General features: G+C 32.7%; 8 protein-coding genes and 1 long non-coding RNA gene across 15 annotated transcripts; 5 read left to right on the top strand and 4 right to left on the bottom strand.

The window, feature by feature from the left end:
* The first annotated feature begins 12,970 nt into the window (after window positions 1-12,970).
* LOC129960609 (neural-cadherin-like) lies at window positions 12,971-739,833 on the top strand. Of its 7 annotated transcripts, none has more exons than XM_056074153.1 (36): window positions 12,971-13,227; window positions 25,425-26,763; window positions 198,365-198,556; window positions 199,592-199,838; window positions 201,642-201,858; window positions 203,908-204,019; window positions 206,501-206,893; window positions 211,308-211,546; window positions 214,789-214,914; window positions 215,839-216,177; window positions 230,178-230,368; window positions 234,431-234,620; window positions 253,341-253,523; window positions 266,260-266,446; window positions 561,664-561,807; window positions 601,865-601,980; window positions 615,796-615,960; window positions 640,214-640,538; window positions 647,608-647,856; window positions 655,620-655,879; window positions 659,420-659,679; window positions 670,236-670,369; window positions 674,651-674,899; window positions 677,133-677,342; window positions 683,465-683,755; window positions 684,569-684,816; window positions 686,521-686,798; window positions 688,103-688,451; window positions 691,025-691,270; window positions 701,905-702,085; window positions 706,048-706,214; window positions 713,593-713,896; window positions 716,668-716,848; window positions 719,080-719,321; window positions 726,054-726,299; window positions 736,649-739,833. In XM_056074153.1, the coding sequence occupies exons 2-36, from the start codon at window positions 25,494-25,496 to the stop codon at window positions 736,906-736,908; spliced, it is 8,991 nt and encodes a 2,996-aa protein (XP_055930128.1). In that variant the 5' UTR covers window positions 12,971-13,227; window positions 25,425-25,493; the 3' UTR covers window positions 736,909-739,833. The 7 variants fall into 7 exon arrangements, with proteins under 7 accessions (XP_055930128.1, XP_055930111.1, XP_055930136.1 ...); XM_056074136.1 differs by lacking the exon at window positions 719,080-719,321 and adding an exon at window positions 719,698-719,978; XM_056074161.1 differs by having other exon boundaries at window positions 647,608-647,838.
* LOC129960644 (phosphatidylinositol N-acetylglucosaminyltransferase subunit C-like) lies at window positions 243,723-244,767 on the bottom strand. The gene has a single exon (XM_056074194.1). The coding sequence runs from the start codon at window positions 244,683-244,685 to the stop codon at window positions 243,834-243,836; it is 852 nt and encodes a 283-aa protein (XP_055930169.1). The 5' UTR covers window positions 244,686-244,767; the 3' UTR covers window positions 243,723-243,833.
* A 5,681-nt stretch (window positions 739,834-745,514) lies between the features above and the next one.
* On the bottom strand, window positions 745,515-769,598 carry LOC129960653 (uncharacterized). The gene is made up of 3 exons (XR_008783651.1): window positions 769,477-769,598; window positions 750,205-750,240; window positions 745,515-747,925 (listed from the first exon to the last, which is right to left on the bottom strand). It is a non-coding gene; the product is annotated as an uncharacterized LOC129960653 (long non-coding RNA).
* Window positions 769,599-789,231: 19,633 nt separating this feature from the next.
* LOC129955601 (ras GTPase-activating protein-binding protein 2-like) lies at window positions 789,232-826,811 on the top strand. Its single transcript, XM_056068237.1, has 11 exons — window positions 789,232-789,662; window positions 792,121-792,224; window positions 800,225-800,306; window positions 804,272-804,373; window positions 804,555-804,723; window positions 806,527-806,617; window positions 812,951-813,165; window positions 816,760-816,938; window positions 817,701-817,988; window positions 819,650-819,709; window positions 821,228-826,811. The coding sequence occupies exons 2-11, from the start codon at window positions 792,130-792,132 to the stop codon at window positions 821,447-821,449; spliced, it is 1,503 nt and encodes a 500-aa protein (XP_055924212.1). The 5' UTR covers window positions 789,232-789,662; window positions 792,121-792,129; the 3' UTR covers window positions 821,450-826,811.
* Window positions 826,812-852,346: 25,535 nt separating this feature from the next.
* LOC129958490 (uncharacterized) lies at window positions 852,347-853,010 on the bottom strand. Its single transcript, XM_056071002.1, has 2 exons — window positions 852,847-853,010; window positions 852,347-852,761 (listed from the first exon to the last, which is right to left on the bottom strand). The coding sequence occupies exons 1-2, from the start codon at window positions 853,008-853,010 to the stop codon at window positions 852,347-852,349; spliced, it is 579 nt and encodes a 192-aa protein (XP_055926977.1).
* Window positions 853,011-853,689: 679 nt separating this feature from the next.
* On the bottom strand, window positions 853,690-855,420 carry LOC129958499 (uncharacterized). The gene has a single exon (XM_056071021.1). It carries the CDS (start codon window positions 855,418-855,420, stop codon window positions 853,690-853,692), a length of 1,731 nt encoding a protein of 576 aa, XP_055926996.1.
* A 3,198-nt stretch (window positions 855,421-858,618) lies between these two features.
* Window positions 858,619-861,590, top strand: LOC129962119 (glycosylphosphatidylinositol anchor attachment 1 protein-like). The gene has a single exon (XM_056075853.1). The coding sequence runs from the start codon at window positions 858,756-858,758 to the stop codon at window positions 860,646-860,648; it is 1,893 nt and encodes a 630-aa protein (XP_055931828.1). The 5' UTR covers window positions 858,619-858,755; the 3' UTR covers window positions 860,649-861,590.
* Window positions 861,591-1,034,900: 173,310 nt separating this feature from the next.
* Window positions 1,034,901-1,035,452, top strand: LOC129958506 (uncharacterized). The gene has a single exon (XM_056071032.1). The coding sequence runs from the start codon at window positions 1,034,901-1,034,903 to the stop codon at window positions 1,035,450-1,035,452; it is 552 nt and encodes a 183-aa protein (XP_055927007.1).
* Window positions 1,035,453-1,035,615: 163 nt separating this feature from the next.
* Window positions 1,035,616-1,044,952, top strand: LOC129958514 (uncharacterized). The gene is made up of 4 exons (XM_056071044.1): window positions 1,035,616-1,035,918; window positions 1,037,603-1,037,668; window positions 1,041,827-1,042,270; window positions 1,044,614-1,044,952. Exons 1-4 carry the CDS (start codon window positions 1,035,616-1,035,618, stop codon window positions 1,044,950-1,044,952), a joined length of 1,152 nt encoding a protein of 383 aa, XP_055927019.1.
* The last annotated feature ends 108,481 nt before the right edge of the window (window positions 1,044,953-1,153,433 follow it).

Here is a 1,153,433-nt window from a genome sequence, read left to right on the forward strand (position 1 = left end):
TAATTAATAAAGCATTTTTTATATAGTGTGATTTTAGACCATATGTTTAGCGCAACGTGGCCAGATATGGTCCTTGAGCCAAAAAAAAAAATTCAAAACAACAATCGAAACACGGTGGGAATCTGGTCTAAAAGCATCATGCTAAGAATACTAATGTAGTCTGCGCATGTGCTTGATTTTGACACTTAAAATTTCAATTAAATACAGAAATAATTTGACGTAAAATTTTTATTTTGTAGTATATTATTTGGAATAATTCATAATAACTATATGATCAATATGGGGAATGATATATATATATATATATATATGTTGATTGAAGACCTACAAAAATCAGTGAAACAAACTGCCGATCTAGCCACCAAGCCACGTATCCGACAGCGGCTGAGAGGTGTAAGATTCATTATACGACAACCCAATTCAAGTTTAAAACACGGTGGGATTCTGCCCTAAAAGCATAATTCTAAGAATAGGAACGAGTTCTGCGCATATTCATGATCTTGGTACTTAACATTTCACTGAAATATAGAAATATTTTGGCTTAACATTTTATTTTTGAAGTATACGATTTGGAGTAATTCATAGTAACTATAGGAATAGCATGGGGAATAACACCCGAAATAAATAATTTCGTGATCATTTGGCGTCAGAAAAAACAGATAATACTGGAAACTTCCGGAATTTTAGCGATTGGGCCAATATTAACCGATATATGTTTGAATGTTCCAGTACCTTCTCTGCCCGCCTCCGGGAACTATAAGAGACATGCAGTCTAAGCTGAAGGTAGTCGTGTATTGAATCGTGGAAAGAGTCAACGGCGAGTAGTTGGATCAGCCCAGCGAAGAGCAGATGTTTTGTGAAGTTCAAGCGATTGCTAAATTCAGTTGTGTGTCGAGTTCTGGTGTTTATTCATCAAGGAAACATCATCGAGTCGTGTGAGGAGTAGCCAGTCGTTCAGAAGTGAATCGGCATTTGGATGCAGCTAAAACTTGAAGACAGTGCAGAATTGCAGGCTTTTGGAGAAACCGTAGATAGTAGCCACGAAGAATCCCTTCCGATGCTGAATCGTGTCTGGCCTCTTTGTGTGCTGTTGTTTTTATTATTACTTGTGAGGTACTGCTGTGTGTTGCCTGTATTCGTCTCAGCTGTGTATTTGTTGTCTTTGTATTCGTGTTAATAAAAGTCGTCGTCCTTTACTAAAGGACTGTTTCTTCATCGATCAACAAATCGCAAAGAAGCACGGAATTTCCGTAACAATATTGATGACATCCTTGCTTTTAGAGATTTTAGTGTCTAGGAAATTCAAATTATGATGTCCCTTTTTAAATAATTGGTCAGTTTAGTCTACATATTAACATATCTTTAGCTTACTGAACATGTTAATGATATTATATATTTTGTAATTCATGGAATTTATATTTTTTTACTAACTTATGTATGTGGCAATTGGATAAAAAATATATTTCTATTTATCGGATCCCTCCAGCAAACCTGGACAGATAGCTGATTAGCCGAATTCAAATTCAAAAATGAGCGTCACATGCACAAATCTTTCGGAGATTTCCGTTCATCCAGTTGATGCCGATATATTAATGGTCCAGCTAAAAAATATTACACTCATTAGCTAATACAGGGCAAATATTAAAATGATGTGAAAGACAATGATTTCAATTACTTTTATGAAAATTTATTCTGTGTGAAAATTTTCATTTGAGCTTCAACTGCTGAGCTTCAATCGCTGTTGAATTTAACAAGCTTGTCTCAAAAAGTTTCTGATTCGGAACTTTTTTCTTCATTATTTCAGGCCTATCGTAGAGGTTCCAACGAGTGTTGAAGTAAATCAATGCAGACCTGACATCTGTTGACATACCTCCTGCCCCGAAAAGGAGATAAAACCATTTGTAATCTCTTAATACCTGCCTAATCATACTTGTATTCCAGAATCAACCGATCAGTCATTTTCGTCAATGACTTCCATTGAACGAAGCAAATTTCTCTGTAAAACTCAAACCAAATTCCGTAACTCATCCTTGGAAAAAAATGTGCACACAACAATAAATTATCACTGCATTTAATTATCTGCATGCTAGATGCAGAGCATTGGGCGTGTTACTGATAAACCTAGCATGGCAGCAAATCGAACATTTTGGAGCAGTTCCAGCTAACTAGACAGCATTAGGAAAAGTGTGGATGTGGAATATCTACATGGGCATATTAAATTCGTGTAGTAACCATAAGGAAGATTTCGAATGCCTGAAAACCCATTTTCAAATTGGTATCCCTAATTCGTTAACACTTCCTTATAAACATAGCAATATTGTTATAGAATAAAATAGAACTTGAAATAGTGTCGCAAAATGCACGATCTTCCACCAAAATTCTTGATAAAACTAGCTAAAAATGAAGAATATGATTACATTCTCTGGTATTTACAAGTTATGGAAAAAATTGTCATTTGAGTAAATTTCTTTAAATGCTTTCATAGCAGACCTACCTTTTTTTTTTCCCTCTCAAAAACTTTTTTTATATTTATGTCCCAATGAGCTTAATGAAGCTGAATCAGAATTCTCTAATTATTCTCTAATTCTCTAATTAATACGAATTATAGAGGAAATATTGCACTCCTCAAAAAATTCTAGCTTTTTTCAGACTACCTTGAATCAGAAAAACACATTCTTGGCATTATATTTGTCTGTCTGTTTAATGATAACTCAAAGACACTTTGAGCTAGACAAATGAAATTGGGTATATGGAATTGCAAGCAAATTTGTAGAGTTCTGTCAAATTTTGCACGAAATGCGTTCAGAGGAAGTTTGAGCACAAGTGAACTCGATAACCACAAAATGCAAAGAGTTAGGCATATAAAATTTAGAACACAGGTTTAACATGTAAAGTAAAGAGATTTGTCAAATTTTGAACAAAATCGATCAAACGATGGCCCGTCTGTAGGTCTGTACTTTCACATGCATGTTGTAAACGCACTTATTCATTCATGAAAGGATTCAATCAAAAAAAAAATCAGTATATTATTTTGTGATTGCAGCTATAGTTTTTGCCAAATTTTGGTGTCAATCAGCTGGAAAAACGGCGTCCAAAAATATATTCTAGCGATAGATTCAGTAAAAATGTTAGATTAAAATCAAAGATTTCTTAACTATCGTTCGCCAATTTCATGCAAAGTATTCGCGGCCTTACTCAAAGTATCCAGTTTTATGCAGAGAAATAATGATAGGATCTTTATTGGTTTAGTTTAGTTGTATTAATGTCCCGTGTTAAAGCAATGCTAAGGCTGTTTGGGGACGGACCTCGTCCTTTTGAACCGCGACCAGGTAACAAGAACAACATCTGAGCTGAACCCCCTCTGCATACTTCCGCACCACACCACACCAGCGGGGGGACTTTTGGCCCAGACGGATTTAGTGTACACCAGACCTACATACACGACGGCTCTGAGGTAGGATCGAATCTTGAACCTGCAGCCCTCTGGTTCCGAAGTCGAGATCTTATCACCAGGCCCTACGATCTTCATTGGAGAGTAAGCAAGAAATTTTCCACTCCCACTGATTTATGGTATGTGACGCAAATCTGGACGCTTTCGGTCGTTAGTATGATATAAGACTGCCTTTCACTCAGAAGGAAACCAATCTCAATTTAATGTTTTCCACAAATATAGTCTATATTTCTTTGTCGTTCGATCACTTAATTTCCATTTCCGGATCTTTGAGAACTTCACCAGTTGTTCGATTTCTTAAAGTAATTTGGTGCAAAACTCTATTATGCTATAGTATTAGTTATCTAGAGAATCATCTGAGCTAATCAATGAATATCAGATAGAATCAATGGATATTTCACATACGACAATTCTGGCTGGATAAAGAATAGGACTGCCATAGGATCAATAACAAAATGGCCATCCTCCTAAAGAAGGTGAGTCCCGCCACCAGAAGGCCTGCACAACAGCAGCACGTTATTGAACTTTCCAGGAATCACTCACTGAGCCGGTGGATCGGCGGTCTTTGCTGTGGGTTGAAGTGCACACCGGCGGAACAGGAGAGACTTCCTACTCTCCGGTTTATTCCAAAATTTGATGGGCATCCGTGCTTTTTTGTGTCAAGACCATATACCAAATTTCATTCGTCTAACTGATTGCGTTTTTGAGCTGACTTTCACAGGCGAACAAACATAATCCGAAAAATATGTTTTTCCTAAAAGTTTAAAAAGTAAAGTTTTACGAAAGTCTCGTGGCCGAAACTCGCGATGATTGCGGTGGTTCCACTTTGAATATGAGAGAGCAAAATCTAAAATTTCATTTTTGCGCTCATTTAAACCGCGAGTGGATTTCTGCTGGGATCGCCGCCCCACTGTGACTGCTCTCCTTTCTACCTGCCTATCGAGTTGTCCCTCTCCTCCCTCGCTCTGCGTGACGTCACGAGGCTTTTTCCCTCTGAATAATGCAGAACCCCGCAGATGGCGGCGGGGGAGTGAAACGTGTTGCATTGCGCATGCGTGGGAATCAGCCGGTGCCTTTCTCTCCTCAATACTAGAAGATATTGTTCGTCGGTGCTCAAGTTGAAAATATATTTTTCATTTATAAAATATTTTTAATGTAAAAAACAATTTTACATTGTTTTTTAAATATTATTTTATTAGTTTTTGAATTTTTAAATAATATTATACTACACAAAATACAGCGGTCTTTAGTCCACCGACCGATATCAGATTGCCGGAGGTTAGTTTAAAAAATGTTCTAAACATCTAAATCTTGCATAAAATAATGTAAACTATGAAAAATAATGTACTGTATGTGGAAAAAATTTTTACGGCCACCTATCTTCTTCCAAATGAAGGGCGAAACAATGAAAGAATTTTTCATTTCTTCTCTCTGCATCCATTCCACAATAAACTGCCCTAGACCATTGGTATATGGCCAACTCTTCCTATCCTTGAGGCTGATGTCGTGTCTCCGTGTGGGACATACATGCTTTACTCAAAAACATGTGGTCTTTGGTGAAAGGGTGCCATTGTGCCAAATGTGTCTTGGTGATCTTAGCGTTAAACATATTTTACTCGAATGTCCTCCTTATCACTCCCATCGTGTCCGTTTCTTTCATACATCGCCTTTAAATCTACCCGATCTGATGGGCCGCTGTGACCTGGTGGGTAAGGTCACTGCTGTGGAACCGGAGGGTGACAGGCTCGGGATCCAATTCCATCGAAGAACTGTCTTGTAAGCGGATCTGGTATACGCTAAATCCGTCGAGGAGAAACGTCCTGCCGCTGGTGTGGCGTGAAAGTTTGGAGAGGGGATGCCAGCTCAGGTGTCGCCCTCATCATCTGACTGTGGTTCAAAAGTGTAAGATCCGTTCCAAAATAGCCTTAAAATGTGAAAATATAACTATAACAAATGTAAACTAAACCACTCTACCTGATGGATGAGAAATACCAACCAGATATTTATAATTTTTTTAAAACTATTCACTTCTTATTTGCATCTAGTTATTTTTTAATCTTTTTAATGGTTCTTTGTGGTGTTGTAGCATCCGTCTCGCAGTTTGTTTCAAAATGATTGTTTTCCTTGTGTGAACCTGAAATTTTAAAATTTTATCAATTGATTTTTACATTTTTATCTCAGTTAATAATGATTTGTAATTCATTGAACGGATTCGTATTAATACATTATTTACCGAATTATTTTACTATCAATTTTATTTTTGAATCGGTCATTGAGATTCCTTGCAGAATAATCCCAGGGAATCCAAGGAAATTTTTTATTATTCGAAATATCTTCATTAACTTAATGAATAATGAAATATTTTTAATTTCGACTTTTAGCTTTTATGCTATTTGGGTTACATTCTCCGTGTTCTTTTGAATACCATCAGAAAAAATTGTCATATTACGAAGATATAAGCCAGATTTAAATGGTATTTTTAAGTACTCTCAGTCAATAAAGGGTTGATGTGACTAAATCTTATGCTCGGCGCTGTGTGGCCTTACGTTGCGGTTGTGCCAATAGGCCCTACTTATCTACCTATCTGTAACAGATTTTTTCCTTCTAGCTCAAAGCATTTTTCAATTATTTTTGTTATAAAAAAAACAGATTTTTTCCGAAATGTGTAGCTCGAACTCGGGGAGGCCTAAAAGATGGAGATTCAACAAAATCTCTAGTTTGAATTTTTGTGTGAATTACAATTCTTTCTCTGTTCTTCGTTTGCGAGAAAGTAAACACTTTTATTTCGGAAAATGGCGCATCCAGTCATTCCGCAGTTTCAAATAACTTATAAAGTGGAAATAGGAATTGATTATGGTATACAGAAATTTATGAAGTATATTTATATAAATGAAACAAAATAAAGTACCCCAGATCTTATAGAAAATTTCAAACAAGTTGAAAATCTGAAGTTTTATGTGCACAACACAATATTCGGTTTTTTGATTGTAATTTCTCAAAAAAAAAAAAAAAAAAAAATGACTCAATACAAATTTATCTGATCCATTATTCATTTAAGTTTTTAATTTTACTTTCATAAGGATTTAAATGAAAGTAAATAATAATAATTTTTCTTTCAGTCAACAAATATACATTTGAAAAAAAAAAAAAATGGTGACATTTTTGAAAAAAAAAATTATGTAAGCATAACGTGCTCTTTCAGGTTAAATCTTACTTTTATCTTGTTTGAAGTATATTGCTGGAAAGTCTGAAAGCAGCGTTCAAACGAGGCCAACTATTGAGAGCAAGGGAAAGCCACGCCTACCTCAGGAACATCACGTGACCCCAATGGGACAGTGGCAAATGATTGCCTTGATGAGACATCCATTTGCCACTGTCCCATTGGGGTCACGTGATGCTCCTGAGGTAGGCGTGGCTTTCCCTTGCGCTCAATAGTTGGCCTCGTGTGAACGCTGCTTAAGAAATGTTACTTCCTTGGGCTTCACTTGTCGCTTCTGGTGTATAAAAAAATCCTATCTAGCATCAAGGCAGATACCGAGATAAGGAATTTCCTTAGCTGGTAATCTTGGTGTGTGGTGCCATCGATATCCAAATATTAATCTCCCTTCCATGGGTAAAAAAAAAAAAAATGAAAAAAAAATGTACGATTTACTTAACAAAAGGAAATTTCGAATCAGAATTTGTCTTCAAAAAACACAATGGATGAAATTGTCAACACTCTATGCTTCTTGATTCGTTCTGTGCCTAATAATGGATCATTAAAAAAATCTCCTTCGGCCATTTGAAAGGGTTTCCATAAAATTATTAAGAATTTGAAGTCTGTAAAAATGTTTTCCGTCTGGCGATTTGTTTCTTGAAACGGATTCCACTCTGCAAAGTAAATGTTTTCTTCGAATCAAAACCTTTTTCCCTCTACCAAGGACCCTCACTTTTCATAAGACTCTTAAGTTGTGTCGCAATGTTGTTTCTGATAATAAACGTCATCGGATGAAGAAATTCTGCAAGTTCTTTTCTCTTAGGGAATTGTTAGTGCTAGGAGAATTAATATTAAAAAATGAAACAACCACTATTCTTACTCAACGTGTTGTTCGGCCATTTTTCTTCTGTCCTCCATCCAATATGAAAGATTTAGGCGGAGGGCTCTCTTTCTTTTGGTGTGACGTGTTTCACGATCACAAGGCACCCTAATATCTGACCTTCTTTCAGTTTACTCTCCTCTACGGCTTCTGCTATTGGCTTTTGTTTTTCCTTTTCCCGAGAACAGGTGAGAGAGCTTTCCATGAGAAGCTGTCAACGCTCTGTTTCCTACTCATGGAAAGCAAATACCCCCCACGTGTTGTCCAAACTTGGTGACCCATGAGACGCATGATGCATTTTGGTTCCCGGTGCATCAATCGGCTGTTATACCAAATATGTGGATGCTTTGCTGGGATCAAGTAAACGCGTCACTTCTTGGGCTTGCCGTTAAGGGTGGCCACTGTCCCTGAGAGTGAGTGACTCTTAGCATATAGGTTCCGGTTAACACCATGGTGAAATACAAGGCTAGGAATACCAAGACCCGGTGACTGCCTTCCCTTGTTGGGCTCAGAAATGGGCGGTGCTGTCGGACCGGAATTATCTTTTTTTTATAAGACTTTTTTCTCAAATCGTTTCCGACAAGTCAATTGTCATTGCACAAATTGAGCTTACAAAATTTCTTCCAAAGCTTTTAATTATATATGGTAAAATGATAAACGTAAACATATATCGCTTTTTCTGACACAAAAGTATATTCAAAGTACTGCTTGGAACGTCACATTTGGAAAGAAACTTAGATCTGGAGATCTGTTTGCAGAGTCGCCGACTATGAAGCAGTCTGACCAGTCTCTTCTTCCTCAGAGGCATACATTTTATCGGTATGACGAGCTTCACGATCCCGAGGTGTCCCAGTGATCTGGTCTGCATTCCACATCGCCCCCAATCTGCTGCTTTCCCTTGTCTTTCTTCCTTCCCTTGATGGCAAGGGGGAAGGCTATCCATGAGAAGTTGTCGTCGCTCTGTTTGCTTCTTGCTTTTCATGGACAGCTAAGAATCCCTTGGATTGGCAGCGCGTGGCGAACCATCAGACGGTGGTCCTCAGTGTATCAATCGCTACTGAGTATAATCACCTTATTCTACTTGTGATTGCATTGCACAATTCATTGCAGTAATTCCCAGTGTTATATTTTGTGCTGGATTGTTCAAGACAAATATTTAGCATGAAACTATTGTTTCATATAAAGCAGGAATGGGCAGACTTTTCCAGGGTACAGGCTACTTCTAATTTTTCAAGGTGCTGCCATCCATCCAGTGGCGTAGGTGTGATGAGCTAGAAAAAAAGGTCGATAATGTTTATTACAATTTAATAATCAACAGGGAATATGCATTTACCTACGTAACTACAAACGTAATAAAAATAGCAAGATACAAACATAATAATAATAGCCAAAAATATAATATCATCAAATGAGCATTTAATTTCAAACAATTCAAAATACATTAAAAAATAAATCATTTTCATCTAAAGTTAGCTCTTGTAGTTATAGTTTGTAGAAGACTTAAGCACCACTCTTGAATATCTCTGTATATAATTACTAACTGCTAAACCTGCACTGGATTCTAAGAGCTTGTCTGTGAGACGTAAACGATATGTTGTCTTAATTATTTTCATCGTTGAAAATGCAGATTCACACAAATAGGTGGAGTCAGAGTAAGATGTTAAATGATATGCATTTTTTAAAAGTTAGGACACTTCACTTAGTCTATTAGATTCCAAAAGTTATTCGTAGGTGCTGAACTACGTGCTTTTAAAATTATGCCATTTTAAAGGAGAAGAATTTCGTTTTCCGCAAGAAATAAAAATAGACTGTAATTTATATTTTCAATTATTTCTTCTAAATCAACATTGCCAAATGGGTAAAGCATGAATGTAACAATTGGTTTCTTTTAGTATGCGCATCTTAGTAAAGGCGGTCAGCCCAAAATAGGGTTGATGTATGTACCGGTTGACTTAATACCCAACCTTGATATAAAGCATAGAGTTCAGTGTTGTCTGTCTTCATGCCCACCGCTGCTATTTACTGTGGGTTGCATTTTCCTTTGTTTCTTGGACTTCTGGCTATATGAAGTGAACGATGCACAAAAATATTATTAAACAAAGACTCGGCATGAAAATGTGAGCTCAGAAAGGAAGTACTTTGCACTCGGTATTGACAGAGAATCAACAGGAATCGACAAACAGCGCTATAAATTATTAAAAAAAAAAAAAAAAATGTAAAACCCTTGGCCTTTTCATGGAAGGGCAAAAAGGAGAAGGCACATTTTTGGCGACAGAAGTAGAGATGCCAATTTATCCCATGAAACTGTTTTCTTCGTTTGGTAAAATAAATGCAGAAATTTGTTAGAGGCTTCAGCAAATTATAAAATGTAGCGGAAAAGTTTGTCTGTCTAATCCCGGACAACACTGAATGCAATCTAGACTGCTGTCGAGCAGAACTTCCAGTTTGAACAAATTCGAATATAGGCTTTCATAACTACCACAGGCAACGAAAATGAATGAGTACCCATTTGGATTATTGCGAAATTCAAGTTTCTCTCCCAATATCACAATGATGCTCCAAATATTCCTCACAACTGACTTAAGTAATTAGTTAAGGGCAAATGTTTTATTTATAATTCAATTAATTTTTAACTAAAATATATGATATCGGTGGCGGTCTAGTTCTAACTGAAAGTTGATTTGTGCATTATATTCTATTCACTGTTATCTGTTACATACACTTTGGAGTATTCGGTTCGCTACTATCCGACCTAGTTTTCCTTTATTGTAATTGAATGAAAAAGACAAGGCGTTGATCGGCAACATTGCCAAGGCGTTAGAAGCGGGCATCTGCTACGATCCTCCTACGTGTCGTCTGCAAAATACAAGTTGTGACAGGAAAAAAGTAGCTATCTGCTCATTCTTCATCGTTTCGTCAGTGTGCAACAGACCTGAATGGATGCCTCTGTTCCTGATTATAACTGCATTGTACTTACAGGATTCGTAAATTGTTCTTGGGATATACTTAAATTTTTTTAAATCTACCACACGGAAGATTACAGAACTGATTTTAAAATGTAAACATTTTATATTCTTGAACTTACTTTTTCTTTAATAAACTCTTGAAACGTGCAATGCAGTATATAAATATATATAAACTACCAGTGCAGAGCCTTCTATTTTAACTCAACATGTTGCCAGCAACTGCTTCTATGATTCTCTGAGCAGCGTTCACATTCTACGTGGCTTGAGATAAATGAAGGGCTTGGTACTCAATAACAAGTGAGAAAATACGTATTATAACAACGAGTTATTACATAAAAACTGGTATTGGTGGGAAAAGAAATGAGTTCACAGAACTCCGGGCCTATAAGGCTTTTTTTGTTATCCGGCCTGTCCTCTCGCCACATTAGGCCGGATACTCGGGAGTGTACTGTATTCCTAACTTTATATAATAATAACTTATAGGTGCATATCATAAATACTGCGTATTTATTAGTATGTGGGATGTATGTAAGAAGTTTAACGATTTTTTTTAATCATATCAAATACACATACATGTCTTCTTTATGCGTACAGTCTACAATAATAAATTTATTCTTACCAAAATGTTCTATAGAATTTCTGTACAGTTGGACTTTTTAAATTTAAATATTTATATAAAGGTACGGAGAATTTGACTTAAGCCTCGGGCGGCTGAAACCCATCATTCGCCACTGTATGCTTCACAAAGGAGAATAAATGTCTGTCTGCGAGCTCCGCACTTAAATGCCCCACGGGTTTCGAAATTCTTTCCTTTTCTTTGCAGTATTTTCAAAATCGTATAACTCCTCCCGTTGGTGTGGTGTGGAAGTTTGGAGAGGGGTTGCCGGCTCAGGTGTCGTCTTCTCATCTGACCGTGGTTCAAAATGACGAGGTCCGTCCCAAAATAGCCCTAGTACTGCTTTAAAAATGGGACGTTGACATAATTAAACTAAAGTAAATATATCGTACAATATTGTTCTTCCACTTCATTTAAAAGAGCTGTAAGTTCGAATTTATCCAAAATTAAACCAAGAATCGTTTGAATTTCAATTTTTTTTTATTTTTTCAAATTTATTCAGATGAGTTAGTTCCTTTTTACCTTTTCGTATATAAATTACAGAAAAGGATTGTAATCGTCAAAAAATTCGACTTGAAATTTTTATGAATCTCCACTCTTTTAAGCCTCCCTAAGTTTGATAAACACATTTTTGGAAAATGTCTGTTTGTGAAAAAATAACTCAAAAAGGCCTTGAGCTAGACTTATGATTTCTATCAAATTTCGGATGACACCAATTGAGAGGAAATTTGTCTGTTCGGCTATTCGTATATTAATTAACAAGATAACTACAAGCGAAAGATGCTAGATGGATAACATTCGGTACACAGATTGAATATCTTTAGTGTGCTTATCCTATCCTATTTTGAGCCGAAGCCGACAAGAGATTGGATGTCTGTCGGTCTGTACTTTCAGAAGCATGCGAACACGAAAACTCAAAAACGCAATGATTCAAATACATCAATGACTGCAATTGTAGGTTTGGAACAAAGTTTGGGTTCAGTCGGTCAGGAACAAAAAACAAATTCACCTTCTTGAAAGAGTATGCGAGAAAGTTTGGGGGGAAATTACTTACGGTGTTTTTTTCTTCTTGTAGCTGATTGATTGATTCACAAGTCAACTGGCCTGCAAAGTTTGCATGAGAGCAATTAGATTGCTATAAAAACATCACCCATTTTTCTTTTTAGCATTTTGCTTAAAACTGCCTTTTCGTTCACTTTTTTAAAATCATGCTCCCTGAAGGTTATACAAAATTATGGCATCCTGCTGCTACTTACAAAATCTACAATATTCATAGCTTTAAATCTCATTGCGAAGTTTATTATAGTTTATTTTTCTAAAAACATTTCAGAAAATATGATTTAATGTCTTGGAAGATTCAATCATTTCCTCGTGCCGGCCAAAATCACTCGTTATTCAGTTTAACTGTCGGAAAAGTTTTTAACATCCAAATATAATCCTAGTTTTTTAAATTAATTTATTCTAGTTTATTTTTTATTCGCATTCTTTAATAAAGTTATTCCAGTTTACTTTAATAAATATTCTGGAGATCTTGCAGTTTTCTATTCTTTTAATTTTTTGAATACACGGATATTACTGCTATTTAATGCTCATTTGTTCTGTGATGTGCTCATATTTTTGTGTCATTCATCGTCATTAATTTTATATTCCGAGCACTTCATCTTACTCTGGTTGTAAACCAGTGTATTCACTCAAGTTGAAATAACGCGCATGAGCAGTGACACATTAAAAACTCCTCTTAGGCTATCACAGCATGCTGTTCCAACAGCTTTCCGTCACCCCCTTTCATTACACGAATGAGAAATCCACCTTCGACAATCGAGTTTTTTTATTCTGCCCTTCGTTCGCGGAGTGGAGTGCACACCGGCGGAGGTGCTACGATTTTCCGCGCAAAATTCAGTCGCACTGTCCGGAAGTCGATCGCGATCAGCTTCCGGTCGATCTTCGATCCGGCGAAATCATCATTTGCTCCCTCTGGTGGTGGGTGCATGCGAAATTGTGCCGAAAAGGTGTCGCGAGGAGGTGTCTTTTGTGTGTTCCTTTTCATTACAAAAATCGTTTGGATATGTTTTTAGGCCTACCTCAGTTTTCTGCCAGAAGGATTATCGTTTGATACAAGTGAGTCTGATTTTCATCCGTTTCTTCTCTATTCGCTCTTCTTTAAGGATCTTTTTTTTTTTTTTCTTCATTTCACTCTTTCTCTTCGGCATCCTTTTTCCCGGTTACGGTTTTCGCAGGCGTGGGGGTGCTCCAGAGAGATGCAGAAAGGGATGGACCCTGTGAAAAGGTCGCCGATCAGGTGTTCCATTTCATATCAAAATATTTGCTTCTTTTCTTAAAAACAGGAATCATTTTAATCAGCTTTTTCATATATGAGTGCATTTCATTTCTTACAATTTAATTAAATTAAATTTCATATCTGTTTATTTGCTATGTTTCCTAGAACTAGAATCCCTTTCAGTTTACATTTCCAGTACAGTTTATCCATAGAATGGATCTTGCGCTAGAATAATACTCACTCACTTATTTTCATAACTGCATGTTATGAAAATAAGTGTTGCTAAAAATAATTTTAATTCGTCATACCTTCAAGTGTGAATTCACGGAAGATTTATTTCGGAATCCCTAAAGTATTCACCGTAACATTTATTTTTCGGATTCGAATGAAAATACACCGAAGGAGAGAAATTGAGAAAACTCCCTCTGAGGAAATTCGATTCACATATCAAAAATATTTTTTTCCTCTTTCTAAAAATGCATTTTAAACTATTTTGTTAATATTTCATAAATGTTTTGTGAGAAATGACAATCGCCGCTTTAGAAAACATTTTATTGCACACGTTCATTTCTTTTATCACAGTGCGATTTATGAATTATTATTAATTCTGTAACATTCTGGAGGAATAAATTTTGATGCCTAGAATTATATGTGGCAAATAATATTCATCCAAGGTTTGTAAAGAAGTTATTAGGTACACGCAAAAAAAAAAAAAAAAAAAAAAAAAAACTTTGAATTTTGTTCATTGCAATTGCATTAGATTTTTCAAGCATTCTTGAAGTTGTGATTCATTTTTAATGAACTCATCTTCTTTGTTTCAAAACTGTTCATCGATAGTTTTTACATTTATGTTTTTATTGTTTTAGATTTTATGTTTCGCGAAAGACTTTAAAAAATAAGGCACTTTTTTTGGTTGAAAAATTAAAAATTAAATTAAAATTTATTCATGAAATCCAGTTAAAGACATTTGTATTTTGTTTATTTATTTTACAATAAAATCTACAAGACCAAAGTTATTTTATATCAATGAAATTGAAAGAACCATTTGCTTTCCCTTAAACAAAACAATAATCCTGTAATAGTTGAAATAAATATTATGAGATATAAAATAATTCGTAAGCACTTCATTAGTTAAAAAATATTGGCATAGATTGGCGAAAGGGTGTAGAAGTATATATTCTGAAGTTTAAATTTAAGAAATTTCTACAGGCCACTTCCAGATAATTCAAACAAAATAATCATTCGAAACATTAAAATGAGTTTCTTTTTTGTAAATACTTTTGTAAAGTGAATAATAAAACTCTTGTGCAAACAAAACGGATTATTTAGGAATGCAAGTTAATCTTCAGTTTGCTCTCTCAGATCCGAACAATAACACAATATCGAAAGGACGCCATTTTACATTCATTTAAATCTTTTGTGTGAAAATAGAGCAAAATTCCATATTATGGTATGTCTATTTAACAGTGCATGTGCTATTTTTTTTTGTCGGATTTATATAATTCGATTAAACATATGTGATTTTTATAAAAATATGTATGCGATTATTATAAAAATGAATGCACGTTGTTGGAAGCTGAGTCTTGATTGAGATGTCTGAAGAAATTATTTTACGAATTGGAGAAATTTTTATTATTTTACGATTAAATTTATATCTGTAATGAATAAATATTGTTGCTTTCTTTTAAGATTTTTACATATGTATAATCCAAAACTGATGCAATACTAATCAAAGCAATAATACTAATAAAGCAATAATAATAATCTTAACTAACTTTTTTTCTCAAGCTCACTATTTTGGAATGATCACCAACTCAATCACACTCTTACTATTATTATTTTTAATATTTTAATACACCCGAAATGTTTAATGCTGCATCCTATTTGTAAATGGAGTCGTGTATGCATCCAATAGGGTTCAAGAGGGTGAACCTGTAGACTGAGCGTAACCTAGTAGTAACCAAATGTGGCATGTGATTACTCCTTGCGTAGAAGATGCTCATTAAAAAAAGTGTTTCAAAATTTGTTATTAGATTTTTAATTAACAATGAATCAAAATTTTTGGGTTTTTTCCCCTCAATAACTTCGTGTTGTATTATTTCATGAAAAACATTTTTTACATGAAATTAAAATTCAAAATAAGGTTTTGGGTAATGCCAATTTTAAGGTTTTGGATAATACAAATTTTATTCTAGTGCGATTTTTTCAATAATTTTGATAAATTTTACTGATGTTTTGAGTATATTTTACTATAATTTTAATAATTTTTGAAACAAATTCTTATTGCGACGATATTAAATGCATTTTATCATACAATTAAGAATTTTTTAAATATTATAAATGTAATGAAATGCATTTTTATCATAAGAACTTATTATCATATATTTTTATCATAAGATTAAACATTATAAGTATAATCTAAAAATATTACCATGCTATGATATTTTGAACTAAAATTTCGAATCTCGCTACTTTTTTTTCTTCCTATTATTTTTTATATGATTTTAAAGTATTAAATTATCTGTCTTAAAATTTATGAAATTTAAGAACTAAATCATCCGGTATCAAATCCAAACATTTGTATTTAAAGTGATTCTATTATTTTTAAGATAATTATTAATACCTAATATTATTGGATTTAGATGCATTATTCAAATACATCAAGGCTAATAATGTGGAATAACTCCAAGCATAGTTTAGCGTGAGGTAAAACGAAAACTGATTTTCCTCTTTTGAAACCGTAAAGAAAGTCATAAAATATATAGCGTTTCATTTTTCAGCTAAGTATCATAAAGTAGATGGAAAATAAGTTAAAAGTTTTTATTTTTATTTTACATAACATCGTTGAAATAGAAAAAAATTTATAAATCGAGATATATAACTTCATATATTGATGATAAGCATGATTTTTTTTTTCACTTTCAGGTATGATAGTTTAAAACAATAAATTATTTTTTTTAATTCACTTGCATACGATGATACAGCGCCTGATTTTTATTCTTAAAATATTTTTTGTTTAATCGAATGTTTTTGAATTCAGAAGGATGACGTTTCAAAACTCCGATTACGTTAAACCTAAAAATCTGGAATGGCCTCGAACCCAGTTTATTGTTATTTAAAAATGAATATTGGTATTTCCGTTTTGGAAACACGAAAGAAATTCCCAGAATAGTATGTAATTTATTATTTATTTTCGTTTAATAATTCAATTATTTTTTAACCAATATACTTTTTATATACAATAAGAATGAAATATATTTTAAAAAAATATATATTGTTTCTTAAAAATCATTTTTCTGTCACTTCTGAATAGCACATATGTATGGTTAATTCCTCATTTTTTTCAGTCTTATTATTGTAAATTGAATTGTGTTGATCTGCCTCATCACTCAAAGAAATGCCGGGTCAATAAATGTTGAACAAAATCTTTGTCTCGGACGCATAAAATGTTTGGTTTCGTTTCCGCACTGTTTTCTGTTTTGGAAGCGATCCTGTTCACGTGGCTCTTCATTTTGCAAAATTGTATTAAAGATAACCTTTTACCTAACAAAAAAAGTCCTGTGATTTCCCTTCATCGTTTAACAGCCTGAATTTCATGTATGTAAGGAGATTAGAGTGTTTTTAAATTAATTCTTTTAAATTTCAAATAATAATTCATAAAGTGAACATTAAAGTCTTGTATTTTATGAAAAAAGTTATTTTTTTTTTTTGTCGAACTTCCCCTTTATAAAATTGACAGTTTTTAACCTGCTTCAGAAATGTGTAATACTTATAAGTTTGAAATGTCGAAGGATTATAAATTAACTTTATACTAGTTTCTTTTGTCTACAGGTAATTTTATTATTTTTTTTGAATCTTTAAAGTAAATTTTTTTAAATGCAAGCGCAGATATATTAAATAACTTTCACTGTAGAAATAGGAAAAAAATATATTTAAGAAACTATTTATAGTTTTAAATGTCATGCATTTTACAAATTATACAATATTCAATATTTAGAAGAAATTATTTTGAGAAGAGTAAGATGGAAATAACTTCGCAGCAAATAAATTAAATTTCCTTACATATATAAATTTTTGAGCGATTTTGATTTTCTGAGCGAAACGATTTGTTTTTATTTATCAGTAGATTATCGCATTGCAGTGTATTTTCGCTTTGATACTAAACAAATATTTGCATTTTTTAAATAATTCTGTATTTTACTTTATAATGAAAACTTCACATTCATCCTTTATTATACTTATAGGGTGTTTCTAAAAGCGTGAGACAAACTTTAAGCGTAAATCAAGAAAACGGATCATTTTTGAAATGGCGTCTCAAAAGTGAAAAGGAAACTAAGATGCGGAGTTTTTTTTTCTGAGAATTAAGAAAAACGAAAAGGATATATCAGATGAAATTTACCACACAAGTTTATAAGTATATTTGCCATGTTGCGGACAATTTTATTATTCGTGCAGCTAGGTAGCTGTTGTGAATTCGTATTCCATTGCACCAATGATGTACACTCTTTGATAGGTGCATCCTTTACATTCCTTTAATCCACTGACAAAGAGAGCTCTTGGATATGACGCAAAAATTATTCATATCCTTCATTCAAAAGTTATTCATTCCCATAAATCTGAGAAATTTTTATTAAGTAATCCTTTGAGATGTGGTATAAATGATAAGAAATATTCCATAATAGGAGAGAATGCGAAACCTTTGCTAGATTTTCAGTATTCATTTTTTATTGACTTCGTATGCAAGTTCACAATTCTGTTACGAATGCTGAACTTAACTCTGCATTTATGACATGTCTTAAAATATCGAAATTTTCAATTTTCACTTAAAAAGATTCTTTAAGGAAAGAAACCCTTCCACGGTGAACAAAGATACTTTGACCTATTCTTTTTATGAAAACAAAGGTCTATGAGAGAAGGAATTTTCTTCTCATAAAATGATCAGATAGTTAATTTAATAATCTATCGATAAACTATCATACTTAAAAACAAGTTTTTTACATTTCGTCATTTTATAAAGTTTGTTCTTTTTAAAATAAATTTATTATGTTACTATTTAATGAATGAGGAACGCCTTTGCAGAATTTTATGATTTGAAAAAACGATTTTCATTATTTTCGGAATTTTTTTTCCCATTAACCATTTTTCTTGAATCGGCAAAATTATTTTGAGTCCTTTTTGTATTGCTTTCATTTGTGGGGCATTTTTCGTTGCCTGTAGGGCTACTTTTTCATGACTGTCTGTGATAAACTCTGATCTACCTCTACTTGTTCCTATTCGTCGGAGAGCTTCAGGGAAAGACTTCACATTTTCAGAACATGTTACATGGCATGTTTAGATTGATTGGACATGGGATCAGAATCTGTGTTGACGAAACAGCAGTGGCTGAATCATGCACGAGTTCCGGATGAATAATCAGCCTACCAGTGTTAGATGACAGAAACTCCTCCTCAACAAAAATATTCTTATAAAATGGAACAAATACTGTCACTTTAAACACTTCCATGATAAACATTAGTAAGCCAATTTATTAAATTATATATGGTAATAGGTTTACCACTATTGTCATGTATAATGTGCTAAACATACCAAATATAGTGTACTTTCAATATTACCATATATAATATTTTTAATATTGGTGTTAATATCAAGTTGTTTGTTCATTGTTTAGTTATAATTAGTTTTGAATCCATTAAATGCCCGAGTCGAATGTATGCATCCGATGATTATTGTGAGAATGAAAATATATGATATTTACACAAGGTTTTTTTTTTATTACTATTTCAGTAGCAGGAATAGGTGCGTGAGTTTCGTGCTTTTTAAGGAGTTCAACACCAGTGTAATTATTTCAAGACTTGGTCGGATATGATTGGCAGAGTACGATAAAAAAAAAGTAAAATTATAAAGTTATATAAAGCTCGAAAAGTGAAATAAAAATCGAAAAGTGCTCTCATAAAAAAAAACGGAAATTCAAAGTAATTTAAATATCGAAAAATGATTTGAAAGTCGAAAAATATTTTCGTCATAAAAAAGAAAAAAAAAAAAAATCGAAAAACCAAGAATAATCTAAGCCTTAAACCACCTAGAATGAAGATTGTGCAATATTGTATATCAAATCATACTAGAAGTACGCTTAAAACGAAATATTTTAATTTATGTCAAAACTTCTAATTTACAGAGAAATGAAAAACGAACATTTACATTAGGTTTCCCAACATTTTAATTTTCTAACATTATGATGGATTTGAAGATTGGAATGGAAATCGCTTGTGATCGGTCATGAGACCATGGGTCAAATCGCGATGGCAAACACAAATCATTTTCCTCATAATCTGAGAAAATGATCTTCGATCCGTCGTTTCCGATTCCTCTAAATAAGAGGGCCACGGTGGCCTGGTATTAAGGACTCTGCCTGGTATTAAGGTATTAAGGACGGAACCGGAATGTTGCAAGTTCGAGACCAGATTCCACCGAAGAAATGCCGTAAAAGTGGGTCTGGTGTACGCCAAATCCATCGGGGCGAAATGTCCTCCTGCTGTTGTGGTGTGGAAAAAGGTATTCAGGTGCCATCCTCGTCATCTGATCATGGTTCAAAGTTACGAGGTCCGTCCCAAACAATCCTTAGTGTTGCTTTAAAACGGGAATTATATAATTAAACTAATCATCTAAATAAGAATTTTTGTATCTTTGATCTGATCGAAGAAACAACACATCCTGTTAGTTTAAGGTACAAAAGGATATCGTTCCATATTTAAAAGTCTATAATTGACTTTTGGTTGAAAATATAAAAATTTGCAGGAAATTTTAATATTATAAAATCATTATTTTATTTAATATTTTTCTTAGTTGTATAAAAAATGCTGTGAGACAAAAGGTTTGGATTATAATACTTACTTTTTAGTAGTGAAAACAAATATTTTTATTCATCAAATGATGTTCATCCATTCATGTTTTTTTTAAATAGTAATCAGCAACATTAGGTAAGAAACTATCAACCAATAAAAGCAATCATTATGAAATTCAATTTAAAAAAAAATATTTCCTCTATCCAAATAAATAAAAGATACATTGCATTTAGAGAGCGCTAATGCTGCTGCATCTAAAACACAAATGGACTTCACCAAATTAGAAATAAATCTTAAGTGCAACAATGGAACCAAAAAGAATGAAATGATGAATCCTGCCCGAAGTCTTTTACAAGGGTCACCCTCAGGCAAGGACTCAAACCAGGAATTTTTTCTGTGAGGGGTCTGAATTTCTTCCAAAATATGGATCCCTAGTGACCCAAAAGTCTCAAGAAATGGAGGTTTTGGAGATAAGAATGAGTATCATAAAATCAAAGAAATAAATGACATAATAATAAGAATAATATTATTTCAAAAATTTTAAATCTAAGCAAGACCACAATAAAATTAAATTAAACCAAAATACAAAAAGACCATTTAATAATGAAACTAAAAACCATCAATAAAATATAAAAGCAAATAACATACCAGTTGAAAGTAAAAATGCATAAAACTTTCTGAAGAAAATGAACCTATCAATGCAGACCCACAATGTTAAACTAAAATCAATTTTCCCGCGTTTAAAGTTGCATACGGCTACAACGCTTGGACAGTGTCTCGTGATCATAAGAAATATATTGAGCTGTGTAAGTGTCATCTATTGAGTTAAAAAAAAAAACCAAAGTGAATAAATTAAACAGCACATCTTTACTTGTGAAAAAATAGAATATGTTAGAAAATAGATATACCTTCTCTTATTAAAACTTCTATTTTGCAAAAGTTTTTGAAAAAATCATTAGAAGTTAAGTTTTTAGTGAGTTTGTTTGTTGCTTCAATATAAGAAATTTTGTTATTACAAATTTTTTTTAATCCTGTTAAATTGTGTGAAAATCAATTCTTTGAAAACTTTAGAGTTTAAATTAAAATGGGTTAGAATTTAATTACGAAGTTTAATTACTTTATGTTTTATTACTCCCCTGGGATAGCCTGGTTGGTAGGGTGTTGGATTCGCATCCCTTGGATTGTGAGTTCGAAACCCGCCGCCCCCCACCAGCCGAAGACTCTCTGTGTGTGTGGTGGCTGCTGCACATATAAATATGTCGTGGGCACAAAGTCCTCCAAGTTGAGGCAGTACCACTGAGGTACTAGATCAGAGGTGATCAATCTCTGATTCAGATCTAAATTACGATTTGTGGAGGAGTGAATGAAATACATGAATGAAGTCCGCCCCGTAAGAAGGGTTTTGACACATGAGTAGCTAAGACGTACTCTTGGTCCTAGATGGTGCTACTGAAAAACAAGAGACGCTCTCTAGGCTTAAAAGGGATGACTTCGCCAGCGGGCTTGTCTGTGACAAGTGCCATTAGAAACAATAACATTACTTTGAAGTTAACATTACTTTTATCGTAACTATAACTATAATCTTCTAAAGTTTTTCCATGAGAAATTTCTATTTTTAAATCCAGATAGGTAGCTTTGTGTTTAATTTCGTTTTTTTCAAATAAACTTAAACCTTTTGAATAATAATCAATTACAACATAAGAATTATCTATGTTAAACGAAAGTAAGTCATGAATATATCTCCAAATCTTTTGGATAACAATCAATAACAACATGGCATTATCTATGTTTAACAAAAGTAAGTCATCAATATATTTCTAACCGTTTATTAAATCATGTTTAATTATTTTTTTTTCATAGTAATGTAGAAAAATACTGGCCAAAGCAGCTGGAAAAAGCTGTTGGAATTCCCTTTACTTGTTTATAAATATTAATTCCATTAAAAACGTAATTTTCGGAAATATTAAATTGAATTAATTCAAACCAGTTACTTTTTGTAATAATATCTCTATATAAATATTCGTCATATATATAAAAATACAAACATCTTTTAATTTTTCATGAAGTAGATTGTACAAATTTTCAAAATCATAAGTATTAAGTTTATTAATATTGTTATCTTTTAGGTCCAGAACTTTTTTGTTATTGTTGATTATAAAGTTATCCTCGCCTGTAATTTTATTTAGAATAATTTTTAATTATTTAAATATTCAGAATAATTTTTAAATATTAAGTATTTTCCCCATGTAATAATTATAACTGCCAGGGCTACAAGTTACAAATCTAAAATTTAATGTTTTTTTAAAGAAATTTTACTGTAGGGAACAAATAATGATAGCTTAAAGAGCAAATCTTAGTTTTTTTTGTTAACGAAAGCCAACTTTCTTTTATCCAATTCCTTTTTCCGGTACTATTTAACATGTATGCCGAATAAGAGTTATATTCATTAATTAAAAGTTCTTTATAGTAATATATACAAATTAAACAGAAATTAATTACTGATTTATCTACTACAGTAATAATTAATCTCTCTTTTTAAATTTTTAAATTTTTTTTAAATGATTTGTTAAAATAAATTCCTTGTTCTTTGGATCTGCCACTATCCGAATTAATTTTAGTCTTAATTTCCTCTAAAATTCTCGCTTTCTTTCCTCTGAAACCCTCCGAAGGCCAATGGTATTTCCTAGATAATTTAGAAATAAAAATATCAAAATCTTACCATTAAAATTTGTTTAATGTTTACTTTTTCTCTCAGCCTAAATTTTGTTCCCTTTTCCATTAATTCTTTTAAAGAGCTGAAATCAATAATTTTTAAAATTTCCTGTTATGACATGGCCTTTATCAGCATCTATATAATCTTTATAAATTTCTTTGTTACAATTGCAGTCTGTTTAGTTTGTTATCTAAATTTTTGCTATGGCAATTATAATCACAAACTCGTTTCCTTAAAGTTGTCGAATAACTAAATGCCATTGAAACAGTTGCATTATACTTTATAGAAAAAAAAAAATGTTTCTTTTTTTCATTTTATGATTAAATGGTCTTTTTTGTAATTTGGTTTGATCCAATTTTATTGTGGTCTTGCTTAGATTTAAAATTTTTGAAATAATATTTTCATTACTATTGTGTTATTTGATTTTATGACAATAATTCTTATTGATTGGTATCATTGATTGCTTTGATTCTTATCATCGAAACCTTTATTTCTTGGAATTTTCTTATGTGTCTTGGTCATTACTTATTCTTCTTGGGTTATTACTTTGGACGAAAATCAGACCCGTCACAGAAAAAATCCCTGGTTTCAATCCCTACCTGAGGGTTACCCTGGAAAAATTCTTCAAGCCGGATTCATCGTTTCCTTCTTTTTGGTTCCATTTTGCATTTAAACTTAATATTTATTTCTAATGTAGCTAAATTCAGTAACTAATAGTAAATATTTGTACTAAACACTAATATATGTACTACAATTGAGCTTGTTAATATTTTTCAGTTTGACATAAGTCATAAATAAGTGATCAAAAGTACAACACTATCTTCTACGCAAAAGACTTTACTGCTGGATCGTTTTCTTTTCTGTACTCATTCTTATAAAAAAAAAAGTTTGGTTTCAGCAAAAACGTTTTTGTAATGCAGTGAATAGTGTAAGGCTTGTATAATGGTATGAGTTATATGACTATCAAGATTTGAAGGTTAAAAGTATTTTGCTAATGCAGCCATTAAGACCAAATTTCATGAAATATTTCATTGAAAACCTGAGTGATCAATTGGCTAGTCGCCAGAGATGGCTAGTAATAAATATTATAAAAAATATACTACAGAGCAATGTTTTATTCACGCCAAAGTTATAGATAGCCACATGGAGTAACTTGTTTGCCCTTTAATACTTCCTACTCTCTCTTCTGAAAACTGTGAGAAGGGGGGGGGGATGACTTGGAGTCTATTGTGCTTAAGAAATTCTTATGCGGTGAGTTTTATTCACTTTTAGCTTTGAACTGAAACAACTCAGCATGATCACATTAGAAATCACTGTGAATGGTTGCAGTGAAGGAAGAGATAAAAGGAATATTTTCCTCGTCACTTCACGTTCTCATTATGTTTTCTTAACCATCTTATTCAACCAAAAATCCTATTTTTATAGTTAAAAGTTGATTTATTTGGCAAAAATACAGCACTATTTCTGCAGAGATTGTATTCAAAATTAAAAATTCCAAAGGAGCTGACTTTTTTTTTTCGGGAGGGGTCTTTGCATACTCTCACTAGGAAAACAATCTCTCTCTCATGCTCTCACTTGGAAAAAAAGATTGTGGAAATTATGTCAGTTCAGAGTTAACTGTAAATGTCATCATATATAACTATTTTGTATGCGGAATATAACAAATTGAAAACTGAAAGATTGAAATAAATTGCAAAAACTGGAAATCTGTGCGAAAATATATTTGGATAGGAAGAGATGGCATAAACTTAATGGAACGGTCATGGCCTGTTCTAGGCTGTAGCACTATAGAAGAAGAAATAAATTGCAAACTGCTACCATTTAAACCAAAACATTAAAAGTATTAAAAAGTTGTAAGATTAAATCTGCGAATTCCTATTAGTATTAAGTAATAATTTGATGTCCACTCTATAAAAGTAATTCTAGAAATTTTCACCAAGTGCAAATAAAATTTTTCAACTTGCTTGTAGAATTATATTTTTCTCAGGTTTAAAATTCTGTAGAAATTTTTATTTTATATTATTTTTCTTTAATTACAAGATGATTCCCCTTAAATACTGGACTATATTCGTTTGGTCGTGCCAATTAGAACTTTTAGGAGCATAAGCCTATTTTAGATTGTTTTATTAAAATTAGTTTTCTTTAGTGATTTTTCTTATTACAAATTCTTTAAGTTCTTAGTAAATAGTCTGAAGATTTTGATATTTTTTGCGACTTTAAATGTCTTCAACCTTTAAACTCATTTTTCACAATCCTCCTCTGTTATCTGATGCTTATATTGTTCTGTTATGCAAAGGCTTTTGTGTACATTTTGTTTTGTATTGTGTGTCTTATGTTTAATCTCTAATAGGAATTTGTTTTATTGCGAGGTTCACATTCAAAAACAATAAATAAGATTTATCGTGTATTGAATATTCTTATTCAAATAAAAAGAGATAACTTTATTCAAAAATTCACTGATACAATGTTTTTTCTCTCCTAGGTGGACACATGTAAATACCCGAACATTACTTCCCATCTTCCTTTGCCAAGAGAGAGTGCAGGTGGAATCATGAAGACCCTGCCTCTCCTTCTGCTCCTCTTCGTCTGTCCTCTCACTCTGGGATCGGACCTGGCTTTCAAAGGGCACGGCTCGGACATCCCCGTTTTGCGTGTCTCCGTTCCCCACGACGCATATCCGGGCTACTCTATAACCAGGCTGAACTATCGAGGGCAAGCGTTCTCATTGTTGGAAAACGAATTCTCCTGTCTGTTCGCCATACTATCTGATGGTTTGCTTATGCCAACTGGAGACATCAGCCACCTTGCTGATTCACCACCTTTGACCTTGGTAGTCAAGGAGGATTCCGTGAATGGAACGAAGGAGCAGATGGTGGTGGTGCACGTTGTGGATAGAAACAGGTTGGTGAGATTCACTCAAGATGCTTACAGCGGCAGTGTGTACGAGAACGAGCCGGTGGGAACGGTGATTGAAGGTTTGGACCGACTCTTCGCCACCTCAGACCCCCATCATCCAATGGTATATACCTTTGTATCTGGCAATGAGGGGGATGCCTTCAGCATTGTGCAGCCAGTGACGAACTTGTCAACCCCTATCCTTGTTCGTACAAATAAAATTCTCGATAGGGAAGAGCAAGAAGTTTACGACTTGGTTATCCGCGCAACAGACGTCGAGGAAGCCAATTCTGCTGACGCTACTTTAACTATAACTGTGGACAATCTTAATGATAATGCCCCAGTGCCTGATAGGACAGTCTATGAATTCAGAATACCCGAAGATTTGGAATTGTATTCCATTGTGGGTAACGTAAGTGCGTTTGATGCTGATGGGGACAAACCAGTGTATCATCTGGTGTCTCGCCATCCGGTTTTTGCAATCATCCCCAAAACTGGTCAGATCTTGCTCATAGCTACACCCGAGCTCAAGACCTACAAACTGAGCGTCCGGACTCAGGACACGGCCAAACCTCCGCGAGTGAGTGCGCCGTTTTCTGTGTACGTGGAGGTCTACAGCGAGGAGTTACTGCCGGAGGAAGAGGCGGACCTGTCCAACGAGATAGTGCCTGTTCGACAGAAAAGAAGTGTTCGGCCGACCAAGAGTTACGAGTACAAGGAAACCGACGGCTCGAAGCCCGGGAAAGTGATGTTCCAGTTGGATAAGAAGCACCCACAAGAATCTTACAAAATGGAAGGCCCCGTTAAGTGGGTGGAAGTGGATTCGTCCGGAGACGTCAAAGTGAAAGAGCCTTGGGACTACGAACAGTTGGGCAAGGAAAAAACCATCGATTTCTGGGTATTTGTGACCGGACCTAACATTAACGGTAAGTTACAGTTTTAGCATTTTTTCAATTCTGCCCCACCCCCAATCTTTCTCAATCTCTTGAAAGTTTCGTTATCTGTTTTATTATTACTTGACACCTTCAGACAAGTAACAATTGATTCACAATTTTGGATTTTTTTTTGCAAATTTAAGGATATGGCTTTTAGACTCTTAACCACTTTTGATATAGTTTATCTGTGGAATGAGATATTGTTCACATACTTACTTACTTAGTGGGAACTGCCAGAACGATTGGGTGTTCATCTCATTTGTTCATTAATGCTCCGCTCATTAGAATAAATATTAGATTGCAAAAAATGGTTAACTATAAATGTAAATGTGTTATTGTTTCATAATGAATTTCCATGAAAAAAAATGCATGTTAATGAATTCCTTCTCTTTTTCGACACTGTTAAAAATGTTTCAATGGTTTAAAAACAGTGAATTTTTCACATAAAATTTGTTTATTTTCTATTATATTTAATTGTGTATATGAATATGCGGAGGCATATTGGTATGGGATACTGTGTTTGCTTAGAAAGTCAAGGTAACCTGGCACAAAATTACATTAATGTTTAAAAGCATTGTATTTATTAATTAAATAAAATAATATCTATCGGTCCATTTTTATCAAATAATTTTATATTCGAGGAAATTAGATCTGTATGATGAGTTTCTGTTGAACCCATGAAGTACATTGTTCAGTGTTATATCACAACTTATTCCTTCTTTGAAATAAAGCTGATTGCAAGGCACCATTCTGTTGTTGCTTAATCTCATAATGAAACGCCAGTCACCAATTGTTGGCAGAAGACAGACGAGGTGTCATGTCTAACATTGACCCGGATCCTTCAACCGGAGCAAATAATGTCTCTAGCTCAATGTATTTTTTTAAAAAACAGTTTATTGTGGAACTCAACAAAGATATATCAAGTTATGATTTGATTAATACTAATTAAATAATTAAAATGCATTATAAAATTGCAATATTAGATCACACCCTCGCTTAATAGGAGGTAAATGTGAACAAGAGAATTTCGTCTCCTGTTTTCAGTAGAGGAGCTCTGGGTGCAGCTCGCGCGAGAACCGAGTCTGGACTGAGGAGTTCCCACTTTCGCCACCCCAGGGGGGAATGGGGGCTGCAAATGAGCTTAAACACCGGTAATTCTTTCCATTAAAGTTAAAAATTAAAATCCAATTTTTATAGCATATCCGAACCGATTCAGGAATCTTCTAAACTGACAAAAAAAAAAAAAAATCTACATTTTTCTGATTGAAAGTTGGAGAATAGGAATAAAATCACAGTCTCTTTTACTGTTACTGGTTCGTATTAATTAAAATTGTCATTCATTTTGAGGACTGGATTGATTTTAATGCTGGTCTACTTTTAATATTTATTAATGATCATCTGAGTACCGAACCATCGCAATCTGTGCAAAAAAGATTCGCCCGTACATTTTTATTCAATTTGCGGAAGTAATTTTTTGGCTTAGTCTCTACTTTTCCTCTTTATTCATAACCGTGATTTGACAGTATCTGTTTTGAACGTTTTTATATAATTTTTAAATAATTTTTTCACGTCATTTCGTAGTATTTTCACTTGTTCATTCCAAAAACTAAAAATCTCCCATAATTTTTTAATATTTTTTTTTCCTTTAGTATTTTTAAAAATCGTTTAACGAACGCAAGTCATATCTTTAAAAATTTTGTTTTATTTATTAGTACAGATAATTCTTCAAGTAAATTCGGTGATTTATTCAGGGTGGTCAGCCCGGGAATTCCGAATGGTCTAGAAAAATCAAGTAAATTTATTATAAAACTGGAAATTTTTTTTTTATAAATCGGTAATTTTTATCGAACATGATAATTCGCCAGCATTTTTTCCTAAGTAGAATGAAACATCGGTGGCAACTAATGAAAATCAAACTCTTGCTGATAGTCTGTAAAGGAGAAAGATTAACCACCATCTAATCTATTGATATATGTATAAATATATAATGTCTTTTTTTTCCTAACGACAAGTTATCGACATAATTAGCGAAAATGTTTTTGCGTACTTTGGGAAAAGGCAGCCAAACTAAAGCCCAGCTTCTTTTACTGTTATGATTTTTATCTTTAATGGGTCTGTTTTATTTCAAAAGATATATATGGAGTTGTCTCTTTTCCTCCTTCGAACGCCAAATCGATTATATTGCGTTTTACGAGAGCGAAAGTATGCATTTTAGGTATTAATATTCAAAGCTGGTAAAATATTGATCCATTATTATAATTCAAAAATAGTTTATTTTAATTAAAAAGTATTTTACAATAATAATTTTTTTTCTCACGTCTCGGAGACCTTTTTGTTGAATTATGAAGCATCGGACATTATTGCTATTACTTCGTAAAACAATTTTTTTTGTTTATTTTTTAAACATTATGAACACGGATAAATAAATTCTTTATGTGAATGGATACTGTGAACGATATGAAATGGACGTTACTGCTAATATTTTCTTTTAACATTTTTTTTTTATTTAGCGTTTGTTTAAAAATTTCCCATACATTCAACAAAATGCTCTATAATTTAAAAATAATATTAAACACGAGAAATTTATTTGTTTCATACATTATAGATACAAATGCCTCTTGTAATTTTTTCAAAAAAAAATTTTTAAAGAGAAGGGCAGCATTTTTTTATGCGGTTTGATAGATATGAAACTGCTTGCCACAAAAATTTACAAAATTCATTCATACTATCTTTTTTTTTTATTTTTTTTTACTTTGTTCCTCTAAAACATTTTTCTTTTTATATAATTAAGAAAAAAATTGGTAAGGACTCATTTTCCACTTTTTTTTTCTATTTTATGAGTTAAGCATTAAGGTAACGTGCAAGCGATTTTTTTTTTATTATAGTTGGTGAGCTAAAAGTCAATGCCATTTTGATTTCAGAATTTTTTCTTATTTTGATGTAGAAATTTCATTTTGTATTCGTAAATGAATTTTTTTCTGTTAGTGAAATTACTATTCGGTTTTGATTGGTAAACAGTGTTATAGGGGGAGACCTCACCGGAAGGAAAAAAATCATTTCAATCTTAAGCATTCCGCCAATGTGCATTTGTTTTTGTACTTCATTTTTCGTGAGTAAATTTGACAAACAGTTCTGAGATATGACTGGTTAGCTAAATGTCGGTCAAGATGAGCATGTATCTTTTTTAGTGTGGGTTAATATATTTGCAAAAAAAAGGGAAGGGTTTTATTTAATTGACGCTTTTCTGAAATTCAATAAGTGAAAATGTTTTTTTCTCTTAATAATTAAATTTTACTTTACATTGATTTTAATTAAAAGAATAGAATAATTTTTTAAATAAAGTTAAGAACATATTGTTCAACAATTAAAGAGAATAAAATAAAGCGACATCGTTCTGTAGATATTAGAAACTTCCGAAAATTTATTAAAAAACCTGGAAAAGTCACTGAAATTCAAACAGCAGAAAGGCTGCCCACCCTGTTTAAAATTTTATCTGAATTTTTTAAAAATATATTATTGATTGAAATACGTATTTCCCACCGATTCTGAAGAAAAAAATTATTTTATTTTATATTATAAAAGATATATTTTCAAAAATTTCAAAATAATTTCTTGGTTATATCTTTATTAATTTGTATGAATTCTAATTGCATTCTAATAAGATTCTAATTCTTCCGTGTTTTTAAAAGAAAACAGTTGTTTTAATTTACTCTATTACAGAACGTTTTAAAAAGTTTTCAAACAAAATATCCGATTCTGTTCTTTTTTTTCAGGCTAAATTATAATTTATTTCCTAATAAAATTGCACTCATAGTTAAAGTACTAGAGACGTCTGAGACTAAAAAAAAAAAAAAAAAACATTAAGTCCTAATATGTTAGTGAGAGTTCTGCCATTATCCAAGATAGTAATTTTGCTTTTTTTCTTCGTTGAACGAAAAAAGAATTTAAAAAAAAAGGGAGGAAATATTTCGGTAACCATGCCAACGAAAGCAATGTTTGACCTTTTATCCAACAGCAATTTTCTTAATAATTTATCTCAGACATTACTTATTCGAAACCAACGGAAGTATGGCTTCCATACATAAAAACTGGAATGAGCGAATATATTTGTGTATAGACTTATGATATTTATCTTTCTTTCTCCAGACAGTAAAAAGTAAAAGGCTGGTGGGCGTTAACGTTTATTAACTACTACCGGATTTTAATACCCAACTTTGTCCGGTATTAAAACCCTTCCATGGGTAATTCTTTTAACGTAAACACGATTATTCTAATCCTTTTGTCATTTGCAGTTGCATCTTTTTGGGTCTCTAAAGAAATGAAATTCTTTTATTATTTGATATATTTGAATTAAAATAAAATTATTCCTTCGAAGTTTCTGTTGGGAAATACAAGAAATATGTTAATTTCTCACAAGCTGAAGCGATTGCACTTAGTGTTTCATGTGCTAACAAGAGTTTTACTTTTCTCGCTTCCGTTGAGTGATGCCTGTTTTCAGGTAATGATTACATTAATGGAAGGCTCGTACAAAGAGAGATATTAAAATAAAACACAAAATAAAGAATAGTAGTAAATTAGTTCAAGTTAACATTCATTTTAATGTTTTAAAACTTTAAAAAAATTTATAATCATTTGAAAGAAATATTGTTCAAACCAGAAATGATTTTACTGAAGTGGCAAATTTTAGGAGGATGTTCAAATATTTCATTTAAGACCATTTGATCTGAAGTGAGTGTAGAACAGGGGTGGGTAGACTTTTACAGGGTACGGGCTACTTCTAATTAATTCAAGGTATTGCGGTCCACCAAGTGGCGTAGGTGTAGTGAGCTAGAAAAAAAAGTCTACAATATTTATTACAACTTAATAATAAATACGGAATATGTACTGATCTACATAATTAGTAATATAATAATAATAGCCACAAATATAATAATATCAAATGATGTATTTAATATCAAATCATTCAAAATACATCAAAAAATAAATTTTCATCTATAGTTGGTTCTCGTAGTTGTAATTAGTTGAAGATGTAGTCTGCACACTGTCCGGCCAATCTTGAACATTTCGGTATAGAATTACTAACTGCTCATCTTGCCTTGCATTCTAAGTGGTCGACTGTGAGACGGGAACGATATGTTGACTTAATTATATTCATCGTTGAAAATGCAGATTCACACGGGTAGGTAGATGCAAAGAACAATTTTAAATGATATGCAACTTTTTAAAATTAAGATACATTACTTCGTCCATTAGATTCCAAAAGTTATTCTTTTCTGAACTAAATGCTTTTTAAATAATGTCATTTTGAAGCACAGAAACTTCCTTTCCCTCAGTTTTGGAATTTTCATTATTTCTTCCACATCAACATTGCTAAATGGGTAACGCATGAATGTAACATTTGGTTTCTTTTAGTATGCGCGTCTTAGGTCTTAGTAAAGGCGGTTTCTCTAAAAAGTCTTGGTGGTCCACCGGTCGATCGCGATCGACTTAATGCCCATCCCTGGAGTAGGAAAGAGCAAAATTTCTGCTAATTAACTCTTTCTAATTAATTGAAAATTTGTTTCAATTTTAAACAATTGAGAAATTGACAGTATTTTTTTTTGTCTTAAATAATGAATGTGCAATGCTTGGTTGAAATTTCTATTAGAAGGGAATGTGAAACATACACAGCTACAATGACTTTCATTTATAGTACTGCATTGCAGCGAAGGACGCGGAGAATGACCAAGAAACAAATGCATTCGAATTTTTTGTTCTAGATTGTCATTGTGATCAGATATTCAAACACACCGTCATTTGGTCATTTTCAACATCATGCAACTTTTAAGTCGACTCCAGCTTATTTTTATTTTGTCATGCATTATAATGTCAAACCACTGGATTGGGACCACTGGTTAATTGGAAACCACTGGTGCACGTGTCAGACGCCCGTTTATATGAAGAAAATCATTTTGGAACTGTGGCTATGTCTGTTCGTGAATACGATGGATATGCAGTGGTCAGGACGAATGAAATCATATATGATCTTCGTGCCAAATTTATAGATTTTTATCACATTTTGAGCATAAATTCGGTAACGGGAAATTTATTTGTTGATTCGTGTTCATATGAACGTGGCAATTCAAAAATGCAATGATCTGGTTGGATAATATTTATCTTATAAATTTTATCGTCAAAATTATAAATGTGCGTCAAATTTTGGGTGAAATTTATCAGATGTTTGGATTCCCTTGAATTCAAAATCGAGCGAACTTAAGTGAATTTGGTATGTGATTGTCTCCTAATCTTTCTCATATTCCGGCACCATTTGGGATGTCTCGTGATTCGTTGTTTATTTTTAAAAAAATCCAGTGTGCCTTTTAGGCATCTTGTTTTGACAGATTCGGTCCACAGTTTGATACAGATTTATATGTTTGGTCAAAACACTGCAAACCAAATTTCATTTATCTGTTCTTTTTTCATTTATTGCTCTCTCGTACTCGCTAATATACAGAACGATGGCCAACCTTCGACCGTATTGGCTCTATAATTTAATGTGCATTTTCATTCATATTTTTAATGTGATTTATATTAAATGTATTATCAAATCAAACGAATTTAATTGCATGAATTTTATTTCCTTTTTTTTTAAAAAAATTAATATTTCTTCCTCTCCAACGATATAAAATTAGATTGCAGGGTAGATTGATTGTTGGAAGATTTGACTCATGTTTGCTCTTTACCGGCAGTTATCGTTTGCAAGTAAATCAAACAGAGATCCAAAAAATTCCATATCATTTCTTACAATTCCGTAAATGAATTAGCATTAAAATAAGGAAATTAATTAGCTCCTATTATTTATATGCTCAATAACTTAATGTTGAACATTCATTCATACTTTTTAAAAAAATTCGGTGGAAGATATTTTCAAAATATCCGCAAAATGATTCCCTCAGAGTACGGAAGTATTCTCTTTTGTAAACTCAATTACATTATAAAGATAAAAGTGCTAAATTTCAACCATCTTTCACTTTCCATTTTTGAAGGATAGTATTCATATTCATTCTGACAAACAGACAGACAGACTTGCCATAGATGAATTTTCCTCAATATTTAACCCAAATCTATAGTTTTGGAGAAAAGATTATCAAATTGGATCCGTTTAGCTCATTCGTTTTTGAGACTAACAGAACGGATGTAATTCGAAAATGTCTTTTTCGAACTCATGGATGCCTAAAGCTTCGAAATTTATCTGATTCATGAGGTGGAGATTTTTATACACTTCGCATAATCATAGACTGACTACTCCGACACAGAAAACTTGAATGACCGGACCGCCGCGACAGAAACATTGGCAAGAACTATGGCTAAGTTCTAAGGGCCATCATCAATCACAGTATAACCCTTCCCGTCATCGATGGAAGGTAGCCAACCCCCACCTTTTCGTATACCCACAAGGGTGGCGAGAACCAACCACCACGGTGGAATTTTCTCATCCCCAATTACGTTGTGCAGTGAGACAAACGCAATAATAAAAGAAAAAGTTGGAATTTTTTTGATATTATCGAATACATTTTAATATTATTTAATTATATGATTACAAATTTAAAAAATTGTAATGCTCCATATCTTTTGCAAACGATATTTATTTTGGAAATTATATTTTTCAAGATTTTTTTTTGTTCGAGTTCAATGCACATGGAACCCAAATGAAAGCACACGAGAGTGAATTACCCTGAAAACACCAAAGGAAAAAGAGATATCTGATAAATTCCCACCCGCCAAATTAACAAATAATCTTTTTTTAAAAGGATTCGAGTTTGATAATCCGATACTGTGCAATTGCTTCAATTACGAGGTGCCCCCCCCCCCCATTTGGCATAACACTTCACATAAGAGAAAATGAAGAATCGATTTTTTTTAATCAAATACTTTTAGTTTTGTTTTAGTTTTAGTTAGTTTAGTTTTTATTGTTGATTTGATTGAGATTTTCAGTTTCTCAACAGATATGTTCTCTGGAGAGATAATTCCTCCACTAGAATGTGTCACCGGAGAAAAATCTGGACAATGATGCATTAGTTTTCGAGCTGTTGTTATTTGGCCGGCATTCCATCTCGGTAAACAAGCAGCGAATGAATGCTCCGCATGGAGAGCGGTGCATTTTTGCATAAGCTGGCCTTACTTGCTCTAATGCGATTCATATATTGTTTCCCCGAACGAAGGTCCTGTTGGCGAGGAAATTTCTGGTATTCTCCCGTTCGTTTGATGACGTAGACATTTGAAGCCAGTCAGAAGAAGTTCACGTAAAATTCATTTAGCAAGATGAATTTTAAAGCCTGGATACAAATTGGGATGTCAGACCAGAGGTGTTCGGTATGAGAAAGTTTCGAAATATCTAATATTTTTATGTGGAACTTACAACAATGCTTTACATTGTTTTCATGAATGCGTTTCTTTTTATGAGTTTTAATAAAAGAAAGGTTTTAAAAAACAATATAAAGAATGAAAAATCTAAAAAATTCTTAAACGTTAACTTTCTCATGCTACGATGTTCCGTGCTCACTACACGTATATGTCTGTCAATCTGGCTCAAATTCCAGCTTCTAATCAGAAACATTGATAATGATTAGTTCACTTTGTCAAAGGATTTTTATCTGCCTGCGAAAACGATGAAATTGTAAGGTGAAATCCGTCTCAAGCTTTTAACCTCAGTGTTACTTTATTGAATATTTCTGTACAGCCGTAAGCACATCTCTGAAGCGTTTTTATTGATTATTACAACTTCACAAATTTGGTGTCAATGAAAAGGGCTTAAAAGGACAGGTTTGTTGAGAGTGATAAACTATTTAACCAAGTTAATTAGCACAGTTAATTAACTACTATCTCGAAATTATTCTATAAATTATATATATTCAAAGAAAAAAAAAAACTGTTCCAAGGTTTACATTCCCACCTTTCCAATAACAACTGTACCAAATTTGGTAGCTATAGGCTTTGCTTATAGAGCACTAATGGACACTTATATACATCTATCTCCTTTATTATTTGTTGAAATGGAAGTTAAAAAAAAAAACAGCATTTCGTGATTAACAATAACGGATGGTAAACAAATAAGATAATTAGTCGCAAACAGATAATTGTATTTTGAAACGAATTTGAATTAATTTCGTGGCATCAATACTTGTGCCTCATCTGCGTTGTAAAACACATAAGTTTCTTTAAATCGACGCGATTCGGTCAAGACATTTTGTAATAAAAACTGTGCCACCCTCGCAACGTATCTCAATCACACTGAATTCCTGCAGAAAGCGATAAAAAAATAAATAAAAGGAGGCCGAATCGTCACAGGGCCAGATTTTCGCCATTATTCAGAACACATTCCCGCCAGAGTGGAAAAAATGTAGAAAATGCGCCTCTAGAAGTTACAACAAAGGCAACGGCAGGGGTGCTTTATTGTCTTCGAGGGAGAAGAAAAGCCGGAAAAGCCATTTTTTATTGTGTTCGGAGGAAGATATTTGTCCGACTGCAGACCCAGCGACCCGTGACGGTGAGCGGTCAAACCGTTTAACGGACTCGATCCTGTTTGGTGCCTTATTTGGATTGGCGCTTCTTTGACGCTCACACTTTGGCGACGGATCTTTAAATATAAAAACTCATTAAAATTAATTCTGTGCACAAAGAAAATAAGACACTTTGCATTATAGTAAACGACGTCCTGTAAAACGACATACAGTAACGGATTTAGGCATTTTATGGTTTTAGACAGTTCGTGTCCTTAGGGCCTCTTTTAATAAATTGGACAGTTTAATTTCATTTTTCAATATATTTTTAACTCAATCACTAGTTAAATCTTCGGTTATTTTTTACTATAGTAACTTTGTGAAAATATATGTTTTATCAAAGGGGTTGATATATTGCGTATCAGGGGAAAAATTACTGAAGCAATAGCTATAAATACCAGACATATTTCTTTAGATAAAAATAATTGCTTTTAATTTTTAAAAATGGGTGAGATGATGATAATAAGCTTTAAAAAATATGATATTAAAAATTAATATTTTTTGAACTCTGTCAGCTGAAATGTGGCCATAATTTAAATGTCTTTCACTAACTAAAGTAGCCATAACTTAACTGTCTTAAAATTTTTCACATTAATTTTCGGAATTATAGTAAACCTACAACTATTTCTGAGCATCCAAAGGAAGCCTTGCATACATACATATACTAATGCATCTCGTCTTTTTTCGGAATGATAAGGGTTAATAGGACTTGGAATAAAAAAATATCTGAACTGAATAAAATATCGAATTTTGTCAAATATAAGTACAGGGAAGTAAAATAATTATAATTAATTGAACAAAGAATAGATAAATGTATACAATAAATATACAAAAATACTTGACATAATGAAATACTGTAGAATCATTATATGAAAAAAAATTAATAAATCTCAAGAAAAATAAAATTAGATTCTGAATTTTTTAAAAGATACATTTTATGTTAATCATTTAAGAACCTAAACTAATCCAATTTTTGGTTTATTGAATTATTAGTTGTTAATCATTTAACAAACAATAATCTGGGCGAGCGTGCTGTTCGACAAAGGCGGCTAGTAATATAAAAGTAGAGCAGGTATAGTGAACTGTTTTTAATTTCTGTTTATAAACGTAATATAGATTGCTCTTACTTAAACATTGTTGACTGGATACATCACTTCACCATCATGTACTTAATGCAATGCAACAATTCCCAAGGTGTATAAAACTTATCCTTTTTATTGATCAACTTCACGAAACTTCTTTTGAACTCATTTTTTTAATTGGTTTAGTGTCACCATATGCGGTTTTGCACCATAGTGTCACACCTGGGTTTAGTGCCACTATATTGTTCTTACTCCATAGTGTCACATCTTTATCAGCATTTGCATGCTTTAGAAAAGAAAATGCAACTCCAATTTTTTAATAGTGTTGCCGCTACCACGTTTTACTTCTGATAAATTTAAATCTTTTTGGAGATTCTCCAAACCGCAATAGTTCCATGCATTAGAACAACAGATGGTTCGAATAAAATCCGAAATCATGACTGGCACTTTCCCATATTCCAATACAGAGACTAGAGCAGCAAATTATGTCCACTGCAGCTCATTTTCAATACAATAATTTCGAAATTTCGGTTGTTTCTTTCGCTCCGTGAAGTGGTTAAGTGTTTGATACAAATTGATGTAGACTCCCTTTCCTTCTTCATTCCGCATTTAGTTAATGAAAATGGAAGTTTTCAAAACTCTATTAATCATAATTATGGAACGTGTTTCCAAAATTCAGAAAACACCACCGAAAAAACTACGTTCTTTTTTCTTTTATTCCCCCTCATTCCTAGCCAAATCCGGATCATAATACGTGGATATTGATCAGCTGCATGTGGTTGCTATGACGATGGTTCAATTTCCGACAAGTCCAATCTCTGAACAGTAGGAGGAAGGTGAGATGAGCCTTTAAGGAGGGGGAAATGACCTCTTGTTTATTTACTATACTGCTGTATGCTGCAACTTGGCCAGTGTTTTTCTGGGTATCTAGTTGCAGCTCGTACATTTTTTTTTCTCTATAAAGATTTACATGTTATCCTGTATTTGTTACAGAGGGAATTGATGGAGAAATGGTTTCCGTCTTATTTTAAACGTTCATTTCTTGTTTCTTCTCCGAAAATTTTGATTCTGAAAATATTTCTAATGAAGAGGCTAAAATCTTAACCAGTAAGCTATTATTGCATAGCAGCCTCGTTCGAGAGATTTATTTATTAGAAAACGCCTGTTTAGAAAGTCCGTTTACATAGTTGCGCCGTTATAAAATTAAGAACAATGAATCCCCAAAAAATATTTGCACATCACAGAACAGTGTAATCAAATAACTGATTTTAAAAGCTGTAAGCATGCGCATTAAAAGACACGTTGAGATTATCCAGATCTGTAGAATATTTCTAAAGAGTTTATAAAATGTAAGTGTTGAAAATGTGTCAGTGAAATTATTAAATTGTATAAAAACATTTTGATATAGTTTTCTGCTTCGAAACTTTTTTTCAGTACAACAAAATGAATGGCAATCGAATATTTCGCGGGAAAATATTGATGTTGTTAATGATTTTATAGAAAAATAGCATACTATTAATGTATATCGGAGCTTTCAAACAACAACCATTTGAAAAAATAAATTAAGCACACCTCAACACTTAAGACTGTGGCTCAAAAGTATGAGATCATCTTGTGTAGCTTCAAAACAAATGTGAATTCTTTTCCTGTGTTCCTTAAAATGTGGGCATCGTTGATTCTCGTGTGCACTTGAATATGCACCTTAAAAATAAATTTAAGAAGTGAAACTCTCGAATCATTTTGTTCATTTTTGTTGGATGCTTTATTTCAACCGGCTCTAATTCATTTTATAAGCATGACTTTGATTTTCTTATTTATGATAAAATTTTATTCAGAAAAAAAAAGAGTTTGACAGTTAGAGCACTGAGAGCTATATCTGAATCTGATATGCCTTTGTTTTTATTTTTATTTATCGTATTTGAAGAGTCATCAAAATATTTGACTCCAAAATTCTTCATGCCCCGTGATTAAAAGAAAATGTCATTCGGTTTTTAAACACAATAATTCAAAAACGTAACGACTTGAAATTTGTCAACTCAATGTAACATGGCTAACATTTTCACGAAATATGAAGAGTTCTTTCAAGTATTAGACGAAATCTCTTTTCAATGTTATCGCCAATCTCTCTTCAGCTATCCGTCCATGAGCAAAATAATTCCAGAACGCAAATAACTAGATCTGTGAAATGAAGCATGTTGAATTATTATTAGAATTGTAGCATTATATTAAATGTTTTGACAATTTGTGTAAAGGTTAGTCTATATATGTGTATATAAGTGAGCACAATATCTTGAAAATGTTTCGACTTAGACAAATTAATTTGCGATGTATCAGCAATGAGGCTGTAGCGATTTTCGATTTATCGAAAAAAAATGGGTTTTACTATGTTACTTTTCGAAAAATATTGATCCATCGAAATCCTGATCAGTAATAATAGTTCACGAAAAATCGCGATACAATAAATCGGTATTCTTAATTAATTTATGTTTTCTATATTGTTTTGGTTACCGGTTAGTGTTTATTTTTGTTGCTCTTCATTCTTATTGTCCACCATACGGAATTTTTGTTAATATTTCACTGTTATATTCTAATTTATATAAAAATACTTGTTTAAAACTCAATTTTATAATTCTGGCATTGACATTATAACATTGGCATTCATGTTTGGCATTGACACACTTTATTGAACGGGTTTCAACCAAATTATTTTCTAACTATTTTTATTCAAAAGAAGAAAAAATATTTTTTTTTATATCAATTGAAGCATCCTTTCATTTGGAGTCGTTCTGATCAGTCAACATGTTAAAGAGATGCTATTTATAACGAGCAACAGCTATAAATAAATAATGATATCACGATATATCGAAAAATATCTATATGTGTTGGACGATATATCGAGATGATGAAGTTCCGTCATCGCCCAGCTCTAGTCGGCAACATTGTGGATTTACTTAAAAATGTGGATCCATCTTGTAGAAAAAAAAATAATAAAAACCAAAATTCGTCATCTATATTTTCACTTCACTATTGAGTCCATCTATTTGTATGTAGACGGTGAGTGCACTCGACTTGAAAATGGAATATCCTCGCCGATTCATTACTGCGCTGCTGGATCGGCGGTGTGCAAATGTTTGAATTCATAGATTTCTTCTTTCACCGCTTGTGGGCCGCAGAGTTCATAAAAGTGACAGTTGTGACATCGAGACGCTCCTCCGTCTATTTCTGTACCTTTCTATCTTTAGACTGCGGCGCAAACGGAAAGCGTGTGCCCTCTGTCATCTTGCTCAGGGTGTACATTTCGATTAGAAAGAAGATTCAAATCCTTTATCTGGATAATATTGTTCGCATTTTTTTGTGTTTTTGTCCTATCCCTGATCACAGCAGCAGTCAAATATATGCGTTACGGTCAGTGTGAATAAGCGGCTATTATTAACACTAACCCGTCATTATTAATAAGAGCAGCTTCTTTTGGCCAAAGCGAGAAACCACGCAAATTATTCACTTGAACCGGTTATCATTAATAATTCCCAGTGAAGTTTGATCTTTGTGGCTAAACGGTTTATATAGGATTGGGACATAGATGTGCCTCTTTGTATACGTTTTTTAAACTTGTTAGAAAAAATATCATGGAAAAACTTCTTTATTTCATAATTCTCTTGCAAATAATTCATGGTGTTTCCCTTGTTTTGAATTGAGGATGTCTAAAGGGTTGTTGAAACGTGAGTTCATAACTTCTAAATCGTCATCCATTTTGTCGTAGTAAAGTTTATTAATATAACTATCTTAACTTGTGAAAAACATTATTATAAACGCCAAAAACTGACAACAAAAGAATCGGGAGTCTAACGTAAAATAAACAATCAACTGATATCGTTTAGCTGTTGCCAACACATAAAAAACACTGGAAAAACCGACATTGACCTTACTTTATTGTTTATTATTGATAAGAATCTGTTAATGTAATAAATGCTCATAAATTATTAACTATAAACAGCTTATTTGATTATTATTAAAATAACGTCCGGTTAGTATTAATAATAACCGATATGAACACATTGTATCCCATGAACCGTTCATATATATTAACATTATGCATTAACCATAACATATATATTTAACATCGTCATGCGCAGTAACGAATATAATGAAAAACATTGTTATGGCAGAAAAGTTTTTAAAAATATATTATAAATAGAAAACGTACAAGTTGCATGGAAATAAAACTAGAATAATTGAAAAGCTAATTTTATAAATTTTGAAGTGATGTGAAAACTGCTTTGGCGCGATAATATACTCCGAAACTACTGTGGAAAAACATTGACTTTATGGTTCCATTTTAATTGAAAATATAAATAGAATTTTGAAAAATCCTTTTTAGTGAGCACGTAGTACTTAGGAAATAACTGCACGCTTTCTGAAACTATGAACTCTCTATCAGATAACCAGCCGTGTAGATCTCCTTCAAGGAATGCATGTCACACTACATTAGCGCAATTTTCAGATATCATGCAGTCTATATCGCATTATCCATTCAAGCTTAAAATAGTTGGAGTCTTGTAAGATAATTTAATATTAGGTTTGCGAGTTCCATCAATATGGCAAATTTTATGAGCAAATTTACAAAACTCTTTGAGCCAATCATTCATGACCACTTCACGCCAGTCCATTTAGTCCGGTTGGTCACGACCACTAAACAGTCCGGTTTGGTTCTCATTTATCTGGCCCTGTTTTGGTTTCAGATTTTAATAAAATTTTGGAAAAAGAGCTGATTTTCTTTATACAATGGATTTTAAAATGTCATTAGTCGATTTAAATGTCAAAATTAGTGACACGAACGGATTCCATGGACTTGAATGTTTTAAAAATGTCGCTGAAAATGAGTTGAGGATTTTCTCATCATAAAGCAGTAGGGATTCTTTTGAAAGCAACGCCATCGATTAATTATCGAGGAAATACGAAAGGAGTGCCAAAAATGAGTTGCATGAACGAACCTCGCTCGCAGTTGATTTCTAAAGTTTAAACACGTGTTTAATACTTGCCGGTTTATTTTTATAATTTCTGATTGGAGAACTCTCTTTTAAGAAAGGAATACAATAATTTAATATTGTCTCTAATATCCTCTGACTCTTCGATGCGATTTACGATTCCAGCCAGCTCAGATAAATGAAGGTTGCCAGAGCATCCAAAGAATACTTCTATACGTAAACAGAATGTGCCGGCAAAACGTATTCTATACGAAGCATAGCGGTTTAATTGTTTCGAGGCATCTTTAAAAAAAAGAGGGGCGATATGCAGCCATTGCAATCTAGTTTATTGCTGTCTTGATAAGTAATTAAAAATGGACAGAAGCTTAAATTTAAGTTATCCTTCTCAAGACCATTTCCGATGAGACGCAGCGCGCATGTCTCTGTTGAAGTGTTCAGAGCAGAAAGGGACAACATGGTTGAGGCTTCTATCAGCTCTAATATATGTTCCGTTTGTTAGGAAAGTGAAACTAAAGAGTTTGCTAGATCTGCAATTTTTTGGACGGGACTGAAAACCTAACTAAGTCGATTAAAGTTACAGCTAAGAGAATTTGAGAAATATGGATAAACGCAATTTATTTTAAATGCGAAATTAAATTGAAATGAAAATTATGCTCTTCGGATTATAGTAAAGGGAACTGTTACTTTTGTCATTAATTGCATGCCATTGGAGAACAATAGTTACAAATAGGGATTGCAATACCGGTATACCGAGATACCAAATACCGGTATTTTGAGCTATTTGTACAATTTTGTAATACCGGTAGTCACAAGTTTAAATACCGGTTTTTCGGTATTTACTAGAAATTTTTAAAATTATCTCCACTGTATGTTCAGGGATTGCCAGCATAGCAAAATTGTATTCGTTTTTGTTTTTATGTCTCCCTAACGGGTGAAATTAATTAGCTAATTAATGTTTAATTAATTTCTCAAATCTAAATTAGCAAAACATGGATTATCCCTGAAAGATATTGTATCCATAACGACTGATGGAGCAACAGTTATGAAAAAAGGTGGAAAGTTGATTGGTGCAACTCAGCAATTGTGCTATGTTCATGGAATTGAATTAGGAGTAATAGATAAATTATGCCAAAAAAAAAAAAAAAAAAAGAAAAAAAGAACATAAGAATCTAAATACTGTGGATATAGAAACTTTGGATTCCGACTTTGAAAAGAGTGAGAGTGATATTGACAATGAAGATAATGACAATGTAATTCTTGAAGACGATATTGCTAATGAGGATGAAATATTAACCCATCAAGAATTGCTTCCTATAATTTATAAAGTTCGAAAAATCGTTAAGATATTTAAACGTTCCTCTACAAAAATTGCCATATTACAAAAATATATACCAACTGAAAATAAAACAGAATATCTGTTAATATTAGATTCTAAAACACGTTGGAACAGTTTATTCTTAATGATGGAACGATTTTTGAAACTGAGAAATCCAATCCAAAAAGCAATAGTTCGACTTAAACCTGTAAATTAATTTTTCAGATAGTGAATTCGACTTAATACCCAGAACTGTATCAGCTCTACTTCCAATAAAACTGACTATTGAGGCATTATGTCGGAGAGATTCTAATTTATTAACAGTTAATGCAAAAATAAATTTCATGTTGCAGTCATTGAAAGAACAGCACACATCACTATCTGAAGAATTATATATTACATTGAAAAATCGCACAGAAGAAAGGCATACCGAAATAGAAAATGTCTTATGGTATTTACATAATTATAATGATTTTAACAATGAAAATGAAAAAGAAGAAAAGAAAATAACCAATTCAAATATGATTAAGTTTATAGTAAATTTTCTTAAAATTTTTTACCCCAAACCTATCTACATTCAGAAGAATTCAGTTCAGTTATCGAAGATTATGATGATACTAATGTCGATAGTGAAAAGGAATTGTCTTTTGAACAAAAATTAGAATTCGCGATAAATAAAAAAATTTCAACGAAACAGAATACAATACAGGAATCAGCTATATCCAAAACCATCCGACGAGAAATCGATTTATTTGAAGATGAGGGATTTAGAGGTAAATACTTGGAAAAAGTATATCGCGTATTGCTAACAGTACCACCAACTAGTGTTAATGCCGAAAGAGCGTTTTCGACAGCAGGTAATTTTTGCATAAATTACTTTTCAGGCTTAATGACAGTACAATTGATGCATTATGTTTTTTAAGATCACTTTTCAAAAATTTGTAATAGTACCACAGACTGAATAATGATATTTACACTTTTTTGTGATTTAAATAAATAAGATGTCCCTTTACTTTTTTATGATTCTTTATATACTGTTATAATTTATAGGTTACAAATTATTTTTTTTGTGATATTTACACTCTCTATTAAAACTGGCAAATAAAACAAAGAAACAACTGTGTTTTCTTTCTTTTTCTAAAATTTCTAATACCGGTATTAAAACCGGTATCGCGGTATTAAGATCTAAAAAATACCGAATACCGGTATTGAACTTTTGGTCCGATATTGCAATCCCTAGTTACAAATGATAGATCTCTTTTCATTAATCCAGCGGTTTTACTGAACAGACAACTTTTAATGATTGTTTTTCGATTAATGGCTGCCATGCAATTAATACTCACACATCGAATATATATTTAGGACGACTTTTTTTCCGATCCATTGAAACCGAAATTTGACGCAGGATTGCAATTATAGTTACAAGATAACATACCGAATTTCATTTATTTAAATCATTCGTTTCTGAATATCACATTTACATACGCATCTCGTAAGATCAGTCTTTATGCAGTGTTTTAAATAAGAATTGCTTGCATGCTGGCGTCAAGAAGAGTTGTCTACAAACTTTTGCTTAATGTAACAAAAATTGGTTATTTTCACAATAAAGCGCAAAAGATCATAAACGCTGAGGCAGACGATTGCTACAGAGAGACTCTTTGCAGTAAAAGAAAAAGGACCCACCAGTACGAAGCCGATTCGCAGTGACGCAAGAATTCCATTTGCGTGAGAAACAGTATCACACTTCGAATCAGCATGATAGGTACAATACCTATCAGGATACTGTGTGAACAAGAATCTTTCTGTTACTTCATGTGTTTTCAAAGCACTTTCCTTTCGAAGCGATACACGCTTTGTATATTCTCATTCGCAGAATTTTATTTTAGAGTAATTCCTTTATCTTCGGGATGTATGCACACTCGGATCAAAAGAATAAAAAACCCCGATCGATATTAAAGAAATGAGGGAGGAGGGGCTATGAAAAGGTGTGCAGTCGTAACGGAGTCATTCATCATCAGTGGTTCGGAGAAGTAAATCAAATGATCTCTTTATTCCGCAGTAGCGAGTGCCGTGCGCGGGTTTTTATTTCCTGTGGAATTTTTACCTCATTTATCAGACTTCGTTCTCTGCCTAATGGCCCATCGCCGTCTGCTTTCAATCAATGCAAAAAAAAAATTTTAATGGAATTCTACAACCGCCAGAGATGTAAATAGTTTCCAGAATTTACACCTGACGTGCATTAAATTACAAAGATGGGATTTTCTTTTATTGGGAAGGCTTAATGCACCCCGTGATTATTTTTTGAACCAAAGTTTTTAAAAGGAATATTTATTCATAGATGTATTTTATTTTTCAAGAGGAACATATTTTCCCCTAACAACGCGTTTATCTTCATGTGGGTTATTGTTCGGAGATGTTTTGCACAGGCCTGTTTCTCTCTTTTCATATATTTTTGTATTTAAATTGCTATTCTAGTTGCCTTTGACAACCAGCTGGTATGCATGTTTCTATTATTTCCGGTTAAATCTGTAATGCTCGATATTCCTATAAGAAAATAATTTTAAACGAAAAAACGTGACAGAATCAAACCCGACTAATTATTCCTTTCAATTTATACTGACCGACTTTGGAGACCAGCTTTATCACCGAGATAAAAAGTTGCTAAAATGTTCAATTAATAATTAATTCATTTGCTATAATGAGTTCACACACGTCATGATGGCTGGTATTAAAATGAATTTTGATAAGAAATTAGAATTATTTCTGTAAAAGAAAGTAATTATACTCTATACATAATAAAAATTGAAAGAGAGAAAACAATGCAGAATAAAAGTTTCTGAGTTTATGTAAACAATGAACTATTTGTAATGAACTAATTGTATATTGTTATTTAAAAGTGAAAGAAAAAGGGCAATTGGGATTTTTATGCAAAATGATATCGAAAATTGGAGGCTCTGCGTTTGACCACCAGAACTGTAAAATTTGCATGGCTTTTTTTCATATTAGATATTTTATTTTCATTCTTAATGATGCAAATTATCTGATCTAAGTATGAATTTATAATTAATTACATTGGGTAAGAAATTTTCCACTGTTCAAGCAGGAAGACTCAACAAATAACAAAAATATCGCCAACAACATTTACTTGACCCCTTCGCGACGGGCATGTCATATATGCATCACGTAGGAACATCTCTCACAAGCGGGCTTCCCATCCGTGCATTTCTGGAAATAGAACTCTTGGGACGGTGATGCATATATGCATTCAAAACTGGAACCAATTTAAACGGCAATAGATGGCTCCCTGTGCCATTAATTTTGAAATGAATATAGTTTTAGTATCCTGATGTAAAATTTGTTCATATACAGCCTGACTTTGGTATTTTACTCATCAGTTGTTGCTTGGAGGAGGGTAAAAGTAATTTAAATAAGCAGAGCTGGGTTGTGTAACTTTCCAATTGATATAATCATTCGCTTTTCTGGCCTCCCTCCGAATTCTTTTCTTGTTTTGTTATTAAGGTGTAACTGTAACTAGTCTTTTGGGGTTTTACCCACAGTTTTGTTGCATCTTGCGTAGCTTTCGGATAAATTTCGGGCATTTCCCATTTTATTACGGAAAGCTTTGGTTTCGGTTTATTATGGCAAGAACACGCTATTTGCCAGAGGAAGAATTTGCTCGTATTATGAATGAACTAATAATCTAAAAAGGTAACAAAAACAACAAAGTTAGAGTTTAAGAGCAGATGTGAAATTCCAGTCTAGGAATTCAGACCATTCTATCCAGATCTTAAAAGAAGTCGGCTGCTTCGAGAACGAAGTTTGTGCCGACAGAGGGCAATAGAATCTCATAAAAGGATTGTGTTCTGCTCAATCTTAATGTCGATGGAAAATTCGCTTTGCATTTGTGTAATTTGCGTGCATTGCTTGTTGTTGAGAAACGATAAGTTTCGATGAGTCATAACGAAGGTTTCTGAATCTGACGTCGATGAAGCGAGTTAGAAAGGGGAGAAATTCTTAATTAATTTAATCTATTATTTAGTAACACTGTCCGAATTGTGGAAGGGTTTATCTTTACATCTCCTATCTTCGAATTCAGAATGGGCCTCGACTTCATTCTTTGAAGTATGGTGGAAAGTAAAGTTTGCAGATATGAAATGTTCAAAAATCGTAGTCTAACCATGAACTGATGAATAATTTTAGGATTAAACGTTAGTTTACTGATATTTTCGCTCGATTTATTTATTAAAGTTTATGACATCTACATACGTTGTTTGAAAATGAAATCCTGATTGATGTGTTTTAAGACGAAACGTATAAACCATTTTCTCTCAAACCAATCCTTGCCGCGGTGGCCTGATAGTAAAGTCTGGAATTCGGAACCGGAGGTTTCTGGTTGGAGACCCGATTCTACCGAAGAACCGTCGTATAACGGGTCTGCTGCATATTCAATCCGTCGGGGCCAAACGTCCTACCGCTGGTGTGGCGTGGATGCTTGAAGAGGGGAGTGTCAGCTCAAATGTCATCCTCGTCATCTGATCGCGGTTCAAAATTGCGAGATCCGTCCTCAAATAGTCCTAGTGTTGCTTTAAAATGGGATGTTAATAAAACTTTAAAAAAAATCCTCACACCTATTCTTTGGAACAGCAACTGCTTAGAGTCTTTGGACTGAAGACATGCCGTCAAAAAAATATTACTGGTTTTGATGCCAAATCAATAAATTTGTTTTAAAATTTAAAATGTTTGCGTTTACATTTAGTTATTAATTATTTTTATAAATGAAATTGAAAATAATTATATATATTACATATTGAACTAATAATTATTCATTTCACCTCTTATGTTATATTCCACCTGACAAATGATTTAAAATAATAATTTTTTACGTTGTATTTGTGTGAATATTAATTTTCTTCTGTTTATCATAATGATTTAATGCTTTTATTTGTAAGAATTTTGTTCCAGAATTTTATTACTTTTGTCATTTCTTCTCATGATATTTCTAAATAAATTCTGTTTACCAGCTTTTAGAAGAGAACTTCACAAGGCGCGCTACTTGAGAATACCAAAATACACCCGTCCTATACGAAACGCCTGAATCCACTCTTGTCTGGCAGTCAGTTAACTATTCGTTGTAGTTACAAGTTAAATCGAAAGAATCCAGCCATTCTATTTCGCCATCAATAGAAGAAAAAACAGTGAAAAACAAACGGAAGAATTTTAAAAAAATTCTCATTTCTTAAAGATTTTTTTTCTCTTTAGAACTTCACATTCAAAAAAATTCAAACTTGATTCCATTTCTTTTCCATTTTGATGAAATTCCGAAAAGAAAGCCCTTGATTTAATTTCAAATATTCATTTTAAAATCTCGAATGTGCAGATCTTGCTTCTTTATTTCCTTTTTCAAAAGTGACTGGGGGAAGGATATCGTTATAACATCGAGAAACAACTTTCTTCAAAGTTTTACACATCAGTCACGAAAAACAGTTTCTTAATTAGCATGCTTCGTTTTAATTTTTCAGTTTCTTCTTTTTCTAATTTTGATACACGAGTATTTTCGTCCTTTTCTTCTAATGAATAAGTTTATTTTTTTAATTCATTTTCAATTTCACAGTTCATCGTGTCGAGTGGTTTCGATCCTTCCCAGCGGCATCGTTTTTTTTCTGCCTCCACCCCTTCTGTTGATATTTTTTGTCCACCCTTCTCTCCTTCCAATTTAAAGGCCACTTGGAAAAAAAATTCAGTTCATTTTCCACCCTCCTAGCTCATTAACAGTGAATTTTTATTTCATAAAAGTCATTTTTTTTTGTTGAAAACTGAGTTTCAACTTTTCATTTCAAAGTCATTCAACAGAAAACGCATCTCTTCTGTTGACTAACTTGATTGAGCAATAGCTACGTGCCTTACAAATTCATATATCGATAATGCTGTGACTCGATTTCGCCGAATTTTGAGGCATAACCAAACGCAAATATCTTTAGACAACTTTATTTTTTTTTGAAAAAAAGCGTGCATTATAATTAATAAATTACGTTATTATTAATTTATTTGTGTGTGTATATTTCTTTTTCGGAATGGAACGGCTCAATTTTACAAGAAATCCTTTGGAGAAAATTGTGTCGCTGAAAGGAATGTTTCGCATGACGAGTTAAATTCGAGAACGAATGATGCTCTTTAAGAGAGATTTCGCTGTAGCATTCTTAGTAAGAAATCACGCCACTTTTCACATTCTTTTTCGATTCGTAGTTTGGCATCACTTAGATTTAAATTTCTATTCATTTCTTTTCATAGTGTGAAATAGTTAAGTTTTTTTTTTTTTTTTTTTTTTTTAATTTTCACGAAGGAAAATTTATTTGAGAGCTTTCCATTTGCTAAATCTACTCCGATGCTCTCATGTTGATTTGCTGTCTGTCTTGGGAAACAGACGATAACAAAAACAATTTGCGGAATTTTGTGAGCGGAATATATGAGTGATGTTGCTTCCCAGCACGGTTGGTTCAATCACTTGAAAGACCGTTTTACGGTCAGCTCTATCAGATGCTGATGCGTTGCCGGAACAGTAACCCCCGGGCTTGGCGACAATCTTGGCAACCATTTGGCGACGCATTTGGTGATAAATAGATAATATTGAAATCTTCAAGAATTTTGACGATAGAAGCAACAGGAGCCGAGATATGCTTGAAAGTTCCAGAGCTTCTCTGCCCTGCTCCGAAAACTATAGAAGGTTGGCAGTCTAAACCAAAGATCGTCGTGGAAAGAGTCGTCGTGAGGTTTAGAATTGCACAGCGAGTCAACGGCGAATGAGTTGGATCAGTCCAGGGAAGCGTAAGCATTGAGTGGAGCTCAAACGATCGCTGAATTGAACTGTGTGCCGAATCTTGGAATTTTTTATGATTGTTGTTAGCTACCGATTACTACTTGTAGGCTACTGTTTGTTGTAGTGTGCTGTTGCGTATTGCGTGTTTACGTCTCGGCTGTGTTTTTGCTGTCTGTGCATTCGTTTCTTCGTGTTAATAAAAGTCGTCGTGAGGCCTGTTGATTGTATTACACCATACACTCACTACAAGCAAACCCGCTGACTTAACGGACTTAGTGGAGGAAGTTATATGACAATACTAATCACGAAAAAGCAATTCCTTCATCGCAGCCGTTTCCTAATCTTCTTTTAAACCAATATCAGCTCACTGACTGAACATTAGTTGGTAAGAAATGCCTCCATTACTTTTTAAATAATTGGAACCGTTTTACTATTTGGAACCAGAAATGATTGTTTTTCCAGAATCTGCATCAAATTTAAGAAGCCCCATGACACACTCCTTGGCAGTTTCTGACAATGCAAGAAAGACTTCTTTCTATTTTGTAAAATCCGTTTTCTCATCTTTCAACAAATATTTTTTTATAGTTATTTTCCCCATATTTATGCAGATCTCCGATTTAAAATTATCTTCATCCTAATGTTGTGTTATAGTTTCAAATGCGATACCTTCCTTACTTTGTGCTTCATTCTTATATTGATGCAAAATTGTGGTGTTAGGGACTGCATAAAATCGGGTGAACTACTCTTTCCTGGTTTTGAAAGAAAGTTTTCATGAATATACTGATTTTTTAAAGATTCTTTCGCCTCTCTTTTACGTCCTTTTGGATTTTTTTTTCCATGGCAGGATGTTTTATAAATATTAACTAAAATAAAATAAAAAAATAGAATTGCCGAAGCAAAAACGCGATGAACGCGTTAAACAATTGGATTATCGTTGCAAGTTTCTAATAGAATTACAAAAATGAAATTTTATAAATATATTAAAGGTAACGTAGAAAATTTAAAAGTAAAGAAATTTATGAATGAGTAAAAATATCGAAATAATTCCTTCACATATATCGAATGACTCCGTTTTAAGTCTGCAATTAAATGAAAATATAACGTAATTTAAAATGCAAAAATCTTATTAGGAAGTTAAATAAATTCGTAGGTCAAGTAGTTAATGACCGGTTATTTATCTATACCTTTTGAAATCGTAGCATAGAATTTTATTTCTTATAATTTTTATAATAGGTCCTTTTTTTTAATGGAAGTTATTTCTGGATATCCCCATTCAAAGCATCAATCCTCTAAATCCTTTAGCTTGGTTTGGTTATATTAACATCTCGTTTTAAAGCAACACTACTACTATTTTGGGAAGGACTTCGTCATTTTGAATCGCGGTCAAATGACGAGGGTGACACCTGAGCAGGCACCCGTCTTTCCAAACATCCACACCACACCAATCTAAATCTTCTAAACGAGTCGTTCAGATTCGTGTTGGATTTTTCTTGCTGACTAACACGAATGTTAATGAATGAAAATAAATGACGTGATGTTTCGAGTATATTTACATGCAGCCTGGCGCCACGGTTTTCACCTTTCATATGTTGACATTCCAAAAAACAAAAGCTGAACAATTTAGTTTCATTATGAGTGTTTTTCTGTTCATTATATCATCGTGAGGTATATGTCCGCTTATCAAAACTATTCTTTCTAACACTCTAAACTTTCTGATTCAATTTTTAGGAATTAGTCTCGCATGACATCAGCCACTTATCATATTTTTCATGAAATAATTTGAAATTGATACAATATTTAGCTATCGTCGAATATTCGTTATTCTCATCAGTATCTAAAATAAATCTTTTTTTCCCCAGAAAAATTCGAAAGATTATAGATTATTCGAAAGATCTCTACCTTTTGCTTTTCACGCAAGAAAGACTATTTTATATGAGTTTTGTAATAATGTTCTTCGTTTAACGCGTAAAATAATCAATTAGGGAAGATTTTGCTATTACAAGCCTTTAATTTACCCTCATTTTGTCGAAACTGTACTAATCTTTAAATATCAGGGAATGAGAACTTGTTAGAAACCTGCTTTTCTTTTAGATACAACGAATTAATTTTTTTTTTTAAATTTTGCTATTTTTTTAAAAAAAATTTCTAATGACTGCGACCAGGGTACATGCCTAAACCACGTAAGTTACACTACTTCTGCAGTAGAAACAATTGAGTCATGTATTGTGCTAAAGTAATGGACTTGCGGTAAACCACAAGATTGAATCCGCCGACTCAGTGTGACTGGTTTTATGCTATATTGTATTTGTACGTCGGCTCTTTCGGTGCTTCCCGTAACAATAAAGAAAACTGCCTTTCAACCGAAAATGGGTTAATTCCTTTCGATCAAAATTCTGGTTTCTCGAAAAAAATATTTCATCTTCAAACAGTAAGAAAATAATGAGGAAAAATAGCTTTCATGTTTGAGCTGCTAAAAAAAAAACGTTTATCAGTAAAATAAAGAAGTAGAGATGGAAATTAGCTAGATGTTATTAGAAGAAAAGGACTAAAAATAATTTTGGGTGCCTCTAATTTTTGTTTGCGAAAGTAAAGTATATGTTTGCAGTACATAACTTAAATTTTTTTTATTTGATGAAGAAAGTGGCGTTCCTCTTGGTGTTCAAACACTTTTCTGTTTGGCTGTAAGACCGAATACCCAGAATTTAAAAAGGTGACTGTATGTGGCTTTTCTAAATTAGCAAACCCCTCTTTCCTCCCTCTCTTTTTACTTGCTTCAAAACCACAATTTAAAATATCACAAAAGAAGGAAGTGAAAAGCAGAGAGGACAAAGAAGCTTTTTTCACAAATTTTCTCCTGAAAAAAAAAAAAAAAAAAAAGGAAAGGATTCGAAACGACACGATGGTTCGACAACACCTCGAACAAATTCAAGAAAAGAAAAGAAATTAACAGGAGTAAAAGAAGAATTGGGAATAAGAGAGAGGAGGAAAAACAGCCAAAAATAAGACATCCAAATAAAATTCTCCTGAAAAGAAAAGGACAAAAAAGAAGAAAAAGATTCTTCATATCGATTCTTCGCGAAGCAGCTCGCTGCTTACTAACAGAGTTTGAAGATTCGAAAAATAAATACTGGAAAAAAGATGGAATAAAATAAAAACCTGGCGCTTTGCCAAATGAAAACACAATGACCTTTATTTCCAGGGAATGTGTCTGTTGGAGGGAGGGGATCACTCACTGCTCCGTTCCCAAACGGGAGAGAGACAACGCGCTTTTTTTTTGTTTTAGGTACATCCTCGGAGATTCGGGCATTAGCGCATTGCTCGAAGTTAGATGCTTACGGATTCTTTGTTAAATAGGCTTGTGTTAATATTTTTAAACAGATTATATTTAATCAAAAAAATCAATAAATCCGAAAAGAGTGGTTGTGGTGGGAGTGAGGATCCAAATCTTTAGTTTGGAATATCATAGTGTGATTATATTTTAGGCTTGCTTTTCTGTGTTTATTCTTGGCACGATGGGGAGGGCCTCGGTGGCCTAGTGGTAAGGTCTAGACTTCGGTATTCAAGTTCGATTCCCGATTTTACCGAAGAACTGTCGTGTGAGCGAGTCTGTTGCGCATTAAATCTGTCGGGGCCAAACGTCCTCCCGCCAGTGTGGTGTGGAAGTTTGGAGAAGGGAAGGCAGCTCAAGTGTCCTCCTCGTCATCTGAAAGCGGTTCAGAATGACGAGGTTTGTCTCAAAAAAGCCCTAGTGTTGCTTTAAAATGGGACGTTAATATAACTAACTCTTGACATGATGGGAGAGGGAATATTTTGTCTCCCTTCCCGAAAGGAATTAAAATCCCAGTTTCTGAGAGAGGGGAACTCTCCCCTTTTTTTCTCATTGTGCTACCTCCATTGTGGCGCTGTATGCCGTCCCTAGTTTGCTAGATAATTTTCAAAACACTATGAGAGAAATTGACAGAGGAGGCGGTTTTGCCTCTGCCCTCCGCTTCATCTTTGGTGGCATTTCTCGTAGAATTACAAAATGTGCTGATTCTATCGTTTAGCACAATTGCATAGTGTGCGAAATAGAAACTTTTAATTCTCTCTTTTGAAGAAAAAAGTGGAAAAAGAAAATCTAACATTTTGATAAGATCCTTTTTAAGACTTTTACATTTAGATATCTTTACATTAAGATTTTTACTTTATATCGGAACTTTTACCATTGTTGTCGATTACTTCGATCCGTTTTTGAACGTCGAGGAACGCTACCCTAGTGATTCATTTTCGCCACATTAATGCCAGTTTTTAACCATTCATACAGGATTTTTGACTGAATACGACGGTTTGAAAATCATTTGGAAAAAAAGCTGAAAAATAATTCCCTTTCATTATTCTCTCAATTCAAATTTTTATTTTAAATTAGTTTCTCGTTGCTTAAATACGAGCGGATTCGTCCGATTCACGGCCTGTGAAATTTCTTATGAGCACGTGACTTTTTAGCAGAATTCTTAAAAAGTCGGCATATTTTGTTTCACTGTTTATTCTTTCCTTTTTATTCTCACAAACTCTAGAATTTGTGGCATCCTTGGCACAGTATGATTTTTTCGCCCCTTTTCAGTAATTTACGGGCCGCTCCGATTTTCGATTTATCGAGAAAAAAATCGATTTTTCGATGCCCGTTTTCGAAGAACATGGATTTATAGAAATCATGATCATGAGTAATAGTTCACAATAAATGGATAGCCACAGTTAATTTGCGTTTTCGATTCTGTTTTGGTTACCGGTTAGTATTTATTTTGTTGCTCTTCATGCATAATTTTTTTAATATTTCTAGAAATATTGCTGTGTTCTAATATATAAAATGACTTGTTTTAATCATGTCATTTTGGAATAAACTGTTTTCTGTTCTCTAACTGAATGATACCATTATGGAAAAATGATTGCGCTTATCAGAAGATTGTAGGCTGTCCTTTGTTTAATCGCTAAATATTCATCTTCAGGAATAAAAGCGAAAAGGATTCATTCAGATAAAATTCACAATTTTATTCGCAGCTCGCATTTTCACACACTCGTATAAAAAGAGAAATTCCGTTATACTTCCGATTTTGCCTAGCGGCTCACGATAAATCGCGATACAATAAATCGATATTCACAATTAAATTATGTTTTCGATTTTGGTTTGGTTACCGGTTGTCGTTTATTTTTGTTGCTCTTCATTTTTATTGTCTTTCATACAAACATTTTGTTAATATTTCTATAAATACTTTCATATTCTAATATTTAAAAATACTTGTTTTAAACGCAGCGTTATAAATTGTAACATGCAGACATTGCTTTGGCATTGGCACACTTTATAAAGGATTTTTAACAAAATTTAACTATTTTTACTATATAAATTAAATTTCCTTTTATTTGGAGTCATTCTGATCAATCAATATGTTAAGAGATGTTATTTGTAACTTATAATAGCTATAAATAGATAATGATATCACGATACATTGAAAAATATCGATATGTGTTGGACGATATATCGCGATGATGAAGCTCGGTCATCGCCCAGCCCTAGTCATAAATGGCGTAGAAAGTGAAAATGGCGCTGTAGGCCATGTCCACGCCCTTTCGTCATCAATTTCTTAGGAAGCCATCGTGTCATCAGTGACTTTCATCCCCATCCGTCATCAGTGGTTTAAGAAGCGTCAATAATACTAGGAGAATGGAATTATTTAATCGTCCCCACACGTCATTAATGGATGAGTGACTGTAAATGCAGTCTTGGGAATTGTTCAGTTTTTCCGTATCACATTTACTTTTAAAAGCGACTTGCACGCCGTTTTGTCTCCATGGAGAGACGGATACCCTGGGCATTTGGACCCTTCTCAGCATTGAGCTTTGCAGAAGCCATGAAGCAATGTGGACTTCAGCATTCTCTTCGTTCCTTCCAAACACAATATGTTTCTAATTCATTTTTTTAAAAGCACCAATTCTTTCGAAGAATTGAAATACTCAAATATTTAACTCTAGGCAATCTTCTAGCAGAATGGATTATCGTTTAGCTTTCAGAAAATTTATATTTTAATTAATATTGATTATAATGTAAATGAATAATAACAAACAATTTACAAACTTTCTAATGCATTTCAAATGCTCAGTATTTATCCAAAATATTTGGGGTACGAATCAATCAGCTAATTGTAAAACGAATTGAACCAGAGCTGCAGAAGAAGTTGAAGACATAAAAACAGAATGTTTTATAAACGAGGCGTCATTTTCATTTCAATATGTCCATGCATACTGCCACTGCAAATCAAATAAAAGTGCAATATTAGATTACTTTGCCTCAAAAAACATCGAGGCCCCAATGTTGCAGGGGCCATAAATATTTTCCTATTGAGCCTATTTGATAATCTGGCCCTGAATATGCCTGTATTGCTCCCCACTCCCTTGCCACCGCTTGTCATCGCCGTCTGGAATGATTTTAAAAGAACGAGTTCATTCATTGAGAATGCGAAGTCATCTGAAGCACGTGGGATGTTTGTTTGGAAGCGTTCCCAAGGTCGGCCTTTGAAGACACGCCGATAACATTGCAACACAAACAATACTGTTTTAACGGAGTTTCGTTTTCAACTGAACTCCGTAAATGCTTTGGTTATTGTTGTTGTTTTTTCGTATTCGAAGTATACATATATAGTATTGTAAGCGGCAAAAAATTCGAACTCGAGATTTCGACATATTTCTAGGTTTTAGATCTCTCTGACTTCAAAAAGCATATTTTTTTAAATAAAAAATGTCCTTCCGTTCGTTTGTCTGTTTGTAATAAAGATGATTCAAAATGGATTTGATCTAGACGGATGAAATTTAGTATATTGTATTTACACCACGATTTTTATAATACAGCAAAATAACAACATAATTCAACATAAATGACTTAATGAACTGAATTATCTACAAATATGAACTTAATAAACTTAATTTCTAAAAACTGTAAATTTTTAACCATAAATTAGAATCAAATTACTCTTAGAAAATCATCTTCCCGTCTTCATGTGTGTCATGTAGTTTTATCTTCACCATAACAGAGGCAAGGCACTCAGCATTTTTTGAAATTCCTTTATTCTTTGTAAATGGCACTTTATTGAATGAACTATATTGACAAACAAATTATCATCTGGTGGTATATGGCGGCAGCAGGAATCGGTAATTTAGTATTTGTCGCATCTACAATGAACAAAATGAACTAACTAAATAATTTCAAAAGACCCCAGTGTTGGGCATTTGGGATTGTCACAAAACTGGAAAAGCTGGAAAATCAAATTGGATTATCAAAAGCTAGAAAAGTCCCAAAAATACACATCAAAGATTGTGAAAGAATGATGACTCTTTCGACTTTTCGAAGACTTTGTACCATTCTCCACAGTCACCAGATCTAAACTCCGTTGAAAATTTATGGGAATTATTTGAAATTATTTGAATAATTTATTTGAAATGAAACCTTTTCTGTATCAATCGTGGGTGTTTACTTTCTTTTGAATCTAACTGTATATATAGATAGAAAACACACAACAAAGCACAACGACAGTACGTTTTTAAGAAATGACGGAAATACAGTCCTGGCAATACGAATTGAAACTACAGTATACTCCTGAATACTCGGCCTAATGTGGCGGAAAGGCAGGCCAGATAACAAAAAAGCTGGATGGACCGGAATTCTACGAACTCATTTCTTTGCCAACCACTACCAGAAGACAAAGTTTTTACACCAAAATTCATTGTTATGATAAGTATTTTCACACTTCTTACTGAGTAGTAAGCCCTCCATTTATCTCAAGCTGAGCGTGGCCCTGTGAATCATAGAAGCAGTTGCCGGTTTTTGTTGGTTACACCAGAGTTTAGTCGCTGTATAGTGCGTAATTTCTTTTCCATAGTTACTATGCTACATTTTTCCGGTTATCACCCATTTTGAAATCTTCACTTGGTGCACTTAAAAAAATATTAAGCATACACCAAGAACAATTTACGAATACTATACGTACTGTGAAGTTGTACTCAGAAAGAGTGGTAACAACTGTGGGCCATTATACAATGACGAAACAAAGAACAACGAGCAGAATGCTGCTCTTTTTCTGTCGCAACTTTTATTTTGCATACGACACGTAGAAGGATCGCTGTTGATGTCCGCTTCTTCAATGCCTTGACAATGTTGCCTATGTAACGCGTTGCCTTCCTCTATTAATTACGACAAAAGAAAACTAGGCCGGATAGTACGGAAGCCGGATAGTCGCGCACCGGTACTCGGGAGTGTACTGTATCAGGAGTGTACAGAGTGCGCGGCGTTGCGAACTAATGATATTACCAGATTTTCTTCCATATATGAAATAGGGTAGGGAATGGGATTATGCGGAACGGCGAGATGAGTCGATAACTACTGCTTTGTTGACCACATGTGCCCACGCATTCAGTGGACACTGGACTAAAGGAAAAGCGGATCAGAAAGCAAGAAAGGGCCATTTCGTGCGTGACGACTGAAATTGTCGGATTTCATTATTTGCCAGAGATTCGAATCGCGCCGTTGATTTGCGGGCGGATGGATTCCTTATTTAGATAAAATCTGCAATTAGATTTGCGTGTAGAGATGGGGATTTTCAAAAATAAGGAGCGCCGAATTAAAAATAAATAAATATTTGTAAGCAATTTTATTTTTAAAAAGTGGTTATATTTTCTTTTCTTTCCTTTTTTTTTTCTTTTTTTCTTTTTGAAGTTATAGCAGATTTTATTGGATTTGTTATTAAGTTCACATTTTCGTTAACTTGTTTGCCTGCGGTACCAGATCCAAGGCTTGAAATTATCATACAATAAATAAAATATCTAGATGAGAACCATTATAGGATGATGAGGCTGGATTGTGTCAGCCGTTACATTCTGTGCCTACCGTATCGCGCATTATACTGGGAGAAAACTAGTCTAACAAACATTATAATGTTCATAAAAGCGAAAGTGAAATTCTGCTTTTAAATGAATGTCTGAAAAAATCATTTTTTAAAATTCTAACTTTAACATTAGCTAAAGTGCCCGAATTTAATTTGAATTTATCAACATCGATAAAAAAAAAAAAAAAAAAAAAAAAAAAAAAAACGTTGTTACAAATCCTTTAGAAACAATTTTTAAAAATTTTAAATCACATGGAAAAAGTATTAATGTCACTAAAAGGTAACATTTTCTTTATCTTGAATTAGAATTAAAATGGCTTTTGTACGATACGATAATATACTTTAACATTACCGAGATAAAAATTTCGATAAAATTTTAATTGATTGAAATTTTGGAAAGCCCTCTCTTAATGAGTGCCTACTACCAAAGCTACGAGGCAGCTTTGGTTACTCTAGGCCTGTCTTGTACAGCTTCGCGTGACGCACCCAATTGCATCTCACCGTTTAAAGTCTGACTTGCGTTAACGCATATTTTTTAAAAAACTTTTTCATCTTCTACATTGAATACAAAAAAAACCCATAATAGCATACTTTTTTTTAATGCTATTCCGAACGCTCCGCGACACTGAAATACACACATGAAACATGATTTTTCTGGCCAGTGAGCTGTTAAAATTTTTCTATATTATCTTCTCAAATCTTTCATTTTCTTCGGATTCAAACTAAAAATTCTTTATTAATATTGCGTTTATATGTGTTTGAAAATACAGACTGACAGATGGACAACCCTTCGTTGGATTAGACTCAACATTTGATAGATGTCTACATTGTAGATGCGAAATCTGTATGCCAAATTTTATCCATCTAGCTGTCTTCGTTTTGTAATGATCGTGTTAATTTATATACGAATAGCCGAAGAGACAGGTCTACACATTGGGTGATAAAACCGTTCACCCATGAAGCTCAAAGAATGAAGAGGTTTTTGAATTATCTTTGTCCTATGACCTTTTTTTAAGTGTGCTTTTTGAACTCAAGTAAGTTAATAAAACGTAGAAATGCGTCAAAATCTCGAGCTCTGACGGTTGCAATACTTTCTCTATACTTCGTATCCGAGAAAGATCAACTGGCGAAGGGAAGTATTATCCTTGATTATTCTACTCGGAGTAAGTTTGTTATTTCAAAAATATATTGTTTTCCGAAATGCTTTTGTAATATTTTTTAGGATAGTAGGATATTAGGTTAATGAAGGATACAACTACAATTTTTAAATATTCAAAAAGACGCTGGTATTTGCATTTTCAGTTCATTTTGTTTTATTTAATGACATGTTCCGACTGAATGATATAAACAATCTACTTTTACGTTAAAGCCACTTGAAGTGAAGAAAATGATTATTAGCTAAAAAAATTCCGTATATTCTATGTTTGATATCGGATTGAAATATCAATCCGATAATAATGAATTTTATCCTATAATAATCCTATAAAAGGAATTTTCTTACTAAAGTTTAAAAAATAAATATTTTTACATTTATATCTTATTACGTTAAAGAATATAAGAATGATTTATTATAACAAAGATATACAATATATTCAAAGATAAGAAACGACCCTTTGAAAAGAAGCGCTCAAAAGATAAACATCACGATGGAACGCAAGCAGTTTGGAAATGGGCGCGAAAGAGCCTGAGGTACACATATGTGTACCTTAGTTAAATCTGTATTTTCACTGATTCTATTATGGATAATAAGATGTACTTTGGTAATGACTTTAACCAGACACTTAGTTTCGCAAGTGTTTATTTTAATAATAAATATTAAAAATGTACTTATATTTGCTGTATTTTCTATTCGACGCTATTTTCTTGATGTCTCTCATGAATAGCGATGGATATGAAAAAAATATCGAACTGCGGTGATATTTATGGATGCAAAATGGAAGCTACATTCATAAATATTGAAATGCATACATTATTTCGACACAATTTTACTTTACCGGAAATGAAAAAAAAAAAAAAGGAAATATATATATATAGAGATAGATACAGGATGTACCTACATTTACCTCATTACCTCAGGATTGAAAAGGTTATAAACTTATTATGAAATGATCTGAGAGGTCCCGGAGACATTTTTATATAAAACAAAAGCTGAAAGACATCGAAACAAAGTGCCTTTTTCTTAGTTATAATAGACCTGCCTACGACGGTGGCTTCGAGCGATACTTGATCTCGCGCATTTCTGAGCAACACTGCTTTGAATCTTACAAGTTGGATTTTTTTTAGAACAAACTTCCTCGTATTTCCTCTTGAACATAAGCCGAGGAAAGATTGAATTTCCTCATACTATCATATAATGAATGCCATCTATTGAAATCCTGTGAAAAACAATCTTGTAAAATCTTTTTATGTACTCATTTATATTATTAAATGCACTTCCATATTTTAAAATACATGAATTGTTGTGCCACTTTTTCGAAACAGCAGCTATGTCCGAAGGTGAAGAACCAAATGATATTTACTCTTTGAACCAAATGGACAAGAGATAACTCCTTGACCTACGGATTTACTTAAATTTTAATGAGTTGACACATCTTATTTGGGAAATTTATTATTATTTTAATTCCTATCATAATGTAGGAGTATTTGAGATATTGAAGCATTTTAAGCAATTTTTGAATTTTAAATAATTTAATACTTTAGCTTAATGACAGATTTAAAATTCAGAGTGCGAGTCAGATTCATTATTATATGCGCATCGAAAAAAAGCCACAGTTCCTGTTTGTTTTACGCATAGTTTCACGACGAAACCAACACTTCTGGTGCAGCCTGTATTTATCTATCTGCATATAACGTTACTCTCTGGAGTTTCTAATAGACATGTTTTTTTTGTCCCTGAATGAGTATCGTTTGCATACGTTTTTACTTGGTTGCTGTTAGGGTTTGAAACCCGTGGCATGAAACAGTCGATTCATTTAGTTATCTTTTTGCTTTTGCGTCTTTCGCATCCATTTAGTAAGCTCAATGAATGTTTCTCGAGTTCTTCCTATTCATTCTGTGAAACAATTTTCCGAAAGAGAATCTAGTCGGAAAGAATGTCATTCCGTTCGGAATCGTCTTACGGACGTAACACGATAGAACTTTGCTCGTCAAATTTCCATTGATGTACTTCTTAGTGGTTTTCTATCAAAGTTCTCAAGAATCGGATTTCATTTTTTTGTGTTCTGCTCTGCTGAATCAGCGAGATGGAGGAGTGGAGAGGGGGGGGGGGGGGAGAAATATTATACTGGGTTTAAAAAAAAAAGAGCCTATTTATTTTGGAATTATTTCTGAGCTTCTCTGAGTCCCCTCCCAACGCATTGGCCTTTTCTATTGCCTTTGAAAGACCAAATTTAGGAAATTTGGACTTTATTCGAATTAATTATAACTTCACTTTTGGTGTTATATATGCTCTATTTTTAGTCAAAGCTTTTAGAACTTGCCACGTTAGGCGACCCACTTGTTCGCTCAGAATACTGAGTTTTCTGGTTATTTAACTATTAACTAAGCTCCCTGCTCGTTGCCGGTCGCCAGCCCCCTATAATTATTACCCAATTACCCTTTTGCTTTTTGAAAGCACATTGCAGTGGTTGAATGAATTTCCGCTGTATACATAGTGTATACATACAAGGAAATAAAGAAATGCGTGGTGAATGAACATCTTATGTTAAGTAAGCAAGATGAGGTAAAATGGATTGTAGGACATTTACCGAAGCACATTTGGCAGACATGGTCTTTCTCAATTAATAGGTTGTCGGACGCTCCTTGTAAAGTGCCTAATCCCCCCCCCCATTAATTTTCAAATATAAAGCATTAAAATAATTTATGAACAAATGCATTTGAATTATTAAACATAAATTACTATAAATTAATACGTTACATAATATTATAAACTATTTTGATCTTTGCATAAATTTGAAAAACAAAAAAAAAAAAAATTAGCTTCTATACTGAATAATAATGAAAGCATATCTAATAATAATGAAAAGCACATTTTCAACAGTGATGCGTTTCATACTTCCTAATCACAGTAAAAATACCAAATTTTTTTTCAATTAGAGGAAGACTAAAATGTAGATTCGAAAAAAAAATTATTAAAACTGAATGAATTCAAATTTGGCACCCAAATTTTAACATTAGTAAAGAATTTTTCCTTACTGAATAGGAATTAAAAAAAAGCAAAATATATTAAAAATGAAGGAAATGCTATAATTCTTTTTTAAAATAATGAATAACAAATCTTCCCTGTGTACTTATGAAATATCCTTATATATTATACTTTTTACTGATATTTTTTCAATTTCGTTTCATGCACCAACGATTTATACTTTGATGCTCTGTTTAGATAAGCATTTTGAAAGTGCAACATAAAGTTGACCATGCCAAGAAATTGGTTTAGTTTCATCTATATAAAGACCCATTTTGTATATACATATATATAATATAAATAATATAACTTTTTTAATGTAAGTTTTGAAAATTTCAGTTAACTTTTATCCTTCACATTCGCGAATTCAAAATCTAACATCATGAAAAATCTGAATGGATTTTTCATGATATTAGAATAAACTGTTTATGAATAACAAAAAAAAATTATTTAAAAAGAATTGGTGGCAAATTTGGTTTAAATATGCTGTTAAAATATATAGATAAAATGATCGTAACTAAAAAAAACCTGAATAAAATAGTAATACCGAAATGTGTATGAATATTAAGTATTATGGAGAGTACCCTCATTTTAATAAGCTAAAGGTTTGAGAAAACTCTTTCCTTCTAAAAAAAATAAGAATATATGGGTATATGAAAGAAAAATACTCCCTTACACAACATCCTTAATATGCAAACAAAACGCTTATGGGATTATTAATTCCATTTTCGGTTATTAGATAAATTATGAAAAACAAATTGTGAAATTGAAAATTAGAATATCAAGAAATAAGGCAATAAATTGAAAAACCGCCGTTAAAAATAAACATTATGATAAAGATAAAATGAAATATTTCAACGAAAAATATTTTAATAATTTAAATGGGTGATATTTTTAGACACTTAAAATGATTGATTATTTGAAAAGAAGAATAAATATTTTTAATTTGTGAATGAGTGTAAAACAAAGAGCTCAGCGTCATCGAAAGCCCTTAAAAACAGCATATATTTAATGGTCCTTATATAAGGGCCTTAAAAGTGCTTTTTTTTGTTCAAATGTTTATTTTTTTTCTTAGAAAAAATAAAATTTCACCACACCACATAATCATGCCAAATTTAACCCATTGTATGATTGTCTGATTTTTTATTTCTGAAAGGCTCTCAATAAATCCAGAAGTTTGTGACAAAGTGTTTGAAAATACTAATAGTAAGGAGAAAAAAAATATTTTTCGTTTATTTACTTAACTTTCATTTCGTTTTGCTTTTTTAGATAGGGAAAGAATTCGTTTCTTTTTAGGGATAATTTTATAGATTCAAACTTGGATATGGATCTGCACTTAAGATGTTAAAACTGTGGACGAAATTTCGTTTACCTAAGTTGTTACTTTTTCGAATTATCGCTGTTGCATTCATGCAAAGGTTCAGACCGACAGACTTTACTCAACAGACAGACAGACCGTCCCCTTACCGGATTTAGAACCAAATTTGGTCTGGATTTACATTTCAGAAATGAAATCTACTTACCAAATTGTTTCTGCATAACTCCTTACGTTTCATATTTCTGATCTCACTTATGTTCAGTGAGCGGAGTAACAGGATTTCGTTCAAAATTTAACAGTTATCTACAAATTCGGTGTAAATACCGTACATCAAGTTTAATACATCTAGCTCCACGCGTCTCTTCGTGTACGAGAAATCAATTCGCATGTACATCTGCAAGTAAAGTTGGCAACTTTACCCTATGCGTATAAAGTTGGGAAAGTTACCCTACGCATATTCTACCTCCATTGAAGGTGAGCAAATATCTCAATGTATGCTCTAAAATGAATAATTGCTGTGAAACCACCTGTGAATGAAGAAGATATTGCATTATGCTATACATTTCAGATTGGGGTAACTTCAAGTTACTATGGGCGAGTTTGAGATGGGCCAGCAAATTTCCAGCGCATGAGGTTAAAGTAGTTAATAAGGATTGCGATTTCGCAACATTACAAAACTTATTCAGAAATCGTAGATTTTTAACTAGCTGTAGTTTGTTTCTTTCACAATACAATACACTCCCAAGTATCCGGCCTAATGTGGCGAGAGGACAGGCCGGATAAGCCAGAGTTCTGTGAACTCATTTCTTTTACGCACCAATACCAGAAGGCACACATTTTTAGGCCAAAACCCACTGTTATAATACGCATTTTCTCACTTCTTAATGAGGGTTAAACCTTCCATTTATCTCAAGCCACGTAGAATGGGAATGCGGCTGCGGCCCGGTGAATCATAGAAGCAGTTGCAGGTAACATGTCTACTTAAAATAGGAGACTCTGTACTGGTAGTTTATATATGTTTTATATATACTGCACTGCAAGAATGTATTAGAGCAAAAGTAAGTTTAAGTATATCAACTGTTCACATTTTAGGATGAATTCTGTACACTTCACTGTGGTATACTTAAAAAAAAACATTAAGCATATCCCAAGAACAATTTGCAAATCCTGTATGTACAGTGCAGTTATAATCAGGAACAGAAACATCCATTCAGATCTGTTGCACACTGATGAAACAATGAACAAAACAAATAAAACTAGGCCGGATAGTACGAAAGCCGGATACTCGGGAGTGTACTGAATTCAAATATGTCAAAATGTTTAATCGATATGTCAAAATAATCAATCGATTATACTGTTTAAGCTGTTTTGTAAAACTTTTAGAAATGAAAAACTTTTTTTTTGTGTAAAAATTAATTTATAGATATGTAGTCCAGTATCCCCTTTCTTCCAGACAGGTGACAATTCCCTCCCTTAAATTTAGCTAAAGATTTTTTTTTTAATTGTGTATTGAGTGATCTTTTGTTATTTAACACTGTTTAAGTCCTGGTTCGAAGCATAAACATACAAAAGTTATTTTTTTATTGTATTTGAAAGTAAAATATCGCTTTTTATATCTGTTGATTGAAAACGTTTCAGATAAACTGAATTAGCTCGTTATAGTTTGACTCATAATTGATTTCTTTTTCTGTTATTTCTTGTGCTCTTTCATAGTTATTAGCGTAGTTATACGAGGCTATCCTGCCTGAAATGTGTTTTCACTGGGGGCCAGTGAATACTTATTGATTCAAGACTATTATTATTCGAACATTTGTCTTCACTTGAGCCTGACTAGCCGAATTTATTCACAAAGGGATCTTGGGGTGTCGGGGGCATGGTGGTAAGGTCTCGGCTTCAGAACCGGATAGTTTCAGGTTCGAGACCCGATTACACCGAAGAACCGTTGTGTAAACGGGGTTGGTGCTTGCTAAATCCGTCGGGGGCAAACATTCTCCCACTACTGTAACGTGGAAGCTTGGAGAGGGGAGAGCCAGCTCAGGTGTTGTCCTCGTTCATCTGACCGCGGTTCAAAATTACGAGCTCCGTACCTATATAACCCTAGCGTTGCTTTAAGAAAACGGCACGGCAACTAAACCTAACTGGATCACGCATCTAAAGGGCCAGAATCGATCTCTGCTGTTAGTGGCGTAATTAAGGATAAATACTCAAACCACATACTATGGCGCGACTGCGAGAGAGTGCGAAATTGAGTTTCAAAATTTGAGAAAGTCACTTTTTGCTTTCTCGCATTCATAGTGTAAAAGCAGATTGTATTATTATCATGAAAAACATTCCATTTCCATATTTTGATAAATTTCCGTCATTTAGACCTTTCAAATTTTGGGAATTATGTGAATTTATGAGAATCATAACTAAAGAAACTGCTCGCGTTCGACCAGTCTTCCCATCCAAATCTTCATTTCATCAATCTTTATCTTCATTTGGGTGCTGTCTATGTATAATTTTTTTATCTAATAAATATAAAATCTTATTCACCTTATTATGATTTTTTTTATTGCAAAATTTACTATGCAACTATTTGTGTTGCATTGCGTTTTCGGCAGACTTTAAAAAAAGAGGACTTGGTAAGACTTTCAACATGAAATCCCGCAGATAGCTGGTCAGCACTTTAATGATTGCACACCTACGTAGTCGAACGTTGTTAAGGGTCGGCAATATTTGAAGAACTAATTAAAAAAATTATTTATGTTCATCAGTCACTATACAAAAATTATATTACTGGCCTACTGCTGTATCATCACATGTATGTGGAGGGTGATGGCCAATCAATAACAAGTTCAAGTTAGTTGATATTTGAGAATTTAATGAGTGACAATATGGTTACGTTAATTATGATACACAAATGGAAAATATCGAATTTACTGGATGAGACTACGATAATTAAGTTTAGAGCTAACTTAAAATTTGTCGTTTAAACAACACGCCGTAATAGTTCGTCTTCACATCGCCTCGTCTTGGCGTCAACTGACAGCAACTCTCGTTCACACCGTCAGAGGCGGGAATTGAGATACCTGGTACCACACCTATTGTGTGAGCGGACACTAAGAGTTGGTCCAGTTGTCGCATTTTGAGTGACCAGTAGAGTGTTAACTTACGGTTTTTCTATTAGAACTGTAAATATGTAAACAGTCTGTATATGATCCATCGAAGAGTTGTCTGTCACTCGATTTCTTTATTCTTGAGTATAGGAAGTTGAGTTTGAAAAAAACAATAGGCTAGATGAATAAATTTGGTATGGAACATCGTCATTTAATTGAAGATCTTTGCACACATTTTGGTTCCATTTGGAAAAAAAGGAAGCATCGAAACTGCACAGTCAATTTTCTTCGTTGTTGTTGCTTATGGCACTTGTCATAGATTATTTTAAGCGGAGCTTTACCGTCTTTGTTTCAGTAGCGGGCCAAGAATGTGTCTTAGCTACTCATGTGTCACAGCACTTTACACGGAGGGGGGGGGGCAAATTTCATTCACAGATCGTAATTTAGACCTGAATAAGAACGATCACCTCTGATTCAATGCCCCCAGTGGTATTGTATCGATTTGGATGACTTTGTAACTACGACATATTTATGCGTGCACTAGTCACCATGTAAACGGAGAGTCTCCAGCTGGCGGGGTTCGATCTTACAACCCAAGGGATGCGAATCCAACGCCCTACCAACCAGGCTATCACAGCCGCCAATTTTCTTTGTTATACTAAGAAGAATGTCGAAGCTATTCCCAAAATTTGCAAATTTTTATATCTGTCTATATATTTCCACCGATCTGTCTCTTTGTTTGTCCTTCTCCATATTATCCCGACATCTCAAAACCGCAAGTAACTAAATGGATTATATTTAGTGTGTAAGTTTATCATTAGAATCTTAAATTTGAATTGAGTTTCGGGTCCAATCAGTCAAATTATTCCCTGTATATTTACGGAGATGTAAAGGGGCCGCGGTGGTCTGGTGGTAATGTCCTGCTTCCGGAACCGGAGGTTTCAGGTTCGAGAGCTGATTCCGTCGAAGAAGCTTCCGTCGTGTAAGCGAGGCTAGCGCTAGTATGGTGTGGAAGTATGGAGAGGGGGTACCAGCTCAGGTGTTATCCTCGTCATCTGACAGCGGTTCAAAATTATGAGGCCCGTCCCAAAATAACCCTAGTGTCGCTCTAAATTGGGACGTTAATATAAATAAACTAAACATGCGAAGATGTGTATGCTAAAACGCAACAACTTAAATAAATGAAATTTAGTATGGGTTTTGATTTCACAAATTGTTGAACTGAGTCAAAGGTTGGCTATAACTGCGAGAAAGGAAGACCTTGAAAAACCCATACGTGTTTTTTTCCATTATGCTGTGAAGCATGCAAGGCCCGTTTTAGTTACGCGAGTGCTGTTAGTTGCGTGATATTATCCTCAAAAGCGCGTGCATATGAGAATGTTTGGGGGAAAACATTCCAGTTTTTTTTTGTGAAAATTTTTAGATTTTTTAAAAATTAGGAACATATAATAATGAGGAACAAACTTGTTTTCATAGTGGGTCTCTCACCTTCTCCAAACCTACTTTTCATTCATAATACATTATTTTATTTATACAAAAACTCCTTTTTGTCCACTGAACTGTTTTTTTTAGTGTGTGTGTGCTTTTATTCTTCCTTTTATGAGAATTGAAACATTTCTAAAACCTCACTTTTTTTCCTCGTAATTCTGGGATTTCTCCTTTGTTATCTTCGCATTGTGCCAGGAATACAAAAGACTTAAAATTTGTCAGATCTCTTGTTTTATTCCTTTTGACGATTCTATTGAATGGAAAAAAAGTCGCCTTCAATGATGGCATCGTGATAAATTATTAGAGCAGAACGGAACATAAATATGTAATTAATTTCCTTATTTTCTTTCAGATAGCAAATATCTGCTCCGGTTCTGAGGGAAATAAGTGTTTACATAGACATGAAAAAAGATATGTAGGGGGACTTCATTTCAAAGGCATTGCGCGGGATTAAATCTTGCGAGGACCTCTTCGCTGATTTCTGACAAAAGAATCTTAGGGATTTTAGCAATCCTTAAGTTTAGTAATTAAGAATCTTAGGGAAAATCTATATTAACAGTTTTGGAATAAAAAAATATTACGTCAAACAAAATATTTAATTTGTGGACTATCTTCAAAAGAGTATATTTGAATACCTTGCATTAAAAAATTAAATTTATAAGTATTTTAAAACAAATGAAGGAACGAAATTTTAAATATTATTTTAATATTTTAACACAAAGACTGCAGGATCATTGACATGTGAATCAGTTAGCCAACAAGTTAAATCGGGCATTGCTGAAATCCTTAATAATATTTGGAAATTTAAACGTTATTTGAATTCAATTCGAACGAGTTCGAGTATTTGTGAATCGAATGAGGACACAGAATTAGTTATCTTAAAAACAATTCAAAAGAAATACATATAACGAGGCTTCAGGGAGCCCCCCCCCCCCAACACTTGCGGAGCCTCTAAACGATTGCCTACTTTGTTTATTTGATGATTCGCTCCTCTAAGTGTACAAAAACAAAAGACATACAAAATGTCAGTTTTATAAAAGAAACAGGTACAGAAGTAGCCACTGCAGGGGATTTTTGCAAAGATTGAAGTGAAAGAGAAAAAGGTGCTCCAGATAAAGCGTACAACTTAAGTTCCGCTGAACACAGATTCACAACTGTAAAACCACTCAGTAGGTTGAAACAATGCATAGCTTCGGTTGATAAATCCTTTGTGTAATTTGTAGCTTTACTGTCGATGATGCTCCTAACTCGGGGCTTTTCCATAAACTCATTAATTTCTTATAATTCAATACAAAGATAGGCGAGAGAGTAATTTAGTTTCAGTTTGCCTAATGTTATAGCCATTTGAAAGCGGATTCAGCAAGAAAACATATTGGTATTTTAATTAAATTTTGATGCTTATACATAAGAAAAATGCGCTTAAAATTTTGCATTTTATTCCTTTCCAAATACAATTTTTAAAAAATGCACCAGAATTAAGAATGAATCAGTTAAACGGACATGAATGATACAAAATTTTTAAATGTTAAAGGTACAAAATGGTATACAGTGTTAATGGTACAAAATTGTTTAAAAAATGCATCAGCATTAAAAATGTATGAATCAATAAAATGAGCCAGAAAGATCTAAATGCATGATAGCAAGTTGGTATTCTGTAAATTAGTGTTTTGAAGCTGATATGTCAAGTCATCTCAGGAAATATACTACTTACTTGGGACTTCCTTTGATTATTCATTGCATTTCACTTGCAATTACTTTCTTCTTGCAGGTAAGTCGTTTCAACATCACGCATCACACATAATCATTCTGCAAGTTCTAGAAACAATTTTTTTTCCCCAATAACCATAATAAAATATTAAAAAAAATTGTATTCTTAATTACTGTATTAAACAAATGAGTTAAAAAGAAATATAGTAAAAACTGATGAAACCACATGATATTTGTCGATTAGTGAAAATCGTTATATCTCAAAAAAGTAACGAATTGATAGTTCAAATGCTGTTGATTCAAAATATAGAAAAAAAAATGTTTTGCCTTAGGTACATTATTTATGCGATAGCAAATGTCATTTATCTTTGATTTTCCTGTAATATGTGTGCCAAAAATAATGCTTGTAGATATTATTTAAAATGTTGCAATATCTTCCAGAACTGCTTCCTATCAATTTCTCAGCCGGTAGTCAAATGACCGTTGAATGATGGCTTTAGATCCTTTATGCAACAGTCACACAATCATGCTTTCTAGATGCAATTATATCTGTCATCGTATGTACGATTTATAACGATCGAACAGCGTAGTTATGCCTTTCGATATATATATGGATTTTGATATAAATATGGCTTTTTCCTCCATATTCCAAATTCGTATTCCATTAAACCTTGTTAGACATTTTCATCCCTTTAATCGCTGGTAAAAAATTCCTGAAACACCCTCTGCGTTTGGAATTCTTTCCATTCTTGCTCTCTTTCTTTCTTTCTTTTTTTTGTAAAAATATTTTACTTCTGGAGATCTGACGTATCTTTCGGGGCCGCGGTGGCCTGATGGTAAGGTCTTGGGCTTGGAGTCGGAGGGTCTCAGTTCGAGACCCGATTCCATCGAAGAACCGTCGTGTAAGTAGGTCTGGTGCAAGTTAAACCCGTCGGGGCTGAATATGATCCACCTGGCGTGGTGTGGAACTTTGGAGAGAGGGTGCCAGCTCAGGCACCGTCCCCGTCATCTGACAGCTGTTCAAATCTACGATGTCCATCCCAAAATAGCCCTGATGTTGCTTTAAAACGGGACGTTAATATAACGAAACTAAGAAATCTCTTCCAAAACTGCTTCCTATCATTTACTCAGCCGGTAATCAAATGGCCATTGAATGAGGGCTTTAGATCCTTTACGCAAACAGTCACACAATCCTGCTTTCTAGTTGCTATTATATCTGTCATCGTGCACATGATTTATAACCATGGAACGGTACCGTTATGGCTCTTTGTATTCCATTAAACCTTGTCACATACTTTCATCCCTTTAGTCATTGGCAAAGAATTCCTGAAACAATCGACCTCTCCGTTGGAATTCTTTCTTTTCTTGTTTTTTTTTTTTTTTTTTTTTTTGTAAAAATATTTTGTTTCTGGAAATCAGACGCAGCTTTAAAGCATGGCTAAGGCATTTTGAAACATTTCATAAGTTCTACTCAGTTAAACCGGCTCGTTTTGCATTAGCTGTTTTCTTTCTCTTTCTTCTTTTGACATAATTATGCTAATAGACTGGCTTAAATTGCATGTCTGAAAATCATATGACGAATGGAAATATACAAATGCTTTAGTGCAAGACAAATCGTTGGCCTTTGAGCTACCAAAATTAGTGTGTAGTTACTTCTTGAGTCAACGTTGCTCACTAAAAAAGAATTTTAAAATTTAAATAAGATTTTTCATTAAAAATTAATTTTCATTTAATATTTTTACGTTATAATTTAACATTTTCCCTTAATGAGCTTCGAAGCCTGGTACTGTTCACAACTCATTTTAAAAATTCAAAAAATAGCATTTTCAATAAAACTAATGCTATATCCGTGCATTTTGATCTCTAATTTTAAAATATTTTAAATTATATTTTGCATTTTTTCATTATTTTAAGGAAGAAGAATCACACGTGTTGTAATGTTATTAAATGTTCTTATCTGTTTAATTCCTACTATAATCAAAAGTAAACTTTTGAAATCATATTCAGAAGGATGAATCTAACCTAAAGTGTTTTCTTGCTCCAATGCCTTGGATTAGAGTTCGAATCTCCCTTAAGTTCTATTTATTTACTTATTATACTAATATTCAGATAATGAGAAACAGTATTTCAAAATGAAACCGAAATGAATACATTTTTTTAAACTATTTTCTATTGTTTTTTTCTGTCAACTGATAATGTGTTTTTTAATTGTGTGGCAATTATATCGATGCATTTCACAACTAAGGTAAAACTGTGTTGCATTGTTTAAAAATATCATAAATACTTTGTATCACCAAAAAGGTTTTCCAGATTTAATGTGCATTTGCCATAATTGTGCTAAAAACAAGTGAAATACGAGATTCACATTAGATGTCGCAGCAATATGGCTATATTCAACACTTTTTTCAGCAGATTTCACGCTTCGAAAAATACACAAACTTCAGAGCGGAATAAAAATTTTAGTCTGAAAAATCTGCAGAATTTTTGCACTATTTGATGAAGTAGTTCCATCGCAGCAAGAGATACTAACACACTGGGGTCATGTCATAGGAATCACCGGTGCCCGGCTCTGAGTTTGCTTCTAGCGCCACGGGAAGCAAAGATTATTAAAAATAAAAAATTCGAGTAAATATTTAATGTTTTCAAATATTATCATCATTACTGAAGCGGTGTGAAGAAATGAATACCATGTGGAACAGACGAAAATAATTGTGTTTATATAACCTGGCATTTCAGCGCCGTAGAGTTCGCCGGTGACCTCAGTAAAATAATGCATTAAGAATAATTACATAATTTAACTTGTCTATTGTAATGAATGCTTCACTAAAATTTTCAACACATAATGAGAAATTCATGTTGGCCAGACGGGTAAGCCATGTGAAATGAGCGTGGCTAGGGACGGCGTACAGGAACTTGTGACCTATCTGAAAAGCAGACTTCTGTTCTTCTGCTCTTTGTATTCTGGCGAGTGTTCGATATTCCTATTACAGGATTTCAGCACCTGGCCTCACGGACCTGGAAAGGGGGAAGTTCTGGTTGATCAATCATGCGCCTCGAGAGATTGGACATCAATGGGCAGAATGAAACTTTCTTTCAAGTTATTGAAATGTGTAGATGGGTTAGTAAAGAAGCTAGAGAGGACATTATACAGCGGAAGTAGTCCCTCCTAAATTTTCTCGCTTACTCTCTAATAGGTGAAGGTGTTGCCCTCTACAGCCTTCTCAAAAAGTTGTGGACTTTGGGTAAGGCAGAGAATGCCTTACATGGCACCGCCATACAATAGTTACGAAATATTAACCTTTGGCTTGAATTTAGCATTTCTACTTAATGGATCGTGGAATCCTTGGCAAAGTTTTTGGCGATTAATCCCTGGCATGCGGTTAATAGTGTCAGAAAATCGAATTTGTGTTTTAGATGCTTTTTTTCCCAACCTGTTTGAAACTAAAATTTAACACAGAACTGCTATTGTAGTCACAAAATCGCATCGAAATTTTATATATTTGAATCATTGTGTTTTTGAATTATATCCTTTACTTGCTTATGAAAATACTGACCGACAGACGTTCTGCAACTTCTTGTTAGATTTAGCTCAAAATTTGATAGGTCTAGAACATAGATGTTAAATCTGTGCACCGAATTTTATCCATTTAACTCTTTTCGTTTTATATTTATAATGTTAACATATTCGAATAGCCGAATCGAGAGATGGTCTTTCAATTGATTTTACTCAGAATTTGATATAAATCTACATATTTGATTTAAGGCCGTATACCAAATTTAATCCGTCTCGCTCAAAATGTTTTTGAGTTAGCTTTGTCACATACAGATAGACAGACGGACTAACATAACGCCAAAAATGTGTTTTTCAATATTAGGGTGGTCTAAAACATGGCGATTCGTGAAAATCACAAGTTCGAATTGTTTGATGGTTACAATATTTTCTTCAAACTTAGTATACGGCAAAGTGATAAGTGGTGTCTTTTCTAGCGCGACAGAAAAAATAATATATAGCTTGCAATCACTTGTAAAGTATTTTAATTAATGGCAAATTTAACTCCTTGCTCATGCATAATTTTAAAATATTGTGCAGAAATATGCTTTTTTCCCGCTCAATTATTATTATTGCCATAGAAATCGTTACTCGTCTGCTCATGTTTAATGTTAAGACAGAAAGTCCGCAATCGTCAGTTTTATTGTAAAATAATTATGTGCACACTCTCGTAGTAGTGTTGAAAACACAACTTTCCGCCGAATCATAAAACAAATTTAGAGAATAAATAGCCGAATCTAACAGAAATTCCCTTTACAGTTGATTGATGCATGAAGAATGAATAGCTTCCGATTCATTAATGAAGGAGGTGTGTTTTTATGTTTTCAAGACACGAAAAAGCATACAATAATCACTCGTATTATCTAGAAACTCACTGTAGAATTAACAAATGAATGCATTGATGATAATATTTCTTTTGTTATGAATGAAAGCATGGAGGGCGATTGTAGTTGTCATTTGGCTGCATATCGCCAAATGACAACTACATTCGCCCTTACCCTTACCCTTACCCTACCCCAATTGTTTACTTAAAACACTTCGTCATGAGGGTTTGGTTATGGTTACTATTGGTATTGTTTAAATGGATTTTCAAAATGACACTTTCGTAAGTGCACTAAAGGATGCAATTTTTTGTTTTATTTCTACACTTTAATCATTAATATGTAGTTCGTTATTACAAATTAGAGAATCTAAGAGTTATTTTTTTTTTCTTCTTTTATTTCCGATTGGCGCTGCTGATATATATCATCCAGAGCACACTGCAGGCTTCAGGTGGTGAGTGATTACAAAACTGTGTTTATACAAGCAAGAAACCATGCGAATAAAATTGTTTACTTAAAAATATTTTATTTTATGAAACAAATGTAATTAACTCATTAAACAAATAAAGGTAATCACTTACTTCTAATGCTTAAAAATGTCAATAGCAAGCTTCTGACAGAGGAAAGGAAATCTGATTCGAGTGGGTGGTTATCGGGGTGCTTGGACTTTTCAACTCCACTGCTGAAAAGAATAAGATAACAATTGTAGTTACATGACTGATTGAATTTTACAGAGAAAAATTTACAAAAGTAAATTCAAAGAACAGGGATGATAAAAAATTACGAAACAGTTGGGGAAAGGAGGTTCAGAAGAAAAAGAAAAAAGATATGCCTCGAGTAAGCCATGGATTTACGCTAATGAAAGAAATGCAAGAATCGCCAGGATATTTATTGAGTACAGGGATATTTAGTTATAGAGAGCCCTACTCAAGAAAAGGATTCTCCCACTGCAAGCGCAGTATTGAAGAATGTAGCTGATTGCCATTTGAACATTTTTATCTTTCTTAAGTTCGTCTTTACGAAAGAAATGAACTGAGAAATCAAATGTATGCTATTGACCCTTTGCACTCAGATGTCTCCTCTCAGACGGTGCATCATTCTGGCGATTTATTTATTTTTAAAAAATAATTTTTGTAATAAATAATATTTTCAGTGTGGTAAGAAAATGTAAACTAATTTTTATGGGTTTGTTTAGTTTAGTTATATTAACTTCCCGTTTTAAAACAACACTAGGGCTGTTTTGTGACTACCTTCGTATTCAACCGCGGTCGGATGGCGAGGCCGACACTCGAGCTGGCGTTCCACACTCCGGGCTTCCACACCACACCAATGGGATGACGTTTGGCTCCGATGGATTTAACATGCACCAGTTCCACTTATATGACGGTTCTTTGGTGAAATCGGGTCCCGAACCTGTAACCTCTGGCTTCGCAGCCGTGACCTTACCATCAGGCCACCGCGGCCCATCAGATCGGATAGATTTAAAGGCGATGTATGAAAGAAACGTACACGATGGGAGTGATAAGGAGGACATTCGATTAAAATATGCTTAACGCTAAGATCAACAAGACACCTTTCGCCAAAGATCACATGTTTGTGAGTAAAGCATGTATGTCCCACACGGAGACATGACATCAGCCACAAGCATAGGAAGAGTTGGCCCTATACCAATGGTCTAGTGCAGTTTATTGTGGAATGGATGCAGAAAGAAGAAATGAAAAATCCTTTCATTTTAAGCCCCGATGGATTTAACCTGAATTAGGTGAATAATTATGCATCGAATTATTTTTCCGACTGCAAGGTTTGTACTTGTGATCAGCCTAGATATTTTTCTTTTTTCTCTTGAGGTTGATATGCCTAGATTTCATGGAAATCATGCTTGTCTTTTGAAGTGTAGGGATTCATTTGAAATCTTTTCATTCGACTTACTTTCCATTGTGATTTTCATACAATTCTTTTTTTATAAATTTGATTTTTTTTAATTAGCGATTTATTGGTACAATTATTTCAATTTAAAATCCTTTTGTGGTTGGTTTCAATTCAAAGTTATTATTTCAATTAAATGAACTCCCTTCACTTAGAATAAAATGGACATAGCTCACTTGGAGTATTAATTATTTTAAGCACAGTGCGAAGGTTTTTTTACATTATCTTAGACTGAATCATTATTTCATTTTTACCTATGAATTTATTTAACGTCCTAAAATAACTTCCGAACTGTTAGGAGCACTTATTATTACTTTAATTTCTGTAATTATACGAAGGAGTCTGAGATATTGAAGCGTCTCTGTATTGGACAATATATGTGAAAGGGTTAAGAAACGAACTTACTGGCATCCCAAGAATCATTAAAATTGTTTTTAGACCTCTATATAGCTTCCGCAAACATTTTAATTTCTTTGTCTATTAATGTATCTTGTCTTGTTAATGTATTTTCATTTTTAATTATAAATTTTGATTTTTTCAGTATACATCATTAATGTGACGTAAATAACGTGCAGAATCATTACTGCTTTATCTAGATTTCATTGATATGTCTTTATTTTATGTTTATATATATAATTGAACCTAATATGCAAACTTGGTCGTTCTATAATGTATCATTTCATTTTCGATTAACTTTACATTCATTAGAAAAGAGGAAAATTGTAATAATGTAAAATCTATTATGCGTTATACGATCGAAGATCTTGCAAAAGTAATGAGAGAAGAGATAGTTGAAAAGAAATGTCTAATAGTGGTTTTCATTCCGCTTGTATCATCATGTCATGATTGGTTAGTAAACGAAATGAAGATTTTAAACAATATTTTGTTAGTTTGTAAATCGGGAAATATTTTTTTTTATTCGAAAACCTCTAGTAACAATAGTACTTCTAGTAACAATATAAATACAATATAATCCTGAATCAATATAAAAAAAGAAATGCTTGTGATTCCAGTGGAAGTTAAAATTTATAATAAACTAACTGTCTTTGGCGACCAGCTAATCCGTCGGGAATGCTGGCTGTTTGCTTTCAATTAAATCTCTTGTGTATTTCTCAATGTTCATGGTTTTTCCAAGGAAAAATTTTTGAGTATTCAATTGTGGTAGAGGGTGAAAACGTGTTGTTTTAATAATCTTACATTTGCTTGATTAATTTTGTATATAACTATCCTAATAAAGCTCCGTGGGAGTTATGAAAAGTGTAACTTTCATGATAATCTTCTTACTTAAACGGTTTTGTAATTTTAATTTTATTCGTTTTGTAAACCACAAAAAAATTAAACAAAATCCTTGCTTCATTTTCAACATTAGAAGACAATCTTGTGATTAATATCTGTTGAAACAATGAATGAATTTATATTCAACAGTGAAATTGTTATTAAAAATTAAGCAAAAAAAAAAAAAAAATCGAAAATTAGTAAAATTTAGAAGGGGGGAAAAAAAGCAGTATTAAAACGTAGCATTAAAAAAACAATTTTTTTGAATTGTAAAAAGAGTAAAAATCAGTTTGTGAGGTAGTATTTTTGAGAATTACCGATTAAAAATGGTAAAATTTCGTTTAATTTTTAGTTAATTAAAACTTTAAAAAAATATTTCGATGTGTACATATCTACGCATTCCTAAAGTATATCTGTAAAATTTTTAATAAATCTAGATCTAACGGTCTGTCCTATTGAGCGGTAGGACAGACCTACATATAGAAACACACATTTATCTTTATTATTAGTAGAGATATGGCAAATAAAATGGAGAAAAAACCGCATACACACACAAAACCTCGCATCAGAAAAAACAAAGAGCAAAAAATGTCGGAATTAATTTATAAAAAGTAATCAATTTTTTGAGGCAAAAAACAAAACAAAAAAAACCTGCAAAATTTTACAAATGCATGCGCAGTAAGAAAAAAATACAATACAGCGGCATGTTGTTGTCCCTTCGGGAGAATTACTTGCCACGGACAGAACAGCATTTTTCAGCCTTTCTATGTATGCGCTGCCTACTGGTCGAGTGTAAACCCGGCAATATAAATGGAGGATGAAGTTAATTTTACAAGAAATCTCTTTGAATCTGCCGTGGCATATAGTCAAAAATGAAAGAAACTAAATGAATGGGGAAAAGACAACGAGTTGCAAGTCTGTCGGTCTATGCATTCACGGTCGTGTGGAATAGTAGCGTGAAAATGACATAATATAATTTAGTAGTGTGATCTTGTTACTATGAACATTATGTGGACTTCTGTCAAATCTGAGACACTAAGGGAAGAGGATGGGACGTTGTCCAAAAACTAGGCTTTGCTTCACAGAAAAACTAAGCTTCAATAATATATATTTTGTTAGTTTATAAACAAGTCAGAAAGTAAACACTCCCACCCGTTTTTTTTTTTTTTTTTTTGGAATGCCCCCCAACTTCCCTAATGAGGAAAAAAGCATTTTCAAAATGCAGTTTCCTGTTTCCCGTATACCTCCCCTTATTGCGTGAAAGAAGTTCCCTCCACCCTGGTCGTCGCGTGATGATTGTTGTATCGATCAACCGGCGTGACGTCATCCCATCGTTCTGGTACTCACCCCCCGGCCCCTCCACAGCTGTTGGCAAAACAAGGGGCATCTGTTTGACTTTTTTTTTCTGTGTGTCTGTTGGAAAAAACTTTCTTTTTTTTAGCTAGTTGAACTTTTATTAGTTTTGGTTTCACAGTCAATTGTGGATTTTTAATTAGCACTGAATGGAGTTTTCAGTACCAGTTTTGATTATTAACCAAATCACTTAATAATAAAACTCTTTCATTCAAATATACGAAATTCAGGATTTCTTTTTCTTTTCGATGAAAGTAACAAACAAACAAAAAGCTTTACTTTTTTGGGAATACGTTCACGTGCAAAATTTTCTATAGTTATTTCTAAAGTGCCGCCTAATAAAAGATTTTTCAAAATTCTATTTTAAATTTTAATTAATCCAAGTTTTTCCTAAATAATTTCAGAGTGCCAGCTGAGGTGTCGTTCTCGTTATCTGACCGTGGTTCAAAAGAACGACGTCCGTCCCAAAATAGCCTTAGTGGTGCTTTAAAAACGAGATGTTAATATAATATAACTAAACTAAGCTTATAATATAACTAACCTTTTCTGCATTCTTTCTACTTTTTATGAAACTGGAGGAGGAAAGGACCGCACAGCTTTTAACAAACAGAATCTGTCTTCCCTTCTGACTGGAGTTTTTTGTTGGGAGGGGGGGGGTGGATTTTTGATATAAACACAGTCAGATTTAGAATTCTTAAGCAAATTATATTCTTATTATATTTTCTTCTATAGCGCGTCTTTTACTTATCTGCGCAAGACAAAATTTTCGGGGACAAAATACTCATTCAAATTCAGTACTTTTTGCTAAATTTAATTACTCTGAGTATTTAACAATTATTAAGTTTTATAAAGCTAAATATCTACAATTTATAATTGAGTAATGCTTTCTTCTTTCTTTTTAATTTTTTAGCTTTGTTGAAAGGCACTGCAAAAAATTATATCACGATTAAATTATGCCTTCTCATTGTTACGTCATCAAAATGGCCGCTTTCATCGGACCTAACCTATCTTTAGTCTTAAAAGCGGCCCTTAATATAATAGAAGCTCATTAAAAATTCTAGATTATAAAAACATCTTAGTACAGAAATGGTTTATAAAATTTATCTTTGATAAAATTTTGCACAAAGTTGAGTCTTATATACATGCTATAACAACAATTGCGTGTTTAAGATTAAAAAATTTTGGCCATTAAATTTGGCACATATGTGTATCTATGTTGATTTGGTAAAGGTCTTTTAATATATTTCTGGCATAAGGCATAGTTTACTTTCGTAATAAAGCATAATTTACTTTCGTAATAAAGCATAATTTACTTTCGTGGCTTCTTTTTCTTATTGTGTACAGCCGACCACCCTGCCACCACTGAACGAGGCAGCATCGACAGGATGTGTTGTGGCCGACTGCTATCTTTAACATAATCCATTCATATTGCTGACAAATTTTCAGAACTGGTATCCTCTTCTAGGCGGTTGGCCCAAAGCCACAGGTGGTCAATCTATGATCTTCCTCCTCATCTTCCCCTACATTTGTCAACCTGTTTTACGAGTAGCAGCTCAACATTTTGAGAAAACCTTATCAAAATCTCTGTATTTCTCCAAATGTGCGTCCCACAACAGAAGAAAGGCAAACATTTTTAAGCTTTAAATTTTTGGCAAAAAACTCTCAATTTTCAACATCATGTCTTTCAGTATTTTAAGATTATCTGGCATCATTAGTACTGAACTTAAGTCATCATTTTCAACTTTCAGATTCTTCCTTCATTCCGAGATTTCTATGCATTCCTTTCAATAATCTTAATCAGTACCGATTCCTCCACAGATGTATTTATTTTCCTACGTTTTTCAAAATCTTTGGAAATATGAGAGAAATTTCCTGATATAATTTGGATTACCAGTGGATAGTATCTGGTTATTTTTATTCCTGGATTAGGAATGAAGTCGTAAGTGACTCTTCCGTGTTTTGGACATATACCATCTGTCAAATCGTTGTAGCTTTATTTCTTCTCTTCCCATTTTTAGACATTATTTGATTTGAGGGACAATTATATCAACACTCTCTTTCTGTGCCGCCAACTTTGCACATTGACCCGTCTTTTCATTACCATATATTCCAACATGGGAGTTAACTCAATTCGACTCTATCCATTTGTTAATTTTTACATTTTTTATCTTTTCTTTTATCGTCCATATTTCCCTATTACAGTTGTGAGATGATTATATGGCTTGTACGACTGACAGAGAATCCGAAAAAAATGAATCATTTCTGTCCGTCCTCCATCCTTTCATAATATTCAATGGCCATCTTTAAAGCTTGCACTTCTGCCTGGATATAAGACGTGGCTATTGGAAATCGCAGTGTGGAAAATGCATCAGCGCAGGAACTCCACCATAAATAAATTTGCTGCTATTTCCTATAATAAGTATTCATAGAGGCACGTCTCGTTTTAACTACTGCAATTTTTAGTTCAAACATAATACGTAAGGATGCCAAAACATGTCTTATACGCCACCCATCTTTCATGCTGTCCTGGCCCAGGGGTAGGTCTGGACGTCCCGGGTTCGAGTCCTGGTTCGGGCAGGGTGGTTCTTCACCCTTTGTTCTATCTGTGAGGTGCATGAAAGAGCAGCCCTCTCTGCAAAAAGGAGTTGTGCAAGCGAGTGTGTGAATGTCATCTTCATATGAGCTAGAAGTCAGACTTCGGGTGCTCAGGGGCTTTTACCCTCAGAAGCTACTGCACAAATTCGGCTTGTCCATGGCAAGTACAAGTATGTCTAACAAAACAACCACTTTTACGACAACTTAACAAGTGAGTGGGGGTGAAAAGATTATCTTCTATTACGCATCGGAAACAATCACTGGTTAGAAAATGAAATGTTTGAGCGGCTGCGTTGTTTAGAAGAAAACAAAACAAAACAGAAACCTGAAGCTTTAGAAATGACAAAACGACGATTAGGAAAATACTAAATAATACGGATATGAAAAATCGTCATTTTTCATTTTCTGCTTGTTTTATTAAGTGCTTGCATGTATTTTGTTTATTTTTTTTCACTGTAAAAAGGCATTTATTGATAAAATGGGTACAATATACATCCATCAAAATATTCTCCATCATGTTCTGCCATTTTTTTCCCATTTTCGTCCAATAAGTCTTGCAATGGATGGTCTTCGAATTTTTTCGTACCCCAGGTCCTTCTTTATTCATTTCAATCGAAATCATCACACTTAAATCATTTAAATCCAAACCGACTTCAGGGATATGACGGAGTAGCATCAGCATAAGTTTCTAAAAGTGTCTGATGGGCTTCGGCCAGCAGATTTCTTCAAAAAAAATAAAAAAAAGCAATGAATATCGAAAACGCAATTTAGAGCGTTGGTCTTTATACACTGAATAACTTGATAATATTAAATGGGAAACTTTCAAAATGATAACAATAAAGTAATCGTAAATCGGTAAAACCCCCAAACCATTGTCGTTTCTATAGACAATGTTTACCAATAGATGTTGCTGATTAAAATGCATGCAAGCGCCTAATATTTCGCAATCTGTGTTTGTGTTTTTTTTTAATGACTATTCCAAAAGTAACGGTAAAATGGATTGAAATAACTTGTTTCCGAAACATTTTGCGTGTACCCACTATAAAATGCATTTTTAATCACTCCCGTTTATTTCGAAACACACTATTAGTCATCAGTTTATCGTTTCGGAATACTTTTAAATGCTGTTTAATAAGTTATTTTTCACACATGTTTTTCTAGCAATTTCTAATATAAATATTTTTTTAAATCCCTTTATTTGACTTGACTTGTTTCATGTGTGTCAAATTTATCTTGTTTGGTAAATACGAATTCTCAGTAACAGTCTCTCTTCTCTCTCTTGATGATAGGAGAAATTTTTGGTAATCTTACTTTTTTCCTTAACATCAGCCAGAATGTTCTCCCCTCAACTTCTTTGCTCGCCGACACATTGTGTTTCGTAATATGGGAAGACGGTATGGAATTCCTTTCCACCCACTGAGTCCAAAATTTGATGCAAATTTACATATTTCGCATTGTTGGGATATCTCATTCACATACAAACAAAATGGGCACATGGCCGATCTGTTACCTGAATGGCCTAAAATTTGATAAATGTCTTCGATTCTGAGGATGAAACGATTATCTCTTAATGACGCATCTAACTCGTTGCTTTCTTCAGTTATTATATTATTTGTACATGCTGTATATTTCTATTTGTATATGCTTCAAGCCGTTTTTGTTTTCTTACAAACAAACAGGGAACGACTCGTACATGTTTTATGACCAACAGTTCATAGAAATATGCCATTTTGAAGTTAAAATCGCAATCGCAAATTTTCTCCGCCCAGCTCATTATACTTTTGGCCATAGATGGATGGTCGTGATTCTAAATGCATTTCTTTTCGCTCCTTGAAGATATGAGGCAAATTTTTTCCCGATGATTTTAACGTTCACAGAAAGTAATAAAACATTTGGTGATATGAGCCGAGGCCACCTGAAATGTCACAGAAACATCCCAAATCACTCATGTTCCAGGAAGATGCAGAGAAGCATCTTCTTCCCCCTGGATGACATCCGGGCACTTCGGGCGTAGTAGTAAGAATAGTAGTAGCTGTAGTAGAAGCACCGACCGAATCCAGTCGGAGGGGTCGTCCAGAAAGTACAAGATATTAAATTTAGTTCTTTCCACTAAGGATTAAAGGAAAGAACAAAAAAAGAATTTTTGTTATGATGTACAAGTCGACGGAGTAACAGAAATTATTTTTCTTATAATATTATAGCCATTCTGTTTTCCTGCTGTCTTCGACATAGTATCTACGAAAAGAGTATTTTAATTCTCAAAAAAAAAAAAAAAAAAAAAGGCAAGATTTAGAAGAATCCCCACGTCTTAGATGTACATGAATTTGTCAAACACAGTTCTGGAATCATGTCTGTTTATCTGACTTTGTCTCTTTACCACAATTTCTATTTGGCCCATACCTCAAAAATGGTGAAAGCTAGTATCACTTTTACACCAAAATTGTACGCATGCATAAAAATGTGGAAATAAATGACATCTCTCTCTGCTTAGATGCATAATGATGTTGAACAGCGGAGTCCTGTCCTCTGCAGGCAGTGGAACCGGCTCAGTTTCTCTTTCCTCTCATCTCTCATTTTCGCATCCCTTGATTGTGTGAATCTCCTGTATGAACCCTTAAAGTTGTACCGTGGTCACATTTGGTAAACCAATTCAAAGTACTGATGCGATGAGGGAATTTCGAGACCACATGCTAGGTAATTGGTACCATGTGGCTTACAAGAAATGGTATTGCATGAATCTGATTTATTATGAAGCGCATCGTTTTCGAGTTGTTTTGTACTGAAAAATTCTGCTTACTCAGCAGCTGAAATTTATCTTTCCGGTGGCAGGAAACTTAAGTTTATCAACAATGGAGTCTAACGAAAGCGATTTAAGCAACAAAATGAATTATTTTCAATTTCACCTCTCTAATCACTGACTTAATGACTCATTTTTGAGATTTATATTTATATTTACTCTATTAACTCTCATATTTCGCCATCGTTCAAAAGGATCCATCTGAATGACCGATGTGATGGTCCGAATGACTGAGCAAGAGGAGGAAAGAAAGCAAGACAGACAGAAATACATAAAAACAGCATTTTACTCATTTTCATGAATGTACATTGAAGTTTTTATGTTTATTTCTATTACTAGTCTTTAATTCATAATTGATTACTATTTATATTATAGAACACTAAAATGAATTTTACTTAAATTCATTTTCAGATGGCGTCATGATTGCAGAACCATAATTTCATTATTTGATTTAATGACTATTAATTTCTGAAAATATTGAAATAATATATTATCATTGAGAATGCACAAGTATTCAAATTTTCAGAATTCCAACTTGAAGCAAGCAGAAATTCAATTAAAAGAATTCTATCTTAATGAACATGACACAAACCAAGTTAAATAAAAAGTGCTTCTTAAAAGGAGAATGAAAAGTGTTTCAAAATTTAATAAAAACTATTTTTAAAATCACATTTTTATTTTCTTACTAAAAAGCAGAGTTCTTACCTTTGAATTACTTTGTATTTCTTAGTCTTTCATTTATCCATATTTGCATGATAAATCTTAATCTGGAATCTTATTATGGAATTTCGAAGCTATTTTTTTTCACTTCAAATTTACTGTCTGCAGATGTCAGTGATATGCAAACAAAATTTATTTATATCAATAGAATAAATGATAAGTAAGCTTTGAAAACATTGAAAATAGTACAGTGTTTCATCAAGAATACACAATAGTATGAATCAATAAACGAGAACACAAGTCCATTTCAAAATTTTTTTTTCCTTTCCGAACAAGAATTTAAATTAGCCTTAGTGCTTAAAAAAAGATAACAAAAGAAAGTATAATAACGCAGATGGTTTTATTTTTGAAATAAATAAAATAAAAAAATATTTAGGAAAAGGTCACACCAGTCGCATAAAATTTTTCAAAAATACCATTTTCAACATGATGCTGTATATAAATCGTATGCTCCCAGTAAATTGTGGATGCGTCATTTGTTTAAAACGTTTTGCTCGGAAAATAGTGGGACATGAGGTAACAAATTTAGCTCATAGGTAGTTGATAATTAAGTTTTTTTTTTTTTCAAAATTTTAACTAGATTTTTAAGGAAAAATAAACTGAAAAGTTAACTTTTTTCTTCAATAACGTCGGAGCATATTATTGCTCAAAAATATTCTTGCACCATTTTGGCATATAAAAAACTTAAATCTTTAATAAATTCAAATTTGATTCCGTACAATTTTTGTTTCTAATTTCAAAATTATTTTTAAAAGGTTTCAAAATATATTCGATAATATTTAGTTAAAAAAATTTTAGCATTAAGTTGTTACTTTGTGTGTGTGTGTGTGTACGTCATCATTGTTATAATTAAACATATATTTAAAATATACAAAGGTACACGAATCGGGTGTAAAATATCATAATTCGGCTTTTTAGAGTAGGAATTCGAATCTCCTTTTTAAATATCTACGTTTCTTTTCTACACGTCATTTTGATTTTCTTCATAAATTCCAAGTAAACATTCTCCGTAGAAAATTTTGATTATTTAACTATGCATCTATAGAAATTCGCTTTTAAAGATCGTTTTACTAAATTTTTTCGCACAATAATTGATTTTCAATGAAAGTTACTCCTAAAAAACGAGGTCTTCTCCCTTCAGCAACTTTCCTTCAGGTGGATCAGATCAAATCCCTCCCTCAGTCTGTTCCGTTCTTGGCGCCGTGCCAACTCTTCCTCCCCCCACCACCGAGAACAGTGACCCTCGTGGGTTGAATCCGGAGGAAGGTAACTAATTGCTTCGTCCAGCGCTTTCATTTTAATCTATTAGCCGAGATGAACATCCACTAGATAGGAATATCTTCTTACTTTTGATATTTGATAAATACTAGCCGTCTTTGGGGACCAGTTTGTTTGCTCAAATGAATCACCTTTTTTAGACAATTTAAGAAATGCATTGAAAAAAAAAAAAAAAAAAGCTTTCACCTTGTTACCTGACATAACTGAAAAACATGAATTCAGTTCATTCGGATTACTGCAAATTACAAAGTGTATACATTTAAAGTGGAAGTTAAAATTCTAATACTGAATTCATGATTAGCATTAACATGTGATGGAATGTTTTGATAGGTGAGTTAAAAGTTCACCAAAATATTTAAAAACATTATTACATATGGTGGATCAAACTAAATTAAAACTGTTATTAAAATTAAGGGAAAATGATTCAAAAATGAAATTGATGTCATTAAAGAAGTAATTTTTTGAACCTACAGATAACAAAAAAAAAAAAAAAAGAATAAAGATGCATGATAATTATTTTAGATGAATAGCAGTTTTCAATGGCAAGTCATCCCCATCACCCCTCTGGAAACGGCTAAGCTTTATTAAATTTTTTGATTGCAGCCACTTTTTTATTTCTTTTTCCAGATGGAATGTTTTTCACCATGTAAACGGAGAGTCTCCAGCTGGCGGGGTTCGATCTTACAACCCAAGGGATGCGAATCCAACGCCCTACCAACCAGGCTATCACAGCCGCCAATTTTCTTTGTTATACTAAGAAGAATGTCGAAGCTATTCCCAAAATTTGCAAATTTTTATATCTGTCTATATATTTCCACCGATCTGTCTCTTTGTTTGTCCTTCTCCATATTATCCCGACATCTCAAAACCGCAAGTAACTAAATGGATTATATTTAGTGTGTAAGTTTATCATTAGAATCTTAAATTTGAATTGAGTTTCGGGTCCAATCAGTCAAATTATTCCCTGTATATTTACGGAGATGTAAAGGGGCCGCGGTGGTCTGGTGGTAATGTCCTGCTTCCGGAACCGGAGGTTTCAGGTTCGAGAGCTGATTCCGTCGAAGAAGCTTCCGTCGTGTAAGCGAGGCTAGCGCTAGTATGGTGTGGAAGTATGGAGAGGGGGTACCAGCTCAGGTGTTATCCTCGTCATCTGACAGCGGTTCAAAATTATGAGGCCCGTCCCAAAATAACCCTAGTGTCGCTCTAAATTGGGACGTTAATATAAATAAACTAAACATGCGAAGATGTGTATGCTAAAACGCAACAACTTAAATAAATGAAATTTAGTATGGGTTTTGATTTCACAAATTGTTGAACTGAGTCAAAGGTTGGCTATAACTGCGAGAAAGGAAGACCTTGAAAAACCCATACGTGTTTTTTTCCATTATGCTGTGAAGCATGCAAGGCCCGTTTTAGTTACGCGAGTGCTGTTAGTTGCGTGATATTATCCTCAAAAGCGCGTGCATATGAGAATGTTTGGGGGAAAACATTCCAGTTTTTTTTTGTGAAAATTTTTAGATTTTTTAAAAATTAGGAACATATAATAATGAGGAACAAACTTGTTTTCATAGTGGGTCTCTCACCTTCTCCAAACCTACTTTTCATTCATAATACATTATTTTATTTATACAAAAACTCCTTTTTGTCCACTGAACTGTTTTTTTTAGTGTGTGTGTGCTTTTATTCTTCCTTTTATGAGAATTGAAACATTTCTAAAACCTCACTTTTTTTCCTCGTAATTCTGGGATTTCTCCTTTGTTATCTTCGCATTGTGCCAGGAATACAAAAGACTTAAAATTTGTCAGATCTCTTGTTTTATTCCTTTTGACGATTCTATTGAATGGAAAAAAAGTCGCCTTCAATGATGGCATCGTGATAAATTATTAGAGCAGAACGGAACATAAATATGTAATTAATTTCCTTATTTTCTTTCAGATAGCAAATATCTGCTCCGGTTCTGAGGGAAATAAGTGTTTACATAGACATGAAAAAAGATATGTAGGGGGACTTCATTTCAAAGGCATTGCGCGGGATTAAATCTTGCGAGGACCTCTTCGCTGATTTCTGACAAAAGAATCTTAGGGATTTTAGCAATCCTTAAGTTTAGTAATTAAGAATCTTAGGGAAAATCTATATTAACAGTTTTGGAATAAAAAAATATTACGTCAAACAAAATATTTAATTTGTGGACTATCTTCAAAAGAGTATATTTGAATACCTTGCATTAAAAAATTAAATTTATAAGTATTTTAAAACAAATGAAGGAACGAAATTTTAAATATTATTTTAATATTTTAACACAAAGACTGCAGGATCATTGACATGTGAATCAGTTAGCCAACAAGTTAAATCGGGCATTGCTGAAATCCTTAATAATATTTGGAAATTTAAACGTTATTTGAATTCAATTCGAACGAGTTCGAGTATTTGTGAATCGAATGAGGACACAGAATTAGTTATCTTAAAAACAATTCAAAAGAAATACATATAACGAGGCTTCAGGGAGCCCCCCCCCCAACACTTGCGGAGCCTCTAAACGATTGCCTACTTTGTTTATTTGATGATTCGCTCCTCTAAGTGTACAAAAACAAAAGACATACAAAATGTCAGTTTTATAAAAGAAACAGGTACAGAAGTAGCCACTGCAGGGGATTTTTGCAAAGATTGAAGTGAAAGAGAAAAAGGTGCTCCAGATAAAGCGTACAACTTAAGTTCCGCTGAACACAGATTCACAACTGTAAAACCACTCAGTAGGTTGAAACAATGCATAGCTTCGGTTGATAAATCCTTTGTGTAATTTGTAGCTTTACTGTCGATGATGCTCCTAACTCGGGGCTTTTCCATAAACTCATTAATTTCTTATAATTCAATACAAAGATAGGCGAGAGAGTAATTTAGTTTCAGTTTGCCTAATGTTATAGCCATTTGAAAGCGGATTCAGCAAGAAAACATATTGGTATTTTAATTAAATTTTGATGCTTATACATAAGAAAAATGCGCTTAAAATTTTGCATTTTATTCCTTTCCAAATACAATTTTTAAAAAATGCACCAGAATTAAGAATGAATCAGTTAAACGGACATGAATGATACAAAATTTTTAAATGTTAAAGGTACAAAATGGTATACAGTGTTAATGGTACAAAATTGTTTAAAAAATGCATCAGCATTAAAAATGTATGAATCAATAAAATGAGCCAGAAAGATCTAAATGCATGATAGCAAGTTGGTATTCTGTAAATTAGTGTTTTGAAGCTGATATGTCAAGTCATCTCAGGAAATATACTACTTACTTGGGACTTCCTTTGATTATTCATTGCATTTCACTTGCAATTACTTTCTTCTTGCAGGTAAGTCGTTTCAACATCACGCATCACACATAATCATTCTGCAAGTTCTAGAAACAATTTTTTTTCCCCAATAACCATAATAAAATATTAAAAAAAATTGTATTCTTAATTACTGTATTAAACAAATGAGTTAAAAAGAAATATAGTAAAAACTGATGAAACCACATGATATTTGTCGATTAGTGAAAATCGTTATATCTCAAAAAAGTAACGAATTGATAGTTCAAATGCTGTTGATTCAAAATATAGAAAAAAAAATGTTTTGCCTTAGGTACATTATTTATGCGATAGCAAATGTCATTTATCTTTGATTTTCCTGTAATATGTGTGCCAAAAATAATGCTTGTAGATATTATTTAAAATGTTGCAATATCTTCCAGAACTGCTTCCTATCAATTCCTCAGCCGGTAGTCAAATGACCGTTGAATGATGGCTTTAGATCCTTTATGCAACAGTCACACAATCATGCTTTCTAGATGCAATTATATCTGTCATCGTATGTACGATTTATAACGATCGAACAGCGTAGTTATGCCTTTCGATATATATATGGATTTTGATATAAATATGGCTTTTTCCTCCATATTCCAAATTCGTATTCCATTAAACCTTGTTAGACATTTTCATCCCTTTAATCGCTGGTAAAAAATTCCTGAAACACCCTCTGCGTTTGGAATTCTTTCCATTCTTGCTCTCTTTCTTTCTTTCTTTTTTTTGTAAAAATATTTTACTTCTGGAGATCTGACGTATCTTTCGGGGCCGCGGTGGCCTGATGGTAAGGTCTTGGGCTTGGAGTCGGAGGGTCTCAGTTCGAGACCCGATTCCATCGAAGAACCGTCGTGTAAGTAGGTCTGGTGCAAGTTAAACCCGTCGGGGCTGAATATGATCCACCTGGCGTGGTGTGGAACTTTGGAGAGAGGGTGCCAGCTCAGGCACCGTCCCCGTCATCTGACAGCTGTTCAAATCTACGATGTCCATCCCAAAATAGCCCTGATGTTGCTTTAAAACGGGACGTTAATATAACGAAACTAAGAAATCTCTTCCAAAACTGCTTCCTATCATTTACTCAGCCGGTAATCAAATGGCCATTGAATGAGGGCTTTAGATCCTTTACGCAAACAGTCACACAATCCTGCTTTCTAGTTGCTATTATATCTGTCATCGTGCACATGATTTATAACCATGGAACGGTACCGTTATGGCTCTTTGTATTCCATTAAACCTTGTCACATACTTTCATCCCTTTAGTCATTGGCAAAGAATTCCTGAAACAATCGACCTCTCCGTTGGAATTCTTTCTTTTCTTGTTTTTTTTTTTTTTTTTTTTTTTGTAAAAATATTTTGTTTCTGGAAATCAGACGCAGCTTTAAAGCATGGCTAAGGCATTTTGAAACATTTCATAAGTTCTACTCAGTTAAACCGGCTCGTTTTGCATTAGCTGTTTTCTTTCTCTTTCTTCTTTTGACATAATTATGCTAATAGACTGGCTTAAATTGCATGTCTGAAAATCATATGACGAATGGAAATATACAAATGCTTTAGTGCAAGACAAATCGTTGGCCTTTGAGCTACCAAAATTAGTGTGTAGTTACTTCTTGAGTCAACGTTGCTCACTAAAAAAGAATTTTAAAATTTAAATAAGATTTTTCATTAAAAATTAATTTTCATTTAATATTTTTACGTTATAATTTAACATTTTCCCTTAATGAGCTTCGAAGCCTGGTACTGTTCACAACTCATTTTAAAAATTCAAAAAATAGCATTTTCAATAAAACTAATGCTATATCCGTGCATTTTGATCTCTAATTTTAAAATATTTTAAATTATATTTTGCATTTTTTCATTATTTTAAGGAAGAAGAATCACACGTGTTGTAATGTTATTAAATGTTCTTATCTGTTTAATTCCTACTATAATCAAAAGTAAACTTTTGAAATCATATTCAGAAGGATGAATCTAACCTAAAGTGTTTTCTTGCTCCAATGCCTTGGATTAGAGTTCGAATCTCCCTTAAGTTCTATTTATTTACTTATTATACTAATATTCAGATAATGAGAAACAGTATTTCAAAATGAAACCGAAATGAATACATTTTTTTAAACTATTTTCTATTGTTTTTTTCTGTCAACTGATAATGTGTTTTTTAATTGTGTGGCAATTATATCGATGCATTTCACAACTAAGGTAAAACTGTGTTGCATTGTTTAAAAATATCATAAATACTTTGTATCACCAAAAAGGTTTTCCAGATTTAATGTGCATTTGCCATAATTGTGCTAAAAACAAGTGAAATACGAGATTCACATTAGATGTCGCAGCAATATGGCTATATTCAACACTTTTTTCAGCAGATTTCACGCTTCGAAAAATACACAAACTTCAGAGCGGAATAAAAATTTTAGTCTGAAAAATCTGCAGAATTTTTGCACTATTTGATGAAGTAGTTCCATCGCAGCAAGAGATACTAACACACTGGGGTCATGTCATAGGAATCACCGGTGCCCGGCTCTGAGTTTGCTTCTAGCGCCACGGGAAGCAAAGATTATTAAAAATAAAAAATTCGAGTAAATATTTAATGTTTTCAAATATTATCATCATTACTGAAGCGGTGTGAAGAAATGAATACCATGTGGAACAGACGAAAATAATTGTGTTTATATAACCTGGCATTTCAGCGCCGTAGAGTTCGCCGGTGACCTCAGTAAAATAATGCATTAAGAATAATTACATAATTTAACTTGTCTATTGTAATGAATGCTTCACTAAAATTTTCAACACATAATGAGAAATTCATGTTGGCCAGACGGGTAAGCCATGTGAAATGAGCGTGGCTAGGGACGGCGTACAGGAACTTGTGACCTATCTGAAAAGCAGACTTCTGTTCTTCTGCTCTTTGTATTCTGGCGAGTGTTCGATATTCCTATTACAGGATTTCAGCACCTGGCCTCACGGACCTGGAAAGGGGGAAGTTCTGGTTGATCAATCATGCGCCTCGAGAGATTGGACATCAATGGGCAGAATGAAACTTTCTTTCAAGTTATTGAAATGTGTAGATGGGTTAGTAAAGAAGCTAGAGAGGACATTATACAGCGGAAGTAGTCCCTCCTAAATTTTCTCGCTTACTCTCTAATAGGTGAAGGTGTTGCCCTCTACAGCCTTCTCAAAAAGTTGTGGACTTTGGGTAAGGCAGAGAATGCCTTACATGGCACCGCCATACAATAGTTACGAAATATTAACCTTTGGCTTGAATTTAGCATTTCTACTTAATGGATCGTGGAATCCTTGGCAAAGTTTTTGGCGATTAATCCCTGGCATGCGGTTAATAGTGTCAGAAAATCGAATTTGTGTTTTAGATGCTTTTTTTCCCAACCTGTTTGAAACTAAAATTTAACACAGAACTGCTATTGTAGTCACAAAATCGCATCGAAATTTTATATATTTGAATCATTGTGTTTTTGAATTATATCCTTTACTTGCTTATGAAAATACTGACCGACAGACGTTCTGCAACTTCTTGTTAGATTTAGCTCAAAATTTGATAGGTCTAGAACATAGATGTTAAATCTGTGCACCGAATTTTATCCATTTAACTCTTTTCGTTTTATATTTATAATGTTAACATATTCGAATAGCCGAATCGAGAGATGGTCTTTCAATTGATTTTACTCAGAATTTGATATAAATCTACATATTTGATTTAAGGCCGTATACCAAATTTAATCCGTCTCGCTCAAAATGTTTTTGAGTTAGCTTTGTCACATACAGATAGACAGACGGACTAACATAACGCCAAAAATGTGTTTTTCAATATTAGGGTGGTCTAAAACATGGCGATTCGTGAAAATCACAAGTTCGAATTGTTTGATGGTTACAATATTTTCTTCAAACTTAGTATACGGCAAAGTGATAAGTGGTGTCTTTTCTAGCGCGACAGAAAAAATAATATATAGCTTGCAATCACTTGTAAAGTATTTTAATTAATGGCAAATTTAACTCCTTGCTCATGCATAATTTTAAAATATTGTGCAGAAATATGCTTTTTTCCCGCTCAATTATTATTATTGCCATAGAAATCGTTACTCGTCTGCTCATGTTTAATGTTAAGACAGAAAGTCCGCAATCGTCAGTTTTATTGTAAAATAATTATGTGCACACTCTCGTAGTAGTGTTGAAAACACAACTTTCCGCCGAATCATAAAACAAATTTAGAGAATAAATAGCCGAATCTAACAGAAATTCCCTTTACAGTTGATTGATGCATGAAGAATGAATAGCTTCCGATTCATTAATGAAGGAGGTGTGTTTTTATGTTTTCAAGACACGAAAAAGCATACAATAATCACTCGTATTATCTAGAAACTCACTGTAGAATTAACAAATGAATGCATTGATGATAATATTTCTTTTGTTATGAATGAAAGCATGGAGGGCGATTGTAGTTGTCATTTGGCTGCATATCGCCAAATGACAACTACATTCGCCCTTACCCTTACCCTTACCCTACCCCAATTGTTTACTTAAAACACTTCGTCATGAGGGTTTGGTTATGGTTACTATTGGTATTGTTTAAATGGATTTTCAAAATGACACTTTCGTAAGTGCACTAAAGGATGCAATTTTTTGTTTTATTTCTACACTTTAATCATTAATATGTAGTTCGTTATTACAAATTAGAGAATCTAAGAGTTATTTTTTTTTTCTTCTTTTATTTCCGATTGGCGCTGCTGATATATATCATCCAGAGCACACTGCAGGCTTCAGGTGGTGAGTGATTACAAAACTGTGTTTATACAAGCAAGAAACCATGCGAATAAAATTGTTTACTTAAAAATATTTTATTTTATGAAACAAATGTAATTAACTCATTAAACAAATAAAGGTAATCACTTACTTCTAATGCTTAAAAATGTCAATAGCAAGCTTCTGACAGAGGAAAGGAAATCTGATTCGAGTGGGTGGTTATCGGGGTGCTTGGACTTTTCAACTCCACTGCTGAAAAGAATAAGATAACAATTGTAGTTACATGACTGATTGAATTTTACAGAGAAAAATTTACAAAAGTAAATTCAAAGAACAGGGATGATAAAAAATTACGAAACAGTTGGGGAAAGGAGGTTCAGAAGAAAAAGAAAAAAGATATGCCTCGAGTAAGCCATGGATTTACGCTAATGAAAGAAATGCAAGAATCGCCAGGATATTTATTGAGTACAGGGATATTTAGTTATAGAGAGCCCTACTCAAGAAAAGGATTCTCCCACTGCAAGCGCAGTATTGAAGAATGTAGCTGATTGCCATTTGAACATTTTTATCTTTCTTAAGTTCGTCTTTACGAAAGAAATGAACTGAGAAATCAAATGTATGCTATTGACCCTTTGCACTCAGATGTCTCCTCTCAGACGGTGCATCATTCTGGCGATTTATTTATTTTTAAAAAATAATTTTTGTAATAAATAATATTTTCAGTGTGGTAAGAAAATGTAAACTAATTTTTATGGGTTTGTTTAGTTTAGTTATATTAACTTCCCGTTTTAAAACAACACTAGGGCTGTTTTGTGACTACCTTCGTATTCAACCGCGGTCGGATGGCGAGGCCGACACTCGAGCTGGCGTTCCACACTCCGGGCTTCCACACCACACCAATGGGATGACGTTTGGCTCCGATGGATTTAACATGCACCAGTTCCACTTATATGACGGTTCTTTGGTGAAATCGGGTCCCGAACCTGTAACCTCTGGCTTCGCAGCCGTGACCTTACCATCAGGCCACCGCGGCCCATCAGATCGGATAGATTTAAAGGCGATGTATGAAAGAAACGTACACGATGGGAGTGATAAGGAGGACATTCGATTAAAATATGCTTAACGCTAAGATCAACAAGACACCTTTCGCCAAAGATCACATGTTTGTGAGTAAAGCATGTATGTCCCACACGGAGACATGACATCAGCCACAAGCATAGGAAGAGTTGGCCCTATACCAATGGTCTAGTGCAGTTTATTGTGGAATGGATGCAGAAAGAAGAAATGAAAAATCCTTTCATTTTAAGCCCCGATGGATTTAACCTGAATTAGGTGAATAATTATGCATCGAATTATTTTTCCGACTGCAAGGTTTGTACTTGTGATCAGCCTGGATATTTTTCTTTTTTCTCTTGAGGTTGATATGCCTAGATTTCATGGAAATCATGCTTGTCTTTTGAAGTGTAGGGATTCATTTGAAATCTTTTCATTCGACTTACTTTCCATTGTGATTTTCATACAATTCTTTTTTTATAAATTTGATTTTTTTTAATTAGCGATTTATTGGTACAATTATTTCAATTTAAAATCCTTTTGTGGTTGGTTTCAATTCAAAGTTATTATTTCAATTAAATGAACTCCCTTCACTTAGAATAAAATGGACATAGCTCACTTGGAGTATTAATTATTTTAAGCACAGTGCGAAGGTTTTTTTACATTATCTTAGACTGAATCATTATTTCATTTTTACCTATGAATTTATTTAACGTCCTAAAATAACTTCCGAACTGTTAGGAGCACTTATTATTACTTTAATTTCTGTAATTATACGAAGGAGTCTGAGATATTGAAGCGTCTCTGTATTGGACAATATATGTGAAAGGGTTAAGAAACGAACTTACTGGCATCCCAAGAATCATTAAAATTGTTTTTAGACCTCTATATAGCTTCCGCAAACATTTTAATTTCTTTGTCTATTAATGTATCTTGTCTTGTTAATGTATTTTCATTTTTAATTATAAATTTTGATTTTTTCAGTATACATCATTAATGTGACGTAAATAACGTGCAGAATCATTACTGCTTTATCTAGATTTCATTGATATGTCTTTATTTTATGTTTATATATATAATTGAACCTAATATGCAAACTTGGTCGTTCTATAATGTATCATTTCATTTTCGATTAACTTTACATTCATTAGAAAAGAGGAAAATTGTAATAATGTAAAATCTATTATGCGTTATACGATCGAAGATCTTGCAAAAGTAATGAGAGAAGAGATAGTTGAAAAGAAATGTCTAATAGTGGTTTTCATTCCGCTTGTATCATCATGTCATGATTGGTTAGTAAACGAAATGAAGATTTTAAACAATATTTTGTTAGTTTGTAAATCGGGAAATATTTTTTTTTATTCGAAAACCTCTAGTAACAATAGTACTTCTAGTAACAATATAAATACAATATAATCCTGAATCAATATAAAAAAAGAAATGCTTGTGATTCCAGTGGAAGTTAAAATTTATAATAAACTAACTGTCTTTGGCGACCAGCTAATCCGTCGGGAATGCTGGCTGTTTGCTTTCAATTAAATCTCTTGTGTATTTCTCAATGTTCATGGTTTTTCCAAGGAAAAATTTTTGAGTATTCAATTGTGGTAGAGGGTGAAAACGTGTTGTTTTAATAATCTTACATTTGCTTGATTAATTTTGTATATAACTATCCTAATAAAGCTCCGTGGGAGTTATGAAAAGTGTAACTTTCATGATAATCTTCTTACTTAAACGGTTTTGTAATTTTAATTTTATTCGTTTTGTAAACCACAAAAAAATTAAACAAAATCCTTGCTTCATTTTCAACATTAGAAGACAATCTTGTGATTAATATCTGTTGAAACAATGAATGAATTTATATTCAACAGTGAAATTGTTATTAAAAATTAAGCAAAAAAAAAAAAAAAAATCGAAAATTAGTAAAATTTAGAAGGGGGGAAAAAAAGCAGTATTAAAACGTAGCATTAAAAAAACAATTTTTTTGAATTGTAAAAAGAGTAAAAATCAGTTTGTGAGGTAGTATTTTTGAGAATTACCGATTAAAAATGGTAAAATTTCGTTTAATTTTTAGTTAATTAAAACTTTAAAAAAATATTTCGATGTGTACATATCTACGCATTCCTAAAGTATATCTGTAAAATTTTTAATAAATCTAGATCTAACGGTCTGTCCTATTGAGCGGTAGGACAGACCTACATATAGAAACACACATTTATCTTTATTATTAGTAGAGATATGGCAAATAAAATGGAGAAAAAACCGCATACACACACAAAACCTCGCATCAGAAAAAACAAAGAGCAAAAAATGTCGGAATTAATTTATAAAAAGTAATCAATTTTTTGAGGCAAAAAACAAAACAAAAAAAACCTGCAAAATTTTACAAATGCATGCGCAGTAAGAAAAAAATACAATACAGCGGCATGTTGTTGTCCCTTCGGGAGAATTACTTGCCACGGACAGAACAGCATTTTTCAGCCTTTCTATGTATGCGCTGCCTACTGGTCGAGTGTAAACCCGGCAATATAAATGGAGGATGAAGTTAATTTTACAAGAAATCTCTTTGAATCTGCCGTGGCATATAGTCAAAAATGAAAGAAACTAAATGAATGGGGAAAAGACAACGAGTTGCAAGTCTGTCGGTCTATGCATTCACGGTCGTGTGGAATAGTAGCGTGAAAATGACATAATATAATTTAGTAGTGTGATCTTGTTACTATGAACATTATGTGGACTTCTGTCAAATCTGAGACACTAAGGGAAGAGGATGGGACGTTGTCCAAAAACTAGGCTTTGCTTCACAGAAAAACTAAGCTTCAATAATATATATTTTGTTAGTTTATAAACAAGTCAGAAAGTAAACACTCCCACCCGTTTTTTTTTTTTTTTTTTTGGAATGCCCCCCAACTTCCCTAATGAGGAAAAAAGCATTTTCAAAATGCAGTTTCCTGTTTCCCGTATACCTCCCCTTATTGCGTGAAAGAAGTTCCCTCCACCCTGGTCGTCGCGTGATGATTGTTGTATCGATCAACCGGCGTGACGTCATCCCATCGTTCTGGTACTCACCCCCCGGCCCCTCCACAGCTGTTGGCAAAACAAGGGGCATCTGTTTGACTTTTTTTTTCTGTGTGTCTGTTGGAAAAAACTTTCTTTTTTTTAGCTAGTTGAACTTTTATTAGTTTTGGTTTCACAGTCAATTGTGGATTTTTAATTAGCACTGAATGGAGTTTTCAGTACCAGTTTTGATTATTAACCAAATCACTTAATAATAAAACTCTTTCATTCAAATATACGAAATTCAGGATTTCTTTTTCTTTTCGATGAAAGTAACAAACAAACAAAAAGCTTTACTTTTTTGGGAATACGTTCACGTGCAAAATTTTCTATAGTTATTTCTAAAGTGCCGCCTAATAAAAGATTTTTCAAAATTCTATTTTAAATTTTAATTAATCCAAGTTTTTCCTAAATAATTTCAGAGTGCCAGCTGAGGTGTCGTTCTCGTTATCTGACCGTGGTTCAAAAGAACGACGTCCGTCCCAAAATAGCCTTAGTGGTGCTTTAAAAACGAGATGTTAATATAATATAACTAAACTAAGCTTATAATATAACTAACCTTTTCTGCATTCTTTCTACTTTTTATGAAACTGGAGGAGGAAAGGACCGCACAGCTTTTAACAAACAGAATCTGTCTTCCCTTCTGACTGGAGTTTTTTGTTGGGAGGGGGGGGGGTGGATTTTTGATATAAACACAGTCAGATTTAGAATTCTTAAGCAAATTATATTCTTATTATATTTTCTTCTATAGCGCGTCTTTTACTTATCTGCGCAAGACAAAATTTTCGGGGACAAAATACTCATTCAAATTCAGTACTTTTTGCTAAATTTAATTACTCTGAGTATTTAACAATTATTAAGTTTTATAAAGCTAAATATCTACAATTTATAATTGAGTAATGCTTTCTTCTTTCTTTTTAATTTTTTAGCTTTGTTGAAAGGCACTGCAAAAAATTATATCACGATTAAATTATGCCTTCTCATTGTTACGTCATCAAAATGGCCGCTTTCATCGGACCTAACCTATCTTTAGTCTTAAAAGCGGCCCTTAATATAATAGAAGCTCATTAAAAATTCTAGATTATAAAAACATCTTAGTACAGAAATGGTTTATAAAATTTATCTTTGATAAAATTTTGCACAAAGTTGAGTCTTATATACATGCTATAACAACAATTGCGTGTTTAAGATTAAAAAATTTTGGCCATTAAATTTGGCACATATGTGTATCTATGTTGATTTGGTAAAGGTCTTTTAATATATTTCTGGCATAAGGCATAGTTTACTTTCGTAATAAAGCATAATTTACTTTCGTAATAAAGCATAATTTACTTTCGTGGCTTCTTTTTCTTATTGTGTACAGCCGACCACCCTGCCACCACTGAACGAGGCAGCATCGACAGGATGTGTTGTGGCCGACTGCTATCTTTAACATAATCCATTCATATTGCTGACAAATTTTCAGAACTGGTATCCTCTTCTAGGCGGTTGGCCCAAAGCCACAGGTGGTCAATCTATGATCTTCCTCCTCATCTTCCCCTACATTTGTCAACCTGTTTTACGAGTAGCAGCTCAACATTTTGAGAAAACCTTATCAAAATCTCTGTATTTCTCCAAATGTGCGTCCCACAACAGAAGAAAGGCAAACATTTTTAAGCTTTAAATTTTTGGCAAAAAACTCTCAATTTTCAACATCATGTCTTTCAGTATTTTAAGATTATCTGGCATCATTAGTACTGAACTTAAGTCATCATTTTCAACTTTCAGATTCTTCCTTCATTCCGAGATTTCTATGCATTCCTTTCAATAATCTTAATCAGTACCGATTCCTCCACAGATGTATTTATTTTCCTACGTTTTTCAAAATCTTTGGAAATATGAGAGAAATTTCCTGATATAATTTGGATTACCAGTGGATAGTATCTGGTTATTTTTATTCCTGGATTAGGAATGAAGTCGTAAGTGACTCTTCCGTGTTTTGGACATATACCATCTGTCAAATCGTTGTAGCTTTATTTCTTCTCTTCCCATTTTTAGACATTATTTGATTTGAGGGACAATTATATCAACACTCTCTTTCTGTGCCGCCAACTTTGCACATTGACCCGTCTTTTCATTACCATATATTCCAACATGGGAGTTAACTCAATTCGACTCTATCCATTTGTTAATTTTTACATTTTTTATCTTTTCTTTTATCGTCCATATTTCCCTATTACAGTTGTGAGATGATTATATGGCTTGTACGACTGACAGAGAATCCGAAAAAAATGAATCATTTCTGTCCGTCCTCCATCCTTTCATAATATTCAATGGCCATCTTTAAAGCTTGCACTTCTGCCTGGATATAAGACGTGGCTATTGGAAATCGCAGTGTGGAAAATGCATCAGCGCAGGAACTCCACCATAAATAAATTTGCTGCTATTTCCTATAATAAGTATTCATAGAGGCACGTCTCGTTTTAACTACTGCAATTTTTAGTTCAAACATAATACGTAAGGATGCCAAAACATGTCTTATACGCCACCCATCTTTCATGCTGTCCTGGCCCAGGGGTAGGTCTGGACGTCCCGGGTTCGAGTCCTGGTTCGGGCAGGGTGGTTCTTCACCCTTTGTTCTATCTGTGAGGTGCATGAAAGAGCAGCCCTCTCTGCAAAAAGGAGTTGTGCAAGCGAGTGTGTGAATGTCATCTTCATATGAGCTAGAAGTCAGACTTCGGGTGCTCAGGGGCTTTTACCCTCAGAAGCTACTGCACAAATTCGGCTTGTCCATGGCAAGTACAAGTATGTCTAACAAAACAACCACTTTTACGACAACTTAACAAGTGAGTGGGGGTGAAAAGATTATCTTCTATTACGCATCGGAAACAATCACTGGTTAGAAAATGAAATGTTTGAGCGGCTGCGTTGTTTAGAAGAAAACAAAACAAAACAGAAACCTGAAGCTTTAGAAATGACAAAACGACGATTAGGAAAATACTAAATAATACGGATATGAAAAATCGTCATTTTTCATTTTCTGCTTGTTTTATTAAGTGCTTGCATGTATTTTGTTTATTTTTTTTCACTGTAAAAAGGCATTTATTGATAAAATGGGTACAATATACATCCATCAAAATATTCTCCATCATGTTCTGCCATTTTTTTCCCATTTTCGTCCAATAAGTCTTGCAATGGATGGTCTTCGAATTTTTTCGTACCCCAGGTCCTTCTTTATTCATTTCAATCGAAATCATCACACTTAAATCATTTAAATCCAAACCGACTTCAGGGATATGACGGAGTAGCATCAGCATAAGTTTCTAAAAGTGTCTGATGGGCTTCGGCCAGCAGATTTCTTCAAAAAAAATAAAAAAAAGCAATGAATATCGAAAACGCAATTTAGAGCGTTGGTCTTTATACACTGAATAACTTGATAATATTAAATGGGAAACTTTCAAAATGATAACAATAAAGTAATCGTAAATCGGTAAAACCCCCAAACCATTGTCGTTTCTATAGACAATGTTTACCAATAGATGTTGCTGATTAAAATGCATGCAAGCGCCTAATATTTCGCAATCTGTGTTTGTGTTTTTTTTTAATGACTATTCCAAAAGTAACGGTAAAATGGATTGAAATAACTTGTTTCCGAAACATTTTGCGTGTACCCACTATAAAATGCATTTTTAATCACTCCCGTTTATTTCGAAACACACTATTAGTCATCAGTTTATCGTTTCGGAATACTTTTAAATGCTGTTTAATAAGTTATTTTTCACACATGTTTTTCTAGCAATTTCTAATATAAATATTTTTTTAAATCCCTTTATTTGACTTGACTCGTTTCATGTGTGTCAAATTTATCTTGTTTGGTAAATACGAATTCTCAGTAACAGTCTCTCTTCTCTCTCTTGATGATAGGAGAAATTTTTGGTAATCTTACTTTTTTCCTTAACATCAGCCAGAATGTTCTCCCCTCAACTTCTTTGCTCGCCGACACATTGTGTTTCGTAATATGGGAAGACGGTATGGAATTCCTTTCCACCCACTGAGTCCAAAATTTGATGCAAATTTACATATTTCGCATTGTTGGGATATCTCATTCACATACAAACAAAATGGGCACATGGCCGATCTGTTACCTGAATGGCCTAAAATTTGATAAATGTCTTCGATTCTGAGGATGAAACGATTATCTCTTAATGACGCATCTAACTCGTTGCTTTCTTCAGTTATTATATTATTTGTACATGCTGTATATTTCTATTTGTATATGCTTCAAGCCGTTTTTGTTTTCTTACAAACAAACAGGGAACGACTCGTACATGTTTTATGACCAACAGTTCATAGAAATATGCCATTTTGAAGTTAAAATCGCAATCGCAAATTTTCTCCGCCCAGCTCATTATACTTTTGGCCATAGATGGATGGTCGTGATTCTAAATGCATTTCTTTTCGCTCCTTGAAGATATGAGGCAAATTTTTTCCCGATGATTTTAACGTTCACAGAAAGTAATAAAACATTTGGTGATATGAGCCGAGGCCACCTGAAATGTCACAGAAACATCCCAAATCACTCATGTTCCAGGAAGATGCAGAGAAGCATCTTCTTCCCCCTGGATGACATCCGGGCACTTCGGGCGTAGTAGTAAGAATAGTAGTAGCTGTAGTAGAAGCACCGACCGAATCCAGTCGGAGGGGTCGTCCAGAAAGTACAAGATATTAAATTTAGTTCTTTCCACTAAGGATTAAAGGAAAGAACAAAAAAAAGAATTTTTGTTATGATGTACAAGTCGACGGAGTAACAGAAATTATTTTTCTTATAATATTATAGCCATTCTGTTTTCCTGCTGTCTTCGACATAGTATCTACGAAAAGAGTATTTTAATTCTCAAAAAAAAAAAAAAAAAAAAGGCAAGATTTAGAAGAATCCCCACGTCTTAGATGTACATGAATTTGTCAAACACAGTTCTGGAATCATGTCTGTTTATCTGACTTTGTCTCTTTACCACAATTTCTATTTGGCCCATACCTCAAAAATGGTGAAAGCTAGTATCACTTTTACACCAAAATTGTACGCATGCATAAAAATGTGGAAATAAATGACATCTCTCTCTGCTTAGATGCATAATGATGTTGAACAGCGGAGTCCTGTCCTCTGCAGGCAGTGGAACCGGCTCAGTTTCTCTTTCCTCTCATCTCTCATTTTCGCATCCCTTGATTGTGTGAATCTCCTGTATGAACCCTTAAAGTTGTACCGTGGTCACATTTGGTAAACCAATTCAAAGTACTGATGCGATGAGGGAATTTCGAGACCACATGCTAGGTAATTGGTACCATGTGGCTTACAAGAAATGGTATTGCATGAATCTGATTTATTATGAAGCGCATCGTTTTCGAGTTGTTTTGTACTGAAAAATTCTGCTTACTCAGCAGCTGAAATTTATCTTTCCGGTGGCAGGAAACTTAAGTTTATCAACAATGGAGTCTAACGAAAGCGATTTAAGCAACAAAATGAATTATTTTCAATTTCACCTCTCTAATCACTGACTTAATGACTCATTTTTGAGATTTATATTTATATTTACTCTATTAACTCTCATATTTCGCCATCGTTCAAAAGGATCCATCTGAATGACCGATGTGATGGTCCGAATGACTGAGCAAGAGGAGGAAAGAAAGCAAGACAGACAGAAATACATAAAAACAGCATTTTACTCATTTTCATGAATGTACATTGAAGTTTTTATGTTTATTTCTATTACTAGTCTTTAATTCATAATTGATTACTATTTATATTATAGAACACTAAAATGAATTTTACTTAAATTCATTTTCAGATGGCGTCATGATTGCAGAACCATAATTTCATTATTTGATTTAATGACTATTAATTTCTGAAAATATTGAAATAATATATTATCATTGAGAATGCACAAGTATTCAAATTTTCAGAATTCCAACTTGAAGCAAGCAGAAATTCAATTAAAAGAATTCTATCTTAATGAACATGACACAAACCAAGTTAAATAAAAAGTGCTTCTTAAAAGGAGAATGAAAAGTGTTTCAAAATTTAATAAAAACTATTTTTAAAATCACATTTTTATTTTCTTACTAAAAAGCAGAGTTCTTACCTTTGAATTACTTTGTATTTCTTAGTCTTTCATTTATCCATATTTGCATGATAAATCTTAATCTGGAATCTTATTATGGAATTTCGAAGCTATTTTTTTTCACTTCAAATTTACTGTCTGCAGATGTCAGTGATATGCAAACAAAATTTATTTATATCAATAGAATAAATGATAAGTAAGCTTTGAAAACATTGAAAATAGTACAGTGTTTCATCAAGAATACACAATAGTATGAATCAATAAACGAGAACACAAGTCCATTTCAAAATTTTTTTTTCCTTTCCGAACAAGAATTTAAATTAGCCTTAGTGCTTAAAAAAAGATAACAAAAGAAAGTATAATAACGCAGATGGTTTTATTTTTGAAATAAATAAAATAAAAAAATATTTAGGAAAAGGTCACACCAGTCGCATAAAATTTTTCAAAAATACCATTTTCAACATGATGCTGTATATAAATCGTATGCTCCCAGTAAATTGTGGATGCGTCATTTGTTTAAAACGTTTTGCTCGGAAAATAGTGGGACATGAGGTAACAAATTTAGCTCATAGGTAGTTGATAATTAAGTTTTTTTTTTTTTCAAAATTTTAACTAGATTTTTAAGGAAAAATAAACTGAAAAGTTAACTTTTTTCTTCAATAACGTCGGAGCATATTATTGCTCAAAAATATTCTTGCACCATTTTGGCATATAAAAAACTTAAATCTTTAATAAATTCAAATTTGATTCCGTACAATTTTTGTTTCTAATTTCAAAATTATTTTTAAAAGGTTTCAAAATATATTCGATAATATTTAGTTAAAAAAATTTTAGCATTAAGTTGTTACTTTGTGTGTGTGTGTGTGTACGTCATCATTGTTATAATTAAACATATATTTAAAATATACAAAGGTACACGAATCGGGTGTAAAATATCATAATTCGGCTTTTTAGAGTAGGAATTCGAATCTCCTTTTTAAATATCTACGTTTCTTTTCTACACGTCATTTTGATTTTCTTCATAAATTCCAAGTAAACATTCTCCGTAGAAAATTTTGATTATTTAACTATGCATCTATAGAAATTCGCTTTTAAAGATCGTTTTACTAAATTTTTTCGCACAATAATTGATTTTCAATGAAAGTTACTCCTAAAAAACGAGGTCTTCTCCCTTCAGCAACTTTCCTTCAGGTGGATCAGATCAAATCCCTCCCTCAGTCTGTTCCGTTCTTGGCGCCGTGCCAACTCTTCCTCCCCCCACCACCGAGAACAGTGACCCTCGTGGGTTGAATCCGGAGGAAGGTAACTAATTGCTTCGTCCAGCGCTTTCATTTTAATCTATTAGCCGAGATGAACATCCACTAGATAGGAATATCTTCTTACTTTTGATATTTGATAAATACTAGCCGTCTTTGGGGACCAGTTTGTTTGCTCAAATGAATCACCTTTTTTAGACAATTTAAGAAATGCATTGAAAAAAAAAAAAAAAAAAGCTTTCACCTTGTTACCTGACATAACTGAAAAACATGAATTCAGTTCATTCGGATTACTGCAAATTACAAAGTGTATACATTTAAAGTGGAAGTTAAAATTCTAATACTGAATTCATGATTAGCATTAACATGTGATGGAATGTTTTGATAGGTGAGTTAAAAGTTCACCAAAATATTTAAAAACATTATTACATATGGTGGATCAAACTAAATTAAAACTGTTATTAAAATTAAGGGAAAATGATTCAAAAATGAAATTGATGTCATTAAAGAAGTAATTTTTTGAACCTACAGATAACAAAAAAAAAAAAAAAAGAATAAAGATGCATGATAATTATTTTAGATGAATAGCAGTTTTCAATGGCAAGTCATCCCCATCACCCCTCTGGAAACGGCTAAGCTTTATTAAATTTTTTGATTGCAGCCACTTTTTTATTTCTTTTTCCAGATGGAATGTTTTTTGTGACACGGTGAACCCTCTTCGGAACATTTCTAATAATATTTTGCATTTCCATTAATTAGCTACGGGAAGCGTTGAATTCAATGCAGCTGCGAAACCTTTCAATTTAGTAGTTTGAAATTCGTATGTTTGTTTACATTTCACTCTAGCCATTCGACCATAATTAAAGAGAGTGATTTCTGTGCGACGTGAGTTAGTGCTTTTTATATACAGATATTTAATGAGGTCTGTTTTTAAAAACACGGTTTTATTGACAGTCAAAAAGTAGAAATTTTCTCATTTTAATTATTTTTTACTCTTTGTTTCTAATTTATAAATAATCATTATAAGGATGGATTTTTTTAGTAATCGTTTTCTTAAATTCACTACTATTTGGCGCCAGTCACATGGAAAGGAAATTCAATTTAATTAAGGTTTTACTGATAACTAAGCTATGAAAACTTTAAAAGTCTAAGCTCAATAAGAAGGCACAAGAGTACAAATTTCGAGTCTAGCACAGCACGAAATGCTTGAAAAATTAACTGCAAAGGTATTTCAATAGACCTTTGATGTCTGATTGATATTTTATCTTCTTTGAGATGAAGAAGCAATTCTATATAAACCTTCGAATGCACTGCATGATTAGTTTTCAATTCCCTCTTCTAAATATTGCTGCTTCATTCAGCACATTGCAGGCAATGCAGATTACAGTGTTTCACAAATGATGGTTTGAGTGCATTTCATTCATGGGGAATAATCAGAATGGTTGCTCCTCATGAGAAGATTATTCATTCCCAAAATAATATGTCAAGACTGAAAGAGATATCAAGTACATCAGAACCAAACAAAAACATACAGATATTGATTAAAATTTACAACTGTCTTATTCAAGGATTGAAAAGGATAATTTTGTTACGACTTGATTGCAATCCAACACTTACCTCCGGTCTGCGGAATTCGGATTTCTAATGAATTTGCAACGAATATAAGAAAGTTCCCGTAATTCCTGAATGAAGTGGAAACGTGGAGCTACTTATGCAATCTGAAGAACATTACATACCAAGTACCCTGTACTTTCGTTCTTCCGAGGAGGCACCTCAGATAAGGGGATAGGAAGCTTCCGGTATAATGGTTGGTTTTGGCCTCTTGGTGGGTACAGAAAAGGTGTGGGATCAGCTATACCCTTAAAGACAGAAACGTACCTCCTACGGGAGGGATTGTACCGTAACAGGTCATGACCCTTAGGACTCAACCTTAATGCCCGCTTATGATATAGGAGCATCCGCACACTCAGATTTATGCATGTGCTTTCGGGGAGGGGGAGGGGTCGAGTAGCTGTTTGTGGTATCATATACTTCCATTTCATATAGAGTCCTGCAAGTGATTACAATACCATAAATGTTCGCCTAGTTTTGTTTCCCCAAATGACATATATACATTTAAAATTCTATATTTTTATTTAGTTTTTTTATTTAGGTAGTTTGTTTGACTTTATGCGCTGTTTTCCAGAACAAAGATTTCTTTTGAAAATTGAATAAAAAAATTACTTCTGTAGATTCTTGAAGAACAAGAATACAAACAAAAAACTGTTGTCGGAAATCATTAGCAGAATTTCGAAATAAAACTAAAAGAAAAATTAGATGTAGATGGTTAATAATTCATATTAAAAATAATTATTTATTTAGTTTATATTCAGGCTTTTTATGACAGAAAAAATATTTATTTACTTAATTATCTCAAAACTTTCATTAAAACATTTCTTTATTCTTCAGTATTTGTAAACAAATTCTGAAAACATAAATATTGATAACCAATGTCGAAAGTTAGCTGTTTGATCATAAAAAATAACTTGGTTCTATTAATATTCACATTTTTGTTCAAAATGATTTGGGCTGTTAAAGGATTTTGTACGTTATAATATTTTATTCAAAAATAGATTTAGATTAAAAGTATTCGACGTGCCCATCAAACGACGGATATATGGACTGATCTATATAATTAAAATTGAACTATTATTCCCTCTCCTTTACAGAAATCAAATTACTTCGCAAATTTTCGTCAGATTTTGAAGTCAATTCATTAAATGGTTAATTTCTTATTCATTGAAAACAGTTTGCATTGCTCTTGCTCAAAGTTGAGCTCATTAATTTCAAGACTAAACTAATTTCTTTACTAAACACACTCCGAGATTTGTTTAGCAAATTTACTTGAAAATAATGAAAACTCCGGTAAAAGAAATATCTCAATAATATTTATTTTGTTTCATTGTTATAAAAAGAATGCTTTTTTGATATTCTATTACTTAAAAAGTTATTCGAACCTTAATTGTTTGCTTTTATTAATATGTAAGGAAGGTTCCGTGTTGTTGAAAAGGGATGGAGGATGAATTATAATGTTTATTAATATTCAGCAAACATCAAGATTGATATTATATTCGATTCTTACTGAAATTTTCTTTTTGCATAAATTTCGAGAAAAGGTAATTGCCAGAAGACATTTCTTCCAACTAATGGAATGCAAGCAAACTGTTTTTGTAGCCAATAAGGCTGCAAAGGCTACAATAATATTAACTAGCAACACAGAGTATCTCTCCTCCCCTCAGTGACCACAGGAACGATGCAGTATGCAATATTCAATACGGAAAAAAAATCACTCTGTAGTTAAACAATGATCAGGCACTACAAAGTACATAAAATGCAATAATACATATAAATGTATATTGGGTATATGTACGTAATGATGTCTCTTCATTTCATTTAAATCCCAAATAATTTCTTAATTTTTATCTTAAATTAGCTCATTTGAAAATTTTTTTTTACTTCTTCATCCAAGTCCTATTTTTTTATTTAATTATTTCTGTAAGAAGTTTTAGTAAAAAATTGCTGAGTCGGGAAAAAAAAAATCATAAATTTTTTAAAAAATTAATTTTGAATCCTCATAAATTTTCATTTTGAATCAGTTCCTCATTGTTGAAATTCTGTCTTACCCTTGTGAGTTTTGTGCACGGAAGATGCAGGAAGTGCAACAAGCGTGCAATGTTTTTATTTCGATATTGATGAATGCCCAAAGTTTATTAATTTATTTTAAAATGATGTTTTCTTTCTTTTTAGGTAAGTGTCCCTTGTTCATCTTCGAACTATTCTACGTTCTTTTAAGGTAAGCAAAGGCAAATAATTCCCGCTGTGTATCTAAATAAATATAAATGTACTAGCTGACCCGGCAAACATTGTTCTGCCATATAAATTATTTCTAGTGAATATTTTGGTTGTTAATTAAAAAAATAGCGAATGTATTGTAAGTGTGTCTATGACAGAATGGGATGGATCTGTGACAGAAAGAGGAATGGAGCTCTGTAGACGATGATCACCAATAAAAACAAACAAAAAAAACACCAACCATTCATTTTCTCAATACAATGTATTTCATTAACGTAACGAACATATATATTGTTTGATCTCTTAAAAGTTAAACGTAAAGTGAAAAAAGTAATATATTTTTTTATCCTAAAATATAAAAATGAAATAAAGAAAACCAATATTCATTTCGAAGAGCAGTTGAGTGTACGATACTTTTTGTCAGTCCGTCTTTTGCCAACACAAATAAGCTCGATGGTTTGCCCACGCGAGAACATGCCATGTATAATTGTCCTTGTGAAAAACATGGTGTGCCCAAATCTAAGTCGCGAACAGACATCGTTTGGCCTTGCGACTTATTGATTGTCATTGCGAATGCCAATCTAATAGGAGCTTGAACGCGTTTGAATTCGATTGCACGTCTGTGAGAATCATTGGAATTCATGGCACTAAAACATTTTCGGCCCGGAATTTGCCATTCAAAATGGTTGCTTCGGTAACGTTTTTCATCAATTTTTTAATGACCAATCGCGTGCCTTTGCACAGCTGTGGTGGGTTCTAATTCCGAAGTAAAATAACCGGAGATCCAACTTTCAGACGTAAAATGTGTGGTGACATGTCTGGGAAAATCCAGTGAGTTCAAAAACTCTGTTGGATAATTTACAGCTTCGTTAGCATCGCAAACTTTATCGATCGATTTGTAGGATACCAATTCACATGGAAGCGACTGCTGCATCTTGAAGTTTAAATCGTCGACGTCCACATTTTTTTGCACCCAAAATGGCTCTTTCTGCCAGCCACGCATAATTTATGCATTGTGTGCGTATATCGGGAAATATGCGGTCAATGACAGCATTTTGAGAATCAATGATAGTGCAGAAATGAGTGGACAATTTTATGCATCCAGTATTTTCATAGACAGCAACCCTTTCATCGCCGATATCTAACAATTGGTCCGGGAATGTGTCAGCAGATCGATCTTGTAGCATTTGGACGCAATGAGTGCCACCAAATAAGTTTTTTTTTTTTTTTTTTTAATTCTTTGAGTGTTCTGTTCAGCGCCTCAAGAGAATGTTTGTGTGCCATAGCGCATTCATCCCAGATTATAATTTTGCATTCTTTCATTACCGTGGCCTTGAACGATTGTTTTTTTTATGTTGCACACTGCGTCTGGGTTATTTTGAATATTCAGTGGCAACTTCAATGCTGAATGAGCTGTTCTGCCTCCATCCAATAAAGTTGCTGCAATGTCAGATGGTGCAACGGCCAATGCGATGCTATTATTAGATCGTATTTCGGCGAGAATTAGCGAAATGAGAAATGTTTTGCCAGTTCCACCTGGTGCATAAATAAAAAATCCACCTTGTCCCGCCGAAATTGCCAGCATAATGCGGTCGTAAATGATTTTTTGTTCATGCCTCAGTAGTGGGACATTGCGAGTAACAATCGCTGTCATTTCTGCAGTATCATACTGACCTTGATAGCAATTAATGTTTCATTGTACATAGTGTCGCTGAATGTGATCGTTAGATCGTTGCACCCTGTACGAATTCGATGCAATATATCGTCAGTCATTGAATCTTTGAGCTTATCCCACAACGTGTCTGCTCGTCCCGAGAAACATGTAGTCAACACTACAGCGAATACGAATACAGTATACGAATTTGTGTTGCTGTACAGCCTAATGCTGCTTCAGCAAGCATATCGTCGCAGTGATTGTCGTTTTCGAGCAAACCGAGTGCAAGGCATGCATCTTTATATGTTGGATACTGTTGTCCAATCACTTTGCGAAAAAAATTCTGGATAGGGGCACCCTAATAACCTAGCGTTATGAAATATACTTTGCAACCTATTCTCATACCTACCAAATACCCATAAAAAATTTCATAAAAATCGGTCGAGCCGTTTCGGAGGAGTACGAACACAAACACCGTGACACAAGATTTTTATATATTAGATTACATAATAGTTTGTATGCAATACAAATTTCTGAATATACTTGTATCAAATTTTTCTCTCAAATACTTTGAGGCATTAAAAGTGTTTTAGAAAATATTTCGTAACAGATGATTAAATAGGAAATTTTATCTGGATTAACTGCTTCGGGAGATGAAGTCACCGACCATTAGCTCTTAACTACGGCAAATGTAAACCAAATTTAGAATTATTAGAATAATTTAGAAAACTTTGGTCATTGCATCCTATTTTGAAGTCTGATTGAAAATTGTTTAATCGTCACTGTCCTCCTTCGTATTGGATGAGAAGAGTAGAGATGTTGCCATTCACAATGTTTAATTAAATTCTGTATCATTCTTTAAACATTGTTAATAACTTACCGTAAAAGAATAAGTTCGAAAGATAAACGTTTTGCGGACAGTACTTTTTTCGAAGTTTAAAAAGGGTCATTCATGAGAAGGATAATTTATAAACGTTAATGAGACTTTATTTTTTTTAAAATTAAGTTGTCAACAATAAGAGTGTTTTATGTGTTAGATTTTATTTATATTAAGATAGTTTAACGTTTGTAATATATATGCATTTATTTGCCTTCTCATTGGTATGTCATCAAGTGCTAATGTAAAAAATATATTTTTAAAATTTCTCGTGGTGTCGAAGTGTCGTTCATACTGTATAGTAATCTGCATCTGACGTAATATGAGTCAATTACAACGTCATTGTTTTTAGGGACTAAAAAAATCAGATTTTGCTCACGAATAGTCTAGTTGTGAGATTTATTCGCGCTGTGACCGAGATACTGAATGACAGGTTCGCCGCGAATAACATCGATACTGTTGTCGTAAAGTAACAAATTAGTTCATGCATCCAATCTTTCCTGTGGGAAAACGTCGGAGAGGCCACCGATATATATTCCTGGGAAAACCGTAAATAGCTGCTACAGCCTGCCTCAAGGCATACGGAAATATTTAATGATGGGAATGCCAAGATAATAGATGATGTCAACTATGTTTGAGTCTTGAGAGCCATCACCAGCCACAGTACAACCTTCCCTGAAGATGGCACGTCCCGTCGTCAGTAGGGGATAGCTGACTCCACACCATTTCTGTACTCACCAGATAGCGAAAATGAATCATCATACCGAAAACTTCGCCATCCCCATATTACGCAGAAAAAATTAGTACTAAAAGTTGCCAATAGAAGAAATATTGGCACTGCTGTCACGTACGAATGAAGAAATTTGCATATCGTTACGTAAAATTCCTTGAGTATCATTATGTAAAATTCCTTGTGCGTGCGTGACAACAGCGCCATGCATTCCTTATAAAAAGGGAAGAGCAAAATATCTGTTAGCAGTTTGTTCTTGACTATTGATGTGTTCTTGACTGTTGTTTATGATTGACTGTTGATGTGTTCTTAGTATGGACCCTACCCTACCCCAGCGTGCTTTACTGTAAAACCGTTTTACACTAGACAGTGTAATGACGTGGCTGCTCTAAAACAAACCTGCATGTCTTATGTGCAGAACATAAGATGGGCTTTTATAAACCTTCGAAATCGACTGTTAACACGCAGCAGTGGAGAACATCATACACCGTATGCAATATGTTGTACACAGGGAAGGTTAGCCTATTGAAAATGTTGCGCGGAGTCCATGGAGCCCTAATATGGATGCATAAAAGATTATTCTCTGTGAGTTTCATGAATCCATTTATAACTGTACTCCCACAACAGCAGTATTTACCCTATCGGCAACTTTTGTTACAAATTTTTTATCTTGCGGAATTCATTTTCTCATGTCTTCCACAGTCTGAATATGAAATGTGGTTTCATTTCGTTCATTCGTTTCAGCTGCAGATGCCACCAAACTGGAAAAGTTATTTTATGGCCACCCTGTATATACTTCCGTGTTGCTGTTGCGTTCAGGGTGACGCGGCCGTCTCAAATCAGGTTCTGTAATGGATGAATATAGGTCTTTATTACGAGTGGCACCCTGCAGACAAGTCGCAAACGATGTGCTCACTGACTACGCACCAACAGTGCTAGTGTATTCTCCAGGGAAGCTAGAAATCGTTCATTTGTATATATTTATTTGTATGTATTCAATTTCTGAATCTCATAGTTGAAATACCCCTGGAAGGCTAAAATTATTGTAGCATATGGGAGATTTTATTGAAACTTTCGTGACTTTAACTAGTTATTTTTCTCACATATGTAGTTTATTAACAGATTTTATTGTAATCGTGAGAAAATTCAACCCTGATATTTGGGATGATCTTCTCATTTTAATTCTCCCTAATTTCCTCAAAATGCATTTCTTCTTTTCAAGGAATGCCTAATGTGCAACACCATCGCAACCAAAGAAAACAGTGAACATCACCTTGATTTTTAAGTAAATTTGGTGTAGTGTTTTCAGTTTTGCTTCCATTTTCCAACGCCATTATCTTTACCTTTGAGTTTTTCCGTATCAAAAGTATATATCCGAACTTCATCACCTATAATAACGCGTCCTTGAGAGGAATCATTTTGATAAAGCATCTCTCGAGTCACTTGAGCACATTGTTGCTTCTGAAACATTGGCGTGTCACAACTCTAAATGATCTTTTAAAATTAATTGGCACTAGCTCCATATATTGGAATGTTGAAAAATTTCGATTTTTTTTTTCTTTTTTGAGATAAGAGAATGAGGGCTTAGTGAGAGAGAGTTACAGACGAATCCGAAATGACGAATTCTAAATGTTTTGTTAACAGATTATTGGAGAGATTTTAATTTGTGATACATGCAATAGAAATAAATTAATAATTTTCTCTAAAAATGTTTGAACTGTTGAATGTGTAATTTTTCTCATTAATTGTAGCAGAAACCAAATGATATAAGAACTTGTTCACTAAAGTTTCATATAAATGTTACGGATCTCCTTCATAAAAGTCCGTAAAGTCAACGGGTTCGCTTGTAGTGGGTGTATGGTGTAACACAATCAATAGGCCTCAGTAACAAATGACAGCTTTTATTAAACAAGAAGAAAGGAATACATAGACAACAAATTCGCAGCCGAGACGTACACAAACCATACATAGCAGCATACTACAACAAATAGTAGTCCACAAATAGTAACCGGTAGCTAATAACAAACAGCTACCGATACATAACAAAAAGCGGTCAGACAGAATTTAGCAGCAGGAGGGAATCTACGTAGTTATTCTCTACGGATCTCTCCAAACGCCTGCAATTCCCCATTGTTTTCTCACTTTGGTTGCATCCAACTGCCGACTCACTACCACACGACTGGCTACCCCTCACACGGCTCGATGCTGCCTCTATAATAAATTCCAGAATTCGGCATACAGCTCATTTCAGAAATCGCTTGAGCTCCACTTAACACCTGCGCTTCGCTGGACTGATCCAACTTATTCGCTGTTGGCTCGCTATGCAACTCTAAACCTCTCAACGACTCTTTCCACGACTGTCTTCAGCTTGGACTACCGGTCTTTTATAGTTCCCGGAGCAGGGCAGAGAAGGTAATGGAACAGCATATCTCAACTTCTATTGGTTCTATTGCCGAGATTCTTGAAGATTCTAGTATTGTCTATTTTGTCGTCAGTCGCCAAATTCGTCGTTAACCCAAGTCCTGGGATTATTGATTCGTCATCCGAAATGCATCCGACAGAGCTGATCGTAAAACGGTTTTTCCAGTGATTGAACTAACCGTGCTAGGAAGCAACATTACAGATTTGTAACAATATTGTCAAGCCATGATCATCGAGCTCCAATTGATTCTCTGACCTAATCGAAATGGATGGTCCATCAGATCGTGGATCATGTACGACAAATGCTCTGCCATCTTTAAACTTTTTACACTTCTCAAATACTATTGCTTGTGATAAATAGTGTTTTTTAAACGATTTTTTCAACATTTCAAATGCTTTTGCAGCAGAAATTTCATTTTGAAAACAACATTTAATGCATGTTCTTTGCTCAATAGCATTCACCATTTCAGAAAGTCGTCGGAGCGATAGCTTTTTGTCACATTAAAGTAAATTTTAATCGCAATCAGAAAATGAGATAAGTTCCTTGCAGTTGCCAGATGTTTGTAGAAGTCGCGAAAATGTTTGATAAAAGTTTGTATACTATAGATGTATTTTGAATGTAGCATTCCGGGTACATTTTGATCACAGTAAAATATCAAATTTTGTATATCATCTATTTCGAGAATTTCAATTTTGATTTGAATATTCTATAGTTAAATTAAACATTCCACATCTTGAATAAATAAATTTTACTATGCTTCTTGTGACCAAAGAGGTAAATAGATTTTTTATCAAATGTTGTTCCTAATCAATCGAAATGCGTGTTTTATTTCCTGCATTGCTTTACGAAGCACCCTGTTTTGTTAGTAATCAAAAGGAGGACATTTCCGCTGGTTTTATGAATAAAAGGCAAGAAACTATTCTAATCCTGAGCATCACTCGGTGTATCTGTTACAGTGAAAACCCGAAATCAGTCAAAACACGAATTAACTTGTCTAATTGAAAACGCTAGTGAGAACCGGTTTTCTGTGGTTATTACCGGTTTTGTCCAGTTAAAACCGTATAAATCTAGATTTGTTGCTTGTGAAATAATAAAAACAAATAAATATAATAAAGTGTTAATAAAGAACAAATTAAAAAGTAAAATTAAGAAGTAAGTAAACTATAATTAAAAAATAAATAATTAAGTATTTTCTTTCTTCAATGATAGGTTGTTTTCTCAAAAAATATTTTATTAAGCATAATTTAATACAATAATTTTGGATAGATTCAAATAATATTGTCTAACAAATCAGTCAAAACACGATTAAAACAGATTCTCCCTAGCGCTGCCCGTTAGAACGCGTTTTCCCTGGTTAATTCGGGTTCTCCCTAGCGCTATTAGTTAAAACACGTTTTACCTAGTTAATTCGAGCATTGACTGATTTCGGATTTACACTTTAAAATATCAACTCATATTCATACAAATTTATCACTGTGTGTATATTGTGCATATCGTTTAAATGTAAGATGCATAGAAATATGCAATATTTGCTGATTTCAGCGAGGATTGTATTCCTATAGAGGGAAGGGGCACAGAAAACTTATCAACTAATAATTGCAAATTCGTTTCTTCTATCGCAGAGGAATACGCAGGTGATAAATCTTGGTCAGTGTGGCCTGACGACATAATTAGAACACTCGCACTTCTGCCACCGTTATCATCTGTCCAATCCCCGAGGAGCGAACGATACGGTGGGAGCTTTTCTTCGGGCGAACATGCCCCTTAATTGTGTGTAATGGAAAAATCAATAGTCTGCTACTGGATTTAATCTTCAGGGCCGTTTAAGGTCACGGACGATCGTCGGGCATTTGTGTGGCCTGAATTATCGAGGGAGATTCTTGAGAATTGTTTAGAAGTTGGCCAGAGCCATTTTCGGCGACCCGTTTATTCGCCCAGATGACTGGTTTGTTAGATTTTAAGACTGATAAATAATTTATGGATTGTGTTGCCACTCCTAATAAGTTTTATATTTCCGGTTTCTTTTGCATCTTATTCCAACATGGAATCCAGCAACCCGGTTTTGATATAACTAGAATATGTGTGTTTGCTTTAAGTATGGAATTTATACGTTACATTATTTCATCTCTTTGATGTACGGATCGTTTGATCAATTTAAGTCTACTTCATCTGTAAATACGCTCATCAGTTTCTGTCATCATTGTCTAAATAGCCTCACGAAATTCTCTGTTTTGTGTTGTGCAAAAATAAACTTATTCGAAACCGAAAGTAGAGTTCCGAGTCATAGCAACCTGGCGTCCGTGACAGGACATTGTACTCTGCAATACGTAATGAAGCAGAAATCGTCACATTTATGATCCGGATATTATTTTGTTCAAGATAAACCAGTTAATGAATGATTTTTGATTTTTGACTGATTCTGCTTTATTTATATACGAAATTCCGTTTTCGTGTAGAGTGTTTATGTTCAATTGATTTACGTTTATTATTAAGTAAAATGACTCTGGATTCTCAACAAGCAAAGACTGAGGCTAAATTAAATTACGGAACGAAAGAACTAATCTAAACAGTCTTTTTACTATATCGGCAAATACATTCGATGAAATTCATCGTAAGGTCGATAATGAAAAAGATATTCATATTCAATATTACAAAGTTATCGAGAATGCGGAGCGTTTATTTAAAGTTGATGAAGAAATTAAAGAGTTGATTAATTATATTGATGAAAATTATGATGTGATAGAATCTTATAGAGACAGATTTACAGAAATAAGAGTAGTATACGAAAAACATTATAGTCAACATGCTATAAGTAACTCTGTGGTTACAAATAAATGTTCCCCTGTTAATTTGAAACTACCGAAATTACGTTTGAAGGAATATGATTTCATTCCCACATCATGGGTTGCTTTTTGGGGACAGTTTTGTATGATTCGTGAAGATGACAGCATAAGGGAAGAAGACAAGTTTCAATATTTGTTATCATCCCTAAAGCCAAAAACAGAAGCACGCGAAATTGTTGAAAGCTACCCACCATCCAAAGATAATTATTCAAAAGTTATCGACCCTTTAAAATCCCGATTCGGTAGAAAAGATTTATTGATTGAAATTTATATGCGGGATCTTTTAGCATTAGTAAACAACAAATAAAACATCAAGCTAACTGATTTATATGATAAACTTGGTTCGTGTTTAAGAGCCTTAGAAACATTAGGTTTGACAACGTCCAATTATGCAGCGATGCTGCTTCCTGTTGTGTAATCATGTCTTCCAGCAGAGATCCTGAAGGCTTGGGATAGCCATAGACTCAATAGAGAAGTTCAAGAAGAGGATCCTGTTCTCACAAAGGAGAAGGTTTTGGAAAATCTAATGTCCTTCTTACGTCATGAAGTAGAAAGCGAAGAACATCGCGTTTTAGCAGAATCTTCATTTGGAAGTGGGATAAAACGAAAGGATTCTCATAAATCAGTTCAGAGAGATGAACCTTCGGCATTTATTGCAAATGTTACCTCAGGAAAAAGGTGTTGTGTTTTCTGTGGCCGTTCTCATCCAAGTCAGGACTGTCAGAAAATATCGAATATGAATTATGAGGATAGAAAATTGCATGTAATGCACAAAAGTTGCTGCCTAGTTTGCCTGAAGCCTGGTCATATAGCGAAAAAATGCCACAGTTGTGTAAAATGTTTGATTTGTAAAAGGAGGCATTATGCGTTGCTTTGTCCAGATTTACACAAAAGTGATAATGGTTCATCAAAGAACAAAGCATCAGATGAAGAGCAAAATTCGACAGAAGTCTTGTTAACAAATCTTCCCTCAGAGCGTGAAATATACCTAAAAACAATAAAAGTCAGACTTCGGCACAAGGGTAACGAAATTTGTGTCAGAGCATTAATGGATGATGGATCTCGTCGTTCGTATATTGAGAAGAGTTGAGTCTTTCTCCCTCTGGAAAGGAAGTATTATCTCAAGGACTATTTGGAGGTGGCATTTCTCCTGCAACAGAGCACGGTAGATTTACAGTAACTGTTGAAAGTTGTGATCGTAAATATTTTACTTCAGTAACTCTCCTTGATAAACCGAAAATTTGCTCAACTTTACCTAGGATTCGTGATGAAAATTTACTGACTGATTTTGCTTCTCGAGGTATTAATGTTGGAAAGGATAAGCCACCCATACGAGTTCTTCTAGGAGCTGACGTATTAGGCATCATTTTGACCAGAAGGATTGAAGTGTTTACGTCTGGAGTGTCAGACGTAGAGACTTTATTTGGTTGGGTAATTTTAGGACTAGGGAGTGAAAGGCAAGCAGTTAACATGGGCACGTTAACCTTACAAAACATCGAGTTACCAAAGATTTCGGATTTAGAAGTTTTGAATAGAAAAGATCCAACTGAAAGGAAAAACAAGACTATTCTTGAAGAAGAAACTATGACCCATTTCCGGGAAACCTTAAAGATCCGTGAAGATGGGAGATATGAAGTAGCTTTACCTTGGTTGTCTGGACATCCACCTGTTTATGATAAACACGATGTTGCTGAATCTAGACTACGTCCAGTAACAAGACGCTTACTGAAAGAAAATATCTACAAGATCTACGATGATGTCTTGAGACGATGGCAAAGGGAAGGTATTATAGAAACTATACCAGATGGTGAAATTTCGAAGCCAGGTCATTATTTTCCTCACAGGCCCGTCCTCAAATTCTCTAGTGCAACAACTATAGTTCGACCTGTTTTTGATGCCTCTTTCAAACGACCTGGATATGCTTCTCTAAATGAATGTTTAAGTGTTGAACCTTAAGTGTCATAGGAGTGATTGCAGATATTAAGCAAGCCTTTTTACAGTTGAGCGTCAGACCTGAGGATCGTGATTTTTTGATATTCTTGTGGTAGAATACCAAAGACCAATCGAAATTAGGATTTTTTAGACATTGCCGAGTCATCTTCGGAGTGACTTCAAGTCCATTTCTCTTGAATTCTAATATACGTCATCATCTTAATTCGATAGAATTTCAAACTCAATTTCTTCAACCGACTGTGGAAAAACTTAAGAAATGATTCTATGTAGACAATCTAACAACCAGCGTTGAAAGTCTAGAAGAACTAAAATAGTTTAAGATCCAAACAATGAAGATAATGAATGCTGCTTCATTTGAATTAAGATGTCGGGCCCACAGTGGGATTGAAAATAAAGAAAGTCAAAATGTAATTGGCCTTAAGTGTGATAAAAAGAGCGATGAGTTTTATTGTGTTAATCCCAAAATTGATAAGGAACTTAATGAAACTGTTACTAAGAGAAAATTACTCCCTATTGTTAACAGTATATACGATCCATTGGGTTTCACATGACCTGCAACACTATTGAAAAAATTGCTACTGCAAGAAGCTTGGCGTAATAAGTTGGATTGGGATGAAGAGCTGCCAGCCGACATGCAATTACATTATCATCGATGGGCGAAACATCTAGATCTTGTAGAAAATTGTAGAATTCCTCATAAGATATTGCATGGAACTATTGAGATGCTTCAGCTCATGCGTATGCCTGTTGCGTCTTTCTATGGTGTGAAGAAGACGAAGATATGAAAATCTCATTTGTTTCAGCAAAGGCTAGAGAGGCTCCTTTGCAAAGACCAACAATTCCGCGACTAGAGCTTTTAGGAGGTGCCATTGGAGCTAGAATTGCTTCTTTTATACTAGACAGTTTGAATTTGCTTTTAAAGATATATTTTTGGGCAGATTCCATGATAGTTTTGGGATGGATTACTAACACAGAGCCCTGGAATACATTTGTTGGTAACTGAGTTAAAGAAATACGAGAACTGACAAACGTAGAAGATTGGAGATTTGTTCCTGGACATGCCAATCCAGCAGATCTACCTTCCCGCTTCTGTGACTGGTCTGAATTTTTACGGAGTCAATGGTGGGAGGGACCAAAATGGCTTTACGAACGTCCAGAATTATGGCCGTATACTGAAATAATCCTTCCTGAAAAGGCAATGCTTGAACGACGTAAGTCTGTGGCTGTTGACTTAAATATCGAAACCAAAGAATCATTTGGAAAAAAATTTTTATACTTTTCCAGTTATCCAAGGATTATCCGCTTGATAGCTTGGGTAATAAGATTTTATCAGAACATCAGAGTGAATTCACCAAAATTGAAAAACAGTTATCATTTCAAGAACTTCAACGAGCCGAGGAAGCTCTGATACGAATAATACAATCAGAATGGTCAGTGGAAATAGGGGAGAAGTACTCTCAAACAATACAATTTTACGAAGAAAATAAAAATTCCTAGGGCTATACCCAGAGGAATTTGTATGATCCACAGTTTTGCCAGATCACCCCATTGTCAGAAGAATGATAGATCATGCTCATAAGACACTTTACCTTGCTGGTGTGCAAACTACCCTGTCTCACCTGCGTGAACGATTTTGGATACCTAGGGGCCGGAGGATTGTTAGAGACGGTTCTTCAAAAGTGTGTAACATGTAAAAGGTATACATCCAAGTCCGTACTACCAGTTGGTCCATTTAAAATAAAATATTTCACCTTATTGTTTTATGCGTCTGAAAGATATAAATTCAATTAAATTAGCTTACAGTATAGGAAAAGATGCTTTTATTACGAAATAAAAAGCAATCGTGAAACTCCTGCCACGGAGTAACTGATTCGCAGAAACACGCAATGGAATGGTTTGGTGGATGAATTTGAATTCCATCATAGCAATTAAAGACATTATTACGCATGATGTACGACATTGAATTAAAAATATTAAAAGAAAAGAAAAAAAATTGTACGGAAATTAAATTTATCTCATTAAAAAGGTAATTTTGTGAGTCTTAAGATTATATAAAAATTATTTTTGTAAGATATGATCATCCATTTCCGAAAGAAAGTCATCCCCACCATCATGTTTAAAAATATTAAACTGAAATTTAAAATTCCCATACATTCATTAAAATGCTCTATAATTTAGAAATAAAATTAATCTTGAGAAATTAATTTGCTTGATACATTATAAGTACATATGCCTCTTAAAATTTATTTATTTTTAATTTATTAAAAAGAAGGTATTGATGTATATGAAACTGCCACAAAAATTTTCAAAATTCACTCATACTATCTTTTTTGAAATATGTACCTTTAACACATTTTTTTTTTTGCAATAAAGGGAAAAAAATGTTCAGAACCAATTTTCCACTTTTTTCATTATTTTACAGATTAAGCATTGAGCTAGCGTGCAAGCTTTTTTTTTTTTATCGCAGTTGGTGAGCTAAAAGTTCATGCAATTTTGATAACATTGAAGAATTATTCTTATTTTGGTGCAGAGATTTTATTTTGTATTGGTATATGATTTTTTTCCGTTAGTAAAATTTTTGTTCAGTTCTGATTGGCGTGTTGTCAAACAGTATGGATAGGGGAGACCCCATTTTGTACTGCATTTTTCTTCAGTAAATTTGACAAACAATTCTGACATATGATTGGTTGGTTAAAAGTTGGGTCTAGACGGATATGGATCTTCCAGTGTTGGTTAATATAATATATTTGCAAAAAAAAAAAAAAAAAAAAGAGATAAGGGTTTTACATAATTGGAGTTTATTTGAAATTAAAAAAGTAAAAATGCTTTTTTTTAGAATTATTTTATTTTACATTGATTTTAGTTAAAAGAATAGAACAATTTTCCAATTACAGCTAGGAACATATTGTGCAAAAATTAAAAAGATTGAAATAAAGCGACATCGTTCTAAAGATATTAAAATCATCCGAAAAATGCCAAGGAAATCTCTTGGAAAAAAGCCTGGAAATGTCAGGGAAATTTAAATAGCAGAAATGCTGAACACCCTGCTTATTTTATTTTATGATAATATTTTGTAAAGAAAAACCTAACATCGATTATATGCAATTCGAAATGAAATTCATAAAACAATATGTGGTTTTTGAAAGCTGGGGAGGGGAAAGGAGGCTCGGAATTTCGCGTTCTTTAACACCTCTCTTCCTCCAACAGACGTTATTTCGGCTGAGCAAAAATACATGGTGGCCAACAAATAACGTGTGATGTTTGGAATATCATTGTAAAAAAGTTACTCAACCAAATGATACAAAATATGGTCTGCATACTATCCCAGGCACGGAATTTTGTTTTATGCAAAATGCTCTTGCACCTAAACCGAGGGAATAACATTACAAGAAATCACAATTTTCTTCATGGATTTTATTTTGCCTCATCCATTTAAGTTTTCGGGTATTTCCAACAATGACTTTCGTCTGAATAACGTATTTAACAGTTCAACGTTGATTTATTCGACTTTGTGTTCTTTCAATGTGGCTAAATTTCCACCCTTCTGTTTATAAACCTCACTCTCAGATGACCCCAGTATCAAAAATCAGAGGGAGTGAGATCAGGGGAAATCGGTGACACTACCATGAAGTTTAGTTTTGTTATAAAAGTTTTGAAGTTGAAGTTGAAGTTTAGTTTTGTTATCGATTTTAAAAGCAACATAAGGGTTATTTTGGGACGGGCCTCGTAACTTTGAATCGTGGTCAAATGACGAGGACGACACCTGAGCTGGCAACCCGTCTCCAAATTTCCACATCACACCAGCGGGAGGGCGTTTCTTCCAGACGGATTTAGAGCACACCAAGCCCACTTACACGATGGTTCTTCAGTAGGATCGGATCTCGAACCTGAAGTTCTCCGGTTCCGAAGCCGAGACCTAGCCTCCAGACCACCGCCGTCTCTATAAAAATATTATGGTCAACACTATTAAGGAACAAAAATTTAATTAAAGCTAATTAAATTATAACTGAATTAAGTTATGTTTGAAAATATGAACTTAATGTACTGACATCGTGTCAACACATGTGTGCAGAATTTGAAAACTAGCCCATCGGGAAATGAATAAAAAATCGTTTTAATGAGTGCAAACATGAAAATAATTGAGTAAAATGAAAGTATGTAATGAAGCAATCATGCCTGAACGTAAACGAATGAAGCACTCCTTCTGAATCGGAAGCGGAGACATCAAACACAGTAATAATCCCTCTGAGCTCGGGCACGAAGAATGTTTTCTGTCTGTAGTGCTCTGTTCCCATCTCACCGAATTCGGACGCTTCCATTTCCGCTAATAAATAACATTCCAAATTGGAATCGCTCGGAAATGAAGCCCTTTGTCGGCATTTCTTTGTGTTGGCGGTGGCCGGCCGAAACTGAAAGTCAGTTTATATGGGATAGAATTCCCCCCAAATATCTCTTAACATTTATTTCAAGATAATTTCGTCAGATGACTAAAATATAAAATGACAGTTTATTCCCCGGCTATGCTCGGAATCGAGTCAAACTCATTCATTACTTACTACTTGGAGGACAATTGATTCGCCAGCGGTAGTTATCAGTTAAATTCATGCGTCTTTTAAGAACGCAAATTGATATAAATATTTAAGACACTGTCGTTGTCACCTGCCCCTTTTTTATTTATTGTGTACACTGATGTCATCAATTCATGTTGTTGTCATTTAAATGCACATTTGCACTGATTCGACCTCTACAAGCAGATAACGGTTTGTTTGTTTGTTGTTTTATGGCGCAAGAACCATATTTGGTTATACCAAGCAGATAACGGAAAAAAGAATTTACGTAGATTTTTGTCTCAGAATATGAAAACAAATACACATATTCTTTATCTCTTGGTTCTAAAACATGGAAGAGAAACACGCAGTTCAAGTTTTGTATTAGTAATAAAAGTGACTTGAATTTTATTGCAACAATGAAAAGCATTGTTGTAAATTACGTATAAAAGTGTTGTTTTAAATATCTTAAAATTAGAAAAAAACTGGAAAAACTAATTAAAAATGGTTGAAAAGATAATTTATATGTGTGTGTGTAAAAAATATATTTTGTGCAGCTTCGTGGCCGAAGAGAGAGAGAAGGCACTTTAAATTTTTAAACTTCGCTTTTGTTCCATTCCGAGAGGCACAATTTATGTACAAGCAAGAAGCGACGAGATGCTTCAATCTACAGCACAACACAAATAATATTTTCCATGATGATTATATACCGATAGGGATTTCTTTACACGTGTCGATTTAGAAAAGGGAAAAATAGATATATTTTAAAAGAATTTGCTTAACTTGACATATTTTTTATCCTTTCATTCGAAGCGTGAGAACCGTTGATTTAAGCATTTTTACAGAGTTTCTGTAGCATTAATTTAATAAAAAAAAAGGTGGAATTGGATCAGGAAATAAGAGAACATTTTAGAATGAAGTGAATATGAGCTAAATTAAGATAAAAATTGGGAAATTAATTAGGATTTAATTTAAATTTTGAGATATCATTACACACACACACACACATATATATATGATCATATTATTTAGTAGTTGCATGGCCAAATAGAAGAAATTTTCGAAAATTTAAAACTTTGATTTATTTCACTTCAGTAGGTACATTATGCACAACAAAAAAAGCGACGAGATACGTCAGTCTACATCGAGACACAACAGAAGAAGAGCAAAAATGACCTAAATTTTCCCTTCAGTGGTTTTTGCAATGAGATTTTGATGTACATTTCTTTAACACATGTATATTTAGGAAAAAGAAATTTAGGTATCTTTAAAAGAATGGTGCAAACATTAAGGATTTTTAGCCCTTCACTCGGAGCCTGAGAAATTTCTCTCAGGCTGAGAAAGAGCCTGAAAAAATAAAAAAATTTTGTTTGCTAATGTTTTTTGAAAATGACGAGTAATTGCTGCCTTTTTGCTTCGATTTTAAGTAATTAAAATTTTTAAAAATCGTTTCGAGGTTTGTAATCCGGCTCTCCAAAATAAGTATTTGTATATCCCTTGTCTATCATAAAGATAAACTTAATTAAGTAGAATAATTACTTGGGTAGTTTATTTCTAAAAGAGCATATAAGGCACTTTCTCTTCAAACTGAGTCGAATGCATTCCCTCTGTCTAAAGAAATGATAGTTGTCTTTATCTTACTTTTTATCGTTGTGCTGATTTTTCTTTATAATAAATTGTGCGCTGTTTCACACGAGTACATGAGCATGAAAACCGTATTGATTTGTGGCATATACTTGGTTTATCTTTACAAAAGCCAGCCGCCCGGCCTAGAAGTGGCGCGTCTTCCCCGGGATTTGGGCGTCCCAGGTTCGAGTTCTGGTTCAGGCATGGTTTCTCTCCCCCCCCCCCTCGTGTTCTATCTGTGAGGTATGTGAAACAGTCCCCTGTAAAAAGGAGTTGTGCAAGCGAGTATGTGAGTGTTATCTTCATATGAGCTAGAAGTCAGGCTTCTGCCCTCGGGTGCTCAGGGGTCCTTACCCTCAGAAGCTACTGCATCCCGCTTTCCGTGGTAACGCGGACAAGACATCCTCTTTACAAGATGTTGCATCCTTTGTGTAATAAATTTATCCAAAATCTTAGTTGCATTGGAAATGAGACAGATTGATCTATAAGACGGTGGATTTTCTGGATCCCTACTTCATTTGGGGATAAGAATTATTTTTTAGATTTTCCATGAGTTTGGAAATGATTCTAATTCCAGACACTTGATGGAAAGCTACGAAAGAGTGTTCGGAATTTTGTGGTTTATTTTACCTAATAAACCCATAGTTATATTATCTAGTCCTGGAGCTTTCCTTTCCGTCATCTTTTTTATTGTTGCTCTTATCTCATTTTTCGTGAATGATTTGTCCTTCTGTGTCCTTTCACATTCTTCGATTTGGTTTCTTAGCAGTTTTTGCATTCTGTTTTCATTATTAATATCACCATATTGGAATAATCTACTTATTATCATTTTTTTTTAAAAAAATTATGATTTATTTCCTGCTTTGTGCATTAAATTTTGGTTCAATCGATCAGAAGGCTCCTACGTTGTTTCCTACTTTATACCGCGAAGTTCACACGTAACGCGCCGTTGTGTGTTCCCGCGATGAATCGGAAATCAGCGCAGCCCCGTTGAATGCAGTGACAGATTTAAAACTGTGCGGATCTCAGATCTCTTCGAGCCCCATCCAGTCACTGTCCCCGATCCTTCTCAATCCAATTTATTTCTCGTAATTGGGAGTGGGGGAGCGACGAAGTTGTCGATTGGGATTAAATTGCTTTTTAATGCGGTTACCATCTCACTCTGTGGTGGTTCATGGAAGAGTTGGCTCGTCATGGCTGAATCTTCCGAGTGTGGGGCCCAAAAGGAAACAATTTTCGCTAACATGCTTCATTTTTAAGAATCGCAGAATGTAAAGTGAGAAAGAAAAAAGAAACGAAAAAAAGAACGTTCTTGTGTACTAAATGACATGTTTTGCATTTTATTTTGATGCTGTCTTTTGATATGAACTGAAATTTGATATCGATTTACAGTTTTGATGCTAACATCAAAAGTCTAATTTTGTTAGTGCAGCTTTTTTTTGTTTAAAAATAAAAGACACCTGATTTTTTAAAATCCTTTTACAATGATTTCATGTTTCTAAGAACCAGTGAGTTGTATCATTTGAAAATGTGAAGAACTCGATAAATAAAATGTGTTACATAGGTTTAATTTACAAAATCTTATATCTATGCTTGGTATCTATCTTATCAAATTTTGAATAAAATATGATAAAGGATGGAATATATGTCGATATGTACTTTCGTATGTACATAAAAGGAATAATTGAAATCAATGAAATTTGATAGACAATAAAATTCTGCAAAAATCGATGGGTTCGCCGTAGTGGGTGACCCAGTCAACATACCTTAATAATAAATAAGGACATCTCTAACGCGTCCACAGACGACGACAAAACACAGTCGAGACGTACAAATGCGATACACAGCAATACTTAGAATAAGCAGCAGCCCACAAGTAGTAATCGGAAGTAAACAACCTCCACAACCCACAAAGCAGCCAGACAGAACTCAGTGTCCACGTGTCTTTTCACAGAGGTCTCTCCAAACGCCTGTTATTTTCCACTCTCTCTTCGCTTTAGCTTTATCCAACTACTCAGCGCTCGACTCGATGCTATTTCAATACTAAACTCCAAGACTCGACGCATGGCTCAATTCTCCATCCACTCATTGGTTCACTCCACTCAACGGTTGCGCTACGCTGAATGGATCCAACTCACTCTTCGCTGACTAAATATACAATTAACTCCGACATGGTTTTCCACTTCAATACTAATTTTATGGAATCCTTTGCAGGACGCATAAGGTTCTCGAAAAATCAATATAATTCGTCTATTGGTCCTATCACCAAAATTCCTGAAAATTCCAGTATCGTCTATTTTGTCGCCACATTCATCACCCACTGGTCACTAAATTTGTCACCAAGCCAGGGTATCATTGATACAGCATCCAATAAAACTGTCCGTAAAACTATCTATCCTGTGATGGAATTAATTGTACCGAGAAGCAACATTACAGATACCTAACAGTATTAACCAATGTACAAAATTTTGGTTTCATTTCGTCGGAAAAAAGGCACCCAAAATATACATCCACACGGTAGATTCAGTAAAAAGGCTAGATTCACTTCAAAGATCATGTAAGACATTCCCCATCTTACCCAAGGTCCACGATTTCATCGGGGGAGAAAATAAACTTTTTATTGAAGAGTATGCAAGAAAATTCCGGGAAGATTATTTCAGCTCCTTATGATGTTGTGAACAAGCTTATTACTTTTCCGATCAATTTATAGAATCACAATTCTGCATATATGCCGTCATTTTCGAATTTTAGAATTTACGCAATACCCACCATTACAGCATTACTTTCGCTCACCTATCATTGCTCCACTTTGTTTACCATAACACAAACTGCTGGTGTTTCACTGAATCTCAATAAACTTCTTTATTGGATCTATCCATCTTGAACCATTTCTCTTTTTTACCCAATCAAAATAATACTATATAAAGGAAATAAAAAAAAAAAGAGTGAGGGGGGAGGAATTGGCACAGAATCGCTGGGCGGTCTCAAGCTCCTATACAAATCGCTGCTCCGCGTGTAACTATGGCAACAGTCGGTCGAGAAGAATGCGCGCCAAAAATCGATGACGTAGGTCAAACACGTGACGCCGTGTTGTTTACTACGCAGTATTAGATGGGATGGATGGTTCTTTTTGCGATGCGCCCATTGGCTAAGAGATTTCTCACTTCTCTTCGGATGGAACCTGAAATCTAATTTGGATGATCAAAATGAACCGGCTCGGCTGTGTTTTCATTTTTGTCAAGAAGGTAATTTTAAAAAAAAGTTGTCCTTTCGACCATCGGTCAGGAAAAGTGCTTAAGGTCACTAAATAAATGATGGAATTTATTTGTACTTGAATTATCTTCATTTTAATGAAAACAAATTGCTCTCATCATTAAAAGTTGCACGGAGAAAGAAATATTCCGATATAATTAAAATTTATTCAGTACGGGAAAATTTGTTTTTTCGGACAGGGGGGGGGGTCTGAAATGGCAAATTTCTACATCTCTAGATTGATTTTTTTTCTTTCTTATGATTTTCTTTTTCTTTTAAATTTTATTTTTATTGTTACAAATTTTCTCCTTCGTGTACGAGAGAAAAAAAAAATGTGATGGACGCAAGAAAAAGATTTATTTCCTCTAAAATAAAGAGAACTTCCAACTTTGTATGCATTTTTGCATCTGTTTTGTGTGGGCATTTTCATCTTGTTCAGGTAATTATCTGATGGAATTTGTGACTGAGTGAATGTGTTTAAGTGATTTAAAAAGTTATGACTCATAGAAAACAGGACTTTTTCAAAGACTTTCTTAGGATTTAAATTATATAAGATGCGCTATTTTGCAATTACAGTTCTATTAAACAAATATAACATTTAAATTAAAATGAAGTATAGCTATTTATTTCCCTTAAAATAATAATGTATATACAGTGGTGGCCAAAATTCTGGACACTTTTGAAAATCATTATGTTTTCTAAATTTGTTTGCTTATAGAAAATATTAGATGTAACAAAATTCAAACTCTTACATATCATTTTAAAGAGCATTTAATGCTGATTTCAATACAAAAAGCAAAATTCAAATATTTTCAATGCAAAAAAAGTTATTCTTACTTTAATCTGAATAACAAACACAATGATGAAATTGATTGTAATTTCTAACTTTCCTGACCAATCACTGTTCTTGTTCTGGGAACCAATAAAATGTTAATAACTGCCAGAAGAAGATGACATCATGTTTAAAGTTGGAACAGGTCATTATTGTGCTTTTTTTTAATAGAAGGAAGACTGTTTTTTATGTAATCAAATCACAAGTAAGAAATTTGTTAAGCTTTTTAATATTTAGTAGGAATTGTTGTAAATATTTCCAATATTTAGTCATGAATATATTAGACGCTTAGAAAGAGAACTAAGATTATTGTTTTACATGAATGTAGTCTTTCCAATGCTGAAATTGCAAAACAGGTGGGTGATTCAGTAATTACATATGGCGTCCGAAAATTTTGTTTGAAATACCAGGAGACAAATTCAATAAAAATCAAAGCAGGAAATGGCTGAAAAAGGTACACCACATCTGTTCATGAGAGAAGAATTAAAAGAATATATCTCCATGATGGAAGAATGTTATCAGCGGCCACCGGAAGTGAATTGAATGATACTGGCATTTATATCAGCTCAAGAACTATCAGAAGACTATTAAATGTTAGACTAAGAGGTGGAATTCAACGAAAAAATTTACAGCAATGTATAAAAAGATTACATTGGGCAAAAGAACACATTAATTGGCCCGATGATCAGTGGTTACAAGTTATACGGAGTGCTGAAATAAAGATATTGTTATTTGATAGCGATGACGAAAATAGGTAAGATATAGAATAGGCGAAGAGCTACATCCTGACTGCATTCAGGTAGATATGAAGAACTCAGTTAGTGTAATGATTTGGTCATGCATGTCAGTAGACGGTGTTGGTCTCTTTCATGTTATCGATGGGACATTAAATGCAAGAAAATACACTGACACTATTCTAGAGCCAAAACTTACACCTTCCATCAGTGATCGCTTTCCCAACAATGCATCATTTATTTTTCAGCAGGATTCAGCTCCTTGCCATACAGCAAAAATATCGAAAGTGTGATTTAGTACAAAGAACATTGAATTGTTATCATGGCCAGGAAACATTCCTAAATTCAAAATTATTGAGAACTTATGGGATCGTTTGAAAACTCTTATATATATGAAGCGTTCATCAAATAAAAGAAGATTGATTGAGTCTATAATTGTTTCCTGGCATCAAGCAATAACGAAGGAAAAGCTTAAAACTGTCGCCAGCTCAATGAAACATCAGTGTGAAGCTGTAATAAAAAATAACGGCTACCTTACTAAGCACTGATAACTCACTGCAGTCATCAGCATCTAATGTATCTCGATAATTATTGCCTCTTAACTTTTTTTCTATTGCAAATATTTGAATTTTGCTTTTGGTATTGAAATCAGCATTAAATTTCCTTTAAAATGATATGTAAGTGTTTCCATTTTATGAAACGTTACATTTTCAATAAGCATACAAAGTTAGAAAACATTAAAATTTTCAAAAGTGTCCACAATTTTGACCACCACAGCATATGAAAGTCGCAATTTGTCTACTGGTACCCGAGGGAAATTAAAAAATTTCTGTTGCTCGTCTTTCTTTTTCAGTTTTACATGCCTTTACACAATTCATTTCTAAAAACAGTGATTTGGATTCGATTTTTCGGCTCACTTCCGGTTATAAGTGAGCTAAAATTTTGCACATTTGTGTGTTTTTGAGGGCATTAAATAATCTGAATATTTTCAGAGTTTAATTGGTAGTTTACCGATTAATATTTATTAGATTTTGAATTCATATTTTAATTCCATGCCAGAGTTGCCGTCTGAACAGAGCCGGTCTTCTCTATGAAGGGGCCTGGGTGAAAACACCATTTGGGGTCATAAATTGTTTCACAACAAAAGAACAAAAGGAAAAAAAATACAAATACAAAAACATATTATTATTGCATGTTTATTTAATGTGTGATTTTGTTTTTGCTATTAATTACTTCAGGAAAATCGCAACTTTTTGCAGTTTCTTTTTCGATGCTTAGTATAGCAAGAGCATTTAAGCGTTATGCATACATACTTGATCGGAGCTAATTCTTTATTAAGTTTAAATTACTAAAAGAGCTCTCAGAATTTATTATAGTAAATGGCAATGTAAATAAGTAGTAGGAAGTAGCACACAGTTAAATCATAATAATTACTAATTAGTGTATATTGAAATATGTGTTGAGCGTTATTTACATCTCTTTTTATTCATAAATCAATTTCCGTAGCAAAACAGTTATTTTTATTAGGTTTTCATCTACATCGTTATTATAAAACGTTTCAAAATTTTTGGAACATTTTTCTAATTCATGTTTTTTTAAAGTTTTCATATGAGTGACTAATTTGAAATAATTTAAATCTATATTCTATCTGTACAATAACAGTATCAGTTACCGAGTTAAAAAATAACACCTAGATTCCTCAACTGGGTTTTCATTAATTTCATCTTCTGCTGTTTCGAAATATAATTTTTCTCTTTTTCAAATTCGTTTTTCAGGAAAATGTTCTGATAGATTCAAATTACGTGCTGTCGCTTTTGCTTCATCTAAAAATAAGTTAAATTTTGTTATTAAATTTTGTATTTCAGTTTTAATATTGTTGACTAAATTAAAGGATGAATTGTTTTTACTTGAAATAGTTTGTTGATAATGTTGATTTTGGACAATATTGTAAACCATACTATTAAACATAAAATAAATGTCACTTCTTATATGGAATGCAATAAACTTTTAGCTTAAGATACCACTCTGTTATTTTTATTTCCATCCATAAATTCTTCTAGAGATTTACAAGTTAGTTCAAACTGCATATGCACTGCTTTAACTATATCTATTTATCTATTTTGGCTTCCCAAAGAGTATCGCATAATGGTTTAAGAGTAATGTTTAAATGTCTTTGTAGAAAATAAGCAATATAAACGTTACAATATCCAAAAAAAAAAAAAAAAAATGCAATACATATTGCTGAAAGCGACATCACAAATTAATAAATTAAAAGAGTGTCATTGGCAAGGCACATAAATTGCATGAGGGTTTAGAGCAATTATTCTAGATTGTATATACCTTTATATTTACCTTTCATGCTGCTGTCGTTGTCGCATGCCTGTCCACAACAATCCATAATATCTAAATCAAGCTTGCTTAGTATTTTCAATAGAGATTTTGCTAGTCCCTCTCCAGTCACAATAGTTACTTCAAAAACCCTTTAAATGACTGATTTATATTTAATCTTTTCTATTCAAAATTTATATACCTAATAAAGATTGAAATTTTTTTATGGGAATTATCAGTAGTAGAATCCATTTGGACACTGTAATCTTCTTTCATTTTGTTAAGGGCTTCCTTTCCTAACGCAGGAATAATTTGTTCTAGTGATGTATGTACTAAATCATGCAGAATTCTATTTTGGGAATTTTTTTATTCTGTTTATAGGGTCCATAAGCACAGGGTTGTATTTGCTTAATAATCCAATTCAACTCAAAAAATTTCCCTCATTAGGCGTTCCTATTATTTTATGGTTTCCTCGAAGTGGAAGATTGTTACACACTAAAAATAGAATCACGTATACAATTCTTTGAATGAGGGATTTTAAGTCGTTCCGTTTCCTTATTTTTATTAACTTGATTTGTTTCATCAATAGTCGAGCACAAATTGAGTTGTTTCAGTCATTCTTTCCAAGCATTAAATGAATGAAGTGACAAATAGAACGGCCATGATCTTGGATTATAGTTGATAACTTTCTCTAGTTATTATAGACACCTATAAATCGTGTAGATTTTTCATTTCCTCTGAAAAATAATGAACAGCAAAACCTAAATACCGAGTCTTCCTTTTTTGAATGAATCCACCAGCTGCGAAGTCGCATTTCACCATTTGACACTTTTTTTAAAGTAACAAATAGTGGAAAATGATCTGCCTTCAGCTTTCCTCGCAAAAGCTCCTTTGTGAGTTTACAGGTCTGCTTTTAACACAAAACATTTTAAACTTAACAGTTATAATGGTTGGTCACAAACCTGAATCACTTATATGCACTCGATTACATTCGTTATTGTCATTTTCATCGTTATTTTCCGATTCAATTACATTTGTATAAACATGTGGTTCTTCAAATATTTTCACAGTTTCTACTCTTTCATTGCAAGAGTGTGTAGTTTGTGCTGAACTTTCTTCGCCAGTTGAAACTTGAATGGTAACTTCTGAAGTCGAAGCCATTTCATTGCCAAAATGACCTCGTAGACAAGAAAAAAAAATATACTTGTGACTTTCTGAAATTTAGCTTTTCTTCTTTTTTCTTTTCTGCTCATTTTCTTTTTTGAAACCAAGTCTTGACCAGAGGGATACTTCCTTAGCATGGACATGATTAGATCTAACACTATTGAACATTTTATAGTATGAATGATCAAAGTAATATACGCAATTGAACCTAATAGGTGAGGTAAATGACCGTACTTTATAATATGTTGCACACTTACACTTAACTGTATATTTCAAAAATCCTTGATTGTTCCACTTAAATTTCTTCTTCTCTTCTTTCCATCCCGGCCTTACAGTCCAGAACATTATTTTAGTTCTTGATTATGTTGGGGGTCCCTCAATCGCGGAGCCCCGTTGCATAGCATCCGCCGCACCCCCCAGTTGGCCGGCCCTGCGTCATTACAAAATTCAACAAACAATAAGATCCCATTCTATTTATAAAAATAAATTTTAAGTACTCTATTATTGACATTAATCCAAAATACATACGTAATTAGATGACCATTACCAGACTCTCCTTTAAATATAATTAGGACGGGGCTATTTAATTAGATAGGTGTGAATCAAATTGCTTTAGCGGTAAAAAAAATGAAGAATAAAAATTAGAAATCATAAAAAAATGAAAATGTTATAAAAATAATGACATAAAGGACAATAATTTTGGGGTTCAAACAAATGTTAAAACGAACCATGAAAGCATGAGATTCTGTAAGCATTTTCGTATCCCCCCCCAAAATGAAACTCCTGGGCATTCGTTAAAAGTATTTCACTGTGCTAATTTACTTTAAATGCATCCATCAGGCATTAAATGCAATCATTCAAGATTTTGATTTGATTTCCATATTTTTAATTAAAAATTTTTATTTTAAAATACGAAAGGTGTGCTTTCTTTCTTTTCTCTATTTTAATTATAGAAATGTGAATGAATCAGTGGAGGGAGTGTAATATAAAGTTCTAAGACAGAAATCTTGAAAATGTGACAAATATATATGGTACAAACAAATATGCATTTCTTTATTTTAACAATTCGTTAAAGTATCATGTTCAGTATTGTACCTTTTAAATTTATAACTGAAATAGAAAGTAGAAAACGGAAAACTTAATAAGAACAATTCAGCATCTGCTAGATCAGGACTTTCCAGACTCAATTCATTAACACTTTTATTTGAGCATATTTCTCGAACAATCTTTCACCGTAGCTTACGAGTCCCATTATTTTTTTACTTTCTCGTGGACCCCGGTGGCCTGGTGGAAAGGTCTTGGCTTCGAAACAGGTTCGAGACCCACTTCCGTCGAAAAATTGTCGTGTAAGCTGATCTGGTGCACGTTAAATCCGTCGAGGCCAAATGCTCTCCCACCGGTGTGTTGTGGAAGTTTGGAGAGGGGGTGCCAGCTCGAGTGGCGTCCTCGTCATCTGAAAGCTATTCAGAATTGCGAGGTCCGTTCCAAAATAGCTCTAGTGCTGCTTTCAAACGGGACGTTAATATTACTAAACTAATCTAATCTGTTGGTATGCATGCAAAAGTCGACTGGGAAAAACCTGTTCAAATAACGTATTCGCACGATAGATTAGATACTCGCCAAACATTCATACGTTGTAATTCCTTTTCGCCAGCGTTATGCAAGATGTTCGAAACTGTACCCAAGGACCATCATTTTATGCGATGGGGGGTGGGATCAAATTTTTTTGGGGTGAATATTCGGGAAAGCTTCGAGGAGAGCCCTCCTGTTTATTTCCATTTTAGTGTCTGTAAAGGCTTCAAGGAACTCCAGATTCGAAACCCGGTTTCATTCAATATTTGTCGTGTTTGTGGGCCTGCTCTACGTTAAAGTCGACGGTGAAAGCCAACTCTCCTCCTGCTGGTGTGGCGCAGAAGCTTGGAAAGGAACTGCCAGCTCAGGTACCATCCTCGTTATCTCAACAGAGCTTAAAATAGCAAAGTCTGTTCCAAAATAGCTCTCATGTTGCTTCGAAATGGGGCGTTAAACTGAAGTAGGCAACGTTCCGCGTTGTAACCTGCTCGATGTTGAGGCTCTGACATTTGCAGCGATGGCAGCATTATCTACTGGCTGTCAGGTGGTGTACAAATTCCTAATATGTTTTTGTTTTCAATGAGTAAGATTTAATTTTTCCAATTTTTACTCTTAATTTGTGAAAAAACGCTCTAATGCCCCCCCCCCTCTAAGGCGTCTCTTAAACTGCCGCCTAGAATGTCTATACCTCCTTGTCCCATCCCCCATCCACATTGTCAGACCTGTTCTTAATACAAAACCAAACACCTTTCTGCGACTTGTCCATAACATATCGGATATTTTTGTTTAATTGAAAAATAATCAAATCATTCTTTTTTTTTTTTTATCGTTACATGTTCATTTAAAAATATTTCTTAATTTTAGTGAGCAACATATCTCAAAGTATGTCCAACGTATCTCTTGAATTCGTAATTAGCGAAGCACAATTCTTTTGGAATATAGACATATACATGTTTTTTTGTTTTTTTCAAAACTCATGCGATCCTGAAAGATGTGGGTGGGGTCAACTTCGCAATATAAAGGCTACATGTGTCTTCCTCACTGCTTTCATGAAGACGATAGTGTATAAATCCCTCATCATCCTCGTACAAATCATTTTTATGGCGCTTTTAGACGGCAACTGTCGTTGTGCGAGGCAGGGAGAAGGTTATTCCTAGAAGGCACTTCCCTGTGACCCCCACAAAGCATTATAGGAGCTGTGACAGCCTCGTTTGTCACACACTTAACGCCAGCGAGCGCGATCTGTCTTCCTATAACATTTTACAACTGGCGACATTTGAACGTCTTGGGAAATGCGGGTTTTTCTGCGTCGCCCCCAAAGACTTTTGGGAGACAAATAGATGAATCGTGTCCTTAAAGAAGAGTTCCGTGAAAAATTTCAGGGCTTTTGATGTAGAAGAAAGGATTGGGGGAAAAAAAAAAAACATAGCTCTGAGAAAAAAAAATTTGCACATCTGATTTTTTTTTCTCTTTAAAAAAATACAGGGTGGTTATAAAATAAATTTCCCTGTTAGGAGACTTCTACATCTAAAACGAATGAACGAAATGAAACCACATTTCATATACAGACTGTGGAAGGCATGGGAAGATGAATTCCACAGAAAAAAAAATTAGTACTAAAAAGTTGCCGATAGGAAAATTTGACGCTATTGTCACTTAAGAATGAAGAAAATTGCATAATCGAGATGGATTATGTAAAATTCCTTGTGCGTGCGTGAGAGCAGCACCCAGAATTCCTTGTAAAAAAGGGAAGAGCAAACGACTTGTTAGCAGATCGTTCTTGACTATTGAAGCGTTCTTAATATGAGCCCTACCTTGCCTCAGCGTGCTTTACAGATAAAACTGTTCTACACTGGACAGCCGTCGCTGCTCTTAAGCAAACCTGCATGTCTTATGTACAGAACATAAGACGAGCTTTTATGAACTTTCGAAACCGACAGTTGACACGCAGCAGTGGAGAACGTCATACACTGTACGCAATATGTTGTACACAGGGAAGGTTAGCCTATTGAAAATGTTGCGCGGTGTCCATGGAGTCCTAATGTGGATGCATAAAAGATTATTTTCAGTGAGTTTCAAGAATTAATTTATAACTACTCCTACCGCGCCAGTATTTCCCCTATCGACTACTTTTGGCACCAAGTTTAGTTTTTTGTGCGGAATACTTTTTTCCCATGCCTTCCACAGTCTGTATATGAAATGTGGTTTCATTTCGTTCATTCGTTATAGCTGCAGATGCCGTCAAACGGGGAAAGTTATTTTATGGTCACCCTGTATCCAAGTACAGGAAATCGGGCGACCTTAAAGGATCAGGACCCAACTGGAAGCGATTTCGTTCAGTAGTAGTTGAGTTTCTTTTCATTCTCACAACTTTTAAGATTTTTAGGTTTGAAAATTAAGATAAAAGAAGGAGGGGGGAGGGGAGGGAATAGCGAGAGTGTTTTTTCGTCGACAGACGGAATTTTGCAAGTTTTAAGCTTCATAATACGTTGGAAAAAATAGTACAGCGCATCCTTTTTGAACATGTTCTTTTCGTCCCAATAAAACAAGCCTAGTAATAATAATCTTGCATCATTATTGATAATTTGAGTGACTGCTTTACCAAATTTCACTCATTTTGCATGGCGCATTTATGATTTATAATGTTCCTATACAGTCCAATAGCCACACCGATACATTCAATCTTTAGATTGGTTTGATATTCAAATTTAATACTGAATTACAATTTTTGATGGTGAAATGTTATATTCAATTTACGCTTAAAATTAAATATTAGGCTATCTCTGCGATTTTTGAATATCGTGTTGTCGTGTATATTGGTGGGAAGTTAATTTTTCGTTGGTAGAATTTTTGCCAAATTTGATTGAAATTTACAATTTTAATGTTGTGACAATATGAACCAAACTTCATATTTTATTACTCAAGCGTATGGTATTTGCAAACAGATTGACTTAATTCAAACAATTTTTTTTTTCTCCGTTTAGATGTGTAAAACATATAAACGGCAAAAAGTGGATGTGGAAACTAATTCTTAGTTTTTAACGATTGTCAAATGTTGTACATTTCCTGTATTAGGAATATATATATATATATATATAAAATAGCTGTCTTAAATTCTTAAACTTAATTTTACAATCGAGAATAATGGCAACCAGAGCTGGTGTCAAGTCTGATATACTCTAGATATGCCACTTTAGTGAGAGGATGGAGAGTAGGTAAGATTGTGGCGTTGGTCTCAGTTGGGAATAATTTGTCCAAATGATTGAAGATTGATTCTGTTGTAGGTGAAGTTTAGTTTGGATTAGTTATATTAATGTCCCGTTTTAAAGCAACATGGGGACTATCTTGGGACGGACTTCGTCACTTTGAACCGCGGTGAGATGACGAGGACAATAGCTGAGCTGGCAGTCTCTCTTCAAACTTCCATCCCACACCAGCGGAATGAACTATTGTTTAGCGCCGGTAGGACTCCTGTTTCTGGCGGTTTATTGCGGTTTTCGGATGATCATGAATTGTGATTTGTAATAATGAATTCAAATAAAATAAAAAAATCCTAAAATAAATAAATAAAATTTGCTGGAACCAACATGGTGTCGCTGGAGAGTATAGCGTTAAGTATATATTTACGTGAATAGAAAGCTGCAGGCGCACTTGGTGTCGAACGCGCTTTAAGTGATGTGCGAGAAATTGGGTCATCGCTGTGTGTTCAATGGCAAATGAGAAGAAGTCAAACGCATTTATTGAACGTGCCATGTTTCCTATTTATGAAGATGTACTATTCTATTTGATTACTTATTTACTTCATGGTTAGACAACATTCCGTAGACTTGATGACATTGCACTAACTCAGTATTTTAGAATTTAATTATCAATTGACTAATTTAATTAATTTTTACTTGTGGACTAACTGTGCTATTTTTTAAAAAAGATTTACGATTTAAATTGAATTAACTATTTAATTTATAAGACTATTGACAGTCATTTGGAAAATTTCACTATGATTGCCATTGTGCATGCCTTTGTTCTTAGGAATGACTTGATATTTACTACTAACTTGCTATTTTTCGTAAAATTCTAGGATGTTTAACAAGTACGGTTTGTTGTAGTTTAAGAGAATTTTTTTTTGTTTTTCTTTATTTGTTTTGTTTAAAACAAATTATTAGTCATCGGCTATTATAATTTTACTTGAACCAGTGGTCTTTTTATTGTTCTGAAAACAACTAAATTTTAGGTTAGAAACTGTTCATTGAGAATTTGGGGTTTCTACAAAATACTTAAACAATTTTTTTTTCTCTTTTAAAGCTGTTTTAAGCATCAGCAAATTTAGTCAAATTGAAATAACAGAATATTTCATTTCAATCACTTTCAAGATAGCTAATTTTTGATAGATAATAAATGAAGGCAAAAAATCAAATTAAATTAAACTCAATAATAATCCTAGACTCTCTACTCCTCCCCATCCGAAGGCACTCGGAAAAATTTGAATGACAGGGCCACCGCGACAACAACACTGGCGGAAACTGTGGTTGAGTCCTAAGAGCCATCACCGGTCACGGCACAACCCTTCCCTAAGGAAGTACGTTCCGCCATCGATGGGAGGTAGCCAATCCCCAAATTTTCATATGCCCACAAAGGGGACGAGAACCAACCACCATGCCGAAAGCTTCTCATCCTCAATAACAAGGGCCCTCCAGTGAGACAAATGTAATAATAAAAGAAAAAGAAAGGATTTTTTTTAATACCATCGAATATATTTTAATACTACTTACTTATATGATTAGACATTTAAAAAAATGCAATGATCCATATCTTTTGCAAACGATATTTAATTTGGAAATGATATTTTCTTTTAATTTTTATTTGTTCGAGTTCATTGCACAGGCAACTCAAATGAAAGCAGGCGAGAGTGAGTTACCCTGAAAACACCAAATGAAAAAGAAATAACTGCTAAATTCCCACCCGCCAAATAAATAAATAATCTTTTTTGAAAGGATTCGAGTCTGATAATCCAGTTCTGTGCATCAGTGTCAAGTGGATTACAACGAACTGAGGGTCACAACCACATGTTCGTTTGTTCACCGAAAAAAATGACTGATGCTGGCCCACCGCACAGTGTGGGTTTCTTTCTCATTCGAGAGAACTAGCAGTATCCAATTGCACCTGCGAACGCGTAACTGCACCATCCCCCTTCGAGGAGCAAGGCCGCGAAAGTGACAGTCACTCATTCATTAGGCGCGTCTTCATTCAGTCGCTTGTTCTTGGAGGATCGGAGTGTGACGTCCGTGTTTTGGTGCTGATCGTTCACCCTCGAGCGATGGAGATTTTGTTTCGGAGTTTACTTTGTTGAAGTTTGTTCGGTTTCCCGGAGAAAGTTTTCCCAAAAATTTTTGATTCCGGATTATTTCTTCTCATCGAGTCGCTTTGTCCCTGTAAAATAACTACAACTGAAAAATGGTGCTGATGCTTGTTTACTTCTACAGTTATTCGTCGGAAACTGTGCTGTCAAAAAAATCATCGGACATTTCCTCTCAAAAATTATTCAAAGCGATATCTACATCTGAATATTGTCGAATTTAGACTCTCAGACTATCAGAAAAGTTGTTTAGGACTTTTTTTATGTTGTATGTATTCATTTTTATGTACTTCCCAAAATTTATTTTTTATATAATTATATTCTTCGAAACATTATTATAAAAAGCAGTTGAAGTGGATGAACCAGCTGAGTCAAGTAGCTGAAAATTTACCAAAGTTTGATCTGTTATTTTCAAGCACTGTATAGCTGATTACTGTTAATATCCACTTGCTTTGCGCATATAATTTTTTCTTTATGCTGAAAGGATTTTGAGGCAAATGATTAGCTTTAATCCATCTTTGCCTTTAATTAGTTTCTGTTCAAATGCAAATTAATATGGAATATCATTATGTTTGCTTGCGGTATAGTTTTAGATTGTAAATTTTATTGATAAAATTACCAACAATCTAACTAAACTCTCGCTCTTCAAATATCTCACTGCAATGTTTTCTGTTCCTGTGGTGAAATTCTAATTAATTGCGGAATAAGAATGACTGTAGAAATTCCATATTTGGAATATATCTGGTGATTACATTGGAATTCCTCTTGTTTCAGCTTCGGAATTCTACACAAACAAAGAGATCCTTTAAAAATATCCGTGCTTTGGCTGAATTATATCTGATGAACCAGAGCAGCCTTTCCCCCTCTTTCTTTTTCGATCTGAATCGAACAAAGTTTTGTGATGCTGGGATTTGAATAATGCATCGTTTCTTTCGGGATGAACAGACCGAGTGAGAAATTCGGAAAGAAAGCCTGATCCGCTTTGCATTTTACAGATTCGATGTTCCGCGAAAATCTTTCGCTTCTTTTGTTTGGCGCAATGTTTTCAAGAACTTTTTGCTTTATAGATCCAATGCCTGACTCTTTAATCTTCCAGTCTTTCGACGAAACGTTAGAATAAAAAAAGAAGTCTTTAGACTATCAGCTTGTGGAATTAATCAATATTCAGGTCAAAGTACTGGATTAAATACTAAATGTTCTTTTCTAGTTTTTTGCTTGAAAGATTTTTCTAGTTTTCTAGTTTTTTGCTAGATACCATTTAGTTTTTGATTGAAGATTTTGTCAAATGTTTTTCATAAAATTCAATGTAAATGACGAGTTGTAACAGCTTTCTTTGTTGAAAGATCATTGCTGTTTTCAATTTCGAACATCCATTTATAATCCAAACTTTTTTTATATACAAGAATTATATAAAAATATTTAATTACAGCTCCATTAAGTATTCTCTCTCTGATTTCGGGGAGCTTTATTATTGATAAAGATTACCATCAGTTATACTTTAACCCATGTTCATTTGCTTCATATCCGAAAGAAGAATAGGAAACATTAACAGTTTACGTTTCATTAACAAATATAAAAAAGATAAGCTCTTTCTATCCGATTTGATAATCTACTTATATCTGAAGAAAGCGTTCGAATTTTGTTCACGAATGAGGAATAGAAACTCGGAAGTATTTTGTTCTTTAATATTCATCTCATTCAGAATTTTATGAAGAGGTTTTATAAATGTGTGCAATAAGTGTGTCATTTGAAAAGAAATTGGTGCACACGACAAAAAAAGAAGAAGAAAAAACTGTTTTTTCATACTGGTCGGTGCACACAGTTATATTATAATTGCAGTTTCTACAGATTGGTGCACTCGAATAAAGCACAGTGAGGAACGCTGTTTTTATATGTTGATGCACACAAGGAAAAGTCTGGTACCGATCATTGCATTTCTGGGAGAAAATTCTGCACCTTTATTCTGCCGTTTTATTGTGAGGGAAAAAACTGTCATCAATTCTTTCAATATGGCGAAAACACTCTTCAGCATCCTCGCGATGCTCTGTTTCCTGGGGTGGGCGGAATCCGCCCAGGAGCCCTTTTTGTGTCCTGAATCTGATTGTGAAACGGAAGAGTGCAGGCACATGGAGAGGTCCGGTCTCTGCGACGAAGTAGCGAAAGGGGCGTTGGAATTGACCGTGCAAAACTGTGGCTGCTGCTTCCTGTGCTCGGACAGAAGAATCGGTGAGTGATCTTTGCCTCAAATATTTCTCAGTTGCCAATCAAATGAACTAAGTGTTTCTTCTGTCGACGTCCTCTTGTTAATCAGAAACGTATTAGGTAAGCGAGACGAACTCATTAAATCTCCAAATATTTTTACAGTAAATGTTCAACATGATTTTCATATGATTTTTTAAAAAAAAATATTATTTATTGACGAACTGATGACTAAAATTTATCTAACAAAAGAAATTTTTAGATATTTTCTTTATTCATTTGCTCAGTTGGAGTATTATTGATATTATATAATGGAAGAGTTTATTATATTTTCATAATTTTCTCAATATTTAATTTTTTTTCTCCCCATCTTAAATGCACATCCTATTCTTAGCTATAAGCCTCAAAATTCCCTCCTATATTGCTAAAAGCTTATATTCGTAGAATTTAGCATAAATGCATCATTTACAAAATTATTATCCTCATTCAAAAAACTACTTTTAATGTTTTGGAAAATTTTTAGAAAAAATTGAGTTAATTTTATTTTGAAATGGCCGAGCTAAAGGCACAAAATATTGTGTAGAACTAAAATATTTATTTGAAAAGTTTTTAGAATATATTTTAATGCGCATGAAGGAATTTAAAATTTTATAATATTTTAATGCATTTCCTTTATTTATTACTGAAATGTCGCTCATTACTGATGAGTTTTGTAGAGAAACAATTTTCACCATAACAGTGATTTAAAAACATTTCATGAAAATTTCTTAACATTTACTTTTAAGTTATAAAACTGTTTTAAGCGTGGTTTGTACTTTAATGTAATGGACAGTAACCACGCGTAAAGGCTGATTTTTAAATTCTAAATGAAGACTAGATAATATAAAGATTACATTGTAGTAATTTCTCAATTTCCTATTTCCAGGAATGAACTATTTAATAGACAGCGTAGACAACGTATCATAGGAGAATTTTAGATATTTTTAGGGTAACCTTATTTTGTGCTTTCAGTTGATTACCCATTGCTAGACAATCGCTCTTTGGGAGTATAAAATCAAGTACAGATCTAATTTTAAATATTTACATTTTATTGCTACAAATTTATGAAAATGGAGAACGAAATGGCTGTAAAAATTTCTTTCCCTTGTATCTCTTGGCAACGGAAATCTACTTTCACCTTGCGACTTATGGATAGGAGGTTTGATTCTTCTCTAATTTTGTGATTAGTAATCACACTTCTATTAAATTCAAATCAAATTTCCTTGCTGTTTTATTTCAAGACGAAGTTAATACATTGTTACATTAATTAACTGCTTACCATTTGCAGGTTCTATTGACAATTCTGTTCATAGAAGCTATGATGTGTAAGATTTACTCTTTATTTTTTGGGAAAGGTCCTACTGGCTGTTAAAACAAACTATTAGCTGCGCACTATATTATTTGTTTGCATTCTAAATCGGAATGTTTAAAAAAATATCGAGTGCATACACATTCTAATTTTAATGCATTTGCATTTCTGTAATGAATCTTTATTTATAATTTAATGAATGCTTTTTCTAATATATAAATCTTGCAAAATTTAAAGTTTTTTGTACCATACATTTGTAAAACTTGAATTCCTTCCCGTTCTATTTCTGCCTCCTCTTCCTCCTTTACTTTCTGACCTTTACTTCACTATCCGAATTTTCACATATTCGATTTCAATAACTGACGTTCTTCGATACGTCTGAATATAATCGCTGTCGCTGTTAAAATTCTTTTCAGACAGCGAGAGAGGAAGACAGAAAAAAGAAATAAATCGTCTCTCCTTTACTGTTGCGAAGACAAAGAAAACAACCTCCAATCCGTAATTGCTCATTGGGCGCGAAAGGAAACGGTTAAAGGGAACTTTTATTTCTGCTACATTTTTTTTTTCAAGTTTCATTTAGGTCAGAATGAATCTAAACTGTTTTTTTTTATTTTAATTTATTCCATCGTGTCGTACTTTTCAGAATTTTGATATAGGTTCTTTTTCAATTTTTATTTTGCAGACTGTATATTGTGTATATTGTGGAGATTTTGGATTTCATTCTCTCTTTTTTTCTACACTTTAAGGAAAGGAAAGAGCGCAAAAAAAGAAAAAAAAATTTTAAAAAATGGAAACTCCAGTTGTTATTGAATATCGAAAGAATATCTTCCTAGTAATATATTTATCGAGTTGCATCTGTGACGCACCAAACCACTTTCTCCAATCTCACTCATGCGTCCTAAATCTCTGTATTCTTTTAAAAAGTCTCCATATGAAGTTAAGTACTTGGGATCTCTTATTCGCCTATTCCACAATGAATTCAACCTACGCAATCGCAATCTCTCACGTTCATTTTCTCATAATGTTCCTAATTTGTCACATTTCTCTCTAGACCTCAGAATTTCAACTCATTGAAGTCGCTTTCCTTAACTAAATCACATAAGCATTTGGAGTCGATGCTATATTTCGACGCTACTACTAGTGGCAAATTCGAAAACAGCATTGTGCAGAATTAAATTAGAATACTGTTCCAAAAACTCGTAAAATATCTCCACGCCCAACGAAATAGCCATTTCACCTGGCGCATTAAATGCATTTCTGTTAATTGAATCTTTTTTGAACTTCAAAGATGGACCCCTCCTAGATCCTCTATTTTGATCCCTTCTAGATTGTGTAAAATCAAGTTATTTTTTCTATCACTAAAAATGTGAATTCCCTTTCAAAACTTTTCCCGTTGTCTGTAGCTCAACAAAAAAGTAGGGGGCTGTAGCTTTTTAAAGAGCTCATTGTGAAACTCAACAAAGACATGCTAATTAAATTATTAAATAATTAAAATATTGTAACATTGGATCGCACCCTCGCTCAGTAGGAGGTAAATGTGAACAACAGTAAATCAGAGAATTCCGTCCCCTGCTTAGTAGATGTGCATCTATCTCCGGGTCCAGCTTGCACGAGAACTGAGTCTGAACGGAGGGGTTTTCCTCTTTCGCCATCCCAGGAGGGACTGGCGCTGCAAGTGCGCTTGAACACCCGTTATTTGCTATACACGTTTTTACACTTCATCTAATGGGCGTCGACGAATCGTTTAATCAAGAAATTGCTGTTTCTTACCGTATACATTACAGCTGAACTCAGCTATGCAAGTAGGATAGGCAGTTGAAGCATAAATTACGAGTTTTAACAAACTCTACTCGTTCAGTCACTGATTTATTTTTATTAGCTTGCCGCTTGTAAAAAGGGTGCTCTTTATTAAACACTTATAAGGATTACAATTAGGAACACTTTTGACGCGTTTTCTTATAGCTATTGAGAGTGTTCGCATGATAATTGCTTTCGATTAACAGCTCGGCACATGACGTAAAGTGTAAGGCGCATTATTTCGCTAGCTCAAGAAGCGCGTATCCCCCCCCCCTCGCCTTGTTGAATACTTACATGTGCCGTTATCTATTTATGTAGTGTTTAAAATATTTTATCTGAAGCAATTAATTGTTCTAAAATTTCGAAATCAGCAACCGTTCTTAGTATAAATTAGTGCTCAAAATTTTTAGTTTCTCGAGAAACGAATTGTACACGCGATTCGTGGATGTGCTGCGGTGTGCTTTCGAACTAAGTTGAGCAGTCGGCTCAAATTCTCTTATCACTACTGATTTTACTATTTCATAGCTATTAAAATATTCATCTTTAATGCATATTCATTGATGTTAGATGACTTTCCAATTAATAAATTTCGAAGGATATCCGTCTTCAACTTTTCGAGTGTACTTTTTCTTTAAGAATGATCTTTTCAGGGTTGAAAAAGAGAGTCACCGTACTTCCGGTTTTCTAGGAATATTAATGTCACAGTTCTTATACTTTTTTTCATCTAAGAATCTAAGGTAGAAACCTGACTACGGGTTTCGGTTTCAGCGGAACTTTTGTTTTTATTTGAATTTGATTGAGATTTTGTTTTTTCTAACTCAAGTTTTAATCGTTCTATTTTAATATCTTATATCTCAACTATTCTATTACTTACTTCTTTGCGAGACTTTTTTTTCATTAAACGATTTAAAGATTTTAATAAAATATTCAGTGACACTCACCTTGGCTTGTGGTGGTACATCAACACAAAATTCCTCAGCCTAAGGTTTTCTTTGAGGCAGTTTTTGAACATTTCCTTCACTATAACGCATAAACTACACAACAACGAAAGACAAACTACCCACAATTGTAATCATAATCCTATAAAATGCTTTAATGGTTGGTAATTTCTCCCTCTGCGGACGGACACATGATGCTGATAGCTCAGCTGAAAAACTACATGTTTTCTTTTAATATTTTGATTTTCACTATTCATAGACGTACGAGCTCCCTCACAAAATGCTACTTAGCACTTGAGAACTCACTGCACAGAGTAAATATCTATTCGAATTGGTGATTGAATTGTGAATGATGAGAATTCACCATAGTTCTAATTCGTAAAATTGTGATCGTTAATGTTTATCGAATTTTTTTTTTTTTTTGTAATTGAGAAATTGTTTTTAATTTAATTTACAGAAAATTTATGTCCATAAATATTTATTTTTGAATCTATACAGGTTTAAAATTGGATTTTGAAAAAATTTATTTTAATAAATGCGGTATTAATAAAATTGATAATTTAATAGGTTGCTATTATAAAATTCAATTGTTCAGTGGTCATATTTTCTTTCTATGTTCACTATGTGGCGCATTAAAATACATTTATATATATAAAGTTAATAGTTGTGAGTACATATTGTTTAGTTTAAAGATCAATGTAATTTTTTCCTCACTTTCCTACTTTTTAATATTTAGTTTATTTAATTTTGTGGTATTCAATTTTCTTATATTTCACTCTGCGTTTGATATTGGAAGTAGAATTTGTTTTTGTGTTTCGTATTGGTTTTCTCTCTCGCTGATAGATTATTTGTTTCAGCAGTTTTGCAGATTCCGCTCAACCCCTTCTCAGAATTGATTAAAGAAATGTTTAAAAATTCAATTAGAATAATTATTAAAAAAGTGTTTTAAGACATTAAAAAATTTATTTTTGTTAAAATGTATATTATTAACTTGTTAGTACAGGGATTAACTGTTTTATTACGGCCTATTTATATATAGTCCCCCCTACTATAATATTATTATAAATACTATTAAAAAGAATTTTGCGTTAATTTTTATTCTCTTCCGGCCAGTTTCCAGACTATCCCCACCACCCGATTCCACAGATACAGTCGCTCCAAGCCAAACCTAGAAAGATACTAATACAATCAGAATTTTTTAACCAAAATTGATAAGAAGCAAATGAATTTTCAATAGCATATTTATTTCAATTATAAAATCAAATAACAAAAATTATAAATGAATTCATTTTAACGAGAAATTATATCAAAATACAAAACAAAACAAAAAGTAATGTACAGCTCAAACTCGGACAGATAATAATATTTTGAAAACTAATTAATATTTCCAATGAATTAATATTTTGTATGTAAACCCTTGTTTTTTATAACGATTTTAAGACATTTAGGATAGATTGCATTCATTTTTCACAAAAGTTGGGTTTAATATTTCCCTATTCCTGCAACAATACTCTTTTCAATTTACTGGAAACGGCGTGTTCTCCGACTTTTTTCTTAAAGTATCCCCATGACTTTTCGATGGGATTTATCTTGGAACTTTGGGATGGAGTGTCCATGAGATGAGGGCAATTATTTAAGAGCCAGGAACGCGCCCAATAAGCTTCATGTTTCGGATCATATCCTAATAAAATTGCCAGTCTTTGCCAAGGGCAAGTTTCTGCACACATTACGGCAATTTTTTTCTTTAAAATGTCGAGGTAAAGACTTTGATCCATTCTTATATTAATAAAATGCAGGATTCATGGGCCAGTAGTTGAAAACGAGTCCCCAGACTATAACTAATCAGCCGCCATTTTTCAAAGTTGTTTCCAGATTTTTTGTGCGCAATTCCTTGTTCGATTTTCTACAGATATAAGGCTTGTCATCGGATTCAAAAATGTCGAAATTGCTCTCAGTTGTGAATAACAACATTTTTCCAATAAGAAAAGTCCATTTTTTTTTCGTTCATTGCGTATTTGTCCCTGTTTCGAGAATTTAAATCTTAGATCTGATTTCGCTTATTTATGAAAGGCTTTTGTCTGGTTTTTCTTCCATTGAGATCTGCCTTACGGAACACATTTCTTATTATTGATAGGCTGACTTTTTTTTCTAATTCCTTTCCAACAATAATAACTAACTTTGGTGCATTAAGGAATGTATTGGCTTTCATTTTTCTTATCAAATATTGCAGATCTGCTTCAGTGAAAGTCTTATTTTGGGCTTTCTCAGGCTTATTTTCCACATAATTATTGGTTTTGAAGCGTTTTATGTTGTCACGAACCCTTGAATGGCTTTTTTCGAGAAGCTCTGATATTTTTGATACAGACATTCCATCTTCAGCATGCTTAATAACCAGTTTTCTTAATTCAATGCTTGTGTGGCTCCTTTGCCTTAATTAAATTAATGTTTATTTTCACAATAAATGAAAATAACACAATTGGGAAGTCTCCTTGAACAATTAGAATGTTAACCATAAAATTGTCAGTAATTTTCACCAGAGTTGCAATTATTACGCACTGAATTGTGAGATGTCCTAGTTTGCTTACGGGTTCTTTTTCACAAATTTTACTTTTATGTCTAAATTATTAATTATAATTTATGAATTGGCGCTAATTTTTAGCTGTACAATAAATTCACTGTTAAAAAAATCTTTTAACGTTTTCCTAATTCATTTTAATTAAAATATTTTAACAGTACAAGTTTTTCCCCTATGATGTCCGAGTTTGGCTTGTAGCAACTCTATTTGGTGTTATATAGCAATTACAAAAACGCGTTTCTCAGACTCTGGGAGCAACGGCGACCTGTGGGCAAGGATGATATAGTCGTCGGGTGCCAATCGCAGGGACGTTATGGAGGGAAAACTTTGGTGCTTTGTGTAACAATTTTTTTTTTTTTCCATTTCTTCTGGGAGCATAGAAAAAACGTTATTGCCATATAATTCCATATCACTTCATCAATATTTGGAGGTGTAATTTTTCAATGATTTTGGCATTTAATACGTGAGATAGTAATGATGATAGTACTCATGAAAAGAAGAACATCCCAGATCTGATAATTCGATTAAGACCACAGCAACCGCCGAGTCCAAGGCCAGCTGCACTTCTAATCTTCTTATTGTTTATTTCCCCCCTTTGAGTCATCGTCAACATGTGCCTGTCTCTGAAAGAGAGTGCATTGTTCGGGAAAGGCGGGAAAGCGGCAGGAAGCAGCGCGCTGGAAAATGAGTGCGTCAATAACGAACGCATCGTCTCGCCCTGCTGCTTGCTCTCTCCTAATTACTTCTTCTGTCATTTGAAACACAAACATTTTTTCTCATCGTTTTGGATTGCTGATGCGCTTTGCTATGTTTGGAATGAAATTATTTAAATATTCTATTTCAATGGAATATTAACTATTTGATTATTTATCCCGAAATATTAATGGAACGGTAATCTTTTAGAGTCAACCATTTATTGCAGAATGCGTTTGTCATATTTAATTAAAAAGCATGTCCCAAAATGAACGCAAGATTTGAATTTGTCACCATTCGTGCTGTAAAGTGTTTGCAACCCTATTAAGAAACCATTTGACAGCTGATAGTTTAGGGTTAATAAAAATGGAGCTTTACACGATCGAACAACGTGTTTTCATTGCTGAACAGTATTTCAAAAATACTGAAAGTATGGCGACCACATTTCAAAAATTTGAGAATTGGCCTCTTAAATCGTGAGATTTATCACCATTGGATTTCTTTTTATGGTATTATTTGAAATGAAAGGTCTATACCAACAAGCATGCGTGCATTGAGTGAGGAAATGCAACGCTACATCAACGAAATTCAGCCTCATTTATGCAAAATGGTTATGGAAAATTTCGGCAAAAGCGCCAGAAAAGCCATGGTGGCCATTTGCCCTATGCGTTATTCCATACATAACCCTATCCTGTGTACTTTACGATTGTATAATAATATAACAATTTAAGAAAAAAAACTGTGTTTCTTAATTCAAATCTTGCTCTAACAAGTTGTTTTATCGTGCAATTCTCTATTTTTACAGACATTAAACTATCAGCTGTCAAATGGTTTTATAATAGGGTTGCTAACACTTTACTGCACGAATGATGGCAAACTGGAATCTTGCGTTCATTTTGACTGGTTTTGGTAGCTAGCTTGTTCGCCAACATTGTTGAATTTTTAAATTATTTGTGTGGAATTGTTATGATTTCATAGCAATTATCTGGCAACGATTAAGCCTATTTTAGCACTTGTTAAATTTTTAGTTTGGTGCCTATATCTTTTACATCTTATTTCTTCTGATGCATTGAAATGCCAGCCCTCTGTAGAGCATTTCTGTAACATTTGGAGTCTCCGTTAATTAGCAAAAGATTGAATTAAGTGCAGTAATGAAAACATTCTCTGGAACAGCCTAAAAAATTGGTGTAGCGATTTGTCTGCATTTCGTTGTTTCCATTCAGAAATAAGTAATAAGTACGGCTTCAACGTCATGTATGTCAGCATTTTAGATATAAAGGTAGTTGATGTGATTTTTTCAATTAATTAATTATTCAATTTTAAATTGCAAACTATTTAAAATTGAAATTCTACGGTATGTAGACGTGCACATAAATAAAATCATTTTTAAAAAATTATGTATAACATTTTTTAATGAGAAATAATTTTATATAAAATATCTCAATTCTTCTTTACGATGGTTTTGTATTTTTAATTAAAACGAGATTATCAACTACGTGAAACAAAATTTTGATCTCGCACGCTAATAGATTGCTTCAAACTATTTTTAAAAATGGCCGAAAACTATTTTTTTCTTTATTTATCAATTATTCATAGAAAGCTATAAAAATGAATTAAATACTGATATTAACCATTTAGAACCAAATAAATAAATACGTATATTAATATATATTATATTTATAATATGTATATTTATAAAGATTTAAAATTATTACTCCATTTATAATTTATGTGCAAAATTTTAAAAAAAAATCCATTGCACAATTTGGATTTCTGAAGCTACAAATTCTGTTTGAATTTCTATTTTATTATTTAGACATTTTTTGTTTACTGTGACGGGAACTCCATTTTTCCCCCATAAGCACGTTTTTAGGTTTTAAGCAGATAAGCGGATACCGTAACAGAAGAATAAATTATTTTTGACATAATTTTTGTCATAGATTTCGTGTGAAATGATTAAAGAGACAGATTTCTGAGAGCGCATTAAAAGTTTGCATTCATTAATTATTTTATACTCTTTATATTAAAGAGGAGGAAGTTCTTTGACTTCAAGTAAGGCAATCAAAGATTTAAAATTAAATATTTGATTGAAAAGACCTCTAATCAGAAACATCGCAACGTAATAAGGTTTTAGGCTTGATTGCTTCAACCTTTGCATTCTGTGCCTAGCGGTTTTCTTATAGCGCAGTCTATACACATAAAATGTTAACACACGTGGTACAGAAATCGAACTCATTACTTGTTGCCAAATGGCAACAATCAATTGTAAACTAACAATCATACAAATTTCTGACTACTTCATCGGACGTTTCTACAGCTACAATGAATTGAGCGCTTCGCTTATCTAATTAGCGAAGCTGCAAAATATGGCTAGAAAAGTTCTAGAGAGAGTTCGCCGTGTCTCCAAAAGTCTATTCAGTCAGAAGGAACCACATAAAAGAAATCAAGAAATAGACATCTACTTCTTGATTTCTGTAGAGAGTTTTTAGTGCGCAAAAAGAGACTTTGCCATCGTCAGATGAGTAACCGCTATGACTTACCAATGTAATTTGCTGTTCACATCTTCCAAAACAGTTATTTTAGAAAAATGATCTTCGTCTTACCTTAAAACTGAAAATATTACTTTATTAATGATATCAATTCCATCTTCGTACACTTCTCCCCTTTAGTAATGATTTTTTAATTGTTATTCAATTTTTTATTCAGTTTAAAAAATGTCTTTAAATGTTAAGCTAGAGTTCAAACCCGTCCTCGATACTTTCATTCGTGCACTTTTAAAGACATAAAAGGATTTTCGCTTCCTTTTCATTTTTTGATATATCCCCCCTCCCCTTTTTTTTCCAGTGACCTGATTTAATGGAATTCATGTTTTTCATTCGCAACACATAGTAAAATAAAATAAAAAATGTTTTTCTTTTTTTTATTTCATATTTATTATTTAACTGTGTAAAAAAATCATTAATATTGGTGACCGATCTGGTCGCTGAAGGGGCGAATTTACAAAACAAGATCTAAAGCATTGCTGCGTTGATGCGATAAAATATGTTAAAGCATTAATTAATAATAAACTGATGAAACTTTAGTTTTGCTCAGCCATACCTAGAGCTATTCAAATATTTTCATTGATTATTCTTACTCTTGTTATGAACGAATATATAAAGGAAATACATTGTTACAAAATTGTGTATGAAACTCATTTTGAAAACATGTTTAAATTTAAAAGAGAAAAATTCCATGAAGAAAGCATATATTAATAAAAAGTAATACATTTTTTTAAAGTAATATCAACTTTTTAAAGCATCTTATCGATCATTTGAAATAAATTTTTCTATCCCGTGACACAATTCATGAATGATGCGCCTGTAGAAATGAAAAGAGACAGAAAGATAGAATCACATTTTGTAACTGAGAGAAAAAAAAAAAATGACTCAATTGAAGAATCTATGCTTCAAGCATGCGTCGTGAATCTCCCGTCATTGTTTAATTGAACTGAAAATAATTTATTGCGTCCAATTAAAGTCGATAAAGAAAGTTTTAGATCTCCGGTCATTTGAAATGCAGCGAATCACTTTACCCTTCTAACGCGGTCGTTTTAATCTTAATGCAATCGATTGTAATGCTGTAGGCGCATACTTCATGTGCAATGATTTGTTTTTCAATTTCTTTTCGTTTGTGCTCTTTTACTGATGCTTACGTTGAATTCCCGTGCAAGAAATTTCTCAGCAGCTGTCTGAAGCTTCGGGTGCTGTAAGTCGAGGTGTTACTAAAAAGAAGCAATTACCGGATTCGTCGAGATGGGCTGCAAAATGCTGTTTTTGCTCGTGTCTTAATAATAAGAAATAATGGCGTCTCCGGAATGCAAAAGGGAATTACGTTTGAACGGAGACATAAAGAACATACATTTTTCATCCCATCTGTCCTCTCATTTCATAAAGGCCAAATAAATAAATAATAAAAAGGGCAAAGGTCATAACGGTCAAGGTTTCGAAAGGCGGAAGGCAACTAATGTGAGCTTTCAAGGGAGGTGTCGCATCCTTAAACTTTAACTGGGGACGTTGCGGTTTACGAGACCGCATTTTCTTTACACCCAAATTAAATTTTCTAATGAAAGTATAAGTGTGAAAATCAGCCAATATATTCTGAAGATATTTTTCTCGATATATAAATATGTTTTAGAAATTTTTCAAAATGTATTATCATTGGAAAAAAATAACTGCGTTTAAACATATATTTTCTTCTCAAATTTCATGTTACAATAACTAATATTCTTCTTCAAAAAAATTGCTTTTTACTTTTTAACATAAATTTATTTTTTAGTATACAAAGGTATATAGAAAAAAAATATAATAGAAAATTCAACAATTATATGAAAAATAAAAAATTAACAATGGGTACAATTGAACCTATTTTTTTATCGACATCATTTCTACGTAGAAACTTGTGAACGTTCGTGGCATGATATTCGCTGACGTTTTAAACATATTGGTTAAATACGAGTATAAAAATCGGCCTGTAAATTCTACAGATATTTCTCTTAGTATATTAATATATTTTATAAATTTTTCAAAACACATTATCGCTAAAAAAATGAATTATATTTGAACATACATATCAAAATCATTCGAATTCTAACCTTCAACGAAAAATTCTTCCGTACTATGAGCTTCATCACTTTCTGCTTCATTTAAAAATCTTTGGAAATCTGCTTCATAACCGGGATCTGTAGACTGGATAATATTTCGGGAACCAAGATTTAGAGCCGTCTGCTAAGCCTTGTATAATACTAGAACACTGAAGGGCGGTGTAGTCTCACAGACGCTGGGCAAAGAAATAGCTAAAATATTTTTAAAAGCGTACGCTGAAACCGGTTAAAAAAGTGCAAGTGGAATGAACTTTACGAAACAAGAAGCTACAATACCAATCCATTCGATCGAGCTAAATATAGAATAAGGGTGACCGAAAGTCCAACTTAAGCGGTCTGAGATACCATACCCCCCCCCCCCCCCCAGTTAAGGGTTAATCAAAAAACAGTCCAAGTCAAGGGTAGGAAATCACTTTTCAGTCAGTCTGTTTAGCATTTGCAGCTTTCAAGAAATTTCCTTCTGAAAAATTGCTCGTTATGTTGAACCGATTATTCGTCTGATTTGAATTATCACTCTATCTTCAACCAGAGGGGCACAAGGGGAAATAAAAATTTCAAACCCCTTTGAATGTGGATAGCTTTTCTACGATCTCGGCCGCGATTATTCTCTTTCCAACAACACTGGTTCAAATCAATGAAAACTGTTCCGTTTGAAAAGGTTTTGGGTTCTAAAGGCCACGATTGGAAAAACGAATTAAAATTTTACAGAAATGATGTCATGAAAACCATTTTATTATGCAGCCTTCTCATAAGGAATCTTCTGAAATGTATCGTGTATAAACATTCAAATATTTAATTACATTATAAATTAAACTGACAAATTCACGTATGTTTGATAATCAATAAGGTTATAAATATGCGTGAGTTTGGGAATGAACAAGAGGCTACATTTGCAACCTCAGATCCTTTTTATAATCTTATTAAAATCAAATGAACTTGTTACTGCAATTTTTATTCTTCGAAGGAATTTTATATTTATCTTTTTTTTAAGCAAGTTCCATAGATGTTCTGTTAATCACGGAATTTATTTCTATTTTTTTTAAATTTTGTTTTTATAAATAGTTAGTGAATAGTTTTATAAATAGTGAGGCGAATGGATTGCACTATCTATCAGGTTGGGGGGGGGTTATAATTCTTAGGAATAACACATTTAGAAAGGATCGCAATTAAGATAAGATTTTCTTTTGGTGGGCATTTCTTAAAATAATGTTCTTTTATTTTAAAGCAACTTTTAAAAATATGCATTTCTTATTTTCAATTTTGTTTCATTTTGACGAATTACAAGTAAATATTTTGGAAATGCACAAAACCTTCCATAAATCTAAAATGGGGGGAAAAAAGAAAAAGAAAATCGAAAACTTTGAAAGAAAAATAAGCATTTGATTTCATTTTAATCTCTTCGCCGTCCGTGACGCGTCTAGCGCGTTCAATTGAAACTTCTGTAGGGCGGCAGTAACGAGCTTCAAGCGTTCTTCTTCATTTTAAAACTTTGAAACGTTTAAAACGCTTTGTAAATGTTTACTTGTTTGAGTTTTTATTTTTGTTTGTTCTAATGCGGCGAAAAAAAGAGGACCACTGGTGCGAACATTTCGCAGACTGGAGAGGACGGTGAAAGGGTTAAAGTATATTTACTTATGGTTTCAATTCTGGAAAGGAGGAAGGGAGGAGAGAGAGAGACAGAGAGAGAGAGAGAGAGAGTAATTACCACTTTTGTTAGCTAATGTAATAAGGAATTATTTTCTCTCAATTGATTACTTTTCACCAAGAATATCTGAATGATCGTGTGCTTCCTTTTCATACAAATAGTGATAAAGATAGACCCTTCTCAAGTGCAGTATTATTTATGCTTATATTCAACCATTATTCAATGTTTGATGGAAGAATCTTTATTCGAATCATCTAACCATTTTTATTAACGAACAATGAACTCCCTCCCGCTGGTGTGGTTTGGAAACTTGGAGATGGAGGTGTCATCCTCGTCATCTGTCCGTGGTTCAAAATTAGTGGTCGGTCTCAAGGAGGTAAAGGGCCGTTTATCTATCTAAACTAACCTAAAAACTATGACACAGAAGTTATTTAATTAAAACGTGTTATTTCTTTATTATCACATTCATGTAATGAACTTTATAAGAAATGATAATTTTTTTATTTAGTATTGTCATAAATCCGGTTAAAGTAACCAGTTTAATAAATCGGATTATTCTTTTCTTTACGGACAATTAAAGCAGAGTCACTTTTTAGTTTTCAATTTCATACCAATACACAATATATGAAACCGTGTATGATAGTTTATGAACTATATGAATTTTTTTAGCATATGAAATTTTAACCTACCATTTGGTTTTTGCTTTCTTTTCTACGACTTGTTCTTATCCTAAATTAGAAAGATTATTATTTATTATAATTACTTTTTAAATATTTCCGATGTTAATGGCTACTGTAAAGAATTTTTATTTGAAATAATATATATATAAAAAAAACAATGGAAGTCGTCTATATACATAATACTCTCTCATATTCTCTAATAAAGATGAATTTGTGTTTGAAATGCACTTTTTCAGAACCAATTGAAATCAACATTTAACATTTTACCATTGCAATCCTATATCATATTAGATATATTGAAGTCATTGCGTTGTTTACATGCTTGTGAGAGTACAGACCGACAAACGTTCAACCCCGTGTTATATTTAGCTGAAAATTGGATTGGTGTCCACGCTATAGAATCTACGTTCCGAATTGAATCCGTTTATCTCTCTTCTTTTTGCAGTTATCTTGTTAAATTATATTCGAACACACGGGCAGAGAAATTTCATCTGAACAGACTTTTCTCAAAATTTGTCAAAATACAAATTTGGTATAAAGACGATATACGAAATTTCATCGGCCGTGTCCCCAAGCATTTTTGAGTTATTTAAACTCATATAGACATAACGACAAAAACGTATTTTTCGCACCTCAAAGAGGGCTAAAATGTAGAGATTCTTTCAAATCTCGAATTCGAATTTTTGGACGATTGTAATAATTTCTCTATACTTCAAATACAAGGAAATTTAAATGAAAAAGAAAAAACAGACATCATTTAAGAAACCTTTCATCTTTCAAACTGTTTCAGCAAATTGCAATCAAGCAAATATCCTTCCTGACCATGTATTGACGACATGAATTTGCTAATCATTTTAACATTTTTTTTCTGTGTGAAAGTAGTCTATTCTGAATACAAGCATTCGTTCTCTGAATACAGCCCCGCTGCTCCATTTTCAAAAATGATCTCACAACTCACATTTACATCATTAATGTATCAGTTGTTCATTTTACCGCCCAATATTCATAGTTAATATAAGTTTTTCATAGTCACATTTTTGTAAACTGTACAGTACACTCCCGAGTATCAGGCGAATGTGGCGAAAGAGCAGGCTGGATAATAAAAAAGGCGGATAGGCCGGATTTCTATAAACTCATTTCCTTGCCTACCCATACCAGAAGACAAATTTTTTATACAAAAATACCCTGTGTTCATAGGTATTTTCATACTGATTGAGTACCAAGCCCTCCATTTATATCAAGTTACATAGCGTTTGAGTGGGTTTTCTTACTTTTATTCTGCTTCCACTAGCTTGTGCAACACCCCACTTTTCAATTCCTATGCAATTTTTTACCAGTTCACCATTGCGCTTTTTACAACTCCTAACTCCAAGTCATATATTTTGCTGTTACACCAGAATCTAGTCACTGTTTGGTGCGTAATTTCTCCTCCATATTCACTACAACTTCTTTTCGTTTGTCACTCATATCGAAATCTTCCCTGTGATACATTTAAAGAAGATTAAGCATACCCCAAGAACAATTTACGAATACTGAACGTATCGTGATAATCAGGAACAGCAGCAATAATTGAGGTCAGTTACACTCTCACGAAGAAAGGAACAGCGAGCAGAACGCTGCTCTTTTTCCTGTTACAACTTGTATTTTGCACACATCATGTACGAGGATTGTAGCAGATGACTGCTTTCAATGCCTGGAAATGTTACCAATGCAACACCTTGCTTTCCTCACTTAATGATGCTAAAAGAAAACTAGGTCGGATAGTACGGGAGCCAGATAGTCTCGAACCGAATTGGGAGTGCACTGTATTGCCAATCTTCAAAGTTATTTGCGATGAGCCGTTTTGCTTTGTCAGTGAATCAGTCATTATTTTGTCACCTGTGAAACTAAACTGTGCTATTCAGCATGTAGAAACAGTCCCACACTCATTTGTAAGAATGTTAGCTTGGAGATATTTCGACAGGGGAATTTAATTGTGAAAATAGTCATGAGAAAATGAAGGAATGCTAAATCTGAACAATGTGAATACAGTGAGAAGAATTACGAATTCTTCTCACTGTACTTGAAAAGAAGAGCCGCGTTCTTTGCTGCGAAGAATAGTTCCAATTCGCACCTCATCATGATGAGTTCTTCCTTTCATTTCATTTGTATAATATTATTGAATTCTTTCCACGGAATTTTCACAAAGTACAGATTTTTAAATCATGCCCAACAATTTTCACATAATTCTCTTGATTTGGACAAAACTCGAATTTTTTTTGGCGTCCTATTTTATAAAATGTATCGTCAAAAAACGAACATTTGTGTAGTGGCTCTAAAAATTATTCCACAAAAACCTTTTAAGCTGAAATACTCTCTTGCTCTGTCCCTTTGATCGCAACTTGGGACATTTCTGAATTATTTTTCACTTTAACTATTCAAAAGGGTGAAACGTTTTCATTTGCGACTAGCAAGATACATTTAAAATTCCGAGAACACTGACAGTAAAAGTGCTCCAACAGCGAGTCCATTCTGCCTTGTGTTTGGAAATCGAATCTTCTGCGTCTGGCGCTCGGATTCTCGGAATCTTGTAGGGAGGTCGCAATGTCAAAATAAACGGAACAGATGCGCTTCAGGAATTGATATGTTTGCTCATTTGCATAAGAAAACCGTCTCATCTGGCGACAGATGGCATTTTTTTCACCTTAGACGACTCGATATTTAAAAGTAGAAAAAATCTCTGGGAATATTGCTCTTCCTTGTTCGTCCCCCAATCTGTTGTTGGGACTCCGTGGCCAACCAGTAAGGATTAAGAAGAAATAATGCTGGCAATAACAGCAGAAAACATGAAAATAAAATACCGTGGCTCAGTTTCTTTGCTTTCTTGTGAGATCTTACTTGCGGAATATAGATGCAGAAAAGCTGTTTTTAAATCCATTCATAGAAAAGTTTCTTTCTCTCTTTCTCAATAAGCCGAAAAATGATCTGTCAGGATAACAGTGAAATATAAACCATCTTGAATCGTTCTCCCCCAAACTTTCTCGGTGGAAAAAGGTATAGATCTTAGGTCAGTCCGGGCATCCATCTTAGGTGTCGTTATGGAGACAAAGCATTATTGTATTTATATCACTTTTTATATAATTTCTCAGGTTGTGCTATGTTTTGTGAATGGAAATAATAATAATAATAATAAAAAGATAATGAATGCCTCTGACACTCGTTGCGCCAGTCGTGGTGTGTTGCGTTGATGTGCGAGAAAGTGGAAGCCAGGCGACTCCCGTTTGTTTACAAAAATTTCAAGACATCTGTGGAAATCAGTTTTCGGGAAATAATATTTTTTTTCAGCTTAAACAAAGTTATCAGAAAATTGATCTAATCCATCCACCTTGTCTCCTTCGGAATCGAATGCTTCCCCATCTCTAGTACGGGGTTGTTAAGGGAGGAGAAAAGAATCGGATTTATAATAAGATGGACGCGAAGAGCACGCTTATGGTTATCTCTAGCCTAATAAGAACGGATGGGCCGATGGCTGCTGCTATTGGTTTCTCTATCTCTGCCTACTCGTCTCTTTCTTTTTTGGGGAGGAAGCGGAAGAAGATGATGAGCTTCTGTTGAATATATTTCCGGAGCCACTGATAGAGTCCGAGTCGGATTTTCGGATCGATGGGGTTGTAACTCTGGCTTTTCCAGTAAATATTTTTCAAAGGGAATAAATACCTAATTGTCTCATCTTCGGAATATTTCAATGAATTCTTTAAAGTACCCTGGGGTGTAGCTTAGAGAAAAGAAGGGACCATAAATGTCCATTATCAAAATCGATTTGGAAGGGGGGGGGAACTTTGGAAAGAAATTTTAGTACCTCTGGCCTTTTTCTGCGTAAGTGCAATAATGATTAGGCAGGGAATCAAAGCTATCAGTGATAACACATTTATTAAATGATGGATGTCAATGACGTCGATAAAAATCATAATATGCGAATTATTCAAAATGACCTATTTGCGTTCTTCCACTACACATAAAATTGCATACGTGTGAAATATGGCATACTTGGGAATAATGCCTATTTAACGCTACTCGACTTGTATGAATTCAAAATCACGCAGTTTCAGACTTTTTCCTATTCCATTTAATATTTTTCATTAAAAAAGGTAAAATTCTGAAATAAAAGGGGCAATTGAAATATGCAATTGAAAGAAGGGAGGGGAGGGGCTGTTGTAACTTATCATCTTTGAATATGAAAGACACTTTGAATTCTGTTTTAGTATTGTGAGTGTAAAAACACCTGTTAGCGCCGTATTTCTTTAGTGTGAGTGGTTGAGACAGAGATCACTTCAATATTTAGTTCCAAATTTTTTTTCTCATTACCATACGAAACACAGCACAAAATTGAAACGAAAAAACACAGACACTGTAACATATCTCCATTCTCGTCTGAGGTTCCAGACGATCTCACTGTCATTTATTATTGCTTTCAAAATTGTAGTAATTTATTATAAATTAACTCATCATTGATATCATTATATAATGTATGTGAAATATAAATTTTGGGAAATGAGAAGAAAGAAATTATCTATAAATGACAGCTTTATTAAACTATTAAAATTATGATCTAAATTGATTATTATTAGATTCTCTATCGAAGCTACTTAGTCTTCAATTTATATCATCCTTTTATCTCTAATGCTTCAGACATTCGAGCTGCTCAGAATGAGTTATGAAATGGAAAGAAAAAGCTACTGATTGACACATTCCATTGGAATTCCGCGACAGCAAGGACATTTTGGATATCTTGGGAAACTGATTACTGATTTCTAACGCGTTTCTGAAAAAAACAACGTTATTGCCGAAAATAGGCGAGTTGCATATTCAATCACTTCTCGATTATGCAGCCTAAAACAGAGGAAATAGTGAAAGAATTTTTTTAAAAAAAATATGTTTGTTTAGAAAATTCGCTTTAAAATTCGAAAACGTTTCTGCAATCAATAATATCCTTATACAATCATTGGAAAAACGCTTTTCAGTTTTTCAAATTCCGCACTACCCAAATTGACAAAAGTCCATATTTTCGCCAAGTATGCATTTGCACTCCTGTACAATCGCAACGTCAGTAAACGTTCTGCTAAATCCTTCACTGTGCTCTGAAAAATTTCCCTGCAGCTTAACTGTCGTAAGACGATGAAGTCAGAAGCCGTTTCAACAGCTGATATTCGAGCGGCCAAGAACAACTAAAGCGTTTCGATTTCAAATTTAGTGAAATCTTTCGTCAGTCGTTATTAATGTTTAATTAGTTTAGTAAAACAAACGTCCCATTTTAAAGCAACACTAGGACTAATTTGGGACGGACCTCGTCATTTCGAACAGCGGTCAGACGACGAGGGCGACACCTGAAATGGAACCCCCTCTCCAAACAGAAGCCAGCGGAAGGGCTTTTGGCCCAAACGGATTTAACGTACACCAGACCTTCTTACAAGACAGTTTTTCGGTGGAACGGATCTCGAATCTGATACCCTCCGGTTTCGAAGCCAACACCATACCACCAGGCCAACGCTGCTTTTGTTAATGTTTGAAGCACAGCTTTTGTCACTCATTTAATTTCATTGCTGAATAGGACACAAAAGAAAGAAAAAAAGAGAGAGAGAGAGAGAACCTAGTTGATATCTACCAAACAATTGAAAATATAAAACTCTGGCACACTAAAAGCAAGTAAGTGGGCCATGAAAATGAAAGTTGGACAAAATCACTTCCTATAGCATTACTTGGATTACGAGAGATCCGCCTGTAACTTCTTCAGTCTATTTCAAAAATATTTCTCAAAGGTGAAAAATTCGTTTACTGTGCGTTAATATATGATTTCAACTTCGATCAAATCAGATGTCGTCCTCGTCATCTGACAGCGGTTCAAAATGACGAAGTCCGTCCTAAAGTAGCTCTACTGTTGCTTTAAAACGGGACGTTAATATAACTAAACTAAACAAATTTGATCAAAATGTGTCCAAAACTTTTAAATAGATGTCCAGGCAATTAACTAAATCCTATTTTATATATCTGCAAAAAAAAAAAAAAAAAAAATCCAAATATTTTGAAAGAGCTTTAAGGATGCTCATTTGCGTTTGGCGGAATTTCTCATTTTGGGTTATGAAGTGATCTGAGTAAATTTCTGTTTCTAATAAACAATTAAAATATTATTTTTATAGATAGATTCAAAGTGTGTTTTTTCGATATTTCATCAGAAACGGCATTAAAAAAATTGAGGGAGGATGACTTTACACCATTTTCTGTTGCTCCCTCAAGCAGATTGATCTGAAGAAAATGTGGAAGTCGTTAACCAGATTATTTTATCAGTGAAAGATAGCGTTACAAATCTGTAATGTTGCTTCCCAGCACAGTTAGTTCAATCACTGGAAAGAGACCGTTTTGCGATCAGCTCAGTTGGATGCTGATTGGATTCCGGATCAGTGATCCCCGGACTTGGCGACCCTTTGGTGACAAAATAGATAATACTGAAATCTTCAAGACTTTTGGCGATAGAAAACATGAATTTAATTGAATAAGTCAGATCAGATTGTAACGAAAGCTGAAATGTGAATGTAACGAAATGAAAGCGGAAATGAAAAGCCTATTTTGGAAATCATATTCAAAGAAAGCATTTTTTTTTAAAGGTGATGAATCTTTGTTTCAATGCCTGGAAAAGTACGCGATTGAATGTTTTGAAGGAGGAATTTGAATTTAAATATGACATTGAAAACTGAAGCTTATCTATTGACATTTTCGGATGATACAAGAACTATTTTTGTGAAGTAATAGTTTTTGAAAACGTTGTTAAGACATAGCGATTATTCTTGTGTCAATGGTTAAGAGTGTTTTCGCGGGTGATTAAACTTTGTTTGGCGCCCATTCCTTGCTTTCGTTTATATCTTCTTTCCTTGAGTGAAATGATCTTTTAGTGAGACTTGTCCAGAACATTTCTAATAAAATTTTTCAGTATAGTTAATTAGCGAAACGTTAAATTAAGTGCTGCTGTAAAAAACATTCAATGAAGAGTTTGAATACTTCTAATAGTCCGATTTGTGTAGATTTGACTGTTTCCATTGGGGACTTCGTAATAAGAGCGATTTCTGAGCCACGCATGTTCGTGTTCTCTGTCTCTGCCTCTCTAACACACACACATTTAATGGATTGTTTGATCTCCAAAAGGGTGTATTTATTTCATTACCAAATGCAAGCTTCATGCTGACTATTGTGTATGTATATTGATCTAGGATCTAGGCAATATGCAAAGTGTTTTTAGCATTATTAATAGAAGGGAAAAGTATTATTTAAAGCTATCCTGCAGTAATCGATATTCTGTAATTATATTTAATTACATGGTACTTGTACCATCTATAGAACGTAGTTTAGTCCGTATCGTACAGATGCATATCTACAGTTCTGATCACAAACTTCTTGTGGGCAGATGTCATCTAAAATTTGAATTTTTCTTTTTAAGTTTTGTTTTCGCTTAGTTTGGTTATATTGACGTCCCGATTTAAAGCAACATCAAGTCTATTTCGGTACGGAACTCATCATTTTGAACCGCGGACAGATGAGGAGAACATCACCTGAGCTGATACCCCCTTCTCCAAACTTCCACACCAAACCATCGGAAGGACATTTGGCCCCTTCGTACACCAGATGCACTTACAGGGCTGTTTTCGGGTGGAGACCTTACTACCAGGCCACAACGGTATTATCATCTTTTTAAGATGTGTATTTCGTTGTTTATTTGTAGTTTCTTAATCAATGTGATTATTTTTTTTACTTTTGAATCTGCAATTGCTTTTCGTAATTTTCAGAATTTTACAATTTGATAGGAAATAAAAATGCCAAATTTCATCCGTATAGCTCGTTGCGTTTTTGATTCATAGTCAAAAAATAGCCCTAAAAATGTTTCTCGTTCTCTTAAATTAGAGATGCACAGAGATTCTTAAAATCTCGCAGTGGCATTTTTTGACTCCCTTTGTTTACGATGAAATAAAAAATGTGAATAGCGCTCATTTGAAAATTCATTTTTTCGATGTTTTTCTACATGTGAGAGAACATTTCCTATTAGAATTTTCCTGAGATGTTTTTCACAAAATTCCATTGATATCTGTGTTGCGATTGCTATCGTCTGTGAAATTTCATGGATGATAGCGTTTGAATCTTTGGTTCTCGAGCAAACGTTTCAAATCATTCACTCTTCACGTTTGCTGTCTGACTTTTAAAACCTCACGTGTTTCGAGAACAGCTCTTTTCATCAGACAGATTTCGTTATTTATTTATAGTTATTTCGTGAACCTGTTTCCTTTCCTCCCTTCCGCTGATGGAATTGCTTCCCGGAATGTATGACCGCAACGCAACCAGCTCAGTCCTACACTTCGGCGAGGTTTCTCAGGTTTTAAGAATATACAGAATATCCCAAAACGTCGTTCAGAAAACTTTAAGAACAGGTCAGACATATAAAAGTCTTTTTTACAGAATGTGATGTTGTGAACGCAAAGGGTGACTCTGGAATGGAATAAAATAAGGGGAAGGGATTTACTAGAAGAGGTATCCAACACAGACTTAATGGAATATAAATTTACAATAATGCATGTAATGATATCTCTTAATTTAATTTAAATCTTAATTAATTTTCAATTTTTGTGTCTTAAATTTGTCCGTGTTACTTTATTTTACAATTTTCTCTTGCTTCCTGATACGAATCTCGCTCTTTTATTAAATTATTTCCAACAAGAGCTATAAAAAGTTGATGGCCACTGAATTTTTCCGCTCCAAGCGAAGGGATAAGATTCAATACCGACCACGCATTCCTTCCAAAAATTTCTAAGATCCCCTTTTCTAAATCGACACATGTCATAGAAACCCCTGTAAAAGTCTCTTAGTAAAAACTCTATAATGAAAAACTGTCTGTTACTTTGCTCTTTTCTTCTCGTACTAATGAAAAAAATTCTCTCCCTTTGATATCAATACGGCGGTGGACTGGTAGTAAGGTCTCGGCTTCGGAACCAAAGGGTTTCAGGTTCGAGACCCGATTCCATCGAAGAACCGTCGAGCAACCGAGTCTGGTAATGTGAAATCCGTCGGAGTCAAACGTCCTCCCACTGGCGAAGGGTGGAAATGCGGAGAGGGGGGTGCCAGCCTAGGTGTTATCCTCGTCATCTGACAGCGGTTCAAAATGAAGAGGTCCGTCCCAAAATAGCCATAGTGTTGCTGTAAATGGAGCGTTAATGTAGCTTAACTATTCTGAAGGCACACGCATTGCTTTGATTTTGACTATTTGATTTGCTTTTATAATGTCCGATTTCTGTTAAGGTAACGATTACATTTTTTTCTGCCGTATTTTATTGTCAATTTTCCAGCGAATTTTAAAATTAAAAGAATTAAAAAAACGTACATATTTTAGACATTTATACCTATACATACTTTTTCTCAGAGTTACTTTTTTTTACAATTCTTTTAAAAATCAGCTCTGGAATCCTCTGAAAATATTTATTTCTTAAAATTATCTACATCAATCAAAATTTTTCACCTTTTCTTTCAATTCCACAAATATAAGTTTAAGAAAAAAGTTTCTTAGCAACGCATACTGAATTATTTCATTCTGATTTTAAACATTTTCACAGTTGCTTCACATTTTCAAAGTTGCTTCTCAAGAGCGCTTTACGGATACACCTTCAAGATCCAAATCATATAATAATTTTCTTTTTTATGTTTAATTTAGTTTAATTACATTAACGTTCCCTTTTAAAGTAAATCTATGGCTGTTTTGGAACGGACCTCGTCATTTTGAACCACGGTCAAATGACGAGGACGATACATGAGCTGGCACTCCCCCCTCTCTTCAAACTTCCACACCACACTAGCAGAAGGATGCTTGGCCCCGATGGATATAATGTGCACCAGACTCACTTGAAATAAGATTCAGGTTCTTCTTTGAAATCAGATCTCGAACCTGAAACCCTCCATGTTCCGAAGCTGAGACCTAACTACCAGGCAACAGCGGCCTTTCCTTTTTTAAGGATAAATTCATATGATTGAAAACCTTATCCTGCCATTTACTTTTAAAAGATTGTTATTAGGAAAAGTTTCGTTAAAAACTCTCTCTATAAATCGAATTGTCATTTATTTGGTGAAAATTATGATAATTTTAGTTGGTTGTAAAAAAAAAGATTTAATAGTATTTCTATAGTATGTGATATAAGAAGTGTTCTTGAAGTAAGTTGATTTTTTTAAATATCTTGAGAGGAATTAGCCTCTAAATCTCTATATGTTGATGGCCTAATATATTTAAATATTGGGAGAAAATATTCCTGTCAAACTTCACTAAAATTTCATAACTCCTTTTTTCTTCATCATTATCTTCTTAATTTAGTAACATTTTCTCGATTAAAATTTTTTTAATTGATTAGTTTCGATGAACTTTCTGAAAGCTTTCTCTTTACAGAACAATTTAAAAATTTGTTATAAAAAAAGTAAGTATATCCAACCGAATATTATGAGACTTCACGGGAGACAGCGGAAGTTTTATTTCCTGTAAAGTATGCAAATTTAAAGACTGTTATTTTTCACTCCGACGCTATTATTTCCACTCGCTGGTGTGGTGTGGAAGTTTGGAGAGGGGGTGGAGTGCCAGCTGAGGTGTCCACGTCATCTGACCGTGTTTAAAATGACGAGGTCCGTCCCAAATTAGCCCTCGTGTTACTTTAAAACGAAACGTAATATAACTTAACTAAACTAAGCTATGATTTTCATCTTGCTGGAAAGCGCGACTGAATCAACGAATATCATCAGTGGGGATGAAATTCTGTGGGACAGGTCTTCTTCAAACAAAAATCAGAAAGAATGATGTGAACGGCTGCGTTGCTTGATCGCTCTCAAAAGCCACTCTTAGCTATTCGCCATAAATATCAGGGACTCGGGGATGGAATTCTATACATTCCCCCTTCCTAATGATTTTTTCCCTCTGTGAGAACGCGCTTGATATGAATGGACTTGACTGACAAGCTTTTTTTTTCTTGTATCACCCCGTTTTGTGCCAAACAATTTTCTCTACAAATCCTAAATCAGGATGCACTCTGCTATAGTGCTGGGAGAGGGATTGATAAAAATGGAAACGTGCCTGGCACGCGCTCTATAATTACGCTTGGAACTTTTTCGGGGGTAGTCTTGAAATTGCTTGACAGTTTCATTCGAACGGTTGCGCGGCTTATCTCCTGCGGGTATGCGAGTGTTGTATTGGTTGTGACACAAAATACGAAACAAAAGCGAATAAAATCAAATAAATTTGTGAAAAATTAATGTCCGAAAGTCAATTTTGTAGAACTGAAAGAAGAATACCAACGTTAAAACAAGGAAATACGTTATTTTTGTAACGAACTCAAAACGTGGGGAAAGAACATACCCGTTTTATGCGCATGTGTATAGCAGATATTGTTGTAACATCGACGAAGCCCTAGCCACGAGATCCTCGAACTTAAATTTATAAAACCTTTATCAAAGAACCTCAGGTATCGAATTGAAGTTGTCTTCCATTTGAGTAGTTGATGATCACGATGATGGATGGTCAGTTTTCATCATAAGTCGATGCGAAATCATTTCAGTATTGTTAGAACGTGGAATCGGTATCATTATAAGTAATTCGAATAAAATATGAAGTCAAGAAAAAAACCTATAATGTTATTGAGCTGATTCTAGCCATTTGTCTCGTAAGATAGTCCAAGAACTTCTGACTTTTGAGCGGAAAAAAGGATCAACAGAGGAGGGCGAGCAGATTAGACGTTTGGGAGTTCCCAAAATGAAACGAGGCGACGTGAAGACGAACTATTACGACGTGTTGTTTAAAAGACGAACTTTTATGTTAGCTCTGAACCTGATCATTGAAGTCTCATCCTGTAAATTTGTCATCTTCAATTAGTTCATCCTATTTTGTGCATCACCATTAACGTAACTATATTGTCACTCATTAAATTCTCAAACATCAACTAACTCGAACTTGTTATTGCTTGGCCATCACCCCCCCCCCCACCCATATATATATATATATAATATACATTCATGACTGCATTGCATTTAATGATACCTGTGATCTGAGAAATCATATCTTATTAATGGTTTTCATTCTCATTTATGCCTGAAAATTTCGTCGACTTTCTCCCAGAGCAGTGACGTCATCTCGCATCTTTCTCACATTCCCTGGAATTCGCAGATGGGCCGATGATGATAATTTTCTTCCAAGAAAATCAGTTGAATGCGGATTGCTTTAGAGAGTAAGAGTCGTTTTGATGGATTTCGTATCTGTGACGAAACTCATGCTGGAACAGGGTGATTCGTCAATCCTCGCGAAATAACCATAACTTCTAATGTCCACAACTGCATGACACCAACTGTAATGCTATTTATATTGAAACAGAATGTCGTTGACCGGACATCCGTATTTAACTCTGACGAGCATGCGCAGTTTTAATACAATTTGTCATTATTTTACACATTTCTTAAACACTCTCGAGAAACACGCTTATTGCAAACTGGTTATTAAGAATATTTCAGCGCTCATTTTGTTCTTATCTGGTTCATGTGTCTTTTATTCTGAAATTATGTTCTTATGCTCTTTAATGATTGTTTGCCCTACACTCTCCTCCTCTATTTGTGTTATAAGTTATATTAGTCCGTTTGGACTAATATAACTTATAGCACACCTAGAGGAGGGGTTAACACACATAACCACAACTAGGGGTTAACTTCGAGTAAATTTAATATCTTAAAGAACCATGGAATGATTTTGATTTCACTGAATGAAATACTATCAAAAGGTAAAAATTCGTTTCAACATTCGCAATGAATTTGGCAATATGAATAGACTGTTCTTTCTTTGACCCTTAACAATGGAAGAAAAACACACTTTTAAATGTTGGATGGAACAGTGAAAAGAATGACTGCACATGATGATACACATAAAAATAGGATGTTTGCGAAAAGTTTTTAAAGTAATTAAGTCAAAATTCTAATTCAGATTTTTTAAAAATCGCTCCTTGATGTGCCCGACTTACCTATTCAAGAAATTACATTTTTACCTAATTTGTTAGCTGTAGGTCGAATGGTCTGTCCTATAAATGGCTGCCACTCATTTTCCTACTTTATTATAAATGGAAATGATAATATTATTAGAATTTATATATTATAATTTTTAATTTTATCTTATATAGTACATTATTACTTTATCTTATATATTATCTTTATATCTTAAATAGAATTATCTTTATTATTATAAATATTTGTGTTTGAAAACATCTAAGAAAAGAATTGAAATTTTTAAAATTTTGGAAATAAATAATGGAATTCATTAATTATATTTTCTAAGTATCGTTTTGTGAAATTTCGTATACTCATTTTTCAAGTATATTTTTAAACCTGATGTATAATGATGATGGAGAAGAAAAATGAAATAACAATGGCTTTGAATTTGTACACGGAAAAAAATGATGAATCAAATCTACGGATAATTTTGAAAAATGACTTCTGATTGACGTCAGATGCCTGAAGTTTTTATTGTATTCCTTGCGGAACTGCGGAAACTCTTTAACTGAAAATTTGAAATCTCGCGCATCTGAGTCGGATCGGAACTTATCTGACCGGATTCAATGATTATTAGAAACAGCAGTAGAAGGGTAGCAACATCTGGTGTAAAATTTAATCATTATATTCCATTTTTTCTGAATTTAATGTACTCACAGATTAATTTAAAACATAGATTTCAGTAAATTAAAAATAATTATTATCGAATTCCTTGCATTACACAAAAAATGAATGGATGAATTTAAAATTCTGACTAATCATGATATACTCCAGTTGAAAATAATGAAGTTCAGAAATACATGATATGAGGGGGAAAAAGGCAATGAGAAAGTGGAATACACTGTTAATAATTTAACCCCATTTGATATTTTATTTTAAAAAAGGACGTTAGTACACTAATGTATTATCTTCCTTGTGCCCTTAAGATTAATTTCTGTCCCTTCCCCCTCTCCATGGTCTCTATGTTGTTGCGCGCAAATATTCGCTCATTCTTCCGAGACATTTTGAACGCTCTAAATCAAAAACGCAGCAAACCAAATGGATAAAATGTTGCGTGAATGATCCGTATTTCGCAAAAGTATGGGGAAAACTCTCACTGCGTTTCCTTCGAATCATCTGTTTCATGGAAATGCATCTTTCATCGATCCTCTTCGAATAATCGGGAATCGTGTCCTTGTTTAGTGATGCATTTCGAGATTTCTTTATTAGTTTTTAAAATTGACTCTGTTCTCCAAATTTCCCTACCAAAATGGCACGATATACCACAGCTAGAGGAAATGCTGGCCACTACGTAATTAACAGTTCTGCCAATTCTAGCGCCATAAGATTCTGTCATAACGAAATGAACGGTTATTTTATGTTTTAATATTACGCTCGACAATCTTTCAAATCACCTAATAATGCCTTCAAACTGGCGTACTATCTTTAAACTGCGTGATGCAAAAATGGTCAAACTCAAAATGCAATGCTTCGCTGGACTGAGAACCATCTAACGTAGAAGTACTTGCATCTCGCATAGCAGGTGTTCACCAAGACAGGACACTTTCTTTTATTATAATTAAATATTAATTAAAATGATCTGAAATTGAATTGGAAAAAAATTCCACACTTTAAATGATTAGTTTTTAATGGCAACAATTTTTTTTCATATAATTTTAATAAATTCTTTAATTTAATAATTCATATAATTTTAATAAATTGTCATTTTAAATACAATTTTTCAAAGTTTTTGTTGTCGTTGAACTTAAATTGAAATTAGTTTTTTTACTATTCTGTTCATTCACCGTTTTAATTCGGGGGGGGACATTTAACCAGGCATACTTTTGAAGAATTTTTTTTTTGATTTTATTAACACAATATATTTTTTTTTAAGTAATGTTCTTTTTATAAACTGCGCGATTCCTGACTCAATTGACAGGCGAATCAAGCTTAGAACCTTAATCTGTTACGATGTTTTAGAATTGAGGTTTGAAATTCATTTTGTCTACTAAGTCGTTATCTTTAATATCTTGAAAAGGAATTCGGTTTAAAATCGCTGATGAGCTTGCTATTGATTCTTTCATTTTATTCCTATTCTAAGAATAGAAATGATTCCTCCTAAAAATAAAAACGGTTACTGTGTGGACAACCCCTCCTCTTGATCCCTCCCACTTCCATAATAGAGTAAAACGTGGAAATAACGGAAAGTGTTATGCATATGAATACGACTCTATCAATCATACGGGCTGCCCTCCACCCCCTGCGTTGTTACTTCTGCATGAGCACTGCTGCCCCGAGAGGCGGGGTATCGATTTCATTTGGATGCTTTGTTTTAAGAAAGGCAATCGTTATTATAGACCGAGTCTTTTGTTGGGTTGAAGATGATATCACCCCAAGACATCCTTGAAGGTAACCATAGCAACGCGTCATTTCCAGTACGAAGCAGGCCCCTGTTTTTGCCACGATACATTTTATACAAGGCAGAGCAATTTTGTCGATATTCTCAGTGGCGGATTTAGACATTTTGTAGCCCTGGGAAGTGTACATCAGGAGGACCCTTCCCTTCTTTAATAAACCGTTCAATTTAATATTTTCAATGTTTGAACACATTTTTAACTTAATCTACAATTAAATTTTAGGATTTTTTTTCTTATTGTAAATCTGCAAAATCTGTCTAACGGCTAAAGACAGAATAAGATTCTGCATTTCTGCATAATCCCGTTAATTAAATAAAATCATAATACTGCCTTGCTTCGAATATTTACATAAGAATTTAAGAACATATTCCATAAAGACTCACCTAGCCCCCAGAACTGCATATGCAGTTGCCTACATAACGTATTTCATAATCCGGACCTGTCGGTCCTGCCAACCAGCGGACTGTCAGATATTGTGTACATCCATCTAGAGATAAATACGTCTTAATTTTATGTCTTGAAAGGCTCTGAATTAAGATATTACGTTCGCGTACAGTAGAACTTATAGTATTTACGGCGTGGTAATAAAATTGGATTTTTTCTCTTGGCAACAGAGTTGATTGGATGGGATTTTTCCCTGAAGGTTTTAGAATGGGAGTGGGGACATGCTTTTCGGAGAAGAATCCCCAGAATCATGTGATGTTTCAATTTTCCTTTCAGATTACTCACCTTACTAAGCTCAGATGAAGGTTTGGAAGGGCCACTCATCGCTTTAATGGTTCTAAATGGGAAGGAAGGCGGGATGGCCGAGGATATGATCCACTGCAGCAGGATAATGGATCGATCCAATCATCCTCTCTCGATAGGGAGAAAAAAATCCACCATCCTACCCATTAATGCAAGCCTGATTCTATCACTCAGCCACCACAATTTTGCCGCGTAATCACACGAAATTTCTATTTCTTTTCTGATTTTCGCCAACCAATGAGTCTAAAGAGTGTAATTTAAAAAATAAATATAAATATATATTTAGCTCTGAAAATAGGCCCTAAATATCTGTTTTGTTAAATTAGGTGGTTCACTAACTTAACAACAAAACAGATTTTCAGAGCCTGTTTTCAGAGTTAAATTTCATTAAGTGAGCTTTTATAAACGACATAACAGACTGTCTCTAAATTCTTAACTAACTGTATTCTGAACTGAGAATCCTGTTGTTGCTGAAAATATAATACAGAAAATCGAATGTTTTGACTCATTGCCAAGATGGGTATCGTTATGTCAGATAATGAATCATGTGATATGTATTTATGGGTTAAAAAAATTATATCCAAAGGTAGATATATAAATGAACTCAAAAGATCACTTTGAGATTCACCACTCAAAAAAATCAGAAGCGGGTAAAAAAAAAAAAGAAATATTAGCATTTTGATAGAGAAAATGGGTTATTAAGATTTATGGTAAATTAAATTGAACGAAAAGAATTAGGAATACAGTTAAACCTCGCTCAGCACACATAACGAGTGATTCGTATAATGAACAAAACAAAATGCATAAAAGTGGCTGGCTTAGCGAGCGATGTTTCGCGGAACGATTGGTGAGGAGTCATGGTGACTCATATGCTGGATTAGCATGTATTACTTTGCGTTGAGGGCTTATTTGAAGATATCTACATGGAAAAATTCTTAGTTGGGTAGCGTTGTCGAACGTGACTCCGAGGGCTTTCAGCAAGTTTTGTGGAGTGTTAATCAACGAGATTGTGTCTGTAGTCAAGATTTTAGGGCTAGAATTAAGAAAGTAACGACACTGATGTGCTGATGCAAAAACTAGTATGGTAGCCAGAACTACCGAAGAGCTTATAGAACTGTATTCTGTGCCAAAACAAAAAAGCTGCAGAGGAGATCTGGGCCGAAGGGGAAGGAAAAAGAGTCGTTACAGAACAATTTCCGATCGAAATACGGGAGATGCTGAAAACATGAGAAATGATTGCTCCATATGCTGAGAAGCATCCTTCTGATAAGACAGTAGTTATGCGCATTAAGATTTCATTTAACGATAATGCTATATCTCATTCACACCAATTTTGAAGTATTGCAGCTGATAAATGTCTTTACACATTTTTTTAAATAAAAAAACATACATTATAAATGATGAATTCTGTTATTTTAAATCTGTTTCAGTATTTTTTTCCGAGTGGATCGCATTGTCTTATTTAGCAAGAACGCCTACGGAAAAAATCGCTTCTCTTAAAGAGCAGAATGGGGAACGAATGACACCCGTTAAGCACTGCATTTTCATTCAACCAAATGCGTAAAGGGTAACTACATTAGTTGTTTTGACTAAGCAAACTGATCATTTGCGGTTAAGACTTCGGTTCATTAAACTGAATGAAGAGACTTGAGTATATTTTTCTTTAAAAGTAGAATTGTTGGATGTGGAGATATGAAATGCTAAATTAAGATCGTTCGCTTCACAGTGAAAAAGTAGCTTTAGCAGATTTGGTTTGATTTCAATAAATTTGATTTCATTTTGGAAAAAAAAATTTAGTTAGTAACCCGAGTTTTCCTTAGTATTTCATGTTCCAACGTATTATTTCAAAGAATAATTTATTTATAGTTGTACAAGTTCCCTGAAACTCAGAAAGAAAACACAATCGTTTAAGTTTTATAAGAATACAAATGCGTTTGATGTACTGAAGTCTTCTAATGATCCAATGAAGTATAGCATTCTAATTTCAAGTTAAGCTGGAGTGCAATATAGCGTCCATTCAAATTTGTAGTAAAAATTAGCTTTACTACAATCTCTTTCATGGAAAGGAATCATGCATTCGAAAGAATCATTTCTAGAATGAAAAAAATAAAATTGAAATAAATGAGAGAAAAAAATATGGGATATAAAAGTAATATCACCGAAAAGTACATTTTCAGAATCATTTCAAAGTTGTGTATAAATGGGTTTTGTGTAGTCATAGTGCTGTGAAGGATGTTAAATTTTTGATGATTTCTGAATGCAAATATAAATAATTTTTTTTAAACTCTCACTCAGCCAGTACCTATTAGCTGAGGTGCCAGATTTGGGAGCTCTTCATCCAACGGTTTTGAGTGAATGGAGCGTTTTGTACGATTCTTTTGTCTTGCATGTTGCGTCTCTCAATTGACAAACAGCCTGTAAGGGCAATCATTTTAACTATGCAGTTATGTAAAATCATTACTCTGTTCAAGAGAAAAAAAGGTTTAGTAAATTTAGAAGGGGGAAAAACCCGATCCATTATAATTTTGTAAGCGTTTCCGAGCCGAATTTTCGGGCTGCCATTTTTGTGGATTTTTCTATTTTGGATCGCTTTCTGCCGAGAGCTTTGTGAAGATATTCTCGACGTCTCCCTTCCATTTCTAAATAGAACACTCCCCCTCTCTCCTCCAGGGAAATGCGTGGAAAGTTCAGCACTTCTCACACCCACTTCATCTTCCGAAATCGTGCTCTATCTCCGGGATTGAGAGATTTGGAGCGGAGGGTGTTTGTTGAAAGAACTTATTCTCTGTGAAAAATCGGAAGTGTGGTATATTTTTCCAACTACACTTGCTGCATAAACCTCGAGACGTGTGATATGTAGAATTATTAATGCTTTTTTTTAGAAGTTGATTTTCAATAAGGGGAAAGAGACGCTCTGCACCTTTTACTTTAAAACGCTTTTAGTTCTGATGAAGTTTTTGTATCCTTCTTCAATTAAAAAAGCATAATGAAATCTGCTGTCACAAATTTCAAGTTCTTATGTGAGAACATTATTTTTTAAAGCCACCTGGTATCAATCCGACAGAAAAACATCATGTTCTCACATGACTCATATTTCGCTATTAGCAACATTTAGAAAAACGGTGGTTTTTGAACATCTCAAAATGAATTGAGTTCTAAAATTTTTTTTCCCGAGGCTATAATTCCCCCTCCCCTGAAAAACCAGTTTAAACTGGTTTTAAACTATCGCTTGACTATCAGATGACGCATGCGTCGATCCCCTCAGGGGCTCACCTACTATAGGTGAGTACGGGTGTCCCAATCCCGAGGTACCCAGGGATCTATACTCCCTTTATATTTCCACTCCCCTACGCCTTCTGCTTTCGGCTGTGTCTTTCCTTCCCTCGACGGCAAGCGAGGGAGCTCTCCATGAGAAGCTGTCGCCGCTCTGTTTGCTTCCTGCTTCTCATGGACAGCCAAAATCCCACGTGTTGGCCGTGCGTGGCAACCCACTAGAAAGACGGGTGGTGCACTGTGGTCCCCGGTGTATCAATCGGCTGGTACCTAGTCACCTGAGTGGCTAGTCTGCTAGGGATCAAGCAAAGGGGTTACTCCTTGGGCTTGGCGTTAAGGGTGGTCACTGTCCCCGGGGGTAACTCCGAGCGTATAGGTTCCGGCTAGCACCAAGGTAAGCGCCGAGGCTGGGAATGGCCAGAGCCGGTGGCTGCCTTCCCTTGTTGGGCTCCGTGGTGGGCGGTGCCGTCGGGCCTGAATTTCTCTCAATATCACATGGGCTCTTCCAAAAAGTCTCCCTTCAGTGGGCATAATAAGAATCAAAAATTTGTCAACTTACAATCTACCAACTTTCATCATTTTGACTCCTTTTTTATAATGAAACGCGTGTCTGAAAATAATGAAACATTTAATAATATCTCCCCTTTTCTAGTACAAAAAGCTATTACAGCAACTGTTGGAGACGTGTCTTCCATTCGAAAAATGCGTTCAGGTGATTTGCTGGTGGAAGTCGGTTCTAAAAAACAAGCACAGCAAATCATTAAAATAAAAGCTTTGACTACATATCCAGTGACAGTTACACCTCATAATTCCTTAAACTATACTAAGGGAGTAATTACGTGCGGGGAATTGTTCAATGTCCCTCTTGAGGAAATAACAAAAGAGCTTAAACCTCAAGGAGTTACGCACGTACGTCAAATCAATATTAGACGGGATGGTCAAATTCAACCAACAAAACATTACATTCTAACGTTCCATAGTACCAAATTACCAGAATTTATATATGCAGGATACATAAAATTACCGGTTAGACAGTACATACCAAATCCGTTGAGATGCTTTCAATGCCAGCGTTTTGGGCATTCCAAAATTAATTGCCGCGGGACCCTAACTTGCGCCCGCTGTGCAGGAAAAGGCCATGAAAGCCAACAATGTAACGCAGAAGAAAAATGCGTGAATTGTGGCGAAAATCATACATCTTATTCTCGGACCTGTGAACGCTGGAAACTGGAAAAACAAATTACAACAATTAAAATAAAAGAGAATATATCGTATCCCGAAGCGAGACGGAAAATTGTAGCATTAACACCCAAACCTGGTTTAAGTTATGCATCCGCTGTTCAAAACTCCTATTGTAAAAACTGCTCTTGCACAAACTGTACAAAAAAAGGCATCAAAACAGAAACACAGGTAAAATTGTCTGATTCTGATACTGAAACTTCCCTGAATAGTACTCCTGATAATAGTAAACCAAATGTCACATTTAAACCAAAGCAGAAATCAAATAAATCCCTCAAGCTAAAGCTCTCCAAACGTGGACTGGCTACTAAAGATCTTGCCAGTAAACTTAAAAAAACAACTTTAAGCAGTTCTGTTGCTCTGGGACTTGCGAACAAAGGTGTTGCTCATAAGGACTTAACGTCCATTTTTGGTGGCACATCAAAAAGTCCCGAAATCATCTCGCTCCATCCATCTGAGGAGGAGGATGAATTTGAAATGAGGTGCGATGTCACGCAACCTCCGAACACTGTTCCCACACCTTCCCTTGCAAAAAGACTTTCATAATGGGTACCTTCCTCTCTTGGAATTGTCGCGGCATTCGGTCCAAACTTCATGACATCAAGACCATTATTAACAACTTTCATCCAGTTTGCCTTGGTGTTCAAGAAACATTTTTGACACCAAACATTCCTATAAAACTGCGCGGTTATACCTGTATTCGAAAAGATGCAGACACTGGATCTCACAATTCTGGAGGTGTCTGTATCTTCACGTCAAATCTCCATCCGAGCTCACAACTAAATTTACATACTTCTCTACAGGCAGTGGCTGTGCAAGTTCACGTACGAACATTAGTCACAGTCTGCTGTATTTACTTACCGCCTCATGATGTCATCTGTCAACAAGACCTTGATAACCTAGTGGACCAGCTTCCTTCGCCTTTTATTTTACTCGGCGACTTCAACGCACATAGTACCTTATGGGGTTCGGAGAGTACAAATTCTCGTGGGAGACAGATTGAGCAGTTTATTGCCAATAACTGTCTCAGTTTACTAAACAACGAAGAAAAAACATACTTTCACGAACCCACACGTAGCTTCCATACAATTGATCTGGCCATATGTTCTCCTGAACTTCTGCCATTGCTGACCTTTGCAGTGAGCAGATATCTTTATAATAGTGATCATTTCCCTGTTATTGTCTCCCATGCTGATAGAAGTGGTGTGACTCATTGTCCTCCACGTTTCCTATTCCAGCGGGCAGACTGGGATGCTTTCATGCGATTGGCAAATGTCACAGAAACTATGGTCAATATTTGCGACATCACGGAAGCAGTGCAACATGTCGTTGATAACATAATAAGTGCCGCAAATGCCACCATCCCGAAGACTTCCCCACGTCTAAGAAAACTTCGTAGACCGTGGTGGAACGAAGCTTGTCGCGACAGTCATAAGAACCAAAAACGACTTTGGAATATTTTTAGAAGGTACCCTACAACAGAAAATCTAGTTGCTTTTAAGCGTGCCAGAGCCCTTGCTCGTCGAATACGCCGACGTAGTCAGAGGGAATCTTGGATTAAATTCGTGTCATCCATCACATCCACCACTTCCAGTAAACATTTGTGGAAGAAAGTAAAGGCTGCTAATGGGATATACAGTGAAACCCACATTCCTGTTTTAAATACAGGGAATATGGCGCATTCCGCCCCGTTAGATATTGCCAATATTCTCGGTCAAGCATTCGCACAAGTATCCGCAATAGATTCTTACAGCCCTGAATTTCTGGCATCTAAGAATCGCGCGGAACGGTTGCCTTTGCACTTTAAAGCCCAAAATACCAGTCAATATAACTGTGAATTCAGGATGTCTGAACTGGAAACGGCTTTATCTAAAGCCCATGATACTAGCCCTGGACCAGATGGGATGACGTATAATATGCTCCGCCATTTGAACGCAACTTCACTTTCAAATCTGTTATTATTATTTAACAGAATATGGATTGAACAGAAGTACCCTTCACAATGGCGAGAAGCAATTGTGATCCCAATATTAAAACCTGGCAAGGACGCATCTAACCCTCTGAACTACCGACCAATTGCTTTGACGAACTGCCTCTGCAAAACCTTTGAAAGAATGGTCAATGCACGTCTTATTCACGAATTGGAGAAACAAGGATGTATTCCCCCGTTGCAAAGTGGTTTCCGAAGAGGTAGATCTACTTATGATAACCTCGTACTACTGGAAACCGAAATTCGCAACACATTTGTTAGAAGGAACCACCTCGTCTCCATATTTTTTGACATTGAGAAGGCGTATGACCGGACATGGCGCTATGGAGTACTTTCTACACTTTTTAAATTTGGTTTTAGAGGAAACTTGCCCATCTTTTTACAAAATTTTTTATCATATCGGACTTTTAGAGTTCGTGTAGGCAACTTTTATTCTGATTCTTTTATTCAATCTGAGGGAGTTCCGCAAGGAAGTGTCCTCAGTGTTACACTTTTTATTATTCACATTAGTCAAGTTTTATCTGTTTTACCTTCATCTATTCAAGCATCACTTTATGTTGATGACCTGCAGATTTCATGCCAGGGCAGCAATATGAATTTAATAGAGCGACAGTTGCAAAATGCCGTTAACAAAGTAGTAGCTTGGTGCGATAAAAACGGGCATACTATCTCTTCAGAGAAGAGCCGATGCGTTCATTTCTGCCGGAAACGAAATATCCATCTAGATCCTGTCATTAAAATACGAAATGCGCCTATCGCTGTTGTAGATGAGGTACGATTTCTGGGAGTAATTTTTGATAGAAAACTCTCCTTTCTTCCTCATATTTTAAACTTGCGGAAGAAATGTGAGGTAGCACTAAACATTTTAAAGGTACTCTCTAAAACATCTTGGGGTGCAGATCGGACATCTCTGCTCCATATTTACGAAGCAGTCATCCTCTCTCGCATGGATTATGGGTGCATAGTGTATGGTTCCGCTCGTGCTTCTTTCCTGCGACGATTGGATACCATTCACCATTCTGCCTTAAGGATTTGTTCCGGAGCGTTTCGTACCTCTCCCGTAGATAGCCTCTACTCTATTTGCAACCAGCTACCTCTTGACTTAAGACGCAAAAATTTGTCTGCTTGTTATTATTTCCGTGCAAAATCTTTTTCTTATCACCCCATCTCTAATATAAAGTTACCACTTAATCTTCGCAGACTATATGATGCTCGTTCCTCTCACATTCTTCCATTTAGTGAGAGAATGAAAGTACTTTTGCACGACTCAGGCCTTTCAAATGTTATCATTAAGACTGTAGATTTATTGTGTTTTCCCCCCTGGGATATCCCAAAATTTTCCTACATGAATCCCTTTATAGGCTTTGATAAATCTTCAAATGATCCAGCTATATTTAAACATCTGTTTTTGCATCATCGCTATCAATATTCTTCCTTTGTACCAATTTTTACGGATGGCTCAAAATCAGATGGGCATGTCGGTTGTGGCATAATTCTTCCGTCTGATACGTTGAGCTATCGTTTACATAATTGTTGTTCAGTATTCACTGCTGAGTTGATGGCAATTTTCTGGGCCCTTCAGAAAATTTCGCCTTTCCCTGAACGTAACTTTATTATTTATACCGATAGTATGAGTGCATTAGAGACACTTTCGCACTACAGCAATCGGATGCATCCGATTGCGATAAGAATCCTGTTTACTTGGCGTCTCCTTCAAAATGAAGGTTTTCATATCCTTTTTAGTTGGATCCCGAGTCACGTAGGCATTTCTGGGAATGAAGAAGCTGATTCCGTGGCAAAATCTGCAGACTCTTTTTTGTCCCATAAACTTCCATATTGTGACATTAAGAGATTTTTCATAAAACATATTCATTCAACATGGCAATTAACATGGGATTTGAAAACCGAGAATAAGCTTCATTCCGTCAAGCCTACAATTGGTTTATGGCCTGTTCACCCTATACGAGAGGTTGATGTAAAATTGACTCGCCTCCGTATAGGACACACCCGCTTTACTCATCGTCATCTCATCTTGGGTGAAAGGGTGCCAATTTGCCCTACTTGTCATATTGCTTTTAGTGTTAAACACATTTTAATTGAATGTCCTGATTTTAATGCTCATCGTCATAATTTTTTCAACTCGTCTTCTCTTAACTTGCAAGACCTGGTGGGTGAGAAATACCATCCAAATATTTTTAAATTTTTAAGAGCTATACGCTTCATCAACTGCATTTAACACTTTTTTCGTCTGGTTTTCATTTTATGTAAAATAAGTCTTCATTGCATGATTATTTTGCATTTACATTAATCATTGTCTTTCGTTAAAATAGTTTTATAATATTTGTATCGACATTTTTATGGAGTCTTACTTACACTAACTTTTAAAATCGTTTTGGTTTAAATGTCTGTCTTGATTTTACCGTAAGCTTGGCGCAGTATAGCCAAAAATGGCTCTTGCGCCAATAAACCATACTACAACAACAACAGCATGCGTCGATATTTAAAAAAACAGTAGTCCCCCCCCTCAAAATTGTTTGTTTCAGATGATCACGTGACTATTGCATGGCGCAATCGTCAACTTTTAGAAAAGCAATTCTTTTCCCCCTTCATCTCAAAATCGTTTGAGCTCCAAAACATCTTTTGACAGCTAGAAAACTTCAGATTTATATGTTCGAAAGTTTTTTCATGGGATAAGACAGATTTGAAATGAATAGTTGGAATCAAATCAAACTTTCTATGTGCCGAAAGTATCTAATGGGGTATTTAACAAAGTTGATTTTTTATCAAATTAGAAGTAATAAAAATGATTTGTCTATCTTGTGATTTTAAATAGTTTGATGAAGTTATTGCGACATGTTACTGCATGGAAATAAAAATGGTTAAAGTGGAAGAAATCAAAAATTATTTCATCGATCTTTGCATCTTACATGAAGCATGCAAAGCTAAAGTATCGTCGAAAAATCCGCCATCTCGATTTTAATGATCCTCTGCTTATCATTCTGCGATGCATCATCTGGAGTTTTAGAATTCCACTGCATTTGAATGATCATAAAATAACGGGCGGTGTTTGAAATCCTATTGTAAAAATTATTTTTTTCAAATACAAACCAAATTTGATTCATTTGTGTACAGTTTCAATTGAATTTCGTTTCATGAGGATTCAATTTTTATCAGCAATTGAAGTGTCGCTGCTTAGGATTGCCGAACCAATTTCGCGAAAGAATGACAGAAATCACAATTTCAATAACAAACTTCGTTTTGGCATCGCTGATTCGATCAATGGGGAGTGGTCTCCCCAAAACTTTCTCGCGCACTCTCGAATAAAAGTGAATTTGAGTTTTTTCCTCTACAGATTGAATACAAATTTTGACTCAGAACTGCAATTGCAGTAAAAAAAAAAAAAAAAAAAAAAAAAACGATTTACAATACATACAAATTTAACAAAGATCTGCACTGATTGCATATGAAAATTCATTACTCTAACTTTTAGTAGTCAAACGTCGCCAGGGACCGGCAATATTTTGGAAGAATTAATTTTAGAAAAGTATGCAAATTCACGAAATAATTCAACTTGTGCGAACATACACCTAAAACAAATCAGTAGGAGAGGTCTTCACAAAACTTTCTCTCATACTCTCTAATAAAGGTGAATTTGTGCTTCAGACGCATTTTTCTAAGCAAATGAAATTAAAATTTGACTCATAACTATAATTGCAATCATAAAATCACACATCGAATTTGATATATTTAAGTCATTACATTTTTGAGTTGTCGCCTTCAAATGCTACAGAAAGTACAGATCAACGGACGGACCACCCCGAGTTGGATGAGCGCAAAATTTGATAGATGTCTATAGTATAGATGAATCTTAGTACCGAATTTTATTTTTCTAGTTCTCTTCTTTTTGCAATTCTCATTTAATATATATTTGAAGAGCCGGGCAGCCAGACTTCCTCTGTATAAGTTTTGCTCAAAATTTGATGTAACGAGCATATTCCAAATTTTATACGTTTAGCTCAACGAGTTTTTGAATTATCTTTGTCACATACAGATGGATGAACAGACAGACATTTTCTAAAAATGCATTTTTCGAACTCAGCGCGGTCTAAAACGTGGAGATTCGTCAAAATCTCGAGTGTGTGTGTGTGTGTCGTCCTCGTTAATATGCTTTCATTTTTAATTTCAGTATGCCGTCGAAGTACTTGCTGGTCACGAAATCCAGTGCTGTGTTCTATCACGTATGGATAAGATAGAAACATTTTCTAGAAATTTGCAGTGTAAAATCGATGAACCACTTGTCTTAACGATTGCGTAATATAAGATAAAAAGAAAGTAACTTCCTGTATGCATCAAAATCCCATGGTCTTAACAAAATATGGATCAAGTTCGGTTATACTTGGTTAAACGGTTTCCCTATCGTTGAATTCAAAACATCTCATCTTATTTTATTTTGTTTCTGATATTACTTTGCTAAGTATTAAAAGCCAAATAATTTCGTAAATGTAATTTGTAACATCGTAGCTGATAATATTATAGACTTCATTCGTCTACCTTGTTTCCGTCTGACCTTTTGCGTTACGGGTTACATTCGAAGTGTAACAATATTGTGAATTGTTGACATAACCATACTTTAAGAAAGATTCATTTAAAGAGTTAAGTGATTTCTGAACGAAATTTAAACCATGGTTAATTCCTTAACTGTTTTTTCTTCGCTGTGTAACTTGATGATGTTTTTTTTTTTGTTGCGCTCTTCATTGAACTCGGAATCCATGAACACTTGAGATGTTGATAGATTGTGTATAATTTTTTGTATCGAATTATAAAGTCTTTGACTATTTAATTTTGTGTTATAATTTTGAGAAACGGATATTCAATGCACGCATGCTGCTCGTGCACGACGATTAGAGGGTGAAGCGACACCATCTGCTGTCATTTGCCCAAGCGACGCACCTACCGTAAAACAGCATCTGCCTAAAATCGAATGTAAGCGCGATTAATTACGAGTCAAGTAGCTTCGACTCGCGCCTGGCACGCTTTTCCAAAAAAACTTGTTCTGATGCTTAGGCGACCCCTTGGACCAGTTTTGGAGAAGGTCAGACATTTGACAGCAGTCTTCATTGCACATATCAGCAGACCCCCCCCCCCCTTCCTCACACACACAGTCATACATAACGTCTTCGCTACCGTTTGAGGCAGCTGCACGCGCCGGAGGATCGCCTCCTCGTTTGTTGTCATCAGTTATTTCAATCACGATTAATATGTATTTTATTCGAATGAGGCGCGTATCTGTCGCAGCTCTCGTGACCTTGAACTGTCAAATGGCTACTCCCCACCCTAGCAACTTTTTGCGACCAGCAATATGTTCTTTTTTTCTCTATTTAAGGCATTATTTTTATGTTATGATCGAATTGACGCGCCATCTCATCTGCGATGCCTTATTTTGGTATCACTTCATACATTTGTTTCGAAATAAGCACTGCAGGAAATCCCTTTCATTTCATGAGATAAAAATGATAAATCTCATAACAAAAACAATAAATAAAACAACAAATATCTTATGACAAAAATGTTTGCACCTCACTAATCTTTTATGATTTGTGGATGTTCAATTTTAAAAACATTCAAGGGTATATGGAAAACAATTAAAATTTTCAGAATATTTATTATAAAATTTATAGAATTTGTATATGGAACTTGTGGGAGAGACCTTCCCTAATCATTTTCTATAATAAACTCTATAATAAAGGCAAACTTGAGTTTTACACGCGTTCTTTCCAATTAAATATACAGGGTGATTCAGTTTCAGTTTCAATGAACTATAAGTCAAGGAACGACGCTGGGTATTATATGCTACCTGCAACAGAATTGTATAGGATTATTTTAAGTTTTGTTTGAGACAGTCACAGGTGTTCTATGCGTAACACTTTAGTCACACCATAGACGTCGAGCTGGTAATCTATTTCTGCCCAAACGCGTGTTAGGGCATCTGAATCAAGCCCATCGATACTGCTTGAGATATGCTGTCAGCTCCGCTAGATCAACAGGAAGGGGAGGGAGGAATACCTTGTTTTTTACGTACCCTCACAGGAAGAAATCGCAAGGTGTTATGTCAGGACTTATGTGCTCCCATTGTTAAGTGGTATGTCCAATCCATTGGTGAAGGAGATATTTATTGAGGTAATTTCGCACACAGTGTGGTGGTGCTCCCTCCAATTGGAGAATGAAGTTGTCAATTTCTCCTGCAGATGTGGCATCAACCAAACAGTTACTGTATACAAAAAAGTGGCTCAGTTTGCCATTGAAAAAGAAAAAAAAAGTTGCCATACCTTTTCTTTCTGGACATGGTATAGAATACATTTAGCTTAAAGGAGTCCGGCACATATTGCACTGTGAAACTGAGATTCCCTGTTCCTCAAAAGCGAACATTGTGCTTGTGTACCTTCCCACTGACATAAAATGTTGCTTCATCAGTGAAAACTAAGCAATCGGCAAAATCATCATTTTCAAAACGAAACTGAATATCGGCACAAAATTCGAAGCAATTTTATTTGTCAAAGTCACTCAGATTTTGCAATTTCTGCACTTTATATGGAATCCATTTCAGCTTCTTTCTCCAAATTCCTCTTATATTGCACTGAGAATTCTGCACTTCACCACTCAATCTCCTCGCTGATTTTTCTGGGTTTCGTTGAATGGTGGTGTAAACTCTATCGAAGATTTATTGCGATACAGATGGAATTTTTACCTTTGCACAAACAGCCCGTAGTTTTAAATTCTTCATGTCATTGACAGATAGATTTTCTAATTGGGACTTCTTTTTCGAAGCGTGAGGGCCACGTTAGCCTGGTGGTAAAGTATCGGCTGCGGAGCAAAAGGATTTGAGGTTCGAAACCCGAACAACCGTCTTGTAAGTGGGTCTGGTGCACTTTAAATCCGTCGGGACCAAACGTCCACCCGCTGGTATGGTGTGGAAGTTTTGAGAGGGGGTTTCCAACTCAGGTGTCGTCCTCGTCATCTGATCACGCTTCAAATTTACGAGGTCCGTCCCAAAATAGTCCTAGTATTGCTTTGAAAACGAGACGTTAATACAACTAAGCTAAACCCTCAATCTTCAAAATTGATTTATTTTCTCTTCGCTTTTCTTGCCCTTATCTGAAGGAATTTTTGGAATGCATCATCAAATCTTATCTGAGTGGCACTAATAAATTTTTAAAAGCAAATTGCGATGTTAAACGAGAGGTACACTGTTTTTTACAGTCTTTATTTTGTTTCATTTTTCAAAGAACGCAATTTTATAACGGAATGTGTATTCATTTCTAGATATTGAAATTTGATTCACTTTTTCATTCTCAATGGCAGTACGCTGTTTAAAGCTCGGTTTATTCTGGGTATTATTTACTTATCTCTGAAAAAATGGTCCCTTACTTAATTATTCAGTAAGTTGCATTAAGCAGCGTAGTATCATGTTTACCCGAAATGTATTATTTTTTTCCAAAAAATGCGTCAGGGTTTATTTTTTGGGAATGTTTTTTTCCACGAAAATTTTACTTCCATTCTTATAAAAGATCTTATCTCCATTTATTTTCTATGCAAATGCATGCGTTTACATTTATTGAAATTCAATCAAATCTGCTTTAAGAGCACAGAGCAAATCCAAGATTTTTTCTTCTTAGTAAATTTCTGTTCCGAATGACAAAAATTCCATTTTCCCAAAATGACACAAATCAAGTTAAATGAAAATATTTAAAAAAAATTAAATTTGCTCTAAAAATTAGGAAAAATTTCATGACAAAATAAGAAAAAATAGAGAAAGGGAAAAATAGGGAACAATTTTAGGGAAAAATAAGAAAAATTTTGGACGAAAAATAGAAACATTTTAGGGAAAAATAATGAAAAATTTTAGGGAAAAATTGTGAAAATTTTAGGGAAAAAAGGCAAAAAAAGCGAAAATTTTTAAAGAAAAATAGGGAAAATTTACGGAAAAAAAAGGAAATCTTAGGGGGGAAAAAAGAAAAAATAGGGATAATTTTAAGGAAAAATTTTAGTGAAAAAAAAAAGTAAAAATAGGGATAATTTTAAGAAAAAAGTTTAGGGAAAAAATATGAAATTTTTTTGGAAAAATAGGGAATTTTAGTGAAAAGTGAAAAATTTTAAGAAAAATAAAGACAAATTTTAAGGAAAAAAATAGGAAAATTTCAGGGGAAAATAGAGAAAAATAGGTAAAATTTTAGGGAAAAATTGTAAAAAATTTTAAGAAAAATAAGGAAAATTTTAGGAAAAAATAAAGAAAATTTTTAAGAAATGGAGGGGAAAATAGGGAGCGTACCATAGCATAGTTAAACATGTCCATTTCTTTCTTCCTATAATATTTTTAATATTTCGGGTCATGAAAATTTGTGTATTGTCACATTTAAAGTGAGCTTAGCAATTTTATTGAGTTCCTGATATTTCTTAGTATTTTTTGAAATTTAACATAACGCATTAAAACGCAGAGCAGATTTTTCAAAAAAAAAAAAAAAAAAAATTAAAAAAACTTTTCTACAAACTAAGAGGTGATTTTCTTTTTCTTTTTTTATTTTGGATTAAAAGGGTTTATGCCGACTTTAAGTGATAAAGCTTTGATTAGTTACGCATATATATTTAACTTAACTTATTTCAGCTTTGTGAAGTTGGAATTTTTTCTTTCATTTTCACATTCATTTCCTGATGAAATAAATTTGAAATGTTCAACCTTTCTTTTCCTTTAATGACAGGACTCTATTTTACTATTCCAGAACTTAATAATGATTTAATCGATAAAAATTTAATCAAAAATAACACAGAAATTACATATTTCAAAATTTCATTCATACGTGTGCATAACTTGACAATGAACATGATTTTAATTCCACAATAATTTATAATAAAAAATAAGACTAAAAATTGAAAAATAATTGAATCGCTTATTTCAGATGTTTCGCATGTATTAAATTACAAATTTTGAGATATTTATTAAAGAAATTATAAAATTATAATTGATTGTAACGCAACCTTTTAGCCCTGTAGAATTTGCCAGATAAAGAGGCGGACTGGCTATTCACTATTTTGTATTTCTACCGTGAGCGCGTATTTAGGCGTCTCATTTTTTGTGTTGTTTTTTATATTGCATGCTGTTTTCTTCTTAAGAAGTTACTTATAAAGGAAAATTTTAAAAAGAAAATTCTGGAAAACTTTCAGAATATGAAATAGCAATTGTAAAAACGAAAAAAACAAAACAAATAAAAATAGAATATTTGCGCTAGTTGCTCCCTTCATTGAGTAAAACTGGAACTCGTCCAAAATGAGAAGCAGAGATCCCGCCATCTGACGATCGATGAAGACACTATGTGGAAGCAACGACCCGAAGCGGTCACTTGTTTTATTTTTCTTTTACAGCTGAGTAGTATCTTTTTACCGCCGCTATTACTATAAGGCGCGCCCCGATCACTATCGACTCCAGTTTCTGGGACGTAGTAAGAGAAACTTAATGGCTTGTTGTACACTTTCGTCCGGCGCGGTCGTCTGTCTCATGCTGGGAAAATGTGTGTTCTTCATTTGGAATTCAGAACCATTTAATTCATTTCATTTTTTAAATTTTCATATGACAGCCATATTGTTAATTAGGCATCTCACTAAGATATTGCAACTTTTAAGAGTTTCCGTTTTGTTTCTTTTCACGATATATTTTGAGCGATTTCAGTTTGTGCTTTCATTTCATTTACAAAACAGAGCTTTTAAATTTACTAAAACTAAGTATCGTTTAAATTAAGAACATAATTCTGATGGCAATTTTAACCGAGCATCTTATTAGAAATACGAATTCTTAATTAAACATTTTATGCTGAGTGGTTAAAAAATATGATTGGCGAACTAGCAGGCCATGGTGATAGATTAAAAAAAAATACGTTGTTTTATAATTAAAAACATATTGTCTCCTATAATTAAATAACTCTCAGATTGTACTTAAAATGTGTTATCATTTTTATAGCATTTTTTTTTTCAAAAGTTACTTTTAGAAAACTAAAATTTAATAGTGAGATGCTGAAACTAATTTTCTTGAAAGTGACTAGAAATTAAATGTTGTTATATCATTTTGTCGAAAATCATAATATATTATTTCATTTTGTCAAAAACCGTAATCTATTGTCTATATATAAAACTGATCTTACATTTATGGAAATTAAATCATTAAAAAAACAATACCAAATTTTGGGAGAGGAAATGTGGAGCCTCGCGTCATGCGTTGCTTAACAATTCTTATAGGACTCTGTCCGGCACCATGGCCTGCTAGTTCGCCAATCATATTTTTTAATTTACATCTGAATCATTCTGAAATGTGCAGTTTATTTTGTTTCATAAACATAATAAAAGGCATACGATATGTAGTATTCTACATTTCTGTTATTGTTACGAATCTTTATCATAATTTTCCTGTAAATCTGGCATCATCGCTGAAAAGAGTGATTTACAGATAATGGATACCATGTCATTATTTAGGGCATCACTCGGCTACAAATTTGGCGAATTTTGCCAGAAAAATGGGAGTTCTGGAAAATACAAGAATTATGGCGACTCCTAAAATCCTTATTCGTATCTATCATGAGATATAATATGAATCTCCTATTAATAGTTACTGCTCTTATTACTGTTCCGCTGCTCTAATTCAAGTAATTGTCAACTTGTGTGTTGTTTAATTCTACTGGCACTTTTACTTGTACTATTACTTGTACTTCAGATTTGGTTGTGGAATAAAGCACTGTTTCCCATTATCCAACATATTGGACCTTATGCCGTAATTTTATTTCCATAACAATATTTAGATGAAATGATTTAGCATTTTTGTGTAAGTGCATGGAAAAAAAGGGGGAGGGGCCAATTAATTTCACAAAACTCAAAAAAATAAGTGCATTTGATTATGATATTATGGGAGGCAACTGCAGTTTTACGCAACATTATTGAAACAGACTTTTATTTCTATAAATATTCTAATATCTAAGAGAACGTAATGAAATTAATATGAATCGACCAATATTAACACTTGGGGAACTGCTAATGTTATCCTAATATTTTTTCATTTAGAGAATTTGTGTTTTTTACAAACTTATTTATTTAGAAATATAAAAATAAAGTTTTTAATGTTGGTTTTATTCTCTCAGCCTACGGATCCGCAGCAGCTGCCTAATCTGCTTGATTGAAAAATAGCTACTTTCTAAATTCAAGACTCGTATTAAGTGAAGTCTATTATTTCATTAGTAATAATAATTCATTTTTTTTTCTCTCTAAAGATTCCTTAAGATTTTTCAGTAAAAATAAAATAAAAAGTAAGAGACCTTTGAAGTCCTACCTCCGTAGACCTTTGAAGTGGAAAGCTCCAACTTCAATAAGCTTTTTAAGTAATTCAGACTGTTGCTATGACAACAGACACTCTTGCAGCGTCTTGAGGAGCATAGTAGACGATAAAAGTCAAGATTTTTGAGAGGTCGAGGAATAAAGACGAGTTTTTGCTCTCTTCTTTTATTTATTTATTTTTCCTTGCATTTTCAATTAAAAAGTCCAATAGTAAAATAGAAGTCTTAAAATTTAACTTCTTGTTAGTTTTTAAAAGACTGATGGTGGTATTTTAAATAATTCAAATTCATTTTAAAAAACATTATTAAATATAAAATGTTTAATAGTAATGCTTTAACGTAAAAATTAAAATCAAAAAAATTATTTATGTAAATGCTGGACAAAAATATGGTTACGTCAGTTGGAAAGAAGAAACAATTCAATATATGATTTATATAATAAATACTTTCAAATTTTCATCACTCAGTCAGTTTTAATTGCAATAGAGTAGAACTTTATTATTTAAAATATTGGTGTCCCAATAATAGTTTATTAAATATGATTCCCAGAATAGAGAATCTATATAAAAATTGAAAATTCGCAATTCATCAGAACAATTATTGATTCAAACTACATAAAATATAGTTATTTATTTCATTTAGACCCTTTTTTATTAGATATATACGCCAAGTAATATAGTTTTAGAAATTAGCTGTTGGGCCCTGTTAGAGTGGATATTCTTTATACACTCTCTACCAATAAGTAATTGGACACCTGTGATAAAAGAGATAAACACAATTTTCATATTCAATAGAGGGTAGAGCCTCCACCTGAGGCAGTTACAGCCCTGATACTCCAGAGCATACATTACACAAGTGCTTGGATCATGGGCAGTTGTATTTTCTTCCACTCGGTTTGGAGAAGGCATGTGAGTTCTTTCACCGATTTTGAACGGTTGGTGCACCCCTTAATTCGGCAATCCAACTCGCCCCTCCTCATTTTTTTATAGGACTCACGTCTGGAATCTGGGAAGGCCAGTCACGGTCGGTTCATCCCAACGTCATCATACCAATCCATGGTAGACCTAGCAAAATGACAAGTGGCATTGTCATCTTGAAAATAACAATGATTTTACCCTTAAAATATCCACACGCAGGAAGCACATCCTTGTCTAAAATAGTGGAGTGGGGTCGGCGTTGAGCTTCCCATGAATTGAGATTAAGGATCCCAGACCATAATTCCACCTCCGTCAAATTTTACTGTAGGCACAGTGCAGTCTGGCCAAAGGCATTCTCCACTCCAAATCCAGATGGCTTACTCCATGACATGCATACTCCAAATCCAGACTCTGCCATCCGACTGGTAGAGATTGAGTCTTGGTTCATCACTCCAGAGAACCTGTTTTCCCTCATCTACGGTCCAATTTTGATGAGCCGTGCATCACTTCAACCGAACAGCATGGTTGAACTTTGCAATCAAAGGCTTATGAACTGCAGATCACGGCTTCGGTACTGGAAGGTTTCAAGCTCGGGACCCAATTATATCGAAGAACCAAGGTGCAAGCGGGTCTAGTGCACGTTAAATCCGTCGGGACCAAACGTCCTTCCGCTAATGTGGTGCGGAAGTTTGTAGGGGGTGTTGCCAGCTCAAGTGTCGCCCTCGTCATCTGATCGCGTTTCAAAATTACGAGATCCGTCTCAAAAAAGTCCTAGTGTTGCTTTAAAACGGGACTAAACTCTGGCAGAATACTCTCCCTGGCTTATTGAGGGCAGTGAGCGGCTTGTTTGCAAAACAAAGCTGGCAATTTAAGACTTTGGGAATTCAAATTCATTCTGATACGAACAACCTTTCCTCATTTAAAAAAAACAACCATGAAGAACTCATCGAATATTAGTAAGAAATATTGTGAACATGTTCACAATATTTTTTATTAATATTCGATGAATTTTCGAAGAAATGCTTCAAAGGAGATTAATTGCAAATGCAGATAACGCTTCATTGTACCAAAGATCATCAAAATTGTTTCGGTGAAAGAAAGAGAAAACCGTGTTAATCGAAAATTTTTTGAACATAACTATGGCGATGAACAATTGAAGTGCAGAATTTTCCTTTTAAAAACAAGATAATTAAGGATTTTTGTTTAGTGAAAGAATTCTGATTTTCTCGCTTTTCATATTTTCTTTTAAACTTGTTTAGTTTGGTACAGTGAGGAGGAATTCGTTCTTTTACAAAATGCGGGAGGAATTCAGAAATCGATTTTCCTGTGCTTCGATGCTCACTTCCGTTGATTTAGGCTATTTATAATCGAAAAATTGAATATGGAAACAAAACTGCGCAGAATGAAGAGGTATGATTGGAATGTTGCTTTTAAAATTCATTATTTGAAATTTTTTTTATTATTTTTTGTTTGCAAATTCTGGTATTCGGAGAGAAGCGGGGAAAATTCTGCCTCGGAAAGTGGACGCATAATCCACCTGCCAGATCTTACTGAGGTGGATTGTTCGTTTCAGTATTCTGAGACTACCATTTTTCGACAATTCTATCTCATTTGGGAGTGAGAAGCGGAAGGATGAGAAAATTTGAGGAATTCTTCGTCGTTGTTTTTACCTTGATTTCCTCCCTATTAGATAATTTTCCGTTCATGTTTTTCCCACGTGTGTGTCGTTTCTGACCGCATTATTTTATTTAAATTCAAAATTGTGTATTGATTGTTTATATGGCTAATTCAAATGTTGGTTCAAATTCTGCTTATTATTTCATGTAATATATTCAAAATAATAATATTTTAAAAGCAAGAAAATCGATATGAATGATATTTTTTAAAAATAATATTTATAATATTCTTAAGACGTTCCATATTTACAGCAACTCCTTAAATGAAAAAAAAATTAAATAGAGTGAACTCTCGAGTATCTCAAAATATTGTCAAAAAATTCAATAACATATAAAAAATGAAGCATTTTAAAATTTAAAAAATCATTATTATTTTCTGAAAAAGTAAGTCACCAAATTTTAACATAATCTTATGATGAAATAATGTTTATGTCCCTTACAATAATTAAAAAGTGCTCTAAAATATTTTACTGTGAATTAGTATTTTTTTCCGACGTTGTTGCGAATTATCTGCAATGTTTACGCCTCATAAGTTCTCAAGTAATCCTAGTTCACTTAATGCAAAACATCTTCTCCTAATTAAATGCAAACATCTTCTCCTTTCATTTTTCCTCTCATACTTATTTTGATGAATTAAACCCATCCTAACACCTGCGTAAAAGAGCGGAATGTTTTAGAATCCTTTGCAAACAATAGACCTGTGAACAGGATACCAGCGAATTACCATCATCTTAGAGCTATTAGGCTGAGGATGATGGCTTGTAAATAAATTTAAATAAATGCTATTCCACTAGTACTCAAATATATGTGAATTAGAAAAAAAACATATAAATTCTTTGAATTATGAACTATATTATATGTTTATATTAAATTATGAAAATTAACGAAGAATTAATCAGTTATTTATAATCTCTTGGAATAATTATTAATTTTTTCTGGTTATGTTATAGATGTTTTTTTTTATTAATTTTTTAAATTGTACCATAATAATTAAACATCTGCTGGTATTTGCAAATAAGGAAATTACTAAATAATAATTATGATAAATTTTTTTAAAAAAATATTTAGTTATTTTTTTATTATAAAATATTAAAAACCAAATCAATAGAATCATATATTTTCAGAAGGTTACTTATATAAAACTAGTTTAAATTACTGACATTTTGATCTCAGATAACATTGCGTCGAAATGTCGAATTAAATTGATAAATTATTTGACGAGTAGTCTCATAGTGTTCATTACAAAACGCCTAAGAACCGTTAACCCAGAATTATAGATTTTTATCAAGTGTTGGACAACATTTTTTTCGGGAAGTCTGTCTGCCCATCTGTGTACATATTATTCAAAAAAATAATAACATGATAGTTAAAAATAATAGTAGCTAACTATTTGGAACTTGGTATAGGTTTAATTATCAGGATTGGTGATGCATATCAAATTATGAATCAGTTTCGACAAAAGATTAACAATCTGTCTGTCTGTGGACGCACGTAAATGTAATAACTCCAGTTTGCATAAATTCCGATGGAAGAAATTGGGTATAAGTCTTCGTGAGTGTGCTTCAAGTATTGCATCCTCTCTGTGTAACGGAAGATAACCAAAATGCATATTCCATACACGTGGCGAATAATTAATATAAATTAATGAATATAAATTATTAGTAATATATTTTGATATTTTCATATTACATAAAAATAGAACATTGTTAGCGATTTTTTTTTCACTTTCGGTTTTTTACTTTTTTGCACTTGTATATTATTGATGCTAATATGGTACTATAATATTTTCAAAAAATTATCAATTCTTGGATTAATTCTTTCATTTTGATCTTAGAATGAGTGCCTTGTGATAGTGTGTTTAAAAAAAATGATTTTCATAGTTTAAGATTGGAAATTGCAAAAATTATTAACATATTGAGAAACTTGTATAATTAGAAACTGGAGCGACCAAACTAAGAATTCGAAATATACAAAAACTGGAATTCAACAATACGGGGCGAAGTTAATATTATGTTAATTCTTTGAACTGTGAATTTATTTAAATTAATAAGATTATATGTCTTATATTGAATATTTATTATGACTTTTTCCCATATAAGAATCAAAAATACATCTGAGAATAGTTAAGATTTTTTTTTTATTTTGAATTAATTATTATTTTGAATTGTAGTATTAAAATTACTGACTGTAGTGTAAAAAAATTCAGTAATTCGATGCTCGAATGTGAAATTTCATATCAGTGTTAATCATGTAGTTAAACAGAAAATTCAAAGTGATTCGAATGGATTGGAATTCGCAAAGATTACACTGGATAATAATAAAATAGTTTTTATTAAGTATTAAAAGTGTGTTTTTGAAAACGGTTTTTTATCAACTCCTCCTCAGATCCTGAGCGGCAGCGCGTCATCATCCACCTGAAGGACGTGAACGACGAGCCGCCCTACTTCATCAACCGGCCACTGCCCATGCAGGCGGTGGTGCAGCTGAACGCTCCGCCCGGGACGCCTGTCTTCAAGCTGCAAGCCAGGGACCCGGACACAGACCACAACATACATTACTTCCTCGTCAGGGACAGAAGTGAGTGGCTTCACTGCATATGGGCTTCTTTATCTGTAGATAAGAAAGTCACTAAATAGAGTGACATACTCTATTTACCCATGAAAATAATATAATGACATATACTCTATTTACCCATGAAAATAATATAGTGACATACTCTATTTATACTTTCATTACTTCCTCGTCAGGGACAGAAGTAAGTGGCTTCACTGGATACGTGATTATTTGTTTTAAGATGATAAAAGTCACTAAATATAGTGACATACTCTATTTACCCTTGAAAAATTCCGAAATTATTTGTTTGAAAAGAATATCATAATTAGCTTTACAGCATGCAGTTTTATTCTCACTGATACACGCCTTTCCTTATTCTATAGAGACATCAGTACAGAAGAATAAAAAATTAGGAAAAAAGTACAAAAAATTGTATTTATTGTGGTTTGTTTTGTTTTGCTGTGGTTTAGTGGCGTGAAAGCAATTCTTTGACAATACTGCGCCTTGTAAAGGCTTACAGATAGGTTTCATCCCCCTTCGCTTAAAAATGCTCGAACCGTCATAACAAGATGGCGGATTTAGATATTTTGTGGCTTTGGCTGGGCCCCTCGTTTAATTCATATTTATTTTTAATAGCTAATGATTATTTTAAATTAATTTATTTGGTAATTTGGTGAGTATGTATTTGCATTTCGTCTTATGTTATGACTCCAGTTTGGCAGCAGCCACGTTTATACATTACTATAGCAGGTGCTCGGTTTCTTAAATATTTTAATAACTAAGTGGACCTCATGAAAGAACTAAGAGCCTAACCAGTTATACTTGGCTAATATTAGTGATATTGTTAATATTAGAATACTTAAACTGGAATAATATTAGGCTAATATTTAATCATTCATAGAATTTAGCGTCATAGAAACACATTTGGTAAACTAAGAAATCTCGGCCAAAAGCAGATGTTCATTCTGCATGTCGCTGGTTTTAGAGGAAAATAAAATGAATTGCATAAAATTCAAAGTGGAATTCTGCGAAATGATGATGCTTTTTCTTTCCATGCAGCCGGTGGGAGATTCGAAGTGGACGAGCGGTCAGGGGAGGTGCGAACACTGGGCAGCGACCCCTTTATGCTGGACAAGGAATATGTGCTGTACGTTAAAGCCGAGGACCACAACGGCATGACCGAGGATCGCCAACATCAGTCCACTGGCGAGGAGCGACTGTCCATCATGGGCGGGAAGAGGCCCCCGCAATTCTATATGCAGAAGTATGAGGCCACCATTCCCGAAAACCAGAGGAAGGATTCCGAGTGAGTATTTCATTCCCCGTGAATTAAATACTAAATTTCATGACGTTAGAGCTTTATTGCGCTCTTCCAAACTAGTTCAATTAAATTTAACTTTTCCCTAAACTAACAAATTAAAGTATCTATTCCAAATTATGATGTGGAGGTGCTCGTGACCACTTTGTCACATCGCGGAACTCCGAAACATCACGACGTTGCCGTTGCCGTCATTCCCCGCACGCATCTTTGGACGGAATCGGGGGGTTACAATTTTTTTTTTTATCTCTCTATCTTATCATGCTTGCTTCAAAATTTAAGACAGTTTACATTATTGCCAAAAATAAGGAATATTTCAAACATTAAACATGAATGCTTCGCTGAGTGTGTGGTCAAACAAAACTTTCAGGGACAAGGGCAGAATCGAACTATCGAGCAGCAGTTCTTGCAAGATTCTCTGCTTTTTTCTTTTTTTAATTTTTATTCAGGGCGTCTTCTAAATCAAAAAGTATAGAGGGAGCCTTTGGACTATTTTCCAGACTTCTTTTTTGGTCGCCACATTATGGAATAATTTCCTTTAATTTAAGGTTTTCTTTTTTAGGCTTCTTGCATTATTAAAAAGTATTTTTTTTTAAATTTGACAAGATGTAAAAAGGTCTATGTCGCAAGATCCAATTTACAAATGGTGTCCAACGTGTGAACATTATCATGCCGTTGACATGCTAATATTAAAATGCAGATTCTTAAACTAATAATTTGAGAATTTTTATGAGAAAATTTATTGATAAATATGTTTTCAATTTTGATAACTTCACAAATTTCATAAATTGCAGTACTGTTATTAATTAAATTGTATAGTTTTCCTTAAAATTATTTAATAATTTCTTTTAATACAAACTTTCTTGTAATGATACATTCAACAACGTAATTAATGGTTGCTGTTTTCAGCATTTTTAATAAATACAAAGAAGGGTCTTCAAATTTAAAAATGATTAAGGTAATAAATAAAAACAGTCCCATGGGTTTTGTTACCTTGTTAGAAAGTTTACAATAAATGTGTTAGTAGTCAGCCGTATTTTATTCACCTGTAGTTTGGCTTGTTTTTCACTTCAATTAAATCCCTTGTGTATAATTTGATGTACAAAGAATCTTTAAGTTTCACTTGTGGTAGGCATTAAATCCGTGTTATTTAAATAGCCTTGCACTTGTTATATTAATTGTTTATGAACTTTCTCAAAAGAGTCAAATCCCATAACATCACAGAACCTTTAAAAACGTAACTGTCCACAGTATCTATCTTCTATTCGTATTTTTGTAGTTAGCAGTACTTTAAATTCTTTCTTTTTTTTATTTCTCATGTAAAGAAAGCTAATAATGAACAGAATATATCTACTTAACATTTCTTCACATAAGAAGAAAATCTCTCGATTAAATGTTTAATAAAGCAGTGAAACTGTTTGAATCTCATCGCAACAATGGAAAGCATTGTTAAAGATTATGCATATATATATATAAACAAAAAGTGTGAAAATTCTGAAAACACTTGCGGAATTATTAAATTGATATCATTTAATGTTTTATAACATAAAAAATTATTTTGTGAAAATATTTCCAAAAATATATCGTCCAGAAACTTCAAAAGTTTGCTAAGATTTTAATTCATTACAATTTTAATTCTAATTTCAAAATAACATTCTTTGATGCGTATGTGTCAAATTCGGGTCATTTCATACATTCATTTTATTATAGATAATGATTTAAAAATATTTTTATTGATAACTTTGTTGCTATTCATTGCATTCGATTGTTTCACATTATGTGCCATTGCAGCATCATAGAGGTCAAGGCGAAGTCGTTTGCTGACCGAGAGATCCGCTACACTCTCCGTGCCCAGGGCAAGGGAGCGGGCACTTTCAACATCGGCCCCACTACGGGCGTCGTGAAACTCGCCAAGGACCTGGACTACGAGGACCTGAGACAGCCGAAGTCCTATTCGCTCATCGTCACCGCCACAGAAGACTCGGGAGGATTCTCCACTTCAGTAGAGGTAACGTGACTTTCTTCTTTTCCCTAGTCAACTGGAATTCTGATTGGAGCTCAGGGCTTAGCTTTATTTATTTATCTTCTTTATTCTTGTGATGTGTGTGTGATTTTTTTTTCTAACAATGCACCATGCAGCGATTAATAAGCATCGGAGAACTGGAATTTCGATATAACATGATCGAGTTAGGTTGAAATTCATCATTTTTTACAAATTTAAATTACAAGAAAAATGTATACATGTTAAAAATATTCTAATATCACAGATGCTGCAGCTTCCTACACCCCCCCCTCCCCCTCATTTCATAAGACTATATAAATTGTGTAATTTCACTTCGGACAGCTAATAAAACAGAGAGAGATCATAATATAAGGTAATTATCAAAATAATGAAAACATTTAAATAAATGGCATTTAAGAATGGGTTTCGTTTGCATTAAAATATAATTCTACAGATTTTTTTTAAATACAAAAGGTCTATGTCATGACAGTATGAGTAAGATTTAATATATATGTCTTGATTTTTGTCAAAAGTGTTAAGCTCGCAGACTTTCGTAGAGGCCAAATTGTAGGAGCGCAGCGCGTCTATCTGGAGCAACTGTGACTGAAACATCCCAGCTTTTAGGCATTTAAAAAATATTGTATCTAAAATCATGACAGCGTACTCACTGCGCTGCAAGACACACTTAGCAACGCAAAATAGTGGAGGAAGGAAAGCGGAGTGAAAGAGATCGACGGGTATTGAACTGGATTGTAACGTCTAAAAAGAAGACAACGGCAGCCAAAGTGACAGCAGAGCTGAATCAGCATCTGGATTCTCCAGTGTCAATAACATTTACGGCAGAGCAGCAATTCCCATCCTTTGCCTCAAACGCTAATACCAAGCGTCGCCTACAGTGGTTTTATAACCCCAAAACCTGGACGATTAATAAGTGGAAGGCAGTTATATGGTCAGACGAATCATCTTTCAAACTTTTCCTGACAACAGGACGTTTACACGACATCTAGGCAGCCTTTTGATAGTGATTATCCTCTTCTAATTGTCAGGCATGGAGATGCATCTGTCATAGCATAGGCAGCCGTGTTGTGTTTTTTATGCTGCCCCAATCGTAAGCCTGAAAGGAAGGATCACTGTGGAGAAGTGTAGAGATCAGGTCCAGCCTATGAGACAAATTTTGTTTCGTGCCGGAGACAGAATTTTCCAGGATGATAATGCGTCTATTCATGCAACAGGGCTTGTCCAATGGTGGGTTGAAAACGTGGAGGTAGTGAAACATAAATCAAATAATCGAACCCATTATGGTCTACTTTAGAGCGTTCAATCCGGAATCGATATCCTCCACCGGCACCTCTGTCGGAACTTTCACAATCTCTCCATGAAGAATGGTACAATATTCCTCTGAACATTATTCAGCACTTGTATGAGGATTTCCAAGCGAATCCAAGGGGAATTCAAAGGTGGCCTATGCCTTATGAACCCTTTGCACTCGGATGGTGCCTCTCACTCACCATTCAAGACGGTGCATCATTTTAACGTTTTATTTGTTGTTTTTTTAAAGTTTTGGTTTATAAAAAATACCTAAAGAATGGTAAGAAGATGTAGATTAATGTTTCGGTAAAATTCAATTTAAAGCTATAATAAGTATATTTTTTTTATTGTAATAAGCAAGCCATTGTGTTAGTTGAATAATTTTGCATCGAATCCGAGTGCAAAGGGTTAATAAAGATTCTTGTATCATCTTGTGGTGTTCCCATTATTTTGATAAGCACCTGTATATTCATATCAATAAACTGACTCTCTTATTTTATGTAAACACTTCCTTCAACAGTTTACGAAGTTCTTGTCAATTTTTAGGAATGGGGAAGGTCATTGAGCGAATATTTAGCACGAGTTCTCTGTGAAAGGAATGCTATCATTATTTTATAATAATAAGTTATAAATTGAAAACTAAAAAGTAAAAAAACTATCTAAATGAAGCCTTTCATTTTTACGTATACGAAAAAGAAAACGTGTTTTTAAAATTTTATTCACTTTGAGCTCTTCTTTGTTTTGCAGCTGACGATTAAAGTGACGGATGTCAATGACAATGCTCCCAGATTTGAACTGCCAGATTACCAAGCACATAATGTGGACGAAGACGTTGCAGTCGGAACATCAATATTACAAGGTAGGCGCTTCTTTAGACAACAACTTGACATATAAAGCATGGCACCTCAAAATTATCTTGAAAATTCACTAAGAAATCAGTTTTAGTCATTTTCTTAAAAATAAAAATATAAACTAAGCACATCTGTTCTAGAACCCAGCAAAGTTCCTGTCGGTTTGAATATGCTACAGAGAAAAAAATATCTTTCGTTTTTGAATTTTTAGTTTTAAAACTTTTAACTAATGTCTGAATGACTCCCTCTATTTATTAAGAGTACTCATGTTAAATTATTTTTGAGTGGTTTGGATATATAAAAATTTACTTGAGACAGATAATATTATGTTCCAATTACAAAAATGATGACATATTTCTGAAATTATTAAAATGTAATTGAATTCTAATCTCAAAATTACTATGAAATCTGATTTGGAATATAAAGAAATGATGCATCTTGCTCTAAACGTCATCGCCATTTCATATTGTAATGTGTTAAATGTATTCCTATGTTTGGAAAATTATTTTGCAAAAAGATTCATGTTTCAGATAGAGCTTATTTAACTGTTGCAAATGACAATCCGCAGATAGTCCAAGAGGCTTACCTCTATAGAAAAAAGTGAACAAATTGTAGTTTATTCAATTTTACAAAAGGGTCGATTTACAATAATTAATTCAAAATCAGGCGATTGTTGGTGAGTAGCGTCCTTTTTCGTTCTAGTTCTGCGTTTTTCTCTTGCAGTACTTGCTTAGTTAAAATCCTTATGATTCTTTTTTAAATTGGGAATTAATAAATACTTTTCGAGACTTGTCAGCACTCTCCGAATTCAGTCGAGGAAATAAAAAAATTAATTTCTTCCATTTCATTTCGCACATTCCCAAATGTTGTCTTCGTTACCCAATACCAGTTTGGCCGATCCAGCTGAATCGTTTTTGAACACTTTCTGAAAGGAAATGGGAGCTGTTTTCTTTATCGTCGAACCACCCCGTAAACATAAAAATCAAGGAACATTCATAAGCTGCTGTGTTTAAAAACAATCAGCTTAAGAATGCGATTTCTAAAGTTACATCTATATTAACAATGAGCATGAAGTAGTTAGAAATCAATACAATACAAGGTATTTCACATAAGAGTGTAATGTAAGTGTAACAACATTAGGAAACGAAAAAATACTACAATTCAATACAATAAAAGTCATTTTCTTATTAAAGTAAAAGTTTAATGATGCATTTTTAAATCATATGATGATAATGTATATTTATGTGCATTATTCTTTGTTGTATTGATGAAAAATAATGTGTATTTGTATTAAAAAGAATGAAATAAAATATTTTTATAACCATTCTTAAGCAACATGATGCCAGAGAGCAAATAAAAAGAATCAGCTTTAAATAACGTTCACACGAGGCCAACTATTACACGCAATGATAAGTTGCGCCTACCTCAGGAACATCACGTGACTCCATGGGACAATGGCAAATGGTTGTCTCATCGGGACTCAACTATTTGCCATTTTCTCATTGCCGTCACGTGATCTTCCTGAGGTAGGCATGACCTTCTAATGCACGCAATTGTTGGCCTCGTGTGAACGCTGCTTCATGTGGGGGAAAAATGGAATTTTTAATTTCTAAATTTAACGGAATGAGAAGCTTTCAATAGGGATAAACAGACGAACCATTTGTCATTGAAAGTTTTTCTTCAGTTTTAACAGCGGAATCTGGTTTGTAATTCGGAATCCTATCCATAAAATCTGAATTAACGAAAAGCTGTCTGTGTCATTTTCCTATAACCCCAAATATTACGAAAGTAGAGTTTAGTTTAAAAAATAGTATTAAAAAATTATGATTTTAAACAAAGTGGAGAAAAAGAAAGCATTTAAAAAAAGGATCCAGCGTTTAACCCAGTTCTTCAATCTCTTAAAAGCATCACCATTTCTTACAAGAAATTCAGTAATTTTAATATTGGACACAAGACTTCTCGCTGGGTGGTTAAAATCAAAATTATTTATGTCAGCATTATACTACTGGGTGTACACTCAGTCAGTTAGTTATAAGATGGCCAGTTAATTACTTATAAGTAGGTAGCCATGCTTAGAGAGGAACTAACTTATGTTTGCCACAATTTCAGAAGACAGATTCAGGCATTCCATGCTTGGCTATAAATTGCCGTTTAGGCAGCGCCCCTGAATTTTTCTTTCTCACTACGTATGGTAATAAAATTATGGATATTTACAAAAAAGCACCATGGGAAAAAAAAATGTCAACACACCTAAATTTGAAAAACTATAGAAACTATTGAAAAACTATAGAAAACTATTACTAATAGAGCAAAGGGCCCATAGCAAGTAGTTTATTTATCAAAAAATTGTGATGACACGAAAACTTTAAAAAAAAAATTAGATAAAATTATATTGTTAGATGCTGACATGATATTAATATATATCTGCTTGATTTACTTTTATGTTATTTTTACTAAATTGCGGACTTTTTTTCTTTCTCGTCCTGCAGTCTCAGCTAGTGACATGGACCAAGGCAAGAACGCAGAGATTGAATACTCGCTGGACAAGGACGACTTCACAATCGACAACAAGGGCATCATCTATTCTAATAAGAGGCTGGACGCAGACATCAACAATACGTACGTCCTCACCGTTCGTGCAACTGACAGGGGTGACCCTCCTCTGACTGGGACGGCAACCGTCCGCATTTATACGGAGAACAAGAACGACGAACCCCCGAAATTCAGCCAGGACGTATACACCCCGAATGTGGATGAAAATGCGGGGCCTAACACTTTGGTTACAACTGTTGTGGCCAGTGACAAAGATGGAGATAATATTTACTTTGGATTTGTCGGAGGAGGGACTGTTTCTGGAATGTTTCAGATAGAGGAACGGACGGGTAAGCCGACTTATTTATTAGTCACCTTCGGTGATCAGGTGGTTCACCGATGGAATATCAATTGCCTATAATTTCAATGAAATTGCTTTATAATAAGATGATTTCTTCATAAAGAACGTACCAAATTGTGATAAAAATATATGAACCGTGTTATTTTCATGATGTTACTCCTGTCCTGTTTATTGTGTACATGAACCTTACTAATGGCGTAGAGTTCTGTGATGTCACTGTATTCTGACTGAAAGCTATATTCGGAGTGAAAAATGTGCAGATAATAAGGAGAATCATTCTTTCCCTTGCTTTCAACACGGAAAAAAATGAATGCAATTTAATATCCACAGCTCATTTTCCTTTGCAACAAGAAAGGTGCTGTTGGAAATTGTACAAAAAAAAATCATTTGAAAGTGTCATCAGATTTATAAAATAATTGCACGTCAATTAAATTGATATCATATCTTAATATATATAAATTACGTGTCACGTTGTTTGTCCGCGATGGACTCCTAAACTACTTAACCGATTTTAATCAAATTTGCACACCGTCTGCAGTTTGATCTAACTTAAAAGATAGGATAGCCCTTTTTTGAATTTTTAATTAGAATTTTAATTATTAATTAAAAACTAACTTTCCCGCCAAAAAATCTTTTCATTTTCTCCACCGCCAAATGAGTACGGCTTTAGTTTTTTTTCCCCAACAGTCATGAGGCTAGGCTTAAGATTTTTCGGCTGATTATTTGAAACGATTCTATTTATTCTCTTAATGTTTGATGCATTTAAAATTAAACATTGTTAATGAATCGATCTTTCAGATTCATTCTTAAGTACTTTTGAATTAAAATAAAACAGAATAAAGGAAATTAAAAATTTCTGATCTGCATAGCGTTATCCCAACTGGCGTAGAAAAACTCACGCATTTGCGTTACCGTAACAGGCGTTGAAAATTCACGCATGCGCATTGTGTTCTGATTGTTGACATGACAACCATATCAACGGATGATTTAAATTATTTTTAGGTTAGTTGCATGTTTTTGTAATTAAATTGTATTTATGTTAGTTATATATTTTTTGTATACGCTTATAGTTTTAAGTACATCGTTTTTTTAGTTTTTTTTAACCTGTTTTCAACCGATTATTTTAAACGATTCGTTTTATTTTCTTAGTGTTTGATGCATTTAAAATTAAACATTGTTAATTAATTGTTCTGGTCATAATGAATATGAGAATATTTTGTTGACAAATTCTTGAAATATTACATAAATTAGGAAAGATATTCTTTAGTGCCCATAAAGTTTAAACGCTCACTGTTTTCAGTAATCATATTAAAAAAAAAATACTTTGTTTCAGTAAAAAAATATTATTATATTAATTGCAGATTAAACCTTTCCACTTTAATTTATAGTATAAATTCTACTGGAACTAACATAAAATTAGAGAGATACATATTAAGTTATGACTGAAGGCGTTTATAATATTATGAGAGAATTATATGACAATCAAAATTTGAAGTTTTAAAATATTTTGATGAAGAAGCTATTAAAGTAGGAATTGCATAAAATATTTAATTATTAAAATTTTAAAGAACATTAAGATTGGCGAACGGACTGGTCGCCAAAGGCGGCTAGTAATAATATATATATTGTCACATAGATCAAATTAGCTTAAGAAACTTGTAAGCTAAATTAAAATGAAAACGTAGATCTTGTGCTATAACTCGAGACTTTATATTATGTAGAATTCAATCATACAACTGATTATAAACAGTAGAAGAAACTTACAGAACTTTTTAGAGATGGAATATAGTTACAATTAAGGCCAATAATTATAGTTAATAATAATAACAATCTGAATGAATAATTTGGAAGAAAGAAAGAAACAATAACATAAAAATAAATATTTACATATTTTGATTTCAGCAAGATTTGAATTGCCAATTGCCTACAATTTTTGATGTAAAAATAAGTTTCGCTACAATTTTTTTTTAATTTCATGTAAAAAAAATTTTTTTGAGAATATATTGCGGATCAAAAACGCAAAACTTTTGTTTCACTTTTAATTAAAATTATAAAAAAAGCTGTATATTGTTATCTTCTAAAGTACGCCTATGATATATTTGATAAATTTAGGTCCCAAAGTCTGTCTTGCAAAGCGTCAAAGAACACTCACTCGCATTGAGACATGTCCGCTTTCACCATAAAGTAGAAATACGATGGTGTATACGGAAGGAAATCTAACTGCAGTGTAAACAGAACAAACGTAGAAGACAGTTACTCACCGAAGGACAATATAATCATTGAATATGATAATAGCAACCATACAATTGGAGCCAATATAATATGGGCACTATCTTGAATGTTTGTAGCCGTTCCATCAACATCATTTTTTTATGTTGGGTCCCCGCACATGTAGGAATTCCTAGAAATGAAGAGGCTGATAGGGTAGCCAAATTGGGTACTACTTTCTTGCCACCACAGATTCTTTTTTCTGATTATAAGGAATATATACTGTCACATTTTGCATTCCAAATGGCAAACTGAATGGGACGCACAGATTCGTAATAAGCTTCATACAATTAAGCCTACAGTAGATCTCCGGCCCACTTTACACAACAGAAAACTGGACATCATTTTTAATTAGGTTGAGGATTGGGCACACTCGATTCACCCACCGACTTTTGTTGATGGGGGACTCAATGCCATTTTGCTAAATTGTAACAGTCCTGTGTCTGCGTTACACATTTATGTAAAATGTTCACAGTTTCCTTTACAGCGTCTGACAGTTTTTTTTTCTTCAGAAATATTACCTTGATTTGGGCGAGTTGCTTTCCAAAACTCCGCATGTTAACCTTTTTAGTGTTTAAAAAAAATATTCATTTTTATAATCATATATAAACATTGGCCACTGTTGTTACTGCAGTATCATACCTTGCACCATTATTGCGCTTTTTCATATCTAAAAGCGTAAAAAAGCGAGTCATTTAGATGTTGTAGACATTCCATGTTTTGGTTTTATTATAAATTGATACACATATTTTGATTTTATGAATGTGGTGCAGCTTAGCCAAAGATGGCTTTTGTGCCATAAAAAACAAACTGAGACTTTCCATCAACTTTCTATACAGCTTGCATTCAGTGATGTGGATATCATGAAATATTTGAATCAGTGTCAGTTCTGTCGTTGGTTCAGTTTATAGCTTCTGTGACATCTCATGTAAATATGAATACTTTCCTGCGCAATGACACCTTGAGCACACTCTAAAAATGTACGAGAAAAGATAAAACGTTTTGTTTTTCTGTCCTTATTCGCCTTTCCTTTATTGTAAGTGTCCGTTAATTTACCCATCGTTAATTTGTAGGTATCCACATATACACTCGGAATGGGTCACTTTTCTGTGCGTGTGTGTTAGTTCAGATATCGCAGGTACTATTACAGATATATTTGCTTTTGTTTATGTTATTGGGAAAATTACTTTCCGATAAAAAAAATGCAACCGTAACTATGAAAAATATCTTGTTCTTCAGCTTATATCTTAAAATGGGGGTGGGCCCACTTTTTCAAGGTACGGGCTACTTCTAATTTTTTTAAGGTGTTGCGGCCTACCCAGTGGCAAAGGTGTGGTGAGTTAAAAGAAAGGGTTTACAATATATATGTATTATAACTTAATAATAAATATGGAATATGTACTTACCTACATAACTACAAACATAAGAATTCCCACAAGTATAATAATATCAAATGATGCATTTAATATCAAACAATTCAAAGTACGTACATTAAAAACTAAATCATTTACATCTAAAGTTATTTCTCGTAGTTATAGTTAGTACAGACTTAGTCTGCATACGGTCCGCCAATCTTGAATATCTCGATATAGAATTACTAACTGATAATGTTGCACTGGATTCTAAGGGGTCGTCTGTGAGACGGGAACGATAGGTTGTCTTAATTATATTCATAGTTGAAAATGCAGATTCACACCGGTAGGGAGAACCAAAGAAATAAAAGAAAAAGAGAATACAGTGTTCCATAAATATGTTTCTTTTAGTATGCGCGTCCCATGTCTTAATAAAGGCGGTCACCCCAAAATGTCTAGGTGGTCCACTGGTCAATCGGATCGACTTAATGCCCACCCCTGTCTTAAAATATACTGATCCAAAACTGCATTCCTTTTCCTCGAACGGTATGATTGCCATAGACTTGGTGAAAAGTTCTTTTACAATCCCCGTGTCACTCGCAGGCAACAAGTCTTCTGCAGCAGTTCACGTTCTGTTATAAAAGTGGAACGATTCTGTAAGCCTGCCTATCTTTAAATTTTGTCTTTAATTTCAAAAGTACTATTTATTTTTTACTTTTTGTGATACTAATAAAAACTTTATTAGTAATTTTAAAATGAAAATGTTGGATCATCTCCCAACAGGCGTGATTCGGCTGATCAGTGGTCACATCCAGCTAGACAAGGACAAGTACGAGTTGAATGTGACGGCGCGGGACGATGGGGCGTGCTGCAAAAATGGCGCCCTCACCACCCATACCAGCACCGCCCTGGTAGTGGTCTTCATCACGGATGTGAATGACAACAAACCGCTCTTCGAAGAGTGCGCTACTTACGCGCCCCAAGTAGAGGAAGGGGCGCCCAGTGGAACAATGGTCATCAAGGTGAGACTTTTTAAAACCGTATCGGTGCTTTTGGAAATCATGTTGCAATTTAATGCCGCGGGCTCACGGAGAGAAAGTCATTAACCAATTAAACCCTAAAATTTAGAGGATTCTCCCACATTCCAGACATCCTCGACTTCAAAAATCTACAGTTTCGGAATTTTGTCTTTCTGTCTGTGAACAGGATCATTCAAACACGCAAAGAGTTAGATGAATGGAATTTAGTATATGGTTTTATCATCAGAATCTATATCAAATTCTGGACCAAATTCTTCATAAGGCCTGTTGCCTTATCCTTTCAACTAGATTGCTGCCTTCGACTTGCCTGATAGGGAGTCGAAAGCTAATCAAATGAAGAACTTTTATTTCCTTAGTTATTATATAAATAGTTTTTTTTAAAAAATTGAAATCTATGATTGGTAATTTATAATAATAATATTAATATTTAATGAGGTATAATTAGTCAAGTTTCAAAATGTATCTTTCGCTTACTTAATTATATTAAATTTATCTTTCGCTCAATTAATATATATATATATATATATATATATATATATATATATATATATATATATATATATCCGAACACTTGCTTTAACAATATTGTGTACAAATGTAAATATTGGGCAGTCTGGAATCATAATAGACGAAAACAAGTACCCTCAAACAAAGTTAATAAGGTAAAGAAGAAGAAGATTAACCAGTTTTTCATTAGCTTGTGGAAATGCGAAACTAAATTGATCAACTTGTTAAAATAGAGGTTTCTTAATGTGCACTTACTCGGGCCACAAAATATTTAAATCTGTCACTGCACAGGACTGAAGAAATTCCGGTTCATCCGTTAATGAATGCGCGATCGCAATATTCCAAACCAGCTCGAGTGTTCTCCCCAGTACTTTCTCTCGCACTCTCAGATAAAGCTGAATTTTAGTTTCAGACGCGTTTTTTCCCAACCGACTGAATTCAAAATCAAAATCTGTATTTAAATCATTGTGTTTATGAATTACCATGCTTGCATGCTTCGTTGTCACTCCCTCATCGACATGCATTGAGTTAATGTACAAGAGACTAATTGACAGGTGTTTAACATTCCATGAGAGAAATCATTTTGAATTTAAATACTTCACGAGATGCGCGCAATGTGACTGCTTCACGTCACATTTACTTTTTTCCATTGTGTATTCCAAACCATTCTGTTCCACCTAAGACCGTGTTTTTATTATTAAAAATTGGTGTTTATTCGGAGGAAACGTAAAACTGTTCCTAAAGAAGTGACTTTCAACGTTAAAAAGACGGACCCGAATTTTCAAGGATAGTGAGGGATGTTTAAACCATGACCCGTGGAACCACATATTTAAAACTGATTGTATAATAATGGTTCGGTAATTGAATGGATCAGTAAATCCCGGTTCAAACCAGATTATAAAGAATTTTTTTAAAATGAATTCACAGTTTCATTCATCGTCTTAGCATTAAAGAATTTGAAAATAATTTTTGGGGGATCTTAAGGTATTTGACTAATTTGAAAAATAATGTTGTTTCCAGAAAATTTTGAAATTTTTTTTTTATCATCTGAAAATGAAGGCCAAACTTCGTAGTTTCTAAAACAGACTTAATATATGTAGGATAGAACTGTATACACAGTACTTTCAATAATATACAATGAATAAAAATGAGATGAGAAACGGTGGTCGTATTAACCTAAAATGAGCGATTTATTTTATTATTACCGCAAAATTCTCCAAATTAATACATGATATATTTATATTATATCTCTACCTACTCAGTCATACTTTATTTATTTTTGACATTTCAGTTAAAAAAAGCGTGAAAACTACATTTGTTTCCAGCGCATTTGGATGAACTAATTTACGTGTACAATATCTAAGCGCTGGATATATGTGGAATGAATGTTTCACTGTGATTGATTCATGGAAGATATGGTATCTGAAAATCAATAAAATGTCATGAGATTTAATATGCATGTATCCAATACCTTTGCGGGTGTAATAGGCCGCGGATTTTAAGGTAGCTTCATTTAGACATGTTTTATTGACACTTTAAGTTCAAAACGTAGAAATGTAGACAAATTTTGACAAAAAAAACCATTAATGGCAACTTCAAATGCTCATAAAAGTTTTACTTATTAAAATAATTATCTTTTCGTCTGTTACATTTTATGTAGTTTAAACTATATATAGGTGAAATAAAAATTAAATATTTTCTTTATTTTTTAACTTACTCTGTTTTTCCTAACATTGGAAATTTGTTAAATAAGTAAAAAAAAATGTTAATGTTAAAAAAAAAGTTAAAGAAACAAAAGGCAATGAGTGTTTTTTTCCCCTTCTAATAGTGACTTTTCAAGTATGTTTTAGCTATTTGGTACAGAAAAAAATATGTTTATGTATCATTTTTTTAAAAATTTGTCTCCGAACCTATTCGGATACCTTAATAGATTTTAGAAAAAATAGTGTGTGCTTTTACCAGTCCCCACCCCCCTTGCGTGCCTAAAAATTTGAACCTCCTTATTTTAGAGCAGAGGTGAAAGATTTGATTTTTTTTTAAAAAAGTTTTGGGTATGTTCCAGATGATTTCAAGGAAAGGAACTTATTTGACTCGGATGCTTTATTGTGTTATCTCTAAAGTTACCATCTTGAAAACGACTTTCATTAAATTCCTTTAACTTAATTTTTTTTTACTTTTTGGTACAAGAATTTAGAGAAAGTATTGTAATCAATCATTTGAGAGATGCAAAATTCTAACTCGAAGTTTTTAACGAATCTCCTAGTTTTAGACATCTCTGAGTTCGAAAAATACATTTTTGTGTATTATATCTCTCTGTGCGTCCGTCTGTCTATTTGTGATAAAGATAACTCATAAATGTTTTGTGATAGTCGAATTACATTCCGTATATAGTGTTTGCAACAAATTTGTTCATTTCTATCAAAGTTTCAGCAAAATCCATTCAGAAGAAGTCTGCCTGTCCGCTGTTCGAATATAAGTTAACATGAAAACTACAAATAGCTAAACGGATTCAGTTCAGTACACAGATTCGACATCTATAGTGTGGCCACCTATCAAGTTTTTAGCCAAATCCAGATAAGGGTTCTCTCTTTCGGCCTGTATTTTTTAGAAGCGCGATAACTCAAAAATGCAGTGACTTTAAGATATCAAAGTTCTCTTTCTTAGAAGGGGAAGGGGAAAATAAAAGGTCCCTTGAATGAACCTGTCTGCTTTTCTAGGTGAAAGCGGTGGACAACGATAAAGGTCACAATGGTCAGGTGAGATACTCCATCGTACAACAACCCAATCAAAAAGGGACGAAATTCATCGTGGATGAAATCACGGGAGATATTCGCACCAATAAGGCAAGAACTGTTTTTCATTTTTTCCCCTTCAGTTATATATTTAACATTTTTGTGTTATAAAACTCTTGCTTTCTATACATGCCTTGAAATAAAAAATGTGCAACCAGACTAGCATATTCGGAACTTTGGGAGGATTTTGGGCGATAATTTTTATTCAACTTCTTTTATTGCATTTTCAAGTTGAAGAAAAGTAACGGTGTAGGGAAAAGATGTAATAAATTGAAAGTATGCAAGATATAAGAGGCATAAGGTATAATTAATAATAATTAAAAAAGAACTTTAAGAAATCGGCTATAAAGAAGGCCGTATTGCAATAAAAATGCGGTTCCAGTTTGCAAGTTATTTGCATTAGTCGGCTGAGAAGATAAACATGAAATTTCTAATCTTTGCAACTGTTTCCTTATGACTTACTTTTGTCATTATGATAAAGTTCTGACTGTAAAATTTATTTCCGTATCACCACTTCTTAGTAAAGTAAGCCACAGAAATTATTTAATTGATTTTATTGATTAATTATTTGATTACCAATAAACTTAATTGATTTGCTTTATATTTTCCCGGTGATAACACACTGCTTTAATATTTTTTATTTAATTAGAATTTATGCGCTTCTTTTAATTACATTATGATTTCATACCACTTGGTGCACTTTGTTGTGAATTTCAGAAAAATTGATTTCAGGAGTGCATGCTATTTGAGGGAGTTATAAATTACGTTAAATAGACATTAAAATAGAAAATAATAATAATAAAAACACCTTTCTCTTTTTAGTATTAAATTAACAATTTAAAATGTATTTTTTTAAATATTTAATTTATTTGCTGTCGCCTCTCAGTTTTTGTTTATCCTCTACACTCTCGCTAAAATTGATTTTATAAAACGTCGAAAAGATTCTGTTCAATGCTGACTCTGATTTCCCTGCAGGTGTTCGATCGTGAAGGGGACGACGGCCGCTTCGTGAGCGTGACAGTGAAGGCCACGGATCGTGGCAATCCTCCCCTGGAAGGCGTTTGCTCCTTCAAAGTAGAGATCACGGACATCAACGACAATCCTCCTCTGTTCGACCGGCAGGAGTACCGGGAGAACGTGAAGCAGGACACTCCCAAAGGGACCAATATTCTGAGGGTTTCGGCCTCGGACGAGGATGCGGACAACAACGGCGCCATTGTCTATAACCTGACTGCGCCTTATGACCCGACGGACCTCGACTACTTCGAGATCAATCCTGACTCGGGATGGATCAGTCTGAAGAAAGCTCTGGACGTGAGTGGCATCGGAAGAGTTCATTTTATTTTGATTGTTAATTACCTTAACCCTCTAAGGGTTCCACACGTATTTCGACGTAGCCCCATAGATGTCTTTAAAGTGCACCTCACGGATTTTAACGTAGGGTAACGAACGATGCAGATTCGTTTTACACTGAAAATCACGTAGGGGTGTTACTGCACCGCAGATGGTGTCGACGTATTTTAACGTATTTCTTTCCCCCTACCAGTTTCGACATCTTGATGAATTGGAGGGGAGACAACACAATGAAGTTTTACGGCCATTTAAGGAAGTCACAGGATCTGAGAGCCCGAAGATTCCTTTAGGCATAGGGCATTGTGATGGTGCCGGCGTTATGGAGGAATGAGGGGTGAAAAAGGAAAGGGCTCGCCCAAGAAAAGAGGAACAGGAATTTTTCCCCAATTGTGTCTCCCATAATGGCTCTATGTGAACTTAAATTTAAATTGCATTTTGTCTCAATAGTTTTTGTTTGATATCGATAGGGATAGGATTTCTTTGATCTAAGCGTTGCCTCAAAGTTCCATTGAGTTATTTTTTTCTTAATGCAGTTTTATGCTTACTTGTGATTAAACATCACATTGAAGTACTAGCAACTCGAAAGGGATATATTTGAAAAATTGCCATCAATATATAGTTAAAATATTAAATATATTTTTCATTCTTAGTTCAACTGTTATTATGATTCAAATTTATATTTTTATGCTAATCTATACCTCCAATTATTTTTCACGAAGTAAACAGATGCAAATGAATTTTGCGTTTTTAAGCAGTCTAAATTTCACAGAATATAATAAAATATATTATTATATTGTTTCTCTTATCTTGTAAAAATTTGGAATAATGTTTCATTTTTTATAATGCGACTCCTTTTCAAAGTTTTTTTTAAAGAACTGAATAGAATAATTTCATTCAAATTCATAAAAGAAACAAAAACATTTTTTTAAGAATTATGTCTATTCAGAAAATTATTAATATTTAGTCTTAATATACCTTGATGTAGATGAAAGCAAATAGTAAAATAAATTTAATTCAGGGTTTGATTTATTTTGTTAGGAATATTAAGAAACGAATCGCATTGTAAAAGTCTTAACATTGTAAACTATCTGAAGATATTTTTTCAACAGTTTATCAAAGAAGATATATTTCTTAGATAAAATTATAGATCTCTAAAACACTTCTAAAAAAATAAGTAGGTAGTTCAAAAATTCTGTTCTTATTTTACAAGTCTTTGAAGCAGTTTTTTTTTTTTTTTTTTGTAGATAAGTTAATGAGCATTCTTCAATATAGAATAAAATCTGAGTGGATAAATGAGATAACTTTTGGTGAATCTTGTGCTAAGTACAGAATGAGTTTTAACTATACGTTTTTAAGGATGTTCTAATACAAAATGGTGCAGATAAATTCCTGAATGGTGCATGAATAATAAATTATTTTTGAATATTCAAAAGCTTAGCATTCATAGTTATGCCTTGAAATCACAACATGCTATTTTCTCCTATCAAATAAATGACTTTGCATTACTTTATTCAGATTTTGTTACTGATGCTGGTGTTACTTATGGAAGAAAACTTCATAAACTGCACACTAATGCAGGATCGACCTTAAAGGTTGTTGGGCCCAAACAGGAAAACAATTATTATTATTAAAAGCAATCCAAGGTTTACAATCAAGGTAAAGATCAATGGTAGCATCAGCATTCTTACTTTTTCCTATTCATCTGCTTATGCAGTGTAGCGCTATCCATATTTCTTAGCACATTTTGAATAGAATCAAGTATGAATTTGGTGCGTCTTCCTATCCTTTCAGATTGGAGCAAAAATTCGACACATTCGCAATAACGATATCAAACCAACTCACCAAACTTCATTTATCTATATTGTATGTGTGCGTGTGATTTCAAATAATTATTTAAACACTCATGTGTAATAAATCCTTTGTCAGAATACATTTAAAAAAATTAATACAAATCTACATTTTGATAAAATTGCATGATACATTTAATTTATCTCGATGCTTCCGTTTTGGGATATCATGTACATGCATACATGACTTTTACATACAGATTTCTCATTAGTCAGTTTATCTAATATTTGAAGATAAAATTACATATAAATTAATTACAATTAATTATAGAAAGGTTGCTATATGTTGATTTACGATAAAGAAAGAAATCGTTTCTCAAATTCTTTGACTGGAATGATTCCTAGTGAATGCTCAGCCTTTTTAACCTAAGCTATTGAATGGGGAGGTTAAAAAAAAGTTAATAAAGGGTTTTAAAGGGTTGAAAAAAGGGATTAAGCCATATCCAGTATGCTATATTAAACTGAAATTTGAGAAATAATTGTTTATTTTTTAAACCAATTATATAAATAATATTGTCAATCATATATTAATTTTCCTTTTATATGAGGGTTAATGACTATTGATATATCATCAATGATCACCTATCATATATATATATATATATATATATATATATATATATATATATATATATAATATATTTATAATATCTTCTCAGTATATTCAGTTGATACGTCTATGGCGGAATTACTTCCAAAACCTTTTGGTATTCTACTTGCCCCAGTCATTCGACCAAATCTGTCAATTTATATTTCATAATAAAACCATTGGCCATTAGATATATCATCAATGATCGTCTGCTCTATATAATTTTTCAATTTCGAAAGAAGAAAAAAACGCCTTTTTTAATGTATTTTCATTTTGAAATAAATAAATTCTTTCTTTCCACTATTTGGCTGCATGATTCATCAACAATTCAATCAAGTTTATTAATTTTTTCTACCGCTTGGAGATATATTTGATAAATTATAAAAATAAAGTATCAAGCGTTGTGGATGGGTACAATTTGTTTCAAACATTTTTTTTTTTTTTGTAACCATGTTTCTCTGCGCGCTGGGGAACGTGAATACAGAATTTCTGCGAAACATGCGAATAACTTTGTATAATAAATTTTACGAAAATCAGTTCTGTGATACTTGAAGTTTATAAATATTTTACTGAAGCAGATATGTATTGTAATGCTTAAAACTAGTTAAATGAATATTATAATTCGGTATAACTATACTGCATAATATTTTAATTATTCTAATAATTTATATATTAAAAATTTTCTGTTCTTTATATAATATATATTATAAAGTGACAAAAGAAAGCGACAGGAATTTGAGATTGAGTTTTGAGGTTGAAATGGATTTCTCTTCATGATTCCTCTATGAGCTTATACTGCGGCCATGAATTTATACTTTTGTTTCTTTTGCTTGGCTCCTTTTTAGTATTGGTTTCTATATATGTATTTCCTCTTTAAAAAATTAAAATTAATGAATTTGTGTATTTTAGTAATGCGTTTATTATTCTTGTTGTCAAGTGAAGTATTTCCTTTTAAAATATTTTCATTCTATTACTTTTTTTAATGGATTTTGCTGTTGAATTCTGTTCATAATTGTCCTTATTGTGAGGATATAGAAACAACGCAAGAATAAGCAACACATTGAAAATATTTAAAAAGTATATCAACTTTTTTTTATTGAAATGGCTGTTATTTAATTATATAAAGTTTTTATAAAGTAAAATGCGTTTTCCTGTATTAAATCCAACATCCTACACAACTGTGAAAAAGATTTCAATTTTTGGTTAGTTCTTTTGGAAGTTATCAAGAAGTACAGTAAGTAAAATGTTCTGTTGAGTAAAATGTTGAGTTGAGTAAAATGTTCGATCTGTAGAAAAACGGCGGCCCAAACTCATAGCGACACGGGTGGCATTTGTATCCGTATAGTGTGAGACGAGCCTTAGGGCCACACGGATGGTTAATCGCGAGATGGTCTTTCTGATTTAAAGGGGGGGGGCGATCCATAAATCAATGGAATAGCTTACAAATTAGAAAGTAACTGCTTTATAAAGGCTTTTTTTTTTATCAAGATTTAATTTGATAAGTTTGTGAAATTAAGTCAGTAGATGTAATTGTTTAAACACTATTATTAATTTTCGACAAAAAATATGATTAAAAACTAAAATCAACTTTTGATAATAATATGACTTGATGTTCTAAGACTGGGCATATTTTGTAAGTATCAAATTTCGAGAATCTGTGAATTATTCTTTTCAATAACGAAATACAAAGAGTGATTATTTAGTTATGGTAAAAGATAGCTTCATACTTAATGAACTAAGGTATGCGATTAATATATTCCTTCTAATATTGAATGTGTTTATTTACTAAATGCGATCTTCAGATTTATTTTGAATTGCTCTGAATAATCATATCATAAATCACCATAGCACTCATGACATAAATCATCATAAAACAGATTTCAAAACAAACATCATAATATTGATTTATTTAGAGGAAATAACAGGAGATGTAAATGTTATTTATGATTTCCAGGTATGTTAATTGTTGTAATATAATTTAGAATACGGTTTATTAAGTTATAATCAAAATAAGAAGTGTTTACGTCCTACGCGTAACTACTAAACCTTTTTTTACTAATTAAAAAAAAAGAAAGAAAAAAAAACTTTATTTTTGTGTATTTCAAAACCGATTCAAGGCTAATGTCAATGATTCTGGATACAAGGCTACTTTCATAAATGAAAGTAATTGCTTACACCGGTAATTACTTCTAAATAAGGAACCAGTTACCTCTTATGCTGGTTTTCGAGAGTTTTCACACTATGCTGTCAAATATTTGTAAAATTTATACATCCCAATTTCACTGAAATACGAATATCACTATTTCTTCACTAAATCCATTTACTTATATAGTTTGATATTTTTACAATGTCTATGGAGGTAATCAACAAAAGTAAAAACTTTTCTAGTAAGCAATTAAAACTTCCAAACTTTGTTTATAATACAGTTCTAAGACATAAAATTTCTTAATTCAATTGTGGAATTGTTGCGGTTCCTACCAAAGCAAGACGCTTATTCTTTTATTGAATCCATCGTCATGAATTATTGTTAAAAAAAATGTTTTCGGTGATTGTTACCTTCACTCCTAGCGATCATTAGAAAGAGAAAGAAAATGGAATGTTGCAAAGATACGTTAATGCAACATATGCTTTACAAGTTTAATTTTACATATTTAAATCATCAATTACTTTTCCACAGTAAATTTTATAAAAATATGTAAGCACAATTGAAACTTTTGTCATTAAAATTTTTTTTTGATAAAACTAGCAGAAATAGCAATGAATAAATAGTGTTTTCTTTTTTAGAATGCACGAAAATTAGAAAATTATTACGTCCATTGTATTTTTTTAAAGAACATCATAAATGTATCGAAATTTACGAGGAATGAAATACTCCTGTATAATATTTTAAAAGAATCATTTGTTTGTTCTTTTGAATATTTTTGAAGATAGCAATTTCTTTGAATATGCACACAAAATAGTGAAAAAGGTGGGAAAAAAATAGCAAAAAAAAGTCGATAATTTTAATAAATTTCTAAAACATTTTAAAATTAATAGAACAGTCTATAATTTCAAAAATAAATTTTAAATAAGGTCATTTAATCTGCATTTACCCTGATATATTTGATGAGGTTTTAATTGAAATTTTCATTATTTTGAAACATTTAAAAGCGAATATGCCATTATTTTTCAATAAAAAAATGTTTAAAAAAAGTATTGAACTTTAAAAAAATTGTTGTGATATATTTTAGAGCCTGGGTCATTAATACATAAATAGCAAATCATATGGCTCTAGATTTGTATATTTTTTAAGCTACTCAATCAATTTGCTGATTTGCATATTTTATTATAATATAAGATAATGCTATTTTAATGATAAATCGGTTTTATATTATTATTTATACACATCTGATTGACATAACTATTTGTGATTAGTCCTAATTTTAGACAAATGCTATTCAAATATTGATTACTCAGTAAAAAATATTACAATGATTTATTTGAAAGAATAATAAAGGAATATGAATGGAATTTGAATCCTCATTAATTACTTATTATATATATATATATATATATATATATATATATATATATATATATATTTATATATATATTATATATATAGTGAGACCGATGAGAGTTTCTGTGCTTAAAATACCTAGCAAAAATTAAGAGAAAACCCTTCTGTTTATATTTGCTCTGTACAACTTTTTACAGAGCGATATTATCTACTATCGGGGTTAAAAAGCAACAAAACTGGATCCCCATACACTATTCCTAGAAACCATCTGACTATTCTAGCCATAAACGAAAGCTATAAGATCTGACATGAATGAGCGGTAATTTGCGCATACCCCAGGGTTTGTAGACCACCCGTGAAGAAGAAGAGGGGAAAGAAAAAAGTGCTCGCGCTTGCTGTACATTTCTTTAGGAAAACCGAAACGATTGTGAGAGAGAATACTAGTCAAGTTTAGTACCCTTTTTAGAGGTTTCAGACGTAGAATGAAAACGCTCAGAGGGTTAAATCCCTTCGATACAGCAGATGCAAATCTTCTGAACATTGGGTCGAGTAACTAAAATTTAATTTTTATTTGTAGTGATGGATACAAATCCGCTGCTCGAACCTCCCTGTATTGTAACTTTACAATAGCAAGCCAAAGTCTTGTTGCATCCTTACACCATTTTAATACTACAACAGAGACAAATAAGATCCGATGCCGTTTATATTGTTATGAATTCGAGTTTTTTTCGATTTGTTAGTCGATGAAAAAACAGTCTTATAATAACGAACGACGACTTTATTAACAAGAAAAAACAAATACTCAGACGAACACACGCAATACACAGCAGCATACTTCAACCAACAGTACCCCACAAGTAGTAATCGGTAGTAAAAAGCAAGCACGCACACAAAGAGGACAGACAGAATTTAGCAGGAGGAGGGAATCTACGTAGTTACTCTCTACGGATTTTCCCAATGACTGCAATTCTTCATCGCCTCCTCGCTTTAGCTGTATCCAACTGCCGATTCACTACTACATGATTGGCAACGCGATGCTGCTTCTATAATAAACACCAAGGATTCGGCACACAGCTCAATTCAACAAACGCTTGAGCTCTTCACTGGACTGATACAACTATTTACCGTTGACTCGCTATGCGATTCTAAATCTTTCGGCGACTCTTTCCACGACTGTCTTCAGCTTATACTGCCGCCCTTTTATAATTCCCGCAGACGGGCAGAGAAGGTTTTGGAATAATCATTCATATCTCGGTTCCTATCGGCTCTATCACCAATATTCTGGAAGATTCCAGTATTATCTATTTTGTCGCCAAAGGGTCGCCAAGTTTTTCCCAAAGCCCCGAGATCATTGATTCGGCATCTGATCAGCATCCAATAGAGCTAATCGCAAAACGGTCTTTCCGGTGAAAGAACTAATCGTGCTGTGAAGCAACATTACAGATTTGTAACAATATTTAAAAGCAAAATTTAGGATTCCCGAATTGAACAGATATTTGTCTTGCATGGTTTAGAAACATTCGAAATTATTTTCTCCTTATGAAAGGAAATACGTTTCCTGGTCGCTGTATGTATTGTGTTGCGGTGGTTGAAATGAACAAACAAGTAGTATCAAGTAATTCGATCATAAACTGACTGGAATATTCACGAAACTGTTGTACGTTTGGTAAAATTCAATGAACATAATGTAATTTGAATTTAAAATCATTTTCTAATATTTACAGCATATTTACATTTTTTTTTTTTTGAAAAACACTTACAGTTTATAAGAATGCGATTAAAGTCCTAAAAGTGCAGTTATAAAGCATACAAAAAGTCATTAAAGAAAAAAATAATGTTGCGTGTTACAAGAATGCCATAATTTAAACCTAAAAAAGTTCAAAAACACCAAATGATATTCTCGCATTCTTACGAGATTAATGCATTAAAAGTAAGAAACAAAACGAAAAATTAATTACGTTTTCTGAAAGTCTTAATTAAAAATAGGAAACCAAACGACATATTAATAGCTTCATTTGCGGGTGAATGTCATTGAAACTTCGAACACTGGTCATTATTAATATTAATGTTCTGAAACCCAAAGATTCAGCTGGTGGAATGGTTGATATTGAATCCAGAATTGCTGTGACATTCACCTGAAAAAAATTCGAAATTAATCATTGCAGACAAGATATCCCTAGATGTAGGAAATATTTTAGGACAGAAGAAATGAGCCTTAAGCACAAAACAGTGACTTAACATTGTCTTCGTTCTTTTTTTATTATTTTTATTTCTAAATAAAACTATAGGTTTCTATGAAAATTTTAAAATTCTAAGTGTATGTGGACTGTGAAAACCGTATGTCACATAAAATCGAGTCTCGTTTTTCTGCCCCATGATAATTAATATTGGATTTTGCCCTCGGTGATTCGTGATGATTTTGCAAAAGCATTCATCAAATTTTTGTTCATACACTTTTTATGTGCCCTCAAATTTATTCTGGGATTAAGTATTAAAATGCAGAGCTATTTCCCGCATAAGAGCTACTTACGGACAGAAAGTCCGTGTTAGGTAGCACGAAATTCCCACCTCATGTTTTAATGCAGCTAAAAAAATATGGAAACATCGGATCATTTTGCATTAGCTTAGCCTATTCAAAATGTCGGTTGTTTCTGTGAAAGAGAGACCTGGAAGATTATATTTTACTGGTTAAAACGGATGTTTCAATGAGATTCCATAGTGATCGAAGAACTACGTATTTCACAACCACGTATTTGCTGTATCATTTATGTCTCAATCTGTGTACATTTCCTGTTGCGTATAAAATTCCACCAAAATAACATACTCCAGTCTCCGGAAGAAAGTATTAAATTATACTATAACAGACATTAAAAAGGTCCTTTTCAAAACTGTATACAAAAGTGTAAAACTCGCCGGAATGAGCTGCTCATGAAATGCAAGTCAATAATTAGACCAGGGGTTGGTAGACTTTTTCTGGGTAAAAGCTACTTCCAATTTTTTCAAGGTGTGGCAGTCCACCCAGTGGCGTAGATGTGGTGAGCTAAAAAATGTCTACAATATTTATTAAACTTAATAATAAATACGAAATATGTATTTACCTACATAACTACAAACATAATAATAATACAAAGATACAAACATAATAATAATAGCCACAAATATAATAATATCAAACCTTTCAAAATACATTAGAAAATAAATCATTTGAATCTAAAATTAGTTCTTGTAGTTATAGTTAGTAGAAGACTTAGTACACATATTATCCACCAGTCCTGAATATCTCGGTATATAGTTACTAACTTCTAATCTTGCACTGGATTCTAAGGGGTCGTCTGTGAAACGGGAACGATATGTTGCCTTAACTCTTTAACATCCAAGCACTTTTCAAGTGGCACTCCCTTTAACATCCAGACTTTTTCAGCGTGGCTCTGAAAGACATGGACTCTTCCTAGCTGAGGGGCAGTTACCCCCTCGCTACTCTGAAGTAATAAAACTGTCGACGCTCTACCTTGAATAATTGCCTTGCGGTTTTCGACAACGATATTCATTTTCCATCAGCTTAAGAGTTTTATTCTAATGTATTGATATTTTTTAGTGTGAAGTGTTTCGCTCATCATCTTTGTGGGGTATTTTTTTTACAAAAAATTTGAAATTTATTCTATAATTTAGAAAATAGGTTGTTTTTTTTTGTAAGTTTTATGTTAGGCTTACAAACCATTTAAATAAAAACTTGCTTTACTAGCAATTTCAAAAACATTTTTATGTTTCATTTGATTCTCAATAGACTTTTACATTTTTTTGTTGCCAAAATTAAATAATATGTCATATATTACCATGTAAATTTTTTTTGCATAGTAATGTAAAACATACATTGTGCACATATCAATGCAATTAGTTCATTTTTTAACATAGTATAGATGTGAATGCTTTTCAGTGATAAACAAGATAATGTATTAAATCTTCATTTAATACCAAAATAAAAACAATCGTTGGATAAAAAAATGTTATTGCTCTTTTTGAAAGATGTTTCGAAAATAATATGTTCTTTCAACACTCAGCTAAGATTTTTTTATATTGTCTTTAGCATTTTTTTTTCAATATAAACGATTATCTTTATTGAATTTTTAAATATAAAATATTATTTTGCATTTACGATAGTGATACTAAGAGAAAAGTTTTAGAAAAATTTTTTAAGAAGTTTTCACATTTTTTTCCCCAAAACCTTACGCATTCTTGCTTTTACATTAAATAATCGAAAAAGAATGTAGGGTAAATATAAATTCCAAAAATATCTTTATTTTGCCACTCATTTTTACTAATCTTTTAAAATATAACTATTAAAATTTTTTTCTAACCAAGGGAATGTATTACGTCAAATCTTATATATCTCATCTATCGAATTGTTTCGATAGATGAGTTAACATATTTTTAAAACTTCATTTAATAATGAAATACAAACATTTACGAAATAAAATTCGGGGGGAAAATTACTCAGCGAAATATATTTCGAAAATACATTCCTTCAGTTTTCAGCCTGAACATTTTACTAAAACATTACATTCTTCATAAACTAAATATGAAGATTTAACACATTTAAAATTACATTAATCATAAATATTACTTTTTTAGTATGAACTGTCATGTTGAATTTTTCAAGCTGAATTTCTGATTTTAAAATGTTATGTGAAGTTTTCTATAGTATTGTTAAGACAAGATAAATTTTTGAACGAAAGCTTCATGTTAAATTTCCACAAATTTACACACGAGGGAATCATTTGCAAATTTTTGATAATATGTACATTATATAACATTTTTTGACTCCTCATCTCTCTCTCGTTCATCTGACCGACGTTAGTTTCATCTCCTGCTTCTTTGCTTAGAATAAACGAGAGATCAGCTAAAGTATCATTTTTTGGCCAACCATCATCTGATAGATCACTGTCACTTTCATCAGAATCAAGTAAAATTGCTTTAATTTCCTCTTCAGTATGTTCACGATTTCTTTTACTCATAATGAAGAAATAATAAGCGTTTCAATAGAAAAATTACTCTGATAATCCAAACACCCGATTCACAGTACATAAAATAAAGAGTAGCAATTCACAACTGAAGAGAAATTTTCAGAATGGCATTCTAAAAAGGAACTCAGTATTTATATAACTTATCTCATTCTTTAAAGAGGGCGATAAAGAATACTCCCAATCTTTTTTTTGTGTCTTTTTTTTTTTGTCTTTTAATTCTATTTTAAAATCGGTAGTTTGTACACGGCCTCAGAATTTCCGACAGTCCTTTGATGAAAGAATAAGATGCTTGGAGTGTAAAACGACTTCCTTCCATAGTAACAACTGTCGCTACCCATTTTGTGAGAAAACTGCGATGTGAATAGGCATCAGTGTCAATGCAATGGTTTGTCTTTATATCATTACAATAGTCTTACTACTGAAAAGGGCTTTTGATGCTTGTCCGAAAAATAAACGAAGTGTCGGTATCCTTATATATCATTCATCGTTACCAGAGAACTTCAGTGGAAAATTTCTTTTATAAATGGCCATAAAATCTTTCCAATTTTGAGCTAACAACACGTGAAAATAGAAACTAAAACTCTTTCAAAATACAAAATGTACGCCAACAACCTATTTACTGAATTCCTCCTCAACCCCTACCGCCCTAAGGCACAGGGGAAACTACTGTGAAAAAGCCGCGATTGTCGAAGATAACGAGGACCTCCTGGAGTGTTCAGTAGAGGAGCCTCTTTTAATACCCATCTCCCCTAAAACGGCTAACAGCCGCCCCAAACCGACCCACGTGGATATTATAGGGTAAATTCTCAAACCGCCCCAAACCGCCCCGCTGGAATCGAGAGGGTTAATTATATTCATCGTTGAAAATGTAGATTCACACAGGTAGGTAGAACCAAAGAACAATTTTAAATGTTATGCAAATTTTTAAAATTACGATACATTACTTCGTCCATTAGATTCCAAAAGTTATTCTTTTCTGAACTAGATGCTTTTAAAAGAATGTCATTTTGAAGGAAAGAAACTTCATTTCCCACAGTTTTGGAATTTTCATTATTTCTTCCACACCAACATTGCTAAATGGGTAACGCATGAATGTAGCAATTGGTTTCTTTTAGTATGCGAGTCTTAGGTCTTAGTTAAAGGCGGTTTCTCTAAAAAGTTTTAGTCCTCCACCGGTCGATCGCGATCGACTTAATGCACTCCCCTAGAGTAGGAAAGGACCAAAATTTCTGCTAATTAACTCTTTCTAATGAATTGAAAATTTGTTTAATTTTTATGCTTGTAGAAATTGACAGTATTTTTTGTAGGAAGAGCCAAAGAAGTTAAATGATCAGCAACTTTTTTAAAAATTAGGATACTTTACTTCGTCCATTAGATTCCAAAAGTTATTCGTAGGTGCTGAACTACGTGCTTTTAAAATTAAGTTTTCCGTAAGTGAGAAAGAGATAATTTTCTGTTATTTCTTCCACATCAACATTGCCAAACGGGTAACACAAGAATGTTACAACTGGTTCTAATATAGTACATTCTTGAAAACATCGCTCGAATTCGGAGTGAAATTTTATTATTTCATTGTAATATTTTTCTTTGTTTAATGTACCTCCGTTAATAAATAACACGTGAGAAATATTTTTGAATTTTTTCGTCGAGTGTTCCACAAATATGTTTCTTTTAGTATGCGCGTCTTAGTAAATGCGGTCACCCAAATATGTCTTGGCGGTCCATCGGTTGATCGCGATCGACTTAACGCTCACCCCTGAATTAGACTATTAATGATATACGGTGCTTCTATCTGGGATTTCACAACAAAGCTAATATTGGTGTTAATTAAGCTAATATTAATCGAGAAGTTGCGTTTCATTAGAAATAATTATTTCTAGTAATAAATACTGCCAGATATGGAACACGAAAAGTTGTTCAACAAATGGAACCTCTTTCGAAGTTTTCTAAAAAGATATACAATGAGCCGCTGCCATTAAGGAAAATGTGGAAACTTAGTATGATAACTTCCCGCTGAGGAAGAAGCAGGGTCATCACAATTGATGCCAATTTGGAAAGTTAAAATTCTTTAAATTCTGCTGTTTAGGACTTAGATAGTTATCGTATGCTCACTTGTGTGCACATTTGATAATTATACCAAAATTTTTCTTTCTAATCGGTACTCAACAGAAAGGCTCTAGTAACTATATAATCACATTTTTTCTTACTTCCATTATTTTAAATTTTATTATGAGACACGAATTTAAGGAGTACAGATTTTACCCGCCTAAAATTGAAGCAACTATTTTTCTCTCTTACTTAAATTAAGTCCTCTTAATCGAAATTATAAAGCGGAGGTACTTTGATGTCTTCCGCTATTGATTAAAATGACTTGTCTATTTAAGTATCTTGTAACAGAAAAAGAGCTGAACCTAGTCTCCCGGTAGCACTATATTGTGTGATATTAAACAATATTCCACAATATTTCGAATATTGATCAATGTCATACAATAATGCACAATATTTGTGTGCTACTAGTGTTAGGTAAAGCTCTCCTCCTCCCCATCCTTTTTCATGATGTATTACTTATTTTAATATTATGGCTACTTTTAAAAGTATGAGTATAATGAATTAAAACCCAATAGTTATTTTGTATCAGACCACAACAAATCCTGCTTGTCGATATTGCTTTATTCAGTGGTTGCTGAGTGGTAGTTATACTCAAGCCCAGGTAGCACAGCCTGTTGCACAATAATGTACAATTATAGAATGAAATAACAATGGAATTACAAATTATTATTTAGTATTAAACAATATTATACAATATTGCGAATATTGTTTTATATCATAAAATATTGTACAATATACGTAATAATACAATATAAGTAATATGTAATATTGTGCTTCTAGGGAGAAGAATTTATTTTGTAATTACCCTGCACAGAATAATGTTAAATGTAATAAGAAAGATCATTTACAAAATATATGAAAGAAAGCATTTTAACGTTTTTACTTTCTCCTTCCAGAGGGACCAGTATCACCTGCGTGCCATAGCGTTGGACAAAGGTTTGCCTCAACACAGAGCCACTGTGGAAGTCATTATAGATGTCGTAGATAGAGCCAATAATCCTCCCATTTGGGACCAGCCGGTTTATGGTCCCATCTTCATCAAGGAAAATTATATGGTTGGTCAGGTGGTGGCTTCTATCAAAGCCCGGTCAGTATAGCTTTGGGTTTAATTGTCAATATTTTAGTGTTATTAATTTTTATGCAGGATGTTTTTAAAATAAACTAAATTGAAGAATAGGTTAGGTGCATAGAAACAAGTAATTTTAATTGTAGAAAATGGGTTCATAAACACAAAGGAGAGGAAGGGTCCCTTGTCAGTGAATTCAGTAAAAGAAAAGAATACGTCATATAAAGTGTACAGTGTAAGTACACTTGATTGAATATAAATTTGTGATTGAATATAAATTTACAATAGTACAGCAATGCAGCTGTTTGCAAAGCAATTTGTGGAACATGATTCCTTTGCACATTTATTGTAAAGCATTTCTAAGTATTGTTGTTTGTATTATTGCATGTTTGCCATTATAGTATCTGCCATACTATATATGATTTTTAGTTGAGTTTTATTAGGGCCACTAACCTAGAGAGTAAGGCGACGACAATGCATAATTTGAAATGACCCCAAGATCATTAAGAGATAACACTCATTTTCCATGTACATTTCCGAAAAAAGAAAATTATATTACATGCTTCGATAAAATGACTCTGTCAAAAGTTTCTTGGTAAGCTTAAAATAGAAATTCTATTACGGTAAGGGAGTCCTACTCTAAAGAGAGATACAACTCCGAAAATATCAGAAGCAGTTATCTCTTTTCCAAATCGAAACATAGAACCAAACTGAAGATAATGCTATTGTTAGGGAATGTTACGAAATTATAGTCTCACAGCCCCAATAAATGGCCAATCTTGGAGACCGGTTTCGGTGATAAATAGCAGTCTTCTATGTCTCTTTCTTTATACACTCTGTATGAATTATTAATATACTGTGAGTGTGGAGAATTTTATTTAGAGGGCCATTGAGGGGGGGGGGCAGGTATGAAAACAGATTTCCTTCCATTGAGATCCAGTACTGAGCACTTTTAGATGAAATAGTATTTCAAACTTTCTTAAATACGATGCTACACACCATAAGTATTTAAGCATCTCTTTGGCATTAACCCCGCTCTTTCAAAGCATCCTGAGCATTGAAAAACTATCATTTGATAGCAAGTGGTAGTAAACAAAAATTGTCATCAATTTACTTTAATAGTATAGTTTACAGTATTCTCAAAAATCTGTGGTATCAATAAACTTTGGCAATCAAAAGTAATTATTCTTGCATCTGTTTTTAATTTAGTAATTTAAAGCCTAAGAGCAAGCTTTGAAGCATTTTTAATCAAAATATAAAAGATGGCATAAATCTTAGATATTTCAAAAGACTTTCTTGAAACAAAAATTCGAAGAATGTAAGGTTATATTCCAAACTAGAATAAGATGAACTTCTACAAAACCTAATAGAAGAATTTAGATGCCAATTTTTTATGTTGTTCTTGATATTACAATTAATAGTATAAATAAGCAAAAGATTTAAAAATATGCTAAATATCATTTCCAATTTTAAATTAATCACAGATACAAAGGCAAAAGAAAAAAAAATGCACTGGCAGCCTATCAAAAACTTTATAATTATACTGTAAATAAAGGTTTTAATCCAGGAGATGGATTTGTTAAGAGGAAAAAGATTTAAATAACACCTAAAACATTTTGTAATATATGTTAAATAATAATTAGCAATTTTTTCCAAATGTTAATGTTTTTTAGCTTATTATTTACCACAGAAATTAAAAAACACAATTTCAGTAAATGCAAGTGAACTGTGATCATGCCTTTTTAGCGAAATTAAGCAAAAAATTGCATTTTTCAATGCAATAAATGTACTAGCAAATAAAAAATTGCATCTTTGAACAGATTTTTCAACAAATAAGCTTATTTTGAACACTGTTATTTATTTTTGAAAGAAATATTTGAAGGCCTCTAAAGAGTTTTTGCTCTGCAATCCCTTTTATAGATTGCAAGCATTAGTTGTTAGGCTATAGTAAATTTTCATTCTACATTTTATCCTTTTCTGTCGCTTAGTTCCCTGACAAAGAGCCCAAGTACTGCTCTAAACTGTCTTATGCTCAGTTAGATTACAAGTTTCTGTGTCCGTCACCCTTCCTTAATATATGCTACATTATTTTAAGAGCATCTGGCATATTAAAATATTATTATTTAATTACCTATTGAATTTTATAAATAAAATTAATTTAATACAAATGTTTGCTTAACATAATTACTACATTCGTTTAACTATCCTACAATCTTAAACCAAATAACTTCTCAGTGCCATACTAAATATCATTTTGAATACTTGGAATAAAATGATGTCAATTTGAATACTTGAATGCCACACGCACACACGAAAACTTTTTGTTATCATCACAACCCCTTTTTCAAAACTCCTGCAAAAAAAAAAAAAAAAAAAAAAAGAGGGGGGGGGGAGAGAGAGGATATTTATTTATTAAAAAAATATTTATGTGAGGGAAATGGTCTGTAACATTCGAAATACAACATAAACCAACCAGTTTGGTATGTTTTTTTACCAAATCATTATCTTACTGCATTATATTGGACACTTTATTCATCAGACCTTAATCCATGTGATTAGGATCTGATGACAGATTGGATTTAGAGGAAACCAAAAAAACTTGATTAGCCTCAATAAATGCCTTACCTGACTCATTTTTAAACATGAAAAAAGATACATTTCAATTTCTATCAGATAAGTTTTAGGCTTCTTTGTTTATAAGATTCGAACATTAAAAATTTTATTTATTAAATTCCTTTCCCACATTCCTTTCAATAAAAAAAAGGTCTGTTGTTCTGTTTGTAATGACTTTAAAGTTTATTTGAAAGATTTAATTAAAGAGTTAATTCATGCATATTGCATTTTATTTTGTATATTGTTAAGAACAAGAATTTGTATATGTGACTACTATGTTCTTATTAATAATTAGAATTCCACACAATCAATTGGAAATGTGCTCATTTTCTTCAAATTGAAAAGGAAACTAGCCACTGATCCTTATATATACTTATGAATTCATTTCTTTCAATACATAATTCAATTTATCATTTTCACGCCTTGCGTTATTCTAAAGAAATCACATCAAAACTCTAAGATATAATAACATTTCTTTCATACATTAATAATACATTCATTTTCTCTGTAAAGAAAAAAGAAATAAATAAATCCAAATTTCATAAAATTTTACTTAAAAACATAAAAATTCTTAAAACATATAAATACAAAACAACACTGAATGTAGATTCAATGCAATTTGATTTTTGAATTAAACTGGTAATTAATTTTATAATTCATTTTTATTGATAAAAAATTATGCTCCTATGTATGAATAAGAATATCTTATCTTCGATATTGTTAATCCTAATATAACAAAACATAAGGGATATCTTTAATGAAATTTTGATGACATATCAATGATAGCAGCTGATAACAAATTGGGAAAAATATAATAATGGAATTATGAGTTATTATAAATCCAGAATAACAAATTGTAAATTTGCAATGCAATATAATTAAATTTGGATGTTTTATTTTGAGCTTATTAATTCAATTGTTTTTATCATAAATTTAACATTTCTAATAATTACACACAACACTAATCTGTATTTCAAATTAAAATGATTCTATAGGATGATATATTGGAAGAATTTTTATGTTAGGAGATATAAAATATTAAAATTGAAAATTAAATCACTTAAAATTAACCTACAATTTTTAATTGAATTAATTGCTGATTGTTGTACTAACTTTCTAGGAATGAATTCTTAATCAGTTAAAAGCAAAGACCCTTAATATCATTTTCAGCATAATTTAAATTTTCAGATTTTCTTATCATTGTGCTAGAAAATTTAAGATCCATTACACAAATATAATACAGTATTTCCACACCCTGCTCCCCAAATTTTATTTTTAATTGATAAGAATGTGATTTTTTTTGTTGAATAGGATAGCTAGGAAGATAATAATAATAAAAGATTGAATCACTTTGTTTTATAGCCTCTATTTTATTAATTCATAAGAGAGCTCTGAGATTTTGAAGAATCAAAAGTTGTTGATTCATAAAAGTAAAGGGGGTAATGAAGTAATGATGTTATTTTTGCACAGCTCTGGCATCCCTGACAACCCTACTGTTTTCTACACCTTGATGAAGGGGAGCACTGAGCAAACCAACAAGAAGGATACCTTCTATTTGGACCAGAGGAATATGAATGGAGACACCTGGGCTGACATCCAGGTCAACTACCCTCTTGACTACGAAAGAATCCAGCAGTACAATCTCACTGTCAGGGTAGAGGTGAGTGAGCCTTAATTCTCAGCAAGATACATGAGATGAGGGGGAAAAAATACTGTGCTGTTTTATAGATTTTATTAAAGAAACTGATACTGAAATTCTGATGAAATAAGAATTTGGCAAAACAAAACAATATATGCGATATGAAATAAGAATTTGGCAAAACAAAACAATATAGGCGATATTTCCATAAATTAATTTTTCTTTAAATATAAAGGTTTGGTTATCAAATTCTTGGAATTCTATTTTACTTAAGAGATATTCTTAAATAGTTTTGTTTACAGATTGTAAAAACAAACAGTGCAATTGAATATATTCATAGAATGATTTAAATATATATATACACACAAATCAGTTCTAGATATTTAAAATTAGATTTTCTATATAATTTCTTTCTCTTGCATGAATATTTCCATTAAACAAAACATGTTTAAAGTTTAAAAGAATTTCTATATAGTTTCTATTTATTATGTTGAATGTTTGTAAAAAATTGATGATTTTAGAATTTTATTACTGAATTCTTACTCTTTACCTGTCATATTACAGTTTTTAAATTTATTACACATGTATTCTTAATAACAAAAAAACATTTTAAATTTTTTCAGAAATTTAACTATTAGTTATCAATTACTTCAATTAAATTTTCTTTGCATTCAGTTTGTAAGACCTATTAATGAATTCATGAAAAAAATATTTTCTAAAAGTTCTTAATATTCATAATGACAAATAACAAAATAATAATAATAATAAAAATAGAAATAATTAACTTTAAAAAATTATTTTTCTTATATATTAAAAAAATTCTTCAAATCATTTTAATACATTAATTTTGATTTTTAAAAAATTTAATGTATTGAAACTGCTTTTCAGTTACATTCAAAAGAACATGAGTGATGATCATTTGGATAAAATATTATAAAGAAATGGTCCCAATTAAAGCTTTATAGGATAAAGACACAGATCAATACTATATTAAAAATATTATATTAATCAATTTTATATTAAAAACTCCCTATATAATCTTTTATTATTTATAAAAATAAATTTGATAGTTGATCTATTCTTTGCATTCATTTTTATTCATGAAATTTGTTTTATTTCTTCATTATTAATTTTTCTAGATAATTTACAAACATTTCATTTATCTTTTTGCTCTTTATTTTCTGCGGTCTCAGATCTTATATCATGTAGTAATAAATCACATAATGAATACAACCTTTCACTTTTAAATTGATAATAACAAAAATATTATATTTTATAATACAAGCATTTTTGTGTATTAAACACAATATTTTTTTAATCTGACAAAATTTATAATAAGGTCAGAATTTTTGTATTCTCCCCTTTAAAAAAGTGTTCTTGTATATATGAAACAAACATATCAAAACGTTTCTGTTAGATTCAAAAAGTTCTGTAATTTATATATTTTTTCACTCACAGAATGAGAATACAGATAGAATCTGCCCATTTTCTATTTATTTGGAGCAATTATTCTACACAAATAACCATTTTTACCATCATTCATATAAAGATTTCAATGCAGATTACACTCTTCCTTCTGCAACTTCCCTTTTAGCACCTCTGTTTTTATACCTCTTCAGTATTTGATGATTGTTGACTCTATAGCAAATTCATTGTCTGAGAAAAATGTCATGTAAAGTAAGATCAGTGGGAAACTGGTCGATACTGGTTATTGAAATATCAAAATGTGATGATTTGACACCCAGAGAAATCATACTGGATAAGTGTACCCACAATTTTTAGCTTCCTGCAAAGAGAAGTATTGAATACTTATAATTATGAGTTACACACGTGTCATGTATCCTTTAACTGGATGAACCTAGCTGGTCATTTGTTTGTTTTGGGAAAAATATCATAATTCATTTACATTTGGGAAGTTAAGGAAACTGTAGAATATAGTCATTATACAAAGTAGAATAATCAACTATATAGAATAAAAAAAATATTAATTAGTCAGCCTATTAAATTTAAGTCTATAAACTGGTTTCCTATTTTGCAAAGACTATGTATAAACTAAAATGATCTAGGGAACTCTTCCATCACCTTTAGTTTATGTAAGCCATATAGAAAGTAAAGATTTTAAAAAATACGCAGATTTTGTATTGATAAATAAAGTGAAGGAGAAAATTAAATACTTTGAATATTTTTCTAGAATTCAAAATTTTTTAATTTGTTTCACATAAATAAGAAACAAAAATATAGGTAAGACTATAAAAGCATTACTGATCAAAATCAAAATAACCTAAGAGAAGTGCTTACTAACCAAAAAAAGAAAGAAAGAAACATTTAAATTTTATATTATTCAATTAAGTTTATGAAGAAAATTTGTAGAAACTTGAAGAAATATTACATTAACGAATATTATACTATAGAAATATTAACAATATATAATAGCAAATATTATAATCAATCATGCATAAGAATTGATACATTAAATAAACCTGTTTTTATGTTCAATATATCAGGCTTTATTTTCTCATATTTTAAGCGCAAGTTAGGTTTTAATTGCAATTGTGTTTTATATTTATTTTTCATAATAATATGGCTGAAAAACTATTTTTTTAGTACAATTTTATCCATTAATTAAATTTCTATATAAGCATTTTTTTAAAGTAATAAATGGTTTATTTCAGTTTCTCAAAATAATTAATTGCATGAACCTTTAGAAAAATTGTTTTGATATAACATGTAATAAATAAATAAATTTTAAATGATATAATAAAACAATTACTAATTTTTTTTTTTTTTTTAAATTTTAAGCTTAATACTCAAATACAAAATTTACTAGAATCTTATTATATTGCTTACTGATAATTGAATCATCAAACTGTAATACAAATTTTCTAATCCAATTCGAAAATATGAGGAGAAAAAAATTCTCAATATAACAGCCCGAAATTTAATGACTCTTTTGAGTTGAATAATCTTTGTGAATGAAATAGAAGTATAAAATCAAATAATATGTAAATAATATGTAAAAGTAATAAATCAATAAATAGAAATAATATGATTAAAAGAATCAATCCTCTGGGCTCCTCAGTTAATTTTTCAACCAGGTCTACTTTGCCTATTTGATTATCTTGTCTTAATATGATGATTTCTCAGTTTTGTAGTAACATATTTTAGGTTACTTCAGTTGTCAATAATTTCTGTGCTAAATTAAGACTCTAATTTATCAAACAAATTGTTTTGATATTAGATGGTTTTATTTTTTGTCAAATTTACCTGCTTAAGTTTTTAAAAAGCACATTAAACCAATAAATACATATTTTTTTTCAATAAACTGCATGCAAAAATCGGTGTGGATTTAACTCTTCTAGCTTTGCATATTTTGCAATTCATTAATTTTAACCAATTTTTGTTGATAATATAGGTATAAATATAGATGTATTTATATAATTAAAATGCAAATAAAAAAAGCGGGTTATTTAAATTCAAATCTTAATATTATGAAATGTTTTTGCTTAAAAATGTTTCTGTGATTGCATATCTGTTAAACTTGAATTATAAATAAAATTTAATTTTAATAAATTAATTTGACCAGAATCTTATTCATGGTGGAAAAATAAATTGCATCTTTATGCCTCCATTATCCACAATGGTAGAAAAATCCATGACAAAATTTTGTATTAGCAATGAAGATCACTTGAGTCTCTTTACAACAGTGAAATATATTCTTATAAAATTAAACTTAAAAATATGTTTAAAAATAGAAAGAAAAAAAAATTACAGTAACTAAATTGGCACCATTGAAAATATTACTTTTTAAATTTTAAGAGGTATGAAATTAATATTTGTCTTTTAATATTTTCCGCAATTATGATTGGAAAAACTGTAAAAATTTTACTTAATTAATTAATATTTCAAAAATATGACTTTGAGCTGCACATACTCTCTCCAAAGTGCATCTGTAGCAAATTTAGTAGCTTGTCTTTCTTAAAAAACACCAACACACACATTTTTCTTTATCGTTAATGGAGATTATGTGATGCATGAATCTTTACTTTTTTTTATTTCATTTTTATAACAGAATTATAATAAGGAGGTTATTTGAAAAAACTGAATAATGCATAATAGTTACCATTAAAATAGTTACGTAATTACTCTTTACAAATTTGAAGCATTTATTCAATGAATACATTTCTAAAATTAATAGAAAATGATTGCATAATACATTTTATTATTCACCATGGTTTTTAAAATATTTCATTTGACAATATTTTTGGAAATTTAAACCAATTTTTAATTTTATTTTGATGTTATAGTGCCTGTTTTCCAAATTCTTTCATGTTAATATGTGTAATAAGGGAGACATTTGGCAACTTTCCTAACTTGTTTAATGACTTTTCTTCCTTGTTGTTGAATTTGATCATGCATTAACATAAACAAGTTTGTATTCAAATATTTTTGATATGAAAGCATGCTTAAAAATAGGTAAATCACTTTTTCATAAAAGTAAATATTCATTTAGTTTGTGGTTTTATGAAGTTATAAAAAGGCAATTTTAAATAGTTATGCATTCTGTATTAATAGTTAGTTTAATGTAGAGGATAGCCAATAAGCTGGTTATCAAAGATAATCAATATGAATATTAACATGTTACTAAACAAGTTGCTGCATTACATTGTATATAATAATATATTTACAATATAATACAACTACTTGTATAGTAAAATATAAATACTATATTATAAAATTCTAAGATGTATAGATATTTAACCAGATTTTTTCTAAGCTATTTATTTTTAATTACACTGTAAAAAATTAGTGATTAGCTGCAATTTGAGCCAATTCTGAACTTTGTAAAATTCCGCTAAACTAATAACTGTAGTTTACTGATTAATTTAAAGCCTGATGTGTGAAAATTAAGGAGAAACATGAACTTGTGCAATAAATCTTCCAATTTTAAGAACTTGCTTAGTAAGGATAATGTTTCAGCAAAAGAAATAGATCATGAATTATTCAATTATTTACTTTTATTTTTAATAAATCTTTTATTTTAAGTTCAGACAGATATGAAATTATGTTTGTACAATAAACTTGCTTAATTTCTTTAATATATATATATATATATATATATATAAAGAGCATCTAGGTATTATGATTAAATTAGTTTACATACCACAATGAAACCTGGAAATGATAATTATGATTAAGTTAAAAACATATGCCTTGAACATGATATTTTGCAAATATAATATTCATACAAAAGGTATTTTAACTTTCAATTAGTGTGTAATTTATTGCTGTAACTTTGTGACAATGGATTTAGTCGTTTCCACCACTAAACATGAAAAATGAACAGCACCTTACCCATTATCTTCAAACTATTGAAAAAACTGCTCCAGCAATAAATGACAGCTCTGAAGAAGATGCAAAACAATTAATCGAGTTTTAAGAAATATAATTGAAGGCAAAAGGAAACATAGAACTGTAAATGCTGCACATACTTCCTTTTAATTACTGCTAAAGCTCATGTGACATGTTATGCATGAGTAGAATTAAAAAAAAAAAAAATCATATATTATAGAAAAGTTTTTTAATGCTACCTGTGATAGAAAGGTAAAAACTTGAATATATTATTGCTAGCTTAAAAGAAATTAGAAAGTATCTAAGACATTTAAGGAAAATAATCCATCCAGATGTTCATCACTACAGTTGATTATTTTATTAGTCCCTGAAAATCTGTAAACATTGATAATCAAATTATTAATGAATTTATAATTATTATTGATAGAAGAACAGATTGAAAATGAAAGAAAATTAGTGAAGGGAAGAAAGAAAATGCTTTCACAAGTAAGAAGTTCACAAAAAATGACTTTATCAGCAAACCATGTGCAAACAATATCTGTCATAAAAATGGACACTATGGAACTGCTATTTGAAGAATTTTGATTTGAAGTTATGTTTTAACTGTGGGAAGCCAAATGAAAGATTATCACCATAAGTTCTTAACACCAAAGTTCAAATGCTGTTACCAATGAACAACGAATGAATTAACCAAAAGGAAGGAAATCAGATTCACCTTTCACCTGTGCTCCTTAACTGTTGGATAATAAAAGTAAAAGGGGTAGTACTTAAGATTCTGGAGCAAGTCACTATATGACATACCAAAAGGCATGGATTCATAATTATAAAGAACTTCAAAATCCTATAAAAATAAAAATTGCCAATAAGAATTGAATAGATACTTTTGGCAAAAGTTTCTCACATTCTGGTAAGTTGAAGAATGTTTTATATGTTCCTAATTTAAAATATAATATTGTTTCTGTTAGCTCAGTAACAGAAAAAACTGCATAGTCAAATTAGATAGAAATGTTTATAGAAGCATGAATAACAAGGAAACTAATATTCTTGGAAAGAGAGAGGGGGGGAATAGAATTTAACAAGGCATCAGAAATCAAGCACATATGCTCCTCAACAAAAGATTTACAAAAATATTTTCGTAAAATATAAAGCCATATTAGTTAGATAATTAATTCACTTAGCATAAGAAACTTACACCGCTTACTTACCTTACAAATTGTGCTCAAGTAAAATATCTCTTTAAAAGCTAAGGAATAAAATATAAAGATTCTGAAGAATTCCTTCATGAAGTATGTATTTTAAGGAAACAACATATTTTTACCATTTGAAAGAAGTTAAAATATTGATAAATATTTTTACCATTTGAATGAAGTTAAAATATTGATATCCAATGGAAGAACTGTAAATTGAACTTGCACATTATAAAGATTATTACAGCCATCAAAGGAACATTTTATTAAAAAAATAAGTCAGAATTAAAATTTAAAATAAAAGATTTTTTAAAGGAAGGAAAAAGTGTTATGGGTAACAAAATCAAAATTTTGAGAACTGATTAAGGTTGGGAGGAAGCCAACAAAGTTGTAGAATATTTGAAATAAAAGGGAATAAGGCATCAGAAATCAAGCACATATGCTCCTCAACAAAATAAAAGAACTGAAAAAAAAAAAAAAAAAAAAAAAAACTTTATACTATGAATGTGAAAAAAGAATTTTTGGCTGAAGCTGTCAACATTGCTGAATTTGTTTTAAGCCAAAGTAAAACTGGCTCTGTCAAAAGAAATTTAATACATGAATTGCAATGTAGTGAAACAGCTGGCATCAAGAAATTTCAAATATTTAGAAATATGTTAGTCGCAAAGTCATGCAGAAGAAAAAGGATATTTTTCAGTTATGAGGAGAACACTAAAATATATAATATCCATTTTCAATCTCAAAGGAAGATTGAAATCTCAAGAAATGTAATAATCAAACTTAACAATAAAATACTAAGTCAACAAATCACAAAAACTTCTATAAATGACCATTCAAATTATTTTATTGAAAATTCAAATCAATGGGAAATTTGTGAAGAAGGTTTCAGCAATGAAGAAGAAATTTCAAAACAGAATCTCTCTATTGATGAAGAGACGGAAAACAGAATTGTGAATGAGAGGAGGTTATCAATCTTCTTCAGAATTTGATTGGTGAAGTTTGTGACCCAATGATGAAAAATCTAATACGTTGACAGAGAGACCAATTAAGATTCAAGAAAAATGTAATGATTTTGAACTGTATAAAGCATATGATTTTACTGTAGGAAAAGACGATCCTTCTGCTTTCAACATGCTGCTATGCCGAATCAAGAATGGATAGAAACATTAAGATAAGAACTTAATTCGTTAAGCTGGAAAGTTGATTCTTGAAAAAAATGAAGCAATCATTGAAACAAAATAGGTATTTAGCAGTAAGAATGATGCAACAACAACAAAAACATGTCTAGTTCCAAGAGGTTTTCGAGAGGAAACATCATTAGAATACACCGATAATCTACTTTTAGAATGTTAATATTTCTTGTTTTACAAAATGAGTAGTCTATTAAGCAGTTGGGTTCTTATTAATAAACAGTGAAAAAGCCAAAACTTACAAGATGTAACACAAAAATGTTTCAACCTATGAGGACGATTCTAAATTACGACAACATCTGTTTATACAAAGTTTACAGGAAGAAAATTGTACTTCCGCCAACCCTTCACCACTAATTAATAAATACCAGCAGTTGAATATTCTATCTGCGCTTTTTAAATAAAGATCTAGGATATGATGTCTATATAAAGACCCTGAGGGTGTAATGAGTTAATATTTTTGCAATGACAAATGGTTTCAAGAGATCAAAGAATGTGTTTACTTTAAAGAAAATTTAATTATGCTACTACATGTTGATCAATGGAAAAAAAAAAAAAAAAGGGAAAATCAGGTTATTGCAATTACAGTATGTAGTTTAGAGAATGTAACCTTTTATATATTGCAACATTTTATTCATGTTAAATGTTTTTATAAGTTAGCTACCTTGCTCTTAAAATTGTTGTATGTTTTTATAAGAATTCATATATCTATGGATTCTATATTCCATTCCAATTCATATGGAACTCCTAATAGTTCCAGCTGTTATTTGAAATTGCATATATTTTTCTATGTGTGATTTTTGGTACAACAGTAATGCCAGATGCAGCTATTTGAAAATCTTTAGAACATTATCCAATTCAAATTATAGGTTAAATAGGTTAAGAAATGACCCCCCCCCCCCCGTGCTTAGTTATTATTTACAATTTAATATTGAAATTTGATTTTTTTTTAAACCTACACTTTGCAAAAGTGATCAAATTTCTCAACCCAGAATCTGTAAGTGTAAGAATAGTGATGGTGTACAAAATTATAACAATGAAAGTGAAAAAGGTTAATTACTAAAGAAATATACAGAATAAAATAAAATAAAACTATTAGATACAATTTATAATAGTTTGTGTTAGCTTGACTTAATAGCTAAAAAGTATTTGTTGAAATAAATTAAAATGAATATATTTTTATAATCAATAATAGCCAAATGCATTTCATCAGATAATTTCTGCAATAAATAATTTGAAACAAAATAAATAAAAACTATTCATTAAATATATTTTTATCAATCTCATTAAACTTAATTAAAATATTTGAACATATGAGAAAAATTTGGACTCAAAAAGAATTAAAGTAAGATTGCAAAATCTTAGTGATTTAATTTTTTCATGGTCCAAACTATATTAAGTATATTTCTGAAAATATTTCTTACAAAACATTGAAATAAATTTTGAAATCAACAACAACAAATATAAATTTTGGAATCAACAACAACAAACAAAACTAATAAAGCAAATCACTGAAATTTTACAACTGCTTCATCCCAAGGTCCAAATATATTTTCTTTGTACTTCTGACAATAAATAAAAAGAGCAATAAAAAAAAGGTTAATGCAAAAACATAACAACATGAATAGAATAGCATATACTACAGAAATGAAAATCAGAAAAATGGATACGATGCCCATGAAAAGTCCCGTCATCGACAGAAGACAATAAATATTGTCTTTAATTTTCTTTCTGATAAGAGGAAGCAAAACAAAAAATATCACTGCGAGTACCACCAAAGCAAAAGTGTGTTCAACTGTTGGCAGTCTGGAAGCTAGACAAACAGCGGCGAACAATGCGGAATTGAGAGAAACACTACTGCTAACGATTGCAGCACGAGTACCGTAATCTTGGCATAAAACATGTAATAACAACATGAGAACTACCATGGCATAAACGGTATCAGTACTTACACTTTGTGTTAGAGTTTTGAGTATGGGTGAAAACATGTATCCGAATGTTAAAAATATGATGCAGCTTTTAACATGCTCATAAACGTTAGCCTTTTTAAACAACCACCATTCATTTTTCAACCACTGTTGCAAAAAAGCACAGAATATCAGTAATACTGCAATACCAGATACAACTGTTCTAATAGAAAACATGTTCTCCTTCATGCATATGTACGTTATAACAAATAATACAGTTGAACTGATTTCATGTGTTACAACAGAAATTCCAGTGAAAGCTTCCCAAAAAGTATATTTGTGAAGATTCACATTTTTTCTCAAGTCCGATAAAAATGAAGCATCGACATAATTATCCGGAAAGTTCTGTTTTTTGTAGAGAACTTTTTCCCACTTTTCCGCCATTGCTATCATCTCGGCGATGAGTGATTCGCTACATTTAACTTTTAGAATACAGAATCAAACGAATTTCAGCAGTTGTTTCCTTACTTTTCGATAAAGAAAAAAAGAAGGTAAATAATTTTTAGAGCTGTGTAAGTTTTCTTCTACATTCTTTCTGTAAGCACAATCAATATCAGCATCAAATCATCAACAAATATTCACTGATGTATTAAAGCGCCATCTATCAACAGCAATTTGAAACCGAAGTTTTTAAAAAATGAACCAATAATCTTATATCGTGCTGCCATCTACTGCGCAAAATATTCAAGACATTTCCTATCTGTAAAATTAGAAGATGGAAAAAATTAAGAACAAATGCTATTGAAAATGCTGAAATTAAGAACAAATGTTGAGTTATTTATCGATAATGAATGGGAGTTCATTAACTTATAATGATTTTTTTAAATAAATTTTAGCAAATTATTCTATTATTTATATAGCTAATAGATTCGAAATGCTGTTGACTTCTGATGTCAAAATAATTGTACTAAAGATTTGTTATCAATCCAAATTATAAATATATGGGAAATTTTATCGATTGGACCATTTATTATTTTACCAGCAAGATTTTAAATAACCATATAAATGTCTGAAGCTTGTACAAATGCATAATCAGCGAATTTTTTAAAACCTACAAATAATTTAAATTATAGAGAATGTTTGACCAATAATTCTCAAAAAAAAAAAAAAAAAAACTTCCAAAATGCATAGTAAACCTAATTATTCATTAAATTCAACAAATTAATTTATTGTATATAATTAGATTCACTGAGCATTTTGGAAGTTTTAAGTGGATAAAAAAATATTAAGATAAGAGTGACTGATTTATCTAAGCATACAATTTATATTTTAACTTTTACCAGCTTATGATTTATATTCCATTATTTAAGCTTCAAACAGTGAAGAAAGTAAGCTTTTATTTAATAACCACATTAGAAAATTTTGAAGAGGGAAAATTATATTTTGAGTTTGTAAATGCTTAAATCATTTTATTAATTTTAAAACAACATTTTCGCATATTTTAAAATTTAAAAAATTATGTAAGAACTATAAGAAAAATACATTTCATTTAATGAAAAACACTTGCATGTGAATTTCAAAGAAATTTTTAAAAATGATTTGAAATTTAAAGAATTAAAAAAAATACACTAAGCAGTAAACGATGGTCGAAATCGTTATTGATATTTTTCGCAGTTAAATGATTTTATGAATTGTTTGGGTATCCAGAAGATCTTTAAGAATCCCCAACCAAACAGTAAGTCCAAAAAGATTATAAAGTCTTAAATCTTAATATATATATATATATATATATATATATATATATATATATATATATATATATATATATATATATATATATATTTAAAAAGGGCGAAGGCTTAAATATATATATATATATATTTAAAAAGGGCGAAGATTAGTTTTAAAAGCAAAAGAAAGATTAAAAAGAAGTAATAGTAAATAAGCTTATAAGAGCTCACAAATGCAATTTGCTTTTGACTAGATCCACTAAAGCTCCGATCACAGAGGAAAATTCAATATATTTTTATGACTCAATTACATTTTTCCGTCATGAGAGTTGTCTAAAGTGGATATTGATTTGCGATTCTTATGTGGGCGAGTGGTTGATCTACATTTATTTATTATCTTTTCATTCTTGTTGGTATTAGATTGTGTGCGTCTATTGAGTGTTATTATTTGCATTTAATAAATATAACTTTAAAGTTAAAAAATATAACTTAATAAGATAAACTTCATAAAGTTAAAAAATATATCTTTAACATGCACTATAATCCGGTTTAATTTCAAGAATTTAATTTTTCAGAAAAAAAAATGTTTAGTTTTTTGAAAAATGTAATCATTTTTGCTTTAACCTTTAGAAATATTTTCTCAATATAATTTCAAGAGATCATATGCTATTTTGATTTTATTTTTACATCACTTCTAAACTTTAAACAATTAATCAGGATTCATTTTTTTTATTGATATGATACATGATAAATTATTATTTTTTCAACTTTTATTTAAATTTGATTCATGCTTGTAAAGGTGGAATTTTGAAATGATGTTTTCACTTATTTCTGATATGCAAAATTTTTAAAATGCTGCAAAATTGTATGCCCTCTGATTAAATGATTAAAATATATTATTTTAATATCTTCAAACATTCGTTATATGTTAGTCGATTAAATTAAGTTTTGTTTCTTTGCAAATCGTGTCATCTGATAGTTGAACAAATATGAATGTTTTTTTTTTTTATTCATAAAAAAATGTGCTATGATTGTAAAATTCGTTTCATTATTAACATTTCTTTGAAAAAAAACCCTGCTGTTTTATGTTTTTACCTCCCCCTTTTTTAAATTAACTTGAGGATTTTCAAATTTTGTACATATGCATGCTCTTACGAGAATATATCATTTTAATATTTCCAAATCTTAATTATGAGTTAACTGATTAATTTAATTAAATTGTGTTTGTATACGAGTTGCCATGAGGAACTGCCTTTGTTAGTTAGTTATTAATTCAAAACTATTTAGAAAATTCCATAATATTTTTAATATGTATTAATTGTAAGCAGAAATTAAGTAATTAATCTAACTAAGAATCTAAATAATTAAGAAAGTAGAATTTTTTTTAAAGAACTTCAGTCAGGAATTTAATATTTTATTTAAAGAGCTTTTTAATATTTTTTTAAAAATAAATGTATTTATTTTCACGTTATGAACTAGCTACAAATATGAAATATGATGTGCGACCCTTTCATCAAATTTTGGACAAAATTAGTTTCTGTGAAAATTCATTCCATTTTAATACGATAGTTAAAAAATGCAAATTTATAAATTCAATAGCCAGATAAAAATCAAGCCTATAAAATCGTCAGTAGAATTATAAAAGTGTATAACATTTTGAACTGTCAAAACGATGACTGTCTCCGGTCTGTCTATTTGCATGTGGATATGAAACTGGAAAACACAGTTGCGTTGGTTAACTTTTAGTTAATTGAGGAAAATTAACTTCTTAAAAATGAAACCTTCCTTAAACTTTGAAATTGAAATATTACTTTAAATAGATTATTTGGATTTGTATTATAGTTTAAATATGCAATTCAAAACATATTCAACGAAATACAATATAAATCTTGAATAACTGTAAGGATAATAATATTATTTATGAATCCACTTATATTTTTTCATTTGTTGAGTCCGAAGCCTATACTGGTAAGAACTTTTTTTTTTGGGGGGGGGGGGGGAGTTTTGAAGAGTTTTTGAAATTCTTGAGAACTTTAATCACTTGTTGATGAACCAAAATCATTAAACGTACAATTGTTAACAAGATTAAATGTACAATTGTTAGTCAATCATTCTCGAAAGGCGATTATGACAATAACCATTGGCAAGACTTCCATTTTCACCTTGATATAAGCATATAATTTCAGAATTAAGTTTCGCATGCATTTTAATTTTATGTTATTGTAGAGACCGATGATGGTTCCAAAAATGCCAATGAAGATAAAGTAACAATTGCGTGTAGCTAAAAAATGATGAATACGATGCTTCTTAAAAGCGGTTTTTGAACTATGAGAAGAGGCGTGGAGTCGCCCCACTACCAACGGCATAGCATCGCGTTCGGTCTTCAATTCTAGTTTGACCCGCGCAGTTACAAAAAAGGAGCAACTCTAGATTGCGAGGTCGTCAATTTGGCGCATTGATAGCAAAGTACAATTATAATAATTATATTAACAATTATAATTCGCTTAAATGTGTACTTCATAGTTATTTAAATGATATAATAATTTAAATTAAATTCACAATTGACCAAAATGCTAAATAAACTTAATTGAATCTAATATTCTTTAAATGTCATTTTTCTTAACCTTTTTTTTTAAATAATTAAATGCATGAGTTTAAATCATGAATTTGAACAGCTGGGAAACATCCATTATATTTTCATTTAGTTTATGTATCAAAATAATGCTAGAAAATTTTTTTATTCAATAAGTTTTTTTTTTTTTTTTTGTGCCTTGGTTTTCCGATTCATTTCTAGGCTGTTCGTAACAAATAATCCTTTAAACGCATCAAAAATTAAATAGATTTTCAATAGCTGAATTGAGATTGGATGACATTACGAAATGAATGCAACAAATTGAAAGATGAAGCAGCTGGTCACCGAAGGAGTTTGGATCACATTAGCTCAAAAATATTTCAAATATCAGTAATAGCAGATCCAGCACGAGGTTGTGAATGCGAATGTCAGTGAGACAATATATATCTACAATAACATAAAACAAAAAAATACGAAACAAAAATAAAATATTACTGATTTTACACAATTTTTTCCCTGCTGAAATGCTATCGTGCATGGATGAAAATCAACTCAAAATAACGGAAAATTAAAACATAAAAAAATCATGGAATTAAAATGTTTATCGCAGTTCTGTTATTAGAATTTAAAATGGGCAAAAATAAAAATAATTTTCATGATTCTTGGAACAGCCGGCTGGTACAGCATTTAAAATGGTGTAATAATTCTATTTCGGATGATGAAATAAAATTCCATTTGCTGTTTAAAGTAATTTTTTTTTTTTTTTGAATTAGTGACAGCTAACGAAATTATTGCTGTTTGAAATGAATGTAACATAAAATCGTTATTAAAAATAAACTTTATAATAAAGGTTCGTATAAACCGGTAAAAAAATGTCTTTTGTAAGCTAAAATGTAGAGATTTCTTAAATTCAACAAGAATGACTTCTGTATGTCAAATTAAATTTTAATGGAAAAGAAAATCAGAATGAAATTTTAGTTGATTTTCAATATATACTTCAAAAGCCTAAGTCAAAAAAAATTTCTGGGAAAATTCTAATATTCAAAATGAATCCGGAGAAAAAAAGGCGTGACGATTTCAGATTTATCAATTTAAAATTATTAAATTATGAATTATATTATTAAATCATTTAACTGAGATATATTATATTATTTAAATGATTTTCAGTTGCCGTTTGTCAGCTTTTAATGAAAATGCACATAAAAAAATATGATTTCCGGAATAGAATTCAGTTACATTCAGAGGTACTTTTAGTGAAAATAGTTTTAATTAACTTAATAACTATTAATCGTAATAACTTAATAACTATTAATCGTAATAACTTAATAACTCTCTTAATAATAACTCTTCCCCTACATGCATCGTGGGTTCTGTTACGGAAGATATCGCCACTTTCATTATATTTAGAGAAAAACTTGGCGAGTTACAGAACAGAACGCCGTCTCATAACCCCATATCCATAATCATTCTGGTCACTGAATGGTTTGATTGGCATGTTACAGGAATTTTATTAAATACAAAAATATTTGCAGTCGAAAAAATAAAAATAACTATGTAGAGAATTTACAAGCATATGAGAATGATAATAAAATGAAACCGCTTACAAAGATCTTCTTTGAAAAATTATTTGGAATAATAATTCGCAGAAGGATATATTATGTATTTAAAAAAAAAAAAAAAAAAAAAAAAAACATAAATTTTGTGTTCATTTGTTATCGTGACAAAGTAGATGAGGATGCAGTTATTAAAAACAAATAAAAAATAATTTGCTTAATGGTTATAAAGTAGATCACTTTGAAAGATATTATTGAATGCTAATGTATGTGAAAAAACTGTGGTGCGTTTTTTCCTCCTTAGTTCTTGTGAGTATAACACTTAATGTTGAGAGCTAGGGAGGCAAGAATATATCTCTATTTTCGCTGATGAATTTAATTATCCTATGGATTCTTTGCCCGGAGAGGAAGTTGCTGGCGGCTCTTTTCAGTCATTCTTGTTCATGGCTTGGCGATGGTTTTTTCATATGCCAAGAGAATGTGAGGATGCATTCCGTAGCATAATGGAGTGCGGTGCCAATCCCACCACAACTGCACTGGTCACTCTCAGACAGATTGATCCTTGAATCTTTTGCTTGGCGAGTTGTAATATTTCTTGTATTATTACCCTCTGAAACGTAAATTCTCGGTTTACTCAGTTTACCTTATCTGTAGTCCCCCCTTCCCCCCCCCCCATCCTCACTACCAGGAAGAACAACATCTTCTCACCTTGTCAATTCTGAAAGAGTATTTCCCTTCGTTCTGCGCGTACTTATGCACACACATGTCCGTTTCCTTTTATAAATATAGATGTAGCAATTTGCGGCTGTATTTTAATCTTGCGTTAAAAGTTCGTGGGGAAAAGATTATGCGGACTTCAAATGGGGGTTGGGAGGGTAGAATGTTAGATAAAGAGGCCCGATTGTTTTTAAATACATCTTTAAGCATAACTTTTCATAAGGGTATCAGGCCTTATGAATGCGGATCAGTTGAACAACATTATTCAGTTATAGTAACGTTCCGTTTAGTAAAGCAACACTGGGGTTATTTTGGGATGGACCTCGTAATTTTCAAAAGCGGTCAGATGACGAGGACGGCATCTCATCTGACACCCCTCTCTCCAAACGTTCATACCAGTGGGAAGATATTTGGCCCCGACGGATTTAACATGCACCAGACTCCCTTGCACGACTGTTCTTCGGTAGAATCGAATCTCGAACCTGAACCCCCCCCCCCCCCGTTTCAGAAGAGCATCAGGCCAGCGCTGCTCACTGGACCACATAATCGCTGATGTTCATTGTAAAATTTAATAAAATAAATTTCTAAAAAATCTTAAATCTTTTTATGAAAAAAAAAAAGTCGCTTTAAGGTCAAATTACAGCAAGTGAATAGGAAATAAAAATTTTGGAATTGCTTTGGGAAAAAAATAAATAAATAAAAATAAAAAATAAAAGAAGAAGAAAAAGGGAGGGGTGAAAAAAGACATGATTTCCCACATTTAGCCTTAAAATGGCCAAAACGGCAATTGAGTATTTTCGATACAGACGAAAGAATATTTCAAAGCTTCATTCTCTTTGACAACACAACACATTCCTCCAACAAAATAAACGCAGCGTAATCTCGACAGCAGAGAAAGAAGCGACGAGAAAGAAACTGTGGCCCATTCTCGCGGAGAAATGGCGCGGGAAAAATACCTTCGAGTTGACAGATAATTTGAAAGTGAATAAATTGGCAGCAAAATGTCCAATCCAAAATATAAACCTCCCGGCTCATTATTTATTGAGCGCAAAAATAAGATTGCTCGCGAATTCGCTTTCCCCGGGAAAAAAAAGAAAAAGTTTCATTAGATTGCGTTGCTATGACAACGGCCAAACGATTCTAAGGAAAATTAAGTCTGAATGACAACCGAAACCTGGCAACCGCTGGCGGTATCTCATTAGAACCGAACATAAAAATCTGATCATTTTGTTGGTGGATCGGGAGTAATTATAAAATAGTTCGAGATTTAAATTGAAAATGTTTACTCCCCTTGTCAATTTTATGTGAAATTTTGCCCAAATGTCTGACAGTAATGAGGAGCTCGAGAAAATTTCTGCAGTGGGAAATTTTATTTGGAATTAAAATATATAAAATCGCTTCTCTGGAAGACTTTTTAAAAATCTGTAGCTTCTAACTACAAATCGATATTTACTGCCATAACTGAACCATTTTCAACACGATCATTTAAACACTGTCCACGCAGTCATTTTAAATCGCAATGAGCTAGAGAGATGAGGTTTGGTATGCGGTTTTGTCATTAAAATTGCAGATTATGGGCCAAATCCGTCTGCAGGTAGTCAGCTTGAACGCGATAGTTATTCGTAGATCCATTCTTCAAAGAAATGGCCTCGTCTGTAAATTCGAGTGTATGTCATTACAATGACTGAAAAGAGCCAAATTTCATTCAGCTGTTTATGTAAATGAAAATTGGTGTATTATGGTCTTAAAGTGATCTGATCGATAGAAAGAAAGGGAGTTTTGTTTTTATTTTTTGTTTTTCCAAAACAAAAAACAATTTATTCCTTCCTTTTTATTTCTCGTGCGAAGTATAGAGAAATTAGTGTAATCAAAAGAAAGAAATTCGAATTGGAGATTTTGACGAATCTCCACAGTTTAAGTATTTCTTCTTATTTTATCTTTTATTAAAGTACGTTTTATTTTATCTCTTTAGTATTATCTCTTAGGTTTTTCTCTTTATTATTTTTGGCATTATATCTTTCTGTTTAATAAAGCTTTCTTTTATTTCGTTTCATTTTTTACAAATCATTTGATTGTAAACAGAAGCAAGGCTAATATGCCGACCGCGCGTGTACTGGTCGTGTTTCCATTCGATGCTTTTAAACACTTTTATATTACTTGATTTGTTTTTCTTAATTGCATAGATAGGATTTTAGAATCATACACTTCCTCATGCAGTAGTTTTGAAATCTGAACATTTCTATGCTTTCATTGGCATTAGATCAATTTAATATTTTTAGAATATAATTTTTTATTCAATCGATTCATTTACTTAAATTTTGGTTCCCTGCGAGTGGCATCGTCTGTTGGTAAATTTGGGAGGGGGGGGGAACTGATTTCTCATTTCATAATATTTATATGAATGATAGACTAAAAAGTAAAAAAAGAATTAAAATAAGAAAAAATCTGATTTTCGGTAAAAGTGCGTTAATTAATTAATTATACGCGAATGAATTATTGCTTAGTTATACAAGAATTGCTTTTTTCTTTTCCACAGAATAATGGCATCCAACAGTTGGCTTCGGAGGCTACCGTGTACATCGTTCTGGAAGACGTGAACGACGAGATCCCTCTCTTCATCGAGAGGGAGCAAGAGACAGTATTGGAAGGAATGCCACCCAACACGAAGGTCACGCAGGTGCAGGCTGTGGACAAAGACGGCACCTATCCCAACAACAAGGTAGGCCATCCTTCTTGCTCGTTGATTGGCTGTTCACTGAAGCGGGCCAACTATTGGGCGAAAAAGAAGGCCACGCATACGCCAGGAAGATCATGTGACCGCAACGGGGCAATGGCAGTTGTTCTGAACCATTTGCTATTCTTCCAGTAGGATCACGTGATATTCCTGAAATAGGCGTGGCTTCCCATTGCGCTCAATTGTTAGCCTTGTGTGAAAGCTGTTGTAGGCTATATTTTCTACTGCTTCCTTGTGGGATTTAGTCCTTTCTTTGCTTTGCCAGGCATGACACCTTTCTCGGACTGATTTTTTCGAAATTCTATTACGTTACATTTTTAACCTTTTTCTCTCCACCCTTTTTATATTCTGTTATTCTCCGCGCATCTGCAAAAAACTTCATTGTGTCATGTATTTGAAGTTTTTATTTTCTTCTGATATCAATATTTTTCTTATGTAATTGCATCTAATTGGTAATTTTCTCTCAACATTGATAGTTCCGGAGGTCAAGAACTTCGAGTTCATGTACTCCGCGATCCATCCCTCAAGTCGGAATCGCTACTTAGTTATCATCCTCTCATTTCAGACCATCGCGAGTCCGAAATAACCATTTTTGGAATTCGAAAAGGCAACAATTTACAAATATGAAATTTCATGCCACGATTGCTAAATCATTGCACGAAGTACTTCAACAAAAGTGAGACCATCCATGAGAATTCGATTACCTGAAAACGCAAACAAGTCGGTGAAGGAAATCCAGCCAGTAGTTTCAGAATCCGAATCTCTGATCTGCAAGAAATCTTAGAATGAATTCGCTAAAACGTTTTTGTGGTAAACGTTGGTGTGGATTTAAAAATTTGCTGTCGATTGACATCGGATTTAGGATTCAATTGAGGAAAAGAATGAAACACGCAATCTATACTCGGTTTTCTTTATTATGATATAAACGACAAAACGCACTAAATTATATTAATATTCAAAAATTTAAAAGGACAATTCTTTGCTGGTTTATTTATTACTAGCAGCTTTTGGCGAACAGCCGGTTCGCCAATCTTAAGACTTCGTCAAAATTTTAATAATTAAATATGTTATGTAGTTTCTACTTTAATAGCTTCTTCATCAAAATATTTTAAAACTTCAAACTTTGATAGTTATATAATTCACTCATAATATTATAAGCCTTCTGTCATAACGTAATATGTATCTCTCTAATTTTCTGTTAGTTCTCATAGAATTTATGCATTAAATTAAAGTGGAACGAATTAATCTGCAATTAATATAATAATATTTTTTACTGAAACAAAGCACTTTTTTTATAATATGATTACTGATAACAGAGTCACTGAGCGTTTAAACTTTATGGGCACTAAAGAACATCTTTCTTAATTTATGTTATATCTCAAGAATTTGTCAACACAATTTTCTACAGATTCATCATGAACAGATCGATTCATTAACAATGTTTAATTTTAAATGCATCAAACACTAAGAAAATAAAATGAATCGTTTAAAAAAATCGGTCGAAAACAGGTTAAAAAAACGACTTAAAAACCGATGTGCTTAAAACTATAAGCATATGCAAAAAATATATATAACTAACATAAATACTATTTAATTACAATAGCACACAACTAACCTAAAAATAATTTAATTCAAGTCAACATCCATTGAAATTTTTTGTCAACAATCAGAACACAATGCGCATGCGTGAATTTTCAACGCCAGTTACGGTAACGCAACTGCGTGAATTTTTCTACGTCAGTTGGAGTAACGCTATGCAGATTAGAAATTTTTAATTTCCTTTATTCGGTTTTATTTTAATTCAAAAGTACTTCAGAATGAATCTAAAAGTTCGATTAATTAACAATGTTTAATTTTAAATGCATCAAACATTAAGAAAATAAACAGAATCGTTTGAAATAATCGGCCGAAAAATCTTAAGCCTAGCCTGATTAGTGTGGGAAAAGAAACTGAAGCCTTATTCATTTGGCGGTGAGCAAAATGAAAAAAAAAAAATGTTTTGGCAGGAAAGTTATTTTTTTAATTAATAATTAAAATTCCAATTAAAAATTCAAAAAAAGGGACCCCAGGTGCACATTACCGACCTCCAAGGTATACATGTACCAAATTTGATAGCTGTAGATCAAACGATCTGGCCTGTAGAACGCCAACACACACACACACACACACACACACGCACACACACTGAGCTTTATATAAGTATAGATATTTTCGGATGTGCAGTTGCAGCTTATATGCGTATTTGTATGTCCCTACGTCAGCTGAGTATGGAATGATTTCGTGTTAATATCAAATATAATGAAATGCAGTTTAAAGTTATAAATACCAAAACAAACAAACAAAAACAGAAAAAAAATATTAGTCAGTTTGTCGATATAAACAAATCTATCTCCTCAAGTCATTTCCAACGATACTGATTTTATGACTATGTCATAGCAAATAACGAAATCAGAGAGGCATACCATTCTGTTTGTTGATTGCTGTAACAGTATTAAAATTTGGGATACAAAAAAAAAATAAAATATTCTGCTCTGAAAATCGCCAGTTTATTCTTATATTCTTCAAATCCCACAATATTAATGTCATTAGCCAAATTCGTAAATATATCATGAATTTCTGCGTCTAGAATCGTCAATTTGTCAAAAGAAAAGTCAGATGAATACTGACTGAACCATATATTATCATTCAAATCTTTATTATTCCATTCTAACTATAAATCAGCAAATCTGGAAACATAAGTTTATACCATGCTTCGTTTCCTTTTCAATAATTTAACCTGATTGGATGTGATGAATTATTAAACTGGATATGATGAATTATTTCAACGCGAAACGAATTGAATAAATGGCGAACGATGTTAATTACTTGATAACAGGTTGATCTTCACTTCTACAATTGTTTTGAGCGGGAAGTTGAACATCATTTATGTCTGAAAACGGGGTTTGGACACCTTTATACAGGGTGTCCCAGGATTATTGGACAAATTTTAAGTGGAGGTAGGATACATCACAAGGATTTAGATTTGCATAGCAACCTATGGTCGGAAATGTCTTCCTTTGGCGCTAGAAGGCGTTGTTCAGAAAAGTATTGGGGGAAACAAACCTGCATTGCCGCAGTGGTCTGAGCTGTCATCACCTGCAGAGAAGCCTTACTTGTAGCCATCTAACATCTGCAGATTATCTCATCTTTTTGCAAGAAATGCTATCAAGTTTACTTGACCTTGTCGCACAACATGTCAGGCACCATATGCGGTTTCAATATGATGGATCGCATACCTATCATGGCAGATGTGTTCATGAAGTCTTGAATCGTGTTTAGTCACCGATGAATTTGGCATAGTGGACTGATTCCTTGGCCACCAAGCTCTCCGGATTTAAGCAGAATGGAATTCTTTCTTTGAAATGCACTGATAAGTGCTGTGTACGCAACACCTGAGGACTCCGAAATGGATCTGGTTGCAAGAATCGTCTGTTCTGCTGTGGATATCCAACAAAAGCCAAGTGTATTTGAGCGAATCCACCAATCCATGGTCCGACGGTGTAGCGCATGCATCGCTAGCAATGGTCAAAACTTTTGTGACGTTTTCACGTATCAACTACCACATCAGATGTAATATCTTGACCAATAACTATATCAGATGAACTCAATCTTGTGTCTCTTCGTTTCTTGTACCTGTCATACTCCTTTCCTAAGACGTTTCCAGCCATGGGTTGCTATGCAAATCTGAATCCTTGTAATGTTCTCTATCTCCACTTAAAGTTTATCTCAATAATCCTGGGACGTCCTTTATATAACATCAAACCTGTTTATGTCTCCTTGTAATTCAAAACATTCTATAAAATAAGCGAAAGAAAGAAATAGGGGTTTCTTCACAAGAAGAAAGTTAACAAAAGTCAGAATACTCTTATAGCATAGGAAGCGCGTGGCCGTAGGCAACTGTATTCTGCCATTTCGTCGTGAAAGTTTGTTGAATCTTATTTCTCCACTATTCGTATACATATCAAAAATATTTGCACTGTGCCGGAATTTTTCAAATGCGGTGATAATGTTATTTCACTGCATTTAAGAAATGCTTCATTAAATATTTATTTCTAAGAACTTGAGAAATATAACTACCATTTGATTCATTCATTTTTAAAAGTCCAAGAAAAGCTATTTTGCCATTTCTGAATTGTGAAACTACTTATTTAAAAATTACAAAATATATTGATAAACGGTTTGACCAAAAATGGCGATCTAATTGTTTATGAATGAGTTAAATACAGATAAATTAAATGATAATAATTAGTTGGCAATCAAATTAACCGTTGATTAACTGTTATTCATTTCAGATTGTATTGTACCAACACTTAATGAATATTTTGTGTTGGCTTTTAATATTTATTAAGTGACATTAAATATTAATTATTAAATATTTGGCAATAACTTAATGAAATTAAGGTTTTTTTTTTATTTAACAAAAATCTAGATATTAATTTCTAAATCGCATATCATAATGGAATATTTTGATTTTTAGAATTAATTATTAATTTATTAAATTAGCTTTATATAAAATGAATTGAATTTTCTTTCATAAATCAATCTGAACACAAAAATATGTTAATATACAATTATCATTTGCTTTAAAATTTGCATTTTAAATGGTGAAAAATGTGATATCCAAAGTTCGTTAAAGATTGTGAAGTGTATAAAATTGTTCTAACAATCATGAATGATAATAAAACTAGAAAAGCAAAGCAAAATTTTGCTACAGCGAGTGATGCGAAGAAAGACCAAATCTGGTCTAACCCTGGCTTTGGCTGCCCTGTACACGTCCTCTGGTTGATCGAAAATGACCTTTCTTCCCTTACAAGGCATTCATTAGCGTCTCCAATGATATGAGTAAAAAAAAAAAAAAGAAAAAAAAGAATGGATCTGAGTACGTCTTCCCTTCGATCAAATCGTGCTAAATCGTAACGAGCTCGGTAAACGTCGGATAACATCGTTAGTGGGAATTAATGCAATCTCTTGCCTTAATCGACCACGCTAATTGGCCCTAATGCTTTAGGTGCTAATTTATCTCTCTTTGCACCGGTAATTAAAAAAAACAACATAGATCCGTAAATGTAGAAGAGGATCGTGCACCTCTGCGCTTTTAATTATTGAATGTGCCGCAGAAGAAGACGGTGACTTCGAATGCTAAAGTGCAATAAAGTAAAATGACCAACAATCTTGTAAACCGTAATGCAGTTGAAAGGCCGCTTAATGTTTAAATAGGTGACTATGTTGAAAAGAAGATTTTTTGGAAAAGTATGAAATTTAATATTCTTAACGTTTTCTTTATAAAATCTTTGAATTTGGTCCATTTTTGGGGCAGTTACACTCATTTTTATGTTTGCATTTATATATCTTTTAATGTTATTTGACATTTTCAAATGCTATTTTCTCCAATTCTAATTTTTGGCAACATTTTCTTACAAAAAACCTCATAAATTAAAGAATAACAAAGAAAGAGAATATTTTTTATTCAAATTTGGTATAATAATTTCTCAATATGTTCTGTAGTTCCTGAAGTAAAGAATAAGTAATCTATTCATTTAGATATATTCTGCAGTTACTATAATGCTTCAAAATGCGAAAAAAAAAAATGAACATTTCATGTTATTTGTCAATAGAACTCTAATATTTAAAGAGTGGATTGAAATGCAATTATTTTTTAGCTCAGGAAGTAAATAATGTATTTCTTAAACTCTCTGCAAAAGCTTAAGCTAAACCTTTACTCTAAAGGATTTTTGCTATATAGCTCTTTTTCACCGATTGATTCACGGAAAAGGCCGCTTCTTTTGCACAGAAAAGGATTAAACTGCCCAGTGGTGATATAGAAAGGGATTTAAAATGTATTGAAGAAATCGTTTGGCATACATATTTTTAAGATCCCTCTTGCGATTTAAGACAGAAAAGTTGGAAAAATCTGAACCGTTTCGATACCCTTAGAAGCTTTTTATAATGTAGGACCTAACCAAATTTAAATTAAACTCTGAATGACACTGACTATCTTTGCCAAGATTGGCGCTCATTTTGACTGTGAATTTTCAATGTAAATGAATATAATTTTTAATTATTTTTTTTATCAGTGTTTAAATAATTAACTGTATTTTACAAAAATGATGGTTACAATGTAGTTTGGAATTTAATAGAAGACAGTTTAATTAATTGAAGAAGTAATATGACAATGCTTAAAATGTTTAAAACGATGCAGGGAAAAACCGATAATTCTATGGCATTGGATTTCTGTCTCTAAGGAATTCTTCAAAACAGGTTGGGAATAACCATTTTAAAATTTTAGTCATTTTTAATGTTGTTTGATTTAGCCATTGAAGTAGTATTCGTTGCAATGCCCAATTGATTCTTCTAACACTTTGAAAATGGATGCACATTTCTTTGTATTTTGCCGCTTTGCAGGCATAATACACGGACTAAAAGACAATTGTACGATTAAAATATTTCGATAACAGCGAAATATTTTTGATCTTACTTTAAATTTGATTTTAAAATACTGTCTTCAGTACTCCCTTTCGCTCCGTTAGATAAACAAAGCAAGAAATAACAATTTAATTTGTTTGAAACTGGAAATTATTGTTCAGTTTATTAGATTAAAGTTGTAGAAAAGTGTTAGATTAAAGAAATGCAAAAATGTACAATTTTAGTCACTCCAATTTGGCTAAATTATAGAGATTTTTTTTTTTGGATGCAAAATTTTCTCTTTTTGTCATTTTCAACTTATTTAACATTCCAGATAACTTTTATTGATTAAATTTAATTCTGTTGATTAATCATCTTTAGAATTGAATTTAAATCAGTGATTTTTTTTTAAAAAATAAACCGATTAGTAATGGAAAGTAATTTAATTGAAATCAAATTATCCATAATAACAAAAAATTGAAGATTCTGAAAATTCTGAAGATTTTAAAAATTGAAGATCTTCCTTCCATACAAGATCTTTTTTCTGAAACGTCATATGAGTCAATCGCTCGGAAGCCCCGACAGGGAAGCTTCGTACCATTATTTAATCCACGAATTGTCGCTCTGATTATCGTGATGTCGTAGTTTTTCAATGTAACAAATCATTTACGGTATTGCAATCCTCACAATGTTTTAGCTCAAATAATCAATCTTAATGGGCAAAAGTGACTGATCGCATCTGCCACTCTTCTGAGGCTCTCTCCCTCTCTTTTCCCCTTCCACATGATGAGTAAGAGCTCTCTGCAGCCGACCAGCTCATATTGGATTCGAGATTTGTCTGATTTTCTCTTATGGTCGGCCCTGGTTTCATTTTCAGTATCTTGGTGTTTAAAAATACAGTTCGGCCATAAAATAATGTGAGATGTTAAAAACTATTATGCTAAATGTAACTGAATTGATCTTTGAGATGCGGAAGAAGGGCTAGGGTAGTCTGGTGGTAAGGTCTGAGCTTTGAACCGGAGGGTTTCAAGTTCGAGCCCCGTTTACACTGAAGAATCGTTGTATAAAATGGTCTGGTGCACATTAAATCCATCCAAACCTTCCTCCCACTGGTGTGGTGTGGAAGTGTGGAGGGGGGGGGGCAGCTCAAGTGTCGTCCTCATCAACTGACCGCTGTTCAAAATTATAAGGTCCATCCCAAAATAGCCTAAGTGTTGCTTTCAAACGGGAAGTTAATATAATTAAACTAAAACCTCCGATAGAAAAAATAGTTTCAGTTTGTACACTGAGTTGAATTAATCAGTTAATAGAAAAAGATTAAAGAAATCAATATTATTGATTTTATTTGGCTATCAAATTTGGTACGTCCTCTTTCTTTTAATTTTGCATTGCTTTGTTGATTGTAAGATTCGAAAAAAGGAATTTTTCTTTCCAATTCTTTTGAAAATAGTATTTTTAGTTTTTTTTATTTTATCAACGAGTGGTTATATTACAAATGTTCTTTGTACAAAGAAAATATTCACAAACTTTCCGCTTTTCGAAGCGAATGCTGAAAAATTCCGTCCCAACTCCGCTGTCAACTCTGGTCCTCGAGGGAAATCCTTTCTTCTCCTCGGCCATAATTAAACCGTGAAGAATGAAGGAAAAAGTGAACTCTTAAAGTAGCAGGTGAGTTGGAAGTAATTTTCTGGCAGCCAATCCGACACCTCGAGGGGGTGAGGTGCGGACCAATCAAGCGGCCAATCCATCAACTTCCCCGGACAGGATGTCCTGCATAATGAATATCCTGGAGGACAACACCCCTTATTGGAAGTGTCGGTTGTCGAGGAGGGTATTACTGCGACTGCTGCATTCCCTTGAGCTATGAGCCCGATAAAAAGGAGGATTTTTATTGGCGCGTCTTTCTTCGCAAATTTGGAAAATTTTAAATGGAAGTTGAGTTATCAGAGCAAATGGGATCGTTGATAAGAGGTTGGATTCTTTTGCCCCGTTCAAAGAGAAAAGAAAAAAAAAAAAAAAGCATGTAAAATATCTATTAGAATTAGCGTAGTTTCTATCAATAGAAAAATTATTTTAGAAATCAATGCGCAAAAACAGTTTTAAGAGGACAGTTGACTCTATGAGACACTTTTGGGAGTTATTCATTCAGGGTTATGAAATTTTTTATTATGTATTAAAATATAAATACATCAAATTTCTTAAAAAACATTTTAGAACAAAATATACTATTTAAAAAAGTTTAAAAGATATATAATTTTTAAAAATTTCAAAATATTCTAGGCGTCTTAGTTTTTAACTTTTTCTATTATTTTTTTTTCTTACTACCCAATGTCAATTTAGTTGGAACAAAATTGTGTATGATATTTCAATTCAAATTAATTGCTGATTTTTTAGAAATATTTTTATGCACACGTACTGGATTTTCATTGGAATTTTATGTTTTTCTGAACTAATATTGACTTTTGACTAGCTAAAAAAAAGCAAAATATGAAATGCATGCCCCATTTTGTTTTAATGCTTAATGTTTTAATGTTTTATTATCAATTTCCTTTAATTTCTTCAAAAATGAAGACACCTGGAACATTTCAATGATATTTAAATCTAATTACAATATCATTATGGGGAAAATCATTCAGATGTATATTTTTTTCCTCTTAACGCTTAAAATATTTATTTTATTGAACAGTGCATCTTATAACACTGTTTTAATTTAAAATAAACATATATTTTAATGATGAAACGATTAAAATAAAATTGCTCGTTTTCGTTTATTTTTTCTTTTTCAAAATCCACTGCCCTCTTAACCATGAGAAATATTTATAACTGAGCGATATTTTAATTATTCTGCAGATTCATTTCTGAGAGCTTCACTAGATGTCGCCATAAATGCATTTAATGAGAGAAAACGTAAAATGAAAATTGCCCCCCCCCCTCCTCACAGCAGTTTGAAGTTTATCTGAAATTTTAAGTAATATATAAAACTTATGTGAATAAATTATGCATATAAGTGGATGATAAATTACACGCTTCATCAAAATGCACAAGAAATGTAAATAGCACGATATCCAAGTTTTTTTTTAATTAGTTCTTAGCCGCTTTTGACTACCAAATGATTACCTAATTGCTAACATTCTCAATTAAAAATTTTGTGTTATCTTGAAATGTCTTCTTCAGCAAAATAATTTTGATTTAGTTAAATTTTAATACTCATACAACTAACTAGTAGTATTTTAGAAGCTTTACACCGTTCTGCTCATTTTACTATGCATTTCCCTAGTTTTCCAATATTTCCCCCGAAATCTGAAATAATTTGAAACTAAGGTAATTGAATTTTAAACAATATAGCTTCTTTTTGTTGAAATTAAACTTTTTTTTATAAATATGAGTATAGAAAATAGAACCGTACATTATTGAAGTCTTAAGAGTAATTTTCTTATAATTTAGGCAATCAAATATCACAAAAGATTATCCAAAAAAAGTTTTTTTTTTTTAATTTTCATTATAAACTTTGGTTTTACTTTCAAAAAGATTTAAATGAATTAAATAATAGCAATTTATTTTGTTTCAGTCAATAAATGAATTTTTGAAAAAAATGATGAAGTCTAAATTTATAAAATTTAGACTTTATAATCTTAAGAGTCCTTCGGTCATACGAATCATATTCAGTAAAATATTCTTAACATTCTTAATTTTTAAATCCGAAATTTTCCAATCTGACCGATGTGTGAAGTTCTGCATATCAGCGTTCTGGGACGATCAACAATTTTGGTATTTTAGGCCTTCCAGACTTTGGCGCCGGTTGGCGACCTTCTGCAAAATCATGCGAATGATATTCAAGTTTTCATCGCGAATGAGTGGATGTTTCTTCTTATTTAAATTTTTAGTTTCTGAAAAGTATGCTATTAAATATGAGTCACAGAGCAGTGAATTAGTATAAAAGTTTAGAATTTGCATTTCATGAGCATTTATTGATTAAAACTATAAAATATAATTATTTACTTCATTCAAAACATTTTCCGTCTTAGATATCTAATACTAATCTATGTATGTGCATCTTAATACTAACGATTTAGAAATTAACCTTCGGGGATCACGAATAGAATGGATACTTTTTTGATATAAATCATACAGAACTATTGAATTAATAATATAGATATTTTATAAGTTCACAGAAAACTTTTTCTTTCATTTATTTTATTAGAAAATATCATATTTCATTTCATACAAACGTGAGCTTAAAATTATAGTTTTCCAGGTTTAATGAGTGGAGAAAGTTTACCTTTTAATTGGAGTTTTTGTCATCGTGATGGTAATACACTGGGAAAAAAATTCTTTCTCGCCTTTACATAACGTGTTCGTGCAAATAAAATTTTATTTTCACTTTATGTGAAATATAATGTTGGAAAATACCTTAAAATATTTTTTGAGAATAAATTAAAAATAGAAATTTTAACGGCAAAAAGTTGATATCATTGAAATTATAATTTTTTTGAATTTTAAAATGACATTAAAATTAATTTTGTGCTTTAATATTTTTGGTAGTTGCTGCAAAGTGCTAACAATTAGCTTAAGTTTTAATTAATTAAAATTTTAATCAAATTTAAAAAAAAATCTCCACCGTTCCTATTTCCTCCCTTGTATATACTATGTGCTACGTTTGGCACCTTTATGCCAAATGGTTTTCCCTTGTAGAGTGCCGAGAAACACACATAGACACACTCACTCGTTCATCTTTAGTATAAGTAGCGATTGGCAAATAATTTAATACTGACAATGCGGGTCATTCTTTTAAGATCATCTTTAATTTTCCTGTTAAAGCAATTCAGCGTGAAGTTTTAAAGAGCTGAGTTGAAACATCACTAGTGTGCTGTAGTTTTGCTAATTTCATTTAGTCAATGCACACTTTCTCAACACACCACAACGAGAAGAGAATCAAGCGTGTGAGAAAAATGGGATCACTTAATCCTCACGTAATAATTTATTATTAAATAACCGATGCGCAATGTTTCTGCGCAATAGATTGGAGAAATTTATTTTTTCATTCATTCTGAACTCTTAGTTTAGAAATATTAATTTCTACTTTATTTTTATCAGTAAAAGCATTTTTTTTTTCGTTTAAGGTTTATTTAATCTAAATTATATTTATGTTTTAGGAAATGATAGTAAATATTTCCTAAAATAATTATTAAATTCCCTTTTTAAAAATCAGCATGTTTTGATTTATTAATTCTTTATTTATAAATATATAATTAAATATTACACGAAATGACGTAAGCAGTCCACAATTTGATTCTAAACAACAAGCCACAACAGTAAAAAGAGCAGACCACACTACAAACCTTCACTCCATTCATTCTGAGCAAGCAGAATTGCTTATTTTAAACTCCGATGTAAGAAACTTCATGGCTAGAACGGGAGTTAAGTCAGTTGAGAACGTTAAGGAGTTAAAATCCTGAACGTCCTGCGGTTCCTGAGCTTGACCCCGCTTCTCTTCGGATCTCGGTTCAGGCTGATCAGAATCTTGTTGAAGCAAGCAAGCGAAGAAGGAAGGTGAGGGCGGAGGGAGACTCTTTCAGAGTGGGTTCGAGGCTTTCGGTTCGAAGAGGTAATTTTGCGGGATCTGGCAATAGACTGTTGAACGCATTTTGACAACACCCAACTGAAGCTCAGGCTAGGATATGCAATGGCAAACCAGTGATGTTTTTTTTATAAATATATTTTGTAAGCAACGTTAGGACTGTTGTTTTATCGAAATTTCTTAGCAGATGCATCACGTGGTTCTTCAAGGAAGTTCACTGTAAGTTTTTATTGTACTTACTCTGTGTAAATTTCTGCATGAAAAAAAAAAAAAAAAAAGATGGCCGTGGTCTCTCGATTGATTGATTATATTCGACTTTATTTTAGTCTAGGAGAGAGCATCTCACTATCCATTAGTCATTGGTTCGGTGTAGCAATCTTGCCATAAAGTTCGCGAAATGCTTGCCAACTGTTGGAAGTTCTGGTCTAGATGATGCCACATCAGATATCTGTTTAAAACAAAATTCTGCTTGGAAGATATTCAATTTTCGCTCCAAAGGGTTGTAGTCGAAATGTCACAGATTTGGCTGGTTATTTCTTGAAAAAAAAAATTAATTTGGCAATTGTATCATAGTCCTATCTAGTAAATATTGCGACTGTCGAAGAGTTTAAACGGTGAAGATAAAAATGAAGAATTTCCGGACCAGTTAAGGATGATATTTCTATGCTTATATTTAACTTATGTTATTTTCTTTCCCTTTAGGTCTATTACGCCATCGAGTCGAAAGACCACGGCGACAAGTTCTTCTCAATTGATAGGGAAACTGGCGAAATCTACACCCGGGTGGAATTTGACAGGGAGGAAAAGCAGGCCTATGCCATCCTAGTCAGAGCGGAGGACGGCGCGGCCTCTGACAGGCCCAACATGAAGCCCGGGGAACCCAATTCAGGTGAGTAAAAGTCAGCTCAACAAGTGAAGCTTTGGTATATATGAATGGATACTTAACACTCATATTTCTTGGTTGATATTACATTTATAATTTTCTTTCAATAAGTTGCCAGTTCATATTATATTCTTCTGCTTCTGCCAGTGCAGTTGGAACAGCTACTGAAATCGAATTTAATAATGCTAATTGAAATCGCTATCTGTGAAACCGAACTAGAACAGAAATAAGATAATTAGATAATGAAAAACTAGATATCTCGTTGAACTTCGTGAGGAAATAGAAATTCTCCAGTGTGCCGAGATGCACATTTTAAGTACTACTGTACTGCACTAAACCAATACTAAATTATCTTCTCTTATAAAATTTCAATGTCTTGAATGTTGTGAACGAACTCATAGTATGCGAGCCTCTAGAGGCAAGCGGGAGTGCTCTGTTCGTCGATCCACCCTTGTGAGAAACAATGGCCATATCTCGACAAACTCCCTTCTCAATTTGCTTATCAATACACTTCGCATTCATCGGGATTCTTCATGAAGTTCCCATTTATTGGCATGAAATTTGCATGCCAACAGGCACGCCCATTATGGATTCGGTTGCGCTCGGAATAATTCGCCAAGAAAGGGAGTGGAGGATTGTGACGTATTCATTGTGCCTTTGCTTTGAATAAGCGATCGGTAGAAATGGATTCACAGTAACGCCACTTCAGTCGTCTTCTTTTCCATATCAGAATAGTAGTTTCAAGAAAAGGTTTCATCAATGAATTTGAATCATAGCCATTTTAATCCATTAATGCAGAAGAATTCACGAAATGACACCACTTTAAGAACTGGATGCGTTAATAATAAGTGTATTATGCAATCAATTGAAGAAAATGAGCCATTGTTTCGATAAGCAATTTCTTTTCATGTACGTGCATTTCTGAAAGCTTATGTCGTAAAAAAAAAAAAAAAAAAAAAAAAAAAATCATGAAGGACGATTACGCTTTTTCTGTGAAAGGACTCAAGGGGTGAAATGGATGTGGATCTTGTTACGAATCCTTTCAATTTTATATTTCCGACTCCCCAGTTTGTCAGAGGTGGGATTTTAAAATCGCGTATTTAAAAGAACCGTGGTAGTGTGAAATATTTTCTCCAGCGATCGCAACAGACACCACAACCTCCATATTCCAGTCATTGGTTGCCCTTACAAAGAGGTGTTTACCTCGATAGGGTCGCGGTGGCCTGGTGGTAAGGCTTCGGAATCGTCGTGTAAATCGGGTTTGGTGCACGCTCATTCCGTCGGGGCCAAATGTCCTCCCGCAGGTGTGGTTTGGAGAGGGGACGTCAACTCTGTTATCGTCCTCGTCATCTGATCGCGGTTCAAAATGACGAGTTCCGTCCCAAATTAGCCCTTGTTGCTTTAAAACGGGACGTTAATATAACTAAAGCGGCAGTTACCTCGACTCTTTGAAATACTGTTATTTTAAGATACTTGTCCCAATTACAATTTATTAATTAATAAATTTAAAAGAAAATTAAAACAATCTAGTTTTGACAATTCCATGCCTTACCGACTTTTTCTGATTTAATGTTCTTTATTTATCTTTAAAATCCGTATGCATATGTTTTTGTTTAAAATGTTAATGCGATAGACAATTGCAGCTGAGTCGGCTTTTTTCACTGCGAACTTATTATATTAACCACAAATAAACTACCCTCAAACTGCCTTGGCATTCTGGGCAGTCCGGATAACCGTTCGGCGGGACAGCGGAAAACAAGAAATTCTGATTAATGTTTTCTAATTATATTCAGGTACAATATCACAATTTCAAGCTGAAATACAAATTTATACATCAAGAACTATGCATAATATATTATATATATTGCAAAATTCATTACTAATATTTATCGATTTTGGTGATTCAATGATTCATATTCTACATGGACCGTGGTGGCCTGGTGATAAGATCTTGGCTGCGGACCCGGAGGGTTCCAGTTTCGTGACCCGATTCCACCGAATAACCCCCATGTTAACGGTTCTGGTGTACTGATAATCCAGTCTGGGCCAAACGTCCTCCCGCTGGTGTGGTGTGGTAGTTTGAAGAGGGTGGTGGTGGCTCAGGTGTCGTTCTCGTCATCTGATCGCGGTTCAAAATTAAGAGGTTCCTCAAAGGTTTTCGCCAGTTTCAAAATACATTGAAACAATGCACTGAATTTCGTAGAATAATAAAAACATTTTACTCCACTTATTAATAATGAAAATATCTTTAACAATGTCACAATAAGAAACATCGCATTTATTAAATGTGAAAATATTTAAGTAATACATTTTTAATAAAGCAAAATAATTCCGAAACAAACATTTACCGTAACAGGACCCGATCAAGTTAAAAACCCTCAAATTATAACACTTATAGGAAAATTTTCCACCGAAGAACAGCCGTAGACATTTTCAAATCTATGATGGTACTTCTTGGAACCCTGTATATTTTTTGTTAGAATCACACATATATTTTTTTTAAATGAGGTGAATTTCTAATTTAAAGCAATCTGCAGGAAATGTTATATGGTCAAAAGATGTTCCTTCACCGTTATGATTAAAACAAGTTCCTTTCGTACTTTGCATAGACCCGGATCCTCTTCTTTTTATGCAAACATTCCAAGATGAAGGCATCTCGGGAAACAGAACTTGCCTCTTTTCTTGACCCTCACCACCACCTTTTCTACGACCACGTGCGCATTCCCACTGCTCCCCCTCCCGCACCCCCTTTCCTCATTTTGTTCTTCCCGTTCTGATTTATCGAATCTCTCCTCATTACCTAAGAAGGGGGAATGAGGGAAGGGTGCCCGGAACAGATTTCGCATTCAGTTCGCGTTCTCTCAATAGTTCCGGTTCTCTGTTTGTTTTGCACGTGTGGAAAGATTTCGTGCAATCAGGTGATGAGAAGGGTGCCTCTTTCTTTTCCTTTCTCCATCTCCATCCCTTTTTTCCTTTTTTTTTTTTTTTATTATTCCCTTTCTTTTTCCTTCCAGTAACTACTGGCTTCGGTCGCTCTGCGGCTTCCGGGGCGATGATGGATTTTGTCGAGGCTCTTCGGTTAAACCCTTCGTTGTGGTTTTGTCTTTTGGGGAGATGTTTGCAACGGTAAATCTTGTCGAAGTGATTATTATTGCAGAAACGCAATTTAGCTGCCACTGAACTAATACACTGGACTCCCGTATTATGCGCTGCTGTTTCGAATGAATCCGTATTGCGCGACGATAATATAGGCTGGTTCTCGTGCAACGCGATAAATAATCATGTATTTCGCGTTAGAGGAATGTAATTCTTTCTCATAATTTTCGCTTTGTCTTTCTTTTATTCATTAATTTTGAAAAGCAAATGTAACCTGTTTAAAAAAAAACTATTACTACACTTATCAGCAATATCCAGATTTACAAATCACTGAGCTGGAAATCAAATGTGGCCGTTTCTTCCAGACTGCTCTGGCTAGACTAAAAACTGACCACCTTAAGTTTTTTCCTTTGAAAATGGTAGAAAAATCCATCCCATTTGTAAAAAATGCTGTGACCATCCAGCTTCTGAATTGCATCGGACTTTCTAAGGGACATCTTAACATCCGATCCCCTTATTATTATAGATTTTTTTGGCGGTCAACAACCTGCTGGAGCAGATATGATATATGTCAAATCTTTTGAGGATAAACAACAGCACACATCACAGAAATGTTTGAACGTACATAAATTTGTTTAGCTTTTGCCGTGCTATGCTATTTTTTATTATGTGGAAGGCCGTGAACCGCATTTTATGAGGGTCTACTGCGCAATAAATGGCCGATGTTCCTCAAAATTGGAATGAGCGGAAAAACCAGATAAGTTTCTAAATGATGAAAAAGTGGCTGAACGCGACACTGAAATGCTGGGGGAAATTCCTGCACATCAGTTATTACTCAATAAACAGTAGACCTGTACGTGCAAGTTGTTGGTTTACTCCAAACACGTACACAAAATTGTTTATTTTTTAAATAAAAAATATCTTTATTATTATTGAAATTTTTCTCCAGCCCTTAGGAATTAATAGCGAGAATAATCCACAGTTTACAGCACAGTTAAATAGTCTGTTTTGAAACGATTGGACCAACTACTAACAACTGTGCCACGCTCTGGTGCGATATCTGTTGTACACCGAGTTCAGTAATGTTTCAAGCACGACGCAGGAAGGCACATGCCTGGACACAAGAATCAAAAGGTGCAAAATTGAGCTTGAGGATTTAGGGACTATAGGCAAGTTGTTAGTGCCAGAAACGAAAATAGGAGCTGTGATTTACCCTATGATGGGTCCAAAAGATCTGTCTGCACACGATCCTTCTCGTGGCTTAAGAGAATATGCTATCAGATTTTGTCCAACATTTTGAAGAACATTCGTGATATCACACGAGTGCATATTTGTCGTACATCATCTTTCAATTCGCCAGTGATGTTTCAACCTTTCGAAGACTTGAACTAAGGAATCGTCATAAACTACCTGCTCTCCATTTGCCTAGCCTTTCTAAAGACCGAATCTCATTATTTGCTATAATTCACAGTAGATATTCATTAAAAAAAACTTTTCCATTACTGGAGGAGAACACCACGACATTATTAAGAGATCAATTATGTATTAGAGTTGATGGGAAATATTTAGAGAATACTTTCTGAATTGCGTTTTTTCAGTAATATTTCAAGTATTTTTATAAAAATATGCCCCGTTCTATATCAGTGTCACTCTCACTAAAAAATTTTTTTATTACATTCAAAATTTAGTATAGAAGTGAACTTGAGAATCACGCTGCCGTATTTGTAGTCATTCATTGTAGAAATAAAAAAGCTTTCGACGTTGAACAGAGTTTGTCGATTGCAAAATGGATCTTCCCATCTAATTGTTTTTTAAAAATCTGGAACGAGGATGTTTTCAGTTTATTTATTCGAGTCGAATTTTTTTAATACAACTTTACGGCTTTCATAACATTACGAAAGCTGATAATATAGTCGGAACTCGCCGAAGTTTATACGCGATTTACAGGCAGCATGTGATTTTTGGTATTCTAACCGGAACCATTCGTCTCTGTCACTTGAAACCACCTGTCTCGCTATGATGAACGACGCAGAAAACTCGAGCCGACATAAATAATGCATTGCGAGTGTTGTAAATGTAGTAAGTGGAGAGGCGGGAAAAAGAAAAAAATTGTAGTGCACATTGCGCGCCGAATAAATAGAAAGAAACCAGGAAAAGTCTTAATATAACTACGTATCTAAAAAAAATAAACAAAAAAAAAATAAAGTTTTGTAATTTTACTTCGGTCTCGGGCTTGTAAGTGTATACATTTATATCGTAATTCCTCAAAAATAATATTCGCAATGTAAGCTCTACTCCTAAAATAAAATCATCCGTCAAACATACTTGTTGTCCTAACGCTTGAACCGATCACAGATACAAAGCAAATAATATTTTGATCCTCAAATAAAATTACTTCAAAAAGAAAGCTATTCCACCGAGTACAAGATACGTTCTCGGAATAAGAATCTTTCTGCAAAGAGAAGATGATGTGAGAGTTCCAAAACAAATATCCAACATTCTTAAATCAATGTTGGTGCACAAATGCTGCTTGTTTTTGTGCAATGTCAGCACATTTCTAAAGGAACAAGCAGCACTGCCTACAAGTAAATGGATTTGAAGATGACTTGCCGTAGAACTGATTTATATATATAAAAAAACACCAATTATTTTATAACGTTAGATGTGTTTGGCAGAAAAATATACAATAATGCAAGTTTCTTTGTTTTCAGTGTGCAATCAAATTCTCCCAGGGCTAGGTCTCGGATGAAATGAACCAATAGTTATTAATCGTCTTATCATCCGATAAACAAATGTGAATGAAATTCAGACACATTCGGATATCACCGTCCAAATTTCTAAGAAATTGCACATTAAATCTGTCCAGAGTCGTATGTCTCCCACTGATGTAGTGCGAAAGTTTGGATTAGGACTGCCAGTCCTGGCTTTTCTCTCGTCATCTGGCCATGGTTCAGATTTAGAGTATTTATTACCCAAAGTAGCTCACTGTATATTACAGAATGGAGCACAAACATAAGTAAACTAACTCAACATAAGATGCAATAGCATAACTGAAATTTCTAATTGAAATATTTCAAGGTGAAGCTCAGAGGAAGAGAGCAGAATAAGTCATTAATGTGATGGAAATGCTGAATTAAAATTTATAAAGGGAAAACGGTCGCTATTATAGTTTTTGCAAGAGCTCGGGACTCGGACAATTAAGGTATCCGACTCATTTCGGAGATGAATTTTTGTTAAAAAAAAGGATACATAAACATTTTTATTGCACCAGATAACTAAAACATACTTCAAAGATCACTATTAGAAGAAAAAATACACTTAATGTTTTATTTTATGAAAATTGTTTTGAAAAAACTGCTTATTTAACAAATTTAGCAAAATTTTCAAGTTAGGAGAAATAGAGTAAGTTAAAAAATAATGGAAATATTTAAGTTTCATTTCACCTATATAGATCTCAAACTATATACAATGTAACAGACCACAAGATAAAAATGATTTTAATGAATAAAAATTTCATGAATACTTGAAGTTGGCGTTAATAATTTTTTTGTCAAAATTTGTCTGTTTTGAACTTAAAGTGTATGCAAAACATGTCTAAATAAGCTACCTCAAAATCCGCGATCTTTCACAACCTCAAAGGTTTTGTATACATGCATTTCAAATTTCATGAAATGTTATTGAATTGATTTTGAGATATCATGTTTTCCGTGAATCAATCACAGTGACATATTCATTCCTCAGAAAATACGTTTAGATATTATACTTGTAAATTAGTTCATCCAAAGGTGCTGGAAACATATGTATTTTTCACGCCTTTTTAACTGAAATGCCAAAAATAAATAAACTATGGCTGAGTAGGCGGAGATATAATATAAACATATCTAATATTACTTTGGAGAATTTAACGGTAAAAGTAAAATAAATCACTCATTTTAGGTTAAAAATATGGCTGTTTCTGATTTCATTTTTGTTTGTTGTGTATCATTGAAACTACTGCATCTACAGTTCTATCTCACACATATTGTTTGTTTTAGAATCTACGAGGTTTGGACTTTATTTCCGAATCATAATCAAATATTTTTGGGGAAAAAAGCATTTTTACAATCTTGTCGGATACCGTAAAAAAAACTTCGTGGATGTTGACACGTTTATGTATTATACGTAGATCTTTAACTGCATAGTTGGAATCTACGGCATAATTCCAAATTGTGTGCAGACGAAACACGTCCTTCAACAAAGAACACGCGTTCAGTTGTCGATAGTTAATAAATAACCCAGGGCTGTCCGAAAAGAAGCCCTCTCCGGCGAGTGGCTTTTACCTTTCGACATCCAGCGTAATACGAGCGCTGCTGTTCCGTAAATGAAATTGGACTGGAAAACTAAAGACGCATCCTCTCTCTGTCTAAACGAATCCCGGAATCGATACGCGAATTCAATTTCTGCAGAAGAGATGAGGGCTGTTCGAATATTTATTCCTCCGCCAAATCCTCTGACACGAGTGTGTTCTGCGGAGAAAGCGGCTTTCTATATTAATGAAGCAGGAAATGCGGAAAGCCAACGTTTCTCTGCTCCCGACTTTCTGTTTCTCTTCGCACCTCCCTCTCCCTTTTCTGAAATTGAAAAGTATCCGTTCGTTTAAGAAGAAAGAATGCTCGCTTTCAAAATCTCCTTCGCGCGAGCTTTGATTTTAATCTGGATTAAAATCCTGCGACGTGATTGGCTGCAGACGAATTGCTCTGGTGAACGATTATATAAAATATTTACCTAACGGGAAAAAAAAATCATTTATCAGTCATGAACGGCAGTTTTATTTGTTTTTTTTTCAGAAGCCATTGTTCTGTGTTCTTTCTTAATTGAAACTTTCCGAAATCGTGTTCTTTGAACTTATAAATTCGAAAACAGAAAACACAATGTAGAGACAATGGTTGTGTCCTGATCCTCCCGTATACAGATACAAGTTGGCTCGTTTTATGTTTTTTAATACCTGACTCTCTATTTATATAAAATACTAACATACGTGATGCAGAAAGCGTTATTATTGTTTACTGTCGCATAGCAAAAGTTAATTTCAAACAAACCATCGTACGAATTTCAAACTGTTTCTTTGAATGATTTTACAGCTACATTGAATTCAATGCTTCGATGGCCTGATGAATAGAGCTGTAAAATAAGGGAATTAATATTCTGAAAAGGATGCGTCGTATCAGAAAAAAAAATCACGAAACAGTCTTCAAACAGACGGTGTCATTGAGCGCGAACATAGGATTCAATTGTCATCAGATGGGGAATCGCTATGATTTGCCTAAGAGTAAACTGCTGTTCATATCTTTCAAAAAGTTTGTGCTCGAAAAAATGAACCATTTAAAAATAATTTTTTACTTCGATTCGACGCATAACAATAGAACTGAGTTGTATTCATAATGATTGGTAAGAAATGTTAATATTTCCTATTGTGTCTTATCTACTATTCACTACGATATGCATTATATTCAGATCGTATTATATTAATTTGATTTATGACTATGATTTTTAAAATGCAATTTTCTTTGATTATTAACATTCCATTTAGGATGAGGTGATTTTTGATCGAAAGATGCTTTTATTTTATTAACATGGTTTTGATTCTTACTATTGTGGTACGAAATTGAAAAACTTTTGATCCAGCACAGTAGAGAAATATAGGGTTATTGATATACTAAAATTTAAACATCATTTAAAAAAATAATTATTCCATAAGTAACAGAAATTTAAACATCATTTGAAAAATAATCATGACATAATTAACGGGTGAATCTTCCATGTATTGAAAGAGGGCACTCTAAATCGTTTCAGGAAAGTTATAAATTAAGGAATTTTTAAATAAAATAAAATCAAGGGAAGAAACTTGAATTTAATTGAAAACTACATCTTTTAGAAGATTATTAATATTAATAGTGATTTTAGAGCACATTCAAAAGATTTTTAATGTGTACTTAGATGAAAAACTTACTTTTATCTTTCGCAATTGCTGTTTTCTAAACGGATTATTTTCTTTCATTTCTTCTCAGAATTTTTCTAAGATGCTAGAAGTATTTTTTATTTTTGAGTTGTATCTTTTTTTTCGCTTTACAAATTTCTTCGTTCAATTGAAGTTTATACCGTTAGCGCCAAAAAACAGCGAAAAGCAAAGCTGCACAGTCAGAAGAATTTCGACTTTCAAATACAGATGTATTTATGAAAATGCAATAGAATATTTTCAACGATAAAAAGAAAAAAAAAGAAGAAATTTACTATTTTGTTACAAGCTTCTAAAAGATGGTTTTTGAAAGGAAAATTGAAATCTCATTATTTTATTTTTTTAATAATGTACATTGTACAGTTATTGTTCGACTCGATTTATGTTTAAAAAAATCCTTCAAGAAAACTGTTTACTACTAAGATCAAATGCAGATGTCCTACATGGAAGAATTTTCTATGAAATATGAAAGTAAATAAACTGTTAAATAAAATCCTGATTCGCGTTACCTGCTCATTGAATATTTCAAATAGAAAAAAAAAAATGTTTTTCAAAAGAGTTTTCAATTATGATAAAAATTCTGGGAATCCTGAAGATGACTCAAGAAAAAAGTCATGCGATAAATTTGTAAAAGGATTTCAATTTTTAAATTTTCAAACTAATGCAAAGATTTCGTTCTTCAAATTCTTTCCTTTTTTTCTTTATATTCATTTGGAGGATAAAAAAAATAACTTTTTTTTCGAATTCTGTATTTATATTTTTAGTGAAAGCAGCAAAAACATTTTTTTTTTGGCGCTTGTGAATATTGCATTCCCGGGATTTGCCGGGAATATTGCATTCCCGGGTTTTCTTAGCACAGGTGTGGGTAAACAAGGTTTTTATGACTTAAGTCAGGCTGAGGCAAGCATATGAGAGATCTACAGAATCTCGGTGACATAAATAAGAAATGGCACTTAAGATTATAAAATAGTAGCCTTTTAATAGGATTGATGGAAATGAATTGATTTAAATCCTATTTTGGCCATACTGAACCAATTATATGATGGAAAATTTAACCATATTAACCCTTTCTAGAGCCGTGGGAAGTGTGGTTCCCACCAAATTTCTCAATCTTTGTATGAAATTATGTAGGTTGGCATAAATTCTGACAAATTTTTTAGTAAGTCAGAAACAGATGCTTCAGTTCTTTATCTCAGACAAAATGATGTGTCTTGATTTGTTTCTTAATTATTAATTAACCAAATTAATTAATGAATCAAATTGAATTTATCTAATAAGCTAAATGAATCCCTTTTCTTATTCTAATGTCAAGTATAAAAATATTTTAACATAATATGACTAGAAAAAAATGGCCCTTTAAAGGGTTAAGCAATCAATTCAATATCAATCCAATAACCATATTAAACAAAGAAACGATACAATTAATCAAATGACAGAAATGTTCAGCTGAAATGCATATAAATTAAAAATGAAAAGCAAAAAACGCAATAAAATGCAAAAATTCATTAGAAATAATAATGATAATAATAATAACTATTTTATATATATTCGTGAATTTCAATAGAATAAATTTTATTAAAAAGGTTGCTTAAACTACAACAACAAAAATATTGATAAAATTCGAAAAATTGATTAAAGATGGCGAAGCTCAGTCAACAAACAAACCTGGACTTGATGCATGTCCCGTTTCATTTGAAAGAGAAAAGTAACTTGTAATTTTTTAACGTCGTGTTTTTTAAATACTTGTTTCTGTTGTAAAACATTTTAAAATCTGCTCACCGAATTGAGCTCTGTTTAAGAGTTGACGGCTAGGAGTGATAGGAAGCTGTTGATGTTGATTAATCAGTGGCATCTCTTCTCGTTTGCATTACAGTCTGTTGCTTGTTTGGGTCCAACCAAGTGATAGCAAATCTCCAAAAGATGAAAGAATATTTCGGTTCTGGCATGAATGAGGAATGGCAAATAAGGAATTACTAGCCGCCTTTGGCAACCAGCTTGGTAGCTCTGAATGCTGACTTATCAGGCTGTTCATCTAAAAATACAAAATATATTTATTAAAATGTCAATTTTATTTAATAAGATTGAAACATATGAAACAATTGGAATTACTTTTTTTGCAAATTAAAATGGGTTCGGACATAAGATTAATGTACCGTTGCAAAAGTTGAATTTTTTTAGGGCGATTTCTCATCAAATGTAATTGTGGCAATTTTTTATTGAAACCCTAAACGTCATTTGTTGCTATTTTTTTCCAGTAGCCAATCAAAATGGTGGAGATATTGTCATTTGTTTGTACTATTTTGATGTACTTGTTTGGCAAGAAACCGTGCATTAATTTTTATGTGCATTTGTTACTGTTAAAGTGTATGATTCTTATTTTTTCCCTAAAATTAACTGGTCATGATTTATCAGTTATTTTGTAGAATTTTTAGTTATTTCATGAAATACTTTTAAATACTTGAATCATTAATTCTTTTTGGTAATTTTCATTTTCATCTTCGCCTTTTTTCTTTGTAAAATTTGGTTCAATGGAAGCGAATTTTAGTTTTTTTTCGTAATTTTTATGTTTTAATGGTTATTCTGTTTTTTCTCTTTATTCATGTAAAATACATTCAAGAAAAAATATAAAACATATATTCAAGTTATAACAAAAAGTCGTTTATTGGGTAGATCTCAGACATAAGGGAAGGGTTCGCATTCCATTTCATGATATATAGAAATTCGAATGAGCAGATTTCGAACTAAATAATGGCTCTGCATTTAACAGTTGAAGTAATGGATGAGAACTAATTAATAGAACTCCGCTATCGCATTCCAGCGTGCGCCCCTCAGGGTTGCGTCCAGACGGCCAACAATGGTCGACAGACATCAAAGGATCCATTAGGCTGTCTTCGATTTGGGCAGTTTCATTTCTTTTCAAATGAAATTGTTCCAGGAAGGTGGAAATGGAATTCAGAATGATATAAGGCATGCTCAATGAATGTCTGTAATTATCAGTAAGCATTCATATAACAAATCGGTGTTATATTGTTTATATTGTTTTAAAAATGAATTTTCATGGAAACTAAATTTTAGCCAGAAAACATATCTTTTGTTAGTAAATGGAAATCAGAAACAATTCTTGTCGAAATTATTTTTCTTATTCCAATTCTCATACACTGATGATCCAATTCTTTCGTAAATTGATACGAGCATCTGATATTGATACTAGTTTCATTCACTTCTTTATCTGCTAGGAATTTGAAATTTTATACACTTGCTTGATGGCAATACGCTATTTTAATATTGCCAGAATTTAATTATTAGTTTATTTGTAATTTTAATTAAATTTTGATTCCATATAAGGGATACTACTTGGTAGTCAATTCAAAAATGAATGCCAAGATTCCCTGTGGCTTTTGTAATAGCGGAATTTGAATAAAAAATAACATGAAATAAAAAGTAATTAAAATAAAAATGTTTTTTATAAATTTATTTTATAAGTAATATTCGATGGAACTCATTTATAAATGACTTTCATCTTGAATGAATCATTACAAATAATGGTGAATTTTTTTAATTGTCCTATTCGAATGACTGAGTAATTTTTTTGCGAATGAGTATTTCTTCCCTCTTTTTTCCCTTTTGAGAAGTTCAGAACAATTTAGAAAAATGATTATAACTACTCATTTTTTCATTTTATAAGAAATAAGTAAAAGCACATTTCTTTTCTTAGTGATATTCTTGATGGAGTTTATAACTTTACAATATACTGCAAATATACCTCCTTAACCAAAAGAATTTTTTTCTCTTCTTCAGATTTCATTTTCTTCTTGAAAATTCTTAAATTAGTTTTTCTGCCTTTAATTTTTTTCTATCATTCTGAATATTCCATCATTCGATAATATAATGACAGTCGACGATAATGCAGTTGAATCACGAAAATATGAAAAGATTAAAATGAAATTCGAGAATAGGTCTTTTTTTTAAACTTTTTGTTTGCCATTGCAAACTATTGCAATACCATCCATTTTCCTTATTTTTCATTTCACTTTCAAAGATAATAATATTAAATTAACTGAATTAGATTTTAAAAATCAGTTGTAAATAATTCTTAAAAATAAATCTATGTAAACATTAAATTAATTTAGAATTTTTTTCGATTCAGACATTATTTTACCAAAGATTGAAAGTTTTGTTTGTTTAAGCATATTTTTTTTTAGTTTTAAGGAACAAGCTAATGATAAAGTTCATAGCAGATGTTCGACTGGGTTACCGCTTTCTTGGAAAAATACAATATCAATTTTAATGTATTTGAAAAATAAAATAGTTGCCGGCGAGTTCATTTCACATTCTTGGTATTTTATTGATTTCTGATTTGAGTATTGATTCTATCACATTTTATCCCACTTTTACATTCCCGTCTTTGATGTTTACATATGGACTTTTATTCTTCACTATTTTTGTCACTGTCATTACCTACGGAGCGTGGTGAGCCAGACCCTCCCCCTTTGCTTTACAATGACTGTGTTAACCTGTATTCGAACAGTCAGACAAACAGACTTCTGAATAGAATTTGCTCAACATTTGTTAGAAATCTGCAGACTTAGTGTATAAACCGAAGATCAAATTTCATTTGTTTAGCCCAAAGTGTTTTTGAGTTATCTTTGCAGTAGACAAAAAATAATTTTAAAAAATGTGTTTTTCGAACTCGAAAAGGCTTAAAACGTGAAGATTCGTCAAAAGACCCGGGTTCAAATTTCTTGACGATTATAATAGTTTTTCTATAATACTTGGTATACGGGAAAGTAAAATTGGAAGCGTATTTTTAAGTTCCAGATATTTCACTTTCTTCGACGCTAACAAGGCCCTATGTATCAAACTTCCTTTAAATATCCTCTTGTAGGTTTTATTTCCAGTATTCATTAACTCACGAAGTAAGATCAACTAGCACTCATTACCTGATGGTGTGGGTCTGAAGTTCAATGATTTACTATTCCGATGATAAATTTGATGGATGTTGCTCTTATAGAGCCCACCCACTCATAGAAAGTGAAATTGTATGGGCACTGTGATGTGCGAGAAATAACGGTCCGGGCACAAATAAACAACTTGCGTTATTAGCAGTGAAGCCGTCATCCTGGCAGTATCACCTTGCTATATCTCCAAGGGCAGTGAAAAAATACTTACTATATTGTGAAAATTCTGATTCCCATGTATGCGATACATCCTCTCCTCCCCTTTACTAGGATGCCCGGATATTCACTTATGAAGACTCATTTAAAAATGCTGACATCAGAATCGAAAACGGAAGCTGGAGGGTTGCGAAGGCGCAGTCGCACAGGCTGACTTTTACAGGGAGACTCTTTTCCAAAGAAAAAGGAGTATGAGTGTACCATACTCAGCGTTCAACACGGATTTGATGAAAAATAAAATTTACAACAGCATAAATAATAGCATGCAAGGCATGGGTTGTTAATTTCTTTGAATAAATTAAGTTCACCAAAGGGTTTTCTTTTTTTCAAAATCCTACAACTCATTGCGATGCGTCAATTATGCAATTCAGTTATGCGGCGCTGCTGTAAATTTTGTGTCCCAATGAACCCGCGTTATATTCTTTCCTTTCATTGTCAAAAATTTGCTCTTTAGTGTTTCCGCTCTTATGCTATGTTGCAAAAATGAATTCGTTCCACTCTCTTGACCTTTATATAGAGTTTCTTTCATGATTTTTGACTCGTAATGTATTCTTTTCTGTTACTTGATTCACTGGCAAGGACTCTCCTGAAGCGCTCTTATCGCCATTTTGATACTACAGACTCTTGATTCAATATTATGCATTGAAATCTCACTGCGGAAACTTTTCCCTCACTGAACAGAAGAATTTAAGAATTTGAAGCAAATGTAAGCCCCGAGGCTTCAGCTCCACCTCTGTTTTTCGAATTATTCAGTCTTATTTTATTCTACATGGTTAGAAAAGAAATCGTTGGATATTTTTGCGCTTATATTCATTTATATCTTAGTCATTTTATTTTTACTTTCTTTTTGATAAATATCGACCATGCATTTGGAGTTTCGTGGTCTTCTCTTTCCCAACCTTTACTTCTGCTTTTACTCTACTTAAAAAAGACAAGAAAATCTCCTGCGAATTTTGCGCTTATTAAGCCTCTATCCAATAGCCTGTCATCAAGACACGGAGAGGATGAGGAGAGAGAACTTTCGAACAAATCATCCTTTCGCCCTTTTATTATTCGTTTATTCTTTTGCCTCTTTGCTCCTTTTCACTTCTGCAGATTTTTCATGTTTATCTGTGATCGTATTTCGGAAAATTTATTTTTTCCAGTTAATTTCCTGGAAAAGCTGTAATTCATAGAACAATTTCGACTGAGATGAAGAAACCCCCGGCACGCTGGGGCTCGTTCCAAGAGATTCTTTGTTCTTTATAAAGACATCCGAAGTGGTATAAAGAGTGACTGTTCGATTCTCTATACCAGGTTAAAAGAAAAAATGCAATATAAATCTTTATTCGAGAATGAGTCTTTTTTAGCAGCATACAGGAAGAGCAAAAATTTAGACGCGTTGTGGATGTGATGTAGGATGCTTGTTGATAAAACTATGAAGCTTTCTAAGAGACATTTTAGGTAGATTCCTTAACCCCTTTGCTGGACACAGGGGTTAAGTCTCAGCTTCGGAATCGGGCTTCATTTTCGAGACACGATTCCATCGAAGAACCATCGTGTAAGTGGGTTTGATGCATGTTAAATCCGTCAAGGCCAAATGTCCTCTCGCTGATGCGGTGTGGAAATTTGGAGAGAAGGTACCAGCTCAGGTGTTGTCCTCGTCATCTGATAGCGGTTCAGAATGACGAGGTCTGTCCCAAAATAGCCCAAGTTGCTTTGAAACGGAATGTTAGTATAACTAAACTAAATTCTGATTAAAATGAGGAAACCGAGAAAGAATCTAAGATATTGCAGACGAGACCACGTATTCAATTTTTCGACATGCAATTAATTGAGTTTTTGAACACATGATCATAAAACTAATACCCTAGCGAGGGTTGGTGTAAAATGTTATTTTCCTCCGTCATTTCCACAAGCAGAACCCCCACCATCTTATCTTTTTTTTTATGAATTGTGGTGCTCACATAGTCATGGGCAAATTAAAAGACAGACTTGGAATTTGTCCAAGATTTGATAAGAATCTGCAAATTTGGCGTAGTGGGATATACACGAAATTTCATGCTTGTAAAGATTGTTGGATTCGAATTATTTTGTCCTCAGAATAACAGACATGTTTGAAATTTTTTTTTAATATTTTCGTACTCGAGTAAGTTTTAAACGTTTCATTAGTAAAATATTTCGACGATATCTAAACTTTTCTTTTTATGTTTCCTATACGAGAGAAAAAATTGTTATATTTATAAGCAAATACTCTTGGGCGAAAAAGGAGGCTGTATTTGAAAACAGAATAAATATGGAGTGGAAAAAAGCGCCCTCGCCGATCGCCTAACTGCGTTGAATGCTGGGAGCAAAAATGGGAGCGAACAAAATCGGTAAACGCTATTAACGTTCGGATGGGAAGCTACCGCCATAAAAATACAGAGATTAGGAGGCAGCATCTATCAAAAATGCTCCAGAGCAGCTTGCCGAGGAACAAAACGCAGGCGAAGCGGTTCTGGAGAACAGTGGCACAGCGGTTTTGAGTACTTGTAGCGGAAGAAAGAGTAGCAATTAAAAACAAGCATACATTTTAAATTGCTTACACATTCTCAGTCAAACTAGGCGCTTCTGATGACCAGCTTGTTCGTTTAGATTAGTAACTTTTTAAGTTTAAATGATTCATATAAAATGCAATATTATATTATATTGTTACGCAATAATATATTGTTACGGAACTTCTTTTAGCTAGCCCGTAAAGTTAACGGATTTGCTTGTAGTGGGTGTATGGAGACGTACAATCAACAGGCCTCGGTGAAAAACGAGGACTTTATTAGCACGAAGTCACGGTTACACAGACAACAAATACACAACCGAAACGCACACAAGCAACACATAGCAGCACTTCTAGCAAGCAGCACAACAGAGCATAGCAATGATTAGAAGCTCGAAGCACTCAGGAAGAAAGCTCGTTCAGCTATTAACCTGAGTTGAACTCAAAACTCCTCCAACTCGGTTGCATGGCCATTTACAATTCCAGAGACATAGCAGAAAAAATCCTCGAACAGTCAAGCATATCTCGGTTCTTAGTGGCTCTATCGCCAAAATTCTTGAAGATTCCAGTATTATCTATTTTGTCACCAAATTCATTGTCGAAGTCGCCAAGTTTGTTGCCAAGCCCTGGGATCTCTGATTCGGCATCCTATCAACGTCCAACAGAGCTGAAAACTAAGAAGTGTATATATTACGAAATAAAAGTGGAAGTGACAATAATACTGCAGAGTTTATAATTGGCGAAATCATGCAAATGAATATTGGTGGATAAGATTTAATTCCAACATAATATTAAAAACATTCTATCAAAATCATTTGCTTATCAAACTGAATTAGAAATATTATTAAATCAAGGAAAAGAATATACGGACATGAGATTGATATCATAAGGATAATTTTTGGTATCAAAGACCCTTTATATAAAATTGTTTTGGAAGATATGAACATTAGTTTCCGTAGGCAAGTAATGGCGATTATCCATCTGTCGATGGTAAGCCTATATTTCATTCGATTGTGCTTTCTGTTTCGAGATTATTTCTTGATTTCTTTTACTTTTTATTTCCTCTGACTGAGTGGAATTTTTGGTGACACGGCTAACACTCTCTAGAACATTTCTAGTATTTTGCATTGTCATTGATTAGCTAAAGGAAACGTTGATCGCTTTCTGTGTCACGTGCATTAGCGTTATATATAATATGCGAGGGAACTGCGTGAATTATCAGGATATTCGGGTAAGAGGTAAGCACGACTAAAACTGCATATGGATTAATGGTACAAGACTCAACGTCTGTACAACAATATCAGTGCAGTTCAGCAAGCATACTAGTTAGGTACAAAAAGTTTGATACAAATTTCACGAATTTTTTGAGTTTCTAATTCTGTATAGTTGTTAATAAGAAACCTTTTTCTGAACGGGATTTCATCCAAAATTGAAGCTCAGAAATCGTTTGTATTGAAATGTGAAATCTTAACAGTTTAGTTTAGTTATATTAACGTCCTGTTTTAAAGCAACACTGGGACTATTTTTGGGACGGACCTCGTAATATTGAACAACGGTCAGATGATGAGGACGACACCTGAGCTGGCACCCCCCTCTCCATACCACACCACAAGAGCGGCAGGACGTTTGGTCCGGACGAATTTAACGTGCACCAGATCTAGACGATTCTTCGATGGGATCGGGTCACGAACCTGAAACTGTCCGGTTCCGAAACCGCTACATTACCACAGGTCACCGCAGACTTGTGAAATCTTTTCAAGACATCCGTTTCGGTATATTGTTGGGGGTGTTGACGATTTGGTCAGCAAATTAAGTGATCAATAAAAGGGAAAAAAATTTGAAACCTTAGAAAAAAGTTAAAAAAAAGGTTTAAAGATTTTAAATCCTTTGTAGAAACATTTCCTTTGTTTTTCATCATAGATTTAGATCAAATATCAAATCTTATACAAATAATTCGAACATCCATCAAAATTCGCTGAGGTTCAGATGTTTGAATTTTCCAAAATTTTTCCAATCGGGTTTCGAATCATTGTAAAATTTGCTTATGAAATCGTCTCATGTTGGAAGTGTTTATCGGAAAGATAGATTCTTTCCATTTATCTAAATACTCTGCTCAATCAATCTTGAGTACCCAACATCTGCCCCAGATCAATTTTGAAATTTATCACTGCGCTTAAGATAACATTCGGAAAGGGGGAAAATAGCAGCAGAGAAGAGATATAAGTGTTAGGAAGAAAATAAAGAGAATAAACATTCTTTTTTAACTTAATTTTCGAGATAAATAAGTTTTTATAATTTTGGGCTCCCTGATACTTTTCAATTTGGTATGTTTGGCCCATGCTAACATTTGAGTTTGATATCATTTATGCAAAGCATTAGGCTCTCATTGAAAAGGCTCGGTTTTTAGCTATTTTTTTTAATTCTTGATACTATCATACTGTGCGATGCCCCGACCCAGCCAGAGGCCATGCGGGAAACTTGATGGGCACCGAAGAGCAACCCCACCTTGCACTAAAGAACAAATTACACTGGATGATACTGGACCCTTGCAGACAATGGAGAATCCTCTAGAAAAAACGCATGTTGGTACAGACAAAGAATAAATATAAGAAAAAAAACATTAAATATTAAATTACATCTTGCTAATATCATATGACTTCTGCTTCCTTTACTATTCGATTGCCTCAGAAATCTGGCTTTTGAGCCTAAAAACTTAAACCGACCATCAAGATGCATGGCAGTATGAACTTCCTCGTAATTTGTTTAAAGTAATGCTTCATACTTTCTGCAGAAATGCTCGTTTCCCAAGAATGTATGAAAGAAAGCGAGTTTGTGTTTACACCACTTTTACCGCAGAATGCGAGCTCCCCTCCCCTGAAAAATGGGCATTATTCCATCAAGAGAGGATTGTCGTCCCATTTTTTTGTGTTCTGGAAGTCATTTATCTTGTGATCCAGCCGTCGAGATAATAGCAGACATGTGTAACAAAGTTCACCAAAAACCATCCTACAACAGCAGGTCTCTTTTTTCCTGCTCCTCTCAGATACTTATGTTTATTTTATCAGTATAAGAAAATGACGAGTGCGTAGACAGCAGGAACAGAATGTGCACATTCCTCATGTGGAGCATGTTTTATTGAGCATATATCAGGTTTGGCTGTGGATCAAACTTTGCCTATGTCTTTAAGGTAGTTGATTACATTGAAAGATCGAACGTTTTTGCGAAAATGAGTTTTTTATTTAATGTTCTTAATGTTTGAAACGTTTTGTTTTAATTTTATTTCCAAGTTCATTTTTCGGTAAGGTTGCACTGATTTTTATATTTACATTTATATGCGTTTTCATGCTTTTGTTCAGTGGTGGAAAAAAAAAAGGTGCCACTCAGTTTTATTTTGCTATCGATGATCCTAGGTGAAAATTAAAGTTACCATTTCAAAGGTAGCGAGGAATACTAAAAGATACTTCACCTAAAGTTTTCATAGCTGATTGCTTACATATTTAAACTTGTACAAATTTTGAAATTTTCAATGGCAACATCCTTTTTTTTTAATGGAGTTTGGTCCCAACTCCATTAAAAAGGTTGTACCTAACTCAAGGTATTCGACTCAATTCTTGTATTCTCTAACCAATGCATACAACTTTAATAATACACGTAAAATAAGCACCGATACAGCCAACTTTATATGTTTGGATCCAAAATTTGCTATATATATATCTGGAATTCTGACGATTAAAAGATATGCAGTTTTTCATCCGTCCACCGTTACCAGTTATCTTGTACACAGTGACGAATAAATAGGCAAACATGCCGTCAAAATTTTTAGTTATTGTTGTTTCTTATGGCACTTGCCACGGACAAGACCGCTGTTACTAAGACAGCGATTTTAAGCCGGTGGGGAAGCGTCTCTTGTTTTTATAGTAGCGCCAACTAGGGCCAAGAGTACGACTTTGCTACTCGCGCATCACTCATTCGCTTGCACAGCCCCTTTTTACAGGAGGGCACATTCACACATTTCACAGATAAAACAACGGAAGAACAACCATGCCCAAACCGGGACTGGAACCCGGGACGACCAGATCACGGGGAAGGCGCGCTACCCCTATGCTAGGACGCCGGCAAAAAATTCAATAGAAATTTACAGTTTTTGTGTGAATGTTGTATATAGAATTTCGTACGACCAGTTCGCATTTTCAGATAATTTTGTTCATGGAAAGAGATATTAAAATTGGAGACCTAAAACAAGAAGTTGAAATATTCATCTCGAAATTATCAGCTGCCCCCTCCCAGTATTCTTCGTATTTTGTTTCTTACTCCCGTTTTACTTTTGTACATGAAAGGTATTTTCATATCAGTAGGGCGTACACAATCCTATTTGTTTTCGGGGACTCTCTAATCGAGCCATTTCGTCAGTGCATACCAAGAAAAAACTTCCGCCAATTAAACGCCGGAGCAAGTGCTTACTTTAACGAATGCGTTCAATAAGCGGAGCTAAGACAGACGTGCTGCCCGGAAATGCAACCACTTAGACGCCTTTCTGTTTGTGTTGCTGCTTCTTTTCTTTCCTTTCCTCTCCGACTTCTCTTTCATGCACATTCTTTTCTAATGATTGTCAGGAAACTATGGTGAAAAGAAAAGATTGATAATTGTTTGTTATGAACATCGATACATTTAATTCACTGAAGAGAAAGCACTGTTATTGTCGAAAAATACTTTGTGGAATCTCCACGTTTTAGACATCTTCGAATACGGGAAATAAAAACTGTCCGCCTTATGTTGGTCAATATTTGTGAACCTCGAAAACGCAACGAATTAAAACTTGGTTTGTGCTCATAACTCCAAAATTGATGATTTTCGTCATTTTTTTTTTGTGAATTCTATTCACTGTAAATTTAACTGCTTGTACGTGTAGGTGTTGACAATATAATTTAAAAATACAAGGTATGTTAATGAAATTTGTTACGTGGTCTTATCATCAGTGTTAAGGATATATCATAGCTCTGATCAGTAAATCTGTTCAATATGAATGCTTTGTTTTCCACTTGATACTACGAAGCATAAAATGTGCCATAGGGAGTGAGAGAGTGGATGTTGCTGCAAAATCGGCAAACGAATCCTACAACACAGGCTATTTCTTATGCTGATTCCATTCGTAAATGGCAGAACCAATGGAATCTGGTGAGCGAAAACAAACTGCACACTTCCAAACCTTTCAATGAACTTTGGTGTTCCTTCCTAAATCGCTGGAGCGATGTTATTCTGACATGACTACGGATTAGGCATTCTCGAATAACTCAAACATATCTTTTTAAGCAGCCACCACCAATTTGTAGCCGCTGTGGTGATAGTTTAACTATCCAATATATTTTGATTGAATGTTAGTCACTGAACTCATTGCGACTCAAATATTTTGACTCAGTTGTTCTTGGTCTTCAATTTTTAATTGGGCATAAACCACATTTTAACATTTTTCTTTATTTAAAGGAAACAGGTTTTATTAAAGAAATTTGAAATGTTGATTTCTTCTTATCGTCGATCTTAATTTATTATTGCCTTTTTAACATCTGATTATAAGTTTTTATACAACTAAACTATTTTAAATAGGCTGCTAAAAACTATTCGAAATTGGTTACCACACCTTCTAAAGTTAATCCTGCTTAGAAAATGGATGTAACATATGGCTTCATTTTTAAATACAGGGTGATCAAGAAATAGCAGGAGGTGTTCGGAGCCCTGTAGCGTGTTATATACTGGACGAAATATAACAAAATTTGGCCACCATACACATTAAAGTATGCGGTTTTGATTTATCAAGAAAAAAAAATTAATACCAAAAACGCCGATAGGGGAAATCCTGACGCTGCAAGCGCATAATATGTGAAAAGAGAATACATAATGCCAGTGGAAACAGTAAATAGCAATACACCAAACAGTAAATAGCCAGTGGAAACAGTAAATAGAAACACCAATAGCAATACAACAGTAAATAGCAATAGCAATACAACAGTTATAGCAATACACATAATGAAAAACGTTTATTATAGCAATTTACAAGTTTGGCTCAAGGTAACCACCACTTGATGTTCCAATAATTGCATGCGGTACACGAGGTTTTCGACCGTGGCTCGCAGCATATCGGCATTTATTCGTCTGACATGTAATGTTATTTGATCTTTTAAAGTAGTAATGTCAGGAACATGTCCTTGATACACGACGCCTTTGAAGCGAACCAGAATTGCCTCACAACCAGAAATTGCCAAGATTCAGATCAGTGTCATCAGTTAATGGGTGTTATACTGATAAAATTTCAGGTTCTTACGCAATATCTTCTGCATCGTCGAGAACGGGGTATCTGTTTGTCGTGGTATTGAACATGCACTGCTGATAACCTGCTTATTAGGTATCACCTGATCCATAATGGCTGTTACAACTTCTTCAACTTGTTCCTGCTTGATAACCTTACGTACTCGGCCTGGTTGCACATCAAGAATTCCTGTTGTTTCAAATCTTTCAACCATTCTTCGTAAGTTAGTTATGGTCATCGGTCCTCTACGTACCTGTTTTTACCGCCTGTATTCACGAAGAGCAGCATTGGCACTTTCATCTCGCGGATAAAACAGCTTGACCAATAAGGCGCGTTTACGTAGTGACAACGCAATCGACGAGCGAATTCTTACAGAATGCTATAAATTCCTGCAAAGCCCCTTCCCCCCCTTTTTTTTTACCTTCGATGTCATGTCACAAAATACCCGTATAAGCAAATTACATAAGTTTTCGATCGCAGCGCCAGGATTTCCCCTATCGGCGTTTTTTGGTACTAATTTTTTCCCTTGATAAATCGAAACCGCACCGCATACTTTAATGTGTATGTTGACCAAATTTTGTTATATTTCGTCCAGTATATAACACATTGTAAGGCTCCGAACACCTCCTGTTATTTCTTGATCACCCTGTATGTCTGTTCCGCCTGATGTTTTGAATGTGTTTATAGGCTCAAAACAGCAATGATTCGAATTCTTTTTTTCTCTAGTTACATTTTGTGCTTCCTCTGTCATATAATTTTATAATCAAAAGGAAAATAGTCGTATCACGTGACTTCATTCCGAACTGCGTTTATTTCCGTCGATCACTTATTTAAAACAAGGGCTCGCAGACCATTCATCAAAATTCTCGGTTGTCTCGAACAATGTCCGAATTATTCCTAATGCCGCAGTCAGATTCATAATGGACATGCCTTGCTGAGATGCAAATTTTACGCTGGTGTGTGGGTCTCCTAATGAATGCGAAGTGTATTGATAAGCAAGTGGGGGTTTGCTGTTGTTTTCCCCAAGGCCGACAAGCCGCTTAGGGAGAACTTGGAGATCTTTCGCAAAATTAAACTTAAAATTTCGATAAAATCGCCATAGTTAAATTATTATCGAGCAATAACTCGACGAATTATGGCAAACAAGCAAATTTCAAAAGGAAATCCTTCAATGTAAATCCTGGATGGCATTTGCTTGGCGGCTATCTTCATGTTTTGAGTCACGAGATTGTACCTAAATGTCAAAAAAAAAAAAAAAAAAAAAAAAAAAAAAAAACTTTGTATCCTTCTTCTATAACTCAGCAATCATAAGCACTACTGAATTGGAATTTCATCAATAGAAGCATTTGTCCTTTGGTTTGATTTCGTCTCTGCCATCAATGCATGAATCTCATGAGTTCCGTCCGTTACACCGTTTTCATACGCATTCTGAGATCTCCTTTTCATTGGGAAACTCTTTCCTGCCGACAGATTGCCTGTTTGCAAATTATGACTCCAATATTTGAGCTCTTAATGCATACCGCTTAATGTTGGACTGACGTTTGCAACTTGATGCCCTTTGTTTGTGACTTCAATCTGTTTTGCCATAAGAGTCGCTTCTGCTTACCCAGACGTGCAGATTCGAGACAATCAATAGAAATCGCCAATTTTTTTCATTACGATTGCATAACTTGGCGAATACTTGTATTCAAGAATTTCTTAGAGGAATTCGATTTTTGCATACGTGTATTACTCATTCATGTTGGTCTTCCAGCAATATCCAGGGAAGTATCAGATATAGCAATAAAGTTTCTTCCATAAAATTTCATTTCCCGATTGCATAAAATTTCCGAGGTAAATGGTGCATTGCATTTTGACTGACATATGTAAAACATCATATAACATTGGCGTAGCGTTATTATTGAGTCGTTTATAACCTTGTATTTGAACCTTATTGGACAACTAGGATGTCACCTTGAACATCACGCCTTCCTCTCTGAACTTCTATTTTCTCATAGTTTCTAGACCAGACTTTTTCATATCACGGACTACTAACATTTTTTTGAAGGTGTTGTGGTCCACTCAGTGGTGTAGGTCTACAATATTTATTACAATTTAATAATAAATACGGAATATGTACTTATCTTCATAACTACAAACATAATAATAGCCACAAATATAATATCAAATGATGCATTTAATATCCAGAAATTTCCAGATTTTCCACTTCCATAATTGTGATAGTATTTTAATAAGCTGGGAGTCTTGCCTCGCATTTAGCAGTATTGTGTATCTGAATAAGTTCATCTAGCAGCAACCAATAAATCTCTTGACTCACGAATGTTTTTAATTTCTAAATCACAAGACATATCCTACCTGGAGAATTTATTATTTTAATTCGTATAATAATATAAGGAACATTTGAGATATTGAACAGTAGAGAATAGAGGTATATGCCAGGCAGAACTCAGTTATTTTACTCTGTGTATGTCCCTAAAAAGCTGAAAGCTCAATTTTTTACTCCCCGCAAAACCACAATGAGAGCGTGGTTCTTAAGGGATTGATATATAAAAGAGGTCCTCACATAACTGATAGCTATGTATTCTGAGACATCTTTTGAATATTCTTTAAAAAGTACCCTACTTCCCCTTCCCCTAAACTCATCTTAAAGAGCATCTCAAATGAACAAAACAATCGCAAAATTCAATCAATCATACTTAAACGAAAAGGGGAGGAATCGAATAGTGATATCTAGGCGACTCGGGCGGCTTTCTTATCTTCATTGAACGGGCGTTTGGGGTTTTTCCATATTGATAGAGTTAAGCTTTATAAAATGTTACTATCCTTTTTAAAGTTTCAAAATTACAACGGTCTTATTATTTTTACAACAGTATTTTTTGTCACCATTCTTAAGATTATTTGTTACAATATTTTTTTGGGTAATTTACTTAAGCTGCCACCAATATCACTTGCTCTTTGTTCTTGCTGGTCACCTTAGTGTTCTCTTCCTGGAAGGTAATGCTCTGAAATCAAAGCAGTGAACTGACTCTTCTGGGAAGAAAAACTCTGAATTGACCAGACCGATGCTCTGAAAATTGTAACCGCTCTGAAGTAATCTTCTTCGTTTTCAAAAGCGGGGTCTTCTTTTCACATTCGAGGATGAATGGCACTTGCTCTTCTTTTCGCGGAAGCTCTCTTCTTTCTCTAATGAAAAGCGCATCGTTCGTAATGGGTGTCTGCGGACAGGAAAGGAACCTGACTCAGGAATTGCCACCTCCTCCTCCCTCCTTTTCTGCTTCTTTTTCCCTTTTGTTCTCTGGAATTTAACAAGTCATTAGGAATCACTCGTCGCTTTTGAAATGCACCGATTGTTCTGTACTTGAAAGAGAGGACGCGCCATAAATTCATTAAAAACTTTTTAAATGACCAAGACACAGATGACTTTTTAAAAAAGATTTGAATTTTTAAGTTCGAAACATTATAGCTTAATATTTTAGGTTTGATTTATCTATTATATACACAATGATTATTTGCAATTTTTCTGTTTCATTGTACGAGTATATTTAAAGAAATGGCATTTTTAAAATCAATTTTGGGAATTCTGAAGATAATTACATGAATATCAAGAAATTTCAAAGACTGAAATATCTTAAAGTAATGCAAAAAAAAATTGCATAATAATATACGCCGAAGTTATTGAGAAAAAAATATTTGAATTAATATTTAATGAATTGAAAATCAAATTCGAATTAAATTTTGAAAGTTCCTTTCTTAATAAAAATTTGCTGCCTGAGCCAGGCTTGAGAACCCAAGGTCCAATTGTCTAAAGCATTTTGAATGTATTTTGCATCATGCTATATTACATGACGCGTCACTTAATTTATAGATAATAAATGGCTTATAATTGCGGTCATGTTAAAACTGAGGTTTGCATGAATAGGATAGAAGGATGAGGAATTTTTTTTTTGATGGGGGGGGGGAAGACAACAACAAAGTTTTTGAATGCATTTGAATTCAGCATATTCCCGTTTCTAGATCAAGCTTGGCGATTAAATTCTTTCAGATGAACGGTTTCCTTCATGGTTACCAGATTTCACTCCGTTAGATCTGTGGATATGAGATCATTTAAAGTCATTTGTGTGTCGGTTCCCAGTCACGTTGGTAGATATGACAGATAGAATTTGAAGGTCATTGGTGAAAGACATGATGTACTCGGATGTCACAGGTGACTTGTCTGATTTTAACCTACATAATGGATGCAATGCTGAAAGTTTATTCTTAAAATAACCATCTGTTATTGCTTTGCAACATTTTCTTTTGATAACTTATGGAGATACAATTATTTTTGTAATGTAAATAAAATCACCGTTCTTGTTTAAAATAAGCATTTCCCCCTTTTTAACGAATTTCTTAAATTGTAACGAAATTAGGACGACGTGAAGCGAAGGTGCAGGTATTTCGACGAATTTTTCGGGTCTATAATTATTTCTGTAAAACCTACAGCTTGAAACGCTATGAACTCTTGTCAAAATCTACTTGAATTTGCACTCAATTGCTTTCGATTTATTTTATATTTTTAATTTGTTTAGAATGGGAAGTAAAATGATTTATTTTGTTGTTAGCCGTTCATCACGGTGTTATACAGGGCAATTTTAGAATCACGTAGCAAACTAAGGGTAGGCCAGGCCTTACAGGAGCAGGCAATTCTTACAATGAAACACGTGGCAGCAAACGCAAAGTAGGGAAGCTACAAGAGGCTTTTCTCAATGAGTGAAATAGATCAACACTAGGAATTGAAAATCATAGGGCAAATTCTAAGAGGTGACACAGTTCACCATGACTTTTGTGTGGCAATACACAGACCGATGTGGCATGCTGAAGTACAGACTTAACATCAGACTTGAAACGAAGAAAAGCATAGTTTAGTGATAATATCCTCTCAAAATGCTTTTTTGGACCAATTTTCTAATCCATTATTTGCCAAGTGTAAAATGAAAATGCTTAGCAAAAGCATTGTTCTTTACTTGAAGAGCGTTTGTTCGGATGATCCAAGTTCAGTTCTGACAAATTCGAGCGATTGCAGAAATTCTAATATCTTAACCTAACTGTCCGGTTTCAATGACAAGTTCTTCCAAATGTTTCACCATAACCAAAACGAAAACGAGTTGCGTAAAAGAGACTAGCACTTTTTAGTACCCTTTACAATAAAACCAGCGGTCATATATTAAATCTCTCCTTGCTTTTTTAAGAATAGCCGAAATCTGCTCCTATTGAAACATATTTGAGAAAAAAAACTATTTATAGCCCTGCGAACTGCATTCACAAAATGGCCTTTGAAGAAAAGGGCAGATACAATAAACCATGATATTGAAAAACTCTCGCCTTCGCCTCAAAAAATGAGTCCATGGATCCGACACGCACACAAAAAAGGAAGAATTTTCCCCTTTTGTGTCTGTTATTGCCGGCCACGCAAGCTGTTGCCAAACGGTCGGTGTCAAATATTTACCCAGAAAAGTTGGAGACGCGCAGTCGAGAAGAGATGTTCGTCGTTTTCATTTCTCTTATTTCTTTTCACGCCGCATGGCAACAGTGAGATGAAGTCGGCGGAACATATTTGGGAGAAATATATATGGTTCGCAACTGTGAAAATGGAAAGTTTCTTTTTTCGTATTTGTAACGATTTTTTTTATCGTCTTTCTATTTTTATGACAATATTGATATTTTTGACATCCGTAGGTTCTTCGGAATGGAATATAGCTACGGAATAATTTTCTTTCTGTTTGTATTTATTCAAATGTTAGATTTACGTGCATTTAAAATTAATTGAAACAATTTCATTTACATCCTAAAAAGTTATTTTTTTACTGTAGTTGTTTTTTCCCCCTTTGGAGTCATTATACTTTCATTAAGGCGAGCACAATGGATTGTCTGCCGTATCTGGTCGGTAGATGGATACTGAGATGGACTGATGCCTTTCGTCTCTGAAAGGTACAAAAAGTGTCTTGGCGCTATTCTTTTTTCCTAGTAATGAGAGATTTGGGGGGGGGGATTCTGAAATGTTCTACCAAATGTCTTTACTGTTATAGAACCCCATTTAATTAAATAAATCAATTTATTGTCGATTCTGAAAATGTAAGAGCATTATATTGTCATTGTGAATAAAATTTTCGAACGCAGGAATTGCAAGAAAAATGGATTGCAATTTTCTGTCTTTCTAAACATGAAGCAAGAGAAGTTAAATAAAATTGTGAGAAAAAAATAGAAGCGCAGTGGGTGAAATTTCTATATATCGAGGGCCATATTTTTCATTTTAACCAGTTTTTCGACACAGATTCAGGGACTCGCGTCAAGAAAAAGGAAGGAAGCCGATTTTCCTGGTCATGCAAGCAGATAAAAGATGAAAAATGAATATCTTTTGAAAATGTTTTGCTTTGATAAATCGGGTTTATCCTCTATAGAAGTCATTGTAAGTATGAACCATCCCTAGTGAATATTTTTAAGCATTTTTACTTAGATCTTCTTAAATCAGGAAAAATCCTTTTTTTTTCTTTCTTTTATTTATGCTTGTTTGGTGGTCTAAATGTTAACCCTTTGTCCTCGGAAAAGTAATTCGATGCATAATTATTCACCTAATACAAAAACTTGTTTATTGCATCAAAAAATAAATATAAATAATTGTTTTAAGTTGAATTCTCCCGCTTAATTCATTTGCATGTTCTTGCTACTCTGCAGGTATTTAAAACAATCGGAATTAAATAAATAAATAAAACGTCAAAATGATGCGCCGTCTTGAATGGTGAGTGAGTGTCACCATCCGAGTTCAGAGGGTTAACATTATCATTTAAATAACAAAAATCAAGCGGATAAAATCTGGCATGCCTTTTCTACAAAATTGCAGATTTTTATGAATATTTGAACGAAATCAGTCGAAATGATGTCTTTTCTGTCTGTTAATGATGTAGCTCCTTATTGAATAATGCAGATGTAGATGATTAAAATCGTGTATTGTAAATTCGTGTTAAAGTTCGTCTACGGGTTGTCACTTTGGATATGCGTGTGAATGCCGAGGCTCGAATGCGCCTACATGAATGAAATAAGATTTCTTCTTGCCAGAGTCTGGCTCTGCTGTGAATTTCTGTTCCAATTCACTAAGAAACACAAAATGCACAGTATTGTATTGGCTTGCGAAAGGCAGTTCCCGAGATAATTACCGTGGGTTTTTTTATTTGCTACAAAACTCGAGATTCACAACAACTTAAAAGAAAACGTTACTTCCAATTGGAAACGTATTCCTTAAAACCAGCCCTATCTACGTGGGAAAGAAACAAAACCGAAGAACTCTTCAAAGCGTAATCGAAATTAAATTTAAGAGACATGAAGGGTGCAGACATTTCGAATTTTTTGCTTCGCGTATTCCAAATAGAGTTCCAATTTTTAAGGGCTAAAAGTTACGATCTTTTAAAATTCATCTAAACGCATTTCACGAAGAGCGCTTTTTCGATCTTTGCCCCCGGGCGCCACTTTATTATACATTGAGATTCCTCGGGAGGTGGGTTGCGCCCCCTGGGACTGCCGGGGAAGAGCAATATCGGGCGAAAGTTTTTGAAGCTTTCGAGGAATTTCCTAACAGATGGAGTGGCTTCAAAATTAGATTTCTGGAGTGTCTTCCGCAGAGAAATGTTTTTTCGGGATCGACGTGTCAGACTTGTTTACGATTATTTGCCGGCTTTAAAACAACAAAAACGAAAGAACTTACTGATCAACATAAAAAGTCTTTTTTTTCCCCCAATGAAGACCTTGGTAGGATTGATCTTTGAACCATCTGGGGAACCAACAGTTTAGAAATGTGCAAACTGAAAGAAGAAGCCGTAATTCATTTCGTTTATGTTGGTCTTCGTTTTTTAAATTATGATTTACACATGCACATGAATGCACAGACCGACTGATGGTCAACCCGTTGACGGATTTGTCTAGATTTGGACAGAATTTGCAACATCAATGATAAAATCATGTGCTAAATTTCATTCATATAGCTCTGCATTTTTGAGTTAATGATCACAGACGGACGGACAGATTTATTCCCGGTTTACGGATTGCGGTCAAAATATGGGAGAATATTAATACAGTTTTATTACAAAGACCACTTAAACCAAATTTCATATGTCTATTGTATTGCGTTTTTAAGTTATCGTATTTACAGGCAGATAAAACACCAAAGCGCGTTTTTCTGACTCGAGAACGCATACAACACGGGGATTCATTGAAATATTGAGATCGAATGCTTTGACGCTTTGTTTGGGAAATGAAGGATTATAATGGTGGAATGCCTTTCTGATTATAAAATAACTTTCTATATTATTTTGGTCACAGACACAATGAGTTCTAAAAGGAATTTTTCAGATTCAGAATTTGAAGCGTGAATCACACCATTCTAGACCCAGTTTTTTGCAACTGGGATAGTTTCTCTTGACATGTTTCGTGTGTGTGTGATATATTTCTAGAGTTTTTTACATATATATTTGAGGAGCACAACATGTTGATTGATGTGAGAGATTAAAACCAAAAATCAAATTGTAATGTTCTATTTCTCTAAGTTTTCTTGAAAAATAAAATTTATTCTTAATCTCACAAGTGTTCTGAGTAGCAATAATTAATGGTAAACCAAGAAATTCGTGTTAAAAATATTCATTACATTTCACAGACGCAGAACATGCGGCAAAGACCTACTCATCTTAAACGTATATTAATAACAAATATTACAGTGTGCTTGACACTTCTTCAGATACGGAATTACATCTGCTTTCATTTAAGTCTGATTTTTCAAAACTAGGTCTCATGATGCAAACACAAAGATTGCATTGATATTGCTTTCCATGCGACTAATGGGCCGCAATGGCCTGGTGGTAAGGTCTCTGTTTCAGAACCGGAGGGTTTCTAGTTCGAGACCCGATTCCACTGAAGAACCGTCGTGTAAGTGGATATGGTGCACGCTAAATCCGTAGGGGCGAAATGTTCTCCCTCTGGTGTGATGTAGAAACTTGAAGAGGGGATGCCAGCTTAGGTGTCGTCCTCGTCATCTGACCATAGTTCAAAATGACGATGTCCAAAAATAGCCCTAGTATTGCTTTAAAACGTGATGTTAATATAACTAAACTCAACAAGAAGCAGATGAAAAAATAAAAGTTTGAAACTGCTGATGTGAAATTCAGGTGCACACTTTTTTCAAAATACGAAAGGCTTAACATTATCGTACGGATATTACGCTCGATATTGTTAATCGTTTTACTGTTGCATTATTCGATTTTTAACGTATTAAAGTATGAATTTTTTTTGAAAACCTTTTTTATATTCCCATTCGGATTAATCAATAAAATTATGTCAAAAGCGGGTGCACATAAGATGGATTTATGAGATAAATTACAATCATTTGAGAATGAAGATGATTGGGACTAACTAAAGATTAAATCCACTATCTTATCATCAATAATAGCTACACACTGTATTTATACCACATCATTTTTCTAATTTATAATCTTCGTTAAACTTTTTGAAGTATATTTTCGATATTAATATAAGAAAAATCTTGGTTTTGACCTTCAAATAGGACTTTCCTCTTTGCCTCGGCCTTTTCCTTTTAATAGTTGCAGGATGAAAATTTAATTCCCTGTTTTTTCTCACCAACAGCAGTATTTGATGAACTAGGGATTTGCGTGATATTACAATCTAGGAGGGGCTCTGTCTTCTTAAATTCCGTCAGCTACTCATTCCTTCTACGATAATCCAGCTGCTCCACGCTGTTTGACAAACGAGCGCCGCTGGAATTTTCTTCTCCCTTGTCCCAGACAGATGGGAGAAGTTATATTGATGTTTTAATCGGTGACTTAATTTCGAACGTCAGAAGTGTCAGATGATTTAAAAAGCAAAATCGCTGGAGGGGGGGGGGAGAATTTTAACGTGCACATCTAAATTTGCGTTTATTTAAATTTTTTTTCCTCTTTTGTTGTTTCGTGTTGGGGAGGGAAATGGAAGGAATTTATAGAGGGGGAGGAAATCCCATCTAAATCGCAATAAAAATGACAAAAGAAGCCTTTTATTGTGAGGTATGTTAGATTTATGGATGCTTTAAATCAGTGACTTAATTTAGGACGTCAGAATCAGCAAACCGTTTAAAAACTCAAGCAGTCTGGGAAAGGTTTCAGCCGCAGATTTATTCAGATGCCAGTACTGATGTTTTAATTGGTAACTTAATTTTAAATTTATAATTTTTATTTCGATTTAATAATTTAAAATTATACAAATTAACGATTATATTAATGCACTCAAAAAAGTTGTATTTGCTGTCTTTTCGTCATATCTTCTCCTTCTCCAACCCGGGATAGTGCCGTTGAAACAGAAGAATCTAAAGTTGGCGTGATTGTTCTGTCTTTTCAATGAGAAGCATCGAAGGATTTATAAACGGAAAGAGAGCACAGAGAACTCTGCCTGAGAGACGGCCGAGACAAAGGGAAAGCCATTTTCGAGAATCGTCTGTTTTTATTTTCAAAGGAACCGTCTTAATCTCTCCTTTTTGAAAGTCCCTGGAGGAGAGACTAAAAAAAAGGAGTGGGGGGGGAGAGAAGGAGAGCTGCCGTGACAGAGTGATTCGGGAGGTAAATCATGTTGATTTAGCGGCCTCTTTGGAAACAATTCCTCTCAGATACAGAAAAAAAAAAGTGGCGTGCATTTATACTCCGAAATAAAAAAATCTCTTCCTTTTTTGGGGGGAGGGGGGAAGGGAGAGAAACTAACTCTGTTGCAAACTACGCCATTGGACGAAAGATCGGCAGGTGACTCAGCCCTAAAGATTTAGCGTTTTTAATTTATTGAAATTTATAGGAATGTCATCATATAAGCCTCTCAAGTTGCTGGATTTGAAAATATTTTGTAGTTTTAAATGGTGGTGAGTGGTTGAAAACATTGAACTTTCGAATGAATTGCAATATTAGACAGGCATTGCCTGCTTGATACAGAGATTGCTTGTTTTATACTAGCGGTGACGGGGAAACATTTGAGACTCAATAGACTCCCTCCTACGCAGTTGACTAAGATTAGTGGACTGAGAAAGGAGAATGCAGGTAGTTTGATTAAATGTTATTCATTTCCAAATAAATTACTTTAAAAATGAATGTACAATTTATTATATAATATTAGAACTGCAATTTGTGATTATGCGTACTTATTAATTATCATTAATAAAGGAACTTCAAAATTATGAAACGATTATAGGAAGAGGTAATAATTATTTATGCATTATGATATTTATTAGGTCTTTCAATTCATTCAATTAGGTATGCTATATTCTGCTTGTCAAGTCATTAAGATAGTAATTTTCGATATCATTTATATTTGTTATTAATTATTTATCATTTCAATTATATTTGTTTGAAGTTTATTTCAAGTATTTTGTTTCTTTAGTATATATTGAACAAGCAAACAAATAAATGAAAATATACGTAAAAATATATGAAAACAATACACAAAATTACTAAAATCAAAAATTGAATTAAAATAATCAACTTATTGGTTTAAGTATGTTAAGTCTAAACTTACTGAAATGTGAAGCAAGTTTGGCCAGATATTAAAAGAGGAGCCTCTCATATTCTCTGTCTTGGGCCGCAAAGCGCCTCATTCGTCACTCGTAAAATTCCCGGGATCCAAGCCGAGTTTAATTTTTGATTCATTATTCTGATGCTCAAAACACTGGAAATCCGCCGTCATCATTGGCTCATGTTTCGGAGAGCAAGTTCTCACACTTAGTGCAAGAAAAATGTAACGAAATAAAGGTCTGCATTATATTTATATAACAGAATGAGTTTGATTATAACCTTCAATTCTATCTCACAATATTTCTTTGCTTTATATTTGAATCTACGTGGCCCCCTGATATTACCCCTTATTTGGGCGACTGCTGCAAAGACCCATTTCACTCCAAAAAATGTGAAGTCCGTTTTTCTGTGTTCCACAGAAAGATTATAAAATGTGACGGTTCTGCAAGTTTGTAAGAATGTCATCCGTAAAGATCCCCACTTTTAAACATTGCGAGAATTCCACAAAGGCAAGTTTGAAATACGCTAGGTCGCGAAATACTTGAGATGTAATTTTCAAATTATACTGCTTTCTGCCTGTAATGAGAAAGTGGAAATGGTTGTTCATTTTTGCCAAGCAATCTTTTTAAAATTTATTTTTCCTACTCCGTTTGACTGTGTTTCCTGATCCACTAGGAGCACGCTTGGGAGCTATTATGGTCTTCTTCCTGTTCTTTTGGTTTCCACACATCACGACAAGATAATATCTGAATACCGAATGAGACCGACGATCGTTTTCGTGTGTATTCCTTCACGATCACGAAATTAGTACAGAAGTGTCCGAAATGTGCTAATAAATGAGATTTTGAAATAGTGCCTTTAGTGCTGTAGCTCTGTGCGGGATTGGTAGACGAGAATTGTTTACTACTTGCAGCCATCACGGCCTCCTTATTCATTCTTTGAAAACTGTTCTACAAGATTCTCTTACAACAAAAATTTCGTCGTTTTGCTCTCCTACTCTTAAATTTTAAATTCGGTCGAAACAGTTCGTATGCTTCCGAACAGCGCTTTCTTTCGATATGGCCCTCCAGGGGCAGACACATAACTCATCCTCCGGAATGCACAAAAATGGGAACTAATTATTCCGGGGGTAGAAAAAGGGAGTGAGCGTTCCATAAACCGAATTAATGGAAGAGAATTAAGGAAGCTGCTCTCACCCATAAACAGGAACAAATGGAATTTTACGAGTCCGGTTGGAAATATCCGGCAGGACAGATATTAGAACCATTGATTAAGTTTACGGGTCCGGCCCCCACGGGACGTGAAATGGGATTTTCAAGAGCGCTACGAATGTCACTGCTTCGCAAACAAACCGGAGGAAGAGCCAAATAACGATTGTCCAGTGGCGGATTTTCGCAATGCGAGGCTACAGGCCCAGAAATATTTTAAGGCTCCTCTTGGAAAAATCATACTGATGACAAGAAAGTGACAAAGAACTTAATTTATTTGACTTTATCTTCCTGTTTTCTTTCTAATATTGTTTTATAGTATAACGGAAATTCCTGCAAGCTTTTTAACGCATCTACATCTTTTGTTTCTCCTCATTCATGCAGAAAATATACTTTTTATTGACACTATATACACGCGTGTAAAAGATGATTTTATGAACAACATTTGATTTGAAACACGAGTCGTGGAGTTCCTTAGCGATTTTTATTCTTATCATTTCAAGGAAGTAAAACAATTTTTATTTCTCTATCAAGGTCCTTTGCCCATGCTCTGATGAGTATGCTTAGCACAAGAATGGGCTGGCAGAAAGTAGGACAGAAAGGCTGAGAAATAGTTTGAACTTATATGGTTTTAGAAAAGAATTTGCCAGCGCAGTGTTTTTAGAATCAATGCATTCCGTGAGAAAAATATGATGAAATAAAAATTAAAGAGATACTCAAAATCCGATAATATTTTTAATAAATACAAGTTTTAAAAACACTTTACTAGTGTTCTGTTTAGAAATTTTGAGTTTATTTTCTAAGATTTTTTGAATTTAAATTTAATTTTTATAAATAGTATGAAATGTTTAAAAATCAATTTTTATTAAATTGAATATCTGTTGATACTAGTAGTAAGAAATTCAAATTTAATTATATTAATCATTTAATTGGTAAGCAAATTCATGAAGTTTTTGCATAATGCTATCGTTGAAAACTCAGAAATGAGCGAAATTTGAAATGCGGGACACCAGAAAGCGAATGAAAATCCGATCCCAAAATTCCACCTTAAAAAAAATCTAATTAAATAAAGAAATGTGAAACATAGCTTTTAAATTTATTTTGAAATTTCTCTCATTCAAATAACTGAGAGCTGTCGTAAATGTAATCCTGTATCAATATCAATAAGACTTTGTATTTGTTAGATAGCAGAATGCTTCTGATGAAATCTTGACCCACATAAACTAGGGATAACATGTAGCAAGAATATCACGACATGACCGGTAAAATGAAAAAAGAGGAGAAAAAATCGAAAGGCTTTGTTTTCAACCTTTTTTTTTTCCTTTTATTTCTTACTTTTTTTCCCCTTCCTTTCGTCGATGAAAGAGATCCCTCCCCCGGTGGGCAATTGCAGTTTTGTCAGCACGGAAAGTTTTCTCCCTACTCTCAGGTTTTTGTTTCCCGGGAAAAAGTGAGCCAAGGATCGTATTTGTTTTGGTGGAGTTAAATAACAGCGCACGCTCCCTCTTGACATTGAATAATCTGCGCGATTCCTCTGTGTCTGAAAGCGACCTCTATTGGAAAAGACAAAGAATCATTTGGATTCTCGAAACTATTGTTTGTTTAATATAAAGCATTCAAGCGTATATTTTACAAAGACTGTTAAAAAAGTTTATTTTGAAATACTGAAACTAACAATTCAAGAAAATAAACAAAACCACTGTGGAAAAAAAAAAAAAGATAAATCCATTTATTTTTATTAAATAAAAAAAGATAAATCCATTTATTTTTTTAAAATGCTTGTATTTAACATGGCTTGCGCCCTGTATATAAAGACTGAATGTTGAGAACGTTTTGTCATTCTCTCACTGATTACTAGAGATTCAAAAACTTTAGCTCTTTGGCACACTAGTTATGGCACACTATTTTAGCATATTCGGAGCTTCCTTATCAACTGATCGATTATTTGAATTTTAATTCATACACACGGCGCCGTTATGTAAAAATAACGGATCATAAATCAAATTAAAAAATAAAAAAACAATAGAAATAAAAAAGATTCCACATTTCATTATATTGAACTTTTAAAAATTATAAATTTATTCATTCATTTTTCATTTAGCTCTTTTAACAGCTTTTAATTTATCTCTTTTAAGCTTCCTCCTTTAATAAGACTACAAGAAAAAAATTATACAAATCTACTGATGCATCTATATAGCAGTTTACGTTTAGCCATTATGGTGTCTCCATGTGCACATAGTCTCTATTTATGGATTACATCTAAAAATGGATGGAAATATACAATGTTGGTGTTCAGCCAAACACCAAACTTTATCTGTCCGATGGATGTAATTTTATGCGTGGTCTTTGCACCGAGTTTCTAGATTTTGATCAAATTTTGACCGAAATCCGTTCAGAAAAACCTGTCTGGCCGGCTGTTCGAATAAAAATCAACACAATAACTATAAAAAGAAGGGAGCTAAGATGAATAATATTCAATATGCATTTAATTTAACATCTGTAGTGTGGACACCTATCATTTCAACAATGGGTTGCCAAATTCAACAATTGGCTGAAAGTCTGTTGATCTCTTTTTTCAAAATATAAACGCGATAACTCAAAAGCGCAGTGACTTAATATATCAAATTTGGTATGCGATTTTGTCATCACAATTGAACCTCTGAGTCAAATTTTAGCTTCCCTCGGTTGGGGAAACTCAAAAACGCACCTAGAAAAAGAAATTTGATTTTCGGATAGCTTTAATTGCATGCCAAATAACTCGCCAAGGATCGCATGATAGATTCAGTGAATATGCTACATTCACTCCAAAGGGTAATATTTTGTAAATATTGTACGCCAATGCCATGAGTAAGGCACAGAATACCTTACCAAGTCCAGAATTTTTCGCGGAGGATGGGGTATAACGCCATTCTTAGGGAGTATGCGAGAAAGTTTTAGGGGAGACAGTTTCCCTTAATTGAGTTACCGTCTTTTCGTACCATCTTCCGTTTAATTCCAGAAATGGTTGTAGAATCGGAAACGAAGACATTCATCTACATCTTGGGATTGAACGATAACTCTTTGTATACTTAGTGTATGGAAAGTAAAGTGTTAAGGTGATTCTTTGTGTATTTAGTGCATGGGAAAATAAATTGTTAACTTCCTAAAAACGTTTATCTGGCAGCCTCTGGCAATGGCTTCCCGGTCATATCTTTGTTTCTTCCAATCTAGTGACGTCATTGAACTGAGCATTTTTAGCGCAGGATCCTTTGGACGCGGATCGCTGTTGGACCCAACAGATTGATTTTCTTCAAAATTTATATTTATCTACGAGTTATAATGGGAGCCGAAAGAAGAGGAAACGCCGCTTCCCAAAATAGGCGTTCGGCATCGGCACCTGTGCAAAAAGAAGGAAAATTGAGTTACGAGATTTCTGCGCGAAAGCGCTGAGCTTGTTTGGGGATAACGAGCTCTCCGTCGGTTACGTGACGAGAGTTTCGAAACAGGTGGCCTTTAACGCAAATGCTTTTCGGGAAGAATGTAAAGCTCTGATTCGGTGTTCATCTTTCAACTTCTTTGCATGTTAGAACGAGCCATTTTTTTTAAAGAATTATTTATTGAGAGCTTGATGTGTTGGAAATGATTTTAATTCAAAGGAATTAGTTTCGTGGAGCAGCTTTCTAATTCCAATTCCATTTGCAAGCAAACTGTTTTTTGTTTTTTATTTATAAAAATAGTTTATAGTGGTCTGAAGATAGGAAGTACAGATTCATTCAAATCTCGAGGCAATTTTTGTTCTCTCGCATACGAAGTATAGAGAAAGTATTGAAATCTTCAAGAAATTCGAAATCGAAATGTCGACAAATCCTGACACTTCAGATCTCACCGAGTTCGAAATTCAATTTTTGGAAAAGGCTTGTCTGGGAACAATGATAGCTCAAAAACGCTTTGACCTATACGGATGAAATTTGACGTTTGGATTTTACACGTAATTTATAAATCTCAACCAATTTTTTCAGTTAAATCCATTAAGCGGAAGTCTGGCTTCAAGTACGAGGCATTTTTATCCCTTCACTCGGTGAGTGAGAAAGTGCATCTCGATACTGAACTCGCTCACTAGAAATTGTAACGAGCTCGATAGATAGAAATTCTGTGCACTGATTGAAATGCAAATTCATATCACATTTTGGACTGAGGCCATCTGCACTTTCGCATGCGTATTATCGCGCCAACTGAGGATCGCAACGATTTGGATATATAAAATTTTGATATGTAGTCTTATGAAAGTTGTAATGGGTGTCACATTTTAGTTTCATTAAATAAAAAAGACTCCCAACAGTCATACTCTGTTTTCTCCTTTATATTTCGAAACGTATAGCTTTTATATGCGAGATTCAGAAGAGGAAATGATGTTCTCGTAGCATTCACAATTTTGCGTGTACATGTTTGTATTTAATGGATAAACGTAATGATTTTGATCAACGAATTTCTGTTTGTGATTACAATTGTAGTTCCGTGTCCAATTTTGGTTTCAATCCATCTGTAAAAACATTCAAAATATGTATTTGAACGATACTTTCGGTAAAAATGCTAGATTTACACCAAAGATTTATTTCGTACAACAAGGCCATTCGCCACTTTATCCAAGGTCCACAATTTTATGCAGGGGGGGGGGGTTAAGTCTTTTATTAAAGAGGTATGCAATTAAATTTCGGGGAGACTATAACGCTTGTTTTTCTCCACTATTCTCGCGCTTCCCATACAGCAAAGTTTTTAAATCTAAAGCGCATTAATGGAACGTAGCATTATTTTGGTTGGCACAATTTTTTCATGTACAATTTAAATCTGTGTTTGAAATGAACGCTGTTCATGCGATTACCCATCTGGCCAAAATGAAGCCTATTTTCATGCCCAGTTAAATTTTGAATTCTGTTTCTTGATTTCTTTTACACTTCTTTTTCTCCGAGGTAGTAGAGTTTTTGAGTGAGCATTTCTAATAACATTTTACAGCTTCTTTAATTAGTGGAGCGTTGAAGTCATTGCAGCTATAAAAAGGCCCATTGAAATGTGTGATGTATTTGATGTGATTATAGTGATTTGTTTATATTTGATTATTGCTTTTCGACAATAAGTAAATCTAATTTAATACAAATTAATGCTTTATTCTTGAACGATGCATTTATGAGCAAGTTCTACAGGAATATTGGTTACATTTGTTTTCAATTAAATCGTTTAGATGTCCACGTCCAATTAAATCATCTAGATGTTTTCATGTCAATGATTCCACCAAATTGTTTGACGTTAAAGCCATTTTCTTCTATAATTTTACTTAAATTGTCTTATTCTGTATATTGCTTACTTGAAGCTTTCTAATGGACATAGCCCCATAATGTCATAGTGCTGTTAAAAACTTAAATAACTAATTCATCTATCTCCAATTTTTCGAGATAATTGTCATTTCACTTTTTTTTTTTTGTCTCGTAAACTGCACAGATATTATACAGAATTCTTCGCCCTTAATTTTCAACGATGGAGTAAAACTACACTATAAATTATTGAATGAGAGCAATTTCAATTTCAGAGACGATTTGAAATAAAAGAAAAACTATTTTTAAAACATTGCCAAAATTCAGAAAAAATGTGCACAATTAAATGTGCAATTATTAAATTGATGTCATGAGAAAGGATATATTTTTAAAATTTAAAAAAGTGAAAAATTTATTTCTGTGCGTTAATATTTTCCGATGTTATCGTGCGAAAATGCCAAATTTCGACTTAATTTTTAGGTAAAACATTCACCAAGATGTCATAAATATCGCGCGTAGGTATACATGCTAACCCTTCATGGTATACATTTTCCCAATTTGGTAGCTATAGGCCTAACTATCTGGTCTGTAGAGCGCCAACCTATATATATATATATATATATATATATATATATATATATATATATATATATATATATAATATGCATTCATCTTTAATATTGGCATAGCTTCATTTAGTATGCGATGATTTTTAAGCGGGGATTTCTTTTAAATGTTACGCATATTGTCATGCTTTTTTATATGGTATGGTATTTAAAAAATGTAGAATTTATTTAGGTAATCCTGATCTCAAATTATTAAGAGATTCGCTTTTTTGCGAATGAAAAGTTACGCTCCAACAAAAGAAGATCCCTCGCTGCAATTGCCTGTTATTTTCGGTACAATGGATTCGCGACGGCTCGAAAAACTCCAAATTGTCCGGGAACTGCCGGATCTGATGGTGACGGATGAAGGCGTTCATTGATGAAGGATGAAACTTTTCCTTCATCACGAACGAATATTAATTCGGGGAGAGAGTTCGAGCTCCCTCTCCCGGAGAAAGGGGATCTGCCGTTTATCTCGGTGATCTGTCTTCCGAAGAAACTGCTTCAGATCAGCATCAGAATGAGTTCGCCATGAACCGATGCACATCGACCTCAAGATACTGAACCGTTCCATTTATTTTGCATCAATTACTGAACACTTTTATCTGTAGAATATTTGGTTCATGCCTACCTTATTCAATGCAATTGAACAAATAAGGATATTGTTTAAACAGGCCTAAAAGAAATGTCCAATTTTTTCATTTTGTCTTGCCATGCAACAATTGTCAATCATGTAATCGAACATCAACAAATCGTCATGAAAAGGATTATGCGCTTTTTTCTTTACTTAATGTATAACTTATTATTCTAAATATTCTAGAATCTCGAAATCAATTTTTTTCTCATATTCAATATTAGGTAGAGCCACTTGTATAAAATCAAATCAAATTAATGATTAGTTGATTGTTAAGTTCTAAAAATGCTAAAATAATTTGTTACCAAGATTTGCGCATTCTACAAAGTTTCTAGCGCATCAGTAAAATATTGATTATAGAACTCCATCATAACAAATATGAAACAGATGAACTGGAAAAGAAATGCTTTAAAAAATCTTTTCAATGCATTGGGGAAAAAAAAAGTGTTTGTTATATATCAATTTTTGTTGAGCGCTTCCCTCCCCTCTTCAACTTGCACGCACCTTAAACACGCATGCTTGCAAGCAAACTGGTTTTTTTTCCCCGTCAAAAAGCACTTAGAAACAGAAGGCTTTCTTTTGTGTACATTCCCCTTCAAATTTCAGATGAAATCTATTTCCCATGACTTGTTGAAACTTGTGTCACAAATCCATAAAACTTCACTAGCAGATCCAACTCCTTCAAACTGATACGTACACCCCTACAAAGGAATTCCCCCTTTTTCTTCCCGGTCCGGATCGGATTTGTTGTCACTTCCAGTTCATCCGGCTCTCAATTAACGTCAAGGAGAATTGGCCGAGTAGTTCTTTTCCGCAAATAAAGTAAAAGTATGAATTCTTTTCCTTTTGTTGATACTCTGCACTTTTTATGACAAGTGGTTGACAGTTGCAAGTTCAAATCGGATCGAAATCAAAAGACGTTGCAGAATGTGACCTTTTCTTTAACTTACCTTGAAAATAAGGCATATCGAACCGCATTTCATTAGTTCTTTCTGCGTAAATTTAATTTTCTTATGTAGGAAGCAATCGAAGAGAATGCTTTAAAATTTTTGAACTCGTAATTTTATTATGTTTGCACATTTTAGATCTCCATGAGTCCGAAAAAGACCTTTTCGGAATTATGTATGTCCTTGAGCACTAAACTCGAAATCCGAGCAAGCTAAACGGATCAAATTTGGTATGGGGTCTTGAAATTAAAATGGTTGATTCCTGTCGAAATTTAGACAAAATTCATTCATAGAAACAATATGATTGACAAACGCAGCGAGCTGGACAAAGGAAATTTTGCTTATGTTTTACCAAAAATGTAGATCTATTTAAAATTTTCGATCAAATCCATCAAAGGATTACCGTTTGCCGGTATATCTATTGATGAATATTTGAGTACTGTAATTCAAAACAAACTTCATAAAGGAAAATTCGAATCACTAAATCTGTAGATATATCATATTATATTGAAATTGAGTAGATATATTATATAAACTGAAAATATTGGATCACTGACATAGAAGACATGCAACAATTGTCAATCATGTAATCGAACATCAACAAATCGTCATGAAAAGGATTATGCGCTTTTTTCTTTACTTAATGTATAACTTATTATTCTAAATATTCTAGAATCTCGAAATCAATTTTTTTCTCATATTCAATATTAGGTAGAGCCACTTGTATAAAATCAAATCAAATTAATGATTAGTTGATTGTTAAGTTCTAAAAATGCTAAAATAATTTGTTACCAAGATTTGCGCATTCTACAAAGTTTCTAGCGCATCAGTAAAATATTGATTATAGAACTCCATCATAACAAATATGAAACAGATGAACTGGAAAAGAAATGCTTTAAAAAATCTTTTCAATGCATTGGGGAAAAAAAAAGTGTTTGTTATATATCAATTTTTGTTGAGCGCTTCCCTCCCCTCTTCAACTTGCACGCACCTTAAACACGCATGCTTGCAAGCAAACTGGTTTTTTTTCCCCGTCAAAAAGCACTTAGAAACAGAAGGCTTTCTTTTGTGTACATTCCCCTTCAAATTTCAGATGAAATCTATTTCCCATGACTTGTTGAAACTTGTGTCACAAATCCATAAAACTTCACTAGCAGATCCAACTCCTTCAAACTGATACGTACACCCCTACAAAGGAATTCCCCCTTTTTCTTCCCGGTCCGGATCGGATTTGTTGTCACTTCCAGTTCATCCGGCTCTCAATTAACGTCAAGGAGAATTGGCCGAGTAGTTCTTTTCCGCAAATAAAGTAAAAGTATGAATTCTTTTCCTTTTGTTGATACTCTGCACTTTTTATGACAAGTGGTTGACAGTTGCAAGTTCAAATCGGATCGAAATCAAAAGACGTTGCAGAATGTGACCTTTTCTTTAACTTACCTTGAAAATAAGGCATATCGAACCGCATTTCATTAGTTCTTTCTGCGTAAATTTAATTTTCTTATGTAGGAAGCAATCGAAGAGAATGCTTTAAAATTTTTGAACTCGTAATTTTATTATGTTTGCACATTTTAGATCTCCATGAGTCCGAAAAAGACCTTTTCGGAATTATGTATGTCCTTGAGCACTAAACTCGAAATCCGAGCAAGCTAAACGGATCAAATTTGGTATGGGGTCTTGAAATTAAAATGGTTGATTCCTGTCGAAATTTAGACAAAATTCATTCATAGAAACAATATGATTGACAAACGCAGCGAGCTGGACAAAGGAAATTTTGCTTATGTTTTACCAAAAATGTAGATCTATTTAAAATTTTCGATCAAATCCATCAAAGGATTACCGTTTGCCGGTATATCTATTGATGAATATTTGAGTACTGTAATTCAAAACAAACTTCATAAAGGAAAATTCGAATCACTAAATCTGTAGATATATCATATTATATTGAAATTGAGTAGATATATTATATAAACTGAAAATATTGGATCACTGACATAGAAGACTTGTTGTAGTTTTTGTGAACGATTTTTTCCCCTTAAGTTGTATTTCCACCCTTAAAGTCATTTCTAGTACTATGGAATTCAACGTTCATGTTTCTTGAGTATTATTACCGAATAAATTGAATGATATCATTATGCATCTTTTTGAAAATACTTATTCCGAAGTCCTAAAGTTCTCATGACTGTGCAGAAACAATTGTTTATAATAATAATAATAAATAAAATATATATTAAATTACATTTAATATTAAATTAAAGATATTATATTGCAATAGGTGCTTGCATGTATTTTGATCATTTTTTCCCTTTAAAAAGGCATTTATTGAGAAAATTTGGTGTAATATATATGAATCAAAATATTTTCCATCATTTTCCACAACTTTTTCCCATTTTCCTCCATAAGTCTTGGAATTGTCCTCGAATTCTTTTCGTCCTACAGGCCGTTCTATGTCATTGACATCGGAAGCGCCACGCTTAAACCGTTGAAACCAAAACCGACAGGTGGGTTATGACGGAGCAGCCTCACCATAAGTTTCTAAAAGTGTCTGATGGGCTTCGGCAGCATATTTCTTCAAATCAAAAAACAAAAAAAGCAATGAATGTTGAAAAAGCAATTTGGAGAGTTCCATGTTTGGGGTCTTTATACACTGAAAACTCAATAATACTGAATGGAAAACTTTCAAAATGATAACAGTAAAATAATACTAAATTGGTGAAACACAAAACCTTTCTCGTTTAGCTAGATACTTCGCATGCTTACCAATAGATGTCGCTGATTGAAATACACGCAAGCACCTACTATATTTATCAGCTGTAGTTCAAAACTGTTGGGATGAAGTGGGCGAACTTTTTTTTCTATATCTTTGTGCAGATGAATATCTGTGAGATTGACTCCCTTCTTCCCTCATGCCAATCACTTACCCCCACCCCCTGCGAAACCTTAAATGTGTAGTCATACCTGAAAAGGCTATGTGATCATTTTATTCTTCTTTCCTGTATTCGTGCATGTGTAATAAATCTCCTGTCTTAAGAAAAGAAAAGAAAAGAAACATATCAGGATCTTATTGAAAAGCGGCAACTAAACAACTAAAACGAATAATCTCTAATTATTCACCACTAGGCCGTGGTTCCCTGGTAGTGTGGTTTCGGTTTCGGAACCGGAGGGTTTCAGGTTCGAGACTCGATTCCCCCGAAGAACCATCGTGTAAGCGGGTATGGTGCACGTAAAATCCGTCTGTGTCAAACATCCTCCAGCTGGTGTGGAAGTTTGGAGAGGGGATGCCAGTTCAGGTGTCCCCCTAAGCTGGCACAAGACATGATCATGACAAGATCTTATTGAAAAACAAAAACGAATAATCCATAATTTTCTAGTGATGAACGCGTCAAATTTTGTAAGTATTCGAAAGAGCAGAAAAAAGAACTCTCGTTGTCTTCTTTTTCTCTCTTTTCCTGAAAAAAGAAGATTGAGAGTGGAAATATTTCAGTCCTGGTGTAGTTGTGTCACCTATGAGACTCTTTTGTTTCAGTTGGCATACAGTAAAGGATTCATTACAAATTTAAATACTCGACATGAATACGATTCGTAAAAGCACTTCTCGAGTTTCTTTAAAAACTTCTAATGAAAAGAGCTTTTCGATAAAATAAAAGTTAAAAAAATCCCTTTATAACTAGCGTCCATAGTATTGTTAAGGTAACGCACCCAATAACTTATTCCATATTTTCTCGCTCTAAGATTTTTAAAAAAATACATTCATCTTTTTCCCTTCTTTAAACAACTTCCATCAAAAAAGAAAGACGAATGCATGAAGCAGCCACAAATGCCCATTTGCGCTGAAACAAAAGCTCTTTTGTACCCGAATCATCCATAATCGCATTTTTTCATTATTGAGAAGGTTTCCAGGCTCATTCAGAGAAATGAGACTTCTGTTCCCGGGGGAAAAGAGACTTGATGGAGAGGGGAAAAAATGTTTCCAGAAAATCCAGCTATTTAACTTCTTTTTTAAGTAATTTCAATCCTTACGGCATTTTACGTGAAGGTAATTTTTTAGAATTAAATTAAAACACTCGAAGCATTTTTCTTCGGTGTTCTAGAAGACCACGAGAGGATCTGTTCCCGTAGAATTGCTATTTAATTCCGATGATATTTTTTCCCCTTTTAAAGAACATCGGTTTAAAATGTAAATAGTAGGATTAAAGTCCTGTCTATTGGAAAATCATTTTCAGAATATCCCCAGAGCGATTTCTTCTTAGGAATAAAAGTTTCACCAAGTTCAGAAAAAAAAAATCTATTAAATTATGAAAACACTGCATCGCATTTAAAGGAGGGATGGGGCAGTGAATGTTCAAAGGGTGATTTCTGATTTGGTACCGTTATTCATTTTCAATATGGCAATTATACTCGGAAATTTTTAATCCTAAAGGATTCAACTCAATTTTATGTGCGGGTCATTTCACGCAGAATGTAATTGTGACAAAATAACGATCCTGAATAAGCGTAAGGGAATCATTTTTTAAGAAAATATTATCTTCAGTATTTTAATGGATATTTTTTCAACAAGATTATATATATAATATATTTCTTAATCTATTTTAATCATTAATTGATTTCTTAATTTTTTTAGCTTAAATTTGCCCATATTACTTTATTCTAAAATTTTCTCTTATTTCCTGATCTTAAATCATTTTTTTGTTTTAATTATTTTTAACACACAGTATAAAAAATCGCTGAAATTTCGTAGGCTCCGAGCAAAGTGATGGAAATTCCTAATACTCACATATTCCTTTCAAAGACACCTCAAATTCCCTTTCCTAAATCCACATGTATCAACGAAATCCCTAAAAGAATCTCCAAATAAAATTGTTTAAGTCAAAAATTATTTTCCTTTGCTCTTTTGATCATGCTTCCCGTTTCAAAATATGCTTCACTTAGTAAAATAAATGGAATTTTATACCAAAAACTTTTTTTTCCGGCCACGAGTCAGCAAAATTATGTTATACATATAAATTAAATACGTTCCACCTCCCCGCTACAAAAAGACAATTTTGTCTTTTGTTGAAATGAAATAATATTCCGCCAAATGTATGCACCTTTCAACAGAAATAATATATAGGGCTTGAGTCTAACGTATATACCACGTTGATTACATCACGTTTTACTCGAGCTTTCAATCAAATCGACTGAAGTGTCTTTAAACTCAAGTTTTAAATAAATACTATGTTTTAATATTAAGTATCCTATTTCAGAATTCAGTGAAAACTCCTGTGCATTTTATTCATCGCTTAAGGCTTTGCTTTCGGCTAGAAAAATGGCCTATTGACAATAGAAATAAGATCTAGGTCGTTGACTTACATTAGTATATTATGTCTCTTATAATATTTTCGGAAGTTACAACGAAAAAACGCTGAAATTCCGCTTAATATTTAATTAAATAAAATTCTAATTAAAAATTTGTAATTAAAAATTTACCGACCTTCAGTGCATACATGTATTAAATTTTGTGGCTGTAGGACAAACGGTCTGGCCTGTAGTGCAACAATACACATACGCCCGCAAGCACAATCAGCTTTAAGTATAGATGATATGATTGATTTTGTCATCTTACTTGCTTTCATTTTACTGTGAGGAACAAAAGATAGTTTCAAATGTGTTTATCACATTTTTTTAAATTGATAATTTGTCTTCGTGTAAATTTTATAAAATCTTTAATGATTTTCTTTTAAAGATTGTGATGTCTTTTAAGATGATTGATATGCCCTTCAATATAGTATTACAATTTTAGCGTTTACAACTTTGGAATTAGACTTTTAATGCTCTAATGATTCAGCGCTTGTAACTTCTATACCTTGTCTGAAGGATGTCCATTTTTTACCTGTAATTAAAGTTTCTTTTAAATATCATAAAAAAACATATATTGTCGTATGCTGCACAGGTTTTGTGAAAATACAAATTTGAAACTTTTATTCGCTGTTGATCTATCAAATATTTACTCGGCCTTTTTTTTCCTGCTTTTAAAAAATAATCTAAATGGAAATTTAAAACCTATGTAAAAGTGAACTATCCCACCTTTTCTTCATGGCTCATTTTTTTTCTCCAGATCCTGTGATTTTTTTTTCTCTCTCCTCTCATATCGAAAGTTTGTAATGTTAGGAAGTGGTGTGTGTGTGTGGGGGGGGGAGACCTCCTTCATCCTATCTCTTAAAATTCGAAGGTATTTTTAAAAGTAGGTTCACTTATTGCTTCGCAATCGATTTCTTATGTTGTTTTTTTGCTCGAATCTAAAATGGATTAAAAACGAAAGAAAAGAGGAGTTCATTTTTTTTTAGGAAAAAAGACGCGGGGGAACCAGAAAAAGCTTTTTAGTCAATCCATCAGTAAAGAAATAAACGGTAGCTGCTGCGTTCAACCTAAAGCTGAATTTGCTAAAAAGAACAAACAATTTTTTTTTCGCCACTTCATATATCTGCTTTGGAAATAGCTTTTAAGTCAATTTTAAATGCTAAACTATTCCCATCAATTTTGTAGATACCAAAAGTTTACATATTTAGCTTTATGCGCTTTGTACCTGCCCACGCTACCTTGTGAAAAAAATATTCCGATCGGTTTATGGAGGGAGTTACGTTAAACGAGGTGAAAGTCTCTGCTGAGTTCTTAACTCGAAGAAAAGAAGAATGACATTTTCATTTCCTTGTAACTCTCTCAATGTCGGAACCAAGAAACATTCTTCAAATTTAATGAATAGCCGCGCTATCACAATGAACAACTTTTGCACAAGAAATTTATCACTAGTTGCCATACTTTATAAGCTGAGACCAGCAGGTACTAATATCGCAATATTCGTTTAAAATGTGTTGATTTTAGCTCGCCGGAGGTACAATGGTACACTTTCAACTGCGAGAGAGACGCATTCCAGATTGGATCTCACGGAAAATCCGTCTGAACTAGATAGAAAGGAATCCGTCATTTTACATCTTTCCGATAAATATTTTTTATATTATATTATATTATATTATATTATATATATATATATATATATATATATATATATATATATATATAATATATATATATATATATATATATATATATATATATATATATCTCCCGTGCTTCAAACTGACCTCATTATTAACGAAGATTCGCAGAATTCTTTAAATTGCAATGGAAGGAGTTGAATCGGGTTATAAAAGCTATTGATTTCATAACCACAAAAGTTTGAGCTTTAGTATCAAAAGGTCTCTAGTGCGATTCGTTTTCTCTTTACACTTTTTCTGAAGTATCGAAGCATAGAATAAGTTTTAAATAGCTCTCAGATTCGAATATTAAATAACTGTTCGGTAAAAAGCGTGAAAAGATAATGGAAATGTATCCTCTTTCTGTTGAAATTTTATTAAACATAGCAATTTTCACACTCGATTATAAAATTTTTTAACATTTACCTAATAGGTTTAGATTGTGTTTGAATGATGGAGATGACTTCCATAAAGAGTAATGTTATATTTGCAATTCTTCGATTGGGTTGAATATGAAAGTTTTTGAAATATTGAAAAGGTATAAATGATGCCAAATGATTTTCTTTGAGGCCTTCTCTCATTGTTTTTATGCAAACTGATATCCAGTGAGTGTCTCTGAAGTTATTTAGATTCCAAGTTTTAAATGAATCGAAACTTTCACTGAATATTATTATGCATTAACATTTGTCGTTTCGAATTATTTGCTTTATGTAGGCCTCTTTCTTTAGGATTTCTCCTTTTCTTTCTTTCTTTTTTAAAGATTGACTATTCCTGAATTATGATATGTAGACTATGTATTTCCAACTACCTGTTTATGTATCTTATAGGACAATATAGTCACTTGAATTCCTTTTTTTGCTGTTAAATCCATTATTAAATCATAATGGTTCCATTGTTTTTAACACCCCACTCACCCATCCCTCTCTTTGAAAGCCCAGAGCGAACACAAACTTTCCAATTGGCACTCTCCTAATGATAGGGATGGAGGAGAGGAAAAGGAGTCCTTTCCCTTATCTGACTGCAAACGATTCGGAGCATCTCTACAGACGATAATGGACTTCCCTCAAACGATAATCGCGCCACCTTCTAATTACTTCCAATTAACTCTGACTCTTTAATTGAATCATTTTACACTTCGCCGTCCCCCGACCCATCTTCCACCACGCATTTGGAACGATTTTGGGGATGGTGAAAAGGGTTGGGCTTTGAAGTGAAGTGGCTGCCCCTGCGGCACATTATATTTGCATTCCGGAATGAAGAGTGTTTAGTTTGTTGGATATGATCTCAACGACCTAACTTAGCCTATCCTACAAACGCGTGTGTAGGATATATGGCGTTTATACTGTAATGCACAGTTTTGTATGTACTGCGTTTTCTACTGTAGCGTATTTCATTTATCAATATAGAACTTTACCTACCACTAAAAGTTAAGAAATGTACTTTGAAAACATTCTTTTCGAAATTCAATTCGACTAAGTGCGCAAAAATTACCCCTCGATGCCTGTAATTTTCTGAAATTTTAGACAGATTTCTTTTAGGAATCTAACCTCTTGTAGTGACTCTCGTGGCACAGCTTCGGGGAAATCTCCGAGGATCTTCATTGATGATGAAGAACGAAATATGGTTTTTAAAAGATATGTGCATATCGGTACAGTCATCAATAAAACAACAACGAAACAAACTAAAATCAAAACAAAAAACGAACACCCTTGTAACTTTGTTATTTATCATCGCATTGTCATAAATTGGGTGTGAATGGAAATGACCTGAGGGGACAGATTTATTGAGATAAACAATATGATTAACCAAGTTAATTAACATGGTTAATTAACTGCTATCTCAATAGTTTTTCATTACCACTATCATTTTTGTTACTGAATTTGTTTTTTCCGTAATGAAATTAATGTCACGATAAAATTTTATCTAATTCTTAAGATAATTTTGAGAGTTATAAGGTTTTGAAAAATGACTTTCCCAATGTTAAATGAATCTTATAAACCTTCGGCATTATCTAGGAAAGTATTACATATTTCTTCAAAAAAAATTTCACTCGCCTAAAGTAAATTATCATATTTCATAAAGGCATGAAATAAATTCATAAATAACATAAATGTAATATTTTTTTATGAATTTTTTAAGTTGAATGTGGAAGAAAAGTGAATTGTAGCATAGTACAATTTTTACATGGAAAAAGAGCTGCTATCTAAAACGGCAGAAAAAAAAATGTGCTCATACCCCAAATAATTTCGAGATAATCACTGAAATTGCAAAATTTCCACAGTCGATTTGAGGCTCCTACTTTTTGAGGGATCGTATATTAAATTTATTTGTATTTATAGATTTTATTTTTATGATGTACGAGCTTTAACGCCCATTATAATATCTCAGCTAATTAAATATTAAATTTACTTTCTGATCAGACGATTTTAATTTAATACGAATTTTACTTTCGTTTACAAGAAATGAATGTTTTTCTTTTCACTCAGACGATATAAAGTTAGATTGCAGGACAAATTGAATTTTGGATTGTTAATTACTTTTTGCTCTTTTCTGGCAGTCATCGTTTGCATGTAAATGAAATAGAGAGCTAAGAAAATCCGTACCATTTCTTACCATTCAGTAAATTAATTAACGCTAAAAGAAGGGAGTTCATTCGCACTTACTATTTATATATTTAATGGCCCAAATTCAACACTCATTCATAAATTTCTTTCATTAGATGAAGAATATTTAAAAAAATATCCTTAAAATTATTCCCTCAGAGTTATAAAATCATCTTCTCTTTGCAATTGCATTAATGTAAAAATATAGTTTTCAAACCTCTAGTTCGATACATTGTAGCATGATAATGTTCTTAGCTCAATTCGTTTCTATTTCTCTTGATTATATCAGCCATTGCATAACAGAAATAATGGCAATCACTCAGTCATTCTTAAAATAGCTGAACAAATCTTAGCTTAATAACTAAAATAATTCCTTAATAAACTTAATAAATCTTCTATCCGATTAGCAATTGTTTCCGCCTGAAAATAAAAGTTCGTCTTTTTAATAAACACCGATCATTTCATCGGCTTAAAATGTCGTCATGGTATTCTCATTTCCCTAATGAACGACTTTTTAAGAAAAAAGGTTTAAATATCTTAATTTATTCGTTTAAAAAATTAAGACGCTCGTTAATTCTTAGAGTAGAATCAATTGGAAAAGATTAATTAATGAATTGATTTTAAAATGGATGGAAGTTCTTCAATATTCAAGTAAAAATATATTAATGTTTTGAAAAATCATACTCATATTAAGGATAAATTCGAGTCGTGTTGTTTGTTCCGCCAGAATTCCTGTGATAAATATGCGAAAAAAAAGTGTTATTTTTCTATTAACAAGCTGAGACTTACTTAAAATACAATCCCCGGTGGATTTTCTCTTTTTGGGCGAGTCTTCAACAAGCAAAATTATGTATATCTGAAGAGCTGCTTTGAATTTCAATTTGATACATACACATAAAAAGACCTTCATCGAATTACTAAAAAAAAAAAATCTCGATTTTTGTAATGAAAAAAATTTGAGTTAGTAGTTAACTATGATAATTGACTCAGTTACTCAGTTTATCTATCTCAACAAACCTGCTCCTTTAATTCATTTGTTTCGACAGCAATTTTGTGAATATGCGATAATCAATAAAGAAAAAACGCTTCAGAAATTTTTATTGAGGACTGTGCATAAAAACGTATAATGCTTTGCCCATGTTACTTTGGGAACATGATAGTGGGATAATTTCAAGTGGATTTCAACCAGTGAGGGGTGGTTCGTAGAAGGACTATTCAGCTCAGTGGGGGTGGAGATGGTGAATGATGGAGGAATCCCTTATTCTTTTATCAACAAAAGAAAGAAAAACTAGAAAATAACTTCATCCATAAGAAACATTGAACGACTTTTAGAATATGAGAAAATTTCATATAATAAAAGCACAAGACAAAATTCAAAACGACAGTACTTTGATGTTAAAGAGTGGTACATTCCAGTTAAAAATTGCTTTGAAGTATGAAAATATAAATTGACTTTGCTAGGAAATATTTTTTTTTAAAGAAACTGGTTTAGTCACTGAAGTGAAATAAAATTGTTCTGCAAAAATGACATTGCGAGGCAACACATTTTTTTATTTTAATATTCATGCATATTATAAATTCAGTTAATCAGCGTTTAAAAAAAAAATATTTTCTTTCAAGTTAAATTCAAACTTGAAAATTAACCTTGAAAATTAAATCACGATTTTAACTTCCGAATTGGGTGGTTTCCATTCGTCTTTCGGATTTAAAAGATGTAAATTTGACTGTTTTAAATCCTCTTTTTGTACGATACATTTATTGGCTGGCAAAATTTCGTTATATTTCTTTCCAGTAGTCTCACTAACAATGACATCTCAGAACTATAATTAATAATAATCTTTCTTGAAATTGCGATAGAATTCTTGTCTTTCGTATCTGTATTCCCATCACTATTTTATTAGGCGCCTGCATGTATTTTAATCAGCGACATCTGTTGGTAAGCATGCGATGTATCTAGATAAACGAGAAAGGTTTTGTGTTTCACCAATTTTGTATTATTTTACTGTTATCATTTTGAAAGTTTTCCATTCAGTATTATTGAGTTTTCAGTGTATAAAGACCCCAAACATGGAACGTTCCAAATTGCTTTTTCAACATCCATTGCTTTTTTTTTTTTTTTTTTTTTTTTATTGATTTTAAGAAATCTGCTGCCGAAGCCCATCAGACACTTTTAGAAACTTATGGTGAGGCTGCTCCGGCATATCCCACCTGTCGGTTTTGGTTTCAACGATTTAAGAATAATAATTTCGGTGTCAATGATAAAGAATGGCCTGGAGGATGAAAAAAAAACGAAGACAAATAATTCAAGACTTATTGGATGAAAATGGGAAAAGTAGAAAATGATGGAAATTATTTTGATTGATGTATATTGTACAATTTTCCTCAAAAATGTTCTTTTAAAGTGAAAAATGATAAAAATACATGCAAGCACCTATTGCAATATAATATCTTTAATTTAATATTAAATTTAATTTAACATATATTTCATTTATTATTATTATAAACAATTGTTTCTGCACAGTCATGAGAACTTTAGGACTTCGGAATAAGTATTTTCAAAAAGATGCATAATGATATCATTCAATTTATTCGGTAATAATACTCAAGAAACATGAACGTTGAATTCCATAGTACTAGAGATGATTTTAAGGGTGGAAATACAATTTAAGGGGAAAAAATCGTTCACAAAAACTGCAACAAGTCTTCTATGTCAGTAATCCTTCATCGGCGATCGCAGGAGAGGGGGGGGGGCGCAACAACAATAAACCCCGAATAGTTCATTCGCTTTATGAGATTTTCTGGCAAATATTTTTTTACTGAGAAAACTCAACGAAGTCGGAATTTTAAAGCGTAGCTCCTCGTTCATCAATCATTCTGTTCTAAGCGAAGCCCTAAATTGAAATTTGCACTGAAAATAAGGCGCATCTCTGCAGTTTTCTCGGTTGTTTTGAGTCCGATCTTTCTCGAACCGCCTGGGATGGTGTATATCAAAGTAACTGTAAAGCAGCCAACCGCAGGGTTACCAGCAAGGATTGTCGTTGAGCCACTGGTTTATTGGATCTTAATAAGAATGTATTTAATAAGTTCTTATTGAAACGCTTTTATCAGAAAACTAAAAAGCGATTTCTTTATTATAATTATATTTTTATTAATTTATAACTCATCATTATAAGTACACGAGTTCTCTATTAACCTTGATTATTTTTAGGGATAATTAATTCAACAAACAAAATAAATAATAATGAAATAATATTGTAAAATAATCAATTATCTTCAAACAATGACATTTTCATACCGTATCATCTATACGTAAACGAAATAAATTCAATTTGTTGCTTATATATGCACAAAACCTTTTTATTCAAGCAACTTTGTTTTTAATTCTCGTCAAATTAATACCTTATAAGCAATTATTTTTTCGGTTTTTCTTCATCAAAAATCCAGATAAATATTCGTTTAATTGGGTCAGATCTGGTTCCATTTAATCCAGATAATTAGACTTATATTTATTTATTCTTGAAACTATTTTTTTCTCTATTTCTCTACCAGGTTACGTTATCCACATGGAATAAAAAAAAATTACTGAATCAATAACCGATTTAATCAGTTAAATCAATTAACTAATTAATAGTAATGGATTCAACTTTACGGAAAAATTTGATACAGACTCCAGTTAACTGTACTGATTTATGACCTTGAGAATCACTGTCATATGACCTAGACATAATTTTTTTTAATTTTTCATCATTAGGAAAAGTTTTTTAAAAAGATTCTTGCTTTACTCTCCTTAAAGGGCAAAGTGAGCATATACAGGAGACCTCTATTAACATTTCCAATATATCTAAGCTGATGTGGTTCTTTTCCTTAGATTTTCACTCTTGTGTTGTGTTAACATTTCTTGTGTATCCTCGTTCGTCACCAATGAAAAATATTTCGTTTGTTCAGGAAAGATTTTCTTTCCTAGTCGGTGTTTGTATTCGAGTGGAGTACTTTAGTTGTCTTCTTCCAACTGTCGATAAATCACTATCTTAAAACATTCAACAAATATGTAATAAAATAAAAGAGAAAAAAAGATAATGGTGGAGTCGTTCAAAGTAATTCAATCCTTCCCAGAATTGGAGTATCTACTAATTACCTTATTTCAAAAACATCTGCATTATATTTTTTAAAGATTTTATAACAAATGAAAGAAAAATTGTTCGAAAAACATCCTCCGAAGTTTCGGTTTATAAAAAGAAAAGTGTCAACTGATTTCTCATAGCTTGAAACAGCTGTTGTCGTTGTACATCTGTTTCATTTGATCACAAAGGGCTTTATTTTTCGTCGTTATATTGATGGATCAGCGCTTGCTTTTAGCGATGTTAAATCCCTACTTTGAAACCAATGAAACCCTAAAATAAAATAGAAATTTAAGAAATGTAGTAGAATATTTCTAAGTTAGCATTTATTATAATGCGTTTGAGTTTTTTTTAAATATAACAATAGAAAGAAGTGTTGTGCCAAAATGAAATCATCATTAAAATGACAAAATTTTGAATTTTATGAGGGTATTAATCTATACTTATAATAAAGCTCAATGTGTGTGTGTGTGTGTGTATGTGTGTATGTGTGTGTGTTGGCGCTCTACAGGCCAGACCATTCAACCTACAGCTACCAAATTTGGCACGTTTATACCTTGGAGGTCGGGAATGTGCACCTGGGGGTTATTTTTTCAAGTTTTTAATTAGAATTTTATTTATTTAAAAATTAAGCGAAATTTTGGCGTGTTTCTGCTATAACTTCTGAAAATATTACCGCACAAAAAAGATTTTTACATGAAGTTAAAGATCAAAAATTTATCTTTTAAATGATACCAATGTTTTAACCTTAAAATTAATTTTCTATTTTTAATGAATTTTTAAATAAATATTTTAACTATATTTTTCAACAATTTTTTTCGTACAAAATAAAAATAAAATTTAAGCTGCACGAGCACGTTTCGCATTTACGGGAAAAAATTAGCTTTTTTCAAAGTGTTGCCATCACATTGATTAAAGCTCCAACTAAAAATAAATTAAATCTTTTTCGAAATGAAATCTGCAAAAATATAATTTTCGGCACGTGTCTGTAGGAAATGAAACAAATATGAAATATTATTTTTTTAAAAAAAAATAAATTCAAGGAAAATTATTTTATGATCTTTTACACTATCTGTATTATTAATCCAATAAATCAGTTTTATTTTAAGGCAAGTTTTGTTTAATATGAACAGGATATTCATTCAAATCAGGGCCACACAGCTAATTTGTAAACCTTTAGTAAGACACAGATCTGCTAAAATGGTCTCAATGGAAAATGATTATATTTTATGCAACTTGATTCAATAAATGCTCTAATAAATAACGAATTTTTGATTTTACATAAAACTTCTGCTGTGGAAATCACGAATAACAAAATGTTCTTGAAACACTAATATTTTAAATAAAAAGAGTTAATTTCCAATCAACTAAATCAATCACTTAAACTGACTGATTTATGAAAAATTATATATCACTATTCAGTAAAAAAAGGATAATTTGATTTTCCATCGATCGTTTCAGAGAAAATAGGCCAATCAGCGCGCAGGTTTCTAAAGATTAATTGGCCTAAGATTATGAAAATGTTGAATTTTTCTAAATTTTTAACATTCAAAACTTTATAAATAAGTCTTAGTTGATCGTGGAAAATAGAAACATTCATCCATTTATTTAAAATTTGGTGTGTCCAGAATATTTCTCAGAATATGATACCTTACTGCATTAAATTTAGACTTCATAATTTTTTAATATATTTATAGGCCGGAACAAAATATTATTATTGATTTCATTTCAATCCTTTTGAAATCAAAACTAAGAACTGAATTTTATGCTGAATCTGAGAAATTTTTGTTGAATTATTGTTTGAGATATTACACAAGTTATGAAAAATATTTTGTAGTTCACATAAGACTTAAATACCGAGCGATTCTGTTTGCAATACTCATATTCGATAATAATAATGATAAATAAAATAAAACGCTTGGTTTTATTAAAAAATATATTTATATTAATTGCAATTTCATCATTTCCACTTTAAATTAAAGTTGAAGTTTTACCGGAAATGACAACAAATTAGGAAAATATATATAGTAAATTGAACGAAACGATCTAAACAGCAGTATAAGTTTGGTATGACTATCAAAATTTGAAGATTAAAAATGTTTTGTTTGAGAATCTATTAAGAGACCAGTTACTTAAAATGTTTAATTGAAAATTGTAGCGAGCGGTAATACTGGCGAACCGTCTGGTCGCCAAAGGCGGCTAGTATGTAATATTTTTTGATACGAATTTACTGCAAAAAAACCTGTACAATTTTTAATGATTTCGAATTAATTGAATATTTAACTAAATTTTGCCCTTCGAGAAGTTTTGTCTTAAAGTATTAATGCTTAAAGTTTAATTGAATTCGGTCCAATCATTTTGGTGATGTGGCATATACACACATACTTAACTACCATAGCCTTTATTTATATTAAGATGTTTCATGCACTCGAATAGAGAATTCGTCACAGAGGCATTTGCTTTTCTATCACGACAAAAAAAAAATTTCCTTGTGTAGCTGTGTGGTCTTTCTATTTTGAAAAATCCACGATTTTGCAATGATGACGTATCAATTAAAAGACTGCAAAGAATAAAATTGCTAAATTAAAAAAAAACATTTCTATTATTTAGTGGACTAAAAATGTTTGTTTAAATTTTTTTTCTTTCAAAATTTTGAAATGTTATGCATTAAAAATGTTTGAAACCACAAAAAGAGTCTCTTTTCTATTGCAAAGAACAGAAGTGGAAATAAAATTCAGGAGAGAAGAGGAATCCCTGGTTCAACATATTCTCTTCTTATTCACTTGCACACAAGTTTTGCGATCCATTGCGAACGTTTTTACTTTCCCTCCTTTTTCCAAATAAGTACGGAGCGGAAGGGGAGGGGAGTCATTGATGATTTTCGGGAAATATGATCTGATAAAAGAAACAAAAATATAGCGTCATCATATCGATGAATCTTTATTTTCTTTCTTGTTTTAACCAAAAAATTGTGGCTCCGTTTATTTTAAAGTGATAACTATAATAAATTAAAATATAATTATAAATATATGGCAAATATTCTCTCCCATTTAGAATATCAAATGGGATGATTGTGTTGAACTGAAGTTGAAATTTGTTCATGAAATAAAAGGCTGAATTTCCTGCCTTCATTTCAAAACATGTTGTTCCTACTCGTTATTGCCAGCAATCGCCCAATATTGTCAGTAATGGTTGAGAATATAGTCCAAACTTCGTAGATTCTAAAACCGACTAAGTTTTCAATATATTGTTACGAAATTTCCGGGTTCGTTTGGATAGTGGATGTTATATGGTGTGGAGAACGCTCAATTAGCAGGCGGCAGTAGAAAATAAAACAATGAGGTTTATTTACACGAAGACACACAGGGCAGCACAAGGACGACAACTATATACAGCATAGAGAAGACAATTATCTTCAGCCGAGACGTGCACACAAGACTCTACTGCAGACAGTAGCACACAGCTTAGTCCAGCACTAGCTTGACTCCGTCGCTGCTCTGCTAATCTCTGGAAGATTCGTTCTTCACCGTCGATTCCGACTACTCCGGCAGCTACAGACTGCCTCCTTTTATAGGTCTCAGGAGGCGGGGCTAGAAGCCTCTCAACCAATCAGGAACTTTCGAGGCGTATCTCGGTTCCTAATGGACGAATCGGGAAAATTCTCGATGTTTCGGGTATAATCTATTTTTCGCCATGTCGCCAAATAGTCACTAAGTTTGTCGCCAAGCTCTAGGACCTCCGACGAGACACCCGGACTCCGTCCAATACAAATGACTGTAAAACAGTCTTTCTGATGATGGAACCGACTATCCTGGGAAGCAGCATCACAGATTCGTAACAATATGTAAGATAGAACGATAGATACAGTAGTTTCAGTAATACCAAAAATTAAATATGAAACCGGAAACAGTGGCATTTTTAACCGAAAATGAGATTTATTTTATTTTTAACTCAAAATTCTCCAAAATAATATTTGATATGTTTATATCTACCTACACAACCTCAGTCAATTTATTTTTGGTATTTCTGTTAAAACAGTGTGAAAACTACATTTATTTCCATCCCATTTGATGAACTAATTTACAAGTACACTATATAAACGCATTTTCCGAAGAATGAATATTTCACTGTGATTGATTCACGGAAAACAGGATATATCAAAATAAATTCAATAAAATTTCTGGAAATTTGGTATTCGTGTATCTAAAATTTGGAGGGTGTGATAGACCACGGATTTTGAAATAACTTCATTTAGACATGTTTTACAGGCACTTTAAGTTTAAAACAGACACATTTTGACAAAAAAATCATTAACGGCAACTTCAAATGCTCATAAAATTTGTTATTTACTCTTAAATTTTATAGGATATACTGATATATAGCTCTATTAAACAGTAAATATATAGGTGAAATAAGTATTTCCTTTATTTTTTAACTTACACTGTTTTTTCTATCATTGAAAATTTTTTTACATTTTCGTTAAATAAGCAGCTTTTTTTCAAAAACTAAAGGCAATGTGCGCATTTTTTTCTTTTTATAATGACGTTTCAAATATGTTTTAGCTACCTGCTACAGTAAAAATAGTTTGTGTCGTTTTTTCAAAAATTCGTTTATGAAACTATTCGGATACCTTCATTTCACCTCTGTGCAAGTTTAAATGATCAGGTTTGTAGTTAACCTAAAGGATGGCTCTCTGTTCATATTGCCAACAATAATTTTAAATAATGCTTTCTTTTACCAAGATGAAATGCAATTCATCAAAGATGGCTGACATGATCAAATTGATGCTTCTTGATTAGTGGACGAAAACCTAGTCGTTGACGGCGGCTAGTTTATTTTTGAAATATTGATCGAGAATAAATGAATTCCAATACCATATATTATTTGTTGACGGTCCCTTTCTGGTGTAGTCTCGGAGTACTGTGCTCGCTTGAAATCGAGTCGGATGGAAAATGTCGGAATCCGATACTTCGTAAAAAATTTCTTTCGTACCTTCTAGACATTTGGATTGTGACTCGGATGTCGAGTAACCGATTTTCACCTCACCTTCTCTGATGATACGAAAACCGTCATCACTAGAAGCAGTAATAGAAAGCAGATACCTTTTGGAATCGAGCCCAGGACCTTTGAATCACGCTCGATTGTTCATATTCGAATATTAGTGATATGACATTATAAATTGAATTAAAATCAGATTTTAAATATGAATTTTTAGTAATATATTCTTTACTTTAATTATTTTCTTTTTATCTTGGGATTTGTTTCTGAAACTCAATAAAGGGTCTCGGTGACCTAGTGGTAAGGTTTCGGATTCCGAACTGGAAGGCTTCAGGCTCGAGACCCGTCGAAAAACCGTCGTGTAAGCGGGTCTGGTGCACTCTAAGTTCATTGGGGCCTAACGCCCTCCCGCTGGTGTGCTGTGGAAGCTTGGGGAAGGTGTTACCAGCTCAGGTGTCGTCCTCGTTATCTGACTGTGGTTCAGAATTACGAGGTCCATTCCAAAATAGAGCTAGTGTTACTTTAAAAAACTGGATGTTTATATAGCTAAAGTAAAAACCAAACCCATCCTCCCGGCATTGCATGTGAAGTGCTTCTATTGAACCAGTATTTAGAATCACGATTATAGTTTGAGAACCTTACTTAATTGCATTACTTAAGAACCATAGATAAGACAATTCGTCGAATATATTTGAAAAAAAAAACTTTAAATTTTTGTCAAACTCAATAATATTTAATATTACTTTGATATAAGAACTATACGACAAAAAAAAAAAAACCGGGTGGGAAAAACGCGCCTGCAACAAATCAACTAACTTATGTTAATATGTATGATTTTTTCTGTTGCATAGGGGCATTTTAAAGCAACAAAGAGACATTTTCTCTGGATTTGGCCACTTTCAGCTGTATACTAGCAATAGGGTGATATATTATCTTCTCTAGTTTATTTCGACATAATTTAGCTGGGAGCATCATTCCGGACTTGCTTTCGAGCGCTATTGAGGCAGACGATTTCATCTGAACAAAAGACTTCTGCGGTCCAATTCTCCTCGCCTTAACTCAAACTGGAGGGGCGCAAGACGGCCCCTAATCTCTTAAGGACCGATCCTGCATTCGAAGTTGCAAAATTGTGCCGATTCCCAATATTCAAAGTTTCTCGCGCAAATGTCAATAGGGCGCTTCTCCTGCGTCAATATTTGGACTATTGCCATTCGCTGTTTCGAAATTCGAGGAGCTGGAGTCGAGTTGAGCTGTTATTCGATGCTTAAATTAGATTCGAGGGATTGATTGGCAGTCGATGTGGTCCTTTTAAGCCCATTCGAAATATTCTCCAATAAGTCCTTCGAAGCGGCGGAAGAGGGCTTAGGGAGGTGCGCTTCGCTGACAAATATTGCTCTGTGTGGAGGCGTAAATTTCAGCATTCGCTTCTCTCTGCATACAAAGGATCAAGCAGTGACTCAAAAATAGAGATGCGTTAGCCGCAGATTTACGAGTGAAGAAAATGTTTGCTATTAAATTCCCAGAGAACTGTTATTTCAATCGTTTGACTAAGAATTAAGTATATTTAATCATCAGTTAACTGAATATTTCAATTACGGGAGCCATCCTTCTGTAATTATTGTCGCAGTTTCGAAGAATTTGGGCGATACGCAGATTCAAAAGATTCTGTCATTCAAAGGAGGCAAATGGAGTAAAGTAAATGTAGTGGCATAGTCATAGAAGCAAGCGCAATGTTTACACGAAGAAACTATCTAATTTTTTTTATTAATAAAGCATCATTAGAAAAGTGCGAAAACAAAACACTAAGAGCACTGAGAATTCACCAATTATGAGAAGAACAAGAATGAAAAGAGAGGACAGGAAAGTCTATCCTCTCTCCAGTAAGGGTTTCCTTTTCTTCAATCGCCAAAAACAAGTCACGTATTCTTCTCTTGCACCTATCATGTGACTTTTGGGAGCATGTACATTTGCATGCAGAGGATAATATTTATGGATGATTACACATCAGCCAGCGCAATACGCTGTACTGGTATAAAATTTGAATTTGTGTGCTTAATATCATTCTTTGCTTAATACGCGTGGTAAAAATTCATTTGCTTCAATGGGTTTTGGAACCAAATCACGACGCTCTTCTGGCATAACCTTTCATCGTTAGAATACGATGTTTGTTTAAATTAAAGTCGAAGTCCTTTCAGGGCGTCATCATTTTCCTTAACATTTCTGAAACACAGCAGCCAGCAGGGGGGATCCGGATGCCGCTTTTAACTGAAGAATACAATGTTTAATTAAATCAGGAGTGAATGTTTCCATTTATTCGAATACTTATCTGTTGCATCAGTTGACAATTCCTCCGATTTTAGAACTTTGGCGAGTTTTCTTCGGACAAACTCTGCATTCACAAGAGATGAAAAGCGCTTTAGAAATACATCTTGCAGAGTTCATTTAATATTCACACCATCCCACGAAAGATTCCCTGATTTGAAAATCAAATATTTCGTCAGTGGAGATCGACGGAAGTGCAGAATGAGTCAATTGTTCAGTTATCTTACACGGAAATTCCAAAACTAGTTAGAAATGTTGCCATTTGAATTTCATCATTTTTACTAACATGGGCGCAGAAGATAGCAGAAATGAAAGCTTTGATCAGCAACGCGCTGATTTCATTTGCCATTGAATATAATCTCATCCATCTCTTTTGAAACAATCTCTTCTCCTGGCATCGGAGTTGCACTCATTTGACATTTGGTGCTTCTATAGAAGGCCCGGAAAGCGGGAAAAATTTGCAAATTAATTAATTACGTAATTAACAAATTAAGCACGCAACCTTTGTGATAAAAAAATTAATAAAATACCATTTGTAATCTTTTTATTTCTTAATGTGCCAGGGTTTTGAATTTTTTTTTCTCGTGGGCGCAAAAGTTTCTTAATTTTTTTATAATTTTTTTTAATAAAGCTTCTTAATTGTCAATGAATCGATTCACTGAATTCATTTTGATTCCTCAGTAATGAAATTCAAAGATAATTATTTCAAGAATCCATAAAATGCAGGAGGAATAATAATTAAAAGGGCGAAAATAATGAAAGCGAACAATTTCTTTTTAGTACTCTTACAAGAGTTCAATTTGGGTTAAATCTACCTCCATTTTATTATATGCTGTTCTAGGGGGAAGTTATTCTTTATCACCGTACAGCGTGATGACTAGCTTATAATCTCAGGAAGACCCATTGCGAAGAAATAACGGACTAGCGATAAATACAGTTGTGTTGTACTCTTGCACCATATTTCTCTGCATCGCATTATTGATATATCTTCGATCGCGTCTTCTGAAGCAGCAGATGCAGCGAGATTAAGCAAGCTTTGATTCGCGTCCCTCTCCTCATTTATCAAAACAGACTCGCCTGATATGAGTTTCTTAAGCTATTCCGCTAACTGGCCGAAGCCTTGCCGTGCATGTATATATACATATATATTCACATTTCAGAACCGGATTTCGATTTAAAGAGCAGTGTTATTTGTATCCACAACCAAATGTTTCTATTATACCTATGTCTTTTGAGATGTTCTTTCCAAATTCTGCATAAATATAATTATGCTTTCTGTTTGAATAACTTTTTTCCCCTTTTTTCCTTCCAGGTATGTCACCTTTTTGTTGCATTTTGGATGAGGCCGAAGCGAGTGGAGTGAGTGATTCTTGAGTAAATATTTTCTTTAAATCTGTCGGAAGGAAAGCATTGATTTATCTTATTTCATTTCTTCAGAATATGTGCTCGGATGGAAGGCGGGTTTTTTTTTCTTTTCTGATATCTTTCCGGGATGGGGGGGGGGGAGGGGAGAATGGAAATTGGTTACAGCATGGGATAGATTAAATTGGAATGCATAACAAATAAGAAAGTTGTGTTGCTAGGGAATTTCTTCGTTAACCGTGCAGCTGGGTTCCAATTTGATAGAAGTTTGCCAAATCGAGGCTAACAGAGCAGAATTTATCATACTACAGCCCATGATGCATTAGAACATTTTTTTTTGGTGGTCCCATTGATGGCAGCGTTTTTCGCAATTCGCAATAAAGCCAAAGACCCATTCTCGCAGTACCAACTACTGTTTCAATTTCACCAATTTTTATTTTATATGAAAGCGTATGACTAAGATATGTCATTATGGCTTAGCTCTTCCAACTTCCATTTTTGAGAGATATTGAAAATAAAACTTTTACAGAGTCGTCCAGTCACAACAACTGGACGTGACAATAAAAACGAAATCAATGAATTCATGTGTAAGAAGTACACAGGTTTTAGACTGCTTGGCAGTCTAAGAATGCGTTTCAGAATATCAAAATTCGCTCACTGCCCTTTCGCGCACACTTTCGAGTGGACGTCACAATTCAGAACAGAAAGAGTATTTTTTGATGGCCCTCAAAATGCTGGCACTCTGAAATATTTCGGACATTGTTGGAACTCAACATCAAAAAAACTCAGCACCAGAGCTATATTAAACCTTTTGAACCATATGTTATCCCCCTCCTTCTTAATTACCAAAATTAAATTATATCTATTTTGGCGATTTTTAAATAGCAGGTATAATGCCACTATGAAGTAAGAAAACAATTACTTACAAGTTATCTTTGAGAAATGGATGTCAGCATCTTGTAAACAAACAAAAAAAGTAGAAACAATATTTTATAAAATTTCGAGAATTTTTAAATCAATATAATAAATTCAATTTCTCATATTTATTGGCTGTCATTTAACTAGCCAACTGCAAATGAACGGATCGCTACTGATCTGGAAACAAATTTCAAAAATTAAGAATAATCCTGAATTTAAATGATACTTGAATTTAAATGATACTTGAATTTAATTCAAGTAATTAGTTAACTTTGCATAGGAAATGGAGACTGAAAATTAAATTATTCTGAAAAATATCTCAAAACATATCCATAACCACTTCTGTATTTCAATATCTTAGAAATTAAATAGTTTATCCCCAAAAAATAACCGACGATTATTTGGGCGGCTGAAAACCTCAGTGACGTATTGTCATTGACACACAACACAGCGAGAAAAAGAAAGAAATGACTCAGTTCATTCCTCTAAACTCAGCACATAAAAAAAGAAAAGAATAACTTTAGCACGAAACCATTCTTCGGTTCTCTTAAATCATTCCTGTCCGGCGTCCGCAAACACGGTGGCAGATCACATATGTCTCCAGTTTTTCATCGTGGTTATTAGGGGGGGGGGAGGGAAGACCCATCCTATTAAACAGCTTGCTGTTTCCCCTCTCCATTGTGTATGACGCGCTGTGGACTGGACAGGCTCTCTGTATTCATTAGAAGACAGGACCAATCTGTCGCCCGTCCCCATTCTTCAATGGCCGACCCCTCTCCCATCTCGGACACGTCGTTCCATCATCACAGGAGATGGCTTCTGCTGTTTCCTATACGTCTGACAAGAAGGGTTTGTGGTGGAGGAGTAAGGGGCCATCGATTCGGATTATTTTCCGTTGGAGTAGCTGGGATTGGATTTGGTTCTGGCGCAGGAGAAGCCGAATGATGGCCATTCAAGTAGTTATTTTTTTCGTATATAACATGCACAAATAAAAATAATTGTGATTGTCAAATGATTCTGCCTCGATGTTTGAATAAATATCCAAATGGCAGTCCAAAAACATGTTATGAATTATGTTTATGAATACAAAAGCTCAAAAATGCGAAAAACTACACCCGTGAAATTTTTTGTGACCTTTTTCATTAAAAACTGCAGATTTCTGTTAACGAAATTTTCATTCAGGAAGTATATCCGTTCATTGACCATGTTCATATGAAATAGTTTGAATCAAAGCAAAAATAGTTGGATGAATATGAATTAGGCATACGGATTCATCTTTAGATTTGTAAATCTCTGCCACATTTGGGCCCAACTAAAGAAATATTTTTTTTGTCGGTCTATAAAAGTTAGTCACTTGAAAGTACGTCAAATCCATACATCGAAAAGGTAGTTATTTGAATGAATGTAATTTGGTGTACAGTCTTGGGGGAAAAAAAAGCATGTAAACATGTTTCATATTTTGACGCAATCGACGTCCAAAGTACTCAATCGGTTTACTTCATTACAGTACAAAGTGAAGTAACTACTGTATTATTTTAATATACTAGGCAATTCTTGATTGAATCTCACTGATGAATTTGTGGCACTAAGGAAACGTTCGATTTTTTTCTTCAGGATGGAATTGTTCAGTAATGAACCGTGAACCGTTAAATAAAATGGGAGGACATCTTGAATGTATCCGTTTCAATCCTCTTGCTGGACACTCGCCAGATCTTGTTTGTAAAGCAACGAAACAAGTCTTTTATTCGGTCCCCTTTCCTTTCATGTTAAAAAAAATTGCGATTGGGAAAACACAACTGAAATATTCTCCTATATTTTTTCCCTCCTGGAAAAAGGAAGATAGATAAAAAAAGAAAAAGAAAGAAAGAAAGAAATGAATCGATTCTTTGGGTGTTGAAATGGAGTCGCGCCTTGTCAACTATTTTGGGTGGATCGAATGCAAAATCAAGTATTTCGATGTATTAAGAGAGTGAAAATTTTTCGAAAGAAGGCAGCATAAATTTTGCCGCTATAAAGTACACAAGCCCTCTGCATTGTTGGTGCGAAAAATTTCGTTTGCTTTCGGTACCTTCTTTTGCTAAATGACTTTCGCATTCTCAGAAGAGCTCTCTCTGAACTCTTCTCGCAGATTGTGAGGGAAAAAGAGGGAATCAAAATGAATGTCTGTTTTGTCGCATGCTATCGGTTGTGATACTGTTCGTGTATATTAAAAATATCGTATCGTAGTCACAGTTTTGATATGAGGAACGCCGTATTTTTAATAAGTAGTCTGCATCTTTTTCTTTTCTTAATATGCATCTATTTTCAGAGGGAGCTTATTCAAGGCCTTTATTTAATTTGTTTCATCTTTGGAGTTCTATGGCAGATTTACCATTTATTTTATGAAATAAATTCCTGAAATTTTGAATTGTTTTGTATTTCCGATGACAATACATATTACAACCCCGATTTTAAATCTTTCAGAACATCGAAAAGAAATGAATGCTAGATCCAGAAAAATGCTAGATCCGGGTTGACAAAAACAAAACGTAGACCATGAAATATAAACAAAAACAGAGGCTACATATTTTCATTTCTTCCTTCACAATGTTCTGAATATCAGTTCATTAAATTATTTTTTTAAAGAAATCTATTATTTTATTTTTATCAGCTACATCTTATTTTTAAATACTTACGAGTGTTTGCAACTTTTTCTTTTGGACTTCATTATTTGAAAAGAAGGCTTTCATTATTTTCATTAGCATATTGATAATCGCTCGAACTATCCAACTCTGTGTTTATAAAATCTTTATTATAACAATGTTTATATCGTCAGTCACAAAATTTTCTGAGTCATCTGAAATGGAAGAAAAAAGAAAACTAATTAGGAATTTCATTTTGAAATTCATTACCTTTGACCTTTCACGAAAGAACTTGAAGACTCATATGAAGTGCTTCTTGCGCGTTTAGCGACCGTTTCTTGCCTCCAAATTCTATACTTAAAGATATGTTTTTCAGAACTTGGTTCTAATAGTGCATTTTAAACGATCGGGTTATCCCCAAATTACAAGGTTGAGCTTTGCTTTTGCAATTCGCTGGAAAAATTTCCACTCGTACTTTTTGTGACCTTAAATCTACAATATCGACTGTCCATTGATCACTAAATAAACGAATCTGGCCTTTCTGTGAGGACATTTACTTGTCCAATTTGCGAAAGTAGTTTTCGAAAAATTGTTTTTGTTGTTCAAGATTTTTTTTGTTTGAAAACGTTTTAAGAATGTAAGGCATTTCCCATCTTCACATTCTTGAAACACCCCAATTTTTTTGAATTTTGGCATTCTATCATGGTTTACTGGAATATTGTTGTATCAAAGGCTCCACACACTCTTGCACTGTCTCGGAATCGACTGCAGAAGACTGGCCAGAAATTTGTAGAATAAATCGTGCCTCTTCTTAAAACGTTCTATCCATGAAGCCGAGGATCATTCAGTTCACTGTTTAGAAGATATTGCTATTGTTTTCTTTTCAAAACAAGCCCATTTATAAGAACAGTCACTGTATGAACTTCTTAAAAACCTTGAAACAAGAAATTTTATTAATCCTGAAAGGATGATAAATTCAAAGTTTCTCTCTTTTGGCCAGAACAACTTCCACAGCTAACGAAAAGTCCCGACAGAATTTGCAAGATTTCCGCTAAGTACATAGTATTTACAAATTTTTATTTTCCAGCATTTAGCAGCTATTTTGATAGATTTTTTTAAAAACAATAAGATGTTTTAAAGATGAAGGTACTAATAAACTTATCAACTTCCGATTCATTTATGATTTCCTTAGTGTATAGTAAAACATTAGAAAGGAAGAAAGTCAATACAAAATAAAACTTTTATCGATATAAAACTTTTATCGAATATTTTCAATATATGTTCTATCCACTCCTACAGATTTCGAATCAATCTTTGGGATTGTGACACATATTCTGAAGTATTTCTGGAGTGATCTTTTGAGCAGCTAATTGAGGGCATTCTTTAGATTGAAATAAACAAATAAGCGAGTGACCTTCTGTATTTGGATAGATTTTTAATTTAATTTATATTCGACTTCGAGAAAAAATTGATTTAGAACCAACCTACCTATACAAAAATAAATTTTTCTTATTTTAGGACATTTTAATGAGATAGCCAGTAATAGATTTGAGTTTCTTTAAAAAGTGTTCGATTGCATGAATATAGCTACTTACTTTGGGTACTCTGCGTATTACAGGCAGTATAATCTGCAGAAGCAGGATTCGTATTTGGCGAATCGGTTATGTGTCCCTTTTCTTAATTTTATAAAACGACGAGGTAGGAAAAAAAATGAATTTGATGCAAGATGAATGCGACGTTGATGGCACACAATTTCACATCACTTCGCTAATGGAAAATACCGGAGATAAACGAGTTTAACAGCGCCTAATTACAAGCCGAGGAACCCTCGTTACATGAAAAAGAGGGTGAAGTGAGTGGGTTCCTTTTTTCAGAGATTGAAAAGATCTTCTGAAGTTTTGATGGAGTCCTCATTAACATTTATCTTCTCCTGCCCCCCTCCGGAAAAGGAAAAGGGGTATTTTTCTAAATTAGATCAGAACGACTTCACTCAATTTTGTTTTGAAGAGGAACTCGTTCTTTGTCTCTATTATAGTAACCGAATTACAGAAAATTAGCTTTTAGTTTTCCTTCGCCATTTTGTACCCTCCTTCATTTCTCTCTTTTTGAGGGTTTTTGGCACCCATTAAAATCTTTTGAGAAGACTTTTCTACTATTATCCGTGGGATTTCACCTCAGATTGCATAAAAATTGAAAAACTGTAATAACAGATTTTTATTATAAGCACGCTTTTATTAATATGTTATTAAACTGACTTATAAATTTGAAAATGTTTAAAACAAAAATTATATATTTTTCCCAAACATTATGGAAATATGAAATCGAGATTTCTCAAAGTTGTGCTGCTAATAAGAAATATTTAAGTTTAATGAAATCCGCCGAGTGATCGATGAAGAAATTCTGAAAATAATTTGCTGTCATCAAGAAATATTGTGTCTAAAAAATTTCAAAACTCTATCCTGTCAGGAGTGGGAAAAAAAAGTATATTTATAAGCAAGAAAGACGGAAAACAATTGCTGTCACTGGAATAATTCGCTTGAATCCTACTTTATAAGCTTTAAAATTATAAAATTTAATAATTGCTACTACCTAGAACAGGACAATTAAATATATTTTGTTTTATTCGACCAAAATTTGAACCCTTCTTATTCGATATGACGCCTAACTTAACTGACGATTTTCTGCTACAATAAAACCAACTGGAAAATATTAGTAGATAGGGAAAGAGCCAGATTTCGAGAGACTGCTTCAATAAAACTAACTGGAAAAGTATTAACAGATAGGGAGAGAACCATATTCGAGAGACTGCTTCAATGAAACTAACTGGAAAAGTATTAATAGATAGGAAAAGAACCATATTTCGAGAGACTGCTTTGATGCATTTAAATCAAAAAACACCTCGAGCTAGACATTTTAAATTTTATTTGTAGCCTTGTCACTTAAACTGTAGATTTGTATCCATTTGTTTTTTCTGTTTGGAAGAAACGGAAGTTTTTGATTTCTTCATATTCTAATTCTTGAAGAACCTGTAAGAGCTTTTTTAACGAAAAATTCTGAAAACAGAACTCAACTTTGCATCATATACAGAAAACGACCAAGAATGCGAGCATTTTTTGGATGAGATATTTAATGACTGCAACATTATTATTGCTATTGCAATTCAATTTTTACTCTCTTGTACACGACGCACAGAAAAAGTATTGTAACCATCAAAAAATTCAAACTCGGTATTCTGACGAATCGCCACGTTTTATACCTGTGTGAGTTAAAAAAAAAAAAAAAAAAAAAAACCTTTTTTAGGATTATATCTGACAGTTTGTCTTTGTCAAAGACAAGTGAAAAATAGCTTGAGCTAGATAAATTAAATTTGGTAACAGTCTTTACACTTAATTTATAGATGTTTATCAAATTTTGCGCTACATCTGTTCGGAGAAAATCTATATGCCCAGCTATTCAATTATAAATTAACATTATAATCATAAAATGAAGAGAACTGGATAAATGAAATTCAGTACACAGACTTAACATCTGTAGAGTAGATACTGATCCAATTTTGAACCAAATCCCCCGTCTCCCTTCTTTTATCTAAATTTTCAGATTCTGAAAAATTTAGATTGTTGACCACAAATAATTTGTGAAAAGTAAATAATTCGTTCCCGCGTACCCTAAGACCACCTATCGTAAATGATGCGGAAACAACAACTCTGCCTTCGAGCAGCGGGTCTGTGAAGTCCGTTTGGCAGGCGCATGAAAATGACGTGTTTCAAGCATCTCTCAGCAACGTCGAAATGGATAGCTTCTCATCTATATGCTAATACGGATACCGACGTCCTCCCAAGACGCGTCATTCACGGAGAGAATTGAAAAGATCGCGGCTTCCGTTCCAGAAGATCCCGTTCAGATGACGCATTCAGTGAGCTAACACTGATTTTAAATTGCACCTTATGGAAGGAGCTCACTTATAGCGTGCTATCTGATGATAAAGAATATTCCATATTTACCTTTGTAACTGAATTCTGCCCCCACTCTTATAAGACAATACTTAAATATTATTAATAATAATTACGTACAATTTTGCGATTGCCTTGTATTTTTTAGTATACTATTGAAAAATTTACTAAAGTGTATCTAAAAATTGAAAATTCAACAATTCAGTTAGCGATATCTGCGCCGACAAAATCGCTAACTGTTACATAATTCTACATTTCTCAACCTCCCAAGTTAAATTTAATTTAGTTGGAAGTTATTTTTAACTCTCAAAGGTTCGTGCTCGAGTAGGTTTAGAAATAGAAAAAAATTCGACATTGAATGCACGAAATACGAATAAGAGATATGTTTAACAAGATTTTCTTTTAATTCACTTTGTATATCGCGTTAAAAAGTAGAGATTTTTGTTTAGTTTGGTTTGGTTATATTAACGTCCCGTTTTTAAAGCGACACTAGGGTTATTTTATCGTCACTTTGAACCGCGGTCAGATCACGAGGACGACATCTGAACTGGTACCCCTCTCCAAACTTCTACACCACACCAACAGGAGGACGTTTGGTACTGATAGATTTAAAGTGCACCAGACCCGCTTACACGATGGTTCTTCGGGGGAATCGTGTCTCGAACCTGAAACTCTGCGATTCCGAAGCCGAGGCCTTACTACCTGGCTACCACGGCCCTCTCTCTCTCTCTCTCCCAAAGACACCATGTGAAAATAGGATCGGAGCTCGAATCAATATGAAACTCCTGAAACGAGCGTCTGCTCTCGATTTTCTTACATTCTAACACAATGTGTTGCATTTTGTTCGGGGCACCGATTGCTCCACCTGCGTTCATTCTATACAACTAAAGGCAGAATACATAACATGTTATTATTTCTTACAGTTTTTGAATTCTTACATTCAAACCCACAAATTGTTTTAGATTCTTCAAAACTTGAAATCCCATCGCTGTACGACAATTTAAAAAAAAGTTATCTAAATTTGAGAAATTATTCGAAATCCGAAATGAAATTTATGCCTCTGAAGAGTTCATTTTTTACATTTAAAAATGGTGTAAAAATAATTTTTTGCATACTAATTTTTAAAGTTATTACGTCATTCTATTCCGATTTCAACCACTTGAAGTAACGGTGAAATTTTTTATAAAAGCGCAGTTAATGCTTTAGGCTTTAAACAGCACGTGCACCAACTTACGTTTGCTTTCTTTTTATTGATAACAAATTGTATAAAATTGGAAGAAAGAAACGAACGGACAATTAATTACTTATCACAATACCTGTATATAAATCGAAAAAAAAAAAAAAAACTGAGTGTGCATTTCGGTTATTTTTCTTTATATCTTATAACTTCAAGGTTGGATAAAAATAAATATATATCAAACGCTAACGTAACTTGGCCCAAAAATCACTTTTATTACGTACTGTGGAATGGCAACAGTCAAATGTAAGTAAATCATCCTACAAATCTGACGATTCTTTAATGCACGTTTTTACAGTTGCATTGAATTGAGCGCTTGTTTCTCTAATGGATGGAATTACAACATGTTACTAGGTTAGAAATGTTTTAGAAATGGTTCGCCGCGTCATCCAAAAATATATTCATTAAAAGAAAAGAATATATATACATATAAAAAAAAGAAATAGGCTTTAAATAGAAAACTTATTTGACCTACAAAATAAGACTTTACCGCCGCCAAATGCAATAGTCCACGAAAATGTATGTCCATTATCTTCCAAAATAATCTTTGTTTTATTTAAAAAAATTACCTTTAAATGATGCCAATTTCATTTCCGCAGAATTCCCCCTCCCTAATTTTAATAATATTTATAATTTAGTTTTCGACAATGTACGCAACAATCTTTTTAAATACTGTGATGGAATTCAAACTCGTCCATCAAGACATTCAATGACGTGCTTCTGCTCATGTTTCATTTTGTAGTATTAGTTTCACTTCCGTTTTTGTTTGGCAATAATTTCGCCTTTTCATTTGCAGTAAGCTGATTCAATCAAATTCTGGTTTTTCACTTTTATTAAATACCAAAGTGACATTTTTTTGCTAAGAAGTGCATTCTATAAACCATTTGACAGTCTAAAAAGTCAATAACCTGGGCGAACAAATTCATCTCCTAGTATACAACGATTTCGGTCAAATTTCATTTGCGGTTTTCAGTTTTGTATTTACATACACACGAGCAGACCGACAGACCGTCCATCTCTTTAAGGTCTGGTGTTCCAGATCTGATGATAAAACTGCATGCTGAATTTTATCCATCCCATCCCTTACGTTATTGAGTTGTCATGTTTACATGGACATAGACGAATAATGCAAGGGGGCTTCCTATTAACAGAAATTGCCGAATTTCATGAATAGTTCGCATATCAAATTCCTTCACTGAAGTCCATTGTGCTTTTTATTCCTGTGTTTGGAATGGACAAACGAGTTTTTCTGATTCAAGGAAATCTAAAATGAGGGTGTATGTGTGTGTGGAAATCTCAATATGGAAGTTTTTGACGATGGCAACACTTTGATTACTTGATGTAAAGGAAAGTAACATGTCCTGAAATTCTTATCTGGCAATAAACTGACCCTCATTATAATAACTAAACTACGATAATTGATGGAGTTAATCTATGAATATAATGTCAAGAAATTCAACTCGGAAATTTTATTTTTCGTTTGAAAGTCACATAAGCATTTTCACCTAATTTGACTCATTTCATGTTTTTACAAATGAAGTTTTTGTAACTGATTTATCGCTCCCTCTATCGGTAGTTAGAATTTTCAGAATTCAGTCTTCTCGATGGTAATACATCATTTTAATAATTCCTTATGAGGTGATTAATGAATGTCATTTTGATTCCATCCAAATTCTAATTTGAAGATAAAAATTGAAATTGATTTCATAGTATTTCCAACAATACGCAATGGAATTTAAAAAAAATTAAAATTTTTTTTTAGTTCATTAATAAAAGTGTATTTTTAAAAACCGTTTATTGTAGTTAAAGTCTATGTTTAAATAATTTAAAAAATGAACTAAATGAACCTCTTCCTCTAAAGCAAATCTTTTAATGAATTTAAAGCAACAACCTGTATATAAATTCAATGAAGAGTAACGTTTTGGTATTTGCTTTAATTCATCCGTTTTTATCGCTAATGGAGACCATTTTCTTTTCATGCTTTCTCAGTTCATTTATTTTATAATTAATTTATAATTATAATAAAAAGGATTCTTAAAAATTGAAGAATTAATCTTCGTACAATGATATGAAGAAGAAAAAAATTCAGATTATTGTCGAATTCCCTTTTATATTTCTAAAAACCCGTTATAAAAATTCCCATAAAAAGTAAGTTATCTCGAAAGCTGAAAGATTACGCTAACATTATAGAGCAGGCACTAAAATATTTTTCTTGTCCGTCTTAAGCCAATTTAATTTGCATAATAATAAAATAAGGAAATGATTTAAAAAATAATAATAGTCGCAATAATAATAAAAATCGGTTCTCCTGTTTGGTAAATTGCTTTTTAATAAAAGTTCCCCTTTACGAGCTTTATTAAAAGGGGTCATCTTACATTTAGAGCTGCATTTCAGAACGTATAAAAGACGGAGTATTTTAAAAGCAACGAGAAAGAACTTTCACGAGCGGAATCCTCCTCTCAACTTTATCTGCACTGACGTTATAAATGCAGGATGCGTTCATTTGCTTCGTTGAATGGCTAAGAAAAATCGAGTGCAATTTTCTGTCTTCCATTCCATTGACGAAACTGCTCTTCAACTTCTCTCACAAGACTGTGCATGAAAGATTGCATGGGTGTGGAGGCATGGAAGATGATCAATGAATGATCGTATTCAAGAGTATCTGATGATAACTAATAGATTCAGCACCATCGCAATCTAAGTGTAAAATATTTAATATCCATGTTCATAACAGGATTTTAATTATTAAAGATTAGGTGTCGGAAATTGTGAACAGCTGAGATTGGGCGCTCCGTCCAAACTCCCGTTATTGCGAAATCCCACGAATTTGAGTCATCTATGTCATTGCTTATATCAATTATAAAGCGCTGACGTATTCTAAAGTGAAAATAAATGTTAAGTAATGCATATTTATTTTTATAATTTAGTGTGGGAGTGGGATTGTTTTTGTGTTTTGGGTGCACCAGAATGAGAAATGCATCAAATTTTATTCTTGTTGATCCCCTTTTTAGTTTCTCGTATACGAAATATAGAGAATATACTATAATCGTCAAAAAAATTCAAATTTGACATACTGATGAATTTCTATGTTTCATACCTATACGAGTTCAATCTGAAATAGAGCAAACGATTGTAGATGGTACACCTTCAAAACCGGTATCTTAAACCATGAAAGTCTGAACAATCAAGAGCTGAATTTCATCAACATGACTAAGAAAAAAAAATCAAATGAACTATGCAATTTTGTTTAAAAAAAGCATTATATATGGATTTAACATCTCGCATTGATAAAAAAGCTATTTTTCAAAAAGCACATCACTTGTTCTTGGTGCAAGTGAAATTTTGTTTCGTATGAAAATCATAGAACAGGTTCTGGAACTTTCTAAGAATACGCTTAAAAAGAACAATCCTGCAGATGCGAAATGATGATGATAAAATATCATTTATTTCATCCACTTTCTCTTTGCATTTTTGAATCAGCATATGCATAGGAGTGTTGGCGGATGGGCAGACATATTTCCAGATGGACAGACAGACAAGTCCTGTAAAATCTAACAGAAATCTGCGGCTTAGGCACATTATTTCTCTCGCCTGATGCATTGTCTGTTCCGATTGAGGCTGGATTTTTTTCCCATCCCTGGATTTTGGAAAGTCTAAATCGTCCAATCTTGAAAGTCGAACTGTTCTATGGTTTTCTCTTTGAATAATGCGTGTACGAATTCTGTATGCCTTGTATGCAAATTTATAAACATGTAAACTCCTCTTTCAATAGAATTGGATCTTTTGGGACCGTTTTAATAAACTAATTTATAATACAATTATTTATTTTTCAAAAGCACACTTCACTCGGTGTACTAAACAATATGAATTTCAAATTTTATTTCTTTTCTATTTTTCTACTTTTGAGAAATTTTAATGTCAACTGACAATTTAGCTCTCTGGGAATATTAAAATAGTGTGTTTTTATCCAGAACATTTTCATTTACACATTTTTAATTATATAGTGGAAAAATTGCATCTTTAAAACAAGAGATTAGTTAAGTTAAATGGAAAAAAAAGTGTTTGAAAACACCTAGACGTAATATCGCATTTACTATTTACTTACAAGTATTTATGGAGTTCCTGTTCACTCAAAATACTGACATTTATCTGAATTAAAGTGATGGAATATTCATTAATAATCCCCTCTTTTTATTGCTATGATAGTGAGAAATATCTTTAGTTTTTTTTTAAACTGCCATCTTATTCTTTCATTAAATTTTTTTAAATCTAGTTCATCTTTTTTTATGCTCAGTTTCAAATATAAAATATAAAGAAAAGCGATACATTTTTTTAAATCAGAACGGCGCGCTTGGTTTGCAAGATAACCGTATGTGCTGCTATCTCGGTGTTTTCCTCCGGGACATGTTTTGTAAGTTGATGAAGATAAACGATTTTTCGTGGAACTTAAAAAGGAAAAAAAAAATGTACTAAATTGTCTAGCAATTTTTAATACTTTTTTCTTCCGAGCGTGCAAAATAAATTTATTGACAAAACAGTTTGATAAACATTTCGCATTCGTTTTGAGATCATGGTGAAATGATTCAAACTTTAACTTTATGCAAATGCAAAAAAGCTTACTTTATACTAAGCATAGTATAAGAAGCACTTTTATATTTAAAAGAAAAAATGTTTCATTTTGATCGCAATTGGGTCACACAAAAACCTTTCCTCTGATTATCCGGATTTTATTCATAAAAATTATGAAACTTTTTGACAAGTATTCAAAAAATTTCCGCAGATTTGTTTGAAAATTCTCATCCCTGGAAGATTCGTTTACTTGCAAAATAAAAGATATATACAAAATACCCAAACGTATATTTACAAAAAATGATGAAAAAAGATTCCCAAAATAAAGGCAGAAGAATATTCATCAAAGGAAATGAAGAAAAAAACTTCAATAAAAAAACGTGTATAAATGAAAGGACGAGCAGAAGGGTATAAAAGAGTATAAATTGAATTTTAAAAGTTGAATGCATTTAATGCATTATTGGAATGCATTTTTTAAATAGTAAGATTCCTATAAAACATATAGAATTTAAAAATGTTCATTTAAAACGTTGATATTCTTTTTTATTTATACAGACTTTATGATGTCATTAAATCGAATAAAAACATTCTGAAATGTTCTCAAAATTCCGGCAGCACTGTAAAAGGAATGCAATTGAAGAAGCTTTTCTGTATAAGAAAAAAAGAACTGTCTGGTTAATTATGGTTTAATGTTGAACTAAAATCAATATTTAATTTTAATTTCGATTTGATGGTAGAAATTCGTGCTAGATTTTGAATTATATGCATGGGTGAGTGGAACTCAGTCACCATTTTAAATCGAAACCTAACCAAAACAAAAATAACAGGATTTATTCGTCACATTTTCTCTCAATGGTGGCATTTCTCTTGCAACGTAAATGACGTTTTCTTGGAACTTAACCAATTTCTTTCCGCGGAATAAGTTGCAGGCGTGCTCGTATAAGTGATGCGTGCTCGTATTTATTATTTACTGGTGATAAAGTCTAAGAATGTTCATAGTTTGCTCGAAATTTAGCAGTGTAGCGGCTAATTGCTTTATTTGCTCGCTTTACTATTGCCTAAAGAAGAGACACGGAAGCAACTTTTGTTCTTCCTTGCCGTGATGGGTTTAGAACAATATTTGGGGATCTATATCACGGCTGGGAACGAAAAGGATTCTAAAATCTGTTTGCTTTATTCTGCATCAGCTATTAATCTGACTTTTTTTTTTCTTTAACTGCGAAATAAAGGAACCGCGATTAATGCGATCATGAGACTTGGCACATAATTCTTAGTAACTTAAAGAGATGTAATAAAGTATGAGAAGTGCACCTTCCCTCAAGGTTATTCATTACGAAGAAGATATGAGAAAACGACTTTCACATTTATTGTAATTTTTTTATACTAGAGATGGGATCTTAAATACAGTAACCCGCCTTCTTCCTCTGTTTGGATCATCTTTTATAATAAGCCACCACTATTCTGGTGGTGGTCATCACTTATAAATATGGACGATAAAAGAAAAGATAAAAAAATGTAAAAATGAAGAAGTGGATAGAGTTGAATTGGGTTAAGGCCCATATTGAAATGTATGGTGATGAAAAAGCGGATCAATATGCAAAGTTGGCAGCAACAGAAAGATATTGTTTCATATAATTGTCCAAAAATCAAATGGTGTCTTAAAATAGGAATTAAAAAAAGAAATAAAGCTACGATGGTTTGACGGATGGTATATGTCCAAAAAAATGGAAGAGTCACTTACGACTTGATTCCTAACCCAGAAATTAAAATAAGAAGATATCATCCACTGGTAATCCAAATTGCAACAGGACATGGGAGACTTTCCGCATATTTCCAAAGATTTGGAAGAGTGCAGGAAAATAAATGCATCTGTGGAGGAATCGGTACTGTTTACCATTATTGAAAGGAATGCAAAGAAATCTCGGAATTAAAAAAAGAAACTGAAAGTTGAAAATAACGACTTAAGTTCAGTACTAATGATGCCAGAAAATCTTAAAATACTGAAAGACATGATGTTGAAAATTGACAGTTTTTTACCAACTGTTTGAAAGCGTTTGGATTTCTGTTGTTGTGAAACTAGAATTTGGAGAGATACTGAGAATTTCAAGGAGAAGTGATGGCCTGTCAACAGGAAGATAGGTGGACGGGAAAATGAGGGGGAATATCAGTATCGACCTCTTTGTGGCTAGGAGTCAATTGCCTCGAAGAGGATGTCAGTTTGGGTGAATCGGTCAGTGTTGTGGACGGACTATTTTAAATATAACAGTAGGCCTCAACAAATCCTGTTGATATTGCTACGTTCAGTTCGTGGTGGAGTGGTCGACTGTACACAAGGAGAAGGTGGTCATTACTTGGATTGCCGCTTATATAAATAAATAACCTTCACCTTACTTATCTATTTTATCTCTCCGTATACAAACGCAGTCCCCCTCCCTCCTCCCGATACAGCGATGTTTTTATGAAGTGTCGCTTAGTAAGTAATTCCATTTTTCAAAAATTTTTTAAAGGAATATTCAATTTTTCACCAGTAATGAATATTTTTCAATTTCTTTAACATCATATCTGAACATGCCGACTCTTATTCATACCAGATGCCAACAGGATGGGTCTCGCCGAAATTTTGTCGCATGCTCTACAATTCGTGTCTTATTCTCTTCCTTCCACATACGTTTATAGACACTGCGCAAGGCCGAAAATGCTATCATTTATTTATAATGCATGACATGAACGAACAAGAATTACGGAATGTAGATGTTTGGGGTGACTCCAATATTTTTATTGAATTTATCGTGCGAATGTGTATTTTGAACGCCTTTTTTAACCGAACGAAACCAAAGTCCAACATGGAGCTGTAGTTGCAGCCACAAGATATCATAGCCGAATTTCATTGATTTAAGTCATTATGTTTATGTACCATCGCTTTTAGATACATGAAGAAAGTCCTGACTGACAGATTTGATTCAAAATTTGATAATGATTTGTTTTTTAGGAGCTAAACGTGAGCCAAATTTTATCTGCTAGAGGTATTCGTGTTTTGTAGCTATCGGGTTCACTTGCAATAGAACAGCGAGTCGATTTCATGCGAATGGATTTTGTTCAACATTGGATGAAATTTTCCAAATCTATAAATTGGGTCGTAAATCCGTTTACCAAATTTCATCCGTCCAACTAAAAGCATTTTTGTCACAGATGGAAAGACATAATGCAAAAAATATTTTTTCTAACGAAGGGAAATCTGAAATGTGCAGATTCATTAACATGTCGAGATTGAATTTTTTTAACGATTACATTGTTTCCTCCTCATACTTCCATACGAGAAAGTTAAAAGGCAAGAACTCTATTTTATTGATTATAAAATATTTTTTCCAGTTGTTAAATTTGGAAAATTCAAATATATAGTATTGCTTATTAAGTGACAATATGTGAAATGTTATGATAACCGTTGCAACGGTGGTAAAAGCTAATTTTGTTATTATCGAAGGTTTTTGGCTTTATAAAAAAATTCGATATAAATTTTTTTCCCCCTAAGATTCACTTTCAGCTTCTTCGTTCTGAATTTAAATAAAGCATTAATTAATTACGATTCATTAAAAATATTTATTATACGTCTTTATGGATAATCATGTCAAGAAAGTAGTATAAACATGTGCGCATCTCCATAATTATTCAGAATCATCAAGCGGATATGTCAGGGCGAAACTGGAGCATTTAGCGGTCACATCGCTCCCGCTCCATTACCTCGAATCCCCTCTCCACCTGTTGTTTTTGAGCCTCCCCGTCAGCTTAATTGGCTGATCCCCGCTGACGCACCGTCCCATTGGCGCAGTGGGTAATTGGGTCTCCGGCATGCACTGGCAACTCCACTAATTAATCATAGTCAGCTTCCCTTCAAACAGGTAAACGCTCTGTTACCTCAATTATCTGCAACTGCAATATCTGCGATTAGATACCCTCGATTTTGCTGGGGGCAAAACACTGCTGAAAAGGGGAGGGGGATAGATGGCATCAAAATGACCCTTCCGAAAGTTAAGGGGAAAATTCAAAATAAATCCTCCAATATTTACCATCTTCCAACTACGTTCAACCGAGAATTATTTAATTTGGCTACATTTATGAATAGCTGTATGGTTAGATTAAGACTATTTTGATACTGTCTTCATTATTTTGAAGCTTATACAAAATGACTGAGACGCTCCTTGAGCTGTCCCCACTTCCTCATGCCTGCATGTAAAATTAGCCTGATGTCGTTCTTACTACTTGAACTGGGTTTAAAAATTCACCAAACCCATAAACATAATGTCTCTTGGATAGTAGCGGCTACCTGAAACTCTTAAGACTTCACAACACTGTCTGTGAAACTGTTAATATGACAACAACTATGCTGATGAATAAAGAAAATCATTTAGAAGTCAAACGATAAGAAAGATGCAAAAAGTCCGCAGTCAAACAATGGAATGAAAAAATTTCTCAAACTGGGGGTCTCCGCCCACTGCTCGCTTATGCTCGCCAACCCCCAACCTGCTAATGCAGTTTCTCTCAAGCTCACTTCACTTGCTCGCCCTCCACTACACCACTTTAGCCTATTCAGATTCAATTTATTCCAAAATATGATAAAACAATGAAAGAAATAAAAATGTAAAGCAAAAAGTACATTCATAGAAATCATCTGCATCAAAATTCTTTGTAAACACAAATAACCTTTCACTTAAATAACTACATACATCCACCAAAGAAACAAATTTAAAAAATTGGGCTTTTCTCATAATTTTTCAAATTTGGGAACTATACCATAGAAACGGAATAAAAAATTGATATTTACAAAAAAAAAAAAAAAAAAAAAAAAAAAAAAAATTAAAAAAAATTGTGATTTTCTCACAGCAAGTCTTTCAGTATTTCCGGTGGATTCAACAGATGTTCCAAAATAATTTTTTTTTTTACCATGACAACATTTTATGTATTTGCCACTTGAATTTACTTCTTTTTGCCAGCATTGAATTTCTTTTTTAACGTGCCTGGCAAAAAGAATAGAGTCCTGACATAGTCCCACAACTATGCCCCGGTAGTCCGGAAACTTCGCTCCGGACACATAAACGTTTAACCTTATTTCGTTCATTACGGCTAGATATTCTTATGAACGGTTTTTGAGCACTTTCATTCGACCTGTCTTCTCTATTTCGACGATTTCGTTTTAAAATCAATTTGGTACAACTTAAAATCATCGTTAAAAAATTTTGTCCGTTTTTTTTTTACCATTATTTTTGTTAAAAAAATTTTGAAACTCATGCAAGAATAACGTTCGCTTGAAATATTATCAAACCACGTGTTGATGTTCCCGGGCGAAGTCAAAGTATGTTGCCAAAAGGCGATTAACAAATCCGGCCTGATTTTGCGACCACATCCACCTTATAGATTGATAGTTGAGTAAAAAAACTTTTCGTCTTTAAAAGTATTTTTGACCAAGCTGAAAAGATTTAAGCATAGTTAATGAATTTTTGCTTTAGTCATCATCTTATTTGCGAGACAGTGACTCTGCTACATAAAGTATTTGAAAACAATGGATCTTCTCAAAACTTTCTCGCATAATATCTAATTAAGATGAATTTATGCTGTGCGCACATTTTTACCCAACCGATTGAAATCAAAATTTGTCACAAAACTACAATTGCAATCACAAAATCGCATAAAATCAGTAAATTTACTATATTTAACTCATTGCGTTTTCGTATTACTACGTTTACATACTTCTGAAATTAGAGACCGGGAAAAATTCAAATCCTTTTTGAATTTAGCTCAAAATGTGATAACTATGAATGCTAAATCAGTGCACTGAATTTTATCCGCCTTACCCTTTTCGTTTAGCAATTAACTTATATTCGAACAACTGGACAGGCAGACTTCTTTTGAAGAGAATTTGGCCAAAATTTGGTAGAAATCTATAAATTCGTTTTAAAGACCATATAACCGAATTTCATATGTCTAGCTCAGAGGTTTTTGAGTTACCTTTGGATAGACAGACACATTTTCGAAGATGCATTCTTCGAACTCGGGGTTCAGTTTAGTTTTATTAACGTTCCGTTTTTTAAACCGCACTAGGAATATTTTGAGACCCATTTCGTAATTTTTTACAGTGGTCAGATGGCGAGGACAACACCCGAGCCTATACTTCCTCTCCAAGCTTCCACACTACACCAGCGGGAAGTCGTTTGGATTTAGCGTGCATCAGACCCGCTTACACGACGGTTCTTCAGTGCAATAGGTTCTATTAGTGGAGCTCGACGCTATATGAAATGATCGTCTACTCTCGATTTTCTTGCATTCTAAACACAATGTAGTGCATTTTGTTCAGAACACTAACCGCCGTAACCTATTGCTTCTCCTGCGTTCATTTTATACAACAGAAAGGCAGAATATTTATAGTCAAGACCTTGGTCACTGCGGCCCCTTCGAACTCAGGGAAATCTAAAACGTGAAGTTTCTAGTTCGAATTTTTTGACATTTACAATATTTTATTTATTATTCATATACAAGAAAATAAAAACTACCCTTGAAGTAGAATAGATACACAAAGGAATATTCTCGCACCATTAAAAACTTTAAACGGCCTCTCAAAAGCGTAAATGCGATTTCTTATGTTCGAGAAATCCGTTTCTGAATCCTTGTCTGAAGTGAAAAGCACATGCCATCAGGGAAGATCCTTACGAGGCGTCGATATTTTTTTTTCTTTTTTTTTTGAAATGTGATCTTATTTCTGCAGCAAAGTTTTGTCCCCCGAATGCCCCCGCAGATGTCGTCCATCCCGCCGATCCCCTCCACTATTTATCAACATCTCGACGGCCATTTATATTTTCCACTCTAGATCCGTCTTAACATTTCCAACAACCCGCCATCCTCCCAGGAATGAAATCCGCCGGAAAAAATCTGGGAAAATGCGGGAAGAGAAACAAAAATATTCACTTTTATCTTCACGCTTCTCTCCTCCCTTCGATTGTCGCGGTTGTTCGGGAAAATCGGCTGAGAAATTTCACAGAGGGTCGGCCGAGGGATTCGAATAGATCCAGAAAGTGACGCTAGACGTAAAGCCGGGATTTCGGAAAGGGGCCGTGTTTAAAGAGTTGTGTCTTTCGGCTGAGAGGAATCCGGAGAAATCCAGATTTTTTTTGTTAGAATTTGGCATTTGTTTTGTTGTTGTTGCTGTATCGCAATATTTCTTGCTCTCGAGGAGAAAAAGAACGAGTGGGCGAGTGATTTCGTAACGTGCAGAAAGCAGCGATGGGATTTTTGAGAGAGAAGTCGTCGAGTATTATTTTTATGACACGAATTTGTTATGCGGGGCTAAATCCCGACTTCCAGGCAGGAAGATGCAATCCATGGCAGTCTCGTTATAACCACAATCATTCGTTTCTATAACTGACCTAAATAAAAATAAAGGTTGAATTCAGTTTTGTTAAAAATTTATTTCACTGATTCCTCAAGCCGCAGTTGCCTAGGGGTAAGATGTCGATCTTGGAACCTGAGATTTTCAGGTTCGAGACCCGATTCCACTGAAGAACCGTCGTGCAGGCGCGTGTGGTTCACGTTGAATCTATTGGGGACAAACGTCCTCCGCTGGTGTGGTGTGAGGTTTGAGAGGGTGGTGCCACATCAGGTGTCGTTCTCGTCATCTGATCGCGGTTCAAAATCACGGGTTCCGTTCCAAAATAGCCCTAGTATTACTTTAAAAAAGGGACATTAATAGAAGTAAACTAACCTAAATTTCACTAATTCCTCTTGACAGAAACTGCGTCCGAATAATGTTTATGAGCCGAAATAACAAAGTAGTTTTTTAAATTTATATGTCAGTGATTAGATGATAAATCGTTCATTATTAATAATAACCGACACAAAGCTTGTATTTTACTTATTATTATCTGGTCCCCGGTGCGTTGCTACCACAGAAGAAATAATTTCGGAAATATCGTTTGAAATCTGAAATAGCTATCTTGTTTAATTAGGAATGATAGAAAGAATGGCATTTATTTTCTTGTCGACAATGAATACATTCACTGAAATGGAAAGATAAATAAACGAGAAATCTAAACAAAACATTCTATTTTTTTGGCTTTATTATTCAAGTATTTTTTAAGTTAGAAAAAAATTTCTGTTTTTCCTTCTTCAACAAAAATAAATAAGTTTCTTGGCTGTCTGACTCGTGAGCATCCAACATACAACTGACCATATCAGAAACAGGGATTTTCTAGGTTCAAAGCAATAAACTGACAAAGTTTTATCGTCATCGATAAGGCAGTGCATAAAATACGAAAAAACAAAAATTCTTTTTTATAAATTAGATATAGTAATTGCAGCGTGCCTATAACTTTCGCGCAAGTACAAGCGATAAGTTTTGTCGCAATCGAATGAATGGTACGGCAGTGCATAAAATACGAATAAACAAACATTTATTTTTGTATCTTAGATTAATTAATAATACAAAACAAAGAGATTTAAATTCTTTGATTTATTCAGTTTGATCTATAATTATTAATTGTTTTCAACTACAAACGTTAAATGTGAAATGTTTAACATATTTCTACTTGAAAATAATAAAACATGATGCACGAAGAAAGATAAGAACATGAAAACGATATGAACAAAATTGTATGATGAGATAATTGTATGATCAAGTAAAAAATATTAACTTAAATATAATAATATACTCAAAAGCAGATCGTATCAATGACTGTGATTTCTGTGCTGTTTTTTTTTTCTTCAGGTGATTGCCTTACACTATATTATTAGCTCCTTATCTTTTAATAATTATTAATTTCAAATGCCGAAAGTGAATATTTTACAGTATTTGACTGAAAAGAACTGTTGTTATGAATACTGATGAGATCTATTTAGCCTTCTTCCTCTGCGGTCGCTCTTGGATAGCGTTTGGAATCCAACCAGAGGTGGCGCTTCTTCGGCACGTGTACTTTCGTATTCTCGAGTGAACACTTCTCATCAACGCTCAGGGGTGTGGTGCGGGGGACAAATGACGACTTGCAAAACAAATATTATTTTTCACATTAGATGCCATAAAGATATCATTTTCTACTGACTTCATTTTAAATTGAAGATGTATCATATATGATCAAAACTGAGACAGCAGAAAAACGAAAGTCTCTTAAAAAGCATTTTTAAAGATAGAAAAATTAAATTAAAATTCACGAATGTTCATAAACAAAAAGTTTCTATCACGACACAATTTATTTTTGTGAATAATAATACATATTAGGGCTTTTCCCTTTAATGTAAATTTTGTTTATGCCTTTAATTTGTGGGACGTTACGCGAGACTTTATTTACTACATCAGAAATGCCCAAACTTTCGTAATGACTTTAAAGAAAAAGGTAACGGTATTCAATGCAAGTATTTATCACTCCTTTGAACGCGAATGAAAACGAACTTCATAACACAAAATTATCTTTCGCGTGATCTTGAAGTTAAAAAGTAATACTAAAATGATACGAATAATTTTGTAGTTGAAGGTAAAACGTTTTGTAGTTTAAATGCTGCAATTGAAATGCCTCCCAAAAGTAAGTATTTTTTTACTGAATTAGAAGCATTATAAATCCAACATGTTAACAATCTTATTCTTTTGAAAATATTTCTATATGAGATTCTAACATCCTTTTTTTTCTTTTTTTTAAATACGTTTAACAATTATTTATTTTTGTTGGAAATTGCAAAAACATTTTGAGAGGCCTCAAACACGAAACATAAGATTTCGAATTAATTTGCTCAAATCATAGTAATAGTTATTCTATTACTATTTGGATGATACATTTATATATGTATTTTATTTTAATGCATTCAGTGTATAGAGGAAGTTAACTTTTCTGTGAGTATCGTTATGCATAATATTTCCATAGAGCATTAAAAGTTCACATCTTTTTCTCGAATACCTCAACACTTAAAAGCAATCGTGCAATGACATGAGTAACGCTTTTCTGCGATCCACATCGTAACTATTTTTAAAAAAATGATTATTTTTTGAAAAAAAAGTAGAATTAATTATTCTGCTAATAAAAAAAAAATACGATCCTGTTTAAAAAAAAAGAGCTTATAAAACGGTAGAGAAATTAAATTCAAAGAGATAAGGGCAAATGTCGTGTTTTTAGATGATAACATTTATTGATATGCAGTATCATTAGAAAATTTATTACCACTTTGTACAAGAGACGTCTGATAATTTAAAATTTGTAGCATTATGTGAAAAACTCGAATGCGGAGAAGTTCCTTTTGAATAATTTTTTTTGTGTTTCTAGTTTCCATAGAAAAAAGAACAAAATTAAACTTTGAATATTTGGGGCTAAAAGTCATGTCTGCAAATTTCAATTAAGTTTACATGATGCATTTAGTATAAATAATTTAAAATTCAGTTTCGAAATATATCCGCCAAAAAGATTTCTTATTAATATACTGAGAATGTAAATAAAGTTTCAAACTATAACAGAAACAAGACAAATAGGAATTAAAACAGGTTTCATGCCAACGATTTTCTTCTTCTTTTTTTGTATGTTATCAATATTATATTCGAAAAGATTTCGCAATTGTACTTGTTGAAAACTTAGAGTTTAGTCATGATAATCTAATATATAAAAATGAATTTTTTTGTTCTTATTTTATGCGCTGCCGTACCGTTTCTGCGATTGCGATAAGATTTTACTAACTTATTGCTTGCACTTGCGCATAGGAACAGTACATTCATTAGCATTTCTTTTGAACACAATAAAATTTACAAACAAATTGTTTCATACTTTTCTAGGATTCAACATTATTTTTAAATTGGCAAAAGGCAAACAGTAAACGGCAAACAGCACATGTCATTCGGAGTGAATCGCACGCATATCAAACAAAATAAAATTACTATCATCAGTGCCAATCAATGTGAATGAAATGAAATCGAAAATATTTAGTGCAAGCGCTCATTTTCTTTCTTTTCGTTAATGAATAGTCATTTACATTAGATATTGTCATTCAGCGTGCACAATATTTTGGCTGCGATGAACCGCACATATTATTCAGCGTTTATCTCACACATACAAAATAGAATTATTGTTAACGATGCTTATCAAGGTAACTTATATATAATGGAAATTTTCCAGTGCAAGCCTTCATTTTTCTATTTATTCGGTGAATTGACAAACACTATTTAGGTTATACCGCATATTGTATTAATCGCTTCTTTAAAAAATATTTATCATTCTTTCAATTATTCCTAATGAAACAAGAGAGCTATTTTAAATTTCAAACGATATTTCCAAAATTAATTCTTCTGCGGCAGCAATGCCTCAGGTTCAACTAGTATAATAATAAATAATGATAATGTCATACTCATAATTAATGTGAATATGACAAATTATTGAAGATATAATAGATTATTTGTATGAGTCATTATTTCATAATTCTACTCCATAATTAATCATTTAAAATGGCAAAATTTCAAAAAAGAAAAAAAAAACTGCGATTTTAACACTATACTGTTATCTTTCGTATGAACCAAGGCTTGATGCTGGAGCTTTTTGCGGGAAATTTCCAACTACTTCTGGCATAGAAGGATAACAGTCTGCTGGGGCGTTCCCACTTGGGGCGGGTTTATAGCCAGATTCTCCTTGGCATGGAAAAGGGGCTTTTCACTCATCATAAAACACATATGTAATGCAATTAAATATCCCAACATTCTAAAATCATTTGTTGATCGTTTTAAATCAAATCTTTTTAAAAAAGTATTACTTTTAACTTCTGAAGTGCGCACATTTGGGTATTTCATACTTCTCAAGATCTGACATTTGTATTTTTAACTCTCCAATATTAAGCTGCAGATTTATATGAAAATCATGCGTCTAAAATAAATGCTTCCTCAGCTTAATGTTGGTAAAAATACCCTTCTCGGACTCTATAATCTCTAAGTATGTTCCCATGGAGACCCCCCCCCACACACCTTTTATCTCTTGATCAGCGATGATGGTTCTTTGCCAAGTTTACACAAAACAAAATAAAACTAAAAAACCCTTTACTTTTAAAACACGAAATTGTGATTTAAAAACATTTCTTTCCTACTTATTTAATAATGTAAAATATGTCATATATATACATACTTGAAATGCTCTTTTGATAAATACTTTGTATATTGTAGCGCTCAACACTATCTATCTTGTATTTACAATAGGGAGAATTATTTCTTTTCGGCTTAAATCAAAGTGAGCACGTTGCCTGTTGTAGGGATGGTGTTTATTTCGAACGAGTTCGTAGATACGTCATCTAGCTCGAGAAATGTGAGTAGATGGCGATTTTCATTTGCCCAAAACTCCCACTGGAGTGGAAGTAGCGAGTTTCTTGAAACGAGGTGTACGATTCCCGCATTATAAATAGTAAGTTTTGTGTTGAAAATGTTTCCATAGAGCAAATTTTTAAAAGTTTTGGGCTAAAATTTATTTCCGAGCCATCCTATCGGCTGCTTTCTTTTATTAGCTCATGGATTTCATTTAAAAACTGTCATCGGATTCTTCTTTTCCACAATCTTTCATGTTCATAATTTCGGCACTTGTTAAATTAGAAAATGGTAAAAGAGGATGGAAAAATGTCCTCTTCTGAGCAAAAAGGAATCGCCTTCGCCTTCCGGCTGGCCCACTGGAATGACCTTTAAACGCAATTTCAACCAATATTTCGTCACGAAGCTCAAGAAATGCAGTATTTTCTTATCGCCCAGAGTAACTTTGATTTTTATGTTATTTCGTTTTATTCTCTTTGTTTTAGAAACTAAAAATGCACTTCCACCTAAATTTTGTTGCCATATCTTATAGATAACTTATTACAATTTTTATTATCCAACATCCTTAATAATTATCTTAATTTATAAAGGTATGGGCCACTCGAAACATCGCTTGCGTATGTTGTCCTTCCTTACAAATTGAAGGAATTTAAAAGTTTAATAGGGATATTTAGTTAATTTTGAAATCTTTAAATCCCAAGAGCTCAGTAATTGATTTGATGACCTAGTAGAGATGTTTCCATATGGCACTTCAGTCGTCTTGATAACTTAAAGAAGACTCGAATGTTTGAATTAGAAATGATTTGGAAGATGGTTTGATTCATCTTCCTTTATTCCATTTTTGAGAATGACTCTTCATTAGCAGTGATCATGCGAACATAAAAGTTTTTTTTTTATATCGTCTTCGCGCACGTGATTACAAATAGAATTAATAAACCATCAAAAAGTTTTGGAAATTAAAACATTTTTGAAAATGTATTCAAATTCAAAGAACTTATTTTATGTTAAGTATGTCTCTATCTGTGTTTATAACAAAGATGAATGTGTGTGCATGCCTCTCAATGTGTATTGGAGCTCTATAGACCAGGTAGTTGGACCAAATGTGGCTCAGATATGCCTTAAGGGAATAGGAATATGCACTTTAAGTTGACATTAAAAAATTTTTTTGTCAGAATTTTAATTAATTAAAATTTAAACTAGATTTCGAAAGCATCCGAAAATATTCCTGCACAAAAATGGTTTTTATATCATTTTTATACCTCGCAATTCAATTGCTGTAATTTAAAATTCAGGAACTTAATTTTTAGTTACCGTTTTAAAGCCCAGCAACTGAATTTTTAATTACTACTAACTAACTGATTTTTTAGTTCAGATTGAATGAACCTTGAAGCATATTTTTAAGTATATTTAAAATTAATACTTTCATTGTTGTGTCGTTTTCATTGATTCGGAAAATATTGGATCATGTGATATTCTACTAATGTTCAAAGCTGAACAAAGATTCTGCTTTGATGATAGATAGCCGGAATGATAGATGGATGAGCTGGACATTTACAATTTTAAACGCGCTGTGACGTCATGGAACTGGCCTTCATTAGAAATATTCATTTACGCAATCAAGGAACATATGCAGAACAATTAAAATAAAGCGGCTTAAAATTTTGATAATTTGACGAAATCACGTGCATGAAGTTTTATCTAAATAATTGAACTGAAATTAAATATAATCAAAATCTCCGTCGTAACAGTTCGTTGCCAAAAGCGACTTGTAATTATTAGGTGCTTGCATGTATTTTAATCATTTTTTCCTTTAAAAAGGCATTTTTTGAGAAACTATGTATATCAATCAAAATATTTTCCGTCATATTCTACCACTTTTTCCCATTTTCGTCAAGTCTTGCAACTGATTGTCTTCGAATTTTTTTGGTCTTTCATGCCGTTCTTTGTCATTGATATCGAAAGCGCCACTCTTAAACCGTTGAAACCAAAAGAGACAATTGGGATATGCCGAAGCTGCATCACCATAACGAAAAGTGTCTGATGGGCTTCGGCAGCAGATTTATTCAAATCAAACAAACAAACAAAAAGGCAATGAATGTCGAAAATGCAATTTGGAGTGTTCCATGATTGGGATCTTTATACACTGTAATAACTCAATAATACTAAACGGAAAACTTTTAAAATGAAAACAGTAAAGTAATAGTAAATTGATATAACCCAAAACCATTATCGTTTATATAGATATTGTTCATATTTGTCAATAGATGTCGCTGATTAAAATACATGCAAGCACTTAATATTATCACTGAAAGGTTTTTTTAAAATTTTAAATTGTTATAAAATGCTTTAGTTCAATAATAAGATCTGGAATTATTGAGAGAAAACGTTAAAATTCTGATTCATATTTAGAAATTCTGACATATCTTTTCCTATCGGGCACTTAAGCGTCTTTAATAATCACCGATAACCTTTCCGGTGATCAGCTGTATGGAGAGTATTTATTGATTTTTGCATCATGCTTGTCACAATTTACAGATATGTCCAGTTTTTAAACATTATTATTCTGAAAAAAAAATAATGCAGTGACTCTTTCCGCCGAGCACCTGGAATCGATTATTAGTTAAATCTGTGTCTACATATATTTATTTGTAAAGCGCCTCCCAAACTCGGTTGAGGAAACAAAACTCATTCCAGAGGAAAAAACTGAGTTAAGAACGGAAAATTTTCTTTTCTTTGCTAAAAGATTTTATCACTTTTTTTAAAAAAAAAGTTTATGCTTCTGTTTTGTTAAGAAAACAAAACTTCAACAGGAAAAAGAAACATTTTTTTTTAAAGTTGCTTGCGTGTATTTGTCTTCGTTAAGGGGAAAAAAACCCAGGAGAATGACGCAAAAAAAAAAAAAAAAGATTCAAATTTGCTTTTCTCGGCTTTGCACTCGAATGTCAAACATAAAGGGAGTCGTAAAGTAGGTAGGGGAGTGTGTGTGAAAAATATTAAAAAAAAAAAAAAAATAACTTGCGAATGTTTTTTTTCCTCCGCCTCAAAGTGCACACTTTAGCGAGCACAGATGGCAATGAAATTCGTGTGATGAATGTTCAAACATTCGAAATTTTTTCTGGCAGACGAATATGCGTTTATTATACTTGTCTCCGAGCTAGAAAATTGCTCCTGGTTTTGAAAGTTCAAACAAAAATAATATAAAAAAAACAGATTACAAAGGAAGAAAAAGTAAATTATTCTTTTCTGTGGCAAAATGGATGTGATGTTGAAATTTTAATAGTTTTGCTAAAAATACGTGAAAATCGATTATTCGCTATTTCTTTTTCTTGTATGCGAAATATATGAAGAGAAAATGTCATATTTTTGGAGATATATTTCAAACCTACTTAAAGATGGGAAAAAAAAGACTTCAAAATAACAGATGTCTTTCATTCTTTCTGTGAACGCGACAATTCAAAAGCGCATTAAACTGCGAGCATGAAATTTGATTTGTGACCTTTACACCCAGACTGATGAAGGGTATCGAATTCTGGGGCGAGATTCGTTTATGTGCCGTCCTGTCTTTGTCCATTCACGTCCGTGTAAGCACCAGAATTCAGAAATGTAAAGAACGAGTCGGACGAAATTCAGCGTATGTCTGGAAAATTATGGACATGTAACAAATGTTCCATCGAATGATTGACCGTTTGTATCCTTGAGAATATGAGAATGCGAAAATACAACGACTTAGACAGATTTAATGTTGTCTTTTGATCGACATTTTTGAACAGCATCAAATTTTGGATCGAATTGAAAGAGAGAGTAAAAAATGACACCCATTTTCTATTTAAATGAAAGATGAAGATATGAAGAGTTGTTATTACTATTAAACGCCAAACGCGGCGTAGTGTATTAGCATACGAGAAAGTAACAGAAGATCCCTCCTGCCCTTTGAAAGTTTAATACGTGTGTCCGTGATTCGTATAATCTAATTAAATAACTCGCATTCTAGTTTCTTCAATAGGGAGGGGTACCAGCTCCGGTGCCGTCCTCACCATCTGACCGCCGTTCAAAATGACGAGGTCCGTCCCAAGATAGCCCTAGTGTTACTTTGAAGCGGGTCGTTAATGTAAATAAACTAAACTAAACATGTCTCTTCAGTAGAGAGGGGTGTCTACTGAAGAGACAATATTTTCAGACGAATCAGATGACAACTGAAGAGACAGACAAATCATCCGATTCACTAGTGTCAATCACAGGCGAATAGTCAATATGTTCATGTTCATTAATATGCGTGTTGTGTTCTCAATAACATATTCTGGTAGCTTAAATATTGCAGTGCATTTAGGTTTTGTAATAGAAAAATATATCTAGTAATAATTATATCCCCTTTTTCCAAGATACGATTTTGTGTCGAAGAAATATCATTTGTGCTTAAACATTTTGAGGTTGATCACCGTTATTTAATAATAAAATAAAGGGATTTCTTTTAATAATCGTAATGATAAACTGACCTCAGTTATTAGAAGTCAGTATCGGTATTTAAATACAGAGATTTTTCTTCATTTGCTTACATTTAATTAAATTCCCAGATGAACAAATTTGTACAAATTTAATACTATTTTATTTAAATAAAAAGTTGTAATTAAAATAGTTGTGAAAAAGGCACATAAGCATAAACTAGCAAAATTATCATGTTTCGAACGAGCCGACAGTCCGAATCTTTGACTGAATCGAAGTTGGTAAAAAAAAAAAAAAAAAAAAAAAAATGTAATACGATTAAAAATTATAAAAGAAATCGGATCATTGGTGGTCTGCAGGTAAGGTTTCGTCTTCAGAACCGGATGGTTTCAGAATCAATACCCGCTTCCACCGAAGAACCGTCGTGTAAGCGAGTCTGGTGCAAGTTAAATCCGTCGAGGCCAACCGTCCTCCCGTTGGTGTTGTGTGGAAAAATGGAGAGCGAGATGCCAGCTCGAGTGCATCCCCGTCATCTGACCACGGTTTAAAATGACGAGATCAGTTCCAAAATAACCCCAGTGTTGCTTTAAAATGGGATATTAATATAACTAAACTAAACTATACTAAAATATCTACTTTTAACGCGCAATGATACAAAGTGAATTAAAACAAAATCTTGTTAAACATAATTCTTATTCGTTTTTCATGCATTCAATGTTTCAGTTCGCAACACGTGAAGTTTTTTTTTTTCTATTTCTGAACCGACTCGAACACGATCCTTTGAGGGTTAAAAGCAACTTCCAATTAATCTGAGTGAGGGAGGACTCATCCCAGATTCATCCTCTGCGGGAATTTTCTAGAAGCACTTTTCTGGGAGCGATCATTTATGCAGGTCCGGTATCATCACTGACGATGAAATATCATTACCCTTCCTCGACAATCACTGCCGGACTCTCCGGGGAAATATCCGGGAGAGGACGCACTCGCCGGAAAAGGAATATCGGGAAACGGGATTGAAGAAAAAGAGCCTCTCCCGTTTTTCCATCTTCTTCGCTTATATTTCCTGTTTAATTCTGGAGATCAACTTGGCAGACGAATGTGGGTAGAGGTTCTTATTTATTCCGTCCACTTTTTCGTCCCGCTCCTCCATTCCCGGTTCGAGAACGGGTGAAGTGAATCATTGAACCGATTCGTCATGAGGACCGACTTGAGTGCGGTTACTTATTTGAAGCAGTTTGGGTCAATATTTTTTTCTCACACAATGTTAGGTTTTAGAATAAAGGGGAAAAGGCAACGGAATTGTTCTGTTCTTGACTCCTCGTCAACTGATACAATACAGCGTGTTATAACATCGGGCAGAAAATTGAAAATGCATTTTGATGCGATTAGAGCTTAAGTTTGATAAAAAGTCTTACTTTTGATGACTATCCAATACAGAGATGTTCATTTTTCTTTTCATTTTTACCGCAACTAAATCCGGTAGACCTTGGATTCATGTCCATCTCTCATGACCAGGTAGCCAAGGGGCATAAATGTCCTGAACGCATGTCCTTGTGTGTGGGGGTCCTCATGCTGGAGTGGAAGTTCGGAGAATGGGTACCAGCTCCTGTATCGTCCTCGTCATGTGATCGCTGTTAACAATTACGACGTTTTAGTGTTGCTTTAAAACTGGGCTAAACTAATTGTTTGGGGGCGTAGGGATCATAGAAACTAGTACGCTTATGCCACTCTTCAAAATAATAGAACAATTAATTTTATGAATAACAGATTATTTGTTTTTGTTCAATTACTATTTTGAGGTGGAATGAAAAAATTGCAGCATACTGTCGATTCCTTATTCTTGTTATGAATCACTTGTCTTCTGACCTATTAAAATTAGTCCCCTGGCATCACGCAATTTTTAATTCAATGCGGATTGGTCAAACCTAGCATAAACTTTGTACGTATCCTGCTGCTATTACGGAATGCGGCATATCGCTATTAACTGAAGTAACGGTAACTCTATGTTCCCTCCAACCTCTTCCAATTTGAACGGGAAACAACTTGTGTGTGTTTTGCCACATTTATCAAAACAGAATGGCAGTGATACTATTGTTTGCCAACGAATTCTAAAACCCTCCGCGCTTTTGCACATTCGTTAGGATGGGTTTAATTCGATAAAATGGGGGTGAGAGGAGAGATGAAAGGAGGAGATGATTACATTTAGCAATCAAATTAATTCTGAAAATGCGCACATCCTTCCCCGTCCCACCCCTTTGTGAGATAGAATCGTCGAAAAGTGGTGGTCTGAAACGAACAGTAAATTTAAAATTGCTGACGAATATCGGTATGGAAATCGGAATGTCTTTTCAGACTTTGCTTTTGTTTACTCTGGCGACACTATTTGCTGATGAAAAGTAGAAATAGATGTAATCGAAATATGAGAGTAGTTATTGATTACTAAAGTCTTAGTTAATAGGTAATGATTAATAATTAATTTATAATTAATGAATATTTAAGACAGGCTACAGCTAAATCATTTAGATGCCAAAATGACCAATATTTAGATACTAAATAATTACCTGTAACTCAATTGAGAAAAAGATAAAATTGTGTTTTCAGAATTATTAAAAAAAAACTTTAACTGTTCAGCGAGCGAAATGCGTGTATTAACAATTAAATGAATTCTAACTTGATGCATTTCTTTCTTTTAACTACTAGCCTATTTTTGACATGGTTTTTTTTAATAAACAGTTGACGGTAGAAATAAAAGAAAATCAAACTTGGAGACACCGGGGTGCAACAATGGTTAAAGCTTCATTCATCTACCTCGATTGATCAGGCAGTTGCACCCTGTATGCAGACAATTTTACATCACATGATTTATAGAAAGAAAGCCTTTATATAATATTAAACATTGCCATTTCTAAACCAAGATTACACATTCATGAAATTGTATCAAAATAATGTTGTAAAGCATTACTTTATTGTCTGCATTTCGATAATATTTGCTGTATAAATATAACTCCGGTTTTTTTTGAAATTATTGAATGATGTTTGCTATAAAAATTAAGGATGAATTTACTTAAGATATTTTCCCTCGTATCTTAACTACATTTGTCAATCTTCAAGGCAGCAAACGAATTCAGTGAAGAAAAAAGTTCGATTATTTAGATGTATTCCAATTATAAAGCCAATTTTTTAATATCTGCGAGGAAATCTCTCCAGAAATGGCACTCTACAAGAGCGAAACAAATGGTAATATGAAAGAACATCATCTGGTGAACACGGCGGGTATCGCAACACATCCTTAGCGAAGGGATTCTGAAGTTACTTTCAATGGTCTGGCTACTTGTAAGCGAGCATTGTTGTGCTGAAAAAAAATCTTGTCGTGTCTTTCAGCATGCTCTAATCGTTTGTACCTAAATGTTCCTTCAAAGCGAACAACTGTTGCTTGTGTTCTTTCACCATTGATTGTTTTATGGGATGGCAACAGTTCATAATTAGCTCTTGCTCTTTGTCATATATATTGAAATTATCAATTTTAAGTCTCCGACACCATTTTTTCCAAATTGTATTCGATGACTCATATTCATCATAAATACAAGCATTATGTTTCCGGTGCAGTTTTCTTTGCAATTAAGTAATCTAAAATTGTGACAATTGTACACCAATGTCGTACAAGAAGTTTTCTGGGATAACACCGTTACTAAAGAATATGCGAAAAAATGTTGGGGAGGGAACTTTTGCTGTTTTATTTATTTTTTTAAAGATCTAATCTTTAAGAGAAACTCAAGATTTGCCTGAGTTCGTTAGGAAAAGAAACTACACTTCTTGGAAAGAAAACTTCTTGGAGAATACTACAATTCCAGGAAATATTGATTACCACTGCTGCACAACTTCAGTAACTAAGTTGAAAATAGAGAAAAATATTTATATTAATAAAAATATTTGTTTCCGTCACCCAGTGTGCACAGAAATAGTATGTAGTGACTACCTCTACCGATGACGGGACGTGTCTGCTGCTGGAGAAGTTGTACCGTGATTGGTGATGGTCCTGGATGTTGTCGCGACGTCCGGTCATTGAGATTTTTCCACGCGTCTTCAGGCAGGTCGGAGTAGTCAGCTGTGATAAGCGAAAGTGAGAACTGCAATAAATATAATGAAGAAAATTTATTTTAAAGCTGAAATTTCTAATTTGAATTCATTAATGATTTATAATTGCACTTCCGTAATTTCTTCTTTCGAGCTTATCACTTCCAGTCAAAAATTCGATTATTATTTTTATAAACTAATTAATAAATGATTCAAACTAAATTAAAATTGGTAAAATGTAGGTTATACCCGAAAGAATCACTGCGAGCATTCCCATGACTATATTTATTATTATATGACAATGTCTATATTTTTGAATGCTTATGCATCCTGTCATTTGGTCTGCTGTAAATGTTTGTATTTATCCAGCAAAAATGATTGCTGCGGCCTGTAGGAGCATAGGTGCGTCAGGCGAAAACTTTGGCTGTTTATTGCTGTCTCATGTGCATGCCCAGAAATTATTTCTATTGTGTATATCCAACACTCGCAGAAACCTCATATCTGGTTGTTGATCAACGCGGGGAAAAAAAAAGGAAATATTGTTATAGTTATTTTGGTTTGCTTCAGCATACCATTTCGTCGGACAGATAAGACATTTCCCTACGAAAATTTTAAATGTAACAGGCAACTCGAGAAGAAAAAATGTGTTGTTATCTGCAGGTAGCATAAAAGCAGGAAGGATGCTCCTTACGAGTTTACAAAATGTGACGTCGGATTATGTGTTGATTTTTCATAACACTATCCAACTATTAATTTTCTTATTGTTCTACTTTCTTAAATAAAAGCTTTTGTTTATGTATAGAGTATTTATACTACTTGTTATCTGATTAGTTTTTCAATATCAAAATGCATACATTGTAATTTTTAAATGAAGGCGTTTTAAAACTTTACCATTAATGAATAAACAGTATATATTGAAAATAAAGAATGTTCAGATCCATTTGGGGGTGGAGAATGTAACATTAAATAGGATTGTGTACAATGTGTTAATATGCCGCAGATAAGATCCATATCGGGCGAAAAAATATTCAGTCCTCCTGCGAAGCATTTCAACTTAGAGAGGTTATCAGTGAAAGGATTAAAAAGTGAAGGATTTTTTTTTTGTTTTATCCTTTTACTCATTGTTGAGTTTTATCTCTTCATGTTTTTCAAATTAAATTTTTATTGACTGCTTTAGTGGTATCTGTGAACTATTTTTCACAGATACTAAATTTGTTTCCCGAAATCTGACCAAATAACGGCCACAAACCTCCAACTCCTGCACCGGCACTTGTGCCGAAGAATACCAAAGAAAGTTTGCAGTTTCCTCTGTGAAGTTGGATAAGCCAAAAATGTACCGGAGCCATTGTGACGCGTCAGCAAATGAAATCGAATCAAAATCAAGTTCGATCCTAAACGACGCGCCATTTTCAGTGAATGAAAACAAAAGGTAGGCGATAGGAATTCGAGATCAGTTTATAAGTTTTGCCAAATCGGCTCTAAAACACATTCTTTCTTTTTCCTTTCGGAAAATGGAAGGTGGCGGTGGAATTTTGCAGACGATAATACGGTGGAATCTGAAAACTTTTTTCTTGCCGCCAAACTTTTATGCCTCTAGGACAGAAAAATAAGCCCTTTTTTTTAGAAAGAAATAAATGTTTTTAGGGTGGGAAAGCAAGTTCCCTCTTTTTTTTTCCTCGATCAAGGAAAGGCTATAAATGCTCCACATATTGACCTTTTGGGTCATTGGTGATTGGCTCCAGTCAGTTGAGGAGCAGGGGCTGAGGCGATTGACCATGCCCTAAATCGAAGCTTCAATCCTGAAGCTTAGAACAACAAAAAAGAGCTAGAACAAAGGGCAAAACTAGTAGAAGAGATAGTTGAATGGTTGCTTCTCCTCGAAACATATTTCGCTGAAGTTTGCGTGAGTGATACAAAGCTCGATAATTCAGCATGATGACCACTGCCATGAATCTGAAGTGATATCCATTTATTATTGAAACTTGAGCGCGATGTATAACTTTAAAACCTGCTTACTCTGAAATATTCACAAAGAGCATAATTAGTTCCATTCTAGATTGAAACGGTCATCGCACTTTCTCCATGAATTGAAGGGATACTTTACCCTAATTTCAATTTTTCTGTTTCTCAAATGTTTGGATTGTCAATATGCAAATCCCTTAGTTTTATTCCTAGGAGCAATGATTTCATGTAATTTGATATCACTTTTTGGAGACTTAGGTGTACATTTCAGGAACTTCGGCTCCCTTTAAGAGTAATATCAATTTATTTTATCGCTGTTAGTTTTGAGAGCATATTCTTTAAATAATTACTTTAAAAAGGATTTTTAAATTTATCTTGTATAATATTCAGTTATCAAAAACGTTAGTAATTCAATCAACAATCAAGGCGGAGGATGGCTTGTTTTAAGCCCAGTCACATTTTCCCCTTTCCTAGTAGACAGCTACCAAAATCAAAATAAAAAACAAGCTGCAACTACATGAATTCTTGTTTTGTGAAGATTTGTCTTGGTAGTTTCAAGTCCCTTAAACTTTATCTTTTTAAAAATATTAATCCAAGAATTAAACTACTTTACCTAAAAAATTGCCACCATTTTGTATCAAAATGCATTTGGCTTTATGCGAAAAACTAAAATAACTGATTTCATCGTGCCTTAAAAAGAGCATTTCAAATTTGCATTGGAATAAAAGAAGAAAACTTACTTCATACACCGAAAATCTATTTCACCCACAGAATGAAATCGAAATCTCTTCCAGTACTCTTCCTATAAAACGAAATGTCAAATCAAGGTCACACTTAAAAATTATAGATTTATCCTCAGAGTTCTAGATTTGTGCTAAATGTTGGTCCATTCCGTCTACGGTGACAGTCTATCCCTCTTACTATATTTACAAACATAGGAAGGCGATAACAATGGAAGTGTAATGACTTAGTCGATAGAAATTCTGTTTTTTCGTCTATACCGTGTATCTGCATCAAATTTTGAAACCAACTGGTGTAAAGTAAGACTCCCAAAATTCATACTCGGTTTTCTACACTAAACTGCGAAGCATAAAGCGAGTTTAGTATACGAGAAAATGGAGAGGAGGCCATTTTCGATGCGAGTTCGCGACAGTTAGTGGAAAGAAGAAAGAAGTTTACCTTTTCTTTTGTTGTATTAATGCGTTGGCAACAAAGAAATATTACTTATCCATCATATTCTATGCCTGCCTCTTTTCGGAAATGTCGTTCTGCATTGCTTTGCCGGGCGATAAAGACCCTTCCCTCCGCCCTTATCAAAGCAAGTATCGTTCTGCTAAGAACAACACGAAACCGATTTCTTCTGACCACTGATTAGTTGTTCTGGTCAACCAGAAGGGTGGGTGAGGTGAGGAAGTGGCGAAGAAAAGGTTTGACCAGCTGGGACCTCTGGTTGTCCAATGCAGAAAGTTCGATTTTCTTCCCACCACACACACTCGCTTCACCAGGGGAAAAAAACCGGAGGAAGAGGGAAGAGAGAATGGCCAGTTTGTGGCATGTTCCATCCCGAACGACAATTTACACCGAGGATGGGGAGGTTGGGTAACGGGAGGAGACAAGAATTAAATCTGGTACGAGGAGAGGTTTTATGCTTACAATAATGCGAGTGAAATGGAAGGAATATGTTGCGTACATATACCTTTGACAGAGAGAATGTAGATTTTAGAGCGATATTTCAAAACGTGGAAAAGAATTAGAATGAAAGTTTCCAAAGTGAGAACTCTCAGATTTAACACATAAACGCAGCCTAGTCTGAGCCGTATTAATCTCTGCAGATAATGTAAATTTCGTAGCCCATTCCTATTCTCCTACTCTTCCAGGTTTTATTCATTTTAATTTTAATCTTTCTAAAAGTAACTTTTTTGTAACAGATATCAGAATTACATATATTAAAATAAATATATAGATATTACTAGTAACGGATATAATAATAATACAGATATATAAAAATACAGATATATAATAATACAGATATATAAAAATACAGATATATAATAATACAGATATATAAAAATACAGATATATAAAAATACAGATATATAAAAATACAGATATATAATAATACAGATATATAAAAATACAGATATATAATAATACAGATATATAAAAATACAGATATATAATAATACAGATATTAGTAGTAATAGATATTAGAATAAAATATTTAATTGTGCATATAGTTCAATATTTCCCATATTAAAAAAATGTTAAATATTTCTGTACAAATTGGTTAAATAACTATTTTTTAATATAAACTAAATGCTCCAATGCAAATTTTGTCATGGTAATTGGCTTGCGAATCAGTCATCTGCAACAAACAAACCAAATAAAAATCGACGATGAAAATTGTTTTCAAGTGTCGTAAGTATTATTTCAGAATATTTTTTGAAAATGATTGTGAAGGAGATAAAAGGTCTCCGATGACGCATCAAGGGGTCATGGGTTGCAAATGCAATAAGAAATACTACTAAAATCGATACATTAGATATTTTGTGGTGATGACCGGGAAACTTCTCCTCAGAGAATGCATAAAAGAATATTTATACAAGGTGCTTTTTTTTTTCTTCCGAAAATTTTGGAGAGAGAAATGAGAACAGGGATCATTGATGACTCATTTTGTTGTCACAAACTTCCATGTGAAATAAAAGCGAAATCGGTAAAGTGATTTTGGCTGGAGATTGGTTGTTTGTTTTTATATATTAGATATATATTTGATTTTTGAAAGTTGAAGACAGCTTACGTCATTGTTTTGTTTTCCGCCAATATAATATTCCACTCAATTTTGAATACAAAAGTATTGATCTTCTGGAATTTGATATATATATTTACTGAGCGAACAACTGATAGCTGAGGACAGCTGCAATTATTATGAAATTTGTTAACGATATTCGATTTTAATTAAAATAAATCCTATCCTTGTCAATCAAACGATATCCCGAAGCTAAATTGCCATTAAAAAATCACAACGTTCCCAAAAGTTCTGGACTTTATGCAATTATTTGCCTAAATAATAATTCGATGTTGAGCCTAATCAAAAAAATTGTCAGATGCAGACACCAGGTTTCTTTCCTTGCTTGAAAATGAATCTATGGTGGCTAATAATGATTTCCTACTTTCCGGGAGCTAAAGATAAAAATCATTTGCAATGCAGGAGTAGAATTAGGATATTGATGGAAAATACATTCCAAACTCGTTACCAACTTCTGTTGTCGATTTTTGAATGGTGAAGACCACTCAACGCCAATATTTTTTGCTTACCGCTAATATAATATTTCGCCAATTTTCGACTGCAAAAGTATTGATTTTCGGGGATAGATGTCGGTTTTAAAGACATTTTGAAAAGAGGAAAACGACGTTGTGCTTTTAAACTGGCAATTGAAATGAATAATTGAAAGACACAGTTTATTGCAGATATTTGTTATTTTGTAATATATATATATTGTCTAAAAAATTCTGTTTTCGTTTCGCTTTTCTAATGCATCATTTCAATGCAAAAGGTTCAATTTCGGTTTAGTAGCAGTGGTATTATCTAGTCTCAACACTAGATCTCAAGACTATGAAATAGGTGCAGGTTAACATTAAAAAATATTTTGTTTCATATAATAATAAAAGTTTTTTTTTCCGAAACTTCTTTTAATTCAATTTGTCTCGCACAAATTTGTTGCCGAATGCATTTTGTTTCATATAATAATAAAAGTTTTTTTTTCCAAAACTTCTTTTAATTCAATTTGTCTCGCACAAATTTGTTGCCGAATGCATTTTGTTTCATATAATAATAAAAGTTTTTTTTTTCCAAAACTTCTTTTAATTCAATTTGTCTCGCACAAATTTGTTGCCGAATGCATTTTTTTTTCTGTTCATCATGCTACTTTCTTTTCATAATCATAATTAAAATGGTCTTGTCTCACTATATATATATATATATATATATATATATAACATAGTTTTGTAGATCAGTGCCGACAAGAAAGCACATTTGGCATTTTTTCAATTTATTTTTTCACTGGAGGGCATAATTTGTACATGGGGATCAAAGTTAGGACAAGTCTGTTCGCATCAGGTTACAAGAGCGAATGTATGAATTTTTTTTTCTCTCAGTGCTTTTTATCGAAAGATTTCTTTGACTCCGGTCGATTTAGGAAAGGGAATCTTAGGTTTCTTTGTAAAGAATGCTGGTTCTTTTAAGGATTTTAAATCCCTTTTCTTTAGGGTGAGAATTATAAAATCAATTATTTCTTAGAATCCTTGTTTGAAATAATAAAATAAAATGACTGGGATTTGGAGCAGGAAATGTGAGATAATTTTAGAATAAAGTAATATGGACTAATTAAAGTTAAAAATTAGGAAATGAAGGAGACATTGGACTTTAAAATAAGCAAAAACAGACGAAAACGTGAAATTTTATTTTTATTGTTTCATCACCAAAATATATGTTTATATTCAACTAAAATAGTGTTATAAAATGTATTGTTCAATAAAATAAATATTTGAAAGGGTAAAAAGAAAAAAGTACATCTTAATGACCTTTCTTGAAATGATATTGTAATTAGATTTAAATATGTTTGAAATGTTCCAGGTGTCTTCATTTTTGAAGAAATTAAATGAAATTGATAATGAATATTTCTGTTAAGCATTAAAACAAAATGGGGTATGCATTTTATGTTTCAAGTTTTTTTTAAGGATAATTTAAGGTCAATTTTAGTTCAGAAAAACATAAAGTTCCAATGAAAATTCAATAAGTATGCATAAAAATATTTCTAAAAAATCAGCAATTAATTTGAATTGAAATATCATGCACAATTTTGTTTCAAAAATATCCATATTGGGTAATAAGAAAAAAATATTTTTAAAAAATTAAAAATTAAATCGCCTGAAATATTTTGAAATTTTTAAAACTTTTATATCTTTTGATTTTTTTAAAATAATATAATTCATTCAAAAAGTTTTTTTAAAGAAATTGATTTATATATATTTTAATACATAGGCATAAAAAATTTCATAACCCTAAGTGAATAATTCTCAAAACTGCTTATTAGAGTCCCCTTCATTAAGATTGAAGGTTAAGGGATATTTATAATGGCGTGCGAATTTCCGACCGAAAAAAAGGTTTGAATCTAAGCTCAGTTGTTCTGTTACCAGCGAGAGTGTTCTCGTCCCTCTCGTATTAACACAATTCGGCGTGTTCGGTGCCATAGAGCTCAGTGAACGAAACCGATTTACTTTTTTGATTGTTTGCTTTCATAGGGTTCAAGATTGGATACGTTGGTGTTACGAGATCACGTGTCAAATTTCATTTATCTAAACCTTTTGACACGAATGGTCCGATTTTTGTCAAACCATATCGAAAGATTTATCATCTCTTTTTCACTTTTTCACCGTCTGGATACAAAATTTGAACTTCAATTTTTATTTTAAAGCGAAATTTCATTCATTGAACATTTGCGTTGTTCAATTATTTGTTCACATGTTTAATATCGATGGACAAAAGAGACATACTTCCTATAAATTAATCCCGAAATGTGTCGGAAATCGAATAATGTGGCTAAAAGACAAATTTGTATCCTACAGCTCATTGCGTTTCTGAATTATTGTCAGACAAATAAATTCCCCAAATGTTTCTGTACGTCTCTGGGAGGCCTGAGACATTTATTCGAATTTTGAGGTGGAATGTTAGATAATCACGACAGTTTCTTTTTGTTTACTTCGTATAAGAGAAAAAACAAACAAACCGAGAATATTTAGCAAACTCATCGGCATATTTCTATTAAAATAAATGAGACAGGGAAAAAAAAGAAAAATTCATAAATATTCCGCGACGAAAGCTTCCACCAACATCTCTCTAGAGAATCAAAAATAGACTTCTAAATAAACAAGCTTCAGAAATCCGGCTCATTTTTATTAAGTTAAAGCAATTCAGACAACTTCAACTGCAATCTAATTTGATCCAACTCATTTTTCCTTAATTTAGTTACGATAATTTAGGGAAATTCTCCTTCGGAAATAGAAACATTTGTTTTCTATTCTGTCCAAATTTTATTTATCTTCCGCTGACCCAGAAATCGTTCCCGGACCTCATTACAATTCATTGTTAATTGGGATTTTTTTTTATTTTACCTTTATTTATCTAGAAAAGAATACTCTTGGGCTTTGCTTGTTAACTGCCGTCTGTATTTTCACGCAAAACTAATGAGCAGAAGAGGTATAAAAATAAGTTTTATTACAAAACGCTTGGCATTATCAGCATAAATAATCAGACCTCTGGGCTTAAACTCGCTTAAAAAAAAGGTTTAAGTTTAATATCCAGAATTAATTCTGCTTATAAAATGGATTATCATGAAAAAAAAAACATTTCCGAATTTGATAAGATTGCTGTGAAACAGATTGATCTACATGCTCCCATAAGGCCGTGGTCCGCCGACCTTGGTCTTACGGATAGGGTCGTAAATCCACTAACTGACCCATTGTATGACCACCCCCGCCTGTGGACATCGGTCTGGAGCTTCCCGCAAATTGTCGGTAAAATGAACAGACATCAAAAAACCACGAGAAGGGGAAGAGGGGGAAATGTGCCAGATTCAAGGCGGGCATAGGTCGTCGGAAAGGGGCTTAACAGGTATGTAAGGGTAGTTTTCTAATTTCAAAAACTTCCCTTACAATCTGAAACATTCAAGTGGAGGAGGGGTAGTAAGAAGGTCATTTGTGGTTTGTTCCGCTTTAAACGTAGTGGCTGTGTTCTCATCTCTACTTTCTCACGTACTTATAGGGGTACTCATGTACTTATTACATTTTTTTCAAGGATTTTTTTAATGAAAATATCGCAAGTATTTTTACGAAAACGCTGTTTAGCACTTGCTATTGGAGATCTATAACATATTTTTTCAAAACGCTTGGACAACGATATTTAAATAGTTTTAGCAAGTGGGCTTTCCTTCTCTGATCTGTCTGAGTTTATATTGTTTTCCTCAAAGTTTGAGGTAGTTTTCTCCCCATAGTTTGTCCTCTAGCGGCTTCGGTTTGTAGTTTTTGCAAGTTACCCGCTTTGACAACTTTCCTACCATCAGCTTCTAGAAACAGCCTTGTGGGCTGACGCGAAATTCTCTTCTGTCATTCTATCAAAGTAGAGGAACCTATTTCTAATGAAAAACTTTCTATTGATGTAGAAGGGCTTCTTTCTAATGTGAAAGTAGTTTCTTCCTTTTTTTGCATCACTTCTTCGCTTATCTTTTACAATATTTCATTCCTGAGGTAAATCTGTTAATTGTGGCCAATGGCAAGAAGTCTCTATCAGCTTAAATATTCCAATTAAATGATCAGATTCAATTTTCGGGTAAAACTATTGTAACTCTCTTCGGCATTACAGCATTTTACAGCGTCTGTTCTACAGTCGAAGAAATGTCCAACACGGTCATATTCTTTCGTGGGCACGAGTCAGTGATTCTATTCAAGAAGGTCCTCTTTTTTTCTCCTGAAGGCCCACACACAGACCAATCTAACAGTCGCAACTTGTGTGTGAGGTAAGGAAAACAAAAGAATCATTCCGCATTTCTCAAAGTAAATCAATGTTGGTAACACTGATGCTTGTCCGGGAAAAGTACGATACCTCTCTTCTTGGTGTCACATGAAGTTTTGAATGCCTTTAAATGTTTGTTGTAAAATCATGTGTTCACTTCATGTGTAACAAATGTATTCACTGGGCTGCATTTCTTTCAAATAAATTTGAAAGGAAAGAATGTTTAAAATTTTGCGTAGGAAAAAAAGAGGAATTCTATTGCTATTAGCACTAACAGCAAGAACTATTCTTAACAAAGTGCCACCTTTCCATTATTAAAAGTTTTATTCAAGATAGAAATGTCATTCGATTTGGAAGAATGTTTATCCTCTTTAAAAGTATATAAATTCCATCTAGGTATTTATTTTTTCGTAATCTTCACATTTTTTAATTGTAATCCTTAATTTTTCCTCTTCTCACTGATTCTGTGTATTAAGAAATCATCTTATGAAGAATTTTAGATTTATTGGTTCAAAATAAACGGGTGGGAGGGGGGGGGGATGACGGATATAAGGAAAAGGGTTTTAAATAAAATTCTAATATATGCAAACTTGACAAATAGGTCATTCTATTAATAACTCCCTGTATTAAAATCGTTAATATGATCATTTTGCTCTAAGAAAATCAATGTTTCTTATGCTATTATTATTAGCAATGAAAATAGAATAAATAAGAATTCCTTAGCGTTAATACTTCCTTGGTAGAAAGGCCATAGTATGTTTTTAAAGCACTGTATGTAAAACCTGAGGATGTTTTTTTATAAACGATTTTAAATACAATAGAATCTGGATTGAGTTAAAATTCATTTCAAACAATGAATAATGCGCTACTTCATTTCATGATTTACCTACTTTTAAATAAAGAGGAGCATTGCAAATTATGGAGTATGTTCCTACCCATCTCCAAAACGATATGTCTTTCTTTGTAATATTTTCCCCTGTATAAACTGCTTTTAAGTAATAAATATTTAAACAAAATGGCAAATGTACTAAACTAGTTTCTGAAATGTAACTGTAATGTATAATTTGACTTGACTTCGGACTTGTGAGTTAGTCTGGTAATTGATTATTAAACAAAAACAGACAAAGTTTATCTGCAATAAATTCTAAAAACATAAAAAAATGAATTTGGTTAAGTTCAAGGACTTGGCTTCTGTGAATGAAATATAAGGACGCAATCTAATTTTCTTCTCAATCTAATCTTTAATTAATCTAAAAATTATTCAAAAAAATCTGAAGGATTAAATTTTTAAAAAGTGTCAGATTTCAAGGCTGTTAAATCCAGCACTGCAAATAAATATCCTTTAATGAATAGTTCCCGCCTACAGCTGCTAAGCAGGGATTAAGAACCAGAAAGCAACAAAATGTGAAAGTGAAATAAAAAAAAAAAATGTGAGTGGGTTTTAAACGATGGCAAAAACAGTTCTTGTGGACCACCATAAATGCTTTGTTTTATAAACCCCTCTCGCCCGCTGCACTCCATCTCGAGTAATGGACGATCCATATCCTGCTGTGCGTCAGGATTTCATGGCTCTCGTGACAACATCTTGAGAAGGGCGATTAAGTGTGGAGGACCGCCGGACGTCGTAACATCCGGCATTTCTTACGATACACATCTTGATGGGAGCCGGTGTCTAGTTCCTCTTTTTTTATGACTCATCAGAAGGGATTCGAGAAATGCTGAGGGCCCTCTCGCGAAACTTCCGAGGAGGTGAAATAAATTCTTTTTGGAAAGAAAGTCGTTACTTTTTTTGATTTGCTTATGTAGGAGATGCGTTTGGTGCGAGTATCAATTATGCCATTTTGCGCGAAATAAATTTCGTAAAATATGCTTTACTGGAATTTTCTGAACCCTGCATTGTAAAAAAAATGTCTTAGTTGCTTTGTAATTTCTGGGTTTTAGTTTAAAGGATCGCAAAAGTATTCTTTCGAAGTTTTACTTTGCATGCTATTCGGCTGTCTCCTAAAAAGTATGCGATGTTGAAAATGAATTGGATGCGACATGAAGGGCGTTTGATTTTTTTATTACCTAACAATAAAATTATAAGAACAAGTGCAAAACAAAAAATCGTTCGATTATGTGATGGGGGCTCGTCTATATAATTGTCTGTTCGGCTGAATCTGCGGAGAACTCTATATAAGTTGAAAATAATGACTTAACTGATGGTACCAGATAATCTGAAAACTCTGAAAGACATGATGTCAAAAATGGTGTGTTTACCAACTGTCTGAAATTTTGGAAGTGTTTAGATTTCTGTTGTGGTGAAACGAGAATTTAGAAGAATATTGAGAATTTCACAGAAATTTTCTTTAAGCGATGGCCTGTTCATTGTTTAATATGAAGATAGGTGAACGGGAAGACGAGGAGGAAGGTCAGCGATTCACCACTTTGTGGCTTGGAGCCAACTGCCTCAAAGAGAATGTCAGTTTGATGAATCAGTCAGTGTTATGGATGGACTATGCTAAAGATTGCAGTCGGCCACAACAAATTCTGTCGATGTTGCTACGTTCAGTGATGGCAGGGCGGTCGGCTGTACCTAAAAAGAAGAACTCTGACATCATCTTTGATCTGGAGCAGTTGAAGAAATCGTAGGAACCACTGGACAATATCGTTCTGCTCATATTGACCGAAAGAATTAATTATTGAAATACTCTTTACTAAACAATGAACGTTTTCCCCCTTCCTTCCAATCTGACTTGCGTCTGTTCATCTTCACGAATGTTGGCTGCTCAACCACAATAATTCTCCTTCATCTATTTCTTTAATTCATTTCTTCAATCGAATAAATGTCTCGTTATTTCCTTTTATTTATATTTTAATGTAAAGTGATTTTTTTTCATTGCTTCATATATACTTATTTAAATATATGTTCCTAATTTTCTTTATTCTAAATCTTTGTAATTTGTTCAAATGGAAGATTTCAGGACATCATTATGTGCGCATTAGTTTTGTTTTACTTTTTAAGTATTAAATTAAATTGAAAAGTATCAAAATATTTCTTTATTATTATCAAAAATAAACTAATTTTAAATAGGTGTTGCCAATTGGGTAACTAAAATATTATATGTAATCTCGTTCTCAACATCCCTCCTACCCTGGTCAACCTCTTGAGAGATAACCAGAGAGACTAAGCTGTTTACCTTTCGACCATTAACTCTTAGTTCGCAGGCTTTTATCTTCCCGTCGCGTCCCTGATGTAGGCCCGTCATTCTGCCCTTCTTCCACATGTGCCGTGTCGGATGTCTTCTTGCAGGAGTACGATATCGCCAACTCGGACATTTACAGGATTGTCCTGGTTTCGAACTTGATGAAAAGCAATTGAATTAAATATTCCTTTGACCATTTTCCCCCCAAACAGTCAAGTGAGTCCTATTGTTACTTGTATCACGCCCACTTCCACCAACCGACGTTTCACGCTTTGGTTCTTTTAAAACATCTCTTTATTTTTTTCAAATATAAACCAATTTTAAGTAGGTGTTGCCAACTGGGCAACTAAAATATTATATGTCATCTCGTTCCCAAAAAATTTCAAATGATCAGTTTTATTTTATTTATTTCATATTTTTAGAGGTGGAATTTTGTAATAGATTTTTAAAAAAGATTTTGGATGCAGTAGAGGTTTAACTCATACAATGTCATGGTGGTCACCAGTGGCTTCCTATAAATCGACTCATTAAGAGAAGATTATACACGGTATCGGATCTGTTGGATATAATATTTCAAGATTATGTGTATCGCATAGTGAAAAAAAAACCCTCACCGCAATGTCTTGGGTAAACTCTGTAAAACTCGAGTGGCATTCAACGTGTTGACACTTTATACCCTTGTGCATATCCAGTGAAAATACGCTATTATGATATTTTCAGAAATTAATTATTAATTGATTCATTATAGTTAAATTCGATCCTTTTTTGTAACCCACTTGATAATAGTATTTGGAAAGAGAAAATGATCGAAATAAAAAAAAAAAAATTCTGATTACTACACTAATAAAAATGTCTTTTTAAATAAGCACCTTTAACTGTGCCTTATTTCTATAAAACTCATCTTCAACATTTCTAACATTTCATTTAACAAGTTGAAAGTTTTGAAAAAAATTTCATTCATTCTGCGTACTTTGAATTTAAATCTGAAGGATTTTAAAAAATCTTCCAGTTAAGATCCATTTGAATCTTTTCCATCCAATTTGAAAATTTTCCTAGTAGGAATGGGAGGGATTTAGAAGAAAAGCAATTTTGCAGAATAATTCTAATTTCATTTATGAAGAATCGGACGTCATTAGAACTAAGCAGCTTTTAAATAATTTTGCCTGATATCTTCAGAATTAAATATTTTGAACGTACATAATTTTTGTCGAAAAGCCAAACCAGAGTGAAAAGTCTTGAAAATTGAGTGAGAATGTTTTCCGGGTTTTTCTCGTTTTTCCTGCCGAATAAGCTGAAAGAAAAAGCTTCGCCCGCGGCTCTCCCGTCCCCGGATCTATTATTCATCTTCTAAACAGATCTCTTGCTCGCTTCTCCCGGCTCTTCTCTTCATCTGGAGCTAAAATATTTACGCCACCAATCTTCTGCACGGGAATGACTCTTCCCTTTCTGTGCTCTACTTTAAACTTGAGTTAGTTATGCTTCGAATTGAAAAATATTTGAATGGAAATGCGCTGATATGTGCAAGTTGCAAATTCAGGACGCCTTTCTTAGTCATAAAACAGTGCTCCAACATTTCTTTTATTCAAAAGGAATTGAATGGCGAACTTTTACAGTAGAGCAGCTTGCTCAAAAAATTTATGTTCACTAAAATCGCCTTGAACATAACTAAAATCTCCTTGCTTTCTCATCATATCACTTAATTGAAATTTAGAAAGCTTATAAAATGCTTTTCTAGCACTAGCGTTGTATAAACTTTTTTTTATCAGTAAAAACACAACATAGGAAAAGTTGTATCAGGAATAGTTGGAATGGGATATTGAAAAAAAAACTCATAGAATGAATGTCAATTCTAAATTTCATATGTGATAAATGAAATTGTCTTCTGTTATTCGAGATGTCCATGAACAAACCAGACGTTTCTTGAAAATCATTTATTCTTTTCTAGAAAACAATTCTTGGAGGCTATGAATGAAAATTTTCAATGAATGTACCTCAACATTTTCTAATTCCTGTTTTGCTTTATTGCAACATCGAAAAAACTAATATTGAATTATATTATATGTGAGGGGCCTTAATAGCCACTGAATATCAATATCCACTTGAGGTGTAGTAATATCCATTTAATGAAATACAAAGTAAAAATTAGTTTTCCAGTTAATTATGCTTTGATGTATAGCAACACTGAAATAAAATATTTGACTGGAGAAATTAGACCACTCTCATTTATAGCATTCTCCTATTAGAAGAGGAGTTGAATGGAGGCGTCTTATCAAAAACAAACGAAACTCAGTTTGAAAACAATTCATTCCATTCCAGAAAACAATTCCTGGAGCCCGCGAGTGAAACTTTTCCAATTAAATTCCCGCCGCAAATCGAATTGGAGCAAACATAAGAAAGAAAGTTGGAAAAAAAAACTATTCGGAGTTTGATTATTTTTTAATGTTTGGATACTGCAGGGGAGCGGGCCCCTATCCATTAATTACCTACGGGGCCGTCTCCTCTTTCGGGAAGCACATATGTGAAAAGCCATAAAATTTGTTTTTGTGACAAATTTAATTAAGGAGGATCCGAGGCGCCATGTTTTAAAGAATCGCCCGTTTACTGCGACGGCGACCCACATCGTTTTATAAATGTGGAAGAACTCCCCCCCCCCCCCAAATGTGGTGGGCTTTTAATTATTGTTTTATCTGTGTCAGGGCAATGGGCGAGCGATGGCTGCTCTCTACAGCGAATTGCGCCCACATTGTTTCAAGATTACATGTATCATGAGAAATGGCTGATACTTCGGTAGAAACCGATTAACGGGTGTATTAATTTAAAAGCCAAGCGACTTTTGACTTTCTCCTATACAAAATATAAATAGGTTTCAATCGTTCAAAACATTTCGACTTGTAGGCATTGATGAATTCATACGTTACAAAAGCACCCCGTCGGAACGAACCGTTTATCAATTGCTTTGACCTGTCTCGTTATAAACACTGTAACTCAAAAGGAAAGGAAGTAAAATTTGGTATGTGTTCTTCTCGCCAAAATTGCATATTTCTACCCGTATTTTAAAGGAATTTGTACGTTGCGATAGTTCACAAACGCTAAGATCTCAGTGAATAAAAATTTATTTCGGTTTTGTCGTTTGAATGATAGACTTGTCAACCAGTTGACTGTGAATTTCATTATCTGTGCGCGTGTAAGCGCTTTAAATCAAACATAATAAATATTATATAAATGAGATTTGATATGTGATCGAAATTTCAACTTTGTGGATTTTAGTGATGTTTGTAAGCAATCGACTGAAGATGCTTATGTGGTGGTGGGAAGCGGTAAACACGGGCATAATGTGCAAGCACACGAAGAGATTCTCCTCTTGTTTAATTGTCTCACCTTATAATTGCTGAAATCGAAGCGCTCAGAAGAGGGGCGCCACAGAGATGTTTCTCAGTGCAGCTCGGAATCTTTCAGAAATTCAATTAGTAAAACGTTGGCTGAAACCGAGAAAAAGTTGATTAAAATGCTTTTATCTGAGCTGAGACCTTTCTACACATCCAGGGAGATTTGCTCAACATCTTCCTTTTCTTTCTTTCTTTCTTTTTTGATTGTTTACTTTATTTTTGACACTTTGTTAATAATAATGAATGCCCAATAAAATGCGCACTCTCAAAATAAAGTGCAAGAGTCAGTTTGTTTAGTGTCGAATTCACGGTGAATTTCCTCAAATTCACTTTTTAAAAATGAAGATTACCGTTCGTTATACCCTTTTAAGCACTGAATTTACGATGACAAATTATCCTTTGTGTCTCAATAGGATGGAGTTAACCCTCCCCCCTTAAATATTGCAATTATATTTGCAATACATAGGGTCGACTATTGTTTGAAAACTCTTTGGCTTAAGTTAATATTAAAAAACTACAAAAGATTATATTTTTTTACAACTCCCAAAATGATTAAGTGGCAAATTAGTAAAATGTTTCTTCTACACTCATCTATAAGAACACAAAGTTTCTACAAAATTTGCTGGCATACTAAAAAGCAGATTTATTGATTTAGACTATATTTCTATACATCATGTGTATTTTAAGGATACGCATACAACAGTAGGTTATTTAAAGGACGAAATCGGCAGCTAATAATGGATTTATTAACAATTCAAGTTTTTAAAAAGGCATTAATTGAGGTTTTTACAAAAGTTATTCAAAATGAACACCTTCGACATCAATATAACGTTGCATTTTTTCTAATAATATTTGCATTGATGCGATTCAGTTCATCACTTGTAAGATCAAGACAGATTTCTAGAATTCATCCTCAAAGATCTGCTGCATCTACAGGAGACGTATTATTCACACAAAAAACATGCTTAACCTTATAATTAAAAGTCAAGACGCTTCAAGTCAAGTGATCAACAGGTCCATGAAAGCTAATCCACCTGTCAGGAAAATCCGCATTGAACAGCTGATCTGAGGCCTGGTGAGGCGAAGCACCATCTAATTTCAACCACCTGTGGAAGTGCTGCTAGATGCAATTCATCCATTAATTCAAACATTATACCACCAAAAATTGAATATATTGATCATCATTTATTATCTGTTGTGCAAATGGGGGCAAGCGGCGAATTCTTGAAATGCTACACCACACATAGAAAAAGACCGTTGATGACGAACCTGTTGTAAAGAAAATGAATTCTTATCGATCCAAAAGGAATCGCTTTGAAAATCTTAATTAAAAGAACATTCTTTTGTCTAAATTATACTCCTCAGGAAGGAAGGATTTAATTATCTTTGAGGATCTTTTATCAAAATTCTGCTTCTTAGGATTTAAGGAATTAGTTATCTTTTGGATATCTTATATTTGAGGATCTTTATGCAAATTTTACTTCTCAGGAAGGAAGGCTTTAATTATCATTTGGATATCTTATATTTGAGGATCTTTTATCCAAATTATACTTCTTTGGAAGGAAGGCTTTAATTATCTTTGAGGATCTTTTATCAAAATTATATTCTTAGGAATGAAGGATTTGATTCTTCCTGAGGTGGGACCCAATCGCCTCATTGCAAATGTTGGTCATGATTTGATTGTAGCTGGCCAATGAGTTCACGAATGCTCTGTGTACTTACCAGTTGTTACATTGGATTGTTATCAGTACTATTATTGAGTTCTCTAAAATGAGGGTGCTTAAAATATCCTGTTTTGAATCATTTGTATAATGCATCATCCTTCCCAGGGTTGTAAGGATCCTGTAGTTTGTAATCGCCGGTCCATGTTGTAAATATATTCCTTACAAGGATACCAGGAATCGGAAAAATGACGTTCTGCAGCTGGCCAACATTATATTTGAGTACAGCATAATGAATCAACATTTCAAAACTTGCCTTTTTACTGAAATACAATGTTTTTAGGAAAGCTAACATGACGCATACAGTTTTAGCTTCCTGCTCAATATCCCTTAAATAAAATATCCTTTTCAAAAGTTTCTTTTCCCTTCTTTCTGAAGTCAAAACTGCAATGATCGACTTATCGAAGTGAACTGTAATAAGCGCGATCAGCATTTTTTTTTTTTAAATCATGATAATGGGATGATGTATTATTAGACAACGATGTTATTGAATAGGGAGGTTTCCTGCATTGTTCAAAGTTGCACCGCTGAAATAAATGTCTCCATTTATACTAAATATATCTCTGAAAATTTTGTGGACCGAAACATAAAACTTTGTATGCGTAGGTTCATGCAAAATACACATTTTATTAACACTTTTTCACTATGGGCGATTATTTAAAAGTTTCATTTTTAGGAATTTTTTATTATCCATTTTTAAAAAAGCATTTTCATACAAGGACTCGCCTTATTTAATGAAATTTTATAATTAGAAATACATATCTAGATGCTATATCTAGAAAAATAAATATGTGTTGCCCTTTTTTTGGTACATTCTGTATTTAGATGTACCAATTTAAAATTTTTCCAACCAGACAAATGCAATTTTCTCGTTGATTACCATTTAACAAAAATAATCAAAGAAAAAATTTAAATTAAATAAATAAACTTTAAACTAATGATAACTTTTATGCAAAAAATAATACAGACAGTTAAAAAGACTTTTATATTTATCATTTATTTATTAATTATTTTAAAGGAAATTTAATAATTTAAAGGTAATTATAAAAGAAAAATGAATAAATGAAAGAAGATTTTTGAATGTGAATTATATTGATAGATATCTCAAAAAAATTCAAGCTTGACAAATGCAGTCATCTTCTTGTTTACCATCTTTATAATTATTAAAGGATGAAGAAGAGGAAGGGAAATAGTTTCTTTTTAATCATTGAGTCTTTTTCTGCGCTTTAATTACGTTTGGGAGTCCCTGTTTAAACGTGTTTGTCCTCTTGTGTTTTAAGAAAAAAAGTGATGCGCCGTTCTCTCCCTCTCCCCCTCCCCTAACTAACGAGCCAAAATGGACTGGAGCTCGTAATTATCCGGCGTGGAAGCAGATTTCTCTTGAAAAATAATGTTTAGTTGAAGTTTCGCTTTGTGATGTATTTATTTACTAAAAAGAGATCTCGAATCTTCTAAAGCGAGGATTCATCTTATTTCAAAAAGAATAATAATAAAAAAAAAAGAATATCCTTCTGATTTTAATGCCACGATCTACCTAAAATGGATTTGATCTGCTATCCTTACTACATGAACTGTTATTCCCCGTAATTCAAAAATATTGAAATATATATTGCACTTTAAAGACCCTATTGGCAATGCAAATGCCTCCCACCCTTTCGTTGTCCGTCCCAAACCAGATTGTCACAATCCAGGATTTTTTTTTTTTACTCTATTCTAATTTAATCTCTATGAAACTGGTTTTTTAAGGGGGCAATAGACTTTAAAATAAGCAAAAACAGACGAAAACGTGAAATTTTATTTCCATCGTTTCATCACCAAAATATATGTTTATATTCAACTAAAATAGTGTTATAAAATGTATTGTTCAATAAAATAAATAGTTGAAGTGTTAAGAGGAAAAAAGTACATCTTAATGACCTTTCTTGAAATGATATTGTAATTAGATTTAAATATGTTTGAAATGTTCCAGTGTCTTCATTTTTGAAGAAATTAAATGAAATTGATAATGAATATTTCTGTTAAACATTAAAACAAAATGGGGTATGCATTTTATGTTTCAAGTTTTTTTAAGGATAGTTTAAAGTCAATTTTAGTTCAGGAAAACATAAAGTTCCAATGAAAATTCAATAAGTATGCATAAAAATATTTCTAAAAAATCAGCATTTAATTGGAATTACAAAATCATACGTAGTTTTGTTCCAACTAAATTTACATTGAGTAGTAAAAAAAAATAATAATAATAGAAAAATTTAAAAACTAAGACGTCTAGAATATTTTGAAATTTTTAAAAATTATATATGTTTTAATTTTTTTAAAAAAATAATGTATTTTGTTCTAAAATATTTTTAAAGAAATGTGACGTATTTATATTTTAATATATATGCATAAAAAATTTCATAACCCTTACAGAAGAATTCCCAAAAGTGTCTCATAGAGTCTACTGTTCCTTTAAATAATAAATATTGAAACAAAAAATAAGTATTTAAACTTTTTAATGTAGAACACCTTTGAGAGAAATGGGTTGGGTTTCTCTCCCGTAAAAAAATATTCACCTATAAATTTTAAAGGAAAAAGAAAAACGGTAACACTTGTTTTCATCCCATTCAGTTGTTTTGATAAAGAGAAAAAAAAATGAATCTCTGTTGAGTAATTCAGCCATCCGGAGAAAAAAAAATCGCACTGACATAAACGAAAACATGAAGAAAAAAAATTCTAAGAAGAATTAAGGGCCGCGCTGGCCTGGTGGTAAGTTCTCGTCTTCGAAGCCAGAGGGTTTCAGAATCGAGATCCGATTCCGCCGAAGATCCAAATCTGGTGCACGTTAAATCCGTCAGGGCCAAACGACCTCCCACTGGTGTAGTGTGGAAATTTTTAGAGGGAAGTGCCAGCTCAGGTGTCGTCCTCGTCATCTGACCGCGGTTTAAAAGTGCTTGCTCCGTCCCTAGTGTTGCTTTAAAACGGGAGGTCAATGTAACTAAACTAAATTAAACCAAAGATGAATTAAAAATTTAAAACACGTGATTTTTACTTTTAACTCTTTTGAATACGTGGATCTTGTAAATCAATTGAAAGATTACTTCGAAAATATAGTTTAAAAAGTAGCAGATTATGATGCTCTCCAAAGAAGCGGTTATCAGACGGACGAATTAAAGAATTGCTTATTTGATAAATGCACAGTGGGAAAAAAATTTTTCCTTTTGGGAGGAAACTGCCTCCTAATTTTACTAAAATATTAATAACCTTTGGAACCTAACAATTTTTTCTTAATTTTAATTTTTTTAAAAATCACATTTAGGAATTTTTAAATTTAAAAAAATCGCAATCTGAGCTTGCGTTTTTACATGGCCAGCTTAATAACTTGTGGAAGTTTAAAGACACACCTTTTAATGAATTCCAGGTGAAAAATGGATCGATTCAAGTGCACAGACTGCGTTCGTTTGATGCTATCCGTTTTTGAATTATAGTGTTCAGTGCCAGACATAATTCCAGATGAATTTAATAAAAACACAGCGCTTTAAAGTAATGTTTCATTCTAACGTTTCAAATTATGCTAAAATGTAAAAATGTGTTTTTGAAATGCATTTTTATGAATATACTTATATAGGTGAATTTTAATTTTTTTAATGGTGTTCTGTTTCTTAGCTTTTAATTTATAATTCATTGTTACAAATATTATGGATTCTACGCTCCAATTTTTCACAAGTTCACTTGCTGTGGGGCGTTACTGGTACCGAATTAAAATGAATTCACTTTTTAACTGAAAAATGGAAACTTTGAAAATATTAATGTATTGTCACTGTCAAATACATAACTTTGTAAAATTTAGGCCCATCAAAAGTCAGTGAAGCATCATTACAAGCCTGGCTTTTTCGAATCGAGGTGGTCTGAAAGTGGAATCTCTTCAAAATATCTGGATAGAATTTTTTTGAATGATTATAGCTACCTTTCTCAGTTCATATACGAGAACAGGGCCAGCTGAGTTCTGACTGTCTCGAGAGTATATGAATCGCAATTAAAGTTGGAACAATTATTGTAATGCTATGCAAAAGGTATAAGATCATACACACTGTGAACAAAAATATCTTTAAATTGCGTTTTATTTTAAAATTTTTTTTTTGGTAGCAAACCATCAAGAAACTGTAGCTGAACATTCTTTTTCAATCAATTCGCTCTAATTGTTTGCGCACACGATAGAAAAAGTGTTCCTTGCAAAGTTTTCTTATCGCTTCTTAAATTCCAATGAGCTGCATCCCAGGTTGAAAGCGAAAAGGCTTGCAGAAGAATTTACTTAAGTTAAAAGCGCAGCTTTCTGCCACTGCGACGGAGAGCAGGAATAATTTATTACCGAAGCAGAGCTGGCAGAAAATTTTTACTGCGTGCCTTTCCTTCTCTTTGAATGCATTAACTCAAATATTTGCCCTCTAATACCCACAGCGAAACGTAAATTTTTACTTAAGAGTACTAAAACAACATCTTTCTTTCTTTTTTTTTTTTGTTATTATTATTACTCTTGAGCTCGCATTGTGCATTCGAGCTCTAATTACAGCGCCAGCGTTTTTTTTTTTTTTCTCCCTTGCTTTGTCAGTGTTTCCCAAAATTAAATAACCTGCATTTGGTAACAAAATTCTTTCCTTGCGCTGCAAAGTGGAAAATATATTTCGGCTTTAAAATCCTCTTTCCCCCGGATTTTAATTCCTTGAGTCAAGTGGAAAATTATACGAAAATAAGGCTTTGTTTGGATAAAGAAAAGACAGCAACACATGTGAAAGGGTCGCAGTCCATCTGGATTGCGTCTGTTTTATTTGCGTGGCTCAATGTATCAACTGCAGAAAGTTTGATTGCTTCTTATCGATATAAAATTATGTTCTAGATACCTTAAGATCTATTTTTTTTAATCATATATGCTTACATTTTTGGTAGATAAATTGCGAAATGGATGGGTGGAAATTATATTCCTCTTAAAGATAGACTTCCGTAAATAGCTTTTATCCAAAAATAGATTGGGATCTGCGTTTCCTTTACGTACCAAATTTTATCCATCTAGCGCGCTTCTTCCCAGAATTGATTTAACAGACAGAATTCAAAACATCGGTACTTCTGATTCAAATTGCATTTTTGACATTATGGTTCTTTATTTTTTTTATATTTGATGACAGGAATAGAAAAATAAAAAAAGCAAAATGATTTTAAAAAATTGTATTGCATCCATTTTACACACTAAACTTATCCTTCAACTAATTGTTACATTGAACTTGCCGTGTTCCCGTAGACAGGAGCGGGAAAACAGCCTATCTACTCCGTGTAAAAGGCCATATATCGAATATACAGTGCACTCCCGAGTATCTGGTTCGCGACTATCGGGCTTAGTTTTCTCTCATCGTAATTAATTGAGAAGGCAAGGTAACATTACCAAGGCATTAAAAGCGGGCGTCTGCTACGATCATCCCATGTGTCGTGTGCAAAATACAAGTTGTGACAGGAAAAGAGCAGCGTTCTGCTTGTTGCTCATTGCCATCTATTAAGGACTTTTTCAAGAACTAAATTTTGACTCCTATTTTAGTGTTACCTTTTCATATCTGTGTAATTCTTTATCAGGGAAAAATGAAATCAGTTTCAGTCACTTTTCTTAAGAATGAGACCTACGATTTACGTTAATGTTTAGTTTATGTTTCTTGCATTTAAGTTAGGCATTACATAATTTATGTTAAAATGTGAACACTTAAATCTTTTAATTTACTTTTTCTGTAATAAATTCTTGAAACGTACAGTTCAGTATATAAACTACCAGTACAGAGCGACACGTTACCGGCAATTGCTTCTATGATTCACCAGGCCGCGGTCGGATTTAGGGCTTAGTACTCAATAAAAAGTGAGAAAATACTTATTATTACAGTGAGTTTTGGTATAGCAATTTTGTCTTTTGGTATTGGTGGGCAAAGAAATGAATTTAAAGAATTCCGGCCTATCCGAATGTTTTGTTATTCGACTTGCCTTTCCGCCACATTAGGCCGGACACTCGGGAGTGTACTGTATTTGTAAATCTTTTATTTTTGAATTATTGCATTGACAAGCCTATAGATACAAAGACCCGTATGATTCTCAAAATATTTTCCGTACTCGGATAGATTTGAAACTGGGAATTAATAAAAATCTGAAGATGAAATGTTTCACAACTGCTGCTCTTTTTCTCTTGGTGCGCAAGAAGATACTAAAAGTACATGCTAACTAAAGAATAGTTCGGTGACAGAGCAGTATATTGTTAGTATGGGGGAATGGATTTGGAACATCATCACAAAATGTGAACCTTATTCTGCCTTCGGAAGCAGTGTTATTTACAGCTCCGACTTCCGTTTTAAGAGACACTAAATCAAACCCCTTTTTCATTAGGCGGGATGAGGACTACCTGTTAGAAGGAAACACTGAAATCCTTTTATGCTTATCGATCCCCAACATCACCTGTGCTTTTTCTTGCCTCCTTCACAGAGGGTTATTAAACGTGCCTCTCTGAGGAATGGCCGTCGAACCCTCTCAGGCTAATACGATACCCCACCCTCCCCCTCTCAGCAGAAGCGTGGGCGAAATAATTAACGTAAAGGCATCCTGTAATGTTTTGATTTATGTACTGGACTATTCACAAGACTTAGAGGATATTTCAGAATGAATCTGGTGCAATAAAACATAGAAGCACTGATTTTTTTTTTGTAACGGAATAAAGATTTTAAAAATGACAACGACTAATCAGTACAAAGTGCTGGATTATCAGCTAAAGAGAGATCTGGCAAAGCGTCCACAGCTTTTATTCAGCTCGAAATAAGCAGTTTAGGATGACCTCACTTCCTATTGAATCGTCAATTCGTTGCACTTCCGTCTGGATTAATATGCTTTTATCACTCCTCCCACGCTCATCTTCATCATCACTGTTGAGATTAGTTTCCCTTCCTAACCCCAGATGGCAGCGCATTCCCGTTGGCTTGAAAGTTATTCAGAAACGATTTCTGGGTTTGCTTAGCAGTCAAGAAAGGGAGACGTTCACGTGCGTGTGAGCGATCAGTAACTCCCGAGGAAAAGCAAAGCACATTTATTTTAACTATCATACTGAAACCCAGTGAGTTTCTAGTGAAATGAGTAGTTTGCGAAGAAAATAATTTTTATTGTCTTGAAGAAATATTCGTAACCGTGATATGTAATTGCTTATAGGAAATTGTATAAAAATTAAGAGTGGCTCGATGTGAATAAATGGATGACTATTCAAGAAAACTGTTTTCTTATTTGTCTTGCATAGAATCTTCTGTTTCTTGCAAACAGGAGCACAGGGTATGTACTCACGAACAGTGCAGAAATACTTCGTTAGGGAAATGTCCCCTATATTGGACAATCACCAATATCTCATTAGGTTTCCAATCGGAGTGACTGAGTTTGTATTTTACCTCCACGTTCAAACAGCGCCATTTTTCTCGTTCACTCCCCCTCCCCTCCCTAATGTTCTTGTTTGGTCAAAATAATGATTGTAAACCAATTAAAATTTCTTCTTTTTTTTCATCGCTTCTTATTCATTTTGAAATTGACCTGAATTTATAAGAGATATAGGCTGTCTAAATAAAATTAAATTTTGCTTTATTTTCTTATTAATTCTTTATTTACTAGGGTTGTAAAATTAAAAGTGCCAAACTTAAACGCAGGTTGTAAATTTAATACTGAAAAATTCAGTTATATGACATAAGGCGAAATCAGCGTGTTAGCTTATACCACATATTAGTTTTTTTTGTCTTTACTTACCTCAAAATAAATGTACTGATCCGTTCAAGTCTAAAAATAATTTCTATGATCCGTGCATTAGTAGTGTGTGTAAAGCTGTGTGTACCTATTTGCTACGCGTTTGGAAAGAACACCTAAATCTGAGAGGAAGCATCGCATTGCCTGAAATGATTTAATTCAAAGATAAAACGTTGTGATCCGAACAACTCTCATCGGTTCAAGCACGTGTCTGCATTATATTAGCTCTAATTAAATTATCCGACTTATTTACTTGTTATATTTTACCGATATAAGTCCAGCACATCCATCATCGGTTTATTTGTTATCACCATTATTTGTTTCATTATTTTTCCATTACAAAAGAAGAAAGTTTCTTACTAAAAATCATCGAATTATGTTGGTTTCATGTAGAATTTGAATTTTTGCATCATTTCCGACCCATCGATTAATATATGGACTTATTTTAACGTTTTAAATCACTATAGCAGGGAGATGGTGGTTTATGAATTACTAGAATTAGACAGCTTCTAGAGTAACATTTCTATGAAATTAGCATGTATAAAATTGTGTATTTAGCAGCAGATTTAAAACGCCTGCAGAATTGCTGAATAAGAACAAATGAACTATATCTTTAATGTATGGGTGAACTGTTGTTTTCTATTTCACACATACTTTGGGAATGTGTACCTGGGTACATGAAGGATTTGATCCAAAAAGGATGTAGCTTCAACCTAGGGGAATTCAAATTCTATGATCCCGGTTTGGAGTTGCATGTACTATCATATGGTAAAATAAAACTTGTTCGTTTGGCGCCAGAAAGATGCAATTCCAATCGTTAGTTCTCGCGTTACTCAAGCAATGGAATTGTTTGTCTCATTAGCTTGTTACAATATAAAGGTAGCTCCTGGTGCTACCGCCATTTCCCCTACCAATCGTGGGAAACATTGAAAAACGTACAAGGAAAGTAGAAATAGTTTTTTACCGTGTGAGTATACTGGTATCATAGAGAAGACTAGTGAAAAGTTTGTTCTTACTAAAGTTACCTAAGGAATGATTTTCAACTTCGTTGATCTATTAAAAGTCGCGTTTATAATTTGTTAGTTTACTTTAAACAAAATAATATTATAATAAACTGCATTTCTATTGTGAAATATTTTTCATAGAGGTAGACAGATTATCTATTTGGTTGCAAGAAAGAGGTAGCTCCAACATGTGCCACATCATTTGGAAAATATATTTTTGAGTGAAAATACTGTCATAACATGTAAGAACAATTAAGAAGATTGATGAAAAGAAAAATCTTCCCGCAATCTTACATTTAGAATTCTCAAACGTTTTTTACGGTTTTCTGAAAACTTGAATAATTGGAGCTAAATCCTTTTTACAGCAAACTCTTCAATTATTTTCGATACTTTAATTAAGTACAAGTTAGTCATGATGTAAACTTTCGAATGTAAAGTAACATAATGTTGAGTAATAATGTGGTGCGAAAACCATTTTTTTCCGCCTTAAAATTCAAAATTTTAAAATAATAATAATATTGGTGCCTCTTTAGATGTCGTCCAATGTTTAACAATATTTTTAGGCTTATTTTGCAATAATAATTATAATAATTGTTGTTGTTGCAATAAAATTTAAGCCATTGTCATTATTGAAAAAAAATATATATATTATTATTTTTCTCATATTATGGTAAAATCGTAATTCATTTTATTTTATTTTTATTTCATCACATTTGGGGGGGGGGAATCTGTAAGCAAAATGCTTTAAGATAACGGTGACTACCTTCTTGCGGAAGATTGCTAGTTTACAGTAAGATTCAGAGATATAATTCAGATATCTTTAACTGAGTAAAATGAATTCTTTTGTGTCAAAAACTAAGGTAAGCTATGGATGTTTTTTTAATTCCGTTGAAATAACATGTGTATTTAATTACTCATTACATGATATTTAAACCAGTATTTAAGTTAATATAATTACGTGGCCCCTCTATAATCTGGTACTTTATCTACCCGGGTCTTCCGTTTACAGGAAATCTTGAATGTGGATGACGGAATTGTATGTGGAAAACGAGTCTATGGGACTGCTCGTCTGTTGAATTTTTTAGGAAGCTTTAGATCAAATGCTTCTTTTTTTATTTTGTATATCTACAATGTCTTATTATTTAAGTTTTACGCTGAAGAAGTCATTTAATGATGGAAAAACAACTTTAAAATTATTTATTGTTTAACAAATTCTAAAGGATTTAAAGCTTTTTTTGCACATTTGTACAAGCCATGCTCTTTCTTGAATCGATGTGGAATCGCAGCTAATGGGGACTGGGAGATCGGTGTTTAGATCTTTTAGGTTTGGGACTTCCGGCTCTGGTATAAGCATCTAAAATGGCTCTCGTGTACCTTTGAAACTCATATAATTAAATTAAACTAGATAATGTTGTTTATAAACTACTAGCTGGAAATTATTTTTCTTGCCCTTTTTTAGCATTGTATATTTTATGAGTGTTATATGATGTTTTAAAAACATTTAAATAAGTGGATATATATAATTCTATGCATAAAAGCATCTAAATATTTTGAAGATTTATATAAATAATGCTTTTCTGACAATTGTATTTATTTTCATCAAAATTCTTCTTCTTCATGAATATCTTTGTGCATAGAATGAATTCTAATTCATCTTTTTTTTTTTTTTTTTTTTTTTTTTTTTTAGGTAAGGAATGAATATTGTGTGAATCTTGTTTTAGAAGATGTTTTGGAGAACTGAAATATATAGGTAACATCAAAAGCTTCTTAAACCTTCATTATGCGGGTGATGTTTCAGGTTTTTATTAAATATGTAGATTCCTTATTTTCTTGATCATAGATTTCCTATCTTTTTCTTTCGACATTTATTTTTGTCACAATTGGCACTCTTGGACAAATTCTAACTCAAAAAAGGACAAAAAAAAGGGGGAGGGAGTGGAGAAACTGCTGAACAACGGCATTCCTGCCGATTGCAGCTAAGAATAAATCCACGGCATTATTTGTCCCCTAAAGACATCTATCGGAAAAATTTATTTCAATAAAATATTTCATAGAAATAGAATGACAAGAAAACGATACGCAATTCTGTGGACCTTACACAAACAGAAACACAAAAAAAAGTCGTTCCAAGCATGAATATATGCATGTGGTGAGGGCTTAAAAAATGGGAGGGCAAGGGGGGGGGGCTTAGAGAAAGACATTCAGAAAACATGTCTCATTTTTCCAAACTTTTTTTGCCACTATGTTTGTCTTTATTGGAAATTTCTTTTTAAATCAGTTCGGAGTGTTACATAGCGTTTCTTTTTAGTTGAAGTCTGAGTTATTTTCAGTTTTTAAAAAAATATGAATGGATTCGTTGGCATGAACAATGTTGCAGACGGAAACGAAATAATTTTAAAGAGCCTCAAATCAAGAGACATCTGGAAACGAGTCCGCAAACTTTAAACAACAGATACTGGAAATGTTGCTGGATCCGCTTCCTTTCAAAAATAGCGAATCAGTTGATTTTTGCGAATAATTTGGACTGATTTATTAATAAAGAGAAAATATTGCTTTAATCAAACATTGCGATTTCCAAATGTTGACAAATCTCCATGTTTCAGACAAAATACTTCCTTCAATTATTATTATAAAATAAATATTACCCATTTACTAAATTGTAGGCGAAATCCGTCAAATGTGTCTGTTCGCTTGTCCATGTCAACACGATAATGCATAGAACTTGATGCATGAAATTTAGCATGTTTATTTCTTATGTATACGCAATCAGTCATAGAATTGACTGTATGTTGATACGATTGTAGATCACTTAGAGAAAGATAATTTATGACTTTATCAGCGAAGCTGTCGATAAACATTAAATTTTGGTTGGCAAGAATAGGAAGGAAGATAGCTACGATCTATCAATCATTTTTTTTTCATTTGATTATAAAGCAAAAACATTCTATAGAATGCCAATGTGATAACTACGTATTCCGTAAATACTATAAAATGATAGCCACAATCTGTCAATCAATTATTTTCATCTGATTATGAAGCAAAAACGTTCCATAAAATGCTAGTGTATGAGAAAATAATTCCACCGCTATTGTGCAGATCATGTAACAGTTTTATCTATTTGGCACATTTTGAATGAATGCATCCATTTTAACAATTTCAAAAAGAAATAATTTAATATATAAATCTTTCAGACTTATTGGATGACTCTCCGCGTATCACGTTATTTCATTTTATTTGTGAAACAGGGTTTAGGGGTCATATTTGATTTCATCTTGTCTTTCCGTTCACCTTCCTAGTATTTTTTTATGATTGTTTGTAGCGTCTTTTGCTTAACACCTTGAAAAATATGATATTCATTGTTTGGCGCAGTACAGTCAGAACTGGCTTTTGTGCCATAAAAATCTAACCCATCTCTGCATATTTGTGCTGAGAGTGGCTCTGCCACCCATGTGTGATTCTCGGATTTGTGATTTGATTCCAAGGATCGTACTTAAATAGCCCCGAAAATACGCACTTCTTGGCATTGGAACAATTCTAGGTATCATTAAAGTGACAGATCGCTCCAACCAAGAGAACTGCTTCAGATATTTGAAGACTTCCGCAGCTGGAAACAAATTATACTCAACGTAGATGCATCATCGAAGGGATATAAACATTTCAAGCTAATGCCTTCGTTGTGCCGCCTGTAATATCATGGTTGCTATATGCCTCCTTTAAAAAATAAGATTCATATTAATATATTTAATTAAAAAATGAATGCAAACTAAATTTATTCTTGAACTATAAATCTGTAGGAAGAAAAACTTAGTTCTTATTTTTTTAAAAGTAAAATCACATTTCCCGCAATTGTTCAAGGATCATCCCTTATACATCGTTCATTGTTTACTTCTTTATATTTTTTTTGTTGTTGTTTTGCTCGATTTTCTTTCTTTCTCAGAGTTTCCTTTAGGCATAACTTGCTGAGTAAAAACTCAACTTCCATCAAAAGGTGTAAATTGCTTTCAAATATGATTAGCAATTACTTGGCAGGCATTTACGAGGAATAAAACTTTGTTGTTGGCGAGAAGAGAGAAAAAATATCTCCAAACTTTTTGACGAAAAAAAGAAGTAAGGAAGAAGGAGCTGAGCCAAAAATATCCAAGCATAAACTTGCATGGCACGATAATGAGCTACATTTTTTTTTTCCTTCTCGTAGAGCTTTTAAACGTCTCGGCCATTTAATCTTTCACATGCAGCACAAACAAAATATTTCTTGGCTCTTTAATTTCATTTTAAAGGTTTTTGCTTATAAAAGTGAAAGAGCTTCTTTAGTGTTGAGAAATTTTATGCAGGAATTTGTTTTGACTTAAATTCGATGAAAAAAATGTCCTTTTAAATGTCATAACTAAAAACTAACCTCTCAGTTTTTGGAATGTGTCGAAAGATCTGAGGAATGATCTTCCCTGCTATTTTAGATGAAGGAAAGACCATTTCTTAGAGAAATCTTTAGTCTTATATTATTGCCTTTTACTGAATTAGCTCCGTGTTTGAAAAGATAAAATTTTACAAAAGTTCTTTACTCACTATTTACTGGAGTAAAATTTTGAATATTTGTAGACTTGTGTACTCTCGATTGCTGTACACTTCTTTAATTTTAATAGTTGGATGAATCGGACTTAATTGATATATTTAAATGAATTTAGTTGTCATATTTGTGGCACCATACTAGGGATTTGAGAAACTTTTTAAAAATATTTTATAGTGATCTGTATTAATAATGAAGTTGAGTGTGGTGGACAGATTATTTAGAGATGGAATTATCAAATCTGGAACAGATATACTTTAAGGGAACAAAAATGTGTCCGAAAATGTGAACGATTATTTTGTGTGTGAAATTTTAATTAAATATTAAGTAAAATGTTGGCATCTTTTTTTTTCGATAACTCTCGAAAATATTACAGCACGATATTGATTTTTAAATCATTCTAAAATTTTAAAAGTTTTTTTTTAAAATATCAATTTTGAAATTTTCCTAAACTTCAGCAGTTTTTAAAAATATTTTTTGGATGCAACAATACCGTGGAACTGTGAATGGTGGTTTCATTTCTTCTACAAATATTTCACTACGTGATTTTCTTCCACTGATGGAAACTAAGGGAAAGGGATTCTGCTTAATATCTGTGTACTTTACATGAAATTAATGAAAAAGCGAAGTTGCTGTTGTCGATGGATAAATTGTCCGGAAAGTTACATTTTTTTCGCAGCACCCCAGTGTCACAAGACCCGATTCCATTTATGTGCTGCCTACACAGTTCACTTACTCCGAAACATACATAAAAAACATGCAAAGCTGATAAAATAAAATGGCTCTGATGTTTACCGCAATCTGATGATGGATCCTATTGTCTTGAGGAATCATGAACACTAAGTTATGCGTAAGACATTTAATTGAAAATAAACGCAAATAGATCCGACAAAGACAGTTACTGGAGAAACTAATTTTATGTTATGCAATCGAATGAAAGCACTTTCTAGTGTTTTGCTTCGTGCTACTGTAAAGCTGCAGTGGTAAATTTTGAACATCAAGTATGTTCATTAAAAGAAAGCTATGGATTAATAAGCAATAGCGGTTTGGTTTTTAATTTGCAGTGAGAGGTTTTTACAGTTTACTGTGACTTATAATCTCTTTATACATGAGGGACGTTTTCTGTTTCAATTTTTCTGTGTTGTGTAATTTATTAAGAAATGTGTTAGTTAAAAACGTTTCATGTAGTGGAATCCTTCCATTAATGTAAAAATAAAAATAATGCGTGGGATGAGGACGCGCCGTATAACAAGAATTAGGAATAGAAAAGAAAAAAAAATTGTTGTTGAAAACACTTAAGAGGAATCGGACGAACGTTAAGATGTCATTCATTTGTCCCATGAATATATTCATGCTCAACAACAACAATAAAAGAAAAGTTTTTTTTCCTTATTCATCTGTGTATGCATGCCTGCTTAGAATATAGAACTCTGCAGGCGACACATTACCGTAGGGATATAAACTCTGTTTGTTCCAAAGAATTTGTTGGAAAACATTTGTTTCGTGGATATTCCCCGAATCACTTGCAGAATAACTTGGTGCTCTTAGGAGAGAATAGATGAGGAAATAAAAGTTTCTTCTAACAACAACTGGGGACGTTCTTCCCTCAACTTTCTCGTATATCGATACAATCGCCGTCTTATGCTTCTCAGTCAGCTGAAGAAAATGGAGCATACATTTCGGATATCTCCCTATCCTCCGACTAGGTGCAAAATTTGGTACGTTGTTGTTAGAAAGATCATTTAACGAATTTCATTTGTCGATGTCGTGGCTTCTCGAACTTATCGTGGTCACTTTGTCGCTAATAGAAACAGACGGTAAAATCCTTCACTATTGGGTCCAAGATTTGATGTAGAACTAAAATATTAAGATGAATCTGTCTAACAAATTTCTTGCTCATAATTTGTTCACTTGGGCAAATTTCGTACAGACTGATTTCATCAACGTTGCAATGAAATCGTCATTTTTTTTTTTTTTTGATTCCGCATACCAGTTATTATGACTGCAGCTCATTGCATTTTTGAGTAATGTTTGTAGGCGCAGCAGAAATCAAATACGATTCCTTAAACGATTTTACCAGCCACATTGAGATCTGAACACATGTTAGTTCATCGAAATCTGAAACTGGAATTATTTCGCGCTGATATTTTTTCCTTGTGCATTTTCTACACACGAAAATGAAAGACTGACATTTCTGAAAGATAGCTTTGAAAGGGATCTTTAATGCCAAGGTCTCTTTTGAATAGTCTACACAGAACGAATTACATTAAGAATATATTGTATTCAAGTGAATCGCCGAAAGAGACTCGACAAATATGCTTGTATAGCCATGCTCAAAATGGTATAATTCACCTTATGGTGCATTTCTTCCGGACATTTTAACCTGGCACAAGAAGCTGATTCGAGAGAAAATGTAAGGGTATGATTTCTGAATTGCCGAATGAACGAAACATGACGACGAAACGAATGTGTTCGTCCGTTCAGTTCAGAACTATCGATATAATTGTTAGCTGTGAATCGAAAGCGGAACAGGTTACATGATAGTGACGGGTAGCAGTCATTAGGGGCTTCTGGGGATGAGCGGCAGAAGGGGGAGGGACATTCATTTTGGCTGATGAGCTCATCCCTCGCAGCGTGTGCCCCTTAATGGACGACGCTGCATCATGGAGGGAGGCGGGGACATTCCAATAATTTACTCTCGAATTCCAAATGGAGCACATGGGTTTATTAAATCAAGCGTTTCGGGAATGGTCTGGAAAGAGATCTGGACTTATTGTGAAATGTGGTAAGAAACGGCTGGCATGTGAGAAGGACTAAAACTGCTTTTTAACCGTATAAAAGGATGTCTCATCGAAACACTGCACAGCGCATTAAGTGCTTCACAGCGAGTCGGGGAAAACTGAGTACGGATGTTGAGTGTCTTCCTTTACTGAGCCCAACATTTACTGCAGGTTTATGTTGCAACTTTGGTATTAAGACTGCAAGCCACCTTTACATTTTCAAGTTATCGTGCTCACATAGACAGACGGTGGATCAACTTAACCAAAAGCCTACATTTGTAATGATAACGCTACATGCTCATTTTCATATGTCTAACTCTTTTGCTTTTACTTTCTCGTATGTGAAATATAGAGAAAGTGTTGTCATCATCAAAGAATTCAAACTCAAGATTTTGACGAAACTTCAAGATTTAGATCCCAATTGAATCGAAAAACACGTTTTTCACATTATATTTCTCTGTGACAAAGATGAGTCGAAAATGCTTTTAGCTGGGCGGAGGAAATTTTATATACACCTTTAAGACCAAATTTTTGGATTTCTGACAAACTTTGAGCCAGTTCCATTCAGAGGAAGTCTGTTCAAGTTAAAAATATAATTACAAAACGAAGAATCCAGATGGATAAAATTAAATACGCAGATTTGACCTTTATAGTGTACCCACCTATCCTATTTGGAGCCAGATCCAGCAAAGGGTTGAGCGGTCTGTACATTTTGGAAGCATGTCAATGTGTTAGCTCAAATATATCAAAATCAATCTCAAATATATCATATGACTTAAATATATATCAAATTTGATATGTGATTTTATGACTGCAAGTGCAGTTCTGTTTCAATCGGTTGTTACAAACGCGTCCAAAAAACGAATTCGATTTTCGGTTACTGTCAACAGCATGCCAAGGATGAATTGCCAAAAAAGCCGCCAAGGTCCATAGGATCGATTTAGTAAAAATATTAAACCCACTCCAAAGATTAACATTTGGTAACTGATGTCCGCCATAGCCAAGGAGTTCTCTTGGATAATACTTTTATTACAAGGTATGCAAGAAAGTTTCATTAGAAGACTACTGTTGTTGGTTTCTTTTTATTAAATTTTTTTTTCGCTGGGCAAGCTTTAAGCCGGCTAGAATATGCATAAATGAGCAGTCACAAAACGACGTAATTAGAATTTTCTTAATAATTGTTTTCATTTCACTAAACGCAACGTTTTACTCTCTCAGATACTGTTGCAATGTTGGAAAATTTAGATTGACACTGAAAAATAAACTGATCAAAAAAAGAACTTTGTCCCAGGCTATTGTATATTTCATGGAAGGGTGCGATAAAATGTACTCTAAAGCATTCGGATTCGACGCCTATTGTGCTATTCTTCTATCCATCTTGATATTCAATTTCTGTTACAAGAAATGCAATATATTTTTAAAGCTGTGGGTCTGTTTCAGTTTGGCATCCGCCCCCTTAATATTTTGATATTTCAACTTAATTTAGCTATTAGGTGCTTGCAAGTATTTTGATCGTTTTTTCACTTTAAAAGGCATTTGTTGACAAAAAATTGGTACAATATATATCAATCAAAGTATTTTCTACAATTTTTTTTCCACTTTCGTCCAATAAATCTTGCAATGGATTGTCTTCGAATTTTTTTGTCATACAGGCCGTTTTTTGTCATTGGCATCGAAATCACCACTCTTAAATCGTTGAAACCAAAACCGACAGTTGGGATATGACGGAGCAGCATCACCATAAGTTGCTAAAAGTGTCTGATGGGTTTTGGCTGCAGATTTCTTCAAATCAAACAAAAACAAAAAAAGCAATGGATGTCGAAAATGCAATTTGGAACGTTCCATGATTGGGATCTTTATACACTGAATAACTCAATAACACTAAATGGAAAATTTTCAAAATGATAACAATAAAATAATAAAAATTTGATAAAACCCAAAACCATTATCGCTTATATAGATACTTCGCGTGTTTACCAATAGATGTCGCTGATTAAAATACACGCAAGCACCTAATAATATGATGAGTAAAAGCGAATAACATTTGAGCTAAACGTAATTATGTGATATTTTCGTGTGTGTAATGCTAATACACATTCCGACAGTATTTCGAACCCCTTCGCTTCTCGGAAACACCCCAGTCAGCTGGACAATCGCCTCTTTGACCTCTCTCGTCCTGATCAGTCCGGATTACTTCTGATCACGTCTGTCCTCTCTATTAGTTCAGGCAGACGAAGGATGAAAAAAGAAGGAAATGTACCCCCTGAAAAGTGTTCGACTCCCATCGTTTGGCCATCCCACGAATCACAATGGCCTACAACCAAATTCCGCGATAGTGAATCGACTGAACGGGAGAAAAAAGTATGCCTTTTTTTATTCGATGCGGTAGAGTTGCTTTCTTCCTCTGCATCACCCTTTGTGCAGGGAAAATTGTTATAGGGAAGGGGGCGGGGAAGTGTTTAACATCCCTGTCATGATCTGAGGGCGGAAATGGGATCTATGCTTAATGTTAACGGAGAGGGAAAAGATGAAAGTCTGGGATAGTTTGGCGGATTTGGCGACGGCGTATCGCTCAAGGAAATGTTAATGAGGCGCGTTGGGATATTCGGAATCGAAATTGTGGAATCCTAGCCGGAGTGGCATGGAACATTTCAAACAAAGCGTAGATTTTCAGCAAGCCAGTTATATTTTCCAATCTATTTAAAATCTTGTAGAATTTTATTTATAAAGAAAAGATAGAGTTTTGCTTATAAAAATGAAACAAAAAAAATGCCTAATATAATAAAAAGAAATAAGCATCGTCTTTATTCCAAAGTTTTTAACAATGATAGAAAACGCGCTGTTGAAAGTTTTTAGAAACAATGAAAACTGCCCGTGTCATCTCAACATTTATGCAATATTAAAATTACTATAAGCATTGGTACATAAAAATTACATAATTAAGGGGGAAAATTCCACTACATTTAAATAAGTATTCCTGGAAAAGATAATTTTTTTGAACTTCAAAATGGAATAAAGATCTCTTTTATCGATTATATTTTCGAAAGTTATTGTAGTTATTTAAAATCGAAAAAAAAAAAATCGTTTCGAGGTACATTTTTGAACCTTCCAAAAAGTTCCCAAGTCCCACATTTGGTAGCTCTAGATTCAGCCCTGAAAAGACCCAACAAACACACGCATTCATTTTTATTATTGGTAAAGAGTGATCAAACACTGGATATCAGTCTGATTTTAATTCCCTTGCTCTCTGATTGAATTCACCATTTCCTGTTAAAAATATGTTATTTAATGGCTAATTGAGAAATTTTTCATTCTGTACTTGCTACGAAATTTGGTTAGAAATCGGAAAGTGACATTAAATGCCAGAGGAGATTTTTTTGCTCGTAAAGAAAAATTCAAAACATTGAAGGTTTTTCATGGGTGATACAGCTGCCTGAAAAAAAAAGTAAAGTAATTTTAAGTTTAATTAATATTTAATTGAAATGAAAAATGAAATTTTGTAATAGCTAGCACTGGAAAATTAATTCACTCTATTTGTGATTATAAATAGTTTCTTTAAGTTATTTAGCATGCATCTGTTTGTTCTTAAAATATTTTTTATTTTCTAAGTTTTTCTAAATTTAGAAATATCTAAGATGTTTTTCCCGAAGTTTCTGAAAAACGAGCATTCAGTGGAAATGAAATCACCAATTGTTTGTTGAGTATTTGTTCAGCGGTATATGTAAGGAAAATTCATTCATTTTAAATGTACGAAACTTCGTTTTCAAATTACCACAAAATATTTACATTTATAAGACCGATTTGTGAAATTATTTTCCATGAGACATTAAAAAGCCCCGTCTTTAATTGCAAGCGCGGAGATTTTCTTGCATAATCTTAAAAGAAGAAGAAGCATCGCATCGAAGGTGGCAGAAAGCACTCATTCCGATGCAATGCAACACAAGTCTCTTCTGGAGGTGCCTATTTTTAACGCAAAATCAGAATCTACGACTGCATCGGTGTTCTAAAACATTTTAAACAATCCCCTCCTCCCTCACCTTCACCTAATCCTCCACACTCTTCCTCATTCTTTTACGCAAATTCCAACCAGTAAAATTCCTGTTCTGCGAAAGAGAAGGGGGAGGGGGGAGCAGGATCGCTGCTTGTAATCGGATGAAATTCTGGAGCGCCAAACGTTCCGTCCCGTGCACCCCCACCACCTTCCCACCTGAAAAGCAAGGCTGCACTTAATCACACTCTCCCAGTTTCAGGAGAGGTTCTTTTCATTCTCTTCTCGCTTTCCCCTCCCAAAAAGGGAGATTCCTTGCTCCCACTGGTCAACACTCAGACGATTTTAGAACAAAGAGCTTCTCCACCCCACCCCCTCTATTTCCTTTAGTAGCGTAATTACTAAACAATAACCCAAACGCTACGAGATGGCGTTATAAAAATAAAACCAGAACTAATAAATATCGCAACAAGGCGGGAATTTGCGTTAATAATTTATTTAGATTTTGCGATGGATTCTGGGATATGATTTCGAAGCGCCGCTCGCGTGAGGGAAAACATATTTTTTAAAATTCGTCTGGCGTGTAAAATGGAAATTGAATCCTTCGGATAATTTTAACAGCGCAGGGAAAATGATTTATTGCGGAATGCGTTCACTGTTGCCACGGATACGGAATTAAGTTCTCTTTAAAGATGTGAATGTTTGGATCCCTCCGCGGATTCCGAGAAGTATAATATTTTAAGAAAAATATTTTTGCCATGCTAATCCTTCACAAACAATTTAAACAAAAATTGGAAGGAAAAGAAACGACTTTTGTTTACTACATGAATTTTATTGTGCACGTTTTACGAAAGAGACTGGAATAGATGTTTAATGCGTAAACATTTGTTTTTAGTTTGTGATAAGGCAAATGTTTCACATGTTTCTGATAATACTCTGATTCCGGATAAATAGCAGGACCTTTAAAGAACAATGCCATAAAGATGTACGGAATGTTTGTGAGTTTTAATTAGTTTTTCACTTTGAATCGGAATGATTTTGGTGAGAATGACTTGCTATAGATACAAATGCGTGCTATAAGAAAGAAAATAAAAGAACATTGTTTAAAATCCCTGTCACACCTTTTCAATATGTTGCCACTCTCGTTATCAATCTAAGATCGAAATCTGTTTCTAAAAATCGTATTTATGGGATAAGAATGTAACGCTGTTGCTATTGAGATGGATCGACAAAACTCTTCTGTGCGATTGTTCAGAAAATTTTGGTCACGTTCGAGAGGGTTTTTTTTTTTTTTTTTTTTTTTTTTTTATTAGCCGCGCTATGTTTACCTCTGAAAGTTCATTAAAAAACATTATCCTTTCAATTCCTTTCTTGCATTCTTTTCAACGAAAATATGATTGTAGTATTTTCTATAACAACTCAAAAGTAGTTACTTGTAGTTTAATTGAAATTCTCTCAGCAGACTTTTTTTTTTTCAAAATTCACCAAGTATCTGTTAAGTAAGAACAAATCTCGCTTATTCTAAAAATCAATAGCACTGAAACAATTCATTACCACGTTCCTTGTTGTTATCATTTCAGAAGCTTGGAAATGCAGGTAAAGCTTCCAACTCAATGCAAATGAAATGCATTCAATAGATTTTCTGGCGTTTTCTTTTCGCATAAATTGACTTACTGGAAAAAAAATCACGAGTAGGAAAGCTCCGAGTCAGAATGCTAAAAACAAACATTTGCATTTTCCTAAAAAGGCGAAAATAAACCCGAAGCTATATAACTTGGTGGTTGTGTTTAGATCATTACTTTTAGCCTTCATATGATAAAGAGGCTCCTAGGATCCATTACAGTCATTCAAAGCCTTCAAATATTCAGGAGAATGCACTAATTGCGATAAATTGTTTTAAAATGTAAAACAGGTTCAACCACTCTGCATTGGTAATCTGTTTCATTTATGAATAATAATAATGATAATTATTTTCATTAACTGTCCGATTTTTTTAATATACGAAATGATCACCAAATAATATTTATTTATTTTAAAAAATTTATTTAATGCCCAGAAATTGAATCAAAATGGTTGCCAGTATCTACAGAATTCTTGTTTAAAAGTCGAACATACCACTCAATTCCTCAAATTTGTAAATAAAATTCTTTCATGTAAAAAAAGAAAATTTAGAAAAAAATTGCTTAATCTGACTTTAAAATTTTTAAAATAATTGGCAATAGTGATTCAGGTATGACTTTTTATTCTTGAAAAAAAATCGTTCTAATTAGATAACTGATAATTAAATAAATTCTCTTATACCATTTTTTAATTAAAATTGCTAATTGCGAAATTATTATTTCAACGTATTCAATTATTTGGCTATAACCTCAGGGGAACGATTGCATATGAGGTGTGGCCGACCGAAATCACCCATAGGAGGTGTCCGATCGTCATATTGGTCGTTATGAAAGATAAATAGGCGTATAAAAATTTAAAAAATTCATGAAATTATTTCATTAACTGAAAGAATATTCGATAGATCGTTTTTATAATCGACTGCTTAGTTAAAAATAAAATATAAAAGCTAAAATGTTAAAAATAAAATATAAAAGCTAAAATGTTAAAAATAAAATATAAAAGCTAAAATGTTAAAAATAAAATATGTATTCTATCCTCGCGTCTTTGAGTACCTTAGTAAAATATTGATTGACATAAGAAATTATTAATATTTTAACATAAGAAATATTGAAAATAAGTTTCTATTTACAAATTTAAATTTTGATTGTTATATATTTGTTTCAATGGAAAATCAAGTTAAAAACTCTAAATCAAATTAAATCTTCCTGAAAAAATTAAGTTGCAAGACAAAACTGATTTTTTCGAGATATAACTCATATTTCAAAAAAAAAAAAAAAAAAAAAGAAAAGAAAAAAAAAAAGAAAACAGTTACAGTTTACATGGATAATGAACATGAAATTCATATATGCCCGTAGAATAATTTACATGCACATTTCATGTGCGAAAATAAACTTCTTTTACGGCCGACTTAACAATATGTAGTTTCGAAATAGAACGCAAACAATTCAAAAATAATTGATTGCTTCCTCTTTCGCTTGACGAAACATCTCAACCCAACAGCATGACATAAATCTCGACAAAATGGCGACACTACATTCCCGAATCAACGCCATTTCAAGCAGAAGATTCTACGCTCTAAGCTGAAAAACAAAAATGCTGGCGTTAAGTAAACTTTACTAAAACTCGAAACGGAAGCTTAAAAACGATAAGGAAGGAGAATAAACAAATAAAATGGGAAAAAATAGAGTGAGTCAGAACATTTGACAAAGAACTGTTCTTAATGCAAAACAGCTGCCGAATGTGAAACGATTTCGATTCTTTATGTTAAACAGAATCGATTGAAACTTTTTCGAATTCAAAATGGCGTGCGAAATGAATACATTAACTCAAAAATATTTTCTTCATAAGAAACATAAAATGATTTATTTGCAGATTTTTTTAAAAGAAGTTTTCAAACTTTGAGATAGGAAATAAATTCCGATTTTAAACAAATGTCTCAAAATTTTTGAGACTTTTATGAATGAATCAAATTATTTCTTAATTAAGTTTATTTCTTCATTTCTGCTGAATAAAGTTTTATTTTCTATCGAAACGATAAAGTAATAGTTGCAAATAAAGAGAAAACCTTTCTGGTTTAAATTTAGTTATCTCAAAATCGCTGACCTTCATTTGAATAGCAACAAATTTATTTGCTGTTTCTCATTGCTTTCATAAATTAAACATCACAAACTCGACTTGGAATAAGGAAATTTTCTGAAGTGTATGCCAATCCATCCAACAATTGAAATGCGAATTCACTGAGTATCTAAAGTACTTTGAATTCACTATTTTAGGCGAATATATAAGTTAATTTTCTAGTAGCTGAACGCGGATACAGATCTCGTGAACAGAAATGCTTGCTTGAAGATATATTTAAAAAAATTTTAATGAAATGAAGTACAATAGTCAATTTCAAATTAACCTCTTACTGAATTTCATATTCATTGAGTTTCCAGACTGATGAGAGGTCATCATTTTCACGGAAACAGGTGTTATTTTTCGATGCTGCCGAAAATATACTAATAATAATTATTAAATATAATATATTATGAATTTATTAATAGCATTTTCAAAAGATTATGATGCTGATTAAAAAACAATTTTTTTAAATGCTTTTATTTTTTTACTAGATAATAATTTTTTTTATTTTAATTATTTTTCATTTTTGGTTCTTATTTTTTATTCATTATAATAAATATTTTGGCATTTAAAAAGCATTTTTTTTTTAATTTCACCACCAAGTACACCACTCTTTTGGAATCAAAATTTAGTTTATTGTCAACCGATAATTAAATTATGAAATCAGGAAAAATAAATTTACTAAACAGAGTTTAAAAATACAGATATTTCTATGATAATCGAAAATTGTTATTGTAATTATTTTCTACTTTTTGGTCACCCATTAATAATTCATAATTACAAGCGTTTCAAGCGATTAAATTCTTTTTTTTTTTCGAATTCATTGTCTTGTGGAGTTTTTTTTATATGGAATTCAAAATTTAATTAAAATTTATCAAGTAATGATTAAGTTCTGAATATGTTAATATAAAAGACATTTTAATCTCTAATATTTAATTGTTGACATTGAAAACACACAACTTCAACATTTGAAAATGTTTACACATCCAGATGCGGATGAAAAATCTATCTTCAAATTTCTTTTTTACAAACATGAAGCGAGTCAGGTAATGTAATATATTAGTTTCTTTGTAATAGACTATAATGATGTGTATTGCCACCATCTTATTTACTGCGAATTTCCACTACTTGTGGAGCCATCCTCTCTCTCTGGAATGTTTCCCGCGGTTTGTTTCCAGCTATAAGAATTGTTTTTGAAATTAAGTTACTTGACTATATAAAAATTCCCTCCAGAACTAAACCACTACATGAATAACAAGAATATATCTCGCATTCTTCCAAAAACTTTGATGTCTCGAGGTAGAACTTTTTTGACGATTGCATACAAGGAAGGAAGAAAAGTCTGGGGAGGTCTTTCACTTCGATGACTCAAAACCCTTACGTAATTTTAGTGATGCAACGCTCCCCCCTAAATCATTCGAAATATCTTCAGGTTTTTTTACTGCTATCAAACGACTCGATAAACGTATAATAAAAATCTTTATATCCCCCAGTTTTGCAAGGAGTCGGCGCCCTCGATTTACGCCCCACCTGAAAAGAATTCTGTTTCATCCTGCTGTTCGATTCAAAATACTTATTTCGAAAGGCGGGGAAGAATTTATCGTCGGAAGGAAATATACGCTCGTCGTTTGTCCTTATCGGGCGAGGGAGGAGTGTCAGAGACACCTGACGGAGAATTCCCCCTCCCCCACATTAGAATGCAGAAACTGCATATGCAAATAGTGCTGCACCAGATAAAAATATCTCCACAAATCGTGACCCGAATATCGAAGGAAGGGGGTTTGAACCAGTACTTCGCAAACGATATTTTTGGGAAACAAAAGATATTTCGCTCATTGCCTGAGATTTTAAGGGAGAGTTCATTTTTCCTCTGCATCTTCATCCTTTCGAAATGGGTTGCAAAAAATGAATATCTTCAGAATAGTTAGTTCCGTGCCATGTTTAAATCTGTTTCCATTTCAAAATTGCCAATTTCCACTTTTAAGCTAAGAAGTAAAAGAAAACAATTCTGTTCTGAAATTTCTTTTCTCATATTTTAACTTCGAAATCTACTAGATCCCTGGGAACATTGTTTACAATCTTTAAAAGAGGACCAGGAACAATAAAACTCGGAGTCATTTTTGCGATTGAACACGGAGTGGCAAACGCAATGGACAGCAGCTACCCACCAATGCGGATTGCGGCAATATTCTTTTTTTTCACTCTACTGATGATAAAAATATTACTTATGTGAGTTTTAATTTTACGTCCTTTGATATTCTGCATTTAATTTTATAGTATTACTAGCCGCCTCTGGTGACCAGCTGATTCGCCGAGGTCAATGATCGCCAAAATTTTGAAGTAAATTAATCATTTTCGATTTGATAATTTTAATGATGTAATATTAAATTTCAAATTTTGATAATCGTATAGCTTATTCTTTTATAGAAATCTTACGCTGTTCTGTTCATTGCACTCTGTATCCATATCTCTTCAATTTTCTGTTAACTCCCGTAACATTGAATTGTAAATGGAAACTGGAATGATTAAATTTCAGTTAATACTTTTTGTGAGGTGGCCTTGCGGTAAAGTCCCGGTTTTAATATTGGAGGTTTCCAGACCTGAAGCCAGATTCCTTTGATGATCCGTCGTGCATCTGACGTCGTTTACTAGAGCCCTTCCGTTGGTGCGTTGCGTGAGAGGATGGTAGATCAAGGGTCACCCTCTTCACTTGATCTGCGTTTAAAATTACAAGGTTCGCTTCAAAATAGGCCTTGTGTTGTTTTCTAGCGGTACTTCATTATAGCTGAAGAATGTTAATACAACTAAACTAAACCAACGGTTACCAATATACTTCCAGTTGCTAATCGCGTGTCATTAAGAACTTGCCCGTAAAAAATCACACATCTAAACCCGGTTTTAGCACTGCGATGTACATGAAATTGATTTCGAGGCCTCTTCAGCGCGAAGTGATTGCTTCTAACGATCGCCAGTGCGGAAAAGCGGTTGCTGCAGGAGCATCCTTTATCAATGAATTTAGTAAAGGACACCAAACAAATGGGCATCACATTATTAATACTTTTATAATGAATAATCGCACTGCTTCATGAAAAACAAAATTGCAATGTGATACTGATGAATCGGGTGCAGTATCATTATCAAACCTTTGGAAAACTTAAGTATTCAAAGGACTCGATGCTTTTATTTATTCAACTGTATTGTTCTGCTTTTATGGATTAGTATTCCATTGAGTATGTGTAGTGCTCTTTACCTGTGTCATTTTTCTTTCACTTAAATAAATTTATTACAGCCCCCAGTAACGATCATTACTGGCATATTATGGTAGAAATGGTTTGCTTCTGTATACCTCGTCAAACTTTCGAATTTATCTTAGGATTTTAAAATTCTCTTGTATTTCGTCAGCCCATTCCAAGCGTAGGAAATGAACTGATATATTTAGCTCCTTACGCCAGAATATGCCAGACTTAGCATTATAGAACAGAAAATTTCACCGAAAAGATATAAATGATTAAATTCTTACTGAGGAAATCATTACCATTCTTTAATCCTGACATTTGCGGCCATTCATAGAAAGCTCTCATCATTCTTAAAACTTATTTCTGAGCTGCATCTCTTATCATTCTAATTAAAGAACGCCCCATCCAAGAACATTTCAGAGAGAACCACGGCTGTCGAAAGAGAAAGAAAAAGTATCGTTTGCTGTGCATAAAGCCATAAATGGAACAAGGGCTTGTCTAATTGCGACATCTGGTGGCCATTCTTCAACCATAACCGTGATATGGTCTGTTCGGAAAGGGCTGAAATAGAACGTCTCCAACCTATTAAAATAATGGACCATTACAAGGATGGGGGCAAGAACTTTCTAAAGTGGAACAGGAAAGAAGGGGTTGTTGAGGGAAGATAGACGATTTATGGTGGTTTGATGGGTTACCGAAGAAAGTTTTTTTTCCAAGGCCTTGCACTGGTTTGGCGCGAAATCTCTTACATTCCCAGTCTTTATTGGGGGCATATCAGTTTTGTATCAGATTATTCGGTATTGAAAAAATAGTCGTGACTGGAACATAGCTTCGCGTATCCTATAAATAATTTTCATTCAGGTTCAGCGATCCTTTCAACAAGGCGCTGTTCAGCGAACCTGTTCAAAAATTCAGACCATTTTCAGTGCGAGAGTCCGCCTATCAAGTAAAAACATCTCGAAATGAAAAGTAAAACCATCTCGGGATCTGAAATATTCACAATATCGTTCATTCAGGAAAAGTCGATTTTGATTCAAAGCGATTGCGATGTAAATATAATCATCAATGCGTTGATATCAGTAAATAAATGCGGTTCATTTCTATCGTACTTCGTTTCTTTTGAAGGTAGATAATACGTCAAACTGTAAATATGATATAGATAATTGCATTTGGTCTATGCCGCATTCTTACCAGATAATTTCATTTCAGAAGTCTTGTTTGCGAAAATAAAACCTGGTGGTTTAAAGTTTTAGTTCACAATAAAGGTTGTGTGGTAAAGATTTTTAAAATTCCTATTTGTATCTGTAATGAGTTTCCATAATTTTTTAGAATAAGTATTGCTTTTTTACTAAGTTTTATTGTTTATAGAGAGAGAGAGAGAAATGTCAGACGCACATCAACTCATTTCTTCTTTCTCAGGTGAAATTTTGGTTTTTTTCATGTTCTTCTGTTTGAACTTAAATAATAGGTACAGCAGAGGTGCATAGCAAAAACTGAATTCCAAATTTTGAATAACATTTCATTTTTAATACATGTTTCTGTGTTTTTTATCATACGTTTCACTGACAAATTTTGCTAAAGAAAATAAATCCTGACTCGTTACAAAATTAATATTTATTTTCTGAAGCTAGTTTTAAATTGTAATATTTTAATGAATTGTGAAATTATCTCAATTCATTAAAATATTACAATTTAAAGCTAGCTTCACTTCACTTATAAGTTAAATCAAATATAATCATTGTTATCAAAATACTTGCTAAGGGTCACAAGATGGATTCAGTAAAAATGGCAAACTCACACGATAGTCTCACATTTCGTAAATGTAGCACATCAACACCAAGGCGTACGCTGCGGCCTTCTGTGGGATGACAGCGCTTTTAGAGAGTATGAGAGAATGTTTTGGGGAGATGACTTCCACTGATTTTTTTGCTGTGAGAACGAATGAAATATTTCACTCGCGTTTAATAGTTTTATCATTTTTGTTTGAAGTCGTACTTCCTTAGTGAAGGGTTCTACCGTGGGCGGTGATTGCCCTTAGGATTCAACCACAGTTCCGCCAATGCTCCTTAGCCGCGGTCCGGTCATTCAGTTTTTTTTTTTTTTTTTTTTTTTTTTTTTCTTTTTTTAATTTGTGGGCTTTCGGGCGGGTCGGAGAATCAGTGATATGACTTATCTTTGGAAGTGTATGATTTACGGGAGTAAGTTTTCCGATATATAAGTAATCACATTAGATTGCAATCAAAACTTAATATCTTGTTATCATTGCAGAATTGTATGATCAGAATTTACGACAGAATCATTAATCGTTGTGGTTGGAATGATCCTGGTGAAATTTCTGATAAAGCTTGAAGGAATTTTATACATTTTTCCTCTTTGAATTAACTGTAAAAACAAATTATTTCATGATACAAAACAATGGTCGTTTGGATATAGGAATTTGCTTTATTCTAGGAAGTTAACTATGTCTTGCCTTATTGTTATTGTCTTATTTTTTAAAAATCCTATTTTGATAGAACATTCCCTAATGTCGAATTCTAACATTTTCAATTTTTTTTTTTTTTTTTTTTTGAAATAGAGATGAAGCTCCTAATGCATGATCCGTTCAATACATTTTTCTTTGAAAGCCTTGAAAAATCCCTCTCCAAAAAGTAAAAGCGATTCCAGGCTTGAAAGTATTTTGGGAAATTAAAATATTTTCCTAGGCAATAAATTCCGAAGAGCTAATGAAAGCCTCGATTCCTTCTCGTCTAATTACAACGATGAAAGAGAAGGGAAAAATCGATATCTCCCTCCCCCCTGTTTCATCGTCATCGATCGCGCCTATATATCGTTCCAGCTTCAATTTATAGAGAGCACTTACAGATAATTCTCACATAAATTCCTGTAAAAGCGATGATTTCGCTTTTCAAACAAATTCCTCCACTTGAAAGAGATGATTCTGACAACAGTTTAATTAATTGGGTGATTTCGGTAAGACATTCGCATAAATATTTCAAACTCAAAGCGCGATTAATAAATAAATTACCAAACTTGTGAGATTTCGATTGCACGGGGACGACTCGAGAAGCGTTGAATTTTAAATAATTTGTACAAGTGTGCCATTCGATGATAATTACGTCATTGTAAAACCTCTTCAAACGTGAAATGATTAGATTGATAGAATTGGAATTGCTTTTGTATCTTTTGATGTTTTTTACAAATGTGTCATTAAATGATAATTAATGTCATGACAAAGCACAATCCATTATGAAATGATTGCACAGATGGAAAATCTCTCGATTAAATTTTTTTTATTGCAACATGCGACGATAATTATGTCAGTGCGAAACACTATCAAATGTGGGAGGTTTGAATTTACTAGGAACTGGATCATAATTTACGATTTTTATTTTATGTATGTCATTTTGTAAAACATCTCTTAGTGTGTAAAAAACCTCTTGTCGGATTGGCACATCTTTTCATTGGGGATGGGTCCGTTGACTAGACAAAGCCATCATTTCAGGGGAGCGAGAACCTGCTTGCCTTCTTTTCCCCAGATCTGAGGTGTTTTCCGGACATATTTCATGTTTATAAGTGTGAAATTTTGTTAATCGATTTTTCGGTTAACTCTGTTTGCTTGAGTTTTGAGATTTTGTTGACTTGTTTAGTCTGGATAACACTACACTATTTTAATTTCTTTATTATCATTAATTAATTTTTATTAAGATTTATGATCGCTTATTTGATTAATTCCATGACCTATATGGTTACCTGATAGTGAATTTCAGTGATAAAAATTTTAGACTTTTATAATATTAATAATAGTGGATTTGAAATTAAAAACTGAAGTATAAAAAATAATTGAAAAAATTCGTTTCAGTACACCTTTAAATGTGATCTTTTGAAAACTGTTTTTGTTAAAATTATTTTACTTCAACTTCCGAAATGGATTCGTATAGTTTTTTCTTCTATCGAATGCCTCCTCGCGAACTGAGAAAGGGTGGGCAGGTGTGATGGCAACTTTTTTGTTCTTCTATTTTTTTTCCTTCGTTATTATTATCTTGGTAAAACCAGGTCTTTAATTCCCTTCCACGATTCGAAAAGCAAACGATGCCTTCACTCACATAGTATCATTTTCTACGAAATAATCTATTGAATCCCATCCCCTTATATCTGTTCCCGAAGCTTTTTTTATTTTTATTTATTTATATTATTATTATTATTATTTACAGATATTATGATATGTGAGAAAGTCTCTACAGCCTTATTAGGATTTTTATATTGAATCGCGATTACATTTTTGTGAATAATTTTTTCTCTTTGTGTTCGGTTGCAATCAATATTGCTTTGACAGTTCCGCCTCTTTTCGAAAAAGTAATGCTGATTTATTTTTTAACTTAATGCTTTACTGAATTTGACTAATTTAATGTTTTGATAAATGAGATTTTGGAATCGATTTTTTCCCCACTTCCTGATTTTCTGAAATTCCGTTCATTTCTACTTTCTTGATGACAATACACTATCTAAATATTCTCAAAATTTAAGTATAATTTAACTGAGTACTTTAACTTTACTTCGATCTCATACCCATGGCACCATTTGGTTGTGAATCTAATAAAAAACGATTTTAAAGTTCATAATATTTTATTAATGAATTATAAATTTAAATCTAAAATTGCTGAAAATAATTAATATAAGAAATTTAACATTTTAATTTACTAATGTTTTGCGAAAGTATTTTATTCCATGTTTTACTATATTCAACACATGTGTATATTATTATTCGGAGTCCATTTCAGGTCAAGAGCTTTTGCCAAAGGTTTTCTGTTTGCATTTAAAATACTCTAGTTAAATAAAAAATAAAAAAAAATTAAATTAAATGCTGTATTTTATGGTACCCAAGCCATTTTAGGACATCCCCTCATTTTTGCAACCAATATGTATCTTTAATCTATTGTGAGTGAATCCCGCTCCCCCAAATTTTGCTTTCCCCATGGTACAGATTAGGTCGTCAAAAGGTAATCATCCTCCCTTCCCGCATTCATTATGCGCTCGTTCCTGATGGAGTGAGGGAACCGGATGGATATCCAACTTTCATCTTCACATCCTGCTATCTTTAGTTGATGCATTAACCAACGATGGATTTTGGAGTTCCACCACTCCATTGGTGTGGCGTAGAATGATCGTGAATATCCAATTTTATAGGAACAAAGAGGGTGGCCGTAAAAAAACTTTCTCTGTTTGGCAGCACTTGCAGCCAAAATGAATGAATGAAAGGAATTCATATTTCATATAAGATTGTGAAAGGCATGGGGAAAGGAATTTCGCAGAAAAAAAATCAGTACCGAAAGTTGTCGATGAGGGAATATCAACACTATGGGTTAAGTTATGAATTCATGAAACTCACAGAGATTGATCTTTTATTCATCAATATTAAGGTCCCCTGGACGCCGTGAAACCTCTTCAATATGCTGACGTTTCCTGTGAACAATACATTGCATACAGTGTATGAAGTTCTCCACTACTGCGTGCAAACTGTCAGTTCCGATGTTCATAACAGCCTGTGTTATGTTCTGTACATAAGACATGCAGGTTTGTTTTAGAGCAGCCACGGCATTACACTGTCTTGTGTAGAACGGTTTTACAAGTGAAGCACGCTGAGGTAAGGTAGGGACCATATTAAGAACAGTCAATTGCTAACAACATTCAAGAACATATGAATAGTCAAGAACGAACGAACTGCTAATAGATCGTTTTCTCTTTCATTTTTACAAGGAAGACACTGCTGTCAAACATGCACTAAGAATTTTATATAATCTATCTCAATATGCAAATTTCCTCGTTTGTACGTGACAGAAACTCCAATATTTCCCCTGTAGGCACTTTTGGTACTAATTTTTTTTTTTCTGCGGAATTCATCTTTCCATGCTTTCCACATTCTGTATATGAAATGTAATTTCATTTCGTTCATTCGTTATAGCTTCGCGTAACGCCAAACAGGGAAAATTTAATGGCCAACCCTGTACATTCCTGTTGCTAGTGAGATGTTATTTTTTAAAGCTTTCAGCTTACTGTAAATGCATAACACTGCAGTAAAGTTTATGAATTCACTTTCGTAAACAATGATTTTCTCATATACTATCCGCATTTGTCACTTCGCGTTCTAAGGAAGAATCGGTCACAGTTATTTCGTCATATTATGTGTTGCAAGATATTATTGCTCATCAAAAATAGGCCAACCTTGCTTCCGTCCTATTAACTCGCTGTACTGCAGCGAATGTTGCATTTTAATACGGGTCTCGTCTATGCATATTCAGAAGTGAAGTGCTTTAACTTTCGACGTCATCCCCTCTGGCGCACCTTTCGCTCTCTTGCTTCGGGAAGACTTAATGGCCCTGCTCCTCCTCATTCTTGGGGTCGAGCAGGAGGAGAACTCCTTCCCAACATTTTCTCCCGCGTATTATTTTCCATCCAAAACAAAGATCATTATGCCTCCAAAGTCCCTCGAGCGATCCTGCTTTTGAGCGTTGCACAAGTGGAGCATTCTTGAGTGGACGCTGCTGCCATTCGGGCTACAAATCGCCGCCAGCTGGCAGAGCGTCGTTATATAGTCATTAGTAAAAGGGAATCCCTAATGACGTCAAGAGGGGGAGGAGGGGGTTCCTTTGTCTCCTCCAATCAAATGCGTTCTGCTGTTCAACAAGGAAACTGGATTAGAAGTGTCAGTGCCGGCGGCTCGTGCCCGTTCGAAGGCATTTTTAAGCCATGCTTTAATGGATGTCAACTGCCTTCTCCAGGAGCGAGCAATGAAGATCCGTACCAGGGATCGCTTGCGCATACTGTATTTTATTGGCACTGAATCTTTTGGGACATATTGAATCGAAACAACTGTTATAAACCCAGCAAATTAGTTATTTGTTAATGGGACAATGTACTTTAAAATTTGCAAATAAAAAAATTCATTTTTCTTCTAGCATATTATATACATTTCCGTAATATATACTCTATACGAATTAAAAAAAATAATCAAGCATCCATAGATAAGTAAAGTCAACAGTTAAAAGATTTAAAAGAGTAAATATAATTTTAATGACTTTCAAGAAATATTTTCATTTTTCTAAAAGAAAACCCTTTTCACATTCGTTCTTTTAAATGTCTTTGAAGTGTTCCTTGCATCGCATATTTGTGTGTGTGTGTGTGGAAATGACATGAAATGCATAATAAAGATTCCGTTATATATATAATATTAAATATGCAAATTAGATTTGGTTTAAAAAACAATTAATTTTAATTTAGAAAGCATAAAAAATTTTTATTGAATACTCGATGAGTGTGCAAAAAAATATTTCCTGTCTTATTCCATATTTTCCAGTGTCCAAATGCAGTTGGAATTCTGTTTTATCATTTTTCTTTTTTTTTTTTTGGGGGGGGGGTTAAAGATTCCTGTGCCTATGCCTTGCCTTACAGTGAAACTAAAAATTTGCCCAATTTTGCGCTCTCAAAATCTGGCCCCCGGGGCACAAGCCCCGTTTGCCACCCCCTCCCCCTCCCCCCCCCAGGTACGTCGCTGCTAGACAGCAAGCTATTCAATTCACTGCAAGTAAGAACACATTTTTGTCAGTTTCATGATACCTCCTGATGGCGTTACGTACTTCCGGCAGGCAGGAATGGACAATAGTCGGAGGTTCAATCTCGATTTCCGTTTCTCTGTGGCAGAATTAAGGCAGTTGTCGCTACTTTCATCGAATGTTTATTTCAAATCAACTTGCAGGCATCCAATATCATCTGTTTTTGAAAAATAAATAAATAAAATTGTATAAAGATGCCTATTTGCGCTGAAAAAAAAATGAACTTAGATATTTGTTTTGAACACAGAAAACACTGAAATCAAAAGAGGCACATTGCTTCTTTTTAATTGCTGGTCAATCACATTTCAGTATTTTTAAAATTTAATCAACATATCATATGATTTATTTGTGTTTTTATTTTAATATATTTGTAAATTATATGTTTTTATTTATTTATTTTTTAGTGCATACATTATAAAAAAGAACTAGTTTTAAAATTCTTGAAAGAAAAATTAACTTTGATTATCAATTAATGATTTCGTTACTTACAAATGAAAGTTTTTAGTTATTAGGATTATTATAATCTTCCAAATATAACATTAAAAACAATTATTTTACAGTAACTTGAAGTAAAATATGACATGTTGAAGAAGATTATATGAATTTGATTAAATGGTTTCTTATGTGTTTTATTTGCTTCATATTTTTTTACTCAGTAAAGAGCTTCATATATTTTGTATTTATTATTCTTCAGTCAAATATCCTTGTAAATGCAAATTTGTCCTGTATATATATATGATGTATATATATGATGTAAGATGTATATATATATGATGTATGATGTATATATATATATGTATGATGTTGCTTGAGAATGCAAGTCGAAGTCGCTCTCGGGGGGTGGGTGGAGGTGGGATCATGAAAAGGTTCTATGACCTTTGGGTTGAGTCGCTTTTCATGAATAATGGATAGGAATGAAAAACATATTTAATTGAATAATGTCAAGCCGTTATTTACATCTGTTATTACACAATTAGGAAACCATTAAAAAGCAAATAAGATATTGTTGCAGAGCTCATTATAAACATCTAAAAATGAAAGTAAGGGTAACAATCTTCAATTGCGTGGCATTCTACAATTGTTGTTTTCCCTTTTACTTTAAATTAAAGATCCCGAATTCATGAAAAAAAAATAAGCAAGGATATAGTTGGGCAGGAATTTCATGTCATCAAGAATACGCAACTGTAAACGATTTCACTCCTTTAGATCATCCAGAAGGAAATTTAAAATCAAGAACAAAACTTTATTTCTACAATTTTAAATAAATGAATAAAAGTATGTGATAATAAATATTATGCTTTGGAAATTTGAAATGTATTGATAATTGAGTCTGTTAAAGAAATATGTAAATGAAGATGGTTTGCTACTTAAGTTCGCTGCATAATTCAGAATCTCTCCATGTAAATTTATGTCGAGAATAAATACAGCTACTCCAGATATTATGCATCCTTTCATGCGCGGAGCGATCTAAAATCACTTAAAACCCGCGCGCACTCCCTTGGTGATCATCTCTTTTGGGATGGGCCATCAATTCCGCATTTTATCGTTTGGTTAAAATCCCGCATTCGAAGCACCCGTTTTCTCCTACCGCTCTGCAACACAGTTAAAAAGCAGCAGCATCTCGAGTTTCGTGGGAACAGATCCCACGCCGAACACGTGTCTGTATAATTCGAAACACCCCTTTTATTGGGGAGGAGGGAGGGAAAGAATATCAAAGCTCTCATTGATTATTTGGAATGTAGCCCTGCGTGAGAAATCGTTTGTTAGTTGACTGTAATTGTAGTAGTTGGGAACGAATTGAGTTGAGGGGAGAATCCGTTCTCAAAAGAATCGATTCACCTGTATCCGTTTAAATGAATGCATTTTGCGATAAGACTCGTTAATTATTTTATCATATTTAATATCATGATCTGTTGAAGTAGGGTAAATTTCTTAATATTCTTCGATTCATTTCACTTACGAATTCTTTTTAATTAGTTTATGTATTTAAAGTTTAAAAGCCTTAAAATGATTAAAATATTTTTAAAAATAATAATTTTTTATATATTAAAACATTTTTATATAAAATACCATAAATGTTGTTATCGCATTGTATTTTTTAAAATTAAAAGCAAATGATTTATATAAACCACTGAAAAGCAATTGCCTTCTTTAATTTTTAATAATTTTTTTAAATAATGTAAAATATAGTTAAACATTTTGAGTGGTCAATAAATAAAACGATTTATAAAACCATAATATTCTCACTCAATAAGGATGGCAACGTTAAAGATAAACTCATCCTTTTCATTTGTAGAAAGTTTTTTATGAGCGAAAAATTAATTGTTGATTAAATTAATTATTTGTATTTTTATAGTGAATAAATTATTTAATCGTTTCGCTTTTATTTACATAGAGGTCTCAAAACGAAAAGATAAAAAAAATTCGTTTTAAATAAATTAAAAATTAGGGATTGTAATTCGGTTGTTCCACTTCACATTTATTTTCTGAATGGACCCTGAATTCAGCAAAAATATCTTAAGTCCTATTCAGACCTACTTCGTCTATTTATTTAGAAATTAAACTTCGGAAGGAGGATACGACACTATTATCACTTGGACGTCCAAGCATCGAAGACAGTAAAATATTTCACCTTACTTGGAAAAAATACATCCACTTCAAGGGCCAGCTTCCTTGCTTTGTATGGAGGAAAGGGCGGGAAAAAATGAAATATTTTCGTGATTACTTTATATAAAATTAGATGTTTTGTATTCAAATGTGAAAAACAGGGTTATTTTTTAAAAAAACTCAAACTGCCAAAGCATCTGCAGCTCGTTCCTTCAACCGGATTGCTACTAAATTCGGTAGGGGAAAAGGGTTATGAAAAAAGCACCACCTGTTTGCTTTATATTATTTTTCAAATAAACCTGCCTATAACAACATTCTGTCTTCTACTCTTAGTTATGATAGAATAACTAAGCTTCAGTCAGTTTTTCAAAGTACCATCTTCAAAGAATGCGCAGGGTATGCAAAGTGACTACGCGCAGTTTAGGAACAGCCCCCGCATACCAAACTGTTGATGGCCTCCACTGTTTAGTTCGAATTTCACCCGGAGGTCTGTTTATCAACTCTTATAATTTCCCATTGTGCGAAAATGCCAGATGATTTATTAGCTTTAATTGAACTGGAAAAGAGCGATTCGCTAAAAGCCTATTCTTCTTTCTTTTGAACCCGCACTCGCTGTTATGCAACGGTTTCAAAGGAAACTAATTTAATTAGAGATTACGGCATTTGTTTGTTTGTTTCTGTATGGCAACACCGCTCTGCTGGCTTGATACATTATCTCCGGGCTGGAGTCGGAAGTTTTTGTTTGTTGAGATCGCTAGAAAATGGATTTTTTCTTGAAACAAAACTGAAGTGCAGAAAGGCGGAGCTTATGCTTTTCCGTACAGTTAGTTCCCAGGAATCTGTCGAAAGAGAATTATTAAATTATGGGAAAACTTTACGAATTCCGTATTATTACAGGAAGACATAATGAATCGCCAATACCTGAAATTATTTTTCTTGATTGGCTTAGATATTCATTATACGTAGATATATGCAAATAGAGCGCAGGCCACTGGATTTGGAGCAACCTTTTTTTTCGTCTTCGGAAGTATGCGCTCTCTTAGGGAGGACTTTTAAAAATTCCAATCATATTAATTAAATATGAAGCCAAGTGTTGAAATTTTTCCTCAACAAATGCGGAACATATTATTACAACAAAACAGTTTGTACATATCTTTTTAAAAATTAGCTTTGCAATGATAATAATTTTATTTCTGTGCCCTTTTTTCTTTCATTTAATAAATTTTTGAAATTATTTGAAATATATTTGGCAATCCTACTTTTCATTATTTAAGTGACTGCTCTTACACTGTATTCATTGCTTCGACATTAAATGCATTGCTCGCGTGTGTGTGGCTGAGGCAGCATTATTAAGTCTAGAACATTTTCAAGCTATAATGTTTCGGTCCAGAGGTTTTCCTTTAAAACTTTTATTAGTGTTGTCAGTACAGGATTATATAAATTAAAAATTGCTTTCATTATATACTATTATTTCGTTCCAAGCCCAGTTGAAATTTGGGCACTACACAGAAAGAAACTTAAAGAAAACTTGCTTGTTTGCTTACATCATAAAACTCTTTTAACTTCTTTCTTCATTTGATCACGAAGACACTATTTAAGCGTTCATCCATTTCATTTCGTATGCTCGTCACCATCGATACTCGTTTAATGGCTATTCGGGAGTACTACATGTGGCTGTATAAATCCTCCCAGGTAGTTTTTTGGGTCTTCATTTTTATTAGAATGGGTCCTGAATTAGTTTTGACGCTCCCTCTGAGTGCAATAAGGACGGGAGGGTCCGCATGCCGAATATTGCTCCTGGTACTGAAATTTACTGTCATGTTATGCAGAAACGTCAAACTAGGCAACTTTTATCTTTCTCCTTCACCAAAACGTTTACCTTCTTTATAAGTAAATTCCTTGTAAGAAGATCACCTATTTCAATGACTCTCATGCCAAGATTTCCTTTCGCTGGTGTGGTGTTGAAGCTTGGGGAGGGGGATACCAGCTCATGTGTCGCTCTTGTCATCTGATCGCGGTTCAATATGACGAGATCCGTCCCAAAATAACCCTATTGTTGCTTTAAAACGGGACGTTTATATAACTAAAACTAAACTCATGACAAGATTTAGTGAAATTTCTTCAGTTCTTCACCAATTAGAGTCCCTTGAACTCAAATGCACTCTTATGTCAAAAGTTATATATAATATGAACATGTTATGCACATGCTTTAAACATATTATTTGCTAACAAAATATCTTGAGTAATTTCGTTTGCATTTTAACTGCCTTGGAATATTTTTAAGAAATGTAGAAACTTCTGATGATTTCCTAGAAGAAACATCAAGCTCAGAGACCGAAAATGGCCAAGAGTGGAAATGTTTATTTTCTTATAACTTCCTTAATATTGAAGACAATAAAATAAATCGAATGAGCCAAAATAGCGTTCAATTAGAACGAACAGCTTGAATAGTTAAAGTTTTTCGATATCTGCAGTTGTTTAGAAGTTGGAGCTAAAAAGTGATTTTCAAGCCCTCATTTGGATTTTTTCTAACATTTACGTTGTCTGATATTTTTTAAATAAAATGTTATAAAGCTTTTACCTTTATTTGTATTGTATTCAAGTTTTTTTTTCCTTTTAATCTTTTTTTTTTTTTTTTTTTTTTTTTTGAGGGTGGAGAAAGCTATAACCATTTGCAGTCGGAGATTTTGTTTTGTATCTTCTTGTAATTTCAATCCTGGCATAACCAGCGTCTTCGTCAAAGTATTATCAGATTCCGAGGAATCGCCGCTCCCGCTTTGTGGATGGTCCCTTCCGGGACTCTTAATTTCTGAAAAGAGTCAATTGGAAACATCTTCTGGCAAAAATACTTTCCCAAAATCATATTTCGCGAGTTCCACCGTTCGCAAATTAGGATGTCACCAATCGTTAATTGGAAACGACCCAGCACCGCTACAACAACAACCGGCAACGGAGGTCGATGTGTCTGTCTTTCGGAATTACACGGGGAAGGGAGCAAAATTTCATTAGGAGGAATCTTTGGAGATCTTTGAATATTGATTCATGTGAACGAAGATTGCTTCCCGAGTGCAGGTGTTGCTGTCTTTTACACTGCCCGTCTTTCATGCTATGTTCAGATGCATTCTCATCATAAAGATAAGGGTTCGTAGGTATTTTTACGATGACTAAAAAATATAATTGGATTGAGATTCGAACTAATCTGAAACATTATTAAATTGTTTTAGTCTTTATGAGACGCCTTTAACGATCAACGTTTTCGCCCAGATTACTTACTTTTTGAGGTATTCAGTATAAATAAAGAATATATATTTTTGTAAAAATTTCACCTTTTATTTCATAAGACCGTAATACGAAAAACATGAATTCAATTGAGTGAGTCTCGAAGCAAATAATAAGCTTTCAACATAAAAATTGTAAATATTACAAAAAAAAAAGTGGATGCAAAAAAATTCTACTTTGTAATTAACGTCCAAAAAAAGGATTTCTTTATTTCAATTTTAACACTGGAAAAAGCAAGCGATTGAATATTTTGAGGTACGAGTTTAAAATTCATAGCATTAAAAGTGTTATAAATTGTGCATTGTATTAAAAAATTTTATTAAAAGTAAGGAAAACATTTTATTGAAATGGAATGGATATCATCTAATATATAAAATTCTCGTGTCACAGTTTTCGTTGCCATACTCCTCCGAAACGGCTTGACCGATTTTGATGAAATTTTTTGTGCTTATCCGGTATCTATGAGAATCGGCCAACATCTATTTTTCATCCCCCTAAATGTTAGGGGTAGTCAATTATTAATTAAAAACTAACTTTCCCGCCAAAAAAATCTTCAATTTTCCCCAACGCCAAATGATTTAGGCTTTAGTTCTTTTTTTCTCCCAACAGTAATGAGACTAGGGTTAAGATTTTTCGGCGGATTATTTCAAACGATTCTGTTTATTTTCTTAATGTTTTATGCATTTAAAATTAAACATTGTTAATTAATCCATGTTTCAGATTCATTCTGAAGTACTTTTGAATTAAAATAGCACAGAATAAAGGAAATTAAAAATGTCTAATCTTCATAGCGTTACCCCAACTGGCGTAGAAAAATTCACGCATTTGCGTTACGTAAAAGGCGAAGAAAATTCACGCATGCGCACTGTGTTCTGATCGTTGGCATGGCAACCCTTATCAACGGACGATTTAAATTACTTTTAGGTTAGTTGTATGCTTTTATAAGTAAATTGTATTTATGTTAGTTATATATTTTTTGTATATGCTTATAGTTTTAAGTACATCGTTTTTTAAGTAGTTTTTTTTAACCTGTTTACAATGATTTAAATTATTTTTAGGTTAGTTGCATGCTTTTGTAATTAAATTGTATTTATGTTAGTTATATATATATTTTTTATATATGCTTATAGTTTTAAGTACGTCGTTTTTTAAGTAGTTTTTTTTAACCTGTTTTCAATGATTTAAATTATTTTTAGGTTAGTTGCATGCTTTTGTAATTAAATTGTATTTATGTTAGTTATATATATATTTTTATATATGCTTATAGTTTTAAGTACATCGTTTTTTAAGTAGTTTTTTTAAACCTGTTTTCGACAGATTATTTTAAACGATTCATTTTATTTTCTGAGTGTTTGATGCATTTAAAATGAAACATTGTTAATGAATCGATCCGTTCATGATGAATCTGAGAAAATTTTGTTGACAAATTCTTGAGATATTACATAAATTAAGAAAGATATTCTTTAGTGCCCATAAAGTTTAAACGCTCAGTGACTATTATCAGTAATCATATTATTAAAAAAAAATGCTTTGTTTCAGTAAAAAAATATTATTATATTAATTGCAGATTAATCCTTTACACTTTAATTTAAAGCATAAATTCTACGAGGGGTAACAGAAAATTAGAGAGATACATATCACGTTATGACTGAAGGTCTTTATAATATTATGAGTGAATTATATGACTATCAAAATTTGAAGTTTTAAAATATTTTGCTGAAGAATAAAATATTTTGCTGAAGAAGTTGGAATTGCATAAAATATTTAATTATTAAAATTTTAACGAACACTAAGATTGGCGAACCGGCTGGTCGCCAAAGGCGGCTAGTAAAAAATATAATTTCTTGAATTTTAAATAATGCAAATTTCATTTTTGTGAGATAATAGTTAGGGCAGATATCGACATTAGTTCCCTGAATTAAGTCATAGTGATTGCCCATCTAGTAATTGTTCAGCCTATTGTCATGCTTCGTTTTCATTCTTTTTTTGCAAATCATTTCCTCTGATTGGATAAAGTTTTTGTTGAGTTATATCCAGATTATTTCCAATAATAAATCAGCTTTATTAATTAACGAAGCATTGAACTAAATGCAGCATTCAGTAAAGTAATCTGAAATGCCCATAGAGTAATCTGTTTACATTTGATTGTTGCCATTCGATAATAACGATGATTTCTCTGCCGCATACGTTAGAGTTTAAAATATATAGTTATATTATTTTTTTTCTCTTAAATTATAACAACGATAACGTGCAGGCAAAACATGTTTTTATATCGTCGGTAGCTGTATATTTCAAACTCAATGACTGAAACAATGAAACAAAAAATATCATAATGTAAAATTCACTCACAAATATTTTGAAAAAAAAATATTAAAACTAGAGAAAAAAAATGTACGTAAATAAAATGATCATGGTATAAATAATTGAATTAGAGAGAACTTGTAATGTCGTATACCTAAGTCGTTAAAGAAAAACTTGAATATTTTAATTGAGTTTCAATCAAGATTTTTCTACACCTTCTCCACTGCCTACTATTAAAAAAGTAATTACGTGCCGATTTCTAACTCCAAAGTTATGCTTTATTGATGCTTTTTGAGCATTTCGAACAGCTTTAGCGTCATGAGAGTTATGGTGCTTAATAAATAGATGGTGTTCAACCTATGAATGCTTTCACTTTAAAGTGTATCAAATGAACAAACGCATGATTTTGTTTTGCGCTTCAGAGATGATAGTCATTGGTTATGCAGATACTTAACGAGAAAACATTATATGCTCTTTTGATTTCCTTTAAAACACTTTGAAAAACAGAGTTAAATGTATGAAAGGCTCATTAAAGAAAGTGTCATCCTTCTCGCATCAAACGTTTCAGTCAACCAATTCATTACCAAAAAAAAGAAAAAAGTGTTAGCGGACGGGGCCAACAGAGGGCCCGAAAGTGAGAGAAATGATCGGAAAAAGAGAAAAGAGAGGTTCCGAAACTGAGATTAATGACTCGTCCGGGGTAAATAGCTTTGATGAATGGAAGTCGGCTTGTTTTCTCCAAGGCAGTTAGCGAACATTCCTCGGATGGTGTCATTCAGAAAAAGAACTCGCACCCATTCATAAATGGTTTGAAGGTGGGGGAGGGTGATGGATGGAGAAATGGAACACCTTCGTAACGTGACAATCGGGATGCTTCATCTCATCGACGTTTAGATTTTCTCACTGCAAAGGCGGACAAAACTGTTTGCACTTTTATCAACCCGTCGCCGTACGTCCGAAGAGTTCTGGTCGAGGGAGAAGTGGAAAATAACATGCATTTTGTAATGAACGCAAATAAAGAGAAGCATCTTCAGTTGCATTCCTGTTTTATTTTCTTCTAAGCAATTAAACGGAAAATTCGATTTGCATTTATCTCCCATGACCGATAAGCAAAGTAAAACACCTTTTGAGCTGCGACTAAACAAATAAATAAATCATGGGAAAGCGTTCTAGATATTTATACATTCAAAATGGGGCACTTCCTGAAAAAGAATCAGTTAGACACTTTTCGAAAACTAATTGATCTGTTGTATCATGAGGAAATCCCATTAAATTGTTAAAGTTATGATAATTCGACCCAAAGGGTCATGGGAAAAACCAAAATCCCCTCTACTCGGAAGTAAGGGAAAAGAAAATATTTATTTTTATCTTCGAATTCGAGTGATGAGAAAATGACTTAATTTTGAAATCTCATATAAATTAAATCAATTGTTACATCGTAGAAAGAAATGTAAATCAAGTCTTCATAAAAAGAGAAACTGAAATGACTATAAATAAACAAAGAATTTTTATATAAATAATAAATAATGTAGATTACAAAAACAAAAACAAAAAAATATAACAAAAAGGCATGCAAAATGCCATTGTTAACGTGCATTTACTTTCCATCTTAACTATGGTTGATGGATCATTTCATGAATCACTCATAAATTTCATAGAGTTTGAATGCAATACCACATAACACGGGAAATTAAGATGATGGTAGTTGTATTTGTGAAGGATCGCTCTTCCTTACTTTCTAGATGATGCTTATCTCTCCCTAGTAGTTAGTGCCTTTAAAAGTTCATTTCTCCCTGGTAAGGAACACGAAAAAAAAACCTTTTAAAAAAAATTATATAAAATATTATATAATCTAATATTAATATATTATGTAATCTCTTATTAATATATTATATAATCTGTTATTAATATATAATCTAATATATATTATTTTTAAATATTATATATAAATTATGTATACTGGTTGAATTCCGCACTAACATCTACTACAAGTAGTTCAGCGATTATTTGTATTAAACTTAATAGAACCTGTGGAAGTGTTGTCCTCTCAACTACTAATACAATACGCATTTCGTATTTACAATCTTGAAAAGCTGCAAAATTTTTAAGCTTCAACAAATAATGAAATTAACTCATGATAATTCAATCATAATTCATAATTAAATGTGTAGTGTCCGTAAATGTGGCCTCGAAAGTAGACTCCATTTTTAAGCTTAATTCCTGACAAGGTTTTTTTTTCCCTTCTTTTTTAAAGATGCCTTAAACTAGCAAATTGCTTAAATCAGATGAAATTGCATACACGAATATCCGACAACAAGACCTCTTTGAGATTCTCTTTTGCAAGAATTTCTTCTTTAGAAGGACCTTCTGACATTTGAATAAATTATTTAATGAATTTTATCAAAGAACTTATGTATTGGTTAACTAAATTATTTTTATTAAATTTGTGATGGGTAAAAATAACTTCAAAGCGTTCGCACATCACACGCATTGCTGCATCTGTTCATTCCATTCCTCTACCTACGAAAGGAATCCTTATTCGAAATCAAAATTTGTTTCAGAAAAATCATTAAAAAAAAAAAATAGACTGCTTTTACTGTTAAATCCTAAGAATCCGCATCCAGAATCAGTATACCGTTGGCTTGTATATCGTGATCATGTGACAGACGCCATCTTGACATAGCAAAACAAACAAAAACAGGATGAATTCATTCTGAACATCGTATAAATTCGGAAAGAAGAATTCAGTAAGGATGAGAGATGGGTTTGGGTTTTTCTTGTGCATCAACACATATTCTTTGTCTCAAACTTGTTTCTTCTAGTGTTTCGATGGCAAAAAAAATACTCCTATTTTCCCTGACTGCGGATTGATTTCGAGATGAAGAAAAATTACCTTCGTGCCATTTTGATTTCTGAACGAATCAAAACCTTCTGTTCGAGACAACCCTCGGGATTAGACTTGTAAATGGGTTATGTAAATTGAAATGAAATGAGCACGAATATTCACTCGCGTTGCGGATTTGTGTCCTGCCTTCCGGCAAAAATCCTGTCTCTAATGGAGATAATGTTATTTTCGAGGATTTTGTTTCAACTTGGCTTATTCCATATTTTTAAAAATGGAGTTTTGTAATCGATTTCTCACACTCCCCTTTGAAAGGAGAAAGCAATTTATTGCTTTCGTGCTTCCTCGACGACATCATAGAATTTTAGCATTATCAAACTTCAATACACAGTTAAGCGCTAATTAAATCGAGGTTTAGTTTTTTATATGTACCATCACCTTGTAGTCACAAAAAAAAATAATTTAAATGTCAAATTTCTGCTGTTCAACCCCTATTTCTATTTACAATAAAGGTGTGTGTGTGTGTGTGTGTGTGTGTGTGTGTGTGTGTGTGTGTGTGTGTGTGTGTGTGTGTGTGTGTGTGTGTGTGTGTGTGTGTGTGTGTGTGTGTGTGTGTGTGTGTGTGTGTGTTGTCTCTTTACAGGCCTCCAAACCGTTTGATCTACAGCTACAAATTTGACCCGGATATACTTTAGAGAATGCGTATGTGCACCTCGATGAGCCTTTTTAATTTGTTTTTTTTTAATTAAGAAAAAATGCAAAATTTTGATATTTCCCCACAATAATTTCCAAATATATTCCAGCCCCAAAACACCCTTTAGAAGTCCAAAAACATTATCTCTTCATTGATCCAGTTTAGTGGCTGCAAAATTCTTTAATCCAAATTTAATTAATTTTTAAATAGATTTTTAAGTATATTACACAATTATATTTTTATTGCTGCATATGACCCTTTCTATCAAATATTTGATCGCTTGATTTTCTGTCATTTCAAAAAGCTGAAGAAGGTCCTTGTTTAATATCCATGTAGCTTACAGGATGAATGCTGATACTCCCTTGTAAGCACAATGAATGGGAGTCATTCCGATCCTACAGGGACGTACTCATTTGGGACATATGGTAGATACAGTGAAAATCTGGCTCGATGACTTGCCAAGCTAAAAGGGAGCAGAAAAGTGGAGCAAGTTGAAACACTCCCTAACACCTTATGATTGATGATAGAATAGGTAATTGAAAAATAAGTAATTGGTAATAGATAGATGATCGTCTTATTAATAATTGGCAACTTTTGTGCAATGACCAGTGACGACCCTTTTGTAACTAACCACGTGAACTGTGTTATTATCTCGGCTGCCGTTCTCAAAGGTCCCGAATGCTAGTAGGGGGAAGTAGTATCATTTACAGTTTTTCTGCTTTATTTGTCGACATAAAAATAATTTGTATTAAGCAAATGATCCCTTCATCATGAAGAGCAATGTTTGTATTTAAATTTAGAAGTTAGGGGAATTTTTTTTTGAATCCTTTATTTTAATTGTTTTTTTTTCACATTCCTGCTTACCACCTTGTTGGAAAACTCTCATTCTTTATTTTTCCTCACTCCTACCATCCTTATAACTCGAACTGTTATGAAATTTTCAGCATAAGTAACGAACGTGTTTTGATAACTCTCCTCGGGCAAGCGGGTACTCATTTTGCTTGTCAACAAGAAATGTACGTCGGGCGGTTTCGGCTTTCGAATCTGTTGCGAAGTCCCTTGACACACTCTATGACTTTATTCTTCTGCTTGACGAAACAAAAACATGAAATTATTTTTTTCCCCGACTGATGGAAAGACATTCCATTTGGAATACATGACAGCGATGTTAAACAAGAAATACATCATGCTTGCTTCGAAACATCCGTCGTCATCCCCCCCCACCCCGCCCCTCCCGAGAATATCTGTTTTTCCGATGAAGATTTCTCGCAGCGCCAATATTTAGATTCCGAATGAAAAATCTCGCTCCTCTTGATACTCTGATCCCATCGCCCGGCGCTGCAGAAACGGAATTTTCCGCTTTTTGGTTTTTAGCAGCATCAGGATAGAAGGCGTCTTTTCCTCTCTTTCTTTGGTTTTTTTGCAGCAGCAGCTTCCTGCGTGAGTTTTTGAAGATTGGAATTTATAGACGCTCACGAAAACTGCGAGTGAGGAGGTTTCAGTCGATTATCGTGCGAACTTTTTCAATGAGCTTCACTTTATACCTTCTAAATTATTTTCACTATACGATCGCCCGAAAAATATATTTACTCTTTAAAAAATATACTTTATATATAAAATGCTAACATTCGTGGCACAGAAATCGTTCTTATTACGTATTTTTGAATGGCAACAGTCAAATATAAACAAATCGCCATACTAATGTTTCAGACTGCTTCAGTGAAAGTTTTTACAGCCGCATTGTATTCACCGCATCGGTAATGGATGGTATTGGAAAATATTATTTCATATACTCTCTGGAGAACTGACCGTGGCACCCAAAATTCCATTTAAGTAGAGGGAAGAATATGTAAATGAATTAAAGAAATAATCGTCAAATGGAAATTTTAATCCAACGCGAAAATTGGCTTAACCATCGGCAGATAAGTTATCTAGGAAAATAGAAAATCTTATTTTTTTTAAACTATTATTTCACAGAAATGACTTTCATATTGTTATAAACTTGGTCGGAATGCCAATTATCATGTGAGGGAAAAGGGGAAACGTTACAATGCTTTGTGTCTTCCTATCACAGTGAAAAATACCGAGTGCGCATTTTAAACGGCTACTTTTTCTTTGACTGATTGTGTCTGAACCTTGAAAGAGCTCTGTCTACAAATTTGACGTAAGTAGATCATGTACCGAATCTGTTTACCTTACTTTTTTTATATTAGTTAATGGAACCTAATTGTTTGTCGAACGCTCTAATTACCACAACTAAGATTTAGTGTACCTGTATGAAAGTGAAAAGCGAAAATTGCGACAGCAATTGCATCCGGTTCATTCGAATCCCGCTTCCGATTCATCAGCAGCGTCAATTAATGGCTGAACGGAGCAGGAAGCTGCGAACCGCTCTCTTCCGTTCACGGCCCATTCTCCAGAACTGGGTTTCGTGAAGAAATAAAATGTTTCTCTTTTTCGAATGCCGCGCTCATTGAAGGCGTAAATGTCGTTTGCATCCATAAAACTCTCAAGTCCCTTGGAGGAAATTGTATAGCTGAAGAAATGCTAGTTACTCATTTTAAAATCTTGATTTCGAGTGTTGTAGAGTTGTTCAATTTCAGTACAGAAAATCTATCTTGAGCATATTTTGCTTATTATTGATTGGAGAACAATCCTCGTTAGCTTCTTAAAATGCACTTGATCAGAACTGGCGTTTATATAAGGGCTGCGTAACGGCAGTTGCACCATTTTTTTAATGTATATGCTTAATCACTCATTTTATTTTATTCTGAATGTAATATCAAAATATCTATCAATATATCGATGAAATTTTTTTTTTGTTGTTTCCTAGTAAATGCACAAAAATTAAAAGCTTAGTTACTTTGGAATTTAATTTCCTATAATTTCTCTTTTCTCAAATTCTGTTGGCATGTACATGTTTACAGTTCTTCTTCATTCAGTTTAGGTATTTGTAAGTTAATTTAGATATTTAGTTAAAAAATATTAAAACTGTTGGTTGCATCAACAATGTTAGAAAATAGGCTTTAAATTTTTTTCCGCGACAAATTTTTCGATTAAAAATAAAGAATTAAAAATCGAACAAATTCAATAATAAATATTATTTTTTATGAATTTGTATGAAATCTTTTTCGATTCAAAATAAGTTTTCCCAGTTTTTTTACAAATGTTTGTCTGTTGGAGGAACATTCAGAATTTCTGCCATACCATTATTAGGATTATAATAAAAAAGCTCTGAGAATAAAATGCGAGTCGTTTCAAGGATGCAACTTCTAAAAGAATATCAAAGACGGCGGTTCTAGAGCCGCTTTTTGAGTTATACACTCAGGATAGAAAGACGGTTTCAATGCAATCATTTCAAGTCATTTTTGAAAGGCATCAGAGCACACTTACGGATGGGGATTATACCATAAGTTACCCCTTTTTACTTTCTGGTATACGAAGTATTGAGAAAGTATTTTAATCGTCAAAAAATTCGAATTCGGGGAAATTAGACGTTTCAGATCTCCCTGAATTCGAAATAACACTCTTGGAAAATGCCTGTGGCAAATAGAATTCAAAATCTTTGAGTTAGCCAGATGAAATTTGGCATACTGTCTTTCCACCAAAGTTGTCAATTTCTATCAAATTTTGAGCAAAATATATACAGAGGAAGTAAGGCATGTAATTTTATGGTTAAAATTGTAAATCTGTATTCGATTTTAGACTCCAGCCATTTGCTGATCTACTTATTACATGCGCTTGAACGCGATAGCTCGAAAATGTTTGATTTATAAAAATGAAATTGGTATGTGGTCTTGTGACCGACATTTTGAAACTGCTTAACATATTGCAGATAATCGGTATAAAGAAAGAAACTCGAAATGCCTTCGTCGTTGTAATATGGAACATGAAACGCGCCATATTCTTTTAAATACAGAGTTACCCCGAATGCACAGTACAGACATTAAGGGTTAGTACAGAAAAATTGTCGCCATTATTTATTGTTTGAGAATGCAGGACCGCAAGTGATAAGGGGAGGCGCAAGCATTGGAAATAAGAGACGAATGGAAAGACGAAGCGTTTATTTACAACGTCGTTGACAAATGCAGTTCTTATAATAACTGTTGTAAGGTCCATTAACAGTGATACATGCTAGATAAAATTGGTGAAGCAATGCTCAAAGACGCCAGGTATTTCACACACACGTAAAGCAGCTACGGCTAATCGAACATCGGATCCTTATCTGAGTCAGTTGGATCATAAAAAAACATCTTCAGGTCGGCCATAAAAAGTAATCGAAGCTTGATAAATCAGAGGATCGGGGTGGTTAAGGGTCTCGTTAATCCGCCGTGTCTCAAACCTCTCCGTTTATCTTTCCTTTCATCGCTTCTTTATTGTGTTTAAGTTTCCTGCATCATGTGTATACAATAAATGAATGCCACAGAGTTCTGTACCAATCTTTAAGATTTGTACCATGAATTCGGGATCACCTTGCATGAAGTCGAAAGGAGAAAACTTCAGCTAGTATTTGTACCACGAATGCACCTTGTATATGAAAAAGTCATAAAGAGAAAGCATCAACTAGTATTTGTACCATGAATGCATCTTGCATATGAGAAAATCGAAAGCAGAAAACTTCAGCTAGTATTTGTTATATTAAATTCGGTCCGCAAAACATACATGGCATCAAGGCAAAATAATTTGAAGTATAAAATTCTGAGTCTGCGTTTATTTATTTCTTCCTGTAGGACACGAAAAAATTAATAAGAGCATTTTTAAAAATGTTTTTTTTTGCATCAAAAAATGGATAAATTATGTTTTATTTTTTAGCTTTAATTTCTAATTTATTTCATAAAAAGGGAATATTATGCATTCACTACATGTGTACACCACTTTGGAGGAAAAAAAATGCAATTAATTTAATTGTCTAATTGTTAATCAAAAAGAATTAAAATAGTGCATAACCATTCGGATACGTAACTGTATTCAATTTCTGCATTCGAATTCATTTGGAAAGTGCAAGAGAAGAAACGCTTGAAACTTCCATCTTTACAAACATGAAACGAGTCAAGTTAAATAAAAGTGTGCATTGAAGCAAATGCAAGAAGTTTCTTCCCCTCACAAAAACTTTTTCTTCTGATGCAGTGCATTGGCGGTGTTCGTCGATTTCATCCGGAATTGTCAGTGTCTTTCCTTTCTCTAACGAGAACGGACAGCTCGGGATGGGGATGAAATCAATTAAGAGGTGACAAGGGCGGTTAAGTGTCCACTCGGTCGAGAGTTTGGGTCCGGCGAAGGGGGGAGGGGTCAGAAAAAAAAAAGAAAAAGCAATAATTCCCTCTTCCGCTTTTTCCTGCGCAGTTGTGGCCTAGATTCGAAAAGGTAAATAAAATGCTTTGAGAAGCTTGTTTTTTTCAGGTTCCACAAAAAGCAAACAATTTTTTACCTAAGAAATGGTTGAACAAATAACTTCTGAAATTTTCTAACGATGAATGGAGGACACTTTTTAAGGATTTTAATTTAACTTGACTTGTTTCATGCTTTTGAAGATAGTTATATGATTGGTTTTTCATACCTAGTGTACTAGAGTTTACAAATTTTGTGTATTTCTTAAGATTTCTTACTGCTGTTGTATTGAGAACTTGAGACATTGGTCGTGCCTGCGTGAACCCTATGGAAGAATTGTGATTCCAAATCAATAAATAACTAAAATGATACCAAGCAGAATACAAATGCAAGAAGAACCCTTCTGATAACCGTGCTATTTATTCGAAGAAATATTCATCTGTCTCAGGTGGCTTCCGGGGAGGCGGATCATGGAAGTTTCTGCTACTAAAAATTCTTATAGTTTCGTATTTGCATTGTGTCTTAGTTATTGATAAATAATAAAAGTGTCATAGGGGGGGGATTAACTTTTTTTACTTTCTAGCATCCAAAGAGGAAGGCGTTGCAAAATTTCCCCTCCAGATATCCAATGATGGAGATATCAAATCACCTCCAGTGATTTGAGATCTCCATCATTCTGAAAAAGAAAGAGAAAGAAGCATTTTTGATGTGACGTCGATCTGCCCGTGAAAGGGACAACTCAAGAAAAAAACTGCTAAGAAGGCAAAAGTTGACATCTGGTCTTTACTGCACAAATGTAGAAATTTGTCTCATTTTGGGCGAAATCCATCTACAAGTAGTCTGCCTGTCCATTTGTGTTCATGTTATGAAATAACTATTAATCGCAAAGTGCTAGAAGGATTCAATTTGATATCATTAGAATTGTCGATCTGTATATAATTTTGAATTCAATGCAAAAGGGTTGTAACTTAATACTAATCTCTCACCACTGAAATTAAATTTTGATTCTTTATCAATAGATCCGCATAGTAGGGAATTTGGGAAATATTTTAACCTTAAGATTAAAAAGTAGAAAAGAATTAAAATACAAAAAATATATCTTGTAGTACGCTAATAAAAGAGTCCTTTTAAAAATAGAATAATTGATTAAAGCGTTTCTTACGCACTCTGGCAAAAAAAAAAAAATCGAATTAAATTATTTAAAATTATAGTATTGACCACAGGTAACATTCTGCTGAATTTTTATCTCTCAATTAATGCGTTATTGTATTTGGAGGAGGTATTTTGGAGGGAGGGGAAAGAAGGACGTATTTTGGAAATGTTGATGCAAAATTTGCGTTCTTTTGTTCGTTTTAGGATTTTTTTTTGTACTGTGTAGCACAGAAGGCGTCAAACTGCGTTGTGAGAAAGTCAAATTGGAGATATTCCAATTGTTTGTAATTTTTTCATTTATTAATTATGGAAATAGGCATTATAAAAAAAAAAACTCCTCTTCCTTCCGTTTTTTAAAAAATGAATTCACAAATGAAGTATGTTACTTAATATTTATATTCCTTTGAAAATGAGCAACCTTCTAAATACTCATTTATGTACTTTTAAATGCAATACCTGCTCATAGAATATTTTAATTAAATATTGCTTATTTTGATAAATGTTTTGCAAAAATCGGCTTTAGGTGTCTTTTTTTGAACTTTTTCAAGAAGCCTTTATCTACTTGGATACTGGATGATAAAAATAACAACCTTATAATTATTGGTGATACACCATTGGTTCTAGTCTAATTTGTAATCTTTCGATTGGGTTGCCAGATTGTTCGCGGCTTGTTTTAAATGGCATGAAAGTCCCAGAACACCTTAATTAGCAGCCATCTCTTTGATGCTTCCGTTGGAGCGATTAATCGAATCCCAAAACAGTTCGTCAGCAACCCTAGATTGGATTTTTACTTTCTAGGTGTTGCTTCATCTAAATTTAAACCTCTGCGGTCATGAATCAATTCCAAAGAAGACGCATTCGGGCGTTCCCCACCGAACTGTTGAAGGCAAGTGATAGGCAAACGATGTTCCCAATAGGCCAATCGATGGAATTGCTACCGATTTAGGCAACGCATGGCTTCCACATTTTGTTGGAAACCCATTCCTTCAGATCACAGAGGAGAGCTCAACTTTTCGATCTGAGTTCACAGATCTGGAAAAAGTTCTGTTCAAGATTGGTGGCGACATCGGATGTATAATAATTGTGTTTCAGATTTCTAAATTAATTGTTTTTCGGCTGCTGTGGCTGTAAGATGCTCTCCTTCGTTCTATCGACTGTAATTTGGGCATGAACACCCTATTACATTTGGATGGTTTAACCGCTTGTCCAAATCTAACCACCAAATCGTACCACTGGGATTCAAATATTTATACAATTATTATTGCACTTCAATACATTGTAGAATTTAACAAGGTATCCTTCAAAAAGATTCATAAATTTACTCAACCGGATCATGTCATATCTGATACCCTTTTCGTTCATTATGTATGTTCATTACGTATTTTTCCTTGTCGTTATCCGGCAGATCATGGTCCAAAACATTGCCGGATTGGAAATTCTAAAATCAGTCTCCAACTCTTGTGTATCTTGAATCGTTCATCTGAAACGGCGAAATGGTGCACAAGAAAGATCCGCACCCTCACCTCGAAGCAGACCCCATTTTCCTCACCAGTTGCACTTCCTCACCTCCAGTCCCGAAAGCGAAGGGAAAAAAAGGGCATCGTATGCCGCAAAAACTCTCTACCGGACTTCTCCGCATCCGGTGTCCGGGCGGTGTATCCGGCGAAGCAGGTCACGTGATTTCGAAAAGAGCGCCACCGTTGAAAGCAGCAACCCTGTCTTTTATCGATCCAGCTCTCCGTCAGTCCTGCGGCCGTCAAGCTCCCGGATAGATCACGGATCTTTCCTCCCTCGCTTTGGATACTTTTCGCTCCTGAAAGTTGTGACTGCCGTAGTTCTTGGAATTGGATCTCTTTAAAACCCAGTAACGAGTTTCGGGTGATCAGGCGTTGTTAACTCAACTGCGAAGGAATAGTTCGTAGCTAAAGGATGTTGTGTTGGATTTGACTCGAGCTACTGACTAGCGGTGTAAAAAAGCAATTAATTAAAATTTAAAATGTTGGCGATAAAAAAATTAATAAACTTTCAAAGTTTTAAAAATTAACTTTCAAGATTCATTATGAAATAAATTAAAGTTATCAAAAAGCTTTTGGTCTGTAAAATTCGCTGAAATCTTCATCGAAAGCGGAATTTATTTTCTTAAACTGTTAACTAACTGCCCAACCAAATTTATAAAATTTGTTGATAGGTCATTGCTAAGAATTATTGTTAAAGAGTTCAAAGTCGTTGTATGAATTGTATTTTTCGTTTGAAAATTATATACTTGTTCGTTACCTTAAATCAAAGTAATTAAGTAACTCATTCTAGCTGACTTAAACAATAAGTGTAGCTTCACGTATTTCGAATGTAATCTCATCAAGTTACGACGAGAATTTTAGTAATTTTGAGTTCATTTGCATTGATTACGAGTCAGGTTATTATTCGATGTGAAATATATTAGATACTATTATCAATTGTAAATAACTGTCATTTTGACATCCGTCTACAATTTTATTGTTTGAAAGTCAACTAGTTTTAGGGCATTGAAAAAAGAAAGAATTAGTAGAGGCAGTATTTGAAAAATCATTAAAGGCGGAGGTTTAAGAACATACGGATAATGAATCGCCTCACTACTCGCAAATCTTCATTCTTCAAGTGAATCCCGAATCATGATCTTCATCTTTCCCAAAAGATGATTTGTGCCCACCTGTCGTGCACCCCCATCAGATGTATCTTCCTCCTCTTCTACGCGTCCACTGCTCAACACTTCGCTAAGGATACAACGCTCATTCCCTGAAAAAGTTTCAAATCTGAAACACCTGTTAAGTTTCCAGAAGTTTTTAAGTGTAAATAGCGACGAAGGAATGCTCAATCTCTCAATGGTGCTTCCCTGTCCAAACGCCTTACGGTCCCAGTGAATCACTGGAGTGTGCATTCGCATTAAGAATCGAGTTGAGTTGTTGCCGTCTTGGTGCATCGTCCAGCTCATCTCGTGGTTGCCAATGCTAGATGCGTTGAAAGTGTTGTTTGTGCTGACGGGAGCGAGTACTTATCTGGGTAAGTAGAACCCTTTTCAATCGGCCCTCAAGAGTTCTCCATTCCCCTAGCCCCCCCCCCCTCCCCATCTGAGAGTCGTTTCACTTTTCTTGTCTAACATTTTCGGAGCATCCCCTTAAACTTCAAAGTTCCCCAATAACGCCTTCGTAGTTAAACCGGAAGCGTGTTTTGACCTGACTGCCCGCGAATTAGTCATGTCTCACCCACAAATACTTGCTGCTAAATGAATCGCCAGCTATTTGCAGTTCCTGGACACATTCCTCTGATTTTACGTCACTTTTTAATTGATTGTACTATTTGAGAAAATTTATTATTGCTCTTCAGTTTAAACAACATATTCTTGCCACACATAATTCGAAAATGGCTCATCTTTTCAACTTTAGTTTTTAAAAAGAAGGGAACTAAAAAAGCTCTGATTTTATGACTCACTTTTTTCTTAAATACATTTTCTCAGCGCTTCACTAATTTTATAAGATGTGGTATTCAACTTTCGAATACATATATAAGCGTTTGATTGTGTGTGTCTGTGTGTTTTACTGGCATAAGAGCCATATTTGGCTAGACTGAGCATCTAAGCGTTTGAAAGCAATGACGAAAGATTTGATTTTAAAAAAGAAGGTTTGCTTATACGCAAAACTTTTGAGCATAAAAAGAAAGTAGCACTCCTATTTGTATGTCTCAAGGTTTTTGCTAAGTTGTGTTGAAAAGTTTGAAAATAATATCCTAAATTTTGAAAGCAATATCCATTGAATTCCTTGATTTCACTTCTTATAGTCGTTAAAAAGTTGCTGCATTATAAACTACGAACCAAAAGTTATTTTAATCTAAATAGGTTAGTTTATTATTAGTAATACTATATTTCGAGAAAATATTTATATTCAAATCATTGCAAAATATGCCGCTTGCTTTTATGGATTTTTATAACGCTACTTCTGTTTTGTTTGAGTTTTGAACACTTAAGTGGAAAAAAATAGGAAGATATACTTATCCTTATTGTGACGAAAATATCAATAAGTAAAATAGATATACGTATTATACTGCCAAGACTAATACGTTCACGAAAAATAAGCATGTTGAAGAACTGCAAAAACAGTCGTTTTATTTTTACTTGATTTTTTTTTCGAAACTTTATTCGGCAACCGTTCATTGTACTTTTGCATCACGATAAAAATGAATGTTACAAAATATATAAATACATAGCTTGAAATCCATTATTTCGAACATGAATTGCGAAGACACAAGTCTAAAAATATTAGTTTGGAAAATAGACAGATGTAAAAATATACATCACAAATATACCGACGTATTAATACGTTTTTCGTGGACAGAAAGCATTTTGATGATCTGCAGTAAGAGACTGGCAATTTTATTGAATTGAAAAGTTAAATGTCATCGCATTCGTGTCATTTTATATCAAAATGAAAATGAATGCTATTCTTTTCAAGTATTTGAACTTTGTCTAAAGCGTTCTAGAAGAAATCTGCCGCAGTGAAAAAGAAATAATATCATCAGCTGAATTCACTATAGTAAAGATTTATTACTAAATTAAAAATGTGATTCCATGTTCATTTTTAAAAAGTCCATTTCATTTAGTCTAAAAATCAAAATTATAAAGAAACTGACTTAAAAGGTATTGAATCTTGATTCTGCTGTGTAAAAAAAGTGACTCTTAGTCTTCAGGTTTTTTTTTCTTTTGTAATTCTTTTATCGTTTTTCAAGAGAGTTCAAATCAGTCCAAGAGCACAATTCTTTTTATTTTTTAAGTGGTTATTTGATTGGTTATTTTCGACCGACGGTTACAACACTGTTCATTCAGAAATGTGATCATGATAATGATAAAAACGTCATAATCAATCAATTCATTTAGCTCAGAGGTGCAGAATTATTCTTTATGTGACATGAAAAATATTGCTTTAAATATGAGATTGGACAAAGATTTGACACGGTATTCTTTGATCTCCGAAATATCTGTATCTTTAAGAAAATCTATACCCATGATTATATATATTTCTTTATTCAGGTATTATGTGTAAAAGTTTAATATATTTTAGGATGTGAATATATTTTTGGATGTGAATATATTTTCGGATGTCTTCATCTTCGTTGAGGTGGAAAATGGGGTGAATGCTATAACATTCACATTTATAAGCCGCCTTATCATACATCCAAATTCGTATAGCTTTCATTTTAGAAATTACTATTGATTTTTTAAGTAATTAGTAAATGGTTCATTGACTATTTATAATTATTTTTTGTGCATTCGCTCGCATAAATTAAAATACTTTCATCGTATGTTGTATGTTGTAGGCGTTGTAAATGACGTCTGTATTTTTGCAGCTCTTCAAAATGAACGTACCTTTCAAGAAAGTTTTTGCTTGCTGATTTCTGTTTTTTTGAAATTAGTTATGTTGATACATGCTTCTCTAAGAAAGAATTTCGTGCTTCGAAGAAATCAATTTCCATGAATTTCAATTCTAGCATATTTTACTTTTTTCTGCACTCATAATACCTATTACATGAAATTATTTTAAATTTGATTTCTTCTATCTTTTGTAGTTGTGAATTCGCTGAAGATGCATTCATGGACTTTCGCGACCATCCAGATTTTTGCTATTTTCGGAGATTTCAAAATCACAGATTTCGAAATATGGAGTTGATTTTGAAATAATTATGATGCAAATGAATATTTTTTGGCGATATCCGATTTTGCTCGGGATTAAAATATTTTCATATCTAACATATTTAATATAAAAATTACTTTTTGTATAAAATAATATAATATAGAAAATTCTTTTAAATTCTTAAATACTTTTAGTGGAAATAAGATTATTAATTCACCTAGACCCATTTTCAGAACCATTGATGGCTCATTTCCTTCATAAGTTATTAATACTTGTTCTATAAATATTTCAGATTTCGTTCCCGCATAGTGAAGTGTTAAAAATGTTTTAATAAAAGTTTCGGAAAATTGATTAAGTGGCTAAATTTTTATTCATAGAAAATTTATGCAAAAACAAATCAAGTCAAATGTTGTCCTATTAGTTATCAGTTTTTGATTGTCTGCTTTTTATTTTTCCTTTAATGCTTTTTCCAGAAGTATTCTATTAATGTGGATTGGCATCAGTGCTTTGTGTGCTTTCTTGTCCTTTAACAAGTAAAATATGCTATCACAAATGAAGTACAAAGATACGTCGGCTTGAAAAATGAATTTAAATGTTAAAACTATCCGAAAATAAAAAAAAAGGTTTAAAATATAAAAAAATTATCTCAGATGTGTCATTGAATAAAGGCAGAACATTCAAATCTCGGTTTTTGTTTGCTGCCGTGTTCTGCAATTTTATTTATTAAATTGTTTGCATTTATACAGGTGTTTAGTAAATAAAAAAAGTAATGAAAATTAAATGACAGGAAAAATTTCGAATCTTTGATGGTTGAGATCTTCTTATGCGAATACTTTTCATAATTCAAACATTTTCATATCACGATTGTTTCAATAAATTCTTCTGTCTCAGTAACTTTAGCAGTAAATAAGTTAAGGCATCCATCCGACTAGGATCGGAGACGAATTTTTAAAAAGTGATACTTAAAAATGTTTTATTGTACCAAATAGCTAAAACAGACTTGAAAGGTCACTATTAAATGAAAAAAATACACTCATTGCCTGTTAGTTTTTGAAAAAACACTACTTTGTTAATGAAAATTTAGCAAATTATTCAATGTCAGGAGATACGGAGTAATATTTAATTTTTATTTCACCTATATATTACTCAAACTAAATAAAATGTAACAAACCGCAAGATAAAAATTATTTTAATAAATAAAAATTTTATGAGTATTTGAAGTGGCTGTTAATGATTTTTTGGTCAAAATTTATCTATATGTTGAACTTAAAGTATCTGTAAAGGATATCTATATGAAGTAATCTTAAAATCCACCCTCAAAGGCTTCGGATACATGCATACCAAATTTCATGAAATTTTAGTGAATTGATTTTGAGACATTATGTTTTCCGTGAATCAATTACATTGAAATATTCATTCTTCAGAAAATGCTTTTTACCATTTGATTGGCGCAGTTTAGCCAAACATGGCTCTTGCGCCATTAAACCTCAAACAACCAACCATCTTCAGAAAATGCGTTCAGATATTGTACTTGTGAATTAGTTCATTCTAATGGGCTAGAAATAAATGTAGTTTTCACACTTTTTTAACAGAAATACCAAAAATAAATGGATTGCGGTTGTGTAGATAGATATAAACATATCAAATATTATTTTGCAGAATTTTACGGTAAAAATAAGATAAATCGATCATTTTCGTTTAAAAATACCATTGTTTCCGATCTCATTTTTATTTGTTGTGTATTATTGAAACAACTGTATCAATAGTTCAATCTCACATGCATTAAAAACAAAGTCTGTTTTAGAATCTACGAAGTTTAGACTTTATTTTCAGATCAAAAAGAAAATCTGGAAAAAACATTTTTACAACCTTATCGGATACCTTAACTCTTTTTCAGATGCGAATCTGATTTCACTTGACAAAGAAGTGTCAGTGCAAATCTAATATTCATGTTTTCTTTTTCGCTTTCAAATTTTTCTCTGGACTTATTTTGCGTTTTTGGAAGCTAATGAGAAATGTGATTGTTGCCAGTCGAGGAGGTCTTGTTGCATCTTATATAAGCGACATTTTTTTTTAAATCTGAAAATGCCGAGAATTGCTTGGTAATAGTTTGCAAGAAAGGCAATGGAAAGAAATAAATGATTTTTTGTTAAAATTTGATCATCATTACCGTATTTATATGGTGGCATTGCTTAAGGACATTGTTTAAAGAAAAATAGAAAGATATATATATATATTTGGTAGATATATATATATTTGGCCAGAAAGGAATATATATATATTTGGTTTATAAAACTTATCATTTATTTTAAATTCAGATCTAAGAGTTTATTCGAGGATTTTATATGGATCTCTTGTGATAATGTGTTATTTCTCGAAGTGGCTACACGCTCATAAAAACGTGCGTACACATTCGCGCGTACTCTCAAGAACCATGCTAATGTATACTTAATAGAGCTGGGTCTTACATAATTTTATGCAAAAAGTATTCTGGATGAAATTTGCGTCACGCCACTCAAGCAAATGTAAGTGCTTGTACTTGTTTGAATGCGTCTCGTATTATGAAACACAATTCCCATAAAATATTTCTATTAGTTTTGACAATCATTTGAACAGACAGTATCGGAGATTAAATTGATACGCAAATATTTTTTTCTTTCTAAATAGTAAACATAAGACTAATAAAAAATGATCGGTTTCGAACATTTGAATTTGTTCTGAATTTTGAACTGAACAGTTCTTAGAAACTCGATACGCCCGTATGCATTTGAATGTCGCCCGGATACATTCGAGTGTACATTTCTCAATAAATAGATTCAGGTTTTGGCAATTCCTGATTCAATAATAAATATGAAACAGTGCGTTTTGAGAGATTATTTTTTAATAGTATATTTTTGAAGTCTTAGAATAAAGTGTCTGTACAGTGTGTGTTTTACTTAACCTATCATTCTGAAATAAACTCTCAGAATTCCGCTCGGTGACATTAAAAATATATGCATAAAGAGAGTAAAATAGATATAAAGGAAATTTTTTAACATCATTTTGACTTTTTTCAATGTGTCAATGTTTATGACTTTCCTAAGCCATCCTATTCAGTCATTTTTATCATTCAAAATTGTCGTTTATATAGTAAAAATGTTACTATTTTATGACATCGCCTATTAATATCGTAAATGTTGTTTTGATGCATTTCACAGTCTCCTTATTCGTTTGACATTAGTTCATGTGATGGATAAAATTTCTCAATTTGATGAGCAACAAAACCGTCATAAATTCTCGCGTTTTAAAAGAAAAAGGGAGACTGAAGTTTTAGCTACAAATTAAGAGTATCTCTCATTATTCTGCCACAAATATTCACCGCAATCGTTTATTTTTATCAAATGTTTAAAAAAAAAGGCAGAAATATTTGTTGTTAGTTTCAAAACATTACTTTCTTCCTGGCGTGTTTTTGCTTGTTTAGCAACATAGTTGAAACTTCAAAAATGTTTAATTTTTAAGCAAATAAAAAAAACAATCCTTTATTTGCTTTATATCTTTTTTTTTCTTGTAGATGTGATAACACTGCTGTGTTGAACTTGCAAATTCTCACTCATATTATATTTCTTTGCCCCGCTCTTTCCAATAAGGAACATTCTTTGTAACGATTGAAAAGCTATTTGATATAGAAGTTACAGTTAATTAAAACTCGCTCTATATAAGAATTTAATAAGACTCTCGTGTAAACATCCAATTTTGTTCGAAGTGTCAAATGTGAAATAAGCATGGACATTTGATTAAGCAATTTTTTTTTCAGTTTTTGTCAATCGATGGCTCGTGTATTTTCAACTTAAATGACAGCGGCTTTTTAAGGCGAGAAATATTATTTTTGTAAGATATGAGTTGGAAGTTTTCCAAACGGCGGGACTCAGCTTACGCAAAAATCGGAATTCAGGTCATTAAGCAACAGCAGTGTTGAAATAGAAATGTTTGAACTGGAATTATTCAAATTTTACAAACGTGCTTGAAAGTATAACTGAAAAGTTGTGCAATAAGATTAAGAATTTGCATGAAATATGGATTAGGTGATTTCCACAAAATTCAAATTTGAGCAAAAACATTATTTTCATGTAAAATTAGCACATTATGGTCGTGTCAAGTGGTATTTTATCGTGTCAACTGGAAACAAAAATGCATGAAAACGAGTTATCTCGTGATTCATCCATAAAAATATTATCAAAAGACAAGAGTATCCACCCTCAATGATTTGTATATTTTTCAATACTTCAAAAATTAAAATGTTGGTATTGCTTGACTTTTTCTAAGCTTGCATTTAATTTCTAATTGGCCAGCAATATTTTATTTTGGCATCACGTGCACACTTGTGTTTATACTACATTTAAAAAGAATCCTCTATATTCGTTACTGTTTGCGACAGTTTCAGTTTCTTTTCTCTCTCTCTCTCTTAAAAGTAGGAGAAATTAGATAGATGGTATTGCTTTTTGAGTAATAATATTTTGCTACTTAAACTCTAAAATCGCTCAAGGGCTGTTAGTCTCTGGTTGAAATATATCATTGAGATGTCTAAATATTTACTAACTGCAGGATACATTACGTCTTTTCAAAAGATGATTTTACAAATTATTTATGCATCGTTCCAATAGGCAATGCCTATTTCACGGTTGAAAATTATTGAATAGATTTGAAGTTATGATAAAGATTGCATTTAGGTGATGGTTGGAACACGGAAATTCTCCAATATTAATGATATATTTTAATGTCATAACTGAGAAACGTTAAAATTCCAAAAGACCTTAACCTTGCCTACAGCTACTCGAAACTTTAAGTATCGATCAAAGTTGCTTTTATCTCCTGCATAAGTAAATAGAGGACGTGAAAGCTTCGACAGATGCTGCCTGGAGAAGGAAGAGAAAAGATGCAAAACGCTCGGGTTTGGATCATCAGCGTCCATTTTTGATGGATGAATTTTGGATCGCAGCCCTTCGGATGCAAAAAAGATATTTAGTTGCCTGTGCTTAACTTTTTTCTCATTTTTTTTTTATTCCGTTGAATTGGTAAAGAGTTATACGGCAAATTGAAGAAACCTATTTCTGATGCATGGGAAACTAGGGTTTATGGTTGATTCATATTAGATATATATTGTTTTAGGACAAATTGTACAGTTATGAAGATATAACAGAACATCGTTGACGTTATAGTTAACACAATGCTGATCTAAATATAGGATGCAAGTTTTAAAAAAACCAAAACTTATGTTTTTGTCTTTAATCAACAAGACTGTATTGAAAATCTAGAATACATTGTGGATAGATGAATTTACTCTTGTTTAATTTGCTCTTAAGGGCGAATCACGATATTTTATGTTTGCATTTTTTTTCAGAATTTACACGAATAAACTCGTGTTAGTCAAGGAAAATAAAATAATGTTACCAGAAAAATTAAAAGCTTTATAATCATCAAGTACTGTATGTCCAGTAACAGTAGAAGTGTAATAAATCCCCCCTCTTGACTTATTTTCGAGGTAAGGCAAGGAATTTGAAAACAAGTTTTTATATTTAAATTTTTTTAAACATATGTTTAAAAATTCTTTTTAAAGGGTATTTCCTATCAATGTTTCGATATTTTTTAAAAATATATCTTTTCCGCATTTTATTTCCGCAATGAAATGTGATCTTAAATTAAGCTGGGGGGAGCATTAACGGGTAAAAGGTATATTATTTGAAAGATCGTACATAGGAAGGGTTAGCTGCTGTATCATTGCATTATATTCATCACACTTTCAAGAACAGATCTCCGAATCCTTTTGTGGGCTCCTTTTACAGCCCTTCGAAAGTTTTCAAATTTCTTCTCTTCGAAAATGGATAGAAATATTTCCTCATCTGGAGATTCTTGAGACGAAATGTTTCAAATTCTTAGCACCCTCTTCGATCCCTGTGAGGGAGGAAGGGGTGGGAAGGGAGGAAACGCTCACGTCCGAGATATCTTCGACCCATTTTTAATCGACAGAATTTGTAGCAACTCGTGCGATTTTGCGTAATAGTGACATATCGGTTCCCTATAATCGATGCTAGACGATATTTCGAAGAAGGCGCAGTCGAAAGTTAATGTCGAAATATCTATAATTTTGTCAGAGAGGCTTCGCGTCGTCCGTTTTGCCCATTGCATTGACTGCTTTCAGAGTGTAAAATTTTGCTTTCATATTATGAGCCGTCTGAATCAGAAGTTCTAGCAACTACTGCTTTTAACTCTTTGAATGCCCCCCACAGTACTTTGATCCAATAAATTCAAACACCTAGGAATCATTTTTTAAGTATACCAATCATTCATTTTTCGGTATAATCTAAGTTTTGAGATCATTAGTGAGCTATCAAAGTTTAGTTTTTTTAGTTATATTAACGTCCCGTTTTAAAGCAACACTAGGGCTGTTTTGGGACGGACTTTGTCATTTTGAATTGGCAACAAAGTTTTCTTCCCCTTTCCAAACTTCCACACCACACCAGTGGGAGGTTTATACCAATTCGACAACGAGAAGTATGACTCTTTGATCGTTTATATCTACATAATGTATGTTTTCTTAGTTCACGTAACTAAAAGGACTCACAAACCCATCATAAAATTATATGGGTGTATATAGGATGATGCTGAAATAGTTCAGTTTATTTCTTATTATGACGAGGCACTCTGAATAAGCGTTATAGGCGTATTCAGATTTAGACGCGGGAAAGTTGAATTTAATTCATGTTGTGAGTCTGTACTGATGGATTTTTTTTTTCCTTAAAAGTTTTTGGAGCGTTTACTTTCAACTGATATGCTTTTATATGTTATTGATGTTTTTTGGTTTTATGATTTAATGGTCTTTTTGTAGTTTGGTTTGATTCAATTTTGCTGTGGTTCTTGCTTAGATTTGAATTTTGAAATAATATTTTGTTTATTATTGCGTAATTTATTGTCTTTGATTTTATGATACTCTTATCTCCAAAACCTCAGTTACTTCGTATTTTGGGGTCACGAGGGGTCAACATTTTGGACGAAAATCAGACACCTCACAGAAAAAATCCATAGTTTGAATCCCTGCATGAGGGTGACCCTTAAAAAAGTCTTCTATTATTTGAATGGAAGTTTTTTTAAAGCAAAAACAATCAGCAAAATTTGAACCTCAATTTTAAGTAATTTTTGCTTTTTCTCATGCTGTTTCTGGCACTGCTTTGATTTCTCTTTTCTAAAGAATTACTGGTTTTAGTAACATTTTCATTCAAATGGACAGTAAAAATTGAACATAAAATTCAAAAATTCAATCTATGTATGCTGAATTATGATATGTAATGTGTTCTGTTTTATAAATGAAAATGCAACCTCAAATTTCGTTTGTGGGTATGTTGTCGTAAGTGTGGTCGTAAGTTCGGGTGGAATACATGTTTCCTTGAAGTCCCGATAGTAATAATGTAAAATCTCTCCTTCTATTGAATGTTTAAAACTCACCATTTTACGTGATAATATTAATAGGCTGAATACTATCCATAGATTGCGACATGCATGTTGCAAAAATCGTTTGAAATTTCTTTGGATCAGGTCGTTGTACCTGCATATAGCAAATTCTTTAAGTAGTTACTTTTTCGACAGAAGATATTCAATAATATTTCATTTTTCAAATATTATATTGGATGTTTTGTTAAAAGTGTATCGAAATGCTAATATTTTTCCTCAATAAATTCCTAGCGTACTATTGAGCAAAATTTACCTTAAAATTCAAACAATAGCTTTTCAGTTACAGCAGTTCTATTTCCGTGCAAATTTTACTAATGCTAATTTTAACATATTTTTGTTCATAACCTTTTAAAATATATTGTACAGCAATATATTTCCATTGTGTTAATGACTGCTTTCATACATATGGGAATTACGATATTAAATGTATTGTTCAGTGCGCTGTAGTGTTGCTACATGATTCAAAATAATTTTTTAAAGTCAAAACAAAAGACAGAGGAATTATGGTTGGAAGCAACGACTCCGAATCTCCTTTATTTCTATTTTTTTCTCCCTTCTTCCTTTTAGAATGATTAATAACTAGGAAACTTTGTGAAAACCGAATCAAAACGAGTTGAGTCTTCGTCCTAAAAACAAAACTCTGCTGTTAATGAGACGGAAGCTCAGAACAAAGCAATTCCGCCGCGGATTTTATTCTTTCTGGCAAAATCTTATCAAAAGTTGCGCGAAAGGCTCACCTTTTGCCAGATAAGCTCCTCGCGATAATTAGGCGAGGCCATTCATCAACGAGAACCCTTTTCATAAATAAAGAAAACACATCTTCAAAATTCTTCCATAACAACTTGTAACTTCCACCTTGAGCGTTGTTCTTTTATCATTAATCTTTCTTCTTTTGCTGTTTTCTTACTTGTTAGTAAAAAAATAAATAAGTAAAGTCCCCCTTCGTTCTGGCTTCAAGTGGAGAGTTATTAGTCCTATTTACGTAATGGACTTGCTTCGGCCATTCTTTCTGGCTGGAAAACGCATCCGAGTTCGTTATTTTTGAAGGCTCGTTACTTATTTATATGAGAAAAGTGGCTTTGTTACGAAGAGTTTGATTGGCTATCGTCTTTGTTACGAAGTTTTTGATGGGTGATCGTCTTTTGTTTTTAGATTCATGACATTGGATGACGTTAATTTGCAGTTGGAGTCAGAAAATTCAGGGATTTTCTTCAGAAAACTGAAGAAAGTTTGTAGAAGAAATTTTCTCCATTTTATGGTATTGTTTGCCAGAACCGTTACAAACGTTTCTAAGAGCAGAAAAATACACGTGAATATGAAGTTTTATGTCAGGGATAGACGTCATTTTTCGCCCCATCTCATAACAAATCAGAAGTTGTTTAAGATTCAGTAAGAATTTAAAGAAACTATTTTTTATAATACGCATGCTCAACGAAGTATTCGATAATGCTTGTAATTCACAGCCTTTTTACTTTCTCCTACACGAAGTTTAGATTGAATTTTTGAATGAAGTGCAAGTATGACGTTATGGAATGACGTTATGTTATCTATGACGTGTTTTGGAATGGATTTCATAATATTTACATAATTAAAGAATTAAAATGTATAATTAAAAACAAACGAAAATTCTACTATTTAGTACTCGAATAAAAATATAATTTTTTTTATTGTTTTCATGCAGAAACTTTATTTTCTTCCCTAAAATTTCACACATGGTTTAAAGGAAGCAGTGTCTACTAACTTAGCAAAATTAAAAGGGTCTGACGAGAAGTGAAGACCTTGCATTTTTTGCTCACTTTAAAAAGTAAAAAAAGTTGATGGTAAAATCGAATTTTCTTTAAAATAAAAATAAGCACGAAATGGAAAAAAATATATATTTGAGGCTTGAAAAAAATGGAGCGCAAACTTGTCAAAGAGAAAATCCATTACAAATGCAGGGGCTTGGGCAAGTTGCGCCCCCGAATACCAAATTCTTCCCGTTGGCAGCTTCTGTTTTTTAGCACTTTATTTTCTTTAGTCGAGGGGCCCCGAACGTCGATTCGAGTTAGATGGCGAATCTAGAATGGGGGAATGAAAGCCCTGTCTATTTCCAGAAATGTGCTGCACTTGTATTTGAGGGACTCAGCACCTCAGAAATTGTTTTAAAACACTTTTAACTTAACTTGCTTAACTCACCTTTCTTCTATCAGAATTTTCATTCTCAACATAATGTATTAGAGCACAGGTGACAAATTCTAGTACAAAGCTAATCTAAGTTTATGAAAATCTCGAAAGCTTTGCAGAAGCATTTGCTTACTTTGGAAGTCACAATAATAATAATAATAATAAAAATAACTACACCGTCGGTAAAATAATATATTTGTTCCTGGCAGTTGTACTTTCCCCCATACTATCTTCCACTTCAAAGGATATCTTGGCCTCAGTGGTTGATTTCAAAACGGATCTGCGGCGAATGTCAATAATATGGATGGGAATTGTTTCCTTTCACAAAGAAAATAATTGTTTAGTAAATATATTATCAATAAAGCATTTGAAACATGATTTCATTTACCGACAGTGAGAGACGACCAGTAATCGATCATTCGAAAATATAGGGGTTTTAACAATTCAAATAACTAAAAATTTTTTGAAAATTAGCTACGAATTTTTTATTAAAAAGTTGCGTACTTTCATGTTTACTGTTCGTTGTCGGGTCTCGCAAGTCTGGCATCTCTTGCATACACTCAGTATAATAATGCTTTGTAAATTAAATCAAATAAAGTAGATTTTTCATTTCATTTATTATCTACTTTTAATGTTTGATTTAGAAGTTATGATGAATATCAATTTCTTTCTAAATTCTCTGCGAGGTGGTGCCCCTTGTACAGGATTTTAATCTAATTAATCGATGAGCTGATAAAAAAAAATATTCCGAAAATATTAAAATAGTCTGTAGTCTTCGAAGAGTATTCGAAAACTATAACACATGAAAAAGAATGGGAAAAATTCAATTACAATAATCTATTTTACAAACGTGATAGTCCGTTTAACAAAAATGTTTTACTACTGGGAAAAATTTGCCTGTTTGTTTTTTACCCGCTTGATAACTGCACTTGTTAAGATGCCCCGAAGCTCCTATGCTTTGCAGTTCGCTATGCATATTTTTTAAGAGATGTTTAATATGTTTTTTTTAAAAAAAAGATTCAAATGTGTTTATTTCTGGCTTAATTAGATTGATCTCATTGGACGCGATTGCAATCCAAAAATGATAGAAGAAACAAGAAGAACATTCAAGTCCTCAAGGGATAGTTCGGGAATGTGAGCCGTTCATTGAGATATTTTTTACAGGCAAATCGTGAATCGCTGGAAAAGCAATGGGCCATAAATCTTCAGTCTGAATTGCCAGTTTAATTAGATCTTCGCATAAGGATTATTTTCGATAGCATAATCATACAAAAATAATTGTTCGATCATTTCTAAATAAAAAAAAAATATTTTTAATGACACCAATTTGATTGTTACGCAATTTTGCATAATTTTGCTAAATTTTAAAAACTTTTTTTCAGGATTTTAATATTTATTTTCATTGTTGTAAGGAAAATAAAATTCATTTCATTGTTTCATTAGATCATTTTACTGTTTTAATTTTTTACTGTTTCACTGTTTGCACAGAAAGAAAGCCTGAGGGATTTAAGTGCATTTTTCCTGCGGACATGTTTCACGGCACATTTCCGAATTCATGACGAATTTCCGAGGAACAAACGATAGTTTCGTTTGATGCATGGTTGTGATTGCTCCATGGTTTACCAAGATCATCTAACTATAAAACTAGCCCTGCAAATGCGAGCGCATGACAATTTATTTTATTGAACATAATATCAGAACTCGACCTGTTCACCTGAACCTGTCGCTGATGTATCATTTTCGTGAACGCTCTCATTCGTCGGATCTTCTGAACCTCTTGACGACCGAACGTCAATTCGTACGAAATGATTCAGAATTAATTCGATGGAGAGCTATTTCATTCGAACTTTTGTCGAAGCCAACCTGTCGGATGTCAAGGGTGCGGAATGGAGAGGATGTCACTTTCGGAATTTAATTAGCGTCAGCTGGGGGGACGAACGCACCCGCCTTCATTTGCATCAGGAGATACAGTTGTCGAAGAGGGAGTCAATATTAGCATTCGTCTGCGCCCTTGATGGCGAGCTAAAAATAATACGAACAGATATTCACTCGCCCTGTGCTAATGACGTTTTTCTTTAGTGGCAGTGTCACCCCTTGACCTCTATAAACTGCTGCTTTGTTGGAATGCATTTTAGAATATCCTGTTTCCCATCGATCGGGTCCAACAGTCTAGTTCTCTGACCAGCCTGCATTGTTGATGACAAGATCACAATATCCAAATGGATGTTGTTCTGTTCTCCAGTGATCCAGGCCCTCACCTATTCGCGAATGGACAGATAAACCCGCGACCCATCACTTGACAAATTAAATACGAGAACTGCTTTAGATTCTCGATTCTAATGGTTAATCTGTTTGCCTAAATTTTATCCGTCTAGCTATTTGCGATTTTGAGTTTTAATGTTCAGATGGACGGAGAATATGCTTTTTTCAAAGTATTTGAATAAGCATGTCGCAATGTAAAGACAGATCCAGCCTGTAAACCTTAACAGGTTCAAAAGAAGACAATCGAGTGTTGCAGGAATGGATAGATTGCATTATTACCGACGAGCTGTCAGAACACGATATCTCCTCAGCATATTATCATCCGAATTTATCAATAAAGAAATGAATGAATGACATCCTGCCATCTCAAATAGAGTTTGTCATCTGAATACATAAATTGTTTATGTTGTGAGAAAATGGCTTATTATCTTCATTTTTATTATAGCATTATTAAGTTTATAGCAAACATCAGCTAAATATTATTCAAGAAAAAGAAACTTCAAAAAGAAAAATAGATACAAAAAATTAAAATTAAATCTACGATCGCAAATTTCAAGTTATCATTTGAGAACATTATTATTTTTAAATCATTATTTGTCTTAATTAATTTAAATCACAAACAAGTTTAAACCGGTTTGAAACAATCACGAGACCTCTATCCCCCCTCTCTCATATATAATTTTTTTAAACTTTCATTTTCAATTTTTTTAGCTGGCAAACAAAGTTTTGAAGCTCGACCGATTTTGAAATGAAATAACAGCTATGTCAGAGTTCTACGTCGAATCTTTAAAAACGCATCTGCTTTCAAAGAAGCATACATAATAATACAATACTGGTAAAAGGTAAATAAAGGTTAAAAAAAATAGATGCGATTAAAAGATAATGATGAAAATTGCCATTGATGCTTTATTCATTGCCTACGCGATTTCGAGCTCTTCAAAAACCCCTAACCAAAACAACATCATGTTCTCACATGATAAAAAAAAAACCCAAATTTCAAAATGAAACGTAATTTAAAGATATATATTTGTTCACAGAACAAATATAGCATTACGTATTATATATTTTCATAAATTAAATATGCATAGATTGAATTTTTGTATTTTATATTCAACTTTTTTTTACCCTTTTGGATAAAAATCTAGTTTGAACCAGTAGTTTTACTTTAAAATAGAGAAAGCAGAATGAGAGAAAGCCGAAATTACTAAAAAAATTTTGAGATTATTCTGAATATTATTTATTTAATTTTTGAAAAAGTTGAATCAGTTTAGAATTTTAAGACGGTGGACTAGCAATAAATGAAGAAAAAGTAGAAAGTAAACCTTTCTGAATTTCGATCTAATACTCAGTATCGCAATAGCACGAAATTAGTTTGGTTCGATTCCATCGGCCATTATTCTATGCTTCATAGGTTTTAAATCAAGCCAGTCATAAAAATAATATCATCTTAAAATCATTATCATGTTAATTAAAGATAAGATAAAATTTTTACGGCGTAATCAATATTTGAAAACAAACATTTTTTTTTTTAATTTTAACATCAGTCTTTGCTAAAGCAAGGGAGTAAAACGTATGACGAAACTGTAAAATTATTGTTAATATACTATTAAATATTGTTCCATTATTTCGTTGCAAACAAGATAATATTTCGGTCAAATTGTTTGAAAAATTTTTGAAAATAAAAAAAAAATTAAAAAGTAATGTTGGCACTATTGGAAATTATTCATTTAAATTTTTTAAAAACTTTTTTTTCCCCTTATCGGGTTTGAAATATTTAAGAAAATGTTAAAATTTCATTCATTTTTTATGAATTAAAAATCCAATCAAAACTTTTTAAACCCCTTTCTTTAAGAAATGTGTTATTTAAGAAGTAGCTATATGCCAAATATGGTAGCTCTAGGGCAGAATGTTATTCTTATTCGATAACACGCTTACTCTACACAATTTCTGAATCGCATAGAAATACGGTAAAAGTCATTGCAGAAAATACGCAAGCCAAAACACATTATTCTTTTAAACACATTATTCTCTTATATTCTCTTCTAAAACACATTATTCTCTTATTCGATTAGAAAAATGTAATAATCTTTCGATAAAAGATGCGACATTTAATTAAAATTTAATTCAAATTTGGCAACCGTCGCTTGAATTGTCGATCTAACAACTAATACAAGAATCTGTAGAACTGTGACATCGAGATTCAAACTTCAAACAGAATGAGTCTATCCTTCTGAAATGTTTGCTTTTAATTGCTTCACTAATTACATCAAAAAAGTATTGAAACTTTATACCCATAAAAAATGTAATAAATGAAACGTCATTGAAAAATGTTGCTTTTGATTAAAAATGTAATTCTCCGTCATCGTTTTTTTTTTTCCTCTTCGACCTTTGCGAATCTAATAAGTTTTGAAGATCTCGAATACGGTTTTGATAATTAGTCTTGATAAATGAATTTTTCTCTTCGAAGAAGTAAAGAAAAAAAAAGGGAGGAAAAAAAGCTTCCCGCGCGATGAGATAGCTTCACGTTAATTATTTTTCCAACGTCGGTATTAACGTTTAAGCAGCGATGGAAAAATTTATGGGGATTGCAACATTTTTTCATCGCATTTTGCTCTGAAAAAAATTGAGGCGACGATTAAAAAATCATGCTTGAAGTCTTTCAAACAAAATATCTGACAGATTCATTTTTAACATATTTTTTTTTTCTATTCTGTTTTAGAAGAAAAGGAGCGAGAATTCGAGTAAAAAAAAATGTCTCCTCCCCCATCTGTATTTAGAACCTGTCTTTTCCACGTCATCATTAAATTCACATTTACAAAAAGAAAAGAAAAATCCTTTTTTGGGATTCTCCTTGGGATTCACATTTAAAGGGCAAGGAAATGTGTTTATGAAGCGGGTTCTTCTTTTTCTTCAGGCATTAAATTTCGTTTTATTTTGCGATTCTCCTGCCAAAAGAATAAATCTTCTCCACTCGACTCACTGCTCACTGAATAGTTGTTCGATTCCTTTTTTTCTCACATTTCTGCTTTATTAAAGACCGGCCAGTTTCAGTGTCCAGTGGGAATAGTGGCTGTGATTAATTTCAAATTTATTTTAAAATTAAACACTTCGTTGAATTTTTTGCTCACAATTCATACGAAGAAATATTTTAATTTCAAGTTGCTAATATTTCATCCGCGCCATTTTTGCAACTTTACATCTATCCTATTGATTTTGCACATGGTCATCTCTTATTAGCTGAAGTCACGTGACGTACATCTGAGTCATCGAATATCTAAAATTCATAACCCCAAGATTTTAGCAAATCTTGGATAAAATTCCGTTCAAACGAAGGCTGTCTGTTTGTTCGTGTATATCCAATAATGTTATCATTAGAATGGTAGATCAAAATATTGCAGCAAATCCACCATCATTTTGCTGTGTGATCTTAAATATGTATTAAAATGTTGGTTCCAATCGGAAAAGGAAGGCCATTCAAAATGTATATCTGATTTTCTTTACTTTACTAAGAAAACAAAATGCGCTATAATGTGTCAGAATACAAGAAAGTAGGTGAGAGATTATTCTTTCTGGGTTTTTTTCTTCTTAATTCTAAATCCTTAGATACTTTTTTGTTAATCGATAAAAACTGTCGATCGAAATTGGTTCCAATTGCGTACAACTTTTCCAGTGGCAGGCCTTGCTGGAAGTTCGTTGTTATTAGCAGTTTCTCGAAGCATTTTGTCCTTTCTTTTGAAAGATTCCGTTTATGGAGAAATTTGAAATGATAGTCGTTTTCTGATGTTTTCAACTAATCGTTTCCTCAATCCAGAATTTTGCTGAACGTAATAATAAACTTAATAAACCATTTTTTTTAAAAAAATATATATATCTTAAGAAAAAGAAAAAATTATTTCCATTATTTTCTATTTTTAATTATAATAATATTTTATTTCATATTATAAATATTGTTGAATATTGGAATGATTTTCTCTTAAATTCGTTATTAGATGACGGCATTCGTGTGGAATTCTAATTAAAAGAATCCATTAACGAATGAATCTTAAAATATTAAAACAGCGTGTTGAATCGAGCATTCACAAAAATATAAAAATATAAAACTGTAACCGATCAAAAAGTAAGTGAAAAGTTTATTAAACTACTCCCTCCTTATAAAGCATGAAACAATTGAAGTTGAAATAAATTTGAAAAGTACTCGGACTGGTTCTTCAAAATAAGTCATAGAACTGCCAAAAAATGCTGTTTTCATAACTTCTTTCAGGGGTAAAATTTTACCAGAAATTTTTCTAGTAGAATATTATTTTTTCTTATCAAGTGCAAAAAAAGAAATATCAATTTCAAAAAGTGCCGAAAATGAATTCTTTGCGGAGGAAGGGGAAAAAAATGAAAAAGAAAATTATATGGACATTCGATTTCCATTTTAGTTTCGATTTCGGATTGTAACTTCATCTTTTTCACTGATCCTCCCTTCTCAATCCAAATGAAACGTTTCCGATTTCCTCTCTTCCAAATGAAAAGTGAAAACGATCCCCCCTCAAAGTAAAAGTAGATTTTTTTTGCTTCTGGAGTGTCGATTTACATGTTATTTCCGATTGGACTCATTGTAGAAACAAAGGTTAGGTATCAGCCCGATTCTCGATCACAGAAAATGTTCATTAAAAGAATCCATTTGGCTTTTTATATAATTGGCATTGAGGTATTAATTTATCTTGAATGAATTATATGAATGCCTATCATTGGCGATTGATGAGTAAGTTGAATTAATTCCCACAGAAGTGGTTCCCAAACTGCTCACAGGTTTTCTTCTTTGTGAGTCTAAACTTTTTGAAGGCTTGAAATGTGTAGTTTCATTGAGATATCTTAATGGAATTTTTTGGCAGTTGCAATACGTATGGTTTGAATACTTCGTATAAGAGGAATTATCCAAAAACTTAAAACGTGTCCCTGTCTCTTTTAGGTTTTGAGCAAAAGATACATAAAGAAAAATTTAGAATTACTAAAAGAAATCTTATACTGGTTATTTCTTTAATGTATTCTTTAAATGAGAAGTCTTTTCCAATTAAGGATCCAAGTATTTTTAAATGAAATTTTTGTAATCAACGAATAAAGTATCTCAAATTTTTCCCATTAGGATTACATTCGTAAATAAGAATTTTATATCGTAATAAAAACACACTATTATAATAAAATGTGGATAAAAATGTGCAACAGCTAAATATTAGGATGTATTATTGATAAGAATGAATATTTCTTATGTTTCTGATTCATTCGTTTTAGGCTGCGAAAGGTGTCTAATAATATTAATTCCATGGCTGAAAATACAAATATCACAAAAATAAAATGATGTAATCTTAATGAAAGGTATTAATAATTTTCAATACCTTTCAACAGATCATATCAAATTATCAAAAATATACTTGCAAAGTTTTTTTAATTAGTTGTAATTCATCACTTTCATGAGTTACCTTTTCCGATCCAACTCGTCAGATTTCTGTCACATCTTATTCTTTCTTATCTCTTTCTTTGAAATATTTTTTAAACAAATTTCCGGCATATGGCTAACTTGTTTGCCAATTTAAGCGCTATCTAATTTGATGGAATATATATGTACGTATGTATAATATATATTTATGTTGAACATTGCTTTATATTTGTATATGAAAATAGTATGACCCAAAGTCATATATCACTGGTGGTACATACACCTTGAACCACTGAATAGTTAAGCTTAACACCGGAATCTATTTAAAGCATACTTTAATTTGGTGGATAGAAAAAAAGCAAAACTCCTTAATTGAGTTAAAGAAGGCTTGAAAAAAAAATTTTTTTGTTTTAATTTGATTGCATAATAAAACTGCATTCTGTGAGAGCCTATTTAGTTCTCAAATAGGTGATGGTCGGTAAACTCTAATAAAATAATTTTCACCTAGCAAGAAAACTACTAAACTACTAAACAATGACTCTTTAATTTGCTTAGTGAAAATATTTAACATTTTTCTTTTTAAGTACGAACTGTATTAACTGTCTAAAGAATTCTGTCTGACAGTTGGAATGATCTAACTACTTCGCATCCCCCGAATCAGAGGGAAGAGAGAAACATCTCTGGAATTCTGTTGGCTTGTGAACATGACAACTGAAAAACATTAGCAACGGGGAGTGACCTAGGCAGCTACTTTGCAAGTCTCGGTCAAACTCAGTGGGACGTCTGCCCCAGCAAATACAATAACTCAAGGCATAGAACAGATAGCAAGACGGTTGAAAATCTTTATATGGTTTTACGTTAGGATTATAGATGTATATCAGATTTTGGATGCAATCTGTTAAAAGGTTGACCGTTAATAAGTCCATCTATGTATATGTGAATATACGCATATACAACCATTCAAATAATGGAATTTGATATGTGTCTTTCACCAAAATTATATTTTTATGTCAAATCTTGTATCCAGTATGTGAAAAGAACTCGCTCTCTTCGCTAACTTTGACCCTTTCACTATTATTCCTCCTCATACCGGCCATGAAAGTTCTTTTCTAATGAACCAGTTTTGGGCCGGTTTCAGTTTCGAACGAGGGGCGCAGCATATCAACCAAGCTATCCTTAAGGATGCCTCTCTTTGCATCCTGCTCCTCTTATTTGTAAGAGAATATAAAACGTATGATTGCGAGGGGTGGGAGAATACTAGAAATAAACTAGAAACGGAGCATAACTGCTTATTATCGAAGACAGAACATTTCTGCCTATTATTCTTTATCTGAAAAACGTCAAGTTTTACAGTTACAGAAATCGTCAAAGAAATCCGAATATTTCTGATGACTTACTTCACTGCATGGTTTTAACATAACATTTTCTTAAGATTTTTATGTATCCGATGTGCTACGTGCCAATAAAAGATTTATTATTAACTAACGTAACTGAACCGCATCCATTCATAAAAGTCTCCTCCGTTCCCGATTAAGTTCTTTCGGACTTCACTACTCGGAAACTGAAAATTTCTGATGAGTTGGTAATCATCGTTTTATGCAATCCAAAGTTTTCCTTTTTATTTTGACATCAGCATTTCAATTTGAAGCTTCACATTCGCTTTTCTAAGCTAACCTAATGTCGACGGCTTCTATAATCGTGTGTGACAGATTGTAGCTGAGATTTAATCAATACTAAGGAAACTAAAAAAAACAGTCTTAAATTAGGAAATGTAAATTATTTACGATTTATAAAATCAATTACGAAATATAAATGATTCTATTCTTCAAGAATTATTGAATTTCTTTTTTAAAGTCTGAAATCCATTCGTGAAGAAAACAAGCATTTGTTAACAAACGACACATTAACCCCTTAACTGTTTTATTTTCTTTACTATCTAATAAGATGACACCTTCTATTTTGGGTATATTTTCTTATTTTGATTCAAATGGAAATCCATTGTATACTTGACTTATCTATGCATTCGAAGTCATTTTAATACTAAATTATAATCGTTATGAATGGTTTATTTTTGCTTACAACTATCAAAACTCGATAACCGATGCACGTATGGTACTCTGGCGAAACAGTTAAGCGGTTAATGATGTATAAAATTTGCTCATATTTTTTGTGCGGTTTACTTCTAAAATAACTGCATCAGCCGGATAGAATGTAATAGAAAATGCAATAGAATTTTAATTATTCGTATCCCAATAATATCTGGTAATCTGATAATTCGGGCCCCAATAATATCTAGACTTTCAGTGATCCGAATTTAAATTTGTTATTTTTATATTGTGTGTTTATGTATATAATGAATCTTTATATTTAATTTAATTTGTATCATATTTTTTAATATCAATATTTCAGTCTACAGTTGCCTAACTTTATTCAATGCTTCATGTGATTTTTGTTTATTTTCTGATATCTCATAATCTGATAATCTATTATTGATATTTTGATTTGGACCATTCCATTTCTGTAATTTATTTTAATTTAAACGTTGCCATCTGTTCAAAGTAGTAAAAATGTAGGTTATTTATATGAATTTTAAGAAAAATTTACTTAAATTGAAACTTAAATATCATCTCTCATTTGAATAGTTCTGATGCATTTTCTGTGAGGGCGGGGGGGGGGGGGCGACATGAAACATCTTAAGAACACCTTATTCAGCCTTTTTTATCGTTTAGGAGGACATTGTTATTATTCAGGTGCATACATAAAAAGGGAGACTCCATTCAGCATTTACGAGCTTGAATTCCACAAAAGTCATATTCGAAGCTGGTGGCGCTGCAAAAGAGATTCAAACATTCGAATTCCAGAATATTTTCTTGGAAATTTTCGATCAATATTGGCAAGTGTCAAAGCACATTCTTCAGAAGGGCAAAGATTTCCAGCCCACGGAAGTTACTCTACCTTTCGAAAATGCAAACGCTGTCGGAATTTTGGACTTGTGAAATGGAATGAACATCGAAGTTGTTTTTCTTAAACTCTCTTCTAATCAGAATCAGAAAATTTCTTCGATTGGAGATCTTTTTTTAAGAAGAACTGAGATGAGAGAGAGGAGCTAAAAAGAGAGGAGCTACATCTTATCCCAACGTCAATTCCTTCTGAATTCAGCGTGAGAACCGATAAGTGTCCGCTGTTCTTTATGATAACTATTACGCGAGTCTTTGGAATACTTGGATGATTTCCTTTTTAACCCATTCTCTTGTTTCGGACTCTTATTATTATTTTTAAAAAATTCTACCTCAGAGGTGAAATTACTTTAATAATTGCATCTAAATTCTGAACTACTGCAGAACTTACGAATTCAATAATATTTTTCTAAGGAAATTAATTGTAATTAAAAATTAACTTAATTTAAAAATTCGGAACAGTATTTTCTTACATATGTCCTTTATATTACCTATGAATTGCCATTCTTTTCAATGAAAATAGCATAAATAGAGATGCTTTATTGATTTATTTCTTTTGATTGAATTGTTCTGTGAAATTTCTCTTTTAACCAGTTTTTGTTCGAAAGCAACTTTCTCACCTCATTTAGCTCTTAGGACCAATGGCAAATGTATGTTAACCTGCAGGAGTGTTGTCCCCACAACTTTCACGTAACTCATATGTTTGAATGCGTTTCACAAAGCAGTCAGTGAAATAGAGTGGTATTTGGCGATTAAATGTGGCGACCATATGTTAAATATAATTCGTCACAATCATCATGTTCCCTCTTATCGCGTAAATATTAGATACAAATAGTCGCATCAACAAACAGCAAAACTCAGCCCGAATGGGTTCAACATATGACCTACATTCATTTGTGATTCTAATGATATAAGTATGCGCTATTTTTTATCGATTACGTCTAATTATTATCCTGTTCACATGAGAAGATGGATGAACGGACTTCCTGTCGGCGAATTTTTTTCCAAATTTGATGAAAATTTGTTATTGTGGTATAAATGACGTCACCCAAATTCCGCATGTTTAGCCCGTTATTTATTTTAATCACACGTTCACTGACAGACATGATAACTAAACTCTTTTCTTCGGAAAATCTAAAACGCAATATTCTTCAATAATCTTTCAGGATTGCGTACGTTCCAGAATTGTCCGTACACAATTCTTGGAACGAGAAAGTAATTAAAATGAATCCTCAAATATTCTGTTTATGTCCAAGTTCAACTGCGGGCGTTTATAAATGCGGTTAAATTCTTTGGGAGAAATTTCGACTTTTACTCACCCTCCCCCTTCCGTGCCCATCAACTCTCTCTTTCGCTCGGAGGGAGCAAGTAAAGAATAAGTTTTTTTTGCTCGAAAACCAAATTCTGCTGAAAGGGGCCTCTTCTAACTAATCGAATCGTCTTTTCAAGTCTCCTCCAACTACCCCTCTAAATTCTCGTGGACTTTGGAAGATAAAACGATTCCCAAGAAGACAAATTTTATTTTTACTTTCACAGGAAGAAAAGATTGCGGTTTTTTTACAACTATGATCGTGCGAGGTGGATTATTTTCAACAGTGAAAGGCTTATTGTAAAGACGCTTGAATTGTAAAGAAATGAGACTTTTTGCGATATTACGTGTTTCTTTCAGTTAGATTTCCTTATAGAAATGCTGTCTATTTCAGTAGAAAATAAATAATGATAGACGCCGCCTAAAAAAAACTCATTTTTCATCCCAAACGAACAATTGTTTATAGCATGGTAAACGTAAGAAAAATCTGATAATTCTATTATCACTTTTTTTACAATTTTTCCATCCTATTCAGCCCTTGGCACTTGCAACGCCTTCTACTTTTAGTTTTCACCTGTTCTCGTGATGCGACTTTATAAAATTTGCCTTTTGAAGAAAGAAAGATAATCGAATCAAGAGAAATATAACTTCATCATAGCGAGCAACTTTTGCGCTGGAAAGTTTTTGATAGCTGCGTTTATATAGAAGTAAATCGGCTAAAAATTAATTTTCATCATCTACCTCCCACTGCCTTTTAATCTAAAAGGTAATTCAGTTTGTGCAATTATAGCTTCTGTGTTTGATACTCTTCATTTTACTATGAACTATAGATGTGCACTTGATAACTAGTTGCACAACTCGCATCATTTTAGTTATCGCGGAGTCATTTGAGATATCATTTGGAGTTGTTTACAGTTTTGGTCAGAAGACTACAAATTAAATTTCACTTATTTCTATTTTTGAGTTATCATATTCGTGGCAGGCATAATTCCAAATAAATGTTTTCTGGTCTCGTGAAAGTCTAAAACGAGTAGACTCATAATTGCAAATTTTTTTTAGGATTACAATGCTTTGTGTACTTCAAATATGTAAAATAAAAACCACCAAACCTCGAATTTGCTTTTCGTTTGTTAAGTAAAATAAAGATATTCAACTCTGTTGCTCCATAAAATTTAATTATTATATTTTTTATTACCTGGTGCACGGCGCGTTGCTGCCACAGAAAAAAATAATTTTGGAAATATCATTTGAACTCTGAGATTGCTATCTTGTTTAATTAGGAATGATAGAAAGAATGGCATTTATTTTCTTGTCGACAATGAATACATTCACTGAAATTGAATGATGCATAAAGGAGAAGTATTCATAATGTTTATTTTTTTTTATTATTATTATTCAAATGCTTTAGGGTAGACAATATTTTTCGTTTTTCCTTCTTTAGTAAAAAGAAATACATTTCTTGGTTGTCCGACTCGTGAGTATCCAACATACAACTGGCCATGTGAAAAACATGTACTTTCTAGGTTCAAAGCAATGAGTTTACAAAGTGTTATCGCAATCGGATGAATGGTACGGCAATGCATAAAATACGAACAAACAAAAGTTCATTTTTATATATTATATAAAACTTAATTTCTCTCTGAATTCCTTAAGAAGCGAAACGAAAAAATTCTTTCTACTTTCGTCACAGATTGATTCATTTTCTATTCAAAATATTTTTAACCTTCGAAAGCTTTTGAAAGGCCCGGAGCAACAGTGTTTTCTAGGAATAACAGATCGAATCATTATCGGAAGACAGAATAAGACGTCCCGTCTCTCGACACCTCAAAGGCCCCTTGATTGACTGATAGCCACTGAAACAACTTCCTGCAGTTAGAAACATTCACTGTTATCTCGCCTCCTCCACCCGCCAATTAATTATCGTTTGCACCTTAGGGTGGACCCTTCCCCCTTGTTGACCCAAATCTTTTCCCGACTCAATTTGTCAAGACGCCATCTTTTGCTTGACCCCAAACGATAAATCCTCTCGCTTCCACCCCTACCGGTGATGAATGGATTCTTCCTTTTCCGAACGTCCTGCTTTTGTTTCGTTTGTGGGTCCACGAATAGAATTTTGTTAAGCTCGGAAATCGGATATTAACATATTGCTCGAAAGTCTCTCTCGCTTGTTGACCCGATCCATTTTTTAAAACATTATTAAACCTTGCTTATTTCAAGTTCGTTCATCATCTGTCGGATGTTATATTCTTCCGAATATAACATTCTTATATTGCCATTCGAGGACACACTTAAATATTTAAGAATTTTAATTGTAAATGTTTAAGAATTTTTATCGTCAGTCAGTAGATTAATCTAATTAAATGTTCATTCCATGAATGCGAATTTAAGGGAAAAAAGTTAAGATTCCATCGTATTTGTAATAAATAATTCTAAAATAAAAACTAAATAAATAAACTAATAAAATAAAACTAAAATAAACGATGACCTTATTATATGGCAGTGAGAGTAGAGTGTTTTAAAAAACAGTTAATATTTGTAAAATTTATTTATATAAAACTTTTTTATCATACTGAAATAGCAATATATTCATCTCTTTTTCTATAATTAATCTAAAACTGAAAAAAAACAAACATTTATATAAATTTTAAAACACATATAATTGAAAAGCAGAATCCACATTTTTAGTTTTATTATAAACTAGCCGCCTTTGGCGACCAGCCGGTTCGCCAGTATTACCGCTCGCTACAATTTTAAGTAACTGGTCTCTTAACAGATTCTCAAACAAAACATTTTTAATTTTCAAATTTTGATAGTCATACCAAACTTATACTGTTGTTTACATCGTTTCGTTCAATTTACTATATATATTTTGCTAATTTGTTGTCATTTTCGGTAAAACCAACTTTAATTTAAAGTGGAAAGATTTAATTTATATTTAGTTGGAGCTTTCATCAATGTGATGGCAACATTTTGACAAAAGCTAATTTTTTCCCATGAATGCGAAACGTGCTCGTGCAGCTTAAATTTTATTTTTATTTTGTACGAAAAAAATTGTTGAAAAATATAGTTAAAATATTTATTTAAAAATTCATTAAAAATAGAAATTTAATTTTAAGGTTAAAACATTGGTATCATTTAAAAGATAAATTTTTGATCTTTAACTTCATGTAAAAATCTTTTTTGTGCGGTAATATTTTCGGAAGTTATAGCAGAAACACGCCAAAATTTCGCTTAATTTTTAAATAAATAAAATTCTAATTAAAAATTCGAAAAAATAACCCCCAGGTGCACATTTCCGGCCTCCAAGGTATACACGTGCCAAATTTGGTAGCTGTAGGTTGAATGGTCTGGCCTGTAGAACGCCACACACACACACACACACACACACACACACATTGAGCTTTATTATAAGTATAGATTACTTTATAAGCGAAACAAAGAAATGCGATATAAACGAGGGTAAAATTGCACAACAAAATGAAATGTAAGTGATAAAATAGACATACTTAGTTTTCATGACATTATTAAATAACTTAATTCGACTTATTTTATGTTTGTAAAGGTGGAATCTTGCATTCGATCTTTTTCACCCATTTCCTCATGTAGACTTGTGTATGGACTCGATGACAACCGACTATTTTAATAGTTAATAGAGTTATTAGGAATTTGTACTAGTTAATAGAGTTATTTAATTATATTTTGAATCCATACGAATGGCAAGCACGTTAATGAATTTGAAAAAAATCATTGATTCAAATTTTATAATTTTTCATAACAAATATAATGCAAAGTCTGAAAAGTAAAAAATAATTTAAATAAAAAAAATCATTTTTTTAATGCAAGAATAAAAAGCGTTTTTAAAAATTGTTTGTAGATTCATTTTCATCAATAACATTCTAATTTTTTTCTTTCCTTCCCTTTTTAGGTATGTAGAATTTGTTTACTCATAATGAAAACTCTATTTGGTGAGTGTATTTTATGTCTCTCTGATGCTGCTTGAAATACATACATATGTACTCTGTTCGTTCTTGAGGAAAAACACACATAGCCCCTCAATACATTCTCAGACCTAGAAATGGAGACACATCCATATCATAAATATAGTACCCAGTATAATTTCGAAATCGAACGCATGCTGCTGTATGTGCAAGTAAAACATTATCTGGCACAGTGGTATAATGAAGGCAAATGATGCCCGGGACATCAAATGGCAAAAATATTGTTTTTTAAGTATTACTCAGACTATTCTAGTGAAATAATCGTTAAAAAGAATGTCATTTGAAGTTTTTAAAACAGCCATTGATATTACACTCCTTTGTGGGAACTCACACTGGAACATGCTTCCAATACTTGTTTACTTGTTCTTGAAGAATGACTTTGATTAGAATAATCATATCAAATGTTCTTCGAGTAATTTTTATTTTTTTATTTTTTCCGTAATTTTTTTAAATTTGTACTGCATTCTCTAAAACCTCATTTTTGTACAATTGTTTTCTCTCTTACATTATATTCGACACTTCATGCAGAATTTTGTTTTGTAGAAGAAATAATGCATAGCTTCATGTATTAATTGATACGGTTCATAATGACCATGTTCATTTATCCAGTATTCTTGTATTGAAGACATTATAATTTATTTTTATTATCAATTTTATATAAAATGATACTTTATATTATTTATTTGTAATGATATTTCATATTTGTGCGGCCACAGCAGTAGATAATGGGTGACGTCAGTAAGATGTTATATTTTATCAACTATTTTTGGTCAGTCGACTAAAAAATCAATACGTCAGAGATAGACGTTAATCTGACAGATTATTAGGTACCTGATTTAATGGACATCCATCCAGACTATGTTTGCACACAATTTGACAGAATAATCGACAAGTGAATAAAATGCCACATTTTTCGACTATTCTTGATGGGTCGACAAGCCTCTCAATTGCTAAGGATGTCGACCAATTGTCAAACATTTTATTCAATTGTTGTCCATTTATTCTACAGTTTTCTCTATACTTGTCAGAAGAACCGATGAAGAGACAAATGAAAAAATTTGCAGCCTTTTTGCCGACATTTTTTTTTTTTTTTTTTTTGCCTAATATATCATTATTTATGAAATATTGTGTTTTTACTTTCATTCACTATTTCGATCAACTATTGGTAGAATAATTAGGTAATTTAGAGCTTCTATATTATGCATGAATAAGATTATTTTTCTATATCCCTATTTTACTAAATAATTGAGAAAAGAATCAACATTTTATTCCTCAATAATAAATTGGGTCGGTTTTCTGACTTATTGTGCTTTATTTCATTATGATAATTCCTTGATAAAAATCTGGTTAATTGTTAAAGTAATTTTATTAAAAATATAGGCGACTGTTCTTGATAATATTTTAGAGTATAATCATGCTAGGAAGAGTTATTGGCTGAGCTAAATGATGTAATTCATTATAAATCAGTAGAGTAATTAAAGTGGGCAAATATAGGTTTATTGAACTGTAGAATATCTATACATTTTGTGCTTTTTAGCATTCTGTAGAAAACCGAGTTTTATCTTCGGGCAACATTCTTCGAGTTCGGAGAATGTTGCTTTTGACAGTTAGAGCCCATAATTCAGATCTATGATTAACAAAATAAAATAGTCTTTTTGCTCTCTATTGTACTTCCGACAAACATTCTCCAGAATTCTAAAGATTTTATTTGGCGGGGGGGGGACTAGGGAAGGTCTGGAGTGTGAAACAGTTATCTCAGTCACGTGCACACGAATAATCATATCAGCAGTCGATCAAACATTTGACGGTTTGATCAAAAAGGTGATACAGATCTGCAATTTTAATGATGAAAATTTCATCGTTTTGCGGTTTATATTTTTTGAATTAACTGTCTTCTCTTGTACACGGAAGGACTAATTGACAGACTTCTTGCAGATCGATTTCACCAAAATTGAATAAAAATTTCCTGTAAAAACCAAACATAAAAATTTCATTCCTTCCAAGTCTTTGTGTATTTTGCTATTCTACTCGGTGATAGGCCAACGGATGGGCATGATTTAAAAACCGTTTTTTAATGGACTGAGGAGGTAGATCTGAAATGAAGAGAATTGTCAACATCTCGATGTAAAAATGCTTGACAATAAGGATATATTTTGACGATTAAAGTACTTTGCAGTCCTAAACAGAACACATGATGTAGCTCCTTTTTCAACAAATGGACCAATTTAGCTTCAGATTTCAACATATTTGAAGCGCTTTAAGGATTTATTTTACGTTATTATCATTTTTTTATTAATTTTGTGAATATGCATTTGTTTTTGTTTACCTTTTATGACACTAGATTGCTCAGCATTTACATTTGTACATAATATTTTTAAAACACATTTTCGATGTCAATAAATACTTTAATAGCTAAACGAACGTAATGAAACACATAAGAATCTGGCCGTTTATACTTAATAAAGTATTAATATCTATATCCCTTTCTCTCTCTTTCTCTCTCTCTCTCTCTCTCATATATATAATGCTAACTTATGTGGCGCTGAAATTGCTTTTATTACTTATTGTTAAGTGTCTACAATTAAATGTAAACAAATCAATGAATCAACGTTGCAGACAATATCCCTAAGGTGAATAATTTGAAATAAAGCAACTGAAGTGAGAAATAAACTCAAAAAGCTTTCAAATTAAAGGAAACTAAAATTGATTCACTGAATCATTTTACATCCGCTTTAATTTAATGCTTTACTAATTACTGGAGATGCAAATTATTATGCTATTCAGTTCGGTCGGATGAAAGAAAAAAGATGTATAAAAAAAATAGGCTTGAAATAAAATTTATCAAGCGCTAAAATAGATGCTGACAGATGGATAATCGCTATGACTAAACAATTAATATAGTATTCGTTTAAAAAGTGAATAATATGAGCGAACTAGCTGGTCGCCAAAAATGGCTGAAGCCTTAATATGTTATCATTCTTTGAATTTATATTGTTTATTAGGCAATTATGTATATAAAATATTTAATCGATCTGGCTGCGACCCACGTTTGTCCTAGTGGCCTTAGGGAATTGCCTATTTGGAAATCCGCCACTGATGAGAGTGGATTTTTCCTTTTGTTTATCTGCTACACGATAAAATAATAAAGATGACTGGAAATCCCAGTTTCTGTTCTGGCCAAACGAAGGTGAAATTCAAGTCCAGATTCAACTCACTGCCACCCCCCGCCCCATCTTCTGTGACGGTTGATTCTATTCCTTCTCTGAGGATGCTATCCCAAAAGCTACTTCGGCGCCCTTCAAAAGCGCAATAACTTCGCTTTTGCAGAAATACATTTCTGGTTCTGTATTTGCCGTGCCATGGAGGGACGAATTTGTTTTTGATCAAATTTCATTTCATTCGGCAATTTTTATGCTTTTTGAATGTCAAGAACGAAAAAAAAAAAAAAAACTTACGGCAAATAGTGGCCTGAGAGTATTTTGCGCTAAAATAAGGGAAAATAGAATTGATCACAGTTTTTTTTTTTTCTCTAGAAAGTCCTTTTTGTGTCAGTCTTGAATAGAACCGAGGAAATAAAATGTTGTTTGATGGGATCTGTTTTTTTGTCCCAATGCTCGAGCTCTTGAACAAGAATGCATTCTGTTGAGGAAGACTTTCGAATGCAGTTTATTCCTTTCTTTAATGATAAACCGTCGATTTTCGAGAATTTGGCCCCTTTCAGACCTCCACGAATTTGAAGAATTTCTTTTAACATTTGCGCATTTTGTATATGTTATGTACAAGATGCATTAAGCAGTTTTTATGACACTGACAAGAAGTACTTAAAACCCGTTTAGAAGAGTGTGCATAGGCTGAGAGATAAAATATGTGGGAAAAATTTGAGGAATAAAACATATTAGTATGTATTGATCATTAAACTCACAATACACATAAACTCAAAAAATTTCTTTAGCAGACAAATAGAAGGATGTGCGTCAATAATTCTTAATCAGTTTTTTTTTTAATTTGGCAGTTTTTTACCCAATAATTTATTTGAGCTTGATATGTATGAAACCACTCTGCCTGATTATAGTGTCCTAAGCTATTGTTACGGTTTTTCATACTTAGTTTAAGATAAATTATTTTTTAATTATATAGAAAGACAATGTTTAAAATCAATCGCCACACACACACAGCTCTTATAATACTTGTTAATTTGCACGTAAATTATCGGACATATGCATAAGTCTGACTCGTTACTACGCATTTTGGTGTGAGTAATGCATCACGAGTGTAGCTTGTTATTCTGAGTGAATGCATTAAAAACTATGTTTCATTTTCATTGACAATGTTGGCATAGTAACTATAGCCATGAAATTTGAATTATGGGACCGTATATATATATATATATATATATATATATATATATATATATATATATATATATATATATATATATATATATATATATATATAAGTAACCAATCTAAAGTAAGAATAGTTTGAAAACGAAACTAAAATGAAAACGAAACAAAACAGTTTCGAAATCGCAATTCTTTTTTATTTGGTTTATTTCATTTTCCTATTAACTTGATTTTAATATATATATATATATATATATATATATATATAATATGGAGGCAATTTTTTAAGAAATGAAGGCTTGTTCCACTTCTCCTAAGCACCCTGTTTACTATTAACAAATCAGACATCCGACATTTGTAAATATCGTAATTTTTAAATGAAAGAAGTGAAGCCAAACGGAAAGTAACCAGCTTTGCTTAGCAAAGTGACATTTTCGTATTATTATATTGCACAATTCAAATGTTTTCTGATTTATAAAATTTGCATTTTTTTGCTCTTTTATTTATTTGAGAACTGGGCAACACAAAGGATATTTGGGCTGTATTGCAAGAATTTGGACCGTGCCCAGATGTCGGTTGCTCAGCGTTTCTGCAATGATATCGAGTCTGGAAAAAATCTAGTGCCAAAATAAAGACCTCCTCACCTGGTCACTGAGGCTCTAGGTAGTTGCCTGTCCGAACACTCTCTATACGAATGTGGGAATCGTGGCGTCACCTGTGGTGAAAAATAAATAATTTTTTTTGTAATGAAGAGAATGAAAAAAAAAATAATAAAGTTAACATAAAATAATAGCATGATGTTAAATTAAAAAAATACTAAAACGCGGAACTAAATCTATAAATTTATTAAAAGAGGAATTTAATTGTGTTCACTGGCAAGACAACAAAATGTCTAAATCTTCCAATTTATTAAAAAGGTAAAAGGAAATGTATAGAACGATGTTTTCAAAATATGCTTCTGGACCTATTTTTAAACTCTTGCTTCATATGATAACGTTTTCTAATGCTTAATATTTTGAAATTTAATTTTCGGAAATTGAAATCATAGCTACGTTCTTCTGACAAACAGAAAAATCATCAAATATGTTTCGGTTTCGAAAGACCGACTTCTGTATTTTAATCACGACCGTCTCTTGTATCAGGGTTATCTGGAGATGGGAATATCTGCAACCGCATCACGTTTTCTAATTCTTTTATCGAAAAAAAACCTCTCCACAGCTTAAAAAGAAATTCGAAAAAGTCATACGAGGGGGGGGGGGAGTGGGAAAAATCCGGACGTGAATTTTTATACCGTTCTATTTTCTCAGCAAATCTATACATTTTTTTTCACTCAGGAATAAAAAAAAATTCTGCAGGGAGAATAAACAGTTTCTGGAAGGGAATATATCAACTTCCAACAACTTCTTCGTCTTATCTGCTTGTTTATTTCTTTCAGCTCTGAAACTCGAACTTGCATCAATTTCTCTGCATTCATTTTATGTGTCTATTTCCTGTTCTGCCGACTCCGAAGGAATTGTTTTTCCTGGGCCTTCCTTCCTTAACCCCCCTCCCCGTTTTTTCATTTCGATAAAGCAAACGCCGCGTTTCAAGGATTTTCAAAACACTTTCTGTTCCAAGGACAGAAGTGGAGGTGGATAAATGCAAAGTCAAAGTTCAAATCAATTTTTTTTAAGCACGTGTGAAATGCGAAGTTCATAACTCGCACACAGCGCAAAAAAAAAAGTTCCATTTCTGGAATTCGAGAAAACTCGGTTTCAACTTTCTATAATACTCAAAATCATATATTAAAAATGAATGGGCATGAAAAAAAATTAATTCTGCCTTTCAGTTTATTAATAAAAATGTTCATAAAATATTTTTTATTAAGTTTGTGTTATTAATCAGGATTGCCACGCCAACGGGAGAACCTTGAAAACACAGGGAATTTAAAAATCGGCGGGAAAAAAACAGGGAAAATGCAGGGAAATTTGAAAATTTTCATAAAAACCGGGAAAATGTATTGAATTTTTTCTTAGTTATTTTTCCCTGCCTAAAACACGCCGATCTCTGAAGAGTGCAAGAATAAATGATCGCAGTCGTCACTTCTGAAAGCGAAACAATGCCATTTGCGATGGTGCAATGCAGATAAGGGTTCATTTCTATGCTTTTTACATTCCTTAAAACTATATTCCATTATAACTAGCAAATGAGTGCTATTCGCGCATTTCTTTCTATCTTGAACCTAGGTACAGGGCAAAAAACCGGAAAAACACAAGGACTTTTTCCCCAGATTCCTTGTTAATCGGCACTGAATTTTTTTTAAACATCGCACATTTATTAAAAAATAACCAATTAATTTAAATAAATTCTTATTTTATGTAGATGGTGCCATATGTTTGTGAAAATGAGCAAAAGTTGATTTTAAAGTTTCACCTTATTTTTGAAAGTCATACCTCATTTTTACTTTATTATTCTTTATTCACCTTTTTAGTTTTATAAAATGAAACTAAAAAGTGATTATAATCCGCTTTTTAGTATATGTTAAAAAATGAGATTTTAAAAACTGTTTTTAACAAATTCATTTTGAAAGCTGCTTCGAGTTATTTCAATCTTTAAATTCATTCAATGATTTCAACTACAGCATTTTTTTTTTTTTTTGTCACCGAAATTCTTACCCCCACGCGGCAGTTACCCAGAAAACCAAAGCCCCTCCCCCTAGGCTCGCCATATATGGAGATAAAAGTAGCGTCGTTACTATTTTTAAATTGCATTCAGCAATCGCTGATCCCCTCATAATTGTCTCCGTCATTATTTGTTACTCTTCTCATTTTTAAATGACAGTGCTATCCTTCTTTTTCTGGTAAGAAGATCAAATGGAATTCATTTTCGTTTTTAATTTCGATTTGCTGAAAGTTATAATTGAGATATATTGTCTTGAGTCTGAGTCTTCAATCACATTTTTGCACTCGGAAAAGTAATCAGTTAACACAAGGACTTGCTTACTGCTATGAAAAAAAAAATATTTATCATAGTTTTAAGTTGAATTTTACCGAAAAATTAATCTACATCTTCTTAGCATTTTTAGTTAATTTTTAAAAATTAAAATTTAAAAGTAGATGAATGAAGCGTCAAAAGGATAAACCTTCTCGAATGGTGAGTGAGAGGCGCCTTCCGAGTGCAGAGGGTTCATTTTTAAGAATCTAGAAATACACAATTAGGAGTTTGACCATAAAATTGTAAATTACATTTCATTCATACATTTCTTTTTTGAGTTATTGCATCTTTATGCAAGTTGATGGACATGGGGATTAATTAATCTCCATTTGAGATATTTTGCTCAAAATTGGATTTTATGTTCATATATCCGATTTCATTATATCTGGTTCGTTGCATTTTTCAATTATCGTCTTTATTGGCACACATAACTCCAAAAATAGGGGTTTTTTTTTATTTCAAATCGATCTTTATTATAAAAATTCCATTAAAATTTCGGGGTCGAATATTTTGACTACTATATAATTTATGCACTTCTTTCGCAAAAAAAAAAAAAAAAAAAAAAAAAAAAAAAAAAAAAAAAAAAACTTCAATTTTTAAACTTACAATTTCCATACAGCCGGAGGGACCAACAGGCACGTTTGTCCCTCCTAGTTACGTCAATGAATTTAGCGGATAATAAATATTCTGAGCATAGCCCATTTGGTAAAAGATAAGACTTGTGTCTTCTTTCTTTGCCGAAATCATTTGCTATTCTATAGTATTTAATACTAATTACTGAAAAAGGGATAAACTGTGTTTTGCCTTTTACAACTGAAACTACAATTTTCTTTCAAAATTTGATGGAGATAAATAAATTCGAATTTCCTTTTATTAGTTAAGTCATTCATCATAATCATCCTTCTAGTTTTTTTGTATTTTTGATTTATCGTATTCATATGTACAAAGACGCACAAATAAATTTCTCATAGACGAGCTTCATACAAAATTTGATAAAAATTTAGAATTTAGGTAACATTCCTAACATCAGCTCTTTGTATGCTTGAGTAATAACATTCCAACAAGCAAGCATAATTCTCAAAAAAAGGTTACATTTTCAGAATTTTGAGGACGAATTTTTTTTAACATTTACAATTTGTTTTTTACGTTACCAGGGAAGTAAAAAATCATTACACGATTCTCTATCCACGAATTGAAGCTGTGGTCTCAGCTTCGGAACTGGAGGGGTTCAGGTTTCAGTCCCGATTCCACCGAAGAACCGTAGTGTAAACGGGTTTAATGTACTCTAAATCCCCCACAGCCAAATGTCCTCCCGTTAGTGTGGTGTGGAAGTTGGGAGAGAAGGGTGATAGATCAGGTGCCGTCCTCGTCATCTGACCGCGGTTCGAAATTAGCTGTCCCAAAATAGCCCTAGTGTTACTTTAAAAGGGGACGTTAATGTAACAAAACTAAACTAAATCATCTACGAGTTAACTCGCGAAATTATCGATTCGTCTTTTCTGATCTCAAAGTCTAATTTTTCAAAAATGGCAAAAAAATTTGCACATTTACGAGTTAAAGAAAGATGCCAGTCTTCTATAATTAGGATTTTTTGTAACAAAGCAGATAAATAAACGTTCGAACGCTTTTTAACGTAAAAAATGCTTTGTTTTAATATTTATCAATTGCGTTCTTTTTCAACCTCTTAATTTTAATCTTTATGAAATCAGAAATGGAAAAACCGCAATGGGAAGGAGAGTGTCATTTTTCTTTCCAATTATATCTCTTGAAGAAAGGTCTCTACTTCTGCCTTCAGTAGTAATACTTCCTTTCTTTCTTTTTTATTTGTATCATCCATGCTTCATTATATCATGTATCAAATTATAAAACTATTCGTAGCCGAAACGACGATAATAATGGAAAAAAAGTTTTTCGAACGGAAAAGAAAAGAAATTATCTGAAACCGCATTATATTTAATCCAACAAAAATGTCGACCTTAGCAGAAAAAGTTTTTCTTGGAAATGAACACTAAATAATATTTTTCGTCCAAATCCATTTCATTCATAAACCAATAAAACTCCATATCTTCCAAATCCTCTAAAAGCCAGGGCAGATCAGAAGCGAGTTCATCTTTATGGATGGCTGCCGCTTTTACTCTGGAAATTTATTTCTAAGAAGAAAAAGAGAATCGGAACTCGTATTTCAAAAATGAATCATTTTTGTGAAACACAAATACAGTCCATTTAGGAAATTGAAATGATGCCTCAGCAAATAGAATAAAACCTGTAATTTCCTATGAATTTTATTTACAGGGAAATGCATTATAGATATATTTATGAGCGGCTTTCAAATCTACTTCGTTACATCGGTTTGTGAGGTTTATCGGTTTCCAGAGTGGGGAAGTCTGAAAGCAGATGGTAACCAAGACTGAACTTGGGATTTTTCCAGCAATCGTTGTACCTACGGATATCTGCAATGTATAAAAATCAAAATGGATAAAGGACTGGATTCTGCAAACGGGACAAGGCGACTGGCCACTGGCCGATAATTGCTGCCAACTGGCTCGAATCCCGCAATATTAGGACATCTTTCCTTTGTTAAGTTGATCAGGGAAGGAACTTGATATTTAGATGAATTTCCAAGTTCTAGACCTCTCTTTGGACGAGAAAAATGTTTGGAGTGTATCTGTTGATCTTTGTATGCCACAGTTCCATAAATTTTATTAAAAATCTTGGACGATGAAACAACTCTTTACTTCAAGTTTTAACATTTCTGCTACATTTTGAATGAAATCCTTCTGCAGGAAGTGCGTCTGTGCAGTCATTTGCATGCGAGTACGAGAAGTGGAAAGTCAGTATGATTGCATCATCAAAATTGTTAATTTTGGGCCCAATCTGCCATCAGATTATTTGTCCGACTCCTCGTATGCGGGGTAAAGCGATAATTTAGAAACGTCGTAAACACGTCGATAAATTAATTTTTGGCATATGATCCTGTGACGAAAGGTAAGGCAAGTTTTAACACAGTCGGAAAAAAAGGAAAATATCCAAAATACATCGTTTTCTGTATTATACAACGAAGCAAAAAGCCGCTCTTTTTGTGTTACTGTACGCCACTTGTTTGTTGTATCTTCTGGTATGCGATTCATTTCTGGTCTTTGGAATTCCTACTGAATGAAGAGTCTTATAAGAAGAAGCGAACAGAATACGTCATATACCAAAATACCCCAAGATAAGATCTTGGTTGCAGCTTGGTTCCGCTAGTTGCAACGCATTTGGTTGATTTGTATAATCATTCCACTTCTTGAATGGATTTACCCCTCAGGGGCTCACCTACTAAAGGTGAGTACGGGTGTCCCAATCCCGAGGTTCCCAGGGATCTTTACTCCCTTTATGTTTACTCTCCACTGCGCCTTCTGCTGTCTCCTTTTCTTTCTTTCCCTCGAGGGTAGTCGAGGGAGCTCTCCATGAGAAGCTGTCGCCGCTCTGTTTGCTTCTTGATTCTCATGGACAGCCACAAACCCCCACGTGTTGGCCGTGCGTGGCGACCCATTAGACGGGCGGTACACTGTGGTCCCCGGTGTGTCAATCGGCTTGTAGATGGTCACGTAAGTGGTTAGTCTGCTAGGGATCAAGCGAAGGGGTTACTCCTTGGGCTTGGCGTTAAGGGTGGTCACTGTCCCCGGGGGTAACTCCGAGCGTATAGGTACCAGTTAGCATTATGGTAAGTGCTGAGGCTAGGGATATCTAGAGCCAGTTACTGCCATCCCGAGTAGGGCTCCGTGGTGGGCGATGCCGCTGGGCCTGAATCCCCATCAATATCGTATGGGCCGTAAAAACTTTGCTCCCTTCAGTGGGCAACAAAAGAATGTTAACCTTTTTGAAAAACCTTTCGACAAATTCTTTATTGTAAAACGCATTTCTGAAAATAACGAAACATTTAACAGCGTTTCACCGTTTCTAGTAGAAAAAGCAATGAGAGGAGCACTTGGAGAAGTTGTTTCAACTCGAAAACTTCGCTCTGGTGACTTACTTGTAGAAGTCGGTAGCCGCAAGCAAGCTCAACAAATAATTAAATTGAAGGCATTGGCATCTATAACCGTTAGTGTAAGCGCTCATACGACGCTTAATTCTTCAAAAAGCGTAATAACCTGTGGCGAGCTATATAACGACACCTTGGACAAAATTACAGCAGAATTGAAACCCGAAGGAGTGACGCATGTACGCCGGATAACAATTCGGCGGGATGGACAACTCCTTCCCACAAAACACTTTATTTTGACATTCAATAGACCTAAATTGCCAGAACGGGTAAAAGTGGGCTATATGAGACTAGCCGTGAGGCCTTACATACCAAATCCTCTCCGGTGCTTTCAGTGCCAACGATTTGGACACTCGAAATCCAACTGCCGAGGGACTCTCACTTGCGCCCGGTGTGCAGTGAAAGGCCACGAAAGTCAGCAGTGTTCCGCTGAAGAAAAATGTGTGAATTGCAATGGCAATCACACTTCATTTTCTAGGTCATGTCCACGTTGGTTGATGGAGAAACAGATTCTAACAATTAAACATAAAGAAAATATCTCTTACTCTGAAGCTAGGCGTAAAGTCAATGTCCAGACACCGACACCTGGTGTAACTTATGCTTCTGTTTTGCAAAAACAATTTTGTGCAAATTGCTCTTGCACTAATTGTGTTAAAAATATCGATGAAAGTAAGCCGCCTGTGAAATCAGACTCCGATACTGAAAAGTCCGTAACTAGTGCTCCTGAAACTGGAAAACCTGAAATAGCTCAACGCAAACGGAAATCAAATAAATCACTAAAGCTTAAGCTTTCGAAACGTGGCGTTTCCGAAAAACATCTTTCACAAAAGATAAAAGCATCAAGTTTAAATAACTCTGTCGCTCTGGGACTTGCGAATCAGGGTATAGTCAAAAAGGATCTATCGTCCATTTTCAGTGGCGTGCCCAAAAGTCCCGAACTAATCGCACTTCATCCATCCGAAGAGGAGGATGAAATCCAAATGAGTTGCGATTTATCGACGACTCTAACGAATGTCCCTAATACCTCTCATGCAACGTTTTCTTGATGGGTAATTTCCTCTCTTGGAACTGTCGTGGCACTCGGTCCAAGCTAAATGAAATTAGGACCATTCTAAACGAATTTCATCCAGCTTGCTTATGTCTTCAAGAAACTTTCTTGAAATGAAACATGCCTCTTAAATTGCGGGGTTATAATGCTGTTCGGAAAGATTCGGACATTAATTCGCATAATTCTGGAGGCGTTTGCATTTTGACCTCCAATTCTTTCCCCAGCACACCTCTCTTACTCCATACTAATTTGCAGGCTGTGGCGGTTCAAGTACATGTACGAACATTAATTACAGTATGTTGTGTTTATTTACCACCTAATGATTCAATCAGTCAAAAAGATCTTGACACTTTAGTAGAGCAACTTCCAGCACCTTTTATCTTACTTGGTGATTTCAATGGCCATAGCACCTTGTGGGGTTCGCATAGCACAAATTCTCGTGGACGACAGATTGAGCAGTTCATCACTAATAATGCTCTCTGTCTGCTAAATAATGAAGAGAAAACGTACTTCCACGAACCCTCGCGTACCTTTCACAGTTTAGATCTCGCCATATGTTCACCAATGCTTTTTCCGTTGCTAAATTTTACAGTTGGAAACGATTTACACGAGAGTGATCATTTTCCTGTAATAATATCTCATGCTGATGGTGGTGGTACGACTCAAGGTCGACCTCGCTTCCTATTCCAGCATGCGAATTGGACTGATTTTTCACAACTGGCTAAAATTACTGAAAATATGATTAACACAGCAGATATCTCATCAGCAGTACAGATAGTCCACGATTGCATTATGAAAGCTGCAAATAAATGTATCCCCAAAAGCTCACCCCGTCTACGGAAATTCCGCAGACCGTGGTGGAACAAGGCTTGTCATGACAGTTATAAGAAACAAAAACAGCTTTGGAACAAATTTCGCAGATACCCAACAACAGAAAATCTTGTTGCATTTAAGCGAGCCAAAGCTTATGCTCGCTGCATTCGACGGCGTAGCCAGAGGGAATCCTGGCTTAAATACGTCTCCTCCATCATTTACTCTACCTCTAGCAAACTACTATGGAGGAAAGTGAAGGCAGCTAATGGAATAAATACGGAATTTTCATTTCCTGTGTTGAAATCGGGAAATGTAATTTATTCCTCACCTGTAGAAGTTGCCAATGTTCTCGGGCGAGCATTTGAAAAAGTTTCAGCTATTAATTCATACAGTCCTAAATTTCAAGTGAACAAAAAGCGAGCGGAAGGAATTAATTTAAATTTTACTGCACGTAAATCTCTTGCGTACAATAACGCTTTTAATATGTTTGAGCTGAAGAACACCTTGCGTCAAGCACATGAAACTAGCCCTGGTCCTGATGGAATCACTTACAGTTTGCTTCGCCATTTAGATGAGGTGTCGCTGTCCAATTTGTTAAAACTTTTTAACCGAATCTGGTATGAGCATAAATTCCCTAAACAATGGCAAGAGGCAATAGTGATTCCAATCCTTAAGCCGGGAAAGGATCCTGCCAGCCCTTTGAACTACAGGCCAATCGCTTTGACGAGTTGTATGTGCAAAACTCTCGAGCGTATGGTCAATGCCCGCTTAGTGTTTGAGTTGGAGAAACATGGATACATCTCACCGTTGCAGAGTGGCTTCCGACGAGGACGCTCAACATTTGATAACATAGTTCTTCTGGAGACACAAATTCGTAATGCCTTTGTTCGCAGGAATCATCTTGTTTCCGTCTTCTTCGATATTGAAAAGGCTTACGATCGTACGTGGCGTTACGGTATTCTTCAAACACTTTTAAATTTGGATTTTAGAGGAAACCTCCCTGTTTTTATTCAAAATTTTTTGACTACTCGGATATTTCGTGTACGTGTCGGTAATTTTTATTCCGATCCTTTTATCCAAGCTGAGGGTGTTCCACAAGGAAGTGTCCTCAGTGTTACGCTTTTTATAACTCACTTTAGCGAAATTCTACAGCAACTTCCACCATCTGTTCAGCACCACCATCTTCCACCATCAGCAACACTATATGTTGACGATTTGCAGATTTCTGCTCAAGGCTGTAATATGCACTTGATTGAAAGGCAACTGCAGAATGCAGTGAACAAACTAGTTTCCTGGTGTGAAAGAAATGGGCACACTCTTTCTCCAGAAAAGAGTCGTTGCGTACATTTCTGCCGGAAACGAAACATGCACCCAGATCCTATAATTAACATTCAAGGAAACGCCATTCCTGTTGAGGATGACGTGCGATTCTTGGGAGTGATATTTGACAAAAGACTCACTTTCCTTCCGCATATTCTAGATCTGCGAAAGAAGTGTGAGAAATCTCTTAATATCCTAAAAGTGCTGTCAAATACTTCATGGGGAGCCGATCGCCCATCCCTTCTCCGAATATACCAAGCCGTTATTTTATCCCGTATAGATTACGGTTGCATGATATATGGTTCTGCACGCCCTTCTGTTTTGCGCAGGCTTGATACGGTGCACCATTCTGCCCTGAGAATTTGCTCTGGTGCTTTCCGCACATCACCTGTAGAAAGCTTATATGTCATCTGCAATCAAATGCCTCTAGATCTGCGACGTCGGAAATTAATTGCACAATATTATTTCCGACTGCAGTCGATTCCGAAACACCCTGTTAGGCAGTTGTCTCTACCAGTTGGTCTTCGTAGACTATATGATGCACGCCCCTCTCACATTCTTCCCTATTGTGAGAGAGTAAAAATTCTGCTGAATGATTCGGGACTCCATGAGACTACAATTCAACCTATTAATTACTTTTCTTTCCCACCATGGGATACTCCACATTTCTCATTCTTGAACCCGTTTACGGGATTTGACAAATCCACAACAGCACCTATTATCTTTCAGAAGCTCTTTCAAGATCATCGCAGCCAGTATTATTCGTACACAGAAGTATTCACTGATGGGTCAAAATCTAATAGTCATGTCGGTAGTGGTGTTGTTTTACCTACTCAGACATATAGCTACAGTTTGCCCACATCATTCTCTGTTTTGACTGCTGAATTGGTTGCAATAACATATGCCCTTGAAGTGATTTCAACTTCTTGTACACGCACCTTTTGCATCTACACTGACAGCAAGAGTGCTTTGGAATCTCTTTCCAATTTCAGTTATTTAATGCATCCGGTTGCTTTGGAAATCCTGGTTTTTCTTCAATCCCTTGAAAACAAAGGGTTCGAAATTCTATTCTGCTGGGTTCCGAGCCATGTCGGAATACCTGGAAATGAAATGGCAGATGCTGCAGCAAAATCCTCAAGCACTTTTCATGAGCGAGCGCTTCCGCATGGCGATGCAAAGACATGTTTTGCTCGGCACGTTCACATGTTGTGGCAACGATCTTGGGATCAGCAGATTTCCAATAAGCTGCATTCTCTCCAACCAATGATTCGCTTATGGCCTACCATTCCAGTGCGTGGGCTTGATGTAAAATTAATTCGGCTCCGCATTGGGCATACACGATTCAGCCATAAACACCTTTTATTTGGTGAACCATGTCCAAAATGCACGACATGCCATACAGTTTTAAGTGTGCGTCATGTTTTAATCGATTGTCCTGCTTTTAATAATCAACGGTTACGATTTTTTAATACAGTGTCTATAGACATGCTTGAACTACTGGGTGAGAAACCTCACTCTAACATTTTTAAATTTCTGCAGACCATTGGTTTGATGCATTTTATTTAAGTTTTGTCCAATTTGGAATCTTTTTCGTGTGTCAGCTATTTATGAACTTTTACTTTTTTCATGGATGTTTTTTAAATACCGTTTTAATGCATCGGCTTGCGATTGGAATTTTTAACCTTACCTAGTTTTTTTAATCGGAATAACCTCTTTAAATATCTTTGAAATGCTTCTTACCATTTGATTGGCGCAGCATGGCCAGATATGGCTTTTGCGCCATAAAACCTAAACAACCAACCAACTTGAATGCATTTATTCCCTTATATTATTTCTCTGTTAACGCATTGCGTACAGCGCTCTGCGCGCCCAGGGCCAGCACATTTTTGAACACTCTAGAAGCATGCTTGGCAAGCAATAGAATGCATATATGCACATCATTAATTTGCACTGAGTATTATATTTACATAAAGTATCCTTAAGTACTATTATAAATTTTATACATGCATTTATTATATAGGATTTTTTTTTAACATTTTAACTATTATTTATTTTACACACTTGAATAATGCTTTAGAGTAGTGTGATATTTGGTAACGCATATTCTCTTGTGCAATGGTGTTCGGCACGATTTGCAGCAGTATCTTGTTTTAAGACATTAAGGACCACTCAAGAGTTTTCTCGCGTTGCCTCTCCCATATGTTATTGCTTCATAAATAACAAAGTTATGATGTTTTCAGAATTTACATGTTTGCCCAAAAACTTGCTGTACCAGGTATATCTTACAGATTTCTTTACGATCCTTAATTTGTTAAGTATTTGTCTCTGGTTGCATCGATTTAGCCAAAAAAGATGAAAACGAGATAACTCGTGACCTGACCACAACGTCCGGCCTGCTGAAAACGAGAAATTTCGTGACCCGTTCGCATTGTGTTAACCTAAACCAGTGATGATATCGCAACGACCGTTGACTGCCATGTAAATCAGCCTCTAATCCCCAGTAAGGGATATGATTTATACTTCCTTAATAACAAGGCCTCTATTGATCAGGAAATTTGTGGTGTGTGCAATGCTGAATATCGTGGGTTCCTATTCGTCAATCCTGACATTACCATGGCAACGCGTTTCCCTAACAATAATCCGATTTGATGAACCGTTCCTTATTATTCAAATTATTAATTGGGTATTTCATTTTAGATTGATTTCAGATTAATACCTCTAATCCCTACCTTGTCCAAACAATCTCTTGTGCATTTATCGATGTTCCACTTTTTTATTATTATTTTTGAAATATAATATCTTATCTCTATGATGGCGTTCCGAGCAATTTTGGAAAGTAAATTCTTAATATTTAATGACGAAGAAGGCCATTAAAATGTTGTGAAAATATAAAAAAGGTAAGCAAATGTCATGTAGAATACTCCAGTGTTCCGGATTCGTAAACCGACTTTATTGAAGAATCGCTTTGTAAGCATGTCTGTCGCACGTCCAGTCTCTTGGGATCGGATATTTTCCGGCTTGCGCGGGGCAAAAAATTAGAGAAGAGGCCGCCTTGGTCCTTCTGATCGCTGTTCAGATTAACGAAGGTTATTCCAAGAAAACTTGCGGTGCTTCAACTTGAGGCGTAAATATAATTCAACTGAAACTAAGCCCATATGGCAACGTAGGCCATGACCTGAAAGGCTGCATATATGGATAATAAGGCAACCAAATACTTACAAATGTAGTATTTTACAAGTAGAAAGAAAAAGGGATTATAAATTTTATCATTCACTTAAAAGTTGTTTGTTGTCAAAGGCGAGTTCTTTTCCCAAAAAATCATTTAAGATGTGCGATGTAAAACAATAAGCTGAAAGCTTTTGTTTTTCTTTACATTGGAACAGATTCAGCTGACTCTTTCTCATTTAAATAGAAGTTGAAAAGTTTTAATAAACTAAAAAGGAAAAAAATAATAATAATAAAGCTTATTATTTTCTTCTGTGAAATCGACGAGGATACTTTTCGGAAAATCGCTTTTTCAATGATCACCCTCAAAAAATGTATCCACTCTATGTATATGGTATCTAACTCTTCGGAATTTAAATACTTCAGACTGTCGTTAATCTGGTAGATATGTTTATTGCACAAAGTTTGCAAAATTATCATACTATATGAAATAAGTATTACAGTATATAAATTCAAAGCCTGAGCACTATCTTGTGTACAACGTCCACTTACGATGACTTGTTTTCTCTTTGACGTTCCTAGGAGGAACCGAAATGAAATAATGCCGGATGACTGAAAATATTATAATGCCGAGTTTAGATTCGGCCAGTTATAAGGCCGTCAGTAGTAGAGCGCATGTGTAGAAAAAGACTGATTTATGTTTGCCACGATTTCATAAGATAGATTTTGGCATTTCATTCTTGGCAATATATTGTCGTTTTGGCGACCCTGAAATTTTCTTTTGCGCTATGCATCGCATTAAAATGATGGAAATTTTATACCATCATACCATGTGGTTTTCAGAAAAATGTCACTATAATGCGCGTAGCTACCTCAATACCTTTGACCATTACCCTCGTTGGGTTGGATGAGGTACTGGCTAATCGCTTGACCAACATCACGTCTACGAGACTCCAATTGAATCTGAAGATGACCTCATTGCAAAACTTTCAGTAGCTGTTGGTTCAGTTTCTGTTCGGGAAATAGCTGGAACTTTCGAACGAGTGTGCCAATCATTGCCCAAACTCCACCAAGCCTGTATCAGTGTTGGTAGTGGCACATTCGAGTGCATATTGTTGTATATTGTAAGTAATTGTATATTGTATCTTTCAATTTCCTCAACATTTCTAGTTTTTTTCGCCTATAGTATTTTACTTCTGGCCACATATTTCTGTATAAAAGGTACTTCTCTGTACATATTTTACCTTCTCGTAAATTTTGGTTCATGAACTCCTAAGCAACTTCCATATATATATATATATATATATATATATATATATAATATTAAGTGTTTGCATGTATTTTATTCAGCTACGTCTATTGGTAAACACGTGCAGTATCTATACAAACGACAATGGTTTTGGGTTTTATAGATTTACTATTACTATATTGTTATCATTTTGAAAGTTTTCTATTTAGTTTTATTGAGTTATTCAGTGTCTGAAGACACCAATCGTGGAACGCTCCAAATTGCATTTTCGACATTCATTGCTTTTTGTTTATTTGTTTGATTTTAATAAATCTGCTGCCGAAGCCGATCAGACACTTTTAGAAACTTATGGTGATGCTTCTCCATCATATTCCAATTGTCGGTTTTGGTTTCAAACGGCTTAAGAGTGGTAATTTCGATGTCAATGACAAAGAACGTCCTGGAGAATTGAACAAATTCAAGGACAATCAATTGCAAGACTATTGGACAAAAATGGGAAAAAGTATAAAAAATGATGGAAAATATTTTGATCGATACATATTGTATCCATTTTTCTCTTTAAATGCATTTTTAAAGTGAAAAAAGGGAACAAAATACATGCAAGCACCTAATGAAATGAATCATAAACCCGTCTAGAAGGCTTAGGTGAACTAAAAAAAATTAATTTCTAATTTATTTCCTTTGAATCATATAATTCCCAAAATAACCCTACCGTTGATTCGATAAGGGACTGAATGAAGCAAAATTGTACTTAAATCAGATTATTTAAAGTTTCAGATTTCTTTGTTGTTATTTCATCCATACATGGTAAACTATATCAGAAATTTTCTTTCCCTAAAGAAAGGAAAAAAAAATGTTTTAATGGCATAATCAAAATAGCAGAAGCAGGCTGTGTTTGTAAAATTATTTTTATCATGAAGAAATGATTAATCGTTGGTGCTGGCGAAAGAAAAATTTACTTCATTTTTGCTATCACAAATCTTAGCACCTTAATATATAATGTGTGTGTAGTGTAATCTCGTTTGAGGTTTTAATCGGGAAATGTCTGACCGCCTTATCGACTCCCGGAATAAACTTGCTCATTCTTTGATCCCTTCAACAATTCCGTAATTAACCCTCAAGGGAGGTCTGCACTGCCAAGGCCAAGATGAAATTTTCTTAACCGAATGGCGTGTGCAAAGCTGCACTTCCCCCTTTTACTGACCAGTAGCGGGACTGGAGGCCTTTCCTCAAACAAAGGCGGGTAGAAGGGCCTTTGTCTTAATTAGTTTCAGTTTAATGGTCGCCGAAGAGTTCGGGACATCACGGAAGCATTCCCTCGAGGAAGTAATTTCTCGGGCACAGCTGTCAGCCCTTTGTGATGATACCATAATGTCCGAGCATTGTGCGATCCTTTGATGAGAAGTAACCGCTCGCGTGCGTCGAGGCGGAGCCGCTCAGACAAAAAGAAGTATCGGGCATGCGAACCCATTCATGTCAGACATGTGTCTTCTGAAGTCAATGACTGGATCTTTTTAGCTTCGGAGGCGCTCATTAAGTCATCAATTCAAACACAGATAGAACTGTATGCGATAAATTATTTTGTATGATTGCGATATTCTAGCAATCATACAAAATTTCGATCTGATGGTTTAGATGAATCTCCACATTTTAAACCTATATCACAGAAAAGTATAATTTTAGAATGATGTCGGTGTACCTGGGAACACGATGAATCACAAAAGCAATGAGTTTCGGTTACAATTCATCGACTGTTGCGAAAAGTTTCACTCTTGTTAGTCAAATAAGTGTCTTTTTTTTCCCACCAAATCACGCCAAGATTCAGTGCAGCACAACGATTTTAATGACAGAACCGTGCTCTAAATTTCATCCAGTCAGTGATTTGCTTTTCAGAGTTATCGAACTCGCATAGACAGGCGAACGGACACAATTTTCTGCTGAAAAATTTCAAACAAAATTTTTGATATAAAGATCACAGACAAAATTTCCCGCCCATTTTTGTTCCGTGTTTGGGCCTTCGAGTTTCAAGCGAACACTCTTACAACCAGCGGAAGTGTTGTCTCTGAAATTTTCTCTCATGCTCTCTAATGAAGGTTTAGATGCATTTTTTCCCAAAATGATTGAAAACCAAAATTTGACACAGACTGCAATTGCAGTCACAAAAACACATGCCAAGTTTGATATATTTAAATCATTGTGTGTGTTTTTTTTTTACTTATTGCGTTTAAATCCATCTAAAAGCACAAACCGAGAAACGTTCAACCTCTCCCTGGAATTGGTTCAAAATTTGATGGGTGTCCACACTGTAGATGTTAAATATGTGTGTCAAATTTTATCCATCTGGTTCTCTTTGTTTCGTAGTTATCGTGTTAGTTTATTTTCGAACAGCCCGGCAGACAGACTTCCTTTGAATAGGCTTTGCTCAAAATGTGTTAGAAAGCTACCAATTTGATATCAAAACCGCATGGTAAATTTCATCCATCTAGCTCAAATTGCTTTTGAGTTATCTTTGACTCATACAGGCAGGCCAGTCAGACAGACAAATCAATAAGCATAGTTGCAAAAGTGCGTTTTGCTAACTGAGGGAGATCGAAACATGGAGATTCATCAAAAACTTTACATTCGAATTTTTAGAAAATTATAATATTTTTTCTATACTTCATATACCCAAGTAAAAAGGATTATATGGGATCTGAACCTGTCACTCATCTGAAAAGGCATCAAAATATGTTGGATGAAATTATTGAATATTAGATACTTTTTCGTAGACGAAGTAGTTTTGAAAGATTATCATTTTTAAATTATTGTCCTGCAACTATTTTCTCAGTTTAAGCATACTCTGTTTGGACAAAAAAGAAAGAAAAGTTCTCTTAAAGCCAAGAAAAATAATTATTCTTCCCCGAAAGTGGCGAATTAAGCGTTCGATTTTTGAAAAGAAATAAATCTTTTTTTTTCACACACCTCCTTTTTCAGAGTGACAAAGCGCTATTTAGCACATGCATGAGGAAGAGTCGGGTAGCATCGTCGAAGCAGAAACTTGTTGAAAAGGTTTAATTCCATTTCGCCCCAGGCAGCAAAGGTGCGCCCTATTATAGTGGGCCAGTCAGCCCTGTTATCTCCTGTTTCCAGGGCAGCGCTAAGCTTCGGCTTGAAAGGGTGCACAAAGTATGTTTCTCCCTCCTTTTCATTCTTCCGTTTTGTTGGCACCAGAAGTCTTTTGGCAAATACCTCGCCAAAAGGAGAATCGAGAAAAGAAAAAAAAAGGAAGTTTGAATTCTTGTTGCTTGTTGGATCCATTCTGGAATAAGCAATAGCGGGAAAACTGCTTTAAAGCATGAGGGCACGTATTTGGGGCATGAGAAAAAATTCCAGAAATCATTGTATTTTTTTAACTCTCTGATTTCTGCACATTTAAATTGATAAAATATTAGGAGACAAAGCTCTGACTTCTACACATTTAAAATGAACAACTATTGGGGAACAAATTTTAAGGATAGATCAGGTATACAAGGACAAACTCATTTCACAATAGAGCGAATGCAGAGGAGCTTTGTTTATGAATTACAATTTAGCTATAAAATGAGCTGGAATGGTCTCCCCATAAATTTCACACATGCTCTCTAATAAAGGTTAATTTATGTTTTAGATGTGTTCCCCCCCCCTCCCCCGATTGAAACCGGCATTTAACACTGTGCTACATTACCAAATTTGATATCTATTTAAATCATTGCTATTTTGAATGAACACTATAAACTACAGACTGGCAGGCGGCCAACCCTTGTTGGAATTGATTCAAAATTTGATAGATGTTAATCTGTGTGCCGAATTTTATCCATCTAGCTGTCTTCGTTTTGTAGATATTTTATAAATTTATATTTGAACATCCGGGTAGATTAACTTCCTCTATGTAAATTTCGCTTAAAATGTGTCACTTGCAAACAGCAGATTCATATTAACACTAGAACTACCAAGACCCTCATCTAGACGGTTTTCAAATTTCATGCTTAAAAAGTTTGATGCAATTTATGTATGAGCAGGGAAATAGTATTATAGATTTGTATAAAGGGATGTGATTCTGCAGTATATATATTTGTGCACAGGGATGTTTTCCACTTTCTAGATTTCTAGTCTTTTCCCACTTTCCAAGAAATCTGCAGTTCAGTCAAAGTCTACCAATCCGACTATTCATTCATATGAAAATGCAATGGTCATATTCACAACAAGCTTGATAAGTGAATTTTAGAATTTGATGTTCATAGATTTATCTGTAATTTCTTACCATACTCATCAGTCAACTACTCATTGATCCATTAAAAAATATCTGTAAATCTCTCTTCCTCTTGATCACACTAACTGAGCAGGGAAAAAGTTTTACAGGAATGTGATTCTTCCGCGGATCAGGCGGTTTTCCGCTTTTTAGATTTCTACTCTTTTCCCACTTTCCAAGAAATCTGCAGTTCAGTTATATAAAAAGGAAGAAAAAATGAAGAAAAATAATTTAAAACATGAATTCAGCAGCAAGGGATTACTGATCAAAATTCTTAGTCAAAAAAAAAAAGAGAGAGAGAGAGAGAGTGAGAGAGAATATGTGGTAAACAGTGAAGTCCAATGAAAAAGCGAATGCCAAAAGGAGCTGCCACAGCGGTTTCTGGTCTCAAAGATTTCCTCGACATCTGAACCTCCTAAATAAAATGGTGCTACTAGCTGTACTTGTGATTAATGTTCAAAGTTCATGTTCATGAAATATCTATAAAGAAACAGGAAGTAATGTGTTCGAGACATGCAGAAAAAGTCCATTAAGTTGAATGAAAGAAAAATGAGATAAAATGCAGGGTGGCCATAAAATAACTTTCCCTGTTTGGCGGCTTCTTCAGCTAAAACGAATGAACGAAATGAAACTACATTTCTTATACAGACTGTGGAAGACATAGGAAGATAAATTCCACAGAAAAAAAATTGGAAATAATAGTTACCGATAGGAGAAATATTGGCGCTGCTGTCACGTATGGACGAGGACATTTGCATATTGAGATGGATAATGTGCAATGTCATGCATTCCTTGTAAAATGGGACGAACAAACGACCTGTTAGCAGTTTCTTCTTGACTAGTGAGGCATTCTTGATTGTTGTTAGTGATTAACTATTGATGTGTGGTTCATATGGGCCCTACCTTATCTCAGCTTACTTTACTGGTAAAACTGTTTTACACAAGACAGTGTAATGCCGTGGCTGCTCTTAAGCAAACCTGCACAGACGGGCTGTTATGCTCATCGAAACCGACAGTTAACACGCAGCAGTGGAGAACGCCATACACCGTATGCAATATGTTGCACACATGGAAGGCCAGAATATTGAAAATGTTGCTCAGCGTCCAGGTGACTTTAATATTGATGAATAAAAGAGTATTTCCAGTGAATTTCATAAATTCATTCATAGCTGTACTTCCACAGGGCCAGCATTTCCCCTATAGATAACTTTCAGTACTCCATTTTTTTTTCTCGGCGGAATTCATTTCCCCATGCCTTCCACAGTCTGTATATAAAATGTGGTTTCTTTTCGTTCATTCGTTTTAGCTGCAGATGCCGCCAAACAGTTATTTTATGGCAGCCCCGTATAGTAGTGAGGTATGTTTACAATTTCCCTTCATATTTGTTGTTCTATATACCTTTATAGTTTTTTCTGGAAAATAAAGTGTTTTTGGATAAAATCATATTGATTTATTACTTCTATAAATATTTTTAAATGAATAAAAAGGCCAACGGGACTGAACTTACTAAATTTTTTTTTTCTGTACCTTGAGTTTTCAGACATTTTGCATGTTTTCTCTTGACGCGTTATTTCGTGTCCCTTTTTAGATTCTCCCTCTCTTTTAATTTGGTCAGTCACATCTTTGTATACAATGCTTCGCACCTACAATATCCTCTCCTTCAGCCATCATCCTCAGGCTATTTTTTGATAAACAGTTTTTTTATGTCTCCTGGATACAGAGGATCCTGTGGACGGAAGTGTTATTCATTCAATGTATGGAATGTGCTATCCAACAGAAATTGTGAAGTGCATTAAGAAAAATCTAACATAATGGGTAACTGGCTCAATTTCGCTTAAGTGCATAATAACTTCAAAAATTTAAAACTTTATTGAATGAGTTGCATGATAATGTTACATCATTCATGCCTTTTGTATCACAATGGAGTGTAAGATGCACGGTCCAATAGACCGAGCCTTATTTAGATGAAATAAACTTCGCATTTCTTTGTTCAGGAGCATCGCATTAGCAAAGTACAGTGCTTTCTTTCCCGCATAACTTGTAAATTTATAAATCGTGGCTCTTTGGCCGATGTTTGTCAGCAAAAAGGGAGGGAGGTTCCACCAAAAAGCGAACAAAAGGCCGCAGCGACCGCCTTCGTTACGAGCTGTCACGAAAATTTCCGTGCAAGGGTGCAGCTTCGGATCGGAGTTCTCATTAAATTGGAGTGCAAGCCTTTTGTCTCGCTTAATTATTTTAAAGAAGGCGCCATACGCATTGTTTGAGGGCTTGGGGAGGGGGGGGGTTAAAAGTAAGATTAAGAACTTTGGAACAAAAAGGGAAGTTCGAACGCGAGACGACGTCATTAAATTTCGAAAGTGTTTTTAAAGTGAAATAAGCATTTTGAAAAACCGTTAGCTATATTGAGCTATTTTTTTACATCATTTCAAACGGTTTTTTTGCCAATAAGCCAGTGGGAATATTTCCTCTCAACTTTCTCAAATAAATCTTTTGCTTCGAGGTAGAATGAAGAAGAAAACCGTGTTTATATTATGGTCGCCTATTGTCAGACCGCATATTCGCACAGACCGTAATACGACTCATCAGGTTTGATTCCTATTATTACACTTTAGAGTTATCATTATCCCGTATAACAAATAAACTGGACGACAATCAACCTTTCAACGAACCGAGTCGAAAAGTAATTCAGATGGATAATCCTCATTACAAATTCAGAGGCTTCATTTCGTCCATTTCGTTGTTGGCGCTTTCAAGTTAATCTGCTCAAATGGATATAAATGGTTGAACATGCAAATTTTCCACACACGGATTTTATCCAAACTTTAATAGAAGTAATTTGATGTGAAGGTCACATACGAAATTTTATCTCTCTAGTGGACTCCATTTTTAAATTACCTATCAGAGACACCTATCAGAATTTTCTTACTGTGCAAAGACGCCCTTTCCGCAAGTTCCACATTCGTTAAAAACATTGGATATTTTGTTGCTTTGAAATCAACTTTTTGGTCCTTTTTACTTTCTCGTATATGAAGCAAAGAGAAAATATTGGAATCGTCAAAAAATGAGACATAGATTTCATATTTATAATGTAAGAAATATCAAATAGTGAGCCAAATCCAACGAGGAGCAGAATGTCTGTCGGTCTGTACTTTCAGAGGCATGTGAATGCAATGGCTCAAAAGCGCAATGCTTTAAATATGTCACATTTGGTATGTGATTTTATGACTTCAACCGTAGCTGTTTGTCAAATTTTGATTTCATTCGTTCGGGATAAAACGCGTCTGAAACTGAAATTCTATTTTCGGATCCTATCAGCCGGGAATTAATCTCAAAAAAAAAAAAAAAAAAAAAACTTTCAGGTATCGTCTGATCGATTCAATAAAAATACTTTCGAGTCAAGGGTTCATATTTCGTAACTATTGTACAGCAAAGCCATGAAAAGGCGTGCTCTGGAATAATACCTTTATTTCAGAGTATGCGAGACATTTTTTTGTAGACCACCCGCTTGTTTTTCGCTGCAACCCGATTGATTTCCAGACTTGCACGGTTCTCAAAATCAGCATGAACTTGATGAAACAAAATTTTCTAATGTTTTTTAAAAGTTTCATCGTTTATGTGTTGTGTTTACGGCCATCACAAAATCACGTTCGCTTCCACTTTGATCAGCCAGCGAAATCTCTGTTCCAGCAAATGAGTGCTTCAAAAAATCATCTTAACATACACGAAACAATTCGAGTTCAATAAAAGTATTTAATAAAGTAAATAACTACCCATTGCTCTCGTATTTTCATCAGTTTCAATTGACTTGGATATATTTCTTGTTGCAAGGTTCAGCTTCATGACATCGAGACTTGATATATGTTAAAAAAGAAATAACGAGTTGGTATTATTAATTTCCCTTCCACAAGTCAGTTCTTTCCGCAAAAACCCTCGTCCGCATCATCATAATCTTGATTCGAATCATAACAGTTAGGAGGCAAAGTACACACGGACGCGTTCGTGATGAAGGCGTTCTCGTTCGTCGAATGAGATGAACGGATTACGCTAATAGCTGCGGAAATATCCGTTCATCAACTTTCTCGCATTAGCTGAAAGTACTGCGCGCATTCTATAGAATGGATGCTTCCTGATACGAGCGGGAATAACTTGCAGCGTTTTCTTATTTTATCAGGAGGCATCTTTTATGGCTGTGGTTTTAAGAAGACGTTAAGAAGGAGCATATAAATAAAATAAAGCCTCTTGCTTGAAATGTCACACCAGGATACTATTGATGGTTTGATTTATCTGCTTTGATTGCATCAGCCCGCTTTCCTTTCTCATGAAAACGATTTTTACAGCATGCAATTTACAGAAGCTCAGTGAATGCGTACACAAATGTTATAGGATGGAGTAGCCATTTGAAAATGGACGATTTTTTAATACATCCATCACAATGCTAGTTTACTTAGCTTTTCAGTTAACAGCTGTTTAAAGAGTGGGAAAACATGTGAGTGATATATTTCGTTTGAATTTCATTATAGCTATAAAAGCATAGGTACGTGAGCATATTTCGTGAGCCTTTTTAAAATAAAGAAAAAATTCGTGTAAATAAAATTAATATAATATTATTAATATTAATTATATATTGTTTCATTTTAAGAGTGTGCAAAAAGTATCTTTGCATCATAATATTTTGAAAGTTATCATTCAAAATTTCAAAAATCTTTGAATCAAAAAGATTTAAGTATATTTTTCCTCGTGCTTAATTATTTCTTAAAGACAGCTATTATTTGAAACTGCTTCTAAATATGCAATTTTTTCCTATCATAATAATATATTTCTTTTTGCCCAAATGTATGGTAAATCCTTTTCAATAATTCTTTTTACCAATAATAAATGGCACTCTGATTGTGCTTAATAATATGCTCTTTGTAAATCTATTTCAAGAATGACTTCCTCTGTTTGTTTTTTTCTTAAATGAATCTTCCTGATGAAATAATATTTCCATCTGCAGCAACGCTTATTTTATATTAAATGAATTTTCCTTATGAAATAATATTTCTATCTGCAGCAACGCTTATTTTATGTTAGATGAATTTTCCTTATGAAATAATATTTCCATCTGCAACAAGGCTTTTTTTTAATGGAATAGGCAGTTTCAGTGCGAAGCGACAATCCTTAATTAAACATTTGTTAGTGCCAGAGTCAAAAAGAAAAAAAAATTGATTTATCTTAGTTTTCAATATTCAGATATCACCGAATAGTACTACTTAAAGGCAAGATTAGGTTTCAGAAATTGAAGCATGTTTTTGTTTTTTTTACTTTGTTGAAGAAAACATCATTTGGCTTCTTTTTTATTTTTATGATTATTATCTGGGAAGCGGGGGGGGGGGTTCTTTTTAATGTATTCATTTTACCTCTTTTCGACCTTGATTTTCCTTCTAAGAGTCGTTCTCAATATCTACTGCTTTAACATGCCGTGAATTTGCTGAGGCATCATAAAAAGTTTCATTGCTTATCTAACAGGTTATGAGACAGAATTGCAGAATCGGTTTCAATGAATATCATAATAATTTATAACGAAACAACTAATTTAAAATTTTCCCAACCACTTATTTGTCATCTCAAAGAATACCACCCTGAAATAATTAAACTCTAACAGTTATTCCCTTAGGAAATTCAAAAGAGAAAAAATGCAGTATGGTTTAAAGAGGATATGTTTAATCTCGCATAAGAAAGGCCATTTGCCTTTTTCTCAACACAATTTTTTTTTAAAAAAAGTGAGATGCAATGAATGAGGTAATGACATTTTTATATTAAGGATCGAAATTCATTCCCATTAAATATGAAAGCAAAAACGACAGGCAGTAGGCCGGAAGTTATTCTTGAAAATTCTTTACTCTTTTTAAGAAAACTGTTTGATAAAAAGGTCAGAATATGGTGTTGGAAACGAACTCATCATTCTGTTAACCCATTTCCGACTCGGCAGATGAGGCAGCTCCCTAGGCCTGAATGAGACCGCAAGTAAGTTGATAAAAAAAGATTTATTAGTCGAACTGCGAGGTTACTAAATGTGTGAAAATCCCAAATGATCTGAACTATAAAATATTATGGAACCTGAACGTGAATGCTTCACAAAGTGTTAACATTATCTTATCTGTACAGTATGTATACTGTAATTATCAAAATAAACATAAAGACCGAATATCTGAAAAATAGTAGACACTGACGTTTATCCCATGCAGTTAAAGACATAAAAAACCAAAGGAGCACCAACAGATACACAAACACACATTCATCTTTGTTATAAGTAGATGTGATTGCGCTGCATCCACGTTTGCATGCAATATTATTAAATAAGACTCTCGGTGAATGAATAAGTCAGCAGTAGTATGGGAGAGGGAAGTGCTTGCTCAGATGTATATTCATCATTTGACCGGGCTCCAGAATGACGAGGTCCATCATAAAATAGCTCTCGCGTTGCTTTGAAACACGATGTTAATATATAAACTAATTTTATCTTTTACAATTTTTTTTTTTTTTAGAAATTAAGCTAATGAAATCTTTATAATCGCCCTGCTTTCGCCCTCAAAGAAGCCGCTTAGTCGGAAATACACTAGTAAGGAAAAAAAAAACCCGGATCTCACTTAGAAAATCAATCGAAATAAAAAAGATAAATTCCACATAGAGAACTCTCACACAGAGTGGAAAGTAGAATAATTGATCCGTGCTCTCAAATACTTCTCTATGGATTTCAACAAGTCACTGACGTCTGGCGCAGTGCAACCATTTCTGGCTCTTGCGCCATTCAACTCGACACACCACTGATGTATTGTGTGATAAACGGGACACTAAAAGATATAAGAAAATCCTTTTAAGCTGCTGTGGTAAATGCATTGTTTATTTAATGCTGTTGCTTTTGATAATTCACGGCAACCTGTTAAATTTTAGGGAACAATGCAAAATGTGCTTCAATGGCCCCTTTTATGAACTTCCACCCAGTCTCAAAAATCATCTGCAGAAGTGAATGTTCCACACAGTAAAGGAATTTTAATTCTGAGACAGAATCGCTGATTTCCTCTCTCTTGTCGTAATTACGTGGAAAACATATTGCTGCAACAAAGACTCAAACGGCTTAGGGGTAATGCAAAAGTTTAAGTTGCGGAGAAAAGTTTAAACTCTTTGCTGTGGCTGTTTCGAATGCATTCAGATATAATTTCATTTAATGGAAGTGGGATTCCACATTCTGTATATCTATACGATAGAGAGATTTTCGCTATTCTCAGAAACTTAAAGAAAATGGAATGCGAATTTTGAGAAAAAGTTTTAATTAGTTAAAATATGATAAAAATTTAGAATTTTGTTGACAAGATCTCTTACACAAATGAAACTAGGTATGTTTTCGGAATGCCGCGTTCACAAACATGCCAATAAAGGATGACCAACCTTTTGAGGGTTGGTTAAAAATTGTATGTTGTTCTACAAATAGTATCATATATACCGGCGTCCTGACCTACGAGTAGCGCGTCTTCCCATGATCTGGGTGTCCGGAGCTCGAGTATGGTGGTTCTTTACCATGTGTTCTATCTGTGAGGTGTGTGAAAGAGCACCTCCCCCCCCCCCCCTGTAAAAAGTGGTTATCAAGCGAGTGTCATCTTCATATGAGCTAGAAGTCAGACTTCTGCCGGTCATTACCCTCAGAAGCTACTGCACAAACTCGGTTTAAATCGCTTTCATTTGTCAGAGAGCTTGTCTATGCCAAGTGCCATAAGCAACAACAACATAGTATCATTTATCGCCTCCATATGCACACAAACAGGCAGACGTTTCGTAGGTGTAGATTCGTACAAACAGGCAGGCAATTAGAATTTCTTTAAAATTGAACATAAATCTGCAAATTTTTCGGACGGTTACATACCAAATTTATTTATTTAGCTCATTGTGTATCAGCAAATTTTCCGTGAACACAGACAGCAATACAAAGCCTTTCTTCCCATTTATACCGATGGGTCAAAATCATCTAATAATGTCTCTTTTGCTGTTGTCTTACCAGATACAGTCATTTCTTTTACACTTCATTCCTTTTGTTCAATTTTTACGGCAGAAATAACTGCGGTTTTATATGCATTAGAAGAAATCTCTGAGAGACCGGGAAAAAAGTTTATTATTTATACCGACTCTCTAAGTGTGTTACAATCCCTAAAATCATTTTATCTTCATCGTCATAATCATCCTTTGGTTTTCCAAGTTATAGATATTTTTAACAAACTGACTTCTCGAGATTTTATTATTTTATTCTGTTCGGTACCCTCTCATGTAGGAATTCTGGGCAATGAGGAAGCAGACAAGGCTGCTAAATTGGCAAGTATTCCAGCCGTCACATCTATTCCTGTAAGCGATTTAAATAAGCACACTAAAAGGCTTCTTTATTCCAAATGGCAAGCTCAGTGAGATTTTGAAACTAACAATAAACTACATGCTATTAAACCTCATGTACAACCGTGGTCTTCATTACCCAATCGGAAAGCAGACACAGTATTAACCCGTTTACGTATTGGGCATACGAGATTTACCCATCTCCACCTGTTACTAGGTGAACAACCACCACTATGTTCCCAGTGTGACTGTCAAATGTCTGTCCAACATATATTGTCAGAATGTCCAAATTTCAATACTCAACTTTTGCACTTCTTTCAAAATACGAACACTCCATTACCCTTCTTACTTGATAAGACACCACATGTTCAAATTTTTGCATTTTTGAAATCAATAGGTTTTTATCCACATATCTAAGTTTTCTCCATCTTTCTTAAAAATTTTCACATTGTTTTTATAGCTGAAATTTTATATTTTAAGCCAGAAAAACACAGTTTGGCGCAGCATAGCCAGCATTATGGCTCTTGTGCCAATAAAATCAAGAAAATCATTTAGCTCATTGTGTTTTTGAGTTTTCGTCTTTTGCAAACAGACTAATATAAAGCCAAAAATTTATGTACTGAATTCAGGAAGCTCTATTGTAAATTCATCGAAATTCCCAAGTTGAATTTTTTGACGATTGCTATATGTTTTATGCTTTGAGTGCCAGAGATTAAAAATGTGCAGATATATTACAGGATTTCGATTCTTGTTTCAAGACATTCTATTGATCTAGCTAAAAAGCTTCATTGCTCAATTTTTTGTAACTTAATGTGTGAAGACTCCTTATCATACCGAGAAACAATTCAAACGTGATTTTAAAATATAATCCTTTTCTCTGTTTTTATTTCATTTTTTTTGGCTAAAAACTCTAAAAGAATTCTCTAAAACTCTCTAATAAGAATAGCATCTTCTTCGAGCTGAATTTTTAGTTAAAATTAATAAATGGGCAGCTTTGAATTTTCTTATCATAGTGGGTAATTTTCTTTTGAAGCACTTGTTTGCTGTGCCACCCTTTGAAAAAAAGCGAATGAAGCTGCTGAATTACTTAATACCATTCATTAGAATGGCATTAAGTAATTCAGAAGCTTTATTCGCTCAGTAGCCAGAGGGAGTAATCTATCCTCGAATTTCTTGTATTTCCATAATAGAACACCTTATAAAAGTCTGTATTTCTGGGGCTTCCCGCCGCCTCATTTCTCGTGTCATGAGTGCACGACACTGTTTGCGCCTTTGTGAATAGGGCTTTATTGACTCTGCTTTCGTCCGATTACGTTCAAAATGGGACGAATTTTTGTTGCGAGATCACATTTTTAGATTTCATTTGCATGCGTTTTTGAGTATCGCGTTCAAGTGCACTTCGACGGATAGACGGTCATTTGACTTTTCAATGACATTTTTCGGTCAAAATTTGATTAAAATCTGCAAATATTTTTTACAGAAACTTATCCGGTTTCAATCGGTAGTTCATTGCATTTTTAAGCTACCGTAGTGACAGAGTATCATTCAAAAAATATTTTATTTTTTCTTTCAGCTCTAAGAGATTGTGAAAGTTCTTTCAAATTTGCGGGAGTATTGAGTTTCTCTAGTGATTATAATGCATGAGAAAGTAGAATCATCAAAGAGGAGTTTATTCATTCTTGTCACTGGCTGATATTTTCAAAATGAACAGCAATGGCGCAGAGCGGTTCTTGAAAATTATTGCTTTTCGTTTCCAATTACACATGTATTTCTTATTTTTGCTTTTATCATTCATAAAAGTGAAGGGATGGGTGTTACTTTAGAAATTCTAATGCTCTTATTTTTAAGAGTTTTTATGTTTTTTAATTCAAAGCTTAGCTTTGCTTAGTATTGGGAATGTCGACTTTATCAAAATTTAATTTTTATCAAAAGCGTAAAAGCTGAGAAGAAAAGATATGTTTTGTAGAGTATTATATAGGTTATTTTTATTCCCTTTTTGAATTTATTGAATATTTTTAAAATATATGTTATGCTTGATTTTAAAAAGTAACGTATTTTGAATTTTCTTTAAATGGGAAATTCGGTGCTTTTTATAAAATTTTTCAGAAATTCCGGAAGTTCGGTTTTATAATTCTGAATTTTTTAGATAGACATTCTTAACTGTTTCCCAGGAGCTGAGTAAAGATCCTAAACTTTAAGACAATTATTTTAATGTTAATCATTTTTATTTACCATTTTTTTAATCGATTTTTTTTTTTTTGCTCGTTTTCTGTTGTACCGGAGTTTATGAATTTTGTACTCTTCTGTATTGTACGTTTTATCTTATTTTCCCTTTTGTTATTCTTCGTTTGCGGTTTAAAAGCCTCGGAGCTCTATTGCAAAGGCATGCAGAATCGGAAGCATGTATCCTACTTTAATTCTTGTAAGGCAAAGAACTTGCTCTTCATACTTCTGTATTGAAAGAAATAGTAAACTTAGCATTTATAAAATTTATTCCCTTCATTAGTGCTCATTCTCTGAAAGATCGTTGAATTAATATACCTGAACAAAAAAAGAAGCAATTAATACACGGATTAAAATCATATAATTTTCTCCTGCGCTCACCTTGGCGAAGTTTATCCCCTAATCAATTAAAGCAAGGGCGTCCGAATCTTTCTTATCAAGAGTCGCCCTGGTTTCTCTAATACCCAGGTAATAGCCAGCATAATTGTCACGATAAAGCCCTGCGGGGCTCTCAAGCTTAAAAACGAGCTCCCTAGTGATAAGGTGATGACGATCCGGGAGTTTATGGGGCGCTGTGGGCGTCTGATAAGCCCCGGAATGTACTGCGCGGGGATTCGGGCGGGACGCTTCGCTGACCTCTTAGTTAACGACTCTGGATGAGGCTTGAATGTCTTGTAAAAAAACAAACACTTACACATTTTAGGATATTGTTTCTTCATTGAAAAAAATTATAAAGTTATTTTTAATTAATTTTGTTTGATGGACAAACGAAACGGGATAATGTAAACACATGGGTGGATAAAATTTTAATACATATCTTTATCATCAGCGTTTTAGATGTGTGTAATATATTTGATCAAATCCACCGGTGATCATGTATCATTTGACTTACTTTTACACATTGCCGACGGTTGGCGAGATTATTAGTGTTAAGTTGGAAAAAAACGAAGGATGACTGAAGTCTTGTACCAGGTGCAAATTTATTATACTTTCCTGCATTCTTATGCAGTAACCTTCTCCGGGTTCGAAATACTGGAATAGTTTACTTTTATATGCATTTTCATTTTTAAAGAGATAGTGGACATTCAATTAAGTATTTACAAAAACCGACAAATGTATGTTTTTTTAAATTATTTTTCATCAATAAAATAGCATTTAATACAGCTATTTTATTTGATATGCGTTTATATTCAAATAAAATAGCTGTATTAAATGCATTGTTTAGCAAAATGAAAGGCTTGAAGGAATAAATATATTTTAATGGCTGTTTTTAAGAACAAAATTCTAGATTTAGTATCTTTCAAAGGTTTCGGGTATCTTAAGTTTTAAAAAATTTCATAAAACTGATTATGAAGATTTAGGTTAAACAGTAAGAGAAAACTGCTGCTTTTATGTTTCGAATTCTTTTGCATAGATGAAATTCAATTTTAATTCAGAACATACACAATATTCTCATGAAAAGTGAATGCGTATGTATGGAGAGTGCTCGATAACGCGTAAATAGCAAAATGATCTCGCTACAAATAGATATTTAATGTGTCATTTTAATTAACAATTAATGTAACATTTTAATTAATAATTGCAGTGTCATTTTAATTAACTAACCTAAGAGCAATGAATGATTTTCGACTAAATTAATAATTTTGAATTTTAAATGCTTCTAATTTTTTTAAAAAAATTTCTAAAAAAATAATAATTAAAGATTAAAGATAAAAATGCATGCACGGCCTGTCTATTTTTGAGTGTGCATCTTGCTTCTACTCAGCAATCGATGTGTTAGGCATTGTGTTTACAGATTTGCTTGGCTGAAAATCCGGTCGCTTTCATCGGATTGGACGAGTCTTTTTAAAAGCCGGCTTTCAGTCCGGCCTTTGAACTTATTAAGGGAAACACGGGCCATTGATCGGGATTAAAAACCGTTACCTAAATCACGGACTCATTGTTTTTCTTGCTTTTAAAAATCTCACTTTCTCGAAGGAAAAAGTCGGTGGCACTGCACTGGAGCGAACTCTTTCATCACACTCGTTCATTAGAATGTAAACAATCCCTCCTTTCTTTCGCCGGCGACTTCCAACCACTGAAACTTTATCGCCCTCCTCCTCCCTACGTTACTTCCCCCCTGCTCCGCACCTCTGTAATTATTTTCCTTTGTTCTTCCCACCCCCATTTCTCTTTTCCGCTTCATTCGTCCCGGGAACAATTTTATTACGCGCGAGAGCACACTTTGGGACGGAGAGCAAAAAACGGCGGCACTGAAGAACGTAGCGTCCCCGTCGATTGAAAACTGTTGTAGCGTGCACCGATCGGAAATTCCTTGAGACTTTGCGCCAGGGGTTGTAGAGTGAAAGATGAATGGAGAGAGAGAGAGAAAGAGAGGCGTTTGCACCCATTGACGAGGCAAATTAAGAATTATGAAGAACGTTTCGGGAGCATCTAGGAAATATAGAACTCTATAGTTATATATTGCGCATGCCTCGACTTTATGCCCATTTTTGCATTCTCTTGTCGGAGGTATAAAAAGTATAGTAATCGTCATAAAATGTTTGCATTTACGTTTGGGTGGATTTCCAGGTTTCAGGATGCCCTTCGAATCTGAAAATAATTAATTTCAGTTCATTTTGATGGTTTAGTTTAGTTGTATATATCCCCTGAGGGGGGCACCTCATAACTGAGGATGAGAAGCTAACGGCATGGGGGTTGGTTCTCGCCACCCCTTGGGTATACAAAATGGTAGGCGTCTGGCTCTTCCCATCGATGATGGGACTTACTTCCGTAGGGAAATGTTGTGCCATGGCCGGTGATGGCCCTTAGGTCTTGACCACAGTACCCGGTAGTGTTGCTGACGCGGTGGTCCAGTCATTCAGGTTTATTCATGTGCCTTCGGATGGGTCGGAGAGTCAGTGTATGACTTAATTTAGATATATTAACATCCCGTTTGAAAACATTACTAAGGCAATATAATTCGTGTAACTTCGAGTAATTATATACATAATTTCGAGCCGCTATCAAATGACGAGGAAGGCATCTGAGCTATCACTTCCCACTCCAAACTTTCGCACCACACCCCAAACGAATTTAACTCTCATCAGACCTACTTATATGGCGGTTCTACGGCGTAATGGGATTCGAACCTGGAACTCTTCGTCGCAAAGTAGAGACCTTAACATCAGGCCACCGGCATGTTTCGATGAGTTGATCGTTTTGTGAACACGATGAACCCAAAAAACTGGTGAAATGAAATTCGAATGCGTGCTCTTAACCCAAAAATTGTAGATTTCAATCAAATTTTTGAACAAAATCCATCTTTAAAAAGCCTTTTCGCCTGCTGAGATGTGGTGATTGAAAAATATAGAAATCACTTCCTATTGCTTTAGAGGATCGAAGTTTGACTACACTTGTCTATTCCCAATGACGATATTGTGTTCCAATATTTTAAGAGTTCAATAATGGGTTATTAAATCAATAATTAGATTCTAATTCCATTGGCATGGAGCCACCCGGTAAAGATTTTAAAGAAAAACAAAAGTATTTTCTAGGCTAACACTATATTGAATTTCTATTTAAAGTCTATTAGGAAGGCAATTTATAGTAAACAAAGCGAGCCAAAAAATATTATACTCTTTAATGCTTCAATGCCACTCACACAACATGCGCATGATAACCGAAACAACTGCAGTGTCCGCTCTCATAAAATGTGTGAGGGTATTGGCCTGGATCATACTCTCTGTGTGATGATTCGTGAATGTAAACAAGTCAATGGCAAACATATTGATGTTGGCTTCTTATTTCATCACTATGTTTTTGATTTTAGGTTAATTACTGTTATATTGCCCGTTTTAGTAAATTAAACACAAATGAAAAATATTGAATTTTTTGTATTAAATGTGTTATTATTAATATAGTTTTTGTTTGTTTGTTTGTTTGTTCGTTTGTTGTGCATGTCCGCATATGTCAAATTATTTCGTGAATTTACATGAAGTTTTTAAAATTCTTCAAAAATATTGCCAGCCCCTGGTGACGTTTGATGCTTAGACCAGCTGCCATTAAAACATTAATACGCTGATAAAATATTATTTTAACAATTTTGGTTTATTTATATTATTTTATCTTCTCTATATTCAATATATCACCACAACAAATTAAGGTTATAACAATGCTGTGTTTAGTTGTTATTATTCTGCACTTTAAAGCCCTTATGTCAACCCCAATGGGTGCCATGCTTAAAACTGAAGCTCGCTGAAAAATTGCGTAACCAGAATATGAATGTTTCTACACATTAGACGTGATGCAATGGCAAATAGCAAATTAATCATCAAAGATGCGAATGAATAGTTTCGATTACGGTTACGGAGCAGATAAATATATCTTTTATTTCATCTGATAATAGTTTGTGATCTGCCGCAATTGCAATTTCCTATGTGATAAATGTGATTTTCTTTCTGAACGAAAGCTATTTTTGTTCGTTTGTGGTGGGCTTTAAAAAATTTTCTTTATTATTATACATTTCAGTTTTAAAATCTTTACTATGCAGTTCAGCTTTTAATGCATGTGAAATATTTCTGGCAGTATGCTTTCTGCCATTAACATCTGTATATTCATTGCGGTGTTGATTGCGTATTCGAAATCTTCCCCTTATTTCTAAAGATTTGTTTGATTTCCATGTAAACTTAAAATTAATAATTAATTTCAACTGAAATATTTTTGATAAATATAAAATTTTATTACATGAAACTTATTTCCAATTTTAAAAATGTATGTTTCTGTGATGTCATTCTCTAAAGAAATAATTGATTCTTTTAAAATTATTTTTTGCAATCATTTTATGTCATATTTTAAGGTGGGGGTGGTGATTTTCTTACTAATATTAAAATTATGGGTATTTTTAAGCGTTATATTTTCCTAGACCAGAATTTTTAGTAATTCTAAATCTGTATAAAAATAAAATTTGAAATATGAAATGATTTCTAATGCATGCAAACAGGAGATAGAATATTAAAAGCAAAACATTGAGGTTGGGCTCAGAAAAAACAAAAATGAAATTTTAAACTATCTTTTTTCCCGAACCTTAACACAATCAAACAACTCATAAGATTTACTTTTCTGAAATTAATGTATGTGATATGCATACTTACGTGCATTACTGTATTGAAATCATATATTTTACAAACATTTTTTCGGATACTTTCAAACCAAATCTAATTTCCAACAACATTTCCCTTGCAATAAATCTAATCTCTAGCACTTATTGAAAACTTCGGTGATTTTCAACAAAACATTTTCTATTGCGATTATTTCAGAATTCTTAAAATGGACCTTAACTTGGAAGTTATTTTTCCAAATTCACGAAGAGTTCAGTCGTTTCGCGTACGGTCTGTCATCCTTCGCTGTACCTGTAAAAGTTCGTTTGCAGTCGAGGCTCCGTTAGTGTCGGAAAGCAACAAGTGTGGAAAATAATTCGCTTGCAAATGCAGTCAAACTTGTTTTTGTGCGATGTATAGGGCCCGCATAAAGGATACTACGCACGCATACACAAAAATCAGAAAATTTTAAATATACTTTTAACAAATAATATTTTGCAAAAATTTCAATAATTCTTTTTATGCGGTGGTGCTGAACCGCATAAAGAAAAGTCCCACTTAGAAAATATGTCTGAGTTTTAGAAGAGATGAGTTGACAAAGCTTACGAGAAGGTACTTCCAAATAAAACAAATAATTAAATGGCACATGGGGACATTTTTTAAATTTAATTTCTCATTTTAAAATGGGGAAATTTTCAAAATGCACATGACTCAATAGTAATCTTCATAACCTAAAACACGCATCTTCTTGTGATGAACCTTTTAAAAATCCCTTTCATCACTTGGAAATATTAAAATTGATTTAATTTTGGAATATATTGTTTATTTTATTTTCGAACATTGGAATTGGATGATGTAATATGTACATACATGCAATGTGTTTAACATACCCATCGAATCATTGAACGTATATATACACTGATAAAAAAAACATTGCAACGGCCAACACCATTGATATTCATATACTGCATAGAAATGGACCGCACAAAAACATGTTGGACTATAATATATGAACTTACTTATTTCAAGAGAAATTCAAAGCAGTTGAAGACAAAAATATATCAAAACATTTTGTTAACTCGCCGTGTTTCAACAAGGCATGTGAAAAACAGCATATGAATGATAACTTTAACACTTACTTTAATTCATTTCATTTGTCCTTCACCCTCTTTACTAAAAATGCATGATGATATTTTTCCCCTATAACTAATGCAAGGGATATGAAATGAGTTTGATGTCCGTTAAGAATCACGCCTCTTCATGAAAAGGTGTTTTGTCTGTCTGTGAAGTGATAGCTGAAAAACGAATAAAACTCAACGGATAAAATTTGATCTGTGATCTTAAACCAAAACTTTCTAGATTTTTTTTCACTTATTGGCAAAAAATTCATCAACAGGAAGTATGTCCACACGTCTTTGCGCTTGTTAATACCGTAACTGAAATGCAATGTGCCGGATAAATGAAATTTTCCATACCATTTTAGGATAAACGTAGTAGTTCTATATCAAATTTTGAAATGACTGTCCGTTGGTCTGTTTGTTCACGAGTATGTACATGTGATTCCTAAAACACGGGAGAAAAACCTTCACCAAAAGGGAGTTTGAGACTTTTGGTAAAGGAATATAAGGGACGAGGATTGGACTGCCGTAAAGGTGAATAACCTCAGAGATCAAGGGGCCGTGCCAGCTCGGGTGTCGTCCTCGTCATCTGACCGCTGTTCAAAATAACGAGGTCAGTCCCAAAGTAGCCCTAGTGTTGCTTTGAAAATGGAACGTTCCTATAACTAACTTAACCTAACCGGAGATCGAGGAAGAAGAAAGGAGCTAAGATCTAAAAATGATGATTTATTTCAAACTTCTTTCCAATAAATAATTATTTTATTTTAATGAAAAAGAGAATGTAAAAGAAAATGGTTATTAATCTAGTCTATTCAACGACAGGGATATATTTAAGTATGGGCACTGGTCCTGGTATTAGCTACAAAATCGTTCGAAAAAATACAATATTGCCTAAATTGGTTAAGATATCTCCGAGATTCGGCACTACAGATTTTTTTTGTAGCATTTCTGCTGGAAAAGCATTTTTGTATCGTTCCCAGAAATTCCAGGAACATTTTCGGAAGACTGCTAACACAAGAGAAGTTCAAATACGTCATGCGGAAGATGGTTTTTTCCACTTCTGTTAAATAAAATAAAAATTATTCCTCCCTCCTTTTATATATAAGGGAACAACAAAAAGAAAGAGAGAGGGGGGGGGGTTGAAGCGGGCCGGTTGTCTCTGAAAGTTCAATAGAAAAGTTCCGAAACAACGGCGGAAAAAAAGCGAGAGCAATCGCATTTCGAGAGATCCATCAGGAGAGCTGTCACTATTTATTTTATTCGGGATGCTCGTTTGGCTTTTTTCCCTCATTGTTAAATGCAGTTTAGGCCTAAAAAGAGTGAGGCTTGTCAATAGGCGGCGAAGACGAATCGGCGTCGGTGAAGTGCGGCCGATTCAATCTTCGTTCCGCCTCGCAATCGAATAAAGCCGCCTTCTTCATTCTATTCTTAACCTTCCTGTCGTCTTTTAATTTGCCAGCCATGCGCTGCTTGTTTTTTTTTTTTTTTTTTTGAGGGGGGGAGGTAAGGGAAGTTAAAGGCGTTTTTGAGCCAAGTTTGACGCCCATCTGCAGTATTTTCAGGATCGGAACTAACACGTCGTTTTCTACTTGTTCCGAAGAAAAAGGAAACAATTCCTCGGTTTTATTTCGTTTAAAGAACGTATTTTAGATGCGGAGGGTATTATAGAACTTTATACTTAACTTCACATGTTTCGTGTTTGTAAGAATCGAATTTTGTAATCGATTTTTCCATTCATTTCTTCTGCAACAAAAAGTTCTGTAATTTGTGTATAGTTTTTGTTACGGATGGCAACAGAATATCTTAATTTTAGATCTCTTAGTTATCAATTAATATATTAATTTAGCTAAAAATGGATATAGGATGTAGCATCATCTAGAAATAAATTAGAGAAATATTGATTTTGGAATTCCACAACATTTATAACCACGTTTTATATAATATATTAAGTGCTTGAATGTATTTTGATATTTTTTACTTTAAAAAGGCATCTATTAAGAAAAATTGGTAAAATATATATCAATCAAAATATTTTCCACAACTGTTCTCCATTTTCGTCCAATAAGTCTTGCAATTGATTGTCCTTGAATTTGTTTAATTCTCCAGGACGTTCTTTGTCATTGACATCGAAATCCCCACTCTTAACACGTTTGAAACCAAAACCGACAGTTGGGATATGACGGAGCAGCATCGCCATAAGTTTCTAAAAGTGTCTGATGGGCTTCGGCAGCAGATTTCTTCAAATCAAACAAACAAAAAAAAAGCAATGAGTGTCGAAAATGCAATTTGGAGCGTTCCATGATTGGGGTCATTACACAGTGAATAATTCGATAATACTAAATTGAAAACTTTCAACAATAATAGTAATTTGAACAATGCAATAATAGAAAATCAGTAAAACCCAAAACCATTGTCGTTTGTATAGATACTGCGCGTGTGTACCAATAGACGTCGCTGATTAAAATACATCGAAGCACCTAATATTAAAAGAAAAAAAGTAAAATACCAATATCATTTTAAACACTGTTTTATTCGTATAGTAAAAAAAAAAAAATCTTTATCAGACATAAAGCAATATTTTAAAGAAATTAAAGTACGTCGTCGTTATAAGATTTTTAAAAAATATTAATTGAAATTTGAAACATATTATAAACGTGATTAAAATTTCAGTTTAAAATATTTATATCACAGTCTATCGCTTTTATGTTCAGATATACATAGTTCTTCAAGAAATTAACTACTTGCGCTGGAATGAAGTACCCCTCACGTCGAAAGAATTTTGTCACGAAAATGCCAACCTTGTATTATCCTTGCTGTGCTATCACAGAAGTAAAAATCATGTTCGATGTCCGCCGATAGAGATTGTATGCCAGAACACAATCATAGGTGGAAAATTAATTCATTCAGAATATATAATTTTTTTCCGATTTTTGTAAGACATTTATATTTTCTGTGGCCTCGCTGCAAGTTACAGTAGATTCTTTTGGCACGCACTTATTCTCATGATGATTAGGTGTGTGCCAAAAATGTCGCTACACCGGTAAAATAAAATAATAATTAAAATCAAAAATATAATTTAAATAGTTACCCAAAAAAATCTTTCATATGCATATGTAATAGAGGCAAAAAAAGCTAAAGACAGCCAAGAAAAGAAAAACAAAGCAAGAACAAAAAATAAATAACTATAAAAAAAGGGGGAAAGTTCTAAAGGGCTCAAGCAGAAAAGCCTACGTAATATTCCACAGTAACAGTATCAGTTAAAAACACAATTAGTAAATAATAAGATTTACCAAATATAGGCAGTTTAAACTTTGAAAACAGGAAAATAAAAAATTTAAAGCAAATATAAATAAATAAATGAAAAAATAAGCAAATAAGTGAAAAAAATAAGTAAATAAATGAAAAATAAATAAATAAACAGAAAAAATAAAAATATGCATTGGCTCAGTCTAAGGTAGAGTCTGTGATTAAGAACAAAAGACTAGATAAAGAGTTCTTTTTGCATTTTTTTTCTTATACTCACAAGATACTGTTCACTTTTAACAGTGCTTGACTTTCTCTATACTTGGAAGGGCTCAGGCAGTGGTCGAGTCCCATTTAAAGTTTGCAACTGTTAAAAAAGCATTAACACTTAAAGGACTAAGAGGAATACAAAATTGCTTTACCACAAAGTATAACTGACAAAAATTCCATTTTTTTCTTTGTAGTAAAAGAACATATGGCTTCAAAAATCCTTTTTCCTTTTTAGTACAATAATATATGGAGTCGAAAATAAAGTCTAGATGGGAGAGAAACTAGGATCAATTATTATTCCATTTATCAAAATCCGTTTTTCATTGTGATACAGGAAATCCAGGATAGTTTGAGCTTCTAAAGTCATTTTTTTATTTGATAGAATTTTCAAAACATTTTGTTGAGGTTTAATAAATTATGGTACGCACCTATGTGAATCTTTTGTCAGCCCGAGTGGTTAAGAATTTTCTAAAAAATCTGAATTGAAAAATGAATTCTATTAGAATTTTTACATATAATTAAATGCCTGTCTGATTGTTTGTTTAAACCTTATACAATTTCACCCGCTTTGACAGGCCCGAAAAAAATTTATAGCAATGCAATGTTTTGCACCTGAGCCGTAAAAAGTTGCCAGTTGGTGAAATGATTATAGCACTGCTTATTCTTTCTCTTATCTCTGGATTATTAAGAGCTAAGAAGAGATAAATATAGATTAACCTTGACAGTTTCTGTTGCACCCCACACAATCTGAGACCAGACGCACATGCGCTGCTACCGAGAATGTTAAACCGAGTTAGTGAATTCTCAGTCTTTTTACGGACGAGGAATTTATGTACAAGTTGTCGATTGCAGCCCTAGGTCTTTTTCTAGAGCTGGGCACATCCGGATCACAGGCTGGTATTAGAAGTAACTAGTTACGAATCTGGAGTATTTTTTCGAAAAAAATTGATGTTCTTTTGATAAATTCCGAAACCGGTTCAATTTGGAGGTCATCATAACGCATTTTCCTCCTGACTTACCTGAACGCATTAACAATCTTCATCAGATGTTTATTTTGAGAAACTTGTAACTTCCTAATGTTTTGGACGGAAGTGGCATCCCTTGCAAAAAGGACGGAATAGTTCTTGTTTATGGCAAAGAGCTTCTTATTGGCGGGAAGTCCCCGATGGGGCATTAGGCCTAAGCATCAAAGTTGCAGGCGGGAACAAAGAGAACGAAAAAGACGAGCCGCATCGACAGGGACATTATCGGACCTTAATTTGTCGGCAGATTATTGGGTTTCGCAACTGGCTTTTTGTCCTGCCGTCTGATTAATCGGCCCCTTTTTCTGCGAACGACGCGAAAAGGGATTTTTTCCCTCCTGCAAGAAAAGAGAAATCGATGAACAATATGTACGCAAATGATTCTGGCTTTATCTTTTGTAGCAAACTTTTAATTGTTTCCTCTGCCCTGAATACTTGTTTCGAAGGCTAACCTTTAGCGGATAGAGTCAGTTGGGTCTCGTGCCAAAGATCCCATGTGAAAATGCTGCCTTATAGGGCTCAATTCAGTGGCACAAATAAGTTGCAGCAGATAGCATATGTTACCAATTGTGAGAAATTGAATTACTTTCCTTCTGGTCTGTGAAGTGTTCTCAGAACTAAGGAAGAATCTAAAAGTTTAAAACAATGACTTAAGTTCAATACTAATGATGCTAGAGAATCTTAAAATACTAAAAGACATAATGTTAAAACATAAGGTTTTGCCAAAAATTTAAAGTTTAAAGGTGCTTGCCTCTCTTCTGTTGTGGGACGCACATTTGGAGGAATACAGAGATTTTGAAAAGGTTTTCTCAAAGTGTTTACCTGCTGCTCATAAAACAGGATTGCAAATGTAGGGAAGATTGACCACCTGTGGCTTAGGGCCAACCGCCTGGAATAGGATGCCAGTTCGGAGAATTTGCCATTAATATGGATGGATTACGTTCAAGATAGCAATCTGCCACAACAAATCTTGTCGATACTACCTCGTTCAGTGGTATCGGGGTAGTCGACTGTACACAAGAAGAAGAAATCTGTGAAGTTTACAACATTAAAAAAAACTCTTTAAATAGCTTCCAAATTGTGTCATTTTCTACAAAATAAGGAAGAAAACTATTCCACCGATATGATACTCTTTTAATTTTAATGAGTATTGCTCGAAACAGGTTTCATCCATTGCAAATGCGTGTAGATCATGTGAGTAGTTAGCGATTTCGTTCTAAACTTTCCATTGAGGAGAAGATTAAATAGCATATGAATCAATCACTACGTTAAGACGTCGAGCAGCGGATTTATGTAATGTTTATTGCCCAGGCTAGACATCACAATTTGCCACGTCCATAACCAGCTGATCTCTGCCCGTGTGAGTTTGTCCTAGAATGAAGAATTTATCTTACAGCAAACAGCTCTCAAATTGCTACATTGTTCCATGATAAATGAAATGATAAATGAAAGTGGGAAAGTGGCAAAAGGTGTCTAGCAATCCCGGTTTATGTCTTCGTATGCTTAATGATTGAAAATATATGGTTTTAAATAGGAGGTGATTTTATCGAGGAGCCAGTTTAAGAGATTTTATTTGTTCCTTAAAGAAGTTCCGGGACTATTTGAAAATTGTAGTATAACTGGAAAATACTGGACTCTTTGGAGTTATAATATAAATAGGAAAGGTTTTTTCAAAATTGCAGCCAGTCACCCCGTTACCACAGAGCAAAGAGTATAAACAGCAATTATGCTCATCAGCTATCAGAATTTTCTCATAAGAAAACAATGGTCAACAAAAGCCTGAAGAATCTTCAAACTGTTGGTAAAAAGCTTGATATCTTTTGAATTCCCAGGCTGTTGTAATAATGTGTTAAAATTACTATCCATAATGAATTTTCTACTAATTTTTTTGAGTTCGACACATTCTCTTATATAATGCTGTACTATAAATAGGAAGTACTGGGATTATTTGAAAGTTATAACACAAATGGAAAGTACCGGGATTTGAAATTTGTAGTATAAATATAAAATACCTTTAACCATTCTCGAAAATTTGGCGATGTGAAGAGTCTCAATGTTTTTAGACCTTTTAGCTTCTCCCTCTCTAACAAAAGCATGCTCGGTTATTTGTCTATTTATTTGTCTTTGAACATGATAACTAAAAAAAAGCAGAGAGCTGATAGAATGAGGTTTATGTAATCGTGACACTAAGGTCAACATAAACGATATTATTAAGATAATAACCAAATGAATAAATTTGTAATATATATAAATTCTGTGAATTATAATTCATAATGTTATAGACGGGTTCCTTTCTTGTTCTTTAAATTTAATACAGTATATATAAACATTGAACTTCTGCTTAAATAATAGCATGCGTAAACATGGATGATGCGCGCTCACCTATATCTGTATTAATAATAAAGAGAAGGTTGTGTATTAACGGTCTTCAGGTCAGACTGTTTGATCAACAGCTGCGATATCTCATGGTCAGAAAAAAAAAGGCTAATTGAGAAACAAAATATGATTCAACACATTTTACTCCAGCTATTCATTATTATCATTTATTCGATATCTACTGAATTGTTCTAAAAGCGTAATCTATACTAATAATAAAGATGGATGCGTGTGTGTTTGCACTTAAGAGATCAAACCGTTTGACCTACATCTACCAAATTTGGCACAAATGCATCTTGGAGAATTAAAATGTGCACGTAGGAGTGATTTTTTTAAAAAAGCTAATTAAAAATTAAACTGAATTTTGGATTTGGACCCACGAATTAATTGATTTCTGCACGAAAACCTCTTTTTCGGCGTATATACATCTTTTTGTCTGTGACAAAGATAACTCAAAAACACTTAGAGCTAGACAGATGAAAATTGATATATGGTCTTTGCACCAAATTTGTAGATTTTCAAATTTTGAACAAAATCTGTTCAGAGGAAGTTTGTCTGACTGTTCGAATATAAGTTAACACAGTGACTGCAAAATGAAGAGAGCTTTATAGATATAATTCCGTGTCCAGATCTAACATCTATAGTGTAGACACCTAAGACATTTTGAGCAAATCCAATAAAGGATTGACTGTCTGAAGTTTCTCAAAAAGAGAACATTTCAAATAAAACTCAAAATATTATCTCTGAGTTTGCTATCATCAGAGTAGGAATAATGCAGGGTAATTCTCGTAACACATCGCTCAGGAACATTCCCCCCCCCCCCTCCGCCCTCGAATCGATGCCATTGTAAACTGATTTCTCACATGATACAGCTGCTATCTTCACAACGGACAACAGCACCAGTTGTGTTGTCAAACCTTTGCAACACATCCTCAACAAAATCGAAGGAGGGTGCACTCTTTGGCATGCTGCCATTAACAGGAAGAAAACGCATGGCATACTTTTACGGAAGAAAACATTTCAGCAAATCAGTCTAGGAGTTACCGATCTTTCTTGTGAAGGAGAAGCAAATGTATAGGACTTGTGCTTGATATCAAGTTCAACTTCAATGAACAAGTCACTGAATAATGTTGAAAATTTTTGGGACAAAGTTACTTTAATCATTTTCCTCAATGATAGACACTTTCCGTTATCATTAAGAAGCAAAATCTTGCTTTTCAACCTATTTTGACATATGGAATCTAAATCTGAGAACTTGCAAGAAAATCGCAAAAAAGGATAAATTTCACAGAATAAGATTGATGAATGAATATCGTCATGAATTCATCATGTTAGTCGAAGAATCGCATCATGCATAATGACGATAGAATTGAAGATTGCATCGAGAGGGAAGGAAAGAAAGTGCATACTCATATGCCGCTACCAGATGTTGCCTCTTCTTAAAATCTCCGTAATAGAGAAGGTTTCAACCAAATTCTCTTGTTCTTAATCTTCAATCACAAATTCAAAACCTGCTAACTTATTTGAAGCCTCTTTTATAACTAGTCTTGAAATTTTCTTGATTTCAGGGGGGGGGGGATTCTCAAGTTGAGGAGAAATGCATAAATGCTCAAGCGAGTATTCGTTATTAAATGTTCTATTTCGTTTTAAGGTGCAAAACTCAGCAAAGTCACAGATTTGAGCTACGCCTTAATTCAGTCTATAGAATATAAACAGCACCACAAATGACAATGGGATATTTGAAACTGAATGTCTCACTTCAAAAGCTTGCTTATTGAATTCAAAAGTTGTTCGACCTGAACGCGGATGAAGGCTTTCGCACTTTCTTCTTACGCCTTTTCCACATGCTGTGCGGATGAAAACCCCTCGACACTAAAATCGACTCGACACGGGAGAGCATAAATCTTCTCTCTAAGTGCAGTCCCATTCTAAAGTGGCGGGAGCAACCATTAGAGCTCGAGGGCGAATGAAATTTATACACCTCCATTCAGAAGGGATAACCATTTATAAATATTACCTCATCAGGTTTTTCTTAGATAAGACTTGAAAATGGCACACATGAAATCGAATATTTATTGAGCGCATTAAAGTGAGAGGGGCGGAGTTTTAAGAAGATTGATTTGTTTGGAGGGTATTCTTATTCCCTAGACTTACTTGTCACCATAATGTTGGTCGTGTTTAATTATCATTCAATCTTTTATACATCATTTCAGGCTTCTGTACAAATTATTTTTAGCATCAAATTGTGGCAGCTGTGCTTTTTTATTAGCCTTGTACCTGTTTTAAGACGGAGTTCAGAACATTACAGTTCCATAACAGATAACCGTTTAGATAACCTGCCTAGTAATGACGCATTTATTATTCGCGGTGTTTTCCTAATTTATAAACTAAATTTCACATATAATAAGCAGAATTATATTGTAAGCAGAATATTTATTCATTAGAATATAATTAAGAAAAGAAAATATTTGAAGAAACAATGAAAGAAGACTTTAGATTTTATTGAACCAATAAAGAATATAGCTAAAATTAAGTGAGAAAATATATTTTTAAAATTATAAAAAATACAGGATGAAATAATGATTTTAAAGATATAGTGTATGTATGTATGCACTGTATTTTAAAATCTAATTTCAATTCTAATTAATTACCAAAGTTTTGTCTTAATTTAGCCCATATTAACTTCATTCTAAAATGTTCTCTTATTTCTCGAGCCCTTTCCGCTTTTTCTATTTAATTAATGTAACAGAAAGCATTGTAAAAAGGCTTTAGTCAGCTGTTCCCACGCTCCGAGTGAAGGAATAAAAAATTGCTAACCTAAAAAAATTCTTCTAAAATATACCTTGATTACCCTATCGAAATCGACACTTGTAAAGAAATTCCTATCAGAATCTCACAATGTATAAGCACTGGGAAAAATTTTATCTGTCTCTTGCGACTTTTTACACTCTTTTACTCTTGTATCGCTACTGAACGGACGCTAGTCCGTCAGCGCTTATCGTACATAAATCATGGAATAAAACGAATTTAAAAATTCAAAGTGTCTTTTCTGTCTTCAGTCACGACTCTGCTTCAAAAAATTATGTTTATATCTATATCTATCTATATATATATGTGTGTGTGTGTGTGTATTTTAAAATGGCTTAAAAATTATTTTTATGCAACAATATTTCTGGAAATTATAATCCCGCTTATATTTTACTAAATTCAAAAATTTACCCTCATCCTAAAAATGTATATTTAGGCCGAATTTAGTAGCTCCAGGTCAAAAAACAGTTTTCTTTATTAATAGTTGAGGAAGAACATACTGTTCCCTTTCTCTTTCAAAAATGCTTTTAATATTCTAAACCTGATATTAAAACAACGCTTTACACCGCTCCTTAAAACTGAAGGATATCGAAATATTCTCTAAATGTCCTACTCAGGATGGCCAGTCTACAGGCCATCATCAGGGAATTTCGGAAGGTCGGGAAAAATCAGGGAAAGTGAGGAAAATATTTTATAGATCGTTTAATTTTATCGAATATGATAATTCACTTGTATTTTTTCTTAAGTAGAATAAAACATCGGTGGCAATTAATGAAAATCAAACTTTTCTTGATAGTCTGTGTAAGAGAAAGATTAACCATCTTATTTAATTTATTTCATATATGTATGAAATATATAATATTTTCCGATTAAAGTTTGTTTTTTCAGAACGTCAAGTTATCGGCATAATTAGCGAAAATGATTTTGTGTACTGTGGAAAAAATCAGCCTAACTAAACCGCAGCTCCTATTACTGTTAAATATTTTTAAGCCTTAATCGGTCTCTTATGTTTAAAAAGATATATATGGAGTTATCTCCACCTTTCTTCTTTCGAATGTCAAATGAATCATACCGCGTGTTACAAGAGCTAAAGTATGCATTTTCGATATTAATATTCAAAAAGGATTATAAAATATGGACCTATTATTATAATTCCACAACAATTTATTTTAATTAAATCAGAATTTTACAATAATTACTTTTTTCTGAACATTCTTTTTTCATTTCTTTTTTGTTTATTTTAAAAATTATGAGCACTGATAACTAAATTCTTCATATGATTGAATGTTATGGAACGATGTGAAATGGGCGTTATTGCTAATATTCTTTTTTTTTTTTCAATTTTTTGTATGGGTTGATTTAAAATTTCCCATACATTCATTAAAATGCTCTATAATTTTAAAATAATATTAAACACGAAAAATTACTATGTTAGATACATTATAGGTACACATGCCTCTTGTCATTTTTTCAAAAAAATTTAAAAAGAGGAAGGCAGCATTTTTTATAAGATTTGATGTATATAAAACTATATGCCACAACAATATACAAAATTCATTCATGCTATTTTTTAATTATTACCTTTAAAACATTTTTCTTTTTTTGAAATTAAGAAAAAAAAAACTTATAAGGACTCATTTTTTTTCTCTATTTTATGGGTTAAGCATTGAGTCAACATGCAGTTTGAAGTATAGTTAAGCAGTGAAAATGCTATATCATTATTTCTCAAGTATAATGTAAATTAATATGATAAGGTATTTTTGTGATAATATGTATTTATCAATTAACATATAAATTGTTAATAAGAAAAAATTAATTATTCGTATTAATACTCGTCGGTTTCGGCGATTGTTTCAATATTATTAAGTCATATGATTTCAATGAAATGCGCCTTATTAAAACCCGGAGAAGAAAGTAAATTCAATACTGATTATAAACATTTCAAAATTATATATATATATATATATATATATTTGCTTTTTAGCATTTGCATATTTATCTGTTTCTTACCAGAACATTTTAACATTTAGATTCAATTTAATTAGATTTCAAAAATTTAATTTTTATTTTTTAATAGTGGATGTAAAAATAATATTAACAGTTCATGCAATTTTAAATAATTTAAATTTATTTTTAGTATTGAATGTATTGATAATTCCTTATTACTTTAAGAATGCATAACTATATAGCGAAGCGAACTAAGATCATGTAGCGATCCGAAAAGAGTCGTAGCGTGATTTTTGGGGACTGGTGAGCAGAGAGATGAGGGAGGTGTAACTGTCGAGTACGTTTTTATTTCATTATGATGTAAGTTTTATTTCGGATTAATTTAATAATATAAATTTGGAATGTTTTATTCTGTGATTACTAAATCTCCATTCAGGACGCTTTCATTGTTGATGGAAAAATAATGCTGTTATTACAAATATTCTCCTATTCTTATTTATGTGGTGTAAAAGTTTCAAAATGTTTCTCTGATATTCGACAGAAGCTGCGCATTTTGGGAGCTCAACATAAAAACACACTCGATGTTTTATTTCCAAATTCCTTTGAATCTCTCATCGTTATACCTTGCAGCCGCCTCAAAGCTTTTAAACATTCCCGGGGCCCAAGCAGTCGTTCCACCAAAAATAATCCTCATAATATCGGAACGACCCCCGGGGGCATTTTGGAGAGACTTAACTCGGTCCACCGAATAATCGTCCGCTTCATTCCTGAAGATTTGGAGAGAATTAGTGGCAATTACTTTAATTGTATGGAGGGGGTGGCGAGGGAGTGAATTAAATTGCGACCTTATTTTAAAAGATAATTCCCGGCGATAGTCTGTTTATCTGGGAAGCACTCGGGGCCCAAAGAGGGAGAAAATGGCGCATCACTCTGGGATGCTGATTGGTGGAAACCGTTCCCTTATTTTGCGCTTAAAAGTCTCTCGTGATTAAATAAACAGCTTTGTTACTTTCTCGTACGCGAACTATATAAAGAGGAAGTACTCGAACCTAAAAATTCTGAATCTTCCCGAGTCCGAAGATTATAATTATTATTCATCTCGTATCTTATTCGTCGAGATGTATTATTATTATTAACATCTCGACATATGTCTGTGAACGTGAAAACTAAGAAGCGTAATATTCTACAGGTTTGAAATGAGGTACTCAAGATCGGGAAACCTGACCAATCAAAATCGAATCTGCGTGTCTTCTACAAACAATGGATCGAAAGCCCACACAGGCAAAAGAAATGAGATTCAGCAGAATCTTTAGTTCTCACCACATCGTATAACTTCTAACAGCATCGATGAAATATAATACAAAATTTGCATGTAATATGTTAGAATTGAAAAGTTATCTGCAATTACAACAGGAGTTTGAAGCGATAAAATGCAGGAAATTAAAATAATAGCAGCCATAAATAGTAAAAAATGAAAATTATTAAAAAAAATGCAAAATAATAAACATAATAGGAGACATAAAATAACAAAAATAAAAGGTAAACAAAAAAGAAAATATTATTTAATGTAATATGAATCGTACAATAGAAATAAAGAATAAGACAATTTAAAATACAATTAATAATGAGAAAAAGTAACATATAGACAGTTTATGTAAGATATATTTAGCAAAGCACAACTCAATTCAAAATTTCGATATGAAAGCATTGCATTCTGTAAATGCTATTAGGTAAAATATATTCATTTCAATTTTCTTGATCCCAATTTTTCAATCTTTTGCTGAATCCATTCCAAAATTCTCATCGTTCTATGACTGTTGTCCAACGTTCTTTTCATCAGTGCGGCTGTCAAAATCTAGTGATTTTTCAAAGAAAGACTTTGATATTCGAGGAAAGAATCACGAGTCATTAAAATCACGTAAAAGTCTCGGAGGTGTCTTTTCGAGGCGAGGAAAATGGATGCGAAAATGTTATCATTTCTATAATTTAAACTTCTTTATTTAAAGGCATGCACATCATTCGTGGTATCCAAATCATAGTCATAGTTATAATTATGGACTATAATTATTAAAATAATAAGAACGATTTCTTAGAACAACATTTTTACATATAAATTATGAATTTTCTTCCATGATTCTATTTCCTTTTTGTTTAGCGTCCGTGATACTAAGAATGAACGAATGCGCATTGCCCATCATTGGCTGTCGTCAAAACAAAGCTTATATAAATAAACAATAACAGTGACGTGTAGAAACAATTTGCATGAAATATAGTGAGGATGTTTTACTTTAATTTAAATTTAAAATTTTATTTTTTGGATAAAAATTATTTTTTAATTAAAAAAAGGGAGAAGTGTTCCCAAAACTTTTTTCGCATATTTTCTAATAAAAATGTTATCTTCCATCGCTCGCCAAAGATTGTGGACCTTGAGTACTGCAGCGAATGCTTTGCATAGCATTTGCGTGCAATAATTAATAATAATTATCCTTTGAGTGCGTTTGGTATTTTTATTGTCATTCTTAACGAGTTTTCAGGCTCTGGCCTGTAGTTAATAGTATCTAAAACTTTAGCATTTGTGCTTTAAACGCGTTTTTCCCAACCGATTGAAACCAGTAGGAGTGGTCTTCGCGAAACTTTCTTGCATACTTTCTAATAAAGGTAAATGCGTGTTTCAGGAGCGTTTTTCCCCAGCCGATTGAAACTAAAATTGGACACAGAACCGCAATTGCAGGCACAAAATCAAGCGCCAAATCTGATGCATTTAAGTCATTGCGTTTTTGAGTTTCCGTATTTACTTGCTTCTGGAGGTACAGACCGACAGACGTTCATTCTCTTGTTAGATTTGTCTCAATATCTGATGGTATTGACACTACAGATATTTAATACATGCACCTTATTTTATTAATCTAACTCCTCGTTTTGTAGTTATCGTGTGGACTTATATTCGAGCAGCCAAAGAGACACGCTTCCTCTGTACAGATTTTATTCAAAATTTGAGAGTAATCTAGAAATTTGGTGTAAAGGCCATATACTAATATCAGCCCTGGTTACGAGGTGCGTTTCAAAATGCGTAGGATTTGAGGCATGATTGGCATGTGGTAATGAGGATGTGTCCTTTCAGCTGGATGTTCGATAAGCCGACGTGACTGAATTTCTGGAATAAGCCGTCGAACGCATCCTCTGCCGCTCAGCCGCTAATCGAATTGCAAATAGCTGATTTTGTTGTCAATTTTATTGTCAGAATTTGAAAATGCTGAGCCAAAAGATTCCTTGTCGTAATGAATGAATAAGCCACTGATTATGCTATCGGATAATTCAGAAATATCCTCCAATGTGTCCTGGTAGAGGAGGATCATCAGTTTGTTCGAGGCGAATTCTCCTTTAGATATTCCGGAAATGCTTTTCGAGAATTTCCCCTCTAAAGAGCAAATATGAATAATCCGGGGAAGAGAGAAAGAGTACTTCGTAACTACAAGACCTTTCGAATGGATCATGATTATCCCTCAATTAAGCGTGGGCAGGAATTTAAGATGACCGTTCGGTGTCTTTTGGTGATAGATTTAAGATGACTGTTTGGTGCCGTCATCCATCTCGCCAACTGCTAAAATGCTCACAAAAGAGACAATAGTAAAGCGAAAACAAAATTTCGTTTGAAAAATACCCAATTTAGTGAGTTAAAATAAATGAGTCAATGCATTGATTGAGGTTGCATTTAAAATCTTTTAGATTGCCACATTTAGGGAGTCATCGCTAAAAGAAAAAAAAATCCACATCTAATAATGTGAATCACGGGGGGTCATTATCAAGGCTTATTTTAGTCGACTGGACATCGCTCTCTCATTTATTGGACTTATTTGGGCTCCATACCAAACTGCTGTTTATCCTCCTGTCAGTAAGACATGCAGAACACTTTCCCAGGGCGTCATTACAAAAGGATGAGAAATTGTATTTTTAAGAAAACTGTTCCCTTCAGTTTCTCGAATGCAATTAAAAAACATATAAATGCACTAAAATTGTAATAAGTAGATAATCATAATGAGTAAAAGTAAAAAAACTTAAAGGAGACACTGAATTCTTATCCAGAAAATTATATCATGAAAATTTTATTAAAATAGGCGTATCCAAATGGAGTGGATCTCGTGTTGTCAGTTGGATTCCAACCCAAATTGCTAGTATTCGCCGACCCGTAAGGAATGCAGAACACTTGCCCAGGGAACCCTCACTAACGGATAATTTTTTTTTTTATTTTTAAAAATGTTTTCTTAAATTTCTTGAAAACATGGAAACAAAATAAGATATAAATGCATTATAAATTTTAATAAACGTATGATAATAATAAGTAATGGTAAAAATATATAGGAAATTCTAAGCTCTTGTTCAAATGATTGTATCATAAGAATAATTTGGCTTGGTTTGTCTATTTTAATATATGGCCTCTAATATACAGCCTCTTCATACAATCTGTAAATTTCCGATTTGGTTCCTCTCCAAAAATTATCAGATTTAATACCACCAAACATCCTTCTTAAAATCCCTCATTTAAATATCGCAAGAATCCTTACATCTTTCACTGTCGCTGCCATGTGAGAACGGATCTAATCAAAAGTTCCATTAATGAGTAATTTGGTGTTTTCTGCTCATGAAATTAGATCTTAAATATTCCTATGGTCGAAAAAATATTTCTTTGCAGATGAAACTCGGCTGCGAATCTCTGTTCATTGTATTTATTTCAGAGTCTAAATATTTGAAGCTATTTCAAACCTGTATTCACCTACTTCAAAACAAAGATTATTAAAATGGATAGAGGATGGATAGAACAGATTGCTGTTTGATTTTACTCTGGTTAACGAAAGATGTCTCTTACTTGCTTTAGCTTCAGAAGAAAGGAAAGATCCCAATGCCATTAGCAGATTAATTAAAAGTAGTTCCTCTTGTGTTAATATTAGAAACGTCTGTAATATTTAAAGTAATAAATTGTAAACTAAAAACATAAAGTTCGGAAGAAATTAAAATAAAAAAGGAAAGTCTGTACTTTTAATGCACTGAAGTGTTTTCAAAACCTTTTTTTTTCATTTAATTTTCTTACACTGCATTAGTTAGCGATTAAAAAAAAACTAATGTTTTTTCAGTCATTGCGACATTTATGGACTCCGCAACAAAAGCCATCCTCGCGCTGACAAAAGCAATTCCATCCACTATCACACAGCGATTACAACTTGGTTGTGGCAAACACAAAAGGGAGAAAAAAAGGGAGTTATTTAAATGTGAAAATGTGCCTCACACAACTTCATAAAAAAATTGTGAATGCTTTTCACGCAAATAATCACAAATCATTGATCTCGCGTAATTGCAACTGCATTTCTTCCACGCACGACAATAAAAAAAAAAAAAAAGATAAAGAAAAAAAAGAGCCAAGGTAAAAATAGAACAAATTAAAAAAAAAAGTGAGCTTCAGAGGGAATAAAGAAGGCGACTAAAAAAAAAGGGCCAGGGAAAATTAACGACTGGTATTCTATTGCTGGGAAGCGATTCCCCTTCTTTTCGTTTTTTAGCATTATTATTTTCCCTCTCCATTCCTTGTGGGAGGGAATCCAGAGCTCGCCTTTGTGTGTCTGCAGCTGCGAGGAGTAATTTTAGTTGTGTCTCTGGAAGGGAGATGAATTTTCAGAGCAAAAAAATCCTACCATGATTCGGATCATAAATTTCGTCGAATGCTTTTTTTTTCACCTTAGTTTCGCACTGCTTTATATTTTATTTCGGTTTGAACTTTCTCCATTGCAGGTGAAAAATTGGAAGTTTGGAATGAAGGAAAAGATTCGCGTTTTGACAATTCTGAAATGATTATTACGTGTTTAGTCTTGCCATTCATGTTAGGTGAAATTATTGTTTGTTCGTGAAGGCACTCTACAGAGAAGCCCGGTTACAGAGAGGGCTGTTCCAATTTTCGATTTATCAAAAAAATCGATTGATCGATGACAGTTTTCGAAAAATATCAATCCATCGGTGTCATGAACATAAATAATGGTTCATTTGAAACTGTACCAAGTGTTTCATAGACATCTTGCCGTTAAAAAATAGTAGAAAAATAAAAATGTTGATCACATTTCACATAAAATTTATTTTGTCTAGCCGTCCAACACCTAACTAGCCGGTTTCGCCGATCAGCTATTCTCCTACCATATTAATAATATTAATTTAGTAATGCCAACCAACTTTGATAAATTACATCTAATCGCAACAAAAAAGGTTTTTTTTTTTTTTTTTTTTTTTTTTTTTGTAAAATGTATTTCAATGTACCAGCTTTATTCACCCTCATAGGGGGAATAAAGCTAGTGAAATCCCTCTAATTGTTGAGGCTGGGAGCTCCGTTAAAGTTTTGCTACGTCTCCCAAAGCCGGAAGTTAGAGATAAGGACTGGTGACACTTGAAGTCAGATTTAAGAGAGATTTTATAATGAAATTCGAGAAAAGGAGATTTCAACTGAAATAAAAAGGGCGATTTCACTGTAAGGGTTAGGCCTGGGGAAGATTGCTAAGGATTCTTTTTTCGGTAGAGAATGAGTTGTGAAGTAGTGTATTTGAGACTTTTTTTGGAAATGGAGAGGGGTGTGGGACAGTCAATTCTTAACTTATCTAGGAATCATGGGCCTTCATTTGAAATAAAAATTGTCGAAATTGGAACGGGGATTGGAGCTGGAGAACTGAATCTTTTGTTTTCGTTATTATTTTAAGTATGCTCATAAACGCGATTCTCATTTATTTATTCATTTTATTTGACACTGGATAGTAAATGGGCCATGTTTTAAAATTGGGATTTTCTGAAAGAAACTGGACAATAATTCCTCCTCTCGTCTTCTGGAATTTTCTATAGACCAGTTAAAGTCTCTCTTAAGGAATGGAATTAACCCTGTCTCACAGACTGGAAGGTATGGGAGCAGAAAGACATGGAAGGAATATCATCTACCGTATTGGAGAATGGAATCGAATGCATCTGTAGCCCCAGTCCAACACCCATAAGGGGAAAAAATCGATTTGATTAAAGCTTTTAGACCTCTTCATAAAAAAATGTAAACTTTTTAGAAATAAGAACAATCTGAGGGTGTAATAAAGAAAAAAAAGTAATTAACAATTTGCGGTATCCGTATTATTTCACCTAATAACGGACTTCTTTATTGTTCCCAAAAATAAATGTATATAATTATTTTAATTAGAATTTCCAGAAAAATTCATCTACATCTTCTTACCACTCCATAAGTATTTTTAACAATTTCAAAATGAAAATGTAAAGAAATAAAACATCAAAGTGATGCACCGTCTTCGATAATGCCTGAAAAGAGCCATTCGAGTGCAAAGTATTGAAGAAGTTATCAAGAATATACTTTTATTAGTGTTCCTAAAAGCAGAAATTATTTGTATTTAATCATTAATCGCCTTTTAGTCGTTTCATTTCTTTGGATTAAGGCGCATATTGGAATACATGGAAATGAAAAGGCGGATCAATTTACAATTGGCGGCACAGAGAGAGAGTGTTGGTATAATTGTCCCCAAAACAAAGAGTGTCTGAAAATGAGATTTAAGAGGAGACATAAAGCTACAATGGTTTGACGGATGGTATGTGTCCAAAACACGGAACAATATCATCCACAGGTAATTCAAATTATATCAGGACATGGGAGACTTTCCGCATATTTTCACAGATTTGGAAGAATGCAGGAAAATAAATGCATCTGTGGAGGAATCGGTACTGTTTACCATTATTGAAAGGAATGCAAAGAAATCTCAGAATTTAAAAAAGAATCTGAAAGTTGAAAATAATGACTTAAGTACAGTACTGATGGTACCAGATAATCTTAAAACTCTGAAGGAAATGATGTTAAAAATTGTGTTTTTTACCAACTGATTGAAAGTGTTTGGATTTCTGTTGTTGTGAAAGGAGAATTTGGAAGAATATTGAGAAATCCGAGGCGATTTTTCTTTAAATGGTGGCCTGTTCATTGTTTAATAGGAAGATAGATGAACGGGAAGAGGAGGAGGAAGGTCTGTGTTTCACCACTTTGGGGTTTAGGGGCCAGTTGCCTCGAAGAGGATGTCAGTTTGGTGAATTGGTCAGTGATATGGACGGACTATGCTTAAGATAGCAGTCGACCACAACAAATCCTGTCGATGCTTCTTCCTTCAGTGATGGCAGGGTGGTTGGATGTATAGAAGAAAAAGAGAAGGCGTTTCAATTCTTTCAATATTTCAAAATAGTAAAATCAATTTTTTTTTCTCGATTTCTCTACCAAGTTACAGATTGCATGGAAATGAAATCTCATCAAAATAAAACATGTAATGTAGAGCAAAAAATACAATTAACTTAATTGTTTAATTCATAACAATGATATTTTTATAATATTTTTTGGAAGATATTAAAATAACGGATTGCTATCGGAAAAACTGTAAAACTCTGGCACACCGGGAAGTGAAAAGAAAATCGATTATAAAATTTCATTTTTATAAACGTTTAATACATTTCAGCACCGTAAGTGTTAAAATAGCAGATATTCAGAAAAATGAAAACATCGCATTTAAAACGAGCTTCGTTAATTCGCAACATTTGATGCTCAGGAATCGACTGACAAGATCAAAAACGGCATCGATTTTCCTCACGCGCTCGCTTCCTGTGTTCGCCGGAAGCAATTATGATCGAGGCTCCCGTGCAAATCGGGGCGCTGGAGATAAAAGAACTCTGCATCAGAAAAAAAAACCCGAGTAAATAGATAAGAAACCGCGTCTTTTGCATAACATCGGAGAAAATCGATTTCTTCGAGATTTTGTTACAAATTTTGACTACCAGCAGATAACTGGAGAAGTTCGCTGAAAAACACGGAGGGAGTCTTTAATTGTACGTCTCTTCTCAAATCCCTTCTGCCGCATCATTCACCCTAAAGTAAACCAAACAATTTATTCACTTTTAGCATGCAGAAAGGACTCGTCATCCTCCCGCAATAAAAAGAAAACAATCCGAAGCAATAACGTTTTTATCGAAAATAATTAATATTCAAATATTTCTTCAGGTATTAGGTACATGCATGTGTTTTAATCAGCGACATCTATTGGTAAACATGCGAAGTATCAATATAAACGACAATGATTTTGGGTTTTACCAATTTACTATTACTTTATTGTTATCATTTTGAAAGTTTTTCATTTAGTATTATTGAGTTACTCAGTGTATAATCATGGAGCACTCTAAATTGCATTTTCGACATTCATTGCTTTTTTTTTTGTTTGATTTGAAGAAATCTGCTGCCGAAGTCCATCAGACACTTTTAGAAACTTGTTGCGTGATATCCCAATTGTCGGTTTGGGCTTTAATGATTTAAGAATGGTGATTTCGATGTCGATGACAAAGGCCTGGAGAACCAAAATATTTTTGAAGACAATCAATTGTAAGACTTATTGTACGAAAATGGGGAAAAGTTGCAGAAAATGATTTAAAATATTTTTAATAATGATTTAAAATAATTTTTCTCAATAAATACCGTTTTAAAGTGAAAAAATGAACAAAATGCATGCAAACACCTAATATAAGAGAGTTTTTAAAGGTCGGATTTTGAGAGTAACAAAGCTAGGGTTATTCGCCAGAAAATTCATAACTTCATAATGATATAGGTTAAATTCGTCTACCTTGATTGCATCAGCCGTTTCCTGTTTGCACATCACGCAATTTGAGAAACTAAGTAAATTTTTTCAATTTTATTTCAGGAAACAGCAATAGTAGTGCATGATATAAAATGGATGATTTAAAATTTCAACATCGTTTATTCCCAAAGTTGAATTTGACCATAAAATTTAATAGATTCTAATTCTGCTTTTAAAAAAACATTTTTTAAAAAATAATAAGCTATTGATGATAGGAAAATAAATAAAATCTTCTTATCTTATATTAAAGATTAAACGCCGGATAACAAGGCCAATGAATAATTTATGGTTTTAGTATTTTGCGATCGAAATTAACTTACTAATAAATGTGTGTTTTTGTTCAGCTTCTTGCGTCTACTTTGTCATTCCTTAACTAGTTTCAAAAATGTATTGGAGAGAGATACTTTTCCTAAAAATTTAGAAAAGGAAAGCACTGATAAAATATTTTGGAAGGAAAATAGATATCCAACTTCGAATGGGACTGAGTGGATCTGATCACCTTTAGGCCACAAAGAACACTGCGATTAAAATAATTGCACTTCTTATTTCGCACATGCTTTTTCTGAAAATTTTCTTTCTATAATGAAAAATATCGAGTAGGCATTTTGGACAACATATTATGCAAACGATTGGATTCAAAATATGGCGCAGATTTCGGTACAATTCGAAACACTTAATTTTGCTTTTCGTTACGTTTTCACGTTAAAGCTTCCTCAAACAAATGTGCTCACAGACGGTCAAATAATTGAACAAAATTTTATATACATCTGATGTTTCAATGGTAAAAAAGTTTCCTGAATAGTGTCCTTAGAACTCCCATATACATGGTTGGACAAACAGTCAAACTTCTGACTGACAAATTCCGTCCAGAATTCGACTGAAATCTACCATTTCCAAAGTTCCTACAAGTTCCAAGGCCGAACATTCCTTTTTTACTTCGTCGTATATGAAGTTTAGATCGTCAAAAAAAATCGAGTTTGAGATTTTGACGAATGACCAAGTTTCTGACTTTGCTGAGTTCGAAAAGCACATTTTTGGAAAATGTCTGTCTGCGACAAAGATAACCCAAAAGCACTCTGAAATAGACGAATGAAATCTGTTATAAGGGTTTCACACCAAATTTCTAGATTTCTATCAAATTTTGAGCAAAATCCATTCAAAAGACACGTTATATGTCCGCCTGTTCGAATAAAAGTTATTTCGCTAACTACAAAACGAAGAGATCTAACTGGATATGATTTGGTTCATAGATTTAACATTTATATTGTAGACATTAATTGAATTTTGAACTAGACCTTCAAAACACTTGATTGTGTGTCTTTTTGTACATTTAGACACACATAAAAATGGTGACTTAAAAGCCCAATATATTTACCTTAAATATACCTTGTTCAGTATTTGATTTTGTGCCTGCAGTTGTGGTTCTGCATCAAATTTTGATTTCAATCTGCTGGAAAATAAACGCGTCTTAAACACAAATCCACCTATATTAGGGAATTGGCGAGAGAATTCTCGGGTGACGGCTCTTGCTGGTTGAGTTATCGCGATTACGTTAGGCTTCTTCTTGTGTACAGCCGACGACTCCGCCACCACTGAACGAGGCAGCATCGGCAGGATTTGCTGTGGCCAACTGCTGTCTTTAACATAATTCATCCATATTACTGGAAAATTATCCGAACTGGCATCCTCTTCGAGGCGAATGGCCCTAAGCCATAGAGGGTCAATCTTTGACTTTCCTCCTCGTCTTCCCCTACATTTTTCAACCTATTTTACGAGCAGCAGGTCAACACTTTGCGGAAACCTTTTCAAAATTCCCTGTATTCCTCCAAATGTGTGTCCCACAACAGAAGAATGGCAAACATTTTTAAACTTTAAATTTTTGGCAAAAAAAAAAAAATACTGTCAATTTACACCGTCGTGTCTTTCAGTATTTTAATATTTTCCTGCACCATTAGTACTGAGCTTATTATTTTCAACTTTTAGATTCTTTCTTAGTTCTGAGACTTCTATACATTCGTTTAAATAATGGTAAACAGTACCCATCCGTCCACAGATGCACTTATTTTCTTGCATTCTTCAAAATCTTTGTAAATATGCGGGAAATCATCCATGTCCTGATACAATTTGGATTTCCTGTGGATAGTATTTTCTTATTTTTGTTTCTGGGTTAGGAATAATCTTCCTTTTTTGAAGCTATACCATCTGTCAAATCGTCGTAGCTTTATTTCTTCCCTTCATTCCCATTTTTTAAATGCATGATACTGGAATTGCTAAGGGTTAAAGAGATGAGTTTAATATATGATTTGATTCGTAGATCTGTATCTGTCTGAGCTTGTCTGTACGTGAGTGAAAGACATGTTGTAGTTCCTTTTTTTGGACTTCTACAAACCATTGTAACTTTATTTCTTCTCTTAAATCCCATTTTAAGGCACCATTTGAGGGACAATTATATCAACACTCTCTTTCTGTGCCGCACACTTTGTATCTTGATCCGCTTTTTCATTACCATATGTTCCAATAGGGTCCTTAACCGAATTTAACTATATCCACTCGTTCATTTTTACATTTTTTTCTTCTTTCTTTTATCGTCCATATTTCCCTATTACAATCGTGAGATGATTGATACATTTACCTTAGTCTGCCGGACGTACTTAAAGAAATTGTTTTTCGAACTTTTTATATCTGTAACATGGGTGTCTATTCTATTCCAACTCTTTTTTGGAGACTTCGTTTGCAAGAAAGTAAAATACTCATACTATCAATTTTACAAGAACACTTCTACAGCTGCAGCTTAGATTTGGCAAATCTCCGCAGTTTGGCCGTTTATGAATAAATGATGGTTATCCGCGATCACTGACCACAATAATGCAGTTATTCCTCTTCGTAGGAAAGAGGGAGGCCTGTTGGGTCGATTCCGTCCCGCGACTATAGTGTGATCAGCGTGTACGAGTTGAGAGGTAGCAGTTTAGAGCATTGATGCTTGAGTTGCCATGGTGACTTGATGCGGTACATGTGTATCTGTGAGAGGGATAAATCCGGTTTGTGCTCTTCAATCCAACCATCAGTAATCAGAGTGCAGAATGGACGGGATTTCTTGTTGAAAGTCAAAAAAAGGAGAGGGTCCCAATTTTTTTTTTAATTTTTTTTCTCTCATACAAAGATAAAGAATTATAATAATTAATAGAGAGAGAAATCAGATCTAGTCTGAAAACACATTTCGGGAATTATGTCGGTATCTTTGTGAATACGGCTGAAAAACGTAACGAATTTGGTATGTGGCTGTTACGGATTGTGCTCAGATGGTGCTCTTGATTGCACAGTGGTTGTCAACATCTACCGTGGCAGGCGTGTAACCCAACGGATGGAATTTGGAAGGAGTGCCATGAACGTTAAACTTTGTAATTAGTTAGTCTATCTAAAAAGGCACCAATTTTGGAATGCAGTAAGCACCTCCACTGAACACAAGTGCAACAGCGGCCTTTAAATAAACATTGTAGACAGCTTATGGTGCGAAATCTGTTTGAGTACTGTGGAATGTAGAACCGGGTGAAATTTTAAATGTCACCGGTGGAAAGGAAAGCTCTCAAATGTGCCATACGGCGTCATTATGCGTGAAAGTTGACCATTTATTTAGCACTCCATTCCGACTCTCGCTATTTATTGAAAATTAAAATGAGATAAATTCAGACGCACGATAGCTCATTTGCACCAACAAATTTGCAGAAGCCTATGAAAAGTTCACTGTAAATCTAATATAAAAAATCATTTTTGTTTTTTCGTATTTTCTGAGCTGCCATACCATTCATCCGATGGCGATAGAACTTTGCCAACCTATTGCTTGCACCTGCGCTATGGTTATAGCTATAGTATAATTATTATATATAATATATAAAAATGAGGTTCTTTTATTCTATTTTATGCGCTGCCATACCATTCATCCGATAACTATAAAACTTTGCTAACTTATTATTTTGAACTTAGAAAATTCATGTTTTTCACATAACCCGGATGTTCACAAGTTGGACAGACTTTTTTTTTTTTTTGCTGAAGACGGAAGAACAAAAAAATATTGTGTACCTTAAAGCTTACTTGAATAATAAAGTAAAAAAAATAGAATAAATATTATTTATACCTTTCCTTTATATATCATTCAATTTCAGTGAATATATTCATTGACTATAAGAAAATAAATATAATTCATAAATAAATATCATATAGCTGTTTTAAATATCTAACGATATTTCCAAAATTATAATTTCTGCTGTAGCAACGCTCCGGTAATCAGCTAGTCATTTATAATTTTTAAAGAATAATATAAAATTGGAAAATAGATAATAATAATGATGTTTCTAAAGTACTTTCAGCGGAACTTAGCAAAATTTTCTTTGCCATAAAGCGAAAAATGCTCCCTACCGTGTCTGAAACGAACAGAGGAGCGTTTATTTGGGAATATTATCCGATTTAAAAACTAAGAACAGCTTAAGATATCTTGTGTTCGCGATGCATTTCGACATTCTTTTTACAAAACATAATAGCGATTTTGATAAGCTTAAAACAGTGAGTCGGCGTTAGATATCTTTTGCAAGCGTTCTGGGATTTATTGTCCTAACTTTGCCTCGGATTGATGGTTATGAAATATCTAAGACCCTCTTAATGTTTAAATATATGTGTATTCATATTAAAGCAAAACAAATTTGAAGACTTATCCTCTTGCGAACTCGTCAATAGTGCGGGTCATCCAGTGTTCGCAGCATTCACCCCCCCCCCTTCCCTTTCCCTACAAATTGGTTTTGGCCCCGTTTTTAAAAGGAATAAACGGCAAAAATTTTTCCTGCAAGGAAATATTATTTGAGACATCTGTTTTTTTTTTCCTAATAATCCATTTATCATGAAGAAATGTGGAAATTATGGACACGATTCCTGCTTCCGATCCTCGATTTTAATATACAAAATAAGTCGCCGAGGTGGCACTGAAAAGGCGAAAGAAATTTATGACGCCATAACATAAAGCACTCTTTTACAAAAGGAACTTGGGAGCGAAATTATTTCTCAAAGAGAGCCAAAGAAATGTTCTCTGAGAGAATCCATCTAAAATCCTCCTCAAATAGAGAATAACGAAAGAGTAAAAATGAAAAGAGAGAGAGAAAAGGAAGGAACTGAAGACCAGTCGTTCATTTTCCTCGACATTTTCCTTTTTTACGGCCAGACATTTTTAGTACTTTTTTTTTTTTTTTGTTCCTTTTATTATTTTTAGAACCGGTGTAGTCTCAATCCGGACAGATCGGTGATTTGTGATTATTTGTATCAAACTTTTTTCAAGAGACAAATTCACTTCTAAATGAGCTGAGATTTATCTTTCATAGATGCGGTTTCTTTTATTAATTCTGGTTGCAATACAGTAAATGGAATCTCGATTGACCATCAACTTCAAAATTTTCAATGGGATTATTAACGTTACATGCGCATACGTACTTTATAAAGATTCGGTCTTGTAACAGACACATCACATCTACAGTCTTATAAAATGGTAAAATAGTAAATTTCTTTATTTCAAAGGTTTAAAATTTAAAAGTATTGCTTCCTAATTGAAAACTAATTTTTTTAATTAAAAAGTTCGAAACTAACTAAAACTTTTTTCATTATAATGAAAAAAAATGTACATTACTTACATGAAATTTTTAAATGTGTATCTATGATAGATTTTGGGAAAAACTACTGTCTTCATTTCAAAAGCACGGACGGTTTAAAGGTGAGTGAATGACTAAATGGATGAACGAGCGTAGAAAAAAAATGAAAGACGGTTCAATCCTTTCATCTTGAGCATGGTAACGTGATATGATTTCAAGCGTGATTTGTCTGTCTATTTTACTTTTTAAAAATTTGCTCATAATTACGTAGGCGGAACAACGTGTATCTAAGAAATGTATTTAATTCATTTTATCACCCATGTCAGTATAAATCCCTGAACAAAAATAATAAAAAAATAGTGTCGTAAATGATGCATTAGAATATATTGAAACATTTCTTAGAATTAAAAATGTGCCAAAATATAACTAGTATTAATAAAGCGCTTATTTTTTTCCATTTCTATTCAATTATATTTATAAATGAACCTTTTGGAATGAATATTGTAGTGAATGGCGAATAATAATTAAAAATATCAATAATATATGCATCTGAATAATAATTAAAACAAAATTCGTGAAAGGTTGCCATTTTAGAGTCATTTAAATCATTTTGGTAAAAATTGTATCACCCAAAATAACATTGTAATCCTTTCTAATCAATGTTACATATAACAAAGTTTGATAAATTCTGATCTAGACATTCGTAAGTTATTTTGCTAACGCACTGGAGCATAACCCTTAGAGCATTTTTCAATTAAGTCGTACCAAGCTGTTGACTCCAGAGAAGGAGCCTCCGCCTCTTCACACTTACACACACACGCTTTCTTTTTTGCGCCGAGAAATTGACGTCGTATCCGAAATTGTTTCAATTGAATTGAAAGTAATCTCTTTCTCTCTGAGGGGATTATTTTAAGGAATAATTGTGGATGGATTATCAGATGGGAGGCCCTCAAAATCGCATTACAAGCCTCGCTGTCGTCGCATTGTTCGAATGCAAGCAGAATTCGTTCCATTGTTGTTGTTTTTTTTTTGTCTCCTTTTAATATTTTTATTGGGTTTATTCTCCTTTCACAACTTAAGATAGTTTCTCCCACTATTTCACGTAACACATCACGGCGCGTTTTGTGTTTGATAGTTTAGATTTTTAAAAAAAACTGGAGAGGTTTCTTCAAAACTTTCTCGCATATTCTTAAATAAAGTGAGAGTAGAGACTAGAATAATGAGAGGCATAATCTTGTTTTGCCTTGTATGGCAACATACAAGAGTTAAGAAATATGAATCATTGGCGTGAATGTAGCATTTCTACGAATCTCTCTTTGGCGATGAATCCCTGGTATGCGATTAAAATATTAGAAAATCGAATTTGTTGACGCGTCTAAGAGTCATCCCAACCGATTGAAACAAAAGTTTGAAACTTAACCACATTTGTAGTCACAAAATTCCATACTAAAACGGGTGTTTTTAAATCAGTGCATTTACAGGCTTCTGAAAGTATGGACCGATAAGCGGCCAACCCATTATTGAATGGACTCAACATTGGATAAATGTCGACACTTCACATGTTAAATCAGTCCAATGGATTTTATCTTCTAGCTGTCTTCGTTTTGTAGTTATCGTGTTCACTTATATTCGAATAGCCGGACAGACAGACTTCCTCTGAATAGTTTTATTTTAACATTTGATAAAAATCTGCACATGTGATGAAAGACAGTACTCGAAATGTCATCCGTTCCACCCAAAGCGTTTTTAAGCACAGTGCAAAAGAGTATTTCTGACGAACAAGGGGTCGCCAAAGACGGTTCATTATTTCACTGAATCAGTGATACGTTGACGAATGAACTACATTCGGTGACAGACGCTATGTCAGAGCTGATTTGATTGCGAATGATTCACGCGGGACGCTTCTGATCATTCGCATCCGATAACGAGCACTCTCTGCACACCTTCTCAGCGCTCTGAACTCATCCATCGCCCCATCCCCCAATTAGCCGTATTTCTGATCATCAAACTGTTGCGCCCTGGCATCATTAAATGCCACCGGATTTAATTTATTAGCGAAGATTATCGTGTCATAGGATTCGATTCTGGAAACCCTGGCGTTACCAAGAGACGCCCCGGGAACTGTGCTGTCCATTCTATATCGATACACTGCTGGAATGGAACGCCGTTGAAACATTCATTTAATTATTTTCATCCTTTTTTTTTCCGCCTTCTTATGCGAAATTTACACAGAGAAATCCTCAGACATTCCACCTCGAATGAGTGGCGAATTTCCACTTTTCAGACCTACCCAAGTTCATGAAATACATTTTTAGAGCGATGTCCGACTTTGAATATCGTGATTAAATAATGTGAGGAGCTAGAAAAATGAAATGTGTGTAACGCTTTTACATCAAACTTAAAATATTCGTATCAAATTTTGAACAAATTCCGTCTGAAGAAAATTCTGTGAACGCGATATGAAGGGACACTAAAAGATCTGCATGGATAACATTTAGTTTACATGCATTACGCAGTTTCGGAGATGCGCGGCTGAAAAGAAGACACATTCGGAATGAACTTCCGTTTCTTTTTCCACCGGAGGGCATGATTTGTATAAGAGGATCGAAGACAGAACTCGTCCGTTCACACTGGGGTACGAGTGTGCGCTCTTCTTAAGTGCTTCTTATAGGGGCTCCTCTGATGCGAATTAAGAATGGGAATCTTAAGCATTTTCAAAAGGAATGCGTGGGTGTTAGGGATTTTAATCTCTTTGCTTGGAGCATGAAAACTGCGATGGCCATCAGCTTTTTAGTGCGTGTGTTAGAATGAATTAACTAAAAAAGTGGGACTCGAATGAGGAGGACAAAGTGATATGGACTAATTTAAAATCAAAAGTGGGAAATAAATTAGGATTAATGAATTAGATTAAGAGATATTTTCGTACATATCTAAAATGTAAATGTGTTTTAAATGATGAACCAAATCCTTCAACTGATTCACAGACTGACGATGTATTTTTTTAAGGTAGATTCTTATAGGAAGACGAACCCTTTCGCTTGAGTGAATGCATGAATCAAAAACGGAGCGGCTTAGATGAAAGAATTATGACATTTGTGCTTGTGATCAAAATGTAAATCTTTATTAAACTGGGGACGCAAACTTGCTCGCTTTTCTTTATGACACTACGAAGTAAGCCATATTGTGACGTCAATATGCATAAAATTCGAAGGGAAAGCAACAATTGCATAAAAAAATGTCTCTCGTCTCCTCATTTTCTGGTGGTTGGAAGATTTGTATATTCTTGATGATTATTATACACTACCTGATTGCTATGCAGTTGAGGATTGTACACTATTTTAATATTTTAAAAACTTTTAGAATGATCTGCAATTTATTTGATTAAATTAGATTTTAATATTAATGCTGCGACGTGATTTGTGAATTTGAAAAAAAAAATGAATTCGACATTTTATAACACTTGTGATTAGGCAGTGGTGGCATGTTAGGCAACTGCCTAAGACCGGAGCACTGTAAGGGGGTCGTATGAAGATGAATTAAAAAATCTTTATTTTTCTTGTTCCTAAATAAAAAAAAGCTTTCTAAAAATGCAAATTTAATTATTGTTAAAACGTTAGAAAAATATTTGCATTTAATCAAGTATAATTTGCCCGATGCAAGTGTCATTTGTCTATATGTTTTATTACGCTTTTATACTTATAAAAAATATGGAATATGTTTAGAACCGAACATTCGTTTCAAAAATATTGTATGCAGTCCTAGAAAACGGGCACCTTGAAATCATTAAAAAAAAAAAAAAAATACAAATTCAGAAACAAAATCGGCCATTTTATTAAAAAAAAGGGGGGGAGGGCACCTTATAATGCTTATTGGTGAGAGCCGGAAAATATCTAAATCCACCATTGTAATTATGAATTATAAATCAAAAGGGAAATAGTATAAATTAATTTAAAAAAGACTTCTTTGGGTACTGAAAAATATATGTTTTTAAAAAACCACTTTTATTAATTCTTTTCTGACCCCCAAAATTCGCCTCTAAAAAAATCTTAAACTGTGAAAATAAGAGTTTTAGTGGGCAGATGTCTGATTCACTGCGGCGGTCAAGAGGATGGAACAGGATAAATAAATAAACTCAACCATCCCTTGAACTTCTTCCAACACACCTCAACTCGCCCCTCTGTCTCTTCCTTTGTGGCTGCAACCACCTGCTTGGAAACCAGAAAGAAAAAAAAAATATCTTGATGTTTGTGCTTGGGGACGGACCATGAATTAAACAACTCTCGAGGTATTTCAACCCCTGAGGGGGGAGGAAATAAATAACATTAGAAAAAAAATCTTCGCCACGAGACGGTAGACTTCTTTCGGCAGCACTTTTCTCATCGTTTTATTTACTTTGGCTCGTTCTTAAACAAAGAAAAATTCTTTTTTCCTCCATCAGCAATTCAGAAGGAGAGATTTTTTTTTTATTATTTGATCTTTTTCCCCCTCCCCTCCCGGCTGTCTGAAGTTCCAGTGGCCGGTTGCGGAAAGTGCTGCTCGTGCGAAGCATTTTATTCAAGTCAGTTGGGTAAATCTTTCACCGGTTATTCTTTTAAACGTCACAAGCGCTCCTTTGCAACATTTTCCTTCGGACAATTTTATTTAATTTGGCATTTTTCAGATTAGAATTTTTGAAACGATAGTTCGCCTCCTGATGTGCTCCATCTGAGGTGGATAACTTCTGACTCGCATGCCTCCGAAAGAGAGAGAAGAGGGAGAAGTTTAGTTTAGTTCGATTAACTTCCCGTTTTAAAGCAACACTAGGGATATTTTGGAACGGACCTCATAATTTTGAACATAGGTCAGATGACGAGGATGACACCCGAGCTGTTACCCACCAAAGTATAATGTAAATTAATGTATTATTGACTTTTCGAATAAGATTATATTTCATCGTTGTTTGATTTTACATTTTTTTTAAAAAAATATTTGTCCAATCGCTGGCAATTGCCTAGAATCAACATATTATATAGAATACACATTGAACTAGTATTTTCTACATTGGATAAAAAGGAACTAAGAAAATCGATTAAGAATAACTAATTTTGCGAACTTTCACAATTGATGACATTACACTATTTCAATGCTTCCAAAATTTGACTATTTGTCTATCGATTCAATTTTATAAGCTTGTGGCCAGTCTTACCTGTGCGTAGGAATGATGTTATTTTAACACATCTTCGTATAGGGCATACTCGGTTCACCCACAAGCACCTTCTATTCGGTGACAGAGCACCTATGTGCTCTACATGTCGCACAGATTTTACAGTTCATCACATTTTAATCGAATGCCCTACTTTTAATGTTCATCGTAACCAGTTTTTTCACTCATCACCGTTAACTCTCACTGATTTATTGGGAGAGAACCACCATCCAAACATTTTTAAATTTTTATATGCTATTAAATTTTTACCGTGCATTTAAACTTTTCAAGTGTTTAAACCTTTTAAATTTTTTTTAAATTTTAAATACATATCCATTTGCTACTGTTTCCAGTATATTTTAACTATTTTATTGTTTTCGTATAACCATTCATATATTTAAATTTTAAAGAAAATTTAACCTCTTCTTTATCACATGAATGGCACAGTTTAGCCAAAGATGTGCCAGAAAAATGCAAACAAACCAAACCAATCGATTCAACTGTAGGACTCAATATATTATTATATTAGTAGATTAGTTACTAAATGAGTTTTGAAAATATTAAATAATATATTGATATTGAAAATATACGAACAAATAAATTTTTGAAAACTTAACCTTTGAAAAATTGAAAATCCTATTTCAAAAGTTAAGCAAGTGAGTTCTTAACCTAAATTGTTTTAAAATAATCAAAATATTTTTGAATAATTTTTTTTTTAGTTATCCTCCTTCCAGCAATACTAAATTTTGACGGGTTCATTTTGAATATTATATGATAATTTGAATAAATCATCTTTCATATCGTTACGGAACTTCCTCCACTCACTCTGTAAAGTCAACGGTTTCGCTTGTGGTGGGTGTATGGTGTAACGCAATCAACAGGTGTCGACAGCAAATGATTATTATACACGAATACACAGACGAGAAACATAGTCGAGACATTCACACGCAATACATAGCAGCTTACTTACAACAAACAGCAGCCGACAAGTAGTAATCGGTAGCTAACAATAATCACAGCACACAAAGCGGCCAGACAGAATTCTTCAAGAGGACGGAATCTATGTAACTACGGTCACCTGCCATTCTCCACTGTCTTCTCGCTTTAGCTGTATCCAACTGCCGACTCGCTACTACACGATTGGCTGCTCCTCACACGACTCGATGCTGTTTCTATATTAAACTCCAGGATTCGGCTCACAGCTCAGTTCATTCAGCAATCGATTGAGCTCCACTCCACACGTGCGTTTCTCTGAACTGATCCAACTGATTCGCCGTTGACTCGCTCTGCGACTCTAAACCTCTCGACGACTCTATACCAGACTGTCCTCGGCCTGGATTACCGGCTTTTTATAGTTTTCGGAGCAGCGCCGAGAAAATTCTGGAACGAGCAGTCAAGCATATATCGGCTTCTGTTGGCTCTATCGCCAAAATTCTTGACGATTTTAATATTATCCATTTTGTCGCCAAGCCCTGAAGATCACTGATTCGGCACCCGATCAGCATCCAATAGAGCTTTCCAGTGATTGAACTAATCGTACTGGGAAGAAACATTACAGATTTGTAACAGTGTTTTCTTGTCATAAATGGCTTGATCTCAGGAAACAACATTCTTGCCCTTTGTAATAGACACGCACTGAATTTAAAATGCTTTAACATATATCATATTATAACAAATACTAAGTTGCATTATTCTGCATTCCTCGCGCCTCATGCAGTAAAGATTCCACTTTCGCCTTGAAGTCGGCTCTTGAAATAATCGAGATCCCTCGAAGAGACAGTTTAAAATGTGAATTTTAATGAGACGTTTGAAATCTTTGCGTGGCAACGTATTTTGCTTACAGCAGGAGGATTTGATAATTGAAAGAATGGAAATTTCCATTCTGAAACGCACAAGCTGGAAGACTTTAAAATAAAAAGTGAAAGAAATTAATAATTAAAAAAAAACATTCTTTTAAAAGGGCCATTTTTATTATTGAACGATGAAGTAAAAATTATTTTTGTTACAGAAGTATTTTTGAAGTTTATGGAAATTCGTTTTGGATTCTTAATTTATTGTTCAATATTATAAATATTGTGAAGCCACAATTGCCTCTTTGGGAGTCGTATATATCCTCTCTCTATTGTGTGAGAAAGTTTACCGAAGAAGTGCAAGCTCGGGTGTCATCCACGTTATCTGACAATGATTCCAAATTCGTCCCAAAATAACTACGATGTATCTTCAAAACGGAGCCTAAAATAACTATAAAATCTCGAAATAGATTCTCCCTTCCTTAAAATCGCTTTAGCTACTGCAGGATAAAAATTTAAGTAAATGATTTTAATGAATGATGAATAGATCTTATTTTAATCTAGCGCACCTTAGTAAAGTAAAAAAAATTTCAAATATCTGCACGTTTAGAAAGGCGATTACAAATTCCATTTTTAGAAAGAGAAAAATGACATTAAAAAAAGCATGCAAAGATCTTATTTTCAGCGATTTATATTTTATTACAACACAAGATTCGGCAAAAATTATCAATCACATTTTCGATCTGAAACCCGCGAAATCAAATATTCCATCGTAAATCCTACTGCGCTTCATAGCATAGATTAAAAGAAAATGATAAAATTATAATTCTAATGTTTAATTATTTTTCATCCATTGAGTTATTTGTGTGTAGCAAACGTGTTCACGTGGACACAAATGGGGAGATCCGCGCATCTTTATCAAATGGATTTGGTCTGCAGTTTTGGTTTAATTCCATGTTCCATTTTTGTCGTTTGTTGCGTCTATGAACGATCGAGTTCACAGGTAGGCAGGCATAGTTCCAAAAATGTTCTTGTTGCATTCGTTCAGATCTGAAATGATTCTTTCGCATCTCGAGTTTCAGTTCAAAAGAGAGAGAAAATTCTTTTGTTTTGATGAATATATTTTCTTTAAAGTGCACTCTACGCACAAGAAAATAATTAGAAATATATAAAATGACATAAAATTTAAAATCGTTTGATCTGATCACAAAAATTATGTTAAGAAATGTTCTCAATCCCTACTTTCTTTTTTCCTTCCTTTATTTTCTTGGAACTCTGATAATATCAATGTTTCTATTCCGGAAATAGAAACATCGTAGTAATAGTCGTTTTTAATAGCATGTAAAAAATATTTTTAAAACAAATATATATATATTCGCTTTGGGCTGTAGGTTTCCTTGCGAAGGCATTACCACATCAGATGATTTTTTTTCCGCGCTCACGGTGACACTCCATAATCCTTTTTGCGCGTCCTCCCCCTTCTCTTTGTGAACGCGGGGACAAATGCCCTTGAGTTCATTCCCAACACCCCTTTTAAGAACATGATGGATGAAGCATCGGAGGTATGACGTTGCCAGATTAGAACTGCCGACGCGCAGAGGAGGCTTTATGGAACCGAGATAAATTGGTTGGTGTTTATCGTCTGCACAGCTCGAGGGCGGGGGGAGGCCTGAATTATGGATCGTCCGGTGTTTTGAAAACATCGCAATTTCGTGCGCCATTTACTACAGAAAGTCGGTTGCTTTTCTTCGTTGTTCTTTTTCTCGGAGTAAATATATAGGTTGTTCTATCATTCTCGCATGGAAGGGGAGTGTGCTGACGTAATACTGTTTTTTTCCCGTGGGGGGGGGAAGGTTTGACTTTTTTAAAAGAAGAAATATAATTTAATGCTAATAAATACATAGAGGGGGAATGCTGCCGAGTTTGAGCATGGGAGAACTGGTTTCCCAAATTGAATCTTGAACCCTTTCTGGGCGAACGATGCATGTGTGCGTTTGTGTAACATTCAGAGCCAAATTCCGCATCCTTGCGTTTCGGTGGAAATTGGTGTTCATAGTCATAAAATGGGTCCCTCATAATTCAATTTTTCTCTCACAAATTTCAAAAGAAAGGCTTGCCGGCAAGAAACACGCTCGTGCTGTTGGCGCGTTTAGGACTGCCAAATTTAGTATGGATATGCTTTGGCTGCTGGAATGGATATACTTTGGTGGATAAAAACGAGCAATATCGGAGCATTTTTTTTAAAAAAATGTAATTAATTTAAAATTGCACGAAATTTTGACGTATTTTTCATTAAGTTTTTCCTTCGAATTTTTAATATTTTTTTGAAATTACTTTATGTATTTTTAGCCAATTATTTCATTGTTTCAATAAAACCCAAACTGTTTTCTTCATTGTTAAAGCAATAGAAAATTATGTTTTATATATGTAAATTATTGGAAAAGTTAGAAAGTGAAGTGTTACAATATTCTTTAAGTTAGAAGAATATTTAAAAATATTCTTCAAGTTAATGCTATAATCAAAATCAGTTAAATTTTTAATTGTAGCACTACGATGTCGAAGGATTTGACACCATTAGCCTCATCCTGTCACCTTTTAATCCGTTGTATTCCAACCCTCCAAGCCAGTGTTTCTCAACCTATCAGTATTTGCGTACCAGTTTTCAATCATAATTTTCATCGCGCCCCACGCTTACTATAAAATGTATACAACAATAATGTGTATTGAGTATTTTGGATTCTGTTTTTAAATTATTTTTAACTAATTGTCAAAACAAGAGTAAAAGCGAAACAACATTGGCGAGAAACCACATCTGGCATTTTGCCAAGCGGGCGGTGAACAGATGAAGCGAATGAAAGGGAGGAATATTTAAATATTATATTTGAAATGAAAGCCAAACAGGTAGATAACGTTGAAAGAATATGAAAGTAAAAAAAAAAATTCTTTAAAGAAAGTTAACCTAGACAGGGTGAGCTAAATTTAGGAACTGGGAATACATTTTTTCGAATAATAAAAGAAATAAAACAGAAGCATCACTAAACAAAAGTGAAAAAAAAGCAATGTTTGTGGAAGGGAATCCACACGACTTATGCCGTCTCGAGTATGCGCGGAGCAAATGTTTTCTCATAGGAAGAAGGAAAATGTTCGATAACGCAAGTTTCAATTCCAGCCAGTCTCATTCGAGTCGATCCTTTTATCGCTATCGAATCTATAGTGAATATGCATGTTATGTATGTTTTCGTGTTAATTGCAATTAACCATATTAAATATTCACGGCAGTAAATTTTGCAGACTCATGGATAAATTTTTAAGCGGAAGTAAGCAAGCATTAGACGATAGTCAAGCATGAACAAGTACACAGACGAGCGTGGTTCCGAAAATAAAATCAAGAAAATATTCTCAAGAATACTTACATTTTGGGTTTACCTGTGCAGAAGTAAATGAAGAAGAAAAGTCCCTGTATATCATTTGCTCAAAAATGTTGGCCGCAGACAGCATGAAACTTAAAGGACATTTGGAAACGTTTCCCAGTGAGTACGTCAACAAACCCAGAGAATTCTTCGAATTAAAATTAAAATCATATAAAAAGCAAAAATCATTTTTAAAGAAACTTTGTCTCTCAATAAAAAAGCTTTAATTGCATCTTACAAAGTTCATATAAAATAGCAAGACGTAAAAACACCTCACACCATTGGTGAAGAGCTAATTTTGTCAGCAGCAATTGAGATCGTAGAAACTATGTTTGGAGATAATTTTTCAAACCAATTGCAGTCCATACCTCTTTCAAATGATACTGTTGCTCGTTGGCGATATATCTGAAGATGTACAGTGTCAGCTTTTCTCGAAGTTGCGTGACAAATTGTTTTCAGTACAGCTTGACGAAGTAACAGATAGTAATAAAGATGCTCATTTAATTGTCTATGTTCGAATTTGTGATAATATGTCAGTAGTAGAAGAACTACTTTTCTGCAAACCAATAGAATTCAAAACAACAGCGCTCGCATTATTCGCTATTTTAAAGGATTTTATGAACGAGGCAAACATAGAATGGAAAAATTGCGTCGGAATATGCACAGATGATGCTTGTTCAATGTCCGGAAGATTCCAAGGTATACAAGCATTTGTAAAACAAAAATCGCCTCACTGCACACATTGCATGATCCACAGAGAAGCTTTGGCTTCGAAAGCAATGAGTCCTTGTCTGAATATTGTGTTAACTACGGTTGTAACCGTAGTAAATTATATAAAAATGAGACACCTGAAATCGAGAATCTTTTCCGCACTTTGTAAAAACATGGGTTCAGTACATTCAGCGTTACTATTTTATTGCGAGGCAAGATGGTCATCACGTGGGAAATTTTTGCAACATGTTTATGAATAAAGAGAAGAAATCGCCATTTTCCTAGAAGAAAACAGACCGGAGGCCGAGAATTTTCGCGATGGTTTATTTGTGATGAAATTGAGGTACTTTGTCGACATATTCGAGAAATTAAATAACTTGAATCTTCAACTCCAAGGAGCAAATACACATATGTTGGATACGAGTGATAAAGTTAATGCTTTTTGTAGAAAATTCGAATTGTGGAGCAGAAATTTAAAGTAAAAAAAACCTAACAATGTTTGCAAATATGGATGATTGTACTAAAATTTTCAAGACTGAAGAAGAACATGTAAAAGTTGTTTTTGCAACCATTAAAAATCTTTTAGCCATGCTGGCAAAGAATTTTAAAAAGTATTTTCTTGCTGACGACAAACTGATAGCAAGTTACGAGTGGGTTAGGGATCCATTTCATAAGATTCCCGAAGGACTCTCAATTGATGAGGAAGAAAAATTCGTAGACTTCACAACAAGTGGCGAAACTAAAAGACAATTTAGTAATAAATCACTATTTGAATTTTGGACAGGAGTAAGGATGATTTTTCTGCACTAAAAATAAGGGCATTTCACATTCTATTACCATTTTCAACATCCTACCTTTGTGAAACTGGATTTTCTGCTGTGGCGTCTTTGAAGACAAAATATAGAAACAGAATTGAGAGTGGCTATTTCTAATATTAAGCCTTCCTTCGAAAAACTTTGCTCTGTAAGACAGGTTTCAGGTCCAAGAAAGTCACTAATAATTATTAAATTTGTTTTTAATTTAGTAAGTTTTGATTAAGTAAGTTTTGATTTAGTAAGTTGTTTTACTTTAATAAGTTATTAAATATTTCGAAATGTATTTTGTTTTCCATGTGTATATGTGCTTTCCTTTCAGTCAGTTAACCAATTTTTTAAAATAATATTTTGTTTTGGATACTCTCGCGCTCCCCTCTAGTGTGCTCGCGCCCCACAGGTTGAGAATCGCTGCTCTAATCGCTGCTCGTTTCTCTATCTCTTGGATTAAAGTTAAAATATGTGTTTGCCCAAATGCTCTTTAGTAGAATCAATTAAAATAGCTGGTTTTTCTCTGAATTTTTTACCTAGTTGTATAAAATCCTTTATCCCTTTTAATTTGTTCACACAAAAATATTTTTTAATGTGGAACTTTTCGTTCAAGAGTTTGGTCACAGAAAGAAATGAATGCTGAAAAAAAAAAGTGAAATACAAAGATAACTCTTACTAGAAACATTCTGGAAATTATGATGCGGGAACAAAATGTCATTTATCCTCTTAATGGAGAACAATAGACGGTTAAACGCTTAAAAAATGGCTAGTATGGTAAAGCAAAACGTGTGGCATGGCCTTTGCGCCATAAAACCAAACCAAGCCAAACCAAAACAGGTGACACAGAGAAGAACATTGAAGCTTAGAAACTTCACAACACGAATGAAAATTCATGGCCATTTGCTGGATATTTTGTTCGCAAAGAGCTTACTTTAATTTGTGGGAAGAAGCGAAGTGCGGCCCAAAATATATCCACCGGCGGTTTCAACACGTGAGCTCATGTAAAGAAACTCTTAACGAGAATTATTTGAGTAAAAATTCGCTCTAATCCTATAAGCATCTTTTTGAGGATTCCAGAGAACTTTAAAGGTATTTTTACTTCTCGTTATAAATTTTTCCTGAAATTATTAATTTCTTTCTTTTGTGTTTCCTTCTTTAAGTCCTTTATTTTCGCGAATATCTCATTAAAATGCTCCAACGTGATCAGATTATAAACGACGGAAAACTCCAAAAGGCAATTATCTACTTTAAAATTCTCCTGGTACTTAAAAAATTTATTGTTATCCCCTTAAAAGCAGCGCATGAAAAGGATGACTGCAAAAAATTAATAAAGCGAATAAGGACTTTATTTTACCTTTTTTTTTCGGAATAAAATAGTCCAATTATTGAAGGGATTAGCTTCGGCGACAGAAACTTCTTAAATTTCTTCTTCGATTTTTTTTAAAGATGCAGTTATTAAGAATAATCAAAAAATATCTCCAGACAGCAAGCTAACGATCGAGTATGTTTTATATCTGACTTTTGAATCTTCATTTACGAATTAAGTGAAGTGGAGCACTCTCTTTAATGGCGAATTAAATGTTGATGCACATTTCCTGGACAAATATGAACATAGGTATAATTTGAGTAGGAACGTGATATTTCACAGAGCAAATTTTAGCTTGCTTCCTCTTCCGTTTTGATTATGTGTAGATGCCGGTAAACCTGTGCGAGGCGTACAACACTCATTGTTTAAAATTAGGGCCGAGTATTTTACTCTAGTCTGTTGGTTTAACTAAAACGTTCTCCCGTATTCTCTATTAGAGTTGTTCACAGCGACCGGGAATCGTCGGGGAATTCCTGAAAGCATCGAAAAATCAGGGGAAAGTTAGGGAAATGTGTTATAAAATTCGAAATTTGTTACAAATCAGTAATTTTTATCGAATATGATAATTCACTTGTATTTTTTCGTAAGTAGAATGAAACATCGGTGGCAACTAATGAAAATCAAACTTTTATTGATAGTCTGTGTAAGAGAAAGATTAACCATCTTATTTAATTTATTTCATATATGTATGAAATATATAATATTTTCCGATTAAAGTTTGTTTTTTCAGAACGTCAAGTTATCGGCATAATTAGCGAAAAGGATTTTGTGTACTGTGGAAAAAATCAGCCTAACTAAACCGCAGTTCCTGTTACTGTTAAATATTTTTCAGCTTTAATCGGCCTCTTTTGTTTAAAAAGATATATGTGTAACTATCGCCCTATCCCTTTTCTTCGAATGAAGAAATCCCTGTTCGTGACCATCTTTTGACGTAACACAGTGAAAAAAGTAAAGAAGATGAGACGGAGTTCACATTGATCTGAGGGGGAACATTAAAATATCACCCTAGGCACAATTTCAGAATTCTTCGCGGATTTTCTTTTACAGACGTCGCAGCTGAGCAGAGATATATTTTTACTTTTTGGTGCACAAAGTATGGCGAAAGTATTGTCATCTTCAAAAATTTCGAACTCGAGATTTTGGCGAATTTTTTTCTATCAGTTTGTTTTATCTGAAATAACCACTATAAATACAACTTGATTCAAACAAAGCTCTTTTCTTGAAAAGGTATTTATAACATGACTGAAAAGATGAATGCTTTTTCTTTCGCTATAGTGTCTAATATTTTTTAAGAAATTCAATAAAAACTTGCATTGACTTATATGCTTGAAAGCAAAAGTCACGTGTATTTTAATGATTTTCTATTTTCAGCATTTCATTTTTAATTTAATATCATAAATATTACAGAATCTTGGATTAAATTTTATTTCATACTAGGTGATGACTTTCATGTAGAATCAAAATGGAATGAATTGACAACTAACCCCTTCACATACAATGACGAATCTGACTCGTACATCGATTTATTGAATTTTTAATTTTAAATCTGGAATAAAGTGAAAGTATTAAATAATTTAAAATATAAAAATCAATAAAAAAACTCTTCAACATCTCAAATACCCTTATATTATTCTAGAGATGGAAATAATATTAAATGTTCCAAAGGAATGTGTCATCCAATTGGGAAGTGAAGTAAATTCGGAAATGAAGGGATTGAAGTGCTCAAAATTTTAAAATGCATTCTTTCTAATATATAATAAAGAATCTTATGTCACAATATCACAGGAAATGGGTGAAAATCGAATCAAAATTTCATCTTTGCAAACTTAATAATAAACAAGTCATCAAGTTAAATAATAAGCTTGTAAAGTATTGAAAAGCCGCATGCAATAACGGCAAAATGTATTTATAAAATACCCGAAGAAAATAATCCGAGACTCTATATTCTAGAATACAGAAAAAAAAACTCAGTTTAGAATCCAAATTTCTTTGGGTTCCCAATTTTTTGTCAGTCTAGAAAGTATGCAAACTCTTTTAAGTTGAAAACTTCTCTTAGCTGCTGAAACTCCTACTGAAATATTGCTCTATTCGAAGTATCTTCTGTGAAAATGCGGCTCTTTCCATCCATTGATAACTTCTCCAAACACCCTCTCCACGAAACTGTCTGTCTCCTTTTCTTTCTTCGGCGCCTCTTACAAGGAGCTCGTAAATCAGAGGATCCGTGGCTACGCGGGCTGCAACATTTGAAGAAATAAACACGTTTTCATTTTATGTGTACCCCTCCCCGCACTTCCACCCCATTTCGAGTTCTCCATACGCAATAAGATAGCAGCATTGGAAGTAGTTGGATGAATCACGGCAGCTAATGGAGATGCCGTCCTGCCCAAATATGTTTGGCTAAAAAAATGTCTACGAAGTCAGCTGGAGGTAGATTCTATTTTCTCCTTATATGTAAGGGATTCCCACCCACATTTCCTTCTCTAACTTCTGCAGCTGGAGTGAAAAAAAAAATGAGAAAACAACTGATGGGAGATTCACTGAGATATGCCGAATGCTTAAATGAATCAATAGAAGTCTCTAATAAAGGTGAATTTGTGTTTTAGAAAGCCTTTTTTGCCTGCTGACTGAAATCCAAAATTTAACACAGAACTACAAATGCAGTTGCAAAATCACATACCACATTTCATATATTTAAGTGATTGCGTTTAAGAGCAATTGTGTTTACATGCTTTTGAAAGAATAGACAGATAGACAGATGTTCAGCCCCTTTTAGAAGTTAACTCAAAATTTGATGAGTATCTGCACTATAAATATTAAATTTATCAACCGAATTTTATCCAACTGGCTCTCTTTATTTTATAGTATTGTATTAACTTATAAGTTCCACCTGGTGATGTGTACAGAAGTAGTACTGATTCAGGTATCGTCCTCGTCATTTGCCCGTGGTTCATTTGTCAAAATTAAAAGATTGATTTTTAAATAGATATCCTTTTGTTTCGAAATGGAACTAACTTGAACTAGCTCAATGCTTCACTGCCGGTCTTCGATCTTTCGAATACAATCTTTTTATTAATTCCTGGGCTTAAATTTTATTTGAATAAAAACAGCATTTCATTGATTTAAAGTAAGATTGTGACGTCACTTGAGATTGCAAGAGGTAAATAAGACTCCGATCGAACTCTGTGAACCGCAGTTAGAAAATCAAATAAGAAACAATTCGAAAACTTCCCTCAATGCGGAAAAAATAAACAAAGTGTATGAAGATTCACCTCAAAGGAAAAGAACACGCAAAATAAAGGGAAGGGGGAACCAAATGGGTAGTCTCGAATTATTCCGATTGGAATTTCGAAGGCCTTCTGCTTTCTTTTGTAATTAGGAAAGGTTTCCGACTGAATGAAATTGGATTATGTTCTTGAAGAAATTTTCTCCCCCTCCTCGCTTTCGATATTTAACAAATAATATTACGTTCTATTTTGAAGCAGTTCTTATTCTTTCACCAGAAAATGTCTTCAATTGAAGTGCATGCAAACATAAAGAAGATTGCCACATTTGGTCATTTTTTAACGCGCTGTGACAAAGAAGTAATTTTGATATAAATGAAGTAGAATATTTTCAGTTTATTTCTATCCAAAATAATGTCATTAACTTTGTAACATATTCATTCCGAAAGAAGGAGGCAAATAGCATTACGCTGTTCGTAAATACGAGGAAAACTCGTTCCTTTAATGGGCCAATAATTTCATAAATCGGACAGTGATTTTTTCTCGGCATAGTCAAAATAAAAATATTTTTAATTCTGAAATTCACTCCAGCACAGAATGTATAAACCCAAATATGAAATTTATGCCTTTCACCGTGGATCCTTAAATCTTGTTGTTTGTGAATCACCATATCTTTATTGGTTATAAAATTTAAAAAGGATTAATATTGCAGAAAAAATTTCACCGAAATAAAATCGGTAACATTGAAAAGTTAATTTTTTTAAGTTTAAAGTACTTTAAATTAATTTTTTGTTAGGATGCTGAACAGAAATTATAAAGAAAAAAAATTTCGAATAATTAGTTAAAAATGAAATCAAATCACGTTTTTGAGCCCCTTTCTTTGAAAGCACTAACTACCCAAGTTCAGTGCTTTGGAATTCCAAAAGAACTGTTTCTTTAGTCTTTTTAAGTTTAAGGTATCCGACTAGGTTCGGAGACGAATTTTTAAAAAATGGTACATAAACATTTTTCACTGTACCGAATAGCTAAAACTTTCAAAGGTCACTAACTCACTATTAGAAGAAAAAATACACTCATTGCCTTTAGCTATTGAAAAAAAAAACTACTTATCTAATGAAAATTCAACAAAATTTTTAATGCAAGGAAAAACAGAGTAAGTTAAAAAATAATGAAAATATTTAATTTTTATATTACCTATGTATATAGCTCAAACTGCATAAAATGTAACATACCCCAAGATAAAGATGATTTTAATTAATAAAAATTGTATGAGCATTTGAAGTTGCGGATAATGATTTTTTGTCAAAATGTGTCTATGTTTTGAACTTAAATTGTCTGTAAAATATGTCTAAATGAAGCTACCACAACATCCGCGGTCTATCACACCCTCAAAGGTTTCGGATACATACATACCAAATTTCATAAAATTTTAGGGAAAATATTATGTTTTCCGTGAATCAATCATAATGCAATATTCATTCTTCAGAAATTGCGTTCAGATATTGTACTTGTGAATTAGTTTATCCAAATGCGCTGCAAACAAATGCAGTTTTCGCGCCTTTTTAACTGAAATGCCAAAAATAAATAAAGTATGGCTGAGTAGGTAGAGATATAATATAAACATATCAAATATCATTTTGGAGAATTTTATGGTGAAAATAATATAAATCGCTCATTTTCGGTTAAAAATAACGTTTCCAATTTCATTTTTATTTGTTGCGTATTATTGAAACTATTGTATCTACAGTTTTATCTCAAATATATTAAAAATAAAGTTTGTTTTAGAATTTACGCACTTTATTTTCAGATAATAAAAAAAATTTCAAAATTTTCTGGAAAAATAATCTTTTCCACATAGTTGGATACCTTAATGGTCTGGACAATTTGAATGCTTTTTGCATCATTCATGTGGCATGAAAAAGTTAAAAAATAATATCCAATTTACAAAAATTAACATGTTTAAAAAAATGTTGGAATTTTGTTTATAAAATATACTTGTAAAACAGAGCAGAAACACTTTAGACAAACTAATGAAAAGCGAAATGAAAGGAACTTCCTTCCTTTTCTTTGCATGTTGTCAGGTGCATACATAACTCTAGGTAAATGTTTTAATAATGCAGAAAAAATTCTAATTAATTCAATAAAAATTTCCTCTTTTTTTTTTTTTTTGTCATTTGTGGCTCTGTGTTTGTGGAATATGTAGTTAAAAAACGCTCCGGTTTTCACAATAAACATTTATTGAAGACACAGACTGGTTCGCACAGAAGCAGACACAGCGTAACTATGGTGGTATAATTTTGAAGGCTTCATAAGCCAGCACCCCTTTCACAATTTAAAATATATTGGTCATTTCACCTAGTTGCCTCCACGCAATCGGGGACCAACTCTCTCATTCTTCAGGGAGCTCACCCCAGCCCCTTTACTGTTCCATTTCTCAGCAACTTGTTCCGTCCTAATTTTCGTTTCTTGTAAATAGTCTATCGCTGATTAGGTAACTTTAGTAGGTAGGTAGACTTCCGTAGATCCTCGAGCATCTCTACCGTATAGTAATTTGAAGGGTGACACCCCAGTAGTGGTATTCAGCACCTCACGATAAGCAAACAATGTAAATGATAATTGCAAGCCCCAATTTCCCGAATCTTCTCTAATGACATGGTGCAGCATATCTTTTAACACTGCATTCCACCTCTCAACGAGACCATTACTGGCTGGATGGCCAGGGCAAGAGAACCTGGGACTTGATCCAATTCTCTTAACAAATTCTTGGCTCAGAACAGATGTAAAATGGATTCCATGTTCACTAGCTAAGAAACTTGGAAAACCAGCCCGAGAAAATATTTCCAACAGTGTATCGCATGTTGCCTTTGCAGTAGGTGACCAAGGAAGTATTGCTTCAGGCCACCTCGACATTTGATCCATCAGACGTAGAATGCACTTATGTCCAGGTGTGTGTGTGTGTGTGTGTGTGTGTGTGTGTGTGTGTGTGTGTGTGTGTGTGTGTGTGTGTGTGTGTGTGTGTGTGTGTGTGTGTGTGTGTGTGTGTGTGTGTGTGTGTGTGTGTGTGTTGAAATGTGCAAATGTTCTAGTCTATTCCATTGTTTCAAATGATATTGATTTGGTTTTTAATTTCTGTTCCATTTGATTTGGTTCAGGTTTTAAAAATGGAATTCTAGAGTCATCATTAAAATTCCATTTTTTTTTAACATGGTAGATTTGATAAGCAAATGATGTTAACATTACAAAGCGGAAAATAATTATTCCTGGACCCATTTTGCCGAACTTCTATTATATAAAATTTTTCACCTTTCTCTTTTCCGCGCCCCTTTTTTTATTTCGCTCATTCTCCTTGCTATTCCAAAATCTTCACATTTTATGAGATACTTTGAAGTCTTTATTTTTCTCTGCCATCAGTATACTTTATGTAACTGCACTCGCTTTGTATTATTATTCAATGTTGCTGGGTTCGGAGATGAACCCTTCAATGAAGGAATTTTTATTTTTAATAAATAAAATTTGAAATCAACCGGAAAATGAGTGAAGTGAATGGGAAAAATACATAAAAAAAAACACATAATATTTTATTTTTAATTTCAAAAAAAATCATTTTGATGTATTTCTATATCATTATTAAAAAACCCTCCTTGAACTTTGCAAATCTACTGCGTACAATAATATACTATTTCAAGTATAAATAATACCTCTCATTACGTTACAACAAAACATGAAAATTCATGCAGCAATTATATTTAGCATTTAAACATAAAGGAACATTGCATTTGTTACACGATCGCTGTGCACTTCAGTCTTTTTGAAAGTACTATAGGCCAGTACCAACTTTTCGTTCATCTATAGACGGCCAAGGATGAGATGAACCTATAGGTTTATTGAACTTATGTAGAACAGATTTTCATATTCATGTATTTTTACATTAAAAAAAAGGCTACAGTTATCTTGCATAAATTTGTCAGTGTGAGCAAAAATGTAGATATTATTATTTACTCTTACCTTGTTTCTATCCGAAAACAGTTTTTCCTATTTGTTTTTATTACTTTATATATGCATAATTGTAATTCGTAAAACCGGCGAAATGAAATTGCATTCAGATAGCGCACTAAAAATTTATAAGAAGAATGATAAGAAATAAACGTAAAACAGATGAAGAAATAAACTCTCAAAGATTCTAGTTGCGTTCGGAAATGATAAAATAGTTTTGGTAAAGTTAAAAAAACACTATACAAAGGTTGCTACATAAAGAGATATGAGGTTTGAAGTATATGATGCTGATCTACATCGTTATGCATTTAAGAAATTCGAGTTCAAATATTCCGTGATCAATCCCACAAGTCGACAAATCCCAAATAATTAAAATTAAATTCGATTGTTTGCTACTTTCTATAGTTTTTAAAATTCTTTGTCATCCCCCAGACTCATTTTATATGTGCAAAAATCTGTCATTGATTCTTTCCCAGAGACTCGAAATTGTGTACACTTGTGTATTAGCAGTGACAGTACACTACTTGAATATTTCTGGATCTTGAATATAAGCTAATGGATTAAATGAATGAAAATTGAGTAGAACTACTTGGTAGCGAATTTGGGAAAAAATTATTTCTCAAATTGTAGAATATTTCTTAGGTTGACAAATATAATTCTAATTTTTTTTACTTCCTGGACTCAGGAAATTTTCAAACAGGAAGATGAGCCCAAATTGTTGATTATTGCTATACTAGATATTCTTTGCATACGAAAAAGTAAAAACACTTCCATTTCATTACATATTCAAATGAACTTCTGTTGGGATTCCCTTACGCCAAGGCAATTCTACCCCACTCTCCTAATTTTACCGAATTCATTATGAAGCATTTAGAATAAAAATCACGTACTGACAGTAATAATACAGAAAAAAAAAAGTATTTTTCATGTTCTTTTCATCAACTAGTTTAAACTGAGTTTTATAGAACTGTATTCCAGACGTCATTAGCATGCTGCAGTTTAAATGATACTCACTGGCGAAGGGTTGTTTTTGCTTTATTGCTTCGCGATTTTTATTTTTTTAAAGCGCCGAAAAAGGTTGTTCCTAGATTTAATTTCATCTTTCTATCAAAAAGAATCATGTCGGTCATTACCACTTCACATAAACTGTGAAGAGGAATGAGAAGATGATCTTTCAGAACAACAAATATACCTGGTTGTCCTCCGCTCCTTTCTTCTTTCTGCCCCCTCGGCCATTTTAGTAAAAGGATCACGTCCTGTCGGCGATACTCGGCAATTTTTCTTCTCTTAGAAAACTTCTTTCTCGGATGCTGTTCTGCGTTTCTCTTTTTCCCTCTCCTATATATGAAAGAACGAACTATGCAAAGAGGAAAGAGCTGCATCGTCAAATAATCCAATCTAAGGATTTGGATTATTCCTCTGGTTTGATTTTTGGATTTAATCAGTTTGTCAATGTGATGATCTGAAAACGCAATTAGCTGGACAAATGAAATTTAGTATGTGGTCTCCAATCAAAATTTGTCCTTCTATAATTACCAAATTTTGGACGGATTGCTTGCCAATTCTTCTGTAGGCAACCCATCCCTCTGTTCGTTCTTGTACAAGTGAACACGATCACTAAAAAGCGCAAAAACTAGATGAACGGAATTTAACATATGATTTTATGACCAATATTCTACATTTCTATGTAAATTCGGACCCACTGTGACTGTCGTTTTGATCTGCATATTATATGTATTTGAATATGATAACGATTTAAATGGATGAAATTTGGTATGTAGTATTATGATCAAAATTGTAGAAAAATTGTTCCATCTTTAGTATGAAATCATAATATTTGAAGTTAAATCAGAAACAGTTGATACTGAATCAATGCAGAGTTTCTTTGATTTATTCCATTCGAATTGTCAGCAGAATGGATGATGCTTGATATATTCGATAATTGCCAGTCACTGGAATAATGTTGCACAGACCGTTTATGATTGTACAGGAGCTTCAAATCCCTTTGTGTCGATTGTAATGGTGTGATTTCCATTCTTAAATTTCCAATCCTTGTAGTTGAATATTAATAATATGTAGAAATCAAAATTTTGTTTGTATGGAAACCCGCATTCTAGGTTGAATTATGAAAGTGGTAACTTTGTGGTGGCCTCGGGGATTTCTTTTAAAACATCTTTTGAAGGCAATCTAATTTTGTGTTTTTATTTGATTTACAGCGTTCATTTTTTGGAACTTGATCGAATTAAAAACATCTTTCGAATTTTAAGAAATTACTCTAACAGCAATCCTAAAACAACATAATAGCAAATTGCTCTATAATTCTAAAAAATGATCTCGTTTTGTAATTAAAAAATTGACCATTGCTGTAATTAAACAGTATTTAGGTTATGGTAAAAAAGTTTTCTATTTTTATTTTATTACATTTATTTATTTATTATTATAATTACTATTTTGTGAATGCCTTAAAAATTATATTTTAAATTTTGTTTTAAAATATTTTTGGATTTAAATTTTGAGTATTTTTTTTTAAACATACTAAAACCAATTCTCATAAAAGTTATTTGTAATATTAATTATTTAAATTGTAAAATGTGGTATTTAAAAGCTACTTATATAGAGAGATTAAAGCTATAATCCATACAAAAATATATTTTGATTCTATCTCTTGTTTTGGAAATTGGGGAGGAAAAAGGACGATTAATTTTTTTAGAATTGAAAAAAAGCGACTATTGTATTTTTTAGAAGTAAATATATATATATATATATATATATATATATATATATATATATATATATATATATATATATATATATATATATATATATATATATATATATATATATATATATATATATATATATATATATATATATAAATTCATATCAGGAAACTTTTGTGTATACTCTTTGACTTTCAAATTATTTTATGTTTAACCATTTCGAACTGAAGGGGTGTAATTCTTATTCATAATGTAATTTCAACAACACCCAAAATCTGTTTAACTTGCAGAGCAAATCACGTCCCTCCAAAACAACCGGAGAAAGCTAGCCATCTTCGTAACCGTATCCGATTTTCAAGCCCACACGTGCCGGACCCCTTTCTTTTAAACAAAGACGTCAAAAAACAGTTGTTCTTATCAGTCCAATAACTCTTCCCGCCGTCCGAATGTGCAACTCTGAGCAAATCTCTGGGAAAGGAAAGCGCCACTTCATGTTCCCGGCATTTGTCAGGCCGAAAAAGTTATTTTCACTCTCGTATCGCCCTGCTAGAAGAGGGGAGGGGGCTATCTTAATAGGTTTCTTGCGAGAACAAGAGTTGTTGGATTTATGCGACGGGATCGCCGCGGCTCTCAAGGGAAAAGTAAATACTACCATCAGTTGAAATGGTCTCTGGCTTCGGCTTTTATTGGATGTCAGAACGTGATCTTCATTCTAAACGCCGCGCTTCAACAAAATGGTGATGCTTTCGGGGAGATGATGCCTTGTTTTATTTCCTCGCGGGGCCTTAATGAATAGGCATTCTTCTTCCATGTGTGGGTGAGCCTCAAAAGTTCACTTTTTTGTAATATTTTTATCGCAAATGTAAGATCTGAGAGCTGCATATCTCGAGAATGTACTATTAGCAAAATGATTTGAGAGCAAATTTGAAATGAGAGAAAATAAATATTCTGGGCATACAAAAAAAAAATCAATTTTACTTACAAAACCAGTGTGAAAGGTCTCCTCAAAACGATCTCCCTTACTCTCTAATAAAGGAGTATTCAAATGTAACGCAGGTCACGGAAGTCTGATGATAAGGTCTCGGCTTCGGAACCAGAGGGTTACACATTCGAGACCCGATTTCTCCGTCGTGTGAACGGGTCGGTGCACGTTAAATCCGCAGGGGCCAAACGTCCTTCTGCTGATGTGGTGTGGAAGTTCGGAGGGGGTGCCAGCTCTGGAGTCATCCTCGTCATTTGACCGAGGTTCAAAATGACGAGATCCTTAGTGTTGCTTTAAATAGCCCTAGTGCTGCTTTAAAATGAACTAAACTTTCCATACAACGCCTTGCATAGCGTTAGCGTTAGGTAGTTACGAAATATTAACCTTTGACTTGAACTTAGATTTTTTACCGAATCAATCGAGTGATCTTTGGCAAGATTTTCGACAATTAATTCCTGCCATGCGGTTAATAGTATCCGAAAATAGAATTTGTGTTTTAGATGCGTTTTTCCCAATCGATTAAACCAATATTTCGCACAAAACTACGTTTGTAATCACAAACTCTTATATCAAATTTGATATATTGAAGTCATTGCGTTTTTGGATGATCGAGTTTACATGCTTTTGAAGGTATAGACCGACAGGCATCCAATTCCTTGTTCCATTTGGCTCAAAATTTGACAGGAATCTACACTGTAGATGATTGATCTGTGCACCGAATGGCATCGATCCGATTGCGCTCATTTTGTAGTTCACTTTTATTCGAGCAGCCGGACTGGCAGATTTTCTCAGGAAGGATTTTCCTCAAAACTTGATAGAAATTTGGTGTAAAGGTCGTGCACCGAATTTCATTCGACTAGTTCAGAGCGTTTTTGAATTATCTTTGTCACGAACAGACAGATAGATATAATGCCACAAATGTGTTTTTCGAACTGAGAGAGATCTAAAACGTGGAGATTCGTCAAAATCTCGAGTTCGAATTTCTTTTGACGATGACAGTATTTTCTCTGCGCCTCGAAAAGGTAAAAATAGTGCTCATCTTGCCGAATATGGAGGTTGATAATATACATAAATTCGAAAGCCTAGAACGAACTTTGAAAACTGCAGCAGAAGCCTGCTGAGTAAAAAGATTTTTTAGGGTCTGATTTTGGGGCGTTTCTTTTTATATAGTATGCGAGTTGTATTTATATGAAATACAGAATATTTATAAATTTATTATCATAATATTTATAAGATTATGCATTTCCCAGACATACGTTTTTATATTTTTGGATTGTAATAGATTTTCAAGATGCTATCAATAAGTTTTCAATTTTTGTGAAGTTCAGATTTTCTTGATTTTATGAAATTTGTTCTCCTTAAATATTGAGTCCATAACCACATATTATTTAGTTTGAATTTGGATTTGATGAAATTGTAGACTGATTTGTAGTTCTTGATTAACATTTAGTCAACAATTTAGGCTCGTTGTGAAAAAGCAAATGCTTCAAAATAAAAAGTAGCATTTCTAAGTCGAGAAAAAATTCAGCAAAAGCTAAAGCTGCAATATTCCAAATCAGAATATCAAATTCACAAAAACGCTGATTAATGAAAGTGGGAAAAGAGATTTTATTTGCAAAATAAATGTTTAAAGAACGAAAATTTTCAAAGTATTAAAAATTATACAAAAAATTATATTATTTGTAGTAATTATTACAAAATACAAATACAAATCAAGCAGCAGTCTAATAAGTCACGTCAAGAGCATTGGCTTCCACATGTAATGATTTGTATTTACTAAAGTTCACATTATTTGAATGAAAACAAGATTTGATGGCTTTCGTGATCGAGAATGCTGAAATGCCTCTTCACTTAAGAATAATCTTTCAGAGTTGAAGAAAAGATCTCTCGTCATTTTCTTTTAAGTATTTAACAAACGTTAAAAACGTGGAAAGTCGACTAAAAATGTGATTTTTTTTAAATTTTAACCTTTTATTAGCAAATTGTCCGCAATCGCGTGGGAATTTTTTTTTCGGTAATTTTATTCTTTCCTTTGGTATAACCATTTTCTAATGATTTAATCTAATAAAAGAGATTTGTTGAATATCCATCTTCTCCGCCGTCCTTCTGTCAACAATTGACTTTCGACTGCCTTCAACCACCAATAATGGACTGATCTTAAATGCCCAACTTAAATTTTTTCTTAATTCCATAAAGTGCTGATATTGTTTGAAAATTTTTATTACAATGTAAGTATTCATGAGGAAACAAAGTAAATTTCGAGACGTTCTAATTTGTGGTTGTTTTTCCTCCCGCAGTGACCAAATACATCCGAATCGGTATCGGAGACAAGAACGATAACCCCCCGTACTTCGACCAGGCCCTCTACGAAGCAGAGGTAAACGAAGACGAGGACATACAGCACACGGTCATCACCGTCACGGCGAAGGACAAGGACGAATGTGAGTACCTTCTCTTTGTTATCTAGATGAATGACATATTTTTTCCCTCTTATCCTTATGATAAGGTTATCCCTCTTCCAAATCCGCCAGATATCTTTTCACCATCCAGTTGGTCTGTTATCTTTAACACCAGTAAGTTCAGCCTTTACATAAGCAGTTACAAGTGACGAAACATCTCGTGTTATCACATTTGGGTCAAAGTGGAGTAGTAGGCTTGGTTTTTAATATTCCTCCATTTCAGACATTTCTTTTTCGTGGCCTCTTTGCGCGTGGTCTAAAGTAAGATAAGAATTTTCAGTTGATAATTGCTGTCTAGACTTCCGCAAACCTGATCGAGACGCGATGGGTCTGGAGTCCCAAAATTCATATTTTTCTGAATGACGAAGACGTACAATAGCGACCACAAAGTTTCGCAATTGCTGCTTTCAAAATGACATTCAAAAAATGCAAGTTTATCGCAGAAAATGGATTGCTCTTTAGAAATATTTTCGGTTCCCCATTAAATGGTATAAAATTTAAGTTATTCAAACAAGTGAAAGGAAAACGTATATTTGAAAAACATAAATTGCCATTGTACGAACCCCTCCTCAAACACACACAAAAAAACTCCGAATTTAAATTCGTCTAATCTGAACTTACAATCTGACAATCATATTTGATATGGACAAAAATATTTTTAAAAAGGCGTTTTTTCCCTAATGAAATAGCAAAATCGAATGCCTAATTAAAATTCTTATGCGAAAGAACACATAATAATATAATGTGAATATAATATTTGATGAATATAAGATGAATATAATATTCCGTTAGGATATTATATTCATCTTTTTTTTCTGAAGGAATTTTATTATTCTGTGTTTTAATTGTTTTTTGTGAAGTCAACATTATTATGAAATGTATCATCCGAAACTGTTTGCAGTTCGAATCCTGACACCTCTACAGCTTGTAACACGTTAAGAAACTAATCTCAGAAGTAGAATAAAGAGCACATTTGTGTCCCATTTTTTTATATATTGATAAAATTAATATGAACCAAAAAAGTGTTCAATAAGGTTTTTGCTATGTTCTGGGATCATAGGCAAACCGTGATGGAAGAGGAGGTACAACTTACTGAAACATATATTTTTTGCAGAAAAGTGTATGACAGGAATGAATACAAAAAGAGATATGAAAAGAAAATGTTCTTTATTTGCATCATCATCCCGAATTGCTTCTTTGCAGCAATTTACAATAATTACCGAAATTTGCTACCATTAACTATAATGAATCGTCAAAAAAAAAAAAAAAGGTATTGGCATCCAGGTCATTGGGATAAATACTTTGAAATTATTATTTGATAGAATGCCGCGAGTCAGTTTCGTCATTGTATGCGAAATGGTTCATTATTTTCCACTGTTAAACGGATATTTTCTGCTTTGCATTCATCATTGCGCCTGTAACCTCTTTTTGTACTTTTTGACCTGAATTAAGTTTTCATTTTATTTACATGATTATCTGACAGAATTCATCAAGAACCATTAAAAGAAGCATTTTCAAGTTGTAGGTCTAAGTATCTAATATAAAAATATTCGAAATAGGATTCCGCATTCTCTACTGTTTAAATAGGAGTGTAATTATACATTTCTCTGAATTTTGTGATACCTATTATGGTGAATTATAATGTTTGCAGTATGGAAGCTTAGAATCGCTGAAAAACATTTGCAGTTATAGTAATTTTGGATTACATTCAAAATTAATTTCTAACATAAAAATACTAATTTCCTAAATTTCTCTGCGTTCCCTAATAAAAAATATCACCTGAAAATGTTATCATAAAAATTGACGATTACTTAACCAAGATAATATTTCCTGTTTTATTTATCCTGCTATTAATCTTTAACTTGAGCCGAATGGCAGTTTTTTTTCCAATTCTAAAGAATGACTTCATTTTATCATCCCCCTCCTAACCCTGTGTCAGAAAAGTAGCTCGTTATTTTCCTTAGAAAGAATCCACCACAACTGCATTTCAATTTATCACAAGTGTCAGTGAGGAGAGTAAAAGCTGCTTGATTTGCGCATGCGCAGAAACAAAAGCTTTCAGATCATCCAACCTGAATTTTCTTTCAAAGTTAGTTTTTTTTTCACTTCTGTACTTGTTCTGTGCCTTCGAAAGAGGTAGTCACTTAAAGAAACTTTTCATTTAGAAAAGCTTTTATTTTCTAAATGTTTAAAACTGTGTTAAATTCAATCTATAACGTTTGTTGAAAATTTCTTTCTTAAAATATATTTTTGATTACCTCACCACGTATTAAGTACTTGCGTGTATTGTAATCAGCGACATCTATTGGCGAACATGCGAAGTATCTATATAAGCGACAATAGTTTTTGGGTTTTACCAATTTACGTTTACTTTATTATTATCATTTTGAAAGTTTTCCATTCAGTATTATTGAGTTATTCTGTGTATAAAGACCCCAATCATGGAACGCTGCAAATTGCATTTTCGGCATTCATTGTTTTTTGTTGTTGTTGTTGTTGTGGTGGTGATGGTGGTTTTTTTATTTGAAAAAATCTGCTGCCGAAGCCCATCAGATTTTTTAGAAACTTATGGTGAGGCTGCTCCATCCTATCCCAACGGTCGGTTTTGGTTTCAACGATATATGTCAAGTTTGATAGTTGTTAGTGAAACGGTCTAGCCTATATAGTGCCAATGCATACACACTTTCATCTTTATTATTATTAAAGTAGGAACAATTGTTCGTTAAACATATCTTTACGGAACTTCCTCCACTCAGTTCATTAAGTCATCGGTGTCTTTTGTAGTGGGTGTATGGTGTAAAACAATCAACAGGCTTTATTATCAAATGACGATGTTTATTGACACAATGACATATACAACAAATACACAGCCGAGACGAAAACAAACAATACAGAGCAGCACACTTAGAAGAAACAGCAGCCCCGGAGTAGTAATCGGTAGCTAACAACGATCACAGCACACAAACGATCAGACAGAATTGAGCAGGAGGAAGAAATCTTCTTAGTACTCTCTACGGTCTTTCCAAACGCCTGCCATTCTCCACTGCTTCCTCTCTTTTGCTGTATCCAACCGCCGGCTCACTACTACAGGACTGGCTACTCCTCACACGACTCGATGCTGCTTCTATAATAATTTCCAGGATTCGGCTCACGGCTCAATTCACGAATCACTTGAGCTCCACTCAATACTTGCGCTTTGTTGGAGTGATTCAACTATTCCGCCGTTGACTGTCTCTACGACTCTAAACCTCTCGATGACTCTATGCACGACTGTCTTCGGCTTGGACTATCGGCCTTCCCGGCGCAGGGCGGAAAAGATTTTGGAAAAATCAGGCATATCTCAGCTTGTTTGGCTCTATCGGCCAAATTTTTGAAGATCCCAGTATAATTCATTTTGTAACCAAAGGGTCGCCCAGTTTGTCGTCAAGTCCGGGAGTCACTGATGCTGTATCCGATCAGCATTCAATAGAGCTGATCATAAAGCGATCTTTCCTACGATGAAAATAACTATGCTGGGGAGCAACATTACAGATTCGCAACTATATATTTGTTGAGAATGTTGCTATTGTATGGCAGTATTATTTGCTGCATTTCATTGTTCTAATCATTCCTGAAGGCAACGTTTTAGTTCGAGTTCTAAAATTAAGGCTTCACGACGAAGCTAAGCGCAAAACTCGCCGCATTTTGTGCTATAAGTATTTGAGATGGAAGCCCTACCCCTACCTCGTTGCTTAATTACAGAGTTTGTGTAGCTTTACAATTCGATATTCTAAATGCTTCTAACGCTTGCCCAGTTTTTACTACAAGCACATGTTTAAGTGGCGACGAGGGATTTTTCTAAGATTAATTTATGCCTTTGGCCGGAGGTAGTTCAGAAATTTTTCGAGCATTCAGACGCTGAAAGGGGAGTCAGAGTCTGATTTATGATTCTCCATTTTTTTTTTTTTCTTTCTATTTCGAGATCACGATTGAAGTCAATAATAATAAGTAGATTAACAACAATGAATGATTTCTAAGATTAATAGTGTGAGTCCGAAGTCAATATCTTATGTTATTCTCTTTTCCCTCGGCTGATTTATTGGCGGCTTTTTTTTATCGTTCGGTTCTTTCATCATCGATTTTTCTTTTAAAAATCTTATAAAGCGACGGAATCTTTTGTCAGTTTAATGAGATCAGAAATACATTGTGAATGATCTAACGAAGTGTGTTCTCTTTTTGTGAAATAACACCAAAAGAAAGAAATAGTTTCGCTTGAAAACTTTCTGGCGATTTGAGGAAGTCCCTTATTCAAAAGTTTGAGAAAAATGACTGTCGTTTCTTGTAAAGAATGCAGCTTTAAAAAATATTCAAATTTTCAAAATAGTCAAATGTCCGAGTTTTATAAATCTTCACTTTAGAACCTCAGAATCAAGGAAAAAAATGCTTTTGAAATTACATCTCTCTCTCTCTCTCTTTCTGAATGCGATAATTGTAAAATGCAATAAGTTAAATGGATGAACTTTTGGAATCATTTTTTAAGGTAAAGGGAAGAGTCCGATGTGACGCGTGAAATGTGCTTTAAACAGAATAGATCTCATGCTATCGATCCACTAATGGATTTTGAGAAATGTAGCGCATGAGCTGAGGAACCAATGAGAGTGGTCTTCGAGAAAGTTTCTTGCACACTTCCTAATAAAGAGTTTTCCGCGACGATTGAAATCAAAATGTGACACAGAACTACAGCTGGAGTTGCAAAATATCATACCAATTTGATGTAGCTATCATTGCGTTTATGAGATATCACATTTATATGCTTCCGGAAGTGCAAATCGAGAAACGTTCAACCGCTTTGGGGAGTTAATGCCAAATTTGATATGTCTCTGCATTATAAATGGCTCTCCTCGTTTTGTAGGTATTATAAGTTTCCCTTGGTGATGTGTACAGAAGCGGTACTGAGTCAGATATCGCCCTCGTCATTTGTCCTGTTTCAAAATTAAAAGATTGGTTTTTAAATAGACATCTTTTTGCTTCGAAATGGAACATAAAAATGGCTAACTTGAACTAGCTCAATGCTTCACTGTGGGTCTGCGTCATTTTTCCTTTTGAACCTGTTGGTTTACACTTCGATCTTTTTTTTTATCAATACCTGTGCTTACATTTTACTTGAATAAAAGCAGCATTTCGTTGGTTTAAAGTAAGATTGTGATGTCTCTAGAGATTGTACGAGATAAATAAGATTTTTTTTATCGAATTCTGTGAACCGCAATTAGTAAATCAAATAAGAAACTATTCCAAATCTTCCCTCAGTGCGGAAAAAATAGAGTTTTTCAATTATCGCGTTTATATGGTTTTCAAAGTTCAACCTCTTGATGGATTTGTCTCAAATTTTGACATGTGTCTACGCTAGACATGTTAAATCTGTCAGCTTAAGTTTATCCATCTAGCTCTCTTCGTTTTGTAGATATTTTATTAAATTATATTCGAAAAGATGAACATTTGCATTTACTCTGAAACGATTTTACCAAATATCTGGTGCAAATCTATCCATTTGGAGCTAAGACCATATACAAAATTTCATCTGTCTAGCTAAAAGCGTTTTTAAATTCTTTATCACCTGCAGACAAACGGATAGGCATACAGGTACATAAATATGCTTTTCAAACTCAGTGAGATCTAAAATGTGGAGATTCATTAAACTCCCGAGTCATATATTCTCATAATGTTTGCGCCACCGGATTCCCTAAAACTCGTCAAAATATTATTAAGGTTGTATCTAAGGAAGAACAAATCTTACTTTGTCAGAGGGAGAGTTTTATTTTAGATCAATACCAATAAAGGCGGAAACGTTTGAAAGAATTTTATGACATCTTTTCGGCACATTTGCGAGACAAAAGTAATGGCTCGCGATTAAAGCTTTTTCTAGAACGGAAAACAAATTAAAGAAAATCCAGAATTCTCCCCCCAAGAATACAAACAATCAAGCACTAATGAAGAAAAAACCCATTAAACTTGTTCGATACAATCCGCAGCAACATTATCACCAAAAGCGAAATAGCATTAACATTTTTATTTTTATAACCCTTTTATTCTGTTTATTTATTATTTCTCTGGCATTTTCAAACTTCGAAAACACGCGCTGATAACAGTCATTTGAGTTTCAAAATCGCTGCCATTCGGAGGAAAGAAATAATGATAAGGAAAGAACGAACGAATGTAATATCGTGGCAGCTGAAAGAAAATGGCCGGACCGCCATATTTGCTCTCTTGTAGAGCAGCCAAATCACCAACTCTGCGCTGTCAGCTGCCAGGGTTATAATGACAGGGAATTCTCTTCAAAAGTGGTTTGGGGGAGAAGGAATATCTTCGACTGAGAACTGTCATGGACGAAATATCGGTTTTTTTTCTCTCTCTCAAAGGGTTGGGAATTGAAATGAGAGGTTGTCAAAAGAGATGGCACGTTTGAAATTTTTCTACGTCTCTTTTCTTCGCCGATTTAAATGTATTAGGAAACCAACAACAACTCTCACGCTTCTTTCTCTGCAGGCCGCTGGAAGTTTGGCGAAATTGGCTGTGGTGTAAAAATTTCAAAGGCAACACAACTTTTCGAATGATCTCATGTTCAAAAGGGGTGCTTTCTTGAAGTGTTTTTGTTCTTGTGTGCAAAGTACTAAAAAGTAACTATTTTTAGAATCATGGCTATTTGTCTGACACGAAAAAGTAGCAATTAGGCGCATGAAATTATGCATGATGCTTTTATACCGAAATGGTGAATTTGTGTCGAATGAAGTCGCCAACGGGCCTCTCCATTTCTGTAAACACGGATTGTTACTAAAATGAGGAAAACTTTTCATTTGAGGCGCACGAAATGCTGGTACAAATCTATTCGCATTGAGCTGATTTTTATGGGAACGCGAGAGCTCAAAAACGCCTGAACTCAGAAGCCTGAACTCTTATCAGAAGCCTGAACTCTTCAGAAATGTTGGACCCAACGAGAAACCAGCGTGAGTCGTTTTCCCCAAACTTTCTCCTTTATAAAAGTGCTATCCCAGAGAGCGCTTTCATTGACGCTGGCGTAGAATAGTTACTAAATGTGACCGCGCGAATTTAAAACTTTTATTTAACCTATATTCGACTCTTGGCAAGTTTTCGATTGATTAAACCTTGACATGGGGTTAAAAGAATCCAAAAATCTCATTTGTATTTTATACGCACTTTTTCTCAACCGATAGAAACCAAAATTTGACACGGGACTACGCTCATAGTCACAAAACCAAATTCCAAATTTGGTATATTTAAGTCAACGTGTTTTTAAATTATCAAGTTTGATTGTTTCTGAAAGTACTGAGTGACAGAGAATCAGCCCCCTTATTGAATTTGGCTCAAAAATTGACAGGTGTTTAAATTATATTTTATTAAATACTAGCCGCCTTTGGCGACCAGCTGGTTCGTCAATCTTAATGTTCGTTTAGATTTTAATAATTAAATATTTTATGTAATTTCTACTTTAATAGCTTCTTCATCAAAATATTTTAAAACTTTAAATTTTGATAGTCACATAATTCACTCATAATATTATAAAAGCCTTCAGTCATAACGTAATATGTATCTCTCTCATTTTCTGTTAGTTCCCGTAGAATGTATGCTTTAAATTAAAGTGGAAAGAATGAATCTGCAATGAATATAATAATATTTTTTACTGAAACAAAGCATTTTTTATAATATGATTACTGATAACAGAGTCACTGAGCGTTTAAACTTTATGGGCACTAAAGAATAATTTATGTTATATCTCAAGAATTTGCCAACAAAATTTTCTCAGATTCATCATGAATAGATCGATTCATTAACAATGTTTAGTTTTAAATGCATCAAACACTAAGAAAATAAAATGAATCGTTTAAAATAATCGGTAGAAAACAGGTTTAAAAAAACTATTTAAAAAACGATGTACTTAAAACTATAAGCATATACAAAAAATATATAACTAGCATAAATACAATTTAATTACAAAAGCTTGCAACTAACCTAAAAATAATTTAAATCAAGAATCATCCGTTGATAATATTGTCAACAATCAGAACACAATGCTCATGCGTGAATTTTCAACGCCAGTTATGGTAACGCAAATGCGTGAATTTTTCTACGCCGGTTGGGGTAACGCTATGCAGATTATACATTTTTAATTTCCTTTATTCTGTGTTATTTTAATTCAAAAGTACTTCAGAATGAATCTGAAAGATCGATTCATTAACAATGATTAATTTTAAATGCATAAAACATTAAGAAAATAAACAGAATCGTTTGAAATAATCCGCCGAAAAATATTAACCCTAGCCTCATTACTGTTGGGAGAAAAAAGAAACTGAAGCCTTACTCATTTGGCGGTGGGGAAAATGGAAGATTTTTTTTTGGCGGAAAAGTTGGCGGTGGGGAAAATGGAAGATTTTTTGGCGGGAAAGTTAGTTTTTAATTAATAATTAAAATTCTAATTAAAAATTCAAAAAAAAAGGGACCCCAGGTGCACATTCCCGACCTCTAAGGTATACATTTACCAAATTTGGTAGCTGTAGGTCAAACTGGCCTGTAGAGCGCCAACACACACACACACACACATTGAGCTTATGTACAGATGTATATCGAATTTTATCTCTCTACCTCTCTTCGCTTTGGAGTTACATTTGAATAGCCGGAGAGACAGACTTCCTCTGAATGATTTCATAGAAATCTACAGATTTAGTGCAAGGACCGTATATCAATTTCATTCTTCTGGTTCCAAGCGGCTTTGAGTCCCTGATAGGCAGGCATTTTCCAAATATGTTTTTTTGACTTGGAGAGATTTAAAATGTGGAAATTCGACAAATTTTCAAGTTTCCAATATTTTTTAGCCTATTTTTTTATAAATACGCCAGCGTACTATAAACCATATATCGTTGGCGAATTTCAAAAAAGCCTATTAGCCTGCGAATTTTAGCGATCAATAGCTAGGATGGGATTAATACACAAATACGAGAAAACCGCATCTATATTTTGGACGCTTTTGTTTCGACTCCTGAATTGAAAATGTAGGCACAGAATTACAATTATATTCTCAAAAATTATATACCAAGATTCATAAAAATAAGGTATAATTTTTGAATTTAAGTTTTAAAATAAAGATTCGGCATCTACTCTTACGAATCTGAATCTTCGTATGAGATTTTATATATCTCATTACCTCCTTTTTTTTATAATTATCATGCTAATTTATATACAGAAGCCAGTTAGTCAGCCTTCCTCTGAATGGAATTCGTTCAAAATCTGATGGAAATCTAGAAATGTATTGTAAAAATCATGCACTTGATTTCTTCCGTTTAGCTCGAAACGCTTTTTGAGTCATCATGACAAACAAGCATAATTTTAAAAAAATTATGTACTAATTATCAAGTTTGTATCTTAATGTCTCTTTTTTGTTGCCTTTGTATTATATAATCTTAGTAAAATCTATAAATCTTTCATAATAAACTTTCATAAATTGTATTGATAATAATGATCTCGGCTACAAATTTCTATCGTAAACGTACTTTATGATATACTTTGCCATCAAATTTAATTTTCACTTAACAGTTTTTTTCCACAATCATTTTAAGGGCCGCGGTGGCTTTGTTGTAAGGCTTCGGAACTGGAGGGATTCTAGTTCGAGACCCGATTCCATCTAAGAACAGTCATGTCAGCGGGTCTGATGCATGCTAACTCCATCAGGGCCAAACGCCCTCCCGCCGGTGTAGCGCGAAAGTTTGGAGATGGGGTGTCAGCTCAGGTGTCATCCTCGTCATCTGGACGCGGTTCAAAATGACAAGGTCTGTCTCAAAGTAGCCCTAGTGTTGCTTTAAAACGGGACGTTAATATAACTAAACCAACAACCCTATTTTATCAAAAATTTTCTTTTATATTATTTTTATACACATTTTTATAGATTTCGACAACATAAGATCATATCACTTTAACTCTATTTCCTTTAATTTTTTTATTCGGCTTTATTCCATAAAAGGGGAAGTAAGCTAATATAACAGAGAGATAATCTGTGTATGTTGGGGGTGGACGATACTTGTTTCACGAGTGAAAATTCCTCGAGCCGGCCCTGCAAAATAGTTTTACCAGTAACCGCAAAGTAATTCGATTGCGAAAACTAACTTACACCTGCAGAAACTAACCGACATGCCTTGCATTTTGTTGGCGAAAGAAATAAAAACAAGAGCGTGGAGATGAAAAAGAGATGCTTCGGAATTCATTACGTAAATGGAAAGCTTCATTAAAAGTGAAACGTCTCCGGAATAATTTTGAATTTATCGGGGAATTGTTGTTCGTGAGAGTGAATTCCACATCGCGAAGCACAAGCGAGTGTATTGGAGGAAAAGTGGTGCAGTTGTGAAGCAGCCGCCGTCTCATGAAGTGATCCTGACCAGTGGTGGATTTCCGACTTGGCAACTGACTGGGGTCGCTGAACCGCGGTCGATTAAGAAAATATTATTAGACTAATTTTTATAAAAATGCATATTCTACTAATAACCTTAACCTTTGCACACTATAATCGGTCTGCTTCATTGAGTACATTTAAATTTAATTATTACAGTAAACAGAAATTGGAGGCATGTTTTAATATAATTCTGTACAATCGGGCATTCTACGCAGGCATCTCTACTAACAGTAAAGATTGAATTGTTTGTGTGTGTGCGAGAGCTCGCGCGTGTGTAAGGGCAGTTACTTTATGTGAAAATTAAATTAAAATGTAAGTGTCATTTTGATGTTTTCTCCACATAACATCCAAAAATATTATTGCACAGAAATGAATTTTACACTTTTCAAAATTTAAAAAACTGTATTTTTAATGATGCCAAGGTGTTAGATTGTCTTTCAACATTTCATTAAATTTTGGTAATTCTTTAAAAATTTCCTCTGATTTATTTCCCTTTGATATCCAACATTATTGCTTTGAAATTGTAACCGTTTTTATTGTTTCATCAAATTTTCAATGGCGTGATTTCTTCCAATATAAGCTAAAGAAGGATTCTGAGGTTTGCAAGACAAATCAAAAAGTGAAGTGACAAGATCGTGTCATTTAGAATTTAGATGAACAGCGCAATTACTTTTTTAAATAGCGGTATTATGCTCTAGGATTTTCTCCTCCATGCGAAAAGTCCTTGCACACAATAAATAAAACTTAAATAATCAGTAAAATAACGTACCGTTAATGGTGTACAATTTGGAGGCATCGTGGACATGAAGCTATATTTAAACGATTTAACTGAAATCAAATATAATCAATAATCCCAGCGAGCCAGTGGGTCGCCTTATGCAACTAATAACAATATTAACATCTATTAAACAATATAACATATTAATATCTAACATAAAAGCAACTAAAAATATTGAAATCTACGTTAAAAAATATTATATGCTGGAAATGATAGTTAAATTAATTATAAAATGTTTTTTTTAATAAAAATGCTTCCTATTTATCGTAAGAAATCTATAGTAGAAAAATCAAAATGACTCTCACCTTTTTTGATTAGCAATTGAAGAAACTGGAAGCGAAGAGAAAATGTTTAATAATAATAAAATATATATAAATACATAGAAATAATTTTTGAATTCATTTTATAGTGTATTTAGACGGGACAAATATTTAATTTTCTGCCATTTAGTCTTTTATTTAAAATTCACTATTATAAAATGATGAACTCGGTTTTTCACAAACTCATTACAGGTAATGCATAATGCATACAAAAACAAAATATAATTAAATGGATAGATTAGATTACAGTTATTTTCTGAAGATTTTAAAATATTATACCAAGAATACAAAAATGTTTAAAAAAATTAATAATAATAATTGCATCGCATGAAGACGCGAGTGAATAATCGATTATGAAATTCTATCTTTGCAGACATGAAGTTTAGTTTCGTTATATTAACGTCCCGCTTCTAAAGCAATACTAGGACTATTTTGGACGGATGTCTTAATTCTGAACCGCGGTCAGACTAGCTCGCACCTCCCTGTCCAAATTCCGCAACACATCATTGAATATAAAAGAAGTACAATTAAATAACAGTGTATACACAAGAAAGGCATGCCATTGGATTACTAAACCCAATCACAAAATAATCTGTTCAATAATTTGTAATTAAAATTTTCAAAAACTCCAACCTCTTCATTTGGACGAATTGAAGCGTTGGCGTGTTTGTGAAACTGTTGTAAAAATAGAATAAACTAGGCGGGTGGAATTAACATGAAAACTGATGATATTCGACTCATGTCGAATGTGCCTATGGAATATCTGTTTATGCATATAACAACAACGATTCAAAAACACTTATAGTTCGATAGATGGAAATTTATTAATTTTATTACTTCAGGAGTAAATAGGTGTGGAATTTTGAATCAAATCTCTTTTCCTATGGATTGTCTAGTTTCCTCACTTCTATGATTTTGAATGAATCTGTTCCCTTAGTGGATTGTCTATTTTCTTCACTTTTACGAAGCGCAAAACATGTAAATTTATGAGAAAACCGAAGTTGGTGTTATTTTGTGATAGCAAAGATAAAGACAAACCTCAAGCGATAGTACACAAAATTTAAAGATGAATCGGTTATCAATCCGAATTTTTCTAGCTTAAGACGCAAAAGCGACGATTTGTAACACAGTAATCTACAATAAGCAGTATTAAGTTCCAATGAATCGGTTTTAGAGATAAGATGAAAAACAACAACAAAAAACAATGAGAGTTTATTTTTAACTACTAAAATAAAGATATCATATTGTAATTGCTCAGATGTGATTTAATTATTCAGATAAAAATGTATGCTTGTACTGAACCTTATACATACTCGGTGATTTCTTACACACACACACACATATATATATATATATATATATAAGTCTTCCAGTATTCTTACTGCATGTTATATTCACATAACTTAATTTCATGAATTATAGTGAAGTGTTTTCTACGTCTGACGTATTTTTTGCGTAATTTCTGAGCATTATCCAATTCTCTGCCACACCTCAATCGGCTCGATCTCCGTCTTATCCGAATATCTAACGCTCTATTGTATTTTCGAATCAGAAAATGCCGAAGTGTTCCGAATTCCTTTATCTGGGGGATTCCCTTTCAATTCGGAGAGCAGGAGTTTTGCCGTATTCACGAGTGAAATCTCTTCCGGGAATGGAAACTCTCGTTACAAGTTTCCATTTACATAAAAATTCACATTTTTCTGACGTGCACCGCTTTCCCGCCGAGGGGATTCTTAATTAAATGAGAGGTCGAATGGGTAAGGAGCTTAGAATTTTTCATCGAAATAAAATGTAGAGAACAACTAATTATTAATTCTTCCGGTTTTGTCGGAATATTTTATGCATTGTATTATAACAAGCAATTGGGGGCTGTTTATACATTACAATCTATAAATTTCGGCCATTTCTCTCTCTTATTTTCTTTGGGGTGGTTCATCAAAACGACTTCGTTGCTTTCGTTATTTCAAGCTGGCCATGTTTGGTGACCAGCCGATTTGCTACGATAATTGGTTGCAGAAATTTTTAATTCAGTCGTTAATGCATCAGTCGGTCTTAAAGAGAAGTACTTTTTAAATTTCAAATTCCGATGGGCACGTTACTACGATTGCGCGTCTCATTTTCTGTTACCCAGCTTGAAAGGTTCCAGCATTCGTTTGAAATGGAAGCTTCTACTTACACTTCCTGATTTGAAACGTGTTCTTTAAAAAAAATTGGAAGGATAACAAACAGAATCATTCAACATTGAAGGTTCTTTGTGTACCAACGAAATAAAATGTCACTCCATATCAAAGTGTTATTGTTTACTGATTCAGTAAAAAATGCAGCTTATCATAATAAGAAAGCAAACTTTTTAGCCACAAAGCGATAATATATATTTATACATTCTATTATATTACAGAAGAGATCATGGCAATACCTAGAAACACACTTATCGTGACACATTTTCATTATCACTTATTTTTGAAGCTAGATATTAATTGCAATGAACTGTTTTGACAATTTTAAAAAAAAGTCAAAACTTCAACTAAACGTTGCTTTAAAAAGCAAATATGAAGAAAATGAGACAAATATTGTTGTATTATTTATTAACATTAGAAAAAAATCCAAGTAAAATCAATGCCTGCGATAAGAAGGAAAACAATTTGAATTTCGAATGTCATTATTATTATTCATCATAACCTTTCAGCATACAAATTCCGTGCTTACGCAGAAGAAAATGACGACAAAAATCCGAAAATTGATTAAGAATTTTCAATAAATTCGTATTTCGGAGTTTTCACGTCTAAATAGTTCAAAAAATTAAAATATCAAAATATTTTACATTTTAGCTCACAAATGAAAGCGAATTTTTAAAATCCGCCGCTTTATTCTTCCATCCAGAAATAAACCGATTCACCCTAGTGGAGATTCAATCTCATATGTAATTAGAGTATGATTTCTCTGATATTCAACTTTGGCACTACATCCTCTCTGGACGGCGGCTGTTCACTCAATATGTAGACGTTCCCTTGAGAAAGCGTCTGAAAGCTAATTATTAGTTCCTGATCCTTTTGGCAGAAATGTGCTTCCTTTCCCCCAAACAAAATGACGGTTGTTCCAATCAGATGACGTTTATCTTTTTTTCTCCTCAGAAAAGTTACGTCAAGTCAAAACAAAATACTCAATTTCCTACTTAAAAATAGTTTAAATAAATTAGATGCAACGGGAATCGAGAGCCGTTGAGCAATTAAAAAAGGCAAATTTTGTTAATACTTTGAAACAGGAAAGATTTTTGTTTCTTCTCGGAGATAACATTGTTTCAATACTTCGCCTTTTCCCACTCTTGTTTCTGCATTATAATCTTGTTATTCGAAGAATTCAAGTAATTGTTCGCAATAAAGGAAGAAATGATCTTTATTGTTAGAATATTGTCATTTCCAAAATGTTTCTGTTTTCTCTTTTATTTACCCTTTGCACTCGGATAGTGCCTCTCAGTCACCATTTAGAGACGGCGCATCATTTTGATGTTTTATTTATTTATTTTTCAATTTTTATTGTTAAATGGCGCCTACAGAATAGTGAAAAGATGTAGATTAATTTTTCAGAGAAATTCAACTTAAAATAATTATATATATTTATTTTTCGAAAGAATAAACAAGCTCTTGTATAAGGTGAATAGTTAGGCATTGGATTACTTCTCCAACTGTAAAGGATTAAACCAGTTTTGAATCTTCACTCCACTCGAAGCTTGCGCTTCGCTGGACTGATCAACTAATTCGCCGTTGACTCGCTATGCGACTCTTACCCTCTTGACGACTCTATACATGACTGCCTTTGGCTTGGACTGCTGGCCTTTTATAGTGCCCGCAGCAAGGCAGAGAAGGTTCTAGAACAATCCGGCATATTTCAGCTTCTATTGGCTCTGTCGTCAAAATTCTTGAAGATTCTAGAATAATCTATTTTATCGACAAAGTCTCCAAATTGTCACCAAGCCCTGGGATCCCTGATTCGGCATCCGATCAGCATCCAACAGGGCTGATTGTAAATTGGTATTTCCAGTGATTGAACTAACTGTGCTGAGAAGCAACATTGTAACAATATTATGATTTCATTTGTAAGAATACTCAATACTCGTAAACACAGTAAGGTAAGTAGATGAAATTTCCCTCGTGATCATGTGATTGAACATGCAACTTTATATCGAATATTGTTACAATCGAAGGAAATGGCCTCCTATAAATATACGGGATTTTCTCCGCCCTGAAAAGCTGTAATCTCGCCATTTTTAGAAATTCGAGGAAAGAAGATTCCAGCACGTTTAAATTCATTGCAAATACTTAGATCCTTTTTTTTTATAGATGGGAGAAAATTGTTACTAGTACTTGAAAACGGTTACTAAATTGTAAAGAAAATAGAATATTATATGCACTTTATTATCTGTATTTGCATATTCACATGCTTAATCAAACAAATGTAAAGATATTTCAAGTAATTTTTTTTTTTTTTTTGTCAATGGAACCTTATTTAAATTAGTTGTCAAAAAATCAATTTTTAGTAATATTTATTAATTTGTATATCCAACATCAATAATTATTGACTTGCTTAATAATACTTTGACAATTACAGTTCAAAATTTTAATACTTATTATAAGGGCAGGCATCTGATGAATTAATGATTGAATCCTCCGTTTGACGAACAATCATCCCGCTGTTCTTCCTGGACGGTTAACCATAAATCGAAACTCGATTGATCTGGTCATTTCATTTTTACTGTTTCAGCGCTATCTGACTGGCAAAACACGTTTTCAGATTTTGAATGGCAACAGTTTATAGGAAACTGTGGCAATTTCTCTTCACTCTATCCCATAATTTTGGTATCAATGTATTCCAAATTATAATTTACTCTAAAATCGAAAAATCAAGCTGGTCGAATGAATTCCATAAGTATTATACTCCCTATTCGAAAAGGATTCATTATGTTTCAGTCAGTATTCGAGCTTTAATTGGAAAGGAAAATTGAAAAACTTGCGATCGAATCACTTTACAACAGACCTACCCTAACATCCGATATCCATCCAAACGATCAACAGAATTCACTGCTGCGCGTCGCAAACCATCCTACAGAATAAACATCCCGCAGTCTCACCTCCCGGCGTCGTGTTGACGCGGCTTCTCGGAGATGAATGTTGATTTAAGCGAAAGTTGGAAGCCACGCGGAGCTCGCAATCAATGAGGAATTGAATTCCTCTGTTCGTGGATCTCTACAAGAGGAAGTTTCACACGTCCGACATCTCTTTGTCTCATTCAATGAACGTTGGCATTGACTCTTCGTTAGAATGTTATCTTCACCCTCGAACGATCGCATTGCATCTCGCAGGTGTAAAATCTATTCATCCTGTTGTGATCGTATTTTCCCTTTGTGATAATAAATTCTAATGAAAGTATAAATGTGCATTCTGTCAGAAGGCTCAGACTGTGATGCATTAGAATCGATTAGAAACTGCAGGCTGCGTACATGCAGTGCCAATTTGCGACTGGAAGAGATGCCTGCTTAGGTGCCTTCTCATCATCTGATCGCAGTTCAAAATTACAAGATTCAGCCTGAAATAATTCACGAATATATTTAAAACGAGTCATTATTATAACTAAACTAAGTCCTATTTAAAAATGAGTTCCAACTTGATATTGTTACAAAACTTCCTACATTAATTCCATAAAGTCACGGGTTCGCTTGTAGGGGGTGTATGGTGTAACACAATCAAAGGCCTCAGTAACAAATGACAACTTTTTTTTACAGGAAGACACTAATACACAGACAACAAATACAACGGCGATAAGTACACACGAAATACACAGACAACAAATACAACGGCGAGAAGTACACACGAAATACACGCAGCACACTTAATACAAACAGTAGCCCAAAAGTAGTAACTGTAGTAATAACAACCAACAGACGGCCAAACAGAATTCAGCAGGAGGAGGAGGAAATCTGCGTAACTACTCTCTATGGTCTCTTCAATCGCCTGCAATTCTCTACGGTCTTCTCGCTTTAGCTGTGCCCAACTGCCGATTCACTACTATACGACTGGTTACTCTTTACGTGATTCGCTGCTGCTTCCATAATAAATTGCAAGATTCGGCACACAGCTCAATTCAGCAATCGCTTGAGATCCACTCAACGCTTGCGCTTCGCTGGACTGATGCAACAAATACGCCGTTGACTCGCTGTGTCACTCTAAACTTCTCAATGACTCTAGACACAACTATCTTCGGCTTGTACTACCGGCCTTTTATAGTTTCCCGAGCAGGGCAGAGAAGGTTCTCGAACAATCAAGCATATATCAGCGTCTATTGACTCTATTGCCAAAATTCTTGAAATTTCTAGTGTTATCTGTTTTGTCGCCAAGTCCCGGGAATCACTGATTCGGCATCTGATCAGCATCCAACAGAACTGGAAACGGTCTTTCCAGTGATTGAACTAACCGTGCTGGGAAACAACATTATAAGATTTGCAACAATATATTTTGCTTCAAAACATAAATTAGTGCTTATTATCGTCGAATATCTAATTTGTTTTATGCCCAGTTTGTATTTATACATGCATATTTGATGTTTTCTATCAGATTAATGACTATCCATATCATTAAATAAAGCCATTCTCCAGTGTTCTGATACTTCTTATATTTAGTTTTATTTCAAGAGCACATACTTGAATGTCGGCCGTTCGAACAGCTAAACACTTGGCTGTTCTGTCAGCAATTCATTCATCTCGGCAGATAATTCAAGCTCATTTTTGCATTTTCCCTCACGTATCTCTCGACCAAGGTTATTGGCATTTACTGACCAATCGAAGATCCTCTTATTAATCTGAAAACGGTCTTATCTTTCCATCTTATATTTTTGTAGAATAACTTTCATTTTATTTGTAATCTTATGTGGGGATCAAAATACTATTCATTCTTTAATTCGGAAGCCTTTTTCATGTTTGCTCATGTATCAGGAGGCGTTTATTTACTTAAAAAATAAAACCGACTGAGAGGAAGTTGGAAGTAGATGTCTACATTTAGCGATACGATGAATGCAGATTATTCGCCGTAAGGGAATTAGGAGCCTTAATAACTGCTCATCTTTCTGAATAACATTCCTTAGCGAAGTACAAGTCTCAAAAAGGGCTAATCTCAGAATCTTGAAACAAATAGTACACTTGAAATCTGGTAAATTTTAATGAATCGTAGCCATTATTTATCAAATGAGTGCCCATGTTCATTTGAAAGATTGATATTATGGCAAGGAGTCTGAAGGACAATCATATATAAAATTTTATATATAGGCTAATAGACGTCGTATCTTGAAAAATGAGGCATACATTATGTTTCAATTGGATCCTGTTTTTTTTTTTTTTTTTTTTTTTTTTTTTTCTAATGAAACTAGCCTCCTCTGGCGATCATTTTGCTCTCCTGATTATTGACCTTTTGGGCATTGAAGTGATTTTTTTCTTTTGTTGTTTTCATTGCATCGTCGAATTCGTATTTTTTATTTTTTTATTTTTTATTTTTTTTATTTTCTTCCATTGAGGACAACTAAGGGAAAGATTATTCTTCTTATTCTGTCTGTAGTTTGTGTGAGAAATAAGAAAATAAAGTTACAAGCTACAATAGCGAAAGAGTCAACGTGCAATTAGAAGAAATTACTTTAAGAAATATGCTTTAATGACAATATCATGTGAAGGGACTCTTCATGAGGAAGATTCACTTACATAATAAACAGAATGGGTGTTTGGCTATTAAAAATGAGTGTTTGGCTATTAAAAATGAGTGTTTGGCTATTAAAATTTTCTTATCAGATTGCATTATGTGGAATATTGAAAAACCACTTTTGTAAATGCTTAGAAATAAAAATGACATTTTTTGTTGAATATGAGGATTTAATGAATATATCGAAAGAAGGAGGAAGGGACATTGAGTAATTTCCAGTTATGCCCTACCTCATTGGACGCATTTGTGGCGACATCTAGTGAGACTCTAAGAATTTATTTCAGTTCAATGTTGGAAGTTAATTAGACTCACTCAACTGCGTTTACTCACTCTTTTATAAGCTGCATATTTGACGAATTTTCTTTTTCGTGAGTAAGAAAGAGAGCGAGAAAAAATGAAACTAAACATTTCCCGGTGGAAAAACCTGTTAAGAAATTCTTCACTCCAGAAATATAATTACACTCCAATTCGGAAGAATCGTCGCCATTTTGTGCCATTTTCTTTTCATTTTTTGAAAGGAAAGAAAAATAAAGAAAATTGAGAGAGCGAATTTTATTTTTCGGGCAAAAAGAAACGGAGAGAGAAAATTAGAAACAGGAGAAATAAGATAACTTTAGTTAGAAAATTAATATAATTCTGAAGATACCGTGTAGTAGTGAGATTCCATGGCTGAAAACCAAATAAAACTAATCTTTCTGAGAAATGAAGTTGTGCTGAAACAGATTAAAAGACATCCCCCCCCCTTCCAGTGTCTCCAATGAAAGAGAAACAAATCGAACTGAAAACTGACAAATGACGCCAGAAGTGAAATTATAAGTATACTCCATTAAATTTTCCGTTTTTTCCTTCCTTTTCTTTTTCCTTATCCTAAAACTTGCTTCTTTTTAATATTAATGTTAGAAATAATTCTTTAAAAATGAGATGATTAGCAAGAGTATGAAGTACAAATTTATCATTGAGTCACACTTTTTATCTATGCAGATTTTCTCGAAAAAAGTTGATTTATGAAGAAATATTTATTTAAAACATTGCCAACTGACGGTACCAGATTTTTATTGAGACAGCTACCTCACTCTCCGTAATTTTTGCGATTTTCTTTATAAAATGGGTCCAGAGTGACCACACTTGGCAAGTAATTAAATCTTGTGAAATAGGTGCGCACTAAGAAGGTGTTTTCAGCAAATTAGTTCAATTTTTAATTAGTTAAAATGAATCAAAATTTTTCCTCATTAACTTCAGTACTTATTATTTCAAGAGTGCCTAATTTATATCTATGTGTATAACTTCCCAAAGAAATAATTTATTTTTTATTTTCATTCCCGTGTTTTCTTTAATTTTAAGGAACTTCCGAAATTAGGTTTATATACAATTTGTAATTGTGGTTTTCTTTCGTGCTAATGAAATTCAAACCAATGTCATTCTTTTATCAAATATTTCATTCGCACCCCTTTGCCAACATCAAATTTGTAATAACTAGTTGCAAATTCCAAAGCAGAATTTTCCCTTTTGCTTCATTAACAAAACAATGACACTGGGCTGTCATTCTTCCTTTGAATTTCTAATGCACAGAAAGCAGCGAATAATAATAAAGTAAGAAGAAAGCACGACAGGTCAATCAATTCGACCATGCCACACGTTACAGACTAGAGATTTTCATTACCGCTCATTTTTTACTTTTGCTAAAAAGTTGCTATTGTTACTTATCTAAGTGTAGAAAGAAAATAAATAATTTTATTTTGAAATAAATTTAACGAAAAAATTTTATAAATGAGTTAAAAAGTAAATTCTTTTAGTTTGAATAATGCTCTTTTTCTTTAATCTTTTGTTTATAATTTGTTATTATAAAAATTATAGAAATTTGAAACAATTTTTAAAAAATGTTGTGTCCATTGTTTCGTACCGTTTATTGAAACTGATTAATTAATGACTCATTAAGCAACAAAATATTATCAGAGTTAATCCCATCAAGGACACACAATCCTCGATGAGATCCTGAAACATGTCACTTCCTGGCATGTTTCAGAATATAAAATTTAAGTCCTGAAATAAATGAAGAAATGAGTAAAAAAATTAATTACGAAATTCTGTCTTAACAAAGATGAAATATGTAAAATAAAATAAAAGCAAATTTCAAGCAATTGCGCAATGAAATTGATTTTATATTCGCTTTATTGGAAACAATCTAGTTTCTTTGATTAAGTAAATAGCGCAACCAATAGTATTACGGCTTGATGCATTTTTCGTTAAACCCCATTCGAAATACATTACAGAAACGGAGAAGGAAATCATATTTTAACAGTCAGAAGTTCGCAGATTCACGAATGCATTCGCAAATTTCAGCTTAGAACTATAAATATCTCTTTTTAATGACTCGAAGCAGCGGAGGTCTCTTTCGAAGAGTCTGTTATTATTGATTTTCTGGGTGTCTTGTGGTCACCAAGATGTGTAATTCGTTCTAACAGTTTACCATTCTGGAATATGGAGTGATTCTGGAAATGGTCAAGGATTTTATTGTTGCCATCAGGATCATGAAACATGAAAAATTGATATTAGAGCAAAGCTCCATTGCTTTGTTAAATATACAAAGAAAAAAGTACTGTAACCGTTAGTTAATCCCCCGCTCCAGGTTTTGATGAATATCTTCATGTCATACTTCTCTGATTTCAAACAAATATTTTGAGACGTATATCTTGGCAATCCGTGAAAATAATTTGAAAACGGAAAGGCGTAGACATATAAAATTTGGATTCTGGCCTTTGCGTTGAAATTTCAAGTTTCTGTAAAATTCCGAATGAAAACCTTCTGCAGTCAATCTGTCTGTCCTTCCATCACCACATAAATTCCAATTTTGATCAATAAAAATGTGATTTATTGCTTTTTTATAAAAATGTCATGCTTTTGTAGCGACAGTTTAGGAACCACTTTTGTTCACACTTGCTGGTTATTTAAATTTCTCTGTAAAGTAAATAAGTAATGCGAATGTTTCCTGATTTCAGAGAAATCATTCTTAAAAAATAATTTTCATTGATCATGGACTAGTGAAGGCACAATTGGGACAAAAAATGTTCATCCCTTTTCTAAAAGGCACGAAGCTTGAGCGAATGAACAAAAAACGCTGTGGATGTATGAGGAAAAAATGTCACCTATCGATAATTGATGGTTACCAATCGCTTAATCATAACCGTGTTCATGAGTCTGAAAACCCAGACGATCTATCACCGCTTGCGTCGAAACAGGATCTTATTGCCTGGAATTTCTTCTCTCGCACCCCAACCCAATTCAAATAAAAAAAAGGAAAGAAAGAATAAAAAGGGGAATTTATCTTTCCGCTGTATCGTTTGCGTGAAGCGAAAGGGTTAATCCGACTATTTGTTCCTCCACTCTAACCATCACTCTGATGATTTAAGCCTTTGTTCAATATCTTGGAGAAAACTTTCATTCGCTAGTTGCATTATTTATATAAGAGTAACAAAGCAAACAAAGGAAAAAGAATTGATAACAAAAGTATTCTTTTATAAATTATATATTGGAATGTGATTTTCTTCCCATTTATTTAATTTGAAGGGATTTCTTGCCTTTCGTAATGAGCTTTTAAATCTGCTCCTGACTTTTTAGCATTTTGAAATGGTTATTGATTTTCTATCCATGAAAATCTATCGTTGAAATTTGTTCTTCAATATGGAGGTATATGTCATATTTTATTGTTCAATCTGTCGCAAGACTTCTATTTGTTTACATGTATTTGAAAGCGGTAACTCTGCAGCGCAACGACTTAGATAAAGGGAATTTGTTGTGTATAAATAATATCTATCAGATTTTGAACCTAGGCAGTCACAAAGCAAACGATTTTTTTTTCTTCTACTAAGAAACATAAATCGTGTTTTATTGCTTCGGTGTACACCTGTTGAATCACAGCACAGCTACTTGTAATCATTTGTCATCATCCTGTTTTTCGTCCAAAACATATGACGACATCTCATTCATAAGGGGGAAAGAAAAGAGCGCGTCCCCTTAAGAAAATCACGGGGAAACCTTTCAAGTTGTTTTGCAAATGGCAATTTTAATCTTTATGCATTAAGCACAATTGATTATTGTCAAAAGTCTAGATTAGTTTGTAATTTCAATTTGCAATCTTGTCGAGCAGTAAGAGATTTTTTTCTTCATCATTCGCCGACATCATGAGCGGTAATCAGATTAAACCGCATATATTGAAATAAAATCCTTCGGGTCATTTTCTGAATTTTTTTCAAGCTTATACTTTTCTCTTTTTTACCTCTAATAACTGCTTCTGATCATTTTGCCGGTCATTCATTTTGGCTTTAACGGAAGCCTCACATCTTAAAATAGGGTCGATATTCCTTGATTTGTTTTTGAAAGTAATTTGGTTTTTTTCCCCGAGTTAATAACCTTTGTTATCACCAGTTTTCTTTGAATTTAAAAAAACGTTATAATCAGAAAAAAATAATAAATCCTTTAAATGATGAGAATTTAATAAATGAGGATTTTGTTACGTCTTTGTGTATTTATAAAGTAAACAATTAAAAATGAAGCATCCGAATTTTTCCTACTCATTTTTAAGGGGGAAAATTATTTCAAGATTTATATAAGATACTAAGCAAATAAAAAAGTATTATTTAAATCGATTGCTATATTTCTGAATATTTATGAAGAAAGAAAAAATTACAGGTGCAGTCGCTGAATTTCATCTGCAGTATAATTTTTTTCATCCCTTTCTCGTACAAATAATTAGTTAATTCAAATAGGAAATCTGATTCCTAAATTGTAAAAACAAGGGTCATTCAATGCGAATCGTTATATCTTTGAGCATATTTGAAGAAGTAAACAATTAAAAATAAATTTCATCTTTGGTTCAAATATTTTTTTTCAGTTCTAATGATTTTTTTTTTTTTTTTAGAATTTACGTAAAAAAAATCTTGTGTATAAGTTTTTATAAAAATTAAATAGTGGTTTTTGTATTTTTGTATATTGAAAATGTTATCAATCAAAAAATGAAGACAGATAATGCCAAATTATGATTTAATTGTATATTTCGTCATTTTTATACAAAATATAATTTAAGCATAATGGGAATAAAATAAACATATTTTTAAGCCGATTGTCATATTTTTGAATATTTATGAAGTGTGCAATTAGAAATGAAGGCGCAGAATTTTAACTATAGTTTGTGTATGTGCGCTTTCATTAAAAAATAGTGGACTGTTTGCCTAAAAAATCTTGTACACAGACATCTTTGAAATTTTTAAATAAATTTTTAGAAATGTAAAAATTCATTGAAAAAATGATTATTGGAAAATTATATGACTGGAAAAAAGTAGTTTATTTTCGCTTTATTAAAATGAACTGAAACCGAGATTTCGTGCGAATCCACGGCTCACAAAAACTGCATTTCGGCGCGAAAGTATTCACAAATTAGTTTTTATTTCATCCTCCTATTTTTTATGTCTTTTTAATGGTTATTTTATAATTCTGGTTTATTTAATCTTTTTTCTTTTAAATGATAACATTTTTTCATGCATTTTTTTTCTATTAAGGATAACAGACATAACATTAGATTCAATTTAGTTAACTGCATCAAATTGAATCAATGTACACATGAGAAAATGTACTCTTATTTACGAATGTTCATACGTTTTGAAAACATTGATAAATGTGAAAGGAAGATAAAAAGAAACATCTCGTATATCAGATAAATTTGTTACTAAAAACTCTGGAAAGTTGTTGTTAGTGATCCGGGTAGACAGATTAGGCAACTGTCTGGGCCCCCAACGATGAGAGTAGGTGGATTGAAAAACTAAATTTTCCTAATTGCTAAATAAATGTCTTGCAAAAAATACAAGATTTTTGAAATATTAAGTTAATACTAACATTTTATGTTTATGCGATTATAAAATGCGTGTGTAATGATATTTATTAATTTATTTATATCCATTCATTTGTTCATATCTATAAATTTATAATTTATATCTCACTCATTTCCTTTTTTAAAATCGCTACTTTATTCTAAAATGTTCTCTTATTCCATTATTTCTAACATGCTAAAATTTGCTGATGCTTTCGTTCCCACACTATAAACGAAATCCCTAATGCCGACAGCATATCTTCCAAAGACACCTACATTCCCTTTCCTAAATCGTCACATGTCAAAAAAAAAATCCTTGAAATAATCTCTTAGTAAAAACATAGAAGAAAAAAACTCTTTCTCTCTTGCGTTCTAGTGAGAACAGACGTGTTCTGCCTTTGATCCATGCCATCCTGTGGGAAAATAAAGTTAATTTCAGATTTGTTTTCTTTCCGGCCATTCACCTGCAAAAATGTGCAGCAAAAAAAAACGACTCCTTTCTGCTATATGAACTGCGATTCTTTCACGTGAATAAGTATAAACTGTTCCTGAAAAATAAACGGGGGCCGCGGTTGGCCTGGTGGTAAAGTCAGGGTTTCAGGTTCGAAATCCGATTCCACCGAAGAAGCGTCGTGTAAGCGGGTCTGGTGCACGTGTAATCAGTTGGGCTCCTCCAACTGATGTAGTGCGGAAATTCGGAAAGGTTGGTGCCAGCTCAGGTGTCGTCTCGTCATCTGACCGCGGTTCAAAATTGCGACATCCGTCCTAAAATAGCCCTAGTGTTGCTTTAAAAATGGACGTTAATATAACTAAATTAAAATAAACCCTGATGCTCCTCTTGGACTAAAAATTAATTTGATAGGTCTTATTTCGAAAGTGCTTGCCCTTCAGAATGTTTTTCTTGGTGAATCAAACTTTTTAAAGGTAACTTGATGAGATGGTGAAGAAGTTGATGTTGGTAGATGCAAAATTATTTCACTTTCTGTAACAAGTATATATATATATATATATATATATATATATATATATATATATATATATATATATATATATATATATATATATATATATATATATATATATATATATATATAAAGGAAAGAAACCATGAAAAGTCTTTCTATTTTTTCCTATCTGAAAAGAATTTTGTTATCAAGATCGACATCAACAAGGGGCATAAAGTTAGATTATCTTCCGTTCATAACATTTGAGGAGACTGTTATTTTTTTCAAAATCTCTCGAAAATGAAATATGTTGCTAATCTTCATCTAAAATCACCACCTGCTCCTCCTTGGACCTTTGCCCAATTCTCATTGGGTCCGATACTTCACGAAAGAAGGCGTTTCAAGAAATTTTTATCTTCACAGCATTTTGCTCTTTTCTAAAGCGTCCAGAGAAAAAAAACTGCGATTTATTGCATTTATGCAATAAATCGCAGTTTTATGCCCTTTAGATTCAGAACAACTGTTCAAGAAAAGAAAGTTTTAATTTTTTTAAAAAAAGAGAAATTTTATAAAAATCAGACATTTGAGAAGCATCATTAAGTTTTTATTAGCGGTATCAAACCAAAAGCTTCCAGACTTGGTGCCGACAAAGTCGTAATAATGAATGAAAATACTGAATAATAACAAAAGTGTGACTTTGCATATAAATGTATACAAACATTAATTGGAGGCAGCTACCTATGTGGAGCAAAAGAAACATCAATATGAAACACTCTATCCATCTGTACTGCATCTGAATATGCATCTGTTGGTACGGTGCAATGAAGAATATTGGAACTAAAGTTGCCGAAAATTTACAATGAAAGATGCAAATTTGTGATTAAATGCATTTTTTCTCAAATTTCAATTAGAATTTTAATTAGGCAAGCTTGATCTCGGTATTTTTCCATGATTTCTTCTGAAAATGCTTCTTCACAAATTTGTCCTATTTTGAGACATTTTTTTTAATGACACTACGTTAGTTATGCATTATTTTTTCTTAAATTTGGCAAGGGATTTTTTGGTATAATTTTCAGAGACGAGATTTAAACCATCTTCAATATTTCATCAGATATTCCATTGCTTTATTTTCTTCTTCTGTTGAAAAACATTGAAGAAGGGTCTTTTTCATGATCTGCACCAATAACATGAGCAACAAATTAAAAAAAAATACTATGAAGCGAATGATGTTACGTTCTAACTGGTTTCATGATGATTTCATTAAGAATGTATAAATATGTTATGAACAAAATCGAAATAAGGCTGCTAAAATAACAATATTTTCGAATGGAAAGGGTGGGGATCTTGGGAAGCACTTAGGGATCTTGTCGCTATAGCTAAAAAGTAACGGTTAATAATAGAACAAATGGATTAAGTCTAAAATTAAAATTTTCAGAACAGTGTCTAATATTTATTTATTAGCTTTAAGGTTGATTTCAGTCAATCATACTTGATGTTAAAAAAAATAACTAGTTGATGAAAAGAAGTCTTATCTGAAATGAACCTCAAAGAACCCGTTTTTCACAAAAGCGGATAATATTACAATAAAAGTATGACAGAATTATTTCATGGCAACAAATTCCTCGAATGGCATTTTTTTAACTAAGCAATAAATTCAGATTGGCATTTTTTTAACTAAGCAATAAATTCAGATTGGCATTTTTTTAACTAAGCAATAAATTCAGATTGGCATTTTTTTAACTAAGCAATAAATTCAGATTGGCATTTTTTTATCAACTTAAGGTTTCATCATTCTGAATTAATACATATTATTTTATGTCCTTTAATACTTTCTATTTGTATAGTTTTCATCGCCTCCTAAATTTGTAAATCTTTATCAAATGAATCGATGCTTTTTGTTAAATTCGAAGTTGGCATTTGCTTTCTGGTAGCTTGAAGTAGTGGCTTCTATTAAAGCGGATTGCATACAAGTCCCCAAAAAGTCGGAAAGACACTACTTTTGAGAATTTTTATAATGTAGATTCTGTTCTCGCAATATATGCCCTTCATAATTACCAATTAGAGAGTCGCTAACGTTATTGACGAATGACCACCCTGAATGCAGACACAACACAAATTCGATAAATAATGACGGAGTTTAAATAGAATCCTTACTACTCAATAGATTTTAAAGGAGTAATATTTTGATCCTCAGATTGGTTAAGTTCAAAAAGAAAGAATTGTTAAGCCGAGGAATTATGGACGATTTCCAGATCTTCTGCAAAGAAAGGAATCTGGGGTGGTCCACAAATGGCCTAAGCGCTGTCAACAATTGTTGGAGGAAAATGCTAAGATGGAGAAGATAGTATTTAATTCAGAAACCATTTTTTATGAGTTGGGAATAGAATCTGTAATTCCATTTTTTTATTTTTTATTCAGAATATCAAAGTATTTAATTATTTTCTGGGATGATATTCAAGTAATGCTTTGGCAATACAATTAGGCCCGTTACTACGTCATTCAGTTGTTTGTTTAAAGAAAATTTTGATGTCATTTCTTTTTATTGCTTCTTTATGTTTTTTTTTTCCAGCGCTAATTATGAATCTAAAATTAACAAATAATCCTCTTATGGAATTTTATTTATAGTCAAAAAAACATTAAAAATAATTTTTATTTAAATCAATTTTTCTTTTAATTTAAAAATTGTAAAATCTTGATAAATTGTCATTTTTTACTAAAATATACTAAAAATGCCTCATTCTTTGCCATTTTACAGCTGGCTCAGATCGGCGCATTCATTAGTTGAAGTTCGAGAAATGTTGAACATGGTTTGAGCAATAAAAAAGCACTCTGTGCACTGTTATTCCTTTTCTAATTAAAACTAATCTAAAGAATATACTGCAAATCAAATTATCTTCCATTGTATCCATTTGACTACGGCAAAAGGTTTATATTGAAGGGCATTTATAGTCGTTTTGACAATAACAGTTTATTAACACACAGCTAAATGTTTTTAAATAAATCAGTTTTTAATTTAAAATGCATTCATTTCATTGGCTAATTTAAATTATTTGGAGCGTGGAATGGTTAGTAACCAGTCAAGGCAAAAAAATGTCGAGAAAATAAAAATTATTCAAAACCATAATAACAATGCAATCTGCAATTACCAATACGATCATATTTCCATTACATACATCCATTTCATCTGCTGCTGATGCTTTCTGATGCCCCGAAGGCCGCAAGCGAATCATCGAATATTGCTCGTTTCCTGTCATCAGAATCAACAGTTGGCGTCTTCGTGTTATGTCACGTGTGTTAACAATAAGATAAAGAAAACAGGCTTCCGATTGCTGCCATTTTCTCCTCGTGCCCTTTTACATTCCTACATCCAAATTAGGGAGAAAATATTGAAATCGCCAAAAAAATCCGAATTCGAGATTTTGACGAATCTCTCCGAGTTAGAAAAATATATTTTTGGAAAATTCCTGTATACGAGAAATGCTTAGAGCGAGGCGGATGAAATACACGGCAGTGACGCCAAATTTGCAAATTTCTCTCAAATTTTAAGCAAAATTCATTGAAAAGAAATTTGTCTGTCCGGCTGTTCGAATATAAGTTAACTACGAAACGAAGAAGAAACTATCAATCCATAAATAAACAAATGCAAAAACACCTATATAATTTTTCTGAATCTATATAATAATAAAATATACATTGTATTTAGAGAGCGCTAATGCTGCTACAACTAAAACACAAATGAACTTAACCAAACTACGAAACGAAGAGAGCTAGATGGATGAAATTTGATGCACAGATTCAACATCTGCAGTGTAGACACCCATCCGTTTTGAGCCAAATTCAAAGAAGAGGTTGACCGTCTGTCCCTCAGTACCGCCAGAAGCATGTAAACGCGGTCACTCAAAAACGCAGTGACTTGAACAAATTTCTTTTACCTAGTTTATAGTTTTAATTATTTGGCCCAAGGACGAACCAACAGATTTCCAAAAATATGTTTTATAGACGCAGAAAGCTCTGAAACGATTCCTCCATATATCGAGGTGAAATCTTTGTCAGTTAAAATAATTTCTCTTTGCATATTTCCAGTACAAGGAAACAACCAACCAGATGAAATATTTTCATCATAAAAAATACCGTAAATAAAATCGAATTTTTTATTGAAATAAAAATTTAAATAGTTGTAGATGTACTTATTCCCCCCCCCCCTTTTTTTTTTCTTTTTTCCCCCAGCTCTGCTCTCACACTACGGTTGATTTTTACTATTTCTTTCGCTGAACAAATCCTTTTAAGAACTCGTCTAGAAGAATATTTTTTCGTCATTTCAAAATCACCGCCGTTCTGTTCTGCGCGTCTTTGTTTACGTAAACATTCCTTTCTCAATATTAAACGTTAAAGTCAGAGCGCGTTCGATTTTTTTTTCCTTGCCACAAAAGCAGTTTACTTGCAACATCTCTCTTTATATTTTAAAATTTTCCAACTGGTTGTCAAACAAATTTCTCCGGACCTGCAGTTACTTATTAGATCACGGCTGTTTGAGACTCCTTGCAAGAATTTTAAATCTCTCTGCGCTTCATTGAGCTTGCGTGGGAGTTCCTAATCTCTTAATTCCGAACTTAGCAACTCCGCTCCAAAATAAATCCACGAAATAAATAAATAATTGGGGTGGACAGGTCTTTAGTAATTCTCTTTTACTAAAGTTATTTTTATCATTTCATCGAGTTTGGGGGACTTGCGTGTATTATATGGCTATATCTTTCAGATACCGCAAATCCTGGTTCATTAGTAAGTGAAATTTCGAATCTGTTCAAGGCACAGTCAATGCATCAGTAATTATTGTTGTTGCCAAAAATAGAGTCCATTCTTGGAATTTCACAAAAAGCATTAAAGTTAAAAATTAACTTGGGAATGCTTTTTTTTCGATGATTTCCACAAACAATATAAAGCTAGCAGTTTTTTAATATGATTTCCACTGTCCAATGCCGAATTTAAAAATTTCATTAAAATATCTTCACTTGTGTTGAAGTTAGAACTGGTTTCAGTTGAATTGAGACACCCTGCATTTATGACTAATTTAGTTTAATTATACAAACGTCCCGTTTTTAAAGCAACACTAGAACTATTTTGGAACGAACTTTATCATTTTGAACCAGGGTCAGATGACGAGAACGACACCTGAGCTGGCATCCCCCTCTCCCAGCTTCTACATCATGCCATTGGGAAAATGTGTGGCCCCGACGGATTTAAGACCTGCTTAACGACGGTTCTTCGGTGGAATCGAGTCTCAAACGTGTCACTCTCCGGTTCCGAAGCCGAGACCTTACCACCAAGATACCGCGGCTTGTATTTATGATTGAAGAAATGGCTTGCGACCTGGGTTTCATACGCAAATAACATTCGTGTCCTTTTTCTCGACCTTCACTGGAAGTTTGTACCATGAATTCAAAATCGTCGCAGGAGTGTGACTGGAGAAGTGACGGGCCTCTTGTCACTTGAGAGGGCATAGGTAGGGAGTTTTCGGGCGGACCTGGCGACAGATTTCGAAAAGTTATGCCCCCCTCCCCATTGTAAAAGATGTGAAATATGAAAATTTAATGAAGTCTAGCCGTCGGTGAACGTAGTGGAAATTAGACTACATTCTGGTTCCAGACTCCTTTAACCCTAACGTAGATCTTCTGTTTTCATTCCGTTGCTGCTATGCAGGAGAATTTTCGTTCCATTTATGAATGGCCAGACACATATTTGCTGCAATTCATTAAAACGAATCGATAACAGCTCCGTCGAACATGTAATGATCCTCTCCGCATGCAACAATGTTGCTGACAGTGCGTCGAAAGAAAATTAGCCTAATGGAGCCGTCATTAGGAGAATGTTTTCAGTCTCTTAAAATGACCAGTGGTTAATTAATTTAATTACAATCTTATGATCGGAATCCTGTTTGAACTTTATGGCAGCGTGTTTCAGATGCGGCTTTATTGGGTCTACGTTTCCCACTAAAAAATGATTTTTATAGCCAAACTGTTGAAAATCTTTTCTGTATTGATTTAACTCTTTAAAACAGTGTTTTCCTGTCTGTGGTAAACAAAATCTGAGGACACGCGAAAGTGATGTTTGCGATGGCGGAAGATGCAAAACACACAGGTTTAAGATGACGAGAAAATTTCTTTCTTCAATTTCTTGAAGGAAAGTGAGAGAACATGCCGAGTGGAGCAGTGTTAAAATAAAATACTAAGTATTTTCAAGAACACAGGATTTTATATGTGTCTTTAAACGGGGCTTTTGTACATGGGACACACGTCTGCGTCTCCATTTAAGTGGTTGATTATCACGGTAAATTATTGGAAATCCTTTCAGTATTGTTTTTGTTTGTCATGAAGTGGCACCAATACAGTGATAAAATTGGAATAAAATATAAAAATACAAATTAATCTTACAAAAGTTGGATGGATTGAAGTAATGACGATACTTAAAGTTAAAATGACATCACCGAGGAAAAGAACCAAGGAAACATTGCTTTTATAACACGACAGTATTCAACTTAATTCATCTTGCCCCAAATAGTGAAAGTGAACGCAGTGATTTTTGTTTGATGACAGAAATGATGAGTGTTAAAAAATAACGCCATCTTGTTTGCTCCCATCAATAATAAAAAATTGAATCATATTATTAACGCATTTACTTGTAAAACTTTTACAAACACTTTGAACAAAAACAAAAAAAGCTTTTGGACCTTAGGGTTCCAAGTTCGATCCTCGATTCCACAGAAGAACCGCCGTGTAAGCGGGTCTAGTGTACGTTAAATCTGTAGAAGGCCAAATATCCTCTTGCTGGTATGGTGTAGACGTTTACAGAGACGGTTGCCAAGGCAGGCGTTTTCCTCGTCATTTCCTGATCGTAGCTCCAAATTGCGTTCAAATGAATTAAGAATTATTATCTTTCATCAAACATTCATTTCATTTTCACCCCACGTTTTATTTATGAAATAGCAGCCTAACTAAAACATAAACACAAAAAGAATGGCAACGGAAGATATGCGCAAGTTATTTCATTTATAAGAACTATATAATTCATTATAGAAATATACAATAGAATATTTTATTAAGGAAATATATAATTTAAAGGAACATATCTCTCCCCTTTCGGCCAATCAGAGTGATTGGTTTTACGATTGTTTAGGAAAGAGGTGCTGCTATCACTTTCCTGCAAATGCTCAGATATTCCGGAAATTCTTTAAAGAACTAGACGCAGTTAATTGTTTTGAACAGATCTTGAATAATGACAACTTTCATGTGCCCCATGTTTCTCAGAAGATCCTGAACACATTTGTTTCTCTCGTTTTTCAAATATAAATGCCAAATTCTAGACATACATCGGATGGCTGAACCCTATTTAATGTTCACTACTTGCCAATCGATCTTTAGCACTTTTCTCCATATTTAGAAAACTAAGAAATTTAGAGAGATAAATCAAACATTCAATCAAATTTTTAAAAAAAATAAATATATTCTAAAAACAAATAATCTATAACAAAGTTTGGAGTTGGTTTTTCTATCTCTTTCTCAAAAATCGGAATCTCATGGTCGGAATAGTATTTAGAACACATTTGACTATATTTTTCTGATAAGATTCTTTTCCAACCGAACTACAAAAGCCTCACGTTCATTTTTAGTGCCTTTATATAATTGTAATAAAGAGCATAATGAATTGTGTGTTTAAAACCTTGTAGACGAGTTAGTCTTTCTCTTAAATATATGAACCGCCCCAATGCATTTATTTCGAATAAATTCAGCAACGGCCCATTTTTACCTCATTATAAAGTGAACTCCCCTTTCTTTCGAAAAATGATTTTTTTCTGCTTTTTCATCTCCTTAATTCTCTTCTCTTTTTTCTCCTAAATATTAATTAGCCTAATGGACGCAGTGACAGGCCGTCCCTTACTTTCCTTTCTCTTAAGTGCCGCGTTTCTTCGTTTATGCTGATCAGAGTTTACTTCTGCAAGTAATTTAAATGAACAAACCCTTTTTTTCATCCAAAAAGTTGTTGCTTTTATATATATAAATTAATTATTTTCTATCTCTCTTGCTTTTACTTAAAATGGAGCAGAAAAGGTCAGTTGTACGGAGAAGTGTTATACTTAAACTAATTGCTTTTGTCTTGTTAGTTAAAAGTATTGGCAGCAGACTGTACCCCCCCCCCCCCTTTCACTTTTTCGATAGCATTAGACATTTTTTTCCTTCAAAGCCATAGCTTTTTGCAATTAAAGCCATAGTGGCCAGATGGTAAGGTGTAGGCTTTCAAGGGTTACAGGTTTCATTGAAGAAGTGCCGTAAAAGCGAGTCTTTCGTGCGTTAAATCTGTCGATGTCGTATACTCATCAGTTTGATGCGGTGAACATTATGAGATACCCGCTCAAGTGTCATGCTGGTCATCTGATCATGACTGAATAACGCGAATAATAATTTTCGCGTATCCTATGTTTCTCAGAAGATTCTGAAACATATTTGTTCCTCCTCTTTCTCGAAATATACATATTAAATTTTAGGTATATATCGAATAGCAGAACCATAGAAAGTTCCGAACTAGACCTCGTGTTCCGACTACAGGGGATGTAAATATGAGAATGCAAAACTAATCCAAAACAGAGAAAACTATGTGATTAGCTCGTGTGGTACCAACAACTTCTACCAACAAATTCAAAAGAAATCATTTCTGAAATCTCGTAGAGATATTTACTGCATATTTAAACTGCCGAAGCTGACGAAACTTAGAAAGGCAAAAGACTATTCCAGTATATGTTTATTTATGGTTGGTGGCTACGTTGAAAGATGTTTTTCTTTTTTTTTTTCAAAATTATATATATTTTTTTATTTAATATTCTTAATATTTAAGCAGGTTTCTTTATAAATTTGAACATGTTTTTTATATTTGTATTTATAAATGTTTTAATGTTATTTTATATCTTTATTTATTTATCTTTATTTTACCTTATATTAAATCTTTAACTATTTTATATCTTTTTTTAATAAAAATTCTAATCTTTGGCAGCATTTTCTTACAAAAAAAATCTCATTAAATTAAAATCTGATGGATATTTTTTATCCTAATTTGTTATAATAATTTCTCAGTATGTGTTTGTAGTTTCAGAACTAAAGAATAAATAAATTTTTTAGAAATATTTTATAGTTGTTTAAATGTGTTAAGTTTCAGAATGGGAAAAAAAACTGAAATTTTTTTAATATTTATCATTTGAAACCCAATATTTAGAGAATGGAAAGGAATGTGACTTATTTTTTTTAGTTCCGGAATTAGATAATATATATCTTAAGCTACCAGCAACATTTTATGTAAGTCCTTTGGTAACCCTCTAAACTAGAAGATTTTTGCTTTAACCTCTTTTTAGCCGAATATCCCTTTTTTAAATATTATTAAAAAAATTTGGCATTTAATTGGTATATTTGGGTTTCATAGTTGTAGTTCCTTATTTCATAATTTCATTATTTCAAACTTAATGCAAAAGTTCAAAATATAGTTAGTTAAGAGCGTTTTTCAAAATAAAGCATCCCGAGCCTAGCCCACTTATTTTAATTCGATTCATAATCTGTCCTTTTACAAATTTTACACACTTTTTAATAAATATTTTGGATATCTTATTTCTTTCTATACATCCTTCACTGCTTTTACAGTTCAGTCTCTCGATTTTTTTTAAAATTCATAAGTGATTGTTCCTTTATTTGATGCCTATAGTGTTCTGCATTGCCTAAATATTTTCTTGCGTGTTTATTTTGTGATTCATTGTTTTCTAATTTGTGTCTTTCGCATTATCTTTCATTTTTTTCTTCATATTGTGATTCGATTTTTTTTCTATGCGCATTCTCTAACATATAAATAAATAAATGTTAGCGATTCTTAAATAACTGTGCGTTTATGCCTTCAAGGTGATTAAGATATAAATACACAGCACGCGGTCATAAGCAGTATTGCATAGATTAAAAATTTTACCAAGAGTGGATGAAAAAAACAGCAATGAAACTTTTCCAAAGTTGTAGTGAATGAATTTTTCCTCAGGATTCAAACTGTGCAATTCTTCACCCCCAAAGTAGTCGCCTTTTTCCCCTTTATTTCTTTTTTATCCAAAGAAGGAAGATTTTACTTTCTTTCTTATTTTCTTTAACATATGATAAAAAATTTTCTCCGGGTTCTCCTCAAATATTGAAAAAAACCAGAAAAAGTAAACACTGTTCCTGATCACGTGATCCCCTATATGTCATATCCTCCGAAATTCAGGACCTTTCTAAGCATTCCCTCTGCCGAAATTTACTTTTTCCGATAGATACACTCCACCCGATATTATATTTCCGGATGTATCGATTAATCTTTTTGCTTTTGTTTTTGACTTGGCTTCTATCGATTCTAAACTTCATGGGCCGAGGCGTATTTATTCCCAGAAGTAAAATCTCGCATCAGAAGGAAGGGAGCGAAATGTCAACTGTGAGAGCATTTCCTCATGATTCGTTTCTTTCGATTTCGCGAGAAACATAGAACATAGTTACCAGAGCCCGTGAATGTCCGGAATGGCAATAGCAGGAATTAAAATAAAGATTCGAAAACGGATTTTTTTTAGTTATATTAATCTTCCGTTTTTAAAGCAACACTAGAGCTATTTTGGCACGAACCTCGTCATTTTTAACCACGGTCAGATGTCGAGGGAGACACCTGATCTGGGACCCCCTCTCTCCACTTCTACATCATGCAAGTGGGAGGATGTATGCCCCCGACGGATTTAATGTGCACCAGACCCGCTAAAACGACCCTTCTTCGGTGGAATCGAGTCTCGAGCCTGAAAATCTCCGGTTCCAAAGCCGAGACCTTACCACCACGCTCCCGTTGCCCCCAATTTAAAAGTGAAATCAAAATGAAAATAGAACAGAATTTATTTCACTTGTTTGTTTTTCTTCGTGGCATTGATATCGCTTGCTAAATTGTAGACACTGTGAATAGGAACAAATAACTGAAATTCAAAGCATATTTTTAAAAAGAGTTGATTAGTTCCAAACAACGCTACTAAGTGTTTAAATTGTGTAAAAAAAATTTTCATGATTATTCGACCGCTCATTATTATTTCGCATGCTTGGGACTGCAAACGCACGTGACTCTCTTGGCCTGCAAGGATGGTCTTTCAACGAATATTCTTGTGTGATACGAGGAACTCTTTCGGTAAACAATTAATCGAAAAGCAGTAAGATAATAGGTGCTTTTATGTATTTTAATCAGCGACATCTACTGGTAAACATGCGCAGTATCTATACAAACGACAATGGTTTTGGGTTTTACCAATTTACTATTGCTTTATTGTTATCATTTTGAAAGTTTTCCATTCAGTTTTATCGAGTTATTTAGTGTATAATGACCCCAAACATGGAACGCTCCAAACTGCATTTTCGGCATTCATTGCTTTTTTTTATTTGAAGAAATCTGTCGAATATACCAAATCTCAGCGTCTGCATTTTTGAGGTTATCGCATTAGCAGAGAAAAAAACAAACATAATTTTTTTTTTCTGCTCAGAAAAGTTTAAGTTCCTGAATATCTGTAGATTTTTTTTTTTTTTTTTTGATGATTACATTATTTTGCATGTACTGTTTACGAGAAATTGATAAAAGTGGGTGGCATTTTTTTCAAAAAGGTGGAGACTCTAAGATATAATCTGAAACAATGTAGCATGAAAATGATACTTGTTTCCTTTTTTTATATATAAAAGCAACATTTATATACTTGTAATAATGTATGCATAAAAAAATACGTTTGATACTTTGGGCATTCCCGTGATTCTAAAAAAACGGTCATTAAAACCTTTAAAAGTATTATTGTAAAATATAATTTAAAAATTTCGTATGAGAGAAAAAAATGTATTGAGATGGAATGGATGTCACTGAAAAAGTAATTTTTAGAAAAGACAATTCGCACTGATAATCTCCTTTCTGTATTTGTTATTCAAGAAATAACTAAGTGCGGAATTTCATAGCTCTATTTCGCATCCTGTGCTCTTTTGACCTGATATCTATAAGGCTTGTCGCATGACGTCATTTACTATTCTTATGATAGCCTTTAAATAATGATAAAATGACAGAAAATGTCATGAGCAAAAGACATATGTATTAAAGAAGGCCAAGTATCATTATACAACATGCGTGTATAAAAAACATAATATTATTTACAAGAATTAACAAGAAAACTGTAAAAAATAACAAAGTTAAACATCCATTCGACATTGCAAAAAATCATAAATAAATTTTCATTCCTTTGCTTACAACAGTGAAACAAGAGCACGCAATTCCATGCATTTTTTTGAAACAATAAAAACTGTTAGAATGTCATCGGAAAAAACAGAAAGTACTGTTTCACATTGTGAATAAAAATATGAAAACAACAAAATCCTCTCCTCTTTTACTGCTTTATTTGCAATTAAAATGAGAATATGAGTTGCACCAAAGGATATATTTTTTTTTCACTTCCTCCTTGGTTATAATTAGTTTTAAGGAATAATGCAAAATTTGAATAAATATAGAGAGTAGCTCTAGAGAGCTGAAAAATAGCGTTTTTTAAAACATCTCATTAAATAGGAAAGTGAAATCTAAACATATTTAATTTATACATTAACTGAAATGATGTACCATTTTCTGAGTGCTGAATCTTTGAAGAGAGAAAGTTCAGAATCATTCGGTGGCTCGTCTTATTCGAAGAAATTTTAAATAATAAAAGATGATTTAGTTATTGACCACTTCACCGTTTTTTTAGCAAAATGTGATGAAAACTCTGGTCAGTAGTTTGATTTTCTACAGCGTAGAAACTATTTATGAAATTTCAGTTTTTAGTTATACCTGCCATTGAATAGCTAAATTGAAAACATTCTAAATGACGTATATATATTAAAATATTTTTGCCATTCAAATATTTCTAACAAAAAAATCCACTCCTCTACGATCAAAACAATTTCGAATCTTCGAATTTCATTATTCTAGATCAACCAACGGTCTTCTCAAGAGAAGAGTCCGTTGATTGGGTTTCCTCCTTGAAGTAGCATTGAAATAGTATTGGAGTAGAATTAAGAAGCAATGAAATAGTATTGGAGTAGAATTAAGAAGCATTGAAATAGTATTGGAGTAATGGAGCAGCATTGAAATAGTATTGGAATAATGGAGCATTGCTGAAGAAGAATTCGAATAGTATAAACTTATCTGAAATAGTGATATTTTATCAATTTGATGGCAACACTTTGATAAAAGCTAATTTTTTTTCCCATTAACGTATAACGTGCAGCTTAAAGTTTATTTTTATTTTGTACGAAATAAATTGTTTAAAAATTGAATTAAATTACTTTTTTTAAATTCATTAAAAATATAAATTTAATTTGTTAGTTAAAACAGTAGTATCATTGAAAATATTATTTTTTGATCATCAAAATGATGTAAAAATCAATTTTGTGTTGTAATATTTTCGGAAGTGATATCGGAAAAAAAAACCAAAATTTCGTTAAATTTTTAATTAATTAAAATTCTTATTAAAAATTCGAAAAAATTACTCCGAGGTACACATTTCCATCCTCCCAGGTATACACATGCGAATTCGGTAGCTGTAGATTGAACGGTTTGGTCTGTAGAATCCAAACACTCACTCAGCTTCGTTGTGAGTACAGATGGATAGGTAATAGCGAATAAAATCATTCCTTACAAATACAGCGCTTGGCTCACTTGCACTCAAAGTATCACGACGTGTGCACTCATCTGACTCGTCACTATGCATTTTGACTTCAATACCGCATCACGAGTGTAACTCTTTATTGTGCACGAATGGATTAAAAAGCTATTAGGCCACATATCCTGTATAGATGGCTCCGTTTTCCAAGATTACGAATCTATATCGAAGTTATTTGTATCTCGGAGTTGCATGGCATTCATGCTTTCTTTCTTTCTTTTGCAGCCTCGAGGATTCGTTATGAGATCACGCAAGGCAACATCGGCGGTGCGTTTGCTGTCAAAAATGAGACGGGCGCCATCTACGTGGCCGGACCGCTCGACTATGAATCCAGGAAGGAGGTAAATATCAATTGCTTTCACCTTCCCACTCTCCGTAGGATGGCCTATCATTTCGAACTATTTTAATCATTTTCTACTTTCTCAGTGAGCGCGAACTCTCTTAGAGCTTCGAAACTGGTCTTAATCATTTCGAAGCAAATCATTTTCAAAAATACCTCGAGTAAAGTAATTAATTTTCTTATCAGCAGTGGCGTGTATTGAATCGAAAAAGTAACGCTTCAATAAGAGACTTATTTTATCAGCCGCACTCTTAATTCTCTGTTCGAATTTCTTTTCTCTCTTTAAATTTCCGATGCAGCAAGATTCCTTTTTCTTTGACGCTACTTTCCCGAAAGTTGATATCGCATAACGTCATAGAAAATGATAGTTTTGTGATTGATTAACTTTTACGTCCCATTACTGAACATAATACTCACCTTATTAAAGCAACTGTATTCGGAATAATCATCGGCCAATGAAATTTCACGCAGTACGATCACAAACATCTATCACTAATAAAGACATAGCGTTCGGCACTGCAGCGTTTAAGGTGGGTTTACATTCGGCCATTTATAAGACGGCCAGTAAGCGGCGCATGCGTAGAAAGGCTAAAAAATGCTGTTCGGTTCACTTGTCCCGATTGGACAACAACATGCCACTGCATTGTATTTTTTTCTTATTGCGCATGCGTTTGTAGAATTTAGCTGAATGTTTGTTTATTTGTTTGTTTTTGAGCTTGAAAAAAATTGATATCATAAATTAATTCTGTCATTTTTTGCTTTTTGTTCTTTCTGATGTGAAGTTGCATTTTTTTTTTCATTTTATTTGACATTTTTTATATATATTTCCAAATTTAGGTAGGTTAACTTTTTTTTTTACTTCATTATATATGTTGATGTAAATATCCGTCATTTTAATACGATACGCAGTGGAAAAAGAAAATTCAGGGAAGCCAAAACGTTAATTTATAGCCAAGCATGGAATGTCTGAATCTATCTTATGAAATTGTGGCAAACATAAATCGACTCCTTTCTGCGCATGCGCTGCCTACTGGTCGTCTTATAACTGGCTAGGTGTAAACTCACCTTTACAGTTCATGAGACATTTGTTTTTGCGAAGTCATTGTCTCTAAGGTCGATGTGCAGTCTAGACATGCAGGTAATTACCTAGAAATCGTGCCGAAACAAAACGGGTTTTTCGACGGAGACATTCAAACAGGCCGACTGTTAAAGTATTGAGCTGTTTCAAACGAAGACCTATTGAAGGCTTTTCAGTTTTTGGCTTCTGTGCATGGATTTCTGCTGAAAATGAAAGCCGCCAAAACTTTACCTTTTCAGAAATGATTTATACTGGTTAAATAATTCTCATTTATGGACCTCGTTCTGATATCAAAATCTTCCAGAGTAACTAAAAATTGAACTCTACGAACTAAAATGTTTTTCTTTTCAAACAGAGACGATCAAAAATATCCAGCCTTCGTGTACTCAAAACAAAAAGTAACTGAAATGAAGTAAATATATTCATATTATAGAGAGTAAAGATTCTATGATAAGCATAATTATTTATAAAATAAAAATGAGTGTTTGGGAATACTAGGAAGATTAAATAATTGATAAATATAAAAAATGGTAAACAAATAAATAATTATAAAAAGAAAAATCCATATATAATTATGCTAACAGACAGAAGTAAATGATACAATAAGGAAAGGGGATGGAAGTTATCTTTGAGAAATTGAAAACAATGATTCGATTTCGGTTTCCGGATCTCAAGAACGTTCACAAAACTGTAGAAAGTCGATTTCCTGTAGATTTAAAAGAGTTGGGAAATGGTCTTTTCTGGCCCCAACTAGACCATTTCTTTCTTTTTCCATCAACGCGTAAATTCAGTAAAACCTATATGGTGTTACAAATCTGCAATGTTGCTTTCCAGCATGATTAGTTCAATCACTGGAAAGACCGTTAGATGCTGATCGGATGCCGAATCAGGGATCCCAAGGCTTGGCGACAAAATAGATAATACAAGTATCTTCAAAAATTGTTGGCGTTAGAACCAATAGAAACCGAGATATGCTTGATTGTTCTAGAATCTTCTCTGCCGTGTTTCGGGAACTATAAAAGGCCGGTAATCCAAGCCGAAGACAGTCGTGTATAGAGGCGACGTGAGGTTTAGAGTCGCATAGTGATTCAACGGCGAATTAGTTGTAACAGTCCATTGAAGTCAGTCTTTGAGTTCAACTCTGATTGAAAGTTGAACAAGTTCTTTCCCTTGGCGTTTCGAGCTGCTTATCGTTTTTGTGCTGCTTGTGTACTGCTGTTTGCTAGAAGTGCTGCTGTGCATTGCTTGTGTGCGTCTCGGCTGTGTTGGAACTTAGTGGAGAAGTTCCGTAACAATAGATAACATTATGTTCATGCATTTTGCAAGAAATTCGATCGCCGTGAATATGTTCTAAAATTGCCGCACGCCACTGCTCGTGATTTTTTTAAAAATTTCTTATACATCCAATTTTTCTAAGGGAAACCTGATTTTAGTACAATCTCATCATCCTAATACTGACCGCTTAACGTGGATTGTTTTTCATGCAAGTGTTCAAATAATGCAGCAATCTTTGTAATTTATTGATTTTTGTTGAGTTTTAGTTGCTTTTATTATATTTAAAGCAGTAAATATATACTGATTGTCCTACAAATGAGTTGGGGATTTTTAAAAAGGCAGAATGTCATAAACATGTATCTTTGCGGTCTTCCGTTGCGGCATTTTATTCCGCCAAATTTCAAATCTAGCTAACATTGCCGCCGATAGGTAGCGAAGCAGGCCATCTGTAATAGATGCAGTTGAAACGAAGTATATGATATCTGTACTTGAGATGCTCCGCGGTGATGTTGCAAATGAAAGTAACATTTAAAAAAAAATTTGCAACAATCCTTGCTATATTTTTATACCGGTTTTAATTTTCCTATTTTGCATCAATACTTGACGGTGGCAAAGTTAACTAAATTTGGAATTTGCTGAATTGAATTTTTGAGACACCTAGTATTATTGTTTGTAGCAATATTATTTTGATGAAAACGTATTCAGAGTATTTCAGTAATAGTTTTGTTTATTTTCTGAAGGCAGTGATCATCTTACATACAATTTAATTTATGCATATATGAACCAATGAATATGTGAATTCTGGTGAGTGTTTACTTGTGCTTCAGCATTTGACAAACTTTCACACCATAAAATTCTATCTAGTGATAAAATGGGCATCTGCGATGTTTCATTAATAAGCAAAAGACGATCCAACATATTTTACCACAGCTATTCATTACAATCACTTATTTGATGCCGAATTGTTCTAAAAGTATAATAAATTGATAAAGAAAACATAATAATAAAGGAACGTAAGATAAAAAAAATATAGAAGAATATAAAGAAGTACAAGGAAAGAAATATAATAATTAAAAGTAATGAAATAGACTTTTATTACTATACTAAAACTTTTTTACTAACTATTTAACTAACTGCTTTTTTTATTTTAATAATGCCTTAATTTTCAATTCATATTCAAATACCCTACTAGACAGCAGCTGTTATAGAATCAAAATGTAATTAAATCAATCGGTTAAACAATAATTACGTTTTAAAATAATAAAATGGCGCACTGTCATCGATAAAAGTCAGATGTATAGTTTCAAAACTATCGAACACTGTTCACTGATTTATAATACACTTTCTTTATTAATATATGACTTCTTTATACGTTCCTTTCACTGCAGCTTCATTGTTGCTTTTCAGATTTGAATTTATTACGCGAATTTGAAAAGTCAAACTTCATTTTAATCCATTTTATTATATGCAAATAACATGTTGAGAACTGCTATTTTAAAATATCAGAAAGTGACTGAGAAATCAGTTACAAAAATTATTCTCCAAACACAGAACCAAATCAGGTGAAAAAATTCGAAGGGATGAAATGTCTGTATTCTATTAAATAGAGATATGATAATAATTTCAGATAAAACGCTCGTGCTGAAATGAGTTCAGTATTAGACTTGAAATATCGAACTAGAAAGTACAGAATTTATTGAAAATTTTTAAAACGGAATTTCAACTTCACCTTAATGTGTTTTGACTAATTTAAATACCTTATTTTTGTGCTGGCAAAACAAAAGCGACGGTGCAATTATAGGAAGGTTATATAATATTTTCTTCAACTTTTAAGCTCATTTCTGTTGTTTAAGCTATTTTTAATGAGCCTAAAAAGAACAAAATATTAAAAATTAGTTCACGTCTTTATCTAACTTAAATTCGAAGAAAGAGTCGCATTTTTCTCTGAGAACACAAAAGAACGAAAAATTAATAATGTCGAAAATGACATTACTTGTTCCGGAACAAGAGAAGAAGAATGGAAAATAAAAAAAGGGTGCGTCCGCTTCGAAACCGTCTGCATTTCGATCAATAATCAAGCGAGCGAATAACATCACAAAATTAGAAAATGGCAACTAGAAAATCAAAAGGTTTCAAATTCGTTTCCTTGAAAATGGATAATTATTTTAGAAATTCTAAACGTCCCAGATTAGATTAATGTATAATCACGAAAAATAGAAAAGATTCAGAAAGGGCTCTAATTAGAAGAGGAGAGTGAAATTTTTAAACTCTAATTAGATTCTCCCTTTTTCCAGAAACGTATCATTATAGAAAAAAAATTTTTTTTCTATTTTTTTATCCTAGTTTTTCAGGGATTCTGCCAATATTGCAAAACGTATTGGTGTACTTTCCAAATCTAATTCAATTCTTAAACTTTTAATTTGATAGAAAACTAAAAATTAAAAAAAACAATTAAAAAATGTGAATCTTTCTCATACGAATGTTGATATAATTTCACACCAAATATTAGGAAATTTCTTCTTTATTATCAGCAAAATTTGTTCTTCGTATTGATAAATTGATAGTATTAAATTAATATATGTTAAGAAATTTTAGAAATCATGTTAATTAAAAAAAATTAATTTTTCTAAATATTTTTTCGTAATTAGACATTTTACGTTATTTCTTAATTGTTTAATTTTGTGTAATTATAGACAAAATACGTATTTTCGGAATAAATGAAGAGAGTGTTGTTACAAGGCATAATATTCCCTGGTAATTTTAAAAATAATTTTATTTCGTGGATTCTTTGTAGACTTTTGACTAATATCGCGCCAATTCGCTTGGATTATTAAAAAATAAACATCTGTCTGCAAATGCCAGTTTTTTTATTGCATTTGTTGAAAATATTTCTGTATCATTTTTTATATTTTTATTGCATCAGTGCCATTTGATTTTTAAATTTCGCTTGAAACAAAGTAAAAGTTGTCTTCTAAAAATGAAAGCTGTAATTTATAATTAAATCTAAAAATAACCTAGAAGAAAATTAAAATTTAATAATTAGAAAGATTCTGTATAAAAAAGTTTATTAATTTCCCAATTTGAAAAAAAAAATTATTAAATGTGTTAAACTTTTAAATGTTAATTATCCTCAGATTAGAATTTAAAGAAATCGAATTTCACAATTGAACCAGCTTTAAAATGGCTGTATTTTAATGGAAGATTGATTTCATCTAATTTATATACATGTAAGTTCAAGTTTTATCAGGGGTGGACAAAATGTTCCATGGTGCAGGCTACTTCTAGTTTTTTCAAGGTGTTGTTGTCCACCCAGTGGCGTAAGTGTGATGAGCTAAAAAAAAGTCTACAATATTTATTACAACTTAATAATAAATACGGACTATGTATGTACCTACATAACTAGAAACATATTAGTTATAGCATAATACAAATATAATAATAATAGCCACAAATATAATAATATCAAATAATGCATTTAATATCAAATCATTCAAAATACATTAAAAAATAAATAATTTTCATCGAAAATTAGTTTTCGTAGTAATAATTTGTAGAAGATTCAGTCTGCATATTATCCGCCAGTCCTGAATATCTCGGTATATAGTTACTAACTGCTAATCTTGCACTGGATTCTAAGGGGTCGTCTGTGAGACGGGAAGGATGTGTTGTCTCAATTATATTCATAGTCGAAAATGCAGATTAACACCAAAAAACGATGTTACATGATATGCAATTTAAAAAAAAAAATAGGATACATTACTTCGTCCATTAGATTCCAAAAGTTATTCGTAGGTTCTGAACTACGTGCTTTTAGAATAATATCATTTTGAAGGAGAAAAATCTCGTTTTCCTCAAGAGTGAAAGAGAATATATTATTTATATTTTCAATTATTTCTTCCACATCGACATTGCCAAATGGGTAACACATGAATGTATCGATTGGTCTCTTTTAGTATGCGCGTCTTAGGTCTTAGTAAAGGAGGTCACCCTAAAATGTGTTGGTGGACCACCGGTCGATCGCGATCGACTTAATGCCCACTCCAGAGTTATATTCATACAACATGCATATAGGTTCAAGTTTTAAAAAAATTAGAAAGATTATAAATTATTCTTCTCGGAGGTATGTGCTCTTGAGCTTCGAATAATTGGAGCTCTAAAATCGATAACGCGAGACAGTAATACCCCGAATGCCCTCTTCCTAGGCAGCTTCACAATTCGCAGTGGAGGGCCGCATTCGAATAAGCTGTCTTCGTAATCGCATAATCATCTGTTCTCGAAAATGCTCGGAATTCAGAGTCGAGGCCACCGCAGCGATTTCAGACATTCCGCGATTATTACAAGCTGCGATTCGACGCAGTCACTGGAGCCGTTGCTATTCGCAAGAATGCAAATGCCGATGGAAATCGCCGGCACCTTCGACGAAGGGGTAATTTGGCGAGATTCTTCCCGAGTTAAATTTCGAAGAGAATGCCTTCTGAATTTCAAAGTTTCTGCAAGGCTTTGTGACCATTAACCCACATCATAAGAATGAATTAAATTCTGTAATTCGTCAGTTTCATTCAACTCTATTTTATACCCTGAATCTGCTGCAGTTTTATCCACTGCAAAAAATTTAGTCATTTATTCACATTCACTAGCTTGAAAAACGTGATTAACCCATCTTCTTGAAAATAACAAAATATCCACTTTCGCCCAAGTAATAAAACGTGAATTTCTAAAATTTCCTAAATTTGAATAATAGAAAGAATAAACATCGGAAAAAAAATATGACATTTTTCTCAATTCATTTTATGAAACTTCAAAGCGTTTTGTAACATAGAAGTGTGAAATATTTTGAAGCATTTGTTTTATTTTTGTGGCATAAAATATGCAGTAGATAGCTGATGGAAATATTTTTTTAAATTTTCATGGCTGATCAACTTTTAGATCTTTCTATTAGTAGCCAATGCCATCTATTTTTGAGGAAATAAATTAAAATTGCAAGGACGGTGCATGTATAGGATATAGTATACATGCATTGTAATATTGATTTAAAGTTGATCTGGATATTTATTTAATTTTATAATACTAAATGATTTCTAACAGAATTCACATATTCTATGAAGGATTAAAATAATTTTTAAATACATACTTTTATAAATATACTAAACAACAGCATTTTTATTTGAGTTATTTTATAATTTTTAGTTTTGAGATCCATTGTTTGCCAAACTATCAAGTTATGCCACTGGTACCAGTATTAACTTCTAATTTTATAAAGGATTAACTGATAAATAATTATTCAAAATATTAAAATAATGTACTGTCAATACTAGTTCAAAAAAAGTACAAAATTTCAATATTCTTTGACATATTCGGAAACAAATAAAATATTGGTTGTAAAACTTCCTTCTTTGCGATCAAGAAACAAATTAAGTTAAATACAAGTTTTCACAATAAAAACTATTTCAGTGATTAACTTTATAGAATATTTTTAGCCATATTATCACATTCATGTACTTGGTAATCTGTTCCACGTATCGATACAATATAACAGATCTAAACGAATTGAAATATTATCCTTAATGCAAACTATAAAAATGACTAACAAATATTGTTATTCAAATAGACAAATGACCAAATGGGGCACGTAATGTGCTTTTCTTACTCAAATTGGGAAAAAAATTCTAGTCTAAAAATAATTTATAAAAATTTTATTATTTAAAACAATTAAATCAGAATGATTGGTGATTTTAGTGATTGAAAATGTAAAAAGATAAAGAAAAAAACGATCACTTGATCCATACATATCACTATAAAAAGAAAAAGGAATACTAAATTAATCTTGAAATAACTGCATTTTTTTTTGTTGTTGTTGTTGATCAAACTGATGGGTTTTAGCTTTCAGACTTTTAAATGTAAAAATCTTTATTTTTGAGAAATCACTGAATTTAAGTGAAGAACATTTTTTTTTTTTCATTAAGTTTGTTTCGCTTAAAAAACATGTGTGTATAATTGCTTTTGCAATAAAAAGAACTTTGCGGTGCGAAATACAAGTTTCCTCTAGTTTAACAAATAAAAAATGTATTTTAATTAGTTTTTTTTAATGATTTGATCTCCTCCTGCATCTGTATCAGACAACGATTAAATTTTCTTTTGTGTTATTTGGCAACACAATCTTTCATTCCACAATGAAAGGAAATTAAATCACTGCCTTCAGAACTGAAAAGCCGCAACCTTTTTCATCTTTTCTTCTTTCCTTCCTCTTCTCCGATTATTATTTTTTTTCTTTTTATCTAAAGAATTGGTACAAAACAAGATGAAGCAAAGACTTAATATTCCTTCCTGCACCTGTTATCTTGCATGGATTTTTTTTTTTTATTAAAATCCTGTTTCAAGCTAATGGAAAGAGAAGAAAATATTAATTTCCTTTTTGTTTTGAGCGAAAATGCATCTGAATGCAGCCAAGCAGCTGCGCTTGACGGCTCATATATTTAATTGCTTCTTAAGCTTGCTGAAACGAAATTGGCAGCTGTTAATATTCCTTATTAGAAGCTACTTACATCTGCTCTTCCGAATTATTCTTATTAGGCTTATTTCTCTCGCTGTCTGAGCTTAGCAAACTGCAACAAAGCTTCGCAATTTAAAAGTTAAAAAGCCTATTTACTGTTGTCCTGCCGGCTCTTTAATTTCTAGATATTTAGGATTAAAGAAAAGAGAAAAACGAAAGAATGCAATGTAGAAAATGAAGCTGTTTTATTTTCAGATTAAAATTACTGAATTAAGAGAATGTTTTCTTCCATTCAGATTTATGAAAAAATATTTTTCATCACTGTATACCATTCTTTTATTTATAAGATTATTTTGAAAATATGTTTTGTATTCCTAAGCTAGTTGCTGCTGCATTTCTATTGCTCACATTGTGATATTGCTGTATTTTACTATTTACATTCATAAGTAAAAATTATGCCTGAATTTTTAAATACAATATATATGCTGTATAAGAGGTGTTTTTTAATGTATTATTTACTGTCCTACAATTTACTTATTGGTTTCATTCATTTATTTCTTGTTGTTAATGTATATTTTTGTATTTTGTTTCATAGTGTATTATTATGTCATTAATATTTAATAATATTTATTATTTTTAATAATACAGTTAACATACAGTAACAGGCGCACATGATATTTAATGTATAAGTCGGCATTTTTTTAAACACTGTTTATTACATTTTCATGACATCAACAGAATACCTTAACCGACAGGTGATATCACTTTCAATCGTATTTCCCTGACAGCATGATCTTAATACAAATAAAAAAAAATTATTTTATGAATTTGTTTTCGAAACAAGAAGCAGTTGCTTCTCCCAGTATTTATTTATATTATTAACAAACTATAATTTGGGTTGAACAAAGTTGAGCATTCTGTAAGGGAGTCTTAATGATCCAAGAAACAAATCAGGTATTTATTTTATGTAAAAAAAAATAATGACACATTCGCAAACCTTTTGTATTATTATTTTAAAATGTAAAAAGGAAAACGAAAGTTATTTTGCGACTCAAATGATCAGCATAAAAGAACTAAAAATTTGCATCGCTTGAATACACCAAAACAGAAGAAGCAAAGTTAACTTCTTTAAAATTTAATGTTCAAATTTAATGATTCTCTCGTATCATTTGATTGATTTTATTGTTTGGAAAATGAAAATATACGGATGTAAATGGATAAATATTTTATCTTATTTTTATGTATTGTGTATGCGATAGTATTCATATATAATTTTGGCAGCACTTTCGATTTATCCACGAAGGTTTCAACCTAATGGACTTTTATATATTCTAATCATATTTGCCAATTTATCTCAAGGCCGAATGCTGTGTTAGATCAAATATTTGGACATTTCTCGCTCTTAAAAATACAATGAAATAATATCAAAATTTCTGCAAATAGGATCCATTAAGAAACTACGAAATATTTCTGTTAAATTATGAAACTATTATGAGGAGAAAATCGTCTCTTTCATCAAAAGTTCCTCTAAAATAGGTATTTCAATTCGATAATAAAAAAAGATATTGAACAAAGATAGACCTACAAAATTCCTAACATTGTCAATTTTTTAAAACTTCCAGTTATATATTTGGTTAGCAAATTGCTTCCTCATTTCAATTTAAGTAACTGTATGTTCTATATATTATATCATGTATATACTATATATAACGCATCTACCAAAATTATATAGATTTGGTAGATGTGTGACCGAGAAGATGATAGGGACGAAAGGCGGAACGAACGGTGACAAACACATCTATTCATCAAGAGCAAATTGACAAAACATTTTCCTTCAGTGATTTTAAGAGATTCTGATAAGGATTTCTTTGACACCTGTCGATTTAGGAACGGGAATCTTAGGTACTTTTTAAAGGAATGCGTGGGTATTAGAGATATTTATGCCTTCTCTTGGAGTGTGCGAAAGAAGAACATCAGCACTTTTTTTTAAACACGGACTCATTTAAGATAAAAACAGGAAATGAATTAGGATTTAAATTAAATTGATATATATATATATACGACACGTAAAGTTTTAGGAAAGGGAAGTTTAAATATTTTTAAAAGAATGCTGCAAACATTGAGGATTTTAATCCCAGCCTGGGAAAATGGCAAAAGTGAACAGTTTTATATAGCGCCTGTTTAATTAAATAAAAAAGTGCCCATTGGATGAGGAAATAAGAGATCATTTTAGAATGAAGTGAATATGGGCTAAATGATGATGAAAATTTGGAAATGAATTAAGATTTAAATTAGATTAAAAAATATCATTACATTATCATTAAATATCATTACGTATATGAAATCATTTCACTAAACTGCAAAATAAATTTCAAAGAAGGGAATTTCTGATATGGATATACAAAATCGCATTTCACCATAAATAAAACGTCGTTGTTGTTGCTTTAAAAAATCGATTCTACGTCCATCCTTCATTTTTTTTTATACGTAAAACATCAGTAATAATGCTTCTGATCCTATTTTGATAAATAGTAAAATGAATTTCAATTTCGAAAACCCTAACACAAACCTTCTTATCTATTTGAAAAATTTTCAACGACTCACTCTCAAAAGATAAAAAACGATTTGAGGTTGAAATATTATTTTCTTCTCAGGAGTTGATTGTATTCATGTCAAAATATAAATTTCTAAAACACTGCAAAGGAAAATTTCTTCGGTATTTCTGAAGAAAATTTCGTCTTCGTCTGCAAATCATTTTTTTTTCTTTTTTATGAAACTGAAAATTTGCCTCATTCTTCAATAACCATGCATCGCAGAAGCAGCTGTTGCCAGCAGCTTTTTAAAACTTTCTATTGCATAAAATGAAAATCATGGAAGCTAGCTGGCAACTTAAATATAACTCCATTACCTAGAGATTTAAGTTAGATTTCCACGATCAAAAATTAATTTCAGGAAACATTTCATTATTTTTTAAATTCCTTTTTAAACTCAAAGGCATTATATGTTTTTTTTAATGGACACATATTCTTTTAATTCATTAGACTTTTGAAATTAAATATTGTTTAAATAATGATTCGTTCAACATTCTATATGAAAAAGTAAAACGGTGTGCAAAGAGTACTGGAATCGCCGAAACATTCTACCTCCAAATTTCAATGAATCGCTCCTTTCAGATCTCTTTGAGACCGAAATTCGGAATTGCGTCTCTGTTGATCACCGCAATTCAATAAAACATTAAAATGTTTATACAGTTTTATGCAGTTGTAGTATACAGTTTACATAAACACAGTAGCCTTGGCATGAAAATGACAGCTTTCTATCAAATCTTAGACGAAATCCTTCTGCGGCAAGGCTGTCAGTCTAGCTCTCTACTTTCTTGTAAACGAAGTGCAGAGAAAATATTGTCATTGTCAAAAAATTCGAACTCGAGATTTGGACGAATCTCCATTTTATAGAACTCACTGAGTTAAAAAAAAAAAAAAAAACCCTATTTCTGAAAAATGTTTATCTATATATGATGAAGATAACTCAAAAATACTTTGAGCTAGATGGATGAAATGTGGTATATGATCTTTACACCAGATATGTAGATTTCAATCGCATTTTAAGAACATATCGTCACATTTTTGAAACGACAAGAACTTCTTGAGCCTTGTTTTGTAAAAAATAAAAAATTTCATGTGACATCATATTTAACATTATTAACCCTTGAATGCATGACTTCTTACTTATTTTTTTAATAAAATATATATGTTTTTAAATAGGTGCATATCATTTAGGAAAATTATTTTTTTAAAGTTGTTAACTGTTTTTTCGTGAAATTAAAAAAAAATAAATGTGCCAAACTATTACATAATGAATGAAACAAAATCCCAGTAACACAAATGACATAATAACAATCCTGCAATAAAAAAAATCCCTTCTTACAATGCAAATAGTTATATTTTTAAGGATAAAACTACATACAACAATCATGTTTCCAGTCCATGTTATATTCCTCTATTCTCATACATCGGTCTTTTCGACAAATATTTATCAAAAAGCCTTTTAAAAAGATATTTCCAAATACTCATTATTTCCTTTTGGAACATTCATGTGAAGCTTATAAGTGGAAATAAAAACATGTAGCTAAACGGCTACATGATGCACTGTAGGGGTAACTATTACAAAATGAAATGTATTACATAAACAGAGTAATGATTGTATATAGAGTCTTCAAATTACCTGTCTTGTTTTTATAACCAACCCTTTTTTTTTATTTATTACATTCGCCAAATGCACAACGCATACGCATAAAGAATAAATATTTGCGTTAACTACTAATCATGAACAGAGGTTTGTTTATTTATTTTGGGTGGGCATGGAACTTACATTCCTGCACAACTCTGGCTGAATTGGTGGACCTTCACCTGATAGGTTGTCAAGACTTCATCCAAATGCTACACAATTTGCCATAAAACTTTGAATCCATATTTTTTCTTTGTCAAGAAATTCTCGATCGAATAATTCGTATCATGTGTGCCATGTGTACTGTATGCTAACCTACACATGGACTGGTCAAGACGCATAGCAGGCTGTTTCGAATTTACGCTCTTAAACCTCTTTTCAGATCCGTTTCACACTAATCTAGGCAGTTTTTTCCTCGTGTCTATTCATGTAGTTAATTCCACAACTGAAAATTATTCGTTTTTTTACTGTGAATTGACAGAATAAGTAAATTAAATGACCAGAGACACAAGAAGGTTTTTTATCATCTAATTGATGTGATGTAACCGTCTTCACGACTGCAAACAAAATCTTTAGTATGAAGTGGATTTAACTCTCATCTCCCGTTGAGGTTTTCAAACGGCAGTCAGACTCGCCAAAGAAACAGCCTGGAGATGCGCCTGTGGCCGGTTTACTGTGGACGTCCCCCACTCCCCGCCCTCCCTGGAGAGCGAGTGAGTGACCAGTGTTGTTGTATGTGTTCGCAGTACAAGCTGAGGCTGGTGGCTTCGGACAACCTGAACGAGAACCACACGACGGTCGTGATCCACATCAAAGACGTCAATGACAACCCTCCGATGTTCGATCGCCCCACCTACGAGACGCAGATCACCGAAGAGGACGACCGCAACCTTCCCAAGAGAGTGCTGCAGGTCCTCTCACTTAACCACTCACCCCCCTCTCAAGCACCCACGTTTCGTATCAGTGGACGCATTTTCTCTCGGAGCATATGCCTTTCATCTCTTCCGACATTCCTTTAACAACGAAATACATTTCGTTGTCATTAAATTATGAATGCCTGATCAACCTGAACTAATGTTATAGAGTTAAGTCGCCTATTATAGCATTTTAAACTGCATTAAGCTCTCGAACTAGCCAGTAGTTGGGCCAAGTATGCTTGTAAGTTAGCGATTTAATGTTTTCTTAGTCGCAATATCTAATAAATTTACAGTACAGGAAGCTTTTTATGTCTTTCAAACGATAATTATCTATTGTCAGATTCATGAAGTTCACAAATTATAATTATTTCCAAGCGAAAATTTTGTAAATGCATTATTTGGAAAGCGTTCCTAATATTGCATTTGAAAAATTTTATTTGTAATTTTACGAAACAAAAATTGAATATTCCTCAAGTGGAGATTCGGGTTTTGCAGCTCTTCGAGATGTTTTGGCGAGTATGCGGTTGGCGAACTTTATGCAAGTTTGATGACGAAACTGTACGATGTTTAAACAGTGATTGCGAGCAAATGAGAGTTAGTAAGAGAATGGACATGTAAGAAGAATGTTTACATTGTGGTATCTTTTTATGTCGTATTTTTTATATCGATTTTTTTATGTTGTAAAATAAAAAATTACATTTTTTAAACATATTTTTATCAGTGCACGAAAAAGTATTTTTAATCTTTAATTACTTTTTACTTTTTTGTTTTCAATTTAGAATTCATTATTATAAATATTGTGAATCTCCAAATAATTATTTCTCAAATTTAACATTAGATGGTGCCATTCTTAGGAACTAAAAATTCAACTAACTAAATCCACTAACTGACAATTAAGTTTTGAATGGATTAATTAATGTTCATTTTTTTATAAAAATAAGAGAGCGGAAAACTTCAAATTCCAGCGCGTGAGGAGGTGAGTGGAAAGTCGAAGTGTGGAAGTGAGTCGTGGAAGTGAGAAGAAAATTTCTGATGAAATTCAACAACGGGTTTGCAATCCGCCCCTATATAAATGCTTGGGCTCAAAATGGCAGTAAGTGAGATAAATGAAATTTGATATGAGGTACGAAAATAGTACGTACGTGTCTGTCAGGTTCGAATCCGAAAAATTGGAAAATATCCAAAATTTATATATTTGATTTTCTGTATAAAACGTGGTAGTAGTAGACAAGGAAATCAAGAAGAGAACAATCTTCAAGAGTTTTTTCCTCGCTTGGTTCTTAATCCTTAGACTCGTTGAAAAAAAAATGTTGGATAAAATTGCTTCTCATTGGATTCTACAACTTTAAAGGTTGGCCGTTCTTTTCAGAGGCACCTAGCGTTTCATGATTCCAAGAGAGAGGACATCTCATGTTTTAAATTCAGAGTTCACAGAGCTGTTGCGAATAATTGCTGTAGGAATCGCGCTTAGTTGCCTTATGATAATATTAGATATAAACATTTGGACCTCCTGATTGGATCTGATCTGATTCACCTGCTCCCAAAGTCCTGGAGCGGTATATTCTCATTAGATCATCATGCATTGGCTATGTCATCTCGCGTTTAACGATTGAATGCTTTCTCTAAATGTATGACAACGGAACCCCGTCTTACAGAGCTGTATGTTTATATTTCTGAAAATTAAATATTTTCAAGGTATAGCTTAAAGAAATTTTCAGTACTGAGATTTAGAACTTGTCTCGGTAATCACTAGTCTGCTATATAAACTCCCCTAAGCAGATTTCAGATTTATTTGCATTAAAATTAAATTGGAGATACATTACTACTATTGCTACTATGTTCAAAAGACTCCAAAAATTTTCATATATTTTGCCATGCTATTATCCGCAAAGTATTATTATCATCATACCATTATCTGTGAAATGAGCATAGTTTATCATGTGATCGACTAGTCAAGACAAGTTTCATCCATTTTTTATACGTACAGCACATGCCCGTAGCTCGTGATTGCAAGGAGTCAAAAGCTCCAGTCGCAGGTTCTTCTTCAGGATTAGGTGCCAGTTCACGAGTGACAAATTATACTTCAAAACATCATCCGATTCCGACTTTTCCACAAACAGCTTATGCTCCTGATCTCATCGCGTACGGCGTTTTCCTCGGATGAAGAATTAGCTGAGAAATAATGATTCACCTGTTATGAAGAAGTACAGCATTTGAAGACACTTTAATGCATTTTGGAGAAGTATGCATTAAAGTGAGCACCTAATCTTCATGTGAAAGACAGCAAAATTGTGTATTTATGCACAACTATTAATGAAAGGAACAGGTTCTATTTATATCCATTTAAAATACGTTCCGAAACTTTTTAAATGCAGAATGAATCTCAATTGCGTTTTTTTTTTAATTGAAAAGTGAAAAGAAAAACTGAATCAAATAAGCAGGAAATCGACCGCTTAAAGTTCTAAGTAATAAATTGGCTTCCACTGCGAATTAGAGCTCTTTCACATGGTATAGAGCTATGACTGCATTGATCCAAAAGATTTTAGATTCAAAACACGATCCATTAACTATATGGATGTCCTTTGTGCATGTTGAATCTGGAATCGAAGGTCAAATGTCCTTCCGCTGATACGGATAGCTGGTAGAAAAGTAGATGTCGGCTCAGACGTCCTCGTAATTTAATGCAGGTCAAATTTCTGAGATCTTTACGGTGCACTTAAAGAGGAGCCGTTAATAAAGAACAAGACATTTATTTCTTCATAGATTATGCGAAAAAGTATCCCTTACGTATTAAAGTTTGTTTTAAAATAAATTTAATTAAGCAGTTTTTGAACATTTTATTTTATTGATACGTTAAAAAGGAGAAATTATTTTATTTATATTATATTCTAAAATTAATGTTTAATTTTTAATTTTTACTGTAGAAAGGTATCTTAAAACCATTTTTTTTTTACCATAAGAGCGTAAATAATAACTAGCGCTACGCACAGAAAGCATGGCAGTATATAAAACTTTTTAATAAAAATTTCGTAGACACTAATTTTTAAATTTCTAATAATGCATAGTTATAAATAAGTTTGTAAATAGTTATAAATAGGTATAGTATGTATAGTTATAAATAAGTTTTTGTCAGACTCGAAATTAAAAACATTCATCAAAGGATTCAATTTTGACCGCAATCAATCACTGTGATCATAATATTCTTCGAAATAGGAAAAAACAAATGATAATTGTAAAGTAATGAAGAATAAACTTTGCCATTAAGCATTTAACACGACCATTGTCCTTATTTTTTTTATACCTTACGTTCGAACTTAAAATTATAATTCTATTATTTTTTTTTTCTTCTTTTGAGGCTATGGTCTTATTTGAAACGTGCTAGTATTTGAGTTTAACAATCTCAGTTAAACTTCATGGAAATCGAGATAAGGAATCTCTCGAAAAATCGTGGCGGCCAAGGGCTAAATAATTGGATATTGGTCAGAGTTCTTTTAAAACTCGCAATTTCCATGAAACTGAACTTGTTAAAATGCTAAGTTTAAAATTCTATGTTCTTAAAAAACAACAATTATTCTCACTGTTAATTTTGTTGCAAAGTCAAACATAATCAGAACAAAGAAGAGAAAAAAAGCATACTTGGTTTTGACGACTGTTTGTAAAGTAGAGCTTCTAGTTTCCAGGAATCTTCTCCAAGCAAATTAAAACACTTCGCGCGAAGAAAAAAAAATAGAGAAACGCTCCGAGCAAACTTCGTCCACCGAGAACGAACTCACCATTTTAAAACATTTAGTTCTTTCCTTTTTCCCCTTTTTCTTTTAGTTTTCCCCGGAATGGCAACGAAGTCGGTGCAAGTTGGAGTTGAGTTGTTTCCCAAACTGACGCATGACGTTTTAATTACGTTTGGATTGTTGTTTTTAGTTTTTGTGATGGATCTTTGCGTTTGTTGTTTTTATAGTTTTTCCCCGGATGATTAAATAGCCAGAGAAGAGTGTTTATTTTAGTTCTGCATGCTGGTTTCATTCACTGCATGTGATTGTGTTTTTTTTTCTCTCTCTTTGTTTCTGTTGTGATCGGGTCCAGTATAAGTTGACCTTGGTAGCATCGGACACATTAATGGAATCCAGCACCCTAGTACACGTGAAGATTAACGACATCAATGACCTGCCGCCCAAGTTCGAACAGCCTTCCTACATCACGACCATACTGGAGGAGGATACGGAGGGAATGCCCAAAAGTGTCCTAAAGGTGAGGTGAAAACGGGAATTATCAGGTGATGGTGGCAGCTTTACTTAACATCTGCAGGGTGATCCAAAAGTCCCTAGACAAATTTTAAGGTTTGGTTAGGCATACAGAAAAGAGTCATTTGTTTTCTCCTTTAAACAAACATTTAAAGATGGGAAAAGAAAGAAAACCTTATAAAAAAAAGAACTCGTCAAATAAGCCACTGATGTCAAGAATTTTATAATAACGACCATTCTGTTGTAGGATGGGGGAAGAAATTTCATTCAGAGACTTATTCCATATAAAACAATGATAGGCTTTGGTCCCTTCTTCCAATTGTTGATCCAATTGAACACTGGATCACAAAATGCAAATGACAACCGTTATAGGAGCTCTTTGCCACTGAATGAAGAAAGTACACCATAGCATAACACAGATGTAAAAATAAAAGCATAACCGATACAACAAACAGTGATAGCTCAGAAATGAGCTGTGCTGCAGAATTGTTTATCGATGCATTTTTAACCTTTAACTCTGCTTTGTTTTCGAAAATCTTATCGAATGCTCTTCTGGTAGCATTAAATTCTTTAACACTTTAATATTCACTCACACTTTATGCTTGGGGTAGCCGGAACAACTGTTAGTATCCGCTCACACAACAAATATGAGATTTTTTTTCCTCGCATACTAAACATAAAGAAAATATTGCAATCATCAAATAAATTCGATTCAGATTTCCCGAGTCTGAAAAATGTCTGTCTCTTTCTGACTCAAGAATACTTTAAGTGGGATGGATGCATGTGTCATTTGGTCTTTATCACTAAATGTTTAGATCTCCATCAAATTTTGAGTAAAATGTATTCGGAGGAAATCTTTCTGTCTTTTCGAATATAACTTTGCACGATAACTGCGAAACGAAGAGAACTAGAGAGATAAAATTCAGTACACTGGTTTGACATCCATGGTGTAGACACCTATTAAACTTTGAATCAAATAAACGAGGATTGAACCTCTGTCGGTCTGTAATTTGACGGGGTCCTCTTCGAAGCAATTGATCCCTAACCACCAAGCGGTCAATTTTTGACCTTCCTCCTCATCTTTTCTTACATTTACTAACATGGAGCAAGGTACCATTTGGAGAACATATCTACAATTTTCTCCATGTTCCTCCAAATGTGCGTTCCACAACAAAAGAAAGCAAACATTTTTGAACTTTCAAATAGTTGTCAAAAAACTGTCAATTTTTAGGATCATGTCCTTCAGTATGTTAAGATTTTCTAGCACCGTTAGTACTGTGTTTATGTCCTTATTTTCAACTTTTAGATTATTTCTTAATTCCGAGACCTCTGTGGATTCCTTTAAATAATGATAAACTCCACAGATGTGTTTATCTTCTTGCATTCTTTCAGATTGAACTTTTCGCCGCCGAGTAGAGCGTAGCATCGAAAGAAACTTTGCTTAATTCACTGGCAACGAGCTCGTTATATTGGCCACCTTTCTCGTTTACTATCGATTTATTACAAAAATGGCTCGTTTCTGAATGCTCAATTTGCGCTGACTCGTTATTTCACAAGCTTCGTTTAAAGTAGCTGGATATGATAGAAACTTGTCAGTGAGCCCGCAATTTAAATTTATTTATATAATTATGATCTAATCCTTTACTATTGATGCCTTCAACAGCTTCTGCAAAGTTAGAAATAGTATTGTAAAATACAGCTTCGCAATGCTGTTGCCAAATTATCCTTTAAAATGCAGGATTATGCAGTACACAATCTCCCGCAGATTTTCTGGTTCGCTCCTCATCTCAGAGAACGCAGTAAATATGTAGAGAGGCAATAAATTACGTGCCGACAAAATTATAGTGCATGAAAATTATTCTTCGGGTTGGAAGTGCTGTTCCAAAGCAGTTTTAACGATGGAATAAAATGATGTGAAAAAAATCGGGGAAATTCAGTGCATCTTATCTTTATGTATTTCAAATTATTATTTTTTTTATTTTATTAATTTTGAATTAGCATGTTGCTCTGGCTATGCGAAGCACCTTTTATTTTTGTTTATTAAATATTGATTTATATATACTTGTATGTTTTTTACACATTTATCTTCATAATTTAATATAAAATATAAGAATTATTTGTGAAATATATGCATCTTTAAAAGGATTTGGCATTTGCTTCAGTTCAGAAATCAATTTGCTGGAAGATAAGTATATGATCGGAATGAATGAAAAAAAGAATCTTAATTTCTTAAACTGTAATTTCAGATATTCTATCCCTGACCGATTTTTATGAAAGGCACGTCGTGAGATTGACCGGTGCGATCTATGCTTTTATCAGTTCAGGTGGATATAGTCTTCATTTGGAAAGTGAAATTAAGAAACTAGTCGCTCAGTAATTCTAAAAGAATTACAGCTATAGAATTTGATTAGCTTTCATTTGATACATCTCTATACAATTCGATGATTGTATGTAGATCAATATCTTCCGATGAATCCAGTGAATCAGCACTGTTTTGAAACTTCTGCTGACAGTTTGCTTCATTGCTGCGCAACAGTGCTTAAAATATATTCGAAATCTTGAAAACAATAACATATGTGCAAAGACAAGACTTTCCACCGAATTATTCATAAATGAAGGTTAAATACCCCATCAAATAAATCATTAATACTACTTTTCACTATAATATTATTTTTCGATTTTCACATCGGCTTCTATTAAAAATTTCTGCCTGGAGGCGAAAGCCAGGGCCTTTTGCTTCGAGATTAAATAAAAGAAGACCTCATGCACCATATTCTCAAGGATTGGAACTATGCTAGTGTTGAGAGCTGGAAGGGAATGCAATTGACGAAGCAGGCTTTCGTGCGCGGAAGTTGAAAGGCAGCCCAAGGTAAGGTTTGGAAAACGTTTTACAGCTCGCAACTTTCAAACAATTGCAGCTGTCTTAACATTTCATATGAACAAAAGCTGTTTTATATGTGGGTTCACTCAAGAATGTCATCATTCAGAGTGGAACAAAATATTTTTTTTAAATTTTTAACTACATTATCATAGATTAACAAGCATGTTGCTTAGTGAACAAGTGCCAATGAACATAAACTAAAGCCATATTTGTTTTCAGCAAAGTATAGGATGGCCATAAACTAACTTTCCCTGTTTGACAGCATCTGCAGCTGAAACAAATGAACAAAATGAAACCACTTTTCATATACAGATTGTGAAAGGCATGGGAAATGAATTCCGCAGAAAAAAAAAATTAGTACCGAAAGTTGCTGATAGGGGAAATACTGGCCCTGCGGGAGTACAGTTATAAATTAATTCTTGACACTCACTGAAAATAATCTTTTATGCATCCGCATTAGGGCTCCATGGACACCGCGCAACATTTTCAATATGCTGACCTTCCTTGTGTGCAACATATTGCGTACAGTGTATGACGTTCTCCCCTGTCAACTGTCGGTTTCGAAGGTTCATAAAAGCCCGTCTTATGTTCTGCACATAAGACATGCAGGTTTGCTTAAGAGCAGCGACGGCTGTCCAGTGTAGAACAGTTTTACCAGCAAAGCACGCTGACGTAAGGTAGGGCTCATATTAAGAACGCTTCAATAGTCAAGAACGAACTGCTAACAGGTCGTTTGCTCTTCCCTTTTTTACAAGGAATTCTGGGTGCTAGAAATTTATATAATCAATCCAATATGAAAATTTCTCTTTCGTACGTGACAGCTATGCCGTTATTTTTCCAGTACTGTTAGTACTAATTTTTTTTCTGTTTGCAGAATTCGTCTTCCTATACCTTCCACAGTCTGTATATGAAATCTGGTTTTTATTTCATTCATTCGTAAATGCCACGAAACAGGGAAAGTTATTTTATGGCCGTCCTCTACATATAAAATAAATTTAAAAAATTTCCTGCGACTCCAAGTTACATTTAGGGTTAGTCCTAATGGAAATATACTAACTAAGTATTCTATAAATTTTAGTGTTAAAAATAGAATGAATCAGCCAAAAAATGGATTCTAATCTAGCATAGTAGATACTGTACTAACGAAAGGTTATTCAGTAGTTTTTCTTTGTAAAATAAGATATGAATTTTGAAGCAGAAATTAAAAAAGTAATTATGAAGAAAATTTTTAAACCTTAAAAATGAGAGGAAAAACTATTATGGAGGAAAAAAAGACACATTCTATCCTTTTCTGAGTTAATGTTCCTTGCTCATATGCAAATACAGCAGATTCTGAAAATGGAAGCTTCAGGTTGAAAATATATAATAAATCTACTTTTCCTTCATAACTTCATAAATTAAAAAGTAAAAATAAAGAGGCAAATGGCAGTTCTGATAGTTTTTATTTCTAGAACTAAAACTCAGTTTAAGAAAGAGAAAAAACTTGCACTTTTTTGCATTAGAAATATGTTATACTTCTGAATCTCAGGGTCAAAGAATAAAGAAAAAAGAAAACGCGAATTGCATTTTCGGTAAAAAGCTATTTTACTAACATAAAATTTCAATCACAAAGAATTGACTTTAAAAAAACTCCGAACGATTCATTTTTCAGCTTCATTTTTCATTTTTATTATCGTCTGCAGTTCTTTGTCAAAGTATTATACGTTCCATTGGAAATAATGCGTAAAAGATTTCCGCCGACTCAACTGTTTTTTCAGATAACTTTTTTCGAAGCAATTTGAGGTGGTTGGGGAATTATATATTTTGTATTTTTTTTTAAGATATGTCCCATTTATTATGAAAAGGCGTTTTATGCTGAACTGGGTAAAAACCTCACTCTCTTTAAATCTGTTATTTATTAGTTTTGAGATTTTATGTAATAATAATTCCTGGAGGCTTATTATTATTTTTTTTGTATCGCCCTTCAGCTTCATATTAAACACTGCTTTAAATTTTTTTACGTTTTTCATAGTCCTAACGTTTTTTATTTAATATAAAATGTGCAAATTATGAAAAGCGTCAAGAAATTATTAAGTCCGATCTCTAAAAAATTTTTAAAAAATGGTTAGCGATTTACGCAGGATATTTAAAAAGTGTCTCTTAAACATTTTTCGGGTTATGGTATTTCTGAAAAAGTAGTTTACGCAATTTCATAACATCAAAGAGAAATTTTTATCATGAGAAATGTGTTATGTTGGTGTTCGTTTTGCTGATAGGCAAAATGCAACACAGGGCACACTATTAAGCTTACAACAATCAAGTTTGACACATAGTTAATTCTTGAAAACAGGAAGTTCAATTACCCAAAACATCAATTAGATGTTCAAATATTTAAAATCAGTTGTAATTTTAATTTTATTCTCAATTGTTTAAAAAATTAATTAGATTTCCAAATATTATAAAATTAGTTGTAATTTTAATTTTTTTTCTATAATTAATTTGAACATACAATCTCAAAAAAAAAGATTTCATTACTTCATTTCCTTAATTTTTAAAAAAATTTTATTTTCTCATTAAGAATTCCTTAAGTTTTAAAAATTCAGTTTGTCTGTGGTCCCCAAAATACAAATAGCTGGATGAATACAGTTGAACATTTATCTTTAGAACTCTAGATCTCTATCAGATTTTGAACCCGGTCGGTCTACTTGCATGTATGTGAAGGCGTTCATTTGAAAAGCTATGTTTTTTGTGGTGCAGAAAGTCCATCTCACATACTTTGATGTGCGTCAGTTGAAAAAAGGACGATACTCAAAATCCTCGCTTGTTTATTTATTTATTTTTCACTATTCTAAGAAATACAAAACGCGTCATTTTGTGTTATATAGAAAGATTCGAGTAGATGACACTCCCACTGGTTGTGATCTGTTCCGTTTGCAGAGGAAAATTTAAATGAAACGGGAAAAAATAGCATTAGGTATTTTTTCTTTTAAGAAATATAAAGGGGTATAAAAAAAGATAATAAAAAGCAAGGGTCGAAGGAAAGGCATTCCATAAATTTTTCACGTTCCAATATCATTCCTTATTTTTCCATCACATTCGGCAAATTCTAGAATTCATCTACCCGTAAAAATGTAGATGTAGATTTCTATATGGCAACGTTCGTGTTCTCTTCGATTTATCATACGACTACCTGCATAATGCATGAAAAGAAATAAAAAAATATTTGTTGTATTCCTTTGAAAAGAGATAGTTCGTTTTCTAGTAGAAATGTGGAAATCCTGTCTGTGTTCGAAAAAGTCTTGTTAACGTTTGAAAATTCTGGGACCAACCTAATCCCCACCTTTTACGATAAAAAGTCGTCTACAGTTCTGGTTTACTCTACCGAACAGCCTTAAGAAATGCCGGAGGAAATTTTTTTGATGGAAATGTCGTCTGCCTTGCTGCACTCCCTCCCCCTCCCCTTGAATTTAATATTTGTATCTGAAGGAATGATTTCTATTAAGAATGTTCGTTCGTCCCTACTGCTTTCTCATAAAAGAAACATTATGCAACGAGGAAATATTGCAATCGTCAAAAAATTCGAAGTCGAGATGTTGACGAGTCTTTATGTTTTAGATTCCTAGGAGTCCGGAAAACACACTTTGGGAGTCCATTAAAAGCAACTTTGAGCTAGAGAGATGAGTTGCATACAAGATATTTTCTTGAGGTGAGGAAGCTGTTTGCTTTCTTCGCCCATTCAAGAGTGATGGCAATTAATGAGTTGCACACAAGATGTTTTCCTGAGGGGAATTGTTTGTTTCCTTTCTCATTTGAGAATGTGTCAATGAATGAGCTGCAGATAAAATGCTGCCTTCAGGAGAAAGTTTTTTTTTTCACCCACTTAAAAGTGATGTCAATTTAGGAGTGAGATACAAGATATTTTCTTGGGGGGGGGGGAGCTGTTCGTTTTCTTCGCCCTTTTAAGAAGGATGTCAATTATGAGTTGTATTCAAGATATTTTCTTGCGGGGGAGGGGTGTTAATTTTTTCCTTCATCCATTTGAAAGTTATGTTAATTAATCACTTGCATACAGGATGAACAGTTTTAGCAGCTTAAAATAGCTTAAATTAAATGCTAGGTGTGATATTTTTTTTTTTTTTTTTTTTTTGCTTTAACACAGAATTACATTAAAATGCGATTGATCTACTAGATTGTACTTTGCTGTTTCCCGACACCAAAATATTTTTTCTTCTCCCCCTGAGACTTTGACAGGTCATTGCACGCTTCATTGTTATTTTTAAGCGAAGGTACATTCAGAATTGTAAAGAAACTATGACTTTAAGATTTTGATGAAACTTTGAGTTTCTGATGCGAGAAAATAGAAACTTGGAACGAGAAAATGAAAACTCGGAAATTCTAGGCTTGAATTAGATTTTAATTACAATTCTAGATCCTTCACAAATGTTGGCTAAAATCCGTCAAAAGGGTTGAAAGTCTGTCCTTCTGTATATTCCCACATATGTGAAAGCGATAATTCGGAAACATGAAGATGAATTAAATTTGTCATGTGACCTCATAACCAAAATGTAGGTGTGTATCGAATTTTGGTGTCAACTGACCGGAAACACGGCATTCAAAATGCCTTTTTGGTTTTCTACTTTATAATACGAGGCACAAATTGTTCGGTATTATTTCGTCCGTATATGCAGGAGCCGGTGGGAAGAGAAGAGAAAAGACTGCCCCATGATCATTTACGATCTGCCGCCTCCCTTAACCATCATGAATTTAAAAAGACGCTGTTAACTTATCTTAACCACTTGCAATGACAATAAATTCGAAGTGCAAGTGTCAAAACAGTCCATTGTAATATGTGATACCTTATATAAATCTGAAAAAAAGACATATTTTCTAAATGAATTAATTTTCGACCCAGACTTTATTCCTGTAAACTCCGCTCCGCCAAACAATCTCGGTTAAAGGGTAGGGCATCATTTTTACTTCTGTTACAATTGCCTGCTGGCATGTGCAGCACGCCGGTTGCGATTCTGTAATAAAAACGCCTCGATGTGCGTAGCACGTTTTCCCACCTCAAGCGGTTAAATCTAAAGAGAAATTACCTCCTCTCGATTTGATCGCCCGTTCTGAATATATAAATTTCAAAATTGTTGTTTCGGCTTTCTTCTACTCAGAATTCCATTCCCTTTATTTAAGCCAAACTATTAGTTTCTTTTTTTCTTTCAATCAACGATAATTGCTCCAAAGCTCAGTAAAGAAGAAGATCGTTCCCTCATTCATTCTCATTAACTTTTGGACATGAAAACTTTCCATATCGTGCCAGATCTTAACCGCTGTATTGATTTAAGCGTAAAATCCGATCATTCCGAACTGTAATAATTCCAAGTTTATGCAAACTCTTTCGATTTAAGAACAGTCGTAAAAATTCTTAATTTCTTCCTTGGCCCTGTATTATTTCTGGCATCCATAAAATGCGTAGAAAGCATCTCTCAAAAGATTTTTTAATGCCGAAGTTGCCTTATCCCAGCTCTTGCTAGAGGCAGGTTTATCTGGAGGCCACTCGCAAATTTGACAGAGCAACGTTCCCCGATCTCCTCCTTCAGCCGGAGAGCTCTCGCTCTATCCGGTTGGGATAAATGTTTTCAACATGTCGCTATCTATTCTCCATCTAGTTCAGGGGAGGGCTTTTAAAATTTGATAACCTCCATTTTTAGACTTTCCCCAGTCCCGGAGAAAATGGCACAAACTGTTTGTCAGAAATGCATCTGTTGCTTGTGAATGCCGTAACTCGACATCAGGATGGTCTAGAAAGACGATATCTGGGAAGTGGTGTTTGCATCAGAATTATAAATTTCCACCAAATTCCGAATGAAATCGGTTTCTAAAAAATGTGTCCGACTGTCTGTGTTTGTTTGTCTGTCCGTCCGTAACTCAAGAATGCAAAGTTCTAAAGGGATTAAATTTATTATATGGTTTTATCATCGGAAACTGTAAACCTATATCATATTGAATTTGAAATGAATGAAATTGGAAAATGGCATGTTTCTAACAAATTTCGTCTAAATCCGTTGATGTTTATCTGTTCGAATACATATAGATACGATACGACAAACACTCTGTGAGCTAATCAGATGAAAATTAGAAAATTTATTTTTGAAAATTTGATGATAAAATAATCAAGGTTTGATACGAGTCCAGCAAAAGGTCGATTTCTTTATAGGCATTGTTCTTCAAAATGTTGACGAGACCTGTCGATATGGATATCTGTGCATTAAGATGGAACGACAATGGCATTACAATTTATTTTTTATATATAGATTTTAGTTGGTAGTACTGCGGAAAAGTTGCCTTTTAGGTTAAAAAACAATGTTAAAAAATTTAGTCGCAATATTACATTATCTTGAGGTGTCACAAAAAGTTTGGAATTTGTAAAAAAATTGGAAAAATAGAAAATTGAAAAAGGGCCTTTAAACATTTTTCGTAGATTTTACTTTAGTAATAGTGCAGAAAAGTTGCATTTTAGGTTCAAAAACAATATTTAAAATTTTGGTTGCAATATTACATTTATTGCATTATCTTGAGGTGCCGAAAAAAGCTTGAAGTTTGTAAAAAAAATTGAAAAACTATAAACTTTGATAAAATATTTTTATGAATTTTTCGTTCATATAATGTTATAAAAGAGGATTTTAAATACATACATTCAGCATTACAATCGGGAAAATTATTAATCACAAAGTATGATAATAAAAAAAAAATTTATGTCCAATTTTGCATTTCTTACTTTTGTATCCTTAATTATTACAAATGTTTCAGCTTCAAAATGTTCGTTTCTACTTCTTCGTCACATTAAACAGTTTTTAAAATTAAATTTTGGCATATTCACACACGAGTCAATTTTTGCACTTACGTATCCTTCGCTTGCGATTGAACCACAGACATTTTGAGCCACCAGTGTCACAGGGAAAGTCGATAACCGAGACCACTAAACTATTTGGTTCAGCTTCAGATGCCTTCTGCATAAAGTTTTAATTTAATGCTAAACCTCACGGGCACTTGGTAGTTTTATCGAGTCTTGTCTATTTGATGGATCTGATTGACTTGCCTCTTTTTGCAAAGAACACTGTTCTTCAGCGTTATTATTGTCACCACTTATCGTTTCTGATGCACTAGTATCTTTTACCCATTCTTGATTAAACTTAACTATTCTCTGTAGTTCTCCACTCTTTCTTGCTTCTTTCTTCCTCAAAGCGCTTGTGGTAGCAATTTCGGTATAGCCTATAACCATTTTCCTGTTAGATCATTGATCGTTTAGAACCTTTTATTCCATAACTGGCACTTTTTTTAATACATGTCAGCAATATCAAATAAACGCCTAGCTTCTTTTCTAAATTCTATGAGGTTGGAATTAAATTTATCTGAACATTTTCTGCTTTTAGACTTTAATAAATTTCTGTATTTAGCATGAAAAGCTTTTATCATTTGTGAAATTCTATTGCTAGAAGCAACGGGAATATAAGTCCTTGACCATATTTGTTCTATTAAGAGAACTAAAGTGTCACATATTTCACTTATAGAAGGATCCTTCTCTGAAGCAATTTTGAGGTTATGTCTAATATAATATAGATTCGTCAGTAGTGCGTTCAACTTCAAGCAAATCATAAATTTCCCAAAATTAGAACACTCCGAAATTTATCTTGTCTTCACTAATTTAGACTGAACCATTTTTAATCACAGCAAGACATCCAAGGACAAACTAACAAATCAATTACACCATAAGCGAAGGAGAGACGCCAACTCAACTGAACTTGGCAAAGCTACTGATTTGAAACCAGCTCTGTCCTTGTCACCGGACGCAGACAAATCTCCACCTTACCTCAATAACAACCGCTCCGGCGACGACTCAGTGCCATGCTAATGCAATAATAAAACTGCTTTTAACTTTTATTCATATGAAAATGTCTAATAAAAGCTTTTTATTTCATAATCGAGGCACGCAAAAATACTTAAACAGTTGCAAAAAGTGGGGTTTTATGAAATTTAACGTCCTTGAGGCACCTCAAGATGTACTCTAATATTTTTTAATAATTTTTATCTGATCTATACCAAAAGAAACTTTTCCGAGCCTATTATAAATTAAAAATCAAAAATTGACTTCCTCGTTTCACCCTACTGTGCATGCCTTGAACACACAATCTGAACAAATGAAATTTGCCTTTTGTACTCTTTACCAAAGGCTTATCTCTTCCTACAGTGACCCAAAACAGTGAAATTTCAGTCCTGTCCTGCAAAGGAACTCAAAAACACAAAACGAGCCGTCTTGTATGCCACGAATTTATTTGAACCCGGCGAGTGATTCTTTTTTTCGATATTGCTTTACTTTATCACAATGATGGGGGTTCTATAAAATTAATGAATGTTCAGAACGCACTGCATTGTGTTAGAAATGGGTGGGATGGGGGGGGGGATCTAGAACATTCTGTTTGGATTATGTGCTTTATAATCAAGTGTAAGTGGATGCCGTTTAATGGTTGGTTGCTTGGTTGAGTTGTATTTTATGGCGCAAGAGCCATAACACAAGATAATAAAACCACTTCATTCTATAATTGTCAATTAAAAGGAGTAACGAACACCATTTAATGAGTATCTGAATCTTGAACAGTAGTAGAAGCATTCTGTAAGAGAACAGCTTTTTGAATTTCGATTCGGCTAACTGCAGAATGTACCAGTGGCAGTCATTCAGGTCTGCCTCAACATAAAAACACTGAAATCTTGCTCAGATCGTTTCACGGTGACGTTCCATGTCGTCATATAATGTTGATCTCCCTTAAAAATACGCTTCTTCTCTTCGAAACTGTCGAAATCAATACCAAAATGTCTCCTGAATTCGAAAGCTTTTTTCACGTGTTTATTTATATCATTTCAATTTAGTTTTTTGTGTTTTCTGAGTCTGTAAAATGAACTTCCGGATTTTCATTTTCAAAATTTAGAAATAAAATCTCAAGATAAGTTGTCATCATTATACGTTTATTTTTTTTATGATATCCTCATTAAATCTGTAGCGAAGCAAAAGTATTCGCCACCATTTCTCTTGTTTTTAGTGGTGTCATTGTTTCCGCCTTCTCATGCTCCAAATTTCAGTTTGAAAGTGTGTTGTGGGTGGACCTTGCTCCTTGAGCTAGAGGCTGATTTTGAGCCTTGAAAGCAGAGGATCCCGAGGGAACTGCTGGTCCTTGTTGCCTTCAATTGTTTCGTAGTTGTGGGCATCAATGTATCATTACCCAATATGCAATCTGGCCGGCAAGAACTTAATATTTCTTTCTCAACTCGAGAGTGAGCTACTTCAACTTCTTCTGTTAATCCTTTTACCTTTTGTTTTTGTTGTATAAATAAATATACTCTTGTTCCTTGTTAAAAATGCCGTTGCGTCGTTTCTTGAAGCTCTGAACCTTTTAAGTAGACGAATCCTCCCATACCCCCACAAGTGGTGACCTTGACATCAATGCTGTTCAGCTTCGTGAGCGGAAATGAAAGACATCAATTTCAGTTAAGAGGTATGTTTCTTTCTGAATCATTTTTGACTTTCGCACTTGATCGTACTCCTGCTCTCTAGTATTCAAAATGGATGCCGGAACTAAAGTGCGCCCATCTGCTTAGTTGGTTCGCGTTGCATTTATAGCTCCTCCGTTTTGGAAAAGTAATCCTGAATTGTGGTTTTTGCAATTAGTTGCAATTTATCACATCGGGAATTGCTTCGGAAAGCACTAAATTTCATTGTGTAATTTCTGTCTTGTATTGCGATGTTTTAGATTGCGTCAGTAATCTAATTCGGTGCTCTTCACCTGACACTCCATACATATTATTAAAAGATAAAATAATTAAACAATATACTGATTTCGAAAATATTAAACTCAAAGATCTTTTACAAGATCTTCAACTAGGAGATAATACTTCTTCACAACTTTTAATACAAATGAAAGATTTAAATAACGGTCACGTTAATACTGATGTTTTAAAAACACTTTTCTTGCAACGTTTACCTGTTACAATGCAACAAATTATCAGTTTATGATGATAATTTAGAAAAATTGGTCCAAAGCCATGATAAAATTAATGAACAGCTAATACTGCAGTAGTTAGTGAGCTTTCAACAAATCCTTTTTTAAAATCATTTGCAACAAAAAGTGAGGAGTTGTCAAAGCAAATTCAACGAATATCTACACACTTATTTCGCAGTAATAACAGAAATAGAACGTCAAAATCTCGTTCCCGATCACCTTATGTTACAAACACCAATACTAGGAAATGTTGTTATCATACGCGTTATGGCGATAAAGCTACGAAATGCGTGGAACCATGTTCCTATTCGGAAAATTTAAAGAATTGTCAGATGTAGCGGCTGCTGACGATTGCAATGAAACAAGCCGCTTATTTGTTTATGACCGCAAATCTAAACTTAAATTTTTAATAGATAGTGGCGCGGCTTGTTCTGTTTTTCCAGTTTTTTTATGCGAATTTAACTAAACGTGTACCAGACACAAACTTCGTTCTATATGCTGCAAATTCTTCAATTTTTCGAACTTACGGCACTAGATTTTTAAAGTTAGATCTTGGCTTACGGCGATTATTTTCCTCGAATTTTATAATTGCAGATGTCTTTGCACCTATACTGGGTGCAGATTTTTAAGAAAGATTTGAATTAGTTATCGATATCAAAAATCGTAGACAAATTGAAACTACCCTTAACTACCCTTCGTAGACAAATTGAAATAGGTTAACTACCCTTAAAGTGAATGGTAAAACTTATATTGATCCATCAATTGTCTTAACAACAAATTTGGATGATTCGCCTTACCATCATTTGCTTTATGAATTTCCTAACATAATCAAACTTACTCTCAATCTTAAATCAGTAAATTATTCTACGAATCTTTGTATACTCACTGAAGGACCTCCAGTCTTCAGTAAACCAAGACGATTCACGCTAGAGAAATTAAGAACACTCAAAGTTGAATTCCAAATGTTGTACCAAATGTAAAGTTGAATTTACTAGAACAAGATATCATACGTCCTTCTAAAAGCCCATAGGCTAGTCCTATACATCTTGTTAAGAAAAAGGACGGCACTTGGCGCATCTGTGGTGATTTCCGCAGATTAAATTCAGTTACAATTTCTGATAAATATCATCTGCCTCTTATCCAAGATTTTTCTATGGAATTAAATGACAAAATAATTTTTCTAAACTAGATTTGGTTAAAGCTTATAATCAGATACCAGTTAACCAATCGGATATCGAAAACACTGCTGTTGCTGTTACCACACCAATAGGACTGTTTGAGTTCAATCGCATGCCTTTCAGTCTTAAAAATGCAGGTCACACATTTCAACGGTTATGGATGAAGTGTTGCGAGGTTTAAATTGCTATGTTTACCTGGACGATATTCTTGTTATCTCTAAAGATTTTATCACACATTTGTGTGATTTGCGACAAATTTTCTAACGACTTGATCAATATCATGTTATTTTAAACATTCAAAAATGCATGTTTGATCAAACGGAATTGCTTTTTCTTGGATATTTAGTTAGCAAGGAAGGATCTATCCTTTGTCAGAAAAAGTTAAAGCTGTTTCCGAATTCCCATTGCCTAAAACTGTTTATGATTTGCGTCGTTTCCTAGCAATGATTAATCTTTATCATCGCTTTCTCGCTCGAGCTGCACATTTACAAACTCCACTTTATAACTCAATTAAAAGTAATGAAAAACGAGATAAAACCCTAATTCATTGGATACCAGATGCACTTGATTCATTTGAAGCATGTAAAAAAATGCTAGCTAATGCTGCTTTACTTGCACACCCAAAAGACGATGCGTAAATGTCTCTTATGACTGATACATCGGATTTTGCTATAGGTGCTGTACTGAACCAACATATCGATAACAAGCCACAACCACTTGCATTTTTTTCTCGTATGTTAACTCCTACTGAAAAAATTATAGTTTCTATGACCGAGAATTACTTGCAGTCTATTGTGCCGTTCTTCATTTCCGACATTTTCTGGAAGGTAGACAGTTTAGAATTTACTGTGATCACAAGCCGCTAACGTTTGACTCTAAAAAAAAAAAATTAAAAAAATAAGCCCCATTTTCTCCCCATTCAAACTAGACAAGTAGAATTTTTGGCTCAATTTTCGACTTCGTTTCAAGTGATTCCAATGCAGTAGCTGACGCGTTTTCTCGTGTAGCTGAAATTATTTTGCGAATTAAAATCGATTATGAAATTATGGCTAGGGAACAGGAGGTCGATAATGGTCTTAAGTCTTTAATAGAAAGTGATTCAGGATTGAAACTGAAGCCTATTGAACTTGCCTGCGGATCAAAGTTAATGTGCGATGTATCAACAGGCATTATACGCCCTTACGTTCCAGAAACAAACTTTCAGAAAAATTATTTTCGATAGCATTCATTGTCTATCTCATCCTGGTGGTAAAACCACGGCTAAATTAATAAGACAGATTTATCTGGCCTTCTTTGCAGAAAGATTGCATCCGATTTTCTAAAAACTGTATCGAATGCCAAAAAAGCAAACTATCGAGACATTCCAAGTCTTCAGTCGGACAATTTCCTCTCGTTTCAGCACGATTCCCTCGACATCGTGGGGCCGTTACCACCCTCTGATGGTCATGCTTACTGCCTCGCATGCGTCGACACATTTTCAAGATAGCCGGAAGTTTTTCTGATGCCCGATATGAAACCCGAAACATGTGTTAAAACATTTCTTCAAGGCTGGATTGTAATATTTGGTGTGCCTGATATCATAACTACAGATCGTGGCTCACATTTCGAATATGAACTATTTCAGGCATTTACTGAATTTTTAGGTTCACAGCGAATCCGAAAGACAAGTTATCATCCAGCTTCAAATGGTATGGTGGAAAGATTTCATCGACAGTTGAAAAATGCTGTGAGATGCCCTTTCCACATCACGTTGGACGAGTATCCTACCAATGGTTATGCTAGTTATCTGAGCCAGCCTCAAAGAAGACTTGAGTGTTTCTCCTGCAGAACTTCTCTACAGTGCACCCTTGCGTCTTCCTAGTGACTTTTTTCGTTCCTTTAAAACCAGTTCTGCTATTCCAGAATTCATCCGTCCATTAAAAACTAACATCCAGAGTTTGCAGCCAATTCCTGCTTCCAAGCACGCTAAACATAAGGTGTTTTTGCACAAAGATTTGGCTGCGACAACTCGTTTTCGTCCGACAAGACTCCATTCGTCAACCTCTTGAACAGCCCTATGATGGGCCATACAAGGTCTTGTCGAGAACGGACATAGTCTTCAAACTGGACATGCATGAACAAAAACGAACTGTCACTGTAGACAGACTCGCTTACATTTTGAATGACCCGACTGACGTCCTTCTACGTTACTCATTCTGAGTATGAAACCAGATATGCATTACATCAGATTTCGCATTACTCCTCCGGTCGAATAATAACCGACCATCGGTTTCAATGTATCGTTACCCACTATGCAATCTGGCCGGCAAGAAATGAATATTTCTTTCTCGACTCGAGAGTGAGCTATTTCAACTTCATCTGTAAATCTTTTTACTTTTTGATTTTGTTGTATAAATAAATATACTCTTTTTCGTTGTTGAAAATGCCGTTGCATCGTTTCTTGAAGCTCTGAACATTTTGAGTGGAGGAATCGTCCCACACCCCCACATAGTCTTGAGTCAATGTACGGTTTTCTCGTCTTGATGGATGTGTTTCTCTCACCTCCATTAATATATTATTTGCGACAATTTATCTCAAAAAAAATTCTTGTTTTAGAATGATAATAATAAACATTTTTTTATCTCTTCATATTCGTTTCAAATGATTCAGTAAATTTTGTCCACAATGTAATTCGGAAATTATATAAATGTCTCTCTAGTTCTGCATTTTATCTAGTTTATATTCGTAATTTTTTTGAAAATGCCTTTTTCATTTAAATCCAAAACACTGCAATTATTGAATGTCTCACATGAATTCCCTTTTGAAATTTAAAAAAAAGGCAGATTGGAGCAGAGAATCTGTTGATATATGCTTTTTAAAGGTTCGTTTCTTTTTCTAATTAGCTTGTTGTTGAGATAGCTTTTTTGTCTGTCTTTTTAATGCGTTTCTCGGGAAAAAAGGCGACAAAAGGGAAATTTTAAACGGCAATTACGATTTTAAAGCTTCCATTTAGTCCTTTTTAATAATTTCATTAAATACATGACTACTTTGGAAACACCTTTTTTCATTCTCTCAGAAATATTAATATGGAAATTATGGAGAAAAAAAAATTGTCATCTAGCTATCTCCTAATGGATTCGGTTTATTTATTTTCATACACAAAGCTAGAAATTTGTAATTTTTAAAAATTTTTTTAAGAATGACAGGTAATTCTTTCTCAAATAAAATGAAATGAAATAAGTTTAAGTAAGAAATAAAAAGTTATTTGAAAAAACACCTTAAGATAGCAGTCAATAAGCTCCTTTAAAAATTGCCATTTCATTCAGAAAACACTTTTTTTTTGCGTATGTTAAGGAATCCACTTTTTAAAATATAATATAAGCAAGAAAAGAAAATATTGGTATAAAGATTAGCTTTTAGTTTTGAAGGGTTTTCTTTTTTCTCTTTGAAAAAGTGGAATGGAAGCTATTAGTTACTGACGGAAGGAAACATAAACTTTTTTTTTTATCAAACATTTTGTATCCGATACGTTTTCAATTCTTTTTCATTAAATGAGCTCAAATCGACTTATTTTTTTATTTGTATGAAACGGCTTCAATTTTATTTTTCCTTTTATTGGCAAGTTTTTTCAGAATGACTGAGGATTGATTTCCGTGTTTTCTTCTTTTCCTTACTTTCATGTTCAATGTTAGTTTCGCTCATCGTATGGATAAAAAATGAAAATTCATTAACATTATTTTGATCGCTTTTATAAGTTAGTTTCAAATAGATGAAGTTACGACACTTCATTTTAATTTCATTTCGTGCTGATCGTCCTCTGAAAATTCTCAAACTGTTGCCATGTCAAATGACCGAATGTCACTCATTTTGAAGTCTGAATAATGGAAGCGATGCAGTCAGCCTAGTTTCACCCATCATGGCCCCTAAGGCCTAACACCATTCATCGTTTAAAATTTATTCATTGCTTAAAATGTTATATGTATAAAAATTAACATTAGATTCTAAACTATACATTAAATTGTATAATTAATGTATGTATTTAATGTAAGTATTTTTAATGAATATCTAACTGTTTAACGGAATAATTCATGAAATAAGTTAAAATGTAATGAATTCATATTTTAACTAATTAATTTTAATTAACTAATAATAGATAATTACATTGTAAAATAAACATTTAAACTTCATTAAGCAGGAAACAAGATTATTTTTTTTATTACAACAGGGATTTTTAAAACATAGCTCGTAGCAGTAGTATAAATTTATTTCTAAAACAGATGCAATTTTTTAAGTAATAGATGGCAAAAGTTTACAATACACTTTACATACTTTAGAGTTAGGAGTTTTAATTAAAATCACCTACATGTATCGAATACTGAATATATTAACGAATACTGACAAATGTGGTGACAGTTATTGAATATTTTAACGGGGCATAGATCACCGTTTTATGACATAAACAATTCAATCATAGAGAGCAAATGAATTTTATTCTTTGACTAATTTGACCAGTTTTTCAAGAAACTACTGATCATGATTTATAAAATAACGGATCTCGTACTTTAACGATAACATGTGTAACACTTCCCCCTTGTTATCGAATGTAATTTGGTTTCAGTTTCAATTGTGGAATTTGAAAGTCTTGACTGCATTATTAGATGAACCTATCAAGTTAAAGGATGAGGAAATAAGGAAGTATGAAATTTCCGTTTGCCACCAACTTTCTTACTAATGAAAGAGAAAAACAATTCTCATAAATCGAATTGCTTCCTTATCGTAACAGACAGTAATGGCGTTGAAAATTTTTCGAAGAACTGCATTTTCTCATAAGTTTATGGCAGAAAAGTTATTTTCCAACTTTACTTCATTTTTTTTAAAATCTAAGCTCTTAGCACCTGATCTGAAAACTCAGTTGCATTCTCTTCCAGCATGTTTTGTACTCATGGCACCGATCCATATGAAATTGGAGAAAGAAATGACTGCATGGGGAACCTCTGTATTCCTGCTTGATCACATGCCTGTTTTAATCTCGATTAGACAGCGGATGAATCCAAACACTGACGGGAAAAGTAAAGAGTGAACGGTTTCTATTTCAACATGAAATAATTGAGATATGACAAAAATACTGAAAAAAAAATTCGTCGTGGTAGAAATGTCAAAGAAGGGAAATTTTCAGAAGCAATTTTCTATAGAAATTGTCCTACTATTTAGACAGTGGAAGAAAAAAATCATTTGCATTTGTTCTAAAATTTTCGGAAGTGAACATGTGATTTAACAATTTTTTAAACGATGCATTAATTGCATATATTATTTACTACGAGATAATTAGAAACCTTTCTCACCTCATCTTAATCTGCTAGGATTTACTCTTTATGAAAATGCTAAATTTAAAATAAATAAGTTTTAAGAAGCTTGGTAATTTTCACAACATGAATCGTAAGTATATCGTGTTTTAGGGTTCTATATCGAATGCAAATTCTATTAATTTTTCTTTTTTAATTTGTCGTCAGTTTTTGAATATCTAACCTAAATTAAACAGAATAGGATTTCTTTAATTAAGAATCCAAACTTCCACAGATTGAATGGTTATTTTTCGAGCCGATTTGTCAACTTCCGGATTAGACATGTTTACTACTGGATGTACTCAGATGTATCCTCTAGAAGATATTTTGGTGCTTCCTTTGCCAATATCTTCCGTCAACTTGTAATATTTTCTTGATGAGATGTATTCACAAACAGATGCATTTGCCAATATCCTTCGGTCAACTTGTAATGTCTTCTTGATGAGATATATCCACAAACAGATGCATTTGCCAATATCCTTCGGTCAACTTGTAATGTCTTCTTGATGAGATATATTCACAAACAGATGCATTTGGATATATCTCATTTAGAAGATATCTTGGCGCATCATTTTGCCAACACTGACCTTCTGCCCGTTAGGTGACAGCGACAGACGGCGATCGCGACCGCAAACCAGACATCGTGTACTTCTTGACAGGCCAGGGGGTGGACGACCAAGATCCTGCAAACAGCAAGTTCGCTATCAACACGACGACTGGTGAAATCTATGTTCTGAAACCTCTGGACCGAGACCTGCCCCACGGACGATCCCAGTGGCGGTTCACAGTTTTCGCCGAAGACGAAGGGGGCAACGGCCTCGTCGGCTATGCCGACGTCCTGGTCAACTTGAAGGACATCAACGACAACGCGCCCTTCTTCCCCTATGCCATCTACACAGGCAATGTGACAGAGAACGGGACGGCAGGTGAGCAATTAATTGATGTTTTTAAATTTAAAAAAATGGTTACTGTTTATTTATTTTTTTTAAATTAACCAACTGTGTCAGAGGGGGGAGAAATAAATCTATAGGAAAAATTATTACAGAATTAAAGCAAGATCAAAATTGCATAATTAACAAAATTTAACGATTAAATATTAGCTTCAAATTAGTAAATTATTAAAGCATGATACATAACAACAAAATATAACATTCTTATCATTCTTAAATAACATATTTAAGAATGGTTATAACAATAAAAAATGGGCATAAGAAATTGAAATGTAATTAGAATTAAGGAACTGAATAGGAAAAAAAAAAGGTTTTATCTCCAATTTGTTTTAAAAAAGAAAAAGGAATTACATTCGAGATTCCGAAATGAAACGAAATTTTTCGTACAGTTTTTAGACATTCCTCTCCTCAATGTTCCAGATCTCCTCAAAACAAGCAGTAAAGCAAAGTGAAAAAAAATGTGGGTTTTTTTTTCTGTTGTTGTTGTTTTATTAACTAATATTTCTGAGATATCTTTAGCCGAATTTCTCCAGAGACATTAGAAATGTTTTAATGGCCGCCTAAAATCGCAAGTACAGAATAATTGTCGATTGCTTTATGTGTCGCTCGTTATTTTACTTTAAATGCAGCATCAATAATGTCTCTTAATTACCAATGGGTGTGCCCTCACCCAGACTTTCCCATACACTGGAGCCTTAACGAAGAGCATGAGCTCGCTTCATCTCTTACAACCGACCGAGACGAAAATTGAAACAGATCTGCAATTTTGGTCATAAGTCACTTTTTTAATCTTTTCCCGCAACATCCCCTTTCTTCATTCTCAGTCACTCCATGCCAGTCACTTTTTCGCCTAGCCTTCATTTACGATCACTTCACGCCAACTTCTGTTCCACCCCTTTATACCTATCACCACGGGTGCAATTTTCGTCTCCACGATTTGGTGCGATTGTTTGAAGGATCAATCCACATGGATTGAATGAAAATACTATGGATTGGACATCCAGTCTTTAAGTCCACGGCGTGCTAATCCTAAGTGAATTTTCGAATGAAAGATAGAGTGCAGTGCCCCGGAAGGAAAAATGAAGGTGGAAAAATTATATGGAAAAGGCTTGTAGTTCATAGATAAAACATAATAATGTTTTGTGTTTAACATTGAATGTGTGGATTTTGATGCAACACGTTCTCACACAGAAAATCATTTGTTAAAGGCGTTGCATATTCGAATTGCACATATGTATACACGTTGCATCAAAATCCATGAATTCATATTCATATACAAACCAACAAATCGTCTATTTTTTGGCAGATATTTGATGTAGATCTGAGGTTTGCATCGAACTATTTACAATTTTTAGTCATCAAGTCCGGGAAATTGACAGAAAAATTTTAAATCTGCGGACTTTTAAAAAATTTTTTAATAGAAATCAACAAATTTAGTGTAAAGTCCAAATTTCATGCTACTAATTCCCCGTGTTTTTGAATTATCCTTTTCAAAGGTTAATAAATTAACAGACAAATATAATTCAAAATATATCTTTCATATTTATGGAGGTGTGAAACAAGGAGTATTGTAAAAATATCGTTGCGAATATTTTTTTAAATATTTCTATACTTTAAAAAGGCTTTGTTTTCTACTTTTTAGTTTTGAAATCTATTGTTCTTCAAACTCGATACTATATGAAAGAAATAAGATTTAATTTAATTAATATTAATGAATATTCATGATCTGAAAATCGTGTATTGTCATCGAGAATACACAACTGGTCAAAATTTATCTTCTGGCTCACCAAGAAATGAGTGAAAAATCGATTTAGAAATTCCATCTTCACTAGTATGAAAGACGTTGCCCCTACAATGAATCGCGTAGATACTTGAAGGCACGTTTTTATTTCCATTTATAACTTCATACGAACTTTCAAAGGGCAACAGTACGTGTTTGGAAACCCTTTTGTAAATGCTTTTTGATAAACATTTGTCGAAAAAACCGATATATTGCAATAGCGAGACACGAAAAAGATTTAAACTGGAAGTTTGAAAAAAATACTACTATACTAAGATGGTTGTATGAATATTCTACAATGAAAAATATTATAAAATATTTTTTGCATTATAAAAAATACATTGGTAAAAGGGGTGTTTTATTTTTGCTACAGAATCGTTATAATGTGATTTGTGTCACTGGGATGTTATTTAATTCATCGTGTACTTATTTGGCACATTTAAAAAAAATTTAAATACCATAAAAAATTATTTAAATTTTTAAAATAATTTACCTAAATTATATTCAGCTATTCAAAGCACATGGCCTTTTTGTAAAAAAACAGTCGTGCATTTTAGGATTAAATAAAAATATTTAAAAATTATTTTTAATTGAATCTATTTCTTCCAGCATGCTAGTAAAATTTGCCGTAACGAAGGTCTATTTCAGAGCTCGCGCGAGAATTGCTGTTGATGTTAGCATGTTCAATCGCCTTTCGAGTTCTTGTAAAAATCGCGTTCCTTTTTTTTATGCGCTATAAATTAACCTCTGTCTCATAACAAACATCTCTCCTGACATCTTTTTTCTTTTCCGCGAGTCAATATTTACAAGGAAAGACTGCTTAAAATTTATCTCGGTTTTTTTTTTAAGGTGTCTTTTTCTAATGATCTCGGAAGTAATTTTTTCACTTTTCTTCACTGTAAATAAGGGAGAATTGGACCAGAGTTTTCTTTACTCTAACCGAGAGGAGGGGAAAAAACTTCGCCCGTTTCTTTTCATAATCATTTTGGAACTAAAAAAAAAAAGAAAGGAAAATGTTTGTCCTGGAACTTTTTGTAATTAATATGTGTGTCTCCCCGATTGCGCTTAATTAAGTGGTAGGGAATCGATTTCTTTTTTAAATCTACTTCATTATATCTTCTGAAGAGAGAGAGGGAAAAAACATTATTATGTATCCTTTCAGGCGCTCTCCGTTTCTTTGAAACATCGATGTCATTTTCTGCTCTGGATTAGGTATTCCGAATATTTTCACTTTCTGTCATGCAGTATTAAAACACTGAGAGGAGACATTTCACTTTGAAATTAAGGCGAATCTAACGTTTTCTGATTGGCAATTCTGTTTCTGCAGAGAGGCGTTTTTTCTAATTTATGTCTTTTTTGGAACAGCTGAACTCAAAAACGCCAAGAGATAGAGACAAAAAATTCGGTATGTGGTCTTTACTGCAAAATTGTAAATTTCTATAAAATTTCGAACAAAATCTGATTGTAGAAGATGTTTCTATTCGTTCGTGATACTTCCGTTTCTATACGGACATGGTACTTCTTGTGTGCAGCCGATCATCCCGCCATCACTGAACGAGACAGCATCGGCAGGATTTGCTGTGACCGACTGCTGTCCTTTAACATAATCCATCCATATGACTGGCAAATTCTCCGAACTGGCATCCTCTTCGAGGCGGATGGCCCTAAGCCATAGAGGGTCAATCTCTGACTTTCCTCCTCGTCTTCCCCTACATTTGCCAATCTGTTTTACGAGCAGCTGGTCAACACTTTGAGAAAACCTTATCAAAATTCCTTGTATTCCTCCAAATGTGTGTCCCACAACAGAAGAAAGGCAAACACTTTTAAACTTTAAATTTTTGGCAAAAAAACTGTCAGTTTTCAACGCCGTGTCTTTCATTAAGATTTTCCTGCACCATTAGTACTGGGCTTATTATTTTCAACTTTTAGATTCTTTCTTAGTTCTGAGACTTCTATACATTCGTTTAAATAATGGTAAACAGTACCCATTCGTCCACAGATGCACTTATTTTCTTGCATTCTTCAAAATATTTGTAAATATGCGGGAAATCATCCATGTCCTGATATAATTTGGGTTTCCAGTGGATAGTATTTTCTTATTTTTATTTCTGTGTTAGGAATAAAGTCATAAGTTAATCTTCTTTTTTTGGACATATACCATCTGTTAAACCATTGTAGCTCTTATTTCCCATTTTTTTATGCATGATACTGGAATTTCTAAGGGTTAAAAAGATGAATTTAATATATGATTTGATTATCAGATTTGTAGATCTGCATCTGTCTGCCTGTACATGAGTGATAGAAGATTTGTATGTGGTTTTCTCACCAAGTTTATAGATCTATTACGAATGGTGGAATTCATTAGGAATCAGGATCAAAGACTCGATTATCTGTGTGCTTTTTAATGGGCATGCTAATATTATAATTTCACGTCTCGAATATTTAAACTAATGAAACTGAGTATTAAATCTTACCACATCTACAGCGGTCATCCAAATTGTAGATCAGTGTACCATTGTGGTTCTAATCGGAGGCCTCAAAAGCCCACTCTTTTCCTTTCTCTACTATACGAAACATAAACCATAATGCGTTAGTATGAGGGATAATTGAGAGAATATCACTGCCTCTCTAATTTTTGACGTAAGTTTAAACCATCCTATTTTTTAAAACCAATACCAAAACCAAAAATGGTTTTCATCGGGCACCTATCCTCTTTAGTTGAGCCTGCTGATATTTTTTTTTCTTTTAAATCCCTCACCTCCTTCTAGGTAAGTGTGTTTGTCCTAATTTTACCTGGATAACTGAACTGCTTGTGACTATAACCTCTATATTTGAAGTTCTTATTTACTTAAATCTCTAATTGGAGGATACGTCCTTTTGGGACATTTATTATTATTTCAATTCTTATAATGATATAAGGGCATCTGAAATGTTGAAGTGGTTTTTGCATTTTAAATTACTTAAAATTTTCAATTGGTTTCAGATTTCAAATTAGAAATTAGAGTCAGGCTCGTCATTGTATGTGAAGGGATTAATTACTTGTATTCTAAAATATTATTGTATTAAGATTTATTATAAAAGAGAATCGTGAAATCTTCTCTTTAACATCAGAAAAATCTTCAATGTCGATTTTTACACTCTTTACTGAAAAATTTAGTGATTACGTCTTTAAAATAAGGAAAAAGCGCTTTCCTATTTTCTGATTTTTGTTCACTCAGCAGAGATTTCGGTTGAGAAAGGTCCAAATAATCGAGGCATTGTTTGCTGTATTTTTCCTTTTTCATGCATCTGAGCGCTTTACGTCAGTTAATTTCCAGTCATCAAACAAAATACCGAGTTCAGAAATTTGCCTGAAATGCTCGAATAAAAAATGTTACAATTCTGGCATATGAATGTTCTAAGAAATGGAGTCGAAATGAATTTTTTTTCCTTCCCGGGACAAGATTTTAAATTTTTCGATCGCAATTTTTCCGCTTTTCCTGACGTAATCCATTTAAATCTCTCATCTCCATTTTTTCCCGAAAACGTCCGATCCGCATTAGCTATGCAAATAGGATCCTCCCTTTGTCTCGTCCGGCCTTTTTTTTCGGTGGAAAACAAAAAATGCAGGGTGATACAAAAAGAAAGAGAAATCGTATTATGATCAGATGAATTCGACGGGATGTCAGTTTCTTAGAGTTTCCTTAGTAATAAGTTTAGACTTAAGAAAAATCCAATTTGAATAACGAGGGTCTCGCGTAAATTAATGCAATGCATAAAAAGAAAGGGCTTCTTTATTTTCATAGCATTGGGAGGTAATGGGATTTTTTTTCTTTTGGAAAAGCAGCAGGTATTTTGGTGTAAATGAATTGGATTGGTGTTGAATTAGTAAATAAAAGTTCTATAAAAAATTCTTTTTTTTCTGACAAGGCAATTTTCGGCGTTGATTTCGATGTATTGTTTTATTACTATCTATGACTATCTACAAACTTTTCTAAAAAGAGCATTAAAAAAAATTTCATTACGTTATTTTAATGATTCTATTCATTTTAGATTTCCAATTTTTTGTTGTTATTGTTGCGTTTATTTTTCTCTTTAAACACAATATCTCAAAAATATACTGACCTATATTCATTCGATTTGTTTATGAGGCCTTTACCAAAAATTTTAGTTTATTATCAATTTTTGGGCAAATTCTGTTAACAATCATTCTATCTGTCTATAGATGTGAACACGGTAATTTTAAAAAGCGACCTGCTTGATAGATGAAATTTTATCATTGAAATTGCTCATCCTTATCAAATTCTAAACAATACCACGCCACTTGAGTCGTATAATACGATCAGCACAACTTTGGAACAGCTAAGACAATACCTTGATTTCTTTTGGATTCTTCCTTTCCTTTTTTATGACGGTGTTCGAATCGTACTTATAAAACCAGAACTCACTGCTTCTAATCAATGTTCAGAACATTGAGATGCTATTGACAGTCTTCAGTATCGCTGCGTGATCTCCGAGGGGAGTTGTTTCTGCTTGATCATTATCAAACTCAGGCACGAATTTCGCTGAAGCTCTTCTGGGGCCCAGATCTTCAGTCAAAATGTATGGGCGCTGACATTTTCCACTTCTGCAAGTTCTCTTAAAGTAATTTGTGTCGCCCAGGGCCCTAACATGGCCATTGTCTATCTCGTATTTGGGTGTTGAGGACCTACCAGAACATTCTCTATTTGCCATAAATGTATGGCTATCCTTAAAGAGGTTGTACCAATCCTTTATCTGCATGACCTTGAATACCTGTTTAATCCGCCTGATCCTTTCCATTTCGAAATTGCCAAAAATTACACAAAATGTAATGCAATAATGTTACATTTTGATTTTCAATCACCTTTTATAAGGCAATAAAATAACCCTCCTTCACTTTCCCTAAATTATCAGTTGTCTGCCTGAAGGTTGCTGCAGAGGTGCTAAAATTTAAAGATTGGCATTGGGATTGCCTTTGATTGATTTCTGTACGAAGTCATGCTTTCTTAGTTTCATTTGATCAAAAACACTTACAGTTGGATACTTTATAAACAAACCTCAAATATTTTTTTAATTTAATTATCAGTTGATTCATTTAATGAAATTTTGATTGTACTTCTGTGTTTCCAGCCGGTGATGAATTAAGAAATTGATTGCAATGAGAAGATCTTTCTATAATTCATCAATAAAAGTCTGTTTTAAAAACAACTTTTATAAATTTTATTTTAGCAATGCATTCAAATTATTTATGCACGTTCTTTGCAGGAATGACGGTGATGACGATGACGGCGACTGACTACGACGATCCGAACGAGGGCACCAACGCCCGCCTCAAGTATTCCATTGAGCAGAATCAGGTGAACGAGAACGGGGAGCTCATCTTCACCATCGACGAAGAGACAGGTGTCATCTCGACAGCCGTCTGCTGCCTTGACCGGGAGACCAACCCCGAGTACACCATCAAGGTGGTTGCCATGGACGGAGGGGGGCTCAAAGGTACAAACGTTTTCAAAGGTAGCTAACACTGACACAGAATAGCCTATAACCGCCGTTGCTCCGGACGTCCAAAATGTCTCGCATAGAACAGGATCATTTCTCGAACGTTCGAAATGTATCGTAACGGAATAAAATCAGCTATGAAAAAAATCAAAAACTTTTGGCGATAATTTGTTTTTGATGAAAAGGCTTCAAAAGTTAGAATGAATGTTAAAATGAGACTTTTCATGCTGAGATTCATTTATAGGTTTAAAATGACGCGTTTAAGCTATTCAAATCATACCATTAAAATTTTGTAATTGTAATAACTTCACGGGACACCGAAAAAGCTGTCGAAACAACACAGAGGAGGCAGGGAAGCTTGTGTAGTGGGCGGGGAACTTTTTAACAATCCGAAGTAGTCCGGTTTTGATACCATTCTTCCCATTCAAACAGAGCAGTGAAACAAGCAGTGGTCTTTAATATTATCAATAATGTGAGGAGATTCCATACTTTAATCTGTATTTTGGTAATGTATTTTCTCATACTAACTGCTTCTGAGGCTGCGTATTTTGATGATGTGCATGCAGGATGAACGATAAAAAGAAACTTGCAGAGCCATCTATCGACAGCGTTTTGGATTAAAACCAAAACCTAGCTCTGTCACATGATTTGGCTTTAAGAATTTATTTTTCTAACCTTAACCGTTTTTCTGTTATGCATTTTTAAAATTCGACAGTCGGTTCAGAGCACCCTGTAGAAATATAGAATAGATCTAAATGCACGAGTCACCATACTCATAAGAAGAAAAAAAAAAAGGTTCGATTCGTTTAAGACGGCTGTAATTTTTCAAAAATTGAGTCATTTCTGATTTGAAAAGCTATTATGAATTTTGGCGCTAGTTTATTTTTGAATATTATACTGAAATACATTTGAAATAAGGTGAGAGACGAATTCATTAAGTTATATAAATTTATAAAATATTTTATTATTAATTTGTATGACTTTCAACTAGTATAGTTAATTATTAAATTTTATCACTTAAGAGCTGATCTTATGGTAAAATTTCCTGCGCTTATAATTCTGCTCTAATTTTATAAATTGGATATTTAATAAATCTAGATTATTTTTCTTCATTTTTTTTCTGCAATCTAATTAAATTCAGTCATGATTTTTCGTTGAGATAAAACGAATGTGATTATTTCTAAATGTTTTCGATTGTATCAGGGTTCAGGATATTCAAGTGTTTCATTAAGCATCCCTTATCCTTCCGTTTCTTCGTTGAGATGCATTTTGTAACCGGGGCTCTTTAGACTGGTTGCTTGCTTAGATAAAAATTGATTGCTCGCCAAATTTCGGTTAAGCATGAAATGCTCTCTTTTTTTTTTTTTTTCCCTTCAAAATTTTACTAATTTCTGCCGTTCTGAAACATTTTTGACGTCCCCGGTGCTTAGCTGTTAGTAGTGTGTTCCTTGTGTTGCAGTGTGCTATGTTTCGTGAACTAATGACGGAAGAACTAATTAAGTAGCTGACTAATGAGCATACATGTTGTACTAATGTATAAAAAATTTGTTTCATCTGTAAAATTGCATGTTGGGAGACAAAAAGCGAAGAATTTAAAGTTGTTTCCTGTGCATATGTGTCAGAATGCATGTTCTAGTTCCTTATGCAGTAGTATTTTGAATAAAACTTTGATGAATTGGTATTTGTTTTTCAACCATTCTCTTTGTACAAAAAATCAACTTTCAAATTATTGCTTAAACTTAGAGAAAGTTGTATGCATAATAGATTGCTAAAATATTTTCTTGTTTTGTCATTTTTATCCCATATTTCAGCGCTGTGAAGACTTAAACATCGTGAAATTGTTTGGCGGCACCTCTTCTTTGCAGTGTCATAAATTTACCATTCCTTTAAAAACGGCAATTTCCGTAAATTATATTTTAGCCCTTAATCACTGTTTCTTTGATGCAAGTTGCTCAAAGCAGTTGCATCGATTACAAATGGTTTAGTCAGGAATGGGATGGAAAATTTTAAAATTCAATACAGATGAAGGCTTGAAATATTGTTTGCATAAATAACAATTAAAGTCATCCCGGGCAGAGAAGCTTCTAAAAAAGTGACATAAGAACAACAGTTCTCACATAATAAATACTGCGCAAAATAATTTAGAATTTGTATAGTGTGATTTTAAAAATAAGAAGGTTAATATTCGTTAACTGTTAAAAAGAAAGGAAAAAAAAAGGTCCAATAAAATAATTTATCAGCAGTATAAAATTTCGGAGAAACGTTGAATGCTGAGATATATTTGTTCGCTTCAGTTCCGAATGGGTCACACAATTTCGGGGAGAATATTGAAATCGAAACTGGTGTTAGCGAGGAGAGAGCCCGTTGCAGATGAATGGCGGAAATACGGTCATCTAAGTCTTGCACAGTATGGAAGGAAGCCCGTCCCAATGCATGCTATAGTCCGGCCAAGAGTACTCATGACGAAAACCCCAGAGGGGGCCATAGTCGGAAGCATCAGACAGCCGAGGCTGTACAAGTCTGAAGCTGGACAATACTCCCGATTCAGGGCCTACCCTATGTTCAGTCAAAGTTGACTTTTCCAAACTTGCGAACACAAATGAGGCCGCAACCCACTTAGCGCTCGCCTGTTCACCGACCAATAAGTGAACCCAAGGTGAGGAACGGACGCCATTGCTTAGACTGACCTCTTCCGCAGACCTTTAAGTACCAGTTTTGGTTTCCGAACAGCATTGCACTGGACCATGATGCAGAAGATTAAGCGCAGTTGGAATTGACACCACAAGTTCTACTACACTGTCCTCGGTAGAATGCACCCTCCTTATCAATCAGGAAGGTTTCATTGCTCCTAACTGGGCAGAGACTAGGCTTCCATTGTATTTTCGCTTACCCCATCATCAGAAGGCTGCAGGGTTGGTTCTGGTTCCGGGCCTGAGATTAAACCGTGAGTGATTGGTTCTTCTTCCAGGTTACACACAAAGTCTCCTACCACGGTTTTTGTTTGAAAAGCCATAGAGAGGACTGTTGAAGGAGACTAATTTTCTGATAAATTCTTGAAGGGAATGAATGCCTTCTTTTAAATGATTATTTTTTACGAACCGGAGCATGTCAAATTTGTATCCGAATGCGATGTTCGGAAGATTTTCGAATTTCTTAATTCGGGCTGGATTTGCTGGTTCCGAATCATTGCTGAATAGGTGCTATGGTTTCCGAGGTGCAGAATTCTAGTATCTCTTGTAACACCATTAACGAAATCTGTAAAGCAAAGTGACATGAACTTGATTCCTGGTGAATTACTGAGGAACCGATATTGCTATACAATTTTTCCGAGTTAAACAACTGCGAAGTAAAATTTAAGCAACAAAGGAAGTAAACAAGAGTAATAATTTTAAAAGATCCGAAAACACATTCAGAGGGAGAGAACATTGAAAAATATATATTTCAGTTTTCAGGGAATCCTTTTTCAAATCGAGGAGAATTCATAATTTTAGTAGCAAATATCTCCACCATTTTACAGATAATGTCATGAAACTTTTTCCTGTGTTTTTATTGCGTACATTTTCTAATTGTACTTTTGTACCGATATCTTTTATTTCGTGAGTCCTTTTTGTAACTTCTTTCTCTCGCCATTAAGGACCAGCCTGTCTCGGTAAATTTAGCATATTCACTTTCTTATAGGTATATATAATACTTCCTAGGCTATACAAAACTTTATGCAACAAGGTTGGGAAAACCAAAAAAATACAAGGAAGGAATTTAAAAATCATCTAAAATACAGGGAAATTTGAAAATTTCCATAAAACCCGTGAAAAAACAGGGAATTTTATGTCTCTTAGTTCCTTTTTTCTCCTAAAAAATGCAAATATCTGGGCATTTCAAGAATATAAGATCGACTTCACAGTAATAAAAGCGAAACTGTATAATCGCGAAAACTCACCCCTTTTCTACTCGTTCCAATTTTTTTCTGTACAGATCAGTATAATTTCGATTTCAGCGACAGTTGTTTTCTTTCCAATGAGATTCCCAGAAAGAGCTGGACTGCTGTAGATCAGAGAATGGAGTAACTCCCTCTGGTGGGAACAGCCGCATCCAATCTACAAAAGCAGCGCGATGTTTTGTAATCGCTCACACGTGAGTTTATTGAATGGATAGCTTATTATTTGTGAGCTTATTCTGAATAGATTAGAGAATTTATTAAAACAACGAACTACTCAAAATAATTCGTATTTAATACGAATTGGACGGATAAAAATATAAATTCTGACTCTGCTGAATGGGATAGAGAAGTTCCGCAAACTCCATTTGCCATACGCTGCTCGCTTTGTAAGAAGATAATAAGCTTTAGTAATATGGGAAAACAGGCACTTGTTAGTCATGCCAAAAAATGGGGAAACATACAAAATTACATGCCAGTTCAAAAGAGTCTTAGTTGATATTCGAGAAAGAAATACTGGAGAAGATGATATGTCAAGTCTGAAAATAAGCCAAATTCGAACTTTTCAGTTCACGAACCATTATTTAAAGCAGAACTTTTGTGAGCATTAAAACTTGTTGCTTCGCATTCGTCCTTTAATCCATTCAATTACAGAAATATTTTCACATATGTTCAATGTTAGTTAAATAGCTAAAAAATGTACTTCAGGTCGTACAAAAATGTCGTACATTATTTGTTACGGATTAACTCCGCTTTTTCAACAATCTCTTAAGAAATCTTTGAAAAAGAATTAGTAATAGTCTTTGAACTGCATTTTATAAAAATACCAAATGGATCCTATTTTAAGATTTTGGTGTGAATCAAGCAATGAAGTTTCCAGAAGATATTGTAATTCAATATTTTTAAGGTTCAGGAATTGTTTGAGAATTGTAAAGATGTTGCATCAAGTTTTTACTTTAAATTACTTTTACAAATTAGTAAAATGTATATATTTTTTTTAAACATGTCAAAGTAGAACCGTGTAAAAATGATCTTAAAATTTTAGATCTAAGTGTTTGTATACTACACATAATCCACTGAGCATTTCAGCATGAACATAATTCTACTGAGTATCAAGCAAATGTTATTCTAAGAGCAACGTATAGAATATTTGCTCCAACTAGATTCAGCTAAGTCCAACTAGACGTGCTGGAAGTTACTTGTTCTTCTGAATTTTCATTGAAGTTTGGTTCTTTTCATTGGGTGGAAAATATCAGTATTTGCGAAAGTACTCTAAACGTTTTTGACAACATAATGAAATGCATAGATTTCAATAAAAAAAACTATTTCTATATCTGCCACGAGTGATAATATTATAAATACTTGTTAGAATATATCGATTCGAAAATCAGCTTCGCTTATATTGCTGATATTCTTCAATCATTTCTTTAAAAAAATTCTGACATCTAAACCAACGGTGTTTTCTTATAAATGCAATTTTTTTCATTTTTGTTAAACAGTTAATGAAAAACATTGTCAAAAGGGGAAGGATCGAAAAGTAAAAACATTACACTTATTTTTGATAAAATAGAATCCTAAAAATCTAAAGCTGAGAAAAAAAGACTGATATTGGAATAATGATTAAAAGTTACTTGATTTCAATGAAGCGACTGAAACGGACAAACAGCCCTTTTAGCAGAGTGTTTTATGTCTGGGGAAAATATTATAAAAAATATATAAACGCCTGTCCAAAAGTCTTACTGTTTTCAAACCTGTACCTTGTTTAAATCCTCATTTATTGAAGAACCTTACTTTTTCCTCTCGTTAAAATTGTGGGGTATTGTTTTTCCATTGTAAGTATATATGATATACGAGTGCTGTTCGCGCATTTTCTCTTATATTGCACATACGTACAGGGAAAGCACAGAGAATTTTTTTGTGGATTTGAGTGGATGTAAGCAGTTGATAACATTATTTGACATTTCATTATATTCATTCTTATGAAAGAAAATTAGAGATTGTCTTGAAAAACTTGGATAATTGATATGAAATATAAAAACTGTCACTACTATTACACTGACCAGATGGTTGTTGTTAAAAAAAAAAATCTTTTTTTTATGTGATATAATTTTTGATGAAGTTTTCTTGAAATGAAAATTAATAACAGCTATTTAGCTTTTGATGTTGTAATTATATTCAAATGCCTATCAATAGAAAGAACTACAAATAAGAAAAAGTCTAATGCGATTTTAAATTTCGGTTTTATTTTTTAAAATGCCATTATATTAAAATCTAATGATTGCATTTAATTCATTCGTTGATTTATTATTACATTTTATTAGCTCATACTTTTATTTAATCATCCGTTAACGAATGTATTTTGTAGAACCAACTTTTCAAAGATGAATTTTTATTAATATTAAGAAAAAAACAAAGATCTTCTAAACCTACCTGCAAATCTGATTATTGATAACTTATTTCATGTCAATCCTAATTAATTCTGATATGTTATGTATAAAAACGAATTCATTCAAATGATATTCAAATCGTATTTGCTCCTTGAATCGAATGTTCCCTTCATTGATGAGGTCGTTCACCTTCTGGGAAAATACGAATAAAATCTGCTAATCCGAATGTATTCGAATACTTTTGATCCTCTAATGTATTGAAGTTGTCTTTAGAAGATGAGATTTAGATAGTAATTTTTGTAATTTAAACTGCGAGAGTAAAATATTGAAATAGTAGGTACGAATAACTATATTTTTCGTTAACATGCCGGTTTCGCTTTGTGATGAGTGCCGCGGTGACCTGGTGGTAAGATCTCGTCTTCGGAAGTGGATGATCTCAGATTCGAGACCCGATTGCACCGAAGAACCGTTGTGTAATCCGGTCTGGTGCACATTAAATCCGTCGGGGCCAAACGCCCTCGCACTGGTGTAGTGTGGAAGCTTGGAGAGGAGGATGCTAGCTGAAATTCAATCCTTGTCCTCTGACCGCGGTTCAAAATTGCAAGGTCCGTCTCAAAATAGCCTTAGTTAAAAACGAGACGTTAATATAACTAAACTAAATGAATCCTCTTTGTGATTCTTCAAGTTCGCGAGGAATTGATTGAAAAGTGATAATTAGGCACTGAGATGGTATGTTAATCTTAGATGTGCAATGATAATATTCGGATTGATACCCACTACAAAATCTGTGGGACTGTCGATTTTATTTATTTTTTTATCATTTACTAATTCTGATACTTGATTAGAGGCGATCCATTTTAAGTTATTTTTTATAGGATGGGTTGAAGCTTCAGCTAGCATGAGCAGATTGTTACGTGGGTTTTGATCATTACTGAGTTTATTTAGATATTTGCCATTAGAAACTGCAAACAAATTGCTTTGTGGGTAGTTATCAAATTTAAATATGTCTGAGAAGTTTATTTCGTTAGTTGATTGCTAACAATTCTGGATTCTGTTGAGGTTTTGCATGGTTGGATGGATTTCTTGCTTTTTAAATAGTAACAAGGTTTTTTTTTTTTTTTTTTTGCGTTCTTTTTGGATCTATGGTGGTTTAAAATTTGGGAATGAATCAAAATCTTGGGATCCCTTCTAAGTGTAGAAATTTTGTAATCGTAATCTAGGTACGAAACTTAAATGCTGTAAAAATAAATAGCAACTGGGCACGGCACTCAAACGAAAAGCTGACCATGGTATTCTCCTGCACTAGCACTTGTGAAACACAAACCAATAAATCACGTTACTCAGTAACAAAGAACGCAGATTTCAAACATAAACTCTATGATGTGCCGTTTTTTTCTCTGAGGCATCTGTAGTGTTTTCAACTGTTTTAACCGGAACCGGTTCGCATTTCCCTGCAGGAACGGGAACAGCCACCATCAAGATAAAAGACATCAATGACATGCCACCAGAATTCACAAAGAAGGAGTGGCAAGTGGAAGTGGATGAAACGGAAGGAGACAACATCCCGGAGACACCCATCCTCGTGGTCTCGGTGAACGACGGTGATCTGCTCGAGACAAACAGGTTCAGCTACAAGGTCATAGACAATGCCTTCGGGGCGGACAAGTTTACGATGGTTACCAACTCCGACGGTACGGGTTCGCTCAAGATAGCCAAGGTGAGTGGAGAGACACGTATTTTTGTTTGTTTGTTTGTTTGTTTGTGTGTGTGTGTGTGAAGGCATTCATAGAGGTCATGAATTCAAGGTAAATACAAAATTATCACTGGATTCCTCCCTGCTGAGTGTTTCAAATATCTTAAGGAAGGGCTGTCTTACTAAAAAAAAATAGTTTTTAAATGAAACATAAAATCTTAAATATAAAAGGGAAGGTGCGCTACAGGTGGCTTTTTGTCAAGAAATCAAGTAAAAGAATTAAACCAAACTCAGAATTTATGCTGTTTTAAAATAGTAGATAAACCCTGTTGTATTAATAATAGCATATAAAGTCGTGCAAAACATAGTAATAATAGCAAACGTTTGGAGTATTCAACAAAATGCTCAAAATGATGTGCCATCTGAATCGATGCATTGCTTCGCTTGCTTCACGCAACTGGATTGCTGTGCATGGGGAATTTGTATTCGGTTAGATTTGTACTGAAAGTTTGTCCTAAGACTAGTGTTGGTGTATGCTCCCAATTTGGGGGAGGGGGCCACTTCCAGCCAAAACATTAAGAAGTTTGCAACTTTTCTAAAATAAACATCTGATGAAGATTGTTAATGCGCGCTAGTACGTCAGAAGGAAAATATTTCATGATGATCTCCAAATGGAACCTATTTTTCGGAATTTATTAAAAGATCATCCATTCAGTTCCTCAAAAAATTATTCCAGATTCTTAACAAGTTACTTTAAATGCCATCATGTGATCCGGTTGTGCCCAGCTCTAGAAAAAGACCTAAAGGTGTCATCTACAACTCTTGCATTCCTTTTCCGTCTGTAGAAAGACTGAGAATTTATTAACTCTGTTTTCATTCTGGTGGATTAAAATCACACAAAATGAGTACTGTTTCGGCCTTTAAAGACTACGATGAGCAACACGCGCGGAATTTCTGGATTTTTTCGAAAATAACTTATCTCAATTGTTAAATCAGGCCCCATAGTAAAAGGCACGTGCAACGTCATTCCATTGAAGGTTTTTTTCCCCCATCAATAACAAAATATCACTTTACATTAATAATGACATAAAAATTTTAATCTAACAATTCTGCCAAATGGCATGACATTAGAGCTTTATTGCGCTCGTCTAAACTAGTTTCAATTCATTTTAACCTTTCCCTCAATTGACAAATTATGATAACTATTCCAAATTTTGATGTGGAGGTGCTCGCGACCCCTTTGTCACTCCGCGGAATTCCGAAACATCCCGACGTTACCGCTGCTGAAAGCTTTTCCTGGTGTATCCTTTTCTTTTAATCTGTCCACTGATAAGGAGTCCCCTGTTTCGCATTTGTGATTCCATTCTGTACATTTAAAAAAAAGGTAGATTCTGTGTATGTAGCTTATCCAAATATCTGTTTTATCAGGTTTTAGATATATTTTTTTGAATCAGCAATGGGACGTAGACCGGTGCGCATTTTTTAAAAATCTTGTCCCAGAGATGCCTGTTTTGAATAACATATTTTTTTCGATTCATGTTATTTAAAATGATTATGTCTATGCTAAGTATTTCTTGATTCTGGAAGTGTTTCGGATTTCTAAACAAATGTGCCCTTGAATGGATGGTCCTGTCACATATTGTTTACTTGCACAAGCAGACGCTCGCTTCTCCCTCGGATGTTGAGAATGGCTTGAAAGTCTTTGAGTTTCTGCGTGAAAAACATTTCATTTGTTTGTCTGTGTACAAATGACCGTACTGACTACTCCCTTTCTTTGCTTTGGTAAGTCATATTCAATGAAAAGGGAAATCTAACTCCATTATTGTTTTAAAATTTTATTTTTCTCAGATGTATTGCAATATCTTGCATCATTTTGTACTATTTATTTTGTTTCATTTATTATCCATTGTCTTGTAGTGTGTGTTCGTATCTTTTATTTCTCATAAACAGCCATTAATAGTATTTTTTACAAAAAAAAAATATTTTGAACGAAGATGAAATTTTATTGTTATTGATATAATTTTTTTATGTAGCGACCCTAAAATTGCATTTTTACTGTTAAAAAAATGACAAGCTGTTGTAATGAGTTCTTATTTTTGTGACTAAGTGTAGATTCCAATGTTATTTTTGTTTCTGCAATGCGAGCTCTCTTTTTTGAATTCGCGATTTACAAGATCGGTTGATCATTATTAGAAGAAAGGAGCTAGAGCTAAACAAGAATAGTAAGAAATGCAGTTTCGTGATCTGCTCCTTGAATGAATCATTCATTTTTTTATCTTCAGAAAGCTCCGAAATTTTTAAACGTTCCCGACTTTTAAAAAAAATTTGTAATTTTCCGCATTTCCGCAGCGAGGAATATGATGCGGTCGATTAATCAGACTAAATTTTGTCCAGTTCAAATACGTACAGGGCATGTTCATGACTTGCGAATGCATACGTTTGTCGTGAGTCTTTATAATGATAAGACGTAAGTTAATAACTCCCATTCGGTACTAAACTACCAATTAAAACATTATTTTCGAATGTATTCCCTTGCTAGCTGTTGTCAACTTTGTCATTTTTTTTTGCAGGGGGTGTTCAAATGAAAAGGTACGAAACGACACTGTGGGTATAAATGAAGACTTTATTCAAAGTATGCACCATAAACCTGAGCACAACAATTCCATTGCTTAACGTGCCGAAGGATTCCTTGTACCTAGAATTCCTGTGGCCGTGACGAGACCCAGTCATTCACAGCGTCCTTGAGTTCGCCGTCCAAGTTGAAGCGCTTCCCTTTCAGATGTTTTTTCAAGGAACCGAACATATGAAAATCGCAGGGCGACATATCTGGGCTGTAGGCTGCTCCCAGTTGAACTTAGCCCGTTCCGCATGTGTGACACTGGAGACGTTTGGACGCGCATTATCATGGAGCAGAACCACACTCTCCGTGATTTGCCCAAGTCTTTTGTTCTTGGTGGACCAGCGTAGTCTCTGGAGTCTCTCTCAGTACACATCGGAGTTAATGGTTCTTCTGTGCTCGAAGAATTCAACAAGTAGCGGACCTTGGATGACGAACTCAAGGACGCTGTGAAGGATGGATCTGTTCATGACCACAGGAAATCTGCGAACATGGAATCCTTCGGCTCGTTAATCAATGGGATCGTTGTGCTCAGGCCTATGGTGTATACTTTGAATAAAATAAATAAAATACGTACTTTTTTCATTTGAACACCATTATATCTTATTCGAATTTGCTATCAACTTTACCATTTTTTATCTTATTCGAATTTTCTATCAGCTTTGCTATTTGAATTTGCTATCAACTTTGCCATTTTTTAAAAAATCTTATTCGAATTTTTCCACGATTGAAGAATTTACTTCAAACAAAATGACACTCACACTCCGAAAAAGTCCAGGGAGGGAAGCCCTGACGGAGACTTTTCGTTCTCTTTCATATCTCCCTACGAGCAGTGTTAAAAATTATCTAATTCAAAATATTGATTTAAAAGTACATAAAAGTGGTAGTCCTGTTCTCTGGCTGTTTAGCCGAATTCACGTCCCTGACTATTGTGTGTCTACCCGCAGCCCCTCGACTTCGAAGACCTTCAGCAGCGGTTCGGCTTCAACATCACGATCCAGGTGAGCGACCATGGCGGCGAGAGCTCAGAGCCCTATCACGTCGACTACGCCAAGGTGAGAGTGCGCCTCAGAGACATTAACGACAACAAGCCCGAGTTCGAGAAGCCCAACATCGAGGTCATCGTCAAGGAGGACGCCGACATCGGCACCAGCCTCGCTACTTTCAGAGCCACCGATGCGGACCAGGGAGGCAAGTCCAGAGTCAGGTGGGTATTCTTTGACATTCTCCCGAAAGTGGAAAGGAAAACAATTACTTCCAGAAGTTGATTGATTAAATACAATTTTGATTCCCTACGTGTTGAGCGCATGATTAGTACTAGGGCTGCGGTGGCCTGGTGGCAAGATCTTGGCTTCCGAACGGCAGGGTTTCAAGTTCGAGACCCGACTCCACCAAAGAACCGTCGTGCGAACGGATCTAGTGCACGTTCAATCTGTCGGGGCCACCCACTGTTGTCGCCCTCGTCATCTGATATCCTTATTTGTCATATGTGCTTCAAAATGACGAAGTCCATCCCAAAATAGCCCTAGAGTCGCTTTAAAATGGGACGTTAATATAACTTAACTAAACTATACCTCCGAACAACGAATCTGAAAAGATAATTCATTTGAAGATTCTACGATACTTATAATATGTATAAATAAGAGTAAAAAGTAGAAAATATTTCAAAAATTCTGATGTTTATTAGATTAATAAAAATTTATATTTGTTTACTTTATTATGCTTTTCATGCTTGTCAAAATAGATAATTTCTATTTTCCGCTCAATTCTTGATTTGGTTAGAATTTTAAAAACTACTCTTGGCAAAGATTTATTATGTTATTTTCAGAAATTTATTGTATTAATTTAATATCAGTCATTAAATTAATCTAATAGAATGTTTTTTCTATATCAATGACGCCACCTGAAGGTGATTTTAAAATAATAATAGAATTAAAAATTTAATATATATAATATAAAAATTCTGCTATTTAGTGTATTAATAAATCTGTTTTTAAAAGATTTTTTTAATTGTTTGTCTATTAAATAAATAATCTATTAATTTCTAATTCTTTCAAATATTTCATTTGAAATATATATGATATGTAAATACAACTCTTTTTGATAGATAAATTTTAGACAAATATTTCAACATATAAATTAATTTCCGCATATATTTACATTATAACTAATATTAAGTGAAATAAATCCTGTAAATGACAGAAATAATTCAAAATGATATCTAAATGAGCTGTTTGTAAATTATTCTTGCATCAATATTATATTAAGACTGTGTTCCTGTTTAAGCACTGTCTGATTTTAGAAAAAATGAAATTTCAAAACAATAATATCATTCTTTGACTAGTTGGATTTGCATTTCATGATACTGAAATAATTCACTTTTTATTGTGAAAACTTAACATGGCGCTTTCTTTTTTCTTGAAAATTTCTTGTACGTAAAGGTATATTTTACTCGCATAATTTCCTTTTTTTAAAATTATCTCTTTTTAAATTTTTATTTTTATTATTATTACTTTCATCTTGTAGGGATATGCCTGAGTTGTAACCGGTCAAATATAATTTTGCTATATAAAATTAATTTATCGTATAACGTTTGTCTGTTTTCAGTCATGTGGCGAGCATTTTAATAGCTGACAAAGTTTGGCAACGACACCGTAAATATAATCTTTAGTATGACCAATGACAGGAACTAATGGAAGAATAAATAGATTTAATATTTCAAAATTTACTTTTTTCTTTTTCTACAGTAGCCTTCGTCTTCCCTGGAAGATTTTTAATTTCATTATTGTTCATCTATTCCGTCGTTGTATTGTGCTTGGTATCTGGCCTCCTTCTTTCTTGAGTGCTCTCCACCCAGAGGGTTAATGAATGTTCTAAAATCAAAAGATTGAGCTGGTGCACAGTGAAAGAATGAAGGATTAATTTTAAACAATTCTAGTAGCTGCCTTTCTGAAAAACGAGAGGCAGAAGGCATTATGTTTTATTGAAGAAGAAGCTGCAGCAAAAATGAGGCAACCCAACAAAAACTGTCTTTGTAGAGTTTAATTTTCCAATTTGTATGCGCCGAACTCTAATGTAAGAATCTCGAGTTCCAGCAAGAAAGCACCATCACTCTGAATAAAAACGGGTTGAAATTGTGTAAAATATTCGAATTCCTCCAATTTTTCCCTCCGCCTTTTGAACTTTGCGGAAAAGGAGCGCCGATTCATTCCTTTAAGCTGCGAAATGGAGTGAGGCGAATCTCTGGAAGTTTCCCCGAAGAATATGCATTTATATGGAGTTCGTTAAATAATTTGTGGAAAAGCACAGCCATTTTGAGGAACCGAGGCTGAGATGTGTTTTATGTTGATGCATCTGGACTTGAAGCCTTGCCAAATCTTTTACGACGGGCTATTCTTATGGTTTTAAAATATTCAAAGTGCTTCCCTGCTTTGCATGTGTTCTTGGGATAGTACTGAAGCTTTTTCCCTTTATTTATTCCCCGAATGGGATTACCGGAAACCTATGAGTGACAGTTGAAGATTTTCAGGTGCTCGCACATAAGCCGCCACATATAAATTCTCGCGCAGTTTTTCTTTTAAAATATGTGTAATGTATTTTTATTTCAATGATAATATTTTCAAAAAGAGTATGAATTGTTCGATTATCAACTCTTTAGTCGTCTGAAAGATATATACTTTTTCTATATTCTTAAATGTGTGAGAAAATCACCTAAAACGCTATGCTGGTTTTTCCTAATTTCAAATAATAGTAAAGCAGAACCGATTGGATTCCAACATACCCCATTCTTTACTCACATCTCGGTTGAGAGATATACTCGATTTGGACGTCATTTCCTTAAGGTTCATAGCAAATTTTAAGAATTTAAGACATTTCTTTTTACTCTCTTATGTGTGAAATATGCAAGGGAAAATTATTTCAGTTCATTGATACATTTTTGTAGTTAAATTTTGATTCCGTACTAATGGCGCCACCTGAGAATTTTATTTCAAAATATGTACATTTAAAAAACGGTATTAAATATATTAATTGTTTATAGCATTTCTGGTGCAAAGAAATCATGTTAAACAAAGCAATTTAATTCATGATGTGTGTCGTTAGAAATATTAATAATTTTAGTAGTGTGAAAGTTTTTAAATTGTAAAGTGTTTTCGTAACATTTCTACTCATCAGTCTTTGGCTGCACTCATTAGCAGTTGATTTGGAACACTCTCTTTATAGTTTCATTATTGCCATTGGTCTCTCTCGCTATAAAGAAAATATTTCTTTAAAATGTTGAAATTTCATATTTTAATTATTTTATATTTACTTAGATTTTTATGTATAATCCATTATGATAAACATCATGAACTCTTGAAATCATTTTTTTAAATAACTTCTAGCTCCAGTGGCATAGAACTAAAATATAAAAATTGTGCATTTTTACTTAATTTATAAAAAGATACAAAATTTCACCCCCCCCCTTTCCTTAGAAAGAGAGTGAAAATTAGATCTTTAAAATTGTGAATGAAGTGACATTGCTTTGTAAAAAAAGACTAAATTTCTTTGCTTAACATAAAGCCATACCACATTTTTTCTCTTTTCATATTTTTTGAATTTAAAAATCACTTACTTTTAAATCGTCATTTTGCGGGATTTTGTGGAATAAAATTAATACACAAACCCTTTAAGTGTTTAACTGGACGTTTTGATTTTGAGAATTTTAATTTTCTCCCCGATTTCTAATCTTGAGATTAATATAAGATTCGTTATAAGGTGGTGTAACTGACAATGAACCAAAATTTAATTAAATGAATTCATTGATTTCTGAAAATATGTTAAGATAGTGCACTGTTATTGAGGGTACACAAGTGCACAATTTTAACATTTTAAGGATGTATTATAAAATTCTATCTTTACCAAAGCAAAACAAGTCGAGTTAAACAAGAAGAAAGCAGTATTTCGTCTGGACGTAAAATAAGATTCTAATAAAAATAATTCTGATCCTGTGAAATTTAGTTTTTCAAACTCTATAAAAATTTAAAACCAATTTTTGTCTTACATTTTCGTAAAAATATCTTTGGGCTCAAACTTTGATTAGATTTTGCTCTTTGTTGCCCCCAGAACACAAAAAAGCGATAATGAGCTTTTGTTTCGTCGTTTTATTTGCTCTAGCTCCATCTAATAAAGCTGCTGAAAGTTCGCTTCATAAGACGACATTTGGACTTTGGAAAGAGTTAGAAGAATCAATACAAAAAAAAGGAGGGGAGAAAAATAATTCGGGAAAATATTTTTTTTTCCTCTCTTTTCTTCTTCTGATTGAAAGTATTTTCCCGTGCCATTTCAAACTTAATGTCTTCAATAATTATTAACTTCTACCAAGCAAATGGTCCTCAACTCGACAGGATTGAAACGGAGTGTGTGAATGTGGGAATTAAAAAAAAATAAAAAATAAACAGAGCCTCTCTTTCACTTTCAAAAGTTTTTATTGTTGTGGAAAGGAAAAAGACATAAAAAAAAACTCATATGCTCCCCTACAAATGGATAAACTAATTTCGATACCGGTGTGTGTGTGTGTGTGTTTTTTTTTGTTTTTTTTACTGTCTTTAAAAAAAGGAAATAAATGGCCGAACATAAAGTTCTCAAAAAAATCAGCGGTAATTTCAAATGGGATTGTATGGTTGCATTTCAATTGAAATTATATACATTTCTCAGTTCGAACAGTTTGCTCTATGAATGTGATGTTTTACGATTGATTATAAAATTGGTCATATTTCGAGAATTTTTACGAGAAAAAATACTTGAAATTTTTTTTTCACATACATTTTTTTTTAATTTAAATAAATTCCAGTGTGGCTTATTATTATGTAAATAAGAAGAAAAGTGTGTAAAAGAAGTAAAAAAAAATTAGAAATGATCGGCACAAACCACAAATATCCATTTTATTGAATAAAAGTAATTAATAATGAATTGAAACTTTTTGTTTTGTATCCTCCTATTTGTTAAATACTGAAATATATTCCTTTTTGTATTAAATAAATATGATTAAGATCGCTCTTTTTTTTTTTTTTTTTCTTTTTTTTTCAATGCAATATATTTGGTTCCAATTGTTTACATCAAAGTGGATATAATCCAAACAAAAGTCCAATAATTATCATCCATTTCAAAAATGTGATTAATTTATTGCTCAGAACATTGAAGTATTTATTCTTAGTGGTTAACCCTTTCAGGGGTGGTGATGACACAGGGTCATTACATATTTAAAAAAAATTTTTTTTTTAAATATCTTCGTTAACCCTTTGAGGGGCATTAAATAAAAATATTCAAATTTTAACTAGATAACATTATAATTGTGAACTATTGGGCCACTAAGGATATATTTTGATGTTGAAAAAAATTTCACTTACCTCCTAAGAGGTTTTCTAGGTTATGCCATGACGGCATCACTGCCCTTCCAAGGCATTTTTGTCGAGCGAAGATGTCTCCAGGAAAAACATTCAGTTAGGCGTTATTACGGTTTTCAAAATCGAAATTTCTCGTTAAATATTATTAAACTTTAATTTTTATGAAGGAATTTTTTAAAAAACAGGTTTAAAATATATATTTTCTAAATATATATATTTTAATTTATATATATCTTAATTTTTTAGATTCTTCAGGAATATATATTAATTTAGGTATTGAGACTTTTAATGAAAAAGTAAGCACTATAAGTTCAGGTACACAAAATTTATTTAAAAAACAATGTGAAATTTTTTTAATTAATTTTAGAATAAATAACTAGAAATATGTATAGGAAATAAAACATTAAATATAAATCAAATTATTGAAGAAAGTACTTGAGAAGTAACTCTTTGAAATTACTTTTTATGAAATTTTACAAAGCAGCTAATATCTTTTGTCTGCATGCACAATCCAACATTGCAAGTTTCACACATTGTGCTTGTTTGGTGCGGTTTTGCACGGGTGCTACAGTATGCACATCTTCTGCGCTTGCACTTCACAGGCAAGTGGTTTACATTTTTATACTTCACTTCTTCCGGAATGTAGGGCTTGTGCTTTTTTATAGCTCTGACTTCTGAAGTAGAGGGTCTTTTCATTTCTAAAGTTGGTTTCGCACCCGTAACCATAAGGCTTCTGACAATTTCACGTCGAAAATCTTTCATTGTTTTGAATTCAGCGCTCTCATTGTTAACCATCTTGTTCAAAATGAATGAATTAACAGCAGTTGCATCAAGAAAATGAAAAAAGATACGGTGCCACCATTTTCTACTTTTTCTGTCAATTTCATATAGGGATTTCAAATGATCAAAATGATCTACATATCCCATATGCTTATTGTAATCCAAAATGGCTTTAGGGCAAGGTAAAGAGACTTTTGATCCATCTCTTTCTTTTCTCTCGACAGCATTTATTTGAACGGGATTTTCAAGAGTGGTTAATTTATTCACGCACCTCTTGTCTTTCCATTTCAGACAAACAATATTGTCGTTACTTACTGCCCAATCAAGTTCTCCTCTTTTTAGAATTTTTTCATCGGACAAATTTTTTGGAAGATTTTTTTCGGTTGATATTAACCGTGCCTCAAGCAAAAACATTTTGTGTATCCAGAAATTTGAAGAGATTATAGGACGTAAAAAAATTATCCGTAAACAATCTATGATTTTTCCCATAGAGAGGTTTGCTCAGCGACTTCACAACACTTTCGCCTAAGTTCTTCTGATCAATTTTTCCATATAAATCTCAAACTGGGAAGCGTATCCATTTTCTTCACACCTCATCCATACTGTATAGCCTCTCTTTATGGGTTTTTTCGGCATGTATTGTTTGATCGAGCTCCTACCTTTAAATTTTATCATGGACTCATCAATAGGTTGATTTTGTCTAGGTTTTATAACAGCTTGAAAGTTTTTGCCCAAAGTTGACAGTAAAGGTCGCACCTTATATAATTTGTCGAAATTTTCTTCACCATGTTTTGGTTGAACCGTGTTATCATTCAAATGCAGGTGGCTCAGAATCCAGGAAAATCTTTTCACAGACATCTGCTTCGAAATATATCCATCATGCAGATCTTCAAAAGACGACCAATAATCTCGATAACTCGGCGTTCTTTTAATTCCCATTAGCGAATTTATACCCAAAAATCTCATCAGTTCTTCTAAAGTTAGAGGAGTAAATTGCTTTCCTTCTTGCGTTGCATAGAGGTTTGTTTGGAAAACTATTTCTTCCATGAGAATTTTTGTAAATAATGCCAAGAATAGAGAAATTGGATTTTTTTCTAGTATTGCTAGAATGTCTTCTGATGGACCTGCTTCCGCGCAGAAATCTGGCAAAACAGTCTTTGAGTTGCCCTTTGGTACCCAAGTCACTTCAATGGGCTGAGAAGGACCAGGTCTACACTCACTTGATAAAATAGTACCATCGGTATCTTCAATTTCCAGTATCTCTTCGTCACTTGAAGATAAATCTGGAGGTTGAACATAATCCTCATCAGATGTACTTCCATCAGAAACAACTGATTCACTGTCTGAAGGCAATTCAGAAAGGAGAGCTGTGCTCAAATATTTTCGAGCCATTCGAGGAGCAAAAGTATTCAACGACTGATATACAGAAAGGCAGAATAGAAACTGCTGAGAAACACCAATAAACAAAGCTCATCTATTTTATCCCCAATAGTTATCAGTTGCGAATTCTTTCCCACCGTAATAACACACAGCTGGTAATCATATCATGTTACACCGCATACATATACTGTTAGATTTTTTCCCACGGCTCTCAGTCGCCTAGTGGGGCGGTGATGCTCTCAGAGCATCACATTATATCTCTTTCTATAAAATACATCAACTTGATATAAGAGTTTTGATAAAGTTATTATCAAAATAAGGATTAGTTAACTTCATTTTCTGGTAATTTTTTTCCTTTATAATTATGGTTTTATTTTATTTGGAAAGGTTAAAATGCACAGCTTTTAAACATGGCGCCATTCTAAGTATTTTTTTTACCTCCTTAAATTAATTTTTTCTGTGCTGCCATCTATTGCTCAATCTAGAAGACATAAGCTGCATTTTCTATATTTGGCTATTTTTTTAATTTTAGATCTTTCAGTAAAAAAATTTTAAAAACGGGCTTTTTATACTGTTATAAATAGTAAAAAAATGTTTATTTTCTACTTTCAAATCTTTGCTTTATTCATACATTATTATGAATGTGATGGAATTTTGAAATTGTTTTGTTCTGCAATTTACTGTTATATGGTGCCATTGGCATAGAATCGATATTTCATTGATTAGCTGATAATGAAGTTCTGAAAATATTGGAATATCGGAACAAAATTTCCTACTTCTTATACATCAGGAATAGGTTAATTCTGACATTCTATCTTTGCAAGTTAAATAAAAGTACAAAGATAGAAGAAATTAGTTTCCCTTTTTTAAATTTTCCTAATATTTTTTGCTAACCATTATTAAAGGAGTAGCCTCTCAAAATTTAATATAATTAAGAATTCACTAATAGTTAAGTTTTGAAAATGAGAGTACAGTGTATTGTTATATGTACATAAAATTTCTAGTCTTGCTGTTTATTACAAATAAAGATGTCTAAACATAAAAGTATCATTCCGTTATTTTTAATATATTTTAAGCGTTACTCTTTGTTAGTATTTATAGCTTTCTAAACACGAAATATTATATTCTAGAATTTTTTAACCTTGAAATTTCTTTGCAGTCTTTTTACGTCTCTGGTGAGATCAGAGCTTATGTTGTTTTATTGATCTAATTTGTCGTTGAAACACTGCTAAGAAAGATATCGACCTATTACATTAAAGGCACAAAATACGATTAGACATATAATCTATCTGCATTTTTGTAAAATCTTAAAATAGTAAAGAGATTTCATCAAGTTCCTAAATTTCTATTATTCTGAAATATTCTTTAGAATTTTCGCAAATTTCCCTGCATTTGTCTGTAAAGAACGGGTATGGATCATGAGCAGTCCATTCGCAGCGAGTTGAAATGAACCGTCATAAAAGGATTCATTTCACCATTCATTTATTTACGTTTCATTGATATAATTAAAAATACTTTATTTTGAATTGATATTTCTTTTTAAGATAAACGAGCGAAATTTGACATTCAACCTCCGAATTGTAGGACAGATGCGACACTTCCGTTTGTGAAACGTCCGCTTTCCATTATTGCTTTTATGTTTTGTTTACTAAGTCACTCCAAACTCCAAACTCCAAAACAATTTTCAACTGGCATACCTCACCTATTAGCTAGATTTTGATGTCAAAATATCATCGTTTCGGAAATTTATTTTTCTTTATAATGGGAGGGATTAAAAAAATCCTTTTTTTTTTAATATTATATATATATATATATATAGAGAGAGAGAGAGAGAGAAAAGTTCTTTTTAAATTATTCTATATCCATTATATGATAGAATGCAGTTTTGCTTCAGTAAATTTTTAGATTTAATTTTACAGGACGATTAGCTTAATCTTAGTATTTTAACATAATGGGAAAAGAAATTAGCTAAAGTGTTTGCTTAAACTGAAGTGGACCATAAAGAAGTGAGTATACTATGACTTTAAAAAGTAATTTTTCTTTCAGGTTAAAGCTACTTCGTTGAAATGTTACATGTAGCAACTAGTGTAAGCTTAGTATAGTGTTGAGAAAACAATTATATTTTTATTGTATAGTTTTTGGGAAGGTGAAAATGTTGGATAGTTATTAATTGAAAGCTTATTCCTTGCATCGAAATGATTAATGGATCATTAGGGTGATCATTTCTGTTTCATCGCAGATGCTTCGAATAATTTTATTTACCGTCCGAGTTCTTATTCTTAACTAAATGTCAGTCTTTAAGGGATATTAAAAGGATCGCTGCGATGATTTATGCCAATGATTTGGTTCATCTATCTACTCTTTCTTTGCTATGCTCTAAATGTAATAATCCATTTAAATGGCGTTGTGAATCAAGAGAATAATAGGTGTTTCTTGCTAGTTAATGTACTAATAACATAATGATAAATTTAGCACCAGCGATTTTTAAAAAATTGTTTGATGCAGTCCATATTCTCATTTAAAATTTTAAATTGTAAATGTTAACAATAAAGAGATTTTATGAATAAAATTCTGTTTAAAAGCATTTTTTTCCCCTTAAAACGTTACCCTGGAAAGCATTTTTTCCAAAGCAATAAAAGCATTTTTTTTTCAAGCAAAATGTTACTCTTGAAGGCATTTTTTTTAAAGCAATAAAAGCATTTTTTCACTTAAAGCGTTACTCTTGATGGCATTTTTCTCCAAAACAATGTCAAGCGTGTCGCTTCTTAGAAGTCCTGAACAGTTATAAAGAAAGTTGTTAATTTTCGATAAAGATTTGAAGGTAATTAATATGTGGTTTAACGACTCCTGATAGTTTAACTTTAAAAAAATCTGTTTAAGTTCCTTTGTTGCAGAGGATACGTAATTTTTTTTTTTTTTTTTTTAATTACAGTAAGTGACATACGCCAACTTAGGTTTACCTAATCTGATGCAAAGCGAAAAAAAAAAGCAGCACATTATTTTTCTCATCAGTTGAACGATTTTTCCCCCTCTATAATGACATATCCTCTTTAGATTTTCCTTTTTTTTTTTTTTTTTTCCTTTCCCGCTCAAAAATTTTTCTTGTTCAGAGAGGGGAGCAACTAACGATTTTTTTTTCTCTCTTGTCATTCACCTTCGTAAATTATTTGATGTAGTCCCTGTTTGTAATGCCCCCCCCCCCTCTGTATTGATTTTGCAGTTATACCATCGACCGATCTTCCGACAAAAAGCGACAATTCCGGATTGACCAGAACGGAGTTGTTCGGATACAAAGGACGCTGGACAGGGAAGAGACGCCCCGGCACCAGGTCAAGATTCTGGCCATTGATGACGGTGAGCTTTTATTTGTATGTCCTATTAACTGCAGTGTGTTCGTGTGTTCAGTTTTATTTGCTTGCGCGCGAACTTCTCACGAATTTGAAAGCAAAGAACAGTGTGGAGCAAATCCACAGAAATATCAAGGTGGGCACGAGCATCAAGGGATAGAGCTGCCGGTCATAAGATGAAAACCTGAATTTAAATGACATCGAGATCTTCAAAATATTTACTAACCCTTTATTGGCGAGTTGAAAAGTTAGAACATAACTGGGGGGAGGGGGTGTCTACGGGACCTCATTTCCTTTATAGTCAAATTAAATTTTCTATGAAAGTATTAGTATGAAAATCAGTCAATATGTTATGCAGATATTTTTCTTGATATATAAATAGGTTTTAGAAATTTTTCAAGATATATTATCATTGAGAAAAGTAATTGCGTTAAAACACATTTTTTTTTTCTCAAATTACATGTTACAATAAATAATATTCTTGAAAAAAACATATTATTTTTTTACTTTTTAAATCATATTTATTTTTACAGTTTACGATGGTATATAGAAAACAATATAATGGAAAATTTTACAATTACATGAAAAATATAAAAACTGACTGTGGATAAAATTCACCCTTTTTTGAATCTGCATCATTTTTACGCAGAAACTTGTGGACATTCGCTGCACGGTTTTCGAAGGCATTTTAAGCATGCAGGTTAAGTACTCTATGTACAGGTTAAGTACATACAGGTTAAGTAAATAATAAAAATAAGCCTGTAAATTCTGTAGATATTTCTCTTGGTATATTAATATATTTTAGAAATTTTTCAAAATACATTATCACTAGAAAATTTAATTATATTTGAATATACATATCAGAATCAGTCGAATGCGAACTTTCATCGAAAAAATCTTCTGTATAATTATCTTCACCAATAAAATCACTTTCTGCTTCCTAAAATCACTTTAAAACAGCGATTCTCAACCTGTGGGGCGCGCCCCCTAGTGGGGCGCGAGAATATCCAACAGAAAATATTATTTAAAATATTTTTAAAAAATTGATTAACCGACTGAAAGGAAAGCACACATACACATAGAAAACAAAATACATTTCGACATATTTAATAACTTATTAAAGTAAAACAACTTACTAAATCAAAACTTAATTAATCAAAACATATTAAATTAAAACAAATTTATAATTATTAGTGACTTCCTTGGGCCTGTCTTGCAGAGCAAAGTTTTTCGAAGGAATGCTAAATATTAGAAATAGCCACTCTCATTTCTGCCGAGATCTATATTTTGTCTTCAAAGAAACCACAGCAAAAAATCCAGTTTCACAAAAGTAGGATGTTGAAAATGGTAATAGAATGCAAAATGCCCTTGTTCTTAATGCAGAAAAATCATCCTCTACTCCTGCCCAAAATTCAAATAGTGCTTTATTACTAAATTGTCTTTTAGTTTCGCCACTTGTCGTGAAGTCTATAAATTTTCTTCCTTATCGATTGAGAGCCCTTCAGGAGTCTTATGAAATGGATCCCTAACTCACTCGTAACTTGCTATCAATTTGTCGTCAGCTAGAAAATACTTTTTAAAATTCTTTGCCAGCATGGCTAAATGATTTTCACACAACAACTCGGTTTGTGGTTACACAAACAACTTTTACATGTTCTTCTTCAGCCTTGTAAGTTTTAGTACAATCATCCACATTTGCAAACATTGTTAGATTTTTTTTGCTTTAAATTTCTGCTTCACAATTCCAATTTTCTACAAAAAGCATTAACTTTTCACTCGTATCCAACATATGTGTATTTGCTCCTTGGAGTTGAAGATTCAAGTTATTTAATTTCTCGAATACGTCGACCAAGTAGCTCAATTTCATCACAAATAAATCATTGCGAAAATTCTCGGCCTCCGGTCTGTTTTCTTCTTCTATTAAAATGGCGATTTCTTTTCTTAATTCATAAACACGTTGCAAAAATTTCCCAAATGATAACTATCTTGCCTGGCAATAAAATAGTAATTCTCATGTCTTTACAAAGTGCGGAAAAGATTCTCGATTTCAGAGGTCCCATTTTTATATAATTTACTACGGTTACAACCGTAGTTAACACAATATTCACACCAAGACTCATTTCTTTCGAACCCAAAGCTTCTCTGTGGATCATGCAATGTGTCCAGACGCACTGAGGCGATTTTTGTTTTACAAGTGCTTGCATACCTTGGAATCTTCCGGACATTGAACAATCACCATCAGTGCATATCCCGACGCAATTTTTCCATTCTATGTTTGCCTCGTTCATAAAATCATTTAAAATAGCAAATAATGTGAGGGCCGTTGTTTTGAGTTCTATTGGTTTGCAGGAAAGTAGTTCTTCTACTACTGACATATTATCACAAGATCGAACATAGGCAATTAAATGAGCGTCTTTATTACTATCTGTTGCTTCATCAAGCTGTATTGAAAACAATTTGTCACGCAACTTAGAGAAAAGCTGACACTGTACATCTTCAGTTATATCACTAATTCGACGAGCAACAGTATCATTTGAAAAAGGTACGGACTGGAATTGTTTTGAAAAATTAACTCCAAACATAGTTTCTACAATTTCAATTGTTGCTGGCAAAATAATCTCTTCACCAATGGTGTGGGGTTTTGAACATCTTGCTATTTTATATGAAACTTTGTAAGATGCAATTAAATATTTTTTATTCACTGACAAATTTTCTTTAAAAATTTTGTAAACAAATCTTTACAAATTTTCCTTAAAAATTGTTTTTTTCAAAAATAAATTTTTCTTTTATTTTTGCTGTTTATATGATTTTAATTTTAATTCTAAGAATTCTCTGGGTTTGTTGACGTACTCACTATGAAGCGTTTCCAAATGTCGCTTAAGTTTCTTAGCCTTCATGCTGCTGGCGGCCAATATTTTTGAGCAAATGATACACAGGGCCATTCTTCTACATTTACTTGAGTACTCGTAAATCCAAAATTTAAATATTCTTGAGAATATTTTCTTGATTTTATTTTCGGAACCACGCTCGTCTGTGTACTTGTTGATGCTTGACTGTCGCCTAATGCTCGCTTACTTCCGCTTAAAAATTTATCCATAAGTCTGCATAAATCTGCTGCCGTAAATATTTAATATGGTGAATTGCAATTAACACGAAAACATATATAACATACGCATTCACGATATATTCGATAGCTATAGAAGGATCGACTCGAATGAGACTGGTCGGAATTGAAACTTGCGTTATCTAACATTTTCCTTTTTCGTATGAGAAAACATCTGCGCATGCTCGAGACGGCATCGGTCGTGTGGATTCTCTTCCACAAACATTACTTATTTTTTTCTCTTTTGTTTAGTGATGCTTCTGTTTTATTTCTGTTATTAATCGAAAAAATGTATTTCCAGTTTCTAAATTTAGCTCACCCCGTCTAAGTTAACTTTCATTAACGAATTTTTCTACTTTAATATTCTTTTAACGTTATTTCCCTGTTTGGCTTTCATTTCAAATATAATATTTAAATTTTCCCCGCTTTCATTCGCTTCCATCTGTTCACCGCCCGCTTTGCAAAATGCCAGATGTGGTTTCTCGCCAATTTTGGCTCGCTTTTACTCTTTTTTTGGCAGTTAATTAAAAATAATTTAAAAACAGAATCCAAAATACTCAATATACATTATTGTTGTATACATTTTATTGTAAGCGGGGGGGGGGGGCGAGATGACAATTATGATTGAAACACTGGGTCGCGAATACTGAAAGGTTGAGAAACGCTGCTTTAAAAGTCTCTGGAGCTCTGCTTCATAAGGTATCAGTAGGTTGGATGATATTTCGAGGACCAAGTCTTAGAACCATCTGCTAAGGCTTGTATAATGCTGGAACACTAAAAGGGAGGTCACTACTGTTCTTTATCTCTGTCTCTGCTTTTTATAGTTTTCGTGACAGGGCAAAGAACACCGGACCTCGCATCCTAAAGGTACTCGATATTCTGGGTCCTTTTTGCTGCTGGATTCGTCTAATGATCAAGAATCATCGACTTGGCATTTGTCCGTTATTAGCTACAACTCTCTGGATGGATGCGCAAGGAAGTTGCGCCACAAATTCTTAACAATGTTTGCGCAATAATGAAGTGTTTTGCCGTTCTGTGAACGTTTTTGCTTCTCTGAGAATTTAAAATCAATAATCCAACAAAAGATTCAATCATTAATGAAGGGACGATTGAAATGTACGAAAGTTTCGAGCGAGTTTGCTTGCTTTACTTTATTTATAATATAAATGCCGTGCTTTCTTTCAGGGGCGCCTCCTCGGACGGCCACTGCGACCTTAACGGTGGTTGTGAGCGACATCAACGATAATGCGCCCCGTTTCCTGCGAGACTACCGCCCCGTCATCATGGAGCATTCACCTCCTCAGAAGGTGGAAGAAATTTTGGCTACTGACGACGACGATCGCTCAAAGGGCAATGGCCCGCCCTTCACATTCCGCATGGACCCCAATGCACCGGACATCATCAAGCAGTTCTTCGATGTTCAGCACGATCCCAGTAAGCATCCTCTGCCTCTTCTTTGTTTTGATTCATATCATTCGTTCTTTAAATAGGAAATGTATTTTCTTCTTGGTTTTTCATCCTGTACCTATTTTTCAAAAATTCTTATCGTGCAGAAATTAAACGAACATGAATACTCTAGTGGCACACATATGTTGTACGATGTTGCATGACATTAAGCAATATTCCCATTCATTGTGTAATATGTTTGAATGTTGAATAATATAATATTGCCCAATATTATACAATGATGTGTAACAAGCTGTGCTACTTGAATGATAGGGTTTGGTTTTTGAAGCTTCACACCGCCTGTCGCCTCGTTGCAACCTTTTTGGTTTTATTTTTCCAGCCTCATTTCCTTGTATCCCTTCATGTTGAAGCAGATCTTGTCATCGATCTTCTCTGTGCATCTTTTGTATAAGTTTTGAAACATTTTAAATGAGTTAGTAAGTCGGGAAATTTCTCGTTTGACAGTATCTCTTACATTCGACGAAATATTTGTCATTAGTATTTATAAATAAAAATTGCTCATGTAGACGTTTAGAAGAATGTGTCCTAAACTGGACATCGTTCAAATGAGTCGTCTTACTAAAAATGACTGGTGAGAGTAAAAGCAGATGTCATGATTTCGGAAGTAATCACAATTCATGAATTAATAAAGACGAATTTAACAGAGTTTATTTAAGCGCCAATCTTTTAAAGACGCAGTGGACTGCACTGAAGTCTTTGAGATTATTTTACTAGTCCTTACGCTAGGGGAAAAAGTACTCGGTTAACTTAATTTCATGGAAAATTTGTACTTTACATTCTCAGACAATCAGGCAGACGAGGTTGAAGATATGTATTATTTAAAGTGCTTGCTTGCATGTACATAAATTATATAAAATAAGGTATGTACATTTAGTATTCAAAATGGGTAATAAAGTTTTGATTATCCTCACTATTTTGATAAATTTGCTATTTTAAAATGCAATTATTGCTTCCATTACTATGTAATAACATGCTAGTATTATATATAAAAGCTTTAAAATGGCAGCGATGAATATCTGGACGAATTTTCACTGGTACCTTTACGCTTGAATGAATCAAATTTATTTATTGAAATTTTGATTGTAAATCATTTTGGGTCCGTTCACGATCCGTCGGAAGCCGTGCAATTTATTGCATGGACGTTACTGATTTAAAAGTCTCTAGCATCGCATTACATCCGTGATATGGATCTCTGCTTCAAAAAGACTTCAGATTAGGCACAACATTTCCCTTAATCTTCAGGCAAATTTTATAAATGTAATGATTGCATCAGAAACCTGCTTGATCCTTCTTCATTCAATTCCATTTGCTGAACCTGTCCTCTCGGTGGGTTCGACTACTTGTCGATTGGATTGGAATCGACCCACTTGTGCCGATTCCAATCCACCCAATGACTTCTTCGTGGAATTCATGAGAGAAAAGGTTTCTTGACTCAGCTTTTACCAAGTGTAGAAACTTTTTTTAATCATCATTTCAACGTTTGGATCATGATGCCCAAGAAATGCTTGGGAAAACCCTGAAAGAATGCATCGTATACTGTCTGGGTGTTACGACACTTGCGTACAAATTTTGCATTTTTCGATCCTCTGTGGCTAATAGACGAGATGAATTAGGCAATTATTAGTATAGATTTGCTGAAATCTGTCTATTGATAAGAATATTTGAAGAGCGGATTCATAAATAGAAAGTTTCTTCATCTGGATTTCAGCCTTACAAAATCCGAGGCCGTTTTATCATACCATGTCAGTGAAATTCAACCACTCAGCTCAAAGGCATTAATATCCTAATTTACGAAGGAAAATCAGAGAAAAAATATTGGAAGGAAGAAAAATATCTTACTTGTATCGACAAAAGTATATGAGACATATTCTTGATTTTCCTCGTGGATTTTTATCTATGTTCAAAGGACAACAGTTCAACAGTTCAAAAGACAATAGTTTCAAAGGACAAAGGCATCTCTAACAAATAGGGAAATGATCCATGTAGGTACAAAGTTTATTCAATTTGGGTGAATACACGGCAATTTTTGCAATTTCATGCTAGCATGTACATTATAAAATCTTCTAATATGTATTCTGATTTGTAGCTCGTCTGTCTAGCTAGACTAGTAAGCTTCTGTCAATGTACAAAAATGCCACACAATCAAAGTGCATTTACATAAAGCGAAGCATCATTTTTCATTGCTTCCCTCTCTTCGCAGCCGGCGCCAACGGGGATGGCATGGCCATTGTGACGTCCAAGGAGCGGTTCGACCGCGAACAGCAGAAGGAGTACCTGGTACCCATCGTAATCAAAGACAGCGGCACCCCATCCATGACCGGCACCTCCACTCTCACCGTCATCATCGGTGACGTCAACGACAACCGCATGCACCCTGGCAGCAAGAGCATCTTTGTCTACAACTTCAAAGGTAACAAAAAACTGCTTTTCTCGGCATTAAACGACCCCTCCCCCCGGAACTGTCATTATAGTGATAAATAGAAATATTCACCTCAAACCAGACTAGACTAAAATATGCTAGCTTCCAATCATATCATTAAAATGAGAGAAAGAGCCGCCGCTTAACGGCACTTGGTGAACAATTATAAACGAGTGGGACTAGTTTCCCCAAATCTTTCCTGCATACTTCCAATAGACGTGTTATCCCCTACACCACACAAAATACCTGGCGACCTGAGATAAGGCAAAGAACGCTTTGCATGGCATTGGCTTGCAATAGTTTTGAGATATTAACCTTTGGTGAGATGTTGGCATTTGTATTGAATTTACCATGTGATCCTTAGCGATTAATCCATAGCATGCGATTAAAAGTATCCAAAAATTGGTTTTACACGCGTTCTCCCAAACCGAATGGAATAAAAATTTCACATAAAACTATAATTGTAGTCACAAAATACATATCACATTTGGTATGTTTAAATCATTGTGTTTCTTAAGTTATAGTATTCATATGCTTCTGAATTTATAGATCGATAAACCGTCAATTCTTTGTTGGATTTAACTCAAAATTAGACAGATGTCTGTACTACACATGTTAAATCCTTATGCAGAATTTTATCCATCTAGCTCTCTTCGTTTTGTAATTATCATGTTAACTTATTTTCGAATAGCCGGATAGACGGAATAGATTTCTCTGAATAGGTTTTGCTCAAAATTTGACTGAAGTCTATGAATTTGTTTTGATATCTACCAAATTTCATCCATCCAGCTCAAGGCGTTCTTTGTTGGACACAGAGAGATAATTTTCAAAAATGTATTTTTCGAATTCAGAGAGGTTTAAAACGTAGAAATTCGCAGAAATTCTGGGTTCTAATTTTTTGACGCTTACAATACTGTTTCTATACTTTGTATATGAGATGTACAAAGTAAGAACATATCAGCATTTAACAGAAGAATTTAGTTTTCCTTGTGACCTATAGTAATATTTTAACTTAAAAAGTTAGAAATTACTTAGGAATCACACAATATCAACACAGTAAATAATTTTTCCGATACAATCCTTCAGATTTAAAGATATCCGGATACAAAAAAGGAAATCGTAAAATACTAGAAGAAACAACTGTACAAGAATAAATGCGTATGAATGATGACGAAAAATGCCGCATTAAAATCTAAAGATCCATATCCATGGCTTTAAAACGGAAGAACTGCGACATACTTCTTACATTTTTTAACGCTGAGAGACGAAAAGCAATTCTGAATAGACTGGAAATGAGAAAAAAATTAAACCAAATCATATAAAGAAACTTATCTGAATTTTAGAATGGTCATGGTCCAAGGTTTCTGCGTTCATTTATTTTCAAGAGTAACTAACTGCTTTTGGCGACCAGCTGTTGGCCCACCATTTATGTATTTTAATAATTGGATAAATTTAAAACTATTTCCCCAGCCATAAAAATTGTGGCGATTTTGCCACTTTTTGCCCTTCTTTCAGCCACCATTTGCGAGAAAAATTTTAAACGCTTTATTTCTTTCGTATTCTATAGAAAATCCCTGGTCCGACCTTGATAATCGTAATTACTAAATAAAATATCTAATGTATCGATTTTGACAATTTTAATTTCGTACGAAAGCTCATATTTCCTCAAATGAAGTATATCAGAATTGTTTGTCATTTCCAAATCCATTTTTCAGAGATATTATAAAATATAACTTAGATAGAGCCCCAAACCCAACAACTAAATTTATTGAGCCAATTTTTGTCGCCATTTTTGAAATATAGCTAACCAATCAAAATGCTCTATCATTATTATGGAATCATAATTTAAAATAGTACTCCCTTTTATCATCAGAAGATGTATTTCACCGAAATTTGTCGACATGACTGTACTCATGTCATTCAAGTGAGACGCTCGGTTAATATTAATTTAGTCGTATCGACCAACCTCGATTCACTTCATTTTACCGCAACAAAAACATAACTAAAGAATGGCTGCATTAATGTAAGTGTAAATTGCACATCAGTGATAGAACATTCCAAATGATTAGCTGCATTTCAAGGAGGCGAAATTTTCGCAAAATGATTCCATTCGTTAACGCTGTGCCAGAGTTTTATTTTGTAAAATTTCTCGAAATGGGAAGGAAGGAGAGTAGACGACCCTTGGTGGCATGTCTAGGGATAATAATGTTTCGCATGAAATGAAAAATTTTGAAAGTTGAGGCAATAGTTTTGATTGGTGAGCTCTTTCCTCAGTTTTCCACATAGAAAATGCATTATGAAGTGTTTTTTTCTCACAAAACTGAATTGTGGAGAAAGGCATGAGGCACTCTAGAGATCGTGAGATGTCCTAAAAAAACCAAATTTCTCGGAACTGATTCAATGGTTTTGGCTGGTGAACTCTATTGCGAGATTTCCTTCTTAGAGTATACATTATGAAAAATATTTTCTCTCAAAAATAGAAAGAGGTGGATGGCAGAGGACACATTTAGGGATCAGGATTGAAAATTAAGGAAATTGGATCAGCGACTGAGATTTGACGACAAGTTCAGTGATATTTCTTCATTATTTTCAATATATAGATTGGCATCTATTAATTAGAGGAAAATTGGCTGTGTCCGATTTTACCTAAATTATTAGCACATTCCTGCCTAAGATTGAGATGTTTTCAATTCGAACTAAGTCCGCTATCATTTTATCTTCAGAAGAAATATCAAAATGTATTAAAAAATGACATAAAATTGTCTTTAGGTTTACCATTTTCAAACCCATCACGATAGCAAGCACTTGCTGGCGTGAATAAGAAAACGTGCTTAGTTTTATCTGAATGCGTCGAAGCATAATAATTGAGGTAGCAAAGTTTACTTCAGATTTAATTTTCGCCCATTTCTTCCCAAGCAACGATTCTATAGGAACCATTTGAAACTATACTGTGAGTTATTTGATGAATCATTTCATATATTTTTGAAATATCTAAACTTTCATTCTGAGAACAGAAATATTTTAAACACGAAAAACCGATGTCGCATTTCTTTCTTCCTCCCCTTCTAGTGCGGGCTGGCGATGTCATGTTATGTTTTAAATTTCCTCCCCCCCCCCCCCACAAAAAAATGCTATTATTTATTTTTTCCATGTCTAAATACTATATCGACTGTATTATAAGTTGAATATATTAATGGATATAGTGGAAGGCGCCCAGTTTAAGTCTTTAAAGGTGTAGATATTGTCCCAAATTGTTTGTGTTTTCTAGAACTTTTATTAAGTTATAATACCGCAGAATATACAAGGGGGTCAAAATTAAAACTCCCCTACTCTGATCTCTCTATGCAGCGAACTACTCGGTGTAAAGGTTCCAAAATTGTTGAACATACTATTCAAGACATGGGAAAATGGATTACGCGAGAAAAAAAATTGGTTCCAGAAAACTGACAGATTCCTCTGTGCAACAGGTAATATGCTGAAAAGACTCAAAATACACATTTGTAAAACATTTATTTCAAACATTCAATCACAAGGATCTTACAGCTGCAGTAGAAACTCCTCAAGATGCAAAATCTGCATTCTGTAGATAGCTTGTTCTACTGCAGATCGTCATGGGATGCATTACACATGCAGAGTGATACTGTTTTTCAAGGTCATCAGACTTCCTCGATAAACAAGATTTTTTAAGTATCCCCAAATTCAAAAATCACAGGGATTAAGATGTGTAGAACGAGATGGTTAGGCTACCGGAAACGCGTGACTAATGACTCTTTCATAAGTAAAATGTTGCCGAAGAAACTGCTGTACACAGAATCTAATGTGTCCATCTTGCATATTGAATTGAATCAAGACATTTGCGCTTTTGCACTTGGGGTACAAAAAAGTTTCGAACATGTTTTGCATACTACCTTTGCATAAATTCTCAAGTCGACGGAACTCTCGAAGTGCAGCTGCAGCATTTCCTTTGTTTTCATAAAACAGCTTCGCAAGTAACGCGTGAAGCTATCGCTGATAAGAATGACAGTTTTCCAGATTTATCCCGTTTTATGCTCAGAACAGCAGCAGCAAAACAAGGGTTTATTTAAAATTTGTGCTTACAGTGCGAAATGGCAGTTACAATGACAGTTTAAGTTTCTTCACTTTTTTTTTATCTTATTTTTTATTTTCCTTTATATCTGCAATAGAAATCAGAAAGGAAAAATTCCATACCACATGTGTATTTTTTTCCCTGATTGTCTTTTCAGCATATTTTCTGTTGTACAGCACCATCTATCGATGTTTCTGGAACTTATATTTTTTTCGTGTAATCTATTTCCCCATGTCTTGAATAGTATGTTCAACAATTTCGGAGCCTTTACAGCGAGTAGTTCGCTGTATAGAGAACTCAGAGTAGGGTGTTTTAATTTTGACCCCCTTGTACATTTAACAGTTAACTGCGAAATTTATTTTTTAAAGTCCCTCACGCCCCGCATTTTAAAATCAAGCGATGGTTGCATAGTAATTTTGCAAAAAATCATAGTAAAGCGAATAAGGTTTTATTTTTATTAGATAAAAAAAAAATGATGCATCGACCGCGCTAAAATGAAGATTTGGATTGACCTTTATACATGTCGAACGCACTTATCTGGTTAAATGATATTGATAGTTAGAGAGCAATCAGAATCAGGAAGCAGATTTCATAAGCAGAAATTAATCTTGTGTCGCTGATAGAAATGATAAGTTAAAATATCATTGCGAGTAATCCTCATAATATTGTTTTTATTAAGTATAATTTATACCTTTTTCAGTTCTGTGAAAAAAGTGATTCTAAATCAAATCAAAATTAATAAGGAAATTCACTTTGTAGATAAAAAATATCTGATGAAATCATTCCAACAAAGACGAAAGAAAATTAATTCGGGTTTCTTTTAATTTCGCCTTACTTTTTACTCGGTGAATTTTTAAAATTGCCACCTTTGCACTTTTTTTTTCTTTTAGAGAAATTCAATTATTTTGCTTTCTTTCACAATTTACAAAATTGAAGTTTGTAGCGAGAAGTCAGTGAAATGGATGATTAAATGATCCAAAAATTGGATATTTCTTTTTTCTCTCTCCTTCTGCTTTATAAATGGAAGGTTTTCATAAATCATCTGCTGATTAATTCCCCACACCAGTCATTAGCGAAGGGAACTGATTTTCCTCTCCCATAAAAGTTGCAGAAAAAATCTTAAGTATTTGAGTTATTCCAGAAAGTAGCGAGTTCCCTCTTTTGCCCGCAAATGATAGATATTAAGCGGTTGCGCCTGTCTGAAAGGTAAACGGGACGTAGCTGTCATATGCAACAGTATGCATTCCAATTAAATCAAACAGAACCAACAAAGTTTCTCTTTGCACGACTCAAAAGAAGAAGAATATTCTTTTAAATTGTATTGCCTATGCAAAGACAGTTAAATGAGCCTTATAAGATCTTCAATAAACCTGCACAGTTATAATTGAAATATTTCGAAAACTTATTTAAGATTTAATAAGAGTGGCTTTCAGAAATTTCATCATGTGGGTATGCTCCATTCTAAATTCGAACCTCACATGATTTATGTAAAAAATGTTATTACTTGATGTGTGTGATTAAAATAATTATTTGTGAAGTGACGAAATGAAGTACGAATCATTTTCTTAGTCTGGACACGCACCTTTTTTGTGTTAATCATGTCAATACTAACCCGGACGTACTATATTTATGGTCCGCTTTGTTTTTCAGAAGATTACTTCAGGGTGTAAAGTGGGGACATTATTGGTGGTATTTACACTGTACATCCCTCGTTTGTAACGGAAACCGACCCCAAAACGGCCCATTCGTATAGAACTTTCACAGCTGTGTGGGCCTTATTATCAGTGAAAAAACTGCTTTGGACTGGAAAGCCAGAAATAATGAATGAGAGAGAGACTCAATTCAATGCCCATACTTAATACATATGACATATGAAGCGGTTTTGTGTTTCATCTGAAAGCTTTCGAATAAAAAAGAAATCAGAACACACAACGGGAAGAGAAATTGCGTTCTGAAGAAAGTTCATTTTGCTCTGTCAGAGGTATGAACCTGTTAAGTATCGAAATGACCGCAATCAATATTTCAGGAGAATCTCCCCCGACTCCCATCGGTCGAGTGCACGTGGAGGACCTGGACGATTGGGATTTGCCCGATAAGTCCTTCTACTGGGAGAACAACATCGCCCACACCAATTTCGAGGTGGACAAGGACACTGGTCTCATCGTGATGAAGAACGTGACGAGTGGAGGGACCTACTTCCTGAGGTTTGTCGTCCACGACCGCGTCCACACACAGGAAGTGTCCGCCAACGTCTCCGTGACTGTCAAGGAGATCCCAGAGGAGGCCATCTTCAATTCAGGATCCATTCGGATATCAGGTAAGCATTTTTTAGCAAGGAACACCCGAATTACCCAAGTAAGAAGTAATCACCAAAATTCATTTCAGATGGAAAGGCGCCCACTTGAAACAGGCCGGATTTTAGGTGTCCGTTTATTCGATGCCGATTCGCTTTGGAGAAAAAAGTCCTCTCGCAAAACTGTTATTTCTGAGATTATACCAACTAATAATTTTTCACTTTCATGACTAATACACGTACAATCTTTTTATCGGTTTAATTATCAACATAAATTTAAATAGCATAAATAAAAGTACATAATGTAGCAACTAAAAAATGCAACTTTTATTAATAAAAATACAATAATAAATCATTAATAATAGGCAAAATTATATCATTTTAAAGAGTAATAACCGTCAAATCGATATGTACAAGCATTTTTGGTTTCAGATGACCTCCTGAAAATTCATCGTCAAGGACTCTTTGCAGCTGAATCGCCTTTCCTCCTTAGCCAGGCTTTCAAAGATGTACGAAAATTCTGAAAATGATTATAACCTTTTAAAAATATTAGATACATAGGAAAATAAGCTTCATGCAGTAATGTTCGCAGTTTCACGATAAATGAGATTATGACGAAAAACATGTCGAAGCGAAAGACATGTGACTTTGCATATAAATATACGCAATATAAACATATAAATATACGCAATGTATTGCATATAATTATACGCAAATATAAACAATGATGGATAAAATGGATGTTTCGATTCGTAACGAATGTTGTAGTTGTTTTACATGTCAAATGTACATATTAACATTAAAATGAAAACACTAAGCATGTGTAATTTCCCACAGGCATCAGCGCCGAAGATTTCGTGCGGGTGTGGAACTGGACCGAGAACCGACAAGTGAAAAGCAAGTACCACAAGTTTCGCGACATGATCTCGAGTCTGACGTCCACCCGGCGGGACAATGTCGACATCTTCAGCGTCATCCTCAAGCAGGAGCGTCCTCCCATTACAGACGTCCGCTTTGCCGCCCACAGGTCACCCTACTTCAAGGCCAGTATGCTGAATGGTATCGTCGCGCTCAACAGGGAGCTGGTGAGTGCCCTTTCTTAATCACCATTATAACTATCACTGTTCACTGAAATCATTTTAACTATCACTGGAAATGCCGACCCCAGTTTTCCTCGATTCTTATTTGTTATTCTAATTATAACGTAACTTATGAGGCACCTTAGAAAGAAATAAAATAAAATAAAATCGCCTCAATTATCTGGAGCCAAGGATATAGGTGAGACCATAAAAAAATAATCCCTCTATGCCTCGGGATCACTGAATAAGCATGTCCCAAGTCTGATTGTCCTAAAATAATGAAATGATTAATTGCCCTGTAGTAATGATATGTAATGTTTCCAAATGTGATTGCAGAAATTGGGAACATTTCATTGCCAAAATCATTTTACTGAATAGGATTCATAAGATCGAAGGACGGTAAAAAATTTAGTCGTCATAATTATTTTCAGAAGTATACATATTTATTGATTGAAATAAAATTAGACATCACTTACCACATTTTAATCCCTTTGAATGTGAACTGAAATCAGAATTTTATGATGAATCAGAGAATTTTTCATTGTAGAATTCTTTGAGATATTGCATAGTAGTACTTACTCACAAGATTTCAATGCGGAATGATTCGATTTTCTGCACTAATATTTTTTAAAAACCATGTTTGTTTTCAGAAAAAAAGTGTTTTTGCATTTATTGACGTTTTATCACCTTCTCTTCAATTTAAAGTTTAAATCTTATTGGAGCTGACGCAAAATTAAATAGATGCATAGTGCCAGGAACATAACAGTGCAAGGCTTCCATTATAGTATGAGATATATCATAATCGAAATTTGAAGCCTAAAAGTATTTTGCTGAAGGAATTTTTAAAAGACCAAGCTTCATAAAATATTGAATTGAAAATTTTAACATTAATTCTGACGAACTAGATGGTCATGAAAGGAGGCAAGTATTAAATTTGTCGTGCAGACTTGGCTTCGGAGTCAAGTCCAACAATCAGATCTATTTCGGAATAATCGGGAGAAATTCTAGAATTCCATCGCAGACTCCCTTTGTTGTGGTATAAGGAAGATGCTTGCTCAAATGTCGTTTTTGTACTCTGACCGAAGCTCAAATTTGGGGGGCTCGTCCTAAAACAATCCGCATGTTTCTCAAGATAACGGACCGTAATACAACTAAACTAAACCCACACATATTTTTCCAGGGCGCGCCACCAACTACTTCTTATCATTAGCCGGCTATATCCTCCTTCAAGAGCACCACAACTGAGATAATAAAACTTTTGTGCCTCGAAATTTTGGTTTAGATTTGCGATTTGTGTCGGACAAGTCATGAGCGACACAAAATGCAAGCAATTAATGACGTGATGTATTTTGAAAGCAGTTGAGCACTGCACAAATAAATCCCTCTTTGTCAAATAAGTTTTAACCTACTAATCATTTCACGTATTTCATGCTGCTAATCATTTTCCAAGATTTTGTGTTGTCCGTCACAAATCGGACGTGCCAATATCCTCCCTGTCATTGGTCTAATGATAGTTATAATGAGCTGCGAACCCTGCCAAGCATTTAGCAGCATTGTGTATCTAAGTAAGTGCAACAGCCAGTTAAGTGTGATTTAGTTCCCGACTGACGTCTCATCTCGCCTACCTTGCATCGAATGACCTACGAAGTTCTTACAAAGGGTAGCTTTGTTAGGGAACGTAATTCATGTCTTTTCCACCCCTTCTTGCAGATCGAACAGGAGGTAGGCATCAACATCACAATGGTGGGCATCGATGAATGCCTCTTCGAGAACCTCAACTGCGAGACGAGTTGCACGAACGCCCTCATGGTGGACAGGCAGCCGATCGTCGTCAACGCCAACCGTACATCCTTCGTCGGGGTGAACACCTGGGTGCAGCCCAGATGCGTATGTGGAGCTAGAGACTTCTCAGAAATAGAAACTTGCAGAAAAAGGCCTCAGCCATGCTACAACGGGGGACGATGCTTCGAGTCCTACGGCGGTGTGAGGTGAGGAGTGCTTTCTTGTCTCATTCTGTATACTGACCTCTCTAGTAGCCCAGTACATTTTGAAATTTCGAGTGAAGAAACATATCACATCGTACGGATGCAATAACCCTGGCACAACTTAAACGATAAACTGTAACTCGTTGTTTTACAAAAAAATTATTTATATTTTAATTTTTTTTCATAATTTTATATATTTAATATTTTGGGCAACAAAAACTGGGTGAACGCTCTTAACTCCGGCAGTCCTGCTAGAATTCTGAAAATAAAATCATAAGATAAGAATTAACAAGTCATATGTGGAATAGTTTCAATCCCATTCAGAAATCTATCAGGTAGGCTAAGAATTTGCGAAGCGTGAGTATAGTCGCATTTATTCTTTTATTCTGTTCTATTCTTCCAATACGACTTCTTCTTGTATACAGCCGACTACCCCTCTACCACTGAACGTAGCAGTGTCGACAGGATTTGTTGAGGCCTACTGCTACAACGCTGACCGATTCACCAAACTGACATCCTCTTCGAGGTAATTGGCCGCTAACCACAAAGTGGTCAATCACGGACCTTCCTCCTCATCTTCCCGTCCACCTATCTTCTAATTAAACAAGGGACAGGCCATCGATGAAAGAAAATCTAATCGAAATTATCAATATCCTTCCAAATTCTCTTTTCACAACAACAGAAATCCAAACACTTTCAAACAGTTCGTAAAAAACTGACTTTTAACATCATATCCTTCAGAGTATTCCAATATAACTGTGGGATTTTGTATAATTTTTTTTAAAATTTAGTCTTTGGATATAAATGCAGGATAATAATAACATAACCATTGATATTCGAAATGATAATGCCCTCCAATGTTAATTGGGGATAGAAAAGAGGGTATTAAATTTTTACTTTTGCAATTTCACTTTTCCTCGTGGGCATCACTAATCAGTCCTCGCATTCAGAAAAGAAGACGTTGAATTGATCGATATGGTGCTGATGCTTACACCATTTTAGGTGACTCTCAGGACCGCCGATTTTTGCAGTTTCTTTTCATTAAAGATATGTGTAGGCAACGAAAGAAACGAATTAAGACTTTAAAATTCTCCAGAATACCATCCAATGACCACAAATGAGTCAATGTCTATATGGCCTTCATTTTCTTTACACATTATTTATTATAGGGGGAGGGGGGTTATTCTCTTTTTCAATGTTATTTCTAAAGTTAAATTATTTTGTATCTTCTGCTTTCACATTTATATATTCATAAAGACTAGATAAATCATCAATAAACCAATTTCTAAACTATCTAATCAACGCAGCTGCAAGTGCCCGGAGGGTTTCGAGGGCCCCCAGTGCCAGTTGACAACACGCAGCTTCGACGGTCGTGGGTGGGCGTGGTTCCCTCCCCTCCAGCAGTGCGAGCGATCCCACCTAAGCCTGGAGTTCATGACCCGCAAGCCGGACGGTTTGTTACTGTACAATGGACCCATCGCTAACCCGGACGTCGGGGAGGTGGCGCCCCAGGATTTCATTTCCCTCGAGCTGCAATCTGGTCGGCCTCGCCTGCTGGTGGACTTCGGAAGTGGCACAGCAGAGGTGGTCGTCTTTGTCGACGAGTCCCTCAGCGACGGGGAGTGGCATCAAGTGGACATCTTCTGGGACAGAGAGGTGAGATTATTGTTTTGCTTCCAGGACGATGAAATATTCATTTACGACATATAAAACATTTAATACGAAAAGGCCATGCCTACATATAAGGGATAATTACATGATTTCCGTACTTCTCCAGAAAATCTTGCAAGACTCCGTCGGTTTGACTTGTCTGGAGAATCCATGTCCAAACACTAATTATATAGACTGTTTCTAAAATCATGGGCGAAATTTAGGAGTAAGACTGGAATACAGAATAGAAAGCATTTTACAACAAAACGTTGGATTGGAAATGAAACGGATGACCGCTCAGAGGACTATTTGTTTGCAAAGTACAATGTGGTTAACTGAAAAACTGTTACTGAAAACTGTATGAGAGCTTAACCGTTATTGTCATATCGAGAATATCTGCTACCATCCAACGATAAGATCGCTAGATCATATGCCATCAAAGTATTTTTCATTATTAGCTTATAATTTCCTGACAGAGTCCCTTTGTAGCGGTTACCCTTTAAGTTTATCCCATGATTTTAGAACTACCGTGTATATTTAAAGATTATATCCAAACACTTGCTGTAGACTGTCCACTGAACGTCTAACTCATTTATCAGTGTCCATTTATTAGTTTACAGATTGAAAAATTCTGGAAGAATACCAGAATTTGGTTGCAAAATCTTCCGAGGCCCATCTTCAAAGACAACCTACATACCAGTCCTATTTGTGAATATGTTTCAATGACCACCATTGGTGCTGATCGATGCTAATCGAAATATTTTGATTAACGTATCAGTCTTGAACACAAGCATGCCCATTGTCAACTAGACATGAAAGGGGAGATTACCTTCAACTGGATCAAAATGAAGTATGTCACGTGCAAATATCCAGCCACTGTAAGTCATGTGTACTCGCCTGTGATACTATTTCTTAAGATTCGATTGATAGATGACGAAAGATAAATTGTTTGAAAGGTCTACTATCAATTAATTTATATATGAGTTGGCCAAAAATGACGGATTAAATGAAATATTGTATAGGATTTTTTGAATAAATAAAACCTCGAATAGTATTGTACAAAGAATAAGAGTATTTCATTTTCAATAATTGCATAAAAATGATGCAAAATTATTAACTAATGATATTTTATATTTTCATTTTGAAATTTTATTAAAATTTATTCATTAATCCTTAACTGCCGTAAGTCACCTTTCAGGTGATAACAATGCTTTGTTGCTACGGTCGTACATCACGTGACAAGAAAGAACATACCGAAACTCACTTTCTGTGAAATACGGGTACCATTGCCTTGTCAGTTAAGCATCAACTATGGAGCAATTGGTATCTCCAGTGATACATTACTACCTTTTCTGTTCACTTTTTAATGAATCGCGCCCAGAAATGTTTTGAAATCAATTCTCAAAGTAATTTTGATCCTAGTGACGAGACTAGCAGTGGCATCATAGAACTTTAATCGGAAAATAGTTGTGTCACTAGTTGGAAATTTAAAGTGAAGGTTAAACTGCGCGATTTGGAGCGCCATCAACAACAGGCAGTGAAGAGAGATTAGATGGGAAAACTATAAATCTTGCAATTTGATGCTAAATGAAAACATAATGACTGCGTAGTGTGTTCTAATCCTTAGTTTCCCGGAGGAAGAAAAATATCAATATGCTTCTGCGAAACGTGCAATACAAAATCATTCCTTCGTATTGAAGATTGTTTCAAAAAATATTCTGCATTAAAAAGATATAAAAAATTATTTGAAACTTATATATTTGTAATACTTTTTCAAAAAAGTTCTTTATTTAAAATTGTTAATCTTATGACTCTGAAAATGTATCAGATATTTACCGAAATCCGCTCCAATCTAATGAAAATCACATATAAAAAGCTGTCGTCCGATAACGGTTAAAATTTGATCCCTCAAGCTAAATGCAATATTAAATGTAGTGTTTGTATTTTCTCCGATACTCTTTTCTCTTTGTTTTATTCAGTTTCGGCACATACTGTAGCTTTTATTTGCGTCATTTTTATTTTATTGCCTGAAACAGGGGCCAAAAGCTTTTTAAAATCTATACAGAGAAAAAAATGTAATGGTAAACTGAAAACAAGTGAGCAAGCCTAAAGAAGCAAGATCGCACTTTATCATAACTTATATCATATTCACCATTAGTTACAATCATCACCTAGACTTAAGAGACCAGACCTTGTGATCTCATCAAGAGGCTCACTGGCCACTATCTTGAACTCTAGCAGGAAATGAGTTTCTTATGAAAGCGATCAATTTTCGTTTTGTAGTATGACACTGGGAATGTCATAAACTTGCCACAATCTACAGTTTTTCGCTTGAAAAAATACAAACCATGTCGTAATGCGCTTTTATTAGATAGCTGAAGGTAAGCGACAATAGAGCTGTTTATCACAAAACTTTAATGCCATCCAGAACAGTATATGTTTCTGAACAGTTTCACGTCACTCAAAAGATAATGTCCTGTCAAGGTGACATCTTGAGTCGTTTGTCGTCTCTGGCTATACATTTATGTTTGTGCAATCACTTTATAAGCTAATGCTTATGTTTTTCTTTGTTTTTTCAGACTATTCGCCTCGTCATTGATAATTGTCAGAAAGCAAAAATTGAGGATTCCGACCCCCCTAAGATCAACAGATCTCGATGCGAGACTAAGAGCAACATCCCGCCTTTCAACGAGTTTTTAAATGTGAACACTCCTTTGCAGCTAGGAGGTGTGCACCATCAGTATTTAACAGACTACAGGTGGCAACACCAACATACCAGAGAAGGTTTCGAAGGATGCATCAAAAACGTTATTCACAACAGTGAGGTAAGTTCGCATCATCTCCCGCCATGAATTCCAACAAATTAAATTTCTCTCTCGAATTTGTATACTGAATTACTTGCCTTTTATTGCAATTATTTTAGGGAGTAAACAATGCCATTTAAACAAGAAATTTTTCAAATGTGCACTTGTGCTTCGCGAATGTTCTGCCTACATGTAATTTTTTTACAAAACGTGACTATATTATTTTAAAGGATTCATTTTATAAATAGTTTAAAATCTTTCTTTTTGAAAATATCCTTGTTAATACAACTGAAAACCGGTTAGATACTTAATTAGGGCAACCTTTCATTACAGCTGATACATATGTAATAGTCTAAAGCATTTCAATCCTCCTATGCCTCGTCAGCGGCGTTTTTCCCCCAGCTTATTTCCACAGGTGTGGAAGTTGTGGAATAACTGAAGTAGTAACCAGTTCTGCTGGTGACTTGGATAAAAATATTTAAAAAAACTATTTCTCCTTTTTTGGATTTAAATAATAATCAAAAGAACTCCAATCCAGACAGCGAACAAATAAATTGGCAAAAAAAGGATTTCGAATTATTCTAGATTCTTAAATCCGTTGATAGCTATTCCGTTCTATAAACAGAACTAATACTTTTGCAGGAATTCTCTAACTTATACATAAGACTAATAACATTGAAAGATAATAAATACTTCAAGCAAGTACCAGCTGTAATGGTATGGTGCCAAGCAGTCCAAGCGAGGAAAAATAATTAATTCATAATCACCATATAACAAACCAGAAACACCTGGAGTAACCATAGTATCATCTGAAGAGGGGCAGAGGCTTAAAATACTTTCTACGAGGAATATAAGAAATAAGAATAGAAAATAAAAGTGCGTTTTGAATGACATATTTCATTTAAAAGCAGTAGAATTCCAAACAAAAATGTGTTTCGCTAAGAATGAACGCTTTTTAATGCCCTACATACAATGTTATAAAATTGTAAATGTTTCAGATAGCGAAAGAAAGCTGCATCTCAAGTAGTTTCACATCCGTAACTAATTAAAAGATGGCATTACACAATATTTTTTTCTAGCCAATAGATAAACAAGAAAAAACTTGTATCAGCCATTGCATAATCATTTCATTATTACACTATCAGTTATCTGCAATTATTTCAACAATTAAATTCTCATTCAAAGTAAGCACTCTGAAAAATACTCTGTAATGTACATTTGTGAAATTTTTTTTCTAATCCCTTTTTATGTATAAATGATTTAATTTCAGTCCATCTAACTATTCTTCTAATCTTTTAAAAAGAGTAAAAACGGAATGTTTTTCTGAATAAATTACAATTTATTCTGCAAAAATTCCTTTTCTTTAAGTGGAACGAAAATTCAGCTTGTAAATCTGGAAGCAAAAAGACCGTGAATTTATATCAACGAATCAAAAAATGTAACTGCGTCGCGAAATCCTGCGGACCATCTGTCGTTATCAGAGATATCGCCGAAGTAAGAGTTCCATTTCTCTGGTGAATTCTCTATTATTGGTTGAATAAAAGTAATAACAAAATCCTATTTAATTGATAAGCCCACTTTTCTTTTTCTTATTCTAATGAGAACCCATTTCTGAACACGGTTTAATTACATAAACGATATCTTCCCTTCCAAACACTTCTTGGCGGTTGAGAAACCCTCGGAGAGTTCAGCAGAAAAGATTCTGCCTGAAAAAGCGGATAAAAGAAGGCAAGGGTATAATTTAACAGTCGCAGTCAAGAACTGCGCCGTAGCCAATTACTTTTTGCAATACGTCAGCATAATTCAGAATTATTTTCCCCATTGCATTAATAATGCGAAAGCACCCTCAGACATAAAGCGAATTAGATGAAAGAGAAGGGAAAAGGAGAGAAAAGAAGAAAGAAAAACAGTACCAAGATGGCGGACAAGCTTCATTTGCATTTAAATAAGATAGTCTCGTCCCCCATGAAACTATAATTCATAAAGAATTAAGAGTGCATAATGGGTGAAGCGTTTGCGTTGGGTGATTTTCTTGTTTGCAGGTAAACACTTGATTAATTTTTGCTTTTTATTTCTTTCACTGCTGTGGCCACAGTTGCGAAAAATTATTAAATAAAGTCCAAAGAAGAAGAAAGAGAAAATGATGAACATTCAGAAGAATATTTTGGGGAAGAGAGCTTTGATAATATGATAATTATTTTTTCTCTACATGAAACAGTGTTGGGAGTTTCATTTGAAAGAAAATAATCTTGGCTTCTATTTAAGGAATTAAAACCCAAATCGTTTGAATTTCCCAAATCACCGGTATTTGTTTTGTGTTAAATTCATAAAATTACAAATGCTGCTCTGTTGTTGCTGATGTAAAAGCTGGGAAAATTTTCTTTTCTTAAATAAATGCGGATATGAACAAATAATTATTTCACTTCATCTTCTTGCCATAATAAAGAAAAGAGAAATATTTACATGATTGCTTTATACTTCTGATGATAACTTCGGTTTATATTTTTTGTGTTGCAATTTTCTTTAGTGGTTCAAATATTTTTTTACTTATGTATTAAGAGTGGCTTGCGCCGACGAGCTCTAGGAATACAACACCCTAATGCAACTACCGATATATCAATACATTTCATTTTACACGTAATATTTAAATCCATCAACAATCTATAGTTTTCAGTATCCAAGAATCGCGCAATGAAACATGTATTACTCTCATTGTAGGGCGCAAAAAGTACCGACAACGTTTGTGCCGCTGGTGACATGCAGTAATAAAATTCATTTCTCCTAGTTCCCAGTTTGTGTGTGGAAGAAGACAGCTTTTTCTCTTCCAAAGAAGGCAGAGGTGGGGAGTTCCTTGTGAATATAAATGTTTTGAGAAACTAAAATGTGAATATAAATGAAGGATAATCATTGATAAATAAAGGAAATTAAAAAAAAAAATGTTGTACTATTAAGCATTTTCCTAAATAAATACGGAAGTAATTTTTTAAAAAAACGTAACGTAAGAAATACAAGCAAATTCAATAAAAATATTTATTTTGAGATTTAATGAATTGAAGAGAAAAATAGCAATTTACAACTAAAAAAAACCTAAACTTATTTACATCAATTCATTTTTTTTACATTGGCAAATAATGAAATTATTCAAAATTAATTACAAAAATGCAAAAATTACCTTAAGTCAAAGCCCTGCTTTTCTTAGGATAGGTTTCAGCAGCTGTGCATTACGGCTAAGGATTGCAATACCGGTATACCGGGATACCGAATACCGGTATTTTGAGCCATTTGTACAATTTTGTAATACCGGTATGCACAAGTTTAAATACCGATTTTTCGGTATTTACTAGAAATTTTTAAAATTGTCTCCACTATATGTTCAGGTATCGCGAACATAGCAAAATAGTATACGTTTTTGTTTTTATGTCTCCATAACGGGCGAAATTAATTAGCTAATGAATGGCTTAATGAATTGCTTAAATCTAAATTAGCGAAACATGGATTATCCCTGAAAGAAAATATCCATATATATGTATCCATAACGAAGCAACAATTATGAAAAAAAGTTGGAAAGTTCATTGGTACAAATCAGCAGTTGTGCTATGCACATGGAATTCAATTAAGAGTAATAGATGTGTTATACCAAAAAAATAAAGAATAGAAGAATCCAAATACTGTGGATATAGAAATTTCGGATTCCAACTTTGAAAAGAGTGAGAGTGATATTGACAGTGAAGATAATGATAATGTAATTGTTGAAGAAGATATTGCTAATGAGGATGAAATATTAACCTATCAAGAATTGCTTCCTATAATTTATAAAGTTCGAAAAATTGTTAAGATATTTAAACGTTCCCCTATAAAAATGACATATTACTAAAATATACACTAACTGAAAATAAAACAGAATATATGTTAATATTAGATTCTAAAACACGTGGAACAGTTTACTCCTAATGATGGAACGATTTTTGAAAGTGGGAAATCCAATGCAAAAAGCAATAATCGACTTCAACCTGTAAATTGATTTTTCAGATAGTGAATTCGATTTAATATCCAGAATTATTTCAGCTCTACTTCCAATAAAACTGACTATTGAGGCATTATGTCGGAGAGATTTTAATTTATTAATAGTTAATGCAACACAAAATTTCATGCTGCAGTCACTGAAAGAAGAGCACACATGACTCTCTGAAGAATTATATATTACATTGGAAAATCTCGCAGAAGAAAGGCATGAAAATGTCTTATGGTATTTACATAATTATAATGATTTTAAAAATGAAAATGAAAAAAAGAAAATAACCAATTCAAATCTGATTAAGTTTATAGTAAATTTTCTTAACATTTTTTACCCACAAACCTATCCACATTCAGAAGAATTCGGTTCAATTATAGAAGATTATGATGTCACTACTGTCGATAGTGAAAAGGAATTGTCTCTTGAACAAAAATTAGAATTAGCAATAAATAAATAAAATTTCAACGAACCAAAAATACAATACAGAAATCAGCTATATCCAAAACCATCCAACGGGAAATCGATTTATTTGGAGATGAGGGATTTAGAGGTAAGTACTTGGAAAAAGTATATCACGCATTGCTAACAGTACCATCAACTAGCGTAGATGCCGAAAGAGCGTTTTCAACAGCTGGTCATTTTTACACAAAATTACTTTTCAGACTTAATGACAGTACAATGGATGCATTATGTTTTTTAAGATCACATTTCAAAAATTTGTAATAGTACCACAAACTGAATAGTGTTATTTACACTTTTTTTGTGATTTAAATAAATAAGATGTTTCTTTACTTTTTTGTGATTATATACTGTTATAATTTATAAGTTACAAATTATTTTTTGTGATATTTACACTCTCTAACAGAACTGGCAAATAAAACAAGGAAACACCTGTGTTTTCTTTCTTTTTCTAAAATTTCTAATACCGGTATTAAAACCGGTATTCCGGTATTAAGATTTTAAAAAATACCGAATACCGGTATTGAAATTTTGGTCCGGTATTGCAATCCCTAATTCCGGCTACACTGCAGTGCCTTATTTATAGTATATGCCTTATTTATATATGTATAAGTATAATGTATAAGTGCCTTATTTATAGTATAGTTTCCATATAAATTATATATGCAAGATAATTTTTCTATACTTTAGATCTAAAATCTAAATACAAAAGCACTTTTATAAACATTTACTCATTTTGCGGTCTGACCCTTTATGAGACAGCATTATGGGAAGGTCTCGCGAAAAACGAAAGAGCATCTTCGTGTGTAAATTTCGGAGATGGTTTACTAGCAAGAGGAACCCATAGTTTTTGGAAAGCCGTGGCTTTGAAGTTGCAGACTTTGATGTCCTTTGGTACAACGACATCCACTGTTCGTAAGGAATGACATCTGAAAGGCTTCCCAAATGGATGCTTGTTCACATTTATTTATTTGAAATAAGTTCATAACAGAGATCCACTCCATATTACCATTCATTAAGTTCTGGCCTCATCAACCAACCGAGAAAAAACAATTTGCAAATGCTATTTATTCTTTTTTTTTCTTTTATTTTACTTCTTGTTTCTCACATGCAGGGCAGACAATCATCACTTTAACAAATGTGATTCAAAACACGACACATACCTATTACTTTGATGATAAAACCTTTACACCCCCTTTCAGGTAATGCGATGGATCGCCTCAAAGAAACTCTTCCCAATAGCCCAAATACTTCGCCGACTCCGGGAGAAAATTCATTAATTCGGTATTTTCTCAACAACTATTTGTAAAAGTTGTCACCTTGCAACTAAAAGACCAATATTAAAAAAAGGAGGGCAAATATTAAGTAAACAGTTTAAGGGCCATAAGGATTGAAGAGATACTTTTTGCTACACCGTCAGTCTGCTCGAATCATCTGCTTTCACTAAATCAAACGGCCAGCTGGTTCTTTTTTTTTTCCCTCCTAGCATTCACAGTGCACTGATGCATGCTCGATATTTCCACTTTCAATTTTACATAAGCACTTTCCTTCTCTTTCGAATAATTTTACTTGGTGAACTCTGAATACAACCTGATTGGTGTAGATTTGATTTATTTAGAAACTAGCCGCCTTAACAACCAGTTTATTCACCCAGATTAACTTTCTGGGCTGTAAAATTTTAATGTGGAATTTATATATTTTTAAATTTTACCTTGTATGTTTGATAAGACCGGAAAGCATGAATTTACTTGAATGATTCAAATCAAATTAATAAACATGCAAACTAAAAAAAGCGGAAGTAAAAAATTCCTACTTCATAATTAATGCCCAAAGAAAGCCTGTCTTTAATTTAGCATTGGCAAAAGCACGCGATTTAATGCTTGGTTGAAGGAGTTTGGATTTCATAACACTAAAAATTGCTGCAAATTTTGAATTATATTTTTAAAAGTTATTAAAAATAAAGAAAACGTAGCATATAAATGAAACTCATATTATTAAAAAAGGTAATTTTTTGAGTTTTACGATGCTACAAAAATCAATTTTGTGAGATACTAGTTTTGAAAGATACGTTCATCCATTTTCCATAGGTAAATCACAGCAATTACTCACCTAGAAATGGTTATGACAATTTTCACGCCCAATTAATCTTTGTTTGACGTTTATTTCTTGATTTCTTTTACGTCTTCTATCCTTTGAGTGAACAAAAGTTTTGTTAAATGTCTTATCCAGCACATTTTAATGATACATTTCAGCTTCATTAATTAGCGAAATATTGAATGAAATGAAGTTATAACAATGTTCAATGAAATAACATGAAATGTTTGTCTAGTGATTTATTTACATTTTATTGTTGCCATTCAACAATATTTAATAAAAGAGATTTCTATGTCACGTGCGTTAACATTTTATATAGAGAGATTGCATTGTATTTACATACTACATTGTGCAGACATTTTTTTTTCTCTTGAGTCTTCAGTTAACGGCCATCTTAACTGCCATTTTTCTCTCCATTTTTTTTTTTTTTTTGCATGTATTTCTAGGTTAAATAACTGATAGAGTAAAATCCCTCTATCAGTTATTTTTTTCCAACTGCTGGTTTTGCCAAATCCTCAGCTGTTTCGTCCCTATGAAATCCTTGTTGTGCCGTTATCCAGGATAGTTCCATCCTTTTATCATAGTTTTGTACTTTACATTTAAGCTGATTTCTTATTTTCTTTTACTCCTTCACTGATTGCAAAACAGTTATAGTGATATGAAATCTTACACTGTCTTGATGTCTTTCAGCTGTCAACATAGTTTGTCTTGTTGCATTGCGATGACTCCTTTTGCGTACAAGCATGTGCTGAAATTCATCTTTCTCTCTCTTTACGTTTTGGAATATCTTGTTCACGAATAAACATAATTCCTAAAATGACCAGTTTCGAACTCGAGGAATTATAAATTTTGTCAATTCATCTCAATTTTGAGTTTTTTGGTGATTTTTTTTTATTATTTCCTCTTTGTAATAAAAGAGGATATAAAAGAATAGTTGCTGCATTTTTCTTTAACAATGCCCTAATTCTGCATTTTAATTGTAAGATCCGCATTCAAATGCATTCCACCTTACAATTTCTAAACAAAATACATAACGACAATATGGAATGTTTAAATAAAGGCCTTCCATTTTTCAAAAATTCTCTTTAACGCTGAACCTAATGGAATAATTCTGCTCTCTTGCGGTGGGAACTCAGCATTCGATGTAGGTATTCGTTTAAATCGAATAATTAATCTCCATCGTTTCGAAAGGAGGGGGGAGCTCTTTTTGTTCGGCGGCGAGCATGTGTTCTTTGCAAGTGGAAGAGCTGAGAGTAATTACAATTCAACAATGTCATTAGATATACCGCCGACGGTAATTAAGGCTATATTCCTGAAATCTCGCGGTAATTACTTAATGATGCTTTGGCAACGGGCTTGCAGCCAAACGATACTTGTCAGTACCAAATGATGAGTGAGGAAAAGAGTTCGAACGGTTCTATCTTTAGTTTGTTGTTTGTCTAATGATACCACAATCGAATATCCCCCGCAAATATAATTATTGAGGTTATATTTAATAAGAATAATATTTCATTATCTAATTAAATATAACAAATATTTTTTTTTTTTTTTTACTTGTGATCGGTGGATATTGTTTGCGATAATGAGATCGTTTTTTTTTTCAGTCTTTGGTGATTGCCAAATCGGGCTTTGTAATATTGTGAATCAAATAATTATTTTTCCATCGGTTTATTTGCTCTTCTACCCGAGGAACACATCAAACTTCGACCTGCATCTTAAACTATATAGAACTGCCATATCTTATTTTAATTATTATATATATTGTGCGCTTTAAAAACCATGACATAAATGTTATGGCGATATTTTATTTCAAAATTCTTAAATAGTTCTCAGAAAAATATTGATTAATATATGTTCATCAAAATTTCCCTGTTTCACAAAAACTGCGGGGTGGAGCAGATAAATAGGATGTTTTAAAAAAAAAAAAAAAAAAAAAAAAGACAAACATTCGTGCTGACAGCATTTAATGATAATCATGTAAGGAAAATCGGGCCTTTCAACTGGGAATAAGTAATTGGATAAAAAGATGCTAGCTTTCGCTAAAAAAACTAAAATTAAGACTTTCTCTTTAAACTATACTTATTTATTCCCAACAGTAAAATTTCATAAAAAAAAAACCAATAAAATTTAGATTCGTAACTTGTAGCACTTGCAGTTATAAATACTACATAGGAAAACATTTTTTTTTAAATACTTGAAAATTATCCTAAATAAAATTAAAGGCGAGGATAACTTTATAATCAGTAGTAACAAAGATGTCTAAAAGATAACAATATTAATGAACCTAATACTTATGATTTTGAAAATTTGTACACTAATCTACTTCATGAAGAATTAATAGATGTCTGTACTATTATATATGACGAATATTTAAACAGAGATATTATTACAAAAAATAATTGGCTAGAATTATGTAAATTTAATAATTTTAATAAAATGACGTCTTTAACGGAATTAATTTTTATAAACAAATACAGGTAATTCCAATGGGAACAGCTTTTTCAAGTGCTTTAGTCAATATTTTCTAATTACATTATTATGAGAAAAAATAATTAAACACAACTTAATAAACGGTTGAAGATATATTGATGACTTACTTTTGTTAAACTTCGATAATCCTAATGTTGTTATTAATTGTTATCCAAAAGATTTAGTTTTAACTGAAACAAACGAAATCAACTTAAAGCTACCTATCTAGATTTAAATATAGAAATTTCTAATGGAAAAACTTTAATAGGTATTTATGATAAAAGGGTTGAATTTAACTTTAAAATAATTAAGATTAGTAATTACCATTCTAATATAAACTAAAATTTTGAAAAATTTGATATTCTCACAATTTAACAGGATTAAAAAAAATTGTGATAGTAAAATTTCTTATATTGAAGCAACAAAGAATCTCATAAAAAAATTTAACTACTAATGAATTTCCCAAAAATTTTTGCAATATAGAAGTATTGATAAAAGAAAGTTTATCTAAATTCAAACTTCCTCCAGTTTATTCACTATGAATATTAAATCAAAAGATGGCGCTTCATTTATGCCTTATGATGACGATGCATTATGACCAAACGTGGTTGACGTATATAGCTTTAACCGCGGGAAAATTCAATCTAGTTTAACGAAATGCAATTGCACTTATAAGTTTACTTACTGCACACTGTTTTTTAGAGTTTCACGTTCAATTGGTAAGTGTTTTGCTTTTATATTTTAATTAATTTGGTTCTATGTTTTATGGTCTTTTGTTGTTTGGTTTTGCTATAATCTTTTTTGAATCAAAAAATTTGAAATGATTTTGCTTGTTAATGTATAATTATTTTTAATTTTGTGATACTAATTTTATTTCCAAAACCTCAATTTCCTGGGATTTTTGGGACACGAGGGATCAATTAGTTGGACGAAAGTCAGATCCCTCACAGGAAAAATTCCTAGTTTAAATCCCTGCCTGAGGGTGACCCTAGAGAAAGTCTTCGGGCCGGATTCATTATATCTTTCTTTTTGGTTCTTTGACTTTAAACTTAATATTTATTTCTATTATTTATTTTAATTTGGCTTTTCAACTGATGTCGATTTTCTTTCATACATTGAAGTTCTAGAGAACTTCTCTCTTAGTAGATCTGTACATAACTGCACTTTTTGATATCTTCTGGAATACGTACTTCATGAGGATTACCAGATATTTTTTCCGTTTATGAACCTCCTGAATGTTGATTAATCAGATATAAGATTGTGTTTAGAGGGGGAACAAAATCATTTCGAGAAATTTTGAATCTGCGACGCCACAAAACAATCATAAACAAAATTATATTAAGAGATTATTCATTGTGTGACACCAACGGAAATAAATGCGCATATTATGAACAGTAGAACAGAATATCCTCCTCATATGCCCGTGCTATTCTATGCCAAACCTGCTGTGTTTCGAAAACTTCTGTCTCAATCTATACATCGGAAAATATTAATCGAAAATAATCCACAAAATACTGACCGTCTGAAAGTTCGAGGGTAGATGCATTGCAGATTTGGTGAGCTTTGGAATTGGGAGGTTTTCAGCGCATTAATGTGTTATTTTGTTTCTTGTGTGCAGATGTATGACCTCGGAAATCCCGGGAGCAGCGCCGCCAGCAGCCCCGGTTGCAAACCCGCTGAAGACGCCTGCAACAGCAACAGTGTCACCAGGCACTGCGAGCACGGCACTTGCGTCGGCACTTACAACTCGGCCAAGTGCATCTGCTACCCGGGCTACTTCGGGACCCGCTGCGATAAAGGTGAGTTTGTTTTCGAACACAGAGCCCTGCTGGAATATTTTTAAAACAAGTTGTTTACTCTAATGGCTGGTCCATCAACTGATTTTGAATACATTTTCTGTTGGAAGCATCTAATTGATGCAAAAGAATTTTATTTCAAGTTTGAATCAGTAAATGCATTGTTAATAAATTGTGATCTCTAAATTTTCATATAGTTCCCTGGCCCTATTATTCACATTTTGTGAAATATTCTTGTTATTGAAAACAAAAACAAGTTCCGCTTTTCAGCGATGAAAACCGGCCGATCTAGAAAGTTTTGTGTAATATATACAAAATATTGAGTATACACTATACTCTTTCTTCTTCAATTTTATTCTTTTTGATCTTAATATTCCTATTTATGACTAATATTTATAAGAACGACAAAATATACATTAACAAAAATATTAGGCTAAAAAACAAAACGAAGGAATCAATAATATTTTTATTACAGTAATTTTTATGTCAAAGTTACAAATTCCAAAGTCACAAAATTGAGTATACATCTAGCAAAATCTGTCAACAAAAAGAGAAAAAGATAAATTAATATTTTGTTGCATATCCTTTTGCATTTAGAACAGCTTGTAAACGATGTGGCATTAAGTTGACAAGAATTTGAGTTGTTTCGCCGGATATTTTCGACCATTCTTCTTGTAGTACTCTTTTTAAGTGTTCCTTGCCCCTAATATTGTGTTTTTGAACTGATTTTCCTAATTTTGCCCACAAATTTTCAATCACATTGAGATCTGGAGATTGAGGAGGGGGTGCAATTGCAATTTACAATTATACAACAATCGTAACTTAACTATTTTAGCTGTATGCTTCGGGTCATTATCTTGTTGAAACAAAAAACTTGACCCTAAACCCAAATTCTGGGCACTTTGTTTTAAATTGTTCTTCAATATATCCAAAAATTTGATTTTGTCCATGATTTCATCAATGAAAACTAACTTTCCCACTCCTTTTGCAGACACACAGCCCCATACAAAAAGTGAACCACCTCCATGCTTGACAGAAGCATTGGTGTTTTGGGGAAGAAGTTCAAAATTCGACTTTCTCCAAACATAACATCGACCATCACTACCAAAAACATTGAAACATTGAATATTATTTGATTCCAGAAGTCCAGAGGTTTTGAAATATGACTTTTAGCAAATGAAATTCTTTTCTCTCCATTTACTTTGGAAATGAATGGTTTTGTTCTGGCTACGCAACCATTATAATTTGCTTTTCAGATTACTCTTTGAATTGTTTCTGCAGAAACACCTTTTACAATTGTTCTCGAAGTAAATGTAGCAATTTTTGTAGCATTCACCTTAAGATTGTTTGCTACCTCTCGAATAACTCTTCTCTTGGTCGTGACACTGAGGATTCCTTTTCTTCCTCTTCCAGGTTTATTAACAATTCGGCTATACATTTTATACTTCTGGAAAATTTTTTGAACGCATCCGTGACTGCGTTGAATTTTCCTTGCAATTTCTCGTAGAGATTTACCATCTTCAGATAATCGAATAACAAGTTTTGGAATTTCAACATTTGTTTCATTTCTGGAGCTCATTATGATAACCAAAACGTTTGTTTTCACTTGGAAATCAATGATTGCCAATTAAAGTAACAAAACTATTTTACTTATTGATTTTAAAATAAATAATAGAAGTCAAGTCGCATATTTTATAAGGTGTATACTCAATTTTGTGACTTTGGAATTTGTAAGTTTGACATAAAAATTACTGTAATAAAAATATTATTGATTCCTCCGTTTTGTTTTTTATCCTAATACTTTTGTTAATATATATTTTTTCGTTCTTATAAATATTAGCCATAAAAGGAATGTTAAGATCAAAAAGAATAAAATTAAAAAAGAAAGAGTGTAATGTATACTCAATTTTGGGAGCCACTGTATATATGTTTTAATCTAAGGTTGCTTCGAATTGCGAAGGTTTCCAGGAGAGAGAGTGCTGAAGCAGAGCACAGCACAGCACTTCCTCCAGACAATCTTAATTAACCTAAAATAATGAAAGTCAAAGCTTTTTTGCTTAAAATGTTAGTTTCTCAAGAATGTAATGAAAAATAATTAATAGGAAAGGGTAACTGGTGTGTGCCATTTGGACCCATATATTGCAAATCATATCCGTAAAAAAATTTCACCAGAAATATGGAAGTCATAATAATATTTTAAAAACTTGAAGCACTGGAAAACAATGTTCTAAGGAATTCAAATCGTATTTCATACCCTGAGAAAACTTTCATTAAAAAACTCCATTTACTTTGGTTATTTCTAAAAATTTAATTTAAATTATTGTGTTTCAAATACAAAAATAAATATATTAACCGCAAATTGAATTATTTAAATGAATGTCACTTCTTTAAACAGTTTGTTTTCATGAATTATTATTATATCAATATATCGCATTCTTTTTCGGTACCTACACTTATTCTATAGAAACCTGGGCACTTGATCTCGATTAAAAAACAAGATAATTTGCATGTGATGAATGAGCTAATTAAAAACTGATTAATTTTTGATAACAAAGATGCGAACACATTTCGAACAAAGGAGTAATGCCTTCCAATATAATATGAGTGTTGAAATTGGATTTTCAATCATACCAAAAATAAATGTGCACTCGATTTGGAATTGTCTTAATGCCATTAATTATCCACCCATTCTTACAATAATAATATATTTATATTGCACTTTAATATTAATAATACGATTTAATAATATAAATTAATAATGTTCAAGTGCATTATTCTGTGACTGTAAACATCCTACTTAGGATGCATTGAGTTTCAATCTGAAAATGCTTCTTTTTTTTTTTTCTTTTTTTTTGTAAGTACATATATTATTGATTTTTATTTGAAATAGAACGAATTTTTTTTAAAAAATTCAGAGCACTCTCTATGGATTATCTGTCATTTTTATTTACTTGAAAATTTGAAATAAATATCTGCCTCTCCCGAAGAAACTGACAGGAAATGTTTAAAATCTTTCTGCTTCAAAAATCCATGTCAACATTGGATTTGAAAAAGAACCACAAATGTTCCCAAATCGATGCAAAGTTGAAAAGCGGATGTATCTATCACTTTTACTTCACTTATTGCATGTTTGCAAAGATGAGATTTTTTCACTCACTTCATAATTCTGAAATTTTGAATATTTCTCCATGGAAATATTCTACTGTAAAGTTTTCAGAATTTGTTCATCAGTTAACCAATTAATTTAGTAAAATAAGTCCATATGAACAACACCACCTCATAGCAAAGTTAGGAAAAATTGATTTCATGATTGTAGTAATGAATAGAGTTGAAAATAATTAAAACAAAATAGTGTAATATTTTGTATACTAATTTGATCTATTAATAATTCATTGTTATACATAAGCGATACCAAGATTTTGCATTATTTATGGAAATATATTACTAATTAAGCTTTCAGTTCAGTTAAACTGGCGCACTTGTCACGAGGACAATTCAAAAACACAAATACTATTAAAGATTAATTTGAACCGTGATCAGATTACAATGATGACACTTGAGCTGGTACTGCAAATTACCTCTACCCAGCAAGGAGAGGTTAATGCAGATGTAGCATATATCTACATTAACCTTTCCTCGACAGAGATAGATGTAGCATACATAAAGTCATTTCAGTTCCACTAACAAAAGATTTTCGTTCCCGAAACCGGAAACTTATCAACAGGCCACTTCGGCAAATTAATAATTAAAAGGCAGATAATAATTGAAACAAAAACTTATTTTTTAAGCACTGATTTTTTATAATTGCTTTCAATTAAATATCAATGAATTATTGTTAAATGCTCTTTTCTGAGACCTAGAAGAAACTGGAAACCTTTCCTTCGTACTCTTAACTAATGACACTTTAATATACACAAAACTGGAATAAATTGTGGTCTAGTTATGAAGAACGAAATTTTTTCCAGAAACCATCTCCAAGATGTTCCAGCAAAACAGTTACATCAAGTATGCCTTATCTTTTGAACCGGACCCTTACCGGACGGACATACAGCTGCAATTCCGAACGAGGCAGAAACATGGAGAGCTCTTCCGGGCGACCAGCAAGCACGGGAGGGAATACTGCATACTGGAGGTGAGTGCCCTTCACACATTCCCTACTACAGGGGACTTCTGAAATAGTCTCTAACTTTGGAATTACCAACGATCGACATAGTTTCCAGTGATTTTGATAGATCAGTCATTTGATCGACATAGTCATGTTTCCAGCCATTTGATTTGATTTCAGTCATTTGATCGACATACATTCCAGTCGGTATTCTTCCAGTCATTTTGAGTGGTCGATCGACCACTGACTGGGTCAACCAGTGTTAATCGAGTTCCTTTTATTCAGTGTCTTAACCCTGGCCGTGGGAAGTATGCTTCCCACCAAATTTATCAATCTTTGTATGAAATTTTGGCCTAAGTTCTGACAAATTTTTTTAGTAAGTCAGAAACTTAGATGCTTCAGTTCTTCATCTCACACAAAATGATGCGTCTTGATTTGTTACTTAATTATTAATTAACCAAATTAATTAATTAATCAAATTAAATTTATCTAATAAGCTAAATGAATCTTTTTCCTTATTCTAATTTCAAGCCTAAAAGTATTTTAACATAATATGACTAAAAAAAATGGCCCTTTAAAGGGTTAAAGGACGTTTCCATCCTTGCATGCTATGGCAACAAATATACTGGTCAATCGAAGGACCTCAAATCGCTCTCCATATAAAATAGAGTGTTCGCGTGTGAATTTCTAACACAAATTCCTAGCAATTTCTGTCCACTCTTGATGCATGTGCAGCTCAAAACAAGGGGAGAATTATTTTCAAGTTCTTAATTCAAAAGACAGTTGAAATTTCCGTTAATTCAAAATCAACAAATGATTTTTCTGCTATATTTTACGAAAATATAAACCCACAGAAAGGATCTTTACATCATTTTGAAAAGTATAAAATTAGCATTTTAATGATAACCGATTACTTTTCTAATTACACTCCTGATTTTAAGAAGTTTTTAATTTTATCTACAGCAATATTTTTAGAATCGTGGTCAGCAATTGTTTTATTCACTTATCATTTCCATTGTTAACCAATTTCGCTTTCTTGTATGAACTCTTAAATTAAATTTAACTCCCAGTTCCATTTTAGGCGATTTTTTCAACTCAAACTCATTTGAATGAAGTGGTTTTTATTTCGTTTGATTTGACAAATTTCGTTTAGTGCAACATTTTCTCACAATAAGTAAAATTGGTAATTTTTATAATATGTAAACGGATAATTTGCTTCACTTCCTAACTACATATTTTTTAATTTTATTTCAAGTTCGCAATTAGTACCATATGAGATTACCCCCCTCCCCCTTTAAGCATTTTGATTGAGAACATAAATAAAAAAAATAATTCGTCACAAAATTTATTATTTACAAAATGCTCGCTGACACTATTTTTAAATATTTCTGCTTAATGTCGCAGATTTGTAAATTGGGAATTTTATTCTACTTTCTCCTCATATGATATAATTTTGTGCACTTCTTCATTACTAATGACGATAGAACATGTCGTTAATTTTAGAGCTCTTTAAATATCAAATAATATATTTATTTAGCTAAAAATTCATTTTATGCATATAGCATCATATAGGAATTAATTTAATGTAGAAAATAGTAAGAAGATTTAAGTATTGTTTTATTCATATCGTAAAAAGCAAGAAATAGCTAGATGTTTGATTTAAAAAAAAGTTATGTTATAAAAACGTTACCCTAACTAGATTATGAGAGGAGTTTTTTCTATTTCTAATGACATTGATTTTAATTTATTATGTAATCATTTATATTTGTATTACATTTATTACAAGTAATCACAATTTATCATAATTGTCCCCAGTGCATAAAATAAGATTTGGACAAGATCACTCAAATACACGAATGTAACTCATGTATTGTTGCACAGTTTTTTTTTTTTAAAGAAAACTATAAAGTGAATATAATAAATATAATATTACAAATTTTTATAGCTTTCAGTTATTAACTATACCATATTTAATCTTTTTTCGTGATCGTTATTATTAGTACATTTTACTGTATTCTTTTAATGGTAAAAACCTATTTTAAAATATATTTCATTGCTTTATAAGCAAAATAATTATTTAAATATACATTATGTCCACTAAAGTCCTTTCCCACTAGGGCTGGGCGATGACCTGAACTTTATCATCGCAATATATCGTCCAATACATATCGATATTTTTCGATATATCGTGATGTCATTATTTATTTATAGTTATTATAAGTTATAAATAGCATCTCTAAACATATTGACTGATCAGAACGACTCCAAATAAAGGGAAGTTTCAATTTATATAATAAAAATATTCGTTTTCTTTTGAAGAAAAATAGTTAGAAAACAAATGTGTTAAAAAAACAACCTTTTAATAAAGTGTGTCAATACGAAAGCTATGTAGGGATAATATTGCAATATAATAATTCAAATTTCAAATTTTAGCCTTTTACTGCTGACTAAAAAACTTCAGTTTCATTCTTCGTAGGAAAAGAAAGAAAAACTACTTAATAATACCTTTAACAAGTAAAATTAAATATTTTTAATAAATCATAAATTTAAAATCTGTCTCCGAAAAATTAATTTTGTATATGAATTACAAAAAATTTTATTCTTATTTCAATAGTATTATTAGCAGATTTAATATAAATATGCACTAGAATTTTAACAATAGGTATGCTGTATACCTAAAATTAATCATTCAATTTACTATTTCAAAAGTCAAAAAGAGACGAAAAATAGTAATTCCGAAATGAGTAAAACAATAATAACCAATATTATGGAGGGTAAATTTATTTACGGATAAATGATGTAATATATTAAAAATTTTCGAAAATGTCCTGATCATTTAAAAGAAAAATATGCCATTATATATAGGGATTGCAATACCGGTATACCGGGATACCGAATACCGGTATTTTGAGCCATTTGTATAATTTCGTAATACCGGTATTCACAAGTTTAAATACCGGTTTTTCGGTATTTACTAGACATTTTTAAAATTGTCTCCACTATATGTTCAGGTATCGCGAACATAGAAAAATAGTATACGTTTTTGTTTTTATGTCTCCATAACAGGCGAAATTAATTAGCTAATTAATGTTTAATTAATTTCTTAAATCTAAATTAGCAAAACATGGATTATCCCTGAAAGATATTGTATCCATAACGACTGATGGAGCAACAGTTATGAAAAAAGGTGGAAAGTTGACTAGGTGCAACTCAGCAATTGTGCTATGTTCATGGAATTGAATTAGGAGTAATAGATAAATTATGACAAAAAAAAAAGAACATAAGAATCTAAATACTGTTGATATAGAAACTTTGGATTCCGACTTTGAAAAGAGTGAGAGTGATATTGACAATGAAGATAATGACAATGTAATTGTTGAAGAAGATATTGCTAATGAGGATGAAATATTAACCTATCAAGAATTGCTTCTTATAATTTATAAAGTTCGAAAAATTGTTAAGATATTTAAACGTTCCCCTATAAAAAGGATATATTACTAAAATATATACTAACTGAAAATAAAACAGAATATATGTTAATATTAGATTCTAAAACACGTTGGAACAGTTTACTCCTAATGATGGAACGATTTTTGAAACTGGCAAATCCAATAAAAAAAGCAATAATTGACTTAAACCTGTAAATTAATTTTTCAGATAGTGAATTCGGCTTAATATCCGGAACTATATCAGCTCTACTTCCAATAAAACTAATTATTGAGGCATTATGTCGGAGATATTTTAATTTATTAACAGCTAATGCAACAATAAATTTCATGTTGCAGTCACTGAAAGAACAGTGCGCATCACTATCTGAAGAATTATATATTACATTGAAAAATCTCCCAGAAGAAAGGCATACCGAAATAGAAAATGTCTTATGGTATTTACATAATTATAATGGTTTTAAAAATGAAAAAAGAAGAAAAGAAAGTAACCAATTCAAATCTGATTAAGTTTAGAGTAAAGTTTCTTAAAATTGTTTACCCACAAACCTATCCACATTCGGAAGAATTCGGTTCAGTTATCGAAGATTATGATGTCACTACTGTCGATAGTGAAAAGGAATTGTCTCTTGAACAAAAATTAGAATTAGCGATAAATAAAATTTCAACGAACCAAAAATACAATACAGAAATCAGTTATATCCAAAACCATCCAACGGGAAATCGATTTATTTGGAGATGAGGGATTTAGAGGTAAATACTTGGAAAAAGTATATCGCGCATTGCAAACAGTACCACCAACTACCGTAGATGCCGAAAGAGCGTATACGACAGCTGGTAATTTTTACACAAAATTACTTTTCAGGCTTCATGACAGTACCATTAATGGATTATGTTTTTTAAGATCACATTTCAATAATTTGTAATAGTACCACAGACTGAATAGTGATATTTACACTTTTTTTGTGATTTAAATAAATAAGATGTTTTTTTACATTTTTGTGATTATATACTGTTATAATTTATAAGTTACAAATTATTTTTGTGATATTAACACTCTCTAACAAAACTGGCAAATAAAACAAAGAAACACCTGTGTTTTCTTTCTTTTTCTAAAATTTCTAATACCGGTATTAAAACCGGTATCCCGGTATTAAGATTTAAAAAATACCGAATACCGGTATTGAAATTTTGGTCCGGTATTGCAATCCCTAATTATATATCATCATTAATATAAACTCAATGAAAAATAACCAACACTCAAATACAAAACTCTGTTTCTGAATATTAAAATTCTAGCTAATTATCAATTATTTATAAGTACTTAATCAACATTTTAGCATATTATAAAATTTGAAATGAAATAAAAACATTAAAATTAAATATGAAAGCTAAAATGAAGGGGGGAATGAAAAATGATTATATTAAAAACAGTTAAAAGGCTTAAAAATCACCACTAAAATATCTTTACATTAAAAACAGAAAAACAAATATTCTTGTCAGATATAGTGTGGACGGATGGAGTATGCTTTTCATGGAATGGTATGTACAATAGGCAAAGCACTCGTTGTTGGGTGCCAGAAAATTCTAGATGTTTAATGGGCAATCGACATTAAATACGCTACCAACGTTTGGTGTGCAATTTACACTAACAAGCTGATCCACCAGATGTTTTACGATGGAACGTTAGCGGGTGCACGATATTTGAAACTGCTTCAAAACGTAATACCCGATTTTGCGGAAAACCTGCCGTTGTTTAATCTGGGGAATCTATGGTTTCAACATGGCAGCACGCCTGCTCATCTCCAGTGAAGCAATATCTCGTTAAGGAGTTCGGGAGCCAAATAATTGGGTATAGCCAAAGATTGGTCTTCACGTTCGCCTGATCTGACTCCACTGGACTTTCTGTAATGATACCTGAAATAGTATGATACCTGATGTGTATGTGGCAATTCTAAAAACATTGCGGTAACTTAAACGACGCATTACGGATGCTTGCATCCAAATGTACAATACAGCTGACGGTGAGAAGTTCGATCATCTCAAATAAAATTATATTGTTATAACTAATCGGTTTTTTTTTTTTTTTTTTTCCCCTTAGAACGTTTTGTAACTTCACAGTTTAGGAAATCACGATAAAACTAATCCGCGCTTTAACCGTTATATTCTTCGCATTAATTTCCATAGGGTATCTTTTCATACAAAATCGATGATGCTCTATATCTATGTAAATGCTTTTTTTCTCTATTTCATTCTGTATTCGAGATAGGAATGCTATCTTTGCATTTCCCACCAGATGACGTCATAGGCGGTTTCATTCAATGGCGCATGGCCACTTTACACCACTTTTATGAATATAGCAGCAGCTATTCCGAAGTTAAGAGGGTGGCAAGGGACTTAAATGGGCATGCCGTATATGGTTGTATTAAATTGAAAATATAGACGTTTTAATAACATTTAATACGATATAATAGTTTATAATGATTAATTAAATTTTTTTCAGATGAAGTAATAATATTGGACTATTATTATTATTTTGAACAGGTTCATTTCCTTTTACACGTATGTGCAGATGGTAATTAAAATAATAGAAACACCTGTGAATAAAAGTGACATTTAAGAATATGCTTCATTGCATTAAAATGTGATCCTAGTAACCATTTTTTTTAATTTAAAAAATCCATATTATGGTAGTATAGGTAGATTTATTGAAGTTGTATACACCTTGGATTTTGTCGAGTGTAAAATGTTAAACCGCGCAGAGCTTCAAAGAGGCCATATTATAGGAACTCAACTAGCTGGAACAAGGAAACATCCCAGTTTTTAGGCTTTTCTAGAGATGCAGTGTCTAAAATCATGACAGCGTACTCACTGCGCTGCAAGACACACTTAGCAACGCGAAATAGTGGAGGAAGGAAAGCGGAGTGGAAGAGATCGACGGGTATTGAACTGGATTGTAACGTCTAAAAAGAAGACAACGGCAGCCAAAGTGACAGCAGAGCTGAATCAGCATCTGGATTCTCCAGTGTCAACAACATTTACGGCAGAGCAGCAATTCCCATCCTTTGCCTCAAACGCTAATACCAAGCGTCGCCTACAGTGGTTTTATAACCACAAAACCTGGACGATTAATAAGTGGAAGGCAGTTATATGGTCAGACGAATCATCTTTTCCTCACAAAAGGACGTCTTTGGTGCGTCCTTCTGACTGTGAGGCATGGAAATGGATTTGCTATTGTATGGCCAACCATGTCATGGTTTTCTGCTGACCCAATCGCGATCCTGAAAGGAGGGATTACTGGGGATAAGTTTCATCTGACCAGGTGCATTCTATGAGGCAAACTTTGTTTCCTGCCGGAATTTTTCAGGATGACAACGCTCTTATTCATGCAACGGGACTTGTTCAATTGTGGGTTGAACACATGTTGGAAGTGAAGTCTGCCTTAACCAAGACATCCCTCTGATTTCAAATTATCGAACCTTTATAGTCTATTTTAGAGCTCCGGAATCTATATCCACCATCGGCCTCTCTCCTAGGACTTTTACAGTATCTCCATTAAGTATGGTACAATATTTCTCTAATTACTATCCAGCACTTATATGATTCGATTCCCAGGCGAACCTATGCTATATTGCATGCCAAAGGTGGCTCCACGCCTTATTAATAAAGATTCTTGTATTCATTTGTAATGCTTCCATTATTCTGATGACCGCATGTATATGTTTGATTGGAAAAGATATGGTAGAAAAAACCTTGATTTACACCCTTCCCTTAATTCTTTGTTAACTTGAATTTTTTGTCAACCGTGCCTTCTAGCGTTGAACTCATATAATATATGAATAGGTTCATTAAAAATAATGCATGCTAAATTCGCTGTCTAACTTGGAAATATTTTGTTTACAGTTTTTTTCCCTGAACAATTGGAGATCTGCTGTACTTAATTGTGGAATCTTTTTCAGATCCGGGACAAGAAACTGCGGCTGCGCTTCAACCTAAACCACCTGCGGTCAGCGGACGAGCACGAGCTCTGGCTTCCGAACGTGCAAGTGAGCGATGGCCAGTGGCACACTGTGCGCGTGCTGCGACATGGTTCGACAGCTAGCCTGTCCCTGGATGGTGGCGGGGGGCGGCGCTACAACGAGCTGCTGGAGTACGAGGGGCAACACCAGCTTATGATGATCGAGAAGCAGAACGTGATAGCCGGCGGGGACGTGCAGTACGTCGGACCCGGTGTCACTGTTGTCGACAACGATTTCCAGGAAGGTGAGATCGCTATTTCATCCTGCGTTATTCCTGACCACTCACTGCTTAGCCGTGGGCGCAAATTTCGCTCACATGAACAGGTGGCATTCGCTGAGTTAATGTTTTATATGGAAATCGGGAGTTTATCCACTCCATGTCATGGCAATTCTGACATTGATGGTCAATTTGTCAATACCATCACTTCATTCACTTGGGGCTTGAAGATAATAGTAAATACCCGGCTTTAAACAGGCCGACTGAATGCTGATATCAATGTTTAAAGTCGGAAAATTAACGTTTATTCCATAGCATTTGCTACATTATACATTACTGGAAAAAGAAAATTTACTGTGTCTCAATATATATAATTAGCTTCATCTTGCATATTCTCTTTTGGCATTTCAGATGCTTATACAAAATGCACATAATTGCATCATGCATTTTTAGAATACAAATAAATTGCATGACTCTCATCGTAGTCTTATCTCTAATTTCTAAATTAATAGAAATGGGCATTGCTCCCAATTGCAAAAAAATAACCTAAATGATGTAAAGAATTCAAATTTAATTTATCCTCAGTAAATCCATAAATATTTTACTGAGAAAATGACGAAGTCTAAATCGCAATCCGCAATCGTATTTATCATATTTAGCAAAATATTTATGGCAAAAGAATTTTAAACAAAAAAAATCTCTTTTCTCTTGTTATGAAGGTTTGAATACCTCTATTTTAGACGATTTCCAGTGGTATCTGAGAACCGTCAATCAGCAGGCAATGATTTCTCGAGGTGGCTGTTATTTGAACTAAAATAATGAAAAGAATCATAACTCTACCAATAGTCGCATAACAGAACTTTTGAATAAAAAACGTTTTAGGGTCAAGAATATATTAGATTAAATATGATAAGCAGGGCAATAGGACTGCATAAAAATTTAGACATCGTAATTTTTCCACAATTGAGAAGTTTATTTATGAATTCAAGTAACGTAATTTTTTCTGTTAAATATTGGTTAAAAAGAAACCCCTTCTATATAACATATGTATTTAACGCACTATTAGAAAGGTAGAAAGAGCATGATAAGCACAAACAGAATACAACACGAATGAAACCACACAAGCTAGCAAATCAGCGCACAAATCATGTTGATAACGAGAGAGATATAATGGAGATCTCCTCTGAAATGGCACATTATAAAGTATTGCAGATATGTTTTATAATGGGGATTTAGGAGAGCAATGGAAGTGTGTCTAAAGTCAAAAAATGCTCCTGGTGCTACTCAGTAGCAATCCGGGAAGTGTCAGGTCTTGCGCCCATTGTCTTACTAGAATTCTTAAAATCCATCGAAATAAACAATGAACATGAATGGGTGTAGATGAACGGACAAAATATTGTCGTACCCATCGTTTGTCAGATTCATCTCTGGACATACAAGGGCCACGCTAACCGCACGCACCGGAAGCTACAGAAGTCCTCCACTGAGATGTAAAATCCATATATTCAGGAGGTTTCCTCCACGCCCATACACATCCAGCAGTCCAATATAATTTGAAACGAGATGCGTCAGACAAAATGGAAAGCTTTGTGCTATGTAATCAAAATGGTACACTAATGGATTTTCGGCTATAAAATAGAGTAGTTTGCAAGCTGACACTTGTTGATGCCTCTTCATTGAAAGCCGCAGCAATATGAGGAAGTGTTACTCGTAAATCTCGTTGAAGGGTTCTCGCCAGTCGTCGATGGTGTCGTTGTTTCATGGTATTTTCTGAACTTACCGATGTCAAAAATTTGGTCAAAAAATGTTTTATCAGATATTCGATATTCACGATGCACTCATGAAATTGTCGTACTCGAAAAGTCTAATTTCATCACTACCTAGAAGATGCTTTGTTCCATGACTTTAATGCCACGTTCAAAACCATTTACATTTTGATAAATGTACCAGCAAGAACCGATCTAGATGCTTTTTGTTTATACAAGTGCTGCCAACCACATCATGTTGCGCTGATTAGTTGCAAGTCTCCTTTATTTGCATAAGCACGTCTATATCAGTATTTCTGAAATTTCTTTTCATACACATTAATCCATTAACTGCCATTTTTTTTTCTTTTTGAAATTTTTGGCCGTATAAGATATATATATGCACAAAAAAAAGTTGTGTAACACTATAATTGTATTCAAATTGTATTTTGTTTTGAAAATATATGATATTTTTTTTAAAAAGGGTATCATTATAAAGAGATCAACAGAATCCTTTCAATGAAAAATAAAAGATTGAGTAAATAACAGAGCTTTACTGTAGTCCCTTAATTATATATTTATACACGATATTTCATTGTAATATAAAAACCTAAACCAAAAATATAATGCTTCAAACATGACATTTCTGTTTCATTCAACTTATGGACGAATTTTAAATTTGCTCGCTTGTTGCAAAGAAACGAAGTACAGAATACACATTTTCAGCTGTATACAATATTGACTGATATACTGAAGAGTGAAGAGAGAACTGCCAAGTGTACCCAATCTATTTTTTGGCGTCAAGTGGTGTACGTAAAATTCCAAAATCGCCGAATGGGGATCTTAGAGACGAATGAAGAGTCGGTTTGCCTCGCTTCGAAATCTTTATTGTATCCGTGAAGGAGAGAGAAGAAAAGTAACATTTTTTTTTAACAAGGTTCTTTTACAGATGATAAAAATTCGAGTGCTTCGAAAACCTATTTAAAATTGTTTTCAAAGTTTTAAAATGTTTTGCAACGCGTACAAATATTTAAAATACGAATTTGCTTGCAGGTTGCATGAACGATATCCGGTTGGACCAGCGCTACCTGCCGATGGAAAATGGTTCGGAGAACGCCGCCGTCTTGGAGTGGAGGAACCTAATCAACAAATGCCCCTCCAACAACCCCTGCCAGGGGATCATTTGCCCGAAACCTTTCATCTGCTTGGACCTATGGATGCTGCACGAGTGCCGGTAAACCACCTGCCATATTACGTACCAAGAAATGAGGGCGGCGAATATATAACTAAATATACGGAGTGTGGCAAAAAAAAAAAAAAAAACGCATTTTGATTGTTTTTAAAATTTTTATTAAATTTCCAATCTTGTTTTTAATATTAATAACTAAGATGTTTTTTTTCCTTCGTCAATTTTTTAAATGGATGACCACTTCGATCTGCGCCTGAAATTGTGAGATCTGACTCCTTTAAAAATATTTTATTTGAAATTTCAGCACATTGCTTTTCGATGGTGTCCTTCAATATATGGATAGTATATCGTAAGCATTATTATGAAGGAAACCTCACAAGAAAAAATTCAGTAGTATAAGTCTCATCGCTCATAAAAACATCGTTTACTTTTTTTGATGAATCTTAGCACAGATACAGCAAAAAAGCAAACGATGAGAGTAAATTATAGAGGATTCGATTCTGACGAAATGACACTATGGTACCGAAGAATATTTCAGATATGAGCAATAATTTGAAGATTGTAAATTCATTTAATCCTCTATAACTTAAAAGCTGAAGTAATATCGAAATCACAATTTTTGTTTCAAAAATTTGTTAATTTTATATTGAAAGAACGTTTTATTTTTGTTTCTGTTAGTATTCCTTTTCTTAATTGTTCCTATATACTACTAATGTAAAGAGAAGGGAAGGATCCCAAAGTTTGTAATGCTTATAGACCCCTATTTTAATCTTATTTTTGGGAAACGATAAAAAAAGAAAATTCATTTAGTTCCTGAATTTAGTTAGTTTTTCAGACTGTATGTACAGAAATATATTGAATTTAATAACATATATATCATTTCAGAAATGTACATTTTTGCATGTTATCATGAAAGACTGAAATTAGAAAGTGTCAATGTTCTCCACTGAATGTCGAATGGGTACTAAGTGGATTCCGACATTCATTTTAGAACATCGGCATTTTCCAGATGTCGGTCTTTCGTTGTAGCATCATACATAAGGTTTAAATGCATGTATGTGTTTAGAATGCATTATTTAATTATAAATTGAGTGATTTTGACTTGCTGTGTGAAGCACGTGGAATTAAGTAAACACTAATGACTGAAAAACTAACAGGTGGCAGAATAGTCTAACTCTCAAATGGTTCTAGAACAAAAGAATAAATTTTGATAAATATATTTTCTAAGGAACCTGTAATATTCGGAGGAAGCACAAGAGATATTTTTCTTTCGGCAAAATTGCTTCATTTTCGATAGCATCCAATTTCCAGAGCCTGGTAGCGTGGGAATGAAATCTCCATGGGGAAGCATTTCATCGTTGAACGGGCCATTCCAGCATTAGCCCAGTTACCCGGATTTCAGAAGAAAGAGCTAACCAATACCGAATTGGATGGACACTCTTTCATATCTGGTATAATCATGAAAATGTATATTTCTTTGGTCCATTAGCTGACTTTTTGCTGTTGTTGTTTTGAAATTTTGGCCGTATATGCTATATATGCCCACAAAAGATTATTATTGTATTCAAATTATGTTTCGCTTTGAAAATGGTCAGTAAAAATGACCAGTAGACACTGAGTAAATAACGTTCGTTACCATGCATAAATATGTAATTGAGAGTTTTATTATTTCATTATAATATAGAAACCAAACTAAAAATATAATGCATCGAACAAATATTTTTTCCGTTCAACTTACAAACGAATTTCAAATTTGTTCGCTTGTTGTAAAGAGATGAATACGCACTTTCTACTGCACGCAACATTGATTAATGCGTATAGAATGAAACTAAATTGTCGGGCGCACCAAATATAATTTGAACACTGAATGATGTACTTAAAATTCGAAAATGGGGAATCGTGGCAACTAATGAGTTGAGATGCAAAAAAAAGAGGTCACATTCATTATTGATTGATATAAATACAGTTCCTTTTTTTCTGTAGTAAAATTTAGAAAATTGAGATGGGTTGTTTTGCTTGTTCAACAACGATTCTCGTAAACCTACACCGCTGTGCAATCGCTGCAAACATTTTACTTTTTCTGTCTAGAAAATTTGAAATGGTCATTGAACTCCAAAATAAATAATTGATAGAATCCTTAAATTTTAATTTTTCCGCATTTGGGGGAAGGAAAAGATACTGATTGAAGAAATTTTCACTTTATTCTGCCTAACTGATGGTTCCTTATAACCACCTCTTTTCCAACCTAACCTCTTCCTAACCAATGCCCATAACAGGTGCCCTGAGGGATTCACAATCACGGAGGACGGCAAGAATTGCACGGACGCGAACGAATGCCTGAGCGAGCCCTGCCTGAACGGCGGATCCTGCGTCAACTTGCCCGATGGGGAGGGCTACTACTGCGTCTGCCCGGATGGCTTCGGGGGGCTCTTCTGCGGCGCCCGGCACGAGGAGAAGGTGATGCGGCTCAGCATGGCCGCCCTCGCAGCCATCCTCATCTGCCTGCTCAACATACTCAGTGAGTAACATTCCCCTAACACTCCCTCTCCTGCAGCCCACTCTAAACACTTTCCTTCGGATGAGCTCATGGTCTGAATTTATATTTATGTAACTAAAGTAACCGTAGAAAATGATGTGGAAACTTTCCGCACACAAGAATTCTGATGAATGAGCTGGTCGCCAAATGTGACTAGTGGACAATAACATCAACATTTTTTTCCCATGCGTTTAATCATTTGAGACGAAGTGGTTGGATTTCATCTACTAACAACATGAATGTGTGAAATCTAATTTCCCTTTCCGATATTAGATCAAGAATAGATCTAACAGCACTCCTAACAATACGAGCGGCTAACAATACCACTGCAGTCTCTCATTTTCTCAACTACTTCCAGCTGTCCTACGGGTCTCCGCCGGCACCCTTTCGACCGCAGACAGTGTATTGACAAGAACGAGTGTGAGGAAGGAAAGAGCGTCTGCTCGGAGGGAGGAACGTGCCACAACTTGCCCGGTGGGCGAGGCTTCTTCTGCGTCTGCCCTCCCTCCCGAGAGTTGTGCTTCAACTGCAGCTGCGACAGTCTCGTGAGGGAGACCGTCGTCCCGCAGGTGTCTTCCACTTTGGTCATGGGATACGATGCTCTGGCCATCATCCTGGCTTCGGTGGCGACTTTACTTAGTAAGAATGAGCTCTCGAAATAGAAAGCTCTTTCTCACTGATTCGACAACAACAAAAATCTCAAATGTATTCAGTATTTAAATTTCTTTTTTCTCTCTTTCTCTATCTTCCATTTACATCTTTGCAAATATCATTTTTTACAATAATGCAATCATTTATAGCTTACACGACGAAAGCAAGCAAAATATTTTTCTGTCGCACACATTTGCATAGTTTTTTTTAAAAAAATAGAGCGACAATCACTTTTCATGATATGAATTGTCTCGTATAGAATAAATAACTTATGTGAGACTAATATGACGCCAAAATGATCAACCACAAAAAAATTGTTACGATTGGAATTGGAGGAATAAATTACTTCCATATGGGCCTTGTGCCAGAATGCTGCCTACTTCCTGTCAATGTGGTCGTATAAATGAGGTAGGCAGGGGAGGCCACCCCAAGCAGCAAAAAATCGTCGGCCTATCATTGGCCAAACATCGCCCCACAGATCGCCTCCGATCTCGCCCGACCTTCTTCATGTCCCCCGGCAAGACACCGCGCGATGATCGCCCCGGCGTGTTTCCGACGATTTTGACGATATGTTTCCGACGTGTAAATATCACGGACGACTTTATACCAAGTATTTCGCAATGTATTTTAGCAATAGCCGACCAAATACCAACCATTAGGCGATTTATTTCTGAACACTTGCCGGCGTCCAATTTAAGTATTAGTTTATTGGTTATTCAGTTTTCTCAAACTCTATAAATTAGTGTCATAATATTTAAAACTATCATACTTTCCAAATTTTGTCAAACGACTGAAAATACGAAACATTTTGAGTAGCTTACTTTTCTTTTTTTTACCTGTGAGTAATCTTGTTTGTTATTTATTTTGATAAATTTAAAATTCCATAAAGCACTTGCTTTTGATAGAATGACATTTTCCATGATTTTAATTTTTCTTCAACTTTTTAACTATTATTATAGCTTATATTTTAGCAATCTTACCCTATAAAAATTTTAAGTTATATGTATCTTTTTTTACTGCTCTTTAAGAAAAATAAACAAATGCTAAAATTATCTGAGATAATTTTAATCTTGATCATCTGCACACCTATCTATATAGAAGATTTATTTCCATTGTTTCATTACTATTATTATTATTTTTATTATGGGAAGCAATGTTAACATAATCATAGTTTCAATTTTATAACTAATCAGTATAATTTTACTGATATATATAATACATCTACTTTTAAATTTCTAATATTGCCTATATCATCTATTTTTAAAAGTTATTTCATAACAATTCAAGACAGAAAAATATACAATTCTTATTAAAAAGTATTTTCTTTACTATACGCACTTTTATATTTGCTTAATGTGAGCAATAAACCAAGAATTATTAAAAAATAATGAATAACACAAAATCCTAACACAAATTCCTATAAAACACAAATTCCTATTTTAATGTATTTTGAACACACTAGGCCCCTTTTTTGATGCATTGGTTAAAAAATGTGTAAAACACTAAATTATATAATTCCTATTATATTTTCTTCAATAGATAACATTTTACAAGCACACTTCAAATTTCTAATATTTTCATGATTTATGTTTAGTGAGGTTTGGGTTTATGGCAAAATAACCAAATTTGATCTATGTTAAACTCTGAATATTTCACAAATATGTTTCACAAAAATTCCATGCATAAAAATGCAACGCACCTTTCAATTTTACTGATTCTATTTATAATTAACTTACAAAGTTACTTCATGTAGAAATTTTATACCTCATTAGTGTTAGCTAATGTCCAATAGACAACATTTTACAAGCCCAAATTAATAATTTACTTCAAATTTCTAATATTTTCTTGATCTATGTTTAGTTGTTCGGTTTTGTGGCAGAAGAACCAAATTTGTTTAATATTAACTCTGAATAATTCACAAAAATTCCATACCCAAAAATGCAACCATTCTTTCCATTACAGGAAATTTTATTTACTATTAATTTACAAAGTTACTTCATATTGCATTAATTTTATACCTCATTATAAATGTTAGAGTTAGCTAATGTCTAATAGACAACATTTAACAAGCACAAATTAATAATTTATTTCTAATTTTTTTTATCTACGATTAGTTTGGTTTGGTTTTATTGCACAAGAAATAAATATGATCTGTTATTAACTCTGAATATTTCATTAAAATTGCATACCCGAAAATATAAACATTAATTTGAATCATACGAAATTTCTTTAGACAAATATTTAAAAAAAAATCATTTTCCCCTTTTTATTTTTTGGAAAAAGCAAAACAACTATGCAAAACAATTTATTTACAAAGACCTTCATTAAAAATATTCTACAAATATAAAGTAAAATAATAATTTACTTCAAATTTTTGACTGAATTTTCTTTAATGACTTGTACAGCCAAGCAGCATCCTGAGACTGATTTTCAAGAAAAAATATTGTCACAAAGTCATTTATGCACAAAATTTATTTAAACTTTATTTACAATATTTGTAATACTTGAAGAAGAGTTTGACCTTTCCAAAAAATCACACACATTTATATAAATATTATATATAACTTAATCAACAGCTACATATAAAGAATTATACATAAACATTTCTTTTGATTCATTTTTTTTCGATCAGATTTGATGAACCTAGAAAACTATTATAATAATAATAATTGAGCTTTCATTTCTTTTAAAAGTACAAATAAAATATTTGTTGACAATTGGGGATATGTAATTAACAAGCAAAAGTCTTATAGAACTTCATAAGCATGATAATGTTTTCATTCTGACATTGGACTGTGTAGGCAAATTTTATAAAAATGCTTAGGAAAATAGAGAAATATAAAAATAACTCAAATTAATGTGAATAAAATTTATGTTACTATTTTATGAAATATGAAACAATTAGAAACTATTCATATAAGAGTATTCAAAAATGCCTACACATAATCATACGTTTTAAAGAATTTTTTTGGCCTCATGTCAAAATAAAAATAATTACACAAATGTTATTGCCATACCAAAACATAAGAACGTTATTTAATACTTTTTAAAAATTTCTTTCATTTGAACATTTGAAATTGTTGTTAACAAAAATGAAAGAAATTGTAAATGAAAGGGGAAAATAACTGCAACAATTTGAGAACATGCGAAATAAAAATCTAACAATAAATAAAATACGAATAAGAAAAGAAATGACGATAGCTCAATTAACAAAGCAAAGTTTCAGCACTTAAATGAAATAGAGAGATTAACAGTGGATCGTTCAATATTTATTCCGCTTTATGGTCGCTTACACCTAACGCTAATAACATCACATACAACTCCGTGTTTTAGATAATCAACAAATTCTGACGGATTTAATAAAAATAATCTCTTTTATTCACTATTTAGAATAAATACTATACTATTTACAAATATAGAATAATTAATAAATTGCACTTACCAAAATTCTTGGAATGGCGGCTCGCATTGCTAAATAAATTCCAAAACAAGCCAGGTGATTCATGGGAAGTTCCTAAAATATATTCGAATAGCGCCATCTAGGCAAGGCGACTTTCCAGACATCAGGGCGAGTATGGGGCGATTACATTGAAACGACCATTTTCACAAAATCGCCGTGGGAGCTCGCCCCGATAAAAAGGCGACCTTTAGAGGCGATAGAAAAAAATATGATCAGAGTCCGATATCGCCCCAACCCAAAGGCGACTATCGCGAAAAATGTACTATCTTCAGCCGAGTGATCCGAGAATTGGCCAATCATTTAGCGACCATTCTTACTGCTTGGGACGTATTCTGGTTCCCATTTACAGATTTTTCTCAAAAATTTTAAACCTCTCGTACAAGAATTATGCACCTACAGAAATCTAGTGAATAGATAAATAAACTTCCGCTTTTTCCACACGCTGAATTATATAAACATTTCTGGAATATTCGATATTATAGTCATTATACCAACTGTAGATTTCTACCTAGTTTTCGCCGAAATCTCTCCTTGGACATTATAAATCAACAGCTTTATGATATATTCCCGGTAATGTATTTTTCAGATTCAGCAAGGTCTTAAATGTAGAGATTAAAAAAAATTCAAAAATCAAGTTCATTTTTCGAATTCAAGTACGATTTTTTAAGTAAATCTCAAGTTCGAACGTTTCGACAGTTAAAATATTTTCACTTTGTGAATTTCGTATATGAGAAAATAAAAACTTTCTAATGGAACAAAGAATGAATGCCTCAAATTTCAATCCATCGAATAACCACATTGCCAGTATTTCTTATTATTTCTTTTCGACCTGGAATTTGCGAAACTAGCCGCATTAAGCCGTCAAAGCTCGTTTGTCATCCTTCCTTCCCGTGCATTTGCTCTGTTGAGCTCGAGTGCTTTCACACGAGCTAGCTAATCCTATAAATTATTTAAAGAGGGGAACCTTTCACAAATCCTGCCTGCGATAGATCGAATTCATTATACCTTTCTGCCGGCCCCCTCAGAAATGCCGCGCTTTGAAAAGGATGGCAGACAACAGCGTTTGATTTTCGGCACGCGATGGATGGTGGCCGCCAGACGCAGCATGTCCAGGAACTTGTTTGGAAGAGCCAGGAGGGATTCGAGTTTCGGCACAGCCTATTGCGTGTCTTCCTAATTTCGAACATGATGTTCACGCCTGCCGTTGCATTTCAAAACACTGATCGCTTGCTCTTTCTTTTCAGAAAGGTAGCTTTCCCTTCCAGCTGCCAGTAGCATTCGACCTTCGTTGTGTAAGCAGCTTTTGTTCAGGATGCAAGCATATTCCAGCTACACAGACGAATCCATCACATGAAACTGTTGTAAGGGACATCTGGCCTTCAAACACAAATCACGTCGTTTGTGCAATAAATATGCGATGGTGTTTGTCGATATACGCCGTTTAAATGAACCTTTGGCTATATCTCCAAATTAAAACAGGCACTTTTTTTAGGCTTTTAGACAACACAACTGCATTCTCATTATAAGTTCGATAACAAGGAATTTATACCCATATTTGTTTTTGTCTGCGCATAAATTTTTTTCAAGATTTCGGATATATGATTAAATATACAAGAATTTTAACTTATTCACTTCAAAAACCGTATTTCATAGACCTTAAATGTATTTAACCAAAATAATTGGACGCTTAAAGGGTTCAACGAATTATCGAAATTTATACATTATCGGAGATTTCAATTACAGAAAAAAAATCTATGAAGATTTTAATGTTTTTATTTTCAACAGTGATGGTTATTTAAAACATAAGAAAATGTGGTTGCGACTTTTCAGTGAGAAGGACGCTGTTGAATAAATTTCGAAAAAGTATTTGTTTGTCTCCCCTATTTCGAGCCCTTTCTCTGATACAGAGTATCTCTAAAAGGTTAATTTCTGATTCGCTTCTACCTGATTTCCGACCTCATTTGTTCTTCTAACCCTATCTTGAAAGATGAAACTGTCGGTGTTAGCAACAAGTTAGAAAGTTATTTAACCACTTTGGTGGCAAAAAAAAAAAAAAAAAAAAAAAAAAAAAAGACGCATGCCGAAACAGTCTATTGTAACTTGCAGTAAAGCCACACAAAACATCCAATACCTTATTGAAATCGGAAAAAAAATATTTTAATTTTCGATCCAAGACTGTGCTCCTGTAAACTACGTTCCGGCAAGCAGCCGGAACAGCATCGACGGATCGCAAACGTCATTTTTAATTCTATCACGTAGCTTGCTGACGTGTGTAACACGTCTTTGGTGATTCTGTGACAAAAGCATCTCGACGTCTTTCCAACACAAGTGGTTAATACATCCTCAAAACGTATAGAAGGTGTCTACACTAATCGTGGCCAAATAGCTTATTTATGATAATAACCATTAGAGACAGTTGATATTTAAGTTATTTAGTAATGCACGCAAACGATTTAAAATATCACGTCCATTTCTACGTCCTTTAGAGCGTATTTGGAATCGGAAATGAATGTCTATCCAACAGTTCAGAGATCAGCTCTCATGATAACCCTACATATGCGTCAGTGGAAGTGTTAGATGCCTGACATATTTGTCTCTTTCAGTACTGGTGCTCGTGATCGTGGCATACACGCGGAACCGTCGTCCCAATCAGAAGTACGGTCATGGAGATGTGGATGACGACGTCCGGGAAAATATCATCAGCTACGACGACGAAGGGGGAGGAGAAGACGACATGAACGCCTATGATATCACCCCACTACGCATCCCTATCGACGCCACAGGCACCCCTCTGGGAGCGAAACCCGGACCGGAGAAGCCACCCATCAAAGAGCCCCGCCAGAGGCAAAGTAAGTAGCTTTTCAATCGACACGAGCTATTTTTGGTTTAGAGCTTTTATTTGTTTGTGTTAATAAATTCATAATAGTATTTATCAAGCGTTTAGCAACGTATAACGCTTAAGCAAATTAGTTACTTCTAAGATTTTTACATATAAATTTTAATATATCGCAATTTCGTTTGAAATGCGAACTTGTTTGAATCTGATATTATGCATTTACGCCACCAGAGTCTGGGCTTTGATTAATGGCGTTCTATGTCTCATTTTCCTGTGCCAAACATACGCAGTCATTCTTGGTTAGATTGAATGCTTTGAATAATGTGAAATGGCTACTAAATAGTTAAATGAGCATGGAACTGGGGAAGATACACCTAATCGCTCTAAGGAAAGAACAATTTTATTCAAATGAAAATAAATTGAATATAATTGTAGATTTTGATAGTGTAAAACAAGACTTATTGGTTTACAAAATCTGATGCTGACCTGATCATTCATTAAGAACACATATGAGTTGATTCAAAAGATACTAGCAAGAAAACACAAGACTAACCCTTGGATCACTTAACAGAGAAAAAGAAAGCAAGAAAATAAGCTATCGGTAAAACATAAAACACACTAAAGAGAAAAGATAATATGTTGTCTCTACAGCCAGTTGTAAAACAATTCTAAAGTAGACAAATTACATCATTGAACAATTTAATGTAGAGGTAATGCCATATAGGGAAACTGAGAACGATATTTATAAAGATTCTTGATAGAAGTTGGGGGTCATTTAAGAATAGAAAAGTTAGATAATAATAAACTGCTATTTATGTGTACAATGATTTAATGAATTATTGTTGAACAAAAATGCTCTTATCTATGGCACTTCCTCTCCAAGAGGAAATTACCTTACGAGGCGAGGAAGCAGCACTAGAAATTGCTTTATAAGTATAGATAAGCAACACAAAACGGAGAGAGAATAAGAGTGAAACGCAACTAGAAATAAAATATATACAGGGTGTTGCCGAATTCGACCAACAAATTCAAAGAGGTGACAGTAAGTATCAAAAGGATAAAAAAAATCACTATACAACATAGAGTTCCAAATAACATTTAGTAGGTGAAAATCACAAATCCGAGAATAAGAAGTTCGAGAATTGTTGGAAATTGTAAGAATATTTATAAAAAATATAACAAATAATATTTCTACTACGAATTATTTTTAAGTGGAAGTACATTCTTAAGTTTTTTTTTTTTTTTTTCTCATGTAGGTAATATGCCGATTTGTTGATCCAGGGGGTTGTAAATTACTGAAAACGAAAAATTAGTTTGCAAGCATTACCTGCAAAAATATGAAAACTCTAAAAAAAATAAAAGCCCGAAAATGTAAGGAATTTATTTTGGGAATTTTACATTCTTTAAGTTGCATAAGCATGTAGTGTGAAAACTGAGGAGTTTTTGAGATATTCAAGAAAAACTAAAATGGGCACCAGAAAACACGAATTGGCGTCTGCTGATTGGTAGCAACATCGCTACCGATTTTTGCAGAGGGTGTTGCCAAATTCGAAAGATAAATTCAGAGAGATGATATTGGGCATTAAAGAGATGAAAATTTACCATAAAACAGGGTCGCAGGTAACGGTACTGATTAGGAATAAGTTACTTAAGAAGAAGAAGCCTTCTCGTTTGTAAATTTTTCATGTGTTCGAGGAAAATAAAAGCAGCCAGCAAGCATTCATTAATGAGCATTGTAGAATTAATGGTCTTTAAACTTTATTCGCAAGCAATATGTCAGATTTCTCGAAGGATGATCATGCGGGTAAGCATTTGGCCTACGGCTGAGCCGATGGCAATGGACTCCTAGCATAAAGACTGTACCAAGAGCAATATCTGAGGAGGCGTTGTCTGCACCATACCACCTTTGCAAACAGCGATCGATGGCTGCGGGTGGTAGGATCCTTCAAAATAACTAGGTCAAATGCAGGGCAAGAACGCAGTATGCATACACCTGACACGGAATTTTTTTGCCGCTACAAGCACACGATCGGTTGCAACTGAATTGGGTATTCAGTACAAAACGGTGTGGAAGGTTATGCGTACTGAAAACATGCACCCCTTGTTAAAGCTGCCTAAGAAAAAACACCGTTTTCTTTCGCTTTTTATATTAAAATAGAAAAACGATATCCCACCGGTAAAAAATTCAAACTTTGTTTATTCCATCTTGGGATTGATCTACAAGTTGCCATCTACAAAATGAGACAGCAAAAAATATTTCTTAAATAACGTTGCCATTCTAAAATAAACAAATAAATAAAATAAAATATTAATACATTTTCAACATCCTCCCACCTTTTGATTATAAATAATAATCAAAATATAATACTATTAGTTAAACACAGTTAAGAGATTCAATAAATGGCAACGTTTTACAAATTTTCAATTAATATTTAAATATAAAAATGAAAATTAATGTGAAAATGTCCAATCAAAAAACAAAATAAATCACAAGTTCAGTCTCTCTGGCAATTTAATTCTTCTTCCGGCTCTACTAAATTTCATCTCGTTGCCAGAAGTACTGTCAGAAGTTTTGGTGATGTCATTTGACTTATTCAAATCATCTGGTGTCATCGAAGTGGAGAAGTCATCAGAGGATGTTAACTCTAATGGATATATTCTTTGAATTGGTCGCAGGAAATTCTGCTGTGAAGTTTGCACTCGAACAAGTCGTACATGTCCATCTTTACCTGGTATGATTTCTGTGATACGACCTAAAGGCCAGACAAGTCTCTTTTTATTATCTGCTCCCACCATAACAATGTCACCAACAGTAACTGTACATTTTCTTGATTTTTTATTTCTCCGCTGTATGAGAGCACCCAAATACTCAGATCTGAAACGATTTCTTAAGTCTTTAAGCACTGCTTGTCTGTATTTGAATCTATTGCTCACAGAATTTTGCTCTACATCATCTATATCAGGAAGATTGCATTCATGCACATCTTGTATGAACATCGATGGAGAAATTGGTTTTATAGCTTCCTCTTCGCAAATGTAAGTTAGAGGTCTTGAGTTGATTACACGCTCGCAGTCTGCCAAAACCGTTATCATCTCCTCATAATTGAGACTTGCATGTCCTAACACTTTCTTCAAAAGATCTTTTAAAATTCTAATTAATCTCTCCCACCATCCGCCCCACCAGGCAGCAGTTGGAGGATTAAACTTCCAGTTAATAGAGTTTATTGCTCCATATTTTTGGATGCGGTTCCAATCCAGTTGTTTTAAATAGTTGGCTGCTCCAACAAAATTGGAGCCATTATCGCAGTATATTGCTGTGCATCTTCCTCTGCGAGAAACAAATCTCCTAAAGGCCATTAAAAAAACATCAGTCGATGCAGCAGTAACAAGCTCGAAATGAACTGCTCTGTACACTGCACAAGTAAAAATTAGAACCCAGCTCTTCTTGTCTTTAAGGAATAAAGGTCCAGCCATATCAACGCCAGTTATCTGAAACACCGCAGCATCCTTTACTCTATTTTCTGGAAGGGGGGGACTTATAACTTCTATGTTCTTTGAGCTATATCTTTTACACGTAATGCAATTAGCCACCACATGTTTCACCGCTTTTCTTCCATTTAGGATCCAGTACTTTTCTCTAAGTGCATTCAATAGTATCTGGACTCCAGCATGACAGTTCTTAACGTGAGCATTATAGATTAACCGCTTTACCACTTCATGCTTCGGAGGAAGAACAATAGGTTTAAGAAAATCTTCACTGTCCTTGCGATAAATAATTTTAGTTTTCAAACGGATGATGCCAAGATCGTCTTTAAATACTTGTAGGGTTTTTAATCTCTTTTCTTCTTCTGGGAGAAAAGACTCATTCTGTATCATAAATAAAACCTTCATTTCTGCTTCCTGAAATTCTGTAGCGGTTAATTCACCATGCTTCTTCTCAGTTATATTTTTGCAGTTGTTCATGAAGCGGAGGATCCATGCAACAAGACGAACTATTCTATCATAGTTCGAAAAATATCTGTAGTACCAGTTTGCAACACCACGGGCTTCATTATTTGATAATATAAAAGTCGTCTTAGACTTTTCCTTTCTAATCTCTTCTTCATTCCAATCATGGTTGGTGGAACCCATAATGTTTTGAAATTCAAAAGCATTTTTCATCCATTGTGGACCACATTCCAAGCACTGATTCAAAGATGGATAATTTGCTAATCTCGCTGAAGCGTCAAACACCGGACGAATTGGAGTAGTGCTGCTGCTTAGTTTTATCACTGCACGGTGAGGTAAATAATTACCATAAGAGTTCATTTCGTTGGTAGGAACTTCCTCTATTATGTCTTCATCTAACCAATTTAGAAGAATATTTTCATATTTCTCATACATATTCATAGCTATAAGTTTTGAGGTAGTGTAGTCGAGCCTTTTCCTCGCCAAATCCAAGTTGTCGGGCAAAGGTGACTTATCATCAGACCATGGTAAACAAACCTCATATCGACCATCTTTATTAATTGTTACCGTTTCTAGAAAATGCTCCTTGGTCCGAAGATCAATCTCGTTCTTAGATTTTTTCTCAACAGGATCATTGATTCCGATTGAATCTAATTTCCATAAATTTGTGATTTCAGCTTCATTTACAAATAAGGACAGCACTGTTAAAGCCAGGTTTTCTTCCGAAGATTCTTCCTGTGGTACCTTACCCATTAAGGTCCATCCTAAGAAAGTTTCTACAGCGACAAGACCTGAAGATAAGACTTTTCTTTTGCCAGTTAACATTTTCCCCATAACGTCAGCTCCAATTAGAATATCAATGCCTTCACAAGTATCGCTAATATCAGTTAGATTAATCTGATTTTCCTCTAATTCTTTTATCCAGGGACCTTTAAAAACCGGTCTAATATTGTCACAAATGATAGATTGATCCAGAACTTCAAAATTACAGCCGAAATTTCCAATCAAATTTCTCAATTTTACTTTATAACAATTATGTTTAAATTCATTAGTGATAACGCCACCAAAAAGAGAATGTACCAATTTTTCACATCGAACGGGTGTATAATTCATTTCTTCAGCTACACTTTTCAAAATGTAAGATTTATGTGATGCAGAATCAAAAAGTAACCTCACAATTTTCTGTTTATTATCCGATACCAGTTTAGCTTTGAGAGTTTGAAGAAATATCTTAGGGCTGTGTTTATTAAAATTAGCCATATTAACATCTAGTGCGGGTTTATCTTCTTTTCCCTCTACAGACATCTTTTGCGAATCAAGCACATCACACATTATAGGAAAATGTTTTTTAGAACATATCAGGCATTTTAAAACTGCTCGGCATCTTTTAACTGCGTGAAATGGCGATAAACATACAAAGCAGCATCGTTTTTCCTTGACTATTTTTTGTCTTTCCGATAGAGTCATTTTTTGAGCCGTAAAGCAATCTGAACTTGAATGTTTACCACCGCAAAAAACGCAAGATTTCTTTACATCTTTATCTGCAGCAGTCGTTAACAAACCTATAGCTGTAGGTACTTTATTTCTCAAATTCTCCGAGCTATATTGTTTCTTTTTCAAAGGTCTGTATTCTTGGCCCTTTCCTAAACCGAAACCGGCTACAGCCAAACATATTCTTTCTTCTCCTTCAACTTCCGTTTTCAAAAATTGCATCAAATTATCCAATCTTCCTTTCGCGTCAGAGTTAATACTGGAAATATTACTACGATTCCAAGCCTTTAAAAATTCAGCTGGGAAACACGATTCAACCATAGGATACAAAATGGATGCACATTTATCTGTGGTTACACCTAATGTTTCTAATGCTCGTAAATATGATTCAAGCTTATCATACAAAGAAGTTAATGAAAATGTTTCTTTTGTTTGCACAGAAATAATTAATTTTAATAATTCTCTCACATATACTTCCACTAAAATATCTTCTCTACCAAAACGCGATTTTAAACCATCAATAGCCTTTTGATAGTTGGCGCCAGTTGGCGGAAAACTTTCAACAACCTCTCTAGCACGAGAACCAGAAATTGTTGCTTGAACTAGGTACTGAAATTTGTCTTCTGGTGCGATATCCTCATCTTTATGTATTTGCTCAAATTGACTCCAAAATGGGAGCCAATCTTTAATATCGTCGCCAAATTGTCTAAATTCTAATCTAGGCAGTGTAAACTTTCTCTTATAATTATTTAAATCAGCAGTAGAATTAGCAGAAAATGACTGACCTCTATTTTGAGATTGTATTCTTGCCAATTCTATTTCTTTTTCAGCTTCAAGCTGCAATCTTCTATCTTCCTTTTCAGCTTCAAGCTGCAATCTTCTATCTTCCTTTTCAGCTTCAAGCTGCAATCTTCTATCTTCCTTTTCAGCTTCAAGCTGCAATCTTCTATCTTCCTTTTCAGCTTCAAGCTGCAATCTTTTATCTTCTTTTTCGGTTTCTTCTTTTAATTTCCTTTCCGAAATAACATTACTTAAAAGTTCTTGAACGAATTCTGGATCATTCTTATATTCACAACTTTTTAAAATAAGATTTTTTAATCCAACTATCGTAATATTTTCTGATACGTCTTCTCCAATTTCAGACGCAACGTATTTCAGATCTTCTTTTTTAAAACCTTTTATTGCTTGAAACATCTTGATTTATTTTGTTTCGAGAAAGTCCTGTCGTGGACGCCAAAAAATGTTAAAGCTGCCTAAGAAAAAACACCGTTTTCTTTCGCTTTTTATATTAAAATAGAAAAACGATATCCCACCGGTAAAAAATTCAAACTTTGTTTATTCCATCTTGGGATTGATCTACAAGTTGCCATCTACAAAATGAGACAGCAAAAAATATTTCTTAAATAACGTTGCCATTCTAAAATAAACAAATAAATAAAATAAAATATTAATACATTTTCAACACCCCTTCCACTTGCAGAAAGTAACTCCAATGCGATGATGATTACCTGCGTATTCGCTCCCTGGATGTTTGCCACACAGGAATATGCACACATTTGAGCGAAAATTTATTTCTGATTTACGAGAGAAGGCGGGATCTGCAAGCAGCACAATGCGCATATTTGACCATCCGAAAATCTCCACATTATCTCGTCGAATGTACAGCAGAAGGTTAAAATTAACATCTGGGGAAGAATTTTCAGAGATCAGCTGTTTGAACCGTATCTTCTGCCCAAATGCCTCAATGGCGTTAAGTGCCTTGTTTTCTTACAGCATGTCCTTTCGGATTTACTGCACGGACGCCAGAAAATGTGATTAATGCATGATGGTGTACCAGCATATTTTTCATTTGCAGTGCCTAACTACCTCGATGCTACATTTCCTGGGAGGTGGATTAGACGGGGCGGACCTTTTGCTTGGCCTTCACATTCCCTAAACGTTCTTCTTCTGAGGGCCACATGAAATCGGTTTATCAGACACTTTTGAATACTGTGGAAAATCTCGCGACACGGATCGTCGTCGTTGATGGAGACATCGCAAGCACAACGTGTATATTGGAAATCCGTAACATCGAGTAATTTTTATAAAAAAATTCTCATCGGCTCCTTTCTGGCATTAAAATATTTGTGCTGTAATTGTACAGATTGCGATCTGCATTGCGATTTTCACCAAATAAACGTCACTTGCGGCCTTATGCCCGTTGGAAATTCTTATCTCATTGATGCCTACTGAATTACTCTGAATTTTTCGGTAAAATTCGGCAAGCATCGGTGCCGATGTTGCTACCAATCAGCAGACGCCAATTCGTGTTTTCTGGGGCCCATTTTAGTTTTTCTTGAATATCTCAAAAACTCCTCAATTTTCACACTATATGCTTATGTCAAATTAAAAAAAGTAAAATTCTTAAAACAAATTCCTTACATTTTCATGCTTTTATTTTACTTCAAGTTTTAAAATTTTTGCAGATAAATACTCCTAACTACTTTTTCGTTTTCAATAATTTACGACCCCCTGGATTATCAAATCGGCATATTACCTACAAGAAAAAAACTTTTAAGAATGTGCTTTCACTTAAAAAATTCGCAGTTGAAATATCAATTGTTATTTTTTATTAATTTTTTACAGCTTCCAACAATTCCCGGACACCCTATATTTTTGCAATTTTCACCTACTAAACATCGTTTGGGACCCTGTGTTGTTTATTAATATTTTTTACCCTCTTGATGCCTGCAGTCACTTCTTTAAATTCGTCAGTCAAATTCAGCAGTACTCTGTACATAATACTAACACACGTGACCTCTCTTGGTATTTATTGTCAAATGTAAACACACCATCGTACAAATATTCGCGTAATTAATTAAACGGAGCTGCAAAATATTACTGGAAACGTTCTGAAGGGGATTCTTCGTATTATCAAAACGTCTATTCAGACAGAGCAAAGGTTATATATAAAAAAAAATTCATGAAGTAGGTTGCAAACAGAAAGTTTAATCGATCACAAGAAAATAGACTTAATCGTTAGATGGGTTATAGTTATAATTGGCTTACCTTCATAAATAATTTACGTATCTTCCAAAACATTTATCATATAAAAATAGCCTTTGTATTAATTTAAGATTCAAAAATTTACTTTTTAATGATGTTAATTTCATTTTCATAAAACTTTCCCCTTAATTGTAATAATATTTTTAATTCAGTTTGATATATTAAATACAGCAATGTTTTTAAATGCTGTGATGGCATTCAAACTCATCCATCAAAGCATTCAATCGCGTGTTTTTGCCAGTCATTTACTCCATAGTAAGATTATCACTCCCGCTTTTGTTTTGTAATTTACTTTGCAGTGAGCCGATTCATTTGAATTCACATTTCTCAATTAACCAGGTCAAAGGATTTATTTACTTATTTATTTGAAATATTTCCCATGTTCATGGTGCCTAATAAGTCAATAATTTAGGCGAACAAAAGGCGACTAGCTTTTTAAAAATAGATACATAATACAAATTCGTAAGATTATAGACAACTTATGGCAGAAATGAAACAACGCTTTAATGGTCTGACTAATACAATAATTCCCAACCTTTGAGAAATGATTGGGATAAAATACTAATGCCTATTAAAAAGGAAATGATAAAATAATTTGCTTTGACAAAATAAGTTCGTCGCACTCTCTTATCATTAGATTTTAACTCATGGAAGTTTTTCTAACGTTTTGATGTTACTTTAAACAAAAAGAATTATTTGAATCAACATTAAGTGTTGTTGTAGGAGATGTTGAACATTTCAGGAAAAGTATAAAATTTCGGCTATGGAAAAACAGACAGCAAAAATCATTATATATTATATATATCCAGTAACAGCCATCGGGAGCGCATATATGCGTCCTGCGCAATCCCATCAATTCAATCCCGAATGATAACTACTGTGGCCACACCGATCACGCGAAGCACTTCAACTTACAGCAGTTAGCAGTAAAAGGTTTAAAAGGGATGAATTACTTCAAAAACTATATGTATATATTTTACACTTTAAAAGATGCTGAAATGCATGATCTGGTTAAAAACATGAAGAACAATCATGAATGATAAAACATAACATGAAATAAAAATGCTCGAGACTTTTAAAAATAAATGCATAAAGTGAATTTTAAAAAAAATTTAAAAGACACAATACTAATGTATAAAATAACTATTTGATACATTGAAGAGTGTAATTTTGATGGGACTCTTTTTGTGGCAAGCCATCAGATTGTCCTGTTTCCTCATATGTCATGAGGCTGTTGATAGACAAGCAATCATTTAATGCATTTCAATAGTGGTTTCTCACGCAGGCCCTAGAGATGCCTACCTTGTGCCTCAAGATCTCAGGATCTTGATAAATAGGTAGATCTCAGATAGAGATCTACCTTGTGTCCTCAACATCACGACTAAAAAAATGTCGTATTAAGGACAGTATGTGGAGGGATAGGGCTCAAATTAAGTTTTCCTCCTATGCCCTCATATTATCAAAATCCACCATTGAATGCAACTTCAACTGTAATAATACACTGTGATTTATGTTTTTGATATCATATTTAATTTAATAGAAGGTACACATAAGATATTGCGAAACCTGCCTTCACATACTGCAACAGCTCTGTTTATTCCCTCTTAAAAGACAGGAAATAGATGTCACTTTTGAATGAAAAATTCGAATTAAACAAAAGGAAGTTTTGACCTCATACTTTCCCCACCTTGAGATTCCATTTCGGCAGTCTTCCCCGTAAAGCTGTGATGGAACAGGCTACTAGATGCCGAGTACAATTCTAATGAATTAAGAGAAAAGGTTGACAAAGTGAATGATTTTTTTTAAAACCTTGGAATGAGGGGGAAGAAATATCTCTCCCGGCATTTCACAATTTCTGGTTTTTCCTTCTCCTTGCAGTTCCCCCTGGTGATGGCGGAGTTGGCGAATTCATCCGGGACCACCTGGACAAAGCAGACCATGACCCGAACGCGCCCCCCTTCGACGACCTCCGCAACTACGCGTACGAGGGGTGCGGATCGACGGCCGGATCGCTGTCCTCACTCGCCTCCACCGCCGCCGAGGACAACGACCAAGACTTCGACTACCTCAACGGCTGGGGACCTCGCTTCCAGAAGCTGGCGGATATGTACGGGCCCGGGGACAGCGAAGAAGACTAAGCCATGGAGAGGGACACACTAATCTAGTCACCTGTTGCTCTTGTCTAGGAAAGGAAAGGGACAATTATGTAACAATTATCCTTCTCACCATTTATATCTCCACCGCGTTGAACAGTGCACACACACAATCATTTTTCAGTTTTTGTCGTAGACCACGAACGAGATTTTGCTTTTCAGAAAATTGCAGGCTGGTCATCGCTTCGTTTCAGAGCGGCAGAAAATGTTCCTCGGCCGGTCAAATCAGAAACTGTATGGCGATTGGTCCTCAACTAGGGTTCTTTCTGCTTCGGACATCCGATACATAAATCCGGAAACATCCGTCACTTCTCAGCTAGCTAATACGAGCCGGAGGGAATCCTCTAGTCACACAACGCTGGACAGCTGACCAGCGAATTATTGAGAGTTGAAGCTATGTGTGTGGTCAGACATTTCCCTGCGAGCAAAAAGGAAATGTGCGTGTGAGTGGACTCATTAGTCGAAGATATTTATTTCAGCAGTTTAGTGCATGATTTCAAACAAAGTATATCGCGTGCAGCTAAACTAACTATCCGAGAAAAATCAAGTGACCAATCTATTTGCAAAAGCTGCGGTCCAGATTTTTTTTAGTGGGTAGTCTCTGTCGAGTGAAAAATGACCGTTGGTTTAAGCAGCTTTAAAGGACTTTAATTTCAACTGAATTCTCTTCTTGTTTCGTGTGTGTGCATGTTAGAAGTTGTAGATGCAAAACGACGAAGCTTCCAATGCCCCGGGGAGGAAGCAACCACCGGAGAACAGCAGGCACCCTTTGTGGCGTCAGCACTATCCAAACGAGGGTTTCACCCTCAATTTTGCACCTGTTTTTCGTGATCTTTTTTATTTCAATCACGATTATCGGTTTCGTTTCTTATTCATTTTCCATACCATTCGAAGGTGGTGATTCAACAAACTTGTTCTTAATAAAAAAACTGCTGAGAAAATCAATTCCTGTTTGTTTTTTGCTTGTTTCCTCGTTTCTCCTCGAAATGAAAACAGAAAACAGGTCGCTACTCCCAAAAAACTACCGGTGGGAACTTATATCTCCACTGTCGCCATCAAAAATGACTCTTTTGATGAACTCTAGCCGGTCTATTGTACGAGTGGTGAGAAACGCGTTCCGGCTGCTGCAGCTCTCCAGTCCAGATTGAAGGAGAGAAACCCCCAAATCGGAAATCTCCGTCTAAAAAGAGATCCTTCTTATACATGGCATTCTAGAAAATAAATGTTGGTGAGGCTCATAGCGTTTAGTAAATGCTGAGGGCTCAGCATCCAATCCGTTTCCCGCCACTCTTTTTGTTTTGTGAATATTTACATTGAGTAGTATTTGATTCGACAATGCCAGTAAAGTGCTGAATATTGTGTATAAATAATATGTATATTCTGTGCTCCTTATGATTAAGATAATTTTCTCTTACACATCAAAATACATTTTGGATTCAACTGGGCATTTCAAAACGACTTATAATTGTGCGATTCGACTTCAAATTCCATTTTTTTAAATTAAAATTTTCAACAGTCTTTTGCTTTTTCTGAGAGAAGTGCGAAAGGGACATTAATCCAACGATTTATATTTTAGCTACTAAGCAAGGGCGTATTTAGCTTGTTGGAGAGTCCTGACGCTAAAATCTTGGGGGCCCTCTGAAATTGTTATGCATATGTATTGTGCATTTCGATTTAACGGTCAGTATATTTAAAACAATATTTATAATTTTGAAAAATTTTAATTACTCTAACTTTATTTTTATTAATAACAAATGCGTTTCGTACTTCAGTAGTTGACTTTGAAAAAGAGTACGAAAAAAAAATTATTAAGTGAATGATTGAGCAATTAATTGATTAGTAAGTGATGATCGGGCAAGAGACAGATGATTCGTTTAAATAACCGGCCCATTCATTTTAATAATTACTGGAAATGAATATTAATCATCCAGACGGAATTAGGAAAGTTTCGAGAAAAACTAATCGCTATAAAAATAATAATAAAATCATTATCTTGAGGGTTCTGACGTGCGCTACCTTTAATACGCCCTTGCTTTTTTGAACTATTCAAAGCGGAGATAGATGTTTGACTATAAAAGTGCTGGGAAAAGTTTGTAAGAATTTGGATAGCACTTTTTTTTTCAAAAATTCGATGAAGGTACCTCCTGAAAAAGCAAATGAGTGACAAATTTTAATGGCTCCCAATTCTGCAGACGCTTTGTTTCTTTTTTGGACGCTGGCGCGTTTGTCAGTCTTTGTAACCGATTTAGTCAAAGTGCATTTGTATGTGGTTTCTAGTTATATTCCCCACAAAGCAAACAAACATTTTTACATGCTACTCTGTAATCAGACGTGGATTCGTTTTTTTAAAAATCTAGATAAAAAAAGAATTAGAGAGAAGAATCGAAAGACATTATTGGCTCACCAGACGAAAAAATTTCAAGTTTTTCACTTGAGTAGTTGACCAGAATAACTTGCACGGATTTATTAGATACGGCTGCACTTGTTTCCTCGCCGTAATCAAAACTTGTTTTCAAATATGAAAATTATCGATCATTGAAAACGTCTTAGACTTCATTCACTTCTTCAAGATTATTTTCGTTGTTAAAATTGCGTGCGAAAAACAATCAGTTGCATGTAGGAAGCGTATGGCGAGATCGAAATTTAAATAAAGTCAGTAATAATATCAAAATACGCAATCCAAATCTGTAAACGAAAGGCTCCCTCATTCTATTCATTCCTTGCATTACTCAGGTGAAAAATGTCTCAAAGCCAGAGAGATTCCTTTTTCTGTTGCATTCCATTTTGTGAATGAAGTGTAAGTGTTTGTATTTCTTCATCACCAATTGATTTTGTGCCAAGATTTTTTGTGTTTGTTCAATCATACGTGAAATAAATGAGACAATTCAATAAATTCTGGTCGTCTTCTAATGAGTTTTCAATATGCTTGTTCACAAGGACTGCACACAAACATCCACAGAACAAAAACATTCACTTATTTTCATATTAAAGAATTTTTTCATTTTTACATTCTCTCGTCGTTGTTAAGCTTTTTTTTACGTGTTCATCATTTTTTTAAAAAAAATTGAAGACTGCGTTTATTATCATTTCTCCACAGGCTCAAAGTAAAAATAAAGAACGATAGTGGTCTCTCCAATAAAGCCGTCATCCCGCCGTGCATAGCATTAGCATGCAATTATTGCGAAAATTTAATCTTTGGCGTGAAAGCGGCATTTCTACCGTGCGATCCTTTTTCAATGATTAGGCCCTGGCATACAGTTAAAAAAAAAAATATCTGAACATCGAATTTGTGTTCTCCCCAACCGTAGTCGCATATCAAATTCTATGTACTGAAATCGTTCCTCTTTCGAATTATCGCATTTGCATGTTTCCGAGAGCAAAAAACCGGCAGAAGGTCAAATCCGTGTTGTTCTAGACACCGAATTTTATTTTTAACTCTCTTCTTTCTCAGTTTCCTTACATTTTCGAACATCTGGAGGGACGAACTTCCTCTGAACAGATTTTGATGCAAATCTACGAATTTGGTGTACTAAATGTCATATACTAAATTACATCCGTCTAGCTCAAAGTTATCTTTGTCATTGACGGATAGACAGACAATTTTCCAAAATCAGCGAGGTCTAAAAAGTGGAGATTCGTCAACTTTCTCTACACATCGTATACGAGAAATTATGTTTCACTTAAAATATTAATTATGCGCAGAAATCCTTCATTCACAAGAGTCCACTAGATTTTGAATTCATTTCCACAAATTCCTGCCCTGGAGAGTCCTGGCTAGGGGTGCTTGTTCTGGAAAGCATCCGATCCTCCCTGGACATTTATGAAATTGAATGCTTGTCGCCGGAAGAACTGAGGACTTCAGACGTATTATGAAAGTAACCATTGCGCAGCGTTTTCACCGCCCTTTCCTCAGCCAGTGGAATTAGAACAGAATGGCAGTAGCAATTAAACCGTACGAGGAAGAAGATAAAACACTCTATTATAATAAATGCGTTAATCTTCTTTTTCCTTGGCATTCTTATCTTTTGCAAATAGAAAACCGGGATAATACTGTATTTATAAAGTAAAAGATATTTTTTATAAATTGTTTTCATATTATAATAGGCAAAATTCTTATAATGAAAATATAATAGGCACCAAAAGATTTTTAAAAAAGGCCACAAAAACTCATTTTTACCATAAGTTATTAATATTTATAAAACGCTAATGTATGTGGCGCAAAAATCGCTCATGTGACAATAGTCAAATATTAACAAACCTTCGGATTGCCTCAATGAACGTCTACAGCCACGCCTTGCAAATTTACGGAACGGCAAAGAAATGTTTTGGAAAAGATTATTGTGTAACCAAAACTACATTTAGGTGGAGGAAAGAAAACGAGATATAATCAAGAAATAGGCGATAACAGAAAGATTAATTGAGCGGGAAAATAGGCTTAATTATTGCCAAATGGGCAATCGCTTTAACTTGCCTATGGAAATTGATGATCATATTTTCAAAAACTATTATATCACAAAAAAAATGTTTTTGCATTATTTTAAAACTCAAAAAATTAACTTTAAAATATCCTTCATTTCTTCACAATTTTTCCTTTATTTTAATTTTATTTGATACACAAACTGTAACAATGTTTCTAAAGTTATGAAGAAATCCAAATTCATCCATCAAAATATTCAATCGCGTACTTCAGCAAACATATAAATTAAAATAAAAGAAATTGTTTATTTGGCCATTTATTCAAAAGTAGGATCTTTACTTCCACTTTTATTTCACATTACACATAATTTTCAGCTTGAGTAGTGATTCAATTGAATTCGTGTTTTTCAAACTAGCGGATCCTTCCAACCATGACTCTCTACGAGAAAAGATCGCGACCTCCCGCTGGTGTGGTATGGAAGTTTGGAGACGCCGATAGGTGAGGAAAGAGTGAAAGTGGAGATCGCTTATAGAATGATCCCTTAGTACTCGCGGAGGATTAGTCTGAAGGGGTACGAGATTAAACCTTCTATGGAACAGTTTTATAAAAGAATTTGTTACACTTAAAAAGCAAAATTTAAAAAAAAAAAAAAAAAAAATACCTCACCGAAAAGAATAAGGTTTGGGAGAGGTTGAAATTAATATTTTTTATATATATATGTAGTGAGAGGGGGGGGCAATATTTTATGCATAGAATCAATTAGAATTTTCAATTTGTAGAAATAAAAATCGGGTCTTCAAAATATCTATTACACATACTCATTTTTCATTGAAATAAATTTAAAGTAGATGAACTGAGTCAGTGTAATATGAAAATATATAAGGGCCATTAATTAATTTTGTATATGAAAACAGAGAGCGAAAGGAAGCAAGATAAAAAATACATACCCGGAGCTTATGCTATTAAATAAAGATTTAAAATTCCCATATCCAGTAATTACTTATGGAGGGGGAATAATCCTCATCCTTTCCCTTACTATTACACTTCAGCAAACTAATGGTGTTATGTTATTTATTTTGCTAATAACTAGAATGAATTTATATGAAAATTAGCATATACAACAAGATTTTGCTGTTTATTGGTTATATCAAGTGGGCTTTAATATTAAAGGGAAAATGTGAGTTTAACATCTTGCAGAAATATGACACAGTGTATCACAGCATTACTTGCATTTTATGAAATGCATATTATTGGATATCACTCATAAATCCATAAGTGCATCAATAAGGTGATTTTCGCTTTTTAAATAAAAAAAATATATCTAAGGTTAATTAAATTAGGATTTGTTTAAACTACTTTTATCCTATTTTCAAGTTTAAAAGATTCTATATGATATAAATGTTTTAAATAGAATGTTATATTATTGATATTATGCCTAAATTATATTCTCACTTTATATCTACAGCATAGTTAGTTACATATGAATATCAATTATTTATCTTTAAAACCTAATGAAAATTGAGCAATGAAATGTTCTCATTCCTCTTTAAGTCAGATGTATTGTAAATGCATCCGACTCAAAGAGGCATATAATAATCGATTCATTTTGATATTCCAAGCATTATACAGAATGCACATTTACCTCTCCTTTTTTCCTTAGCATTTTAAAATTATATTGTAACAAAGGGGGTTAATACCTTATGACTTAATATATATAATATACTTGTTAGAAATGTATTTGTTTCATTATTATAATATTTTGATAAATAGAAGGCAGAATTTGTGAAAAATTTATCTTATAAATTAAATAGTTTGCAAAGATAAGTTGTTGGTATTTGACGTGCTGTCCAGTTCGAGTAAGCCTCCTTTTCCCAAGAAATTTTGTCGTTACCTCTCATCTAAAAGGTCAAGCATTCACGCTCAAAGACAACATTTTTCTGAAAAATCACAATTTTTCCTCTAAAAATTCCAAATTTATTTCTAAGAGTTCAAACATAATAATTTTAGTTATTAATTTACTCAAATTTAATTTTTACACAATATTTATAATTTTTAAAGTCCTATTTTAAATCTTAATGCTAAAAATCATAGTGAAGTCTCTGCATTGGACAAATAATAATTATTATAAATTTTTCTGTATTGCAAATGCAGGAAAGAAAAAAAAAATTATACTTAATTCATCTTGATTTTCATTGGTACTAATTTTAACTCTTTGAGTACAAATTCAATTGAAGAAAGCTCTGTGATTGCAATCTTATATAAATGAAATAATATGGAAAAAAACAAGATTTCCAGTCAATGTGCATGATGAGTCAGACTCATCATGCACCAATAGGCATCCTGAATGCATATCAAGTCTCAATCATCATGTGTTTCATTTATTGTGACATAACGAAAGTCACTCATCAAATGTGAATTTCCACATAAATTATCTTGGCCACTGGAATTCAAGAATGTTCTGCATCACTTTCCTCTCTCTTTTGCTAACATGCTCGAGTTTCTCAATGGTTCAGGTGAGATTCAATTGTCAGATATAGTAGTACAGGGCCCTGACCTCAGCATTCCTACTTCAACAATTTTAACCTGCCTATAAGATGATCATGCAAGCAATGCTTTTCATTAGTTTTTAATTAATTACTGTGTTACGTTTTAACAAAATATCACACTGTGTTTAGCTTTACAGGGAAAATACGTCTTATGTTTTTACAGTTTAATTTACATAAAATTACTTCATGCACTTTATAAATCATTGCTGAATATTTATGATTGTATGTTTTTATCTTGAGAACTTCATTTCAAACAGAACTTTTAAGCAAAATTTCTCTTGTATAAAATTGCAAGTTTTAGTTCTTAAAATTTTTTTTTCTTCTAATTGCTAAGGAATATTTATGTATTCAATAGTGTAAACAGAGAGCAATTTTTGAAGTTCAATATGAAAATTTAATCACTATTCAAAAGCTAAAAATTTCACTTGGAAATCTTGAAATGTATAATTTATAATCAATCATTTTTACTTTCAATACTCTCAAAAACACTCAATTCCTCTGCAAGTACATTTTCTAGTTACAGTATTGATTTTTACACCTTTATCATCTCATGTGAAAAGAAAAACAAATTTCAAATAAAATTCAGAAAATTAGTTAGCCAATAAAATTATATAATATAATGAGCTAAACAAGTATCTAATAAGAATAATTAATCAAGGTTCAGATTTTAAGATTATTGGTAAAATTATTCAGTATTATATGCTAAAGAATGGTTAATTTTATAATTTTTAATTTCTTCATCATACAGTAATTTGAAAGTAATAGATATTAATACAGATGCATTAGTTACATGAAATAAAACAAATCAAAATGTATTTATTGTGCCAAAAAAACAAAACAAGAGAAAATAATAAGAATTTATACAATAAAAATGAGACATAAAATATCAAAGAAGGATGAAATCATACTAATTAAGCCCCCACCCCCTGAAAAATTATGTTACATATTATGGACAGATTTTAAAATTTAATTATTCGCTATCAGCAGCTAGAATAATAATTAAAGTATAAAAGGCATTAACATAAATTCATTAGCTATATGAATTATGCTAAACAATACATATTATGAGAAAACAGGTAAATTTTTCAAAAAAAAAAAAAAAAAAACATGCAGTATAATGAGTATTTCAAGCATATGAAATTATACATATTGTGTAAAAACAGATAATTTTTTCAAAGGAAATATATATATAGTAGAAGACAAATGTTTAGACGTATCAAATAAATTAAACAATACATATTGTGCAGAAGCAGGAAATTTTTTCTAATTATATTCAGTTTAATATAAATGCTTCAAGCTTTGTACAAAAAAAATATGCAGTTTTTTCAAAGGAAATATATACAGTATAATGCAAATACATCAGGCATATGAAACAATACATATTGTGCAGAAACAGGACATTTTTTTAAAATAATATATACAATAAAATATGAGTACTTAGGCATATGAAATAGTACATATTGTGCAAAAACAGATAATTTTTTGTCAAAAGAAATATATACAGTAAAATATGAGTACTTAAGCATATGAAAAAAAAACAAAAAAAACTATACAATATATATTTTGCAGAAATAATATTTTTTTTTTTTTTTTCAAAATATAAACAGTATAATATAAGTACTCAGGCATATCATATAAACTAAATAATCATATTATGCAGAAATAGGAATATTGGCTCTTTTTAATTGTATGATAATTGGGTGGAATAAGAATATTCATTATAAGTACTGGCTTAATATGTAATAAAGAAACATTATAATTGAATTTTGATTTTTCTAATGGCAGAAGCATTTCCTGTATTATGAATTATATATAATAAGCTAATAAATACAGATTATATATTTTTAAAGCATTTTAAACACAACTTTTACTTAGTTTTGGCCTAAATTTAAATAACTTCAAATATTTAATTGAGAACTTAATGTTAGAAAAAAAATTTTTAGAAATTGCTTTTATTAAATAAGAAACTATTTTTAAAAATACATAGTCAAAAGGATTATTTATGTGCATGTTTTTTAATGGTAAATTTCCTTTAAGAACCACTTACCTTATTAAAGGGTATATTTTTTTACTTCATCAGATAAGGATGGTAATGAACACTTAGATGAAATTGTTTGTAAGTACATATCCAAAGTTTTAATAAATTCAGCTGCACCATCTAAGTCTTCCAAAGTTTCCAGTGCTGGTATTTGATTACCAATATTATGAAATTTTAAAATTAATGAAGACTTTTGAGCACTAATGTCAGTTCTTGACTTTCTCTGTAGTTGATTGACAATGGCAGACTTTTCAAACGATTGGGAATCTTTATGATCATTACAGTAATGACAAGTTCTCTTTCATTACCATCACCTGCATTTGAGCAGGTACTAGCAACATTAGTCTTAGTAAAAACGTTAATTTCTTTACCGAAAAAAATTAATATGCTTTCATATAACATACCTGATATTATAATCAACACAGATGCAAGTTAACGCTGGAAAACACATCGCACAATGTGAACACATTATATCACATATATTTGCAATCTTCATTACCTATGCTGATATAAGTGAATATGGATGACCCACTGGATGACATTAATGAGTTGGCTACTATCCATTAATTTTCTTTCACCTTGACGATAGACCTTATCATCCAATTTTTGACCAACAAGGTGCTTTTTCCTAACCAAGCTAGTTCTCTGTGTTAATTTACCTCTTTCAATTGCCATTATTTTCCGCAGGAGTTTCTTTGTAATAGCTTTCAGAACATGAATTGCTTTATCTAACCGTTTCATTATTGTCCCACCTGTTTCTTCATACTTTAACTGTCTGTGCCTGTAATGTTTGTCAAAATATTTTTAAAAAGCAGCTACTTCATATTTAATAGTAAATTCTTTTAAATATTTTTCAAACATTGCAACATCTAATTCATGTAAAAATAGTTCCATATCATTTTTCATTTTAAGTCTTAAAGTCTCATCTTTAACTTTTCCTTTTAAATTAGAATGCCAGTTTTGTAAAACATGCCATATAAACTATATATGTTTGGCATGATCTTGAAATATGTTTGCCCATTCATTGAAAAATAAATTTGTGTCATTTATTAAGATTAATTTTGTTTTAAAGCCTTCTTTCAGTTTCAGTTTAATAGTCCTGAAAAATGGCTCAAAAATTTCACAGGCTAATTGACCAAATTCGTAAATTTCTGTCAAACTTCTAACAAAATCCATTCATAGGTAGTCTGCCTATTCGATCACAAGTGAACTTGATAACTACAAAACACAAAAAGCTAGGCAGATAAAATTTGGTATGCAGATTTAACATCTAAAATATAATTTTATATCTAATATTAAATTTTGAACTAAATCCTTCAAACAATTGAACATCTGTTGGTCTGTATTTTCGTACTCACGTAAACGCAATAACATAAAATACTGGCAGAAATAAATGAAATTTAATATGTTATCTTACGACTACAATTCAACTTTGTATCAAATTTTGGTGTCAATCAGCTAGCAAAAAAAGGATTCAAAACACCTATTCTCATAATAGATTTCTTCCAAAGATCAATATTTTGTAACTATTGTTCACCGCAAATGTAATGTGAATCATTTCCGGACTTCTCAAAGGTTCACAATAATATGTTGGGGGGGGGAATAAAAGATAAGACCTTTATAGTACAATATACAAAAAAGTTTCAGGGAATCCTGGTAACAAACTCTATTTCAAAAGATGTCCATGAAGACATTATATTGAGACACCAAGCAGAATCCTTCGATCTGTTATAAAAAAAATAGTTTTCAACAATTTTATGAAATTGCTAAATAATTTTTCCATAAGATACAAGGTTTAAAAATTCTTTGGTGCTATCACTATTCCCATTTTAATTAAAAACAACATTGGAGACAATATGAGAATTTTGAGCACCATAACATTTCATATAAATGTAATCACATTATATATTTTTAAAAATGCCCTGATTTGCATATACATTGGAAGTCCGTTCAATGTTAATATTCGTAATTACTTCAAATTTTGATAGAAAATACAGAGACCTGAAAAAGATCAGAGTGAAGACAATTAAATAATTGTTTTTTATTAATAAAAAAAAATATTTACTTTCGGTGTAAGATAAAAAAAATATGAAAATAAATTATACTTGCTAATCAAAAGAAAAATGTTCTTCTTCTTAATACATACTCTAATACCATAGTAAAAATGCAAGAAGAATATAACATCTAAATTAACATTACCTTTCAAAATAATTTATTAGTTTTACTAAACAAAGCTAGGAGGGGGGGGGGAAGTAGGACAAATACAAATTTGCTGAGGACTTTTTTGCTACTATTACAACAAAAAGTAAATTAAAATTGTATATTTTGCTTCAAATTAAGGAACTACCAAAAACTTTAAAGATTACTAATATAAATCACCTAAACTTACAACAAATAAAGATAATTCAATAAATAGTTACATTTATTTTAAAAGTCTTTCAAAAAATGTATTATTATTTTCCATCAAAATGCATAGTTTTTTTTTTTTTTTTTTTTTTTTTTTTTTTTACTGAAGCTTTTAGGTTTTTATCTTATTTATTATTTAATCTCTCTCTCTCTCTCTCACTCTCTTTTCTTTTTTTGGCAATGTGGATTTGAATTTAAAACCCATTGGTACTGGTTTTCCCCTTAACATGTATATTTACCTAATTTGGTGTATTTTGCATTAAGCCTTGAAGTAAAAAGAATCTGATTTGAATCGTGGTTATTTTTCCTGCAACCGATTGAGACCAAAATTTTATACAGTTTAGACACTAAGATCATATGCCAAATTTCATTTATCTAGTTTCTTACAATTTTGTACTAATATCAAAAGATTTATTTTTATGCATTTGATATTTTATAGTTAACTTTTAAACAGAATATATATACATAAATTTTACAAGAATGAGTAAAAAAGGGATGAAAGAAAAAAATTCCTCGAAAATTGAAACAAAAAAAATTCTTTATATTCTAGCTGAAAATCACATTTTTAATTAGAAATAAAATTTGCAATCAAAGAAAAAATACATATATTATAGATTTTTTTTAGGAGATCTAATTACAGAGATTAACTATCTAACAATTTGTGGTTAAAACGACCTTGCGTATGTTTTAATGCTCCAAAAATGAAGACATGTACTGAAAAGTGAAAGCTTTTTTTTTAACCTTACAAAATACAAAAAGTCAGATTATTATAGACACATAAATTTTTACTTTATATTTTCACAAATAACTAATCTAAATATGATAAATAAATCTATATTTTTAATAAATTCCATTATCTTAAAATTAAATACAGTAATAAAATGATTCACTTGTTCTATATCAAATTTCCCCGGCATACAACCTCAAGAAAAGAATTTATAAGTTTCATCTATTCTACCATTTTCAGAAAAAATTACAAGATCTTGCAAAACTTGAGGCTGAATTATTAACAGTTCTTTCATCATGCCACCAGAGTGTTCAAAAAGTTCTAATGCAGTACAGAACTGATATCCATTTATAATATATATAAGATAGAAATTATCATTTCTGAAATAAATTGCATTTTAATGTTACTGTTTAATATTAAAAATACCTCAGTTATAAAGTGTAAATGCCTGAATAAAGAATAAGAAGAAAAGAAATTTTATAATGAATGGTATCAAAGAGCATCTTTACACATTCAATAAAAAAGTATTAAAAATAAACAAACGTAACTATGTTCTTGTGACTTTTTTGCATTCATTTATGAAAACATTATCTCCTTTCACTAAGTTTGTAACATTTTAATATGTTCACCAATACTTCTATGCAACAAACTGAATCAGTAAGAGATTAACAGAAAAAAATTTCAAATATTAGAGACTGCAGCTTTTAAATCTGTAATATTATACATAAATTGTTGATCTTGAAGGTGAATTTCAGTTATGTGTAAAGCAAAATTAACACCACAAAATTCATAATCATAATCATTCATAATAAATCAAAGAACTTGCATAATTTCCTGTAGTGATGTCATATTGAATCAAGAATGCTTGTATCAAAGACATAATTCTAATAAAATTTCATCTCAAAAAAAAAAAACTTTTATGCTTTATTTATTGTCTCTTCCTAGAAATGAATACCTTATTTAGTACTGTACAATCTCACCACAATATTGTTCAATATTCTGAATACCGGCCAATATTGTGATGATATTGTAACAATAATAATAGGGATATTTTTTAATAATTTTTACAGTGTTAAGATACTTTTCGGACACCATGTATAAAGAAATGTATGAGTAATACAATTAAGCAAAAACAAATTGTAATTACCTTCAGCAAAATCCTCAAGTTCTTCAAAAGAAAATTCTGTTGAAAGAGCAAAATATTTTAATATCTTAAAACTAATTAAGTATCAATTCAATATTTGCAGTAATGATCAAATTATAGTTTTATAACATCAAATTTGATGCTTTCTTCAGAAAATCAAATTAATAACCACCATTAATTATAAAAGTGCTTCATTTTTTAAAATGCTTCATGACATTTTTAGAATACAATTGACTTTAAAGACTTTTACAATTTAGAAAAACTAAGGAATTTCTAATAATCCCCTTATAATTCTGAGTCGCACAGTATTAAGTAATTTCAATTAAAATGAATGAAACTTATACTCGGATTTTTTTGTCAAAATATTCAGAAAATTATATGAAAATATAAGATGCAAAGAATAGCACAATACTTTCTAATATTGTTACAATACCTTTATAATACAGCACAGCACTGAGTATATGGAACAATATCAAGAAGATAACAAACAACATCTTGAGCTAATTAGGGCACATACTTTCCTACTTAATACCCATTTGTGTATTCTTGTTCCTCTTTTTAACACCATCTTTGCTTTCTTTCTTTGTAGATGATACTCAAATAAAGTTCCCAAAATAAAATCAACACATTTTTATGAAATTGGAAACAATAAAAAATAAATGCAACTGTATAAAAAATTGATAATCATTTGATTTCATAGTTAAAAGCTAGAGTATACGCAACTGAAAATTGCTTGCAACATATACAAAATAATTTCAAGATGAAAAAAAATTATAACATCAAGGCAGTAAAATTTGTCAATATGACATTTAAGATTTCGTTAAAAAAGCCCTTAATTATACTCATTTTCTTAAATTTATAAATAATTATTTTAAGTATTTTCTACCTTTAAGTTTTTTAACTTATAATTCTATATATAAGTTATTGAGAAATCTTGCACACAATTATTTTTATATATTTAATTTTTTTTTCTCTCTATCAATTGGCACAATGCATATGAAATCAAAATTAAATTTAATTAACTAAGAACTAAATTCTGATAATCTTAAAATATTGAATAATATTTGAAAATACACAAATGTACGAAATTTCAAACTTCGTGACATCAGAAAGCTAGTGAGAAATCAGTAAACAAGTCTACTAATGTCTTTCATGTTTACAAATAGGAAATAAAACAAAATGAGTAAAACCTCTTCAAAATATCTTTTAAAGAAACAAAAATTTCTTATGAATTTTTAATTACCTTTCACTGCTACAAAAATATCATAGAATACTTGTAAACCCAATTTTAAATGTTTTTTTAATACAATTCCTGCGTCAAATTTAGTAAATATCCAGATGTTCGATGTCTGATTTTTAATTTCAATGTGTCTTCATTATAATTAGGCAGGTTCAATAAGAAATTTACAAAGATTATACAATATGGTAAAGCAGAACATTAATTTTAGGATTTATAATCACATATTAGTTACTTCAATTTTGCCAATTTTTAGTCTTCTAAATTCATTTTTCAAAAGAACCCAATGAAAGGTTTTATATATACACACCTTTATTAAAAAGGTAGTTTTTTTGAAAATTTTAATTATCTTTCACTTTTTACTCACATGACACAGCTCCAAACAAAAATATTAAACTGTATAAAATAATTAACTGTGCTAAACATAAATACCAAAAAGTAATATAAGTATGATTAACTGAACAACAAGAGAATAAATTGCAAAGAATGCCCGAGATATTTAAAATATTGCAGAATTATTAAATAAAAGAAAATTAATCTCAATTAAGATAAAATTCAATTTTTGAAAGGCTGAAATCAGCTTTTAAGATTTCAGCCTTTCATATTCTGTCATATATCTGTTTATAGGCTTTGATGTATATTTTTAATCTTATAATAATTATAAAATTTTGAAATAAACTTTTTTGTGAACACATTACTATGTAGTACCATTTGTAGAGAAACAATATTAAATGAAACGATTAACTGATTTTAAATCTTGGGAACATATTAAAATAGTTTATTGCCGACAAAAAAATACAAGAGTAAAACATTTCAAAATTAACACAACAGGAAGAAGGTGAAAGATCAGTTATAAAATAATATCTATACAAACATGAATAAGCCAAATTAAACTAGTCAATGTAAAAATTGAATTCATATGAAAATTTCTATTTTGCATATTGTTATTGCAACTTTTTGTATTAAAAATGATTTCATACTTATTATTAAAATTTTTACAAACACAATCTCCAACACATTTTTTTTTTTTTTTTTCAGATAGCAATTCTGTAAAAGACACCACTAATTATGTTATGTCAATATGACTTAAAAGAAACAGTAAACAGCATAATTTTAACAAATATTTCTAGAAAATCATTCAGAAATTGAAATTCCAATTAAATAATATAAAATAGCAATTATCAGAATTTATATATTTGTGGTAACTAGGTATAAAGATTCTTTCATTATGTCAGTACAATAAGATAGTGCACTTATATGTAAACAATACTTTTTTTTCAATAAGTGTTTAACTCCTAAGCAAATAAAATAATGCTTCCAACTGTTTTCTTCATTTTCAAGAGAAAGCATTTAAATTTATATTCTTCAAATGTAGAAAGAACTCTTAAAAATTTATTAATCATAACAAAATTATTATTGAATTAAGTATAAAAAGAATTAAATAAACATGATTTTTAAAAATATTTATTTATTAACATTAAGATTTATTTTTATCATGTTTGTTTGCTTTTATTTATTTATTTATTTTTTTTAAATATAGAAATAATGAAATCTTTTGGTGCGTGGTTTAACACGCATTGCCAAATTTACTTTAAATTAAAGTATTAAAACATTTTTACTTAATGAAAACTGCCAGCCATGTAAATAACAAAAATAAATTTTAATTAAAAATTAAATTAACAAATATAGAACATGATACATTGGCCGTAATTCCATCGACCAGCACGAGGCAGAAGTTCTAAGCCAGCTGGGGAAGGCTGGAAGTGAGTCACTCGTATTTGTTGGAGAGCAAAGTTCATCTCCATAGGTATGATTGATGCTTATCGCCAACTAGCGAAACAAACAGTCATTTATCGCCTGTTTGGCCGCTGCAGACTCCCTCCGCAGTCTCATTGGAAATGGACATAACGACGTGGGGGTCGAACTTGTCGGCCTGAGCTAGTTGTTTGCCTTGCTGGAACGACGATGGATGTCTCAGCTGGAAGTGTTTTGGTACACTTAGTAGTGGAACTTGCTTCTTGCTTGGCCGGTGGTATACTGGAACACTCAGGAGGAATAATAAAAGCAGGTTTCAGACGGTCTATAGAGATGGTATGGGAAGTTCCCTTGATCTCGAGATCAAACGTTTTTTGTCGCCTGACAAGAACTTTGTATGGTCCATCATATGGTGCTTGCAGGGGTTTGCGGACACCATCATGTCTCACAAATACATGTGAACACACGTTGAGGTGAGGATGCACAAAGATTGTTCTTTGGCCATGACAGGAAGTTGGAACTGGTCTCACAGTTGCAAAATGACGTTTTAAGTCCTCCACGAGTTGCTTGGGTGATGTATCTCCAGGTGTTGGATCGAAAAATTCTCCCGGGTAGTCGCAGAGATTTGCCATATACCAGCTCAGCTGTCGTCGCTTGTAGATCCTCTTTGAAGACGGACCGGAATCCGAGTAACAAGGTGGGTAGTGCTGAAGGCCACTGATCTGTGTTGTAGGCTTTCAAAGCTGCCTTTAATGGGCGGTGGAACTCTTCGATCAGGCCATTGGCCTGAGGATGATAAGGAGAAGATCTTATCCTTTTAATTCCTAGTAGTTGAGAGAGAGCGCGGAACAAATCACTCTCAAACTGTCTGCCTTGGTCAGTAGTAATTCTTACAGGGCAACCAAATCTGGCTATCCAGTGCTTAAAAAAATTTTGTGCTACTGTCTGTGCTGTCATGTCTGGAATTGGTACGGCTTCTGGCCATCTCGTGAACCTATCTATCATTGTTAAACAATAATAGATTCATTGAGAAGGAGGTAGAGGGCCTACAATGTCCAGGTGCACATGTTCGAACCTCTGTGATTGGTCTACAAATTTTCCTACTGGGGTTTTAGTACGGCGAATTACCTTCGATTTTTGATACGGGATGCAATGCTTAGCCCAATTGTTGCAGTCTTTTCGAATGGAAGGCCAAATAAAACGCGATCGAATTAATTTTGAAGTGCTGCGAATGCTAGGATGAGATAAATTATGTAATGATGCAAAAATTTGTTGACGAAATGATTCAGGAATATAAGGTCGAGCTGTACCTGTTAATACATCACAATAAATGGGAGTTTCGCAATTTGGAAAAGCAATTCTTTTAAATTGTAATGTTGCGGAATTATCGATTAAATTTTTTAATTCAGAATCAATTTGTTGCGCTTGTGCAATTTCGTTATAATCTATGGGATTTGGCATATTTATAGCGTTTATCCTAGAAAGTGCATCTGCTAATATATTCTCAGAGAATTTTATGTGGTGAATATCGGTGGTAAACTGAGATATAAAATCTAATTGTCTAGCCTGTCTCGGAGAGCATTTGTCCAAGCGTTGTTGGAAAGCGTAAGTTAACGGCTTATGATCTGTAAACAAAGAGAAATTTCTAGCTTCAAGCATATGCCTAAAGTGTTTGATGGCAGCATAAGCTGCTAATAACTCTCTATCGTAAGCGCTATAGTTTCTTGGAATTCTTCTTCCGCTTTATCTGACCAGTCCAATTTCGTTTTATCATTCTTTTTTGCGCCTTTTAAATATGAAGTTAAATGTACCTGATGTTTTGCTATGTTCGGTAAAAATCTACGGAAGAAATTTAAAAAACCTAAAAATCTTTGAAGATCTTTAACTGTTTTTGGTTGTGGATATTTGAGAATCGGTTCAACTTTATGGGGTAAAGGTTTGGTTCCCGAACTAGTAATTAAATGACCTAAGAAAGGAATTTCTGAGACGCCAAATATGCATTTTGAAACATTTATGGTTAGTCCATATGTATTTAATCTCTCTAGTACGATTCGTAAATGAGCTTTATGCTCTTCTTGGCTGGAACTAAATATTAAAATATCATCCAAATAAACATAGCAAAATTTAATATCTCCCAGGATTTCATTCATGAATCGCTGAATAGTTTGTGCTGCCCCACATAGTCCAAAATTTAAGAATGGGAATTCAAACAGTCCAAATGGTGTACAAACTGCTGTTTTTTGTATATGATCCGGATGCACTGGTATGTGAAAATAAGCACGGACTATATCAAGTTTCGAAAAAATATTTTTCCTGTGGAGTGCATTGGAAAAATCCTGGATATGGGGTATGGGATAACGGTCCGGTACAGTACAGGCATTTAATCTCCTATAGTCACCCACAGGTCGAATGCTGCCTGAGCTTTTGGTAACGACATGAAGGGGAGATGACTAAGGTGATTTTGATGGTCGGCATATGCCTTGATCCATCATAAACTGAAATTCTTTTTTGACGGCGTCATACATTTCTGGATTTAGCCTTCTAGGTTTACTATGGAAAGGCGGACCGGTTGTTTCAATAAAATGCACCGTATTATATTTAACAGGTTTTAACCCAAATGTTAATTTTGTTAATTCTGGGAATTCCTCCAAAATTTTATGGTATATTGATTCACCAGAAATAAGTTTTCGCCCTTTGAGATCTATTAATAGGTTAAAGGTTTGTAAAAAATCGGCCCCTTTTATGGGAACAGGCACATTAGCAATTAAAAATTTCCATGGAAAATTTCGCCTGAGACCTAAGTCCACATTTAATAATTTAGATCCATAAGTATAAATTTTGGAGTTGTTAGCTGCAAAAAGTTGCAGAGAATCAGGTTTTAAATTTTTTTGGTTTTTGTTGAGTGGTATGCATGAAACATCAGAGCCAGAATCGATCAAAAATTTGAAATGTGATCTCTTATCAAAAACATGCAAACGATACGATTGCGCGGCTGCCGCCGATGTAGGTTGATCGACAGCCGCTATTGCGAGTTTTCCTGATCCGCGTTAGTTGAGTACGAACAAGGCGATACGCACTTCAGTGCCTTTTCTCCGAAACGCACATGATAATAACAGAATTTTCTCCCACGATCACCGGAACGCCCACGCGAAAAACTGCGCTGTCTTTTTTTCGATGGAAAGGGTCTCTGCTTCTGTCGTGGGAAAGCCGTTGTACCTGTTTACTTAAAGCGGCGATTTCGCTTCGGAGTGCAGTAAACTCATCCAGAGTGGAAGCTTTCTGCATGGCATTACTTTCCGCGCTTCGGCTTACGGCAAAGACGCTACTATCTGTTGAGGAAATACGGACCTCGGCAATTTTGTCAGCCATGTTGGCCAAATTGTCCAGGGGTTCAGAACTTATTGATAAAATTGCCTGCATTTCTGACGGCAGTCTTTGCAGCCATAAAGTTTTGAGAAAATCGTCTTTTATGCCCGTGCCACCACCGAGTTCGCGCATCTTTCGGAGTAACTGCGATGGTTTATCGGCGCCTAAATGTAGTTCAGAAAGCAGTCGACGGATCTGTTCATTTTCCGAAGCGGAAAATTCGGCTATAAGTCGAGTCTTGAACGCGTCATATTTGTTGGTTTCGAGTAAAATATCAGCTACCGCAGATAAAGTTTCCGGATCAATAGTTGCAATCAAATGATTGTATTTTGTAAGATCATTGGTTATTTTTGCTAGAGCAAAATTGCTTTCTACTTGGATGAACCATAATTTTATATTGTTCCTCCACAGCGGCGGTATTTTCACCGAAAGATGGGACACCTGCGACTCTGTCGGAGCGTCAGCATTGACAGTTTCGTTTTCAGAATTAAGCATTTTTGGTTTCTCGTTGTGGAAAACGAATAATTTTTTACAATATTTACGAATATCAGAAAAATTTATGATTATTTAAATACACGTGTTTTTTTTAAAAAAATTGGGAGTTAAGAATCGAAATAATAAACATGGTAGCCAAAACGAAAGTAATAAGAAATTAATACTCCGAATACGAAAAATAACACAAAAATTAATACTGAATATAAATATTACGCTTTCTTCGCCAAAATAATGTGGAAATGAAATATTGACCAATCACAGAGAAATGAAAATAACATTCGAACACATACCTAATCCTAAATACATTACTTCTCGGCACAATAATCCAAAATAATCCATAACGAAAAGTAATTGAGAAGCTCAATCACCAAAATCTGATTTCAGCATATTTTAGAAATTTTGAGGCTGGACTTCGCAAATTTTAGAAGAGTAAAAACGAAAGTACCGGGTCACCAGTTTGGTGCGTGGTTTAACACGCATTGCCAAATTTACTTTAAATTAAAGTATTAAAACATTTTTACTTAATAAAAACTGCCAGTCATGTAAATAACAAAAATAAATTTTAATTACAAATTAAATTAACAAATATAAATCATGATACATTGGCCGTAATTCCATCGACCAGCACGAGACAGAAATTCTAAGCCAGCTGGCGAAGGCAGGAAGTGAGTCACTCGTATTCGTTGGAGAGCAAAGTTCATCTCCTTAGGTATGATTGATGCTTATCGCCAACTGGCGAAACAAACAGTCATTTATCGCCTGTTTGGCCGCTGCAATCTTATAAATGTTTTTTTTTTTTTACTTTTGAAATTCTTTTCCATAATACAACTTACACAGCACCAAAATTTTATTACATTAATTGATAAATAAATGTGACTAAATGAAAACCAATGAAGAAGTGCACAAAATTCCAAAAGTCCATTTTTAAGAAAACAGTGAAAATTCGATTTCAAAGTTAAAATATATCCAGCTAAACTAAAGTCTATAACAATTAAATACCAAAGGAAATCATGATCAGTAGTGGAATTTAAATTTTGATTATAATTAAGAGAATATAATTAAAACATGTTTAATTTAAATAGCTTTCTACATTCAAAGAATTTTGGTACAAGAAAGTAACTGCATATAGTTAAAGTGCTTTGTCTGATTTATAACAAAAAATCTTTGCTTACGGGTTAATCTGAAACAATTGCTTTCATTACAAATGGCTAAACTTTCATACGAATAATGATAAGAAGAAAACACACAGCAGAAAGATCTTAAAATATTGTTTGCATTTGTAATAATTGCACCAAATAACAATCCTTCAAGAACAATATCCTAGTAATAGTCCATTTTATTTTTTCAGGGAAATGAAGTTTGAAGCAGAGTCTTCAGCATATCCTTATGAAATGAAAACACAAGAAATAATGCCAGAAGACTTAAATGGCCACAACTAGAATTACACAGTTTATATATTTTTTAAATCGAATTTTCTATTGACTAAATTCTGTCTATGCAATCACCCATATAAGCAAATATTTTTTTTACGTTATAAATCGGTGACCTGGTGGCATAGTGATAGCATTTCACGCTCCCAGCGCACAGGTCCAAGATTTCAACCTCGGGTTGAGCAAGGTCGACTCAGCCTTTCATCCCTTTAGTGGGTCGATAAACTGAGGACCAAGCATGCTTGGGAACTAAACATTGGAGGTTCCATGTTAGGCTGACCACCTAACCAAGGCATATACCTAGTACCCAGTGTCCTTGGTCAAGAAAGCAGATATCAGCACGGTAGGCCTCGGCTCACACGGGCTGTCATACCACTGAGTTTAGTTTAAATCAGTCAAATAGAATGAATTACTGACTTGCAACAATAGTACATTCTTTGGGAAACTAAGTCATTGTGGAGAGAAGAAAAAGCCAGCAATGATAAAAGGCATTTAAAATACACAACACAGAATATTAATGGTTACAAACATGTTTCATAATCTTTCATGTGAGATTGGCCACTATTTGGATGAAGTCCATGTGACCAATTATAGCCACCTAAAGCAATTATTATACGCTTCTCTCCCCTCCAATAAATTTTGTTTTGTACTGCATTTTTCCTTCTGAACTCTTTTCATTTTCGGATGCTTCCTTAAGAATTTTTTTAAAAAATTAACTGATCAGTTCAAAGACATTAAAATTCAAATTAATGTCTGAAAGTTTACATGAAAAGATCAGAGTATTCTTTAAAAGCTGTAGGAAAACAATCTAAATTTTTTAGTTCTCTTTTTTTTATTTCATATCTTTTATTTATAAAGCTTCTGTAAGCAGTTTTTAAGATTAATGTTGTAGAAATTATTATTAATAATAGTTTAAGTTAGTAATTTTAATTTACTTAGGTTACATAAAAAGATTAATCAGCATTTAAAAATGTATTTTTAAACTACTTACGTGATGTGTTTTATGTTATTTTTATGAATCAGAATTGTTGTTATAGAGTCATAGAATTTGATATATGAATTTCAAATATTAAAATGTTAATATTTCTATTTTATATCATGCAAAAAATAAGTTAATTAAAAAAAAAAAAAAAAAAAACTTTTTGCTCACATGAATTCTAGACATAGAGAAATGAAGTGAACTTGCATCATGAAAAGTATTCTTTTTTTTTTTTTTCCCCTTCATGTTATTGCTTATGAAGCGTTCTGGCTAGGGATTGCAATACCGGTATTTTGAGCCCTTTTACAATTTTGTAATACCGGTATTCACAAGTTTAAATACCGGTTTCTCGGTATTTACTAGAGATTTTTTAAATTGTCCCCACTCTATGTTCAGGGATCGCCAACATAGCAAAATAGTATAAGTTATTGTTTTTATGTTTCCCTAACGGGCAAAATTAATTAGCTAATTAATGGCTTAATTACTTAAATCTAAATTTGCAAAACATAGATTATCCTTTATTGTATCTATAACGACCAATGGAGCAACAGTTATGAAAAAAGTTGGAAAGTTGATTGGTGCAAATCAGCAATTGTGCTATGCTCATAGAATTCAATTAGGAGTAATAGATGTATTATACCAAAAAAATAAAGAACAGAAGAATCAGAATACTGTGGATATAGAAACTCGAATTCCGACATTGAAGAGAGTAAGAGTGAGAGTGATACTGACAATGAAGATAGTGACAATGTAATTGTGGAAGAAGATATTGCTAATGAGGATGAAATATTAACCCATCAAGAATTGCTTCCTATAACTTATAAAGTTCGAAAAATTGTTAAGATATTTAAAAGTTCCCCTATAAAAATGACATATTACTAAAATATATACTAACTGAAAATAAAACAGAATATATGTTAATATTAGATTCTAAAACACGTTGGGACAATTTACTCCTAATAATGGAACGATTTTTGAAAGTGGGAAATCCAATGCAAAAAGCAATAATCGACTTAAACCTGAAAATTAATTTTTCAGATAGTGAATTCGACTTAATATCCAGAATTATATCAGCTCTACTTCCAATAAAACTGACTATTGAGGCATTATGTCGGAGAGATTTTAATTTATTAACAGCTAATGCAACAATAAATTTCATGATGCAATCATGAAAAAACAGCACACATCACTATTTGAAGAATTATATATTACATTGAAAAATCGCACAGAAGAAAGGCATACCGAAATAGAAAATGTCTTATGGTATTTACATAATTTTTAAGATTTTAAAAATGAAAAAGAAGAAAAGAAAATAATCAATTCAAATCTGATTAAGTTTATAGTAAATTTTCTTACAATTTTTTTACCCACAAACCTATCCGCATTCAGGAGAATTCGGTTCAGTTATCGAAGATTATGACGACACTAAATGTCGATAGTGAAAAGGAATTGTCTCTTGAACAAAAATTAGAATTAGCAATAAATAAAATTTCAACGAACCAAAATACAATACAGAAATCAGCTATATCCAAAACCATCCGACGAGAAATTGATTTATTTGAAGATGAGGGATTTAGAGGTAAATACTTGGAAAAAGTATATCGCGTATTGCTAACAGCATCACCAACTAGCGTAGATGCCGAAAGGGCATTTTCGACAGCTGGTAATTTTTACACAAAATTACTTTTCAGGCTTAATGACAGTACAACTGATGCATTATGTTTTTAAAGATCACATTTCAAAAATTTGTAATAGTACCACAAACTGAATAGTGATATTTACATTTTTTTTTTTTTTTTTTTTTTTTTTGTGATTTAAATAAATAAGTTGTTCTTTTACTTTTTGTGATTCTTTATATACTGCTATAATTTATAAGTTACATATTACTTTTTGTGATATTTACACTCTAACAAAACTGGTAAATAAAACAAAGAAACACTTGTGTTTTCTTTCTTTTTCTAAAATTTCTAATACCGGTATTAAAACCGGTATCCCGGTATTAAGATCTAAAAAATACCGAATACCGGTATTGAAATTTTGGCCCGGTATTGCAATCCCTAGTTCTGGCCATTTATAATCAAGCAACATTCAACACAATAGCACATTTAATCCATAACAACAAAAATACACTCTCATCTTATTTGCCTTTAAATAGAAAAATTAATCATATAAACAATTAAGAGGTTATCATAAATTTTACTGTACTTTTAAAAATACAGTAGGCATCTCGAAATCTTTTCAAGTGAAGATAAATATTCAAGACAGCAATTGCCACAGTGAATGGAAATACAAAGGTATTGCAAATTTTGGGAAACTCTTCCGAAAACTTGGAGCATTATACAAAGAAATTTGAAGATCCATGTAATTTATGTTGTTGTTGTTACACATCCCCCTGGAGAAGGAAAGCCTAGACTAGGTACAGGAGGCCCCATCGCGTCAGTTCCTCATAAATCTGAAGAAAGTCCCGTTCAACCAGCAGCTGATTATAAGAAACGCCAAGACAAAAAAGAAAGTGAACAAGACTAGCAGGTTGGGAGCAGGAACAAGGTTGGAAAGTCTTCTCCCCATTCTGAAACCTTAAACACTTAAGATGGCCACTACAAAATCTGGCCATGGCCAATTGGTAAGGCCGAGGACCACATCATGTTATTGATAAGCCAGGGCGGTCCAGGAACCCCTCTTCTGCTGTATTCAGTCTATCCGCTTCGTGTGCTGCTGTCTACTGAAGCGTGCTACTGTGTTCGTCTTCGTGTAAATAAACGTCGTTTATTTCTACTGATGCCTGCTAATTGAGCGTTCTCCACACCATATCACTTCCACTATCCAAACGAACCCGGAAATTTCGTAACAATTCACTGATGATCAATGAGCCCATATCAGAATTGAACAATTATGATCCATGAAAAATGGTCATGATCTCTCCTTTAGGCATCATCAATAGGAGAAACAGAACTTTTAATGAAATCTATTAGATTAATAGCAATTCTTTGAATATTTCTAATTGTATAGAAGAGTGTAATGTATTTATTTGCAACAATTATTGCTTCATTTATGTTACCAGATTTACACTGTTCAGAAATATAAAACATCACTTCATTTATTTTGTTAAGATGATTGTCCTGAAAATAAAATAATTCTGATAAGAATAATTTTAAAAATATACTTAATTAAATTTTTTTGGTTATGTGTAACTGATTAATCTTTAATTTACAATTCTTCATTTTAAATACTATGGAATTTGAATATTTATTTCAAGATTTCATAATATGCCAAGCTGATATAGAATCAATACTTAATTATACTAAAAGATTAAATGACAATTAATTTTTAAAGAAATATACTATCAAGAACATTTTAGGGCACAAAATTTGAAAATTCTACTCCATTAAGAAGTGAAAGAAATATTGATTACAAAAGCATTATTTAAAAATAAAAAACAACTTAATTTAAATAAGCAATAATAATTCATTAGAAAAATTAATTGAATTCCTTACAAATACTATGGAATATAAAACAACCTTCGCACAATAGTTAAAAATTGCTTTTTAATATTATTTAAATCACATTTTTCTTTTCAATTTCAGAGAATATTTACTATAATCTTTTACTCCTCATTTTTATTTATTATGAATGTATCTATTAACTTATGTTTTAACTTTTGAAATTTAATAACAAATAAATCATTACACTTGATACGTCACACTTATAAAATAGCCGATAGCGAAAATTTTGTATTAATATTTAATATCATAATAATTTTCCTTATATTTACCTAAAAGACAGTTCTATATGCAAAACTAATTATCGGTTTTCTGCTCTTCATAGCAGAGTTTAAGAGATATCAAAATCATATTCAAAATTTTTTTAAAAACAATAGAACTTATTAGTAGAGAATTAAAAGCTGTTGCAGACTATCATGGTTATTCACTTTCATATTTCTGCTTGAATTCCTAAACTACATAATAAAATGTACTAATTAAACAATAATAATGCACATATTGGAAATTTGCATTTTAATATGATTAAACGAACCACCTTTGGTAACCAGCTATTTTTCAACTATTACTAATAGTATTAATCTAGCCATGTCAACTGTCATGAAATATATCTTATCATAATAAATGAAAATACTATTTTAAGTTAAATTTGAAAACACTGCACATTCTTATTGTCTAGCAATATAAGTAAACTGGGGAAAGGGGAAGAGATACTGTCAAAGTTTTAATTTGTGACATGTCTAGGAATTTTAAGATATTGGAGGCAATAATTATTGATAACATATCTAAGAATAAAAATATATGCATTTACTAAGAATCAATTTCATATGACAAAAACTTTCAAAATTGGTATAGTGGCTGTGGATGTCCATCTTTTATTTTCATCAAACAATTTATACAGAAATTGTGATTCTCTAAGGGGTCAGGGCAAACAATCATTAATGACATATTTAAACGTTATAAACTTTCATATGAAACAAAAAGTGGCGAAATCGAACCATTAGGTGCAATTAGGGCTGGTTCTTAGCCTTTCCTGGTTATTTTAAACTTTTAGATAACAAAAGAAAAAAAATGCTGACCTATAAAACAGAGAGGGAAAAAAATCTATAATAGAATTAGTCAGCATCATGCATAGCACAAGACAGGGCTTAAAAATATCTCTTCATAAATGTATCTATGGTATATAATAGTTATTGATATCTGATATTCATCTACAAATTTTTGTTTTGGCATTTAGCAACTTAGAATTTATTTTATGTTTAAAGGTCACTGCTTTATCAGTAAGTGAATAAAGCTAAGCATCAATAAAATTAATAATGAGATCATAAACTTCCATGTTACATTTTATGCTGGATTATAACATAAGACAATGAGCTGAGATAAGAAATTTTTTATTATTTTAATTACTATTTGTTTTAATCCATTTTTAGTTATTTGACAAATTTTTTAGTTCACAGAATTTCAGGGTTTTAACATTTACTTTTAATGCTACAACATAATTTTATTTAAAATGCACTACTAAATATATATATATATATATATATATATATATATATATATATATATATATATATATATATATATATATATATATATATATATATATATATATATATATATATATTTCTTACTTTCATCAATTAATCTGTGCCAAAATCAGATCTAAAATGTAGTTAAAAATTAACAAGAGACAATCTAGATAGACACATCTTCTAGTAAATAAATGCTAAGTAACATATTTTAAATAGAAAACATGATAAATAAAATGTACAGTGCTTGCTTTTGCACCAAATGCTTTCTTGCATATTTTTGTTTAATTTGAGCCCTTATGTGTTTCAAGATCAAATTTTGTAAAAAATTTTTCTGTTACTTTTACATACACTCAAATTTTGAAAACTAAATATATGCATGTTCTGAATGGCAATATTCATTTTTTAATATTTTAGATAATTATCTGCTAAGTTGTTTTATTACAGTTTCATAAGTGAGGTATTATTGTAATTGAGAAAAAAAATCATTACATTTATAATAATTATATATAAATTAAAGGGGGGGGATAAAAAATTATTAAAATAAAAAAAAACTTTTCTTTAGAATACTAACTAAAAAAATTTTTTTAATTAGGTTTCTTTAAAAATTATATTGCTATACTACATTTGCTAATGAGTTATCACTATAATTTAGTGAAATATTAATGTAATTACTATTTCCATCATTTAAAAATTTATTTAAAACTTGAATATTTTAATCATTTAAGTACAGTTAAATAGAGTAATTTTATTTTATCTTCAGCAATAAAATTTTTAAACCCAAACAGGAAGATGAGGCTGAAAATCTAAGAAGATACTGAAAAAAAAAAATTAAATAAAAATAAAGATATTACTATTTATTTTAAATCTCATCTTATTCTAGCAATTCTAAAAGCACTACCTTGGAATAAAACATATATTTTAGAATATAAACAAGGCTGATTTTCTGATGCTATATCAAAGCAATCCAGAAACAAATAAGAGAAAAAAATTTATTTTAAGTCCATCAATGACACTTGGTATAAACATGAATCAGATTCTGATAATAAAAGGGGAAAATTACCTATTGAAAGAAAGTTCACTATCAATTTCTGAATCATCATCATCATATTCAAAGCCTATTTCATAAATATTTTAAAATTTACTTTTTTTAGATAGAGGAACCAAATTATTTTGGAAAAAACTGACAAAATCTGTACAAGGACAAATTTCTGCCTGCTTTTCAGGTGAGTCAATTTCTTTGTCTTTTTTCTGAAATGTAGAATTTTCTGGAGATATAGGTGTAGAGCAATAATTCAAAAAAAAAAAAAGTTTTACTTTTTTTTTTTTTAATGTATTATCAATACAAAATTCAATATCTTTTGTTTCAGTTTCTCCAGTATTAGATCGTTCATAATCTAATTCTTCAGGAAAGTAATTTTCAACATGGCCAACTGAATTATTTTTATCAGTATTTGTAGAATGTTGGCTTGAAGACAAACTGGACTTGGAAATAACAAAATATGTTTCAAAACTTTTATCACCTGTCTCCATTAAAGTATCATTATCTAAATTTTTTAAATAATCTTTCAAGTCAGAACTACTTATTTCAAACTTAACAACAGTTGGATTAGAGAATTCTTTTCCATCCATTTGGCTATTACAAACAGGTGATGGGTTATCGAGAATGTCATTTGACTCAATTTTCTCTTAAAAAATATTGCGTATAAAGTACACTCCCATCTGGCCTAATGTCAAGAAAAGGCAGATAAAAAAGCCAAATAGGCCGGAGTTCTATGAGCTCATTTGTTTGCCCACAAATACCAGAAGTTAAACGTAATGAGTAATATGTACTTTCTCAGTTCTTAGTGAATACCAAGCCTTCCATTTATCTTAAACCATGAAGAAAGTGAAACACAGCCGCAGCCCAGGAGTATCATAGAAGCAATTGCCAGTAACATCGAGTTAAAATAGAAGACTCTATACTAGTAATTTATATACTCCACAATTTGATGAATTTTTAGATGATTACCAGTAGCTTTTGCATCACTAACAGCAGTAAGGAGCGAAGAAAGTGAATTTTAATCAAAATTATTCTTTTTCACAATAAGCTATAAATAGAAGTTATCTTTACATACTCTATATCTAAAAGTAGGAAACAATACATTTATACTTTCCTTAATTTTAGAAAAAACTTGTGTGTTCACAAATACTTATACTGCCTCCATGAAGATTGCAGATAATTTGAAAGTTGGCAATAAACTTTGACAAATTCTTGCACACCCTTTCGACAAACATCAGTATTATACAAAGAAAGCTTTATTCATTGATCATGGAAAATTAATCCTTTTTAATCTTTACCATTTTTTTTTTATTTATTCAGTGCAAGATCCTTAAATGTAGATTTATAATCTGATTACAAAAGTAACAACAAAAAGAAATTTTAGAAATGTATCATAAAAATGCAAATAAGAAGAAAAAAAAAAATTCATGGGAACAATATTAAAATGCTTTTACCAGTAAAATGTACAATAAAAAAAACATTATTTGGGGACAGATAATTAATTACATGAAACTGAACAATATTTTATTTAATACTAGCCAACTTCAGGTGACGGTTGATTTGCCAGGGTAAATTATAGTTTAAAACTTAGATTAAATCTTCTAATATATATATATATATATATATATATATATATATATATATATATATATATATATATATATATATATATATATATATATATATATATATATATATAATTTGATCATCTATGCATTTTTATTTAGCCAAGCAATTTTAAACTTCCAATTTTGGTAGACATCAATTCATGCTTTCTAAGAAATTGCATTATTTTGTTCGATGCACTACGCATTTCACTCATTTTTTGGCATCTGCAGCAATTTGAACCTCTAATTAAATTTTAAAAAAAGATTAAACCTCAGCTAATCCATAACTTTCTAGTTGAAATTAAATATTTTAAGAAATGCTTAAACAGAAAATAAAATCGTTTAGTTTTAAAGTTTTGTGTATATTTTAGAATGTGTTTCAGAATTTAGATAGTATGTCAGAGAATCATTCTATAACCATTCAACAAAAAAATCATATATATATAATTATAATAAGAAAGCAATTTTCAAACGAAAAATGTAATATTTTTATGCATCCAAATATATTACGAGACAAAATTGTTTTAAAATATAGAAACTAAAAAAAAAAAATTCATTACTTATTTCTAATGTTATGCTTCAACCATAAGTGCAATAAAATTTCAAAAATGTTATTAAAAGCATTCTTTTTAGAGACTAAATCATCATATCTTGATTATCAATACTGGAAAAAAAATCAAGGTGGAAATATTTATAACAAAATAAAAATGTTGATTTATTACAACAATGAAATGAACAGCTATATAATACACTTTCAAATATTGATAGCAATTAATTAAAAATAAAAATGAACTGCAGAAAAATTCATTTGGTGTCATTGAAAAGATTTTTTTTTATTTTAAAATAAGAAAAGAATTAATATTGCTTAGTTTTTAATAAATAAAAATTCTAATTAAAAATTTGAAAACCTTCCAAGTTGCACTTTTTTACTTCTAAATTCTATGTATGTGAAATCTCGCAGTTCTACATTTGATGATCTGTCCTGTAGACCACTAACACACACACCTCCTTTACTGTAGTTTGAAAAGTATTTTGAATCTTAAAAAAAAATTAATTAATTAAAACAAATTATACTATGCCCAAAAATTGGTCATGACAATTGGTGACATGACATCATAACTTGTAATAAATAAAAATATTCAAATTTTACAGTTTATAAATTTAAAGTAAAATGTACAGATTTTAAATCTTAAATATGTATTATCCTTATTAAATAAAGAATTGATTCCTATTCATTAACAAATGGTTATAACTGAGAACCCATTGTTATTTTTATTGAAAGGAAATGCAGAAAAAGAGATTAATACGAATGTTATAAGTAGACTGCAATAATGAGCAAATACTAAAAATATAATATAGTATAGTATAAAAAAGAAACTAACTTTCCAGAATGACTCATTGAGGAAAAGTAAACAAAAAGCATAAAAAGTAATTCCAGTTAGTATTTATCTTAATTATTTCTTGTAATTTTTACTACAAATTTATACAAATACTTCTCATATAATACAGTTGAATAAAATTTAAAAAATAAAAGATATTTTCCTAATAATATACAGTACTCCACCACTTATGATGACTTAAGTACAACTCAGCAAATTAGATTTTTTTAAATGGACAAACTATCAAATTTAGCATTATACTTAATACGGTTAAACTTAATAGTTTACAGCCATCATAACTTTCGAAGAAAATGTTACAAAATTTTAAGAGAATATGTTCTATTAGCACAAAATATCCAAGAACATTGTTGCAATATCTTCACCACATTAGTCAACATTCAGATTATTCAAAACATCATGAAAATATCATACAATAACCTTTGCAAATAGGATGGTGCTTTTGTTCCACCAAATAGATGAATTGTTATTGAGAATTTCTCTCATCAAGAAAGGTAATTGAAAATGCCAAGTCATGGCATTTACATTCTTGGGAAATGCAGCATTATGAATAATACAGAATACAACAAATTACAAAAAGTTAAAACTCTCACCTTTTTTTTAGAATACCTTGAATCAATTTTAAAAAAAGAACTAAATTTAAAGATAACCAAAAGAATAAAGCTGGTTTGAAATGCTCTTTGGTGAGCGGTTTCGTTTCAACAACGACACCATTTGACAGCCTTAAAACAGTTATTACTAAATGAAGAGAGAATCAAAGTTTAAGAATGCAAACATTTAAATCACGTACTGGACAAATACATCACACTGGTATTCAAAACTATGTTAATCCAACATTTTTTTTTTAAATATGATAATGGATAGAACAAAGGAGTTTTTTTAAAATTAAATTTGCATTTCTTGAATATTTTACAAGAAAATATTAACACAATTTCTCTTACCTCAAAATCTTTTTTATTATTATTATTTTTATTTATTTCACAATAACAAGATTTCAATTCTATTAAATCCTTCAGCTCTATGATTAAAACCAATTCAACCGCGAAGATGGTATATAGCCAGCAACCACAAATAATACGAATTTGACACTCTCTAGAAATCGACCAGAACATGACAACCTAAATAAGTACAATCACAGCGCATCTTATAAAAGCATCAGGCTGATGTGAACTGCGCTGTGATTGGACTCCTAAAGGTTGACATGAGCTTGCCAATGCCTCGATTTGGTGCTTATGTTTACATAACACTTCCAGATCGACATGCTAAGCTTAGACTTTGAACAGAGGCGCCTCGATCTCAGGAGACACCCGTGCACAAGTCGAACCTGATTGGTTTGTCAGATCAGTGAATTGAAAACCGCCAAATGCGTTTATCGCCAATTTTACAGTAACCAATTTTTATCTACGAAGCGGTTAGCATTGTTCATTATTGCAAGGATAAGCAATAAGCATGGAATTTAATTGTACACTATGCGGAGCTGAATTTTATAAAAGACGAAGACAGGAGGAAAGTGTACTTCAGGAATGTGTACCAAAATTCACTTCTTATTGACCAGTCTCAGCTCGCGAAAGTATCCCGCTATGCATATCCATGTGATTGGCTAACGTGCAAACATGATTGATTGTGTATATTTACATTTCGCAGATAAACAATAAAGGTATGTCTGATTCTCTCAGATTAATCTTTAAACCACTGCTATCTCTCGTCTAAAATAAGGGTTTGAATTTACACAGAAGGTGAAAGAATTTCTTAACAAGTATTGATATATGTAGGATAGTAAACATAAAAATGTTAAATGTTTAAAATATCATTTTAGAATTAATTGTATTCTACTTGAAAGTTTATTATACTTTTTGAGAAGTTTTTTTTATTATTGGAAAGCTTTTAATTTAAAAATAGAATACATATGAATGTTTATATATTTTGAATTGAACATTATATTTTATTATTGAAAATAAAATAAAAGATAACGTACGAGTTTGTTTGTGATTTTTTCAGGAAACAACGTTTTCTACTGTACGTTAAATAAAATAGTGACGTCCGCAACAGGACACAATGAGTGTCACAAATATACTTCATGTTGTGAAAGGATTTTAAAAAGAAGATTTAAAAACTGCAGCAGAATCGCTTGGCATATTTATATCAGCGAGTAGCACGATATCGGAATTAAAAGATTCGATTATAAATAGTACATCGTATAAAGATGATGCTGAGTTTGTTAAAGAAATATTGACGACAACCGTTGAAGAAAGAAAACAAAAAGATGAATTTGAAAAAGAAGAAAGAAGACGAAGAGATGAATTTGAAAGAAAAGAAAGAGAAAAAGAAAGACTATACGAATTGGAAAAGAAGAGACTTGATAGCGAACTAGAATTGGCGTGAATTAGACAAAGAGAAGTTTCCTCTGATGTAACTGAGGCTAACAATTCAAGAAGAAAGTACACCTTGCCAAAATTACAATTTAGACAGTTTAGAGATGATTTGAAAGACTGGTTACATTTTTGGAGTCAGTTCCAACATATTGATAAGGAAGAAGATAAAGCAGCTGAGGATAAATTCCAGTATTTAATACAAGCAACAGTTGTCGGTTCAAGAGCCAGAGAAGTAGTAGAGAGTTTCCCGCCAACCGGAGTTAGTTATGGTGAGGCGATGGAGAGTTTGAAATCTCGTTTTTGAAAGGAAGACCTTTTGGTTGTATATGTCAGAGAATTAATTAAATTAATTATTTCTGTGCAAACAAAAAGAAACTTTTCACTAAAATCATTATATGAAAGTTTGAAGCGAATATGCATGCTCTCGAAACTTTAGAGGTTACTGCAGATAAATGCGGATCAATATTGTATCCAATGGTAGAATCCTGTTTTCCAGAGGATTTCTTGAAAGCCTGGAACAGGAACAAAGCCTCTGGTTCGCCAACTGAAGTCCAAAAGCATTTAAACAATTTGATGGTGTTTCTTAAAACTGAAGTTGAAGAGAAGGAACGAATATGTTTGGCAATGAAAGGTTTTGGTTTGAAGAAAAATGAAGATAAAAAAATAGATTGAAGAAGCAGGACTTCGTAATTTCCAAGCCTAGATCCCCTACTGCAGATGGGTTAGTGACTACAACAGCACAAGAAATAAAAAAAATCGTGTATATTCTGTGGAGGTAAGCAACATTCAAGCTCAGAATGTTTTTCAGCACAAAAATTAATTTATCTGAGAGAAAAAATATTTTGTAGGAAAAAGGCTACTGTTTCTTATGCCTTCATTCTGGACACCGAGTCCGATTTTGTTGTGTGTTTTTAAAAATGCCTTATTTGTGGGGGAAAGTATGCGCCTTAAATGTGTGAAAAGCTTGACTCGAAAAATAAAGATATGCAAAAGAAAGACGAGGTAAAAGTGTCAGAAAATGAAGTTGCTCTAACTAATATCAATAGAGACAATAAAGTGTTTCTTCAAACTTTGAAAGTAAAATTAATTTCAGATAATAAAATAGTTGAAGCACGAGCAATTCTAGATTCTGGATAACAAAAATCTTATATTTTGAAAGATGTTGCAACCAAAATGGTTCACGTATCAATACGAGAAGAGATTGAGGACCATTCGTTGTTTGGTGGTGTTATATCGGAGAACAAACATCAGTGTTACAGGAAATGTTTGGCCGATCTTAGTGAAAGTTTCAGGTATAATTTTGAAGCCTTGGATCAAACAGTAATATGTGAAAATATAATTCCAGTCAGCACAGGATCATGGCTAGAAGAGATTCATAAAGTGAAAATCAATTTGACTGATTTGGGAGAGATATAATTATCCTGGCCACAGATGCATCCAAGAATAAGAATTCTACTGCGGTGGCGGCTGTCAACTGCTCCTCGAATGTTTTCATAAAGAGAACGGTTCACAGCATTAACTCTGTGTTTTCAGGGGAGGGCTTTGCTATAGCTCTGGCTATAATGAACTTTGTCAAAGAACATAAAGATTATATTTTATTGACTGACAGTTTATCCAATTTTACAGCCCTGAGACGCCTAAACTTCAATTCTCCCAGAAGTGCTCTTTTTGTGGCCCGAACTATATTTAATGCCTTAAAGATTTGTTCCTCATTAGAGCTGATATACACTCCTGCCCACATGAGAATTGCAGAAAATGAACGGGCTGATGATTTAGCTAAGCAAGCCTTAACTTCTCCTAATATCTGCGACTGGATCTCGCCCGAAGACACCAGTTCGGTATGCACTAAAATTGTACGACATAAACAAAACTTAGAATGGGAAAATTCTAAATACTATGAAAAATACAAATGCCTTGATACTTTCAATTAAAAAAAATCAATTGGTCTAGACGTAATGAGGTCTTAATTTTTCGATTAATATCTAGGACTCTGCCAGTCAACGCAGTTCTTCATAAATGTAGGCTCATTGAATCCCCAAATTGTGTCTATTGCCAGATTCCTGAAACTTGTGGACATTTTGTCCTCTCTTGCCGTAAATATGAGACAGCTAGAGTTTGTCTCCGTGCCAAGTTGGGTTGTATTCCACTGTCTTTAGATTGGATTTGTGATTTCTCCGTTCAGGGTTGTCATAAAGTGAAGGCTTTTTGAGCTTTCTTTTTTGATTCTGGCAGATTTTAACTTTTTTATGATATTCGTGTTTTGATTCTTTTAACCCGGCACAAGCTTAGAACTAGTTCAGGAGCATACGCCGAGAAACAAACCTCCATTCCTTCCTTCCTTTCTTCTTTTGCGATGTGTGGTGTTACAGCTCCATCGCATATGTTTATACTAAAGATCCTGTAAATAATTTCAACTAATAAATGTTGATAAATAGTTTTTAAGTTTTTTGAATTAGTGAGTACATTGAAATATCCATTTGATCACATTTTTTCAAATAATTATCATATATATTTTATCTATCTATCTCTCTCTATATTTTTTGTAATGTGTAAATAAAAAATATGAAATTATAATTTTGTTTGTTTTCCTTTAATGATCTCTAGAAATTAAAATGAAATAACTGATTCATAAGTTGCATAGATTTAAAAAAAGTATCTATACGTTTTATATTTCATAATTTGAAATTGTAAGCATAATTTATTCAATATATACTAATTTGAATTTCTTGTTCTTTCCTCTGAGCAAACTGAAAACATCAAAGTCTCAATATTAATAAAAATCATTTCATAAGAAAAAAAAATGTAATAATTTTATTAGTAAGCTTTAAAATATTAACTTATCTAAGAGTAATAATTTATTTTTAAAAAGAACTATATTTATAAGATTCAACATTCAATAATATTTAAATAATATGTAAAAAAAGAACATATGTAATTTTTCAAAACACTGCCATAGTCATTTGTCAAAATGTATCCTTTGGATAAAAAAAGGGAGGTGGGGAAGGATATGGGAAAGGAAAGAATAAAGCAGCACCAAACGAATTAAAAAACGACGTTAATTAATTATGCAAAAACAATAATTCCACTGAAAATACTAATTAAAATTTTAATATAAGAAATAAAACTATATAGCTACGAAAATTTGGAGAAATTAATTCAAAATAATATCTTTAAAAAAATCAGAAGTTCTTAATAATTGATCGGCTAGCGTAACATTTACTAAACAATGGTTTCAGCAACGTTATCGGCAGGCATCCCGACATGCGCAGAACGGTTGAAAATTGAACAGAAATGGTTTGTTTGGTACCTGACACGTGACCGTGCTTTAACTAGTTGTCTTTGTAAAACACTCGAACGCATGATAAATGCTCGTTTACTCTATGAACTGGAGAAAAATGGGCATATTTCACCTTTCCAAAGTGGTCGAGGACGTTCTACCAGTGACAACTTAATTATGCTTGAATCTCAGATTCGGAATGCGTTTGTTCGGAGAAGCCATCTAGTTTCGATATTCTTTGATATAGAAAAGGCGTACGATCGTACGTGGCGGTATGGTATTCTCCGTGCCTTAGGTGATTTTGGTTTTAAGGGTAACTTGCCACTTTTTATTCAAAATTTTTTTAAATTTCGAGTCCGTATTGGTAATACATTTTCTCATCATTTTATTCAAAGTGAGGGTGTTCCTCAGGGAAGTGTTTTGAGTGTCACCTTTTTTATTCTTCATATAAGCCAAATCCTTCATGTTTTGCCATCATCGGTTTGTGGAACATTATATGTGGATGATTTACAAATCTCCTGTCAGGGGTTTAACATGAATTTAATAGAGCGACAGCTCCAGAGGGCTGTTAACAAACTTATTTCATGGTGTGGCGAGAATGGACATACTCTATTCCCTGAGAAGAGCCGTTGCGTACACTTTTGTCGGAAACGGAGTCTCCACCCTGATCCTGTGATACAAATTCGAGGTGTTGATATTCCAGTCGTTGAAGAGGTACGTTTCTTAGGAGTCATATTTGACCGGAAACTCACTTTCCTTCTGCATGTCCTTCACTTGCGAAAGAAGTGTGAAAAATCCCTCAACATCCTAAAAGTCCTCTCGACTACAAGATGGGGGGGGGAGGGGCAGATCGAACATCTCTACTTCGTATCTATCAGTCTGTTATTCTGTCAAGAATTGATTATGGATGCGAAATATATGGTACAGCTCGTTCTAGTGTTCTCCAAATTTAGACACAGTACACAACAGTGCTTTGCGTATATGTTCTGGAGCCTTTCGTACATCACCAATTCATAGTTTGTATGTGATTTGTCATCAACTTCCACTTTATCTGAGACGGAAAAAATTATCTGAACTATATTTTTTCCGTATTGAATCTTCTATCAATCACCCTGTTTGTCGAGTGAATTTACCTATTGGTTTGGGACGATTATATAATGCACGTCCTTCTAATATTCTACCTTTTCGTGAAAGGATAACAAGGACTTTTGCTGATACAGGTATTTTAAATCTGCAGGTTCCTAATACTACTGCTTATGCTTTGCCACCCTGGGATATCCCAGAAATATCATATCTTAACCCTTTTCTCGCCTATGACAAGTCTACCACTTCATCTGTTGTCTTTCAACAACTTTTTCTATATCACCGCAATGAATATTCTACACACATTCCTGTTTTTACGGATGGCTCAAAGACAGCTTATCAAGTGGGTTGTGCTGTCGTCATTGCTGAGGACATAAGCAGTTTTCAGTTGAGTATTTTGTGTTCAGTTTTAACTGCTGAACTAATGGCGATTATGATTGCTCTTGAAAAAATTTCTAATCTTATTGACCACAAAATCTGCATTTATTCTGATAGTATGAGTGCTTTGGAGGCCCTCAGCCATCCTCACACTAAAACACATCCACTAGCTGTAGATATCCTTCATCTTTGGAGAAATTTGCAAGCTCGGAACTACCAAATTTTATTTTGTTGGTTACCTGGCCATGTCGGCATTGTTGGCAATGAATCTGCCGATGTTGCAGCAAAGACAGCATCCACTTCTCTACAACGAGCTATTCCGTACACTGATTTCAAAAAATATATTTCTCAACTCTTTTTCTGTATATGGAAAGAATCATGGGATTTGCAGATTTCTAATAAACTGAATTCTCTTCAGCCTGACATTACTCTGTGGCCTGTTGTGCCACTGCGCGAGCTGAACGTCAAATTGATACGGCTTCGAATGGGGTCAATTCACGGTCACGTGTCAGGTACCAAACAAACCGCTTCTGTTCAATTTTCAACCGTTCTGCGCATGTCGTGATGTCTGCCTATAACGTTGACACTGTTTACATTATTGTTGACATTGTTTAGTAAATATTAAGCTAGCCGATCAATTATTAAAAACTTCTGATTTTTTTTAAAGATATTATTTTGAATTATTTTCTCCAAATTTTCTTAGTTATATATTTTTATTTCTTATATTAAAATTTCAATTAATATTTTCAATAGAATTATTGTTTATGCAAAATTAACTAACATCGCTTTTTAATTCGTCTGGTGCCGCTTTATTCTTTCCTTTCCCATATCCCCCCACCCCCATTTTTTCATCCGAAGGATACATTTTGACAAATGACTATGGCAGTGTTTTTGAAAAATTACATATGTTCTTTTTTACATATTATTTAAATAGTATTGAATGTTGAATTTTATGAATATTACACATTACACATTTTATGAATATTACACATTACAAATATATATATATATATATAGAAAGAGAGATATATATATAAAATATATGTGATAATTAGTTGAAAAAATATGATCCTATGTATGTTTCAATGTACTCACTAATACAAAAAACTAAAAAAAAAAACAACTATTAACTATTTATCAACATTTATTTTTCTAGACACTTAGAAATAATATAAACACAGTATGACAAGAATGTCAATGTAAATGATGAAATCAATTTTATTCAACAGAAACATCCTAGATACTAAAGAACAGTTTTTTTTATCACTAATAAAAACATAATGTTGAACAGTATACTTTTAAAGCAGAACATTTATGAAATTTTTTTAAATGCTAAAGTTACATTGATAATAATTAAATTGAATGAATATCATAAAATAAAACAAAAACATATAATAGAGTAAATTTAATAAACAACAATAAGGTCATGATATATATACATACATATATATAGAGAGAGAAGTTAAATAGGATATAAAGAGGAGTTGAAAGAAACACTTTTATGCTTTCACAGAATTTTATAATTCAAAATTGATAGGTACAGAAATAGAAAAAAAAAAAAAAAAGTGAAACATGCATGTAGCAATGAAGTTGGGAATAAAAATTATATAATAAATGCTGATATGGAAATTGATTTTCAATGAAAAGACCTTTATTTATTAAAACAGAAATCACTGAGGTGCACAGTGTTATAACAGGATATTATAATAACAGTGAATTTCAGTTTAAATACAATAGACTATTGACATTTCATTTTGAACAATAGAAAAGATTTTTGATATAAATTCACTTTGAATCCATCACAAATCTGCAAACGTAATTAGAAAGCTAGTAATATTCACTTCCACCTAAGTTTAGCATTATAGCAGTTGTTCTTTTTGCAATAGGAGTTTGTTTACTTACGTTAATTAAATTTAGATAAGATTTTGTAAAAAAATGCAATGTAATACTCATGTAAACATTTTAAAACCTTCTAAGCATATTCAAAATTATCAGAAATTTCATCAAATGTGAATGAAGTAAATTAGAAATGCACTCATGATTTTGTTTGATTGTATTTGGTGACAAATCGCTTACCGATTTCTTTTTCTTCGAAGAGTTTTTCTAACAAATTACTGGAACAGCTATATTTAATAAATGGACACAAACTGAAGGAATTCTTCAAAATGATCGGAGCATATCATTGACTTCGAAGGCTTGAAAAAATCTATACCAAAGCTATCAACCCAAGTCAGGTTTGTTGAAAGGAAAATAAAAAAAAAACATTTTATCATGACAGTCACTCTTGTATTTCGCATTAAAGCATGCATCCATCAGCACACCAGTATTTCCTCTGTTAACACATAATAAGAGGAAAGAAAATGACTCAAAAATTATAACTTCAAATGTAAACAAAAAATCCGCTTCATACTTGGCGGAGAACGTTAATGGCAGACTGACCGACGAGAGCGGCGCGGATGAAACTTAAATGCCATGCGCAAGAGGTACATGACATGTGACTTTTACGTCACATGAATTGACCCCATTGGCCATACTCGTCTCACACATAAACATCTTCTATTTGGTGAGCGATGCCCAGACTGTAATGCGTGTCATGTTAATTTAACTGTCATTCATATTTTATCAGAATGTCCAATTTTTAATCCTCATCGATTACGTTTATTCGGTACATCATCTTCAAACATTCGTGACTCGGTGGGAGAACATCCCCATCCAAATATTTTTACTTTCTTGAAAGAAATTGGTGTTTTCCATTTTATTTAACTTGTTCAATTTTTTCTCCACATTTCTTGGTTTTTACAAATTTTACTTTAACTTTTTAGAACTTCACTAAATATTTTTTTATCTTCAACCATATGTTTGGCGCAGCATAGCCAGATATGGCTCTTGTGCCACAAAATCAGAAATAACTAACTAACTAATTAACCCTTAAACGGTCTTCCGGCAAAGGTGCAGCTCGTATCTCGGGATATTTAGCCTCAAATCTTTTACAGGTGATACAATATTTTAGGATCCTGCTAATTGTTTTGCGACTTCTAAATAATCAATAATGTTCTCTCAAACTTGACATTAAAGTCTGAATTCCACAATGAGATAAATTTTTGTGTCTATGCATAATCATTTTATGAACTACAATATGATCAGAAGGTAGAAGGATAGAAATTTGAAATTTTCAAAATCCTTCCTCATTAAAAGTTGTGTCTTGATTCTAATAAGACCTTTTGGATCAACGAACGGACGAAGGTTTCGAAATCTTTCTCCACTGACTCTTCTAAATGAGGTCTTTTGTATAATTTTCCAAATTATGGTTTCAGCTTTTGCCAGTTCTTTAATTCCCAAATTTTGTGAGGTGTACAGAGTCAACTTTTTACAATTTCTGACAAATCTAAGTATCCATTCTGTAATTCGCATGCTCTTCTCGAAAATGAAATACTGGTTAAGTAATCAAATTCTTCATTCTTTGTGACTGCCAAAGGAACTATAGTCTTCTTCTTCCCCGAATTTATGATTTCTTTATCGACCATAGCTTCACTAACTGGCATATGTTTCTCATCTTACTTCAGTCAAGATGAGCCATCATGCCAGTGTTGACTTAAAAGAGTAACCACAGAACATCCTCTTGAAGGTAAGTCGGCTGAATTGAATGTTCCAGGAATATGATTCCACTTACCTTTTGAACTATAGTTTCTTATTTCTCTAACACGGTTCATGACAAAAACTCCCCAATCTTCTTCATTTTTAATCCAATTTAAACATTCATTGAGTCCGTCCAATAAAATGTAGTTATATCTTCCATGTGTAAATCTTGTTTGATTGTTGTCATGAGGCGTATTCCTATAGTACACACGAGCAATTCCAGTTTGGAAAATATTACAGGTTTCAATGGAGCTACTCGGGATCGTGGCTGTACGAGTTGACAGGAAACCCTTTCTTCATTTTCGCTTCTCAAATATATGCAGGTTGCATACGCTAATTGAGAGGCGTCACAGAAAACGTGAAATAATGGATTGTTTCTCTCCTTAAGATTTATTACCAGTCTTCTAGGGATATAGTTAAATTATCAACATAAGTTAAATCTCTTTTCAATTTCAAAAACTTTTTGGCAAGTTCATCAGATAGTCCAGCATCTCAAGACAATTTAGCTCTCCAACAGTCTTGCATCAAAATTTTAAATCTTAAAGTCACAGGACTCAATATTCCAAGAGGGTCAAACAGTTGATTTGCTGATGACAATATTAATCTTGTAGTTAACGGAATGGGGTCAATTCATGGTCACGTGTCATGTACCAAACAAACCATTTCTGTTCAATTTTCAACCGTTCTGCGCATGTCGTGATGTCTGCCGATAACGTTGATGAAACCATTGTTTAGTAAATGTTACGCTAGCCGATCAATTATTAAAAATTTCTGATTTTTTTTAAAGATATTATTTTGAATTAATTTCTCCAAATTTTCGTAGTTATATAATTTTATTTCTTATATTAAAATTTTAATTAGTATTTTCAGTGGAATTATTGTTTTTGCATAATTAATTAACGTCGTTTTTTAATTCGTTTGGTGCTGCTTTATTCTTTCCTTTCCCATATCCTTCCCCACCTCCCTTTTTTTATCCAAAGGATACATTTTGACAAATGACTATGGCAGTGTTTTGAAAAATTACATATGTTCTTTTTTTACATATTATTTAAATATTATTGAATGTTGAATCTTATAAATATAGTTCTTTTTAAAAATAAATTATTACTCTTAGATAAGTTAATATTTTAAAGCTTACTAATAAAATTATTACATTTTTTTTTCTTATGAAATGATTTTTATTAATATTGAGACTTTGATGTTTTCAGTTTGCTCAGAGGAAAGAACAAGAAATTCAAATTAGTATATATTGAATAAATTATGCTTACAATTTCAAATTATGAAATATAAAACGTATAGATACTTTTTTTAAATCTATGCAACTTATGAATCAGTTATTTCATTTTAATTTCTAGAGATCATTAAAGGAAAACAAACAAAATTACAATTTCATATTTTTTATTTACACATTACAAAAAATATAGAGAGAGATAGATAGATAAAATATATATGATAATTATTTGAAAAAATGTGATCAAATGGATATTTCAATGTACTCACTAATTCAAAAAACTTAAAAACTATTTATCAACATTTATTAGTTGAAATTATTTACAGGATCTTTAGTATAAACATATGCGATGGAGCTGTAACACCACACATCGCAAAAGAAGAAAGGAAGGAAGGAATGGAGGTTTGTTTCTCGGCGTATGCTCCTGAACTAGTTCTAAGCTTGTGCCGGGTTAAAAGAATCAAAACACGAATATCATAAAAAAGTTAAAATCTGCCAGAATCAAAAAAGAAAGCTCAAAAAGCCTTCACTTTATGACAACCCTGAACGGAGAAATCACAAATCCAATCTAAAGACAGTGGAATACAACCCAACTTGGCACGGAGACAAACTCTAGCTGTCTCATATTTACGGCAAGAGAGGACAAAATGTCCACAAGTTTCAGGAATCTGGCAATAGACACAATTTGGGGATTCAATGAGCCTACATTTATGAAGAACTGCGTTGACTGGCAGAGTCCTAGATATTAATCGAAAAATTAAGACCTCATTACGTCTAGACCAATTGATTTTTTTTAATTGAAAGTATCAAGGCATTTGTATTTTTCATAGTATTTAGAATTTTCCCATTCTAAGTTTTGTTTATGTCGTACAATTTTAGTGCATACCGAACTGGTGTCTTCGGGCGAGATCCAGTCGCAGATATTAGGAGAAGTTAAGGCTTGCTTAGCTAAATCATCAGCCCGTTCATTTTCTGCAATTCTCATGTGGGCAGGAGTGTATATCAGCTCTAATGAGGAACAAATCTTTAAGGCATTAAATATAGTTCGGGCCACAAAAAGAGCACTTCTGGGAGAATTGAAGTTTAGGCGTCTCAGGGCTGTAAAATTGGATAAACTGTCAGTCAATAAAATATAATCTTTATGTTCTTTGACAAAGTTCATTATAGCCAGAGCTATAGCAAAGCCCTCCCCTGAAAACACAGAGTTACTGCTGTGAACCGTTCTTTTTATGAAAACATTCGAGGAGCAGTTGACAGCCACCACCGCAGTAGAATTCTTATTCTTGGATGCATCTGTGGCCAGGATAATTAGTTTCTGGGGGGGGGGGCTGTGATTTGAACTCGGGGAACAGATGTTTAATAGTAGTGGGATCCAAGTTTTTTTGTTGGAAGCTCAAGTCATGGGTCTTGATAGCGAAAAGCTTACAATCATCCAAACTTACCAGAACGATAATCGGGATTATTTGGTGCAGGGACATGTTTTTTTGATGACAGTTTTCTTCTAATGTCTTTGGGAAATGCGGTTAGTCTCTGGAAAATGCGGTTAGAGATAACAGATTTCACCTCGTATATTGATCTCGATACTTCTGTGTATTCATGGGTTGAGAACTGATTCACAAAAAATATCACGCTTTTCTTTTCGAACCTTAGTTTCATATTGATTTCATTTGATATTTTATATAAAATTGGGAGATGTGTCCACCGTGGGAGACCAAGAGCATATCGAAGAGTGTTGTTCTGTATCGTTTGCAAAGCAGCAAAGCCAGCTTTATTAGTCATACCAACCGTATGAGCTCCAAATTGTGTGATGCAAGCATTGCCAATTTTTATCAAATTAGAGGCTTTCGCACCCCATCTGGGAGCGGCCAAACCTTTGATCACATTAAACTTTTCAAAGGCTTTAGTTTTAAGCTGATCAATATGTAAACGAAAGGACAAGGTTGAAGCAAACTGGATGCCAAGATAGCGAACATTATTGGACCAATGGATACTACAGCCACGAAAAAGGACTACAAACCGAACTGACGATTTTCCAGAAGAAAAGTTTATAATATTACTTTTTTGAGGAGCGATATCCATATGCCATTCGTTACATCAGCTTTCCAGTTTAGAAACACAGAACAGCATCTTATTTTTAATCGCCCCGATATTATTTTCCTCTACTAATAAAAATATGTCATCCGCATATATAAAGCAATAAATATCATTGGGAAAGATACTATACATGTCATTCATAAAAATTGTGAAGAGTAACGGGGAAAGAACACTTCCTTGCGGAACGCCCTTTTCGTGGTTAAAAAGTGAGGAAGACACTCCTCTTGATGATACAAATGCTTTCCTATCTTGTAAGAAATATGAGATCCACAGGGCAAAATTACCCTTAATCCCCGATTGTAATGTTTTAAGCATTAAGCTGTCATGCCATACATTATCATACGCTGCCTTTATATCAAAAGAAATACCATACACGAGCTTCTTATAAGCTCTGGCTGTTAAAATTTTTTTTAGTAGGGCTGCAGAAAGGCTGTCACATCCTTTGTATGGGAGAAAACCAGCATGAAAAGGAGAAAAAAATCTTTTTTCCAAATAATGGCGCAGAAGCCTGTCCAAAATAATCCATTCGAAAATCTTTCCCAATACTGATGTTAGCGCTATGGGTCTGTAGGATGTGATCTCTGTTGCATTTTTCTTAGGTTTTAAAATAGGAATAATCTTCGCTATTCTCCAGCTTTCTAGTACGTCCATAAGTTCGTCCATAAGTTATAGAATAAGTCTAGAATTTTATATTTATTTTCATCGGAAAGACAAGACAACATTTTCTTGTTAATCTGGCCAATGCCAGGGGATTTGTTTTTCGTTCTTTTTAATGCATTTTGAAATTCCCTATAAGAAAACGGGCGGTTCAAACTCATTTCATCATAATTGTCAGGATCATCTGTTCAAAAATATAAAGGAATACGTACATTTGGTGCTCTCTTAATTAAGCTAGCTGCTATTGCATTTGCTTGAGCAATCGGTTCTGTCAGAGTAGTACCCGAAGAGAGAACAAGATTGGATAAACAAGGAGACCCATCTTTGTTAAGTAAGGCTTTAACGATGCTGAATGCCTGATGGGAAGAAGCTAGCTCTTGACAGGTTTTCTCTCAAAAGCTGCGTTTTTTACTCTTGAGATACTTTCTGAGAACTGCCGTCATTTCTTTATATGCAGTCCAGTTTAAAATGGAGGGATATGATTTCGCCTTTCTTAATAATTTCCTTTTACGAGCCTTAAGGTAATTACATTTTGCATCCCACCAAGGGCAGTGAGAGTGAGCTGATTCAGAGAACGAATAAGATGATGAGTGTAGTGATTGGATTTTGAAGCGTTAGGAAATAAACGTTCATAGATGGCGCTAGACAACTAGCGCGAGTGTAATTAAAAGAGTGATGTCATTCGAGTGTTTGCTCTCGGAGGAGAAGGAGTTACTGAGCAGAGTAACTCGAACGAATCTGCAATAAACTTGTTAAGTTTTCTATTTGCCTATTTTTTCAAAGCACTCACGAACCAGCCACGACATTTGGCGCAGTAGAAAGGATTGAGAATCGAGTGCTATTTTTGACGAACTTGAAATCGAACTTTATTTGATAAAGATGTGCTTTCGGTATCGATATGGCCTTCCTAGGCAGTGCGAAAAAGGAAGATTTGAAGTTGTTGGCGGAAGAGCTGGCTGAAACTGTTTCATTAGAGATGAAAATTGTGGACTTAAAAAATTAATTACTGGAAGTAAAAATTACGAGGAAGAGTTTGTGAAAAAACAAATGATAGTTATCATAGAGGATAGAAAAGAGAGAGAAGATCAAAAACGAAAGCAAGAAGAACGAGAATTTGAAGAAAGAAAAATTAAAGAAGAGTGGGAGTTGCAAGAGAAAAAGGCACAAGAAGAACGAGAATTCGAACTTGAGAAACTGAAGCTGCAATATTCCAGTGTACCCATGGATGTTGAATTACCAACTCCCAAGATAGAACTCAGGCACGTGATGCAGAAATTCGATGAAAAGAACAGTGATATCAGTTTATATTTGCTATTGTTCGAGAGGCAAGCCGAGTGGGCTCAAATAAAACGAGAGGATTACGTGTCGCATCTATTAGGATTATTGCCAACGGATATAACCCAACTCATCGCTCGAGAGCCAATCGAGAAAGTTAAGGACTATGACCACATCAAGAGTTTATTAGTGAAACGATTTAAACTCAGCCCGGAAAAATTCAGGCAAAAGTTTATGACTCATTTTACCGGAGACTACCTGGTGCGATTTTACTTACGAACTTAAAAATTATTTTAAGCAATGGATTCAAGGATTGGAAATAACTACTTTTGAAAGTTTGTCAGGTTTAATCATAACAGAACAGATAAAGCGAAAAGTACCTATGGATATTAAAGAACATTTTATTGATATTTGGTCAAATTCACGAATTCAAACGAAACTGCAAGCAAATTAGATGATTATGAAAATGTGCGATCAAACAGTGTGAGGAATAAAAAGAACTATATCAAGAGAATAACTGTTCTAAACATCAAACCTACGACGAAAGAGAAGAGAGACATTTTTCGGAACGGAAATATGTACCCCCACATCAACGAGAATTCAGAAACAAAACTTTCATAAAAACGAAACTACAAATTCAAGTAAAGTAACAAGAGACTGTTACGTTTCTGGGTTGTCACATTTTGCTAGAGACTGCCCAAATAGAAATAAAAAATCGCAGTTGAGAGAATCTGCGGCAGAAAAGAAACGGGAAGACATTTTAACCGCGGAAATTCAGTCGGAATCAATTAATGGTGAAAAAAGCTTAAATATCAACCCTTTACAATAGGTTGATATTTGTGTGGACAATAGAGAACTGAAAACCCTAGTTGACTCAGGTGCTATGATATCAGTTTTAAATTCTAAATATGTGTCAAGTGAACAAAAAGAAAAAGGAAAGATCATTTTAAAAAGTGCATTTGGAGAAAGGATTAACGCTACTCTTTCGTGTTTTCAAATATCATTAAAAGATAAAAACAACGAAGGATTTTCCAGGCCTATTGAGATAGTTGCAGCTATCACGGATAGAATTCAAGAGCAATTCATCCTCCCCCCCCTCTGTATTAAACTTATTGGGAGAAAGCATAAACCACAGTCGCACCCAAAACTCGTCTGGATTAGAGGCGCCGATGGAAGAGAGCTTTGATGAATTTATGATTTGTTGTGGAGTTAGTCAGAGCGAAGAACAACCGAGCGGAAATGAAAGCGATTCTTTGGATAAGAAAAACAAAATTAATGCGTTGAAAGAAGAACAAAGAAAATGTGATACTTTGCAGTCAGTAAGAAAAAATGTATCGCCTGGAAAAGGAAACTTTTTTATGAATGATGAATTAATATTCCACCGGGATAAAATATTAGGCGAAAAAGTGAGTCAGTTGGTTTTGGCCAAAAATAAGAGACAGCAAGTTCTTAAATTAGCACATGAATCAATTTTCGGATGCCATATGGGACGAGTGAAAGAATTAAATACAGTTTTTATTGGCCAAATATGACAGATGATATTAAAAACTTTTGTAGATCCTGTAAAGAATGCCAGTTGAGGAGTCCGGAACAAATGATTGATAAAATTCCTATTACTCCTGTTCTCCGTCCGTCTCCATTTGAGATAGTAAATATAGACCTAATAGGACCCATTGAACCCCCTTCTGCTCGTCGGCATAAGTATGTATTATGTCTAATGGACCAGCATTCTCGATGGCCGGAGGCTATCCCTCTTCGTTTGTTAACGGCTAAAGCTACGTGTGATGCTTTATTGGAGATATTCATGCGGACTGGAATACCCAATGTTATTGACAATGGAACTAGTGACAATGGAATGAACTTTATTTCTAAGTTAACACAGAAATTCATGAAAAGATTAGGTTATGCTCCCAGATTTACGACGCCTAATCATCCAGCTGGGAATGGCCTTATAGAAAGATATAATAGGGTGTTCAAAAATTCACTCCATCACATTATCAGAACAGATCCGAGTAATTGGGATAAATACATTCCGTATATGCTTTTTGCGTACAGGGAAGTTCCTAACTGTACGACGGGTGTTTCGCCATTCAAGTTGATGTATGGACGTGAAGCACGAGGACCTCTCAGTGTTCTAAAATCGAGCTGGTGTGGTGATATTGCCATTCTGTTAAACATGGAGAAATCAGTTGTGGATTATTTACAGGAGCAAAAAATAAACTTAGAAAGAGCTGCAGAGGAAGCATCTCTCATCGCTTCTGGTAAACAGCAGGCATATGCAGAATATTTTAACCGCCGAACCGCTTCTAAGGAATTTAAGCCAGGTGACCAAGTTTATTTATTAATACCTGATTCATCGAACAAATTGTATGCCCGTTGGACTGGTCCTGGAGAAGTTATTGAGCATTGCCCTCCACATTCATATAAAGTAAAACTTAGCGATGGAAAAATTTGGCATTGTCATGCAAATAAAATTCGGAAATACTATCCAAGAATTAATGCTGTAGGCATGATCTTTGAAGATGATGCAGACTTTGGAGAAGTTTATTCATCCCCCAGTTATAAAAATGTATGTTACTGGAAAGAGATATTTGATCAAGTGGATTTGCGACATCTTTCTGAGGAAGTGAAATGTCAAATTCTGAACTTATTGCGGAATAATCATTCAATATTTACCGGACAAGTTAGAGTTGCAAAGGGTGGTCATCACAAGATAAAATTAGAGGACGATAAAGAAAGGAAAAAACTTTACGTGTACAGGATTCCTGAAGCGCTGAAACCTCAAATAGACTCCCAAATCGAAGAACTTCTAAAACTAGATCTAATTGAAGAGAGCTCAGCTGACATTGCTTATCATATAGTCTGTGTAAACAAAAAGGATGGATCTATCAGGATGTGCGTGGATTATCAAGCTTTGAATGCAGCGACTAAAACCGACGATTTCCCCATGGAAGACTCAACGGAATTAATATATTCCATAGGACAGGCAGTAGTGTGTTAGGACATGTGATTAGTGTGTTAGATCTTTTGAAGGGGTACTATTCGCTTCCCATGGAAGAAGATTCGCGGGATTATACATCTTTTAAGACCCATAGAGCACAATATCGTTTTAAGGTAATGCCTTTTGGGCTCATACAGAGAATTTTGCCGTGCTTATATTGATGACATTGCTATATTCTCCAATGATATTCCCTCTCACTTGAAACATCTTCATGTGGTGCTGGATAGATTGGAAGAGCTGTAATTCACTGTTAATCTTTCAAAGTGTGCTTTTGCGAAATCTGAAATTTCATACCTGGGACATATAATTGGCTCAGGAAAGATCAAGCTGATCCAGCTAAGTTAGAAACAATCTCTAAATTTGCCCGTACCTGAAACCAAAAAACAACTACGTAGTGCTCTTGGCCTGTTCAACTATTATCGTGATTATATTGCGAATTTCGCCGAGATTGCCTTTCCATTAACTAACAAAGAAACCATTAACCAAACCAAAGAAACCAAAGAAACCATTTCCATTAACTAACAAACTAACAAAGAAAAGAAGCCCCGATGTGTTGCCGTGGTGTGAAATGCATAGTGTTGCTTTTGAAAAATTAAAATCACCATTGTTACACGCTCCTACTCTACACACCCCGAATATAAGCAAACCCTTTGTGATTCATTGTGATGCCTCGTCAATCGGGATTGGCTCGTGTTTATCACAGACTGTTGATGGGAAAATGTGCCCTGTCGCTTATGCAAGTCAAAAATTAAACAAAAGCCAACAATCTTGGTCGACAATCGAACGGGAAGCATTTGCTATAGTTTGGAGCTTAGCCGCGTAACATAACCATAAGACAAAAGTGATCACCTCTGTTTAGAGGCTGTTAACTGGCTTATGAAGCTAGCGCCACAAGCTATTATATAAAAAAATAAACGAAATAATATTAATAAAATATGTTTATAAAAGAAAAAATCGTTTGCTCTTACTTTTTAATAATATTTTAATCAAATAAAAATAGTAGCAGTTAAAATGTTCGAAAACGAATCGTCTGTATGTCTATTAACAGACTTAGATTATGATATTTACCGAACACTAGCAATTAGATGAACATTAATAAGATAAGATAAAAAAAATACATAATACAACTTGTGTTAGTCAAATGCAAGTTAAAGAGAATTAAAAAGAGTGAATTATTTGTAAAAAAATTCATAAATTACATAACTTTTTAAAACAGGCACAAATTGAATGGAAAATTTTTAAATTACTATACAGTATTAAACATTTCTTAATTAATAATTGTAATTGTTTTCTTGAAAGCTAGAAATACAATAGCATTAAATACTTGATAATGTAAAATAAGCACGTAATTCTCTAACCAATCACAATCCAATATGCAACAAACCACATAGATGGAGAAAGACAGTCTATGATTGGACTCAAAAAGGTTGACATGCAGAGAGTCGATTTCTATTTTCGTTTCTCTGTGGTTACACCTTTTATCAAAACAATTTCCATCTGAATCAGAAGAGATTATATCAGAGTATATATATATACGAATAAGAGTTTGCTTTCCTATGAGACTGATACGATTATGATTTGCAGTATATGAACGGTTCATAAGAGGTGCTTGAAAACGAACTTTTCTTATGAACTGGACATTCGTAGTATTTTACCTATCATCATTTTCCAATTGGCAACAATTCACACAGCGAAAGATAGAGGGGAGTTTTTACGTAGTATCACGGTACTTGCGGCGTGTTTCTGAGTTCGAGGAGTTGTGTTAAAAGTATTTTTACTACTTTTTTGAAGCTGTAATAAATTATTTTGATTCTTTGTTAAATACATAAGTCAAATCCTTTTTTCTTTATTGTAATGCATCTATAGTTTACGTCCATGCATATTATAGAGGGCGTTGAAAGACTTAGCTGTTAGGGCTTAATTTTCTGTGTTGGAGAACCGTATGTAATATTTTCTGAAAACTTCGCTGGAATCGCATTGATAAATTTGTATTCCCAACTGCAGAAGTAAAAATCCCTCTTATAAGGACGTTAACTTAAAGAGTCAGTTTATCATTTATACTTCTGTGAAATCCGTCTTCCGCAATTAGTGTTCGACACCTAGGCCTAACCGTGTGCTTTCAGGTAATATTCTTTCTTTCATTAGTACGTGATATGTCATATTCACTGCATCATTTTCTTTTGTGAAAATTTTAAAAATAGATTTATTATTTATTCATTCAGTAGGACGATTAAATATTTTGACCATTAATTAATTTTATTATATCATCATAAAATGTCTTCTGGGACTTTGCTTACTTAATTTTGCGAAGTTTTTTTTCCCTGAACTGATTTTTAAAGTTTCGAGTAAGACATTAATAATGCCTTTTAATAAGAACATTGATAAGTTTTTTAACGTTGCGGAATTCGTATTTGATTTCGAAAATAGCTGAAAATTCTATACAAGTTTTCTGTTCATTTATTCTGTTTATAGGACGTGCTTGTAAACACTTAAAATATTTTGATGATTGGCATTTCAATTTGTGGTATAGTTTTTTTCTTTCTAATTTAAGGTATTAAAGTTCAGGTTAGAGTTCGTATTAAATCGAAAATTACAATTTACCTATTGATAAAACCGTCTATAGTTATTCCCAGGAGTGCAGATTTTTGATCATATGAAAAATTTTCGATAGTAAATATTTAATGATAATTTGGTATGTTATTTATATATCTATACATCATAAGAAAAAAATGTTATTGGACAGTTTTTGAATTGATTTCTGAAAACTCTCTTTTATTATAACTCTTAATATTTAGCCGAATAGTGGCTAAATGCGGAAAGTTTATCGATGTATTTATTAATAGCCTTTTCTTGTATGTTGAGCATTTAAGTGATAAAACATTTATAATACTTTTTGCTTTATATTCTTAGAGTCAGATTATAATAAATCTGATAAATTTTCATTTATAAATAAATCTGTACCTTATGGAAAATTTTGAATTTATAATTGAGTGATATGAATTTTCCATGCAAAAAATAAAAGTTAATAGATAATACTAGCTGCCTTTGGTGACCAGCTTATTTGCCCAAATTATTGATTTATTAAATGGTTAATATAAAATAGTTAAGTTATAACTGTTATCCATCTGGCAATGATTAAACTTTGTTACACTCTGTTTAATACTCATTTCTTTTATATTTTGTTTTCTTTGAGTTAATGGAATGTCAGCTGTTTCCAAATAACACTTTACAGCTCTATTAATTAGCAAAAAATTGAATCAATTAAAGATGATTAACTACAATGATCTTAAGAAGCTCGGTGACTATAGTCCTGAGTCATGCCTGGAAACTTCTGATATTGATTCATTAAAAAATGATTAAAGTATTTTTTTGGACTATGATAAATAGGTCATTAGAGTTCTAGTTGTAAGATATACATAGGATAGAAGTTCTTAGATTGAATGCAATGGAATATGAAGATTGCAGTACAGAATATAAATTTATCATATTCTGAAAGGTATTTCCTCTTCCATCATTTAATATAAAGAAAACCTAATTGACTCTTGATTAGTATTCACTATTAAAGAAAATATATATTTATTATGAATATTAAAGCTTTGTAAAAAAATTTTTGATAATGTACTAAAATGCTGGTATAATATGAAAAGCTATAAGTTTTGTCTATAGAACTCGGATCTAATGTAGGGTTTGTGAATTAAGTTTATTTTTAGCATATACAAATATATATTTGTATTTAATACTTCTTGCAACTAAATGAAATACAGATTTGTTATTGATTTGATATGTATTTTATTTCAATGCCTAACGCAGGTATTTTATTTATATTCTTCATTTTTTTTGTTCAGGTAATGTAGGAGTTAGAGAAGTTTTGATTTGAACATCGATCTAAAAAGCTGAATTTCAAAAAAGTATTCACATCAGACAATTTACCTATAAAGTTGATCAAAATACTATCTATAGTAATCTATTCCACTTAGTGTCAATTTCAAATTTTGATGAGTAGTTGGATTTTAGGTGCTCAAGAATGAATTTTTATTAACTTTTTTTCAGTAATTTTCCATTAGCCAGGCGCAAGTGAAAAATCACCAAATAATGTAGAATTCCGTCAAATTTCTTACAGTTCACAATTGGCGACATTTGCGCCTGGCTAACGGGAAAGTACCACCTCAATATCTTAAAGAGTACATTATGTGCTAAACTGTTATTGTTAAGCTTTAACATGTAAGAAAAGTAGCTGTTCAGCATATTAATTTTATTCAGGTACCATTCTTTTTCCAATTTTTAAGTATATTTTACAATATTATCCTTGAACATTATTCTATTTGTATATTTACTTAATGCGATTGTAAATAATTCTTTTATGTTCATTCTTATTACCGAAATTAAGAATAAATTATTGGGAACAATATAAAGATGGATGAATTGAGCTCAAAACATTTATATATTTCAGATTAGAAAATTGAATTCTAACATTTAATTTGATTTTTTTTTAATAAAATGCAAGATGTAAATTGGAAATCAGTAAAATATCTTTTGCCTCTACTTGTTTATTCAATAAGGTTAGCATCTATTTTCTTTCAGATTTAAGACATGGTCATGGAAATACCAACTCCCCAGTGTGTGGGTCGTGAATTTGTGCGCCAATATTATACTCTTCTAAACAAGGCACCTCTGCATTTACATAGGTATTCTATTTATCTACTTTAATTGAAAAGTTATAAGAAATCAGTTTCTCTTTGTCTGGATATATTGAATGAATAAATTCAAAGAATTTTTATATATGGTTGTTGCCAATGTGGTTCATTTTAGGACTTATGAACTTTGATAATAATCAAATTGGTAAAATCGACTATTTAATCTGAAGAAAAAGCATAAAAACAGTTTAGCTTTTATTTTACAGGGTGTGTAGTGTCATATAAAGGCCTTAAACAGTGTTTAATTTTGGAAAAAGGTCCTTAAAAGTGCGTTTCTTAAGAAGTGCAAAGAATATATTCCTTTTTGTTTCTGCGATGGTGAATACGATAAATCGAAAACAGCCATAAATCTTTGTTTAATGGATATATCAAAAATGAAAACTGATGAAAGGAAAGCATTCAGTGAAGGGATGCAGGAGTTTGAACTCATGTTAAGAAAATGCTTAATGAACTTTTTTCGCTCCTTTTTTCAACAATAGGTACTGACGTTTATTGGAATGGTTATTACGAAATATGCCAAACTGGTTGCAACTCAAAAAACATTTGAGCTTCTTTTACGTTTAGTGTTCTAAATAGCGAATAATTTATTTTGGTTATGCCTGGTAACTTTTATGTTCAACTCTATATATATTCTTAAAGGCTACACAAATGAGCTCCGATCAATGAAAAATAATACAATATGGGGCATAAAAGAAATAGATAATCAGATATGGGAGAAGTAGTTCTAAAGGCGTGCATGAAAGATATTTGATACTTAACTGCTTTTATTCTGATTACCATGAGGTCTTATTATGCATTTAATCTTCATTCTCATTAGTATGTTGTTTTGAGCAATCTTTTGAATTACTTTGAAAGGGATTTTATTGTATGATTATTTATTGCAATTGTAATTACTTTAGTCGACTGCGTAAAATCCAGTGAGATGACATTTTAATTTCAAGATGCAAGTTTTCAATAATTTCTTTTGTGGTGTACTTTGATAAATGTCCCCATTCCTTGAAAATTATCATTTGTTAAATCTTGTTGAATATTAGTTTTTATTTTTTAAAAATTTTGCCAATATTTAAAATTTAAAAGAGATAAAAAAAGTTTTTAAGAAATATTTACGATTCAGATTATGTCATTTTTAAAAGGTTTTTTTTTCTCTCTTTTTGTAAATTTTACACGATTTTGTAGTATCCCAGCAACATTTTTCTGTCTCTGTATATAGAAATTTGCCCGACTAATACAGAGCATCACTGAAATAAGGAAAGTGAAATTTAGCTGACAATTTTTGGATGTTAGAGGCTTATTAAGGAGGGATTTTGCAAACTTTTAGTTAGAAATTCAATTTAAAATTTTACATCTTAAGGTATTTATGCAATATGTCTTCTGTGAATTTAGTTGCCGCTTGTTACTTCTCATTTACTTTGATGACTTTGCAAAGCTTGCATTAACTGTATGTAACTGTAGTAATTTTAATTGTAGTAACTTTTATCTGTAGTAATAGAAGGATTTTCCCATTAACAGCTTTCAAATCTGACCTTCTATAGTATTTTGATGGATTTCGTCCTCTTAAAGCTTCAGCAAAATACTAGCCACTTGCATTCCATCAATAAATTCTTACCCCTCTCCTTGGTAAACTCATTTTTTAGAATGAAAGAAGCAAATTCTTAGTACATATGTTTCGAATTCAGTTCCGATAAAGAAACCTGATGCAAAAACCCTTTAGTGAACACAAAGCGAAAAGTACTGCATACAGCAGTTGTACCTTATCCTCCATAGAAAATTAATGCTACTGACTTTCCCTTGAATATATTCAGCAACCCATGTATACTGTAGAAATAAAGAACTCTCATGAAAAGCTAATGAAACAAAGGATTTTTTACTTATAGTGAAGTGCAAAACATTCTCAAAGAAGCATAGAGAAAAAAAAATACTTCTATAAGATGTAGAATCTCAAATTGTCAATGAGAATTTTTAAAAAAAAATATAAAATTAGCTGTAATAATAGTGTTCTTATTTCTATGCTTATTATTTCTATTAATGTAAATATTTATATGAATGGAAAATATCTTATATAATCAATTTTTTATATAAAAACAACATTAAAAAAGTTATGTAATTACATAGGTTAATTTATCCATACAAAATAATACTGTTGAAATTTTGTCATTTTCATATTAAAATTTGAATTGAGTATTTTAAAAATTAGGAGAGAGAAACAGTGTATTAAGACATAAAAGTTTAATTATATTTTTCCTTTTTTATGATTTTAATTTAAATTAAAAATTATCCTGAAGAAAATCTGTCAGCATTATCTAGAATTAATAAATTAAGTTTTCTGAACTAATATATAATTGATTATAGTTTTTTTTTTTTTTTGTTAGCATCAATTTATTTTTAGCCGATGTTTTATGAAAATAGTTTTATAAACCTATTTTTGTTGAATTTACTAATTATTTGAATCGTTAATGTTTGTAACATATATTAATTGTATTCAATTTGCTCTTAATTCAAATTTTCAGTGTTTCTTTGTAGTAATTATTGCTGAAGATAATGTTGTCAATTTAAATTAAAGACGAGGCTGAATTCAACATCTAAACATTGATTAAAATTTAAAAAGTTGTTTTTAATCAAAAGTTAAAATTTCAATTTTTTTTTAAAATTCTATAAAAACTATAATTTATTATAAGACAAAAAATTCTGCGAGTAGAAAATTCTCGAGTTTACATATTTATGCATGTACGAAAGTGATTAATTTTTTTCATTAAGGTGCTTAAAAAGTGCTTAATTTATGCATTCATTTCACATTACATACTCTCTTTTAAAAAATTAATAATTGTTGCTTGTTGGAAATTGTTCTTTACCAATTCACTTATATATGTTCATGCTTGTACTATTTTTAAATTGGCACAGCTTGGCCAGTATTGGCCCTTGCTCCATAAAACAAACAAACTATTTTTAAAACTTAGTGATGGTTTTGGATGTTGCATTTTAAAATATCAAATGCTTGCCTTATTTTGGTATTCATTAGTTTTCTTCAATATATTTAGTCTTGTCATTTATTTACCTTTCTTAGTGCCTATTCTCCACAATGCTCTTTCTGATAAAACATGCATGATGTTTTATGCACAGTAATATATTTTTTATGTGTATTGATACATGCATTTGTTATGAGATGTATTGCTATGCTGTATGTGTAATCAGACAATTTTTACCTTAGAAATGTTTTTCGCCTCTGTTTCTACATCTGACTGTTGGCCCTAGGTGGTAGTAAAAACAGCCTGAAAGAAGCCAAGAATAAGAAATAAAGTATGCTAAATAGGAATTAATAAAATAAGGAGGAAGGGCTTTTCCCTTGCGTAATTTACTTGTAGCTTCAATGTTTTATTTCCATTCAATTTCCTGAGCTTCAGACTGGAAGTATTTGAGTGAATTAATGAAACTTGATGGTTAAGAGATATTAAAAAAAAGAAAGCTGGAGATAAATATTATTTTTTATTCATTTGTTAATGTTTAATTTTAAATTTATTTCATTGAACTGTACATTTTTTCTAAGAATCTTGAAATATATATAATCCTATGCTACTTTAAACACAATACTGTAATCTTTACACAATCATGTGTTAATTATGATAAGATTTCATGTTAGTAAATAGTTTCACTTGCCTCCCTATTTATCTGGAAAAAATTGTTATAGGCATTATTTCCAAGAGAGCGTAAAGAAATATACCTTAAAAATACATTAGAATTCCTATATTTCAAGAATGCACTCCCCCCCCCCCAAGTAAATCTTCTCGTAATCCTGTATTGAAAAATCTTAGTCTCCTTTCATTCCCCTTACATCAAAGATCCAGTATGCAATTTGTCTAGGAAAATAATAGCACTGAAAATATATTGAACAGCTGATGAATTTATAATTCTTCTGCTCAACTTCTGTTGTTGCATGAGGACATTATGCAGTATTTTAAAATATTGAATTCCAAATTGGGGGGAAAAAATAAATTTATTAGATGAAGTTTTTTTTATATTATTTTTATTTATTTATAATTATTATTTGCTTGAATAATTTGATTATATTCTATATAGGAGAAAATGCTAGGAAGTAGAACTCTTAAAAGATTCTTTTTTAAAAAAAAATTTAAATAAAATTATTTTCAAAAAATTAAAAAAAATTAAATAAATTTTTTTTCCCATAAACTGTTTCTTTTTAAATTTAATTCAAATTTAAAGAAATTTTTACAAATCTAATATAGGTATAAATTATTCACACAACCATTGATTTGATGGTTTCATGCTGCTCTGGTCATTAGAAGCTGGCTTTCTATTTTCCTTTCAAATAATAGTATTGATTATTTATACCCTTTGGGTATCCATTTGAAAGAAAAGACAAGCTCTTTTCCTCAATGGAAAAGGGAAGGGTGGAATGTTTCCAGGAATACTTCCTGCTTTAAGTGATTTGGGGGGGGGGGCTCCTTGCATACATATTGATTTAATAAGGCATAAGAGTTGATAATAATTTCCACATTCAACTTCTAATGTAAAATTTTAAACCTAGGATTTTTATAAAGAAAATAATTTCAATAAAAATTTGAAAGTAATTTGATTAAAAATACATTGTATACTATAACACTATATACTGCAGGGTTGCCATACTACTGGGAGAATCAGGAAAATACAGGATATTAAAAGTCAACAGAAAATTTTGAAAATATTCATAAAAACTTGGAAAATACAGTAAATTTAAAGTTCTTAATTATTTTATTTTTGAAATCTAAAACATGACAATCTCTGAAGATTTCAAGAATAAAAGATCGTAGTCGTAGCTTCTGAAAATGAAACAATACCATTTGCGAATTTGTAATCCTTTTTCTACTCCACCCTTTTTTTGTAAAGATCAATTCTGTTTCGATTTGTAAGACAGTTATTCTTTTTTTCTATCTCGGATTGCAGTTAATGAGCATGCTCGAGACTTTGTAATTGCATGAAATACTAGGATACATTTTTCTGGTGTGATCATTTAATGTGCAGAAGAAGTGGTGGTGTTTATTCTATCATACTTGAGTTTTTTAAATTGTTAGCTTATTATTTGAGAAAGTCGGCTTTTTCAAAGTAGATTCGAGAATTTTTTTAAACAACGGAACTGCTCAAATCTATATTAAATACGAATTGGATAAATCCTGCTTATTGCCCGCTTTGTAAGAGGATAATATACTTAATATGAGGAAATAGGTACTTATTAGTCATGCCAAAATAGGAAAGCATACAAAAATGCCTCTTATAAGCTGAATTTTTATGCACATTAAGATTTACTTCCCATTAGTTGTTTAATGTATTCAATGATATAGCGAAAATATATATATAGCCCCCTCTCCCATTATACACAAAATTTGCATCACACCCTTCCCTGAAAAATGTCATAGCTTTCCCATGGAGACCACCCAGAAATAGACCACTTTGTTTCATTCTTAAATTAATTAGAAGTATGGTGGTAACATTATAAGCCAACTAACAACTTCCAGAGAAGAGTGTACACTTTTGTCTAGTGGCTTTGTTACACGGCTAGGAACCCTAACGTTGCGAGTTTGAACCCCAACATGCACATTGGTGACCTTGGTTCTGAACAAACGCATCCTTCGTTCAGCTGTCGTGGCTCCATCTACCGGCAGCAACCACTCACACACGCTCGCCGTCGCCCGCCACAACACTTGGCGTGATATCAACGTTCATCGCTCGCCATAACGCTTGGCGCTATTCAAAATAGGGTACAGGCCCATTAAGACAACAGCTACTACTAAAATACATCACCACTCAACATCCGTATCGTTCGTCTCCCCTGCGACTCACTGGAGGGAGAGTACTGTGGTGAATTGCATATAAGCCAGTAACAGCGCTTCTACCCGAACAGCTGTTTTGGCAAAATCGTTTAGTTACTGGACTGCTAACCCAAAGGTCCCAGGTTCTATCCTCACGTGTCCAATACCTCTAAAGAAGCTTTAAAAGATTTGATTTAAAACCTCATGTATATTGTAAAAAATCATCGGGTGATGAAAAAATCAAAGAATTTTAAACATAAAATTAATACTAAAAGAACAATATAAAATTATTTTGGCTGCCATCTATTCATTAGAAGAAAAAAATATTTGCACTTCTGTTTTTTTTTTTTTTTTTTTTTACTGAATTGGTATCCTCTTTTGCGACCACCGCCCCTGAAAGGGTTAATCGAAAAGCTGTCAAGAGAATTACAAATTTTGAGTGTTAATTTAATGTCTTAATATCTAGATAAATTGTTTAAGATTATCGGTGTTTGTATTTAAATTACAAATGAAACTACTTGAGAATGAAATAACCAGTATTTCCCCTGCCCTCTTTTCGTCAGTATTAATGACTATTAAGAATTTCACTTAAAAATATATTTTCTGTGTGTGTATGCAATTATATTTTAATTGTATCTTCAGGAATATCTTTAAATGTTGATATGTATATAATTTGTACTATTTTAAAAACCTTACATTGCTCAGTTTGTATCTGTGTATAAAATCGTTGTGCCATCTGTGGGGGGAAAAAAATGTTGTATAACATTGTTGAGTGCCAAGCAGTTAGGAAGAGATGTGTGTACCATCGGCTCTGCTCAGTTTAATTATTGTGAAATACAGTCCAATAGAATAGTCTAATGAGTTTTGAGTTCTTTTTATGAGCATCAACTTCACATTTTATTGTGTTAAGTATTTTATCTATGAATATATACATCCAATTATATAACTGGAAAAAACTGCAGTTTGAAAAAAAAAACTCTTAATTGTAAAAAAGCAATTTTTTTGATATCTACTAATTCGTGGTATCTTTCTTTTTTGGTACTTTTCCATTACACTGGCGCAGATCTCGCCAAGCAGACTTTTTTGGCGACTTTAACACCTGTGCTAATATAATGGAAAAGTATCCTTTTTTTAAAAAAAAAATTTATACTTCTAAAACTTTTTATACAAAGGAGAGAAACAAGTTATGTTACAAGTTAAACCTTCAGTCAATATGTAGTTTATTTTTTTAACTATAGTTGGTGGTTAAAAGTTAATGCTATTTTAATATAGTTAAGCTTGATATAGTTAAGTTAATAATTTTTCTTATTTTGATGTAGTGATTTTATTTATAAATGTTTTTTCTATTAGTAGAATTTTTGTCTAGTTCTGATTTGTGTGTTGATTAACAATATGGTTTGGGGAAGTAAATAAACAAAAAAACAAATCATTTCATTTTTAAGTATTCTCCCAATATACATGTGTTTTTGTACTGCATCTTTCATGAGTAAATCTGACAAACAATTCTGAGATATGATTGGTTAGCCAAAAGTCAGGCTAGATGGGCAAACATCTTCGAGTGCTGATTAATATATTTGCAGAAAAGGGAAAGTGTTTTAGATAATTGGAACATATCTGAAATTCAATAAGTGGATTTTTTTATTTTCTGAGCATTAAATTTTGTTTTACATTGATTTTAATTTGAAGAGTATAACAATTTTTCATTCAGTTAAGAACATATTATACCATGTGCTATAAAACAGATACATTTAAAAAAAAAAAAAACGGAATTCAATCGGAAGAAATGATGGTCGCTGTATATTTCAAATTTATGAAATTGTTTAAGTTGAGGTTTGAGGCAAAGTATTAAAAGACATTTCACTTATTTATAAATGAGATAGGTGTAAAGTCAATAAATAACAAATTAGCATAATATAATCCATTGTTTGCACAGGATGTGGAGATAAAAACTCAACTATGGGCGAAATTGATCTGCATAACTTTGCATACTTTCAATTTGTCTTTGACACTGTTAGTTAGTTTAAAGTTATATGTTTTTGAGAATTTAAGAGTTTATTTTTTGTTGAAAGAATGCAATTATATTTTTAAGTAAAAATGGAATGACAAGATGGTTAGCTTTAATTTAGATGAAAATTTTAAAGTGAGACCTAGTGAAAAACAATTTTTAAAAAATAATTCATTCTTAAATTTCAGGTTCTACAACCATGACTCTTCTTTTCTACATGGAGGCATTGATAGACCTGGCCAGGAAACACGCCCTGTAGTTGGACAGCATGTAAGACAATTTTTCATAGTTTCTGTTTATTATTGTGTGAATATTTTTTTTTTATGACAAATTTTACAGTGATTTTATTTTATGCAGATCATTTTGTACTAAATGTTTGGTTTATCTGGCCTTTGTTCAAATAGAAAAAATTCTTATCTCTTGTGATCCTGGATATGTGTTATACATTTGTTTATTTATTTTTTTACTAAAACAAAGGTACAACAATAAATAATTTTATTGATATCTGATGTGATCATTAAAACATTTTTTATACAAGCCAGTAAGAAAAAATGCCTCAATTTCAAATGATATTGGTATTTATTCATGACAAATTGTTTTTTTTTAAGAGGCTGAATATAAATAATATTTTGCAGTAAAATTATATACTGATATGAAATATTGCGTACAAATGGGCTCTGTATCTTCATATAAATGCTCTGTAATGATTTTTTTAAAATGTATTTTTATGTTGAGTATTTAATTACAGCTCCTTTCCTTCCCAATTTTTAAATCTTTGCATTGCAATGGACTTTACTTGTTTCTCAAACCATAAAATTCAACTGTAAATGGGAGAAAAAGGTTTGATTCATTTTTAATAGATGGTAGTAAAAATCAAGCAGAACCATAACCTTCAAATGGGAAATTTGTTTTTCCTGGTTCAAAAACAAATTACTGGAGGAAAATTTCTACATTATTTTATTGTATAATAAATGAATTCTATATATTTGAAAGCATATATATATATATAGTCAAACATTCAACTGATCATATTTTGTATTGGGAATATATTTGTTTATTCATTTCCTGTTTTTGTTTGTGTGTGTGTGTGTGTGTGTGTATATATATAATATAATATAATAAAAATTAGTAATAAAAACTTTAGGAAAATAGAATCAAAAGTAAACCAAATATAATAAGAATCCGGCCTGAAGACTTTCTCAAGTGTCACCCTGAGGCAGGGATTTTTTCTGTGTGGAATCTAGACTTTTGTCCAACAGTATTATCCCCTCATGACCCAAAAATCTCCTGAAATTAAGGTCTGAGAGATGCACCATTTTTACAGGAAAGAGACTAAACAATAAATTAAAAGAATACGACCACCAATAAGCAAAACTATAATAACATAAAATAACCTATTTAATAACTCTTATAACCCATTATGAAAACAAAAAAAGAAAGAATACCAGCAGAAGACAAAAAAAAAATAATTTTTTTTACAAAAGGTGTTCATTCTTGTTTCCCGCCCTAAACTGTTTCTACTAATGCCATTCAAGGTAAAAATAATTGGAGGGTCTTGGCACCATCTATTGAGTTAGTTAATATGCAACGGAAAGTCTATTTTTATTTTAGGCAAAGGATTAATCCCAAATCATTTTATATTAAAATATTAATATTTTAGTAGTTTCTGGGAAATTCATTGTTAGTTAAATTTTTAATGAGATTATTTATTGCTTCAATATAAGAAATTTTGTTATTACAAACTCTTTTTATACTGTTAAATTGTGAGAAAATTAAATTTTGGAAAATTTTAGAGTTTAGATTAGAATGATAATTACAAAGTTTCATTATTTCAAAGCTGAATTCATCCCTTTTATCGTAGATGCTACCTTTCTGGATTTAAAAATTGAAATTGCTAATGACAAAACAATAGTTAGTATTGAAGCAACAAATAATCTCATTAAAAATTTAACTAACAATGAATTTCCTGAAAAGTACTGCAATATTAATATTTTAATAATAAAAAAAGATGATTTGGGATTAATCCTTTGCCTAAAATAAATAGTTAATATGCAATGGAAAGTCTAACTCAATAGATGGTGCTGAGACCCTCCGATTATTTTTACCTTGAATGGCATTAGCTGAAACAGTTTAGGGCAGAAAACTAGAATAAACAAGAAAAAACACTTTTTGTAAAAAAAAAAAAAAAAAAAAAAAAAACTGCTGCTGGTATGTTTTTTCCTTTTTGTTTTCATAATAGGTTATGAGAGTTATTTGTGCTGTATTGCATATAAGCCAGTAACAGTGTTTCTGCCCGAACAGCTGTTTTAGCAAAATCGGTTAGTTACTGGACTGCTAACCTAAAGGTCCCAGGTTCTATCCTTACGCGTCTCATAACGCACATTGGTGACCTCGGACGCTGAACCTTCAACCATCGTACAGCTGTTGTGGCGCCATCTACCCGCAACCAAAGTCGCCAGACTCACTTGGCGCAGCAAAGTCGTCAGACTCACGTGGCGCAGCAACCCTAAGTCGCCAGACACACTTGGCGCATCGGCACCCACAAAAACTCTCGCCATAACGCTTGGCGCTACTCAAATAAGGGTACGGCCCATTAAGACAACAGCTACTACTCAGTACATCACCACTCAACGCAATATCGTTCGTCTCCCCTTCGCCTCACTGGAGGGAGAGTACTGTGGTGTATCGTATATAAGCCAGTAACAGCGCTTCTGCCCAAACAGCTGTTTTAGCAAAATCGGTTAGTTACTGGACTGCTAACCTAAAGGTCCCAGGTTCTATCCTCACGCGTCTCATACCGCACATATTATATATGTTGTTTTATGTTATATTTTTGCTTATTGGTGGTCATATTCTTTTAATTTATTGTTTTGTCTCTTTTCTGTAAAATTGGTGCATCTCTTAGACCTTAATTTCAGAGGATTTTTGGGTCACAAGGGGATAATACTGTTGGACAAAAATCTGGATTCCTCGCAGAAAAAAAATCTCTTATTCTGAATTCTTGCTTGAGGGTGAGTCTTGAGAAAGTCTTTATGCCGGATTCTTATTAACTTGGTTTTTATTACTAATTGTCTAGATTCATCTGTGTGTTAGTAGCTGCATTTGCACTCTCTAAATACAATGGTTTACTTTTTTTTTAGTTTCCGAAATAATTTTAGATTGTTTCTATAATAGGTTTTAATTTCATAATGCTTATATTTTTTGGTTACTTATTTATATATAATATGGGGGGGGGATTATCTCAATTCAAGGAATATTTTGAGGAGGGAGGGGGTCGAGTTTTTGGAAATAACTGGCCCTTATTCTAGGTTTATGGAAGTTTTTTTGTCAATATATTTGGTTATCTTTATTTGTTTGATATGACTGTTTAGATTTTTTAACTATATATTATAGCTTATTTCTGATAGTAAATATATAATTTTAATGAAAATGACGAGAAAGTTATTATTTTCACACTTCACTGTAGTGGAGGCTTAGTTACATTTTTAAATCAACTTTAAAAAGTTAGTGTATTGTTAAATGTTAACGAAGTAGGGAGGTTGAATGTGGGGAAATTTTATAATAGGCAACATTTGTAAAATTGTAAGTATATATTTATTTTATATTGGTATTATAATTTTAAAATGTAAATATGTACGTTATGTATCTGTTGTAGATGCATAGTATATGTAGGCCTCCTTGTGATTTTTATCAAATGAATATCTTCATTGACTAGCATTCTTATGTTGAGTGTAGGCGTTTTGGCTCCAAAGTTTCTTCTTTGTAAAGGGGCCAAGCTACATAAATATAAATTCATTGTTTTTTGCACATCATACATTTTATTTTCCAGCCAATGTTTTATCACATGATTATGTTATAAATTATTTTTGTATTATTGGAACATCATACTGTAAAAAGATATAAATAAACTTGAAAGTATATTCTCTTCGAGATTGTAACTTGCATTCTGTTTGAGATTGTAACTCACCAGCCTGCTTACTATGGTAGGGAGAGAAACCCAGTAAAACTGCATATGGTCCAAATTAAAGAGGTAATTTTCTACACAGTTAAAAGAGGGAAAAGGCATTTTTGAGTTCTTAAGAGCCTGCAGTTACATTCATTGTTTAGTTTCTGAAACCTGAAGGTTAAGCTTCTAACCTCTACTGTTGCTCAGAGAATTATAAAGTTTTCATTATGGTTATTGTGCATGTGCACAAGATGTTCATGATTTTAATATTGCAAAAAAATTTTTGCAGGATATTCATGATCGTATCATGCAGCTAAATTTCAGAGATTGCCATGCTAAGATTCGACAAGTAGACAGTCAAGAAACTCTTGGGGATGGTGTTGTAGTTCAGGTAATTGATTGATTTTTTCAACAATCATTCTTTTTCATTGAATATTTTTGCTTATCCAAGTTACCGAATTTGAAGTAGTTCTGAGTTAACACTAAAAAAATTTGCTACAGTTATATGAAATAAACTGCATTGTTTAAAATATGTCTGCTTATATATCTTCTTGTTAAAAAAATTTTTTTAGGTTTCTGGTGAGTTATCTAACAATGGACAACCAATGCGTCGCTTCATGCAGACCTTTGTTTTGGTCCCCCAATCTCCTAAGAAGTACTATGTGAGGAATGACATCTTTCGTTATCAAGATGAAATTTTCTCTGAAGATGATAATGGTGAAATTGACAATGCATTGAATGGTAAGCATTCTGCAATTAGCAGAATAATATGGGATTGATACTATATCTATTAATAATTAAGGTGAATATGTGTTACTTTACAAACGCGATCATTTTACTTATAACTATCAGATTTGGCGCATGTCAACTTTTAGGATGGGAATGTGCATCTTAGAGCAATTATTTTAGAATTTTGAATAAAAATTTTGGCAGTTTTTTAAAATAACTTCAGAAAGTGTATTACACAATTAATTTTGCATCTTTGGCAAATTTAGAATTTTTCTAATTTTTATGTGGTATTATTAATGCCATATAATATTTGTGCTTTCGGCTCAGTTTTTTCCTGAATTTCAACAATTTTTGAAAAATGTGTCCATTTTAACATTTTTATTTTTTGACGAATCTTAACAAATTTTATATATATAAACTCTTTTAGATCTGGTATTTAAAATTTGTAAAGAAGGAGGGGGTTTCAAAATTTATTTATTAAGGGTCACCGATTCTATCATTTTGAAAACGATTTTTGCTTTTTCTCTTTTTATGACTTTTTTTCTTTGTGTATATGTGTTTTCCATTGAAGTCTTTCGATATGTATAGCAGTTTGTCCTGAATGCATAGCCACGTACAACAGAAACCATTGAAGTTAAAAACTTGGAATTTGACAGGAACCTACTTTTTGAGTATTTGAGATTACCAAGAATGGATTTTTCAAAATTTTTATTAAAAATTTAATTGAAAAAATATGAAAACAATGTCAATGTGTTTCTGCCGTAACATCAAAGCTTATTGTCACATTAAAGCTGTTTTTACTTGTTTAAAAAGATGACTTTCCAGTGATGCTAATTTTGTTTTAACAAATGTATTTTTTTTTTTTAATTTACAGATTTTTAGAAAATTAACTTTAGACACAATTTGTAACAGTTTTTATTGTAGCAAAATTTAAAACAATGTCTTTGCTTCATGAATGTATCGCATTAAACATGCTAATGTTGTGATAAAAAAAAGTGCTTTCTTCGCTTTAATTTAAAATCAGTTAGTATCGGAACTCTAAAGCAGATCACTGAATAAAGATTCCTTGCTTGTTGAGTGTTAAATTTTAAGACGATGGTATATATCATCTAGTTCTAGCTTCAAAAAACATTTTTGAAAAAATGCTTTAGCTGTCATTTTTTTTCCCCCTTCATTTTGTAAATTTGCTTCCATAACTTATGAAAATATTTGATTATGTTCTTCTGTAATTTTTAAATTTATTTCTGTATATGGATTAAAAAAAGCTGGTTTTATTAAATTTTCGAATTATGAAACATTTCAAAAACTTCTTTGCTAAACTGACTTTTTATAGTCTGAACAATTCCAATGCTGTTATTGTTTTAAAAGTTTTGATTTAAGAAATGTAACTAGATCATGAAATTTATGTCATTAATTTTTGGCTGTTTTGCTAATTTTCTGGTATCTAGTCTGGAATGCTTTAACTTTCAGCTTTATAAGGCTGCAAATAAGATATTAAAAATTGCTAAATTTTACGAGTTATTTATGCCTTTCATCCTAACCATCTTGAATTTTATTTGTTGCTCCCTATATAAAAATCAAAAGTAAAATTCTTGACCATATGCTTCTACATCAATGCCTGCATTTTCAGAAAGGATATATCCATCTAAATTATTTTTCTGTTAATTTTAAGAAATGTTGAAAATGAAGGTTATGCTGAAAATGAAACTCATTGTTATTGAATTTTAAATGAATTAGTGCTCACTGTGTCACCATTATAACTTAAATATTGACTAAATATAAAATTTTAAGCTTATAACAATATTAAATTTTTAGATATTGATGCTGAAGATGGTGGAAATCGGAATACTGGAAATTTGGATCACCAAGATGATAATGTTGGATATCATGAGAATGAAATTGTCAGGTATATTTGTCACTCGTATATCTCTTCCCCTTGTAGAACTATTACATTGTTCAGGAGTGTTCTGAAACTTTTTGTTTTTTAAATTTGGAATTTACATATTTTTCAATTGTTTATTTGCTCAGATTTTGTTATAAATATAATTGATTTTGTAGAAATTTAAAATAATAGATAATATTAAGGTGAAGATAAACTAATAATTCTTGTTTTTATAAATTTTTAAAAATTTATTCGTTTTATACTTTCAAGCTCTATGGAATGAAAGCTCTCTGGTATAGTTGCAACCGATTGTTTTTAATATTTAGACATTTTAGATTTTAACAATTTATTCCTTGTATCCGGTTTATTATATAGACAATATAATTTTTAATTGCGTGCATATCTAAAAAAAGTATTTCCTTTAGAATACGATTTAAAGGTGCAAAGACAAAATAAGCTAATGCATGGTGTTTGCTAATGCATGACTCTTAAGTTCATTTTAGTTAATAATAAAGATGCTTTATAATTTTTTTAATTTCATTTTCTGATTTCTTGAACTATACTAAAAATTCCATCCCTTAATCATGGTGTCTATGGATTTCATTTTGTCATCAGTTGAGAAATTTGGTAGAATATTTCAAATTCAGACAACTCAAAAATGTAAAAATTCATCTTTGGGTCATTTTCAAAATTCGGTGCCATTTGGAAATTGAAAAGACAAAAATAAAAAAAAATTTTAATTAGTAAATTTTTTTAATATTATTAAACAGACATTATTTTTGTATATTACTTGAATATTTTTGATACATTTTTTTTTCTTTTATATATTTTTAATTGATGTTTTTTTGGTCAGATATGATGAAAATTGTCATGTCTGTTACTGGACATTTTTCTTGAAATCTTTGTATTTAAGCTCAGTGTACAATAATGTAAAGCTATATTTAATATAAGTATAGAGTCATTTTACCCATATAATAAAGACTTTCGAATAAAAAAATATTTCTTATGGTATTTTTATACTTTTGTTTATCATGTCTGTTACTAACATAGAATTCTTATAAGGATTTTTTTTTAAATATAAAACACTATAAAAAACAATTAATACAAAATGTCTGTCATTTTTATATATACTAGGCAGAGTCAATTAATATGTAACTCTAATTGTAGCAATATTATGTCAATTTAAACTTTTTAAGGAAAATTTTGATATGGTAAGAGACATGACACAAAGTAACAGACGTGACACTGAGTAACAGACATGACATAAATTCAGGAGTCAAATTTTGATGTAAAGCTTGAAAGGTAGAATTAAGCTAAAATGTTTCTCTTTTAGTACATAACTTTTTACTATAAAATAATTAAAAAAAAACAAATATGTATATATTTGAAATTCACAGATACAGAATTGGAACAGGTGTACATTTTTTATTTTTTAGTATTTTCTTGAGTTACAATGCTATTTATTCAACATCATATTTGGAGAGATCCACCTCAAATATTGTAATTGGCGAAAAGAGCATCCAGTTAGATTCGGATTTGGAAGTTTCATTACAATATCTTCTGCTTCAATATTATATTCTTTATCATCCTCTCGAAAGGACTTTGCATGATTCCTGACTTTTTTTAAATACTTAATTGTATAATTGTTGTCCTGGCTGTCGATTATTTCTGAAACGAAATATTTTATCGATCGTTTACCCTCCAATTTTACAAGTACGAAGCTTCCTTCTTGAATATCTTGTTGAAAATTGTTGGATAAAGGAGAAGAAAACGATTTACAATTATTTTCTGCATTATTTATTGTCATGGTTGTGCTTTCTTGTTCATTTTCTTTTAAAGCAAATACATTTACTGTAAAACAGTCGCAGACATTTTTCTGTCTGCAGGAATAGTTTAAATCCCTAAAAAACATTGAGTCGTTCCCAAAAGAAAAAATCTGATTAACGCTCATCGTTCCTTTTAAAACCGGAATATCAGATGGAATTATTTTTTGAAAACATTTCTACATCTGTTTCACAGATATAATGAAGCTGAATGTTTGTTTTATTTATTAAAACATTAAACAGTTTTTGCATCGGGTATATCTGTCCCCTGTGCAACTATTTTGTCAGCAGCTCTCTTAATGGCTCCCCTTATTCCATCAGCAACACCCTTGCCATGACCAGCCTCAAAAAAAGACCATGATCCATACTTATAACCATTATTTGCTATATGCTCATTCAAAAGGAAGAAATTTTTCTTCTGCCGATATTGTGTGGTAGGGCCATCAGAAAAAAAGTGGATGATTTCAACTTCGGGGGAAATTCTCTTAAGCTCGTTGAATATTGGTTGAAGGTGAGCCCAAATTGCTGCAGGACCATGGTCGTAACATTCGGAGATTGTGCAGAACGAAATTGGTTCATGCTGGTTTCTTAGATATAAAACGTCAGTATGCAGAGTTGCCTGCTTTCTCGATCCTCCAAAATGAAATGCCTGCACTTCTGTAGCATGTTTGCACATGTAATTTTCAGAAAAATCAATGTGAAGCATTGCTTCATTCTGTTGTAAATTTTCTTTACAGTCTCTGTAAGCAGTATATTGTTGCCTTATATTAAAGACATGTTTTTTTAATTTCCACATATCAGAGTTTTGTTCCACATATCAATTTTGTTAATTCTGAAATAGTAGTCTCCATTGTTTCTTTTGACATTATTCGAATAACTGTGTTTTTTATCCCCATCACTATTTTTTTCTTTCTTTTCAATTTTCTGAGACCAAATCTGCCATTTTACCTTCTCAACTAAATCATGGGTGTTTGTCTCTACCTCTTTCCCTTTACATGTCTCACAAATTTTATACATGCATGATTTGCTATTTTCATTGCACGGTAAATTTTTGATCAGCTCACTGAGGTCTGCAGTATTGATAATTTTCAATCGATGTAGTGTTTGAGCTTTTAGGGATGCGTTTTCATGGATTATGCACAAGCATATATTTCGTCCATCAACTGAAGGAGCAATCACATAAAATGGTCTAAATCTCGTAAATGTAGTGTAAGAAATTTTTACAAATTTATTCTCCTTTACAAATTTTTTGTGTAGATTTTTCATACTATCTAAAAGATATCGTTTTTGCATTTTTATCTTCTTATGTGTAATTGTTTCCTTTTTTCCTGCTGTTGCCTTACTTACATCATCTCTCAAAAAGAATTTGGTAACTGTCTCTTAATTTTGATGCTTTCTTTGTCTGATTTCCGTTTTTGATAAATTGTGGAACCAAAATAACTCTTCTGGCCTGCTCTAAATAGCATGTACTTTTTTAGTGATGAATAGAGCATTAAATTTTGTAAATATCTTTTTTCGTGATTTGTCGATTTGCATATTTGTTTTTTAGGCAAGAACTAAAAGCGTTAAACAAAGTAACCTGCCGAACAACCTTAGCTTTACTGGGAGTTAACTGTACATTAAAACTTTCCTTTAAAGAACATTTGGCTTTTGATCTTGGGCTGTTACTACTAGAATGTTCTTCAACCTTTAATTTAGCTCTGCTCCATCTTTTTCTATACATATCAGTCTTAATCTTCAATTTTTTTATTTCATTTCTCAACTTTAAGTTTTCTCTGACAAATTTAGATCTATTTCGCAGAACTAGTTTTCTTCCTAATTTCTTGGCAGAAGTTCCTGAATTTACATCAGATGTTGTGCACGGTGTTTCAGAAGCTGCAATTTTCCTTGCTTTATTTCCTTTGTGCAGTTCTCCAGTATTTCCTTTGAGCTCTTTGAGCATGAGCAGATATTTCGGTTATTGGAAGCCTTTTTCTCCCCCTGAAGGGGGAAAAAAAAGTAATAAATAACCACTTGGGAAATGGTTTTTTCTATCTCATAAAAATGTTTCCGACAACAAGCATAAACAAATGTTATTAAAATTATCATTACTATACACAAGCATAAAAATTATTACACTTTTATAAATTGTTTTTAAAAAAATCCTATTAAAATAAAACTTAATTAAAAAAATATACAATGACTAATTACAAAAAAAAGTTTAATTACCTTTCACGATCTTTCCTTTTATTTTTATCTTCTTTTTCTGCATTTAATCGACGACGCTCTCTGTAGTTTTTGTTTTTCAGCTGGTGTCAGCACCATGATCTTAGAAAATAAAATAATAATAATTATTATTTAATTATTTTAAATACATTATTTATAGCAATCTTCAGTAACAATCTGAATTATTCATTAACTAATTTTTTAAGAGGAAAATTGATATTTTAATTAAATATGTTGATTTTTATATTTTAAAATTATTTCATGATATACAAATATTCTGATGATGTTTTAAGAGGTTCAAAAGAATGAATTGAAACCTGCATAATTCAGAATTATTTTTAATTCTTATTCCAAGACTGTGCAGATTTATGGATTGTACCAATATAGTATGTGTTTAATAAAGCAAATAATTTGATAACATTGCAAACATTAATCAATTCAGTAAATACAATGTGATAATAAAAAACAAAGAAGATAAGAGAAAAAATGAAAACTGTAACAAATATGCACTTTTAAAAAGTAAGAACTTACATTTATTCCCTTCCCTCCACCCTTAAAAAATTCTTCCTAAAATATCAACTAAAATTTAAACAAAACAAACCCAAAAATTGAACCATATTTCAAATCTTGAAACATGTCAAGTCTGTTACCAAGATTGTCATGTCTGTTACTATATAGAGTAACAGACATGACATTTCAAAGTACAAAAATTAAGGAAACTAAATAATTCCATAAAAACATGAAAATATATTTTAATTAAAATTAAAAATCTAAATTAATCAGTTGAATAAATAAATAAATATATTTTATACAAAATATTAAGGTAACAGACATGACATGCAATAAAAATACTTACTATAAAAAGGCTTCAGCTTCTTCAATCAAACATTCAAGATGGCTGCTTGCATTTCTTTCTTAGAACATGTTTCACTGGTATACATGTGTTGCCATTTCAAAATTTCAATCTTGTTGCTTAAAATGTTGAAAATATTGTATGGTAACAGACATGACTTAATGTCTGGACAGCTGTAATTGGTAAAAATTGGTAAAAATTCTTAATTAATTGGTAAAAATTCTTCTTAAAAGGTTATTAAAACCTTCTTTATAGCATAATTAAAAATATATTTCACAATAAAAAAAATGCCAGAATAAAAATTTTAATTTTTGGAAAGTTAATGCAGCAAAAAACATTTTGAGTTTTATGATTTGGACAGCTGAATTTTTGTTTCCTCCCAACTTCTTTATTAGAAAAAAAATAAAAAAAACAGATGAATTATTTTAATTTTATTGTTTCTCCACTGGAAATTGCCTGCTAAAAAGCATGGTAAAAAGAAAAATCATTTAAACTTTATAACATCTTGTAAAAAAAAATGTGTTTCACATGGACAACAAATGGCACCGAATTTTAAAAATGACCCCTTTTAAAAAATGCTTTTTTTTTTTTTTTTGTTATAAATATAACAAGTTTATTTTCCTTCAAATTATTTTGATTATGCTATGCTTCTGTTTCAAGTCTACATTTTCAGAATAATGTACATCCAGACCAATCTTTTGCTAATTTTAGAAAATGTTAATTTTTAAAAAGTAAACTTAATGCAAAGTGTCATTATCAAAAAATATTTTTATTTTTTCTTAGATCTAAAAGGCAGACTTTGACAACTGAAGATGTTAGATAAATAGGAAAATGTAGAAAATATATATCTGAAGTTTTTTTTAAAAAAATTATTCAAAACTCTCCATTATTATAATAATTAAAAACACTCTGCTTGGAAAATATATGGGTCAAGTATGTGTGTATGTACTGTGGATTTACGTTTTTCAGTTAAAAGTGTTCTGAGTCTACAGCAGTTTCTCTATGCATCCTGGTATAATGGCATTAAATGAACCATTGTAACATGGTGGATTTTGTAATTCCCCTTCCCTTTCTTTAATATTGAAAATTTTCTGAACAATTGAAATGGGAGAGAACAGTATAAAAAATAATTATGTAGTTGTGTAAAATCATGATTCCATTGTGGTTTTTTTAGTAAAATTATGAATTGGGTTTTTTGCAGTAAAAGCATGAATTACCAATTTTGTACAAAAATTGCAAATTTGTGTGACATGAGCGTAATATCACTTTTAGGTAAAGATTTATATTGAAATTTAATCATAATCACCTAAGAAAGGCTGTGTAAGTTGCATACTACATTCTATTCACTACATGAAGTAGTGCATTAAACATGTGCTGTGGGAAATTGCAGGAATAATAGAAGGATAGGTGTTGCTTTTTGTGTATGCATGTTTACTGATATTTGTTGCAAAATCTATAAATTTAGTATGTTTATAGAAATGGCACAGTTTATGCCAATGAGACCATGAATAAGTACCAACAGCAAGAAAGTCCCCAACCAGAAATAGAGGTAGAGTCAACCAAATCAGATTGGGAGGATGAAGAGGATCTGGAGGAAGAAGAAGATTTAGAGGAGGAAGAAAATCAAGGGGGTCGGCAAACTGAAGAATCTGCACCAGAAACTATTGAGAATCCTCCAGCTATATCTCAAGGTATCTTTTTTTCTTTTAATTAACAGGGTACATAGCATCATGAAAAGTGCTTAAATTTGAAAACCGTTTTTAAGCACCTTAAAATTTGCTTAATTTTTTTCTGAAGCAAGAAGAAAAATTATTTTTGTTTTGTTTCCCCACATGCCGATAAGCATCCAAGCATATGATTGTAAAGGTTGTTTGCCAAATGTATTAAGAAAGAAAATCAGCAAAAGGTGGAAAGTTCCAGGATGAATAGGTCCAGGACTTCTAACACATATTAAAATACCTTTTAATGAGCCCTTTCTTTCCCCTCTCTCTATTTCTGTGTATAACTGTTTATTGAAATACTGGAATGGTTATCTGAAAGCGAAGTACAAGATGGGTAATGGGCCTTTCTTGTTGAGATTCAAAAAAGCATTCGAACTTCAATTTTTAGTGTTTTGGATGTTGAAGAATTTAAGTTAAGATAGCTTTCTTCTTTCATATGTTGTTAAAAAACAATGCATGGATTGGTCCAATCAACAGAAAATAAGAATACAGCAGAATGAATTTGATATATGAAACAGATATACTGAACATGGGTGACATTTCTCTAAAGACATTTACAGTAAAACCTCTTTATAGTATATTACACATTTGATCATCATTCTCATTAATTTGTTTCTTTGGTGCCATACATCGAACTATCAGATTTTACTGCACTTTATTGAATCATAATTAATATCTATATGCAATTATATTAATTGATTACCTAAAATCTAATATGGTGAGATTTTAATTCGAAGACATAAATATTAAATTATCACGATTTCTTTCATGTTTTATAAATGTCCCCACCCATTTGTAAATTATTTTTTGGACTAATCATGCCCAATTTAATTTTTACTAAGGGGGGGGTTGCTGGATCTGATACTTAAAATTTTTTAAGACGTAAAAAAAGTTTTCCAGAGCTTTTATTCTTTTGGTTCCAGCTCTTTCTCTCTCGTGCCATTGCTGCACAGTGGTATGCCTCTGAAACCATCTAAAAAGATGTCAAGTATGAAGAACTTTTCTTTCAAGATGTGATTAGGAAAAAATGTGTATGTTGTAGACAGCTTTCATACAACAAATTTATGAAGGCATTTTGAATTTTATTTTTTGCTTGATGAAAAATAAATTAAATTTGAAAGTACTGAAAAAAGGCTTTAAAAATGTTTTTGTACATAAGATTAATACTAACTAGGGTGCTGACATCTACAGGCAATTATTAGAACATTATTTTAGAGCCTTTGGTTTTCTATCAGAAACCATCACGCATTTAGAAATAATTTTTAGAAGGTGGTGGTTCCACTGTGAAATCACCGTGTGTTTAGATAGTTATATAGTTTGCCCATTTCTGAATGCTACTATTCTTTTCTGTTAAGAGAAATGACTTGAAAATATTTAGAAAATAAATTTATTATGTTCTCAATTTCATGGCAGTTTTGTTAGTCTTATGATGTTTTAGTTATTAGTCTTATAAGACTGCAAATGAAATTACTAAATATAGTGAATTAATGAACTTTCTGTCCCAGTCATATTGAATCTTATTTCCTGTAGCACGTATAAAAATCAAATACAAAAACTTTGGTCATGCTATGCTTTTACATTAGTATTGCCATATGATGCGAAATATGGAATGATTTATTCATCTAAATGGTTTGTTAATTTGAAAAAATATTAAGATATCAGAATTCCCCCCCCCCCCCTTATTTAAATTGTCTTCAGTTTTTCATGTTAATTTTTTATTTCAATTTTACGATCATTTTTTTGTTTTGTCAAAATCAAAAAGGCATAATTTGTTTAACTTTGGAAGACGTAAAAATACAGAAGTACTAAAATTTTAAAAATACGCATTTTAATTTTTTTCAATTAAAAAACTTATATTTTCATAAAATAAAAACATCCTCTGCTTAGAAGAAGAATGCAGATTTACATGTGCAAAGGGTACTTTTTTGCTGTGGTGTTTAAAATTAATTTTTGCAACAATTTCTCACTACACACCCTGATTAATAGTAGTTCCCTTTATTTTGATTTATTTTATGTAAATTTTAGGTACCTCTAAATGATTTGATGCTAATAAAATTTAGTTGCAAGTAACAGCTAGCAACTTAAACTGTTAAATTTACTAAAAATAAATTTTTTTTAATTTCAGTAATTTTTTAGAATGCCTTAATTGGTTTTTCTTTGTGAATAAAATTTCCAAATATTTAAATCTTTTGTCTTTTGTGTGTGAGTTTCTGTTAAAAAATATTTGACTTTTTTTTTTTTTTAATGAAATTTATTGATTGCACAAAGATGAGTTAAAGTACTTTTTTAAAAAAGAAATTAATAGTTGCAAATTATACTTCAGTTTTTATTTGCTGATTTATTCATTAATATTTTAAATTTAAGAGTATAAAGGAAATGATTTCTGGCTGTTCAATTTAAGAGAAAGCTATGTTGTTCCATTTGATGGAACATTGTACCAATAGCTCTGAAAAGTGACTAAGCAAGCACAGCATGAAAATGAGTAAAAATATCTTGCTTACGAACAAAAAAAAATTATTTTATACCTATATATACTATTGATGCATTAAAAATAGAACTATAATTCTTTTATTATAAAAAATCTAAATATATATAATCAAAGTATTTATACAATTATATAAAGATATAAAGAGAGAAAAAAATTCAATGCAGTTCTATGCAAAGATGACCAAAGCTTTTATTGGATAGTAATAAAACGTTGAAAATTGAGGCGTCCAAAGTAGATTTCAGTCATTTCTGACCTTACATTGCAGAATTCCTTGAATTGAGTTCATTTTCTATCAAAAGATGAATAGGAGACAAAAACACTGTTTTTCCGCCGTAGTTGAATCTTAAAAATTGCAACAGAAATTATTTGTTCGTCCTTTCTTTGCTTAAAGTGCTTCCTTATAATATACGTGAATGAACAAGAGATTTATATTTTATCTTTAAATTAAAAATTTAATATTTTTAATTAATTTTGGATTAATTTCTTCATGCCATTGTTGTAATGATGGTTTGTTCAACTGATGCATTTCTAGAAATCTTGGCAATGCCCATAAAAGGCGTGGGCAACCCCTCTGCCCCCCCCCCCACGATATTGTATGTGTTAATAGATAAATGAAATTTGAGGATTGTCTCAGCATTTTCAAAAATGGCTCTTGTGCTTATAAAGCTTAACACTACCAATATACCATGAATAAGATAGGAAATATAGCAATACTGTACAAGAGTTGCAATAATTAAAAAATGTTGTACATTACTAATAATAACATTTAAAATATAATTTGCATTTTAAAATGGCCTAAAATTAATTCTGCAGTAAGTTCTGGAAGTTATTGGTGAAAACAGCAAAATTATTCTTAGGTTTTTTTTGTTTTTTTTCCCCATGAAATTGGGGGGGGGGGGGCTGTTCCCAGAAATGCATATATTTTTTATCTAAAGTATATCTCTGCCAATTTTGGTACTTTCAATATACAAACAGTTAAATCTTCTAGCTGCATGCTGATTATTTCATTTTTATTATTATAAAGGTTAGAGGTAAAAAACTTATTGCTTGAAATTAAAAAAAAATTAATTTTACAGAACCAAAGACTTATGCTAATATGGTAAGCAAGAATGCCAGTGCTGCTACAGTCTCAGCTGTATCCAATGCAACCTCCCCAGTCTCTACTTTACCGCATAAGGTTGATGCATCACCTTCTTATCACAAGGGAGAAGGAACTCCAACTTCTGTCCAAGGGCCCAGAGACAAGAATGAACTGGTAATTAGGGTTTTTCCCCCCTACTTATCAGCAAAGTAATTATGTTGACTAGAGTTCAAAGTTAAAGAAGTAAAGAGTACTTTTATTTCTCCATTATTGATATACGAAGACGTATATAATTTTAAAAAATGGCCTTGGGTTCAGATCATTGAGTTGAAATTATTTGGATTTGATTTTGTTAGCTATTATATTCTGTGTTCATTGATTTTTGCATCATTTCCTGGAAGAGTGGGACCTCAAAGGCATATTTGATTCAAGGGAGACAGGCCTCAAGACCCTGAGGTATTCTAGTGGTTTGAACTGCCTTGCCAGTTGATGGCAAGTATTTTTCAAACCTATAATATTGCAAAACCCAGTCAGTGTTAGGACTACTGGTTTTTCATGAGGCATGATTATTTTTTTTTAATAAAGATACTTATAATAAAATTTTTAAGATAATCAAATCTCATTCTTCAACTGTTATTTATTTCAATGACCTTTATGTATCTGACAGTCCTGTTTGAAAATAGTATGCAGCATGTATTTCAGTAATTTCTTGGTGCATTATTGAAGTAAAAAGATATTGTGGTATGTGTGCTTTTCTCTTTATATTGTTTTATGTTATTATGGCTAGAAAATAAACTAATTAAATGATTTTAAATGAACTTATTGAAAAATTAACTCATCTTGAATTTAAATTGTGTGATTTTTTTGTTTTGTTTGTATGGTTTGTTTATATAGACTATGAAAAAGTCTTTGTTATATGCTTTTATTTTATTGTAGGCCACTGCTTCCTTCGGACAGTCTGGCATTCGAGCCTCACGTCCTCGTTTGAATTCTGGTCGTGCAGTGAGTGGTGGTGAACGCTCTCCTCCAGAAGATGCAGAGGGAAGCGAGCGCAGGAAGTCGAGCTTTATTCATTATCCTGACTCGCAGCAATTATTTGTTGGCAATCTTACTCATTCCATTACTGAGGAAGAACTGAAGGCTCATTTCACTCAATTTGGCAAGGTATTGGACATGCGCATCAACACCAAGCAGACTCAGAAAATTGGAGGGGGGAAAGTACCTGTAAGTGTTGCTTTTAGTACTCATATTTTTTTGTTTGCTTTTGTGAATGCATTAAAGAAATCTCGTTGGCATCTTAGGTTTTGAATAACAATATTGTTAGTTTTATATGTATGTTAAATAATCTTCCATCACTTTTCAGATAAACATGATTGATTTAAATAAATATAATAAGTATTTAGAGCAATTATTGTTTTTTTTTTTTTTTTTTTTCAATTTATAATCTATTGTTAGTCTATAAATTGAAATGTGAATGTTTTGTTTGTTCGAAATCGGTAATCTTCGAAAGTTCTTCACCAAATGCTTTGAAATTTTGGTGCAACATTGCATACAAATACGGGCAGATTTTTATATACTTCAAGGTCAATGCTGTAACAAATAAAAAAATGTTTTTACTGTTTTTGATAATGGATTCCAACACCATGGCACTGTTTTACATGGTGCTATCTGTTGGAGGTAAAAGCAACACATGCTATGCTAATTATTTTATGATTCCTTTTCAGTGTTAGAATTGCATTGTTAAATTGAATTTTGATTTATTTTCACCTTAATTATTTTTGGCTCCAACTGTATAATAAAGTCACATCAAACAAAATTGGTGGTATAATATCAGGAATGCCATGCCACAGGAAGAACAAGGAATTTAACAATCATCTAAAAAAGGGCTGGGAAAATGCAGGGAATTTTAAGTTAAGGTGAGGACTGGTACAGTTGAAAAGACATCTTCGCCAATTATAATGGCAAAAACCAAAGTAGGGAAGGAGAAGAAAAAAAAAAGTTTCTATTCATCTTGAAGACAACCAAAGAGGAGGAAATAAGACGTTTCTGCCTATTTGGAAGCAGTTTAGATTTGCAGAAAAACACATCTGAGACTTTGTGGGTTAATATTAAAAAATTTCTGATGCAAAAAAAAGAAAAATGGGATGCATTTAACACAAGCAATATTACTTAATTTTCTATATGTCCCCATTTGTGATTATTGTTCAATTCTTTTAGTATTGATTGATTTCATTTTTCTGAATATATCGGTTATCTATTGTTTTGTTGTACCCATTTTTGCTGATAATGAAAAGTTATTGATAACATGCAATCCAGTAGAATAGGCAATGAATGATTTGATTCAAAATTCTGTCTTTTCAAACATAAAAAATAAATCCAGTAAAATGGGGGGGGGAAGAAAGGAGAAATTTAGTCTATTGAAATTATTTTAAATTTTAAAAAATGAGATATGAAATATTTCCAAATCAAATCAACTAGTATCTTGCCAATGTATGTTCCCAAACTCCTAATTGGGTTTCAATAAACCAATTTATGAAATTGAAATAACTATTTTAACTTATATTGATATCTGTGCTTTAAATTAAACTAGGTATTAATGGGCCAAAATCATATTAGTATCAGAAATCCTTTTTCTGACTTTTATAAAAGTCTTTTGTCATTATGTCAACACCTTCATGAAATATAGCAGTTAATCTTTAATTTTCATGTAATTTTTTTAGATTTTAAGAATTTTCTTTCATTTTTATAAATAGTCGCTTTTAATTTTGTATGGTGAATTGTAAAAGCAAAATATCAAAGGTAATAAATAAATATAGTCATTATGTTTTCTATATTTCTTGTGTGCAATTTAATTTTTTTTTTTTTTTTTTTTTTTTCCCCTTCAGAATTTTGGCTTTATTGTTTTTGATGATGCTGAATCTGTGCAGAAAGTTTTGAATGCTCGAGTAAGTAGATTACTTTCTGTAATAATAGACTTTAAATTTTTTTTTTTTCAAGGGAAAGCTGAAAATTTTTATTAAAAGCATTTAATTTAGAACAATAAATCTAGAACAGAAATAAATCTAGAACAGAAATTTTATTGTAATGAAGATTATTACGGTTGGGGGAAAAAATGTTTTTCACTGCTGCAAGATTTGAAATACATGCAAAAAAAATTTCTGCTACTGCTTGAACTCAGTATATTACTATTTCGTATGAAAAACATATATTAAATCATTTTGTCCTTTTTTAAAAAAATTACCCAATTCTAAAAACTTTTTGGTAAATTTATTTTCAATCTTTCTAGTACTTATTGATTATAATCTTAGGTCGGCAATTTATTTTCCTTTAAAAATCTGTAATCACAAGATGATAAGGAATATTCTGATTTTTTCTTGGTATTGTAATCTAATTTCTAGATATTTTTTTTATGTAGTTTGTTACTAATTGAATTGTGATGATGCCATGTGTTGATAATTATGCTCTTATACTTTTATAGAATACATAATTCACAGCAGTTGTATTTTCTGTAAAGTAAAAGTTTGAACCATACATCTTGATCTTTAAAACTGCTCAATAAAATTGTTAAGGAGCAATTTCTTATTTCCTGTCAGTTATGTGTATATATATATTCCTTTCTATTACATTAACATAATACTCGCAAACACCAATGTTTTTCAAGTATTTCTTAACAAAATCTCATTTGCAAACAAAATTGAGCTTTATCTTTAACCTTACTAGCAACAAGATTCAAAGGAAATGCAGCAATTCTCCCATGCAATCTCGCCTCCCCAAGCTTTCCTTAAAGTTAAAGCAGTAATTTTTTTCCCCTTTTGCATGCATCTTTTCCCTCCATTTTCCATATTTATTTGTATTGCTAATCATTAATAAATGTGAGGTCCTCATTAAACCATTTACTATATATTGAATTTCCACTTAAGAAAGAAAAAAAGTTTATAAAAGCACTGAAATCACTGCAGAATTAAGAAATATATTTTACTCTTATTTTAATTTTTCTTATCAATTGCAACAGTTAGGGAAAGCACAAATCTTTGTATTTAATAACTAAATAAAAAAAAAAATAGATGACAGGAAAGAGTAAATATGCTAAAATTATATAAGAGTATATTATTCAATAAAAGGCTTGGTGTTCCATGATTTTCAGTGCATGATGCAATCTGATTTACTCAGAAAAAGCAATATACTTTGGATAGTGAAAAATATTTTTCTGTTCTGCTTTTGAATTTTTTTTTTCAGTTCTGATTTATTTATTATTTCTATATATTGATGAGCATAGATAATAAAGAAGTACAATATGCTTTTAAGAAAATATGTATATACTTAAAAAAATTTGTTAGCAATGGAATTTATTTTGTAAATTTCTCTGCTCATTATAATATAGTATCCTTGAAATTCTGAGTTTATTTCTTAAAGCACATCCAAAATCTATATTTGAATAACTTTTGAAAATTCTTTTTTTCCAGCCTATTTACTTCAATGATCATCGCCTCAATGTAGAAGAAAAGAAGCGCCCAAAAGACAACCGAATAATTTCATCAGACAACCGAATTGGACCTCCGCGAGGTGGCCCGTCACCTCGAGTTGGAGTGGGTGGACGTGGACCTCGGGGAGCCATGATGCCCCAAGGTACTGGCCGAGGTGACAACAGAGGAGGAATGCGAGGCAGCTATGCCTCTCGTCGCTAGATGTTTAAAACGAGGCAAGCCTACCCATCTTCACAACACATGGTCCTCGTGTGGAACGTTTGGTGCCTCAATTTAAATATTAAAAACACCTAATATTTCATCGGTAATCATTCATTGGGATTCTGTGGGTCAAGATATTTTCAATTTTTTTTCACTCACCTCATTGCTTCATTGACAGCAGACAACTGGTGATTTAAGGGAGAAAAAAACTATACATATATAGGAAGTGCTTTAAACCCAGTTCTGTTCCTGCTTTTCTGCATAATATATTTTTGTGTCCCTTTTCCACCCTTTTTATTTCACAGATTAATCAATATCTTCGAAACATTACAGTTGTTTTAAAGCACTTAGTACATTTCAATTTCATAGGTGTATTGAATTGATCTAATGGTAATGTTTTTAAACGATTCCCCCCACGTGAAGAAAATAAATTTGCTTGGATTGCCCTTGGAAATCTACAGTGGTGTGCTTCAACTAATACAGGTGTGCAGAAGAGAAATGACCTTGTGTTTTCTCCTTTCCACTCCAATTTCCGTATTTTGAATATTTTTTGTGGGGAAAAAAAATTCTCTTGATGAAACAAGTTGCCAAACTCTCACGAGCAATCTTGACTCGGTTTGTTTCTACTGACACGTGAAGCATGATTATCTTAGAGCTTTGTGGGTGCCACACAATTTGGAGATAGTTGGCGTCATTGAAACTTTCTTTTTTGTAACAACGGAAAGTCATTTGTGATAGTCTTTTATTTAAAGAAGTCGGTGTAAATGTTTTTTTTTTCTTTCTTTTTTTTTTTTTTGTTTTTCTTTTTTGTTTTGTTTGAGTGATTGATTTTGAAACTGGTGCTCACACCGATCTCATCTTTGTAGTATAATTCATTGTGTAAAAAAGAATAAAAAAAGACTACCAAACTTTGCTACTTAACGTAACACTTGTGTTTCTGGCTAGTTTTTCTGTATTAAAATTAAAAGAAACTTGTTTTTAAGAAATTGAAACTGGTCAAAAGAAAGCATCTCTTAATGCCTCAAAAGTTGCCTCATATTTATCTTCAATGTGTCTTAAATTACTTGTTTGTTTACATAATATGAAATGATGTAGCAATTCAGTGCTGAGAAGATAAATCTTGTCAAACTTGGGGGGGGGGGAGGAAAAGACAAAGTTTTATGGAGAAACAAAGTGATGTCCTTCCAAATTTTGTTCATTTTCCTCATTTTAGTTTTGAGATTTGCTTACAAAATCAGGAGTGCGAGTAGTTACTGTGAAGCAACATATTGAAATTTTCATCATTTTCTTTGTTGGTTGTGTGGTAGTTATAATTCCTGCTCATAATCGTGGGAAAAAGACATTTTTTAATGCACTATACTGATTTTCTTTGAAAAGAGAAAATGTAATGTACAGATCTCCTTATCAAGCTGACTGAATAAAGGAGTCAAAAGCAATTTTCAATGGTGCAACCCTTTAGAGATGTGCTTTATAGAGAATGTGTTTTTATATTAGATTGTATTTTTTAAAATATATTCCTGTTGTACTTTTGATTTTTCAGAAATTAATTTTGGCAGTTAAAAATGTTAAATCAATTAAATGAAAATTTATATAATTGGCAAATATATTGTTATAAAAATGAGATGTGCAATCCGTCTCCATTTTGTAGGAAACTGCCAAAGTTATTTAATTGTTCTAGTTTTGTCCTTTTGTATTATATTTAATTATAAAATGTTTGTTTTCTTTTAAAGTGTACTTAAAATATGCTACCAGTTTTCTGGGAGCAAATCCTTGCTTGTGTTATGCGATATCCTTGCTGGGAGTATGAAGCTGCTGTCTTGCGAGTGGCTGCTTCAGCTCAGTGAGTCAATAGATGCACGAGATTATGCAGTTGATATTACTGCCTGTGACTCAGTGAGTTGAACTGCATTTGGACTATGCCATTTTTAATGTAATCCCTTAGAGGAAGGGTTGGGAATAGGATTGTTGCATTAATTTCAGTACAGAATTGAAATGTTGTGGTTCATTTCATTAACTACATTTGTTGTTGGGGCTTTTTTCTTATGGGAAAAGTCCTCACAAAGATAAGATAAACTTTTGTTTCATTCTTTCCAACATTTTTTTAAAAATCTTCATGCAATGTACGTTTTTGACTCTCCTAAAAGTCTAGTCTTTAATGTATTTATTAAACTTGTTTTCTTTTTTAAAAACAAAAGTTTTGTATTTGTAATGAATCTAAAAAAGAATCCTTTTCCCATTTGACTTTCTCTGATATTTTTAAGCATTAAATTTTTCAGCATATGTGATATTGTAGTGTGGTACTGAAGACTTTGGATCAAGATTTCTGCTATTCTAGAAATAATTTATATTGAAAATATATCATTGATTTTTCATCTTTTTGGAAAATTGATTTAAATTGAATCCTTCCCATAATTAAAGGCTGCTTCTCAATTATTTAAAATTTAATTACATAATTATTTGTAGCATGAAAATATGAATTTGAGTTTGCCCTTTGTTTAGTGACTTGTGGGATAGCAGAGATCTTGAAATGCTTGAATCAGGGTTGCCGCGCCACTGGGAGAACCGAGTAAACATGGGGAATTTAAAAAGCCGAGAAACTGTAAGGAAATTTTCTACTCTCTCCCCTTTTTTTTCTGTATAGATCAGTCCAGTTTCGATTTTAAGACAATTGTTCTTTTTCCATAAGATTCCTGCATTGTAGCTAATGACAGGGTTGCCACTTCACTGGGAAAAAGCAAGAAATTTAAAATTAGTTATATATTGAAAATGCAGGGAAATTTGAAAATTTTCATACAAACTGCGAAAATACAGGAATTTTAAGTGTCTTAGTTATTTTTTCCATATTTAAACATGCTGATCTCTAAAGATTGCAATAATAAAAATCATAGTTATAGCTTCTAAAAATTACCATTTGCGATTGTGTAATGTGGAAACTCGCTCCTTTTCTACTCTCTCTTCCCATTTTTTTGTATAGATTAGTCCAGTTTTCTTTTGCATGTTAAATTGTTTCCTTTCTTTGCTTTCTCCACTACTTAAAATCATAATGCATTATAACTAGCACATGTGCTCTATTTGCACATTTCCTCGCATCTTGATTATATAAACGGGAAACACATGAATTTTTTTTTTTTTTTTTTTTTTTTCCAGATTTGAATAGCAACCCACCCTGTAATGAGCATGCACAAAACTTTTATAATTGTATGAAAGATTAGAATACTTTCTCTGACAGGAATAGCAACATTCAATCTGCGAATCCATCACTGTGGTATTTAGTCACTAACACGCAAATTTGTTGAATGATTTGCTGCTCAAAATCCGTATTTAATACGAACTGGACGAATAAATGTAGTCAGTCCTTATTAAAAGGGTCCAAGAAGTCTTGCAAAATCTATGTTGCATGTTGCTTCTAAATTTTTGTTTTGTAAGAAAATAGCCTAAATAATATGAGAAAGTGAGTATTTATTAATCATGCCAAAAAAAAAAAGAGAGAGAGAGAAACAAAAATGCTTGTCAGTTCAAGAAAAGTAATAATTAATATTAGACTTTGTGTCTAAAGGAATGAAGGCGATACATCAAGTTTAAAAATGTCAAATTTAATTATTGTAATTAAGCCGATTTCAAACTTTTTACTTCAAGAACAATTATTTAAAGCTAAATTTTTATGGGCATTAAAACATGTCGTGTCACATTTTAAGTAATGCTTAAATGATTTGAATTATGATAGCGAAAGTGTTTTATTCGCCCAAGTCCTTAATTTCATGTGACTTGCAGTTAAAGAGAAGAGACAATATATCCTTTTAATGTATAAATTTTGTCTTGCTAAATTCTAGATAATAATCAAAGAGAAATAGTTGTTTATTTGTAAATATCAAAATTCTTTTAATGTGCTATTTCAAATAATGTTAAATTGTTGATTCCTTTCCTCGCCATTTCCAATCCTTAAAATCATATTGTATTATAACTAGCACATGAGTGCTTTTTTATATTTCCTCGTATCTTGAATATACATATAGGGAAAACACAGGGAAATATTTTTCCACCCAGATTTTAGTGGCAACCCTGTTCAATGCTCAATTCATATACCAATTGTGCCATTTTCAGTTAATATGTGTGTCTGCATGCCAGAAAGATATATATTAATACAGCTAACTTCATGCGTCCATTGTTATAGTTTGCAACTGTTATGGAATTTCAAACATTTTCTGCTGAGAGTTATGGTTTTAAATCTGTAAGGTATTATGTGCTTTATGACAAGATCAAATATGAAGTACAGGATATCTTTTGTGGAATTTTTTAGGAACATTCCTGTTGCAAGATAAAAGTATATGGCTTGAGAAGCTCTTGTTTTTTTTGTTGTTTTTTTAAATAAATCATGCAAATAATTCCCCTCCCTGTCTTTTTTTTTTTTTTTTTTTAATCTGGTTATTTGGTGAATTAGTTTAAAAAATCTGCCTGTATAAAATTATTCTTTTATACTAAAAGTATATATATGGATTGAATAAAAATACCCCCGAATAAAAATCAGTTTGTTTCCAGTTACTTTTATTTGAAAAATTTTGTTTTGGAATTTTGGATCATTTTATTTCTTACATGTTTCGTAGCATTTAGAAGCTTAAAAAAAATATAGGAATCAACTTTGTGAGGGGAATTTTTTTTTTTCCCATTGTGACAAATAAAATTATTATTCAATACATCAGTGAATTATATAGTGCTTTCAGATATTGAATATGTAAAATGACGAAAAGGTTGATATTGAATAAAATACGTTTTTGCTTTTGAGAATTTTTAATGAATTCGTTGTTAAGGAATCTTTTGTAGTCAGATTGTTTGTGCCTACATTCAATTGGTTTTCAATACAGAATAGTTACCCAACAACAACTATCCTGTTCTAAATGTATTGGTAAAAAAAATTTATTTTATTTTCATTAGATTTATGTGTGCTTGTGTGTGGGAGAGAAAGATCATGAAATCAGCACTTCCCAATTTAATGTTAATAAATTTTGTCTTATGTTTTATCATTGATCTTATTTTGGGAATAATTTACTGTCTTTAATGTTTGCTTAAAATATGATTTTTATAACAAAACTATTTCAGAGTTTTGATGAAAATGAGAATTCTTGCTTCAAAATTATCATAACCTTTTTTGGATTGAAAATGTTCATTTTGCATCTTGCTATATATAAGCCAAGTATATTCACGAGTATTCAAGTTGTATTCATGAGAGCAGTCAAGAAGTGTTGATTACTTATTTGTCATAAAATTAATTTCAGACAAAAGGATTTCTTGGCATGTATCATGCATATTTATGAAAGTGTTGTGAATATGTAAAAAATAATAATAATAAAGTCGTGTGTTCCCCATACAGTCTTGTTGCATTTATATTACTTTGCCATGTTAACCCTCTGAAACCTAGCTCTTTTAAAAACACAAAACCAAAGAAAATATTTCCATCCCCTTCCTTACTATTTGCGCTAACAAAGAGGGGCTCCACATCCTTATTGGCTATAAGGAGATCATTTAGAAATTCTGATAACCTTTTTAAGAAATTTTGATATTAATTTTATTTATTATTTTTTTTAACCTTTTAGCTTCATTTTTTTATTATAAGTTATTGAGAAATAAGACAAATTTGATGCAAAACATAAATTTTTTTAAAGCATACAGGTATCTTTTTAAAATCATTGCTACATCATAAAAATGTTAAAAATACTTTCTAAATAACTCATTGGAATATATAATTTTGTGACGCTCTCCTTTCCCCCTTTAAACTTCACATGGTTGTTAAATGCAATTGCTACAAAAAAAGAAATGTCAACTTCGATTTTTACTTTAAATAAAACTTATCTAGTCATTCAAAAACTGTCATTTCTTTTTTTAGGCCTTATTTTCCTTTAAATTATTGATACATTTTTAAAAAATATGAATATTCGCTGGTAAGAAAAAGATTGACTTTGAAAAATATTTCTATAAACGCAATTCTCTCTCTATATGTATATTTCAATATGGTTTTATATTAATATAATTTAAAACTTCTATATTAATATAATTCTTTGGAAATATCTTTTCTTCAGTAAAATTAAAGCATATATTTCAGTTTTTACGTAAATTAGATGAAAACTATAGCTACGGATATATGGTGAAAAACTACGGAAAATTACATAAAACGTCGAAAATACCTCTTCTCGATCTTCGCTTAAGCATTGCTGGTAGTGAACGAATTTTTAGCATGGTTAGAAAATAAAGTGAATCTTGTTCCAGCATGGGTAAAATATGGGAGTTTATAAACTGAGCAATGACGACTTAAGAAAAGCAAACTTGTAAATATCTAACAAATAGTATTAATTTAATCAACATAATCATTTAGTCTGTTTTTTTAATTATTATTATTTCCCATATCTATTTAATCAATAATAAATGTTTGAAAAGATTTTATCTGTTAGGTAACCAATTTTGGAGGGTATGTAAAAGAATTTACTTTTGGAAAGATTTCAAAATATTCTGTTCATCTCGAACACTTACTAATCAAAAAAAAAATGATGGGCGAAGCCACCATTGTTTAAAAGATCATATTGTTTCTTGCAGTTCGCCGGCTATGAGAGAGGATTGCATTCAACATTTCGGTCGTCTGGCAGTTTGCAAGATTGGCAGTCGGAATGGAATGAATTTTGCAATCCATCGTATGATAAATTGAGTAAATCATAACCGTAATGGATTTCAAGTTATCGTCTTTATTTTTATATATTATTACTTAATTTTAACTTGAAAACAGTTTTCTATCTTTTGAAATGACCTGAAAAAAGAATTTTTTACGTGCCTTTAATAGAATATGCGTAAGAAGATGACTTAATTTACTTTTAGGTACCATAAATATATGAATCTTGAAAATGATATATTCTTTGCTGGTTGATATCACGAGTATGAAATCAAAATTTAATTTTAATAATCGATTCATTATAATTTTTTTAATGAAATGGGGTCTTATTGAGGGCAAGCAAACATACAGTTCCGAAATTCGAATGCAAAATTCCCCTTTTATAAGTATAAAATAACAAGATGCATAACATAATAAAAAATTTAGCAAGTTATTTTGAAAAAAAGATACCAAATAATGGCTTTATATTCTAGAAACCAAAGCTTGTTTACGGAATGGATTGAAAAGAAAAGGGATATTCGACAATAAATCCTTACTGACATTTTACGTTCGCATTAATCAACGCCTTTGCATATTGAAATACTGGAAAAGTTAGTGCGACCTTGCTGCGACTCGAAAAACGTTCGAACTTTTTTCATTTTTAATGTTTTAGATGAACTTTAGTTATACGTCTTTAGTGTATGCTTTATTAACCGCAGAAATTTATTTTTAAAGTTAGATTTAAAAAAAAAATTACTGTCAGATTTGATTAATTCGCCGGTGTTATTTTAGAAATAGAATGAATCATCGTTGGCAACCAATGAAAATCTGGTATTTACTTAGTTTATCAGTGTATCATGTAATCTTAATTCAATTATTTGTAAAACCTGCACCTTCGTCGCGATTCCCTGCAAGGCATTATTGATATTTCGATGCTATTCGTTTTTAGATCGATTAGCGATGCAGTATTCATGCATTTAATCAACACAATTTAAGAATAATGAGATGAAAGATTAATCATTGTATCTAATTTATTGCATACATGAAATAATCCGAAAGAGATTTTTCCCCGCACTCAAAATGGTAAAATGATCGGCACAATTAGCGAAGCTGATTGATCTGGCTTGAAATCTATTTTAAATTATAAATCATTGCCGCTTGTGACTAAATAGTAATAGTAACAATTTTTTTAAAAAAAAAAGAAAATTGAAATACTTAACGTTTATAAAAGCTTACCTTAAATAAGACAAAGCTATCCTGCGGAACATTTCACTAGCTCTTTGTAAAATTTTGAAAAGCGTTTTATTAGTAAGATCACATAACGGGTGACGAATCCGATAGGGGTGAATGCATCGAAAACTCTACAATGAACACCAGAATTAACAAATCGCTTGATATTTTGAAATCTGGCGCAGGCATCATTAAAACAAAACACCGTCGGATCGAGACCACCATACAAACAATATACACGTTGTCACAGTATAATGACTACTCAGGTTGACATAAACACAGTTGGGACCAATTGCAGTTAAAACTGAGAAATCTATTTGGCATGGGTGTTTTCATGGTTCGTGTTCGCTTAGATCCATTATTAAAATTAATGAAACTCTAAACAACATCCATTAAAAAAAAAAACCCTTCAATCGTATATGGGTGGTAACTCGGCTATCAGAACTGTCCTTCAGTACCCATCACTTAAGGAAGTGATCAAAAAGATTTCTTTAAAAATGAAAGCATAGGGGAAATTAATGTTTATTCCCCAAACTCAAATTTAAGTGACTCAGGAATGCATTATTGTAGTGTGTAATATGATTTCCAAAATCCTTTTTAATCACTGTATAAAATTAATTCCATTTCTTAAATATCCAATCAAATCTTAAAATCCAAAAATCTACAGCACATGTCTAGCATCCAGTGATAAAGCAGCTCTATGCACAATCTTTTCTACATATCAACTGAAGCTTGCGCAGTTCATGCTACTTTAGCTCCAGCCAAGCACCCAGCAATATTTGCCACGACAAGGGGAAGTCCTAAAGGGGTGGGTACTCAACCCTTCAGAACTTTATGTGTTCGCTAAGCAATAGTTGCCGTAATGGGTAAATCACATGATTTTATGGATATTGGAAAAAGTCTGATCATTGGGTACAGAGTACGTGACCGCAGCATTTCTGAACCCGCAATTTTTGTCAGATGTTCATGTAGTGTCGTAGTGAATGTTTACAATTAAGAATCAAGAGGGTGCGCAATCTAGGCGCTGTGTGACATGTCCATTAGTGAGCGATGCTGGTTAAGATGGATCGACGCGCTACCATCGATACATTGATGGCTCAAATGAATCAGCAATGCACCAGAAAGCTATTCAGAACGACATTCAATGCACTTTATTGCGTATTGGAATTTGCAGCAGGCGTTTGATTTTAACAGTCATACATTGCAAGAAATTTCGTGCATTTGAATTACAGTACAAATATTGGACCCTGGAACGGTGGAAAAGATTGCTTTTCCAGATGAGTCTCGTTTTCTACTGCATCGGGTGCTGGAGTATTCGCGGAGAGACATCAGAAAACAAATTTCCAGAAACCCTTGTTTGTGCCGCCGTCAAGGTGGAAGGAGGAGTGTAAAGTGCCGGAAAGATCATATTAAGCAGCATCTACTATATATGAAACCGATTCCCATAAAAATGTATGAAATTCTTTCATAGCACTTTTTTTTAAATTTATACTTGTAAAATATTTTCATTTTATGCAAAAAAAAAAATGGCTATAAAACCAAATTTTTATTATATTATACATAGGCCGTATTTCCTTATGGGTCTAAATTTCAAGATAAAAATCTTCCTTTGATTGAAATAAGTAACTATTTTAAAAAATACATTTGGAATTTATTTCCTGGTCAGTTTATTATTGCTACAGAATGCATCTAAAACACTCCAACACATTTCAATTGCTGGTTTTCCTCTTTTCAAAAATGCAGGTTTAAAATTTGCTGAGTCATCTCCATTTTTATTACTGAAAACAGATGTTGCTGAAGCATTCACTGTTCTCATTGCCCCTGCTGAAGATTTTCTGCATCCAATCACCAAAAGTCATTCAACGTAATGCCTTCTGTATTTCCATACTGACCAAACTATATAAAATAATTCCTTCCTGTGGGTGAATGACCATTCCAATATCATCTAGAACGAGCTAGCTGATCTTTTGGCCAGAAAATACACCTTTAAAAAACACCCCATGATGCATCAGTGTACAATTAATAATTTTCGGAAAGCAAAACTTCATCTCCTCGATGCCAATTTCTGGAATATCTCCAGTCGATGTCTTGCGATATTTCAGACATCGATGCATGCTCTTCCTGGGCCAAAAATTGACGCTGTTTTGACCAGACTAATGAGCAAAACGGTTATAACTCCAGGTCTTTTGAATCTCCTTAATGATCCATTTTGTCATGTTTAACAGCGTTAATGACATTGATCATATAGTTCTTTCTTGTAAAAAGTATGCTTATTATAAGTACAGACTGTGGACAATTAAATGAGCAAGATAATATTTCTTTAAAAAAATTCTTGATTAAAATAACTATTTCTAAAAGCAATCTCCAAGTTTCTCTTCCTACAAATGGAGCACTTCAATACTCTACTAATTTCTTAGGTCTCATTATATAGTTGCCTCTGTGGGTCGATTCTTTTTTTCGCTGCTGCTTCTACTCTACGATTTGTTGCATTTCTTCTTTTGGTTTAAAACTTGGAAACACACATGGGGATTAAATCGCATTAGAAATTGTTTTGCAAATGTAAATAAACTAAAACTTCTATTTGATGCGATTTTTTTTAATATAATGTGTGATTGTTGGTGAATTTATTCTGTGTCTACGTCTGAAAACAGAATATAAGTCATTATTGCTACCCATCCCAATTTCATACTTTTAAGTATTCTGTTATTAATTAATTTTTTTTTTGTTACCAAGGTTGGAGGGTTATGATGCAATTTTGCTGTTATTGAATAACTTTATATTTTGATACAATACCCTTTCCAGTTCAAAGTTACTATTATAGATCTTTCCTTTCTAATTTTTTTTCTTTCTGTTTATAGAATTGTTCAGTTTTAATTTGAATTTTGGTAAATATAATAAATGGGGTTGTGTTCCTATTAGGATTGATTGTGAAAATGAATGTAGGTAATTTTTTTCATAGATGACAACGCTGATATTAACATCATATATTTAAATCAAAACAGCACAAGCATTAAACGCTTTTTTCTTTCGCCACACAAAAACAACCGTTTCAGCTTTTTACTCTCTTACATCTGTTGCCACTCCCGAACAGAGAAACTTACCTCTCAAGAAGTTTGATTGTGAAGCAACAGGGATAGATCCCACTTGAAGGAAACAAATAATTCCATTCTAAAGCACTTTGTCATGTGATTTTGCACTACATCTTTCGTGACAATCAATTCTGAGATATGGTTGACAGGCTAAAAGACTATCAAGAGGGTTACACATAATCTAGAGTTGAATATATTGATTAGTATATTTCCAATAAATGGGGAAATTAAGCTTATCCGAAACCTATTATTATTATTATTATTACGTTATGTATATTACGTTTTTCGATATTGATTTGAGTTAGAAAAGGTAGAAATATTTTTTATATTTCAGGAATATGCTGAGCAATGAATAAAAAGCAAGAAAAATGAAGCGGTATTAGATGCTTCCAAAAATAGTTGGAAATGTTTTTTATAAAACGTGCAAATACCAGGGTAAATCAAACAGTAGAAATGATGGTTTATTGATTATAAATCTTTGAATTATGATAACATAGGTTATTTGTTCTCTCAGCAGCTTTCTTTAGACAGTATCTTAACATTTTTCTTATTACATTCAGCTCAAGGGCTTTACACGCAAGATTATTAGTTGTTTTGGTTGACAGATATAGTTATATTGGAAGATATGAATATCTACTTCTAGAGACAAATCATGTCGATTATATACCTTGCTGTGGTTGTCTATTTTTGAGATAGATTAAGCATTTTCTTTGATGCCTGTTTCTTGATTTCTTTTATATCTTTCTTCCTCTGATTGATTGAACTTTTTGAAGATATGGCGAATACTGTAACATTCCCCGTTTCCCAGTACTGATGAGACTTTTACAGCCAGCTGTGTCGTCGCCGTTAATGACTAAACTCCTCGAGATAGCCAGATGGGGGATCTTTTCACCTGGGTGGTCTCGCATCTGTTCATTAGCGACTACAGTGAAAGGCCACATGTGGGAATTCCTCGTCCAAAAGATGTTGATAGTACCTTCAAAGAGAAAGGGGTGTTCAAACATCTGGATGCTAGATGTTTCTCTTTGTGAAAGACCTTCCCACGACCCACTGGCGCCGCTGAGAGAGCATATTGCTGAACCTCGATTAGCCGAAAGAAAGCTCAAATGACCAATGTAAATTAAGAGGCGGAGATTTTTTTTTTTTTTTTAAGGAGGAGAGAAGAAACGAATTGCAGGCGGATTGTTGGACTACGCCCACGAGTTCGGAGTTTCAAGAAAGCCTTCAACTTTGACTGTTGTGTCTCCTACTGCAGATGTAAATAACTATTTATTTAACCAAGATTAGAACAAGTTGTTATTTTGTATATATAGGGCTGTAAAATAAAGAATTGTCTGGAAATTCTGCTTCGTTATTTGATCAGTCGAGATCAAGACATTACAATACTCTCCAGAACTTTTATAGCAACATTTTGCACCTTCATTAATTACTTGATCATAGTGTTGAATTCGGTACATCTGTAAAAATGCTCAGAGAAGCTATCTGAAATTCGTACGATTTTTATTTACATTTGACTGTTGCCATTTAACAATAAATAATAAGAACCATTTCTGTGGCACGTACCTTAGCATTTTGTATGTGCTACGTAAGCATATTTCCCCGCCTCTTACTTGTAACGCCATCAAGTTAACTATGAGTGATATAAAATCATCGATGTAGCAACAACGCTGAAAGGCAAAGCTCAAAGGAACTCCAGAAAGCAAAGAAACAATAAAATTCTAGTTCAATAATAGCCAGTTCATGAATATAGTGATATTATTCTAATTACAAGGATATTTTAAATACATTTCATCAAGCTTTTTTATTCTGCAATGTAGATCTGATTTTCTTGACTTGCATTCCAAAGATCACGGGACTGAAATTACTCTGAATCGTGCTCATATAATTTTTAACAATTTGAAATGTGCTGAAATTTCTTTCGCATGTGCATTTTGGCATTGGCAAAAGGCATGTAATTTTTATCAATCTATTCATTTTGTAAATTGCTTTAACAACTCGAGAAATGTGCATTTGCAGTTGTAATTAGGCTTTCGGTTTAGACGCTTCTTACTTCTTCGTAAAAACACACCGCATATTCCCCAGATAGCTTTTTAAATCTTGTGATTTGCTGTAGTACAAATGACCGAAAGTAACAATGTTTTTAAAAGTATTAGTGACTGGGATGCCAAGGTTTATATAATTAAGAACACCCAGAACGTGTGTCTCTGTTTAAATATTTTTTCCCATAAGTGTACTGGGTGTGTGACCTTGAAATATAAGTGAATTCAAGTTCATTAAATTTTAAAATTGCAAAAATTTTAGAGCCAAAATTATTTGGTTGTTTTTAAATTAGTTTTTAGTTCAAACTTGGACTTTATAGTGACAAAAATCTGAAAGTATTATTCGGTAAGGTTTGTGAATAAACAAGGAATTGGTAATTGATGATTGTATTTCTTGTTCTCTTGATTGTTTTTAATTCGTTTTTACTTCAAATTCAGACTTTATAGTGACAAAAATTTGACAGTATTATTTGATGATTGCACTTCTTTCGCATAATTTGCAGAGATGTGTGTATCAGGGACTGCTACAAGTCCCCCCACCCCACCGTTTTAAGTGTTTGCTAAACCATTTTTATGAAAGATATGTCTAGTTTACCGATTAAAAATTTCCATTGTTCCATTCCACCTCTTAATTGCAAAATTTCGTCATATTAGGTAACCAACTGTATAAAAGTATTAGGGTGTTCCAGAAGTTTCTTTCTCATCGCACTATGAATTGCCTCATCTGGCTCTGCTTGTGCAAACATACAGGCTTATTTATTAGCCGTCCATGGCATCGGTTTCAGTCGTACCAGAACTTTACTAGACCCCAGAATAGTTCTTTTATCCATTTGGTGGGATTGGGAAGGCGTCATTTTCTACGGGCTCCTTCATGAAGGTGAAACAGTAAATTCTACGAAATACTGCCATCAATTAAAAGCTGCCATAGCAAAAAAATAAAAGGTCATGATTAATGAACCGACGAGGTGTTGTTTTTCGTCATGACAACACGAGACCCCATATTGCATTAGTCGTAAGGAAGAAACTTCTACAGTTTGATTGGGGTGTTTCACCGCATCCTGCGTATTCTCCAGATCTCGCTCCCTGATTATTACTTCTTTCTGTTCTTGAAAAATTCACTTCGCGATAAAAGCTTTAAATCCATCAACAAATTGAAAGCGCACCTCGAGGATTATTTCTTGTTCAAAACACAACAGTTTTGGAAAGAAGGTTTCCTGTGAGATGGAAGAAGGATAACAGTAAATATTGTGTATTCATCTCATATTAGAAACAGGATACTCTGGCTTCTGTCAAGGTGAATAATAAAAAACTGCTCCCATAGCCAAAAAGTGTCCACGAATAAGAGGTTTTCCTTACATTCATTTATAAGGATTGTTTCTAAGAGTAAAATTTGCTGAAACATTAAATGGCAAATTTATAGATTTTCTGCAAGCATGGATCCCCACAAATTTATTCGGCTCTTGACTAAATCAATAGAAAGCGCATTTGTTTTATAGTCTATTGATGCATCAAAAATTTTGTATAAGTATTCTAATTTCTCATTTCAGCGTGATTGAATAGATAAATCATTTACTGAGAAAGTTCAGCAAACTTCTCGCTAAAATCTTTCAAAATGATTTGAAGCCTTTTTAAAAACATTTCTATGGTATATTATAATGATGTCTCTTTAAAAAAGTATTGTCCGTATTTAATGTGCATTGCGTAGTAATTTATTTATTACATTACTGAGTTGAAAATTTAACTAGGGAAAAATTTCGTAGTAACTTTTGAGATATATTGTTATTAAAGAATATATACTTCAGTAATTCGGAAATTCTTTTATCGAATTAAATTTAAGGAAATAATTCAGTGCAGTCTTCAAATAAATAAATATATATATATATATATATATATATATATATATATATATATATTGCAAGTTGGACACTATTTAAACTCTTTACTTCTATTTCTTAAACTATTTACTGCTGAATAAAAGATATCAGCTTGAATTGATTTTTAAGCTAAAAAATATTACTTTGAAATTAAATAAAGACTACGAGATAAGAATATAATAAATTTTAAAAATAAAACAGATTTTGGGAATAATGCATGAAAATACTTCAGATTTTCATGAAATTTACATTTGTTCTGGAGTTCAAGTAGATTATGTAACTGGAGAGAAGCTGTTCGATTAATTATTAAATGCTAAACATTGTACAAAAGTTAAATGGTTATTGGTTTAAAAACTCAAACTGAAACAATTTAAGAGACTTATAACTTTAATGACAAATTCATGCTATGGGAAAAAAGTTCATTTTTTTCCCCCTTCTAATGGTTCCAATTTACAATGCCTGTTGGAGCAACATTAGTTTGGAGAGCGGGTAGGGTGCCAGCTCAGGTGTCGTCCTCGTCATCTCACCCGGTTCAAAATGGCGATGTCCGTCCCAAAATAGCACTAATGTTGCTTTAAAATAGGACATTAATATAACTAAAACCAACTTATAATGAAGTAAATTCGCTCCACTCTCAAAAAATGGCAAAAGCATTCAATTAATTCTATGTATGCCATTTTTCATCTCATCAGTGTTTTTCCCTCCTCGCTCCAGTTTGCAACAATTCATTAGCCATTTCAGAGCACTTATCGATTTATTATTGTTAGGAATATAACGTGAATAGAAATGGGTGTCCTGAATCCGATTTCATGTTTTATCAAATAGTCTTATCACTCGCACGATTCGTTTATATTATGACGATATATCGGCCTTTGATTATTAATCAAAATATTTTCTATTGATATCAACGACTCGAGTGTCAGCATCAGGTATGATTATTACTTACGGAATTTAAACAGCTATTTGAATTTTGGAATTTTTAAAATAATTCAATGTATGGAGATATTAAATTAAAGGAAAGGATCTTCATGCTTGTATTTAATTTTTTTTAATTATATGCCTTTGGAGACTAGCTTGCTAGAACCGAATATTGACTGTTCTCTCTGTTTAACTATTAGTACAGAATACATTTATTAGGTTAAATAAAATAATATGAATTAAATGGACAACAATTTACTCCTATGACAAATTAAAACGTGGGCGAGTGCCAAAAATGAATTATTTTGCGGCGATTTCTCGTTCAATGTAATCATGATCCTTTTTTATTTCAATCTTAAAAGCTGTGTCATTTCGGTAGCTATCCAGGAGGAGGAACTTTCCTCAAGTCTGCTTGGCGAGAAACATCAAATTTTAAATCTTATCAAAATGTGCATATGCTACCGTTAAAGTGCATAATTCAGTAATTTCTTAGTTACTTTATAAAATCAGTTATTTCATGAAATGACTTATTATATTGTGTGAAATAACGGATTTCATGTTTTACTGATAGTCATTGCGATTATTTGTCTGACGACGGTTTAATGTAATTTCGCATTAAATTAAATTTTCTTTTACATCAGAATCTTGACTGGTTTGTATTTCCTTTCTCAGACTAAATAGCATTTGGACCGATTTACCACTTTAATCACCAAATTTTTTTCCGAGTATTTCTAATAATAATATTTTGCAGTTTCATTAATTAGCTTAAGGTGAGCGTTGATTCAAGTGCAACTATAAAAGCGTTCAACGAATTAAGTCGAAAGTCTGTAAGATAAGTTGTTTGCATTTGACTGTTGTCCTTATATAATAAGTATTTAGACAGATTTTGGTGCCATATGCGCTTGAGTTTCATATATAAGGATTCTAGGGATTGAGAGTTGAAGTATTTTCCTTAAATGCAAACAATTGATTCCACAAATTTGAGACCAGGGCACATTCCCTACCTTTCCCACTCTAGTTACGCCGAGATAAAACAAGAGTAAAATTTCAGTAAAAATGGCACAAAAGAAAAAGGCAAATGCAAATGAAGATTCTATTTTAACTCTTTCCATCCCAATCGGCATATATGTCAGACAATATTTCCTATTGAGTAAATAAATCCTACTTTTGCATGGGATTTAAAATTTTAATCAGGAAAAAGGGAAAGGTCAAACAACACGTCCTTTTTTCATATATTCTCCAAACATTATACATTTTAATTATTTTATTACTTGCATTCGGGTTTTGAATAGCAGTGATCTTTCAAATGCGCCAGTTAAACTTCATCATCGGGTCGAAACTATTGGCTGGAGTGGTAGTTCCAAACAAATGGAAGCTGTGTAGGGGGTTGGAGCAAAACTTCCCGTTTAAATTTCTTCAAGAAAGTTTGTTTGTTTTGCGAGTCTGGCATTATCAAGCAGAAATGTCATTGCTTAATCACTTGCGGTGGCAAGAAATTCTCAGATGCGCGTATCCGCATCTGTGATTCTAACTCGCAGCGAGACCACGCAAAATATCCGATACCTTAGAGAAAGCGCGATTTACATCATCTAAATAAATTAACGAGAATCTCAGTCGACGGTTCGCGAACCTTGCTGAAGTATGTAACAACGTCTTTGACGATTCTGTGACAAAAGCATTTCAATGTTCGTCGGATGTCTTTGCTGCAAGTGGTTAATTTGTTGCGTCGGCGGACTCAGATTCTGTTACGCTTTGCAATTCGAATCGGCTATTATTCTCGTCTCTTTAGGCATTAATTTAGTTTTCATCTTCTAGTTGGTCAATGGAAAATCTTCGCAGCTGGCCTACACAATGGTCAAAAACCACTTGATTTCTGTTTCCTTTTCCTACGGGTGAGGTCCTAAATAGCCATTCCATGATGGTGTGTTTCGCTGTGGAGGTAACGTCATGAGAGATTATGAGGCGTCGTAGTTGCAAATATTGAACTATTGTACGAGAATTAAACATGGATACCAATGCTGTTCTTAGTGGCCAGTCGCCAAAAGTCGGAGAATCTACCTTGCGCACAGTTTTAAATATTACAGGTGTTCGTGAACTATGGAATGCAAATTTAGTTTTGTGTGGCAATGTTCCGCAATAACTTGCTTGACAACCATAACATTTTTAGCATTGATAAAGGTCGGCCTCGACGATCAATGTTAGTGACAACAGTGCTGTCATTTTCGAATTGCATGCTTATCATAAACAGAGAGAAATTCATGATAAATCTGCGTGTAATTCAAGCTGTCAGCCTGCAGAAAACGCACATTTCATCTTTCAATTTTGAGTAGGAATGCAGATGCCGCATCATTTCGAATCGTTCTATACACGTTCTTTGGCTTAATTTCTCTATAAGAAGCTCTTATATCAATTCTGCAAAACAACGGGATAACTATGATCTATTTACAATACATCGTCAAGAGTAACTTACTTTTTGATTCGTCCTCATATTTAAAGTTCAGGCTTAAAAATGGCTGCGTACTGGCATTTTTGCGTTCTGAGAGTTTTTGTATCCTACACACGTTGCTTGACCAAAAATAAGCATCCTATAACTTGCACCAAGCACCACATCTTTTTAGTGAATCGGTTCTCAAGAGTCAGTTTCAGGTAATGAGCTTTTCAAACTCAAAAGGATGAAAAATAGCAAAACATAGTCGGTATTCTACTAGCAATAAGTGGGTCAACTTGAAAGAAAGAAGTAAGAGGTAGGGATTTATAGCAACAAAGGCTGTTATCCTAGACACAGAAAGAAAGAAGTCTCATCTACAAACACAAGAGCGCGCACACAAACAAATTGGAAGTTTCAGTCAGCTAGCAGTGACAGAGAAGTTCCGCTGATGCGATTCAGTCCATGTGCAGTTGAATTGAAGAGGTACAACAAAGCGAAGAATTCATACAACAATGAGCAATGGCTAGGGAAAAGAGACCTACAGAGGCCAAAACAGAATGTGATCAATGAAGAGTAGATATTGACCTGTTTCATTGCTTGAAGAGAAATTTGAAGACTGATTTTGTTTGCAGTTGTTTTTCCCAGAACATTTTTGAAGGAGATATTTTGTTTATCTAATTGTAAAAAAAAGTTCACAGCTTGTCCCTATAATAAGTGTACTTTTTGAACGAAAGAATTATATGTTCAATATCATTTATGCTATTACATTCATGAAAAAGGGGATCATTTTGGGGGTTAAAACGATTCGAAAGTCCTGGTGTTATAATTACTTTGATGATTAGTCTGGCCAAAACAACATCTTCCCAAAGATTTTTGAACCTTGAAGAGAGAAATGGGGCCAATTCATATAACGTAAAAGTCACATGTCAAGTACTTCTTGCGCATGGCATTTAAGTTTCATCCGCACCGCTTTCGTCGATCAGGCTGCCATTAACGTTCACCGCCAAGTATGAAGCGGATTTTATGTTTACATTTGAAGTTATAATTTCTGAGTCATTTTCTTTCCTCTTATTATGTGTTAAAAGAGGAAATACTGGTGTGCTGATGGATGCTTTAATGCGAAACACAAGAATGACTTTATATCAAACAACGTTTCTATTGTTAAAAATGAAATGTCAATATTTTATTTAAATTGAAATTGACTGTTATCATAATATCCTGTTATAACACTGTGCACCTCAGTGATTTCTGTTTTAACCCTCCTGTCAGCGGCGTTCAGATTGCTATACTTACCGAAAGTGGCATGTCTGAATAACAGGTTTATTCCTAAAGTGTCAGGATTTTGACAAAGGGATTTCTTTCTCCTTTTGCGGTCAGTTCAGCGCTGCTGGGTCCGAGTCATTAGCCGACCACATGATGTGAGTGGCAGGTGTTGCTTATCGCTGTCTTTCGATTTTTAAGAGCATTTTTCTTTTAGTGGTTAGGAAGAGAGTGCCAATAACATAGATTGAAAATGCAGAAAGTGTGATTGTTTTTTACAGGTTTTTCTACTATTTCATTAAACACCGCATAAAATTTGCGTTAGGAATAAATCATTGTTATGTTTAACTTGATATGTATCTAATTTTTATAAATTGAAAGTGTCGTCTAATGCTTTTTTTCATTGTAATATGTTTCTCAAAATTTTTAATCTCCTCTTACTGTGAAATTATTTCTCGAAATTACGTACAACTCTTGAAAAAAATTTCGCATTGCTAATGTATTTTAATATTTAATGTATTTTCGCATTTAAAATATTAGTTGCGATAAATAACTTCAAATTATAGTTTTGCTTCTTCAGTATTTAGAAAATAATTATATAATGATGGAATTACATACGATATTTCAATTTCCGAGATATCAATTTTTAGTGTTTATCTGCATGATTAAAATTTTGTAATTAAAAATATTTTACAATAATTCAGTAATGCTGAAATAACTGGATTATGCAGCTGATGCACCTTATGACTGCAACAAATAAAAGCAATTGTCAAAATATTTCTTTGTAATATCCATGATACAAATTTGGCTTGGAAAAATGACTTAAATAATACAGGTTTTTTAGACTTATAATTAACCATTTGCAACTGAAATTTTTCGAATGCTTCTAAAGAAAGCTCCCACAGAATATTAAGAACCATTTTAAAATAAATTACAATTTTTAAAAAAAATCAACTTTAAGTTATTCGGGTTAGAATCAAAGCTCTCACTATTTTGCAATAGGATAACGACATATCGTGGGGTAAACGAATTATTAAAAAAATTTATGAATTTAAAATCTTTGCAAATGCAGTTGCATTGATCTTTTTTTTACTTATTTCTTCCTAGCTGCTTTTGGCGACCAACGCATGTGCCGAGATTGCTGGTCAATATAAAATTTTAAATTAAATGGTTTCTTCAGTAAACATCTTGAAATTTTAAGTTTTGATAGTCATATAACTCCTATTGTTTCAGACACCATGCACCATTTTATACTACATAATTTTTGAATTTTCTGTCAGCTGCAAGACCGTAAAACTTTAATTTAAGACGGGAGCTAATAAACTTCAATTAATGCAAAACCTTTTTTGTTGAAACCAATTAGGCTTATTAAATTACTTAATTCGGAGAATAGAATCATTCAGCAATAAAGTTTTATGTATACTACTGAAATTTCTTTTTAATTTTTGAAATGTTTCAGATGATCTATCATATATCTTATCCAGTGAAAATTTTTCTGATTCAACTACAATTCAGCTTATTATAATAATAATGTAATTTTCAAGTGATAAAAACAATCATATATTGTTATATTTTTTATTATATTACAGGATAGAGCAGATATTTAAAAAATGAATGCAACGTTGAAAAATTTTCTTCACTGCTTAGTGGTAAAATTAAATTCAATTACAAAAAAATTATATTAAAAGCACGCTTTAGCAGAAATTTACTAATTATTGAAATATAAGCCATGTCTTCGTAACTTCATCTTGGACAATAGAAAAAAAAGTCCATGATCAAATATGTGTAGCAATAATGTAAACGGCTTGAATTATTTTATAACAGTGAAATATGCTGTTGTTACAACGGCTTAATATATGCTCTTGAATTTATTACAAAGAAATAAAAAAATGAAGTACAAAACAAATGAATCATTGAAAAAGAAATCTTTTGAATTTTAAGATGATACAAAAAAGAATCCTTTTTATTCTGTAATAATTGTGGAAGTTGTAATAATAAACCCGTTAAAATCTCATTTAATTTTTAATTCATATATTTTAAAAATTTTCAGAAGTAAAAAAAAAAAAAAAAGATATCTACAATGCACAGTTTTATTTTCTAAGATGTATATTCCCCTGAGATAAATATGTAAGCTGTAAGAGAATGCCAAAACGCACAAACATTCGTCTCTGTTAATAATAAAGAAGGATGAGTGTGTGCATCATTATTTGTCTGTTTTGCTGATCTTCAGAAAACAGTTTGAAATAGAATTACAAAAATCAGTAACAACATACTTTCGACAGCGGAACTCATTTCTTTAAAATTTTAATTTGCCCTTTCTAAGGGCACGGGAGTTAAGCTCATCAACAAATTCATTAATCTTTGAATAAAGTTATGTAAGATAGCATAAATTCTTACGAATTTTTCAGTAAGACAAAGAGGCTTATCAGTAAGACAGAATTATTTCTTAATTATTAATTGACAAAATTAATTAATAAATCAGATTAAATTTATCTAATAAGTGAATCTCTTTTCCTAGGTCAATCTCAATTCTAAAAACATTTTGTCACAAACTAAATGTTAACTAAAACTTTTGTCACAAACTGTACGCATTAAAATTTTTTAAAATGCAAAGATAAGAGATAAAATTAGATCAAGGTTAAAAAAATGGCAACAATTTTTTAAAAAACAACATAGTATAATTATTTTATTTTAATTAAATTAACAAAAAATTCTCACTTTTTACTTACTCATTCATTTACTTTCACGCAGATTAAATGACTGAACATTAAACGCATTAGTAAAAATGTCAGTAGAAACCAGTTTAACATTAACAAATCCGCTCAATGTATACGAGATTGAGCAGTGAAATAAGATTAATATTTCGATACAAAAAAATGAACTTATAAAAACTGCGCTTATATTAACTTTGAAAATATTATTAAAAACCAGAAAAAAATATAAAAACAATGAAACTTATATCTCTACAATGCTTACATTTTGTTCGAGTTCGTCAAGGAGTGTGAAATTCTATAAGGTTTAAACATAGGTTTAGTGTCTTATTTTCAAAAATAAATTGCATAAGCAATCCTTAAATAAAAGCGCGCTATAAAAGAGAAACTCGTAACTTTTAATTTTATATTTTTTAATTTATTTTTTAGGTAAATTATTTTCTTATGCTAGAAAGCTTTAAGATCTTATTGATCAAATTATTATTAATAATACGTATATTTATTCATTCCAGATATATATTTTCATATGTTCAATTTTAATTCCTTTATTTAAAACTCATTTTCGATACGTATTTATTATCAAAATCTCCAAAGTAACGGCTCAGAACGTAAGCGAGATTTTAAAATGCATAAAAGGACGCGAGCAGGAAGACGTCAATCATATCTTCCACTGATAACGATTTACTTTTCCTTATCTCACATTCCCATCTCATTATCTCACAGCTTGAGATTGGGGGAAGAGAAAAACAGGAACCCGTAAAAATACGGGCAGTGACAGTTTTAAGGGAGTTTTTGCTTCCGTCTATAGACGGGTCAGCCATTTTGAAGGGAGAAAAGATTCCGTCTTTTGACGGGGTTGCCACTTGGAGGGTTAATAGATAAAGATATTTTCATTGAAAAATAATTTCCATATCAGCATTTATTATATAATTTTTATTCCCAACTTCGTTGCTACATGCATGTTTCACTCTTTTTTTTTTTCTTTCTTTTTTTCTATTTCTTTAACATATTAATTTTGAATTATAAAATTCTGTGAAAGCATAAAAGTGTTTCTTTCAACTCCTCTTTATATCCTATTTAACTTCTCTCTCTCTCTGTATATATATATATATATATACAGTGAAAGTCAAAAGAAAGTAAACACCAACTTTTCATGTATAAAATGCTTTATTTCAAATGCATTATTGACTTATAATGTAAAACAAATACTTAAAATTAAATGTTCATTTAATTAGAATTTAACAGCTTATAAATGTTAAGCTAAAACAAAATACAAAAAGAAATAGCTCAATTTAAACAAATGTCTAGCCAACTTTCTGAGTCAAAAAAAAGTAAACAGATAACTCTGATAGCAAAATAGAATGAAAAAAATTAGCAATTAATACTTTGTTTGCTTTCCTTTAGATTTTATTACAGCTTTTAACCTTCTAGGCATAGATGCTACCAATTTTTTCGTCAGTTCGATCGGGATTTTCTGCCATTCTTCCAAGATAGTTTTTTTCAATTCTTCTTTATTTGAAACCGTTCTTTGGCGTACTTTTTTATCTAAATATGCCCATAAATGTTCAATGGGGTTGAGGTCTGGAGACTGCGGAGGATGGTCTAAAGTCTTGGGTGTCCGATATAGTAACCATTCTTTTACAATTTTAGATGTGTGTTTTGGATCGTTGTCATGCTGGAAGATCCAAGTTCGTGACAGTCCTAATTTCTCAACACTGGGGCCAACATTTTCTTTTAAAATATTTAAGTAGCCTATTTTATCCATCGTAGATTCGATAAATACCAAATTTCCGACCCCTGCTGCCGCCATACATCCCCAGACCATAATAGAGCCACCCCCATGTTTAATTGTTTTAACTGTACATTTATCATCAAATTCTTCGTTCTTCGATCGCCATATTTTCGACTGCTTTTTAGGGGCCAAAATTTCAAATTTTTTTTCATCACTAAATAAAATATTATTCCAAAAATTTAAATCATTTTTTTCGTACTTCCTAGCAAAATTCAGGCGCTTATTTTGATTTGTTTTCGATATGAATGGCTTTTTACGCGGTATCCTACCATGTAACCCATGATCATTAAGAGTTCTTCTTATAGTACTTGCGCTTACTGATTTTCCTGATGTCTGAGATACATTTTGCGCTATCTTTACAGCACTTTCAGCTGGATTTTGTTTTATCTCTCGTACTACAGTTCTAACTTCTGCATCAGTAAGTCTTCTTGGTCTTCCTGTTCTTTCAAAATCCTTAATCTGCTTATACTTCGTATATTTGTCAATGATTTTTTTGACCGTGCAATGATTCCTTTGGACAATTTGTCCTATTTCACGTAATGATTTTCCGTTTTTCTTCAAATTTATTATTATTTTTCTCGTTTCTAGTGATGTTTGTTTCCCCATATCCAGTTTTCTAAAAATGTTCCAGAAAATTTCAGAAATTAACAGAAGAGCGAAATGTACATCAAGAATTCACTTTTGTTTAAGATTCTGTGAAAAAAAAGTGGTGGCACTTACAAAATTGATAACGTTATAGTGAAAGACTTGTCAGTGTTTACTTTTTTTTGACGCTCAAAAATGGGTGTATTTTTTGATTAAGCGGCTTATTTCTTCTTGTAATTACAATTTGTTTAATATTTATAACGATTTAAATATTTTAATATTTATTATTTAACTATGCAATATTAATTTATGTTACAAGTCAATAATATATTTGCTATATATTGTTTCACACATGAAAAATTAGTGTTTACTTTTTTTTGACTCGCACTGTATATATATATATATCTGGGGGCACTGCAGTGCCCCCGCCAAGTCGAGCAAAAACAAGCGGCACGGCTGTACCATCCTTTTCAATTTGAAGCTGAAATAATTCAATTTGAAGCTGTGGAAGCTGCAAACGCAATGGGTGACTTTCAGAAAATCAATCTGGTAGAAGAAAGCAAACTGATCTTCAAAGTATGATCGCAAAACTTAGTGTCGATCAAAAAAGAGTCTTCGATATGATCACAAATAAAATGGACACAACCGATAATAACGCTGACGTTTTACGCTGTTTTGTGAGTGGAACTGGTGGCACTGGAAAGAGCTTTTTAATAAAAACTCTGAAAATTTGGGTTAAGACGTATTTAAACAAAAAAAGTGGCAGTTAGTACACCAACAGGAATAGCTGACTATACATAGAATAGATTGACTATACATAGACTATTGCAACTGCCTGTAGAACACAAGCAAACACCGAAGTACAAGCCACTTTCTGATGAAGTGCTCCAAGTTCTGAGATCAGATTTGAAAGAAGTAGTGTTGTTTATCATAGACGAAGTGTCGATGATATTCAATGTTACTTTAACATATATTCATTTACGTTTATCTGAAATATTCGACACAAACGACGATCAGAATGGGTGGTTTGGAAAAAAACATCTTGTAGTTTTCGGAGATCTCTTACAGCTTCCGCCGGTAAGAGAAAAGTCACCTTTTGAAAAACTATCAACTGCTGAAACTAACAAGTTATTAGGTTCCCTCACTATACCGAATCTGTGGATTGAACTGTTCATATACGATGAACTTACTATTAACATGCGACAGCTCAATGATTCTAACTTTGTTGAAATGCTAAATAGAATAAGATTAGGTGTAACTACAGAAAAAAACCGCGACTTACTCTTGACTAGATTAATAACTCTCAAATCCAATTCAAATGAAAACAGATTAATTGAAATAATTGAACACCTCTCGAAATTTCCTGATGATACCGTTTGCTTATTACCTACAAAAAACATGTGTCAACAATTAAATACTGCAATGCTTAAATCTCTTCCACATCCCGAAATAAAACTTGCAGCTGTAGATAGCATAGATTGCCCCAGATACCTAACAAAAAGAGCTCGTGAATGCATAAAAAATATGAAGACGATGCTTCTATGACTGCAGGCCTCGAAGAGAACATAATTATAAAAATAGGAGCAAAAGTCATGTTAAGGCGAAATATTGACGTGAGTCTTGGTTTAGTTAATGGTTCTATCGGTATAGTGCAAAGAGTAAAGGTTGATCCGGAAAATAGAAAAATAATTAAGAAAATATACATCACATTTAATAAAGAACATGTTTACGAGCTTAGTCCGGTCAAAACTAAATTTGAAATTATTAATAGAGCTTATGTTCATCGCGAACAGTTTCCCATATGTATAGCCTATGCTATAACCATACACAAAAGTCAAGGCCTAAGTCTAAATAATGCACTGATGGATATAGGTTCTGCAGTATTCACATCCGGTCAAGCTTACGTGGCACTTTCGAGAGTTACAAGTTTGGATGGCTTACATCTAATTAATGTCGACTTTGGAAGCATTAAAGCGCAGGAATCCTCAATTTGTGAATACAACAGACTAAGAAGCTTTTACCGTCCAGACTTGTCAAAAATTGTGACATCAAAGCTTACGAGAAAAACCCATAGAGACAGGGAGTGGGCTTTAAGAAAAAATGTAGCTGAAGCTCAAGAAGTAGTGCCGGAAAAGAAAAAGAGGAAGACTACATACAAAAAGAAATGAGATGCCATCAAAAACATAACTTGTAAAAAAAAAACCAAGTCTCGCAGCTCAATTCTTCTATCGTAAAAAGTTGTGAGATCCATGTATACCAAGTCTGTCAATTTATTCAGTCCCTACTTAAGGGTCCTTCTGTCTTAAGTTATTACGTAATTAGCTAACCTAACAACATCGTATAGTAACCATATCAATATTAAAAATCTTTTATGGTTAAAATAAATAGATTAACTTGGCAATCGCATCAAACAATCAAATTTAATATAATATGTTAATGTAATCTAATTTAATGTAAAGATACATTGTTATTTCATGCGATGGGGTCTCATCCCGAAGTTCACCGAGAAGCCAAGTCAATCTATGCGATGGCCAAGTCAATCTATTTATTTTAGCCATAAAAGATTTTTAATATTGATATGGTTACTATACGATGTTGTTAGGTTAGCTAATTACGTAATAACTTAAGACAGAAGGACCCCTAAGTAGGGACTGAATAAATTGACCGACTTGCTATTACATGGATCTCACAACTTTTTACGATAGAAGAATTGAGCTGCGAGACTTGGTTTTTTTTTACAAGTTATGTTTTTGATGGCATTTTTTATTCTTTAATCATTATAGATTCTAGATTTTAAATACGACAACCTTTTTTTTTTGTGCACGCATGTATGCGTGTGTAACTCTTAGTTTTCTTATGTGTACAAATATTTCTGTATTAAATTATTGTTTGCACATGTAATTGTTTTGGAGAAAAACTGAAATTAATTTAAATTAAATGAATTTCCTTTTTGGAGAACTGATGCCTTCTTAAATAACATAGAAAAAAAAAGAACTTTTTTAAATCAATTTTCGTCAAAACATGCCAATTTTTCTATAAGAATTCGGATTTAAATTATGAAAGCATTAGAAAAGTATTATTTCATATGAAATTTCGTCCAGATACTTTCCCTTCTGTTTTCCAAAGTGTGTTAAATATGAAACATCGCGCTCAAAATGCCTACTGATTGATATCGGCGCGTGGGTAAAAGGCTTGCGGAAAATCAGCAGACGTTTTGTGCTTATGAGATCCGTCCTTTATTCGCCCCCTTCCTGAGTTTACTCGACCTTTTACCATCTTTTATGACGACTTTTTGGGGAAAAAAACACTATCTGATAAAATAGGATCAATATCTTTCATTTAAATAGGCAATTACTAAACACATGTGGAGACTTGAATGTGTTTTTTCTTCACCACTCTTTCTGATATTTGCAGTTCCATTTTGTTTCCGGCTTTTTACATCTTTTCAAGTTTTTGTTTTAAATAAAAAATTTAACCAGGATAATTTTATTTTATTGTTCCCCAAATTTTAAAATGATAATTATTTAAGAATCTATTTCGAAAACTACTGAGGAATATATTTGATTCATTAAACTAGATTGTGATTAATGTAGATTTAAATTTAAAATTGTTTTTTTAACATAATTTAGTTGATTTAATGTTAAAAAAATAAAGATAAAATGCAAGATTGTTGCAGATTATACGATTTTATGCAGAAAAGAAAGTTAATAAAGAATTCTAAAAAATGTATTTAAATGACATTTGGATGGACACTAGGGATTTTTTATTTGCTTGAAAACTTCATCCCAAGTAGTGATATAAATAATATTATTAAATTTGTCGCTTATTGTATTATACCATTTGTTATAATTTGAATTTTAATGCAGTTGTACATCGTATAAGATTCTTACTTAGTTATTATTTTATTGTAAAATCAAATTATTCTCTTCTTTATTTTTATGTAAACAAAAGAATATATACTTTCATTTAATGGCAATTCAACAGTAAATTTAACCCATAGAAAAGTGGTGGAAAAAGTTCAATCCTTAAGTCCTTCTACGGTAAACATACAGAATATTGTAGTAGAATAAGACTATTAATGAAAAAAAAAATGGAAAAATGTTAATTCGGTAAAAATCTTATTTTTATGGAGAAGCAAACCTAGTATTCGCAAACTTTTAGAGAATACTATGAAGAAATGTGGTATAATAAAAATGTAGGGTAAATAAGTAAGAATTTAATTCATTAATGGTTAGAAAATATTCAAACAATACTATTTTTTGGATACTATGAGATCAAATTAATTTTACTTATTCTTAAAAATGCACACACACACACACACACACACACACACACACACACACACACACACACACACACACACACACACACACACACACACACACACACACACACACACACACACACACACACACACACACACACACACACACACACACACACACACACACACACACACACACACAAACCCCAAATAAAAATATTTTAATAGCGGAACAAGAAATAAATTCACCCGATATAAAATATATACAAATATATACTTTTTGTTTCAAGAATTAAATCTTTCTCCCAAATTTCGAGAAATAATTTTACAATTCAATATAATAAAAAAGTTCATAATTTTAAACATTTTTTTTCATTCAAAGGATCGGACACATTTAATTTGTAACAACTAGACCCTTATCAAGGTAAAAATTATATACATTTGTCTTTTATGTAAGTTTTATGCAGTGTCATATGAAACAATTGAAAAACGGTTACCAATTCCCACACAGATTTGCTGCGTTTTGAAACTACAAGGCAATTTGAATTTTTCTCAGAAATCGAAAAAAAAGAAGGACCTATTCTTCTCACAAAGCGAACACTCGACGCGATAAGCAACTGGTGTCCTGACACTGCTTTCGGGTGGCTGGGAATTAATTAGCATTCCTACTGGGCAGAAAATCTGCAGAAGGGGAAAGCAATATCTTTGCCCAATTTGTAATACTTAAAAGTCGTAAACAATGTAGCAAATGTTAAACAATGTAGGAAATAGAGAAAATCAGTTTTAAAAGAGTCGCATTTAAGAGCAATGCATAAATATATTACGTCATCCAACCTTAAAAACTAGATTTTTAAAAGTTATATTTTTCAAAATATATTTTAAGAATACAAAAAAAAAAAAAAAAAAAAAAAAAAAAATCTATAAAAGGAATATAAAATTAGTTATGCCTAAAATAGTCCATTCATCTAAGGATTCTATAGAAGAAATGAATGGTTTCTTTTAGAACGATCTATGAAATCACAGCCATAAAATCTTGTATTTTGTATGGGAAATATTTACACGATATCATTTCTTATTTTCAAATATATTTAACAAAAAAGAATATAAGACCTCTTTGTCGTGAAAAATAATTAAATTTTTTTTTATTTTAATAATATAAAATTGATTATTCTCTGGTTAGTGTACCATGAAACCTCATGATAAACACTAGATCGTTATCAAAAACAGCAGAAATGAGGTAGAAATATCAAAAACTGCAACTTCAAGTAAAATGAATCCATTGTTAAAGCTGCCTAAGAAAAACACCGTTTTCTTTCGCTTTTTATATTAAAATAGAAAAACGATATCCCAGGGGTAAAAAATTCAAACTTTGTTTATTCCATCTCGGGATCAAACTCTAAGTTGCCATCTACAAAATGAGACAGCAAAAAATATTTCTTAAATAACTTTGCCATTCTAAAATAAATAAATAAATAAAATAAAATATTAATACATTTTCAAAATCCTCCCACCTTTTGATTATAAATAACAATCAAAATATAATACTATTAGTTAAACACAGTTAAGAGATTCAATTAATGGCAACGTTTTACAAATTTTCAATTAATATTTAAGTATAAAAATGAAAATAAATGTGAAAATGTCCAATCAAAACAAAATAAATCACAAGTTCAGTCTCTCTGGCAATTTAATTCTTCTTCCGGCTCTACTAAATTTTATCTTGTTGTCAGAAGTTTTGGTGATGTCATTTGACTTATTCAAATCATCTGGTGTCATCGAAGTGGAGAAGTCATCAGAGGATGTTAACTCTAATGGATATATTCTTTGAATTGGTCGCAGGAAATTCTGCTGTGAAGTTTGCACTCGAACAAGTCGTACATGTCCATCTTTACCTGGTATGATTTCAATGATACGACCTATAGGCCAGAAAAGTCTCTTTTTATTATCTGCTCCCACCATAACAATGTCACCAACAGTAACTGTACATTTTCTTGATTTTTTATTTCTCCGCTGTATGAGAGCACCCAAATACTCAGATCTGAAACGATTTCTTAAGTCTTTAAGCACTGCTTGTCTCTATTTGAATCTATTGCTCACAGAATTTTGCTCTACAGCATCTATATCAGGAAGATTGCATTCATGCACATCTTGTATGAACATCGATGGAGAAATTGGTTTTATAGCTTCCTCTTCGCAAATGTAAGTTAGAGGTCTTGAGTTGATTACACGCTCGCAGTCTGCCAAAACCGTTATCATCTCCTCATAATTGAGACGTGCCTGTCCTAATACTTTCTTCAAAAGATCTTTTAAAATTCTAATTAATCTCTCCCACCCTCCGCCCCACCAGGCAGCAGTTGGAGGATTAAACTTACAGTCAATAGAGTTTATTGCTCCATAATTTTGGATACGGTTCCAATCCAGTTGTTTTAAATAGTTGGCTGCTCCAACAAAATTGGAACCATTATCGCAGTATATTGTTGTGCATCTTCCTCTGCGAGAAACAAATATCCTAAAGGCCATTAAAAAAAACATCGGTCGATGCAGCAGTAACAAGCTCGAAATGAACTGCTCTGTACACTTCACAAGTAAAAATTAGAACCCAGCTCTTCTTGTCTTTAAGGAATAAAGGTCCAGCCATATCAACGCCAGTTATCAGAAACACCGCAGCATCCTTTACTCTATTTTCTGGAAGAGGGGGACTTATAACTTCTATGTTCTTTGAGCTATATCTTTTACACATAATACAATTGGCCACCACATGTTTCACCGCTTTTCTTCCATTTAGGATCCAGTACTTTTCTCTAAGTACATTCAATAGTATCTAAACTCCAGCATGACAGTTCTTAACGTGAGCATTATAGATTAACCGCTTTACCACTTCATGCTTCGGAGGAAGTACAATAGGTTTAAGAAAATCTTCACTGTCCTTGCGATAAATAATGTTAGTTTTCAAACGGATGATGCCAAGATCGTCTTTAAATACTTGTAGGGTTTTTAATCTCTTTTCCTCTTCCGGGAGAAAAGATTCATTCTGTATCATAAATAAAACCTTCATTTCTGCTTCTTGAAATTCTGTAGCTGTTAATTCACCATTCTTCTTCTCAGTTATATTTTTGCAGTTGTTCTTGAAGCGGAGGATCCATGCAACAAGACGAACTATTCTATCATAGTTCGAAAAATATTTGTAGTACCAGTTTGCAACACCACAGGCTTCATTATTTGATAATATATAATTTGTCTTAGACTTTTCCTTTCTAATCTCTTCTTCATTCCAATCATGGTTGGAGGAACCCATAATGTTTTGAAATTCAAAAGCATTTTTCATCCATTGTGGACCCTCCCACCATCTTAGGGAGACTAGATGTTTTGCCTCTGGAAGGTAAATTTGCCGGATTCTTATCACCAGGTATGTGTCTCAATCATGTAGGATTACTCAACTCCCTTATCTCTTGGACTCTATTCCTAACGAAGACAGACCAATTTTCTTCCCGTAATATCCATGCAAGCACTGTTGTAGAATCACTCCAGTAATATATCGTAACATTTTTCCAACCAAGAGCTTCAACAACTAAATTCGCTAGCCTCGCTCCAATCACCGCCGCAAAAAGTTCCATTCTTGGGATAGTTGTGCCTCTTAAAGGAGCCACTCGAGATTTCGCTGCAAGTAGAAATAGCGCGATTCGACCATTATTTTCTATTCTAAGGTATGTAACAGCAGCATATGCATCTTTGCTTCCATCAACAAACGTATGAATAGTGCAGTTACTTATATCTTTTGAAGATGCTTGAACACACCTAGGAATCTGTATGTCAGACAAATGCTTAAGTTCTTGAAACCACTGTAGAAATTCTTTACGAAGCTCACCAGTTATTTCTTCATCCCAACTTGTACCTAATTTCCATGCCTTTTGTAGCATTATTTTTGGACAAAGCATCACTGGTGCAGTGAATCCAAAAGGATCAAATACTTTATGTACTGTAGATAACATACTCCTTTTAGTTACTTTTTCCACATTAATGTCATCCAGCCATTTCATGTTAATTTTCAAAGTGTCTAATTTCTTATTCCAAATAAGACCTAATACCTGAGTTTCTTCCTTTGAATTAGTTTCACAGACGCCAGACCATTCCCATTCTCTAAGATCGAAACCACCTTTTGCCATCAAGGTTTTAGAATTGTCGATGAATCGATCTAATTGGTCTTTACTGTCGACACTAGTAACGACATTATCAATGTAGAAACTCTCCAAAAGTTTTTTCTTCAAAGATTTTTCAAATCCTTCACATTTTTGAATATGGTACTCAATTACTGAAGCTAAAAGAAAAGGGCTACATTTTACCCCAAAAACAACTCTTGTGTGACGAAAAACACTCAATTTCTTTTCTTCTCTATTTTCCCACCACAAAAACCGAAGGAAGTCTCTATCCTCTTTACGAATACTAATTAGCAGAAAAGCTTTCATGATGTCAGCTATAACGACAAGCTGTCCCTCTCTGAATCGAAGAAGAATATTTGTAATAAGCTCAATGAGATTAGGACCACATTCCAAGCACTGATTCAAAGATGGATAATTTGCTAATCTCGCTGAAGCGTCAAACACCGGACGAATTGGAGTAGTGCTGCTGCTTAGTTTTATCATTGCACGGTGAAGTAAATAATTACCATAGGAGTTCATTTCGTTGGTCGGAACTTCCTCTATTATGTCTTCATCTAACCAATTTAGAAGAATATTTTCATATTTGTCATACATATTTATAGCTATAAGTTTTGAGGTAGTGTAGTCGAGCCTTTTCCTCGCCAAATCCAAGTTGTCGGGCAAAGGTGACTTATCATCAGACCATGGTAAACAAACCTCATATCGACCATCTTTATTAATTGTTACCGTTTCTAAAAAATGCTCCTTGGTCCGAAGATCAATCTCGTTCTTAGATTTTTTCTCAACAGGATCATTGATTCCAATTGAATCTAATTTCCATAAATTTGTGATTTCAGCTTCATTTACAAATAAGGACAGCACTGTTATCGTTAAGTTTTCTTCCGAAGATTCTTCCTGTGGTACCTTACCCATTAAGGTCCATCCTAAGAAAGTTTCTACAGCGACAAGACCTGAAGATAAGACTTTTCTTTTGCCAGTTAACATTTTACCCATAACGTCAGCTCCAATTAGAATATCAATGCCTTCACAAGTATCGCTAATATCCGTTAGATTAATCTGATTTTCCTCTAATTCCTTTATCCAGGGACCTTTAAAAACCGATCTAATGTTGTCACAAATGATAGACTGATCCAGAACTTCAAAATTACAGCCGAAATTTCCAATCAAATTTCTCAATTTTACTTTATAACAATTATGTTTAAATTCGTTAGTGATAACGCCACCAAAAAGAGAATGTACCAATTTTTCACATCGAACGGGTGTATAATTCATTTCTTCAGCTACACTTTTCAAAATGTAAGATTTATGTGATGCGGAATCAAAAAGTAACCTCACAATTTTCTGTTTATTATCCGATACCAGTTTAGCTTTGAGAGTTTGAAGAAATATCTTAGGGCCGTGTTTATTAAAATTAGCCATATTAACATCTAGGGCGGGTTTATCTTCTTTTCCCTCTACAGACATCTTTTGCGAATCAAGCACATCACACATAATAGGAAAATGTTTTTTAGAACATATCGGGCATTTTAAAACTGCTCGGCATCTTTTAACTGCGTGAAATGGCGATAAACATGCAAAGCAGCATCGTTTTTCCTTGACTATTTTTTGTCTTTCCTATAGAGTCATTTTTTGAGCTGTAAAGCAATCTGAACTTGAATGTTTACCACCGCAAAAAACGCAAGATTTCTGTACATCTTTATTTGCAGCAGTCGTTAACAAATCTATAGCTGTAGGTACTTTATTTATCAAATTTTCCGAGCTATATGGTTTCTTTTTCAAAGGTTTATTATATTCTTGGCCCTTTCCTAAACCGAAACCGGCTACAGCCAAACATATTCTTTCTTCTCTTTCAACTTTCGTTTTCAAAAATTGCATCAAATTATCCAATCTTCCTTTCGCGTCACAGTTAATACTGGAAATATTACTACGATTCCAAGCCTTTAAAAAATCAGCTGGGAAACAAGATTCAACCATAGGATACAAAATGGATGCACATTTATCTGTGGTTACACCTAATGTTTCTAATGCTCGTAAATATGATTCAAGCTTATCATACAAAGAAGTTAATGAAAATGTTTCTTTTGTTTGCACAGAAATAATTAATTTTAATAATTCTCTCACATATACTTCCACTAAAATATCTTCTCTACCAAAACGCGATTTTAAACTATCAATAGCCTTTTGATAGTTGGCGCCAGTTGGCGGAAAACTTTCAACAACCTCTCTAGCACGAGAACCAGAAATTGTTGCTTGAACTAGGTACTGAAATTTGTCTTCTGGTGCGATATCCTCATCTTTATGTATTTGCTCAAATTGACTCCAAAATGGGAGCCAATCTTTAATATCGTCGCCAAATTGTCTAAATTCTAATCTAGGCAGTATAAACTTTCTCTTAGAATTATTTAAATCAGCAGTAGAATTAGCAGAAAATGACTCACCTCTATTTTGAGATTGTATTCTTCTTCTATTTCTTTTTCAACTTCAAGCTGCAATCTTCCATCTTCCTTTTCAGCTTCAAGCTGCAATCTTCTATCTTCTTTTTCGGTTTCTTCTTTTAATTTCCTTTCCGAAATAACATTCCTTAAAAGTTCTTGGACGAATTCTGGATCCTTCTTGTATTCACAACTATTTAAAATAAGATCTTTTAATTCAACTATCGTAATATTTTCTGATACGTCTTCTCCAATTTTAGACGCAACATATTTCAGATCTTCTTTTTTTAAACCTTTTATCGCTTGAAACATCTTGATTTATTTTGTTTCGAGAAAATCCTGTCGTGGAAGCCAAAAAATGTTAAAGCTGCCTAAGAAAAACACCGTTTTCTTTCGCTTTTTATATTAAAATAGAAAAACGATATCCCAGGGGTAAAAAATTCAAACTTTGTTTATTCCATCTCGGGATCAAACTCTAAGTTGCCATCTACAAAATGAGACAGCAAAAAATATTTCTTAAATAACGTTGCCATTCTAAAATAAATAAATAAATAAAATAAAATATTAATACATTTTCAACATCCATAGTTTCTTCACTATTGATGTTTTTACTTTGGGCACTGAAAAACAAAACAAAAAAAAATTATTCATAATGCTTAAAATTTAATATACGATCGATGATTCTTAGATGGATGTATTAAAAAGACACCGAAGGAATCAATCGATTTCAATTTTATGTGCGATCTTAATGTAAAATCTTGAAGTCTGTAATAGGCAAATATGTTGTAAGTGAAAAGGAATAAAAAGAGTCCCGAACTTCCTTCAACCTAAAACCGTAAAGGAACAACTCCCAGTATTGACATTCAAGTAAACCGTCAGCCGACACTTCTGAAAGAAAAGAAGGAGTCTCGGCTGATCCCCGTCCTCCCGGGGGATGAAACTCCAGAAACACAAAACATTCTTCTCTTGTGTCCTCAGGGAATGCCCCATCCCCTTAACTAAAGTCACAAAAAGAAAAAGCAGAAATCTGAGAATGGGTTGAAAAGTGAACGGACCGGTTATTCTTAGAATTATCATATCATTGAATCGCATATCACTGAAAGTGGAGCTATCACCGGAAAGTGTTCATAACTCTGAAGTTTACAGCTCCGCTTGACTTTCCGATATTCGCATTTGACAATGCGTTGTCCCATGAAGATCATTTCTAATTGCCTGTGATATGACTCTCTACTTGCATCTTTAAAAGTATCTTTACATTTTATCTTTAAAAGTGAACATTTTAAAGAAATGACTTTTTTTTTAAAATTCAACTTTTCAGAGAATGGTTTACTCCAATAAATAAATTAAATTAATAGTTGTCAAAAAATTAAAATTAAAAAGTAAGCTTAAATAGATAAATTAATTCAATCACACATTACTTAAAATAGTAAATTAAGTATTAACTACAATTAATAAATTTTATATTTAACAATAATTAATAATTTTTAGTTAATAATATGATAAATAACAGATATTTGGAACGAATATACATAACAATAGTGAAATTATTTGTTATTCAAAAAATCGTGGATTATGCATCTTTAGCTGTTCTAGTTAATTTAATAAATAATTTCATTTAAAGAAAAAAATAAATGCATGCTGGAATTTAAATTAATCTAATAAAATATATGAAGAACTTACTCTTTCGGACTAAAATTTATATAATGCGCTGTCAATTTCAACAGTCAAAGTGTTATTAACCGCGGTTAATAAACTTCATCCTTTCGGGTCGGCTTTCATGTTAGAATTGTTGGTAAGATTGCGAGTAAATTTACATTTACTTTTATTATATAATTAACTTTTAAATATTTTTTATCACGAACTAAAAGTAGTCATAAATTAATGTCATTTTGAGACATGGGTCTTCTTAATGATTCAAAAATCAGAAAGAAAATGTGTACCATACTTATTCAGCATTCAAACAAACTGATAATCCTTAGTTTTGTCTGTGGTATTGTCTGGTTTGCAGTCTTGGCATCTGATGTTTTCAATAACAAAACTTATTTTTCTGAAAATGCTCTGCTACCAGGTCTTGTTGTTCGAGAATTTAATCCACGTGCAGCACTTTCTCGTTTACTAGATGCTATGAATAAGGAAGTATCTGCTCTTTCTTTAAAAGCATTACCTTCAGCAATGATTCTGGAACAGTTTCGACAACTTGGACTCGATGTGTATGAAAATAACTTCACAGTTAATTATCCTCTAGATGCGTTGTCATATTTTAAAGGCAGTAATTTGTATGCCGTTTTGAGAGCTCCAAAAGTGGCCAGCACTGAAGCTATAGTTATCTCAACCCCGTACAGAGGTTATAAGAGTAAGGATGGAAGCACGATACCTTCCATTGCATTGATGATCGAACTTGCCCGAGTATTCCGAAGACATGCATATTGGAGTAAAGACATTATATTTCTTGTGACACAGCATGGAAATATTGGTTTCCAAGCTTGGTTGGATGCTTATTTTGGTGTTTTGACATCAGATTATATTATGAGTGAGAAACTTCACAGTACTAGTGGACTGATACAAGGAGTTATAAATCTTGAAATTACTGATTATTATTTTTCACATGTTGATATTAAAATTGAAGGTTTGCATGGTCAGTTACCTAATTTGGATCTCTTTAATTTAGTTGTTGAATTATGCAATCGCGAAGAAATACCTGTCTCATTTCAGTCTCGGTTCAATAAGTATCCTTTAAAAACTCAAACATGGGAAAGCTGGTGGCATAATTTAAACACAATGGGTCACATGGTTTTGTTTCAAGCCACAGGACTTCCATCTGGTGGCCATGGGTTGTTTCATCGTTTTGGTATACAAGCTTTAACTATAAAATCTGTAACTGATAAAAGATCAGGCCGTGAATCTGTTTCTTTGATACAAATGGGAAGAGTGCTGGAAGGTTCTATAAGAAGTTTAAATAATTTGCTTGAAAAGTTCCATCAATCTTTTTTCTTTTATTTGTTACCAAGCACTCGAAGTTATGTATCTATTGGATTGTATATGCCACCTTTTGCATTAATTGCATTACCCGTTATAATAAAAGCTCTATATTTGTACTTAAAAATTCAAACTTCAAACTCTAATAATTGCATATATTCAACTGAAAGCAGTATTAATTATTTCATAACTTTTGAGGCATTTGGTTTAAATTTACTTTTTGGCATGATGATGCTTTTTTTTCCTATGTGTCTGAATTATATACAAATGTCATCTTCATTTTCCAATGCAGATTTGTTATATTTGGTTCAGTTAAAAATAATGTTTTCATGGTATTTAGTAACTTATTTTTTTTATGCTGATTATGAGGTAATGAAGAGAGAATTTTATTTTAAGATGTGCTCAGTCTTGTTGATGTTAGGTGGTTTCCTGTTTACACTAGCATTAGTAAATTTTTCACTAGCATTAATATTAAGTTTATTATTTGTTCCTATCAGTGTAACTCTACATTATAGTGGGAAATTATCATTCTTGCAGTATTTTTATTTCATTCTGATCAGTCCATTGGGGTTTACATACTTGATTGCCTTTGTTGAGTCATATATTAATGCTGAGTCATATAATACTGAGTCATATAGTATTGACTTTATCTTGACACTTGTAATAGATACTATGATAAGACAGAAGATATTATTAATACAAACTGTAGAGGATATGTACCTCTTTGGCAACTGGAATTTCAAAATTTTATCTTTAATTCTGTCACCATTATGGCACCATTTACTGTCAATAAAATTATTAAAAGTAAAGTAACCTATATATTCTTTCTATATATAGGTCTAAGTAAAGTTACACATATACCTATATATTCATTCTATGTACCTACGTATTGAAGTCATTTTTCTTATAATATGCATTCCTATATACATTACGATGTGAATTACTAAATATTATCCCTAAAAGAAGTTCATATATACTTCAGAGAATAAATGAAATTTACAAAGTTAAAAATGTGTTTGGTTTTTAGTTAAAATATTTTGTACTGCATTTGAAGTATGTATAAATAATAATGATCAATATCACTTTTCTGCTATTCATCATTTGTCAAAATTTGTTAAACATAGCAACTTTATGTACAAAAATTGTTAAAAAAAACCTTGCACTTTTTATGGTTTTATGATAATGTTTCACTCTTCTTGACTTTAGTGGCTACTACACTTTCAAAAAAAAATCTTATTTTTTAAATAATACTAGAGCATTGCATTTTGTTACAATTAAAATTTGTATTTAGGGTGCCTTTCCACCTGAAAATATAGATGTTTGAGAATAATTGTTTTACAGTATTATTGGGCATCCTTTTATAATTGTTTTACAGTCTTGATTGGCATCCTTTATGAAATTAAAAATACTCTAAACTAGATTTCAACCAAAACTGCTGGCTTCCTTGTTATTTGTTTGCAAAGCTGTCTAAAAATAGCAGTGTACAGTTATTTAAAATGATCTCATTTTCTTTTTCATTCACTTTTTGTCATTCTGTTCTTGTAAATTCAAATTTTAATTTTTCAGTATTTTAACAATGTATGTATTTCAATGTATTAAGTATTTTTTTTATTTATTTAATATTATATTATTAAAAAATTGATACACATCATCAATTATTTAAAAATAATTAACACACTGCATTTTCTTTGATAATGGAACTGTATTATAATCAGATATACAATCTTAGATAATTTTATTTTAAAATTGTTTTTATTAATATCACACATTCCAGATATAGAAGTTAAAAGTATCTTCATATCTAATATTTTGTAATTTTGGATATTTTGATAGAAAAATGCATTTTGTTCAGTTTTATATTTTATGAAAAAGACTTTCTGTTAAACATTTCTTACTTTGAAAAGAAACACATAATTTTATTATCAGTATATTATTAATTGTAGTATGATTTTATTAAAGTAAGATTAATCCATAAAAATGTTTGAAGTTTAGTTCAGTTCTACAAAATTTTTCTGTTAGATTTTGTTTAAAATCAATTTAATTATCTTTCACCAAGATAAAGTTTGATATTTTTGAATTATATAAGTAACTGCTCATAAATTTGAAAGTTGTATATCATCATTAAAAATTGATATACATGGAATGTATGTGTTATAAAGTTGTTATATAAAACACATCATCAATTGCTATATATAAACAAAACATGGAGTCATGTTTATTTATTCAAAACTTTTAAAAATATTATTTAGTAGTACTGTTATACTTCATCTGTAAAATTTATAAAATATTCATACTACTTTCAATATAATTTTTAGTTTCAGATCAATAGCATATTTTGTGGATTTCTATTGTTTTGAAAGTGATAGATGAATTTGTCTGGCTATTAATTTACCAGATTGATTTTTCTCTATAAAAACTTTCCTGTATGATCTGGCTCCATTGTTCCTTTTTATTATAATTTTTCTAATGTTAATTAGTATTTTTTTTTATATAACAACATAGTGAATTTCATAGTGAACATAGTGTAAAAAGTAATATAGTTCATTTTCTGGGAAACCAATTTCTGTATCAGCTTTATTATGTATTTTTCATTTCAAATTCTTGTAAAATTGCAGGGATTTTTGATTTTCAACTTTGTTGCTGCATGGATATTTTAGCAAAACTTTTTTCTGTGATATTTTACTAAGTTAGCATATTGTATCGTCTTATATTAAAAATATTGTATTTATTATTAGATTATTTTATTTTTATTATGTTTTTTAGATTGTATTTATCATTATATTATTGTGCTTTATTATTGATTGTGCTCTTTATTGTAGAAATAAAATAGACTGTTTAATTGTTGCTTCAAATGCTTATTATTTATATTAAAAAAATAAAAAGATGCTTATTATTCATATTTATAGAAATTCGAAACTTAACATTTGTAAAAGAAAAATATTTATCACAATATGTAATAAGCAGTTTTATAAATCAATCTATTTATCTGTAAAATGTGGAATTTTACAGAAAAATTAATTTATATTACCAGTGATATATATATTGGGTACATAAGCAATAGGTAGGTAAATATTTTTTGAATTATTTACTCAAGGTCTGGAAAAATAAGTAAAATCTGGTTTCTTTTGCAAAAAAGAAGGGGAAATCATTTCTCATTTCAAGATGAAACATAAATCTAATTTGTAAATACTATGCATTGTATCTAATATTTTTTGATTAAAGTTTTATCTAAATTTTTAAAGAAATTGCTATCAGGATTCTGAGTAAAATATTCTTGAATTCAAATGAGATGTAAAAATAATTTTTAACACTCTTTATGTTATGTTGAAAAAAACAGTTTAAATATACAGTTTAAAACAATATGTAATAAAGTTACGAAATGTCTAAAGTCACGTTATACATATAATAACTATGCAAAAGAAAAGGAAAAAGTCTAACATCGGATCAAGCAGCTATACTCAAATATAGATCAAATAGTGATCAAATATAGATCAAATAGTGTGATCAATAGTTGATTGTGTGATGAGGAAACAAATTTAAATTTAATGAACAAAATAAAAAAAAAACTTCAATTATTTACAAGTGAAAAAGATAGCATAGAAAAAGTTAAATCATGCAAATCTGAAATTCGAACTCTTGACTGTGAAACATGAAATTCAGTTTTATGTTTAAATCATAACCTAAGAATTCCAAAAGAATTATGAGCAATTCTTTTATTTTAATTTCCATTATTGGCTCTTTATTATTTTAAAACCAAATTCAACATTTTCTTTTTTAAAAAAATTAGTTAAAATGATTCATTTCTTTACAAAATCAGCAAATACACTATTATTCATTTAATCTTTTTAAACAAAAAAGACTAATACTTAATTTGAATATTTTATGTAAAATGCAAAATTGCTTTTTTAAAAAATAAAATTAAAATCGTATAGTTGCCAATTTTTCCTTGTCTCATTTTTATACTCAATGTATATTAGAATATCATATTACACACCAATGAATGAAATTTTATGTAATAAATTGAAAAATAAACTCATTAAAATAAATATCCAAGTATTTTACATTACTTATTATTGTTTTTTAACAGTTATTTTTTGCAGTACTAAAAAATTTCATTTTCTATATTGCTATTGATATTTTACACCTTTCATTTACCAATGTTGCATTGTTATTATATTCTAAAAATTAATTTTGATATATATGAACCATTCACAAAATATTTTGATATGTATTAGAGTAGGAAAAATTTAGTAAAACTTATATGGTAATTTTCTTAATATGCTTAATTGTTGTAAGTTTTTTAATCAATATCCCTTGGCAAATTTATTTTTTTAAAAAGCTGAATTACTAACATATTTGGATGAAAAAGATAGAAATTATACCCAAACAGTCCACATTTTCATTGCTATTCTATGGAATCAGACCATGATCATTTGATGTCTCTTGGAATATAATATTGAGATTAGAATTTCATTCACAATTTTAAATGTATCAAGATATAGAGTTTGTCAAAAGAAAGTACTCATTATAAAATTAAACATATGCGTGTTTTATATTTTTTAATGGCAAATTACTTTTTTAAAAGAAAATAATAAACTTCCACAGAGTTTAATTACAACAATACAAATGCATGAATAAATGTTTTGAACAATAGACAATTTTAAAATTTCCCTATAATATTAATGAACAGTAACTTAAATTAAAAATCAAAAAATAATTATTACACATTCATGAAATAACAGGATTTGAAAGATAATTGTTTTATTTGTGAAAAGTCACTTGAAAAAAAAATGGCTTCATTTAAAATGAAATGATATTTGAAAATTGACAGGAATTTTGAGATAGTTTTTTCCAAAACAATTGACTATCATGAAAGTTGGTTTGCTTTACAAACAAAATTCTCTTCCTCTAATATTTCAATATTTTAAATGTAGATTTTTAATGCACTGTTATGTGCAAAAAAACTTATTAAAATGAAATATTTTCTAAGAATTTGTTTGTAAAATTTGTCAGTTTACTAAGAAATTTTGGGTTTACTTAATAGGTTGGAAGATGCAAAATTCATTATAAATTCATGAAATAATGATTAATTTAAACAGAGAAGATTTTGAGAATGAATAAATATGAAACTACTGTTTTGATAATGCTATGAAACAGATGGTTTTAATGTTATATATATATATATATATATATATATATATATATATATATATATATATATATATATATATATATATATATATATATATATATATATATATATATATATATAAGTGTGTTAAGTTGCATTCCAATACTAAAGATATAACAAAGAAATTTACTTTCTTGATAATAATAGAAAGGATTCAAGCAATTACAACATATCATTTTCTGTTTTGTTTCAGTTATCATAATTGATTGCTTATTTATAATGGAGTACATTTTTATTTCATTCAATCCAAAGCACCAAATAACCTTCAACAGGGAGTCAAGTAAGAAATAGGTCTTATTTTGATAATTGCCCTCCTGTCGGCAACCGCTTGCCCCCCCCCCTTCGGCGAGAGATTGAGAGTTTCGTCGACAAAATTTTGCACCACTTCAAAATGGTTGTGGAAAAGCACACATTCTCGAATATGAAAATTTAAAAACCATCTTAAAGTTAATATTTTGTAAACAATTAAGTAGCTGTAAATCGGTTTGACTATGTTTGGTAAAATAGTCAATAGGGTGGCAGGTCAATAAGATTCTGCATTTTGTGGCCGATTTTTGATCGCCTGACTATGAACGCAATTTGATAGATGTAGAAATTAAATTCACATATTTTGAGGCTTTTGATTGAAATGTCGTTCATCAAGCTTCTAATTAGCATTACTTTTGGCAATATATCCGACAGGGTGAATAAGTTATCTCATTCTGCCGACAATTTCTGGATGAACTGAATACGATGGGAGTTCGCTAATTTCCAGACATCTTATATAAATATTCATTCGGCCAATAATTTGCATTACTTTTGACAGAATATATTGACTAGAATTTAAAAAGATTTCAATATTTTATTTAAAAATACGTCCGATATAAAAATATTTAAGAAATAAAAGCGTAAATTAGTTCAGAGATTCTGGACATGCGCAGAAATACTCCTTCTCGTATACACATGGCTTTCAAGCATGGATTTGCACAATTATAGAGTTTAAACTAATAAATAAACACGTCGCTTTAATTTCTGACTCCCGAGGCATCTTATGTAGTCTTGTGGTCGGACTGTCGGCCTGTCAACCAGTGGCCGCATGTTCGATCCGCGTCGTTCGCATTCGTTTTACTTTCATTTTTCTTCATTTTATTTAATTTTTTTTTAACTGTATGTTTAGTGAAAATTATAATTTTTCTTTTCAAAAACTAATATATTGACTAGAATTTAAAACGATTTCAATATTTTATTTAAAAATACGTGCGAAATAAAGACATTTTATAAATAAAAGCCTAAATTCGGTCAGATATTCTGGGCATGCGCAGAAATACTCCTTCTCGTATACACATGGCTTTCAAGCAGGGATTTGCTCAATTATAGAGTTTAAACTAATGAATAAAGACGTCGCATAAATTTCTGGCTCCCGACGGATCTTATGTAGCCTAGTGGTCCGAGTATCGGCCTGTCAACCTGTGGTCGCAGGTTCGATCCGTGTCGTTCGCATTCGTTTTACTTTCACTATTTTTCGTTTCATTTATTTTTTTTTAACTTTAAGTTTAGTGAAAATAATAATTTTTCATTTCAAGTACTTATGTTTCGACCTGAATTTACAAAGATTTCAATATTTTATTTAAAAATAATTCCAAAGTAAAGACATTTTAGAAATAAAAGCGTAAATTCATTCAGAGATTCTGGGCATGCGCAGAAATACTCCTTCTCGTATACACATGGCTTTCAAGCATGGATTTGCACAATTATAGAGTTTAAACTAATAAATAAACATGTCGCTTTAATTTCTGACTCCCGACGCATCTTATGTAGCCTTGTGTTCAGACTGTCGGCCTGTCAAGCAGTGGCCGCAGGTTCGACCCCGGTCATTCGCATTCGTTTTACTTTAATTTTTCTTCATTTTATTAAATTTTTTTTAACTGTATATTTAGTGAAAATCATAATTTTTCTTTTCAAGAACTAATATATTGACTAGAATTTAAAAAGATTTCAATATTTTATTTAAAAATACGTCCGAAATAAAAACATTTTAGAAATAAAAGCCTAAATTCTGTCAGAGATGCTGGACATGCGCAGAAATACTCCTTCTCGTATACACATGGCTTTCAAGCATGGATTTACACAATTATAGAGTTTAAACTAATAAATAAACAGGTCGCTTTAATTTCTGACTCCCGAAGCATCTTATGTAGTCTTGTGGTCGGACTGTCGGCCTGTCAACCAGTGGCCGCAGTTTCGATCCGCGTCGTTCGGATTCGTTTTACTTTCATTTTTCTTCATTTTATTTAATTTATTTTTAACTGTATGTTTAGTGAAAATCATAATTTTTCTTTTCAAGAACTAATATATTGACTAGAATTTAAAAAGATTTCAATATTTTATTTAAAAATACGTCCGAAATAAAGACATTTTAGAAATAAAAGCCTAAATTCAGTCAGAGATTCTGGACATGCGCAGAAATACTCCTTCTCGTATACACATGGCTTTCAAGCATGGATTTGCACAATTATAGAGTTTAAACTAATAAATAAACAGGTCGCTTTAATTTCTGACTCCCGAAGCATCTTATGTAGTCTTGTGGTCGGACTGTCGGCCTGTCAACCAGTGGCCGCATGTTCGATCCGCGTCGTTCGCATTCGTTTTACTTTCATTTTTCTTCATTTTATTTAATTTTTTTTTAACTGTATGTTTAGTGAAAATCATAATTTTTCTTTTCAAAAACTAATATATTGACTAGAATTTAAAAAGATTTCAATATTTTATTTAAAAATACGTCCGAAATAAAGACATTTTAGAAATAAAACCCTAAATTCATGCACAGAATCTGGACATGCGCAGAAATACTCCTTCTAGTATACACATGGCTTTCAAGCAGGGATTTGCACAATTATAGAGTTTAAACTAATAAATAAACACGTCGCTTTAATTTTTGACTCCCGACGGGTCTTATGTAGCCTTGTGGTCCGAATATCGGCCTGTCAACCAGTGGCCGCAGGTTCGATCCGCGTCGTTCGCGTTCGTTTTACTTTCATTTTATTTAATTTTTTTTAACTGTATGATTACTGAAAATCATGATTTTTCTTTTCAAGAACTAATATATCGACTAGAATTTAAAAAGATTTCAATATTTTATTTAAAAATACGTCCGAAATAAAGACATTTTAGAAATAAAAGCCTAAATTCGGTCAGAGAATCTGGACATGCGCAGAAATACTCCTTCTCGTATACACATGGCTTTCAAGCATGGATTTGCACAATTATAGAGTTTAAACTAATAAATAAACACGTCGCTTTAATTTCTGACTCCCGACGCATCTTATGTAGCCCTGTGGTCCGAGTATCGGCCTGTCAAACAGTGGCCGCAGGTTCGATCCGCGTCGTTCGCATTCGTTTTACTTTCATTTTTTTTCATTTTATTTAATTTTTTTTTAACTGTATGATTAGTGAAAATCATGAATTTTCTTTTCAAGAACTAATATATTGACTAGAATATCAAAAGATTTCAATATTTTATTTAAAAATAATTCCAAAGTAAAGACATTTTAGAAATAAAAGCGTAAATTAGGTCAGAGATTCTGGACATGCGCAGAAATACTCCTTCTCGTATACACATGGCTTTCAAGCATTGATTTGCACAATTATAGAGTTTAAACTAATAAATAAACATGTCGCTTTAATTTCTGACTCCCGACGCATCTTATGTAGCCTTGTGGTCAGACTGTCGGCCTGTCAAGCAGTGGCCGCAGGTTCGATCCCGGTCGTTCGCATTCGTTTTACTTTCATTTTCTTCATTTTTTTAAATTTTTTTTAACTGTATATTTAGTGAAAATCATAATTTTTCTTTTCAAGAACTAATATATTGACTAGAATTTAAAAAGATTTCAATATTTTATTTAAAAATACGTCCGAAATAAAAACATTTTAGAAATAAAAGCCTAAATTCTGTCAGAGATGCTGGACATGCGCAGAAATACTCCTTCTCGTATACACATGGCTTTCATGCATGGATTTGCACAATTGTAGAGTTTAAACTAATAAATAAACACGTCGCTTTAATTTCTGACTCCCTATGGGTCTTATGTAGCCTTGTGGTCCGAGTATCGGCCTGTCAACCAGTGGCCGCAGTTTCGATCCGCGTCGTTCGGATTCGTTTTACTTTCATTTTTCTTCATTTTATTTAATTTATTTTTAACTGTATGTTTAGTGAAAATCATAATTTTTCTTTTCAAGAACTAATATATTGACTAGAATTTAAAAAGATTTCAATATTTTATTTAAAAATACGTCCGAAATAAAGACATTTTAGAAATAAAAGCCTAAATTCAGTCAGAGATTCTGGACATGCGCAGAAATACTCCTTCTCGTATACACATGGCTTTCAAGCATGGATTTGCACAATTATAGAGTTTAAACTAATAAATAAACAGGTCGCTTTAATTTCTGACTCCCGAAGCATCTTATGTAGTCTTGTGGTCGGACTGTCGGCCTGTCAACCAGTGGCCGCATGTTCGATCCGCGTCGTTCGCATTCGTTTTACTTTCATTTTTCTTCATTTTATTTAATTTTTTTTTAACTGTATGTTTAGTGAAAATCATAATTTTTCTTTTCAAAAACTAATATATTGACTAGAATTTAAAAAGATTTCAATATTTTATTTAAAAATACGTCCGAAATAAAGACATTTTAGAAATAAAAGCCTAAATTCGGTCAGAGATTCTGGGCACGCGCAGAAATACTCATTCTCATATACACATGGCTTTCCAGCAGGGATTTGCACAATTATAGAGTTTAAACTAATAAATAAACACGTCGCTTTAGTTTCTGACTCCCGACGGGTCTTATGTAGTCTTGTGGTCCGAGTGTCGGCCTGTCAACCAGTGGCCGCAGGTTCGATCCGCGTCGTTCGCATTCGTTTTACTTTCATTTTTCTCCATTTTATTTAATTTTTTTTAACTGTACGATTAGTGAAAATCATAATTTTTCTTTTCAAAAACTAATATATTGACTAGAATTTAAAAAGATTTCAATATTTTATTTAAAAATACGTCCGAAATAAAGACATTTTAGAAATAAAACCCTAAATTCATGCACAGAATCTGGACATGCGCAGAAATACTCCTTCTAGTATACACATGGCTTTCAAGCAGGGATTTGCACAATTATAGAGTTTAAACTAATAAATAAACACGTCGCTTTAATTTTTGACTCCCGACGGGTCTTATGTAGCCTTGTGGTCCGAATATCGGCCTGTCAACCAGTGGCCGCAGTTTCGATCCGCGTCGTTCGGATTCGTTTTACTTTCATTTTTCTTCATTTTATTTAATTTATTTTTAACTGTATGTTTAGTGAAAATCATAATTTTTCTTTTCAAGAACTAATATATTGACTAGAATTTAAAAAGATTTCAATATTTTATTTAAAAATACGTCCGAAATAAAGACATTTTAGAAATAAAAGCCTAAATTCAGTCAGAGATTCTGGACATGCGCAGAAATACTCCTTCTCGTATACACATGGCTTTCAAGCATGGATTTGCACAATTATAGAGTTTAAACTAATAAATAAACAGGTCGCTTTAATTTCTGACTTCCGAAGCATCTTATGTAGTCTTGTGGTCGGACTGTCGGCCTGTCAACCAGTGGCCGCATGTTCGATCCGCGTCGTTCGCATTCGTTTTACTTTCATTTTTCTTCATTTTATTTAATTTTTTTTAACTGTATGTTTAGTGAAAATCATAATTTTTCTTTTCAAAAACTAATATATTGACTAGAATTTAAAAAGATTTCAATATTTTATTTAAAAATACGTCCGAAATAAAGACATTTTAGAAATAAAACCCTAAATTCATGCACAGAATCTGGACATGCGCAGAAATACTCCTTCTAGTATACACATGGCTTTCAAGCAGGGATTTGCACAATTATAGAGTTTAAACTAATAAATAAACACGTCGCTTTAATTTTTGACTCCCGACGGGTCTTATGTAGCCTTGTGGTCCGAATATCGGCCTGTCAACCAGTGCCGCAGGTTCGATCCGCGTCGTTCGCGTTCGTTTTACTTTCATTTTATTTAATTTTTTTTAACTGTATGATTACTGAAAATCATGATTTTTCTTTTCAAGAACTAATATATCGACTAGAATTTAAAAAGATTTCAATATTTTATTTAAAAATACGTCCGAAATAAAGACATTTTAGAAATAAAAGCCTAAATTCGGTCAGAGAATCTGGACATGCGCAGAAATACTCCTTCTCGTATACACATGGCTTTCAAGCATGGATTTGCACAATTATAGAGTTTAAACTAATAAATAAACACGTCGCTTTAATTTCTGACTCCCGACGCATCTTATGTAGCCCTGTGGTCCGAGTATCGGCCTGTCAAACAGTGGCCGCAGGTTCGATCCGCTTCGTTCGCATTCGTTTTACTTTCATTTTTTTTCATTTTATTTAATTTTTTTTTAACTGTATGATTAGTGAAAATCATGATTTTTCTTTTCAAGAACTAATATATTGACTAGAATATCAAAAGATTTCAATATTTTATTTAAAAATAATTCCAAAGTAAAGACATTTTAGAAATAAAAGCGTAAATTAGGTCAGAGATTCTGGACATGCGCAGAAATACTCCTTCTCGTATACACATGGCTTTCAAGCATTGATTTGCACAATTATAGAGTTTAAACTAATAAATAAACATGTCGCTTTAATTTCTGACTCCCGACGCATCTTATGTAGCCTTGTGGTCAGACTGTCGGCCTGTCAAGCAGTGGCCGCAGGTTCGATCCCGGTCGTTCGCATTCGTTTTACTTTCATTTTCTTCATTTTTTAAAATTTTTTTTAACTGTATATTTAGTGAAAATCATAATTTTTCTTTTCAAGAACTAATATATTGACTAGAATTTAAAAAGATTTCAATATTTTATTTAAAAATACGTCCGAAATAAAAACATTTTAGAAATAAAAGCCTAAATTCTGTCAGAGATTCTGGGCATGCGCAGAAATACTCCTTCTCGTATACACATGGCTTTCAAGCATGGATTTGCACAATTATAGAGTTTAAACTAATAAATAAACACGTCGCTTTAATTTCTGACTCTCGACGCATCTTATGTAGCCTTGTGGTCCGAGTATCGGCCTGTCAACCAGTGGATGCAGGTTCGATCCGCGTCGTTCGCGTTCGTTTTACTTTCATTTTATTTAATTTTTTTTAACTGTATGATTACTGAAAATCATGATTTTTCTTTTCAAGAACTAATATATCGACTAGAATTTAAAAAGATTTCAATATTTTATTTAAAAATACGTCCGAAATAAAGACATTTTAGAAATAAAAGCCTAAATTCGGTCAGAGAATCTGGACATGCGCAGAAATACTCCTTCTCGTATACACATGGCTTTCAAGCATGGATTTGCACAATTATAGAGTTTAAACTAATAAATAAACACGTCGCTTTAATTTCTGACTCCCGACGCATCTTATGTAGCCCTGTGGTCCGAGTATCGGCCTGTCAAACAGTGGCCGCAGGTTAGATCCGCTTCGTTCGCATTCGTTTTACTTTCATTTTTTTTCATTTTATTTAATTTTTTTTTAACTGTATGATTAGTGAAAATCATGATTTTTCTTTTCAAGAACTAATATATTGACTAGAATATCAAAAGATTTCAATATTTTATTTAAAAATAATTCCAAAGTAAAGACATTTTAGAAATAAAAGCGTAAATTAGGTCAGAGATTCTGGACATGCGCAGAAATACTCCTTCTCGTATACACATGGCTTTCAAGCATTGATTTGCACAATTATAGAGTTTAAACTAATAAATAAACATGTCGCTTTAATTTCTGACTCCCGACGCATCTTATGTAGCCTTGTGGTCAGACTGTCGGCCTGTCAAGCAGTGGCCGCAGGTTCGATCCCGGTCGTTCGCATTCGTTTTACTTTCATTTTCTTCATTTTTTTAAATTTTTTTTAACTGTATATTTAGTGAAAATCATAATTTTTCTTTTCAAGAACTAATATATTGACTAGAATTTAAAAAGATTTCAATATTTTATTTAAAAATACGTCCGAAATAAAAACATTTTAGAAATAAAAGCCTAAATTCTGTCAGAGATTCTGGGCATGCGCAGAAATACTCCTTCTCGTATACACATGGCTTTCAAGCATGGATTTGCACAATTATAGAGTTTAAACTAATAAATAAACACGTCGCTTTAATTTCTGACTCTCGACGCATCTTATGTAGCCTTGTGGTCCGAGTATCGGCCTGTCAACCAGTGGATGCAGGTTCGATCCGCGTCGTTCGTTTTACTTTCATTTTATTTAATTTTTTTTAACTGTATGATTACTGAAAATCATGATTTTTCTTTTCAAGAACTAATATATCGACTAGAATTTAAAAAGATTTCAATATTTTATTTAAAAATACGTCCGAAATAAAGACATTTTAGAAATAAAAGCCTAAATTCGGTCAGAGAATCTGGACATGCGCAGAAATACTCCTTCTCGTATACACATGGCTTTCAAGCATGGATTTGCACAATTATAGAGTTTAAACTAATAAATAAACACGTCGCTTTAATTTCTGACTCCCGACGTATCTTATGTAGCCCTGTGGTCCGAGTATCGGCCTGTCAAACAGTGGCCGCAGGTTCGATCCGCGTCGTTCGCATTCGTTTTACTTTCATTTTTTTTCATTTTATTTAATTTTTTTTTAACTGTATGATTAGTGAAAATCATGATTTTTCTTTTAAAGAACTAATATATTGACTAGAATATCAAAAGATTTCAATATTTTATTTAAAAATAATTCCAAAGTAAAGACATTTTAGAAATAAAAGCGTAAATTAGGTCAGAGATTCTGGACATGCGCAGAAATACTCCTTCTCGTATACACATGGCTTTCAAGCATTGATTTGCACAATTATAGAGTTTAAACTAATAAATAAACATGTCGCTTTAATTTCTGACTCCCGACGCATCTTATGTAGCCTTGTGGTCAGACTGTCGGCCTGTCAAGCAGTGGCCGCAGGTTCGATCTCGGTCGTTCGCATTCGTTTTACTTTCATTTTCTTCATTTTTTTAAATTTTTTTTAACTGTATATTTAGTGAAAATCATAATTTTTCTTTTCAAGAACTAATATATTGACTAGAATTTAAAAAGATTTCAATATTTTATTTAAAAATACGTCCGAAATAAAAACATTTTAGAAATAAAAGCCTAAATTCTGTCAGAGATTCTGGGCATGCGCAGAAATACTCCTTCTCGTATACACATGGCTTTCAAGCATGGATTTGCACAATTATAGAGTTTAAACTAATAAATAAACACGTCGCTTTAATTTCTGACTCTCGACGCATCTTATGTAGCCTTGTGGTCCGAGTATCGGCCTGTCAACCAGTGGATGCAGGTTCGATCCGCGTCGTTCGCATTCGTTTTACTTTCATTTTTCTTCATTTTATTTAATTTTTTTTAACTGTATGATTAGTGAAAATCATGATTTTTCTTTTCAAGAACTAATATATTGACTAGAATATAAAAAGATTTCAATATTTTATTTAAAAATAATTCCTAAGTAAAGACATTTTAGAAATAAAAGCGTAAATTAGGTCAGAGATTCTGGACATGCGCAGAAATACTAATTCTCGTATATACATGGCTTTCAAGCATTGATTTGCATAATTATAGAGTTTAAACTAATAAATAAACATGTCGCTTTAATTTCTGACTCCCGACGCTTCTTATGTAGCCTTGTGGTCAGACTGTCGGCCTGTCAAGCAGTGGCCGCAGGTTCGACCCCGGTCATTCTCATTCGTTTTACTTTCATTTTTCTTCATTTTATTAAATTTTTTTTAACTGTATATTTAGTGAAAATCATAATTTTTCTTTTCAAGAACTAATATATTGACTAGAATTTAAAAAGATTTCAATATTTTATTTAAAAATACGTCCGAAATAAAAACATATTAGAAATAAAAGCCTAAATTCTGTCAGAGATTCTGGGCATGCGCAGAAATACTCCTTCTCGTATACACATGGCTTTCAAGCATGGATTTGCACAATTATAGAGTTTAAACTAATAAATAAACACGTCGCTTTAATTTCTGACTCTCGGCGCATCTTATGTAGCCTTGTGGTCCGAGTATCGGCCTGTCAACCAGTGGATGCAGGTTCGATCCGCGTCGTTCGCATTCGTTTTACTTTCATTTTTCTTCATTTTATTTAATTTTTTTTAACTGTATGATTAGTGAAAATCATGATTTTTCTTTTCAAGAACTAATATATTGACTAGAATATAAAAAGATTTCAATATTTTATTTAAAAATAATTCCTAAGTAAAGACATTTTAGAAATAAAAGCGTAAATTAGGTCAGAGATTCTGGACATGCGCAGAAATACTAATTCTCGTATATACATGGCTTTCAAGCATTGATTTGCATAATTATAGAGTTTAAACTAATAAATAAACATGTCGCTTTAATTTCTGACTCCCGACGCTTCTTATGTAGCCTTGTGGTCAGACTGTCGGCCTGTCAAGCAGTGGCCGCAGGTTCGACCCCGGTCATTCTCATTCGTTTTACTTTCATTTTTCTTCATTTTATTAAATTTTTTTTAACTGTATATTTAGTGAAAATCATAATTTTTCTTTTCAAGAACTAATATATTGACTAGAATTTAAAAAGATTTCAATATTTTATTTAAAAATACGTCCGAAATAAAAACATTTTAGAAATAAAAGCCTAAATTCGGTCAGAGATTCTGGGCATGCGCAGAAATACTCCTTCTCATATACACATGGCTTTCCAGCAGGGATTTGCACAATTATAGAGTTTAAACTAATAAATAAACACGTCGCTTTAATTTCTGACTCCCGATGGGTCTTATGTAGCCTTGTGGTCCGAGTATCGGCCTGTCAACCAGTGGCCGCAGGTTCGATCCGCGTCGTTCGGATTCGTTTTACTTTCATTTTTCTTCATTTTATTTAATTTATTTTTAACTGTATGTTTAGTGAAAATCATAATTTTTCTTTTCAAGAACTAATATATTGACTAGAATTTAAAAAGATTTCAATATTTTATTTAAAAATACGTCCGAAATAAAGACATTTTAGAAATAAAAGCCTAAATTCAGTCAGAGATTCTGGACATGCGCAGAAATACTACTTCTCGTATACACATGGCTTTCAAGCATGGATTTGCACAATTATAGAGTTTAAACTAATAAATAAACAGGTCGCTTTAATTTCTTACTCCCGACGCATCTTATGTAGCCTTGTGGTCCGAGTATCGGCCTGTCAACCAGTGGCCGCAGGTTCGATCCGCGTCGTTCGGATTCGTTTTACTTTCATTTTTCTTCATTTTATTTAATTTATTTTTAACTGTATGTTTAGTGAAAATCATAATTTTTCTTTTCAAGAACTAATATATTGACTAGAATTTAAAAAGATTTCAATATTTTATTTAAAAATACGTCCGAAATAAAGACATTTTAGAAATAAAAGCCTAAATTCAGTCAGAGATTCTGGACATGCGCAGAAATACTACTTCTCGTATACACATGGCTTTCAAGCATGGATTTGCACAATTATAGAGTTTAAACTAATAAATAAACAGGTCGCTTTAATTTCTGACTCCCGACGCATCTTATGTAGCCTTGTGGTCCGAGTATCGGCCTGTCAACCAGTGGCCGCAGTTTCGATCCGCGTCGTCGGCATTCGTTTTACTTTCATTTTATTTAATTTTTTTTAACTGTATGTTTAGTGAAAATCATAATTTTTCTTTTCAAGAACTATTATATTGACTAGAATTTAAAAAGATTTCAATATTTTATTTAAAAATACGTCCGAAATAAAAATATTTAAGAAATAAAAGCGTAAATTAGTTCAGAGATTCTGGACATGCGCAGAAATACTCCTTCTCGTATACACATGGCTTTCAAGCATGGATTTGCACAATTATAGAGTTTAAACTAATAAATAAACAGGTCGCTTTAATTTCTGACTCCCGAAGCATCTTATGTAGTCTTGTGGTCGGACTGTCGGCCTGTCAACCAGTGGCCGCATGTTCGATCCGCGTCGTTCGCATTCGTTTTACTTTCATTTTTCTTCATTTTATTTAATTTTTTTTTAACTGTATGTTTAGTGAAAATCATAATTTTTCTTTTCAAAAACTAATATATTGACTAGAATTTAAAAAGATTTCAATATTTTATTTAAAAATACGTCCGAAATAAAGACATTTTAGAAATAAAACCCTAAATTCATGCACAGAATCTGGACATGCGCAGAAATACTCCTTCTAGTATACACATGGCTTTCAAGCATGGATTTGCACAATTATAGAGTTTAAACTAATAAATAAACACGTCGCTTTAATTTTTGACTCCCGGCAGGTCTTATGTAGCCTTGTGGTCCGAATATCGGCCTGTCAACCAGTGGCCGCAGGTTCGATCCGCGTCGTTCGCGTTCGTTTTACTTTCATTTTATTTAATTTTTTTTAACTGTATGATTACTGAAAATCATGATTTTTCTTTTCAAGAACTAATATATCGACTAGAATTTAAAAAGATTTCAATATTTTATTTAAAAATACGTCCGAAATAAAGACATTTTAGAAATAAAAGCCTAAATTCGGTCAGAGAATCTGGACATGCGCAGAAATACTCCTTCTCGTATACACATGGCTTTCAAGCATGGATTTGCACAATTATAGAGTTTAAACTAATAAATAAACACGTCGCTTTAATTTCTGACTCCCGACGCATCTTATGTAGCCCTGTGGTCCGAGTATCGGCCTGTCAAACAGTGGCCGCAGGTTCGATCCACGTCGTTCGCATTCGTTTTACTTTCATTTTTTTTCATTTTATTTAATTTTTTTTAACTGTATGTTTAGTGAAAATCATGATTTTTCTTTTCAAGAACTAATATATTGACTAGAATATCAAAAGATTTCAATATTTTATTTAAAAATAATTCCAAAGTAAAGACATTTTAGAAATAAAAGCGTAAATTAGGTCAGAGATTCTGGACATGCGCAGAAATACTCCTTCTCGTATACACATGGCTTTCAAGCATTGATTTGCACAATTATAGAGTTTAAACTAATAAATAAACATGTCGCTTTAATTTCTGACTCCCGACGCATCTTATGTAGCCTTGTGGTCAGACTGTCGGCCTGTCAAGCAGTGGCCGCAGGTTCGATCCCGGTCGTTCGCATTCGTTTTACTTTCATTTTCTTCATTTTTTTAAATTTTTTTTAACTGTATATTTAGTGAAAATCATAATTTTTCTTTTCAAGAACTAATATATTGACTAGAATTTAAAAAGATTTCAATATTTTATTTAAAAATACGTCCGAAATAAAAACATTTTAGAAATAAAAGCCTAAATTCTGTCAGAGATTCTGGGCATGCGCAGAAATACTCCTTCTCGTATACACATGGCTTTCAAGCATGGATTTGCACAATTATAGAGTTTAAACTAATAAATAAACACGTCGCTTTAATTTCTGACTCTCGACGCATCTTATGTAGCCTTGTGGTCCGAGTATCGGCCTGTCAACCAGTGGATGCAGGTTCGATCCGCGTCGTTCGCATTCGTTTTACTTTCATTTTTCTTCATTTTATTTAATTTTTTTTAACTGTATGATTAGTGAAAATCATGATTTTTCTTTTCAAGAACTAATATATTGACTAGAATATAAAAACATTTCAATATTTTATTTAAAAATAATTCCTAAGTAAAGACATTTTAGAAATAAAAGCGTAAATTAGGTCAGAGATTCTGGACATGCGCAGAAATACTAATTCTCGTATATACATGGCTTTCAAGCATTGATTTGCATAATTATAGAGTTTAAACTAATAAATAAACATGTCGCTTTAATTTCTGACTCCCGACGCTTCTTATGTAGCCTTGTGGTCAGACTGTCGGCCTGTCAAGCAGTGGCCGCAGGTTCGACCCCGGTCATTCTCATTCGTTTTACTTTCATTTTTCTTCATTTTATTAAATTTTTTTTAACTGTATATTTAGTGAAAATCATAATTTTTCTTTTCAAGAACTAATATATTGACTAGAATTTAAAAAGATTTCAATATTTTATTTAAAAATACGTCCGAAATAAAAACATTTTAGAAATAAAAGCCTAAATTCGGTCAGAGATTCTGGGCATGCGCAGAAATACTCCTTCTCATATACACATGGCTTTCCAGCAGGGATTTGCACAATTATAGAGTTTAAACTAATAAATAAACACGTCGCTTTAATTTCTGACTCCCGATGGGTCTTATGTAGCCTTGTGGTCCGAGTATCGGCCTGTCAACCAGTGGCCGCAGGTTCGATCCGCGTCGTTCGGATTCGTTTTACTTTCATTTTTCTTCATTTTATTTAATTTTTTTTAACTGTATGTTTAGTGAAAATCATAATTTTTCTTTTCAAGAACTAATATATTGACTAGAATTTAAAAAGATTTCAATATTTTATTTAAAAATACGTCCCAAATAAAAATATTTAAGAAATAAAAGCCTAAATTCAGTCAGAGATTCTGGACATGCGCAGAAATACTACTTCTCGTATACACATGGCTTTCAAGCATGGATTTGCACAATTATAGAGTTTAAACTAATAAATAAACAGGTCGCTTTAATTTCTGACTCCCGACGCATCTTATGTAGCCTTGTGGTCCGAGTATCGGCCTGTCAACCAGTGGCCGCAGGTTCGATCCGCGTCGTTCGGATTCGTTTTACTTTCATTTTTCTTCATTTTATTTAATTTTTTTTAACTGTATGTTTAGTGAAAATCATAATTTTTCTTTTCAAGAACTAATATATTGACTAGAATTTAAAAAGATTTAAATATTTTATTTAAAAATACGTCCGAAATAAAGACATTTTAGAAATTAAACCCTAAATTCAGTCACAGAATCTGTACATGCGCAGAAATACTCCTTCTAGTATACACATGGCTTTCAAGCAGGGATTTGCACAATTATAGAGTTTAAACTAATAAATAAATACGTCGCTTTAATTTCTGTCTATTGGCGGATCTTATGTAGCCTTGTGGTCCGAGTATCGGCCTGTCAACTAGTAGCCGCAGGTTCGAACCGCGTCGTTCGCGTTCGTTTTACTTTCATTTTTCTTCATTTTATTTAATTTTTTTTTAACTGTATGTTTAGTGAAAATCATAATTTTTCTTTTCAAAAACTAATATATTGACTAGAATTTAAAAAGATTTCAATATTTTATTTAAAAATACGTTCGAAATAAAGACATTTTAGAAATAAAAGCCTAAATTCGGTCAGAGATTCTGGGCATGCGCAGAAATACTCCTTCTCATATACACATGGCTTTCCAGCATCGATTTGCACAATTATAGAGTTTAAACTAATAAATAAACACGTCGCTTTAATTTCTAACCCCCGACGGGTCTTATGTAGCCTTGTGGTCCGAGTATGGGCCTTTCAACCAGTGGCCGCAGTTTCGATCCGCGTCGTTGGCATTCGTTTTACTTTCATTTTATTTAATTTTTTTTAACTGTATGTTTAGTGAAAATCATAATTTTTCTTTTCAAGAACTAATATATTGACTAGAATTTAAAAAGATTTCAATATTTTATTTAAAAATACGTCCGAAATAAAAATATTTAAGAAATAAAAGCGTAAATTAGGTCAGAGATTCTGGGCATGCGCAGAAATACTCCTTCTCGTATTCACATGGCTTTCAAGCATGGATTTGCATAATTATAGAGTTTAAACTAATAAATAAACACGTCGCTTTAATTTCTGACTACCTACGGATCTTATGTAGCCTTGCGGTCCGAGTATCGGCCTGTCAACCAGTGGCCGCAGGTTCGATCCGCGTCGTTCGCATTCGTTTTACATTCATTTTTCTTCATTTTATTTAATTTTTTTTAACTTTATGTTTAGTGAAAATCATGATTTTTTTTAACAACTAATATATTGACTAGAATTTAAAAAGATTTCAATATTTTATTTAAAAATACGTCCGAAATAAAGACATTTTTGAAATAAAAGCCTAAATTCGGTCAGAGATTCTGGGCATGCGCAGAAATACTCCTTCTCATATACACATGGCTTTCCAGCATCGATTTGCACAATTATAGAGTTTAAACTAATAAATAAACACGTCGCTTTAATTTCTGACTCCCGACGGGTCTTATGTAGCCTTGGGGTCCTAGTATCGGCCTGTCAACCAGTGGCCGCAGGTTCGATCCGCGTCGTTCGCATTCGTTTTACATTCATTTTTCTTCATTTTATTTAATTTTTTTTAACTGTATGTTTAGTGAAAATCATAATTTTTCTTTTCAAAAACTAATATATTGACTAGAATTTAAAAAGATTTCAATATTTTATTTAAAAATACGTCCGAAATAAAGACATTTTAGAAATAAAAGCCTAAATTCAGTCACAGAATCTGGACATGCGCAGAAATACTACTTCTAGTATACACATGGCTTTCAAGCAGGGATTTGCACAATTATAGAGTTTAAACTAATAAATAAATACATCGCTTTAATTTCTGTCTCCTGGCGGATCTTATGTAGCCTTGTGGTCCGAGTATCGGTCTGTCAACCAGTGGCCGCAGGTTCGAACCGCGTCGTTCGCATTCGTTTTACTTTCATTTTATTTAATTTTTTTTTAACTGTACGATTAGTGAAAATCATGATTTTTCTTTTCAAGAACTAATATATTGACTAGAATATAAAAAGATTTCAATATTTTATTTAAAAATACGTCCGAAATAAAGACATTAATAGAAATAAAAGCCTAAATTCGGTCAGAGATTCTGGGCATGCGCAGAAATACTCCTTCTCATATACACATGGCTTTCAAGCAGGGATTTGCACAATTATAGAGTTTAAACTAATAAATAAACACGTCGCTTTAATTTCTGACTCCCGACGGGTCTTATGTAGCCTTGTGGTCCGAATATCGGCCTGTCAACCAGTGGCCGCAGCTTCGACCCGCGTCGTTCGCATTCATTTTACTTTCATTTTTCTTCATTTTATTTAATTTTTTTTAACTGTATGTTTAGTGAAAATCATAATTTTTCTTTTCAAAAACTAATATATTGACTAGAATTTAAAAAGATTTCAATATTTTATTTAAAAATACGTCCGAAATAAAGACATTTTAGAAATAAAAGCCTAAATTCAGTCACAGAATCTGGACATGCGCAGAAATACTACTTCTAGTATACACATGGCTTTCAAGCAGGGATTTGCACAATTATAGAGTTTAAACTAATAAATAAATACATCGCTTTAATTTCTGTCTCCTGGCGGATCTTATGTAGCCTTGTGGTCCGAGTATCGGTCTGTCAACCAGTGGCCGCAGGTTCGAACCGCGTCGTTCGCATTCGTTTTACTTTCATTTTATTTAATTTTTTTTTAACTGTACGATTAGTGAAAATCATGATTTTTCTTTTCAAGAACTAATATATTGACTAGAATATAAAAAGATTTCAATATTTTATTTAAAAATACGTCCGAAATAAAGACATTAATAGAAATAAAAGCCTAAATTCGGTCAGAGATTCTGGGCATGCGCAGAAATACTCCTTCTCATATACACATGGCTTTCAAGCAGGGATTTGCACAATTATAGAGTTTAAACTAATAAATAAACACGTCGCTTTAATTTCTGACTCCCGACGGGTCTTATGTAGCCTTGTGGTCCGAATATCGGCCTGTCAACCAGTGGCCGCAGCTTCGACCCGCGTCGTTCGCATTCATTTTACTTTCATTTTTCTTCATTTTATTTAATTTTTTTTAACTGTATGTTTAGTGAAAATCATGATTTTTCTTTTCAAGAACTAATATATTGACTAGAATTTAAAAGGAATTTCAATATTTTATTTAAAAATACGTCCGAAATAAAGACATTTTAGAAATAAAAGCCTAAATTCGGTCTGAGATTCTGGGCATGCGCAGAAATACTCCTACTCATATACACATGGCTTTCAAGCAGGGATTTGCACAATTATAGAGTCTAAACTAATAAATAAACACGTAGCTTTAATTTCTGACTCCCGACGGATCTTATGTAGCCTTGTGGTCCGAGTATCGGCCTGTCAACCAGTGGCCGCAGTTTCGATCAGCGTCGTTGGCATTCGGTTTACTTTCATTTTATTTAATTTTTTTTAACTGTATGTTTAGTGAAAATCATAATTTTTCTTTTCAAGAACTAATATATTGACTAGAATATAAAAAGATTTCAATATTTTATTTAAAAATACGTCCGAAATAAAGACATTAATAGAAATAAAAGCCTAAATTCGGTCAGAGATTCTGGGCATGCGCAGAAATACTCCTTCACATATACACATGGCTTTCAAGCAGGGATTTGCACAATTATAGAGTTTAAACTAATAAATAAACACGTCGCTTTAATTTCTGACTCCCGACGGGTCTTATGTAGCCTTGTGGTCCGAATATCGGCCTGTCAACCAGTGGCCGCAGCTTCGACCCGCGTCGTTCGCATTCATTTTACTTTCATTTTTCTTCATTTTATTTAATTTTTTTTAACTGTATGTTTAGTGAAAATCATGATTTTTCTTTTCAAGAACTAATATATTGACTAGAATTTAAAAGGAATTTCAATATTTTATTTAAAAATACGTCCGAAATAAAGACATTTTAGAAATAAAAGCCTAAATTCGGTCAGAGATTCTGGGCATGCGCAGAAATACTCCTTCTCATATACACATGGCTTTCAAGCAGGGATTTGCACAATTATAGAGTTTAAACTAATAAATAAACACGTAGCTTTACTTTCTGACTCCCGACGGATCTTATGTAGCCTTGTGGTCCTAGTATCGGCCTGTCAAACAGTGGCCGCAGTTTCGATCCGCGTCGTTGGCATTCGTTTTACTTTCATTTTATTTAATTTTTTTTAACTGTATGTATAGTGAAAATCATAATTTTTCTTTTCAAGAACTAATATATTGACTAGAATTTAAAAAGATTTCAATATTTTATTTAAAAATACGTCCGAAATAAAAATATTTAAGAAATAAAAGCGTAAATTAGGTCAGAGATTCTGGACATGCGCAGAAATACTCCTTCTCGTATACACATGGCTTTCAAGCCGGGATTTGCACAATTATAGAGTTTAAACTAATAAAAAAATACGTCGCTTTAATTTCTGTCTCCTGGCGGTTCTTATGTAGCCTTGTGGTCCGAGTATCGGCCTGTCAACCAGTGGCCGCAGGTTCGAACCGCGTCGTTCGCATTCGTTTTACTTTCATTTTTCTTCATTTTATTTAATTTTTTTTTAACTGTACGATTAGTGAAAATCATGATTTTTCTTTTCAAGAACTAATATATTGACTAGAATATAAAAAGATTTCAATATTTTATTTAAAAATACGTCCGAAATAAAGACATGAATAGAAATAAAATTCTAAATTCGGTCAGAGATTCTGGGCATGCGCAGAAATACTCCTTCACATATACACATGGCTTTCAAGCAGGGATTTGCACAATTATAGAGTTTAAACTAATAAATAAACACGTCGCTTTAATTTCTGACTCCCGACGGGTCTTATGTAGCCTTGTGGTCCGAATATAGGCCTGTCAACCAGTGGCCGCAGCTTCCACCCGCGTCGTTCGCATTCATTTTACTTTCATTTTTCTTCATTTTATTTAATTTTTTTTAACTGTATGTTTAGTGAAAATCATGATTTTTCTTTTCAAGAACTAATATATTGACTAGAATTTAAAAGGAATTTCAATATTTTATTTAAAAATACGTCCGAAATAAAGACATTTTAGAAATAAAAGCCTAAATTCGGTCTGAGATTCTGGGCATGCGCAGAAATACTCCTTCTCATATACACATGGCTTTCAAGCAGGGATTTGCACAATTATAGAGTTTAAACTAATAAATAAACACGTAGCTTTAATTTCTGACTCCCGACGGATCTTATGTAGCCTTGTGGTCCGAGTATCGGCCTGTCAACCAGTGGCCGCAGTTTCGATCAGCGTCGTTGGCATTCGTTTTACTTTCATTTTATTTAATTTTTTTTAACTGTATGTTTAGTGAAAATCATAATTTTTCTTTTCAAGAACTAATATATTGACTAGAATTTAAAAGGAATTTCAATATTTTATTTAAAAATACGTCCGAAATAAAGACATTTTAGAAATAAAAGCCTAAATTCGGTCAGAGATTCTGGGCATGCGCAGAAATACTCCTTCTCATATACACATGGCTTTCAAGCAGGGATTTGCACAATTATAGAGTTTAAACTAATAAATAAACACGTAGCTTTAATTTCTGTCTTTCCGACGGATCTTATGTAGCCTTGTGGTCAGACTATCGGCATGTCAACCAGTGGCCGCAGGTTCGATCCGCGTCGTTCGCATTCATTTTTCTTCATTTTATTTAATTTTTTTTTAACTATATGTTTAGTGAAAATCATAATTTTTCTTTTCAAGAACTAATATATTGCCAGAATTTACAAAGATTTCAATATTTTATTTAAAAATACGTCCGAAATAAAGATATTTAAGAAAAAAAGTCTAAATACGGTCAGAGATTATAGGCATGCGCAGAAATACTCCTTCTCGCATACGAATGGCTTTCCAGCAGGGATTTGCACAATTATAGAGTTTAAACTAATAAATAAACACGTCGCTTTAATTTCTGACTCCCGACGGGTCTTATGTAGCCTTGTGGTCCGAGTATGGGCCTGTCAACCAGTGGCCGCAGTTTCGATCCGCGTCGTTGGCATTCGTTTTACTTTCATTTTATTTAATTTTTTTTAACTGTATGTTTAGTGAAAATCATAATTTTTCTTTTCAAGAACTAATATATTGACTAGAATTTAAAAAGATTTATATATTTTGTTTAAAAATACGTCCGAAATAAAAATATTTAAGAAATAAAAGCGTAAATTAGGTCAGAGATTCTGGACATGCACAGAAATACTCCTTCTCGTATTCACATGGCTTTCAAGCATGGATTTGCACAATTATAGAGTTTAAACTAATAAATAAACACGTAGCTTTAATTTCTGACTCCCGAAGGATCTTATGTAGCCTTGTGGTCCGAGTATCGGCCTGTCATCCAGTGGCCGCAGGTTCTATCCGCGTCGTTCGCAGTCGTTTTAATTTCATTTTTCTTCATTTTATTTAATTTTTTTTAACTGTATGTTTAGTGAAAATCATAATTTTTCTTTTCAAAAACTAATATATTGACTAGAATTTAAAAAGATTTCAATATTTTATTTAAAAATACGTCCGAAATAAAGACATTTTAGAAATAAAAGCCTAAATTCAGTCCGAGAATCTGGACATGCGCAGAAATACTCCTTCTAGTATACCCATGGCTTTCAAGCAGGGATTTGCACAATTATAGAGTTTAAACTAATAAATAAATACGTCGCTTTAATTTCTGTCTATTGGCGGATCTTATGTAGCCTTGTGGTCCGAGTATCGGCCTGTCAACAAGTGGCCGCAGGTTCGAACCGCATCGCTCACGTTCGTTTTACTTTCATTTTTCTTCATTTTATTTAATTTTTTTTAACTGTATGTTTAGTGAAAATCATGATTTTTCTGTTCAAGAACTAATATATTGACTAGAATTTAAAAGGATTTCAATATTTTCTTTAAAAATACGTCCGAAAAAAAGACATTTTAGAAATAAAAGCCTAAATTCGGTCAGAGATTCTGGGCATGCGCAGAAATACTCCTTCACATATACACATGGCTTTCAAGCAGGGATTTGCACAATTATAGAGTTTAAACTAATAAATAAACACGTCGCTTTAATTTCTGACTCCCGACGGGTCTTATGTAGCCTTGTGGTCCGAATATCGGCCTGTCAACCAGTGGCCGCAGCTTCGACCCGCGTCGTTCGCATTCATTTTACTTTCATTTATCTTCATTTTATTTAATTTTTTTTAACTGTAAGTTTAGTGAAAATCATGATTTTTCTTTTCAAGAACTAATATATTGACTAGAATTTAAAAGGAATTTCAATATTTTATTTAAAAATACGTCCGAAATAAAGACATTTTAGAAATAAAAGCCTAAATTCGGTCAGAGATTCTGGGCATGCGCAGAAATACTCCTTCTCATATACACATGGCTTTCAAGCAGGGATTTGCACAATTATAGAGTTTAAACTAATAAATAAACACGTAGCTTTAATTTCTGACTCCCGACGGATCTTATGTAGCCTTGTGGTCCTAGTATCGGCCTGTCAACCAGTGGCCGCAGGTTCGATCCGCGTCGTTCGCATTCGTTTTACATTCATTTTTCTTCATTTTATTTAATTTTTTTTAACATTATGTTTAGTGAAAATCATGATTTTTTTTTTTAAGAACTAATATATTGACTAGAATTTAAAAAGATTTCAATATTTTATTTAAAAATACGTCCGAAATAAAGACATTTTTGAAATAAAAGCCTAAATTCGGTCAGAGATTCTGGGCATGCGCAGAAATACTCCTTCTCATATACACATGGCTTTCCAGCATCGATTTGCACAATTATAGAGTTTAAACTAATAAATAAATACGTCGCTTTAATTTCTGACTCCCGACGGGTCTTATGTAGCCTTGTGGTCCGAGTATGGGCCTGTCAAACAGTGGCCGCAGTTTCGATCCGCGTCGTTGGCATTCGTTTTACTTTCATTTTATTTAATTTTTTTTAACTGTATGTTTAGTGAAAATCATAATTTTTCTTTTCAAGAACTAATATATTGACTAGAATTTAAAAAGATTTCAATATTTTATTTAAAAATACGTCCGAAATAAAAATATTTAAGAAATAAAAGCGTAAATTAGGTCAGAGATTCTGGACATGCGCAGAAATACTCCTTCTCGTATACACATGGCTTTCAAGCAGGGATTTGCACAATTATAGAGTTTAAACTAATAAATAAATACGTCGCTTTAATTTCTGTCTCCTGGCGGATCTTATGTAGCCTTATGGTCCGAGTATCGGCCTGTCAACCAGTGGCCGCAGGTTCGAACCGCGTCGTTCGCATTCGTTTTACTTTCATTTTATTTAATTTTTTTTAACTGTATGTTTAGTGAAAATCATAATTTTTCTTTTCAAAAACTAATATATTGACTAGAATTTAAAAAGATTTCAATATTTTATTTAAAAATACGTCCGAAATAAAGACATTTTAGAAATAAAAGCCTAAATTCAGTCACAGAATCTGGACATGCGCAGAAATACTACTTCTAGTATACACATGGCTTTCAAGCAGGGATTTGCACAATTATAGAGTTTAAACTAATAAATAAACACGTCGCTTTAATTTCTGACTCCCGACGGGTCTTATGTAGCCTTGTGGTCCGAATATCGGCCTGTCAACCAGTGGCCGCAGCTTCCACCCGCGTCGTTCGCATTCATTTTACTTTCATTTTTCTTCATTTTATTTAATTTTTTTTAACTGTATGTTTAGGGAAAATCATGATTTTTCTTTTCAAGAACTAATATATTGACTAGAATTTAAAAGGAATTTCAATATTTTATTTAAAAATACGTCCGAAATAAAGACATTTTAGAAATAAAAGCCTAAATTCGGTCTGAGATTCAGGGCATACGCAGAAATACTCCTTCTCATATACACATGGCTTTCAAGCAGGGATTTGCACAATTATAGAGTTTAAACTAATGAATAAACACGTAGCTTTAATTTCTGACTCCCGACGGATCTTATGTAGCCTTGTGGTCCGAGTATCGGCCTGTCAACCAGTGGCCGCAGTTTCGATCAGCGTCGTTGGCATTCGTTTTACTTTCATTTTATTTAATTTTTTTTAACTGTATGTTTAGTGAAAATCATAATTTTTCTTTTCAAGAACTAATATATTGACTAGAATTTAAAAGGAATTTCAATATTTTATTTAAAAATACGTCCGAAATAAAGACATTTTAGAAATAAAAGCCTAAATTCGGTCAGAGATTATAGGCATGCGCAGAAATAGTCCTTCTCGTATACACATGCCTATCAAGCAGGGATTTGTACAATTATAGAGTTTAAACTAATAAATAAACACGTCGCTTTAATTTCTGACTCCCGACGGGTCTTATGTAGCCTTGTGGTCCGACTATTGGACTGTCAAACAGTGGCCGCAGGTTCGATCCGCGTCGTACGCATTTGTTTTACTTTCATTTTATTTAATTTTTTTTTAACTGTATGTTTAGTGAAAGACATAATTTTTCTTTCCAAGAACTAATATATTGACAAGAATTTACAAATATTTCAATATTTTATTTAAAAATACGTCCGAAATCAAGTTTTTTAAGAAATAAAAGCCTAAATTCGGTTTAGAGATTCAGGACATGCGCAGAAATACTCCTTCTCGTACACACATGGCTTTCAAGCAGGGATTTGCACAATTATAGAGTTTAAACTAATAAATAAACACGTAGCTTTAATTTCTGTCTTTCCAACGGATCTTATGTAGCCTTGTGGTCAGACTATCGGCATGTCAACCAGTGGCCGCAGGTTCGATCCGCGTCGTTCGCATTCATTTTTCTTCATTTTATTTAATTTTTTTTTGAACTATATGTTTAGTGAAAATCATAATTTTTCTTTTCAAGAACTAATATATTGCCAGAATTTACAAAGATTTCAATATTTTATTTAAAAATACGTCCGAAATAAAGATATTTAAGAAAAAAAGTCTAAATTCGGTAAGAGATTATAGGCATGCGCAGAAATAGTCCTTCTCGTATACACATGCCTATCAAGCAGGGATTTGTACAATTTTAGAGCTTAAACTAATAAATAAACATACGGCTTTAAATTTTCTCGTTCGTCGGGTCGTCTGTAGTCTTGTGGACCGAATATCGTGCATTCAAACAATGATCGCAGGTTCAATCCCCGCTGTTCGCTTTCGTTTTGCTTTCACTTAGTTTCATTTTTTTTTTTTCATTTTATTTTTTTAACTGTAAGTTTAGTGATAATCATAATTTTTCTTTTCAAGAACTAATATATTGACAAGAATTTACAAAGATTTCAATATTTGATTTAAAAATACTTAAAAATAAAGATATTTAAGAAATAAAAGCCTAAATTCGGTCAGAGATTCTGCACTTGCGCAGAAATTCTCCTTCTCGTTTATTCATAGCTTTTAAGCAGGGATTTGCACAATTATAGAGTTTAAACTAATAAATAAACACGTCGCTTTAATTTCTGACTCCTGACGGATCTTATGTAGCCTTGTGGTCCGAGTATCGGCCTGTCAACCAGTGGCCGCAGGTTCGATCCGCGTCGTTCGCATTCGTTTTACTTTCATTTTTCTTCATTTTATTTAATTTTTTTAACTGTATGTTTAATGAAAATCATAATTTATCTTTTCAAGTACTAATATATTGACTAGAATTTAAAAAGATTTCAATATTTTATTTAAAAATACGTCCGAAATAAAGACATTTTAGAAATAAAAGCCTAAATTCGGTCAGAGATTCTGGACATGCGCAGAAATACTCCTTCTCGTATACACATGGCTTTCAAGCAGGGATTTGCACAATTATAGAGTTTAAACTAATAAATGAACACGTCGCTTTAATTTCTGAATCCCAACGGATCTTATGTAGCCTTGTGGTCCGACTATCGGCCTGTCAACCAGTGGCCGCAGGTTCGATCCGCGTCGTTCGCATTCGTTTTACTTTCATTTTATTTAATTTTTTTTAACTGTAAGTTTAGTGAAAATCATAATTTTTCTTTTCAAGAACTAACATATTGACTAGAATTTATAAAGATTTCAATATTTTATTTTAAAATACGTCCGAGATAAAGACATTTTAGAAATAAAAGCCTAAATTCGGTCAGAGATTGTGGAAATGCGCAGAAATAATCCTTCTCGTACACACATGGCTTTCAAGCAGGGAGTTGCACAATTATAGAGTTTAAACTAATAAATAAACACGTAGCTTTAATTTCTGTCTCCCGACGGGTCTTATGTAGCCTTGTGGTCCGACTATCGGCCTGTCAACCAGTGGCCGCAGGTTCGATACTTGTCGTTCGCATTCGTTTTACTTTCATTTTATTTAAGTTTTTTTTTAACTGTAAGTTTAGTGAAAATCATAATTTTTCTTTTCAAGAACTAACATATTGACTAGAATTTAAAAAGATTTCAATATTTTATTTTAAAATACGTCCGAGATAAAGACATTTTAGAAATAAAAGCCTAAATTCGGTCAGAGATTGTGGACATGCGCAGAAATACTCCTTCTCGTATACACATGGCTTTCAAGCAGGGATTTGCACAATTATAGAGTTTAAACTAATAAATAAACACGTAGCTTTAATTTCTGAATCTCAACGGATCTTACGTAGCCTTGTGGTCCGACTATCGGCCTGTCAACCAGTGGCGGCAGTTTCGATCTGCGTCATTCGCATTCGTTTTACTTTCATTTTTCTTCATTTTATTTAATTTTTTTTAACTGTATGTTTAGTGAAAATCATAATTTTTCTTTTCAAGAACTAATATATTGACTTGAATTTAAAAAGATTTCAATATATTATTTAAAATTACGTCCGAAATAAAGACATTTTAGAAATAAAAGCCTAAATTCGGTCAGAGATTCTGGACATGCGCAGATATTCTCTTCTCGTATACACATGGCTTTCAAGCAGGGATTTGCACAATTATAGAGTTTAAACTAATAAATAAACACGTCGCTTTAATTTCTGAATCTCAACGGATCTTACGTAGCCTTGTGGTCCGACTATCGGCCTGTCAACCAGTGGCCGCAGGTTCGATCCGCGTCATTCGCATTCGTTTTACTTTCATTTTTCTTCATTTTATTTAATTTTTTTTTAACTGTATGTTTAGTGAAAATCATAATTTTTCTTTTCAAGAACTAATATATTGACTTGAATTTAAAAAGATTTCAATATATTATTTAAAATTACGTCCGAAATAAAGACATTTTAGAAATAAAAGCCTAAATTCGGTCAGAGATTCTGGACATGCGCAGATATTCTCTTCTCGTATACACATGGCTTTCAAGCAGGGATTTGCACAATTATAGAGTTTAAACTAATAAATAAACACGTCGCTTTAATTTCTGAATCTCAACGGATCTTACGTAGCCTTGTGGTCCGACTATCGGCCTGTCAACCAGTGGCCGCAGTTTCGATCTGCGTCATTCGCATTCGTTTTACTTTCATTTTTCTTCATTTTATTTAATTTTTTTTAACTGTATGTTTAGTGAAAATCATAATTTTTCTTTTCAAGAACTAATATATTGACTTGAATTTAAAAAGATTTCAATATATTATTTAAAATTACGTCCGAAATAAAGACATTTTAGAAATAAAAGCCTAAATTCGGTCAGAGATTCTGGACATGCGCAGATATTCTCTTCTCGTATACACATGGCTTTCAAGCAGGGATTTGCACAATTATAGAGTTTAAACTAATAAATAAACACGTCGCTTTAATTTCTGAATCTCAACGGATCTTACGTAGCCTTGTGGTCCGACTATCGGCCTGTCAACCAGTGGCCGCAGGTTCGATCCGCGTCATTCGCATTCGTTTTACTTTCATTTTTCTTCATTTTATTTAATTTTTTTTTAACTGTATGTTTAGTGAAAATCATAATTTTTCTTTTCAAGAACTAATATATTGACTAGAATTTAAAAAGATTTCAATATTTTATTTAAAAATACGTCCGAAATAAAGATATTTCAGAAATAAAAGCTTAAATTCGGTCAGAGATTCTGGACATGCGCAGATATACTCCTTCTCGGATATACATGGCTTTCAAGCAGGGATTTGCACAATTATAGAGTTTAAACTAATAAATAAACACGTAGATTTAATTTTTGTATCCCGACGAATCTTATGTAGCCTTGTGGTCCGACTATCGGCCTGTCAAGCAGTGGCCGCAGTTTCGATCTGCGTCATTCGCATTCGTTTTACTTTCATTTTTCTTCATTTTATTTAATTTTTTTTAACTGTATGTTTAGTGAAAATCATAATTTTTCTTTTCAAGAACTAATATATTGACTAGAATTTAAAAAGATTTCAATATTTTATTTAAAAATACGTCCGAAATAAAGATATTTCAGAAATAAAAGCTTAAATTCGGTCAGAGATTCTGGACATGCGCAGATATACTCCTTCTCGGATATACATGGCTTTCAAGCAGGGATTTGCACAATTATAGAGTTTAAACTAATAAATAAACACGTAGATTTAATTTTTGTATCCCGACGAATCTTATGTAGCCTTGTGGTCCGACTATCGGCCTGTCAAGCAGTGGCCGCAGTTTCGATCTGCGTCATTCGCATTCGTTTTACTTTCATTTTTCTTCATTTTATTTAATTTTTTTTAACTGTATGTTTAGTGAAAATCATAATTTTTCTTTTCAAGAACTAATATATTGACTTGAATTTAAAAAGATTTCAATATATTATTTAAAATTACGTCCGAAATAAAGACATTTTAGAAATAAAAGCCTAAATTCGGTCAGAGATTCTGGACATGCGCAGATATTCTCTTCTCGTATACACATGGCTTTCAAGCAGGGATTTGCACAATTATAGAGTTTAAACTAATAAATAAACACGTCGCTTTAATTTCTGAATCTCAACGGATCTTACGTAGCCTTGTGGTCCGACTATCGGCCTGTCAACCAGTGGCCGCAGGTTCGATCCGCGTCATTCGCATTCGTTTTACTTTCATTTTTCTTCATTTTATTTAATTTTTTTTAACTGTATGTTTAGTGAAAATCATAATTTTTCTTTTCAAGAACTAATATATTGACTTGAATTTAAAAAGATTTCAATATATTATTTAAAATTACGTCCGAAATAAAGACATTTTAGAAATAAAAGCCTAAATTCGGTCACAGATTCTGGACATGCGCAGATATTCTCTTCTCGTATACACATGGCTTTCAAGCAGGGATTTGCACAATTATAGAGTTTAAACTAATAAATAAACACGTCGCTTTAATTTCTGAATCTCAACGGATCTTACGTAGCCTTGTGGTCCGACTATCGGCCTGTCAACCAGTGGCCGCAGGTTCGATCCGCGTCATTCGCATTCGTTTTACTTTCATTTTTCTTCATTTTATTTTATTTTTTTTTAACTGTATGTTTAGTGAAAATCATAATTTTTCTTTTCAAGAACTAATATATTGACTTGAATTTAAAAAGATTTCAATATTTTATTTAAAATTACGTCCGAAATAAAGACATTTTAGAAATAAAAGCCTAAATTCGGTCAGAGATTCTGGACATGCGCAGATATTCTCTTCTCGTATACACATGGCTTTCAAGCAGGGATTTGCACAATTATAGAGTTTAAACTAATAAATAAACACGTAGCTTTAATTTCTGAATCTCAACGGATCTTACGTAGCCTTGTGGTCCGACTATCGGCCTGTCAACCAGTGGCCGCAGTTTCGATCTGCGTCATTCGCATTCGTTTTACTTTCATTTTTCTTCATTTTATTTAATTTTTTTTAACTGTATGTTTAGTGAAAATCATAATTTTTCTTTTCAAGAACTAATATATTGACTTGAATTTAAAAAGATTTCAATATATTATTTAAAATTACGTCCGAAATAAAGACATTTTAGAAATAAAAGCCTAAATTCGGTCAGAGATTCTGGACATGCGCAGATATTCTCTTCTCGTATACACATGGCTTTCAAACAGGGATTTACACAATTATAGAGTTTAAACTAATAAATAAACACGTAGCTTTAATTTCTGAATCTCAACGGATCTTACGTAGCCTTGTGGTCCGACTATCGGCCTGTCAAGCAGTGGCCGCAGTTTCGATCTGCGTCATTCGCATTCGTTTTACTTTCATTTTTCTTCATTTTATTTAATTTTTTTTAACTGTATGTTTAGTGAAAATCATAATTTTTCTTTTCAAGAACTAATATATTGACTTGAATTTAAAAAGATTTCAATATATTATTTAAAATTACGTCCGAAATAAAGACATTTTAGAAATAAAAGCCTAAATTCGGTCAGAGATTCTGGACATGCGCAGATATTCTCTTCTCGTATACACATGGCTTTCAAGCAGGGATTTGCACAATTATAGAGTTTAAACTAATAAATAAACACGTCGCTTTAATTTCTGAATCTCAACGGATCTTACGTAGCCTTGTGGTCCGACTATCGGCCTGTCAACCAGTGGCCGCAGGTTCGATCCGCGTCATTCGCATTCGTTTTACTTTCATTTTTCTTCATTTTATTTAATTTTTTTTTAACTGTATGTTTAGTGAAAATCATAATTTTTCTTTTCAAGAACTAATATATTGACTTGAATTTAAAAAGATTTCAATATATTATTTAAAATTACGTCCGAAATAAAGACATTTTAGAAATAAAAGCCTAAATTCGGTCAGAGATTCTGGACATGCGCAGATATTCTCTTCTCGTATACACATGGCTTTCAAGCAGGGATTTACACAATTATAGAGTTTAAACTAATAAATAAACACGTAGCTTTAATTTCTGAATCTCAACGGATCTTACGTAGCCTTGTGGTCCGACTATCGGCCTGTCAACCAGTGGCCGCAGTTTCGATCTGCGTCATTCGCATTCGTTTTACTTTCATTTTTCTTCATTTTATTTAATTTTTTTTAACTGTATGTTTAGTGAAAATCATAATTTTTCTTTTCAAGAACTAATATATTGACTTGAATTTAAAAAGATTTCAATATATTATTTAAAATTACGTCCGAAATAAAGACATTTTAGAAATAAAAGCCTAAATTCGGTCAGAGATTCTGGACATGCGCAGATATTCTCTTCTCGTATACACATGGCTTTCAAGCAGGGATTTACACAATTATAGAGTTTAAACTAATAAATAAACACGTAGCTTTAATTTCTGAATCTCAACGGATCTTACGTAGCCTTGTGGTCCGACTATCGGCCTGTCAACCAGTGGCCGCAGTTTCGATCTGCGTCATTCGCATTCGTTTTACTTTCATTTTTCTTCATTTTATTTAATTTTTTTTAACTGTATGTTTAGTGAAAATCATAATTTTTCTTTTCAAGAACTAATATATTGACTTGAATTTAAAAAGATTTCAATATATTATTTAAAATTACGTCCGAAATAAAGACATTTTAGAAATAAAAGCCTAAATTCGGTCACAGATTCTGGACATGCGCAGATATTCTCTTCTCGTATACACATGGCTTTCAAGCAGGGATTTGCACAATTATAGAGTTTAAACTAATAAATAAACACGTCGCTTTAATTTCTGAATCTCAACGGATCTTACGTAGCCTTGTGGTCCGACTATCGGCCTGTCAACCAGTGGCCGCAGGTTCGATCCGCGTCATTCGCATTCGTTTTACTTTCATTTTTCTTCATTTTATTTAATTTTTTTTTAACTGTATGTTTAGTGAAAATCATAATTTTTCTTTTCAAGAACTAATATATTGACTAGAATTTAAAAAGATTTCAATATTTTATTTAAAAATACGTCCGAAATAAAGATATTTCAGAAATAAAAGCTTAAATTCGGTCAGAGATTCTGGACATGCGCAGATATACTCCTTCTCGGATATACATGGCTTTCAAGCAGGGATTTGCACAATTATAGAGTTTAAACTAATAAATAAACACGTAGATTTAATTTTTGTATCCCGACGAATCTTATGTAGCCTTGTGGTCCGACTATCGGCCTGTCAAGCAGTGGCCGCAGGTTCGATCCTTGTCGTTCGCATTCGTTTTACTTTCATTTTATTTAATTTTTTTTAACTGTAAGTTTAGTGAAAATCATAATTTTTCTTTTCAAGAACTAACATATTGACTAGAATTTAAAAAGATTTCAATATTTTATTTTAAAATACGTCCGAGATAAAGACATTTTAGAAATAAAAGCCTAAATTCGGTCAGAGATTGTGGACATGCGCAGAAATAATCCTTCTCGTACACACATGGCTTTCAAGCAGGGAGTTGCACAATTATAGAGTTTAAACTAATAAATAAACACGTAGCTTTAATTTCTGTCTCCCGACGGGTCTTATGTAGCCTTGTGGTCCGACTATCGGCCTGTCAACCAGTGGCCGCAGGTTCGATACTTGTCGTTCGCATTCGTTTTACTTTCATTTTATTTAAGTTTTTTTTTAACTGTAAGTTTAGTGAAAATCATAATTTTTCTTTTCAAGAACTAACATATTGACTAGAATTTAAAAAGATTTCAATATTTTATTTTAAAATACGTCCGAGATAAAGACATTTTAGAAATAAAAGCCTAAATTCGGTCAGAGATTCTGGACATGCGCAGAAATACTCCTTCTCGTATACACATGGCTTTCAAGCAGGGATTTGCACAATTATAGAGTTTAAACTAATAAATAAACACGTAGCTTTAATTTTTGTATCCCGACGGATCTTATGTAGCCTTGTGGTCCGACTATCGGCCTGTCAACCAGTGGCCGCAGGTTCGATCTGCGTCATTCGCATTCGTTTTACTTTCATTTTTCTTCATTTTATTTAATTTTTTTTAACTGTATGTTTAGTGAAAATCATAATTTTTCTTTTCAAGAACTAATATATTGACTTGAATTTAAAAAGATTTCAATATATTATTTAAAATTACGTCCGAAATAAAGACATTTTAGAAATAAAAGCCTAAATTCGGTCAGAGATTCTGGACATGCGCAGATATTCTCTTCTCGTATACACATGGCTTTCAAGCAGGGATTTGCACAATTATAGAGTTTAAACTAATAAATAAACACGTAGCTTTAATTTCTGAATCTCAACGGATCTTATGTAGCCTTGTGGTCCGACTATCGGCCTGTCAACCAGTGGCCGCAGGTTCGATCTGCGTCATTCGCATTCGTTTTACTTTCATTTTTCTTCATTTTATTTAATTTTTTTTAACTGTATGTTTAGTGAAAATCATAATTTTTCTTTTCAAGAACTAATATATTGACTTGAATTTAAAAAGATTTCAATATATTATTTAAAATTACGTCCGAAATAAAGACATTTTAGAAATAAAAGCCTAAATTCGGTCAGAGATTCTGGACATGCGCAGAAATACTCCTTCTCGTATACACATGGCTTTCAAGCAGGGATTTGCACAATTATAGAGTTTAAACTAATAAATAAACACGTAGCTTTAATTTTTGTATCCCGACGGATCTTATGTAGCCTTGTGGTCCGACTATCGGCCTGTCAAGCAGTGGCCGCAGGTTCGATCCTTGTCGTTCGCATTCGTTTTACTTTCATTTTATTTAATATTTTTTTAACTGTATGTTTAGTGAAAATCATAATTTTTCTTTTCAAGAACTAATATATTGACTTGAATTTAAAAAGATTTCAATATTTTATTTAAAAATACGTCCGAAATAAAGACATTTTAGAAATAAAAGCCTAAATTCGGTCAGAGATTCTGGCCATGCGCAGAAATACTCCTTCTCGTATACACATGGCTTTCAAGCAGGGATTTGCACAATTATAGAGTTTAAACTAATAAATAAACACGTCGCTTTAATTTCTGAATCCCAACGGATCTTATGTAGCCTTGCGGTCCGACTATCGGCCTGTCAAGCGATCGCCGCAGGTTCGATCCGCGTCATTCGCATTCGTTTTACTTTCATTTTTCTTCATTTTATTTAATTTTTTTTAACTGTATGTTTAGTGAAAATCATAATTTTTCTTTTCAAGAACTAATATATTGACTAGAATTTAAAAAGATTTCAATATTTTATTTAAAAATACGTCCGAAATAAAGATATTTAAGAAATAAAAGCGTAAATTCGGTCAGAGATTCTGGACATTCGCAGATATACTCCTTCTCGGATACACATGGCTTTCAAGCAGGGATTTGCACAATTATAGAGTTTAAACTAATAAATAAACACGTCGCTTTAATTTCTGAATCCCAACGGATCTTATGTAGCCTTGTGGTCCGACTATCGGCCTGTCAACCAATGGCCGCAGGTTCGATCCGCGTCGTTCGAATACGTTTTACTTTCATTTTTCTTCATTTTATTTAATTTTTTTTAACTGTATCTTTAGTGAAAATCATAATTTTTCTTTTCAAGAACTAATATATTGACTAGAATTTAAAACGATTTCAATATTTTATTTAAAAATACGTCCGAAATAAAGATATTTAAGAAATAAAAGCGTAAATTCGGTCAGAGATTCTGGACATTCGCAGATATACTCCTTCTCGGATACACATGGCTTTCAAGCAGGGATTTGCACAATTATAGAGTTTAAACTAATAAATAAACACGTCGCTTTAATTTCTGAATGCCAACGGATCTTATGTAGCTTTGTGGTCCGACTATCGGCCTGTCAACCAATGGCCGCAGGTTCGATCCGCGTCGTTCGAATACGTTTTACTTTCATTTTTCTTCATTTTATTTAATTTTTTTTTAACTGTATCTTTAGTGAAAATTATAATTTTTCTTTTCAAGAAATAATATATTGACTTGAATTTAAAAAGATTTCAATATTTTATTTAAAAATACGTCCGAAATAAAGATATTTAAGAAATAAAAGCCTAAATTCCGTCAGAGATTCTGGACATGTGCAGAAATACTCCTTCTCGTATACACATGGCTTTCAAGCAGGGATTTGCACAATTATAGAGTTTAAACTAATAAAAAAACACGTCGCTTTAATTTCTGAATCCTAGTGGGTTTTATGTAGCCTTGTGGTCCGACTATCGGCCTGTCAACCAGTGGCTGCAGGTTCGATCCGCGTCGTTCGCATTCGTTTTACTTTCTATTTTCTTCATTTTATTTAATTTTTTTTTAACTATATGTTTAGTGAAAATCATAATTTTTCTTTTCAAGAAGTAATATATTGACTAGAATTTAAAAAGATTTCAATATTTTATTTTAAAATACGTCGGAGATAAAGACATTTTAGAAATAAAAGCCTAAATTCGGTCAGAGATTCTGGAGATGCGTAGAAATACTCCTTCTCGTATACACATGGCTTTCAAGCAGGGATTTGCACAATTATAGAGTTTAAACTAATAAATAAACACGTCGCTTTAATGTTTGAATCTCAACGGATCTTATGTAGCCTTGTGGTCTGACTATCGGCCTGCCAACCAGTGGCCGCAGGTTCGATCCGCGTCGTTCGCATTCGTTTTACTTTCGTTTTTCTTCATTTTATTTAATTTTTTTTTAACTGTAAGTTTAGTGAAAATCATAATTTTTCTTTTCAAGTACTAATATATTGACTAGAATTTAAAAATATTTCAATATTTTATTTTAAAATACGTCCGAGATAAAGACATTTTAGAAATAAAAACTTAAATTCGGTCAGAGATTCTGGACATGCGCAGAAATACTCCTTCTCGTATACACATGGCTTTCAAGCAGGGAGTTGCACAATTAAAGAGTTTAAACTAATAAATAAACACGTAGCTTTAATTTCTTTCTCCCGACGGGTCTTATGTAGCCTTGTGGTCCGACTATCGGCCTGTCAACCAGTGGCCGCAGGTTCGATCCTTGTCGTTCGCATTCGTTTTACTTTCATTTTATTTAATTTTTTTTTAACTGTAAGTTTAGTGAAAATCATAATTTTTCTTTTCAAGAACTAACATATTGACTAGAATTTAAAAATATTTCAATATTTTATTTTAAAATACGTCCGAGATAAAGACATTTTAGAAATAAAAGCCTAAATTCGGTCAGAGATTCTGGACATGCGCAGAAATACTCCTTCTCGTATACACATGGCTTTCAAGCAGAGATTTGCACAATTATAGAGTTTAAACTAATAAATAAACACGTCGCTTTAATTTCTGACTCCTGACGGATCTTATGTAGCCTTGTGGTCCGAGTATCGGCCTGTCAACCAGTGGCCGCAGGTTCGATCCGCGTCGTTCGCATTCGTTTTACTTTCATTTTTCTTCATTTTATTTAATTTTTTTAACTGTATGTTTAATGAAAATCATAATTTATCTTTTCAAGTACTAATATATTGACTAGAATTTAAAAAGATTTCAATATTTTATTTAAAAATACGTCCGAAATAAAGACATTTTAGAAATAAAAGCCTAAATTCGGTCAGAGATTCTGGACATGCGCAAAAATACTCCTTCTCGTATACACATGGCTTTCAAGCAGGGATTTGCACAATTATAGAGTTTAAACTAATAAATAAACACGTCGCTTTAATTTCTGAATCCCAACGGATCTTATGTAGCCTTGTGGTCCGACTATCGGCCTGTCAACCAGTGGCCACAGGTTCGATCCGCGTCGTTCGCATTCGTTTTACTTTCATTTTATTTAATTTTTTTTAACTGTAAGTTTAGTGAAAATCATAATTTTTCTTTTCAAGAACTAACATATTGACTAGAATTTAAAAAGATTTCAATATTTTATTTTAAAATACGTCCGAGATAAAGACATTTTAGAAATAAAAGCCTAAATTCGGTCAGAGATTGTGGACATGCGCAGAAATACTCCTTCTCGTATACACATGGCTTTCAAGCAGGGATTTGCACAATTATAGAGTTTAAACTAATAAATAAACACGTAGCTTTAATTTCTGAATCTCAACGGATCTTACGTAGCCTTGTGGTCCGACTATCGGCCTGTCAACCAGTGGCCGCAGGTTCGATCCGCGTCATTCGCATTCGTTTTACTTTCATTTTATTTAATTTTTTTTTAACTGTATGTTTAGTGAAAATCATAATTTTTCTTTTCAAGAACTAATATATTGACTAGAATTTAAAAAGATTTCAATATTTTATTTAAAAATACGTCCGAAATAAAGATATTTCAGAAATAAAAGCTTAAATTCGGTCAGAGATTCTGGACATGCGCAGATATACTCCTTCTCGGATATACATGGCTTTCAAGCAGGGATTTGCACAATTATAGAGTTTAAACTAATAAATAAACACGTAGATTTAATTTTTGTATCCCGACGAATCTTATGTAGCCTTGTGGTCCGACTATCGGCCTGTCAAGCAGTGGCCGCAGGTTCGATCCTTGTCGTTCGCATTCGTTTTACTTTCATTTTATTTAATATTTTTTTAACTGTATGTTTAGTGAAAATCATAATTTTTCTTTTCAAGAACTAATATATTGACTAGAATTTAAAAAGATTTCAATATTTTATTTAAAAATACGTCCGAAATAAAGATATTTAAGAAATAAAAGCGTAAATTCGGTCAGAGATTCTGGACATTCGCAGATATACTCCTTCTCGGATACACATGGCTTTCAAGCAGGGATTTGCACAATTATAGAGTTTAAACTAATAAATAAACACGTCGCTTTAATTTCTGAATCCCAACGGATCTTATGTAGCCTTGTGGTCCGACTATCGGCCTGTCAACCAATGGCCGCAGGTTCGATCCGCGTCGTTCGAATACGTTTTACTTTCATTTTTCTTCATTTTATTTAATTTTTTTTAACTGTATCTTTAGTGAAAATCATAATTTTTCTTTTCAAGAACTAATATATTGACTAGAATTTAAAAAGATTTCAATATATTATTTAAAAATACGCCCGAAATAAAGACATTTTAGAAATAAAAGCCTAAATTCGGTCAGAGATTCTGGACATGCGCAGAAATACTCCTTCTCGTATACACATGGCTTTCAAGCAGGGATTTGCACAATTATAGAGTTTAAACTAATAAATAAACACGTCGCTTTAATTTCTGTATCCCAACGGATCTTATGTAGCCTTGCGGTCCGACTATCGGCCTGTCAAGCGATGGCCGCAGGTTCGATCCGCGTCATTCGCATTCGTTTTACTTTCATTTTTCTTCATTTTATTTAATTTTTTTTAACTGTATGTTTAGTGAAAATCATAATTTTTCTTTTCAAGAACTAATATATTTACTAGAATTTAAAACGATTTCAATATTTTATTTAAAAATACGTCCGAAATAAAGATATTTAAGAAATAAAAGCGTAAATTCTGTCAGAGATTCTGGACATTCGCAGATATACTCCTTCTCGGATACACATGGCTTTCAAGCAGGGATTTGCACAATTATAGAGTTTAAACTAATAAAAAAACACGTCGCTTTAATTTCTGAATCCCAACGGATCTTATGTAGCCTTGCGGTCCGACTATCGGCCTGTCAACCTTCAAGCAGAGATTTGCACAAGTATAGAGTTTAAACTAATAAATAAACATGTAGCTTTAATTTCTGTCTCCCGACGGGTCTTATGTAACCTTGTGGTCCGACTATCGGCCTGTCAACCAGTGGCCGCAGGTTCGATCCTTGTCGTTCGCATTCGTTTTACTTTCATTTTTCTTCATTTTATTTAATTTTTTTTTAACTGTAAGTTTAGTGAAAATCATAATTTTTCTTTTCAAGTACTAATATATTGACTAGAATTTAAAAAGATTTCAATATTTTATTTAAAAATACGTCTGAAATAAAGACATTTAAGAAATAAAAGCGTAAATTCGGTCAGAGATTCTGGACATGCGCAGATATACTAATTCTCGTATACACATGGCTTTCAAGCAGGGATTTGCACAATTATAGAGTTTAAACTAATAAATAAACACGTAGATTTAATTTTTGTATCCCGACGGATCTTATGTAGACTTGTGGTCCGACTATCGGCCTGTCAAGCAGTGGCCGCAGGTTCGATCCTTGTCGTTCGCATTCGTTTAACTTTCATTTTATTTAATATTTTTTTAACTGTATCTTTAGTGAAAATCATAATTTTTCTTTTCAAGAACTAATATATTGACTTGAATTTAAAAAGATTTCAATATATTATTTAAAAATACGTCCGAAATAAAGATATTTAAGAAATAAAAGCCTAAATTCGGTCAGAGATTCTGGACATGCGCAGAAATACTCCTTCTCGTATACACATGGCTTTCAAGCAGGGATTTGCACAATTATAGAGTTTAAACTAATAAATAAACACGTCGCTTTAATTTCTGAATCCCAACGGATCTTATGTAGCCTTGTGGTCCGACTATCGGCCTGTCAACCAGTGGCCGCAGGTTCGATCCGCGTCATTCGCATACGTTTTACTTTCATTTTTCTTCATTTTATTTAATTTTTTTTAACTGTATCTTTAGTGAAAATCATAATTTTTCTTTTAAAGAACTAATATATTGACTAGAATTTAAAAAGATGTCAATATATTATTTAAAAATACGTCCGAAATAAAGATATTTAAGAAATAAAAGCCTAAATTCGGTCAGAGATTTTGGACATGCGCAGAAATACTCCTTCTCGTATACACATGGCTTTCAAGCAGGGATTTGCACAATTATAGAGTTTAAACTAATAAATAAACACGTAGATTTAATTTTTGTATCCCGACGGATCTTATGTAGACTTGTGGTCCGACTATCGGCCTGTCAAGCAGTGGCCGCAGGTTCGATCCTTGTCGTTCGCATTCGTTTAACTTTCATTTTATTTAATATTTTTTTAACTGTATGTTTAGTGAAAATCATAATTTTTCTTTTCAAGAACTAATATATTGACTTGAATTTAAAAAGATTTCAATATTTTATTTAAAAATACGTCCGAAATAAAGACATTTTAGAAATAAAAGCCTAAATTCGGTCAGAGATTCTGGACATGCGCAGAAATACTCCTTCTCGTATACACATGGCTTTCAAGCAGGGATTTGCACAATTATAGAGTTTAAACTAATAAATAAACACGTCGCTTTAATTTCTGAATCCCAACGGATCTTATGTAGCCTTGCGGTCCGACTATCGGCCTGTCAAGCGATGGCCGCAGGTTCGATCCGCGTCATTCGCATTCGTTTTACTTTCATTTTTCTTCATTTTATTTAATTTTTTTTAACTGTATGTTTAGTGAAAATCATAATTTTTCTTTTCAAGAACTAATATATTGACTAGAATTTAAAAAGATTTCAATATTTTATTTTAAAATACGTCCGAGATAAAGACATTTTAGAAATAAAAACTTAAATTCGGTCAGAGATTCTGGACATGCGCAGAAATACTCCTTCTCGTATACACATGGCTTTCAAGCAGGGAGTTGCACAATTAGAGTTTAAACTAATAAATAAACACGTAGCTTTAATTTCTGTCTCCCGACGGGTCTTATGTAGCTTTGTGGTCCGACTATCGGCCTGTCAACCAGTGGCCGCAGGTTCGATCCTTGTCGTTCGCATTCGTTTTACTTTCATTTTATTTAATTTTTTTTTAACTGTAAGTTTAGTGAAAATCATAATTTTTCTTTTCAAGAACTAACATATTGACTAGAATTTAAAAATATTTCAATATTTTATTTTAAAATACGTCCGAGATAAAGACATTTTAGAAATAAAAGCCTAAATTCGGTCAGAGATTCTGGACATGCGCAGAAATACTCCTTCTCGTATACACATGGCTTTCAAGCAGAGATTTGCACAATTATAGAGTTTAAACTAATAAATAAACACGTAGCTTTAATTTCTGTCTCCCGACGGGTCTTATGTAGCCTTGTGGTCCGACTATCGGCCTGTCAACCAGTGGCCGCAGGTTCGATCCTTGTCGTTCGCATTCATTTTTCTTCATTTTATTTAATTTTTTTTTAACTGTAAGTTTAGTGAAAATCATAATTTTTCTTTTAAAGTACTAATATATTGACTAGAATTTAAAAAGATTTCAATATTTTATTTAAAAATACGTCCGAAATAAAGACATTTTAGAAATAAAAGCCTAAATTCGGTCAGAGATTCTGGACATGCGCAGAAATACTCCTTCTCGTATACACATGGCTTTCAAGCAGGGATTTGCACAATTATAGAGTTTAAACTAATAAATTAACACGTAGCTTTAATTTCTTTCTCCCGCCGGGTCTTATGTAGCCTTGTGGTCCGACTATCGGCCTGTCAACCAGTGGCCGCAGGTTCGATCCTTGTCGTTCGCATTCGTTTTACTTTCATTTTTCTTCATTTTATTTAATTTTTTTTTAACTGTAAGTTTAGTGAAAATCATAATTTTTCTTTTCAAGTACTAATATATTGACTAGAATTTAAAAAGATTTCAATATTTTATTTAAAAATACGCCTGAAATAAAGACATTTAAGAAATAAAAGCGTAAATTCGGTCAGAGATTCTGGACATGCGCAGATATACTCCTTCTCGGATACACATGGCTTTCAAGCAGGGATTTGCACAATTATAGAGTTTAAACTAATAAATAAACACGTAGCTTTAATTTCTGAATCCCAACGGATCTTATGTAGCCTTGTGGTCCGACTATCGGCCTGTCAACCAATGGCCGCAGGTTCGATCCGCGTCGTTCGCATACGTTTTACTTTCATTTTTCTTCATTTTATTTAATTTTTTTTAACTGTATCTTTAGTGAAAATCATAATTTTTCTTTTCAAGAACTAATATATTGACTTGAATTTAAAAAGATTTCAATATTTTATTTAAAAATACGTCCGAAATAAAGATATTTAAGAAATAAAAGCCTAAATTCGGTCAGAGATTCTGGACATGCGCAGAAATACTCCTTCTCGTATACACATGGCTTTCAAGCAGGGATTTGCACAATTATAGAGTTTAAACTAATAAATAAACATGTAGCTTTAATTTCTGTCTCCCGACGGGTCTTATGTAGACTTGTGGTCCGACTATCGGCCTGCCAACCAATGGCCGCAGGTTCGATCCGCGTCGTTCGCATACGTTTTACTTTCATTTTTCTTCATTTTATTTAATTTTTTTTAACTGTATCTTTAGTGAAAATCATAATTTTTCTTTTCAAGTACTAATATATTGACTAGAATTTAAAAATATTTCAATATTTTATTTTAAAATACGTCCGAGATAAAGACATTTTAGAAATAAAAACTTAAATTCGGTCAGAGATTCTGGACATGCGCAGAAATAATCCTTCTCGTATACACATGGCTTTCAAGCAGGGAGTTGCACAATTAAAGAGTTTAAACTAATAAATAAACACGTAGCTTTAATTTCTGTCTCCCGACGGGTCTTATGTAGCCTTGTGGTCCGACTATCGGCCTGTCAACCAGTGGCCGCAGGTTCGATCCTTGTCGTTCGCATTCGTTTTACTTTCATTTTATTTAATTTTTTTTTAACTGTAAGTTTAGTGAAAATCATAATTTTTCTTTTCAAGAACTAACATATTGACTAGAATTTAAAAATATTTCAATATTTTATTTTAAAATACGTCCGAGATAAAGACATTTTAGAAATAAAAGCCTAAATTCGGTCAGAGATTCTGGACATGCGCGGAAATACTCCTTCTCGTATACACATGGCTTTCAAGCAGAGATTTGCACAATTATAGAGTTTAAACTAATAAATAAACATGTAGCTTTAATTTCTGTCTCCCGACGAGTCTTATGTAGCCTTGTGGTCCGACTATCGGCCTGTCAACAAGTGGCCGCAGGTTCGATCCTTGTCGTTCGCATTCGTTTTAATTTCATTTTATTTAATTTTTTTTAACTGTAAGTTTAGTGAAAATCATAATTTTTCTTTTCAAGAACTAACATATTGACTAGAATTTAAAAAGATTTCAATATTTTCTTTTAAAATACGTCCGAGATAAAGACATTTTAGAAATAAAAGCCTAAATTCGGTCAGAGATTCTGGACATGCGCAGAAATACTCCTTCTCGTATACACATGGCTTTCAAGCAGAGATTTGCACAATTATAGAGTTTAAACTAATAAATAAACACGTAGCTTTAATTTCTGTCTCCCGACGGGTCTTATGTAGCCTTGTGGTCCGACTATCGGCCTGTCAACCAGTGGCCGCAGGTTCGATCCTTGTCGTTCGCATTCATTTTATTTTCATTTTATTTAATTTTTTTTTTAACTGTAAGTTTAGTGAAAATCATAATTTTTCTTTTCAAGAACTAACATATTGACTAGATTTTAAAAAGATTTCAATATTTTATTTAAAAATACGTCCGAAATAAAGACATTTTAGAAATAAAAGCCTAAATTCGGTCAGAGATTCTGGACATGCGCAGAAAAACTCCTTCTCGTATACACATGGCTTTCAAGCAGGGATTTGCACAATTATAGAGTTTAAACTAATAAATTAACACGTAGCTTTAATTTCTTTCTCCCGCCGGGTCTTATGTAGCCTTGTGGTCCGACTATCGGCCTGTCAACCAGTGGCCGCAGGTTCGATCCTTGTCGTTTGCATTCGTTTTACTTTCATTTTTCTTCATTTTATTTAATTTTTTTTTAACTGTAAGTTTAGTGAAAATCATAATTTTTCTTTTCAAGTACTAATATATTGACTAGAATTTAAAAAGATTTCAATATTTTATTTAAAAATACGCATGAAATAACGACATTTTAGAAATAAAAGCGTAAATTCGGTCAGAGATTCTGGACATGCGCAGATATACTCCTTCTCGGATACACATGGCTTTCAAGCAGGGATTTGCACAATTATAGAGTTTAAACTAATAAATAAACACGTCGCTTTAATTTCTGACTCCCGACGGGTCTTATGTAGCCTTGTGGTCCGACTATCGGCCTGCCAACCAGTGGCCACAGGTTCGATCCGCGTCGTTCGCATTCGTTTTACTTTCATTTTTCTCCATTTTATTTAATTTTTTTTTAACTGTAAGTTTAGTGAAAATCATAATTTTTCTTTTCAAGTACTAATATATTGACTAGAATTTAAAAATATTTCAATATTTTATTTTAAAATACGTCCGAGATAAAGACATTTTAGAAATAAAAACTTAAATTCGGTCAGAGATTCTGGACATGCGCAGAAATACTCCTTCTCGTATACACATGGCTTTCAAGCAGGGAGTTGCACAATTAGAGTTTAAACTAATAAATAAACACGTAGCTTTAATTTCTGTCTCCCGACGGGTCTTATGTAGCCTTGTGGTCCGACTATCGGCCTGTCAACCAGTGGCCGCAGGTTCGATCCTTGTCGTTCGCATTCGTTTTACTTTCATTTTATTTAATTTTTTTTTAACTGTAAGTTTAGTGAAAATCATAATTTTTCTTTTCAAGAACTAACATATTGACTAGAATTTAAAAATATTTCAATATTTTATTTTAAAATACGTCCGAGATAAAGACATTTTAGAAATAAAAGCCTAAATTCGGTCAGAGATTCTGGACATGCGCAGAAATACTCCTTCTCGTATACACATGGCTTTCAAGCAGAGATTTGCACAATTATAGAGTTTAAACTAATAAATAAACACGTAGCTTTAATTTCTGTCTCCCGACGGGTCTTATGTAGCCTTGTGGTCCGACTATCGGCCTGCCAACCAGTGGCCGCAGGTTCGATCCGCTTCGTTCGCATTCGTTTTACTTTCGTTTTTCTTCATTTTATTTAATTTTTTTTAACTGTAAGTTTAGTGAAAATCATAATTTTTCTTTTCAAGTACTAATATATTGACTAGAATTTAAAAAGATTTCAATATTTTATTTAAAAATACGTCCGAAATAAAGACATTTTAGAAATAAAAGCCTAAATTCGGTCAGAGATTCTGGACATGCGCAGAAAAACTCCTTCTCGTATACACATGGCTTTCAAGCAGGGATTTGCACAATTATAGAGTTTAAACTAATAAATTAACACGTAGCTTTAATTTCTTTCTCCCGCCGGGTCTTATGTAGCCTTGTGGTCCGACTATCGGCCTGTCAACCAGTGGCCGCAGGTTCGATCCTTGTCGTTTGCATTCGTTTTACTTTCATTTTTCTTCATTTTATTTAATTTTTTTTTAACTGTAAGTTTAGTGAAAATCATAATTTTTCTTTTCAAGTACTAATATATTGACTAGAAATTAAAAAGATTTCAATATTTTATTTAAAAATACGCATGAAATAACGACATTTTAGAAATAAAAGCGTAAATTCGGTCAGAGATTCTGGACATGCGCAGATATACTCCTTCTCGGATACACATGGCTTTCAAGCAGGGATTTGCACAATTATAGAGTTTAAACTAATAAATAAACACGTCGCTTTAATTTCTGAATCCCAACGGATCTTATGTAGCCTTGTGGTCCGACTATCGGCCTGTCAACCAATGGCCGCAGGTTCGATCCGCGTCGTTCGCATACGTTTTACTTTCATTTTTCTTCATTTTATTTAATTTTTTTTAACTGTATCTTTAGTGAAAATCATAATTTTTCTTTTCAAGAACTAATATATTGACTAGAATTTAAAAATATTTCAATATTTTATTTTAAAATACGTCCGAGATAAAGACATTTTAGAAATAAAAACTTAAATTCGGTCAGAGATTCTGGACATGCGCAGAAATACTCCTTCTCGTATACACATGGCTTTCAAGCAGGGAGTTGCACAATTAAAGAGTTTAAACTAATAAATAAACACGTAGCTTTAATTTCTGTCTCCCGACGGGTCTTATGTAGCCTTGTGGTCCGACTATCGGCCTGTCAACCAGTGGCCGCAGGTTCGATCCTTGTCGTTCGCATTCATTTTATTTAATTTTTTTTTAACTGTAAGTTTAGTGAAAATCATAATTTTTCTTTTCAAGAACTAACATATTGACTAGAATTTAAAAAGATTTCAATATTTTATTTTAAAATACGTCCGAGATAAAGACATTTTAGAAATAAAAGCCTAAATTCGGTCAGAGATTCTGGACATGCGCAGAAATACTCCTTCTCGTATACACATGGCTTTCAAGCAGAGATTTGCACAATTATAGAGTTTAAACTAATAAATAAACACGTAGCTTTAATTTCTGTCTCCCGACGGGTCTTATGTAGCCTTGTGGTCCGACTATCGGCCTGTCAACCAGTGGCCGCAGGTTCGATCCTTGTCGTTCGCATTCATTTTATTTAATTTTTTTTTAACTGTAAGTTAAGTGAAAATCATAATTTTTCTTTTCAAGAACTAACATATTGACTAGAATTTAAAAAGATTTCAATATTTTATTTTAAATACGTCCGAGATAAAGACATTTTAGAAATAAAAGCCTAAATTCGGTCAGAGATTCTGGACATGCGCAGAAATACTCCTTCTCGTATACACATGGCTTTCAAGCAGAGATTTGCACAATTATAGAGTTTAAACTAATAAATAAACATGTAGCTTTAATTTCTGTCTCCCGACGGGTCTTATGTAGCCTTGTGGTCCGACTATCGGCCTGCCAACCAGTGGCCGCAGGTTCGTTCCGCGTCGTTCGCATTCGTTTTACTTTCGTTTTTCTTCATTTTATTTAATTTTTTTTTAACTGTAAGTTTAGTGAAAATCATAATTTTTCTTTTGAAGTACTAATATATTGACTAGAATTTAAAAATATTTCAATATTTTATTTTAAAATACGTCCGAGATAAAGACATTTTAGAAATAAAAACTTAAATTCGGTCAGAGATTCTGGACATGCGCAGAAATACTCCTTCTCGTATACACATGGCTTTCAAGCAGGGAGTTGCACAATTAAAGAGTTTAAACTAATAAATAAACACGTAGCTTTAATTTCTGTCTCCCGACGGGTCTTATGTAGCCTTGTGGTCCGACTATCGGCCTGTCAACCAGTGGCCGCAGGTTCGATCCTTGTCGTTCGCATTCGTTTTACTTTCATTTTATTTAATTTTTTTTTTAACTGTAAGTTTAGTGAAAATCATAATTTTTCTTTTCAAGAACTAACATATTGACTAGAATTTAAAAATATTTCAATATTTTATTTTGAAATACGTCCGAGATAAAGACATTTTAGAAATAAAAGCCTAAATTCGGTCAGAGATTCTGGACATGCGCAGAAATACTCCTTCTCGTATACACATGGCTTTCAAGCAGAGATTTGCACAATTATAGAGTTTAAACTAATAAATAAACACGTAGCTTTAATTTCTGTATCCCGACGGGTCTTATGTAGCCTTGTGGTCCGACTATCGGCCTGCCAACCAGTGGCCGCAGGTTCGATCCGCGTCGTTCGCATTCGTTTTACTTTCATTTTTCTTCATTTTATTTAATTTTTTTTTAACTGTAAGTTTAGTGAAAATCATAATTTTTCTTTTCAAGTACTAATATATTGACTAGAATTTAAAATTATTTCAATATTTTATTTTAAAATACGTCCGAGATAAAGACATTTTAGAAATAAAAACTTAAATTCGGTCAGAGATTCTGGACATGCGCAGAAATACTCCTTCTCGTATACACATGGCTTTCAAGCAGGGAGTTGCACAATTAAAGAGTTTAAACTAATAAATAAACACGTAGCTTTAATTTCTGTCTCCCGACGGGTCTTATGTAGCCTTGTGGTCCGACTATCGGCCTGTCAACCAGTGGCCGCAGGTTCGATCCTTGTCGTTCGCATTCATTTTATTTAATTTTTTTTTAACTGTAAGTGATTACACAAGCACTAAATTTATGTCGATAGCTCTCATTATTATTAAAAAATCACACCACAAGAATAAATTTGGACTCTTTTTTCCTTTTATTCTGGTCATCATTGCTTAGCAGGAGCTGTCCTGCTACCACACACACACTCGCTAACGCTACACTGAAGTGTTTTTCCCTTTGCCGCAAGAGGGCAGCACAGTGACAGGTCGGAACATACCGCCCGCCTTGACATAATGTTGTCAACACACACACACAAGGAAAAACTATGAAATATCACAATTCAATGCACAATGCTGAATAAAAACACACAAATTCAGATTTTAAACACTACACATTACAAGGTAATAACATTAATCACACAATAAAGAACACTAATATAAAATTACACATCAATAGGAAAAATACAAATTTTTGAAATGGCTCTTTTATAAACTCCAGATTGAGTTTTAACTTTTACAACTCTGACCCTTTTATCTTCACCCAGATAACATTCAATTATTCTACCTAATGCCCATTTTTGAGGGGGTAGGTTTTCATCTTTAAGAAGCACTAACTCATTGATTTTTACATTATCTTTTTCTACCTTCCACTTGGACAAAGCTAGAGAATAGAAAATATTTAATAAAGTAAGTAATATGCATAACAAAATATTTTTTTCTATATATTACTAACAGATATTAATCTCGTATTCAATTTTCACATGAGTTTGATATAATAGCTTACATTAATGTAGCTGCATTAATTTAAATCACAATTTCTTATGCAATACTATGAAGCAGTTCAACAGTTAATATATAAAAGTTTCACAAAATTGCTATAACAGAATAATTTCCATAAAACAGCAGTTCTATCACATTACCATAATAGTGAAACAGAATCGAAAGTTGTACAATTTTCATCAATCCATAATAATATTAAATCTTTCATCCGATGACATACTTTTGCCAAGAACAGGTTTATTTTTATTTAAACACCTTAACTCTTCTGAAAATTCCCTACTCTGGATTTCCTTTATTATGAAGGTTTCAGCCTTCCTAATTTCCTCTGTTTTCAAGGGACCCAATCTCCTTTCAGTTGGACTTCTCAAGTTGTGGAGAAATCTGAAAACATAACTTATTACATGCAATATTTTAGTATAACTATTACTACAATTAAGAATATCAGTAACAAATGAATTGTTCAATGTAGTAACTAAAACACTTTCACAGTCAACTTTTTTGAGTTCACAGTCTACATCGTCCTTTATCACAGAGTCAGAGATTTCTCTGCACGGATACTCACTGTCTTTTAGAAAGGCAGGGCCTTCCCACCACAAGTTACTCTTGAGCATTTTGGACGGATTTACACCACGACTGATAAGATCAGCTGGATTATCACCTGATGAAACATGTCTCCACTGCTCCTGACACGAAAGGTCTTGAAGTGTGGCTACACGGTTTGCCACGAAGGTTTTTAACTGGGACGTCTCTTTTTTAATCCATGACAGCACAATCATACTATCGCTCCAGTAATAGGTATTGGACACTTTCAGTCGAAGAGCCGACTGGATACGCTGCATCAATTTCACCAGCAGCACAGCAGCGCAGAGCTCCAATCTCGGGATCGTGAGCTTCTTCAGTGGAGCCACTCTGGATTTACTGGCCACCATCTTGACAACAACCTCACCAGCAGGTGTTTGGGATTTGCAGTACACAACAGCTCCAAAGGCAGCTTCAGAAGCGTCGCTGAAACCATGAAGCTCTATAGCTTCGACGTCGGAAAATGGAAGAATACATCTGCTCACCTTGATGTTGTTAATGCACTGTAACTCGGTTGAAAACTTCTCCCATTCACTATGATTTTCAGGAGGAAGCTGATCATCCCATTGAAGATTCAGAAGCCACAATTTTTGTAGAAAGATCTTCGCTAGTAAAATCACAGGACCAAGGAGGCCCAGAGGATCAAACAACTTGGCTATTGTGGATAGAACTGTTCGTTTAGTATGAACATCCGTTGAAGTTATGGACACCTTAAAACAAAAACAGTCATTAGTATGGTCCCACGTGACACCTAAAGTTTTGTTATCACAGTCTGCAAAGTCGTAGTTGCATCCAGAAGTGGTAGACAACTGAGGATGATTGCCTCGCCATTTATGCAAGTTCATGCCAGCTCGTTTTAACATGGAAGTGAGCTGCTGTTGCATCTCTATGCACACAGGTAAAGTCTTAGCACCAGATAGCACATCGTCCACATAAAAATCTTTCTCAACAACGGGTGCTGCAAGGGGAAAATTGTGTCCCTCATCCCTTGCAATTTGAATTAGCGTTCGAGTAGCTAAAAATGGGGCACTAGTAGTACCGTAAGTAATTGTCGACAGTTCAAACGTTTTCACTGAACCATACTCACTGTCCTTCCAAAGTATTCTTTGTAGGTTTCGCTGACTGGGATGAATGTAAATCATCCTATACATTTTTTCAATGTCCACAATAAATGCATATGGATGTTTGCGGAATCGCATCATAATTGAAATTAAGTCCTCCTGCACAATTCCCCCATTAAATTGTAAGCTATTGAATGATGTTCCATTCGTGGTTGCACTAGAGGCATTAAATACTACACGAAGCTTAGTGGTCATTTTCTCTGGTCTATATACTCCATGATGGGGCATGTAATACACTGTTTCTGGTTCTGTCTCATGCGTCACGTCTCTCATATGTCCCAACTTTTCATACTCATTAATAAATTCTTCATACAATTTTAAATAAGTTTTATCACGAGATAGTTTACTCCAAAGTGAATTTAACCTTTTTAATGCTATACTTTTAGACTCGCCTAAACAACTAGGTTCCTCTTTAAGTGGGATTGTGACTACATATTTTCCACTAGGCTCTCTATAATGAGTTTTGACAAAATGTTTCTCAGCGATTTTTGCCTCATGGGATTTAGGGGTCTCTAACTCAACAGTTTCTAGTTCCCAGAATTTTTTCATGGTATTGTTTAAATCTTCATCAATAATTAACCCACAATGAATTTTTGGGGAATCAAATTCCATTACACTACCGCAAGCCAAAAATCCAAAAACACTATTTTGAAAAAACAACTCTGCATTTGATGAGTAAATCTTTTCTGGCCTCAACAAATGATAGAACGATTTAGCACCTAGGAGACAATCAACTTTTTGGGGAACCATAAAATTATCAGCCAAATTAATATTAGAAGGAATTTGTTCTTTAACACTTAAATATTTAATTGGGGTTAACTCAGTGATTTTATCTACAACAAGAAACTCAAAATTTTGCTTAAAGCTCTTATCAGCATTTGAAATTTCAGCTTTAATAAATTTGGTAACAGTCATTGAGGAATTATTTAAACATGAAATTGTTACATTTATTTTTTCTTTTTTTAACCCTAATCTGTTTGCACACTCCGAAGTCATAATATCGGATTGACTTCCTACATCCAGTAACCCTCTAACACATTGCAGATTCCCAAATTTATCTCGAATATAAAATTTAGCCGTGCTTAACAATACAGTTCTCATTTGTTTATTTTCAACCGTACTCGTAGCTGAAAATGTCGATTGCACATTTTCATTAGTTGCGCAAGAAGTTGGATAAAAGGAATTAACTTCCGGGTTTAAAGTTGAACTTTCCCCTTTATTAACTATGGTACTAGTTTCGGTTTTACCACTCCCACTGAAACGATCAAACTCTCTGGGATAATGAAGTAACCTATTATGAGGTTTATTACAAAAGCAATTTCTTGCAGAACACTTTTTCACATTGCACATTGGTGAGAGGCATTTAAAACATAAGTTTTGAGATTTCACAAATGCAACTCTATCACTAACAGAAAGTTTTTGAAATTCCTGACATTTAAATATTGAGTGGTTGTTCTGGCACATAACGCATTTAGAATTAGTATTCGATAAGAACACTTTAGAAATATTTCTATTACGATTCTCAAAATTTCCTTTCCCGAAATTCCTTAGCTCATTTCTATTCGGAACGAATGCGCCGGAAAACGAACCGCACTCAGTTTTGGTTTTGGTTTCGGTTTTAGAAGCCACAAATAAATCACATTCTCTACTTAATTCCTGCACATTGAAAACAGATTCTCCTTGTTTAATACTGATATGACTTTTTAAATCTTGAGGAAGAGTGCTAAAAATCTGATCAGAAACCATTAACTCACACAATTTAGAAAAATCATTCACATTACGAAGTTGAATGTAATACTCAAAAACAGATCTAACTCTTGAAGCAAATTGCACATAATTTTCTGTTGGCAATTTTACTGCACTTTTAAATTGTTTTAGACATTCTTGATAAGTTGGTTGAAATTGTTTTAAGACAATAGATTTAATTTTTTCATAGTCACTCAACTCTTCTTCTTTGATATAAACCATTAAATTGCCAATTCTATCCCCTAATAGATTTAATAAAATTTCCGCTTTAAATGTATCACTAACTCCTTTTGTTTTGAAAGCTTTTTCGAGCGAATTGAAAAAGAGATTAAAACATTCAGCATTTTTGGGAACAGGAATCGTCAAAACTTTGATACTCTTAATTAAATTCTCTAAACTAAAACTCTGTTCATTATCGCTAAGCTCACACGATGAGGATTTGAGTTTTAAAAGCTCTATTTCTTTCTCTACACGCAAAAGCGAAAGCCTTTCAATCTCCAATTTTTGTTCTAATGAACGCCTTTCGTTTTCGGCTTGATCCGAATTTTTACTTCTTTCGTCTGAAATCTCTTTAATTAAATTTTTCACAACCTCAATTCTTTGCTTATAAATGTCACTATTCTCAATTATACTTATCAAATCTACAACTTTAGCGGAAGATGCAAATTTAATATTTAGTTCCGTACACAAACTCTTTAATTCGTCTTTCTTCAAACTAGACAAAGACATAATGAAAATTTAAGTAATTGAACACTTACCCACAATAATTATCCTTGAGAATTGGGACGAGAGAATACGCGAAAACACAGAGAACAGAAACAGAAAACACCACTCAAGCACAAGTTTCGTTTCCTAAGCCTACGCTAATCCACTTCGCATATTTTCACACACAAAAAAACGTAATCCATCGCTGATCGCTATTTCAACTCCTCCGAGACGGACCATATGATTACACAAGCACTAAATTTATGTCGATAGCTCTCATTATTATTAAAAAATCACACCACAAGAATAAATTTGGACTCTTTTTTCCTTTTATTCTGGTCATCATTGCTTAGCAGGAGCTGTCCTGCTACCACACACACACTCGCTAACGCTACACTGAAGTGTTTTTCCCTTTGCCGCAAGAGGGCAGCACAGTGACAGGTCGGAACAGTAAGTTTAGTGAAAATCATAATTTTTCTTTTCAAGAACTAACATATTGACTAGAATTTAAAAAGATTTCAATATTTTATTTTAAAATACGTCCGAGATAAAGACATTTTAGAAATAAAAGCCTAAATTCGGTCAGAGATTCTGGACATGCGCAGAAATACTCCTTCTCGTATACACATGGCTTTCAAGCAGAGATTTGCACAATTATAGAGTTTAAACTAATAAATAAACACGTAGCTTTAATTTCTGTCTCCCGACGGGTCTTATGTAGCCTTGTGGTCCGACTATCGGCCTGTCAACCAGTGGCCGCAGGTTCGATCCTTGTCGTTCGCATTCATTTTATTTAATTTTTTTTTAACTGTAAGTTAAGTGAAAATCATAATTTTTCTTTTCAAGAACTAACATATTGACTAGAATTTAAAAAGATTTCAATATTTTATTTTAAATACGTCCGAGATAAAGACATTTTAGAAATAAAAGCCTAAATTCGGTCAGAGATTCTGGACATGCGCAGAAATACTCCTTCTCGTATACACATGGCTTTCAAGCAGAGATTTGCACAATTATAGAGTTTAAACTAATAAATAAACATGTAGCTTTAATTTCTGTCTCCCGACGGGTCTTATGTAGCCTTGTGGTCCGACTATCGGCCTGCCAACCAGTGGCCGCAGGTTCGTTCCGCGTCGTTCGCATTCGTTTTACTTTCGTTTTTCTTCATTTTATTTAATTTTTTTTAACTGTAAGTTTAGTGAAAATCATAATTTTTCTTTTGAAGTACTAATATATTGACTAGAATTTAAAAATATTTCAATATTTTATTTTAAAATACGTCCGAGATAAAGACATTTTAGAAATAAAAACTTAAATTCGGTCAGAGATTCTGGACATGCGCAGAAATACTCCTTCTCGTATACACATGGCTTTCAAGCAGGGAGTTGCACAATTAAAGAGTTTAAACTAATAAATAAACACGTAGCTTTAATTTCTGTCTCCCGACGGGTCTTATGTAGCCTTGTGGACCGACTATCGGCCTGTCAACCAGTGGCCGCAGGTTCGATCCTTGTCGTTCGCATTCGTTTTACTTTCATTTTATTTAATTTTTTTTTAAACTGTAAGTTTAGTGAAAATCATAATTTTTCTTTTCAAGAACTAACATATTGACTAGAATTTAAAAATATTTCAATATTTTATTTTGAAATACGTCCGAGATAAAGACATTTTAGAAATAAAAGCCTAAATTCGGTCAGAGATTCTGGACATGCGCAGAAATACTCCTTCTCGTATACACATGGCTTTCAAGCAGAGATTTGCACAATTATAGAGTTTAAACTAATAAATAAACACGTAGCTTTAATTTCTGTCTCCCGACGGGTCTTATGTAGCCTTGTGGTCCGACTATCGGCCTGTCAACCAGTGGCCGCAGGTTCGATCCTTGTCGTTCGCATTCATTTTATTTAATTTTTTTTTAACTGTAAGTTTAGTGAAAATCATAATTTTTCTTTTCAAGAACTAACATATTGACTAGAATTTAAAAAGATTTCAATATTTTATTTTAAAAAACGTCCGAGATAAAGACATTTTAGAAATAAAAGCCTAAATTCGGTCAGAGATTCTGGACATGCGCAGAAATACTCCTTCTCGTATACACATGGCTTTCAAGCAGAGATTTGCACAATTATAGAGTTTAAACTAATAAATAAACACGTAGCTTTAATTTCTGTCTCCCGACGGGTCTTATGTAGCCTTGTGGTCCGACTATCGGCCTGTCAACCAGTGGCCGCAGGTTCAATCCTTGTCGTTTGCATTCGTTTTACTTTCATTTTTCTTCATTTTATTTAATTTTTTTTTAACTGTAAGTTTAGTGAAAATCATAATTTTTCTTTTCAAGTACTAATATATTGACTAGAAATTAAAAAGATTTCAATATTTTATTTAAAAATACGCATGAAATAACGACATTTTAGAAATAAAAGCGTAAATTCGGTCAGAGATTCTGGACATGCGCAGATATACTCCTTCTCGGATACACATGGCTTTCAAGCAGGGAGTTGCACAATTAGAGTTTAAACTAATAAATAAACACGTAGCTTTAATTTCTGTCTCCCGACGGGTCTTATGTAGCCTTGTGGTCCGACTATCGGCCTGTCAACCAGTGGCCGCAGGTTCGATCCTTGTCGTTCGCATTCATTTTATTTAATTTTTTTTTAACTGTAAGTTTAGTGAAAATCATAATTTTTCTTTTCAAGAACTAACATATTGACTAGAATTTAAAAAGATTTCAATATTTTATTTTAAAATACGTCCGAGATAAAGACATTTTAGAAATAAAAGCCTAAATTCGGTCAGAGATTCTGGACATGCGCAGAAATACTCCTTCTCGTATACACATGGCTTTCAAGCAGAGATTTGCACAATTATAGAGTTTAAACTAATAAATAAACACGTAGCTTTAATTTCTGTCTCCCGACGGGTCTTATGTAGCCTTGTGGTCCGACTATCGGCCTGTCAACCAGTGGCCGCAGGTTCGATCCTTGTCGTTCGCATTCATTTTATTTAATTTTTTTTTAACTGTAAGTTAAGTGAAAATCATAATTTTTCTTTTCAAGAACTAACATATTGACTAGAATTTAAAAAGATTTCAATATTTTATTTTAAATACGTCCGAGATAAAGACATTTTAGAAATAAAAGCCTAAATTCGGTCAGAGATTCTGGACATGCGCAGAAATACTCCTTCTCGTATACACATGGCTTTCAAGCAGAGATTTGCACAATTATAGAGTTTAAACTAATAAATAAACATGTAGCTTTAATTTCTGTCTCCCGACGGGTCTTATGTAGCCTTGTGGTCCGACTATCGGCCTGCCAACCAGTGGCCGCAGGTTCGTTCCGCGTCGTTCGCATTCGTTTTACTTTCGTTTTTCTTCATTTTATTTAATTTTTTTTTAACTGTAAGTTTAGTGAAAATCATAATTTTTCTTTTGAAGTACTAATATATTGACTAGAATTTAAAAATATTTCAATATTTTATTTTAAAATACGTCCGAGATAAAGACATTTTAGAAATAAAAACTTAAATTCGGTCAGAGATTCTGGACATGCGCAGAAATACTCCTTCTCGTATACACATGGCTTTCAAGCAGGGAGTTGCACAATTAAAGAGTTTAAACTAATAAATAAACACGTAGCTTTAATTTCTGTCTCCCGACGGGTCTTATGTAGCCTTGTGGTCCGACTATCGGCCTGTCAACCAGTGGCCGCAGGTTCGATCCTTGTCGTTCGCATTCGTTTTACTTTCATTTTATTTAATTTTTTTTTTAACTGTAAGTTTAGTGAAAATCATAATTTTTCTTTTCAAGAACTAACATATTGACTAGAATTTAAAAATATTTCAATATTTTATTTTGAAATACGTCCGAGATAAAGACATTTTAGAAATAAAAGCCTAAATTCGGTCAGAGATTCTGGACATGCGCAGAAATACTCCTTCTCGTATACACATGGCTTTCAAGCAGAGATTTGCACAATTATAGAGTTTAAACTAATAAATAAACACGTAGCTTTAATTTCTGTCTCCCGACGGGTCTTATGTAGCCTTGTGGTCCGACTATCGGCCTGTCAACCAGTGGCCGCAGGTTCGATCCTTGTCGTTCGCATTCATTTTATTTAATTTTTTTTTAACTGTAAGTTTAGTGAAAATCATAATTTTTCTTTTCAAGAACTAACATATTGACTGGAATTTAAAAAGATTTCAATATTTTATTTTAAATACGTCCGAGATAAAGACATTTTAGAAATAAAAGCCTAAATTCGGTCAGAGATTCTGGACATGCGCAGAAATACTCCTTCTCGTATACACATGGCTTTCAAGCAGAGATTTGCACAATTATAGAGTTTAAACTAATAAATAAACATGTAGCTTTAATTTCTGTCTCCCGACGGGTCTTATGTAGCCTTGTGGTCTGACTATCGGCCTGCCAACCAGTGGCCGCAGGTTCGATCCGCGTCGTTCGCATTCGTTTTACTTTCGTTTTTCTTCATTTTATTTAATTTTTTTTTAACTGTAAGTTTAGTGAAAATCATAATTTTTCTTTTCAAGTACTAATATATTGACTAGAATTTAAAAATATTTCAATATTTTATTTTAAAATACGTCCGAGATAAAGACATTTTAGAAATAAAAACTTAAATTCGGTCAGAGATTCTGGACATGCGCAGAAATACTCCTTCTCGTATACACATGGCTTTCAAGCAGGGAGTTGCACAATTAAAGAGTTTAAACTAATAAATAAACACGTAGCTTTAATTTCTGTCTCCCGACGGGTCTTATGTAGCCTTGTGGTCTGACTACCGGCCTGCCAACCAGTGGCCGCAGGTTCGATCCGTGTCGTTCGCATTCGTTTTACTTTCGTTTTTCTTCATTTTATTTAATTTTTTTTTAACTGTAAGTTTAGTGAAAATCATAATTTTTCTTTTCAAGTACTAATATATTGACTAGAATTTAAAAATATTTCAACATTTTATTTTAAAATACGTCCGAGATAAAGACATTTTAGAAATAAAAATTTAAATTCGGTCAGAGATTCTGGACATGCGCAGAAATACTCCTTCTCGTATACACATGGCTTTCAAGCAGGGAGTTGCACAATTAAAGAGTTTAAACTAATAAATAAACACGTAGCTTTAATTTCTGTCTCCCGACGGGTCTTATGTAGCCTTGTGGTCCGACTATCGGCCTGTCAACCAGTGGCCGCAGGTTCGATCCTTGTCGTTCGCATTCGTTTTACTTTCATTTTTTTTAATTTTTTTTTTAACTGTAAGTTTAGTGAAAATCATAATTTTTCTTTTCAAGAACTAACATATTGACTAGAATTTAAAAATATTTCAATATTTTATTTTAAAATACGTCCGAGATAAAGACATTTTAGAAATAAAAAGCCTAAATTCGGTCAGAGATTCTGGACATGCGCAGAAATACTCCTTCTCGTATACACATGGCTTTCAAGCAGAGATTTGCACAATTATAGAGTTTAAACTAATAAATAAACACGTAGCTTTAATTTCTGTCTCCCGATGGGTCTTATGTAGCCTTGTGGTCCGACTATCGGCCTGTCAACCAGTGGCCGCAGGTTCGATCCTTGTCGTTCGCATTCATTTTATTTAATTTTTTTTTTAACTGTAAGTTTAGTGAAAATCATAATTTCTCTTTTCAAGAACTAACATATTGACTAGAATTTAAAAAGATTTCAATATTTTATTTTAAAATACGTCCGAGATAAAGACATTTTAGAAATAAAATCCTAAATTCGGTCAGAGATTCTGGACATGCGCAGAAATACTCCTTCTCGTATACACATGGCTTTCAAGCAGAGATTTGCACAATTATAGAGTTTAAACTAATAAATAAACATGTAGCTTTAATTTCTGTCTCCCGACGGGTCTTATGTAGCCTTGTGGTCCGACTATCGGCCTGCCAACCAGTGGCCGCAGGTTCGATCCGCGTCGTTCGCATTCGTTTTACTTTCATTTTTCTTCATTTTATTTAATTTTTTTTTAACTGTAAGTTTAGTGAAAATCATAATTTTTCTTTTCAAGAACTAACATATTGACTAGAATTTAAAAATATTTCAATATTTTATTTTAAAATACGTCCGAGATAAAGACATTTTAGAAATAAAAGCCTAAATTCGGTCAGAGTTTCTGGACATGCGCAGAAATACTCCTTCTCGTATACACATGGCTTTCAAGCAGAGATTTGCACAATTATAGAGTTTAAACTAATAAATAAACACGTAGCTTTAATTTCTGTCTCCCGACGGGTCTTATGTAGCCTTGTGGTCCGACTATCGGCCTGTCAACCAGTGGCCGCAGGTTCGTTCCTTGTCGTTCGCATTCATTTTATTTAATTTTTTTTTAACTGTAAGTTTAGTGAAAATCATAATTTTTCTTTTCAAGAACTAACATATTGACTAGAATTTAAAAAGATTTCAATATTTTATTTTAAATACGTCCGAGATAAAGACATTTTGGAAATAAAAGCCTAAATTCGGTCAGAGATTCTGGACATGCGCAGAAATACTCCTTCTCGTATACACATGGCTTTCAAGCAGAGATTTGCACAATTATAGAGTTTAAACTAATAAATAAACACGTAGCTTTAATTTCTGTCTCCCGACGGGTCTTATGTAGCCTTGTGGTCCGACTATCGGCCTGCCAACCAGTGGCCGCAGGTTCGATCCGCGTCGTTCGCGTTCGTTTTACTTTCGTTTTTCTTCATTTTATTTAATTTTTTTTTTAACTGTAAGTTTAGTGAAAATCATAATTTTTCTTTTCAAGTACTAATATATTGACTAGAATTTAAAAAGATTTCAATATTTTATTTAAAAATACGTCCGAAATAAAGACATTTTAGAAATAAAAGCCTAAATTCGGTCAGAGATTCTGGACATGCGCAGAAATACTCCTTCTCGTATACACATGGCTTTCAAGCAGGGATTTGCACAATTATAGAGTTTAAACTAATAAATTAACACGTAGCTTTAATTTCTTTCTCCCGCCGGGTCTTATGTAGCCTTGTGGTCCGACTATCGGCCTGTCAACCAGTGGCCGCAGGTTTGATCCGCGTCGTTCGCATTCGTTTTAATTTCATTTTTCTTCATTTTATTTAATTTTTTTTAACTGTAAGTTTAGTGAAAATCATAATTTTTCTTTTCAAGTACTAATATATTGACTAGAATTTAAAAAGATTTCAATATTTTATTTAAAAATACGCATGAAATAACGACATTTTAGAAATAAAAGCGTAAATTCGGTCAGAGATTCTGGACATGCGCAGATATACTCCTTCTCGGATACACATGGCTTTCAAGCAGGGATTTGCACAATTATAGAGTTTAAACTAATAAATAAACACGTCGCTTTAATTTCTGAATCCCAACGGATCTTATGTAGCCTTGTGGTCCGACTATCGGCCTGTCAACCAATGGCCGCAGGTTCGATCCGCGTCGTTCGCATACGTTTTACTTTCATTTTTCTTCATTTTTTTAAATTTTTTTTAACTGTATCTTTAGTGAAAATCATAATTTTTCTTTTCAAGAACTAATATATTGACTAGAATTTAAAAATATTTCAATATTTTATTTTAAAATACGTCCGAGATAAAGACATTTTAGAAATAAAAACTTAAATTCGGTCAGAGATTCTGGACATGCGCAGAAATACTCCTTCTCGTATACACATGGCTTTCAAGCAGGGAGTTGCACAATTAAAGAGTTTAAACTAATAAATAAACACGTAGCTTTAATTTGTGTCTCCCGAGGGGTCTTATGTAGCCTTGTGGTCCGACTATCGGCCTGTCAACCAGTGGCCGCAGGTTCGATCCTTGTCGTTCGCATTCATTTTATTTAATTTTTTTTTAACTGTAAGTTTAGTGAAAATCATAATTTTTCTTTTCGAGAACTAACATATTGACTAGAATTTAAAAAGATTTCAATATTTTATTTTAAAATACGTCCGAGATAAAGACATTTTAGAAATAAAAGCCTAAATTCGGTCAGAGATTCTGGACATGCGCAGAAATACTCCTTCTCGTATACACATGGCTTTCAAGCAGAGATTTGCACAATTATAGAGTTTAAACTAATAAATAAACATGTAGCTTTCATTTCTGTTTCCCGACGGGTCTTATGTAGCCTTGTGGTCCGACTATCGGCCTGTCAACCAGTGGCCGCAGGTTCGATCCTTGTCGTTCGCATTCGTTTTACTTTCATTTTATTTAATTTTTTTTTAACTGTAAGTTTAGTGAAAATCTTAATTTTTCTTTTCAAGAACTAACATATTGTTTAGAATTTAAAAATATTTCAATATTTTATTTTAAAATACGTCCGAGATAAAGACATTTTAGAAATAAAAGCCTAAATTCGGTCAGAGATTCTGGACATGCGCAGAAATACTCCTTCTCGTATACACATGGCTTTCAAGCAGAGATTTGCACAATTATAGAGTTTAAACTAATAAATAAACACGTAGCTTTAATTTCTGTCTCCCGACGGGTCTTATGTAGCCTTGTGGTCCGACTATCGGCCTGTCAACCAGTGGCCGCAGGTTCGATCCTTGTCGTTCGCATTCTTTTTTTTTTCATTTTATTTAATTTTTTTTTAACTGTAAGTTTAGTGAAAATCATAATTTTTCTTTTCAAGAACTAACATATTGACTAGAATTTAAAAAGATTTCAATATTTTATTTTAAATACGTCCGAGATAAAGACATTTTAGAAATAAAAGCCTAAATTCGGTCAGAGATTCTGGACATGTGCAGAAATACTCCTTCTCGTATACACATGGCTTTCAAGCAGAGATTTGCACAATTATAGAGTTTAAACTAATAAATAAACATGTAGCTTTAATTTCTGTCTCCCGACGGGTCTTATGTAGCCTTGCGGTCCGACTATCGGCCTGCCAACCAGTGGCCGCAGGTTCGATCCGCGTCGTTCGCATTCGTTTTACTTTCGTTTTTCTTCATTTTATTTAATTTTTTTTTAACTGTAAGTTTAGTGAAAATCATAATTTTTCTTTTCAAGTACTAATATATTGACTAGAATTTAAAAATATTTCAATATTTTATTTTAAAATACGTCCGAGATAAAGACATTTTAGAAATAAAAACTTAAATTCGGTCAGAGATTCTGGACATGCGCAGAAATACTCCTTCTCGTATACACATGGCTTTCAAGCAGGGAGTTGCACAATTAAAGAGTTTAAACTAATAAATAAACACGTAGCTTTAATTTCTGTCTCCCGACGGGTCTTATGTAGCCTTGTGGTCCGACTATCGGCCTGTCAACCAGTGGCAGCAGGTTCGATCCTTGTCGTTCGCATTCGTTTTACTTTCATTTTATTTAATTTTTTTTTAACTGTAAGTTTAGTGAAAATCATAATTTTTCTTTTCAAGAACTAACATATTGACTAGAATTTAAAAAGATTTCAATATTTTATTTTAAATACGTCCGAGATAAAGACATTTTAGAAATAAAAGCCTAAATTCGGTCAGAGATTCTGGACATGCGCAGAAATACTCCTTCTCGTATACACATGGCTTTCAAGCAGAGATTTGCACAATTATAGAGTTTAAACTAATAAATAAACACGTAGCTTTAATTTCTGTCTCCCGACGGGTCTTATGTAGCCTTGTGGTCCGACTATCGGCCTGTCAACCAGTGGCCGCAGGTTCGATCCTTGTCGTTCGCATTCATTTTATTTAATTTTTTTTTAACTGTAAGTTTAGTGAAAATCATAATTTTTCTTTTCAAGAACTAACATATTGACTAGAATTTTAAAAGATTTCAATATTTTATTTTAAATACGTCCGAGATAAAGACATTTTAGAAATAAAAGCCTAAATTCGGTCAGAGATTCTGGACATGCGCAGAAATACTCCTTCTCGTATACACTATCCGACTATCTCCGACTATCGGCCTGTCAACCAGTGGCCGCAGGTTCGATCCTTGTCGTTCGCATTCATTTTACTTTCGTTTTTCTTCATTTTATTTAATTTTTTTTTAACTGTAAGTTTAGTGAAAATCATAATTTTTCTTTTCAAGTACTAATATATTGACTAGAATTTAAAAATATTTCAATATTTTATTTTAAAATACGTCCGAGATAAAGACATTTTAGAAATAAAAACTTAAATTCGGTCAGAGATTCTGGACATGCGCAGAAATACTCCTTCTCGTATACACATGGCTTTCAAGCAGGGAGTTGCACAATTAAAGAGTTTAAACTAATAAATAAACACGTAGCTTTAATTTCTGTCTCCCGACGGGCCTTATGTAGCCTTGTGGTCCGACTATCGGCCTGTCAACCAGTGGCCGCAGGTTCGATCCTTGTCGTTCGCATTCGTTTTACTTTCATTTTATTTAATTTTTTTTTTAACTGTAAGTTTAGTGAAAATCATAATTTTTCTTTTCTAGAACTAACATATTGACTAGAATTTAAAAATATTTCAATATTTTATTTTAAAATACGTCCGAGATAAAGACATTTTAGAAATAAAAGCCTAAATTCGGTCAGAGATTCTGGACATGCGCAGAAATACTCCTTCTCGTATACACATGGCTTTCAAGCAGAGATTTGCACAATTATAGAGTTTAAACTAATAAATAAACACGTAGCTTTAATTTCTGTCTCCCGACGGGTCTTATGTAGCCTTGTGGTCCGACTATCGGCCTGTCAACCAGTGGCCGCAGGTTCGATCCTTGTCGTTCGCATTCATTTTATTTAATTTTTTTTTTAACTGTAAGTTTAGTGAAAATCATAATTTTTCCTTTCAAGAACTAACATATTGACTAGAATTTAAAAAGATTTCAATATTTTATTTTAAAATACGTCCGAGATAAAGACATTTTAGAAATAAAAGCCTAAATTCGGTCAGAGATTCTGGACATGCGCAGAAATACTCCTTCTCGTATACACATGGCTTTCAAGCAGAGATTTGCACAATTATAGAGTTTAAACTAATAAATAAACATGTAGCTTTAATTTCTGTCTCCCGACGGGTCTTATGTAGCCTTGTGGTCCGACTATCGGCCTGCCAACCAGTGGCCGCAGGTTCGATCCGCGTCGTTCGCATTCGTTTACTTTCATTTTATTTAATTTTTTTTTAACTGTAAGTTTAGTGAAAATCATAATTTTTCTTTTCAAGTACTAATATATTGACTAGAATTTAAAATTATTTCAATATTTTATTTTAAAATACGTCCGAGATAAAGACATTTTAGAAATAAAAACTTAAATTCGGTCAGAGATTCTGGACATGCGCAGAAATACTCCTTCTCGTATACACATGGCTTTCAAGCAGGGAGTTGCACAATTAAAGAGTTTAAACTAATAAATAAACACGTAGCTTTAATTTGTGTCTCCCGACGGGTCTTATGTAGCCTTGTGGTCCGACTATCGGCCTGTCAACCAGTGGCCGCAGGTTCGATCCTTGTCGTTTGCATTCGTTTTACTTTCATTTTATTTAATTTTTTTTTAACTGTAAGTTTAGTGAAAATCATAATTTTTCTTTTCAAGAACTAACATATTGACTAGAATTTAAAAATATTTCAATATTTTATTTTAAAATACGTCTGAGATAAAGACATTTTAGAAATAAAAGCCTAAATTCGGTCAGAGATTCTGGACATGCGCAGAAATACTCCTTCTCGTATACACATGGATTTCAAGCAGAGATTTGCACAATTATAGAGTTTAAACTAATAAATAAACACGTAGCTTTAATTTCTGTCTCCCGACGGGTCTTATGTAGCCTTGTGGTCCGACTATCGGCCTGTCAACCAGTGGCCGCAGGTTCGATCCTTGTCGTTCGCATTCATTTTATTTAATTTTTTTTTAACTGTAAGTTTAGTGAAAATCATAATTTTTCTTTTCAAGAACTAACATATTGACTAGAATTTAAAAAGATTTCAATATTTTATTTTAAATACGTCCGAGATAAAGACATTTTAGAAATAAAAGCCTAAATTCAGTCAGAGATTCTGGACATGCGCAGAAATACTCCTTCTCGTATACACATGGCTTTCAAGCAGAGATTTGCACAATTATAGAGTTTAAACTAATAAATAAACATGTAGCTTTAATTTCTGTCTCCCGACGGGTCTTATGTAGCCTTGTGGTCCGACTATCGGCCTGCCAACCAGTGGCCGCAGGTTCGATCCGCGTCGTTCGCATTCGTTTTACTTTCGTTTTTCTTCATTTTATTTAATTTTTTTTAACTGTAAGTTTAGTGAAAATCATAATTTTTCTTTTCAAGTACTAATATATTGACTAGAATTTAAAAATATTTCAATATTTTATTTTAAAATACGTCCGAGATAAAGACATTTTAGAAATAAAAACTTAAATTCGGTCAGAGATTCTGGACATGCGCAGAAATACTCCTTCTCGTATACACATGGCTTTCAAGCAGGGAGTTGCACAATTAAAGAGTTTAAACTAATAAATAAACACGTAGCTTTAATTTCTGTCTCCCGACGGGTCTTATGTAGCCTTGTGGTCCGACTATCGGCCTGTCAACCAGTGGCCGCAGGTTCGATCCTTGTCGTTCGCATTCGTTTTACTTTCATTTTATTTAATTTTTTTTTAACTGTAAGTTTAGTGAAAATCATAATTTTTCTTTTCAAGAACTAACATATTGACTAGAATTTAAAAATATTTCAATATTTTATTTTAAATACGTCCGAGATAAAGACATTTTAGAAATAAAAGCCTAAATTCGGTCAGAGATTCTGGACATGCGCAGAAATACTCCTTCTCGTATACACTATCCGACTATCTCCGACTATCGGCCTGTCAACCAGTGGCCGCAGGTTCGATCCTTGTCGTTCGCATTCATTTTACTTTCGTTTTTCTTCATTTTATTTAATTTTTTTTTAACTGTAAGTTTAGTGAAAATCATAATTTTTCTTTTCAAGTACTAATATATTGACTAGAATTTAAAAATATTTCAATATTTTATTTTAAAATACGTCCGAGATAAAGACATTTTAGAAATAAAAACTTAAATTCGGTCAGAGATTCTGGACATGCGCAGAAATACTCCTTCTCGTATACACATGGCTTTCAAGCAGGGAGTTGCACAATTAAAGAGTTTAAACTAATAAATAAACACGTAGCTTTAATTTCTGTCTCCCGACGGGTCTTATGTAGCCTTGTGGTCCGACTATCGGCCTGTCAACCAGTGGCCGCAGGTTCGATCCTTGTCGTTCGCATTCGTTTTACTTTCATTTTATTTAATTTTTTTTTTAACTGTAAGTTTAGTGAAAATCATAATTTTTCTTTTCTAGAACTAACATATTGACTAGAATTTAAAAATATTTCAATATTTTATTTTAAAATACGTCCGAGATAAAGACATTTTAGAAATAAAAGCCTAAATTCGGTCAGAGATTCTGGACATGCGCAGAAATACTCCTTCTCGTATACACATGGCTTTCAAGCAGAGATTTGCACAATTATAGAGTTTAAACTAATAAATAAACACGTAGCTTTAATTTCTGTCTCCCGACGGGTCTTATGTAGCCTTGTGGTCCGACTATCGGCCTGTCAACCAGTGGCCGCAGGTTCGATCCTTGTCGTTCGCATTCATTTTATTTAATTTTTTTTAACTGTAAGTTTAGTGAAAATCATAATTTTTCCTTTCAAGAACTAACATATTGACTAGAATTTAAAAAGATTTCAATATTTTATTTTAAAATACGTCCGAGATAAAGACATTTTAGAAATAAAAGCCTAAATTCGGTCAGAGATTCTGGACATGCGCAGAAATACTCCTTCTCGTATACACATGGCTTTCAAGCAGAGATTTGCACAATTATAGAGTTTAAACTAATAAATAAACATGTAGCTTTAATTTCTGTCTCCCGACGGGTCTTATGTAGCCTTGTGGTCCGACTATCGGCCTGCCAACCAGTGGCCGCAGGTTCGATCCGCGTCGTTCGCATTCGTTTACTTTCATTTTTCTTCATTTTATTTAATTTTTTTTTAACTGTAAGTTTAGTGAAAATCATAATTTTTCTTTTCAAGTACTAATATATTGACTAGAATTTAAAATTATTTCAATATTTTATTTTAAAATACGTCCGAGATAAAGACATTTTAGAAATAAAAACTTAAATTCGGTCAGAGATTCTGGACATGCGCAGAAATACTACTTCTCGTATACACATGGCTTTCAAGCAGGGAGTTGCACAGTTAAAGAGTTTAAACTAATTAATAAACACGTAGCTTTAATTTGTGTCTCCCGACGGGTCTTATGTAGCCTTGTGGTCCGACTATCGGCCTGTCAACCAGTGGCCGCAGGTTCGATCCTTGTCGTTCGCATTCGTTTTACTTTCATTTTATTTAATTTTTTTTTAACTGTAAGTTTAGTGAAAATCATAATTTTTCTTTTCAAGAACTAACATATTGACTAGAATTTAAAAATATTTCAATATTTTATTTTAAAATACGTCCGAGATAAAGACATTTTAGAAATAAAAGCCTAAATTCGGTCAGAGATTCTGGACATGCGCAGAAATACTCCTTCTCGTATACACATGGCTTTCAAGCAGAGATTTGCACAATTATAGAGTTTAAACTAATAAATAAACACGTAGCTTTAATTTCTGTCTCCCGACGGGTCTTATGTAGCCTTGTGGTCCGACTATCGGCCTGTCAACCAGTGGCCGCAGGTTCGATCCTTGTCGTTCGCATTCATTTTATTTTCATTTTATTTAATTTTTTTTTAACTGTAAGTTTAGTGAAAATCATAATTTTTCTTTTCAAGAACTAACATATTGACTAGAATTTAAAAAGATTTCAATATTTTATTTTAAAATACGTCCGAGATAAAGACATTTAGAAATAAAAGCCTAAATTCGGTCAGAGATTCTGGACATGCGCAGAAATACTCCTTCTCGTATACACATGGCTTTCAAGCAGAGATTTGCACAATTATAGAGTTAAAACTAATAAATAAACACGTAGCTTTAATTTCTGTCTCCCGACGGGTCTTATGTAGCCTTGTGGTCCGACTATCGGCCTGTCAACCAGTGGCCGCAGGTTCGATCCTTGTCGTTCGCATTCATTTTATTTTCATTTTATTTAATTTTTTTTTAACTGTAAGTTTAGTGAAAATCATAATTTTTCTTTTCAAGAACTAACATATTGTCTAGAATTTAAAAAGATTTCAATATTTTATTTTAAATACGTCCGAGATAAAGACATTTTAGAAATAAAAGCCTAAATTCGGTCAGAGATTCTGGACATGCGCAGAAATACTCCTTCTCGTATACACATGGCTTTCAAGCAGAGATTTGCACAATTATAGAGTTTAAACTAATAAATAAACATGTAGCTTTAATTTCTGTCTCCCGACGGGTCTTATGTAGCCTTGTGGTCCGACTATCGGCCTGCCAACCAGTGGCCGCAGGTTCGATCCGCGTCGTTCGCATTCGTTTTACTTTCGTTTTTCTTCATTTTATTTAATTTTTTTTTAACTGTAAGTTTAGTGAAAATCATAATTTTTCTTTTCAAGTACTAATATATTGACTAGAATTTAAAAATATTTCAATATTTTATTTTAAAATACGTCCGAGATAAAGACATTTTAGAAATAAAAACTTAAATTCGGTCAGAGATTCTGGACATGCGCAGAAATACTCCTTCTCGTATACACATGGCTTTCAAGCAGGGAGTTGCACAATTAAAGAGTTTAAACTAATAAATAAACACGTAGCTTTAATTTCTGTCTCCCGACGGGTCTTATGTAGCCTTGTGGTCCGACTATCGGCCTGTCAACCAGTGGCCGCAGGTTCGATCCTTGTCGTTCGCATTCATTTTATTTAATTTTTTTTTAACTGTAAGTTTAGTGAAAATCATAATTTTTCTTTTCAAGAACTAACATATTGACTAGAATTTAAAAAGATTTCAATATTTTATTTTAAAATACGTCCGAGATAAAGACATTTTAGAAATAAAAGCCTAAATTCGGTCAGAGATTCTGGACATGCGCAGAAATACTCCTTCTCGTATACACATGGCTTTCAAGCAGAGATTCAAGCAGCTTTCAAGCAGAGAAGGAGTATTTCTGCGCATGCCCATAATCTCTGACCGAATTTAGGCTTTTATTTCTAAAATGTCTTTATTTCGGGCGTAGTTTTGAATAAAATATTGAAATCTTTTAAAATTCTAGTCAATATATTAGTTCTTGAAAAGAAAAATCATGATTTTCACTAAACATGCAGTTAAAAAAATTAAATAAAATGAAGAAAAATGAAAGTAAAACGAATGCGAACGACAGGGATCGAACCTGCGGCCACTGGTTGACAGGCCGACAGTCCGACCACAAGTCTACATAAGATGCGTCGGGAGTCCGAAATTAAAGCGACGTGTTTATTTATTAGTTTAAACTCTATAATATTGCAAATCCATGCTTGAAAGCCATGTGAATACGAGAAGGAGTATTTCTGCGCATGTCCAGAATCTCTGACCTAATTTACGCTTTTATTTCTTAAATATTTTTATTTCTGACGTATTTTTAAATAAAATATTGAAATCTTTTTAAATTCTAGTCAATATATTAGTTCTTGAAAAGAAAAATTATGATTTTCACTAAACATACAGTTAAAAAAATTAAATAAAATGAAGAAAAATGAAAGTAAAATGAATGCGAACGACGCGGGTCGAAGCTGCGGCCACTGGTTGACAGGCCGATATTCGGACCACAAGGCTTCATAAGACCCGTCGGGAGTCAGAAATTAAAGCGACGTGTTTATTTATTAGTTTAAACTCTATAATTGTGCAAATCCCTGCTTGAAAGCCATGTGTATATGTAAAGGAGTATTTCTGCGCATGCCCAGAATCTCTGACCGAATTTAGGCTTTTATTTCTAAAATGTCTTTATTTCGGACGTATTTTTAAATAAAATATTGAAATCCTTTTAAATTCTAGTCAATATATTAGTTCTTGAAAAGAAAAATCATGATTTTCACTAAACATACAGTTAAAAAAATTAAATAAAATGAAGAAAAATGAAAGTAAAATGAATGCGAACGACGCGGGTCGAAGCTGCGGCCACTGGTTGACAGGCCGATATTCGGACCACAAGGCTACATAAGACCCGTCGGGAGTCAGAAATTAAAGCGACGTGTTTATTTATTAGTTTAAACTCTATAATTGTGCAAATCCCTGCTTGAAAGCCATGTGTATATGTAAAGGAGTATTTCTGCGCATGCCCAGAATCTCTGACCGAATTTAGGCTTTTATTTCTAAAATGTCTTTATTTCGGACGTATTTTTAAATAAAATATTGAAATCCTTTTAAATTCTAGTCAATATATTAGTTCTTGAAAAGAAAAATCATGATTTTCACTAAACATACAGTTAAAAAAATTAAATAAAATGAAGAAAAATGAAAGTAAAATGAATGCGAACGACGCGGGTCGAAGCTGCGGCCACTGGTTGACAGGCCGATATTCGGACCACAAGGCTACATAAGACCCGTCGGGAGTCAGAAATTAAAGCGACGTGTTTATTTATTAGTTTAAACTCTATAATTGTGCAAATCCCTGCTTGAAAGCCATGTGTATATGTAAAGGAGTAATTCTGCGCATGCCCAGAATCTCTGACCGAATTTAGGCTTTTATTTCTAAAATGTCTTTATTTCGGACGTATTTTTAAATAAAATATTGAAATCCTTTTAAATTCTAGTCAATATATTAGTTCTTGAAAAGAAAAATCATGATTTTCACTAAACATACAGTTAAAAAAATTAAATAAAATGAAGAAAAATGAAAGTAAAATGAATGCGAACGACGCGGATCGAACCTGCGGCCACTGGTTGACAGGCCGATACTCGGACCACAAGGCTACATAAGACCCGTCGGGAGTCAGAAATTAAAGCGACGTGTTTATTTATTAGTTTAAACTCTATAATTGTGCAAATCCCTGCTGGAAAGCCATTCGTATGCGAGAAGGAGTATTTCTGCGCATGCCCAGAATCTCTGACCGAATGTAGGCTTTTATTTCTATTAATGTCTTTATTTCGGACGTATTTTTAAATACAATATTGAAATGTTTTTATATTCTAGTCAATATATTAGTTCTTGAAAAGAAAAATCATGATTTTCACTAAACATACAGTTAAAAAAAATTAAATAAAATGAAGAAAAATGAAAGTAAAATGAATGCGAACGACGCGGGTCGAAGCTGCGGCCACTGGTTGACAGGCCGATATTCGGACCACAAGGCTACATAAGACCCGTCGGGAGTCAGAAATTAAAGCGACGTGTTTATTTATTAGTTTAAACTCTATAATTGTGCAAATCCCTGCTTGAAAGCCATGTGTATATGTAAAGGAGTATTTCTGCGCATGCCCAGAATCTCTGACCGAATTTAGGCTTTTATTTCTAAAATGTCTTTATTTCGGACGTATTTTTAAATAAAATATTGAAATCCTTTTAAATTCTAGTCAATATATTAGTTCTTGAAAAGAAAAATCATGATTTTCACTAAACATACAGTTAAAAAAATTAAATAAAATGAAGAAAAATGAAAGTAAAATGAATGCGAACGACGCGGGTCGAAGCTGCGGCCACTGGTTGACAGGCCGATATTCGGACCACAAGGCTACATAAGACCCGTCGGGAGTCAGAAATTAAAGCGACGTGTTTATTTATTAGTTTAAACTCTATAATTGTGCAAATCCCTGCTTGAAAGCCATGTGTATATGTAAAGGAGTAATTCTGCGCATGCCCAGAATCTCTGACCGAATTTAGGCTTTTATTTCTAAAATGTCTTTATTTCGGACGTATTTTTAAATAAAATATTGAAATCCTTTTAAATTCTAGTCAATATATTAGTTCTTGAAAAGAAAAATCATGATTTTCACTAAACATACAGTTAAAAAAATTAAATAAAATGAAGAAAAATGAAAGTAAAATGAATGCGAACGACGCGGATCGAACCTGCGGCCACTGGTTGACAGGCCGATACTCGGACCACAAGGCTACATAAGACCCGTCGGGAGTCAGAAATTAAAGCGACGTGTTTATTTATTAGTTTAAACTCTATAATTGTGCAAATCCCTGCTGGAAAGCCATTCGTATGCGAGAAGGAGTATTTCTGCGCATGCCCAGAATCTCTGACCGAATGTAGGCTTTTATTTCTATTAATGTCTTTATTTCGGACGTATTTTTAAATACAATATTGAAATGTTTTTATATTCTAGTCAATATATTAGTTCTTGAAAAGAAAAATCATGATTTTCACTAAACATACAGTTAAAAAAAATTAAATAAAATGAAGAAAAATGAAAGTAAAATGAATGCGAACGACGCGGGTCGAAGCTGCGGCCACTGGTTGACAGGCCGATATTCGGACCACAAGGCTACATAAGACCCGTCGGGAGTCAGAAATTAAAGCGACGTGTTTATTTATTAGTTTAAACTCTATAATTGTGCAAATCCCTGCTTGAAAGCCATGTGTATATGTAAAGGAGTATTTCTGCGCATGCCCAGAATCTCTGACCGAATTTAGGCTTTTATTTCTAAAATGTCTTTATTTCGGACGTATTTTTAAATAAAATATTGAAATCCTTTTAAATTCTAGTCAATATATTAGTTCTTGAAAAGAAAAATCATGATTTTCACTAAACATACAGTTAAAAAAATTAAATAAAATGAAGAAAAATGAAAGTAAAATGAATGCGAACGACGCGGGTCGAAGCTGCGGCCACTGGTTGACAGGCCGATATTCGGACCACAAGGTTACATAAGACCCGTCGGGAGTCAGAAATTAAAGCGACGTGTTTATTTATTAGTTTAAACTCTATAATTGTGCAAATCCCTGCTTGAAAGCCATGTGTATATGTAAAGGAGTATTTCTGCGCATGCCCAGAATCTCTGACCGAATTTAGGCTTTTATTTCTAAAATGTCTTTATTTCGGACGTATTTTTAAATAAAATATTGAAATCCTTTTAAATTCTAGTCAATATATTAGTTCTTGAAAAGAAAAATCATGATTTTCACTAAACATACAGTTAAAAAAATTAAATGAAATGAAGAAAAATGAAAGTAAAATGAATGCGAACGACGCGGATCGAACCTGCGGCCACTGGTTGACAGGCCGATACTCGGACCACAAGGCTACATAAGACCCGTCGGGAGTCAGAAATTAAAGCGACGTGTTTATTTATTAGTTTAAACTCTATAATTGTGCAAATCCCTGCTGGAAAGCCATGTGTATATGAGAAGGAGTATTTCTGCGCATGCCCAGATTCTCTGACTGAATTTAGGCTTTTATTTCTAAAATGTCTTTATTTCGGACGTATTTTTAAATAAAATATTGAAATCTTTTTAAATTCTAGTCAATATATTAGTTCTTGAAAAGAAAAATCACGATTTTCACTAATCGTACAGTTAAAAAAAAATTAAATAAAATGAAGAAAAATGAAAGTAAAACGAATGCGAACGACGCGGTTGGAACCTGCGGCCACTGGTTGACAGGCCGATACTCGGACCACAAGGCTACATAAGATCCGCCAGGAGACAGAAATTAAAGCGACGTATTTATTTATTAGTTTAAACTCTATAATTGTGCAAATCCCTGCTTGAAAGCCATGTGTATACTAGAAGTAGTATTTCTGCGCATGTCCAGATTCTGTGACTGAATTTAGGCTTTTATTTCTAAAATGTTTTTATTTCGGACGTATTTTTAAATAAAATATTGAAATCTTTTTAAATTCTAGTCAATATATTAGTTCTTGAAAAGAAAAATTATGATTTTCACTAATCGTACAGTTAAAAAAAAATTAAATAAAATGAAGAAAAATGAAAGTAAAACGAATGCGAACGACGCGGTTCGAACCTGCGGCCACTGGTTGACAGGCCGACATTCCGACCACAAGGCTACATAAGATGCGTCGGGAGTCCGAAATTAAAGCTACGTGTTTATTTATTAGTTTAAACTCTATAATTGTGCAAATCCCTGCTGGAAAGCCATGTGTATATGAGAAGGAGTATTTCTGCGCATGCCCAGATTCTCTGACTGAATTTAGGCTTTTATTTCTAAAATGTCTTTATTTCGGACGTATTTTTAAATAAAATATTGAAATCTTTTTAAATTCTAGTCAATATATTAGTTCTTGAAAAGAAAAATCATGATTTTCACTAAACATGCAGTTAAAAAAATTAAATAAAATGAAGAAAAATGAAAGTAAAACGAATGCGAACGACAGGGATCGAACCTGCGGCCACTGGTTGACAGGCCGACAGTCCGACCACAAGGCTACATAAGATGCGTCGGGAGTCCGAAATTAAAGCGACGTGTTTATTTATTAGTTTAAACTCTATAATTGTGCAAATCCATGCTTGAAAGCCATGTGAATACGAGAAGGAGTATTTCTGCGCATGTCCACAATCTCTGACCGAATTTAGGCTTTTATTTCTAAAATGTCTTTATCTCGGACGTATTTTAAAATAAAATATTGAAATCTTTTTAAATTCTAGTCAATATGTTAGTTCTTGAAAAGAAAAATTATGATTTTCACTAAACTTACAGTTAAAAAAAAACTTAAATAAAATGAAAGTAAAACGAATGCGAACGACGCGGTTCGAACATGCGGCCACTGGTTGACAGGCCGATACTCGGACCACAAGGCTACATAAGATCCGCCAGGAGACAGAAATTAAAGCGACGTATTTATTTATTAGTTTAAACTGTATAATTGTTTAAATCCCTGCTTGAAATCCATGTGTATACTAGAAGTAGTATTTCTGCGCATGTCCAGAATCTCTGACCTAATTTACGCTTTTATTTCTTAAATATTTTTATTTCGGACGTATTTTTAAATAAAATATTGAAATCTTTTTAAATTCTAGTCAATATATTAGTTTTTGAAAAGAAAAATTATGATTTTCACTAAACATACAGTTAAAAAAAATTAAATAAAATGAAGAAAAATGAAAGTAAAATGAATGCGAACGACGCGGATCGAACCTGCGGCCACTGGTTGACAGACCGATACTCGAACCACAAGGCTACATAAGACCCGTCGGGAGTCAGAAATTAAAGCGACGTGTTTATTTATTAGTTTAAACTCTATAATTGTGCAAATCCCTGCTGGAAAGCCATTCGTATGCGAGAAGGAGTATTTCTGCGCATGCCCAGAATCTCTGACCGAATTTAGGCTTTTATTTCTATTAATGTCTTTATTTCGGACGTATTTTTAAATAAAATATTGAAATCTTTTTATATTCTAGTCAATATATTAGTTCTTGAAAAGAAAAATTATGATTTTCACTAAACATACAGTTAAAAAAAAATTAAATAAAATGAAGAAAAATGAAAGTAAAACGAATGCGAACGACGCGGATCGAACCTGCGGCCACTGGTTGACAGGCCGATACTCGGACCACAAGGCTACATAAGACCCGCCGGGAGTCAGAAATTAAAGCGATGTGTTTATTTATTAGTTTAAACTCTATAATTGTGCAAATCCCTGCTAGAAAGCCATGTGTATATGAGAAGGAATATTTCTGCGCATGCCCAGAATCTCTGACCGAATTTAGGCTTTTATTTCTAAAATGTCTTTATTTCGGACGTATTTTTAAATAAAATATTGAAATCTTTTTAAATTCTAGTCAATATATTAGTTCTTGAAAAGAAAAATTATGATTTTCACTAAACATACAGTTAAAAAAAATTAAATAAAATGAAAGTAAAACGAATGCCAACGTCGCGGATCGAACCTGCGGCCACTGGTTGACAGGCCGATATTCGGACCACAAGGCTACATAAGATCCTTCGGGAGTCAGAAATTAAAGCTACGTGTTTATTTATTAGTTTAAACTCTATAATTGTGCAAATCCATGCTTGAAAGCCATGTGAATACGAGAAGGAGTATTTCTGCGCATGTCCAGAATCTCTGACCTAATTTACGCTTTTATTTCTTAAATATTTTTATTTCGGACGTATTTTTAAATAAAATATTGAAATCTTTTTAAATTCTAGTCAATATATTAGTTCTTGAAAAGAAAAATTATGATTTTCACTAAACATACAGTTAAAAAAAATTAAATAAAATGAAAGTAAAACGAATGCCAACGACGCGGATCGAAACTGCGGCCACTGGTTGACAGGCCCATACTCGGACCACAAGTCTACATAAGACCCGTCGGGAGTCAGATATTAAAGCGACGTGTTTATTTATTAGTTTAAACTCTATAATTGTGCAAATCGATGCTGGAAAGCCATGTGTATATGAGAAGGAGTATTTCTGCGCATGCCCAGAATCTCTGACCGAATTTAGGCTTTTATTTCTAAAATGTCTTTATTTCGGAAGTATTTTTAAATAAAATATTGAAATCTTTTTAAATTCTAGTCAATATATTAGTTCTTGAAAAGAAAAATCATGATTTTCACTAAACATACAGTTAAAAAAAATTAAATAAAATGAAAGTAAAACGAATGCCAACGACGCGGATCGAAACTGCGGCCACTGGTTGACAGGCCGATACTCGGACCACAAGGCTACATAAGACCCGTCGGGAGTCAGAAATTAAAGCGACGTGTTTATTTATTAGTTTAAACTCTATAATTGTGCAAATCGATGCTGGAAAGCCATGTGTATATGAGAAGGAGTATTTCTGCGCATGCCCAGAATCTCTGACCGAATTTAGGCTTTTATTTCTAAAATGTCTTTATTTCGGAAGTATTTTTAAATAAAATATTGAAATCTTTTTAAATTCTAGTCAATATATTAGTTCTTGAAAAGAAAAATCATGATTTTCACTAAACATAAAGTTAAAAAAAATTAAATAAAATGAAAGTAAAACGAATGCGAACGACGCGGATCGAACCTGCGGCCACTGGTTGACAGGCCGATACTCGGACCACAAGGCTACATAAGAGCCTTCGGGAGTCAGAAATTAAAGCTACGTGTTTATTTATTAGTTTAAACTCTATAATTGTGCAAATCCCTGCTTGAAAGCCTTGGGTATACTAGAAGGAGTATTTCTGCGCATGTCCAGATTCTCTGACTGAATTTAGGCTTTTATTTTTAAATGTCTTCATTTCGGACGTATTTTTAAATAAAATATTGAAATCTTTTTAAATTCTATTCAATATATTAGTTCTTCAAAAGAAAAATCATGATTTTCACTAAACATGCAGTTAAAAAAATTAAATAAAAATAAGAAAAATGAAAGTAAAACGAATGCGAACGACAGGGATCGAACCTGCGGCCACTGGTTGACAGGCCGACAGTCCAACCACAAGGCTATATAAGATGCGTCGGGAGTCCGAAATTAAAGTGACGTGTTTATTTATTAGTTTAAAGTCTATAATTGTGCAAATCCATGCTTGAAAGCCATGTGAATACGAGAAGGTGTATTTCTGCGCATGTCCAGAATCTCTGACCTAATTTACGCTTTTATTTCTTAAATATTTTTATTTCGGACGTATTTTTAAATAAAATATTGAAATTTTTTTAAATTCTAGTCAATATATTAGTTCTTGAAAAGAAAAATTATGATTTTCACTAAACATACAGTTAAAAAAAATTAAATAAAATGAAAGTAAAACGAATGCCAACGACGCGGATCGAAACTGCGGCCACTGGTTGACAGGCCCATACTCGGACCACAAGTCTACATAAGACCCGTCGGGAGTCAGATATTAAAGCGACGTGTTTATTTATTAGTTTAAACTCTATAATTGTGCAAATCGATGCTGGAAAGCCATGTGTATATGAGAAGGAGTATTTCTGCGCATGCCCAGAATCTCTGACCGAATTTAGGCTTTTATTTCTAAAATGTCTTCATTTCGGACGTATTTTTAAATGAAATATTGAAATCTTTTTAAATTCTAGTCAATATATTAGTTCTTAAAAAAAATCATGATTTTCAATAAACATAAAGTTAAAAAAAATTAAATAAAATGAAGAAAAATGAAAGTAAAACGAATGCGAACGACGCGGATCGAACCTGCGGCCACTGGTTGACAGGCCGATACTAGGACCACAAGGCTACATAAGACCCGTCGGGAGTCAGAAATTAAAGCGACGTGTTTATTTATTAGTTTAAACTCTATAATTGTGCAAATCCCTGCTGGAAAGCCATTCGTATGCGAGAAGGAGTATTTCTGCGCATGCCCAGAATCTCTGACCGAATTTAGGCTTTTATTTCTATTAATGTCTTTATTTCTTACGTATTTTTAAATAAAATATTGAAATCTTTTTATATTCTAGTCAATATATTAGTTCTTGAAAAGAAAAATCATGATTTTCACTAATCGTACAGTTAAAAATTTTTTAAATAAAATGAAAGTAAAACGAACGCGAACGACGCGGTTCGAACCTGCGGCTACTAGTTGACAGGCCGACAGTCTGACCACAAGGCTACATAAGATGCGTCGAAAGTCAGAAATTAAAGCGACGTGTTTTTTTATTAGTTTAAACTCTATAATTGTGCAAATCCATGCTTGAAAGCCATGTGTATACGAGAAGGAGTATTTCTGCGCATGCCCAGAATCTCTGAATGAATTTACGCTTTTATTTCTAAAATGTCTTTACTTTGGAATTATTTTTAAATAAAATATTGAAATCTTTGTAAATTCATTTCGAAACATAAGTACTTGAAATGAAAAATTATTATTTTCACTAAACATAAAGTTAAAAAAAAAATAAATGAAACGAAAAATAGTGAAAGTAAAACGAATGCAAACGACGCGGATCGAACCTGCGGCCACTGGTTGACAGGCCGACAGCCCGACCGCAAGGCTACCTAAGATGCGTCGGGAGTCAGAAATTAAAGCGACATGTTTATTTATTAGTTTAAACTCTATAATTGTGCAAATCCATGCTTGAAAGCCATGTGTATACGAGAAGGAGTATTTCTGCGCATATCCAGAATCTATGACCGAATTTAGGCTTTTATTTCTAAAATGTCTTTATTTCGGACGTATTTTTAAATAAAATATTGAAATCTTTTTATATTCTAGTCAATATATTAGTTCATGAAAAGAAAAATTATAATATTCACTAAACATACAGTTAAAAAAAATTAAATAAAATGAAGAAAAATGAAAGTAAAACGAATGCGAACGCCGCGGATCGAACCTGCGGCCACTGGTTGACAGGCCGATACACGGACCACAAGTCTACATAAGACCCGCCGGGAGTCAGAAATTAAAGCGACGTGTTTATTTATTAGTTTAAACTCTATAATTGTGCAAATCCCTGCTAGAAAGCCATGTGTATATGAGAAGGAATATTTCTGCGCATGCCCAGAATCTCTGACCGAATTTAGGCTTTTATTTCTAAAATGTCTTTATTTCGGACGTATTTTTAAATAAAATATTGAAATCTTTTTAAATTCTAGTCAATATATTAGTTCTTGAAAAGAAAAATTATGATTTTCACTAAACATACAGTTAAAAAAAATTAAATAAAATGAAAGTAAAACGAATGCCAACGACGCGGATCGAACCTGCGGCCACTGGTTGACAGGCCGATACTCGGACCACAAGGCTACATAAGATCCTTCGGGAGTCAGAAATTAAAGCTACGTGTTTATTTATTAGTTTAAACTCTATAATTGTGCAAATCCCTGCTTGAAAGCCTTGGGTATACTAGAAGGAGTATTTCTGCGCATGTCCAGATTCTCTGACTGAATTTAGGCTTTTATTTCTAAAATGTCTTCATTTCGGACGTATTTTTAAATAAAATATTGAAATCTTTTTAAATTCTAGTCAATATATTAGTTCTTGAAAAGAAAAATCATGATTTTCACTAAACATGCAGTTAAAAAAATGAAATAAAATGAAGAAAAATGAAAGTAAAACGAATGCGAACGACAGGGATCGAACGTGCGGCCACTGGTTGACAGGCCGACAGTACGACCACAAGGCTACATAAGATGCGTCGGGAGTCCGAAATTAAAGCGACGTGTTTATTTATTAGTTTAAACTCTATAATTGTGCAAATCCATGCTTGAAAGCCATGTGAATACGAGAAGGAGTATTTCTGCGCATGTCCAGAATCTCTGACCTAATTTACGCTTTTATTTCTTAAATATTTTTATTTCGGACGTATTTTTAAATAAAATATTGAAATCTTTTTAAATTCTAGTCAATATATTAGTTCTTGAAAAGAAAAATTATGATTTTCACTAAACATACAGTTAAAAAAAATTAAATAAAATGAAAGTAAAACGAATGCCAACGACGCGGATCGAAACTGCGGCCACTGGTTGATATGCCCATACTCGGACCACAAGGCTACATAAGACCCGTCGGGAGTCAGAAATTAAAGCGACGTGTTTATTTATTAGTTTAAACTCTATAATTGTGCAAATCGATGCTGGAAAGCCATGTGTATATGAGAAGGAGTATTTCTGCGCATGCCCAGAATCTCTGACCGAATTTAGGCTTTTATTTCTAAAATGTCTTTATTTCGGAAGTATTTTTAAATAAAATATTGAAATCTTTTTAAATTCTAGTCAATATATTAGTTCTTGAAAAGAAAAATCATGATTTTCACTAAACATAAAGTTAAAAAAAATTAAATAAAATGAAAGTAAAACGAATGCGAACGACGCGGATCGAACCTGCGGCCACTGGTTGACAGGCCGATACTCGGACCACAAGGCTACATAAGAGCCTTCGGGAGTCAGAAATTAAAGCTACGTGTTTATTTATTAGTTTAAACTCTATAATTGTGCAAATCCCTGCTTGAAAGCCTTGGGTATACTAGAAGGAGTATTTCTGCGCATGTCCAGATTCTCTGACTGAATTTAGGCTTTTATTTCTAAAATGTCTTTATTTCGGACGTATTTTTAAATAAAATATTGAAATCTTTTTAAATTCTAGTCAATATATTAGTTCTTAAAAAAAATCATGATTTTCACTAAACATAAAGTTAAAAAAAATTAAATAAAATGAAGAAAAATGAAAGTAAAACGAATGCGAACGACGCGGATCGAACCTGCGGCCACTGGTTGACAGGCCGATACTAGGACCACAAGGCTACATAAGACCCGTCGGGAGTCAGAAATTAAAGCGACGTGTTTATTTATTAGTTTAAACTCTATAATTGTGCAAATCCCTGCTGGAAAGCCATTCGTATGCGAGAAGGAGTATTTCTGCGCATGCCCAGAATCTCTGACCGAATTTAGGCTTTTATTTCTATTAATGTCTTTATTTCTTACGTATTTTTAAATAAAATATTGAAATCTTTTTATATTCTAGTCAATATATTAGTTCTTGAAAAGAAAAATCATGATTTTCACTAATCGTACAGTTAAAAAAATTTTAAATAAAATGAAAGTAAAACGAACGCGAACGACGCGGTTCGAACCTGCGGCTACTAGTTGACAGGCCGACAGTCTGACCACAAGGCTACATAAGATGCGTCGAAAGTCAGAAATTAAAGCGACGTGTTTTTTTATTAGTTTAAACTCTATAATTGTGCAAATCCATGCTTGAAAGCCATGTGTATACGAGAAGGAGTATTTCTGCGCATGCCCAGAATCTCTGAATGAATTTACGCTTTTATTTCTAAAATGTCTTTACTTTGGAATTATTTTTAAATAAAATATTGAAATCTTTGTAAATTCATTTCGAAACATAAGTACTTGAAATGAAAAATTATTATTTTCACTAAACATAAAGTTAAAAAAAAAATAAATGAAACGAAAAATAGTGAAAGCAAAACGAATGCAAACGACGCGGATCGAACCTGCGGCCACTGGTTGACAGGCCGACAGCCCGACCGCAAGGCTACCTAAGATGCGTCGGGAGTCAGAAATTAAAGCGACATGTTTATTTATTAGTTTAAACTCTATAATTGTGCAAATCCATGCTTGAAAGCCATGTGTATACGAGAAGGAGTATTTCTGCGCATATCCAGAATCTATGACCGAATTTAGGCTTTTATTTCTAAAATGTCTTTATTTCGGACGTATTTTTAAATAAAATATTGAAATCTTTTTATATTCTAGTCAATATATTAGTTCATGAAAAGAAAAATTATAATTTTCACTAAACATACAGTTAAAAAAAATTAAATAAAATGAAGAAAAATGAAAGTAAAACGAATGCGAACGCCGCGGATCGAACCTGCGGCCACTGGTGGACAGGCCGATACTCGGACCACAAGGCTACATAAGACCCGCCGGGAGTCAGAAATTAAAGCGATGTGTTTATTTATTAGTTTAAACTCTATAATTGTGCAAATCCCTGCTAGAAAGCCATGTGTATATGAGAAGGAATATTTCTGCGCATGCCCAGAATCTCTGACCGAATTTAGGCTTTTATTTCTAAAATGTCTTTATTTCGGACGTATTTTTAAATAAAATATTGAAATCTTTTTAAATTCTAGTCAATATATTAGTTTTTGAAAAGAAAAATTATGATTTTCACTAAACATACAGTTAAAAAAAATTAAATAAAATGAAAGTAAAACGAATGCCAACGACGCGGATCGAACCTGCGGCCACTGGTTGACAGGCCGATACTCGGACCACAAGGCTACATAAGATCCTTCGGGAGTCAGAAATTAAAGCTACGTGTTTATTTATTAGTTTAAACTCTATAATTGTGCAAATCCCTGCTTGAAAGCCTTGGGTATACTAGAAGGAGTATTTCTGCGCATGTCCAGATTCTCTGACTGAATTTAGGCTTTTATTTCTAAAATGTCTTCATTTCGGACGTATTTTTAAATAAAATATTGAAATCTTTTTAAATTCTAGTCAATATATTAGTTCTTGAAAAGAAAAATCATGATTTTCACTAAACATGCAGTTAAAAAAATGAAATAAAATGAAGAAAAATGAAAGTAAAACGAATGCGAACGACAGGGATCGAACGTGCGGCCACTGGTTGACAGGCCGACAGTCCGACCACAAGGCTACATAAGATGCGTCGGGAGTCCGAAATTAAAGCGACGTGTTTATTTATTAGTTTAAACTCTATAATTGTGCAAATCCATGCTTGAAAGCCATGTGAATACGAGAAGGAGTATTTCTGCGCATGTCCAGAATCTCTGACCTAATTTACGCTTTTATTTCTTAAATATTTTTATTTCGGACGTATTTTTAAATAAAATATTGAAATCTTTTTAAATTCTAGTCAATATATTAGTTCTTGAAAAGAAAAATTATGATTTTCACTAAACATACAGTTAAAAAAAATTAAATAAAATGAAAGTAAAACGAATGCCAACGACGCGGATCGAAACTGCGGCCACTGGTTGATATGCCCATACTCGGACCACAAGGCTACATAAGACCCGTCGGGAGTCAGAAATTAAAGCGACGTGTTTATTTATTAGTTTAAACTCTATAATTGTGCAAATCGATGCTGGAAAGCCATGTGTATATGAGAAGGTGTATTTCTGCGCATGCCCAGAATCTCTGACCGAATTTAGGCTTTTATTTCTAAAATGTCTTTATTTCGGACGTATTTTTAAATAAAATATTGAAATCTTTTTATATTCTAGTCAATATATTAGTTCATGAAAAGAAAAATTATAATTTTCACTAAACATACAGTTAAAAAAAATTAAATAAAATGAAGAAAAATGAAAGTAAAACGAATGCGAACGCCGCGGATCGAACCTGCGGCCACTGGTTGACAGGCCGATACACGGACCACAAGTCTACATAAGATCCGTCGGGAGACAGAAATTAAAGCGACGTGTTTATTTATTAGTTTAAACTCTATAATTGTGCAAATCCCTGCTTGAAAGCCATGTGTATACTAGAAGGAGTATTTCTGCGCATGTCCAGATTCTCTGACCGAATTTAGGCTTTCATTTCTAAAATGTCTTTATTTCGGACGTATTTTTAAATAAAATATTGAAATCTTTTTAAATTCTAGTCAATATATTAGTTCTTGAAAAGAAAAATCATGATTTTCAGTAATCATACAGTTAAAAAAAATTAAATAAAATGAAAGTAAAACGAACGCGAACGACGCGGATCGAACCTGCGGCCACTGGTTGACAGGCCGATATTCGGACCACAAGGCTACATAAAACCCGTCGGAAGTCAAAAATTAAAGCGACGTGTTTATTTATTAGTTTAAACTCTATAATTGTGCAAATCCCTGCTTGAAAGCCATGGGTATACTAGAAGGAGTATTTCTGCGCATGTCCAGATTCTCGGACTGAATTTAGGCTTTTATTTCTAAAATGTCTTTATTTCGGACGTATTTTTAAATAAAATATTGAAATCTTTTTAAATTCTAGTCAATATATTAGTTCTTGAAAAGAAAAATTATGATTATCACTAAACATACAGTTAAAAAAAAATTAAATAAAATGGAGAAAAATGAAAGTAAAACGAATGCGAACGACGCGGATCGAACCTGCGGCCACTGGTTGACAGGCCGATACACGGACCACAAGTCTACATAAGATCCGTCGGGAGACAGAAATTAAAGCGACGTGTTTATTTGTTAGTTTAAACTGTATAATTGTGCAAATCCCTGCTGGAAAGCCATGTTTATATGAGAAGGAGTATTTCTGCGCATGCCCAGAATCTCTGACCGAATTTAGGCTTTTATTTCTAAAATGTCTTTATTTCGGACGTATTTTTAAATAAAATATTGAAATCTTTTTAAATTCTAGTCAATATATTAGTTCTTGAAAAGAAAAATTATGATTTTCACTAAACATACAGTTAAAAAAAATTAAATAAAATGAAAGTAAAACGAATGCCGACGACACGGATCGAAACTGCGGCCACTGGTTGACAGGCCGATACTCGGACCACAAGGCTACATAAGATGCGTCGGGAGTCAGAAATTAAAGCGACCTGTTTATTTATTAGTTTAAACTCTATAATTGTGCAAATCCATGCTTGAAAGCCATGTGTATACGAGAAGGAGTATTTCTGCGCATGTCCAGAATCTCTGACTGAATTTAGGCTTTTATTTGTAAAATGTCTTTATTTCGGACGTATTTTTAAATAAAATATTGAAATCTTTTTAAATTCTAGTCAATATATTAGTTCTTGAAAAGAAAAATTATGATTTTCAATAACATACAGTTAAAAAAAAATTAAATAAAATGGAGAAAAATGAAAGTAAAACGAATGCGAACGACGCGGATCGAACCTGCGGCTACTGTTTGACAGGCCGATACTCGGACCACAAGGCTACATAAGACCCGTCGGGAGTCAGAAATTAAAGCGACGTGTTTATTTATTAGTTTAAACTCTATAATTGTGCAAATCCCTGCTGGAAAGCCATGTGTATATGAGAAGGAGTATTTCTGCGCATGCCCAGAATCTCTGACCGAATTTAGGCTTTTATTTCTAAAATGTCTTTATTTCGGACGTATTTTTAAATAAAATATTGAAATCTTTTTATATTCTAGTCAATATATTAGTTCATGAAAAGAAAAATTATAATTTTCACTAAATATACAGTTAAAAAAAATTTAAAAAAATGAAGAAAAATGAAAGTAAAACGAATGCGAACGACCGGGATCGAACCTGCGGCCACTGCTTGACAGGCCGACAGTCTGACCACAAGGCTACATAAGATGCGTCGAAAGTCAGAAATTAAAGCGACATGTTTATTTATTAGTTTAAACTCTATAATTGTGCAAATCAATGCTTGAAAGCCATGTGTATACGAGAAGGAGTATTTCTGCGCATGTCCAGAATCTCTGACCTAATTTACGCTTTTATTTCTAAAATGTCTTTACTTTGGAATTATTTTTAAATAAAATATTGAAATCTTTTGATATTCTAGTCAATATATTAGTTCTTGAAAAGAAAAATCATGATTTTCACTAATCATACAGTTAAAAAAAAATTAAATAAAATGAAAAAAAATGAAAGTAAAACGAATGCGAACGACGCGGATCGAACCTGCGGCCACTGTTTGACAGGCCGATACTCGGACCACAGGGCTACATAAGATGCGTCGGGAGTCAGAAATTAAAGCGACGTGTTTATTTATTAGTTTAAACTCTATAATTGTGCAAATCCATGCTTGAAAGCCATGTGTATACGAGAAGGAGTATTTCTGCGCATGCCCAGAATTTCTGAATGAATTTACGCTTTTATTTCTAAAATGTCTTTACTTTGGAATTATTTTTAAATAAAATATTGAAATCTTTGTAAATTCAGGTCGAAACATAAGTACTTCAAATGAAAAATTATTATTTTCACTAAACTTAAAGTTAAAAAAAAATAAATGAAACGAAAAATAGTGAAAGTAAAACGAATGCAAACGACGCGGATCGAACCTGCGGCCACTGGTTGACAGGCCGACAGCCCGTCCGCAAGGCTACCTAAGATGCGTCGGGAGTCAGAAATTAAAGCGACATGTTTATTTATTAGTTTAAACTCTATAATTGTGCAAATCCATGCTTGAAAGCCATGTGTATACGAGAAGGAGTATTTCTGCGCATATCCAGAATCTATGACCGAATTTAGGCTTTTATTTCTAAAATGTCTTTATTTCGGACGTATTTTTAAATAAAATATTGAAATCTTTTTATATTCTAGTCAATATATTAGTTCATGAAAAGAAAAATTATAATTTTCACTAAATATACAGTTAAAAAAAATTAAATAAAATGAAGAAAAATGAAAGTAAAACGAAAGCGAACGCCGCGGATCAAACCTGCGGCCACTGGTTGACAGGCCGATACACGGACCACAAGTCTACATAAGATCCGTCGGGAGACAGAAATTAAAGCGACGTGTTTATTTATTAGTTTAAACTCTATAATTGTGCAAATCCCTGCTTGAAAGCCATGTGTATACTAGAAGGAGTATTTCTGCGCATGTCCAGATTCTCTGACCGAATTTAGGCTTTCATTTCTAAAATGTCTTTATTTCGGACGTATTTTTAAATAAAATATTGAAATCTTTTTAAATTCTAGTCAATATATTAGTTCTTGAAAAGAAAAATTATGATTTTCACTAAATATACAGTTAAAAAAAATTTAAAAAAATGAAGAAAAATGAAAGTAAAACGAATGCGAACGACCGGGATCGAACCTGCGGCCACTGCTTGACAGGCCGACAGTCTGACCACAAGGCTACATAAGATGCGTCGAAAGTCAGAAATTAAAGCGACATGTTTATTTATTAGTTTAAACTCTATAACTGTGCAAATCAATGCTTGAAAGCCATGTGTATACGAGAAGGAGTATTTCTGCGCATGTCCAGAATCTCTGACCTAATTTACGATTTTATTTCTAAAATGTCTTTACTTTGGAATTATTTTTAAATAAAATATTGAAATCTTTTGATATTCTAGTCAATATATTAGTTTTTGAAAAGAAAAATTATGATTTTCACTAAACATACAGTTAAAAAAAATTAAATAAAATGAAGAAAAATGAAAGTAAAACGAATGCGAACGACGCGGATCGAACATGCGGCCACTAGTTGACAGGCCGATATTCGGACCACAAGGCTACATAAGACCCGTCGGGAGTCAAAAATTAAAGCGACGTGTTTATTTATTAGTTTAAACTCTATAATTGTGCAAATCCCTGCTTGAAAGCCATGTGTATACTAGAAGGAGTATTTCTGCGCATGTCCAGATTCTGTGACTGAATTTAGGGTTTTATTTCTAAAATGTCTTTATTTCGGACGTATTTTTAAATAAAATATTGAAATCTTTTTAAATTCTAGTCAATATATTAGTTTTTGAAAAGAAAAATTATGATTTTCACTAAACATACAGTTAAAAAAAATTAAATAAAATGAAGAAAAATGAAAGTAAAACGAATGCGAACGACGCGGATCGAACCTGCAGCCACTGGTTGACAGGCCGATACTCGGACCACAAGGCTACATAAGATCCGTAGGTAGTCAAAAATTAAAGCGACGTGATTATTTATTAGTTTAAACTCTATAATTGAGCAAATCCCTGCTTGAAAGCCATGGGTATACTAGAAGGAATATTTCTGCGCATGTCCAGATTCTCTGACCGAATTTAGGCTTTTATTTCTAAAATGTCTTTATTTCGGACGTATTTTTAAATAAAATATTGAAATCTTTTTAAATTCTATTCAATATATTAGTTCTTGAAAAGAAAAATTATGATTTTCACTAAACATACAGTTAAAAAAAAATTAAATAAAATGGAGAAAAATGAAAGTAAAACGAATGCGAACGACGCGGATCGAACCTGCGGCCACTGGTTGACAAGCCGACACTCGGACCACAAGGCAACATAAGACCAGTCGGGAGTCAGAAATTAAAGCGACGTGTTTATTTATTAGTTTAAACTTTATAATTGTGCAAATCCCTGCTGGAAAGCCATGTGTATATGAGAAGGAGTATTTCTGCGCATGCCCAGAATCTCTGACCGAATTTAGGCTTTTATTTCTAAAATGTCTTTATTTCGGACGTATTTTTAAATAAAATATTGAAATCTTTTTAAATTCTAGTCAATAAATTAGTTTTTGAAAAGAAAAATTATGATTTTCACTAAACATACAGTTAAAAAAAATTAAATAAAATGAAGAAAAATGAAAGTAAAACGAATGCGAACGACGCGGATCGAACATGCGGCCACTAGTTGACAGGCCGACAGTCCGACCACAAGACTACATAAGATGCTTCGGGAGTCAGAAATTAAAGCGACGTGTTTATTTATTAGTTTAAACTCCATAATTGTGCAAATCCATGCTTGAAAGCCATGTGTATACGAGAAAGAGTATTTCTGCGCATGTCCAGAATCTCTGACCGAATTTAGGCTTTTATTTCTAAAATGTCTTTATTTCGAACGTATTTTAAAATTAAATATTGAAGTCTTTTTAAATTCTAGTCAATATATTAGTTCTTGAAAAGAAAAATTATGATTTTCACTAAACATACAGTTAAAAAAAATTAAATAAAAGGAAAGTAAAACGAATGCCGACGACGCGGATCGAAACTGCGGCCACTGGTTGACAGGCCGATACTCGGACCACAAGGCTACATAAGATGCGTCGGGAGTCAGAAATTAAAGCGACCTGTTTATTTATTAGTTTAAACTCTATAATTGTGCAAATCCATGCTTGAAAGCCATGTGTATACGAGAAGGAGTATTTCTGCGCATGTCCAGAATCTCTGACTGAATTTAGGCTTTTATTTCTAAAATGTCTTTATTTCGGACGTATTTTTAAATAAAATATTGAAATCTTTTTAAATTCTAGTCAATATATTAGTTCTTGAAAAGAAAAATTATGATTTTCACTAAACATACAGTTAAAAATAAATTAAATAAAATGAAGAAAAATGAAAGTAAAACGAATGCGAATGACCGGGGTCGAACCTGCGGCCACTGCTTGACAGGCCGACAGTCTGAACACAAGGCTACATAAGATGCGTCGGGAGTCAGAAATTAAAGCGACATGTTTATTTATTAGTTTAAACTCTATAATTGTGCAAATCAATGCTTGAAAGCCATGTGTATACGAGAATTAGTATTTCTGCGCATGTCCAGAATCTCTGACCTAATTTACGCTTTTATTTCTAAAATGTCTTTACTTAGGAATTATTTTTAAATAAAATATTGAAATCTTTTTATATTCTAGTCAATATATTAGTTCTTGAAAAGAAAAATCATGATTTTCACTAATCATACAGTTAAAAAAAATTAAATAAAATGAAGAAAAATGAAAGTAAAACGAATGCGAACGACGCGGATCGAACCTGCGGCCACTGGTTGACAGGCCGATACTCGGACCACAAGGCTACATAAGATGCGTCGGGGGTCAGAAATTAAAGCGACGTGTTTATTTATTAGTTTAAACTCTATAATTGTGCAAATCCATGCTTGAAGCCATGTGTATACGAGAAGGAGTATTTCTGCGCCTGTCCAGAATCTCTGAACTAATTTACGCTTTTACTTCTTAAATATTTTTATTTCGGACGTATTTTTAAATAAAATATTGAAATCTTTTTAAATTCTAGTCAATATATTAGTTCTTGAAAAGAAAAATTATGATTTTCACTAAACATACAGTTAAAAAAAATTAAATAAAATGAAAGTAAAACGAATGCCGACGACGCGGATCGAAACTGCGGCCACTGGTTGACAGGCCGATACTCGGACCACAAGGCTACATCAGATGCGTCGGGAGTCAGAAATTAAAGCGACCTGTTTATTTATTAGTTTAAACTCTATAATTGTGCAAATCCATGCTTGAAAGCCATGTGTATACGAGAAGGAGTATTTCTGCGCATGTCCAGAATCTCTGACTGAATTTATCCTTTTATTTCTAAAATGTCTTTATTTCGGACGTATTTTTAAATAAAATATTGAAATCTTTTTAAATTCTAGTCAATATATTAGTTCTTGAAAAGAAAAATTATGATTTTCACTAAACATACAGTTAAAAATAAATTAAATAAAATGAAGAAAAATGAAAGTAAAACGAATCCGAACGACGCGGATCGAAACTGCGGCCACTGGTTGACAGGCCGACACTCAGACCACAAGGCTACATAAGAACCATCGGGAGTCAGAAATTAAAGCGATGTGTTTATTTATTAGTTTAAACTCTATAATTGTGCAAATCCCTTCTGGAAAGCCTTGTGTATATGAGAAGGAGTATTTCTGCGCATGCCCAGAATCTCTGACCGAATTTAGGCTTTTATTTCTAAAATGTCTTTATTTCGGACGTATTTTAAAATTAAATATTGAAGTCTTTTTAAATTCTAGTCAATATATTAGTTCTTGAAAAGAAAAATCATGATTTTCACTAAACATGCAGTTAAAAAAAATTAAATAAAATGAAGAAAAATGAAAGTAAAACGAATGCGAAAGACATTGATCGAACCTTCGGCCACTGGTTGACAGGCCGACTGTCCGACCACAAGGCTACATAAGATGCGTCGGTAGTCAGAAATTAAAGCGACGTGTTTATTTATTAGTTTAAACTCTATAATTGTGCAAATCCATGCTTGAAAGCCATGTGTATACGAGAAGGAGTATTTCTGCGCATGCCCAGAATCTCTGACAGAATTTAGGCTTTTATTTTTAAAATGTTTTTATTTCGGACGTATTTTTAAATAAAATATTGAAATCTTTTTAAATTCTAGTCAATATTTTAGTTCTTGAAAAGAAAAATTATGATTTTCACTAAATATACAGTTAAAAAAAATTTAAAAAAATGAAAGTAAAACGAATGCGAACGACCGGGATCGAACCTGCGGCCACTGCTTGACAGGCCGACAGTCTGACCACAAGGCTACATAAGATGCGTCGGGAGTCAGAAATTAAAACGACATGTTTATTTATTAGTTTAAACTCTATAATTGTGCAAATCAATGCTTGAAAGCCATGTGTATACGAGAAGGAGTATTTCTGCGCATGTCCAGAATCTCTGACCTAATTTACGCTTTTATTTCTAAAATGTCTTTACTTTGGAATTATTTTTAAATAAAATATTGAAATCTTTGTAAATTCAGGTCGAAACATAAGTACTTGAAATGAAAAATTATTATTTTCACTAAACTTAAAGTTAAAAAAAAATAAATGAAACGAAAAATAGTGAAAGTAAAACGAATGCGAACGACGCGGATCGAACCTGCGGCCACTGGTTGACAGGCCGATACTCGGACCACAAGGCTACATAAGATGCGTCGGGGGTCAGAAATTAAAGCGACATGTTTATTCATTAGTTTAAACTCTATAATTGAGCAAATCCCTGCTTGAAAGCCATGTGTATACGAGAAGGAGTATTTCTGCGCAAGCCCAGAATCTCTGACCGAATTTAGGCTTTTATTTCTAAAATGTCTTTATTTCGGACGTATTTTTAAATAAAATATTGAAATCTTTTTATATTCTAGTCAATATATTAGTTCATGAAAAGAAAAATTATAATTTTCACTAAACATACAGTTAAAAAAAATTAAATAAAATGAAGAAAAATGAAAGTAAAACGAATGCGAACGCCGCGGATCGGATCTGCGGCCACTGGTTGACATTCCGATACTCGGACCACAATGCTACATAAGATCCGTCGGGAATCAGAAATTAAAGCGACGTGTTTATTCACTAGTTTAAACTATAATTGTGCAAATCCCTGCTTGAAAGCCATGCGTATACGAGAAGGAGTATTTCTGCGCATGCCCAGAATCTCTGACCGAATTTAGGCTTTTATTTCTAAAATGTCTTTATTTCGGACGTATTTTTAAATAAAATATTGAAATCTTTTTATATTATAGTCAATATATTAGTTCTTGAAAAGAAAAATTATGATTTTCACTATACTTACAGTTAAAAATAAAATAAATAAATAGATGAAAAATGAAAGTAAAACGAATGCGAGCGACAGTGATCGAACCTGCGGCCACTAGTTTGCAGGCCGACAGTCCGACCACAAGGCTACATAAGATGCTTCGGGTGTCAGAAATTAGAGCGACGTGTTTATTCATTAGTTTAAACTCTATAATTGTGCAAATCCCTGCTTGAAAGCCATGTGTATACGAGAAGGAGTATTTCTGCGCATGTCCAGAATCTCTGACCGAATTTAGGCTTTTATTTCTAAAATATTTTTATTTAGGAAGTAATTTTCAATAAAATATTGAAATCTTTTTAAATTCTAGTCAATATATTAGTTCTTGAAAAGAAAAATTATGATTTTCACTAAACTTACAGTTAAAAAAAAATGAAGAAAAATGAAAGTAAATCGAACGCGAACGACACGGGTCGAACCTGCGGCCACTGGTTGACAGGCCGATAGTCGGACCACAATTCTACATAAGATCCGTCGGGAGACAGAAATTAAAGCGACGTGTTTATTTATTAGATTAAACTCTACAATTGTGCAAATCCATGCTTGAAAGCCATGTGTATACGAGAAGGAGTATTTCTGCGCATGTCAAGCATCTCTGAAAGAATTTATGCTTTTATTTCTAAAATGTCTTTATTTCGGACGTATTTTTAAATAAAATATTGAAATCTTTTTAAATTCTAGTCAATATATTAGTTTTTGAAAAGAAAAATTATGATTTTCACTAAACATACTGTTAAAAAAAATTAAATAAAATGAAGAAAAATGAAAGTAAAACGAATGCGAACGACGCGGATCGAACATGCGGCCACTGTTTGACAGGCCGATACTCGGACCACAAGGCTACATAAGACCCGTCGGGAGTCAGAAATTAAAGCGACGTGTTTATTTATTAGTTTAAACTGTATAATTGTGCAAATCCCTGCTGGAAAGCCATGTGTATATGAGAAGGAGTATTTCTGCGCATGCCCAGAATCTCTGACCGAATTTAGGCTTTTATTTCTAAAATGTCTTTATTTCGGACGTATTTTTAAATAAAATATTGAAATCTTTTTAAATTCTAGTCAATATATTAGTTCTTGAAAAGAAAAATTATGATTTTCACTAAACATACAGATAAAAAAAATTAAATAAAATGAAAGTAAAACGAATGCCGACGACACGGATCGAAACTGCGGCCACTGGTTGACAGGCCGATACTCGGACCACAAGGCTACATAAGATGCGTCGGGAGTCAGAAATTAAAGCGACGTGTTTATTTATTATTTTAAACTACAATTGTGCAAATCCATGCTTGAAAGCCATGTGTATACGAGAAGGAGTATTTTTGCGCATGTCCAGCATCTCTGACAGAATTTAGGCTTTTATTTCTAAAATGTTTTTATTTCGGACGTATTTTTAAATAAAATTTTGAAATCTTTTTAAATTCTAGTGAATATATTAGTTCTTGAAAAGAAAAATTATGATTTTCACTAAATATACAGTTAAAAAAAATTTAAAAAAATGAAGAAAAATGAAAGTAAAACGAATGCGAATGACCGGGATCGAACCTGCGGCCACTGCTTGACAGGCCGACAGTCTGACCACAAGGCTACATAAGATGCGTCGAAAGTCAGAAATTAAAGCGACATGTTTATTTATTAGTTTAAACTCTATAATTGTGCAAATCAATGCTTGAAAGCCATGTGTATACGAGAAGGAGTATTTCTGCGCATGTCCAGAATCTCTGACCTAATTTACGCTTTTATTTCTAAAATGTCTTTACTTTGGAATTATTTTTAAATAAAATATTGAAATCTTTGTAAATTCAGGTCGAAACATAAGTACTTGAAATGAAAAATTATTATTTTCACTAAACTTAAAGTTAAAAAAAAATAAATGAAACGAAAAATAGTGAAAGTAAAACGAATGCAAACGACGCGGATCGAACCTGCGGCCACTGGTTGACAGGCCGACAGCCCGTCCGCAAGGCTACCTAAGATGCGTCGGGAGTCAGAAATTAAAGCGACATGTTTATTTATTAGTTTAAACTCTATAATTGTGCAAATCCATGCTTGAAAGCCATGTGTATACGAGAAGGAGTATTTCTGCGCATATCCAGAATCTATGACCGAATTTAGGCTTTTATTTCTAAAATGTCTTTATTTCGGACGTATTTTTAAATAAAATATTGAAATCTTTTTATATTCTAGTCAATATATTAGTTCATGAAAAGAAAAATTATAATTTTCACTAAACATACAGTTAAAAAAAATTAAATAAAATGAAGAAAAATGAAAGTAAAACGAATGCGAACGCCGCGGATCAAACCTGCGGCCACTGGTTGACAGGCCGATACACGGACCACAAGTCTACATAAGATCCGTCGGGAGTCAGAAATTAAAACGACCTGTTTATTTATTAGTTTAAACTCTATAATTGTGCAAATCCATGCTTGAACGCCATGTGTATACGAGAAGGAGTATTTCTGCGCATGTCCAGAATCTCTGACTGAATTTAGGCTTTTATTTCTAAAATGTCTTTATTTCGGACGTATTTTTAAATAAAATATTGAAATCTTTTTAAATTCTAGTCAATATATTAGTTCTTGAAAAGAAAAATAATGATTTTCACTAAACATACAGTTAAAAATAAATTAAATAAAATGAAGAAAAATGAAAGTAAAACGAATGCGAATTACCGAGGTCGAACCTGCGGCCACTGCTTGACAGGCCGACAGTCTGAACACAAGGCTACATAAGATGCGTCGGGAGTCAGAAATTAAAGCGACATGTTTATTTATTAGTTTAAACTCTATAATTGTGCAAATCAATGCTTGAAAGCCATGTGTATACGAGAATTAGTATTTCTGCGCATGTCCAGAATCTCTGACCTAATTTACGCTTTTATTTCTAAAATGTCTTTACTTAGGAATTATTTTTAAATAAAATATTGAAATCTTTTTATATTCTAGTCAATATATTAGTTCTTGAAAAGAAAAATCATGATTTTCACTAATCATACAGTTAAAAAAAATTAAATAAAATGAAGAAAAATGAAAGTAAAACGAATGCGAACGACGCGGATCGAACCTGCGGCCACTGGTTGACAGGCCGATACTCGGACCACAAGGCTACATAGGATGCGTCGGGGGTCAGAAATTAAAGCGACGTGTTTATTTATTAGTTTAAACTCTATAATTGTGCAAATCCATGCTTGAAGCCATGTGTATACGAGAAGGAGTATTTCTGCGCATGTCCAGCATCTCTGACAGAATTTAGGCTTTTATTTCTAAAATGTTTTTATTTCGGAAGTATTTTTAAATAAAATATTGAAATCTTTTTAAATTCTAGTCAATATATTAGCTCTTGAAAAGAAAAATCATGATTTTCACTAAACATACAGATAAAAAAAAATTAAATAAAATGAAAGTAAAACGAATGCGAGCTACGCGGATCGAACCTGCGGCCACTGGGTGACAGGCCGACAGTCTGACCACAAGGCTACATAAGATGCGTCGGGAAACAGAAATTAAAGCGACGTGATTATTTATTAGTTTAAACTCTACAATTGTGGAAATCCATGCTTGAAAGCCATGTGTATACGAGAAGGAGTATTTCTGCGCATGTCCAGCATCTCTGACAGAATTTAGGCTTTTATTTCTAAAAAGTTTTTATTTCGGAAGTATTTTTAAATAAAATATTGAAATCTTTTTAAATTCTAGTCAATATATTAGCTCTTGAAAAGAAAAATCATGATTTTCACTAAACATACAGATAAAAAAAAAATTAAATAAAATGAAAGTAAAACGAATGCGAATGACGCAGATCGAACCTTCGGCCACTGGTTGACAGGCCAACAGTCCGACCACAAGACTACATAAGATGCTTCGGGAGTCATAAATTAAAGCTACGTGTTTATTTATTAGTTTAAACTCTATAATTGTGCAAATCCATGCTTGAAAGCCATGTGTATACGAGAAGGAGTATTTCTGCGCCTGTCCAGAATCTCTGAACTAATTTACGCTTTTACTTCTTAAATATTTTTATTTCGGACGTATTTTTAAATAAAATATTGAAATCTTTTTAAATTCTAGTCAATATATTAGTTCTTGAAAAGAAAAATTATGATTTTCACTAAACATACAGTTAAAAAAAATTAAATAAAATGAAAGTAAAACGAATGCCGACGACGCGGATCGAAACTGCGGCCACTGGTTGACAGGCCGATACTCGGACCACAAGGCTACATCAGATGCGTCGGGAGTCAGAAATTAAAGCGACCTGTTTATTTATTAGTTTAAACTCTATAATTGTGCAAATCCATGCTTGAAAGCCATGTGTATACGAGAAGGAGTATTTCTGCGCATGTCCAGAATCTCTGACTGAATTTATCCTTTTATTTCTAAAATGTCTTTATTTCGGACGTATTTTTAAATAAAATATTGAAATCTTTTTAAATTCTAGTCAATATATTAGTTCTTGAAAAGAAAAATTATGATTTTCACTAAACATACAGTTAAAAATAAATTAAATAAAATGAAGAAAAATGAAAGTAAAACGAATCCGAACGACGCGGATCGAAACTGCGGCCACTGGTTGACAGGCCGACACTCAGACCACAAGGCTACATAAGAACCATCGGGAGTCAGAAATTAAAGCGACGTGTTTATTTATTAGTTTAAACTCTATAATTGTGCAAATCCCTTCTGGAAAGCCTTGTGTATATGAGAAGGATTATTTCTGCGCATGCCCAGAATCTCTGACCGAATTTAGGCTTTTATTTCTAAAATGTCTTTATTTCGGACGTATTTTAAAATTAAATATTGAAGTCTTTTTAAATTCTAGTCAATATATTAGTTCTTGAAAAGAAAAATCATGATTTTCACTAAACATGCAGTTAAAAAAAATTAAATAAAATGAAGAAAAATGAAAGTAAAACGAATGCGAAAGACATTGATCGAACCTTCGGCCACTGGTTGACAGGCCGACTGTCCGACCACAAGGCTACATAAGATGCGTCGGTAGTCAGAAATTAAAGCGACGTGTTTATTTATTAGTTTAAACTATAATTGTGCAAATCCATGCTTGAAAGCCATGTGTATACGAGAAGGAGTATTTCTGCGCATGCCCAGAATCTCTGACAGAATTTAGGCTTTTATTTTTAAAATGTTTTTATTTCGGACGTATTTTTAAATAAAATATTGAAATCTTTTTAAATTCTAGTCAATATTTTAGTTCTTGAAAAGAAAAATTATGATTTTCACTAAATATACAGTTAAAAAAAATTAAAAAAAATGAAAGTAAAACGAATGCGAACGGCCGGGATCGAACCTGCGGCCACTGCTTGACAGGCCGACAGTCTGACCACAAGGCTACATAAGATGCGTCGGGAGTCAGAAATTAAAACGACATGTTTATTTATTAGTTTAAACTCTATAATTGTGCAAATCAATGCTTGAAAGCCATGTGTATACGAGAAGGAGTATTTCTGCGCATGTCCAGAATCTCTGACCTAATTTACGCTTTTATTTCTAAAATGTCTTTACTTTGGAATTATTTTTAAATAAAATATTGAAATCTTTGTAAATTCAGGTCGAAACATAAGTACTTGAAATGAAAAATTATTATTTTCACTAAACTTAAAGTTAAAAAAAAATAAATGAAACGAAAAATAGTGAAAGTAAAACGAATGCGAACGACGCGGATCGAACCTGCGGCCACTGGTTGACAGGCCGATACTCGGACCACAAGGCTACATAAGATGCGTCGGGGGTCAGAAATTAAAGCGACATATTTATTCATTAGTTTAAACTCTATAATTGAGCAAATCCCTGCTTGAAAGCCATGTGTATACGAGAAGGAGTATTTCTGCGCATGCCCAGAATCTCTGACCGAATTTAGGCTTTTATTTCTAAAATGTCTTTATTTCGGACGTATTTTTAAATAAAATATTGAAATCTTTTTATATTCTAGTCAATATATTAGTTCATGAAAAGAAAAATTATAATTTTCACTAAACATACAGTTAAAAAAAATTAAATAAAATGAAGAAAAATGAAAGTAAAACGAATGCGAACGCCGCGGATCGGATCTGCGGCCACTGGTTGACATTCCGATACTCGGACCACAATGCTACATAAGATCCGTCGGGAATCAGAAATTAAAGCGACGTGTTTATTCACTAGTTTAAACTATAATTGTGCAAATCCCTGCTTGAAAGCCATGCGTATACGAGAAGGAGTATTTCTGCGCATGCCCAGAATCTCTGACCGAATTTAGGCTTTTATTTCTAAAATGTCTTTATTTCGGACGTATTTTTAAATAAAATATTGAAATCTTTTTATATTATAGTCAATATATTAGTTCTTGAAAAGAAAAATTATGATTTTCACTATACTTACAGTTAAAAATAAAATAAATAAATAGATGAAAAATGAAAGTAAAACGAATGCGAGCGACAGGGATCGAACCTGCGGCCACTAGTTTACAGGCCGACAGTCCGACCACAAGGCTACATAAGATGCTTCGGGTGTCAGAAATTAGAGCGACGTGTTTATTTATTAGTTTAAACTCTATAATTGTGCAAATCCCTGCTTGAAAGCCATGTGTATACGAGAAGGAGTATTTCTGCGCATGTCCAGAATCTCTGACCGAATTTAGGCTTTTATTTCTAAAATGTTTTTATTTAGGAAGTAATTTTCAATAAAATATTGAAATCTTTTTAAATTCTAGTCAATATATTAGTTCTTGAAAAGAAAAATTATGATTTTCACTAAACTTACAGTTAAAAAAAAAATGAAGAAAAATGAAAGTAAAACGAACGCGAACGACACGGGTCGAACCTGCGGCCACTGGTTGACAGGCCGATAGTCGGACCACAATTCTACATAAGATCCGTCGGGAGACAGAAATTAAAGCGACGTGTTTATTTATTAGATTAAACTCTACAATTGTGCAAATCCATGCTTGAAAGCCATGTGTATACGAGAAGGAGTATTTCTGCGCATGTCAAGCATCTCTGAAAGAATTTATGCTTTTATTTCTAAAATGTTTTTATTTCGGAAGTATTTTTAAATAAAATATTGAAATCTTTTTAAATTCTAGTCAATATATTAGCTCTTGAAAAGAAAAATCATGATTTTCACTAAACATACAGATAAAAAAAAATTAATTAAAATGAAAGTAAAACGAATGCGAACGACACGGATCGAACCTGCGGCCACTGGTTGACAGGCCGATAGTCGGACCACAATTCTACATAAGATCCGTCGGGAGACAGAAATTAAAGCGAAGTGTTTATTTATTAGATTAAACTCTACAATTGTGCAAATCCATGCTTGAAAGCCATGTGTATACGAGAAGGAGTATTTCTGTGCATGTCCAGCATCTCTGACAGAATTTAGGCTTTTATTTCTAAAATGTTTTTATTTCGGAAGTATTTTTCAATAAAATATTGAAATCTTTTTAAATTCTAGTCAATATATTAGTTCTTGAAAAGAAAAATTATGATTTTCACTAAACTTACAGTTATAAAAAAAAAAAAAAATGAAGAAAAATGAAAGTAAAACGAACGCGAACGACACGGATCGAACCTGCGGCCACTGGTTGACAGGCCGATAGTCGGACCACAAAGCTACATAAGATCCGTCGGGAGACAGAAATTAAAGCGACGTGTTTATTTATTAGATTAAACTCTACAATTGTGCAAATCCATGCTTGAAAGCCATGTGTATACGAGAAGGAGTATTTCTGCGCATGTCCAGCATCTCTGACAGAATTTAGGCTTTTATTTCTAAAATGTTTTTATTTCGGAAGTATTTTTAAATAAAATATTGAAATCTTTTTAAATTCTAGTCAATATATTAGCTCTTGAAAAGAAAAATCATGATTTTCACTAAACATACAGATAAAAAAAAATTAAATAAAATGAAAGTAAAACGAATGCGAACGACACGGATCGAACCTGCGGCCACTGGTTGACAGGCCGATAGTCGGACCACAATTCTACATAAGATCCGTCGGGAGACAGAAATTAAAGCGAAGTGTTTATTTATTAGATTAAACTCTACAATTGTGCAAATCCATGCTTGAAAGCCATGTGTATACGAGAAGGAGTATTTCTGCGCATGTCCAGCATCTCTGACAGAATTTAGGCTTTTATTTCTAAAATGTTTTTATTTCGGAAGTATTTTTCAATAAAATATTGAAATCTTTTTAAATTCTAGTCAATATATTAGTTCTTGAAAAGAAAAATTATGATTTTCACTAAACTTACAGTTAAAAAAAAAATGAAGAAAAATGAAAGTAAAACGAACGCGAACGACACGGGTCGAACCTGCGGCCACTGGTTGACAGGCCGATAGTCGGACCACAATTCTACATAAGATCCGTCGGGAGACAGAAATTAAAGCGAAGTGTTTATTTATCAGATTAAACTCTACAATTGTGCAAATCCATGCTTGAAAGCCATGTGTATACGAGAAGGAGTATTTCTGCGCATGTCCAGCATCTCTGACAGAATTTAGGCTTTTATTTCTAAAATGTTTTTATTTCGGTAGTATTTTTCAATAAAATATTGAAATCTTTTTAAATTCTAGTCAATATATTAGTTCTTGAAAAGAAAAATTATGATTTTCACTAAACTTACAGTTATAAAAAAAAAAAAATGAAGAAAAATGAAAGTAAAACGAACGCGAACGACACGGATCGAACCTGCGGCCACTGGTTGACAGGCCGATAGTCGGACCACAAAGCTACATAAGATCCGTCGGGAGACAGAAATTAAAGCGACGTGTTTATTTATTAGATTAAACTCTACAATTGTGCAAATCCATGCTTGAAAGCCATGTGTATACGAGAAGGAGTATTTCTGCGCATGTCCAGCATCTCTGACAGAATTTAGGCTTTTATTTCTAAAATGTTTTTATTTCGGAAGTATTTTTAAATAAAATATTGAAATCTTTTTAAATTCTAGTCAATATATTAGCTCTTGAAAAGAAAAATCATAATTTTCACTAAACATACAGATAAAAAAAAATTAAATAAAATGAAAGTAAAACGAATGCGAACGACACGGATCGAACCTGCGGCCACTGGTTGACAGGCCGATAGTCGGACCACAATTCTGCATAAGATCCGTCGGGAGACAGAAATTAAAGCGAAGTGTTTATTTATTAGATTAAACTCTACAATTGTGCAAATCCATGCTTGAAAGCCATGTGTATACGAGAAGGAGTATTTCTGCGCATGTCCAGCATCTCTGACAGAATTTAGGCTTTTATTTCTAAAATGTTTTTATTTCGGAAGTATTTTTCAATAAAATATTGAAATCTTTTTAAATTCTAGTCAATATATTAGTTCTTGAAAAGAAAAATTATGATTTTCACTAAACATACAGATAAAAAAAAAATTAAATAAAATGAAAGTAAAACGAATGCGAGCTGCGCTGATCGAACCTGCGGCCACTGGGTGACAGGCCGACAGTCTGACCACAAGGCTACATAAGATGCGTCGGGAGCCAGAAATTAAAGCGACGTGATTATTTATTAGTTTAAACTCTATAATTGTGCAAATCCATGCTTGAAAGCCATGTGTATATGAGAAGGAGTATTTCTGCGCATGTCCAGCATCTCTGACAGAATTTAGGCTTCTATTACTAAAATGTTTTAATTTCGGAAGTATTTTTAAATAAAATATTGAAATCTTTTTAAATTCTAGTCAATATATTAGTTCTTGAAAAGAAAAATTATGATTTTCACTAAAATTACAGTTATAAAAAAAAATGAAGAAAAATGAAAGTAAAACGAACGCGAACGACACGGATCGAACCTGCGGCCACTGGTTGACAGGCCGATAGTCGGACCACAAGGATACATAAGATCCGTTGGGAGACAGAAATTTAAGCGACGTGTTTATTTATTAGATTAAACTCTACAATTGTGCAAATCCATGCTTGAAAGCCATGTGTATACGAGAAGGAGTATTTCTGCGCATGTCCAGCATCTCTGACAGAATTTAGGCTTTTATTTCTAAAATGTTTTTATTTCGGAAGTATTTTTAAATAAAATATTGAAATCTTTTTAAATTCTAGTCAATATATTAGCTCTTGAAAAGAAAAATCATGATTTTCACTAAACATACAGATAAAAAAAAATTAAATAAAATGAAAGTAAAACGAATGCGAACGACACGGATCGAACCTGCGGCCACTGGTTGACAGGCCGATAGTCGGACCACAATTCTACATAAGATCCGTCGGGAGACAGAAATTAAAGCGAAGTGTTTATTTATTAGATTAAACTCTACAATTGTGCAAATCCATGCTTGAAAGCCATGTGTATACGAGAAGGAGTATTTCTGCGCATGTCCAGCATCTCTGACAGAATTTAGGCTTTTATTTCTAAAATGTTTTTATTTCGGAAGTATTTTTAAATAAAATATTGAAATCTTTTTAAATTCTAGTCAATATATTAGCTCTTGAAAAGAAAAATTATGATTTTCACTAAACATACAGATAAAAAAAAATTAAATAAAATGAAAGTAAAACGAATGCGAGCTGCGCGGATCGAACCTGCGGCCACTGGGTGACAGGCCGACAGTCTGACCACAAGGCTACATAAGATGCGTCGGGAGCCAGAAATTAAAGCGACGTGATTATTTATTAGTTTAAACTCTATAATTGTGCAAATCCATGCTTGAAAGCCATGTGTATATGAGAAGGAGTATTTCTGCGCATGTCCAGCATCTCTGACAGAATTTAGGCTTCTATTACTAAAATGTTTTAATTTCGGAAGTATTTTTAAATAAAATATTGAAATCTTTTTAAATTCTAGTCAATATATTAGTTCTTGAAAAGAAAAATTATGATTTTCACTAAAATTACAGTTATAAAAAAAAATGAAGAAAAATGAAAGTAAAACGAACGCGAACGACACGGATCGAACCTGCGGCCACTGGTTGACAGGCCGATAGTCGGACCACAAGGATACATAAGATCCGTTGGGAGACAGAAATTTAAGCGACGTGTTTATTTATTAGATTAAACTCTACAATTGTGCAAATCCATGCTTGAAAGCCATGTGTATACGAGAAGGAGTATTTCTGCGCATGTCCAGCATCTCTGACAGAATTTAGGCTTTTATTTCTAAAATGTTTTTATTTCGGAAGTATTTTTAAATAAAATATTGAAATCTTTTTAAATTCTAGTCAATATATTAGCTCTTGAAAAGAAAAATCATGATTTTCACTAAACATACAGATAAAAAAAAATTAAATAAAATGAAAGTAAAACGAATGCGAACGACACGGATCGAACCTGCGGCCACTGGTTGACAGGCCGATAGTCGGACCACAATTCTACATAAGATCCGTCGGGAGACAGAAATTAAAGCGAAGTGTTTATTTATTAGATTAAACTCTACAATTGTGCAAATCCATGCTTGAAAGCCATGTGTATACGAGAAGGAGTATTTCTGCGCATGTCCAGCATCTCTGACAGAATTTAGGCTTTTATTTCTAAAATGTTTTTATTTCGGTAGTATTTTTCAATAAAATATTGAAATCTTTTTAAATTCTAGTCAATATATTAGTTCTTGAAAAGAAAAATTATGATTTTCACTAAACTTACAGTTATAAAAAAAAAAAAAAAATGAAGAAAAATGAAAGTAAAACGAACGCGAACGACACGGATCGAACCTGCGGCCACTGGTTGACAGGCCGATAGTCGGACCACAAAGCTACATAAGATCCGTCGGGAGACAGAATTTAAAGCGACGTGTTTATTTATTAGATTAAACTCTACAATTGTGCAAATCCATGCTTGAAAGCCATGTGTATACGAGAAGGAGTATTTCTGCGCATGTCCAGCATCTCTGACAGAATTTAGGCTTTTATTTCTAAAATGTTTTTATTTCGGAAGTATTTTTAAATAAAATATTGAAATCTTTTTAAATTCTAGTCAATATATTAGCTCTTGAAAAGAAAAATCATAATTTTCACTAAACATACAGATAAAAAAAAATTAAATAAAATGAAAGTAAAACGAATGCGAACGACACGGATCGAACCTGCGGCCACTGGTTGACAGGCCGATAGTCGGACCACAATTCTGCATAAGATCCGTCGGGAGACAGAAATTAAAGCGAAGTGTTTATTTATTAGATTAAACTCTACAATTGTGCAAATCCATGCTTGAAAGCCATGTGTATACGAGAAGGAGTATTTCTGCGCATGTCCAGCATCTCTGACAGAATTTAGGCTTTTATTTCTAAAATGTTTTTATTTCGGAAGTATTTTTCAATAAAATATTGAAATCTTTTTAAATTCTAGTCAATATATTAGTTCTTGAAAAGAAAAATTATGATTTTCACTAAACATACAGATAAAAAAAAAATTAAATAAAATGAAAGTAAAACGAATGCGAGCTGCGCTGATCGAACCTGCGGCCACTGGGTGACAGGCCGACAGTCTGACCACAAGGCTACATAAGATGCGTCGGGAGCCAGAAATTAAAGCGACGTGATTATTTATTAGTTTAAACTCTATAATTGTGCAAATCCATGCTTGAAAGCCATGTGTATATGAGAAGGAGTATTTCTGCGCATGTCCAGCATCTCTGACAGAATTTAGGCTTCTATTACTAAAATGTTTTAATTTCGGAAGTATTTTTAAATAAAATATTGAAATCTTTTTAAATTCTAGTCAATATATTAGTTCTTGAAAAGAAAAATTATGATTTTCACTAAAATTACAGTTATAAAAAAAAATGAAGAAAAATGAAAGTAAAACGAACGCGAACGACACGGATCGAACCTGCGGCCACTGGTTGACAGGCCGATAGTCGGACCACAAGGATACATAAGATCCGTTGGGAGACAGAAATTTAAGCGACGTGTTTATTTATTAGATTAAACTCTACAATTGTGCAAATCCATGCTTGAAAGCCATGTGTATACGAGAAGGAGTATTTCTGCGCATGTCCAGCATCTCTGACAGAATTTAGGCTTTTATTTCTAAAATGTTTTTATTTCGGAAGTATTTTTAAATAAAATATTGAAATCTTTTTAAATTCTAGTCAATATATTAGCTCTTGAAAAGAAAAATCATGATTTTCACTAAACATACAGATAAAAAAAAATTAAATAAAATGAAAGTAAAACGAATGCGAACGACACGGATCGAACCTGCGGCCACTGGTTGACAGGCCGATAGTCGGACCACAATTCTACATAAGATCCGTCGGGAGACAGAAATTAAAGCGAAGTGTTTATTTATTAGATTAAACTCTACAATTGTGCAAATCCATGCTTGAAAGCCATGTGTATACGAGAAGGAGTATTTCTGCGCATGTCCAGCATCTCTGACAGAATTTAGGCTTTTATTTCTAAAATGTTTTTATTTCGGAAGTATTTTTAAATAAAATATTGAAATCTTTTTAAATTCTAGTCAATATATTAGCTCTTGAAAAGAAAAATTATGATTTTCACTAAACATACAGATAAAAAAAAATTAAATAAAATGAAAGTAAAACGAATGCGAGCTGCGCGGATCGAACCTGCGGCCACTGGGTGACAGGCCGACAGTCTGACCACAAGGCTACATAAGATGCGTCGGGAGCCAGAAATTAAAGCGACGTGATTATTTATTAGTTTAAACTCTATAATTGTGCAAATCCATGCTTGAAAGCCATGTGTATATGAGAAGGAGTATTTCTGCGCATGTCCAGCATCTCTGACAGAATTTAGGCTTCTATTACTAAAATGTTTTAATTTCGGAAGTATTTTTAAATAAAATATTGAAATCTTTTTAAATTCTAGTCAATATATTAGTTCTTGAAAAGAAAAATTATGATTTTCACTAAAATTACAGTTATAAAAAAAAATGAAGAAAAATGAAAGTAAAACGAACGCGAACGACACGGATCGAACCTGCGGCCACTGGTTGACAGGCCGATAGTCGGACCACAAGGATACATAAGATCCGTTGGGAGACAGAAATTTAAGCGACGTGTTTATTTATTAGATTAAACTCTACAATTGTGCAAATCCATGCTTGAAAGCCATGTGTATACGAGAAGGAGTATTTCTGCGCATGTCCAGCATCTCTGACAGAATTTAGGCTTTTATTTCTAAAATGTTTTTATTTCGGAAGTATTTTTAAATAAAATATTGAAATCTTTTTAAATTCTAGTCAATATATTAGCTCTTGAAAAGAAAAATCATGATTTTCACTAAACATACAGATAAAAAAAAATTAAATAAAATGAAAGTAAAACGAATGCGAACGACACGGATCGAACCTGCGGCCACTGGTTGACAGGCCGATAGTCGGACCACAATTCTACATAAGATCCGTCGGGAGACAGAAATTAAAGCGAAGTGTTTATTTATTAGATTAAACTCTACAATTGTGCAAATCCATGCTTGAAAGCCATGTGTATACGAGAAGGAGTATTTCTGCGCATGTCCAGCATCTCTGACAGAATTTAGGCTTTTATTTCTAAAATGTTTTTATTTCGGTAGTATTTTTCAATAAAATATTGAAATCTTTTTAAATTCTAGTCAATATATTAGTTCTTGAAAAGAAAAATTATGATTTTCACTAAACTTACAGTTATAAAAAAAAAAAAAAAATGAAGAAAAATGAAAGTAAAACGAACGCGAACGACACGGATCGAACCTGCGGCCACTGGTTGACAGGCCGATAGTCGGACCACAAAGCTACATAAGATCCGTCGGGAGACAGAATTTAAAGCGACGTGTTTATTTATTAGATTAAACTCTACAATTGTGCAAATCCATGCTTGAAAGCCATGTGTATACGAGAAGGAGTATTTCTGCGCATGTCCAGCATCTCTGACAGAATTTAGGCTTTTATTTCTAAAATGTTTTTATTTCGGAAGTATTTTTAAATAAAATATTGAAATCTTTTTAAATTCTAGTCAATATATTAGCTCTTGAAAAGAAAAATCATAATTTTCACTAAACATACAGATAAAAAAAAATTAAATAAAATGAAAGTAAAACGAATGCGAACGACACGGATCGAACCTGCGGCCACTGGTTGACAGGCCGATAGTCGGACCACAATTCTACATAAGATCCGTCGGGAGACAGAAATTAAAGCGAAGTGTTTATTTATTAGATTAAACTCTACAATTGTGCAAATCCATGCTTGAAAGCCATGTGTATACGAGAAGGAGTATTTCTGCGCATGTCCAGCATCTCTGACAGAATTTAGGCTTTTATTTCTAAAATGTTTTTATTTCGGAAGTATTTTTCAATAAAATATTGAAATCTTTTTAAATTCTAGTCAATATATTAGTTCTTGAAAAGAAAAATTATGATTTTCACTAAACTTAGAGTTATAAAAAAAAAAAAAAAAAAAAATGAAGAAAAATGAAAGTAAAACGAACGCGAACGACACGGATCGAACCTGCGGCCACTGGTTGACAGGCCGATAGTCGGACCACAATTCTACATAAGATCCGTCGGGAGACAGAAATTAAAGCGAAGTGTTTATTTATTAGATTAAACTCTACAATTGTGCAAATCCATGCTTGAAAGCCATGTGTATACGAGAAGGAGTATTTCTGCGCATGTCCAGCATCTCTGACAGAATTTAGGCTTTTATTTCTAAAATGTTTTTATTTCGGAAGTATTTTTAAATAAAATATTGAAATCTTTTTAAATTCTAGTCAATATATTAGCTCTTGAAAAGAAAAATTATGATTTTCACTAAACATACAGATAAAAAAAAAATTAAATAAAATGAAAGTAAAACGAATGCGAGCTGCGCGGATCGAACCTGCGGCCACTGGGTGACAGGCCGACAGTCTGACCACAAGGCTACATAAGATGCGTCGGGAGCCAGAAATTAAAGCGACGTGATTATTTATTAGTTTAAACTCTATAATTGTGCAAATCCATGCTTGAAAGCCATGTGTATATGAGAAGGAGTATTTCTGCGCATGTCCAGCATCTCTGACAGAATTTAGGCTTCTATTACTAAAATGTTTTAATTTCGGAAGTATTTTTAAATAAAATATTGAAATCTTTTTAAATTCTAGTCAATATATTAGTTCTTGAAAAGAAAAATTATGATTTTCACTAAAATTACAGTTATAAAAAAAATGAAGAAAAATGAAAGTAAAACGAACGCGAACGACACGGATCGAACCTGCGGCCACTGGTTGACAGGCCGATAGTCGGACCACAAGGATACATAAGATCCGTTGGGAGACAGAAATTTAAGCGACGTGTTTATTTATTAGATTAAACTCTACAATTGTGCAAATCCATGCTTGAAAGCCATGTGTATACGAGAAGGAGTATTTCTGCTCATGTCCAGCATCTCTGACAGAATTTAGGCTTTTATTTCTAAAATGTTTTTATTTCGGAAGTATTTTTAAATAAAATATTGAAATCTTTTTAAATTCTAGTCAATATATTAGTTCTTGAAAAGAAAAATTATGATTTTCACTAAACATACAGATAAAAAAAATTTAAATAAAATGAAAGTAAAACGAATGCGAGCTACGCGGATCGAACCTGCGGCCACTGGGTGACAGGCCGACAGTCTGACCACAAGGCTACATAAGATGGGTCGGGAGACAGAAATTAAATGCGACTTGATTATTTATTAGTTTAAACTCTATAATTGTGCAAATCCATGCTTGAAAGCCATGTGTATACGAGAAGGAGTATTTCTGCGCATGTCCAGCATCTCTGACAGAATTTAGGCTTTTATTTCTAAAATGTTTTTATTTCGGAAGTATTTTTAAATAAAATATTGAAATCTTTTTAAATTCTAGTCAATATATTAGCTCTTGAAAAGAAAAATCATGATTTTCACTAAAAATACAGATAAAAAAAATTAAATAAAATGAAAGTAAAACGAATGCGAATGACGCAGATCGAACCTGCGGCCACTGGTTGACAGGCCGACAGTCTGACCACAAGGCTACATAAGATGCGTCGGGAGTCAGAAATTAAAGCGACGTGATTATTTATTAGTTTAAACTCTACAATTGTGCAAATCCATGCTTGAAAGCCATGCGTATACGAGAAGGAGTATATCTGCGCATGTCCAGAATCTCTCACCGAATTTACGCTTTTATTTCTTAAATGTCTTTATTTCGGACGTATTTTTAAATAAAATATTGAAATCTTTTTAAATTCTAGTCAATATATTAGTACTTGAAAAGAAAAATTATGATTTTCACTAAACTTACAGTTAAAAAAAATTAAATAAAATGAAAGTAAAATGAATGCGAACGACAAGGATTGATCCTGCGGCCACTGGTTGACAGTCCGACAGTCTGACCACAAGGCTACATAAGATGCGTCGGGAGTCAGAAATTAAAGCGACGTGTTTATTCATTAGTTTAAACTCTATAATTGTGCAAATCCCTGCTTGAAAGCCATGTGTATACGAGAAGGAGTATTTCTGCGCATGCCCAGAATCTCTGACCGAATTTATACTTTTATTTCTAAAATGTCTTTATTTCGGACGTATTTTTAAATAAAATATTGAAATCTTTTTAAATTCTAGTCAATATATTAGTTCTTGAAAAGAAAAATTATGATTTTAACTATACTTACAGTTAAAAATAAATTAAATAAAATGAAGAAAAATGAAAGTAAAACGAATGCGAACGACGCGGATCGAACCTGCGGCCACTGGTTGACAGGCCGATAGTCGGACCACAAAGCTACATAAGATCCGTCGGGAGACAGAAATTAAAGCGACGTGTTTATTTATTAGATTAAACTCTACAATTGTGCAAATCCATGCTTGAAAGCCATGTGTATACGAGAAGGAGTATTTCTGCGCATGTCCAGCATCTCTGACAGAATTTAGGCTTTTATTTCTAAAATGTTTTTATTTCGGAAGTATTTTTCAATAAAATATTGAAATCTTTTTAAATTCTAGTCAATATATTAGTTCTTGAAAAGAAAAATTATGATTTTCACTAAACTTACAGTTATAAAAAAAAAAAAAAAAAATGAAGAAAAATGAAAGTAAAACGAACGCGAACGACACGGATCGAACCTGCGGCCACTGGTTGACAGGCCGATAGTCGGACCACAAAGCTACATAAGATCCGTCGGGAGACAGAAATTAAAGCGACGTGTTTATTTATTAGATTAAACTCTACAATTGTGCAAATCCATGCTTGAAAGCCATGTGTATACGAGAAGGAGTATTTCTGCGCATGTCCAGCATCTCTGACAGAATTTAGGCTTTTATTTCTAAAATGTTTTTATTTCGGAAGTATTTTTAAATAAAATATTGAAATCTTTTTAAATTCTAGTCAATATATTAGCTCTTGAAAAGAAAAATTATGATTTTCACTAAACATACAGATAAAAAAAAATTAAATAAAATGAAAGTAAAACGAATGCGAGCTGCGCGGATCGAACCTGCGGCCACTGGGTGACAGGCCGACAGTCTGACCACAAGGCTACATAAGATGCGTCGGGAGCCAGAAATTAAAGCGACGTGTTTATTTATTAGATTAAACTCTACAATTGTGCAAATCCATGCTTGAAAGCCATGTGTATACGAGAAGGAGTATTTCTGCGCATGTCCAGCATCTCTGACAGAATTTAGGCTTTTATTTCTAAAATGTTTTTATTTCGGAAGTATTTTTAAATAAAATATTGAAATCTTTTTAAATTCTAGTCAATATATTAGCTCTTGAAAAGAAAAATTATGATTTTCACTAAACATACAGATAAAAAAAAATTAAATAAAATGAAAGTAAAACGAATGCGAGCTGCGCGGATCGAACCTGCGGCCACTGGGTGACAGGCCGACAGTCTGACCACAAGGCTACATAAGATGCGTCGGGAGCCAGAAATTAAAGCGACGTGATTATTTATTAGTTTAAACTCTATAATTGTGCAAATCCATGCTTGAAAGCCATGTGTATATGAGAAGGAGTATTTCTGCGCATGTCCAGCATCTCTGACAGAATTTAGGCTTCTATTTCTAAAATGTTTTAATTTCGGAAGTATTTTTAAATAAAATATTGAAATCTTTTTAAATTCTAGTCAATATATTAGTTCTTGAAAAGAAAAATTATGATTTTCACTAAAATTACAGTTATAAAAAAAAAATGAAGAAAAATGAAAATAAAACGAACGCGAACGACACGGATCGAACCTGCGGCCACTGGTTGACAGGCCGATAGTCGGACCACAAGGCTACATAAGATCCGTTGGGAGACAGAAATTAAAGCGACGTGTTTATTTATTAGATTAAACTCTACAATTGTGCAAATCCATGCTTGAAAGCCATGTGTATACGAGAAGGAGTATTTCTGCGCATGTCCAGCATCTCTGACAGAATTTAGGCTTTTATTTCTAAAATGTTTTTATTTCGGAAGTATTTTTAAATAAAATATTGAAATCTTTTTAAATTCTAGTCAATATATTAGCTCTTGAAAAGAAAAATTATGATTTTCACTAAACATACAGATAAAAAAAATTTAAATAAAATGAAAGTAAAACGAATGCGAGCTATGCGGATCGAACCTGCGGCCACTGGGTGACAGGCCGACAGTCTGACCACAAGGCTACATAAGATGGGTCGGGAGACAGAAATTAAATGCGACTTGATTATTTATTAGTTTAAACTCTATAATTGTGCAAATCCATGCTTGAAAGCCATGTGTATACGAGAAGGAGTATTTCTGCGCATGTCCAGCATCTCTGACAGAATTTAGGCTTTTATTTCTAAAATGTTTTTATTTCGGAAGTATTTTTAAATAAAATATTGAAATCTTTTTAAATTCTAGTCAATATATTAGCTCTTGAAAAGAAAAATCATGATTTTCACTAAACATACAGATAAAAAAAATTAAATAAAATGAAAGTAAAACGAATGCGAATGACGCGGATCGAACCTGCGGCCACTGGGTGACAGGCCGACAGTCTGACCACAAGGCTACATAAGATGCGTCGGGAGACAGAAATTAAAGCGACGTGATTATTTATTAGTTTAAACTCTATAATTGTGCAAATCCATGCTTGAAAGCCATGTCTATACGAGAAGGAGTATTTCTGCGCATGTCCAGCATCTCGGACAGAATTTAGGCTTTTATTTCTGAAATGTTTTTATTTCGGAAGTATTTTTAAATAAAATATTAAAATCTTTTTAAATTCTAGTCAATATATTAGCTCTTGAAAAGAAAAATCATGATTTTCACTAAACATACAGATAAAAAAAAATTAAATAAAATTAAAGTAAAACGAATGCGAGCTACGCGGATCGAACCTGCGGCCACTGGGTGACAGGCCGACAGTCTGACCACAAGGCTACATAAGATGCGTTGGGAGTCAGAAATTAAAGCGACGTGTTTATTCATTAGTTTAAACTCTATAATTGTGCAAATCCCTGCTTGAAAGCCATGTGTATACGAGAAGGAGTATTTCTGCGATTGCCCAGAATCTCTGACCGAATTTAGGCTTTTATTTCTAAAATGTTTTTATTTCGGACGTATTTTTAAATAAAATATTGAAATCTTTTTAAATTCTAGTCAATATATTAGTTCTTGAAAAGAAAAATTATGATTTTAACTATACTTACAGTTAAAAATAAATTAAATAAAATGAAGAAAAATGAAAGTAAAACGAATGCGAACGACACGGATCGAGCCTGCCGCCACTGGTTGACAGGCCGATAGTCGGACCACAAGGCTACATAATATCCGTCGACAGACAGAAATTAAAGCGACGTGTTTATTTATTAGATTAAACTCTACAATTGTGCAAATCCATGCTTGAAAGCCATGTGTATACGAGAAGGAGTATTTCTGCGCATGTCCAGCATCTCTGACAGAATTTAGGCTTTTATTTCTAAAATGTTTTTATTTCGGAAGTATTTTTCAATAAAATATTGAAATCATTTTAAATTCTAGTCAATATATTAGCTCTTGAAAAGAAAAATTATGATTTTCACTAAACATACAGATAAAAAAAATTAAATAAAATGAAAGTAAAACGAATGCGAATGACGCAGATCGAACCTGCGGCCACTGGTTGACAGGCCGATAGTCGGACCACAAGGCTACATAAGATCCGTCGGGAGACAGAAATTAAAGCTACATGTTTATTTATTAGTTTAAACTCTATAATTGTGCAAATCTCTGCTTGAAAGCCATGTGTATACGAGAAGGAGTATTTCTGCGCATGTCCAGAATCTCTGACTGAATTTAGGCTTTTATTTCTAAAATGTCTTTATCTCGGACGAATTTTTAAATAAAATATTGAAATCTTTTTAAATTCTAGTCAATATATTAGTTCTTGAAAAGAAAAATTATGATTTTCACTAAACATACAGTTAAAAAAAAATTAATAAAATGAAGAAAAGAGAAAGTAAAACGAATGCGAACGACAGGGATCGAACCTGAGCCACTGGTTAAAAGGCCAACAACCCGACCACAAGGCTACATAAGATGCGTCGGGAGTTAGAAATTAAAGCGACGTGTTTATTTATTAGTTTAAACTCTGTAATTGTGCAAATCCATGCTTGAAAGCTATGTGTATACGAGAAGCAGTATTTCTGCGCATGCCCAGATTCTCTGACTGAATTTAGGCTTTTATTTCTTAAATATCTTTATTTCGGACGTATTTTTAAATAAAATATTGAAATCTTTTTATATTCTAGTCAATATATTAGTTCTTGAAAAGAAAAATCATGATTTTCACTAAACATACAGTTAAAAATAAATTAAATAAAATGATGAAAAATGAAAGTAAAACGTATGCGAACGACGCGGATCGAACATGCGGCTACTGGTTGACAGGCCGAAACTCGGACCACAAGGTTACATAATATCCGTCGAGAGTCAGAAATTAAAGCGACGTGTTTATTTATTAGTTTAAACTCTATAATTGTGCAAATCCATGCTTGAAAGCTATGTGTATACGAGAAGCAGTATTTCTGCGCATGTCCAGAATCTCTGACCGAATTTAGGCTTTTATTTCTTAAATATCTTTATTTCGGACGTATTTTTAAATAAAATATTGAAACCTTTTTAAATTCTAGTCAATATATTAGTTCTTGAAAAGAAAAATTATGATTTTCACTATACTTACAGTTAAAAATAAATTAAATAAAATGATGAAAAATGAAAGTAAAACGAATGCGAACGACAGGGATCGAACCTGCGGCCACTGGTTTACAGGCCGACAGTCCGACCACAAGGCTACATAAGATGCGTCGGGAGTCAGAAATTAGAGCTAGGTGTTTATTTATTAGTTTAAACTCTATAATTTTGCAAATCCATGTTTGAAGGCCATGTGTATACGAGAAGCAGTATTTCTGCGCATGTCCAGAATCTCTGACCGAATTTACGCTTTTATTTCTTAAATATCTTTATTTCGGAAGTATTTTTAAATAAAACATTGAAATCTTTTTATATTCTAGTCAATATATTAGTTCTTGAAAAGAAAAATCATGATTTTCACTAAACATACAGTTAAAAAAAATTTAATAAAATGAAAGTAAAACGAATGCGAACGACAGGGATCGAACCTGCGGCCTCTGGTTGACAGGCTGACAGTCCGACCACAAAGCTACATATGTCGGGAGTCAGAAATTAAAGCAACGTGTTTATTTATTAGTTTAAACTCTATAATTGTGCAAATCCCTGCTTGAAAGCCATGTGTATACGAGAAGGAGTATTTCTGCGCATGTCCAGAATCTCTGACCGAATTTATACTTTTATTTCTAATATATCTTTATTTCTTACGTATTTTTAAATAAAATATTGAAATCTTTGTAAATTCTTGTCAATATATTAGTTCTTGAAAAGAAAAATTATGATTTTCAATAAACTTACAGTTAAAAAAATAAAATGAAAAAAAATGAAAGAAAGTGAAAGAGAACAGCAGGGATTGAACTGCGATCATTGTTTGAATGCACGATATTCGGTCCACAAGACTACAAACGGTCCGTCAAATAGAAAATTTAAAGCCGTATGTTTATTTATTAGTTTAAACTCTATAATTGTGCAAATCCCTGCTTGAAAGCCATGTGTATACGAGAAGGACTATTTCTGCGCATGCCCAGAATATCTGACCGAATTTAGGCTTTTATTTCTAAAATGTCTTTACTTTGGAAATATTTTTAAATAAAATATTGAAATCTTTGTAAATTCTGGTCGAAACATAAGTACTTGAAATGAAAAATAATGATTTTCACTCAACTTACAGTTAAAAAAAATTAAATAAAATGAAAGTAAAACGAATGCGAACGACGCGGATCGATCCTGCGGCCACTGGTTAACAGGCCGATAGTTGGACCACAAGGCTACATAAGATCCGTCGGGAGAAAGAAATTAATTCGACGTGTTTATTTATTAGTTTAAACTCTATAATTATGCAAATCCCTGCTTGAAAGCCATGTGTATACAAGAAGGAGTATTTCTGCGCCTGTCCAGAATCTCTGACCGAATTTAGCCTTTTATTTCTAAAATGTCTTTACTTTGGAATTATTTTTAAATAAAATATTGAAATCTTTGTAAATTCTGGTCCAAACATAAGTACTTGAAATGAAAAATTATTATTTTCACTAAACTTAAAGTTAAAAAAAAAATTAAATAAAACGAAAAAAAGTGAAAGTAAAACGAATGCTCAAAGCGTGGATGGAACCTGCGACCACTGGTTGGCAAGCCGATACTCGGTCCACAAACCTACAAACGACCCGCCGGAAGAGAGAATTTAGAGCCGCTTGTTTATTTATTAGTTTAAACTCTATAATTGTGGAAATCGCTGCTTGAAAGCCATGTGCATAGTAAAAAGAATATGTCAGCGCATGTCCAGAATCTCTGACCGAATTCAGGCTTTTATTTCTTAAATATCTTTATTTCGGACGTACTTTTAAATAAAATATTGAAATCTTTTTAAATTCTAGTCAATATAATAGTTCTTGAAAAGAAAAATTATTATTTTCACTAAACATACAGTTAAAAAAAATTAAATAAAATGAAGAAAAATGAAAGTAAAACGAATGCGAACGACGCGGATCTAACCTGCGGCCACTGGTTGACAGGCCGATAGTCGGACCACAAGGCATGGCTTTCAAGCAGGGATTTGCACAATTATAGAGTTTAAACTAATAAATAAACACGTCGCTTTAATTTTTGAATCTCAACGGATCTTATGTAGCCTTGTGGTCCGACTATCGGCCTGTCAACCAGTGGCCGCAGGTTCGATCCGCGTCATTCGCATTCGTTTTAATTTCATTTTATATAATTTTTTTTTAACTGTATGTTTTGTGAAAATCATAATTTTTCTTTTCAAGAACTAATATATTGACTAGAATTTTAAAAGATTTCAATATATTATTTAAATATACCTCAGAAATTAAGATTTTTAAGAAATAAAAGCCTAAATTCGGTCAGAGATTCTGGACATTCGCAGAAATACTCCTTCTCGTATACACATGGCTTTCAAGCAGGGATTTGCACAATTATAGAGTTTAAACTAATAAATAAACACGTAGCTTTAATTTCGGACTCCCGACGGATTTTAAGTAGCCTTGTGGTCCGACTAGCGGCCTGTCAACCAGTGGCCGCAGGTTCGATCCGCGTCGTTCGCGTTCGTTTTACTTTCTATTTTCTTCATTTTATTTAATTTTTTTTAACTGTATGTTTAGTGAAAATCATAATTTTTCTTTTCAAGAACTAATATATTGACTTGAATTTAAAAAGATTTCAATATTTTATTTTAAAATACGGCCGAAATAAAGATATTTAAGAAATAAAAGCCTAAATTCGGTGTGAGATTCTGGACATGCGCAGAAATACTCCTTCTCGTATACACATGGCTTTCAAGCAGGGATTTGCACAATTATAGAGTTTAAACTAATAAATAAACACGTAGATTTAATTTCTGTCTCCCGACGGATTTTATGTAGCCTTGTGGTCCGACTATCGGCCTGTCAAGCAGTGGCCGCAGGTTCAATCCTTGTCGTTCGCATTCGTTTTACTTTCATTTTATTTAATTTTTTTTAACTGTAAGTTTAGTGAAAATCATAATTTTTCTTTTCAAGAACTAACATATTGACTAGAATTTAAAAAGATTTCAATATTTTATTTTAAAATACGTCCGAGATAAAGACATTTTAGAAATAAAAACTTAAATTCGGTCAGAGATTCTGGACATGCGCAGAAATACTCCTTCTCGTATACACATGGCTTTCAAGCAGGGAGTTGCACAATTATAGAGTTTAAACTAATAAATAAACACGTAGCTTTAATTTCTTTCTCCCGCCGGGTCTTATGTAGCCTTGTGGTCCGACTATCGGCCTGTCAACCAGTGGCCGCAGGTTCGATCCTTGTCGTTCGCATTCGTTTTACTTTCATTTTATTTAATTTTTTTTAACTGTAAGTTTAGTGAAAATCATAATTTTTCTTTTCAAGTACTAATATATTGACTAGAATTTAAAAAGATTTCAATATTTTATTTAAAAATACGTCCGAAATAAAGACATTTAAGAAATAAAAGCGTAAATTCGGTCAGAGATTCTGGACATCCGCAGATATACTCCTTCTCGGATACACATGGCTTTCAAGCAGGGATTTGCACAATTATAGTTTAAACTAATAAATAAACACGTCGCTTTAATTTCTGAATCCCAACGGATCTTATGTAGCCTTGTGGTCCGACTATCGGCCTGTCAACCAATGGCCGCAGGTTCGATCCGCGTCGTTCGCATACGTTTTACTTTCATTTTTCTTCATTTTATTTAATTTTTTTTAACTGTATCTTTAGTGAAAATCATAATTTTTCTTTTCAAGAACTAATATATTGACTAGAATTTTAAAATATTTCAATATTTTATTTTAAAATACGTCCGAGATAAAGACATTTTAGAAATAAAAACTTAAATTCGGTCAGAGATTCTGGACATGCGCAGAAATACTCCTTCTCGTATACACATGGCTTTCAAGCAGGGATTTGCACAATTATAGAGGATAAACTAATAAATAAACACGTCGCTTTAATTTCTGAATCCCAACGGATCTTATGTAGTCTTGTGGTCCGACTATCGGCCTGTCAACCAGTGGCCGCAGGTTCGATCCGCGTCGTTCGCATTCGTTTTACATTCATTTTTCTTCATTTTATTTAATTTTTTTAACTGTATGTTTAGTGAAAATCATAATTTTTCTTTTCAAGAACTAATATATTGACTAGAATTTAAAAATATTTCAATATTTTATTTTAAAATACGTCCGAGATAAAGACATTTTAGAAATAAAAACTTAAATTCGGTCAGAGATTCTGGACATGCGCAGAAATACTCCTTCTCGTATACACATGGCTTTCAAGCAGGGATTTGCACAATTAGAGTTTAAACTAATAAATAAACACGTAGCTTTAATTTCTGTCTCCCGACGGGTCTTATGTAGCCTTGTGGTCCGACTATCGGCCTGTCAACCAGTGGCCGAAGGTTCGATCCTTGTCGTTCGCATTCGTTTTACTTTCATTTTATTTAATTTTTTTTTAACTGTAAGTTTAGTGAAAATCATAATTTTTCTTTTCAAGAACTAACATATTGACTAGAATTTAAACAGATTTCAATAATTTATTTTAAAATACGTCCGAGATAAAGACATTTTAGAAATAAAAGCCTAAATTCAGTCAGAGATTCTGGACATGCGCAGAAATACTCCTTCTCGTATACACATGGCTTTCAAGCAGAGATTTGCACAATTATAGAGTTTAAACTAATAAATAAACATGTAGCTTTAATTTCTGTCTCCCGACGGGTCTTATGTAGCCTTGTGGTCCGACTATCGGCCTGTCAACCAGTGGCCGCAGGTTCGATCCGCGTCGTTCGCATTCTTTTTACTTTCATTTTTCTTCATTTTATTTAATTTTTTTTTAACTGTAAGTTTAGTGAAAATCATAATTTTTCTTTTCAAGTACTAATATATTGACTAGAATTTAAAAAGATTTCAATATTTTATTTAAAAATACGTCCGAAATAAAGACATTTTAGAAATAAAAGCCTAAATTCGGTCAGAGATTCTGGACATGCGCAGAAATACTCCTTCTCGTATACACATGGCTTTCAAGCAGGGATTTGCACAATTATAGAGTTTAAACTAATAAATAAACACGTAGCTTTAATTTCTTTCTTCCGACGGGTCTTATGTAGCCTTGTGGTCCGACTATCGGCCTGTCAACCAGTGGCCGCAGGTTCGATCCTTGTCGTTCGCATTCGTTTTACTTTCATTTTTCTTCATTTTATTTAATTTTTTTTTAACTGTAAGTTTAGTGAAAATCATAATTTTTCTTTTCAAGAACTAATATATTGACTTGAATTTAAAAAGATTTCAATATTTTATTTAAAAATACGTCCGAAATAAAGATATTTAAGAAATAAAAGCCTAAATTCGGTCAGAGATTCTGGACATGCGCAGAAATACTCCTTCTCGTATACACATGGCTTTCAAGAAGGGATTTGCACAATTATAGAGTTTAAACTAATAAATAAACATGTAGCTTTAATTTCTGTTTTCCGCCGGGTCTTATGTAGCCTTGTGGTCCGACTATCGGCCTGTCAACCGGTGGCCGCAGGTTCGATCCGCGTCGTTCGCATTCGTTTTACTTTCATTTTTCTTCATTTTATTTAATTTTTTTTAACTGTATCTTTAGTGAAAATCATAATTTTTCTTTTCAAGAACTAATATATTGACTAGAATTTTAAAATATTTCAATGTTTTATTTTAAAATACGTCCGAGATAAAGACATTTTAGAAATAAAAACTTAAATTCGGTCAGAGATTCTGGACATGCGCAGAAATACTCCTTCTCGTATACACATGGCTTTCAAGCAGGGAGTTGCACAATTATAGAGTTTAAACTAATAAATAAACACGTAGCTTTAATTTCTTTCTCCCGCCGGGTCTTATGTAGCCTTGTGGTCCGACTATCGGCCTGTCAACCAGTGGCCGCAGGTTCGATCCTTGTCGTTCGCATTCGTTTTACTTTCATTTTTCTTCATTTTATTTAATTTTTTTTTAACTGTAAGTTTAGTGAAAATCATAATTTTTCTTTTCAAGTACTAATATATTGACTAGAATTTAAAAAGATTTCAATATTTTATTTAAAAATACGTCCGAAATAAAGACATTTAAGAAATAAAAGCGTAAATTCGGTCAGAGATTCTGGACATGCGCAGATATACTCCTTCTCGGATACACATGGCTTTCAAGCAGGGATTTGCACAATTATAGAGGATAAACTAATAAATAAACACGTCGCTTTAATTTCTGAATCCCAACGGATCTTATGTAGTCTTGTGGTCCGACTATCGGCCTGTCAACCAGTGGCCGCAGGTTCGATTCGCGTCGTTCGCATTCGTTTTACATTCATTTTTCTTCATTTTATTTAATTTTTTTTAACTGTATGTTTAGTGAAAATCATAATTTTTCTTTTCAAGAACTAATATATTGACTAGAATTTAAAAATATTTCAATATTTTATTTTAAAATACGTCCGAGATAAAGACATTTTAGAAATAAAAACTTAAATTCGGTCAGAGATTCTGGACATGCGCAGAAATACTCCTTCTCGTATACACATGGCTTTCAAGCAGGGATTTGCACAATTAGAGTTTAAACTAATAAATAAACACGTAGCTTTAATTTCTGTCCCCCGACGGGTCTTATGTAGCCTTGTGGTCCGACTATCGGCCTGTCAACCAGTGGCCGAAGGTTCGATCCTTGTCGTTCGCATTCGTTTTACTTTCATTTTATTTAATTTTTTTTAACTGTAAGTTTAGTGAAAATCATAATTTTTCTTTTCAAGAACTAACATATTGACTAGAATTTAAAAAGATTTCAATAATTTATTTTAAAATAAGTCCGAGATAAAGACATTTTAGAAATAAAAGCCTAAATTCGGTCAGAGATTCTGGACATGCGCAGAAATACTCCTTCTCGTATACACATGGCTTTCAAGCAGAGATTTGCACAATTATAGAGTTTAAACTAATAAATAAACATGTAGCTTTAATTTCTGTCTCCCGACGGGTCTTATGTAGCCTTGTGGTCCGACTATCGGCCTGTCAACCAGTGGCCGCAGGTTCGATCCGCGTCGTTCGCATTCTTTTTACTTTCATTTTTCTTCATTTTATTTAATTTTTTTTTAACTGTAAGTTTAGTGAAAATCATAATTTTTCTTTTCAAGTACTAATATATTGACTAGAATTTAAAAAGATTTCAATATTTTATTTAAAAATACGTCCGAAATAAAGACATTTTAGAAATAAAAGCCTAAATTCGGTCAGAGATTCTGGACATGCGCAGAAATACTCCTTCTCGTATACACATGGCTTTCAAGCAGGGATTTGCACAATTATAGAGTTTAAACTAATAAATAAACACGCAGCTTTAATTTCTTTCTTCCGACGGGTCTTATGTAGCCTTGTGGTCCGACAATCGGCCTGTCAACCAGTGGCCGCAGGTTCGATCCTTGTCGTTCGCATTCGTTTTACTTTCATTTCATTTAATTTTTTTTTAACTGTAAGTTTAGTGAAAATCATAATTTTTCTTTTCAAGTACTAATATATTGACTAGAATTTAAAAAGATTTCAATATTTTATTTAAAAATACGTCCGAAATAAAGACATTTAAGAAATAAAAGCGTAAATTCGGTCAGAGATTCTGGACATGCGCAGATATACTCCTTCTCGGATACACATGGCTTTCAAGCAGGGATTTGCACAATTATAGTTTAAACTAATAAATAAACACGTCGCTTTAATTTCTGAATCCCAACGGATCTTATGTAGCCTTGTGGTCCGACTATCGGCCTGTCAACCAATGGCCGCAGGTTCGATCCGCGTCGTTCGCATACGTTTTACTTTCATTTTTCTTCATTTTATTTAATTTTTTTTAACTGTATCTTTAGTGAAAATCATAATTTTTCTTTTCAAGAACTAATATATTGACTTGAATTTAAAAAGATTTCAATATTTTATTTAAAAATACGTCCGAAATAAAGATATTTAAGAAATAAAAGCCTAAATTCGGTCAGAGATTCTGGACATGCGCAGAAATACTCCTTCTCGTATACACATGGCGTTCAAGAAGGGATTTGCACAATTATAGAGTTTAAACTAATAAATAAAAACGTAGCTTTAATTTCTTTCTCCCGCCGGGTCTTATGTAGCCTTGTGGTCCGACTATCGGCCTGTCAACCAGTGGCCGCAGGTTCGATCCTTGTCGTTCGCATTCGTTTTACTTTCATTTTTCTTCATTTTATTTAATTTTTTTTAACTGTATGTTTAGTGAAAATCATAATTTTTCTTTTCAAGTACTAATATATTGACTAGAATTTAAAAAGATTTCAATATTTTATTTAAAAATACGTCCGAAATAAAGACATTTAAGAAATAAAAGCGTAATTCGGTCAGAGATTCTGGACATGCGCAGATATACTCCTTCTCGGATACACATGGCTTTCAAGCACGGATTTGCACAATTATAGAGGACAAACTAATAAATAAACACGTAGCTTTAATTTCTGAATCCCAACGGATCTTATGTAGTCTTGTGGTCCGACTATCGGCCTGTCAACCAGTTTCCGCAGGTTCGATCCGTGTCGTTCGCATTCGTTTTACATTCATTTTTCTTCATTTTATTTAATTTTTTTTAACTGTATGTTTAGTGAAAATCATAATTTTTCTTTTCAAGAACTAATATATTGACTAGAATTTAAAAATATTTCAATATTTTATTTTAAAATACGTCCGAGATAAAGACATTTTAGAAATAAAAACTTAAATTCGGTCAGAGATTCTGGACATGCGCAGAAATACTCCTTCTCGTATACACATGGCTTTCAAGCAGGGATTTGCACAATTAGAGTTTAAACTAATAAATAAACACGTAGCTTTAATTTCTGTCTCCCGACTTGTCTTATGTAGCCTTGTGGTCCGACTATCGGCCTGTCAACCAGTGGCCGAAGGTTCGATCCTTGTCGTTCGCATTCGTTTTACTTTCATTTTATTTAATTTTTTTTTAACTGTAAGTTTAGTGAAAATCATAATTTTTCTTTTCAAGAACAAACATATTGACTAGAATTTAAAAAGATTTCATTAATTTATTTTAAAATACGTCCGAGATAAAGACATTTTAGAAATAAAAGCCTAAATTCAGTCAGAGATTCTGGACATGCGCAGAAATACTCCTTCTCGTATACACATGGCTTTCAAGCAGAGATTTGCACAATTATAGAGTTTAAACTAATAAATAAACATGTAGCTTTAATTTCTGTCTCCCGACGGGTCTTATGTAGCCTTGTGGTCCGACTATCGGCCTGTCAACCAGTGGCCGCAGGTTCGATCCGCGTCGTTCGCATTCGTTTTACTTTCATTTTTTTTCATTTTATTTAATTTTTTTTTAACTGTAAGTTTAGTGAAAATCATAATTTTTCTTTTCAAGTACTAATATATTGACTAGAATTTAAAAAGATTTCAATATTTTATTTAAAAATACGTCCGAAATAAAGACATTTTAGAAATAAAAGCCTAAATTCGGTCAGAGATTCTGGACATGCGCAGAAATACTCCTTCTCGTATACACATGGCTTTCAAGCAGGGATTTGCACAATTATAGAGTTTAAACTAATAAATAAAAACGTAGCTTTAATTTCTTTCTCCCGACGGGTCTTATGTAGCCTTGTGGTGCGACTATCGGCCTGTCAACCAGTGGCCGCAGGTTCAATCCTTGTCGTTCGCATTCGTTTTACTTTCATTTTATTTAATTTTTTTTTAACTGTAAGTTTAGTGAAAATCATAATTTTTCTTTTCAAGTACTAATATATTGACTAGAATTTAAAAAGATTTCAATATTTTATTTAAAAATACGTCAGAAATAAAGACATTTAAGAAATAAAAGCGTAAATTCGGTCAGAGATTCTGGACATGCGCAGATATACTCCTTCTCGGATACACATGGCTTTCAAGCAGGGATTTGCACAATTATAGTTTAAACTAATAAATAAACACGTCGCTTTAATTTCTGAATCCCAACGGATCTTATGTAGCCTTGTGGTCCGACTATCGGCCTGTCAACCAATGGCCGCAGGTTCGATCCGCGTCGTTCGCATACGTTTTACTTTCATTTTTCTTCATTTTATTTAATTTTTTTTAACTGTATCTTTAGTGAAAATCATAATTTTTCTTTTCAAGAACTAATATATTGACTTGAATTTAAAAAGATTTCAATATTTTATTTAAAAATACGTCCGAAATAAAGATATTTAAGAAATAAAAGCCTAAATTCGGTCAGAGATTCTGGACATGCGCAGAAATACTCCTTCTCGTATACACATGGCTTTCAAGAAGGGATTTGCACAATTATAGAGTTTAAACTAATAAATAAACCTGTAGCTTTAATTTCTGTTTTCCGACGGGTCTTATGTAGCCTTGTGGTCCGACTATCGGCCTGTCAATCGGTGGCCGCAGGTTCGATCCGCGTCGTTCGCATTCGTTTTACTTTCATTTTTCTTCATTTTATTTAATTTTTTTTAACTGTATGTTTAGTGAAAATCATAATTTTTCTTTTCAAGAACAAACATATTGACTAGAATTTAAAAAGATTTCAATAATTTATTTTAAAATACGTCCGAGATAAAGACATTTTAGAAATAAAAGCCTAAATTCGGTCAGAGATTCTGGACATGCGCAGAAATACTCCTTCTCGTATACACATGGCTTCCAAGCAGAGATTTGCACAATTATAGAGTTTAAACTAATAAATAAACATGTAGCTTTAATTTCTGTCTCCCGACGGGTCTTATGTAGCCTTGTGGTCCGACTATCGGCCTGTCAACCAGTGGCCGCAGGTTCGATCCTTGTCGTTCGCATTCGTTTTACTTTCATTTTATTTAATTTTTTTTTAACTGTAAGTTTAGTGAAAATCATAATTTTTCTTTTCAAGTACTAATATATTGACTAGAATTTAAAAAGATTTCAATATTTTATTTAAAAATACGTCCGAAATAAAGACATTTAAGAAATAAAAGCGTAAATTCGGTCAGAGATTCTGGACATGCGCAGATATACTCCTTCTCGGATACACATGGCTTTCAAGCAGGGATTTGCACAATTATAGTTTAAACTAATAAATAAACACGTCGCTTTAATTTCTGAATCCCAACGGATCTTATGTAGCCTTGTGGTCCGACTATCGGCCTGTCAACCAGTGGACGCAAGTTCGATCCGCGTAGTCCGCATTCGTTTTACTTTCATTTTTCTTCATTTTATTTAATTTTTTTTAACTGTATGTTTAGTGAAAATCATAATTTTTCTTTTCAAGAACTAATATATTAACTAGAATTTAAAAAGATTTCAATATTTTATTTTAAAATACGTCCGAGATAAAGACATTTTAGAAATAAAAGCCTAAATTCGGTCAGAGATTCTGGACATGCGCAGAAATACTCCTTCTCGTATATACATGGCTTTCAAGCAGAGATTTGCACAATTATAGAGTTTAAACTAATAAATAAACATGTAGCTTTAATTTCTGTCTCCCGACGGGTCTTATGTAGCCTTGTGGTCCGACTATCGGCCTGTCAACCAGTGGCCGCAGGTTCGATCCGCGTCGTTCGCATTCGTTTTACTTTCATTTTTCTTCATTTTATTTAATTTTTTTTTAACTGTAAGTTTAGTGAAAATCATAATTTTTCTTTTCAAGTACTAATATATTGACTAGAATTTAAAAAGATTTCAATATTTTATTTAAAAATACGTCCGAAATAAAGACATTTTAGAAATAAAAGCCTAAATTCGGTCAGAGATTCTGGACATGCGCAGAAATACTCCTTCTCGTATACACATGGCTTTCAAGCAGGGATTTGCACAATTATAGTTTAAACTAATAAATAAACACGTAGCTTTAATTTCTTTCTCCCGACGGGTCTTATGTAGCCTTGTGGTCCGACTATCGGCCTGTCAACCAGTGGCCGCAGGTTCGATCCTTGTCGTTCGCATTCGTTTTACTTTCATTTTATTTAATTTTTTTTTAACTGTAAGTTTAGTGAAAATCATAATTTTTCTTTTCAAGTACTAATATATTGACTAGAATTTAAAAAGATTTCAATATTTTATTTAAAAATACGTCCGAAATAAAGACATTTAAGAAATAAAAGCGTAAATTCGGTCAGAGATTCTGGACATGCGCAGATATACTCCTTCTCGGATACACATGGCTTTCAAGCAAGGATTTGCACAATTATAGTTTAAACTAATAAATAAACACGTCGCTTTAATTTCTGAATCCCAACGGATCTTATGTAGCCTTGTGGTCCGACTATCGGCCTGTCAACCAATGGCCGCAGGTTCGATCCGCGTCGTTCGCATACGTTTTACTTTCATTTTTCTTCATTTTATTTAATTTTTTTTAACTGTATCTTTAGTGAAAATCATAATTTTTCTTTTCAAGAACTAATATATTGACTTGAATTTAAAAAGATTTCAATATTTTATTTAAAAATACGTCCGAAATAAAGATATTTAAGAAATAAAAGCCTAAATTCGGTCAGAGATTCTGGACATGCGCAGAAATACTCCTTCTCGTATACACATGGCTTTCAAGCAGGGATTTGCACAATTATAGAGTTTAAACTAATAAATAAACACGTAGCTTTAATTTCTTTCTCCCGACGGGTCTTATGTAGCCTTGTGGTCCGACTATCGGCCTGTCAACCAGTGGCCGCAGGTTCGATCCTTGTCGTTCGCATTCGTTTTACTTTCATTTTATTTAATTTTTTTTTAACTGTAAGTTTAGTGAAAATCATAATTTTTCTTTTCAAGTACTAATATATTGACTAGAATTTAAAAAGATTTCAATATTTTATTTAAAAATACGTCCGAAATAAAGACATTTAAGAAATAAAAGCGTAAATTCGGTCAGAGATTCTGGACATGCGCAGATATACTCCTTCTCGGATACACATGGCTTTCAAGCAGGGATTTGCACAATTATAGTTTAAACTAATAAATAAACACGTCGCTTTAATTTCTGAATCCCAACGGATCTTATGTAGCCTTGTGGTCCGACTATCGGCCTGTCAACCAATGGCCGCAGGTTCGATCCGCGTCGTTCGCATACGTTTTACTTTCATTTTTCTTCATTTTATTTAATTTTTTTTAACTGTATCTTTAGTGAAAATCATAATTTTTCTTTTCAAGAACTAATATATTGACTTGAATTTAAAAAGATTTCAATATTTTATTTAAAAATACGTCCGAAATAAAGATATTTAAGAAATAAAAGCCTAAATTCGGTCAGAGATTCTGGACATGCGCAGAAATACTCCTTCTCGTATACACATGGCTTTCAAGAAGGGATTTGCACAATTATAGAGTTTAAACTAATAAATAAACATGTAGCTTTAATTTCTGTCTCCCGACGGGTCTTATGTAGCCTTGTGGTCCGACTATCGGCCTGTCAACCAGTGGCCGCAGGTTCGATCCTTGTCGTTCGCATTCGTTTTACTTTCATTTTATTTAATTTTTTTTTAACTGTAAGTTTAGTGAAAATCATAATTTTTCTTTTCAAGTACTAATATATTGACTAGAATTTAAAAAGATTTCAATATTTTATTTAAAAATACGTCCGAAATAAAGACATTTAAGAAATAAAAGCGTAAATTCGGTCAGAAATTCTGGACATGCGCAGATATACTCCTTCTCGGATACACATGGCTTTCAAGCAGGGATTTGCACAATTATAGTTTAAACTAATAAATAAACACGTCGCTTTAATTTCTGAATCCCAACGGATCTTATGTAGCCTTGTGGTCCGACTATCGGCCTGTCAACCAATGGCCGCAGGTTCGATCCGCGTCTTTCGGATTCGTTTTACTTTCATTTTTCTTCATTTTATTTAATTTTTTTTAACTGTATCTTTAGTGAAAATCATAATTTTTCTTTTCAAGATCTAATATATTGACTTGAATTTAAAAAGATTTCAATATTTTATTTAAAAATACGTCCGAAATAAAGACATTTTAGAAATAAAAGCCTAAATTCGGTCAGAGATTCTGGACATGCGCAGAAATACTCCTTCTCGTATACACATGGCTTTCAAGCAGGGATTTGAACAATTATAGAGTTTAAACTAATAAATAAACACGTCGTTTTAATCTCTGAATCCCAATGGATCTTGTGTAGCCTTGTGGTCCGACTATCGGCCTGTCAACCAGTGGACGCAAGTTCGATCCGCGTAGTCCGCATTCGTTTTACTTTCATTTTTCTTCATTTTATTTAATTTTTTTTAACTGTATGTTTAGTGAAAATCATAATTTTTCTTTTCAAGAACTAATATATTAACTAGAATTTAAAAAGATTTCAATATTTTATTTTAAAATACGTCCGAGATAAAGACATTTTAGAAATAAAAGCCTAAATTCGGTCAGAGATTCTGGACATGCGCAGAAATACTCCTTCTCGTATATACATGGCTTTCAAGCAGAGATTTGCACAATTATAGAGTTTAAACTAATAAATAAACATGTAGCTTTAATTTCTGTCTCCCGACGGGTCTTATGTAGCCTTGTGGTCCGACTATCGGCCTGTCAACCAGTGGCCGCAGGTTCGATCCGCGTCGTTCGCATTCGTTTTACTTTCATTTTTCTTCATTTTATTTAATTTTTTTTTAACTGTAAGTTTAGTGAAAATCATAATTTTTCTTTTCAAGTACTAATATATTGACTAGAATTTAAAAAGATTTCAATATTTTATTTAAAAATACGTCCGAAATAAAGACATTTTAGAAATAAAAGCCTAAATTCGGTCAGAGATTCTGGACATGCGCAGAAATACTCCTTCTCGTATACACATGGCTTTCAAGCAGGGATTTGCACAATTATAGTTTAAACTAATAAATAAACACGTAGCTTTAATTTCTTTCTCCCGACGGGTCTTATGTAGCCTTGTGGTCCGACTATCGGCCTGTCAACCAGTGGCCGCAGGTTCGATCCTTGTCGTTCGCATTCGTTTTACTTTCATTTTATTTAATTTTTTTTTAACTGTAAGTTTAGTGAAAATCATAATTTTTCTTTTCAAGTACTAATATATTGACTAGAATTTAAAAAGATTTCAATATTTTATTTAAAAATACGTCCGAAATAAAGACATTTAAGAAATAAAAGCGTAAATTCGGTCAGAAATTCTGGACATGCGCAGATATACTCCTTCTCGGATACACATGGCTTTCAAGCAGGGATTTGCACAATTATAGTTTAAACTAATAAATAAACACGTCGCTTTAATTTCTGAATCCCAACGGATCTTATGTAGCCTTGTGGTCCGACTATCGGCCTGTCAAACAAATGGCCGCAGGTTCGATCCGCGTCGTTCGCATACGTTTTACTTTCATTTTTCTTCATTTTATTTAATTTTTTTTAACTGTATCTTTAGTGAAAATCATAATTTTTCTTTTCAAGAACTAATATATTGACTTGAATTTAAAAAGATTTCAATATTTTATTTAAAAATACGTCCGAAATAAAGATATTTAAGAAATAAAAGCCTAAATTCGGTCAGAGATTCTGGACATGCGCAGAAATACTCCTTCTCGTATACACATGGCTTTCAAGAAGGGATTTGCACAATTATAGAGTTTAAACTAATAAATAAACATGTAGCTTTAATTTCTGTCTCCCGACGGGTCTTATGTAGCCTTGTGGTCCGACTATCGGCCTGTCAACCAGTGGCCGCAGGTTCGATCCTTGTCGTTCGCATTCGTTTTACTTTCATTTTATTTAATTTTTTTTTAACTGTAAGTTTAGTGAAAATCATAATTTTTCTTTTCAAGTACTAATATATTGACTAGAATTTAAAAAGATTTCAATATTTTATTTAAAAATACGTCCGAAATAAAGACATTTAAGAAATAAAAGCGTAAATTCGGTCAGAAATTCTGGACATGCGCAGATATACTCCTTCTCGGATACACATGGCTTTCAAGCAGGGATTTGCACAATTATAGTTTAAACTAATACATAAACACGTCGCTTTAATTTCTGAATCCCAACGGATCTTATGTAGCCTTGTGGTCCGACTATCGGCCTGTCAACCAATGGCCGCAGGTTCGATCCGCGTCTTTCGCATACGTTTTACTTTCATTTTTCTTCATTTTATTTAATTTTTTTTAACTGTATCTTTAGTGAAAATCATAATTTTTCTTTTCAAGAACTAATATATTGACTTGAATTTAAAAAGATTTCAATATTTTATTTAAAAATACGTCCGAAATAAAATATTTAAGAAATAAAAGCCTAAATTCGGTCAGAGATTCTGGACATGCGCAGAAATACTCCTTCTCGTATACACATGACTTTCAAGAAGGGATTTGCACAATTATAGAGTTTAAACTAATAAATAAACATGTAGCTTTAATTTCTGTCTCCCGACGGGTCTTATGTAGCCTTGTGGTCCGACTATCGGCCTGTCAACCAGTGGCCGCAGGTTCGATCCTTGTCGTTCGCATTCGTTTTACTTTCATTTTATTTAATTTTTTTTTAACTGTAAGTTTAGTGAAAATCATAATTTTTCTTTTCAAGTACTAATATATTGACTAGAATTTAAAAAGATTTCAATATTTTATTTAAAAATACGTCCGAAATAAAGACATTTAAGAAATAAAAGCGTAAATTCGGTCAGAAATTCTGGACATGCGCAGATATACTCCTTCTCGGATACACATGGCTTTCAAGCAGGGATTTGCACAATTATAGTTTAAACTAATAAATAAACACGTCGCTTTAATTTCTGAATCCCAACGGATCTTATGTAGCCTTGTGGTCCGACTATCGGCCTGTCAACCAATGGCCGCAGGTTCGATCCGCGTCTTTCGCATACGTTTTACTTTCATTTTTCTTCATTTTATTTAATTTTTTTTAACTGTATCTTTAGTGAAAATCATAATTTTTCTTTTCAAGAACTAATATATTGACTTGAATTTAAAAAGATTTCAATATTTTATTTAAAAATACGTCCGAAATAAAATATTTAAGAAATAAAAGCCTAAATTCGGTCAGAGATTCTGGACATGCGCAGAAATACTCCTTCTCGTATACACATGACTTTCAAGAAGGGATTTGCACAATTATAGAGTTTAAACTAATAAATAAACATGTAGCTTTAATTTCTGTCTCCCGACGGGTCTTATGTAGCCTTGTGGTCCGACTATCGGCCTGTCAACCAGTGGCCGCAGGTTCGATCCTTGTCGTTCGCATTCGTTTTACTTTCATTTTATTTAATTTTTTTTAACTGTAAGTTTAGTGAAAATCATAATTTTTCTTTTCAAGTACTAATATATTGACTAGAATTTAAAAAGATTTCAATATTTTATTTAAAAATACGTCCGAAATAAAGACATTTAAGAAATAAAAGCGTAAATTCGGTCAGAAATTCTGGACATGCGCAGATATACTCCTTCTCGGATACACATGGCTTTCAAGCAGGGATTTGCACAATTATAGTTTAAACTAATAAATAAACACGTCGCTTTAATTTCTGAATCCCAACGGATCTTATGTAGCCTTGTGGTCCGACTATCGGCCTGTCAACCAATGGCCGCAGGTTCGATCCGCGTCGTTCGCATACGTTTTACTTTCATTTTTCTTCATTTTATTTAATTTTTTTTAACTGTATCTTTAGTGAAAATCATAATTTTTCTTTTCAAGAACTAATATATTGACTTGAATTTAAAAAGATTTCAATATTTTATTTAAAAATACGTCCGAAATAAAGATATTTAAGAAATAAAAGCCTAAATTCGGTCAGAGATTCTGGACATGCGCAGAAATAATCCTTCTCGTATACACATGGCTTTCCAGCAGGGATTTGCACAATTATAGAGTTTAAACTAATAAATAAACACGTCGCTTTAATTTCTGAATCCCAACGGATCTTATGTAGCCTTGTGGTCCGACTATCGGCCTCTCAACCAGTGGCCGCAGATTCGATCCGCGTCGTTCGCATTCGTTTTACTTTCATTTTTCTTCATTTTATTTAATTTTTTTTAACTGTATGTTTAGTGAAAATCATAATTTTTCTTTTCAAGAACTAATATATTGACTTGAATTTAAAAAGATTTCAATATTTTATTTAAAAATACGTCCAAAATAAAGATATTTAAGAAATAAAATATTAAATTCGGTCAGAGATTTTGGACATGCGCAGAAATACTCCTTCTCGTATACACATGGCTTTCAAGCTGGGATTTGCACAATTATAGAGTTTAAACTAATAAATAAACACGTAGCTTTAATTTCTGTCTCCCGACGGATCTTATGTAGCCTTGTGGTCCGACTATCGGCCTGTCAACCAGTGGCCGCAGGTTCTATCCGCGTCGTTCGCATTCGTTTTACTTTCATTTTTCTTCATTTTATTTAATTTTCTTTAACTGTATGTTTAAAGAAAATCATAATTTTTCTTTTCAAGAACTAATATATTTACTAGAATTTAAAAAGATTTCAATATTTTATTTAAAAATACGTCCGAAATAAAGATATTTAAGAAATAAAAGCGTAAATTCGGTCAGAGATTCTGGACATGCGCTGAAATACCCCTTCTCGTATACACATGGCTTTCAAGCAGGGATTTGCACAATTATAGAGTTTAAACTAATAAATAAACACGTAGCTTTAATTTCTGTCTCCCGACGGATCTTATTTAGCCTTGTGGTCCGACTATCAGCCTGTCAACCAGTGGCCGCAGGTTCGATCCGTGTCGTTCGCATTCGTTTTACTTTCATTTTTCTTCATTTTATTTAATTTTTTTTAACTGTAAGTTTAGTGAAAATCATAATTTTTCTTTTCAAGAACTAATATATTGACTAGAATTTAAAAAGATTTCAAAATTTTATTTCAAAATACGTCCGAAATAAAGATATTTAAGAAATAAAAGCGTAAATTCGGTCAGAGATTCTGGACATGGGCAGTAAAACGATTGCGAACGACGCGGATCGAACCTGCGGCCACTGGTTGACAAGCCGATACTCGGACCACAAGGCTACATAAGACCCGTCGGGAATCAGAAATTAAAGCGACGTGTTTATTTATTAGTTTAAACTCTATAATTGTGCAAATCCCTGCTGGAAAGCCATTCGTATGCGAGAAGGAGTATTTCTGCGCATGCCCAGAATCTCTGACCGAATTTAGGCTTTTATTTCTAAAATGTCTTTATTTCGGACGTATTTTTAAATAAAATATTGAAATCTTTTTATACTCTAGTCAATATATTAGTTCTTGAAAAGAGAAATCATGATTTTCACTAATCGAACAGTTAAAAAAAAATTAAATAAAATGAAGAAAAATGAAAGTAAAACGAATGCGAACGACGCGGTTCGAACCTGCGGCCACTGGTTTACAGGCCGATACTCGGACCACAAGGCTACATAAGATCCGCCAGGAGACAGAAATTAAAGGGACCTATTTAATTATTAGTTTAAACTCTATAATTGTGCAAATCCCTGCTTGAAAGCCATGGGTATACTAGAAGGAGTATTTCTGCGCATGTCCAGATTCTCTGACTGAATTTAGGCTTTTATTTCTAAAATGTCTTTATTTCGAACGTATTTTTAAATAAAATATTGAAATCTTTTTAAATTCTAGTCAATATATTAGTTCTTGAAAAGAAAAATTATGATTTTCACTAAACATACAGTTAAAAAAAATTAAATAAAATGAAAGTAAAATGAATGCGAAAGCCGCGGATCGAACCTGCGGCCACTGGTTGACAGGCCGATAGTCGGACCACAAGGCTACATAAGATCCGTTGGGATTGAGAATTTAAAGCCTTATATTTATTTATTAGTTTAAACTCTATAATTGTGCAAATCCCTGCTTGAAAGCCATGTCTATACGAGAAGGACTATTTCTGCGCATGCCCAGAATCTCGGACCGAATTTAGGCTTTTATTTCTAAAATGTCTTTATTTCGAACGTATTTTTAAATAAAATATTGAAATCTTTTTAAATTCTAGTCAATATATTAGTTCTTGAAAAGAAAAATAATTATTTTCACTAAACTTACAGTTAAAAAAATTAAATAAAATGAAAGTAAAACGAATGCGAACGACGCGAATCGAACCTGCGGCCACTGGTTGACATGCCGATAGTCTGACCACAAGGCTACATAAGATCCGTCGGGAGACAGAAATTAAATCGACGTGTTTATTTATTAGTTTAAAATCTATAATTGTGCAAATCCCTGCTTGAAAGCCATGTGCATAGGAAAAAGTATATGTCTGCGCATGCCCAGAATCTGTGACAGAATTTAGTCTTTTATTTCTTAAATATCTTTATTTCGGACGTATTTTTAAATAAAATATTGAAATCTTTGTAAATTCTTGTCAATATATTAGTTCTGGGAAAAGAAAAATTAATATTTTCACTAAACTGAAAGTTAAAAAAAAAAAAATGAAAGCATAACGAACAGAGTAGATTGAACCTGCGGTCACAGTTTGAAAGCCCGATATTTGGTCCACAAGACTACAAACGATCCGTCGTAAGAGAGAATTTAGAGCCGCTAGTTAATTTATTAGTTTAAACTCTATAATTGTGCAAATCGCTGCTTGAAAGCCATGTGCATAGGAAAAAGAATATGTCTGCGCATGTCCAGAATCTCTTTCCGAATTCATACTTTTATTTCTTAAATATCTTTATTTCGGACGTATTTTTAAATAAAATATTGAAATCTTTGTAAATTCTTGTCAATATATTAGTTCTTGGAAAAAAAATTATGATTTTCACTAAACTTACAGTTAAAAAAAATTTAATAAAATGAAAAAAAGTGAAAGTAAAACAAATGCAAACAACCCGAATCGAACCAGCGGCCACAGGTTGGCAGGCAGATACTCGGACCACAAAGCTACATAAGATCCGTTGGGAGTCAGAAATTAAAGCGACGTGTTTATTTATTAGTTTAAACTCTATAATTGTGCAAATCCCTGCTTGAAAGCCATGTGTATACGAGAAGGAGTATTTCTGCGCATGCCGAGAATGTCTGACCCAATTTAGGCTTTTATTGCTTAAATATCTTTATTTCGGACGTATTTTTAAGTAAAATAATGAAATCTTTGTGAATTCCTGTTACTATATTAGTGCTTGAAAAGAAATATAATTATATAAACTAAACTTAAAGCTAAAAAAATTAAATAAAATAAAAACAAGTGAAAGTAAAACAAACGCGAACACCGTGGATCGAACCTGCGGCCACTGGTTGACAGCCCGATATTCGGTCCAGAAGACTACATAAGACCCGTTGGGAGTCAGAATTTAGAGCCCATGTTTATTTATTAGTTTAAACTCTACAATTGTGCAAATCCCTGCTTGAAAGCCATGTGTATACGAGAAGGAATATGTCTGCGCATACCCAGAATCTCAGAACGAATTTAGGCTTTTATTTATGAAATATCTTTATTTCGGACGGATTTTTAAATAAAATATTGAAATCTTTGTAAATTCTCTTCAATATATTAGTTCTTTAAAAGAAATATTATTATTTAAACTAAACTTAAAGTTAAAAAAAATTAAATAAAATAAAAACAAGTGAAAGTAAAACAAAAGAGAACATCACGGACCGAACCTGCGGCCACTGTTTCACAGCCCGATATTCGGTCCACAAGACTATAAACGATCCGTCGGAAGAGAGAATTCAAAGCCGTATGTTTATTTTTTAGTTTAAACTCTATTATTGGGCAAATGCCTGCTTGAAAGCCATGCGTATATGAGAAGGACTATTGCTGCGCATGCTCAGAATCTATGCCGAATTTAGGCTTTCATTTCTTAAATATCTTTATTTCGGACGTATTTTTAAATTAAATATTGAAACCTTTGTAAATTCTTGTCAATATATTAGTTTTTAAAAACAAAAATTATGATTTTCACTAAGCTTAAAGTTAAAAAAATAAAATGATAAAAAAATGAATTCAAAACAAATGCGAACAGCGCAGATCGAACTTGCGGCCACTAGTTGGCAGGCCGATACTCGGTCCTCAAGGCTGCATATGATCCGTCGGGAGAAAGAATTTAAAGCCAAATGTTTATTTATAATTTAAACTATAATTGTGCAAATCTCTGCTTGAAAGCCATGTGTTTAGGAGAAGGAATATGTCTGCTTATTCCCAGAATCTCTGAACGAATTTAAGCTTTTATTTCTAAAATATATTTATGAAGTATTTTTAAATAAAATATTGAAATCTTTGTAAATTCTGGTCGGAGCATTAGTATTTGACATGAAAAATTATTATTTTCAATAATCTTAAATTTAAAAAAAAATTAAATAAAATAAAAACAATTGAAAGTAAGACGAATGATAACATCGTGGATCGAACCTGCAGCCAATGGTTGTTAGGCCGATACTCGGTCCACAAGGCTACATACTGTTACGAAATTTCCAGGGTTCGTTTGGATAGTGGGGGTTATATGGTGTGAAAAACGCTCAATTACCAGGCGTAAACAACGATGCTTATTGACACGAAGACACAGAGGACAGCACAAAGACGACAACTATATACAGAAGAGAAGACGATTTTCTTCAGGTGAGACGTGCAGCATACAACAGCATACACAGTAGAATACAAAACAGCATAAACAGCAGCATACAACAGACTCTACTGCAGACAGTAGCACACAGCTTAGTTCAGCAGTAGCTTCTCTCCGTCGCTGCTCCACTTATGGGTTCCTACTATTCGGATCGCGATAAATTATCGATGTTTCGTGTATAATCTATTTTGGCCAAAATCGCCAAATTAGTCGCCAAGTCCCCAAATGGTCGTCAAGTTTGTCGCAGAGCTCTGGGACCTCCTATGGAACCAACTATGCTGGGAAGCAGCATCACAGGTTTGTAACATTGTACCCTTCTTAAGGACTGCACGTCCCGGGCAGTCCCACTTCAATCCAACAGCTGGCGTAGGCTTCCGAATGATGTGGTGATATTGATGCGTTTGGCGACTTCCGCACTTTCGAAGATGACAACATTCACTACTTTGGCGGCGACTAACGATCCATCCGAACCTTCTCAATGTTTTTGACTCGGACCTCTTCGTCGTTTCGGATTGTACACCCAGACTTGATTTCTCTTCTTAAAATGCAATGTGTCCCATGGATCGAAACGTTGGATCGTAGTAGAGGCCTCCGGAATGAATTCTTGCCAGGTTGGTCGGTTGGTCACTTTAAATTTCTTCCATCGAACCAGTCGTATATCAAGATGATCCAATGGTGCCTTCGGAAGTCCATTCGAAAGCCAGGTATTCGCCTTTATCGCCAAAGCTTCCGCGGGAATATCTCCGCCTATTCCCGGTTCATTCTCAACACTTGAAAATTGTCCGCAGCTCTCCACACTGGATCTTCTGAAGATGACATCTGCCTTTACGGGAAGGGCTCTTCTGCAACGACACAACTTGACCGGATATACAGGATATTCCTCGGCATCTACTTCTATGACACTCCTTCTAGAATGTACAGCAAAGTTCCTGGAGGAAATTGAGGCCATGACAACAAGGATCAGCGATTCCAGCCACGTAGTCTTTTTCCGTGTCACTATGCAAGGAGATACCAAGTGGCTTGCAGAGAGGTAGTCCCTTTAAGCTTTGGAAAGAATCCATCTCCATCCCCAAGTGCCTGCACTTTCGGTTCCACTTCAGGGGACTCATTCATTGAAGACTGTTTCAGTTCCACAATTATTTGACATTCTCCCTGTTCGTTCCTCTCCTTATTAAACTTCGGTTCATCCTCCGGATGGCTAAGCTCCTTTTCGGTGACACCGGTCTCCATTCGATCTTCAGTCTTTTCTTCCACTTGGCTCTCGCTGCTTCCTTCCATTTGGTCTGTGATCACTTGGATGTCTTCAGTTTTGTTAACTTTATCTTCTAAAATTTCTTTCCACGACGAAAAGCCATCCTCCAATTCACTCTTCATGTCTTCATATCCGGTTTTCATTTCTTCTGTGAACTCTTACATTTCTTGCAAAAGTTTCTCTTGTCCGGCTTTCATTTCTTGCGTGAAGGCTTCCGTTTCTTGCAAAATTTTCTCTTGTCCGGCTTTCATTTCTTGCAAAAGTTTCTCTTGTCCTTGCTTCATCTCAACCAACAGAGATAGTAACTCACCATTACCGCTATCAGCCATTTTTGCTTGGGATCTCGTTTTCACCACACACTGTTGACCACTATCCCACTTCTGACACCAAATGTTACGAAATTTCCGGAGTTCGTTTAGATAGTGGGGGTTATATGGCGTGAAGAACGCTCAATCACCAGGCGGCAGTAGAAAATAAAACAACGACATTTATTTACACGAAGACACACAGGACAGCACAAAGACGACAACTATATACAGCACAGAAGACGATTATCTTCAGCCAAGACGTGCAGCATACACAGCAGCATACAAAACAGCATAAACAGCAGCATACATCAGACTCTACTGCAGACAGTAGCACACAGCTTAGTTCAGCACTAGCTTCACTCCGTCGCTGCTCCGCTAATCTCTGGAAGGCCAGCTCTTTATCATCGGTTCCAACTACGACTACCGATCTGGTTCACGACGACTCTTCTCTGTCGCTCCCGACTACTATTTAATTCACGACTAGTCCACGACTACTTGGCAGCTGCGGCTGCTTCATTTTATAGGACTCAGGAGGGGCGGCTAGAAGCCTCTCAAGCAATCAGGAACGTTCGAGGCGTAACTCGGTTCCTACTGGACGGCTCGGGAAAATTCTCGATGTTTCGGGTATAATCTATTTTGGCGCCAAAGTCGCCAAATTCGTCGCCGAGTCGCCAAGTTTGTCGCAGAGCGCTGGGACCTCCTATGGAACTAACTATGCTGGGAAGCAGCATCAGAAGCTCGTAACAAGAGGATCCGGCAGGAGAGAGAATTTAAAGCCACATGTTTATTTATTAGTTTTAACTATAGAATTATGCAAATCCCTGCTTGAAAGACATGTATTTACGAGAAGGAATATGTTTGCTCATGCCCAGAATCACTGACCGAATTTAGGCTTTTATTTCTAAAATATCTTTATTTAGGAAATATTTTTAAATAAAATATTGAAATCTTTGTAAATTCTGGTCGAAATATTAGTACTTGAAAAGAAAAATTTTGATTTTCACTAAACTTAAATTTAAAAAAAATTAAATCGAATGAAAAAAAGTGAAAGTAAAACGAATGCTAACATCGTGGATCGAACCTGCGGCCACTAGTAATAAATAAAGATGTGGCTTTCAATTCTTTCTCTCGACGGATTGTATGTAGCCTTGTGGATCGAGTATCGGCCTGCCAACCAGTAGCCGCATGTTCGATCCGCGCTGTTCGTGTTCGTGTTCGTTTTTCGTTCACTTTTTTTCATTTTATTTAATTTCTTTTTAACTGTAAGTTTAGTGAAAATCATAATTTTTCTTTTCAAGTACTAATATTTCAATCAGAATTTACAAAGATTTCAATATTTTATTTAAAAATACTTCCGAAAGAAAGATATTTTAGAAATAAAAGCCTAAATTCGGCCAGAGATTCTGGGCATGAGCAGACATATTCCTTCTCGTATACACATGACTTTCAAGCAGGGATTTGCACAATCATAGAGCTTAAGTATATATTCTATAAAAGTGTGAACCCCGGAATAAAAGCAATGTGTGTATCAGAATGAATATGCCTGCGTCTGTCTATAATATCTGTCTGAATTTAGACTTTTATTTCTTTAATTTATTATATTTCACGAGGAATATTAAGTAAATGATTGAAACTATAAATTTCTGTAAAAAATACCACAACATGAAAAGAAAAAAGTCTTTGCACTAAAATTTGTAATTAAAAAAAAGAAAAAAAAATTGGGAGAAGATTTTAAGTTAAAAGAGCAGGAACCGATCTTGCATAAACTGTAGAGCTTTGTGATGCTCTGACCAAGTGGCTGTCGTGGTCAGAGAGTCCAGCCATGATTTTGTCGCGGTTATAAAAAGCAGCTTTAAAAATTGTTCGAATCAAGCAGTAAATGTGGAGTGTAAGAAAAATTGTTAGCGTAGAAAGGTAAATTGAATAGAGAATTTTTTTTAAATGTGAAACTTGTAAAAAGAAAATTATTTAAAGCAGAAAAAGTAATTAGCAAACTATTTTTCTTTGTATTCGGTTGGAATAATTATATGGGAGTATCTTTTCTCCCGTTTAGGTGTATTAGAGGGAGGAGGTGAAGTTGTGAGAAGAAATCGCCAGGTGTGTTTTGTACTTCCTCGGATATGTCATATTATGTAGCATCCCCTTCCGACTCTCTGAAAGTTCCCATCACAGTGTCATCATCCTCTTTACAACATTCCGAAGCGTTTGCATTTTCAGATCAAAGAGCAGCCGTTACTTTGGATTCGTAGTCAACCAAAGGGAATACGATTTAGTAATACATCAGTAGCTGAATTGTTTTGTTGTTGCTTATAGCACTTCCCATACACATATTTTTCTTTTGTTCAGCGGCGCCACGAAGGCGGCGAGAGAACGTCTTAGCTACTCATGCGTCACAGCTCTTTTCACGGGGTTGACTTCATTCATACATTTTACTTATAGATCGTAATTTAGACCCGAATCAGAGAATGATCATCTCTGATGCAGTACCCCTATTGTATTGTCTCGTCTTGAAGGGCTTTGTGGCTACGACAGATTTATACATGCACCAACCTCTGTGCACACGGAGATTCTTCGGCCGTTGGGGCTTGAACTCACAAACCAGAGAATGCCAATCCAACACAATACCAACCAGGCTATCCCGGCTCTGAATTATGTTGCAACTCAGATATAGTTTGTTTGGGATCAGAAATGTAAATTTGCTCTTTTTTTGCATCGAGCTTGTGAGTTACTGAAATCTGTGAGGTTTTTAAAGTTTCATTCAATCAGCTGTAATATTTGAAACACGTAATTGAATTTTATATTTATTTCTAATGAATGAAAACAACTCTTTCACATTGGTTTAAATTTAATTCTCTTTTGCATAAAAGTTGAATGTTTAAAGTTGTCATATCAAATTTATAAAATTTTATGAAATAATGAAATTTTTTGAAATTTATACTATGGTGAAAGTTATTACATGAAATGAATTTGAGTCACATCGTATCTTTTATGCATGCAATTTGGTAAATTTCATTCAGAGAATGTTTAAAAAAATACATATTAATTTTTTTAGGTGAAGAAAATTAGAATTATTCCTAAATGATTTCTTGCTATTAAAAATCTTCAAAATGTGTGAAAATAAGCATGTCTTTCGCATTATAATTAGAATGACCCTTTCAATTTTCAGTTATTCTAAAAAAAAAATTCTAAGATTAAACTGGAAGACGTGCTCGTCCAGACAGGCTGTTATATATTAACGGTATCTCCGTTATAATTGTCACGGATTAACTAACGATAATTGTAGTAGAAATTTATTTACAGTATGCTTTTAGAGTCACATTAAAAGTTTAGTTTCTTTATAGAGGGATCTTTTCTATCCGTAATATCCACGAACACTCACATCAAAACCATAACCAATCGCCATAATCCGTTTCAATCCGAATAGTGATCTAATAGCGCAAAGTAATGAACTGTTGAATAGAAAATAAAAATAACGCAGATCAACAAGGAGTGATATTTTTAACTCCAATCAGCGTTTTAGACGGATGCGGAAGGTTATATATGCTGATTATTTCATTTTTTAATTAGAATGAGATAAGGAAAGCATACTCTTGTAACTTTTTATTTAAATCATATAAAAGGTAATTTAAGGTTAACTGAAAATAATTGCATTCCTCTTTAAAAACAAAACCGCATTTGGGCAGATGTATTCAAATTTCAGAAGTGAGTAGTAGTGAGAATCCAAAGCTGTACTGGTTACGTCTTTTTCACTTTTTAGTTTCTGAAGTATTACAAAAGGAAAACCACAGAGTTGTGCCTATCACTCTGTCATTCTGAGAATTCGATAACACAAAAATGCTTTGAGTTAGATGATTCAAATTGGATGCACGATCTTTTCACCAAATGTGTCTATTTATATCAATTTTTTGTAGAAATGCATTAAAGAAGAAATTTGTTATTTATCTGTTTGAGTACAAATCAACAAGATAACTCAAGATAAGTAAAGATCTAGGTAGATAAAAACTTGATACATTTTTTTATTATTATTTGTCGATCATTATAACATTTTGATTCAAAACCATCAAGGGATCAACAATTTCTTGATCTATATATTCAAGAGTATGTAAAAATTATAAATAGAAAAAACTCAACTACTTAAATAAATGAAATTTCGTAAGCAATCTTGTTACTAAAATCGAAAACTTGAATAGAAGACATTTAAAATACACACTCCCTTATTACGAAATTCCTACGGCCAATCTATGCGAAGATCAGAAGGGATAGGTTGGGTACTTAGATTGAGTTGTCACCCTTCCGTCTTGATTTGATTTCTTATTCCGAACATAATAAAAATCTGAGTATGTGGGGTTCTCAGATTTTATAGTTTTCAGGCGGGAAAGGGAGATAACTCTTTCATTAGGAAGCATACGAGAAAGTTTTGCTTAGACTTTTCTCGTTAAGTAAAGAGAGGGAACAAAAAACAAAAAAAATGGCCAATCTCTTCTTCAAAACCGTGTCATCTTTGTATAGGAATTTTCAGTGATTTTCGATGCCTTATTTTTTTCCGGATTATAAAAGCAACTCACCTTAATGATGTAATTTATTTTATACTGCTGTTGTAGTTTCAATTTAATTTAATTTATGTTATGACTTTTGGGAACGCTATCCTGTACTGTTGATTAATTTCTGAGAAAGAAAATCAGTTAAAGACAAAAATAAAAAAAACAGTATTGGTCTGCAAGTATATTTATTATCACATTATTTTATTTTTTGGAAAATAAAATTTCTCATTGATTTTTCAGCATTATACTAATATTTCTGCAAATATCCTCAATGCATAGAATAAAATATTATGTTCGATTATTTTTTCAAAATTTGCGGATAGATGTGTCCAAAGATGAGGACGCTGGAAAAATGTACGAGAGATTATAACCTCTCACCTTTCCTTCGTTACGTGCCTTCTTTTGTCACACATAGATTCGATTCTGATCGTTGGAAGGAATTTATTGTTCTTCTCTGCCATCGAGGCGACAGCAGTATATTCATTTTTCGTATCCATAGGAAAATTTTCAAGAGTCAACATGCTCCAGAATCAGCATTTACTAAAAATATCTCTTCATACATTTCTATCAAGAATAATACAAAGAGTAGAAAGAATGATAACGGATATTTCTGGTGAATACATTTGAATCTTTTCCCGGTCACAGAATCGAATCCGAACTCTCAATGCAAAGAATGGCATTACTCTTGCCACTTTGCTAACCTGGTGACAGTGGTAAATCATTCGTGTTCACTTAAATTTGGCTTAATATTCCAATGAAAAGTATTGTAGCTAGTTAAGATACGCCAATGAAACTCGCCAAATAGAGATTTATGTGTAAAATCGGCATATTCTTACTGAAAAGAAGGCGATCATTTCTTTAGGGTTGCATTACTTTATTTTGAAGCGTTAAATCTTTTAACATTTCAATTTATTATATATCTTTATACTGTTAAATATTGTTGTCTTTTCCGGTGTCATATATTTATCATGGCTAATAACAAAGTGAGTACTTTTTTTAAAAAGTGGTACGTTTAACATTAGATAGCTTCTTAAGAGGAATATTAAAATGCCTATGCTGTATTTAATAATATGTGAATTTTTATAATCTTTGTTTATTTTTATATATTTTCCATCTTTTATGTATATCCTGAGATATTTATAATTAAATAATTAAAATGTTATTTGAATTTTTGAGATAAATTATTTTAGTAAAATGGGATATTCCATACATGAATTTCGAATATTTCAATTAATCTTCTAGATTTATTAGAAGTTAAATTTTATTGTATGTTGGATTTTAGAGTTTCTGATATCATGTTTTAAAATTTACCATTGTTATTTCAATACTTGAATTTGTATTTCAACACACAATAAATATTTCATTGTTATTTCATCGTTGCATTGACATTTTTCATTGTTATTTCAATACTATTTGCTGTTGGTTTTAAACGGTTTCAATTGAACATAACTTGTTTCATAAGACAACGAAGTCTTGATGCTGTGCATGAATTCAGGATGTAGGGAATTTTTCTATACGCGAGTTCAATAATTATCGCTTGAAGGACGGCGGACTCTATTCGACACTTTTGCGAACTTAGGGTTATGAAATTTTTTATGCATATGTATTAAAATATAAATACGTTAAATTTATTAAACATTTAGAAACGAAATATAATTTAATGTTTAAATTTTTTAAAGATTTCAAAATATTCCAAGCGGCTTAATTTTAAATTTTTCCTATTTTTTTTCTTATTATCCAATGTAAATTCATTTGGAACATTACTATGTATGATTTTTTAATTAGAATTAAATGCTAATTTTTTAGAAATATTTTTATGCACACTTACTGAATTTGTTTACCTGAACCAAAATTAACTTCTAACCGTTTATAAAAATTCCAAACATAGAATGCATACCATATTTTCTTTTAATGTTTAACCGTAATCTTTATTGTCAATTTCATTTAATTCTTCAAAAATGAAGAAATCTGGAACAATTCAAAGATATTTAAATCTAATTACAATAAGTTATTAAGATTTACCTTTTTTCCTTTTAACCCTTCAAGTATTTAATTTATTGACCAATGCAGTCAATGGGTCACTGTTTCAGTTGAATATAAACATATATTTTGGGAAAGAAATGATAAAAATAAATTGAAATGAGCAAAAATGTGCGAAACGTGAAAAGTCACTTTCCTCCTAATCAGTTTTGGATAATTCAATGCAATAGATCAATTGCTCCACTTTATATACCTGCTTAGTGCTGACATAGTCTTCCTCAGTTCATGGGGCACTAAATAATTCTTTTTAAATTTCTCCTTCGTTAATTAAAATGATTTTGAATTTAAAAAAAATACTAAATAAATTGCGATAATTTTAATTTATATTTGAATACTTTCCCATTTGTTTTGGGGATAATGATGATTTACTGTATTTTTGTCCACTCTTTATATAAAAATTATTTATCGTCAGTTGATAATTCATAACAAATCGCTTACTTTGACTAGAATTCAACATTATTTACACGTTTTTTGCTATCTAACTTCTACGTTTCATTTAGGCAAAGAATTCCACTCTCACCTACGTTAAAGTTTCTATAAAAATAAGGGTTAGATTTAACATATTTTCTTCTGCTTTTTTTTTTTGTTTGTTTAAAAAACTATAAAACGTTATACAGAACGTTCTGCGTGGCAAACTTTCGGGCTGCGAGCTACGAAACGTTTGTTACTTCTTGGATAGTAGGTCTGGACAAAAGGTTTTAAGTATTTTAGAATTGATATCTTCATGTTTCAATCCATGAATTTGAGTGTACATTATTACACCCATCCCCATTTGATAGCTTCCTTTGACAACCAGTAAGTCTGAATAATTGGTTGCCGAAAATTTCAAATGTTTTCTCAGAAAAATATTTTCAAACTTCAAATCTTGATAGGCAAACATCTTGGATTTCAAAAGTTTCACATAGTTCTGTTCATTGTGCTTAGCTTCAAATCTTTGTCTACTAGTTTATACATCCAGTTATAGGGAAAACCATCAGTATTTTAATTAGAGGCAATTTAACATTTCTCCATCAGGGGTTCCTTTTGAGCTTATAACCTTAATTTTAAGTAAAACAAAATGTCAAAAATGATTAATAGTATGCCATATATTAAAACCCATTAAACATTGAAAAATTGTCGATTCTTCATATCTTGATCAGAACAATGGAGTAAGAGGTAGGGTGAAATGTCAGTAGTGTCAACGGTTTGAGTTTCATTTCAATGAAATAGTGTTGTAAAATACTTTTGAAAAATTTAAATTAAATTTAGAAAATTATATGGTTTTTGGTATAATTGAAAATATATATTTTAATATGCTACAAAAGTCCCAATTAATAATGTTAAAGTTGATATTTTTATAAATTTACTATACTTCTGCGGATGCAAATGCAGTTTTGCCCACCATTCAGTATTAAAATTGCCTGTTGTCTGTATTCCCTTCTTTCTCATTATTACTTTTAATTTCAAAATACGCTGTGAAAGCTTTAGATTTTTAAAAATTGCTTGCATACTTTTGTTTCAGCTTTAAATTGAAGTATCTCGCACACTTTGTATAATTTTAGAATGTTATGCAGTATTAAATGACAACGAATAGTATTATATCTTTACAAAGGGATTATTTTACTTAATATTTATACTGGCATTCTTTCTGTAAATCCGTGATTTACGAATCGCAGAATGCTACGGTTAATGCTATAGAAGCAGGCAAAGGCAAAAATGAATGAATGAATGAACCTAAAATATTACCATGCCAAGATGTTCCTGACTAAATGCTCAAATTTAATAATAGTTAATAAATCGACTAACTATTTTCTCAAAGTACTCACTCAACTTTTCCCTCATGATTGAATATTTGTGAATGCTGGTCTTGATATTTCACTGAAATGTACTCTTAATAGTTTATAATATAAATACAGTTTCAATACAAACAAGATGCTGTTCTAGCGATTGTGATGTTAATTCGTTTTTGAAATAGTATGTTAGGACTATTTTCAGATTATTGAACGACTGTTCATTGATGAAACTTGTAAATTGACTTAAAAATTACATAGGTTTTTGGTTTGTAGCTTTAGCGTTATCCATATGTTGACGAAAATCTAAACTGGATTCATGATATGTAGGTTTTATATCTAAAATTTATAAAATTTAAAGAGAATGTGAGAAAATGAAGATGAATTGTAAATTTCAAAATCACGTATTAACAGTTTACATGAATATTTTGAAATTCAAACATAATTTTGGAACCTATTTAAATTGTTCTCAAAGAAAAGTTCATTTTGGATAATAAAAACTAAAGTCTGAAGTTGATTTTTTTTTCTAACAAAAATTTAGTCAATTTTATCATGAAAATGCCTAAATGAATGCTATTTAATTTGACTAGTGGACTGATAGCTTGTTCCGAATTGTCCGATTGACAATATATCGTATTGGAAAAGCATCTAATTTATTAAAATTTCCCCAAAAACCTTGTGCATAGGACTATAGTGTATATAAAACTGAATAAAGGTTGAATAAAACTCTAAATACTTACTGACTTTTCTTAGCCCTTTTAAGTGACTAAAACAAACTAATTAAAAAAATATACAAATAAGGTTTTGGAATACTAAACGAGTTTTCCTTATGCAAGTTCTTAAATTATGCAATGATCGTTATAAACTATCGTCATTATTTGATTTATATATTCAAGATATTAGTATTGAATTCTATCAAAAGATATCTTTAAAAACAATTGTTATAATGTTCAATAAATCTCCAAATATAATGAAAGAATCGATGTTAGGAATACTGTATTTTCTTGTCCAATCTAACATTTCTCCATGTGCGTTGTATATGCTATTGAAGTATTTGAATCGGCAATGGATGGGTTACACAGTAAAGACTTTTTTCGTCAAATCTCAAAAGTGAATTCTTTTCGATTACTTTTAGAATTTATACTGTAGAATTATATTTTCACTTGTATAGAATGGATGAAAATGGATCGTCCTTCCCCGTAGCGATAGTTAAACCGATGACATAATTGAGAAATAAGCGTATTTGGTCTATGTTCCCGGCCACTTTCATTAATGGAAGAAACCCGAGAGGTATTTTCTCCACAGGTTTCTCGCATACTTGTGCTGCTGTGAGAAGGAAGAGGAGAACTGGGCATCGTTTGAGATTCAAATATGAAGATTTGATATCATATCTGATGCTTAGGATTTTAGTATATATGCTGAAAATTTGTTCTTAAAATAAAAAAATTAAAAAAGCAATTCATAATTTGGTAGAAAATCTTGCTCGAAAGAGCTGACAGTTTTCGGCAGTTGCTTTTTCAAAGAATGATCTTACAAAATTTAGTTTCGGGAAGTGTGATTCGAATGGGATAGTATCGGATGGTGATAGCTATTGAAATATTTCGGGTGAGTTGAAATGAACACTGGGGACAAAATCCGGAGAAGAAACGGCTAGAAGTTTGCAAGAGATGAATGGGACGCGAGTTGGCTGTTTGGCATTGATTAAATTGAAATAATTCTCATCCAATTTGAATCTGCTGATGGCCCGCAGTGATTCCAACCAAGGGCTGTTTGATGTTAGGTGACATTTCCTGAAATTAAAAATATCTGTTTGGTATTCCAAGATTCCACAAAAATTCCTTTTGAGGAATGCAAATGAATGATAGTTAAGCTTTTGTTCGAAATTTTGCCCTTTTTTCACTTTCTTATTTAATTTCTTTGTCTACAACATATAAATTTTGAGGGACTACAACTCCTTTCAATGGATCCTCAATTCTATATTTCCTGTTAATTCTTTCATTTTTTGCGTATGGAAAGGATTGGAAGATTTCAAAAATTCCTTTTATTACATGGATGGTCGAAATCGTTAAAGTTCTTGTAATAAGCCAATTTTTGGTGGGAACCCTAAAATAGTTTTCTTTTGAAGTAAACGAGAAGCTTGCATTCTTTTGAAGGAAAAAAATGCTGCTTTTAAACATGAAAAAGATTGAAGCTGAAAGATAAACAATACTAAAAAAAAGTCCAAATTTAGAGATAAATGTCTTTTAAAGTTGTGGTTAAAATTGAATCGCTTGTAAAATCAGATTAATTTTTGAGTTTTTACTCTTTTCAATCAGCAATGTAATTCGATGCATCTAAAGAATAATGCATATTCATCTAAAAAATTGTTAAATATTTTTCAGGAAAAAATGTATTCAATTTTTTTGTTGCATTTCCCAAAAATTTAATCTGCATCATTCCAGTGTATATTTTTTTCAATATTCGACTTTAAAATATTAGTAAATAAAATGCCAAAATGACGCATCGTCTTGAACGGTGTCCGAGAGAACCCATCCACATGCAAAAGGTTAATTTTAGTTTTACATCAAGGATCAGTCTTCTGAACATCATTCGTCTTGTCTTCATTTTCTTCCGATGATTGAAGACTGAGATATCCCTGCCTTTTTAAAATTTTCGATTGAAGAATGGAAATTATTTTTGTTAAATTAGAGTAAGATTAAATTTTACATAACTTCGTTAAAGCAATAAGTGAAAGGAATCGTGCTATAGAAAGAATTTTGGATAATAATAACCGTATACACTCGTTTTTAATTATTCTTATCTTTCTGAATATTGTTCTTCAGTCATGTCATCTTCCCTAGCTTCGGTTAATTTAAATTTTCAGTCTCGTGCATAGGAAGATTCTAATCTTTAAAAGGTCCTTATTTTAATAAATAAATGTTGGCATCCAAAATAGAACTTTTGTTTTTGTTTTTTCAAAACGCAACCAAAATAGGCCATACCATACGATGTATTGGTCATCAGTTCTTGTATTTAAAGTGAATGTTAGGGCATCTATTTCTGTGATTTTGACAACAATATTTAAAACAAGGTCTTTTCATTAAGATTCTAAAAACCTGTCTAACAGACAGTCTGCCATCTGACTCTGTTAGGACTGTTAATGAAAAGAGAAATTTCTTTGAATCATTAGATAAAAGAATTGTAAGAGAATTTCTATTTAGTAAATAACAACCAGAATGCTCTTGATTAAACATTTTTGGATTCAATTTGAACAATTTGCACTCGATTTGAATCCCCAACTTCTTCACATATCGGATTTATGTCATTTTGCGTGTTCTTTAAAAGAAAAGGACTTGTTACTTTCCTTTTTATTTGCCTCGTTAATTATAAAATTTTAATAGATTAATGGTTTCAACATATAATAATCTCAAAAATAGATTATTTTAAAAAAATTCTTTCTTTACCAAAATTTTTAAAGATGGAATTGAGTAGCTATCCATTCGTCATTTGAAAAATAGTTCTTCATTATGTCATAAGCAGCATATGTTTTACAGTATGATTATTTGTACGGAATAAGAATCTGGAATCTTTTTTCATACATTAGTTTCTGCAGACAAAGAAAAATCTGCTTGAGTATTTTCCATGATGTTTGATACAAGACAAAACGATAATACAGATAAAATTAGAAATTAAGATCGTATTTCTGTGTTGAAAATAAGACTCACAAAAAATGAAATGCAAAATTATTTAATCCATCTTGTTTCGCTTATTTTGTGATGGACGCGAATGGATATTTAGGACGTTTGCAGTGCTGAATTCGAAAGAAAGTACGAGATTGTTTAAAACTTTCCATATGCAGATTCGAAAGAACGTCTAATTAATTGCAGCAGACGGAAAATAAATTTAAAAAAAATCGAGCAAAACGCTGAATTAGCTGTGTACGCAATTTCCCGTTTAGCGAAAATCGCAGAATAACAATTTCATTTTTAATAAACTGTATTTCATTGCTGATTGTAATTCGCAAGTTTCGAAACCTGAAAAATGGCATCACTGGAAAATAGTATATTTAACAAAAATGAATGATTAAACCTTTCCTTCATAATGTTGTATTAACGGATGACAAATAGTTCTAGTCTATTTGAGATTTTCGGTAAAAAGGCAATTTTTCAACATCAGTTGAAAGGTCTATTTATATCATAAGAGAAATGTTTTCGACTTATTTTACGGAAATTATCTGTTTGACTTTTGTCTATAGAAATGATGTAGATGACACTTTGAAATAAAAATATATAAGCATTTAGCGAATGCTAGAAATTTTTCTTAAAGCAGAAAAAATACAATCAAATTATGTTTCCATTTTTTTTGTTTGGTTGATATTCCTTATTAAACTTTCCATATTAGTTTTAAATTAGAATTAAAAAAATGCCTCTGAAACATTCTATCTAGGCAAATGAACGATTTCCTTGAGTTGTAAATGTGAAATTATTGTAAGTAGTTTCTAAAGTTGGATACTAAAATGGTAATTTGAAGGGGAGAAATTCTACAAATTGTGTATTATTAACATTCGTTAATGTGATGGTTTTGAGCTGCATGAAGAAGTTACTTGCATTGGCTTCTAAAATTAGCTATTTTAAAATCGGAGAATGATTCATTAGTTTTTTTGGAAAAATCCTCAATTATTAAGATTTTATTTTTTCATTGATATTTCTCATTGCAAAACGTCGTCCTAATTTATATAGCATACTGATTAAAATAATAAAGGGTCAGTTCACAAGATATGCAATTGTTTTTTTTTCTGAAGCAATAGCAAAGAAAAAAACTATTAAATTTAATATTGTTTGAAAGTGTAAAAATTTAAAATATCCTAATCCATCTCTTAACAAATGTAGATCATAGTAAAATCTTATTTCGTCGAAGCGTTGTTCAAATTATTCTCTGATTTAAACACCGAATTAGTTTGGAACAGCAGTTTGAGCTGTGCTGTCATCAGAGTAGTTGGATATTCAAGAGTCTGAATACTTTGTTTTCTCTATGGGTTCTTATCCCCTGGCAGCAATTGAAGGATCTTAGATTGTTAATATGTGAAGGCTGTATTTGGGTCAGATACTAAATTCTGTGACTCGCAGCATTATACGTTGATGAAAATATAATTTCTCTCGAAACCTTTTACATTTACAATGTAAATATGTAATGTGAAAATGAGCTTCTCATTGATATTCGATTCGATTCAGTTTTGTCAGTAAAATCAGCATTTGTTCAAGCTCATGTGAAGGTTTCCACTTAACTCACTCCTTACGTGAATCTTTTCCTAACAATTAGAAGTGGATATGCACGGGTTTGTGAAGGTTGCATACATTTGATAAAAAGTGTATTTTAAAATTTCCGATGCCTTCAGTGTTTCATGTGATGTTTCTAATCGAAAACGCCCTCTTTTTGAGTACGTTTCAGAAAAAGCGGAAGAATTGTTCTGAGTCATTTCATTTGATCGCTTTTTTTATATTCCAACAAAATCGCAAATGGAGCAATTTATTATGCGAAGCTGCTTTGGTGCTACTAAAAGTATTCGAAACAGCAAATTATATATAAAGATTCTAAAACATAATTAAACACTAATTATTTTATAAATAAGTTTAAACGAGATTTCTTTTAGATTATAGAAAATAACAATTATATAACAGGTAATTCAATTATAGTTTTTATTAAATACTAGTTAAGTGTTAGAATTCCAATTAATACTGTTAAGTTGTTAAGAACTATACAATTAGAATTTTTAATTGTATAGTTCTTAACAATGTGATATCCATAAATAGTGATTTATGATTATTTTCATGAAATGTATTCAATCAAAAAGGAAATAATTTCATTTCCAAAAAAAGAAAAAACTTTCTAAAACACTTTTTTTAATTAGAGTAAATGTAGAAATTTCAAAAATTCTTTAATCCATATTTCTTTACTTTTGAATTGAGAAAAGTCCTGAAATCCACACGAATGAGCGCACAGTTGTTTTCGGTATTCTCATTTCTACCAGTAGAGAAGCTTGCTTTGAGTGAATATTCCATTTACATTTCTAACATTTTGCAGTTTCAATAATTATTTTTGATAATAGGACGATTATAAAAAAAAATCATTACGAATTTTTTAACAAATAAAGGGGAACAGAATCCGAAAGATACCGAAATATATTTTACTATCAATATTAGCGTCATCTTCATTTTAACTGTTTTAATTTCATATAGCGATGAAAATTAAAATCGAGGAGTCTCGCTTTGTAATCGTCATGTTCCGCTTCTTTCTAAATGCATCGTTTAAAAGTTTAAAATCTTTATTCCGGATGCGAAATACAGAGGAAGTATCGTAATCTTTCTAAAATTTGAATTCGAGATTTTGACGAAACGAATCATTACGTTAGATTTCCTAGCGTTTTAAAAACACACTTTTGACTTCATGCCTGTCTGGAAACATAATTCGAAAATGTTTTCATCTGGGCGGATAAAATGCAGTGTATGGCCTTATGACCAAATTTGCATCACATTTTGTGCAATATTCATTCGGAGGAAGTCTGTCCGACTATCTAAATGAACTCAATTTGGAAACAAAGAGCTAGATAAATAACATTTGATGCAAATTCTACACTTAAAGTATAGATACCTATGAAACTTGGAACCAAATCCATCAAAGGATTGAATTTTCTGCCGATCTGTGATTTTTCAAGCTTGCAAAACGTGATAACTGAAATGTAATGAGTTACTATATGTAATGTGATTTTGTGTTTACAATAGCAGTTGTGTAAGAATTTGGCTTTAATTGATTGGGAACGAGCATGAAACACAAATTCAGTTTTCTTGTACCTAGTGCTAAATGTTATGTCTTAAACGCCAAAGAAAATCTCGAAGAATGACACGATGGAGTCAGTAAAACTGTTCAATATGCTAAAGATCAGTATTTTTATTACTATTATTTACTACTAACTTGTGAAACATTCCCGCTAATACCCAGGGTGGACAATTTTATGTGGAGGAAGGGGTGGGGTGGGGGATAACGCATTTGTTTAGAGCAGGCGAGAAAGTTTTGAAGACCCCCCCCCCCCTGGAAATCATTGCTGCTAAAAATAGGTTTTCACTCAATATATCATTTTCATTTTCAAAATGGGATAAATTTAGGGATTATTATTTGATCTTCATTCCTTTATTATCGTGCGAGACTTTAATGTGTCCAGTTTTCCAATCATTAACTAACGTCAAAATCGTTGGAATGAACATTTCTTTGAATGAGTAATAGTTTCTTTCTAACGCTTACTAGCTATTTGTGTAAATGTTAGCTAATTTGTGAAAAGAAAATTATATTCTAATTTTTATATAAATAAATTTCTATTGTTGTCATTTCTTTTTCAGTCTTAGAAATATTCTATTGATCCAGAATTGACAGTTTTGCCATCTGTTAACATTTTATAAAGAAATATTTCTAAATATCATTATTAAACGCTTCAAATTTATTGAAATTTATTCTTATCTTATTTAAATTTGGAACATTTCCTTTGTTATTTATATTGAAAGAATGAAGCATGCTAAAGAATTCTTTTCTTTTTCAGCGCTCAAGATCACTGGATGACATCGGTGACTACGGTGAGTTTCTTTTTCGATTTTTAAATTCAATTATCATTTTTGTACTGTTACCTTTTTATTAGAATAATTTCCATAGCAAATTGCAGTTAACATATTTTGCAGTGATTTGCACCATTTTATCGATATCGCTCATTGAATCAGATATAATTTTACATGAATTGCAATGCAGTGTGCTACTTTTAAAATGCGATATCTTTGCCACTTTGCCACTCATATCTTATCTTTACAAAACTGGCATCCATGAAAATGAAGTGAGGGCCCTAATTTATACTAATGAACAAATGAACTGACTTAATGAACTATTTTCCCGAAATTTTTTCATTATGTTAACCTACTTTTCAATAATTCAATCCAGCATGCCTTTTTATATATGTGTATCAAATTTATTATAAAAAAATATTTCTATTCAAAATTATAAAAAAAAAATATTTCTATTCAAAATTATAAAAAAAAAAATTTCTATTCAAAATTATAAAAATATTTCTATTTTTATTTATTTTTTATATTTTATATACGTTCTCTAATTCTAAGTAGTTCTTAAGATACGAGGTTATTAAGAATTTCGTCTGAAAAGAGTCAACCTTCTAGGGATCATACATTAAAACTCGGCTTGTTAATAGTAAAAACAGGTTTTCCCCCGAGAGGTTTAGATTCAATGAAATTTTGAAACATGAATCCAGGTCACATTTAGTATTCATATTAACAAGATTTTGGAATCCTAAATTTTTATTTTAAAAAATGAGGCATTTCCATAAATAATTAAATCAACTTATAACTCTGCTTTCTTAAAATGTCTTGCCCTTAAAAATCGGTTTTTAATGGGAATAATATGGGTTGTTTATCCCTTTTTAAAAAGAATCACTGATTGGTGGATCGAATATACCGTAATGACGTATCAAGTCAATAAATTTATCAGATCTTAAGAAGTATTTTTATTTTTAGAGGAAAATGATTTTTAATCGGATAAGAAAGTTATTAATCTTTATTGGGTATTTTATAATGGAGATTATATATTTGATTTTTAAATAGAATTCGACAATATTTAAGTTATTTCCAGACCATAAATAATAAAAATTTAAAGAATTTTGTTAAACTAATAATACTTAAGTAAAAATTAAGGAGAGGAAATTGAAATTGCATGGTTAAAGAATTGCGTAAGATGTATTTATGGCAGTAAAAACTATTTTTGGAATATATACGTTTCTATATATGAATTATAGAAGGCAAAGCAATATTGTCTTCAGATAAGTTGACCTAGATTTCAGAGAGTCTTCATGCTTTGGAGATCTGCTGAGGTTGAAAAAACATTTTGAATAGTAACCGTTGATTTGAGATCTAAACAAAAAAAAATGTCAAAGGGATGAAATTAATTGTCTTGATAAACAATTTCTGAATCGAATTATGATCGAAACTTGGTAAATGTTGCTCGTGTATCCGTCCAAATCAAAGTAAATGACAAATAAAATCCAGATATAAATTTGATTAAAAAAAAAATTGTAAGTGTTTCATTTTATTTCGCCTCTAACAGAAGGTGAGCGTCTGTAGTTTGTATTTGGGTATTTCAACGCGACTGCACAGGAACTCAGAAGGTAGATGCGTGGCATTCAACCTGTGCAGTCACAACAATCAAAACTGTCCTTCCGTAAACGAACTTTGTTAAAAAAATAAAGTATAATATTCTATGCTAAATGGAAATCTTAACGGAGATTTGTTTTGAAAATATACGGGAAAAGTGTGAAGAAACGGAACTGACCTGGCAGAAAATTGTTGGATTGCATTATATTTTTGAATGTTTACCAAAAATATTTATAAACTGGCATAGAATCTGAACATTATGTAAAGCCGCATGGAAAAACGCATATTGTGAAATTATTAATTGAATGTAAAAATTTGAAACTCTTCGAACGTTTGAAATTATATACCAAAATATTATAGCAATTAAGGATTAGATAAATATTTAAACCTCTTTTTGGTGTGTGGTCCTCCTTTTTTATGCGTTATGTGGTCACTTTTCAACGCATAATTTTTTTCTTCAATATGGTATAAAAAATTGTTTGTTAAAACTATTAAGTTTTGAAATTATTTTCTGTTCGATTTCTTTTATGTGTGTGGTTTCTATCTATCTAAAAAAAACAGGTTTTATCTCATTTTATATAACTGCTGGAAATAAAATTCGAGAATTCCTCCTTTGATTTTCCATTTATAATGAGAAACAAATTAACATACGCTTCTCTTAATATTGGAACTAGCAATACTCTCACGGTCGTGCCTGTTACGTTGTGAATGGCACAAGACTCGAAACCAGAAAATCATGATATAATTACGTTTTTGCAATACTTTTTTTCTGATCATTGTGTCATTTTAGGATTTATAGACGATAAAAATAGAAAAAAAATGATGCTCTAAAAAATGCGATATAATTAAAACAGAAATTTTGTTCCAAACGATGTTATATATTTGAAAATAAGTAAAACCTATAAACTAGGGATTGCAATGCCGGACCAAAATTTCAATACCGGTATTCGGTATTTTTCAGATCTTAATACCGGGAAACCGGTTTTAATACCGGTATTAGAAATTTTAGAAAAATAAAGAAAACACAGGTGTTCCTTTGTTTTATTTGTCAGTTTCATTAGAGAGTGTAAATGTTACAAAAAATAATTTGTAACTTATAAAATATAACAGTATATAAAGAGTCGCAAAAAAGTAAAGGAACATCTTATTTATTTAAATCATAAAAAAAGTGTAAATATCACTATTCAGCCTGTGGTACTATTAAAGTTTTTGAAATTTGATAATAAAAAACATAATGCATCAATTGTACTATCATTAAGCCTGAAAAATAATTTTGTGCAAAAATTACCAGCAGTCAAAAACGCTCTTTCGGCATCTACGCTAGTTGGTGGTACTGTTAGGAATGAGCGATATACATTTTCCAAGTATTTAACTATATATCCCTCATATTCAACTAAATCTATTTCTCGTCGGGTGGTTTTTGATATAGCTGATTTCTGTATTGTAGTTTGGTTCTTTGAAATTTTTTTTATCTATCGCTAATTCTAATTTTTGTTCAAGAGACAATTCATTTTCACTATCGACATTGATGTCATCATAATCTTCGATAAATGAACCGTATTCTTCTGAATGTGTATAGGTTTGTGGGTAAAAACTTTTAAGAAAATTTACTATAAACTTAATCAGATTTGAATTGGTTATTTTCTTTTCTTCTTTTTCCTTTTTAAAATCATTATAATTAAGTAAATACCATAAGACATTTTCTATTTCGGTATGCCTTTCAACTGTGTGATTTTTCAATGTAATATATAATTCTTCAGATAGTGATGTGTGCTGTTCTTTCAGTGACTGCAACATGAAATTTATTGTTGCATTAGCTGTTAATAAATTAGAATCTCTGACATAATGCCTCAACAGTCAGTTTTATTGGAAGTAGAACTGATGCAGTTCTGGATATTGAGTCGAATTCACTATCTGAAAAATTGATTTACGAGTTGAAGTTGATTATTGCTTTTTGATTTCAAGTTCAAAAATCGTTCCATCATTAGACGTAAACTGTTTCAACGTGTTTTAGAATCTAATATTAACATATATTGTTTTATTTTCAGTTAGTATACATTTTAGTAATATGTCATTTTTTATAGGGGAACGTTTAAATATCTTAACAATTTTTTGAACTTTATAAACTATAGGAAGCAATTCGTGATTGGTTAATATTTCATCCTCATTAGAAATATCTTCTTCAGCAATGAGATTGTCATTATTTTCATTGTCAATATCACTCACTCTCACTCTTACTCTCTTCAAAGTTGGTATCCGAAGTTTCTATATCCACAGTATTTGGATTCTTCTGTTCTTTATTTTTTGATATCTATTACTCCTAATTGAATTCCATCAGCATAACACAATTGCTGATTTGCACCAATCAACTTTTTAACTTTGTTCATAACTGTTGCTCCATCAGTCGTTATGGATACAATATTTTCTTTCAGGGATAATCCATGTTTCGCTAATTTAGATTTAAGCAATTAAGCCATTAATTTTGTCCATTAGGGAGATATAAAAGCAAAAACTTATACTATTTTGCTATGTTGGCGATTCCTGAACATTTAGTCTCGACAATTTTAAAAATTTCTAGTAAATACCGAAAAACCAGTATTTAAACTTGTGAATACCGGTATTACAAAATCGTACAAATAGCTCAAAATACCGGTATTCGGTATCCCGGTATACCGGTATTGCAATCCCTAATATAAACCAATCATCTGAACCCCAACTATTAGACATACTTCGTAAATTCTCACGTCAAACGAGTCGTAATGTCAAAATATACCCTTAGATATGTTGTCAATGGTCAACCGTACACTGATCCACCATCTTTGACAGAAATTAAAAAATTGTTTCAATTTACATTGTTCTAAGAATAATTTTCTTCCAATATTTAGAGAAATACTACAAAGTAAAACATTAACGGATCCCTTCACTTCAGTCATTGGACCAGTCTGGCCAATTTTCATCGCAATGTAATTTCGGTTACCAATCAGATGGATTATTGCTCGGGTGTAATATAATATATACGGCATCCTTTTTGTGATTCTTCTCTGTTGATTGAAATGTCTAAATTAATATTCGCCGACTTTGCTATCCTATCAGCTTATTAACATTATGCCATCCCATTTAGATGAAACACATTTTATCAAAACAAAAGTATTAAGTCGCGAAAGCGTAATAACGATAGAATTGTCCGAGTTGTTTATGGTTTGTTATGCGTCAAAATGAATACTGGATATTAACCTAGTTGTAGAGTTGGAGGCTCGGTCTTTTGTTTTACATTGTCTCTAAAAATGGACAGAGGACCTTTGATAACGTATCTAGGGATGGTGAACTTTCATATGAAATGAGAGAAACTAATATTAGATGTGGCTGCGGAATTGATATATGGATATGCAGTTTATCTCTACTCATGATAAAAATGGATGTGCGCGTGTCTTATCGCTGTACGAATCGGAAGAGTTTGACTTGAAGCTACCGAATTTGATCCCTAATTATCTTGGAAGTTTTTCAGTATGAACATCCGAGACAGTATAAAAATTAAAATATAATTAAAATTAAAATATTTTTGGAGTTTTCCAGCGACAGTTTCTAGAAATATTATGGCATACAAATTATTATACTGTTTCAAAAATTAATCTTTTAATTATTTAATATCTGCTCTTTCAATTTTGACAATGTTGTAAAAAAATTCCTTGTCTAATTTCCAACAATAGAATACATAGTTTCCCAGAAATTCAAATCAGTTTCATTGTGTTAATAAATATATAAATGTGCGATTTTCTTCTGTTATTTGAAGTAAAGGAAAAAGAATTCCTCTTAATATCAGTTTACCATGCCGTGAAATTTACGATAGATGAATTGTGCATTTACATATTTCATTAAAATGGGATGTTCTCAGAGATGAAATGTGACGGAATATCCGTTGTAAATAATGGGGAGTTTTTTTTCAGAGAATATTGATATCCCATTGAAAATCCAGGACACATGGAAATATTGATTTATTTTAATTAAATAGTTGAAAAATGCTGATTCTTTTCTTAAAATTTTTATTTCGAATGTCAAATCAAATGACAACTCTACAAATACAAATCGGTATGCTCAGATAAAATAAAATCACTTCAAAATTAGCATTTAAACATCAATTTAATAATTCCATGAAATTAATTTTATTTAAATAAGTCAATAATAAAAGAATTCAAAAGAATAATGAATGCCGTATAAACTTGAAAATCTAAATGTATTTTGCATGATAAATTTCTAAAGTTTTATACTATTACAAAGAAAAAAAAATGGAAATCTGATTAATATAGGCATAGCATTCGTAAAGCTCGTTGTACGACATTTTTAACCATTATAATGTATTCAATGCATTTTATACGTACCGATATTTAAAGAAACAGTGTTACGTAGAACAGGCAAAATTCTTTCGTGGGAGCATTGTAAAATATATGGATAACTATGGACACCTATACAAATTATACTTCTCTTTAATCCGTGAAATGTCCATTACTTTCTTAGACTAAAATTGAAAAATCGACTTTTTGAAGGTGCAAAAGCTCCCAGTTGCTTAAAAGCGGCATGATGCCATAGGACTGAACTTCATTAGAATTATTAACCTACACAAGAAACGGATCATATGCAAGAGAAATTAACAATGATCATTAATTTTTACATAAAGGATTTACAAAAAATAGACAATACCTTTGTTAAATCAGTTGGTCAAAGAAGACGACTGGCTTTAAATGTACAAATGTTGAACAAACACCTGATTATTTAAGAGGGGCTAGTTGGATTTTAAATTATATATAAAAAAAAACTATTGAAGAGCATACATGGCCTTACTCACTTCGCTTCGAATCCCCAAGAATCATGTTGGGATCCTTTGGGATCGCTACGTAATTCCAGCTTATTTCGCCATGAAGATGTTTCTGCTAGTAATAAAATAAAATGCACGAGTTGCTGAAAATTTTATTTTAAATTGCAATAATTCTTATTAATTTTTATGAATTCCTGAAAAGTAAATTAGCAGTTTTTGAAATAAATATTTTCGAGTAGCAAGAAAATAAGTCAATGTTAGAAATTTTGAATGTTAATGTGTATATATATATATATATATATATATAATATAATATGTATTTCTAAGATGCCTAAAAATCGATTATTTGCATCACACACATTTAAAATTTGTTGGCAGTAGCAAATGAATATTTCCTTACTTTGAACGACAGCAATCACCGAGTGAAAATAATTTACTGGCGAGACTACATGTATCATCTTCCCATGACAAAAAAAAAAGCATTATTTAGCGCCAATAATTTTCAAAGTTTTTTCCTTTGTATTATATTTTATTACCATATTTATTAGCGAAACGAACTGATAACCGCTTTCGCTTAAATTTGAATGGCATATGAAATGTCAGAAGGAATGAGATATTCTTGTTTATATAAAATAGAATTTGTTGTTTGTTGAACCATTATTTTTATCTTCATAACGCTATGTTACAAATCGGTTACAATTAAGCGTGTTCCTTTGCATAAACCTATTGCTGAGCATAAATTTTTTAATAATATTTTAAAACAAATTCAATTTTTAATTGAAGCTACTTGACCCATTTTGCTGTCATTAAAAATTTCGTTGTTCAGATTTTACGCCTTTTTAATAATAAAAGCATTTCAAATTTTAGAGCTATTTTTAATTGTCGATCGAAAAATTCTGCCTAGTTTTGAGCACACATACAAACTCATATGGGAATTTACATTTTCTTCCCAAATTTGTCCACATGCTAGATCAATTAAGAGTCTTTCCAGAAAAATATTTTCATTCCTTCATTAAGTGGATCGGCAAAAAAAAAAAAAAAAAATCTCTGAAACCATCAGAAAAACATTGTTTAATAAAAGCAATTTGAATATTGCTTTTAAATTGGAAAGAAATATTCAATTAATAATCGCAAATAATTTTTTAAAAAGATAATAAAATTAGAATATCAAATACATGAATTTATTTAATTTTTTTTTTTTTTTTTTGAAAAATTGATTTATTTAAAACATTCAAAATTAAGAATTTTGTCAAAAGATAAAAGAAAATTATTTGAAATGGCAATTGATTCTTTTTTCGGGCTCAAATTTTTCCCCTAGAAATATTAAAAACTATTCTCTGAGCAAGTGCGAGCGAAAAATGATCAAATACAACACGAAACATTAGATAAAATAATAATATGGACTTTTTTTGTGTCTCCTATCGAAGTGTATTAATTCTCCATTATGAGTGCCTCTGGGATAAATGTCATCGCTGCAATTAAGATAGATTTGTCTGAACATCCTCGACACTTGAGCGCATTTGCAAACATTTCCTTTTATAAGTTTAGATTAAGATTTAAATGTTTTGGATTATAAATTTTGATCTGAATAAAAGCAAACACCTGCTATTTAACAATTAATCTGTTACGAGTATAAGGGTGGCCTTTTTAGTTTTCTCTTGTACAAATTGTGCTAAGTAATTTATAATCGTCAAATACGAAACTCGAGATATTAAAGAAATCGTTTCCCACGTTCTCGAGCCTGAAAAATACATTTACAGAATTGTGCTCACAGACAGACATAATTAAAAAATGCGTTGATCTAGACAAATAAAATTTCGAGTTTGGTCTTTTTTCAAAATTTATTAATTTCTGTTAAAATGTGTACTAAATACGTGAATAAGAATGTGTCAATTTTGTACCAGGTGAACAAGATTTTAAAACTCGGCTGGTATAACATTTGGTACATTTTTTACAACTAAAATGTGCATAAGTAAGAAATTTCAACTAAATCCGTCGACATTTTGGTCACTTATCTGAGCTTTTGCATGATTCAAAGCCCGTTAATTAAAAAAAAAAGTAAATATTTAAGCAAATGAAATTTAGCCTGTTAACTTCCTTCTAAAATAGTAACAGTAGTTGAAAGTCAGCTCGAGGTTTATGTTTTAATCGATAGCAAATGGACGTCCAAGACAGATGTGCTTATTCATTTTGCAGTAAAGTATTAGGGTGTCCCATAAGCTTATTTTCTATTTCAAATATGAAATGAATGCACAATATTTACTGTTTAAGACATTTTTTATCTTGTTACATAAGAACCCTTTTGCTCTATTACCTTCTTCCATCTCTCAGGAAGCCTCATTATGCCTTTTTTCCAAACTTGTGATGTTTTGGACAAGAAATTATCATCGAGGTGCCCTTTTATTTCGCTGATGAATTTTAGGCGCTTATCGCGAATAGAATTTCAAGGAGAGGAAGAAGTATTAATCAGACGGAGCGAGATCTGAAGAGTTTTCAGGATGCGATTAAACATCCCAATCAAACTGTCATTTTCTCTTTTACGGCTACAATGCAATATGTGATCTCGCGTTGTCATGATGAAAAACAGCCTCTTTTGTTCATGAATTCTGGTGTTTTTGCTATGGCAGCTTTCTATTGATCTAGTTAGTGACAGTATTTCGTAGAATTTGTTTCACCTTGAGGAAGGAGCTCGTAAAAAATCACGCCTTTCCGATCCGAACAAATTTACAAAACAACATTTTTGGTGTGTGGTCCCAGTTTTGCGACAGTTGAAGACCTATTGCCCTTACACCGATGACATAGACGGCTAATAGATAAGCCTGCATATTTACACAGGCAGACACAGATAAGGCTATTCATAGCGCGATCAGAAGAAGTTTTGGGACGCCCTAATACAGAAAGCTTTTGTGCAAGATTTTGAAATGAAATAATTGAACGTAGAAGTCGAAGGCCTTAAGATCTACAAACTTTTTACGTGGGGAGGGGGACGAGAATGCGAGGAGGAGTTTTGGAAAGAGGAGCACTTCCACCAGTTGCTTTCTCTCAGACAAAGTATATAAAGAGAAAGTATAGCAATCGGCGAAATATTATACCTTGAGATTTTGGTGAAGTTCTATACATTCCATGCATGAGAAATATCGGTGTTGCAATAGCGCCTGTTGTGAACACGATAACTCACATTAAATGAAATTTAGTTTTGTGGTTTTTAATTTCTCTAAGTCTGGCGGAAATATGTCTTTATGTGGAATTAAAAAAGTTAATTCAGAAATGGGAAAAAAATTAATTATACGAAATTCAGTGTAAATTTATCATAATTGTGGACGTGTGTAAAAAATTAAATTTGAATCGTCTATTAACTGATTGAACATGCGTAGACATGTGCATTCTTCCGCATATAAACAAGATAATTCCAAAAATGTGAGGAGTAGCATGAAATTCCGCAGGACATATTGATATGAAAGCAAAGTTAATTATTAATCGACCAGAAAAATGTCTTCCAAAATGCATACTCCACTTCTTTCATCATACTATGAAGCGCAAAACACTGTTCTGAGGTACCCTGAGTTTTTTTTCTTTTCTAAGAAAAATATACGTAATTGTTGTTAAATTTTCCCGAAAATTGAATCTGCATCTTATAATTCTTTAGGTATTTTTAAGAATCGAAATTAAAAAAAAAATAAAATAAAACATCACAACAATGCACCATCTTGATTGTTGCGAGCGAAGAGACATCAGAGTGAAAAAGGCTAAAACAGTAAAGTTTTGCTAATCCGGCATACATCAGATGAGAGGATTTAAGGGTTCAGAAATGTGGATCAAAGAGGTTCATTTAAAGTAATGAATTCAAGTGAAAAATGTATTGCACCATATATATAAATTTATACAGAAAAACTGCATGCAATATTATTTAATGATTAACTATACATAATAATTTTATCAGATGTTAAAATATTACATCACTACTTATAATGAAAATGAATGCGCATGTGTGTTTCAGGTTAGACTGTTTAATTAAGATATAGTAAATTTGGCAAATATATGCTTTGTAAGATAGAGATGTGCACCTCGGAGAGTTTTTTTTAAATATTAATTAAAATTTAGAAAATAAACGAAATTTTTTCGGGGAATGGAGTGAGCTGCTTCCTGGGACAATCGCCAAAAATAATGCAGTTTAAAAATAGTTTTCTCATGTTAAAAACTTCTTTCCAATAATGCAGGTTTTCCCGAATAATTAACTGAAAATATACTTAAACCATGTTACAGTAATTTATACCCTTAAAACAAAAATTTGACCTTCATGTGTGCATTTAGCCGTGCATTTGAAAATTCAGATTTAATCAACGAGTTGGCAGCATGCTGAAATTTGTTAAGTGGAATTTTCGACACGTGTCTGTCCGAAGTAAGATAAATGATTAAAAATATTTCAGGTTCTTATGTTTACTAATTTGGTCTCATATGTATGGTCTGGTATTTTAAGGTTTTAAGCATAAAAAGTAACCGTAACGGAATAATTTTGAAGGAATAATTATTACATTTTTAATGAATTTATTCTTTTAAATAAAGAAATAATTATTGTTTAAATGAACCGACTTCTAGAATTTTTTCTAACGTTATTAGTTCTGTGAATATACGGTGACTGTCACGAGTGTTAAAGATGTGTCCGTTTTTATGCATCTTTTAGTGTGATTCGAATCCGCAGTCGTAAATCAACTGCATAAGAAATCCTAATGATGCAAAAGTTCATTGAAAGTAAAAAGTAATTACGATGATAGGGTTCCGAATTTAAACGTGCTATTTAAAATATCACTCATTGACAACTGTTCAAAATCTGAATATTTGTCTCTGCCAGCTTGCCGACAATTTTAATTTAGCTGATTAATAAAGCAATTGAAATTCATCGTGAGATTCAAATGGCGGAATGAATCGCATCTTTGACTTATTCAAACTGAAATTGTTTTATTCCGTGATGTTTCACTACCGGGGATTCGAAATAGCGCGATACAAAAAAGTTTTAATGATGGTTGGTGGTTGATTTCTAAAACGAAATCTCCTTGAGTAGAAGAGAACTTTTGAAAACAGATTGAAAGCCTTGATGCATGAAAATGTAAATCATAGTTCTCAAACATAGGGATTTGACCAGATTAGATGGTCATTTCACTCAGATTATTGAGACATTATTCAATGTGAATTTTTGCATCGCGATTCTGCTGCGATTTTGCACGGAAATAACCTTTCCGTTTTCATTATACACTGATTTGACAAAAGTAATGGGATACCTCCTATGAGTGTGTTGGACATCTTTTTGTTCTGCAAAATGTAAGAGCTCAAAAATACATGATCTCAGCAAATCCTTGGAAGTCCTCCTTAGATATATTGAGCTAATGCTATTTTTATAGACATTCATAATTGCAAAGGTGTTGTGTAGGATATTGTGCACAAATTGATTTCTCGATTATGTCTCATAAATGTTCATTGGTATTCACAGTGAACGATTCAGGGGCCCAAATCAATGCTGGAATAATCCAGAATGTTTCTCAAAAGGATCGCGAACGTTTATGGTCCAGCGACATGACGCATTATTATCCATAATAATTCTATTGTGTCGGATCATTAAGTCAATGAATGGTTGCTAGTAGTTTCCAAATAGCTGAACATAATAATATCCAATCAATGATCGGTTCAGTTGGAGAGAGAACCCATTCCATTCCCTGTAAAAATAGCCCACCATTAAGGAACCTCCACCAGCTTGCGGAGTTCTTTGATGCAAATTTGAGTCCATCAATTCGCAAGGTCCGTGCCACACTCGAGGCCTGCCAAAAATTCTTACCAACAGAAATCGTGACTCTTATCAAGCAACGGCTTCCGAATCATCTAATGTTCAACTGATCTGATCACGAGGTCAAAAAAAAAAAAAAAACTTGAATACGTCTTCTGCTACCAATGTCAATTAGTCAAATTTTGCAGCATTGTCTTAACTCAGAAGTCCATCAAACGCCACAAATTGATACCTGCGTTTATTTCACTCAGTGATGTTTGTATGTTAACATAGTTCTACGCACACGTCACTGATATCGGGCATTAAGTGCGAACAGTTTATCATTGTCTTGTTCTTGATGAGAAATTAGGCCTGAGTTTAGGTATCCTCGGCATACTACTGTAGATCTCGAAATATCTAAATTCTTAATGATTTATGAAATTGAACGTCCCATGTTTCTAGCTCCAAATTCCGTTTCGCGTTCAAAATCTGTTATTTCCTGTCATACGGCCATAATAACGTCAAAAATTATTTCACATTATTTGATTACAAACGAAAACACTACCCATTTATACATTTTGTGCGCAATACTACTGCTATCTTTATAGTTACATACTGCCATCCCATGACTTTTGTCACACTGCAATTACTACGTAGTTGTGAATGTGGGCAATCTTTCTGAATTCCGCCTTTTAGAGTGAAAATTCCTTATCTGCAGATCTGGCAGCAGGCGTGATAGTTTTGTATTCTGGTGGCCGACGTATACTTTTCCACTATTTCCAATATTAGTTGCATTTCCCAATGCTTCGGGCTTGTTAATATTTTAAACCTTTGGTAGAGAATGAATAAAAAAGCCCTTTAATTTTAACATTGAACAGTATTTTAATGTGCTGTTGAAGCCTGAGATGTTTTAGCTGTTTTGAAGTTTTACAAGATTACGATGATACATATTTCGGATAATTATTGTCGAATTTATCTGAATTAGGGCCTCTGATTACTTATGCTTTCCATTTGAATTTTATATCTAATTATAATTTACATTTGCCTTTGTATTCCGGATTGTACCACCGTTTATTCTGTACGTATCCAAGTAAGGAAAAATATAATTTTACATTGTGGCGTATTTGAGAAAGTTAACTCTAATTAAATACTAATTTACACCTAAATTAACATTTGGAATAAACTTTTTTTTTTCGTTTCTCGTTACTCCGTTCTCGTTTCCCCGTTACAAGTAAAGCTTGTTTGGAATGGTAGCTTTACAAAGTGGCATATATTTGGCCGTAGGAGAAGGTTCTGGATTTATGCTGTCAACTTTGAGTTAAAATTAAACATTGAGATTAACAATTTTAAAATACAACTTTAAACAACATTTTTTTTATCTTGGAAACTTTCTTGAATTGAGTCATTCAGAAGTCAATCCAATTAGGTCCACTTTTCGATTTTTACAATATTAATGAAAATAATATTTAGTTATAATAAACATTATACTTAACCGAATAATTAAAATTTCGAAGAATATTGTATCTAGTTTCAAGAAATCAGCTACGCCATGATAAAAAAAAAGTTTCATCAAATTATTTGATATTTGGGATTAAATAAAAAAAAAAAATTGTGACTTCTAAACCGGGACTTTTTAAAATTGAGAAATGTATTCTCAATCTTAAAAAAAATATATTCTCGTGAATTGGCTTATAAGAGTTTAGTGTTAATACCAGGGAATGTTTTTTTTTTTTTAATTTTAGGATGTCCATAATTTCATTTGAAGATATCCTGGACAGTTTTACACATCACTCTAACAAACAACTTTTTTTATGATAAAGTGTGCATTTTTTTAAATGGAATATTTGGTAGCTATTCTTTAATTTATTCACTTTTAGTAACTTTTTTTGTCACTAGAGATACTGTAACCTGTGTAGAAAAATTCATTATATAGTCGTGTTCCAATAGTCACTGCACTATAGGTAAACGTTATTTCGCTAGTTATACGAGACGACGTTTTGAATTTGTCTTAAAAAGATTTTACCAATCACCCTGTTTAGATAAAATGGTTTATTTTTATTAATTTGAAAATTATATAATGCAATTGTGTTCAGGTTCGGCGGTTAAATATTAAACATATTTTCACATCATTTCTTCCAATCTTCTTTAGAGATAATCTTATTTAGAAACATGCTAGCATTTTACAAGTGATCTCTTTTCTGTAGCGTTTTCTGCGCCGTCACTCAATTTTATTTTTATCTTACAGAGCGCCCGTCACAGCGCCGTAGGAGCCTGGACGAGAGGAGGGTGTACCTCAATGCTCTGCAGCAGGTCCAAGTAGGTTTCATCTTTTAGAATATTACATACTCTACCATATTTACTTTTTCAGGAACTCATTTTCTTTTATATTCATTTATATATATATATATTATACACACACAAAAATGATTCGATGTAAATTAATGGTTGCTTAAAATCTCAAATACATACTTTGTCTATCTTAATATTCATGGCTTACTTACAAAATATTTTTAATTTTAAATCTTAATAGAAATTTATTCATATTTTTGAAGTATTCATTATTCTGTTGATTTCGCTATGCATTTGTTAATTTCCTGCTCATATTTCTATTCACCCAATGATGTCGCCAAAAATGCCATTATAGTTTAAAAATGACTGCATTTGAAAATTGTCACAGTTGTCTTGCTTTGAAATTAAATCTGAATTATATGAAAACAAATTTTGAAATATTAAAAGTGTATCTTATACTGAAATATACTAACAATAGTTGAATAACCCTAATAGGGAATCTTGATCATAAAGGATGGGGAAAAAAAAGACAATTGTAAATGTTATTAGTAATGTAAAATTTGAGTTCAACAAAGTAATATATTGTAAAACCGCCTTCGAAGTCAAATTGATTCACCGGAATTTGATTGCTAAAGTTTTAAGTTGAGCATTTTATGCTGCTTGCTCCTTAATGTTTCTTCAAGAAAGTATTTTTAAGTTTAAAGTTCGGTAGGCATGCAACTCCTGCCTTACTAAATGCCTTGAACCATTTCCTTCACTGTGCGGTGCATCTCCCTAATTTTCAGTCTCACCTAAAATGAACTTGTATCTGAAAGACGAACATCATTTAAACTTCATTTGAACATTAGAAACTTCATTAAGAAACGGAAAATAAAGTCATTCAACGTTGAAGCCTTTTTTGTATATTACAGAATTTTTTTTCATATTTGCTTATTAATCTCAAGGCTTGTCAATGAGGATTTCTGAATCAGCAAACACGGAAAAAAAATCAGTACTGCAGGAAAGAAACGAATTTTCAAGACATAAGGAGGATATTATAGTCTTATATATTCATTTATACTATATAAAAGAGTAGCAGTATTTAAACACGGATTTTCCTTATTTTTTTTCCCGTTGCTTGATTCAAAAGCTAAGCCTTTGTTAAAAATTGAATTTCAAAAAGGGTATTAAAAGCATAAATTAAATTTAAAAAAAACATGCTCTCATTTCCTACTTTTATTATTAATAATGAAAAAGAAAACGAAAATATGAAATAGTAGTAACAGTGAAAACGATCTGAGCTTCATTTGAAATGCAAAAGACATTAATTTAAAATAGAAAAAAAGTTACGGAAAGAAATTGGAAGCATTTAAATTATATATTTTTGATATTAAGATTAAATTACGGTGGGACGTTTGATTATTCCCCTCAGGGGCTCACCTTCTTTAGGTGAGTACGGGTGTCCCAAGCCCGAGGTACCCAGGGATCTATACTCCCTTCATGCTTACTCTCCTCTACGCCTTCTGCTTTTTGCTTGGTCCTTCCATCCCTCGACGGCAAGCGAGGGAGCTCTCTATGAGAGGCTGTCGCCGCTCTGTTTGCTTCTTGATTCTCGTGGACAGCCAAAAACCCCATGTGTTGGCCGTGCTTGGCAACCCATTAGACGGGTGATGCACTGGTTACCACAGTGCATCAATTCGGCTGGTAACCTAACAATTTGGTTAATTTGCTAGGAATCAAGCGAAAGGGCCATTCTCTGGGGCTTGGCGTTAAGCGTGGTCAACGCTCCTGGAGGTGGCTCTGAGCGTATAGGTCTTGACTAGCATGAAAAACGATTTATCATGTTCAAAACATTTCGATAAGTTTTTTTTATTTTGAAAAGAGTATCTTCTACCAACGATACGCTTCATTCCGTTTCACCTTTTTTAGTTGAAAAAAGTATATCTGCACATCTTGGAACAGTATCAACTGTTCGGAAATTACGTTCGGGGGATTTGCTCATTGAGGTTCTCTCTCAAAAACAAGCTCACCAGATTATGAAAATGACAAACATTGCATCCTTTCCAGTGACCGTCAGTGCACATTCGACTTTAAACTTTTCCAAAGGAGTAATATCTTGCGGAGAACTTTTTCATACTCCAGTTGCTGAAATAACTAAGGATTTGGGAAGTCAAGGGGTTACTTATGTCCGTCGTATAACAATACGAAAAGATGGACGCCTTGAAACCAAGCATTTGATACTAACATTTCATTCGTCTAAAATACCTGAATACATTAAAGCTGGTTACATGAAATTGGCAGTCCGGCCTTATATCCCCAATCCCTTACGATGTTTCAAGTGTCAGCGTTTTGGTCACTCCAAAGCTTCTTGCCGCGGATCTCTAACTTGCGCCAGCTGTGCAGAAATAGGTCATGAAAACTCTGACTGTACCGCATCGGAAAAATGCTTCAATTGCAAAGGTTCGCATATGTCCTTTTCTCGCTCCTGTCCATCGTGGATATTGGAAAAGGAAGTGATTGCTGAAAAGGTGAAGAAAGGCATTTCATATCCAGAAGCAAAGCGAATGGTGAAAGCTCGTAGACCTGTTGATTGACCCAGCTATTCTAATGCTGCCAGGAAAACGCTGGAAACAAGAGGCACTCAGATAATGCCTATAATCATGCATGTTGATAATAATGAATTTGAACCATCTTATGCACCCTCTGAAATTTGTCCCAAATCTGAATCATTTATAAGACTTTTCACCCTGTATTCCCATGGAAGACACTTCTCAAGATCTCCCACAGTGTAAAGTTGCTGCCACTTCACAAAACTTAGCATTCAAAGCCGTTATTAACAGGAAAAAATTTAAGAAAAACTCCAAGCCTAAAGATAATAAAACCATGACCACAAATATGTCCAATCGTAACACCCACAGTGATATAGAATCAGATAATGTAATAGAATATAACCATCATGAAACAATTGATGAAACTCCACCTGCTCCAGAATCTATCGTTTCCACTATAGTTGATAAAACTGTTTTTAAACAAAGTCCCCAAGATTGTCAAGTTCAATGGGTTGATCTTAATGATTTTCACTGTGAATCTTTAAGTATCCTCAGTCATAACAGATACTTGAAGAAACATCGAATCAAAAGATTACAATGATTTTTTTTTCTTTTCACTTGGTTTTATAATTTATTGTACTTGTTTTAATATTAGGAGTGTTGCACCTTTTGAATTTAATTGGTATTTTAACCTTTTAACATTTTTGGAAAAATTTACTTTCTGGGATGTGAGTTGCAATTTTAAAACCACTACTAATAATCATTACTAGATGTCTTTCATTTTATCACGGGAATTTAATTTTAAATTGTATGACTGAATTGTACTTGGCATTTATTAATACCATTTGTTTGGCGCAGTATGGCCAAATTTGGCTCTTGCGCCATTAAATCTCACAATACCATACCATACCGTTTGATTATTAATTAAAATATAGAAAGAAATTGCTTTGAAGTGAGCGTTTTCCGCAAACACAAGTACTATATATTAAGCACAAGTACTATGTGTTTAACAAGTAAGCACAAGTGTTTATTCATCCCCACCAATGGTCAAATTTTGTCTGCTCCTGTTTCACAAGCTGAAAGCACTCCAGATTATTCATGTGTTAGTGTTTACTACATACTCGGCTTTTCGCTTGCCAGAGTGGTATAATATTTATCAACGCCCAAAATTTATTAATGGCGCAGATTTCGTCACTGATTAATGACTTCAAATTGTCGCATACACATTTCGCCAGTTTCAAGATTATTTAAATATTTGCAATACCCTATCAATACTGTGCAAGTATAAATATAATAATTTATTTTGTTGCGATAAAATGTAGTGCATCAAAAATTGTTGGTAATAATACCGTTACACAGATGGTCAGTATCATAGTTTGATTAATTGAGTCATGTCAACCAACTTGGACGAGTCACATCTTATCATAAACAAAGAATATATTCTTTTAAATTATTCTTTTCGAGTGACAGTATATATATCTAGGCGTTCTTGGCTCTCATATGAAATAAAACCTTCTGAAATTCATACGATTTGACGATGAGAATTCTGTCAGTTTTTCTCCACAGAAGATGTGTTGGGAAGTAGGTTTCCTGTATATCTAGAAATTCGTTTTTCTCATTTAACTGGTGGTGGCGAGAGCAGAGAAATCTGCGTCTAAATGTCATTACGTTGATGTGAAATAAAAATTTGTACATTGATTGGGGTTGGAGGAATGTTTTTTGTTTTTGCCAATAATCCTAAATATACAGAGGTGGACCACCAGATGGTTATCTAAGTCTGTTTGAGATGTTGAGATATGTAATAAATGTGATTGAAATTGAAATACTCTTGCCTCGTTTCTATCAAAAAATGTAGATTTTTATGGTTTCATTTTGCCATTTATGTTTAATGAAAATGCAATAGTCTTAATATCTATTAATTGTTTAAAAAAATTGAAATAATTATCGTTAGAATTAGATTACTAATTCAGACGATTACTAATTAATTACTAGTAGAAATGAAAACGAATATTTATCCACTTTCATTTCTTTGCATGAATTCTCGAAACTCGTGTTGGTTGCAAATGTTTACACATGCATATAATATATATCTTCAAAAAGTTTTTTTTACGCTTTTTCTTTTTGGTTTTTCTCAGCAAACATTTATGCAAGTGCAATAATTTTTGCGAGCTTTTAAATTTTCTTTTATATTGCAGGAGTTCTTGGCTGAGCAAGCTGCAGAGCAGAGGCAATACGCGGCAGCTGGCATGGTTGTGGAATTGGTAAGCATTCATTCCTGCTCTCAATAATTTAAGAAACATGTCAATTTTCTTGCGACCATTCCAGTAATACTTCCAAGTAAACAATCGGTGTAAACGGAGCGATGCAGTTTGTAAATACTTTTGCGAGCAACATATTTTTCTCAATGTGTTCATAAGAGAATTTTCTCCTAACAAGTATGGATGCTATTTCCGTCAATGATGTATGCAATTGAATAAGAAATTACTTTTTAATTTCATGAAGTGGGATATGTGCTTCAAAAACACAATGCACGGTGTAAAATGCTCACATTACCGCGAAGAACAAACTATGGATTCCGCATTGGTTTAGGACGGAAAATTCATATTAAGCCGTTTAATGTATTTGAATGATGGGATAGCAATAGAGAAAAAAAATTACGAATACTCTAATTGAATGCAAATAGCGAAATATTAAATTCCCATGCACAGATCAATTTGCAGGAGAGGTATCTCGCATCTTTGGTGATGGCAACATTTGCTAATCTCGCCACTTCTGTAACCTTTGCTAGAAGTCGCATGCTGAGTGACCAGCTTTTCATTCTTTGCATCCGGTTCAAAAAAGGGGTGGGGATAAAAAAAAACAGGTAACATTCTTTTGTTAGATTCTCCTGCCCTATAGGAATGGAAATTTGATAGATTTTACAATTGCTTAAAATATTTCTAGAAGCAACTTTTTAAAAAATGTACTAAAATAAGCACCGCAGTCTTTGCACACATTAAGCCACTAATCAGTTCTCAAAAATTTTAGTTCTAAGATTAGAGCCTTGATTCCTTATGAATGCAGATTCCTCAACAAATCCATATTTATTTATACGCTGAATATTTTATCATCAATCTCTTGGATTAATGGCATCGAAATTATCCAAGAAAAATATATATCGGTCATAATTCTTACATTATAAAGAGTATAATGCTTAAAAATGCGCTCGTGCTATTTTGGACAGCTTTTTATGTTCAAACAAAACCACCGTATATGTAATAAAAAAACTAAATCGTATAGACCATCCAGCAACAAAGCACCGTTATGTATAATTTCAGGGTGAAAAACACGTATGAAATAATATGTGTGCGTGTGTATTGTATTGCATTTAGATTCTAAAATTCAAATATATGGATAAATCTCAATTTCTGCCGAAATTGATAAAAATATGTGAAATTACGGAAACATGTAATTTTTAGTTGTTACTCATGGCTATTTTCATCGCACATCTTGATGATAAACTGCATTAGGTATTTGCATACGAATAAGAAAAAAATCATGTGTCTAAAATATATCAATTCTTAATCTATTTTATTTATTGCACCCATTGGAAACCTAAGCTCTTAAGCTCTACAGTATTTGTTGCTTAATTCTGAATAGATTGAAAAGCGAAAACAATGAATTAAGATTTTTTAGAAATATTTCACTTCATAAAGCAAATTTACATTGGAGGATAAATATTGACTTTTTTGATATTTGATTTTTTTTCCAATTTTCATTGTTTATAATAATGCTTCATTTCATTTGAAATATGGGTTAAAAAGAAATTCCATATCGAATTAAACCCTCAAAACACAAATGAAATATTTGCATTAAAAAGCAAATTGAAAGGGAGAAAAATTCCAACACTGCAATGTCCTTTTGGTTTTGGTGTGTGTAGACATGATTTTTAAACTTAGAAAGGCAGCGCCCTTTTATTGATTTTACCGTACTTGTAGACATATTTCTTTTCTTTATCGAGTGAAGCATGAGGCATTTGTAGTTTTAATTATTTTATTCAATTGATGCCTCATTCCAAGAAGTTTCCTCAAATAATAAGACAAATGTGTAATGGGTTTCTTGTCGAGGCCTTCTTTCTAGTTGTCTTGGCATTTACAATCATTTTCGGAATTGAAATGTACAAAATCTGAATTTTGTTGCTACATAAATGGCGCCTTAACTGTTGATAAATCTCTAGTGGGAAAATAAACTTTTTGTATTTAGATACTGTCGTTGATTTTTTCTTGTTTAGAATGCGGTTTACTGTACTCATATGCAGAAATGCCCTTGTTGCAGGAGATTTAGGATTCTATGTTGGTGTTTTAAGGTTCCTGCGGTTCTTTGTCGACGAAAAGTGAAATATTAATACTTTAGATTCGATGATCCATTGTTTTTATCAACCATTTATCAATTTTAATGGTATGTTCTTTTTTTTTCTGCCGCTACTTCATACAGGGAGCTCTGCTTTTCTTTTAAATTTGGATAGTCACCATATGTTTTTGGAACTGATAAGCGTCAGTTATTCTCATTTGGCACCAATATATTGGATACTACCATTCTGTACAAGTTGTTCAGGTTTATCACATTTTTTTTTAATCAATACCTTTTTGGTCCTTTTTACCGGATGTTTCATCCTTTTTGTTAAGATTGAATTTCTTGATAATACAAACGCGATTTTGAATTCTTGATGCTGAAAAAAATGTTTGGAATATTCCGAGTGGGAAAAATATTAATTCCATTCATTTTTATCTTTTATCTAGTGCTTTTATTTGCTTAAAAATATTTAATAAATTATTTTCAATGGATGGCAATTGGTTCATAACCTGAGTATTCTTAATTTTCTTTAAGTAATCACGCACATCCAATCAACTAAATTTTTATATGCTGGAGGCTCCACTCAGTACACGGGTTTCAGAGTCCAAAAGATATGGTTGATCGGAAACATAGGAACATTTTGGGAAACGAGTTCAGAAAAGACGTTATTGTCCATAATGTATTGGATATTGTCCATTATGACGTTATTGTCTATAATGGTCACGTTTTGCCAAAAATCATCTTCAAGATAGCATCCTGTGACAAGTTAGAGAAAAATGGAATGTAAGAAATAGAAAAACAATAGATTTAGTTGTTAAGTGTTTTTTCAAATTGTATTGAATTTTATTTTATGTATTCTGGAATGGAATAGTTTAAATATTACAAAAAGAGTTTTGTTTTAACATTCTCCGAGGATAGTCTAAATGTTAGTTTTATTTCGATAATTTTTAATTAAGTTTTAAAAAGTTTTGTATGAGAAAGATATCGCATGTGACGGTCCATCTTTTAAAACATTTAGTACAATTTTCATCCTAATACAGACCGTTATTTACATAGAGTGCTCCAGTTTTTCATGCAAATGTTAATGCGATTCTGCAAAACTTAATTCGTATACTTATCAAGAAACATGATGATTATTTGGCGTCTTAGCCTCTATTTATGCTTTTCACCTGTTTCCCTTTTATGCTTTTCATTCGCCTGTATGCTTTTCACCAGTTGAAATTGAGATTCTTCTGGAGGTTTCTCATGATGCCAAGCTCTATCGAAATATTTACAAAAATTCCAAAGGATGAAGAAACTGTTTTTTCATTCGTTATCTGTAGTTAACGAAACGAACATCCTGAGGACTAATTCTGTTTTCTAATTAGCGGTTTACTGTGTTGAAAGTCTGCACAAATGATTATCGTTGTAAATACCTTGGGTGTGAATTTGTTTTCTGTGCAAGTTTTTTTTAAATATTCTTTGAGTAAACCGTTTTCCATTTGCCAGGGTTTGGACTTCATACCCACTGGGCGATTTTCCTTAATATTTACCATTTTTGAATACCATCCTCATTAATATTTGGAGCTTGGCTTTTCAGAACGTCTCTGTAAACAAGAAAATAAAGAATAGAATTCTTAGCATATTAAACCACCTTTTGCAAAATTTATCGACAAGTTGTGTCAAAATTATGATAGCGATTAAGAAATACAAATTGCGAATTGGAATCAAATTCACATATTACTGTTATCTTTTGAGGAATATGCAATGGTTTTGAACCAAATTTTATTACAGTTAAAAAATGAACGATTAAGAAAATGCTGTTTATGAACTGGCAGAAATTATAAAAATAACAGTTGAAAGCAATTGATATTTGCCGAACTGTACGATTCCAATATAGAAGTGTGATGTAACATTTTCCACTTTTTCTCGGTTTCCAATTTTTCATAGTATAGTTACTTGAGATATAAATGATTATTTTCCATCTTAAATTTAGTAGGACAATTTAACTGCACTTATTTTGTAGTGGCATATAATACCAAACTTTGATACACTCGAATTTTCCCTTATTTATGCAACTTCTAATTTTGTGATTTCTTTATTTCTAGGAAGATGATGTTTTCATTCCCAACCAGCCAGACACCCCTCCTCCTCCTCCACCCGCGGAGAGGGCACCGCCGCCGCCACCCGCGGGGAGCCCTCCGCCGTCGCCAGTCGCCGACAGCCCACCACCACCACCACCTCCACCGGACTCGCCACCACCACCGCCTCCACCGGACTCGCCACCACCACCGCCTCCACCGGACTCGCCACCACCACCGCCTCCACCGGACTCGCCACCACCACCGCCTCCACCGGACTCGCCACCACCACCGCCTCCACCGGACTCGCCACCACCACCACCTCCACCGGACTCGCCACCACCACCGCCTCCACCGGACTCACCACCACCACCACCTCCCCCGGTCTCCCCCCCGCCCCGGCGGCGCGCCCCTGCCCGACGACGTCGGAGGCCACCCCCCCTGGTCCCCGCAGCATCATATCCGGCACCCGTAAGTAAAATGTTTTGAAGTTTTTTTTTCACTCAGTTAGCCGCGGGAAACAATCTGACTGATTATTCAATGTAAAAAGACTGCAAAAACCAAAATGGCGAAATATAAATACTTTAAATTGGTTTATTTTCATCCTATCTGCATTAAACGATGATGAATTACAATTGAATCGGAAAGTAAAAACTCTAGCAACATAAATTAAATTTCAACTCATATATGGCATCTACCTTTATAATCAAAAGAACGCAAGGAATTCCTTTAAATCAATAGTTTGATCCTTTTTTGCTAAACGTAAATAATTCTGCTTAAGATGATTAATTGTATCTGAATTTGGAAATTGTTCCACTAAATATAAAATTTTCTATTTCATAATTAGGTAAAGTTGACGCTGTTATTCCAAAATATTTTCGGTGGAAAATAAATTCTGCAAAATGCAGATAAATGCACGTTGTCACTTCAAATATTTGACAGTTTTTCAAACAGAGAAACAATACGTTTAAAATATTATCGGATTATAATGTAAGGCGTTTCGCACATTGTATTAAAGCTAAATGAAAATATAAACATTGGCATTCAAAAAGAAACTTTTTGTTAAGTGTTTATACACTCTGGAAATTCATTTTTATTTTTTACAACTATAAAAGATGGTTCCAATGCTTAAATTTTTTAAAAATTTAAAAGGTTGATGATACTTTTCGAAATAAATATTGTGAAGAAAAAAATTAACCGTTTTTATTTCGTAATCAAAATGCGTAAAAGAAACCGAACTGCAAAATTACAAAGAGAATTATATGTTTCGTCTTAAAGACGCCTCTATCCCTTTCCTGCAGTGCTTATCGTGGAAACGGGTGCATGCGCAGTTCTTTCTGGTAATTTGATGCGTTTTTTATTTTCAGCTATTAGATTTGTAATGTCTAATTAGAAATATAATGGTGAATTTTTTTTGTGTATTCGTGTTGGTTTTCGTGTTCGTCAATGAATGTTATTCTGTGCTTAATGATATCTTTGATTCTTGAGTTAGAAAAGGGATTTTAGAAGATAGACCATAGATAATCAAAACCACTGAAACACATAATAGAATTAGAATGACGTAATTATATTTAGATTCATTTGATGAAAACTTTGGTGCCGTAGACATCAACCAAAAGGAAAAAAATTAATCCATTATTGCATTCCAATGAGTATCAATTTATAGCTACGCAACAAAAGTAAAATAATTTCATTGCACAAAATTCCTTCAATGGGAATTTAGAGTTTACTTTATTAAACTTTCTAACCTGTTTTTAGAAAACGGGACAAAAAAAAAGAATAAAAAAATGAGATTAAAACACAAATATATCATTAAAAATAGTATGCCTAGTAACATAATATAACGATTGAAAAATATTGAATAGGATTCGCTTCTAAATCTATGATGCAAGTCTGATTTTCACTTCTTGTCATTCATTTCATAAAAATTTCATTTGAGAATTTTAAAAATTAGGGAGGAATTATACTGCAGCTAAATTAGAATTAGAAATTTCATCACCATTTATTAATGAAAATATTTTTTTTAATTTTTTTTTTGAAAAGTATCGATGAAAAACACCAAATTCTTGCTTAATCTGTAGCTGAATGCATTTCAAAAATACACTTTTTCATTGTAAAAAAAGCGTATACAAAATTTCAGTAAAGATTTGACAGAAGATGTATTTTTATATAAACATGCAGACGTTTTTTTGAACAGTTTTTTTTTTAAAATTTACAATACATCCATTAAAAGTAGAAATATTGAAACTGATTTGTTACAGTGAGCGGGAAGCCACAGCAGACACTGAAATCCCTGTTAGTTATATTCAGTGAGTAATTTATCTCATTGTATGATATCGATATTTTTAAGTAAATGCAAGCAAATCCCCTTGAATACGACGTTCAGGTCATTGTTTCCTCGATAAAAAACTGATTAATGTAAATTTCTGGGCTCTCGTGAAGAAAACAAAACTCTCGTAGCACGCATATTTCATATTCCGAAGAGGAAATACGCTGAAGAAATTTAGATTTATTAAATCTTTTACTACATGAAGTAGATGTGCAGTTGTGTAACCACAATTATGTTATTGCAAGTATCAATTTATGATTTCCGAAAGTGACATCCAATATTTGAAATTTTTTTTAGCATGAATTTAAAAATTTTTATTGCAAATATTTAAATAAAAGGCATATTTGAAAATATAAATTTTATTTTCATAATCCAAACATGAGAAGAAAAAAAAACTTCTAATCTAGATCTACATCGTTCCGTTATCTGCAATAGATTTAATTTGTGTTTTCTGCAATTGCATTCTAAATGCGTTTGTTTTTCAGCCCAGAAATGCTGTTGAGCGAGCCGCAAGGGTCCAGGAGCGCCAACGGCGGCTGGCCGCCAAGGATCGTCTCAACGCCCTCTACGAGACGATCTGCGACTACTGCCCAGCGGCGAGGGCGACCAGGGCCCTATTCGATAGGCGAATAAAGGAACTGGTTGGGGATCAGAGCCCTGCCGAGCTCGGCATCAATATAGATGCAATTCCGGCACCAGATTCCCCGGAAGAAGATCTCGTGCTCAGGCGATATTCCTTGGCCCATGATGTGGCAATCATTGCTAACAGAAAGACCATCATGGACCGGGACATATCCCTGGCCATCGAGTATCTTACGGGTTGAACTTTTTAACTTGTTGTTAAAGGTTCAATTTCTGGCAGCCGGAATGAGCACTAGTCCTTTTAATTTTAAATTCAACTTTTTTTTTTCCACATTCTGAACTCAAAAATTTTAATTCGGCTTCATTTTTTTTCGAATATTTTTAATTTGGCTTTTTTTTATCAAAAAATCTTTTTAAATATCTTTGTTAATTTTAACTTGATTTGGCTATTTTTTTTTTTTTTGTTCAAAATTCTTTTCATTCGGCTTTTTTTTTGTTTCAAAATTATTTGATTGGAACTTAGTTCAAAATTTTTATTAATTCTGTCTCGAAGGACTAGCGGAGGGCTCTCGCGCGCGTGTTGGGTGGGGGACACAGAGTAGGGTGGTTTATGCGGAGGGAAATTACTCTGTGAATCGGACTGTCCTTTATTCTTCTATAGGAGAAGGCTCTGGTGGCGGGGGTAAGTTATTTTATGCTTCACTTTTTTTTAAATGAACGATTTCCTCCATATCAATTAGATTGCTCGTTTTACATGTATGGATCCCTAAAATTGCTTCTTCACATATGGTAAACGTAGTAGAAGAGTGTATGCTGATTACAATGTAGCCATCGCAGCAACTTTCGATTTGTTATAAATTGAAGATGGTTCAGAAAAGCACACAATTCCCTGGATTTTGCTCCGTTATGCTCTTGAACGGCAAGATATTGAGTGATCTACAAGTTCAGACGCTTTGTAAGATTCTAGTTGGAAACGTTCTGCAAGAGGAAGAGTATATATTGACACTTTTTGTCAAGGAGCCAGGCAAAGAGTTGAAAGCGATCCCCTTGTCTCAAACAGCTAACATTGTGATGAAATCATTTCCTGGTTTCTTTAACATCTTAAAAGTATTAATTTTTTAGAAAGTTTCTATGTAATTTTGATATCAAACAAGAACCTTTCCATTCTTACAAATCATTCAGTAAAGAAAGAAATAGAATACATTATTTTCGTTTATTGATATAGAATCTTTTGCAAAAAAATCTATTTATTGATTCAACTTGTTTAGAAGCCTTTAATACAATATTTTCTAATTCGCAAAATTAAGATATTCATAATGAAAAATTTTTAAATACTGTATTTCTGTTGACAAAACATTTAGCTATTTATTTTTTATTAAAAGTAAAACAAGCAATTATCGAAAAAATGTCAAATCTGCAACTGATTTTTCCTAAACTCTTGAAGAATTTAAGAGCAATTGAGAGAAATTAGGGCATATGAAAAGTTGGCAATTTCAAAGTATTACATTACAACTTACTGTTTTTGCTATTTAAAATATAATGAATATCATATTCAATTTTCCCCCACTTGTATTTTGATTTTTCCCCCAACATATAATAGGAATATGGACTTTTCTTAAAATTCATTAATTGGCATATTAAATTTCCTCCGATTCACTCCACATGGTAATACATTCTATGCAATGTCCCAAAGCAAAATAATGCTTATTTGACCATTAATTTCATTTCATCATTATAATGAAAGAAATTACTCGGAAAATCTTAAACAAGTTTAATTTCTTAACAGTAAGGCATGTGTCCATGAAAGTGCACAAGATACAGCAAATAGTGACCTTCGTCATTTATATCTCTATTAAGAAAAAAATCCTTTTGAATTCAAAGGTTTAATAAAGGGTCTCTAATTAAAAATGTAATTAAAAGCTTACGTCTGCGGTTACTTGTTCGTTTGTTAAAATTCTTAACTACGTCGAATAAGAAGAAAGTTTCAAATTATTTAATTAGAAAAGCAGCACCTCTAATCTGTTCGTGATTAATAAATCATTCCCAGAATATACTGCTTCAAAGAGACATGACTTATAATCTTTAAAAAGTTTACTGATGTGTATACTATCGCATTGTTTTCATTCATATTCATTTTATGAAATCTCTAAAAGGCATGTGAACATTTCTAAGGAAGGTATTTTGAAGTTAATGAAATGTTTCTTACTCGTCAATTTTCGAATAAGCATAATTAACACTTAAAAAATTCTTGTGAATATTTAAACCTAGTGTTTAAGCATACATTATGCGGCTGTCACTAGAATCTGAGAATCATAACAGAACAGTAGGAGGTATTGAAGATAAAAGTTGAAAATTCTAAAATTTTAACGAATCTAAATTTAAAATTTACTTTCCATGGCAGGAATTTTTGTCGGAAATTATTTTTCTTTACAATTTAGATTATGCAATTCTTTGAACTGGTTCAAATTTTCTAACTAATATCATAATGAAAATGAATTTTGAATTTTTAGAACGAATGATTTCATAGATTTGAGATTAAAACTAATTTTAACATATTAAATTTTCTTTTAAATGTTTAAAGTTTGTGAACTCATATTTTGTGAAATTATTTAAATATTTATTGCGTTTACGCTGGAATATATAAGGTCAAAAGTACAATTTGTGAAGTGTTTCTTTGGAAACAGGAAAATGAATCCTCTATATGAATTTTATGTTCCTCAAGGGCTCCAATGCTTAATGAAATTCTGCTGTACATTTTATATATGTGTTTTTTAACCCCTTGCCAACGAATTTCTTGTCACATTGAGGGATACCAATTTTGCAGTTTGTCTTAAATTCAAATTTACAAAAAAAAAAAAAAAAAAAAAAAGCCAAATTTTTAAATTTTTTTAAATAAGATTTAGAAATTGTTTTTGAAAATTTCTGTTTCTGCCCATGCATGCAATATGAAAATTGCAAAGAAAAAGCTAATTTCTCTTTTTTTCAACTTGGATCTTTTTAAATTTGCATTGGAGCACTTGAAGTTGGAGTGGCAAGGGGTTTAAAGGATGGCAAGTATTCTATTCAGAAGGATAATCAAAATGAAATTTGAGACTTCCAAATTATTTGTCGAATGAAACATAAAACTTTTTTGAAATCCTTAATAAACCTCAAAGTTAAAATTTAAATCCTAATTTATCTGTTTTGTCTAAAGAGGACGTCCAGCGGCAGAATGATCAATTCGCCTTGGACTTATAAATTTAACTTACTTATAAATTAACTTTAATTATAAATTTAATTGTTAAAATCGATTTATATTTGGAACTCTTTCTCGAAATGAAAGTAAACTACTGAAAGAAACAACAACGTGTGAAATAATTTGAAATGACAATAATTTTATTTTTATCTGATACATTTTAAATATTGGGAAAAACATAATTTGGAGTCTCAAATTATTTGATCAAAGAATTTATTTACTATAAAATCTTGGATATAAACATATTTAGTTACAGTAACAATTTTGTCCTGAAATGTAAATCAATTTTATTGTTTTTGTTGAATCATAAAGAAAGTGATGATTTATATGTTGTATAAAATACACTGGTGCGCAAAATTGAGAACGTAATGGGGTAATTTATCTTAAAGTTAAGTTGAAGGCGCGAAGGATTAGTATTGCTCTACTAATCAAGGGAAGTAACTTATATGTACCTATAACTGAGAGAAATGCAGATGCAGTGTTCTGTTGCCAAGTATGCCGAAATAAATAGAACAAATCAATCTTTCAGAAAAAAACACCTTAATATTGAATGTTACATAGAACAGAAATGAAAACAAAGCATTTCCAAGAAAATAATTTGACTCAAAGTGGACCTCTCTGCAAATGCCTTCTGCCAACGAACCTAGAAAAAAAGATTTAACATCTTTCTGAATTGATTCTTGTCGTTATAGTAAATCTTCAAATATGAAATTCACAAAAAAAAAAAAAAAAAAAAAAACCCCTGCTATGAAGTCTTGAATGAAACTCCAAGGACTTGTTAACAAAAGAGTTTGGTTGCGCCTTCTTGCTTCAGAGAACGGACCAACAAATATTGAACGATTGTTCATCTCAATGTTTTGTGTCCCCTTCCCCTCTTCAAATATCGAAATTATTATAGGCATGAAGAAATAACAAATCTTCATGTCTTTTATCAGTTGTGATTATCATCATTCCAATAAAAAAAACAAAAAAAAACTATTGGCCGAGCATGGGATTGGAAATGTGCCTACCAGTTCGTGCTCTTTCCTCCTCGACTATCGAAACTGAAATATTGGAGTGAAAATAAATCTTCATGTCCTTTATCAGTTGTGATCATCATCATTCCAATAAAAAAAACAAAAAAAACTATTGGCCGAGCATGGGATTGGAAATGTGCCTACCAGTTCGTGCTCTTTCCTCTTCGACTATCGAAACTGAAATATTGGAGTGAAAATAAATCTTCATGTCCTTTATCAGTTGTGATCATCATCATTCCAATAAAAAAAACAAAAAAAACTATTGGCCGAGCATGGGATTGGAAATGTGCCTACCAGTTCGTGCTCTTTCCTCTTCGACTATCGAAACTGAAATATTGGAGTGAAAATAAATCTTCATGTCCTTTATCAGTTGTGATCATCATCATTCCAAAAAAAAAAAACCAAAAAAAACTATTGGCCGAGCATGGGATTGGAAATGTGCCTACCAGTTCGTGCTCTTTCCTCCTCGACTATCGAAACTGAAATATTGGAGTGAAAATAAATCTTCATGTCCTTTATCAGTTGTGATCATCATCATTCCAAAAAAAAAAAAAACCCAAAAAAAACTATTGGCCGAGCATGGGATTGGAAATGTGCCTACCAGTTCGTGCTCTTTCCTCCTCGACTATCGAAACTGAAATATTGGAGTGAAAATAAATCTTCATGTCCTTTATCAGTTGTGATCATCATCATTCCAATAAAAAAAACAAAAAAAACTATTGGCCGAGCATGGGATTGGAAATGTGCCTACCAGTTCGTGCTCTTTCCTCCTCGACTATCGAAACTGAAATATTGGAGTGAAAATAAATCTTCATGTCCTTTATCAGTTGTGATCATCATCATTCCAAAAAAAAAAAACCAAAAAAAACTATTTGCCGAGCATGGGATTGGAAATGTGCCTACCAGTTCGTGCTCTTTCCTCCTCGACTATCGAAACTGAAATATTGGAGTGAAAATAAATCTTCATGTCCTTTATCAGTTGTGATCATCATTCCAAAAAAAAACCCCCAAAAAAACTATTGGCCGAGCATGGGATTGGAAATGTGCCTACCAGTTCGTGCTCTTTCCTCCTCGACTATCGAAACTGAAATATTGGAGTGAAAATAAATCTTCATGTCCTTTATCAGTTGTGATCATCATCATTCCAAAAAAAAAAACCAAAAAAAACTATTGGCCCAGCATGGGATTGGAAATGTGCCTACCAGTTCGTGCTCTTTCCTCCTCGACTATCGAAACTGAAATATTGGAGTGAAAATAAATCTTCATGTCCTTTATCAGTTGTGATCATCATCATTCCAATAAAAAAAACCAAAAAAAACTATTGGCCGAGCATGGGATTGGAAATGTGCCTACCAGTTCGTGCTCTTTCCTCCTCGACTATCGAAACTGAAATATTGGAGTGAAAATAAATCTTCATGTCCTTTATCAGTTGTGATCATCATCATTCCAATAAAAAAACCAAAAAAAAACTATTGGCCGAGCATGGGATTGGAAATGTGCCTACCAGTTCGTGCTCTTTCCTCCTCGACTATCGAAACTGAAATATTGGAGTGAAAATAAATCTTCATGTCCTTTATCAGTTGTGATCATCATCATTCCAATAAAAAAAACAAAAAAAAAACTATTGGCCGAGCATGGGATTGGAAATGTGCCTACCAGTTCGTGCTCTTTCCTCCTCGACTATCGAAACTGAAATATTGGAGTGAAAATAAATCTTCATGTCCTTTATCAGTTGTGATCATCATCATTCCAATAAAAAAAACCAAAAAAAACTATTGGCCGAGCATGGGATTGGAAATGTGCCTACCAGTTCGTGCTCTTTCCTCCTCGACTATCGAAACTGAAATATTGGAGTGAAAATAAATCTTCATGTCCTTTATCAGTTGTGATCATCATCATTCCAAAAAAAAAAAACAAAAAAAAAACTATTGGCCGAGCATGGGATTGGAAATGTGCCTACCAGTTCGTGCTCTTTCCTCCTCGACTATCGAAACTGAAATATTGGAGTGAAAATAAATCTTCATGTCCTTTATCAGTTGTGATCATCATCATTCCAATAAAAAAACAAAAAAAACTATTGGCCGAGCATGGGATTGGAAATGTGCCTACCAGTTCGTGCTCTTTCCTCCTCGACTATCGAAACTGAAATATTGGAGTGAAAATAAATCTTCATGTCCTTTATCAGTTGTGATCATCATCATTCCAAAAAAAAAAACCCCAAAAAAACTATTGGCCGAGCATGGGATTGGAAATGTGCCTACCAGTTCGTGCTCTTTCCTCCTCGACTATCGAAACTGAAATATTGGAGTGAAAATAAATCTTCATGTCCTTTATCAGTTGTGATCATCATCATTCCAATAAAAAAAACAAAAAAAAAACTATTGGCCGAGCATGGGATTGGAAATGTGCCTACCAGTTCGTGCTCTTTCCTCTTCGACTATCGAAACTGAAATATAGGCATGAAAATAAAAAATCTTCATGTCCTTTATCAGAAGAAAAATTACTCATTCAAATAAAGTACGCATTTGGTAATCAGAAAAAAACCAAAAAGAGGGAGTGCATCTTTTCATCAAAGACGTGAAAACTTTGTAAAGTGGCAGACTTTTGAAGGGAAAAAAAACCCGAAAGCTTTAATGAAATGTTCTTCATTCTGAAAGAATCTAGAAGAAAAACGAATTTATTACATATTTCTGAACTCCTGTTGACTTTTGCCGATATATTGGAAACGTGAAAACTGAGATAATTTGTATAATGAACAAAAATTGCATGCTATGAATGGACAAAGCAATTCGTATTCATAGAAAATCGTACAATGCGAAATTGCTCAAAGAATGTTTGCGAAAGACAATGGAGTCAGTCTAATCTCATATTAGCAAATAGCTCCACAATTTATTATAAATTAGAAAATATAATCATGAAAAAAAATTCTGTTTTGATTGAAGGATTCTGCATTTTCTCGGGAATCGCGTAATCTTTAAAAGAATTTCATAAAAAAAAAAAGACGTTACTTTTAAGCAGTGTTTTTCGTGACCATGGCTGTAATGCATTAAAATAACATGTCTGCTTTTGAGACGTGTTTCACTAAATCGCGGAAGAATAAGAGTTTTTAAGGGGAAAAAATTAATTTAATGGTCCATACATCGTTTTTAAATCTTTGCGCACCAGTGTATTTAAGTGCATAATTAAGATATATGAATGCTTAATTTCGAATATTATATTATATATATAAATGAAGAAAAAAATGAAAAAAAAATCTAAAATGCAGAAAAAATATAAAAAATGAATAAATAAAAAAAAGAAAAAGAGAGAGAAAAAATTAAAAAAAAATGAAAAATAAAAAAAGATAAAAAAATGAAAAAGAAAAAAAATGAAAGAAAAAGAAAAAATAAAAAATAAAAAAAAAATGAAAAGAAAAAAAAAATTAAGGAGGAAAAAAAAATGAAAAAAAAAAAAATTTAAAAAAAAGTAAAGGGAAAAAAAATGAAAAATATTGCTTTATATTATATTTATGTTTTGTATCTTTATATATGTACAAATATTTTTCTTTGCGTTTGTTGTTTTTGTGATTCATGGAAAAATGTGGGAAATTCAGTATATTTAACTCCCTTCTATCAGAATACTTGCCATTCCTTTTTCACTTATTCTGTTATTTACAGTGAAATATATTTGTTATATTGGATGAAAAAACAGGATGCTTTTGTGTGAAATATTTTTATTCTAATTTAATCTTTGAGAGAGTATTAAGAGCCATCTGGCAGAATTTGATAAAAATATTCATTAATTTTTGTTGAAAATGTAATACTTGCTCAACTGTTTGAATTATTCTTTAATGCAGAAATACTTGAAACATTGCAAATATTATTAGTACAATTTAATATGCTCAATGCACTATAAAAGTGAATCCTAAGTAATCCTAATCTTAAGGAAGTGAATAATAAGCAGTGATATTTGAAGCAACTTGAGTTTCCATAATCCTACACTGCCTTTTATGTTTTTAGAAAAAATATTTAAAAATATATAAGTGCATAGAATAAAAATAAAATTTTGAAATATTATTTAAACTTGAATATTTAATAAAATGTTTAAAATATTAACTTTTAATTTAAATCTCTTTACTGCAAACTTTCCTTTCCAATGAGAAACGTTATTATTCTTCAGTAACTAATTATCTTTTTTTGACTAATTTAAAATTGCAGAAATGGTAAAGATAGAAGTAACAATTACTAAGCAGTGTAGGGTTAAAGCTTCCTTTACTTTTAGTCAATAAAATATTCTCCTTCTAGCAACTTATTTTGTATTGTATATGAATGACTCGTATCATATTTTCAAAGGAGGAAAAACTCTTGGAATGTTAATCGAATCGAAAGAATTGTGAAACCGTCAGAATTATTCTTTGTTGATATCGGAATTTTCGGTTCTCCTGGTCAATGGACATACGAAACTCTACATTCTATGCTGTTTCGTGTGAATTGTACCTAGTTGTATTGTGTGAAGATTGTACCTAGTCACTAAGGTTTTGAATTGAATATGTGTAAAAATTCTGTATGGAGAACCTCCTCCAGTTATCATTTGTACAAATTTTAAATGCGATAGTCTTGAAGATATTGTTATGTCAAAAATACTATAAAATCTTTACTATTAAATATTTCTTTGACCGAATTGCAGAAAGCTCTCGTATTCCAGTGTAAATGCGTTTTTAAAATATAAATTTTTACAATGCAATTAATAAAGAAAAGCATTATAGTTTATCAACTACAGATATTTGCAGGCTTAGTAAATGTAATATTTATTTATAATTCAATGATAATAGTCGATATGAATTTTCATCTTAACCTCTTCATTTATCTCAGTACTCCAACCTCGTAGGAGGAAAGAAAGTTGCCGAATAAGAATGTTCCTACCTTCGGTGAAAGGCATAATAATAGTGTCGAGTGAACTGCCTCCATTCTATGGCAGGTTTAATAGCTGAAATGAAAACGGACAGGTGGTAAAGGCTGTAATGTGGATTATTTTGCATCCATCTCATCATCTAATTAATTTTTTGCGTAGCTGTGTCAATCTGATTACTATGAATGCTATTACATGCTAAATTTGTCTCTTTTTACGGTTATTTAAGAAATCCGAAATTATTGAGAGGAATAATTGAATTACTAAGCTTCATCCTTTTGCTCTTTGCCCACAGTTAGTAACAAGTGGATTTGTATATTAACATTGAAATTTTAAACTGACTTTTTATAAAAATTTAAAAGAAATGAATGAAAACTTCTGGCAATCTGGAAATATTGGTAGGTAATTGCTTCAACGTATAACTTTAAGAATTGGTTATTGATTAGAATTAACATGCCATCGAAAGAAAATGTTTCTTTTAGATTTACCCGGTATTTATAGTTTATATAAGAAGCAAAACAAAACCTATTATTTTAAAATTAAAAATATTAGGAGATTACTGATTGAAAAATTTAGCTGCCAGTTATGAGTGACTTATTATCTTAATTATTTCAAATTTATATTTGAGACGGTAACTGATTCATGTATTTAAAAAAATGTATTAAGAGAATTTTGAATTGCACTTGGAATAGAAAATTTGGGTGTCTGTAAAAAAACAACTCGTATATAAAATTCTTGATTTAAGATGCTTTTTATCAGTCCATATTAATTATACTTCAATTAGGTTTCTGTTAAATAAACGCCTTGACACGAAGTATTAGTGCTTAATTAACTTGTTGCATGCCAATATTAAATCCATTCTTTTCTAGTGTCTAATTTCTTGTCTGTAAACAAATTATCGAACGAACTTTTGATATAAAAAAGTTTTAGGACAATCTGATTTGAATGAAACATTGAAAGAAAATAAACTAATAAATCCTGTTAATGCTGCTCAAAAAAGCATATTTCTTCATCCGAGGTAAATCGATTCTCATGCCTCAAATCATGTTTCGCATTTGTTTTAAATCCATTGTACATCTATCATTGTGTATAAAAGAACGTGTCAACTTAAATCCCATCTCAGGATTTCATGCTGCGGATAATTCTGTAGGCAGTTTCAGACTTCAGAATATAATTTAAAACATCAAATTTGAGGCTGACTAAAGAACAGTCTCTCTTAATATTTTCTATTAATCATTCATCTGTTGTAGTTACTTTCATAAAATGAACTTAGCAAGATGCTCAATTTTGAGAATTCATGCTTTTGAAACACGGCAATCTTTCTATAATTTTAAATTTTATTTCCATGGATTATAAAGTCCTTACCCATTCAAATTACAATATAAATAGCTTGTGTTTTTACATAAAGTAATATTAATAAGATAAAGACTTCAATTAAACATCCAGGAATATAATATGAATCACAACTATGTATAAGTGTGTTGGCATTAGAGACGAAATGAAGGGGTCAGATGCTTCAACTGATTTATAAAAGGAACTGAAAACTTCTATTCACGATAGAACCTTGGTCATTTCCTTTAAGAGACTTTTTCTTCGTGAAGGCCATTCATATTTGCTGAAGTCCTCCAACTTACAAAATGAAAAAAATGATCACAATTCTACAACCGTTTGGAGCAGATAAATCTTTTCATGATTGTTCACAACCTTTCAGCGTAAAATTATTCTTTATAAGAGAATACTGTCATAGATGATTTCCATACCCGAACATCCTTTCTAGAAGAAGGATTCATCCGAAATGTTTTCGCTTTTGAAAGCTGAACCATGCATTGTGCATGCTCATTGATTCTTGCTACTGAAAGTTCCTGAAAATACAAGATGTCTAAACTAATATTTTATGAGTAGAAAAAATATCTGTCACAATTACCTAGTAACGTTGCGTATTTGTTGCTGCATGGCTACTGATGAGGCGAAAAGCGCTTATGTTTGTTATATCATAAATTACGATTTTTAAATCGTTTTGTTTCCACGAAGGCATAATAAATTTGAAAAGAAACTTCAAAAAGTGCGATGCATGATATAGTTGGAGGTATTTCAGAGATGCTAAAAGAAAGACGAATATAAATCGTTGAGCTTTCTACAAATTCCACTCTCTGCGGTCGTCGTTTGAAACGCTCAAAAATGCAGAGGGCCTTATCCATCGCATTGAGAAATAATGTTTATTGTAGAAAATTATAAATAGAATTATTTATTAAACGTAATGAAATTCTCGAGACCTGTTACGAAGTAAATTATTTAAAATTAATGAATGAAATCTCTGGCATTATTTTGCATTTTTTGAAATGCTTTAATTAAATACAATTGCGAATAGAAACTTTTGAGTGTCTATATTAATTGTCAAGAAGTTAATTTGTAAAACTGGTTCCTTAAAATGATTAAAGAAGAACTTGCATCTGAATCATTTAAAAAAATCTCAGACATTGCTTAAGTGTAACTGCTTACAAGTCATTGATAAAATAATTTAAAAACATCTCGAGCATGAAGCTTCTATTCATCTTGGAGGTAAAAAAAACTACCATTAATACAATTGTGAATTGCTTATTAAACATCGAATTTAAACCTAAATATATTATTTTGAATGGCCCTTGCAGCTCAAAAATCACTCTTCAACAGCTTTCTGAACTTCAGATACCAATACTTGAGAATAAATAAGCTTTGTGGTCTGTTGCAAAGGCAGGTGACAATCTTTTGTAGAATAACTGAAATGCCTCAGAATATTTTTCTTCCGATTTGGAGATCTACCAATGCAATATTTAAACTGACTCATCGATTAACAGTTCAATTTTGGGATCCAATACATGTATTTATTGAGCATTTATCGACACCTTTTAAATGAATTCTTTCAACGAACTATTTCCAATTAAGATTCCTGAAGTACGTACCGACTGATACATTTCATAGGAATTTAACGTTTTAACAATATCATGCGTGAATAAATTGTTGGATGTCGAATTATTAAAGACAAAGCAACATCTCGTTAAAAAGGGAATCGAAACTTTTAATTGAAAGCATTATTGCATAGTGCGGATTAAAATCAAACAACCTACTTTCATTGAAGAGTAAACTGAAGAACGATTTCACTTTCATTGACAACTCAAACCGAGTTGCTTTTCGATTATATCTAAATGGATGATAAAAATGTAGGAAAAAGGAATTCCAAATTGAAATTTTTAATTAAGATTGATTCTTAACTTTCAAATCAAGTGGTGGCTGTTTTTAAACTTTCATATAAAGTGGTGGCTGTTTTTAAACTTTCATATAAAGTGGTGGCTGTTTTTAAACTTTTATATAAAGTGGTGGCTGTTTTTAAACTTTTATATAAAGTGGTGGCTGTTTTTAAACTTTCATATAAAGTGGTGGTTGTTTTTAAACTTTCATATAAATTGGTGGCGGTTTTTAAACTTTCATATAAAGTGTTGGCGGTTTTTAAACTTTCATATAAAGTGGTGGCTGTTTTTAAACTTTCATATAAAGAGGTGGCTGTTTTTAAACTTTCATATAAAGAGGTGGCTGTTTTTAACTTTTAAATCAACTGGCGGCTGTTTTTCTTTCTTTTTTTAACATTGGAGTCTATTTCTTTTTTTATCTCAAACGGAGCCTGTTTTGCTTTCTGAGCTCAAGACGAGCCTGTTTTGCTTTCTGAGCTCAAGACGAGCCTGTTTTGCTTTCTGAGCTCAAGACGAGCCTGTTTTGCTTTCTGAGCTCAAGACGAGCCTGTTTTGCTTTCTGAGCTCAAGCGGAGCCTGTTTTGCTTTCTGAGCTCAAGCGGAGCCTGTTTTGCTTTCTGAGCTCAAGCGGAGCCTGTTTTGCTTTCTGAGCTCAAGCGGAGCCTGTTTTGCTTACTGAGCTCAAGCGGAGCCTGTTTTGCTTTCTGAGCTCAAGCGGAGCCTCTTTTGTTTTCTGAGCTCAAGACGAGCCTCTTTTGTTTTCTGAGCTCAAGACGAGCCTGTTTTGCTTTCTGAGCTCAAGACGAGCCTGTTTTGCTTTCTGAGCTCAAGACGAGCCTGTTTTGCTTTCTGAGCTCAAGACGAGCCTGTTTTGCTTTCTGAGCTCAAGACGAGCCTGTTTTGCTTTCTGAGCTCAAGACGAGCCTGTTTTGCTTTCTGAGCTCAAGCGGAGCCTGTTTTGCTTTCTGAGCTCAAGCGGAGCCTGTTTTGCTTTCTGAGCTCAAGCGGAGCCTCTTTTGTTTTCTGAGCTCAAGACGAGCCTCTTTTGTTTTCTGAGCTCAAGACGAGCCTGTTTTGCTTTCTGAGCTCAAGACGAGCCTGTTTTGCTTTCTGAGCTCAAGACGAGCCTGTTTTGCTTTCTGAGCTCAAGACGAGCCTGTTTTGCTTTCTGAGCTCAAGACGAGCCTGTTTTGCTTTCTGAGCTCAAGAAGGAGCTTGCCTTTATTTAAGGCTCAAGAAGGAGCTTGTCTGCTTTTCTATAGGTTAAATGAAAGAATGCTCATATTTTTCGAATAAATTTAATTTCTTTTTTAAGTGAAATCTTTTATACTGGAGTAACATTCATAGAATCTGTTTAATTATTAAGAGCCATTGTAAAATTTGGAAGATATTTATTTAGCGAATATAGAGATATTTTTAGTTTGCAGTGGAGCCAAACATTGCTTCAGTGTTCAAGTTCTTTTTCATAACTCAATGGCACAGTTTTTAATGAAACGTTACTCAGAAGCAAAATATTTAGTATAGTTTTATTTGAAGCTTTAGTGATATTTGTTAATTTTAAATTATTGCTGGAAGGATTTAATTTTCTATATCAAGAAGAAATCAGTTTGACATTTATAATTTAAATGTGATCTTTCTGAAAGCTATTTTTCAGATCTGACGAGAAAACCGGAAGAAAGACGGAGGATTCTGTACAATAGTGATGCCAATATCTAACCTTTCCTGGTTCTCCATGAGCTAAGATGCAGGGTGAAGATGTTTTGATTGGATGTTAAAAACGTTAAGCTCAATCAATGAAACTAAAATCAATTATAATGACACAACTCGTGTGTATCTTTCTAAATGTATTCATGATTAATTGTTGTAGGATTAGATTAGAAAAATAGGTTAGATTAAAATAGATATGGCTCTAATATAATTATAGGATTAGATGTATAAATTTAGTAATAGGCATAGATGTTTAGAAAGATTCACACGTGTTTTAGTCTTTTTAAATGTTTAAAAACCAAAGTTTTATCCGAAGTGAATACCTCCTCTTTGGTAATATTAAAAAATGATTTTTTTAGTCACATGAGGTTTAGTTAATTAAAGCTAAATTACGACTCCTACATCGAAATTAATTAGCATTTCATTATTATAAATTAATGTTGTTATTGTTCTCAGTGTTGATAAAAATAGTATTTCTTGATAAAAACTATTCATTTGTTTGAATTTTGAATATATTGTTTAGAAAAACGAATCGTCATTCTAAAAAATTGTATAGAATTAATAATATTGTTTGTATTTCATGATAAAATAAAATTCCATCATAATTTAATGTGTGTTTCTTTCATAACTGTTCTATTGAATGAATTTCATTTAAATGTTTTCGAATTGTTCATCGTAGTATGAAAGGAACGGTAGCTGTTGTATCAGATTTTAGTTAATGTTCTGATTTAATGAATGCTTCAGAGTTTTTTAAATGCAATAATCTTGTACAATTTTATTTTCCTAAAATTTCACCATATCTGTCGAATTTGGTGTTTTTTGAGGAAGGAGAAACGGCATTCAAGGGAGAAATTTCTTCACAGGAAGATACAATTTTCGTTTATCACAACCGTAAATTTAATTCTAATCGAATCGCTTTTTCCTTGTTGCTTCATTTAAGGTTATCAAAAATCTGCAAACTTGAAATATAAGGGCTGAACCAGACCTCTATAATAAATTTATTTATTACCATCAAGAAATAAAATAATTCCTCAGGCCCTTTCCTCATTGCGAAGACAGGTTTGTCATACTTTACTTCCAATCTTGAAACACATATCTTAATACTTCTCTATAATCTTTATGACTGGATTAAAAAAAATAATTTTAATTAATATGTATATCATGTTTTTTATTGTAATGAAAATATGTATTAATTTTTAAATTGTTCTTGCTTGAAATAGGCATAATTTTGATTTTAAACATCTATAGAAGTGGAAATAATGTAATTATTTAGAATTCGGGTGTTTTCTTGCTAAAATCCTGATCTTGATCTGTAAAGTAACCGGTATGAAAGAGATTGTAAATATCACGAAGTAGAATCTCGAATCTGAACTCTACCTTACAGCGCTAATGTAGGATTTTTTTCTCCCAAAACGGCACTCCGGCTATCATACACCCACACTTGCCCAAAGTAAAACTTTCGCATTCTGAATAGCCAGTCACTTTCTCCTCAATCTTAGTTATACATGAAATGACAGAAATAATTGCGAATTATTAATGGCATAGAGAAATTAAGTTTGGTTAGGTTTATTACATTCAAAAAGATTCAAATATATTAAGTTTCAAATAATGATTTCTTCATATTCATTTCTTCAATCTATTTTGAATGTTGAACTAAGGACATTCTAATGCATGAAGCATTTTAAGAATCTTGAAATTCTCCTACGAGACCTCTCACGGAATCTATACTGCAACAGCTTTCAATCCAGGATGTTTTTCGTAGAATTAATTATATGGACCTTTTTAAATTCGATTACTTGATTATATATCAGTACTTAAAGCCTGGTTTAATGTATCAGAAATATTGTTTTTACGGAGATTATAACATGCAACTTTTATTAAGAAAAGAAAAGGTAATTTTTTTATTGTCGCTTAATTGTTCCTACCTTTTTTTCGATTTGAGATTTAAATAGAAAGCTTTACCCTTAACAATAAACAAGCAAATTAATAATGTAAAGTAATTAAGTTCTATTTGTTATGTCGGATCGATTTTCTGATTTGTTTTAAAAAATTCTCAGTAACTGTTTTAAAACTAGCAATTTTAAGGATATTTTTACATCTACAATAACGCGAAATGTTTTTAAATTAGCTTTAAATTGTAATATTCGAAACTGTTATCATCTCATATGTGTCAAATTTAATAATTCTGTTTGTAAGTTACATTCCTAACTATGCGATATTAGTTGGAGATGCGCTAAGAAATAAGAGGTTTTAGTGCTTCTGAAATGGAATGTTGTCTTGGAGCCGTGCAAATTTACCGATATTAATCTTGAATATTCAACATGAATCGGTAGACATAGGAATTTCGTCCAAGTATGAAATAAGGCGGTGGAATTGAAATCTCATGAAAATGGACTTGGTTGTTTTATTCAGTGTTATTCTTCCTTTCAAAATGTATTTCTTTAAAAATTGCATAATTTTCTAACTTTTGTATGGTCAAAACCACTAAATACTTGTTATATATATATAATATAATTTTTAAAATTTTAAGAATTATTTGTTTTATATAATTGTTTGTTTTATCCTATTGATTTTTTTTTCAATAAAATTCTTTTCGCGGTATCCTCGTACCTGATATTCTCTCGCCACTGATATTTTATTAGAAACAGATAAACTGTCTTGAAATTGCTTCTTTTATCCAAAAGAACTGGTTAGAATCCTCAATTTTAGAATCAAGAAATATACGGAAGCTGATACAACAATCGGGATAAAGCTCTGTGTGTGTTTGCACTCCTCTCGGATAGACATGGATAGAATAAATAATAACGCTCCGCTCCCCCAGCTACGAGAAGAATTCCTAGTAGAGATTCAAGAGAGTGAATTATGAAGATGAAAACAGTTCTGCTTGTTCACTTTTTTCTGAAATTATACGACGGTATTTCGAAAAAAATATTTTTACAAAAAAAAAAAAAAAATATTACTTTTAGAAAAAGATTGATTTCTGGTAGTTCACCGGTTCTAAAATTTGAGTTGTTAAATAATGCGTTAAGTCAGTCGTCCCTATATTTATCATGCTTTATATTCTTTATTCTATAGTTTTTTTTTTCCCAAAGACCTGTTTTTTCCTTTTCGTAAGTAAACTTAACAATTCAGTAGGGTAAGTCAATAACCATTTGATGATCGCCGACATTTTTAAAAAAATTAAATTACCGTCGTAGAATGTTGACTGCAATGCAGAAAATCAAGAACTTGATAGATCCGAATTATATGAGTATAGGTTGGCTTTGTAAACTAGATTTGTTCGATCGAAGTATTCGAAGTTGAAAGAGTTGGTTGCCCAAAGTAATCGAATTAACAAACTCCGACTGTTCTGTGCATTAGTTATTGTTACTGGAAGGTGTTCCTTGTAGTAAAATTATGCCACTATCGCCTAAGCGGGAAGATTTTATTTCGACTATTTTAAACAAATCATTTCCGGAAAAAATGACGATTTGAAATCAAGTTGTTCCGCTTATCCAAAACTGCATTTTTGTACAAGGGCGATCGGATACAGTTTTACCAATGAAAAGAAACTGCAAACAGCTGAGTTCGCTGTCTTCCAGAGGATAGTAAAATAATCAGTTACAGTTTTTGTGTTTGAAAAAGAATGTAATCTTAGCAAACTGGCCGGAAATTTATATTGATTCGATATGAATCATTTAACCTTTTCTAATCCAAATTTTTACAATCAACGTTTCATATGTAGTTTTGTTATATTAGGTAATATTTGTAGCAGAATTATACCGAGAAAGGGGAAAATACCTTTTAATTCAAATGAATTGAGGCATCAGTAAGATTACTTCTTTTTCTGTTGTCAACCGATTGTTACTCAGAGACTGGAATAATTCTGAGAACAATGATAGTGCGAAGCTTAAAATGATACTTTCTAATAACGTCGGGATATAAATAATAGAACACAGTTCTTTCCTTTAAAACTAGGAAAAGAAGCGCGTAAAATTTTGTACAAATAGTGACGAGGTATATCCCCCCCCCCCCACCTCCGAAGTCACTGTCTCAAGAGGATGGTTATGAATTTTAATGGACAGAAAGCGAAAAAAAATCTCACGCTATCTTTATATTTAATTTCCATATTTTTCTATGGCTTATAAATTGCATTAAAAGTTTAATTTATCGACGGTTTTGATTCCCTGTAGCTTGAGGGGAAGAGAATTCTGATAGTGAAAAAACTTTTCTGATTAAAATTATGATTAATATCAGTTTTCCTATTTGTGGAAGTCAAATATGATACATTTATAAAGATTGAACTTAAATAACATGAATGTGGGGTAGCTAATTTTTAGAGCCATTCGACAGTGCTCTTGGCGTTTTATTTCAAATGATCCTTCCAGATAAATGGTTCCCCATTTTGCTTATTAAATCAAACATAAGCGGGACTGCTTGACTTACACCGTCATCTATACATATTTTAGCTGTATGGGAAATTGCACGAGATAAGTTGAGGATTGTTTACTTATACGGCGAGTTTCGAAATGGAGTCTTTCCATTTAATATGCTGTTAAAGATTGTTCCGATCATTATAAGGGGAAAATTTGAAAGAAATACAAGTTTCGACAAAATGCGCTACTTCGAATCACTCATTCTAATTGCGTTGACATATCCAAAGATAAATGCATTAAAATCATTCAACGCTAACCGCACTGTGCAAAAGTGATTCAATTAAATGGAGTTAGTTCCTGTAAATAATCTATAGAATTTTCAAAATGTATGCTAAAATCAATGCTCGGTCTATGTGAGCATCCTTCTTAAAAACACAAGCAACTAGCACTATTATTTTTTCCACCTCAAGCTTTCAATGATAAATTGTCGCATGGAATTTTTTACTCATTACTGAAATCTCAATCTATCGGAAAGGTTTACTCATTGTTTTGAACCAGTAATACAAGATATAAAGAGATTCACTATATGAAACTGAACTTTAAAGCTTACAATTTCTGGAATTAATATATAAAGACGTTAAACTAAAATACAAGCCGTTAGTAGTACAAATTTGGGTATTCAACGGGGAATCCATATCGTCTTTCACAATATCGCACATCATTACAAGCATTTTGATTACAAATATTCATAATGCAGGATATGTCGTAAAAGAATTAATTCGATGAACTCTGTCTACATCTGTTCTAAAGAATCACGAGCTATTTCAATTTTTATGCTGAATTGAATTGGTATAAAAAGTTATTAGCCGGGAACGAAATTGAACCACGTCATAATTAATTTTCGCAATCAAATTTTGAAAACAATAACCAAAACGTACCGCTGCTCGTGATGAATTAAGAGGCATCACCTCTAACGAAAATTCAAAATACTTCGGGTTTTAATACTAAAAATACCCAATTGGAGATATGCGTATTCAGAGCTAGAGATTCCGTGCTGTAAGAAATAAATATTCTAACCTACATGGAAAAATTTACACTCTTTCGCTAATTGGCAAACTACGACACTCGTTTGTTGTGTCCAATTGTTTCTATAATTGTATTGAACAACGTTTTTTTTTTATCGGGTACAGAAAAGTTGTTGTCTGAGTAGCAGAAATATCTTACGCCATAGGCTATTTGCAACCAATAATGCTCAACTTAGGAATTTCAATACTTCTTGAAGAGGGCGTTGAAATTGCCACTATATAGTTAAAAATTTGATATAAAAACCTGAAACTGGAAGATGCCTCTGATCAATGTCACCAATATAACATCTGAAATTATCCGACAGATCCTAACAGTAATTAGCTATCAAAGAGTGAATTGAGATCAAGCATCTAATTAAAAACAAAAATGCATTTCACCTGGCAGTATCGGATACCAAGGGCAATCTAAGAATTCATAGCGCCTTTCAAAATACCATATATATTTCAAGTATTTTGATCACAAATATTCGTAACGCCGGGTACGTCATAAATGGATTAATTCGATTTACGATGTCTACATATCGCAAAAATTGAAATAGAGCCTATATCTAAACACGTTTTCAAAGGAATGGGTGATTATCGCGGCGCATATTCTCATAAAATACGCAAAAAAATGTACGTACTGCTGCTCAAATTGCTATGATAGCAATCAACTGTAGCACTATTCAAAATCAAAGTAGAGACATCACTTCCTATTAAATTTCAAAATTTGACGAGCTTCAAAGCAGAGGATATTGATTGAAGGAATGCCTATGCAAACTATAGATTCCGTGCCGTAAGGAATAAAAATTCAAACGTGCATAGAACCACTTCCATATTTAGCTGATTGATAAAACTGCGATACCCTCTAGTTTCTTTGCCGCAATTTTTAGAAACAACTCCACAAAACACGTCGCAATGTTATAGTTCCCTGTGACATGCCTCACTTTAGTCATGGACTACTTACAACTAACATCACGCATCTTTCTTACGATTTCCATTACTTGTAGGTGGCACTGAAACTGCCAAGGTGAAGTTATGAAATTCGAGTGTTCCTCGCTGACTTATATCAGACTGTAAAATGCTTCAGAACGATCTCAGTGCTATATAATTGGAAATTCCCCTTTGCACCTGGCGAAGTTTGCCATTACGTGGCTACGAAAATGTTATTTGTGAGGAATTATCTAGTTAAAAACAAAGCCGTATTTCATCCTGTAGCATGGAATATTAAGGAAATCTAACAAAACATTGAAAGGGATTTTAGTTATGTTTAGTCAATACAAGACGAGGGCTAGATATTCCCTAATAAATCTCGCATTTTCGAACCATGGACACAAGACGGAAACGGATTTTAAATAAGTACGTGAAAGTTGGAAACTTCATTCTTCTTACATTTCCGAAACATCGCACTGAAGCCTCATTTAAAGGGAGACTGTTATAAAATAGTTCGATCGCGGATAAACGAGATGGGAAAAATATAGAGTTTGGGCGAAATTGAGCTGTTGTAAAAGAAACATAACCGGATCAAAAAGAGATGGTTGTACTACGGATCCAATCATTTACCTTCAGCATAAGGAAAGCGAATAAACTATAATTAATAAGTATTGGGACATCCTATAGATTGTTTCGGCACGGTTGACCTCTGGGAACGTGAAAATTAAAGTACTTTCGAAAAAAGAATAATGGCAGCAACGCAAGAAATGGTTCAGGGGCCTTCATCAATTTAAATGGTTTGAACCTTGGGCTGATGGCCCAAATTCCCTTTAACAACGCAGTTTTAAAATCAAAAATTTTATAGATACTTTTTAACCGTTCTTGGCGGCTTTTACGTATATCACTATGAATTATCTACGTCACTTCAAGGGCGATTCCACTTTAACTTGAACCATATTATTTTGATTTGTTGTTTTTTTTGGGGGGGGGGGATTTGCGGATGATCGTAGAAGTGACTAATAATGGATACTGAGCAATCGATAAAATTTACAAAAATTCCAAAACTCGACTGGTTTTCCGGGGACAAGAAGAGGATGAGGCTGGCAATGAATCGGAAATAATATCATACTCAAGTATTCGAAATAACTAATGAGGCTTTGTATCAATAAATATTTCCACACTGAATACATTTACTACCTTATTCTACTACTTCCAATGATAAATTTGTGAAACAAAAACATAATAAGATTTAGCTAATATTTCTTCTTATATACGGAAGAAGTATATCATTACTGATACTAATAAGATTAAAAGGCCCAACCATGCATCAGTCGCATGCAGCTAATCTGAATTCGAAAGATGATGGCGCAAGCTTCATTACTTTTTAATTGGCTTAAGTTATTATTGATGCTACATTAATTGTATTACATCCTAATTTGACTCTACACGAAAATTACAGCCTTTCAACAAGGGACAAGCATTTGATTTCTATACTACAGCAGACAACCAACTCGAAATATGTGAATATTCACTGCGTACAAATTAAATAAACAGCTTATCAAGGACCGATTCTAAAATTTATATTTCGTTAATGAAGCAAGTGAAACAAATTGCCTTAATTTCAAACATATTCTACCATAATATAAAGTTATTAAGTTGATAGAGAGCAAACAATTTTTCTTCATGCTCAAAATAGAATTAATCTTACTAAATCAAAGTTATTTTGATTTAAAATTTAAATACTTATTCTAATTATATATTTTAATATTAATTATACTGCTGTTATTTTGAAATACAGTTCTTTAAAATTTAAGTTTTTCAGTTATGTACGGTTCAGCTTTGAATATTTTGCCTATAAATAGCGATTATGGATATATTGCATTCTATTTTTCATTGTTGTCGAACTGTTTAGCTTAAAGGGAAAATAACACACACATTGCACACACCTACAGACAACGTATCATTCGCATTCAGCTCATAAAGTAAAAGTGTCTGGATGCGAGAGAATACGTGCCCACACGATCACTTTCTCCATTTTCTTTTGTTGGAGAATAGATATATATACATTTAAATTACATCAGACATATTTCACAACTTTCCAAATCGGATTACAAAAATTTTAAAAATGGAATACAGTAAGTAATCAAATAATGTACAAATATTGCCCAGTCTTGGTGCATACAGCCGATAATAGTTTGAATCAAAAGATGCAGCATGCATTCATCAATTGTTCTGGCTCAGAATACATTTAAAGATGTTCAAGTGTGACATTTTTTTTGTTGTTACCCAGAAAAGGAGTTGAATCGAATCCATTTGTTAGTGATATTGAAGTTCCTTTTTAAAGAAATTCGAAGGCTATTTTGGGTGAGTCCTTGCCATTTTCGACGTTGCCACGATGACGAGAACGATGAACGAGTCCTTCTCCCCCTCTCTCCAAACTGCTCCAAAGAATGGATGTACCACATTTCTTTCTAAGAAATCAGTAGACACACTCTTCTGCTTCAAAGGTACAGTTGCTCATTATTGCTTCGCTGTAGATTCATCTGTAGCTGAGGTAGATCCTGATCTCTAACTCTCTCGTGAAATCAAAGGCAAGGAAAAAGAAAAATGATTAATAATATATATACAAAAGAATTCAAGAAGGTCGATTGTTTATCCAGAATCCCCCATCAGCATTGGATACATGGTCAGAAATGGGTGACAGATTCAGCCATCATTTCTAGCAGTTATCTGGAACTTTAAATTAACTTTTACTGAAAGTAAACTTTTACTGAAAGGAATAAAAAATGTTTACTAAAAACTACGACTTATTTGATTAAGCATTTGTTCCAAGGATGGAACTGATTATAATAGACAAGGATTTCTAACATTCTTCTCTGACATGCGTCCAAGAACTGACTCCGCGGCATCAGTTCCTGGATTCATGTTCATTACTGAAAACCTATCAAAAATAGCTTATCTTTTGCTGAAATATTGCTGTATCTGTTCCGATCGGCAAGGAGTAAAATAAAAATCTCTTTATGCCACACAGAAATTTATTTTCCCGATTATCCTCTCAAAGATCGTTAAATTCTGCTATTAAAAATACACAGGGCAATTTTAAAAAAAAAATGTTTCAATTTATTCAGAGCGACTGTGGTGCACGAGAAATTATTCTTTCCAAGAAAGTTAACTCATCTTGCGTTTTTGTACTTTTAACTCATCTCTGTAATAAAATTCGAATGAATTACATTTTCTGAACTTAAAAATCTTGCTTAACTTCTCAATCTGATGCTGGGTTTTTCTATATAATTAGATGACACTCTTTATTTTGGAAATAACATCGGATAGCTAGAAGTTCATAGAATAGTTGAAAAAGTTTGTGGATTCCCATAATTTTTATACTGAGTTGTAAATGAATGAAAGATATAATTTTAAAGGTTTCGAAGTTCCGATTCGACGAATGAATTGGTGTTGGGTTTAAGGATTTTGCATTTTTATCACAAGGCCAGAAGAATTTTGACTACTCCTCTCTCTCTTTAGAAATGCTAAAGATTATAAAATAATGAAAATCCTACTGATAGAAATGAAGGAAATTTCGATATTTTACAACAGAAAATAATTTATAATAATGTGAACATTTTTTATAAATGTTGATGAATTTCTTTATTATTTTCAATAGCTTATAATAACTGGCTCCAGAAATGACGAACAGTTTTAAGTGAAAAAATCTGATCGGCTTAGAGTGGAAGAGGCGAAACTACTTTGAAGAATATAAAATACATGCGATACAACCGATTATAAATCTTTGACATTCTTTGATTCTTCTTAATCTAAGAGAGTTGCAGATCTCGCAGCTCAAGGTTGTAAATTTTTAGACGAATTTTAGCATTCTGATATTTATTGACTTTCAGTGAACAACATCACGAATCTTATTCCCGATTCTGGTATAAGCATAATTATATTTTCTGAGATGAAATTCTGAGTTCAGTGATTTGCCAAGAGTGGCCGAGAGAATCACTCCCGCTGGATTATTGAAATATGGTTAGTCTCCCTAAAACCTTCTGCATACTCTCTAAGAAATGTGTTATCACAGAGAGCTCCTTGCATGTCATTGGTGTATAGTAGTTACGAAATATTTTATGCCTTGAATTTTGAATTTTTACTGATTTTATCTTGCCATCTCTGAAGAGGTTTCGGCGATTATTCCCAGCCAAGCAGTTAATAGTATTCGAAAATCGATTTCGTGCCTTATGCAAATTTTTCCTAACCGACTGAATTAAAATTAGACAAAGAATCATAGTTGTAGTCAGAGAATCATCTTTTAAATTTGATATATATTGCGTTTACATGTTTCAGAAAGTACTGACCGGCAGACTGTCCACCTCTTCTTGAATTCGTCTCCAAATTAAGCAGATCTGTACTCAATAGATGTTAAATTTTTGAATCGAATTCTAATGATCTAGCTCTCTTTGAATTGTAGTCATCGTTTTAACTTATAATTGAACAGCCGTACAAAAAACTTCCTGTGAACAGGTTTATTCAAAGTTTCATATAAATCTGCAAATTTGGTGTAATGACCTTAAATAAATTTTCAATCGTCTAGCTCAAAGCGTTTATGAAGAGTTTTTGTCACAGTCAGACAGAGGGACATTTTCCAAAAAATTTGTTTTTCAAACTCAGGGAGGTCTGAAACGTGGCGATTTTTCAAAATCTCAAGGTCAAAGTTTTTAACGATTGCTATATTTACTTTGAACTACATATATTAAAATAAAAAAATGAAGACTATTAATACATAAATCCCCTAAATGGTTATTCTTTTTAACAAATACATATAGAGTTATAAGCTTTAATTTTTGGGGGTTCAGAAAAGTGAAAGACTGCGTTTTTCAAAACTTGCGCTAAACCTTTACATCAAAAAGCGCATAACAAAAATATAAATTCTGTCCAAAATTCGTTTAGGGCCTACTGAAAACGAATCAATCATCAGCAATAAAACTTTGGAATTCTTAATTAAACTTCTAGATACATTATTATATGCCTGTTTTCCTAGATAATTACTATTTAATATAATAAAAGAACACCCATCTGAAAGGTTCTTAAATTCCCCTTCGATAACAAGCTGTTACTCAACATCCTAATAATAAAATTCAATCCTTTGAACCAACTTTGATACACTACATATTATTACAATCAAAGATTGTTCAATTTTAAATAAACATGGAGCGTAATAAATAGAGACATTTGCTTGTAAAATGGCGAAATTAAGTCGTGGATTCGGTACAATTGCTGCTGATGGGACATTGTTAATTTTTCTTTTACGATAATAATTTAAAATGGAACCTTGAAGTGAGTAAGCGACTGTTGATGATGTTTGTAGGAATTAAAAGCATTTCCTTTCAATTAAAAAGGGGAATTCAATAAAATTTTCGAACATGAAGTATTTATTGTTTTTTCTTAAAGGGTAAAAAAAAAAAAAAACTTAATAAATTTTGGTTTTTGAGATCTTATGCGAAAAATGCAGGTTATGAAATATCTTGGGTTCAGGAGTTTTAACAGGAAATGAAATCTGACTTAAGTGGTATGGGAGTAGGGATCATAGAAAACTGTTGAGTTAACTTCCTTAGAAAAACGAGATGAGCGTTTTTGAGATTTCTCTTGAAATTGAGTTGTGATGCGGGGTAGATGATCATCGATAATGCACCAAAGTGTCATGAAATTTTACACGAAGGAAAAATTGGGAAAATTGGATCAGTGGTTGTTGCAGAAGAAATCCTTTCTAATAATTTATTTATAATAATCCATATTATTTTGAATACGTTCACAAGGTACATTCGTATCTTTTCACCACCCGTATTAATAATATTAATTTAATCATATGAACGACGATGATTTGCAGCTGATCAGAGCTAAAGAGAATATTGTTTTAATTTATACTGGCACTTTAAACTTAGAATATCACGATTGTGGAGTTGTGTGCTTGAATTGACGAAAAACTGCCCAATGTTCGAAGCTGGTTCTTTGCTTAATTGTTAATTTGTGTTGCTTCTTAAAAATGGAATCTGTTAGGTAGAGGGCGATTATTGATGGCGGCTCTAGGGGCCATATGCATACATATGAAGCAAAAATTATGAAAATCATTACAGCGGATTCAGGCAGATTACTTTGTAAATGTTATTCTTCACATTCCAATGAATTTTATTTGAGAATTCTCTCCAAGTCGGAAGAACTTAAATTACAGGTGACTGCTGTATAACATACAAAGAAATAATGTGTTTTCATATGAATTGCATTTGCGAAATTAGATTAATAGTAGGGTCAGCTGAAGTAATTTTTATTATTTTAAATATATGACCCAATCCCTTTCGGATACAAGCTGTTTGCTCACCATATTATTGAAAAAGAAAGAAAATACTGAGTTATATTCTACTTGCGCAACGATTTGTATCTTTTCACGGTAATTGACGAAAACACGTACGAAATATTGATCTAGTTTTTCAAGCTGAGTCTCATATGATTTATATTTTGAGACGTCCCTCGAAAATGGGAAAAGCTTAAATGGGAAACAAGAATTGGTGGATTATTACAGAGCATGGACTGCAGAGCCCATTATTCTGGGATTGTTGTGTCTAGACCCTTTAGAGAATGCACTGTGAAGAAATTCTTCTGAGTGAACTAAATAAATTGAAAGTTGGTAGTTGATTTGTGAATATCTGTGTCATATCTAGACATAATGAGCTCTCCCATAAATTAAAAGCTGGTGAAATCAGACCAATGATCTACAGTGAGGGAATATATAACTCTTTATTTCCAAGGGAATGAATAATTATATAGTAATGAATTATCTTTCGAAAACGGTTCCTGTTAAGGAGGAATGGAAACACAGATCATTTCTACCTATCTTGAGATTTCAAATGAAATAAAAAAAACAAGTGAAATTGAATCACCGAATGCAGCAGAAAAACTGCTTTTTACTTATTATTTTGAATATATTGTCGTGAAAAAATAATTTTTTTAAAGTAATTTAGATTATTCTGAAAAATGAATTAAAAACAAAACAAATACGATCCCATTCCAGTTTCAATGATAAGATTATAACACCAATCTAAAGGACAAAAGCACGCTCAGGTTCTCGAATTTTCTAAAGTGAATAATTTTTAAATGATGTTACCAATATTTTTTTCCACTTTTCTACAAGCTATTAAAATTTTGCTGAAGCGCCTTTAATAAATTTCAATTTAAAAAAATGAAGTTACCTTAGAATAATTTATCTATGTTTTTTTTTAAATGTGAGATTATTCTTTCCAAAGCAAAAGTGTTATGATCTGTTTTTCGGAAAAGAATTTCGAAATCATGTGATGCTGCATTATTAACCAGAATTCAACTCTCTTTAGAATGGGTGTCGGGAGAAACATGTTCTCAAACTGGACCCCTTTTCTGGTTTATAGATTCAGTTTCAATGGTATTTTCTATATTAACTGCGCCTTTCATTTTCCATTCAGTAGTTATTTACAATTAAGATATCTCTGACAGTTTCCATGTGAATATTTAGAATCCAAAATAAATCTTTAACTAATTTTATAAAACTTTTCAGCGGTTTGGAACAGTTTTTAAGGTAATTTATAGCATAAGACAGGAGCCAATATTTCTCTTTCTTTTGCTTGTCAATGATGCGAGGAAAGCTCCTGTTGATCTTCCTCTCCGACTTTAAACAAGACAGGCTGCAGAGTCATCTTTACTATTTGCTTTAAGGAGGGGATTGTATTCAGTGTTGTCTTCGTTTTGGAAGCAATAAAATGGCATGAATATGTATTTTCTTATTTTATAGTTGAAATATTCTACACAAATGTGGTAAATGGTAAAATGGTTTTTCCATTTGAACCTTCCTTTCTACATTCTTTTCAACTTTGATGTGTACATTGGCGTACTAATAAATTTTTTATTGAACCTTACAGACGAGCCATTTGTCGCAAGATGATAGGATGTCAAAATTAGATTATCTACACAGCAGAGCTATAAGAGTTTTGCTCATCATTTTAGAAATAAAATATAGTTCCGCCGTTTCCGCTGTGTTATAATTACATTTATAGAGATAACTACATGATACTTTGAAATCGCGGACTACATTCACCTTGATTTTTCTTTCTTTCCATTGGGGATTTTCATATTGATTGCGTCGAAATGTGATTACGACTGAGATGATCTTTTTGCACTTTTCATTCTTCGTCGGTAGATGGTATTTGATATTCATCTAACTGTATACAATATGATGACTTCATATTGTATACACTTCATATTCAGTCCCCGTGTCTTGCGATCCTACCAATGAGGTGCATTTCGTAGTTCGACTAATCAGCATAAAGAATGGTATTTGGTTGTTAGATTAGATTAAATCTACGAAAAGACGTCAGAAAAGGGTTGATTAATTCATTCACTAGATTTGAGGTAGATATTTGCCTTCTATCATAGAGTAATTTTTTCCACTTTGTTAATACACTAGATGCATATACACTGACAATTTCTTATATCTTGAATTTGTGTCAGCCCCCACACATAATTTTTGAAAATGTAGGTAATTATTTTTAATCATTTATAATCTTTGTCGATTTATCAGAAAAAAAACACTAAAAGCAGTCTCATTACATATTAGTATTAAATTTTCAAAATCTCGAACGTTTGACGTTTATCATTTTACCCAAGGATTTTCATATCCTTCTACATTTTTGTTAAAGATAAACTTCGATACAAAATCCCTAATTATTTTTTAGCAGTAATAGTATATTATCAGTGTACTTTCGATATCTGATTTTGAAATGGGAACAGGACATTAACAAATGTCTCCCTCTTTATCTAAATCCTGTTATACTCTGTCGTTGTTGACAAAATGACCTCGAAGTTTTTAATTGAACTAAACAGTTTTTTGCTTTAAATAAAGTTCTACTCTATGAAGATGCTCTAGGCGAAGTCTAATGGAAATAAATGCTAATCAAATGTTGAAGAAAATGCCATGATATATTCAGAAGAGTACTAAATTACTTTGCATAATAGTTGCCGGAGTAAGCATCCTTCCTTCAAAATTGGAAGGGGCATTGAAAAGATCAAATAGAAGTAATAACAACACATATCATCTGTTAAAGGTAGGTGACGATTACTGTTTTTCCTATCTTCTTCATTATTTTCTATTTAACAATTGCCAGAAGATAATATTAAAGGATGATAAACAATGGGTAAACTTTTAAACTGTTAAATATGCTGTCAATTCTATGAAATCTGAACTGATTTCATTAAATCTGAACAAATGTGCTCAATAATGGCAACTTCCAATTTTAATCCTTCATGAGTATAAAATAAAGGCTCTAGGACTTGCAAATGTTTGAATAAACCTCCTTGAAAACTTTCGCTCTACTTCCTCTTGTATTATCTTTATCTCGGCTAAATGAACTCTTTACGATATTCGACAGATAGGTGAAATGTTTTCCGTATTTATCGGATATTTTGCTCTAATTTGTCTAGGTTTCCTTCTGATTTAATGACTTCCTGATACCAAAGCTGTGCCTAAATGCACTGTTCTTTCTGCCTGATATCTTGGTCTTGTGCTATCACTTGTGGAATTTTTATTTGTCCAAGGTCAGTTCTTCTTTCCCACAGAACTGTCTCCACAAAAGAAACTACAAAGTTTGTCTTAAATAGTATGTTCTTCCTGTCTGATGTACATATCTGTTAAGGAAATGGGGATTTGCTTGAGAATGTACGAGCTGTAAATCTCCTTTCCGTCATTTTGTATGGTTGATGACGGAAAAATTAATACACAATGAAGAGTTTGGATTTTGTTAAACTGAATCTTTGCACTTCTCCTTTAAGTAATTAACTGTGTAGTGTATACTTCCTGTGCGTTTTACAATTTCCGCCTTACAGTTATTGCTTTCTTTAAAATTTTTCTTTATAGATCGCATGGCATATGTCTTCAAGGAGTATATCGGCATGACTCCAGTCAATTAGAACTTATCATGCGTTTTAAAAGTAATGTAACACTTTTATTATAATTACAGTCAACCGGCCATCACAGAACTAAGCTGTATAAAAAAGGATTATTGTGACTGGTTGACTATTGACATTAACTATCCAACTTTGCAAAAGAGGACAACTACCAACAAATATTCAAAGAAGCTTCAAAACATCGGTAAAAGGCTAGATATCTTTTCCATCATTCTTTAATGCTTTTTTTAAAATTTTCAGGATATTGTAATATTTTGTTAAAACTATCAATATCCATATTTCCTCTAATTGCATTGTGTTCGACACATTCTGTTGTGCAGTGCTGAACCATGCCTATTTCCTCACATATACATGCACTGTCTTGCATCCTTCCGAATCTGTAAAAGTATTCAGGAAACATTCTATGTTTTGCGATATATTCCTTTTCAAAATGTTTGGCTCAGGTATGAATGCATATGTTATGCGTCCTTTGCAGGACATTATCCATCTATCCTGTCACTGAACAGCCAACTCGCTTCTAATTTCCTTCTTCAACGTTTGGACTGTTTGTGGGACTACGGTATCTATTTATCTTTCTGTGCAGCATTTTTTGCACATTCATCTGTTCTTTCGTTTCCGCATATTCCAATGTGAGCCTTAATCCAATCCATTTGATCTCTTTAGAGTTCCTTAAGTTTTCTTTAACTTTCCAAATTTCTTCATTTTTGGTATGCGTGGATTGCATAGTCTGAAGGGATACAATCCACGTACCTGACATAGATTCTAAGAATATGGACCATCTATGACGATTCTCCAGCCCCTTACAATAATCAACTGCCTTTTTTATTGCTATGACTTCGGCTAGGTAATTTGTAGAATGATTAGAAATACGAATCTCTTTTTTTTATCCATTGCAAGTATACTACCATATCCACACCTACCCTTTTATCATCTTTAGATCTGTTGGTGAATATGCCCATTCTTGGTCGTTTTGTTTGAAAGCTGAAGGCTTATCTGATTCGTCGTGTCGTGTTCTTTCTTATATTAGTCATTTATCAAATATTTAATCAGCTTATCAAATTATTTTATCACCAATTTTTATATTTACATTTTTGACTTTCAAACTGAAACGCGTGTGTCCATGGTCCGAAGAGCCATGCGTAGGATCCCAGATATAACTTGAAGTATTTCCATTGATATAGTTCTATAAGCCCCTGACATTGCAATTAGAGGCCAGCACTGTATAGATTTCAGGTTGTCCCTGATTTTCTTAACATTTATCATGTTACCAGAGGCAAATTAACGAACGGATCGATTACCCTATTATATAATTTTCTTATCTTTTAAAAGAGGAAATCTAAGTGATGCATTAATCATAGGATTTCAAAAGAAGGGACAGCTGAAGAAACTCTGTGGAATCTCCCTATTTATGCAAAATTCCCAGTTATTTATTTCACTTTTGTATATCCCTTATCTGTCATGAAAGTAATCCTTATTTAAGCAGAATGGGTTACTTGGGAATCTTTTTTCTAAAAAAGCATAGAAGATATTTTCTCTCCAGATAAAGTCGAATTCCCCCTATACATCTAAAGAAATGAGAGTTACCTTCATCTTACTTTTTAATTTTGCTCTCACTTTTCTCCATAAGGAATCATGATCTGTTTCAAATGAGTACCCATTACAAAGTTCATATTGATTTGTGTCAAATATTTTGGTTCCTCTTTAAAAGATGTTGCAACATTTGTGTAATTTATTTATCCAATATATTGGAGATGAGGTTGACTAGTCTGTAAGATCCTAAATTTTCTGAATTCCTATTTGATTTGGAGATGAAAATTATTTTTGAGGTTTTCTATGAATTTGGAAATGATTCTAATTCCAGACACTTGTTGTAAAGCTTCAAAAGTATGTTCGGATTTCCGTGGTTTATTTTGTCTCACATCCCCGTAGTTCTATTATCTAGTTCTGGAGCTTTCGTGTCGGCCATCTTTTCTATTGTTGCTACAGCCTCATTTCTAGTGAAGGAATCGTCCCTCTTTGTCCTTTTATATTCTTCAAATTGTTTTCTTATCATATATTGCCTTTTGTTTTCATTATTAATATCATCAACTTGGAACAAATTAATGAATATCAATTTTATTGTTTCTGATTTGTTTCTTGCCTTAGAACCATCTACTCTTTTGCCGGCGAATAACATTGGTTTTCCTTTTAATTTATCAGACGCAAGTAGTGGTGTATCACTTAGAGGAAAATACAAGTTGAACTAGAAAAATACGAAGCAATTAATTTCTCTAATATTAGACATTCGCTCTGAATCAGGCTGAAATTCAGTGGGAAAAAAATTTCAAACTCCTTAGTATATATTTTTTCTTTCAATTTAACTTTTAAAAGCAAATTCCTCATTTAAAAAAATTATTAAAAGATTGATACACAGCAGCCAAAAATTGCGGGTCCTTCTCCTATAATTTATTCAAAATAATCAATTCAGCAATTAGAAGGATGCCGGAATATGTACGCCATGTCTTCATAACTGCAAAGAAATATTTTTCTATTTGGGAGACTCTGTATGAAATTATGCTTGCTTCGTAAATCGATTACCTAAACGCGTGCTTGTTGTAATTCTGTTGAAAGAGGCAGTTGAGATACTTAGGTTTCTTCATTGTAAAATGCGAATCGAATGTTATCCATCAAATATTTAGCTCTAGGTTTCTCATTTGAGTTATTCAAATATTTATTTCCAATTCGCAAACCTGATACTCGAAAGACCTATGAATCTAAGAAAAATTCCTTGAAGATCGCCTTAATAAATTTGTTCGACACCTAGGCTTTTGTAATCGTTGTAACATGTCTTTCTTTATATTCATTCATTTCTTTTTGGATTAAAAAATATGTAGGAAACAGCTATTCAAGGTTTGTACCAAAATTATGAGCTTTAGAATTATGGATAAAATAATTCTAGCGACAGATGCATCTAAATTAAACAATAAATACGCAACGCCTTTCACAAATATTATGACGGGGAAATAATACCTTAGGATCTATTTTAGTTTATAATAGCAGTTTTACTGATAAGTTCCTTGCAATCAAATATGCCATTAATAAGTTTGTCAATCAACCGAGACAGTACATATTATTGATTGATAGTTTGTTGGCTTTGAAAATCCTACAGTCCTCGCAAATTCCTTCCAGAAATATTGGCACAGGAATTTCAAAAGTCAACAACAAGGTCCTTTCCAATGATTTAATTTGGACTACAGTACAGCGCAGCATCAACGTGAAGAAGATTGCAGATAATATCAATATGAGGCGCATATGTTTCTACACGGATATTTTCAAGCGACTTCTTCCATTACTTCTTCCATTAAGCGGCTCGAAACAGAAACAACGTGGAAGATATCTAAATATTGTGATAATATTGAAGAAATCAATAGTATCAAAAATATTGTTGAATACCGTGCAAAAGAAAATCTGTATCATGCTTTCATCCATTTCAGAACTAAATTCTTTCCAAAGAAAACTAAGCCTATTCAGAATCAATGAACTTTTTCTCTTTTTTTTTTCTGTTTCCACACAAGAGTTGGGGCATATTGTGTTTCAGCATATAAAATATGAAAACAACATAGAAAAGGCCACCAGCATAAGGAAATTATTTTGTTGCAGGGCATTCTCATTCAACTGTATTTTTGCCATCTCTATTGAAGCAAAAAAGATAGCAATCATCATCCAGAAATTCGATGTTTTCATTCAATGTTAAATTTGATCGCCGCATTCAAGGTTAATTTTATTTCCTTTCCTGCATATCAATACTCAACTCATCCCTTTTCTTATTTCTTTGAAAAATATCATTTCCGCAAGTGATTTCAAAGATTTATAAAAACAGTGATTTGGACAATCAGAAGAAGCATCTGAAGCGAGCACAAATGTCCAAACGCTTTTAAATAAATCTAGAAAAATCTGAAGATTTACAGGCCGCTTTCAGTGACGAGCTTTTCGCGCACCATACTAAATAGTATGATTTTATTCATGGAGTTCACTTTGATGAACTCCATTATCACAACTAAAGATTTATATTTGCACACTAAACATAAACAAATACATCATAAGTAATTCAAACTGCTGAATTGCTCCAATTTTAGATTCTATGTTTCCATCAAATTTTTGTTTTGTAATGTTTGTAGAAAATGGTGAGGAGGTGAATTGAGGATATATTAAAGGGATATGATCTTTTCAACAAAAAAAATGGATAAATTAGTGCAGGCGTTACTACTGGGAACGCTGCAGTTGTCGAGAGAATGTGAAGAGAAATAGGGGTTTTGAGACTTTTATCCAAAATGCGACCAAATTAAGAAACATGATTATTGTTAATGTCCCTCAGGGTTCGGAGTTTTAATATAAAAGTATAAGTAAAATTATTGCTGTGTTTGGGGTTGGAGATCCCATTTATAGAGAAGCAGGTTTTATATTTCTCTCCAAAATTCAGACTAATTTGGTAAACATATGACTGTAGATGTCATAATTAAAGTTTATAAAGATTAAGGAATCTTATAAGAAATAAAAATTTACTATGTCCATTGAATTGGACATAGCCCATTATCTATAGAAAAGGAAAAGTGTTGCAGGAAATTGAAACCATTCATGATGTATCAAGACTTCATAAACCTCATATGAATTTTTTTAAAAATTGCGGAAAGAGATTATTGAATTCTTCTGGAGGCGAGTTTATTGATTTTCCATTTTCTTTTAATACATATTAGTAATCTTCATTGCAATAGGTTTTCTCGCGATATTAAATTATCACGCCCTTTTAATGCGATAATTTACTCATATCAACAAATTCTGGGGAAATATTTCTTTATCACAACCAAAGAAGACTCTAGTTTTAACGGCATTAAGAAATAATATATTGATACCTTATGGTTTATAGCTATGATTGCAGAATGGTGAAATAAATGGGTGAATAAAACGCCTTTAAGCGATTCGATTATTGTATGCTTAAAACGCCTTAAGCGATTCCTATTTGAAAATGGAGATAGGACGGCGATCGACAATTGTTGAAGAAAAATTGACCTAATCAGAGCAAGAGATGCGGCTGACATTTTCCGTTACTTTTTTTATTATTTATTTTTATCGCGAGTAGGTTCAATAAGGTAGAATGATTTCTCTCCTGAATGGAAGCTTAAAATTTACGAATATTATTGATGTATCTAAGGGTAATTTGCTTTCTTGTGAACGAGAAACCGACCGAGAAAGGACCCGTTGTTAAATTTGGGGAACACTGTCACGCAATGATTTAATAAATATTTAAGTTGGAGTTTGAAGATTTCTTCAAAACTCGAACTTGGATGATCTATATAAGGCCATAATCTCTCATATAAAATAAGAAATGACGAGAAATGGTTGGAGCTGGGATCCTAGTTCATTAATTTTTTTTTGTTTGAACATATAGTCTAGCCACCTTCTGAAGGGAATCTGTTTGCTTAATCTATTCATAATAATATGTCATACCTCTGATGAAATTCTTCTCATCACTATCGAAAAATCTATTATTATAAATATACGTGAACGAAAAATAAATACGATTAATTAGCGAGTTTAATTGTCAAATTCATCTCAGTCATTAAAGCTGGGCCTCTGAAAAATTTTATTTTTTGATGTCTCTAGAAAATGAATGTCGATAGTAAGGAGTTAAAAAATCACGACATACTTAAAAATCATAATGTTTCCTATGAAATAAAATTTGATAAAACCATATAAGTGATTAAAATGTGGGGACAAGATGCATGGTTTTCCTATTTTTTTTAAATGCATTTTTGAAAGCTATTCGAAAATAGAATTTTGAGTCCAGTTGTTGACGATCCGAGCAGAACTAATATTTCATTTGCGATATATTCCGGAATGCAGTAACCGTAGGTGAATATTGATAGCATATCTAGGTGCCATAAGTTTTCATATGAAACAGAAATTGACAAATTCGGTGCGCTGTTTGGAATTGGGAGATTTTGAACCCATTTTTCTCGGTACTTGAAGTACAGACCAGTTGTTTTTTGATATTTCTCTCGTGTCGATTATTTCTGATGAATTGAAACGTGTTTGCGATTTCATATGATATAAGAACCGATGAAGTCATTACAATTGTTGGAGAGTTTTGGAAATTTTAGGGTGCTTTCTCTTCATAGAGAAAGTAAAATGGAACTGTGCTTTTTTAATTCCTTTCGAACCTTCGGAGTGACAATAGGGTTCATCATTATCTCATATGAAATAAAAACTAGCTACATCGGTTCAGTGATTGTAACAAGGTCTCTGATTCTTTGGAATTTTTTTAAAGTAATTAGGCTAGCCAACTTCAGCGACAATCCCTTTACCCATTGCGGAAATAGATCCAATTTTTGTGATAGGGCTCAGCAAAAGTTTTGCTTTTCTCTATAATAGATACCATTGATAAGGCAGCTCAGGATTATGAGTTTTCATATTATTTAAAAGTTGACGAAATTCGACTTGTGGCTGAGGCGTTGGGATTTACATTTTAAGTTTTTTAATTTTTTTACAAATAGATAGATGAATAATTTTTGGGAACCTTCGAGTTGTTTATGTTGTCTAGTTGTTCAGTCAAGAAAGTTTACTTTAAATCGTACTTTCATAACCGACACAGAAACATTTGACTGATTAAATATGATAGCAAAATGGTGATTAAAATGGAGAATAAATTTGTCGAAATGAGTCCAATTTTTTGATATGATCTCTTTTAAATATTAAACTTCTGATATGATTTGAATTTGGAAAGAATTGGTAATAAGAAAAAGACCTTTGATTGGATACCTGGAAATCCCGAGTTTTGAAATGAATTACAATTTAATGTTTAAATGCATTGTCCTTATAAAATATAAAGTGAAGAAATATTTTTGAGATTCCACGAGAAATTTGAAGGTTTTGATCAAATGACTATTGATGATTATTGTTCATTTAATAGCTTTCAGTTGAAATAATAAATGCAAAATTGGTTTCTTTGACTTGGCAGCTCTGCCATGGCCTTTTATCATAGAAATGTACATTGGGTTCCGTAACTTTTGTATTTGCTTACAATGTTGTGTGATCAGGGGTAGGTGATGGTGATGACGGTTTTTGGGATCCCGAGTTTCCAAATGAAAATAAAAGTCGGCAAATCATTGCAGCAGCTAAGCTTGAGGTACATTCTATTCTCTTCGAGGAAAATATCGAAACAGAGGACATTTTTATTTTGAGATTTCTTTTGAAAATACGGACCAACTGGAGATAGGCGACTATTGTTAATGTATAGTCGGTGATTAATTTTCTTAGAAAATCAAAACTGGTTAAAACGTAGCAGTGATTAAAGTTTGGGATTGTGGCCTTTTTTACGCAATGACAATTCTCTGTGCTTGTGTGCTAGAATGTATGGAGCTGGGACGGTGAGACGACAGATAACATTTGGGAAAATAAAAAAAAAAAATAATAATATATTATACAGAATTGTTTCCTAATGATAAAAGCCAATTGATCTCAGTAAACTTGACAAGTGCATTCTAGATTTTTAATTAAATGATATTGAACCTTGTTTAATAAAAATTTCTGGAGATCCCGAGTTGGACGACAGGAGACTTGAAACAATTACTGAGATTATTAATTTTTTTTTTGTCTGACAAAATTTGGTTCCAACTTTTTCTTAATTATTTATTAAACAATGGTATTTTCCCAAAAGCTTGTAAAAAATGTCAAAATTATTCCAGCGAAGATATATTTGCTCCTAATTTGTATAAAGTACTGAAAAAGTTGAATGCTGGCCGATTAGCAAACTTCTTAAAGTCGAACAAGTTCTTGAGTATTAATAGGACTTTTGTAAGGCACGACTGCACCCTTAAAATTATCGATTCTTTCAATATCCATGCAAAAGAACGAAAGTAATTGGTTCATTTCATATCACCCGACATTCAGAATGGATTTAATTTTGTAAAATGGAAGTACATTAAATCAATTTTCTGAAAATTTTGTGCTACTCCTATAATCGCTGGAGTGATTAATGTATTTCTTACAGCTAGAATTGTACAGTTTCTAAACAAATATTATTTGAATATAATATAAGAATCCCCAGAGATTCAGCCTTGGTCTAATACTTTAGCTATTTATTTTCTATGAAGTTCTGAATTCTAATCGTGTGAAAAATAAAGGATTTTTATATACATATGCAGATGACATTTTTGTCATGATGAAAAAATCATCTTCTTACTGTTTTTCATTAAGTATTGGCTGGTTTGGAGAACAAGGTCGAAAAAATCTGATTCAAATTCAGAGGACAGAAAATTAGGTTATGTTTAAACTATTAATTTATAATTTTGTATGGTAAAAAATTATCATACGACAAAAATCTTATTGAGTATAACGTTCGATACAAATTTGAATTTTTATATCATAATTAAATGATATATGAATCTGGTTGAACAAATTAAATAAAAAAAAAATAAGAAGAATTGCGAAGTATGCGATTTGTGGCACGTAATAATTCTGTTTAATGCAGTTAGTTCAAGGACAGAAACAAACCTAATATTAACCTTCTGCAGATTCAGAGGATACCTGGTTGCAGTAACTGTTAAGGTTCCGTTTCCAATGCGATGTTACGTAGCGCGATTTTCTGTCCCTCTTTGGATTTGACGGTTTATTTCGAGAAGAAAAGTTCAGTAGATATTAAGAGAGTAAAATAACAGAAATTAGTGGATCACGAAAAAAAAATCCTTTACTATGAGATCATTTTTAATCTTTGGAATTATTTAGTAATACCTTTAAGGTTTCTTAAGATGAAGGTATCAGTCAGTATATTTACATGATGATTGTTGGTCAACAGAGTGTATATGTTCATTGTTTGTTCATTGCTATAAAGGTGTAGAAATTAAAGATGCATCGGCTGAGTTATCACAATGAGATTTTTATAGCTTCTGTCTTCTAAATTATACTAAATCTAGGAGCATTGGCAACGTTAAGATTGTCAGAGAACTCCAGGTCCTCTCTTTAATGGACAGAAGTCCTACAAATGGGAACTTAAAAAGAGAATTGGATCTGCTGAGTGGAACATCATACTGTAATGGCTTAAGACTCATTAGGGTGTTAGGGGAATGGAGAGAGCTGACTCTTTACCAATACTTGAAGGAATTGGTGGAACAAAATATATAGAATTTGCACTCTCTATGGTATAAATTAAGAATTTGGAAGAAAAAAAACTTTTCGAAGAACAGCAAACTAGGTGGGGTCTAAATAGTAAAGATAAAGGACAAAAGTATTTTCATTTTCCTTAACTTAGCCAGAATGTTGGTTTTGAAAGAGATATTTGCGATTTTGTCAATATTTCAGCATTTTGGAGGGCAATCGAAGAAATATTTCAGGCTCTGCAAATATCGCGAACAGCTTATTGAGCCTGCGAGCATACTGTTGCCTGTGTATTTGTTATTTTCTTAATGTATGATCTTTAGTGCTTTTGTTGTTATCAAGTAATATATCTGTAATTAATGTATTTGTGAATTATCTTTTAAACGCTTAAAGATGACTGTTATTGATATATATGTTATTGATTTAGAGAATTTTAGTATATTCCATAATTTGTAAAGACGTGACGGGCCATTCCAGTTGGAGAATTCGGTTCAGTTGCGAGTTGGACTGAACACGCTCCGTCGGATTGGTGTGAAGGATAGACTTCCGTTTTCCAATATCGAAAGAACTATAAATTCGGTAGGGTTGGAATAACAATCATTTACTGTGACAGGTTGTTATGAACTCACCATTTTACTATAAACCTTTTAGTTAAAATAAGATTGTAGCTATGACTACTCTATGGTAATGTAGCGGTGAAGTAATTTTTCGAGATATTTGCCTTAATATAGGTTGGAAGGAGCCAGACCACCATTGGGGAAATATATAGATGCCAATAGTTCACATATTAGATACAACCAGAGGGAGTAGTCTCTCCGAAATTTTCTCGCATACTCTCTAATAAATTTATCAAGCCAGAGAACACATTACATCGCACTAGCGTGCAGTAGTTACGAAATGTTAACTTTTGACGTGAGTTTGGCATTTTTTTTTTTGGCATTTACCGTATACTTGGCGATGAATCCTGCATGCATTAATAATACCCAAAAACTGAATTTGTGGTTTAGACATGTTTTTCTCAACCGACTGAAACAAAAATTTGACATAAAACTGCTATCGTAGTCTTAAATAGTCATACCAAATTGGATACATTTAATTCTTTACGTGTTTGAATAATCGCGACTAATCATTTCTTAAAGTACAGACCGACAGACAGTCAACCCGTAATTAGATTTCGCTCAAACTTTAGCAGGTGTCTACACGATGTATATATTTTATATCTGTGTACCGAATTTTATCAATCTAGCTCTCTTCGTTTATAGTTATTGTGTTAATTTATGTTCGGACAGACGAACTTCCTCTGAACGGATTTTATTCAAAATTTGATAGAAACCTGCAAAGCATAAAGATCTTACACCAAATCCCATTCGTCCTGCTCTAATGGTTTTCGATATATTTTTGTCACAGACATTTTGCAACATTTTACAAAAACGTGTTTTTTTTTAAACTCAGTGTGGTCTAAAACTTGGAGATTCGTCAAAATCTCGAGTTCGATTTTTAACGATTATTATACTTTCTCTATACTATTTTTCGAGAAATTTAAAAACACATTATATGATCAAGAAATAAATGTTGGGAAAATGGCACTTTGATTTTCCTTATTATTTTTAATATAGAGACTAGCAGCCGTTGGCGGAAATTTGTTCTCCTACCACGTTAAGAAAATAAAATTTTTCACACCAGCCAATTTTTAAGTATTTCTTCTTAACGCAACCGAAGAAATTCCTATTTAAAATTATATTTGCATAATTTTTAGTCTGAGATGTGATCAAACATTGTGATTTGATAGCAGGGATTGCAAACATAAAAAATGACTAGCCGAATAAGATTGGCGAAGTCGGTCATATTGCTGACTCTAAAATGTCTCTAACAAAATATCTCTAAAAAAAAAGGAAAAGTTCGAGGAGAAGCAACTATCTCTGGCTTATCCAGAAATGATAAGCTTTTATATACACTAAAAGGGCCATATTTGTTCAATTCCTACGCCTGTGGGATGTGTCACATGGTTTCTAAAATTTAAAAACATATATTGCCAAATAATATCGAATGTTCATGTATTTAAAGGCTATGTATTTTTTTCAATAACCATTTCAATAAACCGTAAACATTTTCAATTTGAATAACCTGATTGGGGTTGAAGGAATGTCTCGTTGAAATTCGTTTCTGATTTGAATATACATACTGCAAAACCGGTGGCAACTCTTTTGTTCTCCAATGATGGTTTTCTAATATAATTTATTAAAAGATTTTAATTAATGATCCTTCAAATAATAAATGAACGAGGAATAATTTTATCTATGATTGAATGGTATACTAACCTCGTGTTTAAAATATTTTGTTACTTTTGCTGCTACCTTTCAGAAATGAAAGCGAAATGATACGTTGAACTTGTATTCTAAAGATTAATGGAGGCATTCTAATCCCTCTGGCACCCGAAGTGAAAGTTTACTTTCTCATTTATTTTGATTTGCGCACATTTTCTTGTATATTAATGTCAATTTTCCATTAAGTGTTGAATGAACATCTTTTAAAATTTGTGATTATCTCAAATCGTTTCTGCATATACTAACTCTTTTCTCCTAGTTTCAGAATGACACTGGAAAATGTATTTTTTGATATAAGGATTCATGATCAAAAATCCTTGAGTGGCTTATATATTATTATGTAATTTCAGGGAATAATCCACATGTCAGAATATTTTAATTATTAATTATCAAGGCCAGGTAATCGATAAATCACAGTGCTTAACGAAAGTTGAATGAAGAAAACTGACTTCTGCTATCAGACATTTTATTGAGAAGTTTCAATGCTCAATCTTAATACTATTTGAACATTAAAATATTGTAATATGTAAACATTAAAATATAGTATGCAACTTTTATTCTTTTTCTAAATCGATTCAAATTTAGAGAACAATATGGCAAATTATTTCCAGAAAATTTGATTCGAACGAAATCACTTTTCGCACTTATCACACATTGGAATAAATGAGTCTCACAAGCAGCATATTCTACTGTCGCGAGCACTTTTTTTTTCGGAACATAAAGTAATCCGTCATAAATTATGACAAAAATTTCGCCACTTTAGAAAAATAAAAAACATATAATTAAATTAAATGTTTCACGTATCAATAGTGTATTTAGATTAAATTTTATAATGCCATAAACTTTGTTGAAGCCAATTAAAATTGATTTTACTATAGCATTTTCTTGGAAATTTTAATAAATATGAAACTATGCACATATTGAGAAATAATACCAGTTTACACGGATTTAAATCATAATTCAATGCACAAAAAACATTTGTTATATTATAATTATATGCAACACAGTGAATACATTTTCGGAGTATCGCTGATAATTTATTTTATTCAGTATGCAATTCAAAAATGAAATGATCTATGATATTTATTATTCTAATTCAGTATGCAATTCAATTTATTTTTTCAATTAATATAATTATAATTTTCAATACAAAATCTAAATGAATATACACAACCGATATTACAAGTCATTGAATCATGAAAGCACCCAAAATGGCAAGGCGGTTTTCTAACATTGTTCACAATGCTGAAAATACATAACGCTTCTTTTATTTTCAACGGCAAAGTAACAGTTATTCTGTAATTAATCAAACTGATTGGAGCCTGAAGAATTGCTTAAAGGGAAGATGAAATGCAATAGTTTCATCGTTCAATTTCTCTCTAAACTCCTTTTCTCATATTTCCTCAATATCTTTTAAATAATGGTTTATATTCGAGGAGTTATATCGAAATTAAATGCGTACCTCACTTCTGAAGTATTCTGTATGCATTATAAAAATTTTGTCTACTCAAATATGAAATTTTTATATATTTTCTTTGCTATCAGATACTTTTCAATATAATCATATGAACTTCATTTTATATGAACCGGAGGCTAATTTTCTCATTTTCAATCGATGCTATATTTTCAGGCAAAATTCCTAACGGAGAGATAATTCATTTCATTGCAGAGACATTGCTTTGACCAAAAAATAATCTTTGAAATTCTAAACGTAATACGATTTTTAATTCTTATTCTAATGCACTGAATTATACATTCTTTATAGAACACAATACAAAAAAATATCGATAGTGAATGCCATTCTACAGAGTTTAAAAATAAAAACTAAAACCTTAGAGGAAGCTTAAAGAAAGCTTAGATTCAACTTCCGGGCGTTATCCTTTGAAACTCGTCTCTGATACTCCTAAATTGTGGTATGATTCCTCTTTCCTCATATAAAAATTATTGGACCCTCAAAAAGACCGTGAATGCTACAAGAATTCAAATATTTTATTTTCAATGCTGCAAATGAGGATTTTGAGTTTAGCATTATGTTGAAGAAAACCATTTTCGAATGTTGAATGCCCTTTTTTCATACGATTCAAATAAAAATTAGATATAGATTTACAAATTTTGAAAACAAAATTACATATAAATTTAGTTTATATAAATAATTATATTTTTAAGTTATCATATTTGTATGCGTGCAACTGCAAAGAGCGCTAAATCGTTAACCCGTTCATGGATTTGGTTCTAAACCTGATATTGATCTATACTGTAAGTACTAAGAAAGTGCTCCAAGTTTTATTTATCTAATGTCTTAAGTTTCATAGGTATTGTGCCTACTTGCTCAACCCTTGTTCTGAATGGTTTTGAAAACAAAATACCTCTATAAATTTAGTGTAAAGATTACATATCAAATTTCACTCGACTATCAACGAAGCATCATTGTATTCTCGTAAAGTCAAAATTCCAAAAGTACGTTTTTCGTTCTCAGGCAGGTCTGAAATGTGATTTTCATCAATATCTCGAGTCCGGAGTTTTTGTTGTTTACAACGCTTGCTCTTTATGTACGAGGAAATAAAAAATGGAACCGATGCAAATAATGAGATTAAAATCACGTTGTAACATTTTTAAAGAATGCATCTTTGAAAAATCAAAATCCCTGAGAATTTGAGCTCAAAAGCATTCAATGGACATTTTAATTACTCTATAGTGTAGTGTTACGCCAAATTAGATGCTAACGAATACCTTAACATTTTATATTTAATGTATAAGATCACGCCTGTGATCTCACCAGTGCCGGATAAGACTTACATTAAGATAAGCTTTGGTTCAAAATTATCATTTTCATGCACATCTTGAAAATGCTTTTTTTTTTGGACATATCAAATATTAAATATCATTGCTAACATTAGGAGTGGTCAGGAAATCAAATCTTTGCATGATTTAGGTTTCGAATTTTCTAAGGAATAACTACTTATAGACTTTAGCAAAAAAATATTAAATATTTCCTTGGGTATTCTCGGCCGGTTTTATGAGCCAAATCAAAGAATTTATAACTCTAGGTTTAAGATATTTGTAATGCATTCGGTTGTTGCTATTTGCAATAAAAGAAAATTAAATTTCAATTCTGAATAAAAAAATTAATTATATAATTAAGAACTCTAAACTCTAGCTCTGAAAAAAAAATCAGAAAAACAATAGAAATGTTTATGTCTTTTTACGGGCACATTTTAAATTCATTTGAAAATCAAAAACTGAGGAGCCTCTTTCAGGGCATTCTTATTTTAGAATGCATCTTAAAAAAATAAAAAATACTGGATATATACAAAATAAATGAACTTCGCTGGTGAATCGAAAGGGATAAACAACAATTTTTCAATACATTTGAATCCACAGCTAATAAAGTAATGCTCACTGAAATATAAATATTGAATACGTTCCACCTTTTTTTTTCCCTTGAAAGTATTTATTTTAAACTACTCTAAATACTTATGACATAAATTTGCACCCTTCAGAGTTTCATTACGATTATTAGAAAGACATCACCTTTTACAATCAAATTAAATTTCGTAACGCTCAAATGAATCAGCTCGATTACTTTGGCTGACTATTCTTTAACTCTTTACACTCGCGGACTTTTTCGCTCCCGTTGTAGCAACGAAGTAAGCGGAGGCCGAAAGTCCCATCTTGAGTGCAAAAGGTTAATGTGTAAAACCTTAAAATTTATTCGACTAATTTTATAATGAACCCCGGAATATATGGGAGCAACGCTCAAATAATTTTGGTGATATGCTTCTGTGCTTCTAATGCAAGGTCAAATTGACTTTCATTTATAGATTTAAGAGGGATTTTTAGAGATCCAATTGTTTAAGCATATTTTATTAATTTACTATCTCAGTATTGAGATTTTAACACTAAAAATGACTGACGCTATTTATCTCTCTAAATTTATCCATGCGTACATACTTCACAGATGTTTTTATTTCAACTAGAACAAACATTTCTGTTTGCTACTGATACGTATTATTCTGTTATTTCTTTTTTCAAGACAATTTTAATTCTCGAGAAGATATTGCAGAAATCGATTGTTCCTTCAGTTTCTTTTTTCCCATTCCTATTTTACTAAATTCCTAAAAATACCTTATTTTCAGGTATTTCGCTTCATGTATTTTTTAATTATGTTTCCAAATGCCCTAACTTTAAAGTTGCAATTTTGTTTACACATTCCAATTTCAAAAGGTAACAAAGCGTAATCTAATATTTCTCGAGATTTAATTTTAATATATTGGAAAGATGAATTACGTTTCTTGTCAAGCAAAAGAAATGAAACAACTAAATAAAAATTAATTGGTCACTGCATTATTTTATTAGAAAAGGCAACTATAAAAAATATTTCAAAAATTTGGATTAAATCAATATTCTCAAGGTTCAGAGAATATATATTAACAGTAAAGTTAAGCAAGAAATATATTTCTCATGAACCGGATTTACTTTGGAATGTTTTAAGAAATATCGAAGAATGCCTTTATAATCTGTATACATAAAACTCTACTTAAACTGAAAAATAGATATTCATATTCCAAACGAATATTTTACTTTTTCACACGATCATTGCTTTTATTTCATTTTTATCAGATAAATATATAGTAGATAACAGCAGATGCTTTTTGTGATTTTCTGCGTATATAGTCATCATTAAGTATACGAAGTCAAGATATTTTACAAATTACGGTTTAAATATTCTCATTTTCAATGAAATTTATTCAGGCAATTAAAGACACTTAAAGTAAAAAGTTCATTATATGCGGGATTTACAATAAATTTATGCATGTTTTGCTTTCAATTTATGCAATTTAAATACAACGAAAATACCACTCTTGCTTTCATTTTAAAATTGAAATCGCATAAATAATGTCATGTTTTTATATCCGACCAAAATCATTAATTCTATTTTAAAACACTGGAACGTGGACGATAAATATTTCATATAACACAAAAAAATGAATGTTGAAAAGTTTAATAAAATGTAGGAAAATGAAGTAAATTAGATTAAACTTGTGGGAAATTCATCTGAAATTCTGATAAAGAGTGCTATAATTAATATTGACTTTGCCATTTCATTGACTTTTGGGGATGTTAATATAGACGGATATAAACTCATTAGTTTTGAATCTCAGTTCTTATTCCTATTACATTCATAGATACAAATTCTTTTAAATTTGTTAATTTAATTTTGTTATTTTAATTTTGTTTCGTCGTTCGTTTCGTTAATCCCAATCAGGATGTTAAGAACTGCTTAACACTTTTCATTGAAGATTTTCACGAAAATATAAGCATCAAAATGTTGCATGACCCAGTTTTGGACACTTTTATTTAACTTGAAATCGCTTCATGTTTGGATGTTTGGAAATTAATAATAAATTATACTGTCCAAGAGAACATTATAAATTTTTAAAAAATGTACATTTTTAATGACAATTCATGATATTTTAATATTTTTAGAATTAATTATCAATTAGTAGAATTAAAAAATTAAAATTTTGAATGCATTCTAGCAATGCTATCCCAACATTATGTTGGAAAAATATTGATTTCAATATTCTAAAAAAATTCTATTTTGCTCCCTGCCCAATTTAGATTAAACTTATTAATAATTCATAAAGTGTTAAAATATTTGAAGATAACTTGCAGTTTTAGTGTGCAATTTTATTTTCACTGAAATTTTATTCACACTGCTGGCATTTAAATGCCTTTTAAACCCTTGCAACTTTAAAAACGTTCTAAAATCACGCGTTTCGATAGATTTTCTTAAATAAAAGAACACAATTTTTCAAAATTTTCTAACGGAAAAAAATTGAAACAATAGAGTAAAATCCTTTTTGCTATATTGTATTATAATACTTCAAAGTATTCTACAAAGTTTGAAACGCTAAAATTGCGCTTAAACACATGTTTTGCTTATTTAAACATTACACAAGGAACTATATTGAACCTATATGTATTTTCACAGTATTTTTTTAAATACATCCTTTTCATGGCGAAAACTAACTTATTAACAAAGCCTTACCATCTGTTCTTGAGAAGATGGATTGAAATTGCAAAGAGTTCTGCAGACATGCACTGTATTATTAATTAAAAATGAACTAAGATGTTTTAGATTTTAAGAATACTCAAAACGTTTGCAATATGTAATGTAACATCATATTATAAAGACTTAAAAGAATTATTTTAATCTTTTTACTTCGGTGGGTAGTAAAAAGATTATTTCTTTTCTAAAGAAATTAATGGCTGATAATTTTGATTCAAAATAATCAAAAAAATTCTTGAGAAAATATCGTCTGCCAATGAATTGTTGAATATTGTAGAAAGCGAATTAGTTTCGATTGCATTTAAAACTAACCTGTAAAGCATCATCATTTTTAGCTAAACTTTTTATCGTGTCTATTATGAATAGAAAATAATTCAAGGGAAAAAAGTAGCATATTGTTTAAGAACTCTGAGGTTAGTTATTTTTCAATAAATGACATGTTAACGACAAAACTCAAAAGACCAAAGGAGAGCTTAAATAATTGAAATTCTGTCTTTATTTCTTCATAGAAATATATTCCAGACCATTCCAACAAATCCTTATTACGTGATTTAATGCTCAGACTTGATAATGCCTGAGACTGTAGATTTTCTACCATCACATCTGAGAAAAGTGACAGACTGAAACAAACCAAAAATTGTAAGGGCTCTTGAACTGATTACGCAATTCATAATCTCTTCGTACGAGCCACACAACATCCCATCTAAAAATTATTTGACAGTGTATAAAAATCCATTATTCATATTAATTTGGACAACCTAAATTTAGAACACCGAAATGCCGAAGGAGTCTTAACCAACTAAACAGCCTAGATCCAAGCGGATCATGGATAGACTATTCACCCCAAAGAGAATGGCACATCCACTGATAGTTAACAAAACATTCTACAATCTCATGGCCAATGAAACTCTGCTCACACGTTTGAGGTGAAATGACAGATAATGAGAAGTGTATACCTGAACTGGAGACGAGCGAGTTTCAGAACAAATCTATTTTTTTTTTTTTTTCAGAATTGATATAGAAATGATTGAAAGACATGATCCAAACGATCTGATCTGTTCACCAAACTCGTTACATTCATACAAATCTCTCTAACGAATAGGCGAAGAGAGTTTTTCGGGAAGTCAGTCATCACCTTCTCACTTCACCAATATCGTTATTTTGCAAGATCACAAGGACAAGCATATCAGCGGACCTTATTGTCATTCTTATAATAACATTTTTCAAATGTTATTAGTGTTGATATAATTTATTTAGTAAACCTGGATTAAACCTATGAATTTGACCACTAGCTATTCCATTATTATAGGAATGAAATGTTTTTTTATATAGACACACAGACTTTCCTCTCTAGATTAGTTTAATTCAATTATATTAAATTCACTTTGAAAGGGTCACTAGAGCAATTTAGTAAAGAACCTCGAAAATATGGCCTTCATTCCAAATGATGAGTTCCACACGGGAAGGCATTTCACCGAAGACTACAAATTTTATGTGCGTCATGTCCGAATTTATCATTAGTGCAATCGGGTTCGAGCCTGAAATTCTTTGATTCCAATACAGAGTCAGTCCTTTAAACGTTAAACTCCTTTAAAGAGTTGGTATGATTCCTTCCTTCCTCAGTGGAACGACAGCCATGGTGGGCCCTGGCCTTCTCAAGAATTTTCTTCCAGGTCGGAAAATTTATTTATGAGAGATTACGTACCAAATGGTTTTTATACGGAGTGGAGCTGTTTGAACCACGGACATCCCCCAACCTGGAGGACCAGAGTGTTGCTCTTCGTCTGGTACCTCGACGCCGGCCTATCCGGCTTGGGAGACCTTACCAGCAGCTAAGCTACCACCGGCATAGCTTCCTAAGTACACCCAAGGCCAATCACCACAGGACGGTGGCAGCACCACATTATGTGCACGACTAGCTTTCGTATTTATTGGAGATGGCGACGTCTTTCGAAAACCTTTCGTCAATTTTTGCTGCTTTATCGGGGTTTAATGATGAGTTTGTAGCTAAAACTGACTGCACAGACATTGGGAAAAGTTACCTAAATAATTCTAATACCAGTTCGTAGGTTAATTTATAAGTTTCTTCCCACAGGTCGTCGATTCACATAAGTTCGAAGGATTATAAATACGTCCTCGGCAAAAAAGTTTTTTTTTTTTTAATTTTTGTTTTTTAAATATTTTTATAGGTTCATTGATTCTAGATTTGTATTTACTTTTCAGAATACCAATACTAAAATTGATTTTTTTACTATGAATTTTTTCGTTCATTACATCCAAGCCGAAAGCTATATAAATGGCGAATCACAAAGCTTGATATAAGAATTTGGATTATGGAATCATCATACCAATAGCTTCTCCATAATACCTCTGAGAAAAAAAAGTGTATTTTCTTTTGTTCATTTGTACTTTAATACTGAAAATATTTGGTCACGAATGTGATATTGTGCGTTTTTGGGGCCAGATTCATCCGTTCATACTAAGTCAAAGCCAGTTTTCTATATTGCACAAAAATATGAAATTCAAATGCATGAGAACGTTTAGCGTGTAGGATGGAACTCGTTGTTTTTATCATCATAGTTCAGATTTATAAACCCATGATTTAGACTCAATAATTTGGCCCGGAAAATGCACATCTCATTTATGAATTCCAAAAGCAATAGAGATAGCAAGATCAACCAATCCAATCTTATAATTCTTTCATAAAATCCTCGCTAAAAAAGCAAGAATCAAGTGGAGCTTCAAAAAGAAACTCCATCTCGGTATGCATTTGGTTTTTGTTTTCTATGTGTTTTTTGTTTTGTTAATTTGAAAGAATCATTCAACATTGATTACAGTTTTGTATTCTCTCACAGAATGTTCAGCACCATACAACAGACATTTTATGTTTACATTTCCGAACAATTTAAAACATCAAACACAGCTGTACTATTTCGAAGCCTTTCTGTTTGTTTGTATCTTAATACCCATGAATTTGACATGTACTGTAGTAACAAAAGACGGTCTAAATAACCGTTTATTAAACAAGCTATTTTCGCATTAGATTACAAAACAACGCGACTCACTCAACAAGGATTGCAACCCAGGAAAATGACACAGTATCTTTATGTTTGACTCTCAGATGTGGTATAGTTACGAATGTATATTTCACTCCTTGCTAAACATCCCCATGTCTCATAAATAGAATCGGATAGGAAAACTTGACATTCATTACTCCGTACTCAAGACGGATCTTCTAGAAATAGAACATGATGCAGAATCTGTGAGCTTACAAGATAAGAAGGAAAAAATATCTGAAATGACGCCGGAGTATGTCCCCAACCTATGTTCAAACTTCCAATATAGCAACACCATCATGAATGAAATTCACCAGTTTTTCTTGATCTATTGTAGGATAAAAACTAAGTTCACTAAACTAAGTACCATACGAGCTATGAAGCTTCAGGCACCTTAGCCAAGAAAACAATGGAGAATTTATAGACATCCCAGTGTCCCAGGATAGACATCAGAGTAAATAAAATTGGTAAGAAAATTGTGATCGAAGCTTTGTTAGAAGTTTTTCATCTGGTAGCCTGGAATCGGAACGACATTCTATTTCACATTAAGAAAGGGTCCTTTTCCTACTTTCTCCCGAAGGTAGAACTTAAATAATAACGACATCGATAGCTGCAAAGAATGTGGACATCCTGTTAGTCTGACAACAACCAGCTCGTGAAACATTTCTTTCCATATCAACAAACCAACACAAGACCTTAAAGGATTTTGAATGGGGAAAAATGGTAATTAGCATTCAATCTACGACTAAATTTCGCATCTGAAGGAATTACAAGCAGAACAAAGATTTAAAATGCACTGAAGGAATCACTTAACATTTTATTTTGTAATTTTAAATCCTTTTTTCTTTCCTTTTATTATCGCTTTCCTTATTCCTTTAAAAGATTGAAAAATTTTGTGGTCCAAATTATAAAGAGTGTCAAATCACTTTGCCAGAGTATACATTATCTTTGAAATGCTTGAATTATTCATTTGTTAGCTTGCGTTTTTGTCTTGTTAGGTTTCAATTAATTTTTATTAATTAAAAGTAGGATTTTTTATAATTCTGAAACAATATGTGGCACGTTTCTTCCATATTCGCTGTTTTATCTATTGATTTAATCAAACCACAGTTATTAAAATTAAAGTGAATGAAACTTTTCCCTTGCACAGACGATTATAGCATGTTATGTATTTTCTGATATCAGCACAAAAATGTATCAGCAGAACGGGAGGGGGTGGTACAAAAGATGATGCAGTTTTTGATGTTCTAATGTAAATTACATCCATACATTTGAAGTTACTTGACTTAGAAAAAATAAGATGCCAAATTCGTTATCATTTGGTAGTTTTTCTTATATACATTGGACATAATGAATATATATTCGATTCATGCTCCCAACCCAAAGATTATTCAAAGAAAACTTTGGGGATCAATTATTCATTCAAAGAAGAGAAATCCAAAAGGATTTTAAATATTTGGCGGTATAAAATGAATTCTTAGCCATCATGCAATTCTTTTGAATAAAATAGTTTGAACATCATGCATTGTAATATTCATTAATGCATATAAATAACTATTTATAAATGGATTTTGCAGAACTGAAATCATTTTAATAAGCGTCATTATTATAATTATTCTTTCAATTGGGATTTAACATAAAATGTGAGCAACAAAAAAGGGTGCATTTAATCCTAAAAAAAAAAAATGTATTTTAAAATGAGGCAGGAAATATATACATTAAACGCACTTCTAAGTAATGAGGATTTAATGTTATAAATTCAATGGTTAAAGAATTTCATGCTTTTCATGTAATTTTTGAAAGAAAAGATAAAATTCTTTGATAATTAATACTGAAATGTTTGGGACGCTATAGTTCCAGGCAATAATATTTGACATTTATTTACTGGGCGCTGTAAGCAGTCTACCCAAATGAGAACTTCAGTTGTTGAATCAAGAAAGATATTACACTTTACTATTGATTCTCTTGTAAATCGGATATCGTAGATATTTAATTAAAGCAATATGAGTGCATTCTTCTCACTTTAAAAATTTATTTTATGCCAATAGCGAATTTGAGTTGTTGGAAAGGTAGGAATTGGTTCTTTTAGAATTGTTTTTTGAAACAGTTTGCATGGGTTTTTATAAATTAAAAGGAATAGAACCTCTATTTTCTTCATTTATAAACAGTATATTAATGGCTCAATGCGCTCTGGGAATGTAATTGAAAAAAAAACCGCAATATCTAAACATACAGAAATAAAGCATTAGTTTTGGGATTTTAAGATTTTAATGATTTTCTTGAAAGTGTTTTAGTTAGCAATTCTTATTACAATCTCATTTAATAAACAATAACAATTTTCAAATTTCAAGTTTTTGCAGTGAACTGAGTTTGGATTAAGGGTAAAATATTAACTTCAAAATTTAGAAAGGAAATAATTTATTCTTATTTAATTATAAATTAATACATTATAATTTAGGAAGACAGTGTTTAATTTTCAATGCTGCTTCAAAGGTCTCCGAATTTGAACGAATACTCATTTCGAATAAATTCTTAGCTTCAGCAATAAATATAAATTCATTCAACATAAAAATAAATAATTTAATCATTATTTTTTTAAAGAGTTATTTATGTTCCATTAGAAGACTCATTCCAGCTGCCCTTAGAGCACTGTAGGAATTGCATGATAAACTTCATCGTAACAATTAATCCAACAATTAATTGAATTATATAGTGGATTTCAATCAGAAACTATTTAACACCATTCAATTTAAAATTGATTTAAATAATAATTTTTTCTAAAAAGAACTATAGATTAATCCCAGGTTGCTCAAGATAATTCTTCATATCCTTGTCAATTAAACTTATGTCAAAATTATAAAATTCCTGATAATTCTCTAAATTTTATAATTAAAAAAATTAGTATTTTTACTTATAAAAATTGTAATATTATCTGAGGCGATTAACACAAATCTTTTCATCATGCTCAATGACAATTGGAAACGATATTAAACAATTAGGAAACGATATTACTAATATTTTTTAAAAGAGATAAGATAGTACTTTTTAGAAATAATAATTCAGAAAGAACGATAATTGTTCTTATACAAAGCACGCAGATGCACTACAAACATCTTTCTTTCCTTTTCCAGGACTTTTATATACTTCAGTGTCAAAAAAAATCTTGAACATTATATATTTACATAAATCGATGAAATATAATATTTTACATTTTATATAAAAATCCAAATATTACAATATCTCTTCAGTAGATAAATGGCAAACAATAATACATAAGGATACTTTGTCAATACAAATTGAAATCAAATCATTATTTACAACAATTATAAAATAAGCTGATTTTAAGGGAAATTTTTAATTTTTTTAAATTTTTTATATTACTTTTTTTTCTATATATATATATATATATTTTTTTTTTCATTTTAAGCATTTCTTTTTCCTTTTTGTAGTATTTTTTTCTCTTTAGTTTTTTTTTTTTAATTTTTTATATATATATATTTTTTCTTCTTCATTTTAATATTTTTTTTCTTTTTTGATATTTTTTCTTTCTTTTTTTTATTTTCAACATTTTTTTTGTATTTTTTTAAAATATTTTTTTTTCTATATTTTTTTCCAATATTTTTCATTTTTTAATTTTCCCTTTTTCAAAATATTAAATTAATTAAGAAATAAGCAGCAAACATATAGCATGTATAAATACATAAAATCATAAATTATTTTAACAAAAAAACAATTATAAATTTTCTACATGGTATTAAAATTTATACAAAGACAGGAGCGGCATTCATGTTTTAACAGAGATAGAAGAATATATATATATGCTAAAGTTATTTATTATCTGATTGATTAAAAATTTTACAAAACAATTTCACTTAAACATCGAAACAAAATGATTTTTAAAAACTGAGACTTCAAAAATGTTCTAAATTCTCAAAATATGAAATTGAATGCGCTAAAAAATTGTCAACTAAAAAAAATATTGCTATTATAATTTTAAATGATTTTCTTATTCACTTAGTTCATTTTAATTTCTTAATTCTTTATAATATTTAAACTATAACTGCTTCATTCAGAACCAACTACGTAGGAATGATCACCATATAAAAACATAAGGTTTTTATTTTTTAATTTCAGTTGCTGACTGAATTTAAGGCATCTTTTAAATACACGAACAATATTTCTTCAGATATTGGCCATCTGAAAGTTTTATCTCAGAAACTACAAGAATAAAATTTAATATAATGTAAATAATATTATATTCTATCTAATTTAATCCAAACACAATTAAATTGGACTTAAAAAAAGTGGTTGAAATATTACTTTTTTTTATGAAATTATGAGAATCTCAAGATTTATCCATGAAAATTTTTACCGAATAAATATCTGAAACTTATATTTAAAACAAAATCCAACGGTGTTTTTTATTCGCCATCTTTGTTAAAAAGAAGTTTTAAAGATTTTTATTAGATTGCTTCAAAGGATTAATATATATATATATATATATATATATATATATATATATATATATATTATACTATTTCTCGTAAGGTTCAATTTCTAAATGAAAGTACACTATTGGAATATTTTCAAATTTATGTTGTCAATGATTCGTTCAATTTGATTAAATTTGGTTTCTATTAGTATTTCACTCTAATGACAAATTTTACTTATTTGATTGATTTCATAATTCTATAGCATTAATAATGCTTAATTATGGACTGAGAAAAATTTTTCATTAAAATTGAATACATTTCATTTCTTAAATGTCAAAAGCACTCAAATACGCACTCTTTACAGCATTAATTACCATATTTTTATGTAAAAAAATTAATTTTTATAGGTAATTTAATGAATCAATAATAAATTAGTTAAATACTGCAACTATTATAGAAAAATGCAACTTCATGAGGGCGCTGTGCGATTTCAGTAATACTAGTTTTATCTTCATTGCTGCTATAAGTCTTGGTTTGAACCTTCTTTAATTCTCTGAATACTGCAATTGATTTAAAGGGTTTATCTCTAGGACATTTCTGATGAGAAAGAAACCATAATTCCTTCAACTAGACGGAAATTGACTTGAAAATGAAAGAAGTCTCTATGCATAGTTAATTTCTGATTAAATAGACCTTTTTCCATCTCATTTTATAGTATCACCGTTCTTGACAATAAATGTTGATGTCTAAAAATTTATTTCATTTTGTCTTTTTTTTTAATCATACAAGTAGAAAGAAAAATCTTTCGAAAATGAGAAAGCTTTCGCAGAAAAAAGACGAAAAAAAGGAGTACTTAAGTCTAGAGGATAACAGACAAGAACATCTGGGTTTTTTTTTAATTTTTTTTTTTATTTATATATATTTTTTTTATCTTTTTCTAAAGTAGCTTTGAATGGAGTTGGCTGTTTCGTAAAGCATGTCACAGAATCAATTATTCGATGGCGATAAATAACTCTACGTCCGAAATGAAAGTTTATTTTTAAATCACTCCGGTAGCCACACCAAACACACAGGATCGTTTGACATTTTATGCATTTATATAAAAATGCATTTTTAAATTGTTTACATTAAAAAGCTCAGAGCTTTTATATCTTTGGATTTGATAGAATGCATTGCGACTTACACCCACAAACTCTCATCCAGGGAGTGTAAATATTGTAATATCTCTTATTCAATCCTTGCACTGATTAATCAGTTATAAGCAAAAAATTGTCTTTCATTCTTTCCTTATTTATTTTTTTTTGGAAGTCAATCCATTAGGCATAAAGACCTATAATTGGGGATGAGAAATAAAATTTCCTTTCCTCGTTTTTTGTGTTTCGAAGTCATATAGTAGACATATAGTCCACACTATACAAGTCCAGAGAGTTGCAATAAAGTCCTCTGGTTGTATCGTTCTCCGAAGAGACGTTGAATGAATCACACAGTTGATTGATTTACAGAGTATATCACCGATTTAGTTAGTCGATGACAGTAGGTAAGTGTACGTCTGGAATAAAGCTTTTTTTAAGACATTCCAGCAGGAACAAAAAGCAGTTAGTTTTGCTTGATATTTTATTTCGATTTTATTTTGCTTGATATTATATTTAGGAAATGAAATGTTTGCCATTCGGTCCTTATATTTTGTTAGAAAGTATATGCAGTCGCCATAATGGTCTATAATTAGGGAGAGGAAATAAAATTCCCTTTAATTTTTTTTTTATTTCTCGAAGTCATTTAGTAGACATATATTCCACACTATACAAGTCCAGGATGTAACAGGAAAGACCTCTGGTTGTATTGTTCTCCGAAAAGACGTTGAATGAATCACAGAGTTGATAGATTTACAGAGTATATCACCGATTTAGTTAGTCGATGACAGGAGATAACTGTACGCCGGGATTAATTTTTTTATTCATTCCAACAGACACAGGAAGCAATGAGGATTGTTTGATATTTTATTTCGGTGATAGAAAATGTTTTTCATTCATTCCTTATTTTTTGTTTCGAAGTATATCCATTCGGCATAAATTTCTATAATTGGGGATAGGAAATAAAATTCCCTCTCCTCGTTTTTTTTTTTTTTTCTTGTTTCGAAGTCATTTAGTAGACATATAGTCCACATTGTGCAAGTCCAGAGAGTTGCAGTAAAGTCCTCTAGTAGTTTCGTTCTCCGAAGAGACGTTGAATGAATCACAGAGTTCATTGATTTACAGAGTATATCATCGTTAGTTAGTCGATGACAGGAGATAAGTGTCCGTCTGGAATAAAGCTTTTTTTAGACATTCCAGCAGGAACAACAAGCAGTTAGTTTTGCTTGATATTTTATTTCGGTGATAGGAAATGAAATGTTTGTCATTCGGTCCTTATTTTTTCTTAGAAAGTATATCCAGTCGGCATAATGGTCTATAATTGGGGATAGGAAATAAAATTTCCTTTCCTTCTTTTTATTTCCTGAAGTCATTTAGTAGACATATAGTCCACACGATGCAAGTCCAGGGTGTAACAGGAAAGTCCTGTGGTTGTATCGTTCTACGAAGAGACGTTGAATGAATCACAGAGTTGGTAGATTTACAGAGTATGTCACCGATTTAGTTAGTCGTTCTCAGGAGGTAACTGTACGCCTGGATTAATTTTTTTTATTAATTCCAGCAGACACAGGAAGCAATGAGGATTAATTGATATTTTATTTCAGTGATATTAAAAGTTTTTCATTCCTCCCTTATTTTTTGTTTGAAAGTATATCCATTCGGCATAAAGTTCTATAATTGGGGATAGGAAATAAAATTCCCTCTCCTCGTTTTTTTTTCTTGTTACGAAGTAATTTAGTAGACATATAGTCCACATTTAGCAAATCCAGAGAGTTGCAGTAAAGTCCTCTAGTAGTTTCGTTCTCCGAAGAGACGTTGAATGAAACGCAGAGTTCATTGATTTACAGAGTATATCACCGATTTAGTTAGTCGATGACAGGAGATAAGTGTACGTCTGGAATAAAGCTTTTTTTAGACGTTCCAGCAGGAACATCAAGCAGTTAGTTTTGCTTGATATTTTATTTCGGTGATAGGAAATGAAATGTTTGTCATTCGGTCCTTATATTTTGTTAGAAAGTATATCCAGTCGGCATAATGGCCTATAATTGGGGATAGGAAATAAAATTTCCTTTCCTTCTTTTTATTCCTTGAAGTCATTTAGTAGACATATAGTCCACACTATGCAAGTCCAGGGTGTAACAGGAATGTCCTCTGGTTGTATCGTTCTCCGAAGAGACGTTGAATGAATCACAGAGTTGATAGATTTACAAAGTGTATCACCGATTTAGTTAGTCGTTGGCAGGAGGTAACTGTACGCCTGGATTAATTTTTTTTATTAATTCCAGCAGACACAGGAAGCAATGAGGATTAATTGATATTTTATTTCGGTGATAGGAAAAGTTTTTCATTCCTCCCTTATTTTTTGTTTGAAAGTATATCCATTCGGCATAAAGTTCTATAATTGGCGATAGGAAATAAAATTCCCTCTCCTCGTTTTTTTTTCTTGTTACGAAGTAATTTAGTAGACATATAGTCCACATTTAGCAAATCCAGAGAGTTGCAGTAAAGTCCTCTAGTAGTTTCGTTCTCCGAAGAGACGTTGAATGAAACACAGAGTTCATTGATTTACAGAGTATATCACCGATTTAGTTAGTCGATGACAGGAGATAAGTGTACGTCTGGAATAAAGCTTTTTTTAGACATTCCAGCAGGAACATCAAGCAGTTAGTTTTGCTTGATATTTTATTTCGGTGATAGGAAATGAAATGTTTGTCATTCGGTCCTTATATTTTGTTAGAAAGTATATCCAGTCGGCATAATGGCCTATAATTGGGGATAGGAAATAAAATTTCCTTTCCTTCTTTTTATTCCTTGAAGTCATTTAGTAGACATATAGTCCACACTATGCAAGTCCAGGGTGTAACAGGAATGTCCTCTGGTTGTATCGTTCTCCGAAGAGACGTTGAATGAATCACAGAGTTGATAGATTTACAAAGTGTATCACCGATTTAGTTAGTCGTTGGCAGGAGGTAACTGTACGCCTGGATTAATTTTTTTTATTAATTCCAGCAGACACAGGAAGCAATGAGGATTAATTGATATTTTATTTCGGTGATAGGAAAAGTTTTTCATTCCTCCCTTATTTTTTGTTTGAAAGTATATCCATTCGGCATAAAGTTCTATAATTGGCGATAGGAAATAAAATTCCCTCTCCTCGTTTTTTTTCTTGTTATGAAGTCATTTAGTAGACATATAGTCCACATTTAGCAAATCCAGAGAGTTGCAGTAAAGTCCTCTAGTAGTTTCGTTCTCCGAAGAGACGTTGAATGAAACACAGAGTTCATTGATTTACAGAGTATATCACCGATTTAGTTAGTCGATGACAGGAGGTAACTGTACGTCTGGAATAAAGCCTTTTTTAGACATTTCAGCAGGAACAACAAGCAATTAGTTTTGCTTGATATTTTATTTCGGTGATAGTAAATGAAATGTTTGTCATTCGGTCCTTATATTTTCTTAGAAAGTATATCCAGGCGGCATAATGGCCTATAATTGTGGAGAGGAAATAAAATTCCCTTTCCTTTTTTTATTTCTAGAAGTCATTTAGTAGACATATAGTCCACACTATGCAAGTCAAGGATGTAACAGGAAAGACCTCTGGTTTTATCGTTCTCCGAAGAGATGTTGAATGAATCACAGAGTTGATTGATTTATAGAGTATATCACCGATTTAGTTAGTCGATGACAGGAGGTAACTGTAAGCCTGGATTAATTTTTTTTATTCATTCCAGCAGACACAGGAAGCAATGAGGATTGATTGATATTTTATTTCGGTGACAGGAAATGTTTTTCATTCCTCCCTTATTTTTTTTTTGGAAGTATATCCATTCGGCATAAAGTTCTATAATTGGGGATAGGAAATAAAATTCCCTCTCCTCGTTTTTTTTTCTTGTTACGAAGTCATTTAGTAGACATATAGTCTACATTGTGCAAATCCAGAGAGTTGAAGTAAAGTCTGCTTGTAGTTTCGTTCTCCGAAGAGACGTTGAATGAATCACAGAGTTGATTGATTTACAGAGTATATCACCGATTTAATTAGTCGATGACAGGAGATAATTGTACGTCTGGAATAATTTTTTTCCCTTCCAGCAGTCACAACAAGCAGTAAGAATTGCTTGATATTTTATTTCGGTGATAGGAAAGGAAATGTCTTTCATTCTTTATTATATAATTCATGGTATCTATGTCAAGGGACTTAAGAGCCTCAGCTAAGATTTTTTTTTTTTTTTTTTTTTTTTTTTTTTTTAGTCTTACATTTAGACATATTAAGCAATCAGAATTGTTGAAATCATTTTCCCACTCGACATACTGAATGTCAGTACATTTAAATATATGGTTTTGTAAGTATGTCTTCTTGATAATCATTAAATCTAGCTTCATATATAGCCGCAACCAATTGATTAATTGGTGAGAAGAGAAAAATTCGTATTTTGTAAAGCTTTATGCAAATCTGTTTTCTTTGTTTTTAAGTTATGCCCATTTGTATGTAGTTCCTTGAATTTATTTTAAAATTTCCATTCGTGTATTATTTTTATTTATTTGCTTTTATTTTTTATTGAGTAAAAATTAAGTTGCAATTTTTCAAAATAATAGTTTACTTGTATCTAAAATATGTATTCTCTAATTTTTTTAAATAAATATTTTATCAAACACTATTTTAACTCCTAATTTTTTTTTCATAAGTACATCTCTGATAAAAAAAAGGCATTAAATATAGGCTCACTTATTATTTACTTGAATTATGAAATCAATAATCATTGCTTTCTGCCATCGCATAATTATCAAGTTTAAAATGATTACAATTTCTAAATAAGTGAAACTTCTTGCAGAAACAAGAATTTTAATATAGGAATGTAAAAAGTTTGGTTTAAAATTCTAGAAACCAAAGAAACATAATATTCCTATAGCGGAATAAATTTTGTCTTGAGTACAAAAATATAGATTTCCTAATTTTAACTAAGACGCAATGCTTTAAAAATTTTGTATTAAATACTTGATTTATTAATCTTTCATATTTTTACGAATCATTGACATTAGTAAACAGCGTTTAAATAAAATTACGTGTTTTGATTTATTTAAAATCAGTTTTCCTCTTATAAATATTATATATGAAATATTCTAAGTGGATTGCGGTTAACAATTTATAAATCTTTAACTTGTATTATTAACTTTTAAATTATGATTATTTTAATAAAGTAATATTTCAACCACAATCACTGATATATAAAGCCTAGCGTTTTATTTATTAATTCGTTAAACATTGTCCATATTAAAAAATTTCAGCATTATCTTAAAAATATTTAAATGAAATATTATATGAAAATTAAGACAAAAACTTTAGAAACAGCGTGAAAATTGTGGCTCTAGAAAATACAAAGATCTCACGAAATTTTTTATACACATTCATTGAACTTCAGCTGGTAAAAATTTGGAAAGGGACATTTTTATTAATAAGGCACTCGCTTCCATGTGTCCTATTCTACAATCGCTTTATCGATGACAATGTACTATTCTAAATTTTTAGGAAATTAATTGTAATCAAATGTTATGTTCCGATAAATTATGATTTCACACATTTTGCCATTCTTTGGTCAGTTTTATCTGAACATTCCATAATGTTATGAACATTTGATTCTAAAAAGTAGAAATAAAATTTATTTATTAAAAAAGCCTTTATTTCAATATATTAATAAATTCATGCTTTAAAAAGAGTTTCATGATTTTTTTGAAGTCTCGGCATTTTAAGAAATGGATTTCAAAGTTCATGAATATAATTTAGAATCAATACATTTTGATGAAATTACACACATATATCAACGTTTTTCAATTAATGATAAAAACTTGAAAACTTTTTAAATAACTTTCAAGTCTGAATATTTTTCAATATTATTTATATATTAAAACAAAACAACATTCTTTGCAGCATTAAAAATACTTATTTCGAATATTCAGAAAATAATGACATAAAATGTAGGATACTGCAAAGTTGTAATTTATACATGGAATAATTAATTGCGAATGAAACAAACAATTTTCTCACTATCTGTCTCGAATAAAATATAACTTATCTATGCATTCTTTAAAAATGATTTTTTTAAAAAATAAAGAGTTAAAAAACAATCTTCCTGAGTATTTTCCAATCAATAAATACTACGCAATAACTATAAGAGCAACCTGGGTTATATATTTCTTCTAAGAGAACCTAAATTTACTTACATAATAAATTCTTCGAATTCAAATTTTAATAATTTCTTTTATAAGTCCTATGTCACTTTAAGCAATTTAAACTGTTGAACTTCTAAAAGAAATGCGTCTTTCTTAATAACTGACATAATTATATCGAAATTATATTATTAAATAATCGAAAAAATATATCTTTTTCTTAATATTAAGTTTATAATATTCGATTTTCATAACTTTAAAACAATATTCCTTCCATTTTATATTCTTTGACAACAGCCTCAAGGAATGCAAGACAAAAATATTTGTAGTGAAAATAATGCATATTCAATAAGACTGACGTTCCGAAGTATAACATAAATTAAGTGATTAATGAAAATTCAATAGAAAGAAAAAGTAATGAGATAAATTTCACTGCAAAACTTAAAGCAGACAAACAATAATTTTACTCAGTAAGATTAATGAAGAAATTAAAAGTTCCCATGAGGTTTAAAACTGCAAACAGCAGTTGGAGATCACGCGAAATGGTACAATCCTCTAATTACGATTTGAAGGGGGGGGGGAATTAATTTCCATTAGAATTTGACTGATTTTTCTTTATCGAACTTCCTTAAATTGAGTAGTAAATATTTCTTTCAATTTATGCCTTTTTTTTTTTTGAAAAGCTTTCACATATAACAAAATTTATTAGACATACTTGAATCCGTTTATAATTTTGAAAAAAAAATTATTAAGGTATTTGACCCATATAAGCTGTTTAGTGGTAAAGGGATTTTTTTTTGTATGATACATGCAATTCCTGCATTGCATGCACCGTAATTAGGCCTATATTTTAAAGAAGACGATGGCATTTCCTCAAGAGTCTAAATGACGGTGTAGTTATAACCTATTTTGTGTTTCTTCTTTCGGATTTTTCCACATTCTCAAATTTACATACTAAACATTCGGGAGATTGAGTCGGCATTAATTGTAGATTTCTCTCGGATTTTAAAAACCCGGAATTGCTCTGCATTATTGCACGTTGGGACAGAGAAGTTAAATTTTAAATAAATTGCAACCATCGGATGTTTTCCGCCTGTTTGATTGCAAGGCATTAAATTACTTCAATAAACATCAGCGAGAAGAATGCACCAAAAAAATTACTATGAACATTTACCATAACAGTGAAAATACTAATATTCTGGTGAGCACTTACCGGTTTTGTTTTAAAAAAATTATGTTATTTTTCTTTCTATTACCATATTTCAACTTCAGTTATGAAATAGTAAAAATAATTATTTAATCTACTAAATATTAGACTATAGCGACCCATTGACATCAAAATAAATAAAAAATTAGACACTGAAATTTAGTCTAACTCGCATATTAAAATCCAAGACTTTTAAAAAGAAATATTTAAAGCAAAAAGATTATGCAGTATTTAATATTAACTTGTCTTGAAAATGGTAATTTCTTACTCAGTCCTGAAACTGGATTTTCTTAAAGGATTGATATTTCTGCTTGTTAAATTAGGAAGATTGAAAAGTGTATAATTTTAGTAAATTCATATTTAGAAATTACATCACTGTTGTTTGCAATATCGCAAATTCTGTAAGTTGGGCAGACGAAGAGAGCGATTCCTCAGCAAGCATCTCTCTCCCAAATTCCATTTTGCACAAATGGCAGAACATTTGACGAATGGAACCCTTTATATATCCTAGGCCAATGTAAATTACGATTTTTCTTACTAATTTAGAATACTGACCTGAGTTTGCAACTCGCCTTAACACAAAGCCACGGTGGGCTAGAACTCATTGGTAGGCTAGACGCCTGTTGATTCACAATCAGAATTTAAAAATTGTGATATTAGATGCACATAAAAGCAAGAAGCATCGGGCTTTAAAATGCAGGATCATCTGTATTGCAATAACTAAACTGCATTTTCGCATCGTCAGAGTGACATTTCAGAATCTATTGAAAGCATTTCTCCACATTCCTAAGAAAACTTAATGAAGCATTAAGAACTGATGGGAGTCGTCTTCTTTCGAATTTGTTGCACATGGTCATGTTATTAGTTTTTATAAAATAAATTGTGTTCAATATCGTGTTTTAATAAAGACAATTAATTATGCATGCATTTTTAACATGATTCGCTTTGAATGAAAAAGAAATTGTGCACATATCGAGCTTTGTAATGTAATGAGCATGTGATATAATTTATGAACCCATCAAGTTATATTATTGAGTCATTGACATGCATAGACAGGTCAACATACAATCTGCTCGAGGACAGATTATTTTGAAAATTTTCATGCAAGATTTAATTCTGAGAGTAAAGCCATTCACTAAGCTTCTCTAAATCTAATTTTTTGGACCTATCGTGTTCGCACTCGTTGGAAACGCAGATATTTCTTAAATGGATTTAATTCCAAAATACACAGAAATCCGAATTTTGTTTGTTTTGAAAAGGCGTCCACCCATCTAGTATATTACATTTTTTGAGTTATTTTATTGGCATTTCGATAATCATGGTTTCAAAAAAATAGGATTTTTTTCTGGACATAGGTTAAAATTTAAGTTCTCTCAATATTATGAAGTGGAAATCAAGCCACATCAAAGATAGATTTTTCATTAACAGTTTAGATTCCTCCATTTCATCTGCAGCTCTAATATGAGGTGCACTTAACATCCCTCTGCATAACCAAATTTTTGCTTACGTCAAATGGAGTCATAAAGAAGTCATATTTAAGTGAAACGTTAATTGATTCGACGATCCATGGAACATATTTCCTCCATCGAAACCAAACGCTGCTGAATGAAAATGAAACAGCAAGAACAAATGTTCATCAGTTCCATCTTAAAGTATACAAGGTAGGTCAAAAACATAGTTTGGCGTGCATTTGGAGAACAGGCACATGGACACAGCGAAAAAATAATAATAATAATAATAAAAACCGAAATGAAAATTGCGCTGTACGCCAAGAGAGCTTACAGATTTACTATGAACAGTAAATTTCGCTAAGTAGTTAGCATCAAAATCTAAATAATTCGTGCTGACAAGGAGGCACCACGGCATCTCCTAATCTCAAAAATATAAGACTAATATTGAGAAAATCCCGCAAAATCCCCTAACAATAGATTTCATATGGGAATACGAAAAGCCGGAAGTGATAAAACTGACCCATTAACAAAACCAGCAACAAACGAATAGTATACTTCCATCATCATGAAACTGATCTAGCCAATTCTCAAAAAAAAATTTCAGGAAACTATGCTCGAAAAAAAAAAATTAAGAACTATATTTTCTATGCTTCTTAATGAAGATGACGTTTTCTTCCATCCAGCAATTTAGCAGTCATAATAATTGCAAGCACGGGGATCTGAGAATGCATTCTACCGGTGAATTGCTACTTTTCTGTTTTATATGACATATTTCTGTATTGTGATAATTGAGTGAAATTATATCGCATTCTATTAAGATGAAAATTGAAAAATTATTAGAAAATTATATAAAATGTATGAATACATCAAACATATCTTGAAATAATCCAGTATATAAGTAATTAATTCTGAACGAAGAGAAAATAATAATTTCAGAATAATTATATTTCATTGGCAGACGAATTACTTTTTCTTCAAAATTTTGAGGAGAACCTCTATCCCAATGTAATTTTTTTATGAATATTATATTTGTATAAATTATTATATGCAAAAAATATACATTAAGAAATAATCGTCTTTATGAATTTACAATTTTAATCATGGATTCTAAAACTTGACTCGCCTTCAGATTTGTAAGACGTTGGATGCATTAATGAAAATATATATATATATATATTCATAATTCGGTTAATTCTAAAATAATCTATCATCAAATTATTTTTAAATATGAAATTGTAACTAAAGAAAACGAGTTTTTAAATAGTGTTGGCCTTAAGAGCTATTAATATCCGAAAAAAATGAAATTTATTCCTCTGATTTTTGAGTTTTTAAACCACTATTTGGATGCAAATTTTTCTGAGAGATTAAAGTATTTTTTAAAACGAAATGAGTTCTTATAGTATGCTAAAGCAGAATTTTGTAAAGGTTAAATATATTATCCCATGGTAATCTCTGAATGCAGCTGAAAATCGATTTATTTCTAAACCATAGAAATCACAATATTGCATTGCCTAAGTCAAGTGACTCGCCCTCTTTTCGGTCATGCAACGATTTCCGAGCAAATGAATGATGCAATTTTATAATTTCTTCCATAGAAAACTTAGATTATGTTTCACAACTAAACGTTATGTTTTTTATAGGAGATTTTTTCAAGAAATGGAGCTCAAGAACTTGCCAGACTTCAAATGGATTTTAGAACTGTAGGTAAACGCTTGGGGAGAGTCTATATTCCAACTTTTTTACCAAAAGGTGTGGAGAGTCACTCATTACCACAGTTTCTTGCCGAAATTCACACGGAACATGGACTCAGTTGTAAAACGGTTTAAACAAGGTTTCAAGCTGTAAAACAGTCAGGAATTTAAAAACGGGACATTTAATGATTTTCATTTTTAAATTATTGTCGGTACTGTAAGATTTAATTTGAAATTCTGGATTTGTATTTAGAAAGCAGATTTAATTCTTAAGTGAAAGTGTTGAAAAATAATATTATATTTTATTAATGCATATTTTGTATGCATTTTATCACCTCCAGCAGAAACAAAAGCGAATCAGAATTTTATTTGGTAATATCATAACGGATATTAAAAGAATAATAAATTGAAATGGCATCAACTTGATTGATGTATGAATTTGCTTTAAAAGCATTCGGCCCATTGTTTTTTTTAATAATTGTACATAAGTTATAAAAACGCTTTGGGAGGCGACAAATAATTAGAGTTAAGACAGAAACTATCTACAAATTGTTAAATAGTAAAAAAATTTCCATTGCTTGACAAGAAACATTCGATGAAATAAAATAAATTTAATCCACTTTGATAATTCCCTGCTTAAAATTTATTGGACATACTTATGTTACATATCACTCATTAATGCTCATTTTAAAAGATGAGTTCAGATTATTTGTGATATTCCAAAAAAATATTTTAATTAAATTAAGAGTTTTGAATCACAAAAATCGATATAATAACAAATAGCATACCAGATAAATTTTTCATTCATAGTATTTAGAACAGCAATTTAAGATAATCTATATCGATAAGGAAGAAATCAAGATAATATGAATTAATGAGCATGCTTCGATAAAAAACATTTAACGTTTCATATTATGATCAAGAACTTCCTTTACTATTTTTATCTTAGAGTTTAAAACACATTTTTTTGCTTCGTTTGTTCCTTTATCCCCCTTCCTTAAATTTTTGTCTTTAACTCAGTTTTTTGTGGTAGTTTGCATTTTTACTTTTCATAATCGAAATTGCAACGAAATTCTCTATGCCAGTTATCTTCTCGTCAAACGTTACTAAACGTTACTATTTTTTGGATTTCAAATATTCGGTTGATAAGTGTTTTGATCTCAAAGCAAAGCGCTCATTTTTAAAATAAAATATTATTTTAAGAATGTGTAAAGTAAATATGTGAATAAAATAAATATTCATTGAATACATATTCATGGGTTGCTTTGGCATCTTAAATTTTCCCCAATCAGTTAGGGGACAATATTGTGTTTCTATAAATCTCTCTTTCTTTGAATATAAATATTTCTCAAATCTCCTATAGAAATTTAAAATGTTCTTTACAAATTTTAATTCAAAAAATATACCACAACAATTATAGCCGAAAATTACCAAGAATGAAAGTTAAATTTAATTTTATTACTACCTTTCCTTTCATAAATTTGCAAATTTAATAAGAACTAGAATAAAATGAGAAATTTTATTTTATTAATATTTCATAGTATAAATTCACAAATTTAAATTTGAAATTTTTCATAATAATATATAAATATCTGATCCTCAGAAAACAATTTTTTCCAAATGCCAATTCAAAGTGCTTTCATGATTAAGCTGTAGAATTAATGTCAAGCACTGTGATTTAATCATTAACGAAATTGTTAGAAATTTAAAAATTGAAAGAATATAATATTGACTTATTCATTCTCAACGATTATGAAGTTAAAAATTTTAATTTGTATTTCGAAACAATATTAATAAATTTTAAAATTGTTCATTGCATACATTTTAGTTCTTTAAGTGAGATTTTTCGCATTGTGATTCTTTAAGAATAATTATATTAATAAATATGCTAAATTCGACCCTGGCAGTGGTTCCTTGATTGCAGCTCGTTGCACTGTTAACCTTTTGCCTCTCATCTTTCACTTCGTCAATGGGAAAGATATTTATGGATTCGGTTACTATCTAACAGAGTTAAGCACAAGCCCGTAATTTCATAATTTATTTCAATTAGGGATTCATTTAAAATGAAATAGGATTACAAAATAGAGATTAAAATTACTGCTGGCTAAATTGCGAAATTGATTTTGCACCTTTGCCGGTCTTAACAATAATTGCATATCGTGTATCCTCTTAGTTTTTTCGTCGTACGGAAAAACGAATTAATCCATTTTCAGGTGGGTTTATATAATCAGATGCAAAAAGATGGAATGTCTATTTGTATACACACATAAAAGTGCCTCTGGCTTTTCATTATTCCATCACTTTAGAAGAAGATGACGATATCTGCTGAGTTCTCAAGTAAAACGTCTTTCTACTCGTTAAAGATTTAATTTAATATTTTGTAAGATTTTGGCTCCGGTATAAGTTTATTTTTTGAAGCTAAAGTTGTTTTAACTATAGTGGAAAAGATGGCCTATTGAGAGGATATTCATTTTATTTGAGTACCTGCCTATAAATAGCATGTTTCAATCAGTGATTTCGAACAGAAACACCTTAATTATCATGTCCATACGGAATTGAATCATCGCTTCTCGAATTTAAGCTCGATCATGCAAATAACAAATAATCGAATAGTATTATAAAGTTTGATCCTTCTAAGACTCGGCATAAACTGTATGCAATCCACAAACATTTCAGATATTGACACTTAATGTAATCGATGCAACAGCCTATTACCGAAGAATGTGTCATCTAATTATATAAGAAAAAAGCATAACGTTCTAGGGGTTGCAATTTCAATATCCGAAGCACATCGAATTAATATAAGAATATAAGAATTTTAAATTATGTTATTCATTGACCTTATAATTTGCTTTAAATTCTATATGGAATACAAACAATTCATTGAAATGTTCTATAGAAGATTAATTTAATAAAATTTTCGGGACATTACAAAATTTTTTTTAATATATATCTGACATATCTTTTTTATATTTTTTCGATCTATTAAAATTCTTGAGTATAAGCAACGTGTAAGTTTTCATATAGTATAAGACAAACATATCATATATATTTTTGAGCAAGAAAATTAATTTGATAGTTGTCTAATACTGTTCTTCGGTTAGAAAAAATATTCAAAATGAAAACATTACACTATATATTTATGCCTCCATAATAACAATCGTTGTTGTTTACCATTTAAATTCTTGAAAATCATTGAATGGGATATTTATAAAACAGATTATTAAAAGTTTCGAAACCGATTGAATTTCATCAAATAATTTTACGAATTCAAATAAACTAAATATTGCATAACTACCAATCAATATTTACGACATTTTTCAAAAAAATGTATAAATAGCAATAAGAACTTACCAAAATAAAATGCTGAATATATTTTCCTGAACAGCAATAATATCACGGAGGCTCACGGTCGATCACTCTCAAACTAAAACAAAACAAACCGAGTCAGAAACGGAAGTGCGCGCGCATTAATGACGTCAACATTTTTGTTATCAACAATGTTTTTCTTGACATTTTTAGAAATTTCTTGAAAATAGCTCAAAACATTAAATAGATTGAAGGTTGCAAGACGAATTATTTGTTTGTCACGTCCGAGCCTTCTTCTCATGTATAGACTATTGTGGAAAAACCAATTTTCTGTTGTTGTTTCTACATTCTAACGTTCTGTTTGCGAAATGAGGAAGAATTAGTTTCTCGAAAGAATGGATTCGAATTATTTTACTCATAACATTACATCAAAGGAGATTATTTTTTACCTGGATTACTGAGTTAAGTTTAAGCATTTATTCTGCTTTAATAGTTTTGTAAGAAAACGCATTAATCAAACGATCTTTCAATAAAAATATTCTTAAGCTCCAGAAGAAATAATATTACATAGCCATATCAATTCCCTCCAAAAATGATCATAATAAAAATCTGAAATAATATTTATAATATGAATTCTAAGTCAATAAAGTGATTTCTTTACAAATATACTTGATTGTAGAGTATTCTCACTCAACATATGAAAACGCAATGAAACGAGACTTAATGTTTTGAAAAATCATATGGAATTGCAGTTTTTTTCTATGATTGAATAAGTTAAAATAAGAAAGGAGAAGCTTTTTATATCAGTATTTAATAACCAGTTATTTAAGACACTAAATAATGGTGCACGTAACGACGACTGCAAAATGCATTTTTCACCAATGGGATTTTCTTTAAGAAAAATCGCAAAAAAATAATTTAATTGATATTAAGTGCAAAATTTTAAAGAAGTTTCTGAAATGTATTTTGTCTTGCATGATATTCAGTTCTTTATTATTTGCAACTGCGGAATGTGCAAGTTTTGTTTTCATATAAACACTATTTTTATAGCTTTAACAAGTCCACTCCCATGATCCATGCCTGTTACTCAGACCACTATCTAATAAGATGCATGTTTATTTGTTTTCTCTAAATTGTAGTAGTATAGAGGGAAAGTCTAATTAGATAGACAGCAGCCGCGAATCCCAGGCAATTTTGTTTGCGAAAACCGGGTTAAAAAGTTATATACTAAATGTGGGTGTATTTTTACGCCCAAAAAATTCACTATTGAGAGCACCCAGACAGACATTCAATGAGTGAAAGTTTATCCTTAAATTATTATGTTAAATTTCACTTCACTTGCTTTATGTACAAATGTATCGTTTTATACAAATTTATCAAAATATATTTTATATATATTATTATTAATATTTATTAATTAATATATATTAAGATATTATTTTTTGCAAATGTTTTTAGTATTTCTAATTTCAAGATGTCTACAAGAAATGAAACAACAAATAAGTAATATTATTTTATTAAATATATCAAACCATCATTTAAAACTGGAAAATACATTTATTTCTATTTTGAGATTTTTTAAAATCTTTTCTCTTTATTAAAAACTGGTGCTAATACATTAAACTGTAACGTATATATTTTTTATATTAAAAATATATAATAATATCTAAGATAAATCATCTAATTTATAGATTCACTTGACACAGTTTAATTATTTTTCTTGTTCGTTCAGGATTATTGTGCATTTTTAAGTAAACTGTTCAAATTAAAAATCAAAACATTAATTAAATTTAATAATAAATACTTGAAACAATATCATCACGTAATTCAGAGACAAAATAAATATCTAAGTAGAGTTACGATGAAATATTTTACACAACTTATCGGAGTTTTAAACAGAAAATTACTAGTTAAGAAAGTACAAGCAAGAAAAATGTTTTTAAATAGAAAAAATCTCGAAAGGGAACGAACGCTCCGCAATGCGTGGATGTCCTACCTTTCGCACTCGTAAATTGTGTTTTCAAGCGATTTATTTTTTTTAAAAACTTCCAGAACAGAAATGCTGTTTAAAGGATTCGGAATCACGCATGCGCAGGTACCTTCACTCTGTTTATTTTGCTTTTACTTTTGAGTGACTTTTAAGTAGAACCTTATCCCTTTTTGTTTGAAATGAACGGTGGAAGTGCTTTGTGTCATTATTTTGATTTATAATCAATGCCGAAAAGCTCAAGATTTATATCGGTATGTTTGATTTTTGTTCATCTTTCAATATTAGATATGCAATTTTATTGAAATTTTAATTATTGTTAATTAATATTTATGCGATGATTGTATGTTCTGTACTGGTTGCTAAAGATTCTCTGGGGTTCTGTATGATCGAGATTTTTGAAAATGAGTTTTCGTTGAATATTTTCTTTCGAAGAAATCTAATTTCATACAAATGGAAAATATTGTTTCGAAATAATATATTGTTTCGTCAGCATCATAAAATAAACAAACTTTGAGAAGTTTTTAGAACCTTATACCAACACTCTTAGAGAAACTGTGGTTAAAATACGATCCGCGTTTTAATTCGATCATCTGTTTTAGATGCTGTTCAGTTTTAATGAAAAATCAATATGTTTGATGTGAGGAATACATGTTTCGTTTCGCGTTTACTATACGCATCTAATTTTCATACTACATAGCAGTTTACACTTATTTTAAAAAGTTTTCTAGATGATAGTTTCATAGATGTTTTCTATTAACATCATTTAATGATATTATGATCTATTTAAGGTCAATGAGAAAAAATCTATAGAACTGGAGTTGTTTTTTGTGATGCGATTATTGTTCGATTGTCCCTTTGAAGTTTAGGATTCATATTTTCACTCATAGGAGCTTTGGAAACCTGGTGTAAAATTTTAAGTAATTTTTAAAGATAATTTACTTTGTTTGCAATTTTGCTTCCTCATGAAACTCTTCAATAATAATGTAAGTACTTAATCTTTGAAGAATGTTTAAATGATCTTGCCATGACAAACATAAACATCTGATAATGGTAATTCTTTTCCTATTATAGAATGATTCATATAAATTTATGTAATAGCATTGAATTATAATAGACTGATAAATTCTTCTTTAGAAAAGTACATAGGTAAAAAAAAAATAATGGTGTTTTTTGCAAACATATGCGAATCGATTTGCAATTGTGCGTCTAAATAGCGATTAAAAATAACTCAGATTTTGAGTATTCATATTATAACTCAGATTTTGAGTAATCAAAACTAATCTCACAACTAGAAATGAAGACCTGTTGATTTGTAAATTATCCCTGGAAGTTACTCCTAATGCGTTGGTTTTGGTTCAAATTTCTAACCACGTAATCAAAGAAGAAGAAAAAAGCTTCTCAGCTATAAAATTATGTCACACTTTATGAAATAAAATCAAATAGAAGATTTTTTTTAAAAATTTATAGAAAAATAGAATATCATTTTCTTAATTTTTTTTTATCTGCATCTAATTGGATGAGATCTTCTGGTTTGGAAAATTCAGGCATAGATTCAATTAGGGTTCCATATATCATTTGAGATGCCCTGATATGTGTTATTTTTATAGAATAATATTACTTATAAATGATTTAGATTTGAATTATATGCTTTACAATAAAATGATTAAATATATTAACCATGCTTGGACCCACAGTGTGAGGGTCAAAGCACGAGGATGAAGTAATCTGATGTCCCGTAATTGATTTATTTAATGGTGAAAAAAGTTTTTTACCAATAATGATGATAGAATCGTTACTTGTATAACGCATTATACCGGATTCTTTTCAATTAATTGCCCTATTCATTAAAATGCTGAGGGACATTTTAAAATAGGGAAGGCATAGTCAGACATATAGGAACAAGACATTTTCACAAAAGAATATGGGGTTGTGGGCGCAAAGGGAGACCAGGAAAGATAGAAATCTTAATGAATTAAGTATTAAAAATTGGAACGTCAGTTAAAAAGTAGGCGCATGCAATATAATTTCTTTAAGGCTGCATAATTTTTTAAAATTAAAGTTTCATGCAGCCTGACTGATACAGTGGCAAGTAGGAGGTAGCATAAGAAAAAGGAATGGGAAAATTAAAAAAAAACCACGTGTAATGCCATCCGAAACAATAACATTTTCTGATTTTGCTATCCATGTTTCTGTATTGTTGTGTTTTTAAAAATTCTATTCCATTTATCCTGTCTTTAATTTTATCTTCCTCGCTCGTTTCTGTTAATGAATTAACTGATAAAATAATTGAAAAATATACTTTTTGCGTTTGCAACTCCCTGTTTTATTGTGAAAATGTCTATTTTTTAAAAACCAGGTCATTTCGTAAAAATTTTGAAAGGTGTTTAAGGAATAACTTGTATATGCAACAGCGATATTTCAAAGCAGCAACTGAGCTGTACATATAGAGTTCTGAGAACGAGCACTCCCTTTTTACCGCTGCCAAGCTTTTTCGCTGCGGTAGTTCTCGTTTTCTGGGACTGTGTCAAAGGATGCGGTGGACGGAACAGTTCTGGGGAATGGATTCACTGATTCCACATTGTCGGTCAGGCAACTGCTTCTGTTCTCGCATGTTTGTCTCATCAGATGGAAAAGGATGAAAATTCGTTATTGCAACACGTTGCAATGTATATAATATATATAACTTTTTAGATTAAATCTTGATTGTAATATTAAAGCACTGACATCTATTATCGGGCAGATATTTAAAAAAAAATATCTCGAATAAAATTTGTAAATTGCAGATACGCGCTTTTAATCCTATTTAAAGTGAGCATGAATTTTAAATTTCAATTTAATATTTAATTTCAGAATGGAAAGTACGTTATTAAGCTACAGGTAAAAGTCAAAACATTATTGTTAATTAATCTAAAATCGACATAAATCTACGATTAATGCATTCTTTATTTATTAAATTACTTATATTCAAAGGAATTATATATAAAACTTTATTATATTGTGAAGCATGTAGCAATATACGGTGCGTTAAATTCAAGTTAGAAACGATAATATTTTTGAACCTAATAAGTAATTCTTTAATGTGCTATTTTTTTAAGTAAGAAATGAGATAAAATTAAATTGTACAGAAGAAAAAATCGGGAAACTACGACAGCATAATACCAAAATTTCATAAGGAAAATTAACTTTGTATGCGAAGTAATTGATTTACTGGATAAATTTAACAAAGGAATCCCCACATCAAAACAGTGCTTAGTGCTTCTTTTGTGAGATTATTAATATGCGAATAAAAGTTATTTTATGATATACTAATTGTAATCTCATGAAAATTTCGTCCATTCCGGCTACAAATCCAAAAAATTTGGAAAAATGCAAAGGTGATAATTAGTTAAAATAAGTGCAAAATCCATTAAATTTATAAAATTATTATCCTTTAAAGGAATTTTTTATGGAAATTTCTCTCTTCATCTTTGTTTGCTTTTTGCTACCACAGTTTTTATCTGATGTAAATAAAAACAAATAGTTAATCCAAGAGTTGTATTATGTATATATGTAAAATAAAATCGGAATGAGGATTTTTTGAATGGCTTCAAAATATTTAGCTTTCTTAAAATAAAACGGTGCTCATTTACAACTTATAAACCTTAAATATGAAAATTCGTCTGTTCAAATCTGGTATTTTATGCAAAATATGTTAATATATAATTTTAAAAATCTTTTTATTTTTTATTTTTTAAGGCTTTTTCAATTACATACTCTTACCATGACAATTTTAAAAGATATTACACAAGGTAAATTGAGAAATATAAATTTTACATCTTTTGACCACGATTACCCATATACATTGCTTGCTTTAGTGTTTGTGTAAAGCTTCTTTACGTAGAAATTCGCTTCATGCCAAAAGGTTCCTTTTCCCATTGCGGTTTATATAATTATTTGGTGAATAACGCAAATACTAAAAATCTGATGTAGGTGTTTTCGAGAAATGCGACTTTTTAAAACAATTAACAGCAGCAAATAATGAAAAGGCAATTAAGAAAGTTTTAATAAAATCAAAGATAAAAAGGGAGATTTCAATATCATTCTTCTTCAATGATCTTATAATATAATCTTGTCTTAAAATTTCCTATATTTTCGAATTCATTGAAAATGGATTTAATGTCGTATTTAAAAGTTAACAAACTTATTTATATAAATTTAATAAATTACTCAAATTTAAATAATGCTTTTCCTCTCAGAACAACTTTTTTCATCTACAATTCTCGTCTAGATGAAATGTGAACTCATTTGTTCCAATTCAAATTTAATGTATATTTCAACTTGTCTTTCACCATTTTAATAAGTAATATAATGATAAAAGAGAAAATATTTTTTATTTAGATAAGTCGACATGATTCTAACTATTAATTTGATGACATTATTCAAATAAATGTTAAGAAAAATATTTTTCTTCTGAATTGCATCGAGGTCTGCACCGCAAATTAATTCGCCGAATTCGAAAAAAATTTTATACCGTCATCCGTTCACTGGTGGTGTATTAACGGAGAAGGAGGGTGGAAAAATGTCCATGATGTCATTGTTGGTGACGAATACTCAGGATGATTAAACATCGTATTTATTATCTCAGTATTGTTAGATAATGGGGTTGATTCAATTCTGCCGCCAATCCTAGTGAAAGGATCTTCTTGTGTGCATCCTCTATAGGAACTAGTATGGCTGACTGTGTATAGTAATTAAAATAGGTACAACATAAATACAGACAATTTAATCATTTAAAATTTCAAAGAATGGCACAATCCCCCCCACACACAAAGCACAAAGCAATAAATTATAAAATCACGTAATTTAATCAACAAGATATAGAGATACGTAGTTAACTCTTTCCCTAAAAATTCTGCAATTATACATTAATATATAAGAAGTATTTATTTCTATTTACAAAGTTATGAAAGCACTCGTAGAACATCAAAATTATTGAATTTTGCATAACCTGACGGTGCTTGAGACAATTCATTAACGAAATGAAGTAACGAGATATACAATACCTAGTGATTATAATGAAAAACATTTAAATAATAAAATTAAATAAGATTAAAACGCTAAAATAAAAATGCTACATATACAAAAATTTTAAAATTAAATAATTATTTGACAAAACACTTCATAAATAAAATTAAGTTCTTAGCACAATGAAAGCTGAAGAGTTTACTGTGAAAAAAGGAACAACATTTACTTTTTTCTCCAAAGTCACTCAGAGCAATTTCCAGAATGTCAGGTATTTGACAAGTATTACATTGATTGAAAAAAAATGGAAAAATTTAGAACCTATCGACTGATTATCACAATTAATTGCATCTCTTCGATTAATAGTTGATACATTTTGGAAAAATTAAGAAGAGAAATTCAGACCTTGCATTGAAAAGCATTTTGTACGATCGTTGTGTGATGATCTTTCAGTTCAATAAAAAATAAAGAATATTTACAAATACGTCATACCATATAAACCTATAAAAATTCGCGTTCTACAATTAAAGTTGTATTTAGCGACATATTTTTCAAATAAATTAAAGCTTAGGTCTGGTTACTAAATAAAGAAAGCTGCTTTATGGTGTTTTTTTAATATTATACAACCACCTGAAATTGAAAGATATTTTTATTTTTTATTTTCATGCATTTTGTTTGCATATTTCTTTTAATAATGATGAAATGTGTCATGAAACATTCGTATCACTTAAGCATTCAGACCAATCACTACATTTTGCTTAGTTTTGATTTACTTTCAATAATTGGGACATTTTTTCCTAACAATCTTTTTATAGGAATGTTGATTTCTCTAAAAATCGAAAAGTAACGATCTCTAACTAGAAAACCAATCATCAAAAGGAAAATTAATGTAGAATATTCCCTCTATCTGTTAGATAAAAACTCTGTATTAAAGTAATACTTATAAAAAGTTAATACGAATTTCCTATTGTCCCAAAAAACACAAATATTAATAATTAAATGTTTCCTATCCTGTAGAAAAAAAGCAGGTGCAGTGGATTTTATGTATTTATCGATTTATTAGACTACAGAATAACCATGAAAATTTTCAGTGAAGTTTTCATTTTTTGCAAGGATCATATGCTGAGATTAACTTTTTCGCTCTAAATCTCAGTGAGAGGTTGAGGTTAAGACAAATGCATGAATAATTACTGAATTAGGGAAGAAAAATCCTATTCCAACGCCTTTGTGATGCGTATTTATTTTTTCTGCATTTTTTTCCGAATTATTTAATGTCTGTGTTTTCTCTCAAATGCTTGAGCTCAAGAGTTGCTGTTTGGTTTTTGAAATTTTGATTTTAATTGCAGGGAATTTTATTTATTTTGTAAAAAAAAATATTCAAAGAGCATAATGCTTTTTAAAGACATTTCGACGGAAAACATAGTAGAAGAATTCATTGTTCCTTAATGGGTTAGGAAAATTTTTCCAAATCGCATGAACCAGAGATACGAATGTGATATAATTTCAAAACAAGATTCCCGCCAATGTAGAAAAAGGAAACAGCCTCAAAAAATTATTCTAATTATATGCCCTGAAAATATTTCTATTATGAATAATGCTTGAAAAGTAATTGAAGACATAGAATGTAGTTATTGTTTAAGTTTAATAAAATCAATTTCGAAATAAAAAAACACGTTTTGGGCAAAAATATATAACATTATCAAGTTTTTACAGAAGATTTTTTTTACTCATATTTCTATGTCTCATATCAAATAGAATTAGATTTTTTTTTAAAATTTATATCACCAGTTCTTGTAGTTTACATCAGATGTCACCAATTATATTTTTGTAGCTCAAATGATCAAATAATATGGTAAGGCAGACAAATATTAATTTTAAAATCAATCTGAACTTTAAGATCTTTTTTAAAAATTGCTATTACTACGTTTTCTTTCAATAACTTCGCCGATTGTTCATAAAAAGAAATTGAAATTATATAAATTTATATTCTAAGAAGTCGCTGAAGGATCGCATGCTTACTCTTGTTTTATTCGCTTCTCTTTTCTAAGAAGCATCAAATATCTCTTTTTTTTATTCGCCGTCGTAAGATGTCACCGCCTGTAATCTATTTTAATTTTTTATGCGTTTTTATGCTAGTAATCTAAATATGCGAATTTAAATAATGAGAAATTTAATAATTTCTATTAATAAATTATTATTTCAGACATTTTAAAAAATACGCAGCCGCGTAGTTAATGTTGGAACAAACGTCCTTTTTCAATAAGTCATGAATGTCTCTTATCGAGTTGTGGAATTTATGTAAAATGATTAATAATATTACGTGATTTTAAATTTATAATATTTGTTGCAAGAATATATTGGAATACATTATTTCCACAATTCTTTCCAATCCTTTATAGGTTTTATTTATCCCAGATATTCTTATTAATTTATTTGGAAATCGGAGAAGCTAAAAAGGACTGATTTTTTCGCACAAATATCTACCATCTACGTGTTCTGTAAAACCACATCAACTAATCGTTCAGCTGCTCACATACAAAGTAAACGATAGATTTGAAAGTGGAAATCTACTTTACATTACTTCCTGAATTATACATTTTCAAATATTCAATTGACTACTAAAGAAAGAGGGAAACGTTTACAGTACACTTTTAGCAAATGGATGCTGAAGTTATGAAATGTGCATATTTATCGTTATCATAAATGAATGAGAAACCAAACCATTTCAGAAAATAAAAAATTTAAACCACCAAAATGTTAATGTGCACAAATCTATAAAATGATTTATTTCCCTAAATAATTTGCTGCTTGAAGTTGGATTTCTTATTCCTTTAGCTATGGAAATGCATAGGATAATACCAATTTTTTTAAATGATATTTTTATGATTCGTATAAATCTTGATTATCAAATGTGCTTAATTATATTAATACTATTAAAAAATATCATCCTGAAGGCTGCTAAAATTCATCGTTCTCTCATTTATGGGGTGTCCAATATGGGAAATAGAGCTCTCCTATATGTGTGAACGAACACGAAAGCCATTGTGCAATGAGAAGTCATGAAACAAACAGAAGCATCTGCGGAATTATTAATGAAATGTATCAACATGATGAAATATAATTTCTTATAAACATGGCATTTCCGCTAATGCCAAAATTCTCAAAATATAACTTACATTTAGTAATTTTTTAAAATCTGTTAATTAAATGTATGTTACAAGCATGCTTTTTCGTTCAATATCGCTTTGTAATTGTAAAGGGAAAATCGAAGATTTGAAGCTTGCGCCAATAATTTTTTTTTAAAGAAAGTATTTTAAAAAACAAAAACCGACCTGATCATACTTATAGAATTCAATATATCAAATGATTTAATGTTGCTGTGGCTCTTTTTAAAATTGCCATCTTGAAATCAAGAGAGGCATGGTGACAAATACCAACATTCTAATGAAATATTAAAAATTTTTATTTTTTGTTTTTTAAAAAAATAATTAAAACATTTAATTGAATAGGAATCTTTTCTTGTCAAATAACTTATTATAAGAAATGTTGTTATTTTTTCTAGTACATGCCAACTGTTCTGTTGTAACATTGACGAACATCATTGGTTAACACAATACAAGCGCCAAAGTAACACAGTGCTTGTTTCTTAAATGCTATTAAATGCATTGCTTATTCTTCATGTAACTGCATAACGCAGTTGAGATCAGCGTCAAAAGGCAGAAAATAAGCATTTAAATGGAACGCGTGCTTGCTTGGGTGAACATAAGGCACTATTTTGTATCCCTACATCCACTAATGCTTTTGTTAGAAACTGCGCTTTGGAACCAACAAAAGCCTTCCCTAACAATGAATCCTAGAACCGTGGTGGCTTCATAACCATACGCTTGCGGATTCAAATCTAAGGATGAACTATTTTATACAGACAGAGTGTACATTAACTCCACAAATGGTAAAGCGTCCTAACACTTGTGCCAAGGGGAATTTCGGAAAAAGCTGTTTGCCATTTAAAGGTGCCTTTCGCCTGACAAAGATTCAAAATAAACAATGTCGCTAAATAATCTTAAAGTAATGTGAGCTTATAAATCTACATTTTACGAAGCAAATGAAATGAGATAATCAAAAAATGTCAATTTTTGAGAATAAATACGAAATTAAAATTCTCAGAGTATAGACTAAATTTCCATTGTTAAAACAAATTGACTTTATAGTTCTGCAAAAAAAAAAAAAAAAAAAAATCCAATAAATATTTTTATATAATTCGTATAATATTTTATAAAACCAGATAGAATAATTATTCGCTTTACTTTTATGTTCATTCCAACGGGACGCTATAGCAATTTTCAAAATAGTAAAGTGAACTTTTAACACAATTTAGGAAGTCCAAGCTTCTTGCATAGCTGTAATCTTAAAAATTCCAAGATGAGTTTATATCAGTCAAAATTCTTATATCCTTCATATAGAAAACCAATTCGAATATTTTACCATTCAAAAATTTCCTTTTCTTGTTGTATTCTTGGCTTTATACAAAAGAAAATTAAAGCTCTCTGGTTTGAATAATTTATAAACTGCAAAATTATTAAAAAACAGGCGTCTATTTTGTCTACTTCTGACGTAAATTCGAATAGTAATTCTTGACAACCCTTCTAATTTAATATTTCAATATTAATAATCAGAAAAAAATGTACTTTTCAGCTATTGGTCTCGATTGTATGTAGGTAATGGGATTGTGTTAGTTTTGCAGTGAACTTCTCTAAACATTTTCCTTTTTTCCCAATATATCAACAGGTGTATTCAAATTTATGCTCTTAAAAGTTTTATGTCACATCCGTTAAAAAAATTTCATCAATTTCAAATTAAATGCAATGGAATTCAATGATTTAACAAACTTGAGATTTGTATTGATTCTTTAGAAAGAATATATTACTATAAGAGCAGTTATATTCATATAATATATTTAATTTATTAAGATTAATTTAATTTATATTAATATAATAAAGATTTTTAAAGTAAGAACAAATTGAATGCTGCTTATAAAATAGTCACTTTTAACTTAGTTTTTAATTTCGGAAACATTGGTTTATTTTCAGACAGTAAAAATATCTTTTCCTCCAAATACGAAGTTGGGAATGTTTGAGAATCAAACAATTTGGAACTAATAATAAATTAAAGTACATATAAATTGTTGTTCCAATTTGATTTATTGTATAAATAAAAACTAAACATTTTTGAAGAAATAATTTTAACCAGGTTGCTCTTATAATTTTTCATAAGTATTTAAATCGAACATCTGTGTTGAGGTAATTTTTCATCTCTTGATTTTAATAAATGAGTTTCATGATATATGAGAAGATTAATTTTCGATTTTTTGTAAGCAATAGAATAATTTGAAAATAATACAAGCAGTTATGTATTATTTCATGCCAAAATAAATGCCTGTGTATTATTCTGCTGTAAATTATGTTTAAATATGAATTATTATTTCTGTAATGAAGCTTCTATCAAATCTTTATCATCATATTTTACAAATGTATATTTATAATATTGAAAATTTAAAATGTGTACATTTGAATGTCAATACAAATTGTTCAGCATTATTTCATGTCCAAACAAATACTTATGTTTTATTTTGCAATCAATTATAATATATTTAATATGATTCGTTACTTCTGCAATTAAATTTATACCATGTCATTATTATGATTATTTTTCAAATGTGAGCTTACGATATTGAAAATTTAAAATGTGTATTATTCTAAATTAGTACAAAAAGAATATTAGAGTGTACTTAAGCTTCGAAGTTTTTACGTAAAATATTTACATTAATTCAATAATTTGAATAATGGTGACACTTGTGATCGTTTCAGTAGTGTTTATTAGCATTAAGTAGATGTGTAATTTTTTTTTTAGTTGATAATATTTCTGAGACTCCAACAAGATGATAAAAACTTTTTGAAAAGAACGATATCACTGTTCTATTTAAAAGAAGAAATATATTTTAATTAAAATTTTTATTTTTTGGCATTTTATTGAAAAATGTAAATATTTCTTTCGCTCTTAAATTAGCACCTGGTGACGACAATTGTATACAACGCTCATTAAAATACATCGATTAACCGGTAATAAACATGCAAAAGTGTAAATCACCGGGTCATCAAGAAGCGAGTGTGAAATTGTTAGAACACTCTTTTTTTATATACATGAGAAAAATCAATCTCTATAAATTTATACAAAAGGAATTTTATGAAATAAATGTTCTTTTATTTTGAGCCACAATCTCCGTGATATTTTCCACGTAAAGATATTAGCTGCCCAATTTTGAATATATTTCAATTAAAGGTGATTGAGATATTATTGAAAATAATTTTAATTTTACTAACATATATTTGAAAAGAATAATAAACGGAAATCTGAATTAATATAAATATGGCTGAAATACTATATCGTTAAAGTTAATCGCCATATTTTTAATGAGTCAAAAACAAAGGCGTAGAAATCGTGATCAGAAAAAGGATGATAGTATTTTATATAGAACACTTAAAATAAATAGAAATGTCTGCAAATGTATTAACATACATAGTTTTATATTCACAAAGTATTCTCGTTTCAAAATTTAAAAAAATAATAATAAATATCATATAGCACGAAACCTAATAAGATCGAATAATTCGAAGCATTTTTTTCCTCGAAAAACAAAACTTGCATATATTCACGCCTTGAAATAAAATTTGTTTCCGTGTAGAAATACAAGATGGGATCTTTTTCTAAAAATCTGAAAAATCTTTCTTGCATCCGCATGAGAATGATCTTGCGAATGCAAGAAATAAATTTGGCATCTCTACCAGTGCAGCCTTGATATTCATATGATATCAGAATGGGTATTGATTTCATAATTCCATTAAATAATTATGAGCATTTGTTTAATGTATTTTTTTTTATTTTCTGTTGCTTATCTGAATATAAGGTATTAAAAATAGTTTAATAAGTATACATACATTTTTATTTTTTAAAAAAACTAATTTAATATTTTTTAAAAATTTTAACAGTTTAAAAATAGTTTAAATTTAAAAATGAAATTCATACAGCTCTAAAAATAAATTAATTTAATATTTTTTTAAATTTACTAATTTAAAAAATAGTTTAAAATTTAAATTATATTTCAGACATTTTTTAAAATAAATTAATTTAATAATTTTTTGTAGATTTTAAAATTAAGGAAACTACTATTTTGGAAAATTGCAACATAAATAATAAATGGAAAGATAAAACTGCATAAATGAAAAAGATGTGTGGGGTTTTCTCAGTCAGTACAATATGTTCTATATGCAAATATCACTTAATTAAAGTTGAGAAACACACTGAGAACAGATTATCATATTCAAACATTGCACTGCCAGCTTTTAATTTGCGAGTGGGCGAATAATGTAATCTTTCTTATAATTCTGTCCACTCTCAATACCATCGGGTGACCTATGAGAGAGTAATAAAGCCATTCTCAACTTAATAATAATAAAATGATGACAGATCATCCAGCCATTCTCAGCATGGATCAACAACAACAACAACAACAAAAAAAAAACGTTGGCAGACCATCATAATTGACTTTAAAGTACTGAAAATAGAGGTCATCTGTTATCACCTGTGAGAAAGTGATAAAAGAGAATCTCAAATAAAAAAAAAAAAAAAAAAAAAAAACGATGGTTGGCAGATCTACATATTTGAATTTAGAGTTGTGAAAGTAAAGGACATCTGTTATCGCAAAATCAAGGGGAAAAAATAAAGAAGTTTGTAAGATATTTGTTTTCACTCAGAAAACAATCGCAGAAAATTTCTAAGATTTAAAACAGTTCATTAGACGCAGTCTTCTCTGTTATAAGATCAGTGATCTAGCTTCGTTGTTATCCGAAAGAACTGAAGTACAATAAATTCGAAAAAGAATCCAAGCACAATGAAGAGAATTTCGCGAAAGCGAATGGTTAAAAGAGATTTAATGCCTGTGGTGCGTCGTTAGGAGTTTGTTCAAACTATAAGAATAAAGTATAAGAAGTTTGAACAAAGTATAAGAAGCTTACAATAAAAAGAGCATAACCAACGTCCTGTGGGATAATCTTATGGAAGGAAATACAAGGATATTTCATTTAAAAAGGCCTTATACATTGTTTTTTCAACAAGCAGTCAGAGTGTCGTTAGACAGACTTTCTAATTGAAATTCTCAAAAAATTGTGTCTAGACCGGCCTAAAAAACTAAAAAATAATAAAAGCCGAGGTAATGAGAAAGGAGAAGGTACAGTGCAAAAGAACTGCAGGTTTTCCACAGTACAATTTTAGCGACTGAGCCCCCTGGAAATTGCAGACAGAAGAGGCCATTAAAAAACAACCTGAATAAGTTCACCTGGAAACATTTATGAGCACTTTCTGATTCTGCTTAGGTGCTCGAAGTTTAATAAAAAAAATTCAAAAGAATGCTGCATTTTTTAAAGTAAGAGGATCTTTCTCCATATTGCAGTATCGAGCAAACACCTGACGAAAGAATGAAGTTCTTTGCATGGATCCAATGAGAAAAAGGCTTCCCCAATTCAAAGAGAAAACCTTACTCTGTGAAGTGGATTTTTCTTCGAATTTCCTATTATAAGGCACCTCGCTGGAGCATTTTGAGAGACTACAATACAATCTCAGGCAGTTTGGAAATTGATGGAGTACTTAGGGACTCTTCTAGAAACTGAGAAAGAAATAACACACCTCAATAACTGAGGGTCCTTGCCCAGTGTTTCCGCATAAAGCATGGTATCAAGGGACTTCAGTATGAACTAAAGTCCAAAATGCAAATGCGCCAAATTAATGAATAATGAAGTCACACAATACCCAGAAACAAAGATTATCTTTAGTAGTCTATAGGCGAGTTAGCCAGCGAACTGACGAGCGTTAGAACCAGCGAACTGACGAGGCCCTAAAAATGCATCTGATCTCAATAAGTACATCTAGTATCATTTGTGGAAGTTTTCGTCATCTGTTGTGTGTGCGAAGTTTTATATAAGATTTAAATGAATGTTGGTCATAAAATTAAGAGTGCCAACCTTCACATTCTATCTCGAGCAAAGACGCAATAAGGAATCAAGCATTTCTTAAGTATAAAGAGAAAAAAATGAATGCTCTGGAACAAAGAGAAAGACTATTCTCTTTAAGGCGGCCTCTTCCATCGAATTCTACTTTACAAGCCACATTTCGAAACCGTATTAATCACTTTTTTAAATAAATAATAAATGGAATTTGAAATATTCAGGTGCATTTGGGGCCTCTTTCAATAATTGAGAAAAGCATGCAATACCTCAATTACGTAAAATGCTAAAATTGCTAACTGGGCTTTGCTTCTGAGCAAGGTTGCGAGGGACTTGAGAGTTAACTAAATTAGAATCAGAGTCCCTTCTGGCAATTATTACATGAACGTACTGTACCACGTTCAGTATTTTTACTCATAGAACTTTTGACTTTTAACACATCAAAAGACGAAATCTGCTGATAATACATATTGATAACTGAAAGATCATGCAATCTACGTCTATCTGCTTGCCTGTCAAATCGATATATAAACAGGCAATGACTTAACAATATCTTTATATGCAGCACTTGGTATTTCTGTAAGACCTTTGGATGTACCTGTACTTGACTCAATGTTGCAAGAAGACCCAATACTTTCGCTATCTGCAGTGTCAAGATTTGAGTCCTAAATTTCTGTGTGAGCATTCTGCTGCATATGGTTTTTTAATGTATTCATTGGAAATCCAGACAACCCCTCCAAACTCTTTCATGGATATCGAATTCTTTAAATAAGTAAAACATTGAGACTGATAATTCTCAAATTTGGATCCTAACAGACAGCAAAAGCTCAATGTAAAAAAGACTGACCACACATTCTAAACAAGTTGGACCAATGCATTATCTCCAAATTAACTACATTTGCAAGGACCTGATCAGGGAGCATACCATGGATCCCTTCTCATGTGGGCATCCACGAACATGATATTGCTGAAGCAAGGAAGGCCAAGGAAGAAAGTCCCAATCCTTTACTCTTCTAGACTGCAGGGCTTAGAGATCCATGCCTTGTTTAAACTAAGAACTAAATCAAAATGGAAGATTCCCCCAAAGCATGACTGGTATGCCGGGAGTTGTCCAGAGTTGTCTCTGCCGTGCACTAGTCCAAGGAGCGCTCAAACGCACTTATCCAGACTAAGGTCTGACCATATAAAAAGGACTTTTCTTCATCAGAGTTGAAAACATCTATACACATTGCCACTGATGGGCACATACTTCCCCTCCCCATATAATTGACTCTATTGGCACCTCTGTGAGAAAGCTGGTGAATGACGTAAAGTCAGTTTACAATCTTATAGTTCGAAACATTCTCTTGGACTTTTTTTCGATTGGTTTTCAATCCAAAGAGGAGGAGAAATAGCAAAATATCTGTTCCTGATCTGGTATTCTGATTTGCTGCCCATCAGCTCACCTCTCATCTTTATAAAATAGCCTTCCAACACTTAGAGGGGAAGATGCTGGAAGACCTTGTCACTCATGTTCTAATCAAGATAGATGATGCATTATTTAATTAAATAAGCAGTTTTCATAGCTTCAAATGATTTCTATCATTTAGCTTTTAAAATAAAAGAAATGACATATTCATTTTCTTTTTTCACGTGGGAAGACGGAACTGGAAACCAAATTAATTATTTTGTTATCTAATTATATGGTTTTCAATTCGTTTCGTCAAATATTTTCCCAGTAGTGCAGCTGAACTTTATTCTGAGTAAACGTATTTGCAGATTAATAAAAATACTTTCGTCAATTTTGAGGAAACAACATTATTAAATTATCTGCAAAAAATAAAAATATTACCGAAAGAACAGATTCATCGTGCCCAGGCAGACTTTTGAAATATCAACTAACGGTCCGAAGATGCATCGTGGCGGGGGATGCCGCTGGGCGGAATGGGTGAAGTACGTCGGGAGTTTAACTCCTGTCAGGGCTACCCTAGGCGTGAAGGCCATTCCATTATGCCCAGCTAAGGTCTACAGGCATTGGCGCTATGCCAGATGTCTACCTTTGATGATCCAGTCTTAGGACACTGAATCTGACCATTTTCTCCATCTACGAGCCTATGTTTAAGCATCTAAAATATTTCGGTTTTGTTCTGGATCCTGAAATACTGAGCAACAATCATATAAATCATTTTGTGTTGAGAGCTAAGAGACGCCTCAACATTCTAAAATATATCTCCGGAGCTGAATGTGGTGGTAACACTACTACTCTCAGAAGCATCTATATTTCTCTTATTCGGCATATCCTGGAATATGGATATCCAATATATTGTTGTGCTTCAGATTAAAACTTGCAGAAATTTAGACGAGTCAAGCTTAGTGCTTCTCGAATCATCAATGACCTATGGAATTCTTGCCCCAATGGCATGGTTAAATAATACAATACGCTTTGTAGCCAGTAGTCTTCGGTCACGAAATAGAACCTCCGCTTTCCGAATTTGGAGTAACAATCAAAGACTCAAAAGAAACAGTCCATTTAGTCAAGTACTAACAAGCAGCATTGTCTCTTGTTTTGTGAAACAACATCACTTGATGCAGTGTTTCGATCCATCTGATGGTCTTGCTGGTGTATTTTACCATACTGACTACCTGTTCAAGTGAACAGATAAATCATCTAGAAATTTATCTAAGGCAACTGACTCTTGAGAGAAATAATCATATTCCAAGAGACGCAGTTCAAATACATACGGAAGGTAATAAAAATAAAAATCTAGTGGAATCTACACCAAATCTCAAGATGAAGAGTTAAAAATCTAGAAGAGTAATCCCGAGTTCTGATCTGTTTTTGTTAGAGAGATTATTGCCGTCAATGAAGGACTAGAATTGCTCAATTCATTCACTTATAAAAATAAAATCTGGATTCTGTTAGATAATAGAAGTTCAGCTCAACACTTCACCAACTGGCGTAGTGTGAGATACAATGTGGCAGTGAATACACTCAGAAATCTAAAATCTCGTTCCTTGTGTCATCAGAATCACCTACAATGGATAACCTCACACAGTGGCATCATGTGTAATGAGATTGTGAGTACCGTGGGAAAGTGATGCCTTTGTGCCTATTTACATTCTTACCTGCGTAGATATTTTCTCGAGAGCTAAAAGCCAGAATAAAGCCATTTCGATTGTTCCACCGGTACGTCACTGGTCATGAAGTGGGTCTCTGTCTCTTGAGTGCAGGAAGAAGGAGCCGACTACTCTTACTCTCTGTCTTAGTGGCCATCTTAGAACTTTAAAATTATATGAGGGTTCTAAGCAAGGCTTGAAATCTTCCCCAATTATTTTAGGGAAGATACTTCAGCTGATTGCATTCTTATTTGTCTGAGCGGCTCCAGCTAGGGTCTTATTGACAGTCCATTGTACGTGTTTGACTTCTTCATGATGGACAATTTCATAGACTTAATATAGCTCTGCTGTCCATTTGGATGTGCAACAATACCAACAATCGAATCGCAACAAAAAATCGAAAGAAAAAACTTGTTGGTGGAGAAACACTTGAGCAGCATTCGGAGAGTACATTTTTAAAATACTATCATTCAGTTTCCAATACTATAATCAGTGATTTGACTTCTTCTAAAATTTTGGAATCGACAAAAAAAAAAAAAAAAAAAAAAGACGCTGTATTTATTTTTTAAGAAATTATTAAAATACAGATTGTTCAGCCTATTACAGAATTTTGAAGTTATGGAATAAAGGTTTGCAGAATCCAGCAAAATGTTTTTTAAATAGCCATTTTGGCTGAGAAATACTTGTCCAGCGCTCGAGTCTTTCCTTTAAGAACATGTGTTTAAGGATTCATAATTCAGCTTCAATTATCCTGTCGTACGACTTCTATTCTGCATGGATTGCGAAAAAAAAAGCAAAGAATTCTACTGATGGCATGAAAAATAATTACATGCACAGATTCACTGGAACCATATAGGCTATTGAAATATTGACTAAGAATATAATGAATCAGAGCAAAAAATTAAAAAAAAACATTACTAAGTCTTTACTTTACAAAAAAAAATGTCCAGTATTTTAATCATGAACATTTTGAAGATCAATCATTCAGTTTCTTATATCCTGAGATTTGAATTGATTTCTTCTTAAATTTTGAAAGCGACATGCTATATTCCAACAGGCATTGCAGAAAAGCTACTGGAAGGTGCATCGATCTTCTGGAAAATATTTAAAAATACAGATTAAATGGACCCATATAGACGTTGAAATATGGGTTAAGTAAAGATTCAGAAGAATCGAGGCAAGAAAAGAAAAAAAAAAAAAAAAGGCCCTTGATCCGCGTTCGGACCATGTATCGTTTTCTTAAATTTTGGAAGTCACATGAAATATTCAAACTTATTGCAAAAAAAAAAAAAAAAAAAAAAAAAAAGCTATTTGAAATAGAATTTATCTGCTGAGCAATGGATCACTGCTTTAACGAATTCCTGAAGGTTAATTAGGCCTCTTTTGAACAAACATCGACTTCATATTGTTGCGTTTTTCATTAATAGTAGTGTAGTATTAATAATAATAAAAACTATTATTCATTTAATTAATAGCGTAATCACTTAGGAAAAAAATGTCCTCAATATACATTAAAAGTGATTTGGAATTATGAAATCAATCGAATTTGAGATTTAGTATAAGACTGCGCAATAGGATGAAAAATTAAATATATTAAACGATTTATAGACATCCGAAAATACATTTTTGTATTTTCATCTTTAAAATTGTAGTTTCATTCATTGACATCTATAACACGAAAATAAAAATATTTTATTTCCAGTTGGAAAAATGAAATTCGAAAGAATGGATATGAGGTTTTAATATTTCAAGATATAACTGAAAGTAGGATTATAAAGCTCTGAACATTTTAAAAGAATATACGTATAAAAAAAGAAAACCATTGTAATATTTAAAAGAAAATTCTAAGATGTAGTTTAAGTTAAAAATTTTTTGCTTTGTTTTCTTGGTGTTTTTCTTTATTTCTTTCAAATGTTTTGGCTTAAATCTTGAAAAAAATTTTCTCAATAACACTTCTTGTGGATTAATAAATATCACTTATAATTTAGAGATTTCCAATTAAAAATGAAAAAAAAAAACTATTTTAAAGTAATCCCATATACCATAAAATTTGTAAACACCATAGATAGGTATTCAAGGAATCCGTTAAATAACGCCTGCTCTAATATACAATTCTTCAGCAATATATTATTTTAAGATCAAAGATATTTTAAGATTAGATTAAATGAATTGAAACTTATTTATAACTGATAAAGTTTAATTGAAAGGGCTTCTGAGATAAATCTTCTTGATGGCAAAAATCGGGAGAAAAAGAAAAATCTAAAAAAAAAGTCCTGCATAACTTAGTTTATTCAAGTGATTTAATATTATAATGTATTAATAAATTAAAGTTCTACCACTCCAGAATAATTGTTTTATAGAGCTTGGTTTTGAAAAAACTTTAAAAAATAACACCATTTGTTGGAGTCTCATTCTTTTAAAGATCATTTTCCTTTTTAAATTAAGTGGACACGTTTCGAAAATCTTTTAATGAATTTGTCAAACGAGTGATTGAAAAAGATCGATCGAAGAATATTTGTTTTCTGTCGGAATTTTTTAAAAAGATTTCATACTCTTGAAAAGAAATGTTAACGAAAAGTTTAAAAAAGTTTCGAAGGATAATTGCTTATTAAATTTAAATAAATAAAATAACACTTTTTGGATTTTGAGTTATTAATCTGAAAATAATATTTTAAAGTAATACGATAAAATTTATAAACACCACTAAAAATTTATTAAAAGATATTTGCATATAAATGAAATAAATTAAATTTATAATTTATATAAATACACACATATGTATATAATAATAACTTTCAAATAAATTCTTTCAAGGAGAAACAAAGAATGTTTCAAACTTATAATATAATATATTTCACAGATTTGTTTTAATAAATTGAAACTTTTATCTCATGCAAAAATTTATAATTAGATGACCTCTTATTGAAATAGTTTTGATTTTATTTGTTTTCATCAATTATATGTTATTTTCATGTATATTTATAAAATTCATATTTGAAAAAGGGGATGAAAAATTTAAAAAAAAATAGAAAATAGAAAAAAAAAAAATAAAAAAAATTGAAAAGAAAAGAATGGATATAAAAAATAAGAAACAAAAGAAAAAAGTGAAGAAAAGAAAAAGAAAAAATATACAAAAAATATAAAAAATTGTTAAAAAAATGGAAAAAAATTTAAAATAATGAAAAAAAATTAAGAAAAAAGGAAGAAAAATCCCCATTAATTGTGCATGCTGTATATTATATAGAGTAACAATTTTATATATTATTGTTTATCAGCCGACAAAGCAAAGTTTTTGTAATTTTTCTATTGCCATATAAAATGTGAAATGTTATACATGATATATATATTTTGTCATCGTGTAATTGTCAAAAATCTTGACAACTGAATGTTTCAAACATAGAAAAAAATATATATAACACATTTGTTTTAAAAAATTGAAAATATTTTCTCACGCAGAAAATTTATAATTAGATGATTTGTTGTTCAAGTAGTTTGTGATTTTATTTGTTTTCATCAAATGTTTGTTATTTCCATGTTTTTTCATTAAATTTATATTTGTAAAAGGGGATTAAAAAATAGAAAATAGGAAAAAAATGATGAAAAAATATATAATAAAATATAAAAAAGAAAAAAAAATTAGAAAAGAAAAAACATAGATAGAAAAAAAGAAAAAAAAAAGAAAATGAAAGAAAAATATGAAAAAAATAAGAAAATATAGAAAATTACAAAAAATAAAATATAAAAAAAATGTTAAAAAAAGAAAAAAAAAATTAAATAAAAAAAATAAGTAAAAAATCCTCTTTAATTGTGCTTGCTGTATATTATATAGAATTACAATTTTATATATAATTGTTTATCAGCTGTCCAAGCAAAGTTTTTGTAATATTTCTTTCGTTACATAAATGTGTAATTTATACACTATATATATATATATATATATATAGTCATCAGGTAATTTTCAAACATCTTGACAACTGTAACGTCAATGTCCACGTTGTATGAAATTATAAGAAATTTTATTTTTCTCTCTGAATTTCTAATTTAAAAAATTGTTTCTCTTATTCTATTTGAAAATAATATCTTTTTATATATTTTTTTTCATTTTAATTAAGCATTATTGTAAGGCTACAAAATTATAAATACTTTTTAAAATAATAGGTTAATATTTAAATTCGTTAAGTTCCTAATTATGATTAGAATTTAAAAAGGGAATATCATTAAACGATAAGAAATTATTTGAGCAACCTGGTATTCTTAAGTGTATTGATGTTTTGCTTCATTATAAATTTTTATTATATAGTTTCTCATTAAAATACAAATTATAAGTAAAGGAATTATTTTATGCACTGCAATAATGAAATTCACAATTAATTAATTATCACAGTTCTGTAAACGCACATCTTGGGTATGCTTTCAGATAGTATTTACTTATAACTGTAATAAATACGTAAATTATTTTAAAAAATTAAGTTTTGCCATTAGGTATTTTGGATTGATTTGTTGTTGGCGTAAACTGAAATCTACAGAGATTTGAAACTTGTCTGAAATCTAAATAATCTTTCTTTCTAAATTGTAATATGGTTCATACGTTTCAATAAAATATTTTGACATCTTTGAGAGACTATCAGCTAATTTTAAAAATCTTCTTAAAAACGGATTTGTAAGATTAATTCCAAACTCTGTTCACTGCAAAATTTTGTAGATAATAAATGAAATTATTATTGCAATAGAGCATTTTTGTTCAATTATTAAGACTGAGACAACGTGAAAATTTTTTCCTTTTATGAGCTTTAGGTATTGTTTCTGAATGTGATAACTTTCCTAGTGCCACTATAGTGTAGTAAACGGTTGTAAATATTTACGCATTTGCATTGAATGGATAAAATGCATACAAAGTAACTTGGAAACATCTCTAAAGTAGCCGGGCACATCGGTAGTCTCCACAAAAAATATTCACTCTATTTCGATAAAGATAAGCGATTAAGAAATGAGAGATGAATGCACGCGTATTGTTTTAATTAGGTATGTGTAGACTCTCACTTAAGAGCGAAATAAAGTGCGTTAGATTTCTTAATTGAATCTTTTCTTTTTCCATCTAAAGGGCCCCTTGTCAGAATATCCAATAAAGCACGAAGAATAGCTCCACCATTCATATTGTTTTATAAAGCTATAGCGTTCCGGACTTTTAATCATTAAACTGATCATAAATGAACTAAATATTTTTTCTGTAATTCGTCAGAAAGAATTATCTATGAAATTGTTTTTTTAATTTATAAATACCTGTCATCAAATAATGCAATGGAAATTTGGTCCAGGTGTAGATTAAATGTAACAAATAAGAAAGTTTAACAATTATTTCTTTCATGTTATTTGATTATTAAAATTTGCTAACGTTTTGCCTTTATAATTGAAATGTCTGATTTTAGTATTTCTAAAGAATTTAACTAGTCATGAGCATTAAAGTTTACTTGATAGTGAATTTGATTAAACTGAAATAGTTGTTCTTAATTGCAGAAATATTTCAAGATTATTTCTTGATTCAATCAGAATTAATTTGCATTCAGTTTTTTTAAGTGATTTAGTGGCCGGTGATTTAAGTTTTCTGCTATCTAATTTTTGTTTACAAAAAAAGAAAAAAATAGAGAAATAATTTTTTTTTCACATTTATTTAAAAAAAATTTTGTGTCTTCGACATTAAAAATAAAAATATAGTTTCTATATGTGATCAAGGAATGCATAAAAAACAGGTAGGAAAGGGGATGTTTTCGATATTCAATAGAAAGACATTCCAGTTTAGAGGACCTACGTTAGTACGTTTTCTGATGATACAAGTTTTTCAATATATTTATCACTCTGGTTTGATGTGTTTTTTTCTGTTTGGCTTTAATGTTGTGATGTTGAGCAGTGTATTCTTTTGAATCTACATGTATGTGTTTAATGGGTCTGCAGCATACTTTTCATATGATATATGGTTAAGTTAGATTCTATAGTAGTTTAAAGGTATTTGTCAAGATACCTGAGTTACTGCCTGCCGTATCTTGTCATAGTCAGAAAATTAATTTTTCTGTTCAAGATATTTGCATTTCTATCTCGTAAGCTGGGACATTATTAATGGCGCTTTATTGCTTGCGTTTCTACTTGTGAGAGTTCATTTTTTCTAAGTTTCAATTACATTCATAAGTCAGGGAGATATTAACCTGAGAAAGAAATACATTCCCCGTATTACCCTACATCTGCAAATTGTATCTTATGAGGTTGTTGCCTGAGAAAATAACATTTTTGATGAAATTTAGGTTGTCAAGTTCAAAAGAAACTGTGTGGTTAAAATTCGAGGTATGCTTCCTTTTTCGGACTGTTGTAGAGAAAGATTTCTATGTATGAATGTAGAACGAAACCAATAATTCTGACGTACGTGATGTCTTCTTGGCTTTGAAAAAGAGATGTAGGAACGTTGTATGACTGGTGGTGTTAATTTTTTTCGAAATGAAGATAAGAAATTTCTGTTGCTAAGAGTGGAACATTCAAATTTGTCAAGTTGTTAGAGTAGACCAAAACTGTTACTTCCAAGCAGGATTATTCTTTCGGCCAAAAAATGAATGCAGAATCGGAATTCACTTAATTCTATTTTTTAATATAACTTTACTTCTTGGGTACGAAAAATTAACGAATAATAATATTGCTAGATTTTTCAGTCGGCTCATTTTGACTATAATTTTCCACTTTTGAAATAAAAAAAAATAAAAAAAAATAAAAAAAAAATCCTCTTCGAGAATAAAAATCATCAGAATATTCAAAAATCAAACTAACGTAATAAATGGAAGCCTTCTTAGTGTAAAAAAAAAAAAAAAATTATAATGGTCTACATATCCCACTGGCTTCAGCATTGCAGGGACAAATACAGATCCAATGGACATTTATGTATTTTTGAAACTTGGCAATGTAAAGGGTCCGGAAAATTACAGCAAGAAGTTAAAAAAGCTCTATCTTGGCGAAGAAAAATACTCGATCGTTCCAACCATTGTAAGGATATATTGTGACGATTCTGTGTTTCAATTTCGAATTTCCTATTGTGTGACTTGTTTTCTGCTTCAATTTGAAATGCACGTAAAGAATGCAAATATTCGTGCCAAAGAAAAAAATATATATCGTATACTAGAAAAAATTATTCCACCAGAAGCTGACACATGCGATGGATTCATGTAGGCTTTTAAAATCTGGAGTAAAAAAATTGTAAAAACAAACATTGCAAAAAAAAAAAAAAAAAAAAAAAATTCGTTCCAGGAAGCAACTGGGCAATTGTTCCAACCTGTAAAATATCTGTATTATGATGAGTTTTTTAATGATTTTTGAACTCCTGGAACATAAGATATGCAAATATAAATAGTAAAAAAAATAATATTCGTATTATACTCGCAATAGACTCAGCATTGATCGCCTGGGTACTGATAACAAATACATATTTAACGTATTCATTCAGAGCTCTTAAAATCTGGATTAAGTGAGTTGTCCGAGAATAATTGCAATAAAAAATCCTTAACGGATAACAGTATAGGATTGTTGGAAATATTGCAAAAACTATGATGTGCATTAAAATCCTTCAGTTTGGAATATACTGTTCTATACTCACAATTCTGAATGATTTTTGAGTTTGTCTTACCGACTGCAAGTAATCACAGTAAAAATAAATAAATAAAAAAACCACTTTTGCTACCGGATGCAATATTTATCGTTTGAGAAGTACTTGCAAATACAAATTTCACACACCTATGCAGAATTTTAAAATCTGCAGGAAATAAAAAGTCAATAAAGAAATCGGAATCGGGAAAGAAAAAAAAACTTCGTGCGGAAGGCGATTGCTTCAACCATTGCGAGGTATAAGAGTGACGATTAACTGATCCGTGACAGATACTTGAATGGCCCGTCATGCTAAAACGTTCGTGTCCCAAGCTATTGCAAATAGAGGAGCACTATAAGTGACCATTGAATTCGAGAAAGTGACTGCAGCATAACGGTGTTTGGCTGTAAATCATTTGTTTCTTTATTGGAGATTATAATTGCCTTCTTGGTAGATGAGCCCTTAGTAAATCAGTTTGTTTGAATGGGGCAGTTTGTTTTCATGTAATGTCTGAGGATGTGGATGCTGGAAATGTGTTCGATGAAAAAGTTTAAGGATGTGTAAAGCTTGGGTAAGCCATATAGGATTGCCAGAAAAGATCTGGGATGAAAGAGTCAGTTAATTTTCACGAGGTGTTGGAGGATGTAGATGTTGCAAAGGATTTTGAGAAATAAGTTTAGGGATGTGTAAGGCCTCGGTTATTGACATATAGGATTGGTTGAAAAGATCTCAGATGATTGGGTCAGTTTGCTTTCGTGTAATGTTGGGGGATGTTGGAGATGTGTTCGATGGATAAGTTTAAGAATGTCTAAGGCTTCGATTATTGTCATGTAGGATTGCCTGAAAAGATCAGGGATGAATGGGTCAGTTCATTTTCTTGTGGTGTTGGAGGATGTGGATGTTATTCAGGATTTTGAGGAATAAGTTTAAGGATGTGTAAGGCTTCGGTTACTGACATATAGGATTGGCTGCAAATATCTGGGATGAATGAGTCAGTTTGTTTTCGTATGATGTTGGACAAGATTTAGAGGAATAGGTATAAGAATCTTTTAGGCGTCGGTTATTGACATATAGAATTGACTGAAATGGACCTAGGATAAATGGATCAGTTTGTTTTCCTGTGATGTTGGAATATGTGTATGTTGGACAGGATTTTGAGGAATATGTTTAAGGATGTGTAAGGCTTCGATTATTGCGATGTAGGATTGGTTGAAAAGATCTGGGATAAAGGGGACTGTTTATTTTCATGTAGTATTGGAGGATGTGGAAATTGGGCAGGATTTTCACGAATAAGTTTAAAGATGTGTAAGGCTTCAGTTATTGACATAGAGGATTGGCTGCAAATATCTGGGATGAATGAATCAGTTTGTATTCAAATGATGTTGGATGAGATTCGGAGGAATAAGTATAAGGATGTTTTATGCTTTGATTATTGACATATAGGATTGGCTGAAAAAATCCTGGGATATATGTGTCTGTCAATTTTCATGAGATGTTGGTGGATTTATATGTTGGAGATGACTTAGAGGAAAGCATTTAAGGATATATAAGGCTTTCCCTCTTGACATATAGAAATGACTGAAAAGATCCTAGGGTGAATGGGTCGGTTTGTTTTCCTACAATGTTAGAGGATGTGGATGTTGGTGATGCGCTGGAGGAATAATTATATGGAAGGGTAAGAGTTTTTTCTTATACCATGTAGGATTAGCCGAAAGATCTTGAGGGTGAGTGGCAGTAATTTGAAATCAAGAACATTTTGTTTTCACAGTAATACTTTCATTAAAATTTGTTTCTTCAACGAAAGTGCTTAGTAATTTTTTTTTTTCATTTTTTCGACTTGCGATTTCTGTATCACTTTCAATACTATAGAATTCTTTTATTCAGTATTTAAAATTTTTTTTTCTCAAGGGGATATCGCAAGAGCTTTCAGAATTTTGATATTATAAGTTTCTTTAATACTTCAAAAGTTTTTGATTGGATCTGATTTGTGGTTTCTGTTCATTCGTTCTGTATGGAAATAGCTGTTATCATTTAGTAAGGAAATGATTGGCTTAGAATGTGTTGTTATAAGCAGTTTGATGAGAAAGTAGTTCTTTGACATTAGTTTTGATGTAATGTGACCTTAGAGAGATGAATCTTCCAGGACAATCCAATTTTAACCTATGGAACTGAAGTTAAATATGAGATGTAATTTCAATATTTGTGCGAAAATTCAGTCTTAAAATCAGAAATTTTTTATCATTATACAAACTTTAATTATACTAGAGTATATATGTTTAATTTTAAATTTTAAAAAATTCAATACCTTAAACATTGTTTTTTAATATCTTTAATTTTTATCTTGAGAATTTTTGAACTGTGACAAAATGAAAGTTATTAAAATATATTTTTTTGTCCCTCTAAAATGATAGGTTCATAACAATTCAAAAGTTCCACTCTCGATAAGAACTAAAACATTTTTTCCCGTTATAGATTAAAGTGGAGTTCTGAATTGAAATATTTTGTTGTTGCTTATCATAATATTTTTGGTATTATATAAATTTCACTGCGTCATATTTAAATCTGTGAGAATCAATATTTGAAATTAAAATATTTTAGGATTGGAACATCAAGAGAAATGTAAAGTTCGACTGTTCTATTTGTATGTTCAAAATATCTATAAGAATTTCAACAAATAAATGGAACTTTTAGAATAGATATAGAAATTCGGGTATGATTTATTGTCACTTTTAATATCAATGTTATTAGAACAAAATATTCAACAAGAAATTTTTAATAGAATCCTACGGCAATATAATTGACTTCGAATAAATTTATTTATTAAAAAAATTATCTCATATCAATGCAAATTATCTTTATATTTTAACAAAATTCTAAATCAATGCAAGATGAATAGTGAAAATGAATGGCATTTAAATTCTTAAAATTATCTTAATCCTCCTTTATTATCAGGTTAATTCAGATCTTTGGTTTGCAAAATACACTTGAAAGAATAGGTCACAATTTAATATTTTAAATGGTACTGAATTTCTTTTTTGTTAAAACCACGTTGTCATTTATTATTCAAGTATTAAAAAAATAACGAATCATTAACTTTATTGTGTATTTGGTAGAATTTTGTTTACTGATGTTTCAGCGAGCCCAACAAGTTGATAATTTTAACAAAATAAGTATTGACTGTGAAATTAAAACCAATTTCTTATCCATGTTTGATAAAAAAAAATACACACACAACTAACATCCAGGAAGTAATTTAAGAATTTAAGCTCTATTACACTCGAAAAATGCTTCGCAAATTAAGAACATATCCTTTAACTTACAAAATCATCACAAAATGTAAGTGGTCACAGAATAATATTGACATCTATCATTTTTGTTCTTTGCCTCTAAAATTTAATTTTATTAAATAGCATATATTTTTACCTCAACTGAAATTATTTGAGAAATGGAAATTAAAACTGAAAGGATCAATCTTTGAATTACTTAAGGGAAGATTTCAAAAAATTAGTGTTACTAAATTTACTTTATGTATACAATTTGAGCCATTTTTTTTTCTATTACAAAAGGGCGAATTCAGAATTTATTTATAGCGACCTGCAAGACAGAGTTTAGGAAATTTCACCTTATCAAGGGGTTTATCAATTAACTTCGAAACATAAAATAATTTATTGCCGTTGGTTTTTAGAATATTTCAGTCAAAAGATTTCCCGTGTTATAGATGAGTGAATGATACCCATATGTTTTAAATTATAAAAAAGGCTCCTATTTCTTTTAAAACTAAATAGCAAAAAATACTCATCAAAGAAATGCTTGCTTATTAAATTTGCGATGCAGCTTAGGACGTACTTTTTTTTTTATTGGAATTTGCATCGTTTCGAAGTCTTTGTGGAATATTCGGACCAAATGACTCTGAGCTCAAGCGTATGACATTTTATTTTCTGTGTAATAACTAACTTCTATACATTTAAAAATTCGAGAACAAGTTCCTCTTCTTCTAGATTCTGACTGAAATTTCTTTTTAATTAAATAAATCTTATAATTATTTTCATGAGACCAATGCGTTCTTAGTAATATTTGACACTATAAGGAATGCTTAATCTAATGCATTTCGAACAATAAGAGACAACTTCCATGTCTTAAAAAATCACAAATTTTTACCGTGTTCAAATGAGCTGGGAATTGAAGGTATGATTTTGTTCTTTATTAACACAAAATTAATGATACTTCAGTGCCGTAACTTTACCTTTTTAGCATTGATTTCTTAAATGCATTATCGGATCTAGATTCTGAACTATGTTATATGTAAGTTAAATTTGGAAGAATGCTATTATTAAATGTCATTATCCAATCTCTTCATTTGCTCATGCATTCCATTTCAATCGACTCTTCACAAAAAATGAATTATAAGAGAGTGAAAATTTACTTCCCTCGAAATTTGTAATAATCATTCGAAAAGGACTTTCATTGTTTAAGGAAACTTTATAGATTAATAAAGTATACTTCTCTCATTTAATAAATAAAGAATTCAGTACCAATGAAAACTTCTTCCAGATTTTTACACGAAATATTGTCGTATCCATTGCACCTGCATCGTTCAATAACGCTAGATTTGTCCCAATAACTGTCTGTTTGGTGATTGAAATTTCACAATATCTCATTTATCGCATGCTTCTGGCACTTACAACAGCATTTAGATTTTGATTTTTGTCGAATTATATATATAGTAAATTGATCCAATTTCTCAGAAAATTTAGTAACAGATGTAGATGAGCAATTTATAAAGTAAAATGGAAATTCTGCACTCGTAATTTGAAAGTTTCTTAGAAATCTTAATATACACTGAGGAAAGTGAAAGATTAAATTTAAAACAAAATCATTTAAACTTGATCTTATACTAAATAAACATTTCGAACTGATAAGACTATGTAAAATTCGATGCATGATCATGTGGCTTGAAATGATACAGACTTTATGCTGTTATGCATGGCAATGAAACGTAATGCTGAATTAATTATGATTGTAGACGCGTTAAAAATAATATTTACCGGTTCATTTAGCAAACAATGTCAGCATATATCAGATAAAAGCTCTTACAATTGAAGAAATAATTTTTGTAATTTGGTTTCATGCGGGTGAAAAATAATATGCGAAAGCATAACGTGGTACTAATTTTTTACAAAAATATTTTTTATGCTTTAGTTTTTGTATATCACAGTTTTCTTGAACAGTGCACTCATTTAAACTGGTTTTTAAATGGATCTTTAAAAGAAGTGACAAAAGCTTCAATACATAATCTATTAAGATTAGTTTACTGTTTCAGGGTATAGTATTAATATGCCAAGTATTCATTTCGCATAGAGTTTGGGTTCATTGGGAACATTTATAAATATCGTGCGCCTTTCTAACCCATTAGGATTAAATAATAATTCAAAAAAAATATATGGCAAAAATATTTTTTTGAAATTTAATGACAGAATACAAATGATACCTATATTTGTAAACCTGTAAAATGCCACAAAATTTCATTGACAGTGTTTTCAAAATAATTATAAATGGAAATAATACAAAGAGAAAAATTTGAAACGCTATGAATTTCGACCTTAACCGAATAATCAGTAGTTCTTAAAAAATGTGCGCAACAAGGAGAAACTAACTACTGAGAAATTTATAATTTAATAGCTGCAGAGGTATTTCAATTAGATGGAACTTGAAAGAATCGGTTTGAAAATTGTGTTTTTGCTTAGAACATCAATTTTTACGAATCATTTTTAGTATGCATAAATAAAGCTTAATTTTGTCAAATATCACTTCATATTAAACATTATTATTTTATTTATTTCTACATTTTCTAAAGATAAAAGTTTGTTTATCTGTGGGTGTATTGACGCTCAAGAAACAAAACTATTCGACTTTGAACTCTACAACTGACATATATAATCTATGGATGGAGGGAATGTGCACATCGGAGGACTTTTTTAAAAATGAAATTATTATTTAAATGAATGAAAAATTAAACGAAATTTTAGTGTCTTGATGGTATAACTTTCAAAACTATTACAGCGAAAAAATGATTGCTTTATCATCATAAAATTGAAAAAAAAATATATAATTTTTTTATAGTCCGTATTATTTTGGCTTCGGAAGAAACATATCAATCCTCAGCTTATACGCATCCGGAAACGTAATGTAATAAATTTGTAATAATTTTTTTCGATCCGCCTTTGTTTTAAAAAATATTGCATGTCACACAGAATTGAATTAAAACAAAAGTGAAATTAACTGAAAGCGTAACATTAATCGACGGCATTGAAACTCTTAGTTAGCTCTGTATTATGTAAAAAATGCCGCCTACAATTAATAGATTCGAATTAAAGTAAAGATATCATAATTAAATCTCCTATTTTGAATCAGCATTTCAAACTAGCTTACATGACTAATATAAAGCTATTTTGCACACTTCTCCATCGACTCATATGATAATCGTTGAATGCCTTCAGCATTACCTGGTAAGAAGCAGCAGCATTTTTACTCGCAATACGATCATGGTTAACGAAAATTGTTTTTTGTCTAGAAATTGAATAGGCTTCTTTAATTCTCTTTTCGCAAGGTGTTTCAAAAGTTTATATATTTCTCGGCATTAAGTCTAATTAAGGATAATTTATGACTATTACATTCAGTAAAATACGTGAAAGGAACAAAACTTTATAAAATTATATCCTTTATATGCAATAGTCTGATGTTGTTATAAAATGTGTCCCAATTTTTAAGCATATGAAGGTAGACCCCCTCCTTCTCCGTTGCATAACATCAGAATTATTACTGTTTTTTATATAATATGTCAAATATCGAAGAGTTTGCCAAACTCTAAAGCAAGTCACGGTTTTTCTGTAAAAAAGCAACAAAAAGTTATCTAATTACAACAATATATATATTATTCGGAATACATTGCACTTTAGTGCAATAACGATTTTTCATCTGATTCCATCTGGTCGGACAACATGCGTGAGCTGAAGTTGTTTCCTGCCCGCCATTGCGGAATCTGTGTGTCCGTTCCTTAGATGTGTCGCGTCCATTGGATTCTCTGATGGAGCCTCAGGAGTTGAAAACCACTTCAGCAGAAAGGTGTGACAATGGTAACAAAGGAGTGTAGTTCTCAAAACTGTACATGTGCAGTGTTTCTTACTGCTTGAAAACATCAATATTGCATTTACAAGGTAATTTATAATTTTTTTAAATTTTAACAAATTTTTCAAACATTAACTGCTTTCAATATTGTCAAGCAATTAAGAAACGATTTATTTTAAGAATAGAAAATCTTGTTGTAAATGCAGGGAATGGTTCGAACAATGCAGTGCATGTCAATGTTACGTAAATGCAAAAGATGCATCAGAAAAATTCTTACATTTGTGTAATTTTTACCCTATTTTTATCACTAAACAGCATCTGAATTGCATGACTAACAATATTGACAAGTGGTATGCAGCACAGCATGCGATGGGTCAAAAATCTCATACTAAGCGGAATCGATTAGAAACCTTTGGAGTATTTGAAATAAGTGTTAAAAGGATGTTTTGTCTCAAAATTATACAAAATAAGCTATACACTGTAAAATCGTCTTCAAATTTTTTTATTCAAACTTCTGCTGTAATTTTTTTCATTTACATAATTCACTGCAGAACATAAATCTTTAAAATTGACATTAAAATAGGAATCTTTAAAACTGAAGGAAAGTATTATAATGTTTCAATTAAAAATTAAATTGTATGCATAATTTATATTTCTGATGCCATAATGTATACGAGAATTGAAAGCCATTTCTTATTTTTGATGAAATTTCTACTTATACATTAAATCAAGATTATTCTGCCTATTTAAATGTTTGCGTAAAAATGTTGAATTCAAATTTGACGCATATCGGCATCATTCCATTTATTCACTTATAAGTAACATTCCATTCCATTGAAAGAAATTATCTTAAAATTGTCCATAAAATAAAATGTATCGTTCGATGAACAAAACATTTTTTTTTTTGATAAAAAATAAACGTCAGTTGTTTTAGCTCATAACTTGTTTAAATGACTTAGCGTGTTAAATGAACAAAAAAAAAAAAAAAAAAGAATTATTTACGAATAAATCATTGAAAAAATTCCTAAATTATGCCTTATTACTGGTTTAGAATACCTGATATACTTTCATAAATATGATAAATGTGATACATTTTTAAAAATGGGTTTTGATAAATTCGATTTAATAGAAATTAAACCCGAAGGAAAAATCTTCGGACTATTTGAAATTTGTAAATTTGTTTAGTAATAAGTTAGATATTCTGTATTTAACTTATGTATATAAACTATTTGGGGATCTTTATTTTGTGTAATAATTTCAGTAGGTTTCATTTTTTTAGATTTATAAATTTTGTATGATTTTTGTAGTTTGTACAAGCCAATTTCAAGATTTTATTTGTTTATCATTATATTTACGACATACCTTTTAAAAGTTTTTAAGCTCAGTCGTTTATTTTTTGCCATAAGAACTTGGTCCCTTTCTAGTATTCTTAGGGGAGAACTAACCACGAATCAAGTTCATATGAAATATCAATAAGAGAATCGTCTTTGTATAATTATTTTGCTTTTACTCAGAAGATGCATCAAAATATATTCCAAATAATTTAAGAAAGTCTCAAAATAAGTCTTTTTCAAGATCTCAGAACATTAGTTGAAATGCTAATTCAAAAAGTGCATTTTTTTAAAAATATTATGTGCGGCGTATTATTATTTACGGAGCGTAAAATAGTGTAATTATAGCAATCTTTATTATATGGTATGTACTAAGTAGAAAAACAAATCAAGATAAGTGTGAATGGGACATCGGAGTTAAGGCCAGCAAGAAGACCAAATTCTTAAATAAGTTACTTCTGTTTATATAACCTTAAGCAACCCACTCACCGAATATGTCAAATATTCATTTTCTAACGGATTTTTGAATACCAGTTTTTTTAACACTTCTCTTCACATAAAAGCTTGTGTGACCGAACTAGTTTTTAGTAAAAAAAAAAGAAGAAAACGTTTTCAGCAAAATTTTGGAAAAATCTAAGAAATATATATTCGTATCATTTAATACGATTAGGGTTATAGAACTTTTTTTTTTAAACATTGTATAATTCCGAAAATTTTAATTATTCTAACAGTTACTCTCCTTAGAAAATTATCATAACAAGTTGATGTAGTCTTAAATATTTTGCTCCATATTTTTAGATTTAAAAATTTACTTTAATATCATTGATTTAGGAATAAAAGATTTTCCGTTGCTTGTGTAAGTAGAGGTGGTTTTCTAATGCCAAATATGAACATCCGGATTTTGGGCAATGGGTTGTTATAACGTGTTTTTTTATAAAGAAAACGTTGGACTCTTTCAAAAATATTTTTGTTCCATGTTTCAATGGAATTTATTACCTAATATCTCAAGCATTTTAATGTGTTGAATAACTTTTTTCATTCAAATAATCGGATCTTTTTTCTGCGTGATTTGTTGGAATTCCCGAGATTGTGAAAGCGTTGGGTTGCATTTGCCCGTCATCAGATTCGTACCATTGTCCTGCATCATGGACAGCTCATGGAAAATTATGAGGTACAACGGCTCGTCATGTCTCCTTCCTACAAGAAAATAGCATAAAACAACACGCTTTTAGTATGTGCGAATTATGAATTTAATGTGTACGATAATGTTTTTTTATCAGTAAATATAATACAAGAAACCGAGGGTCATAATAGAGCTGAATTACCGAATAAATGATATGCCTGCTTTAAGGTTGTTCTCACACATGCATTAACTCGTCACATAAACTAAAAGAAGCAATCTCTAGAAATGTTCAAGAAATGCATTTTTACAGTTTAATCTTACTTGAAACAACGAAATACTCAAATAGTATGAAGAAGACACCGTGAAATTTCTAAAAATAGAGTATGAAATATTCGATCCAAGAGGATTAAGATTGAAAATTTCTCTCAATAAATGAATTGTTGAAATATAGCGATTATTGCTCTGAAAATCCGTTTAGGTATAAGAATCCGTTCCAGGTATGATTTAGAAAATAAAAAAATGAAACAGGATGAATTATAAGAAGTAAAGAGATGTAGAAAATCCTATGGTAGCTTTAAAAAGTAACAAAGAGATATATAATATTTTGCTTGCATTGTCTGGAAGAAAGTATCCGAGTTATAAAGAATCTTAGTAAATTTTCTTCACAGAAGAGTACATTCTCCTTCTGCGGAAGAAAAAAGAACAATTATTTAGAGACCATATTATCTTGGGAACTCCTTGACTTAGACTTTAGGAGCGAAGAACCAGCACAAGAAATAAAAATGATGCAAATTTGTGTATCTTTTATTTAAGATCCTTGCTTTGAATGATGCTGTGCAAAAGTACTGGAGCGACGAGCATATAAAAGTCTCCGAAGACTAACCAGAAATATCAAAGAACACACAAGATGCTTCGGAACAGACAGTGCTCGAAGATAATATTGGGCAGATAATATCTCACGCCGTAAACTTAGTGGTAGATGATGGCAGAGAACATACAGACTTTTGACTGGCGAGGTGCGAAATGCTCCTAAGCTGATTCTCAAAGCAGAATGATGTATAGTATCAAGTCTACGTAGAACCGTAGGACGAGCAGAACCATACACCATACTTCCGTAATCTATACGGGATAAAGTCACTGCTTGATAAATTCTGAAGTTCGATCTGCTCCCAAAGTGGTTCTGGACAGTACCTTGAGAATGTTTAATGACCTGTCGCACTTCTTCCGTAGATGTAGGACATGTGGAAGGAGAGTGAGCTTATGGTCAAATATTACCCCCTAAAACTTTATTTCATTTACCACAGGGATGGTAGCCTTACGAATCTGAACTTTGGGATCTAAATGAATACCCTGTTTCCTACAAAAATGTAAGCATTTACATTTTTCTGGTCAAATCTTATGTCCATTTTCATTTCACCAATCTACAAGTTTGTTTACAGCAACCTGCAGTTGTCGCTGTATCAGGTGCATATTGCTACCTTGGCAAGAGATCTATAGCGTATAATGTGCCTTGAATAGATGGAGGTAAACCATTAATTATTTGGCTAAAATGGGCAATAAAAAGAGTAACACTAAGAATGCTCCCTGCGGAACACCTTCAGTTTGAATAAAATTATTTGAATAGACGTTACCCATGCGAACTTTAAACGTTCGACAAGATAAAAACAAACGTTCGACAAGCTTTAGATTTAATCTAAAACCAAAGTTAAAAAGTGTTGAACGTATGCCGTGACGCCACGTACGGTCGTACGCTTTCTCTATATCAAAAAAAAAATGATACAAGGTGATTTCTTCTCACAAATGCATTGCGGATTTGCGTTTCAAGAAGGACGAGGTTGTCAACAGTAGACTGCCCTCTACGGAAACCACTCTGCAATTGAGAGATGCATCCTTGTTTTTCTAATTCAAAAGTAAGACGAGAATTGACCATACATTCTAAGGTTTTACAAAGACAGCGCGTCAAAGCTATTGGTCGGTAGTTCAGAGGATTGGATGGATCTTTGCCAAGTTTTAGGTTCGGGATAACAA

The sequence above is a fragment of the Argiope bruennichi genome, chromosome 2, assembly GCF_947563725.1.
Source record: "Argiope bruennichi chromosome 2, qqArgBrue1.1, whole genome shotgun sequence".
Classification (NCBI taxonomy): domain Eukaryota; kingdom Metazoa; phylum Arthropoda; class Arachnida; order Araneae; family Araneidae; genus Argiope; species Argiope bruennichi.

Excerpts from the sequence above, each read along its gene's own strand:
- LOC129960609 (XM_056074136.1), top strand. The coding sequence starts at position 25,494 with ATGAAGACCCTGCCTCTCCTTCTGCTCCTCTTCGTCTGTCCTCTCACT. Across the intron at positions 206,894-211,307 it reads TCAGATAGAGGAACGGACGG|GCGTGATTCGGCTGATCAGT; the intron begins GTAAGCCGACTT and ends ATCTCCCAACAG. Across the intron at positions 561,808-601,864 it reads GGCGAAGGACAAGGACGAAT|CCTCGAGGATTCGTTATGAG; the intron begins GTGAGTACCTTC and ends TTTCTTTTGCAG.
- LOC129960644 (XM_056074194.1), bottom strand. The coding sequence starts at position 244,685 with ATGATAGCAATGGCGGAAAAGTGGGAAAAAGTTCTCTACAAAAAACAG.
- LOC129955601 (XM_056068237.1), top strand. The coding sequence starts at position 792,130 with ATGGTCATGGAAATACCAACTCCCCAGTGTGTGGGTCGTGAATTTGTG. Across the intron at positions 792,225-800,224 it reads GCACCTCTGCATTTACATAG|GTTCTACAACCATGACTCTT; the intron begins GTATTCTATTTA and ends CTTAAATTTCAG. Across the intron at positions 819,710-821,227 it reads AGAAAGTTTTGAATGCTCGA|CCTATTTACTTCAATGATCA; the intron begins GTAAGTAGATTA and ends CTTTTTTTCCAG.
- LOC129958490 (XM_056071002.1), bottom strand. The coding sequence starts at position 853,010 with ATGTGTAAAAGATATAGCTCAAAGAACATAGAAGTTATAAGTCCCCCT. Across the intron at positions 852,762-852,846 it reads CTAATTTTTACTTGTGAAGT|AGGAAGATGCACAACAATAT; the intron begins GTACAGAGCAGT and ends TGTTTCTCGCAG.
- LOC129958499 (XM_056071021.1), bottom strand. The coding sequence starts at position 855,420 with ATGGGTAAAATGTTAACTGGCAAAAGAAAAGTCTTATCTTCAGGTCTT.
- LOC129962119 (XM_056075853.1), top strand. The coding sequence starts at position 858,756 with ATGGGTCTTCTTAATGATTCAAAAATCAGAAAGAAAATGTGTACCATA.
- LOC129958506 (XM_056071032.1), top strand. The coding sequence starts at position 1,034,901 with ATGACAAACATTGCATCCTTTCCAGTGACCGTCAGTGCACATTCGACT.
- LOC129958514 (XM_056071044.1), top strand. The coding sequence starts at position 1,035,616 with ATGGAAGACACTTCTCAAGATCTCCCACAGTGTAAAGTTGCTGCCACT. Across the intron at positions 1,037,669-1,041,826 it reads CTGGCATGGTTGTGGAATTG|GAAGATGATGTTTTCATTCC; the intron begins GTAAGCATTCAT and ends CTTTATTTCTAG. Across the intron at positions 1,042,271-1,044,613 it reads CAGCATCATATCCGGCACCC|CCCAGAAATGCTGTTGAGCG; the intron begins GTAAGTAAAATG and ends TTTGTTTTTCAG.